This window comes from Typopeltis vanoorti, chromosome 3 (genome assembly GCF_054136105.1).
Source record: "Typopeltis vanoorti isolate ZY-2024b chromosome 3, IOZ_Tvanoo_1.0, whole genome shotgun sequence".
Lineage (NCBI taxonomy): Eukaryota > Metazoa > Arthropoda > Arachnida > Uropygi > Thelyphonidae > Typopeltis > Typopeltis vanoorti.
The window spans coordinates 4,954,537-6,107,969 of NC_143551.1; the positions used below are offsets into that span (position 1 = coordinate 4,954,537).

Sequence of the window (1,153,433 nt, forward strand, 5' to 3'; positions counted from 1 at the left end):
GTAATGCAGTGCGCGCAAAATATTCTTAGAAGAATTTATTTTATGTTTTCCGAGTTCGGTGGGGTTTATTTTCTTAAATTCAACTCGTTCAAAGTCTATTCGCTGATTCTTCGCAGAAGTAAAGGCTTGACGAGAGAGTGTCTCTCGTTTTCTTCCGTCAAGTGTGTCGTTCCCTCTGGTATTCGTTTCATTATTTCATTTACCTGTTCTGCGTGAATCAAACTGCCTTCGACCCCCCCCCCGTTCTGCATTCCTGACCCTTTCAGAACCGGAATTTTCAGTGTCGTCACATCGGGACCGGCTGAGTCACTTACGAGAACTACTGACCTACTCTCTCTCTCTCTGTGATTTTTCTTCCTTAAGAACGACGAAATTCCCACGTTAAATGTGCGCTCGTCGGTACACGCGCGTGTTAAAAGTTTAGCTGCGTTTCCTTGAAACTTTCTCATCAGGAGACCGTTTATAAAACTTCATCGCGCTTGCGCAGAGGGTATCTAACGCTTTCACTTCATTTCGCACTTCCTGCACTCGTCTTCAGGAGTATTGGGTTGAATATCGATGTTAAGATATTCCCGACTTATAAATTCAAGAACCGAAAATCCACTTGAATTTCGGTCGAAACGAGCTTCATTTTGATCGCTTAATGTTTTCGGATTATTCTGTTTTCAGCAGATTTCGCCAATTTTTCTAACCAGAAATCCTAATGAATTTCGAAAGAGAAATAAAAAGAAATGGATGACTGAACTTCACAATAATTTAATATTCGCGCTCAGTCTTATTGTTGGATTGACCAATTGGAAATGCGGAAAATCTAAACCCTAACGGGGTGCGTCTGATGCTCTTACACGAGCAGTGCGGAATGCAACTGCCCGAAAAATCTACTGCAGCAAAAATCAGATCTGCATATATATGAGCCTCGCAGATGTGTATACAGTGGGAACGTCTGAGAATCTTCAGGCAGCCACTCATCAAAACGAAGCGAAAGCGCATTGTTCGGTTCAATTTGATTAGCTGCAGCCTTACCGCAACCACATAACTTGTTGCTCCTGAGAGCTTCAGAACATTATTTTCTGGTGCTGCCATCTCTGGATAGACTTAAGAACTGCACTTTTAGAATCTGTATTTATGTTTTTGAAGTGGCGAATATTTTTCCCCAGTCAAAAAATATAAATGAAAATGAAAATTTATTTTCATAATCAAGAAATTTTAGTACCCTTTTTGAAATCAACTTCACTATGTAGCAGAAACGGCGTGCATTGTTACTACAACCCAAAACTATCGCAGAAACTGAGATAGTTTCCTGTAGAATAAATCTTTTAAAACTTCGCCAATAAAAATGAAGATTCTTCTGAGGCAGCAGCGAAATTTTTGCATAACAAGAGAAACATTTCTTGATTTGTTTGATATGGATTAGTGATAAAGATCACTAATCTATACCCCTCCCCCATTCACATTGTATCTGTGCCTTCACACCAGCTGTTTCTTTCCCATCATTGCTAATATCTCTCTTTGGAATGAGTTTCGCAATCAACCTCAGTTATTTCGCGGTATTTGTAAAATCCTTCCATCAAATCCGAAGAGAGATTTCTACGAATTATTTTCTTCCGAATGAACCTGGTATGTATTATTTCGGAGTAGAATATGAACTTTTTAAAAATGTTTTTTTTAAACATCTTGGATTATCTGCGCATACAACATTGTACCTCCCATTAAGTTAACACATATTGAGTCCACTAAGAAATTAAAAAGATCTGTGAATTTCGTTATCCAAGAATTTTATGCTTACGCTTTTAACGTGTTTTGTGTGTGCATTTTATACCTTTAAAAACGTTAAAAGACGCGTTAAAAGTCCACTGGAAAATTTAAGGCAAAGTTAAAAATAGGAACCACTTAACAAGAGAACAGCAACCGACTCATCCACCTGTCTCCAAATCTTACGGTTGCATTAAAGCTCACCTCAAATCTGCTGCATATTCTTTGTTTAGCTTGTGTGCTTTTAACATTTGATTTCCCTGAAAGTACCTTCCTGTTCAACGGTCACTGTTCAAGGAAATGAGGCCTGGTATTAGAAAAGAAGCAGCCCAACACAGTATCCTAACGTCTGAATCTGTGAGGCGCTTCTGTCTAAGAAGTTTAATCTGACCCTCAATCGATAGTCTACAAGAATATAGGATACTAGAACACCGGACTTTTGAACTTTACCTCTGCTTCAGTTGTGTCACTTGTCATTTAAAATCGCCATATTCTTCGTCATCATAATCAAATTCCTGATGTCGATCCTCACGAGGTGTGTTGCAGGATATTAGGATACGATGACACAAAACGTTACTTTGTATCGACATTTCCCTTCAAATTAATCTGTTACCTTCCAGAACTCCAATAATAGCATATCTTATCTTTAATGTCTTCTAAGGCATTGCTTTCTCTATCAACCCACCTCAATATTGGTCTTCTTCTGAGTATTTTTTCTGTTATTCTGGTAAAGAACACTTGTTTTCAGATAACCTTTCTCCCATTCTGTTTAAATGGCCATACCACTTCAGACTAGACTTGCTCACACGCTCTTGAATGCTGACAATGTGAAGTTCTTTCCTAATATCCTCGTTTTCAACATGATATTGCCATTGATACCATCTGTTCACGCCTCTAATCTTTCTCAGGACTCTCATATCTGCGTTCTCTAGTCTTTGGTCAAATGTTTTACTTCTGACCCATAAGTTAAAACTGGTTTGAACACGGTCTTGTATACAGCTAATTTAGTGTTCCGACTAATTTCTCTTATTCCATACGAATTTATTCAATTGACTTCCCACCATACCAGCTTTGCTGATTCTGTTGTCTATTTCCAGATTTAACCAACTGCCATCTTGAGTGAAAATCGTGCCTAAGTAGCTGAAATGCTATTCCACTGATTCTCCATTCATGATGCAGTTGACATTTTCAATGTTTCTGCCTATTTTCATTGTCTTTTTCTTTTTAGTGCTGATTTTCATGCTAATTTTATGATATTAGTTATTCAGTTTAGAGAATCCTGAAGACTTGTAGCGGATTTATTTATGAGTATAACATCATCCGCATAAAACAAAGAGTGGACATTAACATATCCAATTCTGACATAAAACTTGAAACGTGATCCGTTTAGATAACGAATAACAGAGGGGATAATCCTTGTCTCGCACATGCTTTTATCTCAGCTCCTGTACTTCCTTCAATTCTAACTGCTGACCCTGAAGCGTTTTGAACAACTCTTCTATTGGCACGTGAATTTTCTCACATTTCTCAACTGTTTGTGTGGAAGTGAAAATATGTAACCGAACCTGTATTTGGCCCGACTTTAAATTTGTTGGTTGGTATTTGAAATTTCGTTAAATCGGTAATCTTCGGTATGAAGTTTTCCGGTTTCGATTTACCAACCTCCTTTAAAAGAGCGTCAGATTAACTTATTTTTAAACGCTTCATCGTCTGAACTGCAACGCATTTTAAATATTTCTTTAGGTGGGAGATGAATTTCATCACGGGATGCGTGACCCCGCCACACTTACTGAAGGCCTGAAGTGGCTTGAAAAGTTCCGCGTTTGGTCTGTAGAGCAGAGTTTCCAGACTGTAAAAATGAATAAAAAAATATACAAATTGATAAACAGTAGAAAAACAATCGTTAGCCCAACCACTCTACAAAATGCTAGAGGATGCGTTAACAGATCACCAAAGTATAACGACAAAATTAATTGTCATTTTAATGATGCAAGAATTAATTTAAATTCCGAAATTTTCTTCCAATCAGTTTCCAATCCCTCATTTTCAGTTAATACTTTGATTTCAAAAATCAAATCAAATAAAAAAAGTATGCTTCCTATGATAGTACAATCCTGTACTATCATAGTTGTTGAACAAAATGTTGAACAATCCTATGTGTAACGAGAGATTTATGCATAGCGTAACCTGGAAGAGCAACAGCTCATCCAGGTTACGATATGCATCAAGTTACAAAGTTGTATGCAACGCATTTTCATTATATACACATATGTACATTCATATAATATACATATTATTATAATATAATTACGTAATAAAATCGCAGGTAAAATAAAATTTCATCATACAGAGAAAGTTGCATAACAATTAATTAGGAACAAAACAAAGCAGTTAAAGAGCATTCAAATTTTACGTTTTGCACATAAGACTGGATCTTGGAATACAAATATGCTAATTACCGATAATTTATCCAATTATTTGGAACAGAGCTTCCTCATTTCTGTGGGAAAATAAATACTCTTTGATTAGAGTTTTGTATTTGTTTGGGTTAGTTTCATTTCTTATTGTTAAAGGTGTTGAATACTTTTGGCGCTAAATAAGTATAATGGTTGCGTGTTGCTTCTTTATTTGCTTTCGAAACTAAATATTTTAAGCCCTTGTGCCTACTAGGAAAGTATCTTGTTTGATATTTACGTATTCGTTGTCGTTTTTTTATGAATAATGGTACCCTATACGCGTATAAATATCTAAGGGGTAGTATGGTGTATTTATTACACATTGCAGTATCCTTAGATTTGTTTCTAGTTAAGATTTGAATTCCTATATTCCGAGTCGAGACTAAAGGTTTCAGCGTAGTGCGATAGATTCCTCCCCAACTTAATACGCCATATTGTAGTGTGTGCTTTGAATCCAGGCAGAATATAATATTTTTAGCATATTTAAATTTAAGAATCTGTTTAGGTAGTAAAGTCTGTTTAACATAATTCTTACTTTATTCACGACGTCGGTGATATGCTGTTTCCAGCTTAAATTACTCTCGAGTTTTAATCCCAAGTAAGTTATTACACTGACTTTTTCTATTTCCTCGCAGTTGCCATTTGAATTTGTCCTGCAATTCCAATCGTGCAAAATTAATTGTGCAGTGAAGTTCATTTTGCCAGTTGTATTTCTGAAGTTAAAATTGACATCTTTAGTTTTTGAGACATTCAGACTGAGTTTGTTTGACTGGAACCAATTTGTTACTTTCAAAAGATCAGCATTCACGATGGTTTTCATTTGTTCGGCTGTGTCTGTCCGTAGAGAAAATGAGTACTGTATCATCTGCAAAAGTATTTGTTTTACTGTTTAGTTTGAAATTGCAGAAGTCATTGATATAAATGTTAAATAAGATTGGTCCTACGACAGATCCTTGTGGTACACCGCAGTCTACTGTTTTGGAGCTGCTGTAGCTGTTGTTTATTTTTACAATTTGTGATCTGGCATTTAAGTAATATTTGAACCAGTTTAGGGCAGGAACTCGTATTCCTATGACTTCTAATTTTTTTTATTCAAATTTCATGTGATACACAGTCAAAAGCTTTGTGTATATCCAGAAATACTGCTAATGTTAGTTTTTTTAACTCGAGGGAGGTATAAACTGTGTTTGTGAAGTTCATTAAAGCATGTTCTGTGCTAAACATTTGCTTTAAAACCCAAATTGATTCTTTGAAAAGAAGTTGTTTTTGTCCAAAAATTTCACGAGTCTAATTTTTACCGATTTCTCTAATATTTTCGAAAAGATCGGAAGAAGTGAGGTCGGTCTGTAATTTTTCAAGTTATTTTTGTTTACCTTTTTGTAAATCGGTACAACTACGGCTTTCTTAAACTCTGATGGAAACGTGCCTGTCATCAGTGATAAGTTAAAAATGTACATTAGGGATTTTATGATGTACATTTGGCATTCATTCACAATGCTTGTGTTAATACCATCGTATCCTGAAGTTTTGGTTGTTTTTAGTGTAGCCATAACATTTTTTATTTCGTTTCCACAAGTGGGGAAAAGATAGATGGAGTTCTCAAGTCTCTTGAGAGTGCAATTCTGAGGGGTGGGTTTAGCATTTTTCAGAATGCTTTCATTGACTGTGGCAAAATGGTTATTGAATTCTTCAGCTAATCCTCTGTCTCCATTTTCTCTATTCTTATCGATAGCTTTAAGTATGGGGACGGTTTCTTTGTGTGTATCTTTTCCGATTAATTTATTCACAAACTTCCATTGTTTTCTGGGGTTTCCTTGGCATTATAGGAATTCATTTCTGTAGTATTCGTTTTTTACTTTCTTTTAGTTTATGGTGTATTAGATTTCTATAGTACTTGAAACTGGGTTCATAATATTGATTGTGCGGGTATTTTTTAAACTTTTTATACACTTTACATCTATTTTTTATGTAGTGTCTGATTTCCTGTGTAATCCATGGCTTTGTTTCTTTCATTTTGTCTATTATTTTAACTTTAATCGAGTCTTGTATTTTATTGTTCAATATTGCAATAAATTTATGATACGAGGTATCAATATTTGTTTCCGTCATTATCTCTTCCCAGGAGACAGTGCTTAAGTTACGTTTCAATACTCTGGAGTCAGTTGTTGTGTAGGGGATGTTTTCGGCTGTACCATCTTTGTGCTCTACTTGCAAATGCACTTTAGTACCGATTGGAATGTCATCCGCGAGAGGTTGGCTGAGGACTGCTGCTTGGATTTTGTTTCCACTTACTTAATGTTTTCCCGAATACATGATCTAGACACGTTCTACCACTATTGAATTCTCTAGTGGGGACATTGCTATATTATTCGAGTCCATGCACGGCAAGTAGATATAGATAATCTTGAGAGGATCCGCTATTCCTGAGCAAGTCAATATTCATCTCCCCAATTATGAGAACTGTCACTTCTGATCTCATCTAGACTACACCCGAGTGCTTGTATAAAGTTGGACTCTGCGTAACAATGCGACCTGTATACAGCCATTATATATACATGATGATGCTCTAAATATTAATTGACATTTTCAGCTGTTTTCATTTTTATGTTAGTAATGTCATTAACAGATGTGGAATTTCGGATTAAGATGATTACTCCTCCAGATTTGTTTTGATTTCTACATCGATAATAATTTTCAAATCCGCTTAACTGGTGCAAATCAATTTCTTCGTCTTTATCCCAGATTTCTGTTAATATCAGAACATCTAGCGGATAGTTTAAATTCAAAGTGCTCTAATTTATCTCGAATACTTCTTATATTTATATGCAAAATTTTCAAGGTACTTACAGTGTCTGGGGATGAAAAGTTTCTTAATTCTACTGCATCATGACATATTACACATTTATGAAAAGGGACATCACAGTAATTATTCTCATCTGTCATTGTTGTTCGTAAATAGTTGTTACTCTCGCTGTTTTCTCGGAGTTTACACAAGTCTTCTTCGCATCTGATTCCCCATATTTTAGATGTGTCGTCTCTTCTCATGAAGAGTTTGCCCTGTTTGACCCAGAGATATTTGTAGTGGGCTTCTTCTTTACATTTATTGGCAATAAACAGTAGGTGTTTTAGATTTTCAGTGAAGTACTCGTTTAAATATATTTTACTGTCCTTCGTATATCAGTTGTACTTAGTCGATATTTGATTCTTTTGTTTCCGTCCAGCCATTTGTCTCTGATCGTTTTACTTTTAAATTTTATAATGATAGGCATTGCTCTGTTTTTCTGCCCACTAGAAACACGATGTGTAGCCTCAATCTCGTCTTCATTATAGCTGATTTTGATTTTACATGCACATTTTCAAGTGGCTCATGAGGAACACCAATAATTTCTAGGTTTGAGCTGATTGCCTGTTGATTCAAGTCATCCACAGTTCCATGAATTATTTTCAGCTCCCTACGCAGCTCCATATTTGCGTTTTCTAGTTCAAAGTTCTTTGTTTTCAGTTCCTTAACTTCTCGTGTTAGGCCAGCAATGATACCCAGAAAATCATCCATTTTGTTCGAGGTATATTCAGTCGAACTTCTTAAGTCGTCTTTTTTAATTCTTTTATTAATCCCATTAAATCCGTTATACATATATTGTCTGCGTTACTAATTTCTGGAATGCACGAGCCATCACCCCTGGAAGAAGTTGCCGGTCTTTGTTGTTCGGCGCATTTCAAGAAGCCCATTTCCAGTTTTGTTTCCTGTCTTTGGAGAGCTTTTTAAATTGGCTTTCGCTGAGACCAGCACAATGAAAATGATGTAAACTGCTTTTGCACTGATCTGCGCACTTCATAATAGATGCAGTAACATCAATACACGTCTTTTCACAAACTTTGCAGCGGATTCCCATTATGTTAGAGTTTAGTGCTAAACGTTAAGCCTAATCTTTGTTCTAGGTACTCACCTTGTATACTAGTCCAATGGCGACCGTTGAACAACAGCAGATTGGATAGGCAATTTTTTAAAACTACTCGCAGAGGTTAACTTTCATAGAGTTGAGCATTACAGTACCCAATTAATGACTTCTTTTATCCTAAGAATGTCTTTACAGCTGTTACAATTAGCGTTGGACACATGTCGGCTGTTGACCTTTTATTTATTTACTCAAGTTTATTTACTTTCCAGTCATTCCTATTCATTATAAATATTAACACTTCTACCAGTCTGCAACGAGGCAACTTCATTAAGCATTCTGCGCATCATTTAAAGTAAAGTTTTGATTTTCTATCCTTACTTATTGCGATTTTTTTTTGTTTAGTAGACACCCAAATTCTTCATTTGTATCTCTAACTGAATCTAAATGAATACTCAAAAACGTTTCCCCCCACTTTTTGAGCTCTCCGAGTAACACTTTTGTTGCTTGTAGGATTACAGAATGGATTGATTCTGGATTTGCGACGAAAGTTTTCGATTAAGGGATATTAACGAACACTTGGCTTGGCCATTGTGGGTTGTTTAGTGACAACCAACGAATTGTTTTTTTTTTAAATAAAAAAAAATACTTGTTCGGAATGGCTTCTTGGGATGTTTTTCCTGAGATATTTATTTGTTTTAGTCTACCGCTAGGTGGTAGAATTATCGTTGGGAATATTACTGAGCCTTTGACTCGCCCATTTTGGGTTTCTGCAGTGGATTTTAAGAAACTTACGTGTGCTTAGTGGATTAGTGTGAGGGCAGCAGAATTTCCAAAGAATTTTGCAGCCTTTTCACGTAGGAAAGTTTTGATCTCAGGGATATCGGCTTCTCGGTGAAGCTGTGCGTTAAACGAAACCATGGTGCGTTAAACGCTATTCGCAAAGATTTGTTTTGCATTGTCTGTAGTTTGCTAACTTTTGAATCCGCTGTGTGACTCCACGCGGGTGAACCGTACATCAAGACTGGCCTGATCAGCATCTCGTGCAGCAGCAGTTCAAGTTCTGTGCGTAGACGATCGAGTAACGGGGATGGCTGCCTCATTGCCCTGTTTACTTTGGAGCAGGCCATTATTGCAGTATCAGCTGCATATTGGCACATGTGGTGGTGGCAACTGCGCTTGGGACATCAGCCACAAACATAGCACAGAGCAGACGTAGTAGCAAGGAGCCCTGGGAGACACCTGCTGTGATGTTGCGTTCAGATGATCCAATTCTCCGTAGCCTCACTCGGAGTTTGCGATCGCTGAGATACTATTTGGCAGGCATCGCTGATATAAAAAATCGTACCTCGGCGATACCACATCCGACCAGTTCTAGAGGGAAGGGGAATCTGACCTTCAGGAGTTTGAAAAGAAGCCCAGAGTGCCCTATTTTGTCAAACGTTTTGGTAATTTTTTTTTACTACTCACTGATTCTGTATTATCTACAAAGTTTCTTCTGTGTATTAAAGCAGTGATGATTTCTTATGCTTTTAAAATGTAAGAAAGAGTTAAGGAGCTTGCAGCAAGAAACCCAAAGTAATTTTCGGTCTTATGAAATGCCACGGGATGTTATTACGAGTCAGGTAATGTTGTCAATGTTTCCTCAAAGTCAGTTCGGTGTGGATTACAGTGAAATGCTTCTTCCATTAAAGAGCAGAACACATTTTGTTTTAAAAGCAGTACTTGCTATTCGCAGGCGTAGGTTTCTGTGGTTTAGCAGTTCATAAGAAAGATGATTCCGGTAATTGGACCACATGTTTATTAAGATAAATATCAATAAAAAAAAACCGACAAGTTTCATGAGAAAATTTAAAGAAGCTGCAAACATGCTTAGACTTCCAACGCAGTGTAACAAAATCCAGGGCCTAATTCTACACCAGGTTTCGTCAGCATTGATAAAAAATATACCCAAGTGAGACCTCGGACAATGTGAACGTGAACAACAGAACGTGGCAGCATCCAGCATTGTTGAAACGTAGCATGCATTGACGTGTGTATCGATTCTGAATTCGGATTTTTTAATTTAATGAACAGTTAGACGGCCATAACATCATAGAATGGACTATTTTGAGTAATTTCTCATTTCTTGTGCTTAAAATTTTAGTTATCTTTGATCCCTGAAGATGTAAGTTAAACGACTTACGAAACTTATCGGATTTTTTATTTTTATTTTTATTGATATTTATCTTAATAAGCATGTGGTCCAATTACCGGAATCTTTCTTATGAAGTCACTATTTACTCACTGCACTGGAACGCTTTTATTACACTTCTAGAAGCACTCTTGAATTGAAGAAAAGCAAGCTTGCTTTGGTGAGCTTTGGTTTGCATAATATTATAACACAATTTGCAGAAATGGCAATTCATCTTTCGTGGAATTTAATGTCAGCTCGTGTTTGCTTTACAGCACCCTCCCACCCTTCATTTTAACGAGCAGCTCGACATAAAATGTGCAGTCGGAGTTTAAAATCTGTCATCGTGTTATCCAGAAAAACGTGATTCATGAGATTCAAACCAAAGTGATGATGAAGTTCATGTTTTATGACGTGAATGTCACCGTCACACGTCATACATAGGCATAGAAAACAAACTTTCTTTTATCCAATTAATATATAACCAATTAAGCACCGAGAATCCTAGCAATTGAACGGCAAGAACAGTTGATATCATAAGAGCCATTCAGTTAGGCTTAGAAACCCCCGAGAAAATTGTCGAGAATTTATTAAAATCGCTTACCAGCAACCGTAGACTTTGATCAGCTACTAAAGAAAGCACGTCCTAATACGAAACTGTGAACTGTTCAAAAATAAAATGCAAGCCTGATTGAAACATCAAGCATACGCCACCTAATTTATACTGCATTCTACACAAAATTTATTAAATTGAAAAACGAAAGTATATTTTATACAGCAATAAATAAGAAAATGCAATTACAATGAAATTAACATTTTCTTATTTTATTTCAATCTCACTTATCACTTTGTTTGTAAAGTTCTTTGTGCTCTGTTCGGGAGCCAAGATGCTTGCCAATAATTACGTCAATAATTAATTTGTTCCAAACGAACAAATTAATCAATTAACATTTGCTTCTTCTACACAGTTACGAAAAGTAATGAAAGATAAAAAAGCAACAATAATGGAAAAATAACCAACGTTTAAGGCTGGCTCGCAGAGCGTATCCCAACATACCGCGTGCCTCTCTGACTGCTCTTGTTAACAGGAGAAAGAGGACCGATTTGGTAGAAGTATACACATCTGAATGGGTGATATCTTTTGTTGAAATTTTTCGTTATATGAAGGGGGCAGAAAACACGGAAGACATCCACGGAAGTTACGTTTGTTCGGTTCGCAGTTAAAAAACATTTAAGAGCCAGCTTTTTCTCTCACAGAGCAGTGAGTGGAATAGTTTTCTTTGAGAGGTAGCGAGTGCACGTAGTGTAAATGAGTTTAAGGGAAAGTATGACACCTGGTTGAGGTGATTTATAGCCTCTCTCGATGAGTCCTTGACTCTCTGGAAGCCTCAGACACTACTACTACTAATAATAATAATAAAAATAATCAAATAACTCCTTATCTAGTGGACATAATGGACAGAATGACCGTGTTCAGGTGCATTATGTCCCTCCGTCCATCCGTGCACTCTGCTGGATCGCTTTTCCTTAAATTTCACAATTTCGAATTCACACAGAACTTTACGAGCTTTCCAACATCTGTTTCATTCATTTTTTTTTTTTTTTTTTACGTCGAGCTCAACACGAGAGGTTGGTTGATCAACCTGTACTACATTAGTATCCTGTATGAGTAGTGGGTTCGGAAAGGAGGAACTTGTTTACATTCGATTTGTGAGCCTGCATATTGTATTCCTTGGGAAACACAGCCGGGGGAGGGGGGACTGTTCCACAGTGCAGCAGTGCAGCAGTAGCAGGGATGAAGGAGGAGGAAAAGAAACTTGTTCTGTGGGTTTGAAGGCGGCAACTGTACTTGTTCCAATGGGCTTAGTACAGAGCGGGGAATTATTGATACTGTTTTAGATGAGCATTCCACATGGAAATATTTACAAACTTGCAGAGACTAAACGTCTATTGAAAGTGGCGGGAGGGATGGGTCATTTATCAGTCCACTTGCTCTCCTCTGTATTCAGTTGAGCATTTTGAGGGAGCTTTTGTGAACCCTACTCCAGATGTGAGAGCAGTATTCGAGAGCTGGGCGGATTTGTGATTTGTATAATGTTAACAGCTGTTTAGAGGTGAAGTAACGTCTCGAGCGAAAAAGGAATCCTAGTTTTTGGAAGCTGAGGATGCAATGGTTGTGATGTGTGTGTACGCCAAGAAGGGTTTGATATCAGGGTAATTCAAAGAAGGGAACTCCCAGATTGTCTGAAAATTTGAGTGTTATCAAAAATAATACTGGGGAAAATGGTTATTTCTTTGTGAAAAATAAAACAGAACTGGGGTTTACTAGTGTTGAAGTTGACAAGGTTGTCTGAGCCCCATTGCAGGATAGCTTGGTGGTCTGAATTAAGGGCAGTTGCTGTTCTGTAGGTTGAGGTGAGATGTGAAGGATAAGGCTTATTAAACAAGAGAGGAGTGTAGTGTGCTGTCGTCTGCAAAACTGTGTATTAGGTTGTAGGTCATCGATTTACAATAGGAAGAGGGCTGGTGAGAGAACTGAACTGAACCCCAGCATTAGCGGATTGTCGAGAGGATAGGGAACCATCCACCATCACACACGGTGTGCGTCCAGACAGAAAGCTAGCAATCCAACTGAAGATGTCCTGAGACAGTTCAAATGATGGGAGTTTGCTAAATAAACCTTTGTGCCAGACTCGGTCAAAAGCTTTAGAGATATCAAGTGCAACCACTTGGGATTCGCCAAATTTTTCCATGGCATTTGTCCAGAGATGAGTGACATATGTGCGCAGATCTCCTGTTGATCGGAAGCGACGGAATCCATACTGGCGGTCGTTTATTAGGAAGGTGTCTTCCAGGTATTGTAAGAGTTGGGAATTGATGATTTGTTTCCATTACGTTTGATACGACTGAAGTGAGCGAGATGGGGCGGTAGTTGGACGACAGTGACTTGTCGCCCTTCTTGGGAATGGGTTAAATATAAGCCAATTTCCAGTTTGTGGGATAGATTCCAGTAGAGTAAGAGAGTATATACAGGCGACACAGGACAGAAGACAGTTCTGGTGCAAAAACTTTCAGGACAATTGGGGGAATGCCACCAGGGCCTGCAGACTGATTTTTGTCTAATTTGGACAGTATTTTACTAATCTCTTCCTGTCAAAAGGATATAGGGGCATTGTATGTTGGGCATCTGGAATGGTTAGGGGGGGGGGATATACCCGTGTCAGTACATTGCAGGTGTGAAAAGAAAAGTGCGATTCAATTTCCCACGCGGAGCGAGGTCTCAAAGACCTCGCTCCGTGGGGGAATTGAACAATGACTGGGATTTGGAATAGACACAGGAGGATGGTCATTTTTCTTTCCAAGGATCGTGTATCCGTTATATGTATTTTATACTGATAAAATGTGTTTCGAAAATGTCTGGAACTGATAATTCATTAATTTGTCAGGATTAAATGAAGGTAATGAGTATTTCCAATAGATTTTACACTTTCAGATTAATCGGACCATTTATTGCGGGGAAACTATCGAAGCGAAGTTAATTACTTACCGTATCAAAAGCAGAGAAAAAAGAAAGAAAAAAGAGAAAAAAAGAAAGAATAAAACGAAGTAAATATTGACGTACTTCAAAAGTACGTCAAAATGCGACGTACTTTTGAAGTTGTCAACGGATGTGTGATGACAAAACCTGATGACATTAGTGCAAGTTCAGAGAAATAAGAAACAGAAAGTAAAAGAGGACGAAATTTAAAAGTATTAAGAAGCTTAAAAAGAAAAAAAAATGAGAAAAAGCAGATTAGATGATTTGATTAAACCACGCAAAGGCTTCCCAGAGAGAAAAGCCTTTGAGAAAAGAGAGAAAAGGAAATTCGCAGAAAGAAATGAAAAGTTTTAAAAGCAAGCATATTAAAATCCCTTCAGGACTAATCTGTTCCTTACGTGGATAGATTAAAGAATCCAGAAATACTTTACAAGAAATAATCCCAGGAAATTTTTCCATGAAATTAAAAGCAAAAGAGGCCCTCGTGTGAAAACAGCGGTAATCAACGAAAACAATGAACTCGAGCTAACCCACTAGAGACGAAATAGCAAACAGGTGGAGAGAGAACTTTAACAAGCTCCTAAATTGCAACGAACCTGCTGAGTCTTTTAAACAGAATACTTCTCACACTTGTTACCTTCACTAGCTTAAGTGCATAAAAGTATAAACGCAAAGGTACCAAGTACTGATGAAATAGTAGCCGAACTCATTAACTGCGAGGAATGTGAATTCACCACTCATAAGCTGATGAATTTATTGAATTAAATGGAAAAAGAAGGAAAGATGCCCGCAGAATGGAAAGAATCATTCCAGTTTATAAAAAGGGAAACAAAAGTGAACGTGGAAATCACAGGGGAACATCGTACTGTCACAATTTTATCTAATATTATTCTGAAAAGAATGTGACCTTATACCGAAGAAAATAGCTCGACGGTTGACTAAATGTTTACACTTAGACTGACAAATCAACCGAGATAAAGACTGAATGTTTAAATGTATGCAGAAATCACAACGAAGGAGAAAATGATCTGATTATCATTGAAAACCAGAAATTTAAAAGAGTCGCTTCCTTCATATATCTTGAACATTGATTACTGGAGATTAGTACAGAGATTAAAGCTAGAATACGTGCCTCCAATAGAGCTTATCCTTCACTACACCCCTCACTATCTTCCTTTACTATCTTCCAGAATTCTATAAAGAAGAGTTAAAACAGAAGTAACAGAAGACAATCATTAGATTGATTGTTTCGAGCAGAAACCGGGATCGAAACAGACCAAGATGCAAAAGCGTTACAGAACTTTGAAAATAAAATACTCACAAAAGTCTACGGACCTGCAAGAGATAACACAATAGGAGGAGAAGAAGACATCACCAAGAACTATACGAACTCTATAGATCCCCACTTCTAGTTGATGAGATTCGAGCAAGCAAATTGAGGTGACTTGGAAAGAATGGGTGAGGAGAGAATGGCTAAACAATCATTTAAGATGGAGCCTGATGGAACGCGACCCGAGGTAGACCGTGGATGCGTTGCGAGGATAAAACCCAAAAAGACTTCGATGAGATGGGAATTCAGAACTGAAATGAAAAATCTCAAAAACAGAAAGAAATGGAGGCTAAGACCCTTACACGTCCGTCATGCTAAAGGAGAAGAAGAAGCCGCCTTTGTGTGTTGTCGTCAGGCGTTGGTTGTCAACCAGTTCTGCTGCTCAAGTCAACGGAATGACCCCTTTCCAACGTGTGGGTGAGAATCCCAGTAGGGAGATGGCTGTTCGGGAACGTCTTCAGTTCGGAGTGTCCGGTGTGCGGAGAGACACCCCCCCCCCCCATGTACGGAGGAGAAAGAACGAAACCACAGCGACAGATGTTTAAAATGTGGGTTAAAACGTAACGTTAAGAGTTCATCGTGTACAATTTCATCGATTTTTCTAATCGGAAATTTCGTAAAAGGAAATTCAAAGGAATTTACTCACACGAATAAGTGTTACATGATTACTTAAATGAGTAATTTAATAACATTTAGTTATTCACAATTTTATTTATTCATAGACCTATTTAGCAATTTTCCCCCCACTTTAACAAATAAAGCGCATTCTCCTTCCGAATAAGGCGTCAGCATTACTTTCTCGTGCTGCCATCTATGGAGAGACTTAAGAAATGCACTTTTGCATATTTATATTTTTGAACCGGCGAAATTTGTTCCAGTTCAGAAATTCTCAAATAAAATTTAATTATGGCACTAAAAATGAAAATAAAATTTCATTCCTTAGTACTTTCTAGTAATTTCTAATTAATTTTATTGATTAGTAAATCTATACAATTTAATAATAGTATTCCGTAGAAAAAAATCTCTTTCAACACTTTGTTTTTTAAATATCACCGCGATGAGACTTTTGAAAAAAAGTGAACTTGATTATGTTTAACAAAAACGTTTCCTGCTTATCGAACTGAACATGAATGGTGCAACAGTTTTTTTTTTTTTTTCGCTTGTTCATTTTTCCTCCTTAGCAAGATATAAAAAGGGAAAAGCAAAGCGGTTTTAAGAAAGCGGGATGCGAGGCCGAAAGGCCACAAATCACGTGGCTCCAGCGATTCAAAGCAGAATATGGAAAATGAATGAACCCTTTCAAACTTTTGGGTGAGTCATCTGCTCCCTAATCTTCTCCACATCGTTTGTTCGGTGAGTTTTTTATTCCCCCCACCTCCCGTGCATTTTCTCTTCGATGGCGCATCTGTTGACCTGCAAGCAGTCGCTTAAGGGCATTCTACGAGGCGACATTCTCGACCTTCTTTGTGCTGCCCTTTTGTGGAGTTCGTGCTGAGACTTGGCTTGGTTGCGTCTTTCCTTCCCAGGGTTCCTTCGCTCTTGGGGGATTAAGGGGTGTTTGTATCGCCATTCTTTCCACTAAGGCGCAACTTCAGCATTTATTAATGCGATGAGGCTTTACTTTTGACGAGGTTCAACTCACCGAGAACTTGTTTTGGCGACTGAGGACGCAGCACTAAAACGTGCTGCGTGTACATCCTAAACTTTCCATTCCAGACAATCGATCACTAAGTAATCAGAACCTCCTCTCCTCTCAGAAATCACTCACCTTGCCGAATCTTTAGAAATCCCTTCACCAGACGAGTCTTAACATTCCGAAAATCTTCCAACTTTCAAATGACTTTTTATTTTGTGGTCGCAGAGAACCCTGCGAATTTTCTTTGACATGATATGAGATTACAGTTAACCCACAATTAACAAATTGTGGGTTAACTGTAATCTGCTAAGAAATCTGAAAGCTCTTTCCAGTCAATTTCTCATGAAATTCGATGTATGTTTAAATCGTCATTAAGGAGGTTAAAAACAAAAACAAGAGTCTGAATTATTGAGGTGTTTGTAATTTTTGACGTCCGCTTCAACGTGGACTCGAAGGTGAAAAGAAAAACGTTTCTCATGACAGCCGCATCAAAGCATTTGCCATCGGAGAAGCCTCACTCGTTGGAACTGAAGTGGCGTTCATCGAAATTCTAGAAGTTTCACTGAATATATTGAGGTTCCAGACTTTTTAACTCTTGAGCATCATCGCTTCATTTACACCCAACTTAGTTTTTCATTCGCAACTTCGCCTTTCAGAAGATACCGCAGGAGGGAAAACATTAATAAAAAACAGTCCTTATAGGAAATCATGGCGAGAAACTTTTTTCCGTAGTCTTTTTTGTTTTCCAAGCGAGCAACCCGAAATTAGGTGCGGTTAAGTAGGTGTTTTATTGAGAAGAAAACTCCGTTTTTTAATACCCCCCCCCCCCCACACACAGACACGCAAATACATGCTGATGAATAAGAATTAGGACTACAAGTTGTAGAAAGGCACTCAGTTCCACGAAATACACTTTGCCAAACTTCACAAACACAGTTTATACCGTCCTAGATGAACATAAACTAACATATAGCAGTACTTTTAGAAATACAGAAAGCCTTTGACACTGTATCAAATTAAATTTTAATAAAAAATATTAGAAGCCATAGGAATACGAGGTACTGCCCTAAACTGATTTAAAAGTCTTAACTAGAAACAAATACAAGGATACTGCAATGTGTAATAAATACCCCACACTAAACGTACTACCCCTTAGATATTTATACGTCTATAGGTTACTGCTATTCATAGAAAAACGACAACGAACACGTAAATATCAAACAAGATGCTTTCCTTAGTAGACATAAGGGCCTAAAATATTTAGTTCCAAAAGCAAATAAAGAAGCAACACACGAACATTATACTTATTTATCCCCGAAAGTATTCACCACACCTCCCTTAGCGACAAGAAATGAAACTAACCCAAACAAATGCAAAACTCTAATCAAAGAGTATTTATTTTCCCACAGAAATGAGGAAGCTCTGTTCGAAATAATTGTGTAAATGATTGGTTTTTTAACATATTTGTATTCCAAGATCCAGTCTTTTGTGTAAAATGTAAAACTTTTAATGCTATTTAAATGCTTTATTTTGTTCCTAATTAATGTAATGCAATTTTCTCTGTGCATATTAGCATGTCTCCTGCGATTTTATTATGTAATTATAAAAAAAAAAAAAAATCAGCTAACGCCTTTTTATTCCCGTATATACGGGAGTAGGCGAGGCCATTTAGCCCTATCTAACTTTTGGAGACTGAGTGGGCAGTTCAATCTCCACTGGTACCCAATCAGAGACAGATGGCCCAAGGCTATCACTAATTAAGCGGTACGCAGTGAAGAGAGACGGCTCAAATGTGCCGCCATCTCGTGGTCTCTAACCCTAACACAATACATTTAATGTCTGAAATAATGTGGGTTCTACGGTCGATTTTCTTGAGTTTACAGGACGAAAAACCCGAGTTTCCGGGAGGAAAAACCTGCTTGCCCGTGCCAGAGATGACTAACTCGGGAACCGGTCGAAAAAAGGCTTAGAAAAATTTCCTCTAGTCGCCGACTAGACTCGAAACCAAGACTTCCTTCGTGCGGCCTAGCGCGGTGGTATGCAAACGCCACATCCACTGAGCTCACCTCAGGCCCTGTCAGGACAATCAGTGCTCACAGATGGCGTCAGTTTATTTTATTTGTTTTGTGCAAGTGTGCTTCTGTGTGTGGGGACGATGACATTAAAATATAAACAGTATCGTTATATATACACAGTACTCTATATTATTATTATTATTATTGTTAAACTGTGTTTACAGAAAACACTTCTTCGCGTAACATTCAGGCAGTAATTTGAACCGTTTTCGAAAAGAAACAAAACAGAAAAAAGCACGCGAGGGTGATTCTAGTTATAATTTCATTTTCTGTAGAAATTCTTCCTGTCGGCTAATAAAAGTACTTCTTCACCACTTCTTAGTGCAACAAGGGATCACTCGAGTTGTCCATTAAAGAGATTTGTGCATAAAAGTGCGCATGCGTGAGATTGAAGTAGTCACTCGCTCATTCCTATGATGGGTCGAAGCGCATCTTAAACCTTAAGCTGCCCTTTCAGTAGTGTTGGGGATGTGCAGCAGCAGCAGCAACTCTGATTCTTGTTCCTTTGGTTTTCTTTTTCCCGCTTCTTTTCTTCCTACAGCAATAGCGCAGAATGATGGTTTCCGTGAACTCCACGAGCGTCACCAAAGAAACGCCGAGCCATATTCCGAGATACCCACCGACATAGCTGAAGATCTCGACATTCTGGAAAGAAAGTTAAAAACAATCACCTTTCAGTCCATACAAACGACAATCCTATCTCATCAGGTATTTATTTATTTTATTCAAAGCCACAAAAAAACCACATACAAGTCAACAAAATGCATAAAAGAATAAGAATAGTGCGAAGTGTAATCATATATAAAAATATACAAATAAGCATAAAATTAAAATTGAATGTCTAAGTTCGACAAGCAGTCAACAGCGTCTGTGGAGACTGTTATCAAGTCAGATACTGGTCGCATGAAGGCTCACTGAGGACAGTGAAACGTGATATGTTGTATAGTTTGGTTATCCTCACCACAGTCGCAGGATGAGTTTGGTCTTATTCCCCAAGTAAATAAGGAAGCTCCGCACCTACCATGGTTGGTGTTTGGGTTAAAGACAGTCTGCTAGATTGTGTTTAATCCAAGACTGCCAAAGCCCAGATTACCGGGGCTTTGGCAGTCCATTCCGTCTGCCATGCTATTGTTGCATCATAGCCCAATTGGGCTATGATGCAACATGACAAGTTGTTGTGCCGACAAGTTGTTGTGTCGTTATAATAGGCGGGTGTCTTGACTTAAGCCTCTGCGATGTAAAGCTGTCAATATCAGAGTGTACAGGTAGCAGTGGGTTCCGGCAAATTTTGTTATATCCACGAATCCGGTTGTCGTGGCGTCGTAGTTGTGGCGGTTGTGTGTGGCTCAGAACTGGAAGCTAATATGAGAAGTAGTCTTTATTGTTCCAGAAATGATACGCATTTTCTGATTTAACACGTATCAAATAATTTAACGTGTGCACTGTTCAGCCAAACAGATGAGCAGTATTCAGCAGTTGAGTAGACGAGGCCCAAAGCAGATGTCCTTAATGTGGGAGCACAATTCCTCCCCCCCCCCCCCCCGGTTGTTCCGGCAAGTTAATGCAGTATGTTATTTCTAGTTCTGAGTTTGACAGCAATATTGGAGAGATGTCTACCAAAGGAAAGGGTTCTGTCCAGATACTTTGGATTAAAATTGTGCGGTAGTATGTTCCCATTTAGTGGCACTCTTAAGATGTCTCGTGCCATGCTAGTGTTTAAATGGAAACAGCACGTTTCAGTCTTGGTAGTTTTAGCTCCTCTAGGTCATTACTCAGTGCGTGCTTTATTTAAAATCTGGTGTCGGAATGTGACGCATAAATCATCCGCGAATTTTCTAGACGTTGTCCTTGGAAGGTCAGAAATGTACAAATTGAAAAGAAGAGGGGCCAGAACTGACCCTCGCGGGAGTCCATTGTTAAGTGTTCTTGGCTTGCTCATATCATCATCTAGAACTACCTGTATTGTTCTATTAGATAGAATAGTGTTGATCAGATGGGTCATTTTTTACATTTCAGTATTTTAAGGAGCTTGTAGATCATGCCGTTCCTCCATACGGTGCCATATGCAGCTGTCAAGTCGATAAAGACTGCACCAGTTTTAAGCCATTTTTCGAAACCAGATTCTATATGTGTCGTTAGGGCCAAAACTTGATCTTCACCGTTTCGCCCTGGCCTGAAACAACGGGCCTCTTCAGGAGGTAGAGTGTCAATAATAATAGTACTAATTCTATTGTAAACAAGTCTTTGTAGTAACTTAAGACAGACACTGAGCAGTGCTATAGGTATGTAGCTTCAGGTTTATCAGCGGGATTTCCAGATTTCAGGATGGCTATTATCTTCGAGTTTTTAAATTCTGCTGGATCTCTGTAGAATATTAGAAAACAATTTTGTCAGCCATTACAATGTATTCGGGCCAGAGTTTTTTAAAAACTCAGGGTGAATATTATGAAATCCAGGCGCTTTACCAATTTTCACTCCCTGGAGTGCAGCTAGAAGTTCTTCTTTGGTGAATGGATTCGATAGGTGGGTCGCTTCAGAACAACCTTCTTTAAGTCTGGTCAATTCCTTCCTAATTATTTCATTGTGGGTTTTTTCTGATTTAGCTCTGGACAGATTCACGATCCGATTGGCAATGCAGTTAGCACTAACATCAGCTTTTGCACTGGGGCGATGGGAATTACCACCCAACTTTTTAAGGAGGCTCCATGCCTTCCTGCCCCTTCAGGAAGAAGGAGCTGGAAGGCATTCCTTCATCATCAGGTATTCAAAGACATTAATAGTTTATTCTGACTTGAACGAATATCCTTCCTTTGGCTGTTCGGACTATCTTAAACACACACACACACACACACACACACACACACACACACACACACACACACACACACACACACACACACACACACACACACACACGTTATACTAAAAGTGGTTACATCAACAGCTACGTCATTCACATTACATGAGAAGCAATTCAGTACTTTTACCTCATATTTTGCTTTGTAAATATACGAAGTGATTTCCATCCACTTGAAGACAATCACAATTCTCAAATTCACACATCTGAAAAATAAATAGAAATAGTGAAAGGATTCATTCAGTGAAATGGGAAGTCAAAATCCACATTAAATCCGTCTGTTCGTATATTACAAATATCAGTGTTGTCGTTTCAGTTATACTTTTAAGGCACAGTGTTACACGATATTAGGTATACCGTTTTAAGTTAAATTGGGGACAACTGTTGGAAATGTTTTTTTTGGCCAAAGTTTATTCAGAAAAACTAAAGTCTCATGCAGTTGAATAGATCTTGTGTGTAATTTCGTATTAGTGAGATTACTTTTTCTGTAATTCATGTAGTTTTCCAAGTACAATAAAAGTAATATACATACGTAGGCGAACTGCATTCTGCCTGAAAGAAAAAGAAGACATTTTATTCATTTAACTCGAAGGTGAAAGGAAAAAAATATTCTTTTTGTTAAAATATTGCAAAGCTGAATAATGTAATGGATGTGATGGATGCAATAATGCCACGTGTTCAGTAATATAACGGAATTTAAACTGCTGAATCAGTCAGGGTCATGCGGGCATATTATTATCGTATGAAAGCTTGCTACCCATTTACAGCGGGTGGCAGACAGAATTGCGATTGTCAATTTATAATCACGTAAACGATCGAATGACCTGGAAATGACAAGAGCGGCAGCACGTGTTTTTACAAACCTATCTATGGCACGTGTGGCTCGCTGGTGTAGGCTAAGAGATTTGTCGAGGACGGAGAGTTATGTTTAATTATTTTTTACCAAGTCTGGAAACTTTGTTGTAGAGACAGAACAAAACTCATTGGAGCCACTTCAGGCCTCCAATAAGCAAGGCGGCGGTCACACACTGGGCGATGAAATTCATCTTCCACCTTTTCTGCTAACAAGAGATTGAGCAGAATTCCTTAATGCAGATGACGTTGCAAAAGTAGTTTACATCATTTTTATTGTGCTGGTCTCAGCGAAAGCCAATTTAAAAAGCTCTCCAAAGACAGGAAACAAAACTGGAAATGCGCTTCGTGCAGATTTCTGCGAACAACAAAGACCTGTTCAAAGAAGTATCACGGACCATGAATAAACATGGGGGGGGAGGAGAAAGAAGAGAAACGAAGTTCGTTTTCACATAAGAAAATAATCTACAAATGAAGATTAAGAGATGAAGAATAAACGAGAGAAGAGAACAGAGGGGAAAAGAAAAAGAAGAATCAATTTTGGAAGCTCATCTTTCCCATTTAATATCAGAATAATATCGGTGCACGAAGGAGGTTATTTGTTATTTGTTAATGTAAGCTGAATAAAATATGAAACACACTCAGAAAGCAAGTCTGGCAAGTTGGTGAAGCAAAATGCGCGCAGACTTTTGGACATTTTGCCAACAATTGGACAGCAGTTTTTTTTTTTATTCCTGCATTTCGTGTAAAACACTGTTTATGTAAGGGATTAAGCTCTTCTTTTATTTATAACGAAAGGAGGAGGATAAATTGGGGCATTTTCAATGTGAGCAATATTTTGACACAAAACAACCATTTCAATACTGCGATTAAAAAACCAAACCAAAACATCTTCAAGTTATCTCGAGAGAAATCCAACTTACCAAGTCCGAAGTTGTGTACGCCACGGAGTACGTAGATGAGCTGAAACCAAGCAAAGTTAAAGGAATCAGAAGTTAATATTTGCAGTCGCATAAATGCACTCTGCTTCGCTCAACATTCATTTTTCACAAAGTCAAACACGAACACCTAAAAAGGTGTTACATCAAGCGGAACATTTTACCCTAATTAGAACATTCTGCTGTGCTCACAAACTCGATTCCTAAATGAGCGCATTGTGAAATGAGAAAATATTCTCTTAACGATTGCTCCCAGTATAGCATTTAATAGATGCAAATACGATTTCCATTTACAACTGGAAATTACCCAAAATCAATTCCGTGTTAAAATGAATTAAATTTCTAATCAAAGGATCGTACTTACTGGCATTCTGGTTTGCATTGAACGTGGCAGTCATCCAACCAGCTCCCTAAGAGCTCCGTATCTGGAAGAATTAAAGAAAGCCATCCTTTTATGCGTATGCAATGACATCAAAGACTGCACAGTGAATGCACTGGCGAACTAATTTCAGTTCGCCAGTGCATTAGAAAGAAAGATTTCTGCTAAAAATCATCACCCGAATATTTATTAATAAGCAGCAGTAATACTGCGGCTAAGCAATTTTTCAAAAGTTCTTGAAGCCGAAAGATGAAAAGAAGCCTCGTTGGAACAGCCTTTGACGAGTGGAATCAACATTTTCGTTTAATTGAATTTTAATAATTTTAACGTTTAATTTTTGTTATTTGTAATTTTAATATTAATATTATATATTACTATAAGACATTAATATTTTTTCGACACCAAAAAAAATTAAAATTTTTTTTGGTGTCGAGGCTAGCTGGTGAACGGTCGTGCTAACGGAGAGCTCCTGAGAGATTTGTGTTTTTTGCGGATTTATTGGTGTTTTGGATTCAATTTAATGGACTTAAGTGTTTAATTTTGGTATATTATTAGAGCTTTATTAACGTGGTTAGTGTACTAATGTGTTTTATAACATAATCTATGTCGGAAGTCGCCGCTAGATGAATTCGTAATGAGTAGTGTTCGTGCAAGCTCCAGATAAGATAAGTATCATTTTCAGTTATCGATACAAATTACTTAATATTGTGTAGTTTTGTTTTATTTGCCTTGCGTATTTTAGTGCGTCTATTTTTGGTGTGTTATAACGTTTAATTTGACAAAACACGTTACAGATAAATAATGGCACCTGTGCGTAGGAAAATGGCGGCCAGTAATGAAGGTTCGCCATCGTTGTCAAAGAACGGTAGCATAAAAGAAATGAGTCAATGTACTAGCTGTGAAATGTACGCTTTGCGGAGTGCGGTCGGAGTGTGGTTAGATGATGATAAAGGATTGAATGTGTGTAGAAAATGTAGGGAGAATGCGGAATTGAAGTGTATTTCGGATCGTGAGTGTGATATTTTTGTCAACCTTCAAAATGAAGGAAATAGGGATATGACAAGAAACGGCAAAGTTGTACATGAAAATTGTGAGAGTGTGAATGTAGAAAGTGTGAATGATAGTATAAATGGTTTCTCAGAGAACAAAAAAGATGAGATAGATGCATTGAGTGAGATCGCGTTGTTGAATAGTGCGATAGAAAGAGCGAAACAGCAGCTAGAGTGCATGAACAAAAGTAGACTGAATGAACCAACCAATAATAAAAGGTATGACAGGAAAAATAGACGTATGAATGTGAACATGAACAAAATGAAGGATAGAGTGCTGTATGTAGACTCGTTAGTACGAGGTGTGTTAGTAGAGGATTTAACAAAATCGTACCAACCTGGTGCGACCATAAAGGACGTAACTGCATCTATTAGAGAGCAAAAGGAAAGAGTGAAAGAAATGATTGTTGTGGCAGGTACGAATGATTTGAAAGGAGATAAAATGGAAATGATAGAAGACCTGAATGAATTGTTTGAGGTAGCAAAAGAAAAGAGTGAGAGAGTTAGAATAATTAGTCTTTTGCCACGGTATGACAGTGAAATGTTTAAAAGGAGGGCTATAATTGCAAATGACTTTATGCGTGGGTTATGTATGACGAGTGGTCTGGAATTTGTGGATGTGTGGAGTGAGTTTGATGGGCGAAAGGATCTATATAAGATGGATGGCTTGCATTTGAATGGTTACAGTGTAAGAAGACTTGAGAAAGTGTTGCTGAATGTAGTGGATGTGCAAATTCTGGGAAACTAGATTTGTTAGTGGGGGGGGAGTAGAGATACAGTCCTTATGGAGGCAGTTGAATGTAAGAATGAATATGATATGCCAGAGCAAATAAGGACAACAGATCTGAGTGGGATAGTTAATATAAGACATCAAGGTAGGGTTGGGGCTAATGGGGGTCTTAAATTCATGTACACTAATGCTAGGAGTATTAGGAACAAGAAGGAAGAGTTTTTGGCCATGGTTGGCACTTCCAGACCACAGGTTATAGGTATTAGTGAAACATGGCTGACTGTAGATGATATAACTAGTGGGATTGAATGTGATGGGTATAGTGTGTTCAGGAATGACAGAGAGAATAAAATGGGAGGAGGAGTAGCTGATGAGCTCCAGCCAAGGAGAATAGAAGTTGAATTGCAGGATAGAGAAAAGAGCACATTTGAGGCCATTTGGTGTGAGATTGTGGCTAGCAGAACTAAATATACAATTGGGTGCTGCTATAGACCAGGTGATGGAAAAGATGGTGGTGACAGTATGCACAAGCAAATAGAAGAAATGAGTGGAAGGAGGGTGATTATTATGGGAGATTTCAACTATGGTCGCATTGATTGGAGTGAGGAGAAGACACACGGGAGGAAGGAACTGGATTTTATGCGGTTATTAAGGGATAACTATCTGCGACAGCATGTAATGGAAAATACTAGGGGTCAGAGAGTGCTTGACCTAGTAATTACATCTGAGGATTTGGCTGTAACAAATATGACCACATTGCCACCAATCGGTGAGAGTGATCATAGGGTCTTAACTTGGGAGGTGGCTAAAGGTGTAGAATTTTCAATTAAGACAGGGTACATGTGGAATTATCGGGCGGGAAAGTATGACAAGCTTAGGAGTTTGATTGGTTCAGTGCCATGGCATGTACAACTGCAAGGACTAGAAGTTGATAGTGCATGGGAGGTAGTTAAGAAGTGCTTGCATGAAGCAATGGCTGACTGTATACCTAGAGTCCGAATAATAAATCAAGTAGGGGTTAAATGGATGAATAACACCATTAAGCTTGAGTTGCAAAAAAAGAAACAACTATGGAGGGAATTTAAGGAGAAGGGTGACCGGCAGGCACATGAACGGTATAAAGCGCAGCCCAGAAGGGTGACGAGTGTGGTAAGAAAAGCAAAAAAGGATTACGAAAGAACACTGGCCAAGCAGGCTAAAGAGAATCCTAAACAGTTTTTTAGATATGTAGCAAGTAAAAGGAAAAATGTACATGGCAGATTGATTTTAAAGAATGCCGATGGTAGGGAGGTAACTGAATCAGTTGAGATAGTTGAGTTACTGAGTGAACACTTTGCAAAAGTATATCATCCAGGTGGTGACATTGCAGAAACGAATAAACCAGTAGATTATACGGGAATTGTGGTTAATGAAGTGGAGGTGAGTAGTCTATTGCATAACCTCAATGTCAATACATCTGTGGGATTGGATGGTATACCAGCTCGTGTTGTACGAGAAGCAGCTAAAGAATTGTCAGTACCCTTGACCATTTTGTTTAATTTGAGTCTCGGGTCTGGGTTAGTCCCGAGTGGGTGGAAAGAGGGGAAAATAGTTCCACTGCATAAAGGTGGTTCCAAGACTGCTGTTGTAAATTACCGACCGATTAGCATATCAGGAATCATTGTCAAGGTCTTAGAGAAAATAGTCAAAAGGAAAATACAAGATTGGATTGAAGAAAATGGGATACTGTATCGGGGACAGCATGGTTTTGTGAAGGGTAGGTCATGCCTCAGTAACTTGCTCACGTATTATAACACAGTGACGGCTGAACTGGATAAGGGTAATGGGTTTACGGTGATTCTACTGGACCTTGCCAAGGCCTTTGACAGGATTCCACATGGAATTCTAATCAGTAAATTGCAGCATATGGGAATGGACATAGGGTTGGTGAGATGGATAGGAGGGTGGTTGATGGAGAGATATCAGAGAGTGGTTTACTCAGGAGTAGAGTCCACAAGACGGCCTGTGACTAGTGGTGTGCCACAAGGATCTGTTCTTGGACCACTGCTGTTTAATTTGTTCATAAATGATATAGGAAATGATCTGAGAGGAACAGTTCATTTGTTTGCTGATGATGCGAAGTTGGGTAGGGCAATAGTGAATGCAGATGACGTCAAAATTTTGCAGGATGATTTGGATAGATTGGAGGTCTGGGCTAAGGAGAATGGATGTCAGTTTAATGTGGCAAAATGTAAGGTTATGCATTTTGGGGTGAAAAGATTGGCGGCAGTTTACTGCATTGGTGGAACCCTGCTCCAGGAAATTGATGAGGCACGAGATTTAGGAGTGTTGGTGGATAAGGAATTGAAATTTAGGGGACACATTGCAAAAGTGACCAAAACAGCTCATCAAATCACTTGGTTGCTGAAGAATACGTTGACAAGCAGAGACAAGCAGGTTATTGTTCCTCTCTATCGAGCCTTGATAAGACCCCATCTAGACTACTGTGCTCAGATTTGGTCACCTAGGTTTCTTCTTGATGGGGAGGATGTGGAGAGGATCCAGAGGCGAGTGACCAAGATGGTAGCAGGTCTGTGGAATGAACCGTATGAGAACAGGTTGAGGATTTGTGGGTTTGCAAAAATTGGTTGATAGGCGGAGGAGGGGAGATATGATTGAGACATTCAAATTACTGAAGGGTTTCTATAAAATTAATTCAGAAGATATTTTTGAGAACAGGGCTAGTTGTGGGAGGACTAGGGGACATCCATGGAAACTGGGCAAAAGTGTGGTTAGTAAAGGTGTTAGAGCTGGGTTCTTTACTTTTAGAGTAGTGAATGAGTGGAATGCGCTCCCTGAGTCTGTAGTGGATGCTGTGACAGTGAATGAATTTAAGGCGAGGTATGATAGATACTGTATGAATGTCAGATAGTTGTGATGAATATGATTTGGGGCCTCCCTCGATGAGTCTAATGACTCCCTGGAGTTGCCCGTAATAATAGTAATAGTAATAGTAATATATATCTATTAGACAGACAAAACGTGAATTACTCAAATTGCAGCGAGGTTAAGAAGAGAAAGTTAAGCAGCAAAAGAGGAGACAGCAAAGCACGAAAATAGTATGGGAGACACTAGTGACCAAAGGCTTCCAGTGGGAGTGGCTTCATGAGTTAGGAATGTCAGGAATTTCCCTGGAGGGATATGTGTCAATGGCCTCAGTTCTTGTGTTTTGGTTCACGTATGGAATTGTGGGTGTGGTAGAGATAAGGATTAGTGTTGTGATTGGTGGGGCACTAGTAACCAGATGAAGATCAAGATAAGATAAGGAATCGTGACGTGAATGTTAGTTGTTTTCAGATGAAGATAAGTGATGTCATTTGTTATTTGTAAAAAAGTGACGTCATTTGTTAGTTGTAAATAAGTGACGTTATTGTTTTGAATGGAAAGGGATACATATTAGTGTATAAGGAATGGTGTCTTGATTGGTGGGACACTTTTGACCAGATCAAGATCAAGATAAGATAAGGAATCGTGACGTGGATGTTTGTTGTTATGGAGTTTGGAATTTTGCTGTTCTCTTATTGCATTGTGGGCGATATTTAGAGATAAGAATCGTGACGTTATGGGTTTGGAAATTTCTGGGGAACATATGTCTCTCTGTGATATCACATGGTGTTTTAGTTTGGCTAGGGAATTGTGGGCGATGTTTTTGAGATAAGATATCTTGGAATTTTCCTAGGGTGACACACATCCGTCATTGTCGTCATGTTTTGTTTCGTTGACTATAGATGGATGTACTAATTTTCCAATATATTTTGGGGTATTTCTTTCCTGTTAAAGGGTGGGAATTCTTAGAGTAGTGTAGAGTCTAGTGGCAGCTGTGTGTCGAGCTTTTCTGAATAATTTAATTATATGCTGGAATCCCTCAAACACACACACACATTAGACATGAAAAGTCGCTAATGTATCCATGTGGATACTCTAATATGTACTCTATGATTATTCTTATGAAAAAAATATATTCAGTATTAGAATTACGCATACCAAAACATACGCGGATTGATTATTTAAATTACAAATATCAATTTTTATGTTTAAGTTAAAAAAATTAACTTACATTTCTTTCCAGAATGGGAACATCTTGGTACTATCTAGGTTTTCTGAATATTCCAAATTGTTGATTTTCAATTATATTTACAACATAGAACACAAACACAGGTCTGAAAATGCAGTTGACTTTTTCATTATAGGTTACTGGGGGTAATATATATTCACAGCACAAAAACACACAAAACATAGCAGTTGAAAGATATTTCTGTAAATAACCAGAAAAGTAGTTGACTACTTAATTTAGATTACTATCCGATTGGTTCTCTGTATTAATTCCTTCCCACAGTTGCGCATGCCATGTTTTCCCTAGCTTGGTGGGAAAGTCTATGCGCCATTTCGTTTAGGGTAAGTGTTATTTCCTGTTTCGGATTCAGAGTGCTTTTAGAGTATGGAATTCTGACAAGTGAATGATTTTTTTTTCAAACTGATTCATTGGTTATTTCTCTATTTTACTTTCAAATTCAGTTTAAATACATATCCTAACAGAATAACAGAGCAAAATTAAAAAATAAATAAAATGTATGTGAATTTATTTTCCAACACTGTAGATTTCTCAATAAGTCTTATCTAACGATGTCTCTCTTATCCGGTCGCCAATTTGTTGTACGTAGTTGAGAAATCGTGTTTAGTTTGGAGCACTTCCCATGGGAAATTATTGCTGTAGTAAATTAATGCTTACATTTATTTTTTTAAACCAATATTGAATATTAATTTAATACCCGATTATTCCTTTAGCTTCCAAGAGTTGAATATTTCAAATGAATATTAGCTGTGTAATATATACTTTGTTAATTTCTATGTTATCTTTTATTTGACTGTAATATTATTAACAAATGGCTTTGTAAAATAGACAAATTCTTACAGTATTTTAACTTTTCAGGTGAAATATTCCCCACTAAAATTCTGGCTATGAATTTAATATCTAATTATTCCTTTTGCTTTCAAGAGTTGACAGTTTTTTGAAATATTTGAGGGCTTGCATGAACAAATAAGACTCTTAATTCAGTGAGTAAAAAATGTTATCGTCTTTTTTAAATTTGTATAACACATTAACGACACCCAAATTGTTCATTTAAATTTACACTTTCTTTGAATGAAATATTATTTACAAATTGTGTTTACTGAATCTAACAATAGAGAAAATAAATAAATCGAAAAATACATCAAAGGTTTTTCCTATGCTTGTGGAATTGCCATCGTATGGTTTTGACAATGTGACTCTCATCCGAAAGTTAATTTTTCATTTGGTGATCGTTTGGATTTATTACTGCAGTAAAATTAAAGATTGCATATTTATTTCTTTGAATCCAATACGTATACGTCTGAGAATTATTAAAAGCACAGAATCTTTGTGTTTGATTTTTCTCTTACTTTGGCGAGTAATATTTGATATTTGCATGTTGATTCTATCATCCAATTTCTTAGTTTGTCCAGAGATAGTGAACAAATTTCACACTTCAGCTGATGGTTATATTTTATTAACCAAGAATTCTGTTTTTTAACTATTTCAAGTAATTCTTTCCAACTAACAGGTGATTTTGTCAATGCATACCTTACACGAATTCGATCAGAAATACAAATTTCTTTAGGAAATAAATTTGAACTCTTATTCAGAAGAAATTGGCAATAAGTTATCCCAATGATAAGTGAAAATTCGTATTTTTCACCTGCAGTCGATTTTTCATAATCGTTTTTCTTCATTCTTTTCATATTAGATTACTTCATATGGCACAACAAATAAATAATTATTTATTATTATTATTTAATTCATTGATTATTAGCTCTGATCGTATACTTTATGGTAACTTTCTGTTACAAAATTTTAAAAAATTAGAATGTTTCACAAAGAAACTTTCAAAGAATTTTGTGGCTCACCCATTATTTTTACATTAACAAACACAAAACACCACAATACAAAACAGCAGCTGCAGCGGATGAACGATATTACATTAAATACAAAGTCACTGGACTCTATGGTAGTTTCTTACAGTACTGTTTACACTTATGATGCCCTACCCTGAATGTTCCTTCAAAAATGAACCTTTTGTACAGATGACTCAACAACATGTTTCACATGCTGCTGGATGTACTGTGGTTTTATCTTACTTTGTGTGGAAAAAGGTAAAATTTGTATATGAGTTATCTGGAGAGTACAAACATTTTTTCTATACCAAACTTTCAGAGTTAAAGTCAGGTTTTGGATTAATTACCTGTTCTCTCTGTAAAACAACCAAATTGTAACAGTTCGGATTTTCGATTATGTGAACAAATTGTTTTCAGATAACTCAAATAATGTCAATAGGTAGCATTAGAAAATTTCTAAAATAATCAATATATGGATATCAGTTTTCAACACTTTTTTCCCGTTCCTGAGATTAAGTTCACAGTTTTGATTTTTTTAAATAATTAAATAGAATTGCATTAAGATATAAAGTTGTGGATTTAAATATCAAGTTCTAATCAGAATTATTGATTAAAAAATTCACTGTGGAAAAACACAACAACAAAAGCACACATCTTTGTTCATTTAAGTTTACAAATGCATATTTTATTTTGTTGAAATACTATTTACAAGTATATTCACTGAGAAAAAATCGAAAACACATGTAATTACCTAAAAATATTTCACAATATTTAGTTCAGACTCTTAACATTTTCCAAAGAGTTCAGTGAATAAAATTTTTGTTACTCATTGTTTCTTGGATACATTACATTAAAATAGCTGGTCACACAAAAGAGTTTTTAAATCAGATACCATGGTAACCACACTTCTATACATTTGATATTGTGTCAATCTGGAAATGACACCATGCCTCCCTAAACATTCTGTGTATTCTTTTGTCAGCAAATATACACAAACAGTTTTTGTAAAATGTTGATAAATGACCCCAAATAAAGAATCTTTATCGAATTGGATAAAATCTTGAAATTCTAATTTGACCAGTGATGAATTTAAATGATTAGCGATAATTTTCCCCATGATAAGAATAGATGGTAATTCAGTTTCCAAAAATAGTAAATGATTATCAATGTTGTACATTTTTGGTGAAAATCTCTCAGCTTCTTCATAACTAATAGAAAAAACTTTACTTCTATCAGCTCTTGTATCATCAAGTATTAGTTCCACATCTTGGCATTTCAGAATATAACACTCACCGAGGTCCATTTCATAGTCAACTCTTCTTTGCAAGTAGCCTAGAATATCAGACCACTTCCTGCGTAACTTTTCCCAAGTGGTCCTGGATAAATACATCACAATGTATGTGTCTTCTAAAATAATAATCGGTTTCCATCCTTTTAGAGCTATGTGAAGAGTTTTGTCTCATGCTATTTTCCTGAAGAAAGAAAATTTCAATGACTTTTGTGGCTCACCCATTATTTTACTTTACTTTCCTGGATACCAATCACCACAACACAATACAATAGCTGCACTGCATGGGATGAACGAATTGCCGTAACTACAAAAACACTTGACTCATTTGTTTTTCCTTATAGTACTGTTTACCTGACTGTTAACCCTGACCATTCCTTCCAAAATGAAACTTTCACACAGATGATTCACAGACATGTTTCTACATGCTGTTGGATATGATATTGATGTGAGATTATCTTACTTTGAGATATCATAGGGCAAATCTTATCTCTGTGGCAGGAAGGGTATTCTATATTATTTGTCCTTATTATGTTAATTATTTTATAATCAAAAAGTTTTTGATGTTAGACCATGTGGCTATTTCTCTCACTCATATGTTCGAAATTGTTGGGATTGTTGGGATGGGAAAAAATAGTTTAGGTGGTGGAAGTGAAAAGGTCATCAAGAGGGTGACAGAGATCTTCCCTGTAATGCTCCCCCCACCTAACCCAATCATCCCCTATTCTCCCCTTTTCCTCCAGAAGATGTCTGCTCAGTCTAGTAGAGATGAGTGCACTCATCATTTATGGATATCTTTTAGGGATATCATCTCCAACTGATACTGATAACTTTGGAGTAAAAAAATAGCATTAGGTGTTGGAAGAGAAAGGGTAGTCAAAAGGATGACAGAGATCTTCCCTGCAATACTATCCTCTCCCTCACCCTCTATGACAGAAGACCTCTGTCTCCCTCTTGACTACCCTTTCTCTTCCAACACCTAATGCTATTTTTTCCTCCAAAGTTATCAGTATGAGTTGGAGGTGACATCACTAAAAGATATCAGCAAAAGATGAGCTGGATCATCTCCACTAGACTGAGCAGACATCATCTGGAGGAGAGGGGGAGAATAGACGTGACAGGGTTAGGTGGGGGAGCATTGCAGGGAAGACCTCTGTCACCCTCTTGATGACCTTTTCACTTTCACCACCTAATGCTATTTTCCCCCATCCCAACAATTTCGGACATATGAGTGAGAGAAATAGTCACATGGTCTAACATCAAAAACAGTTTTTGAGGATAAAATACTTAACATAATAAGGACAAATAATATAGAATACCCTTCCTGCCACAGAGATAAGATTTGCCCTATGATATCTCAAAATAAGATAATCTCACATCAATATCATATCCAACAGCATGTAGAAACATGTCTGTGAATCATCTGTGTGAAAGTTTCATTTTGGAAGGAATGGTCAGGGTTAACAGTCAGGTAAACAGTACTATAAGGAAAAACAAATGAGTCAAGTGTTTTTGTAGTTACGGCAATTCGTTCATCCCATGCAGTGCAGCTATTGTATTGTGTTGTGGTGATTGGTATCCAGGAAAGTAAAGTAAAATAATGGGTGAGCCACAAAAGTCATTGAAATTTTCTTTCTTCAGGAAAATAGCATGAGACAAAACTCTTCACATAGCTCTAAAAGGATGGAAACCGATTATTATTTTAGAAGACACATACATTGTGATGTATTTATCCAGGACCACTTGGGAAAAGTTACGCAGGAAGTGGTCTGATATTCTAGGCTACTTGCAAAGAAGAGTTGACTATGAAATGGACCTCGGTGAGTGTTATATTCTGAAATGCCAAGATGTGGAACTAATACTTGATGATACAAGAGCTGATAGAAGTAAAGTTTTTTCTATTAGTTATGAAGAAGCTGAGAGATTTTCACCAAAAATGTACAACATTGATAATCATTTACTATTTTTGGAAACTGAATTACCATCTATTCTTATCATGGGGAAAATTATCGCTAATCATTTAAATTCATCACTGGTCAAATTAGAATTTCAAGATTTTATCCAATTCGATAAAGATTCTTTATTTGGGGTCATTTATGAACATTTTACAAAAACTGTTTGTGTATATTTGCTGACAAAAGAATACACAGAATGTTTAGGGAGGCATGGTGTCATTTCCAGATTGACACAATATCAAATGTATAGAAGTGTGGTTACCATGGTATCTGATTTAAAAACTCTTTTGTGTGACCAGCTATTTTAATGTAATGTATCCAAGAAACAATGAGTAACAAAAATTTTATTCACTGAACTCTTTGGAAAATGTTAAGAGTCTGAACTAAATATTGTGAAATATTTTTAGGTAATTACATGTGTTTTCGATTTTTTCTCAGTGAATATACTTGTAAATAGTATTTCAACAAAATAAAATATGCATTTGTAAACTTAAATGAACAAAGATGTGTGCTTTTGTTGTTGTGTTTTTCCACAGTGAATTTTTTAATCAATAATTCTGATTAGAACTTGATATTTAAATCCACAACTTTATATCTTAATGCAATTCTATTTAATTATTTAAAAAAATCAAAACTGTGAACTTAATCTCAGGAACGGGAAAAAAGTGTTGAAAACTGATATCCATATATTGATTATTTTAGAAATTTTCTAATGCTACCTATTGACATTATTTGAGTTATCTGAAAACAATTTGTTCACATAATCGAAAATCCGAACTGTTACAATTTGGTTGTTTTACAGAGAGAACAGGTAATTAATCCAAAACCTGACTTTAACTCTGAAAGTTTGGTATAGAAAAAATGTTTGTACTCTCCAGATAACTCATATACAAATTTTACCTTTTTCCACACAAAGTAAGATAAAACCACACCAACAGTACATCCAGCAGCATGTGAAAACATGTTGTTGAGTCATCTGCACAAAAGGTTCATTTTTGAAGGAACGGTCAGGGTAGGGCATGGTAAATGTAAACAGTACTGTAAGAAAAAACCATAGAGTCGAATGACTTTGGACTTAAGGTAATCGTTCATCCACTGCAGCTGCGGTTTTGTGTTTTGGTGTTTTGTGTTTGGTAATGTAAAAAGAATGGGTGAGCCAGAAATTCTTTGAAAGTTTCTTTGAGTTCTAATTGTTTATAATTTGGTAACAGAAAGTTAACATAAAGTATATGATTAGACCTAATGATCGGTGAAATAATAATAATAATAATAATAATAATAATAATAATAATAATAATAATAATAATAATAATAATAATAATAATAATAATAATAAATAACTATCTATTCGTGGTATCCTATGAACTAATCTAATATGAAAACGAATGAAGGAAAACGATTATGAAAAATCGACTGCGGGGTAAAAATACGAATTTTCACTTATCATTGGGATAATTGATTGCCAATTTCTTCTGAATGAGTTTAAATTTATTTCCTAAAGAAATTTGTATTTCTGATGGAATTAGTGTAAGATATGCAGTGATAAAATCACCTTTTAGTTGGAAAGAATTACCTGAAAGAGTTAAAAACCAGAATTCTTGGTTAATAAAATATAACCATCAGCTGAAGTGGGAAATTGGTCCACTCTCTTTGGACAAACTAAGAAATTGGATGATAGAATCAATATGCAAATATCAAATATTATTCGCGAAAGGAAGAGAAAAATGAAAAACATTAACGAGGTTAATAGGGGCCTGTTCTTGATTTAAATGAAATTGGATGCCCAAAACATGAAAACATACTTTTGGAAACATAACGAAAGATTCTGTGCTTTTAATAATTATAAGAAGTATATGTGTTGGTTTCAAAAAAATAAATATGCAACCCTTAATTTTACTGCAGTAATAAATCCCAACGATCATCAAATGAAAAATTAACTTTCGGATGAGAGTCACATTGTCAAAACCATACGATGGCAATTTCCACAAGCATAGGAAAAACCTTTGATGTATTTTTCGATTTATTTATTTTCTGTATTGTTAGATTCAGTAAATACAATTTGTAAATAATATTTCATTCAAAGAAAATGTGTAAATTTAAATGAACAATTTGGGTGTCGTTAATGTGTTATACAAATTCAAAAAAGACGATAACATTTTTTACTCACTGAATTAAGTCTTATTTGTTCATGCAAGCCCTCAAATATTTCAAAAAACTGTCAACTCTTGAAAGCAAAAGGAATAATTAGATATTAAATTCATAGCCAGAATCTTAGTGGGGAATATTTCACCTGAAAAGTTAAAATACTGTAAGAATTTTTCTATTTTACAAAGCCATTTGTTAATAATATTACAGTCAAATAAAAGATAACATAGAAATTAACAAAGTATATATTACACAGCTAATATTCATTTGAAATATTCAACTCTTGGAAGCTAAAGGAATAATCGGGTATTAAATTAATATTCAATATTGGTTTAAAAAAATAAATGTAAGCATTAATTTACTACAGCAATAATTTCCCACGGAAAGTGCTCCAAACTAAACACGATTTCTCAACTATGTACAACAAATTCGCGACCAGATAAGAGAGACATCGTTAGATAAGACTTATTGAGAAATCTACAGTGTTGGAAAATAAATTCACATACATTTTATTTATTTTTTAATTTTGCTCTGTTATTCTGTTAGGATTAGGATATGTATTTAAACTGAATTTGAAAGTAAAATCGAGAAAATAACCAATGAATCAATTTGAAAAAAAAATCATTTCCCTTGTCAGAATTCCATACTGTAAAAGCACTTTGAATCCGAAACAGGAAATAACACCTACCCTAAATGAAATGGCACATAGACTTTCTCACCAAGCTTGGGAAAACATGGCATGAGCAACTGTGGGAAGGAATTAATACAGAGAACCAATCGGATAGTAATCTAAATTAAGTAGTCAACTACTTTTCTGGTTATTTACAGAAATATCTTTCAACTGCTATGTTTTGTGTGTTTTTGTGCTGTGAATATATATTACCCCCAGTAACCTATAATGAAAAAGTCAACTGCATTTTCAGACCTGTGTTTGTGTTCTATGTTGTAAATATAATTGAAAATCAACAATTTGGAATATTCAGAAAACCTAGATAGTACCAAGATGTTCCCATTCTGGAAAGAAATGTAAGTTAATTTTTTTAACTTAAACATAAAAATTGATATTTGTAATTTAAATAATCACTCCTCTTATGTTTTGGTATGTGCAATTCTAATACTGAATGTATTTTTTTCATAAGAATAATCATAGAGTACATATTAGAGTATCCACATGGATACATTAGCAACTTTTCCTGTTCTAATGTGTGTGTGTGTGAGGGACACCAGCATATAATTAAATTATTCAGAAAAGCTCGACGCACAGCCTCCACTAGACTCTACTCTACTCTAAGAATTCCCACCCTTTAACAGGAAAGAAATACCCCAAAATATATTGGAAAATTAATACATCCATCTATAGTCAACCAAACAAAACATGACGGCAATGACGAATGTGGATCACCCTGGGAAAATTCCAAGATATCTTATCTCAAAAACATCGCCCACAATTCCATAGCCAAACTAAAACACCATGTGATATCACAGAGAGACATATGTTCCCCAGAAATTTCCAAACCCATAACATCACGATTCTTATCTCTAAATATCGCCCACAATGCAATAAGAGAACAGCAAAATTCCAAACTCCATAACAACAAACATCCACGTCACGATTCCTTATCTTATCTTGATCTTGATCTAGTCAGAAGTGTCCCACCAATCAAGACACGATTTCTTATACAGTAATATATCCCCCTTTCCATTCAAAACAACAACGTCACTTTTTTACAAATAACAATTGACATCACTTATCTTCATCTGAAAACAACTAACATTCACGTCACGATTCCTTATCTTATCTTGATCTTCATCTGGTCACTAGTGCCTCACCAATCACAACACTAATCCTTATCTCTACCAACACCCACAGTTCTATACGCGAATCAAAACACAAGAACTGAGGCCATTGACACATATGCCCCCAGGGAAATTCCTGACATTCCTAACTCATGAAGCCACTCCCACCGGAAGCATTTCTTCACTTGTGCCTCCCCTACTACTCACGAAGTGTGTACGATGGACAGCGATAATTAGATAAGAACAGTTGGATTGTAGAGAGAGAGAGAGAGAGAAGAAAGGTTCTTTATGGCACAACTAGGCTTCTCTTCAATGCGATTTAATTCGAAAAATGTCCCTTCTACGAGTGAATGTTAAAAGTACAATCGAAAAACAGAAAAGAAAACCGAAAGCGTTACAAGCCGTTTAACTACCAACGAATGCCACGTGAGAGAGGAGGTCAAAGGATCTGGAAGAAGCGACAATCACGGAAGAATCAATACATACAGGATAGGAGGGAAGGCCTGCACTTGAGTACATTTGGAAGAAAGAGTCTGCACGAATTATTTAAGGGCATCAGACCTAATCGAGAAGATTGAGAGAGAACCATAGGAGGAGTGGATGCATAAGAATGACTGCGATTGTATTAATCTTACGAATGTGCTTAATCATTCAGGTGAATATGACGAAAGGACAACGGTGATGTGGTCGTCCAGTTCGGAGTTATTAAATATGTGCAGAGACAGAAAACACAAAAAAGAGGGGGCGCTGATATCGACATCGGACGATTCCATTCCACTTAAGGTAAAGAATGTTAAGAAAGCAGTATTAGGGAACGCTTTTCAATTAGCGGTGAGGTTTCAGCTGTCTCGTGCGAGGGCGGAGCCGAACGTGATCAAATACATAGTGGAGTTGTTACAGGCCTAGTAAATCGATGCTAGTGACGACGAAATGCATCACCTAATCAACCGGATTGGCATTAAACGACTCGATTAGTCATCGAGGGTGACTCCAATTATCAGAACGTTGAAAATCGTATGAGAAGAATGAAGCCGAATTTATTGAGGTGTTGCACAAAATATTCTCATGAAGTAGAAGGAACAGGAAATCAAAAATATTAAAATTAATTATATTTTCAGAGAGGTGTTTCAGTTAAAGGCCAGACAGCTTTGTTTTCATTTGGGGACAGCGTTTATGCTGCACTGACAAGATGAGTGGCTAAGACTGTGGATGCTTCCTTCAAAAGAGGTTACATGTTGAACTACACTGCAGGAAATTACACAAAATTGGGGAGAAGTTGAGTGGCTGAATAACAAGGATATCGTCTGTGCTTGGGAAGCATCAAATATACATAAATAATGCAATATCGAAGAAAAGAAAAAGGAATCAGTGAAATGGATGAGCCACTTGTTAATCAACAGATTCTTAAGAACAAGAAAGAGGAAGAAGGAATACCATGTAGAGATCACGGTAGTTATGAAAATTATAAGCACAGCCTTAAAGAGTTCCAAGTATTGCGTGGAAAGCTAAGTGGGAATATTGAAACAAACCGACAACCTAGAAGAATTTTGTTGTTTTGATGCAAGTAAAAAAAAAGAACGAATGTGAAAGAACAGCTCTCCCAAATATGGATGATATGCGGAATACAGATGCTGAAGTACTAATTAACTAACGAGTGCCTACGAACAGCTACCTTATTGAAGTACAACACGCAACACAATGAGACATCTGCACAGAATAATATGACTCACATGCTTTCAGGTGGAGTTCATCACTGAATAGGAAATTGAGAATGAGGAATATTAGAATGGATGCTAAAAGAGTGTTTAGCTTAACTGACGGTGCCTTTGACCTGGCTATATAAGTACAGTCTCAAAAAACAGGGACGATCCCAGAGAAATGAAAAAAAATGTACGATAATTCCAAGGAACAAAGTGGGGCAATAATTGATGTGTGCGACCATCAACCTACCAGTATCCTAGGACTGGATGTGATGATTTTGGAAAAGTTGGTATGAGATTGCATACGAAAATGCATTCCAGACTATCCTCCCAATCTTAGCATCACACAAAGTTTGGTAACATGCTTTTTAAGGACAGCATGCGTTTACTAAGGGGAGGACCTCTTTCAGCAACTTGTCCACAATTTTTAATAATGATCTAATTGAGTCAGACAAGAGGATAGGATACACCAAGACATTATTGGATTTTGCTGAGGCTTTTGACAGAATACAGCATGGTGGACTGTTGCAGAAATTTCAGAAAATGGGTTAGGATTAGAGAATATTAGCATGGATAAGAGGATGGCTGACTGACAGATATCAAAAAGTGGTATACGGGGGATCTGAGTCTGCAAGGTTTAAGGTAACAAGTGGTGTACCATAAGGATCAGTGCTTGGTCCACTGTTATTCAATCTGTACATTAATGATATTGGGAAAGAGTTGCCATACAACGTACAGCTATTCGTTGGTGATGCAAAGATTGCGAGGGTAGTGTTGTGTCCCAATTTACGATTATTGGGCTTTCAACTATCCTTACACGTGAAACTCTACTTGTCTTTGTCCTTTTCGTATATATACGAGATATCACCCAAATACAAATATTCAAGCTTCTTTTCCCCTTAGTGTCCCTAAATATTTATTTTTCACAGCACTTTTTAGGACATTTAGTTTAAGATATAAAATTAATTCAAAAACAAGGAGCAATTACCAAAATATGTCTGAGTGTGAAACTAATATGCAGTCGTGACCTTTATCTCGTAACTTAACAAATCCCCCCCCCCCCACGTGATGAGGTTCGTACGTTGTTACGTGGTGCATTGAGCGGCAATCTCAGACAACTGTATTTTCAATGAACAAAAGTTTATTGAACTCTTAAACATGGTACAATTCATTCTTTATCAAATAAAACTCAATTCAATACTAAGAATAGATAATACAAATTTTCACTAGCTAAACACAAGTATTAGGTTAGGACCTAAAATTGTGATCATATCGCCTAACAGATATGATCACGCTAACAGATTCTATGCACACAAACGTACAATTCTAGAACTAGTATATCCTTTGTCTAACCCCTTACTGGTTTGATCACGCTATAATTCTGTATTTTCTAGGACATATATAATCAGTTACTCTAATTCTCTCATTAAGAAAATATGGATTAAATTTACACTTTCGATGAGCTAATACACACTTTTAACCTTTAAAACTCTCTTAATTAAAATACAGTGTACATGCATAAATCTCTAGGCACAATGAATACGCATTAATTAATTAATAGCAACGAGCTCATTTTTATTCTAGTTAGACATATACTAAAGTCCTAGTATAATTCTCATTAATCCCTTCAACTGTTCAATAATTGAGCAATGATTACAGTTTAATTTGATTTGAATTGACACGAGATTTTACAGTACCTTTTGACTTGGGTCTTCTACACTGGTCTCTACCCTTTTCCGATATTTTACCTTCCTAGGACGAACTGTTCTATCACTTATCACTCCCAAGTTCTTTTGGCACTAAGATGGGCGGGCTTTCACAAACTTTACCTTACATGCTTCAATCAAGGACATACATAGGATCGTCTATTCTATGGCTGTGAAACTCACCACGTGGACTCTGACTTCTTTATAGATTTTTCCTTCTCTCGTTACGCTCACTGGATGATGAGACACACTGACATTATCTCCTTTCCTTTTCACTAAATGGCGTCCCTCATTTCCTACAATAGGAACACGGAATCGAAATCCCGCACACTTTGTTTACTTATTGTGTCGGACGGAGAAAACTCCTAACCCGTCACTCAGGAAAACCGCGTGAGACCTATAAGAAGACTCATGAAGAAAACTCTGAGGAAAAAGCCTCGTGGGAGGATTTTATACGATGACTCCTATCGGCACTTTCTTCAATTTCTTTCCCCCCCCTTACTGGAGTCGATTTCACTGATCAATTAGAGTGGCGTTTTTCTGCCGAAACATCATGAGGTCCGTGTGCACGCGACTGACACGTGACGAAGTCTCAATTCGGGAATTATGACCTTAAGCGTTCGTTTTTGTTTAAGCTAACCTCTATGTCATCTATACTAAATTAATCCCCTTTCCAAAATTTTCTAAGAATTAACTCGAATGCATTTTTGGAAATTATGGAGACAACTACCGTGTTTGAATAAAAACTTTAGTTTACTATTACTAAAATTTTACAATTCGACGTTTCGACCTTTATGTTAAGGTCATCTTCTGGAGCGTACAAATATACACAGGAAACAAGCTATACCACAATCATACTGGTTCGTTAAAGACACTGACTAACCGCTACCACAATTGTTGGCCTGACCTCTGGTGGGAAAAAAAAAATTATACATCAGCGCTAAAGTCCTATTATTTGTGTTGTCTACTATATACATATATTAACATTATATTAACATCATTCCCGCCGGTTGGAGTGGAATGGTTTCTAATAATAGCAGATTGGCTAGAGTCCTGACTTGTGTTGAATCTTTCAAATTAGGTTGGCTGAATGTGTGCCATCCAGATCCTTGGAATTTTCATACCATCTTTGTTGTTGATATTTGGGTGGTTTATCAGGATTTCGCAGGATTCTTTAAATTTTCTTTCGTACCATGTTTTTGTACGGTGTAAGGAGCAGGTGCTTTTCCAGTTGATTTGGTGTAAGGTGTTGAGTGCGTGGTCTGAGAGGCCTGCTTCACCATAATGGTTATATTTAATGTGTCTAATGTGTTCTTTTTTGCGTGTAGGGATTGTCCGTCCTGTTTCACCTATGTACGGTCTATTGCAGCGGATGCAATAGACTCCAGGATGTGCTAATGGGAGGAGAGGGTCCTTAGAGGAGCTGAATATAGTTTTAAGTTTAGTGGGTGGTTTAAAGGTGGCATTAAGGTTATAATGTTGTAGGATTCTGTTGATTTTTTCTGATAACCCTTTAATGTATGGGATGGCTATGGTTTTACTGTAGTCTAGATTCGTTTTTGTTGTGGTTTTATAGAGTATTTTATTGACAGTATTTTTGTTATAGCCATTGTTTATGAATGTGTCACTAATGATTTTTAGTTCTTGTTTCAGGGCCTGCTGGTTAGAGCAAATAGTTGTGGCTCTGTTTTTAAGGGTGTTTATGACTCCATATTTTTGTGCTGGGTGGTGATATGAATTCGCATGTATGTATTGGCCCGTGTGTGTAGGTTTTCGGTAGACCGTGAAGGATAGATTGCCTGAAGGAAGACGTGTAACTAGTGTGTCTAGGAACGGGAGCGAATTTTGGTTTTCGATTTCGATGGTAAATTGTATGCGTTCGTGTTGTTTGTTTAGGTGGCTGAGGAATGTGTTTAGCGTTTGTCGACCGTGCGGCCAGATCGCGAACACGTCGTCAACGTATCTGAGCCAGATTGTCGGTCGAAGCGTGGCGGAATCAAGAGCCCTTTGCTCAAAGGTTTCCATGTAGAAGTTCGCGATTGGGGGGGATAATGGTGAGCCCATGGCCGTACCTTCCTTTTGTAGGTAGAATTTGTTTTGCCACACGAAGTAACCGGACTTTAGTACGTGGGCAAAGAGGGCCGTAATGTCGGGCGGAAATTTGTTTTGTAGTAGGAGAATTGTGTCATTGATGGGGACATTAGTGAAAAGGGCAGAAACGTCAAAACTGACTAATAAGTCGTCTTTGTCGAGTGTTATGTTTTTGATTATGTTTATAAAGTGTTGTGTGTTTTTTACGTAGGAGGGGGAATGACCTACCAACTCCTTGAGTGTTGCCGCTAATTTCTTGGCTAGGTGGTAATTGGGACTGTCTATTCCTTCCACTATTGGTCGAAGGGGCACATTTTGTTTGTGTATTTTCGGAACCCCATATATTCTGGGGGGGCGGGCGTAGTGGGGTTTGAGTTTTTTAACTGTGTCTGGTGGCCAAGAAGTGACGGACTTTAATAGTTTTTCTGTTTTGTCCTTTATCCTCTTTGTTGGGTTATAATTTACCATTTTATATGTGTTGTTATCGGCTACTAGTTGGTTCATTTGCAGTATGTATGTTGACCTGTCAAGGACAACAGTGGCACTGCCTTTATCAGCTTTCGTTATTATTATGTTTTGTTTGGCTTTTAACGATTTGATTGCTGCTAATTCTGTTTTAGTCAGGTTATTCTGTATGGTTTTCTTGGTATTTAGGACATTACTGGTTTCTAGTCGTATTTTGTCTGCCATGTTGTTAGGTAGGGATCTGATGCCTCTTTCAATGTGGTAGATAAAATCTAATTTGTTTACCTTTTTAGGCGCTATTGCGTAGTTCACTCCTTTATTCAGCAGCGTGAGTTCGCCGTTGTTCAGGGTGTGGCTTGATAAGTTGATCACATGGTTCTTGCTTGTCGGTGGTTGGTCGCTCCTTGTCTCCCTTGTTTGTTGTTCATTGTTGTTTCTCGGGGAGGAAGTCCTCTGATTGGCCGCCATATTTTGCCGTTGTTTCAACCAGTGGAATTTTTTTCCCGAGTTTTTCTTTGTTCTTTTCCAGGGTATGCTTGGCCGAATTGTCAGTAATTCTTTCAAGTGTTTGTAGAATGTCTTGGTTGACATAGTTGGATAGTTCTAATTGTAATTCAGAAACTAGATTTTGTGTTGTAGCTAGGTTTCGGCGGGCTGTTTGGATCTGTTCCCAAAGCATTGCTTTTTCTGTGCGGTCATAGATACGAAGTGCCTTAGCGGACGTAAATTTCTTTTTTAGCCTGATGCAGATCGGAATGAGGTTATTGTCTCTGCATCTCTTTAAAAAGGCCAGCCGATTGATCAGAAGAGAAATACGAATCTTTAGCTTACCATAGCGATTGCAGCGCTTGTGAGTATCATTTCCATGGATGATCTGAATCCTTTCTTTTAGGCTTGCACGGTGATCCGAATGCATTTTTGGAAATTATGGAGACAACTACCGTGTTTGAATAAAAACTTTAGTTTACTATTACTAAAATTTTGCAATTCGACGTTTCCACCTTTATGTTAAGGTCATCTTCTGGAGCGTACAAATATACACAGGAAACAAGCTATACCACAATCATACTGGTTCGTTAAAGACACTGACTAACCGCTACCACAATTGTTGACCTGACCTCTGGTGGGAAAAAAAAAATTATACATCAATACAAAATTATAGGATGGAATGGCTTGTAAAATTGGCTGTCGTGTCAGTGTTAGTAAACGTAAAGCGTTCTGTGGTTTACATTCACTTTCTGTTTTTTTTTCTCATAGAGTTTTTTATTAGAATGGCTTTAGCGTAAAGTGTATATTGCAATAACCCTCTAACTTTGTGTAATTCCACGAAGTTCGGGATTTGTGAAACGTACAAGAAGCCGTCTGTTGGTTGAGCTTTAGTTCCAACAGAACCACGTTTATTAGAAAATTTTGGTAAAGACGTTTCGAAATGGTTTTAAATAATTCCGCTCTAGCTGGATGAAACTGAATGGAATTTTATAGTTAAGATGTGTGTTAAAATTCTAAAGTTTTGATTTCAATCTGACCATTGTCTTGTTAAAACAAAATTTTTGTGTAGAGAAAAATCTTCATCTAAGCAATGAAGCAGAATGTACATTTTATAATAATGTTCTAAAAAACAGCAAAATAATTATTACGTCCAAGTGACCGCTCCCATATGTTGTCTGTATGTTGAGTAACGTTAGGTGTTGTTACCGAACACTTTTAAACCATAGTTCGAAGAATATTACTTTTTCGATGAATTATCAAAGAATTCATCGAAAAATTACCGATGAATTGTTTTTCGATCAATTGCATTTGCGACTAATTCTTGTTCGATAAATTGAGATTGGTTCAATTGTTGTTCGGTAAACTGTCTTTTTTTAATTAACGTTTTCGGTTAATTTTTATGGAATCCCTACGTAGTCAGGTTAAATGGAAGACGTCGTGTTTTTTGCAAGTGAAGCAAAGAGTAGAAGAAGAAAAGCGAGTGTATTTTGAATGATTACTTCAAGGAAAGTACAGAAAACATGTTGATCGAGGCTTACAAAGAAAAAGTAGTGGACGTAATAGATTCCAAAGAGCAGTGCAAGAAGAAAGGAATAGCAAAAAGTTCGGAAAGTTGAAAAAAAAAAGCACTCCAGGATGCCCTGTTGTCCTTTCCCATAGACATGAAATGAAAAATTCCGTAAACTGAAGTTCGTCAATCTCAATCATGTCACCCCTCTTCCTCATGTTTGTAAGTGTCTGCAGTCTACAAATTCTCAATCTGTCTTCATAATCAGTATCCCACAATCCTGATATCATTTTTAACACTCTCCTTTCCACTCTCTCCAATACATCAAAATCACAACAGAAACCAGGAGACCAGACATGTGCACAATAGTCCACATGTCTGGTCAAATTGCTCTAATTTGACCAGACATGTGGACTATTAAAGAGGTCTTACCAAAGCCTTGTAAAGAGGCAAAATGACCGGCTTATCTTTAAATGTCAAAATTCCAGCAATGGAATTTTTTTTGAATTTCACTTTTAATCCTTGCTACATGACCCCTGAACTTCAATTTCCTATATTCTAAAACTCCAAGATCCCTAGCCCGATCAGTTTCTTCTAGCCTAATCCCACCTATTCATATTGTTCCGCAAGTACTGAATATCAGCAGCATTCAGAATTACTCTGCCTATCTTTGCATCATCAGCAAATCGCTGTATGTCGCCTGTCAAATCCTTCCCAATATCACTAATGTGTAGATTGAAAAACAATGGACAGAGAACTCATCCTTGCGTTACACCACTAGTTATTTTTTTATTTTTATTTTTTAAAATTAATCTTTGTACTTTTTATGGGCAGTACTATCCTTACATCACGTCCAGACATCTTCCAGACTTGATATAAGTCAAAGCTTTTACAAGTGTTTTACCCTAGTTGCAGTTATCATTGTAGTCATTCTCTAATGGCAACGCCGTGCCACCAGTGTGCCTTGTTGGACCCTCAAGGAAAAAACTTTAATATCCTTCTGCGTAAACCCATGCTGTTTTAAGTCCTTATAACTATCTGCGCTCCATACGCCATGTAAAGAGATGGTGGCGCTGGTAAACCTCGGAGATGCCCCATGCTCCTCCCGTATCTTACTAACTTGGTTATTCTTATAATAGTTTACCTTATTATTATGGCTAGTGGGCGCCCTGTTCCCACCACCTGGACATGAACTACCCAAACGTCACCATCTCTTTTAGTCATTAAGTCTGGCTTACGCAAACCAGCGGAGGTCCTATAATGTGGTTCCACCGCGGTCACTCAACCTTTGCTATTAAAGTGGTTGTTCAGAATGGAGACCATGGCGTCATGCCTCCTCACGCGGACCCCATGGGTGCGGAAGCAACACTAGGCTATATGAGACAATGTCTCACTGTACTGGCAGCCAGCCCTACTCCATCGAGCTGTGCGAGCTCGAGTGGGCAGGGCATTGGTTGCCGTCCTGATAAGGTCAATATACTCGAACCCAGGGAGGAGTCTGGTGCCATCCCTTACCCAATCATGCTGGGGAAGCATCATATATGACTATTTTAAAGGAGCGCCATCTACAGAGCAGTGCAGCAGAGATGCCCATTTCTTGTGTTCTGCGGGTGCTGACTCAATTAAGGTACCTTGAAAATGGGACCAGGATTCAGCCTGCCTCTTCTTGTATTAATGGGTTATAGAAAGCTTCTCTGCAGATGGAGGAAGAATATAGTTCTATCTTTGCGATTCTGGACAGCAGCAGCAGCGTGGGATCAGTCATCTAAGTGGTGGAACCCCGAGCCCGCCGTTCTTCACCCTCGCGTGGAAATATGCAGTAGGGGTGTCAGGCGGCAGTAGGAGCCATGACCTCACGGCTGAACGGATAGTCCTGTCCATTCGGGACAGTACCGAGATATATGTCCTACCAAGCACCAACTTGTGGTAAAAGCGAGGTAGGAGATAGTGGGAAAGGAGGAACAGTCCTTGCTGGGGCTTGAGAGGAGCTGTCCTCAAAGAAGCGATCCCAGCTTCTTGGATAGAAGGGTCAGAACACCTTCCCTTTGGGGTGAACATGATACCGAGGTATCTCCACTCTTCCAGGATGGTCAAAGAATGCAACGGATTCCCGTGCAGGGAAAACTCTATAATCTCGACCTTAAGCTTCTTGTCACGAGCAGAGGGGACAAGAGCTAAACAGCAGGACTTCTCTACATTAATAGAAAGGCTTCGAATAGAGAAAAAGTCAACTGCCCACTCAAGGAGTTCCTGCAAGCCTACGTTAGTAGAGGTTTACGAGAGTAAGATCGTCAGCAGAGGCCATAGCATTAAAGGAAAAAGCGCCTAGCCGCCGTAGGGCTAGGAAGAGAATGAAGAAACTCATCTATGATGCAGTTAAAGAAAAGGGGAGATAGAGGATCACCCTGGCGAACACCCCGAACTGCGGGAATAGATGTCGCATGAGACCCTGTACTGATAGTGATGGAGCTACCCAAGTATTGCTCCATAACATAGATGTTGCAGATCTACCAGATCCTTAAATCTTGCAGACTCACATCCCCGCATACCACTTTGACTCATACTTTTTGACATCTGCCAGTCAGCCATCCTCTCATCCTTGCCAATATTTTATACTCTAAACCCATATTTTCTAATTTATGCAACAGTGTTCCATGCTGTATTCAACATTATTATAGAATGTGGGAAAGCTGCTAAATCATGACCATCCCATAATAAACCCATGCTGTTCATTGCAATGCAGAGGGAATCTCTGTCAATCTATTTCTGAATGTGAGCTCTAATCCACTTTTTCAAAATTTTCATCATCACTACTAAGATACTGATTCGTTGACAGTGAATGGTTTATCCACAGTAGGATACACCGGTCTTGCACCACCCTTCTGAAATGGAATTTCTGCATTCTTTCCATTCCTGCGGACTCTTCCCTGTTCTGAGACTCATATTAAACAAATATGAGTCCTGAATGAAATATGAGCCTGGTGTCGAAGGAATGGCCAGTTCAGTTGAACTCTTTTAAGACACGTGCTGGTGTCCCATCTGAGCCTATTGCTTAATTCTTATTCAGTTTGTGCAACAGCTCTAAAACCTCGTCCCCATAAACCTGCGTTTCTTCATTCAGTGAAGAACGAACTCGATGTTGCGTACATCAAGTTGATGGCTTTTAACGAAATGGGAACTCATTAACTGACCAACCTCTTCTGCATCTGTAATTCTCAAGCCACCTGCAGTCAGTAGAGGTATTCTTCCATATTCCTTCTTTCTTTTAAATGCAAGATAAGGAGAGAATTCTTGTGGTTGTCTTTAACTTGCAAAGCCAGTTTCTTTTCTTACTCAGACTTTGCTTTCCGTACAACAAGTGCGACTCTTCTCGCCTGCTGCTTGCAATTATCGTAACTGACATCATCCTTCTGCGCACGGTATTCCTTCCCAAACATCATTTTCTTACAAATCTCTTCCTTAATAAGATTACACATCCATTTGACCCCCACCCTATTTATTCGTCGAGTTCTTGGGACATTCCTGATTTTCGCTCAAAGGAAACCAGATGGAACTCAGAAAACAGAAACAACGCAAGACAAATGACAATTTAATTCGATTGGTTGACACAATAACCAATCAAAGCCACTGATTTCGGTGCTATTTTCTCAGCGCGCACCGTGCCTTGTCTTCTACGTAGTTTAAAATCATTGGAACGCTAAGAATTGATCCGCTGCGCCATCTGTTCAAATGGCTTAAAGGTGTCAGTGTTTAGGACGGTTCACCCGGGTTATTAACGCGAATGCGATGAAATGTTTACGCGTCTTCATAAAGTATTAATATATTGTGTTTAATCTTAGGAATCATGCGAAGCCTCAAAACAATTAGTGGGGTCTCTAATGTATATAGGGTGGTTCAAAATTCCACGCACAAACTTTGAGGGGAGGTAAAGAATCAACCATATCAAAACCTCATAAAAACCAACCATATTCGCATAGGAAACCATAACCGGAAACGTCACCGGAAGGTGCTAACAAGAACACAAAGATACAGAAATAACACAAGGCAGTAAGTAGTGTAAAAAAACTTTATTAGGCGTAACTGAACAGTTCAACACCAGTTGGATACATAATATGGTTTCACATCAGGTGCTCAAAGTTACGACCATTAGCAATGATTCATGCCTGACCCGACGACGCATTGATTGCGTACATTTTCGAAAATATTTGGCGTTCTCCTGATATTAGCAGCGGCGATGGCAATACATGCCACAGGGTCCATGTCAGAGGCAACAGGCGTTTCGTACACCATGGATTTAAGGGTCCCCCACAGAAAGAAATCAATGCTCGATAAATCAGGTGAGCGTGGGGCCGTACGATGGGTCCACCACTCCTAATCCATCGAGCACGAAAGGACCTCTCCAAATACTGACGCACAGAAATACCAAAATGGGCTGGAGTCCCGTCGCGTTGGGACCACATCTGCCGACGCACGGTCATTGAAATAATGTTCAGTAAATCCGGCAGAACTTCGTCCAGAAAGGGTCGATACTTCTAAGAGTCCAGTCGAGGTGGTAACAGGTATGGGCCGAGTAAGCAGTCAGCCACGATACCTTCCCATACATTAATGGCGAAGCGTTGTTGTGCAGCATGTGATCGCACAGCGTGTGGGTTCTCATGGGCCGACACATGAGCATTGTGGTGATTGAAGACCCCTTCGCGGGTAAATGAAACTTCATCTGTGAACAAAACACAAGTTGGAAAATCCGGGTCTACGGCACTTTTCTGCAGAAACCACTGCGTGAATTCCACACGTTGAGGATAATCTTCGGCCATCAGTAACTGGACCCGTTGCAGATGAAATGGATGTAAGGACGCAGAGTGCAAAACGCGTAATACACTGGATCGAGATACTCCCATAGCAGACGCAACGGCACGTGTGTGCTTGTCCCTGGATTATTGTCCATCGCATGCAACACCTTATCTTCCATGGCGGGATTCTGCGTCGATCGTGGCCGCCCAGTATCATGCCTGTGATCCCTGAATGATCGATTATCACACAAATTCTGATGCAAATGCGCAAACATTTGGTGATGCGGTACACGTCTGTTTGGGTACCTTTGGGAAAACTTGAATGAGGAAGCCTCAGTTGTTCACCTGGAGCGCTGCCGAACAGCGCCACCTATCACTTTCGGGTGGCGTTTTCAGTCATGATTTCCTATGTGAATATGGTTGATTCTGATGTTCTCTACCTCCTCTCAAAGTTTGTACGTGGGATTTTGAACCGCCCTGTATATATATCCTGTCCTATCAGTGGTCCTAACAGGCACTTAATCGGCGACGACCTTTCAAAGTATTCTCTTGGACTTCGCAACCGTAACTCGAATATAAAGGTGTTTGCCTGTTTTCGGAGAAGAAAAAACAGACTTTCAGGGTTTAAAAATCTCCCTACCTCCGTATGAGAGCGGCTGACTTACCTATAGTCGAAAGAGATCAGATGAAAAGGTTCCTCACGTCACTGACGGGAATCGAACCCAGGTCTTTTCAACCAAAGGGCTTTGTCTATACCTACAGATGCTCACAATTAATTAATAAATTAATGTATTGAACGTTATTGTATAATTAATTGCATTAAACTAATTAAGATATTAATTAAGAATGTCATGAATTCGTAAAATATATTTTACGAGTTCATGACATACTTATTTCTTAATATTTTCGATATTTCTAGGCTATGCGAATGTCCAATATATTCATTGATTTTTCAATATATTTATTGAAAACAAATCCGCGTGTAAGGGGACGTGCGTAGTTCATACAGGGTGGTCATAAAATAACATTCCCTCTTTGGGGGCATCTGTAGCTAAAACCAATAAACGGAATGAGACCAAATTTTATATTGAGGCTTTCGATGGCATGGGGAGATGATTTCTGCGAAAAAAAAGATTTAAAACCAAAACTTGCTGATAGGGGAAATTTTGGCACTGGCGGAGACGAAAACAAGCGGATAATTACAGATAAAATGGAATAACAATATTTCGACGGCGTAAGCGACAACCGCGTCACTGATTCCAGCTGGATATGCGGCGTTTTACAATGATAATAATAATAATAATAATTAAACTAAAAAACAGCTTGAGAGAGACACAGAAATTAATGTTGTGATTGAGCTCACAGGAAATAATGTTTTATTCATCAGAATCAGGTTTCCCTGCACCACATACACGATTTTCAATGTGCTGACCGTTCTTGTGTACAACGAATTGCATCCGGTGTGAGATATGCTCTGCAGCTGAGCGTAAGGAGTCGGATTGGATGTTCATAACAGCCCGTTTTATGTTCTCTTTCAAGACATGCAAGTTGGGAATGCTACCAACATACACAACGGGTTACACAATGGATCCTAGATCCAGTTTCTTCAAACTTGTTAATCATAGTTCTCAGATCTACAGCTGACATAGGAGCTGTACGCGGATTATGAAACCTTCTAAATTCCCGAAGGGCATTGCACTGTTTAAGGCAAAACACCTTAACAAGTAAAGCCTGCTGAGGCAAGGTAGGACGCATATTGAGCACAATTCGTCAGTGATTCGAATAATTGCCTGAACGTTGCCGATCCTTTTTAAGTGGAATTGGTGGCGCTTCTGTCATGTACGCACAGGTAAATGTGCATTATCCTTTTTACCTGCGTTTACTGCAAATATTTGACTACTTTTGGCTCCGATAGCGCCAAAATTTCCCCAATCGGCGACTTTTGGTACTAAACATTTTTTGCGTGGAATTCATCTCCCCATGCCTTCGAAAGTCTCAATATAAAATGTGGTCTCATTTCGTGTATTAGCTTTAGCTAAGATACCTCCAAAGAGGAAAAGTAAATTTAAGGCCACCCTGTATATATAGACACACGCGCACACACACACACACACACACACACACACACACACACACACACACACACACACACACACACACACACACACACACACACACACACACACACACACACACACACACACACACACACACAGAAGAAAGTGAAGTGCATTGTATAAAGACCTAACCGTTGCATGTAGATTTGTTTCCAGTTCTGCATTCTTCTGTTTCTGCTTGTACTCGATCCAGGCAAAGAGTCACGCAGCCCTGAAAATAGAATATCATCAGATTTTCAGAAAACTCACAGCTATTATGATGATAATAAACTACTGATAAAGCAACTTATTACGCATTAATATCATAGTATACCCACTTAATCATATGACATGATTAAGTGGGGTACTATGATGTTAATGATTACGCAGAATTCCTCCATTTCTGCTTTCGTTTGGAAACCCACCGACATGTGGTTGTGGTGAGGTCTGAAGGTTTAAAAATGAGTTCACATTTCCTTAGCAATCCTTACTTTTGGCATAAAGACGTGTACGAACGCTTCCTGTGAGATATAACAAGCGCGACTGGCACTGAGAAAGCAGGTCTCGTATGGAAGGAAAAAGCTTTTACCCCATAAAAGCCGCCTTGAATCCTTGAAAAAAGTTGCTGAACAGCGCCTTAACTGCTGATTTGCAAATGTCTAATGAATAATCATAATTATGTTGTCTTTTATTACTTAGTTTTGTAACTGTTCAGATTACGAGAGCTGTGGATGAATAAATATTTCATTTTTCACTTGTATTTTTCAGAACAATGGAGTCAATCTCTTTATATATCTATATCTATATATATATATATATATATATATATATATATATAAATATATATATATATATATAAAGAAAGCAATAAATATAATAGCAAGATAAAATTGTATCGCTCACCAACATCAGTAAATATTACCTCTCTCGATAGGAGTCTTTTTCCTTCTTTCTCCCTATTCTCCTGGGTGTAATTGAAGCATTCTGTTCTGTAAGGACTGGGCAGCAGAATTTTTTCGGTCTGCATGAAACGAACAGAAATCATATTTTCTGTTTACATGAAATTTGTCATCTTACTCATAAAGTTAACTCTGAAACTGTACAAAAACTAGAGAGAAGTAAATAGTTTTAGAGGAGGGGAAGGAGATCAGACTGTTGCTATTTTCCGTTTTCAAAACAGTTATTTTATCGCAGTCGATAAAATCGATTCGGGGAGATAAACGAGTTCCATCTTCCTCTGGAAAGAAGCAAACTACCAGGTGTGCACCTCTGGTGGTTTGCTTACCGCAAGCTTGAAGAAGACAGAAATATTTTTGAGTTCTCAGCAAAATCTCTGTTTACATTTCTTCCCTCCATTTTTAACAGCTTATTTTCGGGACAGTTTTCAGAGATTTCTTCCTTTCGAGACGCAGCTCGAAATTACTCCTCAGTCCGATTTTTAAATAATACACTCGTCACGCTTCTGCAGAGTTCCAGATCAGTTCGTGGATGATCACGGGGGACACTATATCGTGATATGCGTCCTTAAGGAATCTGCTTAGTAGAGTGTGAAGGGAACTGCAAGGTCACCCATTTTTCAAACTGCACGCCCTTCTCTTTACATCTTGAAGGCGTATTTGTTCATCTAATGTTTCTCATCTACCAGGTCAGAGGTTTTTTCCAAATTAGATTTTCCTCTTTGATCTTCTTTTGCTTCGAACCGTGTGTCCATTTTCGGGGGCGCGTCGAAGTGCTCCGTAGTTCAGTAGGTGATAGAGTTTCTCCTTTGGATAAGTTTTTCACGTGAGGTTTTGAATCCCGCAAAACGGGCAAAATTGCTAGATAAAACCTTCCATTGACAGATGTAAGAACGCCGCACAGCTTTAGTTGGTTTAGAGCAGTTCCTGACGCATTAGGTAATTGTGTGATCTACGTGGATGTTGGTATATAAGGACAGTCCTTTAGGACTTGTGACAGTGCTAATAAAGGACCTACGCGAAAATTGTGAAAAAAAAATAATAAGAGCAAAAAGGTAATTTTGTGATATCACCGACACTGAGGGTTTGAGATTTATTGTCTGAAGAGCAGTTTTTCACAAGAGCCGTTAGTCAGGGTTCATTCCTAGAAGGCGCTAGTAGTGGATTAGGTTTAGTACCTCGCAGAACGGAGGACCGCTAATCTTGCCATCCAGTGTTCGATCATAGAGACTACACGGCGATCACGTGTAATAATGTTTCTTAATAATTAAATGACTCGGTATCCCAGAGACAGACATATTTTTTTTTTATTTAAGAATAACAATCTTATGTACAGGATTAATTCTAGTTTTGGTTCTCTGCAGTCAGTCACAGAGGTTAAAGTTACATGAACACTGATTGTTGAGATATATTAGGTAAGAATAACAGTTGTTATAAGATGATATATTTTGAAAAATTATGGAGACAACTACCGTGTTAGAGCAAAACTTTAGTTTAATATAAACCAAAATGAACACTCGACGCTTCGACCTTCCTATCAAGGTCATCATCTGGAGCATATACAAGTTATACAGAGAAACAAGCTGCACTAGAATCGACATGGTTTGCTAAAGTTACTGACCAACCATTATAATAATTGTTGGCCTGACCTCTGGCGAAAAAAAACTTTACTACATCAAAGCTAGAGTTCTGTTATTGTTATTATCTATTAGGTTACAAAATTAAATTGGACTGGAGAACAACATATATATATATATATATGACAGAAGGTGTATATATATATATATATATATACATACACCTTCTGTAAAAAAGAAACCGAACTTTTCCAAAATAGAAGAAACTAGTGGCGTCACCTGTCGTATGTGTTTGTTGTCGAAAGCGGCAACCTTCATTAGTGTTGTGTCAACTGTTTATGACATTTGTTTCATTAGAAACCGACTTATAGTGCCAAGAGTGACAGTGTGTTTTGACGAACGGTCGGAAAATGAGTTTCAAACAGAGATCTGAGATTGACTTTTTGTTAAACTTGGTAAACGTTTTACCGAAAACGCATCAAATTCTTCAAAAAGCATACGGTGATGAATGCTTATCCCGTATCCAAGTTTACGATTGGTTTAAGCGATTTCAAAGTGGTCGTGAGACGCGTAAGCACGACGAAAAACCTGGCCATCCTAAAATTGGACTGAACGAAGTTAACAGCCAATAAGTGCGTGGTTTCATCAAAGAAAACACCCGAAATACTCCGTGAGATTGATTGAAGATGAATTGGGGATTCCAAAATCAACTGTGCACAACATTTTGACCGAGATTTTGGACCTTCGTAGTTGAATTCGCGATTTGTTCCCCACAAGTTGACAGACGACCAAAAAATGTATCGAATTGAACACTGCAAGGACCTCATTAATACCGCTCGTAAGGACTCAAACAGAATTAAATATAATCGTTAATCATTACTGGTGATGAAACGTGGCTCCACAAAGCGCCAGAGTGCTGAGTGGAGACCACCAGAAAGGGGCATCCGAAAAAAAAGTCGCTTGGAGAAGTCAAAAGTAAAGACAATGCTGATTTGTTTCTACGATTGGGCATTATCCACAAAAAATTCGTTCTGCCTGGTTAAATGGTCAATGGCGAGTTTTATATCGAAGTTTTGAAGCGATTGATTACGAGAATTCGTCGCATAAGGCATGAATATCGTGACGACCGACCGTTCGTTTAAACACACTGTCACTCTTGGCACTATAACTCGGCTTATAATGAAACAAATGTCATAAACAGTTGACAGAATACTAACGAAGATTGCTACTTTCGACAACAAAAAGATACAACAGGTGGCGCCACTAGTTTCTTATATTTTCGAAAAGTTCGGTTTCTATTCTATATAAATTATGCAAGTATACAGGGTGATTCAAAAAGATGGACTATTTCGTACTGAATTCCCGTACTGAAAATGAGTTCATCTTTTTGAATCACCCTGCACATATAAATTCCAACCAACTAGTATATGGAATAGTCTCCAATAAAAGCTGAAAATTGCTTAAAGTCATAAAGTCAGGGAATGTTGGAAACTAAGTAGGTTGAATACGTGCCATCCAAATTTTTGGAATTTTTATGCCACCATTATTGTTAAGATTAGGGTGGTTAATCAAAATTTCACAGGCTTCTTTAAATTTCCGTTCATACCAAGTTTTTCTGTGATGTAAAGAAGTACTTTTTTAATCAGTTTGGTGTAGGGTGTTAAGAGCGTGATCTGAGAGTCCTGATTCACCAGAATTATTATATTTAATGTGTCGTTTGTGTTCTTTTTTATGGATAGGGATTGTAGGTCCAGTTTCCCCAATATGAGGTAAGTTACAGGTGCAATAGATGCAATAAACTCCAGGATTTGCCAATGGGGGAGGAGGATCCTCAGAGGAGTTGATTATGTTTTTTAATTTTAAAGGTAGTTAAAAAGTGACATTAAGATTATTATGGAACAAATGTCATAAACAGTTGGATTCTATTAATTTTTTCTGATAACCCTTTAATGTATGGATAGCTATCGTTTTACTGTCATCTATATTCTTTTTTGATGAAGTTTTATAAAGAACTTTATTAATAGTATTTTTGTTATAGCCATTATTTATAAATGTATTGCTAATAATCTTTAATTATTGTTTAAGAGCTTGTTGATTAGAGCAAATTGTTATAGTTCTGTTTTTAAGGATGTTAACGACTCCAAATTTTTGCAAAGGGTGGTGATATGAGTTAGCATGTATATATTGGTATGTGTAGGTTTGTGATAAACCGTGAAGGATAGACTGCCTGAGGGAAGACGTGTGACCAGTTTATCCAGGAACCGGAGCGAGTTCGGATTTTCAATTTCGGTAGTAAATTATATGCGTTCATGTTGTTTGTTCAAGTGGCTAAGGAATGTTTTTGCGTTTGGTGACGGTGTGGCCAGATAATGAAAACATCGTCAACGTATCCAAGCCAAACTGTAGGTTTTAGAGTAGAGGAATCAAGAACACGTTTCTGAAAGGCTTCCATATAAAAGTTAGCAATTGGGTGGTGGCGGTAGATAGAGGTGAGCCCATGGCTGTACCTTCTTTTGGTAGGTAAAATTTTTTTTTACCACACGAAGTAAGCGGAACGTAGTATGTGGACAAAGAGGGCCGTAATTAACACTCGAAACTTCGGGTGTTCATTCTGCTTTATATTAAACTAAAGTAGTTGTCGCCATAATTTTTCAAAATGTATTCTGATCACCGTGTAAGCATGAAGGAAAGGATGTTATAAGATGATGTTACACTTTCAATACCAATAATAGTTATTTTGACAAGATAGTACAATTTACACGAAAATAACAGTTGCCACAAGACAATATTAGATATTTACATGTAATATTGAGAGTAACAGATCTACATGAGAATAATATCATTCACACTGTTAAGCACGAAATTCTCTTTATTCGCACTTTCTTTGGGAGTTCGGGGGGGAGGGGACAATGATGTCACTTCTATGATGGAAAGTGGACTATGATGCAATCTCCATGCTCAGCCAGGAGTTGATTCCGTGGATTTCAGTCTTGGTGGAAAAGATCTAAGGTGTTGTTCTGCCTGTGGTGGTGATGTTCGTGTAGGATCCGACCTCAACTTTCGTTTGAAGGCTGCAAGGAGATGGTCACCCGCCACTCTCTGTGAAGCGGTTGTGCTGTCTGGTCTTCGACTGTGTGTCGAAGCTGTATATTACTGCTTTCGTACTGATAAAGAGACACTTAAAGGTCGAATGTTTTTTTTTTTTTTTTTTTGATTCTGCATGGCAAGATTGAGATACTCCTTTTCTGTATGGAGAACTATCGCAGGTTGGGGCTGCCGTTTCCAGAGACGAACGGATTGGATTTTGACTGGGCATTCTAAGTAGATCTTCCGGACTGTTCCTGCTCGGTAGCAGAACAGACAGTTATCTGAAGGATTCGTGTTGAATTTCCGTAATATAGTCGGAGTGGTTGCGCGTTGTGCACAACCACTGAATTCCCCACTGAATATCTGCGTCTGGTTTGGTGGCTCTTGTGCAGTATGGTAGATCCCAGTGAAATAGTGTTTGGTGGGATGATGCAGGATTTTCCAATAAAGCGCTTTGGTTCGACTGTTGTATGACAGTGCTGTAGATTTTATGTACGCGGGCTGTTCAATAAGTAATAAGACTAATTTTACTGTGGCGAAACCACTCATCACAATATTAATTCCTGTGGAATAAAGAAATGTTGCTGTCTGTATTAACAAAAGAGGTTGATAGATGGCGTATACGGGCTGATGTGCCAGAGTGTCACGTGACTAAACGCAAGTGCTTATCGGCGCGCCTACAAGGCGCGACCAGTCTTCGAAATGGAAGTTCTTGGAACAGCGTTATGCGATTAAATTTTGTGTGCGTTTGCAAAAATCGGCATCGGACACTTTTAACATGATACGCGAAGCTTTCCACGATGAAGCAATGTCGAGGGCAAGTGTTTTTCGCTGGCATAAAACTTTTAAGGAAGGAAAGTAAAATGTGGAAGATCTTGAACGTGAGGGAAGACCTTCAACGTCCATCACAGAGACAATGATCATCACAGCAGCGATTATCATCAAGCACGTCAAAAGGAAGCGTCCATTGCTGAAGATTGGCTTCTTATTGCACCACGATAATGCAAGGCCACATATTGCTGGTTGTGTAATGGACGGTTTGCAGAAGAACAACATAGATATCCTACCACACCCTCCATACAGTCCTGATCTCGCACCGTGCGATTTCTGGCAGTTTCCTCAGCTCAAGAAACCACTAAGAGGCCGCCATTTCGAAAGCAACAAACATGTGTAAAAGCTGCGGAGGAGGTTTTGAAAGAACTCTCAAAAAACGGACTCTCACATGTGTTTAAGAAGTGGACGCAACGTTGGGACAAATGCATCGAGTCCCACGGTAGTTACTTCTGGAAGAGGGAGCTCAGTCGCAGAAGATCCGATATCTATTTTCTTGATTAAAACAACAATGCATGGGAGAGTCTAAGACCCTGGAACATACGCAGACATCGGATCTTCTGCGACTGAGCTCCCTCTTCCATTATGCTATTAGACATAGCAGCTTGAAAAGCAGATTTCACAGTGTGTATGTGCTTGGCTTGATCCTCGTATTCCAAGTTTGTGAATGATTTTTGAAAGTGCCAAGATAGAGAAAGAATATCACCCAAGATCCTCCATGGAGGAAAGAAAATCTCTCTCTGAATGATGAGGTTCCTCACATCGTGTTGTGGAAGATGGATTCCAAGAAGATGTCAGGAAGGAATGCTGTCTTCATTGTGTGCTGGAGGTTTAACTTCCATCTTCGAAGAGCATCTTTGTAGAAGCTTGTTAGGTTCACTGGCACTTGCGCGTTTTCTTTCTTAAGGTTGTGAAAAAAGTGAGACTTCTAGTGGCAGAACTGAAAATATATTCGGGTGTGTTTGTGTTTCATTTCCTGTTGTAGAGTTTTAAGGAAGAAGCGAGTCGAGTACGGAACCTTGTAATTCTGTGGTCAATGGCGGTCAAATGTTGTCCGCTTTCTTTAAGAGAAGTACTTAGCTTGGAGTTGAAAAGCCAGTTTGTTTGGTTTCACATGAATAAATAGATGGTAGCCTGTATTTGTTTGATAGAATTGCACTGGTGGCGTGAGAATCTTTAGTGTGTGCCAAAAGACAAAACTGGTAGCTATTTGGTTAACATTAGGCATTTGTTTTCTTCTGCGGACCAGTGACCAGACATTAGGGAATGTTCGGTTTGTCCATTTGCCACACCACAGCCCTGTGGTTTTGTATGAGTTTAGTTTAGCTCCTGAGAACCGCTCGGTGTTCTTAGTGTGCGGTTTGTATGCTATGGAAGCCTTCTTCTTTGAGGGAAATAACTAAAACATTATCAGCATCTGTTGTCAGGGTTATGGCTTGGTAAGAAAGCTTAGGACTGGATGCAGCATGCTTTCACATTTGACGTCCGTAGACGCAGTATGGTCACTCTCGTACCTCACAGGGTTTTAGGAGTGAAGTCTGCAAGAATAAATGGAAGGGTTGCAGATTCCCTTACCTCACAGAGTTCGTAGGACAATCACAAACATCCAAGGGGACACGCAAACCACTCGACCAACCAGGCCAAAAAAAAAAAAAAGGGGGGAAAAAGGTTCTATGGCAATTGTGTGAAGAGGACCTGAAAGTGCAAAGCCTCGTTTAATAGATCTACGATATGGTACAGATACGGTAATTTGTTTACTTTCATGGAAAAGTGTGCTTTAGCGTATAACATCTTAATAGATTGAATGATGTCTGAGCCAAAGCCGAAGGCTTTCAAGCAGTAGAATAGGTGGCGATATTCAATATGGTCGAAAGCTTTTTCTTGGTCTAGTGTTACAGGACCTATTGTTTCACTATTGTTGTTAGCTGTGTAGATCGCCCAGGGATAGAATAGCTCTGCAGCCTGTCTATTATTTCGTGCAGCGCGGGTTTAGGTTTTTTGATAATGGCTTCGCAGCCGAACTTGAAGAAGCCAACAGGAGTCCCTTGGAGAGGTGTCTTTTCTTTGTAAGGGTTCGACTCTCCGGAATCGGTTCATCCAGCGATAGGGGTGCTATCCCGGTAAAACAAAGAGCTTACTGCGCTATCCTTAGCGCTCCTGTCGACACTTGAAAATCCGAGGGAGTGAGCGTGATTTTCGTGCCGGGCCGAACCAATATCCACAGCAGGTCTCAAAGTTGAACAGCCTCAAGTCGATAGAATAACGTAAGTAAGGGAAGTCGGCAAAACGGATACGTAACCTCAGGACATGGATTGCCTTTGAGGATTGGATCAGTCGGGCTGGAGTCCGAAGTGGGTAGGCGCTGCACTGGGATTGGGCGAAACTGTCCAATGATGGAATGGTTGAGCGAGGAACAGCGTTGGAGCGTTTACATGGAACAGCTCAGCTGTGCAGCGTGCCGAATGACCCCTGGAACAACCGTTTCGGTCGGCAACTAACAGCCAACTCAGAACTGGCATGGACCAGAGAAATCCGACTGCCTAATGAGAACAAAACAATTTGATGAGCTTTAACGGTCGCAAATATGCTTTCTAACCAGTGATCTGAACATTTAAGTGAAACAATACCAACAAGGTCGGGGACACATGGCGGGAGTAGACATTCCTCTCCTTTAGGCGGCGCAACCCAGACGTGTCGTTTAGAGCCCTGGTTCAGTCAATTCGTCAAGCCTGTGCTTGGAAACCCTGGTGAAAGGCCAAGTCCCGCATACCTCTATGAGGTATCCGTAGAGAGAATGCCGAGTGTCACCCTTAGAAAAGTTTGAACAAGTGCGGAAATGAGCGGTCCCCTCGTTGTGTGCCCTGGACACCTTCGAGTGACTAACTGGCTCATTACGCTATTCTCCCATCTCAGACTAGCATCTCTGGATGGGTTAGTTTCCTCTCTTGCAATAATCAAGAAAATAGCGGGTCTGACTCTGACTGGTTAGATCCGGGAAACCTGAAATCTGATTCCGACATTTGGGACTTGTTTGATGACATGCCTGTCTCCCGCCCCTTCAACGTTTCCAAACGCCATAGACGTGCCTGCAAGAATTGTAATCAACTATTTATGCAGCAGTCTTCCATGCTGTATTCTGTCGAAAGCCTTATCAAAATCCAGAAGTATCATGGTGTATCCATTCCCATTGTCCAGGTTAATGGTAACATTGTTATAGAATGTGAGTAAGTTGCTAAAACATGACTTTCCCTTAGTAAACCCTTATTGTTCATTGCAAAGTAAAGATTCACTGTCAACCCATTTCTGAATGCCGGCCCTAACCGATGTTTTCAAAATCTTCACCACCATTCCTGAGATACTAATTGGTAGATCAACTCCTCTCAAACTCCAGCAAAGGCTTTTCCTCCTTTCAAATTATTTGCTCTTATCATAAGGTGCTATCATAAGTTGATACTCTGGCGTACCCATGTCTCAGTACTGTCCCGTATGGATAGGCTATTCGCTCTTCCATTCGTTCATGGCTTAGGCCTTCATTTCGATATTCTAAAGGAAGCCTAAGCCTATTTACTTGCCATGGGGAAGGACGTTTGATTTGGTATTCCTTCCCTCCCTCCGCTAGCTTATCACACGCCTTCGTTATAATAGAATTAAGAAATTAGAGAAATTAGAAACTTCTCAAATATGCAGAGAATAATTTCATTGTGCTGTCATCCAGGAAGACTTTCTGGGTACTATAGGGTGGTCCAAGTAATAATGTCAACTGATAGAAACGGCATCGGCAGAGCATAAGAAATGGACTATACAGCTAAATAGATCTCTTGATGGTGCACCACTTTATGGGTCTAATCTAGTGCCTCCCAGTCATCCATGCCATGAGTACGGGAAGGTACTAGACTCCTACCTGGTTACGAATTTATTAACATAATCAGGGCCAGGATCAATGCCATGCCCAGAAGGACCCGCACAACCTGCGTCCGCAGAGGTGGCATACAGTGAAGCCCTTTATCATATTGTCCGATGTTGTTTTCGAACTCATGATATTCGGTGAGATGCGTTGGTCTCCATATTAAATAACCGGTTGCGAAACAAAGACTGCGGTTGAACCGCACTCTCCTGGTATTAGAAAGCCCGATTTTATTGCAGTGAAAGAATTTTGGTTATTGATGCACATAGAGTGGGTACTGAGCGTCCACTTGTTGTCAGTCATGGAACAAGGTCTCACATTATGGGCAGAATATAGACCTTGCTCAATAAATAGAAGAAATAGAAGAGGAGAGTGTGGAAGCTCTAGTGCTACCATCTCCCTTCGTGGTGTATGGTGCAATGAGAGTTACAACGACTTGACTTCTATAGGCATTAATTCGGCAGCCATTAAGATCTCGTCGCTTTGCAGGGAACACTGGTGGCTTGGCGTCGTCACCAACAAATAGCTTCTAGGATACCTCGTACCTGCGTGAGAGAGATCTTGATGTATTTTGGCTTTGGCCTTTCTGGTCTATTGGAGCAAAGGCGTCGACAATTGCTCTGGTAGACCATCGTATATACACTGCATTTCAATGTGAAGATTTGAAAAAAAAAAAAAAAACCGGACGCAATCCAGACGTGTCGTTTTGAGCCCAGCTTCAGTCAATTCTTTAAGCCTGTGTTTGAAAAACCTGAAAAAGAATGCCGAGTGCTACCCTTAGAAACTTGGGAACTTGTCATTCCCCCTACCCCTCGTGCTATCGTAGGGAATTTACCTATCGACCGACCACCGTTAGATTTTCGAGGAGGTGGTGTACTCCATTCAACTCTAACACCCTGTCTCAGCACCGCAACTTTTGGGAACCTTCTTGCTTACTCGCTAGCGATGATGATCTCGTTGGATTCATTTGGCGACTTTGATGGTACAAGCCCACCAGAGAAGAATTACTCTGAGAATTATATTCATTTATGAAATTAACATTCTCAATCAGGAGCAGGTGGGATATAGCAACTAGAAATAAGATAGATTAAGTTAGATTTAAGGTAGTATTTACGTTAGGTTAAGATAAGAATGTAAATCACGTGCTTGGAAAGTTAATAAGATACATGAAAGGTGCAAGTTCGACTGGTCAAATCCGTGGCTGGCCCTGACATGGCGTTAGCGAGATGCTGGACTCCATCGCTGCCCTATGGCTGCTACTGTTAAGGGAAGATCTTGTGAGATGATCGAAGTTAGATTCCCATCTTTCCATTGTAACGATGCCTCTCGTGCCTCGCGCGTTGAGAGGCAGTGCTTGCCGGAGTTACTTTCGTACTGTAACGATGCGATCGCTCTGGCGATGAGACCACTAGAACGGAAGCATCAAGGCAGCCGATGAGACTATGCAGCCACTGCTTCCTACAACGCACCATTCAGGTGTGACTTGCGGGCACAAAATCGTCTGCAGCCGACCAAAGTACTGGTCTGGCTTGATGCTTCCGTTCTAGTGGTCTCATCGCCAGAGCGAACGCACCGTAAACAGTACGAAAGTAACATCTCGCAAGCATTGCCTCTCAACGCGCGAGGCACGAGAGGTATCGTTACAATGGCTAGATGGGATTCTGACTTCGATCATCCTACAACAACAAGATCCTAAAAGCGTTACACGAAGAATGACAAGGTCATTCACTAGCCAGCTTTGGCCTCCCTTGAGAATCATCCTCTGAGAGAGAGAGAGAGAGAGAGGGAGGGAGAGAGCGAGCGAGAGAGAGAGAGAGAGAGAGAGAGAGAGAGAGAGAGAGAGAGAGAGAGAGAGAGAGAGAGAGAGAGAGAGAGAGCCGTAAATCGATTAGCAGATAGAATGTTACTACTTAATGACAACATCATGTGAAAATTTGTAATCCATTTGAGAGGAACAAGATTTATCTGAATAAGAAAAAAAAACATGTAACGGAAGGTTTACCTTTTTCGGATAGATTTTGTATTCAAATTTGTTGTTTAATGGGATGCCTTCAGTAAACGGATTCGACATTTCCGCCTTGTCATCGATAATCAGATAAGCATCGTTCACCGAAGCTTTTCCATCATCTCGGGCGTCGTTAACATCCAAATGCAAGCCCATAGAAATCACTGCAAGGCAAATCGGATCACAAATCAACATTTTGCAGATATTTCCCAGAGCTAATACTTAATTAAAGACAGAATAAATGTTCATACAATTTTTTTTTATATTTTCATTAGGAAGACACCGAAACAGTTTTGGAAAAGCAGAAAGCAAGCTGAAATTCCAGGCAAATGTGATGCCTGTAAGACTACGGAGAAACAATTAAGAGAGAGAAGCTTTGTGTAAAAGAAAAAGCTAAACCAAAGTCAAGGGAAGACTTTGGTCTGGTCACGGGGTATTTTGGAGATGAGGAAGCTGCGGAGAGGATCTAGAGGCGAGTGACCAAGATGGTGAGTGGTGTGTGGATTGTTCCCTATGAGGACAGATCGAAGGTTTGTGGATTGCAAAAATGTGGTTGATTAGCGACAAAAAGGGGATGCGATGGAAACATTTAAGTTGCTTAAAGAGTTTATAGGATCGATGCAGGGGAAGTATTTCAGCACTTGGCTATAGAGACAAGGGGGTCATTCTGGAATTTAAATAAAGGTGAGGTCAGTAGGGGTGTGAAGACAATTTTTTTTGCTTGGAGAATGGTGAATGAGTGGAATGGGTTGCCAGAATCAGTTGTGAGTGCTTCGTCTATTAATGGGTTCATGACTGATATTGTGCAGATGGTTGGGTCTCCCGCGATGAGTTTTCAGAGTTAGCAGAAGTGCCGTACAACAACAACAACAGAGGATAAATATTAGGAAGGTAATAAAATGTTTTGAAATGCTTAGAATGTGGTAAGGAATGCTACAAATGACAAAACGAATCATAATGATGCAAATCCAATGAACATGACATACAAATAATGATATTTTGATGACGTTTGTTACACCCATCCGAAAACTATAAAGAACCGATATGAGAGGTCTAAGAAAGATTACGGGGATGATCAGATGGTATCAATTGCAGAATCATATTGAAATGAGGATATTAGGAAGGGCATCACTGGCATTGAGGAACGTCCGATATGGATTAATTGCATCTAAATGGTCACGAAAATAGTATGGGAGGGAAAGGTTTGCAAAACAAGGGTTTCCTGCTGTGAAAACATTAAATGAAGTGATGCAGCCACAGTGGCACTTTAGGAGATCGAAATGCTAGAAATGACTGAGGTGAACTGGAGACAGAATTTGGAGAAGATTTATGGATAGGAAGTTAGCAATGGTGTGAACATAATGAAGTAGTGTTATTAAGGTATTTGGCGTCCCTTTCAGGTGCATAACTCGTATTTGTTGATGGAGGAATTGATGAATGACAAGAGATGCATTTTAATGATATTTCGCTTTTTCAGACTGCATCGCTCTCTCTTTCATTTTCCATTCCTCAAATTCGTTAGTTCTGTGGATAATATGGTACCATTAAAATAATCACAAATCGAAACAGAGGAACCCACCACCCACCACGCACTTCGCAATTTGCCGGAGGTTTCCCTTCGTATGCTCAAAGTTTCAATGGAATTAAACGCGATGTTTCTAAATTGTTATTAACAAAATATTCAAGCATTGAGTCGAACGAATTTCACATCCCATTAACAGTTTTCGGACTGCCAATTTCTATCTGTCGATTTTTTTTATTAAGTTCTTTCACTTTTGCACCGACCAGATGGTCTGTGATAATTCGACTTGCCTAATGCCCAAGCAGGTCTGGTTAGCCGAGTGGTTAGCGTATTCCTTCTCCAGGCTGTGGGTTAGAATCCAGCCATGGGCATGGACGCTTGTGATTGTCCTACAAACTCTGTGTGGAAAGGGCATCAGCAATCTTGCCACTTCTTCTAGCAGAAGGCTTCACTCCCAAAACCCAATCAGGTACAGGGGTAACCATACGGCATCAGATTGTGAATAACTAATGGCCCAGCGTGACGAACAGTATGATGGTGACGAACAAGAAGTTCAACTCAACGTTGTCGGACATGCATTCTTCTGTACTTTAGTAAATCACATAGAATGATGTCCGCGGCTGTATATCCTTCCAAAACTCTTTTTAGCAAAAAAAAAAAAAAAAAAAACATGTCTCGCTATTCAAAATCTGCTAAGAAGTTTCGCCAGTATTTAGAGAGAGATGAGGTCCGTGCAGCTTACCTTCAGTGATCGTAATGTGTGGTTGTGCCGTAAAGGATGAACGAGGGTTAACTGCGATGCACTGGTGGTCCATTCCATGCTCATCCGCAATTGTGACCATGCTGTAGCAGGACCTAAGAAGAGATTAAACTAATGGATCAGTGAATATAATTACTTCAGCTATTAATACTAGCACATTAATACTGTATTTGGCGTTTCTGAAAATAGTGTCTTAATATTTATTAGATATATGAAGAGCCAAAGGCTTCAATTCAACGACATATAACTTGTTTAAGTTAAGGGATATTTCATCCCATATAGTTTCTTAGCCGAATAAGAAACTCAAAGAGTTCCATGCCGAATATAGTAGAAACTATACATAAAGTTCGGCGATTCCAAGCGTAAGCAAATACCTGGATACTGCAGCAACTGACCCTTAAGGTAGTGCAAGCTGAGGCAACTGGTGTCGAAGGTGGAGCAAGCTCCGATCACTAATCTTGATATTTACCCATAATGCGAACTTAGCTCCTAGGAGCTGTATTACTGTCTACATTAGTGATAGGAGCTTGCTCCACCTTCGACACGAGTTGCCTCAGCCACTACCTTAAGGGTCAGTTTCTGCAATATCCAGGTATTTGCTTACGCTTGGAATCGCCGAACTTTATATATACTTTCTACTATATTAGGCATGAAACTCTTTGAGTTTCTTATTCGGCTAAGAAACTATATGGGATGAAATATCCCTTAACTTAAACAAGTGTCTTAATATACGAAATGGAAATGTGTGCGTGCAAATATAAATTATGCGAACACAGCAGAATACACATCACAGCATTAGCTCTCGTTATAATATTTCGAAAACAAACACACCAACTAAGGGGAGGGAAGTTTTCAAAATAGCTTCGGTACTCTCTTCTGTCAGCTCAAGATCTTTTCTGAAAGTTAGTTTCGAAACATTTTGAGATAATTATCTTACGTATTGCGAATGCTCTCCAAGGAGGAGAGAAATTGTGTTGAGTGCGTTCCTAACAAATAGAAATAACTTAGAAATCCAATCAATAAATATAAATCCATCTTGCGGTGTCACTTAAGGGATGAAGCTAAGAGACCTTTACAATTCGTGTAGCGAATACGGAGAATGACTCTGGTTACCTACCCAATATCCAATCCTCATTTCTCGGGTGTGCCGTTATTAAGTATCTACTTGGATAGGAACGAAGATGCTGTTTCAGTCAAGGCTCAGACGACCAAATGGCATTCGCTGTTGGCTGAAACCTAAAACGAAAATCATCATACTAAAGGATGAATTGTCATGACTGGGTAAAGAAATCCCAGATGTATTTTTGTTTCCTTCATGGTATCAGAGCACACAGAGAAATTAAAAGTCAGAAGAATTAAATACATACCATCGACCTGTCAAATGTAGAGAATTAGTGTGTAACGAATTAGAGAAGTATCAACCAATATAAATGATGTTTCTGAAAACGAAAAAACAAAACAGCCGAGATCCTGCAAAAGTGTAAATATAAGATGTTCTATTGTTATGAATTTCTAAAATGCCAAGGAAACCCCAGAAACAGTGGAAGTTTGTGACTAAATTAATCGGCAAAGATATACACAAAAAAAAACCCTTCCCATATGTGCTAAATATATCTTTATAAAATATCGATACTTAAAGATATCTTTAAGTATCCATATCTTTTCAAAGAATCAATTTGGGTTCAGGCAAACGCTTAGCACACAACATGCTTTACTGAACTTCACAAACACGGTTCATACCTCCCATGATGAACATAAACTAACATTAGCAATATTTTTAGATATAGACAAAGCTTTTGACACGGTATCACGTGAAATTTTAATAAAAAAATTAGAAGCCATAGGAATACGAGGTACTGCCCAAAAATTACTTAAACTGTTCAAAAATTACTTAAATGCCAGATCACAAATTGTAAAAATATACAACAGCTACAGCAGCTCCAAAACAGTAGACTGCGGTGTACCACAAGGATCTGTCTTGGGACCAATTTGATTTAATATTTATGTCAATGTCTTCTGCAATTTCAAACGAAACAGTAAAATAAATACTTTTGCAGGTGATACAGTACTAATTTTCTCTACGGACGCAACCGAACAAATGCCAAAACAGTGCATTATAATAATAAATTCAGTTTAATCCTTTATCCCAGTGAGAGCAAACAAAGTTTGCGCCTGAAAATATCTTCAGGACTGAATATAGTGTTGTACTATCTTACCTGGGTAAGCAGTGCAACACCAGGGTAACTCCAACTCTGGGCCTGGCTCCCACTGAAGAGGCCTCAATAAAGGTCGAATCTAGTCTGGGTAGTGGCCAATCCCTTAATGCATAACAGTATACATATCCACAAGAAGATGTGCTTTGCATCATGGGTGATACTGGGATGGAAGTGTTGGTTTCTTGCTCCACCTTTGCTACGAGTTGCCCTGGTGTTGTACTACTTACCCAGGTAAGATAGTACAACACTATATTCAGTCCTGAAGATATTTTCAGGCGCAAACTTTGTTTGCTCTCACTGGGATAAAGGATTAAACTGAATTTATCATAGTCTAACCTAGTGAAAATAAACTTTCAGCCAAAACAGTGCATGTTCATCTTTTGAAAGTAACAAATTGGTTCCAGTCAAACAAACTCAGTCTGAATGTCTCAAAAACTAAATATGCAAATTTTAACTTGCGAAATACAACTGGCAAAATGAACTTCGCTGCACAATTAATTTTGCACGATTGGAATTGCAGGACAAATTCAAATTGCAACTGCGAGAAAATAGAAAACGTCAGTGTAATAACTTACTTGGGATTGAAAATTAGTAGTAATTTAAGCTGGAAACCGCATATCACCGAAGTCGTAAATAAAGGAGGGATTATGTTAAACAGACTTTACTACCTAAACAGATTCTTAAATTTAAATAGGCTAAAAATATTATATTCTGCCTGGATTCAAACAATACTACAATATGGTGTACTAAATTGAGGAGGAATCTATCGCACTACGCTGAAACCTTTAGTCTCGACTCATAATAAAGTAATTCAAATCTTAACTAGAAACAAATATAAGGATACTGCAATGTGTAATAAATACACCACACTAAACGTACTACCCCCTTAGATGTTTATACGTCCGTAGGGTACTGCTATTCATAAAAAACGACAACGAATACGTAAATATCAAACAAGATACTTTCCTTATGAGGGCCTAAAATATTTAGTTCCGAAAGCAAATAAAGAAGCAACACACAAACATTATACTTATTTAGCGCCAAAAGTATTCAACAAACTACCTTTAACAATAGGAAATGAAACTAATCCAAACAAATACAAAACTCTAATCAAAGAGGATTTATTTTCCCACAGAAACGAGGAAGCTGTGTTCAGAATAATTGTATAAATGATTGGCTTTTAGCATATTTGTATTAAAAAGATCCGGTTTCATGTGTAAATATAATAAAATTTAAATGCTGTTTAACAACTTTGTTTTATTTTGTTCCTAATTAATGTTATGCAACTTTCTCTGTACATATTAGCATGTCTCCTGAGGTTTTATTACGTTATTATAGTAATGTATAATATGTATAATTATATGGATGTACATATGTGTATATAATGATGAGGCAATACATAACGTTTTGTAGCTTTATGCATATCATAGCCCGGATGAGCTGTTGCTCGTGGGTTACACATATGATACTGCATATGACTGTCAAAATATTTTACTAGAATATGAAGCTTACAATAATAATAACTAAATAAATAAAAATAAAATAAAAAAGTAAATAAAAAACTGCGATCGAGGGAAGAAAAGTGCAGCTTGGACAATCAACACTGACCACACTTCAAGTAGAGTGATGTGGAGCAATTTGAAAGGGGAAAATTGAACAACCAGACTTATCCGCATGTGTTGCTGCAGAAATAGGCACACACAAGTCCGCTGCTTGATCGCTGCTATGAAATAAGTAGACGGTTAAAACAGTGTTAAGTTATAACACCTTTTTAACACGAAGGATTACGTAATAAGAGCCTGCGTAGCGCAATCGGATTCTGGGGATCCCTTTGGTCGGAAAGACCTACGTTGCAATCCTATCTATGACACGAAGAATCTCCATCGGGTCGTTTTAATGAAAGGGCGAGTTGGCCTATCTCATAAGAGGGAGGGGGGAGGGTTTGCGTTAAGAAACTGGAGTTTTTGTCCCTCGAAACATACAAAGCGGTCTGTGAATACACCGTTCTACAGACATAAAAGCCTCCCTCTTAGGTGACACAGCAGAGGATTGGTAAGCCAGCTTCATTAATTGTGTAAAATCCCTAATTAGAGGACTCAACTCATCTCGTACGAACGAAGATGGACTGATGGAGAATTTACGCTTCAAGTGGAATTCTTCACAAAAGAACACGAAAGAAATAAGTCACATGGACTACGAAGCTATTTTACCATTTTATTTTTTATATTTATTAGACTATTTTACCATCAAAATAATGTTTCGGCGGGATTAAATGCATCTATCGAAATTAGAAGAATGTGTAACATTTTTAAAAGAATCAAAGTCAAGCAGCTTTCATCAGGAAACTGCAGAATCAAATACGCAGATTCCAGAAACAAGTCAGAAAACAGGGAAAAGTTAAAGAATAAACGAGAACATCTAAAGAAATCTTCGAGTATTTCATTTGAAATTCACGTGGTAAACGATTTCTCTATGGTAAAAAACTCAACTGCAGTTAACTCAAGAAGTTAGTCAAGAGAAAAAGCGTATCGAACTGTTTCTGGCAAGCACATCAGGATACTTTCCTAGAGAATAGCAGAAAAAGTTTTGAAAAGGTCAAGAATTTGTGAAAGTAACGAAGCAAATATAATTCGGGAAGTACATAGAAAAGAAATATGAGGAAGGTGGCAAAAAATCCTGAAGAATATAGAAAAAGCTTAGAAATGGGAGAAAGAGTATTATAAAAGGAGTCAGAAGTGACACGAAAACTGAAAATAAAAACATGTTTTGCATGTCTGGAGTAATTAATTTGAAAGGTTTTTAAGTGGCATAGCAGGAACAGAACTGTGGTTGAAAATATTAAACATTTTCAGTCACTGAAGGCCATCAGCGCCCTGAGATTACCGAAAATATCTTCGTGCTTAACTTTTATTTGAGAAGTTGACACGCGTGTAAACCAACCTTGATGCGTTCCTCTCCAAGGACGCTGCTTTGTTATGGCAGGAAATGACGCTTGGATCATCCGTTCGGAACATTCCTCTATCCTCCTGCGACAGAATTGCTCCTTTGCTAATTTTCTATCAATATAAGGTTACAAAATTAAATATAAATGTAATGCATGAATTCGTATTATTATTATTATTATTATTATTATTATTATACAAATCTATTACTTTCCGAAATTTTCTGCAGACAGTGGCAATATGAAAAAGATATGGTCGACACTCAACGAACACAAAACCTAAAATATCCCCACATGACTCCATCGCCAACAATTTCGGTTAAGACACAGAACCAGAACGCCTATCAGAATCCTCCAACCAAAGCTTTTGCAAACAACATTACATTGCTCAAGACAGACATCAATCTGGTCATGCCCAGTATCTAACCCACCTTTCACAGTCAGTAGAAAACTATATTCTTTCCATCCGTCTCCAAATCCCACCTGAAAGATGCTCTCTTTTCTCTCTCTCTCTCTCTCTCCGAACTAAACCCAAACTCTAACCCAGGATAAACATCAGGCTAAAAGATTTTATAACCCATCTGGACCAACTACATCCGGTACTTTTGAAACTGATCAATCCAATACCCGATAAAGGTATTATCCCCAGCAAATTAAAAACAGCAGTAATTACACCAAACTACAGACCCATACATTGCCAGTTTAATCTCTAAAACACTAGAAAAAATAGTACTTATTCGGCTACAAATTTACTCACCAAAATACGATATAATCTCACAAAACAATGAGGATTTCATAAAACATAAAGCACAATCACGTTATAAGAAGATATTACGGATGCCATATACAAAGATTTGGATAAAAACTTATTCGCCATACTCATACTGTTAGATCTAAAAAAGAACATTCGACACACTCGAGCACCGAATATTATTAGACAAATTACACTCTTTTGGAATTCGGGGAGAACTCTACTCCTGGTTCAGGAATTACTGGTCAAACGGAATTCGAGTTCAAAAAATAGGTTCCAGCTATAGTACAGGTATACAAATTCAACACGGAGACCCACAGGGCGCAACATTATCACCCACTCTTTTCAACGTTGATATGCATAAATGACATTCATAATCTTCCCATTCAGAGCCAGATATATCCGCATGCTGCGCTGCTAACAATGCTCAAAGCATTAACATAGCTCTCTCCACAGCACAAAATCTTAACGAATTCAGGAGATATTTTCATAGCAATTGAGTCATAAGAAACAACATCAAAACCCAAATATTAGTTATTAAAAACCCAAGATCGCACACCCAATACCAACTGCACTGCACAGTTCCACGCGCCGTCGTATAGTCAATGGCAACAATTGTCTTTGTCCTCAAGCTACACCCGCAACACGTTAAATACCCGTGCCTTCACATCGACAGGCACCTTCAATGGACCAAACACATCCAATACCCTCAAAAGAAACTTCGCATTAATGCAGCAAATTGTTCCAAGTAAGGGACATGATATCGATGAACACTAAGAAAATTATTCACCACATCATCTGTCAATCAGTCGAGGCTAAGAGAGCAGTCTATGCAAACACAGCAAACAGTCACGTGTCCAAATTAGAATCGTTGCACCAAAGAATAATTTCGGCTGGACTTTGTAGCATGTTTCATGTTTCATTTTTCAAGTTTCAGGTCTCATGTTTGTTCGCATGAAACGCGGACAAACTCTTTAATGGCCTCACACATAATAATTTTATGCTGATCAGACCTGAGACACTACGTAATCATATTAAACAAATACGAGGATGGTCTGAAAAGTTCTCGGCCTAAATGAAAAAACGAATTTACAATTTCAAAATTATTTTTATTTTTCAACATAATCTTCCTTAAGCCTAATACATTTATTCCAGCGATGTTCCTGCGATGCTCCCGTCCCTGTAGTGGTTCTCAGTAAGACCTGGAAAACACCCCTCTACACCCTTGATTCGAAGAAAAACGCTGACCAGAGAGGAAGAGTTTTTGTTTTGGGAAGAGACAGAAGTCAGAAGGAATCAAATCTGGGAAAAGGGTTCATATTCCAGCAATTGATAGTGCAGATTCCTTAATTTTCCTATTGCCAAAACACCTTTGTCCTGGTGAAAGATGGTTTTTTCCTTCTGCAAACCGAGTCTCTTCTCACGAATGTTTTCGTCTAGTCTGGTTAAAAGATCGGAATAATATTCCCCAGTTATTGTTTCATCCTTTTCAAGATAATTAATAAACAAAATGCCTTTAGCATCCCAAGACTGATGGAACTGAACCACAGGCTTCTGTCCACTGTTTTGACTGCTGTTTGGATTCTGGTGTGTGTAGCAGTGAAGCCAAGTCTAATCCATAGTAATAAATTGACTCACAAAATCAGTTTTATTCTTTTTAAAAAGCTCCAAGTACTGTTCAGAGATTTTCATGCGAGTGCGTTTTTGATCTGCTGTGAGCAAGCGCAGCATTCATCTTGGGCAAAGCTTTTTCATTTGCAAGTCTTCATCCAAAATATATCCTACATGTTTTTTTGAAATGCCTGTTGTCTCAGCAATTTCACACACGTTGACTCGCCGGTCATCCAGTAACATATCGTGCACTTGATCAATGATTTCTAATGTTGTTGTTTCTAACCGAAAGCTTTTACATTTTTTGGACGTCATTCACGTGGATCATCTTGAAGGCTGGTACGGCCGCGTTTAAACTCGGCAGCCCATTTCTTAATTGTCAAAGGACACGATTGATCATAAACGTTTTTGAACTTCGATTGAATTTCTTATGCCATTAAACTTTCTTTTACAAAGAATTTTATAACCGCACGATACTCAATTTTATCCATTTCAAGGGATAGAGACGACACTTTTGCTTCAAACAGCTGTATAAAACAAACTACTTGATAGGATCACTTGCAATTTCACATGGATGCTTATGAGAGATGTACCAACGAAGAAAAAAATTTTTGCCGATAATGTTGCCATCTATCGTCGAGACCGAGAACCTTTCAGATCACCCTCGTATTTCAAAGAAGATTTAAACAGAGAGACACATATGAGATATGAGACTCTTTATAATAGATACGGAGGAACTACGAGGAAGCATCGGATACTACTTACTCCGATCAATAATCTCCCACACAAATTAAAACACCTAACTAATTATCGAACGCCAAAACCAAAACAAAAAACCCCGTTATTTACAGACAAATAATTCTTGACCAGAACACTCGTGTAATACCCATCCTAATAGACGTAACGACATCAATAGGAATGGACAGCATGGTGACTAAATGGTTTATAACTAAATCCAAGAAATCAATGCAGAAGAGTTGGTAGGGAACTCACTGCACGAATAGATATATTGCTGTGGCTTGCCGCAAGGAACCATTTTGTTTCCTACCTTATTAATACACTTACGCGAATGACATTGTCCATAAATGTCTACCTACCGCAGTAATATGCAGATGACCGGCAGAAGAAATACACACATGACGCTGATAAAATTCCCAGACTTCAGTAACCATCCATCAAACAGCCAGTCATTTTCCATGAAACAGATTGCAAAACTGTAGGAAAAATATGCTGCTCTTCTACTCATATATCACTGGATATCATCATCATCATCATCATGAGTGGTTCTAACAGACATTAAGCGTCAAGACTAAACGTATCCTTAGAGATCGTAACTACACTTTCAGGATAAGACGGTTGACCTTATAAGCATTTTTCATTTGCGAATTGCGTGTGATCTACTTGTTGATTTGCGTGGTTGTCGGAGGTATCGAAGGTGAGTTAACTGTTGTGAGACCGGTTAACTCACCTTCAGCGGAAAATCCCTGATAAAGGTTCTTCGAGTCTAGTAACGAGAGGATTCAGACCCTCGTTTTTCCAATCAGAGGGGTTCTTCTGTAATGACTGAGTTATTCTCATAATGTAGGTCACGTGAGTAAAACATCTCGTCCTTGTAGATCACAATATGAAGTGGCAGTGAAGTTTTCGGTGGGACATACTCCCATCGAGTGTCAAAACCTTGATATGCAAATATTTGCTCGGAGCATAATCTATTAAGGTCTGTTCGCATACGGAGTACGGGCTCAATTCAAAATACAGACCGAAAATCTGAAAGAGAAAATTGTGCGAATGGCAAATGAAAAACTCTTTAGTACCAATAGAAGGCAGTGTCCCATAACACAGAAATGCTGCTGCTGTTGCACCGGTAAAAAAAAAAAAGAAAAACGAATACAGACAAGACAAACATCATTTCATTTCGTTAACAACACGCAAAGCAATGCAGTTCCACTTGCTGCAAGAATCCGTGTCGATAAGCAGAAAGAAGCCACCGCATACCTTCTAAGTTAAGTGCGCTTCCAGTGCCCTAGTAAATGATCGCTTACTGTGACCTGAAAAATACCTTGTAGATTACCGCATACAGAAATTACCAAATAGTGTAAGGTCCCGAGCAGCTTCGAGGATAATGTCCCTCGACTCGACTGAAGTCCGTGATCCTATAAGGGAATAAATAACATTTTGGGCTATACTGTCGAAGATACAAGGCTATACAAGACGCAAGCGAGCGTGAAGTAAAAGGGTTTCTTTAGCAACTATGCATCATGCGCAATGGCAACAGTACATTGATTGATGTTGTGTTTGAGAAGGTTTTTTGTGTATTTATCGTTAAATATTTCGCGATGTTTTGTGCAACATGATCCCTACACGTCCATTCAAGAAACCCAGTGAAGATCACAGAAAAAGAGGCGAGCAATTGATCTTGAAACGAAGTTGCAAGTTATAAAGCAACATGAAGCTGGTAATCCCATCAATGTGATCGCACATGACTTCGGATAGTCGCATTCTACAGTGACGACGATTTTGAAAATAAGGATAAAATCGTAGAAGCTGTGAAAGGATCTGCTTCCATTAAGTCGACGATAGCGACGAAGCAATGATAAAGTCCTATCAATGATATGGAAAAGCTACTTGCATCATGGATAGAAGACCTGAACCGAAAGCCCTTTAGCACTCTGTCCATAACTGCTAAGGCACTAAGTCTCTTCAACATGTGCAAGGAGAAAGCAGGACCCGATTACGACTACGAATTCAACGCTTCTTCCGGTTGGTTCACGAGATTCAAGTAGCATTTTGCACTACATAATGTGGAAACGTATGGTGAATCTGCAAGTTCCGATGAGAAGGCTACCGAGGAGTTTGTGGAGAAATTGGATAAAAGTATTACGGAGGAAAATTATTTGTCACAACAAATATTTAATATGGATGAGACGTCCTTGTGTCGGAAAAAATGCCCCCGAGCGGACATTTTTTCATCCACAAAAAAAAAAGCTAAAATCTATGCCTACTTTTAAAGACCGTATTACGATTCTATTAGAAGGTAATGTGGCTGGATACAAAATGAAACCATTTGTGATGTGGCATAGCGAGAATCCACGAGCCTTTCAAAAATATTAGGAAGCACTCCCAATTCATTTTGGGAGCAATAAGAAGTCGAGTCGTGGACGACTCAAAAATTGTTTGCGGTTGCCTTAATCGAGTGAAATGGAAAGCTATTGTGTGAAAGAAAATGAAGAATTTAAAATGTTATTAATTCTAGATAATCTCCAGGTCATATATCGGGGATCTTCGTCCCAAGATCAAGGTCATGTTTATCCCTCCAAACACTACTTCATTGATCCAACCGATGGATCAGGGAGTTCTCGCAGTGGTTAAGGCTTATTATCTACGGAGAACTTTTTCGCAAGCCATTTCTGCCATTGAAGGAAATGATCAGACTCTCATGCTATTCTGGAAAACATTCAATATTTATCACGCTATTAAAAATATTGCTGTGGCTTGGGACGAAGTGACCTCTCCATGTATGAGTGGCATACTGGAAAAAGATGTTAAAAAGGTTTGTGAACGATTTTGGAAGTTTTGAAAAAAATGAAGAACTTTGTAAATTGAGTGAAGAAATAATTGGCGTAGCAAACAATCTGAACCTCAAAGTGAATGATGACGACATAATTCAACTCACAGAAAGTACCCCTCTAGAATTGACCAACGAAGAATTGGTCGAACTTGAGGAACAACTGTTGCAGAAGAGGGAAAAGAGAAAAGGAAGAGGGAAAAGAGAAACAGGAAGAGGTAGCTAAATAATTCACGGTGAAGAGTTTTGAAGAAATGTTTTCTGCAGTTAGCGATGTTCTCAAAATGGCTGAAGACGTGGACCCCAATGTTGAACGCTACTTAATAATAGAAACGAAAGTACATGATGTCTTTGCTTCCTATGAACAAATTTATGATGAAAAGAAGAAGAGGAATAAGCAAAGCACATCGGACATTTTCGTCAAAAAAACAAAGGTTACACCAGAAGAGCCACAGCCTGATCGTTCATACAGGGAAGGTAATGAAGATGTGATTGTGGAGGAAGATTTGGGTGATTGCCCTCCTGTTTTATAGTGGCAGTGACGCACAGTACAGTTTTATAATAAGGTTTAAAAATTAAAATGACAGATGCTTATTACGGTTAAGCCCCTAACCCCTATAACTCTGCTGATTTAATGTGTCGACTTATGTCCTTCTGGATAGAACGGAACCCCAACGTAAGTCGAGGGATGACTGTATCTAGAATCGTGATTATAATATTTCCTTTCTTAAATTGAAGCACGTGCCATCGATTAAGCAATATTATACACACAGGTATACCTATCACGTAACAGGATATTTTCTCCTTTTCTCCGTAATCCTTGGATGATTTTGTACACTACAGTGAACTTCATGCATATTAAAATCATTAACATATCAGCATCGGTTGTTTATGTATTATATTTTGATTAAACAATTATATTTTAATATTTATAATTATATTATTAGTATTTAATAATATTCGTGTTAATATCAGTTGTATACTTTCGTTACACACTCACTTTTCCGCAAACTTGGAATAACGCCTCTTCGCAAGGGGCCTCAGCGGCTGCCTGGCACTTCACAGAGACAGGATTCGTCAGGTTTTCTGACATTTGACAAAACTTCTTCAAATAAGAATCTCTTCAATTAAAAAAAAAAGATGAATCAGTTAGCGCAAACAGAAGTTTTGACTTTTTTCAAGCATTGCAAAAGTGAAAAAAGCAACCGCGATTGCTAATTATGAAATTATATCGATTTGAAATCTGATTTTTGTAAAATATAAAGAAACTGCACGGTAAACACCTCCCCCCCCCCACAAAAAAATAAGAAAATGAGGCATCATGAAAAGAAGCTGTCACGTTACCTTCTGGCTGGAAAGCAACTGAATTTACCTTTTAAAGTATCGAAATTTTGCTCGAGCAACTGCCCGTTCCACATCCTCCAAGAAGTTGCGTCTTTCTTCGGTATTTCCCTTGTTTATAATTCGAAATAAGGGGCGTCTAACTTCACGACCTCCGTAGGCCATTGCCTGGAGGATTTTCTGTCGATCGAAAGAACTGGAATCATCTACACATCTTAGAAGTTGATTTATCGCGAGTTCAGTGATTATATTCAAGACCAATAGAAGTGGGAGTTTGTCTCGCCGAGTGGCATACGATAAGATTTCCCGAATTTGCTTCCTCACTTTGTTTCCTGTGCGATTCCTGAAACAGAATTACGATTTATAAGAAGTTTGTTTTACCTTGGGTGAAATATTCGAAACGAATTAAATTTTCTTAATCATTTTCGCTTACTGCATTGAATTCACACACACACACACACACACACACACACACACACACACACACACACACACACACACACACACACACACACACACACACACACACACACACACACACACACACACACACACACACACACACACACACACATATCTATCACCGGCATTATAGGGATGATAACGTGTCCCTCATTCTCTACAGATGACAGTACGCCTGGCATTTCTTTGTAGAGTAAATCGGTACTGATTCCCATTGCTTTTGGGTCCAGTGAACGTGAAGCCCATTTGAAATAGGGTCATGCAGATTACCGGTCTTAGCATATAAACCACCTTCGTGAAGCCTTCTGGCACGGTGGAAGCAGATACCAATGTTCCTGTAGCCGACTCGAGATCAAATTGCAGCTGAATCGGGGTGGCACTCCTGATTCGGCGAGTAGATAATCCGAGGGGCAGCCACTGCGACTGTAGCTAGTGGAGTTTTTTCATTGAACCACCGAGATCCTGCTTGTGACCGTTAAAATTGGTTGTATAGTCGGTGAACAAGGGCAGCACGACTCCCGTGCTGCCATCTGGCTACCTGACTTTGGCCGGTCTGTAATTTTCCGATGTCTCGCCGCCTGTGTTCATCGGTTGAACTGCAGCCTCATCCAAGAATTTTGCAATCACGAAATGTCTTGTTCTCAATCCAGACACGAACTGTTAAACCACTCCAAACGCTTGCTTTTATTCCTGGCTCATTTACATAAATTGCTGACTGCTCCACTCGTCTGTATATGATAAGACGACTGAGCCTCACCTTTTTACATAACGCACACGACTTTCATATGCCCCCCGATTTATCGTGATGTTTTTCTTCGGTTCTTAATTCATGGAAACAGGTGTACACGAGCTTATAGTGGGGTTTAGCCTCCGCTTATAATAGGTATAAGTACTGTGTTGTATTAGTGCTATTGCTATTCATAATATTTATATTTATATCACCTATTACTATCATGCATTTGTAACTCTTGCTTCTGTGGTAGAAAGCCATCTGTTTAATTCATTGAGAAATTGGTTGCTCTGTAGATAGCAATATTAAATCACGGAGTTCTTTTTTTTGGAATTGTTTACTTCAATGAGTGTATTTTCCACTTATTCCAATTTATAGTTTACATAAATTTTTCATTCACTTCTAATTTTTGCTTGCTGAATGTTATTATTCCCTGGCTAATTTAGTATGTCCAATGGTGCATGTGCAGAAAGTTTGGCTTTTGATAACTGGGTCCTTCTTCGGTTGTTGCGGATGCCTTTATTGACACTAAAATATCCACACGATGTTTATGAATGTCCCTGATGATGATGATGCGGAGAATAGATACTTCTCTTTATTTGGTCAGTGCGACGTTTTCATTCGGCAATCGAGTTCAGAATGTGTCAGCTGACATAACTCATTTTTTTTTGTATTTCGGAGGCGCCTCCAATTAGGTTGTTTTGCTCACAGACATACCGAAATTATTATTACGTGAAACCTCCCCAGAGTCCAAGGACTCATCGTGGGAGGACGTACTACTCTACTTCGCCAAACACATCTCATCTTCTCCATAACTACTTAATTCTCCAACTACGACTACTGCTACCATTAAGGCCATCTAACACCCATCATCACAAATAACAACAGAATTTTTTGTCTGTAAATTGCGTGTGTTCTGAAGGTCGATTTGTCTGTACGCGGGATGAAAAACCCGAGTTTCCTGGAGAAAAAACCTGCTACCTCTGCATGAGATCGGCTAACTCACCTTCGACTGAAAAAGCCCATGTAAGGATTCCCCTCGTCACGACGAGAATCGAACCCAGGTCTTTTCCAATCGAAGGGCGCAATGTTCCGCTGTTCTTCCAATTGCGCTACGGCGGCTTAAAATACAATGAAATATATTAATATTTGAATGAATAATGAATATAATGAAAAAAATATAATGAATTTTTTAAAAGATGCAATTTACATCTCGATTCTTCAGATTTAGGAAAATGATATTTGCACGTCTTAACATGCTGGATGGAAATCCATCAGAAGATGAATCGGCAGCAAGGAAATGCATTTTAAAGATCGACGTCAGACGTTCCCTACATTCTATAAGAAGCATGAGAGTAAAAAGCAACAGTTGTGGACGTTTCTATAAAATAATTTCCATTAAATTTAAAGGAATTTATTATCATAGGAAGGATACAAAACTGCAGTAGAATACACCGAATTCTTACATCATAACTTCTTCGTCTGAGTGATCGCATTTTAATGCTGATCCAGATGGTTCTTGGATTTGGTTATATATAAGCCGATCCAAAGTTCGAAATTCTTCTTCGATCTGGAAAACACGCGCAGAGACACACGCATTAAACACTAGCATGCTTTAGTCAATACTTTCAGCTTATAAAGAGGCATTTTAAAAACTATAGAAACTAAAATGTGCGTTGCAATTTGTGTTCGCGATCACATTTCTATTGTAACAAAAAAGTCGACCTTTCTTCTCGGAAAATGTTATTTCGAACTTATTGATTATTTAGACAGTGAGTTTGAAAGGTACGTATGCCAGAATTACAATTTTTACAATAACAACAACAACCCTCTGTGCTTTCATGCTCATGATCTCTCCTTTCGTAAGTATAATGAATATGATAAGGCGGTTAGTGTGATGCCTGAATCTATATTTTCGTGTTTGTATTTGCGTGCGTTCTTTTGCCCGATTGGCCTGTTTTGTTCAGGGGGAAAGCACTCCGTAAGATACCTGCCAACTTCCCTTGAACTGAAAAGTCCGGGTTATTAGCCTAACAGACAGGATTGGAACCCAGTTCTTTTCAGCCAAATGCCTTTGGTGATTACATATAATTAAAATAAATCGTCATCGTGTAGAGTTTTATTCTGTGTTTCTATTTTTATTTCTTCTTCTTCTTCTTCAGCTTTATTCTCACTCAAGTAGGGTCGCTCCAGCGGATCGATCTCCTCCACTCAGTTTTGCCAGAAACTATTTTCCCGTCAAGGCCGAAGTCTTGGAGATCCCCTTTCAACATGTCGTAGCCTGTGCTTTATGTCCCTCACGTAATTACGGACCAAAACGTGATTCACATTTACACCTTCTTCGAAGCATTTCCTTGCAATGCATTGCGACTATTTCATCCATTTTGCACTGATTCTAATTATCTTCCTAATTATGCATAATCAGCTGTTACAATTTTAACTACAACTGTAATTTCAATTTAATTACAACGTGTTTCTTTAGAATTAAAAAAGTTATATTTTATTAATTAAATTTTTTAAATATCGATATTTAGTTCAGTGAGAAACTTCGCTCGCAAATAATTTTATTTTTTTTGTAATTTTTTAAAGCGACAAAATCTTCTGCAGAGCTGGAATGGGATCAGAAATGTCGGCTACAGCCTCAGAAGCGTCTACTTACGTTATTTTCCAGAGGCACTGTGGGTTTTCCTTCAGACATCAAGAAGCAGTAGGAAGTTTCCTTGCAAGGAATGCACCTGCACGCACTCGGATGGGCTTGACAGTATTTTTCATCCGAAATCCTAGAAAAGAAATAAGAAGCGATGCGTTTCATTGGGTATAATCAAATTCACGTTTTCTTATGTGGTGTATTTTTTTTGATTGGTCGCAAACTTCCAGCAGGTTTACCAATACAAATGGATAGAAGTTAAGCGATTCGCAGGCGTAACCGATATTTTCGTCTGACCAAAGCGAAGTCTTCTTAAATATATCTTTTGGATTATGAACTGCACTCCATTCCAATTGGGTGACGTGAGCAGCGGGTGAGCTCGTTTCCAGTAGGAAATGCAATCTTGGTTATTAGAAGCTCTTACTTTCAAGCTCAGAAAGAAGTTATTGAAGAAATATTTTCTCTCAGAGGCAATCGAACCATACAAAACATGGTTCATCACCATCATCATCATCATCATCTTCATCTGATCACCCGAATGACGTCATCTTTCATCGCTGTAATTCACAAACCTCTGAACTGGCAGTAACTGTGGAACTTCACACCACTGCTCAAGGGGGATAGGTGGTCTGTTTCCGAGGTGGTATTCGGGGATTTCTTTCCAGGAAACTGTGCTTTTTTATCTGCACGGAAAAAAATTCTTCAATGAAAATTAACCAGACTGTTACGAACTCTCACGGATGTCCCTTCTTGTCATGTATTGAAACATTTCCCTCATGTCTTAAAAACGTTTTTCGACATCAGTTCTATAAAACCTCTTTATTAACATACGAAAGTGTGTATCGTATACTTCTGCCTATTAGATAATAGTTGTAAGAGTATATCCGCATAAGGACTACAAATCAGTCACCACATTGATTAATCAAACTTGCTTCCGAATCTTCTCAATTATCCTGCCTACCCTAAGAACCTCAGGCGACCAAATATTTGTAAATAGTTCAGGTGTGATGGTAAATTGGAGCTTTGTAAATAGGGAAAATGCCTTCTTGGTAAATGCGTTTCTTAACAGATGAGTTTTTTTGCGCAGTTTTGCAATACTGGAAAAATTGACAACATTAAATTCACGCTGGAGGAAATATATAAGAAAGCTACAAAAAAGTCAGAATTCGCTCAAAACAAGCCAAAATCCTTGATGACGCAAAACGTAATCCTAGAAATACACAGAAAGAACATAAGAACATCCTATGGAAACAATTAAAGCGATATCCAAATAACGCAGCTTTAAAACCGAATATAAGATAACAAGGACTCTCCCCCACAACGCAAATAAGAAATAAAAAACAAACTTTTTACTAAAATAAAGAGCCAAAAGGCTTCATTACGCCGATGCAAAACTATATAAATCAAGAGGATATTAAATCCAGCATTATTTTAGAGACAAATGCAGAAACTATGAAAGTTTAGTACGAAATTTGACCAGAGAACTTACGGAAATACACTCGTCAGCATCCCCCCCCTCTTCTACACTTAGAGTTCTTTAGTACTGAAAGAGCGGTTTTGCTTTCTGAAAGTTTCTGCCTGGTCTCTGAGGAGAACCAACTAGTTCGAAACAGCTATCAGGCTAGTGAAACCCTATCAAAATGGACAGATAGAAGGCGAATATATGGACATTGGGCAAGCGATCATGTTTTCTGTAAGGTCCGCGCTAGGCCAATTCGCAAGTGTCGGCCAGTATTCCCGTAAGTTATCTGGTGAAATTTCGTATGAAACTTTCATAGTTTCCGCATTCTGCTTTGAAATAATTCTGCAATTATTATCCACTTGATTTATATGGCAAAACTACTAAAGTGGAAAATTAACTGCTTTCTGTAGTACAGCAAATCAAACCAAACAAAGACCCAGGAATTGATGGTATAAGACCTAAGGATATCAAGCAACACGCAGCTAGCTTAGGCCCTATCCTACAAAAATTAATAAATAAAATATTTAAAACCGTACAAATAAAAGTATGTTAACGATTGTCATAATCGCATCCATATACAAACATGGAAAAAGAAATTTAATCAGCAATTACAGACCCTTAGCAACATAACTAATTTTCAATCAAATTATGGTGCTGATCGTACTGAAGAAACTCACAGCATATACAGAGACCTTTCGTATTATCCCGAAAACGCAATATGGTTTTCAGAAAAATAAGGGAACAACATCTCTCTTGGAAGACTTTACAGACGTAATTAATACCACCTTAGACAAAAACAAAATTGTCATGGTAGTCTTTATTTATCTAACTGAAGCATTCGATACACTCTCACATCAAACCTTACTAGAAAAGCTGAGATATGTTGGAATAGATGGGCACACGTGGTTCAGAACTACCTTTAAAATAGAAAACAAATCACACGCATTGGGTGTAACCTCAGTAGAGAACTACCAATAACTTCTCTAGTTTCTCTCATCAATTCTATTCAACATCTATATGTACGACAGCTACCACTCAAAAGCATGATCTTCCAATAGGCTGATAGATAGATCTTCGAGTATCCATCAATGATAATGCAAGAATAGCCCAAAGAAATTATGCATCATGATCTGCTCGCTGACTGGCTCAATAAAAACACCATACACCTAAATTCTGACAAGACAAAATGAATGATATTGAGAAATATACTAACACAGTTAATATAGCATTAGCATTTATATACACATCACAAATCACCAGCATCCAACGCCTCCATTCCATCCATAAAACAGTACCAAACAACATAAATAGTGAAGGCTAATCCTATTCTCTTCATAAAAGCTAACCCTAGCTTCGAAGTAGGTGGGATTAGTCCGCCTCACTCAACTAATCCTCATGATCATAGACTGGAAATTATTGTAATGTATATGTTTTTGTTAATAATTTAATGTTATTAACATTAAATTTTATGGAATTGCAATTAATTTTATGGAATTGCAATTTTATGGAATTGCAATGTGCAATGAAAAAAAGCAAAAAATAATTTTTGTTAATAATGTAAATGTATATGTTAATTATTGTAATGTATAATAGCAAATTTATTTATTTATTTATTTATGCTTATGGCTACGTGAAAACTGGTAAGTGAAAAGTACAATCACAATTTTCCAGAAACAAATGATGAAAATCTTAAAATATAAAAGTTCATTACATAAAAGGCACAGCCAGCTTTCTAAATCTTTCCCTTTTTTTATAAATAAAGGCTTGATTATGACAAGTTACTTTTATAAATAAAAGTAACTTGTCATAATTAAGCCAGGAATATTATCGTCCTGCTGCAACAAGTATGACAAGGCTGAATGTACTCACAACACTTCACAACATAAAAGTAGCTGTATCCGAGGTTTAAGTAGAGAGCAGTTGTGTCTTGTGTGAGAAAACCTGATCCATTAGAGGAGGCCCATTTCACATTTCATCATCTTCTAACAGGATCAGGAGTTCAGCTGATACTATGAAGGACTATGAGAGTGACTACGAAAATAGCGTCTTCGTGGTGAGACGGGACCGTGATCTTCTGTTCCCTCCGTAACCACCGCCACCACCATACCAACTACAGGTCAAGGTCTAGACTGGAAAGCCAATTCATGGCCTCATCCATCACCTTGTGGATGTCCTGTAGGCCACCACCGTGAAATTGGCGCCTTGGGAAGTCGTACACAATGTGAGTAATCGTCTGAGCCACCGGAGAACAATTACAATAAGGGTGATCTGACAGCATCCTGTTTATGGATGACCAAATCTTCCTAGGAGGATCAAACTTGAAGTACTTGTCTGTTTGGTTACATGGAAGAAAGAATTAAAACCTAGCTTAGAAAATTGCTTGATATCTTTAAAACACCAAATATGTTAAAGACTGACATAAATACATAAATACATACATGCTAACATGGAAACAGAAATTTAATCAATAATTACAGACCCATTTCAACACTAAATTATCAATCAAATTATGGAGCGGATCGTACTGAGGAAGCTCGCAACATATGCAGAAAACTTTCATATTATCCCCAAAACACAATATGGTTTTCAGAAAAATAAGGGAACAACATCTCCCTTTGAAGACTTTACTGACGTAATTAAGACCGCCTTAGACAAAAACAAAATTGCCATGGTAGTCTTTATTGATCTAACTAAAGCATTTGATACACTCACACATCAAACCTTCTTAGAAAAGCTGAGGCATGTTGGAATAGACGGGCCTCTGCACACGTGGTTTACAAACTACCTCCAAAATAGAAAGCATATCACACGTATCGTGTCAAACCGAAGTAGAGAGCTACCAGTAACCCGTGGAGTGCCACAGGGAGCTGTACTCTCTCCAACTCTATTCAGCATTTACACTGACGATATTAATCAGCTACCTCCCAAAGGTGAGATCTTCCAAAACGCAGACGATACAGCAATAATATCCATTCATAATAGCGCAAGCATAGATCAAACAAATATGAAACATGACATAAATCTGCTCATAGACTGGCTCACGAAAACCTCCACACACCTAAACTCAGAAAAGACAAAATTAATGATATTCAAAAATCCACTGACTCGACCAGTTGATAACAAATATATAACCATCCAACATCCACTCTCCAACATAAAAAACACACAGAACAGCGAAACCACTATAATCACTCAGATTGAAACAATACGATACCTTGGAATTTACTTCGATGCAGATATGAACTGGAATAGCCACAAAAACCATCTACACAACAAACTCCGAACAATAAGTGGCAAACTCTACAGGTTAAAAGACATAGTTCCCACACGCCTAAGAACACTAATATACAAAGCACTATGCCAAAATATACTAAGATACGCTATAACAACGTATGCATTCTGTGCTCTCTACTAACTAAATAGATTAACGTCGCTACAGTACAAAATGATAAAACTGACCTTTTGGGAACAAAGAGAAAATAACGACTTTCTATACACTTGGGAAGTCAATGTCAGAACACAAAATACTGACAGCAAAACATTTATGCCACTATGCAGCCTTGCTAAAACATTATTTCGATGCCAACAACAGGACAGTCAGAAATACATATCGTATAACAAGACCTCAGACAACTCATTATATCACATATAAATATGTGATATAATGAGTTGTCTGAGGTCACATATAAATCACATAAAATATCACATGTAAATATGAGATATAAGTAGTTGTCTGAGGTCTTGTTATACGATATGTATTTCTGACTGTCCTGTAGTTGGCATCGAAATAATGTTTTAATAATAATAACCTCAGACAACTAATTATATCACATATAAATATGTGATATAATTAGTTGTCCGAGTCTTGTTATACGGTATGTATTTCTGACTGTCCTGTAGTTGCAACGTAATAATGTTTTAGCAAAGCAGCCTGGACCGGCCGCACGATTCTACATCCCAGATATGCTCAATAAACTACCGTTTGAATACACGAACCTTACAAACTACAATAGTCTAAAAAGGGCCCTAAACCCATAATTTGATGAAACACTATTTTAGTTCCAGTTTTCCAGTTCAGGGACGCGTCTTGACATTCCAAATTATCGTGTATGTGTATGTGTGCGCGTGAATGAAGTTCTTATCCTACGGCTGTAGCGGATATCAGACCTTTCAAACACAGCCTACTTCCCAACACAGCAATCAAACCAATAAACAATAACTAACAATAAATAAGCTTCGGGGGATGAAAGCTGAGACATTTCCTCTTAAACTCGATCTACGCAAATAAAAACGATATTAAAATATTATTATTTATGCAATAAATAAATGTTAAAAAGTGAAATGAATTCATTCAGCATTCCCTACTGACAACAACAACAACAACAAAAATAAACTGAAAATATAATTTGTAAATTAAAATGAACTGCAGGTTGAAATATAAATGTAAATAACAAAATTCAGAAAAGAATTTTTTATATAAAATATTTATTTCGCATCGAATATCGTTAATATGAAACATATCCCTCTTGAGCCTCCGTAGCTTAGTCAGTATAGACGAAGCCCTTTGGTCAGAAAGGTTTGATTCACGTCAGTGACGTAAGGAACCTTTTCATCTGGTCTCTTTCGACTAAAGGTGAGTTAGTCGGTTTCATACGGAGGTAGGGGGTTTCTTCACCAGGAAACTCGGGTTTTGTCTTCCCTCAGAAACGGCAAATCGGCCTGTGAAATCACGAATTTACAGAGAAAGGAAACCTCCAGGAATAAGGAGCAACCAACCAATTCCGTAGGATTTCGGTTCCGAATACCCACACTGTAAAATGTGTAGGATCTGCGCATGAGCGTAAATTAGAATACGATTAACACATTAAATGAATCATTGTAAATGGTATATATGAGGCAAAATATAAAATTCATTGTTAGCATTATTATTTATACACATTAGCGTTATGTACTGAATATTTGTATAAAAATGTAATACTTCAATTGCAAATTTGTAAATGTGAAGTGGATAATAAACTTTGTCAAAAATTATTATTATAATGGTGTCTCCATAAAGAATCTTCAGCGCCAATCCTATAAAATTCCTTCAATAACTTCTATCATGTCTTCTCTTTTACGCCCATCAACTAGCTTCTGGAGCTCACAGAGCTCCAATCTATTCTCTTAGGAAACATCCCACAGACCTGAAACAACCTTTGCCACTTGCCTCTCGATCATCTCCACCACTTCTTCATCAGTATGAGTTCGATATCGCTCTGAATTCTCATTACGTTGAAAGATTTTCTAATTTACGGAAAAGAAGTGTTTGATTCGTAGTTCTTATTATGACATCTTGGCTGATGAAATCACTTCTTATGCAGCCCATCGATATTCAGTCGATGGTTTAGTCTTTAAAGCTTGTTCTTGTATTCGATACTCATTTAATGTTTTCCCCAAACAATATTAGTATTGTTTGGGGGGATGGAGAGAAGAATTTACACCTGAAAATTCTTTAAGTTTCAGTATTTATAAACATTCATTAATCTTTTCATTTCGCTGTGATTATTTTCATCACTGTGAAAACCGAATCGTGATCACCCCTCTTTCAAATTCATTTAATCACTTTCTTGTTGCCTGGGCGTTGAATACCCTTTCTGTAAATGGTGTGGACACTTCCAAAATCCTAGTGTGAAGTGTATAAGTTCATGTGGCGAGCATGAGGTGATTATCACTGATATTCGTTTCACTTTCTCCTCTAATTGTATCCATTATTCAAATATCCCCCTGCTACTCATTTGAGCAGAGTTTTGAAAAATTAGTTCTCGATCATCATCATCATCATCTTCATCATCATACGCATCAAGGATTTAGGCCTAGTATGGCCTGTTCCGGCCTTAGGAGTCATCGTTGAATCGTTTAAGAGGACGTCCTGGTTTTCTTTTTCCTAATGGCTTGTACTGTAAGGCTTGTTTTGGTAATCTTTCTGTTTTCATTCTTTGAACGTGTTCCATCCATCTATGTTTATATTTTTTAATTTTTTCAATTACTGGTTCTTCGTTTAATTCTTTCATAATATCTTCGTTTCTTTTGTGATCAAATAGGGTATACTTTGCAGTTTTTCTCATAAACTTCATTTCTGATGTTGTTAATCTTTGTTTGTCTTTTTGTTTTATTGTCCAGATTTCGCTTCCATACATTAAGACCGGTAGGGCTAATGTATTGTATACTTTTAGCCTGGTTTGTTTTTGAACTAGGTTTGGTTTAAATACAGAGTTAATTACTCCTGTTATTTTTAAATATTTTGCAATTTTTATGTTTATATCTTTTTCATTTTCATAAGTGATCATACATCCTAGGTAGTTAAATGAATTCACCTGTTCTAAGATCTTGTTATCTATTACTATTTTAGTTCTTGTTGGATCTTGTCCTTTAAAGGCCATAGTTTTTGATTTTTCCGTTGATATTATCATACCATAATCTTTGGATATCTCATTTAGATTTAAAATAGCTTTCTGTAAGTTATCTTCAGAATTTGTAATTATTATTTGGTCGTCTGCAAAGAGGAGAGTGTTTAAGTTAACTGTAGGTGAAAGTTTAATTCCTTGATGTAAATTTTTACTCCATTTTATTATTATTTCATTTAAGTAGATATTGAAAAGAGTTGCTGAGAGGGGACATCCCTGTCGGACCCCTTGGTTTATCTCTCTTGTATATGATAGCTCATGATTTAATCTTATTTGTATTTGATTATTTTCATATATACTTGTGACAGCTTTTAGAATATTATTTGGTATTTGTCTTTCTTTTAATATGCTAAATAATATGTTTCTTTTAACTTTGTCAAATGCTTTTTCAAAGTCAATAAATGCAATATGTGTTTCTAAATTATATTCTTTTCTTTTCTCTATTATTAATTTTAGGCAGAAGGCTGGGTCTATACATGATCGTCCTTTTCTAAATCCATTTTGTACCTCTAGAATAAAGTTTTCGGAATATTTCATTAGTTTGCTATTTAAGATTCTGCTATATATTTTGTAACATGAATTTAGTATACTGATACCTCTATAGTTTTTAGGGTCATCTCAATTACCTTTCTTAAAGATAGGAATCACAATTGTTTTTTCCATTCTGTCGGGGGGATACCAGTTGAGTAAATTTTATTTAAAAATAATAGGAGTCTTCCTTTGAATCTTGTTCCTGCGAATTTATATAGTTCTGAACCTAGCTTATCTTCTCCAGGTGATTTTTCGTTTCTTGTTTCTTTCAGGCTGATTTCTAATTCTTCTTTAGTTATTTCCTTTTCATTTTCGTTAATTGTTTGCCAGTTGTCTTTTTTAATATATTTGTCTGTCCACAGTTCTGTGTAGTAATTTAGAAATTCTTCTAATTTCAATTCAGTGTTTAATTTTGTTTTCTTTGGTATCTGCATTTAGGTGTTTCAAAATCTTATATACATTGGGTCTTATTTTATATAAATCTTGTTCTAAATTAGAAACAAATTTGTTCCATGATTCTCTTTGTCTTTTTCTGACTTCTGTTTTAGCTATGGCTCTTATTCTTTTATATTCTATTTCATCTTCTAATCTTTTACTGATTAACCATTTGTGATAGGCTTCTTTTTTCGTTTTGATTATTTCTTTGATTGTATCATCCCAGATCTTCAGTTTTTTTCTTTTATTGAATTTTTTGGTCTTTCCTAAGCTTTTATTTGCTGCTGCATTTAGTATCGTTTTTATATTAAGCCATTCTATTTCTATTTCTTCATTTTGTTTTATTTTATCTAAATACTGGTTAATTCTTTGTTTATATAGCCATTGTACATTTGTGTCATTCAGTAGTCTAGTTTTATAAACAAATGTTTCAAGTTTTCTTTCTGTTCTTGTTACTTGTAGCCATTTAGGTGGTAATCTTAATTTTATTTTAACAAGGAAGTGGTCACTGCTTATTTCATATCCTCTGTGAACTCTAACATCTGGTGAAAAATTTGATGTCTTTTCATTTAATATGAAGTAATCTCTAATATTGATTTCCATGCTCTTGCGGCCCAAGTATATTTATGTATGTCTTTATGTTTATAGAAGGAATTCATTATTTTTAGGTTATTATAAACTACAAAGTCAATCAATTTTTTACCATTTCTGTTTAGAGTGTGTTCTCCATGTATTCCTATATTATTATTAATTTTCGTGTTTCCAATTCTTGCATTTAAGTCTCCTGCTAAAATTATGTAATCATTTTTATTTATTTTATTATATATGTTTTGTAGCTGATTATAAAAATCAATATTATCCTGTTCTCTTCCTTCTTCTGGGGCATATAAACCAATTATTGTTAAATAGCCTCTATCTATTTTTATTCTAGCTTCTATTATTCTTTCATTCCATAATTTATAATGTTTTAACTGTTTTGAAAGGGAGTTATGAATCCAAATCATGACTCCTGCTTGTGCTCTTTGGTCTCTGTCGACTCCACTGTATATCACATTAAAATTTTCAGTTCTCATAGTTCCTTTTAATTTCTTTTTTGTTTCAGTGATTACTGCTATTTTAAAATTTATTTCATTTGATAACTGGTCTAATTCTATTTTTTATATGCTATTCCTCTTACATTCCAGTTTGCTATGTGTATTATATTTTGTCGTTTCCATTTTCGTTTTCCCTTTTCCATTCCAAGGTCGTTTCCCATAGATTCAATCCGATTATCTTTTTCTGTCAGCTTACAAGTATGGTTATGTTCTCCATGTCAGGGGACTAGCCTGACGATGGAATAGTTCAGTGGTAGGGCTGCTACCTTAAGGCTTCTGAACTCGCCTTCTTCCGAATTTAAACCCATAGGAGGAATAGGGTATATTGAAGGGGAAAGGGTAGATTATAGAAGAAATATAGTAAGGTTTATAGAGAAGGCATAGTTGTAAGGCCAGAAATGAAAAGACCCCATGGCCCTCGAGTACTCTAATAGCACAAGGGTCATAAAGTAAGAAGAGTTGGCTGATAAGCCTTATAGGAAAGATTAAAGTAAGCCGGTCTTCCTCAAAGTAGAAGAAGGAGAGGATAGATCCAGCTAGGGGTCCATGGGAGTGCCGCTTCCCTTACAATCAAGATGATTGCCCTTTATGGCCCTGTTGGTCCACGAGTCCTTATTCATTATATTCGGACCACCCCACCATATATATATATATATACACACACACACACATGGTGGGCTCCCCTATCCTCCACCCAGGGGACGCGCTCTCTAGGGGTTACAGGGTCCCCTGAGAGTTAGTTTTCGATATCTTCGTATATTATTTTCTCGCATAATAATCACAAATTACTACCATCAGTCTTTCATTCTTGGTTATTTGGAGAAGTATTGTGGCGTGGAAACAAGCTGCAAGTATATTTCAAAAAAGTTAATTCAAATACCGTACTGATATACGCCGAGGTTGTGCAATTAATGGCCGATTCCTAAATGGAAAAAACTGAAAACTTAATCAGCAGTGGAAAACACCAGAAAATAAAGTTTTGTGAGCATTTTTGAATCATCATGGTTCAAGCTGTGAGTATCTAAACACAAGATTGACGTTGATGAAGTAAGATGTATACTCACTCTAATTTCGCGCAGACTGTCACCGATGGAGCGGGAACGGATGTTGGTCTTTCGATAAGAACATCCACAACAACAGGATACTCCCAGTAGAGCTTCAAGAAGTTTACCGTCTGGTACACAAACCCAGCAACGCACAAGCAAAACATAAAACCCTTGATGCAACATCTCTGCGAAGGTCTCATGCCCATGGCGATGGGTCTTTCTTCGGCATGGAGCAACGCAGAACTAGTTCTCATTACTCAAATAGTAAAGCGGGTGAAGGACGGGAGCGTGCATACGATCGTTGTATAAAACATCAATAAACATTTTATAAAGAAGACGAGAAAGTTCTGCGACTTTTTTAATTACAGTGTTGTAAAAGTAATGAATCAGGAAATCAATATCTTTGTTTGTTTGTTTTAGTCCTTTTCTCGACAACTCGCAATAACAAATGTAGTTGAACTGTGTCGTTTTTTTGTTTTCTTTTTAACCAAACATGTAATGTTCACGTGTTTCCATTAAAATGACTCGATGTTATCTTATTCCAAAAGGAGGGGGGGGAAGAGGAAGATAGAAAGAAAATGGAAATCTTTCAAATCAACTTTCATCTTTTTGAAATCTGCTTGAAATTTTTCAATCATAAAACATTTTCGTGTAATTAGTGATCGACAATACAATTTAAATTTAAATGGACGGTCTTGAGAAAGCTGTTTCTTTAGGAAAAAATGTCGGCTCATCTTAATTCATCATCTCTTTTCCCCCTTATTCCTTTCACGAATTGAGGCCACCTATTCGTGAAAGGAGATGGGACAGTGAGATGAGACCGCCTCTCGGTCTCATCTCAGGGTGCCACTGGTCTGCTTATGTTCCTTCAACACTTTCGTTTGTAGTTCATCCCCTTCCTGTTTATGCCATTCGTGGGGTTCGGTTTCCACTAGCGAACTAAAGGTGTTCGCTTTCGTTCTTTCAGTTTGAATTCATTTCTCCTTTCATCCATTTTGTACAACCTTCTTTTCTTCTCATAAATTTCGTTTCTCCGCAGTGAGTCTTTTTATCTCCTTTCTCTTATTGTCCATGCTTCATTGCCATAAAATGACGCTGGTTTTGATGAAACAATCTCAATTCGTAACGCCTTCTAACATTACGGAATATTGAAAAAACCATTTCGGAGCACATCGAAAGCAAAAAGCACGAATCGAACTGACCCCATTTGTTAATCGTTCTTCTTTCGTGCGAATGGAAAATTGAAATGTTGTTTGAAGACGTTCTTTAAACAAATTCGATCCCTCCCTTTGTGCAAAAAGTTGTTTGCAATGAGTAATTACAGTGTGTCTCTGCTCAAGGTCCGCGCTTCTTCACGGTTGCGTGCGCAAAGGCATTTATCAAGTGATTAATGGTTTTGAAATGTGACGCCCTCCTCAAATATTTATTTGTGCAGAAGAGCAGTCCAGCAGATGAAAACAACTTTGGTCTCCAATTTTGATTGAAATTGTTATTGACAGTAGTAAACGAGGTTACATTTCGATCGCTGAATAAAATTCGCTGTTGAGATACAAACTCTGGTTATCTCCCTTTGATCTTAAAAGTGGCAAGAGTCACAGGAAATGGAAAATACGAGAAGTAAAGACATCGAATAGATTGAAAATCCGATAAGTTAAGAAAGCATGTGTTCTAAAGATCTTTTTTACCCACAATATGTCTCCTATACGACTTTCATCAGTAATGCATACAATGCAGGATGTGTTTATGGCAAGAAATATAATGAAATGTTGCCACGTGGAACAAAGAAAACCTTTCCAGGTGATTCGGTATTATGAAGGGTAAGAAGGGGTTAGGGAGGGTGAACTGGTAACACGGAAGATAGCGCGTTATCGTCATTCCACTGAAGGATACCCGAAGATCTCTGTTTAAGGAAGGTGCTGTAGCTGTGGGTGGATCTGTATCGCAAGATGTGCACAGTACAACGAATAGAGTGTACCCACAAGAGTTAAAAAGAGCATGCAATATGATATGTGCTGCACGAAGTACTACTTCCAAATCTCCGTATTAAATTTGCTTCTAACTGATTTATGAAAAATGAATTGTGTACACCTTGGATATCCAGAGAAACTTGCTACAGTGCCTAGAAAGAGAAAGGCACAATCACCAAAGTCCAGGATTAAGGTGTAAGTCGGAATTTAAAATAATGCACACGCTTGAAATCGATCATCTGGTAATAATAATTAAAGTGAAGAACGTATTCAGCCATCCTTATGTGGAGTTATTTTATTTTATGGCGCTTTGTCTGTTATAAGGCTATCAAAATTGTTCTTGGAGCACCTGAATATAAATGCAGAATGCTCCCAAAAGGATGAAGAGATAGTAGAAGACATTGGCCCAGCTGTGCACAAAGGGGGAACTAAAATTTAATTTAGAATTTGAAGATTTGAGAGTTTGTTGGATTATGGAAGTCCTAAACATTCCAGGCCATGCAACGTTACTTCACACGGAATATCTTTACGGATAGACGCCTCTCAATCCAATAATTTTAATAATTAATTTAGGTTTTAAACTATTACATAACATGAACGTATTTTATTACATTTAATATAAATTAAAGCGAGAAGGGATTTTTTGGTTATCCGACAAATGTGACTCATTTGAGCTTTCAGCGAATATAATTTCCTTGGCCTTTTGCAGTTCGTTGGCCATTCACCGGTTCGTTCTCCATCCAAACATGAAAAAAAAAAGTATAAACTGATGTATGCTAAAATTCTGAAAAGTATGAAAAATTTTATTGTCCCAAAAGACGAAGTAATTCCTGTCAAATTCTTTCTATAGGATACGAACTGTGTTGTTATCCGATTGAGATACGAAATGGAAGTGAGTCGTTAGAGTTTCCAGAATGCTAAGCCATTGTAGCCATCTCACATTTCTGCACCCAATCCAAAATATTATTGTCTGAAATTGCGTGCGTTCTTCGGTCAATTTTCTTCGTTGTGGTGTTAAAATATGCAAGTAAGGTTCGTTCTCCCAAATTATCTGGGAGCAAAAATACTACGTGCCAGATCAATTGCTTGGATGCAAAAAAATGAATACTTATAAAGCGTTCCGCTAGATGGGGACTCAAATAGAACCTCTAACGAACTGTCTTCTGGAGGGCTTTCATCAGACGTGTAGACATTGACCGTTACACAAGCCGTGCACGCACTGACCTGCTTTAATTCATCTGGAAATTATCGGATAATCCGCTTCTTTAATATCCTCACTTTTCATGCCGATCTCATGCACGTTGGGCACATTCATCGTAAAAGCAGCACATTTGCTTTCGCGGATATGCCGCGGTCACTGAATTCAGAATTGGTGCTTTGCAGAGCAATCGGGGCACCGATCATACTTTAGTCTTCGAATGAGTACTGAAAATAAATCGCCGCCGTAATTTGATGTTGCAGCTTAATCAGAAAGGACGACTGCGAATTTATTTCGGAAAATCATAAACATTTATACAAATTAAGTGGATATTAAATCCAACATTATTTCAAAGCGATATATGAGCTGAAATAATGTTGGATTCAATATCATTTAACATCGCCGAAGTGAAGCCTTTTGGCTCTTTATTTCAGTAATCTCATAAACATTCGTTATTTGATATTTCATTCGTGAGCTGCTATTTCAAAGCATCGCCGAAGTAATGAAGTGCTTACACACCGAGAATTGTGATTTTAGGTAGAATCTGCTGACAGAAATTCCTCATTTAGGGAGCTTGGTCATAATCTTCTAAGGCAGTTAGTAATATTAGATGTGAACTGCGCGAACGCGGTGTATTCGTAAAATCTAAGTATGTCATTAGACCGGCAACGCCCTTTTTTTCTCGCTTCGGTGAATTCACAAAATTGTTCCCACAAACGAGGGATGGTCGAAAATGAAAATAATAGCAGGAACGTATTCGATATGCGAGTAGGAAAAGATACTTAAGCAAGTCCTTTCTGTTTCTGCTTTCGTTTAAGAGAATTATTTGAATAAAATCATTAGAATAAAAGAATGTCCCTGTTGTATTCCCGCAGAAAAAAGAGGAATGTTGACGGAAGGCATCTTTTAAGCTCTGCTATGAAACGAGTTCTCACAGTCGAAATTTAAAGTAGTCCGGGTGACGATCAGGTTGCGGAACGCAAATCCAAGGTAAGGTTTCTCCTTTCGCCCTCTCTGTCGCCCACGATGCTACCTATGCTACTGATGCGCAGAGCTGCTCGCGCGTGGAAGTAACATAACAAATGAACAAATAAAATAAACCAAAAACGTCAAAAATAACTATCAGCTGGTAACTATTATAACTAGCGCTGTCTATCGCTCTTCAGTTTCGAGTGGTTTGGTTTCAATTCAGAACCCCCTCGAAAGATGTGACTTTCGAGAGTTCATAAATGACCTACGGGAGCAATCCGAAGGTTGGTGTGTAGTGGAGCGTCTGCGAGTATCAAAGTGCTGATGTTTCTCCAAATGAGCGAAACTTTAGCTTCGAAATTGTGCAACCTCCATAAGAACGAATGACGAAGGCAACGATTCACAGCGATCGTTCCAAGTCTTCGACCTCATGAATGCTTCCAACTTAACTTCAACATGAAAACGCAGTATTTTTATGTGTATTTTATAAAAGAAAAAATTAGTAATAAATAAGAAATCTCATCAATAAATAAGAAATCTCATAATCTAAGTGATCTTTCTCAACAGAGAAAGAGAGAGAGAGAGAGAGAGAGAGAAAGAGAGAGAGAGATGGAAACAAACGGGGTAGAGGGTTATAAACAAAACGAATTAGGAAAAGCATTTAGAAGAAGCGGAAATAATAAATACGATTTAGTATTGCAGATGAACCTTTTATCGGAGTTTTTTTATTATTATTTAGTTTTATTTGGTGTTTATTGTCTCAGAGAAAGTTTTCTAAGGCAGATGATGCAGTAATTCTATTCAAGTGTGCAGGTTTGGTAAGTTCAGTTTAAACGGAGTGAAATAAATGAATCTGTCTTTATAATAATATAAATAATCCGAATTTATATTATTGTAATAATTATATTTATAAACACGTGTATCTGACACCACTTGTGTGATTCAGAGATTATCAAGGATAGCTCTTAGTTTTCAAGATCGATTTTAAGGTTAATTTACACGACAATCATGTTACATTTGCCTTACATGTGAATGTAACATCATTTACATGTACTGATGTTACCACATGTCATGCCTTGACGCCGACTGGCCACCAACCGGATCCTTGTATAAATCTCTCGGTCGAGATATGTAAAGGTAAGCTGTTCATCCTGTGTTTGCTTGACGGTCGATTTCACTTCTGTCCACGCATTTTATTTCTGGTGGAAATGAAGGTGTTAAAGAAGAATGGAGAGGAAGAAATCTCGTGCTGCACGTTGCTCCACTTAGAGAAAAAATGGCAAAGATTCGCCGAGAAGGGATAGTAGCTTGCAAGAGCTCTAACCAGTGTTAACTTTCTCGAGATGGTGGAACGCGAAAACAACTGACTTCTGGTCGAGATGTTGTTACTGTTATCAATGTGACTCACCTTCTCAACGCTAAGGAGAAGGAAGGAAGGGTGGTCCATAGAACCGAATGTCAAGGCCCTGACTCTACAGTCTCGGACGAGGTACGCGTTTTGGGCTCTCTACATAGGCAGGCTGGCTGTTCAGGCCTGCCGACATCATGTAGAGCGTCTGATGTTAAATTCGTGCTTTATTTTCCACACCTGATGCAGTTTCGGTCGAGAACGAAGCCTCTGAGCGAGGAGATGGAAGAGGAGGAAAACGTAATTTATATGTTATTTCAGATGATGCATACGTTAATTCTTAGCTGATTGAAATATCAAAGAGGCAAATTTTATTCACGGGGAAGAACCCGCTCTTTCACATCCAACTGCAGTCCATTCCAATCACACAACACTCTATGAGAGAAAAATTTAGATCTGACCCCTTTCTTGACAGCATTTATGCTCAGCTTCGAAGGATGCCCTCTTGTCCTTTCCCCCACCCTCCATAAACTGAAAAATGCCATCAACTGAAATCCTGAATGACCTTTCAGAAGTTTGTAAGTCTCAATCATATCACCCCTCTTTCTCATGTTTGCTAGTGTCTGCAGTCTACAAATTCTCAATCTGTCTTCATAATCAGTATTCCGCAATCCTGATATCATTTTACCTCTCTCCTTTGTACTCTCTCCAATATATCAGAATCACAACGGAAACCAGGGGACCAGAAATTCATGCAATAGTCTAAATGAGGTGTTACAAAAGTCTTGTAAAGAGGCAAAATAACATCCCTATCTTTACATGTGAATGTTCTTTTCAGCATTGCAATTATCTTTTTGAGTTGTGTTTGCAAACTTTGTTACATGGCCTCTAAACTTTAACTTTCTATTGACTAATACTCCAAAATCATCACTATTCCTCACCAATATAATACGACATTGGACATCTAATAACCACAGTGCACGACTATGCATTTACTGACATTAAACTGACATCCATTTTTCCATGTCCCCAATTGCAGCCTATTCAAATCATTCTGCAAGTACAGCATATCAGCAGCATTTCTGATTACCCTACCTATCTTTGCATCATCAGAAAATATCTGTATGTTACTTGCCAGATCCTTCCCAATATCATTAATATTCAGATTGATTAACAGTGGACCAAGCACTGATCCTTGTGGTATACTACTGGTTACCTTGCATCTTGCAGATTCACCCACCCCATATATGATATCTATCATTCAGCCATTCTCTTATCCATGCCAATAGAATGCAAACTACTCCCATGTTCTCCAATTTATGCAACAATCTTCCATGCTGTATATTGTCAAAAGCCTTAGCAAAATCAAAACGTATCATAGTGTATCCATTTCCCCTCGTCTAACTCAGAGGAAACATTATTATAGAATGTCAGCAAGTTGCTAAAATATGAGCTTAGTAAACCCATGTTGTGCATTGCAAAGTAGGATTCACTGTCAACCGCTTTCTGAATGCGGTTTTTTCCTAACCATTTTATTTTTTTTGCCAAATCTTCACTAATATTCCTGAGATATTGATTGGTCGATAGTTGGTTACATCAGTCTTTGCACCACCTTAGTTTAATGTAATTACCATACATTCTTTCCACTCCTGCGGAATCTTCTGACTCTCATATTAAACAGCCTGGTCAAAGGAATAGCCAGTTCAGCTGAACACTCTATTAACACATGTGCTGACATCCCGTCAGTCCCTATTGCCGAATTCGTATTTTTATTCCGTTATTCCGTTGGATATCACGTATCTGCTCCAAAGGAGTTGACGGTGTTGTTGAGATGCAGGTCGTTGAGGTAGCTGCTTAGGTGGTAGGTGGAGCTATCGTCTACACCTTTCCGAGGATGGTCTCTGAAAAAAGTATTTTCTCCGCTGCCTTTGGTGTATAATAATGGAGATTCGTTATTCTCGATGTCGGACTGGTTCCAGAGCGCTTTGGAGAATGCTAGCCATGGACATGTGGTGACTCTAATGAGCGCACCCAGCGGAAGGTTTTGTCAAGAAACTGCCACTTGTCCAGTTCTGCAATGAGCATTAGTTGTCGAGTTACATCCGCTGAAGTGAGCACGTGCAGAAGCTGTTCGTCGGATTAGTGACAAAGTGACAATGAAAGAGCTTGAAGGACAATTTGTGTGTATGAAAGTTTGCTGCGAAGTTGGTAAAAATTGAGATGTGGATTTATGGCTGTGATGTTGAAACCAAGATGAAATCGTCTCAGTGGGTGAGGAAAGGGTCCCCTAGACCAAAAAAAAAAAATTGCATGATCCCAAGTATTAAAACGCACTGGCTAAATTCGTCTCTCCACGAAAAGGAAAACACGTGACTATCCCGCCCACTGAGGAAATACTAGCAGAATACGCAACGGAGGATAACAAAATGGGGAAAGGAATACCGTCTATGTTATACCAGTGCATGTGTGAGAATGAAAGGTTCCATTTTTTAGCATAAAGGTATTGACCCAAGTAACTATACATCCCTACCAACTAGGTTTAAGCAGTTCCCTGCAGTCACAGCAAATTCCGTACACCACTATTATCAGATAATCAGGTTTATCCGGTTGAACAAAAAGGCACTTTTCAAAATCTAAAGGTACAAAGGACCAGAGGGTTGTCGATAAAATGATCCTCAGAAATAGAAAAACGAAAAATGAACTTGCAAATGCATGGATAGACTGTACGAAATCTCACACTCCTGGATCCTAAAATCACTACAAATATTTGGAATTAGCAAAAACATATGTTCGTTTCTGGCTGCTGCTATGAAATCATGGAAAACAACTTTAACAATGAATAATGAACGATTTGGAGATATTAGCATTAAAAGTAGAATTTCCCAAGGTGATTCCTTGTCACCATTGCTCTTTAACATTTCTTTAATAACTTTATCTATGATTCTGAACAAAACAAAACTTGGATACGAAATTCCTAAATGTAATATTAAAATGTCCCATCTGTTGTATTTGGATGACTTGAAGCTATATGGAAAATTGGCACAGCAAATAGACGCTTTACTGAAAACAGTTCGTATTTTCAGTGAGAACATCAGAATGGAATTTGGTTTGCATAAATGTGCAATTTTAATTATTAAACGATGAAAAATAAATGCCACTAGCAATTTTAATTTTCACCAAGAGAAATATATAAAAGCAATTTACTAAATAAAAAGACAAAAGGCTTCAGTTCGGCGATGCAAAATTATATAATAAAGTGGGTATTAGATCCAGCATTATTTCAAAGGCGAATGTAGAAACTATGAAAGTGTCGTAAAAATAAGTTGATCGGAGAGCTTACGGGAATACACTCGCTGGCATTCACGAGTTGTCTTAGCGGGGACTACTTAGAAAATATAAACTCTGCCCAAGCGCCAATATATTCGCTTTCTATTAGACCATTTTGATAAAGTTTCACTGGCCTGACAGCTGTTTCGAACTGGTTGTTTTTCCTCACACTATATAAGTAAAGTCCTCTCTAAAAATTAGTCGATTCCCTGGACCACTCCCTACGAGTGACCGAAAGTTCGTCCAGTTCAGCGTTGGTTCCACTCAGTGACAGATCCCACCACTGAGCAGAATCGCCCATATTCCAGGGAAAAGCATTCACCGGAAAAGCCCCACACTGACCACGCCGGAAAACACTTTCCCTGGAGAATCAAATTGATCTCTCAAGGCAATACTCTTCCGAAATCTTAAGCTCTCCTCACCGGGAGCTAGACTCGCTGTTTAAGTAAAACTCTCTAAAAAAATTAGGCAATCCCCCAGGCCATTCCCTAGAAGTGACCGAAAGATCTTCCTACTCAGCTTTGATTCCACTCAGTGACAGGCTCACCTCCCCCCACTGAGCAGAACTGCTTATATTCCAGGGAAAAGCATCCACCGACAAGATCCCCCTCACGGGCCATGCTGGAAAATACTCTTCCCAGAGGCACAATTTGCTGTCTCAAGGAATCTATTCCGAAATCTTAATCCCCCCTCAGCGGGACAAGACTCCCTGTATAAGTGTGGGCTACATCTCCAGAAACTCGTGCAATCCCTCAGATCACCCAACAATGAGCGACTTGAAGGATCTTTTAACTCAGCGGTGGCTCTGCTTAGTGATAGGCTCACCCTACCACTAAGCAGAACGCTCATATTCCAGGGATTTCAGGTAAAAGCATTCACCAACACAGTCCTGATAGAGGCCATCCCGGAAAACACCAATCCCCAGAGACTCAAATTGCTCTCACAAGGCAACCTCCCCCCCCCCCCCTCCCGAAATCTAAAGCTCTCCTCAGCAGAAGCCAGACTTGGAAGAAACCTTAAGAGAGCAGAAACTCTCGTTCAGTACTAAGGAACTTGATGTCGAAGAGGAGTATTTTCCTTAAGCGGACATTCAGTCGGTGCGTAAAAGTATTTACCAAATTAAAGAGCCAAACGGCTTCAGTTGGGTGATGCAAAATCACATAAGTGGATATTAGATCCAGCGCAATTTCACAGCCGAATGCAGAAACCGAATATAGACGCTTTGGAAGCGTTGATGCTTTCTATGTAGTCTGCGCGTAGACAACTCGTGACTTTCGGTGAGTGTATTCCCTCAAGATCTCTGGTCAACTTATTTTTCAAAACTTTCATAGTTTCTACATTCGGCTTTGAAATAATGGTGGATTTAATATCCACTTTACTTATACAATTTTGCATCACCCAACTGACATTTTTTTGGCTCTTTATTTTAGTGAATCTTTCACGCTCCAACTGAGAGTTCGCCTACGAAAATTCGCTTCTCAGAGATTCCAAGTTCCTTAGTATTGAACGAGAGTTTCTGCTCTCTTAAGGCTTTGTTTGAGAGGGCAATTTGAGTCTGCGGGGAAAGTGTTTTCCGACGTGGCCCGTGCGCGGACTTGTCAGTAGATGCTTTTCCCTGGAATATGAGCGGTTCTGCTCAGTGGTAGGGTGAGCTTATCTCTGACTGGAAGCAACACCGAGTTCGACGATCCTTTGGTCACTCATTTAGGGTGGTCTGGGATCGCCTAATTTTTAGAGAGTCTTTTACTTAAACAGTGGCTCTCCCCTTAGGGGATCTTAAGATTATGGGGGAGTGACGTAAGAGAGAGCCTTGAGAGAGGAGTTTGAGTCTCCGGGTGTTGGTGTTTTCCGGCGTAGCCGCTGTCGGGGCCGAGTCGTGAATGCTTTTCCCCTTGAATATGAGCGGTTCTGCTCAGTGGTGGGGTGAGCCTATCATTGAGTGGAACCAACGCTGAGTTGAACGATCTTTTGGTCACTTGTAGGGAGTGATCTGGGGGGGATCGCTTAATTTTTAGAGATGTGCTTTACTTAAAGTACTGAGTCTGGCTCCCGCTGAGAAGGGAGCTTAAATTTCGGGGGTTTTACCTCGAGAGATCAATTTGAGTCTCGCGCAGTCTATGTTGGGCAGCGTCGGTGAATGATTTTCCCTGGAATATGAGCTATTCTGCTCAGTGGTAGTGCGAGCCGTCATTGAGTAGAAGCAACGCTGATTTCAACGATCGTTAATCTAATTTTTAGAAAGGACTTTACTTATTTAGTCTGACGAGAACCAACTTATTCGAAACAGCTGTCAGTCCAGTGAAACCTTATCAATATGGACTATTAGAAAGAAATATGTTTTCTAAGTATTCCGCGGTAAGGGAACTGGTGAATGCCGTTGAGTGTATTCAAGTAAGCTCTCTGGTCAAGTTATTTTTGTTTTCATTTTTATGTTTTCATAGTTTCTACGTTCGGCTTTGAAAGTATGATATATAAAAGCAATTTCTGCCAAATTACTCTATAAATACCTCGGAATATTAGACGCCAGTGACATTCTTCACTAGAAAAGTTAAAATCATGCGTAGCAGCAGCTGAATACACCAAAAGAGTTTGAAATATTCTGAGAAAAATCTCAATGGATTAAACGCAATTAGAGCAATGAAATCTTGAAATCTATACCAATAATCCGATACACAATTAGCATAGTAAATTGGACAAAAGAAGACTGGAAAATTGAATCGAAAAATTGAAAAGCTATCGACGGTGCACCACATTTCGTACCTACCAAGAGGAATAGGTGGAAGGGGTCTGTTGCAAGTGAGACAAACTGTGGAAGAAGAAGAAAAGTTGTTTTAAAAATTGCACTGGCAATAGTACTGAGTAAATGCTTCAAGCCGTTTCACAAGAAGGCCTTTTATAAGCAATAGGAAACAAATTCGATTAAAAAAAAAGAATATCAAAATAATTTTAAAATATCAAAAAAATATTAACCACACTCACCATACTTTTCTATTTAATGGCTACATTTCCAGATTTGAGTAAATCTCTAATCTTTCCCCATGACTGCGGTACTTCAGGAAAAATATCCAGGATCTTAAAGAAATATAATCTCTGCACCCCTTTCAAGCCCCACTTCAAAATCGCTATCCTTATCCTCTCCGCTAAAGACAAACTCCCTCCCCTCTCAGTTCCAGGTGCATAAGAGTTCCTTGTTCCTGCAAGTTGGCCTACTATGGACAGACAGGAATATTTGCTACCATCCGAATGGAAGAACATAAAAATAGATCTGCAGTCATAATTATGGTCAACTGGACTCTCCGGATCACGCAGATACGACTCTTGGAATTAATTGCCAAAAGATAGTCATGGTCCATCGCAGGAAGGTATTTGGCAGAGAAAGACTATTTTTGAAATCTGCAGCGGCTCTCAGAAATCAGCCTAATTTAAATAAATATGGTTGCATTAGATTTCCAAAAATATGGGAAGCACTAATACTTTGAGATTGTAGTTACCATCCAAGGCCGACTTTGTGTTTACAAAAAACTTGGAATATTAATTAATAATTCCTTTCTGGCTTGATGGAATTTAATGAAAAATCGTAATTTTTATTTATATGTTTATTTTTATGTGACTCCCACCCATGAAAGTTTATAAATTTAGTATTGAGGTTTTATAGAGGATTTTTCTATTTCTTATTTTTTACACAATTCGGAAATCTTACTCTAGAGACTAAACAGGGAACTTTTTCAAGACACTTCGGGCCTTCAACGGGCAGGGTCCACCAGCTCATGAAATTGATCTCCCACCTAACAACCATCACTAATGCTCGTGCCTACGGAAAGATTTGAAGCCGCATCTTGTTGGTTGGAGATCGGATATGCTAAGCACTTGTACAACCTTTAAACTCCTAATTTAATTCTGATTTTCAGAATATTCTTCAGTGGGATAACTTTATCAACTTCAATGCTAGAAGAACCCAGCTGTGAATTGCTTTCCAATAAAAGACCCTGTTTTTCCCATCTTACCCTCGATAATCCCGTAATACCGAAATCTCACTTCAAGATGCGATTCACCTTCTCGGAATAACTCTAACCTCAAATTTCTCTTAGCACAAACATATCACAAATATTTCCGCTTCCACATCCAAAAATTAGGCTTTTTTTTCGCTCGAGGCGTTACTTTAACTACAAACAGCTCTTAACTGTATAAAAATCACAAATCCGCCGACCATTCGTGCTCTGACATCTGGGGTGATGTCCCTAAGAGCTCCCTAAACATACTGAATTCTATACAGAAGACGACAGTTAAATTGATCGATGTCCCCCTTCCCCTTACTAGCACACTCTACTCACTTTCTCATAGGAGTTCAGTTTCCGCTGCTTGCATGTTCTACAAATACATCATCATCATCATCATCATCATCATCATCATCATCATCAAATATCTGACAGGTACCTTCAAGGGCTGTACAGGATATTATGATAGTACTACATGAAAAATTTACATCATTATTAATTTCCTATCAACAATTTTCCTCCAAATTAGTCTCTTACCTGTCAAGACTCCAACATTGTCAGATCTTATATTTCTATTTCTAAGGCACTTTTTACCGTATCAATCCACCTATACCTTGGTCTTCCTCTTGGTCTTTTCCTGCCAGGTTGGCAGGAAAAAGACCAGAAATGCTCAGGTATGGAGGTATAAAGGTTTTGCAGTGGCTGCAGTACATAGCTCAGAAGCCCTGGATAGAGGGACGAATTCCAGATGACTGGAGTAGAACTCTCATAGTACCCATATACAAAAAGGGAAATAAAAGCGAATGCAGGAAACCACTTGTTTTGTTAATATTTTCCCTCCAATTCTGTTTAAGTGATGCAAACGATGTCAAGTTCTTTCCTAATATCCTTGTTTTTAATAGGATGTTGCCATTGACGCCATCTTTCACTCCCTTAATCTTTCTCAGGACTCTCAAATCTGAAGTCTCTAGTCTTTGGTCAAGTGTTTTACTTCTGACCCAGCTCTCAGATCCATAAGTTAAATTGATTTGAACACTCTCCTGTATACAGCTAATTTAGTGTTTTGGCTAATTTCTCTCTTATGAATTTATGAATTTTATGAATAAAATCATACGAATTTATTCAATTGACTTCCTACCATACCAGCTTTGTTGCTCCTGTTGTCTATTTCCATATTTAATTTACCATCTTCACTAAAAATCGTGCCTAAGTAGCTGAAATGTTTTACTTATTCTGTAGGTTCTCCATTCACAATGCAGTTGATATTTCCATTGTCTTTGTATTGTTATTGCTTTGTCTTGTTATTGTATACTTGCATATATCTTGCCAGGAAAACACTAAGTAGAGAAATACCTCTGTAATTCTCACATTGTTTTATTTCCCTTTTTATATATAGCTACTATGAGAGTTCTATTCCAATTATCTGGAATTCACCCCTCTATCCAGGGCTTCTGAGCTATGTACTGCAGCCACTGAAAAACCTTTATACCTCCATACCTGAGCATTTCTGGTCTTTTTCCTGCCAACCTAGCAGGAAAAGACCAAGAGGAAGACCAAGGAAGGCCTTCTGAACTATGCGATGCAGCCACTGCAATACCTCCATATTATATTATACCTCCATACTTGAGCATTTCTTGCCGACAAATACTTCTGGTTCTGCAAATACTTTTATGGCCATTGTACATCAAAACTGGCATCGATGACAATCTCATCCTTTTGCAAATCGCTCCAAACATGTGCAACAGCTATCAGACTCCCTCAGAGTTCAACTCCAAACCTGTCCATTAATAGCATTAGCCAATCCGACTGGAGGAAACAATACAGGATTAAACACAGGTAGACAAAGTCAAGGATGACACTATACCTCTCAAAGATGTTCCAGTCTTTGTGCGGAATTAGATGTGTTAAAGATCAGTCTGACCCTCACGTCTTCCAACCGGCTTTATATATGTGATATTGTTGGTGTAACATTTCATATTATGGAGATCGAACAACATATTTTCTTGACGTGGACACAGCTGCAAAAGAGATAAATCACCGACCGACGGACCGCCAGATCGAATGCAGTGAAGAGGATTTTATAGTATTCCAGTTGAATTAGCGATTAATTTTGCTTGTACTATTCTGCCAATTTTCGTAATATGTACGAACAAGTAAAGAGTTCATCATTCTTAGTTTTATCTCAAATTAAACAAAGCCATGAAACGTAAGCAAAAAATAATAGTCTGCATGAGAAAAAAGACAACCATCCCCCTTATCTTTATTTTATCTTGCCCTACTTTAGTAAGTGCCTTCGCACAACCACGAAAACTGTAGGAATACTTCCCATTTTTGTAAAATGTAATTTATTTACTAAAACAAGGTCTTCCTTTAACATCTCCATGTTGATCGCGCCACTGATTTCTTCTCTCATCAGTCCAACTGTGTGTTTTATCTTGGAAACGTTTCGAAAACCTCTACAAATCCAGATTGACCAACTTTATTGAACGGTGCTACATTCTTTCACTCCCTGGGAACTTTTCCGTTTGCTTGCTTGTGCTGCTCTCGTTTTTTGCTCTACCGTTAGCTTTCTTATAACGAATGTCTCTTTCCCAGCTTCTTCTTTATATTCCTCATGCCACTGCTGACCAATCTACTGTTTACCTTCCTCCCCTTAAGCATTATCTTGTATGTGCTTTCCACTCATTCTAGTAATCCTCTACATAGCAATATTAATTAGCAATTTTATCAATAGCAATTTTAATTATAATATCAGACTAATATCAAAATTTAACTTTTTAATCAAAATGAAGAAAACCAAACTTCATTAAGTTATTTAATTATCGATTATCAATTATTTATCTTGTAAAAGTTTGCAATTGTTAAAGAAATCGCCGAGATTTAGTTTTGCCTGCTCGGCTGATTTTAGTTGTTCATAATCTGATTTCGCCTACCTCATCCTTCTTGTTGATTGAGCCTTGCACAGCTCATGAACTTGCTTTACACTTTTTTCTCTGTACAATCTCTCCCAAACCTTTTATTTTCTTTCTGCTCCTGCTAGATGATGCTACTCAGTTATTTAACTCCCATCAAATCCTCCGGATCCTAGAACTGCATTGGGTTATTACTTTCTTCAAACACATTAACTATCCCTCATGCGCCGAGGCATATCTTTCGTGCAGACTCATGGATCTGCGCTTCTGTCTCCTAAGTTTATTGTAATTGCAAACTCTGTGCTTTTACAGATAGCCCTTTTAACAAAAATTTCCGCGCCTAACTAGCTCTCTGGTTCTGAATTTCCTAATGATGTGGCATTCCGTATATATTTACTGCTGTTATTACCAGATGCAACACTTTTTGTTTCAGTTTTCCTTTCAATCTATTCACTAAATTGATTATTCCTAATACGTTGTTTGACATTGATAATGTTTGCCTGTGGATCACATCAAACTGGCGAAACAGTCAACATAAAGCAGCAATGTAATGGTTTAATTTGGACATCTCTGCCAGGCAACTGTTCCCCTCTTCTTCATATATCTTATTTTAATTCGCACATCTTGTACAGCAAGCAGTTAAATTTTTCTGTGTCACCTTCAAGATAAGATAGAATTTGGCTGTATGAGTGCTGCTTTTCGTAGGTATTGGATAAGGTGTCGGAGAGAGAGAGAGAGAGAGAGAGAGAGAGAGAGAGAGAGAGAGAGAGAGCAATGAGAAGATGAAATATTTAGGACTGCTACAAGAGCATTTCCACTTTGTTGTTCTCCTATATTGTTATTAAACAAATTCCCGAAGGGTGTGGCAAGCATCACGAGATGTCACTGATGCAAACAAACCGTCCAGGGACAGAAGAGAAACTTGGGTTAAGTATTATTCATCGATGTAACTTGCTGGGCGACTGTGTTTTGCATCTTGAGAAGGGATCGATCTCTTTTTGCGTGATGGCTTTAGGGATGAATTTATTTTAAATCCATCACTTTAAATCCAACAGACGATTTTTCTTTCATCCTTGGCCGATCTGGCTTAGGAATTGGAGAATTGCACAATTTCGTTTTCCTATTTTTATGGCCCATTAGCTGCTCCGAAATTGGCTTAAAGATAATGAAAGGAACCCAAAAATTCTGCGTCGCCAAAATAACACAATTGTGTATATTTGAAACACTAAACAGTCAATTAAACTTTAATTCCACGAACACTCTTTACAAAAAGAAACAGAATATCAAGTGTCATTTGAGGACAAAGAAAAAGCATTCAAAAGTGGGCATCCGTGATTGGGCTCGCTGCAATGTATTTGAACATTATTGTGTTCATTAATCTAAGACGTTCTCATACTATTTTCGATTCCAACAGTCCACGTGGTAGCTCTGAACAAGAATATCATAGTTTGTGGTTTAAATTATCGCTACGATCTCGTTTTTTATTTAATGCATTCCTAGAAACGAATACTTGAGTTGATATAATTTGAAGTTCTGATTTCCACATCTTTCAAATAAAATATCGCTGTGTTTACTGAAAGCTCAACGACTTGAAATCGTACAGCAATATACTAATATTCCCCTCGCAACACTCGCATATTACATTAGCAGCGTACATCTGACAATTGTTTATGCCACAATATTTAAACTCTTTCATAAACCTTTTCGTTTTTATGTGATCATTTTATTCTATTAAACTGAATCGAGATCACTTCCTATTTGAAATCCTTTGCAACAAGTTTCTTGCATTTTCTATGCACGTGACTATTTTTCAGAGAGTGTGTCGGCACTTTCAGAAACTGCTGTCAGTTGACTCAGGTACTGTTAGCACAAAATTTCATAAGGAATTTATTACTGATATTCGTTCTGTTCTCTCCTACAAACTTTATCAAATATTGCAAAATCTGACATCCACGCCCTCCCCTTTCTGTCGAGCATTTCAGAAATTAATTTTCCATATATTTCCTTTATATCGCGTGCTTAGAAATGATCTCAAATTATGAATGTCCTTGTCTAATTCTTAGTTGAATCGAGAAGTTTGCCGTCTGGTATACAAACTCAAAAATGTACAAGCAAAACATAATCCCCTTGATGGAACATCGCAGCGAGCGCCTTCTCACAAATGAGAAGCCTTCTCACGAGCTGACTTCTCACAAATGTTAAAGCACATCAAGGAAAGCAAGACAGGAGATCGCCGAAAATAATCGGCAAACATTATTTAAAAACATGCGGAAACGTTCCGTGACTTGTCACTCACAGTGAAATAATGCAGAAATAATAAAAAATTAAATCAATGGGTTTGCTCCCTTCGTTCACAACGACAATTGAAAATGAGAATTACCCACAGTGCAGTGTTTTGCTTATTTTATCTAAAGACTCAACCTTCATGTTTCTCCCGACAAAATATATTAACTGTTAAAGAAGAGAAAGAAAAAATGCAAACCTTTCAGACCAGCCTTTATCTTTTAAATATGCTTGGAATTGGGAATCATAAAATACCTTCTTTTAATTAAGGACTGACAATCAAGATTGACTCAAACTTGACAGTCTTGAGAAACCATTCAAAGGTCAACTCATCGCAATTCATGAAACCTTTTAATATTAAAGGAAAATTAAAAATCGTAGGAGTATCCTATAAAGCAACAACGAAAAAAGTACAAATAAGATGGAGTTATATGGAAACATCTGTGTTTCATTTTCTCCAGTGGATTTCAATTAAAGATTTTAATAATACTTTTTTGCGTCTATATTTCGTATTTTACAAAACGTGTTCTTTTAATATTAAAAATTAAGATTATACAGAATTTGTTTTGTATAATGAATAAGTAACAATTTTTTAATCTCTAGGATATTAAAATAATGCTGTAACGTGACAATCCAACATGTTATTTTACGAAGTACAGCAACTAGGTGCTGCAGATTATGGGTCACCGTACATAGTAGATCTCTATAATAAAAACAAAAATATTCAATAATTTTTATTAGTTGTTGTTGTTGTCTTGTCCTTTGAAGAGTCTTAGATGTTTCCGTGTACTCCTTGAACTGCTTTGGCTATGTCGATGATTTTGCTTGTATTGAGCTGTTGTTCAGGATTAGGATCTATTTCTTGCAAGGCTGCTGTAATTGCTGGACAGGTAAAGATGTGAGTGGGTGTCAGTTCAGTATTGGGGCAGTTTCTACATGTTCTCGTATCATCTGTATTGATCTTCATTCCTCTATAATGTCCTGTTCGTAGTTTTGCTATCGTGGTGGAGGTCTTTCTGTCAGCATTGACTTCGGGAATTTGATGTTGTAACACTGATTACAGTGGAATTAATTGAGCTTTTGCTAGTGCGTTAGCATCAGCACGAGTTATCATGTGAGTTTCTTGCTTGAGTTCTCTGGACCCTTTTGCTAATTTATCAGCTGCTTCATTGTAATCAATGCCTACATGAGCAGGAATCAATTGTAAAATGCAACTTTTCCCTAAACACTTAAGTTGATTCAAGAGTTTATGGATGTCTTGTGTGAGCTTGGTATTGCCATTTTGGATTGCCTCCATAGCTGATCTTGAGTGACTGTAAATTATAATTCCCTCAGATTGTTGAGATGATGATAATTTTAAGTAGGCTTCGAGTGCTTTATTTATTTCATAAAGTTCGCTGGTAAAATTGGAAGCAATTCTCCCAGATCCAACTTTTATTGGACATTTTTCACCTTTCGGGAGTAGAAGGAGAACACCGGTGCCTCCATTAATCATTGGTTTCTGATGATCCATCGGTATAACAAATAACCTGTTTGGAGGATGAAAGAAGGTTGATAGTATTGAGGCCTTTTTCTTGGAGCATTTCATTTGATTCTTTTTTCGTACAGTTTGGTAAAGTTTAGATGTATGGAGGTATTTAGAGGTAAAGGACTGGAAAATACAGGTTCTTTGTTAATCTGAGCATTTAGCTAATCAAAACCTGTTTCCTTCCCGATAGTGTCATCATATTGTAAAGATGATCTATGAAGTCTGCATTTTTGATTCCAATCTTCATAAGTTTTTAGGGAGATATGATCGCCTTGGTAGCTTCTGATATTATTTATGAATTTTATGGCGGCAAATTTTCGCCTGTCCTCCAGCAGGTCAAGCCCACATTCCTGTTGGTCTCTTATGTTATTAGTGGATGAGACTGCAACAATGATAATCTTGGATGCTTTTGCTTGTATTTTGTCTAATTGTTCCTTTACCAATGAGGCCGAAGGTGACCAGATAGGTGCTGCATGTTCCATTATTGGCCTTATTAGTGTAGTGTAAATAGTTTTGAGAATTTTTAGCTTTGCGCCCTAATTTGTCCCACAAAGCCTTTTCAGTATATTTAATTTTTTTGTTTGTGACTTTTTCAATTAGCTTGTTGTTCATCATGACTTTGGGATTGTAGGAATGTCTATTTTTCCTGTCTGTACTAAAGGTGCTTAGTTTTGTTTTGTCTGGGTTGATTTTGAGTTTAAGTTCATCTGACCTTTCTAATCCTCTCATGGATTTGTTTAGAATCTCCTCTGATTCTTTGATTTTAGGCGTGGGCCAGATGGCTATATCATCTGCATAGCAAGCTACTTTTGTGCTTCTGTAAGGTAGGGATGAATGTTATTGACATATAAAAGGAATATAAGGGACTGAGTACTGACCCCTGGGGAACACCAGCCCAGGTTCTCCGCTCTCTTGATATTGCTGCATTGATTCTAACCTTAATCTTTCTTCCTCTCATGAAATCAGCAATCCAGAATAAAGCGTTTCCTCTAATTCCAATAGCATGTACTGTTTGTATTAATTTTTTGATCCAAACACGATCGAAAGCAGCAGTCATATCAAGGAATATGGCAGTTGTCTTTTTTGTTGGTTTTTCCTGAAATGAGTGTATTATTGTTTGGCAGAAGTGGAATAATTGATCCGTTGTCGAATGACGGGCTCTATAGGCAGTTTGGTAGTAGTTGATTTTCTTATTTTTTGTCAGCCAGTGCATAAGCCTGGAGTGTATGATTCTTTCAGTAATTTTACAGAAGATGGTAGTTAATGCGATAGGTCTATAGCTTTGACATTCTGCATCAGTTTTGTCAGGTTTCAGGATGGGTACAATAACTGAGTTTTTCCATTCTTTTGGAAGTTTGCCTGTTCGCCAAGAGGTATTGAGAATGTCCAGAAGTTGTTCTTTGGCGTTTTTTCCAAGGTGTTTGACCATGTGACCAAAGATAAGATCACTACCAGGAGATTTATTAGGTGCAGTTTTCTCGATTGATGAATTTAGCTCACTTAGTGTAAATTCTTCGGAGAAGATGTCATTAGTTTGGTATGTTCTTGCTTCTTTTAGTATTTTACTTGTGAGGTTATTGAGGGTCCTGTCCTTTCTGTTATACTGAAGTTTGGAGTTGTTAGAATAGCTTTTTGCCAGTGTTTACAATTTCTTGATCTATAATTACTTGTTTGCCAGCATTTATGAGGAAGTTTGTTTTCTGTTGGTTCTCTTCTTTAATATTGCTGTCTAGGATTCTAATAATGTTCCTGTGTTGGCTATCTTTTCTTGGATCCAGGTTACTGCAAAGCTCCGCCCATTTCTCTGGTTTGCACTTCCAAATTTCCTGCTCTATTTTGTGTGTTATGTCCATTAATTTCTTTCTGTATTCATCAGTTTTATTAATTCTGAATTGTTCGTTGATGTTGTCTCTTTCGGTAATCATTGAATCAATATTGTAATATTTCCAGTATGGTATCCAGGTATTTTCCAGCTTGCCTTTTGGTATTGTTGCTTTGGGCAGCTTTACTGATGTGTGAAGTAAGGATTTGTAATTTTCTGTCAAAGTTTCCAGAGACAGGTTCACCTTGACAGAAGCTCTCCAAGATTTGAGTTAACCTTGTCCAGCCAGCTTTTCTGAAGTTCCATGTCCTTTTGATTTGCTGTTCTTGATCAATCTTGAAGTTTAGTGTTGTTATTATGGGTCTGTGATCACTGATGGCATTTCCCAAAATTTTCCATTGTGCACTTGATGCAATGCTATGATTAATAGCTGTGATGTCAATAGCAGATTCCGTTCCAGTAATTTTAGAGAGATAGGTGCTCTGTCTATTATTAATTGTTGTGAGTTCCGAGTCTGTAAAGAGGTCTTCCAATTGTTGACCTTTATCGTCTAAATCGTTGGAGCCCCACGTTGGGCGTTTTGAATTTCGGTCACCAAATATGATGGTTGTATAAGTTGGAGCTTCTCTTAGCTTTTCAATGATGTCTGTATCAATATTTGTGCTATCAGGGTGGTAGACATTTGTGATTAAAATTGAATGGTTTGGTAGGTGTACTTCAACAGCTTGAGCTTCCCTCGAACTGTTATTATTTAAATATTGATTTAGAGTATTTTCTTTGAATTTGATTTCTGGGGGCTATCCCCTCTGTTATTCATTATCTATATAGATCACATTATGAAGGATAGTGGCATTAAACATGATATCAAAATTGGAGATGTTAATGTCAGCTCTTTGCTTTATGCGGATGATATTATACTTCTAAATAAATCCGCTACAAGTCTGCAAGATTCTCTGACTAAATTGAATAGCTGTTGTAATAGATATGGTATGAAGGTCAGCAATAAAAAGACAAAGGCAATGAAAATAGGCAGAATCGTTGAAAATGTCAACTGTGTTGTGAATGGAGAACCTGTGGAACAAGTAAAACATTTCAGCTACTTACGCACGATTTTTAGTGAAGATGGTAAATTAAATATAGAAATAGACAACAGAATCAGCAAAGCTGGTATGGTGGGAAGTCAATTGAATAAATTCGTATGGAATAAGAGAGAAATTAGTCAGAACACTAAATTAGCTGTATACAAGACAGTGTTCAAACCAGTTTTAACTTGTGGATCTGAGAGCTGGGTCAGAAGTGAAACACTTGACCAAAGACCGCAGGCATGAGAATCCTGAGAAAGATTAGACGCGTGAACAGATGGCATCAATGGCAATATCATATTAAAAACGAGGATATTAGGAAAGAACTTGACATTGTCAGCATCCAGGAATGCGTTAGCAGAGCTAATCTCAGGTGGTATGGTCACTTGAACAGAATGGACACAAGTGTTCTCTGCCAGGTTGGCAGCAAAACGACCCAGAGGAAGACCAAGATATAGGTGGATTGATACGGTACAAAGTGCCTTAGACGATAGAAATATAAGATCTGATAATGTTGGAGTCTTGACAAGTAACAGACTGATTTGGAGGAAAATTGTAGATAGGAAGTTCGTAATGATGTAATTTGTTTCATTTAGTACTGTCATATCCTGTACACCCCTTGAGGGTACATGGCAGGAATTTGATGATGATGATGATTATTATTATTTCTGAATTCTTTTCTTATTTTCTCATCTATCTTGCGTTTCTTTTAATTTCCTAAAAGATAGTTCCACTTATAAAAATTATTACAAGTTACTAAGAATTTAGTAACTTGTAAAATGCAGGAATTTTTTAAACTTTAGTTCAAATAAATTTTAACTTTAATTAAAATTCATTTTAATTTTGTTAGCGATTCGGGGCGGTGAGAAGGCGATAATCACTGTATCATTATATTCAACGATTAAAGTGAAGTGGCTTTATCAAAATTTGCTTTAACTTTTGAGAATTTTTTGAATGTTCTGGTTTTTAATGATTATCCTGCCTAGCCAACATCCCCGGTTCGTTACATTTAGCGAACCAACGCGTGGCTGTTCTGTCAAAATTTATTTAAGAAATTTCAAATAATTTAAATTTTTATTATTGTAAAAGAACCACACTCTCCCGGATCGTTACAGGGGCGCTTAGATAGAAATTGTATGCGGGCGCCAAAGACCTTAGCGCCGGCTCTGTTCATAAGAACTGTTTATCCTTTGATGCTGAAGTTAAAATTTTTGTTCAGTTTTGTTTCTTGCAGAAAAGCAATATGGATATTGTTTTTGTAAAGCATGTATTTAAAATCACCCATTTTTCTCTGAGTACTCTTGATATTGAGTTGCAAAATGTTAATATGAGTCCTCGTAGCATATTTCTCATCAGGATCCCGAACTGCACTCCCCAGCCCCCAGACGCGTCTGGTGAGCGGACGCGGTAACATTGGTTGATTTCTTTCTATGACTCTTCATTGGAAAATTGGATGCCGTTGCCACGTCAGTCACCTTGAAAACGGACTTTAAGAAACTTGGTCAAAAGCTTCAAGAGTCCGGGGGAGAGCACGAGGAGGTGTGGTCGGACTTCTTCTCCCCCAATTTTTATTAGTAAAATTATGATTATATATTATGCGTTATCAAAACATATTGTTCTCGTTTTTTCTAACTATAAAATTCATACAAATTTTCCTTTTTTCTATAATGTATAATTACTATAGCTGGTAATTTATAGTTGCGGTTGAATAAGGTTAAATTTTTTTAAATTATTTATACAATAACACTAAGTTATAAATACTTTAAAAGTATTTATAATTTTTGCTTTAATGCATTTAAGCGCTATGACTACAGCACTTGAGCGTGATAAATGATGATGCCGGTTGGGTTATGATGTCACAGCATGCATCCTCGAAACTTTTATGAAGCTTATCTGAGGAAGACACCGGTTAGTTATTGTTTATTGGTTTGATTGCTGTGTTGGAAGTAGGATGTTGTTTGATAGCCTGATATTGACTACAGGACTGACAAACTACAGCCGTAGGATGGGAAATTCATTCACACAGGCATATGAAGGGACACGCGGGCGCGCGCTCGCGCACGCACACACACACACACACACACACACACACACACACACACACACACACACACACACACACACACACACACACACACACACACACACACACACACACACACACACACACACACGCAATAATTGGTAATGTTATGCTATGAAAAATATATATATATATGCTATGAAATATATATATATATATGCTATGAAAAAGACGTACAAACCCTGCACACCTTACAAACTTAATGAAACACAACATAGAAGTTCAGGCCTTCCAGTTCAGTGACGCGTCATAACATTACCAATTATTGCGTGTGTGTGTGTGTGTGTAAGGTGTGCAGGGTTTGTACGTCTTTTTCATAGCATATATATATATATGCTATGAAAAAGACGTACAAACCCTGCACACCTTACAAACTTAATGAAACACAAGTTTTTGTCAGTTTGGATTTTGAAATCCCAGAGTATTTTAGCTTTTTCATTCTCAATCACTTTTTGGTCAATTTTATGCTTCCAGTAGTCTTTAGATATTTCAAACCCGTGCTTTTTACATAAATGCCAGTGAATTATCTTAGCTACATTATCGTGCCTTTTACGGTACTCAATTTGTGTGAATTTGCTGCACACATTTAAATGTAGTCTACCGTTTCTTCATTCTCTTTGCACAACTGCATTTACTGTCGTCTTGGATTGTTCGTATTTTTGCCTTCATAACGTTGGTTCTAATGGCCTGTTCCTGTGATGCAAAAATCACCGATTTTCTTTCTTTCTTTAGTGATCCATTTCTTAACCATTGCCTGGTCAAGTTGCTTCCAGCGCTGCCCTCTATGCTGTGAAGGTAATTTCCATGCAATGCCTTATTTTTCCATCTTTCAGTTCTCACTTTTATTCGGTTGGTCTTGTATTCCAATTTTGTCTCCATGGGTTTATATAAAACCACTTTCCTTACCTCAATTAGAAAGATTTCCGTTGTTTGCTTCAAGTTATCACTCAGATTTCGTTTTTCTTCTTAAAAACATTGATTTACTTGTATTAAATCTGCTTCCTTTTTTGCGTGATAGGTAGAGCCTCTCAATGTCACTGCGAGGATTGAAGGCATGGTGCATTGTCATTAAGTTTTCAGGTTTTCGGTCTATATTTTCCACCTCTAGCTGGGTCCATTCAACAATTCCTGCTGAATATCTCAGAACAGGTATAGCCGAGGTGTTAACTGCTTTTATTTGCAGGTGATAATCAAATTTACGGCATTAAGCATTGACGTAAGGAGTTTTATTAGCCGCATTATATATTCTGCTCTAGTTTTTTTCTTTGATCTTATTATGCAGAATTTCTGATGCTCTAAAATTCATTCCCAAATATTTGTAGCTATCTTGCAATTATAACGCATGGATTTTTTGCCATTGAGCAGCTAGATTTTGTTCAGGTCTTCAAACTTTCCTCTTGTTATTGCAACAAGATATATATATATATATTAAGCTCTGATCACTATTCTTAGTATTTTCCCATAATGTAAAGCACATCTCACTAGAAGATGTATACTGCAATGCATTATGGGTGGGGTCACTACCCAGACCGGTTTCAACCTTTTTTGAGGTCTCCTCAGTGAGTAGCTAGACCCTAAATATCAAGGTTATAGTAATACGGAGCCTTATCAACTTTAGCTATACAAGTTGCAACAAGGTGTTTTTATTTTTAATAAAAATCTCTGGAGGAGATATAGATGTAATAAATTTTTTAACTTGGGGATATTGTATATTAGGATAACCAAGGTTGAAACCGGTCTGGGTAGTGACCCCATTCATAATGCATTGCAGTATACATCTTCTAGTGATATGTGCCTTACATTATGGGAAAATACTAAGAATAGTGATCAAAGCTTTACCTACCTTTACAATGAGTTGCCCTGGTGTTGCACCATCTTTAGACTTGAACTTTGTTTCAGGCGCAAACATTGTTTGCTTGTTTGCATACTTGGGATTAGGAGTTAAAATAACCAAGTTTATAAAATAACTTGGTTATCCTAATATATTTACACGCACAATATTAATCAGCTACCACTCAAAGGCCAGATATTCCAATACGCAGACGATACAGCAATAATATCCATACATAATAACACAAGCATTCCCCCAAAAAATATGCAACATGACATAAATCTGATCATAGATTGGCTCACGAATAAACTCCATACACCTAAACTCAGAAAAGACAAAATTAATGATATTCAGAAATCCACTGACTCGACCAGTTGATAACAAATATATAACCATCCAACATCCACTTTCCAACATAAAAAACACACAAAACAGCAAAACCACTACAATCACTCAGGTTGAAACAATACTATACCTTGGAATTTACTTCGATGAAGATACGAACTGGAATAGCCATATAAACGATCTACGCAAAGTAGTGGACCTTCCCTTAATGCATAACATTAGACATATCCGCAAGGAGATGTGTTTTGCATTATAGGAGATACTGAGACAGGAGTGTTGGTAGCTTGCTCCACCTTTGCAACGAGTTGCCCTGGTATTGTACCACCTTACCCCAGTCCTGAAGATACTTCAGGCGCAAACTTTGTTTGCTCACACTTGGATAAAGGATTAAACTAAATTTATTATTCGAATAATAAGTCGCAAACTCTACAGGTTAAAAGACATAGTTCCCATACGCCTAAAAACACTAATATACAAAGCACTATGCCAAAATATACTAAGATACGCTATAACAACGTATGCTTTCTGTGCACCCTACAAATTAAATAGATTAATATCGCTACAGTACAAAATGATAAAACTGATCTTTTGGGAACAAAGAGAAAATAACGACCTTATATACATTGTAATGTCAGAACACAAAATACCAACAGCAAAACATTTACGTCACTATGCAGCCTTGCTAAAACATTATTTCGACGCCAACTACAGGACAGTCAGAAATACATACCGTATAACAAGACCTCAGAGTACTAATTATATCACATATAAATACAATAATCACTACGGAAAGGCCACGCGAAACTTCTACATCCCAGACATGATAAACAAATTACCTTTTGAATACAGAAACCATACAAACTACAATAGCCTGAAAAGAGCCCTAAGGACATGTTATAAACAAGAAACACGCACCATAAATCCCATACAAACTTAATGAAACACAATATACATTCGTTCAGGCTAGCAGTTCAACGTCGCATCAAGACATTCCAAGTTATAGTATGTGTGTGTGTGTGTGTGTGTGTGTGCGTGTGTGCGTGGGTGTGTGTGTGCGTGCGAATTTCTCAATCATAGTCCTTTCTTTTAGGGTTACACGGTGATCAGCATTCATTTTAAAAATTTTATGGAATTTACAACCGTGTTAAAAAACTTTTTAATTATCCAGAAGCAAGAAACAACAGGAGCCATCAATCACCCACAGGTATCAATAACATAGTCAACCTATCTATCCACACTCTAAACAAAGACGAAATCTCTATACTTAACAAAGGTTTAAATTTTGTTATAGCACCGAAATCGATAGACAAGCTTGAAGTTATTTGTAATATGGAAAGAGGCCTAAGATTCATACCTAATAACATAGCAGACAAAATACGTATAGAAACTGCGAACATTTTAAACCATAACAAAACAATAACAAACAACATAACTAAACACGAATTAACAGCGATAAAATCACTTAAAACAAATCCAAACATAGTAATAACCAGAGCCGATAAAGGAAATGCCACTGTCATTTTAAACCGTACCACTTATACAGAAAAAATGAATCTGCTGGTCTCTGACAATAACACATGCAAATTGGTTAACTACAACTCAACTAACAGAACAAAAAACAAAACAGAGAAACTATTTAAGTCAATTACCACATGGCCCGAAGATACAGTCAAAAAACTGTTTCATCACTACGCGAGCCCCCCAAGAATTTACGGGCTATCGAAAATTCACAAAGAAAACACCCCGCAAGACCTATCGTTGAAGAAATTGATAACTCGACGTATCATTTAGCCAAAAAATTAGCTGCAACACTCAAGGAGTTGGTAGGTCATCCCCCCTCCTATATCAAAAACACACAACACTTCATAAACATCATCAAAGACATTACATTAGAAAAAGATGATTTATTAGTCAGTTTTGACGTCTCTGCCCTCTTTACGAATGTCCCAATTACACAATCCTTTTCCTACAGAACAAATTCCCTCCAGATATCACAGCGCTTTTTGCGCATGTATTACGGTCACGTTATTTTGTATGGCAAAACGCCCTTCTACTTACAAAATGAAGGCACAGCCATGGGCGCGCCATTATCCCCCCCCCCCCCCATTGCTAACTTTTACATGGAACATTTTGAGCAACTTCCCCTAGAATTCCACCTCTCTAAAACCCAAAATCTGGCTTAGATACGTTGACGATGTTTTCGTGATCTGGTCCCATGTCCGCCAGACATTAGACACATTCCTTAGCCATCTAAACAAACAACACAAACGCATACAGTTCACAATTGAAATTGAAAAACACAACACACTTCCATTTCTAGATACACTTGTCATACATCTTCCCTCGGGCAATCTTTTCTTCACTGTCTACCGAAAACCGACGCATACGGGACAATATATACACATAAACTCCTACCACCACCCAACACAAAAACTAGGTGTCATCAACACGCTAAAAAACAGAGCCCAGACGATTTGTTCCAGCGAACAGGCACTGAAAGACGAGTTTAAAATTATCAGTAATAACTTACAAAAAAACGGATACAGCCAAAACACTATTAACAAAATTCTCTACAAAACACAATAAAAAACAAAGACAAACCAGACTACAACAAAACTATAACCATTCCCTACATTAAAGGAATATCAGACAAAATAAACAGAGTACTACAAAAATACAACCTCAAAGCCACCTTTAAACTTCCTGCAAAATTAAAAAGCTTACTCAACTCATTCAAAGACCCACTCCCTCCACTAGCCCACCCTGGAGTATACCGGATTTATTGTACTCGCAACATACCATATATAGGAGAAACATGACGCACTATTCCTATTAGACAAAAAGAACATAAACGACACATTAAATATAATGACTATGGTGAAGCTGGCCTTTCTGATCATGCCCTGAATACCTTACACAGAACTGATTGGAAAACCACCAGCTGTCTACATCACAGTAGAACATGGTATGAACGGAAATTCAAGGAAGCCTGTGAGATTATTATCAACCATCCCAATCTGAACAACAGTGATGGTCTAAAAATCCCAAACATATGGAAGGTATATATTCGACCTTCCTCACCAAGAACAACTATAAACAGGACTGTAGAAAATCCAGAATTGTAAATCAAAAATAAGAATTGTAATACTAAAAATAGGACACCAATTGTCTCTGAAAGAAAACCATCTAAAAGAATGTTTATTCCTGTCATTGTAGAATAGAATTTATCTTGATGTAAAAATTTATTTTTTATTTATTATTATTATTATTTTTTGTTCACCAGAGGTCACGCCAGTAGAATAACATGTGATCAAATCATTGTTTCTCTAGCTTACAGTTAATGATGTAACTCAGCTTGTCCTGTATATTTATGTACGCTCCAGATGATGATCTTGATGTGAAGATCGAAACGTCGGGATAATAAAAAAAAGTTTTTTAACACAGTTGTAAATTCCATAAAATTTTTAAAATGAATTCTCAATTATAGATTTCGTAGCTTCCCAACACAGCAAAAAAAAAAAAAAAAAAAAAAAAAAAAACATAATAACCAACTGGTGCCATCCTCAGATAAGCCTACATATAAGCTTCGAGAATGAAAGCAGAGAAATTCGTTCTCATCCAAGATGTATCATATGTAACCAAATGCATTTAATGTATGTATCACATGTAAACCAAAGTATATAATGTATGTATTATATGTAAACAAATGTATGTAATGTATCATATGCAAACAAATGTATGTAATAACTGTAACAAAAGTATGCAATATAGAGTGATTATATCCATTGATATTGTATATATAGAGTGTAAAATTGCAAAGAAACATCTGTAATAATCATCATTATGAATATTATAATAATATATGTTGTAAACAGTTATTGTTATTATTATTATTTAAAAACCACTTTATGTACGAGAAAGTATTTGTTATGCATAATTGTCTTCATATAATGTATGTAATTTATCTGCGAAATAAAAAAAAAATTATTATTATTATTATTACTATGATTATTCCATGTGTTCCATGTGTGTATTTAGCAAGTCTTTCACCAAGAGTTTGATTCATTTAAACTCGTGGTGAAAGACTTGCTAAATGCACACATGGAACAAATCAACAAAACATTTGAGAAGTAAGTATGAACGCTACATACAGTTCAATAACGAGACTTCTGAAGAAATGTTAGGAACAGTGCGAGAAATAAAGACAAAATTAACCGTAGCGATAGAAACGCAAGAAACTCCAGCGCGAAAATCAAGAATTGCTGAAAGAAGTAAACACACTCAAGTGTCAAATGGAGCACATGCTACAAAAAGAAAGAAAAAAAGAACTTCAAATTGAGGGAATAACGAAAGAAAATACAGAAGACTTGAGCAACATAATGCAACTGATCGGCAGCAAAATTGGAATTAAAATCGCCACCACAGATATCACCTCTATTAACTGAGGCCCACAAAAAAAACAAAGAGAGACCGCCACCAATCATCGCTCGATTTACCAACAGAAGTCTGAGAGACTCCATTCTTGGAGCAAGCAAGAAACCAAGGCCGATGACATCGATCCTAACTGATAAGAAACTCCGAACATCAATCTCTACAATGGAACACTGGACTCCATACTTCAAAAATCTTTTTTAACAAGCAAGGAAAACAAAAACAGAGAAAAACTACACGTTCGTGTGGTGGACTAAGAATTCGCAGATATTTATGAGAAAGAATAAAAAAACTCGAGCATACATAATTACAAGTGAATCCGACTCAGACAGCTTACCAATATAAAACACTAACTTTTCACATCCTTAAGAACAAGATTAGAAATCACTTAAAAACTATATAATGGAGATCTCAAACGTAGGCGAACATATCCAGTCAGACAGCATAAATTTCATAGTCTTTGACTCTTTGAAGAAATGGCAGACAATATGTCCACCAATACCAACTTCAAAAAGGCTTACATTGATAACATAGCTCAATTATACCATGATAAACATAGATGCGCTAATACTGACCGAAGTTGCAATAAACGACACAGAAATTTACGCATACAACATAAATAATTATCAAACCTACAACTTATGCAGACCAAACAAAAGAGGAGGTGGGATTGTGGCATTTATCAAAGAAAAATACAATGTGACAGAAAAACAAACTCATTTCGAACATGCGGAAACACTAATTTTGGAACTCACAAATAGCCACAATAGTATTAAATACACAATAAACGCAATGTACGGACCCCCAGATAATAATCCACTCAGCTTTCTTCACGAGTTAGAAACATGGCTAAGCCGCATCGAACCCCTTATCACTATCACTATCGATATACTGTCACACATACCGCTGAATTAAAAACAAAAATGCCTGCCAATGTTCCGAAATCACACCTGAAAATACCTCGGTCTCTATATAGATTCCCACCTTAAATGGACAAAGCATATAGAATACCTACACACCAAAGTTCGCATCATCGCAGCAAAACTCTTCCAAGTTAAAGACATTATTCCATCCAACATAAAAAAACTCCTATATCACGTATCTGCGAATCCCTACTCAGATACGGCATAACAGTCTACGCAAACACATCAAACAGCCACCTAACAAAATTAGAAACACTACACAGGAAAATCGTGTCGACAGTGATCCAGACACCTTACACGCAACAACCAATATCTGACAAGCACATTGCGATACGCAAAATTCTGAGCATTAAAAACCTGAAACACTAGATGATATTAACAAGGAATTACTTCAACAAACACCTATCGAATCAACACATATCGTATAACACGACCTACAACAACTCTCTACATCCCTACACTCTTCAACAATTCATACGGTTGTTTTGAGCGATCACATCAGATACCCACGCAACTCAACAACCTACCAAGAAATTTAAAACACACAGACAACTACAGAACATTAAAACACGAACACTGGAAAATACACCAACAAAGTTAATACACCATTAACACTGACATACACATCACAAATCACCAGCATTCAATGCCAACATCCCATACATAAACAGTAGCAACAACATAAATAGTGTAGCCTAAATCCCACTCTCTTCACAAAAGCTAACGCAACATAAAGCTTCGAAGTAGGTGGGATTAACTCGCCTCACTGAACCACACGTAATCCTTTATAACCAAAGGAGCAGATTATGTAATAAAATAGTAACATATACAACAATAAAGAAGATACTGAAGATACTGATTATTATGTGATAATATCATTAATATAATACTCTTATGTGACATGAAAAAATAATGTAATAAATTATTCTTATAATTAAAAAAATTATATAAACAAAAAAAAGTATTATACAAAAAATTCTGAATAATCTTCATTGTTAACATTGAAGATTCCAAAACCGACACATACGGGACATCAGATTATTAACAGTGAGTGCACACCCGCAAAACAGGTTAAATTATGGAATGCCTTCCCAAAATGGAAGGGGTATTATCCAGCATCTCATTGATCAGGTGCAAGATTTCCTTTATGTTCTTCTGAGCTGTAGTTTGCTTTCTTTTTTTGTACTTTTAATTTGTGACCTTAAATAATTCCGCTTTTGTTTGTATTCAGCTTGTAAAACTGTATTGTAGGGAAATCTTTTAAGTTGATTCCATAGGGTAACTTTTCTTTGTATATCTATTAATATGCTTTCTGATATCCATGTATTCCATCTGGTTTGGGAGCGTATTTTTATTTTTGTTATTGGTGTTTTATAGATTTTATTAAATGTAAATTTAAGGTTAGTATATACAGTATCATTATATTCAAGTAGATTCCGAAGGTGCTATTTGCATTCAGTCTGCTTTTTCAATTTCGTCATTTAGGATAATTTTGTTCATGATGCTGTTTGTAATCTCAGTGAGATTTGAGGATTTTTTCCCCTTTCCTTGTATAATAGAATATTTTCTGATAATATGGTGTTACGTATTCTGAAAAGTAGATTGGGGAGTCTCGAGTTCCATTCAGATCCTTGGCTACTGTTTGATCATTATTATTATTATTATTATTATTATTATTATTATTATTATTATTATTATTATTATTATTGTAAGTGTAAATATTTTAGCGGATCAATAAAAATATTATCATATCATATCAAAAAAAATATTATTATTATGCAGCTTTGCTAAAAAAAATATATATATATATATATTATTATTATTATTATTATTAACGTATAGGATCAGCATACAGCAAAGAGGTACATGTAACCTGTGGAGTACCGCAAGGAGCTGTCCTATCTCCCATTCTATTTAACATATACACACACACGACATAAGCCAACTCCCCCTAAAAAGTAAAATCTTCCAGTATGCAGACGACACGACCATAGTATCCATTCACAACAATGCAAATATCGCTTACAAAAATATGCAACACGACATCAATCAAATTACTAACTGGTTAACCGAAAACGGCATATATATAATAAACCCTGGAAAAACAAAGCTAATGATATTCAAAAACCCCCAAACCCTGCCCATAGAAACTAAATATCTCACTATCAAACATTCATCCTCCTATACACAAAGTGCAGAACCTAAAATCACAACCATCACACAGGTGAAAACAACACGCTACCTTGGACTTCACTTCGATGCAGATCAAAGTTGGAATAGCCATACAAACTACCTACATACCAAGCTTAGGATAATAGCAAGCAAACTATACAGATTAAAAGATATTGCCCCAACCCACATAAAAATACTAATCTATAAAGCATTATGTGAAAACATTTTAAGATATGCAATTACATCACACGCATTCTGCGCAGACTACAGACTTAACTGGTTACAATGGTTGCAAGATAAAATGGTAAAACTGATATTCTGGGAACAACCTACTCTTATGCAGGAAGCACGGGACAAAACACAAAATATTTAAGGTGAAACACTTATGCCACTACACAGTCATGTTAAAACACTACTACAGCCCCACATATGGAGTAACCAGAACAACATATCAAATAACAAGACCACAGTCAACAAACTACATAATATATAAGTACAACAATCAGTACGGCAAAGCCACCCGAAACTTCTACATACCTGACATGATAAACAAACTGCTGATCGACAACAGAAACCTAGGAACATACAGAGAGCTGAAACAGGCACTATATAAATATTATAGCGAGAATGAAAATTAGAGCAATTCCTGTTTCTCTCTCCACCACCACACATGCACACAAACCTATGACAACCGACAACCCCCCCCTCTCAAAAACTATCACTACAAGAACACAAAGAAACAAACACACCATGTCTAAATCCAACCCAATTTGCAAAAAAAAAAAAAGTTAAACTGTAATAGCAGTCGAAGTCTTCCAAGCACGTACCAACAAACAGTAAAATCAACACCTGGCTTGTGACTAGTATAGGAACATAACCAAGAAACCACCTTCATCTATCATCTATTATCTTCCTCAAATTAGCTCTGCTAAGCTTCGAGGAAGAAAATTATTAACTTGCAAATATCTGTTATTCACAATTGTAATGCGTTATAAATATTATATATATATAATTACTACGGCAACTATGTATGCAATTCATCTGAGACATAAAAAAAATAAATAAATAAAATAAATTATTATTATTATTATTATTATTATTATTATTATTATTATTATGTGTATTCTAAATTCAAAAATTCTGTATAATCTTTATTGTAAATATTAGAACATGTGTTGTAAATACATAATATAGTGGCAAAAAGTATTTTTTAAAAAAATTTCTAATTAAAATCCAATGGAGAAAATGTAGCACTTTGTGCTGAATTCTCTAAAATTATAAGTTGCAATGTCACTCAAGATGTTTATTGTAAGTGTAAATATTTTAGCAGATCAATAAAAATATTAACATATTCATATTATTCATATTATTCATATTATTATTATTATTATTATTATTATTATTATTATTATTATTATCCTGCTAGCTGTTATGACCTTTTGTGGGGCAGTAATTGAGTCGCACTACAATCGGGGATTTTGTGGAAAAGCATCTTTTCCTTTTTTGAGGTAATTGCTGAACTTCCTGGATATCTTTTGGTTCAAATGGGTTGCCAATTTTCTGCATAGTTGAACTACTGTGTCTCTCAAATGTTCGGTGGCAATTTCTGGGAGACCATCTATGAGGAGATCATTTTATGCTGTTGTTGATTTAGGAGTTCGGAATGCTCCCTTATTTTCAAACGAATGAAAGTTCTATAAATGAAAAGAAGGTTATTCATTGCTTACATTACCACCATAGAAAAGAGCCAACAACATTTACTCTTTTTTTGTATGTTAGTCCTAAGCACGAAAATTATTCCTTCGGTCACGGCCTAAGTTCATGTCAATCATTAATAGAGGAGGGGGATGGAATAAGGGGAGCCGAAAACAATATGCATGATACACTGACATGCTGTACATATCGTTAAAATTAAAATTTGAATAGTTAGATAAAATAACTTTGTTCCTTGGGCGCTTGAGTTGTGACATTTGTGAACTACAGCTATATTATACTTGAAAATATTGTTTTGCTTTTCATGGAAAACAATAAAATAGTGAAACGATTTCTGATTGAAAGGAGTGAAAAGAGTGAAATGATTTGATCGATTATTTTTCAGGTGCGTTAATTTAAGAATTGTGATTTACCTGAAGCGAATGGAAGTCACATCGTATGTTTACAAACCGCAATACGAGGTAAATATTTTTTTAAATAATATATTTTTATTTCTACATAATAGATATAATGCATTACATGAACGCAATTGTAGATGACAGATAATTACACGTATATAATATATTTAATTCTTTTAACATTGTTTACAATTCTGCATTGACCATGAGTACAATTCGTTATTCACTTTTAATAATTTCTCAGAGAATGACATACACTCGTATTTTAAAATGCTTAGGCAACAGTGCTATAATTCCTTACATTGCACTTTTCACTCTTAATAGCTTTATAATTGCATAATGTGGAATTCACGTAACAGAATAATAATGATCACAGTAATCGCTTGCAAATATAGTTCACAGTTACACACGGTAGTTGATATATTATATGCTGTATTATATATATATGGATCAACAAAAAATGGGAACGGATAAGCTCTTAAGAAAAAAAAATCCAGTTTAGTGAATTTACAAAACCTCAACCACAATAAAAGCTGTTATACAGAATCACTCGAAAATGATCGATGATGCTAATGAAATATTAAAAAAAGCTATCTTTAATTGTACACTAAGAACAGGAGTTGTAAAACGGCACCAAACAGAGGAAAAACTAAGACAGGAAACCTAAGATCTGAATAAGAAAATAAGAGATATGAAAAGAGATTTGAATGAACACCAAAAAAACAGAATTTGCGGAAATTTGTAAAACTATACGTAAAAGGATGAAACATGAACTTAGATCATATAACACTAGGAAAATTAAAGAAACAATAGAAAACAATAGTAATATGAAGATCCTAAGACGACATTATCAGTTGGAACAAAGGAAATAGCTGCTGTAAGAGGAAAAATGGTGAACTTATAAAAAATAGAGATGCAATAATCAAAAGAATTCAGGACTTTTATACTGAACTCTATGAAGACAAAGACCGAGACATCCAAGAATCATCTATGGATAATTCGAGTGAGGAAGAACACGATCCCCTGAGATCTTACAAGGTGAAATGGAAATGGCACTGCAGGAAATGAAGAATGGAAAGGCCCCAGGAGAAGATGGAATTATGGTGGACTTATTAAAACTGGGAGGAAGCCCTGTCATCAAACAGTTGAGTAAACTCTTCAATAAATGCCTGAAATAGAGAAAAATTCCAAAACATTGAAACAATTCACTTCTAATATTAATTTTTAAAAAGGCAATAAGGAATAAATTAAAAACTACAGACCTATAAGCCTACTCCCTAACATATATAATGTTTTCACAAAAATTATACATAATAGAATAAAATCTAAACTAGAGGGAATGCAATCCTGTGAAAAAGCTGGATTTAGGAAGAATTACAATACTTTGGACAATATTCACACATTAAGACACCTCATTGAAAAATCAATTGAATACAATAAACCCATAGGTCTGACCTATAGATACTACGAAAAAGCATTTGATTCAGTTAAAACATCTGCAATATTAAAAGCATTGGAAACTCAGGGAACTGAGGAACCATATATTGAAACACTAAAACATATTTACAATAATGCAACTTCTGTAATTAAATTATATAAAAACAGTGAAAAGTTCCCAATACAAAAAGGCATCCGGCAAGGCGACATCATATCTCCCAAATTATTTACAGCTGCACTAGTGGAAGTCTTTAGAAGCTTTGATTGGGAAACAAAAGGAATACACATAAATGGAGAAAGGCTGCAGCATCTGAAATTGCAGATGATATTGTCCTAATAGCAGATAATCTTGAAGATCTGGAAGAAAGGCTAAATCAGCTAAATGAAGCCTCTAGAGTAATTGGATTAAAACTAAATAGAGAAAAAACAAAAATAACGAAGAATAAATATATTAACCATAGAACTGTCAAAGTCGAAAACCATGAAATATAACAAGTTACTTCATATGCATATTTGGGCCAATTGTTATCCTTTGAGGAGTGCCAAAAAAAAAGAGATTGAACGAAGAATTCACCTTGAATGGATGGCTTATGGGAAAATGAGAGACATATTCAAAAGTGACATCCCTATGAGTCTAAAAAGGAAAGCTTTCGACCAGTGCATACTTCCTCTCCTAACATATGGAGGAGAAACATGGACTTTAACAGAATCCCTAAACAAAAAGCTGAGAACAACGCAACATCGCATGGAAAGAAGTATGCTAAAAATAAAAATCTAGTCTGGTTAAAAGATCGGATTAATTTCCCGGTTATTGTTTTACCCTTTTCAAAATAATTAATTAATAAAATGCCTTTAGCATCCCAAAACACCGATGTCATGACCTTCCCTGCTGATGGAACCAACTTCGTCTTCTTTGGCGCTAAACAATCGGCTTCTGTCCGCTGTTTTTCCTGCTGTTCGAATTCTGATGTGTACTCGTGAATCCAACGCAACCAAGTCTCATCAATAGTAAGAAATCTACTCGCAAAATCAGTTTTGTTCTTGTTAAAATGCTCCACGTTCAGAGATTTCAGAGTTCAGAGTTCAGATATTTTCATGCGAGTGCGTTTTTCATCTCCTGTGAGCAAGCGCGGCACCCATTTTGCGCAAAATTTTTTCATTTGCAATTCTTCATGCAAGATACCTGCACGTTCGTTTGAAATCCCTATCGTTTCAGCAATTTCATGCACTTTGACTTACTGGTCATCAATACAATATCGTGCAGTTGTCAATGATTTCTGGTGTTGTTCCGCTATTTGGACGTCCTTCACGTGGATCATCTTCAAGGCTTGCACGGCCACATTAAAATGCGCTACCGGCAAGACGTGCATAGACGTCAAAGTTATCATGGATTCGAAGTGCATATTAAAATTGTAATACCGTTGATATTACATTAAAATATGTGATGGATATGAAGCGTATGAGGATGCGCATTTTAATCCATAATGGCCGGTAAGGTGGTTAAACTCGGCAGCCCATTCCATAAATGTCTAAATAGAAGGAGAAGAGTGACCATAAACATTTATGAACTTCGAATGAATTTCTTTTGACGTTAAAAACCTTCTTTTATAAAGAATTGTATAACCACAAAATACTCAATTTTATCCATTTCAAGGGATAAAATTGAGTATTTTGTTTTGTTTCAAACAGCTGTATAGATGTATAAGGTGGTTCAAAATTCCACGTACAAACTTTGAGGGGGGAGGTAGAAAACATCAAAATCAGCCACATTCGCAAAGAAAAACATGACCGGAAATGCCACCAGAAAGTGATAGCTGGTGCTGTTCGCCAGCGCTCCAGGTGAGCAATTGGGGTTTTCTCATTCAAGCTTTGGACGTTGTACGAACAACATGCGTCATTTTACGAACGCTGAGCTGGAAGACATGCATCTCGTTTACGGGTTAGCTGACGGTAATGGACGAGCCGCTGCACGAATGTATCACGAAAGGTACCCAAACAGACGTGTACCGCATCACCAAATATTTGCGCATTTGCATCAGAATTTTTGTGACTATCGATCATTCAGGGATCGTATGCATGATATGGGCGGTTACGATCGATGAAATCCCGCCATGGAAGAGGAGGTGTTGCATTCGATGGACAATAATCCAGAGACAAGCACACGTGCCGTTGCCTCTGCTGTGGGAGTATCTCGATCCAGTGTATTGCGTTTTGCACTCTGAGTCCATACATCCATTTCATCTGCAACGGGTCCAGTTACATGAATCATTGCTAATGGTCGTAACTTTGAGCACCTGATGTAAAACCATATTATGTATCCAACTGGTGTTGAACTGTTCAGTTACGCCTAATAAAGTTTTTTCACTACTTACTGCCTTGTTATTTCTGTATCTTTGCGTTCCTGTTAGCACCTTCCGGTGGCGTTTCCGGTTATGGTTTCCTATGTGAATATGGTTGATTTTGATGTTCTCTACCTCCCCGCAAAGTTTGTACGTGGAATTTTGAACCACTTTGTATTAAACAAACTACTGGATAGAATGACTTGCAATTTCATATGGATGCTTACGATAGATGTACTAACTTAAAAAAGAAACATCATGCCGATAGTTTATTTATTTATTTATTTCCTTTTTTTATTTGACAAAGTGTTATTTTATCATATGGCTATTTACATTTAGACTATTCACATATTATATTTTTGGTTTAGTACAGAATGCTCTATAGTAATATTTTTTTTTTTTTAAACATTTTATAAAGAATTGTATAACCACAAAATACTCAATTTTATCCATTTCAAGGGATAAAATTGAGTATTTTGTTTTGTTTCAAACAGCTGTATAGATGTATAAGGTGGTTCAAAATTCCACGTACAAACTTTGAGGGGGGAGGTAGAAAACATCAAAATCAGCCACATTCGCAAAGAAAAACATGACCGGAAATGCCACCAGAAAGTGATAGCTGGTGCTGTTCGCCAGCGCTCCAGGTGAGCAATTGGGGTTTTCTCATTCAAGCTTTGGACGTTGTACGAACAACATGCGTCATTTTACGAACGCTGAGCTGGAAGACATGCATCTCGTTTACGGGTTAGCTGACGGTAATGGACGAGCCGCTGCACGAATGTATCACGAAAGGTACCCAAACAGACGTGTACCGCATCACCAAATATTTGCGCATTTGCATCAGAATTTTTGTGACTATCGATCATTCAGGGATCGTATGCATGATATGGGCGGTTACGATCGATGAAATCCCGCCATGGAAGAGGAGGTGTTGCATTCGATGGACAATAATCCAGAGACAAGCACACGTGCCGTTGCCTCTGCTGTGGGAGTATCTCGATCCAGTGTATTGCGTTTTGCACTCTGAGTCCATACATCCATTTCATCTGCAACGGGTCCAGTTACTGATGGCCAGAGATTATCCTCGACGTGTGGAAGTCGCGCAGTGGTTTCTGCAGAAAAGTGCAGTAGACCCAGATTTTCCAACTTGTGTTTTGTTCAGAGATGAAGCTTCATTTACCCGCGAAGGGGTCTTCAATCACCACAATGCTCATGTGAAGGGCCCATGAGAACCCACACGCTGTGCGATCACATGCTGCACAACAACGCTTCGCCATTAATGTATGGGAAGGTATCGTGGCTGGCTGCTTACTCGGCCCATACCTGTTACCACCTCGACTGGACTCTTAGAAGTATCGGCCCTTTCTGGAAGAAGTTCTGCCGGATTTACTGAACATTGTTCCAATGACTGTGCGTCGCCAGATGTAGTTCCAACTCGACAAGGCTTCAGACTATTTTGGTATTTCTGTGCGTCAGTATTTGGACAGGTCCTTTCGGGATCGATGGATTGGGCGTAGTGAATCCGTCGTATGGCTCGCCCCACGCTCACCTGATTTATCGAGTATTGATTTCTTTCGGTGGGGACCCTTAAATCCATGGTGTACGAAACGCCTGTTGCCTCTGACATGGACACCGTGGCATGTATTGCCATCGCTGCTGCTAATATCCGGGAAATTCCAGGTATTTTCGAAAATGTACGCAATCAATGCGTCGTCGGTGTCAGGCATGAATCATTGCTAATGGTCGTAACTTTGAGCACCTGATGTAAAACCATATTATGTATCCAACTGGTGTTGAACTGTTCAGTTACGCCTAATAAAGTTTTTTCACTACTTACTGCCTTGTTATTTCTGTATCTTTGCGTTCCTGTTAGCACCTTCCGGTGGCGTTTCCGGTTATGGTTTCCTATGTGAATATGGTTGATTTTGATGTTCTCTACCTCCCCGCAAAGTTTGTACGTGGAATTTTGAACCACTTTGTATTAAACAAACTACTGGATAGAATGACTTGCAATTTCATATGGATGCTTACGATAGATGTACTAACTTAAAAAAGAAACATCATGCCGATAGTTTATTTATTTATTTATTTCCTTTTTTTATTTGACAAAGTGTTATTTTATCATATGGCTATTTACATTTAGACTATTCACATATTATATTTTTGGTTTAGTACAGAATGCTCTATAGTAATATTTTTTTTTTTTTAAACATTTTATTATGTCTCAGTATAAATTACATACAATATTAATATTTACAATATTTACAATAAGATTTATACAGAATTTTTGAATTTAGAATATAATAATAATAATAATAATTTTTTTATTTTTTATTTTTTTTATTTTTTATAAACGACTTATTTGTTTTTACAATGAAAATGATAAGGTTTACTATCACACAGAGTATCTGCACACACACAATAAAAAACATATTATCTTTTCTGTACAGTACGAAAATTCGATATACAAAATGCAGAGTACATTTTATAAATATGAATATACATTTTTTTAAACTAGCTAAATATGGATTGGCACCAATGTGCACTCAATTCACGATACAATGCAGTACTGCAGCATACACACACAATTCAATAATAATAATAATAATTTTTTTTTTTTTTTTTACATTTCATTATGTCTCAGTATAAGTTACATACAATAATAATATTTACAGTATTTACAGTAAGGATTATACAGAATTTTTTTTTTTTTTACATGTCACAGATGAATTGCATACATAGTTGCTGTAGTAATTATATATATATAATATTTATAACGCATTACAATTGTGAATAACAGATATTTGCAAGTTAATAATTTTCTTCCTCGAAGCTTAGCAGAGCTAATTTGAGGAAGATAATAGATGACAGAGGGTGGTGGTTTCATGGTTGTGTTCCTATAGTGGTCACAAGCCAGGTGTTGATTTTACTGTTTGTTGGTACGTGCTTGGAAGACTTCGACTGCTATTACAGTTTAACTTTTTTTTTTTTTGCAAATTGGGTTGGATTTAGACATGGTGTGTTTGTTTCTTTGTGTTCTTGTAGTGATAGTTTTTGAGAGGGGGGGTTGTCATAGGTTTGTGTGTGTGTGCATGTGTGGTGGTGGAAAGAGAAACAGGAATTGCTCTAATTTTCATTCTCGCTATAATATTTATATAGTGCCTGTTTCAGCTCTCTGTATGTTCCTAGGTTTCTGTTGTCGATCAGCAGTTTGTTTATCATGTCAGGTACGTAGAAGTTTCGGGTGGCTTTGCCGTGCTGATTGTTGTACTTATATGTTATGTAGTTTGTTGACTGTGGTCTTGTTATTTGATATGTTGTTCTGGTTACTCTATATGTGGGGCTGTAGTAGTCTTTTAACATGACTGTGTAGTGGCATAAGTGTTTCACCTTAAATATTTTGTGTTTTGTCCCGTGCTTCATGCATAAGAGTAGGTTGTTCCCAGAATATCAGTTTTACCATTTTATCTTGCAACCATTGTAACCAGTTAAGTCTGTAGTCTGCGCAGAATGCGTGTGATGTAATTGCATATCTTAAAATATTTTCACATAATGCTTTATAGATTAGTATTTTTATGTGGTTTGGGGCAAATGTCTTTTAATCTGTATAGTTTGCTTGCTATTATCCTAAGCTTGGTATGTAGGTAGTTTGTATGGCTATTCCAACTTTGATCAGCATCGAAGTGAAGTCCGAGATAGCGTGTTGTTTTCACCTGTGTGATGGTTGTGATTTTAGGTTCTACACTTTGTGTATAGGAGGATGAATGTTTGATAGTGAGATATTTAGTTTCTATGGGCAGGGTTTGGGGGTTTTTGAATATCATTAGCTTTGTTTTTCCAGGGTTTATATATATGCCGTTTTCGGTTAACCAGTTAGTGATTTGATTGATGTCGTGTTGCATATTTTTGTAAGCGATTTTTGCATTGTTGTGAATGGATACTATGGCAGTGTCGTCTGCATACTGGAAGAGTTTACTTTTTAGGGGGAGTTGGCTTATGTCGTGTGTGTATATGTTAAATAGAATGGGAGATAGGACAGCTCCTTGCGGTACTCCATAGGTTACATGTACCTCTTTGCTGTATGCTGATCCTATACGTGTGATGTGCTTTCTGTTTTTCGTGTATGCTTTAAACCACTGGAGTAGACGACCTCCAATTCCGATATGGGTAAGTTTCGTTAACAAGGTTTTATGTGTTAGTGTGTCAAATGCTTTTGTTAGGTCAATGAATACCACTAATGTTATTCTGTTTTTATCCAATGCAGCGTTTATTAGATCTGTGAAATCTTCCAGGAGTGTTGCTGTTCCTTTATTTTTTTGAAAGCCATATTGTGTTTTGGGTATGATTTGAAATTTTTCAACGTATGTGGAGAGTTTCTGATGTACAATGCGCTCCATGATTTTAATAATAATAATAATAATAATAATAATAATAATAATAATAATAATAGATTACAATACTTATTATTATCGGTTACGGTATTGTGACTTTGAAGTTAATTGCTGTGGTTGACTAATGAGAATTATTTGATTAAGCAGTGCTAATCTCACCTACTTCAAACCTACGGTTAGCTTTCGTGAAGTGAGTGGAATTAGCATACACTATTTATGTGTGGTATTTTTTATGAGTGGAAAACAGGCGTTGCGTTGGATGCTGGTGGTTTGTGAAGTGAAAAATAGGTGGGAGTGTTATATTAATTGTGCTCGTATAGATTCCACAGTTCGTGGTTTAATGTTGTGTAATTGTTTACGTGTTTTAAATTTTGTGGTAAGTCGTTAAGCAGTGTGGGCATGAGATGCGATCTCACTGTAGAACCTTATGAGTTGTTGTAGGATCTTCAGGTGTAAAGAGTTGTGGTGGGTCGTGTTATGCGATACTTGTTTCTGTTGTTACCATAGGTGTTGTTAAAGTAATTCCTTAGTAACATTATGTAGTGTTTCAGATTTTTTATGCTGAGGATTTTGTGCATCGCCCTATGAGGCTTCGGTTATTGGCTTCCAAATCACGGTTGAAATAATTTTCCGATATAATATTTCTATTTTCGCTAGATGGCGGTTTGATGTGTTAGCTTAGATTATTATGCTGTACCTGAGTAGCAATTCGCAGATACCGTGATACAGGAGTTTTCTTTCGTTATATGGAATCATGTCTTTTACTTGGAAAAGTTTTGTTGCAATGAGGCAGAGTTTGGCATGTAGGTATTCTATATGTTTTGTCCATTTGAAGTGGCAATCTATGTAGAGACCAAGGTATTTTGCATGTGTTACGGGTGTGATATCGTGACAATGATAGGATTTTTGTTGTTAATGCAGCGGTATGTGTGATGTAGCGATCGTGGTGCTGTGCGCATGATTCTCGGAACATGTACAAGTAACATCTGCGTTTTGGTGCAGTTGGTTACAATTGAGTTTTGGTAGAAATAGGTTGTGATTTCGTTTAGGTGTTGTTGTCCTTTGGAAAGAGTGGTGTTGATGCCTTTGTGGATTGCTAGTAGCCTGGTGTCGTCTGCGTATTGATATATTTTACTTCGTGTGGTCAAGTTGTGAATGTTGTTAATGTATAAGTTGAACAAAGTAGGTGATAATACAGTGTTTTGTGGGACTCCGTATATCCCTGCTGCAATGCGTGTCTTTTTTTATCACTTGTGTTCTGTTTGAGAGATAGTTCCTTAACCAAGTATGCAGTTTTCCTCTTATTCCGATTGAATATAATTTGGTCAGCAGTATATCATCTTCAAACGTATCGAAAGTTAAGTCAATCAATACAAGGACAGCGAAATTGTTTTTATCGAGATCTGTGTTTATGGCGTCAGCATTATCTACTAATAAGGTGATGGTGAGTTTTATTTTCTGGAAGCGGTATTGTTTTGTGCTATAATGTTGCACTTTTGTAAATAGTTCCTTAGTTTAGTGTGTGTTCAAGAATTTTTGAGACGACTGGTAGGGTAGCTATTGGTTTGTAGTCCTGTGTATCGCTTCTTTTGTAAATTTTGTAAATTGGGTTGATTATCGCAGATTTTAGTTGTTGTTGAATAATACCAGTGCCGAATATTATGTTCACGAATCTAAGAAGTATAGTATTAATTTATTCAACGTGTGTTAAAACGGTTTGTGAGTCTTATTATGGCTATTCCTGGAGTAGTCTCTGTTTTTAGCTGAAAGAGCGCTTACTTCAGTTCTTGTTTTCTTACTGGCGGAAAATACATCGTTTGAAGTTGACTTTGTGCTGTTAATTTTTTTTTTTTTTGATGATCGTTGGTAGATTATCTTTTTTGTGTTGTGTGAAATTGTTTGTGAAGGAGTAATTCAATAAGTCTGCTCGTTCCTTTTGGTTCATATCCTGACCAAAGCTTTTTGCGATAAAATCTTGTGGTGAAGATTTATTTTTTCTGTTTAGTAAATCGTTAAGTGTAACATGAAGAAAAATGTTTTCATTATATTCATAAATTTCTGATGGCAGTAATGTCTTTGTCCTACGAATTTATGTTGTTATTTGAATTCTGGGTTTGTATAAAAAATGTGTAGATGAGTGTTACTGGGTGACTTTTTTTTTTTAGTTTTTCCCTAGATTTTCCTTTACAGAAATACAGAAATACAGAAATGATGAAGCATTCGACAAAGTCAGACACACTAACTTAATACAAGTCCTTCAACGAACAAGGCTAGACGAACAAGACATCAGACTAATAACAAATCTGTATTGGAATCAGTCAGATACCGTTCAATTAGACAACATTACCACCAGTGATATTCAATCAAAAGAGGAGTGAGACAAGGATGTGTGCTCTCACCACTCCTGTTCAACATATACGCAGAGGTCATCTTTAAAAAAGCATTGGAAGAATGTCCAGAGGGAATCACAATACATGGAAAGATTGTTAACAACCTACGATATGCAGATGACACCGTGCTAATTGCAGATAACATTATGGATCTCCAAAAACTCATTGACAGAGTATACATAGAAAGCCAAAGAATGGGAATAAATATAAACATCAACAAGACAAAATACAAACATCCAGCCTCATCAATGAAACTGACACTCAATGGGAAAAAAATTGATCAAGTGTCAAGATATAAATATCTTGGTTGTTGGCTTAATGAACGGTGGGATCCGGAAATAGATATAAAGACAAGGATTGAAGTTGCACGGCAGTCCTTCATGAAAATGAGAACACTATTCTGCAATAAAGACCTAAACATGGAAGTCAGATGCCGAATGCTGAAATGCTACGTGTGGTCTATTCTGCTCTATGGAGTTGAAACATGGACATTGAAGGCGACAACCATCTAGAAAATCGAAGCCTTTGAGATGCGGCTATACAGAAGAATGCTAAAGATATCATGGACAGAAAAAATTACCAATGAATAGGTCTTAAAATCCATTGGCAAAGCTAAACATCTTGTACAAATAATCAAGAAACGAAAAACATCATATCTTGGCCACATCATGAGAAACAGCAAATACTAACTTCTACAAACTATTTTGGTAGGAAGAATTGGTGGCAAAGGAACTAGAGGAAGAAAACGAATATCATGGTTTGACAACATCAAGACGTGGACAGGAAAGAGCACAAGACCGCAGTTTGTTCGCCAAGATGGTCGCTGACCTTCGATAGAAGATAGCACAATAAGAAGAAGATTTGAATTCTGGGTTTGTATAAAAAATGTGTAGATGGTGTTACTGGGTGACTTTTTTTTTTTTAGTTTTTCCCTAGATTTTCCTTTACAGAAATACTATTTAGAATGTCACCATTTACCCGTGGATTATTGTTGGTTTGTCATCTCGTTTGTGTAGGCTTTGTTACTTTTTTGTATATTTCTGTGAATATTAGTTGGAAGTTCTCGTATAATGTTACAGGATCATTTATTTTAATTAGGCAATTCCAGTCTGTATTTTTTACCAAGTTGTGGACAATGCATTTTAATATGATCGAGTTTTGTGGTGTTGGGAGGGGGAGTTGGAGCTGACTTATTAAAACGAAGTTGAAACAAAGTAGTGATCCGCAATTTTGACGTTAATTACTGATGATGTGTATGAATGGATGGGAGCCTTTATGTTGATATCGTCAATGAGAGAGAGAGAGAAAGTATTTTACCTTGGGTATAATAAATGTTAAAGATACCAAGCTATTTTAAACCTAGTTTTACTCCATTTCCCAAGTAAGCAAACAGACGAACAAGTCAAGTTTGCGTCTGCAAGTGTTGCAAGTCTAGCTGATCCTACAGGTAGTGCAAGACCAAGGCAACTCGTGGTAAAAGTAGTTTAAGCTCTGATCACTAATCTTAATATTTACCCTTAATGCAAAGCACATCTCCTGGAGGAGATGTATGATGCTTTGTATTAAAAGCAAGGGGGCCACGACCCAGACCGGTTTCGACCTTTATTGAGGTCTCATCAGTGGGAGCCAGGCTAGAAAAATACCAAGATTTTAGTAATACAGATCTCAGATCTTATAAGTATTTTACCAGAACATGGTGAGACCTGAATAAAGGTCGAAACCGGGTAGTGGTCCCCTTGCCTTTAATACAAAGCATCATATATCTCCTCCAGGAGATGTGCTTTGTATTAAGGGTAAATAATAAGAATAGTGATCAGAGCTTATTCTACTTTTACCATGAGTTACCTTGGTCTTGCACTACGTGTAAGATAGCTAGACTTGCAACACTTGTAGACGCAAACTTGACTTGTTTGTCTGTTTGCTTACTTGGGAAATGGAGTTAAACCAGGTTTAAAATAGCTTGGTATTTTTAACATTTATTAAACCCAAGGTAAAATACTTTCTATATTTATATCTCCTCCTGAGATTTTTATTTAATAAGGTTAAAACACCTTATGGTAACTTGTTCTGGTAAAATACTTATAAGATCTGTATTACTAAAATCTTAGTATTTCTGGCTCCCACTGATGAGACCTCAATAAAGGTCGAAACCGGTCTAGGTAGTAGCCCCCTTGCCTTTAATACAAAACATCATACATCTCCTCCAGGAGATGTGCTTTGCATTATGGGTAAATATTAAGAATAGTGATCAGAGCTGATTCTATTTTTACCACGAGTTGCCTTGGTCTTGCATTACCTGTAGGATCAGCTAGGCTTGCAACACTTGCAGGCGCAAACCTGACTTGTTTGCCTGTTCGCTTACTTGGGAAATGGTGTAAAACCAATTTTAAAATAGCTTATATATATATATATATATATATATATATATATATATATATATATATATATATATATATATATATATATATATAAAGATTATTTTGCACAATTTCGTATGACAATTTCCCATACTTTAGGAATAGTAAGAAACGTCGTTGAGTTTAAATGTGGTCTGTGTAGTAGGGCTTCAGCATTTTCTTTATATAAACGTTCATGTTTACATAAAGATCTGTGTAAAAGTTTTGTCTTTTTCCAATGGATCCTATGGTTTGGGCTTTCAACTCCGTGTTGAGCGAGGCCAGATTTCAGCAGTTTAAGACGCGTGTGGTCCTGATGTTTCGAAATGCGTTTCTGAACAGATCTACCTGTCTGTCCAAAGTAAGGCAACGTGCAGGAGCATGGGACCTCATACACGCTAAGTAACATTAGAGGTGAAAGTTTGCCTTTAGGAGAAGGTAACAAGCTATAGATCTGGTTGATGGGTTTGTAAGTAGTGGCAAGATTGTATTTTTTCATAATGTTTGAAAGATGTTCGGAGCTGCCTTTGACATAAAGTATGGGAATTCTATGGGCATATTCTTGTCTAGGTTGATGTGTGGGGAAGTGACTGATGATTGTTTGAGTTTCTTTAAGATTGTATCCATTTAGTACAGCTGTATTTTTGATTATTTCTAGTTCTTGGTTTAGAGATTCTTCAGAAGAGCAGAATCTGTTTGCTCTGGTAACTAATGATTTAATGATACCATATTTTTGAGATGGATATGATGAGCGGAAGAATTGTGAATGTAGCCATCTGAAAATGCAGGCTTGCAATAGACAGAGGTGGCGATGGAACCGTCTTCTTTTCTTTGGATGTGTAAATCCAGAAAGGCGATACCCTCTGGAGATTCTTTTTCTAGTGTAAAGTTGATGCGAGGGTGAAGAAGGTTTATTTTATTTAGAAACAGTTGTAATTACTGTTCTTGATGATCCCAGACTGCAAATATGTCGTCGACATATTGTAACCAAATTTTTGGTTTGGGTTCAGAAGTGAATATTTTTTCTTTAAGGTGTTCTAGAAACAGGTTTGCTAAGTGTGGTAATAAAGGAGATCCCGTTGCTGTTCTTTCTTCTTGCTTGTAAGTTTGACCTTTCCAGGTGAAGTAACCGGATGTAATAACAAATTTGGATAATTCAACTACATCAGAAGGAATTTTTGAGTTAATAATTCTGCTGTTTCTTTGTGGGGAATGTTTCTGAAGAGGAAGACAATGTCGAAGCTAATTAACAAATCAGTTTTTAACCGTTGAATGTCTTTTATTTTTGCATGAAACTCTGTGGAAGTTTTGATTGAAGAGGCTGAGTGGCCTATGTGACGACGGAGAAGGTTACATTAGAATCTGGATAACTTTTCAGTTGGACTGCTAATAGAATATACGACGGGTCTGAAAGGAACATTAATTTTGTGAAGCTGAGGTAAGCCATAAATTCTGGGAGGTCTAGCATGGTATGTCTTGAGTTTTTTAATTGTTTCTTCATCTAAGGTGGAGGTTTCATCAAGTAATTTGTTTAATTTCCTGAGTTGACGTTTTGTAAGATCATAATACAGTTTGGCGTAAGTATTACGATCTCGGAATAATAAATTCATTTTTCGGTCATATGAATTGGTATCAAGAACCACAGTGGTATTTCCTTTGTCAGCTCTGGTAATGATTATATTTTTATTACATTTTAAGGATGTAAGAGCTTTCAATTCTGATGGTAGGATATTTAAGTCCGAAGGTTTGGCATCGTAGATTACTTTTGCTACATCGAAACGAAGTCTGTTGGTTCAGAACTGGAAAGATGGCAGATGTTTCTCTCTCTGTTATGTATGAAATCTAAATATGGGAAACATTTAGTTGAAATCGCAAATGTATGACCTCTTGCTAGAACATTTAATTCGTCTGTTGTTAGTGGACGGTTAGATAAATTGACTACCAATTTTTCAGTCGGTAATTTGTGAGTGAACTTCTTAGATCGATTTAGCAGATTATGGTATTTTTATGAAGATTATTATTGCTTTTATCAAAAGCTTTTTCCCCCGAATTCTTTGAGAAAATAATAAGCAATTGGAGCAGATCTTGATTTAACGTATTTGATAAGTCTGTTTCTAGTTCCGTTATTTTTAAATTATTTGTTGCCATTTCATGCTTAGAAACTCATAACATCTGCCACCTTTCCAGTACTCAAGCCAACATTTTATTTTGCAACTATTGTAATCTGTTAAGTTTGCAGTCTGCTCAGAAATGGTGTGCTGCGTGGTTTGAGCGTTTCAAAAAGAGGAATGGCCTACATAATATTCGGATCACAGGAGAACCAGCACGTGCAAATAAAGAGGTTGCCTCAAATTATTTGGAGATTTTGATGGAGATTGCGGAAGAACGGGACTATTGTAAATAACAAATGTTTAATATCGATGACACACGCCTTTTTTGGAAGCGAATGCCTTCCAAGACTTTGGAGAGCAACATCTGGAGAGAATTCTATGGCACTAGTAGAATGCTGGAAGAAATTTAATGTTAAATCTGCTATTGGAAATATTCATCAAATTGGATTGAAATTTCTGCGTAATGTGCGAGCCATTTGGACGCACTATCTTCCACATTGTGCAAATGATTTTAGAATCTTTTCAAATAAAATGGACAATGCTTTTGAGGAAATTACCAACATCGGGAGTGAACTGAGTTTTGAGGAGAATGACAATGCTAACGTCCAAGAGTTAATTAAATCTCATTCTTAGAAATTGAGTGATTCCGACCTGCTAAAATTAGATGCACAGCGGGAAGATCCTGAAGAATATGAATAAAATGGAAAATTTAACCACTGACAGTCAAGGGAAAATAGATTTTTCACAGAAACAATTTGAAAATAGTTTTCATACAATCAACGTTTTAAGCAGGAATGCTTAGAGACCCTGGTGAAGAGAGAACCAGTAAAATTTGCAGAAGAGGCAATAGGGCCATACCGTCAGTCGCATGTATGAAACAGAATGCCCGCTGAACTTCGTTAGCTGAATTCGTTGTTAAGAAGTAGAATAATACATTTATATTTTGATTATGCTTTGTTGACTTTCAGCTTCATGGTTGTCTTTTAACTAGGCCCTGAGACATACCCTAATTCTTTTATAAAAGAAAATATTAAGGGTCAGAAAAGAAATATGCGGAACCAATTATACTTTTTCCCATAGGTTATTATATTTGATTAGTGCGTTTTCGATCAATACGTCCATTTTAAAGAATACATTATATATATTAGCCCCCCCCCTGGCGCCTACGGCGGCCAAACCCCCGAGTTCCAGACTGGTAGGCCGGTTCTCATTGAATTCTGATGACTCGAATTTTGTAGACTCGACACTCAGGATAGCCCCTGATTTTCAAAACGTTTCAAATAACTTGACGAAAAAAGTAACACAAAAACGTTACAAAAAAAGCTTATCATTTTGTGTCACGTTTTGTGTTATATATATATATATATATATATAGTGCATTTTTTTCTGGTTAGTGTGTTGAAGCGAATACACGCACCTACATACAATTATTGCATGTGTGGGCTTTTAGAAGGATGTGGTTATACAGACGAATGTTAAAAATCCCATGGACAGCACAAACATCCAATCAGGAAGTACTGGAACAAATGGGGAAATCACGTGAACTTTTACATACCATAAAAAGAAGGAAAACTGCATATCTTGCTCACCTACTTCGTAATGAAAAATATAAGATACTTCAACTGATTATAAAAGGGAAGATAAATGGAAGAAGAGGACAAGGAAGGCAAACAAAATCTTGGCTGACAGACATCAGACATTGGACTGGTATGAACTCTGAGAGACTGCTCAGAATAGCTGAGAATCGCTCAAATTTGCCAAGGTGGTCGTCGACCTCCGATAGGAGATAGCACTCAAAGAAGAAAGAATAGTCGGTTAGGATATGTTGGTGTCCTTGGTGTTTGAGATTACTTCGTTATGTTTTTTAACTTTTTATATATTTTCCACCTAATTTTCAATCTCGCTACAATATTTATGTAGCACCCGTTTCAGCTGTATGTAAGTGTCGATGTTTCTCGTGTCGCAAGGCAGTTTGCTGCGCATGTCACTTATGTAAATACCGCGGATGACTTTCCCGTAATAACTATTCTTCTTGTATGCTATGAAGTTTGTTGACTGTGAATATTTTGTAGTTTTGTAGAGTGTAGATTGAAGTAATATCTTTGGCCCAATGCGTAGTTGTATAAAGTGTTTTATTTTAAATAATAATAATGATATTCATGTTTACAAATTATATATTTTCTATATTTCATATTATGTATTATATATACAGTAATACATATGATACATATTATATATATTTTGTATTATAACATTCATAATAATAATAATATTCATTAGTTTTCATATACATCAAAAATATATGAACATTAATTACCTTTTGGACTTGGTAAATAGCTGACAAAAGCAAGCTGGAGTATTTCAAGGCAATTTGACGGAATGTTAATTATTTATGTGTGCTGGATGGGGAATTGGGAATCCAGTTGAATCGCGATTAAAATTAACTTCGCGCAATTTTCCTCTTTCATTTTCGCACAGCTGTTTCAAACAGTTTAATATTTGTTATTATGATTACTACATTAACTCTCCCGAAGCCAAGGATTCATTGGCGGGGAGAGAGAGAGAGAGAGAGAGAGAGAGAGAGAGAGAGAGAGAGAAAGAGAGAGAGAAAGAGAGAGAGAAAGAGAGAGAGAAAGAGAGAGAGAAAGAGAGAGAGAGGTCTATACCAATAATAATTAAACACATTATATGTGTAATACTAAAAGTGGGAATGCGTTTAGTATTCACAACATTCTCAAGCAATTCATTCCACTCATCTACTACTTCTTCTTCTTCTGCGTAGGATCGCTGCTTTTAGTGAGTCTCTTCCACATCATCTTGTCTTGGGCTGTAACCACATTCAAGTTCTTCATCCTCAATTCTGATCCACCAGCTCCCTCCATCTCTTCTCTGGCCGCTCGCGCTTCCTCCTTTCCTGCTCATCTATCTGCATGACCTTTTTGCCCACATACTCGTCCTTCCTTCTCATCACATGACAAAACTATCTCAACCTTGTCTCCTGTATTGTACCTTCGCTCCTAAGTTCGTAACTTACCCCATTCCCCTCACATAGTCATTTCTCAGACGATCCTTTCTGGTCACATTCACCTATTCTCATTTCCGCTACCTCCATCCTGGTGATGTTATTTTTCCTCAGGGGCATCTTTTCCATAGCATACCTCATAGCTGGTCTCATTACTGTCCTGTAGATTTTGCCTTTTAGATTGATCGGCACCCTCTTATCGCATACCACTCTCTCTCTCTCTCTCTCTCTCTCTCCAATTCCTCTATCCAGCTTGTATCCTGCATCTCATTTCCTTCTCAGCCTGTCCATCCTCTTTCACTGTTAAACCTAAGTATCTAAAGTCCCTAACCTTTCTGATGACATTTACTTCCAGCTTCAGATCTGTCTGCTGGCTACCATCCACATTCCCATTCCAACACATATACTCTGTGTAATTTCTGCTCAGTCTCATATCTGCCACGTCCAGTACTTTCTTCAATCTTTCCAGTTTAGCTGCTACTTTGTCTCTTGATTCGGCACACAGCACAATGTTATCTGCCTATAATATTGTCCAAGGTGTCTCTTCTCTCACCTCCTCCGTCACCATCTCCACCACAATATTAAACAGGAACGTACTTAATGCTGATCCTTGATGCAGGCCAACTATCACTTGAAACCTTTTCTGTCTCTCCCAGGCACGTTCGAACTCTTGTCTTCACATTTTTATACATCTCCTGTGCAAACCTGACATATTTTGCCGGTACCTTCTTCTCCCTCAGACACCTCTAGACTTCTTGGCTTGACACTTTATCCTACGCTTTCTCCAGCTCAATAAAATCCAGATGTATCTCTCGTTGTTTCTTTCGAAACCACCCCAAAGATAGCATCTGTCGTTAATCGACAAGGCATGATGCTAAATGACTCCATTGCAATCTCCACCTCATTCCTTAGTCTTCCATCAATAACCCTTTCTAGGATTTTCATTGTGTGCGACATCTACTTTATTCTTTTGTAATTCTTAGTCTTGGGCATCCCCCTTTACCCTTGTGGACGGGGACAAGAGTACTCTCCCCCTACTCCTGGGGTATATTTTCCTGTTGGCAAACTTTTATGAACAGGTCTCTTAGGAGGTCAATTCCCTCTTCCCCCATTGCCTTCCATGCCTGCACTTTGATCCTGTCAGAGCCCACCGATTTTCTATCCTTCGTCCTCTTTATGGCCTTCTTCACTTCTACTCTACTGAAGCATGATGTTCTGAACCATACCCTCATAAGACTGCCCATCTTCTCTACGAGTCCTTGGATTTTCATCATTCAAAAGCCCTTCAAAGTATATTCTCCATATGTTTTTTGTCTACATCTACATCCCTCCTTAATACTCTTCCTCCAGAGTCTTTGATCTTCCTTACATATAAGATGCCCTTTGATGCCTTATTTCTACATTTTGCCAATCACCTACCACTCTCCGCGCAAAAAGACACTTCTCACTCTCTTATTCACCACTCACATTCGCGGTTTTCAAGGATGTCCTCTAATTATTGCTGATCTTGTTTTTCACTATCTGAAAAATTCCTCTCGTACCCTTCTGACAAATACCTCTGAAGAGGTTTAAGATTTTGGTCTTATCATCCCTTCTATCAGCCAAAGAGATCACATGGCTTCGACCTGTTATCACAGCTAACATTCGACAGTAATGAAATAATTTTAGTCTAATACATCTGCGCCCGCGTAAAGTGTCTTTGCCCCAGGCAACCACATTTGAGCAGATTGGTCCAGATGTGGCCTGATTAGGACTTTAGATAATGGAACCACTACCATTTTTTCACAGCCGATTAATGCTCGCCTTAATACTGCAGCATTCCTATGAGTTGTCTTTGTTGCCTTTTCATCCGTTAAATTTCAAATTTCGATCCACCATAATCCCAAGACTCCTTGCTTCCTCAACTTCCTCCAGCATACTTCCACACACACAGAGTGTGTATTATCCCATCTGCAGGTCCCAAAATTCAACTTTTTACATTAAGCAACATTAATCTCTATTGCCAATACATTGCCAACCTAATCAGATCCTTCTAAAGAGCCACTGCATCAATACCACTCTCAATAACCTTCCCCAGCTTCACGTCATCCACGAACAGTTGAATATCTCCTCGAACTTCAGTAACAATTTCACTGATATAATGATTGAAAAGTAGCGGTCCCAGCACATAATTCTCTGCATCCCTCTGCTAACTTTCCATTTCCCTGATAATGTCTCTCCGTACACAATCTTTGATGTCCATCAGGCAAGCAATTGCCAGTTCACTTCATTAACAAATCCGTAGCTTGCAGCTCAAATATCAGTTTTTCATGTCGCACACTAGCAAACGGCTTTACGTTTGATCTAAAATTCTAAACAAAATTACGTATATGTATTTTCTTCATTAACCACTCTTGTTATTTTATCATCAAAGTTAACGACATTACTGGAACAAGAACGCCCTTTAATCAGTCAGTGCTGACATTCATAGATAATATAATTTCCCTCTGCAAAGTTTGTATGTGAGCCCGTAACAATTTTTCCAATACTTTAGCAACCACAGAAATAGTACAAACTGGTCGTCTATAGTTTGAGCACTCCACTTTCCCTCCACCCTTATAGAGTGGAGGGAAAATGGAGAATGCACTGGCTTACCTTCCTTGCACACGAGCTTTTCTAGTTGCAACGCTTTTATCAAACAGACATGTCAAGGGAGCTGTTAGTTCTTAACGTATTCCCTTAAAGACGTTTCGCGAAATTTTGTCCATTCTCAGCGCCTTGATCACATCAGAGTACTTGGTATGGTAAATGCATCCACTTCACTTACCTTTCACTCATTTGTGTTTCATCGTACGTCTTCCTATACAGTACTAATCATAAAACTGTTTTCAGCAAATAATATATGATAAGATTAAAATAATACTTTTTTTAATATTCAGAATGTGGAGATCTTCAGCTACATCGGCGGATACCTTGGAATATGGCTGGGGCTTTCGCTGCTGACAGTTGCAGATCACTTGGAAAATATTGTTCTATCCTGCTATCATAAGAAGAGACAGAGACGTAATGGGAATCGAATGCAGAAAGAAAGAATGATCAAAGTGTGTCCTGCACATTTCAGAGCAACACAGAAGCCGAAAGCGAAACAAGGAACTCAGAGACATTGATCTCCCTTTGTGCAAAGCTATGACTCTTTTCTTCTCCCACGCGCATACCTTTTGCACTTTGTTCATTTCGGTTTATGAATCATAATCCAAAACGTTAATCGAAATCTCTTCTTGCAGAGGAGAAAATATTTAATCATTCGAAATTGAATTAACTTTCATTTTGTTGAGAAGGACACTGTCCAGCGGGAATAAAGAAGTTATTGTTCCCGTTTAAAGGTCTGAATTCCAAACGGATCTGTACTACATTGACTGGCCTGGAAATAAATTAAAATAAATTGTTTCTATCTTTTTTGAAATAGAAATAATTTATGAATTGAGAAAAGGAATCTCTGTCTGTCTGTTTGCCTGTCTGACTTTCTCGTCTTCTCAATCAGTCTCATTTTCTCTCTCTCTCTCCCTCTCTCTCTCTCTACTTGTTAGGCGTTCACATAAATTTTAAGCAATTTGATTTACATTTCTCTTTTTCATTGAAGAATATGAACATAACACATTTATACTGTCCGACCACAGATGCGAGAACCTTGGCTGGCACAGTGCCAAGAAGAGTCGATTCATGTTCAAGGGAGGTAGGAATTCATCACCAAGGCGAATTCACGTAATTTATACGTAAAATTTTTAAACTACTGTGCAAGCCAAATAGTTATCACTTTAAAAACTAGAATTTTTCATAAACGAAAACCTAATTTTCCCATCTATAATAATAAACACTCTTCATTGATTACACAGTCCAACACAATTTTTGCTGACTTTTATATGAGACTTGTTTTTTTACTAATTTGGGTGCGCTGATTTCAAATATCAAACCCATTTTTCTCTATCACGTCAGGTGTTTCCTCTATGGCATTTTCGTTTTGCTAATTTGTAAGTTTTTGATATTTTTAAGGAGGCAGTACTATTTAGAGGATCAAAAAAATCGATTTTTTAATATTATTTTCTGAAAGTATGTACTTTTAAAAATCTGTTCCTAATTTTTTATCAAGAAATTCGAAAAATTCCCGAAGATATAGCCTATTGTTCAAAGCGGTGGGCAGATCAGAATCGGAGCGCTCACCGCTCTCGCTTGTTAGTAAACGAATAAATGCGTAAAACCTGCAACGGCACGTACTGGCGCTTCGAATGCCAGAGAGGCCGATAATTAGATACATAACTACTTAACAATATTCATTAAAAATTACAAGAATATTTATAAAAAAATAACAAATTTTACTTACACATGAGTTTCAGGGAATAAATTTTTGTTTGTAGCAATTTCTGCTGTGTGTTCTGTTTTGGCATTTATTACGCATTTATTTTTTTAAGCATTTTGCCATTTATTTTATTACTTACGCATTTATTCGTTTACTCACAAGCGAGAGCGGTGAGCGCTCCGATTCTGATCTGCGCACCGCTTTGAATAATAGGCTATATCTTCGGGAATTTTTCGAATTTCTTGATAAAAAGTTAGGAACAGATTTTTAAAAGTACATACTTTCAGAAAATAATATTAAAAAATCGATTTTTTTGATCCTCTAAATAGTACTGCCTCCTTAAAAATATCAAAAACTTACAAATTAGCAAAAAGAAAATGCCATAGAGGAAAAACCTGACGTGATAAAGAAAATGGGTTTGATATTTGAAATCAGCGCACCCAAATTAGTAAAAAACACGTGTCAGATCATAATCAGCTGGAAAACAATTTTTTTTTGTTGGCAAGTGTTATTCATTTATCAGAATCGATTCGCTTTCTTCTGCTAAGCGCAGAATTTCGCATCTTTGGCCGAACAGTGTTTTCTTTTATATATGAGAAATACAAACAGACATACCCATGCATACATTGCTTGAAAAGAAGTCAACGGACACCCAATAGGCAGATGCATCGTCATGTAAAGCGTCATGTGTTGGTAGCCGGTATAATTCGGAGGAAATTGATGCTCCCAAGTGAGTGCAGCTGTTTCGAGGTGAAATGGCTAAGCGAAGGGAACTGACAGTGCTTGAAAGAGGCGTTGTGATAGGATGCCGTGTTGTAGGCATCGACAGCCAATTACATCATACTGGAATGAAAACGTAGGGAGTCAACTGCAAGTACTACCCGAAGCGGATAACCCACCACACTCACCAACGTGACCGTAGGATGCTACGGTGGATAATATGCAAACCCGCCATTTCGTCGACCTTCACATTACATGCAGAGTTCCGAGCATCAATTGGAACAGGAATCTGCACAAAAACATTCACAACCGAGACTCCCAATGTACACGAGTTTCCATGACAGGATCGCAATATGGACGCCCACTTTACCCGTCTTACAAATTTATTTAAATGCTTCGTTGGTGTGAAGATTCGTTTTCATGCAAATTGATTTGCATCTGCGCCGAAATTAATTATAATAATTATTAAATCATTCCAGTGGAAGTCCAAGTCTAAGAATTATAGCCAGCGGTAATCCCATATCATTTATGCATGCCATCCAAGCATTCTTCAGCAATGCACGGCATAATAACGGTATGTCAACCAACAATTTTCTCTTCGATACGAAGCATATCGAAGAGAAAAGACCAAAATTTTGCTGTAATTTAGGATTCTTCAGAATCGTCGATGCTTCTTATCTGCGGATCTAGTCTTCTCTCTCTCTCTCTCTCTCTCTCTCTCTCTCTCTCCAGCTATTGCTCATTTCTGATATTGTCTATTTCATGTCGACGCACATTAATTATGGTTGGCTGCTTTAGTTTGTTCGCAAAAGGGATTAACTTCTGTACACTTTGCAGGGCCGTCGCCAGATTACATCGCGCCCTGCGGAAAGCAATTAAATATCGCCCCTAATGGATTATAAGATAAAAATATAAGAAAATCTCCAATTTGCTATTTTGTTTTTATTACGAGAGAAACATTAATGCAAAACGATTACATAATAATATTAATTAATTGTTTGCTCTCGGGGATATTGTTCAATAAAACTGTTTATAAGCTCTTCGAAATTTGAATTCTGTGCTATGTCCGCCTCTATCGATATAGTTGCTACACCAACCAATCTTTCTTGGGTGATTGCTGTTCGCAAATAATTTTTAATCAGTTTAAGCTTGGAATAACTCCTTTGAAAAGCTTGTTTTTAGTAAGCTTGATTAGAAACAGTAAAGGTCAATTTCTTGTTTAAGAATTTCTTGAGCTTTATTTTGTTATTTTATAGGTTTATATTTTTATTTTATATTTTATATTTTATATTAGTTTATATTTTTTATTTTATAATCCGTCAAATATTTGTCTTATAGTTCCTTGTAGGTTTCCGTTTTGCTGAGAGATATGGCGTCTAACTAAAGGTTTATGTTAAGATTTTTCTGATATACTTCCTGCATTTATAATTTATAAAATATTCATTTCCGTACGTAGTCCTTCGTTTCATTTAGTGTGTTTATGTTATTATTAAAATATTTGATAAAGAAATAGCATTCAATAATGGTTTCCGTATTGCTCTCGAAAATCTTTCTAAACGTTGTTATTGTTTTTTTATATAAAAATTTTAATTTTCTGTATCACATAAATATTTTAGATTAGTTGTACTTCAAAAATATAACAATGTTGTTGCATCACATAAATATGTTAATATTGTTATACTATATATATATATATATATGTCATTGTTTCGCTGAAATATGTTGATGTTATTATATCAGAAATTGTCAATGTTGTTGTATTACATAAACAATGAATGTAAAGGTTTGTATTTACTTATTGTTGTTTCTGGTATTTTTGAGAATTTCCTGAAGATTAATCTCAAACTGAATGCTTTTCTTCAACTAATGAACAGTTACTTGAAATAATACAGTTAGCATATATAATGAGCAATCGCGAAAGGTAATTCATTCCTGTGAATATGGCATCATGCAGAATTTGAATGAAGCGTGAAGAAAGGATGATGAGGAAGAATTCGGGAAAAGTAATGTCAAAAAGACTGCCAGACTTAATAGCACTGGGACAAAGTGCAAAGCAGCAGAATGAGGGCTATGCTGTCCACTTCATAACAGAGGTGATAAAGTTTCGAATTATAAGCCAAGCTCTGTGCTTGAAGAGGAGATAAAGTAGACATAGTAGTTAGGAAAACATTCAGAATTGGTTTCACAACAGTAGCATTCTCTTTGATGGGTCAGCGTGGATTTGAGAAAGGAATCTCGTGTTTTTACTAATCTTGCACTTATTATAACAAGATGAAATGCCTCAAGACATGCTGGTAAATAAATGGGAACTGATGTGGTTAAATAGCAGATTAGTAGAGTGCGGAGGAAGTTAGATGTATGGTAGATTTCAACAAGTTGTATATGCAGAGGCAATATCTCAGAAGAATGACACAAGTGCTGTGCCACAGTGATCGTTTTGGGGCTGTTGCTCTTTGACTAGGTGTTAATGATATTGAGCGTGGTTGACTAGTAATATGCAGTTGTTTGTTGAAGACTCAAAGTTGTTAAAATATGAGAAGCAGAGTGCATTTTGTGGTTTTGACCTGAATGAATCATGGGAATGGACAAATGACACGCGGTTACCAGTTCAATGAAAAGTGCAAGATTTCAAAATTTAGGAACACAGAGTATACAATTGATAGAAATATCTTAAAGCGTTTGAGGATAAAAAGGATCTGTGTATGTGTGTGTGTGTGGGGGGGGCATTCTGAAGGACTGAAGTTTCCAAGACAAATTGCTGAAATTTCCAGACCAACATCGCAGTGGATTATAGCAATGATGTGCAGGATACCGAAGTGTCGAATTCAGGATGCTATATTTCTGCTGTGTAAGGCATTGATCAGGCAGCCACATGGATTGCTGTAAGGATTTGCTCAAAAGGTTTTCAAAAGGATGAAGACTGGAAAAGGTCCAGAGATGATTAACTAAGGTGGTTTTTGGTCTCTGGAATTTGAGGTATACAGAAAGATCGAGGAAATATAATTTGCAGGGACAGGTGGAGAGGATGAGCAGAGAGTTATTATTATTATTATTATTATTATTATTATTATTATTATTATTAGACTGTCAATTTTTAGGGAAAGACAACGTATACACTTATATTAATTAGAAAACTTTAATTAATATTTCCTATATTTCCTAAATGTTACATTATCATTTTGAGGGTACATAAAATTAACGATATGTGCATGCGGACACTAACACCGAAACACCGAACAAATATGGCTGAAGACCACAGCTGAAGTCAGTCCTAGAGTCCTAAAAGGTTCCACCTAGTGGGCTAAATTGGCTGTTTGGCTGATGTTCTAAGAATGCAAGTTTCTTACATTTGGGGCAGTCTCATGCATCCACATTTGTTTAGGTGTGGGGAGTTTTGTAGAGCAGAGTCTGATTCCAAGAATAATCTCTCATATTTATAGTTGCTGCGGTGTAGTAAGGTGGCTTTCTTCCAGCGTATTTTGTGGCGGGTGTCCAAAGCCACATGGATTGATATAACAGTATACGTTGTCTTTCCCTAAAAATTGACAGTTATGTATCACCAACATATAAGTTTATCTACAAGAATATTATTACTAGAAAATGGTTTAGAGACTATAAAAGCCAGCTTAATAGATCTTGTTCAAGAACTCTTTGATAAGCAGAACGAACAAATAACAAAAAGTTTAGCGAATATTAGGATTTTGTTAAATATAATAATTAAGCAGTGGAAGAAGTCTTGAAAATGGTAAAAAACACCAAAATTAGTGTTAACGTACTAACACTGACAGGCAACATAATTTGATGAAAGAGACATCCGATTCCATCAAGAACTTAATTCTATAAAACTAAAGTACTAACTTTAAAACCAGCAACAACATAAAGAAGATCTTGTCATAAATGGTTTTCCTGAACACACAAAACCTCAGACACGTAGTTTTAAAGTTAGGCCCTGCAATTGACCTCCCCCTGCGACATTCAGACCGTAAATAGATTTACCAGGAAGAACAAGAAACAAGGCTTACCACAACCCGCACCAGTCATAATTCATCTTGAAAGCACCACAAGAGATAACCTCATAAAAGCCAGCAGACTGATAAAAACCAGTTGCTAAAGGCTTGAATGCATCGCAAGACAATACACCTATCTTTCTATCTGAGTATTTCATCATCATCATGCGTATCAAGGATTTAGGACTAGCGTGGCCTGTTCCGGCCATAGAAGTCATCGTTGAATCTTTTACGAGAACGTCCTGGTTTTCTTTTTCCTAATGGCTTGTACTTTAACGCTTGTTTTGGTAATATTCTCTTTTCATTCTTTGAACGTGTTCCATCCATCTATGTTTATATTTTTTAATTTTTTCTATTACTCGTTCTTGGTTTAATTCTTTCATAATTTCTTCGTTTCTTTTGTGATCAAATAGGGTATACTTTGCAGTTTTTCTCATAAACTTCATTTCTGCTGTTGTTAATCTTTGTTTGTCTTTTTGTTTTATTGTCCAGATTTCGCTTCCATACATTAAGACTGGCAGGGCTAATGTATTGTATACTTTTAGCCTGGTTTGTTTTTTGAACTAGGTTTGGTTTAAATATAGAGTTAATTACACTTGTTATTTTTAAATATTTTGCAATTTTTGCATTTATATCTTTTTCATTTTCATAAGTGATCATACATCCTAGGTAGTTAAATGAATTCACCTGTTCTAAGATCTTGTTATCTATTACTGTTTTAGTTCTTGCTGGATCTTGTCCTTTAAAGGCCATAGTTTTAGATTTTTCTGTTGATATTATCATACCATAATCTTTGGATATCTCATTTAGATCTAAAATAGCTTTCTGCAAGTTATCTTCAGAATTTGTAATTATTATTTGGTCGTCAGCAAAGAGGAGAGTGTTTAAGTTCGCAGTAAGAGAAAGTTTAATACCATGATGGAAATTTTTATTCCATTTTATTATTATTTCATTTAGGTAAATATTAAAAAGAGTGGCTGAGAGGGGACATCCCTGTCGGACCCCTTGGTTTATCTCTCTCGTATATAATAGCTCGTGATTTAATTTTATTTGTATCTGATTATTTTCATATATACTTGTGATAGCTTTTAGGATATTATTTGGTATTTGTCTTTCTTTTAATATGTTAAATAATATGTTTCTTTTAACTTTGTCAAATGCTTTTTCAAAGTCAATAAATGCAATATGTGTTTCTAAATTGTATTCTCTTCTTTTCTCTATTATTAATTTTAGGCAAAAGGCTGTCCTTTTCTAAACCCATTCTGTACTTCTAAAATCAAATTTTCGGAATATCTCATTAGTTTGCTATTTAAAACTCTGCTATATATTTTTAACAGGAATTTAGTATGCTCAGACCTCTATATTTTTAGGTCATCTCTAATACCGTTTTAAAGGTAGGAATCACAATTTCTTTTTTCCATTCTATTGGGGGGTTACCAGTTGTATAAATGTTATTTTAAAATAATAAGAGTCTTTCATTGAATCTTGTTCCTGCATATTTATACAGTTATTATGAACTTAGCATATCTTCTCCAGGTGATTTTTCATTTTTGTTTATTTCAGGCTGATTTCTAATTCTTCTTCAGTTATTTCCTTTTCATTAAGTGTTTGCCAGTTGTCTTTTTTAAAATATTTATCAGTTCACAATTCTGTGTAGAAATTTAGAACCTCTTCTAATTTCAATTCGGTGTTTAATTTTATGTTTTCTTTGGTATCTGCATTTAAGTGTTTCGAAATCTTATATACATTGGGTCTTATTTTATATAAATCATGTTCTAAATTAGAAACAAATTTATTCCATGATTCTCTGTCTTTTTCTGACTTCTCTTTTAGCTATGGCTCTTATTCTTTTATATTCTATTTCATCTTCTAATCGCTTACTGCTTAGCCATTTATGATTGGCTTCTTTTTTCATTTTGATTATTTCTTTGATTGTATCATCCCAGATCTTCAGTTTTTTCCTTTTATTGAATTTTTTGGTCTTTCCTAAGCTTTCATTTGCTACCGCATTTAGTATGGTTTTTATATTAAACCATTCTGTTTCTCTTTCTTCATTTTGCTTTATTTTATCTAGCTATTCGTTAATTCTTTGTTCATATAGCCATTGTACATTTGTGTCATTCAATAGTCTAGTTTTATAAACGAATGTTTCAAATTTTCTTTCTGTTCTTGTTACCTGTGGCCATTTAGGTGGTAATCTTAATTTTATTTTAACAAGGAAGTGGTCACTGCTTATTTCATATCCTCTGTGAACTCTAACATCTAACGAAAACTTTGATGCTTTTTATTTAAGATGAAATAATCAAATATTGATTTCCATTCTCTTGCTGCCCAAGTATATTTATGTATGTCTTTATTTTTATAGAAAGAATTCATTATTTTTAGGTTATTATAAACTAAAAAGTCAATCAATTTTTTATCATTCCTGATTAGAGTATGTTCTCTATGTATTCCTATATTATTATTAATTTTCGTGTTTCAATTCTTACATTTGTCTCCTGCTATAATTAGGTAATCATGTTTATTTATTTTATTATATATATTTTGTAGCTGATTATAATATTCAATATTATCCTGTTCTCTTCCTTCTTCTGGGGCATACAAACCAATTATTGTTAAATAACCTCTGTCTATTTTTATTCTAGCTTCTATTATTCTTTCATTCCATAATTCATAATGTTTTAACTGTTTTGAAAGGGAGTTTTGAATCCAAATCATGATTCCTGCTTGTGCTCTTTGGTCTGTGTCAACTCCACTGTATATCACATTAAAATTTTAGGTTTTCATGGTTTCCTTTAAATTATTTTTTGTTTCAGCTATTTTAAAATTTCTTTCATTTAATAATTGGTCTAATTCTATTTCTTTATATGCTATTCCTCTTACATTCCAGTTTTCTATATTTATTATATTTTGTCGTTTCCATCTTCGTTTTACCTTTTCCATTCCAGGGTCGTTTTCCATAGATTCATTCCAATTACCTTTCTCTGTCAGCTTCAAAGTAGAATTATATTCTCCATGTCAGGGGACTAGCCTGACGATGGAATAGTTCACTGGTAGAGCTGCTACCTTAAGGTTTCTGAGCTACCCTTATTCCAAATTTAAACCCATAGGAGGAATAGGGTATATTGAAGGAGAAAGATTATAGGAGAATAGAATAGAATTATAGTGAAGGTTTATAGAGGGGGACATAGTTATAAGGCCAGAAATGGAAGACCCCATGGCCCTCGAGTACTCTAATAGCATAAGGGTCATAAAATAAGAAGAGTTGGCTGAATAGGCTTTGTAGGAAAGATTAAAGTGAGTGGATCTTATTCAAAGTAGAAGAAGAAGAGGATAGATTCAGCTAGGGGTACATGGGAGTGCCACTTCCCTTAAAATTAAGATGATTGTCCCTTATGGTCCTGTTGGTCCACGAGCCCTTATTCAGTATATTCGGACCACCCCACAATATATGCATATGCACACACATACATGGTGGGCTCCCCTATCCGCCACCCAGGGGACGCGCTCTCTAGAGGTTACAGGGTCCCCCTGAGAGATCTGAGTATTATCAACATTAAACTAGAATCTATTGTACCAAGCAAGAAAGCAAAAACAGAAAAAAATATCAAATTTTGTGGATAATTATGCCAAGATTCTCTTGAGGAATTCAGAAATTTCAAAGTTCTTACAAATCAAAAGTTACGGAGACATTGATACAAAGGACTCCTAATTAGATCAAAATGAAGACCTCAACACAAAACAAAAATGTAATAACACAAGAATACATCAGCAATTGTACTTTGAACTGGCTCGATGCATGGAAACAATACTGTGTATAAACAAAAAGTTTCTCCATTCTGTATCTTAATATCAGAAGTATTAGAAAACATTGGTTAATGCTACAAGCTTAACTGAAAATTTCACCTGTTTTGTTGATGTATTGATCCTATCAGAAGTATCCATTACTAATTATGAAGCAACTCCCTTCCAAATTCCAGGCTTTCAACAATGTATGTAAATCTTGCTGACAAACAAAAAGAGTGGGTGGAATATTAATATTTATCGAACATAAATTAATAGCAAATGAAACTCTTTATCCGTTTGAACATGCTAAAATCCTTTGCATCGAAATCATTAATACCACCACTCGACAACAACCCTTAATTCTATATGCTATTGAGAGGCCACGAAACTTAAACGTGATAACTTTCCTGCACGAACTCAATTGTGGGCTTTCAAGCCAAGAATTATGCTCGAATCTAAAAATAATGATAATCAGTGATATAAACCTAAATATTGCAAACAAAAACCATAACAACACTGTATATAACTAGATAAGCTATCCATGTATCACCTAATACCAACCACAACGTCATGTACTAGAGAAGAATTAATCGGTAATACTATCACTGCTTCCTGCTTAGATCATATAAACACCACCAAATAGTTACACTGCAGCAGTCATAAAGTGCAAAGAAAAAGACCAATACTTCATGGTTCTAACTCTGCACACTAAGGCAATATCCATGCTTCATGCTCCACATGTTAAAAGCAACAATAGGGAAGAAATAACAGGGAAGAAATTGTCAACCACGAAATAAGAAAAATCGACTGGAAAAACATTCATCATCAGATTCAACAGATACCTTATACAACAACATTAAACTCCCACTGGAGGAAATATAAATGAAAAAACAAAGAAAGTCAGAATTCGTTCAAACGCAAGCCAAAATCCTTGGAAAACGCAAAACATAATCCTAGCAATACACAGAAAGGACACTCTATGCAAACAATTAAAGCGATATCCAAATAATGCTGCTTTAAAATCTGAATATAAAATAACAAGGAATCTCCTTACAACGCAAATAAGAAATGCAAGAAGAAACTATTACATAGAAAAATTAACCTCTGCACAAAACAACATGAAACAAACCCTGCATCTGATCAACGAGTTGCTAGTTTGTGCTCCCAATTCCACCTCCTCTGAAACTATAAAACGCAGTTTCATGAGAGAGAGACGCTAAATCTATCCAACAACTAGAGAATGACTTTAACTAATACTTTGTAGACTCAATCCAAGAACTGCACAGAAATATCCCTCCAATCACAAAACGTGATTCCCCACTTAGATCACAATCAAAGTAGACAATATTGTTCCCAATAATAAAAGAAGCAGACGATTTCTCTGTAATACATCAAATCAAACCAAATGGGAATCGATGGTATTAGACTTACTGATATCAAGTCAAACGAACGCAAGTATCCTGCTATTAATTTTAGTAATACAAGAACAGTATTACTAAATAAAATATTTAAAACCTAACAACAACCGTGTATGTTAAAGACTGCAATAATCACACCCATATGCAAACATGGAAAACAAATTTAATCAGTAATTATAGACCCACAGCAACTCTACCAATTATCAATTAATTTATGGAGTGGATAGTACTAAGGAAACTCACAACATATACAGAAAAGTTTATCTTTTCCCCAAAGGACAATACGGTTTTCAGAAAAATAAGGGAACAACATCTCTCTTCGAAGACTTTACATCTGTAATTGATACCCCCTTAGATAAAAACAAAATTGTCATGGTAGTCTTTATCGATTTGACTAAAGCATTTGGCACAGAGACGCACAACAAACCTCATTCGAAAAGATAAGACATGGTGGAATAGAAGGGCTTCTACACAGGTGGTTTATAAAATACCTTCAAAATAGAAAATGTATCACACCTACTGGGCAAACAGCAGTAGAGAGCTATCGGTAACCTTATGGAGTGCCACAGGGAGCTGTTCTCTCCACAACTCTGTTCAACATTTTTATGCACAGTATTAACCAGCTACCTCCCAAAAGCAAGATTGTTCAATACGCAGATGATACAGCTATAATATCCAATCATATTAATGCAAGCATAGCCCAAAAAAATATGCAACATGACATAAATATGCTCATTGACTGGCTCTCCAAAAACTTCATGCACCTAAACTCAGATAAGACAAAATTAACGATATTCAGAAATCCACTGACTCAACCAGTTGATAATGCAGGGTGGCAATAAATTAACTTTCCCTCTTTGGAGGCATCTGTACCTAAAACTAATAGATGGAATGAGACCACATTTTATATTGAGACTTTCGAAGGCATGGGGAGATGAATTTCGCGAAATAAAAATTTAGTAACAAAAGTCGGCGATAGGGGAAATGTTGGCGCTGGCGGAGCCGAAAGTAGTCAAATATTTGCAGTAAACGCAGGTAAAAAGGATTATGCAAATTTTACTGTGCGTACGTGACAGCAGCGCCACAAATTCCACTTAAAAAGGATTGAGCGTTCAGGCAGTTATTCGAATGACTGACGAATTGTGCTCGATATGCGTCCTACCTTGCCTCAGCGTTGCTTTACTTGTTAAGTTATTTTACCTTAAACAGTGCAATGCTGTAGTGCCCCTTCGGGAATTTAGAATGCTTCATAACCTGCGTACAGGTCTTATGTCAGCTGTAGCACTGTGAGCTATCATTAAGAAGTTTGAAGAAACTGGATCACTAGGAGTTAAACTTGGCAGAGGACGGAAAGCAGTGCAAGAAGAGAAAGTAACAGACGTCGCTACTGCAGTGTTCGACGACACAGGGACCAGTACTGGTCCAAGCGCTCGTGCCATTGCTCGCAAACCTGATATGGCTTATGGTACAGTCTGGATAATCTTACGGAAAATGCTTCACTTCTATCCGTATAAGTTTAGTCGTTTGCAAGCACTAACAACCGCAGATTATGATAAGCGCATGACCTTCCCGCTTTCTTTCTCGAATGGAGGACGACAATGACTGGCCTTGAAGAATATTGTGTGGTCATCAGACTCATTTGTATCTGAATAGGTCGATCAATACTCACATCTGCAGAATTTGGGCATCTGAACATCCCCAAGCGATCCGGCAAGTACTGTACCATTGCATTCTACAAACGTATCTGTATGGTGTGACTTCACACTCGATTTCCTAATAGGACCATACTTTTTTGAGCGTATTATCCCTACAGGTCCTGTAACCTGCTCCATTACTGGAGAGATTTATCGACCAATGCTGGAAAATTTTGTCATTCCTACATTGCAGCAAAGACGATGTTTGGACTTCATAATTTGTATGCAGGATGGAGCACGCCAGCATTTAAGTAATGAGAGGATTATAAGTCAGTTCTTTCCTACCGCATGACCGCCTCGATCCCCGGACATCACTCCATGTGACTCTTGGCTTTGGGGGTATTTGAAATCCGTTGTGCATGTTGGTGGCGTTCCCAACTTGCATGTTGAAAGAGAACCTAAAAAGGGCTGTTCTGAAAACATCCAATCCGACTCCTTACGCTCAGCTGTAGAGCATGTCGCACACTGAATGCAATTTGTTGTACACAAGAAAGGTCAGCACATTGAAAATCGTGTATGTGGTGCAGGGGACCCTGATCCTGATGAATAAAACATTATTTCCTGTGAGTTCAATCACTACATTAATTTCTGTCTCTCGCAAGTTGTTGTTTTAGTTTAATTATTCTTATTATCATATAACGCGCCACATATCCAGTTGGAATGAATGACGCGGCTGTCGCTTACACCGTCGAAATGTTATTATTCCATTTTATCTGCCTTTAATGTAATTATCCGCTTGTTTTCCACTCCGCCATAGCCAATATCTCCCCTATCGGCGACGTTTGGTACTAAATCTTTTTTTCGCGGAAATCATCTCCACATGTCTTCAAAAGTTTCAATATAACATTTGGTCTCATTCTGTTTACTGGTTTTAGCTACAGATGCCCCAAAAGCGGGGAAGTTATTTTATGGCCACCTTGTATATATATATATATATATATATCTACTCTCTATATATAAAAAGATAAGCCTAAATTTGAAACATTTTCATGTCACGTTTTTTGCCTTCCTCTTACCGACCTGGTACTCGGGGGGAGGAAGCCGTAGGCGCCAAGGGGGGGGGGGGGGCTTTGAGCCCCCTAGTATATATATATATATAGCAATGCATGATCCACTGTCCAAAATAGAAAACACACAGAACAGTAAAACCACTAACATCACTCAGGTTATAATAATACGATACATTGATATTTGCTTTGATGCAGATATGAACTGGAATAGCAACATTAACCATCTATAAACAAACTCTAAACAATAACTCTACAGGTTAAAAGACAGTTCCTACATGCCTAAAAACACTAATATAAAAGCACTATGCCAAAATATACTAAGATACGCTATAACAACGTATGCTTTCTGCGCACCCTACAAACTAAATAGATTAATGTCGCTACAGTACAAAATGATAAAACTGATCTTTTGGGAACAAAGAGACAATAACGAACTTATATACATTGCAATGTCAGAACACAAAATACTGACAGCAAAACATTTATGTCACTATGCAGCCTTGCTAAAACATTATTTCGACGCCAACTACAGGACAGTTAGAAATACATTCCATATAAGAAGACCTCAGACAACTAATTATAACACATAGAAATATATTAATGACTACGGAAAGGCCACCCGAAGCTTCTACATCCCATATATACATTTTGAATAGAAGAGCCTTACATACTACAATAGCCTGAAAATAGCCTTAAGGACATACTATGAACAAGAAATATGCATCCTACACATCTTACAAACTATATGAAAAAAGAGCATATTAGTTCAGGCTTTCCAGTTAAGCAATGCGTCATGTATGTCTGCAGGAATGAATTTTTTATCCTATGGCTATGGTGAACATCAGATCTTTTAACCATCAGGCTACTTCCAACACGGGCATCAAACCAATAACTAACCTGGATTCTTCTCAGATAGCTTATTAAAATGTTTCATGGAAGTAAGCTTACACATACTGCTCAAGGAGCATCAATACAAAGAAAAACATCCATTTTTATAACTACTATGCTTAAATATATTAAAGAAAATTGTAAATTTATATAAATTATTGTTAATGTATATATATATATATATATATATACCATGCAGCCATCCATCCTCAAGGCGGACGTTTCCTAATTGGGTTGTCGGGGGGGGGGGGGCAGTTGCAAGAGGGACTTCCAATGGTCACAATTCTTCGCTACCAAGCTCAGGTGTTCTGATGGGACTCCCAGACGTGCCCCCCCCCTCAAGGTTTTGGATATAATCTAACCAGCGAGTCGTTGGCCTTCCGCGTCGCCTCACACATTCTGGTTTGGCAAAGAGGACCTGCTAGGAGGAGCCTTTCTTGTGGCATTCATTCAGGGTTTCCGAATTGCAGAGCTTCTAACACTATCGAGTCATGTGATCCCCCACAACCCCTCGAAGGAACCTCATTTCACCTACTTGGATTCATGCCCGCATTCTTTTAGTCATTACCCAACTCTCATGATCATAGGTGAGGATGGGGACATAGACTGCATTGAAGACATTCAGCATTGCCATCTGGCTTAACACCAGCTTCAATACTACCGAACGGCCAAGCTCGCGCAATATTGTGCTTGTTGAGCCAATTCGAGTATCTAGTTCTACGTCCCATCACTCGTGAATATGGACCCAAGGTATTTAAACTTCTCCACCTGCCTCATTGGGACTCCACTTACATGTAGACTGCACTGCGATGGTTGTCTTGAGACCACAAATGTTTCAGTTTTGGCCACACTGATCTTCATTCCGGCATCTGCACAAACAGCTACAAATCTATCCAGGGTCTGCTGGAGGTCATCTGTGGAAGAGCTAAGCAGAACTAGGTCATCTTCAAACAGCAGACGTCCAATGCTACATCTTCCAATTCTGACACACTCATTGCCTCGGCTGTGCCTATTCCAATTGATAAATATTATGAAAAGGAGGAGTGACAGAACACACCTTTGGCAGAGACTAACAAAGACTGTGAAAGGTTCAGACTTTGTGCTGTTTACCCTGACACAAAACTCCGGGCATTCATATAGGGATTTTACGCCAGATGGCAGCTAACTTGATGGCAGCTAATAGTTGTCCATCCACTCCATACTCCTGTACTGCTTGCCAAAGCTTATTCTGAGGAACCCGGTCATATTCCTTCACCAAGTCCACAAAACATGTGTAGACATTCTTGGCATATTCCTAAAATTTCTCAGACTTGCCTTAAAGTGAAGAGTTGGTCAGTTATGCTTCTATCAGGAAGAATGCCACATTGTTCTTCTTCTTGGAACTTTGATTCAACTATGCTCCTGCATAGTTGAATCAAAGTTCCAAGCACCTAGCATATACCTTCCCAGGCTGAGCAGACAGATGCCACGATAGTTGCTGCAATCTCTCTTGTCTCCCTTCTTGAAGACTGGTATTATTATTCCTGTCTGCCACTGCTTTGGTGCTCTCCCAGATATCCAAGCGGCCTGACACAGTCAAGTCAGCCAGAAAACACCGTCTTGATTTAAGGCTTTTAGCACTTCGAGCCGAATTTCATCATCACCAGCAGCCCTGACCTATTTTAACGATATTATAGCTAAATGGACCTCTTCTGCTGTGAGACTAGTCATCGCCCCGATCTGCACTTCTTGGATGTCCACAGCTGCCGAGCCAGCTGGGTTAAGAAAGGCTCTCAAAGTATTCCCTCCATCTGTGGAGGATATCCTTCTCAGTTGTTAAACCTGCACCATCAGAGGCTTTAATTGCCCTTACTGTGCACGCTTTCCTCCCTTGAAGGTAGCGGATGGCTCCCAGAATACCTTGTTTGCATCTAATCTTTCTCCAAAGGATTCCCAAGCCCTCTGCGTTGCTCTCTTTACTGCCTCAGCAGCAGCTTTTCGGTGTACCAGAAACGCGTCTCAGGTGACCTGACCATAAACCATGTTAGGTAGGCCTCATTGTTTGCCCGGAAAGTTTTTTGGACCTCTTGGTTCCACCAAGGTGTTCTTTTCGCACTGCCCGTCGCCAGGCCGAGCTGCTTTTTGCGACAGCACGAGGGTGTAGAGGCAGTGACAGCTGTTGTGAACAGCTCCCACTCCTCCTCAACATCTGCATTATGTCTGGGAATCTCTTTGAACCTGGAGGAGATGTTATCTGTAATTTTCTTCTTCACAGCTTCATTTTCCAATACTTCCCATCTCACGCGGTATAGCTGCTTAGCTTACCAGCGTTGATGAAAGCATTTGGTTTTTGTAAGCATAGAGTGCAGACAGCAAGGTGGTCAGTTGGCAGTTCTACTCTCTCCTCACACGAACGTCCAATACTGAGGAAAATAGGTCTGTGAGACTATAAAGAAGTCAATCAGAGACCTTTGTCCAAGTATATCCCTGTACCAGGTACATGTATGGACTTCTCAGTGCTGGAAGAAGGTATTCATTATGGACAAGCTGTATGTACAGCATAAATCCCATAATTTCAACCCATTCGCGTTAAGGTTAGGGTCTCCGTTCCATCCAACCATACCCCTCCATGCCTGGTCATCTGTTCCAACATGTGCATTGAAGTCAACAATTAGCAGGACTGATTCCATGTCTACCACCCTGCCAAAAGCAGCATCCACTTCCTCTAGGAAGGTAGAGTACTCTGACTTCAGATTAGGTGCATAGGCTTGCACCAGAGCCAAGTTGTAGTTTTTCACCTGGAGCCTTAACACACACACCCTTCCTCCCAATGGGATCCGCTCAGCAATAGAGTTTGATACTCTGGGGCTTGTGAGTATCCACACACCCGCCTGAACAAACATTGTCGGGCTCACTCCAGAGTAGTAGAGCATCAGCACCTCATCCAGGTCGACAGTTCCGGAGCCTATCTTTTTGGCCGAAGAAAGCCCGACTAAATCTATTTGTTAGCGCTTGAGTTCCTCGATCAGTTCCTTTTCCTTCCCTGTCAAAGAAACGATGTTCCAGTTGCCTAAAGCCATACTCTTGTGCAGTTGTCGTTGCCATTTCCTTCCTTTGGCAGAACCATTTCTTTGCGCTGCCCCTAAACTCCTCCCTAAACAGGTAGCAGGCCCATTGTTGGAGCCCGCTACCTGTTTAGGTAACGGGCTCCAACAGCATACTTGGAGTTTCCTCTAGCAGAGGACTGAGGAATGGTGCCGAAGGGAGACTGTAACATATGTTTCGGGTAATAATTCGGGTACTAGGAGTAATAAGTGGTCAGGAAGAGTTTTGGTTTTCAGACTCGGGCGTTTATGATTGGTGATTTTCCGTTACATATTCAATATTTCAAGGACACTTTGTTGTCTCTCCAGCTGAAGTTTCTCCATTTCCAAAAGTTTACTTAGTTCTGTCCATTCTTTTTTCTAATTTCATTTTCTTCTCTGAGATCTCCTTTTATCACAGAATTCAGCAGTAACATTAGTTCTTCCTGAGAAGATTTTCGTTTGGTTAATGCATCCAATATTTGGGACCACAATAAAGAAACTCGATCCGAGCATATAGTTAATAAGGAAACGATAGCATACACATAGGAAACATAGGAAAAATATAAAACATTGGAAACGATAGTCCCGTCGAAATCACAAACACGATTGTAAGAAAAAGTCTCTACTTGAGGATGCAAATTCACCAAGATATTTGTAGAAATCTGGTGACTTCTGAGCATCATCTCTCAGAATGAATTCTGCATTCCTTGCAGAGCTCAGGGACGATTTCATTGTAGCGATTTATCAACCGACCAATCAAAGATCAGTAGAAAAATTCCAAAAAAAAAGAAAAAAAAAAAGAAAAAAGAAAAACGAAAATTGATGGTAAACTTGATGTTTCCAGATGAAAGAACAACAAGAAATTTTCTTGTTGTTCTTTTTCTTCTTCTAAATATCACTGAGTAATTCTCCTAGCTCTCCCGTTCATTTCTATGCAAAATGATGCTCATTGGTGTTTCAGGATCCTCCATGCTATGAAATATCAATGTACCTAAAACATGCTTATCCACACTGGTTCTTTCACATTTCAAGATTAATTTCATATTCATTCAGTCCTGTTATTATATCGCTCCATAACTCTAAAAAGCAAAATAAACACTTGGAATAGAGAGTTATGTTTGGATCAGTTTGAAAGTTCTATAAAAGTTTCACCAAAATGCGATATGGAGTTTTATCATCATTTCCTAAATCGCAACAAGGGGGTTCATTATTTAAAGCATTCGTCACTGGTAGTTATAAGCATCTTCATTACTCTGCGCACTGAATAAAAACTGTCTCTTTGATTTCTTCTTTTACGTTTTGCTTAACCAATCACACTTTTTTTCTCCTTTGTGAACTCTAGCGAAGTGATGTTTTCCATTCAAGGTCATATATTTTAAATTACTTGATTGTATGGGTGTTAGAATATCCCTCCTTTGTTTTCTGGTTCTGTGGGTGGTGACGTAATCGTTAATGATTTAACGTGTTCGCGGGTTGCTGTATCAAAAGAACATGAACACACATGTAATGCATTCAGGTTCTTTCATGTTCTTTTAGGAGAGTACGGTTTTCTGAATTTCATTGAGGTGTTTGTTTTATTTTTATTAAAGAAAACGAACAATGTTTTAACCACTTTTACCATTTTCACGTGTGAGTGGATGGCAACAAAAACTCACAGCTGGTGGAAGATCAGCCCACACTTGGGATTGGGTGAAACTCCTATTACATCAGTTATTTTAATTATTATTTTACCAATTATAAGACAAAAACTATAAAGTAATTTTCATCTGATGATTCTTCTTCACCTTCATTATCATCACCTGTGAGAAAGAGAAAAATAAACACAGTTAGTACATAGAAAGATTGAATTATTACTACAATCCAGCAGTCGACATTTTTGCGAGTGCATCTGCTTTACGGAAATTATCAGGATTACCCAAGCAAGTCGTGAATGAATGGCTTTCTAATCAACCCACACACGTCTCACATAAACCCATAAGAAGGAAACTTGCGTTCTACGGCATTCAAGTGCCCAAAACTGATGCATTCTTTTCAAAGCGTGTTGGTTGAACTGTGAAATTTCGACGAAGCAAATAAGAGTGTCAGGTTTCTACTAGTGTGTATCGATATCTATTCACGATTTACCTAAGTGCGTCCTTTAAAACATAAGTGAGCAGCTCTGGTTTTAAGCGCTTTCAAATCTATTTTTAAAGGATGTAACACCCCCAGCTATGTAAATAGTAATAAAGGTAAGGAATTTGACGACAGAAAACTTCGTGCACATTTCAAGAGTAAAAACATTCGTTTTTGTACCACCAGAAGCGAAACGAAAGCCGCAATCGCTGAGTGGTTTATTCGAGCACTCAAAAGTAAACTGTACAAATGTAGCACATATTCAAACAGCTGCAAATAGATTCTTGTATTCGTTGACTTTGTGAAAACATATAATACCACAAAGCATAAAAGTATCGGAATATCTCCAGCAGAAGTTAAAATTTATAACTAACATCTGGTTTGGAAGTATCAGTAATCACCCCAAGTCACTCGACTCAGAAAACCTAGTTTTCAAGTAGGTGATCAAGTGGTGCTTGGTGGTCATCTTTTAAGTTTCATATCGAGATGATTGGAAATCAACCAAGATATTTACCAAACACAAAGTTCTCAACACACATCCGTGGTTTACAGAGTTAAGGGAAAAGATAAGGGAAAAGTTAAGGGAAAAAACTGAAGGAACAATCTATCAGTCAGATCTACAAAAAAACGTAACCATTCAGATAAGCCATCGGATGATGATTTTCATATTGAAAAGATACCCCAACGTCGGGCAGTGCAAAGGAGGGCTCAGGTATTTGTGAAGTGGCTTGGTTATCCCCGATCATACAACTCTTGGATAAACCAAGAGCTGTATGATTTTTCTAACTTCACCTTGTAATACTATTCTTAACGTTTTTTCCCAGAATACCCAGACTAAACTTAACATTCCTCTTCCACAAGAAATCAACTTGTAGGGAAATGAATATTGGCATTTAATGCGATTCACTTACAAACGGTTGGCATATATTGAGGAGGGGTTCGATGTGTTTCATCTAAAAACGAATTTCGCTTTCAACACATTATGATATCTCCCCCTTCTGATTATGCTAATACTGAAGGATTAATTGAAAATTTAAAAATACATCCTACAAAAATGTCTTCTGTATCTCAAGAGGGACGTAAATGTAAAGTTTCTCTAAAACGTGAGGGTGCAAGTAAGGTAAAGTTACCACATCCTTTGGCCGATGATCTTGGTTGTCTGCAGAAGAAACTCAAGATGGTTTTTATGTTATATTTTCTGGTTTTACTGAAGGTATGTGCACCAAAATTCCTTCCATATCAGAAACAACGTTTCTGATATGAAATCGCAAAGTGTTATTTTTAAAGTTCTTCCTGAAGAGTCTTACAGTGTGAAGAAAGTGCAACATGGGCGCTACCACTTCTTGTATTTACGTCTAGAGGCTAAGAATAAAGCATCCCCTCGACCAAAAATCACAATGATTCTGTGACTCTCGATATCCCTGAAAATTACTTGTTAGTGTTTCCCTAAAAAAGATCCCGGACCAAGTGTGATCTTGGATTGGCGAAAGACCACAAGGTTATGTGACTTCAAAATTTGTAGCCAATATAAAATGTGGCGTTGAAGGGTTTTTCGTTTATTCTGATTTCATTCAGCATCAGCTTGTGGTTGACACTCTCGCACTGCTGTTACATGTTCCACTAATTACCGATAATTTCGCCTTCGTTTATGAAAGACCAGACTACTACGCTCTACAGAAACCAGTTCTTAGTATTGATAACGGAAAAGTTATTGATGAAATTGAAATCCGAATTGACAGTGGGTATATGTTATAATTCCGCAACAGGAGACTCTCGTTAATTTTCATTTCCCCCACGCGCGCGCGCGTGTGTGTGTGTGTGTGTGTGTGAGTGAGGGGGGAAAGATAGATAGAGAGAGAGAGAGAGAGAGAGAGAGAGAGAAAGAGAAATGAATAATGATCTGCATTATTATAGTGTACAGGTCTGCGGAGGTCACGTTTTTGTTGGTTATTCCCTTCAAAGGGGAAATGAGTTGGGTAACATTTTCAGAAGTGCATGTTCTTTTCTATCCCCATTGTTCGATCAGTTCTTAAATTTCTCGGCTCCCTTGCATTTCAAACTGGCCATAACGTGTTGAATTATGTCATGAATGAAGTGCCACCGAAACAAGCAATAATTACAAGAGCGAGTAAAGTTGGATGCAGTATTGTACAGAAAACACCCGAGCAAATTGTTTAAATGGGACGTGGGAACAAACGTGAAAGCTACCGCGATGTCTTCGAGTTCTACTGCTGAAGTGATGATGAGAGAACGCGATCTCTTTTCCAGACTACTCGCGAATTTAAACACTGGACGATCATCTTTTGTTACTTTGCAACCTATAGCTGGTGTGAACGGTGGGGGCCCGATACAGTTTGTGATACCTCCTCTTTCTGAAGAGTATCTGCACCCAGATGAATAATTCCAACGTATAAGTCACTTGTGCTGGAGGTAACGGAAAAGTTATTGATGAAATGACATCAGCACCCATTAATAATTTTTTTCACTCTCTTTTCAGTCAAGCTGATATTTTTTGTAGATAAGTTAATAACATTTGCTTCTGAGACCTGTCATAGTTTTATAGTGATTCCCTTGAATTTTGATTATTCAGCTAACCAAAAGATCTCAGTTAACAGCAGTCATCATCATCATAATCATCGTGCTTTTTCAAAGATTTAGGCCTAGTGTGGCTTGTCCTAACATCAGTGCTCTTTGAAAAGGATGATGTGGCTGCAGTCAGCAAAAATTACAAAATCCGACAGTGGTATGCGAAAACGACAATTGCCTATCGCCAACTCCAAAATCGTGGAGATGTGTAATAGCCTCTACAGCGATATTTTCATCCAGGGGGAAACAATTAGGAAAGAACTTGACATTGTTAAACATTCAGGAATGTGTGAGCACGTTAATCTCGGCTAGTATGGCTACTCAAACAGAATAGAATTGGAAAGATTAGCAAAAGAAGTGTTTTCTTCCAGAATGGAAGGGAAAAGACCTAGAGGTAGATCAGTATGCAGATGGCCTACAGTAAAAAGTGTTTTAGACGACAGAAATATAAGGTGTGGTAACATTATAATGGATCACAACTACATCACTTAAGGAATGGAAAAAATCAGTTTATATACCTTTATTGAAGAAAGGCGATGCAAGAGAGTGCGAAATTTACAGAACTATAGCACTGATTTCTCATGCAAGTAAAGTCTTACTTAAGATCATTCAGAAAAGACTGGAACCGTTCATGAAGAGAGAAATTCCAGATGAACAGGCAGTATTTCGAAAAGGCAGAGGAAGAAGATATCAAATCGCCAATGTGAGATGGATAATAGAAAGAGCACAGGAATATCAGAAGAATGTCTACCTTTGTTTCTTTGACTATAGTAAGGCTACTCTATGTGGAATGTGTTAAGAACAATGGGAGTCCCAGAGCATTTCATTATCTTTCTGAGGAATCTTTGTTATGAACAAGAAGCTACTGTCCGAAGAGATCTTGCAGAAACTGAGTATTTCACAATAGGTAAAGGGGTGCGACAAGGATGTATTTTATCTCTGTACCTGTTTAACTTGTACGAATACATTTTAAGAATAGCAGGGCTAAAGGAATCTCCAGTTGGAATTGAAATTGGTGGGAAAAAATATTGATAATTTGAGGTATGCAGATGATACCACCTTGCTAGCAGAATGCAAAAAAGATTGGAAGGAACTTATTAAGAAAGTTAAAGAAGAAAGTGCTACATATGGTCTTAAACTTAACCTCACAAAGACAAAAGTTATGGCAACATGTGAACTTAATGATTTTGAAGTAGATGGGAAGAAAATGGAAGCAGTTAACAATTTTGTGTTCCTAGGATCCCGAATTGATAAAGATAGTTATTGTACCGAAGAAGTTAGTAGAAGATTATTACTCAGAAAAAAGCAATGACAAATTTAAGCAAGACCTTTAAAGATAAAGATATTAGCCTCACAACAAAAATCAGAATCGTGAAAGCAATGGTGCTGTATGAATGTGAAAGTTGGACCCTGAGAAAGAGTGAAAGAAGGAAGATAGATGTATTTGAATTATGGGTTTGGAGACGCTTAAAAAGAATACCATGGACTACAAAGCAAACTAATAAATCAGTGATAGACAGAATAAAGCCAGATTGCTCCCTCGAAGCTATGATCATCAAGCAAAAATTGTCATACTTCGGACATATTATGCGAGCAAATGACAGTCTGGAGAAGATGATGATGCTTGCTAAAGTTGATGGAAGCAGGAGAAGAGGAAGACCAAGAATTAGATGGGTGGATGGAGTTAAAGAAGCAATTGGAGTGCGCTTGGAGGTTCTGAAAGATATGGTCAGGGACAGATCGGAATAGAGAGTGTATGTTCGTGGAGTCGCAAACGACTCTATGGATCATAACAACAACAAAACATTATAATGTCGAACGATTACAGGGTAATCTGTAGGGAAAGTGTTAATACAAACTTTGTAACTTTTCGTGTAGTACTATCATAAATTCCTGCACATTCCCTGAGGGTATATTTCAGGAATTTGGTGATACTGATGATGAAATGATTAGTTTCTAAAATATGTACACAGAATTCTAACTCCAACTTAATTTATATCAAATTAGCGTGAAGAGAAAATATAGGCTCTTCTGTCTAGTTACTATGAAACAGTGTTTTATTGCATGTGCCGAGTGTTAAATCCGAATAACTAGTAAGAAAAATAAATTTTCAGCTTATCTTCAGTGTAAAGCATTCCTTGGTTTAGGGTAATTGATCATGACATGCTAGCGAAATTTAATGACGACAGCAAATGGATTTGCCACTTTGGAGGAAAATTCTCTTGATCTAGGGCAGTTTTAAAAAAACAAAAAAAAACGAGTTTCTTAACTGCTCATTTGTTAGTACACAATCTCAAGGGACATAAATAAGCTTATTCAATGTAAAGTTGAGGCAGAACCTCTGTAGTTTACTATGATCTCCGATTAAATCCCTCAAATCGAGGTGAGGTAATCGAAGAATACAAACATTTGTCCAGATGCCATCTTATATTGTTTTTGTGTATGGAAATGCAAGTTTTTCCTTTAAAATCTCAGTTATTTCTTCCCAAAAGAAAAAAAAAAGAAAAAAATCAGCCAAATATGTACACAGGAAAGTAGAATTTGATGATGGATTAGACCCTTCATCATCGCATTCAATATTTTCCAGCTCGTTTTAAATAGATGTCCTGCCTCTCTACGTTATTGCTAATTCCGAAACACAGAGGTTTATTTTCAATTTCTAATTCTGGAAATGTCGGAATATGTTATCACTCTGACCTGCAGTAGAAACAAGAAGCAATGGCATTATTCATCTATGAGACTGAAAACTAACTCATCGAAGCAGGTTTTCTTTAAAACTCCTTCATGGTATCCCTTCTTCCTAACCTTCAAAAAACCGATCACCGATGAACCTGTAAAAGGAAGCAATCAGGTGCACTCTCGACAGTTCAAGTTTTAGTCCATAAGAGAAACATATGAATATGATGGACCCTCGACACCGCAAGGTAAAAGAGGGTATAAGGAAGATGAGATGAGATGAGATAAAATAAAATAACTACATCAAAGCTATATTCTGTGTAAGACAACATCAGAGAAAAAAATTAAAAAAAAAAAGTCCGCGCGGTTAGCCTAGTGGCTATGCGCTTCGCAACCATATGCTTGGGAAAGGAGTGTCCTAGGTTCGATTCCCGTCGGTGACGTGAGGAGCTGAAGGATCTTCCTCAGCCATAGCCAAGTTAGCCAGTCTTGGGCGTGGACAGCAGGGTTTTTCCCCAGTTTATTATGGGGTTTTTCATCCCGCAAAGCAGGCAAAACTGGCCTTGAGAACTCAACACTACAGGCCATAGGATACACCGGGGCATATGGCTGACCACCTTATCCTGTAAACGGAGTGAGGTCCGATGATCAATGGACCCTCGACACCGCAAGGTAAAAGAGGGTATAAGGAAGATGAGATGAGAAACATATGAGATATTATTTGTCAAAATTCACGTGTTGTGGTGTGGTGTGGTCCCTTAAACAGAATGGGAGGGGAAAGATTAGCAAAACAAATGTTCCCTGCGGGGTTGGCAGGAAAAAGACCCAGAGAAAACCAAGATGTAGGTGGATTGATACTGTAAAAAGTGCCTTAGAAGATAGAAATATAAGGTCTCTTGTCGGTGTCTTGACAGGGAACAGATTGCTTTGGAGGAGAATTGAAGAGAGGAAGTTAAAAATTATGTAAGGTTTCATGTAGTACTATCATATTCTGTACACCCCTTGAGGGTACATGAGAGGAATTTCATGGTGATGATCATAGTTAATTATTTATAAAAAATAGAATTAATTCTCTCATAGCCTTAAGCCACTTATCGTCGATCGTTGCTTGAATTTCGTATTAAGTTGATTACATAATTTTCATTTCACTAACCAAATCTCTTCAACAAAAAGAGATTCTTTCCTTTCGTTCTAATTCATTTCGTACATTTCTTTCATTTATACATTTATGCCTTTTCTTACTTTTATTATTAATGTGTTTTAGTATGAATTTTCTGTTCTCTGTAATGGTCTTCGGTCTGAAATCAATCTCTCTCTCTCTCTCTTTCATGTTATAATGCGTACTTGGTTGAATGCATTTGGAACATTGTGCAACTCAGTGTTTGGAGGGATTTTTTAGAGCAGAAGAAGAGGAACAACAACAAACGTGCCAAGCGCGAATCGGTCTCGTGTCAGGTGTAATGGTGAACAGTTCATTACTTTCTGGTGAATTATTAATATAGATTTATATACAGTGCATTGCGACATGAGTTAGTGCGTCGTATTAACGGAGTATTTCTTAAATTACTTGGAATATTCCACAAAGAGAAAAGAAAGTATTCTTTCCTGTTGATGAAATATTCCTTAAAGCCCCAAGCAATAGGCGATGCTGTTTATGGCAGCGCCAGTCGAGGTATTATTAGGGCCCAATTAACGTCCGTTTGAATCAGCGGAGTGTGACGTGTGGTGGTTAACACGAAGACTGGAACAGTCGACGCACGTAGTTTTGTAAAAGGGTTTTAATGTCTTGAATATATAAATGCTGGAATCAATAACAAATTACTGCTTTGTAGCTCACTGAATTAAGAGGAACATTTTGAAATGGATTTCAGTTTCAAAACTGTGCAGTTAAGCCACTAGTAATAATTCTCCTAGAAAGTAATTATCGTTTGTCAGTGAAAGACGCGATTTGAATTTCCTAAACTCAGTTCGTCGCTTAGAAGGTTTACACCGCAGCGCATTAAAACTCTTCAATAATAAATCAAACTTGGAAAGAATAGAGTATACATTAGTTGAAATATGCGTTGCGAAGTTAGGGCAATTTTAAACTTAATAGGTTATTTATGAAATACATGTTATGTTATACGATTGCCGAAATGATCGAGAGAGATTGGGAGGGAGATTGTGTATCAATATAAATGCAAATTTTAAACAGGTCTAATAATGAAAGCAACATTGCAATGATTAAGTGCTGTTCAGTTTCCATCGATCTGTAAATATATCTTTGATTATGCACTGCCTAATCAAATGAAATGAAATGGGGATGAAATGAGAGAGGACAGATCACGTGTCTTTCTAGTTGCATTCTTTTGATTTACAACTTTTCCTTGTTCTTCAGAGAATTCCCTGTGGCACAAGGAGAACTTCAGGAAATGGCCGAGAATTAGCAAGAAACGTTTTCCTCATCAATAATACTTGTTTTTAATGCCAGTGTATGTTACATCAGATGTATGATGATTCCTAATTCCATCTTTCTCATCCGTCTAGGATGGTTTGAGTCCCCTCCTAATGATGGGTTACTGGCGTATTAATGCAGGCGGTTCGCCACTCTTCTGCTGCATCCCTCTGAGAGCGATGTTCATCGTATGTATTCACGGGACCGGTCTGCCTGCTTGAGGAATGAAATACCCAAGATAATCTGGAAGTGGGAGGGGGGGGTGTGAAGAAAACCATGATATCCACGCCCAAGAATCAGTGAGATTATTCGTGTGCTCTCTTTGCTTCTCTCTCTCTCTCCCCCTCGCACCTTGATGATTAATGAGCGTTCAGTTCCTATTTAAAGTAAACAGAAAATGGTGAAATTATTATTATTATTATACACAGAAAGGGCGCTGTATAGGCATACGAGCGGTTGTATCACTGGTCCCGTTTTTATAGTTTTAACGTGGTTTTTAACTGCTGTTTTTAATTTAAAAGTGTCATAAGCTAACTCTACTTGTCACGCTGAAGACAGTGACATATAATTCATCGAAATCGACCAAGTGGAATCCAAAATCCGAGTGTGCTAAAAATTGAAGCCTACATCGCGGTTGCTAACGAGTATAGAACAAAGGACGTCGCCATCTTTGTAGCTGTGCAAAGGAAGAAAGGTGAGTCATGAAGTGCAACAAGTGTCAGAAGGAAATACCGTCCAACGGATGTTATATAGCCTGCAGGAAATGCCATAGGAATCTCCACTTTACATGCTCCGGACTTTTAGAAACAACTTGGCAACGCAAATCCAGTGCCAAACGAGAAGAATGGAAGTGCCTAAACTGTAGAGAGAACAAAGAAACGCCACCACCCACGACGCAACTGATAACGCCGGAGGCAGAACGGACGATGAACTGAACAGACAACAAAACACCGGTGAGTCTTATAATTTGAGTTCCGTAAATTTATTACTAGAAAAAGGTTTAGAAAATATAAAAGCCAGCTTGGTAGATCTTGTCCAAGAACTATTTGATAAACAGAATAAAGAAATAACAAAAAAGAATTAGCGAATATGAAGAGTTTGTTCAATTTAATAATTCAAAAGTCGAAAAAGTCTTACAAACGTAAAAGACATTAAAACCAGCATTAACGCATTAACTGACAGGCAGCACAAATTGATAAAAGACACATCGGAACTCCGTCAAGAATTTAATTCCCTGAAACTACAATACGAAGTTTTAAACCAACAACAACATAAAGAAGACCTTGTCATAAACGATCTTCCAGAAACCGAATCCACAGAAAATTTCACAGACGTAATTTTAAAGTTAGGCCATGCAATTGACATCCCCCTACAGCATAATGATATTCAGACCACAAATCGGTTTCCCAGGAAGAACAGAAAACAAGGCTCGCCACGACCCGCACTAGTCATAGTTTGTCTGACAAGCAAGACTACAAGAGACAATCTCATAAAAGCCAGCAGACTGAAAAAACCAGTAGTTAAGGATTTAAATGCATCGCAAGACAATACGCCAATCTTTCTATCTGAATATTTAACACCTTTCAATCAAAATCTTTTGTACCAAGCAAGAAAAGAAAAAACAGAAGAAAGTATCAATTTTTACGGATAAAAGACGGCAAAATATTCTTGAGAAAGTCACAAACTTCAATGTCGATACAAATAAAAAGCCCGGAAGATATAGACAGGTTGCCCAGAGTGAAACAAAAGACTCCAACTTAGTTCAATAAGAAGATCGCAACACAACAAAAATGAATGTGAACCATCAGATAGATGTGATTACACCAGAATATATCAGTAATTGTACTTTCGAATCTCTTGATGCATGGAAACAAAACACAGTACATGCGAGAGGTCTCTCAAACTTGCATATTAACATCAGAAGCATCCGAAAACATTGGTTATTATTACAGGCTTATCTGAGGAATTACACTGATATTATTGATATATTGATTCTTACAGAAGTATCCATAACTAATGATGAAGCGACTGCTTTCCAAATTCCAGGCTTCCAACAACATAGATCATGCCGCCAAATAAAAAGAGAGGATAGAATATTAATATTTATCAAACAAAAATTAATAGCAAAAGAAACGGCCTATCAATTTGAGCATGTTGAAATCCTCTGCCTCGAAATCATTAATACCACGAATACACAGCATCCCATAATACTAAATGCTATTTACAGGCCACCAAACCTAAACATGATAAAATTCTTACACGAACTCAATTGCTCGTTTTAAGCCAAGAAATATGCTCAACCGAACATCTAATGATAATTGGCAACATAAACATAAATATTGCAAATGAAATCCAGAACAACATTGTACAATATCTAGACACACTATCCATGTATAATCTAATACCAACAATTACATCATGTACTAGAGAAGAAATATTCTGAAATACTATCACTGCCTCCTGTCTAGCTCATATAAACGTCCGAGCACCACCAAATAGTTACACTGCATCAGTCATAAAGTGCAAAGTAGCAGACCATTACTTCACCGCTCTAAACCTGCACACCAAGCAATATCCATGCAATGACCAACAGAAGAAAAGCGATAGAAAACAATAATAGACGAAGAAATAGTCAACCACGAAATAAGAAAAATAGACTGGGAACACATAGCATCTGATTCAGCAGATATCTTATACAACAACATTAAACTCACACTGGAGGAAATATATAAGAAAACTACAAAGAAAGTCCGAATTCGTTCAAACACAACACAAAATCCTTGGATAACACAAAACTTAATCCTAGAAATACACAGAAAGGAAGCTTTATGGAAAGAATTAAAGCGATATCCAAATAACACAGATTTAAAAACTGAATATAAGATAACAAGGAATCGCTTTTATGGTTTGTTTTATGGTTTTAAGAAATGTTTTATGGTTTCGGAGGCGATGGTGTTGAGATGCTAGATTTTGTTCCCAACACCATCGCCTCCGAAACCATAAAACACAGCTTAATGAAAGATACAAAACCTATCCAACAACTAGCAAATGACTTTAACGAATACTTTGCAGACTCCATCCAAGAACTGCACAGAAATATTCCCCCAATCACAAAACGAGACCTTCCACTTGAACCACAATCAAAACAGACATTATGGTTCCCAACCATAAAAGAAGCAGAACTTCTCTCTGCAATAAATCAAATCAAACCAAACAAAGGCCCACGAATAGATGGTATCAGACCTAAAGATATAAAGCAACATGCAACTAGTTTAAGTCCTATCCTACTAAAACTAATAAATAAAATATTTAAAACAGGACAGATACCAAGTATGCTAAAGACCGCGATAATCACACCCATATACAAACAAGGAAAAAGAAATTTAATCACCAATTACAGACCCATAGCAACATTAACCAATTACCAATCAAATTAAGGAGCGGATCATACAGAAGAAACTCACAACATACACTGAGATTTTTCATATTATCCGCAAAACACAATATGGTTTTCAGAAAAATAAGGGAACAACATCTCTCTTGGAAGACTTTACAGACGTAATTAATACCGCCTTAGACAGAAACAAACTTGCTATGGTAGTCTTTATAGATCAAACTAAAGCATTCGATACACTTACACATCAAACCTTGTTAGAAAAGCTGAGGCATGTTGGAATAGACGGGCCTCTTCACAGGTGGTTTACAAACTACCTCCAATAGAGAAAGCATATCACACGTTTCGGATCAAACCGAAGCAGAGCGCTACCTGTAACCTGTGGAGTGCCACAGGGAGCTGTACTCTCGCCAACTCTATTCAACATTTACACGCACGATATTAATCAATTACCACTCAAGGTAAGATATTCCAATACGCAGACGATACAGCAATAATATCCATCCATAATAACGCAAGCATAGCCAAAACAAATATGCAACATGACATCAATCTGATCATAGACTGGCTCACGAAAAACTCCATACACCTAAACTCAGAAAAGACAAAATTAATAATATTCAGAAATCCACTAACTCGACCAGTTAATAACAAATATATAACCATCCAACATCCACTTTCCAAAATAAAAAACACACAGAACAGCAAAACCACTACAATCACTCAGGTTGAAACAATACGATACCTTGGAATTTACTTCGATGCAGATATGAACTGGAATAGCCACATAAACCCTATACACAACAAACTCCGAACAATATCTGGCAAACTCTACAGGTTAAAATACATAGTTCCCACACCCCTAAAAAACCCCTATCTTAGTATATTTTGGCATAGTAATATACAAAGCACTATGCCAAAATATACTAAGATACGCTATAACAACTTATGCATTCTGTGCTCCCTACTAACTAAATAGATTAACGTCGCTACAGTACAAAATGATAAAACTGACCTTTTGGGAACAAAGAGAAAATAACGACTTTCTATACACTTGGGAAGTCAATGTCAGAACACAAAATACTGACAGCAAAACATTTATGTCACCATGCAGCCTTGCTAAAACATTATTTCGATGCCAACTACAGAACAGTTAGAAATACATACCGTATAACAAGACTTCAGACAACTAATTATATCACATATAAATACAATAATCACTACGAAAAGGCCACGCGAAACCTCTACATCCCAGACATGATAAACAAATTACCTTTTGAATACAGAAACCTTACAAACTACAATAGCCTGAAAAGAGCTCTAAGGACATACTACGATCAAGAAACATGCACCCAAAATACCATACAAACTTAATGAAACACAATATATTCGTTCAGGCTTCCAGTTCAGCGACGCATCAATACGTTCCAAGTTATTGTGTGTGTGTGCGCGCGCGCGCGAATTTCTCAATCATAGATTTCGTAGCTTCCCAACACAGCAAAAAAAAAAAAAAATAAATAAATAAATAATAAACAACTGATGTCATCCTCAGATAAGCTTACAAATAAGCTTCGAGGATGAAAGCAAAGGAATTAGTTCTCATCCAAGATGTATCATATGTAACCAAATGCATGTAATGTACGTATCACATGAAAACCAATGTATGTAATGTATGTATTATATGTAAACCAATGTACGTAATGTAAATATCACATGTAAACAAATGTAAGTAATGTATCATATGCAAACAAATGTATGTAATATATATAATAATTGTAACAAATGTATGTAATGTATATAATAACTGTAACAAACGTATGCAATGTGAAAAAAAATTCTTTAAATGTAAATCATGAGTTTACACTGTATGTTTGTGAGAATAAGGAAACATAATATTTAGATTGCATATGTGTAAATACTGTTGTATAATCACACCTTTTCAAACTTGAAAAAAAATAATAAACTACTACATGTATTATTATACAAATTATGTAACTCTGAACAATATAATTGTAAATTATTATTATGATTGTTATATAAAAAACTGTTATCATCATTACTATTTAAATCTCATTATATGTAGCACAAAGCGCTGAACCTTGTAAAATAATATACTGAATAGATGATCATTGTACATATGTAAATATTTGAAAGAACAATAAAAAATATTATTATTATTATAGGAAGAACAAAGAACAAGGCTTCCCACAACCCGCACCAGCCATAGTTCATCTGAAAAGCAAGTCCACAAGAGACAATCTCATAAAAGCCAGCAGACTGAAAAAACCAGTTGCCAAGGGCTAGAGCGCATTGCCAGACAATACACCAATATTTCTATCTGAGTATTTAACACCATTCAACCAGAATCTGTTGTACAAGCAAGAAAAGCAAAAAGAAAAAAAAATATATATATATATATCAATTTATGTGGATCAGAGATGGCAAGATATTCTTGAGAAAGTCACAAACTTCAATGTCGATACAAATAACAAGCTCGAAAGACATAATTAGGCTGCCAGAGTGAAACAAAAGACTCCAAATTAGTTCCAAAAGAGGACCTCAACACAACAAAAATGAATGTGCACCATCAGACGAATGTAATTACACCAGAATACATCAACAATTGTACTTTTGACTCCCTTGATGCATGGAAACAACACACAGTACAAGCGAGAGCACTCTCCATTCTGCATATTAACATCAGAAGCACCCGAAAACATTGGTTATTGTTACAGGCTTGTATGAGGAATTACACCGGTGTTATTGATATATCGGTCCTAACAGAAGTATCCATAACTAATGACGAAGCGACTGCTTTCCAAATTCCAGGCTTCCAACGACATGGATCATGCCGCCAAACAAAAAAAATGGGGGTGGAATATTAAGTTTATCGAACAGAAATTAATAGCAAAAGAAATTGTTTATATTGAGCATGCTTAAACCCTTTGCATCGAAATCATTAATACCGGCAATCGACAGCATCCCACAATACAAAATACATTTTTTCAGGCCACCAAACTTAAACATGATAAAATTCTTGCACGAACTCAGTTGCTGGCTTCCACGCCAAGAAATATGCTCAACCGAATACCCAATGATAATCGGCGACATAAACATAAATGTTGCAAACGAAAACCAGAACAACACTGTACAATACCTAGACACGCTATCCATGTATAATCTGATACTAGCAATAACATCATTTACTAGAGAAGAAATATTCGGAAATACTATCACTGCTTCCTGCCTAGATCATATAAACATCCGAGTACCACCAAACAGTTACACTACATCAGTCATAAAGTGCAGAGTAGAAGATTAATACTTCACGGCTCTAAACCTGCACACTAAGGCAATATCCATGCAATACTCCACAAATGAAAAACAAGACAAAACAATAAATACGTTCAAGAACAACCCAAAATCCTTGGATAAAACAAAACTTCATTGTACAAATACACAGAAAGAACGCTCTATGGAAAGAATTAAAGCGATATCCCAATAACGCAGCTTTAAAAACCGCACATAGGATAACAAGGAATCGCCTTTAACACAAATAAGAAATGCAAAAAGAAACTACTACAGAGACAAATTAACCTCTGCACAAAACAATATGAAACGAACCTGGCATATGATCAATGAGATGCTAGATTTTGTTCCCAACACAACCGTTTCCTAAACCATAAAACACAGCTTCATGAAAGATGAAAAATCTATCCAATGAACTAGCAAATGACTTTAACCAAAATTTGGAGGCTGCACCCACTAACTGCATAGTAATATTCCCCCAATCACAAAACATGATCCTACACTTGGACAAGAATCAAAACAGACATTATGATTCCCAACCAAAAAAGAAGCAGAACGTCTCTCTGTAATACATCAAATCAAACCAAACAAAGGGTCAGGAATTGATGGTATAAGACCTAAGGATATCAAGCAACACGCAACTAGCTTAGGCCTATCCTACAAAAATTAATAAATAAAATATTTAAAACAGGACAAATACCAAGGATACTAAAGACTGCCATAATCACACCCATATACAAACATGGAAAAAGAAATGTAATCAGCATCACAGACATATAGGAACATTACCAATAATCAATCAAATTATGGAGCGAATCGTACTGAAAGAAACTCACAGCATATACAGAGAACTTTCATATTGTCCACAAAACACAATACGGTTTACAGAAAAATAAGGAAGACTTTACTGACGTAATTAAGACCGCCTTAGACAAAAACAAAATTTCCATGGTAGTCTTTATTGATCTAACTAAAGCAATTGATACTCTCACGCAACAAGCCTCATTAGAAAAGCTGAGACATGTTGGAATAGGTGGGCCTCTGCACAGATGGTCTACAAACTACATTCAAAATAGAAAGCATATCACACGTAGCAGGGCAAACTGAAATAGCTACAGTAACCTGTTACTGGTAGCTCTCTACCAGTGGCACAGGAGCTGTACTCTCGCCAACTCTATTCAACATTTACACGCACGATATAAATCAGCTACCTCTCAAAGTAAGATATTCCAGTACGCAGACGATACAGCAATAACATCCATTCATAATAACGCAAGTGTAGCACAAACAAATACGCAACATGACATAAATCTGCTCATAGACTGACTCACCTAAAACTCCATACACCTAAACTCAGAAAAGACAAAATTAATTATATTCAGAAATCCACTATCTCGACCAGTTGATAACAAATATATAACCATCTAACATCCACTCTCCAACATAAAAAACACACAGAACAGTAATCCATTACAATCACTCAGGTTGAAACGATACGATACCGCGGAATTTACTTCGATGCAGATATGAACGGGAATAGCCACATAAACCACTACACAACCAACTCCAAACAATAACTGGCAAACACTACCGGTTAAAAGACATAGTTCCCATACGCCTAAAAACACTGATATACAAAGCACTATGCCAAAATATACTAAGATACGCTATAACAACGTATGCGTTCTGTGCGCCCTACTAACTAAATAGATTAATGTCGCTACAGTACAAAATGATAAAACTGACCTTTTGGGAACAAAGAGAAAATAACGACTTTCTATACACTGCAATGTCAGAACACAAAATACTGACAGCAAAACATTTATGTCACTATGCAGCTTTGCTAAAACATTATTTCGATACCAACTACAGGACAGTCTTGCTATACATACCGTATAGCAAGACCTCAGACTACTAATTATATCACATATAAATACAGTAATCACTACGGAAAGGCCACTCGAAACTTCTACATCCCAGGCATGATAAACAAATTACCTTTTGAATACAGAAACCTTACAAACTACAATAGCCTGAGAAGAGCTCTTAGGACATACTATGAACAAAGAACTCGCACCCAAAATCCATATAAACTTAATGAAACTAATATATTCGCTCAGGCTTCTAGTTCAGCGACGCATCAATACATTCCAAGTTATTGTGTGTGAGTGTATGTGTGCATTATGTGAAGGGCCACTGCTCAGAACGACGTATACCTTTCTTGATGTCTCGTCAGTGGCAGCCAGGCTGAGTCAGGGTTCCCAGTGTTGAAATAATTCATACATTTCTCATATACGAGTAGTGAATAAAATATAATATATAATTATAATAAATATAATATTAATTAATCATTCAATTAATATAAATTAGCATAAACTAAGAAAATTTATGGAATTTTACCATTCTCAATTTCTATTTATCTGCATTAGACACAGTTGTCTAGTGTAGCAAGGCTGGATAGAGAAATATTAATAAAAAGAAAAGCTGTCTTATTCCGGGTATTAACAACTGCAGGAGTGATTCGGAATCTGAGTATGTCCAATGATATCGTCGAGAGGAATGTCAGCGCATGAAAGTGAATTCGAGATAGTTTCACTGTTGATCGAAATTATATGAACATTTGAAAGTACTGTTTTATTAATTTAGGTGTATCATCTGGAAGTTGGAGTGAGTTGTTAAATGAAATAAATACTCTTTTCTAAAATATGTGACTTCATTAGTGAGGGTAAACTGAGAAACATCAGAAAAATAAAGGTGATGAAAATAGCAAGAAAAGAGACAAATATGGATATCAGAATAAATGGGGAAAAATTGAATCAAGCAAAGACATTTAAATATCTAGGACGTGTGATTAGCAGTGATGGAAGATGTAAAAGTGACATAAAAGCAAGAATTGCAATGGGAAGAGATGCCTTTAATAAAAAATGGAATTTATTCAGAAGTAAAATGGATAATAACTTAAAGAAAAGACTAATAAAATGTTATGTGTGGAGTGTTGCCCTCTATGCATCTTGAACTTCACTGAAACTTGGACAGTGAAGAAGAAATTAAGATTTTGGAAAGCTTTTAGATGTGGATTTGGAGAAGGATGCAAAAATTCAAATGGACAGAAAAAATAACTAATGAAGAGGTCTTAAAAAGAGTAGAAGAAGAAAGAAGTCTCTTGAGGATGATAAAAAGAAGCAAGTGAAACTGGATCGGATATATTTTTCTATCTATTATTTATACAGATGCCATCGAAGGAAAAATATCTATTTTTCCTTCGATGACATCTCTGATGATTCCATTCCCTCTCAGATGCCATCGAAGGAAAAATAGACGGAAAAAGCCCCCAGAGGAAGAGTAAGGAAAATAATGCTAAATGACATGCTCAATGGAGACAGGGACACAACCTTGAAAGGGAAGGCTCAGAACTGAAGAGAGTGGAAGGAAAGTTTTTTCCTACTAAAAGAAGAACCTGCTCAATTGCAGAATACTAAAGAAGAAGAAAGTGAGAAAGATGACAATATAAAGAGATAAAATACCGCAAATAAATATATAATAAAGAGATAAAATACCGCAAATAAATATAAATGCCTGATATCATCTAAGAAACCAGAATGATTAATTCAGTGTTTTACAACGCAGTATTATTTGACGCACAGATGAACACTTGAAACTATAGAGAAAACGATATGCCTTTCGCATGGATTAAACCCAAATGCACGATTAAAAAAAAAAAAAAAAAAAAAAAAAAAAACCGATGATACTAATAAAAAGCAACAGAAATATGAACCCGCTTTGCATTTCTGTGTTTATTCACATACTTCAACCATTCCAGAAAAATAATAACAAATATCGTGGACAGATTTGTCTGCAGAAGAGATAGCAACAAATGATAAACGTTTCATTACCAAAACCAACCCACCTCGTCAAATTCCTCATATACGCCCTCTGGGGGTGTATCACTATAATTGTGATAGCACTACATAAAAATCGTACATCATTACTAAATTCCTATTTACAATTTTCCTCCAAATCAGTCTGTTACTTGTCAAGACTCCAACATTATCAGATCTGATATTTCTATCGTCTAAGGCACTTTGTACCGTATCAATCCACCTATATCTTGGTCTTTTTCCTGAAACCTGGCAGAGAACACTTGTTTTGCTGACCTTTTCTCTCCCATTCTGTTTAAGTAACCATACCACATGAGATTAGCTCTGCTAATGCATTGCATTCCTGGATGCTGACAATGTCACGTTCTTTCCTAATACCCTCATTTTAAATATGATATTGTCACTGACGTATCTGTTCACCCCCCCCCTAATCTTTTTCATAGTTATCATATCTGTGATTTCCAATCTTCCTTAAAATGTTTTATTTCTAACCCAGCTCTCAGATCCGTAAGTTAAAATTGGTTTGATCGCTGTCTTGTATACAGCTAATTTAGTATGTGGACCAATTTCTCTCTCTTATTGAATATAAATTTATTCAGGTAACTTCCTACCACACTAACATTGTTGATTCTGTTGTCTGTTTCCATATTTAATTTGCATTTTCACTAAAAATTGGGCTTAAACAGTTAAAAAAAAATTTATTTCTTCCATAGGTTCATCAATTGGGCAGTTGATATTTTCAACGTTTCTGCCTATTTTAATTGTCTTTGTGTTTTTATTGCTGATTTTCATGCAATTTATTAAAGCCGTTATTCAAAAATGGAATTCTGCAGACTTGTCCCGGATTTGTTTAGGGGTATAACATCATCTGGATAAAGTAAAGAACTGAGACAAATATCACCAGTTATGATATCAGATTTAACGCCATTTTCCTTCATAATGTGATCCATATTGATAATGAGCATCAGTGATATAATGTTGGGCATTGTCACACACCTGATTTTACCTGAAACCACTTTCCTGTACCTCCTTTAATTCTACTGTTGGGCAAACTGTTGACATACAGCTTAAATAGAGGCTATGCATTGTTTGATATAATGTCCCACGGATTGACACAACATAATTGCAACATTTTGAAGAGCTTTCGTCTTGGCATTTCGTCATATGCCTTTTCCAGGTCTACAAAACTTGAATACAGATCCTTGTTATATATATCCCCGCACAATTTCTTAATTATTTGCCATAAAGTAAAAATCTGATAGTGACAACCTCTATTTGACCTGAATCCAGTTTGTTCTTCACCAAGCTTTCCTTCCATAATTTTTCTAAGACGTTTGCAGAAATTTTACCAGAAACACCCAGTAGGGAAATACTACTGAAATTCTCACATTAAGTTTTATTTCCCTTTTTATATCATTCATATCATAGAATTTGTCGACTGCAGGCACTAGCGAACAGGAGAAAGAGGAATTATGTAATTGAGACTTACAAACTTCTGAAAGGGTCATACCGGATTTCAATTGATGAAAATTTTCAATTTATGGAGGGTGGGGAAAGGACAAGAGGGCATCCTTGGAAGCTGAGAATGAAGGCCGCTAAGAAGTGTGAGGACTAGATTTGTCTTTCAGAAGGTGGTGGGTGATTGGAATGGGATGCCTTTGGATGTTGTAAGTGCAAGTATTGTGAATGAATTCAAGAATAGTATGATAGCTGGTGCGTGTAATATGACCTTCTGTACTATGCAGTGCAGCTACTGTTACTTTTATACCTCCATACTTGAGCACTTCTGCTCGAATATCATCTACTCCAGCTACCTTTCCATATTTCAGGGTTTTGATGGCTTTTTCTACCTTGTCTTGATATGTATTCCTTATTGCATGCCTATTGAGTCTTTTCAACCACTGTTCTGACACTGCTTGCTTCAATTAGCAATTTTTCGAAGTAATTACGACATAAAGGTTATATTTTTTAATAAGTTTTTTTATAGCTTATAGAATCTTTTGCCACCTTCCCGATATTTATTTTCTATGTTCTTACCAGTCTTCCCATGACTTTTGTTTAGCTCGTTTTACACTCTGTTTCGCTTTCGTACATTTGTCTTTGTATTCTCTAGGAGCACAAGCTGACTTACTTACTTGCTAGGATCATTCGATATGCTTTCATCTTTTCTTTCACTGCCCCTTCAACTTGCTGAGTCCATTATGGAGTTCTGATTTTTGTATCCTTGCAGACAACCTCGCCACATGCCTCTCTGGCTGAATCAATGTTTTCTTCAACGTTTGCCATTGAATCTTCAAGGTGTGATTCCGTTCTCAACCTATTTCATTTTATCCTGAATGTTTGTCTATGTCAATCTACAATTCGCATCTGAAAGCTGTTCAACTTTGATTCGTTTTAGAACTTTCTTACGTATCCTTGTCTTCAATGTCAAATTTATTTTCAACACACATTATCAAGTCATATTTAGTAATATTTCCTAATGGCTATGATATCGAGAAAAGTCACTCATAACTGTTATTTTGTGACATCAAAGAAAAAGGCTGATGAGAAAAAACTTTACTACTTGAATGAGTAAGGAGAATGGAAAAGATATAACGAAAAGACTTACGAAAACAAATACTGCCTTCCGACATTTCAACAATTGTGAAAATCATTCAAATATCGTAATATCTCAAAATCTTTGATCCTCACTATCTATACATAGCCTATAATATTATATGATTGAGACACATGGAAGATGACAAAGAAACAAAAAACTTTCAAGCAAAGTGTGTGCGCTTAAAGTATTTAAAAAAATGTATTGAATCCACAACACAGAGCAAAAAAAAAAAGTGTTACCAGTTTTAAAACAAGACATAGATGAAAGCGGACTGGCCAGGTACCGAGAATGTACAGAGTAGAAATTCCAAAGGTTGTTCCCAGGCGAATCCTGTTAGGAAATAGGAAAAGACAGAAGAGCGAAACAAACACGAAAGAATGACAAAAAAAGAAAGCAAAACGACAGGATGGAAGAGAAGTATAATTGGTTTTAAAACTTAAAACAAACTATCTTTCTTTTTCCCTCTCTCTCTATATATATATACACGGAGGCTGTTCAATAAGTTATAAGACTATATTTATACAGAAAACAGATTACCATTAATCGTCATCATTTACATGGTGTTTTTCGAAGTAACTATTATGAAACGCGATGCATTTGTCCCAACGTTGCGTCCACTTCTTAAACACGTGAGAGTCCGTTTTTTGAGAGTTCTTTCAAAACCGCCTCCGCAGCTTTTACATATGCTTTGTTGCTTTCGAAATGGCGGCCTTTTAGTGGTTTCTTGAGCTGAGGAAACAGCCAGAAATCGCACGGTGCGATATCAGGACTGTATGGAGGGTGTGGTAGGATATCTATGTTGTTCTTCTGCAAAACGTCCACTACACAACCAACCATATGTGGCCTTGCATTATCGTGGTGCAATAAGAAGCCATTCTTCAGCAATGGACGCTTCCTTTTGGCGTGCTGTACCATTGTCCATAAAACATCCGCATAGAATGAGCCGTTTACAGTATTCCCGGGTTCTACAGCGTGTTGATAAACAATGCCTTCATAGTCAAAAAACATTACGGTCATAACTTTACCAGCCGATTTTACAGTTTTTGCTTTCTTGGGGGTAGGCGAAGATGAATGCTTCCATTCACTGCTTTGTTGTTTCATTGTAGGGTCATAATGATATAACCAAGCTTCATCGGCTGTAATGATGCGTTTTAAGAAGTTGTCGCCTTCTTGTTCCAGTCTTTCTTTCCATTCTGTGCACACATCCACTCGTTGCTGCATTTGCTCCGGTGTCAAGAGTTTGGGAATCCATCGGGCGCAAACACGTTTCAGTCCCAAATGTTCAGCCATGATTGAGTGAACACTTCCCACAGAAATATTCAGGACAACATGCAGCTGGCGCACTGTAATTCTGCGATTCTCCTTGATGATAATTGCTGCTGTGTTGATCATTGTCTTTGTGATGGACGTTGAAGGTCTTCCCTCACGTTCAAGATCTTCCACATTTTGCCTTCCTTCCTTAAAAGTTTTATGCCAGCGAAAAACACTTGCCCTCGACATTGCTTCATCGTGGAAAGCTTCGCGTATCATGTTAAAAGTGTCCGATGCCGATTTTTGCAAGCGCACACAAAATTTAATCGCATAACGCTGTTTCAAGGCCGCTTCCATTTCGACGACTGGTCGCGGTTCGTAGGCGCGCCGAAACAAGTTTGCGATTAGTCACGTGACACTCTGGCACATCAGCCTGTATACGACATCTATCAACCTCTTTTGTTAATACAGACAGCAACATTTCTTTATTCCACAGAAATTAATATTGTGATGAGTGGTTTCGCGACAGTAAAATTAGTCTTATTACTTATTGAACAGCCCTCGTGTGTGTATATGTATGTGTGTGTGTGTATATATATATATATATATATATATATATATACATAATCTACATAACTAAGCCAAAAATGAGCTCATGTGTGAAATTAAATAACTTCTGGCCAATTGCTTTCTTTTCATTCAAATGAATTAAAGTAATATTTATTCAAAATCCTGAATTAAAGTGAAAAAATAAATAAAATACATAAATTGGCAGTTTTATGATGCTTATTTACAGAACAATTACATCATAAAAATATAGCAAAGAAACAAACTAAATTCCATTATGCACATTTTTCTTACATTACAAAAGAAAACTGAATGACCAAATAACTATTCAGTTTAAGGTTAAGAATGCATTATATAAATATGCATCCTACAGTAATGTTCTTCCTAAAACCTGTCAACTTGTCTCTTGATACATGAAGTCTAATTATTTTATAAAGAGAAAGATAAAATTTTGCCAAAAAAATAGGTACAAAAAAAAGAAAAAACATCTTTGAGAAGCATATACATATATAAATACAGAATGGTTGGGTGACACTTAACCTGTCTGACATTTTGTGACTTCTTTTTTTTTTTTTTTATGTTGTTCCATGTGTTAGCACTGGGAATGGGTAGTGAATTGGAAAGAAGAAATTTGTTCACATGTGATACGAAGACTTATTTTTATTACGGGCACTCCAAGGAGGTCCTTAGACTCATCGAGGGAGGCCCGAAACATCATATCAATAACAACTATTCAGCATTCACACAGTATCTATCATACTTTGCTTTGAACTCATTTACAGTCATGGCACCCACAACAAACTTTTGCAGCTTATTGCACTCATTCACCATTCTCCAAGTAAAAAACTTAGTTCTAACGCCCTTGCTCAGTTTCCATGGATGGCCCCAAAGATAAGAAGTTACTGTTCCTCTTTATAAAGTCTTGATATGAATGCACCTCGATTACTGTGCTCAGGTATAGTCACCGGGTTTCTTGGGGATGAGTAAGTGGTAGAGAGGATCCAGAGGCAAGTGCTCAAAATAGTGAGTGGTCTGTGGAACTCTTTTTATGAGAATAGATTGAGAGTTTGTGCATTGCATAAGTAGGTTGAGAGAAGGGCATGAGGATCATATCTTTCACTTAGAGTGCTGAATGAATGGAATGGATTGCCTGAGTCAGTTGTGAGTGCTTTGTCTGTTAACCATTTCAAGAGGTATGATAGTTATTGTACTGATAGTCTGAGTCTCCCACGATGAGTCTTAGAACTCCACGGTGACTGTGCAATAATAATCTACACCATGAGTATTATACCTACAGTGAAATGATATCAACTGTTCACAGTGAAGTGATGTGGAGATCCTACATCTTTATTAACTACTGTCAACCCCAGTTTTCAGTATCATTAGCAAACAAGTGAATATTTCCAGTCAAATCATTCTCAATATCATTAATGTAAACAGCTTTGACCCAAGTACAGAGCTCTGGGCATGCTACTCATCACCTGCCTTCCCCTTGCTTCTACTCTACCATATACCCTTCCTTAATGTTTCTCTATTAGCCATCTCTCATTCATGTCAGATATTTGTCAGTATCTGTCAGATATTTTTGCAATGTCCAGTGCAACCATTTTCTTTAATCAATACTAACTGTCACTTCATTATAGAAAGTGAATAAATTATTACAGCAAAGACAGTTGTTCACAAAGTCATCTGTCTCCCTTCTCTTCACTACCAAATAGTATCATATTCTTATTAACTCATTTCTGGATGTTGCCCTTATCCAACATTTCCAATATGCTAACCACTATTGCCAAGATTGTCTGATTTGTTATAATTTGTTACCTCCAGATATCTTGGAGCTGCCTTTGCACAATGAAATATATTACCAACCATTTTATAACTAAGGTTGACAGCATCTTGTTTACCTCAAGTAAGGCAAATGAATGTGACAAAATTTATATCATACATTATTTTAGTGATTCCTTTAACAGTCTAACAGTTTAGTTCAGAAACTTGACATCACATATACAAGGCAGCATTATTTTATCAGTTGTTGCAGTTTTTTTATAGTTTATCATTATCATATTTTATATTTATATTCTGATTTTTATAAAAATCAATATATTTCTTAGAAAAGTTATCTAATAAGCGACAGTCAATTACTTTATGAAATTGCTTCAAATTTCTAATAGTAAAGAATGCCAAAATGTTTATTCTACTGCAATATAAAAATTTTTTAAATGGGAGTAACTCATCCCAATAAAAATGTACTATAACTTCAAAGATTTCAAATATCAGCAAATATAATTAATGCTGGAGGCCTGCAAATAGTACAAAAATAAATTTCAAAATGAAACCTTTATATACTTTCAAGCACTTTTGCATTAAACAACAGTACAGCACACTACAATAAACTGATTATGATACAATCTTAATACAATACAAAGATCAGCTAATTCAGCATTTTTTAAAGACAGTATTAAACACACAAGAGATGAATTCATGATCCACCTTCCACTTACATGAAAATTGTAAATTAATGTTACTGTTACCCGTATATAATTAGATTTTCTCTCTCTGTCACACACATACATTTTCATACATACATTCCAAACATATTTGGATTTAAAATTCATATTTAAATAAAAAAGGAATTATAACATGAAGGAAAGAATATTATACACTAATAAATAATGTGACATTCATGCTGCTTAATCTTGTTTCTCAGAAACTGTTTGATGAAATAAAGCAGCCACCTGTTGAGCAGCCAGTACAACAAAAGCAGCAGCAATAAAATACACAATATGATACAGTGCAACCATTCCATATATAACAGTGAGCACAGCTATGCAGTGAATTAATTGTGAAACAGTTCTGTAATATACCCTGAAAAGAAATTATAATAATCAGTGTGTATAAAAGCAACTTTTAGATATTTATAATACATATCCATTTAATAATCCTAACATTATGTGTAATTATAAAAATATTAATTTTTTTAAAAAACTAAATTTAGAAAAAAATCAGACTAGATAATTGAAATACAGATGCAATTATTATTTATAATTTGCAGCAAAAAAAAAAAAAAAAATAATAATAATCAAAAATAAGCCAAAATCACTGCTATTTTCAGCGATTCGAGTTTTCAAAATATCTTAGTTGCATATGGCATTTGTATTCGTGTTTACAGACATAGATACCTAACTGATAACTGATTAATCTTAAAAAAAAAAAAAAAAAACTACTTTAGAAAATGTATTTAAATACTTTTGGCATATTCCATCACATGGCCAGAGTGATAATGTGATGAAACATATTGTGGTCATTCTGAATGACAATGTATTTATGCACACAAAATCTTTTGAAAAAAAATATGTTGTACTATTAAATTAGTCACATAAGAGTCTGCATACTGAGCTTTAAAATAAAAACTATACTTCTATCTATATAAATATTTTCCTAAGGCAAAGAAAAGCAATAAGTTTTCTCTGTGATTTTTACTTCAACACAAATGCAAACAAATGTTCACAATGTATGAATCTTCTCGTGAGCATCTAACTACAATACATTAATTCCCTTTTTAAAAATAATAAAACACGAAAGTTAATCACTAGGTTGGGATCATATGAAACTACCTCAAATCCTTGCAACGAATTCAGAAATACAACAGACATGAACTCTTCTCTCCAGGAAGGCTGGTTATAAGTCCATGATCCACTTGATATTACAGGGATGTCAAAAACAAATCCTTGATGTACATACAACCATTTAAGTGCATCACAGATTTGAATGTGAGAAGCTCTTATAAAGCAGAATCAAAGAAGTAAATGGTGTGGGCTATGCTGAGTAATATTTTAACTACTGTTCTGTGACAGATGATGTACTAAATAAGGTCAAATGTAGGTTTCTATCAGTTAAACACATTACTGAAATATGGATTTCACACACTCAACATGCAGCTGATCTCCAAACCATGGTAAGGTTTGGAAAATCTTGTGTGGTAGTTCTTCACATCTCCAGGCATTTCAATGGATCTAGTATACAGACTTGCTCAAAAAAACCTACCATCTTATAGCGTCTTTTACATTTTGTAACAGGTTTTCCAGCCAGATTCCTCTCATTACATTTCCCTATACCATGCAAGAGTACCCTTCCTCTGTAGTGTACAATTATTCCACGTTTGGCATAAATAATAAATGACATAAACTCTTTATCGGTATACCATTCCTGAATGAGGGAAGAATAACTTAGTAAACTTCAATGCTACGAAATATAGTAGTCTTATTTCTCACAAGCAAGATCACATTTTACATACCTTTGATAATACCCAGATTTCTAAATAAGATCTGATTTCTCTTCTTGGACTGGCTTACTCATTTAGCCTTTCCTGAAAAAACATTTCATTCATAGCTTTTTTCTCCTCCAAAAAATTGTGGCACGCTTTTCTGCTCTAGGTCCTACCTCTCACTTATACAACTATATAAATCCCAAATCTGTCCACATATTTGGCAGAAGAAAAAAAAAAAAAAGGTTTTAAAAATTGTCTGATGTTATACAGTAGTGGACAATCTTATTATCTGATGAGACCCTCTCTCACATATGTGCATTAATTTTCTAACAGCACTGAATTTCTATTTTGTCTCTCTACTATGGGTATTTTCATGGACAATGTTCTACTGAACTGACTACCATAGTCAGTTCAGTTTATATTAAGGCTATAAGAAAGTGAACATCTGCAGACCAACATATGTTTACTGCAGCCACAAGGCTACCATACCATTTTTCTTTGGTTATTGTGGTTTGATATTAAAAAAAAAAAAAAAAAAAAAAAAAAAAAGCTGTTTCCTCCCTATAAACCATTAGACTGAATCTTGAAAATTGAATTTATGGGATTTAGGTTATGAGGACAGATTGTGAGTATGTGGATTACAGACTCTGGTTAACAGGAGAAAGAGGGGGGGAAGTGATATGACAGAGGTCTATAAACATTTGAATGGGTGTTATAGGATATCATCTGATGAAATTTTTCATCATATGGAAGGTGGGGAACACGGGAGCATCCATGGAAGTTAAATTTGTTCACAGTCCAGAAAGGAGTAAGAGTTAGATTCTTCTCTCACAGAGCAGTGAGGGAGTAAGACAGTTTGCCTTTAGGGGGTAGTGAGTGCATCTAGTGTGAATGAATTTAAGTAAAGGTATGACAGCTGGTCTGGGTGATTTATAGCTTCCACCGATGAGTCCTGGACTCCCTGGAAGTCTTAGACAATAATAATAATAATCTGGATGCTGATTACAGTTGACTCTACCGCAGTAAATACCATTATAACATATTTGATCAATATAGTGTTAGTGGATAAGGAGTTAAAGTTTAGGGAGTACATAGCAAAAGTTGCTAATCATCATCCTCACTTGGTTACTGAAGAATACGTTGATGAGCAGAGACAGGCAAGTTATTATTCCTCTTTATCCAATCTAACAGGCGGCACTGCTAACACACCACCTGTTAGATTGGATGAAAGAAGATGGATGCAATGAGTGATGCGAGCTGTTAATAGAAGATAATTAGTAATAGTAAGGAAAGACATTATTGTGTTTATTTTGTGAAAATACTGGTATTTAAGTTTCTGCTACGAGAACTGAATTTTGAGTTTCATTACCAGTCTTAGCCCTCCCCCATTTAAATACCATGTTATTCGTAACCTAGTTAAAGATTTTGTAGCTTGTTATATGTGCAGTATGCACATATATCCATTATTTAGAATGTGGCAGATGCAAGGCAAAAAAAAAAAAAAACTGTATGTGTGAATGAAATGCAGGCAGTGGGAGGTGCTGAGAGATACGAATGTCTCATCTCAGGATTTAGTGGCAGCAGAGATAGTGCTTTGGAAATGGACAATTTTCAGTTTGTGGATGCCAGTAGTGTGTTGGAGGATGAAGACAATACTAAAGACATATACGGATTTTGTCCCCCTCTGCAGACACTCATGATTATGGCCATCAATCAATCCATCTCCGTCCACTAAACTACCCAGGGCTAAATGGGATTGAGTATAAAATTCCACAAATTCTAATTGTAAAAGTGAGTGCGATATGTAACTTTACACCCTCGTCCACGGGACAGTTTATTTGTTTTAAAATTCTATTACAGGTTGACCAGTTTCGGCACCCGGTAGGGTAACCATAAAACATGTGTTCTGTCTATTGCAGCAATAAAACGTGTTCCTGTTTTTGGTTAATCTTTTTCTGCTTTGTGGCAAAAATGTTCATTACTGTTGTGAACAGTGACCAGTTTGTTTGCCTTGTGTTTAGTGAGTCACTGAGTGAAGTGTGAATTGTAAATAGATTTGCAAACAATAGACGAAGAATTCAATTCTTATACGATATGTGATTATTGAAATAATTATTAAAAATTTACTGATGTAATTATTTGTCTCCAAGCTTCCCCCCCCCCCCCCCACCCAGGAAATTTTCTGTGGATGTCCATGGAGATAATTGTGTGTGTGTGAATGGCAATTGAGAGCGGAATGTGTGGAGAGAGAAACAGAACTTCTGAGAAAGGAGATGGAAGGAATAAAGACTGAGTTGAGGAGGAAGAATGAAGAACTTAGGATGATAGAGAGGTTGGCTACTGTGAGAGGAACAAGAGTAGGTGTAAGAAAACAGTAGCAGACAGCAAGGGAGAAGAAGGCAAGAGAAAAGGAGAGACAGCAGTGAAAGAGAAGAAATTGCAGAAAGATGAGAGAGTGTGGAAGCAAAGGATAGAGAGGTGAGAGGGAGGAAGGAGAGAAAGAGGTTGATGTTAAATATAGTGCAGCAGAAATGTGTCTCAGAAAACGACAACCATGTTATAAATAATTATTTTAATTTTGTGATATTTCCATCTTCATATTAAGGTCATCATCTGGAGTATACACGTATATATACAGAGACAAGTTATATTACATTTCACACAGTATGCTAAAGAGATAATGATTTTATCAGTTGAACTCACCATTATTTTTGATCAGGATTATTTTCACTATTAACCCACCCAATTGCTAACTTTTACATAGAATATTTTGAGCAATGTGCTCTAGATTCCTCTCCTTTAAAATCCAAAGTCTGGCTTAGATACATTGAAAATGTTTTCGATATCTGGCCCGATAGCCGCCAGACATTAGACACTTCCCTCAGCCACCTAAACAAACAAAACAATAGCATAAGAGGGTGGTCTGAAAAGTTCTTGGAGTTGACCATAGATGGAAACACTATCGGCAAGATTTTTTTTCCTAAGTTGGTACATCTGTCATAAGCATCCATGTGAAATCGCAAGTCATTCTAAGTAGTTTGTTTTATACAGCTCTTTGAATCAGAAGTGTTGTCTGTATCCCTTAAAATGGATACAACTGAGTATCGTGCGGTTATAAAATTCTTTGTAAAAAAAAGGTTTAACTCCAAAAGAAATTCATTTGAAGTTCATAAACGTTTATGGGCACTCTTCTCCTTTGTTTTCGACAATTGAGAAATGGCCTGCCGAGTTTAAATGTGGGCCGTACCAGCCTTCAAGAAGATCCACGTGAAGGATGTCCAAAAAGTGTAACAACATCAGAAATCATTGATCAACTGCAATGGTATTGGATGACCGGTGAGTCAAAGTGTGTGAAATTGCTGAGACTATAGGCATTTCAATAGAATCTGTAGGATATATTTTGGATGAAGAATTGCAAATGAAAAAGCTTTGCGCAAGATGGGTGCCACGCGTGCTCACAGCGGATCAAAAATTCAGATTCAGATAACCGTGTAAGCCTAAAAGAAAGGATTCATGTTAATTTAGGACATCAGTTTTATTGTAATAAAACTATGTATACGAAAGAATGTTTCTCTGATGTTGTCTCTCATCACTGTATCTCTCTCTGTGTGTGTGTGTGTGTGTGTGTGTGTGTGTGTGTGTGTGTGTGTGTGTGTCAGTGAGGAATTCTCCATGCTTGCTGTGCAAGCTCATTAATTGAGAAAGAAGTAATATTTATTTGTTAATAAATGCATGCATTTATAAGCATTCCATTTAGGCTTTTATTTTTGTAGAAGGAGACGTTTTAAGCTCGTGCAGCAATAATTGAGCGTTGCATTGTGCATCGAAGGTCGACGCTAGTCAAGCTACCTTGACTTGCACGGTTGTGGGAGCATCCAGGTCCTCGCTTCAGAACTGTGATTTCATGTGCACACAGCCATTTCAGCTCCCTCCACATCATCTCACCCTGTTGCTTAAATACGGGCCATACGCAGTCAAAGTAGCTCTAGCCAGTGAGCTTCAGCCGGTCTTTACAAGTGTGAGTGTTGCTTGCGAAAATTAAGTTACAACCAACTTTTTATGACAATGTTATTGACCAGTTCATAAAGAACTGTAAAGTAGAATTTGTATTCAAGTAGCTAAATTGAAAAAGATAGAATATCATTTGTAAAATAAATGTTGTATTTGTATGATTAAATGTACATAAATTTCTAAATACAGGTAACCCTCATGTGGTTTTGATATAACGCCGTCTAAAATTGTAGTAACCCTTGTTGAACGCAGTACTTATACAACACAGTCTACAAATTGCAGTAACCCTTTATCTTTTCATATGTTTTTCACCTTGTTTTTTAACTTAAAAATCAAATTTTATCTTCGTTAAATTTGTGTCTGCCTGTATCCCGCATGTAATTATAAGTAGCGAATTTATATTAGGGAAAATACCCTTTAGCATGCATGTACCTCAATTGTTTACCGTATAAAATGTTTATTTGAAAATTGTCCTCATTTCTGCCAGGAAAGTGCATTAAAAATCATGTGTGTTCATTTCAAGCTGAGCACTTTATTTTCTGGCGAGTTACATACAATACGTAATGCTTGCTTTTTTGTGTCAAAAATTATTTTTATAGTAACAGCCACAAATTGCAACGAAAGGGAAAAACCAACATTGAAAACAAAATTAATTTCTCTCGAAGAAAAATATTCAAAATCTTGGATCGGTTGAAAAATGGAAAAAACCAGGAGTTTTTGCAGAGACTTTGAATTTACATGAATCAACAATTCGAACAATCAAACAAAATGAACATAAAATCCGAGAAAGTGTTTATTACTGGGTCAACGATAAGTGCAAAGTGCGTTGCTCGTGTACACAATATTCTAATGATGAAATCTCTAATGATTTCGATAGAAGATTGTACCTCAAAAGAAAATTCTTCCTAGAATGGAAATCTTATTAAACAAAAAACTATCAAAGTTTATAAATATTTATAGTGCAGACCAGGTGTTCAATGCGAATGAATCTGGGTTATATTGGAAAAAAGTGCAAAAAACCACATATATTTCGAAAAATGAAAGATTAGCTCCTGGATTCAAAGTTTCCAAAGATAGAATTACTCTACTGTTTTGTAGTAACGCATCAGGTGATTACACGACAAAACCAGTGTTTATTAAATAATCCTCAAATCCTCATGCTATGAAAGATTAAAATATGCACTCTTTTAATCTTTCTTTTTAATTTTTTTTATTTAATTTTTTTTTTAATATGCATTATGTGCAATGAAGTTTAAGTACAATTTGTAATTTTTATACTATGTACTTTTTGTTTCATAGTTTTGTTTTCTTAACTTACATGAATTACCTGAATTAAATAAAAATATTTTTTTTGTTGGATATGTCACTGTTGTTTATATAATTTAAAAAAAAATAATAAAAACGATTTCGGAACATAACCCTACTTTTTCTATGTGATCTGAGACTCGCATAACGCGATGGCATTTCTGTGGAACCTAACATTCGCATTATATGAGGGTTACCTGTACATAGTTTTAAATGGTCAGTAATTCATTACTCCGCTAATCAGACTTCAATCACACCTCTCATTCCCTGAATTATAACAAGAGCAAGCACGAATTTCAAGACCAGCATTCGCCCCTGGTATGTATTATTATTATTATTATTACGTGGCACTTCCAGGGAGTAAAAAGACTCATCGAGGGAGGGCACCTACTCTACAGCTCTCCATCTCCATCCCTCAATTCACCAACTAGCGAATTGCAACTATCATCATCTACACCAGCAACATCTACTGCCCAACACCACCACTAGTATTTCTACAGACAATCACAAGCATCCATGCCCAAGGCGGGATTCGAACTCGCAGCTTTACGACTGTGGAGTGCATATGCTAACCACTCGGCCAACATACATGGGTGTGTATACTCCAGATGATGACCTTAATATGTAGGTTGAAATGTCGGGAAATGAAAATAATTATTTCTAACACAGTTGTAGAGTCCATAATTTGTCTAAAATGAATGCTGATCACCATGTAACACTAAAGGAAAGGAGTGTCTGAGAAAAGATAGTGAGCGTTTTGCCCTGGTATGATAATGTGGAGTGGAGGAGAAGAGCAATGATGATGATGGAACGATAGTGAGAATGTGCAGGAAAAGGGGTCTGATATGTGTGGATGTGTCGAATACATTTGAATGTAGAAAGATGCAGGCATTTGAAAAACCTGTTGTTTTCTGGGCAAGTGAATGTGTCGGAACAGGGAAACTAGAATTGCACATTGGAGGAATGGCCTCCTGAGGATAGTGGCTTGAGAAATGAGGGCTACTCACTATATTACAGAGCCAAGTGGAGTATGAGGGGAGTAATAATGGATATACGAAGTCTGGCAATACACTGGCTTTTCTGTATACAAATGCTAGGAGCATTAGTAATCAGCAGAAGGAGTTTGTAGCATTGATTTACTGTCTTTCCAAAGGTGGTTGTATCAGTGAACCTCAGTGGAAATAACACTAATGGCTTTGAGAGTATATGGTGTCAGATGGATAGGAGAAGATATTTAGTGGGATTTTGCTAAAGACCAGGGAATACATATGGTGATGAGCAGGAAATGTTTAGATGTAGGTTTCTGTGGTTAAGCAGTTCTGCAGGTAGTTTTTGGTATTAAGACCACGTATTAATATAAAGAATTATTAAAAATAAACAATTAAAAAACCCGACAAGTTTTGTTCATTGTAAGACATATCATCAGGAGTAATGGTATATAAAGGTTTAATACAACAAAAGCTTATTGACAATTAATTACACATTAGATGTTTTTTTTATAACTTCACAACTGTCAAATAATTGAGAAACCTGAATACAAATGATATATTTGTTACTGAATGTGTGTTGGAACATAGCTAGTTGATGCCACATTCTGTGGCTAACGTGCGCTATATCCAGGGTCCGAGGCAGTTAAATTTTTGAATGAAGGAGACCACATTTTTATTGCAGCTTCTTTAAATTTCCTTGTGAAACAGTTGTTATAAATATATCTCATATGACGTTTGTCTGTTGCCAGAGTACTTGATGGCCAGTAGTGGCTGTGTGGAATGCCTGATTTGTGCTCCCTTCTTTTTTTTTTCTCGACATCTTTTACATGCTCAGACATGCGGATCTCTCCCGATTTTATGAAAAATTTCAAAACAAATGCATTAAAAATCTATCAAAAAAGACGAAAAGTTTCGTCATATTACGTAGATGATATTTTCGTCATTTAGTCGGGAATGGTAGATGAGCTGATTGCTTTTAAAGATTATCTAAACAATTTGCATCCAAATATAAAATTCACTATTGAACTAGAACAGCACAAAAAATTACCTTTCCTTGATATCCTTACTGAAGTAAATGAAGAGGAAAAAAGGTTATCCTTCTCTGTATATAGAAAACCCACCATAATGGGAATATTTTTAAATGCTTCACACCACCACCATCCATTGCAAAAAATAGGCATAATTAAAATTTTGAGAGACAGAGCATACAATATATCTAGCACGCCGATGAAGAGAAATGAAGAATTACAATACCTGGCACAGAACTTCGCACTTAATGGTTTTGAACCCAAGACAATCAAAGAAATTCTTAATACAGCTCCTGCAACTCCCTTACTTAAACAAGATTTCAAGAATACAATCACATTGCCATACATCAAAAATGTCATGGGCAAATTGGCTATGTTGCTCTGCAAGTACAACATAAAAGTGGCTTTTCTACCTTTACAAAAATATCAAGATTCCTACATCCATCAAAACTGCCATATCATCCCATGAAAAAACCAGGCATCTATGAGATTCATTGCTCTTGTGGTATTTGTTATGTATTCCAGGCATGAAGGTCGGGAGAGATCCTCATGTCTGAGCATGTAAAAGATGTTGAAAAAAGAAGGGAGCACAAATTAGGCTTAGCATTCCATGTCGCCACTACTAGCCTACATCGAACTATCCACGTCTCGTGAAAGTAACCTGCGATCACCAATAAACACAACCAAATTTATAACAGCGATAAACAACAAGCTAAAGGACACTTGCCCCCAGTCGCTCATAAGTGCTCACCCTGATTTAACCTTTGCTCAGAGAGAACAAAGACACCAACTCCGAAAACAACTAGAAGAAAAACGCCAAAATGGAGACAACAGTTGGGTAATAGACTACAAACAATCCAAACTAATACAAAAACCAAATGACGCCAGTAGCCACCAAGAACACCAGCATGCAGGCACTGCATAGGAAACGTGCAGGACCCTTGGGGTCAAATCCATGCCTTACAGAACCTTGCATATCCACTTCACCAACATCCGTGGCCTCAACTCTAACCACAACAGCATCCACTACCACCTGCAGTCCACCAAACCCCACCTACTCTTTTTAAACGAAACTCAAATCTCACCTTCCCACAGCACTATTCATCTCAACCTTCCTAACTATTTAACTCCCTTCGACCCAAGAGTGGCGTCTGTACATATATCCGCTCTGACATACCCTGGCAGAGAACAACTAGCTTGGAATCGCCCGACTTTGACCTTCTTTGGCTGAAGATATCCCTCCCCCACTCAGTCAAATTCATCTGCTGTCTCTATCGCTCTCCTAACACCACCAATCACTCAGAGCTCTTTCATTTCCTATCCTTAAAAGTTGATTTTCTCCAGTTCCACTCCCCAAACAGTGAAATCATCCTCCTGGGTGATTTCAACGTCCATAACACCAATTGGCTTTCATCTTCCAGTCATACAGATCCTGAAACATTTGCAGTCACTAATGACCTCACGCAAATTGTTCAAAAACCGACCAGAATACCAGATAACCCAAACCACTCCCCAAATACACTAGATCTCTTCCTTACTAATGACCCCTCCAAATATGCAGTGAATGTAGTATGTCTCCTGGGTAATTCTGACCACAACTTAGTGCTTATCTCCTTCCCCATGCAACAACGCCTACACAATTACTCCCACACAAGAGTAGTTTGGCATTATAACAGTGCCAAATGGAACAGTGTCCGAGACTACTATGCTTCATTCCCATGGTTAGACTATTGTTTCCGGTCTTCCAGTCCAGACATATGCACCGAACGCATCACCAAAGTGATCCTCGCTGGCATGAAAGCATATATTCCCCACACTACTCAGACCTGCCGTCCCCTAATTAAACCCTGGTTCTCCAAAAAATGTAACAAGGCAGTACAAATGAAAAATCACTAAATTTATTCACCTATGTGTACCAAAAGTCTCCCTGAATAAGAATCCCCTCTATTCTAAGATATTGGCTGGTGCAGCTTTTAAAAAAATAAATTTTTCAATATCTGAAGAGGGACGGCCCCAGAAAGAAATTAGAGGATTCATTTCTTTTAGCAAGGAATAACCTTTAACAGTCAGGGTAAGCACGTGAGTAAAATTAGGAATCGGCTAGAGATATAGAATTTGCTTTCCTTATAGAATGAACATGTAAGAAGTAATACAGATATTAGTCAGGAAAATTTTGTAAGTCTTGTAGTTATTGTAGAGAGGTAAATTCATAAAGGAAGTAAATTATTATAGGAAAAGTAACGACATAACAATGGACCAGACACAATATCTAACAAAGGTACCCAGCTATTAAGCGATCACCAGTACGGATTCTGCCAAAGCCGTTCAACAGGAGATCTACTCTCATACATCACCCATCACCGGACAAATGCTATGGAGAAATTCGGCGAATCCCAAGTAGTTGCACTTGATATCTCCAAAGCCTTTGACCAAGTCTGGCACAAAGGCTTACTAAGCAAACTCCCATCATTTGGACTGCCTCAGGACTTCTGCAGATAGCCTGCCAGCTTCCTGTCTGGATGTACACTATGTGTGATGGTAGACGGCTCCCTATCCTCTCACCATCCAACTAATGCTGGGGTCCCTCAAGGCTCAGCTCTCTCACTGACCCTCTTCCTTTTATATATCAATGACCTACTTCAGTTGACCTCTAACCCAATACACAGTTTTGCAGATGACAGCACACTACATTCCTTCCTTTCATTTGACAAACCTTACCCTACACAACTCACTTCATCCCATAGAACATCAACCACCACTGCTCTTAATTCCGACCTCCAAGCCATCCTCTGATGGGGGCTCAGACAACCTTGTCAACTTCACCACTAGTAAAACCCAGTTCTGTTTTATTTCTCACAAAAAAGAACCAGTTTCTCCCAGCATTGTTTTCGATAACACTCAAATTCACAGACAAGATGAAATTTCTCTTCTCGGAATTACGTTGACATCAAGCCTCTCCTGGCAGAAACACATCACAACCATTGCATCCTCAACTTCCAAAAAACTAGGTTTTTCTCTTTCGCTCAAGACGCTATTTCACCTCTAAACAGCTGTTAATATTATACAGGTCACAAATACACCCAGCTCTCAAATACTGCTCTCACATCTGGAGTGGGGCTCCAAAAAGCCTCCTCAAAATGCTTGACTCAATACAGAGGAGAGCGATTAGACTAATAAATGACCCATCACTCACCAACTTGCTTCCCCCACTTTCACATAGACGCTTGGTCTCTGCAATCTGTATATTCTATAAATACTTTCACGGGAAAGGTTCATCTGAAACAGCATCAATAATTTCCCCACCCTGTACCAAGCCCATTGGAACACGTACAGCTGCCGCCCAACATCCTTTTACAGTACACCTCAAAACCCACAGAACAAGTTTTTTCTCCTCCTCATTCATCCTGGCTACTGCAGTACTGTGGAACAGTCTTCCCCCTGGTGTATTTCCCAAGGAATACAATATACAGGCATTCAAATCAAATGTAAACAAGTTTCTCCTTTCACAACCCATCACCCATATACGGTACTAACGTACTAGAGGTTGACCAGCCAACCTCCTGTATATGGGCCCAACATGCCCAACAACTAGCTATCAAGTATGCTGGCAACAGACAAACATGTTATATATTGATAACAACTGTGTCACAATGAAATTTAAAGAAGTTGCAGTAATGCTCAGGACCCCTACACAGTGATTGTTTAAAAATCAAGGCTTGATTTTACATCAAGTGTAGTCTGCTTTCATCAAAAATTTAATTGCCTCGGACCATGGATATAGCACGTGTGAGCTACAGAATGTGGCAACAACCAGCAATGTTCCAACACGCATACAGTAAAAAATATATCATTTATATTCGGGGTTTCTCAATTATTTGACAGATGTGAAATTATAAAAAAAAAACCATCTAATGTGTAACTCATTGTCAATAAACTTTTATTGTGTTGAGTGACTAGTACTAGTAGGAGGGAAAAATTAGAATATGAGAGGAGACTAGAACTACAATCCAAGGAGAATCCCAAGGAGTATTTTTTGCTATGTGGCAAGCAGAAGGAAATATTATAGTGGATGGATTATCTTGTCGGGTGGACATGGGAAGAAGTTGACCAAAGCAGATGACATAATTGAACTATTTAGTATTGTTATTATTGCACCATCCATGGAGTCGGCAGACGCATCATGGGAGATTCATTCAACTGACAACATAATTATCATGCTGACTCTTAAAATACCTAACACTTCTTGATTAAAATACCTTTATATACCATTACCTCTGATGATGTAAGTTTACAACGAACGAAACTTGTCAGGTTTTTTAATTGTTTATTTTTAATAAACTCTTTATATTAATATGTTGTCTCAATACTGAAAACTACCTACAGGAAATGTTTAGTCAAATTAGTTTGGCAAGCACAAAGCATGCGATCATTATGGGGGACTTCAACCATAGTGATAGAAACTGGGCAGAGGAGACAACATGCAGTAATAAGAGAACCGAATTTTTGGATTTCTTGAGAGACAACTGTCTTAGTTGCATGTGATGGGAAAAACACAAGGTTCAAGAGTTCTGGATTTGGTCACAGCATCAGAGGATCTGATCATGCCTGAGATCATACTTGCCTCTCATTGGTGAGAGTGACCATGTAGTCCTGACTTGGAGGATGAATAGGCATGAGGAGATATCAAAACAGAAGGAGGTTACATGGAATTATAAGGTAGGTGACTCTCATGGACTGAAACCAGCTTGCAGCAGTATAATGTATGAAACAATTTAAAGGAAGAGGGGTCGCCAGTACATGGGAGATACATAAAAAATTGTTGATAGCAATGCCAGATTGAATACATCGAGTGATGATAAAGCAATAGGGAACTGCAGAAGGAAAAGAGATTATAAAAAGGCACAAAGAGGTGGAGAACAGTTGCATGAGGAATATAATGCTCGGGCTGGGAAAGTGACTAGTACTATAAGGAGGGAAAAATTAGAATATGAGAGGAGACTAGAACTGCAATCCAAGAAGAATCCCAAGGAGTATTTTTCGCTATGTGGCAAGTAGAAGGAAATATTATAGTGGATGGATTATTTTGTTGGGTGGACATGGGAAGCAGTTGACCAAAGCAGATGACATAGTTGAACTATTTAGTATTATTATTATTGCACCATCCATGGAGTCGGCAGACACATCATGGGAGATTCATTCAGCTGACAACATAATTATCATGCTGACTCTTAAAATACCTAACACTTCTTGATTAAAAATTGCAGTAAAAAATCTACTCCTCACACCCCTCTTCACCACACTCTTACATAACTTCTAGGAATGGCCTCTGGATTTTCCCCTCTTGTCTTCTACTCTTTTTATAATCTCATCTGGATTAATCCAATAAAATCCTCTCACTAAATGTCCCTATCATATCACTCTTTTCCTCTATATCCACTAAACTAAGCAATCCACATTTCTTCAACCTCTCTCCATAGCCAGCATTCCAAAGGCCTGATACTGTCTTAGTCACTTGCCTCTGGATCCTCTCCAATATTTCCACATCACACTGAAAACCAGGCAACCAAATTTGAGCAGAATAGTCCATGTGTGGTCTGACCAATATTTTATACAGTGGCACAACCACTTCCTTATCCCTACATGTTAGCGTACTTCTTATCATAGCAGCACTATAATGTGCAGCCTTTGCAACACTAGCAATATGCGCTCTAAACTTCAGTCTACTATCAACCATCACTCCTAAATCTCATCCACTTCCTGCAGTATGCCACTGGCAATAGAGTACACAGCCTTATATTTCTGCATGCAACACCATGCACTTATATTAAAACTACAACTCCAATCCTTTGTCTAAGTCAAAAGTCTATTCACATCTTCCCAAAGGGAATTAACATCAGTAGTACTACTTATAATTCTCCCCAACTTTGCACCATCAGCAAACAACTGGAAAACCCCAGTCAGTCCACATGATATATTGTTTATAAACAAGTTGAACAGCACCAGCTCAAGAACAGAACCTGGGGCAAGCCACTGGTTACCCTCTTTTTTTGAGACACTGCTCCATCATACACAACCTGCTGGTATTGTTCAGAAAACCAATCTATGATCCATCTAACCAACATACTATCTATTCCCATCCTCTGCAGCTTGTACACCAACTTATCATGTGGGAATCTATCAAACTTTTTGCAAAGTCCAAGAATATCACTATATATGATTCTCCCTTATCTAACACATTCATTACCCTATCATAGAATGCAAGTAAATTGTTAAAACAGGACCTAGCCTTTACAAATTCATGCTAACCATAATAAAGAATTCTATGTCCATCAACCCAATCCTGTATTCTATTTCTAACCAATCTCACCAACATCTTTCAATCATTTCATGATCACTTTAGTAGTGTTCCATCCTTGTATTACAGCTTTATTCCTAGAAAGATGAGTGGTGAAGTACTAGAAGTGAATGAAGAGGATGCATTCCAATACCGAGTATATTAAATGTCAATAAAGCAGGATTACTAGATGGAATTTCACCATATGTTTTAAGGGAATATGCTGTAGAACAGACTGCACCATCAATTTGACTGTTTAATGAAAGTCTTGCAATGGGGCAGGTTTCTAAATAGTGGAAGGAGGGTAAGATAGTACCACTGCATAAGGGTGGTGGTAGAATGGACGTATCAAACTACAGGCCTGTGTGCATTTCTTCTGTAGTTGTTAAGAGTTTGGAGAAATTGGTAAGAAATACAGAACTGAGCAGATGAGGGCAATATTATTTAAACAAGCCAGCATGGGTTTGTTAAAAGGTGCTCTTGTTTTAGTAATCTGGTTAGCTTTTATAATAGAGTAACAAGAGCAGTGAATGAAGATAAGGCATACAATGTCCACCCCCACCCCCAAGGCTGACAGGGTACCACATGACCAGCATTTTTAAGTTGCATCATATGGTTCAGATATCAGGTTAGTGGATTGAATTGGTAATTGGCTATCTGATAGATATTAGAGAGTTGTATATGGGGGAGCAGTATCATGGAGTAGGAAGGTTACAAGTGGAGTTCCACAGGGTTCAGTCCTGGGACCATTGCTGTTCAATCTTTATGTCAATGATATTGTCACAGGATGACAAGGAGATGTTCAGTTGTTTGCAGATGATGTGAAGCTTGGATGGTTAGTAATAGTGCTAATATTTTGGCTCTTCAAGAGAATTTGAATAAGCTGAAAAAGTAGGCAAAAGAATTGAGTTTCAGTTTAATGCAACTACATGTATTTTAAAATCTGGGATCCACAGAACAGATGCATCATACTTACTTGGTGGAGTTATATTGGAAGAAGGATGAGGAAGCAAGGGGATCTTGGGATTAATTGTGGATAGAGATTTGAAGTTCTGGGGACATATTGCAAAGGTTGAAGACATCTCAGAGAATTGCAGCAATGTTGTGGAGAACATTGAACACAAGAGATAAAAATGTGCTGATTTTATTGTACAAAGCTTTGATCAGACCACATCTAGATTTCTGTGCTCAGATCTGACAATCAGGATTTGAAGGGGATGATGTAATCTTGGAGAGGGTTCAGAGAAAGATAACAAAAATGATGTCAGGACTGTACAACATTGATTATAAGGATAGACTGATAGCAGGTGTTGAAGGGTTATTATCGTATTAACAATAAGGAGAATTTTCATAAGGTAGAAAAATGGAAAGGAACAAGGACAAGAGGCCCTGGAAACTGGGCATTTGATAGGGTGCCACATGACAAGCTAATTAATTTTAAGTTGCATCATATTTTTATGATGGAAGTGGTGAGTAAAAAGTTAAAAAGTAAGTATTTTTTGCATGGAGAGTGGTAGGAGCATGGAATACATTGCCTGAGAGGGTGGTGAACATGCAAACTGTGGATGATTTTAAGGAGCAGTATGATAGACTTGGTGTTCACTAATGTTGATATTTATGCCACTTTAAGCATATTATTTATGGTCCATTAATAGCCACTGTGCTTATCTGTAGTGTAAGTACACATTAACATAACATAAACAATAGGAGTATCTTTGTATACCATATTTATTTTGATATCAAAGAAAACTCTGATAGGCTGATTCAGTAACTTTTGAGATATTAGCAGTTCATGGCTTTACTTTACATTAGGTATCCATGTGGATACCTAATGGAAAATGTATCATGGATGATGGACATCATTCAAAAAATCATATATCTCACAATGCGTACACAAGCTGTCATATTTTTATTTTTTAAATTGCAATTATCATCAAATTCCTGACATTTACCCTCAAGGGGTGTGCAGGATATGATAGTACATAAAAATCATTAAAAAAAAAAATGACACCTTCAAATTGTAATGGAAATAAAAATTATTTTAATGGTGTAAAATTTTCACCTTATTAATACAATTAGCAGAAGCATTTTAAAAAATGCCTTTCTAAAAAATCGTTTCAACCAGTCCTTTACCAACAAAAAATGTAACAATTTTAGGGTCCCATGTCCCGGTCTCTATGTCTGATGAAGAAACTGCTCTGATTCTTCTTCTTTATGTTAAAGGAATATCTGAACACACTACTAAAGTTCTGAGGCCTCTCAACATTTTGGTATCCTCCTTTCTTCCTATCAGGGAGATCTCCACCTTCCTTTCTTCACCTAAAGACAAGCCTTTTCACTTAACTTCACAATGTCTAGCAGATTGCTTCTGCTGCTTCTCATCATTTGGACAATTAGGTATATTCGCATGGAACTAGATATAAAATTTATATTTTTCCATGAAGACCATAAATCTTATATCTGGTAACCATGAACTTGAGAAATCTGGTTTAGTTGAACATACCATCTCTACAAAACAAAATGTATACTTTGAAAGAAAACCAAGCTCTTACACAAGAGTAAGATTCCTTATGGAACATTTATATCTGAATTTAAACATATCTAATGGCCTTTCATTGTACTCTCTAGGGGAAATCAATCTATTAATTTCTAATTTATTATTTTCTCTTATATATATATATATATAATACACACACATACACGTTTTTTAATCAGTTAGGAATTCTACTGATGTAGATGAAAATTTTACAACCTTAAAATAATTTTCATGGTAGTTTTATTTTCACCTCAATTAGAAACAATTCATGAATCATAAATACAATAACTTCAGCAACCCAAGTCATAGCCTAATGGGAAAGATGTCAAGCAGTTTAGGTTTGCAATTAAGTTTTCCTTTTTTTACATTTCTTCAAAAACATCTGAATTATGATTTTCAATATACTTACATAGCAGAAGAAGGAGTCGTCTTCTGCCATAAAATACAACTTGACAATACCATCAACACTGCTATCATCGTATATGGATCATTTGGAAGGTGAAGGCTATACTTTAGGCCTCGGGACCAAACAATCAATGAAGGCACAGTAATTACAGAACACCAAAGCCACAGCATAGCTAAAGTGAGATGGAAATGCCACTTTGTTGTAACTAATCTCACACCCCGCCGATCTTCTTCTGCTCTATTTTTGCCACACAATACAACAAGCTAGGGGGAGGAAAAATCATTTACTAGATTTATGGAGAAATTTTACTTTATTTCAGAGTTTACACAAATTATAATGTAACTTTGATATGTCATAACAACACAAACACTACTAATGTACAAACCCCAAAAAAATTTTTTTTTTGGACTAAAGCCCTGTATCAGTAATGCTAATTTAAAGTTGATACTAAAAACAATGTTAGGCAAAAAAATATTCATTATTATGAACTGCTTTTAATAGAAAGTGAATTTGCTGTTCAAGTCTTGGAGAGCTAATTCAGTGAATTCACTGTCAGAGCTCCAATCAACAGTAAAGTCAAATAGAGATTATATGATTATCAACTGATTTTATTTGTGTGGGGTTCCCCCCCTATTCCCCGACCACCCCCTTAGGACTCGTTGAACCCTCCTAATGAGGGATTAAGTACTATATCCTATGACTGTAGTCTGTGTTCACGGGGCTGGTTTGCTTGCTTGCTTGTGTGATGAAAAATCCCAGATAAACTGAAGGGGGAAGTCCTGCTGTCCATGCCCAAGACCGGCTAACTTGAATAAGGTTGAGAAAGATCCTTAAACTCCTCACGTCGGTGACAGGAATTGAACCTAGAACACTCCTTCCCCAGACATATGGTTGCAAAGTGCATAGCACTAGGCTAACCGCACGGACATGGTTATCAATACCAATTATTCAAAAAAAAATTTTTTTTTTTATCCACTAATGTCTTTTATTTGCCAAAGAGAGTAGGCAAGGCTGTTTCATTCTGTCTTAGTTTTGAAGAATGGAGGGAAGCCAATCTCCACCATCAGCCAATTACAGATAGCTGGTTTAGGACCATAGGCCTTAGGCGAAGTAAGTTTATTCAAATTAAGTGGATATCGAATCCAACATTATTTCTTAGCCAAATAAGAAACTCAAAGATAGAAAATCTAAGATTTTCATGCTGAATATAGAAAACTATAACAGTTCAGCGAGTCCAAGCATAAGCCAACACCTGGTACATGCTCGAGCAATTCATAGTAAAGGTGGAGTAAGATCCGATCACTGTCTTTAGTATTTTCTCATAACGTACAAAACAACTCCTAAGAGATATATGCTATTATACATTATGAGAGAAGGTCACTACCCAGACTGGCTTCGACCTTTTTTGAGGTCTCATCAGTAAGTAAGTAGACCCAGATGTAAATACTGAGGTTGCAGTAGTGCAGAGCATATTTCTTTACTGTATGAGTCGCCAAAAGCACTCCACCTTTACTATGAGTTGCCCCAGGATGTATAGGTGTTGGCTTATGCTTGGACTCGCCAAACATTTATAGTTTTCTATATTCGGTATGAAACTCTTAGATTTTCTGTCTTTAAGTTTCTTATTCAGCTAAGAAATAATGTTGGATTCAATATCCACTTAATTTGGATAAACTTACTTCGACAAAGTGAAGCCTACTGGCTCTTTATTTTTTTACTCGTACAGTAAAGAAATAAGCTCTGCACTACTGCAACCTCAGTATTTACATCTGGGTCTACCTACTCACTGATGAGACCTCAAAAAATATGAGAGGAGGTTACTACCCAGACCTCGAAACCGGTCTGGGTAGTAACCTCCTCTCATAATGTATAACAGCATATATCTCCTAGGAGTTGTGTTGTACATTATGGGAAAACACTAAGGACAGTGATCAGAGCTTACTCCACTTTTACCACGAGTTGCCCCAGCATGTATCAGGTGTTGGCTTATGCTTGGACTCACCGAACTTTCATAGTTTTCTATATTCGGCATGAAACTATTAGATTATCTATCTTTGAGTTTCTTATTCGGCTAAGAAATAATGATGGATTCAATATCCACTTAATATGAATAAACTCTGATCAGTTTTTTTTTCTTCAAAAAAATCAGTATTGTAAGACTAAGAACTGTAAGAACTCAGAGCTCACATCTGTTGTTCTACTGATGCATCCTTAAACAAGAACTAATTACTATCAAATAGATGCAATTTTCTGCATCTGTTTCATAGAATGATAAACAATTGCAAACCACCTTCCCATACTAAACTTTGAGAGATGAGCTACAAGGTGGTATCAAAAATTTCGAGACTAGCTCTGTTTGTGAGAAATTACTTTATTTATCTACGTTTACACACTACCACCTTCAAAATAGTCCCCTTGCATATCAATACAGCGCTCCCAGCATTCTTGCCACTTCTAGAATGTATCCTGGAAGTCTTCTTTTTGAAGCATGTCAAGCACCTTCTGTGATTCGTGCTAGATTTCCGCAATAGTGTCAAAACAGTGACCTTTGAGCAGGATCTTCATCTTTAGGAAAAGGGCGAAGTCTGCAGGAGCCAAATCTGGCAAGTAGGGTGGGTGCAGAAGTGAGATCAGGTTGTTTCTGGTGAGAAATTCACGTGTGAGGGGAGCTCGGTGACAGGGTGCATTGTCGTCGTGGAGCATCCAGTTTTTCACACGGCACAGATCTGGTCACTTTCGCCGAATATCCTCCCTCAGACGCCTTAAAACCTGGCAGTAGAACTCGCAATTGACGGTCTGGCCCCTGAGGACGAATTCTTGATGCACAATATCGCGAATGTCAAAAAAGACGATGAGCATGCACTCGGTCGAGCTGCGGACCTGCCTCGCCTTTTTCAGTTGTGGAGATGATGGGCCCTTCCATTGTGAAGACTGTTGCTTCGTCTCAGGGTCGTACCCGTACGCCCAAGTTTCATCACTGGTAATGATCCTCAACATAAAGGATGGGTCATCCATGGCACGCTGACAGAGTTCTTGGCAGACTTCGACGTGGTGTTCCTTCTGCTCCTGGGTCAACAGCCTGGGGAAGAACTTGGCAGCAACACGGCACATGTTCAAATCACACGTGAAGATTGCCTGGACTGTTCCGTATGACACACTGACAATGGCAGCAATGTTGTGGAGTGTTCTCTGACGATTCTCATGCACAAGCTGCCGAATGGTTTCGACATTTTTTGGGGTTGAGCTCGTTGAAGGACTTCCTGATCTCTCGTCATCTTCCAGTGATGTTCTTCCGCTCTTCAAGCATGCGTGCACCCAAAACACCTTGAACAACTCATTGCAACATCGCCGAAAACTTGCCGAATCATATCAAACGTCTCTGTGGCAGATTTTCCCAGTTTCATGCAGAATTTCACATTTGCTCTTTGTTCCAACTTGCTGTACATGATGAAATCGCAGATGTGGTAACGCAGGTGGTCAGAATAGCATCAGTTGCACAGCTCCCAATGTACACAGGACAATGGTCTTTTGGCACACTGACTTATGAAGGTAGGTGTTTCCTGTGACTGTGTGTGCAGCCTTGTGCTGCCATCTGTTGGAGTGTTGCAAACCTAGTCTTGAAACCTTTTGATACCATCTCATATAATGTACCAGTTCCTAATAATGAAGCATTTCCAAACATGCTACCAAAATATTCAGAAGTTCCAATTTGCCATAACACTTAAATTGTGCAATAAACTTTATCGTTTATAACCCAGCACTAAGAGCATTGTTTGCTGTTTGATCCCCCCCCCCCTCCCTGGCATATCATCAATTTACACTAATGTGGCATGGTTAAAAAATAGTGTAAAACAATGATATAAATTATAAGTCATATATAAATGTATATGTAAGAAATATTGAACTATACATAAAAGTTAATCTTTTACAATAATTTAGAAACAATGGAATAAGAGAGCCAAAAGGCTTCACTTCGGCGATGCACAATTATTCAAATTAAGTGGATATTGAATCCAACATTATTTCAAAGCCGAATAGAGAAACTACAAGAGTTTTGTGCCAAACATAGAAACTATAAAAGTTCCGGCAGATCCAAGCATAAGCAAACCTTTTATGACAGGGGCAACTCGTAGTAAAGATGGAGCAAGTTCCGATCACTATCCTTAGTATTTCCTATAATGTAAAACACATTTCCTAGCAGACATCTATGATGTTATACAATATAGAAAGGGGGGGGGGGAGTCACTACCTAGACCAGTTTCGACCTTTTTTGAGGTCTTGTCAGTGGGAGTCAGACCCAGATGTAATGTAAATACTCAGGTTGTAGTGATGCAGGCTTATATACTTTACCATATGAGTTGCCAAAAAATGATGTTGGGTTCAATATCCACTTAATTTGAATAATTTAGAAACAAATTGTATACCAGAGGAATTACATAAAATCTGTGCATATACAGCAAAGGGAGATTATCACAACTGTTAAATAATAATTTCCCTGATTGACAAAATGAGAGCAATCAATTAAAATATGCATGTCATCACCCCTCCAAAGGAAGGAGTGTATAAAATAACTGTATAAAATAGCTGTGTAAGAATTATGAATCAATGAATCCTGCAAAGATAAGATCAGGCTTAATTTGGAGTAGCAAGTTCTCATTTTCTCTATTCCATGACAAATTAATATCCATGATTCATTTTAGAAATTATGGACTTTATAACATTGTTATAAATAACTCTTTTAATTTCCAATGTTTCTATCTTCATATTAAGTCTAAATTTTGCCATAGCACCCAGAACAATGAACAAACTGGATTTTATTTGTAATATTAAAAGGGGCTTAAGATTCATCCCAAATAACATAGCAGACAAAATACATTTTAACTGCAAACATTTTGAATATAAATCATAAGAAAACAATAACAAGTAACTTAATGAAACACGAATTAACGGAGGTGAAAGCATTAAAATCAAATCCAAACATTGTAATAACTAGAGCCGATAAAGGAAGTGCCACCATTATTTTAAACCAAACAACTTATTTTGAAAAAATGAATCTGCTAGTCTTGGACAATAGTACATACCAATGTGTTAACTATGCCCCAACCAATAGAATAAAAAAGAAAACTTAAATCTATTACTACATGGTCTGAAGATACAGTCAAAAAACTACTTTCGCACTACACTCGTTCCCCGAGAATTTATGGTCTACCAAAGATACACAAACAAAACACACCACTCCGGCCGATAGTCAAAGGTATAGATAGCCTGAATTATCACCTAGCCAAGAAATTGGCAGCAACACTCAAGGAGTTGGTAGGTCATTCCCCCTCCTATATCAGAAACACACAACACTTCATAAACATAATCAAAGGCATTACATTAAAAAAAAGATGATTTATTCGTCAGTTTTCACGTCTCTGCCCTATTTATGAATGCCCCCATCAACGACACAATCCTTCTTTTACAGAACAAATTCCCTCCAGATATCATCGTGCTCTCTGTGCATGTATTACATTCTGGTTATTTTGTATGGCAAAAAGCTTTCTACCTACAAAAAAATGGCACAGCCATGAGCTTTTCATTATTCCTCCCCCCCATTGGTAACTTTTATATGGAATATTTTGAGGATTCCTCTCCTTTAAAACCCAGTCTGGCTTAGATACGTTGCCGATGTTTTTGCAATCTGGTCCCATGGCCGCTAGATACTAGACACTTTCCTTAGCCACCTAAACAAACAACATAATTCACAACTGAGATTGAAAAACGCAACACACTTTCGTTTCTAGATACACTTGTCACATGTCTTCCTTCTGGCAGTGTGACACATACTGGCCAATATATACAAATAAACTCCTACCACCACCCAACACAAAAACTAGGTGTCATTAATACTCTAAAAAACAGGGCTTTGAAGATCTGCTCCAATGAACAAGTGCTGAAAGACGAATTTAAAGTTATCAGCAATACTTTTCTATAAAATGGTTACAGCCAAAACCCTATTAACAAAATTCTCCACAAGACCTCAATAAAAAACAAAGATAAACCAGACTACAATAAAACTATAACCATTCCTTACATTAAAGGGACATCAGATAAAATAAACAGAATACTACAGAAACACAACCTCAAAGCCACCTTTAAACCTCCTGCAAAATTAAAAGCTTACTCAACTCATCCAAAGACCCCCCCCCCCACTGGCCCACACTGGAGTAGACCATATTTATTGCACCTGTAATATACCATACATAGGGGAAACAGGGTGCACAATTCCTATCAGACAAAAGGAACATAAATGACATATTAAATATAATAACTATGGTGAAGCTGGCCTTTCTGATCATGCCCTGAACACTTTACATAGAATTCACTGAAAAATCACCAGTTGTTTACATCATACCAAAACATGGTATATACCAAACTTTTAAGCAGCTGAAGAGAGCAATGGAAGTAGTGCATTTAGTGGTGTTTGCACACTATTAGCTACATTAATGTGCAGAGCTTGCAGTATTGCTTTTATTCACAGTCCAACAAGAAATATGGAAGTCTGTCAGACATGATTTTCTGTTGGATCTGAGGATCTGTCAGACCATGGGAACTTCCATGGTCTGACAGATCTGTTTTTCTTTTCTTTTCTTTGTGACAAGTCTTTTGTCTTTTCTGACAAAAGCCTCTCAGACTAACATTGCGCAAATGTTATCACAAAATATAACTGACCACGTGGAATGGTGCAGAAGGGATTTTATTTTGGGTGAATATAATAATGACAGCTGCTGATATACAAATGTCAGCATAAATGACAAAGGTGACTAATATTCTTCAATGGAAAGACTAAGAATAGGTGATTTGGAAATGGGAAATTTCCAAATGCTTTAGCTGCAATATTGATAGCCTCATGGTGGACTGGATCTACATCCCAAGATGCAAGAAAAGATGTTCATCTTTCTTTAACTCTTATCTTGCAACATCAGACACGAAGTAGAAATATTGGTCTTGTTTGTCAATTAGAGTCCCAAGAATCTTGCTTCTGTTGCAACTGAGATTACTGTCTGCCCTGATTTCCATTTCAGTTCAGAATAAAGACCACATTTGTAGCAAAAATGCATGCGGACAATTTTCTGTGGCAAAACTCTGAACACATTTGAAAGCAACTCTAAAAGATGATAAAAGACTTACTGCAATTGTTTTTCCATAACTATCATATAGCAAGCATGACAAGAGATGGTAAAATCAACCAGAGAGAAAGGGCATTACTTACAATTGGAAGACGTTATCAACTTAACTTTTAAAGCAAATAGCATGACACTTAATACAGAAACAAATCAAATTTCTCCCTCTTCTTGGGAAAGGGTTGAGAGAGAGGGTTAATCCCTGCACTTAGAACACTAATCCTTGCAGACCGGAGATATGCCACATCATTGAATCCTCACTACATTTTCAGAATTCCAGTATAATAACAACATGATATAAAAAGCTGTATTAAGCATATAAGTGTTTGAATAGTTTCATGTACTGGCAGGTACATTTCATCATAATGTGTTTAGTCTTACATAAAGAGTAAATAGTCAGAAACGTAAAACATATCACAGTAAGCAAAGGAAAGAATACAACAGATGAAAAATAAAATAAAAAATAAACACATAATACATAAAAGCAGGTAGACTAAATGGCATTGCTGCCAAGGTCTGTAAATGTGAAATTTCTAATGAATGAAAACCAAACTTGGTGCAGAATAATGGAATAAATATCATTTTGGAATACTTCGTATGCAAACATTGTTTGCATGTGAAGTATCTATCTCTAATTCAGAGTATTTTAATAATAAGGTGTGCCACCTATTGACTACTTGTATATGGGAAATCTATGACTTATGCTTTACTTCAACACTGGTATATCTTCTGGGTATGGCTCCCACTGATGACATTTTCATAATGTTTGTCTTTGGGTTTGCTTACTTCCTACGGAACAGAGAGGCTCAAGCTCACTGGTGGATTTTTGCCTATCACTAAATGGAGATGTAACTGAGTTTCCTGTCCTGGAGTGATTCAGGTCAAGAGTGATCTTGTAGATCACTCTACAAAGATTTTGGAAAGGTATTCCCACACTTTAACATACCTCAATAAAGGTCTAAATTGGTCTGAGTAGTCATTATACACATCCAAAAGCATGTGCATGTGTGCTTTGCAATATGAGATACTAAGACAAGATACTTCTCACACAAGCTCTGTTTGCTTACACTTGGATAAAGAATTAAACAAAATAATATAATTTCCTGGCATCTTTAATTTATAGTCTAATCCAGAGAAAATACTTTCAAAATTTATCTCTAAAATAATGTATTTTGATAATAAAGTGTGACACCTTTTGCCTACTTGTATATGGGAGATATATAATTTCTGCATTATTTCAACCTATACAATAAAGATATATTTTATTGATGAATGATTGAGATCAGATGTGTTATTTTTAGATTGAGCCTGATTAGATTTGATACAAGGCTTTTTGGGAAGCTCGCATTGCACTGCCACTAACACAGTCTGAAACCTACTGTCAGACTGTGTTAGTGCGGTCATCAGACCTCTGCATGAAAAATGCACGAGGTCTGATGGCCGCATAGGCCCCATCCGCAACGAGGACCAGTGGTGGATGAATGGTACTTTAGGGAGGTAGGTTTTCATGCTTTGGCCATGTCAGTTCTTGACACTCCTTTTCCCCTGTTTTTAGGGCATTTTAAACTTTAATATATTGTTTTGCTGGTAGACACGTGTGTATCTACGGGATTTGCCAGTGGATCCTCAAAAGTCCACAGGATTATCTGTAATTTGCTCGAGACACCTGAGTAATCTTTATTTTTTCTCTATCTGTGTCTTTACACATTTTTCACTTATTGCTATCATGGCAAAACCTCTGAATGAGGCCATATTTGAGAAGATATATAAGGAATTCCTCAGACTAGGAAAGCTACTGAGTGACAACTGGCCTGGAAAAGTTAAGCTTTATGATACCCCCCCCCCTTCAGCAGTCATAAAAGACAAAATGGATGACATAAGTGACAAATTCATTACACAGATTCAATCAGACTTTGTACACTTCCCAAATCTAGAAGATGCTACATCCCAAGACAGCATCTGTCAGACTTTGGAAACACATACAGAATTCCAAACAGTCAAAAAGAAGAGAAAAATCTCTACCACACAGAAGAACCAAAAACAATAGAGATGGAATCAATCAATGTACCTAAAGAAATGGTACCACCAGTAAGGGATAAAGAAAATGGATTCCTGTCTCATCAGGGAACAAAACATCACATTGTCATGGGCCAAAAACTCACATGAAGGAGTTAAAATTCAACCTGCCACAATCATGGCTATAGACAAATGACTAGATTTATGGACAATGCAAATCTCCCATACCACACCTTCACTTTACCCAGCGAAAAGAACCTGAAAGTGGTTCTTCGTGGGGTTGCCGAAGGTGTGATCACCGACCTCTCCAGACAGGGCCTGTCCCCAGTAAAAGTGAGCAGGATGCTCAGGTCAGATAAAAGACCAATGCCTTTGGTGCTGGTCGAAATTAGCAATACACAAAAGCAAATCTATGAACTGACAGTTGTATGCAAACTCAAAATATCAACTGAGCCGCTCAGGAAGAAGGTGTCAGCAGGACAGTGTCATATGTGCCAAAGGTGCTTGAAGTGCAGTGAGGGACACCAGACCAACACCTGCACCAAGCCATGATCTACTCCTGCCTGCTGTGCTAACTGCAGAGGACCTCATCTGGCCAATTACAAGGGATGCCTTTTTAATCTAAAAAATTGAGGGTCAGCAAGAGTCACTCTTGTTCCTCCTCACAATGACACCATAAGCAACCAAGCAGGTCGCTCTCCAGTCTGAAACACCCCACCTTCAACCACACAGGAAGGAACATGATCCACGACCAAAACATATGGCAAGGCTACATGAACTCAGATTCCTACATCTTTCGAGCAAGCGAGCTCCAATCTAAACATCAGTTTTAACTGCTTTGCTTGCCACCATGCAGGAATTCAGCAAAACAAGCCCTTCACCATCTTCCAGAAAGAGATTCCTGCAAGGCACTCAAACCATTATAACAGCCATCTTTCATGAGTAAAAAAATTCAAATCAAAGTCACTCAAGATAGTAGCATAGAATGCAAATGGATTGATAAACAAGGTCCTGGAACTTCAAAAATTTGCGACTTGTCTCAGTGCTGATATCATCTTGATTGTTGAAACACACCTAAGACCAGCTAATAACCCTAGAATCCGTGGCTACACTATGTACAGAAATGATAGACTTGGTGCAAGAGGTGGAGGCACAGCCATATATATCAAGATTTACTTAAATCATAATATAATACCTAACCCTCAAATCGTGAACCTAGAGGTGACTGGCGTGGAGAGCATACCAGCAACGCTGGCAGTCTCAAGATCTATGCTACTTATATTCCTCCGAACATTCCTCTAACAACAGATCTGGACTCCATAATAATAGCAGGAGACCTCAATTCAAAACACACAGCTTGGTACAGCTCTTCAATTAACACCAAAGGCTAGATGCTATTCAAATATGCAATGCTCAACTCTGCTACTGTGGCCAGACCTACCGAGCCCACCCACTTCAGCCCATCAGGCAGCTCTGATGTGCTAAACATTGTTATTTTTAAAAATATAAGATACTAATATAAATTGGAAACAGTTAATGAATTATCTTCTGACCACAGTCCAATAGTGCTTAATCAAGGTTCATCAGATCAATTCTCTCCCCGGCAGGAGACTTGGCTAACTTGTCTCATTTATACCATGGGACAAGTTAGCCATGGTTCTTCTGGATTATATTGGTCCGGTGCCTAACATCAGCAAAAAGGAAGAGATAGACTCAGCAGTAAATAACTTAATCATCCAAATTCAGAAAGCAACAGAATCAGTCAGGCAAACAACTGTCTTCCACCCAACCAACCATATCCCAGAGGAAATCATGGGCCTAATTATAGCAAAAAACAGAGCTAGAAAGAGATTCCATAATACAAGAGCCCCACAAGACAAAACAGTACTGAATAACCTAAACAGGCAAGTACGTGAAGCTCTTCAAAAACACAGAAACTATCAATGGGAAGCCAAATTGGAGCTAACATCAATGCTGAAGATCACTCTGGAATTCTTAAGAGCCATCTGCACCAATAAACAACTTATTGGTTAAATCACCAATAGCGCTATGCTTTAACTGAAGAAAAGGTTAGCCATAACAGTGTAAAAATGAATTGCACATATGTATATATACATACATGTGCAAATTATAATATCATACTCAAACAGATCATCAAAGAGAAGTAGTACCTAGTTGGTTTCTTAAAACCTTATGTCTTTATAAAATAACATTCTTGCTTTTAATAGTAATTGAAAAAAAAAACTTTAATGATGTGTTATTTTAATCAAACTTTTCCATAATTTTCATAAGGATAGGCAGTCATTCTCATTCAAGATAGGACGGTGAAGCATCGCTTCAGCACTCTCCTTAAATAAGCATTCAAATTACCGACACCTATGTAGACGGCATGTTTCGGACCAAAAAATGTTGTGGTCTGTCTCCATTCATTGTTGAGATAATCCAGATTTATCGGATTTTTTGTGAAAAATACATGATCGATGTTCTTTTATTCTTTTTTCTATTGAGCATCCAGTTTTTCAATAGGATATATCAATAGAAAAAAGAATACAACAACAACATCAATCATATATTTTCCACAAAAAAATCTACTAAATTTGGATTAGCTCAACAACGAATAGAGACAGGGCCACAACAATCTTTGAACTGAAACAAGCTTTCTACATAGATATAGATTAAAGATGCCAAGTAATTATATTTTTGGTTTAATCCTTTATCCAAGTGTAAGCAAACAGAGTTTGCGATTGAAGTATTTTCAGTACAGGACAACTCTTATGCAGGAGCTAATGACTTCACCGCAGTGTCCTTGCCTTAGTATCCCATAATGCAAAGCACATATCCTTATAGTCATGTATAATGCAGAAGTCATATGAAGTGACTTCTGCACGATAGTCGATAGTGACCTTTCCCATAATGCTGTGCTTTATGGGATCACTACCGAGATCGCTTTCGACTTTATTGAGGTCTCATCAGTTGGAGCCAGACCCGGAGGTGATACCAAGGTTGAAGTAAAGCAAAAATCATATTTCCACATGCACATAGCCAAAAGGTGTCACACCTTATTATTAAAATTCTCTGTATTAGAGATAGTTGTTGGATGTTTTTCTACTTGGTTATGTTATAAATTAAAGATACCAAGAAATTATATTCTTGGTTTAATCCTTTATCCAAGTGTAAGTAAACAAAGTTTGTGCCTGAAGTATGAAGATTGTGCCAAGTATCTTTAATTATAAAAATCATATACTTGGTTGCTCTAATATATCTCTAATCCAGAGTATCTTAATAATAAGGTGGGACACATTTTGGCTACTCCTATATGAAAATATGACTTCAGCATTACTTCAAACATAGTATCATCACTGGGTCTGGCTCCCACTGATGAGACCTCAATAAAGGTCAAAACTGGATTGGGTAGTAACCCTTCCCATAATACATATCTGTAAAGGATATGTGCTTTGCATTATGCGATACTAAGGCAAGTGATGTGAAGGCATTATCTTTTATATATGAGTTGCCCCAGTCCTGAAAATACTTCAGGTGCAAACTTTGTTTGCTTACACTTGGATAAAGGATTAAATCAAGTATATAATTTCTTGGTATTCTTAATTTACAAGAATATACTTTCTTGGCATCTTTAATTTATAATATAACCAAGTGAAAAAACTTACAACTTCTACATAGATGTTGGTACAAATCTGAATGCCTATTTAAGGAGAGGGCTGAAGCCATTATTCACTGCCCTAATTTGAATTGGAAGAACTGTCTATCCTTATTAAAAATATGGAAAAGTTTTATTAGATTAACACATCCTTGAAGTTTTTTAATATATATATATATATATATATATTAAAATAAATATTAAAACATATATATAACTTATAATATTATAAGTTATATATATGAATAGGCAATATATTTTTACACTATTATGAGTAACCTTTTCTTCATAAGCATAGCATTATTAGTTCATTCTATTTTGAATAAATCAATTGTTTGCTTCATTATAACAACTGCTATTTAAGACGATGATTGTCTGTTAATTTAACATACAAGGTGGTATCAAAACGTTTTGGGACAAGCTCTGTTTACGAGAAATTACTTTATTTATCTACGTTTACACACTATCACCTTCAAAATAGTCCCCTTGCATATCAATACAGCGCTCTGAGCGTTCTTGCCACTTCTGGAATGTGTCCTGGAAGTCTTCTTTTCGAAGCATGTCAAGCACCTTCTGTGATTTGTGCTGGATCTCTGCAATGGTGTCAAAAAGGTGACCTTTGAGCTGGATCTTCATCTTTGGGAAGAAGGCTAAGTCTGCAGGAGCAAAATCTGGCGAGTAGGGTGGGTGCGGAAGTGAGATCATGTTGTTCCTGGTAAGAAACTCACGTGTGAGGAGAACTCGGTGACAGGGTGCATTGTCGTCGTGGAGCATCCAGTTTTTCGTGCGCCACAGATCTGGTCGCTTTCGCCGAATGTCCTCCCTCAGACGCCTTAAAACCTGGCAGTAGAATTCACTATCGATGGTCTGGCCCCAGAGGATGAATTCTCGATGTACAATGCCACAAATGTCGAAAAAGACGATGAGCATGAACTTCCTCGAGCTGTAAACCTAGCTCACCTTTTTCAGTTGTGGAGATGATGGGCTCTTCCACTGTGAAGACTGTTGCTTCGTCTCAGGGTTGTACCCATACACCCAAGTTTCATCAACTGGTAATGATCCTCGACATGAAGGATGGGTCATCCACAGCAAGCTGACAGAGTTCTTGGCAGACTTCGACACGGTGTTCCTTCTGCTCCTGGGTCAGTAGTCTGGGGAAGAACTTGGCAGCAACACGACGCATGTTCAAATCACACATGAGGATTTCCCAGACTGTTCCGTATGACACACCAACAATGGCAGTAATGTTGTGGAGTGTTCTTCGACGATCCTCATGCACAAGTTGCGGAATGGTTTCGACATTTTTGGCGGTTAAGCTCGTTGAAGGTCTTCCTGATCTCTCATCGTCTTCCACTGATGTTCTTCCGCTCATCAAGCACGCATGACACTCAAAGCATCTCGAACGGCTCATTGCAGCATCGTCGTAGACTTGCCGAATCACGTCAAACGTCTCTGTGGCAGATTTTCCCAGTTTCATGCAGAATTTCACGTTTGCTCTTTGTTCCAACTTGCTGTACATGATGAAATCGCAGATGTGGTAATGCAGGTGGTCAGAATAGCATCAGTTGCACAGCTCCCGACGTACACAGGATGATGTCTTTTGGCTGGCACACTGACTTATGAAGGTAGGTGCTCCTTGTGACTGTGCATGCAGCCTTGTGCTGCCATCTGTTGGTGTGTTACAAACCTAGTCTCGAAACGTTTTGATACCACCTCATATGGTAGTATATTTAATAAATAATACTTTTACCTTGTGTTTTCGTGTGTATGTTGTATAGAACTATTGCACAAGTTTCTCTAAAAACAAGAATTATTTCAACCTTGGTGTCTCTTCTGGGTCAGACTCCCACTGATGATGTTTATTAATGGTCAACTTTGTTTGATTCCTGGGGAGTAGAGAGAGGCTCTAATTTGTGGTGGGTTTTTGCCTATCTCTGAGTACAGCTACTGGTGAGTTTCTTGTCCTGGAGTAATTCAGGTCAGGAGTGAGTTTAAATAGTGATTCTTTAGGGTCATTCAGTAAGAATAATAGTGATCTTGTTGATCACTCAGAGTTTTGGAGAGGTATTCCCACACTTTAACATACCTCAATAAAGGTTGAAACTGGTCTGAGAAGTGGTCCTTCCCATAATCAGGAGCATTACACACATCTGAAAGGGTGCGTGTGTGTGCTTTGCATTACGGAATACTAAGGCAATTGATGTAAAGTCATTAGCTTCTATATAAAGTAGCCCCATAAATCCAAGCGTAAGCAAACACCGTTTGCTTACGCTTGGATAAAGGAATAAACCAAATATAATTTCCTGGCATCTCAGGCTAGAGAGGCTCTAATTTGTGGTGGGTTTTTGCCTATCTCTGAGTACAGCTACTGGTGAGTTTCTTGTCCTGGAGTAATTCAGGTCAGGAGTGAGTTTAAATAGTGATTCTTTAGGGTCATTCAGTAAGAATAATAGTGATCTTGTTGATCACTCAGAGTTTTGGAGAGGTATTCCCACACTTTAACATACCTCAATAAAGGTTGAAACTGGTCTGAGAAGTGGTCCTTCCCATAATCAGGAGCATTACACACATCTGAAAGGGTGCGTGTGTGTGCTTTGCATTACGGAATACTAAGGCAATTGATGTAAAGTCATTAGCTTCTATATAAAGTAGCCCCATAAATCCAAGCGTAAGCAAACACCGTTTGCTTACGCTTGGATAAAGGAATAAACCAAATATAATTTCCTGGCATCTCAGGCTAGTCTAGCCATAAATACTGTTACAACTTGAACAGTCCATAAATCTTTAATGTAGCAGTAATTCCTAAAAGCTCCCTCAAAATGCTTGATTCAATACAGTGGAGAGCAATTAGACTGATAAATGATCCATCCCTTACCGACTCATCCCCCCCGCTTTCACATAGACGTTTAGTCTCTGCAATTTGTATATTCTACAAATATTTTCATGGAAAATGCTCATCTGAAACAACATCAATAATTCCCCCACTCTGTACTAAACCCATTGAAACACATACAGCCACCTCCCAACATCCCTTCACAGTATACCTTGAAACCCACAGAACAAGTTTCTTTTTCTTCTCCTTCATCCCTGCTACTGCTGTACTGTGGAACAGTCTTCCCTCTGAGGCATTTCCCAAGAAATACAATATACAGGCTTTCAAATCGAATGTTAACAAGATCCTCCTTTCCCATCCCACTACTCATACACGGTACTAAAGTACTATAGGTTGACCAGCCAAACCTCTCGTATATGGGCCCAACATAAAAAAAAAAAAAAAATAAATAAATAAATAAATAAAAATTCTTTTACAGTTTTCATCACATACAAACCAAGACAAATAGCATGAATATAGCAGCATTAAATGTTCGAAATGTCCTCCCTTTTGCCTTCACTCATGCCTGAAGTCTGTAAAGCCACATATCAATGGTGGCACACACTGCATCCAACAGAAACACTGCCACTGCTTGCTGCAAATATATGATACCAGCAGGTTGTGTATGATGTAGCAATGTCTCAAAAAAGTAGGGTAACCAGTGATGTTCCCCAGGGTTCTGTTCTTGGATTTTAATGGATTAATCCAGATGAGATTATAAAAAGAGTAGAAGGTGAGAGGGGAAGAACCAGATGCCATACGTGGAATTTAATAAAAGTGTGGTGAAGAGGAGTGCAAGGAGTAGATTTTTTACACGGAGAAATGTCAGTGAATGGAAAGCATTGCCGGAATGTGTTTTTAATGAATGGAGTATTAAGGATTTTAAGATTCGATATGATAAATATGTTGTCAGTTGAATAAACCTCCCATGATGAGTCTGCCAACTCCATGGAGGCTGTAATAAAAACTCCACCTTAAGGCTGACAAAGTTGCAGAGTCATTTCCTTGCAGGCTACTCTCTCTCTCTATCAAACTTTGACTACAATTTGCAGATTTAGATTAGGACTTCTAGATGGACAATCAGATGGTGATATGTGGTTGGGCATATTCGCTTCTGTTGTCTGGTCTTTGCCTTATGTGCAGGAGCTGAGTCCTGTTGGAAGATCAACTGCCTATTGTTAAACAAAGTGTTATTCAGGGTGTTTTGGTGTCTTGATACACCAAACCATCACTGAACGGGGTTAAGACATCTCTGAATCCTGGATGATTGGGTTTATGCCCCATATAGGGCATAAACCCAATCATCTTGGCAGTTAAATGGCTCTTCAATGGTAAAAATCTTTTCATATGTGAAGAGGATATCTTTGTGTCTGTTTTTCTCATACCTCCAGAAGTGTCTCTGATTTTATCGCTGTCTGCAGCATAAACTGTGGTGTTAGAAAGTGTCCAGTAGAACGACGATAAGCTGTCATCCCCACGTCATCAGTTAGTGCACGTGGTATTGTTCTCTGCAAAACATTCATCTCTTGCAACATCACTTTCTGCATTGTCACAGGATTACGGCAGAGACATGCCTTTACAGCCCTCACAAGATGTTACATTCTAACACAGCATGGTTGACCTGTTCTTCAGTCAGATACATCTTCTGAATTGTTATAACAATTAATAGTCCACTACACAAACATCCTACTGATCCTGTTTGTTTTTAGCATATTGAAAACAACAGGTGGCTGCATTCCAACCATGTGAAATACTATTACAGCTACATGGTTCTCATAACCTCCCCACTCCATGTTAATCTATACAGCTAGATAACTCTCTCTCTCTCTCTTAATTGATAAACACGAGAATGTTGGCTGCACACAGCACCACTAACAGAACTGGGCTCATGCAATTCTGTGGGCAGTGCAGAAGTTGTAACAATATTTATGGCAAGACTGTTTGTAGATGAAGAAAGAAACATATCTAACAGTCGTCATGCATTTTGCACAACAGCTAAATGACAATATCGTTCTGTGAGGGAGTTGTTATATGATCAATGTTGGAGAGGTTTTACAGAAAACAGTGGGAGAGTAGGGAAGAACCAGAGGTCATCCCTGGAAGCTGTATAAAGAGGGTGTGAGCAGGGGGAGTGAGAAGCAGTATTTTTGCATTCACTACTCTGCATGCAAAAAACCTGCTTCTCACTGCCCTGCTCACACCCTCTTTATACAGCTTCCAGGGATGACCTCTGGTTCTTCCCTGCTCTCCCACTGTTTTCTGTAAAACTCCTCCAACATTGATCCTATAACAACCCCTTACTAACTTGTAGGTGTCTATCATATCACCCCCATCTTCCTCCTATCCACTAGACTCTGTAAAGTGCATCTTCACAACATTTCCTCATATTCGACATTCCAGAGATTACAAACTATCTTAGTCAGTCGCCTCCTTTCCAACATTTCTTCATCCATTTGAAAACCAGGTGACCAAATCGCTGCACAATAGTCCATGTGTGGCCTAATCAAAGTCTTATACAACGAAACAAGAATCTCCTTACTTCTAAGTCAGTGTCCTCTGCAGGGCCTCCTTATCCATTGGGCTAAATGAGTTACAGCTCAGAAGTGCCAATGATTCAAGGGTGCTTAAGAACAAAGTATGTTGAATTAAATAAAAATGCACAATGTCGATATATTTTAAAATAAAACTTTTTCCAATGAAAGTTATTAAATGAATTATATGTATTATTTAATTATTGCTCAATCCAATGCGATTAAGACATCAATTTTTTTTAGCCCAGGGCACTCAAACTTGTTAAGGGGGCTCTGATCCTCTGCATCATTCCAAAAATTCTTTGTGGTGTCCTCAATTCTGGCAATGTGTTCCCTAGTTGCATACTCTACTGGAGGAGCTATACTGGAGGAAGTAGGTGAGACAAGAGATCAGGGGGTTGATGATTGATAGAAACCTGAAATTCAGGAGACATATTGCAAAGGTGGTGAAGGTAATACAGAGGACTGCTGCAATAATGAGAAGGATGCTGACCTGCAGAGATAAAAGAGTTATCATTCCATTGTATAAGACCCTGATCAGACCACACTTAGACTACTGTTCTCAGATTTGGTCCCCAGGATTTAAAGGGGATAAATAAACTGTGGAAAGGGTACAAAGGCAGATAACAAAGACAGTTTCAGGACTGTACAATGTTAGTTATGAGGATCGGCTGAGGGAATGTGGACTGCAGAGTTTGGTGGATGGAAAAAGGAGAGGTGATATGATCGAGACTTTTAAACTGTTGAGAGGTGGTTACAGGGTTTACATTGGAGAGTTCTTTTGCTTGGTTGAACAGCGAGAAGGAGCGATGACAAGGGGCCATCCCTGGAAGTTACGAAAGGAAACTGTAAGCAAGAGGATGAGGAGTGGTTTCTTTGCATGGAGGATGGGTGAACCATGGAATGGATTGCCTAATAGAGTGGTGAGAGCGAGAATGGTCAATGAGTTTAAGGTGTGGTATAATTGTGTTTCCTAGGAAGGACCTCCTGCGATAAGTCTTTTGACTCCTTGGAGGCCTAAATAATAATAATAATAAATTCCAGATCCTTATCCACTCTCACCCAAAGATCTCTTATTTCCCTATCCAAATCTTTGCAATATCTCTCATGCATAAGGGCCTTATATGAGGACACATAAAAATAATGTCCTCAGATGAGGACATCATTTTTAACATATACAGGACACAAATTTAGCAAAATTAATTAATTCATGGTAATTCTATAAGATTAAATGGTACTGTATCATCATTATAAATTTTTATAAATGACTATAAAAATTCATGCATGAGAGGGTTAACATAAAGGTTAAACATCAACAGCCCTAAAATAGACCCCTGAGGCACACCACTAGTGACTTTTCTCTTCCTAGGTATTGCTCCCCCATACACAACTTGCTGATACCTATCAGATAGCCAGTCTCCAATCCAATGCACTAATCTATTATTCAATGCCATCTGCTCTAGTTTGACTATCAACTTATCATGCTGTAATCTATCAAAAGCCTTTGCAAAATATAAGCGCTGCTTTTCCACATTTCAGTTTTTTAATAGTGTTTTAAACTTCGTGTATTGACATACATTCCCCTGATTGCATTCCTGTCGGGTGTGTTTTCAGAATGAACTAGTTTCTGCCACTATTTCATTTAACAATCTTTAATCAATAAAGACATCTAGAACATAATTATCACCAGTTATCATTTCACCTTCATTATCTTTGATTACTTTTATATACTCTTTTCTCCATTTCTAAGCATTTTCAACAGTGCAATATTTTACAGAATGCTTCACTTTTTTTCTCTGTACATTTTTCTCTGAATTCTCCAAGAGCATGATAGCATTCTTCTTCTTGACTGCCTCTTTGAGTTTGAGTCCACCATGGAGTTCTGATTCTTCTGTCCTTGCAGGTAACTTCACCACATGACTCTGGATGAATCAATGTTTTCTTCTGGGTTTTGCCACTAATCTCCCAGGTGTGCTTCTTGTTTTCAACCCTCTCATTTTTCTCTGAATAACATTTGTGTATTTGTCTCTACAGATCACCTCTGAAATCTGTTCAACTTTGATTCCTTGTAAAAAAAAATTTTTTTTTCATTTTACACACTCTTCTTTTCAATAAAAAATTCGATTTTATCTTGCTCAAAAGTAAATGGTGATCACTTATTTCGAATCCTCTGTATACTCGTGCCCTGAAGCAGGAAGCAAATGTTGCTATCAACAATAACATAGTCAATGAGATTTTTATTTCTTGCATCTTCTTGAAATGTGAATTTGTGCACATCTTTATGTTGGAAATGGAGTTAATAATAACTACTTCATGTACTGAACAGAAATCTAGCAGGCACTATGATTATTATCAGCTTTGCACTTTTCTCCAATTTTCCCCCAAACATTTCTGTATGCCTAGTAATCTGCTTTTTTAGATTTATAACAAAGACAAACTTTTCTTTTTTAGCTCAGCTGCCTTTTCTAATGTCTTGAAAAATTTCTCAACATCTTTAGTAGAACCTTCTGTGGAACCAAAGACAGAAAAATCAGTCTCACTGTGCAGCTTCCCATTCTGATATTTGCACATCAGTTTAACTTTGTACTGCCTGCCATTCAAGAAGTTTATCCTCTTATTTAGTGTTAAATAATACACTAAATTATGGGGGTTGTTTGAAAAGTTTGGTAAATTTCCAATAGACGGCAACACAATTCGTTCATTCATACCAGTGTTGGTGTTACACCCTGATACCTTAAGAATGTAGAATTCCCAGTTATCATGGTGTAACATGAAGAGAAAATAAAATAAAACTCCTGTATAAAAGCTAATAGATGAATTATTTAAAAGAAAGAAAAATATTCTTGCATCCAAGTAAAATATATAACAAAAAAAAAGTGTTTGTTGAACTAACTAATAAAAGAAGGAATATATAAGTGTTATGATATATATAAAAAAAAAAAATTAGCTAAGTAAGACAGAAAGGATTAGTCAAAAGAAGGAACATATAAGTGTTGTGATATAAAAAAAAAAATTTAGCTAAGTAAAACAGAAAGGATTAGTCATAAGAAATTGTATGTGAGAGGCTAGAGATTAAAATATTAAGTAAATTCTTAAAAATTTGGAAGGGGGATTAATTTAGAGGCTAGCAAAAATAAAAAACAATAGACTATCGCTCAGGGTCAATTTCCGGATTTGAGACATCATCACGGCTAGCCGACCAAAGGATGTTTGGCAGAAAAACGCCATTCTAATTGGTCGGTGAAGTCGAATCAAGTAAGGGGCGGAGAAAAGAAATTAAAGAAGGTGCCATTAGGTTCAAGGTATAAAAAGGTTAGAAATGCCCCCATGAGGCTTTTTCCTGGATAGTTTCTTCACGAGTTCCTTCGTATAGGTTTTCACGCGGTTTTCCTGAGTGGCGGGATTGGAGTTAATCTCCGTCGTCACAACAAGGAAACAAAAGTGAGCGGGATTTTGATTCCATATTTCCTATGGTAAGAAATGAGGAATGCCATTTAGCCAAAGGAAAGAAGGTATTATCTATGTGTTTCATCATCCAGTGTCCATGTGATGAGTTTCACAGTCATTGTATAGACGATTCAAAGTATGTCCTTAATACAAGAACTAAAAGTTAAGATCACGTAAGCACAGTTTAATGTCAAAAGAACTTAGGAGTAACAGATTATAAGAGAGATCTTACCAGGATAGTACAATCAGAAAAAAGGTAAAGGCCAATATAGAAAACTCAAGAGAAAAAGGTACTGTAAAAATCTCGTGTTAACTTGAAAATTGTCTGTAATTGTTATCATTATTCTATCTGAACTGTTGAAGAGACTAAGGAAAATTATACTAGGACTTTAGTACATGAGTGATTATAATGAAAGTATGCTTGCTAATATTGATATTATATAAATAATTCATGTGTCCTGAGAATTATGCATGTGTATTGTAACGTACAGGAAAGTTTTAAATGTCAAAGTTATGTGTGAAAGGATAATTTAATCTACATAGTTTTAGATAGTAAAATAGAGTGAGTTGATCACATGTCCAGGTGCTACAGCATATAGCGTATATTCAACCTAATATAGGGTTAACTAAGGTGTTAATTAGATCTGGGATTATACATATGATTGTATGAGTTGAATTTGTTATGGTGACATGATCGTAATGACAAGAGGGCGCTAGTGGGTCAAGCGCTACGAATGTGCTTTGAAGAGCTCCTGATTCAGATAAGTTTTACTAGGAATAATTAAGTATATATGCGTAATTGTTTAAGTAAGAGCGGCTGTAAACGTTGTACGCTACCGATATTATTAGTGTGGGGTTTTTTTCTTGCTTAAACTAAATACGAAAACGTTAATATTAGACCTAGTAACCTGCAGAGAAAAAAAATGGCAGCTGCATTGTCATTCCATGATTTTAATTTGGATTTCAGTAGGTTCGTTAAGTGTGAGGTCTGTTATATGTATTCCTTCGATTACATAAATGATTTGTGGATGTTTAGTGCGGATGGAAGAAGGGTGTGTGCGAAATGTGACCTGAACGAGGAATTGATGAATGCGAATATGAAGTTGATGACAGAAAGTGCTAGTACCGATTGTGTCGTGAGTGCACGTTTGAAAGAGAATGGCGAGAAAGACAGGCGAAAAAATGTTAAAAAATCAGGAAAAAAGAAAAAGAGCGATTTGACAACCGTAAAGGATGTTAAAAGGGACGAAAGTGAGGCGGAAAGAAACGAAATTGAGAGAACGAATGAAAGTAGAAATGGCGTGGTGCAGAAACAGCAAGTAAAAAAAATCGAAAGAATGAATGATAGCGAAAAAAGAATGACTGATGGCGAAAGTTGGACGCATGTTGGAACGAAAGTACTGAACCAAAGAAAGATGAATGACAGTAAAAGTGAGAAGAATTATAGCGAAAGTTGGACGCATGTTAGTCCGAAAGTACGGAAACAAAGAAAGATATGTGAGAGTGAAAGTGAGAAGAATGACAGTGAAAGTTGGACGTATGTTGGACCGAAAGTACAGAAACAAAGAAGGATGAATGAGAGGGAAAGTGAGAAGAGAGGGTCGAGAGTTAGAAAGTTAGAAAGATTTAATGATAGAGTGAATGTGTCGCGAGGTTCAGAAGGTGAATTGGATTGGATGAAGCAAGAAATGAAATGGATGCGGAATGAAATTAAGAGAATGCAGGTCAAAACTATTAAAATAAATCATGATGGCATGAAAGAGTTAACAAAAGATGAGCGAGTGGCGTTGTATGGCGACTCCATTATTAAAGGTGTGCTAGAGGATAAAATGCACAAGGTATGTTTTCCAGGCGGTAAAATGAGTAGAGTGATTGAGGCATTGAACATGAGGTGGGAACGAGCAAAAGAGTTAATTGTATTAATTGGAACAAATGATTTGAGAGAGAACAAAGAGCATGTCAAAATGAATGTCAGGAGACTGCTTGGAAAGATAAAGGAGAATAGTGTGACAGGAAGGGTGGTCAGTGTGTTGCCTAGGTATGATTGTGGTGAAATGAGGCGGAGAGCAAGGATTATGAATGATATTCTGGCTGAAATGTGTGAGGAGATGGGAGTACAGTTTGTTAATGTGTGGAATGAGTTTGAGGGACGAAGTGAGCTGTATGGGAGCGATGGACTGCATTTGAGTGGTTATGGTGTGAGTCGCTTGGAGAGACTGTTGCTGGAAGGTAGAGAAGTGAATAGAGAGAATGAATCAGATCAAGAGGGGAGTGATGTGGAAGAGCAGGAGAGTAAGACAGGAGAGATTGAAGGAGTGGAAATGAATGTGGAAGTGAGTGGTATGAGTATAGATAATGAGAGAATGGGTGTGCAAGAGGAGCAGGGAAACGGGGAGGCTCAGGGTGGACAGGGATACACAGCGTGAGAAAGGTGGATGCTCCAAGAGGAGGTGAGAGAATGTGTAGGCAGGAAAGTAATGGGATGATCAGGGATCAAAAGGAAACAGATGGAATTGCAAAGGGTTCTAAAATGAAGAAGCAGAAAGGGAAATGGCCCCAGTCCAGCATGGAGAGATCACATCGAGTGAGTGGTATCAGTGGAACTAGCTGTAGATCCAGAAATGAGTTGTTGTGTTTGTATACCAATGCTAGAAGTATAAGAAACAAGGCGGATGAAATGGTTGCACTAATTGCGTCTGTGCACCCAGAGATTGTCGGAATAAGTGAGACATGGTTAGATGAGGATGACATCCTGACAGGAATAGAGATGGAAAGGTATGATGTGTTTCGTGAGGATAGAAGGGGTAAAAAGGGAGGGGGAGTGCTATTGATGATAGAGAAAGAGTTATGTCCATACAAGGTAGAGATGCAAGGGGGAAATGGGGCCAGTGGTTTTGAGGCAGTATGGTGTGAGATAGAGGTGAATAGAATCAAATACTTGGTGGGATGTTGTTATAGACCTGGTAATGTGGATGGTGGTGATAGTGAAATGTATAGTCAAATAAGCCAAGCAAATAAGAAAAGGGTGATCATTATGGGTGATTTTAATTATGGCAATATAGACTGGAATGAAGAGATAGCAACTGGAAGTAAAGAAAATGAGTTTCTTGAGTTTTTGAGGGATAACTACCTCAGACAGTATGTAACAGAGGGCACAAGAGGATTAAGGGTCTTGGATTTGGTCATCTCATCGGAGGATGTAATTATCAATGAGGTATCAAATCATCCACCAATTGGTGAAAGTGACCATGAGGTGATTACTTGGGTGGTTGCCAGCAGTGCAAGGACCCCTGTGAAAAAAGGGTATATGTGGAACTACAAGGGGGGTGATTATGAAGAGCTCAGGAGACAGCTTGCAGGTGTAGCATGGAATGAGGAGTTAGCTGGAAAAGAGATCAATGCAGCTTGGGGGATTTTCAAAAAATATTTAGTGGATGCAATGTCTAAATGTATACCACGGGTGAGAAGGTTAAATAAGTTAGGTGTGAGATGGATGAATAAAGAGATTAAGCATGCAATACAGAGAAAAAGGGCATTGTGGAGGCAGCATAAGAGAAGTGGAAGTAACCAATTTCATGAGTTCTACAAAGACCAGGCAAGGAGAGTGACTTGGTTGGTGAGAGTAGCTAAAGAGAGGTATGAACAGCAGTTAGCTAATGAAGCTAAAAAGAATCCTAGGGAGTTCTTTCGATATGTAGCCAGCAAAAGAAAGAATGATTATGGAAGGATGACATTGATTGGAGGAAATGGTATAAAGACATCTTTGACAGAATGTGTGGTGGAGATACTTAATGAGCAGTTCATAAAGATCTTTCAATCTTGTGAATGTGACTTCATGGAGAGATTAAGAGCAGTTGATGATGGGGAGGAGAGACTGACTGTAAGTGACTATACATAAAAATATAACGGAAAAACTCACGTAGAAAAATTATTTAATGGTATAATTTTCGCCCGTGTGTCACAGGCATCTTCAGTACAATTAGGCACAAAAATTAAACATTAACTGACAATTCCAAAAAGCGCCACCTAAGTAGCTGGTGTAAGATAACTAAAAAGGTCAATAACTTTCCTAAAAAAAAAAAAAAAAAAAAAAAAAAAAAAAAAAAAAAAAAAAAAATTAATACAATAAAAAGTTAGGAAAGATTAGCTGATTTGTAAAGTACTATCTCCCATAAAGGGGACAGACGTAAGCCGTCGGATCTGTTTAAGTTAGGAGAATGAAGTAGAGTTTCACATGCTTCTTTATAAAGGCGTTCCATGAGAAACTGACTTTTGTGAAGAACTCTTGTCTTTTTCCAATGAACTCTGTGTCTAGTGAAGATGGCATGTTCTGCAAGTCCAGACTTTTCAGGTTTAAAATTATTTAATGAACGTATAGCAAAAATTTTAAAACCACTGAATATTTTTGTTGCCTTTCGACCTTTTAGAAAAATCTCCACCTTTCTCGCTTCTCCAAAGGACAAGCTTCCACATCTCAATCATCCAGGTGTCTACCAGATTCCGTGCTCTTGTGGATTATGTTATTTCGGACAAACGGGAAGATCTGCCTCCATTCGGCTAGAAGAACACCAATCTTATATTGAATACTTTAAACCTGAAAAGTCTGGACTTGCAGAACATGCCATCTTCACTAGACACAGAGTTCATTGGAAAAAGACAAGAGTTCTTCACAAAAGTCAGTTTCTCATGGAACGCCTTTATAAAGAAGCATGTGAAACTCTACTTCATTCTCCTAACTTAAACAGATCCGACGGCTTACGTCTGTCCCCTTTATGGGAGATAGTACTTTACAAATCAGCTAATCTTTCCTAACTTTTTATTGTATTATTTTATTTTACTTTTTTATTTATTTTTATTTATTTTTTTTTAGGAAAGTTATTGACCTTTTTTAGTTATCTTACACCAGCTACTTAGGTGGCGCTTTTTGGAATTGTCAGTTAATGTTTAATTTTTGTGCCTAATTGTACTGAAGATGCCTGTGACACACGGGCGAAAATTATACCATTAAATAATTTTTCTACGTGAGTTTTTCCGTTATATTTTTATGTATAGTTATGTCTACTCACGGTTTACCTCTTTTAAAACTTATGACTGTAAGTGAGCAAGAGGTGTTTGGGGAGTTGAGTAAACTAGATGTAAATAAGGCTGTGGGACTTGATAATATATCACCGCGTATTCTGAAGGAATGTGCCAGAGAGTTGACACCTGCCTTGACATATTTTTTTAATACGAGTCTTGCACTTGGTCAAGTCCCTAAAGAGTGGAAGGAGGGCAAGATTGTGCCACTTCATAAAGGAGGTGATCGAACTCAAGCATCAAACTATAGGCCTATCTGTGTGTCGGGTGTTGTGGTTAAGTTGTTGGAGAAGCTTGTGAGAACTAGAATCCAGAGTTGGGTTGACAACAATGGTATAATCTTTGATGGACAGCATGGATTTGCTAAAGGGAGGGCGTGTTTTAGTAATCTACTTACTTATTACAATAAAGTGACTGCTTCCTTGGACAGAGGAGAAGGATACACAGTAATATACTTGGATTTCGCAAAAGCTTTTGATAGAGTGCCTCATGATAAGTTGACAGTCAAACTAGAGCAGATGGGGTTGGATATTAGATTAGTGCATTGGATTGGAGACTGGCTATCTGATAGGTATCAACAAGTTGTGTATGGGGGTGCAATATCCAGGAAAAGGAAAGTCACTAGTGGAGTGCCTCAGGGATCTGTTTTAGGGCCATTACTATTTAACTTGTATATTAATGATATTGGCGAAGATTTGGATGGAGATATTCAGTTGTTTGCAGATGATGCAAAGTTGGGACGAACCATAAAGAGTAGTGAAGATGTTGTGGCCTTGCAAGAAGACTTGAATAAATTGAGTGATTGGGCAAGCAAATGGGGGTGTGAGTTCAATGTTGCAAAATGTAAGGTTTTAAAATTTGGAAAACAAAGATGGGATGCAGAATTTATGCTTGGTAAGAATATATTGTTGGAAGTAGAGGAAATAAGAGATCTGGGAGTGATAGTGGATAAGGATCTAAAATTTAGGGGTCACATCGCCAAAATTGTGAAGACAACACAAAGACTTCTGGGAATGATGAGGAGGACACTGACGTGTAGAAGTAGGGAGATTCTTGTTCCATTGTATAAGGCTTTGATTAGGCCAGACATGGACTATTGTGCCCAGATTTGGTCACCTGGTTTTCAGAAGGATGAAGAGATGTTGGAAAGGGTCCAAAGGCGACTGACTAAGGTAGTTTCTGACCTCTGGAATGTCGAGTATGAGGAAAGATTGAAAAGATGTAATTTGCAGAGACTAGTGGAGAGAAGGAAGAGGGGAGATATGATAGAGACCTACAAGTTGGTAAGGGGTTGCTATAGGATCAATGGTGGAGAAGTTCTACAGCGAATAGTGGGAGATCAGGGGAGAACCAGAGGTCATCCCTGGAAACTGTATAAAGAGGGTGTGAGTAGGGGAGTGAGAGGCAGGTTTTTTTCGTGCAGAGTTGTGAATGATTGGAATGCCTTGCCTGAGAGTGTGGTGTCTGCAAGGAGTTTGAATGTGTTTAAGACCCGGTATGATGAGATGTGTGTGAGATAAAAGGACCTCCTAGATGAGTCTTTGACTCCATGAGGTCTTGTTTAATAATAATAATAATAATAATACCCATATAGGATCTTAGCCAAATACTTGTGTTTAGCTAATGTTATTTTGTAAACATTTTCTTAGTATTGAATTGAATTATATTAGAAATTGAATTGTACCATGCTAATGAGTTTAATAAACCTTTGTTCATTGATAAAACAGTTGTCTGAAATTGCTGCCCAATGCACCACTTGAAAAATGTACGAACCTAATCATGCGGGAAATTAATGTGTTAAGAAAGGAGATAAAGTGTCACGACTGCAATATTGTTTCACATTCAGACATATTTTAGTAATTGCTCCTTGTTTTTGTATTTTATATCTCAAACTAAATGTCCCAAAAGGCGCAGTATAATATAAATATTAGGAACACTAAGGGGAGAAATAGCTTAAATATTTGTAATTTGGGGTGATATCTCGTGCATAGATAATAGTTGAACATAGATAAGCAGAATTTCACTAGATAGAATAATAATCATAAAATGGGATACAACATCGGCACGTATCATCTTTTTCATGATCCCTGGCAAAATTTTAACCACGTGCAATGAGTAGTTCTCATTTGGCAAACATTTAAAATGACATGTGTTCTCATTTTTCATGAAAATGGAGAAAAACGAGTTTCTTGCAGTGATAAAACATTTATTTGAAGAAGTGGACGGCTGTGCAGATCAAAGCCAAGTTAGATGCAGTTCATGGGGACTCTGCACCAGCATTAGAGACTATTTATTTTTGAATAAATGAGTTTAAACGTGATCATAAGTCTATCAAAGATGACGCACACTCCGGACGCCCAACAGGTCACTACAAAGAAAATGATTGACAAAATCCATGGTATCATTATGGAAGACTGCCGAATGAAAGTGCATGAGATTGTAGGCATCTCAACTGAATGGGTGTATAATATCCTGCATGAAAAATTGCATACGAAAAAGCTGTGTGCTATGTGTGCTGCTATTGTTGACTGACGATCAAAAATGCATGCGAAAAGATATTTCAATGCAGTGTTTGGCGATGTTTAATCACAATTCACAGGATTTTTTGTATTGATTGGTGACTGTAGACAAAACTTGGATCCACCACCTGAGTCCAAGCAGCAGTCAAAACAGTCGACAATGCCTGCTGAAAGAGCACCGATGAAAGTGAAGATCGTTTTGTCAGCTAGAAAGGTGATGGGTACTGTTTTTTGGAATTCTCAAGGAATTATCATGATAGACTATTTGGAAAAGGGTAAGACAATAACAGCAGTCTATTGTGTGTCATTGTTGGACTGTTTAAAAGAAGAACTGAAGAAAAAAGGTCATCATCATGAAGGCTGTCAAATGACTATTTTGCACAATTTGACAAATGCTACTTTTTTGATGGGATGAAAAAAATTGGAAACTCACTGGACTAAATGTGTAGACCTCGATGATGATTATGTTGAGAAATAAAGGTGATTTTTTTCCAAAAAAATGTGTTTAACTATTTTTTTTACCAAACTTTTCAAGCAACCCTCATACTCCTTACTTTTTGCTTATCATCATTGCCTGAATAAAACTTTTATTTGATGCTCAGGAAGATCACACCTGTTTTGTTTGTTTCAGTAATGTCTATCATGTCAATCTGCCTTATCTTATTTTTCTGCTAGTTCCATTTCTTTTCTATTGATGCTTTTATGTTGATAGGACTAATCTTAAACTCCATTTGCATGGAGTTGGAATTTATTCTAGTAATGGAGTTTTTTGATCAAAAGAAAATAGGAACTTTTTTCCCTATTTTCTTTTAAAATAGAGAATTTTTTTCCCCTATTTTTAATTTTATATTTTTTTTGTATTTTATGATAATCCAAAATAAAAACAGAAATCCTACTTAGAGACCAAACTTCAGACCTTTTCAAGACACTTCAAGTCTCCATCCAATAAGAATTGGGGGAGGGGATTCCATCTCAGGTGATGAAATTCATCTACTATGTAAAGACAATCACACACCTTGATGGCCGAGGCAGGATTCAAACCCCATAGCCTGTTGTGGTTAAAAATACACTAATAAGTGTATTTTTAACTGATATTCAAGGAAAACAAAAATAGTTTTGCAGTTTGATGATATTCAAGGAAAATAAAAATAGGTTCATTATTTCTTACTAATTTCTTACATGTGCAGCACTGATGTGCTACTGGTTTTATAATTTCTCATGTGAAGATAATAAAGAATTAAAAAAAAAATTAAATACAAGGATACATATTTAATACTGTACAATACATTTGATTTTTAATTATAAGATAATACTGCTGATGAAAAAACAATGTCTCTTACCCTTGCAAAGTGAAACAAATAACCCAATGTTATAGCTAATGAACTAGCAATGACAACAGAGCATGCAGCAAGCAATGAACAAAATACAAGAACTGGCAAGGAGAGATGAGATAAAGGAAATTGTTTGGATGGTTCTGGTTGGGCTGTGGCATCTAAGATGGTTCTATTGTAAAAACAATATCATAATATTACCAACAAAACTATGACATATTTACATTTATACTTATGTACAGTAACTATATATGTTATTCTCAAACATTAAATAAAAAAATGCATATTTGTTATTCAGCAAAATACATGTAGAACCAAAATAAACCTTAAGTCACTAAAGTACAATTATGGAAGGCTTTTCACGTATGAATTATATTCATTACTATGCTTGCTAGGATACTTAAGGATAAAACTATTCAAGAAATAAAGTGAATTAACTAGGATTTCTGAGTAAATGTCTAGACCTCACTTCTGCTGGTGTAACCTATCATTGCATATTCACATAAATGCTGAATAAAAAAGGATAGGCCAGCAATTTGAGAGTTGGCTGATCAAATTTTCTATATTGATGGGAACTGCATATACACACAATGATGCAACATATCCCCAGCTGGTTTGATTATACATCTTACTATTTTAGAATTATATTATATATTATAGAATGAATGGTAACAGTCCAGCTATCAGGACAATCTCAACTAAAATTCAATATGTAACTCATCAATCTAATAAACAACTACAGAAATAAAATGTAGCTAGCAGAAGAATTACAGAAATACCATTCTAAGTCATGTAATGCACACAAATTTCAAAATGAGAATTATTTGTTAGTTATAGTTCCACAGATGGTTCTAGCACAAAAGAAGCTGATCTTCCCAAAGACCTAAACATCAGGAAAGAAATCCCAAATATAATAAAATTTCTGAAAAAATTTAGAGAAAAGGGAAACCTAATAACAATAGCAAGTTCAATTTAATTATTTAAGAGTATCAACTTCATGTGCAATTAAAAGTGACACGAACATTCTATTCCTTTAGCATTTTGGGTATAGTTTTAGAAGAGTACTCATATTGTTACGTCTAGAGCCATCTTTATGTAATGAAACTATATTACCCTCCTACTATTCTTTTGGAACTTTGCCTGAACTGAGACTAAGATTAAACAACTTCATCAGAAGCAATGCCAGTTCTCTTGCACATTCTCATAACACACAAGCCAACACACCATCCAGTCCAAATGCTAAATACACATTGATATTTTTTAATATGTTGAGTACCTCCAGTTCATCTGCCTCAATTCAAACATCGGTCTCTGTCAAATCAGCAAATGCAGTCTCCTCATGGATGATAAATACTTACAAAGTGATCACTTAGCAGCTTAACTGCTTCTTCATTTTCCTACCATCAGCACTGAATAAATTAATCTTTCTATAATCATTTCCTTTTGCCAGCTACATAGCAATAAAACTCTTTTGAATTTACTTTGTCCTGTGTAGCGAATTTTCTCTCATAATCTGATTTATTCTTCCTTACCATACTAGTTACCCTTCTTGCATATGATTTGCACTGTTAATGATCATGATGATCACATTTATATTCCCATAAATGTTTTATGTAGGACACTAGCTTTGTCCTACATAAAACCTTTGACTGAAAATTTCCTATGTTTAGCAACCTCCCAGGGCAGGATAGTATGGTCACTTTCTGTGATTAGAAGTAGCATAGCTACTGTGGTTACAGATACTCCAATATGGAGTAATTACTTTGAAAGATTGTCCTATGAGGATAAAAGATGATGTAATAGTAGAAAATATTGAAGAGAAATGCAATAAGGAGTACATAACAATTCATGATATAAAGTAAGCAATCAGAAACTGAAATGTAGAACAGTAGCTAAAACTGATGATATTTAACCAAAAATCTGGAGATACAAAAGTTTATGCATCCATGCTACATAATTCCGAAATCTGAATTCTGGATGACTAGAGTAGACCTCACAAGTACCTATTTATAAAAAATGAAAATAAAACTGTATGTGAGATTTATAGGGGAATTTCCCTAATGTTCATTCCAGGTAAGTATAAATAAATGCCAGGTAAGAAATGCAACAATATTTGGGAAGAGGCAAAGAAAATTTGTCAGAGAAAAACTGGATTTAGGGCAATTAGATTTATCAGTATGAGATTTTCATTTTCCAGTGAAATTGCAAAAACATTACAAAGTTGTTGTTTATTATTTTAACGGTATAATAGAGGCACACTTGGCACAACAAAGTGCCAAGAGAAAAAGTGTTCAAAACAAATACAGCAGATAATTGCCGAAGATCTGGGAGACAGTCATATTAAGAAAAAACTAGCATTTTCTAGGACTCTAGTAATATATGATAGCGGTTTTTTTTTTTTTTTTCAGATAGAGGGCGCCAAAATCAGGACTCTAGTCTTTGTGTTGCTGCTACAGTTTTGTTGAAGTACACCATGTTGTTTTAGTCTCGCGTATTGTGACAAACAGTGTTTTTGTGCTCTGAAGATGCTGGTTATAATACCAGCGAAATATCAGCATCTAGTTAATAAATTAATTATTTACTTAGTTTCTGTGTTCTATTATACCGTTAAAATAATAAACAACATGTTCGACGAACACATAAGTCTGTCCACACATTACAAAGTTGTTTATGTTTAATAGATTCCGAAAATAGAGTAACAAAGTGCCAAGAGAAAAAGTGTTCAAAACAGTTCAAAACAAATACAGCAGATAATTGCTAAGTAAATCACTAGTTAGACACAGTTAGAACACAATGTTTGCTATATAGTAAAGTTGAGATCAAAATTTTAACCACTCCACTCTATTCCTATGAAACAAAAGAAATCTCAAGAAATACTGGGACCTGTGTTGTTTAACCTTTATATCAATCACATTGCCAATGGATTGCAAGGATATTCAGTTGTTTGTAGATTATGTGATGCTGGAAAGGATGATTAGTAATAGTGCAGATGCGGCAGCCTTTCAAGAGGATTTGAATAAACTAGAAAGATGGGCAAATGAATGGGGGTACCAGTTTAATGCAGCAAAATGAATAGTCTTGAAGTTTAGGATACATCAACGGGAGGTTGCATACTTGATTAGAGGAGCTGTACTGGAGGAAGTAGGAGACAAGATCTGGGGAGCTTGTCTCTCCTGGGGGATCTTCTATCTGATTGATAGAAACTGAAATTCAGGGGGGCATATTGCAAAGGTGGTGAAGGTAACCCAGAGGATCTGCAATACTGAGAAGGACGCTGACCTGCAGAGATAGAAGAGTTATTCCTCCGTTGTATAAGACTCTGGGAAACATGTATGTATCTTCAGCAGAAGATACATAGGCCTGGGTACTCCTGAGAGAATCTGAAAGGATATTGGCATTCGAGAGGAAGTGCTATAGAAAGATCTTCAGGATAAGCTGGATCCAGAAAGTGAACAATGAGGAAATCTATAGGGGCGAATACAACCAAAAGAAAACCTGATATAGAAAATAATTAAAAGGAAACTACGTCTATATCACCATATAGTAGAATGAATGATGAGAGAAAATTAAAAACGTTGCTGTTTGGAATGATTGAAGGAAAGAAAACAGAGGAAGACCAAACAGAGAATGGGGCAATGATTTCATCAAATGGTGCAGAAACCATACACAAACTGAGTCATCTTGCACAAAATAGAATGCAGTGGAAGAATCTTATCAAGATGGCATCAGACACCTACGGGCGTTGAACCAACGGTTGTTGTTGAAGACCCTGATCAGACTACACTGAGACTATTGTTCTCAAATTTGGTCCCCAAGATTTGAAGGGGATAAATAAACTGTGGAAAGGGTGTAGAGGCAGATAACAAATATGGTTTCAGGACTGTACAATGTTAATTATGAGTATCGGCTGAGAGGATGTGGACTGCAGAGTTTGGTGGATAGAAGGAGAGGTGATATGATCGAGACTATTAAGCTGTTGAGTGGCAGTTACAGAGTAGACACTGAGGATAAGTAAAGCTCCACCAAGTGAAAGAACTCCCCAGAGTTCTTTCACTTGGTGGAGCAGCGAGAAGGAGCGATGACCAAGGGCCATCCCTGGAAAGTATGAAAGGAAGCTGTGAGCAAGAGGGTGAGGAGTGGATTTTTTGCATGGAGGGTGGTGAAACCGTGGAACGCATTGCCTAATAGAGTGGTGAGAGCAAGAACAGACAATGAGTTCAAGGAGTGGTATGATAGACTTTGTGTTTCCTAGGAAGGACCTCAGACGATGGGTCTCTTGACTCCATGAGGCTTGAATAATAATAATAATAACAGAACAAAGAAAATCACCAGAAGCAGAACAGAAGAAATCAGGAGAAATAGAATAAAAGTAATTGTGAAAAATATGACACAGGGAACAAAACAAAGAAAATTGTCTCAAATGCAGAACAAAACAAAAGAGAAACAGAAAATCATGAGAAATAAAATACATCAAGAGCCCCCCCCCCCAAAAAAAGTAAAGAAAAGCATGAAAAAAAATCCTGAAAAACAGAAGAAAGGAAAATTTGAGAAATAAAATAATCACAAATAATAATACAAGAGCAATCTGGTAAAACCAAGGATATCACAGAAAACAGAAATAAAAGAAATCACAGGAAACAGCAGATGAGAAATTGTACACTTATAACAAAATGCAACATGAAAAAGTAAAAATGCAAACATTAACACAGGCCTGAGATGGAACAGTTGTCTGAGAAGTAACAACTAATTCCTATAGATTTTTAGGTGCCGAGTTCAGAAAAAAATAGTAAAAAAAACTCCATCACCCACCAATTTTACCCAATTTCTAATTTTATCGTTTTCATTAGTAGTATTTGGATTTCCTCAAGGGCTCACTTGAGTGAGTACAGGCATGACAAACCCGAGGAACCTGATGCTGGACCATGGCTTACTTCATGTAATTACATCTGTTATATTACCTGTAGACTGGTCCCTCCCCTTCTTTTTTTGCTTCTTTCTCCTCTTCTTGCTCCTTCCCCCCATTGCTATTAGAGTATTCGAGGGCTAGGGGTGAATTTTTCCTATCTTGCAAAGTCATTTCGTCTTATGCAGCCACCAAAGGAGGCAATAGCTGCTGGTCCCAAGCTTGGATAAATGGTGAGGGTTGATGTCAGGAAGGGCATCTGGTCGTAAAACTTCACTTACAGCTCTAGCTATGATATAATGAGTCAAAGTGATATAAGGGCTAGGGCATACCCCTTAAGTGACATGCAGTAACATCGCCCTACAGCTGCAAGAAGTGGACGAGGGCTACCGCATCAAGAGCCGGTGCGGTTAAAGAAGCGAGCCCAGCAGGTGGAGAGAATGTTGCAAGTGGAACACTGAATGTTGGAAGCATGACTGGAAGGGGAAGAGAGGTGGCAGACATGATGAGGAAGAGGAAGTTGGACATTTTATGTGGAAAAGGCAAAGGAACTGGGAGATGGATATAAATTGTTCTACTCTGGAGCGAATAAAGAGGGAAGAAATGATGTTGGAATTGTGGTGTGTGGCAGAATGAAGGGCGAAGTACTGGCGGTGGGTAGAAGGAACGACAGGATCATGCGAATGAAATTGGGTCTTGGAGAAGAGCAAGTGGTCGTCTTATGTGTATACGCCCTGCAAGTTGGATGTATAGCAGAGGAGAAAGATGAGTTCTGAAATGTGTTAGATGAAGAAATGAGGAAACTGGAAGAAAACGAGATGGTGATTGTTGGAGGAGACTTGAACAGACACACAGGGAGACAGAATAGAGACTGTGAAAGGATGCATGGTGGCCATGCAGTGGGAATGATGAACCAGGAAGGATTGTGGACTTTGCAGTAGCATTTGATCTGGCAACTGTGAACTCATTTTTCTACAAGAGGGAAGAACATTTGATAGCATTTAGAAGTGGTAACAACAGTTCACAAATTGACTACATTTTGACTAGAAGAAAACATCTTAAGGTTGTGACAAATTGTAAAGTAATTCCAACAGATCAAGTGGTACAGCAACACCGACTGCTGTGCACAGACTTTAAAATAAGATCGAAGATAAGAACCTCTGGAAGCCATGGGATGAAGACAATTAAGTGGTTTCGCTTAAAAGAAGAGAGTGTGAGGAATCGTTTAAGGGAGAAAGTGTTAGAGAGGATTTCAGATGGACCGAAAAGTGTACAAGATTGGTGGAAACATAATTCATAAATAATCTTGAGCTGTGCAATCGAGGTGCTTGGTGAGACATCTGGAAAGATTAGAGAGCAGAAGGAGGGTTGGTGGTGGAATAATAATGTACAAGAAGCAGTGACAGCTAAGAGGAAGACAAAGCAGAAGTGGGATGAGTCAAGAGTGGAGGAGGACAGAGAGAGAAAAAGAGGGAAGCCAAGAGAGTTGTGGCTCAGGTGGCCATGGCATATCAAGATCTGCATGATCAATTAGAAACAAAGGAAGGCCAGAGAAGAATTTACCAACTAGCAAAATGTAGAAATAAAGCAGCAAAGGAGATCTTACATGTGAGGCAGATCAAAGACGCTGAAGGAAGAGTATTATGGAGGGATGTGGACATAAGAAACAGATGGAGAATATACTTTGAGGGGCTTTTGAATGAGGAAAATGCAAGGACTCACAGAGAAGATGGTGCAGAACATTAGTAGAGTGGAAGTGAAGGAGGTCATGAAGAGGATGATGAATGGAAAATCGGTGGGCCCAGACAGGATTCCAGTGGAGGCATGGATGGCACTGGGGGAAGAGGGAATTGTCCTGCTGTGGGCCCTGTTCATGAAAGTTTGCCAACAGGAAAATATACCCGAGGAATGGAGGGAAAGTACTCTTGTCCCCATCTACAAGGGTAAAGGGGATGCACAAGACTGTAAGAAATACAGAGGAATAAAGTTGATGTCTCACACAATGAAAATCCTAGAAAGGGTTCTTGATGGAAGATTGAGGAAGAAGAAGGTACCGGAGAAATATGTAAGGTTGGTACAGGAGATGTACAGGTTCGAACAAGAGTTCAGACCTGCCTGGGGGAGAGAAAGTTTTCCAGTGACAGTTGGTTTGCATCAAGGGTCAGCATTAAGTCCGTTTCTGTTTAATATTGTGACAGAGGAGGTGAGAGAAGACTTGCTTTGAACAATGTTGTATGCAGATGACATCTTGCTGTGTGCAGATTCAAGAGAAGAAGTGGCAGCTAAACTGGAAAGATGGAGGAAAGTACTGGAAGAGAGAGGTATGAGACTGAGCAGAAGTAAGACAGAGTATATGTGTTGCAAAGTGGACAGCGGCCAGGAGACAGATCTGGAGCTGGAAGGAAATGTCATCAGGAAGGTGAGGGACTTTAGATAATTAGGTTCAACAGTAGAAGAAGATGGAGGGGCTGAGAAGGAAGTGGGATGCAGGATACAAGTGGGTTGGAGGAACTGGAGAGAGATGGCTGGAGTGCTATGTGATAAGAGGGTGGCAATCAATCTGAAAGGCAAAATCTATAGGACAGTAGTGAGGCCAGCTATGACGTATGCTATGGAAACTGTGGCCCCGAGGAAAAATAACATCAGCAGGATGGAGGTAGCAGAGATCAGAATGCTTAGGTGGATGTGTGGTGTGACTAGAAAGGATCATCTGAGAAATTACTATGTGAGGGGAACAGTGAAAGTTACGAACTTAGGAGCGAATATGTGGGAAGAAAGGTAATGCAGATGGATGTGCAAGGAAGGAGAAAGCATGAGTGACCAAAGAAGAGATGGATGGAGCTGGTAGAAGAGGACTTGAGGATGAAGAACTTGGATGTGGTGATAGCCCAAGACAGGAGGATGTGGAGGAGACTCATCATTAACAGCGACCCCACTTAAGTGGGACATGCAGTAGAAGAAGAAGATTAGTAGTATTTGGATTTAAATTCAGTGCATTTGTATTTATTTTCATTCTCCTTTATTTACAGCTAATTAGTTGTATAAGTGCTTTTTTTGAAGTGTCTTTTTATGGTAAATAAAGAAATTTCCATAAAATTTCTCATTCTTAAGATAGGAGAGGGAGATAAAAGTGCAGGTGGCTACTTTGAATCTGATTCACCAAGATAACAGATGACTTTCCTGTTGTCACAGACACATTTTCTTGTGCAATTCTTTAGTTGAACTTTAGTCGTTGACTACTAAGGTTATCATATTTCTGAAACTTTTCGCCTGAACTTTTTTCACAGACCAATTTAAACGACTTGGTCAGAGATTTGGGTCTTCCTAAGGAATCTGCAGAACTGCTGGGCTCGACACTAAATGAGCAGAATTTGTTAGCTGCTGGGACTTCTTTCTCAAGGTTCAGATATAGAGAAAGAGATTTTCTTCCTTACTTTTCAGAGGAAGTTTACTGTAGCGATATTCCCGGATGGATAAGTAAATTCAACGTAAAATATGAAGTCATCGATTGGAGGTTGTTTATCGATTCCTCGAGCTGTGCTTCTCCATAATTACAATAAGTATGCTTCAGTATCAGTTCCACATTCTGTGCATTTGAAAAAACAACACGAAAATTTAGCCCTTCATTCTCAGCATAAGTACAATGATCATGGATGGACAGTTTGCGGTGATCTTAAAGTCATATCTATGATTTTGGGACAACAAAGAGGATACACCAAATACCCGTGCCTTTTGTGCGAGTAGGGCAACTGAGATTGAGAGCAACATTGGATCAAGAAGGAATAGCCAGAAAGAGTCACATTAGAACCTGGAAGTAAAAATATGTTACACGAAACTTTGGTTGCTCAGGAAAAAATCCTTTTATCTCCCTTTCATATAAAGCTGGGATTGATGAAGCAATTTGTCAAGGCTTTGTCGAAAGAAGGAGAGCGCTTTAAATACATCTGTGCAAAATTTACATAATTATTTACAGCAAAATTGAAAGAAGGTATTTTTTATTTGTCCGGACATCAGGAAATTTATGAAGGATAAACTGTTTGAAGAAAAAATGGCCACTGTTGAAAAAGAAGTGTGGAACTTTGAAAGAGATGGTAAGCAAATCAAATTTTAGGAAATCACAAGGACCTCAACTATAAAATGATTGTGGAAAACTTGCTACAGAAATCCAAGAATTTGGGATGCTCCATGAGCTTAAAAGTGCACTTTCTCAATTCTCATTTAGACTACTTTCCTGAGAATCTGGGAACTGTCAGCAAAGAGCAAGGAGAGCGATTCCACCAACACATCAATGAGATGGAAAGAAGGTATCAGTTCAGGTAGAATGTCAACACGATGGCGGACTATTGCTGGATGTTGCACAGAGACGACCAGGGAAAAGAATTTCACAGAAAAAGTTCAAAAAAGAAGCTTTGAAGGAAAAATAAAAAGACATCACAATGAAATATAAAGTATGCACTAAAGATTAATCTTTAATTACTTTAATTAAACGTTTTTTTTCCAATACTTTCATTACAAAAATGTTTATGGAGAATTTTAAATACTGTTATTTTACTTAATATAATGTTTTTTAAAGCTATTTTAATGTAATATTGAGATCCATTTTGTGAAAAATCCTTACATGACAGAGAAAAATGGAAGAGATATTTGAAATCAGCAGTCTCAAAAATAAATCAGAAACAGTTAATAGTTTCCAGACAACTTTTCATGACTCGAATTTTGCAGGCCTGTGTAATGAGAGACAACGGAAAGAGCTAAAACAGTAAGGAATTATAAAAATTAAAATGCACAACTTATGAGTAAATTTTGAAATTTTACATTACTTTAAATTAATATCGCTTACCTGAAATCTCAATAATAATCTAAATTATGCATGCTGCACCATTAAAAAGGAAATAACCTGATAACTTCAGTAGTTAGTCAACTTAGTCACCTCCAATTACAGAAAGGAATGGAATAGAAGTGATGAACATTAGCCTACACATATCATCATTAGCCAACCTGACTGAGAAAAGGAGAAAAGTGATAGCTGGTTAGGTAGATAACTACCTGAACAGCTGTTATAAATTGTCAACTTCCTGATTATAATTGTATTGACTGACCCAATCAAGTACAGCTGGCATATACTGATAATATTCCCTCTAAATTCCAGAAATAATAACTATAATTTTGTTTGAGTAGCAAACAATGTACTGTGGATCCAAGGGGATGTTGAAATGCATGTATATGACTTAACACTAGTATGAGAAATAAAAGTGAGGAGCTTTTGGCATCTGACAGCTCAACTTGCCAAAATATAATCAGCATCAGCGAGATCTAGTTGACAGAAATTGATGCAGTTACAGATAGGATATAAAGGGTACTGTATCTTCAGGGATGGAAGAAATAGGACAGGTCAGGTATAGCTGAAGAGCTTCAGCAAATATAATCAAAGAAGATATTAAGTCTGGGGCAGGGGGAAAGTTGGTTCATTTGAGACTATCTAGATATATTGTTTTGGCTGCTATGCACCACACGGACTGCAGGAAGATGTGGATGCCATGCATTGGCAGATTAGCACAATAATGCAGGTTAAGTGAATTATTATAGGGAACTTCAACTATGGGGACACAAATTGGAAGGAAGGAAGGAAGGAAAAGGATATAGCAAGATGGAAGTGCTATTCATACAGTTTCTAAGTGATAATTACCTGAAACAGCATGTTATAGAAGGTAGCAAGGGTTCGAGAGTGCTGAATCTGGTAATAGCATTAAAAGATGTATCCATAACCAAGGTAGACACTCTACTTCCAATCCGGGAGAGTGATCATACAGTATTGTTCTAGGATGTAGCTAAACATGTGGAATTCTCTGTCAAGGAAGTGTCTATGTTGAACTATAAGCTAGGATTTAAGACACACTTAGGAAGTTGCTTGGATCAGTGCCATGGCTTAAGAAGCCATGAGTATGAGGAAAAAAAAATGTCAATAATGCATGGAAAGTTGTCATGGATTGTTTCAGAGCAGTATCAGACTACACACCCACGGTCAGGAAAATAAACCAAGTGGGAGGTTATGTGAATGAGCAGAGATATAAAACAGTAGCTGGAAAAAAAAAAAATTCTGGAAGGTACATAAAAAAAAAAAAAAAGGGGACCAGCATACTCAGCAGCAGTACAAAATGCATGTACAGACATGTACAAAATAAGTCCAAGCATTTTTATATTATTTTTAAGTAGTAAGTAAGGGGAAGAATGATTATGGAAAAATAACTTTAGTCAATGCTGACAGTAGGTAGGTGACAGAAACAAAAGAAATTAGTTGAATTGCTGAGTGATCATATTGCAAGGGTGTATTATTCAGGTAGAGATATTGCACTTGATGTGACAGATACCAAATTGAGAACTCAAGTAGATAAACAGGAGATGCTCATGATATTGTAAAATATCAACATGAATACAGCAGTGGACTATATGGTAAGCCAGCCTGTACCTAAGAAGTTGTATACTCTTAAGTTTTAGCTCTGGGAAGGGGGTGAAAAGAGAATGAGACAGTTTCATTACATAAAGGTGACTCCAAAACAGAAGTAGCAAATTACAGATAAATTCATATTTTAGGAATAGTATTTGTTAAAGTATTGGAAAACTTGGTTAAACATAAAATCAAGAAATGGATTTTATATTTATATATACAGCTGATCCTTGAAGAATGCATATTTCAACTGCATGGATCCACATATATGTGGTTTTTATGGATAAATATATCGGAAACAATTTAGGAGATTTGCAACAATTTGAAAAATCTTGCAGACGAACCGTGTAGCTTAGAAATATCAAAAAAATGAAGAAAGAGTTAGGTATGTCATGAATGAGCAAAATATTTGTAGATACTAGTGTAGTTCATGATTAACTACCATAAAATACCACAGATCTATTATAAAAAATTAAAATTTATCAAAACTTATGCACACAAACACTTACAGACCGTACATGGTCATTTGCAATCAAGAGAAATGCAAACAAACATAAAAATGCAGCGTTAAATCATAATTGTATAAAAGCAACTGTTATTAATTACTTAAATAGATAAATTAATTAGCATAAAATAAAAATTTTATGACAATTCATTCATTAGTGTATAGGCTACTGCGAAGCAATTACATCAATTGCACTTGGCTATCATAAAGCAATTGAAAACATTATATTGCTGCTGCTTCGTTATCAATGCATGAATCGTTATACCTGTAAATAAATATGAATTTCTTTTTCACATTATCTTTTCATTTTTGATGTCTAGTATTAGAAATATGTATAACAGATACAGTGTTCTGTATCATATTCATCTTGTAAACAGACAACGTAAACTTACAGTATAGATAAATACAGTACTCTAAAAGTATTTTCACTTCCTTATGATTTTGTTTAATAACATTTTCTTTTCTCTAGCTTACTTCATTGTAAGAATATAGCATATACACATACATACCATATTAAATGTGTGTTCATCGACTGTTTATGTTATCAGTAAGGTTTCCAGTCAACAGTAGCCTATCAGTAGTTAAGTTTTTTGGGTGTCAAAAATTATACACGGATTTTCGAACAATGCGGTGGATAGGCACCCCCTAACCCCTGCATTTTTCAAGAGTCAACTGTGTGCATGTGTGTGTGTGTGTGTGTGTGTATATGATGATGAACAGCCTATTTTTCTACTCACTGCAGGGTAAAGGCCTTTCTCATTGAGGGAGGTTTTGGGTCTACTACTCCCATGGTGACTGTATGTATGAAGGTGGAAGACAATCCCAAACATCCATGCCTAAGCGAGATTCGAATCAGCAGTCTCTTGGCTGGAGAGCAGATACGCTAACCACTCGGCCAACCAGGCCTCTCTCTATATATATATATATAGGCCAGCCTGTATATGTATGTATGTATGTATGTATATTCATATTTATATATACTGACTATAACCGAGACTAGAATAACAATTAAATTTATTCAAAACGCAACATGTTTCATCGGATTGTCCGACTTCTTCAGGTGTAGGAACACAGAAAGCAAGTAAACACTATAAGAAACATCGTATCACTATAAAACGAGTATTATAAAATTTGGTTAGCTTTGAATTGTAACTACAGTCTGTGTTGAAGTTCTATTGTTAAGTAGCTGCATGAATCTGATTTCACGTGTGTGCAAAATATTGGATAGCAGAGCTGAAAGAGTACGGTAGATTATAGCTAAGGTTATTGTTTATATGATGAGGGTCCATAACAATTTCCGTAGACTCAACTATGCATCGCTCTACCTCGTCACAGCATATATGAAGGTTTGAGGTTGTTGTCCAGTTTATCTCATGTTGACGGCCTTCATCATTTGTGTTTACTGAAAACAGTACGTGGCTTGACAGGACACTTGCTCTAGTTCTTTTGTAGGCAATGTCTCTCTGGTGTTCTTCCAGACATAGGAGGATGGATTTTTCAGTTTGGCCATAGTATTGCTTCCCGCAGTCACACGTGATTTTGTACACTCCTGGGAATTGTAGATAGTTGTGAGCTTGTTTGTATTTGCTTAACACACACACACACACACACACACAGGAAGTCCTTGACTTATGATGGGATTCTGTCCCAATCTCCGTCGTAAGTCGAGGACTTTTTAATTCTTGATTTGTTTGATTTCTGTTATAATATTTTCATAAATTAGGTTTCTATTTAACTTAAATGGTTAAAAATGTATAAACATAAACATTTATAAATTATTTATTAGCACATATACATATAAACACATAGATAAGAAAGAAAAATTTAAGAAAAAATTACATAAACACATATCAAAAATGGTGCACTTACTTTAATTTGAAATTCTTTTAAATATTAGTTAACATAAACAAAAAATTATTAATTCTGTCTTTAATTAAACAGGTGAGTAACTGTCACTCATTTGGATGATATGAGTATTTCTCACGTTCGGGAGTAGCTTTTTTAATCAGAAAATTGGTTAATGTTGTCTGTTAGTTTTTTAATTCATATATTTCGCAATAACATCTGATTGCTTCTCGAATTTGTTTTCGACTTTGGTGAAGCAATCAGTGTCTTGATCCTTATTTTCGAGTAGCTGAAGTCCTTGATATAGTTTAGAAAATACTTCAGCTAATCCTTTTACAGTAAATTTTTTTAATAATTTCTCTTCATCTTCCTCATTATTCCTTTCTTCTTCTACAACTCTTTGCTTTTGGAAAATCATGTATTGATCAGTCAGTTCACCTTCTTCGTGATCAGCTAATTCTTCTTTATCGGTAATATTGTTTTCTAGATACAGTTTTCTTGCAATTTCAACGATTTTTGCACCAATTTGTTCTAACATCTAACATACTATGCTCATTGTACTCCTTGAGTGTCTCCTGTGGTAGTAACTTCTTCCAAATTCCTCGCATATGTTGTTCCGATACATCCTTCCATGAAGTTTCAATGTTCTAAATACATTGCTTAAAATCGTAATTCCTCCAAAAATCACATAATGTTATAGCATCATTGTGAATTGCTGTTATTGCTTGAGAAAATGTACTTTTCAGATAATATGTCTTGAATGTAGCAATCGAACCTTGATCTATAGGTTAAATCACAGCTGTTGTATTGGGCAGTAGATACATCACATTTATATTTTCATTCAAATCACAGATGTGAAGAGGATGTCCTACAGCATTGTTAAGCAGCAATAGAATTTTAAAAGGAATGATTTTTTCAAGACAGTAGGCACGTGCTTCTAGAATAAAACAATTTAAGAACCAGTCTTTGAATAAAACAATTGTCATCCAAACCTTAGGATTACTCCTCTAGTAAACCAGAAACTTATTCTTGTCAATGTTTTTCAAAGCTCTGGGGTTTTGTGAATGGAAAACAAGAAATGGTTTTAATTTCATTTAAAACCAGAATTTCCTTCAAGAAGAAGCAGCGTAATCCTATCTTTAAATGCCTTAAAACCAGGCAACGATGTACCTTCTCTGTGAATGTAAGTTTGTTATGGCATTCTTTTCCAGAAAAGTCCAGTTTCATCTACGTTAAAAATCATCATCATCATCATCAAATTCCTGATATATGCCCTCAAGAGATGTATAGGATATGATAGTACTACATGAAAAATTTACATCATTACTAACTTCCTATCTACAATTTTCTTCCAAATCAGTCTGTTAAATATGAAGACTCCAACATTATCAGCTCTTATATTTCTGTCTTTTAAGGCATTTTTAACTGTATCAATCCACCTATATCTTGGTGTTCCACTGGGTTGTTTTCCTGCCAACCTGACAGAGAACATTTGTTTTGCTAATCTTTCCTCTCCCATTCTGCTTAAGTGGCCATACCACCTGAAATTAGCTCTGCTAACACATTCCAGGATGTTGACAATGTCAAGTTCTTTCCTAATATCCTCGTTTTTAATATGATATTGCCATTGATGCCATCTGTTCACACCTCAAATCTTTCTCAGGCCTCTCATATCTGCGGTCTCTAGTCTTTGGTCAAGTGTTTTACTTCTGACCCAGCTCTCAGATCCATAAGTTAAAACTGGTTTGAACACTGTCTTGTATACAGCTAATTTAGTGTTCCGACTAATTTCTCTCTTATTCCATATGAATTTATTCATTTGACTTCCTACCATACCAGCTTTGCTGATTCTGTTGTCTATTTCTATATTTAATTTACCATCTTCAGTAAAAATCGTGCCTAAGTAGCTGAAATGTTTCACTTGTTCCACAGGTTCTCCATTCACAGTACAGTTGACATTTTCAATGATTCTGCCTATTTGCATTGTCTTTGTCTTTTTATTGCTGACGTTCATACCATATCTATTACAACAGCTATTCAATTTAGTCAGAGAATCTTATAGACTGGTATCGGATTTATTTAGAAGTATAACATCATCCACATAAAGCAAAGAGCTGACATTAACATCTCCAATTTTGATATCATGTTTAATACCACTTTGCTTCATAATGTGATCCATATAGATAATGATTAACAGACGGGATAATGTACATCCTTGTGTCACACCAAATTTAACATTAAACCGTCTTCCTGTACTTCCTTCAATTCTAACTGCTGACTTACAACTCAAATAAAGACTAAATTTTGCTTGATATAATGCCCCATTGACACCATATAACTGTAGCGTATTGAATAGCTTCTCTCTTGGCACCTTGTCATATGCCTTTTCCAAATCGACAAAACTTAAATACAAATCTCTGTTATATTCCCATGCTTTCTCGACTATTTGTCGTAAAGTGAAGTTCTGATCCAGACAGTCTCTATTTGGCCTGAATCCAGCTTGTTCTTCACCAAGCTTTCCTTCCACAATTCTTCTCAACTGTTTCTCAAGTATACTTGCATAGATCTTGCCAGGAACACTCAGTAGGGAAATACCTCTGTAATTCTCACATTCAGTTTTATTTCCCTTTTTATATATGGGTACTATGAGAGCTCTACTCCAATCATCAGGAATCTGTTGTCTATTTCCATATTCAATTTACCATCTTCACGAAAAATCATGCCAAAGTACCTGAAATGTTTTACTTGTTCTATAAGTTTTCCATTCAAAATTCAGCTAATATTTTCTATGTTTCTCCCTATTTTCATTGTCTTTATTTTGTTATTGCTGACCTTCATACCAAATCTATTACAAGAGTTATTCAATTTAGTCAGGGAATCGTGCATACTTGTAGCAGATATATTTAGAAGTATATCATCTACATAGAGTAAAGAGCTGAGAGTAACGTCTCCAATTTTGATATCAGGTTTAATACCACTATCCTTCATAATGTGATCCATATAGATAATAAATAGCAGAGGGGATAATGTACATCCTTGTCTGACATCAGATTTAACATAAAACTATCTTCCTGTACTTCCTTCAATTCTAACTGCTGACTTACAACTCAGATAAAGACTTGTAAGTATTGCTCAATATATGGATATATGTGCCACTGACACCATATAACTGTAGCACTTTGAACAGTTTCTCTCTTGGCACCCTGTCATATGCCTTTTCCAGATCTACAAAACTCAAATACAGGTCCTTGTTGTATTCCCACGATTTCTCAACTATTTGTTGTAACATTAAAATTTGATCCTGACAGCCTATTTGTCCTGAATCCAGCTTGTTCCTCACTGAGCTTCCCTTCCAAAATCACTCTCAACCGCTTCTCAAGTATACTTGAATAAATCTTACTAGGAACACTCAGTAGGGAAATGCCTCTATAACTCTCACATTCAGTTTTATTTTCCTTTTCATATATGGGTACTATGAGAGCTCTACTCCAATCATCTGGAATTTGTCCCTCTGTCCAGGCATTCTGAATTATGCAGCGCAGCCACTGTACAACTTTTATACCTCCATACTTAAAAATCAGGAGTTGAATATCATCTACTCCTGCTGTCTTTCCACATTTCAAGTATGATGGCTTTTTCTACTTCAAGTATGGATATGTATTCCTGACTGCATTTAAATTTAAAAAACACTGCCCGGTCAGTGTGCTGTCATCACTGCTTGTTTCATTTAGCAGATTTCAAGGATATATTTTTCTCCTGATTTCATGTCACCTTTATCATCTCTAATTTCTTTTACAGCACTCTTTCGTCCATTTCTGAGCTTCTTCAACAACTTCCAGAATATCTTGCCATCTTATTGATATCTATTTTCTATATTCTTGCTAAAGTCCTCCCATGAATTTTGTTTAGCCAGTTTTGCAGTGTTTAGCTTTCTTACATTTGTCTCTGTATTCTCTAAGAGCACAAGCTAACTTATTTGCCAGAAACTTTTGATATGCTTTCTTCTTTTCTTTCACTGCCTCTTTAACTTCCTGTGTCCACCATGGAGTTCTGATTTTTCTATCCTTGCAGACAACCTCACCACATGCCTCTCTGGATGAATCAATCAGGGTTTTTCTTCAGGGCTTGCCACTGAATCACCAAGGTTTGGTTCCTCCTCTCAAACTCTTTCATTTTTTCTTGAATAATATTTGTGTATTTTAGCCTACAGTTCACATCTTAGAGCTGCTCAACTTTTATTATCTTTAAAACTTTCTTATATGTTCTTCTTTTCAATATTAAATTCAATTTTATCCTGCTTGAGACTAAATGACGATCACTTCCAATTTTAAATTCTCTGTACACCAGTGGGAAAACATCACTATCAACAATAACATAGTCAATAAGACTTTTCTTATCCCTTGCCTCTTCTCTACATGTGAATTTGTGCATATTTTCATGTTGGAACATTGGGTAAGTAATAACCAGTCCATGTCCTGAGCAGAAATCCAACAGGTATTTACCATTATTATTAGCTTTGCTCTTTTCTCCAAATTTTCCCAAAATATTTTTGTATGTCTGACAATCATTTCCTACTTTGCTATTTAGATCCCCAACAAGGACCAACTTTTCCTTTTTCATTGTCCAGTTTCCCATTCTGATATGTACCCACATCACTCTACCTGAGACTGCCTGCCATTCAATATGATTGGCCTCATATTTAGTGTTGAATACTATGGCTACTCCTTTTCCTTGATTGTAATTGCCTGAATATAACATTTTGTATTTGTTGCTCAGAAAGATCTCACCAGTTTTTGTTTTTTTTTGTTTCATTTTATGAAACTATTATGTCGATCTGATACTTATCCAATTCCTTAGCAAGCTCCATTTCTTTCTCATTCAGGCTTCTTATGTTGATATTACCGATCTTGAACTCTGGTAAGGTTGAGTTGGGGTAAGTTTTAGGATTTGTTCTAGTAGCTGACTTTTCGCTGTTTGCGCTGGTTCCCTGGCAAAAACAACGGGGGGGGTCTTGTTAACTGGGCAACTCCCCAGCTGGCATGAAATTCTGTAATGTTGTACCTTCATTTGAAATTTTGGTTTAAGCAAATAAGAATACAATTTGGTTGGCTAAATCCCAAATTGTCAGCCCATCCTCATCCATTCAGTATCTAAGTAGATACACCTAGATATCTACCTAGGCTGCCAGGATCAGGATAAAAGGGTGCACCACGAAAAGGTGAGGATTGGACATTAGATCAGAAGCCCTGGTAGGTTCTCTGGATTCCTTTGAAGCCTATGTGGAGGTCTCCTCTCAGTTATATAGCTTTGATTTTTAAGCACCCCACGTTAAAAAAAAAAAAATCTACTCCAGCAAATAGCTTTCATTAAAATACTAAAAATCTGCTCGAGCAAATAGTCTTCATCTTTTATCATCTCTTTCAGATTTTTCGTAAAAATTTCGGCAGTTTCAAAATTGGAACTAGTAGCTTCTCCTGTTATTCGTATGTTATGTAATTTAAATTGGCTTTTGATATTGGAAGTTTTTTCACTTGGTTAGACTATAATAAATTTAGTTTAATCCGTTATCGAAGTGTAAGTAAACAAAGTTTGCACCTGAAGTATCTTCAAGACAGTGGCAACTAGTGGTAAAGGTAGACTAAACTCTCATCACTTGTCTTAGAATCTCCCATAATGCAAAGCACATCACTGTGCAGACATGTATAATGCTATGCATTAAGAGAAGGGTCACTACTCAGACCGGTTTCTAGCTTTATTGAGGTCTCGTCAGTAGGAGCCAGACCCAGATGTGGTGATACTGAAGTGGAAGTAATGAAGAAGTTATATTTACCTATATGAGTTGCCAAAAGGCATCTCACCTTATTATTAAATTACTCTGGATTAGAGAAAAATGTTGGAAGTTTTTTTTTCACTTGGTTAGACTATAAAAAATTCAGTTTATCCTTTATCAAAGTTTCTAGCTCCTTTATTTGGCTTCCACTGACGAGACCTCAATAAAGGTCGAAACCGGTCTGGGTAGTGGCCCTTCCCTTAAAGCATATCATTATACATGTCCACAAGGAGATGTGCTTTGCATTATGGGAGATACTAAGACAAGTGATGAGAGCTTAGTCCACCTTTATCATGAGTTGCCTCATAGTAAAGGTGGACTAAGGAATAATTAATCAGCTTTTGAATAATTTAAACCAACCATATTTATCTTCTTGTTGTTTCCTTAAATTGTCAAATGGGCTGCATGCTTTTGTTTGAATTGTAAACAAACTGAGAGGAATATTATTTTCCAAGGGGAAGAACTGAGAGGAATATTCTTGAATATTCCTGAATATAACTTGTATTTATTGCTCAGAAAGATCTCACCAGTTTTTGCCTTTTTTGTTTCAGTCATCACCCCTATTATGTCGATCTGGTACTTATCAAATTCCTCAGCTAACTCCATTTCTTTGCCATTCATTTAATAATATGGGTAGATTTTATCATCCATCCATATCATTAAAAGCTTCTCCATTTCAATTGGCCCTTCTCTTTTTTTCATTAAAATTGTACATTTCATATTAACTGCCCCTTTAGCTGCCTCCATTATTCTTGATTTATCTTTTATAATTGTTGAAACAGTTGAATGTGATAATTTTTCTTCTCATGCTATTTCACCAACTTTCTTTCCTTTGTCATATGCTTTAATGACCTTCATTTTAACATCAAAACTCTTAAGGCTTTCCTTGCCTTCTTTTTTATGTTGGAATATTCATCAGTGGTATTACTTCTCTTACTGGACACGATAGGGTTACGACGAGATACAAAAATTGCAACGAGAGAAATGAACACTTTGACTGCTGATTAGCAACTAACATGTCAAAGGCTGTGATAAGTTAGAAGTGGGTGAATCACAGCAGCGGCTATTGCATATTGGTGATAGGCTTTGCTTGTCGACTAATGGCGATGCTGTGATGTGCATACAAAAGCAATATGATATTTGTAAGTATATGATGGTGGTAAAGTTAAATTATAGAATTTTTAATAATAATTTTTGGCGATAAGTGCGAATCGTCATAAGTCGAGGACTACATGTATATACAGTCATCCCCCAACTTACGTCTGTTCGAAGATACGTCCATGATCCCATAAGGGAATAAATAACATTTTCGGTTATACTTTCGAACAAAACACAAGCGAGAGTAAAGTAAAAAGGTTTCTATTTAGCAACAATGCATCATGCACAGTGGCAACAGCGCATTTAGCAGCAACCTCCCTCGGCAGTGGGCATGTGGCTTCAACAGTTCCTCTGTTTATACGAAGGTTGTTCGATAAGTCCATTCAAAAATGAAGAAAACAATTTTTTTGGGGACAAACATTTTTTATTTTTCAACACCGTCTTCTTTGAGGTTCATCATTGTTTGATGAAAATCTCTTTCCTGCCAGCCATTTTTCTATGTTTGGAAACAGATAGTAGTCTGAGGGAGCCAAATTTGGAGAGTAGGGGGATGTGAAAGGGCTTCGTAGCATAAATCGAACAAGTTTGCGGTCACAATTGCAGAAGAGTGAGCTGGTGCGCTGTCATAGTGAAGAAGAATCTTCTTTTTTGCCAAGTGTGGGTCATTTTTCCTTTATTTCATTATTTAAATGATCCAGCAAAGACGCATAATAGACTCCAATAATTGTTTCACCCTTTCCCAAGAAGTTTATGAAGATGATTATGCCACGAGCATCCTAGAAGACGGTGACCATAAACTTTCCTGCTAAAGGAATGGTTTTCGCTTTCTTTGGTGCAGATTCCCCACTTGTAACCCTTTGTTTTGATTGTTCCTTGGTCTCAGGCTGGTAGTGACGAATCCATGTCTCATCCACTGTTACAAAACGATGCAAAAGTTCCTCTGGATTCCGTTGGAACACCTTCAGACTGTCCTTGCAACAGTTTACACGTTGACGCTTTTGATCCAATGTGAGCAAACGTGGCATCCATCATGCGGATAGTTTTCTCACATGTAAATGTTCATGTAAAATATTATGTACACGGTCATTTGAGATGCCCACAGCCTTAGCAATCATCCATCACCATATCGTGGATTTTTTCAATAATTTCTGGAGTAGTGACCTCAACAGGGCATCCAGAACATTCAGCGTCACTTGTACTCATATGGCCACTTCGGAAGTTACTAAACCACTTATAAACCATTCTAATTGAAGGTGCAGAATGTTTATCAAGCTTAGTTTTGGTTTGCTGAGCCGTTTTGCCTTTCAAAAAGTAATGTTTAATCACTACACGAAATTCTTTCTCATCCATTTTTCACAAATCACGGTACTTGATCGATTCAAACGAATCGCCAAACACAAGAGTAATAGATCTATCTCATCTGACTGAAACTTAGTGTGTGATCCTCCAGCAGTTGCCAGCAACTAAAAATAACCTCAATACGTACAGGTGACGCCATCTCGTCGACTTTGCACGGACTTATCCAACAGCCCTCATATATAAGAGGAAGAGAGTGGGTGAAAGAACAGAACTCTGGGGTACTCCTGCATTGGTGGTGAAATCTGAGGAAAGTAAGCTGTCCACCATGACATATAGTGAGCAACCAGTGAAAAATTTGGTGATCCAGTTGCAGAGTAAGAAAGGCAGACCATAGGATGGCAGTTTGGTGAGTAGGCCCCTGTGTGAAACCCGATCAAAAGACTTTGAAAAGTCAAAGACAACCAGGTGAGTTTCTCCAAATTTTTCCATTGCCTGAGTCCATAGGTGGGGTGGTTAAAGCAAGAAGATCAGCTGTAGATTACAACTGGTGGAATCCATATACTACTAGTCACTGATTAGTTGGTATGCCTCTAGGTGGTTCAAGAGTTGGTTGTTGATGACCTTCTCCATAATTTTTGAGAGAACAGAAGTGAGAGCAATTGAACGGTAGTTCGTTGGCTAGATTTTATCACCTTTCTTTGATGGGCTGGTTGTGGACCTGTTTCCATGTTGTTGGGCATGTGTTAGTTCTGGTGCAACAATTTTTTAGAACAATAGGTGGGTTACAATCAGGACCAGATGGCTTGTTTGTGTTCAGGTTATTAAGGATTCTTTGAAATTCTTTTTGTCAGAAGTCTATGGGAGACATGAAGGGACTGTTCTTTGTGGAGTGGAGGGAACTTTGCTCAGGTCATCAATGCAGGAATTGGAAGAGAAGAATGATGCAAGTTGGCTTTGTCATTTGGTGAGGTGACTACAGTACCATCTGGATGTGAGGGTGATAGGAAACTTGGGTGGGAAGTTGTGCCCAATGGCCTTAGCAAGGGACCAGAAGAAGCAACTGCCATTTGGCCAGGAAGCAAGTTTGCAGCATTTGGCTCTTTCAAAGTCTGACTGAAACTTGATAATTATTCTTTTGCAACTGTTGCAAGCTGCAGTATAGGCAGAGAGGGCAGCTGGAGTTTTGGTCTTGAGCTAATTGTGGTAAGCAGAGGTTCTTTTTTCTTTTTTTGAGAACCAAGGCTTGGATGGTAGCTGAGAATATGGAGTGGAATAGGGAATGAAAGCCTTCATTCTTGTGAGGATGATTTCTATTATTCAGTCTGAGCAGGTGTTTAGATCAGAAGAACTGAAGCCATAGTCGGACCATGAGGAAGAGGAACAGAAGTCATGGAAGTCCTCCAAGTTCGCATCCTTGTAGTACCAAAGGACATGAGACTGTGAACTGGTGGGTGTAGGTTGTTCTGTAGCAAAAGAGAATTCTATTAGGTTGTGGTCCGAATTTCAAAAAGGGGAACGGGCGACCACAGTATACTTGGAATCATCTTTTGTTAGAAAGATGTCAAGTGCATTGGTAAATTGGAAGGGATTGTCTGATATTCTGGTGGGAAGTTTGCCATCATTGCTGATGGCAAACACCTCAGCATCCCTGCTTGCTTGATCGGTGAAACTGAAGAAGGGAACCAATATTAGTTGTTGACATTAAAGTCCCCAAGAAAGATGATCTCACTATTGGGATACTTAGACTGCAAAAAGTTGAGATTTAGAGAGAGATAGTTGAAAGAGGTCAAAATGGTCGACAGAGTTTGGAGAGTGATAGAGAGAACATAGGAAAAGGGTAGGTTGATTTCGTAGAGAAATTTTAAAGCGGATCAAACAGTAAGGATTTGCAGATATGGTATGTCAGCTCTCAACAAGTGCCACCCTTGTGGCAGAAAGAGCTGTGTAATGTGTAGTTTGCGCAGTTGAGGCTCTGAAAGGAATAGTAATTCTGGTTTAGATGACCGCAGGTAGTGGTGGTGGTGGTGCATATTGTTTATATTGCTGTTTAAGCCAGGAATGTTGCTGAAGTGGATGTAGAAACTTTCTCGGGGTTAAGAATTAGCATTATTTGGTTGGATTCTGTTGTCTTTTATAATCTTTTTTAGTTGGATTTTTGATGTATTTTATGTTTTTTTTTTTTTAAACTATTTTGTGCGGGAGAATTTTTGAGATCTGCAGTAAAAATGTATTTCTTTCAGTTATGGTTCATTGTGTTTGGTAAGGAAGAGATAAAAAGGAAGTGGTGCATGCAGTGAGAGGTGACACACCGTCCATAGGGGAGTCGATCTCCTGTCCATACGTGGCCTCGACAGTTCTCCCTGCAAGCTACAGTATTTGATCTTCTTCCAGTCTTGAACTGACAAAATACATGGCTGCAGATTTTCGCTACCTGATTGGGAATCCTCGAGGTTAATTACTACTGTACCCTTGAATGGGGGGAAGGTCTGAGGCCCCCTACAGTGAGATTGGTATGTCTTTGAGGATATCACTCCCAGTGCATGTGGAAATAGTGGGATTGAAGAGACAGCAACCAGAACCCTTGCTCTAGCGACCAAACATGGGTGCAGCCACTCAGGTCTCTAATAAGCAACTAGGGAAGATATGTTTTTTCTGTGGCAATGATCGCAAGGGATCATTTGTGGAAACAGGCTATACTGCTGGAAGGTGGGGGATGACTTGACTGCAAGATGCATTGACAGCCTTTTAGTAGCCCTGTTTCTGGAAGTTGTGTTTAGTATATGATTAGCAAGGGATGAATAAGAATACAATACTCTATGGCAGGCAGCATGGTTTTGTAAAAGGTAGGTCCAGTTTTAATAATTTCCTCACACTTTATAATCGAGTGACAGCAAAACTGGATAAGACATGGCTATATTATGATACTATTAGACTTTGCGAAGGCACTTGACAGAATATTGCATGGAAAAACTATTACAAAAGTTGGAATAAACGGGAAAGGATATGAAGCTGAATGCAGGGATAGGAAGATGGCTGACCCACCATGGAGTGAACCTTAGAGAATAAGGGAGACAAGTGAAGTGCCTCAGGACTCTGTACTAGAGAAATTACTCTTAAATTTGTAATTAATATATTATAATTGTAATTAATATATAGAGTATCATTGGAGGGGAAGGATATACTGTTGTTTGCTGATGCAAAACTGGGGAGAGCAACAGTTGATAAAGGTAAGGTAGGCATTTTGCAAGAAGATTTAAATAAATTGGCATTATGGGTAGAGACAATGGTTGTCACAATTTAATGTTGCAAATTGGTGAGGCTAGGGACTCGGTATCATGGTGGACAGAGAGAGTTCATTGGGCATATTGCAAAAGTTGGTAAAATACTTCAAAGGATGTCAAAGCTATTTTACAAACTGAGGATGTTGAAAAACATAATAACAAGTAAATATAGGATGATAAGACTATGATTTGGAAGCATCTTAACTATTATGCACAGAATTGATCACTTGGGTTTCATGAAGATCAAGAGTTGGTGAAGAGGATTCAAAGATGAGTGACCAAGTTGGTGACAGGTCTGTGGAATGCTCCATATGAGACGTGTGTAGGTTGCAACATTTAGTTGACTGGCAGTAAAGAGGAGGACACATAATAGAATCCTTTAAGTTATTAAAAACATTCTTTAAGATTGACGCAAAAGAAATTTTTCAATACACGACAAACAGAGAGAACTATTGGTTGTTCCTAAAATTTGTGTTAAGAATGTGGTTAGTAAAGGTATGCATACTAGATTTTTTTGCATGGAGAGCAGTGAATGCGTGAAATGAATTAGCTGTGAGTGTCCTGACAGTGAACAAGTTTAAAGATTATGTTGCAAGTTTTTTCACTTGGTTATACTATAAATTAAAAATGACAAGTAATTAGTTTGGTTTAATCCTGTATCCAAGTGTAAGCAAACAAAGTTTGCACGTGAAGTATCTTCACAAGTGAGCTACTTGTATTATAGAGGCTAATGACTTAACATCGATTGCCTTAGTATCCCATAATGCAAAACAAACCCCTTTCAGATGTGTATAATACTATACATTATGGGTAGGACCACTGGGAAGTGGTCCTACCCATAATGTATAAAGTGCAGGGTACCTCTCCAAAAATCAGTGATCTACAAGATCACTCTAATTTTCACTAAGTGACTCTGAAGGATCACTACTAAACTCACCCTGACCTGGGAAAATCGGCAGTGGATTTACTCAGTGATTGACAAAAATCTGGTAAAAGTGGATCCACTCAGTGACAGATAAAAACCTGGTGCTATACTCCCCCTCTTGGAGAGTATAACAGCTCTGCTATGCTCTCGGAGGGAAGGGGGGGGTATAATAGCACCAAGAAATCCCAAAGACAAACATTATTAAATGTCATCAGTGGTAGCCAGACCTAGACAAGATACCAAGGTTGAAGTAATGTAGATTTCATATATTTCCTATATATTATTATTATTATTATTATTATGGGTATCTCCATGGAGTCAGTAGACTCATCGCGGGAGACCCAAACTAGCAAAACAATATCTGTCATATCTCTTCTTGAATTCATTTACAGACAAAGAGCTCACAAATATACAAGTAGTGAAAAGGTGTATCATCTCATTATTAAAATAATAATATATTATTTTATATTAATCCCACACACAAGAGGCCTCGAGGCCTATAGCATATAAATCAGCAGTGGATCCACTCAGTGACAGATAAAAACTTGGTGCTATACTCCCCCCCTCCTAGGGGGGGATATAGCACCAAGAAATCCCAAAGACAAACATTATTAAATGTCATTAGTCAGAGCCAGACCTAGACAAGATACCAAGGTTAAAGTAATGTAGATTTCATATACTTCCTATATACAAGTATAGAAAAGTATATCATCTCATTATTAAAATAATAATATATCATTTTATATCACTCCCGCACACAAGAGGCCTCAAGGCCTATAGCATATAAATACCATGTGTGGGTTAAATATCTATAGTAAATATACAGTAAGTATACTAAATATCTATTGTTTTCTTGAAAATATGAAAACTCACACTCTGAAAGTGTAGACAGTATTGTAATGACATATTTTGATTATCCAGCATTCATGTAATATATGATGTAAGGGATTTGCCTTAAAGAAACTCAAGTTTTTCTTTCATAAAACCTAGGTAATTATGTAACAGGATATGCTCACCCATTCCCTTAGCTGTTTTTGCATGATCCTAAACAATAACAGCACTGTCATTACTATTGATGAAAGTGATAATTCAAAGCAAATGCTCATTCATTATACTGTGTTAATAAGTTAAAAGTTTGTACATATACACACACACAACTCACTTGTGCCAAATCCATATCCAGAGAGAACCAAGTAAGGTGACAGCAGCACTTCCTATTAGAGCCATAACAATTACCAACCCATATGATACACTATAAAGTAGCAGCCTCACAAGAATAAAATATAAACCCTGTCTATGCAAGACAGAATCATCTGGCTCAAGGAATGTAATGACTCCTGTCCTCCTACAAGAAAAAAACAATATGTGCATGCATGCATGCATAAAATGCAAATCTAAAGAAACTGTTTATTAAAATAAACTTAAATATGCTAACAAAAGGTGAACAACTGATTTCTGGGCAGGATTTATCAACCAACCTAACCATTTGATAAGAACCAAGAAGAGTAAAGCCAAAGAAAAAATAATTTAATCAACCAATTTCCTAAACTATAGGGCATCATTGTCACAATTAAATTACAAGCTGATAAGAAAAAACACTTATATTAACAATTATTTTCAAAATAACTGCCATAACAGAATTGCACTGAGATATCAAATGCCTCATTGTTGAGCTGTGTTACGCAAAGCCTATCAATAGCATACTTTACAGCTTTTAAGGTCTTTAATATATGCAGACCAAAGTTAGTTTAAAATAAGACCTTGTTTTTTGAATTAGTGAGATGGCCTCTTTAAATTTACACATGGTAATGAATTCAACATATGTTATCCTTGAGAGTTGCCAAAGTACATGTTGTCTTTCATTGGCGGTATGAAATGCTCAGCCAGATTTATATACCTGCTATTTTCCTGCATTTTTAATGTTCTATCATACAAATTGGGCATATGTTAAATAATTTTTTTCAAATGTGTCATCCATAATTTTAATTTTATTATGTCATCTGCTTCCATCTAGATTTTTATTTATTTATTTTTTTTTTCATGCGAACCTTTCGCAAATATCAGGTCTGTCCAATGTAGCAGCGCCTGCTTGAAAATTTTGTGTTTCTATTTTCCTGGTTTCTTCAGCTGCTGAAATGTCACATTGTCCACCTCAGCACAACAAAATCCAAGGTCTAATTAAAAACTACTTCGCTCAGGATACATTAAAGACCTAAAAAGCTATGATAGACATTACATATCACAACTCAATAATGAACTGTGTTTGATATCTCAGTAAGGGATTCACCATCAATTTAAGATCCTTGTATATATTATTATTAAGAGAGACCTCCAGGGAGTCAGGAACTCATTGAGAGAGGCCATACTATTCGCACCAGCTGTCATACCTTTTCATGGATTCATTCACGCTATCTGCACATCATCCAATGGCAATCCATTCCAATCATGCACTACTCTATGGGAAAAAATTCTAGCCCTCACTCCTTTCTTGATATTCATTCTCAACTTCCATAGATGCCCTCATGTCTTTTCCCTACCTTCCATAAAATGAAAAATTTCATCCTACTGAAATTCAGCAGAACCCCTTCCAGAGTCTCAATCATATTATCCCTCTTTCTCCATTTAACCAGAGTCTGCAATTCACATACTTGTGTTCTCATAATCAAAATCCGATAATTCAAATATAATCTTTGTACCTCTTATATCATGAAAATTAGGGAAACAACTATAGTGTTAGAGTAAAACTTTAGTTGAATATAAACCAAAATAAACTCGATATTTCGACCTTCACATTAAGGTCATCATCTGGAGTATACCATATGTATAAAGAAACAAGCTGCACTACAATCTACATGGTATATACTAAAGTTACTGATCAACCGTTAAAACTAATGGCTAATGGTTGATGAGCTACATTAGCAATATGGTCTCTAATTTTATTTTATTTTACCAATTTTCACACTGAAATGCAGTGCTACATACTATGGTCTGCAGAGCAAAGGTCAATGCCTTTGTCCCAATAGGCCAGAAAGGCCGAAGTCAAAATACATCAAGATCTATCCCACGCCACTACAAGGTATTCTAGAAGTCAATTGTTGGTGGCGACACAAGCCACCAGTGTGCCCTGGAAAGCTCTAAGTGACAATATCTTAATGTCTACCAAAGTAATGCCTACAGAAGTCACTAGTGAAATAAGAAGCTGCCCCAAACTATTCTTCAATCTGTTGAGCAAGATCTATATTCTGCCCATAATATGAGACCTTGTTCCTATGACTAACAACAAGTGGGCACCCAGTACCCACTATCTGTACATCAATAACCCAAACTCTTTCATCCTTCTTAGCAATTAAATCGGACTTTCTAATGTCTAATACCAACTAATACCAGCTATAGTCCTATAGTGCAGTTCAACCACAGTCTCCCAACCTTTGTTTTTCAACTAGTTATTTAATATGATCACAGCATTTCGCCGCTTCACCCGAATACCATGAGTATGAAAAGAACATTGGGCAACATGAGAAAAAGTTTCACTGTATTGGCAACCTGCATTACAACTTATGTCCACCACCACACCTAAATCTCTAGATTCATCTATTTACTGGAGTACAGCACCATCAGCATGATACACGACTTGTAATCTATTTATCAAAAAAATGCATATGCAGAATCACCTTGCATATCTTTGTATCATCAACAAACAGTTGCACATCTCCTGTTAGATCCTTCCAAATGTCATTAATGCATAGATTCAACAACGATGCCCCAAGGACTGAACCCTGAGGTACACCACTGGTCACTTTAAATCTGGCAGATTCACACCCACCATATACCACTTTCTGTGGTAATGTGGGATTCACACCCACTGTATAACACATTAATGTACAGACTGAATAACAACAGACCAAGGACTGATCCTTGAGCCACACCACTGGTTACCTTGAAACTTAAAGATTCACATCCCCATATACAACTTTTTGATATCTGTCAGTCAGTCATCCTTTTATCCTTGCCAATAGTTTAGAATCCAATCACATATTCTCAAATTTATGCAACAGTCTTCCATCCTCCAAGTGTAAGCAAATAAAGTTTGCATGCGAATTTCACTTCATGACTGAGCTACATGTATATAGAGGCTAATGATTTCACATCACTTGCCTTAGTATCCCATTATGCAATTCACATATCCTTACAGATACGTATAATGCATACATTATGAGAAGGGCCACCACTCAGACCAGTTTTGACCTTTGATATCTAATAGCATGACCCAGACCCAAATGTGATTCCAAAGTTGAAGTAATGCAGAAGTCATATTTCCATATACAAGTAGTTAAAAGGTGTCACACCTTATTACTAAAATACTCTGGATTAGAGATAGATGTTGAAAGTTTTTTCACTTGATTATATTATAAATTAAAGATGCCAAGAAATAGTATTCTTGGTTTCACCCTTTATCCAAGTGTAAACCAAATGATAAAAGCTTTCAACATCTATCTCTAATCCAGAGTATTTTAGTAATAAGGTGTGACACGTTTGGACTACTTATATATGGCAATATGGCTTCTGCATTACTTCAACCTTGGTATCACTTTTGTATCTGGCTTCCACTGATGAGACTTTAATAAAGGTCGAAACTGGTCTCGGTAGTGGCCCTTCCCATAATGCATAGCATTATACATGTCCATAAGGATATGTGCATTGCATTATGGGATACTAAGGCAATTGATATGAAGTCATTATCCTCTATATACAAGTAGCCCAGTCATGAAGTGATTTCACATGCAAACTTTGTTTACTCAGACTTGGATAAAAGATTAAACCAAGAATACGATTTCTTGGTATCTTAAATTTATAGTATAACCAAGTGAACAAAAGAACTTTCAAAGTCTTTATGCTGTATTCTGCATTCTTAGCAAAATTCAAAAAATATCATGGTATATCCATTATTCCTGTCTAACTCAGTGGTAACATTATAGAATGCAAGCAAGTTGCTAAAACATAACCTTCCCTTAGTAAGCCCATGCTGTTCATTGTGAAGTAGAGATTCTCTCTCAACTCATTTCTGAATGGAAGCGCTAACCAACTTTCCTAAAATCTTCACCACAACTCCTGAGATACTGATTGGTTGATAGTGATTGGTGGATGCATCAGTCTTTGCACCACTCTTGTACAATGGGATTACCATACATTCTTTCTGCTCCTGGAGGTGAAGAGATATCTTGATGAATAGAAATATACATATTTCTTTGATGATTGCTTCTTCTCTTCTAAAACATGGAGTTATATTAAAAAAAAATAAAATAACAAGTAACCATGGGAAAGGAGTAGATCGTAAGAAAGCAGAGATGCTTCTCGTTCTTATGTTAGGACATGTCCACAAGTCTTGGACGGCTCCAAACTGGTGAACAATACTCAGAAGCAGGGAAGACTAGAGCCAGGGGTGATAATTCTAAGAGGCGAGGCATTACAACACCAAGTTGTGCCTATAAGATTGTTTATGATTGTTCCGGCCAGACATCTTTAACTTCATTTTTTCCAGATGTTTTTGGTAAGTTAGACTAAGGTCAAGTGTGATGCCATGTTAACAACGGTTAGTGTAATGGATCAGAGTACTATTGCAGAAGTTTATTTTTAGTTTTCTTTGAGCCTTGTGGTTATTTAGGTGTAAAGTAGAAACAGTTTTGCTGGGATTAGGAGATAGTCTGCAGAATTCAAAGTAATTGTGTAGTGGGCTGAGATTTTTGCTCGGTGTTTCTTCAAGGCCTTGAAAGTTAATGTCTTGGGTGGCAATAGCTATGTCATCAGCATAGATAAACTTTTGACTAGCTCTTGGAGGGGGTATCGTTTGTCTACTGGTTGAATAAAGCTGGGATGAGGATCCTAGGGGGCAGTCCATCCTGTAGGATAAAAGTTCTGCTTTCTTGAAAATTCAGATGAACCTTTTTTTCCCTATTGGATAGCATTTGTTCTAATAATTTTAGAGTTTTTTGGGTTGATTATTTTGGCTGCTTTATACAGTAAACCTTTCTTCCATAGTGTCATAAACTGATGTTAAATGTATGAAGGCAATACCTATTTTTAAACCCTTTTGGTATCCAGCTTCTATATGGGTTGTGAGAGCTAGGACCTGGTTGTAGCAGCTTATCTTTGATTCATTCTGAAGTTTTGGGTGCCATTTATCAGTTATTACTGTGGTTTAGAAATTAGATAGCTAAGATTTTTCTCTTAAGCCAAGGTGAGTAAGAAAGTCTGAAAGGATGCCATCAATGCGGGAGCTTTACCTGTTTTAGTTAGTTTGAATGCTGCATTGATATCATCTAGTGGATTGAAGTTTGCTGTATATGTAGGACATAAGAAAACAAACCCCAACTCAACATCACCAGAGTTAAAGATCGGTACTGTCAACGTAAGAAGCCTGAATGGCAAAGAAATGGAGCTAGCTGAGGAATTAGATAAGTACCAGATCGACATAATAGGGGTGACTGAAACAAAAAAGACCAAAACTGGTGAGATCTTTCTGAGCAATAAATACAAAATGTTATATTCAGGCAATAACAATCAAGGAAAAGAAGGAGTAGCCATAGTATTCAACACAAAATACGAGGCTAATCTTCTTGAATGGCAGTCAGTCTCAAGTAGAGTAATGTGGGCAAATATGAGAATGGGGAACTGGACAATGAGACTTATTTGTGCCTATGGTCCCACAGAAGGTTCTACTAAGGTAGAAGTGGAGGAATTTTTTGAGGCTTTAGAAAAAGCAACTGACACAATGAAAAAGGAAAAGTTGGTCCTTGTTGGGGATCTAAATAGTAGAGTAGGAAATGATTGTGAGACATACAAAAATATTTTGGGAAAATTTGGAGAAAAGAGCAAAGCTAATAATAATGGCAAATATCTGTTGGATTTCTGCTCAGGACATGGACTGGTTATTACTAACACCATGTTCCAACATAAAAATGTGCACAAATTCACATGGAGAGAAGAGGCTAGGAATAAGAAAAGTCTCATTGACTATGTTATTGTTGATAGTGATGTTTTCTCCCTGGTGCAGGACACCAGAGTGTACAGAGGATTTGAAATTGGAAGTGATCACTATTTAGTCTTGAGCAGGATAAAATTGAATTTCATATTGAAAAGAATAACATGTAAGAAAGTTTTAAAGCGAATAAAAGTTGAGCAGCTCTCAGATGTAAACTGTAGACTAAAATACAGAAATATTATTGAAAAGAAAATGAAAGAGTTTGAGAACAGGAATCAAACCTTGGAGATTCAGTGGCAAACTCTGAAGGAAACATTGATTGATTCTGCCAGAGAGGCATGTGGTGAGGTTGTGTGCAAAGATAAAAAAATCAGAACTCCCTGGTGGACACAGGAAGTTAAAGAGGCAGTGAAGGAAAAGAAGAAAGCATATCAAAAGTTCCTGGCAAATAAGTCAGCTTTTACTCTTACAGAATACAGAGACAAATGTAAGAAAGCTAAACAGTGTGTAAAACTAGCTAAACAAAAGTCATGGGAGGACTTTGGCAAGAATATAGAAAATAAATATCAAGAAGGTGGCAAAATATTCTGGAGGTTGTTGAAGAAGCTTAGGAATGGAGGAAAGAGTGCTGTAAAAGGAATTAGAGATGATAAAGGTGAAATGAAAACAGGAGAAAAAGATATCCTTGAAGTATGGAGTAATTACTTTGAAAAACTGCTAAATGAAACAAGCAGTGATGACAGCACAGTGATAAAAAACACTGACCAGGCATGCAGTCAGGAATACATATCCATACTTGAAGTAGAAAAAGCCATCAAAGGCTTGAAATGTGGAAAGGCAGCAGGAGTAGATGATATTCGACCAGAAATGCTGAAGTATGGTGGTATAAGAGTCTTACAGTGGCTGCACTGCATAGTTCAGAAAGCCTGGACAGAGGGACGAATTCCCGATGATTGGAGTAGAGCTCTCATAGTACCCATATATAAAAATGGAAATAAAACTGAATGTGAGAATTACAGAGGTATTTCCCTACTGAGTGTTCCTGGCAAGATCTATGCAAGTATACTTGAAAAACGGTTGAGAAGAATTGTGGAAGAAAAGCTTGGTGAAGAACAAGCTGGATTCAGGCGAAATAGAGGCTGTCAGGATCAGATCTTCACTTTACGACAAATAGTCGAGAAAGCATGGGAATATAACAAAGATCTGTATTTAAGTTTTGTCGATTTGGAAAAGGCATATGACAAGGTGCCAAGAGAGAAGCTATTCAATACGCTGCAGTTATATGGTGTCAATGGGGCATTATATCAAGCAATACTTATTCTTTATTTGAGTTGTGAGTCAGCAGTTAGAATTGAAGGAAGTACAGGAAGATGGTTTAATGTTAAATCTGGTGTGAGACAAGGATGTACATTATCCCCTCTGTTATTCATTATCTATATGGATCACATTATGAAGGAATGTGGTATTAAACCTGATATCAAAATTGGAGATGCTAATGTCAGCTGTTTGCTTTATGCGGATGATGTTATACTTCTAAATAAATCCGCTACAAGTCTGCAAGATTCTCTGACTAAATTGAATAGCTGTTGTAATAGATATGGTATGAAGGTCAGCAATAAAAAGACAAAGACAATGAAAATAGGCAGAATCATTGAAAATGTCAACTGTGTTGTGAATGGAGAACCTGTGGAACAAGTAAAACATTTCAGCTACTTAGGCACAATTTTTACTGAAGATGGTAAACTAAATATAGAAATAGACAACAGAATCAGCAAAGCTGGTATCGTGGGAAGTCAATTGAATAAATTCATATGGAATAAGAAAGAAATTAGTCGGAACACTAAATTAGCTGTATACAAGACTGTGTTCAAACCAATTTTAACTTATGGATCTGAGAGCTGGGTCAGAAGTAAAACACTTGACCAAAGACTAGAGACCGCAGATATGAGAGTCCTGAGAAAGATTAGAGGCGTGAACAGATGGCATCAATGGCAATATCATATTAAAAATGAGGATATTAGGAAAGAACTTGACATTGTCAGCATCCAGGAATGCGTTAGCAGAGCTAATCTCAGATGGTATGGTCACTTAAATAGAATGGGAGAGGAAAGATTAGCAAAACAAGTGTTCTCTGCCAGGTTGGCAGGAAAACGACCCAGAGGAAGACCAAGATATAGGTGGATTGATACGGTACAAAGTGCCTTAGACGATAGAAATATAAGATCTGATAATGTTGGGGTCTTGACAAGTAACAGACTGATTTGGAGGAAAATTGTAGATAGGAAGTTAGTAATGATGTAATTTTTTTCATGTAGTACTGTCATATCCTGTACACCCCTTGAGGGTACATGGCAGGAATTTGATGATGATGATGATGATGAAGAAAACTTTTTTTTTTTATCAAATAGGAGGCATCAAATAAAACCTTTTTTATTTGGCGCTTCCCAGTCAAGCAGAGCAGTAACCAAGCATTGCAACTTGATCTGGTAAAGTTCAGGTTGTTCATTTCTTCATGCCAGCGAGCTCTTCTAGCATAATCCAAGGACCTTAAAGAGGCCAGAAGATCTAGATGATTCTGTTGTTCATACTGTGCCAAAAGAATGCTACTTTTAGTTCACCAGCATGGTGTGTAGATTTTTCTGAATCCTTCAGGATGTATTTCTTGCCAGATGCTATGAAATGTTTAGTGAATCTTTTATAGTTATCAAACCATAGATGCAATTATGTTGCTGTTGTTTTCAATGAAGTCAGTAAATTTTGGCCAGTTTGCTTTCCTGAGATTCCATCAGGGTATTGGGAAGATGTTTATTCTGGGGATTATAAATTCTATGTTAATTAGATAGGATCTATTCTGGTCTGTGGGGAAAAAGAAAGGCAGCAACAGTATAACACCCACTGTCCATATATAATATGCACCCTTGAAGATAAGAGACAGAAAAAACAGAAATTTCAACAGGCTGTATGGTTTCTTATACAATAAAGTGCTTTTCTTAGGATATATATATATATATATATATATATATATGCATATATATGTGTATATATATATATATATTTTTTTTTTTTTTAAAAAAAGATTCTTCGCTCTCTCAATCCACTTATTCCATGCATATATGGAGTTCCCAAGATCTACAAGGAAAATACCCCACTTCGTCCCAGCGTTGAAGGCATTGATTCACCAACTTACAACTTTTCAAAACATCTCGCAAAATACCTCAAATGTTTTTCAGGCAAGTCTTTGTCTTTTATTAATAACTGTATGGATCATACATTAAGGATATTACTGTTAGAGAAAATGAAATCATGGCTAGCTTTGACATAGTATCCTTGTTCACAAATGTTCCTACAGATGAAGTCCTGACACTTCTCAAAGACAAGTCATCCAAAAAAAATGTTAGCCTTACTTACTCATTGCATCAAGTCTGGATACTTTAGATTTCAAGACACCATCTAAAAGCAAAATCATGGTCTAGCAATGGGTAATCCTTTATCTTCTGTACTTGTCAACATTTATCTGGAAGATTTAAAGTCAAAGCTATCTCTTCCTATTCCTTAGCACCTAGAATTTGGAAACGATATGTGGACGACATTTTCCTCATTTGGAGCCATGGACATGATTCTCTCCTGGATTTCCTTGAACATCTCAATAGTCAACACCTGAATATCCTTTCTTGGACGTGAAACTACCCGTTCTTCTGAAAAACTTAAAATTTCAATGTACAGAAAACCTACACACACCAATAGATATCTCCATAGTCAGTCCCATCATTTCCCTCCTCAGAAAATTGGAATTATTCCTACTTTGGCACATAGAACTCGCTCTCTTCTTGATGACCCTAATGGACTTTGTAAAGAAATCAATTTTCTTACATCTACCTTCAGACTGAATGTTTATTCTCAAAAAATTACTAAAAAATTCCTTTTTAATCCTCCTAGTCGCCATACTCAAGAAATGAATAATGTTAAAGGCAATATATCTATTCCATACATAAGCACAGTTTCTCAAAAAATATAACATTAGAACTTTATTTACTCCACTTCCTAAGATCCACTCTCTAGTGAGCTGTCCAAAGCCTAGCCATCACAATCTAAAATATCACGGTGTATAAGATACAGTGTGACTGTGACTCCCTTATTTTGGCCAGACGGATAAGTCTATTGAATTGCGTATGGAGGAGTACAGGAGGGACATCACTTACAAGAGAACACGTGCCAGTGCTTTATCCAGCCATGTCCTTTTTTCAGCCGATTCTGATGATGAAAACCATGGTCATACAATCCGTTGGGATAGATCTAACAACATTTTCCGTTGCTATGACAAACTGAAGAGAAAAATTGTAGAATCTAGAAAAATCATCCTCAACCCTGTACATTTAAATAATAATTTAAGCTATAACCTCCCAGACTGTCATTCTGCTGTGCACTCACTCACCCAACAATGTGGCCAACGAAGGAACAGCTTTGAATACGTTAACTACAATGTTTTCACGTTAAATACGTATAGTGACTTTCCTGTGCTGTTCATTCAATGTTTAATGTTTTTTCTTTTCTTTTATGAAAACACCTGAAGGAGGCTGTAAAAAGCCAAAACTAGTTGTGTGATACCATTAAACCTTTTTCCTTTACTCTCGGTTTATGTCATTCAATTCTTTTAAAAAAGATGTTTAACAACAAAGTAAATCAACCTCAGTACATTATTATATATATATGTATATGTTGTGTGTATTATATTATATAATATATTTATATATATTATTATATATTTCCTTGTATGTTATATATATATCTACCCTATATTTATAAAATGATAAGCCTTTTTATGTCATGTTTTTTGAAACGTTTCAAAACTCAGGGTAGCTCCTGAGTTTCGAGTCATCAGAATTCAAGGAGAATTGGCCTACCGGTCTGGAACACGGAGGGGGGGGGGGGCATCGACTGGGCGGTGAAAAAATATTTTTCCCTGTTATGACAGTACAAAGGGTGGTAGGAAAATATTAAAAGCCTTATTTAAATTAAGGGGATATTAAATCCCACAGTGTTTTAAAACCGAATAAGAAACTCAAAGATTGGAATCAGAGAGTTTCATGCCGATATAGAAAATGAAAATATTAAAAGCCTTTTGTTGTGTCGTATATCTCTGATATTGATATATTGAGGCAATATAATTAACTTTATCCTTTTCCTACTTCAGCTGCTATATCAAATTCTATCGCATGTACCTCTTTGTTAAGTCAGTTGCGTCATTGTTATGTAATCTTCATTATTTTAGTCTTATCATTATGTCTCGCTTCTTTTATACCTTTTCTTACGTAATTTAACCTTTTAAGGGCCACCAGAGATTACCTGTTCCCTGAATTCTATGAGTTATCCTGATCACTCAGGCAAAATTTATTTTTTATCTGCGCCAGCCTGGGTCTTAAAGTTAGAGATAAACTCAACCTTTAGGATAAACATAGATTATCAGGTGCCACTAATAATGTTAACTGAATTCTTAGAAGTCTTGGGTTCTCTGGCTTATTTTATTTTGCAGTCGTGCCCTACTACTTTCAATTGGGGTATTCCCGCACACACACACGATCACAGGTTCGAAGTTTTATGAAGGGTCAGGGTCAGTCATCATGATCAGAAACACGTCTGATCATGATGACTCATGATCAGACGTGTTTCACCCATATATCAAGAAGTGATATATGGGTGATTTAAGGACCAGTGGTATACCACAGGGATCAGTCCTTTATCCACTTTTAGTTAATCTTTAGATTATTGACATTGGGAAGGATGTGACAGGTGACATACAGCTGTTTGATATTGCAGAGATAGGCTTGGTAATCAGGAATGCAACAGATATTCATTACTTGCAGCAGAGCTATTTGAATAGGCTGGAATCATGAGTATGTGAAAACAGCTCTCCATTCTAAGTTAGTAAGGTTATGCAATTTAGCATGAAGAGATATCCATTGGCATGTTATATTGGTGGAATTTTTGTAGCAGAGATTGTAAATGCAACTTAGTGGATTATTGCAATGCTGAAATGACCTTGTCATGTAAGAATCAGAAAGTCATTTTTCCTCTTTCCAAGGCTTTGATACAAACTCACTTAGACCAAAGCTTCTTAAACTGTGGGTCGCGATCCCATATGGAGTCACGTAACTGAATGTGGGGGTCATGAAATATTTGGTAACAGTAAAAGGTTTCTGATTGCATAACAACCAAAAGTTAATTCAAAATCAAACGCGTAATGAATCTGAGATGTTTCTGGCAATGCTCACCTGTGTTGCATTGCGTGACTTTACTGCAGCCTTGGTTCTGAACATACAACATGCGCACTTTGCACTGCGCATGCTGTCATGCAACACCAATGAACTCTGTCAGAAACACCTCTGCTCAGATTCAAGACTACTGAATGTTATGAATTACAGTGTTTTTACTGTACATACAAAGTTTTCTGCTGTTACAGAAACGTAATAGTTTAATTACAGATAATAAAGTGTTAGATCTGAAATAGGCGACTTCAAATTTTACATGACGTCACCATTCCAGAATCTAACAATTAACAAAAAAATATATATGCATAATTATCTTTTAGCGCAGCGTAACTATGTTTTTTTTTTGTAACAACATCTTGTATGATAAACTGTGAATTATGTGAATTTAAATTAATGTATCTATATGTCTAACATGAATGTAAGTCAGCAAAAGGGCAGATATGAAAGAAATCATTAGTGAAATATTATAAATGAAGGAATGCATATTATTCAGCAACATAGGGCAAAGATCGCCTTAATACTATAAGAGCAGCGTAAGCACCCGCCGGCATCACATCTAAGAAGACATCATGACGCACATGTTCCCGGAAACAAAAAGTCCAGTATGTTGATCGGTGAAGTCACCCAGCCTGAGACCAATGGGTGAGACGATAAGAGAAATTCAAACTCGGAAAGGTGGCGCTCTAGGGGAGCGTATAAAACCTGCAACACGGAAGTAAATCCCCCCATTTTTTCTTGTTCCTGCATTTCTCTTCGTGTGCTCCAAGAGTTCATCACAGTTCAGCTCTCGTTTTTGAGGGCTGACTTACGAAAGGATTCGGCAAGACACTGCAGCAGATTTCAGCAAGATCAACCGTAAGCCGTCAATGAGAGGGCAATCGACGTAAAACCTTAGCAGAGAGATAGCGCCCAACTCAGGTGAGCATGTGTAACCCACGTGGCGATAAGATCAAGACAACCAGAATCGAAACAAAGAAGGAAAGACGGAAGAAAACCGATAAAGAATAGATAAGTACTCTCACTTGTTCTAGCCCCTTTTGAGAATTGACTAACAGTGTTAAGAGAATGCATCTTAAAATTTGTAATGGAAGAAAAAGTGAAGAACTAAGATTTATGCTTTTAAAATGAACTTTAAGAACTTTCAGTTAGATAGAGATTCTGTCGTAATTAATCCGAGAGAGATTATAAATGTGCTAAAATGCTTAAATGTCCAATTGAGCTGTAATTAAGAATGTATTATATCTTGAGTTATTGAACTTGCTAACATTTTGAAGTCAATGCATAATTGTTTTAAGGGTGAGAGAAAGGTAGAAGATTAAATTCGAATTGATAACTACTTTAACTTGTATGGCATTATATAATGTTTAATAAATATTTTGGTTCCTTACTTAAGATGACTAACAGAGTTAGTCATCTTATCCATACTAATACACCTCCGAATCAGAAAATTAGAATAATCAAAGAAAATTTGTTGAATAATTTACAATTCTAATTTATTGAAAAGAAAATAATTATTACCAAATATGAATTAGCATCATCTACATCTACGTACTTTGTGGATTATATTTATATTACATCAATTATATTTTATATTATGAATTATATATTATCTTTATTTATATTACATAAAAATGTAATACAAATCATCTTTTCTTTTAGATTAATACAAATCATAAGAAAATCGTTATTTGAAAATATTCACAAAATTAGAATAATTTTTAATGCAGTTCAAAATATTAGAATATTCCAAATTTTTCTGATTGGTTTTTGAGAAATACCAATCAGAAAAATATATGCAGAGAAATAGCATATATTTCAGTAGCTCTGGGACTGACTCATGTGTGAAGAATCGTTTCCATGTGGATTTCAGTTAATCATTTACTAAATGAGTGACATGTCAGAAACTAAGAAGTTTCATATGGTGTCTCTACACAAAGAAGGCTAAACTCAACAGTTTATAGCTAAGTAATTGAAATGTTCTCAAGCAAGCATGAGTAGAGTATTGAGACAGTATTCTAATAACCAGCGTTTCCAAAATAATCGCTGCAATAGTGGTTGAAAGGTATTTGATAAGGAATGCATGAAACATTCTGTGAAAATTTGCAACCTCTGTCTTGGTATGTATGACCTATGACCACAGAGGATCCAGGTAGGCTGTTATTGTGTACGAAAGAGTCAATTCCAAAGTGTACCAAGAAATTCTTGAGCACTTTATGTTACTGGCATTGGAAAATTTATAATGATGGTAATTTCCTTTTTCAGCAAGATTCAGCTTCTTGTCGCACTTCCAAAACCATTACTAGATGGCTCAAAGAAAGGCAAATCAGTATAATTATTTGGCTGGATTTATGAGGGAATTATTAAGAAATGTCTTCAAGAAGTTCCCAAAGAAACAAAAACGATTTCTAATCTGCAAACCATATGGGCATGTTTTGATTAAAAAAAAAAAATAATAAAAAAAAAAAACTGTGAACCACCATTAAAAAATATGCCAAACAGTTTATGAATGCTCCTAAAAACTAGTGTGTGTGTGTGTGTGTGTGTGTGTGTGGTGGTGGTGGGGGGCAATGGAATACTAATTATGTTGTTTCAATGAAGTACAAATTAGCATGGAGGGATGATAGAAAGTGTGACTATGGCAATTAAGAGGGGGGGGTCAAAGGATGAATGAAATAATTGTTATGGTGGGCACGAATGACTTGAGAGGCAATGTAAATCGTGTGGCGAGATCTCTGAGATTCTTTCTTGAGGTTGCAAAAGAAAACACAAAGAGGAGAGATTGTGTGCGTTGCCCAGGTATGATAGTGATGAGCTGAGCAGAAGAGCAGCAATACTGAATAGCATAATAGCCAGAATGGGTCAGAAGAGAGGACTGGAATATGTGGATGCTTGGAAGGCATTTGAGGATAGAAAGGAACTTTATGTGAGAGACAGCTTGCATTTGAATGAAGAAGGCCGTATGCATCGGGTGACGTTTCTGTTTTCTGAACGAGTCAGTGTGTCAATGCAGGGAAACTAGAATTCCCAGGGTGGATGGTAGAAGGGGTGGCCTCCTGTGGGAATGGGTGCTTGGGGAAAGAGAGACGACATCAGGTAACACTGAGTCCAGTGGAGTTGAGACGGGATGCTTTATACTAATGCCAGGAGTATTCGAAATAAAGGAGATGAACTGGTGGGGCTGATAGCATCAGCCTGAGCAAAGATTATTGGGATCTCTGAGACGTGGTTGATGGAGGATGATATAATAACAGGAACTGAAGTACCAGGGTACAGCATTTTTCGGCAGGATAGGAAAGGAAAACATGATAGTGGAGTACTGCTTATGATAAGTGATGACTTATGTCCTCTAAGAGTGAAGGCTTTGGAAGGCAGTGACACTCATGGTTTGGAAAGCATATGGCCTAAGGTAGAAGTGGCTAAGACAGGATATTTAGTGTGGTGTTGCTAGATACCAAGAGCACAGAGGGTGGGGAGCAGGGTATGTTTAGGCAGTTGAGTTGGCAAGTGCAAGAAGAATGATTGTTATGGGAGATTTTAACTATAGCAGTATAAGCTGGAAGAAGAAAATGCATGTAGTAATAAGGGGATGGAATTTCTAGAATTCTTGAACAAATGTCTTAGGCAACATGTAATAGAGGGAACAAGAGGTTCAAGAGTTTTGGATTTGGTCATAGCATCAGAAGCAGGGTTGCCACTCCTTGGGATTTTTCCCAAGATCTAGGGAATTTAGCTGCTACCTAGGGATCTAGGAATTTTTAATAAAAAACTCCCAAAATCTTGGGAAATTTGAACAAAAGTTTGAATTTTAATATTTTTGTCATATTTTACTATTATATTCACGATTTTTTTTTTTTTTTTTTGATCTGATAAATAAACCGTTTTTGCTCTGTTCTGGTTTTGTTTTCACTTTCTTATACACAGGTTTTAAATCATTACATACATATAGTGCAACCTCTTGCAGTGTTATCATAGAGATCCTTGTGCTTGTACAGTGTTTGACAAATTGTTTAAATTATCAATATTTTTACTTATTTTCATATTTATGGTACTTCCAATCCAACCATATGGAGTCATCGAAGAAAAAACAGAAGTGGTATTCTCAAGCATTTAAAGAAGATTGGTTAAAATATCCTGAATTAAAAGATTGGCTGCAGGAAGATGTGAACAGCAAAGATACCAGTTACTGTAAGTGTTGTAATATTACATTTAAAAACGCAAACAAATCTGCGCTAATAAAGCATAAAGATTCAGCCAAACATAAAAGTAATTATCAGTCTGCTAAGTCGACAGCTGTTATTACTCAATTTCTTAATAAGAAAGCATCAGCAGAGGATAAACAATTAGCTTGGAGTGAGTTAATAATTGCTAGCTTCTTTTCTGAGCATAACGTCCCATTTTCTCGTGTTGATCATTTTGTAACGATGTGTAAACGCGCATTTCAGGATAGCCAAATTGCTGGAAAGTTGGCAATGAAGAAAACTAAACTTTCTTATGTTATTCAGGATGGAATATCATTCCATGAAAAGTCTCAACTTACCAAAATATGCAATTATGTATCAACAGAATATCTCAATTTACTTAGTTGCTTCATTAAAGATGAGATTTTAAGAACAGCTAAATTATCAGAAATTGATCCAAGAAACCAAAACAACTATAAAAATGTCAATGATATTTACTTCGGTGGTAGAGCAATGGTGCACTTAATTAGAAACCCTTTCGAAGATAACTCTATTTTGTTGAGATTTAAAAATGATTGTTTAAAGGTTCTCGTGAACCTTAGTTCGCAAATAAAGAAAAGATTTGTCTTCAAAGAAGACAGCATTGGTGCAAAATTACGAATCTCGGACCCAAAAGTTGCTAGTGACCCTAGCCAGTCACCATCTACCATTATTACTCTTGTTGCTCAATTCCTCTCACTTGTTGATGATATTAGGTTAAATCAAATAGATGATGAGTGGAGAAGTTATCGGCTCTACCAATTCCTAAAGATATTGGCCTTCATTGACTGACATAAAAGATGGCATGAATAATAATAAATATGGTTTACTGTCATATTTTATGACAAATCTTACTATTCTGCCACATTCATCTGCATGTGTGGAGCAAATTTTCTCACAAGTCAATTGTATAAAAACAAAATTAGCTAATTCATTAAAAATAGAACCTGTGAGAGACAGAATCCTAGCAAAGCAAGACAGAATGCAACGTGTACTTCTTGGGAGCCACCCACCGAAAACATTAATCAAGGAGTTGGAAAGTCACACAGTTCATAATAGATATAAAAATTGACTTAATACAAGCGGCAAAGGGAATGTGATCAATTACCAGAGATATTGGCGAAGAAGAAGAGGGAGGAAATGTCAATTAAAGTAAGTTAAGCATGTATTCTTCGTATAATATAAACTTATAATTTTTTTTTAATGAAAGTATACTTTGTTACAGGAAAAGAGAAAGAGAGAATTAATAAAAAAAAAAAATAATAAAAAAATGAGCAAATTTTTAAGTCATTTTTCTGGTCAGTTAGTAGGTAACTATTTAAATGTAAATTTTTTGTATTTTATATTATGTTTTTAATTTATGTGTAATGTTTTAATTAAACCATGCAGAATTATAAATTAATAAAGGCATATTTAAGTGCATAAGTTGAGTTTTTTGCATATTTAAGAGCATATTTAGGAGATGTTTTAAATGTTTTTAGTGTATACTTGGATGTATATTTTGCACTTTTTTAAGACCTAAAAATACTAGCCCTAGTTATTACTACCCGGGGAATTTTTGAGGTCTAATCTGAGGAATTTCGAAAAATGTGAGTGGCAGCCCTAATCAGAAGAGTTGATAATAAGTGAGATGATATCTCTCCCACCAGAGATATCATCTCATTTATTATTATCTCACCAAGTCAAAACCACATGGTCCCACAAGACCATTTGGTTTTGACTTGGAAGATGAATAGACATGCAGGAGTATCAAAGAAAAGGAAACATACGAGGTGGTATCAAAACGTTTCGAGACTAGGTTTGTAACACGCCAACAGATGGCAGCACAATGTTGCATGCACAGTCACAGGGAGCACCTACCTTCATAAGTCAGTGTGCCAAAAGACATCGTCCTGTGTAAGCTGTGCAACTGATGCTATTCTGACCACCTTTGTTACATCTGTGATTTCATCATGGACAGCAAGTTAGAACAAAGATCAAATGTGAAATTCTGCATGAAATTGGGCAATTCATGTCAAGGATCATCACCGGTGACAAAACTTGGGTGTACAGGTATGACCTTGAGATGAAGCAACAAACTTCACAGTGGAAGAGCCCATCATCTCCACGATCGAAAAAGGCGAGTCAAGTCCGCAGCTCAACCAAGTGCATGCTCATCGTCTTTTTCGACATTCGCACCATTGTGAACCGAGAATTTGTCCTCATGGGCCAGACTGTCAATAGTGAGTTCTACTGCCAGGTTTTAAGGCGTCTGAGGGAGGACATTTGGCGAAAGCGACCAGATCTGTGGCGAGCGAAAAACTGGATGCTCCATGACGACAATGCACCCTGTCACCAAGCTCTCCTCATACGTGAGTTTCTCGCCAGAAACAACTTGATCTCACTTCTGCACCCACCCTACTCACCAGATTTGGCTCCTGCAGACTTCGCCCTCTACCCAAAGATGAAGATCCAGCTCAAAGGTCACCGTTTTGAAACCACTGCGAGATCCAGCGCGAATCGCAGAAGGTGCTTGACATGCTTCAAAAAGAAGACTTCCAGGACACATTCCAGAAGTGGCAAGAACGCTGGGACTATTTTGAAGGTGATAGTGTGTAAACGTAGATAAATAAAGTAATTTCTCGTAAACAGAGCTAGCTCGAAACTTTTTGATACCACCTCGTATGTGGAATTATAAGGCTGGTGATTATAATAGTCTTAGGTATCAACTAGGGGCAGTTCCATGGAGGGCAGAAATGGAATGCCAGGATATAATTAGTGCTTGGGAAATTTTTAAGGAATATTTGTCTGCAGCAATAGTAAGATGTATTCCACGAGTGAAGAAGCAAACACAATTTGATGTCAAGTGGATGACAAACAATATCAAACAGGAACTGCAGTTGGAAAAGAGATATAATGAGAGGAGTGGAGAGCAGATACACATGAAGAATATAAGAGACAGGCAAGGAGAGTGACTAGTATGGTGAGGAAGGCAAAACTGGAATATAAAAAGAGATTGGCACTAAGATCCAAAGAAAATCCTAGGGAATTTTTTAGCTATGTGGCGAGTAGGAGGAGAAATGATTGTCAAAGAATGACATTGCAGAATAATAATGAGAACAGAGTGACTGATGCAGAAGATATAGTTGAGTTGTTCAATGAGCACTTTATTGGAGTATTTCATCCTTGACAAGAAGATTTTAATATTACATATGATTGCCTTTTATAATAAAGTGACAAGAACGGTTGATGAGGGAAAGGCATATATACAGCAATTTTTTTTGATTTTGTGCTGATACTTAAGTTGCAGCACATGGGTTTAGATGTCGGGATAAGTCAACTGGATTCAGGATTGGCTGTCTGATAGGTATCAGAGGGTGGTGTATGGTGGGGCAATATCAAGGAAACAGAAGGTTACAAGTGGGGGTTCCACAGAGCTCAGTACTGGGACCTGTATTGTTCAACCATTATATTAATGAATTGTCAATGGATTTCAAGGAGATATTCAGTTCTTTGCGAATGATGTGAAGCTGGGAAAGGTTATAAGTACTTACTTACTTTCCGAATTCGGAACACTAATCATATCCTCTCCATCCAAAGAACAGGGGCTTGTATCGCCTTGTCATTGATCATCAGAATGTCATCTGTGGAGCACACATCGGTTAGATTTGGGCAACATAAAAGATGTTCGTCAGTTAAGACATCTCTGCAGTCACAGCTGTCATCATCTGCATAACCCCATTTCATCAGGTTACTTCTGCATCTGGACACTCCCACTCTAAGACAGTTCAGAGTCCTCCAGGTGCTATAGGATAGGTGATATCCCTGGGTTAACTCTTCCTTAATTATGGGGACTTGTTGAAGTTGAACCGATTCCCTCCATAGAACAAGGAGTCGCTCCTCAGGTTTATGGATCAATGGTTTAGTTCTTTGCATAAAACTACGCCTCGATTTGAGTCGAGAAGCCGTGATGATATGGCCGTACATTGGATGTCTTTTGTCTGCCATCTGCTTTTTACAATCACTGGCCACTTTACATCTTATGCCTGCTAAGGGATACAGCTTGTTTCCTGGGGTTGGTCTTAGGCATCCGGTTATGATCCTAATGGTATCATTTAAAGCCACATCCACGTGTTTCACATAGGCAGATACCTCCCACAGTGGGGCATACCACCCTGCAGCAAAACACAATGCCAAAGCAGTCGAGCAAAGTACCCCTGGTTGAGCTCCCCACGTCGTGCTGGTCATTTTTCTTATGATGTTATTTCTTGCATAGATTTTTCCTTTTAGTTCCTCGCAATGTACCTTATAAGACAAGGTATGATCCAGCTTAACTCCAAGAAATTTGGGATTGCTGCAGTGTTCAAGGCGTTTTCCTCTCCAGACAATGTTTAACTGACATATTCCTACCTTATTGCGCAGATGGAAAGCGCAAACCTGAGTTTTTTTTTTTTTGTAGCAAGGCTTATTATATGTTGGTCATACATAACTGGTAATTAGCTTAAGGAATTAACAATGCATATAACGGATATTAATTAAAGCAAACTTTAATGAATACCTTCAAAATTTCACCATCTTCTGGAACATACAAATATGGTATATGCAAGCCGGCACAAACAAAAGAAAATGAGGAAAAAGGCAAGAAACTAATATTGTTCCTAAAGCCCTAATGGTGCCTCCTAGCGGGCTAATTGGGTTGTCTTGGTCGTTGGGCAGTTCTCATAATGTAGGCTTCCCAAATGTGGGGTAGCTTAATGCACCCAAATTTGTTGAGGTTTGGAACATTTTTTAGAGCTGCTGATGATTCCATGAATAATCTTTCGTACTTGAACTTGTTGCGGTGAATTATTTTAGTTTTCTTCCAACGAATTCTATGGCGGGTATCTAAGGCATGGTCTGCCAGCCCAGAGTGGCTGTACTGATGAAACCAGATGTAGTCTTTGTGTTCTGAAATCCTGATATTCGCTGTCCTGCCTGTTTGGCCAAAGTAAGACAATTTACAGCTGCAAGGAACCTAGTATATACCAGGTAGGTCTAGGGGGAGTGGTTGGTCTTTGGTAGAGTGGATAAGGGATGCCAACTTTTTATATGGTCTATAACACGAAGTCAGGTCATATTTTGAGGATATTGGTTATTTTCTCAGAGGTTTCCCGGATGTAGGGGATGGTGATAGATTTAATGTAATCTTTATTGTGGAGGGAGGTTGTGGTTTACTGGTTTTAGTATTTTTTGGGGGTTGTAGCCATTGGCTAAGAAAGTGTTGAGGATGTGGTTTAGTTCAGTGGTTAGGGCATCGTGATCTGAGCAGATTAATTTTGCCCTGCTGAATAGTGTTTTAATAACTCCATATTGTTGTGAGGGGGGATTGGTGGTGAATGTATCTACCTGTATGGGTGGGTTTTCTATAAACAGAGAAAACCAAAGATCCATCAGGCTGGCGAGTGATTCAAGTGTCTAGGAAGGGGAGGGCGTGTTTTCCTTTTTTGCGTGTTGGTTGTTTAAATGTGTTAGGAAGGAGTGGAGTGTATCTGAGCCATGTGGTCAAATTAGTGAACACATCATCCACGTACTGAAGCCAAATAGTGGGTTTTTGTGGGGCACAGTTTAAGGCTTTCTCTTCAAAGGTTTCCATAAAGAAGTTGGCCGAGAGTGGGGAAAGAGGTGAACCCATGGATGTCCCCTCTATCTGTTTGTAGAATTTTCTTTGCCAAAAGAAATAGCCTGAGTTCATTGTGAACTCAAATAAGGCTGTGATATCGGGAGGAGACTTGGCTTGGATGAGGTCTAGGGTTTCCTTGAGTGGGACATTAGTGAATAGGGAGGAGACAGCAAAACTGACCATTATGTCAGTGTGTTGGAGTGAGAGGTTTTCTATACTGGCTTTAAAGTGGGCTGAGTTTTTTTTATGTGTGATGGTGTGTTGCCAGTATAGTGTGTGAGCACTTTGGCTAAATGTTTGGCTAATTTGTATGTGGGGGAATCAATGCCATCCACGATGTAATGTAATAGCACATTTTGTTTATGTATTTTTGGATAGTGTTAAGGTTGTGGTTTTGTTCAGTGGTTTGGGCATCATGATCTGAGCAGATTAATTTTGCCCTGTTGAATAGTGTTTTTATAACTCCATATTGTTGTGGGGGGGGGGGGGAATCCTCAAAAAATATGACCTGACTTCGTGTTATACACCATATAAAAAGTTGGCATCCCTTATCCACTCTACCAAAGACCAACCATTCCCCCTAGACCTACCTGGTATATACCAGGTTTCTTGCAGCTAAATTGTCCTACTTTGGCCAAACAGGCATGACAGCGAATATCAGGATTTCAGAACACAAAGACTACATCTGGTTTCACCACTACAGCCACTCTGGGCTTGCAGACCATGCCTTAGATACCCACCATAGAATTCGTTGGAAGAAAACTAAAATAATACACCGCAGCAAGTTCAAGTACAAAAGATTATTCCTGGAATCATCAGCAGCTCTAAAAAACGTTCCAAACCTCAACAAATTTGGGTGCATGAAACTACCCCAAATTTGGGAAGCCTACATTATGAGAACTTCAGACCAACGGCCAAGACAACCCAATTAGCCCACTAGGGGGGGGCACCATTAAGACTTTAGGAACAATATTAGTTTCTTGCCTTTTTCCTCATATGCTTTTGTTAGTGCCTGCGTGCACATACCATATTTGTATGTTCCTGAAGATGGCAATGTGACGTTGCCGAAATATTGAAGGAATTCATTAAAGTTTGCTTTAATTAATATCCGTTATATGCATTGTTAATTCCTTAAGCTAATTACCAGTTAAAATTGAGTTTTGTTTGAATTAGACTTCAGGCAATTGGTCTCATAGTAAGTGGAGAGTGTTTCTAAGGCTTCTGTCAGCCTCTTCTCAACTTCTTGAAAACGCCTTGCTTGACTGCATATAGCTGTGTCGTCGGCATAGATAAACCTCCTCACTTGCGGGTGGGTTGGCTGATCATTAGTATAAATATTGTAGAACATCGGGGCCAATACGTTGCCTTGAGGTAAACCATTCTTTTGATTTCTCCATCTACTCTTCTTTCCTTGCAAAGTTACATAGAATTGATTCTGGAGCATGGTTTTAACTACATTCATGAGGTGAAAATCTTTCATTATTTGGTACAGTTTGACCAACAGTTTCTTGTGATTAACAGTGTCATATGCCGCTGAAAGATCAATAAAAGCTGATCCAGTCACAAGCTTCTTCTTGTAACCATTTTCGATGTCTGCATGAGATTCAGAATTTGGCCATAGCAGGACTTTCCCAGATTGGGAAAATCTGGCTTGCTCGGGCATAAGTTTCTAGTCAATGTTTGCTGCTATTCTTTCCAGAATCATTCATTCAAAATCTTTATACAAGTGGCAAAGGAGAGAAACAGGGCAAAAATTCTTCAACTCTGTGGTTCCTTTCCTGGTTTAAGTAGAGCTACCACTTGAGCTTTCCGCCATAATTTGGGCAACTGAAGAGATTCTACACACCTATTCATCAATTTCACCAGCCATTGGATGGTTACCGGACCGAAACACTTTATCTGTTCTGTCCGAACGTCATCCGGGCCAGTAGCTCTATTCTCTTTCAGGTGACATATAGCTTTTCTTAGTTCTTCCTCAGAGAATGGAGAGGCTAACAAATTAGGCTCAGCTTCTTTAATGCGCGTAAGATTGGTTTTCAGTATCTTCTTGTCTGTCCTGCCATTCAACAGTAGCTGGTAAGTGATCTAGCTTGGCGTGACCTCTGTTACATAAACTGGAGGTTTAGTTGGATCGTTGCTTAAATTCTTCACCAGTTTCCATGTTCGTCTGCTGTTCTGCACTATCCTGCACTAGCTTCATCCATCTCTTCTTTCTAACATCTGAGAGTTTGTCCATCAGTTTTTCACCTGCCTCAGTTTTGTCTACAGCAAAAGGATCCTTGTCATATCTAATTTGATATTCTTTTAGTTGTTCCATCTGGTCTTCATTAAGCCCAGCAATATATTGAGTTCTGCACCCTCCTGGTATGTGCCGCTGAGATACTATTTTGATGGTATTCACGAACTCTTCATAGTTCCTTGGATCCGCTTCAAGAGTGTTTACTGTCTGATTGAGTTCCTTCGCAATTCCGTCCCATCTTGCTTTTTTAAAATTAAACTGTTGCTTAAAAGGTACTATCTCTGGATTGATAACGGCTCTGACTTCACAAGTAACAGGTCTGTGCTGAGTTCTTGGCATCGGCTCTTCTACTATCTTCGTCGCTCACTTGCACGGCTACTTGTTCACTGATAAAGATGTTATCTGGGTTATAGCCTCTTCTGCACCTTCCACTATTGAATGATGGTCTTAACTTGGGATCATGGATCAGCTTCAGTCCTTCTCTCTCAGCCCAATTTTCCAGCTGAGCACCATTCCTGTCAGTCATTTTGTAGCCCCATGTTAAACTCTGACAATTAAAGTCTCGAGTATTATTTTAACCTTCTGGGCGTTAAAGTTGGCAGGTTCTTTGAAGACGAAATCTTCATTAGGTGGCTTATATACCGATGTGATTGTGCAGGACTTGATCTCAATGGTTAGTATCTCTATATTATTATGGGATGTCATATGTATAGATTTAATATCCAAGTCTGGTTTAGCAAAATATAACACTACCATATTGCTCGTGTGGTCTTTCAGCTACTAATTTCATGCAATGAACTTTTGGTCTACTGCATTTTACCCCTTGATGTGTCTCCTGGATAACTAAAACATCACATTTGCATGTATCACACGTCTGCTAATAAAACTTCCTTTTCGGATGACAGTCCTTCAATATTTATTGAAGTCGTCTTAAAAGCTAGCCTTGAAGAAGGCTGATTTATTGTTCGCATGATTGTTCCAGTAGCTGAAGGATTTGCCAACGTTGCCCAGGGTATGCTCGATTGTGATTTCTGAGTGATCACCTTTGTATATAACACAATCTACGAGGAGGTTCCTTCAATGTACCCTGGGTTATAAGTAATAGTGCAGATGCAGCAGTCCTGAAAGAGGATTTGAATAAACTAGACAGATGGGCAAATGAATAGGGGTCTCGGTTTAATGCAGCAAAATGTAAAGTCTTGAAGTTTGGGATCCATCAATGGGAGGAGCTATACTGGAGGAAGTTGGAGAGACAAGAGATCTGGGGTGATGATTGATAGAAAACTGAAATTCAGGGAGCATATTGCTAAGGTGGTGAAGGTAACCCAGAGGATTGCTGCAATACTGATTAGGACGCTGACCTGCAGATATAAAAGAGTTATCATTCCAGTGTATAAGATACTGATTAGACCACACTTACACTATTGTTCTCAAATTTGGTCCTCGGGATTTGAAGTGGATAAATTAACTGTGGAAAGAGTAAGAGACAGATAACAAAGATGGTTTCAGGACTGTACAATGATAGTTATGAGGATCAGCTGAGGGAATGTGGACTGCAGAGTTTGGTGGATAGAAGAAGGAGAGATGATATAATTGAGACTTTTAAACTGTTGAGAGGCAGTTACAGGGTAGAAAGGAGCAATGACAAGGGGCCTTCCCTGGAAGTTACAAAAGGAAGCTGTGAGCAAGAGGGTGAGGAGTGGTTTCTTTGCGTGGAGGATGGTTGAACCATGGAATGCATTGTCTGAGAGAGTGGTTAGAGAAAGAATGGTCAATTATGACTGGAGTAATAATTCCATAATTCAAGGAGTGGTATGGTAAGCTTTGTGTTTCCTAAGGACCTCCCACGATGAGTCTCTTGACTCAATGGAGGCCTGAATAATAATAATAATAATTTTGTGGGCACAATGACTTAGTTGGGGAGAAAAAGAATATTGATAGAGATTTGAGGAAATTGTTGCAGCAGGTAAAGAAGTTGTTATAGTAGAAGTTGCAAGCATGTTGCCCAGGTATGACAACAGTGAAATGAGGAGATCAGAAATAATGAATAGCAAGATGGCTGAATTGTGTGAGGCAAAGTGGGTTCAATTTGTAAATCTCTGGAGTGAATTGGAAGAAGGGAAGTTGGAATAGTTTAAAGCTAATAGACTACATTTTAATGGGTTTGGTGTTGGGCATTTAGAAAGGCTATTGTTTTCTGAGAAGGTACAGTGCCAAGATGTTAATGTAGTCAATGTTCAGACTCTACTCGTGAAGCAAGATAGCACAACTAAACAGATTGTTTCCCTTTGAATGTAATTTATGTGCATTCATTTTCACATTATTTTAATATTGTGAATGTTTTCAAATAACAGTTTTCTTATTCAATTTTATGTGTTTACACATAAAGAATAAGAAAACAATCAGCATGATCACCAACAGAGACAGAACAGTCATGTTTTTAACTAAAACTCCCTTCTCACACTATAATCAGGTCTAACTTCTTTGAACTTAAGTTCTTTTTATTCATGTTGCATGTCAGTTGGGCAACTTGCAGATCCCTGTCCATAACTTTATACATAAATTTGATTCCAAGTATTGTAAATGGATTTACAACACACTTCTAAATTATATCACTTTTTTTTCTTTGTATTGTTAAAGGGGTATTAGTTAGTTTGTTTTTTTAACAGAATACCACCTTCTGGTTTTTTCTAATGATCACATATAAGAATATCAATTACTTCTGTCTAAGTATTATTATAACTATTTCCATGAACTCAAAAAGACTGACACCTGAAGAAATGTTAACTTAATTAGTGACCACCAATCAAGATCCACAATAGATCCCACCTACACCACTCACTTCTGGACTCTTTAGCGATGGAGAGGAAACTGGAGAAACCTGTGCTGCTGCACCTGACATTTCCAAGGTATCTGATAGGATTTGGCATGGACTTTTCAGTAAATTGCCATCTTAGTCTGTGTTCTTCTAAAAATTAAGAATTAATCAATACTGTGAAAAGAAGAAAACCTGCCTACTTAGGACATCTAATGAGAAATCATAAATATAACATTCTCCATGTAATACTAAAAGGTAAAATCAATGGAAAGAGAAAACCTGGAAGAAGAAAAATATCATAGCAAGACAATATAAAAAACTGAACTGAACTAACTAAACTGAACACAGAGTTCTTCATCAGGGCCACTAGAGACAGAAGTAAATTTGCTAAGGTGGTCACTGAACTCTGTTAGGAAAAAGCACTTAAAGAAGGAGAGTCTGTTTTCTTCACTTGGTAACTGAATTGCTACTTTTCTTACAGATAGTTCAACATATGTATATTAGTGGAGAGTTTTCTCTTCAGATTTTCCCATTATTGCAGGTGTTCCTTAGGGCTCTGTTATTTCACCTATCTTTTCCTCATAAACAGACATGATCTGCTCATTGACTTCAATTCCTCTTCATATGTTTGTTGACAACCAGTCTCCACTCATACTACTCATGTGACAAGTCTTGTAGTGCTCAAATATCACAGGCTTCAATAAGTGTCCTAAATATCATCCTAAACCTAAGCTTTAACACCATTCTGCAATGGGGGAATTACAAACTAGTCACCTTCGATAATTCCAAAATGCACTTTTGTTATTTTTATTGCATACGAACTTTAGTCCACTTTCCTCTGGCAATGCTCAATTTAACATTCAAAATCAGATCTCCTGGATTGACTCTTACTTCTAACCTTTCCTAGCATAAATCACATAACATGGCATCCACAGTTTCCAGAAAACTTGGCATTCTCTTTCACTCAAAACATTACTTTTCATCTATCCAGTTACTCTGTACAAATCCCAAATCTGCCCAACATTGGGAATATTTCGCTTTTAGGATTGTGCACCTAAAACCCTCTAAACATCCTCAATGCTGTTCCAAAGAGAGCAGTTCAGTTGATTAACAACTCTGCTCACACAAAATTATAGAATCACATGTGTACCACAGTAAAAATTAATTTATTATACAAATATTTTGTCTTACTTATTATAAGACATCATTGTGAGCAGCATATCTCACAACATGTATGATAAAATATCTGTCTAACAAATAATTTTTACTGTGGTACAAGTGTGATTCTATATTATGGATACTCCATAGGCCTCATTATACAAGAACCTTTCACAGAATCTCTTCTACTCCTTACAGATAGTCAGTTTCAGCATTATGTCTCTTCTATAATATTCCCATGAGCATTGTTCAGCAGAACCAGCATCTATTATGCCATGTTTCTGCCAAAACTACAGCAGTACGAGCAACAGCTTCCCAATATCCTTTCATGGTTGAATGGCCGATTTGCCAAACCACCTACCAGTCATCTTTCACTGCATCTACCTCTATTCTGTAGAACAATCTTCCCTGTGAAGTATTCCCCCAAGACTATCTCCAGACCTTTAAGAGGAATATCAAGAGATTACTTTGCTCTTGATTGCAGCCACACATGGTATTTATTTGCTCTTGCAGCCTCTCATGCTTGAGAGAGAGAGAGAGAGAGATATTAAAAAAAAAAAACCTCCAAAGTGCTGATTCCTCTAATTCTCAGAAAATAGAGAATATTTATGTCTCTATGAGATATTCTTATTTATTCTCATTACCAAGAAAAGAAATACAGTGTTTTTTGTCAACCTTGGTATTATCAAAGTAAGGGAATGTAAAGTAAGATCTTTCTTGCAAGAAATAGGGGAGGAATTTGTTTTAGTAGTTGTTCACCATGCCATAGGAGAATGGCAAGCAGATCAGTGATTTAAAACACTGGTATCAGAAGATGTTGAAGCTTAGAATATATGAGTATTATAAGATATGTCAAATGAATAAAAGAAATGTAGTGTACCATCATCAACAAAACTATGGATAGGATTCATAAGAAAATTTTTAATAAAATTAATAGAATGAATACAAACACAAAAAGGAATAATTAAACAGCAGGTTTAATTGTTCCAATATTTCATCTGTCAGAGACATGTTCAGGAATACAATATTAAAATCATAATAACACACAAAAAATAATAAGTGGAAAAAATTAAACTATTTAAAGCCTAAAATCCTATGAGGGATGCCCTCTATGGATGCTACTGATTAACCTTAGCTGTTGGGTGAAAGGCTTAAGAATTAAAGTTTTCCAAATCTTAGGAAGTTTAACCCAACCATATTTATTTAGATTAAGCTTGTCTTTTTTTTTTTTTTTTTTTTTAAATTTGCTGCCGATCCTAATTTCAAGTTTGTATTTGCTGTGATGAAGCATAGTAGTTTTATTCCATCTGATCCTACACAAGGTATCCAAAGTCACAGTGAGCTAGACCTGACTTATCATAGTTGTGGGGGCAAATGTATTTTTTGTGTTCATCAAGGTGGATGTTAGCAGATCTCCCAGTTTGACCATAACATAAGTTACAAGAACGAGTAATCGTGTAAACACCTGGAACAGGTAAGTGAGAAAGTGGGTCCTAAGGGGAGTGGAGAAGAAAGGCCAGCTTCAAATGAGGACTGAAAGTAGTGCAGATATTTCTTCAAAGTTCTGGCAATTTTTTCTAAAGTGCCATGGATACAGAGAATAGTAATGGCATTAGTGTAGTCTGTATGTTGAGAGGGATGTGAGAAGATTGGAGAGATAGATAATTTATAGATCTTTTAATTTAATGATCATTATTTTTAAGGGAACAAAGATGAGAGAAATTTGACAATTTCATGGCTGAGTTTATCCAATTCTTGGAAGAGACTGAATGCATGCTTGATTCCATGTTTTTGGGTCAATGGCAGACAAGAATGAAAGATTATAAAGATGATACAGAATGGGTGTTAATAACAAAGTACAAATTTTGAACATAACTGATGGGATATCATCAGGGCCAGAAGACTTGTTGGTATCCAAGTTATTTAAGACTTTTCTGATGTCTCTCTCTGTTTCTCAAAAAAAAAAAAAAAAAACACAAAACAGACATGCACTGAGCTGTTCCTGATTTTAACTAATCATCTATGCAGGAGTCGGAGGAGGAGAATGATGCAGGAAAGTAGCTCAGGTTTCCTGTACATGTGCCTGGTGGGAGGCATAGAAGAATGGCAATTATGCAATTGCACATTGTCAAAGGGAAAAAGAAATAAACAGCAGTTCAGTTCTTTCAACACTAAGTTTGTTTTATGCAGCAAAAAACTACATCATACTGCATCTCTGCAAACACCTGAGTGTAAGGTAAGAGGCCTATGTAGTAGATGTTTACTTCTAGCAAATTAATTCAATTTGCTATATTTGTTATCAAACACTAACAGTAAGCTTTAACACAGTTCTAAGGTGAAGCTCAAAGTTTTAACTAGGATGAATTCAAAGTTTTCTAATGATCAGAACTAGTATAAATTTATTACAATAAAAAAAAAAATCCACTATTTATTTGATCACTGAATAAGTTTCCTGTTGCCATACCAGCATGCCATTGCACTAAAACACACAATAAAAAATGTTTTATATTAAATGACTTACCAAAATCCATAATAAAGGACTGTAGGAAGCACAACTAAATTGAGAAAGGTTGGAAATTTATTTAGTGTGTCCAAAAGAGAGGGACATAAGCCTAAAAATAAATTTAAAAAAAATGAAGTCATCATTATTAAATATATGCAAAATATACACTACTAAGTAAATAATTCTTTTAAAATATATTCTAAACAATAACAAGAATACAGTTAATATCAAGCTGCATTAGATTTTTTTTTTCTGTGAGTGGTGGGGGGGGGGGGAAGAGAAAGATACAGTTTATTTTAGAAATTATGGACTTTACAACCATGTTATAAATAACTAATTTTAATTTCCCAATGTTTCGATCTTCATATTAAGATCATCATCTGGAGCATATACAAATATACAGGACAAGCTGAGTTACATTACATACAGTAAGCTAGAGAAACAATGATTTGATCACAGGTTATTCTACTGGCATGACTTCTAATGAAAGGGAAAAAAAAAAATAATTATTTAGAAACTACATCAAGCTAAATTCTACTTATGATAACATGAATAAACATTCTTTCTTACAGACAGTTTTCTTTCATAACAATGATGTCCTATTTTTAGCAATACAATTATTATTTTTGATTTAGGATCCTGGATTATCTATAGTCCTGTTTATAGTTACTCTTAGAGAGGAAGGTTCCATGGGCCAAATATGTGTCTTCCATATGTTTGGGATTTTTAGACCATCGTTATTATTCAGAATGGGGTGGTTGATAATAATTTCACAGGCTTCCTTAAATTTGCTTTCATACCATGTTTTGGTGTGATGTAGAAACCAGTGCTTTTTCCAGTCAATTCTATGTAAGGTGTTCAAGGGAATGATCAGAAAGGCCAGCTTCACCATAGTTATTATATTTAATGTATCGTTTATGTTCTTTTTGTCTGATAGGAACTGTGCACCCTGTTTCCCCTATATATGGTATATTACAGGTGCAATAAATACGGTCTACTCCAGTGTAGCCAAGCAGGGGGGGGGGGTCTTTGGATGAGTTGAGTAAGCTTTTAATTTTGCAGGAGATTTAAAGGTGGCTTTGAGGTCGTATTTTTGTAGTATTCTGTTTATTTTATCTGATGTCCCTTTAATGTAAGGAATGGTTATAGTTTTATTGTAGTCCGGTTTGTCTTTGTTTTTTATTGAGGTCATGTAGAGAATTTTGTTAATAGCGTTTTGGCTGTAACCATTTTTTTGAAAAGTATCGCTGATAACTTTAAATTCATCTTTCAGTGCTTGTTCACTGGAGCAGATCTTCATAGCCCTGTTTTTTTAGAGTATTAATGACACCTAGTTTTTGTGTTGGGTGGTGGTGGTAGAAGTTTATGTGTATATATTATTATTATTATTATTTGACATCTCCAGGGAGTCCAAAGACTCATCGAGGGAGAGTGTGCCAACAGCATCGAACAATTGGTCCCCTTCCAACTACTAAACGTGCTCAAACTTACTTAACTGAGCCATTAGTAGCCCTGGCTTGGCCAGTATGTGTCAGTTTTCGGTAAAACGGTGAAGGAAAGATTCCAGAAGGAAGACGTGTGACAAGTGTATCTAGAAACAGAAGTGTGTTGTGTTTTATTCAATCTCAATTGTGAACTGTTTGTGTTGTTTGTTTAGGTGGCTAAGGAATGTGTCTAGCGTCTGGCGGCCATGGGACCAGATCGCGAAAACATCGTCAATGTATCTAAGCCAGACTTTGGTTTTTTTAAAGGAGAGGAATTGGGACATTCATAAAGACGGCAGAGATGCCAAAACTGACTATTATTATTATTATTTTGGGCTACTCCAGGGAGTCCTTAAACTCATCGAGGGAGGCCCTAAACATCATGTCCACACAACTATTCAACATTCTCACAGTATCTATCATACCTTGCCTTGAACTCGCTCACTGTCATAGCACCCACAACAGACTCTGGCAGCTTATTCCACTTATTTACCACTCTAAAAGTAAAGAACCAGCTCTAACACCCCTGCTAACCATACTCTTGCCCAGCTTCCATAGGTGTTCCCTAGTTCTCCTCCACCAGTCCTGTTCTCAAAAATATCCTCTGAATTAATCCTATAGAATCCTTTTAGCAATTTGAGTGTCTCAATCATATCTCCCCTTTTCCGCCTATCAACTAGTTTCTGCAACCCACAAATCTTCAACCTGTTCTCATATGGTTCATTCCATAGACCTGCTATCATCTTAGTCACTCGCCTCTGGATCCTCTCCACCTCCTCCCCATCAAGAAGGAACCGTGGTGACCAAATTTGGGCACAGTAGTCGAGATGAGGTCTTATCAGGGCTCGGTACAGAGGTACAATAACTTGCTTGTCTCTGCTCGTCAAGGTATTTTTCAACAACCAAGTGAGTTGATGAGCTGATTTTGCTACTTTTGCAATGTGCCCCCTAAACTTCATCTCCCTATCCACCAACACTCCCAAGTCCCTGGCCTCATCAATATCTTGGAGTACAGTTCCACCAATGTGGTATACTGCTGCTAATCTTTTCACCCCAAAATGCATAACCTTACATTTTGTCACATTAAATTGACATCCATTCTCTTTAGCCCAGAACCCCAATCTATCTAAGTCATCCTGCAAGACTTTGACATCTTCTGCATTCACTATCGCCCTACCCAACTTTGCATCATCAGCGAACAAATGAACTGTTCCACTTAGACCCTTCCCTATATCGTTAATGAACAGATTAAACAGCAGTGGTCCAAGAACAGAACTCTGCGGCACACCATTAGTCACAGGCCGTCTTTTTGACTACTCCTGAATAAACTACTCTTTGATATCTCTCCATCAACCACCCACTATCCATCGCACCAACCCTATATCCATTCCCATATGTTGTAGTTTACGGATTAGAATTCCATGTGGTATCTTGTCAAACAACCTTATGGTTACTCTCACCAATAGGTGGCAGTATGGTCATATTCATTACAGTCAAATTGTGAGATGCTATTACCAGGTCAAACACTCTCACACCCCTAGTATTTTCAATTATATGCTGTCTCAGATAGTTATCCCTTAATAATTGAATAAAATCCATTTCCTTCCTCACATGTGTCCTCTCCTCCTTCCAAATGAGCTGCTTTCACTATCCTGCAATACAACTTCAATTCTCCTTGGCTGCAGTTCATCAGCTATCATCAATAACACCCCTCCCCCCCATTTTATTCTCTCTGTCCCTCCTAAACACACTATAACCTACACATTCCATCCCACTAACTATATCATCTTCCATCAGCCATATTTCACTAATGCCAATAACCTGTGGCCAGGAAGAGCCAATCAAGGCCAAAAATTCTTCCTTCTTGTTCCTAATACTCCTGGCATTAGTATACATGAAATGCAGCGATCCCTTTGTCCCACTCCTATCTTGATGCATTATTCTAAATGTCCCATTCCCATTTTTTGTCCTTAGTGCTTGGGTACATTATATACATTTTTACACTCAACTGTCTCACTGATGTTTGCATATCCCCCCCCCCCTCCTTGGTAGTTCTAATTTCCTTGGTTCTGCACATCCATTTTCACTTCATTCAGCAACACTTTTTCCAGTCTCCGCACACCAAGTCCATTCAAATGCAGGCCATCCATCTTGTATAAGTCCTTTCGTCCATCAAACTCATTCCACACGTCCACGAATTCCACACCACACCATCTGCATAACCTGCGCATAATGTCATTTGCAATTATGGCCCTCCTTCTAAACTCCTCTCTGTCATACCGCGGCAACAGACTCACCATTTTAACTCTGTCACTCTTTTCTTTAGCTACCTTTAACAATACTTTCAAGTCCTCTCTCATAAAAAATTTATCACCTTTCAATTCATTCATACCCGCCACAATTATTAATTCTTTCACCCTCTGTTTTTGCACTCTAATACTCTCACTTACATCCTTAAATTTCACACCTGGTAAGTACGATTTAGTTACACTCCCATCTGTCACACCTCTTAATAACGAGTCACCATACAACACTCTTTCCTTCATTTCAGAAACTCTCCCACTCTTACGCTGTTTATTTACGTTAGCCGAATCACTATGGAAAGAGTTTTGCAAGTGCTCTAATTGCCGCTGCGCATTTTGTATCACTGCGTGCAACCTAGTGATCTCACTTCCTACAAATAATTCCTCATTTTTTTTATCATTCAAACCATTTTCTCTTTCTGTATAGTTGCTTTCACTCTTTCTTAGATGACCGCTCTCATTGCCATCTTGTACATCGCAATTCCCTATCAAGCCACTATTTTCACTCTCATTCTGGTTTTCTTCAACCATAACTGTCTCACAACCTGACACATGCTTCAACTCCTCACTTTGCTTACACTTTCTGCACATTCTCCTACCACTATCACTTTCAATCCAAACTCCAGCCTCATTCGGAAATGCATACATTCCACACACATCACATTGGACAAATTCTCTCACATTATAGTTTTTGAACAATGGCGTCGTATTTTTGGTGCCATTATCTTATGCCGCATTGGCGCCATATTCAAATCTATGAATATGGCTTGCAGATATCCCATGGCAGAACATATTGCAAGGGAAAGATGTTAGCAGTGCTTGGGATAAAATCAGTGGGTATCTGAGGAAAGCAATATCAGATTGTGTCCCCATGGTCAGGAGGTCAAACAAGGCAGGCATTAGATGGATGAGCAGTAGTATCAAGCTTGAACTACAAAAAAAGAAAATGTTATGGAGAATTTACAAGGAGAAGGGCGATCAGGACACCCATGAGCAGTACAAGGCTCAAGCTAGGAAGGTTACCAGCATAGTAAGAAAAGCTAAATCAGATTATGAGAAGACCTTAGCCAAAGAGATCAAGGGTAATCCCAAAGAGTTCTTCCGCTATGTGGCAAGTAAGAGGAAGAATGACTTCGGAAGGATAACCTTAGTGGGTGCTGATGGTATTGAGGTGACAAAATCAGATGTAATAGTCGAGTTACTGAGTGATCACTTCTCAAAAGTCTATCACCCAAGTGAGGATATCTCTATACCTATAGCAATACCTAATGTGAGAATTGAAGCTAAAGAATCAGAGGTATTAAATATATTGCGAAACTTAAATGCAAACACTGCGGTAGGCTTAGATGGAATATCAGCTCGGGTGTTGCGTGAATGTGCAAATGAATTGTCAACCCCTCTTACCTGGATATTTAATTTAAGTTTGAACTCTGGTATGGTCCCTAGGGAGTGGAAGTTAGGCAAAGTGGTTCCTTTGCATAAGGGTGGCTCTAAAACTGCAGTATTGAATTAGAGACCAATCACCATCTCAGGAGTAGTGGTAAAAGTATTGGAAAAGTTGGTTAAAGACAAAATTCAAGAATGGGTGGATCAGGATATGATACTCTATAGAGGCCAACATGGTTTTGTTAAAGGTAGATCCTGCCTTAGCAATCTATTAACTATCCATAATAGAATAACATCAGAGTTGGACAAAGGAACTGGCTACACAGTGGTACTTCTGGATTTTGCTAAGGCTTTTGACAGGATACCCCATAGAACACTGTTACGCAAATTGGAGCAGATGGGAATGGATATTAAATTGGTGATATGGATAGGAGAATGGCTCAGGGAGAGATACCATAAGGTGGTGTATGGAGGAGCCGAGTCCAGAATGAGGCAGGTGACCAGTGGTGTGCCTCAGGGCTCTGTGCTTGGGCCAATGTTGTTTAATTTGTATATAAATGATATAGGAAACGGCTTAAAGGGAGATATTCAGTTGTTTGCTGATGATGCAAAATTGTGTAGTGCAATAAAAAATCAAGCTGATGTTGAAAGTTTGCAGGAGGATTTAAATAAGCTGGTAAAATGGGCAAAAGAAAATGGATGTCAGTTCAATGTGGAAAAGTGTAAAGTCTTGCATTTTGGGATTAAAAGATTACCAGCTGTGTACTACATAGATGGAAAGGTACTCCAAGAGATTGATGAGGCTAGGGACTTAGGGGTATTGGTAGATAAGGAGATGAAGTTCAGAGGACACATTGCTAAGGTGTCCAAGATTGCACATAGGATTACTTGGTTGTTGAGGAACACACTGACATCCAGAGATAAAGAGGTTATTATTCCCCTTTATAAAGCATTGATACTTCCACATTTGGATTACTGTGCTCAGGTCTGGTCACCTGGATTCCTTGGAGATGAGGAGGCTGTGGAGAGGGTTCAGAGAAGAGTGACCAAGTTGGTGAGTGATATAAAAAATGCTCCCTACATTGATAGATTGAGAGCTTGTGGATTGCAGAGATTGGCTGATAGGCGAAGAAGAGGGGATATGATAGAAACATTCAAATTACTAAAAGGTTTTTTATAGGATTGATGCAGGGGAAATGTTTCAGCTGTGTGATAGTGATGGAAGAACAAGAGGTCATCTCTGGAAATTAAAGAAGAGTGTGGTTAACAAAGGTGTCAGAACAAGGTTTTTTGCCTGGAGGGTGGTGAATGAGTGGAATTCATTGCCTGACTTTGTTGTGAGCTCTTCATCTGTAAATGAATTCAAGAAGAGATATGACAGATATTGTTTTGCTAGTTTGGGTCTCCCGCGATGAGTCTACTGACTCCATGGAGATACCCGTAATAATAATAATAATAATACTGAATTAAATAATGGAATTCACACCAAAATCACACAGACACAACAAGCTACCAAAATTAGACAATATTACTTTTTGATTTTAACCTATATTCTAATTTTCATTCAAAATTATACTTATCTTTCGGGAGCTCCCTGAAAATACAACCGACCGTCTGGCCCTCTAGCAGCCAACCTCTCCAATAAATCATCTAATAAATCATCTTTTTCTAATGTAACGTCTTTGATAATGTTTATTAAGTATTGTGTGTTTCTGATATAGGAGGGGGGAATGACCTACCAACTCCTTGAGTGTTGCTGCCAATTTCTTGGCTAAGTGATAATTCGGGTTATCTATCCCTTCAATTATCGGCCTGAGTGGTCTGTTTTGTTTGTGTATCTTTGGTAGACTGTAAATTCTCGGGGGAACGAGTGTAGTGCGAAAGTAGTTTTGACTGTATCTTCAGGCCATGTAGTAATAGATTTAAGTAGTTTGTCTGTTTTCTTTTCTATTCTATTGGTTGGGAGGTAGTTAACATGTTCGTATGTACTATTGTCCAAGACTAGCAGATTCATTTTTTCAAAATAAGTTGTTCAGTTTAAAATAATGGTGGCACTTCCTTTATCGGCTCTAGTTATTACGATGTTCGGATTTGATTTTAATGATTTCACCGCTGTTAATTCGTGTTTCGTTAAGTTGCTTGTTATTGCTTCGTTATGATTTAAAATGTTGGCAGTTTCTAAACGTATTTTTTTCTGCTATATAAGTTGGGATGAATCTTAAGCCTCTTTCAATATTACAAATAAATTCCAGTTTGTTTATCGATCTAGGTGCTATGACAAAATTTAGCCCTTTGTTAAGTACCGGGAGTTCATCTTTGTTTAAAGTGTGGCTAAATAGGTTCACTACGTAACTGTTACCTGCAGGCGATTGGTGGCTCCTGTTGTTTCTTGCTTCTGGTTGGTTGTTGTCGTTCACTGTGGAGAAATTTGAATATGACCATTGCCTATCTTTTAGTCTTACAAAATTTGGAAATGAGGTTTTCTTTCTTCATTTGAAGGATGTGGTTTGCCATATTGTCCGTAATCTTTACCAGGATCATCCAGATATCTGTGTTTAAGTAGCTAGAAAGTTCAGATTTTTACATTTTGTAGCTGGTTTTGAGTAATGGCTAAGTTTTTTCCTAGTAGCCTGAATATGTTTCTAGTAGCCTGGAGCTACTCAGAGAACAGATCCAGGCATGTACTCTCAAGGGGGATACAGGATATTATGATAGTACTACATGAAAGACTAACATCATTAGTAACTTCCTATGAACAATTTTCCTCGAAATCAATCTGTTATCTGTCAAGACACCCACATCATCAGATCTCATATTTCCGACTTCTAAGGCATAATCTTGATCTTCCTCTGGGTCTTTTTGATGCCAACCTGGCAGAGAACACTTGTTTTACTAATCTTTCCTCTCGCATTTTGTTTAAGTGCCCATACCACCTGAGATTAGCTCTACTAACACACTCCTAGATGCCAACAATGCCAAGTTCCTTCCTGATATACCTTACCTCCTCCCCTAGCTCTTATCATTCCTAAATACTACTTCCTTTACATTTGATCCCATCCTCGGTAATAGATAATTCTGATAGCCAATTTTCACTCATGCCAATAATCATGGGCCATATTTTATTGAATAAAGTAAACAAATTCAATTGCTTTGATATTTGATGCTCCTGGAATTTGTGTATAGACATAACAAATTATCACCAAGCTTTTTATTATACTTAGAACTGCAATCAGTTTGGTCCTGTTGGGCAACTTTTGCTTCCCCCCCCCCCCCCAGATATGCTCATAAGGTCTGAATGCAGGCATACATTTCTATCCTTTTGCAGAGATATTACCTGCTCAATGCCATTCATATTAATGTTGGAATATCATAGATAAAGTTCACTGCTTGTTCCAAATAAAGTTTTGTTTCTACTTTATTCATATACCTAGTAAAAAATTAATTGGCAGAAAGAATGTTTAGTTGCTGCACTATGCATGTTTTTCTCTATAGAAAACAAATCTTTAGGCATGTCATGAACATGACATTTATAATAATTTAGAATTTCATTGTCTTCTGATCTTTTCACTTCAGTTTCACTTTTTTCAAGTGATAATAATGATGATAATATTATTATTATTATTATTACCGTGACACCTTCAGGGATTCATCAAGAGAGGGCATTCTACTCCACAATTTCGTCTCCACCACTGAATCCACCAACTGCACAGAATGCCACTACCATCATCATCATCCACATACAATGTCATCTACTTCCCAGCACTACCACTAGTTGCTTTTGTCTGTAAACTGTGTATGTTCTCTAGCTGATTTGTTCATGTGCAGGATGAAAAACCAAAGCAATGCATCTTTATGCTTCTCGATGATATGCAGAAATCGGTATTCAGTAAGCTTGCTTATACTTTTCCACATTAGTAGTTTCCATACTTATGACAATAGTTCCATTATGTGCTAATTAAGACCTCTGGATGTAACATCTCATCGGGTAATTAACTGCATTTAGTTTTGAAAAGTTTACTGACAGACAGTCTAATGGGTATACAATATTTATGAATAATGAAATTTGAAATCTTTTTGATTGAAAAGCAAAATACATTCTTTACTATTTTCCTTGTATTGATTAGGAAACTAGTAATAATTCATTAAAGAAATAGGAAACCAGCTGAAATATGTAATTAAACAGATAAATAAAATTCGTCTCTTTAAAAGTTGCTTCTAGAATCTCCTAAAACACTTTCTGTAGTTTATAATGACTACAATTATTTGTAAATTATTACTGGGAAAGTTAACAGACGTTATTAAAATTGTAACCAGCTGCAGAAAAACAAAATGAAACTTACATATAAAGTTTATTCTTGAAATTTAGCATTAGGAATATTTATGATAATCATTCCAATAAACATTTTTTTCCTGCAGTTAAGCAAAACGCCCTTTAAAAGATTTACACATGTATTTTTTTTTTTTTAAAAAGGATAAAGATTATTATTTGATAAATAAATATTATTTGATTCCAAGTTGGCAAATAACTTTGGAAATTACATCTTCTCTTTTCTGTACTTTTAGCAGAAAAATAAATAATATTGCAATTATTTCTCAGTGAATACAAGTAACGTGTTATTTGTTTGTGCAATGTTGTTGTTTTTTTAAATCTCCATTTCGCATCACTTAGCACAGTTCTAATAATAATAAATGATGCATACAGTCACACATTATGTGTGAATTATACTAAAAAGACTGACAAAAAATGAAAGAAAAGAAAGATGTGCTGAAAACTGTACTTTTGTTTGGAATGTTAATATTATTAGAATATATTATTAGAATGAATATAGCATGCTTACAAATCAAATGAATAAGCAAATATTTATGCACATAATTATCATACATAAACATTTCTAGACAGCAAAATTGAAATTGCATTTAATTTGCAAAAATAAAGTTGACAGTACAGTGAGTTGCCAGTAATAAAAGTGGTTTGTGCAGTGCAAAGGAAAACTTCCATTTCATAGTGCAAACTCTACTTTGCTGTTATTTTATCAAATGCAAGTAGCTGGAAGCAATATACTTTTGCACCTCAGTTTCCTTTGTACATGCATATTCATTTTACATTGTGAGTGCTGTATTAATTTTAAAAAACTAATATTTCACATTCCACATAAAAATATACGGTTCATGCCCTTTGCCTGTACTTTTTTCTTTTGTTCATTATCAATAATTTTAATTTTCTGTACTCATTATAAATCAATAGTTTTTAATGAATTTCTAGACACAACCTAGTTCACTAGCATTGTGATAATGAAATTCACATATTCAACACATAATGGTGCCACTTCAGCTCACGCTTGTACATCACAGGAGAGCACATTTTAAAAGTCTCTAATATTCCAAAAAAACTCCACTGTCTGAAGACACCATTTCTAAAGATATTCAGATAACACGGAGTTCAATATATGCACAAATATTACTGAATAAAAACTAAAAGTCTGAGAACAATTAAACCTTGGTGATTCAATGGCAGAATCTAAGAAATTATTGATGATTCAGCCAGAGAAAAATATAATGGATGGCAAGGGTAAACCCAAAACCCATGGCAGACTCAGGAAGATAAACAGGCAGTCATAAAAAAAAGCACATTTGAAGTCATTACCATCCTAATATCCACAGACAACAACAAACAACAGCAGCACAATAATTGGGACAATACCATGTCAACATAATTTGATAATTACTACAACAATACAGATGAGATACTACTGCTAAATAATAACTACAGGATATATTTGGATAATAGCAATCAAGTAAAGCAAGAAGTAATGAAAGCATTTAGTATTCGTACACTAAAAATGAAGATAAATTCTATTGAATGGCAATTTCAAGTTGAGTGTTATGAACAAATTGCAAAATAGGAAATTGGATAGATATTTTTGCCTATGGTCCCAAAAAAGGTTTTACTGAAGAGGAAGTAAAGAATTTTTTTGAATGATTAGAGAGGATAGCTGAAAATAAGCAAAAGGAAAAGTTAGCTCTTGTTGGAGATCTGAACAGCAGAGCAAGAAATGCATACCAGATATATATCTGGTATGGGGTGCTAGTGTCGGTGTAGCATGTGGCAGTGAATTTGAGCTGTGCTAAAGAAAGTGATTTTTTAATCGGTGAATAGTCCGTTTTTCTACGTTTTTGAGTGCTAAATTGTTTCTCTGGAATACGAGTGTACTTAAGTGGTTGTTTTTTGAAGTTAGTTGTGGTCGTGATATTGTGTAATTTGGTTACCGAGAAGACGGGGTCGGATGCATAATGGTGGAAGACAAGACGAAGCTAAGTTTCATTACTGCATTTAGTTTTATTTCATTTTATTTAGTGCTTAATGTTTTGTTTTGCTTGTAATTGTTTGTACTTTTTTTGTCTGGGGATTTTTGAGTGTTTTCTGAGCATTTTAAACAGTAAATTGATAGATACGATTATCTGGGCACATGGCCCCCATAAAGAGGAATACAACAAAGATGACGTCCAGGTCGCCATCTTTGTCTAAAAATTTCAATTTAAAGGATTTGATTCAGTGTACTGTTTGCGAAATGTATGCATTGAGGAGAGCGGTTGGAGTCTGGTTAAACAACGATAGTGGAGTGAATGTGTGCAGAAAGTGTAAAGAATGTAAGGATTTAAAGAGTGTTTCAGGTCGTGAGAGTGATATCATTGTTGAAAGTGAGAATCTAGTAAATAGTGATATGTGAGGTATGAATAGTGATATTTGCAAGGTAGTACCAGATAGCTGTGCGAGTGGCGCTGAAAGTGAGAATGAAGGTAAACATACAGAATGAATGAATGAATTATCAGAGAATAAAAATGATGAGACTGATGCAATGAGTGAGATCACTCGGTTATGCGAAGCGATACACAGGGCAAATCAGCACCTGGAGCGATGGCAAAAATGTTTAACGCGCGTACCGACTGATAAACGACAAAAGTATGATAGAAAAAATAAGAGTATGATAGTGAGTGTAAACAAAATGAAAGAGTGAGTGTTGTATGGAGATTCCTTAGTAAGAGGTGCGTTAGTTGAGAGTTTAACAGAATCGTACCAATCTGGTGCTAAAGTTAAGAATGTAAGCAAGTCAATTAGAATGCAAAAGCAGCGGATGAAAGAATTGATAGTGGTAGCAGGTACAAATGATTTGAAAGGAGACAAAATGGCTATGAGTGAGGATGTGAAGGAATTGCTTGAGGTAGCAAAAGAGAAGAGTGAGAGAGTTAGGATGATGAGTCTGTTTCTGCGGTATGACAGTGAAGAGTATAGGAGGAGGGCTATAATTGCAAATGGTTTTATGTGTGAATTATGCAGGATGAGTGGTGCGGAATTTGTGGATGTGTGGAGTGAGTTCGATGGGACGAAAGGATTTATATAAGATGGATGGTTTACATTTCAATGGATTTGGTGTACGGAGACTTGAAAAGGTGTTGTCGAACGTAGTGGAAGTGGATGTGCAGAATCAGGGAAACTAGAGTAATTAAGGGGGGGGGGGAGCAGATATGCAGACTTTAGGGAGACAGTTGAGTGTATGAACGTGTGTAATATGCCCAAGCGAATACAAAAGACTATGAATCAGAAGGGGGATTAGTATAAGGCATCAAAATAAGGATGGGACAAATGGGCTTCTGCAATTCATGTATACTAATGCCAGAAGTATTAGGAACAAGAAGGAAACATTTTTGGCCTTGGTTGGCACTTCCAGACCACAGGTTATTGGCATTAGTGAAACATGGCTAAAAGAAGATAATATAGCTAGTGGGATTGAATGCGAGGGGTACAGTGTGTTCAGGAGTGACAGCGAGAATAAAATGGGGGGAGGAGTGTTATTGATGATAGCTGATGAGCTACAGCCAAGGAGAATAGAAGTTGAACTGCAGGATAGAGAAAATGGCACATCTGAGGCTATTTGGTGTGAGATTGAAACTAGCAGAACAAAATATACAGTTGGGTGCTGCTATAGACCAGGTGATGGAATAGATGGTTGAGATAGTATGCATAAGCAAATAGAAGAAATGAGTGGAAGGATGGTAATTATTATGGGTGATTTCAACTATGGTAACATTGATTGGAAGGAGGAGAGGACACATGAAAGGAAGGAATTGGATTTTATGCGATTATTAAGGGTTAACTATCTGCGACAGCATGTAATGGAAAATACTAGGGGTCAGAGAGTGCTTGACATAGTAACTGCATCTGAGAATTTGGCTGTAATGAATATGACCACATTGCCACCAATTGGTGAGAGTGATCATAGGGTCTCGACTTGGGAGGTGGCTAAAGGAGTGGAATTTACAATTAAGACAGGGTACATGTAGAATTATCAGTCTGGTAAGTATGACAAGCTTAGGAGTTTGATTGGTTCAGTGCCATGGCATGTAAAACTGCAAGGGCTAGATGTTTATTGTGCATGGGAGGTGGTTACGAATTGTTTGCATGAATTGTTTGCTGACTGTATATCTAGAGTCCGAATAATAAATCAAGTAGGGGTTAAATGGATGAATAACACCATTAAGCTTGAGCTGCAAAAAAAGAAACAACTATGAAGGGAATTTAAGAAGAAAGGTGACCGGCAGGCACATGAATGGTATAAGGCGCAGGCCAGAAGGGTAACGATTGTGGTAAGAAAAGCAAAAACGGATTATGAAAGAACATTAGCCATGCAGACTAAAGAGAATCCCAAACAGTTTTTTCAATATGTTGCAAGTAAAAGAAAAAATGTATATGGCAGAATGATTTTAAAGAATGCCGATGGTAGGGAGGTAACCGAATCAGTTGATATAGCTGAATTACTGAGTGAGCACTTTGCAAGAATATATCATCCAGTGGTGACATTGCAGGAATGAATGAACCAATATATTATATGCGAATTGTGGTGAATGAAGTGGAGGTGAGTAGTCTACTACAAAACCTCAATGTCAATACATCTGTGGGATTGGATGGTATACCAGCTCGTGTCATAAGTGAAGTGGCTAAAGAATTGTCAGTGCCCTTGACTATTTTGTTTAATTTGAGTCTCAGGTTTGGGTTAGTCCCAAGGGGGTGGAAAGAGGGGAAAATAGTTCCACTGCATAAAGGAGGTTCCAAGACTGCTGTTGTAAATTACCGACCGAGTAGCATATCAGGATCGTTGTCAAGGTCTTGGAGAAATTAGTCAAGAGAAAAATATAGGATTGGATAGATGAAAATGGGATACTGTGTGGGGGGGACAACATGGTTTTGTCAAGGGTAGATCATGCCTAGCCATCATATCACATTGGTTGAATCGTACTCCAGGAGATTGATGAGGCCAGGGATTTGGGAGTGTTGGTGGATAGGGAGTTGAAGTTTAGGGGGCACATTGCAAAAATGGCTAAATCAGCTCATCAAATCACTTGGTTGCTGAAAACTACTTTAACAAGCAGAGACAAGTTATTGTTCCTCTGTATCGAGCCTTGATAAGACCCCATCTAGACTACTGTGCCCAGATATGGGCGCCACAGTTTCTTCTTGATGGGGAGGAGGTGGAGAGGATCCAGAGACAAGTGACCAAGATGACAGCAGGTCTACAGAATGAACCGTATGAGAATAGGTTGAAGATTTGTGGGTTGCAAAAATTGGTTGATAGACGGAAATGGGGTGATATGATTGAGACATTCAAATTACTGAAAAGTTTCTATAAGATTAATTCAGAAGATATTTTTGAGAATAGGACTGTTGGTGGGAGGACTAGGCACTATACATAGAAGCTGGGCAAGAATGTGGTTAGCAAGGGTGTTAGAGCATGTGAATGAGTTCAAGGCGAGGTATGATAGATACTGTGTGATGTCAAATAGTTGTTCTTAACATGATGTTAGGGCCTCCCTCGATGAGTCTGTCGACTCCTTGGAGTTGCCCGAAATAATAATAATAATAATAATAATAATATATATATAAATATTCTCACAAAATGGAAAAAAGAATTAAGCTAATAAAAGTACACTCGATGTACTATTATTATAATAATGGTATCTCCATGAATTCGGAAGACATGGGAAATTCACACTATTTATACATATACTCATACCTCTAAAACTTATTCACTGTCAGGACACCTACAACTACTTTGGGCAACATATTCCACTCATTCACCACTCTTCAAGACAATGTTAAGGAAATGGACAATGGATTAGTCATTATTAACACCAAGCTCCAACACACAAAGGTACCAAAAATAGACTCATCATGGGAGGACCTTCCTAGGAAACACAAAGCCTATCGCACCACTCCTTGACCGTTGCTCTCACCATTCTATCAGGCAATATATTCCACGGTTCAACCACCCTCCACGCAAAGAAACCACTCCTCACCTTCTTGCTCACAGCTTATTTTTATAACTTCCAGGGATAGCCCCCTTGTCATTGCTCCTTCTTGCTGTTCCACCAAGTGAAAGAACTCCCCAACGTCAATCCAGTAACTGCCTCTCAACAGTTTAAAAGTCTCGATCATATCACCTCTCCTTCTTCTATCCACCAAACTCGGCAGTCCACATTCCCTTAGCCGAGCCTCATAACTAACATTGTACAGTCCTGAAACCATCTTTGTTATCTGCATCTGTACCCTTTCAGTTAATTTATCCCCTTCAAATCCTGGGGAATAAATTTGAGAACAATAGTCTAAGTGTAGTCTGATCAGGGTCTTATACAACGGAATGATAACTGTTCTATCTCTGCAGGTCAGCATCCTTCTCAGTATTGTAGCAATCCTCTGGGTTACCTTCACTACCTTTGCAATATGTTCCCTGAATTTCAGTTTTCTATCAATCATCACCCCCAGATCTCTTGTCTCCCCTACTTCATCCAGTACAGCTCCTCCATCAATGTATCCCAAACTCAAAGACCTTACATTTTGCTGCATTAAACCGACACCCCCTTTCATTTGCCCATCTGTCTAGCTTATTCAAATCCTCCTGCAGGACTACCACATCTGCACTATTACTTATAACCCTTCCCAGCTTCACATCATCTGCAACAACTGAATATCCCCTTGCAATTCATTGACAATGTCAGTGATATAAAGGTTAAACAATACAGGTCCCAGTACTGAGCTCTGTGGAACCCCACTTGTAACCTTCTGTTTCCTTGATATTGCTCTACCATACACAACTCTCTCATATCTATCAGACAGCCAATCCTGAATCCAGTTGACTAATCTGACATATAAACCCATGTACTGCAACTTAAGTATCAGCTTATCATGTGGTACCCTATCAAATGCTTTTGCAAAATCCAAAAAAAATGGCAGTATATGCCTTTCTCTCATCAACTGCTCTTGTCACTTTATTATAAAATGCAATTATATTACTTAAGCAAGAATGCACCTTAACAAATCCATGTTGATTCTCACAGATAACATTCCCTCATCTGCCCAATGCTGTATATAGTCTCTCACTAATTTCTCCAAGACCTTAACTACTGGTGACACACCAACTGGCCTATAATTAGACACTTCCAGTCTGCTACCGCCCTTATGCAATGGCACTATCTTACCTTCCTTCCATTCCCTGGGTAACTTTCCCCGTAGTCAGACTTTTATTGAAAAGCTAGGTCCATGGAGCTGTTAGTTCTTTAGCACATTTTCTCAAAACCCTTGGTGAAATACCATCCAGTCCCCCAGCTTGACTGATGTCCAGAGTACTCAGTATTTGGAACACACTCTCCTCTTCACCTTTAAACCTCGAACCTGCCCTATCCATCTAGTATTATAACCTATTTCTCCAGCATGAAATACTCCAATAGAGTGTTCACTGAACAACTCCACTATATCCTCTGCATCAGTCAATCTATTCCCATTTTTATCCCACAATGTCATTCTTCCACAATCATTTCTCCTCCTACTGGCCACATAGCTAAAAAATTCCCCAGGATTTTCTTTGGATCTTAATGTCAATCTCTTTTCATATTTCAGTTTTGCCTTTCTCACCATACTAGTCACTCTCCTGACCTGAGTCTTATATTCCTCATGCATTTGCTCTCCATCCCTCTACTTATATCTCTCCTATAATCTCTTTTTCACCTGCAGTTCCTGTTTGATATTGTTTGTCATCCGCTCTACACCAAATTGTGTTCTCTTCTTCACTCGTGGAATACAGCTTACTATTGCTGCTAACAAATATTCTTTCACAATTTCCCAAACACTAATGATATCTCATCCTTCCAATTCCTCCCTTCATGGAACTGTCCCAAGTTCTAAGACTATTATAATCATCCACCTTATAATTCCACATACATTTCCTTTTCTTTGAAACTCCTGCATGTCTATTCATCTTCCAAGTCAAAACCACATGGTCACTCTTTCCAACTGGGGGGAGAGATGTCATCTCTTCTGATGCTATTACCATATCCAAAACTCTTGAGCCTCTTGTTTCCTCTTTTACATGTTGCCTAAGACATTTGTCCCTCAAGAATTCTAGAAATTCTTAATTAAGTTATGTCTTTCAAATATAGAACTATTACTAGACACACAGTTTGAAAAAAAATAAACAACTAAATCTTGAAGAACAAGATTTGGCAAAATCTGAAGATAACACTGATGATTTAACCAGTTGGTATGCTGTGAAGTTGAGAAATTGAAATTGAAGTTGAGCAAAAAATTAAGAGTGAGGTAAGAGAAAATAAATCATATCGAAAGTTCCTGGCAGGAATTCAGCAGGTGTCCTCGGAGAATACAGAAAAAATAAATAAAAGACCACAAAGCAAAATGTCCAGAGGGAGCCTAACTGGATTGATGAAGTTTGTAGTGCCTTGGAGTGGGGGCGAGGGAGTGCAAAATCTGACATTTCATGACTAACAAATAAGATTTTGAAGATAGCTGTAGACAAGGAGTTAGTAATAATATACACTTAATTATTAATTATATGGTGCTATCATAACGCCTTGTACATTGCCTGAAGATATGTATAAAAAATTTAGTGATCATGCAAAACTGTAATAAAATGTCACTTACAGTCAACTCTCACTATAGCAAACTTGTAGAGACTATATCAAATAACACTGCAACTATTCCCATAGGTGCAGTGTTATTTGAAAGAAAATTCTTTTTGTTGAGTCTTTTTTGCACTCATTATATCAACTATATCTATAATTATTATTACCCAACTTCCATGAAGTCCAAAGACTCATTGTGGAAAACCCATACATAATATATATCATATCTCAACTTGAATGTATTCACAAAAAACACTAGTCCTCACACACACACCCATGCTGATTACACTATCATTCAATTTCCAAGAATGATCACCTGTAATAAAAATTTCCTCTGCATCAATCCTATAAAACTCTTGTAGTAACTTATATGATAGAATATCCTCCCATCTTTTCCATTTATCAACAAACTCCTGCAACTGGCAATCTATTGTGGTAGGTTGTGCAGAGCTCTCACCATCTGGGCACTCACCTATGAAAATCCTCTATCACTCCTCATCCTGAAAAACCACGGTGACTAGACCTGTGCACAATAATCCAGATGAGGCCTTATCAAATCCTATTAAGAGGAATAATAACATTATTATCTATGCTTCTTGGTTTAACTTTTCAACGAACAGTTACTCTTATAAGCAACCTTGGCCACTTTTGCAATGCCCTCTAAACTTTGACTCCCTACTCACCAACATCCTCAAATTACTGAATTCTTCAATTTCCTGAGTACAGTTTCATCGGTGTAGTACATACCTTATAATCTTTTCACCACAAAATGCATAACTTCAGATGGCAAATTTCTACTATTGTCATTAAAATAGCAGTAGTAGAAAATTTTCAAGAGGAATGCAAACAGGAGATAACATCAATTCTTCAATTTCTTGAGCACAGTTTCATCGGTGTAGTACATACCTTACAATCTTTTCATCACAAAATGCATAACTTCAGATGGCAAATTTCTACTATTGTCATTAAAATAGCAGTAGTAGAAAATTATCAGGAGGAATGCAAACAGGAGATAACATCAATACTTGAAATAGAAGCTGCTGTCAAAAATTTTAAATGGGGAAAGGCAGCTAGAGTAGTTGATATCCAATCAGAAATGCTTAAATATGGAGATATAAAAGTTTTGCAGTGGCTATATTGCATAATTCAGAGGGCCTGGTCAGAAGGTCAAATTCCAGATGATTGGAATAGAGCTCTCTACTCTAAGAGTCCATCTTTTCAATAATCACATCTTACCAGCATTAACTTATTGCAGTGAAACATGGAACACAACTTTAAAAGAAGAACAAAGCTTAATAACAATTCAACGTGCAATAGAAAGAAGAATGTGCAATGTAAATAAAACAGACCACATAAGACACACAGAAATCAGGAAGAAGTCTAGACTCGAAGATGCAATAAAAGCAATCTACAACAGCAAAAGAAGATGTGCAGGACATCTCACCAGAATGAGAGACAACAGATGGACAGTCAGAATAACAAACTGGTATCCGAGAGATACCAAAAGGAAACCTGGAAAACCAGTCTTAAGGTGGGAAGACCTAATGATTAAGGTCAGAAGAAAATGGAGAAGAAAGGCCCAAGACAGGAATACATTACAACTTGCAGTCATGAAGAAATCCTGACTGAAATCACAGGTTTATCAAGGAGTAGAGCTCTCATGGTTCCCATTTGTAAAAAAAAAGGGAATCAAACTGAATGTGAGAATTAGAGGAATTTCTGCGCTAGGCATTTCAAGGTAAGACTTAAGCAAGCACACTTAAAAACAGGTTGAGAAAAATTGTACAGGAGAAACTGGGAGAAGAATAAACTGGGTTCAAACCAAATAGAGGTTGTCAAGATGAGGTTTTCACTTTACAACAAACAGTTGAAAAATCATGGGAATATTACAAGGATCTGTACTTATTGTAGATCTGGAAGAAGACACATGACAAGATTCCCAGAGAAAATCTTTTCCAAATGCTACAATTATATGGATCATTATACAGTCTATATTTAAGTTGTAAGTCAGCAGTTAGAGCTCAAGGAAATACAGGCAGATGGTTTGATGTAAAATCAGGTATGAGACAAGGATGAACAGTGGATCACATTATGAAAGAAAGTGGCAATAAACCTGATATTAGAAATGGATATATCAAACTTAGCTTTTTGCTTTATGCAGAAGATATACTCCTAAGTTTTGTAGATCTGGAAGAAGGCATACAACAAGATGCCCAGAGAAAATCTTTTCAGAACTACAGGTGCAAGTCCAAGGGATTCTCTAACTAAATTGAATAATATCTGTAACAAATCTGGCATAAAAATCAGGATCAAAATAGGCAGGGACATAGAAAACATCATCTGCATTCTCAAAAAACAGAACCTATAGAACAAGTAAAATATTTCAGCTAATTAGACATAGTTTTAGTGAAGATGGCAAGTTAAATCTGGAAATAGAAAACAGAATAAGAAAAGCTGGTATGGTGGGGAGTCAGCTGAATAAATTTATACCGAATAAGAGAGAAATTAGCTAAAACATTAAACTAGAAATCTACAAGACAGTATTCAAACCAAATTTCAGTTATGATATGAGAGTTAGGTTAGAAACAAAGCATTTGATTCAAGATTATGATAAGAGTTTTGAAAAAATTAGGAGAGCGAACAGATAAAAAATGAAGACATTAGGACGAATTGTGACATTATTGGCATTCAAGAGTGTGTGAGAAGAGCTAATCTAAAGTGGTATTATCACTTAAACAGAATGGGAGAGGAAAGGTTAGCAAAACAGGTATCAGGTATTTGATGCCAAGATGGCAGAAAAGAAAGAGCCAGAGAAGGATCAAGGTCTAGATGAATTGATTTAGTCAGATGTGCCTTAGAAGAATAAAATGTTAGATATGACAATACTAGAGTGCTGATAAGTAACAGACTAATTTGGAGGAGAATTCTTCAGCTTAAAAAAAAAAAAACTTTTATTCATTTATAGAGAATAGGCAAGGCATTTTAATCCAATCTAACTTTTGGGAATTGAGTATGCAGTTCAATCTTCACTGGTAGCTAATCAGGAATAGCTGGCCCCAAAACTATCACTACTTAAAAATGGCAATTGATGAAGAGACTGGAAAACAAGTGCCATCTCTTGGTGCCTAACCCTAACAGAAAAGGTCATTGTCTGAAATAGTGTGGGTTCAAGGTCAATTTTCTTGAGTTTAAAGGACAAAAAACCCCAGTTTCCAGAGAATAAAAAACCAGCTTACTCGTGCCAGATATTGACTAACTCGGGAACTGGTTGAAGAAAGACTAAAAAAAAAGTCCCTCTAGTTAGTGACTAGACTTGAATGTTTGTCTTCGAGCAGCATTGTGCAGAGAATGCAAATGCTACTTCCACAGGTCTTAAGAAAATTGTTGAAAGGAAATTATTAATAATGTAATGTTATTCATATAGTGCTGTCATAGTAGCCTGAACACTTGGTACATCAGTTTACAGATATGTACCTAGATGGTACAATCTGTAAACTGATGATGAAATGTCAGTTATCTTCTGTCTATAATATTAATCCAATTTAAATCACCCATATGCTCACTCTGTCACCTTGAACAAGGTGACAGAGTGAGCATACGGGTGATTTAAATTACTACTTAATTTTGCATCATTAGCAAACTATTGAATATTTAAAAAGAATTATAACACCTGAGGAAAACTCAAGTAAAAAACTTTATTAGCATAGAATTTTCATCTTAATATCATAGGTATTGTCAGTACAAGACCACAGAATGGCAATTAAACATACAAAATAACAGGCAAAATTCTACACTAATAATGTTTTTATACGTCTGTTTTCCTCCGGTGTTATAATTCTTTTCAATATGCCATCTCAAGGTATTTCATTATTGAAACAAACTGAATATTTCTCTTCAAATAATTTACTATACCATCTAAGTACAAACTAAACAGCAGTGTCCAAGCAGAGAGCCCTGTGGTACACCACTAGTCACCTGTTTTCTCCTGGATTCTGCTACTACATATGCTACTCATTAGCAAAAATCGGTGAAACAAACTGAATATTTCTCTTCAAATAATTTACTATACCATCTAAGTACAAACTAAACAGCAGTGTCCAAGCAGAAAGCCCTGTGGTACACCACTAGTCACCTGTTTTCTCCTGGATTCTGCTACTACATATGCTACTCATTAGCAAAAATCGGTGATTGTCACATCCATACCACTAGCTTCATATTCATTCTCATAAATTCCAATCTGTGCTGTCAAATGCTTGGTTTAGCATTTACTGGGAAAAGGACAACAAAGATACTGTACTAATACAAAAGGATACACAAGGTAATAAGTAATAAACATATAGTTTATTACTTATTTAAAAGGAAAAAAAACAGTGCATAAAGAGCTATAAAAACAAACAGGTAAAACCAAATGTAAGCAAACTACCATCATTTGGTCCGTCTCAGGACTTCTGTAGTTGGATTGCCAGCATTCTGTCTGGATGCACATTATGTGTGATGGTGGATAGTTCCTTGTCCTCTCACCATTCAACTAATGCCAGGGTTCCACAAGTTTCTGTCCTCTTACCAACTCTCATCTTGCTATACATCAATGATCTACTTCAGTTGACCTACAACCCAATACACAGTTTTGCCGATGACAGCACATTCCACTCCTCTCTTTCATTTGATAAACTTTATTCTACACAACTCACTCAATAAACTTTATTCTACACATCAACCACCACCACCACCCTCAATTCTGATCTCCAAGCCATCCTCCAATAAGGTTCAGATAACCTTGTCAATTTTAATGCTAATAAAAGATCTGTCACTGTCAGATGGCGGATTTGATGGTAGGACTGCATTTGAAGAGCTCCAAAAATAAGTTATTTAGTTTTTAAAAAAATAACGTTATCAGTTTAAAAATTGTCCTAGAATTTGAGTATATTGTGGAGTTAATTAGTTTAGCTTTAAAAGTTTGTTTTAAATAGTCTTAATTTAGTCTTTTGATAAGATACGATAAGATACGTAGCATAGCACATGGCACCAATGTGAAGCAGAGCAATGGCATCCAAATCGTCATCATTGTTTAAAGAATTTAATCGAAGGGAGTTTGTCCAGTGTAAGGTCTGTGGAATATATGCTTAACTGAGTTGGGCTGGAGTTTGGTTTGAGAGCAATAGTGATGGGAAAATATCATGAAAGCGAGGATCTAAAGTGTATCTCAGGTCGTGAGATTGACATAGTGAATGAAAGTCAGAATGCGATAGACATAATGCCAGACAGCATTGAGAGTGAGTTTAAAAGTGATACAGTTGAAAGTGAGAATAAAAGTACAGAGCGAGAGAATGATTTGATTGATATAAAAAATGAAGAGTTAGCTGCAATGAGAGAGATAGCTCGGTTGCGTGGAGTGATACATAGTTGTAGCTGGAGCAATTACAAAAATGTCTACTGAGTGGATCAGCTAACAAAAAGAAGCAAGTGCGAGATAAGAAAAATGAGAACATGATCAGGAGTGAAAGAAAAATTAAGGTGTGAGTGTTATACAGTGATTCAGTAGTAAAAGGTGTAATAGATGAGAGTTTGACAAAATCATACTTTCCTGGTGCTAAAATTAATGATGTAAATGAGGCTATTATAGAATAGAAGCATAGGGTGAAAGAAATTATTGTAGTGGTCAGAATGAATGATTTAAAAGGTGAAATGTTTGCTGAGAGAGAGGACTTGAACAAATTACTAGAAGTAGCAAAATAAAAGAGTGAGAGAGTTGAGAAAGATGGTCACAATTGCGAATGACTCTATGTGTAGGTTATGCAGGAGAAGTGGTGTGGAGTGAGTTTGACGGGCGAAAAGACTTATACAAGAAGGATGGTTTGCATCTGAATGGATTTGGTGTTCGGAGACTGGAAAAATTGTTGCTGAATGAAGTGAAAGTGGATGTGCAGAATCAGGGAACCTAGATGTTTGGGGGGGGGGGAGCTGCTGAGTGGATATGCAGACATCGTTATTATTATTAGAGGTGATTCCAAGGAGTCCTTAGACTCACCGAGGGAGGCCCTAAACATCATGTCCATCACAACTATTAGACATTTACACAGTACCTATCATACTTTGCCTTGAACTCATTCACTGTCATAACACCCACAACAGACTCTGGCCGTTTATTCCACTCATTCACCACTCTAAAAGTAAAAAACCAAGCTCTAACACCCTTACTAACCACACTCTTGCCCAGCTTCAATGGATGTGCCCTAGTCCTCCCACCACCACCAGTCCTGTTCTCAAAAATATCCTCTGAATTAATCCTGTAGAAACCCTTCAGCAATTTGAATGTCTCGATCATATCTCCCCTTTTCCGCCTATCAACCAATTTTTGCAACCCACAGGCAGTTGAGTGTAAGAATGTGTATAATATGCCTGAGTTAGCATGAAGGATAACAAACCAGAATGGGACAGTTAGTATACGGCATCAAGATAAGGGTCGGACTAGGGGGGGGGGAGCTTTTACACTTTATGTACACTAATGCCAGGAGTATTAGGAACAAGGAGGAATTTTTTGCCTTGGTTAGCTCTTTCTGATGATAGTTCCAGAAGTATGGGATATAATGCGAAGGGTATAGTGTGTTCGGGAAAGACAGAAAGAAAAGAATGGTGGGGAGGAGTGTTATTGATGATAGCCGATAAACTGCAGCCAAAGAAAATAAAAGTTCAACTGCAGGATAGCGAAAATAGCACATTTGAGTCTATCTGGTGCGAGACTGAGGCCAGCAGAATAAAATATACAGTAGGGTGCTGCTATAGACCAGGTGAAGGAATGGATGTTGTGGATAGTATAGATAGTATATATAGGCAAATAGACTTAATGAGTGGAGGACAAATGATTAAAATGGGAGATTTCAACTATGGTAACATTGATTGGAAGGACACATGGGAGGAAGGAAATGGATTTTATGCAGTTACTAAGGGATAAATACCTGAGACAGCATGTAATGGAACATACTAGGGGTTAGAGATTGCTCGATTTAGTAATTGCATCTGAGAATTTGAGTATAACGAATATGACCACATTGTCACCAATTGGTGAGAGTGATCATAAATTCCACACGTTTAGCAACCTGGGAGGTTGCTAAATGTGTGGAATTTTCAATTAAGACAGGGTATATATGGAATTACTGGGCTGGCAAGTATGACAAGCTTAGGAGATTGCTTGGATCAGCCATGCCACGTAAAACTGCAAGAGCTGGATGTTGATAGTGCATGGGAAGTGGTAAAGGAGTTTGAGAGAAGCAATGGCTGACTGCATACCTACAGTCCACAGAGTAAATAACACCATTAAGCTTGAGCTGCAAAAAAAAAAAAAAAAAAAAAAAGAGAAACTGTGGAGGAATTTAAGGAGAAAGGTGACCTGCAGGCACATGAACAGTACAAAGCATAGGCCAGAAGGGTAACTAATGTGGTAAGAAAAGCAAAAGCAGATTATGAAAGGAATTAGCAAAGCAAACTAAAGTGAATCCCAAACAGTTCTTTCGATATGCTACAAATAAAATAAAAAATGTATATGGCAAAATGATTTTAAGGAATGTTGATGGTAGAGAGGTAGCTGAATCAGTCAAAATAGTAGAATTACTAAGCGAACACTTTGCAAGAATATATCATCCAGGCAGTAATATTGCAGAAATGAGGGAACCAATGGCTTATATGGAAATTTAGGTGAATGAAATGGAGGTGCATAGCATAGTACAGAACCTTAATGTGAATACATCTGTTTGATTGTATGGTATACAGCTCGAGTCTTATGTGAAGTGGCAAAGGAATCATCAGTGCCCTTGACCACATTGTTTAAGTCTCAGTTCTGGTTTAGTCCCAAAGGGGGTGGAAAAAGAGAGGAAAATGGTTCCATTGCATAAAGGAGGCTCCAAGACTGCTGTTGCAAATTACCGACCAATCAATCAGGAGTCACTGTCAAGGTATTGGAGAAATTGTCAAGGTCAAGAGCAAAATACAGGAATGGGTAGATGGAAATGGGATACTGTATGGTGGGCAGCATAGTTTTTGTGAAGGGTAGATCATGCCTCAGTAACTTGCTCACATTTTATAATACAGTGATGGCTGAATTGGATAAGGGTAATGGGTTTATAGTGATACTGCTGGACTTTGCTAAGGCCTTTGACGGGATACCACATGGAATTCTAATCAGTAAACTGCAGCATATGGGGATGGATATAGGATTGGTGAGATGAATAGGAGGGTGGTTGATGAAGAAATATCAGAGAGTAGTTTATTCTCTTTTCTATTTATATTAGTTTATTCTATCAGAGAGTAGTCCAAAAGAAGGCCTGTGACTAGTGGTATGCTGCAGGGTTCTGTTTTCAGACCACTGCTATTTCATTTGTTCATTAATGATATAGGAAAGTATCTGAGAGGAACTGTTCATTTATTTGCTGATTATGCCAATTTGGGTAGAGCAATTGTGAATACACATGATGTCAAAATTTTGCAGGATGATTTGGATAGATTAGCAGACTGGGCTAAAGAGAATGGATGTCAGTATAATGTGGCAAAGTGAAAGGTTATGCATTTTGGGGTGAAAAGATTAGCAGCAGTATACCACAACATTGGTGGAACTGCACTCCAGGAAATTGACGAAGATCAGAGATTTGTAAGTGTTGGTGGATAGGGAGTTGAAGTTTAGGGGCCACATAGTAAAGGTGGCTAAAGCAGCTCATCACACTTGGTTACTGAAGAATACATTGACGAGCAGAGACAAGCAGGTTATTGTTCCTCTTTATCGAGCCTTGATAGGACCACATCTTGACTACTGTACTCAGATCTGAGTGCCAGGGTTTCTTCTTGATGGGGAGGAGGTAGAGAGGATTCAGAGGTGAGTGACCAAGATGGTAGCTGGTCTATAGAATGAGCCTTACAAGAACAGGTTGAAGATCTGTGAGTTACAGAAATTGGTTGATAGGTGGAAAAGGGATGATATGATTCAGACATTCAAATTACTGAGGGGGGGGGTTTACAAGATTAATTCAGAGGAAATTTTTCAGAACAGGTCTGGTGGTGGGAGAACTAGAGGCCATCCATGGAAACTGAGCAAGAGAGTAGTTAGCAAGGGATGTTAGAACTAGGTTTTTAACTTGGAGGGTGGTGAATGAGTGGAATAAGCTGCTAGAGTCCATTGTGGGTGCCATGACTGTGAATGAGTTCAAAGCAAAGTATGATAGATACTGTGCAAATGCTGAATAGTTCTTGACATGATCTTTAGGGCCTCCCTCGATGAGTTGTTCTGTCTTATTTCTCATAGAAAAACACTTTCTCCCAGTGTTATTTTTGACAGCACCCAAATTTCTAAACAATTTGAGATTTTGCTTCTTTGAATTAACCTAATATCAGGCCTCTCCTGGCATAAACACATCACAACCATTGCATCCTCTGCTTCTAAAAAACTAGAATTTCTCTTTTGCTCAAGACATTACTTCACCCATGAACAGCTGTTAACCTTATACAAATCACAAATCTGCCTCAGCTATTCAATAATACTCTCACATACAAGCAGGGTGGACCCCTTAAAGCTCCTTCAAAATGCTCGACTCAATATAGAAAAAAGCATTAGACTTGTTAATAACCAATCTCTTACAGACTCACTCCCCCCCATTTTTGCACAGATGTTTGGTTTCAACAATATGTGTATTCGACAAATATTTTCATCGGAAACGTTCAACTGAAATAGCATCAATAATTCCCTCACTTAGTGCTAAGCTCGTTGGAACACATGCAGCTGCTACTCAACATCCCTTCACAGTGCAACTTAAAACCCACAGAACAAGTTTCTTTTCCTCCTCCTTCATCCCTGCAACTGCTGTATTGTGGAACAGTCTTTCCTCTGTTGTGTTTCCCAAGGAATACAATATACAGTCTTTCAAATCAAATGTAAACAAGTTTCTCCTTTCCCAACCCACTTTCCCAACACTTAGTACCATATACGGTACTAATGTACTACAGGTTGATCAACCAACCTTGTGTATGGGCCCAAAAAAAATCCTTACATGGATGGCAGACCCTTGCAAGGTGGTCACATTCAGTACCTCAACTATTTTGCTGATTTTGTCACCTCATTACCATCAGCATTTGTTTCATCATAATCTGGCTTCACTTTCCTTACAAAGCTGGTAACCTTTCTTGCCTGTATCATATACTGCTTGTGAGTTTATTTATCATCTTTATCCTTATATGGAAAAGAGGATCAAATGAAGAAGAAAGATTAAGACATAAAACATTGGATAAAAGAATCAAACAGTTATGCAGAAGATTAAAAGAAAACTGGATAAATAGGTAATGCACTGAGATAGAATTACAAAATAAAAACAAAACCAGAGAAGATTCCTGAAAGTGAAAGAACTTAATGGAAAAGCAAAACGTACACAGTCTAATAACATCAAGGACAAAGATGGGAACATAATCATTGATAAGGAAAAGATAAATTGAAGATTGGTGGAGTACTTACCAGATCTCTATGATGATGATAATGGTAACATGATAGATCATTCACAACATCTTAAGTTAAACGTAGCAAAAGTTACCACGCTATCAACAAGAAAGGAGATACACACATGATTAAGAATCTTCCTAATAATAAATCCCCTGGTTGCAATAATATTCTGGCTGAGCAGCTGAAAGCTTTGACTGGCTATAATAACAACTATTTAGTGAAATCCATTCAGGACAATAGAATTACCTGAAGTTTTCACAACATCTATCTGCATACCAATTCCAAAGAAAAATAATGCACAAAATTGTGAGGATTATAGAACTGCGAGCCTAATATCCCATGCATCTAAAATAATTTTAACCATTGTTAACAAAGAAATTAAAAGAGCCTTAATCGGTGATTTGAGTGAACAACAGAAAGGCTTCAGAAGAGGGATGGGAACCATTAATGCTAACCTGGAACTAAAAATACTAATAGAAAGATCACCTGAAAGAAATAGGAACATATACATATGCTTCATAGACTTTCAGAAGGCCTTCAAATCATGTAAAACATAATAAAATGTTCAATGTATTAGATAAATTAGACATAGAAGATCATGTACTTAAGATTATAAAAATGATTTACACCAAACAGAAAATGCAGCTGTTTAACTCTGAAGTGAAAATGAAAAGAGAAGTTAGACAAGGTTGTATCCTTTCATGAAATTTATTTAATATCTATAGTGAGGCAATGAAAAATATTGAATAACAAAAAATAGGAATTAGTATCAATGGTATAAATCACAACAATCTTATATACGCTGATGATACCATTCTAATAGCAGAAAACAGAAACAAATTAATCAAATTACCGCAGCTTCTAATTAAAGAAGAAAAAGAGTTTGGATTAGATATAAATGCAAAAAAGACCAAATTTATGAAAATCTCAAAAGAAAACAGATCTGAGCCAGAAATATTCATAAACAATATGAAAATTGGGCATACAGCTGAATACAAATATTTAGGCACCTACTTTACTGAAGATGGAAAGTAGGATAAAGAAATAAAAATAAGAACAGCCATAGCTAAAGATGCTTTCTGGAAAAATAAAGATCTCCTCAGAAGTTCTGTGGGTATCGAGACAAAGAAAAGAATGATAAGAACATTAATGTGGCAGTTTTCACATATGGAAGTGAGACCTGGGTATTCAAAGAAGAGGGTAAGATAACAGATAATATCCTTTGAAATGTGGTGCTATAAGGAGAGCTCATAGACCCTCATGAACAGATTGCATGACAAATACAGATGTCCTACACAGAATGAGAATACAGAGATCTTTATTACAGGAAATGATCCAGAGAAAGATGAGATTGGCAGGACATGTACTGAGAGGCTCAGCAGGAGAGAGGATACTAACAGTTTTAGAAGGAAAAATTATGGGAAAAGGATCAAGAGGTAAAAAATGAAGGACATGGTTTGAAGATATAAGATCATGGACAGGATCACATGGCTATGCAGAAACAAAAAGGAAAGCCACCAACAGAGAGAACTGGAAGGACATGGTGCTGCACCCTTTAACTAAGGAAGCTACTTGATGATGATCCTTATATACCCTCAAACAACATTTTCTGTAGCTCCTGTTTAAATACTCATCAATCTAACTCCTACCTGATTTGTTCTCTTCACTATGAAGTATACCATCCCATATTCCTTATGTAAACTCTCTCATGATAAAGTGAATGTAACTTATGTTCGTTTTTAGATGTTTTTTTGTTTAGGAGAATGTACTCAGAGTAATGTTAATTTTTTTGACTGAAGTAATCTTTTCTGTAATAATATTGTATTGAACCTTTGTAAAAACAATGTGATGCACGACGTCATCATGTAAGGCTATTAAGTAATGTTAAATCAGTTAATCTAATTCTAAGATTAGTGAAGAATTCTGAGAATTGCTATAGATGGAAATTTTCAAAGACACACAAAGAATGATGTCATCATGTCCAAAGGTCAATATGTGACCATAGTTCCTATGGATAAAGAATTCCAAAGACATGCGAAGAATGGCATCAGCATGTCCGAAGGCAAATACATGACCAATTTTGAAAGACGCGCGCATGCACACAACAGAGGTCCATACCTATATAACAAAGATCAATCAAGAAGAAATTTGTCTTGGGATTTTCTAAGCTTTCTCTTACCTGAGTCCATATGCCACATCACTGTTGGAAAATGAAAGAGAAGCATCATTTGTCTGAGTGTTTTCTATTTCTTCTCTTACCCAAGTCCCCATCATGCTAAGAATTGCTGTTGGAAATCTAAAGGGAAGTCATAAGGTCTGAGTCTTCTACCTAAGTAGATTGCCTAGCAAGAAATGTGTTGTTTGTTATGCTGAAATTTTTCTTGACAATTATTCATAAGACTATTACACTTTTTTTATATAATCTTTGTCAAGTAGCTTTATTTTATCCTCCTGCATTTTTCGCCAATTTGGCATCCTCAGGGAATACACACTAGTAAGCTAAAATGAAGGTTACAGACTAGGTTATAACTGATGGTTCTAATTCATACAAAAAATTGGTATTGTGCGTGTCTCGTTAACGTGGTTTATTCGTTATGGCTCATGACATAATTGTTATGAAAGTTCATTTCTTTGATGTTTAATGATCTGATAAAAGTTTTCCAAATTTCTGGTAAAATTAGACCTTGATTCTTGTTTAGGTTTTCAGTTTTATGGGCGACTGCAGCTGCTTCTTTAAAGGTTCTTGAATGGTAGTTATCTTCTATGTATGGCATAAGGCTCTTATCCCACTCAATGTGATGGTTAGTAGAGGCAAAGTGGCATGAAAGGCCTGAAATGTCTTGTCTGTTATTTCTGACATATCCTATGTGTTCTTTCTTTCTCGTTTCAAAGCTTCTAGAGGTCTGACCTATGTAACTAATACCACATGAGCAAGGTATATTATATACTCCAGAGTACTTGTAGAATGGGTGAGGATCTTTCGGTGATCTTAAAAATTTCCGAATAGTGTTGATTGGTTTGAATGCCACTCTGATCTTATGTGGTTTTAAAAGGTTAGCTAATTTTTTGGAAAGGTTGCTGACAAAAGGAATCATAATTGTACTGATGTATTAGACGTCATCACGTTGTCGATGTGGTATATCAGTAAAGAGAACCTTGTTATAGAGTCTTTTTGGGTAACCATTTAAAGAAAGTTCTCTGGATATTGTGGTTAATTCCATTAGTAGATCATCTTTGTCTGTCGTATACTGTATAGCTCTTTTCTTGAGACTATGGATAATGCTAAGTTTCTGAGCTATGTGATGAGCTGAGTTGAAATGGAGGTAACGTCCAGTATTTGTAGGTTTTCTGTATACAGATAGGTTGATACTATTATTGGTTTGTTTCTTTATTAAAATATCAAGGAATCAACATCTTAGACAACTTGTTCCCAAGGAACATCACTACTTTGTTCAATCACTGTTTAACTTCTATTTTATTTGGCAAAAAACGTTCTACAAACAACTCACTGGATTAGCTATGGGTAGCCCCCTCTCACCTCCTTGTGCTGACTTATTCATGGAAGATCTAGAGAAAAAAATCTTAACCCAGATCATTCCAAAACCGAAAATTTGGTACAGATATGTAGATGACATCTTTATCATTTGGGATCATACAAAAGAAGAACTAATGAATTACCTCAACCAAATCAATAGTTTCCACAATACCATCAAATTCACATTAGAAATGGAAAAAGATAAAAAACTGCTATACCTTGACATTTTAATAAAGAAACAAACCAATAATAGTATCAACCTATCAGTATACAGAAAACCTACAAATACTGGACGTTACCTCCATTTCAACTCAGCTCATCACATAGCTCAGAAACTTAGCATTATCCATAGTCTCAAGAAAAGGGCTATACAGTATAAGACAAACAAAGATGACCTACTAACGGAATTAACCACAATATCCAGAGAACTTTCTTTAAATGGTTACCCAAAAAGACTATAACAAGATTCTCTTTACTGATATACCACATCGACAATGTGATGATGTCCAATACATCAGTACAATTACGATTCCTTTTGTCAGCAACCTTTCCAAAAAATTAGCTAACCTTTTAAAACCACATAAGATCAGAGTGGCATTCAAACCAATCAACACTATTCGGAAATTTTTAAGATCACCGAAAGATCCTCACCCATTCTACAAGTACTCTGGAGTATATAATATACCTTGCTTATGTGGTATTAGTTATAATGTGTATAATAATGTGTATAATTAGTGGTATTAATATGAATTTGATGTGGTCAGACCTCTAGAAGCTTTGAAACGAGAAAGAAAGAACACATAGGATATGTCAGAAATAACAGACAAGACATTTCAGGCCTTTCATGCCACTTTGCCTCTACTAACCATCACATTGAGTGGGATAAGAGCCTTATGCCATACATAGAAGATAACTACCATTCAAGAATCTTTAAAGAAGCAGCTACAGTCACCCATAAAACTGAAAACCTAAACAAGAATCAAGGTCTAATTTTACCAGAAATTTGGAAAACTTTTATCAGATCATTAAACATCAAAGAAATGAACTTTCATAACAATTATGTCATGAGCCATAACGAATAAATCACGTTAACGAGACACGCACAATACCAATTAAGAGGGTGGTTGAAGGAGAGATATCAAAGAGTGGTTTATTCAGGAGTGGAGTCTAAAAGACGTCTTGTGACTAGTGGAGTGCCACAGGCTGTTCTTGGACCACTGCTTTTCAATTTGTTCATCAATGATATTGGAAAGGATCTGAGAGGAGGTGTTCACTTGTTTGCTGATGATGCAAAGTTGGGTAGAGCAATTGTGAGTGCACAAGATGTCAAAATTTTACAGGATGATTTGGATAGTTTGGAGGACTGGGCTAGGAAAAATGGATGTCAATTTAATGTGGCAAAGTGTAAGGTTATGCACTCTGGGGTGAAAAGAATAGCAGCAGTATATCGCATTGGTGGAATCATGCTCCAGGAGATTGATGAGGCCAGAGATTTGGGAGTGTTGGTGGATAGGGAGTTGAAGTTTAGGGGGCACATTGCAAAAGTAACTAAAACAGCTCACCAAATCACTTGGCTTCTGAAAAATACTTTAACATGCAGAGACGAACAAGTTGTTGTTCCTCTGTATCGAGCTTTGATAAGACCCCATCTGGACTTCTGTGCCCAGCTATGGGCACCAGGGTTTCTTCGTGATGGGGAGGAAGTGGAGAGGGTCAAGAGACGAGTGACCAAGATGATAGCAGGTCTGTGGAATGAACCTTATGAGAATAGGTTGAAGATTTGTGGGTTGCAGAAATTGGACGATAGGCGAAGGAGGGGTGATATGATTGAGACATTCAAATTACTGAAGGGTTTTTATAAGATTGATCCAGAAGATATTTTTGAAAATATGACTGGTGGTGGGAGGACTAGGGGCCATGCATGGAAGCTGGGCAAGAGCGTGGTTGACAAGGGTGTTAGAGCTAGGTTCTTTACTTGGAGAGTGGTAAATGAGTGGAATAGGCTTCCAGAGTCTGTTGTGGGTGCTACGACCGTGAATGAGTTCAAGGCAAGGTATAATAGATACTGTGTGAATGTCGAATAGTTGTTCTTGACATGATGTTAGGGCCTCCCTCGATGAGTCTTTCGACTCCTTGGAGTTTCCCGGAACAATAATAATAATAATAATAATTTTTTGTATGAATTAGAACCATCAGTTATAACCTAGTCTGTAACCTTCATTTTAGCTTACTAGTTTGTATTCCCTGAGGATGCCAATAGAAAAATTGGAGAAACATGTAGGAGGATAAAATAAAGCTACTTGACAAAGATTATATAAAAAAAGTGTAATAGTCAGATGTGTTGTTTGTTTGTCTCTAAGGTCAGGAGCTGTACATCACCACCATGTTAAGGATCCTATAAGGCAAAGGCATAGTCGACAACTCGAACAAGGAAGAAATTTAGCGGGAAAACAGGAACGAATCAGCAAGTGGAAAGAAAGACAAGGGGGCCTTATGTGTGAACAAAGGTTAATGTGAAAAAACTGTGTGCTGCACAAGAACTGTAAGTACTTGTAATACTGAACAAGAATGTATGTCAAGCATTTATGTTCATGAGATAATGTATATTAATGGTGAATTAGGCTTAACCAAGGTATGTCATATATTCAGTTAACGTTATGCTAGATTGTGAATTAGCTTAGAACTAAGGTTAGATTATAAGTTGAGACCAGCAAGAGGATTTTAATGACGTTATGTATATATGTGAATGTAACACATTCAGTACATATTTCTGTTTGACTTAATTAAATGGTTTGTAAACAACACATTGCACTGAGTTCTATCAATGCACTAGCCTAAAAAATTTGAGCCTGCATAAGATACAAGTTTATATTTAAACCAAAACTAGTTTAGAGTAAGAATAATATAAGCAGGGAGTATAAATAATATCTGCTTAATCTTTGATTTAAGATCTTATATTCTCATACTTTGTCATGTTGTACCATCATTTTTTATTTTAAAGGCTTGAAATGTGGAAAGGCAGCAGGAGTAGATGATATTTGACCAGAAATGCTGAAGTATGGTGGTATAAGAGTCTTACAGTGGCTGCACTGCATACTTCAGAAAGCCTGGACAGAGGGACGAATTCCGGATGATTGGAGTAGAGCTCTCATAGTACCCATATATAAAAAGGGAAATAAAACTGAATGTGAGAATTACACAAGTATTTCCCTACTGAGTGTTCCTGGCAAGATCTATGCAAGTATACTTGAGAAATGGTTGAGAAGAATTGTGGAAGAAAAGCTTGGTGAAGAACAAGCTGGATTCAGGCCAAATAGAGGCTGTCAGGATCAGATCTTCACTTTATGACAAATAGTCGAGAAAGCATGGGAATATAACAAAGATCTGTATTTAAGTTTTGTCGATTTGGAAAAGGCATATGACAAGGTGCCAAGGGAGAAGCTATTCAATACGCTGCAGTTATATGGTGTCAATGGGGCATTATATCAAGCACTACTTAGTCTTTATTTGAGTTGTAAGTCAGCAGTTAGAATTGAAGGAAGTACAGGAAGACAGTTTAATGTTAAATCTAGTGTGAGACAAGGATGTACATTATCCCCTCTGTTATTCATTATCCATATGGATCACATTATGAAGCAAAGTGGTATTAAACATGATATCAAAATTGGAGAAGTTAATGTCAGCTCTTTGCTTTATGTGGATGATGTTATACTTCTAAATAAATCCCCTACAAGTCTGCAAGATTCTCTGACTAAATTGAATAGCTGTTGTAATAGATATGGTATGAAGGTCAGCAATAAAAAGACAAAGACAATGAAAATAGGCAAAATCATTGAAAATGTCAACTGTGTTGTGAATGGAGAACCTGTGGAACAAGTAAAACATTTCAGCTATTTAGGCACGATTTTTACTGAAGATGGTAAATTAAATCTGGAAATAGACAACAGAATCAGCAAAGCTGGTATGGTGGGAAGTCAGTTGAATAAATTCATATGGAATAAGAGAGAAAGTAGTCGGAACACTAAATTAGCTGTATACAAGACAGTGTTCAAACCAGTTTTAGCTTATGGATCGGAGAGCTGGGTCAGAAGTAAAACACTTGACCAAAGACTAGAGACTGCAGATATGAGAGTCCTGAGAAAGATTATAGGCATGAACAGATGGCATCAATGGCAATATCATATTAAAAACAAGGATATTAGGAAAGAACTTGACATTGTCAGCATCCAGGAATGCATTAGCAGAGCTAATCTCAGGTGGCACGGTCACTTAAGCAGAATGGGCGAGGAAAGATTAGCAAAACAAGTGTTCTCTGCCAGGTTGGCAGCAAAACCACCCAGAGGAAGATCAAGATATAGGTGGATTGATACGGTACAAAGTGCCTTAGACAGTAGAAATATAAGATCTGATAATATTGGAGTCTTGACAAGTAACAGACTGATTTGGAGGAAAATTGTAGATAGGAAATTAATAATGATGTAATTTTTTTCATGTAATACTATGATATCCTGTACACCCCTTGAGGGTACATGGCAGGAATTGATGATGATGATGATATTCTCATACTCAATATATAGTCTAACTGGTGCAGTCGTTGAAACAAATAAATTTGTTAGACTATAGAGCATGAGAAATAAGATAAATGGTGGTAGTCGAGAGTTAAGACTGCGAACATTCACAAATAATTAAGTAAAGAGAAATTAAAGGAAAAGCAGGATAATAAAAACATAGACTGCATTATTATAATTATAACACTTCCTTTAATATTCCTTGCAATCTCTCATGTACTGCTAACATCCTTCCCTTACAGAAGCCATGGCTCTTCCTCAAGTTGCCAAATAAGCTTATCAGAATCACCCGCTCTGTAATTCCACATATATCCCTTCTTAACTAAAATCCCATGTTTGGCAGTCTCCCAAGGAGGCAGTCACTCTCCAAATGGAGGCAATATAGCTAGCTTTTATGGACAGTTCTTTTCATCTTATGACCAAATCTGCCCCTGTCAAACTCCAAATATCCCCCATCACATGTTCTGATGAAGAAGATTCAAGGTTTAACATGTAATTATCGCTTAGTAGGTGAATAAACCTCATTTCTTTCCTGCTATGTGATCTTTCCTCCTTCCAGTCTATGTTGCCACAGTTGGAGTATGCCATAATAATTACTTGACTAGCACTCATGTGCTAATTTGCCAATGCATGTTTTCCACATCTTCCTTTGCTCCCCTTGGCCTATAGTAGCAACCAATATATTTTGTTCTAATGGTTTCTATCTGACATCAGATTGTCTTAAATGAATTACCTTCCAATTCATCTGGAAAATATGGCTCCATCCCCTCAACCTATGAAAATACTATAACTTTCACATTCTATTCTTATAGCTATCATCCAGAAATTGGTATGACACTACCTATAGCAAGATCCTTTCCATGACTGCATTGAAATTTTAAAAAAGCAAATTGGAGAAATTTTGCAAATGAATTGGATTCGTTGGATACCTGCTAGAGTCACGGAGTACAAGAGATTTGTAAGAGTGATCACATCAACTGCAAAAAATATATCCCTAGCGGTTACAGAAAAGATTATGTCAGTGGATGGAATAAAGAAAGTGAAAAATCTCTATAGAGAGTTCCTCAAAAGTGAAGATCCTGAAATAGCAAATGAATTACTACATTGGCTGAACTCATCTCAAAAAACAAAATGGATTGATACGGTTGAAAACCTTGACTTCAAACGATCAAGTAGAAAAGCTGATTATCTTCTCCAACTACTATCCACAACTAATATATGTAAAAGAAAAAGCATGACTATTTCCCCCTGAGAAAATAGCTAATCAAATCGTTAATATGTCAAGGGCACCTAGGGACCATGAACATACCACGAAAGTTAAGAAATAATTAGAGCTTTAAAAACAAATGTCCCTGCTTTTTCACAATATGCCTCAATCTTCACTATAGATGAAATAAAAGCTGTCATAAAAGATATCAAAAGTAGGCAAGGCCCAGGCTTCGACAGTGTCCATCCTGAATTTCTGATTAATAGCGGGCCAAATACTATAAAATGGTTCTCTGAATTCTTTTCTGATACATTATTGACTGGCTGACTACCTAGCCAGTTTAAGAAGTCAAAAATAGTTGCTATTCTTAAACCTGGAAAACTGCCCTAGGAGGCAAAAAATTACAGACCTATTGCTTTATTGAGTTGCACCTATAAAATGTTAGAATGCCTTCTGTACAACAGATTGTCCATACCAATCATGCAGCATGTCATGATTGAACAAGCTGGTTTTAGAGAAAAACGTGGTTGCTGTGATCAAATGCTATATCATACATAGAAGCTGGATTCCAGAAACAAGAAAAAACATCAGCTGTCTTCTTGGACCTAATAGTAGCCTATGGTACAGTATGGTGTGAAGGTCTTATATACAAATTTCTTAGCATTGTCCCATGTAAATGGACTGTGCACTTAATTTCCTCCATGCTCACAGAACTTTTCTTTCAAATTCTATTTGGAAACAGAATGTCCCGACAACGAAAACTTAATAATGATCTTCCGCAAGGGTCAGTATTGCCGCCCTTACTTTATAACCTATACACGTATGACTTGCCCGCTACCATCCCACATAAGTTCTGTTATGCTGTTGACAATGTAATTGCCATTCAACACAAAAAACAAGAGTCAGGCTGAAGAGATACTTACACAAGATCTGAAAACAATACATCAATATTACAAAAAATGGAAGCTCCAGCTCAATCCAGACAAAACAGAAGTATCAAGCTTTCACCTTAATAATCACATGGAAGATGTCACTTTACATAACTGCTTTGCAGGATGTTTACTATGACACAATAAGTTTCCAAAGTACTTGAGCGTAACCTTGGACCGCACACTCTCTTACAAGCAACACCTAACAAATGTTTCTGCTAAATTAAGAACCCGTAACAACATAATACAAAAACTAATAGGCATGACATGGGGAGCAACAGCCGATAATCTGCGGATTATGCTCTTGTTTAACACGTGTGCTATTTAGCTAAATAGCACACATGTTAAACTTGTTGATAACCAACTAAACAATACAATGAGACTGATTTCTGGAACAATTAAATCAACACCCACACACACACTGGCTTCCAGCTCTTAGCAACATTGTTCCACCAAGTCTGAGCAGAACTAAAGCTCTGTTAAAGGAGTAGAAGAAAATCTTGGCGAATACACCCCTACAAATACACTTAGATCTCCCAGACTTAAGTGTACGACAATTGAGATAGAGACATCCACTACTACAATTAGCCCAACTACAACTACAATCTAGCGTCGACCTGAAGCAAAAGTGGCAAGAACAATGGGAGAGCCAGACAGATGATATCACAAAATTTTCTCTCAACAAATTACAAGAAAGTTTTGATGCTTGTTCACACTTCCCACAAAAATCCTGGACTCAGCTTAACAGAATACGAACTGGTCATGGTGACATGCTTCTTAAATGGGGTAAACGACCATCCCCCACATTGTGATTTTGGAGCTCAAAGACAAACTGTGGACCATATTTTGACCCAATGTTATCTCAGAGCATATTCAAGAGACAAATTGGACTTTTTAAGCGCTACACCCGACTATGAACTATTTGACCAATATGGATGTAACCTTTTAATTTTATTGGTTTTTAAAATGACTTTTAATTTTATATGTTTTTAAAATGACAGTATATTGTACTGCACGTTTTGTTATTCATGCCATATGAATAAACTATCACACAATGTCAGCCAAGTCTAACTAATGCCTATAATTTTTTTGCGAGGTTGCACTAACCAATCCAAATATTTCTTAGTTATTTCTGATACTTCTGGCTTTAGTATACAAACAGCAGTATCCCCTTACTTTTATTCCTTGTATTACAATTGTCAATTTCATTACTAAGAGGTAATTTCGTTTTGTTACAAGATCTGCATTTTTTGTCATTCTCACTAGTATCATGGGTTCCCTACATACACATATAAATTCAGCTATATCTTCCCTAATACCTCTAGTTTCCCCGACTTTGTACTTCCAAACTCAGTAAACAACGCTTTTTTGACACACTTAACTCCAAATCAATTTAAGTGCAATCTGCATTATATGAGTGCTTCCATGCATCAAATTCAGGCAAAAGGTCCATGAACAGTATACCATTCCTTCTGCAGAACCTATGAACTGATTAATTTGCAATCACTACCTCCTACTCTTCAAGTTACCTCTATCATACCATCGCAGCAGACTCAATTTTTATTCTCTCACTCTTTCTTCTTAATTAATCACAAATGGTACTCACTCTTAAAACATTTCCTACATATCTGATTAACAGTCTTGTTTTTTCATTCCACAAATTTCTATATTTAATCACTAGTGATGATTTAATAAAATCCAACTTAGATAACAGTGATTATTGGTATATTTACCTATAGAGCTAATGCTGTACAACTGACCACTCAGAATGGATAGCAATAGAGCAACAACATATCCAGGAAGGAATAAGCCATAATATTTGATAAACTATAAAAATCAAAATAAAATTCAATGTCATGATTGCAGGAGATATTTGTAATAATATATGCATATATTTGTAACAATAAATAAATAAATATATATATATATATATATATATACACACAGTAACCCTCGATTTAAGGAATAATAGGGCTAAGGGGTGCCCACTAAATCGCAAATTTTTAAAAATAAAAATATCTGTAACATTATACTGCAATTTTATCAATATTAGCACGCTAATAACAAAAAATTGTTTTACAGACACTTTTAGATAAGGTAATGTGAAGTTAATGTTCGATGCTGAGGCGCTTGGTTTAGGTAATCCTACTCTGAAAAAACTATCAAATTTTTTTTTTGGAACTTTGGGAATTCTGTTGTTTTTTTATAATTAACTCCTTAAAATTATGAAAATGTGTGTAATAAAACTATTGCAAAAAGTCACGCCACATGACAAAAGAACCAATTACAGTGTGATTGGTGAGATCACGTCCTAATCATTCGCCGAACATGTTTTATGAGCAGCGATTCATTCATATCGGCTAAATTACTACAGTGTTTTTCCAACATATGATGGCATATTCTCCAAAATTTGTTAAAAATAACAGGAAATTAATAACAAAAAATAACCATCATCATCAAATTCCTGCCATGTATCCTCAAGAGGTGTACAGGATATGATAGTACTACATGTAAAATTTACATCATTACTAACTTCCTATCTACAATTTTCCTCCAAATCAGTCTGTTACTTGTCAAGACTCCAACATTATCAGATCTTATATTTCTATCATCTAAGGCACTTTGTACCGTATCAATCCACCTATATCTTGGTCTTCCTCTGGGTCGTTTTCCTGCTAAGCTGGCAGAGAACACTTGTTTTGCTAATCTTTCCTCTCCTATTCTGTTTAAGTGACCATACTACCTGAGATTAGGTGTGCTAATGCATTCCTGGATGCTGACAATGTCAAGTTTTTTCATAAAATCCTCATTTTTAATATGATATTGCCATTGATGCCATCAAAAACACCAACGTGTTTTTATGTATGAGCAGTTACATTGCATCATCGCTTGTTGGTAATTCTTGATTTGTTTGAACAGTTGCATGGTCGTTTATGGTCACACAATCATCATCAATCATCAAATTCCTGCTATGTACCCTCAAGGGGTGTACAGGATATGATAGTACTACATGAAAAAATAACATCATTACTAACTTCCTATCTACAATTTTTCTCCAAATCAGTCTGTTACTTATCAAGACTCCAACATTACCAGATCTTATATTTCTATTGTCTAAGGCACTTTGTACCGTATCAATCTACCTATATCTTGGTCTGGGTTGTTTTCCTGCTAACTTGGCAGAGAACACTTGTTTTGCTAATCTGTTCTCTCTCATTCTATTTAAGTGACCATACCACCTGAGATTAGCTCTGCTAACGCATTCCTGGATGCTGACAATGTCAAGCTCTTTCCTAATATCCTCGTTTTTAATATGATATTGCCATTGATGCCATCTGTTCATGCCTATAATCTTTCTCAGGACTCTCATATCTGCAGTCTCTAGTCTTTGGTCAAGTGTTTTACTCCTGACCCAGCTTTCAGATCCATAAGTTAAAACTGGTTTGAACACTGTCTTGTATACAGCTAATTTAGTGTTCCGGCTAATTTCTCTCTTATTCCATATGAATTTATTCAATTGACTTCCCACCATACCAGCTTTGCTGATTCTGTTGTCTATTTCTATATTTAATTTACCATCTTCAGTAAAAATCGTGCCTAAGTAGCTGAAATGTTTTACTTGTTCCACAGATTCTCCATTCACAACACAGTTGACATTTTCAATGATTCTGCCTATTTTCATTGTCTTTGTCTTTTTATTGCTGACCTTCATACCATATCTATTACAACAGCTATTCAATTTAGTCAGAGAATCTTGCAGACTTGTAGCAGATTTATTTAGAAGTATAACATCATCTGCATAAAGCAAAGAGCTGATATTAACATCTCCAATTTTGATATCATGTTTAATACCACTTTCCTTCATAATGTGATCCATATAGATATGTCACACAATGTGACCACATAGATGGTCACACAATTAAACTAGTAATCAATACATTATTATATTTACATATTTTTCATAACCCATGAATTCTACTGGAGTGCTTAAGGGTCAAAGCTGTATAACTGAGAGGAGCCTCCACATAACCTTTAAAGGAATGTGGAGAACCGACCAGGGCTTCTGACCTAATGTCCAGTCCTCACCTTCTCGTGGTGCACCCTGTGAGGTATCTACCTGGATACTGAATGAACAAGAATGGGCTGGTAATTTGGGATTTAGCCAACCAAACTGTATTGTTATCTACTGGAGTGCTTAAGGGTCAAAACTGTATGACTGAGAGGAGACCTCCACATAGCCTTTAAAGGAACGTGGAGAACCGACCAGAGCTTCTCACCTAATATCCAGTCCTCACCTTCTCATGGTGCACCCTGTTAGGTATCTACCTGGATGCTGAATGAACAAGAATGGGCTGGTAATTTGGGATTTAGCCAACCAAACTGTATTATTATTGGCTTAAACCAAAATATAAAATGATGGTATAACATAATAAATTTCATGCCAGCTGGGGCATCGCCCAGTTAAACAAGACTGTTTTGAACATCACCAGAGTTCAAGATCGGTACTATTAATATACGAAGTCTGAAGGGCAGAAATGGGGCTAGCTGAGGAATTAGATAAGTACCAGATTGACATAATAGGGATGATTGGAACAAAAAAGACAAAAAGTGGTGAGATCTTTCTAGGCAAGAAATACAAAATGTTATATTCAGGCAATGACAATCAAGGAAAAAAGGAGTAGACATAACATTCAACACTAAATACAATCTAAATACAAATTAAATAAAAAAAAAAGGCTAATCTTTTTGAATTGCAGGCAGTCTAAAGTGGAGTGATGTGGGCAAATATCAGAATGGGGAACTGGACAATGAGACTTATTTGTGCCTATAGTCCCACAGAGGGTTCTACTAAGGCAGAAGTGGAGGAATGTTTTGAGGCTTTAGAAAAAGTAAATGACAACAAAAAAGGAAAAGTTGGTCCTTGTTGGGGGATCTAAATAGCAGAGTATAAAATGTTTTTTTTTTTTTTATTTTTATTTTTTTTTTTTTTATGTTGCACACATACATCAATATGGGTAGTGGGTTAGGAAAGGACGAACTTGTTTACATTTGATTTAAATAACTGTAAATTGTGTTTCTTGGGAACGACAGCAGGGGGGGGGGACTGTCTCACAGTGCAGCAGTTGCAGGGATGGAAGAGGAAAAGAAACTTGTTCTGTTTGTTTCTAGGTGTACTGTGAAGGGATGTCGAGCAGCAGAGCAGCAGCTGCATGTATTCCAACGAGCTTAGTACTGAGTGGAGGAATTATTGATGCTATTTCAGATGAGTATTTCTCATGGAAACATTTGTAGAATATACATATTGCAGAAATCTCATGTCTGTGCAAAAGTGGAAGGGAGAGAGTTGGTAAGAGATGGATCATTAATAAGTGTAATTGCTCTCCTCTGTATTGAGTCAAGTATTTTGAGGGAGCTTTTTATGGGCCCCACCCCATATGTTGGAGCAGTATTCAATAGCTGGGTGGAGTTGTGATTTGTATAATGTTAACAGCTGTTCAACGGCAAAGTAACGTCTTGAGCAAAAGAGAAATCGTAGTTCTTTTTGAAGCTGAGGATGCAATGGTTGTGATGTGTTTATGCCAGGAGAAGTTTGATGTTAGGGTAATTCCAAGAAGAGAGATCTCAAACTGTCTGGAAATTTGGGTAACATCAAAAAGGACACTGGAAAAAAATGGTTATTTTTTATGGGAAATAGGACAGAATTGAGTTTTATTAGCATTGAAACTGATGAGGTTACACGAATCCCATTGTAGGATGGCTTGGAGATCGAACTTGAGAGTGGTCGATGTTCTGTGGGTTCAAGTGAGTTGTGTGGGGAAGGTTTATCAAATGAAAGCAAAAAGTGTAAAGTGCTGTCGTCTGCAAAACTGTGTATTGGGTTGGAGGTCAACTGAAGTAGGTCGTTGATATATAGCAGGAAGAGGGATTGGTGAGAGGACAGAACCTTGTGGAACCCCTAGCATTAATTGAATGGTGAGAAGATAAGGAGCCATCCATTATCACACACAGTGTACATCCAGACAGAAAGCTGGCAATCAAACTATAGAAGTCCTGGGTCAGACCAAATGATGGTAGTTTGCTTAGTAAGTCTTTGTGCCAGCCCCAGTCAAAGGCTTTAGAGATAAAGTGTAACCACTTGAGATTCGTCAAACTTCTCCATGGCATTTGTCCAGAGATGGGTGGACATGTGAGCAGATCTCCTGTTGATCGGCAGTGAAGGAATCCATGCTGGCAGTTGTTTATTAGGTGGGTGTCTTCAAGGTAGTGTAGGAGTTGGGAATTGATGATTTTTTGCATTACTTTAGACAGGACTGAAGTAAATGAGATAGGGGGGTAGCTGGATAGAAGTGATTTGTCACTCTTCTTGGGAATGGGTTGAATATAGGCCAATTTCCAGTTTGTGGGATACGTTCCAGTGGAGTAAGAGAGTATATATAGGTGACATAGGATAGGAGTCAGTTCTGGCAGGGCCAGGAGACTTTTTTGTTTCTAATTTGGACAGTATTTTTCTGATCTCATCCTGGCAAAAGGATATAGGGGCATAGTATGTTGGGTGTCTGGAATGGTTGGGGTACATTTACCATCGTCGGTTATAAATGCATTGGAAGCAAAGTGTGAAGCAAGAAGATTGGCTTTTTCTGTGGGTGATGATGCAATAGACTCATCTGGGTATGATAAGGGTGGGAAATAGTGATGGGCAGAAGTTACGGCCAATTGTCTGGAAAGAGAACAAAAGGCTCAGATGCCGTTTTGGACAGGCTGCTAGTTTCCTGCTTTTTGCTCTTTCAAACTCTGTTTTGGAAGCATTGATTGTTTTTTTGCATCTGTTTTGGGCTTCGGTATAAGCTCTAAAGGAGGATGAGGTTGCCTTGATTTCAGCCAGTTACGGTATGTCTGGTGTTTCATCTGTACAGCTTTGGCACATCTTTTGGAGAACCAGGATTTACTTAAGGAATGGCAGTTCAGGGTAGTGTGTGTAATGTATGTTTCCATGTCAGTGAGGATTACTGGTAATAAGTTCAGTGCATATGTTTGGGTTAGAAGGCCAGAAGCAATAGTCCAACCATGGGAATGTGGCATAGAGGTTGCGGAGACTGTCCTACTTGACACAGTTATAATGCCAAACTACTCTTGTATGGGAGTGTCTGTGTAAATGTTGTTGCATGGGGGAGGAGATGAGCACTAGATTGTGGTCAGAATTACCCAGGGAGGGGGGGGGGGGCTCACTACTTTCACTGTGTATTTGGAGGGGTTATTGGTGAGGAAGAGATCTAGGGTGTTTGGTGAGTGGCTCGGGTTATCTGTGTTAAGTCGGAGGACTTAACATTGTTATCACTCTCTTGAGGAAAATAATGATTTATCAGAAATAAAGAAGAACTGTATAGAAATCGTAATTTAGTTCTTATATATCTTATTAGTAATGTGAAATTTCATTGTATTATTATTATATAGTTGCTTAGTCTAAAATACTGTGTGAACAACTAACCATTTGCTGTGTATTAATAATCTAAATGTGAAACGGCCGACTTCTAAGACATGTGGTGAATGTACTAGTATATCTGTTAATGTAGCATGGTGCTTTCTCCCCCCCTTTCCACCGTGACACTACGAGAGTTATGAAAGGATTCTGCAGCGGCACTAAGTGCCACGTGACATAGTGAAAGCATGACGTACACATCGATGACGAAAGAGAGAAACGGCATGGTGTTTAAAAGTGGATGTAATGCTACGAGCCAGGCTTTTAGACGTTTTCCTGCTGCTGTATTCCTGTTCCACGGAAGTCCGGCTGGTATGGAGCCTCCACGTGGGTTTCCTTTGTTCGTGGAAGTTACGACCGAATGACCAAGAGAACTTACCGGTCGGAAATAAAAGCCCAGCAGATCCTGATAGTGGAAAACTGCGGAATAATTCCTATTGAAGTATACAGGGAAATCGTATAGAAAATCCCAAGGAAGTGTGAAGAAAAGTGATCATATAAGATGTCTGACAAAAGAATTGAAGTGGCCAAAGTAGAATATCCAGCAAATTGGTAAGGTGAAAACTTTATGTCTACTAACTAAAGAATTGAATGAGAAGATTTTAATGTGTGTGTGTGCTGAGAGACATTTTTGAACTGTTGCTGATAAATTTAGAAGGAAATATAACAGTGTCTCATAAATGTATCTTAAAAGAGAGTGAATTACGAATGTTCTTATTTAAATCTGAGATATATGTAAAATTTGAATAGGATTGTTCAAGAGAAATATGAATGGAATTTGATAAGTATTAAGAGTAAAATTTAAGTGATTAGAAAATTGAATGAAGTGAGTAGAAAATTGAGACTAAGTGATTAAATGGTAGTATTTATTAAGATAGAAATTCATGAAAAGGGATAATTAACTGTATGTTCGAGTATAAATGCTGTATATAAAATTTAGTTGAATGATTAACTAAGTGCTTCTCACTGTAATATATGAATTCTAACTGTAATTAAAATGTTTTGTTTTAATGAGATATTAATAACAAATCTGAAAATAAACCCCAACTCAACATCACCAGAGTTAAAGATCGGTACTATCAACGTAAGAAGCCTGAATGGCAAAGATATGGAGCTAGCTGAGGAATTAGGTAAGTACCAGATCGACATAATAGGAGTGACTGAAACAAAAAAGACCAAAGCTGGTGAGATCTTTCTGAGCAATAAATACAAAATGTTATATTCAGGCAATGACAAGCAAGGAAAAGAAGGAGTAGCCATAGTATTCAACACAAAATAAGAGGCTAATCTTCTTGAATGGCAGTCAGTCTCAAGTAGAGTAATGTGGGCAAATATGAGAATGGCGAACTGGACAATGAGACTTATTCGTGCCTATGGTCCCACAGAAGGTTCTACTAAGGTAGAAGTGGAGGAATTTTTTGAGGCTTTAGAAAAAGCAAATGACACAATGAAAAATGAAAAGTTGGTCCTTGTTGGGGATCTAAATAGCAGAGTAGGAAATGATTGTGAGACATACAAAAATATTTTGGGAAACTTTGGAGAAAAGAGCAAAGCTAATAATAATGGCAAATATCTGTTGGATTTCTGCTCAGGACATGGACTGGTTATTACTAACACCATGTTCCAACATAAAAATGGGCACAAATTCACATGGAGAGAAGAGGCTAGGAATAAGAAAAGTCTCATTGACTATGTTATTGTTGATAGTGATGTTTTCTCCCTGGTGCAGGACACCAGAGTGTACAGAGGATTTGAAATTGGAAGTGATCACTATTTAGTCTTGAGCAGGATAAAATTGAATTTCATATTGAAAAGAATAACATGTAAGAAAGTTTTAAAGCGAATAAAAGTTGAGCAGCTCTCAGATGTAAACTGTAGACTAAAATACAGAAATATTATTGAAAAGAAAATGAAAGAGTTTGAGAACAGGAATCAAACCTTGGAGATTCAGTGGCAAACTCTGAAGGAAACATTGATTGATTCTGCCAGAGAGGCATGTGGTGAGGTTGTGTGCAAGGATAAAAAAATCAGAACTCCCTGGTGGACACAGGAAGTTAAAGAGGCAGTGAAGGAAAAGAAGAAAGCATACCAAAAGTTCTTCTCAAATAAGTCAGCTTGTGCTCTTAGAGAATATAGAGACAAATGCAAGAATGCTAAACACTGTGTAAAACTAGCTAAACAAAAGTCATGGGAGGACTTTGGCAAGAATATCATCATCATCATCATCATCATCATCAAATTCCTGCCATGTACCCTCAAGGGGTGTACAGGATATGACAGTACTACATGAAAAAATTACATCATTACTAACTTCCTATCTACAATTTTCCTCCAAATCAGTCTGTTACTTGTCAAGACTCCAACATTATCAGATCTTATATTTCTATCGTCTAAGGCACTTTGTACCGTATCAATCCACCTATATCTTGGTCTTCCTCTGGGTCGTTTTCCTGCCAACCTGGCAGAGAACACTTGTTTTGCTAATCTTTCCTCTCCCATTCTATTTAAGTGACCATACCATCTCAGATTAGCTCTGCTAACGCATTCCTGGATGCTGACAATGTCAAGTTCTTTCCTAATATCCTCATTTTTAATATGATATTGCCATTGATGCCATCTGTTCACGCCTCTAATCTTTCTCAGGACTCTCATATCTGCGGTCTCTAGTCTTTGGTCAAGTGTTTTACTTCTGACCCAGCTCTCAGATCCATAAGTTAAAATTGGTTTGAACACAGTTTTGTATACAGCTAATTTAGTGTTCCGACTAATTTCTTTCTTATTCCATATGAATTTATTCAACTGACTTCCCACGATACCAGCTTTGCTGATTCTGTTGTCTATTTCTATATTTAGTTTACCATCTTCAGTAAAAATTGTGCCTAAGTAGCTAAAATGTTTTACTTGTTCCACAGGTTCTCCATTCACAACACAGTTGACATTTTCAATGATTCTGCCTATTTTCATTGTCTTTGTCTTTTTATTGCTGACCTTCATACCATATCTATTACAACAGCTATTCAATTTAGTCAGAGAATCTTGCAGACTTGTAGCGGATTTATTTAGAAGTATAACATCATCCGCATAAAGCAAAGAGCTGACATTAACATCTCCAATTTTGATATCAGGTTTAATACCACATTCCTTCATAATGTGATCCATATAGATAATGAATAACAGAGGGGATAATGTACATCCTTGTCTCACACCAGATTTAACATTAAACCATCTTCCTGTACTTCCTTCAATTCTAACTGCTGACTCACAACTCAAATACAGACTAAGTATTGCTTGATATAATGCCCCATTGACACCATATAACTGCAGCGTATTGAATAGCTTCTCTCTTGGCACCTTGTCATATGCCTTTTCCAAATCAACAAAACTTAAATACAGATCTTTGTTATATTCCCATGCTTTCTCGACTATTTGTCGTAAAGTGAAGATCTGATCCTGACAGCCTCTATTTGGCCTGAATCCAGCTTGTTCTTCACCAAGCTTTTCTTCCACAATTCTTCTCAACCGTTTCTCAAGTATACTTGCATAGATCTTGCCAGGAACACTCAGTAGGGAAATACCTCTGTAATTCTCACATTCAGTTTTATTTCCCTTTTTATATATGGGTACTATGAGAGCTCTACTCCAATCATCAGGAATTCGTCCCTGTGTCCAGGCTTTCTGAACTATGCAGTGCAGCCACTGTAAGACTCTTATACCACCATACTTCAGCATTTCTGGTCGAATATCATCTACTCCTGCTGCCTTTCCACATTTCAAGCCTTTGATGGCTTTTTCTACTTCAGGAATGGATATGTATTCCTGACTGCATGCCTGGTCAGTGTTTTTTATCACTGTGCTGTCATCACTGCTTGTTTCATTTAGCAGTTTTTCAAAGTAATTACTCCATACTTCAAGGATATCTTTTTCTCCTGTTTTCATTTCACCTTTATCATCTCTAATTCCTTTTACAGCACTCTTTCCTCCATTCCTAAGCTTCTTCAACAACCTCCAGAATATTTTGCCACCTTCTTGATATTTATTTTCTATATTCTTGCCAAAGTCCTCCCATGACTTTTGTTTAGCTAGTTTTACACACTGTTTAGCTTTCTTACATTTGTCTCTGTATTCTGTAAGAGTAAAAGCTGACTTATTTGCCAGGAACTTTTGATATGCTTTCTTCTTTTCCTTCACTGCCTCTTTAACTTCCTGTGTCCACCAGGGAGTTCTGATTTTTTTATCTTTGCACACAACCTCACCACATGCCTCTCTGGCAGAATCAATCAATGTTTCCTTCAGAGTTTGCCACTGAATCTCCAAGGTTTGATTCCTGTTCTCAAACTCTTTCATTTTCTTTTCAATAATATTTCTGTATTTTAGTCTACAGTTTACATCTGAGAGCTGCTCAACTTTTATTCGCTTTAAAACTTTCTTACATGTTATTCTTTTCAATATGAAATTCAATTTTATCCTGCTCAAGACTAAATAGTGATCACTTCCAATTTCAAATCCTCTGTACACTCTGGTGTCCTGCACCAGGGAGAAAACATCACTATCAACAATAACATAGTCAATGAGACTTTTCTTATTCCTAGCCTCTTCTCTCCATGTGAATTTGTGCCCATTTTTATGTTGGAACATGGTGTTAGTAATAACCAGTCCATGTCCTGAGCAGAAATCCAACAGATATTTGCCATTATTATTAGCTTTGCTCTTTTCTCCAAAGTTTCCCAAAATATTTTTGTATGTCTCACAATCATTTCCTACTCTGCTATTTAGATCCCCAACAAGGACCAACTTTTCATTTTTCATTGTGTCATTTGCTTTTTCTAAAGCCTCAAAAAATTCCTCCACTTCTACCTTAGTAGAGCCTTCTGTGGGACCATAGGCACAAATAAGTCTCATTGTCCAGTTCCCCATTCTCATATTTGCCCACATTACTCTACTTGAGACTGACTGCCATTCAAGAAGATTAGCCTCGTATTTTGTGTTGAATACTATGGCTACTCCTTCTTTTCCTTGATTGTTATTGCCTGAATATAACATTTTGTATTTATTGCTCAGAAAGATCTCACCAGTTTTGGTCTTTTTTGTTTCAGTCACCCCTATTATGTTGATCTGGTACTTATCTAATTCCTCAGCTAGCTCCATTTCTTTGCCATTCAGGCTTCTTACGTTGATAGTACCGATCTTTAACTCTGGTGATGTTCAGTTGGGGTTTATTTTCAGATTTGTTCCAGTAGTTGACTTTTCGCTGTTCGCCCTGGTTCCCTGGCGAAAACAACGGGGGCCTTGTTTAACCGGGCGACGCCCCAGCCGGCATGAAATTTTGTCATGTTGTACCATCATTTTTTATTTTGGTTTAACCAATAAGAATACAATTTGGTCGGCTAAATCCCAAATTGCCAGCCCATCCTCGTTCGTTCAGTATCAAAGTAGATACCCAACAGGGTGCACCACGAGAAGGTGAGGATTGGACATTAGGTCAGAAGCCCTGGTCGGTTCTCCGCATTCCTTTAAAGGCTATGTGGAGGTCTCCTCTCAGTTATACAGCTTTGACCCTTAAGCACCCCAAGATGATGTTTTAATGAGAATGTTGTCTTGCCTGTACTTCATCCTGCTGCACTTGCTCATAAGAATATAGAAAATAAATATCAAGAAGGTGGCAAAATATTCTGGAGGTTGTTGAAGAAGCTTAAGAATGGAGGAAAGAGTGCTATAAAAGGAATTAGAGATGATAAAGGTGACATGAAAACAGGAGAAAAAGATATCCTTGAAGTATGGAGTAATTACTTTGAAAAACTGCTAAATGAAACAAGCAGTGATGACAGCACAGTGGTAGAAAACACTGACCAGGCATGCAGTCAGGAATACATATCCATACTTGAAGTAGAAAAAGCTATCAAAAGCTTGAAATGTGGAAAGGCAGCAGGAGTAGATGATATTCGACCAGAAATGCTGAAGTATGGTGGTATAAGAGTCTTACAGTGGCTGCACTGCATAGTTCAGAAAGCCTTTACAGAGGGACGAATTCCCGATGATTGGAGTAGAGCTCTCATAGTACCCATATATAAAAAGGGAAATAAAACTGAATGTGAGAATTACAGAGGTATTTCCCTACTGAGTGTTCCTGGCAAGATCTATGCAAGTATACTTGAGAAATGGTTGAGAAGAATTTTGGAAGAAAAGCTTGGTGAAGAACAAGCTGGATTCAGGCCAAATAGAGGCTGTCAGGATCAGATCTTCACTTTACGACAAATAGTCGAAAAAGCATGGGAATATAACAAAGATCTGTATTTAAGTTTTGTCGACAGAATGGGCGAAGAAAGATTAGCAAAACAAGTGTTCTCTGCCAGGTTGGCAGCAAAACGACCCAGAGGAAGATCAAGATATAGGTGGATTGATACGGTACAAAGTGCTTTAGACGATAGAAATATAAGATCTGATAATGTTGGAGTGTTGACAAGTAACAGACTGATTTGGAGGAAAATTGTAGATAGGAAATTAATAATGATGTAATTTTTTTCATGTAGTACTATCATATCCTGTACACCCCTTGAGGGTACATGGCAGGAATTTGATGATGATGTTTTAATGAGAATGTTGTCTTGCCTGTAGTTCATCCTGCTGCACTTGCTCATAAGATATAACGAACCACAAAAGGACAGAAACTGTATAATATAATATAAGGTCATTACTGCAAAGTGTAAATTTATAGCTGAGAAGAGCGAATGCTGACTGAGTTCTAACTCCTTGGTCCTACATTTTAGTATATCCTAGGATTCAGGATGGCGCAGCATTATACAAATAAATTTTCTGTGAATTTGAAAAGGGAGATAGAACCAGTGCTGAGACAAAGAAATAGGCATCCGCCATTTACAGTTCTTATTCTCACAAAACAACAGTTTCACTCTTATCAGGGATTCGGCCAGTAGTGTTATTGATAAGAAAGGATTAACCTGGAAATAATAAGTGTGGGATAGAAGTAAGAGCTATAATATATATATAGTTGTGATAGAGATAAGAAAGGGCACATTAAAGATAGGATACGACACAACATCTGGAATTCTTGTTGGAATCTGAACAAGTTGTGTAAGGTCATTAGTAATGGCAAATGTTTCAGTAGCTCTGCCTGCAAAATCTGTACAACTGGAAAGCCAGACGGTGTTGTGGACATTAAAATCTGCTAGGAGAATAATTTTGCTGTTGGAAAAGTGGGATTGGAGAAAATCAATTTTTAAGGAGAGGAAATTAAACAGCTCAGAGTGGTTGTGTTGGTCGAGCGATAGAGACAAAATGAATTTGACTGAGTGGGGAAGGAATATTTCAACCAAAGGAGGTCAAAGTTGGGTGATTCTAGGTTGGGTGATTCTAGGTTGGGTGCTCTCTAGCAAGGTATGTCAGAGTGGATGTATGCGCAGACACCACCCTTGGGATGAAGGTTGTTAAAGAGTGAGTAGTTTGGAATGTTAAGATAAATAGTGCTTGGGGGGGGGGGGAGATTTGAGTTTCTGCCAGAAAGAGTAAGTGGGGTTTGGTTGTGGACACTATTAAGGTTGGAGTTTAAGCCATGGATGTTGGCGAAGTAGATATGTAGGGTTTTGTGAGTCATATATTTGACCACAAGGGTCTCGCAGATATTTCCTATGCAGTGTCTGCATACTGGTCTCCATGGTGGTTGCTAGTGGCATCACTTGGTTTTTGCACTAATTTAACTTGTCTCTGTAGTCGATGATAAGACTATTGTCACCATTTTGACATTTTTCTTCGCGTTGTCTTCGAAGCTGGCATCCTTGTTCTCTTTGTGCAAATGTTAAATCTGGTCGAGCACATATGCACAATTGGGGACAAGTGTCTTTGAACTTGTTGTCGATCGCTGTTATTAGTTTTGATGTGCTTGTCTGCATGTCACAAGTAACTTTTACTAGGAGTGGAAAGTTTGTTCCATCCTTTCTTTTATTTAAAGGCCCAAAACAATAGCAACTGATGATATTCTTAAAATCGATGTTGCACTCTTCAGCTAGTTTGTTCATGTCCTCTTTTAAGGATTTTCCGTTATCCATCAGAAAATTCAAAATTAAGGCATTGAATATTTTGTTTTTAGCCTTCATCAAGTTGTTTACTGTTGATGCTATTAGGTTGCAGAATTCATTCACAGGCAAAGGTGAGCTTGCATTGCGCTTGTCATCAATTGTTCGAGCTTAGCTTCTATTGCACATATTTTGGAGGTAAAAGTTTTGTTCAAAGCATTGATGTGTTGTTCGAGGTTTTCGACATGTTTCCTATGTCCAGAAATTGTTTTACAGGTGGGAGGCATGGCGAACAGAAAAACAGCTGGTTGAGTTCGATAAATAGCTTTTGCACAGATTCGTCTATTTTGGCAAAGGAAGCAGCCAGTAGCAAGAACTCGCAGAATATACCCTTTTTCCTATCTGTAACACCAATTTTGCAGATGCACTACGTAACAGATTTGTCAGTGGCGATCGACTGCGCTGTGTCGGCGAGACACGGGTACTCTATACTTGTTATGTTATACTTCTAAATAAATCTGTTACAAGTCTGCAGGATCCCTGACTAAATTGAGTAACTGTTGTAATTGATATGGTATGAAGGTCAGCAATAACAAGACAAAGACAATGAAAATAGGCAGAATCATCGAAAATGTCAACTGCGTTGTGAATGGAGAACCTGTGGAGCAAGTAAAACATTTCAGTTACTTAGGCACGATTTTCAGTGAAGATGGTAAATTAAATATGGAAATAGACAACAGAATCAACAAAGCTGGTATGGTGGGAAGTAAACTGAATAAATTTATATGGAATAAGAGACAAATTAGTCAAAAGACTAAATTAGCTGTATACAAGACAGTGTTCAAACCAATTTTAACTTATGGATCTGAGAGTTGGGTCAGAAGTAAAACACTTGACAAAAGACTAGAGACCACAGATATGAGATTCCTGAGAAAGCTTAGGAGTATGAACCGATGGCATCAATAGCAATATCATGTTACAAACGATGATATTAGGAAAGAACATGACATAGTCAGCATCCAGGAATGCATTAGCAGAGCTAATCTCATGTGGTATGGTCACTTAAACAGAATGGGCAAGGAAAGATTAGCAAAACAAGTGTAACATCACCTCTGAGATGTTAACAAGTAAGGTACACTTGTAACCTGGCAGAGCACAACACCTTTGTGATGTGCTCTGCCAGGTTACAAGTGTACCTCACTGCCAGGTTGGCTGGAAAAAGACCCAGAGGAAGACCAAGATATAGGTGGATTGATATGGTATAAAGTGCCTTAGAAGATAGAAATATAAGATCTGACAATGTTGTAGTCTTAACAGGTAACAAATTAATTTGGAGGAAAATTGTAGATAGGAAGTTGGTAATGATGTAAATTTTTCATGTAGTACTATCATATCCTGTACACCTTGAGGGTATATGGCAGGAATTTGATGATGATGGATTCTACAAAGCACAGAGGTAGCTATACAATTGTATTTAAGCATAGCGTGATTGAATACACAAAATAGAATGGTACTTTGGGCCTCTGCCTACAGAAAAAATGGTATGAACCTGGAGAAAACAAGAGCAGGAATAGAAGCAAATTCTAAAAAACTCTGCAGAAAACGGACAAAATGGCCAGAAATTGTAAATGAATTAAAAACTTGGATAATGAATCAAAGAAGATCAGGTTGCTCTGTATCTACAAAAATGATTATTCAACAACAAAATTATTAACAGGAAGAAATATCATCAATTTTACAGGATTGCCATCATGGTGCTTTAGATTTATGAACAGAAATGATTTATGCATGCAAAAATGAAAATATCACAAAAAATGTCAAACAAATTTGAAAATAAAATTGAGTTTCACAGATTCATCATAAATGCTAGAAAACAGGATAATTTTAAACTTTCACAGATAGCTAATATGGATGAAGTGTCTCTGACTTTTGATGTGCCCTCAGACACAACTGTTGACTCCAAAGATAAAAAAAAATAGTATTGTTAAAACTTCTGTCACTAAACCCACTATACTGTTGTTTTGTCATGCTGTGTGGATGGAACAAACCCGCCACCTGTTTTTTTTAATTTTTAAAAGAAAAACAATGCTCGAAGAAAACTTCCCAAAGGAAGGATAAGGAAGGGATGAAGTTATGGATAAAGAATGTATGGTCCAGATATCCTGACAGTTTGTCAGAAACCTGCTTTGTTAGTATGGGATCAGTTTAGATCCCAGAAAACCAAAGCTGTTAAGAATGAACTTTACAAAATGAACACAAAAATAACTGCGGTCCTAGAAGGAAGGACTCACCTTGTTGACGTAACAATTATCAAAACCACTTAAAGGATTTATGAAGGAAAAATGGGTCAATGGGATGCAATTGTAAAATTCGATGCAGTGAAATTTTATATAAAGATTTTCCAACATCGATTTTGGAGGTCATAAATCATGTGGAAAGAACAAAATTGTAAATTATTATATTTTAAAGGAAAAGTGCTGATTGTAAATTTGTAAAGCTAACTAACAAAAAGAATGGTATAGAAATTGTTCGCAAATTATAAAAATATTGTAAAGGTTAAAATTGTGCAGTATGTGGGTTTGATGTAACTAATTGTTAAAAGTAATTTTTAAGCTAAAGAGATTAGACAAGATTATGTTGGGGACTTGAAAGTAAACAAAGGCATTGAAGGTCATTTAGATGTAGAAATTGTTGCCGCCAAATCTGAAGGTTGAGATAACGGTGAAGTCAGTTATTCACAGAAGATTCGGGGGTCTCCGACCCTAAATACAAGGAGCTTCTGAATCATATAAAAGAAGTCTTCAGAACCTAGAGAAGGTTTATGGAGTTATTTCATCTTGCTGCAGTTTGCCAGATCATGACCCCTAGGCAAGGGAAAGGAACCCAGGAGAGGCAAATCATTCTACGGAGATGTATTCTCAGTAGTGGAACATGCCACATGTGACAAGATATGAGCTGCTGACAGTGAGCTATGCTACAAATCCCGTACAAGGACTACAAAAGGATGACCGCCAAAAGCCATTCAGCAAAGGCTAGGATATAGGACCGAGGAAAGCAGTGAGCAGAACTGCCAAAAAATCTTCAAGACTGGTAGGACTGTATATGTTTCTACGAATTTGTGACTAGATTCTAATATATTAATGCTGAGATAGGGATTAAGAACTGTATGTCCACTGAACGTAGCTTTGTTAAAATAGTTGTATAAGTCGTTATAAGAAGTAACTGAGGCTGAAATAATAAGTAGTATATTTATCGAGAAGAATGTTAGCTAATGATATTGATTGTAGCAGCCAGTAATTGCCTAGATTTTGTAAAGCAAGTAATTCAAGCATTGTGAATTGCAGGTCTAAATTGTAAGATTACAAGTTAAGTTTAAAAATAGGCATTGGAGAGAAATTGTTTAATGTGTATCATATTGTATAGTGCTTAAGGTTAAATAAACATGTTTTGCTTGTTTAAAACTATCGCCTGATTTTTGACCAATGCACTGTCTCACAAAAATAACTGAACCTGTGTGCTTAAATTATAGGAAATTGCCACGACTGACTATTTAAGGTATTATTTTAGAAAGTGATCTATTCTATAAGTGTTATAACCAGTGGTGTGTTGGGACCAGCTCGCGCGAGCCGATTGTTAAAATTTTTCAAATTTAGCGAGCTGGTTGTTAATGTTTTTAAGTTGGGCAAGCCAGTTATTAAAATACTTTATGAAAGGATAGATGATGAATGGTGGTATGTACTTTTTCTCGTAAATATTTTGAAATTGTATAATAAACACTTACATATATTATTATTATCAAAAATAAATGCATAAAGGAGAATTCACAAAACACAAACTCAATTTACGAACGGGAATTTGGAAATAATTTTATTTACTAAACAATGTCTGTATTTATTAAAACACAAACACGTTATCAAAACTCCCGAACTGGGTATTTGAATAAACAATAATGCCTTATTTTTCAGCGAATTTCCAAGAACATGCAACATTAAGTTCTTGGAAATGCAACATCGTTGCACTATCGATAAATACAAAAATACAAAAAGACTGTAGCGACGGCTACAGTCTCTGGTCATTTGATTGACTATGAGACATTCTTAATCAGAATGTCTCTTCACCACATGAAGTTTATTCTTCTAGAGCCAGTTGAACCTTCTCCTGTCATCATCAAAGCATGTTAACACCTGCTGATAAAAAAAAAAAAAAAAAAAAATCTACATGTTAATCCTGTTATTATCTCATCTTAGGTCCTGAAAGATTCTTAACTGAGAGCAGTCCAAATTTACACCTTTTTACAACTTAGTAATAATGTTTTTTTTTTTTTTTTATTTCTTTACTTCCTTTATCCATTTTCTCTTTTCTCATGTTTGTTGTCGAAGGATTGATCGCAGTTACTTCAATCAACTGCTCACAGTTTGTGCAGCAGGAGCAATGTCATCATTAGGTCTTCATTCATCATTCGGGTTATTAATAATGTCAGATCACAAATGTTTATCCTTATTCTTAATAAGGATAAACATTTTATCCTTATTAAGAGGATAAAATGCCCACGGGGCACTTTATCCTCTTAATAAGGCGAAGTAATTCTTATCATAGTTTGTTTTCATGACAATCATCAAATTCTTACAAATTTAGCATTGCTTATAGTGAGCCAAATTTTGTTCATTAGCAGCCATGCTCTAACATTAGTGGGAATTTGTCAGATGTTGGTGCATGGAAATGCATGTAATGTTGCTTAAGTATACTTTTCCATAAGGCGCATGCAAAAAAACCTTGAATGTAAATGCATTTAATATGTTTTCTTACACAAATTAATAAAGCACTGCAATTTTGTGCAGCAATGACAGGATGTGATGGAATATCAGGTGAGTTAATGAAAGAGACAGGATAAAAAGGAAGAGATTTTTTAATAGATATAATAAGAATATATATGATACAGGCATACTACCAGAAGACTTTGTAAAATCTATTTGCATTCTGATACCAACTTTTGGTATATTTTTTTGGTATACTATTTTTCAGAATAATGAGCCAGAATGTAAAGATTTTAGAACAATTAGTATCATATCCTATGCTTCAAAAATACTATTCAAAATAATAAAAAATATAATGTTTTATAGAATTAAATGCAATATAAGTGAACAGCAAAAAGGATTCATGCCAGGAAAAAAGTAATTTAATGCAATTTGTGAATTAAAAACTGTTATTGAAAGATCAATAGAAATAAACAAACACATATTTATGATTTATAGACTTTCAAGAAGTATTTGACAGAGTAAGATAAGAAAAGTTAATAGAAATATTAAAATACATTCAAATTGATATAAAAGACATCAGAGTAATAATAGAATTATACCAGACTCATAAGACACAAATTATAAATGAAATTAATAATGAAACAATAGATATCAACAGGAGTGAGAACAAAGACGTATAATTATATAAATCAAGTGGATATTAAATTCAGCATTATTTCAAAGCTAAATATAGAAACAAATTTCATAAAAAAGTTTCATAAAGAAGTTGACCAGAGAGTTTACAGAAATACACTCACCGGCAATTATGAGTTTATCTAGACGGACCATATAGAAGACATAGGCATCACCCAAGCGTCTATATATTCGCCTTTTATTGGTCCATTCTGATAAGGTTTCACTTGCCTGACAGCTGAATCGAAATGGTTGAATCTCTTCAGAGACCAGGCAGAAACCTTAAGAGAATAAAAACTCTCATTCAGTACTAAGGAACTTGAAGTATCAGAGAGGTGTATTTTTCATAAGTGAACTCTTGGTTGGTGCATAAAGTATTTACTAAAATAAAGAGCCAAAAGGCTTCATTTTGGTGATGCCCAATTATGAGTGAGAATTTTTGCTCTCTTAAGGTTTCTGCCTAGTCTCTGAAGAGAATCAACCAGTTTGAAACAGCTGTCAGGCAGTGAAACCTTATCAGAATGGACCAACAAAAGGTGAATATATAGACGCTTGGGTGATGCCTAATGTATTCCTGTAAGCACTCTGGTCAACTTCTTTACGAAACTTTCATAGTTTTTACATTTAGCTTAGAAATAATGCTGGATTTAATATCCACGTGATTTATATAATTGTGCATCGCTGAAATGAAGCCTTTTAGCTCTTTATTTTAGTAAAACGATGTATAATGTTGAAAGTTGCTTCGTTATATTATAAATATGAAAGATGCCAGGAAATTATATTCTTGGTTTAATCCATTATTCAAGTGAGCAAACAATGTTTATGTGAAAGTATCTTCACAATTGGGCTACTTGTATATAGAAGCTAATGATTTCACATCAATTGTCTTAGTATCTTAGTAGCACACACACTTTCAAATGTGTATAATGCTAAGCATTATGGGAAGGACCACTACCTTAAGAGGTATCCCTGCACTTTAACATAGTATTTGACTATGTTAAAGTCAGGGATACCTCTCCAAAAACTCTGAGTGATGAACAAGATCACTATTAACTCACTGAGTGGCTAATGGATTACTATTAAACTCATCATTCCTAACCCGAATCACTCCAGGACAGGAAAATCAGTGGCGGCTCCATTCAAGTGACAGGCAAAAACCCACCACTGAGCAGAGACTCTCTACTTCCGAGGAAGCAAGCAAACCCATTGACAAACATTATCAAATGACATCAGTGGGACTTAGAAGAAATACCAAGGTTGAAGTCATGGAGAAGTCATATTTCCCATGTACAAGTATGTCACGAAGTGTCATATCATATTATTAAAATACTTTAGATTAGAGATAGATCTTGAAATTTTTTTCAGTTAGTTACACTAGAAATTAAAGATGCCAAGAAATTATATTCTTGGTTTAATCCTTTATCCAAGTGTAAGTAAACAATGTTTGTGCATGAAGTAGTGTATCTTTAATTAGATATTTTTTAGTATTTCTTTAATTTTTAGTATAACCAAGTGAAAAAAACTTTCAACATCTATCTCTAATCTAGAGTATTTTAATAAAAAAAAGTGTGACACCTTGTGATTACTTCTATATGGGAAATACATGACTTTTACATTATTTCAACCTTGGTATCTCTTCTGGGTCTGAACCCCACTGATGCAGTTTTGTGTGAATGTGGGAAAATTCACTGAAATCGTTTCTACAGAGGTGGAGCCACTGAAGTGAATGCTTTTCCCTGAGATGTGAGTGGCTTTGCTTGGTGGTGGTGGTTTGGGCCTACCACTGGGCAGAGCCAGTGGTGAGAGTTCTGCTCAGTGACAGGGTGTCACTGAATAGAACCACCACTGAGTAATAAGTCACTCATTGTTGGGTGATCTGAGGGATCGCACGAGTTTTTTGAAAGGTATCCCTGCATTTAAACATACCTCAATAAAGGTTGAAATTGGTCCTTATGGGAAGGTAATTGCCCTTCCCATAAGGTATAGCATTATACATATCTGAAACAGTGTGTGCTATGAATTATGGGATATTAAGGCAACTGATGTGAAGTCATTAGCTTCTATATACAAGGAGCCCAGTTGTGAAGATACTTCATGCAAAAACATCGTTTACTTACATTTGGATAAAGTATATTAGGATATCCAAGTATAAGATTAAAGATGCCAAGAATATATTTTCTTTCAAGGATGGATAATATTACCCCCCCCCATACTTTTAAATGTACACAGTGAAATAATAATGAAAGAATAAGAAACTGAAATGGGAATAAAAATAAATGGCAACTAATAAACTATTAGATTTGCTGATGATTTGGTGTTCACAGTGAAATCAAAAATGTGTTAATCAAACAAGTTACAAAATATGGTTGAAATACTCAAAGAGTCATTATGTGTTAGTATTAAATACAGCTAAAACCAAACATATGGTAATAAGCAAAAAACACAAACAGCAACAATGCATAAAATGAACAATATCAATGGGATTTCTTTGAAATGTAAAGACTTCTAATTATTTAGGAGTAATGATTACAGAAGTTGAAACAACAGTTATGGGATTAAAATCAATAATAGCTAAGGCAAAAGAAGCATTTTGGAATAATAAACTACTAATAAAATAGGATAAATGAACAGATTAAAATAGGAATAATAAAATCATGTGTATGGACCACATTGAATTATGGATGTGAGACATGGACATCGTTAATCAGGAAACTGAAATGTGGTGATATAGGAGAGCACTGACGACTTCTTGGAAGTTAAAAAAAAAAAAAATGAAGAGGTACTTTTTCCAGTGAAAAAGTCTCTGGAAATACTGGAGGGAAAATTAAAATGAAGATCTCCTGGTAGACCAAGAACTTTTTATGTTGATGATGTAAAAAAAATGGATGGATCATAAGTGCTATTACAAGATCAAATGAGGCAGTGGGAACTGACATGCTGGCATACCATGACTGCTAACCTCCAAATTGGAGAAGCTACTTACTGACCGTAAAATATTTAGGCAAATTAGTTGGGCATGTAAAAAGAAGGTGATCCTGATTGGAGACTTTAATTACAGGTATACAGAATGGAAGGAGAAGATAGTGTATAAGAACAAGGAGAGTGAGTTTGTTGAATTTCTGAGAGATAAATATCTTAAGCAGCATGTGACTGAAGCAACTAGAGATTTTAATGTTTTTGTTTCGATTTTAATGTTTGGATTTGGTGATGATCTCACAGGATGTAGTTGTTAATGAGGTGTTGACATTGCTGCCGGTTGGTGAAAGTGTCATGAGGTACTTGTTTGGGAAGTGGTGAAACAAGAAAAGGTTACCGCCAAAAATGGATGTGTAAATATAAAGCAGGTGATTATAGGAAGCTCTGTAGTCAGTTAGCATCAGTACATTGGGTAGATGAACTGAACAGAAAGTATGTTGACAATGCATGGAAATTCACAAGGCAGTTTTGTGTGTTAAGAAACCAAGGGATAAGAAAGTAATCAGAGTAGGAGTGAAATGGATGAACAGTGAAATCAAGCAAGCTGTACTAGAAGATAAAATGCTATGGAAGAGGTACAAGATGGTTGGTAGTGATCAGATCCATGAAGAATATAAAGTGCAGGCTTTTAGGTGACAAGCATGATCAAGAAAGAAAAAAGTGCAGTATGAGAGGAGATTGGCTGTTCAGGTCAAGATTAACTCAAGGGAATTTTTCTGCTATATGAAAAGAGAGAGAGAGAGAGAGAGAGAATAATTATGATGGATTGACACTGATGGATAATCATGGCAGCAGAATAACAGTTGCAAAGGAAATAGTGGAGTTATTGAACAAGCACTTTATCAGCATATATCATACTGGTGTAAATGATGTCGTGCAATATATAGAAGAGAGGCAAGTATTAGGAGAATTGGAAGTGTATCAGATGTTGGTTGGGTTAGATGTTAATAAGGCTGTGGAAATGGATGCCACATCATCATGTATTCTTAAGGAATGTGCATGACAGTTGGCGATGCCCTTGACCTGGTTATTTAATGAAAGTCTTGCAGTGGGTAGGGTTCCTAAGGTGTGGAAAGAAGGCAAAATAGTATCACTACTCTAATTAATAGTACCACTACTAATTTAAAATACAGTCTGAATATGGTGTGAAGGCCATGTTTTATCACTACTCTTTCTCTCTTTTCTAGTAATAGGAATAGTGATGTTTTGTTCTTGTGTGTGAGAGGAGGGAGAAGTAATGGGGCTATGTAGCATTTTATTTATTATGTAGGAATTGTAGCCATTGGCCAAGAAAATATGGCACAGATATTTAAGTTCTGTAGAAAGAGCTGTATCATTAGAACAAATCACTCTGGCTCTGTGAATAAATGGTTTTAGAATACCAAACTGTTGGGTTGGATGATGATTGATTGTTTTTGTAGATATCTTTATGTAGATATCTTCTTGTGTGCATGTGTTAGCTTTATGTAAATGGAAAAGGATATTTTGGGGTTGGTTGTTTAGATAGGTGACAAAAGCATCCAAAATGGCAAACTCATCATCAACAAAGAGTAACTGCACTAGGAGCTTGTATGTAGCTGCAGTAAGTATTTCATTTTCAAAGTATTCCATGTAAAAGTTAGTTAAAGGGGGGGGGGGGGATAGGAACCCATAACAGTACCATTAATCTGTTCATAGATTTTACGTTCCCATTTAAAGTAACCTGCACGCCAGGAGCAGCTCGTGCATAGGCACTGCGGAACTGCAGTACCTCCAATTTTTCTCGATATATAAATATATTTATTAATGTATTTATATTTGCTTGTAATATTTAATTTTATCATCAACAATCCTATACAATTCTCTTATTTTGTATAAAAAATAATAAAAATCTATCTTGTAGCACTTAGGAGGTCGAAGAACACTAGCAGCACTGTGTTTACCACAGTGTCATATTGCTATGCATGCAAGCACATGCACATCATAGTGAGATGCAAGCTATTAGTGTAATACAGCACACTGTCCATCGTGCAGTTCCATTGTTGTTTATATGCAGTTTGCGCCAGTAGTAGAGTGTTCGTAGTGCTTATCGTGTTTACTCCGTCTCTTTAAATATTTGAACATTACAATTAAAGACATAACATTTGTTACATTTTTATTTTAGAACATTATTGGGGTTATGACAATGGATTTTATTTTTAAGTAAGTTTGAATTATACTAAACTGTATAATTTTATCGATAATAAACAATATTTTCTCATGAAATAAAACACGAATATATTTTTTTTAAGTAATTTTGAATTATACCAAACTATATACGATATTTTTTCATGTTTAATTTTTTTTTTAATTTTTACCATAATTTTGATATTTTATTCCAAACACGTATACACTGTACTTACAGTGTGTATGCATATTTCAAAAGTTACAGCACCCCCACGATTTCAAGCCACAAGCCGCCACTGCTGCACACATTGCAAATTTGAATAATTCAAAGATATCAGGGGGAAATTTAGACTTACAGAGTGTCTATTAGTAGCAAATTAGTAAATAAATAAGTGACATCAAAATTAACCATTATGTCAATGCGATTTTAACTAATGATTTGAAATGGACAGAATTTTTTTTTTTTTTTTTTACAAAAGTAGAGGAGTTGGAAGTATGGGGAGAGGGGAAAGAGACTCAGCTAACTGCTGGGTAAGTTTATAAGTAAGACTGTCTATGCTCTTGACTATAGGGTTAGGGGAATATTGGATTTGCGAATTTCAGATACTCCATAAATATGGCGTGGTTTAACATGAATCAACTCCTCTAATTTTGTAAAAATCAGTCCATTTCAAATCAATAGTTAAAAATCACATCTTTAAAAAATCCCTAGCTTCATCATTATGAAGTAGATAGAGAGTTGAGGTTTAGAGGGCACATTGCTAGACTAGTTCACAGTATTACTTGGTTATTGAAGAACACACTAACAGAGATAAGGGAGTTATCATTCTTCTTTATAAAGCCTTGATATGACCACACCTGAATTACTATGCTCAGGTCTGGTCACCTGGATTTATTTCTTGGGAATGAGGAAGTGGTGCAGAGGATCCAGTGGGAGGCAAGCAACAAACAGTGGTGAGTGGTTTGTCGAACGCTTCCTATGAGGACAGATTGAGGGTTTGTTGGTTGTTGATTTCCTGGAATACAGTTCCCTCAATGTGGTACACAGCATATAATCTTCGTATACCAAAAACAAAATTTTACACTTTTCCACATTAAATCAACATCCATTATGTTTTATCCATAGTGTCAGCTTATTCAAATCATCCTGCAAGCTCTCACCATCACCGTAACTATCACCCTACCCAACTTTGCATCATCAGCAAACTGAAAACTAGTCCTCACACTAACACAATCCCCAGGGATGACCCCTTATTTGTCATGTATGTATGTACCTACCATGTATGTACTGAAAAAATCTTCTATGTCAATACCATAAAGCCCTTTCTATCCTAGCCTGCCTTTTCTGCCATCAATCAGTCTTTGCAACCAGCAGACCTTTAATCTGTCCTGGTAGGGACATAGACCTATTATAGACCTGTCCCGATCTTAGTCTGTTCATCTTCTCTAACTTATCTCATTTCCAAAAAAATCACCTGTGACAAAATACATTCAGTGTAATCCTATGTGAACAAACTACATTTTATGGAGTGTCATATGACACTCCATAAAATGTAGCTTCATAAAATGTAGTTTGATGAAATCACTTACCTGAGTTGCTATTTCTGTTATTGGGAAGTGCACATAAAGGGTATAACTGCATTCAGGATCTAAAATCACATGAAGCTGAGCTGCATCACTTTCAGTTGGAAACTGAGGAACGTGTATCCTTGCAGTAAAACGGGTTAATGCTCCTAATGCTGTTCTAAAGAAAAATGTTGATCCTTAACTTTCTTTTAAGAGATATGATTCATTTTATATTAATTAAAAGAATACTGAAAATACCTTTTTAAAGTTTCCATTCTTTTACATAATGATAAACTCTAGTTTCAAATCATACAAGCTGGAAAAACCTGACTGCAGAACTTGCATCATCTCAGACAAAAACACAAGTTAGGAACACAAGTTAGGAACATTATATATAATGCAGCAAGTCTGCAGAAGCATGTAGACTTTGTTGGTTCATGGATATGCAAGTTGAAGAAATCCTACTTAATTAGGATGAGACATGTTTTTAAGTAATTATATATTATTCTGGTTTTCTCTTATAAACTCTTACTTAAGAGTTTATAAGAGAAAACCAGAATAATATATAATTACTTAAAAACATGTCTCATCCTAATTAAGTAGGATTTCTTCAGATGTAAACATGAAAACTAGTAGATAAACAGTAGAGACTAACAAGTGTTACCCACTACGTAGTAATAAAAGAATATGATGATTTTAAAAATATTTCTAATTAAGAATTGCATTGTTGAACACACTAGGGATGTAAACACACTATATGTTTTTACACATCCAATTACATGTTTGGTCAGCTGTGGCTAGGATATATTCTAACAAGTTGATACTAAAGTTTATATATAGTTGTTTTGGATCTAAAGCCATTTCTAAGGATTCCCAAATTCTTCTCTCGGTTATATTATAGCAATAGTGTAAGTTTAGATTTACTCCATAACACCTGTCTCATTGCTGTGGCATCTTGTGGGCCAGATGAAATTTGTTTTACAAAGGCATTTGACAGGGTGCTACATAGGCTGATATTTAATTATTATTATTATTACGTGACACCTCCAGGGATTCCAAAGACTCATCAAGGGAGGGCACCTGCTCCACAACTCTCCGTCTCCACCACTCAAATCCACCCATGGCAACGAACCACAACTACTTTCATCATCTACACCAACACCATCTACTGCCGACCACCACCACCACTAGAATTTTCACAAACAATCACATGGATGTTTATCCACCCACACAGGATTCGAACCCACAGCCTTTTGGTTGGAGAGTGGATGCGCTAACCACTCGGCCAACCAGGTCGGCAAGTTACAGCATGGTATCTAATAGGTATCAGAGAGCAGAATCAAAGAAGTTGATGGTTAAAAGTGGAACCCCCCCCCCCCAGGGATCAGTACTGGGACACATTGTTTAATCTTAATACATAAACCAGCCACTGAATTAGCAACTTTTATTTACTTTACAGAAATCATTGGCTTCCGTATAGGCATGCAACTGCCAATCCTTTTCAATTCCATGTGCATAGGTTGGTGAGATATGGGTTAGGAACAGCCTTCATTTAAATGCTTCAGTCAACTGCTGCACATAGGAAGTTCTGTTTGTTTGTCCTTCTAAGAGGACGGTGATCTTGTTCCTGACAGACTGTCCTATGACCATTGTTACGCCTCTTAGACAAGCAATGTGGGTTTTTTCCCACATTAATCATCTGGAATATCTCACCTTTTTGAGAAACCAGTCAATTCTACTGTTTTCAAAATTGTGGCCCCAGTCAGACAGGCACCCACAATAAGCCCTTAATTGAACTCTGAAAACTCCTTTGTTTTTGCCATTGTGATCAATGCTACTGATGTTTACTGACTGGCAGCATTCCTAAATAGTTGCCTAGAACATGTGGTTACTCATATGACCATTTTGCATGGACACTGGGTAAGTAATGTTCCCTCAAAATTACAAGTGTTCTTTAATGGTGCTGCTTTTGGAATTTAGTTGTTCATATTGCGTTATTTTTGAGTTACCAGAAGGCAAGGTCACAGTTGGACATCTGCAGTGGAAGAAAAGATAGGTTTTCATTATTCGCCATTTAGTATAGTTAAATATAGTTTATACTTATAGTATCAAGTAAGTAAATTAGATTACAGTAGCGTATAACATAGTATTTAGCATTTAGTTTTAGCATTTAGGTTTAGTTGTATTTAGTGTTTAGTTGTAGTAGTTCCTCGGTACAATTTGAATAATGGCAGCTGCCACTGCTCCAATTACAAATGGCATGTCACAAAGTCCTTCCCCATTCAAGGACTCTATTTTGTGTAAAATATAAAGAATTTTGTGGCATGTATGCATCCCAGCAGTTGGATATGTGGCGGATGAGAGAAGGGGGATTGTGTATATCCTTAAAATGTAAACAATGGAAGGAATACAGGGAGTTAGATGCTACAATATCTGACCTTGTTACATCACAAGTGGGAGATTTTCGAGAGACAAGTAGTGTGATAGGTGAGAATAATGAGCAGCAAAATATGAATGAAAAAATAAGAGAGGGGAGTGTGGAAAGCTTGTGAAGTTTTCAAAGATAGTCATGATTGGGAGGAAATGGCGAGTAAGAGAGACTAACTTACAGAGAGAGAGATACATGAGTTGAAAGAGATGGTGGAATGTCTTGGGGATGAGATGAGAAGTATGAAAGATGAGATTAGGTGAATGGAAAGAGATGAATGCAAGGCGAATCAGAGTAGGAGTGAGGGGTATAATTTCCTTGAAGTCACTCCTCGACAAAATTGCATCGCAGACAACATCTTACCTTTTGTATGCTTTAATGCAACCAACCTGAATTTTGGAAAATGCTTAAGTTTTTGAATTAATTGATATTCCTGCCCAACGGTCGTTCATCTGACATGGAAGTCCATGGGTGACCGCAGCAGATGCACCGATGCGTGAACAGGCACCTCGTCTCGCTTTGCAACTGGAAGTGACGTCACAGGAAGGGGGATGAAATGGAAGTGATATCCAATAGACTTCATTGTGACACATGATCTTTAGAGGAGGAGGAAAGCGTCTCGCTGGTCGAATAATGGCGCGAATTCTGAAAGATATTCTGTTACCAGAGGAATTGTACGTACGTAGGTATATGAAGTAAACCATGCACAAATAAGAATAATTTTTGCTGGCTGTTGCACATATAAGGAGCATTTTTGCTTGCTATCACCACACATAAATGCTGTACATCATGCCTCCATAACTTTCGTACTGTTACGGTACAGTCGCTGGCAGGAAAATGCAGCCAAACACCGTAACCACCATACGAAGACAATATCGGCACAATTGGTGGATGTCTTGGATTGTATTGTAGTGTCGGTTTCTATAAAATGGAAAATTCAAACCAAACACACACTTCCAAACATAACGAACATATGCGGCACACAGTATCTAAGAGAGAAAAACTTTCATTTATTGCAAAACGAATGTGCACATATCACGAACAGCAACTAACTTCCTGCGGCTGGCCAACCACATGGATGAAAATGGCCAGTAAGTAAGACAACTGTGGTAAGATGACACTTTTAGTCAACATTGTGATTAGCTGGCTATTACATGCGGGCTATTTGAAGAGCAGCATTTACAAAGCAATGAACATAAGGAAGTGTTAACATCGCATTTTAGTTAGAAGTGATTAACAGTTGCATTTGAAAATGTGTATTTGTGCATTAAGATATGTCTACTGTGATCGTTTTTTACATATATATAATTTTCCAGTTAAAATTATAAATTTGTGCAGGAATGTTCTAAGTGAGAGATAGTTATCGGATATGAGTTACTGAATTTTTTTGGCTCTATGGAGGTGGAAGGCTTGGACTAGTGGCATCTTTGGATGTTAAGTTTGTGTTTGTTGTTGTGATGAATGGAGTAAGATGAGAGCTACATTTTTCACTCATCATCTCATAACGCGCTTAGTGAATGGAACAGTTTACATGTTGAATCCGAGTGCATGTAGTCATAGTTTGTCATGGGCAGATTAATGGGGATGAGAGATAAACGTTGTTGTGGGCAGATAAATGGAGATGTCAGGGTGATGGAGCTGATATCCTACATCCATTCATCTGTTTAAAGAGGAGATGTTTGTTCTGAAGAACTCTAAATAACATGCCAAATGTTAATTCTTTTTCTTAATGGAGATGTAAGCGTCATTGGTGCTATGGGCAGATGAATGGGGATGTCAGCACAATCCCACTGACATCCTTATTCATCTGCCCACAACGACTTTTATCATTACTCCCCATTAATTTCACCTGCACAACAACTTTTAATCCCCATTAATCTGCCCACGACAAACTACGACTACATGCACTCAGATTAAACATGTAAACTGTTCCATTCGCAAAGTGTGTTCTGAGATGAAACAAAAATGTAGCTCTTATCTTACTCCATTCATTACAACAACGAACTTAACATCCACTGATGCTCCTTATCCAAACCCTGCCCTACGTAGAGCTAAAAAATTTCAGTACGTCATATCCATTAACTATGTCCCCCCCCCCCCCCACACACACTATTACACCATACTTCCACATTACATACCAGAATCTAAACAGCAGTCAAAAACAGTGGACAGAAGTCAGTTATTCATCGCCAAAGAAGACAAATTCAGTTCCCATTTTGTTTATTAATTATCTTGAAAAGGGTAAAACAATAACAGGGAAATATTATTCCAATCTTTTAACCATACTTGACGAAAATGTTCTTTGGTGCTGAACAACCAGCTTCTGTCCACTGTTTTTACTGCTGTTTGGATTCTGGTGTGTAATGGTGAATCCAAATTTCATCCATAGTAATAAATCAACACACAAAATCAGTTTTAATCTTCAAAAAACGCTCCAAGCACTGTTCAAAGATTTTCATGCAAGTGCATTTTTGATCTGCTGTGAGCAAGTGCGACGCAATATTTTGCATTAAGAATGCAATATATCCCACATCCGTTCTTTTGAAATGCCTATAGTCATTTCAAAAGAATTTCGTTGCCACCTATGGTCGACGACGATAACTTTTCGGACCACTCTCATATGTTCGGCAACAAGTTACTAAAAGATGTTAATTTGTTTCCTCTTTCAAATGACACTTTCGGTCGAAGAATTAATGATATGGTAGGTGGTGTAGAAACTCAGTTAAGCAAAAGAGTTTAGAAGAGCTATTATTATGTGTTACAAATAGACGATACTGATATTATAAATGATGCGCAGTTAAAATATATGCTCGTAAAATATGCGCATGATGACAACATTCATGACGATATTCTGTTTTGTAGAACTTTGTCATCCCGAACAACTGGAGGAGAAATATTTCACACTCTCAATACTTACATAATACACAAAGGGATCCAGTGGGAAAAAATGTGTGGGCTTCTGTTCGGATGGAGATCGCGCCCTTACAGGCAGGTCAAGAAAGTAGCTCCGTATATGAATTGGGTACATTGTTTCATAGATAGGGAAGCGTTATCCTCAAAAGGAATGACATCATATTTTAAAATTATGCTACACAACGCTGTAAAGCTAGTTAATTTTATTAAGGCTTGACCATTAAATAACAGGTTACTTTCAGTACTTTGCGATAAAATGGCCAGTGAATATATACAACTTTTGCTTCATTCTGAAATTCGCTGGATTTCCAGGGGCAAAGTACTAACAAGATTATTTCAATTAAGGCACGAAGTTTCGTTGTTTGTAAATGAATGTAATTCTGATTTTGCATCACTCTTTATTGAAGAAACAGGTTATTGACACTATCCTATCTTTTAGACATGTTTTCAAAACATGTCTAAAAGATAGGATATGAAATGAACTAAATCTCTCCCTTCAGGGAAATTCTTTAACTGTTTTTGATGCCCACCGCAAAATAAAGGCATTTGAGAAAAAACTGGTGTTATGGATTACTTATGTAAAAGATGGACAATTTGAAGCTTTTCCAACAATGAATCCTTTTTAGTGGATTCTAAGTTTCTGGAAAGGGTTTGTGACCACCTCAAAACTCTGAAACAGAATTTTTAAACATATTTTGCGAATAACTTTTATAAGAAATTTTTGTGGATTCACGATCCATTGTAGGATTAGTCACTAGAATGCCTTTTGTTATTGAAAAAAAGAACAGTTAATTGAGCTTTCAATGACAGTGGGCTTAAAATACAAGTCCGTGATCTTGGTTTGAATCGATTCTGGATCTCACCTTCAGTGAGAAGTGAATTTCCTGAATTATCTCAAGAAGCATTAAAAATCGTCATGCAGTTTTCTACAACCTATGTTTGTGAGAACGGATTATCATCGCTCCTTCCTTCAAATAAAAACAAAATACAGAATTCGTCTTAGTGTGTGTGCCGATCTTCAACTAAAATGACCAATATTGAGCCAGATATCCAGCAACTCTGCAAGGGCCGAGAAGCTCAACCATCTCATTAAAAGCAAGTAGTAGCTACATAATTATATCATATTATTTATTTATTTAATAAAAATTAAAACTTTGTTCCATTGATGATACACTTTTCATTGTTTACGTCCAATGTAATTAATTATGTTTCTATATTCATTCAAAACATGCTTTTAGATTTATTATGTTATAAATGGCACAGTTTTTCCCAAATTTAGGTAATCCCCACATTTTCTTTTTAAAAAAAATTACATAACTTAGTGGTCCTTCAAATTGTTTTAGGCATTTTAATGGTCCTTGGGCTTACAAAGGTGAGAAACACCATATTATACTATAATCGTGTGGTGGCTTATTTATATTTATAGAAATTTATTTTATTTATATCATTTTATTTATATTTATTTATGTATCCACCTGTGTGTCTCTTGTATTGGTTACGTTGTGATGTGTGTTTGTGTACAATGCATGACATCCATGATAGTACCGATGTTGTTGTATGCAGCAGATTCATGTGGTCGGCTGCAAGCGACCATATACCATAACCAGAAAGATCTTTTATTTACATTTTTATTATGTCAAATAGATTTTATTTCAGAATACATTTGGGCATAATGCAGACGAAAAAAATTATTTGCAAATAATAAAAGAAAAGCAGCAAAAGAACTGGAAAAAGAGAAACTGACAGGACAGCCAACATCGTGTTAATTTTCTCAAAAGGCCATGGCATATCAAGATCTGTATGATCAATTAGAAACAAAGGAAGGACAGAGAAAAATTTACCAACTAGCGAAATGTAGAAATAAAGCAGCAAAGGACATCTTACATGTGAGGCAGATCAAAGATGCTGAAGGAAGAGTATTATGGAGGGATGTGGACATAAGAAACAGATGGAAAATATACTTTGAGGGACTTTTGAATGAGGAAAATGCAAGGACTCACAGAGGAGATGGGCAGCCTTCTGAGGGGATGGTGCAGAACATTAGTAGAATGGAAGTGACGGAGGCCATGAAGAGGATGAGGAATGGAAAATCGGTGGGCCCCGACAGAATTCCAGTGGCGGCATGGAAGGCACTGGGAGAAGAGGGAATTGACCTGCTGTGGGACCTGTTCATGAAAGTTTGCCATCAAGAAAATATACCCGAGGAATGGAGGGAGAGTACTCTTGTTCCCATCTACAAGGGTAAAGGGGATGCACAAGACTGTAAAAATTACAGAGGAATAAAGTTGATGTCCCACACAATGAAGATCCTAGAAAGAGTTTTTGATGGTAGAATGAGGAAGGAGGTGGAGATTGCAAAGGAACAATTTGGCTTCATGCCTGGTAGATCAACAACAGATGCTATCTTTGGGTTATGACAGATGATGGAAAAATATCGAGAGAAACAAAGGGAGCTACATCTGGTATTTATTGATCTGGAGAAAGCATACGATAGAGTGCCAAGACTAGAAGTCTGGAGGTGTCTGAAGGAGAAGAAGGTGCCGGAGAAATATGTCAGGTTGGTGCGGGAAATGTACAGAAATGTGAAGACAAGTGTTCGGACCTGTTTGGGACAGACAGAAAGTTTTCAAGTAACAGTTGGCTTGCATCAAGGGTCAGCATTAAGTCCGTTTCTGTTTAATATTGTGATGGAGGTGGGTAACAGAGGAGGTGAGAGAAGATGCACCTTGGACAATGTTGTATGCAGATGACATCTTGCTGTGTGTAGATTCAAGAGAAGAAGCGGGAACTAAACTGGAAAGATGGAGAAAAGTACTGGAAGAGAGAGGTATGAGACTGAGCAGAAGTAAGACAGAGTATATGTGTTGCGCAGTGGGCGGCGGCAGCCAGGAGACAGATCTGGAGCTGGAAGGAAATGTCATCAGGAAGGCGAGAGACTTTAGATACTTAGGTTCAACAGTGGAAAAAGATGGAGGAGCTGAGAAGGAAGTGGGATGCAGGATACAAGCGGGTTGGAGGAACTGGAGGGAGATGGCTGGAGTGTTATGCGATAAGAGGGTGCTGATCAATCTGAAAGGCAAAATTTATAGGACAGTAGTGAGGCCAGCTATGACATATGTTATAGAAACTGTGGCCCTGAGGAAAAATAACATCAGCAGGATGGAAGTAGCAGAGATGAGAATGCTTAGGTGGATGTGCTGTGTGACCAGAAAGGATCGTCTGAGAAATGACTATGTCAGGGGAACAGTGAAAGTTATGAACTTAGGAGCAAAAATACAGGCGGCAAGGTTGAGATGGTTTGGTCATGTGATGAAGAGGGAGGACGAATATGTGAGAAGAAGGGTCATGCAGATGGATGTGCAAGGAAGGCGGAAGCGTGGGCAGCCAAAGAAGAGGACTTGAAGATGAAGAACTTGGATGTGGTGACAGCCCAAGTCAGGAAGGTGTGGAGGAGACTCATTACAAACAGTGAACCCACTTAAGTGGGAGAAGCTGCAGAAGAAGAAGATTCAAATTGACAATAATACGAAATATGAAGCAAAAGCATTAGCTTTGAAAATTAAAGATTATGGATTTTTGTGTTCACTTATAATCTTGTATGCAGGATGAATGCAGTGAGTGAAATGCCTCAGAATCCAAACACAAATTTAAGTGAATCTAAAAACGCATTAAACAACGTAATCCACTTTACTAAACAATTTAGATTGGAAAATTGAAAATTTTAATGTGATACTTGAATCGGCAAAAGAGTTACGATTCCATTTAGAAATTTCTCCTGAGTTCAAAAGCAGTACATTACCCAGATGTGAAAAACGATATTTCTCTTAGGAATGTTCGAACGAAGTGCCAATTGATCCTCAATATAACTTTAAAGTTACATTTCTTCTTCCAATTGTGGAAACTATTATTGATCTTTTTGCTGGATGGTTTCATCTCTTGAGAAGCCACTTTAACATAGTTCAGTTTTCGTGCAATTTCAAGGAAATTTCTAATATGGATGATGACACATTAAGAAAACACTGTGATTTACAAGTTCACTAAAACAATATTTCTGCCACCGAATTGTATAATGAAATTCAAATTCTAAAGGACATCATACAGGATAGTGACAATTTACACTCACTGAAAATATTTCAATATATATATGCAAATGACTTTGAAAGCGTCTTTATTAATTTAACAATTTCTCTTCGAATATTTTTGCCACTTCCAGTTTCAATAGCAAACGATCATTTTCAATACAGAAAATAATTAAAACATATCGAAGATCACTTTCACAGAAAAGGCTGGTTGGACTGTCAATAATCGCAATAGAAGGTGATATCTGTGAAAAACAATAAACAAGTGACTTTTTGTAATTTGATTCCATAAAATCAAGAAAAGTAAACTGTTAAATAATTTAATTTTTCATAGATTTCTTTTTCCAAAATAAACAATTCTTGCCGTCATGCAACTTAGTGTGTGCAACTCTAGTTATGATAGGTGATAGCCAGTAATCGGACTTATCTGTAATTCTAGTTTATGTGCATTTTTAAATGCTTTACGATTTTTGATGGGTTGGTAAATAAACAGTCGATGTTATGACAACAGATTCTTCTTCCTAATGAAATTATTTAATGGTAATATTAAATTTGCTGTCTTTTATTTTTCGAATCCGTACAAAAGAACAAAAGATTTATCTTCTTTCATTTACTGGAGATATAATGCAGAATTTTCAAATGCTTGTTTGGAAAATAATCATGATATAGATTTGTATTTTTTTAAAAGTCAAATATATTAAAATACGTTACAATACATATAAGCTTTTGTTTACCTTCCTTTGAAAATACTATTATATGAATCGTCATGCTTTATTTAGTTTTAGAAACGAGTGTTTCTACTTTTATGAACAGGAAATAATGTTACGATTGTGTGCCTTGTTGTCATAAAAATTGTATATACAGTCATAGTTCAGCAAGAACTTATTCATCTTCTGAAAATTGCAATCGATGATTTTTATTTATTTTTGTATGATGCATATAGTTAAGTATTGCTTAATCTCCATAGATATGGAGAAAATATATGAGAGATATTCAGCACAGACTGATTCAAAATTTATGCTAATTTTGAACAATTCCAATTAATCCCCCCCTCTCTCTCTCCACTGATTTATAAAGAACTACTCTAATTTTCTGCTGAAAGTTTTCCCAAGTATTCAATATCTATTAGTTTTCCCAGAAATAATATCCACAATATCTATTATTTCATTTTAACGTTTATTAACAAATATTGTTGCACTCGCCGAACTCCGGACTATTTCTTTGCAATCTACAATAATTTATTCACCTGTGTGTGTGTGTGACAGACATTATTCAGTTTTAGAAATTCTTTTCGATATTTGCACCATATAAAAACCGTTCACATGTACCAAAATAAAAAAACAATTTCAGTAGTGTCAGCTTTTTCTTAAAACATTTCAAAAATGTTTTAAGAAATGGAAAAAACTTTTTCCATTTCCAGCAGCACAAGTAGTAGACAATAATCTTCCTAGGAAAAACGTTTGTCTCAGAAATACTAGACAATAATCTTCTAAGTGGAGATTATTGTTTCTCAATGCTATTGAGAAAGAAATACCATTTCCTCAGAAGTAGTAATAATAATAATAAGAAAAGATGTGGTACTTTCATTCAGTGGAAATTTCAGAATGATGTGTGATTTATAATGTACTCTGTGTGATTTTAGAAAAGTGTACATCATTATTTTCTGGCTATTTCTGTCAACTGAACATCGGAAATAATGAGTGCGACTAACTATAGGGGATTTGTAATGGTTTTGACCTCCTGACTTAGAAGAATGAACCTGTGTTATTTGGGATTTCCTCAATTAGGAAATTCAAGCTAATATTTTGGTGATATCCAAAATATATATGTTTACAGCTTCAGATATACTGCTGATGTTTGAGAACAACTCTTTCTGGTTTTTGAACAAGGTATATTAAATTGCATTACATTCCTAATTCAAGGATAATTTTAAAATATTGCAAAATTATGTTCTTTACTATTTCAAGTGAACTCACAGTTGAAAAACAAAACTGTTATTATTATTTGCAGGATGTTCATTTCAATAATAATAATGTTGGTTCATTGTAAAGTAACCTTTCGTGGGTGGAAGTAACAAATAAATATATATAGGAGGAAATCATCTGAGACATGTCCTGTATTGAACGGATTTTAAGTAACATTTTTTATCTTTTAAGTAATACCTCCCCCTCCCACAACCACAACCGCTCATAACAACTGATTTATAAATAATTACGGGCTCCTAATTTCTCATTTTACCCATTTCATACTTTTCACAGTATGTACTTCACAACTGATATGATTAAGGATTTTCACAATATCTATAAAGAAAAGTCGTCAAAGCTCATCCTTCATGAAATTTGAGAAGTATTCTATGAAATTTAATTGGAACAAAAACAAACAAAAAAAACCATCACATTTTGAATAATTATTCACGGCAGGGCTATGGTAACTCGGAATCGTAGTAACTCGAAAGATTGGAATAATATTTCCCTGTTATTGTTTTACCATTTTCAAGATAATTAATAAACAAAATGCCTTCCGCATCCCAAAACACTGATGCCATGACCTTTCCTGGTGATGGAACTGACTTTATCTTCTTTGGCACTGAACAACTGGCTTCTGCTGTGTAATAGTGTGTGTATGGGGGGGGGGGACATAGTTAACAGACATGACCTACCGAATTTTTTTGGCTCTATGGAGGGGACGGCTTGGACAAGGAGCATCCTTGGATGTTGAATTCATGTTCGTTGTTATGATGAATGGAGTAAGATAAGAGCTACATTTTTCTCTCATCTCACAACGCACTTAGCGAATGGAACAGTTTACACGTCGAATCAGAGTGCATGTAGTCGTAGTTTGTCGTGGGCAGATTAATATGGATAAAAGATAAAAGTTGTTGTGGAGTCGAGTTTAATGATTGTGGGCAGATTAATGGGAATGAATGATAAAAGTCATTATGGGTGGATGAATGAGGATGTCAGTGGGATGGCATCGACATCCCCATTTATCTGCCCATAGCACCAATGCCGCTCACATCCCCATTAAGAAAAAGTACTAATGTTTTCTTTAGAACTAACATTTGCCATGTTATTAAGAACTGTAGTTCTTCAGAACTAACATCTCCTCTTTAAGCAGATGAATGGATGGGGATATCAGTGCCATCACCCTGGCATCCCCATTTATCTGCCCACGACTACACGCACTTGGATTCGATATGTAAACTGTTCCATTCGCTAAGTTTGTTGCTAGATGAGAGAAAAATGTAGCTATTATCTTACTCCATTCATCACAACAACAAACATGAACTGAACATCTACAGATGCCCCTTGTTCAACCCCCCCCACCCTCCATAGAGCCAAAAAATTCAGTAACTCATATCTGATAACTAACTCATATCCGATAACTATCTCTCAATTAGAACATTCCAGCACAAATGTCTTAGTGCACGAATACACATTTTCAAATGCAACTGTTAATCACTTCTAACTAAAATGTGATGTTAGCACTTCCTCATGTAGAAGAAACTCAGGAAGAGCTTCCAAATTCTTGGCATAAGTCAATTGTCATTGCTATCCCAAAACCAGGAAAAGATCCAACACAAGCAAATAACTATCGACCCACTGGTCTGACCAGCTGTCTTTGTAAGATACTAGAGAAAATGGTTAATGCCAGACTTCTCTGGTATTTAGAAAGCAAAAGTCTTCTCTCCAGTACACAGTGTAGTTTCCGTAGACATCGTTCAACTTTAGTCATTCTTCCTCTTACTTGCCACATAACAAAAGAACTCTTCAGGATTGCCTTTGGCTAGCTTGGCTAGATTCTTCTCATAATCTGATTTTGCCTTCCTTGCCATGCTGGTCACCTTTCTCTTTATATCCTCCATAGCATTTTCTTCTTCTGCAGCTCATGCTTAATGATATTATTCATTCATCTAATTAACCCTCCTACATTAGGTATACAATTTAACATTGCTTCCTTTAAATGACCCTTAACTATATCTCATGCAATACTAACATCCTTACCTTGCAATGTTTTATGCCATGGTACAGATTTAAGCTTTATCCAAAGTTGTCATAATCATTTGACTTATAGTTCCACATATACCCATTCTTGAAAAAATATTCCTCATTTTACAATCTCCGAAGTCAAGACTGCATGGTCACTTTCACCAATTGGAGGCAATGATGTTACCTTGGTTATGGATAGCTCTACTGATTCTATAAGCAGGTTCAATACACTACAACCACTAGTCCTCTCCATCACATGCTGCGCTAAGTAATTATCTCTTAGCAGGTATATAAATTCTATTTCATTCCTGCCATTAGATCTTTCTTCCTTACAGTCTATATCTCCATAGTTGAATTCCTCCCATAATAATCACTTGACCTGTACTCATTATGCTAATTTCCTGATGCATGCCTTCCATATCATTAGTGGAACCTCCCCGACCTATAGCAACAACCAACTATATATTTTGTCTTACTGACCTTAACCTCACATCAGACTGTTTCAAATTAACATTCTCCTATCTCCTATTCTTTTTGGCTGCAATTCATCCACTATCATTATCAATAACTCTCTCCCCATCCTATCTTCCCTGAAGATACTAAATCATTCACATTCTATCACCTGAAACTATATCATCTGCTGTTAGCCCAGTCTCACTAATGCCTATAACTTTTGGCAAGGTTGCACTAACCAATGCCAAAAACTCCTCCCTCTTGTTCTGGCATTAGTATACAGAAACTGCAGCATCATTTTAGGTCCCACCCACCTTTACTTTCTGAATTGACTACATATTCAATATTTTTGCTTGAGAGACTAGATTTCTGATTTGGTCATTCTCACACTCACTTGCTTCATGAGTGCCTTCATACACACTTGCTTCCAACCCTTATTGCTTAAGTTTCCCTGAATTTTCTCTTCAGCATGCTCAGTGAAAATAGCTCTCTCTCTGGACACCTAACACCAAAACCATTTAGATGGAGATGCACAAATCCTTCTTTCCATCAAACACAGACCATAGATCGACAAATCTTACATCACTTTTTCACAATCTTCGTATAGACTCACTAGTTATTAATGCCTTCCTCCTCAGTTCACTTCTAGCATAGCATGGAAGGAGACTTACCATCTTCACCTTCTCACTCTCTTTAGTTTTTCCTCTTCAAACAACGGCTTTGCATCCTTCCTCATAGAATACTTCTTGCCTCTCAAATCATTTGTACCAGCAAGTCAATCATTTCCTTTCACTTGCCTTTCGGATGCCGTGGTTAATATTGTGAATTTTTACACCCGGAAAACAAGATTTTGTCAAACTTTCATTAAGGATTCTCCTGATTCTTGAGTCTCCCTACATAATTTTCTCTTTAGCTTGTTTTTCTTGTATGTTTGATTGGTCAGTCTTTATTATTCCTTTACACTACCTGCTTCTTTAAATTAAAGATATCAAGAACTTATATACTTGGTTTAATCCTTTATCCAAGTGTAAGCAAACAAAGTTTGGCACCTGAAAATAATCAGGACTAGGGCAACTTGTATATAGAAGCTAATGACTTCACATCACTTGCTTTAGCATCCCATAATGCAAAGCACATATCCTTACAGACAGGTATAATGCTATGCATTATGGGAAGGATCACCACCCTGACCAGTTTCGACCTTCACTGGGGTGAAAAAGTAAAGGGTTGCTCATCATAGGCCTAGAGTGGTTAGTATAGGAGTGCAAGAGAGCCTGATAGTATTAGGAGAAAGAAAAGACAGATAGATAGATAGATAGCATGAGAGGTAAATTAAAGTCCTCAGCTCTTTTATATCATCATACAGCTGAAGGCTATCAGTTTCCTTTTTCACCAATCTCACATAGATGAACAACCAAAAGACTAATTGAAACTAAAGCGCAAGGATGACTGAGGTAGTTAGCCAGTCTGAGTTAACTGCCTTGAGTTGGCCTTCTCTGCCTGTGATTTCTCTCCAATTATCCCTGCAGCTGACTATAAGACTACATTCAAGATGGAACTATTTAAAAAACCTCTCATAGCGAGAATAAACAGAAATTTATCCCCCCCCACCCCTGGTGAATATTGCATAATATGGGTGGTCTACACCATCTAGACGAAAATTTGATATCTCCTAGAATGCTTCTTTCTAAATACAAAAGTCATCTGACTCAACAATAAAATTTCCACAATACAATATTATAAAGCATTTGGATGTCATATTGCTAGTTTTCAAATCCATGTTTCTTTCTAACCTTCCATAAATGGTATTTCATCATCATCATCATCATCAAATTCCTGCCATGTACCCTCAAGGGGTGTACAGGATATGACAGTACTACATGAAAAAATTACATCATTACTAACTTCCTATCTACAATTTTCCTCCAAATCAGTCTGTTACTTGTCAAGACTCCAACATTATCAGATCTTATATTTCTATCGTCTAAGGCACTTTGTACCGTATCAATCCACCTATATCTTGGTCTTCCTCTGGGTCGTTTTCCTGCCAACCTGGCAGAGAACACTTGTTTTGCTAATCTTTCCTCTCCCATTCTATTTAAGTGACCATACCATCTCAGATTAGCTCTGCTAACGCATTCCTGGATGCTGACAATGTCAAGTTCTTTCCTAATATCCTCATTTTTAATATGATATTGCCATTGATGCCATCTGTTCACGCCTCTAATCTTTCTCAGGACTCTCATATCTGCGGTCTCTAGTCTTTGGTCAAGTGTTTTACTTCTGACCCAGCTCTCAGATCCATAAGTTAAAATTGGTTTGAACACAGTCTTGTATACAGCTAATTTAGTGTTCCGACTACTTTCTCTCTTATTCCATATGAATTTATTCAATTGACTTCCCACGATACCAGCTTTGCTGATTCTGTTGTCTATTTCTATATTTAGTTTACCATCTTCAGTAAAAATTGTGCCTAAGTAGCTGAAATGTTTTACTTGTTCCACAGGTTCTCCATTCACAACACAGTTGACATTTTCAATGATTCTGCCTATTTTCATTGTCTTTGTCTTTTTATTGCTGACCTTCATACCATATCTATTACAACAGCAATTCAATTTAGTCAGAGAATCTTGCAGACTTGTAGCGGATTTATTTAGAAGTATAACATCATCCGCATAAAGCAAAGAGCTGACATTAACATCTCCAATTTTGATATCAGGTTTAATACCACATTCCTTCATAATGTGATCCATATAGATAATGAATAACAGAGGGGATAATGTACATCCTTGTCTCACACCAGATTTAACATTAAACCATCTTCCTGTACTTCCTTCAATTCTAACTGCTGACTCACAACTCAAATAAAGACTAAGTATTGCTTGATATAATGCCCCATTGACACCATATAACTGCAGCGTATTGAATAGCTTCTCTCTTGGCACCTTGTCATATGCCTTTTCGAAATCGACAAAACTTAAATACAGATCTTTGTTATATTCCCATGCTTTCTCGACTATTTGTCGTAAAGTGAAGATCTGATCCTGACAGCCTCTATTTGGCCTGAATCCAGCTTGTTCTTCACCAAGCTTTTCTTCCACAATTCTTCTCAACCGTTTCTCAAGTATACTTGCATAGATCTTGCCAGGAACACTCAGTAGGGAAATAACTCTGTAATTCTCACATTCAGTTTTATTTCCCTTTTTATATATGGGTACTATGAGAGCTCTACTCCAATCATCGGGAATTCGTCCCTCTGTCCAGGCTTTCTGAACTATGCAGTGCAGCCACTGTAAGACTCTTATACCACCATACTTCAGCATTTCTGGTCGAATATCATCTACTCCTGCTGCCTTTCCACATTTCAAGCCTTTGATGGCTTTTTCTACTTCAAGTATGGATATGTATTCCTGACTGCATGCCTGGTCAGTGTTTTTTATCACTGTGCTGTCATCACTGCTTGTTTCATTTAGCAGTTTTTCAAAGTAATTACTCCATACTTCAAGGATATCTTTTTCTCCTGTTTTCATTTCACCTTTATCATCTCTAATTCCTTTTACAGCACTCTTTCCTCCATTCCTAAGCTTCTTCAACAACCTCCAGAATATTTTGCCACCTTCTTGATATTTATTTTCTATATTCTTGCCAAAGTCCTCCCATGACTTTTGTTTAGCTAGTTTTACACACTGTTTAGCTTTCTTACATTTGTCTCTGTATTCTGTAAGAGTAAAAGCTGACTTATTTGCCAGGAACTTTTGATATGCTTTCTTCTTTTCCTTCACTGCCTCTTTAACTTCCTGTGTCCACCAGGGAGTTCTGATTTTTTTATCCTTGCACACAACCTCACCACATGCCTCTCTGGCAGAATCAATCAATGTTTCCTTCAGAGTTTGCCACTGAATCTCCAAGGTTTGATTCCTGTTCTCAAACTCTTTCATTTTCTTTTCAATAATATTTCTGTATTTTAGTCTACAGTTTACATCTGAGAGCTGCTCAACTTTTATTCGCTTTAAAACTTTCTTACATGTTATTCTTTTCAATATGAAATTCAATTTTATCCTGCTCAAGACTAAATAGTGATCACTTCCAATTTCAAATCCTCTGTACACTCTGGTGTCCTGCACCAGGGAGAAAACATCACTATCAACAATAACATAGTCAATGAGACTTTTCTTATTCCTAGCCTCTTCTCTCCATGTGAATTTGTGCACATTTTTATGTTGGAACATGGTGTTAGTAATAACCAGTCCATGTCCTGAGCAGAAATCCAACAGATATTTGCCATTATTATTAGCTTTGCTCTTTTCTCCAAATTTTCCCAAAATATTTTTGTATGTCTCACAATCATTCCCTACTCTACTATTTAGATCCCCAACAAGGACCAACTTTTCCTTTTTCATTGTGTCAGTTGCTTTTTCTAAAGCCTCAAAAAATTCCTTCACTTCTACCTTAGTAGAACCTTCTGTGGGACCATAGGCACAAATAAGTCTCATTGTCCAGTTCCCCATTCTCATATTTGCCCACATTACTCTACTTGAGACTGACTGCCATTCAAGAAGATTAGCCTCGTATTTTGTGTTGAATACTATGGCTACTCCTTCTTTTCCTTGATTGTTATTGCCTGAATATAACATTTTGTATTTATTGCTCAGAAAGATCTCACCAGTTTTGGTCTTTTTTGTTTCAGTCACCCCTATTATGTCGATCTGGTACTTATCTAATTCCTCAGCTAGCTCCATTTCTTTGCCATTGAGGCTTCTTACGTTGATAGTACCAATCTTTAACTCTGGTGATGTTGAGTTGGGGTTTGTTTTCAGATTTGTTCCAGTAGCTGACTTTTCGCTGTTCGCCCTGGTTCCCTGGCGAAAACAACGGGGGCCTTGTTTAACCGGGCGACGCCCCAGCCGGCATGAAATTTTGTCATGTTGTACCATCATTTTTTATTTTGGTTTAACCAATAAGAATACAATTTGGTCGGCTAAATCCCAAATTGCCAGCTCATCCTCGTTCGTTCAGTATCAAAGTAGATACCCAACAGGGTGCACCACGAGAAGGTGAGGATTGGACATTAGGTCAGAAGCCCTGGTCGGTTCTCCGCATTCCTTTAAAGGCTATGTGGAGGTCTCCTCTCAGTTATACAGCTTTGACCCTTAAGCACCCCTGACCCTTAAGCACCCCTTGGTATTAAATGGTATTTTAATTCATTAATTATAAAAGGCAAAATTCTCTTCCCATTGCTTACAGGCTGTGGATACTGCAAAGAAAAAAATAATAATAATAATAACCTGTTCTGCTATAAGTAATTGAATGCCCAATACATTACATAATCTGTTCCAAATATGCAGGGCAAGAGGGCAGTTGTAGAATGAATGTTCGACTATTTCCAATTGGTAACAAATGTCACAGATTGGACATCTGTGACATCCGATGTTAAAGTACCTCCATTTGATGGTGTTGATTAGAAGACGGCCATGCAATTCTCCAAGCAAATCCCTCCTATTAAGGTATCCTTGAAACTTCCACAAATTGTGAAACAAAGTATTGTGTCAGTACCCAACTGTGGAATTTTGCAGCGAAAGAGATTAAAGATTTCTTTATACCAAATTTCACTTTTTTTAATGGAAAGAATGTTTTAGCAGTCTTAAAGTTAAGCACAAAATGCTGTAGTATTCAGGAAGAATTTCAGCTTTCTGGCCTTTATAATAATTAACTCCAAACAGGGGAAGACGAAAACCTAGGTAGTAAAAGAGAAGGTCTACAAATGTGCGATTAATCGGCAATATTTTATGGATTTTTGAAACTATATGGCTTAAATAGCAGCATTTTAAAACTGGAAGTCCAAATCGTCCATGCTTCTTTGATAGTTCAAGAAATTCCTTTTTAACTTCTTGGTATCAGCTAGACGAAAAAAATTGCACAGGCTTACTATATAATTGTTTTTCCTCAACTTCTGTGATGTCTATAATATTTATTATGTACAATTGAGCAGAAAGATTATTATTTTGAGTACTATGGCTTTAGAAGAAAAGGAAAGAGGCCCTATTTTCCAGTCTTCTAACGTTTGTGGTCTGAAAAGTTCTTGGCTTCGACCATAGCTGGCAACACTATCGGCAAGATTTTTTTTTCTAAGTTGGTACGTCTGTCATAGCATCCATGTGAAATTTCAAGTCATTCTATCATGTAGTTTGTTTTATACAGCTGTCTGAAGCAAAAGTGTTGTCTGTATCCCTTGAAATGGATAAAATTGAGTATTATGAGGTTATAAAATTCTTTGTAAAAGAAGGTTAAACGCCAAAAGAAATTCATTCAAAGTTCATAAAAGTTAATGGACTCTCCTCTCCTTCGTTTTCGACAATTAAGAAATGGGCTGCCAAGTTTAAATGTGGCTGTATACTAGCATTGAAGATGATCCATGTGAAGGACGTCCAAAAAGTGTAACACCACCAGAAAACATTGATCTAGTGAATGATATGGTATTGGATGACCACAAAGTCAAAGTGCATGAAATTGCTGAGATTATAGGTATTTCAAAAGAACGTATAGGATATATTTTGCATGAAGAATTGCAAATGAGAAAGATTTGTGCAAGATAGGTTCCGCACTTATCTCACAGCAGATCAAAAATGCACTAGCATGAAAATCTCTGAACAGTGCTTGGAGCATTTTAACAAGAGTAAAACTGATTTTGTGCATTGATTCATTACTATGGATGAGACTTGGATTCACCATTACACAACAGAATCCAAACAGCAGTCAAAACAATTGACAGAAACCAGTTGCTCAGCACCAAAGAAGACAAAGTCAGTTCCATCAATCAACAGGAAAAGGCATGGCATTGGTGTTTTGGGATGCTAAAGGCATTTTATTTATTAATTATCTTGAAAAGGGTAATCAGGAAATATTATTCTGATATTTTAACCAGACTAGATGAAAAAATTCGTGAGAAAAGACCCGGTCAGAAGAAAAAAACATCTTTCATTAGGACAATGCACCTGCCCACAAAGGTGATTGGGCAATGGGAAAATTAAGGGATCTGCAGCATGAATTGTTGGAACATCCACCCTATTCCCCAGATTTGACTCCCTCTGACTTCTATCTCTTCCAAAACTAAAATTCTTCCTTGATGATCAGCATTTTTCTTTGAATCAAGAGGCGATTGCAGCTGTAGAGGGGTATTTTGTAGATCTTACTGAGAACCACTACAGGGATGGGATAATGGGGCTGGGGCATTGCTGGAATAAATGTATTAGTCTTAAGGAGATTATGTTGAAAAATAAAAATAATTTTGAAATTATAAATTTGTTTTTTCATTAATTGAAAGGGAGATGGAATTTGTTTTTTCATTGTTAGGCCAAGAACTTTTCAGACCACCCTCGTAAGTTCTCAGACTGGTAATATTGGGTAAGTGGAGAACAGAATTACAAGTATAATGAGGGGCTCTCTCTCTCTCTTAGGGATTAGTCCAAAAGGAATGCATCCAAGATTCCACTTTCCAAAAACTTTTAATTTTGTCTTGTCTGCATTAGTAGTTAATCCACTGATCTTGCTGAATTTTTCCAAAATTCCAAAAATATATATGGAATCATTATCCTTCAAAATACACACCACATCTTCAGCATATGCTAATATCTTATTTTCCTTCATAGTTGAAGGAACTGTTATTTCTCACACAGCATGTGTATTGTTGACTTCCTGTAAGAATGGTTCAAGAACCAATGCAAAAAGCAGTGGACTAAGAGAGCAACCTTGCTTTACTCCTTTTGGAATTTTGACCTGGTCTGACAGGAACCTATTAACTAGGAGGTGGGTAGATAAATTGGCATAGGCTCCTTTGATAACGGATAGCAGCTTTTTACCTACACCAATTTGCCGGAGGATGTGGAATAGAAAGGGATGCCAGACATTATCAAATATTTGAGTCTACTGAAAGCACTGCCATCGACTGCTTTTTTGTGTTAACTAAGCAGATTAGATCACATAGCAGAAATAGATTAAATTCTACTGTTCGGTCTGGTACTCCATACACCTGTGTTCTTTTAATCATGTATCTCATTCCCACTTTGAGCCTGTTATTGATAATGCAGAAAAATATCTTGTAATCAGCATTAGATAGAGAAATAGGTCTCCAGCTGCTGATTAAGGTGTGTTCTCTATTAGGTTTTGAAATGAGGACAGTATGGCTTGCTACATCATTGGTATGTGTCCTGATGAGAGAAAGGAATTGAATAGTATAACTAGAACAGGAAGAATAAAATCCCAGGCCTCGCGATAAAGTTTTTTCCCTAGACCATGAGGTCGTGGGGATTTTCTTGTCTGGCATTCTTTATAGGCTGTGGTAATTTAAGATGCAGTAATGGGTCTGGCAAGCCATTAATGTTCCAAGCCATATACCACCCAAATCGATAAACAAACTTGAATTTATTTGTAATATTGAAAGAGGCCTAAGATTCATCCCAAATAACATAGCAGAAAAAATATTTTTAGAACCGCCAACATTTTAAATCATAACAAAACAATAACAAGCAACCTAACTAAACACGGATTAACAGCGATAAAATCACTAAAGTCAAATCTGAACATCGTAATAACCAGAGCAGATAAAGGAAGTGCCACCGTTATCTTAAACTGAACCACTTATGTGGATAAAATGAATCTGCTGGTCTCGGACAATAACACATACCAATTAGTTAACTATAACCCAAGTAATAGAATAAAAAGGAAAACAGAGAATCTACTTAAGTCAATTACCACATGGCCCAAAGATACGTCAAAAAACTATTTCCACACTACGCTGGTCCCACGAGAATTTACGGGCTACCGAAAATTCACAAAGAAAACACACTGCTAAGGCCTATAGTCGAAAGGATTATAGCCCGACTTATCACTTAGTCAAAAAATTAGCAGCAACTCTCAAGGAGTTGGTAGGTTATTCCCTCTCCTATATCAAAAACACACAACACTTCATAAACATTATCAAAGACATTACATTAGAAAAAGATTATCTATTAGTCAGTTTTGATGTCTCTGCCCTCTTTATGAATGTCTGTCCCAATCAATGACACAATCCTTCTTTTACAGAACAAATTTCCTCCAGATATCACGGCGCTCTTTGCACATGTATTATGTTCTGGTTATTTTGTATGGCAAAATGCTTTCTACTTACAAAAAGAAGGCACAGCCATGGGCTCGCCATTATCCCCCTATTGCTAACTTTTATATGGAATATTTTGAGCAACATGCCCTAGATTCCTCTCCTTTAAAATCCAGGGTCTGGCTTAGATACACTGACGATGTTTCCACGATATGATCCATGGCCGCTAGACACTTTCCTTAGCCACCTAAACAAACAACACAAATGTATACAGTTCACAATTGAGATTGAAAAACATAACACACTACCGTTTCTAGATAGTCACACATCTCCCCTTGGGCAATCTTTCCTTCACTGTTTACCAGAAACCGACAAATACTGGCCAATATACACAAACTCCTACCACCACCCACCACAAAAACTAGGTGTCATCAATACCCTAAAAAACAGGGCTCTGAAGATCTACTTCAGTGAACAGGTCTTTCTGAAAGACGAATTTAAAGTGATCAGCAATACTTTTCAAAAAAATGGATATAGCCAAAACACTATTAACAAAATTCTCCACGAGACCTCAATAAAAAACAAAACAAACCAGACTACAATAAAACTATAACCATTCCCTACATTAAAGGGACATCAGACAAAATAAACAGAGTACTACAAAAATACAACCTACAAAAAATACAGTTGAGTAAGCTTAAAAAGCTTGCTCAACTCATCCAAAAACCCACTCCCTCCACTGGCCCATCCTAGAGTATATCATATTTACTGCACCTGCAACATACCATGCATAGGAGAAACAGGACGCACAATTCTGATCAGACAAAAAGAACATAAACAACACATCAAATATAATAATTATGGTGAAGCTGGCCTTTCTGATCATGCCCTGAACACCTTATATAGAATTGACTGGAAAAGCACTAGTTGTCTACATCACACTAAAACATGGTATGAACGCAAATTTAAGGAAGTCTGTGAGATCATTATCAACCACCCCAATCTAAAAAATAATGATGGTTTAAAAATCCCATACATATGGAAGGCATATATTCATACCACGAATCCTTCCTCTCTAAGAACAACTTTAAATAGGACTGTAGAAAATCAAGAATCCTAAATCTAAAATAAGAACTTTAATACTAAAAAATAGGACATCACTGTTAAAGAAAAAAATCTGTAAGAAAGAATGTTTATTCGTGTTGTAATTTATAAATAATTTTTTTAATCAAAAATAACAACTGTAATAGGACATCACTGTTACTGGAAGGAAAACTATCTGTAAGCAAGAATGTTTATTCATGTAATCATAAATTAAATCTAGCTTGATGTGATTTATTTATTTTTTTTTTTTTTCACTAGAGGTCATGCCAGTGAGTAGCATGTGATCAAATCATTGTTTCTCTAGCTTTCAGTTTGAAATGTAATGCCGCTTGTCTTGTATATTTATGTATGCTCCAGATGATGATCTTAATATGAAGATCGAAATGTCGGGACAATAAAAAGAGTTATTTTAAAACGGCTGTAGAATCCATAATTTCAAGAATGTTGATCACTAATACTAAAAGAAAGGATTCATGTTCCAAGAGTTATAATTTTTAACAATACTATTGTCTTCAAACAGATTTTTGTAATGTTTTTAAAAGGAATCAAGAATGTCTTGAGTGGTGAACATGTCTTCTCCATTAACAGATTTGAGTCCTTTCTTTGCAAAATTTAGTGCATTGTCTATTGAAGAAGGCAGCTGAAGGCGTCTGCTAGGTGCTGATGTGTTCTTATCTTAAAATTTCTTTCTTCTACTTATTTCTGTCTTTCCACTTTTTTCTCTATGTTAATGTTTCTAATGATGTTGCTATATTTTATATCACTGTGATAGTTTGTTACAAACCAGCTTCTCTCTTTATATAGGTCTTTCAACTTTTTCCTTTTGAAGAAAGCCAGTTCCTTTCCCCATTCTATCATATTTTGTTTTACTGCTTGTTTGAATTTTAACCACATATCCCAATTCCAGGTAACATTATTCCAATTTGAACAGAGGGTCTGGAATTTGGTTGAAAAGATCAACGGAAAATTTGGTGGAAGTCTCCATGTTCCAGAACAGATCTCTACTTTTCCATGCAGTGGAACTTAAGTAGAACTGGATTATGATCTGACATGTTGATGTCAAGATGTTTAATCTGAATTATGCTATTTATAAGGGAAGAAGAGACATAAATTCGATCAATGCGAGTACCAATACCTTGATTCATGTATGTGTAAGCCTGAAGATTAGGAGTGTGAATCCTCCATATGTCTGCTAATTGAGCATTGTCAAAACATGTTTTTAACTGTGCATATCCCACTTTCCCACTCCTGGGGTGTCTTCCTATTTTGTCTAATGTGGGGTTTTCAATATAATTCCAGTCTCCAGTTGCCATGATGTAGTGGGCACCATATAAATATGGCTTCAATTCTTGGAAGAATTTTCATCTAATCTAACTGTTCCATTGGATGGAGCATCTTCTTCTTCTTCAACCTTCTGGTTCTGTCCACTGCTGGATGAAGGTCTCCCCCATGATTTTCCAGATCACTCGATTTTCTGCTTCTCCCATCCATCTCACTCCTGCAAATTTGTTCCAGTTCATCTCTCCACCTTCTTCTTAGTCTTCCTCTTTGCCTTGCTCCATCCATTGGTCTCCACTCTGTTGTTTTTCTAGTCCATCTCCCATCACTGCATCTGGCAATATGGCCAGCCCATCTCCACTTAGCCTGTTTAATATATTTTATAACATCCATGACACCTGTTTGAGATCTTATCCAGATATTTGTCTTCCTATCTCTTAATGTTATTTTTAGCATACTTCTTTCCATGTGATGTGTTGTTCTCAGCTTTTTGTTTAGGACTTCTGTTAAAGTCCATGTTTCTCCTCCACATGTTAGGACAGGAAGTATGCACTGGTCGAAAGCTTTCCTTTTTAGACTCATAGGGATGTCACTTCTGAATACGTCTCTCATTTTCCCATAAGCCATCCATCCATCCATCCAAGGTGAATTCTTCGTTCAATCTCTTTTCTTTGACACTCCTCAAAGGATAACAATTGTCACAAATACACATATGAAGTAACTTGTTCTATTTCATGGTTTCAACTTTGACAGTTCTATGGTTTATGTATTTATTCATCATTATTTTTCTTTTCTCTATTTATTTTTAATCCAATTTCTCTGGAGGCTTCGTTTAGCTGATTTAGCCTTTCTTCCAGATCTTCAAGATTATCTGCTAGCAGGACAATATCATCAGCAAATTTCAGATGATGCAGCCTTTCTCCATTTATGTTTATTCCTTTTGTTTCCCAATCAAGGCTTCTAAAGACTTCCTCTAGTGCAGCTGTAAATAATTTGGGAGATATGGTGTCGCCTTGCCAGATGCCTTTTTGTATTGGGAACTTTTCACTGTTTTTATATAATTTAATTACAGAAGTTGCATTATTGTAAATATGTTTTAGTGTTTCAATATATGGTTTCTCAGTTCCCTGGGTTTCAAGTGCTTTTTCATAGTCTATAGGCCAGACGTAAGGGTTTATTGTATTCAATTGAATTTTCAATGAGCTGTCTTAATGTGTGAATATGGTCCAAAGTATTGTAATTCTTCCTAAATCCAGCTTGTTCACAGGATTGCATTCTCTCTAGTTTAGATTTTATGCTATTATTTATAATTTTTGTGAAAACTTTATATATGGTGGGGAATAGGCTTATAGGTCTGTAGTTTTTAATTTCTTCCTTATTGCCCTTTTTAAAAATTAATATTAGAAGTGAATTGTTCCAATTTTTTGGAATTTTTCTCTGTTTTAGGCATTTATTGAAGAGTTTACTCAACTGTTTGATGACAGGGCTTCCTCCCAGTTTTAAGAAGTCTACCATAATTCCATCTTCTCCTGGGGCCTTTCCATTCTTCATTTCCCGCAGTGCCATTTCCACTTCACCTTGTAAGATCTCAGGGGCATCATGTTCTTCCTCACTTGAGTAATCCATAGATGATTCTTGGATGTCTCAGTCTTTGTCTTCATAGAGTTCAGTATAAAATTTCTGAATTCTTTTGATTATTGCATCTCTATTTTTTATCAGTTCACCATTTTTTCCTCTTACAGCAGCTATTTCCTTTGTTCCAACTGATAATGTTCATCTTAGGACCTTCATATTACTTCTGCTTTCTATTGTTTCTTTAATTTTCCTAGTATTATACAATCTAAGTTCATGTTTCACCCTTTTACGTATAGTTTTACAAATTTCCGTATATTCTATTTTATTGGTGTCATTCAAATCTCTTTTCATATCTCTTCTTTTCTTCATCAGATCTAAGGTTTCCTGTCTTAGTTTTTCCTCTCCTTGGTGCCTTTTTACACCTCCTATTTCTAGTGCACAATTCAAGATAGATTTTGTTAATATTTCATTAGCATCATCGATGGTAGTAGCTGTGTTTAACTTTTTTAGTTCATTTTTGAGTGATTCTCTATAACAGCTTTTATTGTGGTAGAGGTTTTGTAGATTCACTAAATTGGACTTTTTTCTTATGAGCTTATTCCATTCCCATTTTTTGTTGATCCATACTTTTGCCCTTACTAGTCTGTGGTCACTTCCTGTGTTAAATCTATTAAGCACTTCGGTATTATTTATTATATATCTTCTGTTGGAGAGGATGAAGTCTATTTCATTGTAAGTTTGTCCATTTGGGCTTCTCCAAGTCCATTTTCGGTTGATTTTCTCCTTGAAAAAGCTGTTCACAATAAAGAGTTTTTTTCTTCTGCAAATTCAATAAGTCTTTCTCCTCTTTCATTCCTCTGTCCAAATCCAAATTTACCGATGGAGTTCAGACGGTCATCTCTGCTTCCAATTTTGACATTAAAATCACCCATTATAATTATGTAGAATTCTTTAGAATTATTGAATGTGGATTCTAATGTTTCATAGAAATCTTCTATCTCTTCATCTGGATGGTCCATAGTTGGGGCATATACTTGTATAATTTTCAGTTGTATCTTTTATTTATGAAGAAAGTTCAGCTATTCTTGATGTTATTTTATTTACAAACAGGACATTGTCCTCAATTGTTTTATTTATTAGGAATCCTACTGTTGGATTCTGAATGAAGAGAAATTTAAATTATTAATACTCTCCTCAGAATCCAACATAATCCACCATGGCAAAGGCTACATTTGTAAATATTATTTAATGTAAATCACTTGTTTATAATTTAATATTCATATAACTACCTTTAATTTTATCTAATATTTAATTATTTAATCAAGAATATATGTATTAATAGTAGAAAAACTCTGTGTTAAAACATTATCAAGCTATTTAGCTTATTTCTATGTTAAGATAGAATTTATATTTGATAATTTAACTGCACATTATTTGAAATGTAAATATTCTCTATTTATTCCTGTTTGTAGAAGTTTAGCGTTATGCAATACCTCAATTTTATTATGTTTTGTTTTGTTGTCATGGAGACGTATGTAAGTGAGCGAGCATGTTTTGGAACACCACGTGAGGATAAGGTTTATTGAAAAGAGTTTTAGAAAGAAATCACAAGAATAATTTAGGCGGGAAGAACAGATATATAAGCGATGAACGCTGAAATTATTATTTAATTAAGGGGAGATTAGAAGAATTAAGAGAGAGAAAAAGGAGAGGATTGGCATTAGGTTGGAATCGGAGCTTTCGGCATTCGGGAATCATAGTACGATAATAGCGAGTCGGCAAGTCACTCAAGCAGCTAATAAAGTCTACTAGTCGAGAGGCGGTTAGCTAATAAATTGTAGAATAACAATTATAGCTACGGAAGACAGCTGAGTGACTACTAAACAGACTAGCGATATCTGAGTTGAGATTCAATTTCAGGGATGACCTTTCAAGGACATACAGAACCTTGAAGCAAAGCACAGAGTTATTAGGGAATAGTAGAGGCTGTAAATTGAAGTTACCGTTAGCTGTGCTTAGAAATATATTGCCTAAAGAATTAAATGAATGCAGGAAGAATGAACAGCTGTGCACACGAAAACTTCAAGTTAAGGAATTATTGTGTATTGCCTTAATTCATAAGAGATCAGTAGTATTTCATGCAAGAACATTTGTTTATGTGTATAGTGACCGACGATTAATTCAGTTATTGCTTAGAAGAATTATTTTAATGAGTGCCATATACTGTTTAAGTGTTTACAGTTATAAAAAATGTTTACTTGTAGGTGAAGAAAAAAGATTATCGGTAAGATTATTCCAACCGTTAATATTCCTATACAGAGAAGTGTGAGAGTTTCATCCTAGAATTTCCTTATACTAACAGTAACTATTGCGGAAATTAGCTAATGTGTAAATTTATAAGTGTTTGCTTGTGAAGAGGTATTACTGCAATTTTTATTGTATTTAAAACTTAAAGAACTATGAGATATTGATGTGAATGATCATTAAGGAACTTTATTAAATAGCTAAAAGGAACTGTGAGAAGACTGTATTACAGATAACAGAATTACCATTGTCTGAGTTTGCATGACTTTATTATCAGAAAGGCTGAAGTGTTTATAATAACTTGTTTAGTGATTTGAACTTAAGTGTATAATTTGTGATTATAAAATTAAATGCTTGTTTTTGTTAATCAAAAGTTGTATTTTGCCTGAATCTCTTTTACTGCACCATTCATAAAATATTCGAACCAAAGCAGGTAAATTAAGTAAGTTAAATATACTCGGCCAGTATATATATTAACATTGTATAAGGGAAGGGTAGTTAAGAGTTGGTTTATCTTCGATTTTTGAACTAATTCAGATAAGAGTGGCGCAGTATTTAAATATAAATTTTCTCTATATTTGAGTTAGAAATCAACTTACAACTTATCAATTAGTTAACAACATCGTAATAGTAATCAGGTCAGATCCAAGGTATAGATTAAGACGAAGTAGGATCCAACACTACACCACCAGTCGAGTTTCTGTCACATTCACAGTGGTAGAGTAGATGTCCATCTTTTAATCACATGAGAGTTTCTTCTTTCCTTCTTATCTCTGAAAGGCCCACAATGTCCCATTTTATATGTTCCAATTCCTTCATCAGTTCTTCCAATCTATCATCATCCCATAGAGATCTGCAGTTATATGTTCCTACTAATATCCTTCTGTCGTTGTGCACTGTAGGTGGACTCGTTGTAGCTAGTGGAGACTGTAGCATATTTTTCGACCTAGACTCTCTGCCTAAGTCCAGGACGCGTCCCTTTTTATGCTGGGCAATGGACGAGCCAGTATGTAATTTTCCTATTTTATTCATTCATTCATGGGGAGACATTTGGCTTTATAGCATCATGCTGGCCAGACAGGTTTGTGCCTCACAATAGTGCATAAGATGAAATGACACAGCAAAATAGGAAAGATTCACCACTAGCCCTCAAATACTCTAATAGCATTGGGGTAAGGAACAAGAAGAGAAGAAAGAAGCAAGGAAGGAAGAGGAGGGACCAGTCTACAGATAATATAACAGATGTATATTACATGAAGTAAGGCTATTTATTCACTTCATGTGGATATTTATGCTTCATCCTTACATGAAGTAAGGATGGAGCATAAACATTTATAAATATTATTACACATTCACAGTATTTCCAGTCTACTGTCAAGATTCTCCCTTCTGCATCCCTTTTGATATTACCAAATGATCCAAGGAGGGGGTGGCAAGAATAAGAACTGCTACTCCAGCACTGTTAAATCTTCCAAAGCTCCAATAAGAAAGAAGTGGATATCTATCTATTGAAGTTTTTATATCTTTATATCTGCAGAAGTATGTTTCTTCAACTTCTAGAATTTTAATGAACTCAAAGAGGTCTTCAATCTGTGAAGGAGTAATTGTGTAGTCTACTTCTTGTAAATGGTTTTCCAGTTTTTTACAGTTGCTTTCCATTATTTCAATTTCATGCCTATCATTCTTGATTTGGAAGCTAGTTATTTTTTCACATAGGTAATAAATGTACTGTTAGATCCTGAATGAAGGAATCTTGCAAAGAGATCATTCATTCAGGATTTAACATGATAAATATTACTAATTAAGGAGATACTTGCACATCAGCTAATAAGTATGAAAAATTTCTTTATGTTATGTGATAATGTGTAGTCCATATGTGCCATATATTGAAATTTATTCCTGTATAACTGAAATGAGAAGCAGAGAATTGTGTGTCAGAATAGTAAGAATTATGTAAGGGAATTATTAAGTTATTTGTAAGTCCCATTAAGCTGTCTAGTACATTATGAAACTTCCAGAAAGATAATAACTAGTAATTCAGAATAATCGTGTATAATCTGTACGAGTTGAGCGCAGCGATGGAGGCTGTACCTACGTGGAAAGTGATGTCAGAACGACTACCTGGAATAAGGTAAACCCAACAGATTAGGGAGAGTATAGGATCACCCAAAGTGCATGAACTGTGAGGTTCGTGCAGTAAAAAACACATAGAATAGAGGGCACCCGAAAGGGTGAATAAAAGATGATGCACGCCATATTACAGGGCTTTTTTCTTCTTCGGTTCCTGTACTCTAAGTTTTAGGAGGTTTGTCGGGGGATTTGTGAGAGAGCGGTGGGTCGACTACAGTAATGTCGGATGACGAGGGCTATTCTTAGAACGCTTGAGGATTTCCAAGTGAAGCTGATCGTGTTACAACGGCCTATGCAGAATCGAGCCTTTGAATAAAGTCCCATTGAGGAGAATGGAGAAAATTTCCTGCGGAGCGGTAGACAGCACGCCACAGTCAGGAAATGATTCAAAGAAAAGCATAGTTCATTGCCAGGTGCAAAGACGGCTGATAACTATACAGTAAGGTAATCCAGATCTACATGAGATGGCGGCATGAAATCAGAAAGGATCCAGTAATGTAAAGAATTTCATTCTATGTTAAAAATCACTTAGAAGAATGAGAATTTTGTGTACACTGTAAACTAAGGACAATAATAGAGAACTTTTAAGTGGGAATTTGATTGAATAGTTAAGACCCCGTGGAACAAAGAAGAATTATTGATAGGCAGTATTTTGATTGAGAATGGCTAGGCTTGACTAATAAAATTTAGAATTAAGATAGTTATTGATAGAGTATTAATGAAAGTGTTCAATGCATGTACTGTGAATAACTTGTGAAAGGAATTATATCCTAGTAGTGTGATGCTTACACTTAATCTTATCTTTTCGTAATTGAAGGATTTAGCTTACTCAATTTCATTGTTGTGATTTAGTACGAACCTTAACTTAGAGTGAGTTTTGTTCTATTGAGTTTGAATTTTCTTAACTGTAAATGTTTTGTGTTTTTCCAATAAACATGTTTTGTACCTTATACCTGAGTTTATGCCTGATTACGAATTCAAATCAGGCATAATTTTTATGAAATAGAACCTTTTGGCAGGAGGGAATTAGATATTATTGCTTAAGTGAGATTCAGGTCACGACTGCTAACTGAATTTGCACAGCGCTAGCGTAAGATTAATAACTGTGTGTATCCCTTTAGAATTTACAATTATTTCCCTGAACAACAGTCTCTTCTGTTATAGGATATTGGCTGGCGCAGCATAAAAATAAATTTTGCCAATATCCGAAAAGGAAATAGTACTGAATTAATATTTTAAGGGCACAACAGTAGATTAGAAAGTGGGCTATTTAGAGGTAGAGAAAGACATAATATAGAGAAAAACAATGACATAACAGTACTGAGAAAACTTTGAATCAGTAAACTTGGTTATATTTTCTTCAATTGTATCTCTTGCTTTTCCTTTATTAGCATGATAAGATTCTTCATAGTCCATAAACTCTTCTGAGCCTGAAGAGTTTCATTTGATGATCCACAGCCTTCTCTATCTTTACATTTTATATTACCTCTTTTTTTTTTTTAGATGTAGCTCCTTTTTTTTAATTTTTTGTGTTTATCCTCAATTTTTTTTTTTTATTAATTCATCTTTCCTTTTTGATGATCTTGTCTGCATGTTAAGTTCTTTTAGTTTGACCTTTATCGAGTTCTCATCAGCAGGAGCCAGACCTTGAGGTGATACTAAGATTGAAGTAATGCCGAAGTCATATTTTCATATACGAGTAGCCAAAAGGTGTCACACCTTATTATTAAAATACTCTGGATCAGAGATAGTTGTTGTAAGTTTTTCCACTTGGTTATACTAAAAATTAAAGATACCAAGACATTTTTGCATTATGGGATACTAAGGCAAGTGATGTGAAATCATTAGCTTCTATATATGAGTTGTCCAAGTCCTGATTATATTTCAGGAGAAAATTTTTTTTGCTTACGCTTGGATAAAGGATTAAATCAAGTATATAATTTCTTGGTATATTTAATTTATAGTATAACCAAGTGGAAAACTTCCAACAATTACCTGCTTCTTTCTCTTCTCAGCCCCACTAATCTCTTGCTGCTTCTGCAATTTTTCAATTTTACGCTTTGTCCTATGAAGCATGCAATTTCTTTATTAACATCCATTTTGTTCTCTCTCTCTATTTCCATGGCCGCACATTAATAACATCATTTTCCTTCCTACCATCACAACTATTCACTCTACTAATATTTGCTGTGTTCCAGTCTAAGAGACACTCAGTTTTGAAACACTTAATACACTCTCTCTCTCTAGTTTCAATTTCCTTTCACATATCCTTTACTTTTCTTGGAAAATACATTTCACACTCACTGCACTGAATAAAATCCCTCAAATTCAAATTGCCTAACAACGTGGTCTTTGCTGCCATTGTTCGTCCATGCATTGGTACCATCCCAACAATATCGTATTTAAACAACAACAAAAAATAAAATACGAAAAAGTTACTTATTCTTCAGGAGCTATAATTCCACTGTACACACACACACACAATAAGGCACGCAGCATCCTTCCCTATAATCTTTCCTCTCCCACTCTGTTTAAGTGACCTTTACATTCCTGAATGCTGATAATAATATCTCCAGGCAGTTTCTTTTCAATATCTTCATTTTTAATAGGATTATGACAATGGAGCTATCTGTTTTAACAAATTTGCCATGAAAATCAGCAATAAAAAGAACAAATCTATGAAAGTAAGAAGAAACATGGAAAACTTTAGGTCCATTCTCAATAAAGAACCTGTAAAACCAGTAAAACATTTCAGCTATATTTAACCACAATTTTTCAATTTTTTAGTGAAGATGATATATTAAATATGGAAACAGACAACAGAATACATAAAACTTGTACAGTGGCAGTCAAGCTGCATAAATTTATGCAGAATAGAAAGAAATCACAAAAAACGTTGAACTAGCAGTTTACAAAGATAGCATTCAAATCAATTTTAATTTACAAGTATGGGAGTTAGGTTAGAAATAAAACAGTTAATCAAAGCCTACAGACAACAACAGATATGAGAGTTCTGAGAACAGATTACTTTAATGGCAGAATCATATTAGAAATGAAGATATAAGCGAAGAACATGATATTCTTAACATTTGTGAATGTAGGAGGTATAGTCGCTTAAACATAATAGGAGAGAACAGACTACCAAAACAGGTTTGATGCTAGGATGGCAAGAAAAGACCCAGAGAAAGATTAAGATCTAAGTGGTCTGATGCAGTCCGAAATGCTCTGGAAGACAGAACTATGAGGTCTGACAATAGTGATGACAAGTTATACTCTAATTCAGATGATAGTGGTTAATAGAAAATTAGCAACAATGTAAACTTAACTATGTATAAATGAACACTCCTTGAGGGGCATATCATGTCACATCAGAAATCTGATGATGGTAGTGTGAGCAAATTTTGTGTTATGACAGTGTAACTATGCTATCCAACTGCAGTTTGCATAATAAAATTCAAGGAATATTTTGAGAACTCTGATATATGTTAGCAAATCCGCTCTCCAGCAAAAAGGCTGCGGGTTCGAATCCCGTGTTGGCATGGATGTTTGTGAAAATATTAGTGGTGGTGGTCAGCAGTAGATGGTGTTGGTGTAGGTGATGTAGGTAGTTATGGTTATTAGAGTGGTGGAGACAGAGTTGTAGGGTAGGTACCCTCCCTCAATGAGTCTTTGAACTCCCTGGAGGTGTTATGTAATAATAATAAAAAATTATTTATAACTAACATTTTAATATTTTTTAAACCTCAATAACATTATTTAGAAATGGACTGCATAATACACATACCTGATAAATTCATGTCGTTTTTCTCTACTCCATGGGACAAAAAACATCATTATCCCTTGCCCTAATTAAAAACATGACTAATGTTACTAAAAGAGGTAAAACCACAAAAATGTTTAAAGATAAAAAAAGTATAAATAAGTACATAGAATAATGGACAGATGGTGTGACCTATTTCCTAAAAAAGTAAATCAAATAACCCATACTCCCTTTCCTTCTGCATTTAGAAAGTATTCCTGTTATTATCTATTAGAGATCTGCAAGTTTTCCAAATGTGTCATGCAGACTACAGACAAACATATACAAAAGAACATGCAGGTAGATTATTATGGCTGTAGAAGAATGCCAGGAGTATCAGAAACAAAGCGGTAGAATTTGTTGCCTTGGCCAATATGTTGGGACCTCAGATTGTAGGCATTAGTCAGACTTGGCTATCTGATCAGACATACTAACTGGTATTGAGTGTAAAGGGTACGGGTATATTTAGGAAGGATAGACAAAACAAAATAGGGGAGGAGAGAGGGAGCTGCTAATGACATTAGATGAACTTGAATCCAGTTAGTGTTGAGACCTATGATTGTATTACTAGTAACAGTATTTCATGTGGCAGTGAGTTTGAAGCCATCTGGTGTGAGATGGAATCCACAGGATCAATTCCATAGTGGGGGTGTTGTTACAGACCTGGGGGATCAGTTGTTAATGATGAAGAAATACATCACCAAATAGAAAAGATGGGAGTAAAAAGAATAATCATAATGGGAGAGAACAGATTACTTTACTTATTTAATTATCCTCTGTGTCCAAGGGAGACTTTAATTATCCAAATATTGATTAGGAAGCAGTAGAATCTCATGAGAAGAATAAAATGAATTTATTGAGTTGTTGCAGGATAACTTCCTCAAGCAGCATGTGACAGAAGGACCTCGAAGTCAAAGAGTGTTAGATTCTTTAGAGTGTGAGAGGGCATTTCAATTAAAGACTTACTGTTCTGCCTCTGGTTGGTGACAGGGATCTTGCAGTACTCACTTGGAAAGTGACTAAGTTCATGAATGTTCCATTCAGGAAAGGTTACATACTGAACTATAAAGCAGGAAACTATGACTAACTGAAGAGTATGTTGTGTTCAGTGGAATGGCATCAGTTTCTCGATAGGAAGAATACTGATAGTGCATTTAAGCATTTAAAAAATACTTAAATGATGCAATATCAGAATATGTACCAAGAGTTCAAAAAATAAATAGGCCATGAGTCAGATGGATATGTAATCTTATTAAGCAAGAAATTTGTAAGAAAAGGATGCTGTGGAAGGAAGGAATAACATGTGCATAAGGATGATGTCCGTCATGAAAATTATAAGCAACAGGCTATATGAGTCACAACTGTTGTATGAAAAGCTAAGTTTGAGTATGAAAAGAAACTGGCTCTGAAAGCAACAGAGGATAACAGATGCAGAAGAGGTTGTTAAACTAATTATTATTATTATGCGACACCTCCAGGGAGTCCAAAGACTCATCGAGGGAGAGTGTGCCAACAGTATCTAACGATTGTCCCCTTACAACTACTAACCACGCACAAACTTGCTTAACTTTTGGCTGAGTCATTAGTAGCAGAGGCTCTACCAATCAACCAATAATGAGTGCCCATTTTGTTAAAAGCTATCGACCTGGTGTATACAACATTGAGCTCGCTGCTACCTCTTCACTGTATGAAGATACTGAGGATGAGGTATTAAAGTAGTTACACAAACTGAATAAGAATTGAGCAATAGTGATTGACGAGATATCAGCGCTAGTACTAAATGAATGTTCAGCTGAACTGGCCATTCCTTTTTTCAGGCTAAATAATATGAGTCTCAGTACATGGAAGATTCAGCAGAATGGAAACAATGTATGGAAGTTTAATCGCACAAGGTTGGTGCAAAGACTGATGTATCCAACTATCAACCAACTGGTATCTGAAGAAGGGGTGGTGAAGATTTTAGAAAAACTGCTTAGGTCGCATTCAGAAATCGGTTGACAGTGAATCTCTACTTTGCAATAAACAGCATGGGTGTACTAAGGGAAGGTCATATGTTAGCAACTTGCTCACATTCTATAATCCTGTTACCACTGAACTAGACAAGAGAAATGGATACACAGTGATACTTCTGGATTTTGCTAAGGCTTTTCACATAATGCAGCATGGAAGACTGTTGCATAAATTGGAGAATATGGGTTTGGGTTATAGAATATTATCATGGATAATCAACCAATTAGTATCTAATTCATGACATATACTTGAAACTTCAATGACAATACACTGATATACATGACTGGCAGATAACAAAAAGTAGTATGTGGCAGGGTGACTCTGCAAGATTTAAGGTAACCAGTTGGGTACCACAAGCACGAATGCTTGGTCCACTGTTATTCAATCTGTACATTAATGATATTCAAAAGGATTTGACAGGTGACAAACAACTATTTGTTGATGATGCAAAGATGGACAGAGTAATCAATAAAAACAATTGTAAAATCTTTAGTAAAAATTCCCTAAAAAATTAATTTCTCGTGAGATTTTACAAAGAAAAAAACCTGACATTAACATTTTCAATTTTGATATCATGTTTAATACCACTTTCCTTCATAATGTGATCCATATAGATAATGAATAACAGAGGGGATAATATACATCTTTGTCTCACACCAGATTTAACATTAAACCATCTTCCTGTACTTCCTTCAGTTCTAACTGCTGACTTACAACTCAAATAAAGACTAACTATTGCTCGACATAATACCCCACTGACACCATATAACTGCAGCATATTCAATAGCTTCTCTCTTGGCACCTTGTCATATGCTTTTTCCAGATCTACAAAACTTATATAGAGATCTTTGTTATATTCCCATGATTTCTCAACTTTTCGTCGTAAAGTGAAGATCTGATCCTAACAGCCTCTATTTGGCCTCAAAATCCAGCCTGTTCTTCACGAAGTTTTTCTTCCACAATTGTTCTCAACCGATTCTCAAGTATACTTGAATATATCTTGCCAGGAACACTCAGTATGGATATACATCTGTAATTCTCACATTCAGTTTTATTTCCCTTTTTATATATGGTACTATGAGAGCTCTACTCCAATCATCGGGAATTTGTCCCCCTGTCCAGGCATTCTGAACTATGCAATGCAGCACTGCAAGACTTTTATAACACTATACTTCAGCATTTCTGGTCGAATATCATCTACTCCTGCTGCTTTTCCACATTTTAAGCCTTTGATGGCTTTTTCTACTTCAAGTATGGATATGTATTCCTGACTGTATGCCTGTTGATTGTTCTTTACTAATGTGCTATCACTGCTTGTTTCATTTAGCAATTTCGCGAAGTAATTACTCCATACTTCAAAGATATCTTTTTCTCTCGTTTTCATCTCAACTTTATCATCTCTAAATCCTTTTACAGCACTCTTTCCTCCATTTCTAAGCTTCTCCAACAACCTCCAGAATATTTTGCCACCTTCTTTATATTTATTTTCTATGTTGTTGCCAAAGTCCTCCCATGACTTTTGATTAGCTAGTTTTACACAGCGTTTAGCTTTCTTATATTTGTCTCTGTATTCTCTAAGAGCACAAGCTAAATTATTTATTTGCCAGGAACTTTTCATAAGCGTTCTTCTTTTCCTTCATTGCCTCTTTAACTTCCTGTGTCCACCATGGAGTTCTGATTTTTCTATCCTTGCACACAACCTCCCCACATGCCTCTCTGTCTGAATCAATCAAGATTTTTTTCAAGGCTTGCCACTGAATCTCCAAGATTTGGTTCCTGTTCTCAAACTCTTTCATTTTTTCTTCAATAATCTTTGTGTATTTTAGTCTACAGTTCACATCTGAGAACAACTCAACTTTTATTCGCTTCAAAACTTTCTTACGTGTTATTCTTTTCAATATGAAATTCAATTTTATCCTGCTCAAGACAAAATAGTGATCACTTCCAATTTCAAATCCTCTGTACACTCTGGTGTCCTGCACCAGGGAGAAAACATCACTATCAACAATAACATAGTCAATGAGACTTTTCTTATTTCTCGACTCTTCTCTGCATGTGAATTTGTGCACATTTTTATGTTGGAACATGGTGTTAGTAATAACCAGTCCATGTCCTGAGCAGAAATCCAACAGATATTTGCCATTATTATTAGCTTTGCTCTTTTCTCCAAATTTTCCCAAAATATTTTTGTATGTCTCACAATCATTCCCTACTCCACTATTTAGATCCCCAACAAGGACCAACTTTTCCTTTTTCATTGTGTCAGTTGCTTTTTCTAAAGCCTCAAAAAATTCCTCCACTTCTACTTTAGTAGAACCTTCTGTGAGACCATAGGCACAAATAAGTCTCATTGTCCAGTTCTCCATTCTCGTATTTGCCCACATTCTACTTGAGACTGCTTGCCATTCAAGAAGATTAGGCTCGTATTTTGTGTTGAATACTATGGCTACTCCTTCTTTTCCTTGATTGTCATTGCCTGAATATAACATTTTGTATTTATTCCTCAGAAAGATCTCATCAGTTTTTGTCTTTTTTGTTTCAGTCACCCCTATTATGTCAATCTGGTACTTATCTAATTCCTCAGCTAGCTCCATTTCTTTGCCATTCAGGCTTCTTATGTTGATAGTACCAATCTTGAACTCTGGTGATGTTAAGTTGGGATGTGTTTTCAGATTTGTTCGAGGAGCTGACTTTTTGCTGTTCTCCCTGGTTACCTGGCGAAAACGTGGGGCCTTGTTTAACTGGGCAATGCCCCAGCCGTAATGAAATTTTGTAATGTTGTACCATCATTTTGTATTTTGGTTTAAGCCAATAAGAATACAATTTGGTCGGCTAAATCCCAAATTGCCAGTCCATCCTTGTTCATTCAGTATCCAGATCAAAGCAGATAAAGGAGTCATGCAGACTCTCACATTTATTTATTATCTATCTCGAAGAAATATACAAATCCATAGCCGGAGAACCAGGTCTATGAATAAATGCCATGAATATCAACCTCATCAAATATGCAGACGATATTATTATTCTTGCAGAATCTAAAAATCTTCTTCTTCTTCTTCTGCAGCTTCTCCCACTTAAGTGGGGTCACTGTTTCTTATGAGTCTCCTCCACACCTTCCTGTCTTGGGCTGTCACCACATCCAAGTTCTTCATCTTCAAATCCTCTTCTACCAGCTCCCTCCATCTCTTCTTTGGCCGCCCACGCTTCCGCCTTCCTTGCACATCCATCTGCATGACCCTTCTTCCCACATATTCGTCCTCCCTCCTCATCACATGACCAAACCATCTCAACCTTGCCTCCTGTATTTTCGCTCCTAAGTTCGTAACTTTCACTGTTCCCCTGACATAGTCATTTCTCAGATGATCCTTTCTGGTCACACCGCACATCCACCTAAGCATTCTCATCTCTGCTACTTCCATCCTGCTAATGTTATTTTTCCTCAGGGCCACAGTTTCTATAGCATATGTCATAGCTGGCCTCACTACTGTCCTATAAATTTTGCCTTTCAGATTGATCGGCACCCTCTTATCACATAACACTCCAGCCATCTCCCTCCAGTTCCTCCAACCTGCTTGTATCCTGCATCCCACTTCCTTCTCACCTCCTCCATCTTCTTCCACTGTCGAACCTAAGTATCTAAAGTCTCTCACCTTCCTGATGACATTTCCTTCCAGCTCCAGGTCTGTCTCCTGGCCACCGCCCACTGCGCAACACATATACTCTGTCTTACTTCTGCTCAGTCTCATACCTCTCTCTTCCAGTACTTTTCTCCATCTTTCCAGTTTAGTTTCCGCTTCTTCTCTTGAATCTACACAGAGCAAGATGTCATCTGCATACAACATTGTCCAAGGTGCATCTTCTCTCACCTCCTCTGTTACCACCTCCATCACAATATTAAACAGAAACGGACTTAATGCTGACCCTTGATGCAAGCCAACTGTTACTTGAAAACTTTCTGTCTGTCCCAAACAGGTGTCCTCCCACGATGAGTCTTCGGACTCCTTGGAGGTGTCAGGAATAATAATACTACTACTAACAGTATTTCATGTGGCAGCGAGTTTGAAACCATCTGGTGCGAGGTGGAATCTAACAAGATCAATTACATAGTGGGGTATTGTTACAGACCTGATGGATCGGTGGCTAGTGATGAAGAAATCCATCACCAAACAGAAAAGATGAGTACGAAAAGAGTAATCATAATGGAAGACTTTAATTATCCAAATATTGATTGGGCAGCAGTACAATCTCATGAGAAGAATAAAAATGAATTTATTGAGCTGTTGTAGGACAACTTCCTCAAACAGCACGTGACAGAAACTTGAGATCAAAGAGTGTTAGATTTGATTATAGTTATGACTTTAATAGGCAGAATAGTTATGACTTTAAGTGGAATGTCTTAACTATTCTGCCTCTGGTAGGTGACAGTGATTATGCAGTACTCACTTAGGAAGCAACTAAGTTTATGAATATTCCATTCTTACATGCTGAACTACAAAGCAGGAAATTATGACCAACTGAGGAGTATACTGAATTCAGTGGAATTAGATCGGTTGCTGGATGGGAAGAATATTGACAGTGCATTAGACTCATTTAAACAATACTTAAAAGATGCAATATCAGAATGTGTTATAAGGATTTGAAGAATAAATAGGACAAAAGTCAAATGGATGTGTAATCTTATTAAGCAAGAGATTCATAAGAAAAGTGCGATGTGGATGGAATACCGTTTGCATAAGGATGACGTCTGTTATGAATGCTATAAGCAGCAGGCTAGAATAGTCACAACTGTTGTATGGAAAGCAAAGTCTAATTATCAAAAGAAACTGGAAAGACAACCCACAAGAATTCTATCGATATGCTGCAAATAAAAGGAAGTATGAATATGAGAGAATAACTCTTCTAAATCCAGATGTCATGAGGGTAACAGAAGTAGAAGAGGATGTTCACTGTTACCTCTTCACTAGATGAAGAAACGCAGGCGTGTGAGGCCGAGGTATTAGAGCTGTTGCACAAACTGAATAAGAATTCAGCAACAGGGACTGATGGAATATCATCACATGTGCTAAAAGAGAGTTCAGCTGAAATGGCCATTCCTTTGAAGAGGATGTTTAATTTGAGTCTTAGAACAGGAGAGACTCTGCAGGAATGAAAAGAATGTATGGTAATGCCATTACACAAGGGTGGTGCAAAGACCGATGTATCCAACTATCAACCAATTAGTATATCGGGAGTTGTGAAGATTTTGGAAAAACTGGTTAGGGTCCACATTCAGAATTGGGTTAACAGTGAATCTCTACTTTACAATGAGCAACATGGGTTTACTAAGGGAAGATCATGTTTTAGCAACTTGCTCGTACTCTCTAACAATGTTACCATTGAACTAAACAAGGGAAATTGGATACACATGATACTTTTGTTTGCTAAGGCTTTTGACAGAATACAACATGGTAGACTGTTGCATAAATTGAAGAATATGGGTTTGGGTTATAGAATATTAGCATGGATAAGAGATAGAGCTGACTGACAGATAACAAAAAGTGGTATATTGGGGGGGGGGGGGGGGCGAGTGAGTCTGCAAGATTTAAGATAACCAGCAGCGTACCAGAGGTGCTTGGTGTTATTCAATCTGTACATCAATGATATTGGGAAGGATTTGACTAGCGACATACAACTATTTATACCAAGAAATTATATACTTGGTTTAATCGTTATCCAAGTGTAAGGAAACAAAATTTGTGCATGAAATATAATCAGGATTGGGGTAACTCATATGTTAAAGCTAATAACTTCACAACACTTGCCTTAGTATTCCATAATGAAATAATAATTATACATACCCATAAGGATATGGGTATGTATAATTATTATTATTATCACCCAAGACCCCATGGAGTCAAAGACTCATCTAGGAGGTCCTTTTATCATACATACAGCTCATCATACCACACTTTAAACATACACTCAAATTCTCTACAGACACCACACTCTCAGGCAACATTCCAATCATAGTAGTGATCCAATTCCAATGCATAGTGATCCTTCCCATAATGCTATGAATCATGGGAAGGATCACTATGCAGACCAGTTTCGACCCTTATTATAGCTATTTGCTGATGAAAGATAGGTAGGGTAATCAGGAATGCTGCTGATATGCAGTACTACTTGCAGAATGATTTGAATAGGCAGGAATTGTGGGCATGGGAAAATGGGTGTCAGTTCAATGTCAGTAAATGTAAAGTCATTCACTTTAGCTTGATTAAATATCCAATGTTGTAATATATTGGTGAGATTATGCTAGAAGAAACTGATGAGGCTAGGGATCTTGGGATGTTAGTTGGTAGAAAGTTGAAGTTCATGGCCTGTGTGGCAAAGATTGCAAATACAACTCAAAAGATAAATGCATTTGCTGAAACGAATGTTCACATGTAAAGATAAGGATGTCACTTTGCCTCTTTACAAGGCCTTGATAAGACATCACTTGGCCTATTGTATGCAGGTCTGGTCTCCGTAAACAAACAGGAGAAAGAGGATTACTATGATTGAGACTTACAAACTTCTGAAATGGTCATACAGGATTTCAGTTGATGGAATTTTTCAATTTATAGAGGGCAGGGAAAGGACAAGAGGGCATCCTTCTAAGCTGAGAATGAAGGCTGCTAAGAAGGGGGATAAAGGCTAGATTTTTCTCTCATAGGATGGTGTAAGCAAACAAAGAGTTTGCATCTCAAGTACTTTCAGGACTGGGGCAACTCGTGGTAAAGGTGGTATAAGTTCTCATCACTTGCCTTAGTATCCCATAATGCAAAGCACATCTCCTTGCGAACATGTATAATGCTATGCATTAAGGGAAGGGTCACTACTCAGACCAGTTTCGATCTTTATTGAGGTCTCATCAGTGGGAGCCAGACCCAGAGGTGGTGATACTAAGGTGGAAGTAAATATGACTTCTCAATTACTTTCACCTTATTATCACCACCACTGGGTCTGGCTCCCACTGATGAGACCTCAATAAAGGTCAAAACCGGTCTGTTTAGTGTCTTCCCTTAATGCATAGCATTATACATGTCTGCAAGATGTGCTTTGCATTATGGGATACTAAGGAAAGTGAGGAGAACTTATACCACCTTAGTATATTTTTCTTCCTTGATGTTTGTAATTTGTAGCTCATACTAAAAAGGCCATAATTCGTAACTCACACAACTGAAATCTCATGTCATCGAAAGAGAATTATGATTTTGGTAGAGAGAGATAGAGTGTGTGTGTGTGAGAGAGAGAGAGAGAAGAAGAGCAGATCACACCTCAAGTACGTAGGCTGCATGGAAGTACCAATTAGTAATAACAAAAAACACTAGTGAAGAAAGTTTTCTTTTAGCAATTTGATTAGATATTTTATTAGTTTACAGGTAAGCTGTAAATAAATGAACAAAAGTTGCTACATGATATAATAAATAAGGGCTTCACCACTTTAAGGAGGTATATGGTCAAGGACAATGAAGTAATTTTAATTTTGTGGTTACATAAGAACTCCAAAAAGAAATTATCCATCAAAAAGCACTGGATGCTTAAAACTATCTCAGTTCCAGCAAACAGTCAATTCCAAATATAGAAGCATTCTGTGCACAACATTCTTATTTTACTGATTATATGGGGTGCTTAAGGGTCAAAGCTGTATAACTGAGAGGAGACCTCCACATAGCCTTTAAAGGAATGCGGAGAACCGACCAGGGCTTCTGACCTAATGACCAATCCTCACCTTCTCGTGGTGCACCCTGTTGGGTATCTACTTTGATACTGAACGAACGAGGATGAGCTGGCAATCTGGGATTTAGCCGACCAAATTGTATTCTTATTGGTTAAACCAAAATAAAAAATGATGGCACAACATGACAAAATTTCATGCCAGCTGGGGCGTCGCCCGGTTAAACAAGGCCCCCGTTGTTTTCGCCAGGGAACCAGGGCTAACAGCGACAAGTCAGCTACTGGAAAAAATCTGAACACAAAACCCAACTGAACATCACCAGAGTTAAAGATCGGTACTATCAACGTAAGAAGCCTGAATGGCAAAGAAATGGAGCTAGCTGAGGAATTAGATAAGTACCAGATCAACATAATAGGGGTGACTGAAACAAAAAAGACCAAAACTGGTGAGATCTTTCTGAGCAATAAATACAAAATGTTATATTCAGGCAATGACAATCAAGGAAAAGAAGGAGTAGCCATTGTATTCAACACAAAATACGAGGCTAATCTTCTTGAATGGCAGTCAGTCTCAAGTGGAGTAATGTGGGCAAATATGAGAATGGGGAACTGGATAATGAGACTTATTTGTGCCTCTGATCCCACAGAAGGTTCTACTAAGGTAGAAGTGGAGGAATTTTTTGAGGCTTTAGAAAAAGCAACTGACACAATGAAAAAGGAAAAGTTGGTCCTTGTTGAGGATCTAAATAGCAGAGTAGGAAATGACTGTGAGACATACAAAAATGTTTTGGGAAAATTTGGTGAAAAGAGCAAAGCTAATAATAATGGCAAATATCTGTTGGATTTCTGCTCAGGACGTGGACTGGTTATTACTAACAAAATGTTCTAACATAAAAATGTGCACAAATTCACATGGCGAGAAGAGGCTAGGAATAAGAAAAGTCTCAATGACTATGTTATTGTTGATAGTGATGTTTTCTGCCTGGTGCAGGACACCAGAGTGTACAGAGGATTTGAAATTGAAAGCAATCACTATTTAGTCTTGAGCAGGATAAAAGTGAATTTCATATTGAAAAGAATAACATGTAAGAAAGTTTTAAAGCGAATAAAAGTTGAGCAGCTCTCAGATGTGAACTGTAGACTAAAACACAGAAAGATTATTGAAAAGAAAATGAAAGAGTTTGAGAACAGGAATCAAACCTTGGAGATTGTGGCAAACTCTGAAGAAAACATTGATTGATTCTGCCAGAGAGGCATGTGGTGAGGTTCTGTGCAAGGATAAAAAAATCAGAACTCCCTGGTGGACACAGGAAGTTAAAGAGGCAGTGAAGGAAAAGAAGAAAGCATATCAAAAGTTCCTGGCAAATAAGTCAGCTTTTACTTTTACAGAATACAGAGACAAATGTAAGAAAGCTAAACAGCGTGTAAAACTAGCTAAACAAAAGTCATGGGAGGATTTTGGCAAGAATATAGAAAATAAATATCAAGAAGGTGGCAAAAAATTCTGGAGGTTGTTGAAGAAGCTTAGGAATGGAGGAAAGAGTGCTGTAAAAGGAATTAGAGATGATAAACGTGACATGAAAACAGGAGAAAAAGATATCCTTGAAGTATGGAGTAATTACTTTGAAAAACTGCTAAATGAAACAAGCAGTGATGACAGCACAGTGATAAAAAACACTGACCAGGCATGCAGTCAGGAATACATATCCATACTTGAAGTAGAAAAAGCCATCAACGGCTTGAAATGTGGAAAGGCAGTAGGAGTAGATGATATTCGACCAGAAATGCTGAAGTATGGTGGTATAAAAGTCTTACAGTGGCTGCACTGCATAGTTCAGAAAGCCTGGACAGAGGGACAAATTCCCGATGATTGGAGTAGAGCTCTCATAGTACCCATATATAAAAAGGGAAATAAAACTGAATGTGAGAATTACAGAGGTATTTCCCTACTGAGTGTTCCTGGCAAGATCTATGCAAGTATACTTGAGAAACAGTTGAGAAGAATTGTGGAAGAAAAGCTTGGTGAAGAACAAGCTGGATTCAGGCCAAATAGAGGCTGTCAGGATCAGATCTTCACTTTACAACAAATAGTCGAGAAAGCCTGGGAATATAACAAAGATCTGTATTTAAGTTTTGTCGATTTGGAAAAGGCATATGACAAGGTGCCAAGAGAGAAGCTATTCAATACGCTGCAGTTATATGGTGTCAATGGGGCATTATATCAAGCAATACTTTGTCTTTATTTGAGTTGTAAGTCAGCAGTTAGAATTGAAGGAAGTACAGGAACTTGGTTTAATGTTAAATCTGGTGTGAGACAAGGATGTACATTATCCCCTCTGTTATTCATTATCTATATGGATCACATTATGAAGGAAAGTGGTATTAAATCTGATATCAAAATTGGAGATGTTAATGTCAGCTCTTTGTTTTATGCGGATGATGTTATACTTCTAAATAAATCTGCTACAAGTCTGCAAGATTCTCTGACTAAATTGAATAGCTGTTGTAATAAATATGGTACGAAGGTCAGCAATAAAAAGACAAAGACAATGAAAATAGGCAGAATCATTGAAAATGTCAACTGTGTTGTGAATGGAGAACCTGTGGAACAAGTAAAACATTTCAGCTACTTAGGCACGATTTTTACTGAAGATGGTAAATTAAATATAGAAATAGACAACAGAATCAGCAAAGCTGGTATGGGTAGGAAGTCAATTGAATAAATTCATATGGAGTAAGAGAGAAATTAGTCGGAACACTAAATTAGCTGTATACAAGACACTGTTCAAACCAGTTTTAACTTATGGATCTGAGAGCTGGGTCAGAAGTAAAACACTTGACCAAAGACTAGAGACCGCAGATATGAGAGTCCTAAGAAAGATTCGAGGCGTGAACAGATGGCATCAATGCCAATATCATATTAAAAATGAGGTTATTAGGAAAGAACTTGACATTGTCAGCATCCAGGAATGCGTTAGCAGAGCTAATCTCAGGTGGTATGGTCATTTAAATAGAATGGGAGAGGAAAGATTAGCAAAACAAGTGTTCTCTGCCAGGTTGGCAGGAAAACGACCCAGAGGAAGACCAAGATATAGGTGGATTGATACGGTACAAAGTGCCTTAGACGATAGAAATATAAGATCTGATAATGTTGGAGTCTTGACAAGTAACAGACTGATTTGGAGGAAAATTGTAGATAGGAAGTTAGTAATGATGTAATTTTTTCATGTAGTACTGTCATATCTTGTACACCCCTTGAGGGTACATGGCAGGAATTTGATGATGATGATGAATTTTTCTCTGGTGATATTAGCTATAAATTAATGATATGATGGAATAAAATATGCATTTATATTTTTAATATAAATATGCAATTCCACAAGTTCAGTTCGATATAGATATTTAAACAGAAACAAAAGCACACGTGCACACATTTCTCATTCACATATAAGCATATCTTTGTCCTATGTAAAAGTTCATTATGTAAGTAATCATAAATAGCATACCAAGCGAAGCTCCGCTTCTACAGATACGAGTCTCTAAGGTAAAGGTACATGCCTGCCAAGTAGTTCCCATTCCTTTTAAAGTAAAGTTGTAGAATACAGCACCTGCAGTCAGGGGTACAGTAATTATTCTGGTAGGAGAAAAAGATATTAAACTTCGGAGAAAAGAAGGAAGAATAACAATTTGATGCCTGGTTTTAGGTTTATATCGCTCTCCTAAAAGATCCACCTGAAAGAAAGAACATATGTCTACATTACAATCTACATGCTAAAGTCACAGTAATTTGATCAGCTGTTAATACTGCTGTACTACTGGCTTGACCTCTGATGGGGGGGGGGGGGACCTTACTACATCAAAGCTAAAGTCTTTTTATTATGCCTTTTGGTTAAAAATCATTAAGAGAAATGTTGAGCTAGAGAGCAACATGCTCTCATGTAATTATTGACATAAATTAGAACAAAAGCGTTTCATTCTAATGCATTAATCAATAAAAAAGGACTAGAAAGATTAATTACACAAGATGTTTTTTCTAAATTCAACAATGTAATACATATAATAGAGTGAAAAAAAATGCTAAATTAAATAATATGAATGCAAAAGCAGAAAGCTAGTTATATCTATATCAAAAAAGGATTGTCCTAACAGATCCAGAGCTGCGAGATTTTTAATAAACACAGACCAAACTAGGTGAAGAAGTAAGTCTTGGTTTATATTACATTTATATACACGCACATATTTTTTTTTTTAATTAGTTTAATTTTAGTTTTAGCTACAATTGCAGTCTCGTTTATTTTGTAACCACCTAATTGTGGCGAACCTGTGAAAATAGGATTAATGCTCTTTGTTTTAGATTAACCTTGTGCACACTCTGTTAATTTCTGGTCAAAATATCTGCAATAACAAAAATTATTATTCTTTATTCTTATGAATATAAGCCTCTAATCATCAGTACTATGTCACAAGATAGTTTACAGGTGGAATCTGCTATGTAGGACAGGTAAGCATATCAGAGCACATCAAAGGCATGGAAAAAAAGACACCATAAGTATTTTACCTGACTATGATAAAAATGAATTAAAAAGAAGGGCTACGATAGTAAACGATTTGATGCATAGGCTATGTTAGAAGGAATGGATGCAGGTTTTTGGATGTGTGGAGTGAGTCTGAGGGAAGATTGGATTTGTATAAGAGCGATGGCCTACACCTGAATGTGTTTGGTATCAGGAGTCTGGAAAAACTAATAACTGGTATGAGACCTAACACAGAGAGTCAGGGAAACTAAATTATAAAGGTATATAACCGTGTTAATGACGGGAATAGGCTTTGTCATGGAAATGTTGACGAAGCGAGAACAATTTCGGGTTTGTGTTCGTCCGGTTTGGACCCATCATATGTATGCAAGGATGTCTACATGTGTAAGGCATTAGAGAATAACAGAGATCTGCAAGTTGTCCAACTGTGTCAGGCAGACTGAAAACAAGAGTATACAAAAGAACATGCAGGTAGATTATTATGGCTGTACACAAATACTAAAAGTATCAGAAACAAAGGGGGTAGAGTTTGTTGCCTTAGTCAATATGTTGCAACCTCATATTGTAGGAATTAGTGAGACCTGGCTATCAGAATCAGACCTACTAACTGGTATCGAGTGTCATGGGTACAATATTTTTAGGAAGGATAGAGTGGACAGGTGAGGAGGGGGCATGCTGCTAATGATATTGGATGACTTAAATCCAGTTAGAGTTGAGACCAATGAATGTAATAATACTACTAATAATATTTCATGTGGCAGTGAGTTTGAAGCCATCTGGCGTGAGGTGGAATCTAACAAGACAAATCACATAGCGGGGTGTTGTTACAGACCTGGAGGATCGGTTTCTGGTGATGAACAAATGCATCCCCAAATAGAAAAGATGAGCGCAAAAAGAGTAATCATAATGGGAGACTTTAATTATCCAATTAGCATCTCAGGAGTGTTGAAGATTTTGGAAAAATTGGTTAGGGCCTGCATTCAGAAATGGGTTGACAGTGAATCTCTACTTTGCAATGAGCAACATGGGTTTACTAAGGGAAGGTCATGTTTTAGCAACTTGCTCACATTCTATACAATGTCACCATTGAACTAGACAAGGGGAATGGATACACCATGATACTTTTGGATTTTGCTAAGGCTTTTGACCAAATACAGCATGGCAGACTGCTGCATAAATTGGAGAAAATGGGTTTTGGTTATACAATATTAGCATGGATAGAGGATGGCTGACTGACAGATATCAAAAAGTGGTATACATGGGATCTGAGTCGCGAGGTTTAAGGTAACATGTGGAGTACCACAAGATCAGTGCTTGGTCCGCTGTTATTCAATCTGTACATTAATGATATTGGGAAGGATTTGACAAGCGACATCCAATTTTTTGCTGATGATGTAAAGATAGGCATGGTAATCAGGTAATCAGCTGATATGCAGTCTTTGCAGAATGATTTGAATAGGATGGAATTGTGGGCATGGGAAAATGGGTGTCAGTTCAATGTCAGTAAATGTAAAGTCATTCACTTCGGCATGATAAGATATCCAATGTCGTATTATATTGGTGGAATTAGGTTAGAAAAAACTGATGAGGCTAGGGATCTTGGAGTATTAATAGATAGGAAGTTGAAGTTTAGGGGCAATGTGGCAAAGATTGCAAATACAACTCAAAAGATAATTGCAATGCTGAAATGAACGTTCACATGTAAAGAAAGGGATGTTATTTTGCCTCTTTACAAGGCCTTGATAAGCCCTCACTTGGACTATTTTGTGCAGGTCTGGTCTCCTGGTTTCCGTTGTGATTCTGTGAAAGTGGTAAAAATGATATCAGGATTATGAAATACACAATTATGATGACAGATTGAGAATTTGTAGACTGCAGACACTAGCAAACAGGAGAAAGAGGGTTGATATGATTGAGAAGGATCATACAGGATTTCAATTGATGGAATTTTTCAATTTATGGAGGGTGGGGAAAGGATGAGAGGGCATCCTTGGAAGATCAGAATGAAGGCCGCCAAGAAGGGTGTGAGGGCTAGATTTTTCTCTCAGAGGGTGGTGTGTGATTGGAATGGATTGCGATTGGAGGTTGTGAGTGCAAGCAGTGTGAATGAATTCAAGAATAAGTATGATAGCTGGTGTGTGTACTATGTGGCCTCCCTCGATGACTCTCTAACTCCCTGGAGGTCTCTCTTAATAATAATAATAAATGAGGAGTAGCAGTACATACAACAGAAACTGAACACCAAGTACTCTGACAACCCACTGATATGATATATGACTACAATTTCTACATGAGCATTCAAAGAGTAATCTGAAATATTAAAAAACCCACACCACTGAAATAAGAAACAAGACATGATCCTATATCAGATTTGGTGATCTTTCATTTAAAACCTGGGGAACATAGAGCTCATATCTCTCATCATATCATAAACCATCAGGATTCAATATTAAAACATGTTTCCAGCATGCCTTTTTTCAAAGATTATGTTGTTACTTTTAACTGCTTGTTGCCAAACTCAGTCATATTAATTCACTTCCTTCCTCCCCTTCTGCTAATTGAAGTATAACAATAAAGACATAAAACTAGTAGAGATCAAAACAAAATTGTTCTATCAACTTTCTATATGTGGAATAAATACTGGTTTAAAGACAATATCTGGAATTATGGCCACAGCAACTGAGGCCATGAGCCCAACATATTATGTATCTTTAATTGTTTGTGTGTTCTTCTGGCAGGTTTGCTTGTTCTGCAGAATTATAAACCTAAATTACCAGAAAAGAGAGAAAGAGAAGCATTCTTCATTCACAGCTGTTAATAATTTTAAGAAAAATTGAGTTACTAGTTTCTACTGTACTGAAAACAAGAAACATAATATTTTTATTTTTTTTTACCTGCCCACGAGATGGTGAAATGTGTATTAGAAGGTGCGTATATTTTTTAGAAAGTAAAACTGTAGTCTTTATTTGGACCAATCTACGCTGTAAACCTTTGTGCTTTACTGGAATCAGTTCTGCTTGCTCAGACAAATTTTCTCCTTGTTCACTATAAGTAAAAACAGCATCATTATTCAAATTGCATAAATGCAATAATCCCTTAATATAAAATGGAAATTTACACTAAAATGACAAAAAGAAAACTATAACTGAGAATAATAATGCAACCTCTTCACCTGAACCTCAGATGATTCAACTGCAATAGGGGGAGTAACTTCCATACAACAAAATTCAAAAATTCAGCTAATCAAACAGCTTCCAAACATAGTAGTCATGTCTGAAAAAGAAAAGTGCACCCAACCTGTGAGATTATAGCAGATGCACAGTATAATGAAGTAGTCCTTCGTGTTATAATGAAATCAGCTACCAAAAAGTAGTTCAACTGAAATCCCTAGTAGAAATTCATCATTAGTTCACTACTGTGAATATCAGTAGATTTCAAAATTTACTATCTAGCAACTTTTTTTTTTTTTTTTATGTTGTTCCCCCCCACCACAAAAGGTTATTTGGAAACCTATAGTACATTTTGTACTATAGGTTTGCAAATGGGTGCATGGGCTAAGGATTTTTTCTATTTTTATCAATTTTATATATATTTTTGTATTTTTTTTTAATTTATTTTTTACATAGTCTGGAAACCCTGCTCTAGAGTCTCACATGGAACTTTTTCAAGCCACTTACTAAACTTAAGCTGAATTCAAGATACTGTTTTCGCACCTTACAGGGTACACTGGCAGCACTTGCGAAGGACTTACCAGAGAATGATTTCTTGAGTCTCCAGATCTGGAGTTGAATAGCACAGGATAATGTTTGGGGTTTAAGCCTCTTCTGGTCCAACATGTGGGAACATAGATAAAATGTAACACTGTTTCAGTGCAAAGTTAGAAAATAAAATAAAATAATGAAATCTCCACTAAGCTGGGTGGTGGTCTCATACTGAGCAATGACTCAGTATGAGACCTAGCAGATGATATCAAAATCTACACAATATTTTTTATACATTTCTTTTTTAACTTTTCTTTATGAACAGCTGCAATATCATGATGAGATGTGAAAGGAGGCCATTACAGCCTTAGATTAAAGGATAAATCTAACCTAATGTCTGAAGTGATAGACATTACTGAAATTTTACAATCCTTCAGTAAACCACAGTAACTTAAGCTGAACTAGTTTATTTAGTTCAATCAGCTACCAGTTTAAAGGATAAATCTAACCCTACTTTTAATATATTAATATTAAAAGTTGAGAACAGCACATAAATGCTGAAAAACAACATCCTAGAACACAGAGTGAACTGCTCTGTGGACAGTAGCAATGAAAAAAAAACTAGAAATTTTATATGCTTTAAAACCAGGAACAAACATATAATTGAATACAAAACAAAAAGATTTCAAACAGCATCCTAACTCTTACCATTCAGATTAAATCTGCAAGAGTTGGGATAAACCAATTCTTATAGTGCTTTAAGTCATATTTAAGTTATCATAAGCAGCTGCTATCTTGCAGACAGGCTTGATGTTAGATGTAATTCATAACTTATTTTAAAAGTATTACCACACCAAAACAAAACACTAATTATAAAATGTCTATTAACTAGCTTAAAGTTCGCTGTATTTCAAACCAGCATCCTAAGAGCAAAACGATGCGTTGCAAATTGTTTTGTTCTTTTCGCTTACTCATTGTGAAATGAGTAAGTGAAACAACTCAAACTGCAAAAAGATTTGCAGTTCTAATCTTAAAGTCTGTAATGCTGTATAAAAGGAATTATTGCAGTTGTGTATGAGTTGATCAAAGATGACTGTCTTCTAAATTTCTGCCCGAGTAATGCAGACATTCTTTTAACTATAGAATCAAACGTATACCACAGTAAAAATTAAATTTATTATGCAGATATTTCGTCTTAAGTATCATAAGACATCATCAGTGCAAACACTGAATAACAATAAGAAATATGAATAAAGAAACAGTTGAGTGCATGTGTTAACTTGAAATCCCTCTATGTATACAGTGGTGTTCACTGATTAAAAGTATCATCATCATGAAATTCCTGATATGTACCTTCAAGGAGTATACAGGATATGATAATAATACTACATGAAAAACTTACATCATTACAAACTTCCTATCTACAACTTTTGCCCAAATCAATCTATGATCTGTCAAGACTCCAACATTATCAGATCTTATGTTTCTGTCCTCTAAGGCACTTTTTACTGTCTCTTTCCACCTATATCTCAGACTTGTTTTGCTAATTTCCTAGATGCTAACAACGTACTTTCCTAATATCCTCATTTTCAATGTGATATTGCTATCTGTTCACACCTCTAATCTTTCGCAGGACTCTCATATCTGTGATCTCTAGACTTTGGCCAAGTGTTTTATTTCTAACCCAGCTCTCAGATCCAAAAGTTATAATTGCATCTTGTATACAGCTAATTTAGTGTTTTGACTAATTTCTCTATTATTCCATATAAATTTATTCAGTTGGTTGACCTCCTACCATAAAAACTTTATCAATTCTGTTGTCTTTTTCCATATATAATTTACCATTTACACTAAAAATTGTGCCTAAGCAGCTGAAATGTTTTACTAATTCTATAGGTTCTCCATTGTAGTTGATATTTTCACTGCTTCTATTTCCATTGTCCTTGTCTTGTTATTGCTGACCATCATGCCATATCTATTACAACAATTATTCAATTTAGTCAGGGAAAATCTTGCAGACCTATACTGAATTTATTTAGAAGTATAACATCATCTGCATAAAGTAAAGAGCTGAGATTAACATCTCCAATTTTGATATCAGCTTTAATCCAACTTTCCTTCATAATGTGATCCAATAGATAATAAATAATCTTCCTGTACTTCCTTCAATTCTAACTACCTAAACTCAAATAAAGATTAAATATTGCTTGATATAATGCCCCACTGACATGTTTTGAATAGCTTTTTTCTTGACACCTTTTCATATGCCTTTTGCAGATCTACAAAACTTAAATACAGATCTTTGCTATATTCCCACGATTTCTCAACTATTTTTCGTAAAGTGAAAATCTGATCCTAACAGCATCTATTTGGCCTGAATCCAACTTCTTCTTCACCAAGCTTTCCTTCCACAATCTTTCTCAGCCATCTCTCAAGTACACTTGCACAAATCTTACCAGGAACACTCAGTAGGGAAACACTCTGTAATTCTCACATTCAGTTTTATTTTCCTTTTCATATTTGGGTACTATGAGAGCTCTACTCTACTCATCTGGAATTGGTCCCTCTGTCTAGGCCTTCTGAACTATGCAGTGCAGCCACTGTAACACTTTTATATATACATACTTGAGCATTTCTGACCAAACATCATCTATTCCTGTTGCTTTCCACATTTCAAGCTTTTGATGGAATTTTCTACTTAGAGTATGTATTCCTGACTGCATGCCTGCCGAGTGTTTTTCACTGTGATGTCACTGTGTTACGTCGTTGTTTTTCTTATTTATATCTTCCCTTTCTATCTTTCAATTGCTATTTTACTTCTTCAGATATTGGGCCAAATATACTTACATCTAGGATTGTTTCCTTTTCGGATACTGGCAAATTTATATTATGCTGCACCAGCCAGTATCCTATAGAAGAAAAGATCCTTACTCTGGGAGACAATACTAGATTCTGAGGTGCTCTTACACAATGTTTTACTTTAATACGGCTGTATAGATTCAGACTGCAGTCGTGACCTAAATCGATGATTATATACACTTTCTAATTCCTTCCCGCTAAAAGAGGTTCTATTTTTATAAGTGGTAATTCGGAATCGTAGTCAGGCATGACTCAGGTTTAGGCAAATAAATCATGTTTATTGGAATATCAAAGCAAAATACACTAAAGAATTTCATGCATTCAATTCATCTCAATACTAAATAAGGAAACTCAAGTTAAAAGATCAACACACTTTAAGTTTAAATCAAAGGTTATAAAGCATGTAAAAAAACAGTAACTGATAATTGGGATAGATAGCAAATGATATGGTGTTAAACCAAAAGTCCTTCTGCAAGCAATTCATAAGATAATATGACAAATATTCTAATGTTATTCAGTTACTATAAATCTATAATCCTAGTCTCGTTATGTTAAATCAATCATATACAACACAAAAGATCTCTTCCAAACAATTCTTCTTATTCTCAAAAGGAGGCTAACTATCTAATTAGAGTCTGTCCACAAAGTCCTTTAGAATAATGTTCATAATTTACATTCACAAATAATTTTCTCTCTTCTAAGGAATTCTAAATACAAAATAGAGTAATTCTACTTTACCGAACTTTTTTCCGATGTCTTTCAACACCACGTGTACGTCTGGTTACTTCTTGTCTATTGGCTGTCCTTACGCCAGCGTAGGGGCTACGCTATCTTCATAATTACTGCCGAATATGAACTCGATTCTTTGTGTCTCAGGAAACATCTCTATTCCTCTCGATGGGACTTTTCAGCGAGGTTTGATTCTGCTAGGACTGGAAACTTCACCTCAGCATGGAATCCTACCCCATTCTCAGGAAAACTCGCCGTCCAACATCATAGCACTGATGCTTCATCCCCCCCTTACTCGAACCAACAGCTAACTTCTAAACCAGGAACCAGGAAAAAGATAAGAGAAGAGAGAGCCGATGCGGTGCTCATTCCCTTATATTCTTCGTTCAAGCACCACCTTTTTCGGAGTCCCCTTTGCACACGACCTATATCTTTTCTCCCCTTGGGTTTATCCCTTGCTCTCCCCTTTGCTGTTATACTCTTGTATTCACGGAATTCGCATCGATGTACCTTCCGTGTAAGCTCCAAACTCCGGCGTTACGCTGGACAGGTGTAGTTGTACACCTTCTATGAATTGTTACTTAATATCTACTTGGTGACTCACAATCATTCCATACAGCTAAAGCGAGGCTAAAATAATATTAACAAATTTCTCTTTTAAGACATTCGCCAATTCAATCTTGGTATGATCACAATAGGTTAAAGTAGATGGTACATAAAATTAATGCAATTTTATACATATGTGAAGAAGTTTCACTTTAATTTCAGCTGATGTGCAGGTATTTCTCTTTGTCTGTGTAGCTTAGTATATTAGACCTTGAATGAATGATTTCTTTGCAAGATTCCTTCACTCAGGATCTAACAACTGATTGTTTTGCTGAACAATTTTTCAAAGTAATTACTCCATACTTCAAGGATATTTTTGTCACAGTTTTCATGTCACCTTTCTTCTTCTTTGAGTGCCATCTCCTATCGGAGGTCAGCGACCACCTTGGCAAATTTTGAGCGATTCTCAGCTATTCTGAGCAGTCTCTCAGAGTTCACACCAGTCCACTGTCTGATATCTGCCAGCCAAGATTTTCTTCGTCTTCCTTGTCCTCTTCTTCCATTTATCTTCCCTTTTATAATCAATTGAAGTATCTTATATTTTTCATTACGAAGTAGGTGACCAAGATATGCAGTTTTCCTTCTTTTTATGGTATTTAAAAGTTCACGTGATTTCCCCATTTGTTTCAGTACTTCCTGATTGGATGTTTTTGCTGTCCATGGGATTTTTAACATTCGCCTGTATAACCACATCTCAAAGGCTTCAAGTCTTTTTATTGATGTTGTCTTCAAGGTCCAAGTTTCTGCACTGTACAGCAGTACAGACCATACATAGCATTTAACCATGCGTACTTTAAGCTCTAAGTTTAAACTGCGGTTACACAGTGTTGATTTCATCAAGAGAAATTTTTTCTTGCCATTTCAATTCTAACTTTTATTTCCATTTCTGGATTGCAATCTTCATTTAACCAGCATCCGAGATATTTAAACTTTGCCACTCTTTCTATTTGTTTCCTATTTAAAGAAAGTGCTAAATTAAAAATTGGTTTCTTACTTATGACCATGAATTTAGTTTTGGTGATATTTATTTTTAATCCCATTTTTTCACTCAATGCATTTATTAGCTCCAAAAGATTTTGAAGATCCTGAATATTGTCAGCCAGAAGAGCTGTATCATCGGCATATCGGATGTTACTGATGATTTCACCATTTACACTAATCCCCTCCTTTCTTCCTTCCAAGACTTTTTGAAATATGGCTACTGAGTAGATGTTAAAAAGAAGAGGTGACAGCACACATCCTTGCCTTACTCCTCGTCTGATGTTAATGGAGTCTGTAATAATGTCATCAACTTGAACAGATGCCTTTTGGTTCCAATATAAGTTTTCAATGATCCTGATCTCTATGGGCATTTGCAGGTGGCCTAGGATGTAAAGAGAGATCTCTGATAATTAATGTTTCCCAAATTTTGGGAAGTTTAATGCAATTGTATTTGTTTAAATTCGGTTGATTCTTGAGTGCAGATGCAAATTCAAAGAATAGTCTTTCTTTTTTGAATTTACTATGGTGGAGCATGGTGGTTTTTTCCCCAGGAGATCCTGTGGGAGATACTGAGTTCCTTTAGTTTTACTCACTATTGTATTATTTTTGTGTGTGTGTTGTTACAAAAAGTTTTTTTGTAATTCCTGAAGATGTCTCTGTGACGGAGACGAAATACTGGAAGTATTAAAATTATGTTTAATCCTTTCTCAGTGCTGATAATATTCCATTAAACCTCCAACATGAATTCTTTCATTTTTTCTTGAATAATGTTTGTGTATTTTAGTCTACAGTTTACATCTGAGAGCTACTCAACTTTTATTCGCTTTAAAACTTTCTTACATTTTCTTCTTTTGAATATGAAATTCAGCTTTATCCTGCTGAAGACTAAATGGTGATCACTTCCAATTTCAAATCCTCTGTACATTCTAGTGTCCTGCACCAGAGAGAAAACATCACTATCGACAATAACATATTCAATGAGACTTTTCTTATTCCTTACTTCTTCTCTCCATGTGAATTTGTGCACATTTTTATGTTGGAACATTATGTCAGTAATAACCAGTCCAAGCCCTGAGCAGAAATTCAACAAGATCAACTTTTCCTTTTTCATTGTGTCAATTGCTTTCTCTAAAGCCTCAAAATATTTCTCCACTTCTACCTTAGTAGAACCTTCCGTGGGACCATAGGCACAAATAAGTCTCATTGTCCTGTTCCCCATTCTCATATTTGTCCACATCACTCAAATTGATATTGCTTGCCATTCAAGAAGATTAGCCTCGTATTTTGTGTTCAATACTATAGCTACACCTTCTCCCTGATTATCATTGACTGAATATAACATTTTGTATTTATTGCTCAGAAAAATTTCACCAGATTTTGTCTTTTTTGTTTCAGTCACTCCTATTATGTCGATCTGGTACTTATTCAATTCCTCAGCTTCATTTCTTTGCCATTCAGGCTTTTTATGTTGATAGTACCGATCTTGAACTCTGGTGATGTTGAGTTGGAGTGTGTTTCAGGATTTGTTGCAATAGTTGACTTTTTGCTGTTTACCCCAGTTCTCTGGCAAAAACAATGGGTTGTCTTGTTTATCAGGGTGACGCCCCAGCCAGCATGAAATTCTGCCATGTTCTACTATCATTTTTGTTTAAGCCAATAAGATAAATCCCAAATTGCCAGCCCATCCTTGTTTGTTCAATATCCAGGTAGATACCTAACAGGGTGCATTTCTTAGGTATCTAACAATTCTTGTTTTAGCGATTCTTTGAAAGAACAAATCTCATATGTTCTTGATACTAGGGATTTTATGATGCCATAGTTTTGAGATGGATGGTGGGTAGATGTACTGTGATGTTTCTGGCATTTTGACCTCATGGATAAATTTGGTGCATTTTCTTTGTTCTATTTCCAGCTATTTCCTTGGCTTTCTTTCCCACCATTTGTTTACTGAACTTAGCTAAAAATTTCTCCTTTCTACTATTTTATAGTTTTCATAAAAATGCAAATAAATTTCATGTTATGCTTCCCAAAGGATTACTCTCAATAGCAGTTTTGTGATGTCAACTGTGATGCCATTTATGAGGAAAGTGAGCTGCTATCATTAACATTAATGCTTTTACTTTTGCAATAGTGAGTTTACAATAAAACTGGTTCTATGGGACTTAAACCAGATATTTTCAGGAGTTCATTATAATGCATCATTTTATTATTTTGATGTTTGATATATTGCACTTCTGCTGTACAGCTGTTATAAATCGGGCCACTTCCAAGCAGCAAAATAACTCTAAGATGGACACATTAAACATTTACTTTCTAAATTCTTATGATCAACTTGAGTGTCAGAAACTCTGAAACTTACTTTCAAAGACTGACTGCTGTTGTAAAATGAAACAGTAGTGACAAAATACCATCAAATTCCTGTACCCTCAAGAGGTTTAACAGGATATTATGATAGTACAGAATGAAAAAGTTACATCATTATTAACTTTCTATCAATAATTTTCCTCCTAATCTGTTATCTATCAGACTCCAATATTAACAGATCACATTTTTCGCTCTTCCAAGGCACTTTTTACTTTGTCAATCCACTTTCCTACCAAACTGGTAAAAAACACTTGTTTTGTTAACCTTTCCTCCAATTCTGTTTAAGTGTCCATACTGCCTTCGATTAGCTGTGCTAACACATTCCTTAATGTGTTAGCATAGATCTTTCCTAATATCTTCATTTTTAATATGATACTGCAATTGATGCATGTTCAACTCCCCAAATCTTTCTCATCTCATATCTGTGGTCTGCAGTCCCTGATCAACTCTTTTATTTCTAACCCAGCCCTCAGACCATAAGTTAAAATTGTTTTGAACACTATCATGTATACAACTAGTTTAGTGTTTTGACTAATTTCTCTACTATTCCATATGAATTTATTCAGTTGGCTTCCCACCCTACCAACTTTGCTAATTCTGCTATTTCCACATCGTATTTAATTTGCCATCTTCACTAAAAATTGTGCCTAAATAGCCAAAATGTTTACTTGTTCTATAGGTTCTCCATTCAGAATGCAATTGATGTCTTTAATGTTTCTGTCTATTTTCATTGTCTTTGTCTTTCTATTGCTCATTTTCATACCAAATTTATCACAGCAGCTATTCAATTTAGTCAGGGAATCCTGCAGACTTATACTGGATTTATTTAGAAGTATAGCATCATCTGCATAAAGTAAAGAGTTGAGATTAACATCTCCAATTTTGATATTAGGTTTAATGTACATCCTTGTCTCAGACTTACTTTAACATCAAACCATCTTCCTGTCCATCCTCCCCTTTTAACTGCTGAAAGACAGGGTACACAGAATATTCATAGCTATATGACAGTTGGCCCATAACTGACATATGAGAGAAGAAACTGAGTTTGCTGTTAAATATGAGTCTCAAGCACTTGGCTTTAGGTGTAACTGGGATCAATTACTGTCCTAGACAGTTCTGGGTCAGAATGAAGACCATGACTGTGGCAAAATTGCACAAAAATGGTTTTTTGCTGTGAAAATCTGAACCCATTTGCAACCACCCATTTTGAGAGACGGTCTACAGCTTGCTTCAGCTGTCTTTTTATAATCCTCATATTACATAAATAACAGAAGATGAAGTCAGAGGACATTACTTACTGTTGAAAGAAGTTGTTCTGTTATCAAGTTGACTAGATTGCAATAAAGTGTACTGGTACTGTTAAAATAGTTAAAAATGAACCTTGTGGGAGTTCCTCCTCTTGGTTATATGTTTGAGAGAGATAGAGAGAGAGATGCCCACTCAGCCTTGGAAGATTCAGTTAGGAAGTTCTTGATAAAAAGAGGGAGATTCCCCTCTAAGACTAAAATTATATATGTCTTTCAGTATTCAAAATCTTCAAGCAGTGTCATGTGCTTTTTCCACCATATCAAAGAAAACTGATACTAGATGATTAAAATTTAGGAGGGCATCTCTAATGAATGACTCTAGCCAGACAAAATAATCAGTAGTAGAAGGGTATTTTCAGAAGTCAGATTATGTTCTGGAAAAAAAGGTGGTTGTTTCTCTGCAGAAATCATAAAATATGAGATTTAACCAATTTTTCTAGAATCTTGCAAAAGCAGCTGGTCAGCACAATCAGATGGTAGTTATTTGGGGATTTTGGATCGATCCTTTCCTGGCTTAGGGAAAGACAATAATAAGTATCTTTTGGAAATATACTTTCACAGAAATTTCTCTTGTAAAGGTGCAACAGCTGATCCATGGCCAAAGTTGACAGATGTTTTACCATCTCGTAATGAATGTTATCTGGTACAATAGCAGTCGGATGGTACTTAAAACAGCTTTCATTTCTTCTTTAGGGAACAGCATGCCATATTCTTTAGTGTCATTTAAAGAAAAGAAAATTTGTCAATTTTTTGCTTTGCATTTTTGGACAAGGAACTCAGGGAAAGGGGGAGGGCTGCTGCTGTTTTTGCAAAATTTTTCCTCAAATGTGTCGGCAACTGTTCAATCATTATGTTCTAGCATGGTGAGCTGGTGAGTGGTATATCTGCCTTTCATTTTTAGGATTTTTTCCCATACTTCCTTTGCTGTTGTTGGACATTGATATAGAAAGATCCTTTTGTTTATAGATCAGCATTCATTATTATAAAATTACAGAAACAACTACTGTGTTATAATAAAACTTCAGTTTAATATAAACCAAAATCCTTGGAGGAGGAAAATCCTTGGATTCTCTTTATCAGCATTTCTGGAGCAGTATATGTCTGGTTTCTTCAAAAGTATTTCCAACTTCTGAAAAATCTGTTTCAAGGAATAAGCTGGTAGCTAGAACGAGAAGAATTTTCTAAAGAAATCATGCTACAGAATAACTTTGCTCATTAGTCTTTGAAACCCTTCTATTTGAATGGTCGCACAAGATAAGGGGAGGCTTTTCCCGATTGGTTGCATTTGTTATGATGCATTAACAGGAATTTATCTGCTTCAGTCAGCCATATATCTGAAAAACACAGAATAAGTCAAATAACAAAGCAAAACCAAATATTCAGTGCATCCCTATTAATAACTACAATAAACTTCACTTATCTTTTTTTAAGGATTTCCTCTCTCAGTCTTCCAAGTCTAAACTTTCTTCTAATTTCTTACACTCTTCATATAGTGAGACAAAGAAACCACACAACTTTCCTCCTGCTGTGTTTTATTCCCCTTTCTATGATCAGATGAATACACAGCAAAATCCAATTACATTCTTTTTCACTTCCACACATGTTCAGAAATAGAGCAAAGCTACTTCCACTCCAATTCACCAGTGTAACTGTTTTTCCTCTGCTGTACTTGAAATGATGAGAAAGTTCTGTTTATGGTCTAGGAAAGTTACCTGATTAAAATTTCATAATGGAACTAGTATAATTTATAACATTCTCCAGTCCTGTTTTGACAATGAGATAAGTTTGCTTAACTACTTTCAATAATACAGCAGTGGATGAGTTTCTTGATATGAATAAGAAAACCTGTCAAAAGATGTGTAAAAGTGATCATGTGGTCTTGACTTGGGAGGTAGCAAAACATGAAGAAATTCCAGTTAAGAAATGGTACATGCAGAATACATGCAGAACTATAAGGCAGGTGATATACTTAGGAGGTGGCTTGAAGCAGTACCATGGCATAAAGTTCTGCAAGGGAAGGATGATCACAGTGCATGTGTGTGTGTGGGGGGGGGGGGTAGCTAAGGGTTATCTGGAGGAAGCAATATCACAGTATATACCCAAGGCCAGGAGGATAAACTGAATAAAACTTAGATGGATCAGTAGTATCGTTAAAAATGAGCTGGGAAAAAAAAAAAAAAAAAAAAACCATGGGGAGTATATAAGGAGAAAGGTGACCAGCTAACTCGTGGACAGTACAACAATCAGAGAAGAAAGGTGACCAGCATGGTAAAAAGGCAAAATCAGATTATGAGAAGAAATTAGCTAAACAGAGAAAAGTAAAACTCAAAGAGCCTTTTAACTATATCACAAGTAGGAGGAAGAATAACTATGGAAGGACAACTTTATTATGTGCAGATGGCAGAAAGGTAACAGAGGCAGACAAAATTTTTAAACTACTTGAATGATCATTTTGCAAGGGTATATCATCCAAGCGAAGATAATGTTATGACAGAGGGACTGACGTGAAAACCAGCAGTTGAATAACTGGAGGTACTTATTATATTGCAGAATCTGAATGCAAATATAGCTGGGATTGGATGAGATATCAACTCGCATTTCAAGAGAATATGCAGGAGAACTGGAGTGCCTTTGACTAGGGCAGTTTAATTTAAGTCATAGCTCTGGCAAAGTCTCAAGAGAGTAGAAGAAGTCAACATAATTACTTTGCATAAAGCAGATCTAAGTCTGTGTTAGGAAATTATAGATATATTGGTATCTCAGGAGTGGTGGCAAACGTACTGGAAAAGTTGGTGAAAAAGAGAATTCAGTATCAGGTGGATAAGAATATGATACTCTATGAGAGCAGCATTACTCTGTGAAAGGTATATCATGTAACCTATTAACTTTTTATAATAGGGTGACAGCTGAGTTAGATAAAGGGAATGGTTAAATGATGATACTGCTGAATTTTGCAAAAGAGTTTGACAGGATAATATGTGAAATTCTGTTGTGCAAATGCAACAAATGAGATAGATAGTATATGAAGGAGTAGACTCCAGGAGAAAGCAGGTGACTAGTGGTGTGTGCTGCAGAGCTCTATGCTTGGATCACTCCTGTTTAATTTAAAAATAATTTCAAGGGAGATATTCAGTTGTTTGCTGATGATGCAAAGTTTGGTAGGGTAATTGATAACTCCTTCATATACTATCTATCTCATTTGTGCAAATGCAACAAATGAGATAGATAGTATATGAAGGAGTAGACTCCAGGAGAAAGCAGGTGACTAGTGGTGTGTGCTGCAGAGCTCTATGCTTGGATCACTCCTGTTTAATTTAAAAATAATTTCAAGGGAGATATTCAGTTGTTTGCTGATGATGCAAAGTTTGGTAGGGTAATTGATAATCAAGGTGAATGTAGAGACTTGCAGGATGATATGAATAGGCTGAATAATACAGGCAAAACATAATGAATGCCAATTTAATGTGGAAAAGTGTCAAGTTTTGCATTTTGGTATACAAAGATTACAAGCTGTGTACCACACTGAATGAACTGTATTTCAGGAAACTGATGAAGCCTCGGATTTGTGGATAGTAGTAGTAGATAGAGAGTTGAAGTTTAGAAGGCATATTGCTAAAGTAGCCAGGGTAGCTCAGAGATTGGTTATTGATGAAAATGATAACAAACAGAGATAGGGCGTTATCATTTCTCTTTATAAAGCTATGATATGACCACATTTGGATTACTCTGCTCAAGTCTGGTCACCTGGGTTTCTTTGGGATGAGGAAGCAGTGGAAAGGATCTGTAGGGAAGAGACCAAGATGGTGAGTGTGTGTGGAATGCTCTCTAAAGATAGATTGAGGGTTTGTGGAATGCTCTCTAAAGATAGATTGAGGGTTTGTGGATTGCAAAAGTTAGCTGATATGCACTTGGCTAAAAGGAATAGAACAAGAGGTCATCTGTGAAAAATTGGTAAGAGTGTGGTTAGCAAGGGGCATGAGGACTAGATTTTTTTGCTTGGACAGTGGTGGATGAATGAATAGAATGATCAGTTGTAAGTGCTTTGTCTGTTAATGGTTTCAAGGAGAGAGATATGATAGATACTGTGTCGATAGTTTGGGTCTCCCACAATAAGTCTACCACAAAATCTTGATAAATACCACACAATTATTTCAAAATTTGACAAGTCCCACCAAATTATAGTTAGATAAATTTAAATAAATTTATTAAATAAAATAAAAATAAATTAAATAAATTTATTTTACATCTAAGCAAGACTTTAGTAGCTAAAAAATAAAAATCACATTTCAAAACATCTTTCCTGAGATGTACAAAGAAAATCAAACATTAACGTACAAGATTTATAAAATAATCTCTTATTATTTACCACAAACCTAACTTTAAACGAAATCCTTTTTTTTTTTTTATTTTAATTTGTTGGACTTATGATCTTTAACAACTATATGCATCCTGAAAGATAAAAATAATGGCCTAATTGGCAGGTTGTGTATAGTAGGGAGACATGTTCCAAGAAAAGAACATTAGGCAGGTGGTGGGCTACAAAACTATTCTTATGTTCCAACTATTTAATTTAGTTTTATATGATATTTCTTGTAGATTGACAAGGGTTATTCAGTTGTTTGCTGATGAAGCAAAGTTAGGAACAATTATAAGATGTAATACTGATATTTTCACTCCAGGGAGATTTAAACAGACTTTTATCCTGGATAAATGAGAGGATTGCAATTTTAATATTAAAAAGTGAAAAGCATTGTTGCTCATTCCAGTTCAAAATATAATGACATTAAGGATTTGGAGGAAGGGGATGGTTGAAGGTAACCTGAAGTTCACAGAGCAAGTTGAAAATGCTGCAAAATCATGGAAATATGACAAGGATCTGTGCTTAAGTTCATATATTTGGAAAAAGCATACAACAAGGTACCCAGAGAAAAGCTCTTGTGCCCACCATGATCTTTTACGTACCACGTTATCATACATGACTCACTTTTCATCTCCGTAATCATCCACTTCAAAAATGGGTTGTTTTCTTGGCGACGTAGCAGTGAATCACAAATGGATATGCAAGCAGTCATATTGGCCTCAGTCAATTCATGCAGCACCTAAACATTGAGTTTTGAAACATATCCCAGCTTGTGCAAATGGTTTTCAACGCTTGTATGGGATATGTTCAGTACTGCAGCAATCTCCTGCAATTGTTTGTGATGGATTTTTATTGACGATATCCTTCACAACACTCGAATCAACCTTGGTCGGGTGACCGGCGTGCAGTGCATCACTGATGTTGAAATCTCCAGAACGGAATTTGGCAAACCACTTTTGGCATACGCGTTCTGTTAAGGCACCATCTCCTCATATATGTTGCATATTTTTTTATGGGCCTCCGCAGCTCGTTTGCCTTTTTTGAAATAAAAAAGCAAAATATGCCGGTAATGTACATTATTTCCTTCCATTTCTAAAAATATGTTACACATATGCAACTGAAGAAGGCCAAACGAAAATTCACTGAAAGGTTATATGAAATGTCACCTTTCAACTGCACAATAGCGTTGCATGGTAGCGCAATAATAGCAACAGGCGAAGCAGCGTAAACTTGTACTAACACATAAACCGAACAAGTTTATTTGCCAACCCAATAAATAAATTTTTATGGAATAAGAGAGAAATCAGCCAAAGAACTAGTAGTATACAAGATAGTGTTCAAACAATTTTAAGTTATGGATCTGAAAACTGAAGTATCCTGAATTAGAACAAATTATACAAGCAGATAGAAGGAACATCTTTAAGATATTCCATTTCCCCTACTCTAGTTAATTATTTTATGGAATATTTTGAACAAGTTATTATTCTGAACTCTTTTTTCACCTAAACCATCAATTTGGTATAGATATGTTGATGATATCTTTGCTGTATGGAACTCCTCTTTGCCCAATCTTCCTCAACTCTCCAAAACACAAATATGTTCCTCTTTCTTATCCTGGAGTTTACAGAATCTCCTGTTCTTGTAGGTTATGTTATTAATTCTTGTGTTACTTATGTTACAAATTCATCATCAAGAACATCAAGAATATATTTCACTTAAAGAGCCCAATAAATCTGGTTTAGCAAGCCCACCTAATCCAAAACCACAAAGATGTTAAATATCCTACTTTGTCTGATGCCATCAGGAAATAACATGAATAAAGTTAAAACTAGAAAGCAAGTAATAAAAGTTAACATCTCTAGTGAAAAATATTTCAAAACATATGAACAATGGAAAGCATGCATTTGATATTACACTATGCGCTGCTGGTTCACTTATGGCCTTCATCTTAACCGATTTATGAAACACCATTCATGTGTTTCATAAATCAGTTACAATTTAATTTATTACAATTCATTTCATAAATAAATTGTAATTAATTATTTAAATTTAAAAACATTTTATTTATCTTTTTATATCTTGAATGAATTCAAGAATAAGTATGATAGCTGGCGTGTATGTAGCCTCCCTCGATGAGTCTCTGACTCTCTGGAGGTCTCTCTTAATAATAATAATAATATCTATTAATGTAGATGGAGTTATTCTCCTGCAGTTGATAGTGCATATAATATCATGCTCTTTCAATTTAATTGTTGTTCCCTCTCTTATGTGGTTCACTTCCTGTAATGTATTATTGAAAATGGCTATGAAACATAGTCGAAAATTCTACAAATAAACAATTTTACGTGACTTCCACTATTAATTAGTATTATGTCTACCACCTTACATCGAGATTTTTAAATCAAATGTGAGATTTATTGCACACTAAGTGAGAACCTTCGTGATGAGAACTGTTGACCAATGGAAGTTATCATGATAATAATTCTCTCTTAGTCAATCTCCCCATGGCTGAGGACTTGTGACCCAATATATTACTTTTCTCCATCTGTCTTTTGTCATTCTAAGTGTATCCTCCAACCTCAGCTCAATAAGAGCAGAAATTTAATCTAGGCATCTATCATGGGACCTGACTCATCTAGCTCCTGGGCATGAGGAATCTTTTAATGATTTTCCTCTTTCTTATTGAGATGTATCCAAAATATCTGAGGATTCTTCTCTCCACTATGCTGCAGATATTAATTTCAAGATTTCAGTTGATCTCTGATGATTAGGCTGTCTGTCCAAGGAACTGAAAGCATTCTTCTCCAGAACCACATTTCAAAATCATCTAAATTGCTTTGTTCAGTGTCCAAATCTCTGTCATAAAGAACCACACAGAAGACCAAGGATCTGACAAATCAGATCTAAATGATATAATTACGTAACCACAAGAAAGGAAAGATATTTATTTAACCAAATATTTCGGTCTGGAAATAGCAGACCATCTTCAGTGGTATTACAAGAACAGTTTAAAAAATACAAGCTAGAATACTAACAATAGATCATTAAAATTAGAACACGCCGCATGATGTTATATCACTAAGTATGAAACGGAATATTTTGAAGTAGAAACATGATTGAATTTGCTATTAAAAAAAAAAAAAAAAAAAAAAAAATTAATTAATGAGTAATCTTGATTAGACTTTCCCAGATTTTTTATATAGATATACAGTCATTACGATTCAGGTTGGGGCGATGGAGCAAGGCCTCCAAGCTTTCCTTGAATAAACATTCAAACCTATAATGGAATCTTTGTAAGAGGCGAGTCCTGGACCAAAGGATGCTGTGGTCAGTTTCAATCCCGTGTTGAGCCAATCCAGACTTTTCAGGTTTGTTGTGAAGAATGGATGATTAATGTTCTTGGATTCTTTTTCAAGAGAATGTCCAGTCTGTCCAAAATAAGAGAGATCACAGTTGCACGGAATTTGATAAACTCCAGGAAGAGATAAAGTTGAGCGTTTGTCTCTTTAGAAGAAGGAAAATGAGACGACAATTTGTTAATAGGTGAATACGTAGTTGTTAAATCATATTTCTTTAAAATTCTTGCGATAGGTTCTGAAATACCGGAGATATAAGGAATAGGCATTCAACATATTGAAACTTTGTTGTTTTGTGGAGGATTATAAGAATTGAGAAGACGTTGAGTACTTTTTTTCAGAAAAGCCATCGAGTTTCATGTGTTGTTGGATAATAGAAAGTTCTTTCTGCAGATAATCAAAAGTAGAACAATTAGTTTTGGCTCTTCTGATGAGGCATTTTATAATTCCTGTTTTTTGACATGGATGATGGGCTGATTCTTTAAGAATATAACGACCTGTGAATGTTGGTTTCCTGTATACTGTAGTTGTAAGAATATTTGAAGGTGACCGGATGAGAACGTCTAAAAAAGTTAACTGGTTGTTTTTTTTCTAATTCCATAGTAAGCTTTATGCGATGATGCAAGGAATTAATACTGTTTAAAAAAGAAGGTAAAGCGTTTTTGCTGTGGGGCCAAATAGTAAAGATGTCATCTATATATCTTACCCAAAAAGATGGTTGAGGGAAAATAGATGCGAAGAGGACTTTTTCTAAATGTTCTAAATAAAAGTTGGCTAAAGCTGGAGAAAGAGGACTTCCCATGGCCGTTCCTTCTACTTGGCTATAAAATTTGTTTTGACATACGAAATATCCAGAATGTATTACGAAATCGAATAGTTTTATAATATCTTGAGGAAAGATGTCAGCAAGTAATTTTAAAGTTTCCTTGAGAGGTACATTGGTGTATAAAGATTCTATATCAAAGCTAACCATAAGATCTGTAGGTTGTAATGAGATATTTTTTAATTTTTCTAGAAATCTGAGCAGTTTTTTAAAAAAGAATTAGAGTTGCCAATGTAAGATTTCAATAATTTAGCTAAATATTTGGCTATACGATAAGTAGGAAAATCAATACAATCTACTATTGGACGAAGAGGATAGTCAATCTTATGGATTTTTGGAAGGCCATAAAATCTAAGCGGTCTTGCAAAATGAGTTTTAAGTCTTTCAATTGTGTCTTTATCCAAGCTGATGACTTCATCTAAGAGAGAAGTTAATTTCTTTAGTTGTCTGTTGGTTGGATTATAATCAATTTCTTGATATGTGGAGCGATCTCGAAGCAAAAGAAAAAGTTTTCTTCTGTAATTTGCTGAGTCCATAACTACTATTGCTTTTCGCTTGTCAGCTTTCGTGATAAATGAGGTGATTATTTTTTTTCTCAAGGACTGTAAAGATTTCATTTCAGAAGGAGATATGTTGGAAGGAGGAAGTTTGGCCTTAAGTAGAGACGAAGCGACTTCTAGGCGACGAGCATTAGCTTTATCACTGGTTAGATGATTAAGATTCCTTTCAATGTTAACCAGGAAATCTAGATATGGTATTTGTTTGGAACAATAGAAAAATCATGTCCTTTTGACAGGATGAGGGTTTTGCTTTTAGTCAAAGGACGTCTGGATATATTTACAATCCAATTATCTGGAGTTATGAAAGGCTTGGATTGTCTAGACAAAAGAGCTTCATATTTATGGTTAAGATGTTGACTTAGCAGTTATTATAGTTATTATAAGCACGTTGAGTAGAATAACTCCAGATAATTGGATTGTAAATATATCCGGACGTCCTTTGACTAAAAGCATTCTAATTTTAACGATCTATTGTTAGTATTCTAGCTTGTATTTTTTAAACTGTTCTTTTAATACCACTGAAGATGGTCTGCTATTTCCAGACCGAAATATTTGGTTAAATAAATATCTTTCTTGTGGTTACGTGATTATATCATTCAGTCTTATGTCAAAAGTATCCTTGAAACAACAAATCAGATCTAGGAGTTCATAGATATTTTTCTAATCTTCTAGATCAGTGTTTCTCAAACTTCAGATATCTATGTACCCCTTCTTAAATTTTCATTATTACCAAGTACCCCTAATTAATTAATTAAAAAAATAAATTCATTAAAAAATTAATTTAAAATATTAATTAAAATTAAATATCAATGTATTTGAATTTATATGTTCACGTAAACAAAAAATATGATATATTTTTAAATTTTGGTTCTCTAGAGATGTCAGACAATACACTCTTATCAATTTCATTTGATCCAGATGCAATATCAACGTTTTCTTGTTGCTTACAGCTACTTATATTTGCTATATTGCTCTCTTTTGGGGGTTTTATAAATCCAATTTTTAACCAATGATCCATACGTAAGAATTTGAAAGCTAAAAAAAAGTACTGCATTTACCCGAATATAACTCTAACTTTTTTCCCAAAATTAAAGCTAAAAAATCATGTTGCGAGGCACGTGCGAGAATTTTCTGAAACTAAAGTTTTCAGGAAAAAACTGAAAATGGTGCAACTTACCAAGAAGCTATAACTCGCTATCACTACTTTTGGTATCGAGAACAGTTTCTTTGTGTGCATCATCAAAGTCATCTACCCAAATAGCATCATCTTCTTTCCCATTATTTCAAGCAAAAATTACCAAGCAAAAACTACGTATCTCAAGTCATTTACAAGACTTGAGATACGTAGAGCAGCAAAGAACTGCATATGATTGGTGTGGTATTAACAAAAGATTGCACGAACCAAAGACAAATTAGCATTTCAACAGTTGAGTTGAAATGCTAATTCCCTTCAACCGAATTCCATAATATCTGAAACACATTCACTATATATTTCTTAGTTTTAACACATTAATGATGGGAGTGGTGTCAAGCAAAACATATGTTCCATCGGCAACATATGGTTTTGCTTGGTCTATACAGCAGTTTCTGTTGGAGAGGGGATGTGATTCATTAGTTAGTGCCATTTTATCCCGGTTGTCTCTAATTGCACTGGTTGTTGAAAAATATAATGACTTCTTTAATTATGCATAGTCGAAAATTGCCACGTACCCCCTAACGACATTTCGCGTACCCCGGGGTACGCATACCACACTTTGAGAAACACTGTTCTAGATCATGGTGAGCAGAGTCATTGCAGATTGCCTTGTTCAGTGTCCAACACTCTCACCCATAAAGAGCCACACAGAAGACCAAGGATTTGACATGTCTAATTTTGTGTCCATAGACATATTTCTATTCTTCCAGATCTTGGTGCACTGAGTCATTGAAGATCTTCCCATTGTAATCTTTCTTCTAACTTCCTCCAAAAGACTTGCATTTGTGGAGAGAAATGACACCAGATACTATCTATCTGGGGTCATTTCTACCTATGTTAGTAAGCTCTGAAGCATTTTCAGTATGATTCCTATCTAAGATCATCAGTTTTGTTTTACTGACATTAACCTTCAGTCTTAAGCTTAAACCTAAAAGTCTTAAATTTAATCATGTAGTGCTGTCATAATAACCTGAACATCCCTTTGAGGTAGTGAGGTACATATGAGGAAACCGATTATGATGATAATCTTCAGTTCATAAGTCAACCAGTGCCATTCTATTCTGCCAAAGAGTTCATTCGTGTCCTTTTCATTTTGTGTCATTAGTATTGTCATCAGCATGTCTTAAGTTAATGATTCTTGAGACGCTTATCAATATGACTCTATTCCAGTTATCCAGATATCTCTTGATGATTTCCTGACCACATAGATCGAAGAACCCAGGAGACAGTATACTTGCCTTACTCCTTTTTGTAACCTTTTGGTATTCTTCTGAAGGTTCTATTTCATTCATCATAGATGCCAATGGTATCGTCACCAATATCTCTTGATGATTTCCTTACCACAGTGATTGAAGAGCCCAGGAGACAGTACACCTTGCCTTACTCCTTTTTTTTAACCAAACAATATACTTGTTTGGTATTCTTCTGAAGGCTCTATTTCATTCATCATAGATGTCAATGGCATCCTCATCGATTTCAGTGGTAGGAGAATAAACCTGAAAAAATGTGACAGATAGGTTTTGCATTAATCCTTAAAGTAACAATTCTATCAATGATCAAGTTGACACCAAGTACAGCTTTTGTTGCTTTGCTATCAATACCATCACAACATCACAAATACAGATAGTATTGTTCATCTTGGTCACAAAATGTCCTGATGCTCTATAGTGGGTTTCAGAATGATCTAAAATATGTAATCTTTGAAGGATCATTTCTTCCTGGGATATATCAAATTTGCTGTCTGCAGGAGACTACGCAAGTTTCTATTCTTAATATTTTCTTAAGAGAGATTAATTTGGTTCTCAACAGATTTGGAAATGGAATGAGAAACAGATCAATTTGTCATAAATTTTCATTAGTGGGTGTGATTCAGGATGCACGTTCCTTTTTCCCTCTATAGGCTCATGGCTGCCTAACTATAGAGGGAAAGACATGATAATAATTAAATTATTAATATCCATATCTTCAAGATCTGAAGAGGTCCATTACTACTAGAATTCTAGTCCTCAATCATCACAATTTCCAAGATTAGGCAACCTAGCCTAGCACACAAACAAACATGTATTTTAATGAATACATATATTATCATGTATCACTAATTTTAAGTGGTATACAGTGAAGAGACGGCACAGAAGTGCCAGCATCTCATTGGCCTTAATGCAACATATTTATTGTCTGAAACCAAGTAGGTTCTATGGTCAGTTTTCTTGAGTTTATGGAATGAAAAACTGGAGTTTCAGGGAGAAAAAAAAACACACTTACCTGTGTCAGAGTTAAATTAACTTGAGAACTGGTCAAAGAAAGGCTTAGAAAAAGCTTCTCTAATGAGCAACTAGAATTAAACCTAATGTCTCTCTTCGGGCAGCCTAGAGCTGTAGAAGTAAATATCTCCTCCACTGAGTTACACAGGCATTTTATGTATATGCAACTTTAAATAAAACAGAGAGGGAGAATTCAGCAAAAGTTAATTTAAATCTTTCAAATTCAGATCATCAAATCTCTATAGATATTACCAAGAATGTCTTCATGAGATACTGAAATATTTTAATGTTTTTTTTTTTGGGGGGGGGGGGAAGACTGATATAAATTATTATTATTACAGGCAACTCCAGGGAGTCCCCAAATCATGTTCATCACAACTATTTGACATCACACAGTATCTATTGTGCCTTGCCTTAAACTCATTCACTGTCACAGCACCCACTACAGGCTCTGGCAGCTTATTCCACTCATTCAGCACTCTAAAAGTAAAGAACCCAGCTCTAACACCCTTACTAACCAAACTCTTACCCAGCTTCCATGGATATCCCCTAGTCCTCTCACCATCAGCCCTGTTCTCAAAAATATCTTCTGAATTAATCTTATAGAAACCCTTCAGTAATTTGAATGTCTCAATCATATCTCCCCTCCTGTGCCTATCAACTAATTTCTGCAACCCACAAATCCTCAACCTGTTCTCATAAGGTTCATTCCACAGACCTGCTATCATCTTGATCACTCGCCTCTGGATCCTCTTAACCTCCTCCCCCATCAAGAAGAAACCTAGGTGACCAAATCTGGGTACAGTAGTCGAGATGGGGTCTTATCAATGCTCGATACAGAGGAACAATAACATGCTTGTCTCTGCTCGTCAAAGTATTCTTCAGCAACCAAGTGATTTGATGAGCTGATTTGGCCACTTTTGCAATGTGCCCCCTAAACTTCAACTCCTTATCCACCAACACTCCTAAACCTCTCGCCTCATCAATTTCCTGGAGTACAGTTCCACCAATGCAGTAAACTGCTGCTAATCTTTTCACCCCAAAATGTATAACCTTACATTTTGCAACATAAAATTGACATCCACTCTGGTTTAGCCCAGACCTCCAATCTATCCAAATCGTCCTGCAAGATTTTGACATCTTCTGCATTCACTATTTCCCTACCCAACTTTGCATCAACAGCAAACAAATGAACACTTCCTCTCAGATCCTTTCCTATATCATTAATGAACAAATTAAACAGCAGTGGTCCAAGAACAGATCCTTGTGGCACACCACTAATCACAGGCCATCTTTTGAACTCAACTCCTGAATAAACCACTCTCTGATATCTCTCCGTCAACCACCCTCCTATCCATCTCACCAATCCTATATCCATCCCCATATGCTGCATTTTACTTATTAGAATTCCATGTGGTATCCTGTCAAAGGCCTTAGCAAGGTCCAGAAGAATCACAGTAAACCCATTACCCTTATCCAGTTCAGCTACCATTGTGTTATAATACGTGAGCAAGTTACTGAGGCATGACCTACCCTTCACAAAACCATGCTGTCCCCGATACAGTATCCCATTTTCATCTATCCAATCTTGTATTTTCCTCTTGACTATTTTCTCCAACACCTTGATAACGATTCCTGTTACGCTGATTGGCCGGTAATTTTCAACAGCAGCCTTGGAACCACCTTTATGCAGCAGAACTATTTTCCCCTCTTTCCACCCCTTTGGGACTGACCGAGACCTGAGGCTCAAATTAAACAAAATAGTCAAGGGCACTGACAATTCTTTAGCCGCTTCACGTACAACACAAAATGGTGCTGGTATACCATCCAATCCCACTTTGTATTGATTCGGTTATAAATGTGACTTTTTTTTTTATGATTCTCATATTTTATATGTTAACTTATCAATCATTTTACCTCACTTACCACATTGTGACTGAATTTTTCACAGAAGGGTTACAGGCAAATACCCAATCATCTTTAGCCTGAAATCAGAACAGAATTATACTGCTGATACAAAAACAATGAATAAGTACAACAAATTCAGTTTATTGCTATTTCATAACTTTTTTTTTTATTCAAATATTAAAAAATAAAATAAACATTTATTAAAGAAATGACAGCATCATGTAATCTTAATATTTGAAAAGATATATTATAGAGATCAGGTAAAAGTAAAAGTTATTCAGGGCCTCCATGGAGTCATAAGATTCATCATGTGAGGCCTATCTTAAACAATACAAAGTGCACAACAATATTAAAAAACACAAGGCCTATCCCATACCATTCTTAAAACTAATTCCCTGTTAATGCTCTCACCAAACTATCAGGCAATTCATTCCACAGTACATCCATGCTCCATGAAATGAAAAACATTCCTCATCCTATTTCTCAATACCCCCCCGCCATTTGTAACTTCCGGGGATGACCCCTTGTCCTTGCTCCTTAATCTTGATCTCCCATATGAAAGAACTCCCTATATCAGTATTTTAAATCTCTCGATCATAACACCTCTCCTCCTCCTCTCTACAAAAATCTGCAGTTTGTGCCCTCAAGTATCCTCGTAACTAACATCATGCAGTCCCGATATAATTTTTGTTATGGGCCTTTGTAGCCTTTATAAGGTTAATTTATTCGCTTCAAATCCTGGTGACCAAATCTGAGCACAATAATCAAGATGTGGTCTGATCCGGGCTTTATACAGGGTGTCCCAAAATTCACGCAAGATTTAAATTTAGCGCCATTTGTGCAGTAAAGTGTTGCCAACGAGAAAAAAAAGACAGCATGACAGCTGATAGTTCAGGATTATTAAAAATGACCACACATAGCGAAGAGAGTTCGTTGAATGGATTATGGAACAACAACAAGTGGATGCTTATTTTTCGAACAAAATCATCTTCAGCGATGAGGTTCATTTTCATCTTGATGGCTTCGTTAATCGACAAAATTGTCACATTTGGGGTTCAGAAAATCCATGGGTGATTGTTGAGAAACAAATGCATCCACAACGTGTCACTGTTTGGTGCGGATTTTGGGCTGGAGGCATCATCGGTCCATTCTTCTTCGAAAATGCGGCTGGTAAGGCAATAACAGTTAATGGTGCTCGCTATCGTGACATGATAATCCAGTTTTTTGTGCCTAAATTGCAAGATATGGATGTGGACGACATGTGGTTTCAACATGATGGTGCCACATGCCATACAGCCCGAGAAACAATTCAATTACTGCATGAGTCATTTCCTGGTCGTGTAATTTCCTGTTTTGGTGATCAGAATTGGCTGCCCAGATCATGTGACTTAATGCTGTTGGACTTTTTTTCTTTGGGCTTTTTTAAAGTCTAAGGTTTATGCCAACAAGCCCATGACCACCCACGCCTTGAAGGAGGAAATTGAGCGCTGTATCAACGAAATTCAGCCACACTTATGCAAAACGGTCATGGAAAATTTCGACAAAAGAGTGCGTATGTGCCAGCAAAGCCGTGGAGGCCATTTACCCGATATGCTATTCCATGCATAACCTTATACTGTATACTTTATGAATCAATAAGAAATTACAATTTTTAATTAAAAACCTGTGTTTTCTATCAAAATTACTTCTTGCGTGAATTTTGGGACACCCTGTACAATGGAATCACCACTCTTCTGTCTCTGCTGGTCAGCACCCATCTCAGTATTGCAGCAATCCTCTGGGTCATCTTAACCACCTTGTGATATGTCCCCTAAATATCAAATTTTCATCAGTCATCACAGCAAGGTCCCTTGTCTCTTCCACTTCCTCTAGTACAGTTCCTCCAAAAGTATGCAGTCTCCCATTAGTGGGTCCCAAACTTAAGACCTTACACATTTAGTTGCATTAGATTGACAAGCTCATTCATTTGCATCTGGTCAGCTTATTGAAATCCTACTGAAGGGCTACCACATGAGCACTATTACTAATAACACTGATTATTTATTCAGATTTTTTTAGCTCTGATAATGCTACCATAAGTCTAAACAGATGGAAAGAAGACCATTATAGGTTTCATTCTAGCCACCAACTATAGGAACTTTTGAGTCTTTTTTTCAGCTGATTCACAAGTTATTCGATCTTTGGCACAAGCAAAAAAAAGTTTTTTTTCCCCACTCCTGATATATACTCCTTGGGGGAGGGGAGGGTTTACAGGATAATTACGATAGTACTACAAAAAAAACTACACCACTACTAACTTCTGATCAACAATTGTCCTCAAATTAATCTTATCAGGCAAGATTCCAATAATATCAGATCAGATCAGATCTGTCTGTTATGGCACTTTTTACTGTATCACTTCATCTACATCTTGGTCTTCCTATGGGACTTTTTCCTGCCAACCTGACAAAGAACACTTGTTTTGCTAATCGTCCCTTTCTCATTCTGATTAAGTGACCATACCAATCTGAGATTAGTTCTACTAATACATTCCTGAATGCTAATAATGATAAGTTCTTTAATAATATCATTTTTAATGTGATACTGCCATTGATGCCATCTGTATGCATCACTAATCTTTCTCAGAACTCTCATATCAGAGGTCTCCCGTCTTTAACTAAGTATTTTATTTCTAACCCAGCTCTCAGATCGATAAGGTAAAACTGGTTTGAACTGTCTTGCAAATAAATAGTTTAGTGTATTGATTAACGTTTTCTTATTCCATATAAATTTACTCAGCTGGCATTCTGTAATATCAGCTTTAATGGTAGTGTTGTCGATTTCCATATTTAATTTACTATCTTCACTACAAACTGTGCCTAAATAGCTGAAATGTTTCACTCTTTCTATAGGTTCACCATTCGGTATACAGTTAATGTTTTAAAAGAGTCTGCCTCTTTTCACTCTCTTTGTCTTTTTATTGCTGATTTTCATATCACATTTATTATTACGGGTATCTCCATGGAGTCAGTAGACTCATCGCGGGAGACCCAAACTAGCAAAACAATATCTGTCATATCTCTTCTTGAATTCATTTACAGATGAAGAGCTCACAACAAAGTCAGGCAATGAATTCCACTCATTCACCACCCTCCAGGCAAAAAACCTTGTTCTGACACCTTTGTTAACCACACTCTTCTTTAATTTCCAGAGATGACCTCTTGTTCTTCCATCACTATCACACAGCTGAAACATTTCCCCTGCATCAATCCTATAAAAACCTTTTAGTAATTTGAATGTTTCTATCATATCCCCTCTTCTTCACCTATCAACCAACCTCTGCAATCCACAAGCTCTCAATCTATCAATGTAGGGAGCATTTTTTATATCACTCACCAACTTGGTCACTCTTCTCTGAACCCTCTCCACAGCCTCCTCATCTCCAAGGAATCCAGGTGACCAGACCTGAGCACAGTAATCCAAATGTGGAAGTATCAATGCTTTATAAAGGGGAATAATAACCTCCTTATCTCTGGATGTCAGTGTGTTCCTCAACAACCATGTAATCCTATGTGCAATTTTGGATACCTTAGCAATGTGTCCTCTGAACTTCATCTCCCTATCTACCAATACCCCTAAGTCCCTAGCCTCATCAATCTCTTGGAGTACCTTTCCATCGATGTAGTACACAGCTGGTAATCTTTTAATCCCAAAATGCATGACTTTACACTTTTCCACATTGAACTGACATCCATTTTCTTTTGCCCATTTTACCAGCTTATTTAAATCCTCCTGCAAACTTTCAACATCAGCTTGATTTTTTATTGCACTACACAACTTTGCATCATCAGCAAACAACTGAATATCTCCCTTTAAGCCGTTTCCTATATCATTTATATACAAATTAAACAACATTGGCCCAAGCACAGAGCCCTGAGACACACCACTGGTCACCTGCCTCATTCTGGACTCGGCTCCTCCATACACCACCTTATGGTATCTCTCCCTGAGCCATTCTCCTATCCATATCACCAATTTAGTATCCATTCCCATCTGCTCCAATTTGCGTAACAGTGTTCTATGGGGTATCCTGTCAAAAGCCTTAGCAAAATCCAGAAGTACCACTGTGTAGCCAGTTCCTTTGTCCAACTCTGATGTTATTCTATTATGAATAGTTAATAGATTGCTAAGGCAGGATCTACCTTTAACAAAACCATGTTGGCCTCTATAGAGTATCATATCCTGATCCACCCATTCTTGAATTTTGTCTTTAACCAACTTTTCCAATACTTTTACCACTACTCCTGAGATGGTGATTGGTCTGTAATTCAATACCGCAGTTTTAGAGCCTCCCTTATGCAAAGGAACCACTTTGCCTAACTTCCACTCCCTAGGGACCATACCAGAGTTCAAACTTAAATTAAATATCCAGGTAAGAGGGGTTGACAATTCATTTGCACATTCACGCAACACCCGAGCTGATATTCCATCTAAGCCTACCGCAGTGTTTGCATTTAAGTTTTGCAATATATTTAATACTTCTGATTCTTTAGCTTCAATTCTCACATTAGGTATTGCTATAGGTATAGAGATATCCTCACTTGGGTGATAGACTTTTGAGAAGTGATCACTCAGTAACTCGACTATTACATCTGATTTTGTCACCTCAATACCATCAGCACCCACTAAGGTTATCCTTCCGAAGTCATTCTTCCTCTTACTTGCCACATAGCGGAAGAATTCTTTGGGATTACCTTTGATCTCTTTGGCTAAGGTCTTCTCATAATCTGATTTAGCTTTTCTTACTATGCTGGTAACCTTCCTAGCTTGAGCCTTGTACTGCTCATGGGTGTTCTGATCGCCCTTTTCCTTGTAAATTCTCCATAACATTTTCTTTTTTTGCAGTTTCAAGCTTGATACTACTGCTCATCCATCTAATGCCTGCCTTGTTTGACCTCCTGACCATGGGGACACAATCTGATATTGCTTTCCTCAGATACCCGCTGATTTTATCCCAAGCACTGCTAACATCTTTCCCTTGCAATATGTTCTGCCATGGGATGGCTGCAAGCTCACTCCGAAGCTTGTTATAATTGCCTAACCTGTAGTTCCGTACATACCCCTTCTTAATAGAAAAATCCACAGATTTTGCAACCTCCCAAGTCAATACCACATGATTGCTTTCACCAACTGGAGGTAACGAGGACACCTTACTTATGCATATAACCTCTGAACCAATAACCAGGTCCAACACTCTCACACCACGTGTCCCTTCAGTTACGTGCTGTTTCAAGTAATTATCTCGTAGAAGATGTATGAACTCCATTTCCTTTTTGCTACGTGATATTTCCTCCTTCCAATTGATATCACCATAATTAAAATCCCCCATAATAATCACTAAGCCTTCACTCATTGCACTAAGTTGCTGATGCATGAATTCAATATCTCCCCCCGTACTCCCTGGCCTATAGCAGCATCCAACTGTATATTTGGTTGCGTTGGTCACTATTTTGCACCGGACTGCCTCAAATGAACTCTCATTTACATGTCTATCATCATGATATACTACTTTCTTTGGCTGCAACACATCAGCTATCATCAACAGTACTCCTCCTCCTGTTCTATCTTCTCTATCCTCCCTGAAAATACTGTACCCATCACATTCAATTCCAGTGACCACATCTTCTGCTGACAGCCAAGTTTCACTAATGCCTACAACTTTTGGTGAAATTTCACTGACTAATGCCAAAAATTCTTCTCTTTTATTTCGAATGCTTCTAGCATTGGTATACAAAAATTGCAGATTCCCTCTAGATCTTGTACCGGCTTTAGAACTGATATATAAGTCACTAACTACCGTAGCCTATGCCGATTTTTATCCCCTCTCTTCTGCAATTTATTCTGCCTATAAGGATCAAGAAATACACAATCAGTGCTAAAGTTTCTCTCTCTTACACTCAGCCTTTTCAATATTAGTTTCCCTGCCCAATAACTTCAACCTGTTCAGAAAACAATAACTTCTTCAATCGCTTATGTCCTTCCATGTTAAGATGATCTCTAGCATACAACTGCCTTTTCCCTTCAAACACACTCCAAACATCAACAAACTCCAGACCTCTTTTTCTGCACATTCTTAAAATTTCCTCTAGTCGCCGACTAGACTCGAAACCAAGACTTCCTTCGTGCGGCCTAGCGTGGTGGTGTGCAAACGCCACATCCACTGAGCTACACAGGCTCTATAACCACAACAGTTATTCACAATTTAGTCAAGGAATTTTGCAGCCTCATAACGAATTCATTCAGAAGTATAACATCATCAGAAGATTAACATCACCAATTTTGATATCAGATTTAATATCACTTTGCTTATAACATGATCCATATAGATAATTAGTAACAGTGGAGATAATGTGCACCCTTGTCACATACATGATTTTACCTCTTCCTATATCTCCTTCAATTCTAACTGCTGACTCACAGCTTAGAGAGAGACTATGTATTGCTAGATATAATGTCCCATTTATACCATATAACTGTAGAGTTTTGAAGAACTTTCCTCTTGGCACCATGTCATATGCCTTTTCCAGATCAACAAAACTTAAATCAACAAGTTGTGTATGGGGGAGCGATATCCAGGAAAAGGAGTCACTAGTGGTGTGCCTCAGGGGTCTGTTTTAGGGCACAGGTTGTGCCTAGATTCGGTCACCTGGTTTTGTTTTCAGAAGGACGAAGAGATATTGGAAAAAGTCTAGAGGCAACTGACCAAGTAGTTTCTAACCTCTGAAATGTCGAATATGAGGAAAGATTGAGAAGATGCAATTTGCAGAGTCTGGTGGACAGGAAGAAGAGGGGAGATATGATAGAGGCCTACAAGTTAGTAAGGGGTTGTTATAGGATCAATGTTAGAGAGGTTCTACAGAAAATAGTGGGAGATCAGGGGAGAACCAGAGGTCATCCCTGGAAACTGTATAAAGAGGGTGTGAGTAGGGGAGCGAGAAGCAGTTATTTTCATGCAGAGTTGTGAATGATTGGAATGCCTTGTCTGGGAGTGTTTGAAGCACAGTATGATGAGCTGTGTGTATTATAAACTGACTTCCCAGATGAGTCTTTGACTCCATGGGGTCTTGGGTAATAATAATAATAATTCTAGATTTCTGAACTATTTGTCTTAAGGTGAAAATATGATCCTGACAATCTCTATTTGGCCTGAATTCAGTCTGTTCTACACCAAGATTCTCTTCCACAATTTTTCTTAACCATTTCTCAAGTATACATGCATAAATCTTACTGGGAACACTCAATAGGGAAATATCTCTAATTCTCACATTCAGTTTTATTATTGTTTTTATAGATAGGCACTATGAGAGTTCTGCTATAATCATTTTGAATTTGACTCTCTTACTAGGCCTTCTGAATTATGCAATGCAGCCATTGATTTAATTCATATTTGATCATTTCTGGCCAAATTCATCTACTCCAGCTACCTATCCACACTAGATTTTTGATGACTTTTTCTACTTCAGGTATGGACATGTATTCCTAACTGTATTCTTGTTTGGAGTTTCTACTATCATGCTGACTCTCATTTAGACTTACAAAATAATTACTCCAGACATCTAGAATATCTTTATCATCTTTGATTACTTTTACTGTACTTTTTCCTTCATTTCTAAGCTTTTTCAATGGCCTCCAGAATATTTTGCCACCTCAGGAAGGTGGCAATAAATATCAGGAAATATTTATTTTCCATGTTCTTAGCAAAGTTGCCCATGACTTATCTAATTTTACATAGTGTTTCAATTTCTTACATTTTTCTCTTTATTTTCTAAGAGCACAAGCTGACTTATTGCCAGGAACATTCAATATGCTTTCTTCTTTTCCTTCACTGCCTCTTCCTGAGTCAACACCATAGAGTTCTGATTTTTTCTATCCTTGTAGATAACTTTACCACATGCCTCTCTGGCTGAAATTAATGTTTTCTTCAAGATTTGCCACTGAATATCTAAGGTTTGGTTCCTATTTTCAAATCCTTTCATTTTTTTTCTTCAATGATGTTTGTGTATTTGCGTCCACCTCTGAAGGCTGCTCAACCTTGATTCATTTTAAAACCTTATTACACACTCTTCTTTTCAATATGAAATTCAATTTTATCTTGGTCAAAACTAAACAGTGATCAGTTCCTATTTCAAATCCCATGTCTTGGGTCCTGAACCAGTGGAAAAATATGGCTATCAACTATGAAGTAATCAATGAGACTTTTCTTATTTCTTACATCTTCTCTTCATGTGAATTTTTGAACATTTTTATGTTGGAACATGGTGTTAGTAATAACTGTCCCATGTCCTGAACAGAAATCCATGTGACATTTACCATTATTGTTAACTTTGCTCTTTTCTCCAAATTTTCCAAAAACATTTCTGTATGTTCTGGTAAAGGTGGTTATGAATAAAGAAGTGAGCGGCACAAGTAGAGAGTTTGAGAGAACAGGTCAAAAAAGGGAAGGGATAATCTGGGATCAAGAGAAAACAGTTGGATTTGAAGAAAGTTGTTCTAAGATGAATAAGAAGAAAAAGAAATAGCTTGAATTAAGCATGCAGAAGTCAAATCAAATAAGTGGTATTAGTAGAACTAGCTACAGATCCAGGAATAAGCTGCTGTATTTGTATACAAATGCCAGAAGTGTAAAAAACCAGGCAAATGAAATGGTTGCATTAATTGAGTCTGTTCACCCAAAAATTATTGGAATAAGTGAGACATGGTTGGATGAGGATGACATCCTGACAGGAATAGAGATGGAAGGAGATGATGTGCTTCATGGGAATAGAAAGGGTAAAAAGGGAAGGGAAGTGCTATTGTGATAGAGAAAGAGTTATGTCCACACAATGTAGAGATGCAAGAAGGAAATAGTGTCAATGGTTTTGAGACAGTATGGTGTGAGATAAAGGTGAATAAAATGAAATACTTAGTTGGATGACATTATAGACCTGGTAATGTGGATAGTGACCATGAAATGTATAATCAAATTAGCCAAGCAAATAAGAAAAAAGTGATCGTTATGGCCAATTTTAATTATGGCAATACTAGGGTACTGCCATACTCCAATAGAGTATGCAGCAATAGAGCTGCATACTCTATTGGAGGAGATATACTGGAAGACGTAGGGGAGACAAGAGATCTGGGGTTGATGATTGATAGATCGACCAACCTTTGCAGGCAAAGGTTGGTCGATTGGTAGAGCCTCTGCTACTAATGGCTCAGTTAAGTAAGTTTGAGCGCGGTTAGTAGTTGGAAGGGGGCCAATCGTTCGATGCTGTCAGCACACTCTCCCTCGATGAGTCTTTGGACTCCCTGGAGGTGTCAAAATAATAATAATAATAATAATGAGAAGGACGTTGACCTGCAGAGATAAAAGAGTTATCATTCTGTTGTATCAGACTCTGATCACATCATACTTAGACTATTGTTCTCAGATTTGGTCCCCAGGATTTGAAGGGGATAAATTAACTGTGGAAAGGGTACAAAGGCAGATAACAAAGACAGTTTCAGGACTGCCCAATGTTAGTTATGAGGATCAGCTGAGGGAATGTGAACTGCAGAGTTTGGTGGAGAGAAGGAAAGGTGATATGATTGAGACTTTTAAACTGTTGAGAGGTGATTACAGGGTTGACACTGGGGAGTTCTTTTGCTTGGTTGAAGAGCGGGAAGGAGTGATGACAAGGGGGCCATCCCTGGAAGTTTGGAAAGGAAACTGAGCAAGAGAGTGAGGAGTGGTTTCTTTGCGTGGAGGGTGGTTGAACTATGGAATGCATTGCCTGATATAGTGGTGAGAGTGAGAACAGTCAATGCGTTTAAGGAGTGCTATAGACTTTGTTTCCTAGGTGGGACCTCCCACGATGAGTCTTTTGACTCCTTGGAGGTCTAAATAATAATAATAATAATAATAATAATAATAAAGTGACAGCTTCCTTGTACAAAGGAGATAGATACACAGTAATATACTTAGATTTATGACTAAACATACACACATAACCCCAGTAATAAGATTTTTTAATAAGTATATATTTCGTCCTAAGTATCATAGGACATCTTCAGTACAGTTAATTCAAACAATACTAGGAATCACATACAATTAGGTCACATGCTTACAATGTAATCCCTCTATGCATGCAGTAGCGTGTTATAGAATTAAATTAAAATATATCTGGAAAAAAAAAAAGCCTTACATCACAGATGCAATTTGAATTGTAATGACGTTTTTACTATCCCTAAAGTCTGGGAAATTGTCATCCTAAATTGTGTAAAATAATTTTATATAAGTTATCTCATTTTAATGTAACTTTTTTTTCCCCAGATATATTTTAATTTAATTCTATAACATACTACTGCACACATACAGAGATTACATTGTAAGCATGTGCCCTAATTGTACGAGATTCCTAGTATTGTTTGAATTAACTGATACTTAGGACGAAATATTTACTTATTAAAAAATCTTATTACTGTGGTTATGTGCATATATTTAGTCATTAATGCGCCACAGGCCTCATTATACAACAAATACTCAGATTTAGCAAAGGCTTTTAACAGATTATAGCATGATAAGTTGATAGTCAAACTAGAGCAGATGGGATTGGATATTAAATTAGTGCATTGGATCGGAGACTGGCTATCTGATAGGTATCAGCAAGTTGTGTATGGGAGAGCAATATCCAGGAAGAGGAAAGTCACTAGTGGTGTGCCTAGTGACTTTCCTCTTCAATGTTTTAGGGCCATTGCTGTTTAACCTATATGATAATGATATTGCCGAAGATTTGGATGGAGATATTCAATTGTTTGCAGATGATACAAAGTTGGGACAAACTATGAAAAGTAGAGAAAGTGTGCAGGGGAACTGGCAATGCCTTTAACTAGGCTGTTTAAGTCTCAGCTCAAGCAAAGTCCCAAGAGTAGAGGGAATCAAAATAATCCCTTTGTATAAGGGAGAATCTAAGTCTGTGGAAGCAAATTATAGACCAATTAGTTTCTCAGGACTGGTGGTAAAAATACTGGAAAGTTGGTCAAGAAGAGAATTTAGGAATGGGTGGATAAGAGTATGACACTCTAGGAGGACAACAGGGAAGGGTAGGTCATATCTTAGTAATCTAACTTTTTATAACAGAGTGATAACTAAGTTAGATAAACGGAATGGCTATACAATGATGCCCGCTGGATTTTGCAAAGGTGTTTTACAGGATACCACATAGAACTGTTAGGCAAACTGCAACAAATGGGAATGGAGAGGAAACTGGTGATATGATAAAAGTGTGGCTCAAGAGAGACAGAGATACCAAAAAGTAGTACATGGAGGAACAGAATTCAGGAGATGGCAGGTAATTAGTAGTGTGCCACAGGGCTTTATGCTTGGATCACTCCAGTTTAATTTGAACATAAATGATATAGGAAATAATTTGAAGGGAGATATTCAGTTGTTTGTTGATGATCCAAAATTGGAAAGGGTAATAGTTAATCAAGGTGATATAGAAAGCCTGCAGGATGATTGAATAGGCTGACAGTATGGACAAAACATAATGGATGTCGATTTAATGTGGAAAATTATGCAATTTGGGATACAAAGATTACAAGCTGTGTATCACATTGGGGGAACTGTACTCCAGAAAAGTGATGAAGCCAGGGATTTGGGGGTGGTAGGTGGAGAGCTGAAGTTTAGAGGACATATTGCTAAAGTAGGCAAGGTAGTTCCCAGGATTAGTTGGTCATTGAAGAATGCACTAACAGGCAGAGATATGAGAGTTATCATTCCTTTTGATTACGGCTTGATAAGACTATACCTGGATTATTGTGCTCAAGTCTAGTCAATCTGGATTTCTTGGGGATGAGCAAGTGGTGGAGAGGATCCAGAAGAGAGTGATCAAGATGGTGAGTAGTGTGTGAAACGCACCCTATGAGGATAGACTAAGGGTGTGTGGATTGATTGCAAAAGTTGGTTGATTGGCAAAAATCAGGGTAGGATAGGAACAATTAAGTTACTCAAAGGATTTTACCCATGAAAGTTGGGTAAGGGTGTGGTTAGCAAGAGTGTGAGAACTAGTTTTTCACTTGGAGAGTGGTGAATGAATGGAATGGGTTGCCTAAGTCAGTTGTGAGTGCTTTGTCTGTTAGTGGTTTCAAGGAGACATATGATGTGTTGATAGTTTGGGCCTCCTATAATGAGTCTTAAGACTCAGTGGTGGGGCCCCTGCAATAATAATAACAATAGTAATAATGACAATGATGCCATTGGTGTAATTTGTGCTAATTTTTCTGCTGTCTAGTCTTTGATGAACTGCTTTATTGTTAACTGTACTTTCCGATCCATTTGTTAAGATGGGTTTAAATACTACAGTTTGGTTAATTTCTCTCTTATTACACATAAATTTAGCCAACTGGCTCCCTACCATACTAGCTTTATTTATTTTAATTGTTTATTTCCATATTTAGTTTGCCAACCTCACTAAAATCTGTGCCTAAATGGCCGATATATTTCTCTTGTTTCATACTTTCTCCATTAAGGATATACTTGACATTTTTAATCCTCCTGTATAATTTCATGCTTTTTAGTCCTTTTATTGATCATTTCCACACCATATTTTTTAATGCAGTTATTCAATCTAGTCAGAGACTCCCGAAGATGATGCAGTGGATTTATTTATTGGCAACTTGTTGGCAATAAATATGTAATAAATACAAATACGTATTGACAACTCATATAGGTAAATATGACTTCTCCATTGCTTCTGTCTTAGTATCACCACTTCTGGGTCTGGCTCCCACTGACGAGACCTCAATAAAGGGCGAAAACAGTCTGGGTAGTGGCCCCTTCCCTTAATGCATAGCATTATACATGTCCGCAAGGAGATGTGTTTTGCATTATGGGAGATACTAAGACAAGGAGTGATGAGAGCTTGATTTACCATTACCACGAGTTGCCTCAGTCCTGAAGATACTTCAGGCACAAATTTTGTTTGCTTACACTTATAAATTTATTATAGTCTAACCAATTGAAAAAAATCTTCTGATATAATAAATTCAGTTTAATCCTTTACCCAAGGGTAAACAAACAAAGTTTGCACTTGAAGTATCTTCAGGACTGAGACAACTCTTGGTAAAGGTGGACCAAGCTCTAATCACTCCTTGTCTTAGTATCTCCCATAATGCAATGCACATCTCCTTGTGGACATGTATAATGCTATGCATTAAAGGAAGTGCCACTACCCAGACCAGTTTCTACCTTCATTAAGGTCTCGTCAGTGGGAGTCAGACCCTTTACCACGAGTTGCCTCAGTCTTGAAGACACCTGAGGTGCAAACTTTGTTTGCTTAAACTTGGATAAAGGATTAAACTAAATTTATTATAGTCTAACCAAGTGGGAAAAAAACTTCGAACATCTTTCTCTAAATCCAGAGTAATTTAATAATAAGGTGAGACACCTTTTGGCAACTCGTATAGGTAAATATGACTTCTCCATTTCTTCCACCTTAGTATCAACACCTCTGGGTCTGGCTCCCATTGATGAGACCTCAATAAAGGTCAAAACCGGTCTGGGTAGTGGCCCTTCCCTTAATGCATAGCATTATACATGTCCACAAGGAGATGTGCATTGCATTATGGGAGATACTAAGACAAGGAGTGATGAGAGCTTGGCCCACCTTTACCACGAGTTGCCTCAGTCCCGAAGATATATTTCAGGCGCGAACTTTGTTTGCTTACACTTGGATAAAGGATTAAACTAAATTTATTATTGTCTAACGAAGTGAAAAAACCTCGAACAGAGAAATACCTAAAGAAAAGACAAAATGAATAAAACTGTCTATAGGAAATAGAGCAAAGTTAGTCAGTAAAAGAGAAAGAATAACACACACACACACACACACACACACAGAGAGAAGGAGAGAAAGATGGGTCATCTATTAAGAGAACAGCTCTTCTGGACAGAATCAAACATTCTTGATTGTGTCCAAGAGAGAGATTCTTTTGACATACATTCTACTTGGCAAGAAATAACATTCCTTTGTTAATCCTATACTCAAGTAAGCATAACATGAGACTATGAGACTGTTAACTTCCTATCAACTACCTTCATATCCCATAATTCAAAAAACATTATGAGAAGGGTCATTTTCCAGACCAGTTTCAACCTTTACTAAGGTCTTATCAGAGGGAGCCAGACCCCAGAGGATACCAAGGTCATCAATGTAGAAGTATATTTTCCATATACAGGAGCCTGTGTAGCTCAGTGGATGTGGCGTTTGCACACCACGGCGCTTGGCTGCACAAAGGAAGACTTGGTTTCGAGTCTAGTCGGCAACTAGAGGAAATTTTTCTAAGCCTTTTTTCGACCGGTTTCCCGAGTTAGTCGATCTCTGGCATGGGCAAGCGGGTTTTTCCTCCTGGACACTCAAGAAAATCGACCGTAGAACACACATTAAATATATTGTGTTAGGGTTAGGGACCACGAGATGGCGGCACATTTGAGCCGTCTCTCTTCACTGTGTACCGCTTAATTAGTGATAGCCTTGGGCCATCTATCTCTGATTGGTACTAGTGGAGATTGAACTGCCCACTCCGTCTCCAAAAGTTAGATAGGGCTAAATGGCCTCACCTACTCCCGTACACGGAATAAAAAAAAGGCGTATCTTTTTTTTTTTTAACGAAAGATAGCTTTTTTTTTTTTTGGTGCACCATCCCAGATATGAGAACAATATTCTAAGGGTGGATGGATTTGGGAATTTTTGAAGAGCGCTACAAGTTGCACAGAGGAGAAGTAACAGTTAGAAGACAAAAAGGATAACAATATTTTTAGAAGTTGAAGAGACCATGGATGCAGTGCGATATGTTTATGTCAGAATAGGCTAGATGTGAGTCAATTCAAGAAGAGAAAATCGATCATGGTTGGTGATGGTGGTGGTGGTGGGGGGGATGTTATCAAAAGTTAGGGGATTTTTTTGAATGTCAATGTATCACTGTGCAGTTTATTTTATTTTTGAAATGTATCACTCTACTTGAAACTTGCCCATCAATCAAGAAATTTATCCTCAATTTTAGCATTATATGTTATAGGTACTCCTTTCTTTCCATGACCAGTACTGCCCAGAAATAACATCTATTTATATTTATATTTAACAAAATGTCATCTGCTGAGACTTTTTTAATCTTAGTAACACCAATATGTCAACATGTTAATTCTCTAGTTCTCTTAGCAGTATCAGTTTGACTTTGTTTTCTGTTTATATCACTGTGCAGTTTATTTTATTTTTGAAATGTATCACTCTACTTGAAACTTGCCCATCAATCAAGAAATTTATCCTCAATTTTAGCATTATATGTTATAGGTACTCCTTTCTTTCCATGACCAGTACTGCCCAGAAATAACATCTATTTATATTTATATTTAACAAAATGTCATCTGCTGAGACTTTTTTAATCTTAGTAACACCAATATGTCAACATGTTAATTCTCTAGTTCTCTTAGCAGTATCAGTTTGACTTTGTTTTCTGTTTATACCTCTTACATTCATGATATCTATCTTCCATTCTGCTGGCTTTGAATAGCTGACTTTTCACTGTTCACTCTAACTTTCTGATAAAAGCAGCATGGGCCTTGTTTAGCTAGTAAAACAATAAAAAATGCTATTTGTTTGGCAAAGTCACGTTTCTTGGCTCACTGTCATTTGTACATCATTATGTCAATGAATGAAGATAAATCATCCATCATTTTGTTTTCAAAGAATAAGCTCCTCAATTTTGGTATTCAGCATTGATTTTTTTTTTTTATTTACTATGGCATACGAGTGGGAATGGGGTGGAAAGTTCTGATAAACACCTAAAACAAAAATTAATTCATTTTTTCTTATATATATATATATCCTAAAAGAAAAAATTATTACAATTTGATGAAACATAGGGTTCAAGAGAGTTTTATGATATATTCTTTCTTGTAATTATATCAGTTGCTTTAATGATATTTTTGTTCTAGGAGTTTTATAGTGAAAATACAACATAGAGAAACATTTCAAAAATGTTTAGTCCACCCTTTTATTCCCTAGCAGAATTATGTTGAAACAGGTTTGCATACCATTCCTGTTGCTGTTACCAAGATGATTTCCTCTTCAGCCAAAGGAATTAAAAGATAGGTTGAGGAAAGAACCTGAAACAGATCAAGGAAAACTAGATATTATAATTACTATGATATTCACATATTCACAATATGGGAATATCATAAAATATTCACGTATTTTATGATATTCCCATTATAAAGTTTTGAATCACATTATGGTGCTGATGTTTGTGAATGTTGTCTTTAAGCAAAAGATGATTTAATGATTTAATATAGGCTATGTTTCAGGGGAATGGCCAAGTTTCCTAGGCCCAAGAGCTACACAAGAAAGTTTTCAGATATTCACAAACCATAAGATATTTTCTAAAAAATTTAATTATTGAAAACACAGATACATAATTATACTCAACATTACTAGGATGTTTGATTATTGCCCATAGACAGCTTAAGTTGGGGATTCATTATTGATGTTATTTTTATGAATGCCATTAATCCTACCATTCTAGCCTAAAAACTATTTTAGGCTAGAAAAATTTAGGCAACTAACTTTTACTTCTAAAGCTCAGAAAAGTAACCAGTATTTCACCTTAGAAACTAATTTTAAAACAATCTAGTTAACAAGCTTAAACATCATGAATAACTTATTTTAAGTTACAACACCAAACAAAACTAAATCATAAATGTTTATTAACTGGCTTGTATATCACTGCATTTCAAATCAGCATCTTCAGAGCAAAAAACGTTTTGCTCTGAAGATGTTGGTTTAAAATGCAGCTAAATATAAGCCAATTAATAAACATTCTTTTATAATTTAGTTTTGTTTGATGCCATAATACCATTAAGTTATGAACAATTTTAAAACGAGCTTACTATTCACAACCCAACACCACAGGGTACGTTGAGGAATGCTGCTGGATAATGGTGAGAGGCAATTGACATTGACATTATCTTGCTGAAAATTACTTCCAATAAAAATCAGAGAATGGTTTCCACAAAACAACATTGAAATGTTGGACTGGTTGGCTCAGAGATCTCAACCACATCAAATATCTTCAGGACGAAATATAATGCCAAATTCACTCCACACCACAGCGGCAGTCATTAGCAATGCAGGTAGCTTTGAGCAAGGAATGGAAGAATATTCCTGTTGTGACATATCAGAAATCAGTTGAAAGCATGACTCGAAGGGTGGTTGCTGTCATTCAAACCAAAGTTGCCCCACTTGGTACTAAAAATGCAATTAAAATCCATTTGCTTGACCATAACTAGGTGTCCAAATACCTTTTGTCAACATAGTGTGTGTGTGTGCATTCAATTTGTTCAACCTATACATTAATGACATTAGGAAGGGTCTAACAGCTATCTCCAGCTGTCAGTACCCAGAATGGGCCCCAGGCAAGGGTTACTGGTAAATGCAGTGTCTAACACCCCCCCCCCCACTGTTAGGAGCGATTGCAAAAGGAATCTGTACTTCAGGTTATGAGAGGCCTACTTAAAAACAGTGGGAGATTACTTCTCTCAGGATCTATGATCCACCCAAAGTAGCATATGCAGAAGAGGAGTGGCAAACCAGCTGCATTAATTGCCTAAAATCCTCAAAGATGGATCAGCTAGTAAACAGAAGAAGTAGAAATAATGGTACCGCGTATGGAGTAGGCTGATACCTAACACAAGCCCACATTGAGTAGGTGTGAAGACAGCAATGTGGAATGCAAAATGCATTCCACTTATAATGTTTCAACTATCAATATCAGAACACTATACAAACCTGGCAAATTTAAAGTGATAGAGAGAGCTAGAACTGTTTAAATGGGAAATAGTGGGAGTTGCAGAGACTCACTGGACAGGCAAGAGAAAAATTGATATTAAAAATGCAAGCATATTCTACTCGGGAAGGAAAGCTAGCCATCATAGAGAAAATGTCAGCACTAATCATCAAAAAATGGCTCCTAAACTCAATAGCTGATATAAGACTAGTTTCCTCTAGAATAATCTCAGTAAGATTTAAAGCAAAAGAAAAAGGAATATATATATATATATACACATATTATCGTTCATATTTACTCAGTAGATAATGTTATAAAAATTAGTTTGAATGACTATATACCGAGAATGAAAAAGAAAAGGTTTAATGTTATGATACTACTAGTTTCGTTGAATAAATCAACTTCTTCAGGTATCACAGGCAAAGAATTATATAAAATAACATCAACAGATCTAGTATAAAACACAATAGTACATTTTAAAACAGGAATGCGTGCTGAAGTTCCAATTGAAGTTGACTACGTGCGTGAGCTGTCACCAGTGCGCCAATACTGGACAGTGGCAATGTGTACGTCAGAAAGATTGTAGCTAAGGCTGTTGTTAATATGGGATGAATCGAGCGATATTTCTCTAGATTCGATAGTCTTTCTTTCAAGTTCATCATAACACACGTGGATAATAGAAGTTTGCAGCCAGTCTATGAGGTGTTGGCAGCCTTCAGCCGAGTTGACAGAGAAGAGAACGTGGCTAGAGAGAGTGCTGGCCCTGGTCCTATTGTAGGATATGTCTCTTTGGTGTTCTTCCATATGTAAAAGGATGGATTTAGCTGGCTGGCCATAATATGGTTTGCCACATTCACACAAAACCTTGTAGACTCTTGGATACTGAATAGGAAGATGTTTCACTTTAGGTCTACTTAGTATGAAAAGTAATTCTAATGTTGAATTTCTTTAGAATTTTTGCCAATTTTGGGGAGAGAGAGCTGATGTATGGCAACGATATAAAAGCTCTTGGGGGAGAAGAATCTTCAATAGCAGTTAAGCGATGGAAAGAGAAAAATTTATCAATTTTTTAAGAGAGAAACCATTGTTGAGAAAAGTCCTTTTTAGTAAATGGAGTTCATTTTCAATTTCTGTTTTATCTGATAGTAAAGATCTGGCTTGATGTGCCAGGATTGAAATAATACCAAATTTTTGCAGAAGGTAGTGATGGGAAGAAGCATGAAGGTATCTGTCTGCGTGTGTGGGTTTTCTAAAAATGGAGATTTTGATATTTTCAGCACATCACGTAAGTTTTAAAACCAGAAAGGGAAGACAGTCATCAGATTCCAGTTTGTAGGTAAAATTGATTTTCTCATGAAACTTGTTGAGGTGGTCTAGAAAAAAATTGAGGTTGTTGAACCGTGTTCCCAGATGAGGAATACATCGTCTATATAATGATACGATATTTTGGGTTTAAGAGTCAAGGAATTAATTGCTTTTTCTTAAAAATCTTTAAGAAATATATCAGCAAGAATCGGAGAGAGTCGACTGCCCATAGCCAAACCTAAGCTCTGTTTGTAAGTCTTGTTTTCGTATTTGAAGTATCCTGAATATACACAGTGAGAAAGTAAGGAAAAGAATTTCTTGGACAGATTGTTCTGGAGAAGATGGAGGACTTCTTGAGTAGGTATATTCGTGAAGAGAGAAACTATATCGAAACTTGCCATTAAATCTCATTTGTTAATGGCAAGTTTCAACGAGAAAGGTAAGAAAACTTGAACATAACACGACTAGTTTTGTCGGAATGCCGACTTCTTCAAGTGTGTAAATAATAACAAAAAAACTGGAAAAATAACAAGGTAAAAAACATGGACTTCTCAAATTAACAAAATAGAAATGGCAACAGTCATATTTGAATTGGTGTCTGCGAGGCAGGACTAGCGTGAGTTGTAAGTGAGTGGCAACTGATTCGAGAGCGGCAGAACTCAATCACTGTGTTGTGAGCGTCAGCCAAACTATAGCTTAAATTGTTGTTTATGTGTGATAGGTCCAGAACTATCTCTTTTGATTCTACGATACGTCTCTGAAGTTTGTCACCGCATTTGTAAATATTGGTAGTAAGATTCCAGTCTATCTGGTGTTGAAGCTCTTCTAGATTAGAGTTAGCGGAGAAAAGAACATGACTGGAGAGTGTGCTTGCACGGGTACTTTTGTAAGAGATGAGATGTTCCTCAAGACGAAGTGAAATAGACTTATCAGTCTGTCCATAATAAGGTTTACCGCAGCTGCAGATGACTTTATAAACTCCTGGAAACTGAAGCTGGTTGTGTTTTGGTTTGGGGTGACTCAGAAAAGAACGAAGCTTTGGTAGGGTGGTGAAGTAGGTTTTATGTTGAATTTCTTCATTATTTTGGCCAGTTTTGGAGATAGAGAGCTTATGAATTAGATGTGAGTAATAGGATTGGAGTTATCTTCTTGTCGAGGTTGGATACGTGGATGTAGATGTTTAGTGATGCTTCGAGAAGAATAGCTGTTGTTTAAGAATATTTTTCTTACCTTTCTCGGTGTTCTTAGTCAGTATAATTATCATCATCAAATTCCTGACATATACCCTCAAGGGGTGTACAGAATATGATAGTACTACATGAAAAATTAACATCATTACTAACTTCCTATCTATAATTTTATTCCAAATCAGTCTGTTACTCGTCAAGACTCCAACATCATCAGATCTTATATTTCTATCGTCTAAGGCACTTTGTACCGTATCGATCGACCTATATCTTGGTCTTCCTCTGGATAATTTTCCTGCAAACCTGGCAGAGAACACTGTTTTGCTAATCTTTCCTTGCCCATTCTGTTTAAGTGAGCATACCACCTGAGATTAGCTCTGCTAACGCATTCCTAGATGCTGATAATGTCAAGTTCTTTCCTAATATCCTCGTTTTTAATATGATATTGCCGTTGATGCCATCTCTTCACACCTCTAATCTTTCTCAGGACTCTCATATCTGTGGTCTCTAGTCTTTGGTCAAGTGTTTTACTTCTGACCCAGCTCTAAGATCCATAAGCTAAAACTGGTTTGAACACTGTCTTGTATACAGCTAATTTAGTGTTCCGACTAATTTCTCTCTTATTCCATTTGAATTTATTCAATTGACTGCCTACCATACCAGCTTTGTTCATTCTGTTGTCTATTTCCATATTTAATTTAACATCTTCAGCAAAAATCGGGCTAAGTAGCTGAAATGTTTTACTTGTTTAACAGGTTCCCCGTTCATAACACAGTTGACATTTTCAACAAGTCTACCTATTTTCATTGTCTTTGTTTTTTTAATGTTGACCTTCATACCATATCGGTTACAATCTAACAGATAAGCTTAGGTGTTGATAGTTATTCATGACTTATTTTTCACGGTATTAACAACACCACAAACACTTTTATCAACAAGGATGTTTTATTAACGCTTATATTTCGCTGATTTTCAACTCAGCATCATCAGAGCACAACACACTTGTAAACGCGACAGTGAGTGAGTGAAAAAATATAATTGCAAGAGACAAAAGATCTAAAGTCCTATTTTTGGCACCATCTAACGGGGAAAAAAAAAAAAAAAAGCAGTTATCCAGGAGTTTTTCTTAGGATAACCGTCTCCCAAATATTTGGCAAATTAACGAAACCATGTTTGTTAAGGTTGGGAGAATTCTTCAAAGCCATTGCTGACTCAAAAAATAATCATTCAGTTCTATAATGACTCCTAAATAGCACATTCGTTTTCCTCCATCTAATCCTGTGTGAAGGAGTGTCCAAAGTGTAGTCTGCCAGTCCCGAAATGCCATAGTAATAGTAGCGAATGTATCTTTCATGTTCTTCCAGGCAGATGTTCACTGATCTTCCTGTTTACCCATAACAGGCCAAGTCACAATCACGCGGAACTTCATACACTCCTGGGTGCGCTAAAGGGTGAAATTTATCCTTAGGCGAGCGGATCAGAGTTGCCTGCTTGACATGAGGTTTGAAAGTGGTGCAAAGGCCATGTTTCAACAAAACTTTCGCTATTTTTTCCGATGTACCTCTGATATAGGGCATAGAAATGGTCATGTTGTATTCTGTTGTATTAGGGGAAAGCAGAGTAATGGGCCTATGTAGTATTTTATCTATTTTGTAGGGATTGTAGCCGTTGGCTAAGAACATATGGCGCAGGTATTGAAGTTCTGTGGTCAGAGCTGTATCGTTAGAACAAATAGCACTGGCTCTGTGTGTAAGTGTTTTTAAAATGCCGTACTGTTGGACTGGATGATGATGTGATTGTTTATGTTGGTATCTTCCTGTGTGTGTAGGCTATCTGTAAATAGAAAAAGATGGTGATCCATCTGAAAGGCGGGTGACTAATGTGTCAAGAAATGGTAAACAGTTATTTGATTCTTTTTCTACTGTGAAGTGAATTTTGGGGTGTTGGCTGTTTAGGTAGGTGACAAAAGCATCCAAAGTGTCATGTCCATGGGGCCAGATGGCAAACACATCATCTACATAGTGTAACCACACTTGTGGCTTGTATGTAGCTGTGGTGAGTACTTTGTTTTCAAAGTCTTCCATGTAAAAATTTGCTAATGTGGGAGAGAGAGGGGAACCCATAGCAGTACCATTAATCTGTTTGTAGAATCCCCCCCCATGTAAAGTAACCTGCATTCATGGTAAATTGAAATAATTTAAAAATATCTGGGGGAAATTTAGACTTGATTAAATCAAGAGTGTCTATAAGTGGTACATTGGTAAATAAGGAAGTGACATCGAAACTAACCATTGAATTTATATCAATGACATTGTCAGTGAATTGCAAGGGGATATTCAGTTGTTTGCAGATGATGCGAATCTGGAAAGAATTATTAGTAATAGTGCAGATGCGGCAGCCCTGAAAGAGGATTTGAATAAGCTAGATAGGTGGGCAAATGAATGGGGATTTCAGTTTAATGCAGCAAAATGTAAGGTCTTGAAGTTTGAGACACATCAATGGGACGCTGCATACTCTATGGGAGGAGTTAAACTGGAGGAAGTAGGGGAGACAAGAGATCTGGGGTTGATGATTGATTAAAACTTGAAATTTAGAGGATATATTGCAAAGGTAGTGAAGGTAACACAGAGGATCGCTGCAATAATGAGAAGGACACTGACCTGCAGAGATAAAAGGGTTATCATTCCATTGTATAAGACTCTGATCAGACCACACTTAGACTATTGTTCTCAGATCTGGTCTCCAGGATTTGAAGGGATAAATTAACTGTGGAAAGGGTACAGAGGTGGATAACAAAGATGGTTTCAGGACTGTACAATGATAGTTATGAGGATCGGCTGAGGGAATGTGGACTGCAGAGTTTGGTAGATAGAAGAAAGAGAGGTGATATGATCAAGACTTTTAAACTGTTGAGAGGTGGTTACAGGGTTGACACTGGGGAGTTCTTTCACTTGGTTGAACAGCGGGAAGGAGTGATTACAAGAGGCCATCCCTGGAAATTACGAAAGGAAACTGTGAGCAAGAGAGTGAGGAGTGGTTTCTCACCACTCCATCAGGCAATGCATTCCATGGTTCAACCATGGAATGCAATTGCCTGATGGAGTGGTGAGAGCGAGAACGGTCAATGTGTTCAAGGAGTGGTATGATAGACTTTGTGTTTCTTAGGAAGGATCTCCCACGATGAGTCTTTTGACTCCATGGAGGCCTGAATAATAATAATAATAATAAAAAATATAGAAACCCCAAAAACCCATGGTTTACTGTTTTCTCCCCAATAATTCTTAAACAACAACTAGTTCCTCTGTTGGTTTGGAAGACAAACTGTTCTTCATTCATTTCTTTTTCTATTTTACTCTTAATTCTATCCAAAATTATTTGTGCCAGAATTTTTGCTGTGTGTTATAAGACTTATCATTCTAAAATTATTACAGTCTAAAACTCCCATCGTTTTTGGAATGGGGATAAAAATTATTGATCGTCTACATATTCGTCCTATCTCTGTAATATCTTCTCATTTTCTATTTAAAAGTGTCTATAAGTGGTACATTGGTAAATAAGGAGGTGACATCGAAAGAACCATTATGTCTGAATCTTTTAGGATTAGATTTTTAACCAGTCTTTTGAAATAGACTGAATTTTTTACAAAAGTAAAAGGAGGAGTGGCCAGTAAAAAGAGGAGTGGCCAGTAAGGGTGGGCAAGTGAATTAGGCTAAATGCTGTGCCAGTTTATATATGGTACTATCTATGCTACCAACTATGGGGCATAGGGGATATTAGTTTTGTGGATTTTTGGTAATCCATAAATACGGGGTGGTTTAACATGAATTGGTATTTTCCTGATGATTTCTTTGGGTCATGATGTCACTTTTTTCAGTACTTTTCGGACTTTTTTCTTTTGAGACATCGTAGGGTCTTGATGTATAATTTGATATGTGTAACTGTACATAGGAGATCTTGCATTTCTTTGTTATACTTTTCTTGATTCATGATAACTGTTGCATTTCCTTTATCAGCTTTTGTAATAATAATATTTTTATTATTATATAACTTTTTAGGGCAGTTATTTGCTTACGTGGCATATTGCTTTTTGGAGGCTTAGCTTTGTTTAGAATACTTGCTATATCTAGTCGCATGTTATTGGCCATTGCTGGCAGAAGATCGTGGATACCTAGTTCTACTTTCATCATAATTTCTAGTTTAGGAATTTGTTTGGGTGTGATGGCAAAGTTATGTCCTAGACTGAGAGCATTCTTGGCTTCTTCAGTGAGTGTTTCTGACAAAAGGTTTACGACCACGTGGTCTCGTCGAAGTTGCAGTCGGGACTTCGTATGTTGGCATTGTTGTAGGAGTTCATATTTCTTTAGCCATTTGTTCTAACGATACAGCTCTGACCACAGAACTCCAATATCTGCGCCATACGTTCTTAGCGAATGGCTACAATCCCTGCAAAATAGATAAAATACTACATAGGCCCATTACTCTACCCTCCCCTAATACACAAGAATACAACATGACCATTTCTATTCCCTATATCAGAGGTACATCGGAAAAGATAGCCAAAGTTTTGTTGAAACATGGCCTTTGCACCACCTTCAAACCTCATGTCAAGCTGGCAACTCTGATCCACTCACCTGAGGATAAACTTCACCCTTTAGCACACCCAGGAGTGTATGAAGTTCCATGTGACTGTGACTTGGCCTATTATCGGCAAACAGGAAGATCAGTGAACATCTGCCTGGACGAACATGAAAGATACATTTGCTATTATTACTATGGCAATTCGGGACTGGCAGACCATGCTTTGGACACTCCTTCACACAGGATTGTTAGGAATCTGTGAGCATGTGACTTCACGAGTGCGCCAGTATCTGATAGCAGAGCTAAATGAGTCCCGTAAATTATAACTAAGGTTACTGTTTATGTGATAAGAGTCCAGATCATGCTCGCAGATGCCTAACACTAGAATTTTAGCCTGGACTGTAACTTCAGTTCAAACTTAACTGTAGTTCATAGCCAGTTTTGTAGTGATACAATGTTTCTTTATGGTGTTTTTTTATGTTTGCTTTTAATGTTCTCGCCTGAAGAAATCAGCTTTCCGACGAAACATGTGTGTTAAATAAAATTAATTGTTTGTCTAATTCTCAGAATTCAGTCAGTAAAAAATATGAACATATCTTCATACCGAGTAAATACAACGGATAATCATATATATATATATACACATTGGTATCTTGCTAATCCAAACTAATAAAAATACTGTGCTCGTTCGGATTAACAAAAAGTTCGGATTAGCGAATTTTTGCCCAAGAAACAGCAATAACTAGCGTTTAAGACAAAAATAATCAGATTCTAATGGTACATCAATTTAATTCTGTAAAGAAATGTATATCTGATAGGGAAAAAAAAGCTACTATGTTGTAATGTAAAAAAAAAAAATAATACAGTACACAAGTTTATTTTAGTAAAAAATTTAGTTTGTATGTACTGTATTGTTGAGGATTCTGATTTAATAAAACTGCAATAAAAAAATCTATCAGTGCATAACTTAATTTGTGTAAAAAATATTACTTTCTTGTACACTACCGATAAAAAAAAGGTTTCACAAAATAACACAAAAAAGTTTTTTTTTTTATTTCTTTGTAAAAAAAAAGTCACTGATTTTCTTTTGCTTCTTGGAAGCTAAACTTTTTTCGAATGCTTCTTCTCGGAGCTGCATTAGCAATAAAATTTTGTGGAATGGCGTATCATTCTGCTTAGCCCATTCTATACACATATTAAAACTGTCAACAACCTCTTTATGTGTTACTCTTTTTCTTTTCTGTAAGATCTATTTGTGAAATTTCAACATCTGGATTTATATTTTTAACCAAACCATGCATGTTTTGAATTTCCTCTTTTTGTGTATCACCATACTTATCTTGGTAAATTCTAGAAGGCCACAGTTTTTTCCATGACGCTTGAATTGCTTCAGGTTCGACGGCTTCCCAGGCAAACAGCAAACGTGAACACACAATAAATCAAAATAGACCTGCACTATAACAGTACAATCGACAGTATGAAAAAAAAATACTGTACTGTAATAATAATGAAATAAATAATAATAGTTAAAATAATAATTATTAAATAAAAATAATAGTACACAATATAATAATATGTAATAAATAAAACTTTTTTTCTTTCAAACCCCAGTTCGGATTACTGGAAGGTTTGGACTAAAGAGGTTCAGATTAGCAAGATACCACTGTATATATGTATATCAATCCAAGAAATAAGAGGTTGCAGAAATTATAGCATATCAATATCATTTGTGTGGGTGGGCAGGCCTTAATTCACTCGTCAAAGTGTATCAACTGGTTGCAATCTTTACTCTTCTCTTTTTTTTCATGTGCAATAGTTCTTTCATAACCTCTGTCTCTCTCTCTTTTCCCCCTCCTCTCAACATGCTTGTTAGTTTTAATCATTTCATATTATAAAAACTATCTAACTTTTCGCTGCCTCTCTTTGCAGACCTCATCACATTTTTTAATCTTTGCTCCTACACCGTTTTCCCTTTCATGCCCATCCTAATCACTTCTCTCAGAATAACTGTCTTGTACATTCATCACAATTTTAGTGAGAGAATGGTTACTAAAATTGACCTGGCTGCTGGGATAGATAAAAAACATACAGAGTAGAGTTTGGTATGTAGCAAGTAGGGAATATAATTGAGGCATGAAAACTGATAAGAGAATTGTATCAAATATATGATGATTGTTTTCATATGCTGTAGGATTTCAAGTCATCGGTGGGAACTGCATCAAGGGAAAAAAAAAATTTCATTATGTGGAATATTTGGAGATTTGAATTCATTATCAGTGGGTGTGTATGTGTGTAGTGTATCTAAACTAAGTATTCCTGGCTATTGCAGTGTGTTATTAAATTGTTATTAGTATATGCAAGACATGGCACATTAATATGCTGTTGGTTTTGCAACCTCTGATGTGTGAAATTATATATGTTTAAATTTAGACAACACTCATATGGCAAAGTAGCTTTTGCTGCCCACATTCAGTTATCTTTGTACAAATGCTGATGACAAAACATGTACATTTTTTTGACGTTTTGAACCATGAGGAAATCAACTGATACTGATTGCTATACATATCCAACTACATCCCTCTATGTGTATTTTGACAGCTTATTTTTATGAGGACTATGAAAGTATTTAAACAGTATTGATTTGTGTACGCATTTTTTTTCTACCTTCAGAAAAGTTCTGGACCTATAAATCGTGAGAGGTGTGTCAAATTTACCTCCTATTCAGGAAAGCAATCACTGTACCTGAGAGGTTGACAAAAATGGGAAAGGAGCAATACATGCAAGTTATTTACAGATGTGTATATAGTGTAGATACTGTAATTATAAAACTACAGCATGACTTGAAACTTGTTCATAGAAAAGCATCTGATAAGGAGAGAGAAGAAATAAAGTTTTGAAATATTTAATTGAAAGTTAATATTGTCAGATTACATTCAGTTGTGCAAATTAATGGGGCTAGAGCTGCAAGAGTCTGTCAACTCCATTGAGGTCTACTCACAGCTGGCGCTAGGGTCTTTGGCGCCTGCATGCAATTTCTACCTAAGCGCCCTTGTAACGATCTGGGAGAGTGTGGTTCTTTTACGATAATAAAAATTTTAATTATTTGAAATTTCTTAAATAAATTTTGACAGAACAGCCACACGTTGGTTCACTAAATGTAATGACTGGGGGTGTTGCCTAGGCAGGAAAATTGTTAAAAACCAGAATATTCAAAAAATTCTCAAAAGTTAAACCAAATTTTGATAAAGCCACTTCACTTTAAACGTTGAATATAATGATACAGGGATTTTAGCCTTCTCACTGACCCGAATCGCTAACAAAATTAAAATGAATTTTAATTAAAGTTAAAATTTATTTGAACTAAAGTTTAAAAAATTCTTGCATTTTACAAGTTACTAAATTCTTAGTAACTTGTAAAAAATTTTTAATAATTTTTATAAGTGGAACTATCTTTCAGAAAAATAAAAGAAACTCAAAATAGATGAGAAAATAAGAAAAGAATTCAGAAATAATTAGAACATTTAATATAAGTATTCAAAAAAATGACATCTTTACAGAATAACAGAAAATAAATTAAATTACATAAATTTAGTTGAAATTTTTTTATTAAAATTTCAAGGTTTTTGATTTCATATTAAAAAATTAGAAATAATGGTCTTAATTCCGCACATATATCATTTTCAATAGCTATTAACGACAAACTAACAAGCCTTTTTTGTGACATACTTGTTCTTAAGCAGGTTTTATTCAATTTCAACTTGGAAAAGGAACGTTCACCCCTCGCTACACTAACAGGTAAGGTTAATAGCATTCTTAAAGCAATTGAAGTTAGGGAAAGATAAATTATTGGACACAATAAAATTAAGAATATGGAAAGGGCTTTTGAATATATAAATTATCCTTCCGAAAAATATCATGGAAAGCACATAGCTCGTCATATAGTTCTATTGCATTTACGTTTTTATTCTCACAGTCTTTCAAGAGAATCTCTAAATCGTCACAATGTTTTCATAAACCTTCGTTATTAATTTATAGTAATCTATACAAGAAATTGAAATTATCATAATATGTTTTTAGTTGTTCAAAACGTTCTATTAACGAACACATTGCAACGTCTATAAGTGTATAAAACACATTCACTCTAAATTTATCTTCTGGCGATTGTGACGTTTCGTCATGATGCTTGTAGTCAAATTGTCGGGTCTTCTTTTGTCGTCGAACTTCTGTACCAGTTTTAAATTCTTGTTCTCCATCCACCTCTTCACTCAGTTCTTTTGCTGTTTTTAGAATTTTAAATTTGTATCTGATCGATACTCTTGTAAGAATATTTTCAAGTTTTCGATAGATTCTAAAGCAAGTGTAATGTTCATATTTTTGTCTTGAAGCATTTTACTCACAGGGTTTATTCTGTTAAGTAAATCATGCTGTCATGCTGAGTTTCTTTATTAAAATTTTTATTATTTAAAATTTCAAAAAGTGCATCATAAATTTCTCCTAACTGATATCGTAGAGTGCGGATTGCATTAATTTTACTTTCCAATCGGGTTTTATTATTATTATTATTATTATTATTACGGGTATCTCCATGGAGTCAGTAGACTCATCGCGGGAGACCCAAACTAGCAAAACAATATCTGTCATATCTCTTCTTGAATTCATTTACAGACGAAGAGCTCACAACTAAGTCAGGCAATGAATTCCACTCATTCACCACCCTCCAGGCAAAAAACCTTGTTCTGACACCTTTGTTAACCACACTCTTCTTTAATTTCCAGAGATGACCTCTTGTTCTTCCATCACTATCACACAGCTGAAACATTTCCCCTGCATCAATCCTATAAAAACCTTTTAGTAATTTGAATGTTTCTATCATATCACCTCTTCTTCGCCTGTCAACCAATCTCTGCAATCCACAAGCTCTCAATCTATCAATGTAGGGAGTATTTTTTATATCACTCACCAACTTGGTCACTCTTCTCTGAACCCTCTCCACGGCCTCCTCATCTCCAAGGAATCCAGGTGACCAGACCTGAGCACAGTAATCCAAATGTGGAAGTATCAATGCTTTATAAAGGGGAATAATAACCTCTTTATCTCTGGATGTCAGTGTGTTCCTCAACAACCAAGTAATCCTATGTGCAATCTTGGACACCTTAGCAATGTGTCCTCTGAACTTCATCTCCCTATCTACCAATACCCCTAAGTCCCTAGCCTCATCAATCTCTTGGAGTACCTTTCCATCGATGTAGTACACAGCTGGTAATCTTTTAATCCCAAAATGCATGACTTTACACTTTTCCACATTGAACTGACATCCATTTTCTTTTGCCCATTTTACCAGCTTATTTAAATCCTCCTGCAAACTTTCAACATCAGCTTGATTTTTTATTGCACTACACAACTTTGCATCATCAGCAAACAACTGAATATCTCCCTTTAAGCCGTTTCCTATATCATTTATATACAAATTAAACAACATTGGCCCAAGCACAGAGCCCTGAGGTACACCACTGGTCACCTGCCTCATTCTGGACTCGGCTCCTCCATACACCACCTTATGGTATCTCTCCCTGAGCCATTCTCCTATCCATATCACCAATTTAATATCCATTCCCATCTGCTCCAATTTGCGTAACAGTGTTCTATGGGGTATCCTGTCAAAAGCCTTAGCAAAATCCAGAAGTACCACTGTGTAGCCAGTTCCTTTGTCCAACTTGGATGTTATTCTATTATGAATAGTTAATAGATTGCTAAGGCAGGATCTACCTTTAACAAAACCATGTTGGCCTCTATAGAGTATCATATCCTGATCCACCCATTCTTGAATTTTGTCTTTAACCAACTTTTCCAATACTTTTACCACTACTCCTGAGATGGTGATTGGTCTGTAATTCAATACCGCAGTTTTAGAGCCACCCTTATGCAAAGGAACCACTTTGCCTAACTTCCACTCCCTAGGGACCATACCAGAGTTCAAACTTAAATTAAATATCCAGGTAAGAGGGGTTGACAATTCATTTGCACATTCACGCAACACCCGAGCTGATATTCCATCTAAGCCTACCGCAGTGTTTGCATTTAAGTTTTGCAATATATTTAATACCTCTGATTCTTTAGCTTCAATTCTCACATTAGGTATTGCTATAGGTATAGAGATATCCTCACTTGGGTGATAGACTTTTGAGAAGTGATCACTCAGTAACTCGACTATTACATCTGATTTTGTCACCTCAATACCATCAGCACCCACTAAGGTTATCCTTCTGAAGTCATTCTTCCTCTTACTTGCCACATAGCGGAAGAACTCTTTGGGATTACCCTTGATCTCTTTGGCTAAGGTCTTCTCATAATATGATTTAGCTTTTCTTACTATGCTGGTAACCTTCCTAGCTTGAGCCTTGTACTGCTCATGGGTGTCCTGATCGCCCTTCTCCTTGTAAATTCTCCATAACATTTTCTTTTTTTGCAGTTCAAGCTTGATACTACTGCTCATCCATCTAATGCCTGCCTTGTTTGACCTCCTGACCATAGGGACACAATCTGATATTGCTTTCCTCAGATACCCGCTGATTTTATCCCAAGCACTGCTAACATCTTTCCCTTGCAATATGTTTTGCCATGGGATGGCTGCAAGCTCACTCCGAAGCTTGTTATAATTGCCTAACCTGTAGTTCCGTACATACCCCTTCTTAATAGAAAAATCCACAGATTTTGCAACCTCCCAAGTCAATACCACATGATCGCTTTCACCAACTGGAGGTAACGAGGACACCTTACTAATGCATATAACCTCTGAACCAATAACCAGGTCCAACACTCTCACACCACGTGTCCCTTCAGTTACGTGCTGTTTCAAGTAATTATCTCGTAGAAGATGTATGAACTCCATTTCCTTTTTGCTACGTGATATTTCCTCCTTCCAATTGATATCACCATAATTAAAATCCCCCATAATAATCACTAAGCCTTCACTCATTGCACTAAGTTGCTGATGCATGAATTCAATATCTTCCCCCGTACTCCCTGGCCTATAGCAGCATCCAACTCTATATTTGGTTGCGTTGGTCACTATTTTGCACCAGACTGCCTCAAATGAACTCTCATTCACATGTCTATCATCATGATATACTACTTTCTTTGGCTGCAACACATCGGCTATCATCAACAGTACTCCTCCTCCTGTTCTATCTTCTCTATCCTCCCTGAAAATACTGTACCCTTCACATTCAATTCCAGTGACCACATCTTCTGCTGACAGCCAAGTTTCACTAATGCCTACAACTTTTGGTGAGATTTCACTGACTAATGCCAAAAATTCTTCTCTCTTATTTCGAATGCTTCTAGCATTGGTATACAAAAATTGCAGATTCCCTCTAGATCTTGTACCGGCTTTAGAACTGATATATAAGTCACTAACTACCTTAGTCCTATGCCGATTTTTATCCCCTCTCTTCTGCAATTTATTCTGCCTATAAGGATCAATAAATACACAATCAGTGCTAAAGTTTCTCTCTCTTACACTCAACCTTTTCAATATTAGTTTCCCTGCCCAATAACTTCAACCTGTTCAGAAAACAATAACTCCTTCAATCGCTTATGTCCTTCCATGTTAAGATGCAGTCCATCTCTAGCATACAACTGCCTTTTTCCTTCAAACACACTCCAAACATCAACAAACTCCAGACCTCTTTTTCTGCACATTCTTGCAATCATATCATTCATTATCATTGCTCGTCTACTTAACTCGTAATTGTCAAAACGAGGCAGCACGCACACTATTCTCCCATTGACACTTTTCCTCTTCACAATATCTAATAATGTTCTTAAATCTTTTCCTACCCGATTTATACTACCTCTCAAGTCATTCGTACCCACCATAACTATCATCTTGTCTGTTTCATGCCCTCTCTTTATCGCTAAAGCCACTCTTTCTATTGTCCCATCAGCCCAGCACTCCTCATGCATACCACTCTCCTGAGTGGTAGCTGTTTCAATGTTAATTTTTTTACGAACTTTAAAAAGATTGTACAACATTTGTAAGAGAATGAAAAGAAATTTTATATTTCTTGAATAATTGCAAAGAAACTAATTGTATCTACATTCACTTTGGCTGCATCGTTAATGATTAAATTTAGAGTATGAGCAGCACATGGCACATAAAACGCTCGAGGATTTTTGTTCAAAAGCAAATTTTGGAGCCCATATTTTTTTCCTTTCATATTTGCCCCATTTTCATACCCTTGACTTCGCATATCTTCAATGGAAATGTTCCATTTTTCCAGCTATTCCATTATTGTTGCACATAAACCATGTCCATTCGAATCTTTTACGTCTGTTTTACTTGCATCAGTTGTGCAGTCTAAAATTATGGAATAATATTTAGATTTTCGAATTTATAATAAAATTGTATTCCTGATTGCGTTACTTAAAGTTAACAATATTTCATTTTGACTGTCTTTACTCTAATAGTGTAACCTATTGTATTCGTTGTAGGTCTTTTTCAACATGAGTTTCCATAATGGGATCAAACATAGCAAACACTTCGACTAATTTTAAAAAATTGCCGTTACTACTATCATATATAATTTATCAGATGATCTGCGAAAAGCTAAATTTCGACTACAAAGGAATTTTATAATTTCAATCAAGCATTCTAAAACACTCGTTCAATGTTTCTTTTCCATTTCATACATGCTTTGAGTCTGGAAATCAGTAGTTTTGTTTTTTTTAAATTTTTATCAAGTTCCTTCCATTTAAAGAAATTTTTCATGCGAGTTAAACTAGTCTCATGTCTATGTAAAGTTGTACTTGCATTTCTCCAATCATTATAACCTACAAGACTCAGTAGGTGCGACAAGTTTGCAACAAAAGGAAAAATCAGAATTTAAAGTTTCGGAATAAATGAGCCATGTTCTTGGCACGAGCTCCCGTTTTCCATTTTTCTATTATAATACGTGTCGCAAAATTTACGACCATATGTATCTCTGGGATATATTATATTTTTCTTTTGAACAGGCCTCATTTCAATTAAAACAGCTCGTTATTTTTCATCAATATTTCCCCATTCACCTGGATCTTCTAAATTTACAGAGACTAGCAATGTGCTAGTTTCGTGGTCAACTAAACTAAATCTTGTTGTAGTTGACTAAATCCTAACTATTTTTCACTTAAAATCATGTTCAATAGTTGCAATAGTACTTTCATGAAAACTGGATGATGTGCACGGTTCTTCAACTCTGATTTCTGATGTATCAAGTTAGTTACAATCTGCATCAGAATATTTTAATATTTTAACAAATTTATTAAGGGCCCCAGTTTGTTTCTTAATATCTGCTTCTTTTGCAGCATGATGCTTATGATTTTGTGCACCGAATAACTTTTTTTTTTAAATTTTTGATTTCATTTCTATTTTATACCCACAAGAAATTATTACACAACACGACACAGAGACGAACTAATAGTCGTCACTGCGCTACTGTCAGTAGCCTACTGAGATGCATACCATATGATTGGTTAACTAGCAACAAATGCTTTGTACGAAAATTTGTTTCTACGCATAAAAAACGTTCATCGTTTCACTTTAGATAGATTGCAGTAGACACAACATTCTGCAGGCAAACATTTAGCTTGCTCTAGCTGCAAATTGTAAACAGCCGGCTGATCAAAGAGGCAGCAATATACATTTTTTTTAAATTTTTATTCGGTGTATCTGGCCTTATTTATTTTAATATTGATCATTCTAAGAATTTTTTGTTTTTATGATAAAAATTTTGTTTCTTAAAAATTAACTTTTGAACCGCTCCCTGGCGGTGGCGCCCCCATCGTAGTGGCACCCGCATGCCGCTTCCATCAGCCCTGGGTCTACTGATAAAAATAGTCAAGGATTTTTGTAAAAAAAAAAAAAAAAAAAAATCATTATAGAAACAAGATAAAAAAAAAGTAAACAATGAGACTACTCAAATGAAAATTGGTGACAAATGGCTGGTGAAAAACAAATGAAACTTCACAGGAAGGCAAATCAGAACAGAATTTCTGTAGAAATGTTTTGATATGGTAAAACAAGTCAGTATCATTTTTTTTTTAAACTTCATGGGTACACAGTGATCAGAATTCGACTTAAAAACCATGGAACCGGCTACCATGTTGGAGTTGAACTTCAGTTAATATAAACCACATGTTTTGGTTTATATTGAACTGAGGTTTTGCTCTGGCATGGTGGTTGTTTCCATAATTTTTATGATGAATTACCAGCAATTTGTTTTTTATATGAATTCATCTTAATCATTTTGACTTCATTTTCCCATATATATTGTTGAGGAGAAAAAGAAGAAATATATTCTTCTCTAATTCATCTCATTCAGAATTTCTTGGAAATATTCTGGATTTTAATGAAGCTTGATAGACTTGACAAAAATAATTATCACAACTGTTGGTTCACCATGAGTTACAGTAATATGATTTATACCAGCAATCATTGCATATGCACAAAATAACAGAATCTAGGCTGTAGTAGTACAAGGTATTCTCTTGTTGTGGTTGCCTGTACCTTATTGAAAGAAGTATATGTAATGTAAGCTATAAAAAAAGACTGCACACTCATTTTGACTGAAAATTCAGAAATTTTTCATAAATTTGAGAAGCATAATTAATATGGTATATTCTTGATTAACCTGATTTGATTATGAAAGTGAAGTAAATGTATGAATAGTTAAAAATCATGGATAACCCAAGTTTATATTTGTAAAACACAGTAATGTATGATAACTTGTTGTAACTATAGTGGCTCTTACTGTATATTTGTATGTACATTGTTTAGTCAAATTATCTGTAATCTTTACTTTTTTTTTTTTTTTTTTGAGATATTTTCTTTGGGTGTATACTCTGAAAAATTAAGTATCATACAATACATTGTTTAGTCAAATTATCTGTAATGTTTACTTTTTTTTTTTTGAGATATTTTCCTTGGGTGTATACTCTGAAAAATTAAGTATCACACAAAGTTATGTTGCTGAATTACTGTTCTAAGAACTATAACAACCTCACCTTCAGCTAGACACAGACTAAGAAATCTACTTTTCTCATGCACTTCCCATTCCCTGTATGCTCATGCATATGCCAGAATATAGATCACACAGGATCATATCTGCTTTTATGAATAAAGTATTCTGTGTATATTTATTTAGTGTAATTTTTTGAATCACATACTGATAAATTAAAAGAATCATGTATGGATATTCCACAAATTATATCATTTGCAATAGGATAATCAAGAGTACTTAATTTTTTGGAAGCAAAAATCAAGGATATAACAAATGCAATTGAGAAAAAGTATCGTAAAAGTGATGGTAGTGCTCACAGGAACAAATGATTTAAGGTTTTTTTTAAAATCAACCCTGCACACGAGAGGTAGAACCTAAGCACACTAGTGACAAGTGTGGGATACAGGTATTTGGTTGAGAAAGAAGTTAATTTTCATTTTTCTTAAAGAGTTGGAGGTTGTAGTTATCGGGAACACTTCATGAGGAATTCTGTTCCAGAGAACAGAAGTAGATGGAATAAAAGAAGCAGGTGTGTTTGCAGTTGTACTGAAAAGGGATGTTGGGCAGCTACCACCCATGTGTTATGCCCAACAGTGAGGGAGGACTCATTTATGAGCCGAATTGCTCTCCTCTGGACAGTGCTGAGAATCTAAGGAGGTTTATGTGCACCACCCTAAACATGTGAATGGTATTCTAAGGATCAGCATTTGTAGCTAGATGGGTGAAAAGTAGCATTTAGAATGAAAAAGTATGTCTGGCCGAATGGTTGGCATATCCGCTCTCCAGCCAAAAGGCTGTGGGCATGGATGCTTGTGTTTGTATGTGAAAATACTAGTGGTGGTGGTAGTGGGCAGTAGATGGTGTTGGTGTAGATGATGCAGTTCAGTGTAGTTGGTGGATTGAGTGGTGGTGACGGTTGTAAAGTAGGTGCCTTGCCTCGATGAGCCTCTGGACTCCTTGGAGGTGTCATGTAATAATAATAGTAATGGGAAAATTTGGACATGGAGATATGAATCAGAGAAGGAAGGATTTGATTAATTTTTGCAAAATAATCAACTTTTCCTAGCACACATAGAATCACTACTACTCTAGCCTTCCTTACCCTGCCCCCAGCATCACCTTTTATGGCAGATATGTGGACGATATTCTATGCACTGGAGAACCAACACACATCGCCACCCTACAAGTGTCCCTTAACAGTTACAGCAACAGACTAAAATTCACCATAGAAACCGAACAGAACAAATCCATCAATTTCTTAAACTTGACAATAATCAGAAAAAACAACAAAATAGCCACGAAAATATACCACAAACCCATGCATATCAGAAACTACCTCCATTTCTAGTCATACCATCCATATTCAGTTAAAAAATCAGTCATCCTATCACAATTCATAAATGCTTACAAGTTTTCAACTAACCATAATTATCTCAACACAGAAATAAAAAAACGAACACAGATTTTATAAAAATCGCAACTATCCCACACAACTAATAAATTATGCAAACAGGACAGCAAAAACCCATCAAAGCAACCCAACAACCAAAACGAACTTCCCAACACAAAAAGTTATCAAACTGTCATACATCCAGAACACATACAAAGCCTACAAATACATTTTCAAACATACCGACTACAAACTGGCATTCACCACAAACCGAAAATTGGTAAACCTTCTAAAACCCACTAAATTTCTCTCTCACACACACACACACACAAAGAAATATTAGAACATCACAACATAGTCTACAAATTTCTCTGCCAAAAAGACTGTGATATCACCTATATAGGTTCTACCATCAGTCTTTATGGGCAAGACTACAAGAATCCTTCAGTGACTGTAACATCCCTATTCCAGAACATTTAAACACTAAAAAACGCAACATCGAAAAGAAAAATAGAATACAAAGTACAGGGAAAACAGAAATAGCAGTTCATGCCCTTGAACAGAAACACACCCCACAAATCGACAAGGTCATCATAATAGACAGACAAGACAACGAAACAATGCTTAGAATATCGGAAATGATAGCCATAAAATGTGACGAAAACTCAATCAACGTCCACCAACCCTACATAATCTCCGAGTGTTAGAAGCTCCACAACATAAAAATTAGGTCACAACCCCGACCAATAGGTGATAACATGACAAAGGCAGAAACACCAAGCCAACATGACATAGCATCCACTTCCTCCTCCACGAGTTCAGACGAACACCCACGCGGTAGAAATGGCTCACACCCCATCAACCCTATCCCCCTTTTCCCATAAAGCCTTCCCCTGCCTCTAAAAAACAGTTTCTAATTTCAGCACCCCTTTTTCATCTTTTCCCACCCTACAAAAAAGCATTCCACCCACCCTTAAATATAATATATGTATATATTATATATAAAAAAACTTTTTTTTTTTCAAATTAATTCTCCCACATTGCCAACCCACCCCGCTCCCCTTTCAACACCATAACAGCAGAGGTGTGCACACTGCAGAAAGAAGACAGGCAACAACATCCAAGAAAAGGTATATGCGAATTTTCTTCTATTATGCTAGATATATTTGTCTCTGAGAATACATCTGCAATGCCCTAAGAATTCTTGAGTAAAAAGCCAATGACGTTAAAAAAGGGGCACTTCTGAACAGAAGCAGTTAAAATTGCCATAAAAATAATAGTTTTTAAGAGGAGTAACATGGGAGTTCTCCCAGAAAAAATACCTATAAATCAACTATTTATCACAAATACTTATTCTACCATAGGCCACAGTAAAAATACATCTAGACATCACCAAACAATGAAATTAAAAACTGCAAAGACTATATAATCACCAATAAAAAATGGAAACATTCATCCCAAAATGTCAAAACCACTAAAAACATGGACACAGACCATGAACTATATCAGTCAAACTAAAAATCAATCTTAAAAGAAATAGAACAAATCATCAAAACCAAAGGAAAATAGACATCTCAAAACTGAAAATAGCTTAACAAGATCTAATTACCAGAGAGCAGTGGGAGAAAACTTAAATAATCTTGCTCTCTTTACAGCTTCAGAGTCTTTGAACAAAAAGGTAAAGAAATTATTAAAGTAACAGCAGAAAAACACTTAAGCTACCAGACAAGAGTAAATAAAGTTTGGATTACACAGAAATTATGGATTTATGGGAATGAAAAAGAACATCAAAAATTAACCTTTCAAAAGAAAACAAAGAATATAAAGAAGTGGGGATTGGTAAGAAAAATGAGTAAATAAAATAAAGCAAAAAGACTGAGTAACAAAGAAAGAGTGATAAATTTTATGTGACAGATGTGAAAATGGGTAAGGGTATTAGAAGTTAACTGGTGAGGATGAGGAAGGAATTAAGGCAGGTACAAAGTGAGATATGGAATCCAGATAATGGATTGAAAGTATAAAAAGGAAGCTGCAGGTGAAAGAGAAGTTCAGCATGAATAACAGAGGCTGGAAAGATATAGCACTATATGAGGACTCTATGGTGAGGGATGTTCAAACAGAGCAGTGCTGAAGATGTGTGTGTGTGTGGGGGGGGCAAATAAGAATACACAAAAAAATTTAAAAATCAAAAATAATAATAATAAAAATAAGCAGTACCTCTAACTTGGTTGATCAACTTCAATCTCAACACAACACACGGCTCCTAAAGAGAGGAAAGAAATCAAGATAATTGGTTTCCTTCCTCTTATTATTAAAGAGGTAGAGGCACAAAAATAGCCCATCATACACTAATTTGTATCTCTGGAGTGGTTATTGTATTCGAGAGGTTAATTAGGATCTACATTCAGGTAGCATGGTTTTATTCACACTGTGCTAACATGGTCACATCAGCCTGTGGCATGCACATCAAGGTAGGTAGGTACATTATATCAAATTTGTCAATATACACACAATGACTTAAATAGTTTCTTCCATTCTGATGGAGAGGAGATACATTCAGGACTATTAATAGGATCACCAAACTCAGGTATAGGCAGAGAATATGATTACAGCAGACTAACTAGACTTCCTTCATAAAAGTTCAATAAACACACAGACTGATAGCCTTGACTTCAGAAACATTTCAGGCAAGGCAACCAAAACCAACTGAGGTATACAAAACAGATTTAGATGCAGGACCTACTCAAACTTCATGAAAGTACAGCAGTCAACAAGATTGGATTAACTTTAATTCATCAAAGACATCAAAATTTTAGTAATTTTGAAAATTACTAAATTTTCATAATCATCAAATTCCTGATATATACCTTCAAGGCAAGTACAGGATATTATGAGTACTACATGAAAAAGTAACAGCATTATTACCTTCCAATCAACAATTTTCCAAATTAATCTGTTATCTGTCAGTCTCCAACATTATCATATCTTATATTATTGTCTTTTTATTATTATTATTCATGACACCTCCAAGGAGTCCGAGGACTCATAGCAGGAGGACAACAATTATAAAACTGTCTCAACATGGTACTACACTGAGCCTCTACTACCAATCATCTCCATCAAAGCCATTTACTGCCCATCTCCACCACCACCACAACTAGTATTTTTTTTTGTCTGTAAATTGCTTGTGTTCTGAAGGGCCGATTTGCCTGTATGCAAGATGAAAAACTCCGAGTTTCTGGGAGAAAAAACCCTGCTACCTCCGTATGAGATCGGCTAACTCATTCAGGTAGCATGGTTAAGGCACTTTTTACTATATCAATCCACTTACATCTTGATCTTCATCTGGGTCTTTTTTCTGACATCCTGGCAAAAAAACACTTGTTTTGCTAATCCTTCCTCTGCCATTCTGTTTAAGTGACCATACCATCAGAGATTAGCTTTGCTAACACATTACTGAATGCTAACAATGGCAACTTCTTTCCTAACATCCTCATCGATTCACTCCATTAATCTTTCTCAGAACTCTCATATCTGTGGTCTCTAGTGGAACTATTGCAGTGGAACTATTTTCCCCTCTTTCCACCCGCTCGGGACTAACCCAGACCCGAGACTCAAATTAAACAAAATGGTCAAGGGTACTGACAATTCTTTAGCTGCTTCTCGTACAACACGAGCTGGTATACCATCCAATCCCACAGATGTATTGACATTGAGGTTATGCAATAGACTACTCACTTCCACTTCATTAACCACAATTCCCGTATAATCTACTGGTTTATTCGTTTCTGCAATGTCACCACCTGGATGATATACTCTTGCAAAGTGCTCACTCAGTAACTCAACTATCTCAACTGATTCAGTTACCTCCCTACCATCGGCATTCTTTAAAATCAATCTGCCATGTACATTTTTCCTTTTACTTGCTACATATCTAAAAAACTGTTTAGGATTCTCTTTAGCCTGCATGGCCAATGTTCTTTCGTAATCCTTTTTTGCTTTTCTTACCACACTCGTCACCCTTCTGGCCTGCGCTTTATACCGTTCATGTGCCTGCCGGTCACCCTTCTCCTTAAATTCCCTCCATAGTTGTTTCTTTTTTTTGCAGCTCAAGCTTAATGGTGTTATTCATCCATTTAACCCCTACTTGATTTATTATTCGGACTCTAGGTATACAGTCAGCCATTGCTTCATGCAAGCACTTCTTAACTACTTCCCATGCACTATCAACTTCTAGTCCTTGCAGTTGTACATGCCATGGCACTGAACCAATCAAACCCCTAAGCTTGTCATACTTTCCAGCCCGATAATTCCACATGTACCCTGTCTTAATTGAAAATTCTACACCTTTAGCCACCTCCCAAGTTAAGACCCTATGATCACTCTCACCGATTGGTGGCAATGTGGTCATATCTGTTACAGCCAAATCCTCAGATGTAATTACTAGGTCAAGCACTCTCTGACCCCTAGTATTTTCCATTACATGCTGTCGCAGATAGTTATCCCTTAATAACCGCATAAAATCCAGTTCCTTACTTCTGTGCGTCCTCTCCTCACTCCAATCAATGCGACCATAGTTGAAATCTCCCATAATAATCACCCTCCTTCCACCCATTTCTTCTTTTTGCTTATGCATACTGTCACCACCATCTTTTCCATCACCTGGTCTATAGCAGCACCCAATTGTATATTTAGTTCTGCTAGCCACAATCTCACACCAAATGGCCTCAAATGTGCTCTTTTCTCTATCCTGCAATTCAACTTCTATTCTCCTTGGCTGGAGCTCATCAGCTATCATCAACAATACTCCTCCCCCCATTTTATTCTCTCTGTCATTCCTGAACACACTATACCCATCACATTCAATCCCACTAGTTATATCATCTACAGTCAGCCATGTTTCACTAATACCTATAACCTGTGGTCTGGAAGTGCCAACCACGCCCAAAAACTCTTCCTTCTTGTTCCTAATACTCCTAGTATTAGTGTACATGAATTTAAGACCCCCATTAGCCCCAACCCTACCTTGATGCCTTATATTAACTATCCCCCTAAGATTTGTTGTCCTTATTTGCTCTGGCATATTATATTCATTCTTACATTCAAATGCCTCCATAAGGACTGTATATCTATTCCCCCCCCCCACTTAACAAATCTAGTTTCCCTGAATTTGCACATCCACTACATTCAGCAACACTTTCTCAAGTCTTCTTACATCGTAACCATTCAAATGCAAGCCATCCATCTTACATAGATCCTTTCGCCCATCAAACTCACTCCACACATCCACAAATTCCACACCACTCGTCATACATAACCCACGCATAAAGTCATTCGCAATTATGGCCCTCCTTTTAAACATTTCACTGTCATACCGTGGCAAAAGACTAATCATTCTAACTCTCTCACTCTTTTCTTTTGCTACATCAAACAATTCATTCAGGTCTTCTATCATTTCCATTTTATCTCCTTTCAAATCATTCGTACCTGCCACAACAATCATTTCTTTCACCCTTTCCTTTTGCTATCTAATAGACTCAGTTACGTCCTTTATGGTCGCACCAGGTTGGTACGATTTTGTCAAATCCTCTACTAACACACCTCGTACTAACGAGTCTCCATACAGCACTCTATCCTTCATTTTGTTCATGTTCACATTCATACGTCTATTTTTTCTGTCATACCTTTTATTATTGGTTCGTTCATTCAGTCTACTTTTGTTCATGCACTCTAGCTGCTGTTTTGCTCTTTCTATCGCACTATTCAACAACGCGATCTCACTCAATGCATCTATCTCATCTTTTTTATTCTCTGAGAAACCATTTATACTATCATTCACACTCTCACAATTTTCATGTACAACCTTGCCGTTTCTTGTCATATCCCTATTTCCTTCATTCTGAAGGTTGACAAAAATATCACACTCACGATCCGAAATACACTTCAATTCCTCATTCTCCCTACATTTTCTACACACATTCAATCCTTTATTATCATCTAACCACACTCCGACCGCACTCCGCAAAGCGTACATTTCACAGCTAGTACACTGACTCATTTCTTTTATACTACTGTTCTTTGATAAGGATGGCGAACCATCATTACTGGCTGCCATTTTCCTTCGCACAGGTGCCATACTTATTTGTAACGTGTTTTGTCAAATTATACGTTATAACACACCAAAAACAGACGCACTAAAATATGCAAGGCAAACAAAACAAAACTGCACAATATTAAGTAATTTGTATCGATAACTAAAAATGATACTTATCTTATCTGGATAAGTATCATTTTTAGCTTGCACGAACACTACACATTACGAATTCATCTAGCGGCGACTTCCCGACATAGATTATGTTATAAAACACTTTAGTACACTAACCACGCTAATAAAGCTCCAATAATATACCAAAATTACACACTTAAGTCCATTAAATTGAATCCAAAACATCAATAAATCAACAAAAATCACAAATCTCTCAGGAGCTCTCCGATAGCACGTCCGTTCACCAGCTAGCCTCGACACCAATGATAATGATAATAATAATAATAATAATTCATCACTAAGCTACAAATACACAAATGACACAAATTAATTTGACTTAAATCTAATATGTACACCATATCTTACAACTCAATATATCCTTACTGTAATCCTGTTGGTAGTCTTCTACCACTGTGTTGACACTGTTAGTTTCACTTAGCAATCTTTCCAAGTATTTACTCCAGACATCTAGAATACCTTTATCTACAGTTTTTGTGTCACCACTATCTTCTCTGATTCCTTTTCCAGTACTCTCCTCCATTTGTAGGCTTTTTCAATAGCCTCCATTATATCTTTTCACCTTCCTGATATTTATTTTCTATGTTTAGCATAGTAAAACCATGCAAATTATGCATTTTATCTTGACAATTTCAAGTTGAATCATGTAGATTCACACCAAAGGCCTATACCAGTTACAACTTTTATGCAAAATTTCAGTTTCTTGCTTTGGAATAACAATTTTAGTTTGGTGAAGTGAATACAACTCCACACTCCAAACCAATACTGTAACAGTGTGGATTGAGATCCACACTGTTACAATATTGGGGAAACTGGATGTACAATCCCTATCCAAAAAAAAAAAAAAAAAAAAAAGGGCACAAACGACACATTGTTGGATCCTACTTCTTCTAAATCTTTACCTTGGATCCGATTAATCGCTATGATGTTCTTAAACAACTGAATAAGTTGTAAGTTGATTTCTAATTCAAATATAAAGAAAATTTATATTTAAAGACTGCGCCACTTTATATCTGAATTAGTTCAAGAATTGAAGGTAAACCAACTCCTAACAACCCTACTCTTATATCTTGTTATTATACATACTGGCTGAGTATATTTAACTTACTTATTTTACCCGCTTTGGTTCGAATATTTAATGAATGGTGCAGTAAAAGAGATTCAGGCAAAATACAACTTTTGATTAACAAAAACAAACATTTAATTTTAGAATCACAAATTTTACACTTAAGTTCAAATCAGTAATTAAGATATCACAAACATTTTAACCTCTCTGATAAATTCAATCATACAAACTCAGAAAATGATAAATTCGTTGTCTCTAATACAGTCTTCTCACAGTTCCTTAAGTTCCAAATACAATAAAATCTCAGTAACACCACTTTACAAGCAAACGCTTTTAAATTTACACTTCAGCTAATCTTCACAATAGTTACTGTTAACATAAGGAAATTCTAGGATGAAACTCACACACTTCTCTGTGTAGGAATATTAATGGTTGGAATAATCTTACCGATAATCTTCTACCTTCATCAACTTATACACAAACACTTTTTATAACCGTAAACACTTTTAACAATAATCAGCACTCATTAAAATAAATCTTCAAAGCATTAACTGAATTAATTCACGGTCACTATACACATAAACAAACGTTCTTGCATGAAGTACTATTGATCACTCATGAAATAAGGCAACACACAATAATTCCTTAACTTGAGGTTTTATATGCACAGTTGTTCACCCATCCGGCATTCGATTAATTCTTTAGACACTACAATTCTAAACACAGCTAATAGTAAACTTCAATTTTACAGCCTCTACTATTCTAATTAGAAGAAACACACGTATAAACCACAGTGAAAATTATTTAATTGTAAATATTTCATCCTAAGTATCTTAGGACATCATCAGTACAGTATTTAAACAAAATTAGGAATAACATACAGTTAGGGCGCATGATTACAATAGAATCTCATGAAAACGTGCATAACGTGCTAAAGTAGTACAAAAAAAAAAAAAAAAGTTAATTATTTAACACAATTTTGTATGATAATTTCCCATACTTTAGGAATAGTAACAGCATCGTTGCGGTTTAGGTTTTGTTTAAATACTGTACTGATGATGTCCTAAGATACTTAGGATGAAATATTTACAATTAAATAATTTTCACTGTGGTTTATACGTGTGTTTCTTCTAATTATGAACGCACTACAGGTTTCGTTATTTAAAAAAAGTTTTATTCCTTCACGGGGAAATGACAGCGCAGAAGGCAAACTTACTAGGAAAACTGCAATTAAAACAGGGTAAGCTACGAGCTAGAATATCTTTTTTAAAAAAGTGCAGACGTGATAATCTTATTCCAACCTTTGGAAAACTGAAAGAAACCATCAAATCTCCAGGTGCCCATAAAATCTATCAAAAAGCAAGTCATTCCTTACTACTCAATCAGTTACGAGTGTCTAAGCATGAACTAGCAACAAACAATTTAAATATTACAGAACTAGAAACAGATTTGTCAAATACGTTAAATCAAGAATTGCTACAATTAATTATAACTGTCTCAAAGAATTCAGGAAAAAAAGCTTTTGATAAAAGCAATAGTGCTCTACATATTAAATACCTTAATCTATTAAATCGATCAAAAAAGATCACTAACAAATTACCAACGGAAAAATGGGTAGTCAATTTATCTAACCGTCAACTAACAAAAGATGAATTAAATGTTCTAGCAAGAGGCCATACATTTGCGATTTCACCAAAGTGTTTCCCATATTTAGACTTTATAAATAATATAGAAAGAAACATCAAGCCTCTCTCCAGTAGTGAAGCCAACAAACTTCGTTTCGAAGTAGCTAAAGTGATCTACAATGCCAAACCTTCAGAATTAAATATCCCACCGTAGGAATCGAAAGCTGTTATTTCCTTAAAACGTAACAAAAATTTAATCATTACTAGAGCTGATAAAGGAAATACCACTGTGGTTCTTGATACCAATTCATATGACCGAAAAATGAATTTACTTCTTCGAGATCGTAATACTTACTCCAAATTGGATTTTGATCCTACGAATCGTCAACTCAGAAAATTAAATAAGCTACTTAATGAAACTTCCTCCTTAGATGAAGAAACAATCAAAAAACTTAAGACATACCATGCAAGAATGCCTAGAATTTATGGCTTACCTAAGCTACACAAAACTAATGTTCCACTTAGACCCGTCATAGACTGTATCGGCTGTCCAACGTACAAGTTATCAAGATTCTTATCTAACCTTCTCCGCCCTCACATAGGCCACTCAGTCTCTTCAATCAAAAATTCTACTGAGTTTCACATAAAAATTAAAGACATTCAACTATCAAAAACTGATTTGTTAATCAGCTTCGACATTGTCTCCCTCTTCACAAACATTCTCCATAAAGAAACAATAGAATTACTAACTCAAAAATTTCCGTCTGATATAGCTGAATTGTTCAAGTTTGTTATTGCATCAGGTTACTTCACCTGGAAAGGTCAAATTTACAAGCAAGAGGAAGGAACAGCAATGGGATCTCCTTTATCACCAAACCTAGCAAATTTGTTTCTAGAACACCTTGAAGAAAAAATATTCACTTTTGAACCCAAACCAAAAATTTGGCTAAGATATGTCGATGACGTATTTGCAGTCTGGAATCATCCCGAACCTGAATTACAACTGTTTCTAGATAAAATTAACCTTCTTCATCATCGCATTAACTTTACGTTAGAAAACGAATCTCCACAGGGTATCTCTTTTTTGGATTTACACATCAAAAGAAAAGAAGACAGTTCCATCGCCATGTCTGTCTTTCGCAAGCCTACATTCTCAGGTCGCTACATTCACAATTCTTCTGCTCATCATCCATCTCAGAAATCTGGCATTATTAAATCACTAGTTTCCAGAGCACACAAATTCTGCTCCTCTGAAGAATCTTTAAACCAGGAATTAGAAGTTATCAAAAGTACAGCCATCCTAAATGGATATAATCCCAAAACAACTCAAAAAATCATCAGTCACTTCTGCATATATCAAACCAGACAGGAAGAAGTGCATAGGATCCCATACCTTACGTTAAAGGCATCTCAGAACGTCTTTCTAAAATTATGAAGAAATACAATTTTGCCACTACTTACAAACCTATCAACCAAATTTACAACTTATTACCTTCTCCTAAGGACAAATTCTCACCCGTGATGTTACCTGGTGTTTATGAGATTCCATGCTCATGCAAATTATCTTACTTTGGACAGACAGGTAGGTCTGTTCAGAAACGCATCTCGGAACATCAAGACCACATTCGTCTTCTTAAACCGCAGAAATCTGGCCTCTCTCAACATGGAATTGAAAATCCAAACCATAGGATCCATTGGGAAAAGGCTAAACTTTTACATAGATCTTTATTTAAACATGAACGTTTATACAAAGAAAGTTCTGAAGCCCTACTACACAGACCAAACCTAAACCGCAATGACGTTCTTACTATTCCTAAAGTATGGGAAATTATCATACAAAATTGTGTTAAATAATTAACTTTTTTTTTTTTTTTTTGTACTACTTTAGCACGTCATGCACGTTTTCATGAGATTCTATTGTAATCATGCGACCTAACTGTATGTTATTCCTAATTTTGTTTAAATACTGTACTGATGATGTCCTAAGATACTTAGGATGAAATATTTACAATTAAATAATTTTCACTGTGGTTTATACGTGTGTTTCTTCTAATTATGAATGCACCACAGGTTTCGTTATTTAAAAAAAAAAAAAATCTACTATTCTAGTAACTCCGTGCTTTATTTCAAGATTCTGTGTGTCCTTGACAGGTCGGCCCTGAAATTAAATCTCAACTCAAATATCGCTAGTCTATTTAGTAGTCATTCAGCTGTCTTCCGTAGCAATAATTGTTATTCTACAATTTATTAGCTAACCGCCTCTCGACTAGTAGACTTTATTAGCTGCTTGAGTGACTTGCCGACTCGCTATTATCGCACTGTGATTCCCAAATGCTCCGATTCCAACCTAATGCCAATTCTCTCCTTTCTCTCTCTTAATAATTATTTCAGCATTCATTGCTTTTCATATCCATTCTTCCTGCCTAAATTGTTCTCGTGATTTCTTTCTAAAACTCTTTTTAATAAACCTTCTCCTCACGTGGTGTTCCAAAACATGCTCACTCACTTACATATGTCTCCATGACAACCAAACAAAATATAATAAAATTGAGGTAATGCATAACACTAAATTTCTACAAATAGGAATAAATAAAGAATATTAATATTTCAATTAATGCGCAGTTAAATTATCAAATACAAGTTCTTATAACATTAATATAGTAATAAATAAAATAGCTTAATAATATTTAATAGTCTTTTCATTATTAATACATATATCTTTGAATAGATAATTAAATATTAGACCAAATTAAGGTAGTTATATGAATATTAAATTGTAAAATAAGTTGTTTACATTAAATAATATTTACAAGTCTAGCCTTTGTGATGGAAGATTATGTTAGATTCTGAACCAAATAATAATTACTCTAATCTCTCATAATCAGAATCCAACAACATTAAATTTAACAATTTTGGTGAAGCAGGCCTCTCAGATCATACTCTTAACATCCTACACCAAATTGATTGGGAAAGTACTTGCTCATTACATCATACAAAAACCTGGTATGAATGGAAATTTAAAGAAGCCTGTGAAATTTTGATGAACTTCCCCAATCTTAACAATAAAGGTGACATAAAAATAATGGTGGCATAAAAGTGATTTTGATAGTATATAAGTACAGAATGCAGTACATTACTTTGTTTCGTGTAAATCTCCAAGACAATTCATCTACGCTAATCCATTCTCCAGCTGAGGTGAAGGTAGAAATTAGAATGGATGGATGTTTACGAAAATGTTTTCCTGATGGTCGTTTTACAAAATGATGGAGAAATACATTCTGATGGAAATCTACATCTTTGATAATCTATTAAGAGAGAGAGAAAAAAATAGAATTTAAGAATATGCCTGTAATATAAACCTCTATGCTAATTTAAAAAAGTGAAATGTCACGTCCAATTTTGCATATAAATAAAATAAGAGAGAGAGAGAAGAATCATAATGTCAGAGTAATAACTAGAAATAATTTTACAGCTTGTAATATATGTTGGAACCGATTAAGCTGATTATCATTAGCATATCAATAAACAATCCATCCAAAAAATGACAAGAAACCTTTGGGTACCTTATATGATAACAATATCGTTGATGGGCAATTAAGGATTAGATAGTACAGAAAACACTGCTCTAGAAACCAACCAGAGCAAATCCTGGAGATTTGCTCTGGATGTGCTTAGGAGTACAACATCTGCATAAAGCAACAAATTGCATGATAACCACAGTAATTAACTTTAATGAAATGAAGTGTACTTTCATTTCATTACAGTTAATTACTGTAATTACCATGTAATTTATTGTTTATAGTCATGCCACAACCTTTACAGGTTACTGCATGACTATAAACATGATGAATAAGAGTGGAGATAATATGCATATTTGTCTTACACCTGATTTTATATCAAACCATCTCCCTGTTTCCATTTAATTCTAACTGGATGGATGTTTACGAAAATGTTTTCCTGATGGTCGTTTTACAAAATGATGGAGAAATACATTCTGATGGAAATCTACATCTTTGATAATCTATTAAGAGAGAGAGAAAAAAATAGAATTTAAGAATATGCCTGTAATATAAACCTCTATGCTAATTTAAAAAAGTGAAATGTCACGTCCAATTTTGCATATAAATAAAATAAGAGAGAGAGAGAAGAATCATAATGTCAGAGTAATAACTAGAAATAATTTTACAGCTTGTAATATATGTTGGAACCGATTAAGCTGATTATCATTAGCATATCAATAAACAATCCATCCAAAAAATGACAAGAAACCTTTGGGTACCTTATATGATAACAATATCGTTGATGGGCAATTAAGGATTAGATAGTACAGAAAACACTGCTCTAGAAACCAACCAGAGCAAATCCTGGAGATTTGCTCTGGATGTGCTTAGGAGTACAACATCTGCATAAAGCAACAAATTGCATGATAACCACAGTAATTAACTTTAATGAAATGAAGTGTACTTTCATTTCATTACAGTTAATTACTGTAATTACCATGTAATTTATTGTTTATAGTCATGCCACAACCTTTACAGGTTACTGCATGACTATAAACATGATGAATAAGAGTGGAGATAATATGCATATTTGTCTTACACCTGATTTTATATCAAACCATCTCCCTGTTTCCATTTAATTCTAACTGTTGACTTACAACTTGAAAATAAACAATACTTTGTCCAATATAACATTCCATTTGCACCATATAACTGTATAGTGTTTTGAAAAGCTTTTCCAGATCTACAAAACTAACTTAAATACAGATTCTAGTCATATTCCCATGATTCAATAGTATATTCAATACTGTAATCCAGAAAAACTGCCATTTTTCACTAATTATTTATATTAATGATTTTTTTAATTACCCACCATTATCTTAGTTTTCCTTTTCACTGTTATTTTCATTTCAATTCTTGTTAACTCATTACTCTTTAAATAACCATATCATCCAATGGAGTGATATCTTATAAATGCATGGAAAGAGCAGTAAAATTCTCAGAGGTCTTCAACCTTTTATTCTCTAGGCTTCAAGAACATCTCTAATCAAGAGGAATGAAATAAAAGTACATTCAATCCATCCCACCTCCTCTCCAACAATGCTATCAACATGATGCTAAATGATTTCTAATAAATATCACTTCACTATTTACATCTACCAATTAATTAGTAAAATCTAGTATGAATCCTGTCACACTCTCTCTCTCTCTCTCCAAAGTACATCTCCTAGCCAACCATATATGCATCTCAGGACACAAAAACCATGAAAACCTCTGGAGAAGCTCAAGTGGTCACTCTTGAGATTTTCAAGACATCTGATCAAGTCAGAGAGAGTTCTCCTCACAAAATTATCATATGATGATCTCCTTCCTGCCTTTTGTCATGGGGTTGCCAATTTCCTCTTGGTTATTCACTGTATATCACTGCAGCTTGTTTCCTCTTACTCATTACTATGCTGGGATACCACCAGGGCTGTGTACTTTCGAACATGCACTTTCGGTTATACGCTAATAACCTTCTTTAATTAATCTCAAATCCTATTCATAGTTTTGCTGATGACAGTATATTCCATTAATCTTCCTCATTCAGAAAACTTGTGGTGCTCACGTGAATCAAGCTTCTAGATCTTCTATAACCAATTCTTAAACACTAATAAATGAAAAAATCAAGTAAATTTCAATACTAGAAAAGTCTTATTTTCCAGAGAGAAAAGAAAAAGAAGAAAAAAAATCTTATTTCACTGTACCTACTTTTAATATTACAATCTCCAGTCAAGATCATTTGGGGGGAAGGGTCACTTTCACATCTAGCCTATCCTGGCACAAACTCATCGCATCCATAACCTCCTGGCACTCCAAAAAAAAAACCTCATAATCAAATTCCTGCCATGTACCCTCAAGGGGTGTACAGGATATGACAGTACTACATGAAAAAATTACATCATTACTAACTTCCTATCTATAATTTTCCTCCAAAGCAGTCTGTTACTTGTCAAGACTCCAACATTATCAGATCTTATATTTCTATCGTCTAAGGCACTTTGTACCGTATCAATCCACCTACATCTTGGTCTTCCTCTGGGTCGTTTTCCTGCCAACCTGGCAGAGAACACTTGTTTTGCTAATCTTTCCTCTCCCATTCTATTTAAGTGACCATACCATCTGAGATTAGCTCTGCTAACGCATTCCTGGATGCTGACAATGTCAAGTTCTTTCCTAATATCCTCATTTTTAATATGATATTGCCATTGATGCCATCTGTTCACGCCTCTAATCTTTCTCAGGACTCTCATATCTGCAGTCTCTAGTCTTTGGTCAAGTGTTTTACTTCTGACCCAGCTCTCAGATCCATAAGTTAAAATTGGTTTGAACACAGTTTTGTATACAGCTAATTTAGTGTTCTGACTAATTTCTTTCTTATTCCATATGAATTTATTCAATTGACTTCCGACGATACCAGCTTTGCTGATTCTGTTGTCTATTTCTATATTTAGTTTACCATCTTCAGTAAAAATTGTGCCTAAGTAGCTGAAATGTTTTACTTGTTCCACAGGTTCTCCATTCACAACACAGTTGACATTTTCAATGATTCTGCCTATTTTCATTGTCTTTGTCTTTTTATTGCTGACCTTCATACCATATCTATTACAACAGCTATTCAATTTAGTCAGAGAATCTTGCAGACTTGTAGCGGATTTAGTTAGAAGTATAACATCGTCCGCATAAAGCAAAGAGCTGACATCAACATCTCCAATTTTGATATCAGGTTTAATACCACATTCCTTCATAATGTGATCCATATAGATAATGAATAACAGAGGGGATAATGTACATCCTTGTCTCACACCAGATTTAACATTAAACCATCTTCCTGTACTTCCTTCAATTCTAACTGCTGACTCACAACTCAAATAAAGACTAAGTATTGCTTGATATAAGGCCCCATTGACACCATATAACTGCAGCGTATTGAATAGCTTCTCTCTTGGCACCTTGTCATATGCCTTTTCCAAATCGACAAAACATAAATACAGATCTTTGTTATATTCCCATGCTTTCTCGACTATTTGTCGTAATGTGAAGATCTGATCCTGACAGCCTCTATTTGGCCTGAATCCAGCTTGTTCTTCACCAAGCTTTTCTTCCACAATTCTTCTCAACCGTTTCTCAAGTATACTTGCATAGATCATGCCAGGAACACTCAGTAGGGAAATATCTCTGTAATTCTCACATTCAGTTTTATTTCCCTTTTTATATATGGGTACTATGAGAGCTCTACTCCAATCATCGGGAATTCGTCCCTCTGTCCAGGCTTTCTGAACAATGCAGCGCAGCCACTGTAAGACTCTTATACCACCATACTTCAGCATTTCTGGTCGAATATCATCTACTCCTGCTGCCTTTCCACATTTCAAGCCTTTGATGGCTTTTTCTACTTCAAATATGGATATGTATTCCTGACTGCATGCCTGGTCAGTGTTTTTTATCACTGTGCTGTCATCACTGCTTGTTTCATTTAGCAGTTCTTCAAAGTAATTACTCCATACTTCAAGGATATCTTTTTCTCCGGTTTTCATTTCACCTTTATCATCTCTAATTCCTTTTACAGCACTCTTTCCTCCATTCCTAAGCTTCTTCAACAACCTCCAGAATATTTTGCCACCTTCTTGATATTTATTTTCTATATTCTTGCCAAAGTCCTCCCATGACTTTTGTTTAGCTAGTTTTACACACTGTTTAGCTTTCTTACATTTGTCTCTGTATTCTGTAAGAGTAAAAGCTGACTTATTTGCCAGGAACTTTTGATATGCTTTCTTCTTTTCCTTCACTGCCTCTTTAACTTCCTGTGTCCACCAGGGAGTTCTGATTTTTTTATCTTTGCACACAACCTCACCAAATGCCTCTCTGGCAGAATCAATCAATGTTTCCTTCAGAGTTTGCCACTGAATCTCCAAGGCTTGATTCCTGTTCTCAAACTCTTTCATTTTCTTTTCAATAATATTTCTGTATTTTAGTCTACAGTTTACATCTGAGAGCTGCTCAACTTTTATTCGCTTTAAAACTTTCTTACATGTTATTCTTTTCAATATGAAATTCAATTTTATCCTGCTCAAGACTAAATAGTGATCACTTCCAATTTCAAATCCTCTGTACACTCTGGTGTCCTGCACCAGGGAGAAAACATCACTATCAACAATAACATAGTCAATGAGACTTTTCTTATTCCTAGCCTCTTCTCTCCATGTGAATTTGTGCACATTTTTATGTTGGAACATGGTGTTAGTAATAACCAGTCCATGTCCTGAGCAGAAATCCAACAGATATTTGCCATTATTATTAGCTTTGCTCTTTTCTCCAAATTTTCCCAATATATTTTGGTATGTCTCACAATCATTTCCTACTCTACTATTTAGATCCCCAACAAGGACCAACTTTTCCTTTTTCATTGTGTCAGTTGCTTTTTCTAAAGCCTCAAAAAATTCCTCCACTTCTACCTTAGTAGAACCTTCTGTGGGACCATAGGCACAAATAAGTCTCATTGTCCAGTTCCCCATTCTCATATTTGCCCACATTACTCTACTTGAGACTGACTGCCATTCAAGATGATTAGCCTCGTATTTTGTGTTGAATACTATGGCTACTCCTTCTTTTCCTTGATTGTCATTGCCTGAATATAACATTTTGTATTTATTGCTCAGAAAGATCTCACCAGTTTTGGTCTTTTTTTGTTTCAGTCACCCTTATTATGTCGATCTGGTACTTATCTAATTCCTCAGCTAGTTCCATTTCTTTGCCATTCAGGCTTCTTACGTTGATAGTACCGATCTTTAACTCTGGTGATGTTGAGTTGGGGTTTGTTTTCAGATTTGTTCCAGTAGCTGACTTTTCGCTGTTCGCCCTGGTTCCCTGGCGAAAACAACGGGGGCCTTGTTTAACCGGGCGACGCCCCAGCCGGCATGAAATTTTGTCATGTTGTACCATCATTTTTTATTTTGGTTTAACCAATAAGAATACAATTTGGTCGGCTAAATCCCAAATTGCCAGCCCATCCTCGTTCGTTCAGTATCAAAGTAGATACCCAACAGGGTGCACCACGAGAAGGTGAGGATTGGACATTAGGTCAGAAGCCCTGGTCGGTTCTCCGCATTCCTTTAAAGGCTATGTGGAGGTCTCCTCTCAGTTATACAGCTTTGACCCTTATGCACCCCAAAAAAAAAAAAAAAAAAAACCTTGTTTTTTAAAAAACAGAAAAGGACCAACATTATTTCATGCTTGTCCAAATTCTACTACATTCAGCACTTAACTTACAACATATGTGACCAACAATTTATATTTATGATGGCCATCCCATTAACAAGTTCATCAAATGCTGATGACTTCTGCAACATAGGGGGAGAGGGCGCTAGTGGGTCAGGCGCTACGAACGTGCTTTGAAGAGCTCCTGATTCAGATAAGTTTTACTAGGAATAATTAAGTATATATGCGTAATTGTTTAAGTAAGAGCGGCTGTAAACGCTGTACGCTACCGATAGTATTAGTGTGGGTTTTTTTTCCTTGCTTAAACTAAATACAAAAACGTTAATATTAGACCTAGTAACCTGCAGAGAAAAAAAAATGGCGGCTGCATTGTCATTCCATGATTTTAATTTGGATTTCAGTAGGTTCGTTAAGTGTGAGGTCTGTTATATGTATTCCTTCGATTACATAAATGATTTGTGGATGTTTAGTGCGGATGGAAGAAGGGTGTGTGTGCGAAATGTGACCTGAACGAGGAATTGATGAATGCGAATATGAAGTTGATGACAGAAAGTGCTAGTACCGATTGTGTCGTGAGTGCACGTTTGAAAGAGAATGGCGAGAAAGACAGGCGAAAAAATGTTAAAAAATCAGGAAAAAAGAAAAAGAGCGATTTGACAACCGTAACGGATGTTAAAAGGGACGAAAGTGAGGCGGAAAGAAACGAAATTGAGAGAACGAATGAAAGTAGAAATGGCGTGGTGCAGAAACCGCAAGTAAAAAAAATCGAAAGAATGAATGATAGCGAAAAAAGAATGACTGATGGCGAAAGTTGGACGCATGTTGGAACGAAAGTACTAAACCAAAGAAAGATGAATGACAGTAAAAGTGAAAAGAATGATAGCGAAAGTTGGACGCATGTTAGTCCGAAAGTACGGAAACAAAGAAAGATATGTGAGAGTGAAAGTGAGAAGAATGACAGTGAAAGGTGGACGTATGTTGGACCGAAAGTACGGAAACAAAGAAGGATGAATGAGAGGGAAAGTGAGAAGAGAGGGTCGAGAGTTAGAAAGTTAGAAAGATTTAATGATAGAGTGAATGTGTCGCGAGGTTCAGAAGGTGAATTGGATTGGATGAAGCAAGAAATGAAATGGATGCGGAATGAAATTAAGAGAATGCAGGTCAAAACTATTAAAATAAATCATGATGGCATGAAAGAGTTAACAAAAGATGAGCGAGTGGCGTTGTATGGCGACTCCATTATTAAAGGTGTGCTAGAGGATAAAATGCACAAGGTATGTTTTCCAGGCGGTAAAATGAGTAGAGTGATTGAGGCATTGAACATGAGGCGGGAATGAGCAAAAGAGTTAATTGTATTAATTGGAACAAATGATTTGAGAGAGAACAAAGAGCATGTCAAAATGAATGTCAGGAGACTGCTTGGAAAGATAAAGGAGAATAGTGTGACAGGAAGGGTGGTCAGTGTGTTGCCTAGGTATGATTGTGGTGAAATGAGGCGGAGAGCAAGGATTATGAATGATATTCTGGCTGAAATGTGTGAGGAGATGGGAGTACAGTTTGTTAATGTGTGGAATGAGTTTGAGGGACGAAGTGAGCTGTATGGGAGCGATGGACTGCATTTGAGTGGTTATGGTGTGAGTCGCTTGGAGAGACTGCTGCTGGAAGGTAGAGAAGTGAATAGAGAGAATGAATCAGATCAAGAGGGGAGTGATGTGGAAGAGCAGGAGAGTAAGACAGGAGAGATTGAAGGAGTGGAAATGAATGTGGAAGTGAGTGGTATGAGTATAGATAATGAGAGAATGGGTGTGCAAGAGGAGCAGGGAAACGGGGAGGCTCAGGGTGGACAGGGATACACAGCGTGAGAAAGGTGGATGCTGCAAGAGGAGGTGAGAGAATGTGTAGGCAGGAAAGTAATGGGATGATCAGGGATCAAAAGGAAACAGATGGAATTGCAAAGGGTTCTAAAATGAAGAAGCAGAAAGGGAAATGGCCCCAGTCCAGCATGGAGAGATCACATCGAGTGAGTGGTATCAGTGGAACTAGCTGTAGATCCAGAAATGAGTTGTTGTGTTTGTATACCAATGCTAGAAGTATAAGAAACAAGGCAGATGAAATGGTTGCACTAATTGCGTCTGTGCACCCAGAGATTGTCGGAATAAGTGAGACATGGTTAGATGAGGATGACATCCTGACAGGAATAGAGATGGAAAGGTATGATGTGTTTCGTGAGGATAGAAGGGGTAAAAAGGGAGGGGGAGTGCTATTGATGATAGAGAAAGAGTTATGTCCATACAAGGTAGAGATGCAAGGGGGAAATGGGGCCAGTGGTTTTGAGGCAGTATGGTGTGAGATAGAGGTGAATAGAATCAAATACTTGGTGGGATGTTGTTATAGACCTGGTAATGTGGATGGTGGTGATAGTGAAATGTATAGTCAAATAAGCCAAGCAAATAAGAAAAGGGTGATCATTATGGGTGATTTTAATTATGGCAATATAGACTGGAATGAAGAGATAGCAACTGGAAGTAAAGAAAATGAGTTTCTTGAGTTTTTGAGGGATAACTACCTCAGACAGTATGTAACAGAGGGCACAAGAGGATTAAGGGTCTTGGATTTGGTCATCTCATCGGAGGATGTAATTATCAATGAGGTATCAAATCATCCACCAATTGGTGAAAGTGACCATGAGGTGATTACTTGGGTGGTTGCCAGCAGTGCAAGGACCCCTGTGAAAAAAGGGTATATGTGGAACTACAAGGGGGGTGATTATGAAGAGCTCAGGAGACAGCTTGCAGGTGTAGCATGGAATGAGGAGTTAGCTGGAAAAGAGATCAATGCAGCTTGGGGGATTTTCAAAAAATATTTAGTGGATGCAATGTCTAAATGTATACCACGGGTGAGAAGGTTAAATAAGTTAGGTGTGAGATGGATGAATAAAGAGATTAAGCATGCAATACAGAGAAAAAGGGCATTGTGGAGGCAGCATAAGAGAAGTGGAAGTAACCAATTTCATGAGTTCTACAAAGACCAGGCAAGGAGAGTGACTTGGTTGGTGAGAGTAGCTAAAGAGAGGTATGAACAGCAGTTAGCTAATGAAGCTAAAAAGAATCCTAGGGAGTTCTTTCGATATGTAGCCAGCAAAAGAAAGAATGATTATGGAAGGATGACATTGATTGGAGGAAATGGTATAAAGACAGCTGTTGCAGAATGTGTGGTGGAGATACTTAATGAGCAGTTCATAAAGATCTTTCAATCTTGTGAATGTGACTTCATGGAGAGATTAAGAGCAGTTGATGATGGGGAGGAGAGACTGACTGTAAGTGAGCAAGAGGTGTTTGGGGAGTTGAGTAAACTAGATGTAAATAAGGCTGTGGGACTTGATAATATATCACCACGTATTCTGAAGGAATGTGCCAGAGAGTTGACACCTGCCTTGACATATTTTTTTAATACGAGTCTTGCACTTGGTCAAGTCCCTAAAGAGTGGAAGGAGGGCAAGATTGTGCCACTTCATAAAGGAGGTGATCGAACTCAAGCATCAAACTATAGGCCTATCTGTGTGTCGGGTGTTGTGGTTAAGTTGTTGGAGAAGCTTGTGAGAGCTAGAATCCAGAGTTGGGTTGACAACAATGGTATAATCTTTGATGGACAGCATGGATTTGCTAAAGGGAGGTCGTGTTTTAGTAATCTACTTACTTATTACAATAAAGTGACTGCTTCCTTGGACAGAGGAGAAGGATACACAGTAATATACTTGGATTTCGCAAAAGCTTTTGATAGAGTGCCTCATGATAAGTTGACAGTCAAACTAGAGCAGATGGGGTTGGATATTAGATTAGTGCATTGGATTGGAGACTGGCTATCTGATAGGTATCAACAAGTTGTGTATGGGGGTGCAATATCCAGGAAAAGGAAAGTCACTAGTGGAGTGCCTCAGGGATCTGTTTTAGGGCCATTACTATTTAACTTGTATATTAATGATATTGGCGAAGATTTGGATGGAGATATTCAGTTGTTTGCAGATGATGCAAAGTTGGGAAGAACCATAAAGAGTAGTGAAGATGTTGTGGCCTTGCAAGAAGACTTGAATAAATTGAGTGATTGGGCAAGCAAATGGGGGTGTGAGTTCAATGTTGCAAAATGTAAGGTTTTAAAATTTGGAAAACAAAGATGGGATGCAGAATTTATGCTTGGTAAGAATATATTGTTGGAAGTAGAGGAAATAAGAGATCTGGGAGTGATAGTGGATAAAGATCTAAAATTTAGGGGTCACATCGCCAAAATTGTGAAGACAACACAAAGACTTCTGGGAATGATGAGGAGGACACTGACGTGTAGAAGTAGGGAGATTCTTGTTCCATTGTATAAGGCTTTGATTAGGCCACACATGGACTATTGTGCCCAGATTTGGTCACCTGGTTTTCAGAAGGATGAGGAGATGTTGGAAAGGGTCCAAAGGCGACTGACTAAGGTAGTTTCTGACCTCTGGAATGTCGAGTATGAGGAAAGATTGAAAAGATGTAATTTGCAGAGACTAGTGGAGAGAAGGAAGAGGGGAGATATGATAGAGACCTACAAGTTGGTAAGGGGTTGCTATAGGATCAATGGTGGAGAAGTTCTACAGCGAATAGTGGGAGATCAGGGGAGAACCAGAGGTCATCCCTGGAAACTGTATAAAGAGGGTGTGAGTAGGGGAGTGAGAGGCAGGTTTTTTTCGTGCAGAGTTGTGAATGATTGGAATGCCTTGCCTGAGAGTGTGGTGTCTGCAAGGAGTTTGAATGTGTTTAAGACCCGGTATGATGAGATGTGTGTGAGATAAAAGGACCTCCTAGATGAGTCTTTGACTCCATGAGGTCTTGTTTAATAATAATAATAATAATAATAATAACATGGACCAAGGAGTTATTGCTGACTTCAAGACATTATTCAAGAAATATACACATAATTTAGGATATTTGTTTACATAACATTTTATTATGTAAAAAATTACATAAGTTATACATAACTTAGGATACTTTTTTTTTCAGACTATTGCTGATGCTGAGAGTTAGAAAACCCTCAGTAACATTTGGAAGGAAACACTGTACAAAAAACATAAATGCAGCATGGAGTGAGGTGACAACAAAAAAGCATGAGTAATGCTTAGAAGAAGTTGCTCATAATATATGTTTGTAGATTCATAAGATTAAACAGAGATAATGCCTTTCAAAAGTTTAATTATTAAATTAAATCATTGATAAATTAAATGGTCATCCCATTAACAAGTTCATCAAATGTTGATGACTTCTGCAACATGGGCCAAGGAGTTATTGCTGACTTCAAGACATTATTTGAGAAATATACACAATTTTCCCAGAAATAATACCTATAAATGAAATCATAATTATTTCACTATAAACAAATAATAAAATCAGTTATAAATGGAACAAAACAGACCTACCTTTTTAGCATTCAGGCATATTTTTAACATATCCTTAATAATGGTTCATATAGTGATTTCTGACTAACTCGAGGACTGGCTATATATAAATCTCAAACTTCTCCAACCTTCAAATACAGTTCTCACATCTGGAGTGGTGCATCAAAAACCTCCAGAAGCAGCCAATATGCTTAAGAGATGACTGCCTCCCTTACAAACTCTCTCCAATCACTTTCTCAAGATGCTCAGTCAATTCTGCATCGTGTCTTTTCACAGATATTATCATGAAAGCTGCTCCACTGAACTAGCCACCAACATTCCTCCACTTTCCTCTAATCATAAAAGAACATGAGCAACTGCTGGTCAACACCCATACACAGTTCATCTCCAAACTCACTGCACCGACTTTTTGCCCTCTTCATTCATTCACTCATTCCGTCTACCTCTGTTCTTAAGAAAGACTTTTCCCCATATCACTTTCCCCAGTGAATTCAATCTCCAGTTCTTAAACTCTGAAGAAAACATCAACAAATTTCTTCTTTCTCTTTACCTTCCCATCACAAAAATCTATAGCACTATTGTGCACAGGTTTAAGTAACCTCTCATGTGTGAAGATAATAATAAAAATAAAAATAAGTGGTTTCTGAAACCCTGTCAGTTAAATTAGGTTTGGAAACTATTTATGACTTCACTCCTTAATGATGATGGCAGGTATCAAGTTTAAAAGATTTCAAAAGGCAAGAAAAGTTTTGGAAAGGTTTTTACTGTGCCTCAATTAAAGATTACTCTACATTATGATAAGAAGTGACTAAAGCTAAAGTTATACATAATTTAGGATATCTTTTTTTTTTGGTATTCAGAAGATACAGACTAGAAGTCTGAAGAGGTAATTTTTGATGGAAATGAAGAATCTAGTTCCTAACTTTGTTATCACTGGCTCAAGAGAGTTAGGCACAAGAGCTTCAGGTGTAGCGATTGCATTGTTGGAGATTGTTACCAAATGCCAGAACTGTGCACAGCCATTACAAAATCCATGGAACAACCCCTCCTTTGGTGACATATAAATTTCTGCCAGAAATTTATATGTTATCTAAATTTATATTTATATAACTCCAGCCAGAAATGTTCCAGAATTTCTTTATTTACAGTCGCACTTAAGCCAACAAAAGAAAAACAGTCAATATTCACTAAAACTTTCTTAGGAAGATTAAGAAGAAGCAAACATGTATAATTCAGACTTTTAATACTATTGGTATCTCTTGCTGCAGATGAAACAGGATCTTATGCTTCTTACAGTCTTTCCAGCCAAAGTACATTGTTCATGTTCTTTAGCTAAAAAGACTACAAAGTATTTTGCCATCACCACAGGAGATGGAATTCACCGGGATGTCCAAGCAGCCAAAATGAACTTATAGTGAAAAGTTAAGAGATACTGATATTTACGATCTTATGCAGTTACGTGCAGAACATCCATTCCTTCTGTGGATTTTCCTTTTTCTGGGAATACAGGGAAAGTTTCAGCATCCTAAAACCTCAGCAATTTCCAAATGGACAGAAGGAAATAATATATTGTTTCCTTCTGTCCATTCTTTAAGGGTGCAGCAGTCAGTCTTTTTCTGAGACTACTATATACTACAGAAAGTTTTGGCATCTACTAATTAGAAAACCTTTTAACAAGTAAGTAATGAAGGTTCTTCAGCTAATATTTTAAGTTTTGAATGGGAAGTTATAGTATAAAAGGAGTTGGGCACAGTTAACAGGTATCTTTGAGACCTTGATGTTTTTAGTCATGAATAATATGTCTTCATTCATACTTCACTTTTTTTATCACTAATATGCAACTGTAAAACAAACAGCTGAGGGAGGGAGGGGGTGAATCTTCGTTATTAGTATTTCCTATAGATAATAATTTAACTTTTTGTATTATCATTCTAAATGTCTGCAGATTTCATTGCCTCTATATGAAGAGCAATTTGAAAACTAATAGTCATTTACAAAATTAATATTCGGTTTGTACAAAAGGTTAATTTTAGCAAAGTAACAAGATGTCAGGAATATCACAGAGTTCTGTGCACCACATTACTCAACTTTTGTGCCATATTACTATGATTAAATAAACATCCATGAATACACACACAGATATGTGCTGATCTTATCTCCTGCTGGACATAGCCACACCTTAAATTTCAAACTGTTACCATCAAAAAAAAGGGGAAAATCTACCATCAATCTACTGTCCAACTGGTATCATCACCTCAGTCTGAGAGGAACTCAGAGGGAAAAGAGATAAGGATATTAAGCTTAATTTGGGAGTTAGAAATAGTTCAGAGATCATATTTCTTTAAAGCTCTGGCCACTTTTTTCTGATGTGCACTCAATACTGTGAACATAACAGCATTATTGTATTATGTTGAGGGGGCTGGAGGACAGATTTTTTTTTTTTTTTTTTAATATAGAGGAGATGAAAGATCTAGGAGTAATAGTAGACAAGGGCCTGAAATTCAGGGGCCACGCTACACAAGTTGTGAAGACATCACAACGGATAATGGGAATGATGCAGAAATAGAGAGGTTATGATGCCATTGTATGGGGCCTTGATCAAGCCTCGTATGGATTATTGTGCACAGATATGGTCACTGGGTTTACATGGTGAGGATATGTTGGAAATAGTCTAGAAGAAATTCACAAAGATGGTCAGTGGTCTTTGGAGTACGAGGATAGATTGAGAGAATGTAAGCTGCAAATCCTCATGAATAGGAGAAAGAGGAGGGGGGGGGCTAGTCAGGGGTTGTTATCGGGTAGATGGAAGAGCTTTTTCATAGAATGGGAGAGAGGGATAGAACAAGAGGCCATCACTGGAAACTGTATAAGGATGGTGTGAGCAGAGTGAGAAGTAGGTTCTTTACATCGAGAGGTTGGTGAGTGGAATGCATTGCCTGAGTGTGTGTTATGGGTGTACACACATTGAATCAGTTTAAAGCATGGTTGGATGACCATTGTGTGCAATAGTGTGTATGTCCTATGATGAGTCTCTGACTCCATGGAGGTCAAATGTTAATAATAATATAGCCATCAGATAAAGTGTGACAAATAAGGTTAAGTTCAACAATGAGAGAAAGGTGGTTGGAAAGAAAAGAGGCTGGTGATCCATTAACCAGACTTTTCATATTACCATAATATTGCTGTTGATAGTGGGGAAGGGGGAGGGAGAATAATGTGAAAGTTTGTGAATGCATTTTCCATGTGAGGTAGTTTATTATAGAAAAGGAACATAGCAACAGTCTAGTCTTTCTAGCCACTCAGATAAGAGTGGCTAGAAAACAATAATACACAGACCTTCCAACCAAAAGTCAAGACTACTACTAGAACAAACAGAAATTATCTATCTTAGGACTTCAGGCTTATATATTCAACTTATGTCGACATTTACAATTCATATAATGTATTCCTGATGTTTCTGTGATAAACAAAATATCAGCATCACATAACATGAATTTTATACAAATATATAAAACAATATCCTTCAAAAATTCTAAATAGTAAAATACAGCACACATGATTAAAATTCATACTGACTATTCAGAATTTGAATGGCTTAAAATTAATTTAAACATATTCATTTTTCCTACCTGTTTTTTGCCAGAATCAACTATATCAAAAAGTGAACGTACTATTGTTTGCACCAGTTGCTTGCACCTGTAAAAGAAGGCTACTATACAAACTCTTTCAAAAAATGATAATCATATTTTTTTTTCATATAAAACTTATTAGTATCTTGCAGTGGCTGCACTGCATAATTCAGAAGGTCTGGAAAGGGATGAATTCTAGATGATTGGAGTAGAGCTCTCATAGTACCCATATACAAAAGGGGAAATAAAACAATGTGAGAATTACACAGGTATTTCCCTACTGAGCGTTCCTGGTAAAATTTTTATTATTATTACATGACACCTACAGGAAGTCCAACGATTCATCGAGGGAGGGAATCTACTCTACAACTCTGGCTTCACCACTCAATTCACCAACTACAACAAACCACAACTACCATCATCATCTACACCAATGCCATCTACCACCCACCACTACCACTAGTATTTTCACAGACAATCACAAACATCCATGCCCACAGTGGAATTCAAACCCACAGCCTTTTGGCAGGAGACTTGCTAACCACTCGGCCAACCAGGCCAGCGGAAACAGTTGAGAACATAACAAAAATCTGTTTTAAGTTTTGTAGACTTACAAAAGGCATATGAAAGGTGTCAAGAGAAAAGCTGTTCAAAATCCTAGAGTTGTATGTCAATGGGGCATTATATTAAGCAATATTAGTCTTTATATGAGTTGAAAGCAGTCAGAATTGAAGTACAGGAAGATGGTTTAATGTTAAATCTTGTATCAGACAAAGATGTACATTATGAAGGAAAGCAGTATTAAACCTGATACCAAAGTGGACACGTTAATCTTAGCTCTTTACTTTATGCTGATGATGTTATACTTTTAAATAAATCCAGTAAAAGTCTGCAAGATTCACTGACTAAATTGAATAACTACTGTAATAAATATGGTATGAAAATCAGCAATAACAAGACAAAGACAATGAAAATATCAACTGCATCGTGAATGGAGAACTTATAGAACAATTAAAACATTTCAGCTACTTAATGCATGAGTTTTAGTGAAGATGGTGAATTAAATATGGAAATAGAGAACAGAATCAACAAAGCTGGTACCATGGCGTACACAGAAAATTTTCCGGGGGGAGGCAAAGCTTGGAGACAAATAATTATATCAGTAAATTTTTATTTAATAATTTAATTTTTTTTTCACAAGTAGCTTGTAGAATACAATATTGCATCAATACAAAAACACATACATAATATATATAAAATTTACGATATAAAGGAAACAAAAATTAATATACAGGGTGTTCGGGATAAATTTGACATATTTATAATTAATTATATTTTTCCGTAAGTTACATGTATTAACACACACTTCTCTTCATTTAAAAGTTTGGACCCTTCTTCATTCATATACAAGATGTCAGAAAGGATGGATAGCTGGAACCCACCTGAATCATGGAAGAGAATAACTTGTATCATGATGATTCGTGCCCGCCATCAAAATAAGGATATTACGACTGCTGCCCAATGCTCCCTGAATACAGTAAAAACAATCAGGCATGAACTAGAGACTTGCAATGGTGACTACGAGGATGTAGCAAGAAGAAAGATCCCTAGCAGATGATCTGATTGCGTTCGTACAGCAGAATTCCTCGCAAATCTGCAGGAACAGGTGTTGAAGAACCCTGGCATTGGAATTCGGGCTTTGTTCGTGGAGTTGCTAACTGTAGTCAAGCCCTGGATAACAAGGGTAGCCAATGGTAGGCCGTATGTATGGCAGCAGGATTCGGCCCCTTGCCACACCTCTGGGAAAAGTCAAAAATGGTTGTCTGAAAATTTCTACGACTTCACCAGTCCAAATGTTTGGCCTCCAAACTCCCCAGACCTTAACCCCATGGATTATTTTGTATGGGGCGCAGTTGAAAAAGACACCAATCGCACTTCCAGTAATACAAAAGCCCAGTTAATGGATAAAATTAAAACAGTTTTTGCGGCCCTTCCCAGGGAGACTGTAGCATCAGCTTGTTCGAGGTTCCGAAGCAGAATTGAAGCTGTGATCGATGCTAATGGTGGTTATTTTGAGTAAATCTTGTTGATAGTATTGTAATTAACTCTGCCTGTAATTTTTTTTTTTGTCAATTCATTAAATTTAATAGATACAAAGAAGATTTTCTTTTTCCTTACGAAACTGTCAAATTTATCCCGAACACCCTGTATATATAGAGAGAGAGCGATCACATATCATATAAGAATCGAATTCTCCGTCTATCGCTTGCAAACCTATTGATGACATTTTCAATAAATTTCTTCTTTACCGCTTCCTCTTCCAGTTTCTTCCTATGCACACTAATCACACGTAAGTCTGATAAGCACGTTTCTGAGATAGTGGCTTAACCATGTTTTCACACATCTCAAGGTGCTGAAAATTCTTTCAATGGTACAGGCCGTAACAGATAATGTTATACCAATAGTTACTGCCGAATTAATAGAAGGGAAATAGTCACAATGTTCAAAAACTTCTGGTAAAGTTTGGGGAATAACAGTCAAAGGAAAATTTGTCCATTTTTCATACCACGTTGTTACTTCTATTTCTAAATATTGTAAATTGTATTTTTCGCTTACTCTTTTGACATTGTTTTGGAACTTTCATTTATCTATTTTCAGAATATTCTTGGGATGAAACTGAAATACTGAAAATGCTATTTCGTCATCCAAGGAAAATCTTGATTTCAAGGATGAAATTAAAGAATCTAAGTATGGGATAAATACTTGATTGTCTATAATAATATTCAGGTGTGATTCCAGGATAATTGCATCTATATTTCTGTATGGAACATTGCCTAGGTATTTCTATATTTATTGTTAATTTTTCAGCCATATCTAGTAAAAATTTATAAATCTCTTCAAACTTTTCTTCAGATTTTTCCCTATTATATGCAAAGATTTTAAGTAAGTCCTCAGTATGTTGGTGAGCGGCTAGTAAATCTACATCTATGACTTGTAATGCTTGGGTTATTGGTTCGAGAATAGCAGAATATTTTGATATTATATTTAAACAAATAATAAACATTGAAGTACTGCATGATGTTACTAAGTGATGTGTTTCTTGATGTGTCGATCCTGTCCTAGTTCATAGACATTTCTTCTAATTTATTGAAAATTCTTTGAAAAAAACCAACATACTTTGATATTTTGAAGTCCATCTGGTTTCTGAAAGTAAAGGAACTGTTGACACGATGGCTCTTTGTTTTGGACTTTCTCTAAAAAAATTTTAGAGAAATATAGATTTTATAATTCCTATTGTACTTCTGGTACGATGTTTAAATCATTCACAACTAGGTTTAATCTGTGAGAAGCACAATGTATGTAAGTGGCTTTTGGATATATATTTTTTTATCTAGGCTTGAACACCAGCTTCCTTTCCTGCCAAACTTGACGTATCCTTGTCCAATTAATTTGTTCATGTCCAAATCATATTCAGTAGATTTATTTCAAATAGCGGAACTAATACCTTTCGCATCCACATCACAAAGTTTTGTAAATCCTAAAAATTCTTCCCTTATATTTTTATTTCTGTCAACAAACCTAATGCCAAGTGAAAGCTACTCTATTCCAGCAATATCTGTGGTTTCATTAGCTAAGACTGAAAATCCATAGATTTATTTGCAGAAGATACAATGCTTTCTCGTATTTCCATTTCATGGTTACCCGTGGGCCGAAACCGGCCAACCAGTAATAAAATTTTAAGACACACAAAGCATCCCATGGTTGAGATTATAAGGTTACATATCTCAATCATTTTTATGATTACCATATTTACTCAAATATAACTCATCCTTTTTTTCCCAAAATTTAAAGCTAAAAAATTGTGGTGTGAGATATATGAAGGTATTTTCAAAAACTAAAGTTTTCAGGACAAAACCTGAAAAAATAGGTATGACTTACCAAGAATCTGTGTGTAGAAGCTTAACTGCTGTGAGGACATCATGCTGGAGGCTTAATGAATTGTATACAGCACTCAGAAAGGATTAAAAAGAGAATTTAATACTTCCTATATTTCATCTCAGTCACTGGGACATCTTCAAGGATTACAAAAAAACATTATGTAACATATATACAAATAACACACAATACCAAGCCCAACCACGTGGGTGACACTAAAGTCCTATCTACGTGGAGTGCCCTCTAAGGGTGGTTGTAGGTAGCCTGGAATGTAAAATGGGACCTCTGGTGATAAGCGTTTCCCAAATCTTAGGAAGCTTAATGCAACCATATTTGTTAAGATTTAGTTGATTCCTAAGAGCTGCTGCTGATTCTAAGAATAGTCTCTCTTTTTTTGGAATTTGCTGTGGTGAAGCATGGTGATATTTTTCCATGAGATCCTGTGGGTTGTATCCAAGACATGGTTAGCCAGGCCTGACTGACCATAGTCATGGTTGCAGATGTATAACTTATGTTCCTCCAGGCGGATAGTAGCTGATCTGCCTGTCTGTCCAAAGTATGCCAGTTTACAGGAACAGGGTACTTTGTAGACTCCAGGCACTGAGAGAGGAGGGAGCTGATCTTTTGTAGAGTGGATAAGGGCAGCAAGTTTGCGGTGGGGCTTAAATGCTGTGTGTAGGTTGTACTTCTTTAAATTCTTGGCTATTTTTCCGAATGTGCCACGGATGCAGGGTATGGTGATGGCATTTCTAAACTCTTTCTGAAGAGAAGACTGGGGAATGGGGGAGGACCTGATTATTTTTTTAATACTGTGATCGTTTTAGCCATCTCTTGGTAAGAGATTTAATGCCATATTGAGTGAGGTGGTGGTGGGAGAGTTTGTGAATGTATCTGCCTGTGTGCATGGGTTTTCTATATACAGTGAAGGAATGTGTACCATTGGGAAGGTGTGTAACTAAGGTGTCTAGGAAAGGTAAAGAATTGTTCATTTCCTTTTCCATCATAAACTCGATTCTTGGATGTAGGCTGTTGAGGTGACTAAGGATGAAGTCTAATATGTCTGGGCCATGAGGCCAAATAGAGAACACATCATCTACAAAGTTTAGCCAGATAGAAGGTTTGAGAGGGGCTGAGTCTATGGCTCGTTTTTTAAAATCTTCTATATAAAAATTAGCAAGAGCGGGTGAGAAGGGGGAACCCATGGTGGTTCCCTCTATCTGCTTGTAGATTTTGTTCTTCCAAGAAAAATAACCAGAATTGATGGCAAAGTAAAAGAGATCTAAGATGGCAGAAGGAAAAACGTTTTTTAAGAGTGTTAAGGTATCAATTAAGGGAATATTGGTAAACAATGAGGAGATGTCAAAGCTTACCAATAAGTCTGTGTTATTGAAGGTTAAATTTTTTATGAGGGTTTTAAGATGGTTAGAGTTTTTTATATAGGATGTAAAAAGTCCAGTGAGGGAAGTCAGAGAGTTGGCCAGCTGTTTTGACAGTTTGTAGCAAGGTGCGTTAGTGGCATCTATTATAGGGTCTTAGTGGGGAATTGGGTTTGTGGATTTTTGGTAAACCGTATATTTGGGGGGAGGGGAGGGGCAGAACAGAAAGGTTTGAGTTTTTTAATTTTTTAACTTGTGTTTTTGTGGAGTCATGTTTTTTTTTAGCGGGGTGTAGGTAGAGCAATCTCGGAGGATAATCTCCATTTTTCGATTGTATTCCATGGTATTAAGAACGACTGTGGCATATTACCTTATCCACCCTGGTAATGACAATACTTTTTTCTTTTCGTAATTTCCCGAGAGCAGTGCGTTGGGCAGACAATAAATTACTTTTTGGAGGCGAAGACTGGGCGAGAATGTTCGCGAATGTTCTGCATTCGACATTGAACATCGCATCAAGCGCCGGCACTTCTTTCGAAGCGACCGCGAAATTGTGGCCGAGGCTTAGTGCACTGATGGCATCGTCGTTGAGCATTTTGAACGATAGGATAATCATCCCAACGATCTCCGAAAGGAGGATCCTTTCTGAGTGCTGTATGCAATCCATTAAGCCTCCAACATGATTACCAAGAATCTCCTATTCGCTACTTATGGCCTTGAGAGCGGCTTCTTTGTGTGCATTGTCAAAGTCATTTACACAAATAGCGTCAACTTCTTTCCCATTATTTCTAGAAAAACTAACCAGTAATTTACAAGATTTGATATATGTAATGAACAATCCTTCTCGAATGACTAATGAGAAGTGAAAGCAGAGAACTAAACGGACAGCAATGGTAGGCCAATAGAGATAGAGCAGCTATGAAGATGTGCATATGATTGGTATGGTATTAACAAAACATCGTGGAAACAAACAACAAAGGCAAGCCAATAACTGTTGAGTTGAAGTGCTAATTCTCTTCAACCAAATTCCATAACATCTGAAACTGCCATAACAACATTCACTGTATTTCTTACTTTTAACACGTCAACGATGGGGTAGTGTTTTGTCCGTTTATCATTCCAATGGAACTTCTCATTACCATTTGTGTACCGCTTCTGTGTCGCACGGGCGGGCTCAACTCATACTAAGTTTCAACCTTTCGGTTGAATTTTATTGCATACATTATATGGCATGTTTCAATTCGCAGTAAAATTTTATTTGAAGTTAGTCTTTGTGACCTGTCTTAATGACATAGAAAATTTCAAATGCAATCAAACAAACACTTATTTCATGTAATTGAAAAATAGTTTTTAGTTGGATACTGTGTTTGCCAGTTTCTGTGAGGGGGGACATGTGATTCATTAGTTAGTGCCATTTTTATCCCTGTTATCTGTAATCACTATTTGGTGAGAAATATATTACACATACTGCAAATGTCTTTGTACCTTATTCAGTGATACAATAAAACTACTTGTTGTTCTTGTTGGGAAGGGAGTGTTGTTTACTGCAGGCAGCGAGTTGCTATCGCCCCGATGTGAACGTGTTTAAACTTTTTTTCATGTGAGAGGTATATGCAAAAAACTTTTTAATTTCTTTTTTTTGCAAAGTAAAATCAGGGGTGCGAGTTATACGAGGGTGAGTTATATTCGAATAAATGCAGTATAATTTGTGGAATTTTTTACTTGATCCTGGGGGGGCAGCAAGTTCCTCGTTTGCCTCCTCTTTATGGATGCCCATAAGTGGAACAGAAGGAATTCAACTGAATTAACTAATATGGAATAAGACAGAAATTAATCAAGACACTAAATTAGCTGTATACAAGACAGTGTTCAAACCAATTTTAACTTATGGATCTGAGCCCTGGGTTAGAAATTAAACACTTGACCAAAGACCACAGATATCAGAGTCCTGATTAGGGACATGAACAGATTGCATCAACAGCAATATCATATTAACACTTTGAGTCCTAGACCTACTGAGACTTAAAGTACCCTGTGTCCTGACCATTTTTAGCTCTATTTAAAAAATTGCTGTGCAGTATTTCTATAGAATATTCAAATAATTATTTTTTGTCTTTTAGTTAGCGTCTTTGACAATTAATTGGAAAAAAATTTTAGTTATACATGTGGTACGGGTACCACACATATAACTAAAATTTTTGTTCCAATTAATTGATTAATTAATGAGCTGTTTAAATTAAACATATTTGGTCGTTTGAACATTAAACATACAAACGTATTGTTTTTAATACTGACCATATGTAATGCATACAAACATCTTACATTCTTTGCCTACCAGTTTCGCTAGCAAACTGTCTAGTTTTTTCAAGGCGTAACGGAAAAACATAAAAAAACTAGTAAATGCAAATTGAAAGGAACATAAAAAAACGTTGTAAACTATCTAGTAGCTAAGGTTACACGTTCGCGTGACAGAGGCTATTCATTATTACGCATGCGTGCTTGTTGTAAACGCGTAATGTGATTACTGGCTAGCTGTAGTTCAGATGATTTAGAGAGAGGATCAGGTTTTTCCACAAACTGTTCAGAATAGTACCCTGATTTCTGTTGAGGTTTCCACCGGTTATTAACACTATTGTGGCTTCCTTGAATAAACGATGTCTGTAGTCGTCATCCAAATATGACATGGAGCTGTTTTGCCACTCTATCGTGTGGTCAGACGTACAGAACTGGTCTCTAAACTCCGTGAAGTTTGTCCGATGTAGGCAAGACCACAGGAGCAAGGAATGTGATATCACCATCTTGTGCAGACCTTTTCATGGAAAAACTTGAAAAAGAAATTCTCTCCTCAATCTCCCCCAGACCATATGGCAGAGATATATAGATGATATTTTCATTATATGCCAAGACAGCTTAGAATACCTAAAATCGTTTGTGAATAAAATCAACTCAAAACATAACAAGATAAAATTTACTCTGGAAGTAGAAAACAATAGCCAACTGCAATTTTTAGACATCTTGATAAAGAGATAATCAAATAGTGTAAAATTATCTATTTACAGAAAGCATACAGACACTGGAAGATATCTTCATTATACTTCAAACCATCACAGGACACACAAACTGAGCATTATCCACATGTTGAAAAATAGAGCTTGAAAGTTTATATCAGAAGAGGAGGATATACAGACTGAACTCTCACTAATGGCCAACACATTATCACAAAATGGATATCTCTGAACATCATCAAAAAAATATCTATACGGTGACAACCCCAGACAAGAAGAATCAAGCTCCCAACACATTTCTACTGTAGTAATCCCTTTCATCAGGTCAATTTCTTATCAAATAGCCAGAATACTAAGAGCCTATAACATCAAAGTAGTCTTCAAACCAACCACCAGCATCAGACAGGTTTTAAGATCCCCAAAAGATAAGGTGCCATTCTACAAATATCCAGGAGTATATTACATTCCTTGCTCCTGTGGTCTTGCCTACATCGGACAAACTTCACGGAGTTTAGAGACCAGACAAAATGAACATGCTGGTGATGTAAACCACAACAGAAGTATTTCTTCCGGCTTAGCACATCATTTCTGTACATCTAACCACACGATAGAGTGGCAAAACAGTTCCACGCCATATTTGGATGATGACTACAGACATCATTTATTCAAGGAAGCCACAATAGTGTTAATAACCGGCGGAAACCTCAACAGAAATCAGAGTACTATTCTGAACAGTTTGTGGAAAAACCTGATCCTCTCTCTCAATCCATCTGAACTACAGCTAGCCAGTAATCACATTACGTGTTTACAACAAATATGCATGCGTGATAATGAATAGTCTCTGTCACGGAAACGTGTAACCTTAGCTACTAGATTGTTTACAACGTTTTTTTATGTTCCTTTCAATTTGCATTTACTAGTTTTTTTATGCTTTTCCGTTATGGCTTGAAAAAGCTAGACAGTTTGCCAGCAAAACTGGTAAGCAAAGAATGTAAGATGTTGTATGCATTAGATATGGTCAGTAAAAAAATAAGTTTGTATTATTTAAAATAAAGAGCCAATAGGCTTCATTTCGGCGATGTAAAACATTATTTAAATTAAGGAGATACTAAATCCCACATTGTTTTAAAATTGAATAAGAAACTCAAAGATCGGAATCAAAGAGTTTCAGCCGAACATAGTATAACTATAAACGTATTGGCGACTACTAGCATAAGCTAAAGCACGTAGTTCAAGTACGTAGTACAAACTAGGGCAACTCGTTGCAAAGGTGGAGAAAGTTCTGATAGCTATTCTTAGTATTTTTCATAATGTAAAACCCATCTCCTAGGAGATGTATGATGTTATACATTATGGTGGGAGGTCACTACCCAGACCGGTTTCAATCTTTATTGAGATCTCATCAGTGAGTAGCTAGACCAAAGTATAATACTAAGGGTATAGTGAAAAGAACTTATATACTCTGCTATACGAGTTGTCAAAAAGGTGCACCCATAAATTATTTAAAATAAAGAGCCAACAGGCGTCATTTTGGTGATGTAAAACATTATTTAAATTAAGGGGATAGATATTAATCTTTAGCTTATGCTAGTAGTCGCCGATACGTTTAGAGTTATACTGTATTCGGCATGAAACTCTTTGATTCCGATCTTTGAGTTTCTTATTCGGTTTTAAAACAATGTAGGATTTAATATCCCCTTAATTTAAATAAGTTTGTATGTTTAATTAATGATCTATCATATATACGAGAGAGATAAACCAAGGGGTCAAACAGGGATGTCCCCTCTCAGCAACTCTTTTTAATATTTACCTAAATGAAATAATAATAAAATGGAATAAAAATTTCCATCAAGGTATTAAACTTTCTCCTACTGTGAACTTAAACACTCTCCTTTTTGCCAATGACAAAATAATTACAAATTCTGAAGATAACTTACAGAAAGCTATTTTAGATCTAAATGAGATAGCCAAAGATTATGGTATGATAATATCAACAGAAAAATCAAAAACTATGGCTTTTAAAGGACAAGATCCAGCAAGAACTAAGATAGTAATAGATAACAAGATCTTAGAACAGGTGAATTCATTTAACTACCTAGGATGTATGATCACATATGAAAATGAAAAAGATATAAATGTAAAAACAGCAAAATATTTAAAAATAACAGGTGTAATTAACTCTATATTTAAACCAAACCTAGTTCAAAAACAAACCAGACTAAAAGTATACAATACATTAGCCCTACCAGTCTTATTGTATGGAAGTGAAATCTGGACAATAAAACAAAAAGACAAACAAAGATTAATAACAGCAGAAATGAAGTTTATGAGAAAAACTGCAAAGTATACTCTATTTGATCCAAAAGAAACGAAGAAATTATGAAAGAATTAAACCAAGAATCAGTAATGGAAAAAATTAAAAAATATAAACATAAATGGATGGAACACGTTCAAAGAATAAAAATAGAAAGATTACCAAAACAAGCCTTAAAGTACAAGCCTTTAGGAAAAAGAAAACCAGGACGTCCTCTTAAATGATTCAACGATGACTTCTAAGGCATGAACAGGCCATGCTAGGCCTAAATCCTTGATATGCATGATGATGATGATTAACAGGGCTCCAGAAACAGGTTGCAAGAAATCAATGTTTTTGAAAAAAATTAAAAAGTTAATTTTTTTGTAATTAGTTTCTACTTATATTTAATTCTTTAATGTTCAAAATTCAACAAATTCATTTGAAATATTGCTTAGATGTTACATAAATAATGAAAATTATAAATAAATTTGTGTGTTATTATTATGATGAAAATATATTACATAAGGGTGTACATCACTATAATTATCCACTATTGGCCACAAAAGTTGAATGGTAAATTACTGAATTACGCCATTCAGTTTTAGAAATGCCACAATCTCGCATGCGATCGTGAACAAGACTCGCTGGACAGCCTCGAATTTGGCCACCCCATTCGAAGTGACTGTCGCTTGACTCGCGGCTCACATTTGTGGGAGATCTGTTTCCTTTTGTTCTGGATCACTGTCTGCCCAATCATCTAATTCAGATCCTTCGTTATCGAGTATTATTTCCTTGAGCATTTGTCTAATTTGCGTTCACTCAAGAACAGTTTTACACCCCTGCTTTGGGCACAACTGGGTCCTGGTCTGTCCATAGTGACAGAGAAATTCAAACTGATCTCTCAGGTGACAAGAAAAGAGTCGTGAATCCCTTATATATTGTTTAAATTGGAGTAGCCAGAGTTATGACGGCGATGTAATATAAACATGAACATGTGCGATCATAAGTGACACAGCCAATGGGCAGGCGTTATGATATACTAATATAAATTCCCATTTTTATTGATAAAAGTCAACCATCCTCATGGATAATGAAGCTGAAAGCTCAAATTTGAATACAGTGCAGTCTGATAATGAATTTCAAGCATACATTATTATTTTCAGAAATTTTAATTTAGCAATGTAATTATACATCGGTGGGATTATGGGTTCATGCATGATCAATGTATATTTAGATCAATAGGATTCCAAGTGTTAAAAAGAGGATATTAGAAAAGAATTTGACACTGTTAGCATCTAGGAATGTGTTAATCTCAGGTGGCATGGTCACTTAAACAGAAATGGGAGAGGAAAGATTAGCAAAACAAGTGTTCTCTGACAAGTTGGCAAGAAAAAGACCCAGATATAGATGGATTGATACATTAAAAAATTGCCTTAGAAGAGAGAAATATAAAATCTGATAATGTTGGAGTCTTGACAGATGTCAGATTGATTTTTGATTTGGAGGAAAATTGTTGATTGGAAGTTAGTATTAATGTAAGTTCTTCATGTAGTACTATCATAAAGAGGGCGCTCGCGAGGCAACAGTAGTGGCGGTGTGTAAGAAGAGTTCCGGATTCAGATAAAAGTTGTGCGCTACTAGTATTATTAGTGTGTAGGATATTTTGCTTAAACTTAATTACAAATTCGTTGTTTACAAATTAAGTTTCATCCTTCATGAGATTTTACTGCTAATGTCCCTCATTATGATTACCTTTCTTGCACCAATTGTCTTTATTTGGTGATGCCTTTCTCTGTCACTTGCAACCAATTGATCCTAATAATAAATTTAGTTTAATCCTTTATCCAAGTATGAGCAAACAAAGTTTGCGCCTGAAAGTATCTTCAGGCCTGGGGTAAGGTGGTACAACACCAGAGCACTCCTTGCAAAGGTGGAGCAAGCTAACATCACTCCTATCTCAGTATCTCCCATAATGCAAAACACATCTCCTTGTGGATATGTATAATGTTATGCATTAAAGGGAACTACCCAGACTAGTTTCGACCTTTATTGAAGTCTCTTCAGTGGGAGCCAGGCCCAAGTGGAGATACTAGGCAGAAGCATTAGCAAGGTCATCTCTACCTATAGGAGTTGCCAAACGGTGTGCCACCTTTTTATTAAATTACTCTGGATTTAGAGAAAGATGTTGAAAGTTTATTTTTCACTTGGCTAGACTATAATAAATTTAGTTTAATCCTTTATCCAAGTGTGAGCAAACAAAGTTTGTGCCTGAAAGTATCTTCAGGACTGTCGGGCCACTCATTGCAAAGGTGGAGCAAGCTAACATCACTCCTATCTCAGTATCTCCCATAATGCAAAACACATCTCCTTGCAGATATGTATAATGTTATGCATTAAGGGAAGGGCCACTACCCAGACAAGTTACGACCTTTATTGAGACCTTCAGTGGGTAACTAATCTGGGTAGTGGCCCTTCCCTTAATGCATAACATTATACATATCTGTAAGGAGATGTGTTTTGCATTACGGGAGGTAATGAGATAGGAGTGATGTTGGCTTGCTCCACCTTTGCAACGAGTTTCCCGGTGTTGTACTACCTTACCCCGTCCTGAAGATACTTTCAGGGGCAAACTTTGTTTGCTCACACTTGGATAAAGGATTAAACTAAATTTATTATAGTCTAACCAAGTGAAAAATAAACTTTCAACCAACTGATCCATTAGATCTGTAACAACACCCCACTGTGTATTTGATCTTTTTAACCTCCACCTCACACTAGATGGCTTCAAACTCACTGCCAGATGAAAAAAACTTACTAATAGTACAGTCATTGGTTTCAACACTAACAGGATTCAAGTCTCCAATATCATTAGCAGCACACACACACACACACACATACCCCCTTCTCCTATCCTGTTGGCCTTCCTAAAAATACTGTACCCTTTATGCTCAATACCAGTTAGTATGTCTGTCTCTAATAGTCAGATCTCACTAGTGCCCGCAATCTAAGGCAGTGGTTCCCAAACTTTTTCAATTCTTGGCGCCCTTGATGAATCCAGGTTTTCCCAAGGCGCCCATGTCAAATATTAACAAGTACACTTTGCGAAATAGTGAATAATTTTTTTTAATTAAAATGTTAGGTAAAAATAAATAAAACACTTATTTAAGATCACAAAAAAAAAAGTAATTGAACAAATTCAACTAATTATCATTAGTGGGATGGATGAGCCTGTTGATCACTGCACATTTTTTCAAATCTTGGAATCAAACTGCACACAGCCACACTCATTTCCTTCTCTACATTGAATGAATTTCGCACAATACTTAGTTTTTATCACAGCGACCATCGAAAATCCGGCTTCGCACAAATAAGAAGTCACTAATGGAATTAAAATTCTCTGAGCTTTTTCACTCAGAAGGGGATATTCATCTTTTACTGATATCCAAAATTCAGTTAATTCCATGCTGCTAAATTTTGTTTTCAACGTATTGTCGCAAGACAACTCAATAAGATTATCTTCTTCTGCAGCAGTAAATTCAGATGGAGCACTGGCATTAAATGGATCTTGAATCCATGAAAATTTATCGATATTATCATTTTGAAAATATTTCTCAAACCAGGTGATAAGCTGTGATAAGTATTCTTCAAAAATGGATTTCATACCTCAAGAGAAATCAACTCCATTGGAGGTCAAAAACTGTTGCAACAAGGGGAAACATTCTTTGCCTCCATCTTCATTCATTTTTCTTTTCCAATAAAAGCTGAAATTTTCTCAGTCGACTTTAAAAGGTGCATGTTGCATCCCTGCAGGGAGAGATTCAGAGCATTCATCTTTTCAAAAATATCACATAAGTATGCTAGTTTTACCAAAAAATCTTCATTCACAAAATTTTCAGTATATTTGTGGTCTTCCTCTTTAAGAAAAATATAAATTTCCTGTCACAGTTCAAACGTACGAGACAAAACATTACCACGAGAGAACCATTGCGAAGTGCTGTAGCACAACAAAGATGTGTGCTCGGATCCTATATCCTCACATAGTTTTTTGAAAAACCTTGCCTTCAATGGCCAAGTTTTTACAAAGTTTAATACATATTCTAAGACTCAATGTAGGACTCAGATATTTTGATACGAGTGCTTCCCTGTGAATAACGCAACGGGTCAACAGTGCATCAGGGGCTTTGCTTTGAATAAGCGTCTGCAATCCTCCATTACAGCCAGACATAGAATATAGCACATAGACATAGATATAGCACAATCAGTACACCAACGTACTTAGTCCACTTCAAATTATTTTCGGATATAAAAGTATCAAGAATCTCGAACAAGTCTTGAGCCTTAGCACCAGCAGTGATACTTTTACAAAAGCGAAGGTCTTCTACAATGTTATCATAATTATCATCTATAAACCGTACATAGAAAATCAAGTGAGCATCATTATTATTATCTGTGGCCACATCCAGCTGCAACTCAAATTCCTTCCCTTTTATTTTTACAATTAATTGATCATCAAGGTCCTCCGCTATGTGCCATATTCTGCGACTGACGGTGTTATTGGACAAAGGCACTTTTGAAAGCAGCTTCCCAGCAGACTCACCAATCATAATGTTCACCATATCTACAGCAGCCGGTAGAATGAGTTCTTCTGCGATGGTATGAGGCTTCTTATATTTTGCGATTGCCACCTTATAAGATGCTAGCAAAGCATTGCTTAGTATTGACGCCTGCTTATAAAAACTACCGTTTTGTTGATTTAACTCTTAACTTTCTGGTAAAGTAGTCACGAGATGTACTAACCATGCTGGGATGATTGGTTTCTAAATGGCGTTTCAACTTACTTGGTAGCATGCATTCTGGTGCCAAAACTGTCATACACAGTGCATACTGCGGCCTCCCTTCACCATTGTCTTCTGTCGAATAAAAAACCAAAGTCCAAATAACTGTCATCATATTTTTCATATTTACACTTCTTCACACTCTTGCCACTATTTGATGGTGGGCCCTCTTTATTTTCTCTCTCACAATGCCTATTACTGTTTAGTAAAAACTGATCCATTTTTAAAAATACATACGAGAACAAATACTTCAAAAACTTCACTCGACTAAATCACAACAATATTCAGTTGATGCAATCTCTGAAAACTAATTCAACACAAAGACCGCGCGAAACCGACAGCTATTTATATATGAACACAAAGTACCGAGAAAGTTCGATAAACCACTAAAACAATCGAGAAACTTAATTATTGTAGAGCGGCATCTTGTAACCATTTGCAGAGGCTTCTGCAAACCATCTAGTAACCGTTGTTTATTTTTTAACAGTATATATTAGAACACAGAAAAATAAGTAAATAATTAATTTATTAATTATCAGCAATAAGTTAATAAATTAATTATTTACTTATTTTTCTGTGTTCTAATATATACCGTTAAAAAATAAACAACATGTACGACGAACACATAAGTCTGTCCACACATCTAGTAACCATTTGCAGAGGCTTCTGTAAACAGTTATAGTGGACCTGATGCAAACCAGTAACTTACTTATTAAGCGAGTTACTGGTTTGCACCAGGTCCACTAGATGTCACGTTCTATCACATTGAATTGAAAATGGAAATAAAATTATGAAAATTTTGTAATCATGGCGCACACTTTGGGAACCACTGATCTAAGTATGAACATGTTGACCAAGGCAGTAAACTCTGCCCCTTTATTTCTGATACTTCTAGCATTTGTGTATATACATAATATACTGCCTGCATGGTATTTGTATACTCTTGTCTGTAGTCTGTGTGACACAGCTGGAAAATTTGTAGATCTGTTTTATCTAGTGTCTTATTTATGAAGACATCTTTGTATATGTTTGATGGATCTGGACGACAAATACAAAATCACTATCTCCTCAGTCATTTCCATGATAATTCCCATTCCCATCATTAACACAGTTACCCAACATTGCCGCCCTTACACACAGATTCTCACTATTCCTCCCATCAGAATTCAGTTTCTCTGGCTCTCTGTGTTAGGTCTCATATTAATTAATAATTTTTCGAGACTCTTGATGCCATGCCAAACACATTTAAGTGTAGGCTGTCCCTTATATACAAATCTAATCTTCCCTCAAACTCACTCCACATATCCAAAATCTTGCATTCATTCCTTCTACATAGCCCACACATCAAATCACCCTTTTTAATTAATTTTTATTGTATTAAGTAATATACTTACAATTTTCATCTTCTCACTATTAGCTCTAGCTTCTTCCAACAACCCATTCATATGCTTTCTCATACTGAACTTATCACTAGTTAAGTTGTTAGTACCTACAACAATTATGATCTTTTACTTTTATTTTCTGTTTTTCAATTGCATGCTATATTTTTAATTTTTGTTCTGGGAAAAATTGAAGTTACAACCCAATCATCAATAGCATGTTCTATGATAGACGCCAATACCAAATAATATTCTTTTTACAATCAACATTACTTACCTCATCTTTGTTACTTATTAATTTACCTGATTCCATGTGTTGCTGTTTTATATCTTCCCTATGTTCGTTTAAATGCTGCTCGCCTTTCTGTAATTCCTGCATCATCTAATAACCTGCTTTAACTTCACAATTTTGGAAGTGAAATCATTTTCAATATCCTACTTAACATCTTCAATAACCTCCTTCATGGGGCAAACTTTCTTATTCTCTACTTTGCTGATCTTCTTAGTATTACATTTCTTGTGCCATTTTTTGGCACAATACAGTTTTAAACTATGTTTAATATTGCAATATCTTAATAGCAATATCTTATAAAACACTAAATACTCTAAAACAGGGGTAGGCAACCGGCGGCCCAAATGTGCATTTTTGGTAGCCCATAAAAGGTTGATCATACTTAAATGGTATGTGGTCCGTATGTTGAATTATTTAAATCATACATTTTATGATAAGAATAATAAATTAAATGGAAGAATTTAATTTTGTAATGATGTAGATTTTCTTCCATAAAACTATTATGGAAGAAAATCTACATCATTATATACGTTGCAAATCTGCATCTACAGTTGGATCACAAACACAAAAGGAAACTTTTGATGGTATCACTAAGATTTACAAACGGAATTTTCATAAAAATAGCATCGAAATGTGATTATTTTTGAACCCTTTTAATGTCGACATTGATGACGTACCAAACCAACTATAGATGGACGTTTTGGAATTACTACACAATGAAACAATAAAGAATGTATTTTCGTTAGAAAATATCCAAAAATTTTATTGATGCTTACCAAAAAAAATTTGAAGGATTAATTAGTATTGCAAAGAAGATGATAGTCACATTTCGAAGCACATACATTTGAAAACAAGCATTTTCTGCCATGAGTTTTAGAAAAAATAAATTTTCTTCTGGACTGACTGATAAACATTTGCATGCTTCAATTCGATTTTGCACCTCAGGTTATAAAGTAGATATAGATAATCTGGCTAACGGAAAACAATCACAAAAGTCACATTAAGCAGGGAGACACACCTCTTAGGATGCATAAACCCTATTACATTTTTTTTACGTGATAATAATTTTCATTGAGTTTAATTTTCATGCTCGTCAAAGCTGTATAACTGAGAGGAGACCTCCACATAGCCTTTAAAGGAATGCGAAGAACCGACCAGGGCTTCTGACCTAATGTCCAATCCTCACCTTCTCGTGGTGCACCCTGTTGGGTATCTACTTTGATACTGAACGAACGAGGATGGGCTGGCAATTTGGGATTTAGCCGACCAAATTGTATCCTTATTGATTAAACCAAAATAAAAAATGATGGTACAACATGACAAAATTTCATGTCGGCTGGGGCGTCGCCTGTTTAAACAAGGCCCCCGTTGTTTTCACTAGACCAGGGCGAACAGCGAAAAGTCAGCTACTGGAACAAATCTGAAAACAAACCCCAACTCAACATCACCAGAGTTAAAGATCGGTACTATCAACGTATGAAGCCTGAATGGCAAAGAAATGGAGCTAGCTGAGGAATTAGATAAGTACCAGATCGACATAATAGGGGTGACCGAAACAAAAAAGACCAAAACTGGTGAGATCTTTCTGAGCAATAAATACAAAATGTTATATTCAGGCAATGACAATCAAGGAAAAGAAGGAGTAGCCATAGAATTCAACACAAAATATGAGGCTAAACTTCTTGAATGGCAGTCAGTCTCAAGTGCACAAATGTGCACAAATAGAGTAATGTGGGCAAATATGAGAATGGGGAACTGGACAATGACACTTATTTGTGCCTATGGTCCCACAGAAGGTTCTACTAAGGTAGAAGTGGAGGAATTTTTTGAGGCTTTAGAAAAAGCAACTGACACAATGAAAAAGGAAAAGTTGGTCCTTGTTGGGGATCTAAATAGCAGAGTAGGAAATGATTGTGAGAGATTTGGAGAAAAGAGCAAATATCTGTTGGATTTCTGCTCAGGACATGGACTGGTTATTACTAACACCATGTTCCAACATAAAAATGTGCACAAATTCACAGGGAGAGAAGAGGCTAGGAATAAGAAAAGTCTCATTGACTATGTTATTGTTGACAGTGATGTTTTCTCTCTGGTGCAGGACACCAGAGTGTACAGAGGATTTGAAATTGGAAGTGATCACTATTTAGTCTTGAGCAGGATAAAATTGAATTTCATATTGAAAAGAATAACATGTAAGAAAGTTTTAAAGCGAATAAAAGTTGAGCAGTTCTCAGATGTGAACTGTAGACTAAAATACACAAAGATTATTGAAAAGAAAATGAAAGAGTTTGAGAACAGGAATCAAACCTTGGAGATTGTGGCAAACTCTGAAGAAAACATTGATTGATTCTGCCAGAGAGGCATGTGGTGAGGTTCTGTGCAAGGATAAAAAAATCAGAACTCCCTGGTGGACACAGGAAGTTAAAGAGGCAGCGAAGGAAAAGAAGAAAGCATATCAAAAGTTCCTGGCAAATAAGTCAGCTTTTACTCTTACAGAATACAGAGACAAATGTAAGAAAGCTAAACAGTGTGTAAAACTAGCTAAACAAAAGTCATGGGAGGACTTTGCCAAGAATATAGAAAATAAATATCAAGAAGGTAGCAAAATATTCTGGAGGTTGTTGAAGAAGCTTAGGAATGGAGGAAAGAGTGCTGTAAAAGGAGTTAGAGATGATAAAGGTGATATGAAAACAGGAGAAAAAGATATCCTTGAAGTATGGAGTAATTACGTTGAAAAACTGCTAAATGAAACAAGCAGTGATGACAGCACAGTGATAAAAAACACTGACCAGGCATGCAGTCAGGAATACATATCCATACTTGAAGTAGAAAAAGCCACCAAAGGCTTGAAATGTGGAAAGTCAGCAGGAGTAGATAATATTCGACCAGAAATGCTGAAGTATGGTGGTATAAAAGTCTTACAGTGGCTGCACTGCATAGTTCAGAAAGCCTGGACAGAGGGACGAATTCCCGATGATTGGAGTAGAGCTCTCATAGTACCCATATATAAAAAGGGAAATAAAACTGAATATGAGAATTACAGAGGTATTTCCCTACTGAGTGTTCCTGGCAAGATCTATGCAAGTATACTTGAGAAACGGTTGAGAAGAATTGTGGAAGAAAAGCTTGGTGAAGAACAAGCTGGATTCAGGCCAAATAGAGGCTGTCAGGATCAGATCTTCACTTTACGACAAATAGTCGAGAAAGCATGGGAATACAACAAAGATCTGTATTTAAGTTTTGTCGATTTGGAAAAGGCATATGACAAGGTGCCAAGAGAGAAGCTATTCAATATGCTGCAGTTATATGGTGTCAATGGGGCCTTATATCAAGCAATACTTAGTCTTTATTTGAGTTGTAAGTCAGCAGTTAGAATTGAAGGAAGTACAGGAAGATGGTTTAATGTTAAATCTGGTGTGAGACAAGGATGTACATTATCCCCGCTGTTATTCATTATCTATATGGATCACATTATGAAGGAAAGTGGTATTAAACATGATATCAAAATTGGAGATGTTAATGTCAGCTCTTTGCTTTATGTGGATGATGTTATACTTCTAACTAAATCCGCTACAAGTCTGCAAGATTCTCTGACTAAATTGAATAGCTGTTGTAACAGATATGGTATGAAGGTCAGCAATAAAAAGACAAAGACAATGAAAATAGGCAGAATCATTGAAAATGTCAACTGTGTTGTGAATGGAGAACCTGTGGAACAAGTAAAACATTTCAGCTACTTAGGCACAATTTTTACTGAAGATGGTAAATTAAATATAGAAATAGACAACAGAATCAGCAAAGCTGGTATGGTGGGAAGTCAATTGAATAAATTCATATGGAATAAGAAAGAAATTAGTTGGAACACTAAATTAGCTGTATACAAGAAAGTGTTCAAACCAGTTTTAACTTATGGATCTGAGAGCTGGGTCAGAAGTAAAACACTTGACCAAAGACTAGAGACCGCAGATATGAGAGTCCTGAGAAAGATTCGAGGCATGAACAGATGGCATCAATGCCAATATCATATTAAAAATGAGGATATTAGGAAAGAACTTGACATTGTCAGCATCCAGGAATGCGTTAGCAGAGCTAATCTCAGGTGGTATGGTCACTTAAATAGAATGGGAGAGGAAAGATTAGCAAAACAAGTGTTCTCTGCCAGGTTGGCAGGAAAACGACCTAGAGGAAGACCAAGATATAGGTGGATTGATACGGTACAAAGTGCCTTAGACGATAGAAATATAAGATATGATAATGTTGGAGTCTTGACAAGTAACAGACTGATTTGGAGGAAAATTGTAGATAGGAAGTTAGTAATGATGTAATTTTTTCATGTAGTACTGTCATATCCTATACACCCCTTGAGGGTACATGGCAGGAATTTGATGATGATGAAGATTGATATAATAAAAATTGATAACTTAAGTATTTTTTTCAATCACTATTTTCTCCTAATTAAATGCTTGCAGCCCAATTATTAAAAATAAAAATTGAATGTGGTGCATGAGCCTGAAAACGTTGCAGAATCCTGCTCTAAAACACAAAAATCTATACTAATACACTATAAAACACTAATTTTCTAAGGGAAAAAAACACAATAAAACAGATAAAAATCAATTACTAAAATTAAGGGGATATTAAATCCCACATAGTTTTAAAATCGAATAAGAAACTCAAAGATAGGAATCAGAGAGCCACTCACTGATGAAGCCTCAAAAAAGGCTGAAACCGGTCTGGGTGGTGACCTCCCTCCATAATGTAATAACAGCATACATTTCCTAGGAAATGTGTTTTTACATTATGGAAAATACCTAAGAATAGCGATCTGAACTTTACTCACCTTTGCAACGAGTTGCCCGAGATTGTACCACGTACTAGGATCACTTGCATTGGCTAATGCTAGTGTTCGCCGATACTTTATAGTTTACTATATTCGGCAAGAAACTCTCTGATTCCTATCTTTGAGTTTCTTATTCGGTTTTAAAACTATGTGGGATTTAATATCCCCTTAATTTTAGTAATGTTTTCATTGCCGAAATGAAGCTTATTAGCTCTTTATACTTAAGTAAGATAAAAATCAATTTTACAAGAGTGCTAAATACACTGACCATTTGCAATGTTTTTGTAAGTGGTCAATGTATTTAATGTTGATTATGACAATTTGCAAAATATAGAAGAGTTTAATGCTAACAGAATCACACAAATATTAATTCCAGCTTCCAAATTAAGCTAATATATAATTTAATTAAAAGAAAAATTCAACAGAAAAGACGTATGTCCATGAATATAAATTCTCTCTCTCACACAAACAAAATGCACTTACCACATGAGACACAAATGATCAACTGAACTCCATACTTCTGGAATGGATGTAGTCTATAAATGAAAACACCAATTTCACAGGATTACTCCAACGTTACTAGCACTAAGTAATAAACTTGACAATAAGAAGCAATAATGGATTACTATTAAAAAGTGGGGATAGAATGATAGTGCATCTAAGAGTGAAATTTAATACAATTCAAAATTTAAATTAGAACCTGAATTACATGTAGAATGGACCATCAACACCATTCCACATTGGTAATAATTTTTGAAAGGGATAATGATAATACAACCTTTATACAACAACATTTACTATGTATTGTTACACTACTTATGGTAAACAATATCTTTTTTTCACTGCTTCAAACCTCTAACTTCTCACAATATTTGCTATCACTACCATTAAAACTATTCTTATTGTTTTGCTATTCTTTAGGTCAACTAGTGTTTTCTATTTATTAACATAAACTTTTTTAAATAGCCACACAAAAAATAATCTGGAGCTATCTGTTGATCATGCAGTCAAACTAATTGTCAGCAAAATGTGAAATCAATGTGTCTGCATACATTTTCTCACTGTGTGAGCTGACAAGCCATGCCAATCAGGAGTTGTATATGTTTGTAACTTGAACCTGGAAATCAAGACAGGATCAGCAGTAAAGCAAGTGATTTATCCATCCCATCCCTAAAGAAAGGAATATAAAAGGCAAATATCAAAATATTCTCTTGTTGCCCTCAATGTTATTCCTCCCAAAAACACTACTATAAGTGTAGGCACAAAAAAGGTATTTATCCTTTCTCTGTATTACTTATCAATAACAGTTAATGGATTGCCAACCATTATCTTTAACTAAGCAGCATCTGACAACATTTTCAAAAGCAACACCACACTATACAGAAGTATTTGTCTTTCATGATAAGGATTTTTCTAATGACCAAAATCATTAGTTTTGTGCAGATGATGCAAAGCCGGGAAGGGTTATTAGTAATAGTGCAGATATGGTAGCCCTGCAAGAGGATTTGAATAAGCTAAACCAGTGGTCGCCAAAGTGGTCGATATCGACCCTCAGGGGTCGATATAACATTGTTAGGAGTCGATAGAAAAATATAAGACATTATTATATGGGTAATATTTAATTCGGTTAACTTGGATTACTTCCATCCTGAATGACAACGCAATTAAGAGTGAATCGTGGGAAAAGTGACATGAATAGGAATTGTAAGATGGAGCGAGGTCATGAAAATAGTTATGGAGGCCAATCAAGTGGGCTAGAATGAGGTATTCACCAATAAACGGATGGGGTGGTTCCTGCCTGGCCGGCAAGGTGGGAGCGAGATTGAATACATGTAAGTATAAGTAAATAAGAACTGCGCACGTGTTGATCCCAGTCTCATTTTTGCGCATCGACATACAAGTGAGTGTTAATGTTCTAAAATTCATCAATATACATATTATAATCCAATCGTTATCCATTCACGAACTAAACTTCTCTATGTTGAAGAGTTCAGCAGGGCTGGTAGTAATACCAGTGATATTAATACCAGTAGTTTATTAATGTCACTAGTAATACCATTGATATTACTAGTGATAGTAATAGTAGTAGTAAAAGTAATATAATAATATATACTATATTATACATACAATAAACACTGTAATAACTAATAAATAAACAATCTAAAAACTCACATAAACGTCTTTTTTGCTTGTCCTATTATAATTACATAATAGTAAAATAGAGGGGGTTGATAAAAAGTCAAGGAGTCGACGGTCAAAGAAGTTTGGCGACCCCTGAGCTAAACTGATGGGCAAATGAATGGGATTATCAGTTCAATGCACAAAATGTAAGGTCTTGAGGTTTAGGACACATCGATGGGACGCTGCAAACTCTATGGTAGGAGTTAAACTGGAGGAAGTAGTGGGGGTTGATGATTGATAGAAACTTGAAATTTAGAGGACATATTGCAAAGCAATAATGAGAAGGACACTGACCTGTAGAGATAAAAGGGTTATCATTCCGTTGTATAAGACTCTGATCAGACCACACTTAGACTATTGTTCTCGGATTGGTCCCCAGGATTTGAAGGGATAAATTAACTGTGGAAAGGGTACAGAGTCAGATAACAAAGATGATTTCAGGATTGTACAATGGTAGTTATGAGGATCAGCTGAGGGAGTGTGGACTGCAGACTTTGGTGGATAGAAGAAGGAGAGGGGGTGATATGATTGAGACTTTTAAACTGTTGAGAGGTGGTTACAGGGTTGACATTGGGGAGTTCTTTTGCTTGGTTGAAGAGCAGGAAGGAGTCATTACAAGGGGCCATCCCTGGAAGTTACGAAAGGAAACTGTGAGAAAGAGTGTGAGGAGTGGTTTCTTTGTATGGAGGGTGGTTGAACAATGGAATGCATTGCCTGATGGAGTGGTGGGAGCAAGAACGGTCAATGCATTTAAGGAGTGGTATGATAGACATTGTGTTTCCTAGGAGGGACCTCCCTCGATGAGTCTTGATAGATGTGTTTCTTAGAAAGGGCCTTCCACGTCGAGTCTTTTGACTCCATGGAGGGCTGAATAATAATAATTCTTGATAGACTTCCTGAGGAATAAATTTCCTGTCTTAGTTTACAAAATTGAAACGAAGAACAAACGGATTCTAATCAATTTCACTTCAGTTCATTTTGAGTCCAACAGACGTTCTACAGAAATATCAAAAAAATCTTCCTTGAGAATTTTCTGCAGCATTGGTCTAGCTATATTCTATGAATAGCATGCTTTATCATCGAGATTTTTGGGCCTTTACACATCCAATAAGCTTGAGTGTATGCTTTGTATTTGGTCTTCTGGTTCATATGGGTATATCAATGGAGTCAGAACCCACACTAACCTTTAAATACACAATACCTATCATACCGCTCCTTAAACTCATTCATTGTCAGTGCACTTGCAACGTAACTACTCTGCCTGCGTTTGACAATGATCATGTGGTACTTACTTCAGAAGTAACTAAGTTTATAAATGTTCCATTCAGAAAATGTTATATACTGAACCATAGAGCAGGAAATTATGAGCAACTGAAGAGTATACTAAGTTCAGTGGAATGGGATCAGCTCCTGGATGGGAAGAACATCGACAGTGTATGGAAAGCATTTAAAAAATATTTAAATGATGCAATATCAGTATGTGTCCTAAGAGTTCAAAGAATAAAAAGAAAAAACTGAAGATATGGGATGATACAATCAAAGAAATAATCAAAATGAAAAAGAAGTATATCATAAATGATAAAAGAATAAAAGATTCGATGATGAAAAAAAATATAACAGAATAAGAGCCATCCCTAATAGAGAAGTTAGAAAAAGACAGAGAATCATGGAACAAATTTGTTTCTAATTTAGAACATGATTTATATAAAATAAGGCCCGATGTACATAATATTTTTTGAAACATTTAAGTACAAATGCTAAAGAAAGCGTAAAATTAAGCACCAAATTGAAATTAGAGGAATTCCTAAATTTCTATATATTTCTTTCTTTCTTTTATATAAATTTCTTTCTGGGTGGATAAATATTTTAAAAAAGATAACTGGCAAACATTTAATGAAAAGGAAATAACTAAAGAAGAATTAGAAATCAGCCTGAAAGAAACAAGAAATGGAAAATCACCTGGAGAAGATAAGTTAGGTTTAAAATTATATAAATATGCTGGAATAATAAGGTTCAAAGAAACTTTCTTATTATTTTTAAATAAAATCTATTCAACAAGTAACCCACCAATATGGATAAAAGTAATAGTGATCCCTATTTTAAAAAAAGGTAGTAGAGATTACCCTAAAAATTATAGAGGTATAAATATTCTAAATTCCTGTTATAAAATATATAGCCGAGTTTTAAATAACAAACTAATAAAATATTCTGAAGGCTTTATTTTAAAAGTACAAAATGGATTTAGAAAAGATGAGAATACAATTTGAAACACATATTACATTTATTGACTTTGAAACAGCATGCAGTATTCTGTCAAAAACCTTAGCAAGATCCAAAAGTATCAAGGTATATCCTTTCCTCTTGTCTAGTTCAGTAGTAACATTATTATAGAATGTGAGCAAGTTGCTAAAACATGATCTTCCCTGAGTAAACCCATGCTGTTCATTGTGAAGTAGAGATTCACTGTCAACCCATTTCTGAATGCGGAGCCCGAACCAATTTTTCCCAAATCTTCACAACTGCTGATATACTAATTTGTCAATAGTTGGATACATCAGTCTTTGCACCACGTTCGTGCAATGAAATTACCATACATCTTCCCTGTTCTGGGTCTCAGATTATACAGCCTGGTCAAAGGAATAACTAGTTCACAGCTAAAGTCTCTTTTAACACCTGCGCTGATACCCCATCAGTCCTTATTGCTGAATTCTTATTCACTTTGTGCAACAGCTCTAATACCTCATCTTCATACACAAGTTTCTTCATCCAGTGAAGAGGTAGCAGTGAGCTCAATGGTGCATACACCAGGTTGATAGCTTTTAACAAAATGGGCACTTATTACTTGAACAACCTCTTCTGCATCTGTCACCTTCACACCATCTGCATTTAGAAGAGCTATGTTTTTATATTCTTTCTTTTACTTACTGAATATCGACAAAATTCTTGTGGGCTGTCTTTGGTTTGCAGAGCCCGTTTCTTTTCATATTCACACTTAGCTTCGGTAAAACAGTGCGACTCTTCTAGCCTGCTGCTGATAATTTTCAAAATGGACATCAACCTCATGCACACGATATTCCTTCCACATTACCCATTTCTTACGAATCTCTTGCATAATAAAATTACCCATCCATTTGATTCCTTCCTATTTATTCTTTGAGCTCTTGGAACACATTCTGATATTGCATCATTTAAGTATGTTTTAAACGCTTCCCATGCACTGTTGATATTTTTCCCAACAAGCAACCAATCCCAAATCCACTGAACTTAGTATACTCTTCAGCTGTTCATAATTTCGTGCTTTGTAGATACCACATGATCACTGTCTCCAACAGAGGTAGAATAGTTACATTGCAAGTGCACTGACAATGAATGGGCACTGGGAATACCTCTCGTACCTCTCCTATACAGTAGCTGGGAAGAGGAAAATGCAGTTTTCCTCTTACCAGCTACTGCTGTAGTTAAAATCTCCCATAACAATCATTCTTCTTGCACTTGCCGAGCTCAACTGCCTAAACATCTCATGCTCCCCACCCTCTGTATTCCATGGCGTGTAGCAACACCCCACTAAATATCCTGTCTTACTGACCTCTACCCTACCATATGCTTTCAAAACCATTAGTGTCATTGCCTTCCAAAGCCCTCCATTCTTATTCATGACTTATTTTTCACGGTATTAACAACACCACAAACACTTTTTTTCAACAAAGATGTTTTATTAATGCTTATATTTCGCTGATTTTCAACTCAACATCATCAGAGCACAACACACAAGTAAACGCGACAGTGAGTGAGTGAAACAATATAATTGCAAGAGACAAAAGATCTAAAGTCCTATTTTTGGCGCTCTCTAACGGGGAAAAAAAAAAAACAGCAGTCATCCAGGAGTTTTTCTTAGGATAACCGTCTCCCAAATATTTGGCAAATTAATGCAACCATATTTGTTAAAGTTGGGAGAATTCTTCAAAGCCATTGCTGACTCAAAAAATAATCTTTCAGATTTATAACGACTCCTAAATAGCACATTCATTTTCCTCCATCTAATCCTGTGTGAAGGAGTGTCCAAAGCGTGGTCTGCCAGTCCCGACTTGCCATAGTAATAGTAGCGAATGTGTCTTTCATGTTCTTCCAGGTGGATGTTCACTGATCTTCCTGTTTACCCATAATACGCCAAGTCACAGTCACATGGAACTTCATACACTCCTGGGTGTGCTAAAGGGTGAAGTTTATCCTTAGGCGAGCGGATCAGAGTTGCCAGTTTGACATGAGGTTTGAAGGTGGCGCGAAGGCCATGTTTCAACAATACTTTGGCTATTTTTTCTGATGTACCTCTGATATAGGGAATAGAAATGGTCGTGTTGTATTCTTGTGTATTAGGGGAGGGCAGAGTAATGAGCCTATGTAGTATTTTATCTATTTTGTAGGGATTGTAGCCGTTGGCTAAGAACGTATGGCGCAGGTACTAGAGTTCAGTGGCCAGAGCTGTATCGTTAGAACAAATGGCTCTGGCTCTGTGTGTAAGTGTTTTTAAAATGCCGTACTGTTAGACTGGATGATGATGTGATTGTTTATGTAGGTATCTTCCTGTGTGTGTAGGCTTTCTGTAAATAGAAAAGCTATTGATCCATCTGAAAGGTGGGTGACTAATGTGTCAAGAAATGGTAAACAGTTATTTGATTCTTTTTCTACTGTGAAGTGAATTTTGGGGTGTTGGCTGTTTAGGTAGGTGACAAAAGCATCCAAAGTGTCTTGTCCATGGGGCCAGATGGCAAACACATCATCTACATAGCGCAACCACACTTGTGGCTTGTATGTAGCTGTGGTAAGTACTTTGTTTTCAAAATGTTCCATGTAAAAATTTGCTAATGGGAGAGAGAGGGGGGGAACCCATAGCAGTACCATTAATCTGTTTGTAGAATTTCCCCCCCCATGTAAAGTAACCTGCATTCATGGTAAATTGAAATAATTCAAAAATATCTGGGGGAAATTTAGACTTGATTAAATCAAGAGTGTCTATAAGTGGTACATTGGTAAATAAGGAGGTGACATCGAAACTAACCATTATGTCTGAATCTTTTAGGATTAGATTTTTAACCAGTGTTTTGAAATGGATTGAATTTTTTACAAAAGTAGAGGAGTTGCCAGTAAGAGGGGAAAGCGACTTAGCTAAATGCCGGGCCAGTTTATATGTGGGACTGTGGGACTATCTATGCTATCAACTATGGGGCGTAGGGGAATATTAGTTTTGTGGATTTTTGGTAATCCATAAATACGGGGTGTTTTAACATGAATTGGTTTTATTTACCTGATGATTTCCTTGGGCCATGATGTCACTTTTTTCAGTAGTTTTCGGACTTTTGTGACATCGTAGGGTCTCGATGTATAATTTGATATGTGGAACTGTCACATGAGATCTTGCATTTTTCTGTTATACTCTTCTTTATTCATGATGACTGTTGCATTTCCTTTATCGGCTTTTGTAATAACATTTTTATTATTATATAACTTTTTTAGGGCAGTTATTTGCTTACGTGGTATATTGCTTTTTGGAGGCTTAGCCTTGTTTATAATATTTGCTATATCTAGTCGCACATAATTGGCCATTGCTGGCAGAAGATCGTGGATACCCCGTTCTACTTTCATCATAATTTCTAGTTTAGGAATTTGTTTGGGCGTGACGGCAAAGTTATGTCCTAAACTGAGAGCATTCTTGGATTCTTCAGTGAGTGTTTCCGATGATAGGTTTACGACCACGTGGTCTCGTCGAAGTTGCAGTCGGGACTTCGTATGTTGGCGCTGTTGTAGGAGTTCAAATTTCTTTAGGTGTTTGCTTTTTACTTTTGTGAATTCTTTTTGTGCTGCAACTTCGGAGATGTGCTGTAGGACCGTCCATATTTCAGGATTTAATACGTTTATTAGTTCTTGTTGTAGAGCTGTGATAGAGCTGTTTAGCTTACTAAGCTCCATGCGAGTAGCGGCGATTTGTTCTCGAAGAAGCGCTAAACTCGCCAATCGATAAATACGATGTGCCTTTGCCGATTGCAACTTTTCTTTGAATTTCAGAAAAGATGGAATAATATCATTGTCGCGGCATCGTTTAAGGAAGGCTAACCGGTTCAATTTTCTGGACAATTTCAGTTTCAACTTACCGAACCGTCGCACTTTGTAAACAATATCTTCTCCGTGCAGAATCATCAATCTAACTGATAAGCTTAGGTGTTGATGGTTATTCATGACTTATTTTTCACGGTATTAACAACACCACAAACACTTTTTTTCAACAAAGATGTTTTATTAACGCTTATATTTCTCTGATTTTCAACTCAGCATCATCAGAGCACAACACACAAGTAAACGCGACAGTGAGTGAGTGAAACTATATAATTGCAAAAGACAAAAGATCTAAAGTCCTATTTTTGGCGCCCTCTAACGAAGAAAAAAAAAAAAAAAACAGCAGTTATCCAGGAGTTTTTCTTAGGATAACCGTCTCCCAAATTTTTGGCAAATTAATGCAACCATATTTGTCCCTCCATTCTTAGAGGAGTCATCACATATCATAAGCAGTACTCCACCACCACATTTTCCCTTCCTATCCTCCCAAAAAATGCTGTACTCTGCTACTTCTATTCATATTATTATATCATCTTCCATCAACCATGTCACAGTGATCCCAATAATCTTTAGCCAGGCTGACGCTATCAGTGCCACCAATCCTGTATTCCAGATACTCCTGGCATTAGTATAAAGCATAAAAATGTCACTTTTTTTATTCTCTCCTCTTTTATCATTCCCATAACTCTCTCACTCCTCCTCTGCATTCATCTTGTTTTTTTTTTTTTTTCATTTTGTTAATTCGCTTTGCATTCATCTCTTCCATTCACCTACTCTCATCTTTCATATTTCTCATCTCATTCCCGAGACATTCAACCTCCTCTTTCAACTCATCTCTCTCTGCAAATTAGTCACTCTTACTTGCCACAATGACTGCAGAAATAACAGTAATACTGCATAAAATTCTCAAGGAAGATTTTTTTCATATTTCCATAGAACATATTGGATTCAAAATTAATGAAGCCAAATTGATTAGAATCCATTCGTTCTTTGTTTGAATTTTGTAAACCGAGACAGGACATTTATTGCAAAGTTGATCAAGAATCTAGTTTTATAAAAGAATGTTTAGAATTTTCTTTCTTAAATTAAAGATACTATATACCTTTTGGTATCTTTAATAAAAGATATATTTCGATGTCTACAAAAATGTAGACATCGAAATATAAACGAGTCTACAAAATCCATTGCTCTTGCAGGATTTGCTATGTAGGACAGACAGGAAGATCTGGAGAAATATACACGGCTGAACACCAAAAAGACGTACAATACAAAAGAGAACAAAAAACGGGTCTTGCTTCCATACCACTTCCACTGGACATGATGTACTCTAGCAAAAATCGACGATGTCATACATAGAAAAGAACAACAGTTATATAAGAAAATTTAAAGAAGCTGCTAATATGCTAAAAAACCCAAACCAATGCAATAAAAATCAAGGTTTAATTCTCCAAGTGTGGTCAGCTCTAATAAAAAATCCACCTCAATCTGAGCTCGGAATGTATGAACGAGAACAAGAACACGTGACATCATCCAGTATTGTTCGATGTCAATAACGTTATATATCTGCATTCTGTTATTTGAGTTTTATGAATAGCCAGACGGTTATGATTTGTATTTATCAATTCTCTTGTTTAAACTTTAAGTTATACTATTTACCCCATGAAGATGTAAATCCTACGATTTACGAAACTTGTCGGGAACTATTATTTCAGTGTTTTATATAACATAACTGAATAATAATAAAAAAAAAATGTGGTGTAATCACCGAAATATATCTTTTGAACCAATTAGCCACAGAAGTCTATGCCTGCAGGTATATAGTTTGTTTAATCCTTTATCCAAGTGTAAGGAAACGTTTGCTCCTGAAACATAATCAGGACTAGGGCAACTCACATATACAAGCTAATGACTTCTCATTACCTTAGTACCCCATAATGCAAAGCATATGTCCTTATGGGTATGTATAATGGGAAGGATCACTACCCAGATCACTATCATTATTGAAGTCTCTTCAGTGGGAGCCAGACCCTGAGGTGATACTAAGGTTGAAGTAATGCAGAAGTCATAGTTTCATATACAAGTTGCCAAAAATTGTCACACTTATTATTAAAATACTCTGAATTTGAGATAGTTGTTGGAAGTTTTTCCACTTGGTTATACTATAAATTAAATATGCCAAGAAATTATATACTTGGTTTAATCCTTTATCCAAGTGTTAGCAAACAAAGTTTGAGCCCCAACTCATATATGAAAATTATGACTCCTGCATTACTTCAACCTTAGCATCACCTCTGGGTCTGGCTCCACTGAAGAGACCTCAATAAAGGTTGAAACCGGTCTGGGTGGTGACCCTTCCCATAATGCATAGCATTATACATACCCATAAGGATATGTGTTTTGCATTATGGGATACTAAGGCAAGTGATGAGAAGTCATTAGCTTCTACATACGAGCTGCCCTAGTCTTGATTATATTTCAGGCACAAACTTTTTGTTTGCTTACACTTGGATAAAGGATTAAACTACATATATAATTTCTTGGTAGCTTTAATTTATAGTATAGTATAACCAAGTAGAAAAACTTCCAATAAAATTTTCTTTCTGTTATTCTTATTTGTAGCCATTTAGGTGGTAATCTTAATTTTATTTTAACGAGGAAATGGTCACTACTTATTTCATATCCTCTGTGGACTCTAACATCTAAAGAAAACTGTCTTTTCATTTAAGATAAAGTAATCTAATATTGATTTCCATCCTCTCACTGCCCAATTATATGTATGTCTTTATGTTTATAGAAAGAATTCATTATTTTAAGGTTATTATAAACTACAAAGTCAATCAATTTCTTACTATTCCTGTTTGGAGTATTTTCTACATATAGTTCTATATTATTAATTTTCATGTTGCTAATTTAAATTTCATGCTAATATTACATAATCATTTTTATTTAATATATATATTTTGCAATTGATTATAAAATTCAATATGATTATCTTCTCTTCCTTCTTCTGGAGCATATAAATCAATTATTGTGAAATAACCTTTATCTATTGTTATTCTAGCTTTTATTTTGTTCATTCCATAATTTATAATATTTTAACTGTCTTGAAAGGGAATTATGAATCTGAATCATAACACATGCTTATGCTCTTTGATCTCTGTTGACTCCACTATATATTATATTAAAATTTTCAGTTCTCATGGTTCCTTTTAATTTCTTTTTTGTTTCAGTGATTACTGCTATTTGAAAATTTCTTTCGTTTAGTATTTAATCTAATTTTATTCCTCTTATGTTTCTATTCCTCTTACGAAATCAGATCATTGTATTAATATTTTATTTGGATGGGTAGGCCAGTACCGGAAATAAAAATGTTTCAGTATTATTATTTATTCAGAAGACAAAAAAAATTTTACTTTAGGATTAATTTGTATACCCTGAAAATGTTTATCAGTTGAATTTAGAATGCTGTAGAGTTAAAAATGCAAGAATTTTGAGTCATTTTTGGAAAAAACATACTGTAGTTAAGATGACATATGAAGTGAGGATGAAAAAATCTGAATGTGAAAACTCAGCTGAAAATATAACTGTCTTAATCATGCCATTCATTTAGCAGTTACTGGCACATTTTATAAAAAACTATAATAAATATATTTCAAAAAATAATTTTTATGCACGAAAATGTATAGTCCTAGGAATTCCAGGGATTTGGATAAACAGTGTCTCGAGTCCCAGGAACAGAAATATAGGTGAACCTCAGAAATCCTATGTCTACTCAATGCTGGATTTTAACTTTAACTTTTCCAATACTTCAACCACCACTCCTGAACTATTGTCTGTAATTTGCTACTTCTGTCTTGGAGCCACCTTAATATAATGAAACTATCTTACCATCCTTCCACTCCATTAGAACCTTAGCAGAACAGAGACTTAGAATAAACAACTTCAGAGGCATCACCAATTCTCTTGCACATTTATATAGCACACCAGATGACATGCCGTCTAGTACCACTGCTGTATTCATGTCAATATTTTTGAATATGCTGAGTATCTCCTGTTCATTGATCTCAATTCTGACATCTAGTTTACTCTGTTGCATCAACAAATGTAAATACCTGGATGATACTCTTTTGCAAAGTAATCGCACAGCAACTAACTTTTTTTTTATTATTATTTTGCTCCTGTCACCATCCTGCTATCTACACTGATTAAAGTCATCCTTCCATGGTTATTCTTCCTCTTGCTTGCTACATAATGAAAAAAAACTCTTCTGAATTTACTTTGGATAATTTGTTACAGGAAATTTACTGAGAACAGCATCATGGGTACAAAGATCTGGCGAGAACTCTTAGGTAGTTTGCTATACCATGTGTTATAAAGATATTCACTAGAGTAAATACCATTATAACACTATTATAATGTAGATATTGTAATGATTCATGTTGCAGTTTCTGGAATGAAATTAAATGAAATAATTTGCTACTTAAATTAATTATTTACACACTGTTGTTTTGCCAGGTCAAGACAGCAATTACTAGGCACTTTAAAGACACACACAGCTCATGGGAGGATAGAGCAGTGCACCAAAATTTGTTGGATTACATCATCAGAACCCAGTTAACTGCAGTTAACTGGTTCTGTAGAACACAAGCCACTTCCAAGAATAGTCTCTGTGATTTGAACTGGAATCTGAGTAGTAGCCTGGCTTTCTTCTATCTAATGAGATGGACCTCTTTGACATGTTGGATATTGGACATGTATCCAACATGTCCAGTGTCCAGTATCCTCTATATGTGAGACTTAGTAAAGTCTCGCATATAGAGAATAAGATACTGGGTCTCAGGATGGTGGAGCCTTTGTCCACAAGTTTGTAGACTGTTCTAATTTTGTATTGTTTTAGGAATGAGTCCAATCTATCTGTTGTACCTTTAATGTAGTGTATCCTTTGATTGTAACTAAGGTATCCACAGGAGCTAGAGACCCTTATTTTTTTCTTAATTTTGATTGGGAGTTTGCTGTTTTTTAAAAGCTAGTTTTTTTTTTTCCCAATCAATATAGAGTGCATATTGCTATATCAGCAACATGTAGTCTATATTGATGTAAGTCAACAGTTAGAACTGAATAGATACAGGCAGATGGTTAGACGTAAAATTAGGTATAAGACAAAGGTGCAGCACACTATCTCCATTGCTATTCATCATCTATATAGAAAATATTATAATGAAAATTAGCATTAAACCTGATATTAAAATTGAATATATCAATCTTAGCTCTGTATAATATAATGTTTTAAATAACACACATAAGAGAAAACTAAATATAATTTATTACTCCTATATACAGCAGAATCCCTTTTTTTACACTTTTCAGGGGACTGATAGAAAAAAGTGTAAATAGCAGGAAATGTAAAAAAAATTTAAAAAAGGCTAAAAAATGACTTACTGCTAGTATGTGAGTCTACATACTAGATTACAAAATTTAATAACTGAAAATAAGTGAATTTACAATTACTTATATTTATCTATTTAAAAAAATCTTTAATGGTTGATTTTATTTTTGTTTGTTTGTTTTTGACATGGTGGCAGATTGCTTTGCATTGAGTTCAATGCTTGACCTGTTTTTTACTATCGTGTTCAAAGTGGACACGGAGAGTCCAAGATCTTTTGCTAAATGCACGCGTGTTCCGGCATGCCAATCTACATGTTGCAGAATTGCCGTCTTTTCTTCTACCGAAATACATTTTCTGTCTTTTTTTTTCATGTTATTAACATGGATAATCCACCAACGCAACTTGAAAGCAACTTTCACACGCTAAATTATGTAGCAGAAATTCTGCAATATCAATTCTTACTGTGATTGAAAAATTACGCTATCGCTCATCACTACTGCAAGAGTGCAAGTCACCGTGATGGCGGAAACGAAACTACAGCCGAAAGAAACGCCATCTGGGAACAGAAATGTGCAGATTTCTGCAGAAATCGGTTCTAAAATCAGTATTGCCACCCGAGAAAATAACGCAAATCACGGGAAATAACGTCCACATCAAGTTGTTAATGGCGAGAAAACAATATATCATAAGAATATGCCTTAAGACGGGACCAACGAAAAATGACGTAAATGGCAGGAAAACGTAAATTGCGGGAACGTAAAAACGGGGTTTTACTGTATTTTGTTGAATATGTCATAAGCTTCATTCACGGAAAAGGCAGAATTCTATTTGGTTTTCTCTTACATGTATGAAGTCATTATTCAAAACATTATACTATGTATGTTTCTATTAAACATCTAGTTAACCCATTCTTAGCTCTATATGTTATATATATGTTAAAAAAAATGTCTGAAATGGTATTGAGAATGCTGTGCTGATATCTTCTTCGACACATGATGAAATCCATAAGATTGCAGTTAAAATAGTGGACATTATGATTGTGAATGTATATAAACCACCTGCAACTGTATGGCCAAATGATGTTCGACAGACATACTCCCACCCAACGGTGTACTCTGGGGACTTCAACAGTCCTCATACTTCTTGGAAATATGATCACAATGATCAAATCAGGGAAATATTAGCTGAATGGGCAGATCAACACCATCTTCACTTGGTTTATGATGCCAAGGAAAAAGGCACCTTTAAATCAAGAGCCTGGAATAAGGAATATAACCCAGATTTGACGTTTGTCTCCACTGATAGTGAAAATCAGCCGCTACAAACTTTCAGACATATTCTTGAGGTTTTTCCAAATAGCCAGCACCATCCCATCTTTATGGAATTAGGAGCCCAAATTCCAGTGATAACATCATTTCCTAGACCAAGATGGAATTTCCAAAAAGCTGACTGGGTAAACTTCACTGCGGATCTAGATGCACGCCTTAGAAGAATTCCCCCAACTTACAAAAACTATACACAGTTCACTGGAGTAATTATAGCAGTGGCAAAAATACACATTCCTCGAGGCAACCGAAAAGAATACGTGCCAGGATGGACCAATGAAAGCGAATCACTGTATCGGGAATTCCTTGAAAGTAAGGATCCTGAGATAGGAGAAGAAATGCTCCATAGTCTCAACGCTGCTCATAGGGAAAAGTGGATTCAAATAACTGAAAACAGATTTCAAACAATCGCCACATAGCCCTTTTAAGCACAACCTACAAATTGTTGGAGAGACTAATATTGAACAGGATCAGTGATAAAATTTTGGAACGTGTTCCAAAAGAACAAGCAGGGTTCAGAAGAGATCGCAGCTGCACAGATCAAGTTCTCAGCTTAACAACCTACATTGAAGCAGGATTTCAAAGATGCCTGAAGACTACTGCAGTCTTTATTGACTTAACAGCAGCTTACAATACTGTTTGGAGGGAGGGACTCATATATAAATTTCTTAAGGTCATCCCATGTAAGATATTCAGTCATCTCCTAAACAACTTACTGTGTGATCGACATTTCAGGGTAGTCACCGGAGGAAGCATCAGTAAACAGAGAGTGCTTAAGAATGGATTACCTCAGGGCTCAGTGCTCGCACCACTGCTTTTTAGCCTTTACATTGCAGATATTCCAGAAACAGCCAGCAGGAAGTTTGCTTATGCAGATGATCTAGCTTTGGTGATCAGCGACAAGTCTATCAAAAGAACTGAAGAAATATTGACAAATGATCTGTTGGGTTTATGGCAGTTCTATAAAAAATGGAGATTAACATCAAATTCTGGTAAAACCGAATGTTCTTGTACCTGAACAATAGTCTTGTAAATCAAAAACCAGAGATATATGCTGATGGAACATCAATTTCGTTTAATCCGACACCTAAATATCTGGGAATAACTCTGACATATAAACAGCATATGATTAATATCGCTGCTAAAGTTCACACCAGAAATAACATAGTTCAGAAGCTTTGTGGTACTATATGAGGCTCAAGTGCCACAACTCTGCCATGCACTGCAATGGATCTAGTTTACAGTGCAGCAGAGTATGGTGCTCCTGTCTGACTCAATAGTTACCATGTCAATAAACTAGATACTCAATTTAACTCCACTCTGTGTTTAATAACAGGTCGCATTAGGAGTACACCCTTACAATTGCTCCCCACTTTGAACCATATTGCTCCTCCGGAACTGCAACGACAGGAAGCCTTGATTCGTGAATATAAAAGAATTTTAAATAACCAAAATCTCCCAATACATGAATTTATTCCAGATGCTTTATCTAATAGACTAAAATCCAGACCTACCATAAAAACCGCCCGTAATCTTCTTAGCCAGAATGACAGTATGGTGAGTAGGTAAGATGTACTGTAGTCCCAAGCAGTATCACCTGAAGTTTGCAATCACATAAACATTTTCCAAAAACCATCTGGATTTGACCTGCCCAGGAATATATGGACGACGGCTAACAGGATTCGTACAGGCTATGGTGTATGTGGAGACTTACTTTCAAAGTGGGGTAAGATATCAAATCCCCACTGTCCCTGTGGAGCCAAGACTCAAACTATTTACCATATAGTACAAGAATATGAGCTGACAGCATATCCAGGTGACTTTAAGGATATCTTTGACCTATCCCCAGAGGCGATCAACTGGATCAAAAACCTAAATGTTAAAATATGACTAATCTTCTATCTGATGCTTGTCATAAATTTTATATTTGTATTTGTCTGAATGTAAACTTTTTTTTTTTTTTTAAATCTTAACTATACTCACGTGTATTATACCTTATTGTCTTTTAACCATGTACAAGCCATACGATAAATAAATAAATTTAAAATAATCCAGTAAAAAGTCTTTAGAGTTTCATAACTGAAGAACTACTGTAAAAAATTTGACATGAAAGTCAAAAATGAAGGACAAAAACTGAAAAATAAGCAGAAACTGCATCCTGAATGGAAAACTTGTAATACAAACAAAATGTTTTCAACTATTTAGGAACAGTTATTATTATTATTACTATTATTATTATATACGGGCACCTACATGGAGTCTGAAGACTCATGGCACGAGACAAACTATCCATACATTAAATTAAAGATAACAAGAAATTATATACTTGGTTTAATCCTTATCAAAGTGTAAAAAAACAAATTTTTCGCATGAAATATAATCAGGAATTGTGCAACTCATATACAGAAGCTAATGACTTCACATCACTTGCCTTAGTATACCATAATGCAAAGCACAACCTTATATGAGTTGCCCCAGTCCTGATTATATTTCAGGCGCAAAATTTGCTTGCTTACACTTGGATAAGGATTAAACCAAGTATATAATTTCATGGTATCTAATTTATAGTATAACCAAGTGGTTAACTTCCAAAACTATCAATCAGATCTTCACTTTATGACAAATAGTGGAGAAATCATGGGAATATAACAAAGATCAGTATTTAAGTTTTGTCGATTTGGAAAAGGCATATGACAAGGTGCCAAGAGAGAAGCTATTCAATACACTGCAGTTATATGATGTCAATGGAGCATTATATCAAGCAATACTTAGTCTTTATTTGAGTTGTAAGCCAGCAGTTAGAACTGAAGGAAGTACATGAAGGTGGTTTAATGTTAAATCTGGTGTGAGACAAGGATGTACATTATCCCCACTGTCATTCATTATCTATATGGATCACATTATGAAGGAAAGTGGTAGTAAACATGATATCAAAATTGGAGATGTTAATGTCAGCTCTTTGGTTTATGCGGATGATGTTATACTTCTAAATAAATCTGCTACAAGTCTGCAAGATTCTCTGACTAAATTGAATAACTGTTGTAATAGATATGGTATGAAGGTCAGCAATAAAAAGACAAAGACAATGAAAATAGGCAGAATCATTGAAAATGTAAACTGTGTTGTGAATGGAGAACCTGTGGAACAAGTAAAACATTTCAGCTACTTAGGCACGATTTTTAGTGAAGATGGTAAATTAAATATGGAAATAGACAACAGAATCAACAAAGCTAGTATGGTAGAAAGTCAATTGAATAAATTCATATGGAATAAGAGAGAAATTAGTCGGAACACTAAATTAGCTATACAAGACAGTGTTCAAACCAGTTTTAGCTTATGGATCTGAAAGCTGGGTCAGAAGTAAAACACTTGACCAAAGACTATAGATATGGGAGTCCTGAGAAAGATTATAGGCATGAACAGATGGCATCAATGGCAATATCATATTAAAAATGATTATATTAGGAAAGAACTTGACATTGTCAGCTTCCAGGAATGCGTTAGCAGAGCTAATCTCAGGTGGTATGGTCACTTAAATAGAATGGGCAAGGAAAGATCAGCAAATCAAGTGTTCTCTGCCAAGTTAGCAGGAAAACAACCCAGACCAAGATATAGGTAGATTGATATGGTACAAAGTGCCTTAGACAATAGAAATATAAGATCTGGTATTGTTGGAGTCTTGATAAGTAACAGACTGATTTGGAGGAAAATTGTAGATAGGAAGTTAGTAATGATGTAAATTTTTCATGTAGTATTATCATATCCTGTACACCACTTGAGGGTACATGGCAGGAATTCGATGATGATGATGATCAACTATCCATACAATCTATCATACCTCTCCTTGAATCAATTAACAGACAAAGCACTCAAAACTGACTCCGGCAACCCATTCGCTCATTCACAACTCCAAGCAAAACATCTTGTCCTCACACCTCTACTAACCATACCTTCATTCAATTCAACTTCCAGGGAATGACCTCTTGTTCTGGATCTTCTAGCCAAGTGTTGAAACATTTCCCCTGCATCAATCCTACAAAACTCTTTAAGCAACTTAAATGTTTCTATCATATCTCCTCTTTTACTTCCATCAATCAACTTCCGCAATCCACACATCCTCATAGGAATTATTCCACACACCACTCACCATCTTAGTCATTTGCCTCTGAATCTTCTCAGTTGCTTCCTCATCCCAAAGAAAACTAGAAGACCAGACCTGAGCAGAGTAATCCAGGTGTGGATATGTCAAGGTCTTATAAAGAAGAATAAAAACTTCCTTATCTCTACTTGTTAATATGTTCTTCAATAGCTAAGAAACCTTATGGGATACTTCAGCAATCTTAGCAATATGTCCTCTAAACTTTAACTCTCTGTCTACCAACACCCCTCAAAATTCTAGCTTCATCAATTTCCTGTAGTATAGTGCCATCAATGTGATACAAGGATAATTTATTTTTTGCAAAATGTATAACTTTACATTTCTCGACATTAAACTGAAACCCATTATCATCTGCCCATACTAACAGCCTATTTAAATTGTGCTGCAAGCTCTCCACATCGCCTTGATTAACTATTATTCAACCTAATTTTGCATCATCAGCAAATAACTGAATACAATCATACCCCGACTTATACGAATCCGGAATTACGTGGTTTCTTATATCTACGTATTTCCGTCCCGCTTCACGCCTCACCACTAGTCATATCTTTCAGGCGCCGGCCACATTCGCCAGTGTCACACATGCTATGAACAAGCATTGACATGTTTCGCACGGTCTCCATTCATACACGATTTTTATAGTCTACAAACCTTGCGATTGTTTAATGTTATGTTCTTGATAAAAATTTTATCACATAAAAAATAATAATGTCATCCAAAAGAAGCAAGTCTGATTCTTCTACAGCTAGCAAGAAAAGAAAAGCAATGACTTTGGAAACAAAACAACATTATTAAGGATTTTGAAGGCAGAATGAAAATTTGTGAGCTAGCAAAGAAGTTTGATCTACAGGAATCCACAGTAAGAACAATCATAAAAGAAAGGTTTACAGATTTTGGAGGACATAAATTCTAATGAGGAATGAACTGTAGCCACCAGGCAAAAGGCAAGGAATAAAAAAATTAGCTTTAGCTTACTATGAAGAAATTTTGCCTGACAAGAAAAAGACATTATGCCGTCAGACGAATCTATTAGATTTTATGAAACCATCGACATCGAAATAACTTTTTTTTTTTTATGTACGAAAAACTACAATTATGATTATATTTCTTAAAAAATATAGGTGTTTTTGTAAACCTTTGGTCCCAATTGTATGTTTGTATATATAAATTACATGCAAAATTATACCCCAAGTTACGCAAATTCGACTTACGTGCTTTTTGTTGGTACCACTTATCATGTAACTTCGGCGTTTTACTGTATTTCCTTTCAGATTATTTGCTATATAATTTATGCACAAATTAAACAGTAGTGGTCCTAGCACTGAACCATGTTTCACACCAGAAGTCACCTGTTTTCGCCTTGATTCTGCCTCCCTCCGTATACCACTTTTTGATACCTGTCCAGCAACTTCTTATCCACATAGCCAGTGTCATATCCATCCCCATTTGTTCTAATTTGCATAACAGAGTTCCATGTGGTATTCTGTCAAATATTTTTGTGAAATACAGCAGAATCATCATGTAACCACTTCCTTTATCCAACTGAACTGTTACTCTATTATAAAAAGTTAGTAAATTACTAAGGGATTACTGACCCTTCACAAAGCCATGTTGATCCTCATACAGTATTGTATTTTTATCTACCCATTCTCGAATTCTCTTTTTTACCAATTTTTCTAGTGCTTTTACCACCATGCCTGAGATACTGATTGGTCTATAATTTGCTACTCTGTAGTCTTAGAACCTCTCTTATGCAAAGGAATAATTTTGTTCTCTTTCCACTTTCTTGGAACTCTACCAGAGCTGAGACTTGAATTAAACAGCTTAGTCAAAGTTATTGCCAGTTCCCTTGCACATTATTGCAAAACCCAAGCTAATCTCATCTAATCCTGCACAAACTCCACGAAAATTGTTAATTCAACTGACTTAGCAATTTTCTTGATAAGCTGTATACACTAGACAGTATTCAAACCAATTTACCTTATGGATCTGATATCTGGTTAGAAGCAAAACAATTGACAAATACCACAGACATGAGTTTGGAAAAAATTAGAGCCTTAATTGCAATTAATGGCAGAATCATATTAAAAATGAAAATGTTAGGAAGAAACTTGAGACTGTTAACATTCAGGAATGTATGTGTGGGGTACTTAATGGTCAAAGCTGTATAACTGAGAGGAGAACTCCACATTGCCTTTAAAGGAATGTGGAGAACTGACCAGGGCTTCTGACCTAATGTCCAATCCTCACCTTCTCGTGGTGCACCCTGTTGGGCATCTACCTGGATAGTGAACAAACAAGGATGGGCTGGCAATTTGGGATTTAGCCGACCAAATTGTATTCTTATTGGCTTAAACCAAAATACAAAATGATGGCACATGACAAAATTTCATGCCGACTGGGGCGTTGCCCGGTTAAACAAGACCTCCAGTGTTTTCGCCAGGGAACCAGGGCGAACAGCGAAAAGTCAGCTACTGGAAAAAATCTTGACACACACGCACACCCCAACTCAACATCACCAGAGTTAAAGATCGGAACTATCAACATAAGAAGCCGGAATGGCAAAGAAATGGAGCTAGCTGAGGAATCAGATAAATACCAGATTGACATAATAGGGGTGACTGAAACAAAAACTGGTGAAATCTTTCTGAGCAATAAACACAAAATGTTATATTCAGGCAATGACAATCAAGGAAAAGAGGGAGTAGCCATAGTATTCAACACTAAATACGAGGCTAATCTTCTTGAATGGCAGGCAGCCTCAAGTAGAGTGATGTGGGCAAATATAAGAATGGGGGGCTGCTCATTGCAGAGTGTAGATCATCTGTCAACCCATTTCTGTCAGCCCCGACCAACTTTTTCCAAATCTTCACACCACTTCAGATATACTGATAGGCAGATACATTGATCTTTGCAGCACATGGGTGCATCAGGATTACTATACATTCTTTCCACTCCTGTGGAATCTTTCCTGTTCTGAAATTAAAATTATATAGTCTACTCAAAGGAATAGCCAGTTCCCTGTTCCTAGACCGCCTTTTAGGTACTTGTTGAGCCCTCCCAATGAGGGATTAAGTATGTATTTTTGCATTTAGCAGTGTGTGTGTGTGTGTGTGTGTGTGTGTGTGTTCAAGGGGCCAGTTTGCGTTCTTGCCAATGTCTTTTTTGGGATAAGGATTGTGTGACCTTACCAAGTTCCTCAAAAAATGCAAAACTGTTACAGCAGCAGCAGTTGTTTGTGTGCAGTATCTGAGTCCTGTTGGTAGGTCCATTGCTTACGGTGAAACAAGGTTTAATTCAGGGACCATACCACAGGTACTAGCACAGTGTCTTGATACACTTCTACAGAAGTTTTGACCCCTCTCTCACAGAAATGCAACTAGTCAAGATGTAGCTGAATCATAGCCTTATAAAGAGGGATATTAACTTCCTTATCTTTTCTTGTTTGCATGTTTTCCAACATCCAAGTAATCCTTTGAGCTTTTACCAAACTTTTGCAATATGCTCTCTGAACATCAATTCTCTGTACTTCATTTTCCAAATACAAAAAAATTCTTTGCAGATCTACAATCCCATGAAAAAACAGATCAAGTACTGGACAATGAGATTTATTTGTGCCTATGGTCCCACAGAAGGTTCTACTAAGGTAGAAGTGGAGGAATTTGTTGAGACTTTAGAGAAAGCAACTAACAGAATGAAAAAGGAAAAGTTGGTCCTTGTTGGGGATCTAAATAGCAGAGTAGGAAATGATTGTGAGACATACAAAAATATTTTGGGAAAATTTGGAGAAAAGAGCAAAGCTAATAATAATGGCAAATACCTGTTGGATTTCTGCTCAGGACATGGACTGGTTATTACTAACACAATGTTCCAACATGAAAATGTGCACAAATTCACATGTAGCGAAGATGCAAGGGATAAGAACAAGGGAACCAAGATAGTGAAGGCAAAAAATATGTTATTGGAACAAAACATCACCTAGTAGACAGGAAAAACATAACAAGCATAGGGACATGGAATGTAAGAACAATTCACCATGAAGCAGCATTGGAAATACTACTGCATGAATTAGACAACTGCTAAAGATGGGAAGTGATTGGACTCTGCAAAACCAGATGGACTGGAAAAGGAGAATTTCACCATGGACAATACAAAATTTTAACTTCAGGCAGGGAGGACAACAAACACCAAGAGGGAGTAGCATTTATATTAAAACCAAAGGCTCAAAACTCTCTCTATTGTCTTATAATCCTATATCACCTAGGATAATTAAAGCAAGATTTAAAACAACACAATTGGATCACTGACTATTATTCAAGTATTCACCAACTTCAATATGATCAAAAGACGACAACGAGGAGTTTACAGATCTGCAAAAAGCAATACAGCAGACATCAAGTCAAGACCTCCTAATTGTAATGGGAAACTTAAACGCAAAAGTAAGCAGTGACTGGGATACCTGGCCAAGAGTAATCGGACGTTTGGGTATGGAGAAAGTAATAAATGGGATGAAAGACTACTAAACTTCTGCTCAAATAATAGACTGAACAATAACCAATACTCTCTTTAAACAATCAAAACCCCAAAGAAAATGGACATGGATATCACCAAACAGACAAACCAAGCATATGATTGACTATATTATTGTAAACCAAAGATGGAAATCAAGTATACTAAACTGCAGATCCTTTGCTGCAGAATGCAGATCAGATCATAAGCTAGTACTAGCAAACCTAAAAATAAAATTAAAATCTGAAAGCACTTTTACAGTCAAAAGGAGACTGAATATAAATAAACTACAAGACAATAATATTCTAAGAAACTATCAACTAGAACTAGATAAAAAAAAAAACCTGAAGGAACTATCAAAACAGAATATAAACATCGAAGAACACTGGTGCAAATTAAAGGAAATATTAAAATTGGCAGAAAACACAACAGGTTACACAGAAAGAGAAAGTAAAAAGGGTTGGATCTCGAATGAAGTAAAAAGGTTAAGCGACCAAAGGAAAAGCATGAAATTAATACAGAACTATAACAGAAATGAATATAATAGATTAACTAGAGAAATTAGAAAACTATAGTTAAGAGACAAGAATAACTAGTTAGAAGAAAAATGTAAAATGGCAGAGAAGTTATCAAAATATATCAATAATATTCTAGTTTCTTAGAATATTATTGTCTTGTAGTTTATTTACATTCAGTCTTCTTTTGACTGTAAAAGTGCTTTCAGATTTTAACTTTACTTTTAGGTTTGCTAGTACTAGCTTATGGTCTGATCCGCGTTCTGCAGCAATGGATCTCGAATGAAGTAAAAAGGTTAAGCGACCAAAGGAAAAGCATGAAATTAAAACAGAACTATAACAGAAATGAATATAATAGATTAACCAGAGAAATTAGAAAAATAGTTAAGAGACAAGAATAACTAGTTAGATGAAAAATGCAAAATGGCAGAGAAGCTATCAAAAGCAATAACCTCCATGGATTATATAAACAAATAGATCAAATTAGTAAGACACGGATAACAAAAATGATAATGATCAAAAACAAACAGGTTCATCTAATTGAAAGTAAAACAAAAAAATTTTGTTTTACTTTCAATTAGTGGGGAAGTTTGTTTTGGTATTATCAAACCACCATACACCCAAAACACATACAAAGCCTACAAATATATCTTCAAACATACTGACTACAAACTGGTATTCACCACAAACCAAAAATTGGCAAATCTCCTAAAACCCACTAAATCTCACACACACACAAAAAGAAATATTTGAACACCACAACTTAGTCTATAAATTTCCCTGCCAAAAAGACTGTGATATCACCTACACAGGTTCCACCATCAGGTCTTTATGGGCAAGACTACAAGAACACTCCCGCAATTGTAACATCCCTATTCCAGAACATTTAAATACTAAAAAACGCAACATCAAAAAAAAAAAAAAATTGAATACAAAGCACAAGAAAAACGGAAATAGCTGTTCACACCCTTGAACATAAACATACCCCGCAGATCGACAAGGCCATCAGAGTAGACAGACAAGACAATGAAACAATGCTTAGAATATCGGAAACAATAGACATAAAATGTGATGCAAACTCTATCAACGTACACAGGCCCTACATAATATCCGAGGTTTGGAAGCTTCACAACATAAAATTGAGGTCACAACACCGACCAATAGGCAATAACACAAACAGAAGGCAATAACACTTCTTCAAAAGCAGAAGCATCTACCCGACCTGACATAGCATCCACTTCCTCCATGTATTCAGACGATGACCAAGAATAGCCGAAACGGACTGCACCCCGTCAAACCCCCCCCCTCTAAAAATCAGTTGCTGTTTTCAACCCCATTCACCCTTTCCCACCTTATATAAATATAAAAAAATGCTCCGCCCATCCCTTATAATATATATGTGTATATATATATATTATTCAAAAAACCCGGGTTTTCTCCATTTCTATTTTAATTCTCCCACATTATCTAATAGAAACGGCTAATAGAAAAGATGCTAGAGTACATCCAAAGTTGCTATATAAATTTCATAGACTTTCATCAGGACTTTGATTCAATCTGTAGAATAGAACTATGGGAAATTATGAAAGAATTTGGAATTTCCAACAAAACTATAAGAATAATAAAGAATCTATACGAGAAATCTGAAAGCACAGTTCACCTTAACAAACTAGTTCCACACAGAGAGGGGAGTAAGACAGGGATGCAATCTGTCACCAGACCTGTTCAATCTTACACAGGAAAAGGCAACCAGAAAGGCCTCAAACAAAGAAAACTCCAGAATCAAAATAAAAAAAATAAGCTAAAGCCTTTTTTGTTCCTGTATATAGGGAGTAGGCGAGGCCGTTTTTTTAGCCCTATCTAACTTTTTTGGAGACTGAGTGGGCAGTCTCCAAAAAAGTTTAAATCTCCACTGGTAGCCAATCAGAAATAGCTGGTCCAAGGCTATCACTAATTAATCGGCACGCAGTGAAGAAGGCGGCTAGCAAGTGCCACCATTTGGTGGTCCCTAACCCAATATATTTAATGTCTGAAAATAGTGTGGGTTCTGCAGCCGATTTTCTTGAGTTTACAAGACGAAAAACCCGCTAGCCCATGCCAGTCGAACTGGCACGGTCGAGAAAAGGCTTAGAAAAAGTTCCTCTAGTCGGCAACCAGATTTGAACGCCTTTCGTCGTGCAGTCGAGCACTGTAAAGTGCAAACGCCACTTCTACTGAGCTACACAGGCTGTGTAGCTCACAGAATCAAAATATATGAGAAAAATATAACAAATTTAAAATTTGCAGACGACACTGCATTACTTGCACAGAAGAAGAAGATCTACAATGAACTTCTGATAAAATAAAGGAAGAACGTATAAAATTTGGATTAAACCTAAATATAGACGAAACAAAAATTATGCAAATAGGAAAAAGAAACACCAATCTGAAAATTGAAATTGAAAGCAAGAATCTAGATCTAGCAGGTAGAAAACTTCACCTACCTTGGGGGAGTAAATGAGTACAATGGTGAAATTACAAAAGATATAAACAGACGAATCAATCAAACATCCCAAACTTTTGGACGACTAAATAAAATATGGAAGTCAAGTGACATCAAACAAGTAACGAAAGTAATTAGACAATGGTCCACTCAATACTTCTCTATTAAAATGAATGCTAGAATCTCAAAAAAGCTGAAGAGAAAAAATTATTAATTACTCAAATGGGTTGACATAAAATCACATAAAATGTGATTCCATATACAGTACTCCTCTTTTCTCCATTTCTAAGCTTCACTAATAGCCTCCGAGCATTTCATTTTCATACTATTCTGATATTTAATTCTATATTCTAAATGAAATCTTCCCATAACTTTTGTTCAGTTACTTTTACATGCTGCTTCACTATGTTGTATTTTTCTTTGTATTCTCTCAGCGAACAAGAAGACTTACTACATAGGAACTTTCAAGGATTTTTTTTTTTTTTTTAGCAGCATGGCATTTAATTTCTTGAGTATACCATGGAGTTCACATTCTTCTATCCTTGTAATCAACTGCACCTCATATATGCCTCCCACCACCAACCTGCTGAACAACTGTTTTCTTCAAAGTGTAACTGAATCTTCAAGACCTGCTTCCTTCTAAAAAGTGCTTTTATTTTCTTGAATGATATCTGTATATTTTAATCTACTGTTCTGCAAAGAAAGTTGCTCAACTTTGATTCTTTGTACAACTTTTGAGAATACAACTTTTTCTTTTCAATATGAAATTCATTTTTAATCTGCTCAAAACTAAATGGCGATTACTTCCTAATTCAAATCTCAGGTATATATTCATATGACCTGAACGTGTAAAGATATTGCTATCAAGAAAAACACAATTAATGAAACTCTTCACATATGTTTTCTCTTCATGTGAATTTGTGCACATCTTTATGCTGGAACATTCTTAGATGAACTCAAATTATTATTATTACTCAAAACATTCCTCTGCTTTTTCCTTACTAGAACCTTCTGTGAGACCACAGGCACAAACAAGTCTCACTGCCTAATTCCCCATTTTCAAATCCATCCACATCACTGTACAATATCATCTCAATCAAGACAATTACTTTGTGCTTGTTTAGTGTTGAATACTATTCATTCCTTTCTTAATCATTATTGCCCAAATTTAAAGATTATCCAAATATGACATCCTGCAATTGTTATTTAGAATTTAACCTGTTTTTGTCTTCTGTTTCAGCAACACAATGATATCAACATACATATCAAATTCTTCTGCAAGTTCCACTTCTTTTCCACTGATTATACTCATCTTCAAATCTAGATACTGAGTATGTTTCATTAGCTGATTTTCACTTTGTCCTGGTTTCCTGATGACAACATTGGTGGCCTTGTTACCAGAGTGACCATCCAAATGTTTCATTCTTCATCAATAAGTAACTTTGTGGACAATGTTAGATGACAATGACCAACATTTTTTTTTTTTTTTTTTTTGCCTAAGAACATGTTTCCTATTCACCTTCAAAACTAATGACACCACCTTCTCTTCCTCCTCATCTTTCATTCCATTTATCTGTGATTTGAAAAGTACTCTTTCACATTATCTTCCAAAGCATGCAATTACACAGACACAAATCACCTCATCTTCCCCTGTTTGGATTCAATGCCAAGAAAGCGGACTTCATAAACCTCATGAATGCTATAACAGGGCATTTAATCCTATCATAGGATATCTGATATTCAGTGATAGCAGATTATCTAACTTTAATTTTTTAGTAGTGGCCAAATTTAATAGAATAATTAAATAAAAAGGAAAGGATGAATTTTGGTTTTATTATTAATTAAACATCTCCAAAATGTATAAAAACAAATGCATTATTTCTTGGAATTACGAATGTTTACATAAGAAAGCTTTGTTACTTACAGCCATTCAAAAAACTATTTGATTGTGTTTATTTTATTTGTAAAAAAAACTACACTAGAGGTGAGTCCTTTTGTCCTGCAATGCTCACCTCACAGTCATGTTACTTACCATGTCAGGCAGTAGTGCAATTGCTCGAACATTGTATTTCTGAAGAGGAAGTTGAATTAGTGAATGATTGAGAAAAAACAGAACAGCTGTTGCATTCATTAGAACAAGAGAAAGAGATGGAGATGACGTTCGAGAGGGAGGTCTTAGGGGAGAAAGAGTTTCAAGGAATTTCTGAAGTCGAAAAGGTGGACAAGAGTATTATGAGGAAAACAAATAGTTATCCCAAAATTAACAGATGAATTTCCTTTATATGAAGTAAAGCTGTGACAGATAAAAGTAATTACATAGTTTCTTCCAAAAATTGGACAGTTCCTTTTTGATAAAGTATGCAAAAAAACATATTTTCCATTTAATACAGAAAAATCTGTATTAAATGTTATTTGTAAATAAATATATTATTTTTGAATTTCCTTAGTCTTTCACCCAATCTCTTAATTTATCATAAAAACATCCTAGATACAAATCTGTGGTAATCAACTACCCACACACTTATAATAACAATAAGTGAAAACACTTAAAACACTATCACCATAGTCTGCAGTGTCTGTTGACTGCATGTGGGTAACAAACAGCTTGTCAATCTTGTAGAATAAAAAACTATGCTACTCCATATGAGACTGGCTAAATCACATCCGACAGAAATCCAGTACTTGGGGGAGGGCTTTTCAAACACAAAAGCAGTCACCAACTTCTTAGGATTAACACCCCAACCGGCCAGGATGTCTATAGACATCAAACAAAATCTGGATAGGATTCTATAACACCTATTGAATAACATGGATAAGAAGTGTAATTAGGTCTCACTATTCAATCCACCATGGACGGTAGAGAGGTTAAATTGCGTAACTTATAATCAGCTTTGTCGATGATTATTTATAAAAAAAAATAGAGCCACCTGATTAGCATTCATATTCATGATAGTGAATAGTTAGATGTCTGTAAAAATTTATAATAAAATCTTCATAGTTATAACTCTTAGATATCTACTTACCACAACAGATATATCTTGTCTTAAATTATGGGGAGGTGGCAACAATGTGAGATCACTTCTAACTAAAACATCCCGGTCTCCACCACCAATAGACACAACCATAAGATCCTTAAGAGTAGAACTATGCTGCTCATTCCATAATTTGTTAATCTGGTTATAGTAAGTAACCATGAAAGGGTCCAGGATAATAACTACAAAAAGATATACTGATATATTTATAGTAATGTACAATTAAGCACATAAAATCAAATAGTATATCAATCACATCCTATTACAAATTTCATTATTCAAATCAGTAGTAAGGCTAAGAACAATTGTGGAAGAATGGCTAAGAACAAATGTGAAAGGGAAGCTTGGTGAAGAACAAGCTAGATTCAGGCCAAATAGAGGACGTCAGGATCAGATTTTCACTTTAAGACAAATAGTTGAGAAATCTTGGGAATATAATAAGGATTTGTATTAAATTTGTATTAAGTTTTGTTGATCTGGAAAAGGCATATGACAAGGTGCCAAGAGGAAAGGTCTTCAAAATGCTACAATTATACGGTGTAAATGAGACATTATATCGAGCAATACTTGGTCTCTTTAAGTTTTAAATCAGCAGTCTAAATTGAAGGAGGTACAGGAAGATGGTTAAATAAAAGAAAAAAACTGAAGATCTGGGATGATACAATCAAAGAAATAATCAAAAAGAAAAAAGAAGCCTATCACAAATGGTTAAGCAGTAAAAGATTAGAAGATGAAATAGAATATAAAAGAATAAGAGCCATAGCTAAAAGAGAAGTCAGAAAAAGACAGAGAATCATGAAATAAATTTGTTTCTAATTTAGAACATGATTTATATAAAATAAGACCCAATGTATATAAGATTTTGAAACACCTAAATGCAGATACCAAAGAAAACATAAAATTAAACACTGAATTGAAATTAGAAGAATTTCTAAATTACTACACAGAACTGTGGACAGACAAATATTTTAAAAAAGACAACTGGCAAACAATTAACGAAAATGAAAAGGAAATAACTAAAGAAGAATTAGAAATCAGCCTGAAAGAAACAAGAAATGGAAAATCACCTGGAGAAGATAAGCTAGGTTCAGAACTATATAAATACAAAAGAAACGAAGATATTATGAAAGAATTAAACCAAGAACCAGTAATTGAAAAAATTAAAAAATATAAACATAAATGGATGGAACACGTTCAAAGAATGAAAACAGAAAGATTACCAAAACAAGCCTTAAAGTACAAGCCATTAGGAAAAAGAAAACCAGGATGTCCTCTTAAACGATTCAACGATGACTTCTAAGGCCGGAACAGGCCATACTAGGCCTAAATCCTTGATACGTATGATGATGATGACAGGAAGATGGTTTGATGTTAAAGCAGGTGTGCAACAAGGGTCACATTAACTCCACTGTTGTTCATTTTCTATATGGATCACATTATGAAGGAAAGTGGTATTAAATCCAATATCAAAATTGGCAATGCTAATCTGTGCTCTTTACTTTATGCAGATGATGTTATACTTCTGAATAAATCCAACACAAGTTTGCAAGATTCAAAAACTAAATTGAATAACTGTTGTAATAAATTCGGTAAAAAAATCAGCAATAAAAAGACAAAGACAATGAAAACAGGCAGAAACGTTGAAAACCTGAACTGTATCTTGAATGGTGAACCTGTAGAACAAGTAAAACATTTCAGCCAATTAGGCAAAATTTTTAGTGAAGATGGCAAATTGAATATGGTTTATATCATATTTAGAATTGTTCAATTGAATTGAACAATCCTGATATAATCTTTAACACACTCCTTTGCACATTTTTTAGTCTCAGCATCACTTCACCATACTTGTTTTTGTAGTGATGCTGACACTGTAAAAAATGTACAATTAAGTAAATAGCATCGATGGCAGTTGCGTGTAGTAGGAGAATTAAGTAGTAGGGGAGACAGTTAGAAGTTTAGAGCAGAGTGGAGTAAAGTGTCCTCCCACAATGAGTCCTTGAAGGTGTCACGTAATAATAACAATATCACAGTTCAGCACTGAAATTATCCTCTGAGTTCTGCAAGTATATGGCCCGTTAACTTCAACTTCCTGTCTACTAAAACTCCAAGAACCCTAGTCAGATCAGTTTTTTCTAGCATAATCCCACCAATATAATATGATATCGGATATCACATTACAACAAAGTGCATAACTTTGCAAACATTGAAATGATAGCCATTATAATCTGCCTACACTTCCAACTTATTCAAATCATTCTGCAAGTACTGCATATCAACTGTATTCCTGATTACCCTGCCTACTTTTGTATCAGTAAATAGTATATTTCCTGTCATATCCTTTCCAATATCATTAATATAAAGACTGATTAACAATTGACAAAGGACTGATCCCTGTGGTTCACCATTGATCACCTTAAATTGTGAATGCTCACATCCCCACAATAAACCACTTTTTGATATCTGTCAGTCAGCCATCCTCTTGTTCAAACTAATATTTTATAGTCCAATCCCATATTTGCCAATGGTGTATTATTTATCCCTCTTGAGTAATTAATGGTAACCATTGAGTTACACAAGCTACCATCATTAGTTTCCTGATGCATACCCTGAATGAGTGCATAGACTACTATGGCAGTGCAAAGTGATTAAGCTGACATTATTACTAACCTTCTATGAACAATTTTCCTCCAAAATGGTGCATTACTTATAAACATTCCAATACTGTCATAAGTAAATTCTGACTGAATTTATCCATCCAGACCTTGGTCTAGGTCTTTTTCTTCTTGGCATCAAACACCTGCTTTACTAACCATTCCTCTCCCATAGCCAAATAAATATATATAATTTAAGTGACCAAACACCTTAGCTCTGACTACTTGAATCACACATCCTTAAATGTCATGTTTCTTTCTAATATCTTCATTTTTAACATGATTCTGCCATTGATACCAATCTGTTAAAGCTCTAATTTTTCACACAGCTCTTATATCTGTGGTCTCTATTCTTTGATTGAGCAAGTGCTTTATTTCTAACCCAACTCTTGGATCATAACTTAAACTGGTTTGAACACTTGTATACTGCTAGTTTTGTACCTTAGCTAATTTCTCTCTTATTCCATAAAAATTTATCAACTGTCTCCCAACAATACCTGTGTTATTCTGTTGACATTTCCACATTTAATTCGTTATCTTCACTAAAACCTGTGGCTAAACAGCTGAAATATTTTACTACTTCTATAGATTCTCCATTGAGAATGCAGCTGAAGTTTCTTATGTTCCTGCCTATTTTCATAGTTTTGGTCTTTTATTGATGATTTTCATGCTAAATTTGTTACAGTTGTTATTCAATTTTGTTCATAGAATATCCTGGAGACTTGCACTGCATGTCCTTGGGAGTACATCATATATCACCAATTCTGATATCAGGTTTAATGCCACTTTCTTTCATAATGTGATCTATAGAGATGATGAATAAGAGCAGAGATAATGTGAATGTTTGTGTTACACCTTATTTTATATTAATAAAACTCCTGTATTCCCTTCAATTCTTACTGTGGATGCAGAACATAAATATAGATTACATATATTGATGTGTATAACTTTCCACTGATCCCATATAATTCTAACATTTTAAAGTCTTTCTGTGGGCTCTTTGTCATATGCTTTTTCCAAATCTCCAAAAATTAAGTACAGATCTTTGTCATATTTGTGTGATTTCTCAACTATTTGTCATGAAGTGAAAATCTGATCTTAACAACCTTAATTTGGCCTGAACCTAGCTGGTTCTTCTCCAAATTCCTCTCAGTATATTCTCAAGTATGCTTGCATAAATCTTACCTGGAACACTTAATACCGCAATTGCTCACATTCAGCTTTATTCACTTGGACTATTGTGCACAGGTCTGGACTCCTGGTTTCCATTGTGAATCTGATATATTGGAGAGAGTACAAAGGAGAGTCTTAAAAATTATATCAGGATTGTGGAATACTGATTATGGAGACAGGTTGAGAATTGTAGACTGCAGACACTAGCAAACAGGAGAAAGAGGGGAGATATGATTGAGACTTACAAACTTCTAAAAGATTTCATAAATTTTTCAATTTATGAAGGGTGGGAAAAGGATGAGAGGGCATCCTTGGAAGCTGAGAATCATCACCATCATCATCATGAATCATGGGCTCACTGCCCATTGATGTCTGATGCCTGTTTCACTATCTTCTTCCACCTTTCTTTGTCCAGTGCACAGTGTCGCAGTTTTTGTACACCCATTCCACACCAGTCTTTTATATCGTCTATCCATTCTCTGTATGGTCTACCTCTTCTGTTTATAAGCAACCTGGTTAAAGACAAACCACAACCACAAATTCAACTGCTCCAGACAGTAATAAACCTCTCTTCCAAAAGGCTCAACGAGGATGCCGTCAGTGCCCTTTGCCTCGGCCGTAATTTTGCCATCACCCCGAAAGAAGTGCCGGTGCTCGATGTAATGGTTAACGTCGAACGGGGGATCGGTCGCTTACCGTCGGAGGTAGCCAACAACATCAGACTCGACGCAGCCAACATCCTCGCTCACTCTTCGTTCACTCCTCCAAAAAGTAACTTATCTTATGTCCAACACATGGCTCTCCAGAAACTACGCAAAGAAAAAAGTATCATCATCACCAGAGCAGATAAGGGTAATGCCACAGTTGTTCTTAATACCAGCGAATACAATCGTAAAATGAACATTATCCTCCGCGATCGCGCTACCTACATCCTGCTAGAACACGACCCCACAAAAACAAGTTAAGAAATTAAAAATCTTACTTTAAAAAGTAACCTCCTGGCCCCCTGACGTCACAAAAAAACTTAAACCTTTCCCCCCCCCCCCCCCGAATATACGGTTTACCAAAAATCCACAAACCCAATTCCCCACTCAGACCTATAGTAGATGCCACCAATGCACCTAGTTACAGACTGTCTAAACAGCTGGCCAACTCTGTCCCCCCTCACCGGAAATTCAGCTTCCTATATAAAAAACTCGACCCACTTTAAAGCCCTCACAGAAAATTTAACCTTGAATAATACAGACATATTAGTAAGCTTTGATATCTCCTCTTTGTTTACCAATATTCCCTTAACTGACACTTTATCTCTCTTAGAAAACGTTTTCCCCTCTGACATTTTAGATCTCTTTTCCTTTGCCATCAACTCTGGGTATTTCTCTTGGAACAACAAAATCTACAAAGATAGAGGGAACCGCCATGGGTTCCCCCCTCTCACTCCCCCTTGCCAATTTCTATATGGAAGATTTCGAAAAACGAGCCATAGACTCAGCCCCACTCAAACCTTCTATCTGGCTAAGATATGTAGATGATGTGTTCTCTATTTGCCTCATGGCCCAGACACATTAGACTCCTTCCTCGGTCATCTCGATAGCCTACATCCAAGAATCCAGTTTACTATGGAAAAAGAAAAGAACAATTGTTTACCCTTCCTAGACACCTTAGTCACGCGCCTGCCTAATAATACACTTGCCTTCACTGTATACAGAAAACCTACACACACACAGGCAGATACAAACTCTCCCACCACCACCTCTCACAACAATATGGCATCATTAAAACCCTTACAAAGAGAGCCCACAATCTTTGTTCCAGTGGAACCGCCCTCACTACTGAGCTTAACCACATACACAGAACTTTTCTCTCCAATGGCTACAGCGAACACAGTATCAAAAAAATAATCAATTCCTCCCCCATTCCCCGTCCCTCTCGTCAACAAGATTTTAAAAATGCCATCACCATACCCTACATCTGAGGCACTTCGGAAAAAATAGCCAAGATACTAAAAAAGTATAACCTACACACAGCATATAAGCCCTACTGCAAACTTGCTACCCTTATCCATTCTACGAAAGATCAGCTCCCTCCTTTCTCTCTGCCTGGAGTTTACAAAGTACCCTGTTCCTGTAAGCTTGCGTACTTTGGACAGACAGGCAGATCAGCATCCATCCGCCTGGAGGAACACAAGTTGTACATCGTTAAACACAACTATGGCCATTCAGGCTTGGCTGACCATGTTTTGGACACCACCCACAGAGTATCATGGAAGAAAACCACCATGCTCCACCACAGCAAATTCAAGAAAGAGAGACTTTTCTTAGAAGCAGCAGCAGCTCTCAGAAACCAACCAAATCTTAACAAATACGGTTGCATTAAGCTTCCGAAGATTTGGGAAACACTCATCACCAGAGGTCCCACCTTACATTCCAGGCCACCTACTACCGCCCTTAGAGGGCGCTCCACCTAGATAGGACTTCGACTTTAGTGTCACCCACGTGGTTGGGCTTAGTATTGTAAGTTTTTGTGCGCATGTTACATTAATTGTTTTTGTAATCCCCGTAGCTGTCCTAGTGACTAGGACGAAATATAGGAAGTATTAAATTCTATTTTAATTCTTTTTGAGTGTTGTAAAAAATCTATTAAACCTCCAACATAATGTCCTCACAGCACTTAAGCCTCTACACAAGAATGATCATCATCACTTTACCAAGGTGACTTATCAAGGCAATTGTTCTATAATTTTTACATTCTAGCTTATTTTCTTTCTTGTATAATGAGGGCTGCTAATAAATGAGGTGAGCTTTTTCTCTCAAAGGGTGGTGAGTGATTGGAATGGATGACCATTGGATGTTGTGCGTGTAAGCAGTGTGAATGAATTCAAAAATGAGTATGATATAACTGATGTGTGTAGTATGTGGCGTTCCTCGATGTCCTTGCTCCCTGGAAGTCTCTCTCTCTTAATAATAATAATTCCATTTCTAGAAGATGAGGAACTATAAGATCTCTACTCCCTATTATCTAAAATCTGCCTTCTAACCAAAACATCTGAATTACACAGTATGACCATTGCACAACAATAATAGAAATGCTTCATATTTGATCATTTCTAGTCGAATGCCATCAACTCGAGTTGCTTTCCACATTTCAGGCTTTTGATTGATTTTTCTACCTCAAATCCTGATATGTACTCCTGTTGGCATTTATCTTGAAAATTTTGTACTACTACTACCATTCTGTCACTAATTGTTTTGTTTAACAATCTTTCAAAGTAATTATGCTAGACATTTAGAATATCCTCATCTTCAGTTTTCATTATACTTTTATTGCATTTATCCTCAATTCCTCCATTTCTAAGCTTTTTCAATAACCTCCAGAACATTTTGCCATAGTTATCTTCTACAGTCCTAGAGAAGTCTTCTTGCAACTTTTTCTTTAGTTACTTTTACATATGGATGCTTAATGGTCAAAGCTTCATAACTAGAAGGAGACCTCCACATAGCATTTAAAGGAAAATACAGAGAACTGACCAGATCATCTGCCCTAATAGCCTATCCTCATCTTCTCATGGTGCACCCTGTTAGGTATCTACTTGGATACTGAACAAACAAGGATGGGCAGGTAATTTGGGATTTAGTCAACCAAACTGTATTTAGCATAAATACAAAATGTAACATGATGGTACAACATGAAAGAATTCCATGCAGGCTGGGGCATCGCCCAGTTAAACAAGACCCATGTTGTTTTCGGCAAGGAACCAAGGTGAAGAGCAAAAAGTTAGCTACTGGAACAGATTCTGAAACACATCCCAACTCACCATCACAGTTCAAGATTGGTACTATCAATATAAGAAGCCTAAATGGCAAAGATATGGAACTAACAAAATAATTGGATAAGTATCATTTCGACATAATAGAAGTTACTGAAACAAAAAAGACAAACTGGTGGGATCTTTCTAAAAAATAAATACAAAATGTTATATTCAGTAAAGTTATGCAATATCATATAGAGTTATGTGGACAAATATCAGACCGGGGAACTGGACAAGGAGAGTTATTTGTGCCTATTGTCCCACAGAAGATTCTACTATGGTAGAAGCGGAGGAATTTTTTCAGCTTTAGAGAAAGCAGTTGACACAATGAAAAAGGAAAAGTTGGTCCTTGTTGGGGATCTAAATAGCAGAGGAGGAAATGATTGTCAGACATACAAAAATATTTTGGGAAAATTTGGAGAAAACAGCAAAGCTAATAATGTTCCAACATAAAAATGTGCACAAACTCACATGGAGAGAAAATGCAAGAAATAAGAAAATTCTGATTGACTATGTTATATAGGTTATATATTGACCATTTAGCTGCAGAGGGCAAAACTAGAATTTGAAAGTAAAGATTGGTATTAAGATCCAAAGAAAATCATATGGAAATTTTTTTAGTTATGTGGCCAACAGGAGGAGAAACGAGTGTGGAAGAATGATATTGTGGGATAAAAATGGGAAGAGAGTGACTGATACAGAGGACATAGTGGAGTTGTTCAATGAACACTTTATTGGCATATTTCATCCTGGAGAAATAGGTTTTAATACTAGAGGGATAAGGAGGGTTCGAGGTTTAGAGGTGCAAGAGGAGAGTGCATTCCAAATATTAAGTACTCTGGATATCAGTAAAGCTGGGGGACTGGATGGTATTTCACCACGAGTTTTGAGAGAATGTGCTAAAGAACTGACAACTCCGTTGACCTGGCTTTTCAATGAAAGGAAAGATACCCAGGGAATGGAAGGAAGGTAGGTAAATGCTACCGCCCTTAGTGCCATTGCATAAGGGCAATAGCAGACTGGAACTGTCTAATTATAGGCCAATTGGTGTGTCATCAGTACTTGTAAAGGTCTTGAAGAAATTAGTGAGGATCCATATACAGCGTTGGGCAGATGAGGGCAATGTTGTCTGTGAGAATCAACATGGATTTGTTACGGGGTGCTCTTGCTTTAGTAATATGATTGCCTTTTATAATAAAGTGACAAGAGCAGTTGATGAGGGAAAGGCATATACTGGCATGTTTTTGGATTTTGCAAAGGCATTTGATAGGGTACCATATGATAAGCTGATACTTAAGTTGCAGCACATAGATTTAGATATCGGGTTAGTCAAATGGATTCAGGATTGGCTGTCTGATAGGTATCAGAGAGGTGTGTATGGTGGGGCAATATCAAAAAGGCAGAAGGTCACAAGTGGGGTTAAACAGGGCTCAGCACTGGGACTTGTACTGTTTAATCTTTATATCAACAACATTGTCAATGGATTGTAAGGGGATATTCATTTGTTTGCAGATGATATGAAGCTGGGTAGGATTATTAGTAACAGTGTAGATGTGGCAGCCCTGCAAGAGGATTTGAATAAACTGAACAGAGGGACAATGAATGGGGAAATTGGTTTAAAGTAGCAAAATGTAAAGTCTTGAAGTTTGGGATACATCAATGGGTTAAATCTTTAACGGCACCTTCCGAAGCTTAGACGCAGGAAAGCCATCAGGTCCGGAGGCAGAGAAATCAATTAACCTTACATCTTGCCGACTCACATCCCTCGTATACCACTTTTTGATATCTGTCAGTCAGCCATCCTCTTATTATTATTTGTCAGCTCTAGGGAGTCCAAAGACTCATCGAGGGAGGGTATCTGCTCTACAACTCTGTCTCCACCACTCACAATCCACCAACTGACTGCAACTACACCAACCCCATCTATCGCCCATCCTGTATTTATTTTAATTCTTTCATATTCATTCTTCCATTTACTTGCAGAATGTCAATAGAATTCTTATGGATTGTCTTTAGCATGCAGAGCCAGTTTCTTTTCATGCTCAGACTTTCTTTACCATACAACAGTTGTGAGTATTCTAGCCTGCTGCTTATAATTTTCATAATGGATATCATCCTTATGAACAGTATTCCTTCCACATCATCCTTTTCTTACAAATCTCTTGCTTAATAGATTACACATCCATTACTCCTATCCCATTTATTCTTTGAACTCTTGGGAGATATTCTGTTTTTGCATCATTTAAGTATTGTTTAAATGCTACCCACGCACTGTCGATATTATTCCCATCTAGCAACCGATCCCATTAACTGAACTCAGTATAATCCCTAGTTGGTCATAATTTCCTGCTTTTGTAGTTGACATATAACCTTTTCTGAATGGAAAATTCATAAACTTAATTATTTCCAAAGTGAGTACCACACGATCACTGTCAGAATAGTTATGACTTTAATTGGAATGCCCTCTAACACTAATCAAATCTAATACTCTTTTTTTAAATTAAATCTAACAGTTATTTGGATAACTGAAGTCTCCCATTCTGATTACTCTTTTTGCTCTCATCTTTTCTATTTGGTGATGCATTTCTTCATCACTAGCAACTGAACCACCAGATTTCTATAACACTCCACCATGTAATTGATCTTGTTAGATTCTACCTCTCATCAGATGGCTTCAAACTCACTGCAACAAATACTTTTAGTAGTAATACTACACTCATAGGTCTCAACTCTAACTCGACTGAAGTCATCCGATATCATTAGCAGCACACCCTCTCCTCTCCTATCTATCCTTCCTGAAAATACTGTACCTTTTACACACTCGATACCAGTTAGTATCTCTGATTCTGATAGTCTGGTCTCATTAATGCCTACAATCTGAGGTCCCAACATATTGACCAAGGAAACAAACTCTACTCCTTTGTTTCTGATACTTCCAGCATTGTGTACAGACATAATAATCTATGAATGTTCTTTTGTATACTCTTGTCTGCAGTCTGCATGACACAGTTGAACAACTTGCAGATCTCTGTTCTTCTATAGTGCCATCATCATCATCAAATTCCTGCCATATACCCTCAAGGGGTGTACAGGATGTGACAGCACTACATGAAAAAATTACATCATTACTAACTTCCTATCTACAATTTTCCTATAAATCAGTCTGTTACTTGTCAAGACTCCAACATTATTAGATCTTATATTTCTATCGTCTAAGGCACTTTGTACCGTATCAATCCACCTATATCTTGGTCTTCCTCTGGGTCGTTTTCCTGATAACCTGGCAGAGAACACTTGTTTTTGCTAATCTTCCCTCTCCCATTCTATTTAAATGACCATACCACCTGAGATTAGCTCTGCTAACGCATTCCTGGATGCTGACAATGTCAAGTTCTTTCCTAATATGCTCATTTTTAATATGATATTGCCATTGATGCCATCTGTTCACGCCTCGAATCTTTCTCAGGACTCTCATATCTGCGGTCTCTAGTCTTAGGTCAAGTGTTTTACTTCTGACCCAGCTCTCAGATCCATAAGTTAAAACTGGTTTGAACACTGTCTTGTATACAGCTAATTTAGTGTTCCGACTAATTTCTCTCTTACTCCATATGAATTTATTCAATTGACTTCCCACCATACCAGCTTTGCTGATTCTGTTGTCTATTTCTATATTTAATTTACCATCTTCAGTAAAAATCGTGCCTAAGTAGCTGAAATATTTTACTTGTTCCACAGGTTCTCCATTCACAACGCAGTTGACATTTTCAATGAATCTGCCTATTTTCATTGTCTTTGTCTTTTTATTGCTGACCTTCATACCATATCTATTACAACAGCTATTCAATTTAGTCAGAGAATCTTGCAGACTTGTAGCGGATTTATTTAGAAGTATAACATCATCCGCATAAAGCAAAGAGCTGACATTAACATCTCCAATTTTGATATCAGGTTTAATACCACTTTCCTTCATAATGATAATGAATAACAGAGATAATGAATATAGATAATGAATAACAGAGGGGATAATGTACATCCTTGTCTCATCTCACACCAGATTTAACATTAAACCATCTTCTTGTACTTCCTTCAATTCTAACTGCTGACTTACAACTCAAATAAAGACTAAGTATTGCTTGATATAATGCCCCATTGACACATATAACTACAGCATATTGAATAGCTTCTCTCTTGGCACCTTGTCATATGCCTTTTCCAAATCGACAAAACTTAACTATAAATCTTTGTTATATTACCAGGCTTTCTCGACTATTTGTCGTAAAGTGAAGATCTGATCCTGACAGCCTCTATTTGGCCTGAATCCAGCTTGTTCTTCACCAAGCTTTTTTTCCACAATTCTTCTCAACAGTTTTTCAAGTATACTTGTATAGATCTTGCCAGGAACACTCAGTAGGGAAATACCTCTGTAATTCTCACATTGTTTTATTTCCCTTTTTATACATGGTTACTATGAGAGCTCTACTCCAATCATTGGGAATTCGTCCCTCTGTCCAGGCTTTCTGAACTATGCAGTGCAGCCACTGTAAGACTCTCACACCACCATACTTCAGCATTTCTGGTCGATTATGATCTACTCCTGCTGCCTTTCCACATTTCAAGCCGTTGATGGCTTTTTCTACTTCAAGTATGGGTATGTATTCCTGACTGCATGCCTGGTGAGTGTTTTTTTATCACTGTGCTGTCATCACTGCTTGTTTCATTTAGCAGTTTTTCAAAGTAATTACTCCATACTTCAAGGATATCTTTTCTCCTGTTTTCATGTCACCTTTATCATCTCTAACTCCTTTTACAGCACTCTTTCCTCCATTCCTAAGCTTCTTCAACAACCTCCAGAATATTTTGTCACCTTCTTGATATTTATTTTCTATATTCTTGCCAAAATCCTCCCATGACTTTTGTTTAGCTAGTTTTACACACTGTTTAGCTTTCTTACATTTGTCTCTGTATTCTGTAAGAGTAAAAGCTGACTTATTTGCCAGGAACTTTTGATATGCTTTCTTCTTTTCCTTCACTGCTGTTACACCTGATATCTTGAGAATATAATATTCTCAGTTATCATGGTATAACATGAAAAATAAATTACATAAATAAAAACCCCTGCATAAAAGGAATAATTTAATTAATAAAATATTCTTGCATCCAGTATAAATTGAGTGAAATGTAAAGGTCTATTGTTTAGTTAAGATAGCAAAAGAAAAGAATGTATTAAGATGTATTATGACTAAACAAGGAATTTGTATTAAATAAGTAGCTAACTAAGAATTAATATAGTAATGCGATTAAGAATGAAAGAGTTAAGTGCATAAGTATAAAAGAATGAGTCATGAAATACGCTATGTAAGAGGCTACAGATTAAGCATTAAGTAGAATTCTGAGAAAAGGTTTAAAAGGGGGTTAAGATAGAGGCTAACAAGAGAAATAACGGAATATCGCTTAGGGCCTATACCCGGATAGAAACTTCGTTACGAGTTGCCGATCAAAATGACATATGGCGGCAAAATGCTACCCAATTGGTAGACAGACGGAAAACAAGTAGGAGGCGGGAAAAAAAGTAAGAAAGGGCACCGTAAGGGGAGCAGCTATAAAAGGGTTGGTAACCCCCCCCCCTCGTGGCTTTTCAGAAGAGTAGGCTCTTTTGGGTTTTGGAGAAGATGTTTAGATAGTCAAGGAGGCTTGAGGCCTTTTTGCCTTTTGCCAGAGGAGAAGAAACGTTTGGATGATCGCAGTGGTTTTAGTTTGGTTTTCTAGTGGATTTCACGGTGTTCCTGAGTGGAGAGATATGGCTTATATCCTCATGCCACAACAAGGAATCGAAGGTGAGCGGGAAAGCTATTCCCGTATTCCTATGTAGAAAGCGAAATATGCCATAGAGTCATAGGAAACTGTGAAGATATCGATGTCCTCGTTTCGGATAGTACAGCTGACCGCGCAGATGTTTATATAGCCCTGAATTGCAAGAAGTTATGCAAGCAAGTTCGTTCAGTAGAAGGTAAAGGCCCGTAAGTGAAGCTAAAGAAAGGTATTGTGAATTTTGTCTTATGTTAACTAGAAGTTGTTTGTGATAGGTACCATTGTCATAATACGGAACTGTTAAAGTGATCAGGGAGAAATTATAATAGGACTTTAGAATTTGATAGAGAGTGTTAAAAGTAAGCTAGCTAGTGTTGATAATTTGGGAATAATTAATTGTCCTAAGAATCTTGAGTGCCTACTATATTTTAAAAGGAAAGTTAATGACATAGTTGTGTGTTAATGAAGTAAATGGTTTTGTTAATATTGAGTTTGATTAGTGTGAATTGAGTAATCAAGTAGCCTGAGGAATTTGAATGCCTAGTGTGATGTGTAGAGAATCGGAATTGTCATAAATATGTGCTAGAGTAGTTAATGATCTTGTTAGTGTACTTGAAGTTGAATAATCTAATAGTGTGTGGTAATCTAATTTGTCCATGTTAAGTGAATTCATGTTTTGTATGAAATTTTGTAGCGGCATGATCGTAGTAACTTTTGTCGAATCATAGCCCAACTACTTGTAGTAAGCTAATTTTAGTGTGTAAGTAATTTAGTTGAGTATTTTGATATGTACCATGTTTAGAGAACTAATAAACCTTTTGTTTAATGAAAAAAAAAAGTTGTCTGATATTGCTAATCCAATGCACCGCTTAGAAACATTTGAGCCTAATCACGCGGGGAATTAATGTTAAGAAACGGGAAGTTTAAGGAATTAATGTTGAGTAACAAGAAATAGTGTCACGACTGCAATAGTTACACTTTCAGATATTTGAGTTCCTTTTCTCTGTTTATGTATAAAATATCTTAACTAAATATCCCAAAGGGCTCAGTTAAAATACAAATACTAGGGATACTACGGGGAACAATAACTCGGATATTAGTAGAAATTTTGGTGGTCTTGAAAGTAGAAGTTAGAAGAATATAGACGAAGGCAATTTGTAAGACAAACAAAAATTGTAAGATAGGGACATAACACTGCCTCTTTAACTTCCTGTGTCCACCAGGGAGTTCTGATTTTTTTATCCTTGCACAAAACCTCACCACATGCCTCTCTGGCAGAATCAATCAATGTTTTCTTCAGAGTTTCATTTTTTCATTTTTTTCTTTCATTTTCTTTTCAATAATCTTTGTGTATTTTAGTCTACAGTTCACATCTGAGAGCTGCTCAACTTTTATTCGCTTTAAAACTTTCTTACATGTTATTCTTTTCAATATGAAATTCAATTTTATCCTGCTCAAGACTAAATAGTGATCACTTCCAATTTCAAATCCTCTGTACACTATGGTGTCCTGCACCAGAGAGAAAATATCACTATCAACAATAACATAGTCAATGAGACTTTTCTTATCCCTAGCCTCTTCTCTCCATGTGAATTTGTGCACATTTTTATGTTGGAACATAGTGTTAGTAATAACCAGTCCATGTCCTGAGCAGAAATCCAACAGATATTTGCCATTATTATTAGCTTTGCTCTTTTCACCAAATTTTCCCAAAATATTTTTGTATGTCTCACAATCATTTCCTACTCTGCTATTTAGATCCCCAACAAGGACCAACTTTTCCTTTTTCATTGTGTCAGTTGCTTTTTCTAAAGCGTCAAAAAATTCCTCCACTTCTACCTTAGTAGAACCTTCTGTGGGACCATAGGCACAAATAAGTCTCATTGTCCAGTTCCCTATTCTCGTATTTGCCCACATTACTCTACTTGAGACTGACTGCCATTCAAGAAGATTAGCCTCGTATTTTGTGTTGAATACTATGGCTACTCCTTCTTTTCCTTGATTGTCATTGCCTGAATATAACATTTTGTATTTATTGCTCAGAAAGATCTCACCAGTTTTGGTCTTTTTTGTTTCAGTCACCCCTATTATGTCGATCTGGTACTTATCTAATTCCTCAGCTAGCTCCATTTCTTTGCCATTCAGGCTTCTTACGTTGATAGTACCGATCTTTAACTCTGGTGATGTTGAGTTGGGTTTGTTTTCAGATTTGTTCCAGTAGCTGACTTTTTGCTGTTCGCCCTGGTTCCCTGGCGAAAACAAAGGGGGCCTTGTTTAACTGGGTGACGCCCCAGCCGGCATGAAATTTTGTCATGTTGTACCATCATTTTTTTATTTTGGTTTAACCAATAAGAATACAATTTGGTCGGCTAAATCCCAAATTGCCAGCCCATCTTCGTTCGTTCAGTATCCAAGTAGATACCCAACAGGGTGCACCACGAGAAGGTGAGGATTGGTCATTAGGTCAGAAGCTCTGGTCGGTTCTCCGCATTCCTTGAAAGGCTATGTGGAGGTCTCCTCTCAGTTATACAGCTTTGACCCTTAAGCACCCCCCTATAGTAGTGCCTTATACATGTAAACCTGACAAACACAAATTCGAAATTGTTCTCTCCAGGTCAACAGTTCCATGATAAAGCCTATTCCTGTCATTAACACAGTTATATAACATTGTCACTCTTACACTTATATTCTCACCATTCTTCCTTTTATAATTTTGTTTCCCTGATTTGTTTCCTCTGTGTTAGGTCTCATAGTAGTTCTCAGAGATGATAAAGGTGGCATGGAAACTGGAGAATAAGATAACCTTGATGTATGGCAATTACTTCAAAAAATTGCTGTGATAAAACAGTGATAAAAAGCACTTTCACAGGCATGCAGTCAAGAATATGTATCCATATTTGAAGTAGAAAAAGCCATCAAAATCCTGAAATGTGGAAAGGCAGTGGGGGTAGATGATATTCAATCAGAAATGCTCAAGTATGGAGCTATAAAAGTCTTGCAGTGGTTGCACTGAATAGTTCAGAAGACCTGGACAGAGGGATGAATTCCAAATGATTGGAGTAGAGCTCTCATAGTACCCATATACAAAAAAGGGAAATAAAACTGAATGTTTTATTTTAAAATTAGAAAAGGTATTTCCCTACTGAGTGTTCTTGGTAAGATTTATGAAAGTATACTTCAGAAACAGTTAAGAAGGTTTATGGAAGGGAAGCTTGGTGAAGAACAAGCTGGATTCAGACCAGATAGAGGCTGTCAGGATCAGATTTTCACTTTATGACAAATAGTTGAGAAATCGTGGGAATATAACAAAGTATATTTGTAAGTTTTGTGGATGTGCAAAAGGCATATGAAGAGGTGCCAAGAGAAAAGCTATTCAAACCGCTACAATTGTACGGTACAATGGGGAATTATATCAAGCAATGCTTAGTCTTTATTTGAGTTATAAATCAGCAGTTAGAATTGAAGGAAGTACAGGAAGATGATTTGATGTTAAATCAAATCATCTTCCTGTACTTCCTTATCAGACAAGAATGTACATTATCCCGTGTTATTCATTATCTATATGGATCACATTATGAAGGAAAGTAGTATTAAACCTAAAAAACTTAAAAAAAGAGATAAGAAGAAGAATGGCACTAGCTAAGAAAGCAATGACAGATTTAATTAAGATCTGGAAAGACAGGCCCATCTCCAACAAGACAAAATTAAAGTTGTAGAAACCTTTTTTATCTTTCTCTATGCTTCAGAGTCTCAGACAAAAACAAAAGATGATAAAAGAATTGAGGCATTTGAACTACGGTGCTGAAGAAGAATGTTAAGTGTGTCTTGGACAGAAAAACAAACAAACAAAAGTATCCTAGAAAATTTGAACATCCACACAAGACTGACAAACATAATTGACATGAGATTGAGCAATATTTTGGACACATTTGCAGAAGGGAAGGCAACTGCCTGAAAAATGTAATCATCCAGGTTAAACCGTGTGGAAAAAGAAAAAGAGGGGGAACCCCCCCCCCCAACAGACAGATCGACCAAATATCAAGAATCACCAGACTTAAACTAGAACAAGCAATAAGCACAGGGAATATAGAAATGGAGAAGCATCATCAGAAAGGTCAAGTCCTGAGACATGAGGAGATTCGAGAGAGAGAGAGATTTAAAAAAAAAAAAAAAAAGTTGCAAGAAAAAACAAAAGCTCCACTTTTAACATAAAAGTGCAACCTTTATTTTATCCTACTCATGTATTTCAGTAAAACATATTTACATTCAGCTACATCAAACATCATTATACAGAATTTATAGTAAACTACCAAAATGTCAACCAAAGCAACTCCACAGCTAAAGAAACTGACAAACGTTATATCAAGCTGTTCTTTTGGTCTACTTATGAGGTAGTTATAGCAAAAGTTTGATGTACGTTATTTGAAGAGAAAGTTACATAAATTTAATGAAAAAAAGGAACTTACCTGGATTTTTATGCGGAGAGCCCTCAGTAATAATAAGAGAAATGGTGGATGGATCAAAGTCTTTAAGAGTAAAGAGCGCTCTTGCAATTAAGCCACCCTGAAATTAATTCAGCACAAGGTAAACTTATGCTGGAGGGATAAACATGAAATTAAAATGCTACCACTGAATTTTAATGTTAATAATTTAGTACATAAAAGGTTTAAGTACTGAAACCTTTTATTTACTAAATAATTAGTAGTACATAAAAGGTTTTAAAGAAATTAAAATGCAAATAGAGTAAAATCAAAGACAAACTGATTTAGAATGTCTCATATTAATGCTTTCCCACATACTTATTTTCCATGGTACGAGGGTGGTCTGAAAAGTTCTCGGCCTAACAATGAAACAACGAATTTATAATTTCAAAGTTATTTTTATTTTTCAACATAATCTCCATTAAGACTAATACATTTATTCCAGCGATGCTCCAGCGCCATTATCCTGTCCCTGTAGTGGTTCTCAGTAAGATCTGCAAAATACCTCTCTACAGCTGCAATCACTTCTTGATTCGAAGAAAAAAGATAGCCAGCAAGGAAGAGTTTTAGTTTTAGGAAGAGATAGAAGTCAGAGGGAGTCAAATCAGGGGAACAGGGTGGATGTTCCAACAATTCATAGTGCAGATCCCTTAATTTTCCCATTGCCAAAACTAAAATAAATTTAGTTTAATCCTTTATCCAAGTGTAAGCAAACAAAGTTTGCACCTGAAAATATCTTCAGGACTGAGGTAAGGTGATACATCCCTTGGCAACTCATAGCAAAGGTGGATTAAGCTCTCATCGCTCCTTGTCTCAGTATCTCCCATAATGCAAAGCATATCTCCTTGTGGACATGTATACTGCCATGCATTAAGGGAAGGGCCACTACCCAGACCGGTTTCGACCTTTATTGAGGTCTCCTCAGTGGGAGGCACACCCAGAGTGGTGATGATTAAGGCAAAAGCAATCGAGAGGTCATATTTACCTATACGAGTTGCTAACCGGTGTACCACCTTATTATTAAATTACTCTGGATTTAGAGAAAGATGTTGGAAGTTTATTTTGCACTTGGTTAGATTATAATAAATTTAGTTTAATCCTTTATCCAAGTGTAAGCAAACAAAGTCTGCACCTGAAAATATCTTCAGGACTGAGGTAAGGTGGTACATCCCTTGGCAACTCATAGCAAAGGTGGACCAAGCTCTCATCACTCCTTGTCTCAGTATCTCCCATAATGCAAAGCACATCTCCTTGTGGACATGTATACTGCCATTCATTAAGGGAAGGGCCACTACCCAGACCGGTTTCGACCTTTATTGAGGTCTCGTCAGTGGGAGGCACACCCAGAGTGGTGATGATTAAGCTAAATTTATTATTAGTCTAACCAAGTGCAAAATAAACTTCCAACCTTGTGAGCAGATGCATTGTCCCAATGAAAGATGATTTTTTCTTCTGCAAACGGGGTCTTTTCTCACAAATTTTTTTGTCTAGTCTGGTTAAAAGATCAGAATAGTATTCCCTGGTTACTGTTTTATCCTTTTCAAGATAATTAATTTGGGATGCTAAATCCCAAAACCATGACCTTTCCTGCTGATGGAACTGACATTGTCTTCTTTGGCACTGAACAACTGGATTCTGTCCACTGTTTTGACTGCTGTGTGGATTCTGGTGTGTAATGGTGAATCCAAGTCTCATCCATAGTAATAAATCAAAGCACAAAATCAGTTTTATTCTTATTAAAACACTCCAAGCACTGTTCAGAGATTTTCATGCAAGTGCATTTATGATCTGCTGTGAACAAGCACGGAACCCATCTTTTTCATTTGCAAAAGCTTACAAAGCTTTTTCATTTGCAATTCTTCATGCAAAATATATCCTACACGTTCTTTCGAAATGCCTATAGCCTTAGCAATTTCACACACTTTGACTTGCCAGTCATCCAATACCATATCGTGCACTTGATCAATGATTTCTGGTGTTGTTACACTTTTTGAATGTCCTTCATGTGGATCATCTTCAAGACTTTTAAACTCAGCCAACATTTCTTAATTGTCAAAAAAGGAGAAGAGTGCCCATAAACTTCTATGAACTTCGAATGAATTTCTTTAGGCCTTCTTTTACAAAGAATTTTATAACCACACGATATTCAACTTTATCCATTTCAAGGCAGTTTTTTTTTTGTTTGTTTTTTGTTTTTGTTTTATACAGCTGTCTTTTGTTTCAGACAGCTGTATAAAACAAACTAGTGGATAGAATGACTTGCAATTTCACATGGTTGCATATGACAGATGTACCAACTTAGAAGAAAAAAAAATCTTGCCGATAGTGTTGCCACCTATGGTTGAGGCTGAGAACTTTTCAGATCAGCCTCGTAATATCTGAAGTCACTAACCTTCCTGATGACATTTCCTTCCAGCTCCAGATCTGTCTCTTGGCTGCGATCTCCTTTGCAACTCATGTACTCTGCCTTACTTCTGCTCACCCTCATACCTCTCTCTCTCTCTTCGAGTACTCAAATCCATCTTTCCAATTTACCTGCCACTGCATATAGCACAATGTCACCTGCATACAACATTGTCTTCTTTGACCTCTTCTGTCACCACCTCCATCACAATATTAAAAGGGAACAGACTTAATACTGACCCTTGATACAAACCACTGTCACGTGAAAGTATACTGTCTCTCCTAGACAGGTCTGAATTCTTGTCTTCACATTTCTGTACATCTCCTACACCAATCTGATATTTCTCCAGTACCTTCTCCCTCAGATGCCTCCAGACTTCTTGCCTTGTAACTCTATCATACACTTTCTCCAGATCAATAAATACCAGATGTGGCTCCCATTGTTTCTTTCAAAACTTTTTGTCATCTGTCATAACCCAAAGATAGCATCCGTCGTCGATCAACCAGGCATGAAGTCAAACTGCTCCTCTGTAATCTCCACCTCCTCCCTCAGTCTTCTATCAAGAACCCTTTCTAGGATTTTCTTTGTGTGGGACATCAACTTTATTCCTCTGTAATACTTGTGCATCACCTTTACCCTTGTAAACAGGGACCAGAGTACTTTCCCTCCACTCCTTAGGTGTTTTTTTTTTTTTTTTTTTTTTTTTGTTGTTGTTGTTGTTGTTGGCAAACTTTTATGAACAGATCCCAAACAGGTCAATGCCCTCTTCCCAAGTGCCTTCCATGCCTCCACTGGGATCCTGTCAGGGCATAATGATTTTTCATCCTCTTTACAGCCTTCTTCAACTTCCATTCTACTGATGTTCTGCGCCATCCCCTCATAAGGCTGCCCATCCTCTCTGTGAGTCCTAACATTTTCCTCGTTCAAGAGTCTTTCAAAGTATATTTTCCACCTCTTTGTTATATCAACATCCCTCCTTAATACTCTTCTTTCGGAGTCTTTAATCTGCCTCACATATAAGATGTCCTTTGATGCCTTACTTCTACGTTTTGCCAGTTAAATTTTTCTCTATCCTTCCTTTGTTTCCAATTGATCATAAAGATCTTGATAAGCCACTGCCTTCACCTGTGCAACAATTCTCTGGCTTCTTGCTTTCTCTCTCTGTACTCCTGTCTGTTCTCCTCCACTCTTGACTTGTCCCACTTCTTCTTTGCCTCCTTCTAAGCCTTCACTGCTTCTTGCACATTATTATCCAGATCCAAACAATCCAGATATTTCAACATGCACCTCGATTGCACAGCTCAGAATTGCTTTTGTACAATATGGTAACTAAACTAGAAAAGGATATAATCAAGCCACAACCAGAAACTTAAAAATAATAATAAAATGCATGAACAAAGAAATAAAAGAAAAGATAAAAATACAAATTGCAGATTTATTATTATTATATTCGTGGGAGACACAATCTATCCACACCTTTCTTTGAACTCATTAACAGACTAAGTACTCACAACTGACTGTGACAACCCATTCCACTCATTTACCACTCTTCAAGCAAAAAAATCTAGTGTTCACACTCCTACTGACCACACCTTTATTCAACTTCCAGGGGTGATCCCTTGCTCTGGTCCCTCTAACCAAGTGTTGAAACATTCTCTCTGCATCTATCTTATAAAATCCTTTAAGAAACTTAAATGTTTCTATCATATTCCCTCTTTTTTTCTCTTAACAACTTCTGCAATCCACACACCTTCAATCTGTCCTCATAGGGAACATTCCACACACCACTCATCATCTTGGTCACTCGCCTCTGATTCCTCTCCATTGTTTACTAATCCACAAGAAACCGAGAGGACCAGACTTGAGCACAGTAATCCATATGTGGGTATATCAAGGCTTTATAAAGCAGAATAACAACTTTCTCATCTCTACATATTAATGTTTTGCAATAGCCAAGTAATCTTACAGGCTACTTAGTAATATGTCCTCTAAACTTGAACTCTGCCTACCACCACCCTAAATCTCTAGCATCATCCATTTCCTGGAGAACAGTGACATCAATGTGATACATGGCTTGTAATCTATTTATCCCAAAATTCATAACTTTGCATTTCTTGACATTAAACTGACACCCATTGACTTTTGCCCATGTTGAAAGCCTATTTAAATCATCCTGCAAGCTCTCCAAATCGTCTTGATTAATCAAGGATATAAATTATCACATACTATTATTCTACCCGATTCTGCATCATCAGCAAACAACTGAATATTTCTTTTCAGATTATTTGCTACATGATTTATGTACAAATTAACAATAGTGGTCCTAGCACTGAACCTTATTTCATACCACTAGCCACCTGTTTATGTCTTCATTCTTTCCCCCCTCCATATCTAATTTTTGATACCTGTCCAGCCACCTTCTTATCCACAGAACCAGTGTCATATCCATCCCTTCGTTCTAATTTGCATAACAGAGTTCCATGTGGTATTCTATCAAATGCCTTTATGAAATACAGTAGAATCATCTTTAGACATTTCCTTTATCTAACTCAGCTATTACTCTATTATAAAAAGTTAGTAAATTACTAAGATATGACCGATAATTCACAAAGCAATGTTGATCCTCATACATACAAAAAGTATCATATTTTTATCTATCCATTCTTGAATTCTATTTTTTACTAATTTTTCTAGTACTTTTACCATCATACTTGAGATACTGATTGGTCTATAATCTGCTACTGTAGTCGTAGAACCTCCTTTATGCAAAGGAATAATTTTGTCCTCTTTCCACTCCCTTGTAACTCTACCAGAGCTGAGACTTAAATTAAACAGCTTAGTCAAAGGCATTGCCAGTTCCCTTGCACATTCTTGCAAAATCCTAGCTGATATTCTATCTAATCCCACAGCTGTTACATTGAGATTCTGTGATATCACAAGCACCATCAAATTCATCCACCTCTTTTCCCAACATCAGTATCTGTCACATAGGCTAAAGCAATAACCTCACTAGGAAGATATATGCTTGCAAAGTGGTCACTTAGTAACTTAATTATTTTAAACGCTTCTGTTTCCTCGTGATCATCATCACTCATTAAAGGTTAATCTTCCATAGTCATTCTTCCTCTGGACCGATGATAATAAAGTAGCAAAGTTTTATAGAACAAAGAATGACCTAACAGAAAATATTACGATGTCAGAACTAAAAAATACAATAAGGATGAAAAATAGGTACAAAAATGGAGGTGAAAATAAACATGGCCTAGATTTCTGGAAAAATTCCAAACTCTTGAGAAAAAAAACACCACTTATCTTACTTACCAATTTCTAAAAAAAGGAAATAAAGATGATTTTAATAACTAAAGGGTAATTAGTCTGCTAAATGCAGGATACAAACTATATGCAGAAATATTAAAAGAGAAACTAAACAGTATTGTGAAGGACAAACTATAGAACAGAATGGATTCCAAAAAGGCCAATCTTGCTTAGACTATTTTCACTCTAAAAATATCAATTGAGAAGTGAAGAGAATTTCAAAAAGACACACACACACATGGCCTTCATTGTCTATGAAAAAACCTTTGTTAAACTAACAGGCAAAATTATTCGAGAAATATACATGGGAAATAAAATAGTCAAATCAGAACAATATCAGAATGGAAAGACATCAAGAAGAGTACAGCAAGGATGTACTCTATCACCACTATTTGGAACACGCTCTCCCCTGCACCCCTAAACTTCGAACCTGCCTTATCCCTAGGGTGGCCAGACGTACCCCATTTCAGGGTATAATACCCCATTTACTGAAATAAATTTATAAAATGCCCCTTTTGTAAAATTTTAAATGGGGTAAGAAAAATACCCCTTTTTGGTGTTTCAGACATAATATCCATTTTTCAGTTTTCTGTACTAAATAAATAAATATTGACTACTGCCTTTACTGTGAATGCCACCAAGTAAGCAAAATGTAAACGATACAAATCATATAATACCAAGTTTAGGTGATTATATAAGAAGGAAATTAGCTGCAGGTAAATATTTTGTTGAAATGCATTAGCAAAGACTCGAAAAACAACTTTGCATCCTACTTATATAGATCGTTATAGGATATAGGGGAAAATAGTTCCACTGCATAAAGGAGGATCCAAGACTATGGTTGCAAATTACCGACCGATCAGCATATCAGGAGTCGTTGTCAAGGTCTTGGAGAAAGTAGTCAAGGGAAAAATACAGGAATGGATTGATGAAAATGAGATGCGGTACAGAGGACAGCATGGCTTTGTGAAGGGTAGATCATGCCTCAGTAACTTGCTCAAGTTTTATAACACGGTGACGGCTGAACTGGATAAGGGAAATGGGTTTACAGTGATAATGCTGGACCTGGCAAAGGCGTTTGACAGGATACCACATGGAATTCTAATCCGTAAACTACAACATATGGGAATGGATATAGGGTTGTGAGATGGATAGCTGGGTGGTTGATGGAGAGATATCAAAGAGTAGTTTATTCAGGAGTAGAGTCCAAAAAACGGCCTGTGACTAGTGGTGTGCCACAGGGTTCTGTTCTTGGATCACTGCTGTTTAATCTGTTCATTAACGATATAGGGAAGGGTCTAAGTGGGACAGTTCATTTGTTCGCTGATGATGCAAAGTTGGGTAGGGCGATAGTGAATGCAGAAGATGTCAAAATCTTCCAGGACAACTTGGATAGATTGGAGTTCTGGGCTAAGGAGAATGGATGTCAATTTAATGTGACAAAATGTAAGGTTATGCATTTTGGGGTGAAAAGATTAGCAGCATTATACCAGATTGGTGGAACTGTACTCCAGGAGATTGATGAGGCCAGGGACTTGGGAGTGTTGGTGGATAGGTAGATGAAGTTTAGGGGGCACATTGCGAAAGTAGCTAAATCAGCTCATCAACTCACTTGGTTGTCGAAAAATACCTTGACGAGCAGAGAAAAACAAGTTATTGTACCTCTGTACCGAGCCCTGATAAGACCTCATCTCGACTACTGTGCCCAGATTTGGTCACCTTGGTTCCTTCTTGATGGGGAGGAGGTTGAGAGGATCCAGAGGCGAGTGACTAAGATGATAGCAGGTCTATGGAATGAACCATATGAGAACAGGTTGAAGATTTGTGGGTTGCAGAAACTAGTTGATAGGCGAAAAAGGGGAGATATGATTGAGACATTCAAATTGCTAAAAGGATTCTATAGGATTAATTCAGATGATATTTTTGAGATCAGGACTGGTGGTGGGAGAACTAGGGGACACCCATGGAAGCTGGGCAAGAGCGTGGTTAGCAGGGGTGTTAGAGCTGGGTTCTTTACTTTTAGAGTGGTAAATGAGTGGAATAAGCTGCCAGAGTCTGTTGTGGGTGCTATGACAGTGAGCGAGTTCAAGGCAAGGTATGATAGATACTGTGAGAATGTTGAACAGCTGTGTGAACATGATGTTTAGGGCCTCCCTCGATGAGTCTAAGGACTCCTGGAGTAGCCCGTGGTAATAATAATAATAATTATATTATGCTTACTATGTAATGCTCGGCACCTGTCACAGGCCTGACACAAGGGGGAGTACAGGCTCCTGCAGTCACTACTGGAGATATCTTTTTTATTTCATTGTATGAATGTAAGGCAATAAATTCTATAAACACTACTTTAACCCTTTTCACAGAATGTCCTCTTCATCGTCATCAAATATGGAAGAAGAAAAAATACAGAGGTTAAATTAAGAGAAAAAAAGAAGATAAAACATCAGAATTATTTCAACGAGGAGTGGCAAAAAACTTAACCCTGGGTGATTAAAGGAAGAACTGTTGGTAAAGCGAAATGTTTATGGTGCAATTGTGAATTTTCCATAATAAATGGAGGTGTTTATGACCTTAAAAAGCATAAAAAGGGGAAAGTATTAGCTAGTAATCCAACTTCAATTTCATTTTTTATTTCCTCGACGTCATCATTAGTTGTGACTGAAGAACAAAAGATTGTTGCTGCCGAAGCTACATTTGCCTATCACACAGTGAAACATGCGCATGGCTATTGATCATTGGATTGCATGAGTTCATGATTCAAAACATTATTTAGTGATTCAAAAATCGCTTCTCAACTGACATGCACGTAAACGAACAAAAATATCTAAAATAGTAACAAATGTTTTAGCAAAAGACTGTGTATCTGAAGTTGTCAAAAATTTAGGAGAAAATCAGTCATTTTAAATTGCAACAGATTCATCAAATAAAGGAAACATTAAATTGTTTCCTTTAATGTATAGATATTTTTCTAAATCTAGTGGAGGAGTTCGAATAAAACTTTTGAGTTTCTTTAACAGCCAATCAGAAACTTCAAAGGATATTTCACTTTGCTTACTTCAAAAGTTGAAGGACTGAATTTAAATCCCGAGAACATTGTTAGTTTTTGCGGTGATAATGCTAATATAAATTTTGGTATTAATCAGAGTGTATGGGGTGTCTTTGCCATGTCTTACACAATGCAACAAGAAAAGCTACAAGTTGTTTAGAAGTTAATATAGAATGTGTAATTTTAAAAACATATAATGAATTTAGTTCACATAGTAAAAGATTAGAAAATTTAAAAGAACATTATGAATTTTGCGACCCAGAATATTCAGATTTAATGCGTCATCTTATTATTATTATTATTATTATTCAGGTCTCCATGGAGTCAAAAGACTCATCGTGGGAGGTCCTTCCTAAGAACACAAAGTCTGTCAAAACTCATTGAGGGGAGGTCCCCCCTAAGAAACACAAAGTCTATCATACCAGTCCTTAAACTCATTGACCGTTCTCACTCTCACCACTCCATCAGGCAATGCATTCCACGGTTCAACCACCCTCCACGCAAAGAAACCACTCCTCACCCTCTTGCTCACAGTTTCCTTTCGTAACTTCCAGGGATATCCTCTTGTCATCACTCCTTCCCGCTGTTCAACCAAGCAAAACAACTACCCAGTGTCAACCCTGTAACCACCTCTCAATACTTTAAAAGTCTCAATCATATCACCTCTCCATCTTCTATCCACCAAACTCTGCAGTCCACATTCCCTCAGCCGATCCTCATAACTATCATTGTACAGTCCTGAAACCATCTTTGTATCCTTTCCACAGTTAATTTATCCCCTTCAAATCCTGGTGACCAAATCTGAGAACAATAGTCCAAGTGTGGTCTGATCAGAGACTTATACAACGGAATGATAACCCTCTTATCTCTGCAGGTCAGTGTCCTTCTCATAATTGCAGCAATCCTCTGTCACCTTCACCACCTTTGCAATATGTCCCTGAAACTTCAGGTTTCTATCAATCATCAACCCCAAGATCTCTAGTCTCCCCTACTTCCTCCAGTATAACTCCTCCATTAAAGTATGCAGCATCCTATCGATGTTTCCAAAACCTCAAGACCTTACATTTTGTTGCATTAAACTGACATCCTCATTCATTTGCCCATCTATCTAGCTTATTCAAATCCTCTTGCAGGGCTACCACATTTCTACTATTACTAATAATCCTTCCCAGCTTCGCATCATTCACAAACAACTGAATATCCCCTTGCAATCCACTGACAATGTCATTGATATAAAGGTTAAACAATGTACTGAGTAAACCTAGTACTGAGCCCTGTGGGACCCCACTTGTAACCCTCTGCCTCCTTGAAACTGCTCCACCATACACAACTCTCTGATACCCATCAGACAGCCAATCCTGAATCCAGTTGACCAATCTGACATCCACACCCATGAGCTGCAACTTAAATATCAGCTTATCATGTGGCACCCTGTCAAATGCCTTTGCTAAGTCTAAGAAAATTGCAGTATATGCCTTTCCCTCATCTAATGTTCTTGTAACTTTATTATAAAAGGCTAGCATATTGCTAAAATAAGAGCGCCCTTTCACAAATCCATGTTGACTCTCACAGATAATATTACCCTCATCTGCCCAATGCAGTATACGGTCCCTCACTACTTTCTCCAAGATCTTAACAACTACTGATGACACACAGGCTGGCATATAATTAGACACTTCCAGTCTGTTACCTCCCTTATGCAATGGCACTATCTTACCTTCCTTCCATTCCCTGGGAACCTTTGCCAAAGCCAGACTTTCATTGAAAAGCCAGGTTAAAGGCACTGTCAGTTCCTTAGCACATTCTCTCAAAACTCATGGTGAAATACCATCCAGTCCCAAAGCTTTACTGATATCCCGAGAACTCAGTATCTGAAACACACTCTCCTCCTGTACCTCTAAACCTCGAACCAGCTGTATACCTCTAGTATTAAAACTGACTCCTCTAGGATGAAATACTCCAATAAAGTGTTCATTGAACAATTTTTACTATGTCCTCTGCATCAGTCACTCTATTCCCATTTTTATCCACAATATCATTCTTCCACAGTCATTTCTCCTCCTACTGGCCACATAGCTAAAAAATTCCCTAGGATTTTCTTTGGATCTTAGGGCCAATCTCCTCTCATATTCCAGTTTGGCTTTCCTTCCACACTAGTCACTCTTCTGGCCTGTGTCTTATATTCTTCATGCATCCTCTCTTCACCTGTCTCTTTATATCTCTTCCATAGCCTCTTTTTCGCATGCAATTCCTGTTTAATATTGTTTGTTATCCACTTTACTCCAAATTGTGTCCTCTTCTTCACTCGTGGTATACAACTTACCATTGCTGCTAACAAATATTCTTTCACAATTTCCCACGCACTAACGATATCCCGGCCTTCCGATTTCTCCCATGAAACTTCCCAAAGTTGACGTCTAACACTGTTATAATCACCTGCATTATAATTCCACATAAGTTCCCGTCTCTTTGATACTCCTGCATGTCTATTCATTTTCCAAGTCAAAACCATATGGTCACTCTCTCCAACTGGTGGGAGAGATGTCATCTCAGTTATTATCAACTCTTCTGATGCTATAACCAAATCCAAAACTCTTGAACCTCTTGTTCCCTCTGTTACATGTTGCCTAAGATATTTGTCCCTCAAGAATTCTAGAAATTCCATTCCCCTATTGCTACATGCATCTTCCTCTCTCCAATTTATACTACTGTAGTTAAAATCTCCCATAACAATCATTCTTCTTGCACTTGCCAAACTTAGCTGTCTAAACATCTCCTGGTCCCCATCCTCTGTGCTCCTGGGTCTGTAGCAACACCCCACTAAATATCCTGTCTTGCCTGCCTCTACCTCACACCATATGCTCTCAAAATCATTTGTCTCACTTCCTTCCAAAGCCTCCACTCTTAGAGGACATAGGTCATCACTTATCATAAGCAGTACCCCACCACCACGCTTTCCCCTCCTATCCTGACGAAAAATGCTATACCCAGCGACTTCTATTACTGTTATTATATCCCCTTCTGTCAACCACGTATCAGTGATCCGAATAATTTTTGGCCAGGCTGATGCTATCTGCGCCTCCAATTCCTCTCCCTTATTCCGGATACTCCTGGCATTAGTATAAAACATATAAATGCCATTGTTTCTATACCCAGCATTATCCCTTCTATACTCCACTGGGCTCAGTGTTACCTGACATCATCTCCCTTCTCCCAAGTATCCATTCCCACAAGAGGCCACCCCTGTTATCATCCTCCCTGGGACACACTGACTCGTTCAGAACAGCAATCTCTCCAGATGCCTACGTCCTTCCTCATTCAAATGTAAGCGGTCTCTCACATACAATTCCTCTCTTTCCTCAAACGCACTCCAAGCATCCACATATACCAGTCCTCTCTTGTCACACATTCTCGCTATTATGCCATTCAATATCACCGCTCTTCTGCTCAGCTAATGATTATCATACCTAGGCAACACGCACACTATTTTTCCTCTCTCTGTCTTCTTCCATACAGCCTCAAGCAAAAATCTCTTATCTCTCGCTGCCCGACTTACATTACCACTCGAGTCATTTGTTCCTACCATCACAATCATCTCATCCACCCTTTCACCTCTCTTAATTGCCATAGCCACCCTTTCTATTGTTCCTTCTGGCAAACACTCCTCATGCATCCTATCTTGAACACCACGGATCATTGAGTCGCCATACATTATACCTCTTACCATTCTCTCCTCTTCTTTCATTCCCATAGGTCTCTCTCATTCCCTCTCCTCTACTGCTATTCTCTCTTCTAGCATTCCCATACCTCTCTCTCCCCTACTGTTTCCATTCTCCCCTCTTCTAGCACTCCCATACATCTCTCTCATTTCCCTCTCTCCTACTGTTTCCATTTTCTCCACTTTTAGCACTTCCATATCCCTCTTTCATTCTGTCTCTCCTACTGTTTCCATCCTCTCATCTTCTAGCATTCCCATACCTCTCTCTCATTCCATCTCTCCTACTGTTTCCATTCTCTTCTCTTCTAGCACCTCTATATCTCTCTCTCGTTCCATCTGTTCTACTGTTTCCATCCTCTCCTCTTCTAACACTCCCAAAATCCCCCCCCCCTACTCTGATTCGGCTTGCATTTATCTCTTCCATTCTCCTAATCTTATCTTTCATACTTCTGCTCTCATTCACAAGACATTATTCCACCTCCTCTTTCAGCTCATCTATCTCCCTCTGCAGGTCAGTCACTCTTAATCTAAATTCACTCTCCCAAACAAAACCATCTCCTAAACTTTCACAGTCACTCACGCCTTCCACACTATCAACTATTATTTTCTCATTCATATATATATTTTTTTCATTCTCTCCTATCACACTACTTGTCTTCATACATTCATTCCCCGTTCCTGGAGCAACAAGGTCGAATATTGATATTTCGAATGCATTTATTTCCTCCCACTGCCTGCATTTTGCGCACATACGCTCTCTGCTCTCTTTCACAAGCCACATATCTAATTCCCGAGACGCATACATGTCTCAAGTACTGCATGCCACAAAGTCCCTTATGATATTGCTTATAATAGAATTCTTAAATGGTGGAGGACTTGGCGATACACAACTTGCGACTGCAGCTGAATCCTCCATCATTCCTTACTGCCGTAGCGTAATCGTTAATTATTCAATTAATAAATTCCGTTAAATAAATAAGAAAAAAAAAAGTACAAACAATTACAAGCAAAACAAAACATTTAAGTACACTAAATAAAATGAAATATAACTAAATACAGTAATGAAAACTTAGCTTCGTGTTGTCTTCCACCATTATGCATTCGATTCCGACGGTAACCAAAATATATTATATCGCGGCAGCAACTAACTTCCAAAAAACAACCACTGAAGTACACTCATATTCGGAGAAACAATTTAGCACTCAAAAACGGGGGGAAAAAACAGACTATTCACTGATTAAAAATCACTTTCTTCTGCACAGCTCAAATTCAACGCCACGTGCTACCACGTTCCTACAAGATGGTTGTCACTCCTTCCAGCGATTGGCTAAACAAAAATTTTGAGCCAGCAAAAAACTATTTTCTATCTTTGGAAAGATGTTCACCTATTTTACAAGATTATTTTTTTGAATGAATTAGCTGAAGTCTACCTTTCTTTCTTTTCAAATGCAGCAACCTGTGTCCAAAACGTTATTTGTAATCTACAGCAGGATGGTCCAATTATAATAGAACTATTTAACCTAATGGACAATCTAAGAAACTCTCTACTTTCTAAATTAAATGATCATTTTTATGGATTCGTTGCTATACAAAAATTGAAATCTTGTCACAAACTAGTAGAGATAAATTTGTTTAAGAAAAGGGCAGACAATTTTCTGAAAACTTTAATTGAGTAAATTGAAAAGAGATTTAGTTTTAAAAAAATAAGTATGAGTATCTTAATATATTCAAATTACATGAAGTAGCACATTTTGAACTTTTCTTAAAAGTTTTATAATAAATTTATTTTATTAGTTTTAAATAGATTTATTTAAAATTTCTAATATTAATACTGATTTGCTATATGAAGAGTACGTCCTGTTAAAATCGTTCCATAAAAATATTGACACAAAAGAACTCAAAAATATCACAGATATTTGGATAAAATTTTATCCAAATATCTACCCAACAGTGAAATGTGCGGAAGAATCTTCAGAGGAGCAGACCTCTATAAACAACACGGGCTCAGTTGGCTCCGGCTGTCAGTACCCGGTTAGGGCCCCTACCTAGGGTTACAAGGAAAAATAAAGGATTCAATCCTCTGACAAAGGGAAGCAGCTTTGTCAGTACTGACACAAGGTTGAAGTCTCCTGATGACGGTAAAGCTTGTGATTAGAAAATTGCAGATGGCAATACAGTGTATCGCCATCTGCAATTTATTGTGTACGTCTGTAATACTGCAGAGCAGAAAGCAAATGGAGAAACTACTGCTCTATTCTCTCTCCAGACTAACCACCATGGCGAGCAAATCTACACAAATGGGCCCCGAGTTACCGGCGTCCCTTAAATGGGACAGGGGTGCGAAAAATCCCCGGGCTCAACATGGTGCGCTCGGTAAAACTAGGAACCTGGAATGTCAGAACCTTGTATGAAGCAGGGAAGCTAAGAAATGCTATCCAAGAAATGAAAAGACTTGAAATTGGAATTTTAGGAATGAGTGAAGTTAGGTGGCGAGGATCAGGCAAAACTCAAGTCAATGACATGACAATGTATCACTCTGGAAGTTGTGAAAACAACCATCCAAACGGAGTTGGAATAATAATAAACAAAGATATCAATAAGTCACTGTTGAGCTTCATCCCTTACTCAGATAGGATGATGTTATTAAAACTGAAAGGACAACCACTAGATGTTAATCTTATACAAGTCTATGCCCCTACTGCTGACAAGAGTGATACCGAGATTGAAGAATTTTATGATCAATTAAAAGAACTAATGAAAAACACAAAAAAAGCATGATATTAACATAGTTATGGGTGATTTCAATGCTAAAGTTGGGAAAGGTAGAAGTGGAGATGTAGTTGGCGAACATGGACCGGGCACAAGAAATGAGAGAGGTGACCGTCTTTTTCAATTCTGCCAGGAAGAGGAGTTAATAATCACAAACACATGGTTTAAGCTACCACCTCGAAGATTGTATACTTGGCGATCACCACAGGATAATAATGGGAATATAGTCAGAAACCAAATTGATTACTTACTAATTAATCAATGATTTCGAAGTTCTATAAAACCTATCCTAGTACAGATATTGCTTCTGATCATAACCTACTGGTGGCAGAGTTACAACTTAGACTGAAAGCTATGCTTAAGAAACATCAACAAAAAAGGTTTGATTTGGGAAAATTAAAAAACACAGAGATAAGAAGCAAATTGAGTCAAGATCTGAATCAAGAGCTAGCACTTATCAAGAATGATGACATCATGAGGGTTGATGAATCGTGGGACAAATTGAAATCTGTCTTCATAGAGAAATGTACCAATACTTTATGTCCTAATAGAGCAGTAAAAAAGAAAGATTGGATGACTGATGAAATTCTTTCTCTCATGGATCAACGCAGATCATATAAAAATCATAATCCAACAAAATATACAGAGGTTCAGAAAATTATTAAACACAAGATCAAAAAAGCAAAAGAAATCTGGATGAATGAAAAATGTAAAGAAATAGAAATTCTACATGAAAAACATGACAATTTTAATCTACACAAAAAGATGAAAGAGACCTCAGGTATATATAAGAAAAAACAATTCTGGAGGAAAATTGTAGATAGGAAATTAATAATGATGTAATTTTTTTCATGTAGTACTATCATATCCTGTACACTCCTTGAGTGTACATGGCAGGAATTTGATGATGATGATGATGAATTCTGTATCCTTCGAAACAAAAAGGGAGAAATTATATCCAAAAAGGATGACAAAATACAAGAATGGGTGAAATATATAGAACTCTTTACTGATAACAGACAGAACCCAGAAAATACTTATGAACATATGGAAAGTCCATGCATTCTAAAATCAGAGGTAGAATGTGCATTAAACTCAACTAAAAATGGTAAAGCCCTAGGACCAGATAGAATACCAGCAGAAATAGTAAAGTTATTAAAAGGTGACAACATTAACATATTAGTAAAGCTATTTAATAAGATCTACGATACAGGCATAATCCCTCAAGACTGGTTACAGTCGACCTTCATCATGCTACCTAAAAAAGTAAATGCGAAAACTTGTAATGACTATAGAATGATCAGCCTAATGAGTCATGTTCTTGAAATGTTTCTGAAAATAATTCAAAAAAGAATATACAGAAAATGTGAAGACACCATCAGTGATACCCAATTTGGCTTTAGAAACGGCTTGGGAACAAGAGAGGCCCTTTTCTGTTCTCAGATCTTATTTCAAAAATGTATTGACAAGGTAATATTCATTTGCTTCATCGACTTCGAGAAAGCATTTGACAAAGTCCAACATGCTAAAATGATTGTACTATTAAAAAGAATTGGATTAGATGGTAAAGACATCAGGATCATTGAAAACTTATATTGGAACCAAAAGGCATCTGTTCAAGTTGATGACATTATTACAGACTCCATTAACATCAAACGAGGAGTAAGGCAAGGATGTGTGCTGTCACCTCTTCTTTTTAACATCTACTCAGAAGCCATATTTCAAAAAGTCTTGGAAGGAAGAAAGGAGGAGATTAGTGTAAATGGTGAAATCATCAGTAACATCTAATATGCCGATGATACAGCTCTTCTGGCTGACAATATTCAGGATCTTCAAAATCTTTTGGAGCTAATAAATGCATTGAGTGAAAAAATGGGATTAAAAATAAATATCACCAAAACTAAATTCATGGTCATAAGTAAGAAACCAATTCTTAATTTAGCACTTTCTTTAAATAGGAAACAAATAGAAAGAGTGGCAAAGTTTAAATATCTCGGATGCTGGTTAAATGAAGATTGCAATCCAGAAATGGAAATAAAAGTTAGAATTGAAATGGCAAGAAAAAATTTTCTCTTGATGAAATCAACACTGTGTAACCACAGTTTAAACTTAGAGTATGCATGGTTAAATGCTATGTATGGTCTGTACTGCTGTACGGTGCAGAAACTTGGACCTTGAAGACAACATCAATAAAAAGACTTGAAGCCTTTGAGATGTGGTTATACAGACGAATGCTAAAAATCCCATGGACAGCAAAAACGTCCAATCAGGAACTACTGGAACAAATGGGGAAATCACGTGAACTTTTAGATACCATAAAAAGAAGGAAAAATGCATATCTTGGTCACCTACTTCGTAATGAAAAATATAAGACACTTCAATTGATTATAAAAGGGAAGATAAATGGAAGAAGAGGACAAGGAAGACGAAGAAAATCTTGGCTGGCAGATATCAGACAGTGGACTGGTATGAACTCTGAGAGACTGCTCAGAATAGCTGAGAATCGCTCAAAATTTGCCAAGGTGGTCGCCGACCTCCGATAGGAGATGGCACTCAAAGAAGAAGTACCTAATATTGAAAAAATTATTAATTCTGTTTTTGCTTTGCCTCACTCAAATGCAATGAGTGAGCGAGTATTTAGCTTAATGTTCAACTCTTGGAAAAAGGATAGAAACAGATTAGACCTAAAAACTGTTGAGGGAGAATTACTGGTGAAAACCAATTACAATATGTCATGCAAAGAATTTTATGCAGTTGTATTAAAAAATGAAAAATTCCTAAAAGACATTCGCTCGAATAAAATATATTGTTAGGTAAATACTTCTCTTTTGATAAAATAAATCAGGTTTACTGAATTTATATTGTTGTGTCCCATTTTATGATTTTTTATTCTATCTAGTAATTTCCTCTTATCTATGTTCTACTATTATCTACGCACGAGATATCACCAAAATTTTTACTAATACTTAAGTTAATTCTCCCCTTAGTATCCCTAATATTTGTATTATGCTGCGCCTTTTGGGACATTTAGTTTAAGATATTATATACAAAAACAAAGAGAAAACACTAAAATATGTCTGAAAGTGAAACTATGCTGCAGTCGTGACACTTTATCTCGTTTCTTAACACATTAATTGCCCGCGTGATTAGGTTCGTAATTTTTCAAGTGGTGCATTGGACAGCAATTTCAGACAACTGTTTTATCATTGGACAAAAGGTTTATTAAATTCCTTAACATGGTACAATTCAAATATTAGTTATTTCTCAATTCAATGCTATACTAAATATTTACAAACTAACATTAGCTTATCACAAATAATTAAGCTATGATCCTATAATGGGTATTACGATCATGCCGCCATACACCTTCAACACATAAATTCATTTGACACGGACATATAAGATTAATTCACACTATTTAACTATCCAAACTTAAGTAGATTAACTAAACCATTTACTGCACTGACACATAACTATGACATTTAAACTTTCTTATACAATATATTAGACATGCAAAATTCTCAGGACACTTAATTACTCATATAATATTAACATTAGTAAGCTTACTTTCATTATATTCTGTTCATATACTAAAGTCCTAGTATTGTTTTCTTGGTCACTTCAACAGTTCAGTATTAGAATAATGATAACTAATACAGACGAATCTTAGTTAACACGAGATATATTTTACAGTACCTTTCTTTCTTGAATTTTTCATATGGGCCTCTACCTTTTTCTGATCGAACTATTTTGATATAACCTCTCTGATAATCTGTTTCTCCTACGTTCTGTTTTGAATTGAACTTTGCTTACGTGGTCTTAACCTCTCGTAACTTAGGACACACTTTGAATCATCTATATAATGGCTGTACAACTCACGACGTGGACATCGATTTCTTTACTTCTTTCCCTTTCTCGTAGTTGACACTGGAGTTGAAACACAAAGAATATGCTTTCTTTTCTTTGACTATATGGCATTCCTCACTTCTTACATAGGAAGTACAGAATCGAAATACAAATCACTTTCGTTTCCGTGTTGTGGTGTCGGAGATATAACTCCTATCTCGCCACTCAGGAAAACACCCTGAAATCCATACGAAAGAGCTCGCGAAGAACTCTCCTGGAACAGAACCAAAAAGCATTGTGTGTGTGTGGGGGGGGGGGGGGGTTCATAACCCTTTTATACCTTCTCTCCTAACGGCACCTTCTGTAACTTTTCTCCTCCCCCCTCCTTGGCTTGACTTTACCGACCAATTAGGGTGGCATTTTTCTGCCAAACGTCATTTGATCGGCGAGCCCTAAACGAAGTCTCAATCCGGGAATTGACCCTAAGCGATTGTCTGTTGTTTTTTCTTGTGCTAGCCTCTAATTTAATGCCATTTCCAAAATTTTTCTATGAATTTAATCTCTAGCCTCTCACATACCATTTCTTATGACTAATCGTTTTCTGTCTTATTTAGTTAAATTTCCTCTTTTATATCATAATACAACATTAATAAATTCTTTCTTTTTGTTAGTTAGTTCAACCAAACACCTTTATATTTTATTGGATGCAAGAATATTTCCTTTTCTTTTAAATAATTCATTTAAATTAGCTATTAGCTTTTATGCAGGGTTTTTAATTTATTTCTCTTCATGTTACACCATGATAGCTGAGAATTCTACATTCTTAAGATATCAGGTGTAACAATATTGTAAATGATTATGCAAAGCATATCGTGAGAATATTTCTAAAAATTTACATTAGTGTTCATAACTACCAAAATAAAATATTTAAATTTTGTTTAAAGACTTGCTATGAAATTTGACTAATTGTACCAAAATTTGACTAACTCTGTGTTTCATACATTTGTATATTGTGAAAATCTACAAATATAGAAATACAATAATCTTATTATAATTGTTTGTTCTTTATGTTTGATATTGCGATTATCCCCAAGGCCAATAACGAATACCCCAAAACCTAATCATGAATACTTCAAATCCTTATCATGAATACCCCAAAACCAAATTTTTAATCTGGTCATTTTAACCTATCCCTCTAGTATTAAAATTTACTACTCCAGGATGAAATACACCAATAAAGTGTTCATTGAACAATTCCACGATGTCCTCTGCATCAGTCACTCTATTCCCATTTTTAACCTACAATCATTTCACCTCCTACTGGCCACATATCTAAAAAGTTTTCTAGGATTTTCTTTGGATCTTAGAGCCAATCTCTTCTCGTATTCCAGTTGTGCCTTCCTTACCATGCTAGTCACTCCCCTGACCTGTGTCTTATATTCTTCATGCATCTGCTCTTCACCTGTCTCCTTATATCTCTTCCATAGCCTCTTTTTCACATGCATCTCCTGTTTAGTATTGTTTGTCATCCACTTTACACCAAATTGTGTCCTCTTCTTCACTTGTAGAATACAGATTACTATTGCTGTTAACAAATATTCCTTCACAATTTCCTAAGCACTAGTGATATCCTGGCCTTCCAATTCCTCCCTCCATGAAACTTCCCGAAGTTGATGTCTAAGACTATTATAATCACCTGCCTTATAATTCCACATATGCTCCTGTCTCTTTGATAATCCTGCATGTCTATTCATCTTCCAAGTCAAAACCATATATACACTCTCTCTCCAACTGGTGGGAGAGATGCAATGTCAGTTATTATTAACTCTTCTGATGCTATGACCAAATCCAAAACTCTTGAACCTCTTGTTCCCTCTTATTACACGTTGCCTAAGATATTTGTACCTCAAGAATTCTAGAAATTCTATTCCCTTATTGTTACATACATCTTCCTCTCCCCCAGTTTATACTGCTGTAGTTAAAATCTCCCATAACAATCATTCTTCTTGCACTTGCGAAGCTCAACTGTCTAAACATCTCCCGGTCCCCACCCTCTGTTCTCCTTGGTTTGTAGCAACACCCCACTAAATATCTCGTCTTGCCTATCTCTACCTCACACCATATGCTTTCAAAATCATTAGTGGCACTGCTTTCCAAAGTCCCCATCTTAGAGGACACAAGTGGTCATTTATCATAAGCAGTACACCATCACCACGCTTTCCCTTCCTATCCTGCCGAAAAATGCTGTATCCTGATACTTCTATTCCTGTTATTATATCCTCTTCTGTCAACCACATCTCAGTGATCCCAATAATCTTTGGCTGATGCTATCAGCGCCACCAATTCCTCTCCTTTATTCCAGATACTCCTGACATTTGTATAAAGCATAAAAATGCCACTATTTCTATGCCCAGCATTATTCCCTCTAGACTCCACTGGGCTCAGCTTTACCTGATGTTGTTCCCCTTCTCCCAAGTACCCTTTCTGACAAGAGGCCACCCCCTGCTACCATCCACCTTGGGCATTCTAGTTTCCCTGCATTGATACACTGACTCATTCAGGAAACAGCAATCTCTCCAGATGTCTATGTCCTTCCTCATTCAAATGCAAGCGGTCTCTTGCATACAATTCATCTCTGTCTTCAAACGCTCTCCAAGCATCCACATATTCCAATCCTCTTTTCTGACACATTCTAGCTATTATGTTATTCAATATTACTGCTCTTTTGCTCAGCTCGTCACTATCGTACCTAGGCAACACGAACACTATCTTTCCTCTCTGCATCTTCTTTCATACTACCTCAAGCAAGAATCTCATATCTCTCTCTGCCCAATTTACATTACCTATCGAGTCATTTATTCCTACCATCACAATCGTCTTATCCACCCTTTCAACACTCTTAATTGCCATAGCCACACTTTGTATTGTTCCTCCAGGCAAACAGTCCTCACGCATCCTATCTTGCACACCACGGATCATCGAGTCACCATACATTACACCTCTTGCCATTCCCCCTCTCTCTTTCCATTCTCTCCTCTTCTATCATTCCCTCTCTTCCACTTATCCTATTCTCTGCTCTTCTATCGTTCACATAACTCTCTCTCATTCCCTCACTTCTGCTGTTTCTATACTCTTCTTCTGCTTTTATACTCTCCTCTTCTATCATTCCCAAACTTCTCTCTCATTCCCTCTTTCCTACTGCTTCTATTCTCTCCTCTTCTATCATTCCCAAAACTTCTTTCACTAAAACCATCTCCGTAAACTTCACAGTCATTCACGCCTTCCACACTCCCAACTCTTATTTTCTCATTCATATTTCGCTCGTCGTTCTCTCCTATCACACTACTCATCTCCCGACATTAATTTCCTGTCCTTGAAGTAACTAGGTCGGTTATTGAAATATCTAATTCATTAATTTCCTCCCACTGTCTGCATTTTGCGCACATTTTACGCATTCCTCCTTCTCTCACCCACCACATATCCAACTCCCGGGAAGCATACATGCTGCAAACACTGCATGCCAGAAAGTTCTTTATTATGTTATGTATAATAGAGTTCTTAAATGGCGGAGGACTTGGTGAACCGCCATTTGTGACTGCAGTTTCGTCCGCCATCATTCCTTACTGCCAAGTACGCAACTACTAAACTATCATTAAAATTATATATATGAACACTGTATCACAGATATATATATATATTTTTGGATCCTACTTCTTCTAAATCTTTACCTTGGATCCGACATGTTGATCACTATGATGTTCTTAAACAATTGATAAGTTGAAAGTTGATTTCTAATTCAAATATAAAGAAAATTTATATTTAAAGACTGCGCCACTTAATACCTGAATTAGTTCAAGGATTGAAGAAAAATCAACCTTCAACTATTTCTCCTTAAAATTATTTACTGGCCGAGTATATTTGACTTACTTAATTTACCCGCTTTGGTTCGAATATTTTATGAATGGTGCAGTAAAAGAGATTCAGGCAAAATACAACTTTAGATTTAGAATCACAAATTTTACACTTAAATTCAAATCAGTAATTAAGATATCACAAACATTTTAACTCCTCAGATAAATTCAATCATTCAACTCATACAATGGTAAATCTGTTATCTCTATAATACAGTCTTCTCACAGTTCCTTAAGTTCCAAATACAACAAAAATTGCAGTAATACCTCTTCACAAACAAACACTTTTAAATTTACACTTTAGCTAACTTCCTCAATAGTTATTGTTAGTATAAGGAAATTCTAAGATGAAACTCTCACACTTTTCTGCAAAGGAATATTAATGGTTGGAATAATCTTACCGATAATTTTCTTTCCTCATAAACTTACACACAAACATTTTTATATAACTGTAAACACTTTGAGCATATACGGCACTCATTAAAAAAAATCTTCTTAGAAATAACTGGATTAATTAACCATCGGTCACAATACACATAAACAAACGTTGCTGCATAAAGTACTACTGATCACTCATGAAATAAGGCAACACACAATAATTCCTTAACTTGAGGTTTTATATGCACAGTTGTTCACTCTTCCAGCATTCAAGTAATTCTTTAGACACTACAATTCTAAACACAGCTATCGGTATACTTCAACTTTACAGCTCTACTATTCTTTAGTAACTTCGTGCTTTGCTTCAAGGTGCTGTGTGTCCTTAAAAGGTCGGTCCTGAAATTAAATCTCAATTCAAGTATTGCTAGTCTATTTAGTAGTCACTCAGCTGTCTTCCGTAGCTATAATTGTTATTCTACAACTTATTAGCTAACAGCCTCTCGACTAGTAGACTTTATTTAGCTGCTTGAGTGACTTGCCGACTCGCTATTATCGCACTGTGATTCCCGAATGCTCCGATTCCAACCTAATGCCAATCTCTCTCTAATAAATCTCTAATGCTCCTAATTAATTTATAATTCCAGAGTTTGTCGCTTATATATCTGTTTTTCCCGCCTAAATTGTTCTCGTGATCTAAAACTCTTTTCAATAAACCTTCTCCTCACGTTGTGTTCCAATTCTCGCGCTCGCTTACTTACATGCGTCTCCATGACAACAAAACAAAATATAATAAAATTGAGCTATTGCATAACGTTAAACTTTCACAAACAGGAATAAATAAAGAATATTTATATTTCAATTAATGCACAGTTAATTTATCAGATACAAATTCATATAATATTGACATAACAAATAAAATAACTTATTAATATTTAATACAGTCTTTTCATTATTAATACATATATCTTTGATTAAATAATTAAATATTAGACAAAATTAAAGTAGTTATATGAATATTAAATTTTAAAATAAGTTATATACATTAAATAATATTTACAAATGTAGCCATTGTGATGGAAGATCATGTTGGATTCTGAACCAAATAATAATTACTCTAATCTCTACATAATCAGAATCCAACAATATATATATATATATATATATATATATATAACACTATATTCTACTATACTAGATAGCGAAAACTTATCTTCTCTTCCACCGCAATGCTGCTGACTGTGACCTTGCCTTTTCGGTAACCCAACGAAACTCCAAAAGCAGAACCACTAAATAACACTTGTGTTACTGAGAAAAAAAATGCAGCACAATTCACAAAAGAATTCACACTATACACCGTTTAAAAAACACTTTTCCCTACCACCGCTTAAATCACCTGCCACGTGCAAGTAACAATGGGTATAGAATTTAAATATAACAGACAAAGACCTAAAGTCTTAATTTAGTGCTTTCTGTGTTATATAAGCAGAAGACAGTCAAGAATAACTTCATCCCAACAATTGCAAACAACTTCTCTTTACATAACATTAGGGGACATTCGCAGAATTATGTATGTTACAGTTTGAAATGTTTCCTAGAGTCAAATTCCAGATGTTTAAGTCAGGCACTTATAGTATCGAACTACAAAAAGGGAAATCAAGCTGAATGTCATAATTCAAGGAATTTCCATATTGAGTGTTCCAGGTAAGATTTATGCAAGCATACTTGACAAGGGGCTAAGAAAAATTGCAGAAAGGGAAATTTCAGAACAGCAAGCTGGGTTCAGGCTAAAGAAGGTTGTCAGAATCAGATTTTCACTTTAAAAGAAAGAAGTAAGAAGCCATGAGAACAGAACAAGGATGTTTTGTGGAAATGAAAAAAGGAACAGGGCAAAGGGACAACAGAAAAGCTATTCAAAATACTACAATTATAAGTCATAAATGGTACATCATGCAATGAATCTGTATTTGAGTTATAAGTAAGCAATGAAAATAGATGGTATTACAGGAATATCATCATCAAATTCCTGATATATACCCTCAAGGGGTGTACAGGATATGATAGATGAAAATCTACATGAAAAATTTACACCATTACTAACTTGAAATCTACAATTTTCCTCCAAATCAGTCTGTTACTTGTAAAGACTCCAATATTATTATCTTATATTTCTGTCTTCTAAGGCACTTTTACTCTTTATCAATTTTATCAATCCACCTATATCTTGGTCATCCTCTAGGTCTTTTTCCTGCCAACACAGAAAATACTTGTTTTACTAATCTTTACTCTCCCATTCTGCTTAAGTGACCATACCACCTGAGATTAGCTCTGCTAATGCATTCGTGGATGCTGACAATATCATGTTCTTTCGTAATATTCCTTTTTAATATGATATTGCCATTGATGCCATCTGTTCATGTCCCTAATCTTTCTCAGGACTTTCATATCTGTAGTCTCTAGTCTTTGGTCAAGTGTTTTACTTCTAACCCAGCTCTCAGATCCAAAAGTTGTTAAAACTGGGTTGAACACTGTCTTGTATACAACTAATTTAGTGTTTTGGCTAAATTCTCTCTTATTCCATATAAATTTATTCAGTTGATTTCCTACCACACCAGCTTTGTTGATTCTGTTGTCTATTTCCATATTTAATTTACCATCTTCACAAAAAATTGTGCCTAAGTAGCTGAAATATTTTACTTGTTCTATACGTTCTCCATTCACAATGCAGTTGATATTTTCAATGTTTCTGCCTATATTGCCTATTTATAGGAATATTTTGTTGTTAAATCCGGCTGGTTAGTTGGTTAATTAGGAGTTTATTGGTGCAAGGACAGCAAAGATCATACTGCAAAAAATCAAAAAGTTACAGTAGTAGTAGTCAGTTAAACAGTAAACTGGAATAAAGATATAAATAGCAAATATGTTATATACAAAAAGCAGATTTAAAAAAAATTAAACGAATAGGTATCTATATATAAATAGAATATATAATCAAATGATTTTATAAATTAATTATTTTTAAAAAGTTCATGCAGCTCATAGTAGTTTGATAATATCTGCCTGAGTATACATGGCTTAATGAATGTAGTAAAAAGTTCATTCCTTTCTTGAGTGAATTGTGGGCAGTTCACAAAAACATAACGAATGATGAATCACCTGCTGCACTGTTCACACACACACACACACAGTGGGTCATCAGCCCTAAGTGGGTACACCAATGACCTAGCTTAATCCTTTATCCAAGTGTGAGCAAACAAATTTTGCGCCTGAAAGTATCTTCAGGACTGGGGTAAGGTGGTACAACACCAGAGCACTCCTTGCAAAGGTGGAGCAAGCTACCAACACTCCTATCGCAGTATCTCCCATAATGCAAAACACATCTCCTTGCGGATATGTCTAATGTTATGCATTAAGGGAAGGGCCACAACCCAGACTAGTTTCGACCATCATTGAGGTCTCTTCAGTGGGAGCCAGGCCCAAGTGGAGATACCAGGCAGAAGCATTAGCAGGTCATCTCTACCTACAGGAGTTGCCAAATGGTGTGCCACCCTTTTTTTAATAAATTACTCTGGATTTAGAGAAAGATGTTGAAAGTTTATTTTCCACTTGGTTAGAGTATAATAAATTTAGTTTAATCCTTTATCCAAGTGTGAGAAAACAAAATTTGCACCTGAAAGTATCTTCAGGACTGGGGTAAGGTGGTACAACACCATAGCACTCCTCGCAAAGGTGGAGCAAGCTACCAACACATTAGACATATCCACAAGGAGATGCGTTTTGCATTATGGGAGATACTGAGATAGGAGTGTTGGTAGCTTGCTCCACCTTTCCAAGGAGTTCCCTGGTGTTGTACCACCTTACCCCAGTCCTGAAGATACTTTCAGGCGCAAACTTTGTTTGCTCATACTTGGATAAAGGATTAAACTAAATTTATTATACCAATGACCTATGCAGACCCATACAAGAACAACTTCTGTCCTGTTTTTCATGACTTAACTGCCAATGCATAATTTCAAGGTTTAATATCAAGCAATTTATTTGTCACAGCTTCCTGAAATGACGAATGAAATTTGATCATTATTATTATTATTATTAAGAGCGAGACCACCAGGAAGTCGGGTACACATCGAGGGAAGCCACATACTACACACAGTAGCTATCATACTTATTCTTGAATTCATTCATACTGCTTGCACTCACAACATCCAATGGCAATCCATTCCAATTACACACCACCCTATTAGAGAATTATCTAGCCCTCACTTCCTTTCTTAGTGGCATTCATTCTCAGTTTCCAAGGATGCCCTCTTGTTCTTTCCCCAACTCCATAAATTGAAAAATTCCATAAATTGAAATCCTGTGTGACCCTTTCAGAAGTTTCTAAGTCTCAATCATATCACCCCTCTTTTTCCTGTTTGCTACTGTCAGCAGTCTACAAATTCTCAATCTGCTATCATAATCAGTATTCCACAATCCTAATCTTTTTAACACTCTCCTATGCACTCTTTCCACTACATCAGAATCACAATAGAAAACAGGAGACCTGATCTGCACACAATACTCCAAGTGAGGTCTTATCAAAGCCTTCTAAACAGGCAAAATGACTCCTTATCTTAACATGTGAATGTTCATTTCAGCACTGCAATTATCTTTTGAGTTGTATTTGCAATCTTTGCTACATGGCCCTGAACTTCAAATTCCTATTGACTAACACTCCACGATCCCTAGCCTCATCGATTTCTTCTAGTATAATCCCATCCATATAATGCGACATTGGATATCTAATCACACCTTTAAGTGAATGATTGATATTGAATTGACATCCATTTTCCCATGCCCACATTACAGTCTATTCAAATCATTCTCTAAGTACTGCATACCAACAGCATTCCTGATTACAATACCTATCTTTGCATCTTCTACAAATGTCTGTATGTCGCTTGTCAAATCCTTCCCCATATCATTTATGTACAGATTGAATAACAGAGTACCAAGCACTGATCCTTGTGGGTACACCACTGGTTACCTTAAGTCTTGCAGACTCGTAACCCTGTATACTACTTTTTGATATCTGTCAGTCAGCCATCCTCTTATCCACGCTAGTATTCTATAACCCAAACCCATATTCTCCAATTTATGCAACAGTCTACCTGTATTCTGTCAAAAGCCTTAGCAAAATCCACAATTATCATGGTGTATCCATTCCTCTTCCTTAGTTCAATGGTAACATTGTTATAGAATGCGAGTTAGTTAATAAAATATGACCTTCCCTTAGTAACCCATGTTGTTCATTGCAAAGTAGAGATTCATTGTCAACCCATTTCTGAATGCAAGCCCTAACCAATTTTTCCAAAATCTTCACCACCACTGCTGAGATACTAATCCATTGATAAAATGATACATCGGTCATTGAACCACCCTTATGCAATGGAATTACCATATATTCTTTCCATTCCTGCAGAATCTTCCCTGTTCTGAGACTCACATTAAAAACCTGGTCAAAGGAACAGAAAGTTTAGCTGCACACTCTTTTGGCACACGTGCTGATATCCCATCAGTCGCTATTGCTGAATTCTTATTCAGTTTGGGCAACAGTTCTAATTCCTCATCCTCATATACCTGAGTTTCTTCTTCCAGTGAAGAGGTAGTAGTGAGCTCAGTGTTGCATACACCAGGTTGACATCTTTTAACAAAATGAGCATTCATTAGCTGAACAACCTCTTCTGCATCTGCAACCCTCATGCAATCTGCATTTAGAAGAGCATATTCATTCTTTCTTTTACTTGTAGCATATCAAAAGAATTCTTGTGGGTTGTTTTTAGCACACAGAGCAGTTTTTCTCATACTCAGACTTTGTTTTTCATACAACAACTGTGATTATTCTAACCTGCTGCTTATAATTTTCATAATGGACATCATCCTTATGCACATAGTATTTCCTCCACATCATTATTTTCTTTCAAATCTCTTCCTTAATAAGATTACACACATCCATTTGACTACTACCCTTTTATTCTTTGAAATCTTAGGACACATTCTGATATCACATAATTTAGGTATTGTTTAAATGCTTACCATGCACTGTTAATATTCTTCCCATCAAGCAACCAATCCCATTCTGATGAACTCAGTATACTCCTCATAAAAAAAATCAGCTAATGCCTTTTTGTTCCCATATAGGGAGTAGGTGAGGCCGTTTTAGCACTACCTAATTTTTGGAAACTGAGTGAGCAGTTCAATCATCACTGTTAGCCAATCAGAGATAGCTGGTCTGAGGCTATCACTAATTAATCGGCACACAGTGAAGAAGGTGGCAAGAAAGTGCTGCCATCTCGTAGTCCCTAACCCTATCACAATATTTTTAATGTCTGAAAATAGCGTGGGTTCGATAGCCAATTTTCTTGAGTTTATGTGATAAAAAACCAACTTGCCAATGCCAGATATCGACTAGCTCAGGAACCGGTCGAGAAACAGGCTTGGAAAATGTTCTTCTAGCCAGTGACTAGATTTGAACTCCAAGTCTTTCTTCTTGTGGTCAAGCACCATGGAGTGCAATTGAGCTACATAGGCTCAAATGAATTTTTTTAAAAAACAAAAGCTAAAACTACTCCTGAAGAATTTGAGTATTGTAATGAAATTTTTGATAAAACCCCAGACAGTATGTCAAAAGAAGAATTTGAAAATTGGTTGGATATTCGTAACAACTTAAAAACTTTCAACCAGTAGAAGAACCTAATAATAGTAGAGAAGAATAAATTTTAGAACTTTCTCCAACCAATGCCCATATGCAAGAAGCTCTACTTCGTCGCAGTGTGTAACATAGAGCAACAAACTTCAAAAGGTATTGTTGTGTCCCAATTTATGATTATTATTCTATCTAGTGAAATTCTGCTTATCTATGTTCAACTATTATCTATGCACAAGACATCACCCCAAAATACAAATATTTAAGTTATTTCTTCCCTTAGTGTCCCTAATATTTATATTATACTGTGCCTTTTGGGACATTTAGTTTAAGATATTAAATACAAAAACAAGGAGCAATTACTAAAATATGTCTGAATGTGAAACAATATTGCAGTCATGACACTTTATCTCGTTTTTTAACACATTAATTTCCCGCATGATTAGGTTCGTACGTTTTTCAAGTGGTGCATTGGGCGGCAATTTCAGACAACTGTTTTATCAATGAACAAAGGTTTATTAAACTCATTAGTATGGTACAATTCAATTTCTAATATAATTCAATTCAATACTAAGAAAACATTTACAAATTAACATTAGCTTATCACAAGTAATTTGGCTATGATCCTATATGGGTATTGCGATCATGCCGCCATAACAAATTCAACTCATACAATCATATGTATAATCCCAGATCTAATTAACACATTAGTTAACCCTATATTAGTCTGAATACGCTATATGCTGTAGCACCTGAACATATGTGATCAACTCACTCTATTTAACTATTTAAAACTATGTAGATTAAATTATCCTTTAACTGTGTTAACGCATAACTTTGACAGTGAAAACTTTCCTATACGTTACAATACCCATGCATAAATCTCAGGACACATAATTACTTATATAATATTAATATTAACAAGCATACTCTCATTATAATCAGTCATGTACTAAACTCCTAGTATAATTTTCCTTAGTCTCTTCAACAGTTCAGTAATAGAATAATGATAAAATTACAGACAATTTTCAGTTAACACGAGATTTTTTTACAGTACCTTTTTCTCTTGAGTTTTCTATATTGGCCTCTACCTTTTTCCGATTATTCTATCCTGGTATGATCTCTCTTATAATCTGTTACTCCTAAGTTCTTTTGGCATTAAACTGTGCTTACGTGAGCTTAACTATTCATTCTTGAATTAAGGACACACTTTGAATCATCTATACAATGGCTGTGAAACTCATCACGTGGACACCGACTTCTTTACAGAATTCCTTTACACTGGACGATGAAACACATAGATAATACCTTCTTTCCTTTCGCTAAATGGCATTCCTCGTCTCTTACCATAGGAAATACGGAATCGAAATCGCGCTCACAACTTGTTCCATTGTTGTGTCGATCGGAGATATAACTAAAATCCCACCACTCAGAAAAACCGCGTGAAATCCTATACGAAGGAGTTTGTAAAGAAACTATCCAGGAAAAAACCTCATGGTGTGTGTGTGTGGGGGGGGGGTTCTAACCCTTTTATACCTTGGATGTAGGGAATGGTGATGGATTTAGAGTAATCCTCGTTGTGAGAGTGGGTGTTGGTTGTGATTTACTGGTTTCAATATTTTTTGGATTTTTTTTTTTGGGGGGGGGGGTAGCCATTGGTTGAGAAAGTTATTACTGGTTATTACTAACACATGTTCCAACATAAAAATGTGCACAAATTCACATGGAGAGAAGAGGCAAGGAATAAGAAAAGTCTCATTGACTATGTTATTGTCGATAGTGATATTATTATTATTATTATTAAACAAGACCTCATGGAGTCAAAGACTCATCTAGAATGTTTTCCCCGTTAAGCAGGACACGATAGTGTACAGAGGATTTAAAATTGGAAGTGATCACTATTTAGTCTTGAGCAGGATAAAATTCAATTTCATACTAAAAGTAAAACATATAAGAAAGTTTTAAAGCAAACAAAAGTTGAGCAGCTCTCAGAAGTGAACTGTAGACTAAAATACACAACGATTATTGAAGAAAAAATGAAAGAGTTTGAGAACAGTAACCAAACTTTGGAGATTCAGTGGCCAGCCTTGAAGAAAACCCTGATTGACTCAGCTAGAGAGACATGTGGTGAGGATGTCTGTAAGGATAGAAAAATCAGAACTCCCTGGTGGACACAGGAAGTTAAAGAGGCAGTGAAGGAAAAGAAGAAAGCATATCATAAGTTTCTGGCAAATAAGACAGCTTGTGCTCTTAGACAATACAGAGACAAATATAAGGAAGCTAAACACAGTGTAAAACTAGCTAAACAAAAGTAATGGGAAGACTTTGGTAAGAAACCAGGAAAATAAATATCAAGAAGGTGGCAAGATATTCTGGAGGTTGTTGAAGAAGCTCAGAAATGAAGGGAAGAGTGCTGTAAAAGAGATGATAAAGGTGACATAAAAGCTGGAGAAAAAAGATATCCTTGAAGTATGGAGTAATTACTTCAAAAAATTGCTAAATGAAACAAGCACTGATAGCACAGTGTTAAAAAAAACACTCAACAGGTATACAGTCAGGAATGCATATCCATACTTGAAGTAGAAAAAGCCATCAAAGGCTTGAAATGTGGAAAGGCAGCAGGATTACATGATATTCCATCAGAAAGGCTTAAGTGTTGAGGTATAAAAGCCCTACAGCGGCTGCACTGCATAGTTTAGAAGGCTTGGACAGAGGGAAGAATTCCCGATGATTGGAGTAGCACTCTCATAGTACCCATATATAAAAAAGGGAAAGAAAACGGAATGTGAGAATTACAGAGGTATTTCCCTACTGAGTGTTCCTGGTAAGATTTATGCAAGTATACTTGAGAAATGGTTGAGAAGAATTGTGGAAGAAAAGCTTGGTGAAGAACAAGCCAGATTCAGGCCAAATAGAGGCTGTCAGGATCAGATCTTCACTTTACGACAAATAGTTGAGAAATCATGGGAATATAACGAAGATATGTATTTAAGTTTTGTAGATCTCGATAAGGCATATGACAAGTGCCAATAGAGAAGTCATTCAGTGCGCTACAGTTATATGGTGTCAATAAACGCAATATTTAATTTATAATTGAGCTGTAAGTCAGCAGGAAGATGGTTTAATGTTAAATCTGGTGTCAGACATGCATGTACATTATCCCCTCTCTTATTATCTATACGTTATGAAGGAAAGTGGTAATAAACCGGATATCAAAACTGGAGATGTTAATCTCAGCTCTTTGCTTTATGAAGACGATGTTATACTTCTAAATAAATCCAAACAAGTCTGCAAGATTCTCTGACTAAATTGAATAACTGTTGTAATAGACTTGGTATGAAGGTAAGCAATAACAAGACAAAGACAATGAAAATAGGAATAATCATTGAAAATGTCAACTGCGTTGTGAATGGAGAACCTGTGGAACAAGCAAAACATTTCAGTTACTTAGGCATGATTTTTAGTGAAGATGGTAAATTAAATATGGAAATAGACAACAGAATCAACACACCTGGTATGGTAGGATGTCAGTTGAATAAACTCATATGGAATAAGAGAGAAGTTAGTCAGAACATTAAATTAGATGTATACAAGACAGTGTTCAAACCAGTTTTAACTTATGGATCTGAGAGCTGGGTTAGAAGTAAAACACTTGACCAAAGACTAGTGACTGCAGATATGAGTCCTGAGAAAGATAAGGGGCACGAACAGATAGCATCAATGGCAAGATCATATTAAAAACGAGGATATTAGGAAAGAACTTGACATTGTCAGCATCTAGGAATTTGTTAGTAGAGCTAATCTCAGTTGGTATGGTCACTTAAACAGAAATGGAGTGAAAAGATTAGCAAAACACATGTTCTCTGCCAGGTTGGCAGGAAAACGACCGACAGGATGACCAAGATATAGGTGGATTGATAAAGTAAAAAGTGCTTTAGATGATAGAAATATAACATCTGGAAATGTTGGAGTCTTGACAAGTAATAGACTGATTTGGAGGAAAATTGTAGATAGGAAGTTAGTAATGATGTAATTTTTTCATGTAGTACTGTAATATATATTATGTTGTCTCCTTTTCCTATGTTACATTTCGTCAGCACGTTCCTTTTATTTCTCTATCCTAAATCCCTGTCGTACCTACTAAGCCTGAAATCTCTAACCTATCTCTCTGGGGCCGCTTCTCCTTTCGGAACTCTGACAAAATTTGTTTATTGTAGCTGCGCCAGCCAGGGTCCTAGTACATAAAAATTCTTGTACAAAGAAGTCTTCCCAGAGTTCAAGTATTACCTAATCTTGTTCAAGTATTAAGTGCCTATAGAAATTTCAACATTGTAGTCATGGCCAAAACTTTCTAAACTTTCTTTAATTTCTCCTTATTCACAGGTCCGAACATTAGCGAGTGGTAAATTCAGTCTCATGCTCAGACAAACTCGAACTTACATAGAAAAAACATGTTTATTAATTATCAAAATTACATACAATAAACTTCCACACATCAAAGGTATGTCATATCAAAATTCTAATTCACTAGCTGAGCTATAAGGAACATTCTAATTATCAAAATACTCTAACTTTACATCTCTAGATTAAATAAGTACACATTCATCATCATCATGCAAGGATTTATGCCTAGCATGGCCTATTCCGGCCTTAGAAGTCATCATTGAATGGTTTAAGAGGATGTCCTGGTTTTCTTTTTTTCTAATGGCTTGTACTTAAGGCTTGTTTTGGTAATCTTTCTGTTTTCATTCTTTAAACGTGTTCCATCCATTTATGTTTATATTTTTTAATTTTTTCTATTACTGGTTCTTGGTTTAATTCTTTCATAATTTCTTCATTTCTTTTGTGATCAAATAGGATATACTATGCAGTTTTTCTCATAAACTTCATTTCTGCTGTTGTTAATCTTTGTGTGTCTTTTTGTTTTATTGTCCAGATTTTGCTTCCATACATTAATACTGGTAGGGCTAATGTATTGTATACTTTTAGTCTGGTTTGTTTTTGAACTAGGTTTGGTTTCAATATAGAGTTAATTACACCTGTTATTTTTAAATATTTTGCAATTTTTACGTTTATATCTTTTTCATTTTCATATGTAATCGTACATCCTAGGTAATTAAATGAATTCACCTGTTCTAAGATCTTGTTATCTATTACTATTTTAGTTCTTGCTGGATCTTGTCCTTTAAAGGCCATAATTTTTTATTTTTCTGTTGATATTATCATACCATAACCTTTGGATATCTCATTTAGATCTAAAATAGCTTTCTGTAGTTTAGCTTCAGAATTTGTAATTATTATTTGGTCATCGGCAAACAGGAGTGTTTAAGTTTACTGTAGAAGAAAGTTTAATTCCTTGATGTAAATTTTTATTCCATTTTATTATTATTTTATTTGAGTTGCTGAGAGGGGACATTCCTGTCGGACCCCTTGGTTTATCTCTCTCTCGTATATGATAGCTCGTGATTTAATCTTATTTGTATTTGATTATTTTCATATATACTTGTGATAGCTTTTAGGATATTATTTGGTATTTGTCTTTCTTTTAATATGTTAAATAATCTGTTTGTTTTAACTTTGTCAAATGCTTTTTCAAAGTCAATAAATGCAATATGTGTTTCTAAATTGTATTCTCTTTTCTCTATTATTAATTTTAAGCAAAACACTGGGTCTATATGTGACTGTCCTTTTCTAAATCCATTCTGTACTTCTAAAATAAAGTTTTCGGAACATTTCATTAGTTTGCTTTTTAAGATTCTGTTATATATTTTGTAACAGGAATTTAGTATACTGATACCACTATAGTTTTTAGGGTCATCTCTATTACCTTTTTTAAAGATAGGAATCACAATTGCTTTTTTCCATTCTGTTGGGGGGATACCAGTTGAATAAATTTTATTTAAAAATAATAAGATTCTCGTAGACAGGCTTATATGTTGGTTATGCATTATTAAAACACTTAAGGAAATGAACAACGTAGTCAAGGATATAAATTAAATTATACTTTAATAAATATTTTTCGATATTTCGGCAACGTCATGTTGCCATCTTCTAAAGGAACTTACAAAAAAAGGCATGTGCACGTAGGCACTACAAATACAGTAACTGGGAATGAAGAGATGAAGCTATTGAGTATTTCTTTATTATTTTTCATTTCCTGTAGAGCTTTATATTCCTTGTTGGATATGTTGGTTTTTGGTGGGATTGCTTTGGAAAGGACACAAGCTACATCCACAGCGAATATCAGAATTTCTGAACACAAGGACTACATCCGGTTTCACAAGTACAGCCATTCTGGTCTTGCAGACCATGCTCTGGATACATGCCACAGAATACGGTGGAAGAAAGCTACAGTAATACACCGTAGCAAATACAAATTCGAAAGACTATTTATGGAATCAGCCTCAGCACTAAGAAATTCTCCCAACCTCAACAAATTTGGTTGTATGCGACTGTCCCAAATTTGGGAGGCTTATATCAGCAAACCTTCAGCCCAACAGCCAAGAACACCTACTTAACCCGCTAGAGGGCACCATCAAGACTTTTAGGAGAACAATAGCTTCATTCCCAGTTACTGTATTTGTAGTGCCTATGTGCACGTGCCTTTTTTTGTAGGTTCCTTTAGAAGATGGCAACGTGACGTTGCTGAAATATCGGAAAATATTTATTAAAGTATAATTTAATTTATATCCTTAACTACGTTGTTCATTTCCTTAAGTGTTTTAATAATTTTAATAAAAATAATAAGAGTCTTTCTTTGAATCTAGTTCCTGCATATTTATATAGTTCTGAACCTAGTTTATCTTCTCCAGGTGATTTTCCGTTTCTTGTTTCTTTCAGGCTGATTTCTAATTCTTTTTTAGTTATTTCCTTTTCATTTTCATTAATTGTTAGCCAGTTGTCTTTTTTAAAAAATTTGTCTGTCCACAATTCTGTGTAGTAATTTAGAAATTCTTCTCATTTCAAATCAGTGTTTAATTTTATGTTTTCTTTGGTATCTGCATTTAAGTGTTTCAAAATTTTATATACACTGGGTCTTATTTTATATAAATCATGTTTTAAATTAGAAACAAATTTGTTCCATTATTCTCTATGTCTTTTTCTGACTTCTCTTTTAGCTATGGCTCTTATTCTTTTATATTCTATTTCATCTTCTAATCTTTTACTGCTTAACCATTTGTGATAGGCTTCTTTTTTCATCATCATCATACGTATCAAGGATTTAGGCCTAGTATGGCCTGTTCCGGCCTTAGAAGTCATCGTTGAATCGTTTAAGAGGACGTCCTGGTTTTCTTTTTCCTAATGGCTTGTACTTTAAGGCTTGTTTTAGTAATCTTTCTGTTTTCATTCTGTGAACATGATCCATCCATCTATGTTTATATTTTTTAATTTTTTCAATTACTGGTTCTTGGTTTAATTCTTTCACAAGTCTTTTTTCTTTTTTTCTTTTTGATTATTTCGTTCATTGTATCATCCCAGATCTTCAGTTTTTTCCTTTTATTGAATTTTTTGGTCTTTCCTAAGCTTTCATTTGCTGCTGCTTTTAGTATCGTTTTTATATTAAGCCATTCTATTTCTATTTCTTCATTTTGTTTTATTTTATCTAGATACTGGTTAATTCTTTGTTCATATAGCCATTGTACATTTTTGTCATTCAATAGTCTAGTTTTATAAACAAATGTTTCAATTTTTCTTTCTGTTCTTGTTACTTGTAGCCATTTAGGTGGTATTCTTAATTTTATTTTAACAAGGAAGTGGTCACTGCTTATTTCATATCCTCTGTGAACTCTAACATCTAGTGAAAATTTTGATGTCTTTTCATTTGGTATAAAGTTATCTAATATTGATTTCCATCCTCTTGTTGCCCAAGTATATTTATGTATGTCTTTATGTTTATAGAAGGATTTCATTATTTTTAGGTTATTATAAACTACAAAGTCAATCAATTGTTTACCATTCCTGTTTAGAGTATGTTCTTCATGTATTCCTATATTATTATTAATTTTCGTGTTTCCAATTCTTGCATTTATGTTTCCTGCTAAAATAATCATTTTTTTTAAATTTTATTATATATGTTTTGTAGCCGATTATAAAAATCAATATTATCTTGTTCTCTTCCCTCTTCTGCGGCATATAAACCAATTATTGTTAAATAGCCTCTATCTATTTTTATTCTAGCTTCTATTATTCTTTAATTCCATAATTTATAATGTTTTAACTGTTTTGAAAGGGAGTTATGAATCCAAATCATGACTCCTGCTTGTGCTCTTTGGTCTCTGTCAACTCCACTGTATATCACATTAAAATTTTCAGTTCTCATGGTTCCTTTTAATTTCTTTTTTGTTTCAGTGATTACTGCTATTTTAAAATTTCTTTCATTTAATAATTGGTCTAATTCTATTTCTTTATATGCTATTCCTCTTACATTCCAGTTAGCTATGTGTATTATATTTTGTCGTTTCCATTTTTCTTTTACCTTTTCCATTCCAGGATCATTTCTTATAGATTCAATCCGGTTATCTTTTACTGTCAGCTTACTGGTAGAATTATGTTCTCCATGTCAGGGGACTTGCCTGACAATGGAATAGTTCAGTGGTAGGGCTGCTACCTTAAGGCTTCTGAACTAGCGTTCTTCCAAATTTAAACACATAGGAGGAATAGGGTATATTGAAGGGGGAAAGAGTAGATTATAGAGGAATTATAGTGAGATTTATAGAGAGGGCATAGTTGTAAGGCCAAAAGTCAAACGACCCCATGGCCCTCGAGTACTCTAATAGCATAGGGGTCATAAAATAAGAAGAATTGGCTGATAAGGTCTTATAGGAAAGATTAAAATAAGTGGATCTTCCTCAAAGTAGTAGAAGAAGAGGATGGATCCAGCTAGGGGTCCATGGGAGTGCCGCTTCCCTTACAATCAAGATGATTGCCCCTTATAGCCCTGTTGGTCAAAGGGTCCTTATTCAGTATATTCGGACCATCCCACCATTTATACACACGCATGCGCACACAAACACACACATATGGTGGGCTCCCCTATCCACCACCCAGGGGACCCACTTTCTAGGAGTTACAGGGTCCCCCGAGAGCATCCATCATAAAACACTAATTCAAAATTTTAAGTAAAACTTGTTAACAAAGATCAATTCACATTCAACTAAGTGTTGCATACTCTCAGGCTTTCAGACTACTAGTCCAATATGATTAACACGTTACTGAGCACAAAAGTCACTCGATTAGAAATCTGTTCTTCTCTCCTTGCCCCAATAGTAATTGTTACAAGAATAAGGAATTTACTGTAGATTACCAGTGTCCTGAGAGGATATCGCGCTACTTCTCATCTGTCCTTTGTAGTCGGATGTCTTTCTGCTTTATCGAGTCGCATCCACGTGGAGGTTATGCTGATCGATGCAAATCGCCATTTCTTGCACTTTGCCGTACAAATGCTCGTCTACTGGATCGATATCGTCATATCGGCCGTCCCTTTTGGGGAACTTTTTCCACTGTTTCACATCGGTAAGCTTTTACCGATGGCCCTACTTGATGCCTGCCATCAGCTCACGTATAGCATGCCTGACTCCTTCGGCTAGCAACAGGGAAGGAGATTACTTCCGGCACCGTTGATCGTCAGCACTCTGCTTGTCACACGAGAAAACAGGAATAGAAAAACGGGGACTCAAACCCGAATGAACTCGTTTTTTATTCTTCTTTGTAGCGCCCTCTTTTCATAAATGGAGGATCGCTCACTGTGCTCTCCTATTCACCCCTATGCGATTGCATCACACTTCTGCTCCTTCAAGAGCGCTCATTTCGCCGAACATGAGTTCAGCTCGCCTTCCACGAACGCTTCCGTTGCAGCGTTACGTCATTGTAGGCAGCCTAGCTAGTAACCTTTGAACCTTTGTTTGCACTTAGATTTACATTCTTACACAGAGTATAATTATAATTTTGACATCAATAATTTTAACAATATAATTCTACTTAGACATACAATTTTCTCCTCAACTTTACTTCTTTCTAAGGTAATTGTAACAGGTTTTCTTTTATATTTTTCTTACTTAACTAATAGTGCAAGCATTTCTAGCTCAGAATTGTATTTCTTGTTAAATCTTGAATGAATGACTTTTTTGTTGAAAGAGTCTCCATTCAAGATCTAACAAAGGCCCCTCCTTTTTCTAAAAAAAATTCTTCACCAGAAAATTTTTTCCTTACTCTTCCCTCATTTCTCTGGGTATGACTGTTCCATTTTGTCTGTCTCAAAATCAAATTTCTCTTGGGCCAGGATGCATTCCTTGAGTTCTCAGAGATCACTTGACATATGCAAGCCATGTTGCTCTGCTTGTCCTGCCTTCCTATAGATTGATAAGTGTCACTTGTTGTCCTGCTGTGAGCTTTGTCACCATCGCTAATGTGGTTACCTCCTACTGTCCCTTTTTTGCATGGCATTTTGTCTCTCACTTGTGATCTTGTTATCTTCTGATACTTTGACTTTATCATTATTTCAGCACCAAGATTCTCCCCCTCCTTTGGTAGGAGAGAGAGAGAGAGTCTCATTTGATCTTGGCTGAGAGTAAACCTCATGATTCTCCTCTTTCCTTTTCAACTCGGCATCCTTTATGCACCGATGCTTGTTGGTCAGAGGGACATCTCTCCTTCCTTGGTCTCAATAGTTTAATAGTTTTGCTTTGTCACAGCGATATCCCTTCTCCCATGGAAACGAATTTCTTCTGTAGAATACACGCATGAGAAACCATATTTTTTCAGGAAATCCTCCCCCAGAATCAACCCGATTTGAGAGAGTGAGTTCTTGGGTAGAACCAAGAAGATATGCCATGCATATAAGCCAAACACCGGCAGTCCCACTCTCAGTATTACTAATTTAGTGGCATGAGTTGTGGAGGGGGGGGGGGGATATCCCTAAAAGTCCGATGGGTTTTCTCAGCCGTTTTAATTCTTCCATTAACACAGGGCTCCAGTTTCTTGAGATACCTCTCAGAGATAATGGAAGCTAGGGAACCGATGTCAATGAGTGCCTTGAAATCCCTTCTGCAGATTCTTGCATTTACTGCCATTCCAGGGAAGTGACATTTGCCCTGTTTGCACTTAGATTTACCCTTTTATCAAATGGTCTAGCACACATGTCAAATGTGTGACATTGTTTCTGATTGATACCTTCCTCTCGAGTTTCTAGTTGTAATAAAAGTCTCGGGCAAGATGTCCCAATTTGTTACAATTGTAACACCTAGGAACTTCTCTGCAAAAAGCCCTTTTATCATCTCCGTTCGAGGACAAAAGAGAGCTCATCTGACACTTGCAGACAGTTCTATCAATTTCTGCATTAGGGAATCCATCCTCTCCAGCACTGGTTGTTGCAATCGCTCAACTTCTCTATGAATCATACTAGTTATTTTATTTTCTGGAAAGGAAAGAGTCTCCTGATCCTCGAGAGAACCTAACGTCAACTGACTCACGACCGAGTCAAGCCACTCTATAACTGGTTGTTGCAGCCTCTCCACCTCCTTCCTGACTAGGGAGTGAACCTCACTAAAAGCACGGGCATCAACTGCAACACTACAAACTGACTCAGTTTTGTTTCCCTCGTTACCTCTCTGCACTTTTTGTTTTTCCTTTGTTTCCAATCCCTGTTTTATAGGATTTGGATCCCTCAAAAAGTCTCAACTTTCTTTGATCGCATTGACTGATCCTACTGCAACTGCAGAACAAATATCCCCAAGCAGCTATTCTCTTTCCTTTACTGCTTCGTAACAACTCTTCAAACAATTTACCCCTTTCCCAAAAGCTGTTTCCCTCAGTTCCTGCCTTAAGCCAATTCTGAAGTGTTGAAAAACAGCCCAATCAAAGTGATGTTTTCCCTCGTCGGCCACATTCATAATACTAGCAAGGGTAAGCAACCTGTTATGAAAATCAGAGACACTTTCCTTCTCTTTTTGTACCATCCTTTGAAGTTTCCAGAGGTTAGGTCCTATGTTTTTCGCCCTAGAAAATTGGGAAATTAGGATTTCCTTAAACCTCTGGTAATCCCAAGTTTCTTTTAGGATTGGCGAAGAGTAAAAGAAGCTTTTCGCACTTCCAACTAACTTACTGCGGAGCAGAATAAGCAGCTGGAAGTCACTCCATCGCCCAATCTTTCTAAGCTCTTCTATATACTCAAAGAAAGATCTCACATCGTCTGTGTCTTCTCCAGAGAACTGAGGAAAAATCTGTTGAGGGTTTATGGTCCTAAAGAATTCCAAATCAGAAGCTGAATTGTTTAACCCGGAGCTCGACGGAAGAGACATACCTGCACTTTTAGTTTATACTGTCTTACAAAGTTCAATTTTCAAAGTTCCCTTCCAAAATTTTCCTAATTGCTATGCACAAGACTAAAGACCAACTCACTGTGATAGGTCAATTTATTTAATGTTTTCGGGACCTAATCACATCCTGTCGGCTGCTGCACCATTTGTTATATATATTGTGTCTCTGTGCACCTTGGTTATGGCATCACTTTCCTTTTATTTCTCTATCCTAAATCCCTGTCGTACCTACTAAGCCTGAAATTTCTAACCTATCTCTCTGGGGCTGCTTCTCCTTTCGGAACTCTGACAAAATTTGTTTATTGTAGCTGCACCAGCCAGGGTCCTAGTATACAGAAGAATTCTTGTACAAAGAAGCCTTCCCAGAGTTCAAGTATTACCTAATCTTGTTAAAGTATTAAGTGCCTATAGAAACTTCAACATTGCAGTCATGACCTAAACTTTCTAAACTTTCTTTAATTTCACCTTATTCACAGGTCCGAACATTAGCGAGTGGTAAATTCAGTCTCATGCTTAGACAAACTCAAACTTACATAGAAAAAACATGTTTATTAATTATCAAAATTACATACAATAAACTTCCACACATCAAAGGCATGTCATATCAAAATTCTAATTCACTAGCTGAGCTATAAGGAACATTCTAATTATCAAAATACTCTAATTTTACATCTCTAGATTAAATAAGTACACATTCATCATAAAACACTAATTCAAAATTTTAAGTAAAACTTGCTAACAAAGATCAATTCACATTCAACTAAGGGTTGCATACACTCAGGCTTTCAGACTACTAGTCCAATATGATTAACACGTTACTGAGTACAAAAGTCACTTAAAAATTCTCTTTCTTCTCAATTAGAAATCTGTTCTTCTCTCCTTGCCCCAATAGTAATTATTACAAGAATAAGGAATTTACTGTACGTTACCAGTGTCCTGAGAGGATATCGTGCTTCTTCTCGTCCGTCCTTTGTAGTCAGATGTCTTTCTGCTTTATCGAGTCGCATCCACGTGGAGGTTACGCTGATTGACGCAAATTGCCATTCCTTGCACTTTGCCGTACAAATGCTCATCTACTGGATCGCTATCGTCATATCGGCCGTCCCTTTTGGGGAACCTTTTCCACTGTTTCACATCGGTAAGCTTTTACTGATGGCCCTAGTTGATGTCTGCCATCAGCTCACGTATAGCATGCCCGACTCCTTCGGCTAGCAACAGGGAAGGAGATTACTTCCGGCACTGTTGATCGTCAGCACTCTGCTTGTCCGCACGAGAAAACAGGAACAGAAAAACGGGGGACTCAAACCCGAGTGAACTCGCTTTTTATTCTTCTTTGTAACGCCCTCATTTCGTAAATAGAGGATCTCTCACTGTGCTCTCCTATTTGCCCCTACGCGATTGCATCACACTTCTGCTCCTTGAGGAGCACTCATTTCACCAAAGACGAGTTCAGCTCGCCTTCCACAAACGCTTCCGTTGCGGCATTACGTCATCGTAGGCAGCCTAGCTAGTAACCTTTGAACCTTTGTTTGCACTTAGATTTACATTCTTACACAGAGTATAATTTTGACATCAATAATTTTAACAATATAATTCCACTTAGATACAATTTTCTCCTCAACTTTACTTCTTTCTAAGGTAATTGTAACAGGGTTTCTTTTATATTTTTCTTACTTAACTAACAGCGCAAGCATTTCTAGCTCAGAATTGTGTTTCTTGTTAAATCTTGAATGAATGACTTTTTTGTTGAAAGAGTCCCCATTCAAGATCTAACAGTATTACTATATCCTGTACACGCCCTTGAGGGCACATGGCAGGAATTTGATGATGATGAAATCCACCCATGCCTAGCTACTGCTGATATGGTTGGGGTGGTGTATCTAAAACTCCCTTAAAATCCTTCATGCTAAGCTCATTAATGATTCCTCTCTTACAGATTGACTTCAACCACTATCTCATAGACGTACGTCTACAATCTACTATTCAGCTCTGTCTGTTCTACAGATGCTTCTCACTGGCATGAATGAAGACTTTCATTCCCAATTCAAGGCACAAATAATCCTCATCCTCTATCCAAGTCCTGGTTCAACCAAAAGTGTTACAAAGCAGTAGAAGAAAAAAATATAGCTTACCACAAGGCCCTGGGTATAAGATTGATTCCATGTTAGTGATTCCAAGTTCCAAAGCCATGGATATAATCAATCTTATATCCATGTGTGCCATGGATATAAGATTGATTCCATGCATTGGGGTAGGTATCAGATATGTATAGTAGATTGTAGAGACGATGCAGGATGATTGTTAATTCTGGAACACAATATTTGAAAACAACTGGAAAGATGTCATCAGAATCAAAAGACCTTCTAGTATCCAAGTTTTTTAGTGGTTTCCTGATTTCTTTTTGTTGAAAAACTAAAGGAGTCATATGGTGCTTATATTCCAATATGGAAGGAGGTGATTTTCCTTGGTCATTAATGCAGGAGTTTAAAGAAAAGAATGATGCCAGGAGGTCAAGCTTTATCTTTTGGGTGAAGTAACATTGGTGTCATTAGGATGAAAAAGAGGTGGAAATGCAATAGAAGTTGTGTCCAACAGCCTTAGTGAGGGACCAGAAAGCATGGTTTCTATTTGGACAGGAGGCAAATTTTTTACTGATGGCCTTTATGTAATCAAGATTTGGATCTGCTGATGACTGATTTACATGTGTAGCATGCTTTGGTGTAAGCAGAATATGAAGCTGAAGTTCTTGAAGTGAATCACTTGTGGTAAGCTATATTTTTTTCTTCTACTGCTTTGTAACACTATTGGCTAAACGAGGACTTGGATAGAGGATGAGGATTATTTATGCCTTGAATTGGGAATGAAGGTCTTCATGCCAGTGAGAATAATTTCTGTAGCTTGTTCACAGCAGGTGTTAGGGTCAAAGAAACAGAAACAATAGTTAGACCAAGGAAAGTAGGAGTAGACATTCAAGAGGTCATTCCAGTTGGCTCCTTTGTAGTGCCAGAAGACATGAGGTTAGGAGTAGGTTGGATTGGGGTGTTCTATGAGAAAGACTTGTACAAGATTGTGGTCAAAGTTGCTGAGAGTAGTGACCTGTATGGTGTTCTTGAAGGAGAAATGATCAAAAAGAAATCCACAGTATTCGAAGAATGAAGCAGGTTGTCAGGAATTCAATAGGTTGGTGTACGATTTGTGTTAGATCATTACTTATGGCAAAGACTTCTGCTTCTCTTCCAGCTTGGTCAGTGGTGTTGGAATAGAGGAGCCATTTGCAATTGTGGATGCTGAGGTTGCCTAGGAAGATGACCTCACAATTTGGATAGGTGGACTGCAGATGGTAGAGTTTCACAGAAAGGAATTTGAAGAGGTCAGAATGGTTATCAGTGTTTGGAGACCAGTAAATGAAACAAATGAATGTTACTAAATGGGGAAAGGAAACCTTGAGCCAGAGAATGTCAAAAGCATCAGGATTCTAAATTAGCCATTTTCTGGCAAGCTATGTCAGATTTCAAAGGCACAGGTGCCATCCTTTGGGCAAAAAGAATCATGAAACGTATAGTTTGGGCACTGGATGTATACAGTAGGAGATGTAGTTGTAATCTGAGTTTCTGTCGGGAATAGGATGTCTGGTCTTGAAGACTGCAAGTGGTAGCAAATCTCATTTATGTTTGAGTTAATGCCATGGATGTTAGTAAAGTAGATGTGAAAGTGAGTTTTTAGTGAAGAGTATCATATTAAAAATGAAGATATTATGAAGGAACTTGATACTGTTAGCATTCTGGAGTGTGGGAGAAGAAACAGCCAAAGGTAGTATGGCACTCGCATAGAATGGGAGAGAAAAAAACCAAGAGGAAAACTGAGATCTAGGTGAATTGAAAAGTAAGAAGTGCCCTGAAAGACCAAAATATATTTTACACTATTGGAGTTGTTATAGAAAACAGATTAATTTCAAGGAAATTGTCTGGAAAGTTAGTAATGATGTAAACTTTTCATGCTCTACTGTCATAATATCCTATAAACAGCCCCCCCCCCCCTTGATACATGTCAGGCATTTGATGACGACTTACTATCACTTGTGTATTGTGACAAGTAGTTGTGCTCTGAAGATGCAGATTTGAAATCCAGTAAATATTAAGCCAATTACTATCTTTTGTAATGATTTACTGATTTCCTGTTGTAATACTGTGAAAAATAAGTAATGAATTTCTGATTCAGAAATAGGAATAGTTAAACTTCTGACACTGAGGACAAAATTATATCATACATGATATGATGAATATTAATAAACTCTTCAGCAATTTAAATATATAAATGATTAAATTGCTTACATTTATATGTTGATAAATGTTCCACAACACATTTACTTTATATTTATAAAGAATGTAATTAGTAACAGAATAATTAGCAATAATTAGAAAAAGATTAACAATTCAAGGTCTTGCATTCAGTAATTATTATGAACTTACCATAGAATGCCCTATCAATACAACCGATTGACTGGAACCATATTTATAAAGTGTCAGAATGTGCTTAATGCACTCACGAACAAACGCTGGAAAGAATTTTTTATAAAATATTGCAGAAATTATTTACACACAGAGAAAATATAATATATGTGCTCTCACTATAACAAATTCACAGAAACAACAGGAGTAATTTGTTAAAGTAGCAGCTCACTGTAAAAAATTTTCTTACAGGATAGCAACATGCCTTTGCCAAGAACTTTTTAATACTTTTCTAAGGTGAGTGACTTAGTTATAATGTGTTTTGCTGTAATGAGAGTCAATGCTATATAAATTATGATCATTCAAGTCATAAATAGCATATCATTACTTGATATTTTTAAGCACAATGTCTTATGACATATTTTACTTTTCTGAAAGAGTTTATATCAATTTAAAAATACTCTGTAAATTTTTACAAACACGTGTGTGTTTCTCTAATTCTCTTTTTACACAGCTTTTTTTTGTTTTACACGATTTCAAAATAACACTGTTCAGAAACCAAGAGCAATTCTATTTTTAGTGGTATATTTTGAATTAACATGGTTCAAATAATTGGTTCAACTGATTTATCATGGTAAGAATAATGAAAATAAATATCAGGAAGGTGACAAAATGTTCTGGAAGCTAGTGAAGATTAGAAATGGAAGAAAGAGTAGTGCAAAAGAAATCAAAGATGATACAGCTGACATAAAAACTGAAGATAAAGATATCCTAGATGTCTGGAATAATTACTTTGAAAGGCTGTTAAATGAACCAAGCAGTGACAGAACCATACTAGAAAATTACCAAGAGGAATGAAAAGCAAAGTACATATCAATACTCAAAGTAGAAAAAGCCCTCAAAAACTTGAAATGTGCAGTACTCGGAATAGATGATATTCGACAAGAAATGCCAAGCATGGAGTTATAAAAGTTTTGCAGTGGCAACACTGCATAATTAAGAGGATTTGGTCAGAACATCAAATTCCCAAAGATATTGAAGTAGAGCTATCAGTAGTACCCATCTATAAAAAAAGGGTATAAAACTTAATGCAAGAATTACAGAGGAACTTTTCTACTAAGTGTTCCAAGTAAGATTTATGCAAGTATACTTGAGGTTGAGGAAGACTGTAGAAGAATAACTTCGAGAAGAACGAGCTGGGTTCAGGCAAAAATAGAGGATGTCAAGTTCATGTAGCTCAGTGGATGTGGCGTTTGCACACTACGGTGCTTGACCGCACGAAGGAAGACTTGTTGGTTTCGAATCTAGTCAGCTAGAAGAAATTTTTCTAAGCCTTTTTCGACTGGTTCCCGAGTTAGTCGATCTCTGGCACGGGCAAGCGGGTTTCTTCTCCCGGAAACTCGGGTTTTCCGTCCAGCAAACTCAAGAAAATCGACTGTAGAAACCACATTATTTCAGACATTAAATACGAGTGTTAGGGGCCACGAGATGGCGGCACTTGTTGAGCCATCTCTCTTCACTGCGTGCCGCTTAATTAGCGATAGCCTTGGGCCAGCTCTCTCTGATTGGCTACCAGTAGAGATTGAACTGCCCACTCAGTCTCCAAAAGTTAGATAGGGCTAAAACGGCCTCGCCTACTCCCTATATATGGAAATAAAAAGGCATTAGTTGATTTTTTTTTTTTTTTTTTTTTTTGAAATTCATATTTTCACTTTAAGACAAACATTGAGAAATCATGAGAATGTGATAAGAATCTGTATTTAAGTTTTGTGAAGAAGTATTTAGTGAAGAATGCAAATTTAATAGGCAAATTAAATTTGAGAGAAAAAAAAACTTTTTAAAACACTGCAATGGTTGGTGGGGGTGAATGGAACATCATATAGAGCAATATATAGTCTATATTTAAGTTGTCAGTTAGTACTGAAGGAAATACAGGAAGATGGTTTGATGCAAAATCAGGGGTAAGACAAGGATGTACATTATCTCCACTCTTATTCATCATCTATATGAATCACATTATGAAAGAAAGTGGCATTAGGCCTGTCATTAGAATTGAGATGTCAAACTCAGCTCTATACTTTATGAAGATATGATGTACTCTTAAATGCATCTAGAGCAATTCTCCAGGATTCACTAACAAAATTGAATAACAGTAGTAACAAATTGGGCATGAAAATACCACAATAAAAAGACCAAAACTATGAAAATTGGCAATAGCGTAGAAAACTTCAGCTGCATTCTGAATGAAGATTCTATAGAAGTAGTAAAATATTTCAGCTATTTAGGCACAGTTTTTTAGTGAAGATGGCAGGTTAAATCTAGAAATAAACAAGAGAATAAGCAAAGATAGTATGGTGGGTAGCCAGCTGAATGCATTTATATGGAATAAGAGAAAAATTAGCCAAAATACCAAACTACAAAACAATGTTTAAACTAGTTTTAAGTTATGGTGAGAGATGGGTTAGAAATAAAGCACTTCAAAAACTACAGACCACAGATACATGCAATAATTATTTTAAAATGGCATTAGACCTGATATCAAAATTGCAGTTATTCAACTCGGTGCTTTACTTTATGCAGATGAGAAGTCTGGAAGCTTTCTTAACTAAAATGAATAACTGCTGTGATATGTTGAAAGTTGTTCCACTTGGTTATACTACCAATTAACTGATGTAATAAATTTGGTGTCAAAATCAGCAAGCTGCATTCTACAGAACAAGAACATTTCAAATATTTAAGCAAAATTTTTATTGAAGAATGCATAATTTAATAGGAAATAGATAACAGAATAATCAGACAAAGATAGTATAGTAAAGTAGAGATTCAACTAAATACATGTGTGTGTGTGTGTGTGGAATAAGAGAGGAATTAATTCAAATACTAAAGAAGCTGTATACAAGACAGAGTTCAAACTCATTTTAAATTATGGATCATGCAATACTGATCAAGGAAAGGAAGGAGTAGAGACAGCATTCAATACCAAATATGAAGATAAACTTCCTGATTGGAAGGCAGTTTCAAATAGTTATGTGGGAAAACTTCAGAATGGGAACATGAACAATGAAACTTATTTGTGCGTATGGTTCCACAAAAGGATTTCCTAAGGAAGAAGCAGGAATTTTCTGAGTCACTAGAGCAGGCAGCTGACATAAAGAAAATGGAAAAAGTGGCCATTGTTAAAGATCTCAACAGCAGAGTAGGAAATGAATCTCACCAGACATATAGGAACATTTTAGGAAAATTTGGAGAAAAGGGGAAAGCTAATAATAATGGTTAAGAAAATAAGTCTCGTTGACTATGTTATTGTTGGTAGTGATGTTTTCTCCCTTAAGCAGGACACCAGAGTGTACAGAGGATTTCAAATTGGAAGTGATCAACATTTAGTCTTGAGCAGGGTAAAATTGAATTTTATATTGAGAAGAACATATAAGAAAGTTTTAAAACGAATAAAAGTTGAGCAGCTCTCAGATGTGAACTGTACACTAAAATACACAAATATTATTGAAGAAAAATCAAAGAGTTTGAGAACAGGAACCAAATCTTGGAGATTCAGTGGCAAGCCCTGAAGAAAACACTGATTGATTCAGCCAGAGAGGTATGTGCTGAGGTTGTCTGCAGGGATAGAAAAATAAAAACTCCATGGTGGACACAGGAAGTTAAAGAGGCAGTGAAGGAAAAGAAGAAAGCATATCAAAAGATCCTGACAAATAAGTCAGCTTGTGCTCTTAGAGAATACAGAAAACTAGCTAAACAAAAGTCATGAGAACACTTTGGTAAGATCAGAGAAAATAAATATCAAAAAGTTGGCAAGATATTCTGGAGGTTGTTGAAGAAGAGCTCAGAAATGGATGAAAGAGGGCTGTAAAAGGAATTAGAGATGATAAAGGTTACAGGAAAACTGGAGAAAAGAGATATCCTTGAAGTATGGAGTAATTACTTCCAAAATTACTAAATGAAACAAACAGGCAGGCACAGTGGTAAAAAGGCATGCAGTCAGGAATATATATCCATACTTGAAGGCAGCAGAACTAGATGATATTCGACCAGAAATGCTCGCGTGCAGAGATATAAAAGTTCTACAGTGACTGCACTGCATAGTTCAGAAAGCCTGGGCAGAGGGACGAATTCCCGATGATTTGAGTAGAGCTCTAATAGTACCCATATATAAAAAGGGAAATAAAACTGAATGTAAGAATTACAGAGGAATATCCCTACTGAGTGTTTCTGGTAAGATTTATGCAAGCATACTTGAGAAACGTTGAGAAGAATTGTGGAAGAAAAGCTTGGTGAAGAACAAGCTGGATTCAGGCCAAATAGAGGCTGTCAGGATCAGATCTTCACTTTATGACAAATAGGTGAGAAAGCATGGGAATATAACAAAGATCTGTATTTAAGTTTTGTAGATCTGGAAAAGGCATATGACAAGTGCCAACAGAGAAAGCATTCAAAATGCTACAGTTATATGGTGTCAATGGGTCATTATAAACCAGCAATACTTTGTCTTTATTTGAGCTATAAGTCAGCAGTTAGAATTGAAGGAAATACGGGAAGCTGGTTTAATGTTAAATCTCGTGTCAGACGAAGATGTACATTATCCCCTCTCTTATTATCTATATGGATCACATCATGAAGAAAAGTGGTATTAAACCTGATATCAAAATTGGAGGTGTTAATCTCAGCTCTTTGCTTTATGCAAATGATGTCATCATCATCATCAAATTCCTGCCATGTACCCTCAAGGAGTGTACAGGATATAATAGTACTACATGAAAAATTTACATCATTACTAACTTCCTATCTACAATTTTCCTTCAAATCAGTCTGTTACTTGTCAAGACTCCAACATTACCAGATCTTATATTTCTATCGTCTAAGGCACTTTGTACCATATCAATCCACCTATATCTTGGTCTCCCTCTGGGTCGTTTTCCTGCCAACTTGGCAGAGAACACTTGTTTTGCAAATGATGTTATACTTCTAAATAAATCTGCTACGTCTGCAAGATTCCCTGACTAAATTGAATAACTGTTGTAATAGATATGGCATGAAGGTCAGCATTAAAAAGACAAAGACAATGAAAATAGGCAGATACACTGAAAATATCAACTGCATTGTGAATGGAGAACTTATAGAACAAGTAAAACATTTCAGCTACTTAGGCACGATTTTTAGTGAAGATGGTAAATTAAATATGGAAATAGACAACAGAATCAACATAACTAGTATAGTAGGAAGTCAACTGAATAAATTTATATGGAATAAGAAAGAATTTAGCCAAAACACTAAATTAGCTGTATACAAGACAGTGTTTAAACCAATTTTAACTTATAGATCTGAGAGCTGGGTTAGAAGTAAAACACTTGACCAAAGACTAGAGACCGCAGATATGAGAGTCCTGAGAAAGATTAGAGGCATGAACACATGGCATCAATGGCAATATCATATTAAAAACGAGGAAAGAACTTGATATTGTCAGCATCCAGGAATGCATTAACAGAGGTAATCTCAGGTGGTATGCTCACTTAAACAGAATGGTAGAGGAAAGATTAGCAAAACAAGTGTTCTCTGCCAGGTTGGTATGAAAAAGACCCAGAGGAAGATCATGATATAGTAAAATGTGCGTTAGAAGACAGAAATATAATATATGAAAATGTTGGAGTCTTGACAGGTAAAGGAATGATTTGGAGGAAAATTGTAAATAGGAAGTTAGTAATGATGTAAATTTTTCATGTAGTACTATCTCTTGTACACCACTTGAGGGTACGTGGCAGGAATTTGATGATGATGGAGATTAATAATAATGTAAACTTAATCATGTAGTACTGTCACGGTAACATGAACACCCCCTTGGGGGTACATATCAAGAAATTGATGCTTATGATGGATTAGAAATAAAACTACTGATCAAAGACATGAAACCAAATGTAGGCATTTTCAGCAAAAATTGGTGAAAGTTAACAGAGGAGTATATTGTTAAAAGCGAAGTCAGTTAAGATGAAAAAGAACTTGACATTGTAAGCATTTCGGAATGTTAGTAAAGCTAATCAAAGCCAGCAAAGGTTGTAGTTGGTCGATTGGAAGAGCCTCTGCTAATGGCCTGCAAAAAGTCAAGCAAGTTACAGCGCGGTTAGTAGTTGGAAGGAGATCAATCATTCGATGCTGTTGCCACACTCTCCCTTGATGAGTGTTTGGACTCCCTGGAGGTGTCACATAATAATAATCTCCTGCTACCTTAGGATTTCATTTTGGTGCTAAAATAGCAAAAAAAAACCTATGAAGAAGACCAAGATCTACACAGATTAATGAAGTTGAAAGTGTCTTAACTATCTTATACTATAAATTAAAGCTGACAGGAAATTATGTTCTTGGTTTAATCCTTTATCCAAGTGTAAGCAACAAAGTTTGTGTGTGAAGTAACTTCACAACTGAGCAACTCATATATAGAGGCCAATGAGTTCACATCACTTGCCTTAGTATCTCATAATGCAAAGCACATATCCTTACAGACATATATAATGCTATGCATTATGGGAAGAGTACTACCCAGTAGTATAACCAAGTGGAAAAACTTTCAACATCTATTTCTAATCCAGAGTATTTTAGTAATAAGGTGACGCCTTTTGGTTACTTGTATATGGAAATATGACTTCTGCATTACTTCAACCTTGGCATCACTTCTGGGTCTGGCTGCCAAATAAGAAGACCTCAATAAAGGTCGAAACCGGTCTTGGGAAGTGACCCTTCTCATAATGCATATCATGATTTGCATTATGAGATACAAAGGCAAGTGAAGTCATTGTCCTGTATATACAAGTTGCCCAGTTGTGAAGTTACTTCACATGCAAACGTTGTTTGCTTGGATAAAGGATTAAACCAAGTATATAATTTCTTGGTATCTTTAATTTATAGTATAACCAAGTAGAAAAACTTCCAACAACTGTTATTCCCACTCTGAACAACTGCTTAAATGATGCTGTATCTGAATGTATCCTTATAGGTTGAAGAACAAATACGGTATTAGAGAAATGAATGTGCAACCTTCCATAAGATGATGATGTGAAAGTTATATTTTGAGAACAAGAGTGAGAGGTCTTCTGAAATATATGAAGTGAAGGCAAAAAGAATTATGAGTATTCTGCAGAAAGCTAAATTAGACTATGGAAAAAAAAAAAAAAAAAAAAAAAAAAAAACTGGCTATGCAGGCTAAAGGCAATCCAAAAGAATTTTACTGTTATGCCATATAAGTGAAAGAATGAATATGAAAGAAAAATTTGAGTGAATGCAGATGATACTCTTCTCAGAAACCGATAAGATTGTTTAGTTAATGAGTTTTACTTTGCTAAGACATATCAACCAGGTTGTCAGATCCTGAATGGACGATTTTTAGAAATTATTCATTCAGAATCTAACATAAGAATTTGGCTAACTCAGATAATACCTGGTTGACAGCAGACAGTTCTGAATTTTTGTTGTAAAGGAATTTGTATAATAACATGTAAATCGTACTAGAAAAATCTTGTAGTTGAAAGTTAAACTGAAGGATTATAGGATTAGTGAAATTTTAATAAGGAAATTGTAGTATAATCTTGTCCTATTAAGCTGTCTTAAACTTAATAAGTCGCCAAAGAAGTTAAGAGTACGAGTGCAAAGGTCGAGTTACATACGCACGTATCGGCCGTAAAGCTGCCAGCTAGAATGTACGAGGAAGATGACGTAAGCGGGATTCCCGCGAATACAGCATCTAAACGACAGCTAGGACTTGAGGATCACCTTAAGGGCATGAAAACGAAGGGTCATATGGGAAAGAAGGGATTAAATATAAGCAGAATGCGTGTGATAATGCGGGGCCTTTTTTCTGGTTGTTCCTGACTTCACTTCGAGGATTCCTGAATAGCAGAGAATGTGCTGTATCGAGGCAGTGAGAATTTCGAGTCAGGGAAGAATGTAAAATGGACGGCGTAGTCGTAAGCCCATTGCGGAAGCTACCAACGGAAGGAGGACCCGAAATACACACGGCCGTTAACAGACCTTCGGAAGAAAAAGATTGGGTAACGTAAAGATCTTTGTTGTATGTTTAAATGAGACAGAATTTAATGTTAGATCATATTAAGTGGACATTTCATAGTGGACTATAATAAGGATTTGAATTTTGAGATAGAGTAATTCTGCTAAACAAAGGAATGTCAGGAGTGAAATTTTAGCTGCATGTGACTGAGATTATATGTGAATTTGATATTTTGTAGATGATTTATATCAGAATAGTAACGGGTTCAGAAATGTATTTTAATGTAGCAAGAATTAAGAGTACGATTTAGAGTAACATAGTTAGCTTGTTTTAATGTTGAATAGAGTATGAGTAATTGTCAAGTTGATCTATGAGTGTTTTCTTAAATTAGTATTGAGTAACTAACTTAGTAAGAGATTTTGTAAAGCTTAATATCCCATTTCAATTATAATTGTAAAGTGAATTTGTTCCAATAAACATGTTTTATTGTATATGCCTGTTTCGTGCTTGATTCGAGAATTCAAATTACCACTTGCAAAAATTTAGAACCATAGCGGGAGGGAATTTAATGAGAGTGTTTGAGTAATAGATTTATTGGTCACGACTGCAATTAGAACCATTATCTATTTAGCACATATTAGAATGAATGTCAGTTAACCTACGAATATTTCCCTGAATTTTGAATAAGCTCATATTATAGGACTCTTGCCTGCGCAGCAATAAAAAAATAAATTTGCTAGTGTCCGAAAAGGAAGCATTCCTAGGTAGAGTTGAGTAGGGCATTATTAAGGAAGTAAGTTAGTATATTAAATAACAATAGCGAAAGAAAACGAAGATTTAACAAGGTGTATATGGTGCACAGTGCTACTAATATTCAGTGAAGAGAAAGAGATGCATGAGAATGAGGTTGAAGAGCACTTGCATAACTTGGATAAGAATTTAGTAACAGGGATAGACAGAATATCAACACACATGCTAAAGGAATATTCATCCAAATTGGCTAGGTCTTTGACATGTCTGTATAACTTGAGTATCAGTTCAGGAAAAAATACCACAGGAATGGAAACACGTATTATAGTTTTGATGTATAAGTGTGGTACAAAAAACCTTTGTCTAACTAGTGACTGAACAGTATCTCTGGATTGGTGGTGGTGAAGATTTTAGAGTTAAGAAATCACCTAAGAAACAGGCTTACTCGAAGAGAGATTATGGGCTTACTAAAGACAGATCATGTTTTAGCAATTTGCTCATATTTTATAACAATGATACATCTGGGTTAGATAAAGGGAATAGACACTGCTAGATTTACTAAGGCATTTGACAGAATACCACATGAAAGACTATTGCATAAACTGGAGAATGTGGGATTGGGATTGTAAACTTTTGACTTGAATAAGCAGATAGTTGACAGACATGTATAAAAAAAAATTTTAAAAAAACAGGTATATAAAAAAATGACTGATCACTGTGGTGTACCCCAGTGATCAGTCCTTGGACCACTGTTGTTCAATCTATATATTAAGGAAATTAGGAAATATCTAACAAAAGATGTTCAGCTGTTTGTTGACGATGATGAAAAGATATGCAGGACAATCAGAGATGCTACTGATATCAAGCACTTACAGAATGATTTGAATAGGCTGGAAATTTGGGGAAATGATAATGGCTATCAGTTCAATGGTAGTAAGTGTAAAGTTATGTACTTTGGCATAATAAGATTTCCAATGTAGCATAACTCTGCATATTACATTAGCAGAGTTATGCTACAAGAAACTAATTAGGCTAAGGATCTTGGCATTATGGTAGATTTTTATTATTATTATTATTCAGGCCTCCATGAAGTCAAAAGACTCATCGCAGGAGGTCCTTCCTAAGAAACACAAAGTCTATCAAGACTCACCACTCCTTAAACTCATTGACCGTTCTCGCTCTCACCACTCTATCAGGCAATGCATTCGACGGTTCAACCACCCTCCAAGCAAAGAAACCACTCCTCACCTTCTTTCTCAAAGTTTCCTTTCATAACTTCCAGGGATGGCCCTTGTCATGACTCCTTCCTGCTGTTCAACCAAGCAAAAGAACTCCCCAGTGTCAACCACCTCTCAACAGTTTAAAAGTCTCAATCATATCACCTCTCCTTCTTCTATCCACCAAACTCTGCAGTCCACAATCCATCAGCCGACCATCATAACTAACATTGTACAGTCTTGAAAACATCTTTGTTATCTGCCTTTGTACCCTTTCCACAGTTAATTTATCCCCTTCAAATCCTGGGGACCAAATCTGAGAACAATAGTCTAAGTGTAGTCTGATCAGAGTCTTATACAAGGAATGATAACTCTTTTATCTCTGCAGGTCAGTGTCCTTCTCATTATTGCAGCAATCCTCTGTGTTACCTTCACCACCTTTGCAATATATCAGATGAATTTCAGGTTTCTATCAATCATCAACCTCAGATCTCTTGTCTCCCCTACTTCTTCAAGTATAGCTCCTTCCATAGAGTATGCAACGTCCCATCGATGTGTCCCAAACCTCAAGACCTTTTGCTGCATTAAACCGATAACCCCATTCATTTGCCCATCTGTCTAGCTTATTCAAATCTTCCTGCAGGGCTACCACATCTGTACTATTACTAATAACCCTTTCCAGTTTCGCATCATCTGCAAATAACTGAATATCCCCTTGCAATCCACTAACCATGTCATTGATATAAAAGGTTAAACAATATAGGTCCCAGTACTGAGCCCTTTGAGACCCCACTTGAAACTGCCCCACCATACACAACTCTCTGATACCTATCTGACAGCCAATCCTAAATCCAGTTGACCATCCTAATATCCAGACCCATGTGCTGCAACTTAAATATCAGCTTATTATGTGGCACCCTGTCAAATGCCTTCGCTAAGTCCAAGAAATTAGCAATATATGCCTTTCCCCTCATCTACTGCTCTTGTAACTTTATTATAAAAGGCTAGCATATTGCTAAAACAAGAGCACCCCTTCACAAACCCATGTTGATGCTCACAGATAACATTACCCTCATCTGCCCAATGCTATATACGGTCCCTCACTAATTTCTCCAAGAGCTTAACAACTACTGATGACACACAAACTGGTCTATAATTAGATACTTCCAGTCTGCTACCACCCTTATGCAATCTTACCTTCCTTCCATTCCCTGGGCACTTTTCCCGTAGCCAGACTTTCATTGAAACGCCAGGTTAAAGGAGCTATCAGTTCCTTAGCACATTCTCTCACAACTCATGGTGAAATACCATCCTATCCCACAGCTTTACTGACATCCAGAGTACTCAGTATTTGGAACACGATCTCCTCCTGCACCTCTAAACCTCGAACCTGCCATATCCCTGTAGTATTAAAATTTACTCCTCCAGGATGAAATACTCCAATAAAGTATAAAATACTCCAACAATTCCACTATGTCCTCTGCATTAGTCACTCTATTCCCATTTTTTATCCCACAATGTCATTCTTCCACAGTCATTTCTCCTCCTACTGGCCACATAGCTAAAAAAATTCCCTAGGATTTTCTTTGGACCTTAGGGCCAATCTCTTCTCACATTCCAGTTTCACCTTCCTAACCATACTAGTTACTCTCCTGGCCTGTGTCTTATATTCTTCACGCATCTGCTCTTCACCTGTTTCCTTATATCTCTTCCATAGTCTCTTTTCCGCTTGCAATTCCTGTTTAATATTGTATACAGCTTACTATTGCTGCTAACAAATATTCCTTCACAATTTCCCAAGCACTAATGATATCCTGGCCTTTCAATTCCTTCTTCCATGATACTTCCCCAAGTTAACGTCTAAGACTATTATAATCACCTGCCTTATAATTCCACATACATTCCTGTCTCTTTGATAATCCTGCATGTCTATTCATCTTCCAAGTCAAAACCATATGGTCACTCTCTCCAACTGGCGGGAGAGATGTCATCTCAGTTATTATTAACTCTTCTGATGCTATGACCAAATCCAAAACTCTTGAACCTCTTGTTCCCTCTATTACATGTTGCCTAAGACATATGTTCCTCAAGAATTCTAGAAATTCCATTCCCTTATTGCTACATACATCTTCCTCTCTCCAATTTATACTGCTGTAGTTAAAATCTCCCATAACAATCATTCTTCTTGCTCTTGCCAAACTCAACTGTCTAAACATCCCCAACCTCTGTGCTCCTTGTTCTGTAGCATGTTGAAAAGAATCGCAATGTTGAAACAAACTTTCATATGTAGGATATGGAAATTATTATGCCTCTATACTAGGTCTCGATAAGACCTCACCTGATACTATGCACATATTTGGTCTCCTGCATTCTAAAGGTATAAAGATGCTGTGAAAAGGGCACTAATTAACTCTTAGCGAGAAAGGTTAAGTGGGTAGAATATGTGCCTCCCATATTCTTGGGATTTTTAGACCATCATTATTGTTAAGATTAGGGTGGTTGATAAGAATCTCACAGGCCCCCCTTAAATTTATATTCATACCAAGTTTGGGTATGATGTAAACAACTTGTGTTTTTCCAGTCAGTTATATGTCAAGTATTTAGTATTTTAGGTTATATGTAAAGTATTTATTATGTTCCTTTTTTTCAGAGCATGATCAGAAAGGTCAGTTTTACCATAGTTATTATATTTAATGCGTCATTTATGTTCTTTTTTTCGGTTAAGAATTGTGGGTCCTGTTTGCCCAACATAGGGCAAATTACAGGTGTAATGAATATGGTATACTCCAGGGTGGGCCAGCAGATGGAGTGGAATAAGAAAGGTCATATTCTACCCACTTAACCTTTCTCCCTAGGAGCTAATTTTGAACAGAACCATAATTCTAATATAACAATTGTCATGTTAAATTAGGACATCATTTTCCCTGTAACAAAACTATCTGTATGAGAGAATATTTCGCTGATGTTGTCTTAAATAGAAAAAAGCTTTGATGTAGTTGATTTATTTTATTTCATTTATTTATTGTAATTTTATTTTCACTAGAGGTCAGGCCAGTAGAATAACTGTTGATCAAATCATTGTCTCTTCAGCATACTATGTGAAATGTGATTTAGCTTCTTTCTGTGTGTGTGTGTGTGTGTGTGCGTGCGCGTGCCAGATGATGACCTTAATATGAAGGTCAAAAAGTCAAGAAATTACAATAATTATTTATAACACGGTTGCAGAGTCCATTTTTAAAACGAATGCTGATCACTGTGTGACACTAAAGGAAAGGATAATTTCAAAGGCTTTCAGGACCCAATAAAAATTGTGAATTCTGAAATTTAAGAGATCTTAGACAGCTAACCAGTTGCAAATGGAAGTTTGAAAAGGTGATGTTAATGAGTTGCTTCAATCTCACACTATGGAACTCTCATCCAATGATCTTGAATTAGAGGAACAAGAAAGAAACAAAGAAGATAACAAATATGAAGCTTCAACTCGGTTTTTAAAAGGTCCAGAAGCATTTAAACTTCTCAAAAAAGCTCAAGCAATCTTTGAATCACAAGATTCAGACTTCGAACGATTTAGTAAATCTTCCTGCGAAATGGATATTGCTTCTGCTTGCTATCGAGCTATTTTAAATGAAAAGAAGCAAAAGTCAACGAAGCAGATGACACTCAAGGCCTTCTTAAAAAAAAAAGATGCACTGAAGATTCCTAATATATCTCTACCACCTCGATGGCTGTCGATTCACCCGGTGATATAGAAATGAACTAATTTTTTTTTCAAAGAATCTTTTGTAATTTAAAATTTTTCTTATGTTATTTTTCAAATATGTAAATCTTTGGGCAGTAAAGTCTTTTCTTATCATTTAATATTCATTTTATATTTTATATATTCCTTCTTACGAATGTAACTCTCACTTATAGCATTATTTCTAAGGCAAATAAACTCCCGCTTTACAAATTCCGGATTTACGAACGGTTGCCATGAACCAATTAATTTGTCAAGGCAGGAATTACCTGTACTTTATAGAAGTTTTAACTTTTTTAGCCATTTTTCTAATACAAGTTTATGCTAGTACCAGATTATAATATTATGCCAAAATTAAATTACTGTCATATCCAATACAGAAAACTAAACAAAGAGCAGAATTTAGGTATTTCATGTAAACAGCAGTTTACCTGAAATACTTAAAAAAATGGAAAACTTAAATTTTTAAAAACTATCAAACATTTTTCTATTCAACAGTATCTTCATAAAATAAACAAAATATCTTGAACAAACCTGTTTGCTCTTCCAAAATGCCTCCATATAATCCCGAAAGTCCCTGAAAAAGAATACAAGAAATATGAGAAATTTCAGTGAACTAACAATAAATAATCATTAATAAAAGAATAGTGTCGATAAAAATTTCAATGAACATGCTGTAAGAACACAACATAAATCTTCCTTAAATATTTTAATGATCTTAAAGATTTTATTAATTTAGAGGGGGGGAAAAAAGTCACTGTATAAATGAAGAGTGGTGGATGAGTGGAACTCATTGCCAGAATATACTGTGAATTAATATGATAGGCATGTTGGTAGTAAGTGAGCCTCCCCCAGCGAATCTACCGACTCCATGGAGGTATTTGCAATAGTAATAATAAATACTTTCTCCAAAGATTATTTAGATAATGGTGACGATGTAACGTGTTTCTTAGACTACACTAAAGCTTATGACTGCATTCAGCATGTGAAACTGTGGGAAGTAAATAACCTAACTTAACTTGTACAGAAAGCAAGAAGCCACAGTAAGTACAGGTGTTGGGTAAACTGATTGGCTTCAGGTTGGAAAAGGAGTTAGGCCAAGATGTTTACTTTCTCCTCACTTGTTTAGTATCCATGCTGAGGATATCAGATATGAAGCATCAAATGAGCTCCAGAAAGGAATTAGATAGGTGGTAGATTGTTCAGTAATCTGAGGTATGCTAATGATACCATACTCCTCTATAATGACAAGGAAGAACTAGGGAAAGATTAAGAAAATACAGACAGGGAAGCTTCTGAAAAACAAGTGTACCTTAATGGAGAAAGAATTCAGGAAGTCAGCAAGTTCGAGTACCTGGGATCCATGATTAATGTGAAGAATTGCTGTTCAGAAGAAGATTAGGAATGGCTAAAACAACAGTCAAAGACTTGTCTAAAATCTAGAAGGATAGATCTATCTCCACAGGAACAAAGTTGAGGATTTTGAATGCAGTTGTTTTTCCAACAGCAACTTATGGATGTGAGATTTGGAACCTAAAGTCAGATAAGAAAAGGATAGCTGCTTTTGAGATGTGGTGTTACAGAAGGCTGTTGATCATGATTCCATAAATTAATTACCAGAAGGCTGTTGAGGATATCATATACTGATACTGAAAGGCATACAAAGAATTGGTGTTATCAGTAGAACTTTAAGGCACCTTAAGGATATTAACAGAAGAAAGTTAAAATACTCTGGACACATTGAAAGGAATGGAAGGACTTCTCAGAACAGTAACAGAAGGTAAAGTTCCTGGAAAAAAGAGGAAGGGATAGACCATCAATGAGATAGATGGATGGATGGATGGATGGTGTGTGCAGAGTGACTGATCTTCAGAGTTGAAGCCTCCAGAAAAGCATACAACAGGGCCATGGCAAGTACCGGTGTGGCACATCAAACATTGGAGTGACCATATAGAATCTGTGGATGTCCAATGAACAGATGGATGTTGATGATGTTAAATATTATTTCTTTAACATTAAGAACACCACCATCAAGTTCTTGATAGGTACTTTCAAGGGGGTGTGGAAGATACTAGGATAATATAACATTATGTTACATTTTTATTATCAATCAATAATTTACAGAACAGATAACCAATGCAGAGGCTTCAATGAGAAAATATGGAATGATAGAAAGATAATAATTTGAAGAAACAGAAAATAATTCAAAGGAAACTGAAGCCTTTTTAGACATATCTATGGAATGGTTAACAGTAGAAATATCAAAACTTTGATGCTTGGTACAAAGGATGGTATAAACAGAAGATAGCTAAGGTGAGAGTGGGTAGATGTGAGGAAAGAGTTAGGAGGGTTTGAGTGATCTGGCAACAGACAAAGAGAAATTGCAAAGAAGGGTGAAACAAGTACCAGATCCGATCCCAATGGTCATTAAACTCATGATGATGATGTGAAGGCACTTATAACTGCATTAACCAGTCTAGATCTTGGCTTTCCTGCAGGTAGGCTTTTTTTTTCTTGACATTAACCTCAAACACCTATTTTTCTAACCCTTCCTCTGCTAATCTATTTAAGTGATTATACCTCCTTAGATGAACTCTGGTCACACAATCCTGAATGATAAAAATGTCAAGTCTTTCACAATATCTTCACTTTTAATGATTCTGACAACAATGCCATTTGTTTCCTCCATAATTTTTTCTCAGAATACACTCATATCTGTGGTCTATAGTCCTTGATCAAATGCTTTATTTCTAACTAAGATTCAGCCATCAGATTCATAAGTTAAAATTGAACACCATCTTGTATGCAGATAATTTAGTGATCTGACTAGTTTCTCTCTGATTTATAAATTTATTCAACTATCACTCAGCATCTCTCTCTCTCTCTCTCTCTCTCGAAGGACATGTAGCTTCCTCAGTGTACCTATTGATCCTTTTTCCATAATTTTTCCTTTTAAAACTGTTAGTATCCTCTAAGTACATGTCCTGCCAATCTCATCTTTCTCTGGATCATTTCCTGTAATAAAAATCTGTGTTCTTATTCTCTGTAGGACATCTGTATTTGTCACATGTTCTGTCCAAGAGATTTTCAGAGCTCTTCTATAGCACCACATTTCAAAGGCCATTATCTGTTGTCTTACTCTCTTCTTGAATACCCAGGTCTCACTTCGATATATGAAAATTGCCAAACTAATATTCTTATCATTCTTTTCTTAGTCTCAATACCTACAAAACTTCTGAGCAGATCTTTATTTTTCCAGAAGACATCTTTAGCTATGGATGTTCTTATTTTTATTTCTTTATATCTTGCTTTCCATCTGCAGTAGGTGCCTAAATATTTGTATTCTGTTGTATGTTCAATTTTCATTGTTTATGAATATTTCTGGCTTGGATCTGTTTTCTTTTGAGATTTTCATAAATTTGGTCTTTTTTGCATTCATACCTAACCCAAACTCTTTACCTTCTTTGATTAGTAGCCACAGTAATTTGATTAATTTGTTTCTGTTTTCTGCTATTAGAATGGTATCATCAGCATATCTAAGATTGTTGCATTTTATACTATTGATATTAATTCCAATTTTTTTTTCAATCTTTTTCATCACTTTCTCACTATAGATATTAAATAATTTTTTACGAAATAATTTAAGGAAATTACAACGTAAACTAGGATATACATTAAAATAAATTTTAACATACTTCAATATTTCGGCAACGTCACGCTGCCATTTTCAAGGAACTTAAGAACAAGACACGTGCAGGCAGGCACAACAAACAGTACGTGAGGAAGAAGCAGGAAGCTATTATTTCTCCTAAAGTTCTGATGGTACCCCATAACAGGCAATGTTGGTATTCTTGGGGGATTGGGCTGAAGGTCTTCTGATGTAGGTTTCCCAAATTTGAGGCAGTCTCATGCAGCCAAATTTGTTGAGGTTTGGATTGTTTCTTAGGGCTGAAGCTAATTCCATGAAAAGCCTTTCATATTTGTATTTATTATGGTGTATTATCATGGCTTTCTTCCACCGTATTCTATGGCAGGTATCCAGCACATGATCAGCAAGACCAGAGTGGCTGTATTGGTGAAACTGGATGTAGTCCTTGTGTTCTGAAATTCTGATATTTCCTGTCCTGCCTGTTTGGCCAAAGTAGGACAGCTTACAGCTGCAAGGGACCTGGTATACACCAGGTAGGTCTGGGGTGGGGGGGGGGGGTCTTTAGTAGAGTGGATAAGGGATGCCAATTTTGTGTATGGTCTCCTAAAGTCCTGATGGTGCCTGCTAGGGGGCACCATCAGGACTTTAGGAGAAATAATAGCTTCTTGCTTCTTCCTCACTTACTGTTTATTGTGCCTGCATGCACATGTCTTGTTCTTAAGTTCCTTGAAAATGGCAACGTGACGTTGCCGAAATATTGAAGTATATTAACCTTTATTTTAATGTATATCCTACTTTACGTTGTAATTTCCTTAAATTATTTAGAACAAAATGCATAACCAACATCTAAGCCTTTCCATGAAAAAAGATATTAAATAAATTTGGTGAAAGGATACAACCTTGTCTAACTCCTCTTTTTATTTTCACTTCAAAAGTCTCAGAGTCAAACAGCTGCATTTTCTGTTTGGTGTAAAGCATTTTTATAATCTTAAGCACATGATCTTCTATGTTTAATTTATGTAATATATTGAACATTTTATTATGTTTTACCAGGACAAAGGCCTTCTAAAAGTCTATGAAGAATATGTATATGTTCCTATTTCTTTCAGGTGATCTTTCTATTAGTATTTTTAGTTCCAGGATAGCATCTTCTGAAGCCTTTCTGTTGTTCACCAATTAAGGCTCTTTCAATTTCTTTGTTAACAATGGTTAAAATAATTGTAGATGCATGGGATATTAGGCTCACAGTTCTGTAATCCTCACAATTTTGTGTATTATTTTCCTTTGGAACTGGTATACAGATAGATGCTGTGAAAACTTCAGGTAATTCTATTGTTTTATAGATGTACTGAATGGATTCCACTAAACAGTTATTATAACCAGTCAAAGCTTACCGCAGCTCAGCCAGAATATTATTGCACCCAGGGGATTTATTATTAGGAAGATTCTTATTATGTGTTGCATCTCCTTTCTTGTTGGCAGAGTGGTTTCTGTTGCTACGTTTAACTTCAGGTGTCGTGAATCATCTATCATGTTACCATTATCATCATCACAGAGATCTGATAATTACTCCACCCATTTTCCATTCATCTTTTCCTTATCAATGATCATGTTCCCATGTTTTGTCCTTGATGTTATCAGACTGTGCATTTTGCTTTTCTATCAAGTTCTTTCACTTTCAGGAATATGCTTTTCTGGTTTTGTTCTTATTTGTAATTTTTCTATCTCAGTGCACTGCCTATTTATCCAGTTTTCTTTCAATCTCCTGCATAGCTATTTGATTCTTTTATCCAATGTTTTATATCTTAATCTTTCTTCATCATTTGCTCCTCTTTTCTATGTGCTTCTTTCGTTGATAAGGCTGATTACTTCTTGTGTTATCCATAGTTTTTTATTTATTTCTTCATGTTTATTGATATGGGTTTTAGCAGATGTTATGATAGCTGCTTGTAGTTTATTCCACTGAGAGGGTTTGTTTTCATTTTGCAACTTGGAAACAGCAGTTCTGCAGCATTAAATTTTGATTTTACTATTGGATTTTGCACCATCTGCAGATCGCTCAGCATATCATTTGCTTATTCTACCTGGTATCAAACTAGTGGTGTATGTAACATAGTGCTCTGTGCTGCTACTACTTCATTTTACATTGGATGAAGTGATAAAACAATATGAGAAAGAGGTTTTAGAGCTGTTTCATAACCTGGATAGGAATTTGGCAATAGGGACAGATAGAATATCAGCAAGTATGCTAAAGGAATGTTCAGCCGAACTGGCCAACCATTCCCTTGACATGTTTGTATACCTTGGATTTTAGCTCAGGAAAGATCTCAAAAGAATGGAAAGAATGATAAGTATTATTAAGAGAGACCTCCAGAGAGTCAGGGAGTCATTGAGGGAGGCCACATACTACCTGCAGTTGTCATACCTGTTCTTGAATTCAACAAACTACTTACATGCATATGCACACAGAACACATCCAATTAGCAATCAATTGAATCACATACCACTCAGAGAAAAATCTAGCTCACACACCTTCCTTCTTGAAATTCCTCTTGAAAATTTTCTAGTATGGTTCTGTCACTGTTTGGTTCATTTAACAGTCTTTCAAAGCAATTATTTACAGAATCTTAACTCCTTTAGTCTTCTCTGTCCAACTGTGTCAACATGGTGCTTCGATAATTCTTCTGCAGTTATTTGCCAGTGATACTTTACAGTGCTTATTTCTGGTGAATAGCAAGTCTGAGTTTTTCCCATAACATACCAGCCTGCTGGCCGAGTGGTTAGTGTATCTGCTCTCTAGCCAAAAGGCTGCAGGTTCGAATCCTGCCGTGGGCTTGGATGTTTGTGGAAATACTAGTGGTGGTGGTGGTGGTGGTCGGCGGTAGATGCCATCGGTGTAGTTGTGGTCAGTTGGTAGATTGAGCAACAGAGGCAGAGTTGTGGAGCAGATGCCCTCCCGGGAGGAGTCTAATAATAATAATACTTTTCATGTTTGCCCTTATTTCCTGACAAAAACAGTAATAAGGAGATTTATTTGTCATCCAAGCAACACCACAACCAGCATGACATTTTATTTTTGGATCCAATACAGAAGAAGCTAAGTCCCAAATTGCTAGTTTATCCTCATTCATTCTGTATCCAAGTGGATATTAAATAATGGGACACACTACAAGAAGGTAAGGATGAGACATTAAGTCAGAATTCCTGAGGTCAGTCAATGCCACCTGGGGACTATGTGGATGTATCCTTTCTGTTATCTAGCTTTGAATCACAGAGATAATTTATATAATAATTTACATGCATCGTGCTTGTTCAGAATTTATAGAATACAAAGGATCTGAAATAGGAAATGATAACCACTTACTTCTGAGCATAAAATTGAGTAAAACACTAAAAAGAGAAATACTTATTAAAATACAGGGTGGACATAAATAACTTTCCCTCTTTGGAGACATCTGTAGCTAAAACCAATAAACGGAATGAGACCAAATTTTATATTGAGACTTTTGAAGGCATGGGGAGATGATTTCCACAAAAAAAAAAAAAAAAAAAGATTTAGTACAAAAGTCTCAATGGGGAAATATGGGGAAATTTTGGCGCTGGCGGAGCTGAAAACAAGCGGATAATTACATTAAAGGCAGATAAAATGGAATAATAACATTTTGACGGTGTAAGCGACAGCTGCGTCACTCATTCCAGCTGGATATGCGGTGCGTTACAATGATAATAATAATAATAATAATAATCAAACTAAAACAACAACTTGCGAGAGAGACGGAAATTAATGTAGTGATTGAACTCACAGGAAATAATGTTTTATTCATCAGAATCTTCTTGCACTGCTTTCCGTCCTCTGCCAGGTCTAACTCCTGGTGATCCAGTTTCTTCAAACTTCTTAATCACAGCTCTCAGTGCTATAGCTGACATAGGACCTGTATGCAGGTTCTGAAGCCTTCTAAATTCCCGAATGGCTGCTACGACATTGCGCTGTTTAAGGTAAAACCAACTTAACAAATAAATTACACTGAGGCAAGGTAGGACGCATATTGAGCACAATTCGTCAGTCATTCAAATAACTGCCTGAACGTTCTCAATCCCTTTTTAAGTGGAATTGGTGGCGCTGCTGTCATGTACACACAGTAAAATTTGCATAATCCTTTTTACCTGCCTTTACTGCAAATATTTGACTGATTTCGGCTCAGTCAGTGCCAAAATTTCCCGTCGGCGACTTTTGGTACTAAATCTTTTTTTCACAGAATTCATCTCCCCATGCCTTCGAAAGTCTCAATATAAAATATAAAAGTCTCAATATAACATGTATTAGTTTTAGCTACAGATACCTCCAAAGAGGGAAAGTTAATTTATAGTCACCCTGTATTAAAAAAGAATCAAAATCAAGCAGTTTTCAGGAATACCTGAAGGCTTCAAGCATATATCATCATCATCAAATTCCTGATATATACCTTGTGGGGTGGGGGGGAGGAGTTACAGGATAATTGCGATAGTATTACATGAAAAGTTACACCATTACTCACTTCTGATGGGGTGCTTAAGGGTCAAAGCTGGAAAACTGGGAGGAGACCGCTGTATCACCTTTTAAAGGAAGCAGAGAACTGACTGCAATTTCTGATAATGTCCAATCCTCACATTCTCGTGGTGCACCGTGTTAGATATCTACCTGATAGTGTATGGATCAGCTGGCAATTTGAGATTTAGCCAACCAAACTGTATTCTTACTGGCTTAAACCACAATATAAATTGACAGTAGAAAATTACAGAATTTCCAAGTATATATCATCGAAGAAAAGATGAGTTTGAAAACACGATGCAAATCAAAGCAAAAGTTAGATAACCTGTAGAAAACAATAAATCATACAAAAATGAAGGCAGATGGTGTGAAGCTGCAAGGACAACAAAATCAGAACGTCACTGTGAAATCTATAAGTTAACCTTCTGGAAAGAAGAAATAATATAAATAATAAGTTTTTGGTGAGTAAGTCACTGTGTAATCTTCTAAAATACAGAGAAAAAAGTAGGAAAACTAAGCTGTGTAAAAGTAGCTAAACAAGTCAGGAGAAGAATGAGAAGAAATACAAGAGGAAAAATATTATGAAGGCTTCTACATGTTCTTCAGACTATTGAAAACTTTGGTAATGGAAAAAGTATACTGCAAAAGGAATAAAAGATGATAAAGGTGAATTAAAATTGAAGGTAAGAGCAGTGTGCAAGACAGACTGCCATACAGATGATCACAGATGTAATTTTTTTTTGTTCAAGGTGGATGTATTAACCAAATCTACAGTCTGCAGAAAGTAGGCTAAACTGCAGCCACAAGAAACTTCATAGACTCCAGGATGTACAACTGTCATTATGCAAACATATTTAAAAAAAATAAAAATAGAGAAAACTTCTTAAAGACTCCTCTACATTCATCATCATCATCAAATTCCTGCCATGTACCCTCAAGGGGTGTACAGGATATGATAGTACTACATGAAAAAAATTACATCATTCTTAATTTCCTATCTACAATTTTCCTCCAAATCAGTCTGTTACCTGTCAACACTCCAACATTATCAGATCTTATATTTCTATCGTCTAAAGCACTTTGTACCGTATCAATCCACCTATATCTTGGTCTTCCTCTGGTTCGTTTTCCTGCCAACCTGGCAGAGAACACTTGTTTTGCTAATCTTTCTTCGCCCATTCTGTTTAAGTGACCATACCACCTGAGATTAGCTCTGCTAACATTTTCGGATTATAAAGTGGGATCCTACCAAATCAAAGTATATAAATTATGAAAAAATTTTACATTTTAGTTCAAAGAAATTACCAAAAAAAAAGCTAAAATGATCAAAGCATGTCAATGTCAAAGCACCCCAGATATATGGATCCTCAAAGTTCTCAAGATTAATATTGCCTCCTCTTTTTCCAGTAGCTAACAGCACAAACAATCCCACTCACAAACTTGCCAAACATTTATCCAAATCAATTTAATCCCTCAAAGGCAACTCTTCCTCATTTATTAAAAGTTCTCTTCACTTTAAAATCTTAATAAAAAATCTAATCCTGATTGATTTTGACATCATGGTCAGCTTTGACTTTACTTCATTGTTCAAAACATACCTTTAACAGAGACCTTTGGCCTCATTAAATCACATTCTTCCTTTAACATTCCTGAATTATTCAGATTCACCATTTATTTTGGTTATTTTTCATGGAAAGGAAAAAATATGCAAACAGTCAGACAGGACTGCAATGGATTCACCTTGTTCCCTGCACTAACCAATTTCTATATGGAACATTTTGAAAACAAGCACTCAGCATACACTTAAATCAACAGTTTGGCTATAATATGGTAGCCAAGGCTTCCTTATTCACTGAGTTTAGCATGAGAAATGTTGCACAATGTAGTGAATGTTCTATGTATTCATTGCCAAGAGTGAAAGGGTTGTGGTACGAAAACAAGAATGGAGAGAGAGAGTTTGTCGTAAATGTTTCGTGTACTAGTGCAAGAAATGAGACTTGTGTGAAAAGCAGAAAAATTAAGTGACAAACATTAACAATGTAATGAAAAATAGTGAAAGTGTTCTGGCGCAGAAGTAGTAAATGATAGTGAATGGAATGAGAGCATAAAGAAGTGGATGAAAGTAATGTGGGTGATGAGGTGACAGAAAGGAGTGAAATAGTATGCATCCTTCACCGGACACAATATGAGCTAGAGCGACTGGAGAAATGATTGTCATGTTGTACAGTAAGTGGGAGAATGAAAGAAAAAGTGAATTCTGAGTGCATGAATGTGTGAAAAACTAGAAATAAGGAGTAGGTAGTGAATGGAGATTCGATGATAAGAGGTATACTTAATGAGCGATGAAAGCATGTTTCCAAGGTGCAAAAATCAAGGAAGCTGTTAGTTTGCAGAAGGGAGAAGTGAAAGAGATGACTGTCATAGCAGGAACAAATAATTTGAAAGAGGAGAAATATGCAATGAGAGAATATATGAAAGAGCTGTTGAAAGAAGCAAAAATGAAGAGTAAGGAAGCAAAGATTGTGAGTCTGCTGCCTCTGTATGATAGGAAAGAATTGAAAAGAAGTGTGACAATTCTAATGAGTCAAAGAAGACTGCACAGGAGTAATGGCGTGCAGTTTACTGATGTACGGAATGAATATGATGGACGTAAGGACTTCTATATGTCTGACGGACTACAATTAAATGGTTTGGCAATTAGATGATGGAGAAAGTGTTGTTTTAGCGAGCATTTCAAGTACAAAACCCAGAAACTATTTCCATCTCCCCTAATATCTATGCTATAGATATTAGAGGAGATGGAATCAAGCACGAGCCTAGACACCACTGTGATAAATGAGAATGCATACAGAAATGGTTATGCAATGCTAATAACATTCATAGGTTTCCAATTCAAATGGGTCAGTAATGATATTCCACAAGGGTAATTGTGAGTACAAGAGGATGTTGAAATGCATGTACACAAATGCCAGAAGCATCAGGAATAAGGGAGAGGAGGGTTTTTTTTTTTTTTGCATTGGTCAGCTTGACTAGACCAAAATTTAAGTTTAAGGGAGATGGTAAATCCCGTATTATTCTGACGGGTACGAAACTCGGATTGAAATCCATCGAAATTCGATTCAAGTTTCGTATCCGGCTGTAGAATAATACGGGATTTACCATCTCCCTTAAACTTAACTTATATTGCCGGTAAAATAGCCTTTTGGCTTGTTATCGTAGTTAGACCAAAATTTATAGGCATCAGTGAAACTTGGTTGATAAAAAATTATATACAAGAATAGAATGTAGAGGATACTGTATTTTCAGGGAGGATAGAGGAAACAGGACAGGAGAAGGGATACTGCTGATGACAGCTGAAGAATTACAAGCAACAAAATTTAGAAGTTAAAGAGAATTTTAGGTCTGGGGAAGATGGTTCATTTGAGGCTGTGAGATAGAGGAGGCCAATTGGACAAACTATATTTGCTGGTTGCTGCTATAGATCACAGGGTCCACAGGAGGATCTAGATGCCATGTATCTGAAATTAAGAACAATGAATGCAGGCCAAACATTAGGAAGAGTGACCATGCAGTCCTGGTCTGGGAACAAAGATGTGGAATTCTCTGTCAAGAAAGGGTTTATGTTGACCAAGAGAGAGAGAGAGAGAGAGAGCTGGTTATTCATATGCACAGTGGAAGGTAAACCAAAGGATGGTAGTTTGCTGAGCAGGAAACTCTTCCCATCACCAGAGGTGGGTGATGTAGGTTAGGAGATCTGCTGTGGATCTAGAATGGTTGGATCCACAGAGTTGGTTATTAATTAGCTGGCAGGTCTTCAGATACTAAGGAAACTGAATGTTGACTTTCTCCATTATTTTAGAGCGGACTGAGATGAGGAAAACAGGTCATTAGGTTGACAGCTAACTTATATTCCTCTTTTTTTTTTGGAATAGACTGAATAAAGGCTTGTTTCCTTGTAAACAAAAGCACAGAGATAAGGAATTCCATATATCTGCTAAGCAGTGGAGTAAAAAAAAAAAATAATGAAGAAATACTTTAAAAAAAGCTATGAAAATATCTTCTCATAATTCTTGAAATATACATATTTCAAGTATGACATCTTCAAACAATACCATTCAATTCAAAGCCTTTCTAAGAATATACTCTATTAAAATCATATTTTATAACTCTTCCCAACTTTTCAACAGTACACAACTGGATAATTTATTTTTCAGATATGAAATATTGTAAAGAAATTAAACAGTGATCTCAAGGACAGAATTGCGGTATTCATACTGGTTATCTTCATTGTTTCAGACAATGTTCCTCATATATTACTAGTCTAAAATCCAATGGATAATGATACACTACTATTAATTTATAATCTAAATCTGAACTGCTAATCTATAATCCATCCCCATTATCCATCAGTCTACCATTTATTCCAAAACAATAAGACCAGTGCTTTCTAAAATTAATTTCAGGAATAAAACTATAATAATACCATAAACTATTGTTTTTATTACTCGCCTCATTAAGATCCACAGCAAAGAAATCAAAATGAAAAGTGGTATAAAGGGACTGGGCCATCCTTAAAGCCACTGAACCTAAAGATCGTACTTGCCGGTGACTTCCTGCATTTCCAGGAATAAAAAGAACAGGTAATCCACTAATGGTACCATTCCTGAAAAAAAAAAATAATAATAATAAATAAATAAATAATAATAAAATATAATAAAAATAAATAAATAATAATATATGCCATATGATTTTTGTTACATGTGTAAGTTATAAAATTTATTTTAATATGTCTAGTGCCCATATTCCATTAAAACTATTCATTTATGGATATATGACTTTTGAGTCATATTGCCAGTCATCTGCTTTCCATTAGATTCTTCTTCTCCATATACAAAGATCTTATTAAATAATTAATTCTTTGGCATCTGTCCATCAACCACACTTGAATTTGTATTTTTTAATCTGTCCATGGCATGCATACATACATACATACATATATATATATATATATATTAGGGTTACCAAGTAATTTTATAAGCTTGGCTATTTAACTCCTAATCCCAAGTATGCAAACAATTAAGTTTGCGCCTGAAACATAGTTCAAGTCTAAAGATGGTACAAACCAGGGCAACTCATTGTAAAGGTGGGTCAAGCTCTGATCACTATTCTTAGTATTTTCCCATAATGTAAAGCACATCTCACTAAAAGATGTATACTGCAATACATTATGGGTGGGGTCACTACCCAGACCAGTTTCAACCTTTTTTGAGGTCTCTTCAGTGAGTAGCAAGACCCTAAATACCAAGGTTTTAGTAATACAAAGTTTTAGTCTGGGTAGTGACCTCCACCCATAGTGTATTGCAGTATACATCTTTTAGTGAGATGTGCTTTACATTATGGGAAAATACTAAGAATAGTGATCAGAGCTTTACCCACCTTTACAATGAGTTGCATAAAATCTCAGGATGAGAGAGGTAAAATTCATATAAGCTCTGCATCACTTCAACCTTTGTATTTCAGGTCTGGCTCCCACTGACGAGACCTCAATAAAGATCGAAACCAGTCTAGGTAGTGACCCCTGCCTTTAATGCATAGCATCATACATCTCTGCAAGGGAATGTGCTTTGCATTAGGGAAAAATACTAAGGAAAGTGATCGGATCTTAATCCACCTTTACCATGAGTTGCCTCAGTCTTGCACTATGTGCAGGCGCAAACTTTACATACTTGTCTGCTTACTTAGAAAATAGGATTAAAAAACAAGTTTATATAAAATTACTTGGGATCTTGAATACATAATATACCCAAGTTAAAAACTTTCTACATCTATCTCTCATCCTGAGATTTTATTTAATAAGGTCAAAGCACCTTGTTGCAACTTGTTTAGGTAAAATTCATATATGCTCTGCATCACTTCAACCTTCGTATTTCAGGTCTGGCTCCCACTGACGAGACCTCAATAAAGGTCGAAACCGGTTGGAAGCTTGGGTGATGAATGACAATGCTGTAGCCTGTGAAGTTAACTGAGGCATGGCTGTTGCTGTTACCCTGCCAAATGAGCAAATGAGCGGCTCTGCACGGTGGTGCGGGAGCCTGTCATGGTGTAGAGCCAACCGAGTTTCTGACTTTCTGATCCTGCGGGTTGCTCATTAGTGGGTGATCCGGGGGATTTTACGAGTTTTGAGAAGAGGTATCCCAGCACTTAAACAAAGGGAAACCGGTCTGGGTAGTGACCCCTGCCTTTAATGCATAGCATCATACATCTCCACAAGGGGATATGCTTTGCATTAGGGAAAAATACTAAGGAAAGTGATCGGAGCTTAAACCACCTTTACCACGGGTTGCCTCAGTCTTGCACTATGTGCAGGCGCAAACTTGACATACTTGTCTGTTTGCTTATTTGGGAAATAGAATTAAAAATCAAGGTAATATAAAATTACTTGGGATCTTGAATACATAATATACCCAAGTTAAAAGCTTTCTACATATATATACACACATATATATACCAGAGTAGTATGTGCCTGAGGAGTTCGTTAAATTTTTAGTTAATACCACAGATTCGGATCTGATATTATTATAGAATTAATTAACTCAAGAGATTGAGTGAGAGACAAAAAAAATCTAAAGTGAATATATTTAATTACAAACAAATAATATTAGCATAAATTTAAGATATTATTATTATTATACAGGCACTCGAGGGAAGACCCAATCTATTCACACAATCTTTCATACTTCTTCTCGAACCCATTAATAGACAGAGCACTCACCACTGATTTTGGCAATCCATTCCACTCATTCATCACTCTCCAAGCAAAACATCTAGGCCTCACACCCCTTATTAACCACAACTTTATTCAACTTCTAGAGATAACTCCTTCTTCTGGTCCCTCTAGCCAAGTGCTGCAACATATCCCCTGAATCTATCCCATAAACCCTTTAAGCAACTTAAATGTTTCTATCATATCCCTCTTTTTCTCCTACGAACTGTTATGTCGTTATTTCTATGTATGTCGTGTCTTTTTTTTTCTTTACTTATTTCTTATTGTATCTATTTAGACTTATATCTCACTTCCATTAGTTAACTCTTTAATTCTTTCTATATATGTACCTTGTACTACATTTCCCTTTATAATTTCTTCTCATCCTTTCCTTATTACTATCTAATACCTTCTGCTTTAAAACTTCATCTATTTCAACTTAACTCAAACTTAATTCAGGCCGAATTACTGACAAGAGTGAAGCTGTTGGTTTGTGAGACAAAGGAAATGCTAATGGCAGATGCCTATCCCTCTGTCTCAGCATTGGTTCTAATTCCTTATTCAGACTCAGAGAAATTTATTTTTTCTGTGCACCACCCTGAATACTAGATTTGACAAAGCTTGTATCACCAAAGAATTAGAACACAGTCAGTATTCAATCTGGTCAACTATAATTCTCATATCTGCAGTCATGGCCTATTACTATCTATCCTCCCACTAAGGTTCACAAATTTTATAAGCAGGTGCAGTAGATACAAATCTCAGGCAAGACAGTTCAGACTTTAAACAAAACATTTAATTCAAGTAAAGACATGTAATTACACTTTATAACACTAAATTAAACAAGCAATTAAAAGGTAGGTAAAGAATTAGCATTTTAGCTCACGAATACTCAATCTCTCCTATGGATTGCAATCTGAGAATCTTATTCATGATATCTAAACATTTACACTTGTTATGTTACTCTAATCCATTAATTCCACTCACATTATATCCAATAATTCTATTCACATTATATAGAAGACTTAATTAATTCTCCTTACAATGGAGCTAGCTGAGGAATTAGATAAGTACCAGATCGACATAATAGGGGTGACTGAAACAAAAAAGCCCAAAACTGGTGAGATCTTTCTGAGCAATAAATACAAAATTTTATATTCAGGCAATGACAATCAAGGAAAAGAAGGAGTAGCCATAGTATTCAACACAAAATACGAGGCTAATCATCTTGAATGGCAGTCAGTCTCAAGTAGAGTAATGTGGGCAAATATGAGAATGGGGAACTGGACAATGAGACTTATTTGTGCCTATGGTCCCACAGAAGGTTCTACTAAGGTAGAAGTGGAGGAATTTTTTGAGGCTTTAGAAAAAGCAACTGACACAATGAAAAAGGAAAAGTTGGTCCTTGTTGGGGATCTAAATAGTAGAGTAGGAAATGATTGTGAGACATACAAAAATATTTTGGGAAAATTTGGAGAAAAGAGCAAAGCTAATAATAATGGCAAATATCTGTTGGATTTCTGCTCAGGACATGGACTGGTTATTACTAACACCATGTTCCAACATAAAAATGTGCACAAATTCACATGGAGAGAAGAGGCAAGGAATAAGAAAAGTCTCATTGACTATGTTATTGTTGATAGTGATGTTTTCTCCCTGGTGCAGGACACCAGAGTGTACAGAGGATTTGAAATTGGAAGTGATCACTATTTAGTCTTGAGCAGGATAAAATTGAATTTCATATTGAAAAGAATAACATGTAAGAAAGTTTTAAAGCGAATAAAAGTTGAGCAGCTCTCAGATGTGAACTGTAGACTAAAATACAGAAATATTATTGAAAAGAAAATGAAAGAGTTTGAGAACAGGAATCAAACCTTGGAGATTCAGTGGCAAACTCTGAAGGAAACATTGATTGATTCTGCCAGAGAGGCATGTGGTGAGGTTGTGTGCAAGGATAAAAAAATTAGAACTCCCTGGTGGACACAGGAAGTCAAAGAGGCAGTGAAGGAAAAGAAGAAAGCATATCAAAAGTTCCTGGCAAATAAGTCAGCTTTTACTCTTACAGAATACAGAGACAAATGTAAGAAAGCTAAACAGTGTGTAAAACTAGCTAAACAAAAGTCATGGGAGGACTTTGGCAAGAATATAGAAAATAAATATCAAGAAGGTGGCAAAATATTCTGGAGGTTGTTGAAGAAGCTTAGGAATGGAGGAAAGAGTGCTGTAAAAGGAATTAGAGATGATAAAGGTGAAATGAAAACAGGAGAAAAAGATATCCTTGAAGTATGGAGTAATTACTTTGAAAAACTGCTAAATGAAACAAGCAGTGATGACAGCACAGTGGTAAAAAACACTGACCAGGCATGCAGTCAGGAATACATATCCATACTTGAAGTAGAAAAAGGCATCAAAGGCTTGAAATGTGGAAAGGCAGCAGGAGTAGATGATATTCGACCAGAAATGCTGAAGTATGGTGGTATAAGAGTCTTACAGTGGCTGCACTGCATAGTTCAGAAAGCCTGGACAGAGGGACGAATTCCCGATGATTGGAGTAGAGCTCTCATAGTACCCATATATAAAAAGGGAAATAAAACTGAATGTGAGAATTACAGAGGTATTTCCCTACTGAGTGTTCCTGGCAAGATCTATGCAAGTATACTTGAGAAACGGTTGAGAAAAATTGTGGAAGAAAAGCTTGGTGAAGAACAAGCTGGATTCAGGCCAAATAGAGGCTGTCAGGATCAGATCTTCACTTTACGACAAATAGTCGAGAAAGCATGGGAATATAACAAAGATCTGTATTTAAGTTTTGTCGATTTGGAAAAGGCATATGACAAGGTGCCAAGAGAGAAGCTATTCAATACGCTGCAGTTATATGGTGTCAATGGGGCATTATATCAAGCAATACTTAGTCTTTATTTGAGTTGCAAGTCAGCAGTTAGAATTGAAGGAAGTACAGGAAGATGGTTTAATGTTAAATCTGGTGTGAGACAAGGATGTACATTATCCCCTCTGTTATTCATTATCTATATGGATCACATTATGAAGGAATGTGGTATTCAACCTGAGATCAAAATTGGAGATGTTAATGTCAGCTCTTTGCTTTATGCGGATGATGTTATACTTCTAAATAAATCCGCTACAAGTCTGCAAGATTCTCTGACTAAATTGAATAGCTGTTGTAATAGATATGGCATGAAGGTCAGCAATAAAAAGACAAAGACAATGAAAATAGGCAGAATCATTGAAAATGTCAACTGTGTTGTGAATGGAGAACCTGTGGAACAAGTAAAACATTTCAGCTACTTAGGCACAATTTTTACTGAAGATGGTAAACTAAATATAGAAATAGACAACAGAATCAGCAAAGCTGGTATCGTGGGAAGTCAATTGAATAAATTCATATGGAATAAGAAAGAAATTAGTCGGAACACTAAATTAGCTGTATACAAGACTGTGTTCAAACCAATTTTAACTTATGGATCTGAGAGCTGGGTCAGAAGTAAAACACTTGACCAAAGACTAGAGACCGCAGATATGAGAGTCCTGAGAAAGATTAGAGGCGTGAACAGATGGCATCAATGGCAATATCATATTAAAAATGAGGATATTAGGAAAGAACTTGACATTGTCAGCATCCAGGAATGCGTTAGCAGAGCTAATCTCAGATGGTATGGTCACTTAAATAGAATGGGAGAGGAAAGATTAGCAAAACAAGTGTTCTCTGCCAGGGTGGCAGGAAAACGACCCAGAGGAAGACCAAGATATAGGTGGATTGATACGGTACAAAGTGCCTTAGACGATAGAAATATAAGATCTGATAATGTTGGAGTCTTGACAAGTAACAGACTGATTTGGAGGAAAATTGTAGATAGGATGTTAGTAATGATGTAATTTTTTTCATGTAGTACTGTCATATCCTGTACACCCCTTGAGGGTACATGACAGGAATTTGATGATGATGATGATGATGATCTCTCACAAAATTATTTCATACAATACCTTTCTCTATCTCTTTCTTTTAGGAACTACTTTCTAGATACTGGCCGTTGCATTATTTTACATATATTATTCTCTTTGTTTCACAATTAATCAATGAAACAGTCTTTAGAGTCTCTCCTAACATTTACAATTAATCTTCCTACACATTTCCACTTGTAAGAAAATAAAAAAATGTACTTTACCAATTGCTGGCATGTTACTCTGGCCTCATCATTAATCTTGTCTAGATATTCACCTTCGATGTCTATTTCACTTCCCACATTTTCAGGATATTCTTTATGGATTCCTTCTGCACCTTACATTGGGAAATCTCTGCAATCTTCTGCAATTCTTGTCTGCTGGGCTGGCTGCCGGATGGTAGGCTTCCGAGTCGATCTTTCGGAACCTCATCGAACAAAAGGAACACCATGTGGAAGCTCCACACCTGCCGGACCTACAAGGGCACAGGAACACTCGAACAGCAGCATAAAAAGAAGGGCCTTCTTCGGCGTTACATGCTCTTTTAAACTCCGCACCACTCCTTTCTGTTACATCATCGACTTCTACGTCAAGCTTCCTTAGCGCCACTCAGCACTCAGTGCCGCACGTGGAATCCTCACGCAACCTACAGAGTGTAGTAGTGGAAGGGGGGGGCACCGTGCTTACTAAAGGATATACCAATGCACTGTAGTACGTGTTACAGAAGTCGGCCATTTCGCATTATGGAATAACATTTCTTTCCCAGCAATTGTTAGGTACTTACAGAGCAGCAATGATTAAACAGCTTAATATATTATAAAACTTTACAATACAATACAAGACAACATAAAACTAAATTATTCTCTGTTTAGTAAACTTTTGATTGCTATACAAGTGCCTATTTAATCTGATAAATCATTATTTACTCCTAAAGCATAAGAATCATGTTAAGTCAGTATGAAACATAATTTTCTGTAATTTAAGTTTCACTCCGACTTAACAGAACCAACTTCTGCAATCCACACACCTTCAATCTATCTTCATAGTTAACATTCCACAGGCCACTCGCCATTTTGGTCACTCACCTCTCAATTCTCTCCACCGCTTCCTCATCCCCATGAAACCCATGGACATAATCCAGATGTGGGTGTATCAAGACTTTATTAAGAGGAATGACAATTTCCTTATCTCTACTTGTTAATGTGTTCCTCAATAGCAAAGTAATCTTATGGGAAACTTAGCAATATGTCCTCTAAACTTTACCTCTCTGTCTACTAACACTTCCTAAATCTCTAGCATCCTCTATTTCCTGGAGTACAGCACCATCAATGTGTTACATGGTTTGTAATCTATTTATTCCAAACTGCATGACTTTACATTTCGACATTAAACTGACACCTATTAACTTTTGCCCATACTGACAGCCTATTTTTAATGATTTATCGTCCTGCAAGCTCTCCACATCGCCTTGATTAACTATTACTTTACATAATTTTGCATCATCATCAGCAAACAACTGAATATTTTCTTTCAGGTTATTTCCTATATCATTTATGTATGAATTAAACAGTAATGGTCCCAGCACTGAACTTTGCGACACACCACTTGTCATCTGTTTTCACCTCAGTTCTGATCCTCCATATATCACTTTTTGATATCTGTCCAGCAGTCATCCTCTTATCCATTTAACCAGTGTTATATCCATCCCTATTTGTTCTAATGTACGTAACAGAGTTCCATGTGGTGTTCTGTAAAATGCCTTTGCAAAATACAGTAAAATCATCATGTATCCATTTCCTTTATCCAACTCGGCTGTTACTCTTTTATGAAAAGTTAGTAAATTACTAAGGCATGACTGACTCTTCACTAATCCATGTTGAATCTTTATCTACCCATTCTTGAATTCTCTTTTTTATCAATTTTTCTAGTACTAGTGTGCAACGCCCAAAATACTGACTGGTATAGAATTTGTTACTGTAGTCTAAGAACCTCCCTTATGCAAAGGAATTATTATGCCCTCCTTCCACTACCTTGGAACTCTACCAGAGATGAGACTTAAATTAAACAGACTAGTCAAAGGCATTGAAAGTTCCCTTGCACATTCTTGCAAAACCCTAGCTGATATCCCATCTAATCCCACAGCTATATTTACATTGAGATTCTGTAATATCCTAAGCATCTCCAATTCATCCACATCGGTTCCCACATTAGTGTCTGTCATATAGATTAATGCAGCAACTTCACTAGGATGATATATCCTTGCAAAGTGATCACTCAGTAACTCAACTATTTTATCCACTTCTCTCTCCTCGTGACCATCATTACTCATTAAGGTTAATCTTCCATAATCGTTCTTTCTCTTACTTGCTACATAACAAAAGAACTCTTTGGGATTTCCTTTGGCCTGCTCGGCTAGATTCTTCTGATAATCTGATTTTGCCTTCCTTGCCAATCACCATCCAAAAGGTACCCAATGCAGAGGAAGACTCTTAAAAGATGGAAAGTCCGGAACAGGCCACTTGGCATATAAGTCTGGAAAGGAGACAGCAGCCTTCCTTGCTATGCTGGTCACCTTTATATATCCCCTACAGTATTTTCTTCTTCTGCAACTCGTGCTTAATGATATTACCTATCCATCTAACTCTTACCTGAATAACTCTCCATACTCTAGGCATACGATTTACAGCCTTTCTTGAGTAAAATAATATTTTTTCTTTCATATTTTGTGCGTTGCAGAAATTGGTTGATAGGTGGAAAAGAGGTGTATGATTGAGACATTCAAATTACTGAAAAGTTTCTATAAGATTAATTCAGAAGATATTTTTGAGAATAGGACTGGTGGTAGGAGGACTAGGGGCCATTCATGGGAGCAGGGCAAGAGTGTGGTTAGCAAGGGTGTTAGAGCTAGGTTTTTTTTACTAGAGTGGTGAATGAGTGGAATAAGCTGCCACAGTCTGTTGTGGGTGCCATGACTGTAAATGAGTTCAAGGCAAAGTATGATAGATACTGTGTGAATATTGAATAGTTGTTCTTGACATGATGTTAGGGCCTCCCTCGATGAGTCTAAGGACTCCTTGGAGTTGCCCATACTACTAATAATAATAATATTTTCTTTAGCATATCAGTTCCTTTTCCATTTCTTTGATATACAAAGATAACTTTTAAGTTCCTTTTTCCTTGTAGAACATCTTCCATATCTAGTTATAGATATACAAAATGTTTACCACATTCAAGTTCACATTTAACTAGAATATTTGCTGCATACATAATATATCAAAAGGAACTATCCGTTGCTTTGGGAGAAAAATCTCTCTCTCTATATATAAGCTCTTTTCCAACTTTTTGACTTAAGAATTCCTTTAAACCATATTTCTCCCCTGAACTTTACTACTCTAATCAATACAACAGATGTTCAATTATTCTCTTTAACAATATCAACTTCTTCTTCAGAAGTTGTGAAACAAAGATTTCACTTCACGACAGCACACTACAGAATGGCATGGCAAGCAACACGGCAGTGTGATGAAAATGAAACCATTGCTTATTGTAAACAAGACTGCAGTTCTTTAATGGTGTGGAAACATCTTCAGAAAGTACAACATTGCTTTCATTCAAGTTACAGATATAAAAAACTAAATTAAAGGTGAGTGCTTTTTAGAAATAAATATTGCAATTAAAATTGAATAATTGCTGTAACAGATATGGTACGGTCAGCAATAACAAGAAAAACACAATGAAAATATCAACTGCATTGTGAATGGAGAACCTACAGAATAAGTAAAACATTCAGCTACTTAGGTATGATTTTTAGTGAAGATGGTAAATTAAATATGGAAATAGACAACAGAATCAACAAACCTGGTATGGTAGGAAATCAACTGAATAAATTTATATGGAATAAGAGAGAAATTAGTCAAAACACTAAATTAGCTGCATACAAGGCAGTGTTCAAACCAATTTTAACTTATGGATCTGGGAGATGGATCAGAAGTAAAACATTGACCAAAGACTAGAGACTGTGGATATGAGTGTCCTGAGAAATATTAGGGGCATGAACAGATGCCATCAATGGCAATATCATATTAAAAACATTAGGAAAGAACTTGACATTGTCAGCATCCAGGAATGCATTAGCAGAGCTAATCTCAGACGGATGGTCACTTAAACAGAATTGGAGAGGAAAGATTAGCAAAACAAGTGTTCTCTGTCAGGTGGGCAAGAAAAAGACCCAAAAGAAGATCAAGATATATAGGTGGATTGATATGGTAAAAAATGCCTTAGAAGATAGAAATATAAGATCTGATAATGTTAGAGTCTTGAACAGGTAACAGACTGATTTGGAAGAAAATTATAGATAGCTGGTTAGTAATGATGTAAATTTTTCATGTAGTACTGTCATATCCTGTACACCCCTTGAGGAAACATGCCAGGAATTTGATGATGATGATGATATTGCAATTAAAGTTTGCGACAGGCCATAACTATACAAATTCAAATGTTACTATACAAAACTATATGAACTATAACTATACAAAATCGAAACGTCGAATGTTACTTTCCTAATGTTAAGTAACACATTCTTCACTATGAAGAGTAACTATACAAAGATTTCACTTATATGTAACATTAGTAAAGAAATTTCTGAGTACAAGAAGTCATGCATTTTCATTATACATTTAGGAAATGTATTTGTGATTTATGGCAATAGAAAGTACAATTGAGTTGCCTACAACCAAAGTACCAAATACTAGAATATTTTCAAGAGGAATGCAAATTTTTAGACAGAAGATACTTCATCATCATCAACAAATTCCAAACATGTACCCTCGAGAGGTGGTACAGGATATTATGATAGTACTACATGAAGAACTTACATCACTATTAACTTCCTATCAACAATTTTCCTCAAAATCAATCTGTTATCTGTCAAGACTCCAACATTATCAGATCTTATATTTCTGTCTTCTAAGACAATTTTTACTGGAAATTTTTACTTTATTAGAAAACACTTTTAGATAGAAAAAGCCATCAAAAACTTGAAATACAGAAAGGAAGATTTGAAGTAGATGGTATTTGTCCAGAAATGCTTAAAGCCATTCAGAAAAGGCTACATGCTAAACTACAAAGAAGGAAATTATTACCACAGAGAGTATACTGTGTTGTTGACTTTCACCCTTAAGTGACCCCCATCCCCTTAGTCGACTGTAATGCATTCCTTCTTTAAATTTAACTTCACAGTCCATAAACCTTTCATATTTTTAGATGCATACAAGTAACAACCTACACCGTATCCACTGGAAAAAATTCAAGGAAAAACTAAATCTCAAAAAACCTGCTTCTTACTCCTCTGCTCACACCCTCATTATACAGTTTCCCGCAATAGCTTCTTGTTCTGCCCTTCTCTCATTCTATGAAAAATCTCTTCCATGTTAACCTGATAACAATCCCTGACTAGCATGTATGTTTTTTTTATACAATGAAACCTGTAGTGAATTCATCACTAAAAAAACACACGTACTAACCAGAGTGATAAGTTTTAGTACGTAAATATTTCATCCCAAGTATCTTGGGACATCCTCAGTACAGTAATTCAAACAATACTAGGAATAACATTCAGTTAGGGCGCATGATTACAATTGAATCTCAATATAAGTGCAGTAGCGTGTTATAGAATTAAATTAAAATATAACTGAAAACAAAAAAAAAAAAAAAGATAACATATATAAAGAGATTATTTTACACAATTTTGTATGACAATTTCCCATACTGTGAAAGTGCTGAAGCCCTACTCTAAAATTTTGAATAAAAGAAGTTTTTATAATAAAATACCTTTCATGCAGATTTTACAAGTATGCTAAGTCCCACTAAAATACTTGTGTATTAATAGAAAAACTTGGTGTAATTGAAATGAAATTAATGTTTTTTTTTTTTTTTTGAAATTGTTGAATATTGTAATATCAACAGTTTTGTGTAAGAACAAAGGAAACTGCATATAAAGTAAATAGTGTCGAAGTATACCTCTAGTCAACTAAAATTCCAGACAGATTCAGAAATTAAGTCATGACCTGATGCCACTGCAAATACAAAGGTCGACATTACACGGGGTTTCCCCGTCTAAATGTACCGATCGATGAAGGTGATGGGTGCAAAACATCAGGTACCCAGGGGACTATGACGTAAGAAAAATGAAGGTCATCGGAACCATATAAATAGGAGTTTGCTGCGTCGAGACAAGACCTGCTTGATTTAGTCAGTTCCTGGGAGTTTGAGTTCGTTCTGGAGTGGAGTTTCTGTTCGTGGGGCAGGAAGTCACGTGGAGTTTCGACACGAGAGTTCGGACTCATGACAGTATCAAGGTCACCGTAAGCTGTGGAGTTCAGAAGAAAGTACGATGCCCGTTAACGGCGGCTGAGCTTCACTAGAATTATGGGTGATGAATCGTTATCCTATTCGGAGACCTATATTCATGAAGCAAAGGCCAGAAGAACGATGAAACTAAAGCACGTTGTATTAGGAGGAACCAGATGCTGAACTTACCAGCAGTAGGAGTTAAATTGTCCGTCAATAACAAGAAAGAAGTCTTGCAAATTACGAAAAGGATGTTCAGGTGCAGTGACGAGGTCTAACGGGAAACAAGAAGAGATAATCAGCTATAGAGGACAAGACTCAAGAAAAGTAAGAACTTTCCATTATTTAGTCAGAAAGAAACTTAGATTTTGACGGTGGATTGTACATTGAATCTACATCTATTTTTTTGTTGTAGTCATTCCTTAAATCTGAATTTTTTATATGTTGATGATCTGATTATATGTAAAGTTGAGAAAGGGGGTAAAATTCTAGACAAGTAGTCCTGCTAAGATTCAGATGATTGTGAGGAATGATCGTATAACTTATATTGAGTTGTAAGATATAGCGTACATATTAGATTTAAGTCAAATTAATTTGTGTCATTTGTGTATTTGTTGCTTAGTGATGAATGAATTGTTTTCTTGTCAAAATAACTAGTCTGATCTCTAAGTTCAATGCACTACTCATAAAATCGAACCTATGTATCTTAAAGTAGATATTGCCATGACTGCAGAGTAAGAAATATATGTAATATATGGTATACAGATAAGTTGAAAAGGAAGGAGCTGTGTGTCGTACTGGGTGTCTATTCTTCGGAGGGAGATACTCCTCTTATCCTAAAATTTTGGTGGTGCAGCTGACTATCAAACAAATTTTCCAAAATTTAATTTAGAATAAACACAGTAAATCAGACAAAGAGATTGGCTCAAGCCCGAGGCACTTTCTTGTTCTTGACGCCTTGCACATGTGAGCTTTACTATTTGTGGCTACAAGATAGAGGTAACGTAACGGACAATAAGTCGGAAGTATAGTAAAAGTTAAGATAAGTTTCAAATGAGAAAACGTAGAATTTAACAATGGTACAACCAACAGGATTTAATTCGCACATTTAATTGATCAATATAGTGAATTAAAGTGAGCAAGTTTTGGATTAGAATCAGACAGTTGTCAAAAAAAAAAAAGGGGGGGGGATTATTTTTTGTGAAATTTTTGAAATTTTGTGAATTAATATACAAGTATGAATCAACCATCTAGCACAGATATAGATGACATTGTCCTGAATGATTTATGGTCCTGAATTCTTCAGGACTATAAATCCTCAGCAAGTTTTTCCACAATTTTCTGGAGAGGAAACTGACAACGTATTAGCTTTTTTTTTTAGCTTTGTCAAGGAATTAAGTAAAGTGGGTAGATGGACAGACTTCCAACTTTTTATCTTGCTAAGAAGTAAGCTTGTGGGAAAGGCAAAAAACTTTCTATATTCTTCCCCAATTTTGAAAGATACCTTGGAATACTCCAAATCCAAAGAGACTTTGATCTCCCGGTTCTCTGGTGTAAGAAGTCCCATCCAAACTTGGTGGAAATTATACAGGTGTATACAGAATGACAAGGAGAATGTAACAGGTTTCTTTAATAGATTACTGACAATTGCATGGTCTATGAGTGTATCCAAGGAGGACAAATGTCACCTTGAGTGGTTGACCTTCCAGGAGTTTAGATTGGGGTTATGAGTTTGGAAGACTGTTATCGATTGGCTGGAGAAAGGGAAAGAAAACTAGAAGAGATTTCTTAGTCCTTTCCTAAGACAAATGTTGTTATTGGAAGAGATCAGTTCCCCTGAGGATAGCGTGCAAAATGGAGAGGACATCGTAAACCAAATCTCCCTACACACAGGATGTAAAGAGAATTCCGATTGCTCCAAATCCGGAGGTAGGAGAGAGCATGAGAGACCCTCTGGATCACAAACAAGTGACAAAAAAGGGAAAAATGGAGGTACTAGATCATCAGGAGTATATGCTGGAAAAGCTGAACAGAAGGATAGGTATGTCAGGAAGCAAGCCCAATGGCCATCCTAATAATGATATAGAAATAAACTCTTCCAGACAGGGAGACCAACAATACAAGGGAAATGAGGGCAGTTTAAATTCAGGCAGGACAGCCACGGCCCTTGATAAGTCAGATTGTCAACTCCCTGATGAGTCAGATTGTCAACCCAAATCAACCATGCACAAAACCTACAAAATGCAAAGTGTGGCTGTAGCAGAGGTGAGGGGAAGGGTGCAACTATCAGTTGTGCAGGGTTTGGTTGAAGAAATCCCATGTAACATTTTGTTCAACACAGAGGCTCATGTTTCCGTCATTCCTAAATCGCCAGTTGTAAAATTAAATAGTGTTTCTCCAAATGACATCATTGAATTGGCAAGGCCCATCAAGATAACAGGGATTGCTAAGACTGAGTTCCTCACGACAATGAAGGTAAATGTAAAGCTCTCTATAGCATGTTTCCCTGTGAGTTTGTCACATGAGCTGCTAGTCCTCCCTGAGATTGCAGATACCAATGATCAAATCATACTGGGTCTCTATTTTTTGGAGAGATATCAGTTTATACGTGACTTTGCTAAGGGAACAATATCCCTTTGTGGAAAAAAATACCAGCCAAAATTCAGAATAGGGAATGAAGGGAAATGAATAAGGCGCTAGACATTGAAGTAGTAAATTTGGAAGAGGAGCCCCTTAAATGGAAAGAAACATTGTTACACAATGCTACCAGTTTGACGAAGTCAGCGGAGGAAAAGACCGAAATAGAGGAGTTCTTCTCCTTGATATTTCAGCGTTGTCCTAGAGTTTTCACCGAAGAGAATGCCTCATTGTCCTGCACTGTCCAAATTACGTCGGATTTCCCAGTATGTAAAGCAGTATCAAACCCCCCCTCCCTCAAACACATGGAGAAGCTGCAGAAATTATTACTGGACTATGACAGGGCAGGCATCATTGAGAAATCAAATTCCCAATGGAACAGTCCTTTCATACTAGTCGAAAAACCCAATGGTAGCTTGAGGTTTGTGTTGGATCTCAGAGAGGTGAATAAGGTCACCAGACCTATTGACTTTCCTTTATGTAAGATTGAAGAATTGTATTGAGACCTGTATTATTAATAGGTCTGGAGGGAGCAAAGTACTGCTCGAAATTGGATCTGAACTCAGGCTATTTTCAAATCCCCCTTAGGAAGGAAGACAGGAAATACAGGAAATCTTAACAACTACTAATGAAATACAGTTTGTATTTCATTAGTAGTTGTTAAGATTTTGGAGAAATTAATAACGAATCATTTACAGCATTGGGCAGATAATAATATGTTATCTGTGAGAGTCAGCATGAATTTGTTAAGGGGTGCTCTTGTTTTAGTAATCTGATTGCCTTTTATAATAAAGTGAGAAGAGAGGTTGATGAGGGAAAGGCATATTCTGCCATTATTTCGATTTTACAAAAGGTATTTGACAAGGTATCACATGATAAGCTGATATTTAAGTTACAGCACATGGGTTTGGATGTCAAGTTAGTGAACTGTATTTGAAATAGTTATTAGAGAGTTGTGTATGAGGAAGTAATATCAAGGAAGCAGAAGGTTGCAAGTGGGCACAGGGCTCAAGTATTGAGACCTGTATTATTTAACCTCTATATCAATGACAATGTGAATGGATTGCAAGGGGATATGCAGTTGTTTGCAGATGATGTGAAGCTGGAAAGGGTTATTAGTAATAGTGCAGATGTGATAGCCTAGCAAGAGGATTTGAATAACTGGAGATGGGTAGAGGAATGAGGATACTAGTTTACTTCAGCCAAATGTAAAATCTTGAAGTTTGGGATATATCTGTAAAATCTCTTGTGGTGAAATAGAAATATTTTTCACCTATATCTATTTTACATAGGCCATAAAATACATATAATTAGAAATGTATGCAACATAGTGTAATGTAATAAATTTTGTAATATAATGTTAGAATAACTGAATGCAGAACCACAAGCAATTGTAACTAAAAAGATCAGACAGGATTAAGCTAGTAAACTGAAGGTCAACAACAGTCTCAAAGGTCACCAATTATATGACTTTTGCTGCCAAAACCTAACATAAGCGTGGGTGATAAGGACACTTCCGTAAATCCAGGAAGTTTTGGAAGGAAGGCCAAGGGACGGCAAATGATATAAAAGATGGAGATTGAGGGGCGAAGGCTCTCTCTTAATTTTTGTTCCTGTGGCAAGCTTTTCGACGAGGGAAAGAGTTGGGGTCCCGCGAGCAGTAGTTATGGAGATCATGGGAGATTCGCTGGTAAAAGAGGCCGTACTTCAAGGTAGCCTTCCGTAAAATTCTTTGACAAGTGTACTGATCCACGTGTGTGCTCATTTGTCGCAGCTGATCCAGTTACTGACACCGACGAAGAAATGCAGTACTGTTACAAGGGAGGAAATCGGCAGACGATTATTGTCGGATAGTGCCCAATCACAGCCTGCAAGATTAAGAAAGGAACCAGCAGAATTCACCCTTAACCTTTTAGGATCCAGGACTGTATATGATAGTGTGAGCTTGTAAGTAAAGTGCTTTATGTTAATAGCCTAGATTGTGTGTACAGAAGATAGATGTTGATTCTGTTTAACTAATGGCATAATGTGTTGAAGAGGTCAGAAAGCCTAAAGTCAGTTTGAATGTGTATAATAGAATACTGTAGACTTGAATAATGCTTGTGCTATATAATGCTTAGAATATGCATCGTGTAATTTTGCCTTATATTAATAGTAATGAGAGTAAGGTTATGTGTGCTAAAGTCCATCCACATGTCTAATAAGTTGAGTGTAAATAATTTCCTTGTCTAATGCTTTAAGTGAATTGTTTTAATGAATGTGTGACGAATCAGACACATGATATGTACTGTTTCGTTCGTATATTAATTGTCTTAGTTAGAATAAACATGTCTGATCTTTGTTAGCCAATGCACTGTGTGACTGTCTATAAAAACAAATCGAACCTGTGTGACCTAAGTGAAATAATATCCACGAATGAGTAATTCTGAGTTGCTTGAGAAAAAATTGATTTAAGGGTTATTATACGTGCTTAGCTAAATTATTCCATTGTATGTAAAGGAAAGATAGAAAATTCTTTCACACAATCTTTAATGGTGCAGTCGTTAACAAAAATAAATTTTTAAGGATTAATGCATTTGAATTATAGCAACATAGATTAAGGATCTGGCCCCAGCCAGAGGCTTTTCCTCAGTCTACGATACTAGCACGTATGATAGCATACTTTACAGCATTAAGGGGGGGGGGGGTAAGCTAAGTAGATTACAAAAGGACTAAAGTCAAATAATAGTATTATATGTGAGTTAGAGATAAGAGCATATAGGCATTTTGTACAAGCTCAAGCAATCATGAAAACAACGAAGTAAGAGTGAAAATACATAGAAGTAAAAAGTAATGTCACGTACATTGAATAAACAATATAATAAACTATAAAATATAAATTACAAATAAATAAACATTACATATTAATGGGAGGCTGAATACTCTGTTGAAGGAACTGTACCGGAGGAACTGGGGGTGATGATTGATAGAAACCTGAAATTCAGGGAACATATTGTAAAGGTGGTGAAGGTAACCCAGAGGATTGCTGCAATACTGAGAAGGACGCTGACTATCAGAAATAAGAGTTGTCATTCCATTCTATGAAGTCCTGATCAGACTACACCTGGACTACTTCGCTTAAATTTGGTCTCCAGAATTTGAAGGGGATAAATAACCTCGTAAAGAGTGCAGAGGCAGATAAAAAAGATAATATGAGGACTGTACAATCATGAGGATAGGCTGAGGGAACGTGAACTGCAAAGTTTGTTAGATGGAAGGAGAGGTATTGAGACATTTAAACTATTGAGAGGTACTTAATAGAAGTAGGTAGCTAATAATAGGAGGTACATAGTAGTAATAATAATTATTATTATCCAAATATCCTGGCATTCTTTGTTCATATGTGTTCAATAACAGTAAATTAAAATTAATGACTGGTAACTTAATGTTACAATATATTATTAATCACTGAAATAAAGAGCTAAAAGGCTTCACTTTGGCGATTAAAAATGATTTAAATTAAGTGAATATTGAATCCAACATTATTTCAAAGCTGAATAGAGAAACTAAAAGAGTTTCATGCTGAATATAGAAACTATAAAAGTTTCAGCGAATCCAAGTGCAAGCAAACCTTTCAGGGGCAACTCGTGGTAAAGGTGGAGTAAGCTCTGATCACTTTCCTTAGTATTTCCCATAATAGCTCCACCTTTACCACAAGTTGCTCCTGTCATGAAAGGTTTGCTTGTGATTGGATCCGCCAAAACTTTTATAGTTGTTTCTATATTCGGCACGAAACTCTTGTAGTTCCTCTATTTGGCTTTGAGATAATGTTGGATTCAATATCCACTTAATTTAAATAATTTTGCATCGCTGAAGTGAAGCTTTATGACTTTTTATTTCAGTAACTTTTGGCAACTCTTATGGAATAAGAGTTGCCAAAAGGTGATGTGACACCTTTTGGCAACTCTTATGGTAAAGTATAACTTCTGCATCACTTCAACCTGGGTATTTACATCTGGGTCTACCTACCCACTGATGAGACCTCAACAAAGGTCGAAACCAGTCTGGGTAGTGATCCCCCCCCCCATAATGTATAGCATCATACATGTCTGCAAGGAAATGTGCTTTACATTATGGGAAATACTAAGGAAAGTGATCAGAGCTTATTCCACCTTTACCATGAGTTTCTCCCCGTCATGAAAGGTTTGCTTGCGCTTGAATCTGCCGAAACTTTTATAGTTTCTATATTCGGCATGAAACTCTTGTAGTTTCTCTACTCGGCTTTGAAATAATGTTGGATTCAATATCCACTTAATTTAAATTATTTTGAATCAGTGTGTATTCTTAATGTGAGTTATCAATTTACCTAAAAAAATTAGACAATATAATAACTCAAAGCATGTTTAACTAAATGCATAAAAAAGTCAACTTACCATAAAGATTCTGCATATTTCCTGAAAGAGAAAATTATTCACAGTTATAAAGTTACATATTTGATGAACAAAAATGTTATTATCGTTATCATCATCAGACCTCCAAGGAGTCAAAGACTCCTGTGAGAGGTCATCGCTCGCAGATATAAAACTTACTGTATCATGCAATAAACTCATTTTCTATTTCCACAATAATCCATTCTCAGACCACATTCAATTCACAAGCTGCTCTCCACAAAAAATCTCACTTCCTGTTTACATCTTCTTATTCTACTCCCTTCACTCTGTATTCTATGATAAATCTAAGATTTGTGTATATGTGTATACGAGCATGTGTGCACACCTGCCCATAATTGGTTCTTGACTTACAATGGAGTTCTACTCCAGCAATCCCTTAGTAAGTTGTAAAGGTTGCAAGTCAGAAATCACTACATGCACCATAACAACATATAAACAATTAACTTGTCTGAATTCTAAAACAAGTTTTGTTATATTGTTAACTAATTTTACATTTGTAGTAAAATAATACCATATACAAATTATAACATGAATTACTGTATAGAGTAATTTTATATTATAATGAACAAAGATAAATGTATAGTGCTTCTGTGCATTTACCAGTAAAATAATCATCTGGAAACATGGAAGAAGATTAATTCTTCAAAACTGTTGCTTAATTAATTGGCCAATTCATCCAAGGCAGCAGGTCATCAGTCAAGAAATTCTCAAATTCAGGAACGAACTGCAACAAAACATCCTGAGGTTGGTTCACTATTTGTAGAAGGCTGAGGCTCATCTTCAGCGGCTGAAGCAACATCAGGAGTATGCTTCTTTATAAATTTGTACATTACATCAGTTAAATCTGCACAGTTCGTCTTTTCTGCATAAATTTCTCTGCAGTAATCAATTATAACTTGCATCATTCTGTCCACTTTGCTAAATCTTGTCATATCCATTTCCTCAAAAAACCAAATTGTCTTATTAACAGAAACAAATGCTTCTGCCATTTTATTATTATCATCATCATCTGATCTCCATGGAGTCAGAGACTCATCGTTGAAGGAACTATTGCACACAATGATCCTCCAACCGTGCCTTAAACTGATTCAATATGTCTAATTCATAACACACACACAGACAACACATTCACTCAACAACCACTCTCCATGCAAAGAACCTGCTGTGACCCACCCTCCTTACACTATTTCCAGTGATTGCCTCTTGTTCTACAACCCTCTCCCATTCTATGAAAAATTTCTTCCATACCAACCTGACTAGTTTATATGTCTCAATCATATCTGCGTTCTTCTTCATATTCACAAGGCTTTGCAACTTACGTTCTCTCAATCTGTCTGCATACTCCACATTCCAAAGACTACTGACCACCTTTGTAATTCTTCTCTAGACTCCTTCCAACATATCCTCATCACCATGAAAACCCAGAGACCAGATCTGTGCATAATAATCCATATGAGACCTGATTAAGGCCTTATATAATGGCATCATAACCTCTTTATTTCTGCATGTCAGGATCTTTCACCACATCACTGCCATTATCCGATGTGATGTCTTCACAACTTGTGCAATGTGGTTCCTGAATTTCAGATCCATGTCCACCACCACTCCAGATCTCTCATTTCCTCTACCTCCTTTAAAGTTTCCACACCAAGCGTATACTTGGCATCCCATCATTGCTTACCAAATTTCAAAACCTTACACTTTGCAACATTGAACTAACAGTTACGGTTACCTGCCCATTCATGCAATCTATTCAAGTCCTCCTGAAAGGTCAAAACATCTGCTTGATTCTGCACTGCTCTCCCAATTTTGCATCATCTGCAAACAGCTGCATATCACTAGTTAAATCTATCCCAATATCATTAATATACAATTTTAACATCAAAGGTCCCAAAACTGACCCCTGCAGTTCACCACTAGTGACCTTCCACTTAGGATACCGCAACCCCATATACAACTTTATGTTACAAAAAAAAATGTTACAAAACAAACTGTTAAATAAATTGAAACAGATGACATTGGATAACAGACTTCTGTTTCAATTTATTTAACAGTTTGTTTTATAACATTTTTTTTAAAACTTTTGGCAGGCTTGGCTTCTTGTTGTTGTGATTCTCTCTCTCTCTCTCTCTTTGCAACTTTCTGTGCTTCTAGGTCTATAAAGAAGGGAGCACTGCTTTCACAATTGCCACTACTGATTTGCATCTTCATTGTCAACTTCCAATTCTAGCTATGTAGCTAGCAAAACTATATTGTTACCAATCTCTCGTAAGGCTCTATCTTTGTGATACTGTAAAACTCTGTGAATAAGTTTTAAAAGAGGTATACCGTGAGTAGATATATCGATACAAAATTAATAACAGAAAAAACTCGTGTACAAAGATTATTTAATAGTATAATTTTCGCCTGTGTGTCACAGGCATCTTCAGTACATATTAAGCTTAAATTAAACAAGTAGCTGGTGTAAGATAACTAAAAAGATCAATACATTTCCTATAAAAATAAAATAAAAATAAAAATAAATAATAAAATAAAAAATCAATACAATAAAAAGTTAGGAAAGATTAGCTGATTTGTAAAGTACTATCTCCCATAAAGGGGATAGACGTAAACCATCGGATCTGTTTAAGTTAGGAGAATGAAGTACAGTTTCACATGTTTCTTTATAAAGGCGTTCCATGAGGAACTGACTTTTGTGAAGAACTCTTGTCTTTTTCCAATGAACTCTATGTCTAGTGAAGATGGCATGTTCTGCAAGTCCAGACTTTTCAGGTTTAAAGTATTCAATATAAGATTGGTGTTCTTCTAGCCAAATAGAGGCAGATCTTCCCATTTGTCCGAAATAAGATAATCCACAAGAGCATGGAATCTGGTAGACACCTGGATGATTAAGATGTGGAAGCTAGTCCTTAGGAGAAGTGAGAAAGGTGAAGATTTTTCTAAACAGTCGAAAGGCAACAAAAATATTCAGTGGTTTTAAAACTTTTGCTATACGTTCGCTGATGCCTTGTACATAAGGGATAGGAATGCGCATTATTCCTTCTGTGTTTGAAGAGGAAGACATATTAAAACTACTCAAAGTTCTTTTAATGAAGCAATTCTTATAACCATTAGATAGAAAGGAAGAAGTTATATATTGTAGTTCTTTCTGTAAAAGATCGTCTGAAGAACAAAAGGAGTGGGCCCGATGAACCAATGTTTTAATAGTTCCTGCCATTTGACTGGGATGGTGATGAGATTCAGCATAGATATAATGGCCTGTATGAGTCTTCTTTCTATAGACTGAGAAATGTAGGTTACCATCTGGTTGGCGAAGAATTAGAGGATCTAAAAAGTCTAACTGCTTATTTGATTCTACTTCTAGGGTAAACTTGATCCTAGGATGAAGTGCATTTAACTTAGTGAGAAATTGTTGAAGTTCATCCGAAGAGCCATTCCATACAGCAAAAATGTCATCGACATATTTGAACCAATGAGTAGGTCTGGGAAAAATGTTGTCAAAGATACGTTGTTCAAAATGTTCCATAAAGAAATTGGAGATAGCAGGAGAAAGAGGATTGCCCATTGCTGTTCCTTCAATTTGTTGATACAACTTATTTTTAAAGGAAAAATAACCAGAATGTATTACAAAATCAAATACGTTTACAATGTCTGAAGGAAATTCCTGTTGTAGTAATTCAATGCTTTCAGAAAGAGGCACATTTGTAAATAAAGAAACAACATCTAAACTGATCATGATATCAGAAACGTTCAAATGAAGATCTGAAATTTATTTTTGAAATCCAAAGTATTTTTTATATAAGTGTCAGTTCTTCTAGTTGAAGAGGAGAGTATATTTGATAAAAATTTTGAGATTTTGTAAGTGGGGCAACCTATACAATCTACGACTGGTCTTAACGGAATGCCTGGTTTATGAACTTTTGGAAGACCATACGATCTAGGTATGGTCATAACATAGGCAGGGGTATTCGATCCTTATCCAAAAAAACAGCCGACAGATTACATTTTGAATGTGCAAAAATTATTTTTAATGCCAAGCCTCCTCGTCCTAATCTTTCTTACTCTGAGTTTAAAGCATTGAAATCACTGAAGAATAACAATCATTTAATTATTATGAAAGCTGATAAGGGGAAGGCTGTAGTAATTCAAGATAGGAAGGAATATGAGAGAAAAATGTCTCTTTTACTTCGCGACTGTTCAACTTATAGGCCTCTTACATCGGATCCTACCCGGAGTCAATTGAAGAGACTTAATTCTCTTATAGATAATGTATCTACATGGAATGAAGATCAAAAGAAAAAACTTAAAATCGTCTTCGGTTGTCCACCTAGATTGTATGGTCTTCCAAAAGCTATTACCTCACTATCTGCAATTACCTCACTCTATATTGCATCTATCTTCTTTGTACAATGCAAGATAATATATTCCTTATAAAAATCTGAGGGTTTCTCATACTCAGTATCAGCAACAGCCTGAACAAAAGTATTTCTTAATAGAAAAAAAAAAAAAACATTTCTTGAAGGAAAAAAAAGAAGCACTTTTTTCTTCTTGAAGGCAGCAATAGCAACCTTGTATGGAATATAGAAATAAGCAGCGGCGTAGCTGGGGGGGGGGGTCTGCCCCGGGTGGCACTTTTCACGTAAGACACAATTTTCTTTTTCGATGATTCTTCTATTTATGTTAACTTAGTAATTTTATTACTTAATTAATAATTAGTTTTCAACAACTATACTTACAACTAAAATAAACATAAACATAGTGTTTTAATTTCTTTCCCTACGTCGTTTTGACTTTTTATAATATTTTTTGGTGTATATTGAGAGGGGCGGCAAACTCAGGGACAACCCCCCGGGCAGCAAAAGCTCTAGCTACGCCATTGGAAGTAAGGTCATATTTGGCGATTGTAATCAGGTGGCCACCATAAGTAGGGGTGGTCATGAATTAAGGGACTTTGTGTGTGTGAGAGAGAGAGATTTGAAGGTTCAAGAAAAAAATAAATTAATACTAAACTTTAAGTTTTATTGCTTGTTTGCCAAGGTCTGGAGAGTCATTTTGCTTGTTATCGTAGAATCTATGTCAATAAGAAAAAATCTAAAACTGTTCAAACGACTCTTGATAACTTCTTTTGATAAAAAAATCACAGTAAATAATGTAGATACAAGTATTTATTAAACATTTACTTTGCATTCATTTTTTTCTTTCCTAAAAGAGTACCATATAAAACGAATTGTTAATACAGTAATCGATCAAGGACAAGCTGTAATTTTTACCATTGATTATTAGATTTGGTTAACGCGATTTTGATATAAGCGGTAACATCGAGGGATACTTGTACTTTTAAAATTTATTATTAGACCTCTGGGGAGTTAAGGACTCATCAAAGAAGGACATACATCACCCACACTTGCTGTCATAAATTTTCTTAAAACTTATTCATACTAGATGCACTCAGTACTTCAACAGGCAAACTGATCCCTTCTCTCATGCTGTATGAGAGAAAAATCTAGCTCTTACCACCTTTCTTAACTGCTCACAAATTTTACTTCCACAGAGGTCATTTGTCCTCACCCAGCCTTCCACATAATGTAAAATATTATCAACTTATTTATTTTTTGTGTGAACTACAGAAAATGTAAGACCATATGTATAAATGAATAAAAACATACATTTAAATAAATAGACATTAAAAGAATAGGGATTAAAAGCATACATTAAAAGACAAAAATACTACTTGCATAAAATATTACGCAAAAACATATGTCAAATTTTACTCGCCCAGTGATTAATATACTTTAAAGCTGTTTCATTACACTGCATTAAATCTTCTCGAGTAGTACATATATTATTAATGTCTATTAAGCAGCATTGCAGAAGATGATCCATGGTTTGCGTTTCACCATACGAGCAGCTGTCATTGTCTGTGTAGCCCCATCTGGCCATTCCCAAACAAAGTCTATTCAGTGTCTTCCATCTTTGCCAATCTAGATGTAAGCCAGAAGTAAGAGATTGGTTTAAGTTCAGAGCCTCTGGAGACTGTTCTTGCCACATTGTTGATCTTGTGGCTTTTATGGAACCAATCAAAAATTCCACTGAGTGAATAAAACTTTTCCTTGATCTTAGCCTCCTATGTACTGCAACATGTCCATATAAAGGATGCTGTTCATCATTCAATTTTTGTATGCTTAAGCCTACAAAAATGATCAATTTTTGTAGGCTTAAGGCAGCTAGTAATGTGCTGACATGTTTCATTAAGAACCTTGTCAATAATTCTGACATGTGATGATCTTTCCCAAACAGAGCTACAATACTCAGCTGTCGAAAAGCAAAGTGCAAGTGCAGAGGTGTGCAGTACTTGTGTACTTGCATCCCACCAAGATTATGTTAATCAGCACACAATATTATTACATGTTTGAGTTTTAGCTGCTATCTTCTCTATGTATTGTTTATAATTTAAGGTCCTGTCTACCATAACAGGTAAGCTGGATTTGAGTAACTGACCAATTTCATGCCATTCCATTCTATATTGAACTCCCTCCTCACCTCCCTATTATTGAGATGGAAAAGACACATTTGGGTTTTACTTGGATTTGGTTTCAGTTGGTTTTCCTTATATTAAACTGTAAGGGTTTCTAGTTCATGTGTGAGCTGCTTCTCAATGTTAGCAAAGGATTTTGCTTGATAATCTATTGCCTCATCTGCATATAAGAAGGTTCTTGACAGTGCGTTTATAGGTTGGTTGTTAGTATATTTATATTGAAGAGGAGGGAAAATAGCACACTTCCCAATATTATCAACTGATATCCTAAAACATCGTTTCAAAAGTTTATAAACATCTATCATATCACCCCTCTTTCTTCTGTTTACCACTGTCTGCAGTCCACATACTCTATCCTCAGAATCTACATTCCACGATCCCAACATCTTCTTTGTAACTCCTCTTTGCAGCCTTTCCAGCTTTTTTATCCCTTTGGAAACATGGAGACCAAATCTGTGCACAGCAGTCCAGGTGCAGTCATATCAAAGCCATGTAATAGTAAAATAACTTCCATATCATTACATATCAATGTTCATCTCAATGTTGCAATTATCCTTGGAGCTGTATTTGCAATTTTTGTCCTGTGATCTTATAATTTCAACTTTCTATTATTTCATAACTCCCAGATAGCTAGTCTCAAGTTATTCCAAGCATAACCACACCAATATAATATGCTATTGGATATCGCATCATGCCAAAATGCATAACTTTATACTTACTAACATTGAATTGACAGCCATTATTATTTGCACATACTTTTGGGCTATTCAAATCGCCCTGTAAATGCTATATATTAGTACCATCTCTGACTGTCTTGCTTATCTTTGCATCACCAGCAAACAACTGAACATCTCCTATCAGACCTTTTCCAATATCATTAATATATAGATTAAACAACAATGGTCCAAGAACTGATCCCAGGGCCACCACTAGTTACCTTAATTCTGACAGATTCACACTGATACCTATCAGAAAGTCATCTACTTATCCAAGCTAATAGTTAATATTCCAATCCCATAGTATCCTATCAAATGTCTTAGTCAAGTCAAAAAATCATAGCAAATACATTACCTTCATCCAACTCAGCTGTAACATTATGATAAAATATGAGCAAATTGCTCACACGTGACCTCCCTTTAGTAAACCAATGCTGATCCTCGCAAAGTATATTCTATTTGTCCAATGATTTTTGTATAAGAGTTCTTAAATGTCAGGCTTTGCATCATGCTTGTGTTATGAATTATCGTACATTCTTTCCTGAGCTAAGAATCAATTATACATACATGTGAATGGCCTAAACAGTTTAACATTCCTTTAGTACACTTGCTGATATCCCATCAGTCCCGATCCTTATTCAGGTTATGAAACAGCTCTAGAATCTCCTTCTCATGCACATCTATCTCTTCATCCAATGTAGTGGTAGCACTATGCACTATATTACATACACTAAGTTGACATATCTTTGTGAAGTGAGCACTTACTTGAATACTTCATCTGCTTCTGATACTAAGATACCTTCTGCATTCAGTAATGTTATTCTTTCACAGTCATTCTTTCTTTTACTGACAACATAACAATAAAATTCTTTTGGATTGCCTTTATTTAGCCTGTGCATCCAATTTCTTTTCATACCCCAACTTAGCTTTCCATACAATACTCATAACTTTTCTAGCCTGAGCTTTATATATTTCATAACTCCTCTTGCTCTTATTCTCACAGTATTTGTTCTACATCAACTTCTTCTTTTCACTTCTCACAATTTCACTACATTCTGTGTCTTCTTTGAGCTATAGGGAGCCAATCATACACCACATCATTTAAAGATGTTTTCTAAGCTTCCCCTTCAACTGATACCATGGAACCAAAGATAGCACTCTCATGAGTTTTTCATAATTTGCAGATATGTAGTTCAGGATATAACCTATCCTGATTGGAATATCCATATAATTGACCACTTCCCAGGTGGGTACAGTATGATCACTGTCACCAACCAGTGACAAAATAATCACATTCCTAACTAAGACATCTTCAGATGCTATGATCAAATCTAAGAATCTGTCCTAGAGTTGCTTTTTTCACATGCTGCTTGAGAAAGTTGTCACCAATGGTGACTACATTACACTATCCATCTAGTCCTCTGCTCCTTTTCTCTTCACCTCTGAAATACTAACATGACAGTAAACCCTAACAGATAATGTCAGTGTGGTTAAAATAAAACTAATTATTAGAAAATGTTACAAAAAAAAAAAAAAATCTCTTCTACATTTACTTCACCAATATTTGTAGTATAAACATTAGTTTAAATTACGTGCACCATCGCTTGCAGACAATCATATTTATTTCCTGTTTTTTTTTTTTTTTTTTTTTTTTTTTTTTTTTTTTTTTTTTTTACCACATCACAAATTTCAGGCACTACAATCACAGATAATCTTAACTGTCCAAACTTCTATACTTGAATCCTTCTGCCACAAGGATGGTACCCATATTGTTTGTGCAATTCATGATTCTTTGTCAGAGGATGCCTAATATTGAATCTACTCATTTTGGCCTTCTGTAGCTTAAGATTTCCTTGCATTATATATCATTCGTCTGCTGTCTATATTGCTAAACCCAATTCTGAAAATCATTCTAACCACTTCTTATTTATGACATTTCCTTATTTCCTGCATCCATACCTCTAAATTGGCTCCCTTTTTAAAGTTACAGTGACCAAACTGGAAGAGAAGCTGAGATATTCATGGTAAGCAATAACCATAAACCTGGAATCCAGTTCAAGACTACTTTGTGTGAGGTTGTGTTTTTATGACGCTCTGGTAAGAAGTGATTTTTTTTTTTCCCTTGATTTACTGAATTTTCATAAGTCAGCTGGTATATTTGTAGTATATGATTGTAGCTTTTAGTGGATTCATTGTATTTAGTGCATGTAGTAATATAATTGTACATGAATCATTAAATTTACCCTGTTTTAAATACAGTGCCAAAAACTTGTGAGAACAAAGCACAAATTAATGAAGCTGTTGGGGAGGGATACCTTTATCCAATTGAACAGAAGCAGTGCTACTAAATATATAAATGAGGATAACTTGACATTTGCAATATCCTGATTAAAGCAAATTATTACAATCAACATGAGAATTAGAAAAAGTTGAGAAACAATTAAAGAACCTCAAAAGAACAAAAAGAAAAATGTTGAAATAAGTATAACAATGAATGATAACAATAAATCAGTTAAAATGCAAGAAAAAAAAAAAAAAGAAAGAATATGGTACAGCGATTCAATCATGAAATTTGCACAAACAGTCATTACTTTAAACTTCCCAGAAGCAAAAATTAAAGATATAGCAAATGTGAAAGAGAGAGAAAAGAAATATAAATAGATGATAGTCCTTATGGGAACTAATAATTTAAGTAGTGATAAATATAGTATGACAGGATATTAAAGACTAAGAAGCAAGAAAGAAAAATGAGAGAGTAAAAATTGTTAGCTTACTTTAGCAAGATATGACAGAAATGGGTTAAGGAGAGCTATGATTGTAAATGATTCCTCATGTAGACTGTGTAGAAGAAATGGATGAGTGAGTTTTGGATGTGCAGAGCAAGAGAGAAATTATTAACTAGATTAAGACCTGATGAAGAGAGAGTCAGGGAGCTTAGATAATCATGGGAGAAATGGTGAGAATATGTGTGTGTAAGTTCAGCTATGGTATACAAATGTCACTGGGCATGGTTTAAATCTGATGAAAGGATGGAAAAATTCACATTTTGGGTTGACTTTTTGAGTATGTCTGTGGATGAAAAAGAGAAAGTTGCATCTAGATGTAAATATACAATAAAGCCAGGAAAAGTAACTTGTTATGTCTTTACACAAATGCAAGGAGCATCAAAAAAAAGGGATAGAGTTCATTACCTCAGTGAATATCTTTTGGCCTAAGGGATTATTGGAACTAAGAAAACCTGGCTGTCAGTCAGATATGGTAACTGGTGTAAAGAGTATAGCAGCATTTTTATGAAAGAAAAAATGAAATAAGAGTGGGAATGAGAACAACAAATAGCATCAGATGATTCATATCTCACTAAAGCAATAACAGTAAAAATGTCCTTTTCTTACGTAGTGTAAGTTGAAACTGGATGATATATATAGTGAGCTTTCTTTCTTTCTTTTAAGGTTACAGGGTGGTCAGCATTCATAGTTAAGAATTTATGGAGACACAACACACGTTAAAATAATTACTTTACTTAATATTAGGAAAGTTCGATGTTTCGACCTGTGTATTGAGGGTCAACATCATCAGGAAAATACATATGTATCAGGTACAAGTTACATGCCACTGCACTTTACAAAGGTAAAATGAATCTAAGCTGCTTATTAATCTTTTATCTAGCTTAACTGCCAGTGGAGGGGAAAAAAAAATTAATAATATTAAAAATAAATAAATAAAATAAAATTTGGAGGAAAAAAACGATAAATATAAAAATAAATTAAAAACAGAACTACATTAAACATTTCTAAAGTCCTCTCATATTGAGATTTTCTTCTGGGCTTGTTCCAGTTACTATAAGGGTTGCAGATGGGTCCTCCACATTCTTGGAATGATTAGTCCGTCATTTTTGTTCAGTTTTGGATTGTGTTTTAGCATTTCACAGGGTTCTTCGAATTTTCTCTCAAACCAGGTTTTGGTGCGGTGTAGGGACTTGGGGCCTTTCCAGTCAATTCTATGGTACTAAATTTTGGAGTGTGTGGTCAGATGGCCCTGTTTTTCCATAATGGAGGTATTTAGTGTGTTGTTTGTGTCGTCCTTTCTGATTAGGATAATGTCCTGTTTCCCCTACATAGGGTAGGTTACATGTACACTGGATTTTGTAAACCCCTGGGTGGGCTAGGTGGAAGAGGATCTTTGGAAGAACTGAGTAAATTTCTTAATTTTGTCAGGAGTTTGAAGGTAATCTTGATGTTGTAATTATGTAGTGTTCTGTCTATTTTTTCTGAAATGCTCTAACATAGGGTATGGCTATGGCAATCTTATAATCTTTTTTGTTTTTAGTGGTATTTTTATGGAGGATCTTGTGAACTGTTTTATTATTATTGTATATATATATATATATATATATATATATATATATATATATATATAAAATTTGTCATGGGTGACAAATAATCTAAACATTAATTGGGTAGAAGAGAAATATCATATCTATGAAGGAGAATTTATTGAGCTGTTGTGAGACAACTTTCTCAAATAGCATGAGAAAGAAGGAACTTGTGGTCAAAGAATGTGTTAGATTTCAGTGTAGAAGGGGGATCTCAATTAAGAATGTGAATGTTTTCTTCCTAGTTGATGACTGATCGTGACATATTGTCCTGGAAAGTAGCTAACTACATGAATGTTCCAATCAGGACAGGTTACATGCTGAACTATAAACATGGAAATATGACAAATGCAGGAGAATATTATCTTTAGTCTCATGGTATCAGTTATTGAATGAGAAGGAATGCATGGGAAGCTTTGGAAAGGTGCTTAAATGAAACAGTATCTGAATATGTCCCTGGAGTTCGAAGAGCAAATAGGGTGGGAGTGAAATGGATGCGCAACCACATATTAAGCAAGAGAACAATAAGAAGATGATGATATGGAAGGAATATTGTGAGTTTTTTTTTTTTTTTTTTTTTTTTATGTTGAGCTCATACATGACAGGTTGGTTGATCAATCTATAATACATTAGTACCATATATGGGTGGTGGGTTGGGAAAAAAGGAATAACTTATTTACATTTTAAAAGACTAAATATTGCATTCTTGGGAAACACAACAGAGAGAAGACTGTTCCACAATGCAGCAGAAGGGATGAAGGAGGAAAAAAAATAAACCTGTTCTGTAGGTTTCAAGGTGCACTGTGAGGGGATGTTGAGTAGCAGCTGCATGTGTTCCAACGAGCTTAGTACTAAGTGGGGGATTGATGCTATTTCAGATGAATATTTTCTATGGAAATATTTGTGTGAGAAACCAAACATCAAATCTGTTGTGCGAAAGTGTGTGTGTGGGGGGGGGGGGGGTAAGAGATGAGTCGAGCATTTTGAGGGAACTTTCAGGGGGACCCCATCCCATATGTTAAAAACAGTATTCAATAGTTGGGTGGATTTGCAATTTGTATAAAGTTAACAGCTGCTCGGGGATGAAGTAACATCTTGAGTGAAAGAGAAATCCTAGTTTTTCAGAAGCTGAGGATGCAATGGTTGCGATGTGTTTATGCCAAGAGAGGCAGAGTAACTCCAAGGAGAGAAATCTTAAATTGTTTGGAAATCACCTGTTCTGAATGGGAATTCGGTAAGTTTCTCACATCTTCATTATCTGGTTCATTAAATCCAAGTTCTTTTCCAATTGTGCTGATTTCTTCGATAATGTTAGATTTTGGATTTTACGCACGATAATTAACATAGGCCTGAGTTTAAAGCCTATGCATTGCCTCCTAATAAAAGCGTAAAACTAAAAACAAAAGACGATCTTTAGATACTTTGTATCCTGGTTGAGATGATTCAGTTTTAGCTAGGAAAAGATAGCTAGGCAAGGATAGCTTTAGCTAGGCAAATATTCAACATGACGTTGAATATTTGCCAATCGTCATAATCATCCTTTTGAATTATCCTTTGCAATTCTTCAGGAAACTTGGCTGTAGAATCTTTATCAGCACTAGCAGATTTCCCCACTTATTCTTACGTTATGCAGTCCAGCTCGATTTTTATAACTGTCAAACCATCCTAAAATCGCAGTAAAGCTTACACATTCCCCTTGAAATCTGGTCTCTTTCAGTGAGGTAAAAATATTGAGAGCTTTTGCCTGAATATTCCCTGTACTGAGAGGTTTTCTTTTTTTTTGTTATAATCCTCAATCCAGAATGATAGAAGAAGCTTCATCTTGATGATTGAATAGCTTCAATTTCAGTGATCTGCATGCTTAAAGAAACAGTAGCAACTTGCTTTGTTCTTTGTATTCTTTACTTGTATTTAATATAGTCCATACTGCAGACTCGCCTATATCCTAGGTCTTCTCGCACAGTCATTGTATTACTAGCACCACTTTCATGTCTCTTCCAGCTTTTCTGCTTGCTGCAGATTGGTGACAAAAAAATTTCGCGTAATGTAGAATTTCGCATAACTTAAAAAAATCATGTTAACTGATTAATCACTCACTTAAAGCGGGAAATAGTACCATTTCACTGCAGTTTACGCTAACTGATTATTGCACATATCAAATTCGCATTAAGCGAGGTTTTACTGTACTGCTTTTCCCAATGGATACTACCCCTCACTTTTTAAAAACCTGTTAATAGATTTCTTCTGTTTCCCTGATGCCAACAAATGGAACTGTTGTGCTATGCGTGAGTATTCACAAATTAAAAAAAAAAAAACAGGAGCCATTTTAATTTTGCCTGGAAAATGCATGAAACAAAATGATAGTCTGTGAATTTTTACCTAAACAAGAGAAAGCAAACTGTTTATTATTATTATGTGACACCTCCAAGGGAGAGCACCTACTCTACAACTCTCTGTCTCCACCACTCAATCCATTAACAACAGCGAAACACATCATCTACTGCCCACCACCACCACTAGTATTTCCACAGACAATCACAAACATCCAAGCCCACAGCAGGATTTAATCCCGCAGCCTTTTGGCTGGAGAGCAGATATGCTAACCAGGCCAGCTAAATTAATGCTGTACCTGACACAACTCAAGTTAATTCTCTCTCTCTCTCTTTTTTTTTTTTTGTATGCAAATATCATATGATCTGTTTATGGTAATCGTATTCTCCTTTGTTTAGAAAGACAATTATCATCTTCTCCTTTTCTCTTCCATCATCTATGTGGATGATGATGAGGCCGAATGAACTCTTTTCACTTCTGTCTGTCCCTGGAGAGTCCGAACAATTCTGTCCAGTTTGGTGTTGCTTGTTGCGATTTGATTTTCAGGTCTGCTTTTATTTTGTCTATCCATCTAATTCTGGGCCACCCTTTGGATCTTTTACCTTCCATTGTTGTATTCAGGGATTTAGCTGGTAGTCTTTCTGTTCCCATTCTGGTCACATGGCCAAACCATCAGCCTTCTTTCTTGGATTTTGTCTATTATTGTTATTTCTAGTTTTAGTTGTTTCTTTATGTCTTCGTTTCTTAGTCTATCCAGCAGAGATACTCCAAGTAATCTTCTTAGCTAACCCATTCAGTAATTAATAATTTTTTCTCTTCAGTCTTTTTGAGATTCCAGCATTCACTTCCATAGAGGAGTATTGGGAGGACCATTGTTTCATAGATTCTTACTTTTGTTACTTGTTTGATGTCTCTAACTTGATTATATCTCTACTATATGAAAAAAAAAGTTAATCTAGCAGAACAAACTAGCATAAGCATTGAAAACTGGTTGTATTTTATTAAATTACTGAAATGCAATTAAATGTTTGATTTTCATTTCCAGTTACAAATATCCCAATATATTTTAGCAAAGTACTCATGAAATTTAACAAATGACTTACCCTTCACCATATACATGAAGAGTGTATCGGGGAAATGATCTTTGTACATCATGTCTCAGCGGTATTGGCTAGTAAAAAATAACCATATAATTGAATTATAAAAAAATAAATTTAAACATAATCCATATATAGAAATTTTTATTTTTTTCAAACTATTTTTTCAATTATAATTGTATGTCAATTTAAAGAGAAAAGACACTAATCCCAGATGTTAAAGCCATTTTCGTGCATTTCTTTACTACCGCAGAACTGTTATAGTGAACTCCATCTTATCAATATAACGCACTCTAGGAAAATGTTTTTTAGTTGAATGTTCAAAAGTTGAATTTATTTTTTCATAACATATATGACTAACTCAGTAGAATACTATCATAAATAATCACCATAAGTATTCATACATGGTCATATTCACAAACAAAAATATTCATAAATTATTATTAACATCTATGGAATAAGAGACTCATCGTGTGAGGTAAACGCTATTGCACACAATGCTCATCCAACAGTGCCTGCAACTAATTCAATATGTCCACTTCACAACACAATCAGGCAATGCATCCCACTCACCAACTGCTCTCCATTCAAAGAACCTGCTCCTCACTGCTAGGTTCACACCCTCCTTATACAGTTTCCAGCAATGGCCTCTTGTTCTACTGCCCACATCTCCCATTCTATGAAAAATCTCTTCAATGTCAACCTGATAACTCCTGACTGGCTTATATGTCTCAATCATATTCCCCCCCCCCCCACCTCCTATTCATGAGGCTTTGCAACTTACATTCTCTCAATCTGTCTTTGTACTCCACGTTCCAAAGACCACTGACCACCTTTGTGAATCTTCCCAACATATCCATGTCACCATGAAAACCTGGAGACCAGATCTATGCACAATAATCCATATGAGGCTTGATCAAGGCCATACACAATGGCATCATAATCTATTTCTGCATGTCAGAGTTCTCTGTATCATTGCAATTATCCAATGTGACAGCTTCACAATTTGTGCAATGTGGCCCCTGAATTTCTGGTCATTGTCCACCACTCCCATATCTCTCATCTCCTCTACTTCCTTTAAAGTTTCCTCACCAATTTCATACTTTGCATCTCATCATTGCTTACCAAATTTCAAAACCCTTTGCAACATTGAACTGACAGTTACACTTACCAGCCCATTCATGCAACCTATTCAAGCTTTCCTGCAAGGCTATAACATCTGCTTAACTGCATTGTTCTCCCCAATTTTGCATCAGCTACAAAGAGCTGCATATCACTAGTTAAACCCATCCCAATATCATTAATATACAAATTGAAAAACAATAGTCCCAAAACTAACCCCTGCAGCACACCACTAGTGACTTTTCGCTTTCAGGATACTGCACCAACATATATAAAACTTTGATAGCTATCTGACTGCAAGTCACTGATCCAACTCAGAAGTCAGTCATCCAATCCCATCTGTTTCAATTTATTTAACAGCTTGTTGTGTGGCAGTCTATCAAAAACTTTTGCAAAATCCAAGTACACCACTGTATATGCATCTCTCCTGCCCAAGGTATCTGTCACCTTGTTATAGTACATAAGTAAATTAGTAAAACATGATCTTCCTTTAACATACTCATGCTGATAACCACAGAAAATACTGTTATCAACCCATTTCTGTATCCTACATCTCACCAATCTCTCCAGTACCACCACAACTCCCAATATACAGATTGGCCTATGATTTGAAGCACAGCCTTATCACCACCTTCATGCAGTGGAACAAGTGATATCAAGGTTATTTATTTCCACAAATACCTCCTGCTCACTCACAATTAAGAGATCCTCTTCAATGTCCTCTACACTTAAGTTCCTCGTGATTCCATGCTAATCAGGATGAAACATCCTTATAAGTTGATCACTGAATACTTCAACAATGTCTTCTGCAGCAGTTACAATTCTGACCAACTTAGGAGAATACTATCATGGTATTAGTTACGGAATGAGAAAGACATCAGCAATGTATGGAGAATCATTAAGAAAAGTGCTTAAATGAGTCAGTATCTCAATGTATAACCAGAATTCAAAGAACAAATAGGGTGAGAGTGAAATGAATGTGCAATCTTATTAAGCAAGAGATTCATAAAAAGAGAGGGTGGAAGGAATATCATGAGAATAAGAGTGAAGCTAAGAAATATGTAAAGCACAGGCCAGAAAAGTTAGGAGTATTGTATGAAAAGTAAATAGGGAGTATGAAAAGAAATTGGTTAGGCAGGCTAAAGGCAATCCAAATGAATTTGGAAGAATAACTTGAATGAATGCAGATAATACTCTCATATTATCATCTGCAAGTGCTAACTTTGCTATGACATATCAAACCTAAATTATAACATGGAGTACAGTTCTATGATTACATTCAACGAAGAGACAGTGGTGCATAAAAATGAGGTCGAAGAGCTATTGCATAGCCTGGATAAGAATTTGGCAACAGGGACAGGTGGAATATATATGCACATATACTAAAGAAATGTTCAGCTGAATTGGCTAGGCTTTGAACCTGTTTCTTTAACCTGTATAACTTGAGTATCAGCTTAGGAAAGATACCACGGGAATCTTTCCTAAGCTGATAGGAAAGATTCCCGTGGTATCTTTCCTAAGCTGATACTTAGGAAAGATACCACGGGAATGGAAAGAATGTAAGGTAGTTTCCATTGTACAAGGGTGATGCAAAAACCTATGTGTCTAACTCTCCTACTGACCAGTCAGTATCTCTGGAATGGTGGTAGTAAAGATTTTAGAGAAGCTGGTAAGAAATAACATACAGAAATAGGCTGGCATACAAGCTATACTCTGTAAGAAGCAGAATGGGTTTAGTAAAGGAAGATCTCATTTTAGAAATCTGTTCATATTCTGTAACAATGATATGGCTGACTTGGATAAAGGAAATGGAAAAGTAAACACTATGATACTATTGGATTTTGCTAAGACATTTGATAGGATGCCACATGAAGATTGTTGCATCAACTGGATAACATCAGTTTGGAATATAAATTCTTGAGATGAATAAGTGGATAGTTGACAGACAGGTATCAAAAACTGGTGTATAGTGGGTGTGAATCCACCAGCTTTACAGTGACCAGTGATGTATCACAGGACCAATGTTGTTCATTCTAGATATTAAATGCAATTAAGAATCTAAAAGAAGATGTTCAATTGTTTGATGATGCAAAGGCAGGACAATCAGGGATGCTACTGATATTCAACACTTACAAAATGAATTGAATAGGCTAGAAATTTGGGCAAATGATAATGGCTACCAGTTCAGTGTTAGTAAGTGTAAAGTTATGTACTTCGGCATGATGAGATTTCCAGCAGTGTATTATAGCTGTATGATGAGGTTAAAAATCTTGGCATCATGGTGGATAGGAATTTGAAAATAATTATGAATTTGAATTATGAAGTTCAAGAGTCACATATCAAAAACTGCAAATACAAATCATAGGATTTTGCCTCCTGGATCACTGTGTGCAGATTTCATCTCCTTCATTCCAAGGGGATAAAGAAGCTGTGGAAATGATGCAAAGAAGAGTTACAAACATTATATCACGATAACATAATGGAATGTAGTTTATTATTTTATTATTATTTTTATCATTTTATGGCACCTCCATGGAGTCTGGAGACTCATTGTGGGGGATCATAATTAACCATTATTCACACAAATCCTATCATACCTCTCCTTGAATCCATTCACAGTCAGAGAACTCACAACCAATCTGGCAATCCATTCCACTTACTCACCACTCTCTCTCACAAAAAAATCTGGTCTGCACACACCCCTACTAACCACACTCTTACATAACTTCAATGTTTCAATCACATGCACTCTTTTCTGGTTGCATGCTTCCTGCACAAAAATAGACGAAGCTGTGCAAAAGCTACTTATCAAACTTAACCAGCCATTCTTCTGTTCACTGTGCCTCCCTTCGGTAAAACAACTTCTGAACATAGGTAAACGTGTCGAAAAACTCGAACAGCACATCAATGCTTTAAATGAAACTTTTACCTCCAAAATACGTGCAATCGAAGCTAAGCTAGAACAATTCGAAAACCAGAGCAACGCAAGCTCTACTTCGCCAGCGAAAGAACTTCGTGATCTAATCGCATCAACGGTAAACGACTTGATGGAGGCTAAACACAAAAAACTCAACGGTATCACTTGAACTTCCCGACGGAAAACAGAAAATCATCACAAGAGGACATTAACAAACTAGCTGAAGAATGCAACATCGATCCTAAGAATATCGTCAGGTGCCATCGTTTCTGGGCTATAAATAAAAGGAAGGACTGAACGAACTTTACACGCCTAGTGACTTGTGACACGCCAACAAGCACATCAAAAATAATAACAGCGATCAACAACAAGTTCAAAGACACCTGTCCCCAACTGTGCATACGTGCACAATCAGATTTATAGTTTGCATAAAGGGAACAAAGATGCCAGCTTCGAAGACAACTCGAAGAAAAATGTCAAAATGGTGACAACAGTTGGACCATCGACTACACACAAGATAAACTGGTGAAAAAACCAAGTGATGCCACTAACAGCCACCATGTAGGCACCGCATAGGAAATGTGCAAGACCCATGCGGGCCAACATATGACTCACAAAACCTTACACATCCACTTAACCAACATCTATGGCCTGAACTCCAACCTGAATAATGTCCACTACCACCTACAGTCTACCAAACCCCACCTACTCTTCCTGGCAGAAACTCAAAATCTCACCACCCCCAAGCACCACTTATCTCAACCATCCAAACTACTCACTCTTTAACAACTTTCATCCTAAGGGTGGTGGTGTCTGTGCATACATCCGCTCTGACATACCTTGCCAGAGAGCACCCAACCTAGAATCACCCAACTTTGACCTTCTTTGGTTGAAAATATCCCTTCCCCTCAGTCCAATTCATCTGCTGTCTCTATCGCTCCTCCAACACAACCAATCACCCTGACCTTTTAATTTCCTCTCCCTAAAAATCGACTTTCTCCAATCCCACTTTCCCAAAAGTGAAATCATCCTCCTAGGAGATTTTAATGTCCACAACACTAGCTGGCTTTCCTCCTCCAGTTATACAGATCTTGCAGGCAGAGAGACACTGAAACATTTGCCATCACTAAAGACCTTACACAACTTGTTCAGATTCCAACCAGAATACCAGATAACCCAAACCACTCCCCAAATACTACCCTAGATCTCTTCCTCACCAATGACCCCTCCAAATACACAGTGAAAGTAGTGAGCCCTCTGGGCAATTCTGACCACAACCTAGTGCTCATCTCCCCCATGCAACAGCGTTTACTCAGACACCCCATACAAGAGTAGTTTGGCACTATAACAGAACCAAGTGGGACAGCCTCCACAACTTCTATGCCGCATTCCCATGGTTGGACTATTGCTTCCAGCCTTAACCCAAACATATACACCGAGCTTATTACCAAAGTAATCCTTACCGGCATGAATACATACAATCCACACAACACTCTGAACTGCCATTCCCTAACAAAACCCTGGTTCTCCAAAAGATGTGCCGAGGCTGCAGAGACGAAACACCAGACATACCACAACTGGCTGAAAATCAAGAACCTCATCCTCCTTTAAAGCTTACACCGAAACCCGTAATAGATGCAAAAAAACAATCAACGCTTCCAAAACAGAGTTCGAAAGAGCAAAACGCAGGAAACTAGCAGCCTGTCCAAATGGCAGCCGAGCCTTTTGGTTTCTCGCCAAAGCAATTGGCCGTAACTTCTGTCCAACACCATTCCCACCCCTATCATACCCAAATGGCTCCACTGCATCATCTCTTACGGAAAAGGCTAATCTCCAGGCCCTACACTTTGCTTCTGATGCACGCATAATCGACAATGACAAATGACCCCCCAACCATTCCAGATACCCAACATACAATGACCACCATATCCTTTTGCCAGGATGAGATCAGAAAAATACAGTCCAAATTAGACACAAAAAAGTCTCCTTGCCCTGATGGCATTCCCCCCAATTGTTCTGAAAGTTTGTGCTCCAGAATTGACCCCTATCCTATGTCACCTATATATACTCTCTTACTCCACTGGAATCTATCCGACAACCTGGAAATTGGCCTATATTTAGCCCATTCCCAAGAAGGGTGACAAGTCACTACCATTTGAAAAAATTATCAATTCCCAACTCAATACAATATCCCAACTCCTACATTTATTTACTTAACAAATAAATGACTGCCAGTATAGATTCTGTCACTGCCGATCAACAGGAGATCTACTCACATACGTCACCCATCTCTGGACAAATGCTATGGAGAGTTTGGCGAATCTCAAGTGGTTGCACTAGATATCTCCAAAGCCTTAGACTGGGTCTGGCACAAAGGCCAACTAGGCAAACTACCAGCATTCGGTCTGACCCAGGACTTCTGTAGTTGGATTGCCAGCTTTCTGTCTGGATGCACACTGTGTGTGATGGTGGACAACTCCCTACCTTCTCACCACTCAATTAATGCTGGGGGTCCCACAAGGTTCTATCCTCTCACCAACCCACTTCCTGCTACATATATCAATGACCTACTGCAATTGACCTCCAACCCAATACACAGTTTTGCAGACGACAGCAAATTTCACTCCTTGCTTGCATTTGATAAGCCTTACTCCTCACAACTCACCTCAACCACCACCACCACTCTCAACTCCGATCTCTAGGCCATCCCACAATGGGATTCGGATAACCTCATAAATTTCAATGACAATAAAACCCAGTTCTGTATAATTTCTCATAAAAAGGAACCATTTTTTCCCAGTATCCTTTTTAACGATACCCAAATTTCCCGACAGTCTGAGATCTCGCTTCTTGGAATCACCCTCACATCAATCCTCTCCTGGCATAAACATATCACAACCACTGCATCCTCAGCCTCAAAAAAACTAGGATTTCTCTTTCGCTCAAGACGTTACTTCACCCCCAAACAGCTACTAACATTATACAAATCACAAATCTGCCCAGCTATTGAATACTGCTCCCAAATATGGGGTGGGACCCCCTAAAAGCTCTCTCAAAATGCTCGACTCAATATACAGAGGAGAGCAATTACACTTATCAATGATCCATCCCTTACCAACTCTCTCCCCCACTTTCACACAGACATATGGTCTCTGCAGTATGTATATTCTATAAATATTTCCATGGGAAATGCTCATCCAAAATAACATCAATAATTCCTCCACGCAGTACAAAGCTCATTGGAACACGTGCAGCTGCTGCACAACATCCTTCACAGAACACCTAGAAACAAATAGAACAAGTTTCTTTTCCTCTTCCTTCATCCCTGCAACTACTGCACTGTGGAACAGTCTCCCACCTACTGTGTTATGGAGAAATACAATTTAAAGTCATTCAAATCAAATGTAAACAAATTCCTCCTTTCCCAACCCATACACAGTACTAATGTACTATAGGTTGACCAACCAACCTCCTGTGTATGGGCCCTACATAAAAAAAAAAAAGTTACTAAGAGATGACCTACCCTTTACGAAGCCATGCTGCCCACTATAGAGTATCACATCCCTATTCATCCACTGTTGTATTTTACCTTTCATCAACTTTTCCAATACTTTAACAAACCACTCCTGATATATTAACTGATCTGTAAGTTGCTACCGCTGTCTGAGATCCACTTTTATGCAATGGTGCTTTAACCTCCTTCCACTCCCTTGGAACCCTGCCAGAGCTGAGAACTTAGACTGAACAACTTCGTCAGAGGCAATGCCAATTCTCTTGCACATTCATGTAGTATATATGGGATGATATACCATCCAGTCCCACAGCTGTATTCACATTCATATTTGAATGTGAATACAGCTGTGGAAGTGGATACAGGAAGTGTGAATACAGGAAGTGCTCAATAGGTGAGCACTTCCTGTTCATCAATCTTAATGTTGATATGCATCTCTGCAACTTTTGCAACTGTAAACCACCTGGTGATAATGATACACCTTTGTAAAATGATCACTCAGCAACTCAACAATTTCTTTTGGTTCAGTACCATGAGCACCATTTAAAGTCATCCTAACACTCATTTTTACTTTTACTTGCTACATAACAAAAAAAAATCTTTTGGGTTTACTTTGGCCTGTTTGGTTAATTCTCTCTCATAGTCTGATGTGACCTTCCTTACCATACTAGTCACCTTTCTTGCTTGCATTTTGTACTGCTCTATGTTTTTCTTTTTTTTTTTTTTTTTTTTTTTGCCACCGCTGTATACCTCTACTCATCCACTTAATTCACATTTGGTTTAACTCCTGACCTTGGGTATGCAGTCTGATATTGCTACTCTGAAGCAATTTCTGACCATGTCATGCCACTAACATTCTTTCCTTGAAGCTTCTCAAGCCACTGCACTGCTCCAAGATGACTCCCGAGTCTCTCATAATCACCAACTGTGTAGTTATTATTATCATTACATGACACCTCCAGGGAGTCCAAAGACTAGAGGGAGGGCACCTACTCTATAACTCTGTCTCCACCACTCAACTCACCAACTACAACAATACCATCTACCACCAACCATTATCACTAGTATTTTCAGACAATCACAAATATCCGTGCCCACAGTGGGATTCGAATCTGCAGCCTTTTGGTTGGAGAGCAGATACGCTAACCACTCAGCCAACCAGGCCGGCTGTTAGTTTAACATTAATCCCTTTTTTTGACAGAGAACTCCATGTGTTTTTGGCAACTTCCCAGAACACTCTCCCAATTGGAGGCAGAGTGTCTGCCTTGATTATGGATACATCGTCTCTCAAACCCACCCCTTGTATAACATGTTGTTTCATGTAATTATCCCTTAGCAACTGTACAAATCCCACTTCCATCTTGCTGTCCACTTTCCTCTTTCCGATTGATGTTCCCATAGTAAAGTATCCCATAATAACTGTTCAGCCTACACTCATGTTAATTTGTTGATACATGACACCTATATCTTCCTGTGGACCCCCTACTCTATAGAACCATCCAACAAAGTATCTTCTCCTATTTTCTTCTATCTCACACCAGACAGCCTTAAATGAACAACCCCCCCCCCCCAAGATCTAAAATCCTCTAATTTCTAATTTTGTTGGGTTGTAATTCTTCATTTATCATCAACAATATCCCCCTCCTGTCCTGTTCCCTCTATCTTCCCTGAAAATATAATACCCTTTACATTCTATCCCTACAACTATGTCATTTTCAGTTAACCAGGTCTCACTGATGCCTATAAGTTTTGGCCAAGTCAAGCTGACTAATGCCAAAAACTCCTCACCCTTATTCCTGATACGTCTTGCATTTGTGTACATGCATTTCAACATCCCTTTGTACCCATAATTACACTTGTGTAATATCATAACCAATGTATTAAAGTTGGAAACCTGTGAAATTTCATTTGGCATTACAAAATCATTACTGTACACATGCTCATTTATTGCAGGGGTAGCCAGATACATGCTTGATTTCATCCTTCCTAATATCTCTAATTTCCCTGGTTTTGAACCATCACACTCTCACTAAACAACTTTCTCCAAACATCTAACTCCAAAACCATTTAAATATAGTCTGTCAGGCATATATAAGTCATTTTGTCCATTAAATTCATTCCATACATCAACTGCACACCATTCCTCCTGCACAATTTTCTCACTGATAATTATGGCCCTTCTTTTCGGTTCTGTCCTATCATACCGAGGCAGGAGACTCACAATCTTTATTTCCACTAACAACTCTTTTCATAACTATGAATGAACTCTTCCATATCTTCTCTCACTGCATATTTCTCACTTTTCAAATTATCTGTGCCAGACAAATTATGAGTATAGGCAGAGTATGTGGACTACAAACTAGTTAACAAACTCAAGAAAAAGGGTAATATGACAGATGTCTATAAACTTCTTAATGGGTGTTATATGATAATGTCTGATGAAACAGTTATATGGAAAGTGAGGAAGAAACATAAAACACTCACAAAAGTTTAGTTTGTTTGCAGTTAAGAAATGGATAAGAGCTAGATTTTTTTCCACACAGCAGTGTAGGAGTGGAACAGTTTGCCTCTTGAAATTGTGAATGATTTTAAGGGAAGATATGACGTCTGTTTTGGGTTATGCATACCTTTCTTCAATGAATCTTTCACTCCCTGGTGGTCTCAGATAATAATAATATATGGAAAGGGAACAGTTCAATCTCCTCTGACATACAGTCTAAGGGAAAAAAAAAAGTTTGGATATTAATTATTAATGATATACTGTATTATAACTTCAGCATAAATTTTAATCGGATTTAGTTGTGACTGAATGTGGCTTGTTTGTAAGTCAGTTTGAAGCACTTTTTCAGTATATTACTTAGTGTATTATTTGTGTATTGTATAGTTCTGTTCTTTCAATTATGGAGTTGACATACCTAAGCTTATTGCATCGTTATTACCCAAGCGCTGCCACCATTTATAAATTACATTTTTTTCAGATATAATACAGGATTTGTAGCATACTTTGCTTATGGCATGTACACTTCCCATCATTTAAAAATGACACAGGTAAGAAATAGAGAAGAGCATATTTGCATGAAACAAAGACAGTGTGTAGGAGAGGGGGGGAGCTGGGTGATATCGATATAAGTCTTTCAGATATCTCAGATTTCAGTTAAAGAGTGGTACTAGGAAAATGTGTGTTTGCTTGGGGAGAGTTATAAACAGAATATTCAAGTGGGAGAAAAATGAATTTCAGGTGGCAGACTTGATATTATGTAGTGTGACTGGAGACATGAAAGATCTGAAGAACAGTGTCAACTGTGTCAATGAAGAGTGAAGATAGGATGCTCAGAAGGAGAGAGAGAGATCTGAGAGAGGAAGTGGTAGATATGAAAAATGAGTTGAGTTGTGTGAAGAGAGAGAGAGAGAGAGATTAGAAGATGGAAAGGCTGACTGATATGAGATGAACAAAAAGTGAGTGCAAGAGAAAGTTATGGGAATGAGAGACGGAGAAAGAATGGGCGAATCAGAGAATGAGAAAAAGTCATGACAATACAAGAGTAAAGGAAAGTAAGATGAGAGGAAAGCAGATAAGTGGGAACACAAAGGAGAATGCTGGGGGAAACAAAGGGAGAGATGCAGATGGAGGTGATTGAATGATACTTATGTGATGAGTTGAGTCCTCTCAGAGTGAAAAATTTGGAAAGAAATGCACTAATAGTTTTCAAAGTGTATGGTGTGATGTTTAGGTGGGTAGGATAAATTATTTACTAGGATGTTGCTATAGGACAGGAAACACAGAGGATGATAAGCAGGAAATGTTTTGGCAGATCAGTTTAATGAGTGCAAAATATCTCCTCTATCATATCACCTCTCATACGTCTATCAACTAGTTTTTGAAGTGGCACAGAAAAGAGAGAGAATTACTAAAGTGAACATCTTCTGTTGCACATCATAAAATACAGTAATCTATGGTTTATCCAACCATTTATCCAATGAACAATGACCCTTTAATTAACAAATCCTTGTATGTCAACTGATTTCTGGTAGAGCAACATGTAATTATACTTCATTTATGAGAACAGCAAATTCTGATTAACAGATAAATGGTAGATTACTGTATCCAAGAACTTCATGCAACATTAAATGAATTGAGGTGGAGGGGGGGTGCATTTATTTCTATACTACGTTTGCAAACACAAAATATTCATATCTTGAAATTTTCATAATAGAGATTCAGCTGTATGTTTACTTTAAAAAAAAAATACTGATATTTACATATAAGTGAAAAATGATGACATTAATTGTTTATTTGTATCTTATCTTTCAATACGATACCCTTCAATATTGTACCTTTTACTGATGTGTAAAGTATTAAAATGAATACAAATGCCTCTTCTCTCCAATTTCCAAACATCTACCAATCCTAATTAAACCAGACCAACACATTTACAAACACTATTTTAATGCAAAAACTAATTCTAATTCTGGAATAAAGAACTGTTAAATGACAAATGATTCTTAATTTAAATAATTTATTAAAATCATTTAATGGCAAAACAAAATTATATGCCTACAGCACCATAAGAACAGCTATAGATTAACTGTTGTGAAAGTGAAGTTACTCTGCTACAAACATTAGTAAATTTTGCAGCGTCTTTAAATGACTGTCTCAGATCATTTCCATACTTATAATTAGTTCCATTTTTGTTTTCTCAAAATTGCAATGCTAAACACACATACAAAAAAAAAAAAAATGCATCAACTTTTTCAGGCAATTCATTATCAACCCTCCCCAGGTGTACTTATTTTCATAGCCATATATAATCATGCTATGCAAAAAAATCTGCTTGCTAAATCAGAGAACAAAGAAAATTCAAGATATAGAAATCATCTTGATAAACCTACTCAAGATGTTACAAAAGTTCAATAATGTTAAATCTCACTGTAATTAAAACTTCTCATTAAAATGCATGTGTTCGCAGGACAACCTCATATTTTCAAGAAAGAAAAATCTGAGTAGCTTCAAGAGAAACAACTCCTGTCATATGATTGACAGGACTAAGTTAACCAACCATGTCAAAAGAATTTGATAAGGCCTAATAAAGTTCTCATTAGAGATGGGATTTGAACTGAAGTGTCTCTTACCCAAACAGATTATTGTATAAAGTGAAAAGTTCACAATATTCTCATTAAATCTTGTCTTCAGTTGTATTCTCTATAGCCTGAACTGCTATGCTCAGTCTCTAGATGCAATGAATCAGAGATACTAAGTTAATAAGTGTCACATTCAAGAGCGTATTCACATCAATTCTGTGCAATAACCACAACGAAGAATTCATAGAATGTCTTCTGTTCATCCAGTGTTTTATATTTACAACTATTCTGTGAATAATCCCATTTAACTTAATATTATACACTGCTGCCAAGCATTGCTATATTATTATTACCCAGAAGACTTTCAAAGCACATGATGACTTTCATCAAGTGAGTCCATTTAGATGACCATCTATTTACTACACTTAGTCTGCATTCTCGCCACCTCAGGCAATTCATCATTCCACACATACACAACACTCCTCCCTGCAAATAACATGATTCTTGCTTGTTCCTTTAACGCTTATTATCAATCCTCCCCAATTTCTATCTAGTAAACACCTCAAATAGAAGATGGGAGACATAACATCTGAATCATGTCACCCCCTCTTTTTTTTTTTTTTAATAGGAAAACAACATGAGAGGTTGTAAAACCTATTGCCCAAAAGTGTCCCATATGGACAAATAGTCAAGAAGAAATAAGCCTGTGAAGTCAGTCCTTGGGAAAAAGTGTGCAAGTAAGGCTATTCCAAAGATTAGAGGTAGAGTGAAACATTATTATTATTTGACACCTCAAGGGAGGGCACCTGCTCTATAACTCTGTCTTCACCACTCAATCCACCAACTGACCGCAACTACACCAATGCCATCTACCATCAACCACCACCACTATTTTTTCCAGAGACAATCACAAACATCCATGCCCATGGCGGGATTCAAACCCACAACATTTTGGCAGGAGGTAAGGTAATGTTGGTAAAGGAGGTAAGGTACTCTAACCACTCGGCCAGCCTGGCTGGCCGAGTGGTTAGAGTACCTTACCTCCTTTACCAACATTACCTACTTTTTTTTTTCTTTCAGATGAAGTGGGATAAACTATCTAAACTGGCCAAATGATGTAAACTGTAGCCATGCCTGTGATATTATACTGTCTCCTCCCTCCTTTACAACACTGTACTCCACTGCTTAAAACAGAGTGCAGTGTTGTGAAGATTATTCCCAATTTGGTCAAAATCAGCTGAATATAATTTGAAACATTCTCTACAAAATTTCAATTCCAGTGTTTTATTTTTCTTGGGGGGGGAGGGGGGTATGTACTGAATTCTTTAGAGAAAACCATAAGCAATGTCAGAAAGAGTAATATTACAAACATAGTGAATTCATCAAGCACTTCATCATTCAACCAGTATCATTTACATACAAATTAAACAGTGAAGGTCCAAAAATAGACTCTCCTCTTCTCGGATATCACTCCCCTATACACAACTTGCTGATAACTATCAGACAGTCAATCTTCAATCCAGTGTGAACCAATCTACTATTCAACCTATCTGTTCCACTTTAGCAAAAGCTTTAGCAAATTGTAATATACCACTGTGTATGCATCCCATTTGTCCAATGCACCTATCACCTTGTTATAGTATGCAAGAAGATTACTAAAATGCAATCTACCTTTAGAAAACCCATGCTGCCCATCAAAGAAAATATTACCATCAATCCAATTCTGAATCCAGTTCATGACTAGAATATCTAACACCTTTATCACAACTCCAGACAGAAAAAATGAAATGTAAATTGAAACCTTAGTCTTATCACCTGATTATGAAGCAGAATGATTTTTTGCCCTCTTTTCACTCCTTTGGAACTTGAGCAAATCTAAGACTCATGTTAAAGAGGTAAGTTAAAGCTGTTGTTAACTCCCTCAAGACATGCAATGATATACCATGAAATCTTCCGGCTTTATTGACATCAAGTTCACTCAATTCCTCCTTCCTCTCCATTCACTCCAAGTTCTGAATGATGTTACTTTCACAAGGAGGAAATACCTTTATGAACTGCTAATTTAACATCTCTATTATGTTTTCCTCAGTGGTTATTATTCTACCATTTTCTCCAAGTAGTATCAACCTTCCATAATTATTCTCTCTCTTTCTCTATTTTATTGTCCCACACATTGAGAAGAAAGGAAAAAACCTCTCTTGGCTTCATTAGATAAATTCTGCTCATACTGCAGGCTTTTGCTACCCTTACTAATCAAAGTAATCAAAGGTAACTCACTTTGTTCTTCTTATGCAGCTGACTATTACCACTTATCCTGTGCTGTTTCCATAATGACTTTTTCTTCCAAATTGCATGTTTCTTTATTCATCCATTTCATGCCTTGATGTTGAGAATGCAATCAGACATTGCCTCTGACAGACAGTTGCTGAACAGGTCCCAAGCAGTACTGATCTCCTTTCCATCCAATTCTTCATTTCTATGTCATAATCACTAGCCCTATAGTTCCACGTATATCCATTTCTCACAGAAGTCCTCATATGGCTGGCCGCCACCCAAGTAATCATTTCGTGGTCACCTTAACTAACTGGAGGGAGATTTAACACCTCATTTCCGCTAATATCTTGTGATGAGATAATCAAATCTGAAACCTTTTATCTCCATGTACCCTCTGTTAGATAGTGCCTGAAGTAGCTGTCCCTGAAAAACAAGAAATTCATCCTCTTTGATCCCAGACACTGTGATTGTTTGTGATGTTTGTAACTGTTTGCTAGGCAGGAGATGAATCTCATCACCTTTTGTGAGACTACTGTCCCTGCTAACTGAAGGACTGAATTTGCTTGAAAAGTTTTATGTGATCTCTAATGCATAGCTTCTGGAGTAGCTAAAAAATAAACTTTTTTTAGTTTTTTTTTCATTACTGTGGATGGTAATGATGTATTAATATGGTAATACATTATTACCATCCACAGTAATGATGTATTACGTGTTCACTTTTCATCCATGGGGAAACTTTAAAAATAAAAATAAAAATCTGTAATGCAACATCTAGAAGCATCTACAGAGGATAACACATCTTAAGTTCAAGCTGATCTTCTCAGAGAACTTTATGCAATGTTTAAAACAAGCTATATTCCATATGTGATTGGACTGGTTGGGCAATCATGTCCTTCAAAGATACATATGTAGAGGTGTCTGCAATGGACACCATGAAACTTCTCCTCCCTCCTTAGTTATGCTGAAATTCTCATACATGCATAAAACAATGTAAGAAATGACAGGATTCCAAATTTGGTCAAAATTAGATGAATGAACATTTACAGAGGTGTCTGCAGAAGATGAGAAAAGGAAGAGGGGGGGGACATTTTGGGGACTTTTTCATTCTTTTCAAAGTGCTCCGTGTATTTTATTAACTGGACTTAGTGAATATAAGGCAAGCTGGGTCCTGTTGAATATCTCTATTTTATAAAAGTAACTCAAAATTTCAACTACAACTGAAATTATAGGTCAAATTTTAGGCAGATGATAATATTGTAATATCATTCCAGGACCTTTTTGGCTTAAGAGTCACAGCATGCGTATGTTATCCTCTTCCAAACGCTATATAAATCCCAAATCCACCAAACAAGATTTCTCTAAAATATCACATCAAATAAAAACCTTAACAAATAAACGAAATATATTATGTAAGACTTACTATGTATTCCGGGTATTCAAACATATATGTCATTTCGCATTTGTTTTCTTCAAAGTTCGTAAGATAATTGAATAATCCAATCATTGATAGCAAAAACGATAACACATAAATGGTAGATTTCATCTTCGGCAATTCCATGATGCTTTCCAAATTTCACTTGTGATCCGTACACACGCCGGATACAAGTTGGTAACCTACAGCTACAGTCTTCAACTGTGGAGAATGTCAAAAGAATTTTTATGAACACTGAACATTTGTAATGACTTTCAAATAAGCGGTGTCATTGGCAAAACAGATATTTACGTTTAGTAATTAGTAATTTTTAAACCAAAAGAAAACCGCCACATTACACCAAGCGATGATATGTCACACACATTCCATAATGATGAAACTCAGTTTAACGTGACTTCATCGGCGCAAGAAAAAACGTGATCAAGAATTTTTGTGAGGGCATTCGAAAAAACGTGAAAACTTTAATACCTCTTGAATAAGTACTGGTTGTTAAAAGAATAGTTACTTAGCTTTAAAAATACATTAACCACAAGAACGTGACATCAATCCCCATTTCACACAAGACAGCCCTCTAATGAGAGATTTGGACTTGCGCTTAATTATTAGAATAGGGAAGCGAGTTTTTTGGAGTTTTGGTCTTTTAATTTTTTTTCTCTTCTATTATTATTATTATTCCTGATACCTCCAAGGAGTCCGAAAACGCATCGCGGGAGGACATCTTCAACTGTCTCTACACCTTACCTCTACTACGAATCAACGCCATCTACCGCCCACCTCCAACACCACCACAACTAGTAATTTTTGTCTGTAAATTGCGTGTGTTCTGAAGGGCCGATTTGTATGTATGCGGGATGAAAAACCCGTGTTTCCGGGAGAAAAAACTCTGCTACCTCCGTATGAGATCGGCTAACTCACCATCTATTATTATCTCCATATTACTATTAGTAGTATCTCATAAAGTCAGTAGACTCGTCAGAACACGCAATATCTATCATAACCTCATCGTAAATTCATTCACTGGCACGGAACTCGAAAACTAAATCTGGCAACACATTCTACTCACCACTTTCCGAATAAAAATCTAGTCCACACACCCTTACTAACCAGACCCTTACACAGTGGCGTAGCTGGGGGGGGGGGGGGGAACTCCCCTGGTGACACTTTGAACCTTTTTGAACTTCTGCAGTTAATTCTAAAATACAGTCTCAAGAACTCAGTTCCCAATATTGTAATACTAATACGAATTTCCTCACAATTGCTGTAAGGATTGCTAGTTGTGAGAGGAGTTTTTCTAAATAAAATTTGATTAAGAATTACCTACATTACTATGAAATAGACTTCGCGAATGTCGTCGACGATTTTGCTAACAGAAAAGCAAGTAAAATAACATTTGAGAATGTTGAAATTAAAGTTTTATTTCAAAACTAAGCATAGTGTTTTAATTTATTTCCCTATATGTCGTTTTGACTTTTTGTAGTATTTTTCATGTGTATTGAGAGGGGCGGCAAACTCAGGGACCGCTCGGGACGTAACAGCTCTAACTACGCTGCTGCCCTTACACAACATCTATTATTATTTTTATTATTATTTGACACCTCCAGGGAGTCCAAAGACTCATTGAGGGAGAGTGTGCCAACAGCATCGAACGATTGTGCCCCTTCCAACTACTAACCGCGCTCAAACTTACTTAACTGAGCCATTAGTAGCAGAGGCTCTACCAATCGACCAACCTTTGCCGGCAATGAGTGACTTGAGTTCTTTTCTCTCTCTCTACTCGCCATGTATTCAAACATATCCTTTGTGTCAATCTTATAGAATCTCTTTAATAACGCACAGGTTTTTATTATTTAACCTCTTTCCCACCTATGAACTAAACTTCCAAACCCATACTGTTTAGCTTATCTCTATAGTCAGTAGCGAACATATAAAAACTGCAACAACTGCCCTAATACTGAACTGACACCCACTCACATTTTTACCTGGCCAGCAATTGCAGCAGTCTTGCAAGGAACAGACCTGAACATAAGACCTAATCCTGAACATAGCTCTATACAATAAAATCATTGACATGGCCAAAGCAGTTCAAAGAGCACATGGAAACATCTAAGACTCTTCAAATGACAGGACAACAACAACAGTAGAGCACTCAGGATTTAATCTTGGGGTGGGGTGACCCGCGTTGAGTAGACGACTTGAGAATACCCACTGCGCATCGCATACGACCTATGCTGAGCATCTGCAATGATCGCTAATTCATAAATAGTATAGAAATAGAAGACACGATACAACATAAAAAAAAAAATAATGAATTTTAATTAGGAATAAATTTTCGGAAAATTTTCTAGTGTCTTTTTTTTTTCCTTTTTCTTTGGGTACAGGGCCCTTCCCCCCCCCCTCTGGCTCTGCCACTGCCTATAGTGAGCAGCCCACGTACCTGTCACCAGCTTGTTCTCGGAATCCTATCCACCACCTCCTGATTCCCATGTTACCCAGATAACCAAATATGCTCACAGTAGTCAAGATAAGCCTCGATCATACACGTATAAATAAGAATAATAACCTCTTTACTTCTCGTGTCTTTTTCAACTTCCACGTAATTCTTTGAGCTATTTTACCAACCTTTATAGGTCCTCGGAACTTCAATTCTCTGTTCCACCATTACCTCCGAAACCCTAGCCTCGTTTATATCCTGCAATCCAGTACTATCAATGTGACACATAGTATATAAATTTATCATGTGTATAACTTACATAGAAAGAAGAAAATGGAAAAATAAAGACACCCCAGAAGGGAAAATACAATATAGAAAAAAACTGAATGACAAATTGAGAAGGGAGCAGAAAGGAGTAGAGAAGATTGACTTAAAAAACAATGTGAAGAAATTGAAAATTATGAGAGAGTGGGGGGGGGGTTGATCTTTTGTATGAAAAAGCAAGAAGCATGAATCACAAGAGAAATGGAATTCGAGCTATAGGCATAGAAAATAAGAATGGAGAAATCATAACTGAACAAGATAAAATCCAAATGAGATGGAAGGAATACATTGAAGATCTATATGACAAGCAAAATAGACCAAAGGAGTTACCATTAGAAGATATAAAGAAGGTAAATGAACATGATCTAGGCCCAGAGATTTTGAAAACAGAAGTAGAAATGGCCAATAAAAACTAAAATGTGGAAAGGCAGAAGGAATAGATTAAATAGATTAAAGAAGGAATTCCTGCAACAACTTCTGAAGAAATAACCAAAATAATAAATTAAATTTATAACAAAGGAGAATTACCAAGGGATTTCATGACCTTAATATTTATACATGTACCAAAGAAAAGTAATGCAGTGAACTGCAAGGATTTCAGAACAATAAGAGTTGGGATGGTTAATCTGGTCCGCGGTACGACAGAGAGGAGTTTAGAAGGTGGGCCATAATCGCAAATGACTTTATGCGTAGGTTATGCAGACGGTGTAGTGTGGAGTTCTTGGACGTGTGGAATTAGTTTGATGGGAGAAAGGATTTATACAAGATGGATGGCCTGCATTAGAATGGATTTGGTGTGTGTAGACTGGAAAGCGTGTTGCTGAATGAAGTGAAAATGGATGTGCAAAACCAGGGAAACTAGAACTACCAAGGAGGGGGGGGTGGATATGCAGACATCACTGAGACAGTTGAGTGTAGGACTGTATATAATGTACCCCAGCCAGTACTAAGGACAAGAAATAGGAATGGGACAGTTAGAATAACGCATCAAGATAGGGGTTGGGACAAAGGGACCTCTGCATTTCATGTATACTAATGCCAGGAGTATTAGGAACAAGAAGGAAGCATTTTTGGTCTTGATTGGCTCTTTCTGACCACAGGTTATTGGCATAAGTGAAACATGGATGACGGAAGATGATATAGTTAGTGGGATATAATGTGTAGGTTATAGTTTGTTTAGGAGGGACAGAAAGAATAAAATGGGGGAAGGAGTGTTATTGATGATAGATGATGAACTACAGGCAAGGAATTGTATCGAAGGATAGTGAAAAGAGCTCGTTTGAGGCTATTTGGTGTGAGATTGAGACTGGCAGAAGAAAATATACAGTTGGGTGCTGCTATAGTGCAGGTGATGGAATAGATGATGGATATAGTATGCATAAACAATTTGATGAAATGAGTGGAAGGAGGGTAATATTATGGGGGATTTCAACCATGGTAACATTGATTGGAAGGAGGAGAGGACACGTGTGAGGAAGGAAATAGATTTTATTCAATTATTAAGGGATAATTATCTGAGACAGCATGTAATAGAAAATACTAGGGGTTTGAGAGCGCTTGACCTCGTAATAGCATCTGAGAATTTGACTTTAATGAATATGACGATGTTGCCACCTATTGATGAGAGTGATCATAAGACGTGGGAGGTGGCTGAAGGTGTGAAATTTTCGATTAAGACAGGGTATATGTGGAATTACCATGCTGGCAAGTATGACAAACATTGGGGATTGCTTGGATCAGTGCCATGGCATGTAAAACTGCAAGGGCTGGATGCCGATAGAGCATGGAAAGTGGTCAAGGAGTATTTACAGGAGGTTATGGCTGATTATATACCTAGGGTCCGAATAGTAAAACAAGTAGGGGTTAAATGAATGAATAACATCATTAAGACTTGAGCTGCAAAAAAAGAAACAACTGTCGAGGGAATTTAAAGCAAGAGGTGACTGGCAGGCACACGAACGGTATAAAGCGCAGGCCAGAAGGGTACGAGTGTGGTAAAAAAAAGCAAAAGCGAATTATGAAAGTAAACTAGCTGCAAGCTAAAGAGAACCCCAAACAGTTCTTTCAATATGCTGCAAGCAAAAAAAAAAAAAAAAAAAAAAAACACGTCAAAATGATTTTAAGGAATGATGATGGTAAGGAGGTCACTGAATCAGTCGATATGCTAGAATTACTGTGTGAGCACTTTGCAAGAGTATATCATCCAGGTGGTGACATTGACAAAATGAAGGAAACATTAGTTTATACGGGAATTGTGATGAATGAAGTGGAGGTGAATAGTCTATTACAGAACCTTACTGTGAACACATCTGTGAGATTGGATGGTATACAGCCACGGGACTTACATGAAGCGGCTAAAGAATTATCAGTACCCTTGACCATGTCGTTTAATCTGAGTCTCTGGTCTGGTTTAGTTCCGAAGGTGTGGAAAGAAGGGAAAATAGATCCACTGCATAAAGGAGGTTCCAAGACTACTGTTGCCGACCAATCAGCATGTCAGGAGTCGTTATCAAGGAATTGGAGAAAGTAGTCAAGAGAAAAACACAGGAATGGATTGATGAAAATGGGATACTGTATGGGGGACAGCATGGCTTTGTGAAGGGTAAATCATGCCTCAGTAACTTGCTCAAGTTTTATAACACTGTGACAGCCGAACTGGATAAGAGTGATGGGTTTATGATATTCTGGATCTGGCTAAGGCATTTGACAGGATACCACATGGAATTCTAATCCGTAAACTACAACATATGGGAATGGATATAGGGTTGGTGAGATGGATAGGTGGGTGGTTGATGGAGAGATATCAGAGAGTAGTTTATTCAGGTGTAGAGTCCAAAAGACGGCCTGTGACTATAGGTGTACCACAGTACTCTGTTCTTGGACTACTGCTGTTTAATTTGTTCATTAACGATATATGGTAGGATCTAAGAGGAAAAGTTCATTTGTTCGCTGATGATGCAAAGTTGGGTAGGGCAATAGTGAATGCAGAAGATGTCAAAATCTTCCAGGACAACTTGGATAGATTGGAGTTCTGGGCTAAGGAGAATGGATGTCAATTTAATGTGACAAAATGTAAGGTTATGCATTTTGGGGTGAAAAGATTAGCAGCATTATACCAGATTGGTGGAACTGTACTCCAGGAGATTGATGAGGTCAGGGACTTGGGAGTGTTGGCGGATAGGGAGATGAGTTTAGGGGTAACATTGCAAAAGTGGCTAAATCAGCTCATCGACTCACTTGGTTGTTGAAAAATACTTTGACGAGAAGAGACAACCAAGTTTTTTGTACATCACTACCGAGCCTTGATAAGACCTCATCTCGACTGCTGTGCCCAGATTTGGTCACCTAGGTTTCTTCTTGATGGGGAGGAAGTGGAGAGGATCCAGAGGCGAGTGACCAAGATGATAGCAGGTCTATGAAATGAACCTTATGAGAACAGGTTGAAGATTTGTGGGTTGTAGAAATTAGTTGATAGGTGGAGAAGAGGAGATATGATTGAGACATTCAAATTGCTAAAGGGTTTCTATAGAATTAATTCAAAGGATATTTTTGAGATCAGGGCTGGTGGTTGGAGAACTAGGGGACACCTATGGAAGCTGTACAAGGGTGTGGTTACAAGGGTGTTAGAGCTGGGCTCTTTACTTTTATAGTGGTAAATGAGTGGAATAAACTGGCAGAGTCTGTTGTGGGTGCTATGACGGTGAGTGAGTTCAAGGCAAGGTATGATAGATACTGTGAGAATGTCGTATAGTTGTGTGGACATGATGTTTATTTCCTCCCTCGATGAGTCTAAGGACTCCCTGGAGTCGCCCATAATAATAATAATAATAAGTCTCATTTCCCATACATCAAAAATACTTATGAGAATCTTAACACGAAGAATTGCATCGAAGGTGGAAGAATTTCTTGGAGAAGATCAGTTTGGTTTCAGGAAGGGTAGGGGAACAAGCGATGCGATTGTACTGTTAAGAATAGCAAGTGACAGAAGTCTAGAAGTGAATAAAGAGGTTAATATCTGTTATATAGATTTTGAGAAAGCTTTTGGCTTTGTTAAACGGGATCAGATGGTGGAAGTAATGGAAAAGATTGGTATAGTTTGGAAAGACAGAAGGCTAATTATTACACTATATATGGGACAAACTGGCATTGTGAGAGATATATATGGTACAACAGAACAAAGTATCATTGGACGAGGAGTAAGACAAGGCTGTTCTCTGTCACCAATTTTATTTAACATGTACTCCGAAGCAATGAAGCACTCGAGAATTCGGAAGAAGGAATAAATATTGGAGGTAAACGGATTTTTGCAATAAAGTATGCAAATGACAAGGTATTATTATCAAATACTGTAACAGGACTACAACATCTTCTGAATAGATTACTGAAATCCTGTATCAGTAAATGGGGAAAAATTGAATCAAGAAAAGACATTTGTATATCTCGGAAGTGTTATTAGCAGTGATGGAATATGTAAAAGTGACATAAAGCAAGAATAGCGATAGGAAGAGATCTGTTTAATAGAAAATGGAATTTATTCAGAAGCAAAATGGATAATAACCTAAAGAAAATACTAATAAAGTGTTATGTGTGGAGTGTTTCCCTCTATGCAGCTGAAACTTGAACATTGAAGAAAGAAGAAATTAAGATTTTGGAAAGCTTTGAGATGTAGATTTGGAGAAGGATGGAATAAAAAATCAAGTGAACAGATAAAATAACTAATGAAGAGGTCTTGACTAATGAAGAGTAGAAGCAGAAAGAAGTCTGTTAAGGAAGATAAAAAGAAGAAAGGGAAACTGGATCGAACATATTCTGAGTGGGATTGGAATCATCAGAGATGCCATCGAAGGAAAAATAGATGGAAAAAAGAATCAGAGTAAGAGTAAGGAAAACAATGCTAGATAGCATGCTGAATGGAGACAGGTACATAACCTTGAAAGATAAGGCTCAGAACAGAAAAGAGTGGAAGAAAGATTTTTGTTCCTAAAAGAAGAACCTGCTCAATTACAGAATACTTCAGAAGAAGAAGAACCTTACATTTTGCAATTAAATTTATAACTATTATAATTTTCCCACAATGTCAATTTATTTAAAAATAATCCAACAGGATATCTACACCACCTTTATAAAATATTGCATCCCCACATTTGCGTAATCAGAAAACAACAGAATATCTCGCCTTAAATGTTTCCCCATATAATTAGTATTCAAATTAAAGAGTAGTGGCCCTAGTACGGAACCCTGGAGCACTCCATTGGCTACCCTCATTTTACTAGATTCCAGCTATATACTACTCTCAAGTGTCTGCCAGTAGCCCATCTTTAACCATGCTACCAGTTTCATACCCATTCCCATTTTCTCCGAAATTTGTAATAGTTTTCCATGTGGTATTCTGTTAATTGAACCAGAATTTAGCATGATACTTAACAGTAATACTAAATTATTTAAACCTGTGAAGTTTCCATAATTAAACATTCACATGTGTGCCACAGTAAAAAAATAATATTTATTTTACAAATAGCTCAGTGAAAGTGGTGTTTACACTCCTCAGCGCTAAACTGCCGATGAAAGAGCGTCACGAGTTCGATTCTAGTCACCGAACCTTTATGAAGCCTTTTTTCGGACAGCTCCGGAGTTAGTCGAGCTCTGACACGAGCAAGAGACCGACTAACGATTTTCTCCCGGAAACTCGAGTTTTCCCGTAAACTCAAGAAAATGTATAGTAGAACCCACACTATTTTCAGACATTAAAATTATTGTGATATGGTTAAGTACTACGAGATGGTAGCACTTGTTAGCCATCTCTTCAGTACGTCCCTCTTAATTAGTGATAATCATGGGCCAGCTATCTCAGATGGGCTACCAGTAGAGATCGAACTGCCCACTGAAAAGTTAGAAAGGGCTAAAATGGCCTCCTCTACTCCCTATACGGGAATAAAGAGGCGTTAGCTGATTTATATATATATATATATATATATATATATATATATATATATATATATATATATATATATATATATATATATATATATATATATATATATATATCCTTCCTGGACGTAAGACTTACTAAGACATCTGATTCTATTAAAATCTCAATCTTTAGAAAATCTACACACACACAGATACCTGCATGCGTCCTCATATCACTATCCTGCACAGAAAGTGGGTATCATCTCAACCCTAGCACATCGTGCCAGATCTGTAATGTCAGATGATGAAGATCTAAAAAATGAACTACACCATCTACAAAGAACCTTCAAAAGTAATGGCTACTCGTCGAAAACTATTAATAAGCATCTACACCGCCGCCATCAAAACAACTCAGAAACACAAGACAATCCCAAAGGTTATATCTCCTTACCATTTATCAGCTCGCCCTCCACGAAACTGAGAAGAATTTTACGAAAGTTCAACATAAAAACCTGTTTCTCCACTCTTCCTAAACTAAGCTTGTTTGTATTTAAGCAAACACAAACAAGCTGACAACCATCTACAATTCCCAGGAGTGTACAAAATCACATGTGACTGCAGGAAGCAATACTATGGCCAAACAGAAAAATCCATCCTCCTACGTCTGGAAGAACACCAGAGGGACATTGCCTACAAAAGAACTAGAACAAGTGCCCTGTCAAGCCATGTACTGTTTTTAGTAAACACAAATGATGAAGGCCGTCAACATGAGATAAACTGAACAACAACCTCAAACCTTCATATATGCCGTGACGAGATGGAGCGTCGCATAGTCGAGTCTAAGGAAATTGCTATGGACCCTCATCACATAAATAATAACCTTAGCTATAATCTACCGAACTATTGCAGCTCTGCTATCCGATATTGGCACACTCGTGAAATCAGACGCACGCAACTGTTTAACAATAGAACTTCAACACGGACTGTAGTTACAGTTCAAAACTAATCGAATTTTATAATAGTCGTTTTTATAGTGATACGATGTTTCTTATAGTGTTTATTTGCTTTCTATGTTCACGCCTGAAGAAGTCGGACAATCCGATGAAACATGTTGCGTTTTGAATAAATTTAATTGTTATTCTAGTCTCGGTTATAGTCAGTATATATAAATATGAATATATATATGTTAAAGATGCCAAGCAATTTTATGAACTTGGTTTTAATCCTTTTTCGCAAGTAAGCAGGTGCTGATCACTTTCCCTTAGTATCTCCCCTAATGCAAAGCCCATCCCGTTGCAGAGATGTATTATGCTAGGCATTAAAGGAAAGGACCATATCCGGACCGGTTTCGACCTTTATTGACGTCTCAGCAGTGGGAGCCAGACCCAGAGATGCGAAGGTTGAATGCACAGCTTATAAAGTTTACCTATACAAGTTGACACAATGACCTTTGACCTTATTAAATAAAAATCTCAGGATAAGAGAAAGATGTAGAAAGTTTTTTTTACCAAGGGGATGTGCTTTGCATTAGGGGAGATACTAAGGGAATGTGATCAGAGCTTACCCCACCTTTACTACGAGTTGCCTCAGACCTGAACATAGATCAGGTGCAAACTTAACTTACTTGTGTGTTTGCTTTCTTGGGAAAAAGGATTAAAACCAAGCTCATAAAGCTTAGTATCTTTATCGTATAGTATACCCAAGGTAAAAAACTTTCTACATCTTTCTCTCATCCTGAGATTATTATTTAATAAGGTCAAAGCACCTTGTGGCAATTTGTATAAAGTAAAATTTATAAGCTCTGTATTACTTCAACCTTGGCATTATAGCTATTCTGATTATTAAATATAATACTTATAGATATGAACGTTAGAAAGATCTGGAAAAATCTATACCTTTGCTAATGTTGCTGCTGCTGCTTTGAAATTATGACTTAAACAACTAAGATGTTATGTCTCTAAATTGCGTATATTCTTCTGATTTTGGGAATGAAAATATTAAGTTTAAGTCTCTCAAAGGTAAGACCTTTCCACCAATGCAAGAGATTAACTTATTCTGAGTTTATTAAACCCTTAAAAAGATTATTCCAGCAATAACAAAATATCTGACATAAAAGTGTGACTCAGGGTCTAATATATCAATATGCAGGTTGTAAAAAAGGAATGATATACAGTTGGTGGGCCCGTGGCCTGAGTTTGATAGAAGCGAAGGTTTGTACAATGCTCATGCTAGGTTCTAAAGCTTTGTTCAGTGAGAGTGTGGAAGCACAAAGTCGGGAAAACTAAAGCAATTATTAGTCCAAATTCAGACGAGTGTGTATTACGGCACCTATGAAGCAGATGAACGTGAGAATGATAAAAAAATACAGAATCTAGTATCGCAAGAAAAAATATTGAAAAAGGTAATCAATTCCGGAAGTAAAGGTGGTTGGGGCTGACATGGAAACTACAGTATACTAATATCAGAAATATCAGGAATTTTGGCAATGTGTAAGCTCACCAAAACTTATACGCATTAGTGGGACTTGGCTAACAGCAGATGGTGTAGTTACAGGGATAGAATGTGGTGGATTTTGTATTTTCAGGAAGAATACAGCAGATAGGACAGGAGGTGGATGATACTGCTGATGACAGAAGAAGAAGAAGAATTGAGCCAACAAGTGAAAGAGTCTTTAGTCAGATGTCAGTACTTTTGAGTCAATCTAATGTGAGATTGAGATTGCTGCTATAGGCCAAGGATCAAGTAAACCCATGCATCATTTTAGTACAATGAGTGCAAATCAAGTAATTAATGCAAGAACTTAACATAATCAACTGGATTGTATATTGGCCGAATGAATTTAATAATTGAAACAAAGTAAAAAAACACGAACAAGTTTCGCCAAAAAGATCTTTTTCTGTGTTTTTCCATATGATAAAGATGTCATCCACGTACCTCCACCACACTGGGGGGGGGGTTAAGGTCTAAATGAGACAGAATGTCATTTTCCAGTTTCTCCATAAAGAGATCTGCACCAGTGCGGGGGGGGGAGAGAAGTAAGATCAAAATGCTGATTACTTCTTCTACTGGAACATTGGTAAATAAGAATGTTACATCCAGGCATGCAAGAAAGTCTGTTTAAAAGATCGAGATGTTCTTCTATTTATCAACGAAATGTTGTAAATTTTTTTATGTAGGTATCCGAATTACGGATGTGTGCCTTTAGGAGACTGGCGAGATGTTTCGATAATAAGTATGTGTGAGAATTCACTCCATCGACTATAGGGCGTAGAGATATTCCATTTTTGTACACTTTCGGAGAGCCATATAGTCAGGGCGTTAGTGGATGTAGCGACTTTAATCTTCGTGTTAGGTCTATTGACCAGCTGTCCATATTATATAACAAGTTGTTTGTTTTATTGTGATTTTTTCCTGTGGGATCTGAATCTAATGCACGATAGGTAGATGTGTCAGAGAGTAAGTCCGTGATCTTTTTCATATAATCTCTGGTGTTTAAAACAACTGTAGTTACCATTCTCTGCTTTTAAGATGATAATTTCCCTATTTTTCTTGAAGCTAAACATAGCTCTTTTTTCTAAAGGCATTATATTTTGGTTTGGAGCTCTTGAAGATAAGAGAATGATGGCACTTTCAGTCTGAGATCATTTGCTATGAGTTCAGGTAATGACGAAACTGCCTTTTCTATGTTACATATGATGTCCACTTTAGGAATGTGGTCTGGGGCAATAGCAAAATTGAATCCTTTCTTTTGTATACTAACTTACGGTTTAGATAAAACGTGGTCAGAAATGTTAAAGATTACTTTGTTATCTGGCAGATTGGATCTTGATTTACAACTGTTTTTATAAAGTGCGATGAATTTTTCAATTTGGCTTTTTTTGCTGATAGAAAAGGCCTTGTTAAAATTATTATTTATCATTTTGTCTAAAAGTGACCATAGGTTTGGTTTATGTTGCTTGAGATGTCTTCATGTATTTGATAGCATGTCATATGGTTTTGACTTGGAAAATGAATAGACATGCTGGAGTATCAAAGAGACGGGAACTTATGTGGAATTATAATGCAGGTGATTATAATAGTCTTAGACGTCAACTTCGGGAAGTTTTATGGAGGTAGGAATTGGAAGGCCGGGATATCGTTAGTGCGTGGGAAATTGTGAAAGAATATTTGTTAGCAGCAATGGTAAGTTGTATACCACGAGTGAAGAAGAGGACACAATTTGGAGTAAAGTGGATAACAAACAATATTAAACAGGAATTGCATGCGAAAAAGAGGCTATGGAAGAGATATAAGGTGACAGGCGAAGAGAGGATGCGTGAAGAATATAAGACACAGGCCAGAAGAGTGGCTAGTGTGGCAAGGAAAGCGAAACTGGAATATGAGAGGAGATTGGCCCTAAGATCCAAAGAAAATCCTAGGGAATTTTTTAGCTATGTGGCCAGTAGGAGACGAAATGAATGTGGAAGAATGATATTATGGGATAAAAATGGTAATAGAGTGACTGATGCAGAGGACATAGTGGAATTGTTCCTTGACCACTTTATTGCAGTATTTCATCCTGGAGGAGTCAGTTTTAATACTAGAGGTATACAGTTGGTTCGAGGTTTAGAGGTACAGGAGGAGAGAGTGTTTCAGATACTGAGAACTCTGGATGTCAATAAAAGTTTGGGACTGGATGGTATTTCACCACGAGTTTTGAGAGAATGTGCTAGGGAAATGAGAGTGTCTTTAACCTGGCTTTTCAATGAAAGTCTGGCTTCGGCGGTGCCCAGGGAATGGAAGGAAGGTAAGATAGTGCCATTGCATAAGGGAGGTAACAGACTGGAAGTGTCTAATTATATGCCAGTCTGTGTGTCATCAGTAGTTGTTAAGATCTTGGAGAAAGTAGTGAGGGACCGTATACAGAATTGGGCAGATGAGGATAATGTTATCTGTGAGAGTCAACATGGATTTGTGAAAGGGCGCTCTTGTTTTAGCAATATGCTAGCCTTTTATAATAAAGTTACAAGAACATTAGATGAGGGAAAGGCATATACTGCAATTTTCTTAGACTTGGCGAAGGCATTTGACAGGGTGCCACATGATAAGCTGATATTTAAGTTGCAGCAGATGGGTCTGGATGTCAGATTGGTCAACTGGATTCAGGATTGGCTGTCTGGTAGGTATCAGAGAGTTGTGTATGGTGGAGCAGTTTCCAGGAGACAGAAGGTTACAAGTGGGGTCCCATAGGGCTCAGTACTATGACCTATATTCTTTAACCTTTATATCAATGACATTGCCAGCGGATTGCAAGGAGATATTCAGTTGTTAGCGGATGATGTGAAGCTGGGAAGGATTATTAGTAATAGTGCAGATGTGGTAGCCCTGGAAGATGATTTGAATAAGCTAGATAGATGGGCAAATGAATGGGGGAGTGTCAGTTTAATGCAGCAAAATGTAAGGTCTTCAGGTTTGGGAAACATCGATGGGATGCTGCATACTCTATGGGAGGAGTTATACTGGAGGAAGTTGGGGAGACAAGAGATCTGGGGTTGATGATTGATAGAAACCTGAAATTTAGGGGACATATTGCAAAGGTGGTGAAGGTAACACCGAGGATTGCTGCAATAATGAGAATGACAATGACCTGCAGAGATAAGAGGGTTATCATTCTGTTGAATAAGTTTCTGATCAGACCACACTTGGATTATTGTTCTCAGATTTGGTCCCCAGGATTTGAAGGGGATAAATTAACTGTGGAAAAGATACTAAGACGGATGACAAAGATGGTCTCAGGACTGTACAAGGATAGTTATGAGAATCGGCTGAGGGAATGTGGACTGGAGAGATTGGCGGATAGAAGAAGGAGAGGTGATATGATTGAGACTTTTAAACTGTTGAGAGATGGATACAGGGTTGACTCTGAGGAGTTCTTTCACTTGATTTATAGAGTGTCGCATTTCCCTCCACATGTTGTATTTTACATTTCACCAACTTTTCCAATACTTTAACACCTACTCTAGATATATTCACTAGTCTGTAGTTGTTTCCCTGTGTTGAGCCACTTTCACGGAATGGTACTATATTACCATCTTTCTGCTCTATTGGAACCCTGCCAGAGATGAGACTTAGGTTGAACAACTTCATCAGAGGCAATGCCAATTGTCCATTCCACCCAGTCCCACTGCTCTGTTTATTCATATTTTTTAAATATATATACTTAACAAATCTTGTTCATCTACCTCAATGTTGATATGCATCTCTGTAACATTTGTTATGTGCCACCCAATCGTTTTCTACTCTTGGTGATCCTGTGACCAAAGGCTCTATATCTCACTCGGCCTCTTGACCTTTCTTTCAGTAATTGTATGTAAAAGTTGTACTTTTCCAATTATTCATGACCAAATATGACCAAAGTACATCGGTCTCAGTATAGTGATCATTGCCACCAAGGAGCATTCTGTGTTTATATTTTCTAAAACCTTCTTACTGGTCATTCTTGCAGTCCATGGGATTCTTAAGTCTCCTTCTCCATATCCATGATTCAAATGAATCAATTTGCTTTCTGTCTTTCTTCTTAATAATTCAGCTTTTACATCCATACATCATTGGAAATACTATCGCTTTGGCAATTATAATTTTAGTGGCCTTACTCTCACCTCTTCTTTCATAATTTTTGTCAGGTTTAAGGCTGCATATTTTCCTCATGACTAACTTTTATAATTTCATCTTCCCATTTACCATCATTTCTAATTCTGGACACCAGTAAATCGTAAATTTCAATGATTTCTATTTTATATCTCTCTGTTATAAATTCATTTAAATTTTCAGAAGTCATCGCCATTATTTTGTTTATAAATTAAGCCCTGCTTTGTTAGTTTCCATCTTAACATAGAATCAACAACCCCAGATCTTTCTTAGTTTGGGCTATAGCATCTGTATATCTTAATTCCAGCTGGATCTTTTTATAAATCAGCTATTCTCATAATAGCTTCACTATAAATATTAAAAAGGTAGGGTGACAGTATACAACCCTGCAGCACCCGTTTTCCAAAGACTATTTTTACTGAAGCTTCTTGGTTTTCATACAGCTCTATTATCAAGAGTCAGGTATTCCCATTGATCTCATTAAAATCCAGTCTGTTGTGATTCATGCAATCAATAGCTTTCTTATAATCAATATTCCTTCTGAAATTCTCGTTCTTTCCATAATCCATCTCAAGTTTGCTAATTGGTCTCTGGTACCTCTCCTAAAGCCTGCCTGTTGTGGCATTTGTCTATTCATGTATGCCTCCAACCTTTGTTGGATCACTTTTAGCATAACTTTACTTGCATGTGAATTTAAAGCGATGGTTCTATAATTATCACAAAATGTGAGATTTAATTTTTTTTTTTTTTGAATTGGGATGAATACTGATTTTCAATCTCCAATTTCCAAACCTGTTCACAAACAAATTTCAGTCAATATATTCAATACTCAGCCTACATAGAATAGTCAGTATAGACGAATCAATTCCTTTTGGTAATGTGAGGAACCTTTATCTGGTTTGTTTTGACTAAAGGTGAGTTTAGCCGGTCTCATACAGAAGTATGGTTTTTCTCCCAGAAACTCGAGTTTCATTCCCAAGAACAGGCCTATGAACATACGCATCTACAGACATGGGACACAAGTGGAGACATAGGGCAAACCACCTCATCCTCGAAATACGAAGGTTTTAAATGAATAGAAAAATCCTTAACACTGCAAGGTAAAAGAGGGAAGTAATAATAATATATTCACTATTTCATCCTCAGCTGCTGTCAGTAATTCCACTGACACACCATCATCTCCAGATTTTACCTTTGGCATCTGTTCCACTGCTTGATATCACTTCACTTTTATCTTGAGTTCCTCAACAAATTGTCTCTTTCTTGCACAAATCCTCTACATACTCTTCCTATCTTTTTTTCACTGCTTCTTCCATCAGACATTTACCGGAATTACTTTTTACAACTCCTAATCTAGAGTTGAACTTCCCCGTAACATCATTTATTTTTCTAAACAGATCTGTTCTACCCATAATATTGCTTTCTTCATAAAAATCAGTTGACCAGAGTTTACAGAATACACCCGCCGGCAGTGCCGGCGGAAGCGGGCATGCAGAACATGTGGTTCATGCACATGGGGGAGCTGGGGCATGGGTCATAAGTTAATTTTTAAGAAACAAAATTTTTATCATAAAAACAAAAAATTCTTAGAATGATCGATATTAAAATAAATAAGGCCGGATACACCGAATAAAAATTTTTAAAAAATTGTATATTGCCGGCTGTTTACAATTTTGCAGCGAGAGCAGGCTAAATGCTTGCCTCCAGCATCTAAAGTGAAAGGGTGAACGGTTTTTATGTGCAGAAACGAATTTTCGTACAAAACATTTGTTGCTACGTAACAAGTCATATAGTACTGTAATAACTCGATTGTAGCTTAAATATTCCAAAGTACATTACATTCGATTGTTTACTTAGATTAAGTCCCATGTGAATATTGTAAAAATAAACTTTGTCTCTGTATAGTTTATTTTAGATGTTATTGTAAATACCACTCTGGAAGTTACCCGAATATACTGCTTTAATAAGAATATGTTAGTGTTAAAAACAAAGGCAATGGTTATATCGCAGAAGCTGCATGTAATAGATCTACATGGCGGCATTAGAAAGATTGTTATTAAAATTTGTTTGTATGAGAAAGGCTTGCAGGCTCTAAGTGTAAACATCTGCTAAGTCAGTCAGAAAGTTTCAAATAACTTTCCGATGGCCGGCAACTTACAATTAAAAGAAAGCGGAGGAGAACAAAAGGTGTGCTGAACTTGAAACTTAAGATGAAAGAATCATACTGATTCTTTGGGGGTTTCCAAACTTGATGCAAGGTCTCAGAGGAGGTATAATAAAAATGGACTGAAGCCAACAGAAGGAGCTGCACGGATCCAGAGATTGCTGTAGGAGTAGAAGGGGGCCCAGTTCCAGAGACGTCCACGGAGAGACAGGAGAGGCTGCCTGGTTCCAGATGCTGTCAAAGAGGAGGCAGCTCGGTTCCAGACAATGCTAAAGCTGCTGGGTCCCAGATGTTGCCGAAGAGTGACAGAGCTGCTCGGTTCCAGACATCGTCAGAGAGCATCCCAGATCCAGACGTTGGTTGAGAGAGGAGTTTTCCACTTCCAGAAAAGAGCTTCTCGATTCGAGACGTCGCTAGAGAGAAACGACTTCTAGGCCACAGACAGGGCTTTCAAATTGCCGAAAGGAGAATTCCCAAACGCCATACAAGAGAAACGTTTCCAGTCCAGAGGGATCCTGATTGACAGTTGACAACAGTTTCATTTTTCTTGGAGGTGGCAATTCAAGCTACTTGAGACGGCAGTCGTCCAGGCATTTTCGCCGAGCCCAAATAGAGGAGAAAAGGCGAGGCAAATTTCGAGAAGTACCTTCGCTCGTAAGATTTTCTTTTCGCCGTGAGAGAATAACATTTTTCCGGAACTGTACGAGTCCCGCTACATTCCCAATTGATATAGCCAAAGCCAAAATTCCAGATGAAGATCTGAGATGAAAGAATTGCCATCGCATTTTTAGTGAAAGGCTTTTGACTAATTGTGAGATACAGAGCCTTTGTAAGTTCAAAACTTTTATATAATTCCTCTTATAGTTGTATTAGAAAGACTTAAGATAAATGTTTAAGATAAGTGACTTAAGATAAGTGTCCTTAAGAGTATCAATTGACATGTTAGAAGTTGATATCAAATTTGTAAAGATAATTTAACAGAGAGATTAAGGTAACCTCTCTGCGAGTAAGCTTGGAGTTTAATAAGTAAAATTTGTAAACTGAGAGTACATAACGTTTTCTGTTAAAGAAAGTATTTTAAAGTTAAAGAAAAACGGTTCTAAATTTTGCTACTTTTTATAGAAGGATAGAGAAAGCAATCTCCCTAATGTTTAAATAAGTGTACATTTCATAGTAATGTAAATAAATTTTATTTGACTTTCTTGTAAACATAGCACGTAATAATATAAATAAACAAGAGAGATTCTGAGAGAGAGAAAACGCGCACAAGTACATTAGAATAATGCAGAATAAAGTAAAGAAAAAAGACCTCACAAGTAATTAATAGAAATTTCAAGTATACAATGTTAAAATAATAAAATTTTACAATGTCGCAGTAATGACAGGATAGCACAGTACGCATCTCAATAGGCTACTAACAGTAGCAGTGTGGACTATTGTTTCGTCTGTGTCCTGTTGTGTAATAATGTCTTGTGGGTATAAAATAGAAATGGAATCAAAAATTTAAAAAAAAGTTATCTGATGCACAAAATCTTAAGCATCATGCTGCAAAAGAAGCAGATATTAAAAAACAAACTGGGGCTCGTAATAAATTTGTTAAAATATTCTGATGCAGATTGTAACCAACTCGATACATCAGAAATCAGAGTTGACGAACCATGCACATCATCCAGTATGAATGAAAGTACTATTACAACTATTGAACAAGATAACAAGATGCAGGATTTAAGTGAAAAACAGTTAGAAGATTTAGTTGTAGTTGACTACGATACTAACACATTGTTAGTCTCTGTAAATTTAGAAGATCCAGGTGAATGGGGAAATATTGATAAAAAATTATGAGTTGTTTTGATTGAAATGGGGCCTGTTGAAAAGAAAAATATAATATATCCCAGGGATACATATGGTCGTAAATTTGGCGACACATATTATAATGGAAAAATAGAAAACGGGGAGCTCGTGCCAAGAACATGGCTCATTTATTCCGAAACTTTAAATTGTTTTTTTTGCTTTTGTTCCAAACTTTTCGCATCTACTGAATCAAGCAGGTGCGAAAGTTATGACGAGTGGTGTGGAATTTGTGGACGTGGAGTAAGTTCGATGGGTGAAACGATCTATATAAGATGGATGGCTTGCATTTGAGTGGATATGGTGTAAGGAGACTTGAAAAAATGTTGCTGAATGTAGTGGATGTGCAAAACCAGGTAAACTAGATTTATTAAGAGGGGAGAGTAGTTATAGAGACCTTAGGGAGGCAGTTGAATGTATCAATGAGTATAATATGCCCAAGTGAATAAGGACAACAAGTCAGAATGGATTAGTTAATATAAGGCATCAAGGTACGGATGAGGCTAATGGGGGTCTTTAATTCATGTACACTAATGCTTGGAGTATTAGGAACAAGAAGGAAGAGTTTTTGGCCATGGTTGGCACTTCCAGACCACAGGATATTGGCATTAGTGAATCATGGCTGACTGCAGATGATATAGCTAGTGGGATTGAATGTGATGGGTACAGTGTGTTCAGGAATGACAGGGAGAATAAAATGGGGGGAGAAGTATTGTTGATGATAGCTGATGAGCTGCAGCCAAGGAGAATAGAAGTGGAACTACAGAACAGAGAAAAGAGCACATTTGAGGCCATTTCGTGTGAGATTATGGCTAGCAGAACTAAATATACAATTGGGTGCTGCTATAGACCAGGTGATGGAAAAGATGGTGGAGACAGTATGCATAAACAAATTGATGAAATGAGTGGAAGGAAGGTAATTATTATGGAAGATTTCAACTATGGTCGCATTGATTGGAGTGAGGAGAGGACACACGGGAGAAAGGAATTGGATTTTATGCGGTTATTAAGGGATAACTATCTGCGACAGCATGTAATGGAAAATACTAGGGGTCAGAGAGTGCTTGACCTAGTAATTACACCTGAGGATTTGGCTGTAACAAATATGACCACATTGCCACCAATCGGTGAGAATAATCACAGAGTTTTGACGTGGGAGGTGGCTAAAGGTATAGAATTTTCAATTAAGACAGGGTACATGTGGAATTATCGGGTTGGAAAGTATGACAAGCTTAGGAGTTTGATTGGTTCAGTGCCATGCATGTACAACTGCAAGGGCTAGAAGTTGATAGTGCATGGGAAGCAGTTAAGAAGTGTTTGCATGAAGCAATGGTTGACTAGAGTCCGAATAATAAATCAAGTAGGCGTTAAATGGATAATAACACAATTAAACTTGAGCTGCAAAAAAGAAACAACTATGGAGGGAATTTAAGGAGAAAGATGACTGGCAGGCACATGAAAAGTATAAAGCGCAGGCCAGAAAGTTAATGAGTGTGGTAAGAAAAGCAAAAAAAGGATTACGAAAGAACATTGGCCATGCAGGCTAAAGAGATCCTAAACAGTTTTTTTGATATGTTGCAAGTAAAAGGAAAAATGTATATGGCAGAATGATTTTAAAGAATGCCGATGGTAGGAAAGTAACTGAATCAGTTGATATAGTTGAGTTACTGAGTGAGCACTTTGCAAGAATATATCATCCAGGTGGTGACATTGCAGAAATGAATGAACCAGTAGATTATACAGGAATTGTGGTGAATGAAGTGAAGATGAGTAGTCTATTGCAAAACCTCAATGTCAATACATTGTAGGATTGGATGGTATATGAGCTCGTGTCGTACGAGAAGCAGCTAAAGAATTGTCAGTACCCATGACCATTTTGTTTAATTTGAGTCTCGGATCTGGGTTAGTCCGGAGGGGGTGGAAAGAGGGGGAAATAGTTCCACTGCATAAAGGTGGTTCCAAGACAGCTGTTGTAAATTACCGAGCGATTAGCATATCAGGAATCGTTGTCAAGGTCTTAGAGAAATTAGTCAAGAAAAGAATACAGGATTGGATAGATGAAAATGGGATATTGTATGGAGGACATGGTTTTGTGAATGCTAGATCATTCCTGAGTAACTTGCTCACGTTTTATAACACAGTGATGGCTGAACTGGATAAGGGTAATGTGTTTATAGTAATTCTACTGGACCTTGCCAAGGATATGACAAGATACCACATGGAACCCTAATCAGTAAACTGGAGCAGATGGGGATGGATATAGGGTTGGTAAGATGGATAGGAAGGTTGTTGATGGAGAGATACCAGAGTGGTTTATTCAGGAGTTGAGTCTAAATGACAGCTTGTGGCTAGTGGTGTGCCGCAGGGCTCTGCTCTTGGACCACTACTTTTCAATTTGTTCATCAATGATATAGGAAAGGAACTGAGAGGAAGTATTCACTTGTTTGCTGATGATGAAAAGTTGGGTCGACCAATTGTGAGTGCACAGGATGTCAAAATTTTACGGGATTATTTGGAGGTGTGGGAAAGGAAAAATGGATGTCAATTTAATGTGGCAAAGTGTAAGGTTATGCATTTTAGGGTGAAAAGAATAGCAGCAGTACACGACATTAGTGGAAACGCACTAACGGAGATTGATGAGGCCAGGGATTTGGGAATGTTGGTGGATAGGGAATTGAAGTTTAGGATGCACATTTCAAAAGTGGCTAACTCAGCTCACCAAATCACTTGGCTTCTGAAAAATACTTTAACATGCAGAGACAAACAAGTTATTGTTCCTCTGTATCGAGCCTCGATAAGACCCCATCTTGACTACTGTGCCCAGTTATGGGTGCCAAGTTTTCTTCGTGATGAGGAGGAAGTGGAGAGGATCCAGAGAAGAGTGACCAAGATGATAGCAGGTCTGTGGAATGAATCTTAAGAGAATAGGTTGAAGATTTGTAGGTTGCAAAAATTGGTCGATAGGTGGAAAAGGGGTGATATGATTGAGATATTCAAATTACTGAAGGGTTTCCATAAGATTAATCCAGAAGATATTTTTGAAAATGGGACTGGTGGTGGGAGGACTAGGGGCGCATGGAAGCTGGGCAAGAATGTGGTTATCAAGGGTGTTAGAGCTGTTTTTTACTTGGAGAGTGGTGAATGAGTGGAATAAGCTGCCAGTCTGTTGTGGGTGCTGCAACCGTGAATGAGTTCAAGGCCAGGTATGATAGATATGGTGTGAAGGTCGAATAGTTGTTCTTGACATGATGTTAGGGGCCTCCCTCGATGAGTCTGTTGACTCCTTGGAGTTGCCTGGAATAATAATAATAATAAGTAGTCTTGTAGAAGGTTATAACAATTGGAGAAATGCAAGTACAACTTTGCATAGATGTGAGACTAGTTTAGCTCACATGAATAATTTCTTAAAATGGAAGGAACTTGATAAAATTTAAAAAACAATACTACTATTGATTGCCAGATTCAAAGCATGTATGAAATGGAAAAGAAACACTGGACGAGTGTTTTAGAACACTTGATTGAAATTATAAAATTCCTTGGTAGCCAAAATTTAGCTTTATGCAGATCAGCTGATATATTATATTATATGAAAGGAATAACGGCAAATTTTTAAAATTAGTCTAACTGTTTGAGAAGTTTGATCCCGTTATGGAAAATCATGTGGAAAGGGCTCTACAAGGAAACAATAGGGTACACTATTTGAGCAAAGACAGTCAAAATGAAATATTGGAAACTTTAAGTAATGCAATCAGAGATACAATTTTATTATCAATTCGAAAATCTAAATATTATTCCATAATTTTAGACTGCACACCTGATGCAAGTAAAACTGAACAAATGACCATTATTATTCGCTTTGTTTCCTGTGACAATGGAATTGTGAAGATCAGGGAAAACCTTTTAGGTTTTGCAGATATATCAGATTCAACAGAACGTGGTCTATGTGGAATAATAGTGGAACTGGAAAAATGGAACATTCCCATTGAAGACATGCGAGGTGAAGGGTATGACAATGGGACAAATATGAAAGGGAAAAAATATGGGCTCCAAAATTTGCTTTTTTACAAAAATCCTCGAGCATTTTACGTGCCATGTGCTGCTCATACTCCAAATTTAATCAATAACGATGCAGCCAAAGTGAATGCAGATACAATTAGTTTCTTTGCAATTATTCAAGAAATATATTTCTTTTCATTCTCTTACAAACGTTGGGCAATCCTTTTTAAGTTCATAAAAAATTTAACATTGAAACAGCCATCAGAAACGCGATAGAAAAGCAAAATTAATGCAATCCGTCCTCTACGATATCAGTCAGGAGAAATTTACGATGCACTTTTTGAAATTTTAAATAATGAAAATTTTAATAAAGAAACTCAGCATGAAGCACAAAGATTATGTGCTAAAAGAAAGGATAAATTTATTTGCTTTCTTATAACTTGGCGTGATTTACTTAACAGAATAAAGCCTGTGAGTAAAATGCTTCAAGACAAAAATATGAACATCACACTTGCTTTAGAATCTATTGAAAACTTAAAAATATTCTTACAAGAGTATCGATCAGATACAAATTTTAAAGAAGTTCTAAAAACAGCAAAAGAACTTAATAAAGAGGTGGATGGAGAACAAGAATTTAAAACTGGTACGGAAGTTTCACGTCGAAAGAAAACACGACAATTTGACTACGAGCATGATGACGAAATGCCACAATCGCCAGTAGATAAATTTAGAGTGAATGTGTTTTATACACTTCTAGACGTTGCAATGTGTTCGTTAATAGAACGTTTTGAACTAAAAACATATAATTTCAATTTATTGTATAGATTAAAAATTAATAACGAATATTTACGAAAAAATTGTGACGATTTAGAGATTCTCTTGATAGATGGCGACAATAAAGGCGTAAATGCAATAGAACTATATGACGAGTTAATTTAAATATTCAAAACCCCTTTCGATATTATTACTTTTATTGTGTCCAATAATTTATCTTTCCCTAACTTTTCAATTGCTTTAAGAACACTATGAACGTTACCTGTTAGTGTAGCGAGCGGTGAACGTTCCTTTTCCAAGTTGAAATTGATTAAAACCTACTTAAGAACAAGTATGCCACAAAAAAGGCTTGTTAGTTTGGCATTAATAGATATTGAATATGTGCGGAATTAGATGTTAAGACCATTCATTATTTCTAATTTGGTGAATATGAAATCATGACAACTAAAATTTTAATAAAAAAATTTCAAGTATATTTATGTAATTTAATTTATTTTCTGTTATTCTGTAAAGATTTTATTTTTTGAATACTTATATTAATATTAATAAAATATTCTAATTATTATTTTTGAATTCTTTTATTTTCTCATCTATCTTGAGTTTCTTTTATTTTCCTAAAAGATAGTTCCACTTATAAAAATTATTAAAAAATTTTTACAACTTACTAAGAATTTAGTAAAATGTAAGAATTTTTTAAACTTTAGTTCAAGTAAATTTTAACTTTAATTAAAATTCATTTTAATTTTGTTAGCGATTCAGGTCGGTGAGAAGGCTATAATCCCTGTTTCTCTTATATTCAACGATTAAAGTGAACTGGCTTTATCAAAATTTGCTTTAACTTTTGAAAATTTTTTGAATATTCAGGTTTTTAATGATTATCCTGTCTAGTCAACACCCCCGGTTCATTACATTTAGCGAACCAACGTGTGGCTGTTCTGTCAAAATTTATTTAAGAAATTTCAAATATAATAAATTTAGTTTAATCCTTTATCCAAGTGTGAACAAACAAAATTTGCACCTGAAAGTATCTTCAGGACTGGAATAAGGTGGTACAACACCAAGGCAACTCGTTGCAAAGGTGGAGCAAGCTACCAACAACTCCTGTCTCAGTATCTCTTATAATGCAAAACACATCTCCTTGCAGATATGTCTAATGTTATGCATTAAGGGAAGGGCCACTACCCAGACTAGTTTCGACCTTTATTGAGGTCTCTTCAGTGGGAGCCAGGCCCAAGTTGAGATACCAGGCAGAAGCATTAGCAGGTCATCTCTACCTATAGGAATTGCCAAATGGTTTGTCACCCTTTTTTAATAAATAACTCTGGATTTAGAGAAAGATGTTGAAATTTTATTTTTCACTTGGTTAGAGTATAATAAATTTAGTTTAATCCTTTATCCATGTGTGAGCAAACAAAGTTTGCGCCTGAAAGTATCTTCAGGACTGGAATAAGGTGGTACAACACCAAGACTCCAGAGTTATTTATTAAAAAAGGGTGGCACACCATTTGGCAATTCCTATAGGTAGAGATGACCTGCTAATGTTTCTGCCTGGTATCTCAACTTGGGCCTGGCTCCCACTGAAGAGACCTCAATAAAGGTCGAAACTAGTCTGGGTAGTGGCCCTTCCCTTAATGCATAACGTTAGACATATCCGCAAGGAGATGTGTTTTGCATTATAGGAGATACTGAGACAGGAGTTGTTGGTAGCTTGCTCCACCTTTGCAACGAGTTGCCTTGGTGTTGTACCACCTTATTCCAGTCCTGAAGATACTTTCAGGTGCAAACTTTGTTTGCTCACACTTGGATAAAGGATTAAACTAAATTTATTATACTCTAAGTGAAAAATAAAATTTCAACGAAATTTCAAATATAATTTAAATTTTTATTATCGTAAAAGAACCACACATGCCTGGATCATTACAGGGGCGCCTAGAGAGACATTGTGTGCAGGCAGCAAAGACCTTAGCCGGCTCTGCCCGGCTACTCTACGAACTCTCGGTTGTTGCGTAAAAGTGGTCAACTTATTTTTACAAAACGTTCAGTTTCTACATTCGGCTGGATCTAATATCCAGTTGATTTTTATAATTTTGCATTGCTGAAATGAAGCCTTTTGGCTCTTCATTTTAGTAAATTGCTTTCTTTAATTTCCTTGCACCCTTTGTTTAGATGTTTTTCTTTATCTGTAACATCAGACTGTAAAACACAAGGATACACCTTTACAAAATGATCACTCAGCAACTAAACTATTTCTATTGGTTATCACCTTTCTACCATGCACATTGTTTGAAGTCATTCTACCATAGTCAATTTCCCTCTTATTTGCTAGATAACAAAAAATTCTTTTGGATTTACTTCAGCGTGGTTGGCTAATTCTCTCTCTCTTTCATAGTCTGATTTGGCCTTCCTTAACCACCTCACCGGTCATTATGGATCAAATACGCATCCTCATACGTTTCATATCCATCATATATTTCAATATAATATCAATGGTATTACAATTTTAATGTACTTCGCATCAGTGAATTTTTTTTCAGCCCCTGCTTTATACCCTACTCATCTACTAATTCCAACTTGGTTTATCCTCCTGACCTTGGGTATTCATTCTGATACTGATACTCTCAAGCAATCTCTGACCACTTGCCATGCACTGCTGACATTCTTTCTTTGAAGCTTCTCAAGCCTTGGCAGTTTCAAAATGACTCCTGAGTCTCTCATAATCACCAGCCTTATAATTAAACACTCTTTCTTGACAGAGAACTCCATGTGCTTGACAACTTCTCAGAACAAGACCAAATGGTCTCTCCCCAATTGGAGACAGAGTGTTGACCTTGGTTATGGACACATCTGTTCCTGTTCAGATCCAATACCCTCGAAACCCTTAAATAATGTTTCATGCAATTATCCCTTTGCAACTCTATAAATCCTACGTTCATCTTGTCATGCCCTCCTTCCTCCCTGCAATAAATGTCTCCATAGTTAAAGAGTCTATAACAATTGTTTGGTCTACATGCATTGTGCTAATTTGATGATACATGGCATCCACATCTTCCTGCAGATCCTCTGGTCTATAGCAGCACCCAACAATATATTTGGTCATATTTGCCTCTATCTCGCACCACACAGCCTCAAATGAACTATCTCCCTCAGACCTAATATCCTCTTTAACTTCTCATTTTTAGTTGTAATCCTGCAGCTATCATCAGCAACAGTCCATGTCCTGTTCCTTCTATCCTCCCTGAAACACAATACCCTTCACATTCTATCCCTGTATCTGTATCATTTTCAGTACTCAGACCTCAGTCATGAATATAATTTTTGGAAAAGTTGAACTTACAAATTCGAAAACTCTCACCGTTATTCCTGATACTCGAAGCATTTATGTACATGCATTCCTAATCATTGTACACCCGATGTCTGGAGAGTAAACTAAACTAGGTAGGAGTCTGAAGGATGAGTAATATCATTAAGAAGACCTTAAAAAATAAAAAAAAAAGCGGAACATATATAAGGATAAAAGGTGACTCAGAGGATGAGTCTCAATTGATTGCAGTTTGGTGGCTGCTCTTCTAAGCCCGACACCGAGGCCACTAGAACGGAAGCATCAAGGCAGCTTTGAGACGATGTGGCTGCTGTTTTCTATACCTCACCATTCAGGTGTGACGTGTGTGCACCATATCTTCTGCAAATGAAGATGGGAAATAAGAAATTATGTTCTTGGTCAAATATTAAGTGATACAAAAAGTGTAAATTAACAGGCAAAATCCATTGCTGGCACTGACTTGACATTAGCGACAGTACGAACATATAATACAGGTCTGTAGCTTTGATGAGTGGCAAGTATGGATTATGGTCATACTGTGGTAAATGCATCAACTTGAACTTCTTTATGTTCATGTACCACAAATATGGATTATGTTCGTACTGTCGCTAATGTCAAGTCAGTGCCAGCAATGGATTTTGCCTGTTAATTTGCACTTTTTGTATCACTTAATATTTGACCAAGAATATAATTTCTTATTTCCCATCTTCATTTGCAGAAGATATAGTGCACACACATCACACCTAAATGGTGAGGCATAGGAAACAGCAGCCACATCGTCTCAAAGGCTGCCTTGATGCTTCCATTCTAGTGGTCTAATCGCCAGAGCCATTGCACCATAACAGTACGAAAGCAACTCCGGCTAGCGCTGCCTTTCCAAGCATGAGACACAAACTGTATCGTTGCAGTGACTAGACGGGATTCTAACTTAGAGGCATTCAGTCATAATCCCATGGATGGTAGCTTCGTATCACTGGTCACTCAATCAAGCACATGTACCAAGTGTCCGAAACTGTGGTCCCCTCTCGTACCGAGCAGGATTACAATTGCAACGACTAGTCATCAGTATGGTAAAACTAACCTGTCTCAACTCCTCAGTGAGCTGGACTCTCTTGGTACTTACTCATCCTGTCTTAAGAACCTAAAGATGTTCAATTCTTAATTTGTGGTACATGAACATAAAGAAGTTCAAGTTCATGCATTTACCACAGTATGACCATAATCCATACTTGCCACTCATCAAAGCTACAGACACCTGTATTATATGTTCGTACTGTCGCTAATGTCAAGTCAGTGCCAGCAATGGATTTTGCCTGTTAATTTGCACTTTTTGTATCACTTAATATTTGACAAAGAACATAATTTCTTATTTCCCATCTTAACCTAACTTAAGTACTACTGTAAATCTATCTTCTCTTCGGGGCCTCTTACGAGGCCTGCCGTAACTGGTATCACAAAAGTGGTTCACCAGGAATTTCAAAGTGTGCTATAAGCACACTCATCAGGCTTCCCCTGAAGATTTATAAGACAGAATTTGTAGGTTATCTCAAAAGCTGAACCAGGGCTCGATCCAATGCGTCCACCTCATGGAGAGTCATGTATACGCCAGCCAATTTCAGAAAATCTTAACTGATATTCTTTCACTTAAACATTCAGAGCACTGACCACAATTCATACAGGCTCAAGCAACTATCAAAATGCTTTCCTTTAATTAGAAAGTTAGATTCCCCTGGTCTGTTCCAGTTCAGAGTTGGTTGTTAGTTGCTAACCAAAACAGTTGCCTAAAAAGCACTTCAACAAGCATGAGGTCAAGAATATCCATACTTGAAGCAGAAAAAGCCACCAAGTGCCTGAAATGTAGAAAGGCAGCAGGAGTAGATGATATTCGACTAGAAATACTCAAGTAGAGAGGTATAAAAGTATTATAGTGGCTGCACTGCATAGTTCAGAATGCTTAGACAGAGGGATGAATTCCAGATGATTGGAGAGAAGCTCCATAGTACCCATATATAAAAAGGGAAATAAAACTGATTATGAGAATTACAGAGGTATTTCTCTACTGAGTGTTCCTGGTAAGATTTATGCCAATATACTTGAGAAATGGTTGAGAAGGACTGTGGAAGAGAAGCTTGGTGAAGAACAAGCTGTATTCAGGCCAAATAAAAGCTGTGAGGATCAGATTTTCACTATAAGAAAAAGTACAGGAAGGTGGTTTAATGTTAAATCTGGTCAGACAAGCACGTACGTTATCCCCTATTATTCATTATCTATATGGATCACATTAAAGGAAAGTGGTATTAAACCTCATAAAAATTGGAGATGTTAATGTCAACTCTTTGCTTTAAGCAGATGTTATACGTCTAAATAAATCCACTACAAGCCTACAAGATTCCTGACTAAATTGAATAACTGTTCTAATAGATATGCTATGAAGATCAGTAATAACAAGACAGACACAATGAAAATAGGCAGAAACATTGAAAATGTCAACTGCATTATGAATGGAGAACCTACAGAACAAGTAAAACAGTTCAGCTACTTAGGCACAATTTTTAGTGAAGATGGTAAATTAAATATGGAAATAGACAACAGAATCAATAAAGCTGGTATGGTAGGAAGTCAACCGAATAAATTTATATGGAATAAGAGAGAAATTAGTCAAAACACTAAATTGGCTGTATACAAGACAGTGTTCAAACCAATTTTAGCTTATGGATCTGAGTTATAGGGTATGAGAGCTGGGTTAGAAGTAAAACACTTGATCAAAGACTAGAGACCGCAGATAGAGAGTCCTGAGAGAGATTAGGGAAGTCAACAGATAGCAATATCATATCAAAAATGAGGATATCAAGAAAAAACATGACATTATTAGCAGCCAGGAATGTGTTAGCAGAGCTAATCTCATGTGGTATGGTTGCTTAAACTAAATGGGAGAGGGAAGATTAGCAAAACAAGTGTTCTCTGCCAGGTTGGCAGGAAAAAGACCCAGAGGAAAACCCAGATATAGGAGGACTGACATGGTAAAAAGTCCCTTAGAAGACAGAAATATAACATCTGATAATGTTGAAGTCTTGACAGGTAACAGATTAATTTGTAGATAGGAAGTTAGTAATGATGTAAATTTTTCATGTAGTACTATCATATCCTGTCCTGTATCCCCCCCCCACCCCACTGAGGGTTTATGTCAGGAATTTGATAATAATGATGATGAAAAGGTGACTAGCTAATCCATTAATATGACAAGTTCAGGCAACAAAGGTGATCAATTATGAGAAAAAGTTAGCCCAACAGGCAAATGGAAATCCCAAAGAATATTTTTGTTATGTGGCAAGTAGGAGAAAGATTGCCTATGGAAGGATAACTAAGTGCAGATGGTAGAGTGGCAACAGAAGCAAATGAAATTGTTGAACTACTGACTTACCATTTCTCAAGGGTATATAAAACATCATCATCATCATTAAATTCCTGACATGTACCCTCAAGGGATGTACAGGATATGATAGTACTACATGAAAAATTTACATCATTACTAACTTGCTATCTACAATTTTCATCCAAATCAGTCTGTTACTTGTCAAGATTCCAACATTATCAGATCTTATATTTCTATCGTCTAAGGCATTTTGTACCGTATCAATCCACCTATATCTTGGTCTTCCTCTGGGTCGTTTACTAGCCAACCTGGCAGAGAACACTTGTTTTGTTAATCTTTCCTGGCCCATTCTGTTTAAGTGACCATACCACCTGAGATTAGCTTTGCTAACACATTCCCAGATGCTGACAATGTCAAGTTCTTTCCTAATATCCTCATTATTAATATGATATTGCCATTGATGACATCTGTTCATGCCTCCAATCTTTCTCAGGAGTCTCATATCTGCGGTCTCTAGTCTTTGGTCAAGTGTTTTACTTCTGACCCAGCTCTCAGATCCACAAATTAAAACTGGTTTGAACACTGCCTTGTATACAGCTAATTTAGGGTGCGACTAATTTCTCCCTTATTCCATATGAATTTATTCAATTAACTTCCTACCATACCAGATTTGTTGATTCTGTTGTCTATTTCCATATTTAATTTGCCATCTTCACTAAAAAGCATGCCTAAGTAGCTGAAATGTTTTACTTTTTCCACAGGATCTCCATTCACAACACAGTTGACATTTTCAACGATTCTGCCTATTTTCATTGTCTTTTTTTTTTATTGCTGACCTTCATACCATATCTATTACAACAATTATTTAATTTAGTCAGGGAATCTTGCAAACTTGTAATGGATTTATTTAGAAGAATAACATCGTCCGCATAAAGCAAAGAGCTGACGTTAACATCTCCAATTCTGATATCATGTTTAAATACCACTTTCCTTCATAATGTGATCCATATAGATAATGAATAACAGATGGGATAATGTACATCCCTGTCTCACACCAGATTTAACATTAAACCATCTTCCTGTACTTCCTTCAATTCTAACTGCTGACTTACAACTCAAATAAAGACTAAGTGTTGATTGATATAATGCCCCATCGACACCATATAACTGTAGTGTATTGAATAGCTTCTCTCTTGGCACCGTGTCGTATGCCTTTTCCAGATCGACAAAACTTAAATACAGATCTGTGTTATATTCCCATGCTTTCTCAACTATTTGTCATAAAGTGAAGATCTTATCCTGACAGCCTCTATTTGGCATTAATCCAGCTTGTTCTTCATCAAGCTTTTCTTCAACAATTTGTGTCAACTGTTTCTCAGGTATACTGGCATAAATCTTGCCCAGAACACTCAGTAGGGAAATACCTCTGTAATTCTCGCATTCAGTTTTATTTCCCTTTTTATATATGGGTACAATTAGAGCCCTACTTCCAATCATCAGGAATTCGTCCCTCTGTCCAGGCCTTCTGAACTACACAGTGCAGCCACTGTAAGACTTTTATACCACCATACTTCAGCATTTCTGGTCGAATATTATCTACTCCAATATAACATCCAAGTGATGATATTGTTATGGCAGAGGTGACAGGGACTGATGTGAGAACAGAAGTTGATGAACTGGATGTACACGAGATATAGCAGAACCTGAATGTAAATACATATGTAGCACTGGATGGGATATTGGCACGCAATTTAAGAAAAAGTGCAGAATAACTGGTGATGCCTTGAACTAGGTGGTTTAATTTAAGTCTCAGCTCTGACAAAGTTTCAAGGCATCACCAGTGATGCCTTGAATGAGAATGAGTAAATGAGAATGGATAAGGCAAAACAATTCCTTTGCTTAAAAGAGTATCTATGCTAGTCGCAGCAAATTATAGACCAATCAATATCTCAGGAGTGATGATAAATGTACTAGAAAAGTTGGTCTAGAAGAAAATTCAGGAAAGGGTGGATAAGAAGATGATACTCTATGAAGGACCAGTGATGTCGTAGTAATCTATAATCTACGAACTTTTTATAATAGAGTGACATCTGAATTGGATAAACTGAATAGCTACATAGTGATACTGCTGGATTTTCCAAAAGTGTTTGATAGGACACCACATGGAACTCTGTTATGCAAAGTGCATCAAATGGGTTGGATATGAAACATGATATGGATCATAGGATGGTTGATGAACAGATAAAAATGTAGTATATGGAAGAACAGAATTCTGAAAGCAAGGTGACCAGTGGTGTGCTGCAAGGCTCTATGCTTAGACCACTGCTCTTTTTTATACATAAATGATATAGGAAATAATTGGAAGGGACATATTCAGTTGGTTGCTCATGATGCTGAGTGGGAAGGGTATTAGCTAATCAAGGTGATATTCATATGGGATTCTGCCGTTTCTTCACCCTCCCTTGGGACTGTTTAAACCCTCTTAGTGAGGAATGAAGTATGTATTTTATGATTGTAGACCGGTGTGAATTCGTGGGCCAGTTTGCCTGTTCTGAGGGATGAAAAACCCTCTACCTTCGGAGGCTGGCTAACTCGCCTTTAGTCAAAAGAGACCAGATAAAGTTCTTCACGAACCAAGGGCTTCAATTATACTGACTGAGCTACTCTATACAGAACTTGCATTGCAGGATGATTTAAATTGGCTCACAGTATGGGCAAAACATAATGGATGTCAATTTAATGTGGAAAAGTATAAACATGTGTTTTGGGATACAAAGGTTACAAGTTGTGTACCACATTGAGGGAATGTACTCCAGGAAATTAATGAAGCAAGGGATTTGGAGGTAGTAGTAGTATAGATATAGAGTTGAAATTTAGAGTGCATGTTGCTAAAGTAGCAGGTTTGCTCATAGAATCACTTGACTATTGAAGTACATACTAATAAACAGAGATAAGGGACTTATCATTCCTCTTTATAAAGCCTTTTTGCAAATGCATCTGGATTACTGTACTCAGATCTAGTCACCTGGGTAACCAGAGGCAAGTGACCAAGATGGTGCATGGCCTGTGGATTGTTTCTTATGAAGATAGATCAAGGGTTTGTGGATTGCAGAAGTTCGTTTATAGGCGAAAAAGGATGGTGTGATATGATAGAAACATTTAAGTTGCTTAAAGTATTTTATCAGATTGATGGAGGGGAATTTTATCATTTATATTTTAATAATACAAAATATCTTCCATTTGAAAAACAGAACCTGCAGCTATCTTAAATTACAAACACTTCAAAGTAAAAACAACATTTTTTTTAATATAATGAAGTAGTAATCTAAATTACAGTGTTATTTATATTACATTATGGTGAACACTAGAATCACTTGCATTTCATGATGACTTCAGATTTTTTTTTTAAAAAAAGTGTATACATACATACATATATGTATATAAGAAATCTTTTATTAGTCCAGCAAGATTCAAGATGGTCCAATTAACTTATTCACAAAACTATACAATTCATCATCTTCAAGAACACCAACAAATTTATCCACAACCTGACCATTTTTCATTCCAAGTACTGCTGGAACTGCTGATACCTTAAGATAAGGAAAAAGAAAACTATCAGAAATAAATCATATATAAGACGATTAGCAACAACTGATTAAAATTATTTAAACAAATATGCTCATGAAACTGTATAAAGATACATGATTAGTCTTGTTGTATGTATACATGCTGATAATGACTCGTGTTTTTTTTATAAAATGGATGACAATGCATTTGATGTAACCACTAAAATAATGTAATTATTACTTTGTGTAATTTGCTAAAGTTGATTTAGTATCTTCATGGAACAAGAGAAACAGAGAGAGGCTCCATGAGTAAAATGAACCTACCTAGTGAGCATGATGGCTACTCTTAGCCATTGCCACATGCTATGTTTGTGGCATGTAAGCTTCCTGTCAAAAATATAGCAGATGAGAGATGTGAGCATGCATGTATTCCGAAATGTAGACAATAGGAAGTGGTAAGTGATTTTAATATTAGTATCTCAGGCTTTAATAGTAGCAGAAGTAGTACTCTGTAAACATGGGAGTGCCAGTACAGAGAAAGAGAGAGAGATACAAGTAGAATGATGATAAAGAGTGAGGAAAGTGTTGATGGATTTAATTTTAGATAGCATGAGTGGAGAAGCAGCAGTTCTGACAAATGGCTGAATGTACTGTCAAATGTTAAGTGAAAGCAAAATGCTTGGAGAAAGAAACAGAAGTACTGAGAAAGGAAATGGAAGGCACAAAGACTACTAAGTTGAGGAAGGCAAAGAAAAAGACAGAGTTGGAAAAAAAAAAAAAGGTTACAATGAGAAAAAGAGAGAATGGGAGACCCAGGGAGGGAGTGAAAGTCAAGAAAGTATAGAAATAAGGTGTTTTTTTTTTTTTCTGGAGCAACAAAGGTGACCGGATTACCAACCCATTGCTATTTTGTCATTTGTTTAGACAATCAGTGTGGTCTAAACAAATGGAGGATATCATCAACAGTCAACTGAAAAACCCAAATTTCTGGGGGGGGGGGGGGACGCTGCTAACTCCATATCAGATTGACTAACTCACCTTCAACTTCGTTCTTCAAATTGCCTATGGAGAAGCTATGGATACCATGTCATTTTCTTTATTTTCTATTTCGTAATTTCTATTTATGCAAATGATTTAATATTCAGTTATGATATTTATTTATCCCAATTTTGTTTAAGAAACTCACTATCCTAGCCATTCAGGCATTAAATTTAAGATGATTAAAGATTATTTACAAAATTAAATAAAATTACCATATTGTAGATCTGACAAAACAACAGACTAATTTGGAATATTACAAATAACATAAACATAACCTTTAAACCAACCTTGATGTGTTTACATACTGATGAACACATGGATGTGAAGAAGCTACAAATCAATACATTTGAATACCATTAGAAGAGTATGGACACAAAACACAAATATATTAATATATTTCATCAATGCGGACATTTGGATGATTCATTGTGTAGTACTATCATATACACAATTTTTGAGAATATATACACAGAAATTTAATGATAACAAATACCATTAACTAATTGTATGAAGAATATCACACAGAACTTTCTTTATCACTTACATCATACTGCATTGCTAAATCAGTATTATCATCAACATCAACTTTAGCCAAATGGACCTTGTCTTCTTTAGTGGCAATAATAGCTTCTAGCCTTGGCCCTAATATTTTACAAGGACCACACCAACTAGGAAAAAATAATACATAAGTGAATCATGAATTATAATCTTGTTTATATTTGGATATATAACAACTAAAAGTAGTAGTATTAGATTTAATATAAACATCAGAAGAACTATGAACAATCATATCATTTAATCATTTCTTCCTATTCTTAATAGCTCTCATCACAATTTCTATTCTATGTTGTAATAGATTTCACGGTATGATATGAACACAGATGGATATCTGTGTTCATATCGTACCGTGAAATCTATTACAACATGTCTGACAAACACATAAGCCTATCCACGGGTATAAAAATTTCTATTCTAATTCTAGGTTAACTTGTGAAATCACAAAACAGAAAAGAGGAGAAAAGTTGTGGATGTCAATTTCCGAAAGTACAGTTCCACCAATGTGGTATACAGCTGGTAATCTTTTCATCCCAAAATGCATAACCTTACTTACACTTTGCCAAATTAAATTGACATCCACCATTCTCCTTTGCCCAGACTCCCAGTCTATCCAAATCATCCTGCAAAATTTTAACGTCTGCATTAACTATTGCTCTCAGATCCTTTCCTATATTGTTAATGTACAAATTAAATGGTAGCAGCCCAAGAACAGAGCCCTGCAGCATGCCACTAGTCAGGCCTTCTTTTGGACTCTTCTCCTGAATAAACTACTTTCTGATATCTCTCCATTAACACTCTTATCCACCTCACCAACCCTATATCCAACCCCACGTGCTACAATTTATTGATTAGAATTCCATATGGTATCTTGTCAAAGGCTTTTGCATAGCCCAACAATATCACTGTAAACCCATTACCTTTATCCATCTCAGCTGTCACAGTATTATAAAACATGAACAAGTTACTGAGGCATGATCTACCCTTCAAAAAACCATGTTGTCCCCATACAGCATCCCATTTTCCATCTATCCATTCCTGTATTTTGCTCTTGACCAACTTCTCTAGTACCTCGACAACAACTCCTAATATCAAATATGACTTTATTGAAATTGAACTCTCCATATTTTTCACTTTCTTCTAATAATAAAACAATCTACTAAGGACCATTTTTTTTGCTAAGTTGATGAAAAATGTTATAATTGTTGCAAGCATGAAAAATGTCAGACTTGATAATGATCTTTCCAAAAATAACAGTAATAATTTATAACTGACATTGGTCTAATCTAACAGATAGAAATTTTTTTAAATACTTATGAAGATAGATGCCAGGTGAGGTCTCTAGTGAAAGCAAACGTCACAAACGTCTACTCCCTACCCCACCTATTTGGCATGTTAGTGAGTGTAAACATTTCCATAAGTGTGGCATCCGTTTGTGTTTTATAGTTTTATTTGAATGGGGTTTTTTAGTTACCGAAAAGGTGAGGTCAGAGTCGGATGCATTTGCAGTGGAAAAGAAGAAGATAAGTTTTCATTATTTAGTTATTTAGTATAGTTAAATAAGGTTTATACTTATAGTATCATGTAAGTAAATTAGCTTTCAGTAGAGCATACCATATAGTATAGTAGAGCATTATTCAAATAGTTCCTCAGCACTATTTGAATAATGGTGGCAGCAGCAGCTCCAATTACAAATGGTGTATCACGAAGTATTCCCCCATTTAAGGACTATAATTTGCATAACACACCACAGGATTTTGTGGCATGAGTGATTGTGGTATGTATGCGTCCTAGCAGTTGGTTATGCAGCAGGAGAGAGAAGGGGGAGTAGATATATACGCAAAAGGTAAGCAATGGGAAGAACTTAGTGAGTTAGAGATTACCATAACCAATCTCATTGCTTCAGAGATGGGAGAATCTCAACCTAGAGAGACGAATAGTGGGATAGAGGGTGAGAATATAATAACGAGCGAAATATGAATGAAAAAAATAAGAGTGGGGAGTGTGGAAAGTTTCAATGATTGTGAAGTTTTCGGAGATGGTCTTAATTGGGAAGATGAATGGCGAGCAAGAGTGGCTAACTTACAGAGAGAGAGAGAGAGAGAGAGAGTGATAAGCTGAAAGAGGAAGCGGAATGTCTTGGGAATGAGTGGAGATGTGTGAAAGATGAGATTAGGCAAATGGAAGAGATGAATGCAAGGCAAATCAAAGTAGGGGTGAGAGAGAGAACAGAAACAGTAGAAGAGAGGGAATGAGAAGAATGCGAGGGAGTGCTGGAACCATGGATAGAGTGATGCCAGCATGGTGGGTAAGTAGAGGAAAACAGAGAGAAAGTGTTAGAGGAGAGAGGGTTGCAGGTGAGCAATCAAGGAACAGAGTGGTAAGAAGTGTGATGTATGGAGACTCAATGATCCGTGGTGTGCAAAATAGGATGCCAGAGTGTTTGCCTGGAGGAACGATAGAAAGTGTGGCTATGGCAATCAAACAGGTGAAAGGGTGAATGAGATTGTGATTATTGAGATTATAATCATGATTATAACCACTATCTAGATAAAACAAAATGAAGAAATAGAAATAGAATGGCTTAATATAAAAACAATACTTAATATAAAAACGATACAGCAGCAAATGAAAGCTTAGGAAAGACCAAAAAATTCAATAAAAGGAAAAAACCAAAGATCTGGGATGATACAATCAAAGAAGTAATCAAAAAGAAAAAAAAAGCCTATCACAAATGGTTAAGCAGTAAAAGATTAGAAGATGAAATAGAATATAAAAGAATAAGAACCATAGATAAAAGAGAAGTCAGAAAAAGACAGAGAATCATGGAACAAATTTGTTTCTAATTTAGAACATGATTTATATAAAATAAGACCCAATGTATATAAGATTTTGAAACACTTCAATGAAGATACCAAAGAAAACATAAAATTAAACACCGAATTGAAATTAGAAGAAATTCTAAATTACTGCACAGAATTGTGGATAGAGAAATATTTAAAAAAAGACAACTGGCAAACTATTAACGAAAATGAAAAGGAAATAACTAAAGAAGAATTAGAAATCAGCCTGAAAGAAACAAGAAACGGAAAATCACCTGAAGAAGATAAGCTAGGTTCAGAACTACATAAATACACAGGAACAAGATTCAAAGAAAGACTTTTATTATTTTTAAATAAAATTTATTCAACTGGTATCCCCCCAAAAGAATGGAAAAAAGCAATTGTGATTCCCATCTTTAAAAAAGGTAATAGAGGTCACCCTAAAAACTATAGAGGTATCAGTATACTAAATTCCTGTTACAAAATATATAGCAGAATCTTAAATAGCAAACTAATGAAATATTCCGAAGACTTTATTTTAGAAGTACAGAATGGATTTAGAAAAGGACGATCATGTATAGACCCGGCCTTTTGCCTAAAATTAATAATAGAGAAAAGAAGAGAATACAATTTAGAAACACATATTGCATTTATTGACTTTGAAAAAGCATTTGACAAAGTTAAAACAAACATATTATTTAACATATTAAAAGAAAGACAAATACCAAATAATATCCTAAAAGTTATCACAAGTATATATGAAAATAATCAAATACAAATAAGATTAAATCATGAGTTATCATATACGAGAGAGATAAAGCAAGGGGTCCAAACAGAGATGTCCCCTCTCAGCAACTCTTGTTAATATTTATTTAAATGAAATAATAATAAAATGGAATAAAAATTTACATCAAGGAATTAAACTTTCTCCTACAGTGAACTTAAACACTCTCCTTTTTGCCGACGACCAAATAATAATTACAAATTCTGAAGATAATTTACAGAAAGCTATTTTAGATCTAAATGAGATAGCCAAAGATTATGGTATGATAATATCAACAGAAAAATCAAAAACTATGGCCTTTAAAGGAGAAGATCCAGCCAGAACTAAAATAGTAATATATAACAAGAACAGGCGAATTCATTTAACTACCTAGGATGTCTGATCACATATGAAAATGAAAAAGATATAAATGTAAAAATTGCAAAATATTTAAAATTAACAGGTGTAATTAACTGTATATTTAAACGAAACCTAGTTCAAAAACAAACAAAAACAAAATTAAACCAAGAACCAGTAATAGAAAAAATTAAAAAATATAAACATAAATGGATGGAACACATTCAAAGAATGAAAACAGAGAGATTACCAAAACAAACCTTAAAGTACAAGCCATTGGGAAAAAGAAAACCAGGACGTCCTCTTAAACAATGACTTCTAAGGCAACAGGCCATGATAGGCCTAATTGATATGCATGATGATGACGATCATGATTATAATGGTGGGCACAAATGACTTGAGAAGCAGTGTAAATCGAGTGGTGAGAGATCTCAGATTCATGCTTGAGGTTGTACAAAAGAAAACACAGAGAGGAAAGATGTGTGTGTGTGTGTTGCTCAGGTATGATAATGACGAGCTGAGCAGAAGAGCAGTAATATCAATAGCATAATAGCCAGAATGTGTCAACAGAGAGGATTAGAATATGTGGATGATTGGAGGGCATTTGAAGACAGAAGGGAACTGTATGCGAGGGACTGCTTGCGTTTGACTGAGGAAGGATGTAGGCATCTGGAAAGATTACTGTTTTCTGAACGAGTCGGCATGTCAATGCAAGGAAACTAGAATTCCCAGTGTAGATGGTAGCAGGGGTGGCCTCTTGTGGGAATGGGTGCTTGGGGAAGAGGGATGACATCAGGTAACACTGCGTCCAGTGAAGTCTGGAGGGGATAATAATAGGTAGAGAAACAGTGACATTTTTATGCTTTATACTAATGCCAGGAGTATCTGGAATAGAGGAGATAAATTGGAACTACAGCAGTATAAATCATGAAGAGGAAAATCTATGCAGTAATAAGGGAATGGAATTTTCTAGAATTCTTGAGAGAGACAAATATTCTTAGGCAACGTGTAATAGAGGGAACAAGCGGTTCAAGAGTTTTGGATTTGGTCACAGCATCAGAAGAGCTGGTAATAAGTGAGATGACATCTCTCCCACCAGTTGGGGAGAGTGACCATGTGGTTTTGACTTAGAAGATGAATAGACATGCAGGTGTATCAAAGAGAACGTATGTGGAATTATGAGGCAGGTGATTATAGCAGTCTTAGATATCAACTTAGAGCAGCTTCATGGAGGGCAGAATTGGAAGCCTGGGATATCATTAGTGCTTGGGAAATTGTGAAGGAATATTTGTTAACAGCAATAGTAAGAAGAGGACACAATTTGGTGTAAAGTGAACGACAAACAATATCAAACAGGAACTTCAGATGAAAAAGAGATTATGGAAGAGATATAAGCAGAGAGTGGAGAGCAAATGCATGAAGAATATAAGACTCAGGCCATGAGAGTGACTAGTATGGTAAAGAAGGTTAAACTGGAATATGAATAGAGATTGGCCCTAAGATCCAAAGAAAATCCTAGGGAATTTTTTAGCTATGTGGGCAGTAGGAGGAGAAATGATTGTGGAAGAATGACATTGTCGGATAAAAATGGGAACATGTGACTGATGTAGAGGACATAGTGGAATTGTTCAATGAGCACTTTACTGGAGTATTTCATCCTGGAGAAGTAAGTTTTAATACTAGAGGGATAGGGCAGGTTCAAGGTTTAGAGGAGAGTGTGTTCCAAATACTCAATATTTGAAAGTATTATGAGGTTCAAGTGGAGGCAATGGTGCTAATGAAGCAACTGTTAGCCAAGAGAAAGTTATGAATGGCATGAAAATCAAGGGGAGGAAGGCAAGCATCGGATGGCAATGGGATTGACATTAGGTAGTGTGACTGGAGATACCGAAGATCTCAAGGATGGCGCAAACTGTGTCAGTGAATCTCGAATGAGGGTAGGATGCTTAGAGAGAGAGAGAGAGTAGAAGGTATGAAAAAGCAGTTGACTTGTGTGAAAGCGGAGATTAAAAGACCGAAAGATCAAATGATGCAAAATGAACAAGAAGTATGAGAGAAAGTTATGGTAATCAAAAGAAGAGAGACTGGATGAACCAGATGATTGATTGATTGATCTCATCCTAGGGGATAGAGTCCCCTAATGAGGGGTTCACGACAAAATTAATGCAGCCGGTTCATCACTCCTTGCTGCATCCCCTTAAGGGTAGTGTTCATGACTGTAATTCCGTGTGTGTTCACGGGGCCTGTTTGCCTGCATGCGGGAGGAAAAACCCTGCTGTCCACACACAAGACCAGCTAACTTGGCGATGGCTTAGAAAGATCCTTAAGCTCCTCACATTGTCGATGGGAATCAAACCTAGGACACTCCTTCCCCAGGCATATGGTTGTGAAGCGCAAAGCCAATAGGCTAACCGCATGGATGGATGAACCAGGGAGAGGAAATTAAATTAAATTAAAGAAAGTTGGCAGTGTACAAGAGAAAGGGAAAATGAGATGAGAGGAAGGCAGATAAGTTGGTGAGAAAGGAGTGAGGGATGCAGTTGAGCATCTCTCATGAATGGTTCTGTGAGGGAGGTGATGTATAGAGATTCAATAATTTGCATTGAATGCAGAACAGAATGTTAGAGGAATGATTGCTACGAAGAATGGAAGACATTGTGTATATGGCAATAAAGCAAGGTGAGAACGTGAATGATATGATGGTTGGTACGATCTGTGAGGTAGTGTGAATTGGGTAGTTAGAGATTTGAGGTTATTGTTACAAACTGTGCAGCAGAAAAGTGTTTTACTCAGATATGATAATGCAGAATTGAGGAAAACAGCAATAATGAATGGCAAGATACCAAAGATGTGCTGAAAAAGGTCTACAGTATGTGGTATGCTTAGAGTACAACAGAGAATTGAAAAGAGCTATGCAGGAGACAGACTGCATTTAAACAGTAAAAGGGATAAGCATCAGGAGAACTTGTCTTCTCAGGAGAGGTGAAGTGTTAGGGCAGGGAAAAGAGATGCCATGGTGGATGGTAGCAGGGGTAGATTCTTGTGAGATTAGTCACTTGGAAGATGGGAGAATGTATGGTATACTGTAGTCAAATTGAGTCTAAAGGGAATAATGAGTGCAGAAATAACAACAATGCATAGATGTTTCTTTATACAAATGTCAGAAGTATCAGGAATAAAGGAAGTGAATTGGTTGCATTGATATTAATTCAGAATGGGAAGGGCAACAGGGTGACAGTGTTACTCATAAGCAATGAGTTGAATCTCTCAGAATGGAGAATATGGAAGGAAATGGCACTAATAGTTTTTAAAGTATGGTGTGATGTGGAGGTGGGCAAGACAAAATATTTAAAATATTATAGGATAAGGAACAAAGAGGATAATGAGCAGGATATGTTTAGGCAAATCAATTTGGGAATACAAAGTGATTTAAAATTATGGGAGATTTTAATTATGGCAGTATAAATTGGACAAGGTAAGCAGAATACTGTAGTAAAGGAATGGAGTTTCCCAAATTCTTGAGGGACAAATGTCTCAGGCAATTTGTAACTTGAGTGTTTTGGATTTGGTCCTTGGATCAGAGGAGCTCATTTTAATGGAATTGTTGATCTTGCCTCCCATTGGTGAAAAGGAGATAACCTGACCAGTGCAGATGGCATAATGGAGCAGTTTATCAGGACATTTCGAACAGTAAATATTCTCATCATCATCAAATTTCTGACATTTACTCTCAACGGATGTGCAGGATATGATAGTACTACATGAAAAATTTATATCATTACTAACTACCTACCCACATTTTGATGCGCTAATACCCTCAACATTTAAATGGAAGAAAAATATTATGTCCAATATTCCTTAAATTCTTGAGGGACAAATGTCTCAGGCAATTAGTAACTCGAAAATCCAAAACTCGAGTGTTTTGGATTTGGTCCTTGTATCAGAGGATATCATTTTAATGGAACTGTTAATCTTACCTCCCATTGGTGAAAAGGAGATAACCTGACCAGTGCAGATGGCATAATGGAGCAGTTTATCATGGCATTTCAAACAGTAAATATTCTCATCATCATCATCAAATTTCTGACATTTACCCTCAAGGGGTGTACAGGATATGATAGTACTAAATAAAAAATTTACATCACTACTAACTACCTACCCACATTTTGATTCGCTAATACTCTCAACATATAACTGAAAGATAAACATTATGTCCAATATTCCTTATCAGCTGGTTCAAAGAGTGAAAGTTCTGATTTCCATGTGTAAGTATGGTGGGGAGATTGCACAATTTCACAATGGTCTGGCTGCCAGTCGCTCTAGCTCTTTAGCATGATTCAGGACACACCACAAGGAGGCGAACAAGAATTGCACCTCTAATCTTCTGTCCGATGTTTGTCATAAATTTCATATTTGTATTTGCCTGAATGTAGACTTTTTTTTTTTTTTATCATATATGTGTATCTTATCTATACTCATGTATTATATCTTATTGTCTTTTAACCATGTGTACAAGCCATACGATAAATAAATAAATAATCTACCCACAATTTTCTGCCAAATTCTGTAACCTGTGAAGACTCCAACATAATCAGATCTTATATTTCTATCTTCTAAGGCACTTCTTACCATATCAGTCCACCTATACCTTGGTCTTCCTCTGAGTCATTTTCCAGCCAACCCGGCAGAGAACACTTGGTTTGCTAATCTTTCCTCGCCCATTCTGTATAAGTGACCATACTACCTGAGATTAGCTCTGCTAACACATTCCTGGATGTTGACAATATCAAGTTCTTTCTTACTATCCTCGTTTTTAATATGATATTGCCATTGATGCCATCAATCACACCCCTAATCTCAGGACTCTCATATATTCGGTGTCTAGTCTTTGGTCAAATGTTTTACTTCTAACCCAACTCTCAGATCCATAAGTTAAAATTGGTTTTGAACACAGTCTTGTATACAGCTAATTTAGTGTTTTGACTAATTTCTCTCTTATTCCATAAAAATTTATCCAGTTGACTTCCTACCATATTAGCTTTGTTGATTCTGTTGTCTATTTCCATATTTAATTTACCATCATCATCATCAAATTCCTGCCATGTACCCTCAAGGGGTGTACAGGATTTGATAGTACTAGATGAAAAATTTACATCATTACTAACTTCCTACCTACAATTTTCCTCCAAATCAGTCTGTTACTTGTAAACTCCAACATTACCAGATCTTATATATCTATCGTCTAAGGCACTTTGTACCATATCAATCCACCTATATTTTGGTCTTCCTCTGGGTCGTTTTTTTACCAACTTGGCAGAGAACACTTGTTTTGTTAATCTTTCCTGGCCCATTCTGTTTAAGTGACCATACCACCTGAGATTAGCTCTGCTAACGCATTACTGGATGCTGACAATGTGAAGTTCTTTCCTAATATTCTCGTTTTTAATATGATATTGCCATTGATGCCATCTGTTCATGCCTGTAATCTTTCTCAGGACTCTCATATCTTCGGTCTCTAGTTTTCGGTGAAGTGTTTTACTTCTAAACCAGCTCTCAGATCCATAAGTTAAAACTGGCTTGAACACTGTCTTGTATACAGCTAATTTAGTGGTCGGCGACTAATTTCTCTCTTATTCCATATGAATTTATTTAATTGACTTCCTACCATACCAGCTTTGTTGATTCTGTTGTCTATTTCCATATTTAATTTACCATCTTCACTAAAAATCATGCCTAAGTAGCTGAAATGTTTCACTTGTTCCACAGGTTCTCCATTCACAGCACAGTTGATATTTTCAATGATTCTGACTAATTTCATTGTCTTTGTCTTTTTATTGCTGACCTTCATACCATATCTATTACAACAGTTATTCAATTTAGTTAGAGAATCTTGCAGACTTGTAGCAGATTTATTTAGAAGTATAACATCGTCCGCATAAACCAAAGAGCTGACATTAACATCTCCAATTTTGATATCATGTTTAATACCAATTTCCTTCATAATGTGATCTATATAGATAATGAATCACAGAAGGGATAATGTACATCCTTGTCTCACACCAGATTTAACATTAAACCATTTTCCAGTATTTCCTTCAATTCTAACTGCTGACTTACAACTCAAATAAAGACCAAGTATTGCTTGATATAATGCCCAATTGACACCATATAACTGTGGCGTATTGAATAGCTTCTCTCTTGGGACCTTGTCATATGCCTTTTCTAAATCGACAAAACTTAAATACAGATCTTTGTTATATTCCTATTATTTCCTCACTATTTGTTGTAAAGTGAAGATCTGATCCCGACAAACTCTATTTGGCCTGAATCCAGCTTGTTCTTCACCAAGCTTTTCTTCCACAATTCTTCTCAACCTTTTCTCAAGTATACTTGCATAGATCTTGCCAGGAGCATTTAGTAGGTAAATACCTCTGCAATTGTCACATTCAGTTTTATTTCCCTTTTTATATATGGGTACTATGAGCTCTACTCCAATCATTGGGAATTCGTCCCTCTCTCCAGGCATTCTGAACTATGCAGTGCAGCCACTGTAAGACTTCTATACCACTCTTGTGTAGAGGCTTAAGTGCTGTGAGGACATTATGTTGGAGGTTTTATGGATTTTTTACAACACTCAAAAAGAATTAAAATAGAATTTAATACTTCCTATATTTCGTCCTAGTCACTAGGACATCTACGGGGATTACAAAGACAATTAATGTAACATGCACACAAAAACTTACAATACTAAGCCCAACCACATGGGTGACAATAAAGTCCTATCTAGGTGGAGCGTCCTCTAAGGGCAGTTGTAGGTGGCCTGGAATGTAAGGTGGGACCTCTGGTGATGACCGTTTCCCAAATCTTTGGAAGCTTAATACAACCGTATTTGTTAAGATTTGGTTGGTTTTTGAGAGCTGCTGCTGCTTCTAAGAAAAGTCTCTCTTTCTTGAATTTGCTGTGGTGGAGCATGGTGGTTTTCTTCCATGATACTCTGTGGGTAGTGTCCAAAACATGGTCAGCCAAGCCTGAATGGCCATAGTTGTGTTTAACGATGTACGACTTGTGTTCCTCTAGGCGGATGGATGATCTGCCTGTCTGTCCAAAGTACGCAAGCTTAGAGGAACAGGGTACTTTGTAAACTCCAGGCAGAGAGAGAGGAGGGAGCTGATCTTTTGTAGAACGGATAAGGGTAGCCAGTTTGCGGTAGGGCTTATATGCTGTGTGTAGGTTATACTTTTTTAGTATCTTGGCTATTTTTTCCGAAGTGCCACGGATGTAGGGTATGGTGATGGCATTTTTAAATTCTTGTTGACACGAGGGATGGGGAATGGAGGAGGAATTGATTATTTTTTTGATGCTGTGTTCGCTGTAGCCATTGGAGAGGAAAGTTCTGTGTATGTGGTTAAGCTCAGTAGTGAGGGCGGTTCCACTGGAACAAAGATTGTGTGCTCTCTTGGTAAGGGTTTTAATGATGCCATATTGTTGTGAGGGGTGGTGGTGGTGGGAGAGTTTGTGAATGTATCTGCCTGTGTGTGTGGGTTTTCTGTATACAGTGAAGGCAAGTGTATCATTAGGCAGGCGCATGACTAAGGTGTCTAGGAAGGGTAAACAATTGTTCTTTTCCTTTTCCATAGTAAACTGGATTCTTGGATGTAGGCTATTGAGATGACCAAGGAAGGAATCTAATGTGTCTGGGCCATGAGGCCAAATAGAGAACACATCATCTACATATCTTAGCCAGATAGAAGGTTTGAGTGGGGCTGAGTCTATGGCTCGTTTTTCGAAATCTTCCATATAGAAATTGGCAAGGGGGGGGGTGAGAGGGGGGAGCCCATGGCGGTTCCCTCTATCTGCTTGTAGATTTTGTTATTCCAAGCGAAATACCCAGAGTTGATGGCAAAGGAAAAGAGATCTAAGATGTCAAAGGGAAAAACGTTTTCTAAGAGAGATAAAGTGTCAGTTAAGAGAATATTGGTAAACAAGGAGGAGATATCAAAGCTTACTAATATGTCTGTATTATTCAGCCCTCACAGAAAATTTAACCTTGAATAATACAGACATATTAGTAAGCTTTGATATCTCCTCCTTGTTTACCAATATTCCCTTAACTGACACTTTATCTCGCTTAGAAAACGTTTTTCCCTCTGACATCTTAGATCTCTTTTCCTTTGCCATCAACTCTGGGTATTTCGCTTGGAATAACAAAATCTACAAGCAGATAGAGGGAACCGCCATGGGCTCCCCCCTCTCACCCCCCCTTGCCAATTTCTATATGGAAGATTTCGAAAAACGAGCCATAGACTCAGCCCCACTCAAACCTTCTATCTGGCTAAGATATGTAGATGATGTGTTCTCTATTTGGCCTCATGGCCCAGACACATTAGATTCCTTCCTTGGTCATCTCAATAGCCTACATCCAAGAATCCAGTTTACTATGGAAAAGGAAAAGAACAATTGTTTACCCTTCCTAGACACCTTAGTCACGCGCCTGCTTAATGATACACTTGCCTTCACTGTATACAGAAAACCCACACACACAGGCAGATACATTCACAAACTCTCCCACCACCACCACCCCTCACAACAATATGGCATCATTAAAACCCTTACCAAGAGAGCACACAATCTTTGTTCCAGTGGAACCGCCCTCACTACTGAGCTTAACCACATACACAGAACTTTCCTCTCCAATGGCTACAGCGAACACAGCATCAAAAAAATAATCAATTCCTCCTCCATTCCCCATCCCTCGCGTCAACAAGAATTTAAAAATGCCATCACCATACCCTACATCCGTGGCACTTCGGAAAAAATAGCCAAGATACTAAAAAAGTATAACCTACACACAGCATATAAGCCCTACCGCAAACTGGCTACCCTTATCCGTTCTACAAAAGATCAGCTCCCTCCTCTCTCTCTGCCTGGAGTTTACAAAGTACCCTGTTCCTCTAAGCTTGCGTACTTTGGACAGACAGGCAGATCAGCATCCATCCGCCTAGAGGAACACAAGTCGTACATTGTTAAACACAACTATGGCCATTCAGGCTTGGCTGACCATGTTTTGGACACTACCCACAGAGTATCATGGAAGAAAACCACCATGCTCCACCACAGCAAATTCAAGAAAGAGAGACTTTTCTTAGAAGCAGCAGCAGTTCTCAAAAACCAACCAAATCTTAACAAATACGGTTGTATTAAGCTTCCGAAGATTTGGGAAACGGTCATCACCAGAGGTCCCACCTTACATTCCAGGCCACCTACAACTGCCCTTAGAGGACGCTCCACCTAGATAGGACTTTATTGTCACCCATGTGGTTGGGCTTAGTATTGTAAGTTTTTGTGTGCATGTTACATTAATTGTCTTTGTAATCCCCGTAGATGTCCTAGTGACTAGGACGAAATATAGGAAGTATTAAATTCTATTTTAATTCTTTTTGAGTGTTGTAAAAAATCCATTAAACCTCCAACATAACTTCTATACCACAATACTTCAGCATTTCTGGTCGAATATCATCTACTCCTGCTGCTTCTCCACATTTCAAGCATTTGATGGCTTTTTCTACTTCAAGTATGGATATGAATTCCTGACTGCCTGGTCAGTGTTTTTTTTATCACTGTGCTGTCATCACTGCTTGTTTCATTTAGCAAATTTTCAAATTAATTACTCCATACTTCAAGGATATCTCTTTCTACCATTTTCATGTCACCTTTATCATCTCTAACTCCTTTTACAGCACTCTTTCATCCATTCCAAAGCTTCTTCAACAACCTCCAGAATATTTTGCCACCTTCTTGATATTTATTTTCTATGTTCTTACAAAAGTCATCCCATGACTTTTGTTGAGCTAGTTTTACACACTGTTTAGCTTTCTTACATTTGTCTCTGTATTCTCTAAGAGCACAAGCTGAATTATTTGCCAGGAACTTTTGATATGCTTTCTTCTTTTCCTTCACTGCCTCTTTAACTTCCTGTGTCCACTATGGAGTTCTAATTTTTCCATCCTTGCAGACAACTCCACCACAAACCTCTCTAGCTGAATCAATCAGGGTTTTCTTCAAGGCTTGCCACTGAATCTCCAAGGTTTGGTCTGTTCTCAAACTCTTTCATATTTCGTTCAATAATTTTTGTGTATTTTAGTCTACAGTTCAAATCTGAGAGCTGCTCATCTTTTATTCTCTTTTAAACTTTCTTACATGTTATTCATTTCAATATGAAATTCATTTATCCTGCTCAAGACTAAATAGTGATCACTTCCAATTTCAAATCCTCTGTACACTCTGGTGTCCTGTACCAGGGAGAAAACATCGCTATCAACAATAACATAGTCAATGAGACTTTTCTTATTGTTTGATTCTTCTCTCCATGTGAATTTGTGCACATTTTTATGTTGGAACATGGTGTTAGTAATAACAAGTCCATGTCCTGAGCAGAAATCCAACAGGTATTTGCCATTATTATTAGCTTTGCTCTTTTCTTCAAATTTTCCAAAGACATTTTTGTATGTCTGACAATCACTTCCTACTCTGCTATTTAGATCCCAAACAAGGACCAACTTTTCCTTTTTCATTGTGTCAGTAGCTTTCTCTAGAGCCTCAAAAAATTCCTCCACTTCTACCCTAATAGAACCTTCTGTGGGATCATAGGCACAAATAAGTCTCATTGTCCAGTTCCCCATTCTGATATTCCAAATCATTCTACTTGACACTGCCTGCCATTCAAGAAGATTAGCCTCGTATTTTGTGTTGAATACTACAGCTACTCCTTCTGTTCCTTGATTGTCATTGCCTGAATATAACATTTTGTTATTTACTGCTCAGAAAGATCTCACCAGTATTTGTCTTTTTTGTTTCAGTCACCCCCTATAATGTCGATCTGGTACTTATCTTATTCCTCCGCTAGATTCATTTCTTTGCCATTCAGGCTTCTTATGTTGATAGTACCGATCTTTAACTCTGTTGATGTTGAGTTGGGGTGTGTTTTCAGATTTGTTCCAGTAGCTGACTTTTTGCTGTTCGCCCTGGTTTCCTGGCGAAAACAACGAGGACCTTGTTTAACCGGGCGACGTCCCAGCCGGCATGAAATCTTGTCATGTTGTACCATCATTTTGTATTTTGGTTTAACCAACAGGAATACAATTTGGTTGGCTAAATCCCAAATTGCCAGCCCATCCTCGTTCGTTCAGTATCCATGTAAGTAGATATCCAACAGGGTGCACCACAAGAAGGTGAGGATTGGACATTAGGTCAGAAGCCCTAGTCGGTTCTCCGCATTCCTTTAAAGGCTATGTAAAGGTCTCCTGTCAGTTATACAGCTTTGATCTTCACTAAGAATCGTGCCTAAGTTGCTGAAATGTTTTACTTGTTCTACAAGTTCTCAATTCACAATGCAGCTGATATATTTAATTATCTTTGTCCTGTTATTGCTGATCTTCATACCATATCTATCAGAACAGTTATTCAATTTAGTCAGGGAATCTTGCAGACTTGTAGTGGATTTATTTAGAAGTATAACATCACTGGCATAAAGCAAAGAGCTGACATTAACATCTCCAATTTTGATATCAGGTTTAATACCACTTTCCTTCATAATGTAATCCAAATAGATAATGAATAACAGAAATGATAATGTACATCCTTGTCTGACACCAGATTTAACATTAAACCATCTCCCTGTACTTCCTTCAATTCTAACTGCTGACTTACAACTCAAATAAAGACAACGTATTGTTTGATATAATGATCCACTGACACCACACAACTGTAGAATTTTGAATAGATTCTCTCTTGGCACCTTGTCTTATCCCTTTTCCAGATCGACAAAACTTTGTACACAAGTTTGTTATATTTTGTTATACTTTATACAGATCTTTGTTATATTCCCATGACTTTTCAACTATTTGTCATAAGGTTTATATCTGATCCTGACAGCCTCTATTTAGCTTGAATCCACCTTGTTCTTCACCAAGCTTCTCTTCCACAATCCTTCTCAACCGTTTCTCACGTTTCTCAAGTATACTGGCATAAATCCTACCAGGAACACTCAGTAGAGAAATACCTCTGTAATTCTCACAATCAGATTTATTTCCCTTTTTTAAAAAAAAAAAAATCAGCTAACGCCTTTTTATTCCCGTATATACGGGAGTAGGCGAGGCCATTTAGCCCTATCTAACTTTTGGAGACTGAGTGGGCAATTCAATCTCCACTGGTACCCAATCAGAGACAGATGGCCCAAGGCTATCACTAATTAAGCGGTACGCAGTGAAGAGAGACGGCTCAAATGTGCCGCCATCTCGTGGTCTCTAACCCTAACACAATATATTTAATGTCTGAAATAATGTGGGTTCTACGGTCGATTTTCTTGAGTTTACAGGAAGAAAAACCCGAGTTTCCGGGAGGAAAAACCTGCTTGCCCGTGCCAGAGATCGACTAACTCGGGAACCGGTCGAAAAAAGGCTTAGAAAAATTTCCTCTAGTCGCCGACTAGACTCGAAACCAAGACTTCCTTCGTGCGGCCTAGCGCGGTGGTGTGCAAACGCCACATCCACTGAGCTACACAGGCTCTATTTCCCTTTTTATATATGGATACTATGAGAGCTCTACTCCAATCATCTGGAATTCATCCTTCTGTTCAGGCTCTCTAAACTATGCAACAGTCACTGTAAAACCTTTATACCTCCATATTTGAGCATTTCTGGTCTAATATTATCTACTGCAGCTGCCTTTCAATATTTCAGACTTTTAATGGCTTTTTCTACTTCAAGTATGGATATGTATTCCTGATTGCATGCCTGGTCAGTGTTTTTTTTATCACTGTGCTGTCATCACTGCTAGTTTCATTTAGCAATTTTTTGAAGTAATTACTCCATACTTCAAGGATATCTTTTTCTCCAGTGTTCATATCACCTTTATCATCTCCAATTCCTTTTATAGCACTCTTTCCTCCATTTCTGAGCTTCTTCAACAACCTCCAGAATATCTGGCCACCTTCTTGATATTTATTTTCTATGTTCTTACCAAAATCTTCCCATGACTTTTGTTTAGCTAGTTTTGCACAGTGTTTAGGTTTATTACATTTGTCTTTCTGTTCTCTAAGAGCACAAGCTGACTTACTTGCCAGGAACTTTTGATATGCTTTCTTCTTTTCCTTCACTGCCTCTTTAATTTCCTGTGTACACCAGGGAGTTCTGATTTTTCTATCCTTGCAAACAACCTCACCACATGCCTCTCTGGCAGAATAAATCAATGTTTTCTTCAGAGCTTACCACTGAATCTCCAAGGTTTGATTCCTGTTCTCAAACTCTTTTATTTTTTCTCGAATAATGTTTGTATATTTTAGTCTACAGTTCACATCTGAGAGCTGCTCAACTCTTATTTGTTTTAAAACATTCTCATATGTTCTTCTTTTCAATATGAAATTCAATTTTATCCTGCTTAAGACTAAATGGTGATCACTTCCAATTTCAAATCCTCTGTACACTCTAGTGTCCTGCACCAGAGAGGAAAAATCACTATCAACAATAACATAGTCAATGAGACTTTTCTTATTCCTTGCCTCTTCTCTCCATGTGAATTTGTGCACATTTTTATGTTGGAACATGGTGTTAGTAATAACCACTCCAAATCCTGAGCAGAAACCAACAAGCATTTGCCGTTATTATTAGCTTTGCTCTTTTCTCCAAATTTTTCCAAAATATTTTTGTATGTCTGACAATCATTTCCTACTCTGCTATTTAGATTCCAAACAAGGACCAACTTTTCCTTTTTCATTGTGTCAGTAGCTTTCTCTAAAGCCTCAAAAAATTCCTCCACTTCTACCTTCGTAGAACCTACTGTGGGACCATAGGCACAAATAAGTCTCATTGTCCAGTTCCCCATTCTGATATTTGCCGATATCAGTCTACTTGAAACTGCCTGCCATTCAAGAAGATTAGCCTCGTATTTAGTGTTGAATACTATGGCTACTCCTCATTGCCTGAACATAGCATTTTGTATTTATTGCTCAGAAAGAGCTCACCAGTTTTAGTCTTTTTTGTTTCAGTCACCCCTATTATGTTGATCTGGTACTTATCTAATTCCTCTGCTAGCTCCATTTCTTTGCCATTCAGGCTTCTTATGTTGACACTACTGATCTTCAATTCTGGTGATGTTGATTTGCAGTGTGTTTTCAGATTTTTTCCAGTAGCTGACTTTTCGCTGTTCACCCTGATTCCCTGGCGAAAACAATGGATTCCTTGTTTAACCGGTTGATGTCCCAGCCAGCATGAAATTCTATCATGTTGTATTGTCGCTTAAGCCAATAAGAATACAATTTGGTCGGCTAAATCCCGAATTGCTAGCCCATTCTTGTTTGTTCAGTATCCAGGTAGATACCTAACAGGGTGCACCATGAGAAGGTGAGGATTGAATATTAGGTCAGAAGCCCTAGTCGGTTCTTCACATTCCTTTAAAGGCTATGTGGAGGTCTCCTCTCAGTTATACAGCTTTGACGTTTAAGCACTCCCAGTAAATATTCTGGAAGTGACTAAAGTGGTGGTACTGGATGGGATTTCACTGGGGTTTACAGCATGTGCTAAGTAACTGATAGCTTTAGCCTGGCTGTTCAATAAAAGTATCAACTGGAAAAGTGTCCAATGCATTGAAGGCAATGCAGAATTGTAGAATGCAGGTATCAACTGATAGATCAGCTTATATTTCTACTGTGGTTAAGATTTTGGAGAAATTAGTGAACTCGATTGAAGGTATGATTGCCTGTCTGATAGTATCAGAGAGCTGTGTGTGGGTAAGTTGTATTAAGGAAGAGAAAAGTCACAAATGGGGATCCAGAAAAAACACTGGGACCTTTGATTTTTAATGTTTATATTAATAATATTATTGATCAGGACCCTCCAAACTTCACATCAGTTATTTGCAGATGATGTGAAGCTTTAGAAGGTTATCTCTAACAGTGCTGATGTTTTGGCTTTCAACAGGATTTGAATACGGTAGTTGGGCAATAGAATGAACATATCAGCATAATGTATCTAAATGATACAAGTGATTAAAGCCTTGAAATTTGGGATCCACAGATGGAAGCTGCATGCTCTATTGGTGGATCAATATCATTAGAGGAAATGAATGAGACAAAGGACCTTGAGGTGTAAGGGAAGGCTGCACTGTTCCAATAAGGCCTTGCCTTACATCCCAAGGTCCTTTTCCTCATCCACTTCCTCAATATATGCCAAACACACTCCTATATAATGGTTACAGTTCCTACAGAGCCATCAAAACTTGAAATGTGCAAAGGTAACGGGAGTATATGATATTCGACTGGAAATACTTAAATAGTATTATTATTATTACTACGGGCGACTCCAAGGAGTCCTTAGACTCATCAAGGGAGGTCCTAAACATCAATTTCTCCACACAACTATTCGACATTCACATCTATCATACCTTGTCTTGAACTCATTCACTGTCATAGCACCCACAATAGACTCTTGCAGCTTATTCCACTCATTTACCACTCTAAAAGTAAAGAACCCAGCTCTAACACCCTTACTAACCACACTCTTCCCCAGCTTCCATAGATGTCCCCTAGTCCTCCCAACACCAGTCCTGGTCTCAAAAATATCCTCTGAATTAATCCTATAGAAACCCTTCAGCAATTTGAATGTCTCAATAATACTCCTCTTTTCCACCTATCAACCAATTTCTGCAACCCACAAATCTTCAACTTGTTCTCATAAGGTTCATTCCATAGACCTGCTATCATCTTGGTCACTCGCCTCTGGATCCTCTCAACCTCCTCCCCATCAAGAAGAAACCTAGGTTACCAAATCTGGGCACAGTAGTCGAGATGAGGTCTTATCAAGGCTCGGTACAGAGGAACACTAACTTGCTTATCTCTGCTAGTCAAAGTATTCTTCAGCAACCAAGTGATTTGATGAGCTGATTTAGCCACTTTTGCAATGTTCTCCCTAAACTTCATCTCCCTATCCACCAACACTCCCAAGTCTCTGGCCTCATCAATCTCCTGGAGTACAGTTCCACCAATGTGGTATACTGCTGCTAATCTTTTCACCCCAAAATGTATAATATTACATTTTGTCACATTAAATTGACATCCATTCTCTTTAGCCCAGACCTCCAATCTATCCAAATCATCCTGGAAGATTTTGACATCTTCTGCATTCACTATTGCCTTACCCAACTTTGCATAATCAGTGAACAAATGAACTGTTCCTCTTAGATCCTTACCTATATCGTTAATGAACAAATTAAACAGCAGTGGTCCAAAACAGAACCCTGCAGCACACTTCTAGTCATAGGCCATCTTTTGGACTCTGCTCCTGAATAAACTACTCTCTGATATCTCTCTCCATCAACCACCCTCCTATCCATCTCACCAACCCTTTATCCATTCCCATATGTTGAAGTTTACATATTAAAATTCCATGTGGTATCCTGCCAAAGGCTTTAGCCAGGTCCAGCAATATCACTGTAATCCCATTACCCTTATCTAGTTCAGCCGTCACTGTGTTATAAAACTTGAGCAAGTTACTGAGGCATGATCTACCCTTCACAAAGCCATGATGTCCCCCTCTCATTTTCATCAATCCATTCCTGTATTTTATCCTTGAATACTTTCTCCAAGACTTTGACTATGACTCTTGATATCTGATCGATTGCTGATCGGTCGGTAATTTGCAACAGTAGTCTTGGATCCTCCTTTTTGCAATGGAACTATTTTCCCCTCTTTCAACACCTTCGGGACTAAACCAGACCTGAGACTCAGATTAAACAACATGGTGAAGGACACTGATAATTCTTTCGCCGCTTCATGTAAGACCCGTGCTGGTATACCATCCAATCCCACAGATGTATTCACATTAAGGTTCTGTAATAGACTATTCACCTCCACTTCATTCACCACAATTCCCGTATAAACTATGGTTCCTTCATTCTTTCAATGTCACCACCTGGATGAGATACTCTTGCAAAGCGCTCACTCAGTAATTCCACTATATCGACTGATTCAGTGGCCTCCTTGCCATCGGCATTCCTTAAAATCATTCAGCCCTGTACAGTTTTTCTTTTACTGCAGCATATTGAAAGAACTGTTTGGGATTCTCTTTAGCTTGCATAGCTAGTTTCCTTTCATAATCTGCTTTTGCTTTTCTTACCACACTCATTACCCTTCTGGCCTGTGCTTTATACCGTTCGTGTGCCTGCAGATCACCATTCTCTTTAAATTCCCTCCACAGTTGTTTCTTTTTTTGCAGCTCAAGCTTAATGGTGTTATTCATCCACATAATCCCTATTTGTTTTACTATTTGGACCCTAGGTATACAATCAGCCATAACCTCCTGCAAATGCTCCTTGACCACTTTCCATGCTCTATTGACATCCAGCCCTTGCAGTTTTACTTGCCCATGGCACTGAACCAAGCAATCTCCTAAGTAAAATTTTTTATATTTTACATATCATAAAGATGAAATAATAAATTACAATTTTACAACACTAAATGTGTCATTTATGACTATGCAATGCTGTTATAAATGGAGATATTCGGAAGAATATGAACATATCAATTAGGCCAGGTATGAGCAACATGATAAGATAAGTTTAATGAAAATAAACTATCCCACGGACCCCATTTGAATTACTTGCAGATCCCCAGGGGCCCACGGACCACAGTTTGGGAAATACTGAAGTACTTAATCAAAGAGCAGAGACCATGCATATGAAAGTTTTGAAAAAAATTAGGGGAGTGAAACAGATAGCAGCATTGGCAGAATTATATTAAAAATGAAGATATTAGAAAAGAACTTAACATTGTTAGCATTCAAGAATGTGTAAGGAGAACTAATTTGATATAGCCACTTAAACCGAATTGGAGAGGAAAGGCTAGCAAAACAGGTGTTTGATGCCAAGATGCAGGAAAGAGACCCAGAGGAAGACCAAGATCTAGGTGGATTGATTCAGTCAGAAGTGATATAGAAGAACAAAATATTACATAGGATAATACTGAAGTGCTGACATGTAACAGACAATTTTGGAAGAAACTTGATAGGAAATTAATAATAATGTAACTTAATCATGTGCTGTCATGATAACCTGAACATAGTACACACCCCCTCTCCTTCCCCCTTGAGGGTATGTATCAGGAAGTTGATGATGGTGAGGAGGTTCCTACAGAACCATCAAAATACTTTATCTTTCCCCAATTCTCAACTTTATCTTCATAAAAGTTATGCACTACTGTCACCATTTCCTATATTAGGGGCACAGAATTGCCAGAATTAAAAAAAATAAAAATAAATAAAAAGGGGAAAAAAAATACATACTCTGAAATGCCTTTAAGACCCATCTGAAACTGGCCATTTCCACAAGAGCCAACTCCTTTCTCTTTTTGATGGTGTGTATAAAGTTTCTTATTTCTGCAAGTTGGCTTACGAAAGACAGACTGGAAGTTCAGTGATCATCCGCATGGAAGAACATAAAAAAAAATACACCTGTAATCATGAGCGTGGTCAGTCAGGTGTAGTGGACCATGTTTTAGATACTACACACAGAATGAAGTGGGAAAAAAAACATTTTTTCATGGCAGCAAGTTTACTTCTAAATTACTATTATTATCATGTGACACCTCCAAGGAGTCCAAAGACTCATTGAGGCAGGCCTACTCTACAACTCTCTGTCTCCACTACTTAAGACGAGTAGTGTGATAGGAGAGAGAATGAAGAAAAAAATATGAATGAGAAAATAACAGTCGATAGTGTGGAAGGTGTGGGTGACTGTGAAAGTTTCGGAGATGGTTTTGTTTGGGAGAGTGAATTTCAATTTAGAATGACTGACTTGCAGAGGGAGATAGATGGGCTGAAAGAGGAGGTGGAATGTCTTGTGAATGAGATGAGAAGAATGAAAGATGACATGAGGAGAACAGAAGAGATAAATGCAAGGCAAATCAGAGTAGGAGAGGGGGGAGAGTTTTGGGAAGGATAGGAGAGCATTTTGGGAACGATAGAAGAGGAAAGAATAAAAACAGCAAGAGAGAGGGAATGTGAGAGAAGTATGGGAATGCTAGAAGGGAGAATAGAAACAGCAGGAGAGAGTGAATGAGAGAGGTATGAGAATGCTAGAAGAGGAGAGAATAGCAGCAGTAGAAGAGATGGAATGAGAGAGATGTATGGGAATGATAGAAGAGGAGAGAATGGGAATAGTAGAAAAGAGAGAGATGTGAGTGATTGAGGAGGAGAGAGGAAATGGTGAGAGGTGTAATGTATGGTGACTCAATGATCCATGGTGTGCAAGATAGGATGTGTGAGGAGTGTTTGCCTGGAGGAACAATAAAGAATGTGGCTATGGCAATTAAGAGGGGTGAAAGGATGGATGAGATGATTGTGATGGTGGGCACAAATGACTTGAGAGGCAGTGTAAATCGGGTGGTGAGAGATCTGAGATTCTTGCTTGAAGTCGTGCAAAAGAAAACACAGAGAGGGAAGATTGTATATGTGTTGCCCAGGTATGATAGTGACGAGCTGAGCAGAAGAGCAGCAATACTGAATCACATAATAACCAGAATGTGTGAGAAGAGAGGGTTGGAATACGTGGATGATTGGAGGGCGTTTGAAGACAGAAGGGGACTGTATGCTAGAGACTGCTTGCATTTGAATGAGGAAGGACGAAGGCATCTGGAAAGATTGTTGTTTTCTGAACAAGTCAGTGTGTCAATGCAGAGAAACTAGAATTCCCAGGGTGGATGGTAGCAGGGATGGCCTCTTGTGGGAATGGGTGCTCGGGGGAAGGGGAATGATGTCAGGAAACATTGAACCCAGGGGGAGTCGAGAGGGGGACAATGATAGGTATAGAAGCAGTGACATTTTTATGCTCTATACTAATGCCAAGAGTATCCGAAATAAAGGAAATGAATTGGTGGCGCTGACAGCATCAACCTGGCCAAAGATTATTGGGATCTCTGAGACGTGGTTGATGGAGGATGACATAACAACCAGAACTGAAGTGGCAGGATATAGCATTTTTCGGCAGGATTGGAAAGGAAAACATGGTGGTGGAGTACTGCTTATGATAAATGATGACTTATGTCCCCTTAGAGTAGAGGCTTTGGAAGGCAGTGACACAAATGGTTTTGAAAGCATATGGTGTGAGGTAGAAGTGGCCAAGATAGGATATTTATTGGGGTGTTGCTATAAACCAGGGAGTTTGTGGGGACCAGGAGATGTTTAGGCAGTTGAGCTTGGCAAGTGCAAGAAGAATGATTGTTATGGGAGACATTAACTACAGCAGTATAAGCTGGGAAGAGGAAAATGCAAGTAGTAAAATGCAAGGGGATAGAATTTCTGGAATTCTTGAGGGACAAATGTCTTCGGCAGCATGTGATGAAAGGAAGAAGAGGTTCAAGAGTTTTGGATTTGGTCATAGTCAGAAGAGCTGATAATAAGTGAGATGACATCTCTCTCACCAGTTGGAGAGAGTGATCATGTGGTTTTGACATGGAAGATGAACAGACATGCAGGTGTATCAAAGAAAAGGGAACGTGTGTGGAATTACAAAGCGTGTGATTATAGGAGAGGGGTGGAGGACAGATACACGAAGAATATAAGAAGCAGGCCAGAACAGTGACCAGAATGGTGATGAAGGCAAAACTGGAATATAAGAGATTGGCACTAAGAACCAAAGAAAATCCTAGGGAATTTTTTTAGCTGTGTGGCCAGTAGGCAGAGAAACGATTGTGGAAAAATGATATTGCAGGATAAAAATGGGAATAGAGTGACTGATGCAGAAGACATAGTGGAGTTGTTCAATGAGCACTTTATTGGAGTATTTTATCCTGGAGGAGGTTTTAATACTTAGAGGGATAGGGCAGGATCAGGGTTTAGAGGTGCAAGAGGAGAGTGTGTTCCAAATACTGAGTACTCTGGATACCAATAAAGCTGTTGGACTGGATGATATTTCACGATGGGTTTTTAGAGAATGTTCAAAAGAACTGATAGCTCCGTTGACCTGGCTTTTCAATAAAAGTCTGGCCTTGGCTGAAGGAAAGGTGCCCAGGGAATGGAAGGAACGTAAGATAGTGCCGCTGCATAAGGGCAGTAGCAGACTGGAAGTGTCTAATTATAGGCCTGTTTGTGTGTCATCAATAGTTGTTAAGGCTGTAGAGAAATTAGTGAGGGACTATATACAGTGTTGGGTAGATGAGCATAATGTTATCTGTGAGAATCGCCATGGACTTGTTAAGGGGCGCTCTTGCTTTAGTAATATAATTGTCTTTTATAATAACGTGACAAGAGCAGTTGATAAGGGAAAGGCATATACTGCCATTTATTTGGATTTCGTAAAGGCATTTGACAGGGTGCCACATGATAAGCTGATATTTAAGTTGCAGCACATGGGTTTAAATGTCGGATTAGTCAAATGAATTCAGGATTGGCTGACTGGTAGGTATCAGAGAGTTGTGTATGATGGGGCAATATCAAGGAAGCAGAAGGTTACAAGTGGGGTTCCACAGGGTTCAGTACTGAGACTTGTATTGTTCAGTCTTTATATCAATGATATTGTCAATAGATTGCAAGGGGACATTCAGTTGTTTGCAGATGAAGTGAAGTTGGGAAGGGTAATTATGAAGATGTGGCAGTCCTGCAAGAGGATTTGAATAAACTAGACAGATGGGCAAATAAATGGGATTATCAGTTCAATGCAGCAAAAGGTAAAGTCTTGAGGTTTGGGATCCATCGATGGGAAGATGCGTACTCAATTGGAGGAGCTGTACTGGAGGAGGTAGGGAAGACGAGATCTGGGGGTGATGATTGATAGAAAACTGAAATTCAGGGAGTATATTACAAAGGTGGCGAGGGTAACACAGAGGATTGCTGCAATACTGAGAAGGACGCTGACCTGCAGAGATAAAAGAGTTATCATTCTGTTGTATAAGACCCTGATCAGACTACACTTAGACTATTGTTCTCAGATTTGTCCCCAGGATTTGAAGGGAATAAACTGACTGTGGAAAGGGTACAGAGGCAGATAACAAAAATGGTTTCAGGACTGTACAATATGAGTTATGAGGATTGACTGAGGGAATGTGGACTGCAGAGTTTGGTGGATAGAAGGAGGGGTGATATGAGCGAGACTTTTAAATTGTTGAGAGGCAGTTAGATATTGGAGAGTTCTTTCACGTGGTGGAATGGCAGGAAGGAGCAATGACAAGGGGCCATCCCTGGAAGTTATGCAAGGAGGCTGTGCGTAAGAGGATGAAGAGTGGTTTCTTTGCATGGAGGGTGGTTGAATTTGAAATGCATTGCCTGAGAGAGAGTGGTTGGAGTGGGGATGGTTAATGGGTTCAAGGAGTGGTATGACAGACTTTGTATTTCCTAAAAATGACCTCCCTCGATGAGTCTTTTGATTCCATGGAGGCCTGGATAATAATAATAATAATTAATTCACCAACTACAGTGAACTGTTACTACCATCATCACCTACATCAACGCAATCTACCACCCACCACCACTAATACTTTTGTCTGGGAGCATAATTGTGTGTTCCCAAGGCTTATTTGTATGTATACGGGATGAAAAAACTTTCCATCTCTCTATGAGATCAGCTAACTTGCCTTCAATTGAAAAAAAAAAAAAAACATATAAAAATTCCTCTCATCATGACAAGAATCAGACTGAGATCACCATCTTCCCTGACAGCACATTTAGAAATACAAGACTTTTTTGTTTTTTTAGAATCTGCAGCTTTCCCTAATTACCATGCCAATCTACATAAATACGGATCTATTAAAGTTCCCAAAATTTGGGAAATATTAATTTTTAGAGATCCTATGTTACAACTAAGGATTCCAGCTGGCACTTAGAATTAGGATTCGAGACTTTAGTCTATCAAGTTTCACTAAGAAATGTTGCCTCTATGAATTACAATTTATACTATAATTCATGGAGATGTCTCTGCTACAGATGAAATACTGGAAGAATTAAACAATGTTGGAAGTTTTCCCCCACTTGGTTAGACTATAATAAATTTAGTTTAATCCTTTATCCAAGTGTAAGCAAAAAATTTTTGTGCCTGAAGTATCTTCAGGACTGAGGCAATTCGTGGTAAAGGTTGCTTATACTTGGATAATGGATTAAACTAAATTTATTATAGTCTAACCAAGTGGGAAAAAACTTCCAACATCTTTCTTAAATCCAGAATAATTTAATAAGGTGAGACACCTTTTGGCAACTCGTATAAGTAAATATGACTTCTCCATTACTTCCACCTTAGTATCACCACCTCTGGGTCTGGCTCCCACTGATGAGATCTCAATAAAGGTTGAAACCGGTCTCGGTAGTGGCTCTTCCCTTAATGCATAGCATTATACATGTCCATAAGGAGATGTGTTTTACATTATGGGAGATACTAAAACAAGTAGTGATGAGAGCTTGGTCCACCTTTACCACGAGTTGCTCCAGTCCTGAAGGTACTTCAGGCACAAACTTTGTTTACTTACACTTGGATAAAGGATTAAACTAAATTTATTATAATTAAACAATGGTTTCAATCAATTATTATTACAGGCAACTCCAAGGAGTCCTTAGACCCATCGAGGGAGACCCTAAACATCATGTCAAGAACATGATGTTTAGGATCTCCCTCGATGAGTCTAAGGACTCCTTGGAGTTGTCTGTATCTATCATACTTTGCTTTGAACTCATTCAGTCATGGCACCCACAAAACACTCTGGCAGCTTATTCCACTAGTTCTAACACGCTGGCTCAGTTTACATGGATGGCCCCTAGTTCTCCCACCATCCCACCTGTTCTGAAAAATTTCCTCTGAATTAATCTTGTAAAAACCCTTCAGTAATTTGAATGTCTCAATCATATCACCCTTTTTCCAATTATCAACCAGTTCTGCAACCCACAAATCTTGAACCTGTTCTCGTAAGGTTCATTCCATAGACCTGCTAGTTCCATCTTGGTCACTCGTCTCTACATTCTCTCTACTTCCTACCAATATGACCCTTAATTTCTTCAAAGTCCTGAGTTCATCTGTTTATCATAAACTATTCTGTTGGAAGTATTAGTAATGAATTGAGGTTCTTTATCCCCATTATCAATAAGATACCAGGTATGCTGAGCTGATGTGATGCCTAATTTGTGAGGTTTATAAGAGCATCAAGTAGTATAAAGATATCTGATGATCTGGTCAGTTTCATATCCAGGAAAGGGAGTGAACCACTTGACACCAATTGAGCAGTAAATTTCATACTTGATATTGATTCTTGCGATGGTTTAAAAAACTGCAAGAGGATTGCTCATCATGTTATGGCTTCACAATTAAGCATCTAAAATTTAGTCAAATGGATCTGAGAGAGAGAAAATGAGATATACGTAAGAGATCAGGAAACTTTGGAGAGAGAGAAAGTGTTCAGAGTAACATCAGAGCTGTGGAATTCCAAAACAGATGATACAATCCACAGAGCTTGGTAATTACCAGGCTCTGTATTTGATAAACAGGTGGGTTCTACTTGAAAACTATACTGGGATCTGATAGAACAGAAATCAGTAGTTTTTTTTTTTCTGATACCAGTTCATTATTATTACTTGACAGCTCCAAGGAATCCAAATACTCATCAAGAGAGGACACTTCACTCTACAACATACAGCTCACTCACTTCACTAATTAATCCACCAAATGCACTGTACACAAGACAGTACAATCATCTGCACACACCACCACCACCACTCACTGTTACTATCTAAATATTATGTACATCCCTGAGAGTGCATAACATGAAATAATGAAACTACTCTGTTATGCTTCATCAAGAAATGACTTATAAGGCCTTCAATTTACAAAACATGGAGATGACAGTGTTTACCATTGGGTTATATTACATTATTTAATAACATTCAATCCATAAAGTGAATCTAAAATCAACAGACAACAAGCTAAAATGTAGAATCTGCATAAGTGTATGGACTCCACGGAGGCTTGAAGAATCAATAAACATCCCATTTCCACATATTTTTGGGAATTCCAGATTACAGGTAAATAGAACTTCATAAGACCTAGCAAGGTTTAGTGTTTTTCTGGTATGCTTCTAAGCAATTTTGTTGCTTTGTTTTGTAATTACATCCAAACTAAAGCTATGAGGCCAATAGATTATGCCTGTAAATTGCACATGCTCTGGCAAATTTGCCTGTTTTGCAGGATGAAAAACCTTGCCACATCCAAATGAGACTGTCTAACTCACCAACTGAAAAGCCCTGCTAAAGGTTCTTCACTTCCTAGAGTTCCTAGAGGGGATTCAAACCTATATCATTCCAACTGTGCTACAGAAGCTCAAAACTGTGAGGCCCAACATTCACTGTAGAAAATTTAATTTAATCCTTTATCCAAGTGTGTGCAAACAAAGTTTGTGCCTGAAAGTATCTTCAGGACTGGGGTAAAGTGGTACAACACCGGGCGACTCCTCCTTGCAAAGGTGGAGCAAGCTACCAACACTCCTATCTCAGTAACACTCAGTATCTCCCTAATGCAAAATACATCTCCTTGCGGATATATATAATGTTATGCATTAAAGGAAGGGCCACTACCCAGACTAGTTTCGACCTTTATTGAGGTCTCTTCAGTGGGAGCCAGAGACCTCAATAAAGGTCGAAACTAGTAACAACACTCCTATCTCAGTATCTAGTAGAAACTAGATACTGAGATAGGAGTGTTGGTAGCTTGCTCCACCTTTGCAAGGAGTCGCCCGGTGTTGTACCACTTTACCCCAGTCCTGAATATACTTTCATGCGCAAACTTTATTTGCACACACTTGGACAAAGGATTAAACTAAATTTATTATAGTCTGACCAAGCGAAAAATAAACTTTCAACATTCACTGTAGAAAGCCCACTGTGATGTCTTCTAGGAATTTTTACCCCAAACTTTTTGATCTCCCATCCTCTGTATTACAACGCATCGATCCCTCTCCCCACATTAAATTAAAAATTCAAAATAGATTGGTAGAGCCTCTGCTACTAATGGCTCAGTTAAGTAAGTTTGGGTGCGGTTAGTAGTTGGAAGGGGACCAATCGTTCAATGCTGTTGGCACACTCTCCCTCGATGAGTCTTTAGACTCCCTGGAGGTGTCAAATAATAATAATAATAATATATGGATTTGTCTTTTTAGTGCTATTATAATTATTCCTTTAAAAATTTTATATCATTTTTGTTCTCCATTCAACAATTAGGAAGGATCTAACAGGAGATGTGCAATTGTTTGTTGATGATGCAACAATAGATAGGACAATCAGGGATTCTAATGATATCAAGCACTTACGAAATGATTTGAATATTATAAAAATCAAGTGGATATTAGATCCATCATTATATCCAGCGTCAGGGGAAATTTACATCCAGCACATATTTTAGTAAATGATTTGAATAGACTGGTTGGAGAAATGAAAATAGCTCAAAGTTTAATGTTAGTAGGTGTAAAGTTTGGAGTGATGAGATTTTCAGCATCATATTATATTAGCAGGGTTATGCTACAAGAAACTGATGAGGCTACAAATCTTGGTGTAAAGATGGCTAGGAATTTTAAGTTCAAAGGTTACACAGCAAAAGTTGCAAATACAACTCAGAGGATAATTACAATGTTGAAGCAAACCTTGACATGTAAGTATAAGAAAGTCATTTTGCCTCTTTATAAGGCCTTGATAAGACTGCACCTAGTTTATTGTGCACAAATTTGGTCTCCCAGGTTCCAAGAGGATAATAAAGATCTGGAAAGGGTGCAAAGAAGAGTTACAAAGTTTATATCCAGATTATGGGATTTAGATTATGGGTATGCTGATTACAGTCTAAAGATAACAGGAGAAAGAGGTCTATAAACTTCTGAATGGGTGTTATATCGTCTAATGAAATTTTTCATTATATGGATAGTGGAGAGAGAGAACACAGGACTATCCATAGAAGATAAGTTTGCTTGCATCAAGAAAATCTAGCTATTACATCAAGAAAGATGTAAGAGCTAGGTTTTTCTTTCACAGAGCAGTAAATGAGTGGAATAGTTTGCCTTTAGAGGTAGTGAGTGCATCTAATGTGAATAAATTTAAGGGAAGGTATGACAGCAGGTTTGGATGATGTATGGCCTCCCTTGATGAGTCCTTGACTACCTGGAGATCTCAGGTAATAATAATTTCTGGTGAGTCCAACTGCATTTTCTTCTATTATCATTGTTAACCAAACATCATTGTGTGAGTGAAAGATGTTGTGGGCTTTCCACAATGAACTTTGGACTCCATAGAGATGTTTGGTTAACAATGATAGTAGAAGAAAATACAGTTGGGCTCACCAGAAATTATTACTACCCGAGATCTCCAAGTAGTCAAGGACTCATCAAGGGAGGCCATACATCATCCAAACCTGCTGTCATACATTCCCTTAAATTTATTCACACTAGATGCACTCACTACCTCTAAAGGCAAACTATTCCACTCATTTACTGCTCTGTGAGAGAAAAACCTAGCTCTTACATCTTTCTTGATGCAAGCAAACTTATCTTCCATGGATGGTCCCGTGTTCTCTCCCCGCCTTCCATATAATGAAAATTTTCATTAGACGAAATAACACCCATTCAGAAGTTTAAGAGAAATTTAAGGAAACTTATGAAATTTAAGGAAAGATGTGGTATTTCAACATCCTCTAAGCAAAAAGTCTATTCATTATATGCCTACTAACAATATCCATTCATTACATCCCTACTAACAATATCCATTCATTACATCCCTACTATCAATGTAGGGATGTAATGAATGGATATTGTATGGATATTTGTCTAATGAAAATTTTCATTATATGGAAGGCGGGGAGAGAACACGGGACCATCCATGGAAGATAAGTTTGCTTGCATCAAGAAAGATGTAAGAGCTAGGTTTTTCTCTCACAGAGCAGTAAATGAGTGGAATAGTTTGCCTTTAGAGGTAGTGAGTGCATCTAGTGTGAATAAATTTAAGGGAATGTAAACTTCCAAGGGACTGGACCTTATTCTCTTCCCTCTTGTAATTACATAATTGTATGTACAGATATGTACTTGGAATTAAAAACTGATGAAGGAATTAGTTTTAATTTGGGATACTCACTTTTGAAGGTGTGTGTGTGTGATGAAGAGAGAGAGAGGGGGGGGATGAATAATCTGGAAAAAAAATTGAATACAGTTGACATTAGCAATAAAGAATATGGTTAAATTACATAACCAATGCCTAATTACAACGGGTCAAAGCAATACAACAATAGTAAATAATTTAACTGCAATGTAACTCACGTTGCATGAAAATCTACAACCACGGGTACATCACTCTGCAGCACTCTTTCCTTGAAGTCATCGTTATCTTGAACATTAAAACTCTCTCTTCTCAAAGAGCTCAAGCTAAGCCATCTTCGATCGTAATAACTGGCATCCTTTCTATTTGAAAAGCTTATGAAATTACAGTAATTATTTACCCGGTTAAAAGTACTTCTTGCACACTGTTTAACCAAAGGAACACTTGGAGAACTTCGGTTCGTATAATTCCTAGCATTGGTACTAATAGGTATAAGCAAATACGATCGTTTCGCCAAATTACGGGAATGAAAACAAATTCCAGACATCATTTTTTTTTTTTTAAATACTTAAAAGGAATAACCAACACCTACAAAACAACGTGCAATGTTTAAAATCAACAAAAAATCCTCAAGCGCCTCGCAATATAAGTTATGTCTAATTTTCACATTTAACCACTCCTCTGTTTCCAAATTATAGAATTTATTTAATAAACAAAATAAATAAATAATCAAAATTTCAATATATAACCATTATAAAACCAATAGTTCATTTAAAACTCAACATAATTATTCTAAACGAGCATGAAAAGAAATGTAAAACTTTCTGTTATATTCTAAGAGCTATATCAAATGGAACACATTGCCTCCGACTATCGAAAGTGACCATGCGGTCTGCTTATCAAACTAAAACATGAGGAATATTCTATCAAGAAGGTGTATATGTGGAATTACAAGGGAGGTAATTATGATAAGCTTAAGAGGAAGCTTGAAAATGTGCCATGGCATAACACCTTGCAAGGGATAAATGATAGTAATGCATGACAGAGAGAGAGAGAGAGAGAGAGAAAGGAAATCTAGTGGAAGTAATATTAAATTCTATACGTAAGGAAGGAGGATTAATCAGGTAGGAGTTAGATAGATGGGTAGTATGATTAAGCATGAGCTGCAGAAAAAGAAAATGCTGTGAAAGATACAGGAAGAAGAGTGAGCAGCAAATTCAGAACAGTACACAGGTTAAGCAAAAAAAGGTGGCCAGTATGGTAAAGAATGCAAAATCAGATTACGAATCTAGCCAAGCAGGCCAAAGAAAACTCCAGAGTTCTTTCGTTATGCAACAAGAAAGAGGATGAATGACCAGAGACGTGGGGAATTTTGTCGCCTATGGCCAGGAAAGAAAATTGGCCGTTCTAAAATAAAAACTTTAAAAATCTCAATTTTTGCGCCTATGTAAAATTAGCGCCTATGGCTGGGGCCACATTGGCCATAGCCTTACTACGCCTCTGGCTGTTGCTCTATAAAAACATAGAAAAAGTATACCTGAACGTCATAAAGCATATTGTCCCTATAAGAGTAAGTATTTTTATTCCCTATTCTTCATTCTATACTGGACCGAAATTTTCATTGCGGACACTAGCACTTCTGATATACCGATATCGATATTTTGCTACCTCAGTCTTGGAGTTTCTTTTTTGGGATAAATATATAACAAGTTGTGTATAGCATTGATGGAACTGTACTCCGGCAAACACACAATGCTAGGGACTTAAGAGTGTTGATAGACAGAGAGTTGAAGTTTAGAGGACATATTGCTAAGTTGTTAAGACAGTTCAAATGATTACTTGGCTATTAAAGAGCACTCGAACAAGTAGATATGTGGAAATTGTTATTCCTCTTTATAAGGCCATGATACATGCATATCTGGATTATTGTGCCCAGGTCTGACCTTCCTTAGTTTCTTGGCGATGAGGAATATGTGGAGAGAATTCAGAGGCAAGCAACCAAGAAGTGGTCTGTTGAATGTTCCCTATGAGTACAGTTGAGTGTGTGTGTATGCATTAACGTTTGTTGATAGGCGAAAAAAAGCGGATATGACAGAAAGATCGAAGATTCCTAAAGGGTTTTATAGGATTGAACCAGATAAATGTTTCAGCACTTGGCCAGAGGGGGGGAAGAACATGAGCTCATCCTGGAAGTTGAACAAAAGTGTGATTAATAGTGGCCTGAGGACTATATTTTTCGCTTGGAGAGATGTGAATGAATGGATTGGGTTGCAGTCATTTGTTAGCACTTTATCACTTGATGAGTTCAAGGAAAGGTATGATAGCATGGGTCTCTCGTGATGGGTCTCAGTACTCCACAGAGCCCGTAAAATAATAATAAAAAATAAAAATAAATCTGCTAGTGCAGACCATTTTCGCACTAAGTTTTGGTGACTGAAGAAAAAGTTCAAACTCCACTGGTAGTCAATCAGATATAGTTAGCCCGAGACTATCACTAATTATATATGGCATCCGTTGGGGAAGAGCAGCTGACAAGTGCCTCCTTCTCGTTATCTCTAATTCTAACAATATGTACTCTCTGAAAGTAGTATGGGTTCTTCAGACAATTTGCATGAGTTTATGGAACGAAAAACCCGCGTTTATTGGAGAAAAAACCACCTCCCCATGTTAGATAAAAAATCAGCTAATGCCTTTTATTCACTTTAAGGAAGTAGCCGAAGACTTTCTAATGCTATCTAGCTTTTGTAGACTGAGTCTGTAGTTCAATCTCCACAGATAATCAGATCAGAGAGAGCTAGCACAATACTATAACTGATTATAAGCTGCAACAGATGAAGAGACTGGAAAACAAGTGCTGCTATATCTTGATAATTAACTCTAAAGGGACATGTTCTTATCTGAAATAGTGTGAGTTGTACGGTCAACCTGTCGAAGACAAACTTAGAAAAAGTTCTTCCAGTCGTTACTAAACTTGGACTAATGGGTGGCATATTGGCTAATTCGGAGTAACTTTTTGAGTAACATGGGGCATACAATTGCGATAAATTTAGAAAATTGTTATAGTTAGTAATATTTCAGAGGTGTACATGCAATACAAAGAATTTTGTTTATTTAATGAAATATACATCTTTTACCTCGTCTCTGCTGTCATTATATTTGCATATAACATTTTTTTTTTTTTTTAATATTTGCAAAATAAATTTTTATTTTGTATTTACTGCAAAAATGCGTCGATATCGGCGATTATCACTTTGAAGCAGCCCCAATAGCACTGGATCCGACAAAAGTAACCATATCAAATGTTCCCCCTGAAATTCCACATCAACTCATCAGATCCATATTATCAAGATACGGTTCTGTCACAGGAAAAATACGCACATTGTCAGTAGTCACGAAAAAGCCTGAATTCGTCCATGTTAAAAGCTTTCGAAGACAGTCATTAATGCACTTTCCAAACAACAACGAAAATACACGACCTCCCAAAATGAATCAACGTGGACATAAATGGAATAACTTTCTACTTATCTTTCTCATCACAGTGCTTCTTCTGTCATGAAGATAGTCACATTAGGAAACAATGTCCCTATATTACCAAGGATTCATCAACAAATATCCCAGCCCAGAATACGAAACCAGTTGAACAGAACAACATCGTACGCGAAGAAAATGTAAGCATAGGAAAAAGTAAACCAAAATTTCTCTCCCAATCACGAATTTCAGAACCAAGAAAATCCCGAACTAGAAAAGACGAGGTTCAGTCGACTAATGAGATCCAAAGCACTGATAACGAAGTCTTACAGAAACAGCATGAAATCACGGATCCTTCCAATAGAGATGACTCGGATGAACAAATTAAAAGCAATCCGCGGACACAACAACTACCAGAATCACCAACCCAGCCACCCACTAATTCAGAACATCATCCAATAGAAGAAACTACTCAAAATGGCCTTTCATCACTTGCAGCCAGCCAAGGAGAAAGAGCGTTCCCAGACGATGATGAAACTGTACTCCCACATGACGACTTAGAAGAGGAAGAAGCTGAGAGGGAACTTCCCCACACTGAGGGTCCCCTAACCATGAAGCAGCTGTCATCCTTCATACAGAAAGTGCGAAGCTCCTTCACAAATTAACTATAGCATTAACTATAGCCCTTAAATACACCACAAGAATCCCAGAACTAATATCTCAACTTCAGGATCTACACTCAAAATTAAAATGTAAAAAGGGCAGAGCAGAGGTTAACAGGAGTAAGCGAATCTACTACCTGATTAATGGGCTACAAACACAATACCAGGACCAATATTAGATTAAATTTACAATTAAACTTTCATAAACATAATGTCCTTGAGCCTTTTTTCTCTCAATGCAAGAGGATGCGCCTCTGCTTTACGCAACAGAATAGTCCTTGACCAGGTACAAACACATCATATAGACCTATTACTTCTGCAGGAAACAAATATAAACTCCTCTTCCAAATTATCTAGAAGATGGGCAGAGTGGCCATATGACCTACACCACTCTGCAACCCAACAACATCATGGAGCAGGAGTCAGCTTAGGAGTACGTCATCAATCTCCCTACAAACTAAAAATGACTGCTGATATACCAGGATATGCTTCTATGCTCACATAAAGCACCCAACCATAATACCCTGCATGTGTTCAATATCTACATACCACACAGGATTCTATGGCATCACAAATCTTGGATTTCATTCAAAACCATCATTCCAGCATTGACAAAGAACATATCATAATAACTGGGGACTTTAATTACACTCTTGACTTCAACGTACTGAACACAGCGCCGGCCCAAGCAAATTTGTTAGTGTGGGCAATATTTTTTTTTTCCGCCCTTGGGTCGAAATTGTATATGTAAATAAAACAAAATTACACACACACACACACACACACACATATATATATATATATATAGTGAATAAATAAATAATACTAATAAAAAAATAAAATATTTTTGTTTATTATATAATGAGTACATAATTTTAACACAATTTATAAATACTACATGAATCATGTTAAATATGACAAAACAAATATGAAAAAATCTAAATCAAGAATTAACAGTTTTAATTATTTAAAAAATAAAAGAAACCTTTCTAGCCTTAATTTCGGCAAAAGACTTTACTACTTCTTCTAGATCTAATGTCTCGGCTATATCACTTTCAATAGATAAAGTGGCTAAGCCATCTAATCTCTCTCTTGGGACATTGTGGACCTCAAATAATTTTTAATAAGTCTTAATTTAGAAAAACTGCGCTCTGCACTTGCAACTGCAGTTTGGATTGTTAAAAGAATTCATAGTGATGTGTACACATTAGGAAAAAGATTATGCATTTATTTCCACAAATATAATTTAATACTTCGTTGGGAGAATAATTATTTGATATCCTCCGAGACAATATCTTTAATTCATCTAATAAATCTATTGCTGAAATATCTTTTTGATCACCATCGGACAGAACAGTTTCTAAATCGAAACAAGCTTTTTTTTTTACTGTATCATTATCAAATTTTAAGTTACTAATGTTAAAGGGATACCCAAAAATTGATTCATATTTATTTAGCTGTTCAAATCTCTCAGTAATTGATATTATTGCTGAATTAAGAATTACATTTAAAAAATTAATTTGAAACTGTCGCTCAAAATTACTAATTGATTTGTCAGGACATTCATAATCGAATTGAGTTTTTACATGTCGAGTTCTTGTGTTACTTGGGAAACCAGCATTTAACCCAATCTTTAGAGCAAAGTTATGGGCTTGGTGCTTAACTTTCAAAAAATTATTTTCTTCTGTATGACGTCAAGAATTTTTTCGTGACATCTAATGATTTCAAGGCTTCCATAATATTGCAAGAGATATTTTGCAATTGTTTGCTAGATGCATTGACTTCAGTTAGAATGTCATACCAAACAAATGTGCCGAATATAAACTTGAAAGCATTAATTTTTTTTGCTATTGAATTAGCTTCAAATTTTGTTTTAATGCCTTGTTGCCCAATTAAGCTGTCATCTTCTGTAATCAAAATTAAAGCTTCATGCATTTCTTTTACTTAATTTCGTATTGCTTTTATAGCTTCAACGCGACTTTCCCATCTCGTCGTGCATAAAGGTTTTAAAGTAAAATTTTGGATGTGGTTTAGAAGAACTTCCCATCGATGACTTGATGAAGAAAAGAAATTATAGATAGACTGAATAATATCAAATAATAAAACTGTATCTACATTGTGGCTTGCTGCATCTCAATACCAAATTCAAGGAATGCGTACAACACAGATCAAAAAATGCTCTGAGATTTTTGTTCCTGAAAGGTGCTTGTACCCCTCCATTCTTCCCCTTCATGTTTCACCCGTTGTCATAATCCTGACCACGGATATTTTGAATATTTAATTATTTTGTTCTAATAATTTTAAAATTACTACAGTCATACCACTTGATGTTGTATTTCTAGTTTTCATTAATTTTAATGAAAACTAGAAATCTTTCCTCTATTTGTATAATATCTTGGGTTTCTTCATTTTTTTTCTTTTATAGAAACATATCTTACAATTAAGGACATTTGCTCCTGCCGCGAATTTATTTCTGCCGCGAAATATCAGTGGTGCAATCAACAATTATTGAAAAATACTTAGCATTCATTACTTTGGATACAATTTTTTTTTAATTTCATTACTGAATATATTATGAATATATTAAATTGAAAAAATTAAAAAATATAAACATAGATGGATGGAACACGTTCAAAGAATGAAAACAGAAAGATTACCAAAACAAGCCTTAAAGTACAAGCCATTAGGAAAAAGAAAACCAGGACGTTCTCTTAAACGATTCAACGATGACATCTAAGGCCGGAACAGGCCATACTAGGCTTGATACGTATGATGATGATGATATATTAATGATTTCGTTTTGTATACATTTCCATAAATAATGAACGTGAATTTCATTGTTTTTATGCGTTCTGCATGTTTTTGTAATACGCTGTCAAATTCGGAGAATAATTCCATCAGTTTCAAACATTTTCCATTATTATTTGTATATAGAGTATCTGAACTTCCTTTGAACGCAATGTTTTCTTTTGCAAGAAATTTAAAAACCAATATTATGCATTTTAAAACATGCATCTAGTGTTCTTGTTCTTTTTTGAGTAATTTTAGCTGATGGTGATCGATTATAGTTTTCATTTTTGAACGCTTTTCCAAATCAATCCATTTATCAAAATTATTAAAATGTTCTTGAGATTTTTTGTGGTGCTGAAGAACTTGGGACATATGTTTCCCATTGTTATTTCCTTCCGAAATTAAGTTCATAGTTCGAATATTAGAAAATAATTTGGAGCAGAAACAAAGTACTACATTTTTTGGATTTGAGTAAATTAACCAAGATCTTTTAATGTTTTCTCTGTTACTCAAAACCCTATTTTATAATGCGATACATGAAAACTTCTATTATGTTCATCGCGTGGAAAAAAAGTCTCTTTTGATTCAGTAGGAGGACCTCGTTTTACTAATATATCAGTTATTGAATTGGATAAGTTTGACCATAAAGCTGGATCGTCAAAATGTTCGAAATTTAGTGTTGAGGTATTTGTATTTGAAGTCGAAGCTATTGGATGTTTCTCAAGAGCCTGATTATCATCTAAATTTAAAAAAGACAAATTAGAATTTTCAGACTCATTGTCAGTGAGAGATTCCACAGGAACGTCGCTTTCACTGGCTCTTGTTTCTGATCATTTTAAAATTTTCCGCAATTGATTTTCTTGCCAAGCTCGATTAACTTCTCGTTCTGCTGGTCTTTTTCGGTTTTGATGACCAGAAAGAGTTTTTTTTTATTTCTCTGGTCTGCCATTTTTGTCTGTTTCTGAAATCATAAAAAACTTTATTTATTTTTAATAAAGTATGGGACCAAAACAAAGTAAAAAATTTAGAATTGAATCGTCATTTGGCAAGTCTAGCCCCTTTATAAAATAATTTTTATCCGATTTTACTGCATTAAGAAAACAAATAAATTAGCAAAATAAAATTAAAAATTACCTTGTTTAATATTAATGTAAACTTACCTCAAGGGCTCACTTTAGTGAGTACGGGCATGGCAAACCCGAGGTACCAGATGCTGGACCATGCCTTAAATCATGTAATATATATCTGTTATATTATTCTGTAGACTGGTCCCTCCTCTTCTTTCTTTGCTTTTTTCTCCTCTCCTTGCTCCTTCCCCCTGATGCTATTAGACTATTCGAGGGCTAGGGGTGAGTCTTTCCTATCATGCTAAGTCATTTCATCTTGTGCAGCCACCGAAGGAGGCAGGTTAGCCTTAATAGGTGATGGTCTCAAGCTCCTGAAAGGTGAGAAAACTTCAATGCCAGCTCAAACTATGATATGAGTCAAGGAGAAAATGATATAAGGGCTAGGGCGTACCCCTTAAGCGACGCGCAGCCACTTCGCCCTACAGCTGCGAGAAGTGGACGAGGGCTACCGCATCTAAGGCGCATGCGGTTAGAGAAGTGAGCCCAGCAGGTGGAGAGGATGTTGCGAGTAGGAACACTGAATGTTAGAAGCATGACTGGAAGGGGAAGAGAGGTGGCAGACATGATGAGGAAGAGGAAGTTGGACATTTTATGTGTGCAGGAGACAAGGTGGAAGGGGGGGAGAGGCAATGGAACTAGGAGATGGATGTAAATTGTTCTACTGTGGAGCAAATAACGAGGGAAGAAATGGTGTAGGAATTGTGGTGTGTGGCAGAATGAAGGATGAAGTACTGGAAGTGGGTAGAAGGAACGACAGGATCATGCAAATGGAATTGGGTCTTGGAGAAGAGTGGGTGGTTGTATTATGTGTATATGCCCCGCAAGTTGGTTGTACAGCAGAGGAGAAAGATGAGTTATGGAACGTGTTAGATGAAGAAATGAGGAAATTGGAAGAAAATGAGATGGTGATTGTCGGAGGAGACTTGAACGGACACATAGGAAGACAGAATAGAGACTGAGAAAGGGTGCATGGTGGCCATGGAGTGGGAATGATGAACCAGGTACTACACAATATGCAAACTTTTCAAAGAAATGGAGAGAGGGTTGTGGACTTTGCAGCAGCATTTGATCTGGCAATTGTGAGCTCGTTTTTCTACAAGAGGGAAGAACATTTGATAACATTTAGGAGTGGTAACAACAGTTCACAAATTGACTAGAGTTTGACTAGAAGAAAACAGCTAAGGTTGTGAAAAATTGTAAAGTAGTTCCAACAGATCAAGTAGCACAGAAACACCGACTGCTGCGCGGAAGCTTTTAAAAAAAGATCGAAGATAAGAACCTCTGAATGCCAGGGGATGAAGACAATTAAGTGGTTTCACTTAAAAGAGGAGAGTGTGAGGAATCGTTTTAGGGAGAGGGTGTTAGAGAGGATTTCAGATGGACTGGAAAGTGTACAAGATTTGTGGAAACATAATTCAAAAGTAATCCTGAGCTGTGCAATCGAGGTGCTTGGTGGAGACATCTGGAAAGATTAGAGAGCAGAAGTAGGATTGGTGGTAGAATAATAATGTACAATTGGCAGTGACAGTTAAGAGGAAATAATAATGTACAAGTGGCAGTGACAGCTAAGAGGAAGGCAAAGCAGAAGTGAGATGAGTCAAGAGTGGAAGAGGACAGAGAGGTGGACAGAGAGAGAGAAAGCAAGAAACCAAGAGAGTTGTGGCACAGGCGAAGGCCATGGCATATCAAGATCCGTATGATCAATTAGAAACAAAGGAAGGACAGAGAAAAACTTACCAACTAGCGAAATGTAGAAATAAAGCAGCAAAGGATATCTTACATGTGAGGCAGATCAAAGACGCTGAAGGAAGAGTATTATTGAGGGCTGTGGACATAAGAAACAGATGGAGAATATACTTTGAGGGACTTTTGAATGAGCAAAATGCAAGGACTCACAGAGGAGATGGGCAGCCTTCTAAGGGAATGGTGCAGAACATCAGTAGAGTGGAAGGCACGGAGGCCATAAATTCCAAATATCCTTATATCGCTTGTTGCTTTCTTTTTTTACTTGCTCTTCCTTTTCTCTTTTCCTTTTATGAAAAGTAGTTCCCAATAACTTTTTCTTTTTCAAATTACTGATCTAAATGACAATAAATTTAATATTGATAAATTATTGTATTTCAATTAATTATTTTAGTTAATTTATTAATTTAAGAGTTTTAAAACAATTAAATCTTATTTAAAAAAAATCGATTTTAAAACAGTTGCCTTCTACAGGTTTTACCTATAAATAATTAATTTATACAATAATTTGATAATTAAAGATAATTAGAGATAATTAAAATAAATTTGATAATTAAAGGTTAACTATAATTATTGAGGGCAATGTAAGATGTAAAATATGCTGCCACGAGCGATTTTGGCATTTTAGCAAAATGCGCCTCCGATTAATATATTTATCATTTATAAACTATTATCTTTAAAATTTTATTTGTCTATCAAAAATCAAAAATAAGTACACAATTAAAAACTACGTAAAAATTTGTCCAAAGTCACTTAAACACCGAATACACAATACAATCAATATGTTTCACATTCAATATTAGTCAAAAATTAGTCAAGAGAAGATACAGAATTGGATAGATCAAAATGGGATACTATTTTCATACATGGGATATTGGGGACAACTTGGTTTTGTGAAGGGTAGATCATGCCTCAGTAACGTACTCACGTTTTATAACACAGTGACGGCTGAACTGGATAAGGGTAATGGGTTTACAGTGATTCTACTGGACCTTGCCAAGGCCTTTGACAGGATACTACATGGAACTCTAATCAGTAAACTGGAGCAGATGGGAATGGATATAGGGTTGGTGAGATGGGTAGTAGGGTGATTGATGGATAGATACCAGAGAGTGGTTTATTCAGGAGTTGAGCCCAAAAGATGGCTTGTGACTAGTGTTGTGCTGCAAGGTTCTATTCTTGGACCGCTACTTTTCAATTTGTTCATCAATGATATAGCAAAGGATCTGAGAGGAAGTGTTCACTTGTTTGCTGATGATGAAAAGTTGGGTAGAGCAATTGTGGGTGCACAGGATGTCAAAATATTGAAGGATGATTCGGATAGTTCGAGGACTGGGCTAGGGAATATGGATGTCAGCTTAATGTGGCAAAGTGTAAGGTTATGCATTTTGGGGTGAAAAGATTAGCAGCAGTATATCACATTGGTGGAACCATACTCCAGGAGATTGATGAGGCTAGGGATTTGGGAGTGTTGGTGGATCGGGAGTTGAGGTTTAGGGGGCACATTGCAAAAGTGGCTAAATCAGCTCATCAAATCACTTGGTTAATGAAAAATACTTTAACATGTAGAGACAAACAAGTTATTTTTCCTCTGTATCGAGCCATGATAAGACCCCACCTAGACTACTGGGCCCAGATATAGGCGCCAAAGTTTCTTCTTGATGGGGAGGAGGTGGAGAGGATCCAGAGACGAGTGACCAAGATGATAACAGGTCTGTGGAATGAACCTTATGAGAAAATGTTGAAGATTTGTGTGTTGCAAAATTTGTCTCATAGGCGGGAAAAGGGTGATATGATTGAGACATTCAAATTACTGAAGGGTTTCTATAAGATTAATCCAGAAGATATTTTTGAGAATAGGACTGGTGGTGGGAGGACTAGGGGACAGCATGGAAGCTGGGCAAGAATGTGGTTAGCCGGGGTGTTAGAGCTATTTTTTTTACTTGGAGAGCAGTGAATGAGTGGAATAAGTTGCCAGAGTCTGTTGTGGGTGCTATGACCGTGAATGAGTTCAAGGCGAGGTATGATATATACTGTGTGACTGTTGAATAGTTGTTCTTGACATGATATTAGGGCCTCACTGGATGAGTCTGTCGAATCCTAGGAGTTGCCCGGAATAATAATAATAATGATTGAAATGACGCTGAAAAAAATGTCAGTGCGTATCACGCTGTTTTGTCTATCCAAATTTGAAGCAGAATTTAAGAAAACGAACTGCGTAATATACACCTATGTTCCAGACTAAATATTTGGATAGATCCATACTTAAGAATTTGAAAGCTAAAAAAATTACTCGAATATTACTCGTATTTACTCGAATATAACTTGCACTTTTTTCCCAAAATTTAAGTTAAAAAATCGTGGCGCGAGATATATGCGGGGATTTTCAGGAAAAAAAATGAAAATGGGCATGATTACCAAGAATCGTCTATTCTCTATCACTTCTTCTATCCTCAAGAGCAGCTCCTTGTGCTCAACGTCAAAATTATCTACCCAAATTGAGACATCTTCTTTCCCATTATATTAAGAAAAATGACCAGTAATTTAAGACTTGAGATACGTAATGAACAATGCTTGACAAATTACCAATGAGAAGTGAAAGATGTGCGCGATTGTAAGCCAATATAGAAAAGCAGCTATTAAGAAGTGCATGTGATTGGTGCGGTATTAACAAAAGATCCTGTGTCCCAAACAAAACGCAGCAATTGAACGGAAATGCTAATTCTCTTAAACCGATTTCCATAATATATGAAATATATTCACTATATATTTCTTAGTTTTAACACGTTCATGTCGGGGTAGTGTCAAGTAAAACCTTATGTTGCATCAGCAACATGTAGTTTTGCTTGGGTCTATATAGCAGTTTCTTTTGGAGGGAGATTTAAATCATTAATTAGTGTTTATATTCCCAGTTGTCTGTAATTGCAATATTTGTTGAGAAATATATTATACTATCTGCAGATGTCTGTGAAACTTATTCAATGACATAATAAAAGTAATTGCTTTTTGTGTTTCTCTAATATAGTTGCTGATGTGGAGGGAATATTGTTTACTGAAGGGAGCGAGGAGACTTATATATAGAGGGGTGTCCCAAAATTCACCCAAGATTTAAATTTAGCGCCATTTGGGCAGTAAAGTGTTGCCAGCGAGAAAATAAGACAGCGTGACAGCTGACAGTTCAGGGTTATTAAAAATGGAGCGCTACACGAAAGAACAACGCATTTTCATTGTTGAGCAATACTTTAAAAATAATGAAGGTTTGGCAGCTACAGTTCGCAATTTTCATACAAAATATGGTTAGAATAGTGATTTAACTTCATCAACTGTGAAAAGATTAAACATTTCAAGGAAACTAGATCAATTAGTGATCTTATACACTCTGGCCGTTCTTCAACAAGTCGTTCAACAGAAAACATCAAAGCAGTTCGTGAGAGTGTTGTTGAGAGTCCAGGAACATCAATTCGGCACCGTGGTCTTGAATTGGGCATTTCGAGAAGTTCTCTACAACGTATTATCATGAAAGATTTGCATCTTTATGCTTACAAAGTTCAATTGACTCAAGAACTGAAGCCTACTGATCACTCACAGTGAAGAGAATTCGTTGAATGGATTATGGAACAACTACAAGTGGATACTTATTTTTTTCGAACAAAATCACCTTCAGCGATGAGGCTCATTTTCATCTTGATGGCTTCGTTAATCGACAAAATTTTTGCATTTGGGGTTCAAAAATTCAATGAGTGATTGTTGAGAAACAAATGCATCCACAACGTGTCACTGTTTGGTGCGGATTTTGAGCTGGAGGCATCATCGGTCCATTCTTCTTTGAAAATGCGGCTGGTAAGGCAATAACAGTTAATGGTGCTCGCTATCGCGACATGATAGTCCAGTTTTTTGTGCCTAAATTCCAAGATATGGATGAAGACGACATGTTGTTTGAAAAAGACGGTACCACATGCCATACAGCCCGAGAAAGAATTCAATTACTGCATGAGTCATTTCCTGGTCATGCCATTTCCCATTTTTGTGATTGTTGCATTTGGGGTTCAGAAAATCCACGAGTGATTGTTGGGAAACAAATGCATCCACAACATGTCACTATTTGGTGCGGATTTTGGGCTGGAGGCATCATTGGTCCATTCTTCTTCAAAAATGCGGCTGGTAAGGCAATAACAGTTAATGGTGCTTGCTATCGCAACATGATAATCTAGTTTTTTGTGCCTAAATTGCAAGATATGGATGCGGACGACATGTGGTTTCAACAAGACGGTGCCCCATGCCATACAGCCCGAGAAACAAATCAATTACTGCATGAGTCATTTCCTGATAGTGTAATTTCCCGTTTTGGTGATCAGAATTGGCCGCCCAGATCATGTGACTTAACGCCATTGGACTTTTTTCTTTTGGGGTTTTTTGACGTCTAAGATTTACGCCAACAAGCCCATGACCACCCACGCCTTGAAGGATGAAATTGAGCGCTGTGTCAACGAAATTCAGCAACATTTATGCAAAATGGTCATGGAAAATTTTGACAAAAGAGCGCGTATGTGCCAGCAAAGCCAGGGAGGCCATTTACCCGATATGATATTCCATGGATAACCATATACTGTATACTTTGTGAATCAATAAGAAATTACAATTTTTAATTAAAAACCTGTGTTTTTTTTTATCAAAATGCTAAAACGCTAAAGTGCAGAAATCAGTTATTCTGAAGATTATCTAGGTATTGTGCAGATTAACTACGGTGATCCGTTAATGTGCGGAAAATATATTTCATTTCTCAAATTACCTAGGTAATCTGCAAATTACCTAAGTAATCTGCACATTACCTACTAGGCACTCGTTAAAGTGAAAATAAGATCTTTGCTGGAACAACAGCAACGTTTCTGTATGTTTAAATTAAGATAATGTTATTTATTTATTTTTTGATATCTAAAGAATCAAGTTAATATAATCAAACAATCAACAAATTAGTTGATAGAATCAATCATCAATCAATTAATATAATACAAGGAATCAAACGGTTTAAAATATTATTACAATTAAGAAAAAAAAATGATAAAATTATGTTTACTTATTAAAAAACCAAACTAAAAGTGGAGGGAGAGGGGGGGAAGGAGTAGGGAAAGGAAATGAGAGAAACAAACTTTTAAACTTTAACGATACGGAAGCCGTTAATGTGCACATTACCTAGTTAATCTGCAGATTAGCTAGGTAATGTGCACATTAATGGTTTTCGCAATTTAGCGGTAACACACACACACACACACACATATATATATATAGAGAGAGAGAGAGAGACTATAAAAGTTTATTTATGAGATTCACATCGTATGATGCTTTATGTGTTGTTTCCTTCGGTATCTAATACGTGGGTTCTAAAATATTTAGTTTTAGTGTTCTTTTAGTTTTAGTGGAGTTGGATAAAGGAAATCCTTACTCAGTGATACTGCTTGACTTTGCAAAGGCTTTTGACAGGATTCCACATGGAACTCTGTTACATAAATTAGAGCAAATGGGTTTGGATCCGAAGATGGTGATTTGGATTAAAGGATGGCTGTCGGACAGATATCAAAGAGTGGTTTACGGAGGAGCTGAGTCCAGGAAAAGGCAAGTGACTAGTGGTGTACCTCAGGGCTCAGTTCTTGGTCCTCTATTGTTTAATTTGTACATCAATGATATTGGAAATACCTTGAATGGAAATATCCACTTGTTTGCTGATGATGCAAAATTGGGAAGAGCAATAATCAATTCAAATGATGTGGATATTTTACAGGATGACTTAAATAGGTAGGCTGACGCTATGGACTGAGGTAAATGGCTGTCAGTTCAACGTGGCTAAGTGTAAGGATCCACTTCGGGAGGATGACATCGCATGCTGTTTACTATATTAACGGAACTGAACTGCAGGAAGTTGATGAGACAAGAGACTTGGGAGTTATTGTGGACAGAGAACTTAAGTTTAAAGAGCATATTGCTAAGATTGCCAAAACATCACATCAAATTACATGGTTGTTGAGGAACAGACTAACAAGCAGGGATAGGGAAGTTATTGTTCCACTCTATAAGGCATTAATAAGGCCGCATTTGGACTATTGTGCACAGATCTGGTAGCCAGGATTTCTTGGCGATGCGGAAGTGGTAGAGAGGATTCAGAGGCGGGTTACAAAGATTGTTGCAGGTCTGTGGGAAGTTCCATATGAGGATAGATTGATGATCTGTGGGCTCCAAAAACTAGCTGATAGACGTAGGAGAGAAGATATGATAGAGGTATTTAAATCGTTAAAGGGATTTTACAGGATTGATACTGATGATATTCTTAAGACCAATGCAGGATGTGAGAGAACGAGGGGCCATCCCTGGAGATTGTGTAAGAGTGTGGTTAACAAGGGTGTTAGGACTAGATTTTTTACTTGGAGGGTTGTGAATGGGTGGAATGCTTTGCCAGAACTGGTTGTGAATGCTTCAACTGTGAATGAATTTAAGGAGAGGTATGACAGGTATTGTGTAAATAATGGTTAGTGTGTCAATGTCGGGTCTCTCGCGATGAGTCTTTTGACTCCATGGAGACACCGTTAAAATAATAATAATAATAATAATAATAATAATAATAATAATAATAATAGTATGTATGACTATAATTTTTTATTAATAAAATATAATAAGCATATTTTCACTGTCAATGAGAAATGGCTCCTTTTTTATTTAGTAAACTAAATGCTGTATTTTTGTAAAATAGTGTTGCCATAATACGGCTGAACGAGTGCCCTTATTAACACTCAGAAGGTTGCAGCTGTAATTTTGCAGCATACGACGCGGTATATCTGAGAGATAAATTGAAAAAACATAAAGAAAAAACACTGCAAATATAATATATGATGGTAAAAATTAAGTGAATATTGAATCCAACATTATTTCATAGCCAAATATAGAAACTATAAGAGTTTCGTGCAGAATATCTAGAAATTAAAAGTTCCGGTGGATGCAAGCCTAAGTAGCACGTTATGGGTAATTTGTAGTAAAGATTGAGCAAGCCCCAGACCACTTTCCTTAGTATTTTTCCTAAATGTAAAGCACATCTTCTAGAGCAGTGCTTCCCAAACTTATGGATGTAAAGCCCCCCCCTCCTTTAAAAAAATTAAAATATTTCACGGCCCCCCCCCCCCACTGAAAAAAAATCGTAATACTGACATATATTATTATAATATTTATTGTATTTATATTCAATACAGTTTATATTCAAGATTTTGCATTTGTAAGCTTTGTTTGTGCTTCTTATCAATACCTTTGAAATGAAACTTATATGAATAAGCATATATTTACTAAGATTCATTAAGCGATGAAATATGCAGGATGCAAAATTTGTGAATGAACACCAATGTGTGATTTTTTTCCATTAAAATATAAAAAATAACTTAAAAGAAATAATAAATAATAAAAATTAAATGCGTTTCTTTTAAGATTAAAAAAAAAAAAGAACTACTTAATCTTAAAACATTTAAAATTTGTTTTCATTATTTCACGGATCCCTCAACAAAACTTGCGGCTCCCAAGGGGACGACCGCCCACAGTTTGGGAAGCGCTGTTCTAGAGGACATTTATGATAAATAAGCCTTTGGCTCTCTATTTGAGTAATACATGATGGTTTATTTATTTTCAGTTACAATCTAGAAATTATTGAAACAAAGAAATATAAAGAATAAAAATTTTTGTTACAAAATAACAAACATCGATAATGAAAGAAAATAAAACTAAACAAATGCATTTAACATTAAATAATCAGAATCTTCAATAGTTGGATTTACAAAACTGTCATAACACTCATCACAAACAATATTGCTATGCTGAAAGCATAATACTTTTTACAATGCTTGCAAAAATATTTTGATATTTTTGCACACGCATTTGATATTTCGGAACACATGCAATTTACAGACAAAAAAATACTAGTTTTGGTGGCTGGTAGATGACGTTGATGGAGACAATTTGTAGAGGTTCGGTGTAGTGGTTGAGACAGCTGTAGGTGTCTTCCCGCAATGAGTCTTCGTACTCCTTGGCGGTGTCAGGAATAATAATAATAAGCGACTTTTTTGATGCATAGCACATAAAACATCTTTTTCTTTTTTCTGTTTGTCGAGGAATTCATATCGATGTCGTCATTAGAATTTACTTCAAATTGTGTCTGAAATTGATGAAGTTTCAGGTGTAAAGGCCTATTCGCACCTGTAGAGATTTCTGAACGCCTTTTTATTTGTTCTGACACTAACTGCTTTACAAGATTTCTAATAAATATTCTGTGCCGTATTTTCACATTGTTGTTCAGCATATGAATAATAATAATTATTATTATTATTTTAACGGTGTCTCCATGGAGTCAAAAGACTCATCGCGGGAGACCCGACATTGACACACTAACCATTATTTACACAATACCTGTCATACCTCTCCTTAAATTCATTCACAGTTGAAGCATTCACAACCAGTTCTGGCAAAGCATTCCACCCATTCACAACCCTCCAAGTAAAAAATCTAGTCCTAACACCCTTGTTAACCACACTCTTACACAATCTCCAGGGATGGCTCCTCGTTTTCTCACATCCTGCACTGGTCTTAAAAATATCATCAGTATCAAGCCTTTGCAAAGCCAAGCAGTATCACTGAGTAAGGACTTTATGCAATATACCCTTAACAATTTAAATACCTCCATCATATCTCCTCTCCTATGTCTATCAGCTAGTTTTTGGAGCCCACAGATCATCAATCTATCCTCATAGGGAACATCCCACACACCTGCAGCTATCTTTGTAACCTGCCTCTGAATCCTCTCTACCACTTCCACATCACCAAGAAATCCTGGCGACCAGATCTATGCACAATAGTCCAAATGCAGCCTTATTAATGCCTAATAGAGCGGGACAATAACTTCCCTATCCCTGCTTATTAGTGTGTTCCTCAACAACCATGTAATTTGATGTGATGTTTTGGCAATCTTAGCAATATGCTCTTTAAACTTAAGTTCTCTGTCCACAATAACTCCCAAGTATCTTGTCTCATCAACTTCCTGCAGTTCAGTTCCGTTAATATAGTAAACAGCATGGATGTCATCCTCCCAAAGTGCATCACCTTACACTTAGCCACGTTGAACTGACAGCCATTTACCTCAGTCCATACCGTCAGCCTATTTAAGTCATCCTGTAAAATATTTACATCATTTGAATTGATTATTGCTCTTCCCAATTTTGTATCATCAGCAAACAAGTGGGTATTTTCATTCAAGGTATTTCCAATATCATTGATGTACAAATTAAAGAATAGAGAACCAAGCACTGAACCCTGAGGTATACCTCTAGTTACTTGCCTTTTCCTGGACTCAGCTCCTCCGTAAACCACTCTTTGATATCTGTCCACCAGCCATCCTTTAATCCAAATCACCATCTTCGGATCCATACCCAATAGCTCTCATTTATGTAACAGAGTTCCATGTGGAATCCTGTCAAAAGCCTTTGCAAAGTCATGCAGTATCACTGAGTAAGGACTTTCTTTATCCAACTCCACTGTTACTTTATTATAGAAAGTAAGCAAATTACTTAGACAAGACCTACCCTTCACAAAACCATGTTGCCCCTTATAAAGTATCATATTGCTGTCCACCCAGTCCTGAATTCTAATTTTAACAAATTTCTCCAAAATCTTAACCACCACTCCAGATATATTGATTGGTCTATAATTTGCAACCTCCATCTTAGAGCCTCCCTTGTGCAATGGAACTATTTCCCTCTCTTTCCACTCTATTGGCACTTTACTAGAACTGAGGCTTAAATTAAACGTCCTGGTTAGAGGAGTTGCTAATTCTCTTGCACATTCTCATAACACATGGGCCGATATGTCATCTAACCCAATGGCAGTGTTATCATTAAGGTTCTTTAATATATTAATCACCTCAATTTCATCTGTCTCTATACTCTCATCAGTCAATGGCACATTTGACACTGCACTATCAATACGAAGATGGTACACCTTTGCGAAATGATCACTAAGCAACTCAACTATTTGATTATCTTCAGTAATTTTCCTACCATCAACACTTTTTAAAGTAATTTAGTAATTTTTCCATGGATATTCTTCCTTTTGCTAGCCACATAGCGAAAGAACTCTTTAGGGTTTCTTTTGGATTCATCAGCTAGCTTCCTCTCATAATTAGATTTGGCTTTCCTTACCATATAGGTTACTCTCTATGCCTGTACCTTATATTGCTCATTGGAACACTCATCACCTTTTTCTTTATATGTCCTCCACAACCTTTTCTTTATCTGCAACATCTGTTTAATAGTATTATTCATCCATTATACTCCTACTTTATATCTCCTTCTGAATCTGGGAATATAGTCTGATACAGCTTTCTTCAAATACTCCTTGAGAATCTCCCACGCACCATCAACATCTCTTCCCTTGAATTTCTCATGCCATAGTACAGATGAAAGCTGACTTCTCAGCTAGTCATAATCACCAGCCTTGTAATTCCACATATACCCATTCTTAATAGAATATTCAGCACATCTTACAATCTCCCAGGTCAAGACCACATGATCGCTTTCCCCAAGTGGAGACGTAACTAAATTACTTATTGATATGTTCTCCGATGTTATGACCAGATCTAACACTAGAATCTCTTGTCCCTTCCATCACATGCTGTCTCAGGTAATTATCTCTTAACAACTGTTTGAACTCCATTTCCTTTATTCCTTGTGACCATTGCTTCCCCCCCAATCTATGTCCCCAAAGTTAATATCCCGCATAATAATTACTTGACCTTCACTCATCGTGCTAATTTGCCAATACATGCTATCTACATTCTCCCTTATTCCCTTTGGATTATAGCTGCAAGAGGATTTGAATAAGCTAGATAGATGGGCAAATGAATGGGGGTGTGTCAGTTTAATGCAGCAAAATGTAAGGTCTTCAGGTTTGGGAAACATCGATGGGATGCTGCATACTCTATGGGAGGGGTTATACTGGAGGAAGTTGGGGACACAAGAGATCTGGGGTTGATGATTGATAGAAACCTGAAGTTTAAGGGACATATTGCAAAGGTGGAGAAGGTAACACAGAGGATTGCTGCAATTATGAGAAGGACACTGTAGAGATAAGAGGGTTATCATTCCATTGTATAAGTCTCTGATCAGACCACACTTGGATTATTGTTCTCAGATTTGGTCCCCAGGATTTGAAGGGGATAAATTAACTGTGGAAAAGATACAAAGACGGATGACAAAGATGGTCTGAGGACTGTACAAGGATAGTTAGAGAATCGGCTGAGGGAATGTGGACTGCAGAGTTTGGTGGATAGAAGGAGAGGTGATATGATTGAGACTTTTAAACTGTTGAGAGGTGGTTACAGGGTCAACACTGGGGAGTTCTTTCAGTTTGTTGAACAGTGGGAAGGAGTGATGACAAGAGGCCATCCCTGGAGGTTACGAAAGGTAACTGTGAGCAAGAGGGTGAGGAGTGGTTTCTTTGTGTGGAGGGTGGTTGAGCCGTGGAATGCATTACCTGATAGAGGGATGAGGGTGAGAACGGTCAGTGAGTTTAAGGAGTGGTATGATAGACTTTGTGACCTCCCACAATGAGTCTTCTGACTCCATGGAGGCCTGAATAATAGTAATAATAATAATAATAACAATAATAATAATGATAACAACCAATTACATATTTTGCCTTGTTAATCTCTATCTCAGACCAAACAGCTTCTAATGATTGCCTGCTACATACCTGTCACTGTGAGGAACTTCTATCTTATTATTATTATTATTCAGGCCTCCATGGAGTCAAAAGACTCATCATGGGAGGTTCTTCCTAAGAACATAAAGTCTGTCAAGATTCATCGAGGGGGAGGTCCCCCCTTTAAGAAACACAAAATCTATCATACCACTCTTTAAACTCATTCACCGTTCTCACTCTCACCATTCCATCAGGCAATGCATTCCATGGTTCAACCACCCTCCACACAAAGAAACCACTCCTCACCCTCTTGCTCACAGTTACCTTTCGTAACTTCCAGGGATGGCCTTGTAATCACTCCTTCCCGCTGTTCAATGCAGTGAAAGAACTCCCCAGTGTCAACACTGTAACCACCTCTCAACAGTTTAAAAGTCTCAATCATATCACCTCTCCTTCTTCTATCCACCAAACTTTGCAGTCCACATTCCCTCAGCCGATCCTCATAACTATGCTTGTCTACCCAAGATTGTGACTTAACTGGAACTGACAATACACTGTTAAACACACATTCACCTGAATTGATGAAAGGGCTGTCATCACTTGAGAATTAACTGTAGCATCAAAAACTGACAATACACTGTTATGCACACATTCACCTGATTTGATGAAAGGACTGTCATCACTACTCAAGATTGTGACTGGAAGGTGAGAATTAACTGTAGCATCAGAAACCGACAATACACTGTTATGCACACATTCACCTGAAGTGATGAACCGATTGTTGTTATCACTAACCACGATTGTGACTGACAAGTGAGAACTGTAGCATCAGAAACTGAAAATACACTGTTATGCACACATGTACCTGCATTGATGAAAGGACTGTCATCACTACTCAAGATTGTGACTGGAAGGTGAGAATTAACTGTAGCATCAGAAACTGACAATACACTGTTATGCACACACTCACCTGAATTGATGAAAGGATTGTTGTCATCACTACCCAAGATTGTGACAGGTAGGTGAGAATTAACTGTAGCATCATGTACTGAATAAGATAATACACTTGTATATATACTTTTACTTGACAGTTGGCCTTCAGCAACCAGGTGAACAATGATTGGTTTCTGTGCTTCGTGATGATCATAATCTAAAGCTTTCTGCTGTATGCCTTCCACAGAATCATTGTACTTATTAGAAACTTCCAAAAAATCTTTTATTTTTAGGAACTCTGCAGATTTTAACAATGATGGAAGCATATCCCATGAAATATTAATTTCACCATGGTACATATAATATTGGATCATCAACCTTAAGTCGTTGAACTTCATGTCATTTAATGTCGCAACAGGATGACTACTTGGCTTCTCGAAAAATAAGCTGTATAGAAGAGTACTGCTAGCAGATAGTACTATTTTGTGAGCCTTAAGGGTCATTCCTTCACACAATAATGTTTTACATCCACCAAACTCTCGCTAGCAAGTAATTTATTAAAAGCAGATAATATATTAGGTGTGTGATTGTGCCCTTTCAAACAAATTGTCTGTGATCTTGTTATCATATTGAGTTCTGAACTAAGTTTAAAATAAAATACTCATATTAAACAACATTAAACAATAAAAATACCAAACAGAATTTACATACATTGCTTGAAATAATTATCTCAGCATTATACATTTATAATCAATAGTTTTCATTTAACATCCAGTATATATGCTGAGAGAATGACAGTATTAGGCTTAACAACAAGAATGCAATCCCTATAGCATATCATTCTCAAAATGTTTCATCAAACACAACATTATATGAATAACCAAAAATATCTAACACAAAGACTTACATATGTAGCTTCAAAGAAGATTTAACAGCCACAAGCTGTCACAATAGCGAGATTAGGCTTAGCTACAATGATGCATAATCATACAATCTGATACCAATTACAAACCAATTATGTCAAATGCAAAAATATTCGACACAAAATAAACATGCTTGACTTGAAAGAAGCACCTAACTGAGAAATACACAGCCATAAGATATAATTTTTTCAATTTAAAGATGTGCACAATAGAAACAAGCCTACACTACTGCACCACCTCATTTCAAGTTAATAATCTCACCATTTATATTTATATTTATGAGCTATACTGACATTGAAGCTTGCAGTATCTCTCAGATACAATTTACTATCAAATATCACCACCCTTTACAAAAAAAAAAATGTGTTCAACCAAACTGATAGCAAAAAAATAAAAAATAAAAAATTCGTAATATTACTTGTAACATATGCCTGCACAGCTAGTCATGACCTTCAACCTATACAATAAAATATCTGTGTCAATTAACAAGTATCTGTCAGATCTGCTGAGACCTCCGCAGGGTTGATTATCACAAAGCTTTGCATAACATGTGTTAAACCAAACTGACAGCAACAAATGTGCTACAGGCTACCACAACTAGAATTTTTTGTCTGTAAATTGTGTGTGTTCCAAAATATCAAATGCATGTGCAAAAATATCAAAATATTTTTGCGAGCATTGTAAAAAGTATTATGCTTTCAGCATAGCAATATTGTTTGCGATGACTGTTATGACAGTTTTGTAAATCCAATAGCACTCATAATATTCTGACAGATACATGCTAATTGTTCACATGAATATTCTTTAACCTATCTATTGTACAGGTTGAAGGTCATGAGTAGCTGAGTATATCACGAGTGCTATTTTGCACTTTTGTTGCTGTCAGTTTGGCACATGTTATGAAAACATTTGTGACATTTGACCCTGCTGAGGTCCTGGAAGACCTGACAGATACTTGCTAATTGACATAGATATTTTATTGTACAGGTGGGAGCACCCGAGTGTTAAGCAGACCCATAAGGCAGGCTGCCTCTATACTACACCCTGTCAATGGTACTGGTCCCAGGAATTATCAAAATAAAAATAATTATTTGGAGCTTATATAATTTGAATAAAATATAATTATCTTTATAAATATGTATATATAAATTTAATATTTAAAAAAATTTTTTTCTGCCTCCCGTATTATTGTAACATAAACTCTAAGTTTTCCGCCCTTTTACTTTTCTGCCTGCGGCATTCGCCCATTTTGCCCCTGCCTCACTCTGGGCCTGACTGAACATAGTAGCTCATTGATAAACCAACTTCAAACATTTATAAACAATAATGAACTCATTGACGTCTTTTGGCATCAACACCCAGATAGGAAGTCCTACTCATGGAGGTCAGCAATCACAGCAACTAACAGAGCACTCTACCAAGCACGACTGGACAGATAGTACATTACCAAACACACTGTTCTTCTAGTTAGAAACATCTCACATATTCTTTCTAACATCTCCGATCATTGCTTCATCAAGCTGACTTTCATTATCTTTGGAAGCATCCAAACCAGGAATTTCCTATTGGATCTTCAACAATACCCTCCTGAAAGATCCAGATTACATAAAAAACACACAGCGTTAATAACCACCCACACTCACTTGAAGGGGGGAATACAGAACCAATGAAAATATGGTGTCCCCACCTAAAGACACAAATAAAATCCTTCACAGTCACCAGAAAAATCAACAGAGGAATATTAGAATCCAACAGCTTGAAGAACAGCTCAAGTATCTCCAAGAAGAAAGCCCTGAATATCATTCTGCTTTCCAAGCCATGCAAAGATGGGCAGAATTATCGGCAAAAGGTGCCCTACTTAGATCATGGCATACACAAATAAATCGTTCAGATTCCCCCACAAAATATTTTTTCTCTTTCGAAAAAATAAATGCCAGGCAGCAAACTCCATCTCTGCTATCAGACTTCAAGATGACAGCATCACAGAAGATCAAAGTAAAATCACCTCTGAAATCCTACAATACTACAAGAATGCATACAGGACTACAGAAACATCCCATCATGCCAATCACGAAATACTGAAAGAAACAAAAAAATCTCTGCAGCAGATCGGAACCACTTAGAAAACAAAATCACGCTAGATGAACTGAAAACCGCATGCACATCTTTGCCAAAGAACAAATCTCCTGGTCTTAATGGTCTCACATCAGAGTTTTTCCAAATCTTCTGGATTCAACTCGGACCACTTCTCCTCAAAATACTGAAAGAAGCCTACCTCATTGGGCTCCCACAATCCATCAAGGCCTCAGTAGCACGACTGATACCAAAGAAGGGAGACCACACGGATATCCGAAACTGGCGTCCAATCTCCCTAATTAATACAGATTGCAAAATCATTTCCAAAGTTATAACAAACAGAATAAAGCAAAAACTGCCTGAATTTATTGGCAAAGATCAAACTTACCAGAAAGATCAATACATGATAACCTCCATTTAATAAGAGATCTCATCCACATCGCAAACAGCCAACATGAAAACCTAGCACTCATCAGCCTTGATCAGGAGAAGGCTTTCAACAAGATAGAGCACGAGTACTTTTATGAAGTCCGAAAGGCATTTGGCTATGGTCCTCTCATTATTGAAACAATGCAATTGCTTTACAGAGATGCACACGTCTGTTTAAAAAGCAACAACAGGCTCACTCGCACTTTGTCATACTCTTGCGGGATCAAGCAAGGATGTTCCCCTCTCTGGAAAATTATACACACTGGCCATAGAATCCTTAAAAAGAGTACACAACACCATCATCTCCAAAACGAACCAGCATAATAGAGTCACATCAAAATATAACCCTATCAGCATATACTGATGACGTCACTATAATAGTCCAAAATGAAGAAAATGACAGTAACCGAGGAAGCACACAGGCTATATGTACAAGCCTCAGGGGGCAATTTAAATTCTTCAGAAACTACTGGCTTGTGGTCAGGCAGATGGAAGGATAGAAATGATTCTCCGATCGAATGTTCCTAGTCAAGTGAAGGAAAGATATTTAGGTGTGCACCTTGGCAACACCAAAATATATAACACACTAAACTGGACACAGTTGCACTACCGTTTTAAACAGGTGCTAGGTAAACGGAACAGAGTTTGTTCCATCTCTTCGTTTAGAGCAAGAGTACTAATACTTAACCAGATGGTTGAGAGTATCTTATGGCATACCCTCAAAGTACTAACATCTCCTGAAGAATTTCTCCACCACATTCAAAAGGAAATGAAACGTTTCCTCTGGAACAAAACTCACTGGACAATATACCCACAGCTCAGCAAGCCACTCAGCAAGGGAAGTCAAGGCCTGATTTCCCTTGAAAACAAGATTAGATCATTCAGGATAACCCTCCTCCTAAAGACAATTCAATGCAATCGCACTTATGTAACCACCTTCGATTACATCACGAAATCATCCACCAGAGGACTTGCATTTTCCGCAATCCTCGAATGGCCAGTCCTGCACCATCTGTCCTTCATTTTTACAGCGATCCTTTACAACAGTGGAAAAACAGAGAACTTCATCACACACTGACAGGATCAACAGAGCCAGCTGTACTTACAGAACCACTATTTTCGAACAGAAACATAAGAAGTCTCACAACTGGCCAGCCCTTTCTTTTTCCTACATGGAACTGGGCAGGAATAAGAGTCATAGGGGACCTCCTAACCCAGACGCTAAAGTGGAAAACATTCACAAGCCTACCAATGAAGAACCCAAAAACTGAAAAGCAACATCAACAGCTGCATGCCTCCATTATAAAAGCCTATCCAGCTACACCTCAGATAATCCGTATTCCTTCTAGGAACTGCTCGGGGCCAATATTTCATCTTGTACAATCTGTAGCCTCACTTCCAATTCTCGTCTCCAACTACAAGGAAATATATCACTTCCTCATGTCCTTGTCTCCAACCTCAACCTTCTTATATTCATCCGTAACTCTCTCATCTACAAGGCTGCACTTGCCACTCAGTTTTCAGTGGGATCTTCCATATAAATCGAAGTGTCTCAAACAAGATTCCGACATACAGTGGAGACCATGGCATAATATCTTCCCAACTCCTTCTAAGCTCTACAAATTTCAGATAAGAGAAACAGATCTGTGTCTATTCTGTGACGTTTCAGGTACCTTCGAACACACATATCTAACCTGTCCCCCCAAACAAAGTAATAATACTGCCTCTAGCACCTGTAACTATGCACACAGCCAAGAAGACTACTGGAATTTAGTCCACCAGAAGAAAATAGACACAGAATATGCAATTTCCTCTTAATCTGCACTGAGGCCGTCATCTAGAGCTTCTACCTAAAACAGACAAGAAATAACCAGCACCCATCCATCACTGAAACTGCACAAACCCTCATGTATATCCCCTGTCTGAAACTAAAAGCAGGCTTTCACTGGAACTTGAGTACTTCAAAGAAACAGGGACTGTTTCAAAATTCATAGAGGAGTGGAATCCAACTCATACCCTCTTCTTGATTGACATATATATATATATATATATATTATTTTTTAATTTTTTTTTTCAGTAAAGAAGACTAAACGTAAAATTTAAAAATTTCTTATAGTTATAAAACATCAGTCAATCAGAGATAGCTGGCCCATTAATTATCACTAATTAACCGGCATGCAGTGAAGAAGGCGGCTAGTAAGTCCCGCCATCTGGTGGTCCCTAACCCTAACACAATATATTTAATGTCTGAAAATAGTGACGGTTCGACGGTCGATTTATTGAATTTACGCCACGGAAAACTCGAGTTTCCGCCAGGAAAAACCCGCTAGCCTGTGCCAAAGATCGATTAATTCTGGAACCGGTCGAGAAAAGGCTTAGAAAAAGTTCCCCTAGTCTGCGACTAGATTCGAACGCTTTTCATCGTGGAGTCAAGCACTGTAGAGTTCACAAGCCACTTCTATTGAGCTACACAGGCTCTTCACAGGCAATCTTCTGATTGGCTACCAGTGGAGATTGAACTGCCCATTCAGTCTCTAAAAGTTAGAAAGGGTTTAAAAACGCCTCGCCTACTCTCTATATGGGAACAAAAAGGCATTAGTTGATTTTTGATTTGATGAAACATCAGTATTGTAGACAAAGGTTAATGATCTAAAGGAGGAAAAGGTAAAAGACTAGTATTGCACCTGGAGATGGCAATTTAGTTTATAGATGATAGAATGTATATAATTTTATTATCATTTTCTGTAATATAATTACTGAAATATGTACCTTTGATCTTAAATTAGCTCTGTCGTACAACATATCTTTCGTATGCAGGAAAAGTGGATTCGTTTTCAAAATACACGTGTAATCAATTACTGAAACACGCCACCATCACACTTGGATGGATCTCTGAATATGTAGAACAGAAAAATAGTGAACGACTAGAAGAATAAATCTTAAATATTGACCCTTTTTCATTAACTCTTCTTAAATATTTTATTCTCCCTAATAAATATTCTAACTATAAGAGCCTGTGCAGTTCAGTGGATGTGGCATTTGCATACCACGGCGCTTGACCACATGAATGAAGACTTGGTTTCGAATCTTGTCGGTAATTAGAGGACATTTTTCTAAGAATTTTTTCGAGCGGTTCCCAAGTAAGTCGATTTCTGGCACAGGCAAGCTGTTTTTTCTACCGGAAACTCAGGTTTTTCGTCCCGTAAACTCAAGAAAATCAACCGTAGAACCCACACTATTTCAGACATTAAATGTTTTGTGTTAGGTTAAGGGGATAATAAATCCCGTATTATTTTACAGCCGGGTACGAAACTCGGAGATCGAAATCCATCGTAATCTAAGAGTATCCTGCCGAAGAACTACTGTTCTTCGATAGTCCAAGCGAGTCCAAGCGTAAGTCATCACGTGGGTAGTACAACACTATGGTAACCCGTGACGGAGCTTGCTCTACCTTTGATATCAGTCGCCATAGTGTTGTACTATCCAAGTGATGACTTATGCTTGGACTTGCCGATAGTTGTTCAGCATGAAACTCTTAGATTTCGATCTCCGAGTTTCGTACCCTGCTGTAAAATAATACGGGATTTATTATTCCCTTAATTTATATCGCTGGAAAAAATAGCCTCTTAGCCCTTTATATTGTGTTAGGGTTAGGTACCAGGAGTTGGCTGCACTTGTTAAGCCATCTCTCTTCACTGCATGCCACTTAATTTGTGATAGCCTTGTGCCGGCTATCTCTGATTGGATACTAGTGGAGATTGAACTGCCCAATCAGTCTCCAAAAGCTTGATAGTGCTGAAACGGCCTCGCCTACTCCCTATACAGGAATGTAAAGGCGTTAGGTGATTTTTTTACTATTAATAGTTAAAATAGTTAATAGGAATATGTAAATAGTTTTAAAAAAATTATTATTATTAGACACCTCCAGGGAGTCATAAGACTCATCGAACGAAAGTGTGCCAACGGCATCGAACGATTGACCCCTTCCAACTACTTACCCTTGCTTAACATTTTGCATGAACCATTAGTAGCAGAGGCTGTAACAATCAATCAACCTTTACTGGCATCCCTAAATTTTCTTAAATATGGTGCTCTTTCTGCTTAACCATCCTTTCTCACTTTTTAAAAATTAATATTCCATTTACAGAGCTTGTAATAGGAAAGAATATTAATAACTTTATAAGGAATAAAAATTTTCAGAAAGCTAAATATAGTCGAAATATTAAATAATAGATTAAATATTTTTATTTATTCATATATGGGAAATATTTCTTCTTTTTGTTTTCATATATATCTACGAAAAATTTTCGTGCAATTAATATTCCTTACGATTAATTTTCCCGTGATGAATACGCTCCTCGATGAGTTGTGGCTATCAATTTCCAGCGATTAATTCTGGAACCGGTCGAAAAAGGCTTATAAAATGTTCTTCTACAGTAGCAGGCGACTACTATAAAACTTAGATTTTTCTTTGGGCGGCCAAACATCATGTGGTTTATTTTATTTCGTATCCAAACACAAGTGATACGATAGTAAGTAAGTGGTACAACATTATTTATAATTAGGATTCATTACAAATGAGAAAAGCTTAAATTTGGTAGGTAAATTATACATGGAATAATAAGTACAATATGAAGAAAACGCAGCTATAAATTAGTTATACACAATAATGACAGATGTTCCTCCAGTATCCTGCGCAATCAACAACTCTTTCTGTGCAGGATATAAGTTCCTCTTTTGTGCAAGGTGATGGAAGAAGGGGGACAAGAAAGAAGGTGTTCCATGGACTGGATTGTCTCACATTCATAATTATCCAGTGAGGCAGCTCCATTTCATGAGGATTTGTTTGCAGTGTCCTGTCGTTCGAAGTGCGTTGTGACATTACCAAGTATTCCACTCCAAGTGTGTGGAAGATGTTCAGCTGCTGTAATACCAGTATTACTCTCATGATATAGTGCAAGCCATTGTTGAAGTCTGAAGTGTTTTTAGGCGGTTCAACAGTTGCTAAGAAGCTATGTTGGAATCTTAGTCATTGGGGTACTGTGGTTTGTCCGAATAGTGGGTGGCGTTCGTCATTCATATGTCTGCTTTTTTCGTCAGCTGAAAATTCAGATCTTCGAATTGAACGGGGTGCATTACCAACCAAAGTATACAGGTCTTTTAGTGATGTTGGTTTCAGGCATCCTGTAATTAAGCGGCAGTGCTTCCAGTCTATATTTCCATAATTAAAGTCGCCCATAATGATCACTCGTTTCTTGCTAGCCATGCCAATTTGCCTATACATTTCCTTTTCATTCCCTCCATATTATTAGGTCTATAGCAACACCCAACTAAGTATTTCATCCTGTTTACTTCTACCTCACACCACAGTGCCTTGCAAATCCACTTTAGATGGGCACAACTCCTCTGCTACCTTTCTCTTCTCTTTCTTCCCTGTCTATCTTCATGAAAAAAAATCACGAAAAGTATGCCCCACGTTATTCAAAAAGTGCCGATTTACTGCTATCTTTCAGTATCAGTCCCTCCTCCGAAAAGCGCATTGCTTATTTTTGAAAGAATATTTATGTTTTACAACTTCTCAGGAAGTACTGTATGATCACTCATCCCAATCTGAGGCTGAGTGGCCAGCTTGATTATGGATAGGTCTTCTGATCTCATGACTAAATCCAACTTCTCATACCATGAATCCCCTTCATAACATGCTGTATTAAACAGTAATTGTTCAGTATGTGCATAAATTCCATTTCCTTCAAACCTTCTAATCTTTCCTCCTTCCAAGCAATTGTTGCCATAGCTGAAGTATCCCTTAATAATTACTTGAAATGCACTCATTTTATTTGTTGATACATATCACTAATAAATCCCCTTGCGTATATCAGCAACAACAGTATTTTGCCCTGTTAGCCTCAATCTCACACCAAACTACCCTGAATGATCTGATATCCACTAACCTCTCTCCTACACTTTGGGAGTGAATACATCTACTATCATCAGCAGTAGCTCCTTCCCATCCTAACTTCTCTATTTTCCCTAAAAATAATACATTTTGCACATTCTATCCATGTAACTGCATCATCCGCTTATTTAAGAGAAAATAATTTACAAATAAATAAATTTGTGATTATTTAAATTGTACATGGGCCATCTATCTCTGATTGGTACCAGTGGAGATTGAACTGCCCACTCAGTCTCCAAAAGTTAGATAGGGCTAAATGGCCTCGCCTACTCCCGTATACTGGAATAAAAAGGCGGTAGCTGATTTTTTTTAAAAAAAAATGAGCCTGTGTAGCTCAGTGGATGTGGCGTTTGCCCACCACGGCGCTTGGCCGCACGAAGGAAGACTTGGTTTCGAGTCTAGTCGGCGACTAGAGGAAATTTTCTAAGCCTTTTTTCGACCGGTTCCCGAGTTAGTCGATCTCTGGCACGGGCAAGCGGTTTTTCGTCCCGTAAACTCAAGAAAATCGACCGTAGAACGGCACATTTGAGCCTTCTCTCTTCACTGTGTATCGCTTAATTGTTGATAGCTTTGGGCCATCTATCTCTGATTGGTACCAGTGGAGATTGAACTGCCCACTCAGTCTCCAAAAGTTAGATAGGGCTAAATGGCCTCGCCTACTCCCGCATACGGGAATAAAAAGGCGTTAGCTGATTTTTTTTTTTTAAATTGTACATGTCTTGGTCATAAAGTATTACAAAATAAAGATTTATTGTTACATAGACCATATATTTATATCGTACTTAAACTCTTACAAATTGCCTACCGGTTTCGCTCGTAACTGAATAGCTTTCTCAAGGCTTACATAGTACAAAAAAAGGTAAATGCAAAAAAGGTTTAAAAATACAAAGAACCGTTAGTACCTGTTAGGTAGCTAGGGTGACACGTTCGCGTGATAACTACTCAGCATCGTGAACACGCGTTACATGCAAACGCGTAATATGATTATTTGCGTACTGTAGCTCTGTTGAACTGAGGGAGTTAATTAGATTTTTCCAGGTATCGTTCAGAATGGCCGCTTGATTTCTGTTTAGGTTACTTCCCGTACGTAGTACAACTGCGGCTTCTTTAAATACTCGATGTCTGTAATCCTCGTCTACGTAGGGCATGGAGCTGTTATTCCAGTCTATAGTGTGGTTCGAAATTGAAAAGTGATGTGCCAATTCTGAGGTGATCGTTCTGTTGTGATTAACATCGCCTACATGTTCTTTCTGTCTTATTTCCAGGCTTCTCGAAGTCTGTCCAATCTAGGAAAGACCGCACGTGCATGGAATATTATATACACCTGGATATATATAAAACGGCACACTGTCTTTAGGAGATCTTAGGACCTGTCTTATGCTATTTGTTGGTTTAAATACAACCCTCATGTCATGTGTCTTTAACAATCTTGCAATTTTTGTGGAAGTTGAACCTATAAAGGGGATGACTGCAGTTGAGATTTGCTGAGCGACTGTTCTTTCTTGTTGATTATCTTTGTATACAAATTTGTTGATGATGTGTCTATGATAACCATTTTGTGATAGAGTTGTAGCTATTTGAGACAGTTCTGTTTGAACTTCTTCCTCGTCAGAGATAAATTTTCTAGCTCGATTTCTTAGCATGTGGATGATGCTGTGTTTCTGTGACCTATGATGGTTAGAAGAGTAATGTAGATATCTTCCAGTGTCCGTTGGGTTTTTGTAATTCGACAGTTTGATACTGTTTCCCTTGTCTTTTTACTAGTAAGTCCAAGAAGTATAGCTGTTCATTATTTTCTACTTCTAGAGTAAATTTTATTTTATTGTGAAGTGCATTGATTCTGTTAACAAACATATGTAGGCTTTCTAAGTTGTCTTTCCATATGATGAAGATGTCATCCACATATCTCCACCATATAGAAGGTTTAGGAGTAATGCTGGTGAATATTTCATCTTCAAATTTTTCCATGAAAAGGTCTGCACATGGTGGCGACAGGGGCTGCCCATGGCTAGGCCTTCTAATTGTTTGTATATCTTGTTGTTAACTTTGTTCAGTGTGTTCACCATGCTGAGTAGTTATGTCACGCGAACGTGTCACCCTAGCTACCTAACAGGTACTAACGGTTCTTTGTATTTTTAAACCTTTTTTGCATTTATCTTTTTTTGTACTATGCAAGCCTTGAGAAAGCTAGTCAGTTACTAGCGAAACCAGTAGGCAATTTGTAAGAGCTTAAGTACGTTATAAATATATGGTCTGTGTAGCAATAAATCTTTATTTTGTAAATTTATGATTATTATTATTATTTTCAGTGAGACTATGAAACTGTATAATAACATCCTAAATGAAATTATAGTAAACGACTAAATCAGAAAAACAGACTGGATGCAAATAGCATCTTTAGACTCTGCTGACACTGTGTATAATAATCTTAAACTTACATTTAATAAAATATATAACAAAGCATTAACAAACATAAAAATATGCTACCCATCCAGTCGGAACCCATGGATAATAGACAACATACTAATAGACATACAAAATAAAGATGTCCTATGGGAACAACTTCAGAAGTCACCTAAGAATACCGTTTTACCAGCTGAATACAAAACAAAACAGAATCTCTTAACAGCACAGATTAGAACTGCAAAAAGAAACTATTATAGAAACAAACCAAGAGCATATGTAGCTCAGTGGATGTGGCGTTTGCACATCACAGCGCTTGACCGCACGAAGGAAGACTTTTAACGAATCTAGTCGACGACTAGAAGAAGTTTTTCGAGTTTCGATCGGTTCCCGAGTTAGTCGATCTCTGGCAGGGTTCAAGCGGGTTTTTCTCCCGGAAACTCGGGTTTTTTGTCACGTAAACTCAAGAAAATAGACTGTAGAACCCACATTATTTCAGACATTAAATATATTATGTTAGGGTTAGGGACCACGAGATGGCGGCACTTATTAAGCCATCTCTCTTCACTGCATGCTGCTTAATTAGTGATAGCCTTGGGCTGGCTATCTCTGATTGGGTACCAGTGGAGATTGAACTGTCCACTCAGTCTCGAAAAGTTAGATAGGGCTGAAACAGCCTCGCCTACTCCCTATACAAGACTAAAATGCGGTAACTGATTCACAGAAACAGACCAATAACAGCTCAGAAAGCCATAAAAGAAACCTTCCACCTGATCAACGAAATGCTAGACAATACACACAAAACCACTGCCTGAGAAACAATAAAACACAACTTTGCTTGGTAGCCCAAACCTTTCAAACAGTTGGCAAACAACTTTAGTCAGCACTTCGCAAACTCTGTTCAAAAATTACAGGAAACATTCTCTCCACACATAAAAACATTCTCCATTAGGACCACAAGCAACCCAGTCAATGTGGTTTCCCACTGTAACAAAAGAAGAATGGCATTTGCAATTTAACAAATTAACCCTAAGACAGGACCAGGAATAGAACGGAATCAGACCAAAAGACATAAAAAAACAATCAACTAACCTATATCCAGTTATACTAAAACTGTTAAATAAAATTTTTCGAAACGAGGCACATACGTGTAACACTAAAGACGGAATTAATCATTTCCATACATAAACATGGGAAAAGAAACATTATAAGTAATTACAGAGCTATCGCCACATTGTCTGTAATCAACAAATTATGGAGCTCATTGTGCACTAAACTCTCCATACATTGAAAAATTCCAAATCATCCCCAAAACACAATAAGCTTTCAAAAAAATAAAGGAACATCGGAACATCAACACTCCTGGAAGATTTCGCAGACCTAATAAACGCTGCATTAAAAAAAACAACAAATACTATTAGTAGTTTTTATTGACCTAACAAAAGCATTTGGCATAATAACACACAAAATCGAACAAAATAACACATATCGGAATCGGAGGTCGTTCACTTCAGTGGTTCAAAACATGCAAGAAAAACAGAAAGCACATCACACATAGGATCAGCACACAGCAAAGAGGTACCAGTAACCTGTTCTGTACCACAAGGAGCTGTTCTATCTCCAATTCTGTTTAACAGAAAAAATAGCCGCCATAGCGCAATTGGAAGAATAGCTGAACATTGCGCTCTTCGACTGGAAAAGACCTGGGTTCGTTGCTCGTCGTGACATCTGTATATGGGCTGTTTCAGTTGAAGGTGAGTTAGCCAATTTCATACGGTGGTAGCAAGGTTCTTTCTCCCGGAAACTCGTGTTTTCATCCCGCGTACAGACAAATCGACCTTCAGAGCACACGCAATTTACAGACAAAAATACTGTTGTAGTGATGATGATGGGCGATAGATGTCGTTGATGGCAGTGGTGTCATAGTTGGAGAATTAAGTGGTATAGTGGAGTGATTTAGATGTATTTAGCAAAGTAGAGTAGTGTGGAATAAATATTCAGGAGGGATTCGATGAGTTTCATCTAATAAAAAAGATCGTCATCCGTAAAGATCAGCATATTACGATGCTCCTTCTGGTTATCCCAATACAGAAGAGTTAATTAAAAAATGAAAACGAATACATCAATTGTGTTTTCTGTTTCTCAAGAGGAAGGTAAATGTAAGTATTCCATAAAATTGAGGATGCGAGTAAGGTTTATTTACCACAATGATTAAACGATGCTCTCGGGTTGTCACCAAGAGAAACTCAAGACGGCTTCTATGTTCTATTTTCTAGTGTTATTGAAGGAATATGCAGAAAAATTCAAATTGATAGATACAGCTTTTCTGCTATGAAATCGCGAAGTGTTGTGCTTGAACTTCTTCCTGAAGAGGCTTACAGTTTGAAAATGAGTGCAACCTGTATGCTGTGATTCCTTGTATTCACTGATAGAAGTTTTGCACAAAGCATGCCCTTGGATTAAAGCAAGTAAAAATCACAACTGTTCTGTGACTCTCGAGATCCAACTACATATTAGTTTCCCTAAAAACAGTCGGGCAATCAGTGAGATGCTTGAATTTATTCAGCCATCTGAAAAGGTGGCATAGATTTCCAGCTGATAAAAATGAGTGTAACGTATGATTTTCCGTTTATTCTGATTTAATTCAACATTACGTTGTGGGCAACACTCTCGCACCCCTATCATGTTCTACTAATTTCCAATAATTTTTTCTCATTTTATGAAAGACCCGATTACTGCCCTTTACAGAAACAAACTTTCATAATATGAGTATTATTATTATTATTATTATTATTATTATTATTATTATTATTATTATTATTATTATTATTATTATTAATAGAGTAGGCCGTGTAGACATACGATACACGGTTACATCGCTGCGCTTCCCTTTTTTTTTTTAAAGTGGTTTTCACTTCTGTTTTTAATTTAAAAGTGTTGCAAAGTAATTCTACTTCTCACACTGAAGACAGTGATATATTATTCACCGAAATCAGCTAAGTAGAATCCAAATTTTGATAGCTGAAAAATGAACAAAGCGTGGACCCTAGTCACCAACGAGTGAACAGCAAAGGACTTTACAATCTTTACACTCCGTGAGCGAAGAAAGGTGAGTCATGAAGTGCAACAAATGCCTGAAGTAACTACCATATATCGTCCAATGGAAATCATATAACCTGTAGGAAATGCCTTAGGGATCTTCACTTTACATGTTTCGGCATTTCAGAAACAATCTGCAATGTCAATCCATTGCAAAACGCAAATAATGGAAGTGCCTATGCTGCAGAGAATAATAAAGGACCAATGCCACCTACATCACAGCCAGTTATACCAGATATCGGAGGCAAAATCAGACGATGAAGTAAACAGACAAAAAAAAAAAAAAAAAAAAGAAACAAAAGAAAAGAAAAATAGAGGTTCAATCATTTCGACTCTTTAAATACACTACTAGAAAACGATTTAGAGACTATAAAATCCAGTTTAGTAGACCTTGTCCAAGAATTCTTTGCTGAGCAGAACAAACAAAAAAAAAAAAAAAAAAAAAAAAAATTGTGCGAATTTGAATATTTTGGTAAATTTAATATTTTTGCAGTGGAAGACATATTGCAAAAGGTAAAACACATCAAAATTAGTGTTAACGTACTAACTGAGAGGCAACATAATTTGATGAAAGCGAGCTCTGAACTCTGTCAAAACTTAATTCCCTAAAGCTACAATACGAACTTTTAAACCAGCAACAATATAAAGATCTTGCCATAAACGATCTTCCTGAAACTGAATCTACAGAAAATCTCATGCAGCTGATATTTCCCTACAGCATAACATTCAGACCGTAAATCAGATTCCCAGGAAGGGAAAAAAACAAGGCTGGCCACCCGCACCAGTCATAATTCGACTTAAAGCAAATCCACAAGAGACAATCTCATAAAAGCCAGCAGACTGAAGAAAAAAAAAAAAAAAAACAGTTGCTAAGGTCTTGAACGCATCGCAAAGCAATACACATGTCTTCCTCTCTGAGTATTTAACACCATTCGACCAGAATCTATTGTACAAAGCAAGAAAGGCAAAAAACAGAAGAAAATTACCAATTTTTCTAGATCAGAGATGCCAAGATATTCTTGAGGAAGTCACAAACTTCAAAGTGGATACAAATCAAAAGCTTGGAAGATATGAATATACTGCCATAGTGAAAAGAAAAAAACCTCTAATTAAAACAAACGAAGACCACACCACAACCAAAAGTGAATGTGAACCATCTAATAACACCAGCATATTAAGTTAAGGGGATAAAATATCCCTCATTATTTTAAAGCCGAATAAGAAACTCGAAGATCGAAATCTAAGAGTTAACTTAATTTACGTCGCCAAAAAAATAGCATCTTGGCTCTTTATTGTATCACCAGAATATATCAGCAATTGTATTTTTGACTCACTCGATGCATGGAAATAACACAGCTCAAACGAAGAACTCTCCATCCTGCATATTGACATCAGAAGCATCCGAAAATAATGGTTAATGTTTCAGGCTTATCCTAAGAATCACATCGGTGTTATTAATATATATTGATCGTAAGAGAAGTATCCGTTACTAATGATGAAGTAACTGCCTTCCAAATTCCAGACTTTCAACAACATAGATCCTAACAAAAAAACAGGGGATGGAATATTAATTTTTAACGAACATAAATTAATAGCAAAAGAAACTACAAAATAAAGATTTATTGTTACATAGACCACATATTTACAACGTACTTAAGCTCTTACAAATTGCCTACCGGTTTCGCTAGTAACTGACCAGCATTCTCAAAGCTTGCATAGTACAAAAAAGAGGTAAATGCAAAAAAGGTTTCAAAATACAAAGAACCGTTAGTACCTGTTAGATAGCTAGGGTGACACGTTTGCGTGACATAACTACTCAGCATCATGAACACGCGTTACATGCAAAGGCGTAATATGATTATTTGCGTACTGTAGCTCTGTTGAACTGAGGGAGTTAATTAGATTTTTCCAGGTATCGTTCAGAATGGCCCCTTGATTTCTGTTTAGGTTAGTTTCCGTACGTAGTACAACTACCGCTTCTTGAAATACTCGATGTCTGTAATCCCTCGTCTACGTAGGGAATGGAGCTGTTATTCCAGTCTATAGTGTGGTTCGAAGTTGAAAAGTGATGTGCCAATTCTGAGGTGATCGTTCTGTTGTGATTAACATCGCCTATATGTTCTTTCTGTCTTATTTCCAGGCTTCTCGAAGTCTGTCCAATGTAGGAAAGACCGCACGTGCATGGAATATTATACACACCTGGATATTTATAAAATGGCACACTGTCTTTAAGGGATCTTAGGACCTGTCTTATGCTATTTGTTGGTTTAAATACAACCCTGATGTTATTTGTCTTTAACAAACTTGCAATTTTTGTTGAAGTTGAACCTATAAAGGGGATGACTGCTGTTGAGATATGCTCGGCGACTGTTCTTTCTTGTTGGTTATCTATGTATAGAAATTTGTTGATGATGTGTCTAGGATAACCATTTTGTGATAGAGTTGTAGCTATTTGAGACAGTTCTGTTTGAACTTCTTCCTCGTCAGAGATAAATTTTCTAGCTCGATTTCTTAGCATATGGATGATGCTGTGTTTCTGTGACCTGCGATGGTTAGAAGAGTAATGTAGATATCTTCCAGTGTCGGTTGGTTTTTTGTAAATCGACAGTTTGATGCTGTTTCCTTGTCTTTTTACTAGTAAGTACAAGAAGTGTAGCTGTTCGTTATTTTCTACTTCTAGAGTAAATTTTATTTTATTGTGGAGTGCATTGATTCTGTTAACAAACATATGTAGGCTTTCTAAGTTGTCTTTCCATATGATGAAGATGTCATCCACATATCTTCACCATATAGAAGGTTTAGGAGTAATGCTGGTGAATATTTCATCTTCAAATTTCTCCATGAAAAGGTCTGCACATGGTGGCGACAGAGGGCTGCCCATGGCTAGGCCTTCTAATTGTTTGTATATCGTGTTGTTAACTTTGAAAAAATTTGATTGTAGGCAATGCACGAACATCTTTGTGATATCTGCAGGAAAGATATCTTTGATAATGTTCATTACTTCTTCTACTGGTACATTCGTGAACAAGGACACTACATCTAGGCTGGCCATTATGTCTGTTTGTGTAATATTTATGTTTTTTAGTTTGTCTACAAAGTGTTGAGAATTTTTTAAGTAGGACTCTGTTTGTCTAATTTTTCCTTTAAGTAAATTCGCTAGGTGCTTAGTCAATAGGTACGTTGTGGATAACCTGCCATCCACAATCGGACGAAGTGGCACTTCTTCTTTATGCACTTTAGGCGCCCCGTACAGTCTAGGAGTGATGGGATGTGAGGATTTAAGTTTTCGTTTTAATTCTTCAGGCCAATTATTCATGTTACAGATCAGGAAGTTTGTCTCATTGTGGTTCTTCATTGTGGGATCTCTGGTGTGGATTTTGTAGGTGGAACTGTCAGGTAGTAAGTCGTTTAACTTCTTCATGTAGTATTTTGAGTTAAGGATAACGGTGGTATTCCCCTTGTCTGCTTTCATAATTATTATTTCTTTGTTCTTCCTTAAGTCCCTAATAGCTTTCTTATCATATGGAGTGGTATTCAGTTGTGTTTGTTTTGCTGTTGCTATGATGATAGTGCTTTTGAATCTAATGTCGTTGGCTACACCTTGTGGTAGTGGGTAGAGACTTTTTTCAATTCCACACACAAAGTCCATTTTTGGGATGTAATTAGGAGTGATAGAAAAGTTAAAACCTTTTTTTTAGAATCTCCGATTGATGTTTCGAAAGGCAGTGATTCGACAGGTTGAAGATCACTTTGTTAACTGGGAGGCCATTGTGTGTCTGGTATTTTTTCTTGTACAGTTCATTAAATTTTCTTATTTGTTTGGCTTTATTGAATTGGAAAGTTTTCTCGTAGCTCTGTTCTATCATGTGGTCTATATAATTCCAGGTCGTATAATCAAGAGTGTTGGAAATTTCATCAAAATATTCGCGGCAATTAATATCACTAATATTCAATTCGTACCTGATGTGTTGGATTCTTTCCCTGAGTAGTGCCAATGACGCCTTGTGGTAAATTCTTCTGGCTTGTATGGATTTAATATGCCCGTTGATTATAAGAAATTTAGGGATGATGGAGAAATCCCTACATCTTTTTAGGAAAGTTAAGTGGTTCAATAGCTAGGCCTTTCTGCATTTTTCCTTTTCTAAGCACCGAACTTTGTGTTTCATTAGACTATTTAAACTGTACATGTTTTGGTCATAAAGTATTACAAAATAAAGATTTATTGTTACATAGACCATATATTTACAACGTACTTAAGCTCTTACAAATTGCCTACCGGTTTCGCTAGTAACTGACCAGTTTTCTCAAGGCTTGCATAGTACAAAAAAGAGGTAAATGCAAAAAAGGTTTCAAAATACAAAGAACCGTTAGTACCTGTTAGATAGCTAGGGTGACACGTTCGCGTGACATAACTACTCTGCATCATGAACACGCGTTACATGCAAACGCGTAATATGATTATTTGCGTACTGTAGCTCTGTTATCTATACATAGATAACCAACAAGAAAGAACAGTCGCCCAGCATATCTCAACAGCAGTCATCCCCTTTATAGGTTCAACTTCAACAAAAATTGCAAGATTGTTAAAGACACATAACATCAGGGTTTTATTTAAACCAACAAATAGCATAAGACAGGTCCTAAGATCCCCTAAAGAGAGTGTGCCATTTTATAAATATCCAGGTGTGTATAATATTCCATGCACGTGCGGTCTTTCCTACATCGGACAGACTTCGAGAAGCCTGGAAATAAGACAGAAAGAACATATAGGCGATGTTAATCACAACAGAACGATCACCTCAGGATTGGCACATCACTTTTCAACTTCGAACCACACTACAGACTGGAATAACAGCTCCATGCCCTACGTAGACGAGGATTACAGACATCGAGTATTTAAAGAAGCGGCAGTTGTACTACGTACGGGAACTAACCTAAACAGAAATCAAGGGGCCATTCTGAACGATACCTGGAAAAATCTAATTAACTCCCCCAGTTCAACAGAGCCACAGTACGGAAATAATCATATTACGCGTTTGCATGTAACGCGTGTTCATGATGCTGAGTAGTTATGTCACGCGGACGTGTCACCCTAGCTATCTAACAGGTACTAACGGTTCTTTGTATTTTGAAACCTTTTTTGCATTTACCTCTTTTTTGTACTATGCAAGCCTTGAGAAAACTGGTCAGTTACTAGCGAAACTGGTAGGCAATTTGTAAGAGCTTAAGTACGTTGTAAATATATGGTCTATGTAACAATAAATCTTTATTTTGTAATACTTTATGACCAAAACATGTACAGTTTAAATAGCAAAAGAGACTGTTTATCAGTTTGAGCATGCTGAAATCTCTGCATCGAAATCATTAATACCACCATCGACAACACACTCAATATTGAATGCTAATTACAGGCCACCAAACTTAAACGTGATAAAATTCATGCGCAGACTCAATTGCTGGCTTTCACGCAATGAATTCCCACCAAAAACAAGCGAAAATCCTTGGATTACGCAAAACATAATCAGATATACACAGAAAGGACACCCTTTGGAAACAATTAAAGCGATATCCAAATAACGCAGTTTTAAAAACCGAATATAAGATAACAAGGAATCGCCTTACAACTCGACTGACCATACGTGCCATTTTGAACGGGACAGTACCGTTTTTTTTTTTCATATTTTCCGGCCGTCCCGTAGTTTTAATAAAAATGTCAATTTTGTCACGTTTTTAATAAAAACTATAAACATATTTTAATATTGGTCAATCATAAATTATTATTCATAACCTATAATCGTATATCAATATCATGGACACCATCAATTTGTATAACAATTGAGTCGCATTGTTCGATACTAAATATCGAACCTGCAGTGATTAAAAAACATGTTGGCAACATTTGCGCATCTCAGATGAGGCGTCTGTTCTGCTGTAGCGTTCTGCTGCTGTTGACTGTTTACCAAATGAGATTGAATCTGTTGCATTGAAAGGATATAAATACTTCAATATATACACAAGTCAGAGTTGAAGAACTGAAAACCTTTTGTGGCTTTGCAGAAAACAATTACGCCAAATTGTTAGAGTATGGAAATTCAAGATTTTTATCTTTGGGTTCATCAATTGACAGAATTTTAAGCATGTTTGATGGGCTTCGTTCTTGTTTTCTTTTTCAAGAAAAATGCCCTATTATGTTGAGAAAATTGTTTGAAGATCCCTATTTGAAATTGTGGTTGTCATTTGCAAGAAATCAAGTGTCTACATTTTGAACATAGATTACTTAATTGAAAAGATAATATTTCATCGACAGAAGTAACATTGAAAATCTTGTAAACAATTTAGAGTCCAGAAAAAGTGAAGTGTTAATAACTCAAAAAGTTAGTAGATTCAGGAGAAATTAATGATGCTAAGAGGTAGTTGAGAATTTCTATGAAACTAGCTTAGAATATGTCAATAACTGTAAGTGCAGTTTAGGAAACACTGAGAAGTACAAGGCAGTGCTACTAAGGAAGACACCTGAATTGAAAGAAATACAGCACATCCTGAACGAGGAACTAATCACACGCGCAGAAACAGAAGGAACCCGTGTATTCAAACAGTGAACTCACATAAAATCTATAATTGTGAGGCAGTTGGATAATGGAATTGAAGAAAACATTCCTCTATCTGATAGAAGGGTAAAGAATTTTTTCTGAAATGAGCGAAAAACGCCAAGACTTTCAAGACTTTTGTAATATTGTAATTGATTATTATTTATTAATATATAAAATTTGTAATGTATTACCTCACCTGGAATGAGGTAATGAGGGCTATATTAGTTTTAAGAGAACGTTGTGTCACGGAGTGTGAAAGGTTTTATTTTTATGACAAGGGTGTTTTATGATAAGGTGTTGAAAGACCGAAATTTGCTGCGTAGGATTATTTCATCGGAGAAATATTCATGGTACGATCGTCGTGAAATACAGTCCCCTCTACGTCTACCTAAATTTTTGTATGGGTTCTGTCACTGAAGAATAATGGTAAGCTCAATATGTTTATGTAATAAAACTTTTTATCGTCTTTTCATGAATACAAAATCATACATAATCCACGTCGCGTTTTTGCTATCCCAATGTCCAATTTTTTTTCAAGGAAATATGGTCAGCCTACTTACCACGTAAATAAAAAATGCAGGAAGAAATTACTAGAGAGAGAAATTAACATTTGCAGAAAATAACATGAAACAAACATGGCATCTAATCAACGAGATGCTAGATCTTGCTTCCAATACCACCGTCTCTGAAATCATGAAAGACACTCCATCCATCCAACAACTAGCAAATGACTTTAACTAATACTTTGTAGACTCCATCCAAGAACCATAGAGAAATATCATTCCAGTCACAAAACGTGATCCCCCACTTCTACCACAATCAAAACAGACATTACGGTTCCCAACCATAAAAGAAGCAGAACTTCTTTCTGTAATACATCAAATCAAACAAATAAAGGCCGAGAAATCGATGGTATAATCAGGTGACATGCAACTAGCCTAGGCCCTATCCTAAAAAAATAAAATATTTAAAACCGGAAAAGAAGAAAGTATATTAAAGACGGCCATAATCACACCCACATTCAAACATGGAAAAAAAAATTTAATCAGTAATTACAGACCCATCGCAACACTGCCAGTTATGATTCAAATTATGGAGCGGTTCATACTAAGGAAATTCACAACATATACAGAGAACTTTCGTGTTATTCATAAACCAAAATATGGTTTTCAGAAAAATAAGGGAACAACATCTCTCTTGGATGATTTTACGAACGTAAGTAATACCGTTTTCGATAAAAACAAAATTGTCATGATAGTCTTTATCGATTTGACTAATCAATTTTTCAATCACTTTATCAATCCTTATTAGAAAAGTTACGACATGGAGGATTAGATGGGCCTCTGCACAGGTGGATTCGAAACTACCTTCAAAATAGAAAACAGATCACATGTATCGGGTCAAACCGCAGTATAGAGCTACTGGTTACCTGTGGAGTGCTAAAGGGAGCTATTCTCTCTCCAACTCTGTTCAACATTTACATGCACGATATTAACCAGCTATCTCTCAAAGAAAGATCTTCCAATACGCAGATGATATAGCTATAACATCCATTCGTAATAATGCAAACATAGTCCTAGCAAATATGCAGCATAACATAAATCTCTTCATTGCCTCGCTCACCAAAACCTCCATACACCTAAATTCTGACAAGACAAAATTAATGATAATTAGAAATCCACTAACTCAACCAGTCAATATATATAACCATCCAACATAAAAAACACACAGAACAGTAAAACCACTACCATCACTCGGGAAGAAACTGTACGGTACCTTGGAATTTATTTCGATCCAGGTATCAACTGGAATTGCCACATAAGCTACAAAAAAAAACTTCGAACAATAACTGGCAAACTCTACAAGTTAAAAGACATAGTAAAAGACTCTCTCTGTAGTGTTGAGTTCTCAAGGCCGGTTTGCCTGCTTTGTTGGATAAAAATCCCCAGGATTAAATGGGTAAAAACAATACTGCCCATGCCCAAGACCAGTTAACTTGGCTATGGTTCAGGAAGATCCTTCAGTTCCTCACGTCACCGACGAGAATCGAACCAACCTAGGACACTTCTTTCCCAGGCATATGGTTGTGAAGAGCACAGCCACTAGGCTAACCGGGAGGACGATTAATATCATTACATTCCAAATTATGAAACTTAACTTTTGGGAACAAAGAGTGAATACCGGATTTATATACACTGCAATATCACAAGACAAAATACTAACAGCAAAACACTTATATCACTATGCAGCTATGCTAAATTATTATTTCGATGCCAACTACAGGACAGCCAGGAAATTAAATTATAACAAGACCTCACACAACTAATTATATCACATATAAATATAATAATCACTACGGAAATAATCACCACTCGAAGCTTCTACATCCCAGATATGCTAAACAAACTGCATTTTGAATACAGAAACCTTACAAACTACAAAAACCTGAAGAGAGTCCTAAGGGCTTTAAAACATCTTCCTTTTTCATTTTCTCTGTCCATGGTATTTTCAACAGTCTTGTGATGGTCCACATTTCGAAAGCTTCTAATTTTTTCTCTGCTTCTTTATTTAGAGTCCAAGTTTCACTGTTGTAGAGAAGGCTTGACCAGATATAACATTTTATTAGTCTTTTTCTTGTGTCTATATTAATGTCTCTGGATGTTAGAACAGTTTTCATATCAGTAAAGGCTTTTCTTGCTATCGCTGTTCTTCTTTTTATTTCTTTAAGGGAATTTCCTCTCTCTGTAAACATTTGTCCCAAATATATAAAAGACTGAACCTGTTTTGTTTTCTTTTTTGTTAACAGTATGTTTAATTTCTTATTTATTGGTTCTTTTGATATAATCATGCACATTGTTTTTTTAGGTTAATAATTAGTCCCATGTCTAAGCTTCTGTTGTAAATTTCTGTGATTAAGTTTTGAAGATCATCTTCATATTCAGCTATAAGAACTGTGTCATCTGCATACCTGAAGTTGTTGAAGTTCCTGCCTCCGACTTTTACACCGTTCAGTTCTGAAATATTTTTAAAAACTTGCTCACTATATATATTGTACAGTAAGGGTGATAAGACAAATCCTTGTCTTACTCCTTTTTTGATTTCAAAGTTGCCAGAATATGTATTTTTATATCTTATTGAGGCCATTTGATTCCAGTATATATTTGTAATTATACGTAGATGTTTTCCTTTTAACCCATTATTCTGTAGGATATGTATTAATTTCTTGTGATCTATTGAATCAAATGCTTTGGTGTAATCAATAAAACAAAGATATATGTTTTTCTGGTGTCAAGGCTTCTTTCACATAACGTTTTCAAATTGAAGATTCCTTCTCCTGTACTTTTGTCTTTTTGAAAACCTGATTGAGTCTTTTATTTCTACTGACAAAGTGCCTTTTATTCTTTCTAGGATTATTCTCAGTAGTAATTTTGTAACATGGCTTATTAAACTTATTAGTCTATATTCTGTACATTCAAACGTTCTTGGAATTTTGGGAACAGTGACAAAGATGGATTTCCTTAAATCATCAGGGATGTATACTGAGTCATAGATGTTATTAAAAATAACCTTTAGGTCATTAAGTGTGTTTTCGTTTACTTTCTTTAACAATTCTTTAACAATTCAATAGGGTTCTGATGGGGCTGGTGTTTTACCTGTTTTCATTTGGCTTACAGCGCTATTTCCTCATCTTTTTATGATATCTTGTGTCTCTAGTAGCATTTTTCCATGTTGATCTTTTATACAAGGATTATGGTTGAAAATTTTCTTTTTATTTGTCAGGGCTTGGATTGATTTATGCATTTCTCTACTATTGTGTTTCTTGTCCAATTCCTCTATTTCTTTACATTTTTCATTTAGCCACTTGTCTTTAGCCTTCCTGCATTCATTTTTTATAATTTTACTGAGTACTCTATAATGTTGTATACTTTTCTTTTGTCTTGACCATTCATACTATTTGTGGTGGTGTTGGAGGTGGGCGGTAGATGGCGTTGATTCGTAGTAGAGGTAAGGTGTAGAGAGAGTTGAAGATGTCCTCCCGCGATGAGTCTTCGGACTCCTTGGAGGTATCAGGAATAATAATAATAATAATAATAATAAGTTCTAGTATTGATTCAGTCATACAGGGCTTTTTCTTATTTTATTTAATTTTTGGGATAACCTCGTTAGCTGTCTTATATATTGCACTTCTAAAATTTGACCACTTGTTTTCAATTTCCTCTGTGTTACAAAGTATATTGTCTTCTGTTTCAGATCCTACATGATCTAATTTCTCAGTTAAACACCATTATGTTGTCAAGTATATTCAGAGCTGTGAAGTCAAGTCTTTCAGTATGTGTTTTTAGAAATGTTTTTTAGTTTAATTTTTAAAGTGGACACAACAGGGTTATGGTCTGAACCCATATCAGCACCTGGTTTTTTTTTATGTTGGTTATATTATTTTTGTATCTATTATTTATCATTATGTAATCTATTTGGTTTCTTATAGAGTTATCTGGGTTTGTCCAAGTATACAGTCTGCACTTTGGATGTTAAAAGAAAAAAAAAATCAGCTAACGCCTTTTTATTCCCGTATTTACGGGAGTAGGCGAGGCCATTTAGCCCTATCTAACTTTTGGAGACTGAGTGGGCAGTTCAATCTCCACTGGTACTCAATCAGAGACAGATGGCCCAAGGCTATCACTAATTAAGCGGTACGCAGTGAAGAGAGACGGCTCAAATGTGCCGCCATCTCGTGGTCTCTAACCCTAACACAATACATTGAATGTCTGAAATAATGTGGGTTCTACGGTCGATTTTCTTGAGTTTACAGGACGAAAAACCCGAGTTTCCGGGAGGAAAAACCTGCTTGCCCGTGCCAGAGATCGACTAACTCGGGAACCGGTCGAAAAAAGGCTTAGAAAAATTTCCTCTAGTCGCCGACTAGACTCGAAACCAAGACTTCCTTCGTGCGGCCTAGCGCGGTGGTGTGCAAACGCCACATCCACTGAGCTACACAGGCTCTTGATGTTTAAAGAAAGTATTCATTATATGCAAGTTGCTTTGAATGCAGAATTATTATATCAATCTCACCTCTTTCATTTCTGTCGGCTAGTCCAACAACTGGATTTTCTTCCCCTTCTCTAACCTTTGCATTCAAGTCACTCATCGCTACGAGTATCTCATTTGATTTTACATATTCTATAGATTTTTGCAAGTTATAAAAATCTTCTATTTCTTCATCATTGTGATAATTATGATAATTATGATGTTAAAAAGGCTTTGCGGCTAATTTAATAAGTATTATTCTTTCGTTTATGGGCCACAGCCCCATTATACATTTAAAGATGTCTTTCGTAATCATGAAACCCACTCCATATTCATGCTTCTCTCCACTAGAATATACAAATGTAAATCCATCTTTCTCTAGTTTTCCTAAGTTAGGCCATCTTGTTTCACTAATTCCTATCACATCAACTTTAAGTCTTTTTATTTCCTGTATAAGGTTGTCAAAATTCCCTAGTTTATATAATGTTCTCACGTTCCAATTACCAATTTTCAAGACTCTGTTTCTTGTTTTCAAATGAGTAATATCAGATGCCAACCTTCCTTTCGGATTTAAGGTTGACATCATCATAGAGTGCAGTTGCAGCGCTCGTTTCAATCACAGTTTCAGTGTCTTCTTTCCTGTAACTATTTACAGCTTGGGACGTTGCAGAGGTTCCAACTTCCAAAGCATAGCTTGTAAAACATTTCCGTTTCTTCATGGTCGACTGTAGGATAGAGGATAGTAACGTGGTGAGGCCCCGATCTCTTGCACGTCTGCAATAGCCAGCTAACTTGGCTCACTCTGTCAGCCATTGATCTGTATTCAGAATCTGCCTGCCAGTTGTTTCACATTGCCGTTGATATATGAATTCTTCCGCCAATGATGAAACAGCAGCTGTTATTGCAATCCTAACATCTCCCACGCTGGTCACATAACGTCTTGGGAGATGCACTTTATAGTTTTCTGCCAGCTCTATTATCATAGCAGGTTTTTTCTCCCGGAAACTCGGGTTTTTCATCGCGAATACAGACAAATCTGCCCTTCAGAACATACGCAATTTACAGACAAAAAATACTAGTTGTGGTGGTGCTGGAGATGGGCGGTAGATGGCGTTCATGGAGATGATTCGTAGTAGAGGTTCGGTGTAGAGACAGTTGTAGGTGTCCTCCCGCGATGAGTCTTCGGACTCCTTGGAGGTATCAGGAATAATAATAATAATAATAATAATAATAATAATAATAATAATAATAATAATAATAATAATAATAATAATACTATATATCCACTAAGAAATATCTGAGCAATTTGATGATGATGCAATAAAATTGTTTTACTTCCCTTCCCTTCCCCTCTCTCTGTTTTTTTTTTTTTTTTTTTTTTTTGTTGAGTTCATGGGTAGGTTCGAAATCATCTCGGATATTTCCTCGTTGGTAATTTTCATCATAGTAATTAAGCATTTCGTGATTTTATTGATCAGTTATGGCACATGTTATCAGCGTATTGGTGGCGAAGAGGACATATTAGCTATGTCCTATCTGCATACCACACATCATCCACAAACTTCACCATTGTGTACCATAGGTTTTCAGTCCTATGGTGCACTTAATTATTTTCACTAATAAGATTAAATTATTATTATTATTATTATTATTATTATTATTACATCACACCTCCAGGGAGTCCAAAGACTCATCGAGGCAGGGCATCTACACTACAACTCTTCGTCTCACTGCTCCACCAACCTTCATCATCTAAACACCAAAAATTTTTATTAATTACTTTAGACTGGAATAACAACACATGGTTTAATTATGAAGATAATGATTATTATACATCTTTTATTTATAATTTAATTTACGTTTCCGTGTTTAAACTTTTTGGTTGTTAGGGGGTTGGTTGCGATTTTTAGGCTCTTACTAATTTTCATGTTAACGAGATAAAAATAATTCATGCGGCGGGTTTAAATTGGTGATTGGAAGTAAGTTAGTTTGGAGCGTTGTTTAGATTCAGTTTTTAAGTTTTTTTTTTTTTTTTTAATTTATAATTTTTGGTGAGTGTTATGTATTTATAAGGGAGACTTTTCAAACTATCACCTGTAATACGAATAAATTGAAGTAGAGGTTTAAGATAGTAGCAGTTACAGCATTTTATTAATGGAACACAGGTACTCGTTAAGTGAATTACGTCAATTTTCAAACCAGATGTTTTTAATAAGTTGTTGAATATCTTCAATGTTTACAAGTATGTAGAAAGTTACATGGAACTAGATGGATGGAAAAGTAATTATCATGAGCATCTCAGTGTTATATATACATATATATATATACACACACACACACATACAGTATATATATTCCACATAGGAGTAGTTGCACAGCCTTTCACACACGAAAATTCATAGCGTTGTTTAGGAGGGAGACAGTATTTGTGATCCTAGTGGAATACTTGGCGAGAAAGACTGTTTCAGAGGATAAAAGTAGTGATGACTAGCATCTGTTCATGGTTTACGTGAACGTGGATGAATGATGAGTACAAATACAGTGGAACAGCGGCAGAAATTTTGAAAAACAATAAGGTGAAACACTATTTATTTAAATTAAGGGATGTTACATCCCATATTGTTTCACAGGCGAATAAGAAACTCACTTCATATACAGGGTGTTCGGGATAAATTTGACAGTTTCGTAAGGAAAAAGAAAATCTTCTTTGTATCTATTAAATTTAATGAATTGACAAAAAAAACATTACAGGCAGAGTTAATTACAATACTATCAACAAGATTTACTCAAAATAACCACCATTAACATCGATCACAGCTTCAATTCTGCTTCGGAACCTCGAACAAGCTGATGCTACAGTCTCCCTGGGAAGGGCCGCAAAAACTGTTTTAATTTTATCCATTAACTGGGCTTTTGTATTACTGGAAGTGTGATTGGTGTCTTTTTCAACTGCGCCCCATACAAAATAATCCATGGGGTTAAGGTCTGGGGAGTTTGGAGGCCAAACATTTGGACTGGTGAAGTCGTAGAAATTTTCAGACAACCATTTTTGACTTTTCCCAGAGGTGTGGCAAGGGGCCGAATCCTGCTGCCATACATACGGCCTACCATTGGCTACCCTTGTTATCCAGGGCTTGACTACAGTTAGCAACTCCACGAACAAAGCCCGAATTCCAATGCCAGGGTTCTTCAACACCTGTTCCTGCAGATTTGCGAGGAATTCTGCTGTACGAACGCAATCAGATCGTCTGCTAGGGATCTTTCTTCTTGCTACATCCTCGTAGTCACCATTGCAAGTCTCTAGTTCATGCCTGATTGTTTTTACTGTATTCAGGGAGCATTGGGCAGCAGTCGTAATATCCTTATTTTGATGGCGGGCACGAATCATCATGATACAAGTTATTCTCTTCCATGATTCAGGTGGGTTCCAGCTATCCATCCTTTCTGACATCTTGTATATGAATGAAGAAGGGTCCAAACTTTTAAATGAAGAGAAGTGTGTGTTAATACATGTAACTTACGGAAAAATATAATTAATTATAAATATGTCAAATTTATCCCGAACACCCTGTATATTTAGGTGAAACGCCATTTGTAAGATAGCAGTTAGCCTGTGAGAGAGGAGTCATTGCCAAACTTTACTCTTCTGGACTGTATGAGGATGGATGTTACATTGTAATGAAGCCTTAAGCATACTATTGCAGATGTGAGAATGCTATCCAATCATTGGACAAGTGCAATTTGTATAGTTGTCAACCAGATCATATGGTTGTCTTCAGTAGAAAAAAAAGGATCACCCAAAAATTTTATATCCTTTTTTTCCATAAAGCAGTGTGTGTAAAATGTTTGTGCAGGAAGATAATTTATTTATGTAAGAATGCTATTCAACAATTGGGCAAGTTTGGAATTTGTACAGAGTTCTCAATTAGGACTTAGGAGCTTGTACTTTTACAATTAGTGTGCATTTGGCTTCCCATTGATGTGCATATATTGAATATATTTCATTTTCATTGAACCCATGAAGATGCCTCTATGACTGTGGCAATATATTAGCCTAATAATTTAATAGCTTAACATTTGACACATCTTTTAAAACAACTATAAGAGGAATCAGGCTGTGATGAAGATTAATGGAAAAAACATCTCAGTGGTTCAACGTCGAGAAAGGTATGAGATAAGGATGCATACTCTCCCCTGATCCATACAATCTTTACGGATAATACATTTTGAGAACAGCACTTAACAGATACAATAGTGGTTTCTCAGTTGGTGGCAAAAGATAAATAATCTTAGGTAAGCTGACGATACCATTCTTATTGCCATCAGCAAAGAACTGGAGTCCCTCATTAAAAGAGTTGAATTGAAAAGCCTGAAATATGGTGTAAAAATTAAACATGATAAAACAAAATACATGGCCATAGATGAAATTACTGTTATGCCCACAACATCATCGACTTTGAGAAGATGGATTAATTCATTTACCTTGAAGCTCTAATAAGCACCAAGAGTAGATATCAACCAGAAATTAAAAGAAGAATTACCATGGTGAGATCAGCAATGGTGTAATTGCAGGAAAAATATGAAAAGACAGTAAAAATATGAAAAGACATTTTTATCACCACTAAATCAAAACTGGTCAATACCTTGGTGTTTTCAATTTTCATTTATGATGTTGAATCTTGGACGCTCAGCAAAAAAAAAGAAATGGACAAGATAGTTTCGAGATGTGGTGCTGGAGAAGGATGTTGAGAGAGTCTCCTGAATGGACAAAAGGTCTAATGAAAGTATAATAAGTCGATTAAAAATCAAGAGGGTGGCTATGTGACATTCTAAATGAAAGAATTTCTCAAAGATTTCAGTCGCATTTCAAGACACGAAAATGACAACTTGGAAAAACTTATCACCAGGGCAAAGTGGAAGGACAAAGAAAAAGAGGACACCCAAGACCAAAATGGTTGGACCAAAAATTAAAAAAATCACTGGGCTTTGGAGTTGGCCAATTCTGCAACAAAAGGCAGAAAGAAATGGAGAGATATTATGGCTAAGGTCACAAGTCCTCAAACATGAGGAGACCAAGTAACAGAACTGAATGGCATTTAACAGTTTAATAAAGTTAGTTAATCATTATCCCTAGATGTGTTTATTCCTCTAAACATCAACACAAGTGATAATATCTATACATTCATAGCAGTTTAGTTATGTGTTATGGTAAGGTGATAAGTATGCTGGATAAATAAGGAAATTCCTCCTGTTAATTGACAGAAAATCATGGAGATAAGAGATAAAATAGAGTAGGAGAAATGACTACTAGCTATCAGAAGTTTTGTCATTTTGATTCAGAATTATTGTAATCTTTTGAATTAAGGTTTAGGTTTTAGTAAGTAATCAGATTCAGATCCTCTCTTTTTAGATATAAGGATATTTCAAGCAAAGGTGAGTTAGCTGTCATACAGTGGTGGAATTTTTTTTTCTTTTCAGAAACTCAGTTTTTTCATCCCACAAAATGTACTTGTATTAACAAGCAGGTTCTCTGCCCTCATACCTTAGTCTAACAAATCTATTTGGTGATCGAAAAAATAATCCATTTTTACAAGAAATGATTTTGACCCCACTTCTGCTGTAAACAGATATGAATATTGTTAAAAGTCCAACAACAGATGATTTTCATCACTTCGTATCACCTTACTTATTGGAAGCTTGAAGTGATGTGATGAATAGTACCTTTGGTGTTTCAAAATAGGATTCTTGTTTTGTTTAACCATTGTTGTTTGCATCCCCACACTATTTCCACCTATTGATGTACAATTGCTTTCTGTAGCCACTAAAAAAAAAGTTGAGCATGATATTGAAAGTTAATTACTTGAACTTTATATATCCCCCTTGAACCATGGATCCATTCACTTGGAAACACTTTTGAATAATAATTTACAATAATAATAATTAGCATTTTGAATAATAATAATATATTTCATTAGTTTGACCAAAACAGTAACAAAAAAAAATTAGTTTTCAGGCATATAAACTCATTCATCCTGATAATAAATTATTTCTTGTAATTGTTATTTGAATTTTAAATCTTCAAAATGTGCTTAACACACCTTTCTGTTTATAATACAGGATGAATGCCATTCATGCTGACACAGTTCCATTTGACAGTGAGATTTCATTGTTGCAACAGAAATACAATGAATTGAGATTGATTCTCATTGATGATAATCTTGTAGAGAATGTACAGAAAATGTGTTTGAAATATTCCAAAATAAAGCAACAGTATGTTACAGGTATTTGATTTTATGGAATGAATTCTTGCTGTTTTCTGTATCCTTTATAAATTTGCCATTAGCAAAAACAAAAGTTGATACTAATTACTGTTAATGATAACTGGTTTTGTGTATTCTTATATTGTAAATTGTATTATACACTATTATACTACTATATTGTATACTATATTCTAAAGCTAATTTTGATCATTTAATCATAACTAGACCTAAGATAGGCAGCAATGTTATTGTTAACATTTTACAACCATGAAAAAAAAATTGTGTTTTTATATGCACAGTTGATAGGAGGATGGGAAACCTTTTTGAGGCCTTTAAATGTTTCCTTGGGACTCTTTTTACTAATCCATATTATAAGGATTAAATGATGAAATGCTCATGTTAAACTTAGTATTGGTTTCAGACTACTTTATATATGCATTTTTTTCAAATATTAGATTTCCTGCTGTTATTAGACAGTTTTCATTGCAGATGAGACATTTCTGGAGTGATCAAAGTATATAATCTTCACCATCAGTCCAGCGATACTGATAGGTCTATAGTTAGACACATTAGTCTTTTCACCACTTGTGTAATGGGATTAACAAACATTATTTCCACTCTTGTGGAACCTTGCCTGTTCTGAGACTCAACTTATATATCTAGTCAAAGGAACAGCTGTTTTGGCAGAACTCTGTTTTAGCATCTGTGCTGATATCTCTCAGTTCTTATCTCTGAATTCTTATTCAGTTTATGCAACAGCTCTAGTATTCCACCTCCGCATATCCCTGAGTTTCGTCATCCAGTGTAGAGGTGTTGAGTTCCGTGTTGCATACACCAAGTTGATAGCGTTCAGCAAAATGAGCACTCAATAGTTGAATGATCTCTCCTGCATCTGCCACCAGCATATTATGTTGTAAGTTTTTTCGCTTGGTTATATTATAAATTAAAGGTGCCAAGAAATTATATTCTTGGTTTCATCCTTTATCCGAGTGTAAGCAAACAAAGTTTATGTGTGAAGTAATATCACGACTGGACCACTTGTATATAGAGGCTAATGGCTTCACATCATTTGCCTTAGTATCCCATAATGTAAAGCATATAAAGCTTATAGACAAGTATAATGCTATGCATTATGGGAAGGGCCTCTACCCAGATCAGTTTCAACCTTTATTGACGTCTTATCAGTGGGAGCCATATCCTCAGAAGTCATACCAAGGTTGAAGTAATGCAGAAGCTATATTTCCATATACAATTAGCTAAAAGGTATCACACCTTATTACTAAAATACTCTGGATTAGAGATGAATGTTGAATGCTTTTTCACTTGGTTATACTAATAATTGATGTGAAGTCATTAGCTTCTATATACAAGTGGCCCCGTTGTGAAGTTACTTCATGCACACACTTCTATAAAGGATGAAACTAAGAATAATATAATTTCTTGGCATCTTTAATTTATAGTATAACCAAGTGAAAAAACATTCAACATCTATCTCTAATCCAAAGTATTCATTCTTTCTTTTACTTGTAACATAATATGGAATTCTTTTGGCTTGCAGAGCCAGATTCTTTTCATGTTCACATTTAGCTTTCTGTACAATATTTGGTTCTGTCATGTGCTGAGTAATTTTCATAACTGATATTTTCATAACAATCCTTATATGCAAACAGTATTCCTTCTACATCATGTTTTTCATAAGTGTCTCTTGCTTAATATGATTGCATGTTTATTTCAGTCCCTCCCTATTTATTCTTTGAACTCCAGGAACACTTTATTGGTAGGAAATTTGCTCAACATGTCAAAACTACTATATAAAATAGCATTTCTGTAATGGATTTCTGTAATGGACTGCATTTTAATGGCTTTTGAAGTAAGTGAAATGGAGAAACTGTTGCTGGAAGGATGTGCAGTGATTGATGTAAGCAAGAGATCAGAGGAAGAAGTAAGAGGTGAAGTGAAAGATGAGTAGAGTGGAGCATATGATATTGAAGTGCCTAGTAATGGAAATAGTAGTGTGATAGATGGAGTCAATAGAAATGCAAGAGGAACAGGGAAATTGGGGAGGGGAAGAGTTGACAGGAGACATGGCATAGGAAGAATGGATTTTGGAAATAGTAAATGTATATACAGGGATAATCAGCATTGGAATGGGATGGATATAAGGGGGTGGGTACATACATACATAGCTCATGGCAAAAACATGATGTTAAAAAAGAGAATCATGATGTCATTATATATTAACAGAATTGAAGAATTTAAAATATTTTTAGTTAAAACTTTGAAGGAAAACAGATCTAATCCAAGAAGTTGGAAAATTAAAATAAGAGTTAAAAGTAAAAGTCTTAATATGTTATAATAAGAAAAGAAACATATATATCATTATAAATTCAGATCTAAGTTCGTAATCCAGGTCACAGCTTCAGGAGCTGCTTGTAAAAAATCATTCCAATCATTCTGATAAGCATGGATGATGCATTCAAAGTTGAATAGACTATGCAACATATTGTAACAGAATGGGGGGAGGTAATTGAGACTGAGCAGATATATGGGTAAGTTGTCACAAAACTGATTGGGCAGGTGTGGTGGGGAAATCACAACCTAAAGATTGCTTGGTTGGATTAGTTATAGACCTAAAAGTTAACTGCTATGTTTATTTACAAATGCCAGGAACATCAGAAATAAGGGAGATGAAATTGTTTTATTGATGTGAATTTATTTACCCAAAAATTGTCGGAATAAGTGAAGCATAATTGAATGAGGATGATAACCTGATGGGAATAGAAATGGAAGGGTGTAATTTTTTTTTTTTTGTGAGGATAGAAAGGACAAGAGGGGAGGGGGAGTGCTACTGATGATAGCAGGAAAATTAAGTCCACATAAGGTAGACATAAGAGATGTTTCTGTAGGCCAGGGAATGTGGAGATTCGCAATGAAGAAATGTATTAGCAACTTGGGTTAGTGAACAAGGGAAAGGTGATTATTATGGATGATTTTAGTTATGACAGTATAGATTGGAATGAAGAGATAGCACTTGGGAATAAGGAAAATGAAATTTCTTGAGAGACAGTTATGTTAAGCAGTATGTAAATGATGGCATGTGAGGATTGAGAGATCTGATCAATTCATTACAAGATGTGATCATGAGTAGGGTTTTGTGCTTCCCTCCAATTGCTAAGAGTGAAAAGGTAATGGATAGCCATATGAAGACTTTTGTGAGGAAAGGGTATATGGTAGTTCAGTGTTGCAAAGTGTAAGGTTTTGAAATTTGATAGGCAACAATGGGATTCAAAGTATACACTTTTTGGGATCTTGGAAGATGTGGAGGAGCCAAGACCTAATATTAAATAGGCATCCAAATTTATATCAACATCTGTGTAGAAGGTAATTTTAGACCAGAGAATGTTGTAGTCTGTCTCTATTCCATGTTACACCAATGCAGACTTATCGGATTTGTTGTGAAGAATATAAGATTGATGTTTTTGCATTTTTTTTTCTATTGAATGTCCAGTTTGTCTCAAGTAGGAAATCTGGCAGTCACATGGAACTTGGTATACACCACGAAGAGACAATTTTGTGCATTTATCTTTAGAAGATGGGAAATATGTGGATAGTTTATTAATAGGAATATAATAAGCTACTAAATCATATTTCCTCAGAGTTCTTGAAATAGGCTCTGAAATGTCGGAGATGTATGAAATCCCATACATCTGCAGCATTTCAGAGCCTATTACTGAAAGTTTGATAATTTATTATTATTATTATTACATGACACCTCCAGGGAGTCCAAAGATTCATCGAGGGAGGACATCTACTCTACAACTCTCTGTCTTCACCACTCACACAATCCACGAACTACAACGAACTGCAACTACACCAATGCCATCTACCCCACCACTTTCATAGAACAATCAGAAACATCCATGTTCAAGGCGGGATTCAAACCCACAGCCTTTGGCTTGAGAGCAGATATGCTAACCACTTGGCCAACCAGGCTGGAAAAAAAATTTCCTCTAGTCGCCGACTAGATTCGAAAACAAGTCTTCCTTCGTGCGGTCAAGCGCTGTGATGTGCAAACACCACATTTACTGAGCTACACATGCTCATGTTTGTAAACTTATTTGGAAATAGTGATCAATAACAGTAATAACTAACTATAAAGTGACACATATGCCATAAATAACTTATTATTTTTTATTTTTTTGCAGTATTTGACATGCTTAGACTGTATATGTAGAGGTGTAAAAATAATCATAATTTAACATTGTGAATTTTTTTACAAATTGTATGTTAGTACATTATTAGTTTTGGTTTTATAACACACATTATCGACATTTGTGATGTGCCCATTCTTGATGTTATTTTGTCAAAATGAAATGTAAAGCATTTTAAAAAATTTATATACTTACTGGATTTGGAAAGTTGTGTTACCTTCAGAAATTTTATTGTAGTTTAAAATTATTAAGTGTTGTGTTTTATAAAGACATTCTCATTATGCTAACGGAGATGTATCAGCCATTATGTGTAACTTCTCGCTTGCCATTTTACATGTAGTGCGCATGCTTACCGGGGAGTTTGATGTGTGACAGCTGACAAATTGCTAATGAGAGAGGAGCTAATGGAAGTTAAGAACGCAGAGGAATTTTGTCCTTATGAAGTTTATTTAGTTGTATGTGACATTCATAAGAATATTAATAGTAGATTCCAAAAAGGAATAGTAAAACTGTGAATCTTGAAACTGGAGGAGTTGAGACTGTCAACAAGTAATTAGTAAATAAAAGAAGATATTGCAGTCGAAGTTCTAAGGAATGATCGAGGAACTGCTGAATGGAAAGTTTCATCTTTCTTATGGATGCCGGATATATTTGTTATTTCTACTGGAAAGGGTGATGGAATTAGCTAATGGAAAGGATGAAGAACGTTTTATATTTTCGGAAAAAGGCCATAACAAAGAAACTGCCTATAAACATTTTTATTGTTGTATATGTTAAAGAATCCAGTAATAGAATAAATCAGAGAATGAGTGATTTTAATATTTTTGGATAAGAAAATCTCTAAAGCATAGATTTATTTTAGAAGGCATTGGATCCATTATTTTGTAGTTATTTAATTTTATTTAAAATGCATATATTGTTTTAATTTTATTAAATGCATATATTTTTTGTATTTGGTCTTGAGTCAGTGATTTTCTGGATTCTAGAAGAAACAGTTAAAAGTCATTGAACCCTTGTGTAATAATAAATAAGCACTTGGAATGTAAAAGAAATCTTTATAATTTCATAAAAAATAGGGATTAATCATCTCAAAACAGAGGGATTGCAATCTATGCATGCACACTACTGTTTTTTTAAATTCAGTTCCTATTGTTGCTTGAAAATTGTACTGATGATGTCTTATGATAAAATGAAATATTTATCGTATTTGCCGGCGTATAAGATGCTCTTTTTTTTTCTTTGAAAATTGGTCTGAAAAACGGTGCGTCTTATACGCCGATACTTAGTTTTTTATTATTTTATTATAAAAGATCGTGCTACTAAATGACAAAGACAAGCCAACAGTTGAGTTGAAATGCTAATTCTCTTCAGCCAAATTCCTTATATAATATCTGAAACACATTCACTATATATTTCTTCTTTTTAACATGTTCACTCAAACAAAACCATATATTGCACTGGCAACATATGGTTTTGCTTGAGTCATACAGCATTTTCTGTTGGAGGAGGACATGCGATTCATTAGTTAGTGCCGTTTTTATCCTAGTTGTCTCTAATTGCACTGTTTGTTGAGAAACATATTACACAGCCTGCAGATGTCTCTGTTCCTTACTCAGTGATACAATAGGAACGTTTTACGATCTCAAACGTCACGGATACATTGAATTTTATTCTATGCGTTAATGATGCAATGCATAGTCGAAAATTGCCATGGACTCCCTGAAGACCTTTCACATACCCCGGGGGTACGTGTACCACACTTTGAGAAACACTGACATAGAGTTTAGTGGATGCGCATGTGCTGTCATCTATAATCACAGCTGTGCCCTGTTTGTTTAAACTTTCCAATTGTTGTCGCAGTTGTGAATGGTGATAAATTTCTGCCGTTAAATTTTCTCTAAATTTCTTGGCAAATTATGGCTGAAAAACGTCGGAATTGTTAAAATATTGCATACACGCTATGTGTGATTGCATATGCTAAAGAACATGGAAACAGGGCTGCAGAGAGGCATTTCGAACCATCCCCCAACTGAGAAAATGATAAGAACTTGGTGGAATCAGGAAGAGGATTTAAAAAAAGCAACTCACAGTAAACATAACCTACAAAGTGGAACTGCAAAATGGCCAGAACTTGAGTCAGAAAGGAAGACCACAGAAAAGCGGGACCTTCAGTGTCTACAAAAATGATTATTCGTCAAGCGAAAGCGATAGTCACTAATAGAGGGATCGCCAACTTTACTGGATCAACATCATAGTGTTCAAGATTCATGAAGAGAAACCAGCTATGTATGCAGACTAAAACAAAAATATCACAAACGATGCCAGCTGAATATGAAGAAAAATGATTGAATTTCATCGATTCATCATTAACGCAAGGAAACGAGAAAATTTTGAACTTGTGCAAATAGGAAACATGGACGAGGTTCCGCTGACTTTTGATGTGCCCTCAAACAAAACTGTAGATTCCAAGGGCACTAAAAGTGTTAGTATTAAAACTTCGGGGCACGAAAAAACTCACTAAATGGTTTATCCTGCTGTGCTGATGGGACAAAATTGCCGCCACTATTGATTTTTAAAAGGAAGCCTCTACCCAAAGAAAAACTGCTTAAAGGAGTGTTTGTACATGTTCATGCAAAAAGCTGGATGGATGGAGGAGGAATGAAGTTATGGATAGATAAAATTGATTTCAATTATGGTAATATAGATGAATGAAAAGACAATGTCAGGAAACAAAGAGAATGAATTTCTTGAGTTTTTGAGATAACAACCTTAAGGAGTATATAACAGGGACCACACATGGATTGGGGGTCTTGGATTCGATTATCTCATCAAAAGATGTTGGGAATGAAGTGTGCATCTTTCTTCAGTTGGTGAAAGTGACCTTGAAAGGATCACTTGAGTGGTGGCCAGCCTATCAGAACTTCTGTGTGTGAGAGAGAGTGATATGTGGAATATTTATAAGGCAGGTGATTATAGCAAACTCAGGGGGGTGGCCTGCATCAATAACATAGAATGAGGAATTGCATGGGTAGGAAATCAGTACTGCTTGGTCTCTACTCAGGAGGTATCTGGCAGAGGCATTGACTGAGTGTCTGCATGGTTAGCTTAGTGGCTTTGCGCTTCGCAACCATATGCCTGGGGAAGGATTGTCCTAGGTTTGATCCCTGTTGGCGACGTGAAGAGCTTAAGGATCTTCCTCAGCCATAGCCAATTTAGTCGGTCTTGGGCATGGACAGCGAGGTTTTTCCACCAGTTTATCTGAGGTTTTTTTTCATCCTGTAAGCAGGCAAGCCTGGTCCTGTTAACACACACGGATCTATAGTCATAAATACTTAACCCACCACGAGGGGGCTTAACTCCCCAATAGGGATGGGAGAGAAAAAGGGAGGAAACTCCATACGAATAAATTGACTGAGTATATTCCAAAGGTCAGAAGATTAAATAAGGTAGGTGTAAAATTAATGACTGAAGAGGTGAAGTGTGCAATCTGGAAGAGAAGGCATGGGAAGGAAATCAGTGCTGCTTGGTCTCTACTCAGGAGGTATCTGGCAGAGGCATTGACAGTATATTCCAAAGGTCAGAAGATTAAATAAGGTAGGGCTAAAATGAATGACTAAAGAAGTGAAGTGTGTAATCTGGAATAAAAAGAAATTATGGAGGTGGCACAAGATTAGTGGAGATAAACAGTTACACGAGGAGTACAAAGAGCAACCAAGGAAGGTGACTCACTTAGTAAGGGTAGCAAAAGTGCCATATTAGCAGCAGTTAGCAAATGATACTAAAAGAAATCCTAGAGAGTGTTTTTTTTTTTAATTAAAAAATTTTTTTTTTATATGTGGCCAGTAGAAGGAAGAATTATTATGGGAAGGTGATAATGGGAGAATGATAAACACTGAGGAGAATATAATAGAGGTGTTTAATGAGCAGTTCATTAAAGTATTCCATCCTCATGATTGTAATATAATACACAGCTTGAGAGCAGTGGGAATGGAGGAGGAACCACTGAAGGTGAGTGAGCTGGAGATATACAGGGTGTTCGGGATAAATTTGACATATTTATAATTAATTATATTTTTCCGTAAGTTACATGTATTAACACACACTTCTCTTCATTTAAAAGTTTGGACCCTTCTTCATTCATATACAAGATGTCAGAAAGGATGGATAGCTGGAACCCACCTGAATCATGGAAGAGAATAACTTGTATCATGATGATTCGTGCCCGCCATCAAAATAAGGATATTACGACTGCTGCCCAATGCTCCCTGAATACAGTAAAAACAATCAGGCATGAACTAGAGACTTGCAATGGTGACTACGAGGATGTAGCAAGAAGAAAGATCCCTAGCAGACGATCTGATTGCGTTCGTACAGCAGAATTCCTCGCAAATCTGCAGGAACAGGTGTTGAAGAACCCTGGCATTGGAATTCGGGCTTTGTTCGTGGAGTTGCTAACTGTAGTCAAGCCCTGGATAACAAGGGTAGCCAATGGTAGGCCGTATGTATGGCAGCAGGATTCGGCCCCTTGCCACACCTCTGGGAAAAGTCAAAAATGGTTGTCTGAAAATTTCTACGACTTCACCAGTCCAAATGTTTGGCCTCCAAACTCCCCAGACCTTAACCCCATGGATTATTTTGTATGGGGCGCAGTTGAAAAAGACACCAATCGCACTTCCAGTAATACAAAAGCCCAGTTAATGGATAAAATTAAAACAGTTTTTGCGGCCCTTCCCAGGGAGACTGTAGCATCAGCTTGTTCGAGGTTCCGAAGCAGAATTGAAGCTGTGATCGATGCTAATGGTGGTTATTTTGAGTAAATCTTGTTGATAGTATTGTAATTAACTCTGCCTGTAATGTTTTTTTGTCAATTCATTAAATTTAATAGATACAAAGAAGATTTTCTTTTTCCTTACGAAACTGTCAAATTTATCCCGAACACCCTGTATGAGAAATTGAATAAACTTGATGTCAACAAGGCCATGAGACTTGATTGTATATCATTGTGTCTTGAGGGAATGTTCTAGAGAGTTAACAACAGCTTCAACATACATTTTTAATCTGATTCTTAGATTAGCCCAGGTTCCAAAGGAGTGGAAAGATGCCAAAATTGTTCTGCTTCATAAAGGGGGTGATAAGACTTACACTTCAAATTATAGGCCAATCTGCTTGTCTGGAATTGTGTTGAAGAAGCTAGTGAGGACAAGTATACAGAAAGAACAGCAGTGGAATTATTTTTAATGGCTAGCATGGGTTTGCTAAAGGAAGATCGTCTTTTAGTAATCTGTTTACTTATTATAACAAGGTGACAAATACATTGTATATTTAATGTATTTGTAAATTAAATATACAGTAGTATATTTAAATTTTGCAGAGGTTTTCAGTAGATTGCCAAATGACAGGCTAATAGTTAAATTGGAACAGATGGTGTGTCGGATTGGAGACTGGCTGCTTGATAACTATCAGCAAGTTGTGTATGGAGAAGTGATAGCCTAGAAGAGAAAAGTCTCTAATGCCGTGTCTCATGGATCTGTTTTGGGGCCATTCTTGTTTAATTTATATTTACATGATATTGGAAAGGGCTTAAATGGTGATATACAGTTGTTCACAGATGATGCAAAGTTGGGGAGAGTTAGGAAAAATAGAGCAGGTGTAGCTTTCCAAGAGGACTTACATAGACTGTCTGAATGGGCATGTGGCGGGGGGGGGGGGGTTAGTTTAAGGTTGCAAAGTGTAAGGGTTTAAAATTTGGGAAGCAAAGATTGGATGCAGAGCATAGGATTGGTGGGGATATTTTAGAGAAGGTGGAGGAGATGAAAGATTTGGGAGGTATGGTGGATAGGGACTTGAAATTTCATGGATGTTTTGCTAAAATTGTCAGCACAACACAGCGGATTATGGGAATAATGTGGAGCACACCGACATCTAGAAGTAAGGATGTTTTAATTCCATTGTCCAAGACTGATCAATCTGCATATGGATTATTTTGCACAAATTTGGTTGCCAGGTTTTCAAAAGGATGTTGATGTAATGTTGGAGAGGGTTCAGAGACAATTGACATAGCCTGAGAGTGTGGTGAGTGCAATGACAGTGAATGCATTTAAGTATAGGTATAATGAGCTGTGCATGTGAGAGTGACACCTCCCACAACAAGTTTCTTGATTCCATGAAGGTTTGTTGATAATAATAAATTACTGTTCTGGATGGTGTTTTTAGCCAAGGAATTAATAATAATAACAATGATATTAATTAATAATAATAATATATTAATATTAATAATAACGGGGATGAAGAAAAGCAATTGTTTGTGTTGATGAGAGAAAATTGCTTTTACCAAATGAAGAAAGAATTTAATATTTCATTTCATAATAGCATTGGTGGATATGATTATAAGCAGAGTATTCATTTTATTTCCAGTTGATAATGATGAGTTATACTATCTTTACGAAAACTTTCATAAGCTTGCCAGGCAAAATTTTGCCCTGTTAAACAATTTAGCTGCTTTCATATATTCACCTAATGATGTGTCATATTAGCAGCTAGTCATGAGCTGCAAGATCAACAATGTTCATCACTTTTTAATATAAATCCAAAAGAGATGTGTGTGTGTGTTGGTGGGGGTGGGGGGGTAGGAAGGAATACTGTGTGAAAAGTTGAATAGATATAATTACTAGTATTTTTAATAATCTACAAATACTAAATAAAAGACAGTTGTGTTATAGTTGTTCCTTGTGATGAGCTACTCAATTATACTAGTCTCACAAGATAGGAATATAAATAGTGTAACTGGTCCTTTGGTTTACCCTCTTGTTAGATAAAATGCTTTACAGAGTGTGACTGTTGGTCATGTACTGAGAATTTTCCTACTGATTCCCTGAATTTTATTGAAGAGACTATGTAATTTGACTCACTGGTAATTGCATTTAATGTATATTTATTTCTTTATAGTTATATTTTTGCAGGTAAAAAAGTTGGTTTCATATCAAGAACTCATCATCATCATCAAATTCCTGCCATGTACCCTCAAGAGGTGTACAGGATATGACAGTACTACATGAAAAAATTACATCATTACTAACTTCCTATCTACAATTTTCCTCCAAATCAGTCTGTTACTTGTCAAGACTCCAACATTATCAGATCTTATATTTCTATCGTCTAAGGCACTTTGTACCGTATCAATCCACCTATATCTTGGTCTTCCTCTGGGTCGTTTTCCAGACAACCTGGCAGAGAACACTTGTTTTGCTAATCTTTCCTCTCCCATTCTATTTAAGTGACCATACCATCTGAGATTAGCTCTGCTAACGCATTCCTGGATGCTGACAATGTCAAGTTCTTTCCTAATATCCTCATTTTTAATATGATATTGCCATTGATGCCATCTGTTCACGCCTCTAATCTTTCTCAGGACTCTCATATCTGCGGTCTCTAATCTTTGGTCAAGTGTTTTACTTCTGACCCAGCTCTCAGATCCATAAGTTAAAATTGGTTTGAACACAGTCTTGTATACAGCTAATTTAGTGTTCCGACTAATTTCTTTCTTATTCCATATGAATTTATTCAATTGACTTCCCACGATACCAGCTTTGCTGATTCTGTTGTCTATTTCTATATTTAGTTTACCATCTTCAGTAAAAATTGTGCCTAAGTAGCTGAAATGTTTTACTTGTTCCACAGGTTCCCCATTCACAACACAATTGACATTTTCAATGATTCTGCCTATTTTCATTGTCTTTGTCTTTTTATTGCTGACCTTCATACCATATCTATTACAACAGCTATTCAATTTAGTCAGAGAATCCTGCAGACTTGTAGCGGATTTATTTAGAAGTATAACATCATCCGCATAAAGCAAAGAGCTGATGTTAACATCTCCAATTTTGATATCAGGTTTAATACCACATTCCTTCATAATGTGATCCATATAGATAATGAATAACAGAGGGGATAATGTACATCCTTGTCTCACACCAGATTTAACATTAAACCATCTTCCTGTACTTCCTTCAATTCTAACTGCTGACTCACAACTCAAATAAAGACTAAGTATTGCTTGATATAATGCCCCATTGACACCATATAACTGCAGCGTATTGAATAGCTTCTCTCTTGACACCTTGTCATATGCCTTTTCCAAATCGACAAAACTTAAATACAGATCTTTGTTATATTCCCATGCTTTCTCGACTATTTGTCGTAAAGTGAAGATCTGATCCTGGCAGCCTCTATTTGGCCTGAATCCAGCTTGTTCTTCACCAAGCTTTTCTTCCACAATTCTTCTCAACCGTTTCTCAAGTATACTTGCATAGATCTTGCCAGGAACACTCAGTAGGGAAATACCTCTGTAATTCTCACATTCAGTTTTATTTCCCTTTTTATATATGGGTACTATGAGAGCTCTACTCCAATCATCGGGAATTCGTCCCTCTGTCCAGGCTTTCTGAACTATGCAGTGCAGCCACTGTAAGACTCTTATACCACCATACTTCAGCATTTCTGGTCGAATATCATCTACTCCTGCTGCCTTTCCACATTTCAAGCCTTTGATGGCTTTTTCTACTTCAAGTATGGATATGTATTTCTGACTGCATGCCTGGTCAGTGTTTTTTATCACTGTGCTGTCATCACTGCTTGTTTCATTTAGCAGTTTTTCAAAGTAATTACTCCATACTTCAAGGATATCTTTTTCTCCTGTTTTCATTTCACCTTTATCATCTCTAATTCCTTTTACAGCACTCTTTGCTCCATTCCTAAGCTTCTTCAACAACCTCCAGAATATTTTGCCACCTTCTTGATATTTATTTTCTATATTCTTGCCAAAGTCCTCCCATGACTTTTGTTTAGCTAGTTTTACACACTGTTTAGCTTTCTTACATTTGTCTCTGTATTCTGTAAGAGTAAAAGCTGACTTATTTGCAAGGAACTTTTGATATGCTTTCTTCTTTTCCTTCACTGTCTCTTTAACTTCCTGTGTCCACCAGGGAGTTCTGATTTTTTTATCCTTGCACACAACCTCACCACATGCCTCTCTGGCAAAATCAATCAATGTTTCCTTCAGAGTTTGCCACTGAATCTCCAAGGTTTGATCCCTGTTCTCAAACTCTTTCATTTTTTCTTCAATAACCTTTGTGTATTTTAGTCTACAGTTCACATCTGAGAGCTGCTCAACTTTTATTCGCTTTAAAACTTTCTTACATGTTATTCTTTTCAATATGAAATTCAATTTTATCCTGCTCAAGACTAAATAGTGATCACTTCCAATTTCAAATCCTCTGTACACTCTGGTGTCCTGCACCATGGAGAAAACATCACTATCAACAATAACATAGTCAATGAGACTTTTCTTATTCCTAGCCTCTTCTCTCCATGTGAATTTGTGCACATTTTTATGTTGGAACATGGTGTTAGTAATAACCAGTCCATGTCCTGAGCAGAAATCCAACAGATATTTGCCATTATTATTAGCTTTGCTCTTTTCTCCAAATTTTCCCAAAATATTTTTATATGTCTCACAATCATTTCCTACTCTACTATTTAGATCCCCAACAAGGATCAACTTTTCCTTTTTCATTGTGTCAGTTGCTTTTTCTAAAGCCTCAAAAAATTCCTCCACTTCTACCTTAGTAGAACCTTCTGTGGGACCATAGGCACAAATAAGTCTCATTGTCCAGTTCCCCATTCTCATATTTGCCCACATTACTCTACTTGAGACTGACTGCCATTCAAGAAGATTAGCCTCGTATTTTGTGTTGAATACTATGGCTACTCCTTCTTTTCCTTGATTGTCATTGCCTGAATATAACATTTTGTATTTATTGCTCAGAAAGATCTCACCAGTTTTGGTCTTTTTTGTTTCAGTCACCCCTATTATGTCGATCTGGTACTTATCTAATTCCTCAGCTAGCTCCATTTCTTTGCCATTCAGGCTTCTTACGTTGATAGTACCAATCTTTAACTCTGGTGATGTTGAGTTGGGGTTTGTTTTCAGATTTGTTCCAGTAGCTGACTTTTCGCTGTTCGCCCTGGTTCCCTGGCGAAAACAACGGGGGCCTTGTTTAACCGGGCGACGCCCCAGCCGGCATGAAATTTTGTCATGTTGTACCATCATTTTTTATTTTGGTTTAACCAATAAGAATACAATTTGGTCGGCTAAATCCCAAATTGCCAGCCCATCCTCGTTCGTTCAGTATCAAAGTAGATACCCAACAGGGTGCACCACGAGAAGGTGAGGATTGGACATTAGGTCAGAAGCCCTGGTCGGTTCTCCGCATTCCTTTAAAGGCTATGTGGAGGTCTCCTCTCACTTATACAGCTTTGACCCTTAAGCACCCCTATCAAGAACTTTGTTTATTAAATGACTTCTGATTTCATGTATTTTTAAAATATTTCTTTTAATTGATTAAAACATAAATTTTTTTACCTAATCTATTCTTAGGTTGGTTAGCTATACATCCCCATGATGAACAAGTAACTGAGGATTCTGATAAAATAATAGCTGATGATATTAGTAAGCTGAATGAAATGATTAAAAGTGTCGAGAAGGAAATGGAATGTAAGAAGAAATTCTTTGAGGAAGCAAAAGAAAAATGTACTGATCTAAAGAAAGACATCAAGGATTGTGAAAAAAGACTAAAGGAGTTACATCTTGAAAAGGAAAATCAGAAACAAGTAGACAGGTATATAATTTACAAGATTTGTTCATTAATTTCAAAGATAATAAACAGTTGAAAAGATACAGTACATTCACTTACTAACTTACTAATTGAGATCGCTAGGCTGCGTGCAGTGATACAAGATGCGCAGCGGCAATTAGAGCACCTGCAAAACTTTTTCCAGAGTGATTCTTGAAAAGGAAAATCAGAAACAAGTAGACAGGTATATAATTTACAAGATTTGTTCATTAATTTCAAAGATAATAAACTGTTGAAAAGATACAGTACATTCACTTACTAACTTACTAATTAAGATCGCTAGGCTGCGCGCAGTGATACAAGATGCGCAGCGGCAATTAGAGCACTTGCAAAACTTTTTCCAGGGTGATTCGGCTAACGTAAATAAACAACGTGGGCGAGTTTCCGAAACGAAGGAGAGAGTGTTGTATGGTGACTCATTATTAAGAGGAGTAATAGATGGGAGTGTAACTAAATCGTACTTACCGGGTGCGAAATTTAAGGATGTAAGTGAGAGCATTAGAGTGCAAAAACAGAGGGTGAAAGAAATAACAATTGTGGCTGGTACGAATGAATTGAAAGGTGATAAATTTTTTATGAGAGAGGACTTGAAAGTATTGTTAAAAGTAGCGAAAGAAAAGAGTGACAGAGTTAGAATGGTGAGTCTGTTACCGCGGTATGACAGAGAGGAGTTTAGAAGGAGGGCCATAATCGCAAATGATATTTTGCGCAGGTTATGCGGACTGTGTGGTGTGGAATTTGTGGACGTGTGGAATGAGTTTGATGGGCGAAAGGACTTATACAAGTTGGATGGACTGCATTTGAATGGACTTGGTGTGCGGAGACTGGAAAAAGTGTTGCTGAATGAAGTGAAAATGGATGTGCAGAACCAGGGAAACTAGAACTACCAAGGAGGGGGGGAAGTGGATATCCAGACATCAGTGAGACAGTTGAGTGTAAAAATGTATATAATGTACCTGAGCCAGCAATAAGGACAAAAAATGGGAATGGGATATTTAGAATAATGCATCAAGATAGGGGTGGGACAAAGGGAACACTGCAATTCATGTATACTAATGCCAGGAGTATTAGGAACAAGAAGGAAGAATTTTTGGCCTTGATTGGCTCTTCCTGGCCACAGGTTATTGGCATTAGTGAAACATGGCTGACGGAAGATGATATAGTTAGTGGGATAGAATGTGTAGGTTATAGTATGTTTAGGAGGGACAGAGAGAATAAAATTGGGGGAGGGGTGTTATTGATGATTGCTGATGAACTGCAGCCAAGGAGAATTGAACTATTGCAGGATAGTGAAAGGAGCTCATTTGAGGCTATTTGGTGTGAGATTGATACTGGCAGAATAAAATATACAGTTGGGTGCTGCTATAGACCAGGTGATGGAATAGATGGTGGAGATGGTATGCATAAACAAATTGATGAAATGAGTGGAAGGAGGGTAATTATTATGGGGGATTTCAACTCTGGTAACATTGATTGGAAGGAGGAGAGGACACATGTGAGGAAGGAAATGGATTTTATTCAATTATTAAGGGATAACTATCTGAAACAGCATGTAATTGAAAATACTAGGGGTGTGAGAGTGCTTGACCTGGTAATAGTATCTGAGAATTTGACTGTAATGAATATGACCATGTTGCCACCTATTGGTGAGAGTGATCATAAGATCTTAACCTGGGAGGTGGCTAAAGGTGTGAAATTTGTGATTAAGACAGGGTATATGTGGAATTACCGTGCTGGCAAGTATGACAAGCTTAGGAGATTGCTTGGATCAGTGCCATGGCATGTACAACTGCAAGGGCTGGACGTCGATAGAGCATGGGAAGTGATCAAAGAGCATTTACAGGAGGTTATACCTAAGGTCCGAATAGTGAAACAAGGAGGGGTTAAATGGATGAATAACACCATTAAGCTTGAGCTGCAAAAAAAGAAACAACTATGGAGGGAATTTAAAGAAAGGGGTGACCTGCAGGCACACGAACAGTATAAAGTACAGGCTAGAAGGGTAACGAGTGTGGTAAAAACAGCAAAAGCCGATTATGAAAGGAAACTAGCTATGCAAGCAAAAGAGAATCCCAAACAGTTCTTTCAATATGCTGCAAGCAAGGAAAAAACTGTACATGGCAAAATGATTTTAAGGAATGACGATGGTAAAGAGTTCACTGAACCAGTCGATATAGTGGAGTTACTGAGCGCGCACTTTGCAAAAGCATATCATCCAGGTGGTGACGTTGAAAAAATGAAGGAACCATTAGTTTATATGGGAATTGTGATGAATGAAGTGGAGGTGAATAGTCTATTACAGAACCTTAATGTGAATACATCTGTGGGATTGGATGGTATACCGGCACTGGTCTTGCATGAAGCGGCTAATGAATTATCAGTGCCCTTGACCATGTTGTTTAATCTGAGTCTCAGGTCTGGCTTAGTCCTGAAGGCGTGGAAAGAGGGGAAAATAGTTCCACTGCATAAAGGAGGATCCAAGACTATGGTTGCAAATTACCGACCGATCAGCATATCAGGAGTCGTTGTCAAGGTCTTGGAGAAAGTAGTCAAGGAAAAATACAGGAATGGATTGATGAAAATGAGATACTGTACAGCATGGCTTTGTGAAGGGTAGATCATGCCTCAGTAACTTGCTCAAGTTTTATAACAAGGTGATGGCTGAACTGGATAAGGGAAATGGGTTTACAGTGATACTGCTGGACCTGGCAAAGGCGTTTGGCAGGATACCACATGGAATTCTAATCCGTAAACTACAACATATGGGAATGGATATAGGGTTGGTGAGATGGATAGCTGGGTGGTTGATGGAGAGATATCAAAGAGTAGTTTATTCAGGAGTAGAGTCCAAAAAACGGCCTGTGACTAGTGGTGTGCCACAGGGTTCTGTTCTTGGACCACTGCTGTTTAATCTGTTCATTAACGATATAGGGAAGGGTCTAAGTGGGACAGTTCATTTGTTCGCTGATGATGCAAAGTTGGGTAGGGCAATAGTGAATGCAGAAGATGTCAAAGTCTTGCAAGATGACTTAGATAGATTGGAGTTCTGGACTAAGGAGAATGGATGTCAATTTAATGTGACAAAATGTAAGGTTATGCATTTCGGAGTGAAAAGATTAGCAGCAGTATACCACATTGGTGGAAATGTACTCCAAGAGATTGATGAGGCCAGGGACTTGGGAGTGTTGGTGGATAGGGGGATGAAGTTTAGGGGGCACATTGCGAAAGTAGCTAAATCAGCTCATCAACTCACTTGGTTGTTGAAAAATACCTTGACGAGCAGAGACAAGCAAGTTATTGTACCTCTGTACCGAGCCCTGATAAGACCTCACCTCGACTACTGTGCCCAGATTTGGTCACCTCGGTTCCTTCTTGATGGGGAGGAGGTTGAGAGGATCCAGAGGCGAGTGACTAAGATGATAGCAGGTCTATGGAATGAACCATATGAGAACAGGTTGAAGATTTGTGGGTTGCAGAAACTAGTTGATAGGCGAAAAAGGGGAGATATGATTGAGACATTCAAATTGCTAAAAGGATTCTATAGGATTAATTCAGATGATATTTTTGAGATCAGGACTGGTGGTGGGAGAACTAGGGGACACCCATGGAAGCTGGGCAAGAGCGTGGTTAGCAGGGGTGTTAGAGCTGGGTTCTTTACTTTTAGAGTGGTAAATGAGTGGAATAAGCTGCCAGAGTCTGTTGTGGGTGCTATGACAGTGAGCGAGTTCAAGGCAAGGTATGATAGATACTGTGAGAATGTTGAACAGCTGTGTGAACATGTTTAGGGCCTCCCTCGATGAGTCTAAGGACTCCTGGTGTAGCCCGTGGTAATAATAATAATAATAATAATAAAAACACACACACACACTCACACTTTTCCCTCTCCCCCTTCAAAATAGGCATGTTAGTGGTGGTTGTGGCTAGATATATATCACAACCATGGCTCATACAGGTGAAGTAGGAAGCACACGGTCTTGCTGTCTTCATAGATAAACATTAAACAGTAAAATGGGCCATACTGAAGAACTTAGTTACTATAAATTCACATGTATGTCACAGTAATTAACTTTTTAATAATATGTAAATATTTCATCTTAAGTATCACATGCCTAATATCAGCAAGGGCAACATCAAGTGTCAGCAAGAGTGATGTAAAGCTTGCCATCACTAGACTCTGAAGCAGTGGAAATGCATTCTCTGGAGTGATGAATCATGCTTCACTATCTGACAGATGAGTTTGGGTTTGGTTGATGCCAGAGGAATGCTACCTGCCTGAATGTGTTATGCCAAGTGTGGAGTTTGATGGAGGATCGTGGTCTGGGGCACTGTATTTCGTGGTTTGGGCATATCATTGGTGCAGCAGCATAATCGGAAGGTGAAGCTACAACAGAGAGTGTTAATCTTATATACAGAGCTGAGCCAGGTGCTGGAGTGCCACTTTATGAGTGGTTATAAAAAGATTACAATTAAAATCAAAATTAAATTAAGTAATTTGAAATAAAAATTAAAAAATTAAATGGGCAGTGTACAAATGCATGAACACTCTCTTTAAATAACTGTTCAAACCATATCTGCACTGATGTAAAAGTCAAGTACAGGACCAGATGATACTGTGGCCAGTGTCAACTTGATGTTGAGCGAAGCCAGATTTTTCAGGTTTATGTGTCCACTCAGCATGAAATGGATACCGACAACAATATCCTTTAGATCAGTGCAGGTTTAGGCTTTAATGGTTATTTACAGAGAGTGCGAAGCACTTCTATGCTATCCAAACTTAAATTGGAATGATTACCGTTGTATTGCCAAGATTTGGGAGAGTGTTATCCTCATAATGTTGCTATGTCATCTACATTTTGTTAATTGTTATTATTATTTTTTTTTAAATTTCAAATCACAATTTAATTTTGGTATTAATTGGAATTTTATTTTGTAACCACCTAATGACACTAAAATGTCATTCCAGTGTGTGGCTCCGCTCTGTAAATAGGATTAAAAATTTTTGTTGTAGTTTCACCTTTTGATTATGCTGATGTCCTGATAATGGTCAGTTTGTTGATAAAAGATTAATTTTGGAGAAAATTGTTAATGGGGAGTTAGTAATACTGTAACTTTTTTATGTAGTACTATCATAATATTCTGCACACCTCCTGAGAGTAAATGTTGGTAATTTGATTATGAAGAGTATTACTTAGGATTACTTTCCAAAATTCAGAAAGTTGAAGGCATTTGTTGTTGAGGTTCAGTCTACGGATATGGACATCACAACTTCCTTTATATATCTTTTCAGGTAAAAAATGACTTTGTGCAGAACTTTCGTTTTATTTCAATGATTCGTTCCCTAATCGATAAGGCATGCCTGGCCAAACCAGAATTATCAGATTCAAGAAGTAGAATATAATTTAAATGTTCTTCTAGACAAACTGATCTGAAGGATCCATCTGCCAGTAGAATCAAAGGTTGCATGGGATTCTGTAAATGAAGGATGTTTATTTATTGGCAAGTCTAGGAAGGAATTTAATTTCTGAAGTGAATGGAAAAGAACTTGAAGATCAATTTGGAGAAGTCTGTCGGTTCTTTCTGACACAACATTTCACATGGAATGAAAAGTCTAGAAACTTCATCTAGAGGTGGATTTGGAGGAAGGCCATAATTATTAATTGTTTTTTTTATAAGTCTTAGTTTGGCTAGCCACATCTTATCCACTACCTAAAGAATTCATTGGAATAAAACTAAAGTTATTTAATTTAAAATGTTTTTTTTTTTTAACTTGAAAGACCATATAAAGAAAGTTGTGAAGCCCATATCCATTGACTGAACCTCAATAAGAATGACTCTCTCTTAAACAGTCTCAATTTTGGGAATTCATCTAAGTACTACTCTTCATTTCTGCATGGTATTATAATTGAATTAATAATTATTATTTAAAATTTATTTCTTTGAATTCTAATAGTTATTAATGGAGTTATCCTCTTGCAGTTAATAGCAAATACACTAAGGGTTTTAAGTGTTCTAATTTGTTTGTTTTGTTTCATCTGTATTTAATAAACAAATTCTGTATATAAGGTTTTTATTACATGACTGTTTTATCATTATGCCATCTGCTTTTCTATTTTTTCATTCTCTTCTTTAAATCAAATTATTTTTGAAGGGCAGCTGCAGATTCCAGAATAAAATTCTCATATTTGAACTTGCTATAATGATGCATGATAGTTTTTTCCTATTTGATTCTGTGTGGTGTGCAAAGCATTGTCTGCTAGACCTGTGTCCAGTCATGATTATAGATTAATGTTGGCCGATCTTCCTGTCTAATCATAGTAGACCAGTTTGAAGGAACATAGCACACCTACCTTATCTAATGGCTACAATTCTAACAGAATTAACCAAATACTTAATCCTTTCCCTTATCCTTGACCTTCTGCATATACAGATTATAGTAATGTGATCACTCTTCTCTATGTTCTTAGGTTGTCAGAAAAAAACCCCCAAAAAATTTGAAAAAACACAAACTCTTCACTTGCTTCAAGCTCTACTTGAAACTCATCATCATCATCAAATTCCTGACATGTACAGGATATGATAGTACTACATGAAAAATTTACATTGTTACTAATTTCCTATCTACAATTTTCCTCCAAATCAATCTGTTACCTGTCAAGACTTCAAATTATCAGATCTTATATTTCTATCTTCTAAGGCACTTTTTACCATATCAATCCACCTATATCTGGGTCTTTTTCCTGCCAACGTGGCAGAGAACACTTGTTGCTAATCTTTCCTCTCCCATTCCATTTAAGTGACCATACCACTTGAGATTAGCTCTACTAACACATTCCTACTTGAAACTGGCTGTACTTATCTCTTCCCCTAAAGATTGATGTCATTCTCTCTCTCTCTCTCTTTTCCAGGTATGTATAGGGTTCTCCTTTCCTGCAAGTTGGCCTGGTATTTGCAGACAGGAAAATCAGCCACCATCCATTTAGAAGGATATGTATTTGATCATAATTATAGACAGTCAGGCATATCAGACCATGCCTTGGGTGCCACATACATACAGAATCAAATCATAAAACTACTATGCTTCATCACAGGAAGTTCAGATATGATAGGCATTATTTAGAATCTGTACCTGCCCTTAACCAGCATAGTTTAAATAAGTATGGATGTGTTAAATTTCCCATAATATGGTAACATTAATTCTTAGGCATTTAAAGTTGGCAAGGCTTACTACTAGTGCCCAAATAGGGTTTCCTTCCTAGCTCAGACTCTAGTCTGCTATGTGTAGAAAGGCGTATGTGTTCGTTGATTAATTTTAACAGTATATATGAGAACACAGACTAATAAGAAAATAACTATTTATTAACTTATTGCTGATATTTCACTAGTATTATATCCAGCATCTTCAGAGTACAAAAATAGTTTGTTACAGTATGCGAAACAACAACAATCTGGTATAGCACTGGGAATAGTTTGAACAATTGTAACATACAACATATTGAAACACTTCAAACATAAATTTCAACAAGTATGGCTGTTTTCCCCCAACATAGATGCCACCTGATTAGGACTTTAGTGTTTGTGTTGTATGTTACAATTGCTCAAACCAGTCCCATTATTATACTGGATTGTTATTGTTTCGCATACTGTAACAAACTGTTTTTTTTTTTTTTTTTTGTGCTCCAAAGCTGCTAGATATAATACCAGTAAAATATCAGCAATAAGTTAATAAATGGTTATTTTCTTATTAGTCTGTGTTCTCATCTATACCATTAAAATTAACCAACATCTAGTCTGCTATTATTATTTTATTATTATTATTATTATTGTTCCGGGCAACTCCAAGGAGTCGACAGACTCATCGAGGGAGGCCCTAACATCATGGCAAGAACAACTATTCGACATTGACACAGTATCTATTGTACCATGCCTTGAACTCATTCACGGTCGTAGCACCCACAACAGCAGATTCTGGAAGCTTATTCCACTCATTCACCCCTCTCCAAGTAAAAAACCTAGCACTAACACCCTTGTCAACTTCCATGCATGGCCCCTAGTCCTCCCACCACCCAGTCATATTTTCAAAAATATCTTCTGGATCAATCTTATAGAAACCCTTCAGTAATTTGAATATCTCAATCATATCACCCCTCCTTTGCCTATCGTCGAATCTCTGCAACCCACAAATCTTGAACCTATTCTCATAAGGTTCATTCCACAGACCTATCATCTTGGTCACTCGTCTCTGGATCCTCTCCCCATCCTCCCCATCACGAAGAAACCCTGGTGCCCATAACTGGGCACAGTAGTCCAGATGGGGTCTTATCAAGTTGTTGTTACAGAGGAACAACAACTTGTTTGTCTCTGCATGTTAAAGTATTTTTCAGAAGCCAAGTGATTTGATGAGCTGATTTAGTCACTTTTGCAATGTGCCCCCTAAACTTCAATTCCCTATCCACCAACACTCCCAAATCCCTGGCCTCATCAATCTCCTGGAGTACGGTTACACCAATGCGATATACTGCTGCTGTTCTTTTCACCCCAAAGTGCATAACCTTACACTTTGCCACATTATATTGACATCCATTTTTCCTAGCTAAGTCCTCCAAACTATCCAAATTATCCTCTAACATTTTGACATCCTGTGCACTCACAATTGCTCTACCCAACTTTGCATCATCAGCAAACAAGTGAACACTTCCTCTCAAATCCTTTCCTATATCATTGATGAACAAATAGAAAAGCAGTGGTCCAAGAACAGAGCCCTGCGGCACACCACTAGTCACAAGCAGTTTTTCAGACTCCACTCCTGCATAAATCACTCTCTGGTATCTCTTCTTCAACCACCCTCCTATCTATCTCACCAACCCTATATATATCCCCATCTGCTCCAGTTTACTGATTAGGGTTCCATGTGGTATCCTGTCAAAGGCCTTGGCAAGGTCTAGTAGTATCACTGTAAACCCATTACCTCTATCCAGTTCAGCCGTCACTGTGCTATAGAATGTGAGCAAGTTACTGAGGCATGATCTACACTTCACAAAACCATGTTGCCCCCCATAAAATATTCCATTTTCATCTATCCAATCTTGTATTCTTTTCTTGACTAATTTCTCTAAGACCTTGACAATGATTCCTGATATGCTAATCGGTCGGTAATTTACAACAGCAGTCTTGGAACCACCTTTATGCAGTGGAACTATTTTCCCCTCTTTCCACCCCCTCTGAACTAACCCAGACCCGAGACTCATATTAAACAAAATGATCAATGGTACTGACAATTCTTTAGCTGCTTCTTGTACGACGCGAGCTGGTATACCATCCAATCCCACGGATGTATTGACATTGAGGTTATGCAATAGACTACTCATCTCCACTTCATTCACCACATGGTTTATTCGTTTCTGCAATGTCACCACCTGGATGATATATACTTGCAAAGCGCTCACTCAGTAACTGAACTATATCAACTGATTCAGTTACCTCCCTACCATCGGCATTCTTTAAAATCATTCTGCCATGTACATTTTTCCTTTTACTTGCTACATGTCTAAAAAACTGTTTAGGATTCTCTTTAGCCTGCATGGCCAATGTTCTTTCGTAATCCTTTTTTGCTTTTCTTACCACACTCATTACCTTTCTGGCCTGTGCTTTATACCGTTCATGTGCCTACCGGTCATCTTTCTCCTTATATTCCCTCCATAGTTGTTTCTTTTTTTGCAGCTCAAGCTTAATGGTGTTATTCATCCATTTAACCCCTACTTGATTTATTATTCGCACTCTAGGTATACAGTCAGCCATTGCTCCATTATCACTTCTTAACTGCCTCCCATGCACCATCAACTTCCATTCCTTGCAGTTGTACATGCCATGGCACTGAACCAATCAAACTCCTAAGCTTGTCATACTTTCCAGCCTGATAATTCCACATGTACCCTGTCTTAATTGAAAATTCCACACCTTTAACCATCTCCCAAGTCAAGACCCTATGATCACTCTCACCAATTGGTGGCAATGTGGTCATATTTGTTACAGCCAAATCCTCAGATGCAATTACTAGGTCAAGCACTCTCTGACCCCTAGTAGCATAAAATCCAATTTCTTCCTCCTGTGTGTCCTCTCCTCACTCCAATCAATGCGACCATAGTTGAAATCTCCCATAATAATTACCCTCCTTCCACTCATTTCTTCTATTTGCTTGTGCATACTGTCACCACCATCTTTTCCATCACCTGGTCTATAGCAGCACCCAATTGTATATTTAGTTCTGCTAGAGACAATCTCACGCCAAATGGCCTCAAAAGTGCTCTTTTCTCTATCCTGCAATTCGACTTCTATTCTCCTTGGCTGTAGCTCATCAGCAGTCATCAACAATACTCCTCCCCCCCACTTTTATTCTCCCTGTCATTTCTGAACACACTATACCCATCACATTCAGTCCCACTAGCTATATCATCTACAGTCATCCATGATTCACTAATACCAATAACCTGTGGTCTGGAAGTGCCAACCATGGCCCAAAACTCTTCCTTCTTGTTCCTAATACACCTATCATTAGTGTACATGAATTTAAGATCCCCATTAGCCCCAGCCCTACCTTGATGCCTTATAATAACTATCCCACTCTGATTTGTTGTTCTTATTCGCTCGGGCATAATATATTTATTCAGTTCTTTGAGGTAGCAAAAGAAAAGAGCAAGATAGTTAGAATGGTTAGTCTTTTGCCACCTCAAACAATTCATTCAGGTCTTCTATCATTTCCATTTTATATCCTTTCAAATCATTCGTACCTGCCACAACAATCATTTCTTTCACCCATTCCTTTTGCTCTCTAATAGACTCAGTTACATCCTTTATGGTCGCACCAGGTTGGTACAATTTTGTCAAATCATCTACTAACACATCCCGTACTAACGAGTCTCCATACAGCACTCTATCCTTCATTTTGTTCATGTTCACACTCATACGCCTATTTTTCCTGTCATACTTTTTATTATTGGCTGGTTCATTCAGTCGACTTTTGCTCATACGCTCTAGCTGCTGTTTTGCCCTTTGTATTGCACCATTCAACAACGCGATCTCACTCATTGCATCTGTCTCATCTTTTTTATTCTCTGTAAAACCATTAATACTATCATTCACACTTTCTACATTCACACTCTCACAATTCTCTGGTACAACCTCGCCGTTTCTTCTCATATCCCTATTTTGTTCATTCTGAAGTTTGACAAAAATATCACACTCACGATCCGAAATACAATTCAATTCCTCATTCTCCCTACATTTTCTACACACATTCACTCCTTTATTATCATCTAACCACACTCTGACTGCACTCCGCAAAGTGTACATTTCGCAGATAGTACACTGAATCATCTCCTTTACATTACCGTTTTTGAAAGAAGATGGCGAACCATCATTACTTGCCGCCATTTTCCTTCGTACTGGAGCCAAACTTACTAGTAATATTTTATCAAATTATAAATTATAAACACCAAAAACACACAAACAGACGTACTAAGATACGCAAGGCAAACAAAACTACGCAATATTAAAGTAAATTTATCAACGATAACTGAAAATAACGCTTATCTTATCAAGAGCTTTCACGAACACTACACACTACGAATCCCTCTAACTTCTAGAATCCCCTATATTTCACTCTGTTTTGTGTTGCTTGTGTGGGTGTGTATGTGTGTGAAAATTTATACTATACCCCCTGAAGATATTTCTGTGACCAAGATGAAATATTAGAATCATTAACTTCTTTATTTTATTCCTTGTAAAGTTTCATGTTAGATGTGAGCTCTAACCAGAACTAGGTTTATACATGATTATTGTTATATACATTCTCAATTGAGGATGCAGTTGGGGTTTTCCATGTTCTTGCCTATTTTCTTAGTTTTTGTCTTTCTGTTGTTTTTCATGCCAGTTTATTTACAATCTTTAACTCCATTTAGTTAAAGACTCCTGTAGTCTTGTATTGAATTTATTTAAGAATATAACATCATCTTCAAGGGGTGCTTAATGGTCAAAGCTGTATAACTGAGAGGAGACCTCCACATAGCCTTTAAAGGAATGCGGAGAACCGACTAGGGCTTCTGACATAATGTCCAATCCTCACCTTCTCGTGCTGCACCGTGTTGGATATCTACTTACATGGATACTGAATGAACGAGGATGGGCTTGCAATTTGGGATTTAGCCGACCAAATTGTATTTCTGTTGGTTAAACCAAAATACAAAATGATGGTACAACATGACAAGATTTCATGCCGGCTGGGGTGTCACCCGGTTAAACAAGGTCCCCGTTGTTTTCCTCAGGGAACCAGGGCGAACAGCGAAAAGTCAGCTACTGGAACAAATCTGAAACCACACCCCAACTCAACATCAACAGAGTTAAAGATCGGTACTATCAACATAAGGAGCCTGAATGGCAAAGAAATGGAGCTAGCGGAGGAATAAGATAAGTACCAGATCGACATAATAGGAGTGACTGAAACAAAAAAGACAAAAACTGGTGAGATCTTTCTGAGCAGTAAATACAAAATGTTATATTCAGGCAATGACAATCAAGGAAAAGAAGGAGTAGCCGTAGTATTCAACACAAAATACGAGGCTAATCTTCTTGAATGGCAGGCAGTCTCAAGTAGAGTAATGTGGGCAAATATGAGAATGGGGAACTGGACAATGAGACTTATTTGTGCCTATGGTCCCACAGAAGGATCTACTAATGTAGACATGGAGGAATTTTTTGAGGCTCTACAGAAATCAACTTACACAATGAAAAAGGAAAAGTTGGTCCTTGTTGGGGATCTAAATAGCAGAGTAGGAAATGATTGTGAGACATACAAAAATATTTTGGGAATATTTGGAGAAAAGAGCAAAGCTAAAAATAATGGCAAATATCTGTTGGATTTCTGCTCAGAACATGGACTGGTTATTACTAATACCATGTTTCAACATAAAAATGTGCACAGATTCACATGGAGAGAAGAGGCAAGGAATAAGAAAAGTCTCATTGACTATGTTATTGTTGATAGTGATGTTTTCTCCCTTGTGCAGGACACCAGAGTGTACAGTGGATTGGATTTGAAATTGAAAGTGATCACTATTTAGTCTTGAGCAGGATAAATGAATTTCATATTGAAAAGAATAACATGTAAGAAAGTTTTAAAGCGAATAAAAGTTGGGCAGCTCTCAGATGTGAACTAGACTAAAATACACAAAGATTATTGAAGAAAAAATGAAAGAGTTTGAGAACAGGAATCAAACCTTGGAGATTCAGTGGCAAGCCTTGAAGAAAGCCCTGATTGATTCAGCTAGAGAAGCATGTGGTGGAGTTGTCTGCAAGGATAGAAAAAATTAGAACTCCATGGTGGACACAGGAAGTTAAAGAGGCAGTGAAGGAAAAGAAGAAAGCATAGCAAAAGTTCCTGGCAAATAAGTCAGCTTGTGTTCTTAGAGAATACAGAGACAAATGCAAGAATGCTAAACACTGTGTAAAATTAGCTAAACAAAAGTCATGGGAGAACTTTGGCAAGAATATAGAAAATAAATATCAGGAAGTGGCAAAATATTTTGGAGGTTGTTGAGGAAGCTTAGGAATGGACGAAAGAGTGCTGTAAAAGGAGTTAGAGATGATAAAGGCGATATGAAAATGGAAGAAAAAGATATCCTTGAAGTATGGAGTAATTACTTTGAAAAACTGTAAATGAAACAAGCAGTGATGACAGCACAGTGGTAAAAAACACTGGCCAGGCATTCAGTCAGGAATACATAATACAGGAATACATACTTGAAGTAGAAAAAGCAAAATTCTTAAAATATGGAAAGGCAGCAGGAGTAGATGATATTCGACCAGAAATGCTGAAGTATGGTGGTATAAGAGTCTTACAGTGGCTGCACTGCATAGTTCAGAAAGCCTGGACAGAGGGACGAATTCCTGATGATTGGAGTAGAGATCTCATAGTACCCATATATAAAAAAGGAAATAAAACTGAATGTGAGAATTACAGAACTATTTCCCTACTAAATGTTCCTGGCAAGATCTATGCAAGTATACTTGAGAAACGATTGAGAAGAATTGTGGAAGAAAAGCTGGGTGAAGAACAAGCTAGATTCAGGCCAAATAGAGGCTGTCAGGATCAGATCTTCACTTTACGAGAAATAGTCAAGAAAGCATGGGAATATAACAAAGATCTGTATTTAGGTTTTATCGATTTGGAAAAGGCATATGACAAGGTGCCAAGAGAGAAGCTATTCCATACGCTACGGTTATATAGTGTCAATGGGGCATTATATCAACAATACTTAGTCTTTTGAATAAATTCATATGGAATAAGAGAGAAATTAGTCGCAACACTAAATTAGCTGTATACAAGACAGTGTTCAAACCAGTTTTAACTTATGGATCTGAGAGCTGGGTCAGAAGTAAAACACTTGACCAGACTAGACACCGCAGATATGAGAGTCCTGAGAAAGAGAGGAATGAACAGATGGCATCAGTGGCAATATCATATTAAAAACGAGGATATTAAGAAAGAACTTGACACTGTCAGCATCCAGGAATGCGTTAGCAGAGCTAATCTGAGGTGGTATGGTCACTTAAATAGAATGGGAGAGGAAAGATTAGCAAAACAAGTGTTTTCTCTGCCAGGTTGTCAGGAAAACGACCCAGAGGAAGACCAAGATATAGGTGGATTAATACGGTACGAAGTGTCTTAGACGATAAAAATATAAGATCTGATAATATTGGAGTCTTGACAAGTAACAGACTGATTTGGAGGAATATTGTAGATAGGAAGTTAGTAATGATGCAATTTTTTCGTGTAGTACTGTCATATCCTGTACACCCCTTGAGGGTACATGGCAGGAATATGATGATGACATCATCTTCAAAAAGTAATTGCTGAGTTGAATACTCCCAATATTGACATCAGGGTAATGCCTCATAAATGAGATTGAAAACTTTTGCAGTACTCACTTAAAAATAACTGGTCCCTCAAAATAAACATGAACCAAATTTCTGAAGAAACATGACAGCATTCTGAATAAAGAAGTATCTATTTATTTTCTGAAGAAATAAGTGGATGCAGTCAAAACTACTGGATGGGGACATAACCAGAGATAGGTCTGCTACAGCAAAAATAATTGAGATTTGCTTAGTATTATATCAGGATGACAAAACAGACGAAAAAGATAGGTATGCAGTAATTGAATTGTCACAAATTCTAACAGAAGTAGTAATGTGGTGCAGCCAAAGCTGTAGGTAAGGACAGAGTCATAGCTAAATTTATAAGAGCAGGTGGGGATGTGATGTACAAAATGTTGCCTAAACTTTTTATCCTGTGTTTGAAGGACCAAGAAGATGTACTAAGAGCATGGAAAAAAAAGCTATCCTTATTCCAATACAAAAAAAAAGTGGAGTAGAAAACTTAAGAACTGTTGGCCCATCAGTTGCCTATTAGTGGTTTACAAAGTGTTTGCAAAAGACTTGGCTTGTATGATTATTATTATTATTACGTGACACCTCCAGGGAGTCCAAAGACTCATCAAGGAAGGTCACTTACTCTACAACTCTCTGTTTCCACCATTCACTCCACCAACTACAACGAACCACAACTACACCAGTACCACCTACCACCCACCACCACCATTAGTATTTTCAGAGACAATCACAAACATCCATGCCCATGGCAGGACTCGAACCCATAGTCTTTTGGCTGGAGAGCAGATACGCTAACCACTCGGCCAACCAGGTTGGCAGTCTTGGCTTGTATGCTTTGTGCAACTGTAGACATTGCACAGCCAAAAGAACAAGTAACCTTTAGAAGTGGCTTCAGCACAATGGACAATATTCACGTTGTACAACAAATTATTGAATAACAGTGTAATAAATATGAACTATTATTTCTTGGTTTTATTGATTATGAGAAATTTTTGCATATTTAAGGCATTATGAAATTGACATCTGGAGGAACCATGCGTAAGAACCATCAAATCAGCATACAAAAATGCAGTCGCATGAATTCATTTTAATGTAAACATCACCTTGTCTTATGCCTCTCTGTATTTAAACACTGGAGATGTTTCCATTAAAATAAATTCTTGCTGTTGCATTTTTGTGTGCAATCAAAGTGTTTGAATATTTCTTCTAAACACTATTCTCAGATTTAATAAGCCGAAATGCTATTTTACCGGTGAACATGTTAATAGAAAGGGGGATGGTAAATCCCTTTAAAGTAAATCCTATTAAAGTTAGTGAGGGAGCTTGCTCCACCTTTGCATGGAGTTGCCCTGGTGTTGTACTATCCAAGTGATCATTTATACTTGGGCCTGCCGATAGTTTTTTTCGGCATGAAACTCTATGGATTACGATGGATTTCTATCCGAGTTTTGTACCCGGCTATTAAAAACATAAAGGGAATTACCCATCCCCCTTTCTACTATTCTCAGATTGTTTAGAAGATATATTCATACTTCTTGATTGGGAAGAAAAAAAGATCTGGAGATATTTAAGCCATTTTGCTTTGCAGATAACAGTTATCTTTACTTGAAGTCTGCATGAACTATGGACTTGTAATTGTGAATTCCAAATTGCAAGCAAAATAGCTGGCTTAAAATAAACCTAAAGAAGACCCCAAGATACGTTCAATTCCATGTGCAACCAAAAGTAATGAAAATTGATGATGATGTAAATGAACGAGGACTACGAGATGGCAGCACTTGTCAGTCGCCTCTCTTCATCGGACATCATGATATTAGTTATAGTCTTGGGCCAGCTATCTCTGATTGGCTACTTGTGGATATTGAACTGTCCCCTCAGTCTGCAAAAGTTAGATAGGACTAAAATGGCCTCGCCTACTCCCTATATGGGAATAAAAAGGCAATAGCTGTAAATGAACAAGGTGAATCGTTACATACACTTAGGACAATGGTTATCAGTGGATCAAAATATCATGGAAGAAATCAAATGACACACAGTGTTTGACTAGAATATTGGAAAATTGATACCAGCTACCACTTATGCCTAAAAAGGAAAGTTGTTAACCATGGCAGTTTCCTTATATTCACATTTGACTGCAAAACATGAACACTAAAAAGGAATCTAAAAAGCAACACAATTTAATAATGAAAGATGTCGCACAGCTTGGATCCTAGGCTGGATCACGAATGGAAGACTTGAATAAGAAATCAAACTGAAGTTTCCAACATTATAAAAGAATGTGAAGCATCTGAAATGTGCTGGACACATTGCTCAAGAAGACAAGACCAACAATGCACAAAATAATTAATGGATTGGATTCCATAGAAAGAAAAATGACCAGAACCCTTACTGAAATCATGCTGGATTGATGAAATCATGATATTTGCAGGAATAACATAAGAAAGAAAAGCCAGTGACCGACGGTCTTGGAGTCTTCTCAGAAAGACCCTCATCCAGCAGTGGATTAATAATAGCTGATGATGGTGAATGTAATCCATGTAGGTGAACCCTTGTCTTAAACTTGAAATTAGATCAAAGTACCTTCCTGTAGTTTTGGTTCAAACTAACTTAAAGTATAGGCTAGAAAAGGAAAAAAATTATATATATATATATATATATACTGGGGGGGGGGGGGGGGGGGGCATAGCCCCCCCACCCCGGAGCCTATGGTGCCCAATCCCCTGTGTTCCGGACTGGTAGGCCGGTTCTCCTTGAATTCTGATGACTCGAATTTTGAAGCCTCAACACTCAGGGTAGCCCTTGAGTTTCAACAAACGTGACATAAAAAGGCTTATCATTTTATATATATATATATATATATATATATAAAAATATGAACATATCCCAATTCTGAGTTAATACTACAGATTGTTATATTTATATATATATATATATTTACTACATATATATATATATATATATAGAAAGTTTTTTACCATGGGTGTATTATATGTTAAAGATACCAAGAAATTTTATACTTGGTTTTAATCCTTTTCCCAAATAAGCGAAACAAAGTTTTGTGCATACAATATATATTCACGTCTAAGCAACTTGTATATAGAGGCTAATGACTTCCTATCACTTGCCTTAGTATGTATCCCACAATGCAAAGCACACTCCCCTTTCGGGCATGTATAATGCAATGCATAATGGGAAGGGCCACTACCCAGATCGATTTCAAACTTTATCGAGGTCTCATCAGTGGGAGCCAGATCCAGGAGAGACACCAAGGTCAACGATCAACATTACTGGCATGAAGGGTGAAGCAAATGCTTTTCTTACTCCCAGCTATCTGGTAGGAAACGGTGAGTGGAAAAATTGTGGAAAACAGTGAGTTGGTCTTTTGTGTTTGAAGTAGTATCATAATATCATTTTGTGTCATAATTTGCAGCTAGTTGAACCAATTTGTTAGGGTGCACAGATGCTTTTGAGAAGAACTTTGTTGCTATAGTCTGCATTAAAATGTAAATATAGGGGATGTCTGTGTCCCGATGGCGTTGCACATTTTGTACGAACCATGTGTGTTTAGGATCATTCGTAGACGTTTGTTTTGTACACGTAACTTGAGAATATTAGTATCAGTGGTGTGGCTCCAAGCTGGAGAAGCATAAGTGAGTATAGGATGGACCATCAGTTTGTAGATAAGTAATTTGATTCTGGTGTTCAGCTTACTGTTCCTGTTGATCAGAGGATATAGCTGGGCAATGGCTTTTGATGTCTTTACACAGAGAGAGAGGGTCTTGATATGGCTGTTGAAAGTCAGCCTTCTGTCCAGCAGTACACCAAGGTATTTGATCTCTGTTTGCCAAGGATTTTTGTGTTGAATAGAAAGATGTCCCCTTTAGGAAGCATGTCTTAGAATACCAAGGTTGAAGTAATGCAGAAACCATATATAACTCATATACAAGTAGCCAAAAGGTGCTTGACCTTCTTAATAAAAATCTCTGGGTGAGAGAAAGATGTAGAAAGTTATTTTACCTTGGATGTATTATATGTTAAAGATACCAAGAAATTTTATACTTGGTTTTAATCCTTTTCCCAAGTAAGCAAAACAAAGTTTTGCACATGAAATATATATTCACATCTAAGCTACTTGTATGGTGGCCCTACCATTATGCATTGCTTTATGGGGTGTGCTTTACATTATGGGATACATACTAAAGCAAGTGATATGAAGTCATTAGCCTCTATGTACAAGTAGCTTAAACATAAATATATATTTCACGCACAAAACTTTGTTTTGCTTGCTTGAGAAAAGGATTAAAACCAAGTATAAAATTTCTTGGTATCTTTAACATATAATACATCCAAGGTAAAATAACTTTCTACATCTTTCTCTCATCCAGAGATTTTTATTAATAAGGTCAAGCACCTTTTGGCTACTTGTATATGAGTTATATATGACTTCTGCATTACTTCAACCTTGGTATCTCTCCTGGGTCTGACTCCCACAAATGAGACCGAGACCTCGATAAAGGGTTGAAACCGATCTGGGTAGTGGCTCATCCCATTATGCAACAATGTATTATACATGCCCAAAAGGGGTGTGTTTTGCATCATGGGATGGGATACATACTAAGGCAAGTGATATGAAGTCATTTGGCTGGGGTGTCACCTGGTTAAACAAGGCCCCTGCTGTTTTCACCAAGGAACCAGGGCGAACAGCGAAAAGTCAGCTACTGGAATAAATCTGAAAACACACCCCAACTCAACATCAACAGAGTTAAAGATCGGTACTATCAACATAAGAAGCCTGAATGGCAAAGAAATGGAGCTAGCGGAGGAATAAGATAAGTACCAGATCGACATAATAGGGGTGACTGAAACAAAAAAGACAAAAACTGGTGAGATCTTTCTGAGCAATAAATTCAAAATGTTATATTCAGGCAATGACAATCAAGGAAAAGAAGGAGTAGTCGTAGTATTCAACAAAAAATACGAGACTAATCTTCTTGAATGGCAGGCAGTGTCAAGTAGAGTCTGGGCAATGGGGAACTGGACAATGAGACTTATTTGCGCCTATGGTCCCACAGAAGGTTCTTCTAAAGTAGAAGAACCTTAGAAGTGGAGGAATTTTTTGAGGCTCTAGAAAAAGCAACTGACACAATGAAAAAGGAAAAGTTGGTCCTTGTTGGGGATCTAAATAGCAGAGTAGGAAGTGATTGTCAGACATACAAAAATATTTTGGGAAAATTTGGAGAAAAGAGCAAAGCTAATAGTGGCAAATATCTGTTGGATTTCTGCTCAGGAGAGATGGACTGGTTATTACTAACGCCATGTTCCAACATGGAATGGAAGGAAGGTAAGATAGTGCCATTGCATAAGGGTGGTAGCAGACTGTAAGTGTCTAATTATAGGCCAGTTTGTGTGTCATCAGTAGTTGTTAAGATCTTGGGGAAAGTAGTGAGGGACCGTATACAGCACATTGGGCAGATGAGGGTAATGTTATCTGTGAGAGTCAACATGGATTTGTGAAGAGGCACTCTTGTTTTAGTAATATACTAGCCTTTTATAATAAAGTTACAAGAACATTAGATGAGGGAAAGGCATATACTGCCATTTTCTTAGACTTAGGGAAGGCATTTGACATGGTGCCATATGATAAGCTGATATTTAAATTGCACCACATGGGTCTGGATGTCTGATTGGTCAACTGGATTCAGCATTGGCTGTCTGATAGGTATCAGAGAGTTGTATATGGTGGAGCAGTTTCCAGGAGACTGAAGGTTACAAGGGGGGTCCCACAGGGCTCAGTACTATGACCTATATTCTTTAACCTTTATATCAATGACATTGCCAGTGGATTGCAAGGAGATATTCAGTTGTTAGCGGATGATGTGAAGCTGGGAAGGATTATTAGTAATAGTGCAGATGTGGTAGCCCTGCAAGATGATTTGAATAAGCTAGATAGATTGGCAAATGAATGGGGGAGTGTCAGTTTAATCAGCAAAATGTAAGGTCTTGAGGTTTGGGAAACATCGATGGGATGCTGCATACTCTATGGGAGGAGTTATACTGGAGGAAATAGGGGAGACAAGAGATCTGGGGTTGATGATTGATAGAAACCCGAAAGGTGGTGAAGGTAACACAGAGGATTGCTGCAATAATAAGAAGGACACTGACCTACACTGGGGAGTTCTTTTGCTTGGTTGAACAGCAGGAAGGAGTGATGACAAGAGGCCATCCCTGGACGTTACGAAAGGAAACTGTGAGCAAGAGGGTGAGGAGTGGTTTCTTTGCATGGAGGATGGTTGAGCCATGGAATGCATTGCCCGATGGAGTGGTGAGAGCAAGAACAGTCATTGAGTTTAAGGAGTGGTATGATAGACTTTGTGTTTCTTGGGGGGGGGGGGGGGACCTTCCCTCGCTGAGTCTTGATAGACTTGTGTTTCTTAGAAAGGACCTCCCACGATGAGGTCTGAATAATAATAATAACTTCATAAGAACAAAATTCCTCCAGTCTGCATTCTTAAACTTCCATTAGCTCTCTGTTTTTTTTTTTTCCATTACTTCTATACCGAACGCTCTCTCTGTCAGCTGTCAATCACCATTCAAACTCCTTGACGAGCATGCACACTCCATGAAAGTAGCAAGCAAAAAGTTAGGTATAATAGCTGACATGCTGTCCTCGTTAGCATAATAGAATGTCTTTATAAAACAAAACACTTAATAATTTTAAACTACAATAAAATTTCTGAAAGTAACACAACTACCCAAATCCAGTAAGTACATAAATTTTTTAAATGCTTTACATTTCATTTGGACAAAACAGTATCTTGATAGACTGTGTTTCTTAGGAAGGACCTCTGACGATGTCTTTTGACTCCATAGAGGCCTGAATAATAATAATAATAAAAATGTGCACAAATTCACATGGAGAGAAGAGGCAAGGAATAAGAAAAGTCTCATTGACTATGTTATTGTTGATAGTGATGTTTTCTTCCTGGTGCAGGACACCAGAGTGTACAGAGGATTTGAAATTGGAAGTGATCACTATTTAGTCTTGAGCAGGATAAAATTGAATTTAATATTGAAAAGAATAACATGTAAGAAACTTTTAAAGTGAATAAAAGTTGAGCAGCTCTCAGATATGAACTGTAGACTGAAATACACAAAAATTATTGAACGAAAAATGAAAGAATTTGAGAACAAGAACCAAACCTTGGAGATTCACTGGCAAGCCTTGAAGAAAACCCTGATTGATTCAGCTAGAGAGGCATGTAGTGAAGTTGTCTGCAAGGATAGAAAAATTAGAACTCCATGGTGGACACAAGAAGTTAAAGAAGCAGTGAAGGAAAAGAAGAAAGCATATCAAAAGTTCCTGGCAAATAAGCAGCTTGTACTCTTAGAGAATACAGAGACAAATGTAAGAAAGCTAAATACTGTGTAAAACTAGCTAAACAAAACTCATGGGAGGACTTTGGCAAAAACATAGAAAATAAATATCAAGGAGGTGGCAAAATATTCTAGAGGTTGTTGAAGAAGCTTAGGAATGGAAAGCTTCTTCAAAAGCTTTCCATTCCTTTGAATGGAAAAATTGCTAAATGAAACAAGCAAACAAGCAGTGATAGCACAGTGGTAAAAAACACTGACCAGGCATGCAGTCAGGAATACATATCCATACTTGAAGTAGAAAAAACCATCAAAGGCTTGAAATGTGGAAAGGCAGCAGGAGTAGATGATATTCTACCAGAAATTCTGAAGTATGGTGGTATAAAAGTCTTACAGTGGCTGCACTGCATAGTTCAGAAAGCCTGGACAGAGGGACGAATTCCCGATGATTGGAGTAGAGCTCTTATAGTACCCATATATTAAAAGGGAAATAAAACTGAATGTGAGAATTACAGAGGTATTTCCCTACCGAGTGTTCCTGGTAAGATTTATGCAAGTATACTTGAGAAACGGTTGAGAAGAATTGTGGAAGAAAAGCTTGGTGAAGAATAAGCTGGATTCAGGCGAAATAGAGGCTGTCAGGATCAGATCTTCACTTTACGACAAATTGTGGAGAAATAATAGGAATATAACAAAGATCTGTATTTAAGTTTTGTCGATTTAGAAAAGGCATATGACAAGATGCCAAGAGAGAAGCTATTCAATACACTGCAGTTATATGATGTCAATGGAGCATTATATCAAGCAATACTTAGTCTTTATTTGAGTTGTAAGTCAGCAGTTAGAACTGAAGGAAGTACATGAAGGTGGTTTAATGTTAAATCTGGTGTGAGACAAGGATGTACGTTATCCCCACTGTCATTCATTATCTATATGGATCACATGATGAAGGAAAGTGGTATTAAACATGATATCAAAATTGGAGAGGTTAATGTCAGCTCTTTGCTTTTGTCATACTTCTGAATAAATCCGCTACAAGTCTTCAAGATTCTCTGACTAAATTGAATAACTGTTGTAATAGATATGGTATGAAGGTCAGCAATAAAAAGACAAAGACAATGAAAATTGGCAGAATCATTGAAAATGTCAACTGTGTTGTAAATGGAGAACCAAGTAAAACATTTCAGCTACTTAGGCACGATTTTTAGTGAAGATGGTAAATTAAATATAGAAATAGACAACAGAATCAACAAAGCTGGTATGGTAGGAAATCAATTGAATAAATTCATATGGAATAAGAGAGAAATTAGTCAAAATACTAAATTAGTGGTATAAAGACAGTGTTCAAACCAGTTTTAACTTATGGATCTAAGAGCTCGGTTAGAAATAAAACATTGACCAAAGAATAGAGACTACTGATATGAGAGTCCTGAGAAAGATTACATGCATGAATAGATGTTATCAATGGCGATATCATTTTAAAAACAAGGATATCGGTTATATAAGTTTATTTTCACGTTTGGTGTTGAATGCTATTGCTATCGGTTAGTGGAGATATTTAGGTTGCTGCTGTTCAGTAGGAGATTATTCATTGATTTTCAAGGAAAAAAGAGCAGATGGCGTATCCAGAAAAATTGTCTACCTCAGGGAAGTGTGCTATTTCCCCTCCTCTTCAATATATACAGGGTGTTCGGGATAAATTTGACAGTTTCGTAAGGAAAAAGAAAATCTTCTTTGTATCTATTAAATTTAATGAATTGACAAAAAAACATTACAGGCAGAGTTAATTACAATACTATCAACAAGATTTACTCAAAATAACCACCATTAGCATCGATCACAGCTTCAATTCTGCTTCGGAACCTCGAACAAGCTGATGCTACAGTCTCTCTGGGAAGGGCCGCAAAAACTGTTTTAATTTTATCCATTAACTGGGCTTTTGTATTACTGGAAGTGCGATTGGTGTCTTTTTCAACTGCGCCCCATACAAAATAATCCATGGGGTTAAGGTCTGGGGAGTTTGGAGGCCAAACATTTGGACTGGTGAAGTCGTAGAAATTTTCAGACAACCATTTTTGACTTTTCCCAGAGGTGTGGCAAGGGGCCGAATCCTGCTGCCATACATACGGCCTACCATTGGCTACCCTTGTTATCCAGGGCTTGACTACAGTTAGCAACTCCACGAACAAAGCCCGAATTCCAATGCCAGGGTTCTTCAACACCTGTTCCTGCAGATTTGCGAGGAATTCTGCTGTACGAACGCAATCAGATCGTCTGCTAGGGATCTTTCTTCTTGCTACATCCTCGTAGTCACCATTGCAAGTCTCTAGTTCATGCCTGATTGTTTTTACTGTATTCAGGGAGCATTGGGCAGCAGTCGTAATATCCTTATTTTGATGGCGGGCACGAATCATCATGATACAAGTTATTCTCTTCCATGATTCAGGTGGGTTCCAGCTATCCATCCTTTCTGACATCTTGTATATGAATGAAGAAGGGTCCAAACTTTTAAATGAAGAGAAGTGTGTGTTAATACATGTAACTTACGGAAAAATATAATTAATTATGAATATGTCAAATTTATCCCGAACACCCTGTATATATACTAATGACCAACCTATAAACCCACGGTCAAGAACCTTCTTATATGCAGATGACCGGGCAATAGCTTATCAAGCAAAATCCTTTGATGACATTGAGAAGCAGCTCACACAAGAGCTAGAAACCCTTACAGTTTACTATAAGAAAAACCAACTGAAACCAAATCCGAGTAAAACCCACATGTGTCTTTTGCATCTCAATAATAGAGAGATGAGGAGAGAGATGAATATAGAATGGAATGAAACTGATCAGTTATCCAAATCCAACTTACCTAGGTGTTACACTAGATACCACCCTAAATTTTAAGCAACACACACACACAGAGAAGACAGCAACTAAAACTCAAACACGTAATAATATTCCTTGCCGATTAACATCATCTCGGTGGGGTGCAAATCCACAAGTACTGCACACCTCTGCACTGGCACTCTGCTTTTTGACAGCCGAGTATGCTAGCCCTGTTAGGGAAAGATCATCACATGTCAAAATTATTGATAAGGTTCTTAATGAAACATGTTGGCAGATTACCGGCTGCTTTAAGCCTACAAAAATTAACCATCTATACTCACTGTCTGATATTGCACCTCCTCACATCGGAAGGACTACACAGAATAGATATGAGTGGAAACAACAACTAAGTGATGAACGACATCCTTGTATGGACATTTTGCAGTACATAAAAGGCTAAGATCAAGGAAAAGTTTTATTCACTCAGTGGAGCTGTTGGTTGATTCCATAAAAGCCACACAATCAACAGTGTGGCAAGAACAATCTCCAGAGGCTCTGAACTTAAATCAATCACTTCCTTCTGGCTTACATCTAGATTGGCAAAGATGGAAGATACTGAATAGACTTTGTTTGGGAATGGCCAGATCAAAGCAGAATATGTCCATATGGAGCTGCACAGACAATGGCAGCTGCTCATATGGTGAAACACAAACCATGGATCATCTGCAATGCTGCTTAATAGACATTAATAATATATGTACTCGAGAAGGTTTAATGCAGTGTAATGAAACAGCTTTAAAGTATATTAGTCACTGGGCGAGTAAAATTTGACATATTATGTTTTTGCGTAATATATTATGCAAGTAGTATTTTTGTCTTTTAATGTATGCTTTTAATCCCAATTCTTTTAATATCTATTTCTTTAAATGCATGCTTTTAATCATTTATACGTATGCTCTTACATTTTCTGTAGTTTGCACACGAAATAAATAAATAAATTAACTTTTTAATATATAAATATTTTGTCTTAAGTGTCATAAGACATCACCAGTACAGTTATTAAACAACAATAAGAATTACATTCAAAAAACATTAGTGCACGTGCTTACATTGGAATCCCTCTATGTATCCAGTAGCAAGTTTAAGAATAAAAAAAAAAATTGGGCTATAATTAAATTAAATTAAAATATAACTGATAAATTTATTTTATACAAAGATACACCCCAATAGTTTTTAATCCTTAAACATGCTACTGTATACACAGAGGGATTCCAATGCAAGCATGTGCATTAATGTTTTTTTTTTTTTAATGCAATTCGTATTATTGTTTAATAACTGTGCTGATAATGTCTTATGATACTTAAGACAATGTTGTTTTTTTTTTATGTTGTGTCCATGCACAAAAGGTTGGGAAACATGGCAGGTGGGCGACTGTTCCACAGTGCAGCAGTTGCAGGGATAAAGGAGGAGTAAGAAAATCTTGTTCTGTTTGTTTCTAGGTGTACTGTGAAGGTATGTTGAGCAGCAGCTGCATGTGTTTCAACAACACTTAGTACTGAGTGGAGGGATTATTGATGTTATTTCAGATGAGCATTTCCCATGGAAATATTTGTAGAATATACATATCGCAGAAACCAAAAAAGTGGGGAGAGAGTTGGTAAAAGATGGGTTATTAATAAATCTAATTTTTATATTAAAAAGTTAATTACTGTTTCATGCATGTGATTTTTTAGTTATGATTACTCCACAGGTTTCACTATATAAGAAAGAAAAATAATGATAGGACAGACTTTACGTGCTACAGGGACAATGTTCCTAACAACAGACTTTCTTGAAATAATCAGGTCTCCAATACTGTCAGATTTTGTCACTGACTCCTTCTGCACACTCCATTTGTTTCTTATAACTTTTACCAGCATCTCTCTGATATTTGTTCAACCAATTCTCAGCTCCATAAATTTAAATGATTAAACAATAACTTATATATAGACAGCTTAATGTTTTGACTAATTTCTCTTTAATTCCATATATGTTTATTCAGCTGACTCCTCAACTTACCAGCTTTCTAAGGAATTCTGTCATCTATTTCCTTATGTTTATTTATGTCCATATGTATATACTTGATATATCGGAAATATCAAGTCCAACTGCTGTGATTCACCAAACTTCTCCATGGCATTTGACCAGAGATGGGTGGCATATGTGAGCAGATCTCCTGTTGATCGGCAGCAACGGAATCCATACTGATAGTCATTTAGGAGTTAGGAATTGATGATTTTTTCCATTACTTTAGACAGAACTGAGGTGAGTGAGATGGGGTAGTAGTTGGATGGCAGTGACTTGTTTCCCCTTTTTGGCAATGGGTTGAATATAGGCCAATTTCCAGGCTGTGGGATAGATACCAGTGGAGTAAGACAATATATATAAGCGACATAGGACAGGAGACGGTTCTGGTGTGCAAACCTTCAGGACAATTGGAGGAATGCCATCAGGGCCAGGAGACTTTTTTGTGTCTAATTTAGACAGTATTTTGCTGATCTCTTTCTGGCAAAAGGATATGGTGGGCATTGTATGTTGGGCATCTGGAATGGTTGGGGGACATTTGCCATTGTCAATTATGCATGCATAGGAAGCAAAGTGTGAGGCCAGGAGATTGGCCTTTTCTGTAGGAGATGATGCATTGAGCCATCTGGATATGATAGAGGTGGGAATAGTGTTGGACAGAAGTTACAGCCGATTGCTTTGGTAACAAACCAAAAGGCTCGGCTTCCATTTGGACATGCTGCTAATTTCCTGCTTTTTGCTCTTTCAAACTCTGTTTTGGAAGCATTGATTGTCTTTTTGCATCTGTTACAGGTTTTGGTGTAAGCTTTGAAGGAGGATGAGGTTCTTGATTTTCAGCCAGTTGTGGTATATGTGGTGTTTCATCTCTACAGCATTGGCACATCTTTTGGAGAACCAGGGTTTAGTTAGGGAATGGCAGGTCAGAGTACTGTGGGGAATGTATGATTCCATGCTAGTGAGGATTACTTTGGTTATGAGTTCAGTGTATGTGTTTGGGTTGGAAGGTTGGAAGCAATACTCTAACCATGGGAATGAGGCATAGAAGTTGTGGAGGCTGTCCCACTTGGCGCTGTTATAATGCCAAACTACTCTTATATGGAAGGGACTGTGTAAGCATTGTTGCATGGGGGAGAAGATGAGCACTAGGTTGTGGTCAGAATTGCCTAGCAAGCTCCTCTACATTCACTGTGTATTTAGATGGGTCATTGGTCAGTAAGAGGTCTAGGGTATTTGGAGAGTGGTTTGGGTTATCAAGTATTCTGGTTGGTATCTGAACGAGTTGTGTAAGGTCATTAGTAATGACGAATGTTTCAGCATCTCTGCCTGCAAGATCTGTACAGCTGGAGACTTTTCACCTCCAGCTGTACAGATCTTTGGTATTATGTCCACAATACCAAATGGATTTGGTATTGTGGACATAAAAATCTCCTAAGAGGATGATTTCACTGTTTGGAAAGTGGAACTGGAGAAAGTCAATCTTTAGGGAGAGGAAATTAAAGAGCTCAGAGTGGTTGGTTGCATTTGGGGAGTGGTAGAGACAGCATATGAATTTGACTCAGTTGGGTAGGGATATTTTCATCCAGAGAAGATCAAAGTTGGGCGATTCTAGGTTGGGTGCTCTCTGGCAAGGTTTTTCGGAGCGAATGTATACACAGGTTTCACCCTTGGGTCGAAAGGAGTTAAAGAGTGTGTAATTTGGAAGGTTGAGGTGAATAGTGCTGGAGGGAAATGAGATCTGAGTTTCTGCCAGAAAGAGTAGTTGGGGATAGGTAGACTGCAGGTGGTGTTGGACACTATTAAGGTTGGAGTTTAGGCCACGGATGCTGGTAAAGTGGATTTGTAGGGTTTTGTGAGTCGTTTAACCACAGGGTCCTGCACATTTCCTATGCAGGAAATCCAAGAGACACCACTGGTGTCTCTTGGATTTTGTACCAGTTTAACTTGTCTGTAGTCGATAGTCCAATCTGGTCAAGCACGTATGCACGACTGGGGACAAGTGTCTTTGAACTTGTAGATTGCTCCTATTAGTTTTGATGTGCTTGTCGGCATGTCGCAAGTCACTTTTACGAGGCTTGGAAAGTTTGTTCCATCCTTTCTTTTGTTTATGGTTTTGAAACGATGGCACCTGATGATATTTTTAGGGTCGATGTCGCATTCTTCAGCTAGTTTGATGAGGTCTTCTTTTAGTTCTTTTCCATTTTCTTTTGGAAAGTTCAAAATGAGAACGTTGAATTTTTTTGTTTTTGGCCTCCATCGAGTCATGCACTGTTGAAGCGATTATTTCACGGAGTTCATTCATGGGGAGGAGTGAACTTGCATTGCACTGCTGATCGTCAGTTGATTCGAGCTTGGTTTCTAGTGTGCATATTTTGGAGGAAAGAGTTTCGTTCATAACACTGATGTGTTGTTTGAGGCTGCTCTTCGTTTGCCTAAGGATGATGATATTGTTAGCGTTTAGTAATTGGTGTGCATAGTTAATCAAAAAGTGGTACACATTCACTTAAGCAGAATGGAAGAGGAAGTGTTATTCCTCTGGGAATAAATGTGAATAAATTTAAGATAAAGCATTTATCTTAAATAAATCACATAAATCTTAAGATTTATTAAAGATAAATAAATCTTAAGAATCTACTAATTCTTAGTAGGTTCTTATCTACTAATAAGAATCTGAGTAGGATTCATAATCAGTACTTTCATTAAATTTATACACATTTTCGGATAATTTTTGACTCTCTTCACCGTGTTTTTTTCTTAGGTCGGAATTTAAAATGTTCACTAAAATAACAGGTATTACTTGGGATTTTGATTGCCAGCCAGATGAGGTCAAAGGAGGTATGTATGTGCATGAATAAATTTTTTAAAAAAATTATTTATTCACTTTTAAGTAATTTTTTTTTATTAATTTATAAATTTTAAAATGCTTTTAGTTCATCAATTTCCTGATATGTAACCTCAAGATACGTGGGTGCCATGATAGCACTATTTAATTAAGTTTACGTTATTATTAATCTCCTATCAATAATTTTCTTCCAAATTAGTCTATTACTTGTCAGCACTCCAATATTGTCATATCTATCATTTTGTTCTTCTTAGGTGCTTGTTACTGAATCAGTTCACCTAGACCTTGGGCTTCCTCTGGATATTTTTTTCTGAAATGCATCAAACATTTTTTCTGAAATGTTTGATGCATTTCAGAAAAAGGTGATCTTGACCATACCACCTTAGATTAGCCTTACTTGTACATTCTTGAAAGTAAACAGTGTCATATTCCTTCCTAATATCTTCATTTTTAATATGATTCTGTATTTGATGCCATCTCTTCAGGCCATTAATTTTTCTAAGAACTCTCATATCTGTAGTTCCTAGTTTACAATCAAGAGACTTCTTTCTAACCCAAGTCTCAGATCCATAATTTAAAACTAGTTTGAACACTCTTGTTTACTGCTGGTTTGGTGTTTTGGCTAATATCTGTCTTATTCCATATAAATTTATTCAGCTGGCTACCCACCATGCCAGGCTTGCTTATTCTGTTGTCTATTTCCAGATTTAACTTGTCATATTCACTAAAATCTGTGTCTAAATAATTGAAATATTTTACTTGTTCTATGAGTTCTCCATTCTAAATGCAGTGAAGTTTTCTGTGTTCCTGCATACAAGGTATGTTCAAAAAAAAGACAAACTTTTGCTGTAAAGACTGCTCATTTTACAACATTTTAAGTTCCCTTCAAAGTAGTTCCCTCTACTGGCAATACACTGTTCTCAATGTTTCTTCCATTGTTGGAATGCTTCCTGGAATGCACTTTCTGTGATGACGCAGTTCTATTATTGCATTTTCCAATCTCCTCTATAGTTTGAAAATGACGTTCTTTCAAAGTGGTTTTAAGTTTAGGAAACCTTTAAAAAGTCTGCTGGGGCTAAGTTGAGAGAATAGAGTGGATAGGGCACAACGGATGTCCGATGTTTTGCCATATAACTGCAGATGAGGAGCGGTGTGTGAGCTGGCGCTTTGTCGTGGTGCAACATTCGAGTCAGGTTTTCCCACACTTCAGGCCTCTTCCTGTGCACAGCATCCCTCTAACACACTAAAACTTCCTGGTACAACTCTCTGTTTACCATCTGACCATGTAGTACATATTCATAATGAATAATGCCTTTCCGATAAAAAAAATAAATAAATAAAAAATAAAAAATTCCACCAACATCACCTTGATCTTTGACTGACTCATCTGTCCCTTTTTGGTAGAGGAGACCCTTTCCCCACCCACTATGATGATTGCATCTTCCATAAACCCATGTCTCATCTCCTGTTCTGATGTTCTTAAAAAGTTTTCATTACCATTTGCATTGGCAAGCAGCTCCTGACTTCAGCATGGTTCTCTTTCTGATTGTCAGTCAACAAACACACCATAATTTTGCACTGATGTGACACATCTGAAGTTTTTCAGTCAAAATTTGATGGCAAGATCCTATGCTAATGCCAACTTTGTCAGCAACTTCTCGGACAGTTAAATGACGATTTCCACGAATTGTCATTTAACATTCAAAATGCTTAAACCACTCATAGCACTGTGTTCGGCTTATACAGTCCTCCCTGTATGCTTCATTAAGCAATCGAAATGCCTCTGTAAAATTTTTACCAAGTTTGCATCAAAATTTCACACACACATTGTTCTTCAAGCTCTTTCATTGTCACTTTGTCACTAATCTGATGTATAGCTTGTGGATGTAACTTGACAACTAATGCTCATAGTAGAACAGAGCAAATGGCAGTTTGTTGTCAAAACCTGCGGTTACATGTGATTAGTAGCAGCAGATTCTCTGTGCAGGTTGGCATGCTATTTAAAAAGTTTTTTTTTTTTTTTAACACCTTGTATTTTCATTATTTTGGTCTTTTTATGGCTTATTTTCATGCCAAATTTGTTACAGCTGTTCAATTTAATTAGTGAATCCTGGAGACCTGCACTGGGTGTGTTTAGGAGAAAAACATTACCTGCATAAAGCAAAGAGTTAAGTTTGATATCTCCTATTCTAATGTCAGGTTTATGTCACTTTATTTCATAATGTGATCCATACAGATGATGAATGAGAGTGGAGATAATGTGCATTATTGTCTTACTCCTGATTTTACATCAAACAATCATCCTCCAATTCTAACTGCTGATTTACAACTTAAATATAGATATGTGTTTCCATGTATAATGTTCCATTTATCCTATACAAATATAGTGTTTTAAAAAGCTTTTTCTGGGGCACGTTGTCATATGCCTTTTCCAGATCTATAAAACTTAAGTACATATCCATGTGATATTTCCATGATTTCTCAACTATTTGTCATGTAGTGAAAATCTGATCTTGACCACCTCTGTTTGGCTTGAATCCAGCTTGTTCTTTTTTCAGTTTCTCTGCTACAATTTTTCTCAACCTCTTTTCAAGTATGCTTGCATTAATCTTATCTTATTAGAGAAATTCCTCTGTAATTCTCACATTCAGCTTTATTCTCTTTTTTATAGATAGGAACTACGAGAGCTCTCCTCTACTCTAAGAAGTCATCTAGAATTCAACCAGGTCCTCTGAATTATGCAGTGGAACCATTGCAGAACTTCCGTGTCTCTATTTATGAGCATTTCTTGTTGAATATCATTTAATTCCACTGTCTTTCCATATTTCAAGTTTGTGACGTCAATTTCTACATCACACACATTGGGATATGTACTCCTGTTTGCATTTTTTCCTCTAAAAAATATTTCTAATATATCTCTTCTGTAACTGTTTGTTTCATTTAACAGTTTCTCAAATTAATTACTCCAGACATATAGATGGAGTGCTTAATGTCAAAGTTGTATAATTAAGAGGAGACCCCTCAACATAGCCTTTACAGAATGCGGAGGACCGACCAGGGCTTCTGACTTAATGTCCAGTCTTCACCTTCTCGTAGTCACCCTATTATGTATCTACCTGGATACTGAACGAACGAGAATGGATTGGCAATTTGGGATTTAGCTGACAAAATTGTATTCTTATTGGCTTAAACCACAAATAAAATGATGGTACGACATGACAGAATTTCATGCCAGCTGGGGCGTTGGTTGGTTAAATAAGGCCCCTGTTGTTTTCGCCAGAGAACCAGGATGAACAGCAAAAAATCACCTACTGGAACAAATCCTGCGACACACACACACATACCCCTACTCAACATCAAGGAATACGAAGAATTGGATAAGTATCAAATCAACATAATAGGGGTGACTGAAACAAAAAAGACAAACACTGGTGAGATCTTTCTGATCAATAAATACAAAATGTTATATTCAGGCAGTGACAAGCAGGGAAATGAAGATGTATCTATAGTATTGAACACAAAATATGGGGCTAATTTTCTTGAATGGTAAGCAATATCAAGTAGAGTGATGCAGGCAGATGAGAATGGGAAACTGGACAATGAGACTTATTTATGCCTATGGTTCCACAGAAGGTTCTGCTAAGGTAAAAGTGGAGAAATTTTTTGAGGCTTTAGAGAAAGCAATTGACACAATGAAAAAGGAAAAGCTGGTCTTTGTTAGAGATCTAAAAAGCAGATTAGGAAATAATTGTCAGACATACAAATATATTTTGGGAAAATTTGTAGAAAAGAGCAAAGCTAATAACAATGGTAAATACCTTTTGTATTTCAGCTCAGGATATGGACTGGTTATTACTAACACAGTGTTCCAACATTAAAATGTACACAAATTCATGGAGAGAAGAGGCAAGGAATAAGAAAAGTCTCATTGACTATGTTATTATTCATAGTGATATTTTCTCAGGTGTAGGACACTAGAGTGAACAGAGGATTTGAGAATTTGAAAAGTTTCTAGCAAATAAGTCAGTTTGTGCTCTTAGAGAATACAGAGACAAATGTAGGAAAGTTAACACTGAGTAAAACTAGCTAAAACAAAGTCATGGAACACTTGCCAAGAACAACATAGAAAATAAATATCAAGAAGGTGGCAAGATATTCTGGAGGTTGTTGAAAAAGCTCAGAAATGGAAGAAAGAGTGCTGTAAAAGGAATTAGAGATGATAAAGGTGACATGATAACTGGAGAAAAAGATATCCTTGATGTTTCAGGTAATTACTTTGAAAAATTGCTAAATGAAATAATCAGTTACAGCACTGTGGTAAAAAAAAAAACACTGAACAGCCATGCGACCAGGAATACATATCCATACTTGAAGTAGAAAAAGCCATCAAAAGCCTAAAATGTGGAAAGGCAGTAGAATATTCAACCAGAAATGCTCAAGTATGGAGGTATAAAAGTCTTACAGTTGCTGCACTGCATAGTTCAGAAGCCTGGACAGAGGGACAAATTCTAGGTGATTGGAGTAGAGCTCCCATAATATCCATATATAAAAGGAAATAAAGTTGAATGTGAGAATTACAGAGGCATTTCCCTACAGAGTGTTCCTAGTAAGATTTATGCATGTATACTTGAGAAACGGTTGAGAAGAATTGTGGAAGAAAAGCTTGGTGAAGAACAAGCTGGATTCAGGCCAAATAGAGGCTGTCAGGATCAGATTTTCACTATATGAAAAATAAATGAGAAATCGTGGGAATATAACAAAGATCTGTATTTAAATTTTGTAGACCTGCAAAAGGCATATGAAAAGGTGCCAAGAAAAAAGTTATTCAAAATGCTACAGTTATATGGTGTTAATGGGGCATTATATCAAGCAATACTTAGTCTTTATTTGAGTTGTAAGTCAGCAGTTAGAACTGAAGGAAGAATTAAAAGAAACAGGAAGATGGTTTGATGTTAAATCTGGTGGCAGACAAGGATGCACATTATCCCCTCTGTTATTCATTATCTGTGTGATCACATAACAAAGGAAAGTGGTATTAAACCTGATATCAAAATTGGAGATGTTAATCTCAACTCTTTACTTTATGCAGATGATCTTATACTTCTAAATAAATCCAGTACAATTCTGCAAGATTCTGACTAAATCGAATAACTGTTGTAATAAATTTGTTATGAAAATCAGCAATAACAAGACAGAGTCAATGAAAATAGGCAGAAACATTGAAAATGTCAACTGCATCGTGAATGGAGAACCTATAGAACAAGTAAAACATTTCAACTACTTAGGCACAATTTTTAGTTAAGATGGTAATCAAATATGGAAAAAGCAAACAGAATCAACAAAGCTGGTATGATAGGAATTCAACTGAATAAATTTTTATGCAATAATAGTCTTTAATAAAAGAAATAAGAGAAATTAGAGTCAAAACACTAAATTAGCTGTATATAAGACAGTGTTCAAACCAACTTTAACTTATAGATCTAAGAGCTGGGTCACAAGTAAAACACTTGACCAAAGACTAGAGACCACAGATATGAGAGTCCTGAGAAAGATTAGGGGCATGAACAGATGGCATCAGTGGCAAAATATCATATTAAAAGCAAGGATGTTAGGATAGAACTTGACATAGAACATAGAACATAGAATTAGGATAGAACTTTTTAGCATCTATGAATGTGTTAGCAGAGCTAATCTCAGATGGTATGGTCACTTAAACAGAATATGGGTGGAAAGATTACGAAATGTAAGATTATGCACTTTAGGTTGGAAAGGATTTATATGATTTACAATATTTACATATTGTAAATCATATTGATGGTATTGGATTGTAGGAAATTGATGAGGCCAGGGACTTGGGGATAATGGTGGGCAAAGAGTTGAATGGGGCATATTGCAAAGTTTGGTCAAATAGCTCAAAGTATTACTTGGATGTTGAAAAACATGTTAACAAGCAAAGATAAGTATGCTATTATCCCTCTTTGTAATGCTATGATTTGGCCACATATACAAAGTATTACTTGGATGTTGAAAAATGTTAACAAGCAAAGATAAGGATGTTATTATCCCTCTTTATAATGCTATGATTTGGCCACATATCGACTATTGTGCACAGATTTGGTCACCTGGATTTCTTGGGGAGCTGGAGGTGATTGATGGGATACAGGGACTAGTGATGAAGATGGTTGCAGGTCGGAGTAATTCCCTATGAGGATAGGTTGAAGATTTGTGGATTACAAAGTTTAGTTTATAGGCAGAAAAGAGGTGGCATGATAGAAACTTTTAAGATATTAAAGCGGTTTTATAAAATTGATGCAAGTGAAATTTTTCAATATATGACAAATAGTCAGAGAACTAGAGGCCATCCGTGGAAGTTGTGCAAGTTAGTTGTGTGCGGACCAAATTTTTTGCATGGAGAATGGTGGATGAGTGGAATGGATTGTCAGAATTGGTCATGGTTTCTTGACAGTGAATGGATTCAAGGAAAGGTGTGATAGGATTTTTGTGTATAATGGTTATTTAGGATCTTCCACTATGAGTCTCCAGACTCCATGGAGATGGCATAAAATAATAATAATAATAAATAATATTCAGGGAATAACAATCAGGGAAAAGGAGTGGCTATAGTATTCTGTAGTAAATATGAGGGTAGTCTACTTGAATGGTAGGCAGTATCGAGTATAGTGATGTGAGCAAATATAACAATGATGAAGTTGACAGTGATATTTTGTGCATGTGGCCTGTCAGAAGTTTCTTATGTGGGACCATAGACATAGCAGAGTAGGAAATGAATTATATATATAACAAACACTGATTATAGAAGATTATGATTCAAAGAAGCTATGAAAAGGAAAAAATTAAACTTAGAGAAATTAAAAAATACCAAGGAATTTGGAAATAGATTGGAGAAAGAATTAGAGGAAACAAGTTTTGTCAAACCTGAAGATCCAGAAAAGAAATGGAAACAAGTTAAAGAGAAAATAAAGAAGATCGCAGAAGAAGAAATTGGATATATAAGAGCTAAAATAATAATAAAAAAAAAACCTTGGATAACTAATAGATGATTTCTCTAATGGAAGAAAGAAGAAAATGGAAAAATAAAGACACCCCAGAAGGGAAAATACAATATAGAACTATGAATGACAAATTGAGAAGGGAAGCAGAAAGAAGTGGAGAAGATTGGCTTAAAAAACAATGTGAAGAAATGGAAAATTATGACAGAGTGAGAATGTATGGTCTTTTGTATGTAAAAGCAAGAAGTATAAATCACAAGAGAAATGGAATTTGAGCTGGAGGCATAGAAAATAAGAATGGAGAAATCATAACTGAAGAAGATAAAATCCTAATGAGATGGAAGGAATACATTGAAGATCTATATGACAAGGAAAATAGACCAAATGAGTTGCCATTAGAAGATATAAAGAAGGTAAATGAAGATGATCTAGGCCCAGAGTTTGAAGATAGAAGTGGAAATGGCCATTAAAGAACTAAAATGTGGAAAGGCAGAAGCAGTAGATGAAATACCTGCAGAATTCCTGAAACAACTTTAGAAGAAAGGAACTGAATTAATAACCAAAATAATAAATTTAATTTATAACAAAGAAGGATTACCAAAATATTTTATGACCTTAATATTTATACCTATACCAAAGAAAAGTAATGCAGTGAACTGCAAGGATTTTAGAACAATAAGCCTCATTTCCCATACATCAAAAATACTTATGAGAATCTTAACACGAAGAATTGCATCGAAGGTGGAAGAATTTCTTGGAGAAGATCAGTTTGGTTTCAGGAAGGGTAGGGGAACAAGAGATGCTATTGGACTATTAAGAATAGTAAGTGAAAGAAGTCTGGAAGTAAATAAATAAAGAAGTTAATATCTGTTGTGTAGATTTTGAAAAAGCTTTTGACTTTGTAAAATGGAATAAGATGGTGGAAGTAATGGAAAAGATTGGTATAGATTGGAAAGACAGAAGGCTAATTATTTCACTATATATGGGACAAACTGCTATTGTGAAAGACATATATGTTAAAACAGAACCAAGTATCATTAGACGAGGAGTAAGACAAGGCTGTTTTCTGTCACCAATTTTGTTTAACATATCTTCCGAAGCAATGTTAAAGGAGGCACTCGAGAATTCGGAAGAAGGAATAAATATTGGAGGTTGACAGATATTTGCAATAAGATATGCAGATGACAAGACATTATTATCAAATACTGAAACAGGACTACAACATCTGTTGAACAGATTACTGGAATCCTGTATAAATTATGGAATGAAAATTAATATAAGAAAAAAACAAAGGTAATGAAAATAGCAAGGAAAGAGGCAAACATGGATATCGGAATAAATGGAGAAAAATTGAATCAAGTAAAGACATTTAAATATCTAGGTAGTGTGATTAGCAGTGATGGAAGACATAAAAGTGACATAAAAGCAAGAATTGCAATGGGAAGAGATGCCTTTAATAGAAAATGGAATTCATTGAGAAGTAAAATGGATAGAAATCTAAAGAAATGACTAATAAAATGTTATGTGTGGAGTGTTGCCCCTCTACGCAGCTGAAACTTAGACATTGAAGCAAGAAGAAATTAAGATTTTGGAAAGCTTTGAGACGTGGATTTGGAGAAGGATGGAAAAAATCAAATGGACAGATAAAATAACTAATGAAGAGGTCTTAAAAAGAGTAGAAGAATAAAGAAGTTGTTAAGGAGGATAAAAAGAAGAAATGGAAATTGGATTGGACATATTCTGAGAGGGAATGGAATCATCAAAGATGCTTTCGAAGGAAAAATAGATGGATAAAGACCCACAGGAAGAATAAGGAAACAATGCTAGATGACACGCTGAATAGAGATTTCAAGGTACATAACCTTGAAAGAGAAGGCTCAGAACAGAAGAGAGTGGAAAGAAAGTTTCTGCTACTAAGAGAAGAACCTGCTCAATTGCAGAATACTCAAGAAGAAGAACACTGATTTTATATATATATATATATATATATATATATAAATGGAAAATACCTTCACAGCATAGAGGACAGTGCTGACAGCAACTTGACCTGGCACTTGTTGAGAAATGGAGCACTAAAGAAAGAAACAGAATTTGTAATTTTTGCAGCACAAGAACAGGCCATCAAATCTAATGTTATGAAGGCAAAAATACAAAAAATTCGCGTGTAGAGGCTTCAGTGCTGTGAGGACATCATGTTGGAGGCTTAATGGCTTTTTTACAACACTCAAAAAGAATTAAAATAGAATTTAATACTTCCTATATTTCATCCTTGTCACTAGGACATCTACAGGGATTACAAAAACCAATTAATGTAACATGCACACAAATATCATACCACATGGGTGACACTAAAGTCCTATCTAGGTGGAGCGCCCTCTAAGGGCGGTAGTAGGTGGCCTGGAATGTAAGGTGGGACCTCTGGTGATGAGTGTTTCCCAAATCTTCGGAAGCTTAATACAACCGTATTTATTAAGATTTGGTTGGTTTCTGAGAGCTGCTGCTTCTAAGAAAAGTCTCTCTTTCTTGAATTTGCTGTGGTGGAGCATGGTGGTTTTCTTCCATGATACCCTGTGGGTGGTGTCCAAAACATGGTCAGCCAAGCCTGAATGGCCATAGTTGTGTTTACAGATGTAAGACTTGTGTTCCTCCAGGCGGATGGATGCTGGTCTACCTGTCTGTCCAAAGTACACCAGCTTACAGGGACAGGATACTTTGTAAACTCCATGCAGAGAGAGAGGTGGCAGCAGATCTTTCGTAGAACGGATAAGGGTAGCAAGTTTGTGGTGGGGCTTATATGCTGTGTGTAGGTTGTACTTTTTTAGTATCTTGGCTATTTTTTCGGATGTGCCACGGATGTAGGTTATGGTGATGTCATTTTTAAAATCTTGTTGACGAGAAGGACGGGGAATGGGGGAGGAACTGATTATTTTTTTGATACTGTGTTTGCTGTAGCCATTGGAGAGGAAAGTGCTGTGTATGTGGTTAAGCTCAGTAGTGAGGGCGGTTCCACTGGAACAAAGATTGCGGGCTCTCTTGGTAAGAGTTTTAATAATGCCATATTGTTGAGAGGGGTGGTCGTGGGAGAGTTTGTGAATGTATCTGCCTGTGTGTGTGTGGGTTTTCTGTATACAGTGAAGGCAAGTGTATCATTAGGCAGGTGTGTGACTAAGGTGTCTAGGAAGGGTAAACAATCGTTCTTTTCCTTTTCCATAGTAAACTGGATTCTTGGATGTAGGCCATTGAGATGACTGAGGAAGGAGTCTAACGTGTCTGTGCCATGAGGCCAAATAGAGAACACATCATCTACATATCTTAGCCAGATAGAAGGTTTGAGTGGGGCTGAGTCTATGGCTCATTTTTCAAAATCTTCCATATAGAAATTGGCAAGGGGGTGCGAGGGGGGGGTTAACCCATGGCGGTTCCCTCTTTTTGCTTGTAGATTTTGTTCTTCCATGAGGACATCTTGTTGGAGACTTAATGGATTTTTTACAACACTCAACTAGGTGGTTCCATCTATCTGCTTGTAGATTTCGTTCTTCCATGAGGACATCATGTTGGAGGCTTAATGTATTTTTTACAACACTCATCTGGAAGAACAAAATCTACAAGCAGATAGAGGGAACCGCCATGGGTTCCCCCTTCTCACCCCCCCTTGCAAATTTCTATATGAAAGATTTCGAAAAATGAGCCATAAACTCAGCCCTACTCAAACCTTCTATCTGGCTGAGATATGTAGATGATGTGTTCTCTATTTAGCCTCAAGGCCCAGACACGTTAGACTCCTTCCTCAGCCATCTCAATAGCCTACATCCAAGAATCCAGTTTACTATGGAAAAGGAAAAGAACAATTGTTTACCCTTCCTAGACACCATAGTCACATGCCTGCCTAATGATACACTTGCCTTCACTGTATACAGAAAACCCACACACAGAGGCAGATACATTCACAAACTCTCCCACCACCACCCCTCTCAACAATATGGCATTATTAAAACTCTTACCAAGAGAGCCTACAATCTTTGTTCCAGTGGAACCGCCCTCACTACGGAGCATAACCACATACACAGCACTCCTCTCCAATGGCTACAGCAATCACAGTATCAAAAAAATAATCAGTTCCTCCCCCATACCCTACATCCGTAGCACATCCGAAAAAATGGCCAAGATACTAAAAAAGTACAACCTACACACTGCATATAAGCCCCACCACAAACTTGCTACCCTTATCCGTTCTACGAAAGATCAGCTCCCACCTGTTTCTCTCTCTCTGCCTGGAGTTTACAAAGTTCCCTGTCCCTGTAAGCTGGCATACTTTGGACAGACAGGCAGATCAGCATCCATCCACCTAGAGGAACACAAGTTTTACATCTGTAAACACAACTATGGCCATTCAGGCTTCGCTGACCATGTTTTGGATACCACCCACAGAGTATCATGGAAGAAAACCACCATGCTCCACCACAGCAAATTCAAGAAAGAGAGACTTTTCTTAGAAGCAGCAGTACTCAGAAACCAACCAAATCTTAATAAATACGGTTGCATTAAGCTTCCGAAGATTTGGGAAACACTCAACACCTGAGGTCCCACCTTACATTCCAGGCCACCTACTACCGCCCTTAGGGGGCGCTTCACCTAGATAGGACTTTAGTGTCAGCCACGTGGTTGGGCTTAGTATTGTATGATATTTGTGTGCATGTTACATTAATTGTTTTTGTAATCCCCGTAGATGTATTGACTAGGACGAAATATAGGAAGTATTAAATTCTATTTTAATTCTTTTTGAGTGTTGTAAAAAATCCATTAAGCCTCCAACATGACAAAAAAATTCAATTAGAGAATAAATGCAGATTGTGCAAAGAAAAGGAAGAAACAGTAGACCACATCATAAGTGGGTGCAGCAAAATCACACAAATTGAGTTCCGTAAAAGGCATGATAATGTAGCTGAGATAATTCACAGGCATTTATGTAAAAAGTACGGGTTTTAAAGTATCTAAAGACTTTTGGAAGCATAAAGTTGACCAAAAGTGATTGAGGATGAAAAAGCTAAAATACTCTGGGATTTCACAATCCAGACTGACAAAAGCTTGGAATGTAATACATCCGATATAACAGTGGTTGAAAAAAGTGAAAACTAGGGTGTTCAGTTTATCGAAACATAATATCAGTACCAGAAGATAGTTGGATTGTGACAAAGAAACTGAAAAAATTAAAAATTATCGCGAGTTGCAAGTCGAAGTTGAACGAATCTGGCAAAAGAAAACGAAAGTTGTTCCCATCATAATAGGTGGTTTAGGAACCTTCCCTAAAACATTGAAAAAACATCTAGAAGCACTCGAGTTAGATGGATTAAAAATTGGGCAGCTGCAAAAGGCCACTTTATTCAGCACAGCATTCATATTCAGAAAGTATTTCCACAACTTATAGGCCCTTGGGTAGGGCTCGAATTAGTGGAATATAGTCTTAAGTAAAAGGCTGAGGAAGTAAATCAAGCTTGGATGAATATTATATATATATATATATATATATTTTTTTTTTTTTTTAAAGATACCAAGTAATTTTTAACCTGGTTTTACTCCATTTTTCCCAAGTGAGCAAACAGACAAAATGTCAAGACAAAATGTTACTTGACATTTTGTCTGTTTGCTCACTTGGGAAAGATGGAGTTAAACCAGGTTAAAAATTACTTGGTATCTTTAACATAATTATACCCAAGTTAAAAACATCTTCTACATATATATATATATATATATATATATATATATATGAAATCAGGGAAAAGAAATAGCTATAGTATTCAACATTAAATATGAGGATTAACTTCTTGAATGGCAGACAGTATCAAGTCGATCAATATCGGTTCTTTTCTTCCTACTAGAACAAAGGATTCTGGGTTTGGAAATAGTCACCAGGCGTTAGGAATGTTTTGGGAAAATTTTGAGAAAAGAGCAAAGGTAACATTAATGGTAAGTACCTGCTGAATTGATATTCGGGAACATGGACTAGTTATTACTATCATCATGTTCCAACATAAAAATGTGCACAAATTCGCATGGAGAAAAGATGCAAGAAATTATAAATTTTTCATTGACAGCGATGCTTTTCCACTAGTTCAAGACACAAGTATATAGATGTTGAAAGTTTATTTTTCTCTTAGTTAGAGTATAATAAATTTAGTTTAATCCTTTATCCAAGTGTGAGCAAACAAAGTTTGCACCTGAAAGTATCTTCAGGACTGGGGTAAGGTGGTACAACACTAGGGCACTCATTGCAAAGGTGGAGCAAGATACCAACACTCCTATCTCAGTATATCCTATAATGCAAAATGCATCTCCTTGCGGATATGTCTAATGTTATGCATTAAGGGAAAGGCCACAACCCAGACTAGTATCGACCTTTATTGAGGTCTCTTCAGCGGGAGCCAGGTCCAAGTGGAGATACCAGGCAGAAGCATTAGCAGGTCATCTCTATCTATAGGAGTTGCCAAATGGTGTGCCACTCTTTTTTAATAAATTACTCTGGATTTAGAGAAAGATGTTGAAAGTTTATTTTTCACTTGGTTAGAGTATAATAAATTTTATTATTTATTATTTAATATTATTACTTAATTAATATTTTAATAATTAATTAATTAGTTAATATTACTTAAGGATAATCGCATAGAATTTTCGAGGTTTTTGTCCATTATTCTTGTCCAAATTTTTGATTTATTGTATTTCATCCTCGAAAAAAACTGTTCACACATATATGTGCTGCCGAAAAGACAAATGATTTTTCTTAAAAAGGCACGTACTTTTGTATATTTTTCTTCCACCAATTTATTATTGGTGGAAGAAATTTTTTATACTCTAACCAAGTGAAAAATAAACTTTCAACATCTTTCTCTAAATCCAGAGTAATTTATTAAAAAAGGGTGGCACACCATTTGGCAACTCCTATAGGTAGAGATGACCTGCTAATGCTTCTGCCTGGTATCTCCACTTGGGCCTGGCTCCCACTGAAGAGACCTCAATGATGGTCGAAACTAGTCTGGGTTGTGGCCCTTCCCTTAATGCATAACATTAGACATATCCGCAAGGAGATGTGTTTTGCATTATGGGAGATACTGCGATAGGAGTGTTGGTAGCTTGCTCCACCTTTGCAAGGAGTGCTCTGGTGTTGTACCACCTTACCCCAGTCCTGAAGATACTTTCAGGCACAAACTTTGTTTGCTCACACTTGGATAAAGGATTAAACTAAATCTATTATACAAGTATATAGAGGATTTATATACTTTGAATTTCATATTGAAAACAACAGTGTATAAGAAGGTTTTAAAATGAAACAAAGTTGTGAGCAGCTTACAGATGTGAACTTAGACTAAATTACACGAATATTATTAAAAAAACCTGAAAGATTTTGAAAACATGACAAAATTTGGAGATACACTGGGAAATGCTGAAAAAAAATGTTTATTGATTTAGTAAGGGAGATATGTGGTGAGATTATCTGCAAGGATAGAAGAAAAAAAAATCAGAAGTTCATGTTGGAATTGGGAAGTTAAGGAGGCAATGAAAGAAAATAAGGAAGCATATCAAAAGTTCCTGGCAAGTAAGTCAGCTTATTCTCTTTGAGCAGGCATGGGCAACCTTTCCTAGTTCAGAGGCCAAATTATCATTCTGTCTCCGAGTCAAGGGCTGCTAAATTATTAAATAAAATAAATTAATATTAAATGAATTAAAACAAGTTGCTACTTCATATTTCATTTATTTATAATATAATGCTTTGGTATGAAGCTCTACATAAATTTTATAATATAATGAATGACATAACACTTTAATGTGAAGATTGGCCTTGTACTTCAACTACAAGACTATCAATATTGACGTTAATATTACTTAAGGATAATCGCATAGAATTTTCGAGGTTTTCGTCCGTTATTCTTGTCCAAATTTTTGATTTATTGTATTTCATCCTCGAAAAAAACTGTTCACACATATATGTGCTGCCGAAAAGACAAATGATTTTTTTTAAAAAGGCACGTACATTTGTATATTTTTCTTCCACCAAATAAAATTTATAAAAATCCGTCACAGCAATGTTGTTAAATTGTTAGTTTAGCACTAAATCCGCCTGAAGCTCAATAAGTTCCATCTGTAAGTTTTCTGGCACATTATTTACATCCGCATCCATCAGACGAGCAAATATAGCGAATATGGAGTCTTTGTTTTTGAAGTCGGCAAACCTTGTATCAAATTGCTCTATTAGTGCCTTCAGTTCATCTCCATAACAATTATAAGGGATATTTTTATGAGTTGCTAGAGTAGGAAAACGATAACAATTTTTAGCTCTTATCTGACTTTCCAACAATCTTAGTTTATTACAAAAAGCTTTGACATGTCCATGCAGTTCATGAACCAATTGCCCTTGTTTTTGCAATTTAAGATTTAGTTCGTGTAGGTATCTGGTGAAATCTACAAGGAATGCTAAATCACACACCCACTCATTATCTTTTACTTGGTTAATTGTGTTTTCTTTTATGTCCATAAAATCTGCAATGTCTTGTCTCAGATCATAAAATCGTTTTAACATTTTACCTTTACTCAACCACTTCACTTCACAATAATAAGACACATCTTCATAATCCGAAAATAGGTCTGCCAAATATTCCTTAAATTGGTGGTGATTAAGTGCACGTGACTTAATAAAGTTAATACTGGCTACTACAACTTCCATAATATTTGTGAATTTAATCGATTTTGCACACAGATTTTGTTGGTGAATAATGCAGTGAAAATTTGTTAAATTTTCCGGATGGATCTGTAGTTCTATTGCTTTTTCATGAACTATTCCAATAAATCCCTTCTGTGCACCAACCATTGTAGGGGCTCCATCAGTGCATACGCCAGATAGTGAACTCCATTTAAGCCCAAATCTCTCGAAGACTGTGTTGACTGTTTCAAACATATCTTCACTGGTAGTTGTTCCTTTTAATGGCTGAAGTGCCAGTAATTCTTTTATGTTGAAATCTGCATCAACTCCTCAAATAAATATTGCTAGTTGTGCTGTATCGGAGGCATTGGTGCTGTCATCCAAAGCAATTGAAAATGCTTCCAATCTAGCAATTTTCTCTTTTAAACTTTCTTTGATATCATTAGCCATAATTTTTATCTGTCGGACAACAGTACGTCTCGACAAATAAATATTCTCGAAGTCTTTTCAGGACGTATTATACTTGCAACATCCAGCAGACATTCTTTGATAAATTCTCCTTCACCAAATGACTTAGAATGCTTAGCAATTTTTTTGCTTACCACAAAGCTGGCTTTGACAATGCTGTGGTGCTGCGTTCTTTGCTTGTTGAACATTTGCTGCTGGGTATCCAAGTTCTTTAACTTCTGTTGAAGAACTTGGATACCCAGCAACAAATTTTATCTTTTCGTAGTTGTCCATCAATTTTTGGGTGATCCGCATGTCTCGAAGTAAAGTGTCTCTTCGAGTTGTATTCTTTGTTGATGGATACGGATTCATTGCACAGCAAACATACAGGCAAACCTTTATTCAGAATAAAATAATAATCCTCCATACCATTGTCTTGAAATTGACGGTTCTCTGCATCTACTTTTCTTTTTTTTTTTGCAATAACCCCTGACATTGTCCCAAATTTATAAACGATATTCAGAACTGTCAAACAAAACTGTCTTCTACACTGCAGGCACTGAACAGCACTGAATAAAGCACAACACCAATGCAAGTACCGAACTGACATGTTGTAACACGTTTACACACGCCGCTAGTCAAAGTGAGAAAGAGACCTTGGTTGGAGAAAACATAGTGTGTTTTGTGCAAATCATATGACGTCAGCTTAATGTGAGTTAGTAGAACACACCATGTTTTCTCCCACCATGAATCAGACAAACTTCGCTGAAATAGATTAGATCCAGGCTGGGGGTTGCCCATATGTGTCTTATAGAATACAGAGAAAAATAAGAATAAGGTGGCACTGTGTAAAACTAGCTAAACGAAAATCATGGAAAAATTTGGCAAGAACATAGAAAATAAATATCAGGAAGGTTGCAAAATATTCAAATAACCTGTTGAATGTCTTGTCAACTAATCTGTGACAGCAGTATGGATTCCACTATCCACAATTTACAGATGATATTCTAACTTTCACCACCCACCTCAGGACTGAAGCCATGGAAAAGTTTGGAGAAACTTATATGGTTGCTCTCAGCATTTCAAAAGCATTTGAACAGGATTTGCACGAGGTGTCTACTTAGCAAATTTCCATCCTATGGTCTGCATTGCCAAATTTCTCACTGATCATTTACTCTGGCTCGTGGTGGATCATTTCCTCTCCTCAGATTTCCCTGCCAAAGCAGGAATACCACAGACTTCCATTCTTTCATCCACTCTCTTCCTCTTACATATAAATGGCCTGCTTTCATAAACTTCCGGTTTATAACTTTTGCTGATAACAGTACACTCCTTTTCATTTGACAAACTCTGTAGTGCTCGAGTATTAGACTCCTGAAGATCCACCATGACCAATGTCTGAGCTCCAATATCCTAACTATATCTCAGTGGGGCAAGAACAACCTTGTAGATTTCAATATCTCCAAAACTTAGTCCTGTCTGATCTCTCACAAGAAAGAGCTCACATCCCTTTCCCTTATTTTCAGTAATACCCAGATATCAAAAGGTGATTAGATTTCCCTTCTTGAACTGACTTATACTTCCAACCTTTCCTGGCAGAAACATATTCAACCATAGCTTGTGCAGCTACTAACTATATATAAATCCCAAATCTTCCCAGCCATGGAATATTACTCCCATATTTGGGGTGGTGCAAAATCCTCTCTAAGATTGCTCAGTTCTATCCAGAAGAGGACAATCTGGTTAATTAATGATCCCACTTTCACACATCCACATCAATTCCTTTCTTTCACACAGATGTTCAGTTTGTGCCTCTTCTATAGATACTTTTATGGACAATGCTCTGCTGAATTGGCCACTGTTATTATTTTTATTATTATTACATGACACTTCCAAGGAATCCAAGTACTCATTGCAGGGAAAGCACACTATTCCACTCTTCCACATACATCTATCCATCTTCCCTACTGCACACGACTATCATCAATGCAATCTACTGCCTGTCACCACCACCAACAGTATTTTTTTTTTTTTTTTTTTTTGTCTGTAAATTGTATGTGTTCTGAAGGCTGATTTGCCTGGATGCAGGCAAATGAAACCTGAGTTTCTGAGAGGGGTGAAAATCCTGCTATCACTGTATGAAATCAACTAACCCACCTTCATATTATTATTATTACTTAGCACCTCCAGGGAGTCCAAAGACTCATCGAGGGAGATCACCTACTCTACAACTCTCCGTCTCCACTAACAGCAACTATCTTTATCATCTACATCAATGCCATCTACTGTCCATCGCCACCACTAGTGTTTCCATAGACAATTGCAAACATCCATGCCCACAGTGGAATTCGAACCCTCAGCCTTTTGGCTGGAGAGCGTATATGCTAACCACTCGGCCAACCAGGCCGGCAATATTATTCCTCCACTTTTCTCCAAATTCACTAGAACAAGAGCTACTGCTAACCAGTATACCCTCTTACAGTCCATCCTGAAACTCACTGAACCAACTTCACTGCCTCATCTTTCATTCCATCTACTTCTGCTCTTTAGAAAAGTCCCCCCCCCACACACACATACACACTCTGCCTTCCTCAATGAACATAACCCTCAGTGTTTTTTAAAACAATGTAAATAGATTTCTTCTTTCTTATTATTCACTTACCCACACATGGCTGATTTGCTATAGGTGTTGTGACTTTTCATGTGTGTGAATCAGATAAAAAATAAGAAAAAAAAAAGCTGGATTCAGGCTAAACAGATTGTCAGGATCAGATTTTCACTTTAAGACAAACTGTTGAAAAACCATGGAAATATAACAAAGATATGTATTTAAATTTCATAGATCTGGAAAAGGCACATGATAGGAGCCAAGAGGAAAGCTGTTCAAAATGCTACAGTTATATAGTGTAAATGAGACATTATATTGAGTGATACTTAGTCTGTATTTGAGTTGTAAGTCAGCAGGTAGAATTGAAGGAGGTACTAGAAGAATAGTCTGATGTTAAATCACATTGAGACAAGGATGTACATTATCTCCACTGGTTTTCATCATCTATAGGAGGACGAATGGGAAAAATGTGTGTGAAAGTTCAACTATCTGAACCATGGATATGTATGTATGTGGCGAAGGGGTGAAAAATATGCTTTGGGTTCAGACCTTTTAAGTATGTCTGGAGAGGGAAAAGAGAACATTCTACAACAAGGACAAATAGATTGCATATCTAATTATAAGAATAGGCTAGGTGATAATTTATTATATCCATACACAAATGCCAGCAGCATTAGAAACAAAGGGATTAAGGTTGTTGCTTTATTGTATATGATGTGGCCTAAGATGTTGGCATTAATGAAACCTGGCTATCAGAATCAGATGTGGTAACTGGGATTGAGTGTAATGGGTATACTATTTTTAGGAATGACAGAAGAGATAGGGGAGGAGGAGTACTACTAATGATATCAGATGATTTAAGTCCAATTATGGTAGAAATGCAAGAAAACTGATGGTAACAATGTCCTATGTATCTGTGAAGTGGAGGCTAGCAAAATGAAATACAGGTAACCCTCGTATAACGCGGATGTTAGGTTCCACAAAAATGCCGCATTATATAAATCGCACTATGCGAGACTCAGATCACATAGAAAAAGTAGGGTTAGGTTCCGAAATCTTTTTTTTTTTTATGATTATATAAACAATGACATATCGAACAAAAATATATTTTTATTTATTTCAGGTAATTCATGTAAGTTAAGAAAACATAAACTATGAAACAAATGCATAGTATAAAATTATAAAAAATTATAAATTGTACGTAAACTTCATTGCACATAATACATAAATGTTTTTGGCAAAATAAAATAAAGTGTATATTTTAATTGTCATCACTCTCTTCAAAACTAACATTTCGTAGATGATCTTTATTTACGAGTGGCTGGACGTCGTCATCACTCGAAATCTCTTGGACAGTAGTATAATTCTCATTTTATACTTCTACTGGTTTAGTTATCAAGAAGTCAGTAATAAAACCTTGCTTACCACTATGCTGGAATTTTTTTATTAAGTTCATAATACGGAGCTAAACAAATATCCAATTGTCTCGTGAATTTTCCGGAGCGTTCCATTGAGAGATCATTATCCATAAAATAACTTTCTTGCCAAGTCCAATCCTTCTGCTAATTTCTTTAAACTGAATTCTTTAACGGAGTCATCACAATCAGAATCTTCGGCAGAACTTTCCCCGCCATTAGGTTCGACGTCATCTATTAATTGTACCAGTTTCTCCTCATTTAAATCTATTTCCTCATCAATTAATTCATTATTAAAGAGATTGGAGCACTTATGAAGAAGTTTGCGAAGGTTGAGTCTCATGTGCTGATCGAAACCGAATGTATCTTTAGTCTTATTCAATTGTTATCTTGGCAGTTTACAGTGGGCGGATTTATCCCTATTAAGAAATAAATACGTATATTGCAAAAGCGCTCTAAGTGGCCATTACTATAAAAAAAAAATTTTTTTTTTACATAAAAAGAAGCATTATATATTGTATGTAACTCACCAAAAAATAAAGTGCTCAGCTTGAGATTAATGCATTTATGATTTTTAATGTGCTTTCCTGACAGAAAACGAGACAATTTTCAAAATAAACACTTTATGCGGTAAACAATTGACATATGTGTGCTAAAGGGTATTTCCCGTAATATAAATTCTCTACTTATAACTACACGCGCGATACGGGCAGATGCAAATTTAATGAAAATAAAATTTGATTTTTAAGTCGAGCGATGAAAAATATATATGAAAAGATAAAGGGTTACTACAGTTTGTAAACTGTCTTATATTGAAACTGCGTTGTATCGTGTTCCGTGTTCAACAAGGGTTACTACAATTTGTAGACCACGTTATATTGGAACCGCGTTGTATAAGTACTGCGTTATACGAGGGTTACCTGTGCATGGTGGGGTGTTGCTACAGACCTGTTGGCTCAGTTGAGGGGATGAAGAAATGCATTGCCAATTTAGCCTTATTGGTACCAAACCAGTGATCATTATAGGTGACTTTAATTTTTTAAACATTGATTGGATAGATGAGAAATCTCATGATAAGAAAGAAGATGAATTTATTGAATTGTTGCTAGACAACTTTCTCAAGCAGCAGGTGAAAGAAGGAACTGGAGGTCAAAGAGTGTTGGATTTGTTCCTAGCATCAGGAGGGGCCTCTGTTAACCCTTTAACTGCTATGGTCAAGTTAACTCGAGCGCAGAAAAAAAATGGCACCCTCAAGTGGACACCCCTTGCAGATTATGCAAATTTTATAAAACACTGTTATTGCCATTTTTGTGAGTGAACAAGTGTATATCAAGAATGTATGATGCTGTCTGGACTTCTTACTTGTAAGAATTTTAATTGATTTTATTTATAAAATTTTTTGCAAAATTAATTCAGCACATGCGACAATGTCAGTAGAATATAAAATCAGCAGTTAAAGAGTTAAGAATATGGCTATTTTACCACCAGTTGGTGACAGTGGTCATGCCATGCTTTCTTGAGAGGTATCTAATTGTATTGATGCTCTGATTAGAACAGGTTACACGTTGAACTGCAAAGCTGAAAATTATGGTCAACTTTAGAGAATGCTATCTTTGGTCCTTTGATATCAGTTACTGAATGGAAAAAATGTCATCAATGCTTGGGAATCTTTGAAAAAGTGCTTAAATGAGGCAGTATCTGAATATATTCCATGTTTGTAGAATAAATAAATAGGTTGGGAGTGAAATAGATGTGCAACCTTATTAAGCAAGAGATCTTCAAGAAGAAGATGACGTGGAAAGAATTTCATGAGAATAAAAATGAGAGAAGTTATGAAATATATAAAGCTCAGTCCAGAAAAGTAACGAGTATTGTGTGAAAAGCTAAATTGGAGTATGAAAAGAAATTGGCCATGCAAGCTAAAGACAATCCAAAAAAATTTTATCTTTATGCTGGAAGCAAAAGAAAGAAAGAATGAATCTGATAGAATAACTTTATCGAATGGGTGATACTCTGGTGTCAGAAGCTAATGAGATTGTTCAATTAATGAGTGCTCACTTTGCTAAATATATCAAGATATGTAACATGGGGCACAGTGCTACTGCTGCATTGGATGAAGAGTTAGAGATTCATGGAAATGAGGTTAAAGAGCTGTTACATAAGCTTGATAAGAATTTGCTAAAAGGAATGTTCAGCTGAATTGACTAGGCCTTTCACATGTTTATGTAACTTGAGTCTCAGCACAGGAATGGAAGAAATCTATGATAGTTCCATTTTACAAGGGTAGTGCAAAACCTGATGTGTCATTAACCAATCGGTGTCTCTGGTGTGGTAGTGAAGATTTTAGAGAAATTGGTAATAACTCGGATACAGAAATGAGTAAACAAACATGCTATACTCTGCAAGGAACAGCATGGGTTTACTAAAGGAAGGTCTCGTTTTAGCAATTTGCTCATATTTTATAACAATGTCAGCTGAGTTGGATAATGGGAATGGATACACTGCGATAATGTTGGATTTTTCTAAGGCATTTCATAGGATACCACACAAAAAGGCTGTTGCATAATATATGGGATTGGAATATAAACTCTTGACTTGTTCAGGTGATGGTTGACAGACAGATATCCAAAAGTGGTATATGGTGGATGTGAATCTGCCAGATTTGATGTGCCAAAACCATCCTTGACGGTGCTTCCCCTCCACCTCTAGCAGATTACATGATGATTTTGTCAAATTCTGGAGTACAGTCTTTTCTGCTCCACCTCCACACTTCCCTGATTATGATGACTAACCTACGATATTGAGGTCCATTTCTGCCCTTCAAATATACCAGCTTATCTCCATCCAGGAGATTAAAGCAGCTCTTCCATCCAATTTCTCTGCCTCCGGACCTGATGGCTTTCCTGCGTTTAGGCTTCGGAAGGTGCCGTTGAAGATTCTTCAAGACTTAGTGGACATTCTCCTTTCCAGTAAAGTAATACCACCATACTTACGTGCTTCAAGAACTATCTTCATTCTGAAGAAAGAAACTTCAAGCTGTGCATCAGACTTTAGACCTATTACCATCTCCCCTGTGTTACTTAGACTCTATCATAAAATATTAGTTAAACGACTTCAGCAACATATGCAGCATGATTATAGACAGAGAGCTTTTGTCCCTTTGGACCGCTGTGCTGAGAATATATCTTCTTTCTTTTGTTCTCTCTAATTCCCAACGCCACCTTAAGCCTCTATGTATGGCGTCGCTGGACCTCCACAAGGCCTTTGATAGCATCTCCCTTCCTGCTCTCCTTCGAACGCTGTCTATTGCTGGATGTCCAGAACCTTTTCTTTCCTATGTTATGGAGCTATACTTGGGTAGCTCCATCACTATCGCTACAGGGTCCCATGCAACTTCTATTCCCGCAGTGTGCGGGGTGTTCGCCAGGGTGATCCTCTATCTCTCCTTTTCTTTAACTGCATCATAGATGAGGTTCTTCATTCTCTTCCTAGCCATATAGGCTACTCTCTAGGCATTTTTTCCTTTAATGCTATGGCCTTTGCAGACGCTCTTATTCTCATAGCTTCTACTAAGATAGGCTTGCAGGAACTCCTTGACAGGGCAGTTGACTTCTTCTCTATTCGAGGCATTTCTATTAATGTAGAGAAGTCCTGCTCTTTAGCTCTTGTCCCCTCTGTCGTGACAAGAAGCTTAAGGTCGAGACTATACAGTTTTCCCTGCACAGGAGGCTGATGCATGCTTTGACCATCCTGGAAGAGTGGAGATACCTCGGTATCATGTTCACCCCCAAAGGGAAGGTCTTTTGTCCCTTCTATCCTAGAAGCTGGGATCGCTTCTTTGAGGAAAGCTCCTCTCAAGCCCCAGCAAAGACTGTTTCTCCTTTCCTACTATCTCTTACCTCGCTTTTACCACAAGTTGGTGTTTGGTAGGACATATATCTTGGTACTGTCCCGAATGGAGGGCTATCCATTCAGCCATGAGATCATGGCTCCGACTGCCGCCTAACACTCCTACTGCATATATTCATGCGAGGGTGAAGAATGGTGGGCTTGGAGTTCCATCACTTAGATGACTGATCCCATGCCTGCGGCTGTCAAGAATCACACAGTTACAACTATCTTCTTCCCCCATCTCCAGAGAGCTTTCTATAGCCCATTAATACAAGAAGACTTTAGGCAGGCTAAAGGCTGGTCCCATTATCAAGGTACTTTAATCGAGTCAGCACCTGCAGAACACAAGAAATGGGCATCTTTGTTGCACTGTTCTGTAAATGGTGGAGTCATATCTGGTGCCTCCCCAGCATGATTGGGTAAGGGATGGCACCAGACTCCTCCCTGGGTTCAAGTATATTGACCTTATCAGGACGATTATCAATGCCCTGCCTACTCGAGCCCACACAGCTCGATGGGGTAGTGATGACTCCAACTATAGGGCTGGCTGCCGCTACACTTAGACACTGTCTCATATAGCACGTGTTGCTTCTGCACCCATGGGGTCCGCGTGTGGAGGCATGATGCCGTGGTCTCCATTCTGAACAACCATTTTAAGAACAAAGGTTGGGAGACTGCGGTGGAACCACCATATTATAGGACCTCCGTGGGTTTGCATAAGCCAGACTTAGTGATTAAAAGAGATGGTGACATTTGGGTAGTTGATGCCCAGGTGATGGGAACAGGTTGCCCACTAGCCTATAGCCATAATAATAAAGTAAATTATTATAAAAATAACCCAGATCTAGTTAGTAAGATACGGGAGGTGCATGGGGCAACTCTGAGATTTACCAGCGCCACCATCTCTTTACATGGCATATGGAGTGCAGATAGTTAGAAGGACTTAAAACAGCTTGGCCTTATGCAAAAGGATATAAAAGTTCTTTCCTTGAGGGCCCTAAAGGGCACACTGGTGGCATGGCGTTGCCATCAGAGAATGACTACAATGATAACTCGAACAGGCATAGGGTAAAACACTTGTAAAGGTTTAGGCCTATATCAAGTCTGGACGAAATGTCTGGACATGATGTAAGAGTAGTACTGTCCATAACCAGTACAAAGATTTAAAAAAAAAAAAAAAAAAACGGTGGTGTACCTCAAGGTTCAGTCCTTGGTCATTACTGTTCAATATATACAGTAATGATATCAGGCAGGACAATCAAGGATGCTACTGATATTCAGCATTTATAAAATGATTTGAATAGGCTGGAAAGCTGGGGCAAATGAAAATGGCTGTCAGTTTAATGTTAGTAAGTGTAAAGTTGTGCACTTTGGCATGATGAGATTTCCAGTGGCATAGTATATTAGAGGGGATTATGCTACAAGAAACTGAGGAGGCAAAGGAATGTTAGCATATTGGTGGATAGGAATTTGAAGTTCAAAGGTCACATAGCAAAAGTTGCAAATACAACTCAGAGAATAAATGCGATATTGAAGCGAACCTTGACATCTAAGGATAAGGAAGTCATTTGCCTCTTTATAAGGCTTTGATAAGACCACCTGGATTATTGTGTGCAGATTTGGCTCCTAGATTCCAAGGAGATAAAGAATCTGTGGAAAGGGTGTGCAAAGAAGAGTTGAAAGATTAGATCCAGATTATGGGATTTAGATTATGAGGACAGATTGTGAATATGTGGATTACAGACTCTGATGTTTGATGAAATTTTTTGTTATATGGAAAGTGTGGAGAGAACACGGGGACTTTCTTGCCTGTGAACAAACTTGTTCACAGACAAGAAAGGGGTAAGAGCTAGGTTTTTCTCTCGTAGAGCAGTGAATGAATGGAATAATTTGCCTTTAATAGTAGTGAATGCATCTAGTGTGAATGAATTTAAGGGAAGGTATGACAGCTGGTTTGGGTGATTTATAGCCTCCCTTGATGAGTCCTTGACTTCCTGGAGGTCTCAGATGATAATAATATATGGATCACATTACGAAGGAAAGTGGTATTAATCCTGATATCAAAATTTGGACATGTTAATCTCAGCTCTTTACTTTATGCAGATGATACTATACTGCTAAATAAATCCAGTACAAGTCTGCCAGATTCTCTGACTGTTGTAATTAATTTGGTATGAAAATCAGCAATAAAAAAGACAAGGACACTGAAAATTGGCAGAAACATTGAAAACATCAACTGCATTCTGGAGAATCTATAGAGAAAGCATAACTTTTCAGATATTTAGACACAATTTTTAGTTGAAAGATGGAAACTTAAATATGGAAATAGATGACAGAATTAGCAAATCTGGTAATGTAGGAAGTTCAACTGAATAAATTTGTATGGAATTATTACTATTATTATTATTATTACTATTATTACGGGCAACTCCAGGGAGTCATTAGACTCATCGAGGGAGGCCCCAAATCATATTCATCACAACTATTTGACATTCATACAGTATCTATCATACCTCGCCTTAAACTCATTCACTGTCACAGCATCCACCACAGACTCAGGGAGCGCATTCCACTCATTCACTACTCTAAAAGTAAAGAACCCAGCTCTAACACCTTTACTAACCACACTTTTGCCCAGTTTCCATGGATGTCCCCTAGTCCTCCCACAACCAGCCCTGTTCTCAAAAATATCTTCTGAATTAATTTTATAGAAACCCTTCAGTAATTTGAATGTCTCAATCATATCTCCCCTCCTCCGCCTATCAACTAATTTTTGCAACCCACAAATCCTCAACCTGTTCTCATATGGTTCATTCCACAGACCTGCTATCATCTTGGTCACTCGCCTCTGGATCCTCTCCACCTCCTCCCCATCAAGAAGAAACCTAGGTGACCAAATCTGAGCACAGTAGTCTAGTGGGGTCTTATCAAGGCTCGATAGAGAGGAACAATAACCTGCTTGTCAACGTATTCTTCAGCAACCAAGTGATTTGATGAGCTGTTTTGGTCACTTTTGCAATGTGTCCCCTAAATTTCAATTCCTTATCTACCAACACTCCTAAATCTCGTGCCTCATCAATTTCCTGGAGCAGGGTTCCACCAATGCAGTAAACTGCCGCCAATCTTTTCACCCCAAAATGCATAACCTTACATTTTGCCACATTAAACTGACATCCATTCTCCTTAGCCCAGACCTCCAATCTATCCAAATCATCCTGCAAAATTTTGACGTCATCTGCATTCACTATTGCCCTACCCAACTTTGCATCATCCACAAACAAATGAACTGTTCCTCTCAGATCATTTCCTATATCATTTATGAACAAATTAAACAGCAGTGGTCCAAGAACAGATCCTTGTGGCACACCACTAGTCACAAGGATTAAAATCACAGGAATAAAAGAGAAATTAGTCAAAAGAGTAAAGTAATTGTATACAAGTGTTCATACTAATTTTAACTTATGGATCTGAGAGCTTGGTTTGGAATACAACTTGATCAAAGACTGGAGATCATAGATATGAGAGTTCTGAGAATGATTAGAGCAGTAGTATATTAAAAATAAGGATATTAGGAAAGAACTTGCTGTTATTAGGAATGTGTTAGGGAATGGGCATTTCATATGGTCAGTTAAATGGGCAGAAATATTAGCAAAACAAGGTGCTCTTTGCTAGATGTGCCAAAAAAAAAAAAGATTCACATATAGACTAAAGATCTAGTACGATTGATACACTGAAAAGTGCCTTAGAAGACAGAAATGTAAGATCTGATAATATTGGAGTCTTCATAGATAACAGTCAATTTGGAGAAAAATTGAATGATTGGAAGTTAGTAATGATATAACATTGCCATCATAATATTCAGTACACCCTGTTGTTAAGTTCTGAATTAAACAAAAATTAAATTAATTTACGTTTCCTTCAGACTTAACATGGGCTTGTAATTTTGAATCAATTATTGATGTACCAGAATGTACTAGACTCTTGTAAATTTCACTAAAATGTTACTAAGCCGAGAATCCTTCATTTAATATGTGATATTATAAAGTATTTGAGAATTGCTAAACTGCTTAAGTGTAAGTACTTATAAATTGCTGGGAGAAAGAGATAATCCGATTAAATAGAAATGGCCAGAATCAAAACACGTGCATGCATCAAAGAGTACAGGTGCACCCTTTCGTAAGCAAGTAAGTCCCCCCCCACTCATACGCGCAGAAGAGTAGGCTGAGATTTCCATGTGTGGTGCACAGTACTGGGTGACGTGAGGTGACGCTGAGAAAAATGGGAGGAGAATTGATGACGTGAAGTGAATGTGTGGCGCACAATTTAAAAAGTCGTGCAGCGTCTAGGAGACCCTCTTGTGTTCTTGTGCTTCTGAGGCTGAGTTTTAGACTTACTCTTGTGCGGAGTTTCGCTCCGGAGTTTTCGGGTGGTCTTGCTGATGTGTATGGAGCCTCCTCGTGGCATCCCCTCATTCCTCGCGGATTCGAGACAATGACGGAAGAACTTTGCCGTAGATTTCCCAACAATTTACCGGTTGGCGACCAGCCCAGCAGAAGGTATTCACCGATGCTTACGGAGATGTCGTTATGATGTTGAACGAGTTCACCATGGAACAACGTCTACCTATTTTCGGCGGCAGAAGTAAGTGCAGATTGAACCTTTGAAGAATGCCTCAGAGAAAGCAGAAGGAACTTGATGTCGAAAGTAATTGTCCAGACGAGATATGTGAAGTGGCCAGATAATTCCACAGCAATTGGTAACATACAATCCATGTTTTATTATGTATATATGTGTATCATCATCATCAAATTCCTGCCTTGTACCCTCAAGGGGTGTACAGGATATGATAGTACTACATGAAAAAAAACTACATCATTAATTTCCTATCTACAATTTTCCTCCAAATCAGTCTGTTACTTGTCAAGACTCCAACATTATCAGATCTTATATTTCTATCGTCTAAAGCACTTTGTACTGTATCAATCCACCTACATCTTGGTCTTCCTCTGGGTCGTTTTGCTGCCAACCTGGCAGAGAACACTTGTTTTGCTAATCTTTCCTCGCCTGTTTAAGTGACCATACCACCTGAGATTAGCTCTGCTAACGCATTCCTGGATGCTGACAATGTCAAGTTCTTTCCTAATATCCTCGTTTTTAATATGATATTGCCATTGATGCCATCTGTTCATGCCTATATTCTTTCTCAGGACTCTCATATCTGTGGTCTCTAGTCTTTGGTCAAGTGTTTTACTTCTGACCCAGCTCTCAGATCCATAAGTTAAAACTGGTTTGAACACTGTCTTGTACACAGCTAATTTAGTGTTCCGACTAATTTCTCTCTTATTCCATATGAATTTATTCAATTGACTTCCCACCATACCAGCTTTGCTGATTCTGTTGTCTATTTCTATATTTAATTTACCATCTTCAGTAAAAATCGTGCCTAAATAGCTGAAATGTTTTACTTGTTCCACAAGTTCTCCATTCACAACACAGTTGACATTTTCAATGATTCTGCCTATTTTCATTGTCTTTGTCTTTTTATTGCTGACCTTCATACCATATCTATTACAACAGCTATTCAATTTAATCAGAGAATCTTGCAGACTTGTAGCAGATTTATTTAGAAGTATAACATCATCTGCATAAAGCAAAGAGCTGACATTAACATCTAAAATTTTGATATCATGTTTAATACCACTTTCCTTCATAATGTGATCCATATAGATAATGAGTAACAGAGGGGATAATGTACATCCTTGTCTCACACCAGATTTAACATTAAACCATCTTCCTGTACTTCCTTCAATTCTAACTGCTGACTTACAACTCAAATAAAGACTAAGTATTGCTTGATATAATGCCCCATTGACACCATATAACTGCAGCATATTGAATAGCTTCTCTCTTGGCACCTTGTCATATGCCTTTTCCAGATCGACAAAACTTAAATACAGATCTTTGTTATATTCCCATGCTTTCTCGACTGTTTGTCGTAAAGTGAAGATCTGATCCTGACAGCCTCTATTTGGCCTGAATCCAGCTTGTTCTTCACCAAGCTTTTCTTCCACAATTCTTCTCAACCGTTTCTCAAGTATACTTGCATAGATCTTGCCAGGAACACTCAGTAGGGAAATACCTCTATAATTCTCACATGCAGTTTTATTTCCCTTTTTATATATGGGTACTATGAGAGCTCTACTCCAGTCATCAGGAATTCGTCCCTCTGTCCAGGCTTTCTGAACTATGCAGTGCAGCCACTGTAAGACTCTTATACCACCATACTTCAGCATTTCTGGTCGAATATCATCTACTCCTGCTGCCTTTCCACATTTCAAGCCTTTGATGGCTTTTTCTACTTCAAGTATGGATATGTATTCCTGACTGCATGCCTGGTCAGTGTTTTTTTACCACTGTGCTGTCATCACTGCTTGTTTCATTTAGCAGTTTTTCAAAGTAATTACTCCATACCTCAAGGATATCTTTTTCTCCTTTGTCACCTTTATCATCTCTAATTCCTTTTACAGCACTCTTTCCTCCATTCTTAAGCTTCTTCAACAACCTCCAGAATATTTTGCCACCTTCTTGATATTTATTTTCTATATTCTTGCCAAAGTCCTCCCATGACTTTTGTTTAGCTAGTTTTACACAGTGTTTAGCATTCTTGCATTTGTCTCTATATTCTCTAAGAGCACAAGCTGACTTATTTGACAGGAACTTTTGCCATGCTTTCTTCTTTTCCTTCACTGCCTCTCTAACTTCCTGTGTCTACCTGGGAGTTCTAGATTTTTTTTATCCTTACAGATAAGCTCACCACATGCCTCTCTGGCAGAATCAATCAATGTTTTCTTCAGAGTTTGCCACTGAATCTCCAAGGTTTGATTCCTATTCTCAAACTCTTTCATTTTTTCTTCAATAATCTTTGTGTATTTTAGCCTACAGCTCACATCTGAGAGCTGCTCAACTTTTATTCGCTTTAAAACTTTCTTACATGTGATTCTTTTCAATATGAAATTCATTTTTATCCTGCTCAAGACTAAATAGTGATCACTTCCAATTTCAAATCCTCTGTACACTCTAGTGTCCTGCACCAGGGAGAAAACATCACTATTCAACAATAACATAGTCAATGAGACTTTTCTTATTCCTAGCCTCTTCTCTCCATGTGAATTTGTGCACATTTTTATGTTGGAACATGGTGTTAGTAATAACCAGTCCATGTCCTGAGCAGAAATCCAACAGATATTTGCCATTATTATTAACTTTGCTCTTTTCTCCAAATTTTCCCAAAATATTTTTGTATGTCTCACAATCATTTCCTACTCTGCTATTTAGATCCCCCACAAGGACCAACTTTTCATTTTTCATTGTGTCAGTTGATTTTTCTAAAGCGTCAAAAAATTCCTCCACTTCTACCTTAGTAGAACCTTCTGTGCGACCAATAGGCACAAATAACTCTCATTGTCCAGTTCCCCATTCTCATAATATATTTGTCTTCTAATATATGTGTATTAGAAGAATATATGTAAACTTTAGGAAGGACTTTAGAGAAAGTTTTCTTTGAATGATAAAGTAATAATGAGAATTTTGAGTATTTTGTTAAGTAAATTAAATAAGAGCACGTTGTGCTTAAGAATTGTCTTTTAATGATAGAAAGGGTTATGAGAATTTTGTGAGAAGGAATTGTATAAAAGCATATGAAGCTAGTTTAGTAATTCAGTTAATAATTGTCCTTAGTATTAATGAATAAGTGTGATTTTTTTGTAAACCTTAACTGAAGTTCTTTGTCATGCATGCTAAGATAGATATTGAGAATCTAAGTAAATTAGTGCTCATTCATTAGCAATTGCAGATTACTTATTAAGAGTGAATTCATAGAATGTACAATGTTACAATTGAATTAAATGTTTTGTTTAACTGACGACTTGCCTGATTTTCTTCTCTGTTGCACTTGCTCATAAATTACGGACCACAGCTCGAGATTAATTTATAGAGAGGCTACGACTGCAAACGTAACTGTTAATAACATAAGATAGTATGCTAAACTGTGTTCTGGTTCCTCGATTGTACACTATCTGTTAATCTAGGATTCGGGGTGGCGCATGAAAAAATAAATTTTCCCTGAATCCGAAAAGGAAATTAGAACCAGTGTGAGACATAGGAATAGGGATCCACCATTAGTAATTCCTTTGTCCCACAAACCACTAGCATCGTTCTTGTAAGTATAGATCAGCCAAGAGAGAGAGATTGAAGTTAAGAGAATTAAGACTGAAGATAAAGTTTTAGTATAATTAAGAATAATCAAGAGGTAAAGATAAGAGAATATAGAGTAAAATAATAAGAATAAAATAAGAGAGAAAAATTTTACACTGTGAAGGTACATGTCAGGAATTTGATGATGATGATATTATATAACATACAAGAGATATCCAGACTTATTCATGAAAGTGCAATGTATGGGCAGTTGATTACCATTCATACAGGAATTATTAAAATCATATAGAAATATTTTGTGAAAACATGAAGAAAAGAGTGATGCTAATAATAATGGCAAGCACCTGCTGGATTTCTGTTCAGGACGTGGGCTAGTTTATTACTAACACAATGTTCAGACATAAAATTGTGTACAAATTCACATGGAGAGAGAGAGAGAAGATGCAAGAAATAAGAAAAGTCTATAAATTCAAGATACCAAGAAATTATATACTTGGTTTAATCCTTTATCCAAGTGTAAGCAAACGAGTTTGTGCCTGAACTATTTTCAGGACTGGGGCAACTCGTGGTAAAGGTGATATGACTTCACACCACTTGCCTTAGTATCCCATCATGCAAAGCACATCTCCTTGTGGACATGCTATGCATTATACATGTTCACAGGTATAAAACGTTTATTGAGGTCTCATCAATGGGAGCCAGACCCAGAGGTGATACCAAGGTGATACCATTTTAATAATAAGATGCGTCACATCTTAATATTAAAATAATCTGGATTAGAGATAGATAGTTGCTGAAAGTTTTTCCACTTGGTTATACTATAAATTAAAGATACCAAGAAATTATATACTTGGTTAATCCTTTATCCAAGTGTAAGCAAACGAGTTTGCACCTGAACTATTTTCAGGACTGGGACAACTCGTGGTAAAGGTGGTACGACTTCACATCACTTGCCTTAGTATCCCATAATGCAAAGCACATCTCCTTGCAGACATGTATAATGCTATTCATTATGAGAAGGGTCGCTACCCAGACCGGTTTCAACCTTTACCGAGGTCTCATCAAACTTGTTTGCTTACACTTGGATAAAGGATTAAACCAAGTATATAATTTCTTGGTATCTTTAATTTATAGTATAACCAAGTGGAAAAACTTTCAACAAATATGAAAAGTCTCATTGTTATTGTTGATAGTGATATCCCCTGTGGTTCAGGATACATGAATATACAGAGGATTTGAAATCAGAAATGCTCGCCCACAAATATTATTAAAGAAAAAATGACAAAGTTTGAAAACAAGAACCAAACCTTGGAGATTCAATGGCATGCCTTGAAAAAACATTGATTGATTCAGCCAGAGAGAGAGAGAGATGTGACGAGGATGTCTGAAGGGATAAAAAAAATTAGAACTCCATGGCAGATTGCAGAAGTTAAAAAGGCAATCAAGATAAAGAAGAAAGTGTACTGGAAGAAAGAAGAAAGTTTTTGGCTGGTAGGTCAGCTTGTGCTCTTAGGGGATACAGAGAAAAATTTTAAGAATGTGAAGCACTATAAAACTATCTAAACAAAAATCACGGGAAGGTTTTAGTAACAACATAGAAAATCAATATCAGGAAGGTGACAAAACATTCTGATGTCTGTTGATAAAGCTTAGAAATGGAGGAAAGAGCACTCTAAAAGGAATCAGCTGATGAAGGTGTCAGAAAAACTGAATATAGAGAGGGAACTAGCAGTGATAGCACCTGGTAGAAAACATTCCAGAGGAATGCAATGAAGACTACATATGAATATTTGAGATGGAAAAAGCCACTAAATAGCTAGAAACATTAAATTAAGTTTGGTGTCATTGTACAGTTGTATTATGATCATTTTGAGCCAAAATTCTGTTGAACAAAATTATTTCTGCAGTACAATTCTAGTGATAATTACTTTTATCATCATAAAACACACTATTTTTATGATTGTTTTCATTTCCTTACTCATTTTTATCCTACCTGCAATTAGATGGTATTCACTTTCTGTTTCCATCATATTTGAAACAGAAAGTGATGGTAATCACTGTTATCGATATTATTTTGTCCAAATGAAATGTAAAGCATTTAAAAAATTTATGTACTTACTGGATTTGGATAGTTGTGTTACTTTCAGAAATTTTATTGTAGTTTAAAATTATTAAGTGTTTTGTTTTATAAAGACATTCTATTATGCTAACAGGGACAGCATGTCAGCCATTATACCTAACTTCTTGCTTGCCACTTTCATGGAGTGAGCATGCTCGTCAAGGAGTTTGAGGTGATTGACAGCTGACAGAGAGAGCGTTCGGTATCGAAGTAATGGAAAAAAAAAGTGAGAGAGCTAATGGAAGTTTAAGAACACGGACTGGAGGAATTTTGTTCTTATGAAGTTATTATTATTATTCAGACCTCAGCGAGGGATGTCCCTCCTAGGAAACACAAAGTCTATCATACCACTCCTTAAACGCATTGACTGTTCTTGCTCTCACCACTCTATCAGGCAATGCATTCCATGGTTCAACCACCCTCCATGCAAAGAAACCACTCCTCGCCCTTTTTCTCAAAGTTTCCTTTCATAACTTCCAGGGATGGCCTCTTGTCATCACTCCTTCCTGCTGTTCAACCAAGCAAAAGAACTCCCCAGTGTCAACCCCGTAACCACCTCTCCTTCTTCTATCCATCAAACTCTACAGTCCACATTCCTTCAGCCGATCCTCATAACTAACATTGTACATTCCTGACACCATCTTTGTTATCTGCTTTTGTCCCTTTCCACAGTGAATTTATCCCCATCAAAAATAAAGTTTATTTAGTTTTATGTGATAGTCAAAAGAATATTAATAGTAGAATCCGAAAAGGAATAGTAAAATGGTGAGTCTAAACTGGAAGAGTTGAGACTGTCAATAAATATTTAGTAAATAAAAGAAGATATTACAGTTGATGTTTTAAAGAAATGTTCGAGGGAACGCTGATTGGAAAGTTCCATCTGTCTTAAGGATGCCGGATATATTTGCTATTTCTACTGGAAAGGGTGATGGAATTAGCTCAACTTAGATAGGTTGTTTTTGAAGTAGTAAAGAAAATTTTTTTTTCTGGTAAAAAATTAGTAAATTGTGCATCAAACTGAACTGCAAGATTATTTATACGTCAGTGAGGAAGAATATTGTATACTACATAAGAGTAATAAGAAAAGATACCATGGAAAAGAAGAAGATAATTTTATATTTTCAGAAAAAGGCCCTAACAAAGAAGCTGACTATAAATAGTTTTGTTGTTGTGAAAACAGGGTGTTTAGTCTGATAGATGTGATTAAGTATATGTTAAACAATTCAGTAATAGAATGAGTCAGTGAATGGGTGATTTTAATATTTTTGAATAAGAAAATCTCTAAAATGTAGATTTATTTAGAAGACCTTGGATCCAGTTATTTTGTAGTCATGTAATTTTATTTAAAGTGTATATATTGTTTTAGTTTTATTAACCACCCAACTGGCCAGGATGTATATACATTCAAGTTACCATGGATACGAAGTGCATATTAAAATTGTAATATCATTGAAATATGCAATGGATACGAAGTGTAGAGGAGTGATGTATTGTATCCATATTGATGGCAACATGGTTAAATGTGTATTTTTTATTTTTTTTTTTTTGTATTTAGTCTTGAGTGACTGATTTTATGGATTCTAAAAGAAACAGTGAAAAGTCATTGCACCAATCGGAATTGAACCCTTGTGTAAATAATAATAAACACTCTGAATAAAAAGAAAAATATCTTAATAGAGATTATCTCATAGCAAATGCCGATTCATAATATCGTCCCTAAACGAGAGAATGTACACTGTCCTTAAAGACACTATTAATGGTGAAATCTGGATTTTAATTTAGAACTGTTTGTAGATGTGCCACTGTTGCTGTTGAATGGCCACACACACCATATCTGGGTACCAAACATTTATAATTATGATTCTTTAACTCTGGCTCATTAGAGCTAGCAGGTGAACTTTTATTTGGAGAATGCATGAAAATGCTATAATAGGGATTGCAGGAAGAGATACACAGCAATCCCTCGATTAATGTGCCTAATGTGTTCTTTAAAACAGGTGCGTTAATTGAAAATGCACTAATCGAATATAATAACCTATGGGAAAAAGTATAATTTGTTCCTGAAATTTCTTTTTTGACCCTTAATTTTTTTTTATACAAGAATTCGGGTATATTTCAGGGCCTAGTTAGAGGAAAATCATGAAGCTGAAAGACAGTAAAACATTCAGAATATAAATTTATTATTTCACTTCTTAACAGAGGGAATTCTGTTTCTTTTTTTTTTTTTTTCATACAACTGACGGTATGGCTCTATTGCCTCTTCTACTCTTCTGCAAATTTTACTACTTCTGTCTTCATCAGGGCCAGCCTCTAAGCATTGCTGCTTAAAAACTTCGATTGTAGGAAAAATATTTTCAAATTGTTTCTGTGAAATCTCTTTGGGCTTTGTGATTAAATTTTCTTCATATTCTTCTGGATCTTCCTGCTGTGCATCTAAATTTAGCATCAGAATCACTCAATTTCTCAGAATGAGATTTAATTAACTTAGATTCATTTGAAAAGCCTCTAAAATCATTCGCACAGTGCGGAAGAATGTGCTTCCAAACGGCTCGCATATTGCTAGCAGTAATTTCATTCGACTTTGCAACTTTATTACCAGACTGAGATTTCTTTGATTTGGCCAGAAAAGTATTTTAAGGAATTCGCTTCCAATAAAGGCCGGTTTCATCGACATTACACATTTGTTTCATATATCGATTGGATTATCCAATCGATATATTTTTCCAGCCATTTTCAATGGTAAATTTAAAAAAAAAAAACCCAATACTATACTGATATCGGAGTTCGTGGTATCTCTTAGATACTGTTTACTATCAATATAAATATTTGTTTGTCACAGTAGCCCCCCCCCCCCCTTTCCACAATTTTCTTCAAAATCTCTTGGTAATTCACAGCCACCTCCTTATCTGTACTTGCAGCTTCGCCTGATTAGAACATTATGTAGACAATTTCTCTTTTTGAAATGCTCAAGCCACCCAATACTAACATGGAATTCTTATTCTTTTCCATCAATGATAGCCCTTTCTTTCAAGGTGCAAAGAGACTTAATGCTTTTGATTTAATAAGGTTAGTGCTTAGTGGGATCTGTTTTTGGTTAAAATCTTCGATCCATGTAGAAAAAAGTCTCTAATTCAATCATTATAATACTTTGATTTTGAGTGCATTCATGATGAACTTTAAGCAGCTTTACCTTTTTCTTTGCATTCAGCAGCTTTGCTTAACCCTGCGGAGATCACAATCGAAAAAATAGCAGCTTAGGTTGTGTGTATCCGAGAGATACATTCATTGCTAGTATGTGCTGAAATGTGATAAAACTTTAAAAAAAAAATTTTTCAAATATCATACATGATGTTTTATTTATTTTCAATTACAATCTAGAAATTATTGAACAAAGAAACAAAGAAAAAAACAACAATTAAACCAATACTATACGGACATCGGAGTTCACAGTATCTCTCAGATACAATTTACTAATAAATATCACTTTCACTTTTGCATTCAACTCTATCGTTCTCATCATCGGACTCGAATAACATTCGCTGAATCTCTTCAACATCTGATGGATTATCCAATCGATATATTTTTCCATCCATTTACAATGGTAAATTTAAAAAAAAAAAAAAAAAAAAAACAACTAAACGAATACTATACTGACATCAGAGTTCGTGGTATCTCTCAGATACTATTTACTATCAAATATCACAAACCTTTACATAACACGTGTTAAACTAAACTGATGGCAAAAACATTGCGGAATATCACTCGTAATACATGTATGCACAATTAGTCATGACCTCCAAGCTATAACTGGGTATGTTTAAGAATATTTATATTAAAACAATTTGTTTGTATCTGTCAGATCAGCTGCGACCTCTGCAGGGTTAAAATTGCTCTTATAGTTGATTCACCCATTTTTGTGTTCTTGTCCTATCTTTGCTCTGGACTCACCTTGTTCATTTTTCTTTATTATTTCAAGTTTTTCTTCCAATGAGATTATTTTTCAAATCATTTTCACACTTCTACTTTTTTGCTCACTAATTCCTCTACTCATGATTAAAGGTTGGAAAAATACAGGTATCCCTTGCTTAACGCAGCAAAATTAATTGCAACAATCCCTTTGTACATGCGGCAAGAGTTTTAATTAACACACCTTTAAATTTATCAAATTTCCACCAAATACGACATCATTGCTACAAACCATGGACATGGGTGTCATTGCAACTTTTTGAAAAAGAGCTGTTTGAAAAAACCTTTTGCCTTAATGCGCTAATGACTTAGGTGATTTTCAAAATCTTGTGAACAACGTGATTGAAGAAATCGTTGCAATTGGTGAAGATCTTGGTTTTGATGGTGTTGATGCAGAAGATGCTAAAGAATTATTGGATTCAAATTCAAAAGATTTCAGTGACAATGACCTTCTTGAAATGGAACAACAATGCACATATGAAGACAGTGAACAAATGGAATGTGAATATGAGGTTCCAAAGGAGATAACAATTGAAGAACTGGATGGAATATTTCACAGTTTAGAATCGTTTAGAAGCAACAAGTAATGGATATGGATCAAGATGTTCATCGAAGAATGCTTGTTTGCTGAGGTCTAGAGAGTCATTTTTGCTTGTTATTGTAGAATTTATGCTGATAGGAAAAAAAAAAATTAAAACTGTTCAAACAACTCTTGATAACTTTCTTTTGATAAAAATTGCAGTAACTGATGTAGGTACGAGCATTTATTAAACATTTACTTTACATTCACTTTTTATCTTTCCTAAAAGAGTACCATATAAAACAAATTTTTAATACAGTAATCGATCATGGACGAATTGCAGTTTTTGCCATTGATTATTATATTTGATATACGCGGCAACATCGAGGGATTAATTGTAAAATCAATCCCTCGGTGTTGTTTACTTAGTAAAATGTTTTAAATTGGTAACTCAATCATTTCATTGTGGTGACTGATTTTTTAAACTAGTTAGCCATAAAAAATGTATAGTTAGAAAATTTTTAAAATTATAACATTTATTTTTCAGATGTATATAGGTGCACTAATCGAATTTGGGTATAGAAAAAAAAAATGACCCACTAATTGGAGGTGCATTAATTGAGGGATTGCTTTATTATGTGAATTGGGACTTTCACTAGGATAGTTAGTCACCTTCAGTGATAGCTGCATGCTTGCATTTTATCAGAATCCAGACTCCTTATGTTCCACCTGTTAGTATTCAGATAATCTGAAGTATCTCCAGCTTGATTTACATATAAGTTAATAGAGTTTTGATTATTAATTTAGAATTTTATTAGTGTTTCAAATATTTTATTTTATAAGTATCTTATAGTTCTTAAATTAAAAGGATTAACTGCTTGATTAATTATCAGATTTTTTTTTCTTGCAGTTGTTTCTCGTAAAAATTCAGCAAAACCTTTCCATCTGAATTCATCACAGAATTCTCATTTCTTTATTTCAAATCATCTGTGGAGTCTTATGGAGGAAGAATAATTGTGCTTTTCAAAGCTCTGCTGCTATATATCTAAATACTTGTATTTATTGTGCCCAAATGAAAATTTTAAAACTATCCATGCTAAGAACATTGTGATTTGTTTTTGACTCTTAAAGTGCTATGAACAAATTTCAAAAATAGCCAGTGCAACATGTTCAGAATGTTTTTATTTCTATCCACTGATCTTCATAAGTATGCAGAGAAGTCATGGTGATGTCCTCTTGATATCAAAGATTATCAGAGTGACGGTGTAGAACACTAATAATATTGACTCAAGCTTAGTTCTCTATTTGATCTGGAACTTGGCATATTGTTATATCAGAGACACAGTGATCATTGTTACTCTGCTGTGTGGTTGTTTTAAAAATGATAAAAGCACATATTCATGTCTTGTTTTTATTTTATTTTATTTTTTTTTTGTTAGTGAAAGACTTTTATATACATTTTAAAAAATGGTAAAAAAAAATGCATCCTGCCTTACAGTGTTCATCATAATAATCAAGTACTATACACACATTGTTGTTTCCTATTAATGTCACTTACAAAATTTTAAATCTGATAAACATTGATAATCAAATCTTTGTGGTCAGTTCTGGTTTAATTTCACTAGATAATAATATTAGTAACGATTTGTTTTATAACACAATTGAATTTTGCAATTTTTTTGCATCTCACAAAATGCATGAGCATTATTAAATTCATTTTGCTTATTTATTCACATAAAACAACTGCTCTGACTAGATGGTTTTAATGAAATTTATAGTCATCTGTTTTTGATTTAAGTCAACATTTTAGAGGCAAAAATGATACAAAATACTCTGGATACTTGGGAATAAATAATAATCATGTTAAATAGAAAGTATATCTTGTCATCTTAATTTTGGTTTAAATCATACCATTTTAGTGAGAAAAAAATTATAATTGGAGTAAATAAACTCTGTAGTAAATTAAAAAAAAAAAAAAAAAAAACTAGGTTTAATTTGCTGTCTTGGTTGGGCTAAGTGGTTAACATGTTCACTAACTCACAGGCTACAGGTTCAAATTCTGCTGTGCATGTTTGTGATTGATTGTCTTTTTAGATGGGAGATCAATGTTATCATCTGCTGAGATCGCCACCTCACTTATTGTTGGCCTGTAAAAGCTTCGTGCTTGGTTTCTGAAGCAGCATTTCTGGATTATGTACAATATATATTGTACATAATATATATTATGTATATATGTGTGTGTGTGTATATGTATGTATTTTTATATTAGAATTTTACTGACTAGAAACACCGAGATAAGACAGAAACTTTAATTAGAACACAATTAGTTTCATTGGAATGCTGACTTCTTCAGGTGTACATACTATCACAAAAAAACTGGAAAATTAGCAAGATAAAAAAGTGAACTTCTCACATAAACAAGTTAGGAACAACAACAGTCACGTTTGAACTGGCGTCCACGTGGCAAGTCTAGCGTGAGGCGTTAGTGAGTGGGAACTATCTCGAGAACGCCAAAATTGAATTACTGTGCTGTGTGAATTCAGGTAAGCTATAACTTAAATTACTGTTCATGTGTGAGGGGTCCAGAACTATTTCTTTTGATTCTAAAATGCATCTTTCTAGTTCATCAGGGCATTTATGGATTTGTAGTGAGATTCCAGTCTAGTTGGTGTTGATGCTCTTCTATATTTGAGTTGGCAGAGAAAAGGACATGACTGGAGAGGGCGCTTGCACAGGTTCTGTCGTAAGAGATATCACATTGATGCTCTTCGAGTCGTAGTGAGATAGACTTATCAGTTTGCCCATAATATGACTTTCCGCAACTACAGATGATTTTATATACTCCTGGGAACTAAAGTTGGTGATGTTTTGGCTTGGGTTGACTCAGGAAATATGAAGTTTTGGTAGGGTAATGAAGTAAGTTCTAATATTAAATTTCTTCATAATTTTTGTCAATTTGGGCGATAGAGAACTCGCGTACAGTAATGGAATGTGTGCAATAGGGTTAGAGTTATCTTCTTGCCAAGGTTAGAGACGAGGGTATAGACGGTTAGAAATGCCTTGAGGTGAGTAGCCGTTGTTTAAGAAAGTACTTTTGAGGTGGTTAAGTTCGATTTGAAGATCTTCTTCTGAAATTAGAGATCCCTCCTGACGAGCCAGAGGAGTGATAATTCTGAGTTTCTGCAGAGGGAAGTGATGAGAGGAGGCATGTATCTGTCTGTATAAGATGTTTTTCGAAAAATAGAAAATTTGAGACAATTAGGCATCCTAGTAATCTTTAAATCTAAAAAGGAGAGGACACCATTCACCTCAAGTTCCGATGTGAATTTGATGTTATGGTGGCAGTTGTTCAAATGATCTAGGAAGGTTTGTAAGTTCTCTAAACCATATTCCCAAACCATATCTTGGTGTTTCTAGTCAGTAAAATTCTAATATATAAATGTCTACAATCCGAATAAATACACTTAATAATATATATATGTATGTGTGTGTGTGTGTGTGTATGTGTATATATACAGGGTGTTCGGGATAAATTTGACATATTTATAATTAATTATATTTTTCCGTAAGTTACATGTATTAACACACACTTCTCTTCATTTAAAAGTTTGGACCCTTCTTCATTCATATACAAGATGTCAGAAAGGATGGATAGCTGGAACCCACCTGAATCATGGAAGAGAATAACTTGTATCATGATGATTCGTGCCCGCCATCAAAATAAGGATATTACGACTGCTGCCCAATGCTTCCTGAATACAGTAAAAACAATCAGGCATGAACTAGAGACTTGCAATGGTGACTACGAGGATGTAGCAAGAAGAAAGATCCGTAGCAGACGATCTGATTGCGTTCGTACAGCAGAATTCCTCGCAAATCTGCAGGAACAGGTGTTGAAGAACCCTGGCATTGGAATTCGGGCTTTGTTCGTGGAGTTGCTAACTGTAGTCAAGCCCTGGATAACAAGGGTAGCCAATGGTAGGCCGTATGTATGGCAGCAGGATTCGGCCCCTTGCCACACCTCTGGGAAAAGTCAAAAATGGTTGTCTGAAAATTTCTACGACTTCACCAGTCCAAATGTTTGGCCTCCAAACTCCCCAGACCTTAACCCCATGGATTATTTTGTATGGGGCGCAGTTGAAAAAGACACCAATCGCACTTCCAGTAATACAAAAGCCCAGTTAATGGATAAAATTAAAACAGTTTTTGCGGCCCTTCCCAGGGAGACTGTAGCATCAGCTTGTTCGAGGTTCCGAAGCAGAATTGAAGCTGTGATCGATGCTAATGGTGGTTATTTTGAGTAAATCTTGTTGATAGTATTGTAATTAACTCTGCCTGTAATGTTTTTTTGTCAATTCATTAAATTTAATAGATACAAAGAAGATTTTCTTTTTCCTTACGAAACTGTCAAATTTATCCCGAACACCCTGTATATATACATATGTATGTCAGTTCATATTTTTTACTGACTGAATTCCAAGAATTAAACAAACAATTAATTTTATTTAACACACACAATGTGTATATGTTTAAATACACATTTATTTATTCTTATGACAAAAGCCAGCTACAGGTCAATGTTGGAGGCCACCACCATGAAATTGCTGCCTTGGGCAGTCATTCACAATATGAATGGTCATCTGGGCCACAGGGGAACAATCACAATAATGGTGGTCTGATAGTTTCCATTTATGCAGTATGTAGCCACATCTGTCCTGGTTAGTTCTGATCCTGTTGATAGATGACCAAATCTTCCTAGGAAGGACAAAACCAGACTCCAGAACACAGGGATCTTCAACCAGGAAACCATTTGTGGGTTGTTGGACCAGTGTTCTCTCCACATGTCAGGTATTGATGGTAAGGCAGCTGAAGAGAGTTCGTCCATGGACTAGAAAAGGTTTTGTGATTTTAGGTGAATATTAGGTGGATTTATAAGAGTCTGGGGCAGGAGTGGGTTACTTGATTAAATACTGCTTGTCTTCTCCGTATATTTTGTAGAGTAATGTTAGATGGGACAGGCAGCCAGGGGGGAGAGGAGTGCTTCTCAGTGTCCCACTAATTGTGCGCATGGTAGAGTTTAGATGGATGTCTATAATATTAGTGTGTGTGTGTGTGTGTACTTTCCCAGACAGGGGCACAGTATTCTGCTTCAGAGAATGCAAGAGCTAGTGCTGACAACCTTAAGACATCAGCACCACAATCCCAGGTTTTCCAGTAAGCCATGAGATGATATTATTTCTCATTTTAAGTTTGTTGGACAGGTTGGTGATGTGTCTTCTATATATGTTAGGCTTCTGTCCAGGCTCACTCCAAGGTATTTTGGGTGAGGCTCATGTTCTACCATTTTGTCACAGAAAGAGAGGTTGAGGTGTCAATTTGCCTCTACACTGTTCAGGATGCTGTGGACACAGGTTTTGTTGGATTTGGCTCATTATACCTGCTTGAAGTACACCTCCAGGATGTTCAGGTCTGTGTTCAAGGTTGTTTCCAGGTTGGCAAAGGAGGTAGACTGGTATAGGATAGTGAGATCATCAACATATACATTGCTTGAGCTGGTATGTAGTAAGTCAGACATTTACATGTTAAATAGTAAAGGGGATAACAGAGCCCTGTAGAAGACCATTGTGGAGGAATCTGGGCCTGCTCTTTTTTTTCTCACCAATATGGACCCGGATCTTTCTGTTGGAGAGAATGGATTCAAAAAAAACTGGAAAATTGTTTTTCCTTATAATATTGCTTAGCTTTAGGAGGATGCCCCTGATCCAGACTGTGTCATAAGCTGATGTTAGGCTGATGAAAGTGACTCCAGATTTAAGTTTCCTCTGGAAACCTGCTTCAATCTGTGTTGTCAGGACCAGGACCTGGTCACAGCAACTTCTTCCCGGCCTGAAGCCAGCTTGTTCAATCGGGAGTGCTCTTTCGATGAGTGGTGAAATTCTTTTAAGGAGAATTCGTTCAAAGAGCTTAAATGTGGAGCAAATTAAGGAGATAGGTCATAGATTTTTGACATTATTTGGATCTTTACCTGGTTTGGGTACAGCAATTATTTTGGCTTACCGCCACAGTTTTGGTAGTTTTCCAGTTGTTATAATATTTGAGTAAAGGGTGGCCAGAAACTCGGGGAAGATACCATCCACTCCTGCAGCCTTGTCATTCTTAGTGAGTTTTAAAGCTTCCTGCACCTCTTCAAGAGAAACTGGCTGTACAAGTTCAGGAAGCTAGATTTGGTGAAGTCAAGTGGAAAGTAAATTCACGTGAACAGATGCTATACAGGTCACTATAGCTCAGCATTATAAAATGTGGAGGACCTGGGTTTAAATCTCATCGTGGATGTGAAAAGGCATTATAAAGCTTTTCAACTGAAGGTTATGAGATAGTTGGTCTCATATGGAGGTAACAGTGAAACCTCCTACCTCCATATGAGATGTAGTATAATAATATATAGATGTGGGGGAAGGGGACTGATGACTAATAATGAGACTTCTCCAAATTATGGCAAGTAGAGGCACTCATTCTGATTAAAATTCAGATGATATAGTAAGGCTTTAGCACTCTTCTTAAAGAAGCGTTCAAATTTGAAGTGGTACTGATGAAGTTAGATGAGTTCTCAACCAGCAGATTCTGTGATCAGTAGTGACTCCATGTTATGCTAAATGAAATTTCTCAGATTTCTTGTAGGTGACATTGTTTGTTCATGTATTTGAGCAATAAATTATATTTCTTATTTTATTTTTATTTTATTTATTTATTTTTATCGATTGTATACATACAATAAGCCAACTAACTGAAAAATGCAGAGCATATCATCTTCCACTTTGTCTGCTATTTATCGGTTTTAAAAAAAAAAACATTCAGCACAGTAGAAGATAATGCAGTTTTTATCATCATCAAATTCCTGATATATACTCTCAAGGGATGTACAGGATACGATAGTATTGCATGAAAAAATACATCATTACTAACTTCCTATCTACAATTTTCCTCCAAATCAGTCTGTTACCTGTCAAGTCTCCTTTTACTTGTCCAAGGCACTTTTTACTGTATCAATCCACCTATATCTTGGTCTTCCTCTGGGTCCTTTTCCTACCAACCTGGCAGAGAACACTTGTTTTGCTAATCTTTTTTCTCCCATTCCGTTTAAGTGATCATACCACCTGAAATTAGCTCTGCTAACGCATTCCTGTATGCTGACAATTTCAAGTTCTTTCCTAATATCCTTGTTTTTAATATGATATTGCCACTGATGCCATCTGTTCATGTCCGTAATCTTTCTCAGGACTCTCATATCTGCAGTCTCTAGTCTTTGGTCAAGTGTTTTACTTGGGACCCAGCTCTTGGATCCACAAGTTAAAATTGGTTCGAACACTGTCTTGTATACAGCTAATTTAGTGTTTTGGCTAATTTCTTTTATAACATATAAATTTATTCAATTGACTTCCTACCATACCAGCTTTGTTGATTCTGTTGTCTACTACCATATTTAATTTACCATCGTCACTAAAAATTGTGCCTAAGTAGCTGAAATGTTTTACTTGTTCTATAGATTCTCCATTCACAATGCAGTTGATATTTCAGTGCCTCTGCCTACTTTCATTGTCTTTGTCTTGTTATTGCTGATCTTCATACCATATGTATTACAACAGTTATTCAATTTAGTCAGGAAATCTTGCAGACTTGTAGCGGATTTATTTAGGAGTATAACATCATACGCATAAAGCAAAGGACTAAGATAAATATCTCCAATTTTGATATCAGGCTTAATGCCACTATCCTTCATAATGTGATCTATATAGATAATGAATAACAGAGGGGATAATGTACATCCTTCCTGACACCAGATTTAACATTAAACTATCTTCCTGTACTTCTTTCAATTCTAACTGCTGATTACAACTCAAATAAATATTAAGTATTGTTTGGTATAATGCCCCCATCGACACCATATAACTGTAGCGTATTGAATAGCTTCTCTCTTGGCACCTTGTCATATGCCTTTTCTAGATCTACAAAACTTAATTACAGATCTTTGTTATATTCCCATGCTTGCTTTCTCTACTATTTGTTGTAAAGTGAAGATCTGATCCTGACAGCCTCTATTTGGCCTGAATCCAGCTTGTTCTTCAACAAGCTTCTCTTCCACAATCTTTCTCAACCGTTTCTCAAGTATACTTGCATAGATCTTGCCAGGAACACTCAGTAGGGAAATACCTCTGTAATTCTCACATTCAGTTTTATTTCCCTTTTTTTATATATAGAGAGCTCTACTTCAATCAATCAGAATTCATCCCTCTGTCCAGGCCTTCTGAACTATGCAGTGCAGCCAGTGAAAGACTTTTATACCTCTATGCTTGAGCATTTCTGGTCAGACATCATCTACTCCAGCTGCCTTTCTACATTTCAGGCTTTTGACACTGTGTAAAACTGACTAAACAAAAGTCATGGGAAAACTTTGGTAAGAACATAGAAAATAAATATCAGCAGGTGGCAAAATATTCTGGTGGTTGTTGAAACTCAGAAATGGAGAAAAGAGTGCTGTAAAAGGAATTAGGGATGATAAATGTGACATAAAAACTGGAGAAAAAGATATCCTTGAAGTATGGAGTAATTACTTTGAAAAGTTGCTAAATTAAACAAGCAGTGATGATGGCACAGTGGTATAAAACACTGACCAGGCATGCAGTCAGGAATACATATCCATACTTGAGGTGGAAAAGGCTCCAGGTATGAATATGTATTCCTGACTGCATGCCTGGTTAGTGTTTTTTACCACTGTGCTGTCATCACTGCTTGTTTCATTTAGCAATTTTTCAAATTAATTACTCCATACTTCAAGGATATCTTTTTCTTCTGTTTTCATGTCACATTTATCATCCCTAATTGCTTTTACAGCACTCTTTTCTCCATTTCTGAGCTTCTTCAACAACCACCAGAATATCTTACCACCTGCTTGATATTTATTTTCTATATTCTTACCAAAGTCTTCCCATGACTTTTGTTTAGCTAGTTTTACACTGTGTTTAGGTTTATTACATTTGTCTTTCTGTTCTCTAAGAGCACAAGCTGACTTATTTGCCAGGAACTTTTGATATGCTTTCTTCTTTTCTTTCACTGGCTCTTTAACTTCCTTTGTGTGCCATGGAGTTCTGATTTTTATATCCTTACAGACAACCTCACCACATGCCTCTCTGGTTGAATCAATCAGTGTTTTCTTCAGGGCTTGCCACTCCAAGGTTTGGTTCCTGTTCTCAAATTCTTTCTTTTCTTGAATAATGTTTGTGTATTTTAGTCTACAGTTCACATCTGAGAGCTGCTCAACTTTAATTCACTTCAAAACTTTCTTACATGGTGTTCTTTTCAATATGCAATTCAGCTTTATCTTGCTCAAGACTAAATGGCGATCACTTCCAATTTCAAATCCTCTGCGCACTCTGGTGTCCTGCACCAGGGAGAAAACATAACTATCAACAATAACATAGTCAATGAGACTTTTCTTATTTCTTCTGTCCATGTGAATTTGTGTACATTTTTATGTTTGAACATTGTGTTAGTAATAACATTCTATGTTATTAGTTAGTAATAACCAGTCCATGTTCTGAGCAGAAATCCATCAGGTATTTGTCATTTTTATTAGCTTTGCTCTTTTATCCAAATTTTCCCAAAACATTTTTGGATGTCTGACAATCATTTCCTACTCTGCTATTTAGATCCCCAACAAGGACCAACTTTTCCTTTTTCATTGTGTCAGCTGCTTTCTCTAAAGCCTCAAAAAATTCCTCCAATTCTACTTTAGTAGAACCTTATGTGGGACCATAGGCACAAATAAGTCTCATTGTCCAGTTCCCCATTCTGATATTTGCCCACATCACTCTACTTGAGACTGCCTTCCATTCAAGAAGGTTAGGCTCGTATTTTGTGTTGAATATGATTTTACTAATTCCCATACTGTTGGAAGGGGATGGTGTGACTGCTATTGAATATATCTCTCAGTGGGGGGGTTTCTGTAACCAAGAATGCCAAGAGTCCATCAGGTTGGTGTGTATTTAAGGTGTCTAGGAAAAGGAGATGTTTTCTTTTTTTTTTTCCATGGTGAATTGGATCTTGGGATGCTGGTTATTGTTCAATGGGTTATTTACAAATGGTAATTTAACATCTTTTTCCATTTCTAACAAGAATTTGTTCATTGGGTGGTGATTATTCAGGAATTTTGCAAAATCTTCAAAGTCTTTTTAGGTATGGTTCTATATGATAAACAATCATCAACATATCTCCACTAGATATATGGCTTTAGGACTGTGTGGTATGGCCTTATCAAACTTTTCTATATATAAGTTAATAGTGGGAGACAGTAGAAGTGAGCCTGTTGCTAGACCATATTTTTTGTAGCAGAATCATCCTTCCCACGTGAAAGATGAAGATTGAAAGCAATGATAGAAGAGGAGCATAATGTCATCTGCAAATTCAGTTATGTTAAAGATTAGATCATTGTTTTCTGTATGATGACCAACTGGGATTATGATCCATTTCTGAATAAGTGGAGGAGTCCAATAATATAGCAACACTGTTGGTGTCATAATATGCAGTATTTAAAATGCCTGTGGATTTCCTTTGTATGATATGTCTGCCCTAAGTATGATAATGTCAGTTATCATACTGCTTAACCTCTCTACCGGCCGAGGTGGATGAAATAGTGAGACCAACTGCACTTCTTATCCATGTTATTCAATAGGTGTTACAGAATCATATCCAGATTTATCTGGACGTATATATATGTCCTGGCTGGTTGGGGTGTTAAAGCATTCTTCTTTGATGTTAGATGTTTGTAGACAAATTCATTTTACACAAATTATGGATTCTACAACCGTGTTATAAATAATTATATTAATTTTCTGACGTTTCAGCCTTCATCTGGAGACTACACACATATATTTATACAAAGACAAGTTAAATTACATTTACATAGTATGCTGAAGAGAATGATTTGATCAGTGGTTATTCTACTGACCTGACCTCTAGTGAAACTAAAATAAAATAAAATTAACTACATAAAAGCTGTGTTCTATTTAAGACGACATCAGAGAAACATTCTTTCATATAGATAGTTTTGTTTCATTGAAAATGACGTCCTAATTTAACAACAATTGTTATATTAGATTCAGGATCCTGGAATACCTAATTTACAATCAACTCTTAGTGAGAAAGGTTAAGTGAGTAGAATATATTCCTTCCATATGTTTGGGATTTTTAGGCCATCATTATTATTAAGATTAGGGTGATTGATAAGAATCTTATAGGCCTCCTTAAATTTGTTCTTATGATGTTTTGGTGTGATTGTAAACAACAGGTGCTTTTCCAGTCACTTTGTTAAGTGTTCAGGGATCAGAAAGACCAGCTTAACCATAGTTATTATATTTAATGTGTCATCTATGTGCCTTTTTTACTGATAGGAATTGTGCATCCTGCTTCACCTGTAATATTGCAAATTACAGATGCAATGAATACGGTATACTCCAGGGTGGGCCAGTGGAGTGGAAGGAGAGGATCATTGGATGTGTTGAGTAAGTTCTTTAATTTTGCAGGAGGTTTAAAGGTGGCTTTAAGGTTGTATTTTTGTAGTATTCTGTTTATTTTGTCTGATACCCCTTTAATATATGGAATGTTATAGTTTTATTATAGTCTTTTATTTTTGTTTTTAAGCGAGGTCTTGTACAGAATTTTTGTCGATAGTATTTTGGCTGTAACCAATTTTAGGAAGATATTGCTAATAGCTTTTAATTCATCTTTAAGTGCTTGTTCATTGGAGCAAATCTTCAAAGCCCTGTTTTTGTGTATATATTGGCCAGTATGTGTCGGTTTCCTGTAAACAGGTGAAGGAAAGACTGCCAGAGACAAGAATATCTAGAAATGGAAGTGTGTTCTGCTTTTCAATCTCAATTGTGAATTGTATGCGTTTGTGTTGTTTGTTTAAAGGCTGAGGAAAGTGTCTAATATCAGGCGGCCATAGGGCCAGATAGTGAAAACATCGTCAACGTATCTAAGCCAGACTTTGGGTTTTAAAGGAGAGGAATCTAGAGTACATTGCTCAAAATGTTCCATGTAAAAGTTAGCAGTGGGGGTGGTGGGAATAATGGTGAGCTCATGGCTGTGCCTTCTTTTTGTAAGTAGAAAGTGTTTTGCCACACAAAATAGCCAGAACGTAGTACATGCACAAAGAGCACTGTGATATCAGGAGGGAATTTGTCCTGTAATAGAAGGATTGTGTCATTGATTGGGACAATTGTGAAGAGAGCAGAGACGTCAAAACTGACTAATAAATCATCTTTTTCCAGTGTGATGTCTTTGATTTTGTTTACAAAGTGTTGTGTGTTTTTAATATAGGAAGGGGAATGACCTACCAACTCTTTGAGTGTGGACACTAGTTTCTTGGTTAGGTGATGATTGAGGCTGTCTATACCTTTGACTAGCAGCCGGAGTGGTGTGTTTTGTTTGTGAATCTTCAGTAGACCATAAATTCTTGGGGAAACGAGCGTAGTGTGGAATTAATTTTTTAATGATATTTTCGGGCCATATGGTGATGGATTTAATTAGCTTCTCTGTTTTCTCTTTTATTTGATTGGTAGGATCATAGTTAACTAGTTGATATGTGCAGTTGTTCGAGACTATTCGATTCATTTTTTCTAAATAAGTACTTCAATTTAGAATAACTGTGGCACTGCCTTTATCGGCTCTAGTAATTATGATGTCCGGATTTAATTTTAGGGATTTTACCGCTGTCAATTTTGTTAGGTTACTGGTTATTGTTTTAGTATAATTTAAATTTAAAATGTTAGAGGTTTACAAACATACTGCTATGGTGGTGGGGATAAATCTTAAGCTTCTTTCTGTATGATAAATGAAATCAAGTTTGTTAATTGTTCTGGGTGCCATGGCAAAGCTTAAATCTTTGCTGAATACCACGAGGTCATCACTATTCAGGGTGTGGTTAGATTGGTTGACTATGTGACTGTTCGCTGAAGGTATTTGGTGGCTCCTGTTGAGTCTTGCTTCTGGTTGGTTGTTGTTATCACTGGCTTGTGGTTGGCTATTATCATTCACTGTGGAGGAATTCAAAAATGTCTGTTGGTTTCTGAATGTTGTCGATCTTTTAGTCGAAGAAAGCCGTGCATTAAAAGGATATCAGACAAAAGAAACAGAATACTACAAAAATACAACCTTAAAGCCACCTTTAAACCTCCTGCAAAATTAAAGAACTTACTCAACACATCCAAGGATCCACTCCCTCCACTGACTCACCCTGGAGTATACCACATTCATTGCACCTGCAATTTGCCCTATATAGGGGAAACAGGATGCACAATTCCTATCAGAAAAAAGGAACATAAACAATGCATTAAATATAACTATGGTCAAGCTGGTCTTTCTGATCATATCCTTAATACTTTACATAGAATTAACTGGAAAAACCCCTGTTGTTTACATCACCAAAACATGGTATGAAATGTAGATTTAATGAGGCCAGTGAGATTCTTATCAATCACCCCAATCTTAACAATAATGATGGTCTAAAAATCTGAAACATATGAAAGGTACATATTCTATCCGCTTAACCTTTCTTCCTAAGAGTTAATTGTAAATAGAACCATAGGTAATCCAGGATCCTAAATCTAATGTAACAATTGTCATATTAAATTAAGACATCATTTTCACTGTAACAAAACTATCTATATGAAAGAACGTTTCTCTGATGTTGTCTTAAATAGAATATAGCTTTGATGTAGTTAATTTATTTTAATTTCGCTAGAGATCAGGCCTGTGGAATAACCATTGATTAAATCATTGTCTCTTCAGCATACTATGTGAAATGTAATTTAGCTTGTCTCTGTATATATATGTGTATACTCCAGATGATGACATTAATATGAGGGTCGAAACGTCGGGAAATTAAAATAATTATTTATAAAATAGTTGTAGAGTCCATAATTTGTGTAAAATGAATGATGATCACTGTATAACACTAAAGGAAAGGTTGGTGGACAAATTTTTGATAAAAATGAAGTGCTAAGTAAGTTTATGGTTAATGCTTCATCATGTGATACAAACAGTGGCTTCTTCAATGCTTGCCATCATATCTATTTTTGGAAAGTTGGCATAACCAAAGCCTGTGCTTAAAATTGACGCTTTTATTTTAGTAAGATTACAGTTAAATTAATTATAAAATTTTGGAGTAAAAGATTTTTTACCAAAGGTATTTAAATATAGTGGTGTGAAATTTTTACAGTGGTTATAGCATAATTTCAATAAAAAGAAAAATGTAAGAATTATGGGAGAATTTCCTTATTAAGTGTTCCAAGTAAGATTTATGCCAGCACATTTGAAGGTGTTAAAAAAATTGTGGAAGAGAAACTTGAGGAAGAACGAGCTCAGTTTGGGAATATAACAAGGATATATATTAAGGATTTGTAGATTTGGAAAAGACATCAGATACAAAGAGAAAAGCAATCAAAATTCCATTTATGGGAACATATGAGGCAATAAATATATATCCTCCATGTTGCTATCCTGTTGCTTTGTGTATGGCCTAATAAAGGATCTATTGTATATTCCATGTCCTTTATCCCATTCTGAATTTCAAATCACTTTAAACAAGAACCATAAACAGTCCAGCAAAAAGTGACCTGCAAAAACTGAAGATTAACTTCACAAATATACAGTCAACTTTTATTACAGAAAAGATCATTATAATACTATCACAAATTACTTAATTGTCCTAATGTGAATGTAGCATTTTCCTTGTGTTGATTTTTTTTTTCCTATGGAGCAACCAATATTCACACAGCCATCCTCATCCACATGTTATTTATTATTATTACGTGACACCTCCAGGGGAGTCCAATGACTCATCGAGGAAGGATACTTATTCTACATCTCTCTGGCTCCACTGCTCAATCCACCAACTACAACTAACTACAGATACACCAATGCCATCTACTGCCCGCCACCACTAGCATTTCCACAGACAATCACAAACATCCATGCCCATGGCAGGATTCGAACCTGCAGCCTTTGGGTCGGAGAGCAGATATGCTAACCACTCGGCCAGCCAGGCCGGCTGTTATCCATTGGAGAATCAACACACTGCCAACTGGGATGATTTTAGCAATTTCTATGTCCTATTTCCTTGAATTTGGTTGTTTTGATCCAAACATTGGCACCAAACATATCACTGACAACTCTGAAAGTTAAGGAAACATTCTCCAAGAGGTTTGTAAAAGACTGTACAAGAGAAAAATCAAGCATATCACAAATGGCTTTCATTGAACTCTCTGTCTTTTCAGTTTATACTAAAACATGAAATAATAGCAATCAAATTATCAGCACATCCAAAACAGATTTCAAAAGGGCTAAAAACAGAGAACTTGCATCATGTTTAAATTGTAGACATGGATTCTGGTGTTTCTTGCCTCTTGCCTAAGCTATTGGTTGTGACTTTGTCTAACTATTTCTATTGTATTGTTAACCACAGAAAAAAAGGTAATCTCTTAGCATCTTGTATTTCTTCTTATACATGATCTTCCTACCATTCCAAACATGCAGTATTCGATGTTTTTGTCAAACTCTAGTAATGCAAAAAGGCGTACGCCTTTTTGCATTGTTACTCATGCAAAAAGGCATATGCCTGGCATCTGCTTTTCTTCTGTCCTCCTCCTATTCTAAACATGTACAAACATGCATTGGCTCCTGTTCTGTCTCACCTTTTTATTCCCTGTCATTCTATTTGTTGCTATAAAAAATGCTACAACAAGAAAATAATCCATAGAATCCTTCAAAAAATACAGCTAAAACACAATTACAACAAGACCAAAGCCATACCCTATGTACAAGGGTTATCTGAGAGTATAGACATTGCAGTACAATGTCCTATATATTTAGGTCTCTCACAATGAGTCTTCAGACTGCCCGTACAATAATAATAATAATAATAATACAGCAGATACATGGATGATAGTCTATCCATTGGAGAACCAACACACATCACCACCTTACAAGCATCCCTTAACAATTACAGCAAAGGACTAAAATTCACTATAGAAACTGAACAGAACAAATCCATCAATTTCTTAAACCTGACATTAATTCATGGGCAAGACTACAAGAGCACTTCCATGACTGTAACATCCCTATTCCAAAACATTTAAACACTAAAAAAATGAAACATCAAAAAGAAAAATAGAATACAAAGTACAGGGAAAACAGAAATAGCAGTTCACGCCCTTGAACAGAAACATACCCTGCAAATCGACAAAGCCATCATAATAGACAGACGAGACAATGAAAAACAATGCTTAGAATATCGGAAACGACAGCCATAAAATGTGACAAGAACTCATTCAACATCCACCAACCCTACATAATCTCCGAGTGTTGAAAGCTCCATAACATAAGTCACAACTCCAACCAATAGGCGATAACACAAGCACTTCAAAGGCAGAAACACCAAGCCGACATGACATAGCATCCACTTCTTCCATGAGTTCAGATGATGACACACACACACACACACAGTTGAAATGGCTTGCGTGCTGTTAACCCTCTCCCCGGCCCCTTCCCATAAATCCTTCCTCAAAAAAACACTTTCTATTTTCAGCCCCCTCTTTCATCTCTTTCCCACCCTACAAAAAAAGCACTCTGCCTACCCTTAAAAATAATATATATATATATTATTTTATTACACACACACACACACACACACACACTTCCCTTTTAACACCATAATAACAGCAGAAGTATGCACATCACAGAAAGAAGACAGGCAACAACATCCAAGAAATAGGTATCTGCAAATTTTCTTCTATTATGCTACATATGTTTGTCTCTAAAATACATCTGTAGTGCCCTAAGAATTCTTGAGTAAAAATCCAATGACATTAAAAATGGGGCATTACTAAACAAAAGCAGGAAAAATAGCCGTAAAAATAATAATTTTTAAGAGGAGTAATGTGGGAGTTTTCTCAGAAATAATACCTATAATAATATTTCCTCATGCTATCTACATAGCAAAAAACTTCTTGGGTTAATAAATCCCTTTATTTCTTTATTCCTTTATAAATAAATAAATCCCTTTATTTCTTTACTTGAGATGTACAATCTACCATGCCATCAAAATTTTTTTTTCATTAAGTTATCGACCATGTACTACTACTACTGACTTCTCTTTCCTTCAAATTCTTTCATCCATTCTACTGGTGAGAGAGCTGGTTTCTAAGTCTATGATAGCTGCTTGCCTTATAATTTGCCTGCTTAACATTTCATGTTCATCATCCTCTGTGTTCTCTGGCCTATAACAACATCCCACTAAATATCCTGCCCTACTGCCTCCACTTCATACTAACATCAAAAAACATCATTACCAACTTTTCATCACAAATTTTCTTCCAAATTAATATGTTATCTTTCAGGACTCAAATAATCATTGGATCTCATGCTGCTTCCTCTTTTTCCTGCCATCTTAGCAAAAAAAAAAAACATTTGTTTTGCTTACTTTTCCTCTCCTAACCTGTTTAATCAACCATTCTACCTTAGATAGGTTCTACTTACACATTACTGAATGCTAACAGTGTATGGTTCTTTCTTAATATCCTCAATTTTTAATGTGGTTCCGACATTGATATCCTCAATTTTTAATATGGCTCTGCCAGCTCTAAGATCTATAAGTTAGAACTGGTTTAAACACGGTCTTGTATAGTTAAGTGTTTTGACTAATTGCTCTCTATTCCATATAAACTTATTTATTTGACTCCCTAATATACCAGCTTTGCAACTTCAAAAACATCTTTGCAAATTCTGTTGTATGTTTCGTTATTTAGTTTGTCATCTTTATAGAAAACCGTGCTGATATAGCTCAAATGTTTTACTTCTTCTATAGGTTCTCCATTCAGGTGCCTATTTTCATAGTCTTCATTTTCTTGTTGCTGATTTTCACAGCAAATTTATTACGACTGTTATTCAAATAGCAAATCCTGCAGATTTCTACTGGATTTGTTTAGGGGTACAACATTATCTGCATAAAGCAAAGAGGTGAACTGAATACAGTGATATGCACAGTAATATTTACTGATATACAGTACAAATATGCATGCATCCCTAAATGGTAAACAAAACCATTCATTAGGAAATAGGTATTTTTAGTGAAAAAAAAGTGATATTTATATCTACACTTAATATTGTCTGACATTAGTATAACATATTCAAATAATAAATACAATAAAATATATATATATTTATATATATATAATTCAAAAATAAGCACTGAAACCCTTTAATAGTAATTGTATATACAGAGGAGATTGCTAAACCAATTGAAGAATACTATTTTTACAAAATTCTATTGACCAAACACAATTCTGCTTTCAGTAGTATGCTGTTATATATTATTCACTTTCTTTTCCATTTTATAGCTATAAACAACAAATTACAAACAATAGAATAATTACATTTTGAAAAACCTTTCACAAAAAATAGAAAAAGAAAAACAAACCTTCTCTCTTGCAGCCTCCCCCCTCTCTTTCTCAAACACACACATGCAGAGTAATTCACAGTCACATATATAAAAATGATAAGGATCATAAACAGTTGTAATAGAAGTACAAAAATATATTTTCTTTGATATCTGTATCAATCTTACATATAAAGTTCTTTGAATAAGTCCTTTCTGATATGATCTTAGTCATCAAATTCTTTTTTTTTTTTTTTGTTTCTTAAGCTGGACACTGCCTAATATATATAAGGACAGAGAATATAAATATACTGCTGAAAATGGACTGAAGACTTTTGTTTTGACACTTGAAAGTTATTCACCTTCTTTTTAATGATGTTTTTTATTGACTAAAAGTGACCCGTAAAATTAAGTCATACCAGATCATTTTCAAGTCACTTGGAAGTTTGTTGTTGGGATGGTTTTGCATCACTAATCGCTTGAGCCTCTGTACACATTTATATGATGAGCTTCTTGGAAGGAAGCATCTTGCTTCTCTATATCATTTTTTGTTAACCTGAAGTAATGTCATTTGCATTGTATTTCATCTTCCTTTTAAGCCACAGCCTTTTATTCTCAGTAAGGCCCATACACAGAATTTGGATAGTAATAAGGGTTTGGATAAGCATACCCATAACCATATGGCTGTCGTTTATCTGGATATACTGGCATTAAGTACTGCATGCTCTTACTGTGTTCCTCTTTTTTTTCCTGCCTTAAGCAACGGGCAGCACAAAGAAACAGAATGGCTGTCATTAAAGTCAGTCCAACTCCAATCCAAGCCAGAATGTATGACCAGCCATAGTAAAACTTGCTGTAAGTTTTTAATACCTGTAAAAGAAATTTTTTTCACATTAAATTTTGTTCCTGCTTAATTCCTTCCAGTTTACAATAAAGAAAGTACTAAAAGCAGCTAAATATCTAGAGTTCAATTTTATTTTATTTATTTATATGTAGACAGCAAAAATGTTTTAGATAAATTGGTTGGCAATTTATCTAAAACAAGAAGGGGTGTTCATAATGGAAGATTTTAATTATGTGGATTGGAAGGATGGGAGCGAATTACAAATGGCATTTGTAAGGGAATAACTAGCTTGCATGTGAATATGTAACAAGAAATTTACACTTTCATAGAAATGTGTCAGCAGTCTTCCACATGAAAAAAAAAAGAAATAATTTATTGACTACTACTAGTTTCACAAAAATTCTTGTGTTTCACATCATCAGTGGAAATACATGAATAAACTAAAAAAACAGATGATAACAGGTAACATACACAATGAAAGATTTTAAAACTTGAATAACAGTGGAAAGTGCACATTATTATTTATATTGGCATTCCATGGAGTCAAAAGACTCATCACAGGAGACCCACTCTATCCATTAAAAATATCTATCATACGTCTCCTTAAATCTATTCACTGTTTAGGGTGCTCACAACCACCTTTAGCAATCCATTCCACTCATTCACTATTCTCCAAGAAAGAACCTAGTCTGCACACACTCCTAGACAGCTTCCAAGTGCGACCCTTTGTTTTTCCCCTACTCGTGTATTGAGAAATTTCTTCAGTTTCAATCTTATACCATCCCTTGAGTAACTTATAAGTTTCTATCATATCCCCCCTGCTCTCCTCTGCCTGTCAGCTAAATTTTGCAACCCACACACCCTCAATCTATTCTCATACGGAATATTCCACAGATCTGTCACCAGCACGGTCACTGGTCTCTGAATCCTCTCCACCACCACCTCCCAAATTCCCAAGAAATGCAGGTAACCAAATCTGTGCATAGTAGTCAACATGTAGGCAAATCATCATAACCTTATAAAAAGGGATAACAGCCTCCCTATCTTTTCTTTTCAGTGTGCTCTTCAGCATCCAAGTAATCCTCTGAGTTATTTTGCCAACTCTTGCAATATGTTCTCTGAATTTCAAATCTTTATTCACCACCATCCTCATATTCCTAGCCTTGTCAATTTTCTGTAAACTAGTACTATCCTTATGATATGAAGTGTATAATCTTTTCATCCTGAAGTGCATTGCCTTACATTTAACAACATTGAATTGACAACCATTGTCCTTTTTCCACACTACAAATTTATTTAAATCGCCTTCTAAGATAATCTGCATCACCTTTATGAACTATTGCCCTCCCTAGTTTGCATCATTGGCAAACCACTGAATGTCCCCCTGCAAATCTGCTATATCATTAATGTACCAGTTAAAGAGTAGTAATCCTAGTACAGAGCCCTGGGAGTACTCCACCATACACCATCCTTTCATGTCTGTTTATCAGCCACCTCCTATCCATGCCACCAGCCTCATATCTATTCCCATTTGCTCCAACTTATATAATAGTTTTCCATGCAGTATACTGTCAAATGCCTTTGCGAAGTCCAGCAGTATCACGGTGTAGCCATTTCCTTTATTCATGCTTTTATTTTATTTTCTTTATTCAATTCTGTGTCACCTTATATAAAATGTGAATAAAGACTTGTTGGTTTGCTGCAAACTACTGGTAACAGTATCCCTTGTTTTTTGTTTTACTGTTGAGAATATTTAATCACTACAGCTGAATCCTTGAGCATTCTAGAGAAAATTCTGTAATCTATGCAGAGTATTTTGGTTTGTTGCCATAACGTGGTATGGCACTAATGCATATGAGAAAAATGGTGAATTTGTACATTAATGATATAGCAGAAGATTTGAAGGGGATATTCAGTGGTTTGCCAATGATGCAAAATTAGGGAGGGCAATAGTTCATAAAGGTGATGTAGATATCTAGAAAGGTGATTTAAATAAATTGGCAGTGTGGGCAAAGGACAATGGTTGTCAATTCAATGTTGCAAAATGTAAGGTAATGCACTTCAGGATGAAAAGATTACAAATTTTGATAGTACTAGTTTACAGAAAACTGATGAGGCTATGGATCTGGGGGTGATGGTGGATAAAGAATTGAAATCCAGAGGACATATTGCAAGAGTTGGCAAAGTTCTCAGAGGATTACTTGGATGCTGAAGAACACATTGATAAGTAATGATAGGGAGGTTATTATCCCTCTTTATAAGGCTATTATTCAGTTGCATGTTGGCTAATGTGCTCAGATTTGTCAGTTGATTTTCTTTTAGATTGGGAGGTGGTGGAGAGGATTCAGAGATGAGTAATCAAGCTAGTAACAGGTCTGTGGAATGTGCCATATTCAGTGAGGATAGCTGAGGAGGATGTTGAGCTCTTGGTTTTTGGAAGTTTTTATTATCACCCTAAAACCCCATAGAGTCAGTGACTCATCCAAGAGGTCCCCATGTCATACACACAGCTCATCATACCACACCTCAAACACTCAAATTCTCTGAAGACATCACATTCCCAGGCACAATCCACAACTCTGCATACAAAAAATCTGCCTCTCACTCCCTTCATTTTTTGTATATATATCCTTCCTATACAGCTTCCAAGGATAACCTCTTTTTATCACTTGATCTCTCACCATTTTCTGTAAAACCTCTTCAACACCAATCCCATAGGTCTCCATCACATCACCCCTCCTCCCATTCAGTAGACTTTGTAGATTGCATCTTCTCAACATTTCCTTATATTTGATATTCCAGAGATCGGAAATTACCCCAGTCAGTTGCGTCTAGATCCCTTCCAACATCTCTTCCTCCCTTTGAAAACCAGGTGACCAAATCTGTGTACAGTAGTCCATGTATGGCCCAATCAGAGCCCCCCATACAACAGAACAAGAATATCCCCACCTCTACAAGTCAATGTCCTCCACATTGCTCCCAGAATTTGTTGTGTTGTCCTCATAATTCTGGCAATGTGATCCCTAAATTTTAGATCCTCATCCACCATCACCCCAGGATCTCCCATTCTCTCCACCTCCAACAATATATCCCCCCAAACATAAACTCTACATCCCCATCTTTGTTTCCAAAAATTTAAAACCTTACATTTTGCTATACTGAATTGACATGCCCACTCTCCTGTACAGATTCATTAAATCTATTTAATTCTTATAAAGCCAAAGCATCTGCCTCGTCCGTTGGGACAGTTCGTCCCAACTTTGCATCAACTGCAAACAACTGAATAACCCCATCCAGATCCTTGGCAATATCATTAACATACAGGTTAAACAGCAATGGCCCTAAAACAGACCTCTGAGGCAGACCACTAGTGACATTCCTCTTAGGGCACATTGTTCTCCATACACAACTTGCCAATACCCATCAGACAGCCAGTCTCCGATCCAATGCACTAATTAATATCCAACCCTATCTGCTCTAGTTTGACCATCAACTTATCATACGGTAATCCATCAAAAGCCCCTGCAAAATCCAAGTATACCACTGTTTATCCCTCTCCTCTGTCCAATGAAGCAGTCACCTCATTGTAATACGCAAGAAGAATGCTTAAGCATGATCTCCCTGCCTCGCCCAGAAAATCCACGCTGTCCATCAAAGATAACACTATTGTTGTCAACCCAATTCTGGATCCTAGTTCTCACCAGCCTCTCCAATACTCCAACCATAATATCTGATATACAGATAGCCCTATAATTTGACCCTTGAGCTCCATCACCTCCTTTATGAAGCACAATTCTGCCCTCCTTCCACTCCCTTGGAACTCGACTCACTGCATGACTCATATGAAACAAATATGTCAAGGCAGATGCCAATTCCCTGGCATATTCCTTCAAATTACATGGTGATATATTATCTTTTATTAATATCAAGTTTGCTGAATTCCTCATATACATCTTACTCACTCACAATCAGTCTCTCCTCCTCTTCATCAACTACTCTCTAACACTCGAACATCACATTCACAAGAATGAAAGACCTTTATGAACTGCTCATTAAATATCTGAAATATATCCCTCTGCAGCAGTTGTGCTATACCATTTTCACATCAGTGTCATCTTACTATAATTTTTTTTTTTTTTTTTACTTGGGCTACATATCGAACAAACTACTCTGGATTTTTCTTTTTTTTTTTGCTATAGCTAATGGCTGCTTATACTGCACTTTTGATACCCATACCAACCAAGTCACCCCACTTACCATTTCTTTGAACTTTTCATGGAATTGATTATTACCACTCATCATATGTTGCCTCCATAATGCATTTTTCCTCAGTATTGCATGCTTAATTTCTTCATTCATCCATTTTACACCTAGCTTATTTAACCTTCTGAACCCTGGAATACATTTAGACATTGCTTCTACTAGACATTTGTGTGTAGAGGCTTAAGTGCTGTGAGGACATCATGTTGGAGACTTAATGGAATGTATACATACAGCACCCAGAAAGGATTAACATAGGTTTAATACTTCCTATATTTCGTCCTAGTCACCAGGACATCTTTGGGGATTACAAAAACAGCTAATGTAACACGAACACAAATATTAAACAATACTAAGCCCAACCATGTGGAAGACACTAAAGTCCTATCTAGGTGGAGCGCCCTCTAAGGGCAGTTGAAGGTGGCCTGGAATGTAAGGTGGGACCTCTGGTGATGAGTTCCTAAATCTTGGAAGCTTAATGCAACCGTATTTATTGAGATTTGGTTGATTTCTGAGAGCTGCTGCTGCTTCTAAGAATAGTCTCTCTTTCTTGAATTTGCTGTGGTGGAGCATGATGGTTTTCTTCCAAGAGACCCTGTGGGTGGTGCCCAAGACATGGTCAGCCAAGCCTGACTGACCATAGTTGTGTTTACAGATGTAAGACTTGTTTTCCTCCAGGCGGATGGATGCTGATCTGCCTGTCTGTCCAAAGTACACCAGCTTACAGGAACAGGGTACTTTGTAAACTCCAGGCAGAGAGAGAGGAGGGAGCTGATCTTTAGTAGAACGGATAAGGGTAGCAAGTTTGCAGTGGGGCTTATGGGGCTTATATGCTGTGTGTAGGTTGTACTTTTTGAGAATCTTGGCTATTTTTTCGGATGTGCTAGGGATGTAAGGTATGGTGATGGCATTTTTAAACTCTTGTTGACAAGAAGGACGGGGAATGGGGGAGGAACTGATTATATTTTGATACCGTGATCGCCGTAGCCATTGGAGAGGAGTGCTGTGTATGTAGTTAAGCTCAGTAGTGAGGGTGGTTCCATTGGAACAAAGATTGTGGGCTCTCTTCGTAAGAGTTTTAATAATGCCATATTGTTGAGAGGGGTGGTGGTGGGAGAGTTTGCGAATGTATCTGCCTGTGTGTGTGGGTTTTCTGTATACAGTGAAGGCAAGTGTATCATTAGGCAGTCATGTGACTACGGTGTCTAGGAAGGGTAAACAATTGTTCTTTTTCTTTTCCATAGTAAACTGGATTCTTGGATGTAAACTGTTGAGATGACTGAGGAAGGAGTCTAACGTGTCTGGGCCATGAGGCCAAATAGAGAGCACATCATCTACATATCTTAGCCAGATAGAAGGTTTGAGTGGGTATTTCTGGGTATTTTTCTTGGAAGAACAAAATCTACAAGCAGATAGAGGGAACCGCCATGGTTCTCCCCCCTCTTGCCAATTTTTATATGGAAGATTTCGAAAAACGAGCCATAGACAGCCCCACGAACTACGACTATCTAGGGAACTAAATAGGCTGGCCTTTTTAAAAAGATGTCGGGATACAAGAGTGATACCGAACTGCATTAAACTAAAGGCCAATTTACATTCCAAAAAAGCCCTCTGCATATATAGCCGTGCCAGCTTTTCATTACTAGTCGGGATACAAGAGTGATACCGAACTGCATTAAACTAAAGGCCAATTTACATTCCAAAAAAGCCCTCTGCATATATAGCCATGCCAGCTTTTCATTACTATGCGAGCAAATCGCTTCTACTCGCCACCCTTTCAGTGACAAACGCAGCCATTGGCTCCTTACATTCAGAGCTCTCCACCGTTTTTAACCCTGAACTGTGGGCATTTCGGAAACTTCCGCACAGAAAGAATTTCAAAAAATAAAAAATAAACACGTCAAGAAATATAACAACCTGGTTAAAGACAAACCACAACCGCAAAATCAATCGCTCCAGACAGTAGTAAAAACCTTTCTTCCAAAAGGCTCAACGACGATTTCTTTCAACCGGCACTTCCTTCGGAGCGACGGCGAAATTACGACCGAGGCATAGGGCGCTCCGAAGGAAGTGTCGGTGCTTGATGTAATGTTTAACATCAAACGTGGGATCGGTCGCTTACCGTCGGAGATAGCTAACAACATCAGACTTCACGTAGCCAACATCCTCGCTCATTCTTCGCCTCCAAAAAGTAATTTATCGTATGCCTAACGCACGGCTCTCCTGAAATTACGCCAAGAAAAAAGTATCGTCATCACCAGAGCGGATAAGGGTAATGCCACAGTCGTTCTTAATACTAGCGAATACAATCGTCAAATGAATATTATCCTCCGAGATCGCGTTACCTACATCCCGCTAGAACACAACCCCACAAAAAAACACAAGTTAAGAAATTAAAAATGTTACTTAAAAAAGTATCTTCCTGCCCCCTCACATCACGAAAAAACTTAAACCTTTCCGTTCCCGTCCCCCCCCCGAATATACGGTTTACCAAAAATCTACAAACCAAATTCCCCACTTAGACCTATACTAGATGCCACCAAGCACCTTGCTACAGACTGTCTAAACAGCTGGCCAACTCTCTTACCCCCCCCCCCTCACTGGAAGGTTCACATCCTCTATAAAAAAACTCTACCCACTTTAAAGCCCTCACAGAAAATTTAACCTTGAATAACGCAGACATATTGGTAAGCTTTGATATCTCTTCTTTATTTACCAATATTCCCTTAACTGTCACCTTATCTATCTTAGAAAACGTTTTTCCGTCTGATATTGTAGATCTCTTTTCCTTTGCCATTAACTCTGGGTATTTTTCTTGGAACAACAAAATCTACAAGCAGATAGAGGGAACCGCCATGGATCCCCCCCCCCCCTCTCACTCCCTCTTGCAATTTTTATATGGAAGATTTCGAAAAACGAGCCATAGACTCAGCCCCCATTCAAACCTTCTATCTGGCTAAGATATAGATGATGTGTTCTCTATTTGGCTCATGGCCCAGACACATTAGACTCCTTCCTCAGCAATCTCAACAGCCTACATCCAAGAATCCAGTTTACTATGGAAAAGGAAAAGAACAATTGTTTACCCTTCCTAGATACCTTAGTTACACGCCTGCCTAATGATACACTTGCCTTCACTGTATTCAGAAAATCCACACACACAGTCAGATACATTCACAAACTCTCCCACCATCACCCCTCTCAACAATATGGCATTATTAAAACTCTTACCAAGAGAGCCCACAATCTTTGTTCCAGTGGAACCACCCTCACTACTGAGCTTAACCACATATACAGCACTCCTCTCCAATGGCTACGGCGATCACGGTATCAAAATATAATCAGTTCCTCCCCCCATTCCCCGTCCTTCTTGTCAACGAGAGTTTAAAAATGCCATCACCATACCCTACATCCGTGGCACATCCGAAAAAATAGCCAAGATTCTAAAAAAGTACAACCTACACACAGCATATAAGCCTCACTGCAAACTTGCTACCCTTATCCATTCTACGAAAGAACAGCTCCCTCCTCTCTCTCTGCCTGGAGGTTACAAAGTACCCTGTTCATGTAAGCTGGCATACTTTGGACAAACAGGCAGATCAGCATCCATCTGCCTGGAGGAACACGTCTTACATCTGTAAACACAAGTATGGTCAGTCAGGCTTGGCTGACCATGTCTTGGACACCACCCACAGGAGTTCTGGGAAGAAAACCACCATGCTCCACCACAGCAAATTCAAGAAAGAGAGACTATTCTTAGAAGCAGCAGCAGCTCTCAGAAATCAACCAAATCTCAATAAATACGGTTGCATTACGCTTCCGAAGATTTGGGAAACACTCATCACTAGAGGTCCCACCTTACATTCCAGGCCACCTACAACTGCCCTTAGAGGGCGCTCCACCTAGATAGGACTTTAGTATCACCCACGTGGTTAGGCTTAGTATTGTTTAATATTTGTGTTCATGTTACATTAGTTGTTTTTGTAATCCCCGAAGATGTTCTAGTGACTAAGACGAAATATAGGAAGTATTAAGTTTAGTTAAGTCTCCAACATGATGAACTTCTATTAGACAGTTCTTGAATATCACACTCCAAGCAGCGCTGATCTCCCATCCAATTCCTTATTCCATGCTAGAAGCTGTTTCGAGAACCTTTCATACTCACCAGCCCTGTAGATCCACATATATCCTTTCCTCACACTCCTGGCAACCATCCAGATAATCGTTTCGTCAATCTCACCAACTGGAGGGAGATTTGACACCTTATTTATAATTACATCGTCTGATGAGGCGATCAAATCCAAGACCTTCAATTCTCGTGAGCCCTCTGTTACATACTGCATGAGGTATTTATCCCTAAAAAACTCGATGGCTATTTTCTTTATTTCGAGTTGCTATCTCATCGTCCCAGTCTATGCCTGCATGGTTGCCTAGTGGCTTTGCACTTCACAACCATATGCCTGGGGAAGGATTGTCCTAGGTTCGATTCCCATCAATGACGTGAGGAGCTGAAAGATCTTCCTCAGCCATAGCCAAGTTAGCCGGTCTTGGGCGTGGACAGCAGGGTTTTTTCTGCCAGTTTATCTGTTGTTTTTCATCCTGCAGGCAGGCAAACTGGTCCGAGGACACACACAGATTACAGTCAGGAATACTGACCTAGCCATAGGTCTGATTCGTCAGCCTATGCCGGTTCCAGAGCCCGGATAAAATTTGGGGGGGACTAGGTGGTACCATGAACTCCCGTATACAGGGGGAATGCTGTATCATCACACGGAATTTATTTTTTTTTATCCCAGTCTATATTCCATAATTAAAACACGCCTATAATGATCACCCTTTTCTTATTTGCTTGCAAATTTGATTATACATTTTATGGTCGCTACTATCTACATTACCAGGTATATAAAAACATTTTACTAAATATTTCATTCTATTCACCTTTATCTCACACCATACTCCCTCATAACCACTATTTCTCCCTTCCACCTCTACCTTGTATGGACATAACTCTTTTTCTGTCATCAATAGCACTTCCCCTCCTTTTCTACCTTCACGAAACACATCATACCTTCGATTCCTGTCAGGATTTCATCTCCTCCAACCATGTTTAGATTAGCCAAAAAACCCAAAACTACATATCAAATCTCAAATCCTCGAGATTTGATAAGTAGCGGAAATGAGAGATCTAGGAGTGATGGTGGACAAGGACCTGAAATTCACGGGCTACAATGCACAAGTTGTGAAGATGTCACCTCGGCTAATGGCACTTATGCAGAGGACACTAACATGCAGAAATAGAGAGGTTATGATGGCATTGTATAAAGCCTTTGATCAGGATTATATGGTGGTCAGTAGTCTTTGGAATGTGGAGTATGAGGACAGATTGAGAGAATGCAAGTTGCAAAGCCTCGTGAATAGGAGGAAGGGCAGAATATGATTGAGTCATAAGCTACTCAGGGGTTGTTATCAGGTTGATATGACAGAGATTTCTCATGGAATGGGAGAAGGGGGGGGGGGTAGAACAAAAGGCCATTGCTGGAAAGTGTATAAGGAGCAGTGGCGGCCTGTACATAAGCATTGCGACATTGCAGCACCCCAAAGAAAAAAATGAAAAAATTAAATTTTGTTTGTGTTTATAAATAATAACAATGCTTACAACATTATATAAATGCAGTACAACATGTTAAAGGTTACAGCTTATTATTATTATTATTATTCCTGATACCTCCAAGGAGTCCGAAGACTCATCGTGGGAGGACATCTACAATTCTCTCTACACCTAACCTCTACTACGAATCATCTCCATCAACGCCATCTACCGCCCACTTCCAACACCACCACAACTAGTAATTTTTGTCTGTAAATTGCGTGTGTTCTGATGGGCCGATTTGTATGTATGCGGGATGAAAAACCCGAGTTTCCGGGAGAAAAAACCCTGCTACCTCCATATGAGATCGGCTAACTCACCTTCGATTGAAATCGACCAGATAAAGATTCCTCCCGTCGCGACGAGAATCGAACTTAGGCCTATTCCAATCGAAGGGCGCAATGTACCGTCGTTCTTCCAATTGCGCTACGGAGGCATTAATGTTTTGACATTGATTGATTAGTTCATAATTCGAATTGATCGATTAACGCCGATATTCGTTTGCTCTTATCATTGCATGTTACATCATTCCCAACTGTAACTGCTCAAACGGCAGTGCATTTTTAGTAAGCTTGCGCGCCTTATTTCTGTGAGATATGAAATGTTTATTATTGGTGTGTGTGCCTGGTGAACTATATTTTGTAAATCTTATTTTATTTTGTTAAAATAACATATAATTATTTTACTTAAATTAAGGGGATATTGAATCCCACATAGTTTTAAAACCGAATAAGAAACTCAAAGATTGGAATCAGAGAGTTTCTTGCCGAATATAGTAAACTATAAAGTATCGGCGGACACTAGCGTTAGCCAATGCAAGTGATCCTAGTACATAGTACATAGTACATTACTGGGCAACTCGTTGCAAAGGTGGAGGAAGAAGTTCAGATCGCTATTCTTAGGTATTTTCCATAATGTAAAAACACATTTCCTAGGAAATGTATGCTGTTATTACATTATGGAGGGAGGTCACTACCCAGACCGGTTTCAGCCTTTTTTGAGGCTTCATCAGTGAGCAGCTAGACCTAATACCAAAGTGTATAGCGAAAAGAACTTATGTACTTTGCGAACGAGTTTTCCAAACAGGTGCAACCATTAAGTTACTAAAGTATAAAGAGCTAATTTATTCGGTTTTAAAACTATGTGGGATTCAATATCCCCTTAATTTAAGTAATGTTTTCATTGCCGAAATGAAGCTTATTAGCTCTTTATACTTTAGTAATATAATTATTTATTTATTATAGATACAAGGTTGAATTATGATGAGAGTCACTGTTGAAAATATGAAAAGAATAATATTTTTTCAATTATCGTTACACGAAACAAATGCACTGCGATCTAACGCCGATATTTGTTTGCTGTCATTGCATGTTACGTCATTAGATACACTGCCGCTTGGGCAGTGTATCTTATACCTGCCCTCGTTATTTCTGTGAGATATTATTATTATTATTATTATTATTATTATTATTATTATTCCTGATACCTCCAAGGAGTCCAAAGACTCATCGCGGGAGGACACCTACAACTGTCTCCTAACCTCTACTACGAATCATCTCCATCAACTCCAGCTACCGCCCACCTCCCACACCACCACAACTAGTAGTTTTTTTTGTCAGTAAATTGCGTGTGTTCTGAAAGGCCGATTTGTATGTATGCGGGATGAAAAACTCGAGTTTCCGGGAGAAAAAAAAAACCAGCTACCTCCGTATGAGAAAGGCTAACTCACCTTCGATTGAAATCGACCAGATAAAGATTCCTCCCGTCGCGACGAGAATCGTTTATTATTGGCGCGTGTTCGTGGTGAACTATTTTTTTGTAAATCTTATTTTATTTTGTTAAAATAACATATAATTATTTATTTATTATAGATACAAGGCTGAATTATGACGAGTGTCACTGTTGAAAATATGAAAAGAATTATATTTTTTCAATTATCGTTACATGAAACAAATGCACTGCGATCTAACGCTGATATTCGTTTGCACTTGTCATTGCTATTGATACGAAACTTTTATTATTGGTGTTTGTTCGTGGTGAGGATGAAAGATTTTTAATAAAGCAATTTTTAATATGTAAATTTATTTATTAATAAATTCGTTAATGATTAGGGAAAAAAAGTGTTTTTTTTTTTTTTTTTTTTGTATATGCAGGCACTCCCAGAGCCGGCGGAAGCGGGCATTCAGGGCATGCGGGCGTCGCTATGATGGGGGTGCCGCCGCTAGTGGCGGTTCATAAGTTAATTTTTAAGAAACAAAATTTTTATCATAAAAACAAAAAATTCTTAGAATGATCAATATTAAAATAAATAAGGCCGGATAACAGAATAAAAATTTAAAAAAAAAAATGTATATTGCCGCCTCTTTGATCAGCCGGCTTTTACAATTTGCAGCTAGAGCAGGCTAAATGTTTGCCTGCAGAATGTTGTGTCTACTGCAATCTATCTAAAATGAAACGGTAAACGGTTTTTATGCGCAGAAACGAATTTTCGTACAAAACATTTGTAGCTAGTTAACTAGTCATATGGTACACATCTCAGTAGCCTACTGATAGTAGCGCAGTGCGGACTATTATTTCGTCTATGTGTCGTGTTGTGTAATAATTTCTTGTGGATATAAAATTGAAATGGAATCAAAAATTTAAAAAAATTATTCGGTGCACAAAATCGTAAGCGTCATGCTGCGAAAGAAGCAGATATTAAGAAACAAACTGCGGCTCTTAATAAATTTGTTAAAATATTAAAAAATATTCTGATGCAGATTGTAACCAACTCGATACATCAGAAATCAGAGTTGAAAAACCGTGCACATCATCCAGTTTTCACGAAAGTACTATTGGAACTATTGAACAAGATAATTGAACATGATTTAAGTAAAAAATAGTTAGGATTTAGTCAACTACAACAAGATTTAGTTGTAGTTGACCACAAAACTAACACATTGCTAGTCTCTGTAAATTTAGAACATCCAGCTGAATGGGGAAATGTTGATGAAAAATTACGAGCTGTTTTAATTGAAATGGAGCCTGTTCAAAATAAAAATATAATATATCCCAGAGATACATATGGTCGTAAATTTAGCGCCACGTATTATATTAGAAAAATGGGAGCTCATGCCAAGAACATGGCTCATTTATTCCGAAACTTTAAATTCTGTTTTTTTGCAAACTTGTCGCACCTACTGAATCAACTGAATCACCTACTGAGTCTTGTAGAAGGTTATAACGATTGAGGAAATGTAAGCACAACTTTACATAGACATGAGACTAGTTTAACTCACATGAAAAATTTCTTTAAATGGAAGTAACGTCATAAAAATTAAAAAAACAAAACAAAACTACTATTGATTTCCAGACTCAAAGCATGTATGAAATGGAAAAGAAACATTGGACGAGTGTTTTAGAACGCTTGATGGAAATAATAAAATTCCTTGGTAGTCGAAATTTAGCTTTTCGCAGATCATCTGATACATTATATGAAAGGAATAACGGCAATTTTTTAAAATTAGTGGAACTGTTTGTTATGTTTGATCCCGTAATGGAAACTCATGTTGAAAGGGCCCTACAACGAATACAATAGGGTACACTATTTGAGTCAAGACAGTCAAAATGCAATATTGGAAACTTTAAGTAACGCAATCAGGGATACAATTTTATTATAAATTCGAAAATCTAAATATTATTCCATAATTTTAGACTGCACACCTGATGCAAGTAAAACAAAACAAATGACCATTATTATTCGCTTTGTTTCCTGTGACAATGGAATTGTCAAGATCAGGGAAAACGTTTTGGGTTTTGCAGATATATCAGATTCGAACGGACGTGGTTTATGTGCAACAATAATGGAACAACTGGAAAAATGGAACATTCCCATTGAAGACATGCGAGGTCAAGGGTATGAAAATGTGGCAAATATGAAAGGGAAAAAACATGGGCTCCAAAATATGCTTTTGAAGAAAAATCCTCGAACGTTTTACGTGCCGTGTGCTGCTCATACTCTAAATTTAATCATTAACGATGCAGCCAAAGTGAATGCAGATACAATTAGTTTCTTTGCAATTATTCAAGAAATATAAAATTTCTTTTCATTCTCTTACAAACGTTGGGCAATCCTTTTAAAGTTCGTAAAAAAATTAACATTGAAACAGCTCAGAAACCCGATTGGAAAGTAAAATTAATGCAATCCGCCCTCTACGATATCAGTTAGGTGAAATTTATGATGCACTTTTTGAAATTTTAAATAATGAAAATTTTAATAAAGAAACTCAGCATGAAGCACAAACATTATGTGCTAAAAGAAAGGATAAATTTATTTGCTTTCTTATAACTTGGCATGATTTACTTAACAGAATAAACCCTGTGAGTAAAATGCTTCAAGACAAAAATATGAACATTACACTTGCTTTAGAATCTATCGAAAACTTAAAAATATTCTTACAAGAGTATCGATCAGATACAAATTTTAAAGAAGTTATAAAAACGGCAAAAGAACTGAGTGAAGAGGTGGATGGAGAACAGGAATTTAAAACTGGTACGGAAGTTCGACGACGAAAGATGACACGACAATTTGACTACGAGCTTCATGACGAAACGCCACGATCGCCAGTAGATAAATTTAGAGTGAATGTGTTTTATACACTTATAGATGTTGCAATGTGTTCGTTAATAGAACGTTTTGAACAACTAAAAACATATTATGATAATTTCAATTTCTTGTATAGATTACTACACATTAATAACGAAGACTTACGAATAAATTGTGAGGATTTAGAGATTCTCTTGAAGGACTGCGACAATAAAGACGTAAATGGAATAGAACTATATGACGAGTTATGTGCTTTCCGGGATATTTTTCGGAATGATAATTTAAATATTCAAAAGCTCTTTTGATATTCTTAATTTTATTGTGTCCAATAATTTATCTTTCCCTAACTTTTCAATTGCTTTAAGAGTACTATTAACCTTACCTGTTAGTGTAGCGAGCGGTGAACGTTCCTTTTCCAAGTTGAAATTGATTAAAACCCACTTAAGAACAAGTATGTTACAGTAAAGGCTTGTTAGTTTGGCGTTAATAGCTATTGAAAATTATATATGTGCCAAATTAAACGTTAAGACCATTATTGCTAATTTTGTGAATATGAAATCAAAACCTTGAAATTTTAATAAAAAAAAATTTCACGTATATTTATGTAATTTAATATATTTTCTGTTATTCTGTAAAGATGTCATTTTTTGAATACTCATATTAAATGTTCTAATTATTTCTGAATTCTTTTCTTATTTTCTCATCTATTTTGAGTTTCTTTTATTTTTCTAAAAGAGAGTTCCACTTATAAAAATTAGTAAAAAAATTTTGCAAGTTACTAAGAATTTAGTAACTTGTAAAATGCAAGGATTTTTTAAACTTTAGTTGAAATAAATTTTAACTTTAATTAAAATTCATTTTAATTTTGTTAGCAATTCGGGTCCGTGAGAAGACTATAATCCCTGTATCATTATATTCAACGATTAAAGTGAAGTGGCTTTATAAAAATTTGCTTTAACTTTTGAGAATTTTTTGAATATTCTGGTTTTTAACGATTATCCTGCCTAGCCACCATCCCGCGGTTCGTTACATTTAGCGAACGAACGTGTTGCTGTTCCGTCAAAATTTATTTAAGAAATTTCAAATAATTAAAATTTTTATTATCGTAAAAGAACCACACTCCCCCGGATCGTTACAGGGGCGCTTAGATAGAAATTGCATACGGGCGCCAAAGACCCTAGCGCCGGCTCTGAGCACCCCCCCCCCCCACACACACACACAATTAAAATTTTCACCGGCTGCCACTGATAAGGAGGGTGTGAGTAGAGGAGTTAGTAGCAGGTTCTTTGCATGGAGAGTGGCTGGTGAGTGGAATGTACTGCCTGAGTGTAGACACATTGAATCAGTTTAAGACATGGTTAGATGAGCACTGTATGCAATAGCATGGACATCTCATGATTAGTCTCTGACTTTATGGAGGTCAGATGTTAATAGTAATAATAATAATAGTAGTAGGCTGAACATGCCTTGAGGGTACATATCAGGAAATTGATGATGATTTATGACTTGTCACTGATTTCAAATCCTATCTATAGTTTTGCTGATAACACTATGCAATCCTCTTCTTCATTCAAACCTTGCATTACTCAAATGATTTGCAGTTCATCATCATCTTTCATGAATATTGTTATACACAATAATCCCCTTATGGTGAGGTGAGGATAATCTATTGCTCAATGCTACCACAACACAATCCTATCTTATTTGTTAAAAACAAGATGTTACTTGACTCTTCCTTAGTTTTGATAATATTCAGATCATTAGTCAAGACCATACATATCTTCTTTGTATGACTTGTAGCCCTTCCTAGTTCAAGTGCATCACATCCATAGCCTCCTCATCATCCAAAAAACTTAAGGCCATCCTCTGTTCAAAATGCTACTTCTCATCTGTACAACTGGTTTATTTCTACCTCCAATAACAATCGTCCTTTCCTAGTGTTACACAACACCATTCTCAGGCATGTTATACACTAACAAAGTTCTCATATATATGTGAGAATTTGTATATATATATAAATATATATACAAATTTCAAATCTACTCAACCTTAGGTTAGCAGTTTAACATTTCGACTGGTGCTCACCAAAAATTCTTCCTCTATAAATGCTTGATGTCATCTAGAAGACAGCAATCCATTTAAAAGATAAATGCTCTTATGGAGCTCTCTCCATCACTTTTTCGTTGATGCTCTCTTTCTGCATCATGTCCTTTTTTATAGCATTGTTATAGGCACTGCCTGCTAAACTAGCAATCAACTAGGTTTTCCCTTAAACTTGTAAAACACAAGCATCCATTGGGCAATGTTCATACATTCAGCTTCAATATTATTAAACCAACTTTGCATCCTCCTCCAATCTTTCACCTACATATGTTCTTTGGGACTTCCTTTCCCATACTGTTTTTCTCAACAACTATAACTTCCAGCTGTTGTGAAGGCTGGATATTAATAAAGCTGTGCCTCTGTTCAAGTAGTTTAACTGCAGTGCTGGCCTCGACATGTTTACACAGTCAATAACTACATGAATGTCAAGCACTAATTGTTGAAATAATATTTAGATATTACTGAAATAACATGGATACCATATTTCCTTTACATAATTGCCAGCCTGGTTGGCCAAGGGGTCATCATATTTGTTCTATAACCATCAAGTTGCAGTTTTGAATCCTGTTGTGGACAAGAATGTTTGTGTGATCATCTTTAAGTGGGTGATGATTTCCTCAATTTAGTATGAGATCACTGGCCTGCTGACTGGAGGTCTGAAGTTATCATCTACACTATCCTGAAGCTATCATCTACACTTTTCATGCAGTGTCCCTGCTGTTCACTCTGACTGCAAAAATATACATATCAAAATTAATTTAATAAAAGGAAAAAAATCCCTAGCTCATCTACAGTACCAACTTTCTTCTTCTGCAGCTTCTCCCACTTAAGTGGGGTCACTGTTGATGATGAGTCTCCTCCACATCCTCCTGTCTTGGGCTGTCACCACAACATCCAAGTTCTTCATCCTCAAGTCCTCTTCTACCAGCTCCCTCCATCTTTTCTTTGGCTGCCCACACTTCCTCCTTCCTTGCACATCCATCTGCATGACCCTTCTTCCCACATATTCGTCCTCCCTCCTCATCACATGACCAAACCATCTCAACCTTGCCTCCTGTATCTTCGCTCCTAAGTTCGTAACTTTCACTGTTCCGCTTACATAGACATTTCTCAGATTATCCTTTCTGGTCACACCGCACATCCACCTAAGCATTCTCATCTCTGCTACTTCCATCCTGCTGATGTTATTTTTCCTCAGGGCCACAATTTCTATAGCATACGTCATAGCTGGCCTCACTACTGTCCTATAGATTTTGCCTTTCAGATTGATCGACACCCTCTTATTGCATAACACTCCAGCCATCTCCCTCCAGTTCCTCCAACCTGCTTGTATCCTGCATCCCACTTCCTTCTCAGCTCCTCCATCTCCTTCCACTGTTGAACCTAAATATCTAAAGTCCTTCCTGATGACATTTCCTTCCAGCTCCAGATCTGTCTCCTGTCCGCCACCCACTGTGCAACACATATACTCTGTCTTACTTCTGCTCAGTCTCATACCTCTCTCTTCCAGTATTTTTCTCCATCTTTCCAGTTTAGTTCCCGCTTCTTCTCTTGAATCTGCACACAGCAAGATGTCATCTGCATACAACATTGTCCAAGGTGCGTCTTCTCTCACCTCCTCCGTCACCACCTCCATCACAATGTTAAACAGAAACGGACTTAATGCTGACCCTTGATGCAAGCCAACTGTTTCTTGAAAACTTTCTGTCTATCCCAGACAGGTCCAAACACTTGTCTTCACATTTCTGTACATCTCCCACACCAACCTGACATATTTCTCTGGAACCTTCTCCCTCAGACACTTCCAGACTTCTTGCCTTGGCACTCTATAGTATGCTTTTTCCCAGATCAATAAATGCCAGATGTAGCTCCCGTTGTTTCTCTCGAAACTTTTCCGTCATCTGCCGTAACCCAAAGATTGCATCTGTTGTTGATCTACCAGGGATGAAGCCAAATTGTTCCTTTGCAATCTCCACCTCCTTCGTCAATCTTCCATCAAGAACCCTTTCTAGGATTTTCATTGTGTGGGACATCAACTTTATCCCTCTGTAATTTTTACAGTCTTGTGCATCCTCTTTACCCTTGTAGATGGGGACAAGAGTACTCTCCCTCCATTCTTCGGGTATATTTTCCTGTTGGCAAACTTTCATGAACAGATCCCACAGCAGGTCAATTCCCTCTTCCCCCAGTGCCTTCCATGCATCCATTGGAATCCTGTTGGGGCCCATCGATTTTCCATTCCTCATCCTCTTCATGGCCTCCATCACTTCCAGTCTACTGATGTTTTGCACCATCCCCTCAGAAGGCTGCCCATCTCTCTGTGAGTCCTTGCATTTTCCTCATTCAAAAGTCCTTCAAAGTATATTCTCCATCTGTTTCTTATGTACACATCTCTCCATAATACTCTTCCTTCAGCGTCTTTGATCTGCCTCTCATGTAAGATGTCCTTTGCTGCTTTATTTCTACATTTCACTAGTTGGTAAATTTTTCACTGTCCTTCCTTTGTTTCTAATTGATCATACAGATCGTGGTATGCCATGGCCTTCGCCTGTGCCACAACTCTCTTGGCTTCCTGCTTTCTCTCTCTGTACACCTCTCTATCACACCTCTGTACACCTCTTCCACTCTTGACTCATCCCACTTCTGCTTCGCCTTCGTCTTAGCTGTCACTGCCACATGTACATTATTATTCTACCACCAACCCTCATTCTACTCTCTAATTTTTCCAGATGTCTTACCAAGCACCTCGATTGCACAGCTTAGGATTACTTTTGAATTATGTTTCCACCAATCTTGTACACTTTCCAGTCCATCTGAAATCCTCTCTAACACCCTCTCTCTAAAACAATTCCTCACACTCTCTTCTTTTAAGCGAAACCAGTTAATTGTCTTCATCCCATGGCTTCCAGAGGTTCTTATCTTCGATCTTATTTTAAAGTCTGCGCACAGCAGTCGGTGTTGCTGTGCCACCTGATCTGTTGGAATTACTTTACAATTTCTCACAACCTTAAGATGTTTTCTTCTAGTCAAAATGTAGTCAATTTGTGAACTGTTGTTACCACTCCTAAATGTTATGAAATGTTCTTCCCTCTTGTAGAAAAATGAGTTCACAGTTGCCAGATCAAACGCTACTGCAAAGTCCACAATCCTCTCTTCTTCCTGGTTCATCATTCCCACTGCATGGCCACCATGCATCCTTTCACAGTCTCTATTCTATCTCCCTATGTGTCTGTTCAAGTCTCCTCCAACAATCACCATCTCGTTTTCTTCCAGTTCTCTCATTTCTTCATCTAACACATTTCAGAACTCATCTTTCTCCTCTGCTATACAGCCAACTTGCAGGGCATATACACATAATACGACCACCCTCTCTTCTCCAAGACCTAATTTCATTCGCATGATCCTATTGTTTCTTCTACCCACTTCCAGTACTTCGCCCTTCATTCTGCCACACACCACAATTCTGACATCATTTCTTCCCTCGTTATTCGCTCCAGAGTAGAACAATTTATATCCATCTCCCAGTTCCTTTGCCTTTCCGCCTTCCACCTTGTCTCCTGCACACATAAAAGTCCAACTTCCTCTTCCTCATCATGTCTGTCACCTCTCTTCCCCTTCCAGTCATGCTTCCAACATTCAGTGTTCCCACTTGCAACATCCTCTCCACCCGCTGGGCTCGCTTCTTTAACTGCACCTGCCCTTGATGCGGTAGCCCTCATCCACTTCTCGCAGCTGTAGGGCGATGTGGCTGCACGTCGCTTAAGGGTATGCCCTAGCCCTTATATCATTTTCTCTTTGACTCATATCATAGCTAGAGCTGGCAGTGAAGTTTTATGACCGGATGCCCTTCCTGACATCAACCCTCGACATTTATCTTGGCTTGGGACCGGCACCTATTGAGGCTAGCTTGCCTCCTTGGGTGGGAGCCACAAAAAAGCTTTATAATATGCTCAATTAACTTCAATATGCTGTCCACAATTACCCCCCCCCTACACACACACACACACACACACACACACACACACACACACACACACACACACACACACACACACACACATCAGTTCCTGGCCTCTCAATTTCTTGCAGTCCAGTTCCATGAAGGTAATAAGTAGTTTGTAATCTCTTCTTGAGAAAGTGCATGAAGTAATACCATTCCACATTAAACTGGTAGTTGTTATTCCTTGCACATACTACCAGCTCATTTAAGTGATTTTGCAGTATCTCTATTATTAATGCTATTATCATTTCTTGGGCATCTCCATGGAGTCAAAGCCTCGTTGTGGAAGCCCCTCTATAACCATTGTTCACACAATATCTATCATACATCTCAATGAATATAATGAACACTAATGAAGCTCTCACAACCACCTGTATCAACTTATTCTACCCATTCATGCCATCGAAAGAGCAGCAACTGCTCAACATCCCTTTTCATTAGAACTGCAAAAACATGAACTTGCTTCTCCTCTTCCTCTTTTATTCCATTTACACTGTCTTCCTAAACAACTTTTCTCATGAAAAGTTTTTCCAAACAACTACACTCTCCAACTATTCAAGAAAAAATGTCAATAAGCTTATTCCTTCCAATCTCTCACTCCTACCCTACACATGGCACTGATGTCCTTATAGGTCCTACCTCTCATGTATGGGAACAATATTAAAAAAAAAAAGATGTGAACTCCAATAAGTCAGGTTTATGTCATTATTCTATTACACTGCCTCATAGACAGCCTTGCCACATCCCATTGTCTAGATACTTCTCTAGGTATGACCACTCTACTCTGTTCAAAGCTTCCACCTACAAACTCTCTAATCACTCTCATTTATTTTATTTATTTATTTATTTTATTTTATTTATTTATTTATTTTATTTTATTTTATTTTATTTATTTATTTTATTTTATTTATTTATTTATTTTATTTTATTATTTTTTTTTTTTGTTGGTTAATCAACCTAGTATGTTAGTACCGTGTATGGGTAGTGGGTTGGGGAAACTTGTTTACATTTGATTTAAAAGCTGTATATTGCATTCCTTGGGAAACACATTGGGGTTAGGAACCGTTTCACAATACATTAGTCGCAGGGATGAAAGAGCAAGAAAAGAAATTTATTTGGTGGGTTTCAAGGTATATCGTGAAGAGATGTTGAATGGCAGCCACACGTGTTCCAACAGACAAAGTGTCACACTTTACTTTAGGCAGGACTGAGGTGAGTGAGAAGTGCAGTATTTGTCACCCTTCTTGGGAATGGGTTGAACATGGGCCAATTTCCAGACTGTGGGGTAGATACCAGTGGAGTAAGAGAGTATATTTCAAGTTCTTTATAGTTCTTTCAAGAACGGTAATGTAAAGGAGATGATTCAGTGTACTATCTGCAAAATGTACGCTTTGCGGAGTGCGGTCAGAGTGTGGTTAGATGATAATAAAGGAGTGAATGTGTGTAGAAAATGTAGGGAGAATGAGGAATTGAAGTGTATTTCGGATCGTGAGTGTGATATTTTTGTCAAACTTCAGAATGAACAAAATAGGGATATGACAAGAAACGGCGAGGTTGTACCAGAGAATTATGAGAGTGTGAATGTAGAAAGTGTGAATGATAGTATTAATGGTTTTACAGAGAATAAAAAAGATGAGATAGATGCAATGAGTGAGATCGTGTTGTTGAATGGTGCGATACAAAGGGCAAAACAGCAGCTAGAGCGTATGAGCAAAAGTCAACTGAATGAACCAGCCAATAATAAAAAGTATGACAGGAAAAACAGGTGTATGAGTGTGAACATGAACAAAATGAAGGATAGAGTGCTGTATGGAGACTCGTTAGAACGAGGTGTGTTAGTAGATGATTTGACAAAATCGTACCAACCTGGTGCGACCGTAAAGGATGTAACTGAGTCTATTAGAGAGCAAAAGGAAAGGGTGAAAGAAATGATTGTTATGGCAGGTACGGATGATTTGAAAGGAGATAAAATGAAAATGATAGAAGACCTGAATGAATTGTTTGAGGTAGCAAAAGAAAAGAGCGAGAGAGTTAGAATGGTTAGTCTTTTGCCACAGTATGAGAGGGAAATGTTTAAAAGGAAGGCCATAATTGCGAATGACTTTATGTGTGCGTTATGTATGACTAGTGGTGTGGAATTTGTGGATGTGTGGAGTGAGTTCGATGGGCGAAAGGATCTATATAAGATGGATGGCTTGCATTTGAATGGTTACAGTGTAAGGAGACTTGAGAAAGTGTTGCTGAATGTAGTGGATGTGCAAATTCAGGGAAACTAGATTTATTAAGGGGGGGGTAGATATACAGTCGTTAGGGAGGCAGTATGAATGTATGAATGAATATAATATGCCCGAGCGAATAAGGACAACAAATCAGAGTGGGATAGTTAATATAAGGCATCAAGGTAGGGTTGGGGCTAATGAGGGTCTTAAATTCATGTACACTAATGCTAGGAGTATTAGGAACAAGAAGGAAGAGTTTTTGGCCATGGTTGGAACTTCCAGACCACACGTTATTGGTATTATTGAATCATGGCTGACTGTAGACGATATAGCTAGTGGGATTGAATGTGATGGGTATAGTGTGTTCAGGAGAATAAAGTGTGTGGGGGGGGAAGTATTGTTGATGATAGCTGATGAGCTACAGCCAAGGAGAATAGAAGTCGAATTGCAGGATAGAGAAATGAGCACTTCTGAGGCCATTTGGTGTGAGATTGTGGCTAACAGAACTAAATATACAATTGGGTGCTGCTATAGACCAGGTGATGGAAAAGATGGTGGTGACAGTATACACAAGCAAATAGAAGAAATGAGTGGAAGGAGGGTAATTATTATGGGAGATTTCAACTATGGTCGCATTGAGTGGAGTGAGGAGAGGACACACGGGAGGAAGGAATTGGAGTTTACGCGGTTATTAAGTGATAACTATCTGCGACAGCATGTAATGGAAAATACTAGGGGTCAGAGACTGCTTGACCTAGTAATTACATCTGAGGATTTGGCTGTAACAATTGTGACCACATTGCCACCAATCGGTGAGAGTGATCATAGGGTCTTAACTTGGGAGGTGGCTAAAGGTGTGGAATTTTCAATTAAGACAGGGTACATGTGGAATTATCGGGCTGGAAAGTATGACAAGCTTAGGAGTTTGAGTGGTTCAGTGCCATGGCATGTTCAACTGCAAGGACTAGAAGTTGATGCATGGGAGGTGTAAGTGTTTGCATGAAGCAATGGCTGACTGTATACCTACAATCCGAATAATAAATCAAGTAGGGGTTAAATGGATGAATAACACCATTAAGCTTGAGCTGCAAAAAAAGAAACAACTATGGAGGGAATTTAAGGAGAAAGATGACTGGCAGGCACATGAACGGTATAAAGTGCAGGCCAGAAGGGTAACGAGTGTGGTAAGAAAAGCAAAAAAGCATTAGGAAAGAACGTTGGCCATGCACGCTAGAGAGAATCCTAAACAGTTTTTAGATATGTAGCAAGTAAAAGGAAAAATGTACATGGCAGAATGATTTTAAAGAATGCCGATGGTAGGGAGGTAACTGAATCAGTTGATATAGTTGAGTTACTGAGTGAGCACTTTGCAAGTACATATCATCCAGGTGGTGACATTGCAGAAACGAATAAACCAGTAGATTATATGGGAATTGTGGTGAATGAAGTGGAGGTAAGTAGTCTATTGCATAACCTCAATGTCAATACATCCGTGGGATTGGATGGTATACCAGCTCGCGTCGTACAAGAAGCAGCTAAAGAATTGTCAGTACCCTTGACCATTTTGTTTAATTTGAGTCTTGGGTCTGGGTTAGTCCCAAGGGGTGGAAAGAGGGGAAAATAGTTCCACTGCATAAAGGTGGTTCCATGACTGCTGTTGTAAATTACCGACCGATTAGCATATCAGGAATCATTGTCAAGGTCTTAGAGAAATTATTCAAGGAAACAATACAAGATTGGATAGATGAAAACGGGATATTGTATGGGAGACAACATGGTTTTGTGAAGGGTAGATCATGCCTCAGTAACTTGCTCACGTTCTATAACACAGTGACGGCTGAACTGGATAGGGGTAATGGGTTTACAGTGATACTACTGGACCCTGCCAAGGCCTTTGACAGGATACCACATGGAACCCTAATCAGTAAACTGGAGCATATGGGGATAGATATAGGGTTGGTGAGATGGATAGGAGGGTGGTTGAAGGAGAGATACCAGAGAGTGGTTTATGCAGGAGTGGAGTCTAAAAAACGGCTTGTGACTAGTGGTGTGCCGCAGGGCTCTGTTCTTGGACCACTGCTTTTCAATTTGTTCATCAATGATATAGGAAAGGATTTGAGAGGAAGTGTTCACTTGTTTGCTGATGATGCAATGTTGGGTAGAGCAATTATGAGTGCACAGGATGTAAAAATGTTACAGGATGATTTGGATAGTTTGGAGGACTGGGCTAGGAAAAATGGATGTCAATTTAATGTGGCAAAGTGTAAGGCTATGCACTTTGGGGTGAAAAGAATAGCAGAAGTATATCACATTGGTGGAGCCATACTCCAGGAGATTGATAAGACCAGGGATTTGGGAGTGTTGGTGGATAGGGAATTGAAGTTTAGGGGGCACATTGCAAAAGTGACTAAATCAGCTAATCAAATTACTTGGCTTATGAAAAATACTTTAACATGCAGAGACAAACAAGTTGTTGTTCCTCTGTATGGAGCCCCGATAAGACCCCGTCTGGACTACTGTGCCCAGTTATGGGCACCAGGGTTTCTTCGTGATGGGGAGGAAGTGGAGAGGATCCAGAGATGAGTGAACAAGATGATAGAAGGTCTGTGGAATGAACCTTATGAGAATAGGTTCAAGATTTGTGGGTTGCAGAGATTGGACGATAGGCGAAGGAGGGGTGATATGATTGAGACATTCAAATTACTGAAGGGTTTCTATAAGATTGATCCAGAAGATATTTTTGAAAATATGACTGGTGGTGGGAGGACTAGGGGCCATGCATGGAAGCTGGGCAAAAGCGTGGTTGACAAGGGTGTTAGAGCTAGGTTTTTTACTTTTAGAGTGGTGAATGAGTGGAATAAGCTTCCAGAGTCTGTTGCGGGCGCTACGACCATGAATGAGTTCAAGGCAAGGTATGATAGATACTGTGTGAATGTCGAATAGTTGTTCTTGACATGATGTTAGGGCCTCCCTCGATGAGTCTGTCGACTCCTTGGAGTTGCCCGGAACAACAATAATAATAATAATAATATACAGGTGACACAGGATAGGAGTCACTTCTGGTGCACAAACATTCAGGACAATTAGAGGAATGGCATCAGGGCCAGGAGATTCCTTTTCTGTCTAATTTGGAGAATATTTTTCAGAACCCTTTCTGGTGAAAGGACACATGGGGCATTGTGTATTAGGTATCTGAAATGGCTGGGGGAGAGGGTTGTATTTACCATGGTCAGTTATGCATGCATTGGAGACAAAATGTGAAGCAAGGAGATTTTTCTGTTCTTTACTCTTATTCCTTATTTTGATTCATACAAGCTTGCACAACCTGCTTCTCAGCCTCTCTGATTCATATCTAGACTCATTACCTGTCTTTGTACATTCTCTCTCTCTCTCTCTCTCTCAATGAACAAAATTTGCTTCACATACTATTTCACTTTCATTTCATATGAGTACAAATTGCTCACCTTTTGCTTCTCACAGCTTAACCATCATGCCATTCATCACATCTGCTGTCCCCCCTTTCATATTTCAGTCTTATCATGCAACTACTTACTCCTTACTATACTGTTATTGTTCAGTTGCTACAACAACTTTCTCAATTTCCTTTCAGCACCACTACCTTCCAAGTCATTTGTGTCCATCACATTCACCACACCTCTAATGATCAAATCCCTATAGTCTTCCTCATAGTCTTCCTTTGACACTTCCTTAGTAACTTTCTCTCCTCCTCCTATCTCTCTCTCTCTCTCTCTCTCTCCATTTAGTCAACCACTTCTTCAATTGAATTAATGATATTGGGGAAGATCTAAATGGGTATATACAGCTGTTTGCAGATATGCAAAGTTGGAATGAATTATGAGGAGTAGAGCAGATGTTGTAGCCTTACAAAAAGACTTCAGCAGGCTGAGTGAATGGGCATGCCAGTTCAATGTTGCAAAATGTAAGGTTTAAAAATTTGGGAAACAAAGATGGATGTAGAGTTTACTCTTGATGAGGATATATTCTTGGAAGTGGAAGAAATAAGAGATACTGGGGTGATGGTTGATAGGATAAGGATCTGCAATTTAGAGGACATATTGCCAAAATTGTGAGGAGAACACAACAAATTCTTGAAATGATGCAGAGAATACTGACTTGTAGAAATAAGGAGATTCTGGTTCCATTCTATAAGGCTCTAATTAGGCCACATCTGGACTGCTGCACATATTTGGTCACCTGGTTTTCAAAAGGATGAAGAGATGTTGGAGAGGCTCCAGAGACGATTGACCAAAATAGTTTCTGATATCTGGAATGTTGAATATGAAGAAAGATTGAGATGATGCAATTTGCAGAGTCTAGTTGATAGGAGGAAGAGGGGGGGGGGTGATATTATAGTGATGTACAAGTTAGTAAGGGGTTGTTATAGGATTAACATTGAAGAGGTTTTTCATAAAATGGTGGGAGAGTGGGGGAGAACAAGAGGTCATCCCTGGAAGCTGTGTAAGGAGGGTGTGAGCAAGGAAGTGAGAAGCAAGTTTTCAGCATGGAGAGTTGTGAATGATTGCGACACATTGCCTGAGAGAATGGTATCTGCAGAGAATTTGAATGTATTTAAGGCTTGGTATGATGAGCTGTGTGTATGACAAAAGAGACCTCCTAGCTGAGTCTGTGACTCCACGGGGTATTAGGTTAATAATAATAATAATTGTCTAGTTTCATCCTCTACAGCAGTATATCTCAATGTGTGGCATGTGTACCTCCAGGGGTATGCAAAAGGTCTTTAGGGGGTACAGGGCACATTTGTTTTTTTAATTACTCATATTTTTTGTCACAGTATTGTTGCAGATGAGTGTGGGTTTATTCTATAATTAATTTTTCAATAGCTAAAAAATCTAAAGGAAGTTTTAAACAAAATGTGTCTCTATGCATATATTTGTGAATACTAAAATATATATACTGTTTGGTTGATGGCATGATCACTTTCCTACCACATTCCAACTATTAGTAGTAGTTTCAGAAGTATTATTAAAACTAAACATGACCAGAGTACACTTAATGTCACTTTGGCTACACATTAATAATGAATATCTAATTTTGTCAGAAAAAGCTCTAAACTATCTGCTGGGTTGTAACAGACAACACAAAGAACTAAAGTCCTAGTTCTATGGTTTTTCTGTCACAGTTTTAAACTGTTCCCACTATTCATTAACTGTTGCTGTTCAAACTGTTTATTGTGATCTGAAGATGATGGGTATAACATCAGCATCTAAGTAAATAAATATTAATTATTTTATTTTTTTAAGTTAAGGAATATTATATCCCATGTTATTTCATAGCCAAATAAGAAACTCAAAGAGTTTCATGCTGAATGTAGAAAATTTCTCATAAAATTTCTCATAAAAGGGATGTAATAGGGATGTATTTCTCAATTTCTCATAAAAGGGATGTATGTTCTGTTTGCTACAAACTTGGTATTAACTAGGTCTACCTACTCACTGATGAGACCTCAAAAAGGTCGAAACTGGTCTGGGTAGTGACCTTCTCTCATAATGTTGAACAATAATACAGCTCCTAGGAGTTAAGTTCACATTATGGGTAAATATCAAGAATAGTGATCGGAACTTGCTTCACCCTTTCTATGAGTTGCCTCAGCTTGCACTACCTTCAAGGGTCAGGTGCTACCTTCTCTCATAATGTTTAACAATAATACAGCTCCTAGGAGTTAAGTTCACATTATGGGTAAATATCAAGAATAGTGACCGGAACTTGCTTCACCCTTTCTATGAGTTGCCTCAGCTTGCACTACCTTCAAGGGTCAGGTGCTGCACTATCCAGGTATTTTGCTTACGCTTGGAATTGTCGAACTTTATATAATTTCTATACTTGTCATGAAACTCTTTGAGTTTCTTATTCGGCTATGAAACAATATACGATATAATATTCCTTAACTTAAATAAGTTCATGTCGCCAAATTGAAGCCTTTGGCTCTTCATATAATTAGAAATTATTTTCTTATTATTCTTATGTTATGAATTAAAACTGTTAGTTAAACTAACAATTAAACTAATAATTTTTCTAACCATTTCGTGGTGTGAGAGTGTTGGACCTGGTTATTGGTTCAGAGGTTATATGCATAAGTAAGGTGTCCTTGTTACCTCCAGTTGGTGAAAGCGATCATGTGGTATTGACTTGGGAGGTTGCAAAATCTGTGGATTTTTCTATTAAGAAGGGGTATGTATGGAACTACAGGTTAGGCAATTATAACAAGCTTCGGAGTGAGCTTGCAGCCATCCCATGGCAGAACATATTGCAAGGGAAAGATGTTAGCAGTGCTTGGGATAAAATCAGCGGGTATCTGAGGAAAGCAACATCAGATTGTGTCCCCATGGTCAGGAGGTCAAACAAGGCAGGCATTAGATGGATGAGCAATAGTATCAAGCTTGAACTGCAAAAAAAGAAAATGTTATGGAGAATTTACAAGGAGAAAGGCAATCAGGACACCCATGAGCAGTACAAGGCTCAAGCTAGGAAGGTTACCAGCATAGTAAGAAAAGCTAAATCAGATTATGAGAAGACCTTAGCCAAAGAGATCAAGGGTAATCCCAAAGAGTTCTTCCACTATGTGGCAAGTAAGAGGAAGAATGACTTCGGTAGGATAACCTTAGTGGGTGCTGATGGTATTGAGGTGACAAAATCAGATGTAATAGTCGAGTTACTGAGTGATCACTTTTCAAAAGTCTATCACCCAAGTGAGGATATCTCTATACCTATAGCAATACCTAATGTGAGAATTGAAGCTAAAGAATCAGAGGTATTAAATATATTGCAAAACTTAAATGCAAACACTGCGGTAGGCTTAGATGGAATATCAGCTCGGGTGTTGCGTGCATGTGCAAATGAATTGTCAACCCCTCTTACCTGGATATTTAATTTAAGTTTGAACTCTGATACGGTCCCTAGGGAGTGGAAGTTAGGCAAAGTGGTTCCTTTGCATAAGGGTGGCTCTAAAACTGCGGTATTGAATTACAGACCAATCACCATCTCAGGAGTAGTGGTAAAAGTATTGGAAAAGTTGGTTAAAGACAAAATTCAAGAATGGGTGGATCAGGATATGATACTCTATAGAGGCCAACATGGTTTTGTTAAAGGTAGATCCTGCCTTAGCAATCTATTAACTATTCATAATAGAATAACATCTGAGTTGGACAAAAGAACTGGCTACACAGTGGTACTTCTGGATTTTATTATTATTTATTATTATTATTATTATTATTACGGGTATCTCCATGGAGTCAGTAGACTCATCGCGGGACCCCCAAACTAGCAAAACAATATCTGTCATATCTCTTCTTGAATTCATTTACAGATGAAGAGCTCACAACAAAGTCAGGCAATGAATTCCACTCATTCACCACCCTCCAGGCAAAAAACCTTGTTCTGACACCTTTGTTAACCACACTCTTCTTTAATTTCCAGAGATGACCTCTTGTTCTTCCATCACTATCACACAGCTGAAACATTTCCCCTGCATCAATCCTATAAAAACCTTTTAGTAATTTGAATGTTTCTATCATATCCCCTCTTCTTCGCCTATCAACCAATCTCTGCAATCCACAAGCTCTCAATCTATCAATGTAGGGAGTATTTTTTATATCACTCACCAACTTGGTCACTCTTCTCTGAACCCTCTCCACAGCCTCCTCATCTCCAAGGAATCCAGGTGACCAGACCTGAGCACAGTAATTCAAATGTGGAAGTATCAATGCTTTATAAAGGGGAATAATAACCTCTTTATCTCTGGATGTCAGTGTGTTCCTCAACAACCAAGTAATCCTATGTGCAATCTTGGACACCTTAGCAATGTGTCCTCTGAACTTCATCTCCTTATCTACCAATACCCCTAAGTCCCTAGCCTCATCAATCTCTTGGAGTACCTTTCCATCTATGTAGTACACAGCTGGTAATCTTTTAATCCCAAAATGCATGACTTTACACTTTTCCACATTGAACTGACATCCATTTTCTTTTGCCCATTTTACCAGCTTATTTAAATCCTCCTGCAAACTTTCAACATCAGCTTGATTTTTTATTGCACTACACAACTTTGCATCATCAGCAAACAACTGAATATCTCCCTTTAAGCCGTTTCTTATATCATTTATATACAAATTAAACAACATTGGCCCAAGCACAGAGCCCTGAGGCACACCACTGGTCACCTGCCTCATTCTGGACTCGGCTCCTCCATACACCACCTTATGGTATCTCTCCCTGAGCCATTCTCCTATCCACATCACCAATTTAATATCCATTCCCATCTGCTCCAATTTGCGTAACAGTGTTCTATGGGGTATCCTGTCAAAAGCCTTAGCAAAATCCAGAAGTACCACTGTGTAGCCAGTTCCTTTGTCCAACTCTGATGTTATTCTATTATGGATAGTTAATAGATTGCTAAGGCAGGATCTACCTTTAACAAAACCATGTTGGCCTCTATAGAGTATCATATCCTGATCCACCCATTCTTGAATTTTGTCTTTAACCAACTTTTCCAATACTTTTACCACTACTCCTGAGATGGTGATTGGTCTGTAATTCAATACTGCAGTTTTAGAGCCACCCTTATGCAAAGGAACCACTTTGCCTAACTTCCACTCCCTAGGGACCATACCAGAGTTCAAACTTAAATTAAATATCCAGGTAAGAGGGGTTGACAATTCATTTGCACATTCACGCAACACCCGAGCTGATATTCCATCTAAGCCTACTGCAGTGTTTGCATTTAAGTTTCGCAATATATTTAATATCTCTGATTCTTTAGCTTCAATTCTCACATTAGGTATTGCTATAGGTATAGAGATATCCTCACTTGGGTGATAGACTTTTTAGAAGTGATCACTCAGTAACTCGACTATTACATCTGATTTTGTCACCTCAATACCATCAGCACCCACTAAGGTTATCCTTCCGAAGTCATTCTTCCTCTTACTTGCCACATAGCGGAAGAACTCTTTGGGATTACCCTTGATCTCTTTGGCTAAGGTCTTCTCATAATCTGATTTAGCTTTTCTTACTATGCTGGTAACCTTCCTAGCTTGAGCCTTGTACTGCTCATGGGTGTCCTGATCACCCTTCTCCTTGTAAATTCTCCATAACATTTTCTTTTTTTGCAGTTCAAGCTTGATACTACTGCTCATCCATCTAATGCCTGCCTTGTTTGACCTCCTGACCATGGGGACACAATCTGATATTGCTTTCCTCAGATACCCGCTGATTTTATCCCAAGCACTGCTAACATCTTTCCCTTGCAATATGTTCTGCCATGGGATGGCTGCAAGCTCACTCCGAAGCTTGTTATAATTGCCTAACCTGTAGTTTCGTACATACCCCTTCTTAATAGAAAAATCCACAGATTTTGCAACCTCCCAAGTCAATACCACATGATCGCTTTCACCAACTGGAGGTAACGAGGTCACCTTACTTATGCATATAACCTCTGAACCAATAACCAGGTCCAACACTCTCACACCACGTGTCCCTTCAGTTACGTGCTGTTTCAAGTAATTATCTCGTAGCAGATGTATGAACTCCATTTCCTTTTTGCTACGTGATATTTCCTCCTTCCAATTGATATCACCATAATTAAAATCCCCCATAATAATCACTAAGCCTTCACTCATTGCACTAAGTTGCTGATGCATGAATTCAATATCTCCCCCTGTACTCCCTGGCCTATAGCAGCATCCAACTGTATATTTGGTTGCGTTGGTCACTATTTCGCACCAGACTGCCTCAAATGAACTCTCATTCACATGTCTATCATCATGATATACTACTTTCTTTGTCAGGATACCCCATAGAACACTGTTACGCAAATTGGAGCAGATGGGAATGGATATTAAATTGGTGATATGGATAGGAGAATGGCTCAGGGAGAGATACCATAAGGTGGTGTATGGAGGAGCCGAGTCCAGAATGAGGCAGGTGACCAGTGGTGTGCCTCAGGGCTCTGTGCTTAGGCCAATGTTGTTTAATTTGTATATAAATGATATAGGAAACGGCTTAAAGGGAGATATTCAGTTGTTTGCTGATGATGCAAAGTTGTGTAGTGCAATAAAAAATCAAGCTGATGTTGAAAGTTTGCAGGAGGATTTAAATAAGCTGGTAAAATGGGCAAAAGAAAATGGATGTCAGTTCAATGTGGAATAGTGTAAAGTCATGCATTTTGGGATTAAAAGATTACCAGCTGTGTACTACATTGGAGGAAAGGTACTCCAAGAGATTGATGAGGCTAGGGACTTAGGGGTATTGGTAGATAGGGAGATGAAGTTCAGAGGACACATTGCTAAGGTGTCCAAGATTGCACATAGGATTACTTGGTTGTTGAGGAACACACTGACATCCAGAGATAAAGAGGTTATTATTCTCCTTTATAAAGCATTGATACTTCCACATTTGGATTACTGTGCTCAGGTCTGGTCACCTGGATTCCTTGGAGATGAGGAGGCTGTGGAGAGGGTTCAGAGAAGAGTGACCAAGTTGGTGAGTGATATAAAAAATGCTCCCTACATTGATAGATTGAGAGCTTGTGGATTGCAGAGATTGGTTGATAGGTGAAGAAGAGGGGATATGATAGAAACATTCAAATTACTAAAAGGTTTTTATAGGATTGATGCAGGGGAAATGTTTCAGCTGTGTGATAGTGATGGAAGAACAAGAGGTCATCTCTGGAAATTAAAGAAGAGTGTGGTTAACAAAGGTGTCAGAACAAGGTTTTTTGCCTGGAGGGTGGTGGTGAATGAGTGGCATTCATTGCCTGACTTAGTTGTGAGCTCTTCATCTGTAAATGAATTCAAGAAGAGATATGACAGATATTGTTTTGCTAGTTTGGGTCTCCCGCGATGAGTCTACTGACTCCATGGAGATACCCGTAATAATAATAATAATAATAATAATAATAATAATAATAATAATAATAATAATAATAATTTTGCATCCATGTTTTGTGAGCATTTTTATGTTTTGATATAAACTAGTATATAAACTAATATAAACTCTGGAAGGGCGAGGTATCATTAGTGCTTTGGAACTTTTGAAGGAATATTTATTAGCAGCAATAACAAGAATATAATTTGGTGTAAAGTGGATGACAAACAATATCAAACAGGAACTGTAGATAAAAAAGAGGTTATGGAAAAGATATAAGGAGAGGAGGTGAATAGCAGATGCATGAAGAATATAAGACTCAGGCCACGAGAGGGACTAGTATGGTACGGAAAGCAAAACTGGAATATGAGAAGAGATTGGTCCTGAGATCCAAAGATAGTACTAATGATTTTTCAGCTATGTGGCCAGTAGAAGGAGAAAATGTTGATTGAAAATGTTGAATGAGAACTGTTGATTGTGGAAGAATGACATTGTTGAAAAAAAGAAACAAGAATAGAGTGATAGAATGAAAAGGACATAGTGAAGTTGTTTGATGAACACTTTGTTGGGGTATTTCATCCTGAAGAAGTAGGTTTTAATACTCGAGGGATAGGGCAGGTTCAGGGTTGAGAGGTGCTAGAGGAGAGTGTGTTCCAAATACTGAGTACTCTGGATGTCAGTAAAGCAGTGGGACTGGATGGAATTTTGCCACAGATTTTGAGAGAATGTGCTAAAGAACTGACTGCTCCCTTGACCTGGCTTTTCAGTGAAATTCTGGCCAGGGGAAGGATAAGATAGTGCCATTGCATAAGGGTGATAGCAGACTGGAACTCTCAAACTATAGATCAATTTTTTTTTTTTTTTTTCACCAGTAGTTGTTAAGATCTTGGAGAAATTGATGAGAGACCATATACAGCAATAGGAAGATGAGAGTAATGTTGTTTGTGAGAGTCAACAATGATTTGTTAAGGGGTGCTGTTGCTTTAGTAATATGATTGCTTTTTATAATAAAGTGAAAAGAGCAGTTAATGAGGGATAGGCATGTACTGACATTATTTTGGATTTTACAAAGGCATTTGACAGGGTACTATATGATAAGCAGATATTTAAGTTTCAGCACATGGGTTTAGATGTCAGATTAATGAACTGGATTCAGGATTGACTATCTGATAGGTATCAGAGTGTTGTGTATATGGGGAAGCAATATCAAGGAGGCAGAAGGTTACAATTGGGGGTCCTACAGGCTCAGTACTGTTAAACAATACAGACTGGATTCTGTATTGTTTAACCTTTATATCAGTGGCGTTGTCAATGGATTGCAGGGGGGGATATTCACTTCTTTGCAGGTGATGTGAAGCTGGTAAGGGTTATTAGTAATAGTGTAGATGTGGTACCCTGCAACAGGATTTGAATAAACTGGACAGATGGGCAAATGAATGGGAATCAGTTTAATGGAGCTAAATGTAAAGTCTTGATGTTTGGGTTACATTCAGGCAGTGGTGCACCCAGAGGGGTGGGGCCAAGGGGCCCAGGCACCCACCCAAAGAAAAGGAAAAAACACTAGAAAAATTTCCAAAAATCTTTTCCTAATTAAAATTCATTTTTTTTTATTTATGTTATGTGGTACTTGTGAATTAGCGATCACTGCAGATGCTCAGTTATAGGTCGTATGCGATGTGTAGTGTGTCTTCACAAAATGTCTACTCAACTGCCTCCCCCACCAAAGGTTAAATCCTGAGTGCTCGGCCCCCTCCAAGATTAAATCCTGAGTGCGCCACTGCATTCAGGAGGCATATTACAAAGGTGGTGAAGGTAACTCAGAGGATTGCTCCAGTACCAAGAAGGATGCTGGCATACAGAGATAAAAGAATTGTCATTCCATTGAATAAATCCTTGATCAGACCACGCTTGGACTGTTGTTCTCAAATTTGGTCCCCAGGATATGAAGGGGATAAATTAACTGTGAAAAGGATGCAGAGGCAGATAACAAAGATATCAAGACTGTATATTGCTAGTTTGAATGTTGACTGCAGAGCTTGGTAGATAGAATGAAGGAGAGGTGATATGATTGAGAATTTTAAACTGTTGAAAGGTAGTTACAGGGTTGACACTGGGGAGTTCTTTAGTTTGGTGAAAAAGGTGAGGGAGCAAGGACAAGATGCCATCCTTGGAAGTCATGAAAGGAAGCTGTGAGCAATAGGATGAAGAGTGGTTTATTTGCATTGCCTGATGGAGTGGTGAGAGCACAAATAGTCAATGAGTTCAAGGAGTGGTATGATAAATTTTGTGTTTCCTAGAATGGGCCTCCCATGATGAGTCTTTTGACTCAATGGAGGCCTGAATCAATAATAATAATAATTATTATTATTATTACAGGCGACTCCAGGGAGTCCTTAGACTCATTGAAGGAAGCCCTAAACATCATGTCCACACAACTATACGACATTCTCACAGTATCTATCATATCTTGCCTTAAACTCACTCACCGTCATAGCACCCACAACAGACTCTGGCAGTTATTCCACTCACTTACCACTCTAAAAGTAAAGAACCCAGCTCTAACACCCTTGCTAACTACACTCTTTCCCAGCTTCCATAGATGTCCCCTAGTTCTCCCACTACCAGTCCTATTCTCAAAAATATCTTCTAGATTAATCTTATAGAACACCTTCAGTAATTTGAATGTCTCAATCATATCACCCCTTTTCCACCTATCAACCAATTTTTGCAACCCACAAATCTTCAATCTGTTCTCATAAGGTTCATTCCACAGACCTGCCACCATCTTGGTCACTCGTCTCTGCATCCTCTCCACCTCCTCCCCATCAAGAAGAAACCTAGGTGACCAAATCTGGGCACAGCAGTCGAGATGAGGTCTTATCAAGGCTCGGTACAGACGTACAAAAACTTGCTTGTCTCTGCTCATTAAAGTATTTTTCAACAACCAAGTGAGTCGATGAGCTGATTTAGCCACTTTTGCAATATGACCCCTAAACTCATCTCCCTATCCACCAACACTCCCAAGTCCCTGGCGTCATCAATCTCCTGGAGTACAGTTCCACCAATCTGGTATAATGCTGCTAATCTTTTCACCTCAAAATGCATAACCTTACATTTTGTCACATTAAATTGACATCCATTCTCCTTAGCCCAGAACTCCAATCTATCCAAGTCGTCCTGGAAGATTTTGACATCTTCTGTATTCACTATTGCCCTACCCAACTTTGCATCATCAGCGAACAAATGAACTGTTCCTCTTAAATCTTTCCCTATATCATTAATGAACAAGTTAAACAGCAGTGGTAAAAAAACAGAACCCTGCGTCACACCACTAGTCAGAGGCCGTCTTTTGGACTCTACTCCTGAATAAACTACTCTCTGATATCTCTCCATCAACCACCCACCTATCCATCTCACCAACACTATATCCATTCCCATATGTTGTAGAATTCCATGTGGTATCCTGTCAAATGCCTTAGCCAGGTCCAGAATATCACTGTAAACCCATTACCCTTATCCTGTTCGGCTGTCACTGTGTTATAAAACTTGAGCAAGTTACTGAGGCATGATCTACCCTTCACAAAGCCATGTTGTCCCCCATTCAGTATCTCATTTTCATCAATCCAATCCTGTATTTTTCTCTTGACTACTTTCTCCAAGACCTTGACAACAACTCCTGATATGATGATCGGTCGGTAATTTGCAACAGTAGTCTTGGATCCTCATGCAGTGGAACTATTTTCCCCTCTTTCCACACCTTCAGGACTAAACCAGATCCGAGACTCAGATTCGGTCTGCTTGGTGTCGCACTGATTAGATCGTCGGCTTGTCGAGAGCTCCTGAAAAGATTAATATTATTTTGTGTTAACATTAGATATTTTACTAGAATTTTAAGTAGTATTGTTTGCTTTTTGTTTCTTGGTGTGTCTGTACAATTTTTGCGTGTTTTCTGTTATTTTAATTATTATTTTTAAGAAAAGAAAGCGCACACATGGCACCGATAAAGAAAAAAATGGCGGCCAGATCGCCTTGTTTAAGAGTTTTGATGTAAACGAATTTATGCAATGTGCTGTCTGTGAGATGTATGCCTTGCGAAGAGCGGTGGGAGTCTGGTTAGAAAGTGATAGTGGAGTTAATATGTGTAAAAAGTGTAAAGAGAATGAGGACTTCAAGCGTGTTTCGTGTGTCGAGAGCGATATCGTGAACGATAGTCAGAATGTAGAAAATGGCGGTGTGCTAGAGAATTGCGTGGTAGTGCCAGATAGGTGTGAGAGCGTCGCCGAAAATGTAATTGAAGGTGGAAACACAGAAAGAATGGATGATTTGATCGATAATGAAAATGGTGAGATAAATGCGAGTAGCGAAATTGCCGGTTTGAATGGTGCCATACACAGAGCTAAAAGACAACTGGAGCGTATGGAAAAATGTGTGTTGAACGTACCGACAAATAACCGGCGAAAGTCTGTGACGGCAAATCATAGAATGTTTGCAAACGTCAATAAAATGAAGGAGCGAGTGCTGTATGGGGATTCGCTATTAAGAGGCGTAATAATTGAGAGTTTAACGAAGTCGTACCAGCCGGGTGTGATCATAAAGGACGTCAGCGAATCTATTCGACTGCAAAAACAGAGGGTGAAAGAGATGATAATCGTGGCAGGAACGAATGATTTGAAACAGGACAAAATGGAAATGATAGAGGATGTGAGGGAGTTGTTTGAGGTAGCAAAAGAGAAGAGTGAGAGAGTTAGGATGGTGAGTATCTTACCGCGGTATGACAGTGAAGTGTTTAGAAGGAGGGTCATAATTGCCAATGACTTTATGCGTGGGTTATGCATGGAGAGTGGTGTGGAATTTGTGGATGTGTGGAATGGGTTCGATGGGCGAAAGGACTTATATAAGATGGATGGATTGCATTTGAATGGAGTTGGTGTACGGAGACTTGAAAGAGTGTTGATGAATGATGTGGAAGTGGATGTACAGACTTAGGGAAACTAGATTTATTAAGAGGGGGGGGTAGATATGCTGACTTTAGGGGGGCAGTTAAGTGTATGAATGAGTATATTATGCCCGAGCGAGTACGACGGACAAAATCAGAATGGGATAGTTAGTATAAGGCATCAAAGTAAGGATGGGACAAATGGGCTTCTGCGATTCATGTACACTAATCCCAGGAGTATTAGGAACAAGAAGGAAGAGTTTTTGGCCATGGTTGGCACTTCCAGGCCAGAGGTTGTCGGTATTAGTGAAACATGGCTGACAGAAGATGATAAAGCTAGTGGGATTGAATGCAACGGGTATAGCGTGTTCAGGAGTGACAGGGTGAATAAAAAGGGGGGAGGAGTGTTATTGATGATAGCTGATGATCTTCAGCCAAGGAGTATAGAAGTTGAACTGCATGATGGGGAAAAAAGCACATTATTTGAGGCTGTTTGGTGTGAGATACAATCCAGCAGAACAAAATATACAATTGGGTGCTGCTATAGACTGGGTGATGGAGTGGATGGTGGGGATAGTATGCATAAGCAAATAGAAGAAATGAGTGGAAGGAGGGTAATTATTATGGGTGATTTCAATTATGGTAACATTGACTGGAAAGAGGAGAGGGCACATGGGAGGAAGGAATTGGATTTTATGCGGTTATTAAGGGACAACTATCTACGGCAACATGTATTGGAAAATACCAGAGGGCAGAGAGTGCTGGACCTAGTAATTGCAACCGAGAATGTGGCTGTAATGAACATGACCATGTTGCCACCAATTGGTGAGAGTGACCATAAAGTCATGACTTGGGAGGTGGCTAAAGGAGTCGAATTTACAATTAAGACAGGGTACATGTGGAATTACCGGGCTGGTAAGTATGACAAGCTTAGGTGTGTGCTTGGCTCAATGCCATGGCATGTAAAACTGCAAGGGCTGGATGTTGATAGTGCATGGGAGGTGGTTAAGAACTGTTTGCAGGAGGCAATGGTTGACTGTATATCAAGAGTCCGAATAATAAATCAATTAGGGGTTAAATTGATGAATAACACTATTAAGCTAGAGCTGCAAAAAAAGAAACAATTGTGGAGGAAATTTAAGGAGAAGGATGACCATCAGGCGCAGGAACAGTATAAAGCTCAGGCCAGGATGGTAACAAGGGTGGTAAGAAAAGCAAAAGCAGATTACGAAAGGAAATTTGCCACGCAGGCTAAAGAGAATCCCAAACAGTTTTTTCAATATGTTGCAAGTAAAAGGAAAAATGCTCATGGTAGAATGATCTTAAAAAATGCTGAGGGTAGGGAGGTAACCGAATCAGTCGATATTGTGGAATTACTGAGCGAGCACTTTGCAAGAGTATATCATCCAGGTGGTGACTTTGCAGGAATGGAAGAACCAACAGCTTATACTGGAATTGTGATGAATGAAGTAGAGGTAACTAGTCTATTACAGAACCTCAATGTCAATACATCTGTGGGATTGGATGGTATACCAGCTCGTGTCGTACGTGAAGCGGCCAAAGAATTGTCAGTGCCCTTGACCATTTTGTTTAATTTGAGCCTCAGGACTGGGTCAGTCCCAAGGGGGTGGAAAGAGGGGAAAATAGTTCCACTGCACAAAGGTGGTTCCAAGGCTGCTGTTGAAAATTACCGGCCAATCAGCATAACAGGAATCATTATCAAGGTCTTAGAGAAAATAGTCAAGAGGAAAATACAAGATTGGATAGAAGAAAATGGGATACTGTATCGGGGACAGCATGGTTTTGTGAAGGGTAGGTCATGCCTCAGTAACTTGCTCACGTATTATAACACAGTGACGGCTGAACTGGTTTACGGTGATTCTACTGGACCTTCCCAAGGCCTTTGACAGGATACCACATGGAATTCTAATCAGTAAATTGGGGCATATGGGGATGGACATAGGGTTGGTGAGATGGATAGGAGGGTGGTTGACGGAGAGATATCAGAGAGTGGTTTACTCAGGAGTAGAGTCCACAAGACGGCCTGTGACTAGTGGTGTGCCACAAGGATCTGTTCTTGGACCACTGCTGTTTAATTTGCTCATAAATGATATAGGAAAGGATCTGAGAGGAACAGTTCATTTGTTTGTGGATGATGCGAAGTTGGGTAGGGCAATAGTGAATGCAGATGACGTCAAAATTTTGCAGGATGATTTGGATAGATTGGAGGTCTGGGCTAAGGAGAATGGATGTCAGTTTAATGTGGCAAAATGTAAGGTTATGCATTTTGGGGTGAAAAGATTGGCGGCAGTTTACTGCATTGGTGGAACCGTGCTCCAGGAAATTGATGAGGCACGAGATTTAGGAGTGTTGGTAGATAAGGAATTGAAATTTAGGTTACACATTGCAAAAGTGGCCAAATCAGCTCATCAAATCACTTGGTTGCTGAAGAATACGTTGACAAGCAGAGACAAGCAGGTTATTGTTCCTCTGTATCGAGCCTTGATCCCCATCTAGACTACTGTGCTCAGATTTGGTCACCTAGGTTTCTTCTTGATGGGGAGGAGGTGGAGAGGATCCAGAGGCGAGTGACCAAGATGATAGCAGGTCTGTGGAATGAACCGTATGAGAACAGGTTAAGGATTTGTGGGTTGCAAAAATTGGTTGATAGGCGGAGGAGGGGAGATATGATTGAGACATTCAAATTACTGAAGGGTTTCTATAAAATTAATTCAGAAGATATTTTTGAGAACAGGGCTGGTTGTGGGAGGACTAGGGGACATCCATGGAAATTGGGCAAAAGTGTGGTTAGTAAAGGTGTTAGAGCTGGGTTCTTTACTTTTAGAGTAGTGAATGAGTGGAATGCGCTCCCTGAGTCTGTGGTGGATGCTGTGACAGTGAATGAGTTTAAGGCGAGGTATGATAGATACTGTATGAATGTCAAATAGTTGTGATGAATATGATTTGGGGCCTCCCTCGATGAGTCTAATGACTCCCTGGAGTTGCCCGTAATAATAGTAATAGTAATAGTAATAAACAACATGGTCAAGGGCACTGATAATTCTTTAGCTGCTTCACGTAAGACCCATGTCGGTATACCATCCCATCCCACAGATGTATTCACATTAAGGTTCTGTAATAGACTATTCACCTCCACTTCATTCATCACAATTCCCATATAAACTAATGGTTCCTATATTTTTTCAATGTCACCACCTGGATGATATACTGTTGCAAAGTGCTCGCTGAGTAATTCCACTATATCGACTGATTCGGTGACCTCTTTAGCATCGTCATTCCTTAAAATCATTGTGACGTGTACAGTTTTTTTTTTTTGCTTGCAGCATATTGAAAGAACTGTTTGGGATTCTCTTTAGCTTGCATAGCTAGTTTCCTTTCATAATCTGCTTTTGCTTTTTTTTACCACACTTGTTACCCTTCTGGCCTGCGCTTTATACCGTTTGTGTGCCTGCAGGTCACCTCTTTCTTTAAATTCCCTCAACAGTTGTTTCTTTTTTTGCAGCTCAAGCTTAATGGTGTTATTCATCCATTTAACTCCTACTTGTTTTACTATTCGGACCCTAGGTATACAATCAGCCATAACCTCCTGGAACTGCTCCTTGACCACTTCCCATGTTCTATCAACATTCAGCCCTTGCAGTTGTACATGCCATGGCACTGATCCAAGCAATCTCCTAAGGTTGTCATACTTGCCAGAATGGGAATTCCACATATACCCCGTCTTAATCGAAAATTCCACACCTTTAGCCACTTCCCAGGTGGCTAAAGGTGTGGAATTTTGATGGTTCCTTCATTTTTCCAATGTCACCACCTGGATGATATACTCTTGCAAAGTGCTCGCTCAGTAATTCCACTATATCGACTGATTTGGTGACGTCCTTACCATTGTCATTCCTTAAAATCATTTTGCCGTGTATCAGTTTTACCTTATGATCACTCTCACCAGTAGGGGACAACATGGTCATATTCATTACAGTCAAATTCTCAGATGCTATTACCAGGTTAAGCACTCTCACACCCCTAGTATTTTCAATTACATGCTGTCTCAAATAGTTATCCCTTAATAATTGAATAAAATCCATTTCCTTCCTCACATGTGTCCTCTCCTCCTTCCAATCAATGTTACCATAGTTGAAATTCCCCATAATAATTACCTTTCTTCCACTCATTTCATCAATTTGTTTATACATATTATCTCCACCATCTATTCCATCACCTGGTCTATAGCAACACCCAACTGTATATTTTTTCTGCCAGTCTGAATCTCACACCAAAAAGAGGTGTGAAAAAAGTGATTTTGCAGTATCATATGAAAAATTAACTTACAGCAAAGTTGTTTTGTGATTTTTACATGTAGAGTGTATGATTCCGAAAACTCAAAACATTTTAAAATAATTGTATTACTAAATTTCTGATACATTTTCATGCTCAAGGTGATCATTTTTCTAAGATGATACTTACTTCTGGCCACCGGCTAAAAGGCATTTCAGGGTACTGCAACTTTTCATAGTCATAATGAGGAATACCATGCCATAAACCCATAGCACCTGCATCTACCATTGCTGTTAAAATACAAAATATTTTTGTGTAGTTAAATTTCTGAAGCAAAAACATAAACTTAAATTTCTGTAATAAATAGAATAAGTAATTTTATATCTAAGCATAATATCAATGTGTAATTATTATGCTAATGTCTGGAAAAGAATATAAATTGTAATCAGATTCGTCTACTTTCCACTAAGCCTGAATATACTGCAAAACCACCACACTTGCTTATTTTCTTCCTCTTTCATCCTATCTGCCTGAATTCTCTGGAATATTCATCTCTCTAACAAAATAACTACAGCCTCCAGGTTTTCAAGAAAAATATTGATAGATTCCTTTCTTCTAATCCTTGCTTTTTCCTCTCATACTCTGCTTTGGCTTTTCTTATCACACCAGTTATCTTTCTGGCCTGTGCACTGTACTGCTTATGTGCCCTGGTCACCTTAATACTTGAATTTCCTTCAGAATTTTTTTCTTTTTTGTAGCTCCAGCTTAATGATGATATTCATCTGCCATTACTTTCCTCAAACACTCCTTTACTACTTCCCATGTACTATCAACATCCAGTCCTAGCAGTTTCAAATACCATGGTACTGATCCAAGCAATCTCCTAAGTTAGTCATATTTACTAACCCTGTAATTCAATTTATGCCCTGTCTTAACTGAAAATTCCACGTATTTATCCACCTCCCAGGTGAAGACCACATGATCACTTTCTGCAATTGGTGGCAAAGTGGTCATAATCATTACAGACAAATTCTCAGATGCAATGACTACATTGAGAGCTCTCAAATCTCTAGTATATTCCATCACATGCTCTCTCAGGTAATTATTCATAACACACTTAGAAAGAGCAATGGACCAACTGAAGGAAGATACCAAAGGAATATCTGTACACGGAATGAGAATTAACAATCTGAGATTTGCAGATGACATTGTTATTATTGAAGAAGACGAAAGAAAACTACAAAAAACACTGGAACTGTTAAATGAGGAATGGAAGAGATTTGGACTTGTTATGAACTTGGAAAAAACAAAGACAATGGTAGTTGATGAGAAGAACATGAAACAAAAAATACAAGTGGATGGAACTGATATAGAAAATGTAGAACAATTCGCATATTTGGGAAGTAAACTGACATATGACTTGGACTGTAAAATAGAAATAAAGATCAGGATTGCAAAGGGAAGAACAAACCTGAAGGCCAGGCCATGGATAACATCTGGAAAAGTAAAGTGATCAGCCTGCAGACACAACTAAGAGTACTGGAAACATGCATCTTCAGCGATGTTACTGTATGGATCTGAAACGTGGGTAATAAATAAGGAATCAAAAAAAAAGAATTTTGGCATTTGAAATAACTTGTTACAGAAAGATTCTAAGACTAGGATGGGTACAGAAAATCACCAATGAAGAGCTCTATTGGAAGATACAACCAAAAGAGAATCTAATGCAAAAGATTATAAAACGGAAGCTGAAACTATTTGGACACATCTGTAGAATGAGTGAGGACTGGAAGATAAAGACATTTATGTTTGGTATTTTGGATGGTTTAAACAGAAGAGCTAGACCATACAGAGAATGAATAGATGATATAAAAGACTGGTGTGGAATGGGTGTACAAAAACTGCGACACTGTGCACTGGACAAAGAAAGGTGGAAGAAGATAGTGAAGCAGGCATCGAACATCAACAGGCAGTGAGCCCATGGTTTGTGATGATGATGAACTGCATAAATTCCATTTTTTTTTTTGCTCAACGATGCGAGCCCTTTGTTAAAATTTCCATTGCTCGCCATTGCCTATGATGCATATGTCTCAATCATATCGCCCCCTTTCCACTGGTCAACCAATTTCTGTAACACACATATCTTCAACCTATTCTAATACCTGCTATTATCTTGGTCACTCACCTCTGGATCCTACACAACTCACTTCAGCCTACAGAGCATCAACCACCACAATTCAACTAATACTGGGGTTCCACAAGGTTCTGTCCTCTCACCAACCCTCTTCCTGATATATATCAATGACCTGCTTCAGCTGACCTCCAACCCAATACACAGTTTTACAGATGACAGCACATTACACTCCTCGGTTTCATTTGATAAATTCTACCCTACACAACTCATCTCAACCTACAGAGCAACCACCACCACCACTCTCAATTCCGATCTCCAAGCCATCCTACAATGGGGTTCGGATAACCTTATCAATTTCAATGCTAATAAAACCCAGTTCTCTCGTATTTCCCATATGAAAGAACCATTTTTTCCCAGTATTCTTTTTGATGATACCAAATTTTCAGACAGTTTGAGATTTCTCTTCTTGGAATTACCCTCAACATCAACCCTCTCCTGGCATAAACACATCACAACAACCATTGCATCCTCAGCTTCAAAAAAAACTAGGATTTCTGTTTTGCTCAAGATGTTACTTCACTCCTGAACAGCTGTTAACATTATAGAAATCACAAATCTGCTCAGCTATTGAATACTGCTCCCACTGGTGGTGCCAGTGGCGACCGGTGAAAATTTTATGTGAGGGGTGCTGCATATACAAAATAATAAAAAAAAATTCTTTTTTTCCTAATCAGTAACCAATTTATTAATAAATAAATTTACATATTAAAAAATTGCTTTATTAAAAATTTTTACCCTAACCATGAACAAACACCAATAATAAAAGTTTTGTATCTCACAGAAATAATGCGCACATGCATACACTTTATCTGTAAGCGACACTGCCCAAATGAACAGTGTTTGAATCACTTGTAAATTACATGTGACGACAAGCGTAAACAAATATCGGCAAGTCTAACTGCAGTTAGCGTGATAATTCTGACACTGCGTTAGATTGCAGTGCATTTGTTTCGTGTAACGATAATTGAAAAAAAAAAAAATTCTTTTCATATTTTCAACAGTGACACTCGTCATAATTCAGCCTTGTATCTATAATAAATAAATAATTATATGTTATTTTAACAAATAAAATAAGATTTACAAAAAATAGTTCACCCTCACTACGAACACGCACCAATAATAAAAGTTTCGTATCTCACAGAAATAACGCACGCAAGCACATGATACACTGCCCAAACGAGCAGTGTCAGAATCACTTGTAACGTGCAATGAGAAGTGCGCACGAATATCGGTGAGTCTAGCTGCAATTGGCTGAATGTGATAATTCCGACACTGCATTAGATCGTAGTGCATTTGTGTTGTAATCTAAAACATTAATTGAACAATTCCAATTATTAACTATTCAATCAATGTCAAAACATAAGCTGTAATCTTTAACATGTTGTATTGCATTTATATAATGTTGTAAGCATTGTTATTATTTATAAACACAAACAAAATTTAATTTTTTCATTTTATCCTTGGGGTGCTGCAGTGTTGCAGTGCTTATGTATGAGCCGCTACTGGGTGGTGCCCCAAAAAGCTCCCTCAAACTGCTTGACTCAATACAGAGGAGAGCAAGTAGACTTATTGATGACCCATCTCTTACCAACTCACTCCCCCTGCTTTCGCACAGATGTGTGGTTTCCACAATATGTATATTCTACAAATATTTCTATGGGAAATGCTCATCTGAAATAACATCAATAACCTCCCCACTTAGTACTAAGCTCGTTTGAACACATGCAGCTGCTATTCAACATCCCTTCACAGTGAACCTACAAACAGAACAAGTTTCTTTTCCTCCTCCTTCATTCATGCAACTGCTGCACTGTGGGATAGTCCCCCCCCTGCTGTGTTTCCCAAGGAATACAATTTACAGTCATTTAAATCAAATGTAAACAAGTTCCTCCTTTCCCAACCCACTACCCATACACCCCCCCCCCCACCCCCCCCCCCCCCCACCCCCCCCCCCCCCCACCCCCCCCCCCCCCCACCCCCCCCCCCCCCCACCCCCCCCCCCCCCCACCCCCCCCCCCCCCCACCCCCCCCCCCCCCCACCCCCCCCCCCCCCCACCCCCCCCCCCCCCCACCCCCCCCCCCCCCCACCCCCCCCCCCCCCCACCCCCCCCCCCCCCCACCCCCCCCCCCCCCCACCCCCCCCCCCCCCCACCCCCCCCCCCCCCCACCCCCCCCCCCCCCCACCCCCCCCCCCCCCCACCCCCCCCCCCCCCCACCCCCCCCCCCCCCCACCCCCCCCCCCCCCCACCCCCCCCCCCCCCCACCCCCCCCCCCCCCCACCCCCCCCCCCCCCCACCCCCCCCCCCCCCCACCCCCCCCCCCCCCCACCCCCCCCCCCCCCCACCCCCCCCCCCCCCCACCCCCCCCCCCCCCCACCCCCCCCCCCCCCCACCCCCCCCCCCCCCCACCCCCCCCAGCAAGAATATAGAAGCAAAAGTTATATAGAAGCAAAAGTAAAAAAGCAAAAATTTCTTCAGTTGAAGGTGAGTTAGCCGATCTCATACGATAGTAGCAGGGTTTTTCTCCCGGAAACTTGGTTTTTCATCCCGCGTACAGACAAATCAGCCTTCAGAATACACGGAATTTACAGACAAAAAATACTATTATTGGTGGTGACAATGGGCGATAGATGGAGTTGATGGTAGTAGTGTCGTAGTTGGAGAATTAAGTAGTAGTGAAGATGATATGTATTTAGCGAAGTAGAGTAGTGTGCCCTCCCATGATGTGTTCTTGGACTCCCTGGATGTGTCACGCAGTAATAATAGTAATAATAATAATATAAGAAACGTTAGCAAAACAAGAATGTAGAAGCTAAAGTTAGCAAAAGCAAGAATGGAGAAAGGGAAAGTTAGTGATAAGGGAGCGAAAGAAAGCATGAATAAGAAAATGGAGGTATGGTGCAGCAGAACGAGAGGTTGTGAGTCTACAAGAGTGACAGAGAGAAAAATTGTCAGACTGCAAGATTTGATGAAACAGCTGTTGACAATGAAAAATGAAATGAGGAATATGAGGACTGATATTATTATTATTATTTGTGACACCACCAAGGAGTCCGAAGGCTCATCGCTGGAGGACACCTATTGTACAACTCTCCGTCTCTACCACTACACCGAACCTCTACTACCAATCGTCTACATCAGCACCATCTACTGAACACCACCACCACCGCAGCTAGTATTTTTTGTCTGTAAATTGTGTGTGTTCTGAAGGGCCGATTTGTCTGTATGCGGAATGATAAACCCGAGTTTCTGGGAGGAAAAACCCTGCTACTTCCGTATGAGATTGGCTAACTCACCATCGATCGAAAAAGTCCATATAAAGATTCCTCCCATCATGACGAGACTCGAACTTAGGCCTTTTCCAATTGAAGGGCACAACGTACCGTCGTTCTTCCAATTGCGCTATGGAGGCGCTTATGATATCATATGAGATATGATATCACTCATATCTCATTTGAGTGATATGGGTGTTTAGTGGAAACTAATGTCATGAAAGTGTATAAAAGAATAGAATTCTTTTCTATTCTTTTGCACGTAAGGGTAAAAGAGGTGACAAGTGATTCTAGGATAGCAATGTATATAGATTTCTTAGAGAATTAGATAATGAAAGCATCCATAGGGTCTGCTATCCAGGGTTGACAGGGAGTCATGGCATAGGGAGAGAAGATGTAGAGAGTAACAGTGAATGTGTATATGGAGATGGAGTATACTGCGATGCGGATAGAAAAGTTGAGACTGAGTGGATATATATGCAAGGCCGTTGCCAGATTAAATCATGCCCTTAGGCAAACAATTAAATATTGCCCCATATAGATTATAAGACAAAAATATAAGGAAATCTCCAATTGCTATTTTGTTTTTATTACAAGAGAAACATGAATGCAAAATGATTACATAATAATATTAATTAAATGTTTGCTCTACGGGGATATCGCACAATAAAACTGTTTATAAGCTCTTCTAAATTTAAATTATTATTTAAATTATGTCCGCCTCTATCGATATAGTTGCTAGACCAGCCAATCTTTCTTGGGTCATTGCTGTTCGCAAATAATTTTATATCAGTTTAAGCGTGGAAAACTTCTTTCCGCACTAGCTACGCTAAGTAGCGACTTCCAGTTCTAAAATGTTTAGTTTTAGTATGTATGACTATAATTTAGAGCAAAGTTAGATCTTCTCGCTGAGAGGATATTTGATGCAAAACGCACTCTCGCTTTTTTATTTAACAAAAAAACCACACTATCTCAGGAAATTGAAAAATCTCTAGGTAGTGACAGTTGGAATCTTATTAGAGTGAGAAGTGAATTTCAAGCCGCCAAAATTCAAAATGACAATAAATTGAAACTTATTAAAAAATTCGAAGCCCCTTAAAAACACAAAGTAATTTGACTTCTTTGAAACCACACCTCCGTCATGACAAATTTGTGATTAACAAATCAACATATGATCTTTCTGATGCAGAGAAAAGTATCCTCAGTAAAGTCCTAAATTTCGTTTTATCTCCTAGATCTATTCCGAAAGAATTATTACTTATTTTCTTCCTACCCAAGATCAATCCTACTCTGCATTGAATCCATTTTCATCATCAATAACTCCAAACCCCTTACAGACAATATTTCTTCAATGGAACGACAGGCTCTTAAGAAGTTACAAAACAACAAAAATATAATTATTCTTCCTATGGATAAAGGCAATGCCACAGTTGTTCTTAACATTAATGAATATCAAAATAAGATGATGGAATTGTTACAGAGTGAGACTTACTCAATCTCCGAGAGAGATCACACTCGCGAACTCCACAACTGGACCAATAACTTACTGAAAACTACCTCTGAACTACCTAGAAACATTCACCTTTCTCTTCGTTCTCTCCATCTGCTTATACCACAATTATATGGACTTCCTAAAATTCACAAGGTAAATACCCCACTTCAACCTATTGTAGAAAGAATTGACTCTCCAACATACAACCTTTCCAAATATCTAGCAAAATCTCTCAAATGTTTTCTGGTAAGTCATCGTCCGTTATTAAAAACTCCGCGGATTTCGTATCATGTATAAAAGATATTATTATTATTATTATTATCACCCAAGACCTCATGGAGTCAAAGATTCATCTGGGAGGTCCTTTTATTCACACACACAGCTCATCATACCGTGCTTTGACCACATTCAAACTCCCTGCAGACACCACACTCTCAGGCAAGGCATTCCAATCATTTACACCTCTGCACAAAAAAAACCTGCCTCTCACTCCCCTACTCACACCTTCTTTATACAGTCTCCAGGGATGACTTCTGGTTTTCCCCCGATTTCCCATTATTTTCTGTAGAACTTCTCCAGCATTGATCCTATAACAACCCCTTACCAACTTGTAGGTCTCTATCATATCTTCCCCTCTTCCTCCTGTCCACCAGACTCTGCAAATTGCATCTCCTCAATCTTTCCTCATACTCGACATTCCAGAGGTCAGAAACTATCTTAGTCAGTCGTCTTTGGACCCTTTTCAACATCTTTTCATCCTTCTGAAAAACCAGGTGACCAAATCTGGGCACAATAGTCCATGTGTGGCCTAATCAAAGCCTTATACAACAGAACAAAAATCTCCCTACTTCTACACGTCAGTGTCCTCCACATCATTCCCAGAAGCCTTTGTGTTGTCTTCACAATTTTGGCTATGTGTCCCCTAAATTTCAGATCCTTATCCACTATCACCCCAGATCTCTTATTTCTTCCACCTCCAACAATGTATCCTCACCAAGCATAAATTCTGCATTCCATCTTTGTTTTCCAAATTTTAAAACCTTACATGTTGCAACATTGAACTCGCATCCCCATTTCCGTGCACAATCACTCAATTTATTCAAGTCTTCCTGCAAGGTCACAACATCCTCACCACTCTTCATGATTCATCCCAACTTTGCATCATCTGCAAACAACTGAATATCTCCATCCAAATCTTCACCTATATCATTAACATGCAAGTTAAACAGTAATGACCCTAAAACAGATCCCTGAGACACTCTGCTAGTAACTTTCCTTTTCCTCGACATTGCTTCCCCATACACAACTTGTTGATACCTATCAGACAGCCAATCTCCAATCCAATGCACCAATCTAATATCCAACCCCATCTGCTCCAGTTTGACTATCATGATTTATCATGAGGTACTTTATCAAAAGCCTTTGTGAAATCGAAGTATGTCACTGTGTATCCTTCTCCTCTGTCCAAGGAAGCAGTCACTTTATTGTAATAAGTAAGTAGATTACTAAAACATGACCTCCCTTTAGCAAATCTATGCTGTCCATCAAAGATGATACCATTGTTGTCAACTCAACTCTGGATCCTAGTTCTCACAAGCTTCTCGAACAACTTAATCACAACACCTGACACACAGATAGGCCTATAGTTTAATGCTTGAGTTCGATCACCTCCTTTATGAAGTGGCACAATCTTGCCCTCCTTCCACTACTTAGGGACTTGACTGAGTGCAAGACTTGTATAAAAAAATATGTCAAGACAGGTGTCAACTCCCTGGCACATTCCTTCAGAATAAGTGGCGATATATTATCAAGTCCCACAGCCTTATTAACATCTAGTTTACTCAACTCCCCATACACTTCCCCATCATCTACTACTATCAATCTCTCCATGAAGTCACATTCACAAGATTGAAAGACCTGTATGAACTGTTCATAAGGAAGATGAAATCATGGTCTCCTTATTCACCAATATTCCAAAGATGAAGTTCTTGTTCTACTCAAGGATAAATTATCTAAAAATATCATGGCCTTACTTACTCATTGCATCAACTCAGGATACTTCAAATTTCAGGATACCATCTATAAACAGAATCATGGTCTTGCAATGGGTAATCCATTGTCTCCTGTACTTGCTAACATCTATCTAGAAGATCTGGAAGTTAAAGCCATCTCTTCCTATCCTTTAAAACCAAGAATTTGGAAAAGATATATTGATGACGTTTTCCTGATTTGGAGCCATGGCAGTGAAACTCTCCTGAACTTCCTTGAACATCTAAATAATCAACACCAAAACATTAAATTTATGGCGGAGTTTTGAAGCTAATGGTTCTCTCCCTTTTTTGGACGTCAGACTGATCCATTCATCAGAAAAACTTAAAATCTCGATTTACAGAAAGAACCTACACACACTAACAGATATCTCCACGGTCATTTCCATCATTATCTTCCTCAGAAGCTTGGAATCATTTCTACCCTAATACATCGTGCTCGCTCTCTTCTTGATGATGAGATAGAACTTAATAAAGAACTCAATTTTCTCAAGTCTACTTTTGAACTAAATAGTTATTCTCAAAAAACTACTGATAAATTCCTATTTAATCCTCCCTGTCACTGTAATGAAGAGACCATTAGTGTAAAAGGTAATATTTCAACTCCATACATAAGCTCTGTCTCACCCAAATTAGCCAGGTTCTTATAAAATACAACATAAGAACTTCATTTACTCCTCTTCCTAAAATCTGCTCCCTTGTGAGCAATTTTAACTCCTAATCCCAAGTATGCAAACAATTAAGTTTGCATACTTGGGATTAGGAGTTTTTTTTACAGTTTTTTTACCTTGGGTAATGTATATTAGGGTTACTAAGTAATTTTATAAACTTAGTTATTTTACTCCTAATCCCAAGTAAGCAAACTGAACTGTTTGCTTACTTGGGATTACGAGTAAAATAACTAAGTTTATAAAATTACTTGGTAACCCTAATATAAACACACACACACACACACACACACACACACACACACACACACACACACACACACACACACACACACACACACACACACACACACACACACACGTTTGTTTGTTTTTTTAATTAGGTAATTTATTGACCTTTTTTAGTTATCTTACATTAGCTACTTAGGTGGCGCCTTTTGGATTTGTCAGTTATTATTTAATTAGCTTTATAAATGTACTGAAGATGTGATACTTGGGCAAAAATTATACTAATAAATAATATTTTACGTGAGTTAATTCCATTATTATAATTTTTAGGATTAAACTAAACAAATCAAGTTTGTGCATGAAGTATCTTCAAGACTAGGCTACTTGTATATAGAGGCTGATGGCTTCACATCAATTGCCTCAGTATCCCATAATGCAAAGCACACTTCCTTTTGAATTTTTTTAAAATTTTTCAAAAAGTTCATAAATGCTACACATTAAGGGAGAATCACTATGCAGACTAGTTTCAGCCTTTATTGAGCTCTCATCACAAAGAAACCAAGTCTTTTAACTTGCAACTTTGTTTGCTTACACTTAGATTATTATTATTATTATTATTATTATTATTATTATTATTATTATTATTATTATTATTCAGGCCTCCATGGAGTCGAAAGACTCATCGTGGGAGGTCCTTCCTAAGAACATAAAGTCTGTCAAGACTCATCGAGGGGGAGATCCCCCCCTAAGAAACACAAAGTCTATCATTCCATCCTTAAACTCATTGACCATTCTCTCACCACTCCATCAGGCAATGCATTCCACGGTTCAACCACCCTCCACGCAAAGAAACCACTCCTCCTCACCTTCTTGCTCACAGTTTCCTTTCGTAACTTCCAGGGATGGCCTCTTGTCATCACTCCTTCCCGCTGTTCAACCAAGCGAAAGAACTCCCCGGTGTCAACCCTGTAACCACCTCTCAACAGTTTAAAAGTCTCAATCATATCACCTCTCCTTCTATCCACCAAACTCTGCAGTCCACATTCCCTCAGCCAATCCTCGTAACTATCCTTGTACAGTCCTGAAACCATCTTTGTCGTCCGTTTTTGTATCCTTTCCACAGTTAATTTATCCCCTTCAAATCCTGGAGACCAAATCTGAGAACAATAGTCCAAGTGTGGTCTGATCAGAGACTTATACAACGTATTAGATAAAGTATTAAACAAAAATATGATTGCTTAGCATATATAATATACTTCCTAATCAAGTGAAAAAAAATCTCTCTCTGATCCACAGTATTTTAATAATAAGGTGATATACTTCTTTATTACTTGTATATGGAAAATATATGGTTTCTGCATGAATTTACTTTGGTATCTTCCTGGGTCCAGCTCCCACTGATAAGACCTCAATAAAGATTGAAATTTTTGGTTGAGATGATACCATCTTTATGCACACACTTCAGTATGGATAAAAATGATATAATCTCTTCTCCCCAAAAGATCAGCTTTATCATTTCATACTGTAATGACATTAATCTATTTGGCTTATGGTCTGCACAGAATGTATATTATTACTATTATTATTATTATTCAGGTCTCCATGGAGTCAAGACGTTGTGGGAGGACCTTCCTAGGAAACACAAAGTCTATTATACCACTCCAAGAACACTTGACAGTTCTTGCTCCCACTACTCTATCAGGCAATGCATTCCATGGTTCAACCACCCTCCATGCAAAGAAACCACTCCTCACGCTCTTGCTCACAGCTTCCTTTTGTAACTTCCAGGGATGGCTACTTGTCGTTGTTCCTTCCTGCTGTTCCACCAGGTTAAAGAACTCCTCAGTGTCACCCCTGTAAGTGCCTCTCAACAATTTAAAAATCTCGATCATATCACCTCTCCATCTTCTATCCACCAAATGTTGCAGTTCACATTCTCTCACCCGATCCTCATAACTAACATTGTACAGTCCTGAAACCATCTTTGTTATTTGCCTCTGTACCCTTTCCACAGTTAATTTATCCCCTTCAAATCCTGGGGACCAAACCACACAAGTGTGGTCTGATCAGAGTCTTATACAATGGAATGATAACTCTTTTATCTCTGCAGGTCAGTGTCCATCTCAGTATTGCAGCAATCCTTTGGGTTACCTTCACCACCTTTGCAATATGCTCCTTGAATTTCAGTTTCTTGTCAATCCCCCCCCCCTTGTTTCTCCTATTTCCACCAGTACAGCTCCTGCAGTTGAGTATACGGCCTCCCATCAATGTATCCCAAACATTTTGCTGCGTTAAACTGACACCCCATTCATTTGACTATCTGTCCAGTTTATTGAAATCCTCTTGCAGGGCTGCCACATCTGCACTATTACTAATAACACTTCCCAGCTTCAATATACATTGTTGTAGTGTAAATTAATATTGTAAACATAAGAATCATAAACTTAAGGTTTTGAAATTTTGGCCTTATGGATGGGATGCTTCATACTTACTTGGTAGAGTTATCCTGGAAGGATTGGAGGAAGCACTGTGGATAGAAATTTGAATTTCAGTAGACATATTGCAAACCATCTAAGGATGTTGCAAAAGGAAATTATTATTATTATTATTATTATGTGACACCTCCAGGGAGTCCAAAGACTCATCGAGGGAGAGTGTGCCAACAGCATTGAAAGATCGATCCCTGTCCAACTACTAACTGCGTTCAAACTTGCTTAAGCCATTAGTAGCAGATGCTCAACCAATCGACCAATCTTTGCTGGCAAAATAATGGCAGTGGTGGGATTCGAACCCATGCCTCAATGAGACTGGTGGCTAAAACTAGTGCTTTAGACCGCTCAGCCACACTACCGCTTTAAATGGTCAGTAAAAGAGTAAGAAATAATTTTTTTTGCATGGAGAGTGGTTTGAGCATGGAATGCATTGCCTGAGTGGGTGGTGAAAGTGAATGAACTAAAGGAGTGGTATGATAGATTTTCTATTGATTTGCATTGACCTCCCATGATGAGTCTTGTGACCCCATGGAGGTCAAAAAAAAAAAAAATTGTGCTTTGCATATATGTATTTTTATGTATATGGGAATTAAGTTGTTGTGTCGGAAAAAGTGATGAGTCATCCTTTTTCCCACCCAACATTAAAGTTACCTCAAAAGGAGGGGATAAGGACATGCTTATGCCTCCTAATGGGAAATGCACTGAATAATGTCCCAAGAAAATGTAAATAACCAGATGTGTAAATTCTAAACAGTGTCAAGATAGCCCATATGTTTGTTGAGATAATAATTGTGAATGAATTAAAGTGGAAAGTCATGTAGTATTATCAAATAGATATGTATAAGCTAAGTACGAGTATTAAAGCATGTAAAGACAGTTTGTAGCCACGGTGTCCAATCAGCTTCCGCCGTATGCGTGATGACACCTAAGATGCGTAAGAAAAGTAATATCATATGTTCAGAAAGTAATTAAATGTTAACAGATATTTTGGGGGAGAGAATTAAGTACCATTTTCCTAGAGAATTACATGTCAGGTTTATTGAATTGTCTAGTGTTTATATGTAATGTTCCATGTATGATATTATCAGGTAACTTAATTGTGGGAGTCTGAGGATAGATATATATGTATAGAAGTGAGGAATTTATGCCCAGTAAGAGATCATAGTGCAGAAGTTTTAAATGTGTTCAATTAAGTAAAGGGGACCCAGACTCTCTTAAGATTCAGAATTTAAATAACATGTATATACTTGTCTTTGTGTAATAATAAATGTGTTTTTCTTTATATAATCAATTGAGTTTGTCATATTTTCTGCGGATTTGAATTACCGTTTGGAAAATTTCGTACCATGCATTTAAAGGGGAAACCAATAGTGATATGAGAATAGGGACCACGACTGCATATATCTTGATCCCTACAATTTTCTTTAAGTAATTTAGATAGTGCATCAGAATTTAGTTGCTGGCTGGCGCAGTCTTTAATCTATACAAATTTGTCAGCAACCGAATATCTGAGAATAAGAGATACAAAACTTAATGTTAAAAGTTAAGGTAAAGTTAAAGAAAGAAAAGACAATTAAAGATATATATAGATAGTCAGCCAACCCCCACATAACGGGGATATAACAAAGTCTTTTGATCTAAGTTTTTTACAACTTGCTTGCTATTGTCTGGAGTTTGTTTTGCAGATGATTTACTTGACAATTCCAGTTCATTTGTATCAAGGTAAATTCAAATGCATAGTATTGTTCCAACTAAAGTCACACCGAAAGAGTTATAAATATTTTGAAAAAAAACTAAAGGGATTAAACACAATTAGAGCAATGAATTCTTCAGTGATCCAATACACATCTGGCATAATATATTGGACAAAAGAAGACTTGGACAAATTGGACTGCAAAACTAGAAAATTAATGACTATGCATCATGTATTACATCCACGAAGTGATTGACCGGTTGTACTTACCAAGGAAAATAGGTAGACAGGGTCTGCTGCAAGTGAGACAGACTGTGGAAGAAGAAGAAATTGGTTTAAATAGTTACATCAACAATAGCTCTGAGGATCTCTTGTGTAATTCTAAGCAATTACACAAGAGATCCTTCTAAAAGCAACAGGAACCAAATCAGATTACAAAAAATAACAGCAAAATAACCAATATGTACACTGGAAAAATAAATTCTTGCATGGTCGATTTCTTCAAAATACTGAGGGAAAAACCTACATGAACAAGACGTGGCAATTCCTACAATATGGATATTATTATTATTATTATTTTGACACCTCCAGGGAGTCCAAAGACTCATCGAGGGAGAGTGTGCCGACAGCATCGAACGATTGGTCCCCTTCCAACTACTAACCGCGCTCAAACATACTTAACTGAGCCATTAGTAGCAGAGGCTCTACCAATCGACCAACCTTCGCCGGATTATTCTAGAAGCTCAAGAACAGGCATTCAAACTAATGCAATGAAAGCAAACATTTTGAACATCAATAATAACAGCAAATGCAGATTATGCAATCAGAAATATGAGACTGTAAAACATCTAATCATTGCCTGCAGCAAGATAGCTCAAATTGACTATAAATACCGCCATGATCAAGTGGCCAAAATAATTCATTTGCATGTATGCAAAAAGTATGGCTTTCCTACTTCTGATAACTGGTGGAAGCATAAAATAGAAACAGTACTGGAAAATGAAACAGCAAAAATTCCCTGGGACTTTAGAATACAAACTGATCAGCATTTGGAACACAATAGACCTGACATCACAATTATCGAACATCGATAGGTTTGAATTATTGATATTGCAGCACCCAGTGATAACAACATTAACAACAAAGAACTGAAAAAAATTACTAAATATCGGATCTGGCAATCGAAGTTGGCCAGCTGAGGCTTAAACACACCAAAATCATCCCAATTGTTATCGGTGCACTTGGTGCAATTTCAAAGAAGCTATTCAACTATTTACAAGAATTAAATGTGAACAAAGTGATCCCATATGATCTACAACAAGCAGCTTTACTTGGAACAGTCTATATTTTATGACACTACATGACAGACTGTTCTTAGATTCTTGGGTTAAATCTGATTTGCTCTGTATTACCAGTCAAATTGTTGTTTGAAAGATATCTTGTTTTGGCTGTGTATCAATTATGTGAATATAATACTACTATTAGTACTACTAATAATAATGCTTTACTCGTATTACTTATGAAGGCTGAGAAAAAAAACTAGTGGCAACTGTTTGTGGAGAAAACAACAGGAGTTTAGTACAGTCTGCATCAGTCATGTTGTTCAACAGCATGTGTAACTGACAGATACAGAATTTGCATGAAGGTAGAGATTGAATATTCAGTAGTTAGCTCAGTGTCATGATCATGATAATGATGCTGAATGCCGATAAGTATTCTTTCACTACATGTTGTTTTATGGTTGATGCATGGTATTATTATTCATTCTTCACCTTCTACAAAACCATGTTTCAAACCGATAAGTCAGAAATCCATTGTTGTTTTTTTTGCGATATAATGCAAGGCTTTTGAACTAATGGAAATGAGAAAAAAGGGAAGAATCTGCACATTATTCCATAATGTGACTAAGATAAAAGCTACTTTACTAGAATGAAAGAATATATACCACTGGTTTACTGCAAATAATAAGAAGTAATGCTTGGCAGATGGAATTTTCTGATTATCATTTATGTTATTTTAAAAAAAAAAAACTTGCTGTTACTAATTTTTTTCCCTCAGCCATTATATTTGTATCACAATCAACTTTATATAATCACTCAATAAATATTACCTGCTAAAAGTTGTAGGAAACCCGTGGCCACAATGTTGCTATACGAACGTTTCCAACAGCCTGCAATTCCAGTAAAGAAAGATAGTGAAGCAAAGAGAAATGAGACGATGAATAAGGCTATCACAGACCTGGCCATATCTAAAAGAAAATGTTAAACTTATAATAGTTTGCATATTATGAATTACTAGTATATCCTTCAAAATTAGATTTATCTGATAACACTGAAATTTATTTCATAAACAACGTAAACAGTACAGTACTCCATAAATTATTATTATTATTATTATTATTATTATTATTATTATTCAGGCCTCCAAGGAGTCAAAAGACTCATCGAGGGAGGTCCTTCCTAAGACATAAAGTCTGTCAAGACTCATCGAGGGGAGGTCCCCCCCTGAGAAACACAAAGTTTATCATACCACTCTTTAAAGTCACTGACCGTTCTCGCTCCCACCACTCCATCAGGCAATGCATTCCACGGCTCAACCACCCTCCACACAAAGAAACCACTCCTTACCCTCTTCCTCACAGTTTCCTTTCGTAACTTCCAGGGATGGCCTCTTGTCATCACTCCTTCCCGCTGATCAACCAAGCGAAAGAACTCCCCAGTGTCAACCCTGTAACCACCTCTCAACAGTTTAAAAGTCTCAATCATATCACCTCTCCTTCTTCTATCCGCCAAACTCTGCAGTCCACATTCTCTCAGCCGATCCTCATAACTATCCTTGTACAGTCCTGAAACCATCTTTGTCATCCGTCTTTGTATCCTTTCCACAGTTAATTTATCCCCTTCAAATCCTGGGGACCAAATCTGAGAACAATAGTCCAAGTGTGGTCTGATCAGAGACTTATACAACGGAATGATAACCCTCTTATCTCTGCAGGTCAGTGTCCTTCTCATAATAGCAGCAATCCTCTGTGTTACCTTCACCACCTTTGCAATATGTCCCCTAAACTTCAGGTTTCTATCAATCATCAACCCCAGATCTCTTGTCTCCCCTACTTCCTCCAGTATAACTCCTCCCATAGAGTATGCAGCATCCCATCGATGTTTCCCAAACCTCAAGACCTTACATTTTGCTGCATTAAACTGTGACCCCCATTCATTTGCCCATCTATCTAGCTTATTTAAATCCTCTTGCAGGGCTACCACATCTGCGCTATTACTAATAATCCTTCCCAGCTTTGCATCATCCGCAAACAACTGAATATCCCCCTGCAATCCACTGGCTATGTCATTGATATAAAGGTTAAACAATATAGGTCCTAGTACTGAGCCCTGTGGGACCCCACTTGTAACCCTCTGCCTCCTGGAAACTGCTCCACCATACACAACTCTCTGATACCTATCAGACAGCCAATCCTGAATCCAATTGACCAATCTGACATCCAGACCCATGTGCTGCAACTTAAATATCAGCTTATCATGTGGCACCCTGTCAAATGCCTTCGCCAAGTCTAAGAAAATTGCAGTATATGACTTTCCCTCATCTAATGCTCTTGTAACCTTATTATAAAAGGCTAGCATATTGCTAAAACAAGAGCGTCCTTTCACAAATCCATGTTGATTCTCACAGATAACATTACCCTCATCTGCCCAATGCTGTACACGGTCCCTCACTACTTTCTCCAAGATCTTAACAACTACTGATGACACACAGACTGGCCTATAATTAGACACTTCCAGTCTGTTACCACCCTTATGCAATGGCACTATCTTACCTTCCTTCCATTCCCTGGGCACCTTTGCCAAAGCCAGACTTTCATTGTAAAGCCACGTTAAAGGTATTGTCAATTCGCTAGCACATTCTCTCAAAACTCGTGGCGAAATACCATCCAGTTCCACAGCTTTACTGACATCCAGAGTACTCAGTATCTGAAACACACTCTCCTCCTGTACCTCCAGACCTCGTACCAGTCCTATCCCTCTAGCATTAAAACTGACTCCTCTAGGATGTAATACTCCAATAAAGTGTTCATTGAACAATTCCACTATGTCCTCTGCATCAGTCACTCTATTTCCATTTTTATCCCACAATATCATTCTTCCACAGTCATTTCTCCTCCTACTGGCCACATAGCTAAAAAATTCCCTAGGATTTTCTTTGGATATTAGGGCCAATCTCCTCTCATATTCCAGTTTCGCTTTCCTTACCACACGAGTCACTCTTCTGGCCTGTGTCTTATATTCTTCACCCATCCTCTCTTCACCTGTCTCCTTATATCTCTTCCATAGCCTCTTTTTCACATGCAGTTCCTGTTTAATGTTGTTTGTCATCCACTTTACTCCAAATTGCGCCCTCTTCTTCACTCGTGGTATACAACTTACCATTGCTGATAACAAATATTCTTTCACAATTTCCCATGCACTGGTGATATCCCGGCCGTCCAATTCCTCCCTCCATGAAACTTCCCGAAGTTGATGTCTAAGACTATTATAATCACCTGCCTTATAATTCCACATAAGTTCCCGTCTCTTTGATACTCCTGCATGTCTATTCATTTTCCATGTCAACACCATATGGTCACTCTCTCCAACTGGTGGAAGAGACGTCAACTCAGTTATTATCAACTCTTCTGATGCTATAACCAAATCCAAAATTTTTGAACCTCTTGTTCCCTCTGTTACATGTTGCCTAAGACATTTGTCCCTCAAGAATTCTAGAAATTCCATTCCCCTATTGTTACATGCATCTTCCTCTCTCCAATTTATACTACTGAAGTTAAAATCTCCCATAACAATCATTCTTCTTGCACTTGCCAAACTTAGCTGTCTAAACATCTCCTGGTCCCCATCCTCTGTGCTCCTGGGTCTGTAGCAACACCCCACTAAATATCCTGTCTTGCCTACCTCTACCTCACACCATATGCTCTCAAAATCATTTGTCTCACTTCCTTCCAAATTCTCCACTCTTAGAGGACATAGGTCATCACTTATCATAAGCAGCACCCCACCACCACGCTTTCCCCTCCTATCCTGACGAAAAATGCTATACCCAGCGACTTCTATTCTTGTTTTTATATCCCCTTCTGTCAACCACGTCTCAGTGATCACAATAATTTTTGGCCAGGCTAATGCTATCTGCGCCACCAATTCCTCTCCCTTATTCCGGATACTCCTGGCATTAGTATACAGCATATAAATGCCATTGTTTCTATACCCAGCCTTATCCCTTCTAGACTCCACTGGGCTCAGTGTTACCTGACATTGTCTCCCTTCTCCCAAGTATCCATTCCCACAAGAGGCCACCCCTGCTATCATCCTCCCTGGGACACACTGACTCGTTCAGAACAGCAATCTCTCCAGATGCCTACGTCCTTCCTCATTCAAATGTAAACGGTCTCTCGCATACAACTCCTCTCTTTCCTCAAACGCACTCCAAGCATCCACATATACCAGTCCTCTCTTGTCACACATTCTCGCTATTATGTCATTCAATATCACCGCTCTTCTGCTCAGCTCATCATTATCATACCTAGGCAACACGCACACTATTTTTCCTCTCTCTGTCTTCTTCCGTACAGTCTCAAGCAAAAATCTCATATCTCTCGCTGCCCGACTTACATTATGACATCTCTCTCATTCCCTCTCTCCTACTGTTTCCATTTTCTCCACTTCTAGCACTTCCATATCCCTCTCTCATTCTGTCTCTCCTACTACTGTTTCCATCCGCTCGTCTTCTAGCATTCCCATACCTCTCTCTCATTCCATCTCTCCTACCGTTTCCATTCTCTCCTCTTCTAGCACTTCCATATCTCTCTCATTCCGTCTCTCCTGCTGTTTCCATCCTCTCGTCTGCTAGCATTCCCATACCTCTCTCTCATTCCCTCTCTTCTACTGTTTCCATTCTCTCCTCTTCTAGCACTCCCATACCTCTCACTCATACTCCTTAAATTCTCTCTCTCTCCTACTCTGATTTGCCTTGCATTTATCTCTTCCATTCTCCTAATCTTATCTTTCATACTTCTGCTCTCATTCACTAGACATTCCACCTCCTCTTTCAACTCATCTATCTCCCTCTGCAGGTCAGTCACTCTTAATCTAAATTCACTCTCCCATACAAAACCATCTCCTAAACTTCCACAGTCACTCACACCTTCCACACTATCAACTATTATTTTCTCATTCGCTCCTATCATACTACTTGTCTTCCTATTCTCCGTTCCTGGAGCAACAAAGTCGGATATCGATATATCTAATGTATTTATTTCCTCCAACTGCCTGCATTTGGCGCACATACGCTCTCCACTCTCTTTAACAAGCCACATATGTAATTCCCGAGAAGCATACATGCCGCAAGTACTGCATGCCACAAAGTCCTTTATGATATTGCTAATAATTGAGTTCTTAAATGGCGGAGGACTTGGCGTTACGCCACTTGCGACTGCTGCTGAATCCACCATCATTCCTTACTGCCGAGTAGCGTAATCTTTAATAATTATTCAATTAATAAATAAGAGGGGAAAAAAAGTACAAACATCAGAACATTTAAAGTACTAAATATAATTAAATAAATGAAATATAACTAAATACAGTAACTTAGCTTCGTTTTGTCTTCCACCGTTACGCGTTCGATTCCGACGGTACCAACATATATTGTATCGCGACAGCAACTAACTTCCAAAAAAACAACCACTGAAGTACACTCGTATTCAGAGAAACAATTTAGCACTCAAAAACGTAGAAAAACGGGGAAAAAACCGGACTATTCAGCGATTAAAAATCTCTTTCTTCTGCACAGCTCAAATTCACCGCCATGTGCTACGGCGACATGAAATGTCGCCGTAGCACATGGTTATACATTCAAGTTATACATTGATTATACATTCAAGAGATTTGGACTTCAATAACCTATTTAATCCATAACATATTGCATTTGTAATCACTATACAAAATTTGCTGTAAATAAACTATTCTGTAAACCTTAATTCATCATTTCAATAATTCTGTCATACATGATTATATAATAGATGAGTTTTGAATATTATTCACCATTTAAAATCATATAAAAATGATCAGAAATGCATGGAAAATTACAACAGTGTCCCTTGAATGAATAATCTGTGAAACTGAAGAGCATCAGACTGTCCTCACAGATGTAATTCACCTTGTGATTCATCCACGAAATTACAACTAAGACATGCATATATGGTTAGTTGTTGTGTAGCTAGATCAATCACATAACAGACCCCAATAATTTACTATACAAGGTTTTCGGTCAATATTTTTATGTATGGAAAGGCTTAGGTGTTGATTATTCATAATAGCACTTCATGCTATAAACAACAACGGGGGGGGGGATACATTTACTGAACTTATTAATGTTTCACTGGTTTTCTACTTAGCATCTTCAGAGCAATTATAACAGTGACAAGCACACAGCATTGAACTACATAACTGTAGAAAACAAGTGATCTGCTTAAGGACTCCTCCACTTATCAGATTAATGAATGGGCAGGTAAGTGGAACTGATCAGTTCAATGTTGCAAAGTGTAAGGTTTTGAGATTTGGTAGCAGTGATGGGATGCAAAGTACACAGTTGGTTGGGAAACTTTAAAGTAAGTAGAGAAGATGAGAGATCTAGGAGTGATGGTGGAGACAAGGACCTGAAATTCAGGGGCCACATTGCACAAGTTGTGAAGACCTCACATCGGATAATGGCAATGCAGAGATCCCTGGCATGCAAGCCCTCATATGGATTACTGTGCACAGATTTAGTTGCCGGGTTTTCATGGGACAAGGATATGATGGGAAAGATTCTAGACAAGATTCAAAAAAGTAGTGAGTGGTCTTTGGAATGTGAGAGTATGAGGATAGATTGAGAGAATATAAGTTGCAAAGCCTCATGAAAAGGAGGAAGAGAGAAGGGGGATATGATTGAGATATATAAGATAGTCAGTGGTTGTTAACAGGTTGACATAGAAGAGATTTTTTCATAGAATGGGCTGATAAGATGCACTACAAATGAAATAATTTGTAGTGCATCTTATCAGCCAACATCCTAAAATAAACTTCAACCTAGAAAAAGAAAATAATAATTGTCTGTCCCTTTCAAGATACACTAGTGACACAACTTCATAATGGCTCATTATCCTTTTCTATTTATAGAAAACCCCCACTCATACAGGAATATATTTAAATAAGCAACTACACTTCCACTGTCCATCCCAACAGTATGGTATCCTCAAAACACTTACCCACTATTTGTTCAAATGACACAGCCCTTGAAACTGAGCTCAGGAACCTTCACAACACCATTTTAGCCAATGGCTACAACCAGTAAAAAATAGATAAAATACTGCATGTACCCACCATCCCTCTTACAACTTACATACAAGATCACATGAAACTCTATTCTCATCCCGTATATTAAGGGTACATCAGAAAAAAGTTGCTGACATTCTCTACAAATATGACCATCATGTCACTTTCAAACCTCTCATTCAGCTAGCTATCTTCATATCTTCTTCTAAATACCAACTGCATCCTTTTGCACATCCTGGAGTATATAAAGTTTCTTGTGTCTACGGTTTAGTCTACTTTGGGCAGACTAGTAGATCAGTTAACATCTGCCTTGAAGAATGGAAAATTACATCCATGGTGATCTGTACAGCAAATCAGTCTATACTTTAATAACATTAGGAAGGGTCTAACAGTAGATGTCCAGTTGCTTTACATAGAATTAAATTGAAGAAGACATCAATATTACATAGAATTTATTATAGGTCAGAGAGACTATTTATATAATCAGCATCAGCTAATAAGCACTCCTCCAACTTCAATATGTGTGATTACATTAATCTGCCAAAGATCTTGGAGAAAATTATTCCAAGACCTGATAGCCTTACTTCTCCAAATTAACTTTATGGTTATCTGGCCCATAGAAGGTGCCACATAAGGACATTAGTTCTGTTCTGTTACAATCTGAACTGTTTTCCACAATTATTTAGTACTGTGCTGTGTATCCCAGTTATAACTTGCACTCTAAGATGCTGGGTAGAAAACCAGTGGAATATGAGTAAGTTTGATAAATGTATTTTTTCCTCTCTTGGTGTTCTTTATACCATGAAAGACTATTATGAAAAGTCAATATTTTTATTATCTACATAACAGAAATTATTATTATGTTTAGGCATCTCCAGGGCTCATCAAGTAAGGGCCATGGAAAGTGTAATTCTTTGATACCTATCATATCACACAGACAGGTATCAAAAAGTAGTATACAGTAGGTATGAATCTGCCAGATTTAAGGTGGCCTGTGGTGTACCCCAAGGTTAGTCCTTGGGGCATTGTTGTTCAGTCTATACTTTAATAACATTAGGAAGGGTCTAACAGTAGATGTACAAGTGTTGGCTGGTGATGTGAAGATACTGGGCTGAGGGCAATCAGGAATGCTACTGACATCAAGCACTTACAAAATGATTTGAATAGGCTGGAAATTTGGGCAAACGAAAATGGTTGTCAGTTTAATGTAAGTAAGCTTAAAGTTATGCAATTTGGCATGATGAGATTTCCAGTGTCGTATATTAGCAGAGTTATGCTACAAGCAACTAGAGATATTGGCATAATAGTGGACAATAGTTTGAAGTTCAAAGGTCACATAACAAAAACTGCAAATACAATCAGAGGATAATTTGGATGTTGAAATGACCCTTGATGTAAGGATAAGGAAGTCATTTTCCCTCTTTACAAGGCCTTGATATGATACCTGGACTACTGTGCCAGATTTGGTCAAAGAAGCTGTGATGCAAAGAATAGTTACAAACATTATATATCAGGATTAAGGAATTCAGTTTATGAGGAGAGAATGCACGTATGGACTACAGACTCCAGTTAACAGAAGAAAGCGGGCTGATAGGATAGACAGGGAGGACGTAAGCAGCCCTGTCTATCCTATCAGCATAGCACCGCATGCGGGCGCCGACACGATGGGGGGCGCCGCCGCCAGGGGACGGTTCATAAGTTAATTTTTTAAGAATCAAAATTTTTATCATAAAAACAAAACATTCTTAGAATGATCAATATTAAAATAAATTAGGCCGGATACACCGAATAAAAATTAAAAAAAAAAAGTATATTGCTGCCTCTTTGATCAGCTGGCTGTTTACAATTTTGCAGCTAGAGCAGGCTAAATGCTTGCCAACAGAATGTTGTGTCTACTGCAATCTATCTAAAATGAAACGGTGAACGGTTTTTATGCTCAGAAACGAATTTTCATACAAAACATTTGTTGCTAGTTAACCATTTATATGGTACGCATCTCATTAGGCTACTGACAGTAGCGCAGTGTGGACTATTATTTCGTCTGTGTGTCGTGTTGTGTAATAATTTCAAAAAAAAAAAAATCAGCTAACGCCTTTTTATTCCCGTATGTACGGGAGTAGGCGAGGCCATTTAGCCCTATCTAACTTTTGGAGACTGAGTGGGCAGTTCAATCTCCACTGGTACCCAATCAGAGACAGATGGCCCAAGGCTATCACTAATTAAGCGGTACGCAGTGAAGAGAGACGGCTCAAATGTGCCGCCATCTCGTGGTCTATAACCCTAACACAATATATTTAATGTCTGAAATAATGTGGGTTCTACGGTCGATTTTCTTGAGTTTACAGGACGAAAAACCCGAGTTTCCAGGAGGAAAAACCTGCTTGCCCGTGCCAGAGATCGACTAACTCGGGAACCGGTCGAAAAAAGGCTTAGAAAAATTTCCTCTAGTCGCCGACTAGACTCGAAACCAAGACTTCCTTCGTGCGGCCTAGCGCGGTGGTGTGCAAACGCCACATCCACTGAGCTACACAGGCTCCTGTATAATTTCTTGTGGATATAAAATAGAAATGGAATCAAAAATTTTAAAAAATTATTCGGTGCACAAAATCGTAAGCGTCATGCTGCGAAAGAAGCAGATATTAAGAAACAAACTGGGGCTGTTAATAAATTTGTTAAAATATTAAAAAATATTCTGATGCAGATTGTAACCAACTCGATACATCAGAAATCAGAGTTGAAGAACCTGCACATCATCCAGTTTGCATGAAAGTATTATTGCAACTATTGAACAAGATAATTGAACATGATTTAAGTGAAATATAGTTAGGATTTAGTCAACTACAACAAGATTTAGTTGTAGTTGACCACAAAACTAACGCATTGTTAGTGTCTGTAAATTTAGAAGATCCAGGTGAATGGGAAAATATTGATGAAAAATTACAAGTTGGTTTAATTGAAATGGGGCCTGTTCAAAAGAAAAATATAATATATCCCAGAGATACATATGGTCGTAAATTTGGCGCCACGTATTATATTAGAAATATGGAAAACGGGCGCTCGTGCAAAGAACATGGCTCATTTATTCCAAAACTTTAAATTCTGATTTTTGCTTTTGTTGCAAACTTGTCGCACCTACTGAATCAACTGAATCACCTACTGAGTCTTGTAGAAGGTTATAACGATTGGAGAAATATAAGTACAACTTTCCATAGACATGAGACTAGTTTAACTCACATGAAAAATTTCTTAAAATGGAAGGTACTTGATAAAAATTAAAAAACAAACAAACAAAACTACTATTTATTTCCAGACTCAAAGCATGTATGAAATGGAAAAGAAGAAAAGAAACATTGGACGAGTATTTTAGAACGCTTGATTGAAATTATAAAATTCCTTGGTAGTCGAAATTTAGCTTTTCGCGATCATCTGATACATTATATGAAAGGAATAACGGCAATTTTTTAAAATTAGTCGAACTGTTTGTTATGTTTGATCCCGTTATGGAAAATCATGTTGAAAGGGCCCTACAACGAATACAGTAGGGTATACTATTAGAGTAAAAACAGTCAAAATGAAATATTGGAAACTTTAAGTAATCAGGAATACAATTTTATTATCAATTCGAAAGTGTAAATATTATTCTATAAATTTAGACTGCACACCTGATGCAAGTAAAACAGAACAAATGACCATTATTATTCGCTTTGTTTCCTGTGACAATGGAATTGTCAAGATCAGAGAAAACTTTTTAGGTTTTGCAGATATATCAGATTCCAAAAGACGTGGTTTATGTGCAACATTATTGGAACAACTGGAAAAATGGAACATTCCCATTGAAGACATACGAGGTCAAGGGTATGACAATGGAACAAATATGAAAGGGCAAAAAATGGGCTCCAAAATTTGCTTTTGAACAAAAATCCTTGAGCTTTTTACGTGCCATGTGCTGCTCATACTCTAAATTTAATCATTAACGATGCAGCCAAAGTGAATGCAGATACAATTAGTTTCTTTGCAATTATTCAAGAAATATAAAATTTCTTTTCATTCTCTTACAAACGTTGGGCAATCCTTTTAAAGTTCGTAAAAAAATTAACATTGAAACAGCTCAGAAACGCGATTGGAAAGTAAAATTAATGCAATCCGCCCTCTCCGATATCAATTAGGAGAAATTTATGATGCACTTTTTGAAATTTTAAATAATGAAAATTTTAATAAAGAAACTCAGCATGAAGCACAAACATTATGTGCTAAAAGAAAGGATAAATTTATTTGCTTTCTTATAACTTGGCATGATTTACTTAACAGAATAAACCCTGTGAGTAAAATGCTTCAAGACAAAAATATGAACATTACACTTGCTTTAGAATCTATCGAAAACTTAAAAATATTCTTACAAGAGTATCGATCAGATACAAATTTTAAAGAAGTTCTAAAAACAGCAAAAGAACTTAATAAAGAGGTGGATGGAGAACAAGAATTTAAAACTGGTACGGAAGTTTCACGTCGAAAGAAAACACGACAATTGGACTACGAGCTTCATGACAAAACGCCACAATCGCCAGAAGATAAATTTAGAGTGAATGTGTTTTATACACTTCTAGACGTTGCAATGTGTTCGTTAATAGAACGTTTTGAACAACTGAAAACATATTATGATAATTTCAATTTCTTGTATAGATTACTACACATTAATAACGAAGACTTAAGAAAAAATTGTGATGATTTAAAGATTCTCTTGAAGGACTGCGACAATAAAGACGTAAATGGAATAGAACTATATGAAAAGTTATGTGCTTTCCGGGATATTTTTCGGAATGATAATTTAAATATTCAAAACCCTTTCGATATTCATAATTTTATTGTCCAATAATTTATCTTTCCCTAACTTTTCAATTGCTTTAAGAATACTATTAACCTCAACTGTTAATGTAGCGAGCGGTGAACTTTTCAATCAATTTTTAACTTGGAAAAGTTGAAAATGGATTAAAACCTACTTAAGAACAAGTATGTTACAAAAAAGACTTGCTAGTTTGGCGTTAATAGCTACTGAAAATGATATATGTGCGGAATTAGACGTTAAGACCATTATTTCTAATTTTGTGAATATGAAATCAAAACGCTTAAAATTTTAATTAAAAAACTGCAAGTATATTTATGTAATTTAATTTATTTTCTGTTATTCTGTAAAGATGCTATTATTTGAATACTTATATTAAATGTTCTAATTATTTCTGAATTTTTTTCTTATTTTCTCATCTATCTTGAGTTTCTTTTATTTTCCTAAAAGATAGTTCCAAAATTAAAATGAATTTAGTAACTTGTAAAATGTTTAGTTCAAATAAATTTTGACTTTAATTAAAATTCATTTTAATTTTGTTAGCGATTCGGGTCGGTGAGAAGGCTATAATCCCTGAATCATTATATTCAACGATTAAAGTGGTTTTATCAATATTTGCTTTAACTTTTGAGAATTTTTTTGTATATTGGGTTTTTTTAACGATTATCCTGCTTAGTCAACACCCCTGGTTTGTTACATTTAGTGAACCAACGTGTGGCTGTTCTGCCAAAATTTATTTAAGAAATTTCAAATAATTTACATTTTTATTATTGTAAAAGAACCACACACTCCAGGATCGTTACAGTGGCGCTCAGATAGAAATTGCATGCGGGCGACAAAGACCCTAGCGCCGGCTCTGAGGATAGAGCCGGCGTTACAAACTTCTACAAACTTCTGAATGGGTGTTATAGGATATTGTCTGATGAAATTTTTTGTTATATGGAAAGTGCGGGAGAGAATACTGAGGCATCCATGGACGTTAAGTTTGTTCATGGTTAAGAAAGGAGTAAGATCTAGATTTTTCTCTCACAGAGCAGTGAATGAGTGGAATAGTTTGCCTTTAGAGGTAGTGAATACATCTAGAGTAAATGAGTTTAAAGGAAGAGATGGTTAGGGTGATGTATAGCCTCCCTTGATGAGTCTTTGACTCCCTGGAGGTCTCAGATAATAATAATAATACTAATACAAACTGATTGGCATTTGGAACACAATAGACCTAACATCACAATAATCAAACACCGACAGGTTTGGATTATTGATATCGCAGTACCCAGTGATAACAACATTAACAACAAAGATCTCGAAAAAATTACTTAATATCGAGAGATCTGGCAATCGAAATTAGCCGGCTACGTCTTAAACACATCGAAGTCATCCCAAAAGTTATCGGTGCAACATCGAAGAAGCTATCCAACTATTTACAGCAATTTAACATCAACGAAGTGACCCCATAAGATCTAGAAAAAACGACATTACTTGGAACAGTCCGTATTTTACACTGCTACCTGATGGACTATTCTTAGATTCTTCGGTAGAATCTGAATTGTTCTGTACCACCAGTCAAATTGTTCTTTTTAAATGATATTGAAATCATCCACCAATGCACACAGAAAGTCCAATGGTAGCTTATTGCATTCATTCACTACATTCCATGAAAAGAATGTGGACCTTGCATTCTTCCCGACCACATCCTTACCTAGCTTTCCTGAATGGTCTCTGAGTTCTCTACCCATGTACTATGAGCAAAAATTCCCTAGCATCTCTGTAAAAACCTCTTACTAACTTGTATGTTTTTATCGTGTCTCCTTACCTCCTATCTCTCAAACTTTGACGATCACACTCCTTCAGCCTGTCTTCATATGCAAAGTTCCACAAGCCAAATATGATTATTGTTAGCCAGCGCTAGACTTTTTCCACTGTTTCCCCATCTACACAGAACCCAGATGATCATTTATGTGAACTACAGTGCTTGTGGTATGTATGCATCCCAGGAGTTGGATATATAGCAGGTGAGAGAAGGGAAGTGCGTATATTCCCAAAATGTAGGCAATGGAAGGAATTTAATGAATTAGATATTTCGATAAACAACCTAGTTGCATCAGGGACAGGAAATGAATGTCGAGAGACGAGTAGTGTGATGGGAGAGAATGACGAGTGAAATATGAATGAAAAAATAAGAGTCGGGAGCATGGAAGGCTTGAATGACTGTGAAATTTTCAGAGATGGTCTTGATCGTAAGAATAAATAGGGAGTAAGAGTGACTAACTTGCAGAGAGAGATAGATGAGCTGAAAGAGGAGGTGGAATGTCTCGGGAACGAGATGAGAAGTATATGAAAGATGATTAGGCGAATGGAAGAGATGAATGCAAGGCGAATCAGAGTAGGAGTGAGAGAGTTATGGGAATGATAGAAGAAGAGAGAGAGAATAGGGGCAGTAGAAGAGAAGGAATGAGAGAGAGGTATGGGAATGATAGAAGAGGAGAGAATAGAAACAGTAGAAGATAGGAAATGAGAGAGAGAGTTATGGGAATGATAGAGGAGGGCAGAACGGAAACAGTCAGAGAGAGAGAGAGGAAATGAGAAGAATGTGAGGGAGTGCTGGAACCAGGGATAGAGTGATGCCAGGACAGCAGGTAAGTAGGGCAACACAGAGAGAAAGGGTTAGAGGAGAGAAAGAGTGAGGGATGCAAGTGAGCAATCAAGGAACAGAGTTGTAAGAGGTGTGATGTATGGAGACTCGATGATCCGTGGTGTGCAAGATAGGATGCCAGAGGAGTGTTTGCCTGGAGGGACGATAGAAAGTGTGGCTATGGCAATTAAGAAGGGTGAAAGGATGGATGAAATGATTGTGATGATGGGCACGAATGACTTGAGAGGCAATGTAAATCAGGCGGTGAGAGATTTGAGATTCCTGCTTGAGGTTGTACAAAAGAAAACAGAGAGAGGAAAGATTATGTATGTTTCCCAGGTATAGTGACGAGCTGAGCAGAAGAGCAGTAATATTGAATAGCATAATAGTCAGGAGAGAGGATTGGAATATGATGCTTGGAGGACATTTGAGGACAGAAGGGAACTGTGTGCGAGAGACCGCTTACATTTGAATGAGGAAGAACAAGGGCATCTGGAAAGATTGCTGTTTTCTGAACGAGTCAGTGTGTCAATGCGGGGAAACTAGAATTCTCAGGGTGACCTCTTGTGGGAAGGAAGATGACATCAGGTAACACAGAGTCCAGTGGGGTTTAGAGGGGATAATGATAGGTATAGAAGCAGTAACATTTTTATGCTTTATACTAATGCCAGAAGTATCCGAAATAAATGAGATGAATTTGTGGTGTTAATAGCATGAGCCTGGCCAAAGATTTCGGAGATGTGGTTGATGGAAGATGATATATAACAGGAATTGAAGTAACAGGATACAGCATTTTTCGGCAGGATAGGAAAGGAAAACGTGGTGGTGGAGTACTGCTTATGATAAGTGATGACTTATGTCCTCTAAGAGTGGAGGCTTTGGAAGGCAGTGGCACTAATGGTTTTGAAAGCATATGGTGTGAGGTAGAAGTGGCTAAGACAGGATATTTAGTAGGATGTTGCTACAAACCAAGGAGCACAGGGGGGTGGGGAGCAGGAGGTGTTCAGACAGTTGAGCTTGGCAAGCACAAGAAGAATGACTGTTATGGGAGATATTAACTACAGCAGTATAAGTGGGAAGAAGAAAATGCATGTAGTAATAAGAGATTGGAATTTCTAGAATTCTTGAGGGACAAATATCTTAGGCAACATGTAATAGAGGGAACAAGAGTTTTGGATTTGGTCATAACATCAGAATAGATGATAATAACTGAGATGACATCTCTGTCACCAGTTGGAGAGAGTGACCATGTGGTTTTGACATGGAAGATGAACAGTTTTGACATGGAAGATGAATTGTAGGAGTGTCAAAGAAATGGGAATGTATGTGGAATTATAAGGCAGCTGATTATAATAGTCTTAGATATCAACTTGGGGCAGCTCCATGGAGGGCGAAATTGGAAGGCCAGGATATGATTAGTGCTTGGGAAATTGTGAACGAATATTTGTTAGCAGCAATAGTAAGCTGTATTCCATGAGTGAAGAAGTGTACACAATTTGATGTAAAGTGGATGACAAACAATATCAAACAGGAACTGCAGTTGAAAAAGAAATTATGGAAGAGATATAAGGAGAGGGGTGGAGAGTAGCTGCACGAAGAATATAATACGCAGGCCAGGAGAGTGACTAGTATGTTGAGGAAGGCAAAACTGGAATATGAGAAGAAATTGAACTAAGATCCAAAGAAAATCCTAGGGAATTTTTTAGATATGCGGCCAGTAGGAGCAGAAATGATTGTGGAAGAATGACATTTTGGGATAAGATGGGAACAGAGTGACTGATGCAGAGGACATAGTGGAGCTATTCAGTGAGTACTTTATTGGAGTATTTCTTCCTGGAACAGAAGGTTTTAATACTAGAGGGATAGGGCAGGTTCAGGGTTTAGAGGCGCAAGAGGAAAGTGTGTTCCAAATACTCTAGATGTCAGTAAACCTTGGGACTGGATGGTATTTCAAAACTGGTTCTGAGAGAATGTGCTAAAGAACTGACAGCTCCGTTGACCTGGCTTTTCAATAAAAGTCTGGCTGCAGGAAAGTTACCCAAGGAATGGAAGGAAGGTATGATAGTGCCGTTGCATAAGGGCGGTAGCAGATTACAAGTGTCTAATCTGCCAGTTTGTGTGTCATCAGTAGTTGTTACAGTCTTGGAGAAATTAGTGAGGGACTATATATATATATATAAATAAATTTAACTGACTACAATAAATGTATACTGACTAGAATAAATGTATATATATAAATATGTATAAATGTATAAATCCCGAGTAAATCCTAATTTCAATAATATATATATATATTATTGAAATTAGATTTCAATAATATATATAAGATTTATATATATTTAGTAATATAGATTTAGAAGAAAGATTTAGTAATACAGAGCTCAAAAGTATTTTACCACAACAAGTTACCATAAGGTGTTTTAACCTTATTAAATAAAAATCTCTGGAGGAGATATAAATGTAGAAGGTATTTTACCTTGGGTATGATAAATGTTAAAAATACCAAGCAATTTTAAACCTGGTTTTACTCCATTTCCCAAGTAAGCAAACAGACAAACAAGTCAAGTTTGGGCCTGCAAACCGGTCTGGGTAGTGATATTAATAAAAAATTGCCTTTAATACAAAACATCATATCATACATCCCCTTCTTGGAGATGTGTTTTGGCATTAAGGGTAAATATTAAGATTAGTGATCAGAGCTTATGGCACCTTTACCACGAGTTACCTTGGTCTTGTACCTGTAGGGTCAGTTAGACTTGCATCACTTGCAGGCGCAAACTTGACTTGTTTGTCTGTTTGCTTACTTGGGAAATGGAGTAAAACCAGGTTTAAAATTGCTTGGTATTTTTAACATTTATTTTACCCAAGGTAAAATACTTTCTACATTTATATCTCCTCCAGAGGAGTCGGGTTTTTGCTGTCACTGTGATCGAACGTATTCCTTTAGACTCTGCCTAGTTGATATTTATATAGGGTTTTTCGGGAAGCTCGCATTGCACTGGAACTAACACAGTTCGTGATCTACTATCTCCCCCTCTGTATGAAACATGCAAAGTTCTAATGGCCGGCAGGCCCCACCCGCAATGAGGACCAGTGGTGGTTGAATGATTTTTTAGGGAGGTAGATCGCTGCACTGTGTCCAAGTAAGCTCCTGAAACTCCTGTTTCCTCGTTTTTTAGGACAGTCTCCTATAACAGACTAACGTTTTGCTGGTAGATGCTTATTCTAAGCTGTCTAAGGGATTTGCTAGTAGACTCTCAGTGTACAGGATTACCCGGGAAACTGCTAGTTTCTCTCAAGCCAAACTATGGACTCTCCATACGACGAGCTTGATTTCAAACAGCTTTTGGCTGTCTTTAAGCATATTGGAGGCCTTCTACAAAGGAAATGGCCAGGTAAGGTGGCAATCCACCAAGTAGAAGAGGTGGATACGGAGGACTGTCCCCAGCACTTCTCAAGATAACACCAGAGAGAGAGAGAGATTATGTCACCGGTTAATGGCCAGCCCCTAGTGGACTCAGATAACTCTACAGACTATCAGGTTGTCAGCAGAAAAAAGCGTAAGAAGAGTTCACCAGCAGCAGAGCCTGGAATAGTATATCAAATGGACACATCAGTGCTATCTGGTGCAAGAACAGAGACAGATATATTGACACAGCCCAAAGAGAGGATACCACCAGTAATCCTGAGATCTAAGGAAAAATGGTCGTCACTTGCACAAATGATGAAGAACAATAACATCAAGTTCTCATCAGCCAAAAACACAAATGATGGAGTCCGTATACAGCCCGAAGGAACAACGGACTACCGCCAGCTCATCAGACTTCTGGATGAACAAAAATTACCATACCATACTTACCAACTAAAAAGTGAAAAAAAAACCTTAAGGTAGTTATCAGAGGATTGGTAAAAAACATAACATCAGAAGAGATAGCTACTGACCTCAGATCACAAGGCTTGGAGGCGATCGAGATTTCTCGTATGTATCGAGCAGACAAGCCTCCCATGCCTCTGGTCTTAATGGAGATCAGTAAAGATCAGAGAGAAATCTGCGATCTCAGAATAGTCTGCAACTTGAAGATCAGGACTGAGCCACTGAGAAGAAAGGCATCGGCTGGTTAATGCCATCGCTGCCAAAAATATGGGCATGCGCAAATGCTATGCAGAGCAGACTACAAATGAGTAAAGTGCGGTGGCAACCATCCCTCGCACACTTGCATCAAGCCAAAGACCATACCTGCTAAATGTGTGAACTGCAGCGGACCACATCCTGCGAATTACAAGGGCTGTTCTCTACATCCATCCAACCTCCAAAAGTTTAGACAGGAGACAGTCTCATCCATTCAGAAAAGCATCATGAGATCTGCGCCTGAAATCAAAGCGCGGGTAGTTACGCCAGATAAATCTTATGCTTCGGCGATTTCCTCACGTAACACCGAGGTATTCCCTGCAACTAGCAGTCAAAACTCCTCAGCAATTCTTGCTGCCTCACTAGGGAGATGTTAATGGCCTTTAGCAAAACAAATCCAAGCCAGGCCGACACCAACAAATTCCTTAGGAATACTCAGGTCATCTTCTCTATGATTAATGACTAATCCGGCCTCAACATCAAGTTCTATGCAGACAGTATTCTGGAATGCAAATGGTCTCAACAACAAAATTTTGGAACTACAGGAACTTACAGATCATTTACAAATTGATATTCTCCTCATTAACGAGACTCACCTACGTCCCTGCGATAATCCCAAACTCAGAAACTACTCGTTACTTAGAAATGACAGACTCAATGCTAAAGATGGAGGCACTGCCATCTTTGTCAGAAGAAACATCCGCTATAATGAGATTAAGAAGACTAATACATCTAACCTCGAGGAGACAGGCATAGAAATTCATACCAACAATGCAGGCAGATTAAAGATTTATTCTGTATACAACCCCCCTGGCAAACCACTTCTCCCCTCCGATCTCTCTCTCTCAGCTACTAGACACCACTGAAGCAATAATTGTAGCAGGAGATCTCAATTCCAAGCATCCTTTATGGAACAGCAAGAGTTTTAACAACGGAAGGATCCTCTACAATTTTGCCTTGAAGAGAAATATTGTTATTGCAGGCCCGATCGAGCCAACACGTTACGGAGTGATCAGCAGACCTGATGTTTTGGATATTGCTATATTTAACAACATTTCTCATCAATTCCAACTTCAAGTGGTTGACGAACTTAGCTCAGATCACAATCCAGTACTTTTAAGTTTAGGAGGGGAGCCTGAGCTCATTCCCAGCCAATCCCACTAATTTTGCAAAATTCAAGGCTAAAATGAACACTATCATAGACTCAGTACCTACTATCTCTTCCCGTGAAGAAATTGACGTGGCAGTCAGCAATCTTGAATGTAACATACACTCTGGTTTATCCGCAGCTTGTTCTATTTCCACCCCAGCTCAAGTAAACTTACTTCCTGAAGAAATCCTTGCTCTGATCAGAAACAAAAATAGACTCAGACGCTGCTATCACAATACGCTATCTCCGCAAGACCGTCGAGAACTAAATAGAGCGTCCAACCTAGTCCGTTACGCATTAAAAGATCACCGGAACGAGCAATGGGAAAGAAAACTCTGTTCTCTCAATACTGAAGATAATTCTCTGTGGAGGTTGACTAAAGCTCTCCGTACGGATCGCTCTAACATCCAGCCCATTCACGAAGAAAGAGGTCTTGTTTACAGAGATAATGAAAAAGCAGAAGCTTTCGCTGATGCTCTCCAACTTCAATGCCGTCCTAATTATGCACATCCGGATCTGGTCTTCATAGATAAAATACACCGTCGAGTATGCACCGCGCTTCGGCAACCTTTTAGCCGTGAAAATATCTGTCCAACCTTACCTAAAGAGGTCTACTCAATCATTAAGAAGCTTAAAAACAAAAAAGCCCCTGGTCCAGATGAAATTACCAACAAAACAATTAAAGCCCTCCCACACAAAGCTGTCATGCATTTAGTAGCCATTATTAATGCAATGCTGAGATTAAATTATTTTCCCTCAAGATGGAAACAAGCTGATATATTCCTTATACTCAAGCCTGGTAAGGCACCTCAAATGCCACAGAACTATAGACCTATCAGTTATCATGCCTAGGAAAAATCGCAGAAAAAGTCATTCTCAACCGACTTAATGAGGAAGTGAATAAAAATAACATAATTCCTAAAGAACAATTTGGTTTTTGCACCGGACATAGCACTACACAGCAAATTCACAGACTGACTGAATTCATCACTACAGGCTTTAACTGGAAACAGCACACAGGAGCTATCTGATAAGCATTTGATAAGGTGTGGCACAAAGGTCTCATCTATAAATTAATTTCAGCCAACATCCCTCTTTACCTTACTAAAATTATTGACTCCTTTCTACAAGACCGTAAAATCCAGGTCAAGTTGCGTGGAATTCGGTCCTCATTGAAAAAAAAATCACTGCTGGTGTCCCTCAAGGCTTGCTGCTCTCACCGCTGCTTTTTAACATCTTTGTTTCCGATGTTCCTAGCACATCACTAAACACTATAGCTAGTTATGCGGATGATATGGCAATTCTTAGCAGATCTCTCAGGCCACATATAGCTACGCAGCGCTTACAAACTGCAGCAACAAATTTGGAGGACTGGTTCAGAAAATGGAGAATATCTGTAAATGCCGATAAAAGCACTGCCACTCACTTTGGAGAAGTTAAACTTTTTAACACAGCCATCCCATGGAGAACTAGCACCAAATATCTAGGCATTCAACTTGATAATCATTTAAACTTTAACTCCCACATAGTTTATGCATGCAAAAAAGCAAACTCTGCAATTGTGCAACTCTATTCTCTCCTCAATCGAAGAAGTCAAGTCATCACTGAAAACAAACTAGGGATCTATAAAACAATTATCAGACCATCGTTAACTTACGGATCACCGGCATGGGGTCACACTTCCCCCACCAACATCAAAAAGCTACAAGTTATTCAAAACAAATGCCTCCGTATGATTTTTAACGCTCCGTGGTTTGTCAGAAATGCTATCTTACACCGTGATGCCGATATTCCTGATATTCCCACGTTCCTCCATAACAGTGCTGCTGCTTATTTTGCCAAAGCAGCTGTTCATCCAAATCAACTCATTCAAGAGTCATCTAACTATGACGAACCCCGAAAGCTCTGCTTATCGGTTCAGGTGCCTCCGTACAGCCCTAAATAGGGTGAGCCAGGTGCTCGCTAATCTTTAATACAAGATTATTTCATAGCGACGAAGGGATCGGAGTCCATGGGACTGATATCCATCATGCCACATCAGTCATCGGTCATCTCCTGCAGAGATTTTTATTTAATAAGGTTAAAACACCTTATGGTAACTTGTTCTCGTAAAATACTTATACGCTCTGTGACTGATGACTGATGTGGCATGACGGATATCAGTCCCATGGACTCCGATCCCTTCGTCGCTATGAAATAATCTTGTATTAAAGATTAGCGAGCACCTGGCTCACCCTATTTAGGGCTGTACGGAGGCACCTGAACCGATAAGCAGAGCTTTCGGGGTTCGTCATAGTTAGATGACTCTTGAATGAGTTGATTTGGATGAACAGCTGCTTTGGCAAAATAAGCAGCTGCACTGTTATGGAGGAACGTGGGAATATCTGGAATATCGGCATCACGATGTAAGAGAGCATTTCTGACAAACCACGGAGCGTTAAAAATCATACGGAGGCATTTGTTTTGAATAACTTGCAGCTTTTTGATGTTGGTGGGGAAGTGTGACCCCAGGCCGGTGATCTGTAAGTTAACGATGGTCTGATAATTGTTTTATAGATCCGTAGTTTGTTTGCAGTGCTGACTTGACTTCTATTGAGGAGAGAATAGAGTTGCACAATTGCAGAGTTTGCTTTTTTGCATGCATAAACTATGTGGGAGTTGAAGGTCTGGGTAGTGGCCACTTGCCTTTAATACAAAACATTATATCATACATCCCCTTCTTGGAGATGTGTTTTGGCATTAAGGGTAAACATTAAGATTAGTGATCAGAGCTTATGCCACCTTTACCACGAGTCGCCTTGGTCTTGCACTACCTGTAGGATCAGCTAGACTTGCATCACTTGTAGGCGCAAACTTGACTTGTTTGTCTGTTTGTTTACTTGGGAAATGGAGTAAAACCAGGTTTAAAATTGCTTAGTATTTGTAACATTTATTTTACCCAAGGTAAAATACTTTCTACACACACACACACACACACACACACACACACACATATATATATATATATATATATATATATATATATATATACTGTATTATATATATATATATATATATATATATACTGTATATATATATATATATATATATATATATATATATATATATATATATATATATATATATATATATATATATATATAGCGTTGTGAGAATCAACATGGATTTGTTAAGGGATTTGTCAATCATATTACTAAAGCAAGAGTGCTTTAATAATATGATTGCCTTTTATAATAAAGTGACAAGAGCAGTTGATGAGGGAAAGGCATATGCTGCCATTTTTTTTTTTTTTTTTTTTGGATTTTGCAAAGGCATTTGACAGGGTGCACATGATAAGCTGATATTTAAGTTACAGCACATGGGTTTAAATCTCTGGTTAGTCAACTGGATTCAAGATTGGCTATCTGATAGGTATCAGATTTTCCATATATAACGGAATGTTCTGCATGTCAGGAATCTCCGCATCATTGTCATTATCCTATGTGAGTTCTTCACAACTTCTGCAATGTGGTCTCTGAATTTCAGGTCCTTGTCCACCATCACTCCTAGATTTCTCATATTCTGGACTTCCTTTAAACTTTTCCCACCAAGTGTATACTTCGTATCCCATCGTTGCTTACCAAATCTCAAAACCTTTCAGTTTGCAACACTGAACTGATCAGTTCCACTTACCTGCCATTCATGCAATCTGTTTAAGTCCCCCTGTAAGGCCATAACATCTGCTTGACACTGCATTGCTCTCCCCAATTTTGCATCATCTGTAAACAGCTGCTTATCACTAGTTAACCCAATTCTAAAATCATTAAAATAAAATTGAACAACAATGGTCCCAAAACGTCACTATTTACCTTCCTCTTTTGGGATACTGCACCGGCATATACAACTTCCTGATACCCAACAGCCAGTCCTGATCCAAATCAGAAGTCTGATATCCAATCTCATCTGTTTCAGTTTATTTAAGAGTTTGTCATGTGGCAGTCTATCAAAAGCTTTTGCATAATCCAAGCACATTATATATGCATCTCCTCTGTCCATGGTATTTGTCACCTTGTTATAATACATAAATTAGTAAAACACGATCTCCCGCTTAAAAAACCTATGCTGCTGTTTTCATTCCATTTCTGTATCCTGCTTCTCACCAATTTCTCTCTCTCTCTCTCTCTAGTACCCTCACTACAACTCCAGATATACAGACCGGCTATAACTTGAAGATACAGCTTTATCACCACATTTATGCAGTGGAAGAATTTTACCTTCTTTCCACTCCCTTGGAAACTGTGCTGTTGTAAGATGCCAATGTTGTATGTTGCCAATGCTACTGTCTATTCCCTGGAATAGACAGTAGCATTGGCATAATTGGAATAGACAATAGCACTGTCACGCTGGTGACAGGTCTGTGGAATGTTCTCTATGAGGATAGATTGAAGATGTGTGGGTTACAGAGTTTAGCTGGCAGGCGGAGGAGAAGGGATATGATAGTAACTTATAAGTTACTAAAGGGGTACTATAAGATTGACACCGAAGAAATTTTTCAATACATGGGAAGTAGGACGAAAGCGAGAGGTCACACTTGGAAGTTGTGTAAAAGTATGGTTAGTAAGGATGTGTGAACTAGGTTCTCTATTTGGAGAGTGAAGAATGAGTGGAATGGATTGCCACTGTTGGTGGTTCTGAGCATGCCAACACTGAATAAGTTTAAGGAGATGTATGAGAGGTATTGTGTTAATGGATAGTGTAGTTCTCCCCCGATGTCTTTTGACTAATAATAATTATTATTATTATTAGTAGATTACATGATATATCCACGGAGTCATAAGAATCAACGCTGGAATCCACTCCAGTACAGCCAATTCATTACGTATTCTGCTGTACACCACCCACTACTTTTACCTATACATTGCATTGGTTTCCCTGCCGTATTATCATGACAACTGTTCCGCGACAACGAAATAAAAATAAAAAAGGTCGAAAAATCTTAGATACATTGCTATTAAATTATAGTGTTTATAATGCTAATATGGCAAGATTTCAGATAACTTTGTGTCTAAATATATATATGTAGCCCTTTTCAAGGCGACGTAACACCGGCGTTCAGATGGTATTGAAGAAAAAAATATAAACTGCACAAAACGAGACAGAGAAGGCTGTGTTGCTGAACAGGTTTATTTAAACTAGAAACGTGCGTGAAATTCGTTAGTTATTAACCAAATTATTTACAGTGCTAGTTTCGGCAGCCAGAAAGATGCTTAAGCTTTAATAATTCTGTTTATTCGGTTAGTTTTCTTGCATTTTTTTCTAAGTTGTCAAAATAGTTTCCTCTTTCCTAATAAATAATAATAATGAAGATCTAGAAATAACATCATAACAGATAGAAATCATTTGAAGAAAGTTGGTAATAGAATATTAGCTGGAATCGACAAACTACAGAACGGGTCGTTAAAATATGGAGGAAGAGAAATAATATTTCAATTAATTAACTATTTTAAAAAAGCGTTTTTCTAAAAAACAAATACCAGATGAATACAGGAAAAATATAACAATGCCAACTTTTTGAAAAGAATAAAAAGCAGATTCAGATCTGTGCAAAAGTTATCCAAGAAATTACAAATGACTTTCTAATGTTAATGATGAACGACAAGGCGTTATGAAAGATCTAAGATCTTTCATTGACGGAATATTTGCAGTGAAACAACTAACAGAAACATCAACAGAATATAACAATGCAATAGAACCAAATGGCAAGATATTTTTGATACAATGGTTAAAATAAAAAATAAAAGCATAGGTAAGAAGTCTTATCAAAGATATTTAAACAAATAATAAACCTGTAATAATGAAACAAAGAAAGTGAAATCCAGAAAGTAATTAGACAGGATGATTCATTAAGCCTTCATTGCTCATTACTTGAATGGACAGGGCCGCATTTACCATTAGGCGCATGAAGCGCAAGCGGGGGCCTCACTCTCTATGGGGACCACATTTTAAAACCTTACTCCTCACAAAGAACAATAATTAAAAAAAAAAACAGCGTAGTTATAGGTGCAAAATAAAATACTTATTTTTAAATATTAAATTCATAATATAAAAATAACTAGAGGCCGGTGAAAAACTTGAGGCCTCCCGCCTCCATTCGAAATACATTGTTCTTTCCTTAGAATATAAAACTATATTCTAAGGAATAAACTATATAGAATATAAAATGTCGAGTAAAAAAGTGAATGTTAGCGAGCATAGCAAGTTATCGTTACTATATATATATATATATATATATAAATAAACGATACGTTAACCATTCTGTCAACTAGGGAAGCAAACTATGCATGTTACTGCAAACTGAAGCGTTTTATTTTTATATTGAGATCCATGTTGTAATTCCATAAATATGACAATTTTTATTACCGCATATTCAAAATTTTTATTTTTAGTGAGAATATCTGAGCTTTACAGTTGATGAAGTTCCTATTTTTACCTTGATTAGCAAAGCTTAATTTGATTGCATTTAGATTAAAAAAAAAACATTATCACTATACTAATTTATTACAACACTTTTTAATATTTTTTCGGTATTCAGAATTTTTGTAGCAACTATGATGCTTGTCAACGAAACTTGTCAAACAAAATCAACGTTCTCAAAATCAACAATCAACACTGCAGATGAAATCTTTCACAGAAAGATTTTAATTACATCTTTCTTTAAATTAATTATGATTCAATTGCATGGAATATTTAAAAGTGTAAATAATATATATATTTAGAATTACATTAAAAGATTTTAAACGATTTAGAAAATTTAATATTAAATATGAAGTATCGCAGAAGTTGTATAATTATTTACAACCCATCGATATAAGTTAGTCATTTATTATTATAAAATGACTTACAACGTTGCTGGTTTAATATTACCAAGATTTTTTAAATATTAATATTTATTGTATACATGTGAAATTCGTTTTTAATTTTGGGAAGAGACACAATGAATAAATTGTTCATCAAAAAGGGTCAAATATCGTAGAACAGTAAAGGAAATTTCAAATAACGGTAATTAAACTGTAGTTTAGCTACCATTATTTGGCTATGCGGTGATTGATTAATTCATTCATTCCAATACCCTTGGAGGGTAATGGGTGTCAGTGCTGTAGCTAATGAAGTTCTAACTGAGGCTCGGCTATTGCTGTTACCCTCCTGCCATGATCAGAGCTTTAATAGCTCAATAACACCTTATTCCTACACTGTCCTCTACAGATAACGGGGAAGATGAAAAGCATTCTTGCTTCGCCCCTTTAAGCCAGTCCTTATAAGGACTATAAGGATTATTTGGCTAGTTCCAAGATCATGTAAACCAACTAAATATCATTCCAGAAGAACAATTTGGCTTCCGTCAAAATCACAGCACCACCCATCAAATCCATAGGCTGGTAGAATACATCACTACAGGATTTAATTGGAATCAACACACTGGAGCTGTCTTCCTAGACATCTCAAAGGCCTTCGATAAGATCTGGCACCAAGGCCCCCTCTACAAACTTATCATCGCTAACCTTCCACTAAACATGATACACCTGATCAAATCATACCTCTCCAACAGGAGGATGCAAGTCAAAATCAATGAAACAGTCTCAACCCAACAGAATATCCTCGCTGGAGTTCCTCAAGGATCACTGCTAGCCCCGATCCTGTTCAACATCTATATGGCAGACATCCTCAAAATCCTCTCACATCCACCATCGCCCTTTATGCAGATGATACGGCTATTCTAGCCAGATCTCGCCAACCACATCTCGTTACCAAAAAACTACAAGACACCATCCTGAATCTAGAAAAATGGTTTAAAGACTGGCGACTACAATTAAACCCCCAGAAAAGTACAACGATACTCTTCACAAGAAGACGAGCATCCCCGAAAGGAGACATCACCCTGTTCAACTCTAAAATTCCCTGGAAAACTGAAGCAAAATACCTCGGAATACTTCTCGATAAGCGATTATCCTTCAACAGCCACATCAAGAGCACATGCACCAAAGCTTCAAAAGTTATCGCCCAGCTATATCCCTTGATCAACAGACACAGTAAACTAAGCTCAAGAAACAAAATACTACTGTACAAGACAGTGATCCGTCCTACAATCATATACGCCTCCCCAGCCTGGAGCCATACTTGCAAGACAAACATCCTCAAGCTACAAAGACTACAGAACAAATGCCTGCGAATGATTCTGGACGCCCCGTGGTTCATCAGAAATGCCCAGATCCACCGGGACATAAATATCCCCTACATCTCTCCATTACTACGCTCCCTAGCAGAAAAATTCTTTATGAAGACATCTACGCATCCAAACCAACTAATATAGCAAGCCGGAAACTATGACTGTAATGATCACTGGAAACATAAAAGACCGAAGGCCATCCTAACACCCAACGACGAATAACCACCTCTGCCCACTCAGGGCGAGCTAAAATAGCTTACAAATCTCTCCCATCACTGCTCCCGAAACAGACAACAGGGAATATGAAAAGCGTCAAGCTTCACCGTCTGCGCCATATATGTCCTGCGCCCTGCCTTATTTGGCTAGTATTTGTAAAGCAGTATACTGTATACAAGTGTATATACCTAATTATATGTTTGAAGTAGTTGTCGCAGTAGGTAAGAATATATATTTCAATTAAATTATTTATTATTCTTATTTTACTGTTACTCGTTTATTTTAACAAAACCAAGATACTACTGTTTCTATTTTTGTATTTTTTTAGCCTTTAAAGTAACTGTTTATTTTATTTATATGTTTTTTAAATTTTAGTTCTGTAAATAGTCGAATTGATTCTGAATTGATCAAACAAATACAACCCAAAGAAAATTATTGGAGAGTGGTTTTAACAAGAATAAGCTACCATTAAGTTACTGGGTAAACTAGGGCTAGTATTTAGAGGAAATACAAATGATATTTTTTCTGATTCTTGAGGAACTTATTTATCGCGTTTACATTATTTAAGTGAATTCGATGATTTTTTAAAACATCGCATCCAAATGTACGCCAACTGTGGTTCTCGCAGATCGAATTATGTTTCTTACCACACTTATGATGAATTCATAGCAGCAATAGCTAAAAAAACAAGAGAAATATTAATATCAGAAATTAAGGAAGCTGCGTATTTTGCAATAATACTCGATTCAACCCCAGACATTGCCTTTAATGACCAACTAGCTATGATATTTAGGTATGTTGCCGCAAATTCTGATTAGAGAAACATTTATCGGGTTCATCAGTATTACACAACATAATTCCTTATATTTCGAAGAGGTGGTGTTAAAAAAACAGAAGAATCATCTTTGGATATAAAAATATGCAGAGGGCAAAGCTATGATAACGACAAAAGCTTATGACAAAAGCTATGATAACGCTGCCAATATGAAAGATATCTATACAGGTTTACAAGCTAGGATGAAAAAACGTAGTCCCTCTGCACATTATTTACCGTGCTCTAGTCATTCCTTAAATTTAATTGGCAACTATGCCGCGGAATCTTGTCCGGAAGCAGTGCAATATTTTTGTTTTATTCAAAATGCATGTAATTACTTTTCATCTTCAACAAGAAGATGGGGTCTACTCCTTAAACATTTAGAAAAAAAATCTTTAACAGTTAAAAGACTAAGTGAAACGAGGTGGTCCGCAAGAGCTGACGCTATATTGGCGTTGAAACGTGGATATAAACAAATTAAAGACGCATTACTTGAACTATCCATTTCTCCTCATGAAAAACCTATTTCTAAATTAGAGAGCTCATCATTGGCTGAACACTTTGAGAAACCAGAAACAGCAATTTTAACAGTTATGTGGGACAAAATTTTACAACGAATACGTGCTACTAGTAAATCTCTACAAGATCCCGATACGGATTTATTTTTTGCTAATAATTTGTTACAATCTTTAGTTGGTTTTATTTTAGATATAAGAAATAGTTTTGCTTCTGTAAATGAAGAAGCGAATTTATTAACAGATTAAAGACAAAATTTAAAGATGAAAAGGAAAGAGTTAAAAAACGGGGAAAATAAAATGAGTGACGAAGTTTCACAATCTAACAATGAGATTATATTACATGGGAAAGAAAATTTCGCTGTGAACACTTTTTAAGTCAATTTGCGTTAAGCTAATTTTGGAAATTAATGAAAGAACAAAAAGCTATTTCGACATATTAGATATGTTTGACATTTTTTTGAAGGAAGATATAGATCAAGACAAGTACAAGACTAGTATTAATAAAATTTTACAAACTTATGGGACTGATATTGATCCAGCAAAATTTACTGATCAAGTTAAGCAATTTTTAATAATGATAAGGAAGAAAATTCTTCAATTAAAAATATGTACAAATTAATAAACGATGGGTTAAGGTCTACTTTTCCGAACGTAGAAACAATTTTAAAAATATCTTTGACGATGCCTATTTCAAATGCAAGTGCTGAACGCTCATTTTCAGTGTTGAAACGAATAAAAAAATTATTTAAGAAGCAACTTGCACCAAAATAAAACACGTGACCTTTCGTTATTATGCATTGAATCAGATGTAATGGACTCGATTAATTATGATGGCATTATAGATATATTTGCTAAAACCAAAGCCAGAAAACAAAAACTTTTAGTTATTAATTTTTTTATTTAAATTTGAACTCATTTATTTTTATACTTTTTTTAAAAATGCAAATATACCAATGTTGTATTGTGTTATTAAAATGAGTTATTATGGAAATGTTGACTTTTATTTTCAATAAACTAAAAAAATGCTAATATTTTGAGGCCTCATAATGATGTTGCGCCTAGGGCCTCCGACAGTATAAATGCGGCCCTGTGAATGGATGAAATAAAATATAAGAAGTTAAATGGAATAAAGATTGTTAATAATATAGTAAATGTAATCTGCGATGCAGATAACGTAGTAATGACAGCAAACAGAGAAGATAATTTACAAAGAGAAATGTTTCATTTCCAACAGATTTGCCAAAAATATAATATGGAAATAGCAATAGAAAACATCAAAACATTGTAATCAGCAGGTCAGGTGTAAGCTTGAAATAAATAATCGAACAAGGGATGAATTTTAAATACTTAGGAATTCACATTAATTGGAAGAAATATAACTGAAAATGAAGTGAAAAAGTATTCGCTTAAGGGTAAACAAAATTTCTGGCTGTTTAAACAGAACAATATGGAAAAATAAAAATTTAAATATTGCAACTGTGGCAAGTACATATAAAGTATAGTAAGACCAGTTTTAAATTATGTATCTGAAACAGTTAAGATCAAACAGTTAAACACTATTGCAATAATGAAACTTCATAGAAAAATTGCAGGAAAAACAAATAAAATCAGAAACGAAAAAAAAAAAAAATACAAAATACAAATACTTTGCGTCTTGATATGGCTTACAACCAAGGAATGGCAAAAACGGATCAAAAGAATTCCAAAAAGCAAACATAATCAGACAAATAGAAAAATGGAAATCCAATACTAGAAGACCCATTCAAAGACCACGAAAACGGCAGAAAAATGGATTGCAATAAACATTGCAACAGGTCTGAGACCTAAGGGAAGATTAAGAAAGAAGATTGCTTTTATGTTGGCATACCCCTTGCTAATAAAAATTAATCTTTGTGTGTGTGTGTGTGTGTGTGTGTTTTAAAAAGCAGGAATGAACGAACATCTGAAATTGTCGAAATTCAGCGCGACGGAAGGGGCAGGTTTAATTGTAAAAAGAGCTTGGAGGTAAAGGGTGAGCCGTGAAGCCGAGTACATCACGATATGCCTTCAGAACACGGAAGAAGAGCAACCCAGCCTTCGGGCATAGATAATGATGGAATGCTTTCCCTCTTCGTTTTTTTTTACTTCCAGTAAAGGACAACAAACCGGTGTGTGTGTGTGTGTTTTCTGCACATGTACAGCAGAGTGGACAATCTTCCCGGTTCGTTGGCCTTCAAATGTTTACGGTTGAGGTGGATGACACAAACTTGGGCGTAGTGTCAGGCCGTCTCGGTCTGTTTTTCAAGTTTGAAGGTCACTTCTTCACGTACCTTTCAAAAATTGCTTTGTCATTTAAGTAAGTAGATTACTCTGCGTCGTGATATGATTATATGGACTATATTTTAGCATCCTTTTAAGAATGCTAGAACATAGTCTTACAAATATATATAGAAATTACATGTACATAAAAATTACATATAAGTATAGTCGTACAACTAAATGTACGAACTACAGTCGTTGTATGACTAATCTGCGTACACACACGGCTCCGCTGAACAACTCTGTGGCTATGTAAGTATATTTACTATGTTTACCTAGCCACCTTAACACGTCGATGTAAGGTTCAACGACTGAAAGAATTTTGTTTTTCTTCTGAGCTGCTTAGTCGCGAAGGTTTAGGACATTTCTATTGGGAGATTCAAACTTCAATTTTTCCTTTGATTTCAATTTGTGACTAGTAATAATTATTATTAATGTCATGCAGCAATCGAAAATGAGTCCACATATTTTATTTACCAACCATACAAATCTGCAACTGGCGTTCATATCGGTTCCAACTTAGCAAATAAGGAAGGTAAAGTTTCATATACACATGCCTTTATGCAGATGTAATAAACGTCTTATGGTCATAAGATAATCTTATAAACAGAGGTTTATATTGTAATGTATAGTGCAGGAAGATGGGAACACCTAGGTTGGAAGGCCCTGAAATGGCTACTGGGAAAGGGCAGAGAGGAACTTCCAACGAAGTTAACAAGAATGATGAAGCTGGATCAAAGCCTTCTGGAAGTTCAACTTTTGTTAGAGTTAATCTCAGAAGAAGACGCCTCCGCTTTGCTGATTTACATAAAATAGGAACATAGAATGTAAGAAATATGTAAACAAGGAAAACTGGAACTGGTGAAGAAAGAAATGAGAAGAACTTGACTTAAGGTTTTAAAAATCACTAAGATGAACAGGAATGGGACACTTTGATACCGATGATTTCATGATGTACTCATATTACTCTGGACATGAAAACCTTCGAAGAAATGGAGTAGCATTCATAGTTAGAAGAGAATACAGAAAATACATTTTGGGTTACAAAATGTATTTTGTAACCCAAAATACGAAAAAGAACGAGTCATCACTGGAAAATTTGGTTTAGGACTGAGGAATGAAGCAGGAGAAAGGATGTTGGAGTTTTGTGTTGAGAACTGTTCCTTTATTGCAAACACTTGCTTCCAGCTACATCTGAGAAGATTGTACACATGGACTTCGCTTAATAAACAATACAGAAATCAGATAGAGTATATTGTTGCCAGTAGAAGGTGGAGGAGTTCTATCCAAGTAGCTAAAACACTACCTGCAGGCTGTGGGACAGATAATAAATTATTGATAGGTGAATTAATTTGAAAGTAATAAATGAAGGATTTAAAGTAGAAGTGAAAGAAATTAAAAAGTTTGGAGATGACAGGAAGAGAATTGGAAGAACTGTGGGAAGAAATGAAATATACAATCATATAAGCAGGAAAGAAGACTCTAAGTAAAGTAAAAAGAAAGGAAGATTGTAAATGGTTGTCAGAAGAAGCTATTTAAATAGCAGAGGAAAGAAGAAAAATGAAACTTCAGAGAAACGAAGAAAGGATTAGACAACTGAGTGCAGATTCCCAGAGACAGGTTAGGAAAGATAAGGAAAAACATCTAAACAAAAGGCGCAAGGAAATTGAAAAAGCAATATTACGAGTAGAACAAGAGATCTGTCTAGAAAAATAAATGAAGTTTATTACTAGATTACGGGAAAATGTCTAATGGAAGAAGAAGCAGAACCTTACCCTAACATATCCTGTTAGGGTAAGGGTCCAAGAGAGGGCAACAATTGTTTGCAAGTCTCTTTGTCGGTTGTCTCTTATAATTAGTGATAGTCTTGGGCCAGCTTTCTGATTAGATACCCGTGGAGATTGAATTGGCCACTGTTTTTGAAACTTAGATAAAAGGCCTCGTCTACTCTCTATAAAGGAATAAAAGGCGTTAGCTGATTTTTATAATAATAATAATAATAATAATAATAATAATAATAATAATAATAATAACGGAAGGTCTGATACTTGCTGCTCAAGAACAAGCACTTGAACAGAATGCAGTAAAGAGAAAGACTGAAAAGATCTGTAACGATAATGGACGATCTAATTAGTTCTTGAAGCAAGATTGCTTATACAGACTATAAACACAAGCATTATCGGGCAGTAAAAGCTGGAGCTTGTGTAGGAAATGCGGTTTCTCAAATTGTAAAACCCCTTGAAAACACAGCTGAAAAAGTTATCGAGAATGAAATTGCCAAGATATTATGAGGCTTGAAAATTCATACTGATTGCTATTTGGAACATAATATGCCAGACTTCATTGTAGTCGACAACAGCATGTGCGGTTTGTTGATGTGGCACTACCAGGGAATAGTAGAGTAGCAGAAAAATGCACGAAAAACTGACCCAGTATAGGGATCTGGAGATTGAAATTCAACGACTTTGGAGCAAGGAATCAGTAACAGTTCCAGTTGTTATAACAAGTTATGCCAAGTTGTTATGCCAAGAGCAATACTAAGAACAGTTATGAAACATCTGGAAAAGTTGAGCCTCCTAGATATAACACCATCTCAGTTCCAGAAAACGGCACTTTTAGGGACATCTGACAATTTACGACGATATGCGATATGTGTTTGATCCTCGGCCTTTATGCTGTTTCATGTTTCTTTTTGACTAGGAACTCTGTTAACTGAATATAATAATAATAATAATAATAATAATAATAATAATAATAATAATAATAATAATAATAATAATAATAATAATAATGAACTAAACATCGTTCAAAAAAGAATTCTGAGCATGAGCAACCGAAGGAGAGAAGAAGAAAGTCTAAAAACATAATTTTTAAGTATGAGAAACTGAATCATAAAAAAAACCCTTAGTAATAGCTCATAATCTTAAATTGACCTTTCAAAAACTGTGCCCTGTACAGCCAATATAATACTATATGGCATTATTATTAGCATTACAGTATAATGCGAATAATAATATATTATAGCATTATAGTATATAGTATTATATAGCATATAATACTATATAGCACATAATCAGACTGGTTTTAAATCAAATGGTGTCAACGAAGAAAAGAATCTTGGGCTCTCCTTTTCTGTCATTTAGTATTCGTTCAATCTTCAAATTCTATTTTTTAAAAGCATGATAATGATCAATAAGTCAACAGAAGGTATTTTTATGTCTATCAAGAAATTGTAAACGTGGCGTCATCAGTCACGAAGTCCAGGACGGCTTCATTAGATAGAATTCGAACTTACATCGTTAGAGCCGAAAGGAATAATCCATGCAGAGACTCACTCCGTGATGTTTGGCGACAGTCCTCTGGAAACGATATGTAGGCCCGTTGCCAGCCTTACACTGGAGAAATCCTAAAGGTAACGCACCTGCCTCATCGAGTGCAAAATCCTGCTGAATACCCTAGTATGCAGCAGGATTTTTTCTGGGGGGAGTGTTTCAGCGGTGGTATGTTACTAAAGTATGTTACTTCAGTGGTGGTATGTCAAGGTCAGGCAAGGAGATGGGTGCTCTGTTTATTATGGGCGCCTCGCTGCATGTTCCTAATCAACTACTCACAGCATGAGTTTGAGTTGGTTTAGGTTGTTTGGAATTATATCCGAAGCAACTAATGCTATCAAGCCCATGTGTTATATGTTAACTGCGTATGTTTTTCTCGCATGTTCTCCTGTTGTGCGGGATAAGAAATGGTATATTTCTTCTATTGCAAACTCCCGAGTTTTATGGAGGAAAAAACTCAACTATCTCTGTAGACTATCACAAAATGAACCATAAAAAGTACAACAAGTGATCACAGTATCACTACTCTTAAAAAGTCTGAAACAAAAACTTAAAAAAATCGCTCAACTAAAATGTAAAAAACACAATCCCTACAAAAAAAAAAAAAAAAAAATGCTCATCCGCTTCGCCAAGACTTGCCACATAAGGCTGATATAAATGGCGCACGTCATTAATTACAAACAGCTAGACCTGACCGAGCATCCTATATTTGAATGAACCCCAAACTACGACTCTAGCCAAACACAGTCCACCTTAACTATGCAAATTACATTCTTAACGATTCTTTCTGTGATGACACTCGTGCCCTTGTGAAATCTGATAAGCATGCAAGATAATACTAATTTAGAATCCTTTGTTTTTGACCCCGTCTGATTCCAGGTTTCAATATTTCATTTCGATTAAGCGATGTTCATCTGCTGCATTTACTGCTCTCCAACTCTGTCTGACCTCTTCAAATTATTCTCGAAGCTTGACATCCTACAGTCCGATTAATCCAGTGTCCAGAACTTCAATTGCTTTTCGTTTTCCAATTCTAAAAACCAACCTGGAAGAAATGTAGAAGCATTTGCAACTATCTAACGGCACCCCGCATAGCTCAGTTGGTTTCGAAAAGCCCTTTGGTTAAAAAGACCCGAATTCGAATCCCATGTAGGACGCGAAGAACTCTTCTCAGGAATTTTTAATTGAGTTAGCCTGAAGTAGAAGGGTTACTCCTCCCAGAAAGCCGAATTTTTCTTCTGGCAACCAGGAAAACCAGTCAGGAGAACATATCAATTTTCACATGAGCATATCTTTCGAGAAATGACTTAACCTCACAATCTTAAAATTGTAGTTATGCAAGTCAGGGATAATATTGCACTCTTTGCACACCTTAAAACTATTAACCATCTCTCAATACTTTCTCCTTTATGTTGAAAAAGGCACCGACACATTTCCACTAGAACAAACGCACTTCATCTCAATCCCATGCAACAATTTTCGAGCACGTGCTGAAATCATCTGGCAGAGGATTCAGGTAATTTACAATCCTCCGAGTGGTCTTCCTTCATATGAGTCGCTCTCTTCAACTGGAAAAGTGCAAAATCTCATCATAGGTGCAGGCAACCATTAAAGAGCGTTTCCGAATATCACTGAACCTCAAGCAATCAGAATTATTTCGGTAAACGCACCTCTTTCAGGTGTGCCACCTGAAAATCCAAATGTCTCGTGATGTGTGACGAAATGGTATATATTCTCGAAGAAAGGCAGGAAGAAGTGGTCATCTGAAACTTCAGATGACACGTACCACCTGAAACCTCAAGTGACCCATTTGTGACACGTCGGTGCATCCAACCTCCTCCGTTGCAAAATGCATCCTCACCTTCGTCATCATGTACATATCTCCATATGCCATTCTGTTTTCAATGGGATCTATGTGCAATAAAAGTATCATGCTAGACAAGAGCAAATGCAGAAACATAGTGGGAGTTATGGCACAACATCTTCCTACTCCATAAATTCCAAATGAGAGATGAATCGCACCTTTGTTTCTTCTGTAACATTTCAGACACTCGGAACACCTTCTGACGCTATATGAAATGTTCTGCAAACAAAGAGATTGTCATCTATTCCCTGGACACTGCCTCTAGCACTTGCAACCACATTGCCTAGAAGACTGTATACTCCATGCATATAACAGACACAGAATATGTAACTTCCTTTTTTCTGCTGCAGTACACATAGCTAGCTTCTACCTTAAATGCGCAATAGATAATTAACATCCATCAATCACCGAGACAGTGTAACTCTTTATGTGGAACTTATGCAGAAAACTACAAAACATAATCTCTATTGCATATCACTATTACAAGGAAAGAGAACTCCAGCCAAATTTAACATCCGGACCCATTGAATACCCATATGGTTTGGAGAAGAAATGTAGTTGAAAGTCACCTTGAACCGTTATGTTTTTTCTGTTACAAAAGAAAAAATTATCCTGAAATGTCTGTTCTTCTTCATGTTTTAATAATCTCTATAAAAAGCTATATACAAAACTCTGTTTATATATAGCTTTTTGGTTACCATTCACTGAAATATATATTTATCAAGTTAAAAACATGATAAATATATATTTATGTAGTTCTCTCTCTCTCTCTATGCTTTTTGAGTATCAGCATTAAATCAGTGTAAGGGAACAAATCTTATATATTATCGACGTCAAAACACAGACAGAATGTTTAAGAAAAAAATATTCTTCATAGCCTCATACAATCATAAACAATAAAAGCATTGTAAAATAAATAAATAAAAAATCATCTACTGCCTTTTCCTTCTTCAAAAGGAATAGGCAAAACTTTTTATCTTTAATCATTACTATTATTATTATTATTAATTAATTAATTTTTTTTTTTTTTTTTGTAAATCGGTAGGTATCAGGTTTCCGCCTTTCGTGATCTTCGCGAGCTGAGCTGGCAAGGAAGCCCCCATAGCTCAGTCGGTTGGACGATGCCCTTTGCTTGCATGGGCCTAAGTTCGAATCCTGTCTGGGGAGAGGGAGAACCTTTATCGGGCTTTGCAAGTGAAGGCGAGTTAGCCAGTTCCACCTGCAAGACAGACAAATCGGCCATTAGAATACACGCGATTAATGCTGACATAACACTAGGGCCTCATAGGCTGAGTTCTAAGCTGCTTCGGTCGTCGAACCAAAATAAAAATCCAAATCTGTGCGGAGAGAGCACGCAACTGCCATCACGTTATAATTATCATTTGATATTCTTGTGCGAAACTCTGTGGATTTTATTGAGATTCAAATGGAATCTCAATAAAATTTCAATGAGAGCCTGTGTAGCTCAGTGGATGTGGCGTTTGCACACCACGGCGCTTGGCCGCACGAAGGAAGACTTGGTTTCGAGTCTAGTCGGCGACTAGAGGAAATTTTTCTAAGCCTTTTTTCGACCGGTTCCCGAGTTAGTCGATCTCTGGCACGGGCAAGCGGGTTTTTCATCCCGGAAATTCGGGTTTTTTTTCGTCCCGTAAACTCAAGAAAATCGACCGTAGAACCCACATTATTTTCAGACATTAAATACATTGTGTTAGGGTTAGGGGACCACGAGATGGCGGCACATTTGAGCCGTCTCTCTTCACTGTGTATCGCTTAATTAGTGATAGCCTTGGGCCATCTATCTCTGATTGGTACCAGTGGAGACTGAACTGCTCACTCAGTCTCCAAAAGTTAGATAGGGCTAAATGGCTTCGCCTACTCCCGTATACGAGAATAAAAAGGCGTTAGCTGATTTTTTTTTTTTTTTAAATTCCAATAAAAGGAAATTAAGGCCCAATGAATATCGCAGTTCAGTCTGTCCTTCTCTTATACGTACACTCACGGAGATCGAGGTTTTTACAGAAAAACTATGGAAACTCTTCCTCACTTTTGGATAAGTATGACTTAAGCATTCCAAAGAGATTCTCTAAACAGAGAGGAACACCGCAATCAATCTATTTTTTAATTTATTACAGAGTGCATAGCTGTACTACAACAACTGGGATAGATTTTTACAAACTTGAATATATTGAGTGGTGAAATTTTGAAGGTTTTATTATTATTTTTTAATGATAATTACATTCACGAAAGGTTAGGTGAGATTACTGTTTATGTGGAAAATAAGTTTAACCGTTCGATACGTGGAAATCTCATATCTAAATAACAATAAGGAATGCGTTATCAGAGCTAATCTCGGGTGGTATGGTCACTTAAACAGAATGGGAGAGGAAAGATTAGCCAAACAAGTGTTCTCTGCCAGGTGGGCAGGAAAACGATCCAGGGGAAGACCAAGATATAGATGGATTGATACGGTACAAAGTGCCTTAGATGACAGAAATATAAGATCTGATAATGTTGGAATCTTGACAGGTAACAGATTAATTTGGAGGAAAATTGCTGATAGGAAGTTAGTAATGATGTAATTTTCCATGTAGTACTATCATATCCTGTACATGGCAGGAATTTGATGATGATGATGAAATAATAATAAGAATAATATGGTACAGTGGATGAACTGTAAGTTACATAACCCGAAGCCTAATTATACAGACTAACCCCCCCCAAGCCATTTCGGGGAGGGGGGAATTAGTCTATAATAAACTAGTCTCGCACCTGGAATCAAAAATAATCTCAAATGATTTGTGAATGCGTTATTCAAAGTTATTTACAAACAATATGCCACAGGGCATTTCGAACTCCCAGCCTGCAAGGTATGCGAGTAGAATATCATTTATTTGTCCAATGGAAGCCATCTTTATTAAGTTTAATTTGAATTTTACATGTGTAGCACCTCAGCATCGTTTTGTCTTTGAAAATGTTATTGTCAGCCGTGTCTTAATGTAACACATTAGCAAGGGCGAATTCTCCATGCTTGCTATGCTTGCTGCGCAAGCTCATTCCTTGAGAAAGAAGTACTATTTATTTGTTAATAAATGCATGCATTTATAAGCATTCCATTTAGGCTTTTATTTTTGTAGACCGAAGACGTCTTAAGCTTGCTCGGCAATAATTGAGCTTTGCGTTGTGTATCGAAGGCCGATGCGTGCTCGTCTAATCAAAGCTACTTTGGCTTGCTCGGTTGTAGGAGCTTCCAGGTCCTCGCTGTAGCACTGTGATTTCATGCGCGCGCATAGCCATTTCCTCTCCCTTCACGTCGTCTTAAACACAAGGCCATACGCAGTCAACGTAGCTCTAGCCAGTGAGCTTCAGCCAGTCTTTACAAGTGTGCGTGTTGGTTGGGAAAATTAAGTTACAACCAACTTTTTATGACGATGTTATTGACCAGTTCATAAAGAAGAACCGTAGGGTAGAATTTGTATTCAAGTAGCTAAATTAAAAAAGATAGAATATCATTTGTAAAATAAAGGCTGTATTTGTATGATTAAATGTACATAAATTTCTAAATATATAGTTTTAAATGGTCAGTAATTCATTATTCCGCTAATCAGACTTCAATCACACCTCTTACTCCCTGAAAGTTAACAAGAGCAAGCGTGAATTTCAAGACCAGCGTTCGCCCCTGCACATTAGAATTTAATATTTTGAATCTTCGCTAAAATTTGTTGACTCGTCAGTTTTGGTTTCGGTTAGCCATTTTAGTGGTGACATTAGACAAAACGAAATTGTGACGTCGCTCTAATAATGTTGCTGCAAAACAATCTTTTCTGTGTTATAATTTCGGTAGACATTTCGAAACCGGAAGCAGTGGAAATTTAGTCATTTCAAGCAGGAAATGGAGTTAGAATCTACGTGTAGCGGCTAAATGGGATCGAAATGATCACGGCTGAATGTCACTGCGATGTGGGCAACATCGCAGTGATATTCAGCAATCGGTAAAATCAGTAAAAAAATCGGCACATTTGCGCCTTGAAGAAAACTTTATAATCGTCAGTGAACTCCAATTTTCGTTGTGCCATTGTAATAAATTAGGAAGGCCGACGAACTGAATACGATCACAATGCACCACACAAGATAACTACATCGGTATTACTTCGTACTGGTTATCAGATTTTGATTTGGTGTGTCTAACTCACGTGGAACTTCGCATTCTTATTTACTCCATTAGGAGCAAATAAGATGTGATAAAAGGCTTCTTGAAAGGCGAATTGAGTTTGTGTGCTTTTGGCCACTTTATAAGATGTACCAAATGATCCTTTCATTGTAGGATTGATTCTCTTTTATTATCATTTTTATTTATTTATTTTCCTATAGATCCCATCTTGCATGCGTTGCTCCTTTACCGGCTATATTCATCTTTGCGACAACAATTATGTAATGATCAGACTCTTCCGAATACTATCTCTCATTCATGAATGCTTTGTCCATAATTCATCAATGCTTTCCCTGTTCAATCACGCATGGCTGTGCTGGAATTAATACTGTGAGGGTTATACAGTACACCACAGCCATGCTCTCTACTCTTGTGTGTTACTGTTAAGGGCGTATTCTCTGTATTATATTTTCCCTCACACGGTATTAATCCTGGTTCCTGAGTCGTGGAATTCAAAAGTACCCGGTTGTTACACAGCAGAGGTCTCTTTGGCACTTACCGTCTTTACCACTAAAGCCGCAGGCAGCACGTATCCGAAGGCTCGCATTCTTATTTGCGCTTTGGGAAGGAGGAGAAGAACAACAGGTATTTCGTGTTGGTATTTCTCGCAGATTGTAATAAGGAAGCCTCTCTATCGTGCGTCTCTTATTTGATGACATTCAAATACGCATGACTGTACTTGAAAAACTAATAGTCCGAAGTAAAATACCCTTCGTCTACATTGTTTGCGATTCATTTTATATTAACACACAGAAAGAGGTTCTGAGAGTTTTCAGCTGAGAACTTTGCAGAAATTATCCGTGAACGGCGACACTCCACAGTTTGATGCATTTCATCGTTAAACTGAGTATCAAACAAAGTTCTTAACCTCATTCGGAATTACTGTTTGGAGACCTTCAGATATAAAATAGACGGTTGGGTGCAGGTTGGAATAATCAGCAGACTCTACCACAAGACTAAACTGGCAGTACATAACTTCATTTTCAGAATTGAGGCTCTTTTATTTCAGTGTGGTCTGTTAGAGCATTCGTTATTCCGAGGTAAAATAACCTTCATCGAAATGTTATGTTTTTTCAGTCCTCAAGGGGGGGGGGGGGGGGGGAGATCCCCACCAACTTGAGGCCGGCCTCAAGTTCAAACCCTCAGCGGGTTCGAATCCTGCCACGGACACGGGTAAAATTTGGGATCCTTCCGCTTCTTCCTCTAGCAGAAGGCTTCGCTCTCAAAACCCTGTGAGGTGTGCGGGAATGACCATATGCTGTTCAGTGACGTAAATGTAAATTTGTCCACTTCAGTATGCAGGGAGTCGTTTCCCCCCCCCCCCTTTTTTTGTGTGTCTACGTCAGGGTAACAGATAGCTTATATTGGTAAAGTATTTAATTTTTGATGAAATGCAAGTACACTATTTTCTGAGGTTTTTTATTTTTATTTTATATTTATTCCACCCACGAATGACCTGAAGCACATTTAGCACTAAGAGAATGATAAATCATTATCCGCTCTGCAGACCAGACGTGGTGCTTTTTTTCCCAGGTGTCTTATAAGACGTTCGCAATCATTTATGCACGTGATCGTATTTTTAAAACCACAGCGGGTTCGCTGATCAGGCCATCGTTTCGGACAACAGCATCCTGGTTGTCCATAAACAGGCTGACCAGGTTGTTCATAAATAAATGAAGAACAACGAACTTCGGAAATCAGTTTTATTTAAAAAAATATGATTGTTTGCATAGTAAAATGTTACGTGTTAAAGATGAAAAACTTTTGAAGCGAGTGTTATCATTTTTTCATCCATTTGCAAAGCTTCATATCGAGAGATATTCTTCATTAGCAACAGAATCGACATGTAAATAAAGTTGATTCGAAAATACCGGGAAAACCTTATTATAAGCCATCTGTTTGAGCCGATAATTCCAACAGAACGTATTTTCACAGTAAGAATCGAAAAAAAAAAAAAAAAGAGGGGGAGGGGTTGGTTTTAAGTAATAAACAAATCGATATGCAAGCTAAGTGTGGAATTTGTTTGCACCGCATCTATGTCCGTCATACGGAAGATTCACATTTTTCTTTACATTGCAGCAACAGAACGAGAAATTGTCGGATAAGAAATTCTTAACGCAATATTGTAGGACGGAAAAGAAAAGCACGAAGATTTTGTGATACTCATTACACAGCAAATAATGGATTAAAAGCTTCACGAAGATCGACTGAATACATAAATGAAATCCATTTTGAAGTTTTCTCATGCGATAATTTATGTCCATGTTTAATTTATGTTTTCCGCATGATTGCGACCTTGCTGAATCCTTCCCAATTCGTTGCTGAATTCGTTACTCTTCCTGTTTTGATCTGAAAGCAACTGATTCAGCTTCAAAATGCAGTATTGGGTTCCACGTTGACTATCAGAAAAGGACAACCCCCCCTCACTACCATACACCAAAAAAAAAAAAGAGAATTAAGTAATTGATGAACAATCCCTAGCACACACGCAGTTGTTTTTGATGGATAGAAATGAAATGAAATGAAATTCCGCAATCCACTAAATACAAATCTGAAGTTTGCTTATCATTAAAAACTGCTCGATTTCGAGATATTTGCGAAATAAGAATCAGGATCTCTGTGTGCAAAATGCTGAATAAAATCACCCGTGCCGTGAAAAGGCGACCGAAAGCTTTTGCTGAATAGAACTCGATGCTTTCATTTACAGCGGCGTCAATTGCGTTGGTTATGGCGTTAACATGCACGAAATACAACAATTCATATGAAGAAGAATAAGATTATTAGAAAAGTTTAATAACCCTAGCTTATTTCTGAACAGTCTTTATTGTTATTTTTTTAATAAAATGGATCTGCTAAAAAGAAATTAAATCATATCTCCACGCTCAACTGCAGAGTTCTGCTCAGTGGCGTCCGGCCCGGGAGACACTCTGAACCTTACCCTATACATCGTTTTGACTTTTCGTCATATTTTTTGTGTGTATTGAGAGGGGCGGCAAACTTAGCGATCGCCCCAGGTAGCAAATGCTCTAGCAACGCCACTGGTGCTGTTCCATGTTGATGCAATTAATGCTTCGACATTTTGCTGCCTTGAACGTTGTGAAATTGGAAGCTTCAGGAAAGGAAAACTTAAGCACGATTAACTTGCAGCATGTAAACAGTGTGAACAGCTAAATAACTAAACTTGCACAAGGTCGGGACACAACCGTCGCAATTAACTGCTGCGGAAGGCTGTCATAGCACACCTGAAGTTCACCAGATTCGCGCTTGGTAAGTGCAGCACGCATGCTCATCGAGTCGATGGACAATACGAAAGGGAAAGGCACCCACTCAACAAAAACCGGAGAAGTCTTTTCGTTTCGCATTTCTGTTTGCATATAAATTAAGCAGATCCCAAATTCATCGGTTCGTTGACCCGCATTCTTCGAGTTAATGAAACCGGGTCGTGTTTCAGATGTTGCTGGCTGTGAAAGAATTGCATTCTACTCCGCCGATTAATAGGGGAAGAGAAGATGGAGGGGGGGGGATGGATTAGAGTGACAATAACGAAAGAAGGAGGTTTCGTTACGAGGAGGGAAAGTGCGAGCGTTGTGTTCCGAGGAGATTAACAACCTTAAAGTGCCCCGAAGTGTTTCACTCCGTGTTCTCAGAGGAGGGCAGTTTAAAGAAAGCATTAATTGCTATTTAGAATAGCCGGAATTGTCGGTTGAGATCGTTAAGATATAAAGTGAGGGTTGTTGTCCGTGCCTGGAGGACTTGTCGAGATTATTACTGTATTGTTATTGTTACTGTTTGATAACGTTTCGCTGATCAGTCGTACAGGACGTACTATCAGATAGGGACGAATTTAACGGCGAGAATTAATCCTTCCTGCGAATTAACTCCAGGAAGCAAACACAAAGTTTCATTATAATAAGAAGCTGCAGTGTTGCTGCTTAGTGTTAGTAAATCTTACAATAACCTCTGTACATCATTTAATAAAAACAAGTGACGAAGGTTGGTCGATTGGTAGAGCCTCTGCTACTAATGGCTCAGTTAAGTATGTTTGAGCGCGGTTAGTAGTTGGAAGGGAACCCATCGTTCGATGCTGTCGGCACACTCTCCCTCGATGAGTCTTTGGACTCCCTGGAGGTGTCAAAATAATAAAAAATAATAATAATAACGTGACTGCACTTCAGTAAAGAAGTGGTCCGTTAAATGAAAATGTGTATAAAAATATCCGCAAATGCAAAATTTATTTACTCCCTCCTTTCAATACTTTGATGGATTCAATTCAAAGGCATTTAGAGATGCTTTTGAATGGTCAAGTAATATTGGCATCCGTATTCTCATGGAATCACAAGACGCATCGTGAAAGGTCATCTCGCTTGAAGGCACTGCAGTCTCACCAAACATCGCTGTGAAAGCATTCAACATCGCGTTCAGCCAGAAATACACCTTTCATTCAGCACACTTATACAACTTGCATCACTTCTTGTTCCTACTGCGCAATTGCTTCTCCGCATGTTTCTCATAAGCTTCTCTCGCCAACTCTTGTCACATCCCTCCTCTCACCTACTAAGCACCGCACATCGTATTCACTCAGTCTAGTATCTCAGGCAACCAAATCAGCGCGCAGTAATCCAGATGTTGTCTGACTGATGTCGATTAATATTCATAATTTCCTTACCACTCCCCCCCCCCCACGAGCGCACATCCCTTGCTTTTTCCATTTCCAGCAGCGTCGTTCCACGGCTCTATTACGATCCCTCTGGTCAACGCGAAAATTCTTCACTCAGCATCTTCCTGCTGCACGTGCGTATTCAAATCCTCTGCCAGCAAAATTGCTATCCTCATTTTAGAATCGTCGTTAAACGGAATTTCTCCTTTCAAATTCTTAGTAGGTACGGATTTGAAAGAAGATTTCCCTTCGCTCTTTCAAATTCTTAAAATGTAAGAGAGCTAAGCTGTGTGTAAAAGTAGCCAAACAAGAGTCATAGGAAGACTTTGGTAAGAGTATGGAAAATAAATACCAGGAAGGTGGCAAAATGTTCTGGATATAAAACTGAATGTGAGGATTACAGAGGTATTTCCCGACTGAGTTTTCTTGGTAAGATTTACGCTAGTATACTTGAGAAATGGTTGAGAAAGAGTGTGGAAGGGAAGCTTAGTGAAGAATAAACTGGATTCAGGCCAAATAGAGGCTGAATCCAGATTTTCACTTTACGACAAATAGTTGAAAAATAGTAGGAATATAAGTTTTTAGTAATTAGTAATTAAGTTTTTAAGTAATTAATAGTAATTAAGTTTTGTATATCTGGAAAAGGCACACGAAAGGGAGCCCAGAGAAAAGCTTTCCTAAACAATTCTGGGGTGAATAGAGCATTATACAGAGAATACATAGTCTATATCATCATCATCAATCATCATCATCATCAAATTCCTGATATATATACCCTCAAGGTGTGTGTACAGGATATGACAGTACTACATGGAAAATTTACATCATTACTAACTTCCTATCTACAATTTTCTTCCAAATCAGTCTGTTACTTGTCAAGACTCCAACATTATCAGATCTTATATTACTATCGTCTAAGGCACTCTGTGCAGTATCAATCCACCTATATCTTGGTCTTCCTCTGGGTCTTTTTTCTAACAACTTGACAGAGAACACTTGTTTTGCTAATCTTTCCTCTCCCATTCTATTTAAGTGACCATACCATCTGAGATTAGCTCTGCTAACCTGGATGATGACAATGTCAAGTTCTTTCCTAATATTTTCGTTTTTAATATAACATTGTCACTGATGCCATCTGTTCATGCCCCTAATCTTTCTCAGGACTCTCATATCTGCGGTCTCTAGTCTTTGGTCAAGTGTTTTACTTCTAACCCAGCTCTCAGATCCATAAGTTAAAATTGGTTTGAGCACTCCTGTATACAGCTGATTTGGTGTTTTGGCTAATTTCTCTCTTATTCCATATAAATTTATTCAGTCGACTTCCTACCATAGAAGCTTTGTTGAGTCTGTTGTCAACATTATGTTGTCAATATTTAATTTACCATCTTCAATAAAAATCGTGTCTAAGTAGCTGAAATGTTTTACTTGTTCTCCATTCAAAATGCAGTTGATATTTTCAATGCTTCTGCCTATTGTCTTTGTCTTGTTATTGCTGACCTTCATACCAAATCTATTACAAGAGTTATTCAATTTAGTCAGGGAATCTTGCAGACTTGTAGCGGATTTATTTAGATGTATAACATCATCTGCATAGATTAAAGAGCTGAGAGTAAAATCTCCAGTTTTGATATCAGGTTTAATACCACTTTCCTTCATAATGTGATCCATATAGAGGGGATAATGTACATCCTTCTCTGACACCAGATTTAACATTAAACTATCTTCCTGTACTTCCTTCAATTCTAACTGCTGACTCTCAAATAAAGACTAAGTATTGCTTGATATAATGCCCCACTGACATCATACAGCTGTAGCACTTTGAACAGCTTCTCTCTTGACACCCTGTTATACGCCTTTTCTAGATCCACACAACTTAAATACAGATCTTTGTTATATTCCAATGATTTCTCAACTATTTGTCGTAAAGTGAAGATCTGATCATGACAGCCTCTGTTTGGCCTGAATTCAGCTTGTTCTTCACCAATCTTACCTTCCACAATCCTTCTCAACCTTTTCTCAAGTATACTTGAATAAATGTTACCAGGAACACTCAGTAGGGAAATACCTCTGTAATTCTCACATTCAGTTTTATTTCCCTTTTTATATATGGGTACTATGAGAGCTCTAATCAAATTATCGGGAATTCGTCTCTCTGTCCAGGCCTTCTGAACTATGCAGTGCAGCCACTGTAAGATTCTTATACCCCCATACTTGAGCATTTATTGTCGAATATCATCTACTCCCGCTGACTTTCCTCATTTCAGGCTTTTGATGGCTTTCTCTGAGTCTATATTAATATATTTAATATAGACTATATTTAACATAGTCTATATTTAAGTTGTAAATTAGCAGTTAGAATTGAAGGAAACACAGGAAGATGATTTGATGTAAAATCAAGGATAAGACAAGAATGCAGATTATTTCCACTCTTATTCTTCATTTATGTGGATCACGTTATGAGAGAGAGAAAGTGACATTAGGGATGATATCAGAATTGGCGATGTCAAACTTAGCTTTATGCAGATGATGTTGTACTTCTAAACACATCCAGTGCAAGTCTTCAGGATTCACTACTAAATCGAATAACAGCTGCAACAAATTTGGCATGAAAATCAACAATAATAATAATACCCTATTGCGGACGCTTTCAAAATTCCCATACAAAAGCATTTTTGTTGCATAAAATGAATGAGAATTAATTCTCCCCTAATTGCACGCGCAAAGTGCGAAGGTGACTTTTGAAAATGCATGCAAGTTGATGGGAAGTAGTAGGTTATAAAAAACATTTAGAAGTGGAATATTTTTGACGACTTGAAAGTAATTGCATGACTGTTGCAAGAGTTTTCACAAAACAGCACTGCTTTTTGAGAAGAGAAAAACGGAATTATGCTAAGAAAACACGGCTTCCTCAAAGAAAATATTTTACACCAGGAAGAGAGAACGTAAAACATTTGTTCAGCCCACAAAACTATTTTTGCGACTGTTGCATATTAAACTGGGGATCGCGAAAAACCTTCTCAAAAGCATTCAGCAAAAGACCCCGCATTCCTTCCCTTGACAGTACGATTTCGAATTAGTTAAAAGATGAATTCGACAAGAATCTATTTGAATACGAAGCCGGAAAACCGCTTAGAAATATTGTTGAAGAGAATTTGGAGAACAATCATAAAGAACTTATCAGCATATAAAGAACCACCAGAAAAAGGAGACCAAAAAGCAGAGAAGATTCATTTCTTTCTCAAAAGGACGTCTTTCCTGGAACCTTGATACAGTCAGAGAAGAGCAGTCAACTGGACCTTGCTAATGGAGGAATAATATAATGGAAAAATGAAACAATACGATTATTTGTCGACCTAAGCCTATTTTCATGTTCTTTGCATCACGCTGTCCCTTTCGTATGATCTTTGAATACTTTACTGGGGAATGTGGTCCGCATCTACGCAGAAACGTGAAGACATATTTTTGAGGGAGGATAAAATTGCAATTACATCTCTCCCTCCAACCTTCTCCTGAACGTTTGCGCCATGGCGATATGATAATTACTTTAATTAAAATGAGTCTTAGTTTTTAAAGATTTTTAGAGATCTTTTCTTTAAAAACAGTTTATTAATACAGATTATTAGACCGGCGAATCTTCTAACTTTCAAACGAAACTTTGATAAAGTTGAGTCGATAGTGGACGAGACTTCCAACCAAAGGGCATAGTCCTACTCACTGAATCCCAAGAGTATATTTCTTTTATTATTTTAATACTATGTAATTCGCTTTATTAATCCCACTTGACCAATGAAACCTCGCAAAGTAAACATGGACTGAATGAAGTCTGTGATCCATTTCGGAGAAAGATGAAGCCTGTCACTTCCATACTTTCGTGGGTGGCGATTCGCTCTTGTGTTACTCACAGAAACGGAAGAGTAAAAACCTACGAGTAAAATCGATGCAAAAGACGTTAAATGCAAGCCAAAAATAAACGACGAAAAAAAAAAAAAAAAGGATATTAGTGCTGCTTATACTGACATGATGCTAAGTTGAAGGCTGAGAAATCTCGACTTTCTTCCACCCACTGGACCAAAGGGGTTATTGAAGGCCACCAATGATCCACCCCCTGCTGTTTCACCACCACGATTTAAAACATCAGAGCGAAAATTACAGCCAAGATGGCATCACCGTCACAAGCCCACCCCATTACTGACTCGCCTTAACCCTGACGTCTTAAACGTCGCTTGTTTCTGTCGACACTGCCAAGATCTAATCACACGTTTTGTTTCTTCTTCGTACCGCGCGGTGTATAATTGGGGCGATGCTCGAACGAAGGGCTTCAATAGGTAATAATTACGGAGGGGTCATTCACGGTCAAGCGATCGCTGTTTCAGTGAAATTGCTGCGTTCGTGTAGTGCTGCTGGGGTGTATGACCCCTTCGACACTGCTCACTTACTGATCGTGGGTTATGGAAGAAAATGAAGAAGGCGGATCCTGAAAATATTTAACCACATTTTTTTAGTCGGGCAGAAAAAGAGCATTTTGTTGGTTAAGACATTTTATTCCCCCCCCCCCTTCTGTTAGGAAGAGGAGAAGAATGAGAATGGGGGGGGGGGGCAGCTGAAATGACCTGCGAAGAACGATAAACACACAAACAATCTCATGGAAGGCGAACTTACGCAATCTCATCCAGCGTTCTTCTGAGAAGTTGTCGGAGATGCCCTCGTCGTTGATGTAATAGTCCACGTTGATGCAGTGAGTCTGGACGGGAGACATGTACGTCGCCACTGCAAAGAAATGGAACCACGTTAAACATTGATTGCTTTCGCATTCACTCTAAAAGTTAAAGAGACTTCAGCAAATGATCAGTGCATTGAATGCAGAAAGGTTTAAATACAAACCAAGACAAAATAAATATTTATAATGAATAATAAATTCATAAAATAAAAATAAAATAAAAACAATTAAAAAAAATGTATAATAAATTTATCACCGAAAAGCCAGTACAAACGGAAACTGATATAGTAACCTCCTATGTTTACCTAGGACAAAAGATCACTGTAGAGGAAGGCCGTGAAGAAGAAATAAAGTGAAGCACCCACACCATGAAGCATTGCAATCAGCTTTAAAAGAAAAATATTTGATCATTGTATATGTATGGAAGTGAAAAATTGACCAGCAAGCTGAAGATTACCCAGAGGAAATGGAAAGATCACTATTCAGCATTACCATTCTAGATAAAACGCACAATACTTGGGTCAGAGCCATTAAAAGTAGCCACCTGCACTTTTATCTGCATTCCTTCCTCCCTCCCTCTCCTATCTTAAGAATGAGAAGTTACCATAAAAAGGCACTTCAAAAAAGCATTTATACAACTAATTAGCCATAAATAAAGAAGAATGAAAATTATTATTATTATTACTACGGGTATCTCCATGGAGTCAGTACACTCATCGCGGGAGACCCAAACTATCAAAACAATATCTAACATATCTCTTCTTGAATTCATTTACAGACGAAGAACTCACAACTGAGTCAGGCAATGCATTCCACTCATTCACCGCCCTCCAAGTGAAAAACCTCGTTCTCACACCCTTGTTAGCCACACTTTTCCTTTCCAGGGATGACCTCTTGTTCTTCCATCACTATCACACAACTGAAACATTTCCCCTGCATCAATCTTATAAAAACCTTTTAGTAATTTAAATATTTCTATCATATCCCTTCTTCTCCTCCTATCAACCAACCTCTGCAATCCACAATCTATCAATGTAGGGAGCATTTTTTACATCATTCACCAACTTAGTCCATTCGTTCCAGGCATTCGAACTAACCTTAGTTATCATAATTAGTGTTCACGCAATTAAATTAAAAAAAAAAGTTTCGAAAATGAAAGTGTTCTTTTGACAAGAAGAAATACGAAGATGTTCTTTTCGTTTCGCTTATGTTTTCCACTGATTTTTGAGTTTCAATGTTTTATTTAAATAGTTTCATTTTTGGAAACTGTAGCGTAGAAAACAATATGTTTATAGTCAGTAAAAGATTCAATCATTAGATGCGCTTGCTAGTAAACGATCCCTGCAGTTTTGTTCCCCCCCCCCTCATTCCACTTCCGATAGAAGAATATAAAACTTCGTTCCGTATGTAGAAACATTTCTCTGATCTCACCTAAAGTTTTGAAAAACTGATTTTTTAATTTTTATTTATCGTTTCTTTTAAACAATATGATAATTAATCCTTAAAAGGACTGGTTAGATGGGGAAGCAAGAATGCTTTTCATGTTCCCCGTTATCTGTAGAGGACAGTGTAAGGATAGTGTTATTGAGCTATATAAAGCTCTGTTCATGGCAGGAGGGTAACAGCAATATAAAGCTCTGTTCATGGCAGGAGGGTAACAGCAATAGCTGAGCCTCAGTTAGAACTTCATTGGCGATGTGTAAGTAAAGCCAACTCTAAAAATTCGGATTCGGACGATCCCTAGGCCACTCAATCGTGGGCGAAAGACCGTCCATCTCAGCGGTGGCTCCACTCAGTGATGGCCTTCCACCCACACACCACCACGGAGCAGAACCGCTCATATTCCGTTCCGAAGAATAGCATTCACCGACCAAGCCCCTCAGCGGGTCGTGCCGGAAAACACTTTCTCCGGAGACTCAAATAGCTCCCTTAAGGCAAAAACCTTAAGAGAGCGAACTCAAAACCCTCGAATCTCTGCGCCCCAGGGGAACAGCCGAACCTCAGTTAAACTTCATTGGTTCAGCATTGCCATCCATTACCCTCCAAGGGATTCATCCTTCAATCATCGCTGTGAAAGAGATATTTTGTCTGTTTTTATTCATTTTAAAAAATGGTGTCTGCAAAGTTTGTTTGATAACCAATTTACACATTTTATAAAGATACATAAAATAAACGCCGAAAAAAAAAAAAACCCAGCAAAATGCAACTTTTGTTGTTTCTATTTATTCAGCACTCCTGGTGGTTGTAAATTTATTCATAAAAAAATAAAAATAAAAAGTGTTTGTCATGCCGTAGCCGTGCAAAACATCAAATTCAGATTCGTTATATCTTGCAGACATCACTTTCTCTGACGTCATATGCTTCGATTTCATCAACAATGAATTGCATGATTTCGCTTCATACCCATGCGCGAAGTAGTTGCAGAAAAAAAACGGAAGTGTTAATATTTTCCAACAAGTTTATAAATCACCGAAAGGAATTATTCCTTCCAATCTCGTTGCAAAGAGTCATTTATTATTATTTTTTTAAGTGTCAAACGAGACATCCCGCTTATACCAGTAGTTCGTGTTTCTTGGCATGGCTGCGATTTCAGAAGGTTAGGAAAATGTCATATTACGCACTTCAAGAAACGCAATATATGGGTCCGCAGGTCGTCTAACACTGCGATACTTTTGAACTTTGGTTTATTTTACAAAGCCGCATTTTGAGGAATTCCTCGGCTCCGATTAATTGCAAAGTAAAATAATTTTAGAACGAAGAACATAGCTGAAAAACAAATCAATAAAATATCAAATATCATTACTAAAAAACAGGCTACAAAGTATGTATAGGAATATACACTAATGATTTTTTTTTTTTATTTGTACAACAACTTTTAGTACTTTTAGTGTTAGTGTAGGAGTCATTCATTGAAGCTCGTAGAATTTGGGATACCAATCGGTGCAGTCCGCGCGGTTAGCCTAGTGGCTGTGCTCTTCGCAACCATATGACTGGGGAAGGAGTGTCCTGGGTTCGATTCCCGTAGACGACGTGAGGAGCTTGAGGATCTTCCTCAGCCATAGCCAATTAGCCTGTCGTGGGCGTGGATAGCAGGGTCTTTTCCGCCAGTTTTTCTGGGGGTTTTCATCCCGCAAGCAAGCAAACCAGCCCCCTGAACACACAGGCTACAGTCATAGGATATAGTGTGGCAAGGAAGGCAACGGGAACCCACCTTGACTCATAGTCATTTCCTTAGATGGTGGCGTATATCTAATGTAACACCATATAACATGGTGGTGTATAGCTTCCCCTAAACAGCCCAAATGCAAGGCACTACCAAAGGCTATAACCACACAACAAGCAATCGGTGTACAAGAGAAACTCCAGTTTGCAGTGAGAGAGTTTGTGAAAGAAAGAAAGACTTCGCGTTTGGAGGAAAAAATCTTAGAGAGACAGAAGAGAAGTAAAACGAGTCAAATCTTTTAAAGGAATGAATAATTTGAATTATAGGATTTCTTTTTTTTACGTTTTTCTAAAAATCGCCTGCTATGGGACATGATTTTAAAATAATACTGTATTTGCATAATTCTAAGCGTTATGCAAATACTGTTAGTTAAACACACACACACACACACACACACACACACACACACACACACACACACACACACAAAGCAAATCGTAATAAAAGAGTGGTGGTTAAAAAAATCCGAAATTACAGAGCTCAGGCGGTTCAAGGGCAGAAGAGTTAAATTAGCAACAAGTTCGCGGTCCTCCCTCAGGATGCGAGTGCGTGTGTGATGTTGAAAGCTGAGCTAAGAAGCGGTTTATATTGATTGCTAATGAAGCCAAACCGGATTGACAGGTTCGTCTTCTAATTGCAGCGAAGTCACACATGCAAGTCGAAATGAAAACATTTTTCAGACACTGAACTCCTCTTGACTGTTTGTCTTATTTCGTTTCTGTTTTTTTTTTTTTAAGCAGAAAAGGAGCGTCGTCCTTTAGAATAGACAGAAATATCTTGGCGAGGGAGGGCAACCTGCTGCATACTCACTCTCCCTCCCTTTCTCAATTTCGACATCCAGGAAGAGCAGCCAGAAGAATTTTCACCTGCCTGGAAGACCGAGTGATTAGCGCACTCGCTCTCCAACCAACAGGCTGCGGGCTCGACTCCCCCAGTGGGCATCGAAGTTTCAGATTGTCTTTACGTGGAAGATGGATTTCATCGCCAGGTGTGAGACCAATGCCCCGTTTATTGAAGGCCTGAAGTGGCTTGAAAAACGTTCCATGTTTGGTCTCTAGAGCAGGGTTTCCAGACTATGTAAAAAATATATTAAAGATAGAAAAAATATATAAAATTGATAAAAATGGGAAAAAAAATCCATCCTTAGCTCACCCACAGCACAAAATGCACTCTAGGTTTACAAAATAATCTTTCGTCGATGGGGAAACATAAAAAAGATGCCTTCCGTTGGAAAGTTTATGGTTCAGATCTGTTTCGACAAGAACCCGACGAACTATAAAGTTCGTCGGGTTCTTCAACCGGGTTTTTCAACCGAGGGTGAGTTAGCTAGTCGCATATGGGGACGGAACAACTTCCAGACATAATCCACTGGCTTCAAGGCTTAATTGTTGTGGCTGTAATTCCAAGCATCGACAACCACGAGGGATTTTAAGATGGTTCTGTTCCCGCATTTCGAATTTTAACCCAATAAAAGTCAAATTCCAACATGGCGAAATGAAAAACAACTTTCTGCTGCTGAACAGCATTCAAGCATTTTGAAATCGTGTTCCGAACACTGCGATGGAAATTTGCTGTGAATTAGTTTCATTGATGATCGTTTGCTATCAACATATCAGAATGGTTTTTATATTTTTATTGTAGTGTCTGCCATATTATTTTACTAAAAATTGTAATAAATCAACACACTGCCCTCAACTGTGGCCAAATTTATTTATCGACTGATGGCCATTAACATCATTTCGTCTTTTCTGTTATTTATTTTTAGACCAAGATATATTTCTCTCGGGTTCGAATCCCACCTAAAATGCGAAGAACCTTTCAATGACTTTTCAACTAAAGGAAATCGACTGGTATCACATAAATGCCATGGATCCCCCCCCCCACCCCTGTAAAAAAAGGGTTTATCATTCCACAGAATAGTCAGACGAACAAGAAGATCCAACGTAGAAAGTTTTTTTACCTTGAGTTTGTTATACGCTAAAGATACCAAGAAATTTCACACTTGGTTTTAATCCTTTCCCCTTTTCTGAGCTGCTTGTGTATAGAGGCTAATGACTTCATATCACTTGGCTGTATGTATCCCATAATGCAAAGCACACACACCCCTTTCGGGTGTGTATAATGCCATGCATAATGGGAAGGGTCACTACCTAGAACGGTTTCGACCTTTATCGAGGTCTCTTCAGTGGGAGCCAGACCCGGGAGAGATACCAAGGTTGAAGTAATGCAGAAGTCATATCAATCTCATATACAAGTAGACAAAAGGTGCTGACCTTCTTAATATAGCACCTTTTGTTTACTTGTATATGAGATTGATATGACTTCTGCATTACTTCAACCTTGGTATCTCTCCCGGGTCTGGCTCCCACTGAAGAGACCTCAATAAAGGTCGAAACCGTTCTAGGTAATGGCCCTTCCCATTATGCATTGCATTATACACGCCCGAAAGGGGTGTGTGTGTGCTTTGCATTATGGGATACATACAGCCACGTGATATGAAGTCATTAGCCTCTATATACCAGTAGCTCTCACGTGAATATATTTATCGCGCAAAACATTGTTTTGCTTACTTGGGAAAATTATTAAAACCAAGTATAAAATTTCTTGGTATCTTTAACGTAAGAAGATCCCACCGCACACAAATATCGTAGCATTCGTTGCTTGCCTCCACAGAGTCCGAAAGAACGCAATTCAACATTTCGTTTCTCGACAATGTCAGATTTTTCTCCTTCGGTTGACATCAGACCTTGCCTAGAGAACGAGGGGGGGGAGAGAAAAGAGGTTACAGCTAATTCAAATCTGCGCAACTTTAGAATGGCCGCTATTTCAGTTTCGTAACGCGCACTCGACTAAACGCCTCGCTAAAAATGCTCGATATCACCCGAAAAAAACAGCAATTTCTCAATAGATACCCCAAGACTCACTCCAAACCCTTTCTCATGCTGTACAGATAAGTGTTAGTTTTTCATGAGTATTCATTTCGTCACATTGAGTTTGGCGCAACAGCACGTGAGCTGCTAAGGTATTTTGCAGAATGAAGTTGCAAATTAAACGTGTGCTTCGCTAATGGTATCGAAAACACCTTAGCGGAATGCCCGTTTATCAGTCATTTATTGTTCGTTAACCTCTTTTCTCAACCTTCCCCCATTCTCACCTTGTTTCAGCCCATGCGATTGACACAGCGCTTAGCCTTGCACTAACTGGCTCGTGGCCCTCAAAGATGACGAGAAAACAGGTTTAAAGCATCTGAAAAGGTCGTTTGGAATTAATGGCCACAAGTTTCGAGTTTATAGCGTGCACTTGAAAGCACGCTGGTTGTAGTTGCACGAGTTTATTACCTTCTGCTGTTACTGCAGTTGTCATCAAAACAGAAATGTCATCTCCAGAAGATAGCGAATTAACTTGAAATTCAAAAGCAAGTACTACAAAACTAGAATTCTAACAAAACCTTACCGTTTTCTGAAAAATAAATAAAATAAAATACTGAAATTATAAACAGTCAACTAGCATACAAAATCATGTGATCATCGCCCTTGCGCAACGAGATGACGTCATTGTGTGGTGAAGAATCACACCTGTTCAATGAAATTTGAATTTGGGAACTGTCCAGGGGCACAAACCCCTCACTCTGTATCCCGGATTTTGAAAGGAAGATAAAACATTAAAAAAAAAAGGAAAAAGAGTTTTTTTTATTAATTTATGCGTCCATAACAAAATAATTATTTCACTATTTTAATTTTCGCATTATTTACGAAAATCTATCAGTGGAGGCAGATGATGTTGTTCATGGATCCCCACCCAAAAAGAAAGAAAGAAATATTTCACTGCTTGAATCCATTTCATTTTATCCATACAATGATTTTTTTTTTTCCATGTTTACATTTCCTTGAATTGTCTCACAGGAAACAAGTGAAGGACACGCCTTTATCAGGCACAGTCGGCCATCTTGTCCTAATTTTCGGCGAGAATGAGCTCGATTATCTCTAATTGTAATGTGTGTTCCCCTTCCGCCCCCCCTATTTATGTGGATCATAAAACGCGTTTCTGCCTTCGGCGCTCTCTTGTCTCGTCGCGGATTTTTCCGCGAATTCAACAGAGACTTCCGAGCAGTGAAACGCATTCAACCCAAAACGCATAACTTTAAATAACAAATATACATCACGTGACGCATTTCACTGAGAAACGTTTTTTTAATAAAAAAGTGAACTTTTTGGGCGATGTATTGATGCAAGTGTTATGACAACAGGGAATGTCAAGAGTTCTCTTCATCCTCTCCCGCAAAACATCGTTTGCATTTTGTGATACAGGAAGTCAGATCCGAAAGAAAGAAAAAAAAAATGTCTTAAGCTGCGCTGGTTTCTTAATTTTCTTGAAGAATTTTCCTTTTAGTAAATTAAAACGCGAAACAGTCAATGCGGAGTCGTTGCACATCTCTTTTGTTTCTCATTGATTTTTTTAAACATTTTATCCAGAAAGCGAAGAACGATGCCGATCAAATATGGCGGACTGGTTGGTCGAGTGGATATCATACCCGCTCTCCAACCGACAAGTTGCGGGTTCGAATTCCATCTTGGGCATAGTTGTTTGTGAAAGCCTGCTCTAGACGAGCATGGCAGCGATTTTGAGTTTATGGGGTTGTCTCCATTGTAAACAAAAAAGCCGCTTCGAATCAGATGACTTTTTATCAGTTGGTTTTTTGTGAAATATTTTCCAAAGCAGACTGTCTTAATCCTCTCTAGTGTGTTCTCGGGCCAGCTGGTGTGTTTCGGAAAGATGGAAACCTCACATAAAAAAAAAAAAAAAACGGAATGGCAGGTGGACATCCAACGAGCCGTATGAAGGCAAAGAAATTGCGTTTTTGCTGTGGTACGAGTGCAACTGAGAGTCAGAAAGAGGGTGAAAAGCATGGTTGGAATAAGCTACTACAACCAGTAGTTGTGGTCAGAAAGTATGCAAATATTAAGGATTAGCTATATACTTGGACTGAGGCTTTAAGGTAGACTGGGAAGCCTGAATTAAAGATGAAACGTAGAACTTCGTCAATCCACTTCAGGCATCGAATAAGAAGGATGGTAATCTTACATCGAATGATGGAGGAACCATCTGCTAAACGCAGTTAATGTAATAATAATAAAAAGAAAGCGAACCATTACACACGGAGCAGCATCACGAGCGTCTTCTTATAACTCTGCTCTACAACGTTTTTTGTCAACTAAATGAGCAAAATCAGTTTTCTCTGAAAAAGAAAAACGCCTCCGTTTTCAAATTTATTTTCAGTGGCGAAGTGGTGAGCAATTGGGCAACACTGAGATGCAATTACAACAGCGCAAAATTCGTTCTGCGCATGAGTGAAAAATACATCTAATACTGACTGCTTAATAAGGAAATTTCTAAGAAAAGCCTTCAGTGATTTCTAGATTAGCGGTTTGCGCTTCGCAACTTAAGCTTGCTAGTCTCAGTTAAGTGGAACTAAGAGAATTAGGGCTGTCCGATTCGTTTCACTCTTCGCCACGCCTTTCCTTCAAATGTTCAGGTAAACTAGCATCAGTAATTCCTTCCCCCCCCCTACTCGCACGCCTTGCTCTAAACCTTATTAAGGGATGGTGTAATTAGCCCCATCAGTTGGGGATCGAACCGCGAAGTTCGATTCCTGATTGATAAAAGAAATCTTCGTGAAGACAAAATTTGTTGGTGCATGTGGATTCCATATATTTTGACAATCACGTGAGGTCGGCTGTACAGCGGTTTAAATTTTATGCTTCTTTTCTAGGAAAGAAGTTTTCCTAGAAAAGAAGTTTTATGCTTCCTTCCCTTTTTAAAAAATTTTCATTCCTCGTGATGTCATTCTTTTGATGCATTTTTTGTTATTGTTGTTGTTGGTGATGTGTTGTGCTTGTTTCGCTTCCGTAGAACATAAAAAGGTTTAGCCAAAACAGAGTAATTTTTCACACGAAACATATGGTCTTATGGAAAAGTAGAAATGGCAAATACTGTCTTTATTTTCCACCACTGCATTCCTTGAACGTTTCACTAACATTGACGAAGCTTCTTAAACTCCTCAAGAAAAAGAGGTTTGCTGTCGGGAATTAGACACGCCTACGTTGGGCAGCAGTGACAAGACATATTGGAGATTGCATTCAAGTCGCGTACATGTATTCTCCTAAATATACACTTTGGTTTAATGGGTGGGGGATGTTCTGCGAGTAGAATTTATGAAATGAACTGTCATATAGAATTGCGCAATATCGTGAAAATAACAAACGCCGATGTCAAACTTAGCAAGATATTTAAGCGGATAATAAAATATGCAAAACTCTATCGTAATAACGAAAGAGAAGAAACAGAAGTAAAGAAAGGATGAAAGAGCGAAAATAAGTCCACTATTTCTGATAGATGAAATGACAATAATCGATAACGATATAGTGAATGTTATGAGGTATATGCTACGCAAGTAATGTCGCAGTGCTGTCAGACAAAAGATAATTTACTAAGAGAACAGTTTATTTCAAGAAGACTTTTGAAAAGTATCACGTGAAATATTCCACAGTAAAGATCTAAAAACACTTGGAATTAATAGACAGCCAATCAGATATAAGTTAGAAATAAGCAGAAAAATAAAGGAAGGCTTTAAAAACTTGGAACTCGAATTAACTCACAATAACAGACGGAGTAAAAGAACAGTCCCTTGAGCAAACAAGATTTCTAGGATTTAAATAGAGCAATACGAAACAGTAAGAAATTAATTTAGTGAATGCTTTTCTTTTATTTAAGTGATAGATGAATTTCATCTCCCTGGGTGAGACCAACCCACAAGTATTACAATCATTCTGTTTATTGCAAGTCTGAATTGGCTTGAAAATGATCCATGTTTGGTCTCTATAACTTGATTTTGTGATTACGTCACATTTAGTTTATTTGGGGAACTAACGCACTTATACCAATATCATTTTCATGGTTGAGATTCGAAGATATATGTGAAGGAACAATAAAACAGGTTTCAAATTACGCGTCTGAAACAAACGAAAATACTTAAGATGGAAGCCAATATATAGTACAGAAATGCTAACAATTACGAAGATTGTGGAAAAAAAATTGATGAGATTATGAATGAAGTGTGTGTGTGTGTGTGTGTGTGTGTGTGTGTGTGTGTGTGTGTGTGTGTGTGTGTGTGTATGTATTTTAACCAGCAAATGAATGCAGTAAAATACCGGAATAAATCAAAAGATCTTTGTCAAACAGTTTTTTTTTTTTTTTGACATATCTTACTATAAATATTTCCAATGAAATACGTCATTACTTAATGTGTTCTTTTTTCGGCATGTGGTAGCATTGACTGGCTGTTACGGCTTACTAAACATAGCATCTCTTTTGTTTGCATCAAAATGTTATGACCATAAAAACTGCAAGAAAACGAAGTATTCTGCGAGTTTTTTGGTCTCAGAATGTCCCACTAAGTGACATTTATCGGCAAAATCTTTTTCACTCCAGACAACAGATTGGTAATCTGAGCGGATGGAACATTGGTTTGTTCATGTTCGACTTTTTATTATTGATTATTATTTTTTCTTCTTCTATCACAGAATGTAGTCAGATACTAATGAATCTGACTAGCACAAATGAAACACTTTTACTTGGAAATCTCAAATTCAATTTTTTTAAATTGATCTCAAAATATTTACATATATTGTAAGCTTCATATTCTAGTACAAAATTTTGACATCATATGTGTAACCTAAGAGCAACAGCTCGTGCAGGTTACGATATGCATAAAGTTACAAAAAGTTATGCAATGCTTTATAATGTTGGCCAATAACGAAGTCTTTCAAGAAAGAAATTGCTGTGACTAGAACTTGTCACGAAACAAAGCACATCGGACTGCAGCAAATGTGGATGCTTGTTTTGGTGATGGCCTGATGATCCCGAAATGCCTCGGCATTGAAAGCCGCAAGTATTGCCAAAGAGCCTCAATGAGGACGAAATGGCGGCGCTCGCAGCATTTAACCAGGATCATCTGCAGCGCTGTTGGCTTAAGGAGGATGATAAGAGGTCACGAATGTTGACGTTTCAGCATTAAACCCCTAGAGAGGAGGATGGAACCTAACATGGAAGCCCCACTGCACTGTATCACGAAATGCGATGTTGAGGTCTATTGGAATAGTTAGTAAGAAAGTAATAATTTCTTACCTGTCGGCTGCATTGCCATTGCAGAGGCATATCGGAATCATCACGCCATCACCCAAAGAAGCATCCACCTTTGATGCAGTCCGAGTGCTTTGTTTCATGACAACTTCCAGCCACATATTCAGCCAGTCTGATTCAACGACTGGCTGAATTCAACGACGAAGGACCTCCTGAGAGTAGGAGGTCCTTCGTCAATTTCTTTCTATTTGGCTCTTCAAGGCCCTCGTTATTGGCCAGCATTTCAACGTCCAAGTGTCAGTCATTTGTACGTAGACAAACTCCTTAGCAGCTGCTTACATTCCGTGATAGAAGCATAAAAAAGTTAAAACAACTGAAAAAATGCAGTCGAATGCGTTTTGAATGTTTTACATTTTTCCTTCTTGTTGCATTCTCACGCCCCTTAAATTTTTGTGTCCGGAATTCCCTCACCCCTATGCTAAAACACGAACAAAAAAAATTCAATGAGAAAAATTATATGCGACATTGTTCTGCACCACAGTTTTAAACCTGTTTTGTCAACAGAGCAAAAGAAAAATGATTTAGTTTCAGTTGCAGCCAATAAAACTGTTCTAGTTTCATGCTGGCATCGCTAATTAGACGGCGAAATCCGGATTCTTGTTGACCTCAGATTCTCATATTCTTTGAAACAAGCTACATTTTATCTCCGCACAATCTAATAGCGAAAGACTCGGGCGAAGATCACGTGACCTTGCTCTCAAATCACGCAATTATTCTACCAGAAGAGCCTTGAAAATGTCAAATAAAAACGGTTCGCATAGGCGATCGACGGGGACTGATTATTTTCGTTTTCTCACAAGCGCTGTAGTTTATTTGCAATGAAAGTAAATAATCATTTGACGAAGCATTTAACCACACAAACGGATGAAATACATCAAACAATTTCTGCTTCGCATCCGTGTTATTTTAGTCTCGAGATGTTTTTCAGTTTCAATGGGCACTTCGCATCCATCTATTTTTGACTCACGTAAACACATCACGCTCCGTTTGATGATTAATAATGGGCAATCAGAAGTAAATTATTTGTTTTTTTCCTCTTTGCTTATTTTGTTATTCTGGAATTCCCAGAACCGCAGTTCTTTATCTACATTTCGCAAAAATAACTTACACAACTGGATCCCGGATTAACATTCTTTCTTTCTTCTCAGTCCTCAACTCATCGAGGGTGATCGAGTACCATTAGTTCAACAACATTTTATGCAAGCAGGGTTAAACATAATATTTCAATGTTCGTACTGTAGATATTACTGGCCTTTTATCTTCCCGAAATGGCCTACACATTGACGTCTTTTGAAGTACTATAACGAAAGAAGAACAACTTCAAACAGCATGGCATCTTTCTAGGAATTCCAAGACTACGTTCACTTAAGATCAGCGCGCTATAGCATCTGCTTTCGAAATTTCAGTTTAGTCGGTTTGTGTTTGCCTTTGCTTGGTTAGAAAGAATGGATTTTGCACATCCGTTTGAGCAAATATATTTTATTACAAATATTCCATTTCATGAAAAAAAAATCACATTCCAAAAAAATTGATATATACATAAACAAAATAAAGTACGACATGACTTCGATTGGTCAGAAAGTGAATTCGTACTTCACATGCGCAGAATTTCTTCAATGTTTGTGAACTCTCGTAAAGATGTCGGATTCGTCTTCAAAGAGGTTTCTTCCCATTTTTTAATAGATCAGCAAAATAAGTTTTTGTTGCGGAACATACACTGAACACGCACTTGCTGGTTCTTCTTCAGGTTAAGAAAAACAAATAAATAAATAAATCTAATTGCGTAGGTCCATCACGTGTTTTCGAGTTCTCTGCATGAATAAAACTTCTTTGCAGCTGCATCGGAACAGGTCTTTTTTGCCAAGTCACGGTCAGCAGGTTTATCCCCTGCTAATAAGTGTTGTTGGGGTTTATACTTGTTATCAACAACAAAGTTTTCCAACATCATCTTGAGATTATATTGGGGTGATCTTCAGAAGCATAGACCTGTTTTTTTTTTTTTTAAAATCAAAACTACCACAAATTAATCAGTTTAATAGCGTTCCACAATCTTCGACAGCTCTTGATTCACCATGCTCGGAACATACTGGAATGGCGGACACACAGCACAAGTGATCGCTTGATCCCCCCCCCCCCACTCTTCCCTCAGATACGTCTTTGTCATCATCATCATCATTGTTATTATTGTTATTTTATTATTTCCTGAAGTACCAACATAAACACACACTGCCCAACACCACCCCTTCCTTCAAAAAAAAAAAAGAAAAAAAAAGTTAATGTGCCCATAGGCGGTATGTGGGTGCACTCGCTTTTGCATGCTAAACCACGATTCTATACTCGTATAATGTATATCTACAGACCCCTCACGTGTTATGGATCTTAATCAAAACCAGCACCGCCCAATTTCATCCTGAAATAAGAGTAACCCGTGGTAGACTCGACACTCAGGGGCTACCCTGAGTGTCGAGTCTTCAAAATTCGAGTCATCAAAATTCAAGGAGAACCGGCCTACCAGTCCGGAACACGGGGGGTTTGGCCCCGTAGGCGTCAGGGGGCGGAGGGCCCTAGTATATATATATATATATATATATACTATTAAATAATAAGCTGAAATTGGAAACGGATGTGACGTCAGCTTTGAAACGAATGTAGGCTTTTAAACAATGAAACACCTACATCCTACAAATCAAACAAAGAAAATAACAGTATGTGTCACTATTTATTACTGAAATTAGCATGACCGGCTTACCAGCCGGAACTCGGGGGGTTGGGAGCCGTAGGCGCAAGGGGGTTGGGGAGGAACTCCCCTTTCGAGTCTTCAAAATTCGAGACATCAGGATTCAAGGATAACCGGCCTACCAGTCCGAACTCGGGAGGTGGGGCATCGTAGGATTCAGGGGGACGGAGCTAATATATATATATATATATATAATATATATATATAATATATATATATATATATATATATATATATATATATATATATATAATATATATATATATATATATATATATATATATATATATATATATATATATATATATATATATATATATATATATATATATATATATAACTAGCTAAGCTGTGCTAGCTTACTTGGGAAACGAATTAAAACCAAGTTTATAAAATTTCTTGGTATCTTTAACATATATTACACCCAAGGTAATAAACTTTCTACATCTTTCTCTCATCCAGAGATTTTTATTATGATGGTCAAGCAGCTTTTTTCTACTTGTATATGAGGTAATTAGGACTTCTGCATTACTTCAACCTTGGTATCTCTCCCGGGTACGGGTCTGGCTTCCACTGAAGAGACCTTAATTAGGGACGAAGTTAAAGACTTACCAGTGACACTTCAATAATCATAGCATCTCCTTTCTACATTGTCTCATTAAATGTACGAGGATTCCGCAGGCAAATTAAACAAGAAACTGTATGGAAACTTATGCTCCGCCATAATATCAGGTTTTTGTTTCTCCATGCAGATATAAAGATATAAAAAGTTTAACAGATAGATATCCACTTCTTACTTATTGGAGCTTTGGAAGATTTAAGGCTGAAGTAGGAATTCTTACTCTTGCCTCTCCCCCCTCCTTGGATAATTTGGTAATATCCAAAGGGATACAGAAGGCAGAATCTTAATAACAGATTGGAAATACTGTGGATGTATAATAAGGTTTATAAATGTTCATGCTCCTTCCAATGGAACAGGCAGAGGAAAATTCTTCCAGGAATTGGAGCCATATTAATATGGTGTCCACTACATCATAGCAGTTGGAGACTGGAACTGTGTTGAAAACCCCACATTATACAAAACAGGAGGACACCCCAGGAGTGGAAAAGTGGAATATGCACAGTTAAAAACATGTCGTGACAATGCTCAACTATTAGACATATGGGTGATTCGCAATCCTAATCTCCAGGCTTAAAAGTACATGAATCAAAGTATTGGTACTCGTATTGATTGAATTTATGTCTCTTCTTCCCTTATAAATAGGATAATTCAGATAAAACATCTTGACATCAACATGCCGGATTATAATCCAGTTATACTTAAGTTCCGCTGCATGGAAAAAGTAGAGATCCCTTCTGGACCATGGAGACTTCCACCAAATTTTCCATTGATCTTTTCTTGATCTTTTCAACTAAATTCCAGACCCTCTGTTTGAATTGGAATAACGTTACCTGGAGAATTGGGATATGTGGTTAAAATTCACACAAGCAATTAAGCAGAATATGATGGAATGGGTTCATTTTGAGGAACAGGCTTACCTCAAAAGGAAAAAGTTGAAAGATCTGTATAAAGAGAGAAACTAGTTTGTAACAAACCAACGCAATGGTATAGAATGTAACAACATTATTAGAAACATTACCATAGAGATAGAACTGGAAAGGCAGAAACAAGTAGAAGAAAGAAATTTTAAGATAAGAATACAACAGCACTTAGAAGATAGCCCTTCAGCTGCATTCTTCAATAGACAATTTACAAAATTTCGCAAAGAAAGGACTATCACTCAAATCTGTGTTGATGGAGGACATCAACACAGATTTGAAAGCCAGACATCCTTGGCTCATTTCAAAAACACTACAAAAATCTGTTTGAAGACAACAGTACTGTTGGAAATTGTAACTCTTGGAACATTAATGGCTTTCCTGTTCATATCCAAGATGGGCTTGACAGCCCCATTACAGCATCTGAAGTTAACACAGCCTATAAAGAATGCCAGACAAGAAAATCCCCAGGACCTGATGGCCTAGGGAAAGAACTTTATCACGAGGCCTGGGTATTTATTATTCCCATTCTAGTTACACTGTTTAATTCCTTTCTCTCATCAGGACACACATCAAGTGAATTTGTAGCAAGCCATTCTTGTCCTCATTCCTAAACCTAATAGAAATCACATCTTAATCAGCAGCTGGAGACCTATTTCTCTATCTAATACTGACTGCAAGGTATTTTCCCGCATTATCAATAAGATGCTCAATGTGGGAATGAAATATATAATTAAAAGCACACAGGTCTATGGAGTACCAGGTCGACCAGTAGAATTTAATCTAGTTCTGCTACGTGATCTAACCCACATAGTTATCACGAAAAACCAGTCGATGGCAGTGCTATCAATAGACCTTACTCAAGCATTCGATAATATCCAGCATCCCTTTCTATTCTACATCCTCCTAGCAAATTGATGTAGGTAAAAAAACTGCTATCTATTATCAAAGGAGCCTATGGAAATTCAACCACCAGCCTCCTAGCTAATGGGTTCCTGTCAGACCCAGAAAAATTCGAAAAGGAGTCAAGCAAGGGTGCCCTCTCAGTCCACTGTTCTTTGCATTGGTTCTTGAACCATTCTTACAACAAGTCAACAATGCACATGCTGTGCGAGGAATAACAGTTCCTTCAACTAAAAAGGAAAATAAGGTATTAAAATACGCCGATGATGTAGTCGGAACTTTGAAGGAGAATGATTCCATATATATATATATATATATTTGGTATTTTGAAAAAATTCAGCAAAAGCAGCAGGGGATTAATTATTAATGCAGACAAAACAAACTTAAAAGTTTATGGAAAGTGGGATCATGGCGGCATTCCTTTTGGACTAACCCCTAAGAGAGAACACCTCATTATACTTGGAATTCCCTTCTGCACTTACTCACTGTTACCAGTCCAAGAACTTGTGTACAAAAACTTGGAAATGTTTGAAGACTGGAAAATAGGGCCGCTCTCCTTTTCTTCTAAAGCCATAGTCCTTCTCAAAACCATAATGCTTCCTGCTCAGTTGTACATAATGAATATTACAGACATCACAGATGCTGAAGAAAAGCAATTATATAGTAAACCTTTGCAATTTTTTTTGGTCTAGACCATAGGTTCCCAAACTTATTCGGGCAACCGCCCACTTTGCAAGACATAAATTTTGTAACCCCCCCCTATTATACACACACATATATACTGCTCTATTTTCTCATTGACAGAAAAAATTGACATCTATTTCTATTTGACATGGTAACTTTTCAAATGATTAAATAATTGAAATAGAAAACTGATAAAAAATTGATCGTGTAAGACGGGCATAAGATGAATTAAAATGCAATATTTAAATTTTAAATGATTATCTAATCGCAAAATCACGAAAATAATTAATTTTTAAATATATATTATTAATTTCTTCTATAAAGAGCCACCGACCCCTAGACCGCCTGAACGCCCCCAAATGCTTCTGATCCCACTATAGCCCCCCCCCCCCCTAGAAGGCTTCAGCGCCCACTGGGGGGGGGGGAAATGGTACCGCCCACTTTGGGAACCTGTGGTCTAGACGATAGCAAGAAGTTAAAAAGGAATTTCTTCAACTATCAACGGAGCATGGAGGATTTGGGCTTCCAGTCTTAAAATCCTGCTATTTAAGCAATACAGCTTCAAAAATTCATGAAATATTGCAAACTAATCACACATGTGCAGACCTTCTCCGGTACCACTTCTTGGGTTTTCATCTTCCCCTGTTTGGAGTTAACGATTATAAAGGTCTAAAAGCTGAGATTGTTCCTGAATACTGCAACACTCTGTACTTAACTCTAAGACTGCTAAAAGACTCCGGAATTGACATTCTTTCCATTAAAAAAAGTAAAATTTGGTATTAAGAAATCTTTAATCTCTTTTGTCGCGAAATTCCACAGTTGGGTACCTACAACAATATTTTGTTTCATAACTTGATGACGTTCCAAGGGTGCCCTAACAGGAAGGAAGATCTTTATGGAGAATTGCATATGGCCACCATCCAGTCAATGCCATCAAATGGAGGTACCCTAACATCGGAGATCCAATCAGTGACATCTCTCACCAATTGAAAACAGTAGAACGTGCATTCTGCAGCTGCCTTCTTGCTCTGCGTATTGGGAACAGATTATGTAATGTATTGGGCATTCCGTTACTTACAAGAGAACAGGTTATTTTTTTTTTACAATACCCACCACCTCTCAGCAATGGGAAGAGAATTTTGACTTTTATAATTAATGAATTAAAATACTATTTATGGAAGGTTAGAAAAAAAACATGAATTTGAAAACCAGCACTATGACAATGAAATTTTTTATAATATTGTATTGTGGAAATTTTATTGTTCAGTCAGACGTTTTTTTATTTAGAAAGAAGCATTCTAGGAGATATCAAATTTATTACTAGATGGTGTAGACCATTGCTTCCCAAACTTCTGGATGTCAGGGCCCCCTTTATAAAAATTAAAATATTTCACGCCCCCTCCTCGAAAAAAAATCGTAATTGAGACATATATTATTATAATATTTATTGTATTTATATTCAATACTAATTTATATCCAAAAACATACGCAGCGAATATTGCAAAAATCAAATGCAAATATTACATTTTTAGCATCTTACAAACACATTTGACATGGCACATTATCTCAGATTTTTACATAGATAGATATTTTGTTATTGTACATTTGCGTATTGTACACAAGCACATGAAACGTAAGACGATTAGTAATAAAGAAAGAATTAAAAATATAAAAGAAGTTTAATAACAATTTAATGTGATGAATGTGTTTCAATACTGCTACACCAATATCAGGTGAAATATTTGAAACTGCAATTCTTAGATTTCTTTCCAATTCTTTCATTGATAAGCAGGACCTGCGTTTATTTTTAATCATCAATAACGATGAAAATGAGGATTCTAAAAATCATCGTTATTGATGATTTTTAATCATCAATAACGATGAAAATGAAACAAAGGTATGTAGATTTCGCATCTACATACCTTTGTTTCACAAAGGTATGTAGATGCGAAAGGAATTAACATATTTAAGGCTGCGTCTGCTAATGAAGGACATTCTTTTTGTCGTCGAATCCAAAATTCGGATAAATCACTGTTAAGAAATTCTGATTCGAGGGTTGAATCTGCTCTCTTATCAATTAGTTCTTCTTGGGATGATCATGGAAGATTGCTAAATTGTAGAGAAGAAGCAAATGGTGTTCTTATGCAATCATATTCTTTATCTTCATTCAAATTAGGAAAATATTTTTCGAAAAAAACATAGAATTTGTAAAGTAGTTAATTATTATCCTTTTATTTTCTGTTGATAGTAAAATATTATTTTCTTTAACATATTTATGAAGAGAAGTAAACATTTCCCTTTTATTTTCCTTAAAACTTTTTAACCACGCAGAAAGTTTACTTTGAAATGCTTGCAATTTAATGTTTAGTGTTAATATATTGGTGCTTTTTCCTTGCAGAGAAAGATTCAATTCATTAACTTTTTCGAAAAAATCCGACAGATAAGAAATGAACCACAACCAATTTTGATCACAAAAGTGAGATGCTAACACGGGATTCTTATCAAGAAGAAAACTTCGTAGTTCACCTTTCAATATTAAAACTCGTTTTAGAACTTTTCCGCGGGACAACCACCTCACTTCTGTGTGATATAAAAGAGTGTCGTAATTGGAATCCATCTCTTGGCATAAAATACGAAACAGTCTTGTATTAGTAGCATTACTTTTTATATAATTAACTACAGTAGAAACTTCTGATAACACTTTACTCAGCGATTCTGCCATTTGTCGAAATACTAAGTTTTCTCTTCGGATAAGGCAATGAACACGTCTTGCATTCGGATAAACTTTTTTTACTTCTGCTACAAAACCTGCAATTCTCTCCGTCATGGCTGCGGCACCATCATGCAAATTCCGATGCACTTTTGCCAATCAAGTTCATATTCTTTAAAAAAATTATTCACTTTTTCAAATATATCTTTTCCTTGGGTTGTACCGGAAAGATTTCTGCAAAACAGTACATCTTCGTGAATTTGAAAATGATAGAGGTATCTAACAAAAACCATTAAATTAGCGTCCTTTGTGTTGTCCGTAGATTCATCAAGCTGAATGGCAAATGCATTACTTTGTTTGATTCGTGAAATTAATGTAGACATGATATTATCGGCAATGCAATCTATTCTTCTTTTAATTGTGTTATTAGACAGCGGAATTTTTTTAAAAGGTTCTGATATTTCGGAACCATAGATAGTTTCGCAAATTTTTATTGCTGCTGGTAAGACGAGGTCTTCACCAATTATATGCGGTTTCTTTGTTTTTGCAATTAACAAAGCAATTTCGAAAGATACTTTTACTAATTTGTCATTCAGTTTAGCATGCTTTGAAAAACATTTAGTTTGTCGTTTTAATTCTTCAGCCTTTCTTTGAAAAAAACTCAATTGTCTTACTCTTATATTCCCCATGAACAGTATCTAAATGGCGACAAAGTTTTCCGGGTCGCATGCAATTATTATATGATGGTACAAACCCATATTTCAAATAAGAAGGATCGTATTTTCGAATTTTTTCATGTGACATTTTTTGCCTCTTACAGTATGGTGCTGAACTTTAGAACGCGGGCTGTTCTGGTAAAATATGAAATAAGGGCCTTTTTTTTTTTTTGAGTCTGTTTCTGCTTCTGATTGTTCGCTGGATTTTTTTTTTTATTAGCCACTTATCCATCTCGGGGTTAAATTTTTAACGTAGAATAGCTCAAATAATATCACCATTTACCGATACCGGCACACCACAGACTAACAACATGAAATTAGTGAATATTACCTGAATAAGGGAATCCCCGGACCAGAAACATTTTTCTCTTTTGTGACTTTTCTCCCTTTAAGGTAATTAAGCCTAACCCGAAACAGACAGCAAAGGCAGGTTATTAAAACGTGCATATGATTCGTGCGGTATTAACAAAAGATCGCGCGACCGAAAGATAAAAGCATAGCTGACAATTGAGTTGAAATGCTAACTCTCTTCAACCGAATTCCATATGTGAAATTGCCATAACATTCATTATATATATATATATTTTTTTTTAACACGTTCGGTTGAATTTTATTGCTGCCTTGCGAAATCGAACTGACACACATCTAATTAATAACAATAGTTTTTAGTTAGATACTGTGATTGTTGGTGCAACGTATGGTTTTGCTTGAGTCTATATATACAGCATAGTTTCTGTATGAGGGGACATATGATTCATTAATTAGTGTCGTTTTTATCTTAGTTGTCTCTAATTGCACTATTTGCTGAGAAATATATTAGCAGACTGCTCATCCCTTAATCGCTGACATAATAAAAGTACTTGTTTTTCTTGCCTCTGTAGTATAGTGACTGTTGGGGAGGGCGTGTTGTTTACCGCTGCAAGCAAGTTACTATTGCCCCAGGTGAACTTGTTTAAGCTTTTTTTCATGTGTGAAGTATATGAGAAACTTTTATTGGTAACTAGCTCGGATGACAGTGATAATAAAAAACGAGTTTCGATATGTATATAAAGTCAATATCAACAGTCGCTTGATTACCAATGCGTGATGAATGGGGCGAGAAGATTTGGAGCTTCCCCAGAGAGCATCCAAAGTAAATACAATTAACCACTTCTTTGAAATGAAACTTATATGAATAAGCATATAAGTTTAATATTCTTATATCAGCATATAAGCTTACATGAATGAGCTTATATGCTTATATAAGCATAAGCATATATTTACTAATATTCATTAAGCTGCGAAATACGCAGGAAGCAAAGTTTGTGAACCAACACCAGTGCAAAAAAATAATAAATAATAAAAGTTAAATAAGTTTCTTTTAAGATAAGAAAAATCTACTTAGTCTTAAAACATTAAATTTGTTTTCATTATTTCACGGCACCCCGCAACAAAACCTACGGCCCCCAAGGGGGTCGTGGCCCACAGTTGGGAAGCGCTGGTGTAGACCACCCACATTATGCGATATTCACCAGGGGGAAATAAAATTCTGTCTATTCTTGCGATGAGAGGTTTTTCAAATAGTTCCATCATCTTAATTCAATGTAGTCTTATAGTCAATTGCAGGGATGACTTGAGAGCAATCCCAGGCAGAGAAGGCCAACTCAAGGCGACTATCCCAGATGGGGGCTAACCACCTATGTATCAGTTATCTTTGCGCTTTAGTTTCAATTGGTTTTTTGGTTGTTCATCTGCATCAGATTGGTGAAAAAGGAAAGTGATAGCCTTTATGATGATATAAAAGAGCTGAGGCCTTCTCTCTCTCTCTCTCTCTCATGCTATCTATCTGTCCTTTTTTCTCCTAATTCTATCAGGCTCTCTTGCACCCCCATACTAACTGCTCTAAGCCTATTATGAGCAATCCTTTACTTTTCACCTCAAGAAGGGTCGAATCCAGTCTGGGTAGCGGCCCTTCCCATTATGCATTGCAGTGCGTTATACACACCTGAAAGGGGGTGTGCTTTGCATTATGGGATACATATTAGGGAAGTGACATGAAGTCATTAGCTTCTATATACAAGTAGCTCAGACGTGAAGATATTTCACGCGAAAGCTTTGTTTTGCATATTTGGGAAAATGATTAAAAGCAAGTTTATAAAATTGCTTGCGATGTTTAACATATGTATACAATTTTTATGTAGGGGTTCTCTGAGCTCTGAAAATAATTTCGGTTCCTTTCAAGGTAAAATGATTGAGAAAGGCTGTGCTATAGATTTAGACACATCCTCGTGTATGAGACTGGTTAAAAATAAAATAAAATAAATAGGAAATAAATGAAGGGAATTTAATTATGAAAATTGAATTCTTAATTATAAACTATATTATGATTGAATGAAGGGGGGGGGGCGTATAAAAGGGAACAACTTCGCAGAGAGGTTCGCTAATTGAAAACGCTGACACAATGCCTGATGTAAAACATTTACCTCTGAATGCCACATACCCAACTCACTCTGCGTTCTTATCTTACAAGATGCAGCACCAGAATAAACAAAAGAAAAAAAAAATTTTACGAGAAGATTCGACCTCATACTGCATTCGTTCCGTTCGTCCGTTGTGCCTTTTTCGCTTCAGTGCGCAATTCTAAGCACAATCAAATAAAAATTCCTCAAGCAGGAATTTATTTTTTGTAATTGGTCACCGATCAAGTCCTTGCTCCAATTCCTGCAGCGTGAGCCAATTGATTGCTTTCGTCCACTATCATCGCAAGCGGAACAGTTCAAGGGTCGATATTGTTAACTAATTAAATTCAATCCGTACATGCTTAAATAGAGTTTAACTAGCTGACAGAGTCACTCACTGAAAGTTGGTGGTGCTGGGCGGAGATAGAACACCAGTTTTTTATTTTTATTTTTATTTTATACTGCTAAAATTAGTTGCTGGGTACTCAATCTTGAATTAGTGGAGAAAGTATGGCAGAGATCTTTTTTGTTTTTATTAATGTACATTTTTTTTTGGAAACTCTGGAAACCCTGCACTAGTAACAAAACATGAAACATTTTTTCGACTTCTTCAAGCGACATTCAAGGCTTCTAGTAAACGGGGAGACGATCTCAAAGCGGGATGAAATTCTTCTCCCACCATTCACATCCATGTTAATCCCTGGGTGAACCAAGCCGACAACATCTGCTTGTACTGAATACATTGAGACACTCCGTTCATCAATTTACGCACGCGCTGCTGAATGGACGCGATTTTTTTTTTTTGTTTTCGTGGTATATACGATGTTATGACTCTCTTCAGAGCACCAAGGATGTCGACTCAAATGATGCAAGCGCAAGAATCTATCCACACGAGCTGAAATCACTTACATTGGAAGTTAGCTTTTCAAATTAAATTTCCTAATTTTATCAGCGAGTTTGTTCTAACGTTTGATCAACATTTATCATACAAACTAACAGATATGGCGAGAAAGAACGTTGCTAAGTGGTATGACTGGAACAGCAACGTAAGTGGACAAGACTTTCAAACACATTTACATTCACTGCCCACTATTAAGAAAAGGAAATGATGTTCGGCACATTCCCGACTGCGTAAGAACTTTGACATTATTTTGGACTGATCCTGGGCAACGGAGCATGAGTTTCTTTCTGCGAGATGCTTCCTTCGTGTGAAGCCGAAAAAAAAAAAAAAAAAAAAAAAAACTTATTTTTTTAAATTTCTACGCATCATTGTTCCAGGTAGTATTCTTTTTTTCCCCCTCTCAGAACTAATCTAATTTTCACGCCACGTTTTTTTTTTCAAAAAAACCAACAACAGAACACTTTAAGATCCTTGAAAAAAGCTTCGAACTTTACTCGATACAACTACGAAATGACTTCTATGTACACAGAGACTGACAGAATGCTTGATTCTTCATCAGCCTATTTTTTGAATGTTGTCAGTAGCAGCTACAGCGTATGCAACACAAGAAAAGCAAATTTGGAAATGATCCGAAACAAGATCAGCTGTTTGTAATAGCATTCTGCTACAAAATGTATAGAGCGATTGAGATCTATTTTACAGGTACTGTGTAGATCTAATCCAGTACTGATATAGATCTATCTAAAAGAATTTAAATGACTGTTGTTACAGTGAATTTGCAACCATCTTCTCCAATTTCTGTTGCGTCTGCTAATACAACAGCACGTTTACTGTGCTGTTGTATTAACAACATTCTTTTACTGTGCAACTGCAAACACGTCGCACCTGCTTCTGTGCGTCCTCATTTATTCCGTCCACCTCTTTTCTCTGGAACAGACTTCGTCAAGAACTATTTCCAAGCAGCTACAACCTGCAACTTTTAATAAATAAAAAATAAATAAATGAAAACCTTCTATCTCAGTCCTCATCTGCAACTCCTCCCCCCCCGACACCGATATATATATATTGATCCCTATTGAGGAACCTATAAGTATATCGGCGTCGGGTGGAGAAGTGCAGATGAGGACTGAGATAGAAGGTTTTCATTTATTTATTTTTTATTTATTTATTAAGAGTTGCAGGTTGTAGCTGTTTGGAAATAGTTCTTGACGAAGTCTGTTCCAGAGGAAAGAGGTGGACGGAATAAACGTCCACCTCTTTAAATATATATGTATATATATATATGAAAACCAAAGCCACAAAGTCTGCTGGGAAAAATCTACTAACATCTTCCGTTGAATAACATCTAAATAATAACTTGAGCTACAACCTCTCAGATAGTCATTCAGCTGTAATCATGTACTGGCGTTCACGTGAGGCTGCAAGCACGCACTCTCCCAACAATGCAACAAACGAAAGGACAGCTTCAAATACAACTACAACGTTTTCATGCTAATTATGTATAAAGACTGTCTATGTTGTTCATAGTCTTTTAACCCTCAATGTTTAGTGTTTTTTCTTTTTTCTTTCTTTCATAATGTCACCTGATGAAGGCTGTTACAGGCCGAAACTAGTCGTGTTTTTATATTAAAACCTTTTTACTTACATCTTGGTTCTAGTCATTCAATTCTTCATAAAAATATGTATGTTAACCTAGTTAATGATCATTCTTTCATAAGTAAATTACTAAGCTATAGAACAATGAAGAATTTTTTTTCAAAATCCGTAATGTACAAGAGCAAGGTCTCCATTGTGAAGTGTTCGAAAGGATAAGGATGCGCTGTTGTTATGCACAGAATGTCTGAAAAAACAAAGAAAGAAAGAAAAAAAAAACATTGCGCATATCTCAGTGCGTAATCATCCGAAATCTTCTTAAGGAAATCTGATTCTGAAAACGTTCTTATGTTCTTTAAGGAACACGATAGACGAGCACAAATTTTACTTTTATGCAATAACTTAATGTTCTTAGCTAGAAAACGTGCAAAGCACATTTAACATCTTCAATAAAAAGCGCAGTTTTTGCTATCAGAGTGTAATCTAAGGTCCAATAACAAGCCATTTTTGTTTTTGAACACCCTGCAATAGAATAATAGCCTCGTCATTCAAAACGTTGGATTGCGTGAAACAATATTTTGCTTTGTGTATTCTAACACACGTGTTTGAATCTTGTGTATTCAGACGCAAAACTGAATTCAAATATTGAATTGATTCGGAATCTGACTTGAAATTTTGGAGACTTGTGCACTGAAAAAAAAAAAGCTTAGAATGAAGTCTACTTTAGTTCAAAGATAACAGTCATTATGTTTTACTGAACATCAAATTCATCTATTTGTCAAAGAGAGCCAAGGTGCGCTCAAGTTCCGTAAACTCTCACGAAGCAGCAATGACACATCTGGTTTTCCGAGTCCGTACCTTTAATGTAGTGCTAGTTTGAAAATAAAACTTCAGGTTACGGATTATTTAAAGTAAATATCATAGTTCGCAAATGAGCATAGTTTCGAGAAAAGGCGGAGATCAGTTTGGATGTTAAAAGTGGAGGAAATGGAGTAGAGTGGATTGGAGTGTAAACTGACTGAAAGAAAAACAAGTTTCCCGAGGGGGCAAAATTACATAGAATTTGCAACATCAAACTCGAAGAGGACATCAACATTAGGTGCGTAGGGGTAATGATGCCCACGTGGATATTCGATGAATAGACAGAATGAGAAAGCTCTGCAATTTACTTTCATTTGTTCATGCGTGGACGGCCCCTTTAACAAGCCTCCCGCATGGCCGTGAATCAAACATAAAGCAATTGCACTGGGATTTAACTCAGAGTGAGCTTTTACATCTTTCTAGCGGAAATAATTCCCGTGACCTGCTCTGTCAAGTTAATCAGGTCAAACCTGGGCACGGGGAGGCAAAAGTGGCGGCTGTCGGCACTTGAATGCGGAGAGGTGCTTCGACAATCTGATTTAAGCGAGTGACCTACAAACGTGCTACTCAAGCAAAGAGACATCTTCTTCCGTCGGAGTTGTCACTCCCCTGAAAAGTGGACTTCAACTTGGACAGAGCTAAATTCGCATCAGTTTTGTTTGATTTTTCCAAATCGGAAATTTCGGAGGGACTTTCCCTTCCCTCTACTTCATTTAGAATACATTTCAGTTATCCTTATTATTTTTAAACAGAAAATAAGACTCGCCTGGCTGCATCAGATAACGCGAAATTTAAAAAAGGGGGAAGGCAGTCTCCGCGCTACCTGGTGCGTAAAACCAGGAACTAGAAGGTGCCCTGTTTAACTTAATTATTGTCTACAGGCAAACTCCTGTTGATGGTCTGCAACTATCACAGAATTCCTGTGCTGCAACTCATCAGCTGGACTCCGGAAATGCTCGTCGAACAGTCATGGGTGAATTACCCGAAGATTTAGTGACAAACTGGGGATCAGCGAAGAAGCTGAAACAGGACTTCAGTCTGATTAAGATTAAGAGAAGGATGTGAACTTAGCACAGTGTATCATTATCGTAGCCAGAGGTAATAAGGTCATACACGTTGTGTAGGTGAATCAGAAACCCTCCCGTGTCTCGAGAGGAACTCACACCCCTTAGGGAGATGGATAAATGTCCCCAGTTCTTTAATCACATTAGTCACGTTTGCAAACACAGGGAGTCGAAACATAACTGGTCTCCCAAACATTGTGGGATCTTAATTTGTGTTTGTCTTTTGAAGTCCTTCAATTGTGCTGTTAGCGTGGATTGTTCCGATCGGTGTGTGTCCACAGGATATACTTTGGGGAAAGGGGTATTTTTTTCCCATCGCATTATGCATGTGAAGACTGAGAAACATATTTTTGCAGTCTTCGTATACGTAATGGGAGAAACACCTCTTGTCCCTCCTTTGTTTTCCTCCCAGTGCAACTTCTAGATTCTCTTAAGGGAAACTTTTCATTCCTCGCAAAGGCAATCTTTACTCTAAAATTATTAACAGAAAAGAGAAGAGAATTTCCAAAAGAATCACACATGGCTTTTATTTATTATGAAAAAGCCTTTGACAAAATTAGTAGACAAAAATTGTTTAAAATATTAACCGATTTAAACATACCAAACCAACTTTTACAATCCATTCAAGAAATAAAATAGCAGTTAAATTAGAATGGAAAGATATATCGAGAGGAGTAAGAGAAGGATGTAGCCTCGCACCTCTGCTTTTCAATATGCTGTATACATAAATAAATACTTCATTTGGAATACAAATAATCCCACAAATGAAGATAGATACACTACTATTTGCAGACGATCAAATAGTAATAGCTACATCAGAAGATCATTTACAAAGATCATTAATGACAAATTCTAAGACTAGACTAAAGACTAATTAAAGACTAAAAATATCATTAAAAATCATTAAATGATATCTCAAAACAATATAATATGACAATATCTAAAGAAGAAAAAAAACTATGGCATTCAAAGGGGAAAACCAAATAAGAAGTAAAATAGTGATAGGTAATATAATATTAGAATATTAGCAAATACTTTCAAATACTTGGGATGTGATTTATCATACGAAGAAGAAAAAGAAAGACACCAAAATATCAAACTTTGTCAAAGTAAATGGAATAATAAATAATACATTTAAGCCATCAATAGTACAAAAACACACAGGAATCAGACTATATAACGTCTTGTGAAAACCGACTCTATTATACGGAAGCGAAACATGGACCGTAAAAAGGAAAGATGAAAAACGAATTCAAACAGCAGAAATGAAGTTCCTCAGAAAAACAGCTGGATATACCAAGTGGGACCACAAAACAAATGAAGAAATCTTACAATCCCTGAAAATAAAACCAGTTAATTACTACATAAGACAGCATAAACAAAAAAAAAGAACATTTAAGTCGAATGGACAACAGCAGACTACCGAAAATATTATACAGATACAAAATAAGTGGAAAAAGAAGAATCGGAAGACCAAGAAAGAGATGGCATGAGACTGGAACAGGCCAACTTGGCCTAAAATCCGTGTTAGGAAGAGGAAGGAAGACAAAGACAATCATCTTTTCCGAATCCGTGTGAGTCACATTCAGCGTCATCACAACAGAAAAGCAAGTCATTTATTTTCGTTCTGTGACAATGTTGTCCAACCAGTGCGTGACACCTCGCGATGCAAAACTGTAATTTGAAGCAGTCACTCAAAAGTCATTTTAAATAAACATTGCAAGGCAGCTACGTTTTTGGCTGGCGTCTACAACAGCGAAGGGAGTTTTTTGGCGCCCTTTGCAAATGTGCAGCTGAGCGGCTTTTTTTAATGTTTCGATAATTGGTAAAATATCCTGTCTCTGGCACCTTTCCCAATGCCACAGAGTTCTTATACCTTAGGGCTGCTGTGAGATTCTACCGTACCTAAGAAACGCGGCACCAAGCCAGAACTTAACGGAAATACGATGGCCAAAAATGAGTTCACGAGATCTTACACATACCCTACTAAAATTTTGCGGTCTTATTCCCATTTCGAAACCAAATGGAACAAATATTATCTGCCAAAATGCGATTTAATACCGGTGGCGTTTTCTAAAATTCATACTTTTCTAAGATTTCTTGGAAATTAATTTTCCTTTCTCTTTAAATTAGATTAATATGTGGTTCCTCTGATATCATTTTAAACACTTATTATTTCATGATGGGTGCGGACATTAGCTTTGAGAACCATTTCTTTTAAAAGCACGGTTCTGAAATAATAAGTAAAAATAAATAAAAATCAGCAAACATCTTTTATTTATTGATTCAATGGATTGATGACAATTTAACTGCCCCTCAGTCTGCACAAAGGGATGACGCAATGGTTCAGCATTTATTTTTTGTTCAATAGAAGTTCGACACTGATTCGTTGTTGTTCTGTCCCACTGTCATATTTCCATGATGAATACCTGAAATGCTCCCTCGAAATAATTACTAAATAAATAAAACTTCCTCAACTGTTGAAATATCTTCACTATGAAACTTTACTATTGCTATATATATAAATTTTATATAAAATTTATATAATAATAATAATAATATATTTTTAATAGTAATAGTAATTTATTGATTTGCTAAAATATTTACACACACAATAGACATCTTGAGTGACATTGCAACTTATAATTTTACAGAATTCAGCTCAAAGTGCTGCATTTTCTACATTGATTTCAACTAAAATTTTTAATAGCATTTTTTTGCCTCTATATTATGTATTTGCAACACATGTTCTTCTAATGTTGACAATGAAGATTATTCAGAATGTTTTGTATAATATTTTTTTTGTTTATATAATTTTTTAATTATAAGAATAATTTATTACTTTATTTTTTTCATGATACATAAGAGTATTATATTAATGATATTATCACATAATAATCAGTATCTTCGGTATCTTCTTTATTGTTGTATACTTTACTAACTGTTTTATTACATAATCTGCTTCTTTGGTTAAGGCGAGTTAATCCTACCTTCTTCGAAGTTTGGGTTAGCTTTTGTGAAGAGGGGATTTAGACTTTTATGTATGGGATGTTGGCATTGGATGCTGGTGATTTGTGATGTGTATGTTAGTGTTAATGGTGTATTAACTTTGTTGGTATATTTTCCAGAGTTCGTGTTTTAATGTTCTGTAGTTATCTAGTGTTTCAAATTTCTTGGTAGGTTGTTGAGTTGCTATTATTATTGTTATTATTGAGTTAATAATAATAATAATAATAATAATAATAGATTTTAAAAGTAACACTTTGAATTAATTCAATGGAACGTAACATGTGGCATTTTATGAGCTGCTTTAGTATCGAATCCATCCCGTGAAGTTTGTTATCCAATCACTTAGCGTGTAACAAAGTCAGGAAGGTGAAAATTCGAGTTATAATGTTTAACAATTTGAAGGCGTAAGATTAGCACTAACCTACATTGAATGCTTAAATAACTAAACCGGGGGATAAAAAAAGAAAAAAAAAAGAAAGCGTTTGTGCTGCGTGTGTGTTTCATTGTTTGCAAACTGCGATAGAAACCAACTGGCAGTCAGTCCAGATAGAATCTAAGAGCAGAGAACACTGCGACCACCACTGCATATATCCGGCACTTGTCTAAGTCCCGTAGCAAGATCTGGAGACCGTATTGAGGTCGCTGTTGTATTTAAAATTTAAGCCTCGTGTGTTTAAGAGGAGGGGAGAATAAATGGGACAAATTCCACGGAACGCTGCTGCTGTGTGGTTTCTGGGACACACACGGTGCGTGTTGGTTGTAATGAATAGGAAGAAATGCCCAAGGAAAAAAAAAAATCCTCAATAGCTGCTTAGGGCACGGTGTTTATTATTATTATGTTTATTATTTGCTGTTGTTTTGTTGTTGTTGTGCTTATTTGAAGAAATTTATTCTTCCATCCGTGAAGGAACAGGCAGTAAAATGGCATTTGAATTTTTAAATGCACTCTACAGAAACGAATCAACTTTGATTATTATAAACCGAGTCTTACAACGCACTTCCTCAACGAAATTGTTTTCTAAAATAAGGGTTTCCAATCATTGAATGATGGAATGTCAAGTTCCTTCGGAATATCTTCATTCACAGCAGATTCTGTCGGTGATACCACACTCGCCATTTTCCAAATAACTCAGGAATTCACTTTTATTTCAGATCGAAAAATTTGATCGACAATTTTACATTGAATGGCGTTTAAACGTTTAACGGCTCGTTCTTATTTTAAAAAACAACGCAACTGCTCGCTATCGATTGATTATATTGAGGATAGTGTAAAGGAACGAACTATCGAAATCTCAAGACGAACGTAAATTATAAGACAGATGACGGGGGAATTAGAAAACAAACAAGCCGAGACGTGTTTAGAGAAAAACAAGGAGGGGAATTTTCAGCAAAACGATACACAACAAAGTAAAGTATGTAACGAATTATTGAGAAAAGATAATAAGGTGAGTAAAGCAGAAAATAAATAAATGGGGTAATGTGAGCACCTCTAGAATGGAAAAGTACAGTAAAAGCTCGCTTGCAGAAATGGGTCGAGAGAAACTGCTTTGCAATCATTGAACAGCGTGAGTTAGTATGGGAAGGTCAGGTTTGAGTAACTTGCTTACATTTTGTATAATGTTACGATTGGATTAGATGGGGAATGGATACATTCCGACACATTCTGACGTTTGCTAAAGCTTTTCACAGGATACAGCACAGAAGACTGTCGCATAAGATGGAAGACTTGATTATAAATACCTTGATTAATGACAGATATCAAAAAGTGATGACCAATGGTATACCCAGGATCAGTTCTTGATCCATTGTTATTCAGTCTTTATATTAATGGAAAGGATTTCAAGAGAAATACAGCAAATAGCAAAGATTGCAAATACAACTCAGATGATAACTGCAATGCAAAATGAACATTGACATATAAGGGATCGGGAAGTCATTTTACCTCTTTACAAGACTGTGATACGACCTCATCTGGACGCAAACCTGGTCTCTTGATTTGAGAGGTGGTGCAGATACAGTGGAAAGGGTGTCAAGGAGAGTGTAAATGGCGATATCGGGACTGTGGAAAGTACATTATGAGGAGAGATTGAGAATTTGTGGGCTGCAGGCGCTAACAGATAGCTCCTGCATTGATGACCAAGGAAAACCTCCTACCCTACTGGAATCCAAGCACCGTACCCCTCCTTTAGTTTTTCGATAAACAGAAATCAGGAAAGCACCAAAAAACTTGGATACTAAAAAGTCCCCCAATTGTTCTCAAACATCGTACTCCAGAGATAACACTCATCCTGCATCGTCTCTGCAATATATTATACATAATCTTGTACTTATCCCAATGCATGGAAGCAATCTCATATCCAATCCTATTCTTAAAAAAAAAAGGTGATAGAAGTCAACCATCAAACTACCGACCAATTGCCATGACCCAAAATAATGGGGAAAGTCATAATAGCCAACTTCTGCACTACCTCGATGATCCCCCAATTAATCAGCGACCACCAGTACAGATTTCGCCATTCCAGACCCACAGCTGAGTTCGTAGCGTATACCACTCGCCACTGGACATGTGCCATGGAAAGGTTCGGAGAAAATGTGCTGTCGCCGTTGATATTTCCAAGCCTTCGATCGAGTGCGGCATCGTGGCCTGCTTAACAAAATTGTCATCCTTTGGTCTCTCTGCTGCCCTCTGTAATTGGGTAGCCAGCTTTCTCTCTGGTCGTTCTCTGCGAGTCATGGTAGATGGCTCCCTTTCTTCGAGTTTCACTATCAACGCTGGAGTGCCTCAAGACTCTGCTCCATCATCTACTCTCTCTCTCTCTCTCTCTCTCTCTCTCTCATTCATAAATGATCTACTTATAATCGCTACAAATTCTATCCATAGCTTTGCTGATGATAGTATTCTCGACTCATCATGCTCATTCGACCAACCACGCGTTACTCTGACATTCCAGGCCACAAGATCATCTACAACCACTGCTTTAAACATTGATCTTCATACTATCCAAGAAGGATAGTATGAAGAATCAATTTTGGTCTCAGATCTCTCTTCTTGGACTAACGTTTACCTTTCGTCTCTCGTGGCATCAACACATCACATCAATAGCCTCCTGAGCATCCAAGAAACTTGGCATTCTCTTTCGTTCAAAAGCTATGTTACACCCAACCCACTCCTAACTATATATAAATCCCGAATCTAGCCATGATTAGAATGCTGCTGGCTTGTTTGGGGTGGTGCGCCTACTCTATCTCACAGATGCAGCGTTTCAGCACTGTGTCTGTTCTGCAGGTTCGTCCATCGTCACTGCTGCAGTGAATTGGCAACCATCATTCCTTCACTTTCAGCTGCACCTGTTAATACAAGAGCGGCTGCTGTCTAGCAGCCCTTCACTGTGCAACCGTAAACACACTGAACCTGCTTCTCCTCTTCCTTTCTTATTCCGCCCACCTCTGTCCACTTCCCGAACAATTAAAACTTGCAGCTCTTAAAAAAAAAAAGGAAAGAAAAGAAATGAAAAGAAAAAAAATTGACTTTCGTTTTTCATTTCATTGCGTGTGTGTTAATGAAAGTATAGTTTGAAATGATTTTTAATAAGAATTTTATTACTTAAAATGAACCATTTCTCACCACCTATTTGTTGGAGGTAGACTGCAGTGTCGTGCGAGTGAAGATTGGCGACATCTGTAAAATTCTCTGACAGCAGTAGCCAATTTCCAGCAATAAGTTAGCTCTTCTCTCAAATTAAAAGAACTGGAAACGATCGTCAGCGCACATTCGTAGTGCGGTGAAAGGAAAGAGCCTCTCGATCATTCCTTCCTTTTATTGTATTTGTGAAACAATCACCCGAGTGGCGCCTTGTTTGACTTAACCAAAGCTTCTCTTTCATGCAATTTGTGTCACCAACTCATGGGATTGTTGTTACATCTGCATGCTCCTGTGCGAAATGCGATTCTGCGCATTCCGAACACGACTCCTCGCGCTGAGGGCAAAGTGCTAAGAGCAGACAAGCACTTTTTTGGCATCCGTTGCACAGAAAGGTACGTGCCTTCGGTTGCAAATTCTTTCAGAAACCGGTGTCAAACACGCCTTTTCTGTCAGTAAATCAGCCGGTCAAGGATGTGCGCACGCTCTTCCTGGATGCGATGCGGGGGATTAGTTGGAAAGAGTCGAAAGGTTATAGGGGAAAAAAGCACGGAGCAAAGGCCTTGACTGTCTCTTAGAGAAAAGGAACGCGGATATAAGTAATAGTTAAGAAAGGTGTTATTCAACAACTCTCCGAGGAAGGCGGCGGAAATCTAGTCACGACAAAGGTCGTTCGTTGTTCAGGCGGGAGTTCAAGTTGTAATCGCTCGCGAACAGTCGACAAAACACTCGCGCAGGTTTTGAAGAAGAAAGACACTGATTGTCCTCGTGTTAGAACACCGCACACACACACACACACACACACACACACACACACACACACACACACACACACACACACACACACACACACACACACACACACACACACACACACACACACACACACACACACACACACACACACACACAGTGTACTTTAAAGGTTACTCATTAATATTTGTGAGCCATTACATAAAACGCACTATTAGAAGGTACTCTGCGATTCCATTCACTACTGCATAATAAAAGAACTGTTTATATAAACGGCATGGATGCTGAAACGTTCAGTTTATTACATGAAAAAAAAAAAAAAAGAAAGAAAGAAAAGAAATAATACAGTGCTAGATGGAAGGTGACACGGACGATTAGCTCTCTCGTCATAGAAATATAAAAATTATTACGTAACGTAAAATAAGTGGCACGAAACTGTTTCATTTCTCAATGTAGTGAAGGATGAAATCATTTGTTTTAAGCAAACCACGTTCATCGGCATGAATAGAGTTTTCCACGTCGCATTAAAGAAGTCATACAATTTAGTTACGACCAGTACACGTGAACACATATCACAGTTATCCTTCAGTTCCCAGGAGGCCGGATTGATTTAGCTAACAGTTCCTCGGGCGAGTGATTTCGCACGAAACCCGACAAGTGCCCTTGTTTTGTGTCCAGCGGAACTGTTTACTACGAATTCTTAAATTGAGAAATCCCAAATGCTGCTATTTGCATTCGTCACTTGTCGAAGTTACAAATTTGGGTCATTTAAAAAAAAAAATACTGAGGGAACCCGCATGTTGAAAATTGACACATTTTAATACCATTTTATAAGACAAATACGAACTCAGCCATGTCGAACCTAAGTGATCTATCACTTTACACACACACACACACACACACACACACACACACACACACACACACACACACACACACACACACACAAATTACAAATTACTCATTAATACAAATTACTCATTAATACAAATTACACATACAAATTACTCATTAATACAAATTAATGAGTAAACTTGTATTACTTATTATTGAAAATTGATACATTTTAATGTTGAAACTGGGGAATGTTTTGTCTCGTAGGAGACAAAATATTCCCCAGTTTCAGCTCACATGTATTGATGTCTTCAGAATAGATCGAGGGCTGTTTTGATGGTATTCAGCTTTCAGTCTGGTGGATTTGATTGTTTTGGATTTAAGGACAACAACTATGGCTGTGAAACCCACTATCTTGTCTCTAAATTGCGTTTGTTTTTCTGGACGGTCTGCCCGTTCGACGAGAAAACCCTGCTACCCTAGTAGGAGACCAAGAAATCCACCTTCAGATGAAAAGTCCTGATAAAGGTTCTTGCGTCTTAGATGAGATTCGAACGCTACTAAACGCATCGAAGATACCGACTGAGCTCTGGGGAGTATGTGTCGGAAAGAGCGTGGATCAGATAATATGACTGGAGCACAGTGCAATATGCTATGATTTTACTGCACGATGAGCGAGAACTGTGTGCCCATACAGGACTATTTATACGAAGGATTAATCTAATTTCATTACTGGTTAGGCTCAAGAATGTGTTACGGGAAAGGTGTGTGCTAAATATGCGGTGCACACCCAAGGAATAGCAATTTCACCGATATTATATTTTGCATTTATTCCTGGTAAAAGACTCCCCTCATTGTTTCCTGGCATCGCGTGATTCCGAAAAGTAAACACAATGTATTAATGCTGCATAAAGAGGAAAGTTTTCGACGCGTTAACATTGCATCGCATTAGCGTTAATAGCGCGGGTGTGCGGTCCCAAATACGGACACCTTTGAACTCTTTGAAAAGACGTACAGATGGCGCAGCGGGTCAACGTTTTGGCGCTCCAGCAGTTTTAAGCGGCTCAGAAGGCGAGGCAGGGTATGCGCTGAGACAACAGCACCGAGAAACCAGTGGCTGTGATTGGTTATTGTGTCAACCATTCCAATTGAAAGTTGCCATTTATTTTCTGAATTTCATCTGTTTCGCGTGCGTGAAGTGTGAACTGACGAGGACACTGATATACACAAGTTTTTAATATATAATTTTTTATATATAATTTATAACTCTTTTTCCCATATTGACAATGGGAATTTTCATTGTTGACGATCGACAGAGTTGGCGATCGACTGCACGTCCGTTTTCTACCAGAGCTTTTGCGGTATGATTGTAGTCGAAGGAGGTAAGCCTCGTCCTCCTCTTCCAAATTTGCTTTATATTTACAGCTTTCAGCAATTCGAATATACTAATCAAATATAGCATTTTCCTTCCTTACTGTTTTCTAATATATCTTGTATTCAAAGTTATCCCGCAATTAATTGCATTGGACCAATTGAGATGAGTGCTGATGCGCTTTGCACTTTTAAAACGTTCATACATCGATAAAAATGCAATCATACTGTCAAATTGACGTGCATTTTGAAGCGCGGGTTGCATAAGCCACGACAGCACACCCAACTAAAATGGGTACGCTACGCCACTATATATATGTGTGTGTGTGTGTGCGCGCGCGCATGGTTTATGATCGATTTTTCCGACTTATAGGGTTAAAAACTTTAGCATTTTCAGTGGGAGGAACTCTGCCTACCCAGCTATATGCAGGCTTCAAAGATCAACTAACTCAGAACTAATCTTGTGGACAGTAAGTAAATGGAAAAGCAATGAGAACTGGAATAGAAAAAGATTTTTTTAAAGAAAAAAGTTGATAGAGGAGAGCCTAATTTATAAGAATTAAGATTGAAATGTAAAGAGACTTGAAGCTGATGTAGCCACTCAATCATGTCGAGCGGAACTGGGGTGTCCAAGTATGACAGATTATCAATCAGTGAAATTTACGGGTTTATCGAAAGCACGCACGCATTCTAGTTCGGTTACTGTTCATATAACTATTCGGCATGCAACGAAGAAGACCTGATCGTTAAAGTTTGTGTCGACGTGCTTGTTTTGCTTTGTTTCTTTTTCTCTTCAGCAACATAACCAATAGGGTTTGGTTATGTTGAGATAGAAGTTCGGAGTCATTAAATACAGCATTAATACCAAGAGCATCAAAGAACACGTTTATTTAAAACATCCAGTAGATATTGTGCAATCGATGTTCGATGTACTTTTGTGCAAGCTTATTAAGATTTTTTAATAGAGGAAAAATGTATTCACACAATAAAAGCTCTTTGCAACAAACTCTAACAGTCTTTCAGCCTTCTAGTTCTAATCAGAATGGACAGAGTGTCTCCGACCAGTCTGCTTATCGGACGATGAATCCTCTCCCACCTTAAGGCATTCACAAACATCCACGATAACACAGTGGGATTCGAATCCACTGCAGAGTTAAGATGAGAGAGAGAGAGAGAGAGAGAGAGAGAGAGAGAGAGAGAGAGAAATCAGCTACGGGAAGTCTGAGCGAAGTACACTAGTTTCAGGCAAGAGTGGTAAATATGACGAAGCAGACTTTTCAGGAATATAAACTGAAGTGCTCTTGTTTGATGACACTGCGTCTTGCTTGTGTGGCATCATGCAGTATAACAAGTACACAGCGTTTTCTCAGTAGTTTTGGTGTATGTTATGAGTATTTATCTAATTCTCGATTAGGTGTGTGTGTGTGTGTTTCATTATTTTGTACGTACGTGATTTTGATTTATTCTTTGAATTTCCATTCCCCTAAAATTTACGATTACAAGTAATGCAGGCTCTTGACACTCCAAGATGAGTTTCAAATATCTTCCGTCAGCTGCAGTCAATAATAATACCTTTAACAGTTGAAGTGACATTTCAAACTCTGAAGCTCTTCGATTTGCTAACCAAGCACTACGATTCGCAAATGGAATTCTGTTACTACTTAGAATTCTACGACTTTAAAATTCCAGTGCGACTTATAATAAGCATGAAGGCTGCTTCAATTCTTGTGATGTCCTTTGAATGCGATTTGCCGTTATTTTTGGCTCTTACGCCAAAGACCTTTAGAATGGCCTTGCGCATTTCCACACACGCACAATGGGCGGGGGTTCTCATCGAAGGCAGCGAACATTCTTGGAGCGGAAGGGCGGCAGTAAAACTTTCACCTCTTCATGGTCTGCGGACACCAACGTTGAGTTGTGAATATTCCCGCCCACGCACTTGGCTCATCTTTGGAATGAATGCGCGTATTTTTCAATACCACGTGTGGGTTTTCCGTCCTTGCAGAACCGAGAACAACACGGAGTTGCGAATGGCGTGGCCCATTTGCCGATTCCTCATTAAATAGACACGGATGTAAAGAATGAAGACGGAACACTCAGCGATGGTTTAAGACTGGCGATTCTTAAATACGGGGAGCATTTCCCTACACTTGGGAAAACTGCATTCTTACTGATTTAATCAATGGATAATTCAAAAAAGAAATATCGTGGTAACGTACTTTCCTCCCCTGTTTCGTGCTGATCCAATCTATGAATGGTTGCAAACCTGCAGCGTTTATGTGATTGGTGGGATAAGGATTAGATCAAACACAAATCGTACTCTAGAGTCCGAACATGGAACTTTTTCAAGTCACTTCAGGTCTCCAATAAACAGGGCGGTGGCTTCACACAGGATGGTGGAATTGATCCCCACTTAAAGACAAAACACCCACTCCCACTGCGGGATTCGATTAGATTCGAATCGTGCAGCAAATTCACGGCCGACATACTCGTTGGAAGACATTCTGCTGTTAACGCCTTTAATTTCCGGTGTGTTTTCTTTTCTTGAAATTATTTCTGGCGATGTTCACAGAACACTTTCATTATTCAGTATTCATTTGTTGTCTCAATGACATTCATATCAAGTGATGAAATTGAATGTCGTATCAAAAAAAAAAAAAAAAAAAAAAAAAAAAAAAAAAAATCTAAACTGTGCATACTTTTAGCGAAATGGCAAATTAATGTTGCTCCAAAAATTTTGAGCTTAAAAAGAAGTCTCCCTGGCGATCATAAACGTGAATGGCTCCGTATTGCACTACTTAAATCAAGAGTTTCATTTTGCTTTCCTTTTATCGATGTTTTTATAATATGACGTCTGGGTAATTCCATCCTTCGTTAAGTTCAACTATATTTAATACCTCCCCATTGTTGGGGAGGTATTAAATTATTATCCATCTCCTCTCTAGGAGGTTGACTACCATGATGTGACTCCTGGTTGACTACGCGCGCAACGACATGTGGTGAGGGCCCTATCTCTTCCACATATTGTCTTTCGTGTATTCGTGGCTGTAAATACGTGTGTGTTCATGGGGCCGGTTTGCCTGTTCGGGGGGGGGGGGGGAACACCCGAGTTTCCTGGTGAAAAAACTTCCTACCTCCATATAACGCCGGCTAACTCACCTTTAGTCGAAAGAGACCAGAGGAAGGTGCCTCACGTCATGGACGAGAATCGAACAACCTTTCCGTTCAAAGGGCTTCGTCTATATCGACTGAGCCACGGAAGCTCCATTTAATACCTAATGAAGGCTTTATATGTCATTCTTAAGTCGTATTTGCGTTTATTTTATCTTTCTTCATTTCTTCCTTCTTTTTTGCTCCTGCAGATATGCGCACACGTACATCAGGAAGTGTATGGGCTTTCTTGCAAGCTGTAAAATTTTTCTAATTCTGAAAACTTTTCTAAGTCAGTCTTTCGAAAAAATACGGAACCAAAAGTGAGAATTCGCAAACCTCTTGAAATGAGTTTAAGAATTAACATTTTTCATTATGCGCCATTTAAGTATAATTAAGTATAATTACCTAATTTATTTGAATGGTCCGATGCAATGAATATTGTTTGCATTATAGAACCTCTTTTTCCCTTCGCCATGTTTGTATCGTTCTCGATGGATTTTATGAAAGTTTTCGCTGGACTATGTCCATGGATCGTTAAAAAATTACAGAGCTAACTGGAAACAATTGCTGAATCCAGACTCAACTTGAACCTGGGGATGGGTGATGAAGTATAATGTGCTAAGCAGAAGGATTGATACACTTCAAAAAAAATCGTTCTCAAATTGGTTCAAATCCTTCGAGAGCTACTTTAATGATTTAAGATACTTGCCAGGAAAATTTCTTAATGTTAAGAAAGCAAAAGTATTTGTATTCACTAATTCTACTTCAGTAAAATAATCCGTGCTGTGCATTTCTAGGCAGAACGTTAACAGTTTCACTACAGTAAATACTTTTACACACACGTTGTTGTCCATTTTTACAGTAACGATTATAAGAACGCCAAGTAAAAGTGTACTTATTAGTCGTATTTTTTTTTTTTTTTGCATTTTAATTAATGACAGTCAGTGACCCTGCTTTTCTTATAAAAGCGTGCACAAATTTAATTTTACTGAGTATGCTTCATAACATATTCACTCACGAAGCATACTCAGTAAAATAAATTTGTTAAGACAGATTTGTGATGTTATTAATGATAAATTTGTTAAAGATATAAAAAAGTAAAGAGAATCCTTCCTTTAAATTAAGCTGATGCACTTTAATGGCACGTGGTATTGGAACCATTATGAAATTAAAGAACATAAACATTCCTTACTAATGATGTCTTTTTAAATAAATTTACAAGAGGCTGCGCGATGTGTGTCTGGTTAAAGACACACATCGCGCAGTCACTAGTAAAACCAAATCACAAGAATAATCACACATTTAGTACGCAAACCAATCATAAAAAGAACAAAAAACTGAGAAAAATAGGCAATAAAAGGGAGTAAAACATCGATTCTATTCTTAGTAGTGAAAACAGGTTACACATTTCAGCTATTTAGGCACAATTTTTAGGGAAGATGACAAATTAAATACGGAAATAGCAGAATTACGATAACTTTAGTATGGTTCGAAGTCAACTAAATAAATTAATATGGAACAAGAGAGAAATTAGTCAAAACACTGAGCTAGTTGTATACCAGACAGCATTCAATCCAATTTTACGTTGTGGATCGGAGAGCTGGGTTTGGCGTAAAACATTTTATCTAAGATAAGAAGCCACAGATATGAGTTCAATGAAAACACTGAGGATGGCGTCAATGTCGGAATCCAATCAAAAATGAAAATCAGGGTAGAACTGTTAAAATTTATGGATGAGTGAGAGTTAATCAAAGGCGATGTGATTACAAATATTGTTGACATTCAGGAATACGCGAGAGTTCATAGCTCTCACCCATTCACGAATGCTCAACATCCCTTTTCAATCAATCTATTAATTCTTCAGGTCTCCGATAACTCATTAAAAAATCGTCTTTTTATTGGCTCTTGTTTCTTGCCATCCTTGCACGAAATGTTTACTTTTTAGCGCTTTTGTCACGTCCCACACACACACACACACAGTGGAGGTACGAGAACCCGTAAGTACATCAGTGCCTGGTGTGGGCTGCTCGTAAGGAGTCGGAAAATCTCTTGATATTTTTTCTAGAGGAACTGGAGGATGAAGTTGTTGGAAAACACATTAAGAGGGAGGCTGTCCCAGAGGAAAACACGGATGAAATGGATGTGGAAAAGGAGAAGCAGGTTTGGTATGTTAGCATTTGTACTGGAAAGGAAAGTTGGGCATTCAGAAATGCACGAGGAGACGATTAGCAATGACACATTCTTCAATGCTAACAGTCTTAACAGTGCGAAAAATGATATCTTAACTGCGTTGGTTTATCACGGCAAAATGTGTTTCCTCCCCATCCCTCGATGATGCATACAAGGAGGTAATTAGAAGGGTGTGAAAATTGAACGAACAGCAATGTGGAGGAACAGTAACAAAAATAAAGCCACCTTGGATGCACATCGAGGTTACATTTGGAGAGCTTTGCACAACTACTTAATTTTATCGTTCTTTTTAAAAGAGATTTAAAAAATGACTTTTCACCGACCCGAACTGCGAGCAGAAATATGAAATCGACAAAAAGCTCTGATCGGAAGCACGCATGCGTTAAATTTCTTTGAGCCATCTTCGTGGTCAAGGACGATCACCATCAAGGGCTTCTGGATCAAGTGCAACACGGAACTTAACATTTTCTGCTAATGGATCCCTCGTGGATCCCTCAACTTTGATTAATACGAGGCCATCAAGTCAAACCGCAGAAAAACATTTCTTGGACTTACCTCCTTTGGGTCTTTTGTCGGGGAAGCAGATCCTGAAGAGTCCTTCGTCCCTGTTGAAGTACCGCACGTCCGACTCCACTTCTTGGAGACTGCTAAGACGTTCGTTTCCTGCCTGGTTGACTCGCACTTCGTACCAGTTGTCCGTTCCGAAAGCGATGGCTAAACACGACACGGCAATGACGGCCGAGATGGTGGCGACCGACAGGGTGATGGCCGAACACGCCATGTCTACAATTTCGTAGGGGGAACGATGGAAGGGAAGACGTCTGCTTCTGCTTCGCGGACGGAAGTGCTTCTCGCGTGCTACATGTGTGTCTGTTCGGAGATACTCACGCAACGCACTCCGGCTACCACCCTCCGATCGAAGGAAGGTTGCAGGAGGTCCGTTTCGTTCCGCTGAAACCACTCGAAGCTTCCGAGAGCTTAATCGGCACCAACGCTTGATCACACGCGCGCTACGTGGCTTTCCCACATTTCTCAGAGGCTGTTAAAGTCTTCCGCACTGCCACTCGACTGCTCCGAAGAACGCCACGCACTTCCCCCAACACTCATCGTCACACAACACGTGCGGGGACTCGAGTCACGTGATTGTAGCCCGAGGCTTCCTTCGCCGCTGCCTGTTCCGAATAAGTCGACTTGCTGACGGGCTGTGTGGCGGAACAGCGGCTGATGATGGTGACGTGGCTTTCACTTCCTCAATTAGGAGCGGACCTCACCTGGATCTCGAAGGCGCGACGAAGGAGAAATTGCCGATGAACTCGACGGCAAGGTCACTCGAGAACGATAATGGTGTACGAGGGATGTCACCCAATCCACTCTGCTTAATTAAAAGCCATCGAGATGATGATGTCGTTGCAATGACTTCGGATTATTTTTGGCTCAGCCATTACACAACTGGTTCTCGACCCTGTTGTTTGAATTTCTGGAATCTGCATAAACGCCTGACTTCAAGTTCGAATATCATCGGAAAGGATTTGGTTGTTCATTTATTGATGCAGCAGAAAGAGAAGAAAGTTTTTGTATTTGTAAACGACTGTCACAAAAGAGATGCTGCTTTTATTAAAACATAAAAGTGTCGCAATTCTTTTACGAGCATTTAGTACACTTGTTTTGTGGTTGTTGTCGGTGGTGTTAGTTGAAATGGAATCAGGAAAAAGAAAGATTTACAGCGATTCACGATCCAGATTGGTGCAGCGAACAGTTATTGGCCTCAAAATTCAGGGAAAATGCATTTGAATCGGTAGAAATAAGAAATCAATCCAGACCAAAAACACGCTCGAAACAGGGCGTTTTTAGATGTGAAGGGCTGAACACTTTGCTGCGTTAGCATTTCACTAAAATTCACCCGCACGTTCCACTGAGCGTCCCTAAATGCTCATATCTGCATATGTCTGGCGAGAAGGATTTTGCAACTGAAATTCATCATCATTAATTGATAATTTTACAATTATAAAAAGGGAAACCAATCAAAACAAATAAGTTCTGTGTACACTAAGACAGGACTTGAAGGTTCTTATGACGTGAAGGAAAACCAGGCTTCTCTGTCATATACTAACTGACCGATCTCTGATGCGGAGAGTTGGGGGAAACGGGAGAATATTGCTAATATATTTCGAATATTGAGTTCGGGGGGGGGTCTGCCTTTTTCTTTTTCCATCTTTAGGGGCGTAGAAGACCAGAACACGAAAAAAGCACAGAGGGTGGGTGTGTGAGTTGGTGGCCGAGCCATTTAATTTGGTTTCTTTGAACGGTGCTGACTAGAGGATCTTGCTGCTTTTCATCTAATATAGTAGAATTGGGAATGTGGTCTTGCCAGGAGTAATCCAGGATATTTTTTAGACAACTAGTTCCAAAGCTATTTATAATATTGAAATGCTGCTTTTGTTGATATGTTCCAGGGCAGGGAGCCATACAGAAAGATAGACTGGCTGGTGCACTTGAAAAGACGAATCTCGTCTCCTTTGAGATGAGGCTCGACTCCACACTTTATAAGACTTCTGTGGAACTGGAGCGCTTTCTGTTTTCTTGTCTTAACGTCTGTTAAGGAATCTGAAATATGTGATCCTAGGTATACAAAGTCCTCTGCTTCAGCAAGGTAATTATTTTGATTTATACAGATGTGTCCATCTCTCTGATGTTTTAAAATCTTTCTTTTTTGAGAGTTTATTTTTAGTCCAAATATTTCTGCAGTTCTCCTAAGGCTGTTGAAATGGTTTTGGGAATCCGTAATGTTGGAGTCAATAAGGACCATATCATCTGCAAAGCTCAGATCTTCAAGGTGCATCTGCATATAAGGGTCTTTGAGGAGGATTCCAGATTTAACTTGAATCAATTTAAGAATATAGTCAATCACCACGATGAATAGATATGGGGCCAGAGTATCTCCCTGTAAGATTCCTGTGGTGATGGGAAAACTGTCTGTTTTGTCTCCATTAACTAGTGCTGTGGCTTGATATCCTTGGTAGGGTGCCTTGATTGCTGTAATAATTTTGGGTGGAATGCCATAAAGTTTGAGTGTTTCCCACGGTCGTTTCCTGCCAATAGAATCAAATGCTTTAGTTCAAAAAATTTTAGTCAATAAAGTTCAAAATCAGTGGTAAGTTTTTATCATCTGAACCCTTTATTAGTCTTCTGGTGCAGCGAATGTGTTCAAGAGTATCACTTTTTTTTTTAGGAATTCAGCCTGGTCTGTACGAAGTAATAGAGTTATATGTGGTTCAATTCTATTTAATATCATTCTATTATAGATTTTTAGTGGAGTAGAAAGGAATGTGATTATTCTGTAGTTTTCAGGCATGTTTGGGGTGGCTGAAATTACTGTTTATTTATTTTTTACTTGTCTTTAATGAAGGCTTGTGACTCACCATGGGAAATTCAATCAAAATACCACAGTGGCTGTCAGTAGTATGGGATGCACTCTGAACAGATCAAGATCAAGATAAGATAAGGAATCGTGACGTAGATATGTTGTTATCAGATGAATATAAGTAACGTCATTTGTTAGTTGTAAATAAGAGACGTTATTGTTTTAATTGTAAAGGGAGATATATTAGTGGATAAGCATTCGTGTCGTGATTGGTGGGACACTATGAATAAAATAAGGGTATGGTGAATGGGGGAAGCGATGTCAGTGCTTGGAGGGGTATTGTTATGAGTTGTAGATAAGTAAATGGTTTGCATATGGCTTTATGGATGATGGATAGTGATAAGATAAATTTTGGAACGTTTGGAATTTTGCTGGGACCCGCCTTCTGTCAGGGACATCAAGTGGTGTGTTGGGTTGTGTATAGCATTATGGGTGATATTTAGAGATAAGCAATTGTGACGTTATGTATTTGGAAATTTCTGGGGAACATATGCCTCTCTGTGATATCACATGGTGTTTTGGTCTGCCTATGGAATTGTGGGCAAAGTTTTTGAGATAAGATATCTTGGAATTTTCCCAGAGTGACACATATCTGTCATTGTCATCATGTTTTGTCTTTGGTTGTCTATAGATGGCTGTATTAATTTTCCAATATATTTTAGGGTACTTCTTTCCTGTTAAAGGGTGGGAATTCTTAGAGTAGAATTTGGGAAGTAAACTGACTTATGACTTGGACTGTAAAAAAAGAAATAAAGATCAGGATTGCAAAGGGAAGAACAAATCTGAAGGCCATGGATAACATCTGGAAAAGTAAAGTGATCAGTCTGCAAACAAAACAAAGAGTATTGGAAACATGCATCTTCAGCGGTGTACTTTAGAGATCTGAAACGTGGGTAATAAATAAGGAATCAAGAAAAAGAATTTTGTCATTTGAAAGAACTTGTTACAGGAAGATTCTAAGAATAGGATAGGTACAGAAAATCACCAATGAAGAGCTCTATCAGAAGATACAACCAAAACAGAATCTAATGCAGAAGATTAAAAAACGGAAGCTGCAATTATTTGGACACATCTGTAGAATGAGTGAAGACCAGAAGATAAAGACATTTATGTTTGGTATTTTGGATGGTTTAAACAGAAGAGGTAGACCATACAGAGAATGGATAGACGATATAAAAGACTGGTGTGGAATGGGTGTACAAAAACTGTGACACTGTGCACTGGACAAAGAAAGGTGGAAGAAGATAGTGAAACAGGCATCAGACATCAACGGGAAGTGAGTCCATGATTCATGATGATGATGATGATGAATTCTTAGAGTAGAGTCGTGATGGAGGCAGTGATTAGGCTTTTCTGAATAATTTAATTACATGCTGGTGTCCCTCAAACACACACACACACATTAGACATGAAAATTCGCTAATGTTGATACTCTAATATGTACCCTATGATTTTTCTTATGAAAAAAAAACTATTCAGTATTAGAATTACGCTTAACAAAACAAGCAAGCAGTGATTATTGAAATTATAATTATCAATGGTTATGTTTAAGTAAAAAAAAATTAACTTACATTTCTTTCCAGAATGGAAACAATTGGTATTATCTAGGTTTTCTGAATATTCCAAATTGTTAATTTTTAACATATATTTCCAGCACAGAACAAAAACACAAATCTGAAAATGCAGTTGACTTTTTCTTTACAGGTTACTGGGGCTAACATATATTCACAGCACAAAAAAGACTATGGAACTGTAGTTTAATATGTTTGTATTAATCACATCCGGTAATATATGAGTTACAGTATTGTTCAAAATGTATCATTTTCCCACGGTTGGTTGTTTCTCAAACACTTACATATGACTAAGTGATTAGCATTCACTTGATTGTGATGACAATATCCTAAACTTAATCATTCCTGATTAAGGATTTTATACACTTATTGTTTTCAAGTAGATGCCTTGTTTGTTTGTTTATATTTTGTGTAGCTAGGAAACTGGAATTTATTTCAAATGAATATTAGCTCTGTAATATGTATACTTTGATTATTTCTGTTACCTTTTATTTGACTGTAATATTATTAACAATTTGTATTTACTGAATCTAACCTACAGAATTAATTAACCCACAGAATTGCCTGATGTTCATAGTGTATGATTTGCCACCGGTGCTTACATGTCATTCATGTGATTTTTCTCCATGTGACATTTCGAAACAAGTTCAACTATGGTTTCTAAATACTTCAATTATGTAAAAAACGTATTTCCATTAGTCCCAATTGACCACTGTCCTCTCAGCCCAACATTTATTTCACAGTAGGGATATTTATATTTCCATTAGTCCCAATTGTTGTCCTCTCAGCCTAATCTTTATTAGGCTATTAATTTCGTTAATGTTGTTTTTATATTTTTCTCTTCCAACGACGAGTATTATTTGATATATGTATGTTGATTCACTTGATGTTATCTGTACCCTAAGATACCGTTTTTCTACAGCAATCTTTTTAAGAGTTTTAGTAACGTTTTGGTTTTAAACATGTTATGTCTCTCTCTTTCTCTCTCTCTCTCTCTCTGTAAAATAACCAAATTCTACTCTGTTGGAGGTATCTCCAGCTATAATAACAAAACTGTGACTTTTCAAGTGAAATCTTCTCCACTAAAATTCTGGCTATTAATTTAATACCCGATTCCTTTTGCTTCCAAGAATTGACAATTTCTTGAAATATCTGAGGGCTTGCATGAACAAATAAGACTTTTAATTCACTGAGTGGATTTTCAAAAATAAAGTCTCTGGTTAGTTTGTGACATGAAATTTCACAAAAAAAAACGCATTTTTTTTCTTCTCCAAAGTTATCAGTATCAGTTGGAGGTGACATCACTAAAAGATATCTGCAAATGATGAGCTCGCTCATCTTACTAGCTTCAGCAGAAATCTTCTGGAGGAGAAGGGGATAGAGGGGGAGGCATTGCAGGGAAGACTCCTGTTACCATCTTGACTACCCTTTCACTTCCACCACCTAATGCTATTTTTTTCCCATCCCAACAATTTCAGACATATGAGTGAGAGAACTAGGCACATGGTCTAACATCAAAAACGCTGTTTGAGGATAAAGTACTTAACATAATAAGGACAAATAATATAGAATACTCTTTGAGCCACAGAGATAAGGTTTGCCCAATGATGTCACAATGTAAGATAATCTCACATCAACATCATATCCAACAGCATATAGAAACATGTCCGTGAATCATCTGCACAAAAGTTTCATTTGGAAGGAATGGTCAGGGTTAAGGGTCAGGTAAAGAGTACTACAAGGAAAAACAAATGAGTCAAGTGTCTTTGCAGTTATGGCAATTCGTTCATCCAGTGCAGATATTGTATTTTGTTGTGGTGTTTTGTGTCCAGTAAAGTAAAGTAAAACAATGGATGAGCCACAAAAGTCATTGAAATTTTCTTTCTTCAGGAAAATAGCACGAGACAAAACTCATCACATAGCTCTAAAAGGATGGAAACCGATTATTATTTTAGAAGACACATACATTGTGATGTATTTATCCAGGACCACTTGGGAAAAGTTAGTGGTCTGATATCCTCAGCTACTTGAAAAGAAGAGTTGGCCATTAAATGGACCTCAGTGAGTGTTATATTCTGAAATGCCAAGATGGGGAACTACTACTTGATGATACAGGAGCTAATGTATCATCAAGTATTATTACAGGAGCTGATGAAAGTAAAGTTTTTTCTATTAGTTGTGAAGAAGCTGAAAGATTTTCACCAAAAATGTTCGACATTGTTAATCATTTACTCTTTTTGGAAACTGAATTACCAGCTATTCATATCATGGGAAAAGTATTACTAATCATTTATCTTCATCAATGATAAAATTAGACTTTGAAGATTTTATCCAATTCGATAAAGATTCTTTATTCTGGGACATTTACGAACATTTACAAAAAGTGTTTGTGTATATTTGGTGACAAAAGAATACACAGAATGTTAGGGAGGCATGGTGTCATTTTCAGACTGACACAATATCAAATGTAGGGATCTGTGCTTACCATGGTATCTGATTTAAAAACTCTTTTGCATGACCAGCTATTATGATGTAATGTATCCAAGAAATAGGGAGTAACGAAATTTTATTCATTGAACTCTTTGGAAAATGTTAAGAGAGTAAATTAAATATTGTGATATATTTTTATGTAATTACATGTTTCGTTTTCTCAGTGAATATACTTGTAAATAGTATTTCAGCAAAATAAAATATGCATTTGTAAACTTAAATGAACAAAAATGTGTTTTTGTTGTTGTGTTTTTCCACAGTGAATTTTTACTCAGTTATTCTGATCAGAAATTGATATTTAAATCCACAACTTTATACTTTAATGCAATTCTGTTTATTTATTGTAAAAAAATCACTACTGTGAAATTAATGCCAGGAATGGGAGGGGGGGGGGAAAGTGGTGAAAATTAATATCCATGTAATTGATTATTTTAGAAATTGTCTAATATTACCTATTGACATTATTTGAGTTATCTGAAAACATTTCGTTCACATAATCGGAAATCCGAACTGTTAGAATTTGGTAGTTTTACAGAGAGACAGCAGATAATTTAACCCAAAAACATGACTTAAACTCTTAAGTTGCTATAGAAAAAATGTTTCTACTCTCCAGATAACACAAATACAAATTTTACCTTTTCCCACACAAAGTAAGATAAAAACACACCAACAGTATATCCAACAGCATGGAAAAACATGTCATTGAGTCATCTGCACAAAAGGTTCATTTTTGAAGGAACGGTCCAGGTAGGGAATAGTAATGGTAAACAGTACTATAAGAAAAAACCATAGAGGCGAGTGACTTTGGACTTAAGGTAATCGTTCATCCACTGCAGCTGCTGTATTGTGTTGTGGTGTTTTGTGTTCGGTAATGTAAAAATAATGGGTGAGCCACAAAAGTCTTAAAAATTTCTTTGTGAAAATTTCTAATTGTTTAGAATTTTGTAACAGAAAGTTAACATAAAATATAAGACCAGAGCTAATAATCAGTGAAATAATAATAACTATAATTAAATAACTATTTATTTGTGGTACCATATGAAGTAATCTAAAAAGAAGAATGAAGGAAAACGAATATGAAAAACCAACAGTGGGTGAAAAATACGAATTTTCAGTTATCATTGGTATAATTGATATTCAATTTCTTTTGAATAAGACTTCAAATTTATTTCATAAAGAAAATTGTATTTCTGATGGAATTATTTTAAGATATGCATTGACAAAATCACCTTGTAGTTGAAATGAATTACCTGAAAGTGTTAAAAAACAGAATTCTTGGTTAATAAAATATAATCATCAGCTGAAGTGAGAAATTTGGTTCATTATCTCTGGACAAACTAAGAAATTGGATGATAGAATCAACATGCAAATATCAAATATTGCTCACCAAAGGAAGAGAAAAATCAAAAACATTAACAAGGTTGTTAGAGAGACCTGTTCTTGATTTAAATGAAATTGAATGCCCAAAACGTGAAACCATAATGTGTACTTTTAAATGCTTTTGGTAACATAGGAAACGTTTCTGTGCTTTTAAAAGCAACCATGGGAAGAACCCTTGAACAACAGCGCAAAATTAACAATAAGCAGATTAAGGACCAAAAAATAAGATTGTATTTTTCACTTTATTTATTTTCTGTATGTTAGATTCAGTAAATACATTATAAATAAAATTTTCACTCAAAAAAACTTGTAAATTAGAATGAACAAATTGGATGTTGTTGATATGTTATACAAATTTAAGTAAGATCTTTTTTGTGTGAAATTTCATGCCACAAACTAACCAGAGACTTTTTTTTTGAAAATCTACTCAGTGAATTAAAAGTCTTATTTGTTCATGGAAGCCCTCAGATATTTCAAGAAATTGTCAACTCTTGGAAGCAAAAGGAATCGGGTATTAAATTAATAGCCAGACTTTTAGTGGAGAAGAGTTCACCTGAAAAGTCACAGTTTTGTTATTATAGCTGTAGATACCTCCAACAGAGTAGAAAAAACAGTTGTACTGAAAGTACGACTGTTAGAATTTGGTTATTTTACAGGGAGAGAGACATTACATATTTAAAACCAAAACGTTACTAAAACTCTTAAAAAGATTGCTGTAGAAAAACGGTATCTTAGGGTACAGATAACATCAAGTGAATCAACATACATATATCAAATAATACTCGTCGTTGGAAGAGAAAAATATAAAAACAACATTAACGAACTTAATAGCCAGACCTGTTTTTCATTTAAATGATACCAAATGATGAAAACAATATTTGCATGAATTTCAAAACTTTGAAAAAGCTGATGAATTTCTTGTTAAATGTGATCATAAATATTTATTTGAGGGTAAACATTTTTCTTTCTTTCTTTCTTTCTGAGCTAATTTTTATTTGAAATAAGAATAAATAATTAGTTATTTGTATTGGAAAGAATATATAATATAATATTTGTGTTAAAATATATATATAAATATCCCTACTATGAAATAAATGTCAGGTTGAGAGGATAACAGTCAATTGGGACTAACGGAAATGAGTTTTATATAATTGAACTATGTAAAATCCATAGTTTCAACTTGTTTTGAAATGTCACATGGAGAAAAATTACCTGAATTACACATAAGCACCAGTGGCAAATCATACACTATGAACATCAGGCAAATGTTAAATCAGAAGAATAAGAAAAAAACACTCACTTTATTAATTCTGTATGTTAGATTCAGTAAATACAATTTGTATTTACTGAATCTAACTACAACTTCAGTAAATACAAGTCAAATAAAAGGTAACATAGAAATTAACAAAGTATATATTACAGAGCTAATATTCATTTGAAATAAATTCCAGTTTCCTAGCTACACAAAATGTAAAGAAACAAATAAGTCATCTACTTGAAAACAATAAGTGTATAAAATCCTTAATCAGGAATGAATAAGTTTAGGATCATCATAATCATGTTAATGATAATCACTTAATCATATGTAAGTGTTTGAGAAACAACCATATAAAATCCTTAATCAGGAATCAATAAGTTTAGGATATGTGTCATCACACTCAAGTGAATGCTAATCACTTAGTCATATGTAAGTGTTTGAGAAACAACCAACCGTGGGAAAATGATACCTTTTGAACAATACTGTAACTCATATATTACCGGATGTGATTAATACAAACATATTAAACTATAGTTCCATAGTCTTTTTTGTGCTGTGAATATATGTTAGCCCCAGTAACCTGTAAAGAAAAAGTCAACTGCATTTTCAGACTTGTGTTTTTGTTCTGTGCTGTAAATATATGTTAAAAATTAACAATTTGGAATATTCAGAAAACCTAGATAATACCAATTGTTCCCATTCTGGAAAGAAATGTAAGTTAATTTTTTTTTTACTTAAACATAACCATTGATAATTATAATTTCAATAATCACTGCTCGGATGATTTGGTAAGCATAATTATAATACTAAATATTTTTTTTTCATAAGAATAATCATAGGGTACATATTAGAGTATCAACACGGATACATTAGCGACTTTTCATGTGTAATGTGTGTGTTTGAGGGAAACCAGCATATAATTAAATTATTTAGAAAAGCCTAATCAATGCCTCCATCACGACTCTACTCTAATAAATCCCACCCTTTAGCAGGAAAGAAGTACCCCAAAATATATTGAAAATTAGTACAGCCATCTATAGACAACCAAAGACAAAACATGACGACAATTATGGACGTGTGTCACCCTGGAAAAATTCCAAGATATCTTATCTCAAAAACGTCACCCACAATTCCATAGGCAAACCAAAACACTATGTGATATCACAGAGATGCATATGTTCCCCAGAAATTTCCGAATACATAACGTCACGATTGCTTATCTCTAAATATCACTCCCAATGGTATACGCAACCCAACACACCATGTGATTTCCCTGACAGAAGGGGGGGGGGGGCCCAGCGAAATTCCAAACATTCCAAAATTTATCTTATCACTATCCATCACCCATAAAGCCATATGCAAACCATTTACTTATCTACAACTCATAACAATACCCCTCCAAGCACTGACATCGCTTCCCCTATTCACCATACCCTTATTTTATTCATAGTGTCCCACCAATCACGACACGAATGCTTATCCACTAATATATCTCCCTTTACAATTTAAACAATAACATCTCTTATTTACAACTAACAAATGACGTTACTTATATTCATCTGATAACAACACATCCACGTCGCGATTCCTTATCTTATCTAATCTTGAACTTGATCTGGTCAGAAGTGTCCCACCAATAACGACACGATTTCTTATCTACTAATATATCTCCCTTTTCCATTCAAAACAACAACGTCACTTATTGACAACTAACAAATAACGTTACTTATCTACATCTGAAAACAACACACAACCACCTTACGATTCCTTATCTTAATCTGGTTCAGAGTGCATCCCACACTACTGCTGTCATATCGCATCTTAAACTCGTTCACAGGATTTTTACACAAATAAGTAATAAAAGTATATATATAAACTACTTCTCTAAAACCGAAGAAGTCCACAAAGCTATACTAACGCGTTTCCATTTTGTGATTAATGTCCTTCACGTCAACCTCGTAAACTAATTACACCGACTTTGTTTTCGGTAGATCATCACTTCCATGCCCAGCTCTGACTCGCGTTCCGTCAGTCTTTCTTGATAACATCAAAAGTATTTACTGCTGTGAAAGAATGTTGAATATTGCTTCACATTTTCTAGAGAGTTTTCCATCCCTCGAGACTCCCAAAGTGTGCACACTACTTGAAACATGATCTAATCAACACCATACAAAAAAGAAGCGACAATCAAATCTTTATCGGTGCGGTATCATTGCCAATGCGATCACTGCTTTCACAATCGTTGCTTTCTTCACAACGTTTATAAAATGTCTTTTAAATTTAATTTCCACCACTAAGTTCTCTGCTTTCTACGACACAACTTCTCCGTATAGTAAGCGCCTTATACTTCGGTATTACAAGACTAATAACTTCCAGCGACTTCCTCCTCCCCACAGTAGTATTAAGGTTTGCCTGGACTTCTTCGCTTTGTATTATCAGCAAACAGAGGAAAGGTGCATCCTCAAGATGATTATTACACAACTACTCGTATAACAGCGGAAGCTATGAGACTGATTCAATCACTCTCGGAGCGGTTTTCATCTAAGGCTTCCTTCCTATAAGCGCTCCAGAAAATAAGTATTTGTAGTCATAAGTTATTTTGCACTTCACCAACATGAAACAAAGTGGATCCGAAGGGGGGGGGGGTAAGAAAAGAGATTCTCCAGGAGATCGCTCACTAACGGTTAATGGTTGGTCCCGTGTTGTATTGAAGAAACTGGTTTGTAAGCAAGATTTGCAAATACAACTTTAATACATCAGAAAATACATCTTGTTTCTCCTTTAACGTGTTAGGCTCAAAGACCACTCACGACCAAAGAACTCGACTGCATACGAACCTAATTAGTATTAGGATAGGACGGTTAACTTTATCCAGGAGTCCCTAGAGTCCTCAAATACTTTCGAATTCAGGATTGTTATAACCAAAAAAGTGTGGTGGGTATTTCAGAAAAATACACGTGACCAAAGTGTTGATAAATATATAGTGAAACCACTGGCCATGCCAGTAGTTTAAATATACCCTAACGTTAGGGCAATAACTAGCACCCATCAACTGCGCACACACACACACACACACACACACACACACACACACACACACACACACACACACACACACACACACACACACACACACACACACACACACACACACACACACACACACACACACACAGTGCGCATTTGATGCATGCTTTACAAATACATCTCTAACCCTAACCGACAACTTCCTTAAATATTCTGTTAGCTATTTGTTGATGCATCCTCGTTGCAACTAAAGTTCCTTGAAAGACTCGGAGGGAGAGTATTTTGTCGTCTTGGGCACTAAAACCCAACACCTGTGCATTCTTATAGGACTTTGCACCACACGCCTCTATTAGAGTTGGTTATGGCAAAAAAAAAGCCGGTAGAATGCCATATTTTTCTAAAAGTTTGATGTATTTGTTTATCTAATCTATTCAGGATTGTCAAAGTTGGTTTTCCTAATAATAAAGAGTGGAATAATTTAAGTAACACAAATTGATTTAATAACGAAATACGTTGCCGAAATACGTACAACGCTTCATCTATGAAATGCTGAACGTTAACTCGATCAAGGTCGTTGTCCAGGAGCCGAAAACATCAATCCGAAGTACCGCCACTCGTCCAAAATCGTGATAGGTTTAAGAGAACGATTGGAAACATTAAAGATGTAATCCTGGACTTTCACTTCCTGTCATGACTTGATGGTATTAGGGCGATGGTAAAAGACTTATCTTCATTAATTACAAGACCTCTGAGAGTAAAATACTGAGCAGCATGGTCTGCCAACACCTGAAGACCCATCTTAGTGTCAGCAACAAGTATTAAATCATCTGCAAACGCCGTTGCATTTATTTGTCATCCATTGAAATTAAAACCAATGTATGGCGGCGTATGAAAGAAAGCGCCATCAATAACAATATTGAAGATAAATCATGATAAGGGATCTCCTTGTAAGAATAGAAAGAATAGGCGATGTTTTATCTATCAGCGTTCGTTCCATGTCTTCACTTAGAGGAAGAGTACTAATAGTTAGCCAGATGGCTGCTAGTGTCTTATGGTATACCCTCAAAGTACTCACACCTCCTGAAGTATTTCTCTACCACATTCAAAAGGAAATCAAACGTTTCCTCTGGAACAAAACTCACTGGACAACATACCCTCAACTCTGGAAGCCACTCAGCAAGGAAGGTCAAGGCCTGATTTCCCTTGAAAACAAGATTAGATCCTTGAGGATAATCCTCCTCATAAAGACACTTCAATGCACTCAGACTTATGCAACCACTTTCGATTACATCACGAAATCATCCACCAGAGGAGTTACACTTTCCCCAATCCTCCGAATGGCCAGTCCTGCACCATCTCCTCCTAAACTACCTCATATTTACAATGATGCTCTACAGCGGTGGAAAAACACAGGCCTTCATCACACACTTACAGGATCAACAGAGTCAGCTGTACTAACAGAACCACTTTTTTCGAACAGAAACATAAGAAGTCTCACAACTGGCCAGCCCTTTCTTTTCCCTACATGGAACTGGGCAGGAATAAGAGTCATAGGGGACCTCCTAACCCAGACCCTAAAGTGGAAAGCATTCACAAACTTACCAATGAAGAACCCCAAAACTGAAAAGCAATATCAACAGCTGCAAGCCTCCATTATAAATGCCTATCCATATATCACTACACCTCAGGAAATCCGTATTCCTTCTAGAAACTGCTCGGGGCCGACATTTCATCTTGTACAATCTGAAGCCTCACTTCCAATACTTCCCTCCAACTACAAGAAAATATACCACTTCCTCATGTCAGTGTCTCCAACCTCGCCCTTCTTATATTCATCCTTAACCCTCTCATCTACAAGGCTGCATATGCCACTCCGTTTTCAGTGGGATCTTCCATATAAATCGAAGTGTGCCAAACCAGATTCCGACATACAGTGGAGACCATGGCATAACATCTTGCCAACTCCTTCTAAGCTCTACAAATTTCAGCTAAGAGAAACGGATCTGTGTCTATTCTGTGACGTTTCAGGTACCTTGGAACACACATATCTGACCTGTCCCGCAAACAAAATGATAATCACCTATGCCCTGAATACTGCCTCCAACACCTGTAACTACGCACACAGCCAAGAAGACTACTGGAATTTAGTCCACACAGAAGAAAACAGACACAGAACATGCAATTCCCTCTTAATCTGCGCTGAGGCCGTCATCTACAGCTTCTACCTAAAACAGACAAGAAATAACCAGCAACCATCCATCACTGAAACTGCACAAACCCTCATGTACATCCTCCGTCGGAAACTAAAAAGCAGGCTTTCACTGGAACTTGAGTACTTCAAAGAAACAAGAACTGTCGTGAAATTCATAGAGGAGTGGAATCCAACTGGTACCCTCTTCTGGATTGACGACGACGATGTGCTTCATCTGAAGGATAACTCAGACTGAAACTGAACTGTAAATTTTGAATTCATTTATTGCATTCTCTGTTGTATACCCGAAAGGATTTCTTTCTCTGTAATATATATACTTATAATATGTAAATAGTCCTTGTTACCTATCGTGTAATGTATATTTTAACAAGTTAAATAATAAAAAAAATCTATATACAGTATATAGATTTTTTATAAATATATATTTATATATATATATTTAGAGAATCAATATATAATATATGGTCAGTATATATATTGTCTGACTGAATGATAGGTTCACAATTGAATTGATCTCATTCTTGCTTGCAGAGCGTAGGAAGGGAATAAATCGAATTAGTTACATATTAATTCATCATTAATCCAAAATGGGAAGGAATAAATGATTATTAACCATAGTTATTTTGAATGTTCCTGAAAAAAAAAATCAGTAAATTTTTTTACTTGTTCTATTCTGTTCACTTATCCTGTTCCATTGTTCTCCTCAGTCCTTCCGTTTTCATGCAGTGCTGTTCATCATGGCGTGCAAAATTAACTATAAATACTTTCGCTGGCAATCGGAATTTTTAGCAAGTGTGTTCGAATTTATAATAAACGTAGCGTAACTACAGATTGACGTTTAGAAGAGATGCGCGATACGCATCGCCTGGTTTGAGGTGGCGAGCAATTAGAGATGGCAGTGCCACCAGCGGATAAAAATGGTTGACTTCAGTTTCCCACGCAGAACCAAAATGGGAAATTATGCAATTTGCAAATTTCACACATTCTTTGGACGTGATAGGCAGGGAAAGAATTTTCGAGTTCAACTATTTAAAATTGAATATTAGTCGATTCATATTTTTGCGTAACTGGCTAATTCCGTAAATCGACATAAGCAGCCAAATAAAGCTCAAAAGTAAATAAATTGAATTTCAGTTAGTTTAAACGAAATGTCAGAACTTTCAAATGTTTAGAAATTTTTTAAAATAATTTGAAAATCCAAATGCTTCAAAATACGAAAGCTGTATTTCGCTTATTTATTTATTTTTTTAGCTAATTGGTATTTCTTGAGTTATTAATGCTGTTAAATGTACCGGTTTATTCGATGATGATGATTAAACTGTTTAGCAGAGAGACAGAAAGGAAGTAAAATTCTGAGGCTTCCATTCAATGTACCAAACAGCTGCAGTTCTTCCCGGAAACAAGTGCATCCTGTCTTGACTATTCGTGCATAAAAAACTTACCTGTCAGTTAATCGCGTCGAAATAAGCCCTTTTTAATGATCTATCAAACATTTTTTTTTTTTTTTAATGCTTGTTCACATCTATAAAGCCTTGGACTCATTTCCTTCTATTGGAGTGTCAATAATCAGCTCGTACCGATTTGTCTGATCTCCAGTTAACTGTAACAAAGACCCAGAAACCTTAATTGAATATTAAATGTCAAGATATCCAATGCAATGTAGGATGTTTACAGTTTAGTACATTACGCAAACAGGAAATAGTTTTTATGCATTTAATTTAGTAGTATTTTTATTATTTGTACGTTGACACGCATTTTTCCAATACGAGTACTAAAACAGTCAAGAAAATATAAATTGCATTCAGTTTTTAGCGTGCAAAATATATATTCACAAGCACCTGATCCACATGAAAAAGGCTGAGATTTTAAAACCGAGTTAAGCTAAGATTAGTTATTCTGAGATACTTATATTTTTTTATCTCGTTTCATTTGTGTAAGCTATAGTGGCGCATTATATTCCTAGATTATATAAGTTAAACCAAGTAAGAAATTATTAGACAATCCTTACAAAATGATTTGAATAGGCTGGAAAATTGGACAAATAAAAATGGCTGTCAGTTTAATGCTGGTAAGAGTGAAGTTGGCGTGATTAGAGTTCCAGCGGCATGCTATATTAGTGGGGTTATGCTCCAAGAAACTGAAGAGGCAAGAGATCTTTGAGTATTAGTGGATAGGAATTCAAAGTTCAAAGGTCACATAGCAAAAGTTGCAAATACAACTCAGAGGGTGATTGCGATATTGAAGCGAACCTTGTCATGTAAGGATAAGGAAGTCATTTTGCCTCTTTACAAGGCTTTGATAAGACCACACCTGGATTACTGTGCGCAGATTTGGTCTCCCGGGTTCCAAGGGGATAAAGAATCTGTGGAAAAGGTGCAAAGAAGAGTTACAAATATTATATCCAGATTACGAGATTAAGATTATGAGGACAGATTGCGAGCATGAGGATTGCAGATGCTGGTTAACAGGAGAAACAGGGGTGATATGATAGAGGTCTATAAATTTTTGAATGGGTGTTATAGGACATCGTCTGTGAAATTTTTCGTTATATGGAAGGTGGGGAGAGAACACGGGGAGGGTTCATGAAAGTTAAGTTTGTTCATAGTGAAGAAAGGGGTAAAAGCTAGGTTTGTCTCCAAGAGAGCAGTGAGTGAGGTGATAGTTGGCCTTTAGGGGTAGTGAGCGCATCTAGTGTGAATGAATTTAAGGGAAGGTATGACAATTGGTTTGATTTTTAGTCTCCCTTGATAAGTCTTTGACTCCCTGGAGGTCTCAGATGATAATAATAATAATTTTTATTTTTTTTAACATTTTATTATTTCTCAGATAAATTGCATACATTATAGGAACACAATTATGCATAATAAATACTTTCTCGTAGATAAAGTTTTTTTTAAAAAAAATAATAATAACAATAACTCTTTACAACATATATTATTAACATATTCATAATGATGATTATTACAGATGTTTCTTTACAATTTTACACTCTATATATACAAAATCAATGGATATAATCACTCTATATTGCATACTTTTGTTACAGTTATTACATGCATTACATACATTTGATTACATATGATACATTACTTACATTTGTTTACATATAATACATACATTACATACTTTGGTTTACATGTGATACGTACATTACATGAACTTGGTTACATATGATAGATTTTGAATGAGAACTAATTTCTCTGCTTTCATCCTCGAAGCTTATATGTAAGCTTATCTGAGGATGACACCAAATGGTTATTATTTATTGTTTTTTTTGCTGTGTTGGAAAGCTACGAAATGTATGATTGAGAAATTCGAGCGCACGCACGCACGCACGCACACGTGCGTTTCTGTGCAGTTCTTGGATGGAGTCTGCAAAGTATTGGTTAAAGTCATTTGCTAGTTGTTGAATAGGTTTTGCGTCTTTGATGAAGTTGTGTTTTATGGTTTCGGAGGCGGTGGTGTTGGGAACAAAATCTAGCATCTCATTGATTAGATGCCAGGTTTGTTTCATGTTGTTTTGTGCATAGATCAGTTTGTCTCTGTAGCAGCTTCTTTTTGCATTTCTGATTTGTGTTGTAAGGCGATTCCTTGTTATCCTATGTGCAGTTTTTAAAGATGCCTTATTTGGATATCGCTTTAATTCTTTCCACAAAGATTCCTTTCTGTTTTTTTCTAGGATTAAGTTTTGTGTTATCCAAGGATTTTGTGTAGTTTTTGAACGAATTCTGACTTTCTTTGTAGCTTTCTTATATATTTCCTCCAGTGTGGGTTTAATGTTGTTGTATAAGATATCTGCTGAATCTGATGCCAGGTGTTCCCAGTCTGTTTTTCTTATTTCGTGGTTGACTATTTCTTTGTCTATTATTGTTTTCTGTCGCTTTTCTTCTGTAGGACATTGCATGGATATTGTCTTGGTGTGCAGGTTTAGAGCGTTGAAATAACGGTCTGCTACTTTGCACTTTATGACTGATGCAGTGTAACTTTTTGGTGGTGCTCGGACGTTTATATGATCTAGACAGGAGGCAGTGATAGTATTTCCAAATATTTCTTCTCTAGTACATGATGCTATTGTTGGTATTAGATTATACATGGACAGTGTGTCTAGGTATTGTACAGTGTACTTCTACCAAAACGCAATTGTAATCAACGGCACCAAAACACATCTGTGTTTTGGTGCCGTTGATTACAATTGCGTTTTGGTAGAAGTATGTTGTGATTTCATTTAGGTCTTGTTGTGCTTTGGAGAGAGCTGTGTTGATGTCTGTGTGGATTGCTATTACTGCGGTATCATTTGCGTATTGAAATATTTGACTTCTTATGGCCTGGTTATGAACATCGTTGATGTATATGTTGAATACTGTGGGTGATAATATGGCTCCTTGAGGGACACCGTGTTTTATTTGTGTACCCGGCTGTGACATGTACCTATTTTTGTTACTTGTGTTCTGTTTGAGAGGTAGTTCTGAACCAGGTATGCAGCAGTGTTCCTCTTATACCTATTAAGTATGGTTTGGTGAGTAGTATGTCATGTTCAAGTGTGTCAAATGCTTTGGTTAGGTCCAGCAGTATAAGGACGGCGCACTTGTTTTTGTCGAGAGCTTTGTTTATTGTGTCGGCGATGTCTTCTAATAAAGTGATGATGTTTTTTTGTTTTCTGAAAGACGAATTGGATTTGTTAGATGATGTTGTACTTCTGTAAATAGTTCCGTAGTCTGGTGTGTGTTATATTTTCAAGAATTTTTGAGATGACTGGTAGGGTAGCTATTGGTCTGTAGTTCTGAGTATCGTTTATTTTGCCGTGTTTGTATATTGGCGTAATTACTGCAGTTTTTAGTTGTTGTGGAATGATGTCTATGTCGAATATTATGTTCACGAGTCTGAAAAGTATTGGATTTATTTGCTCAAAATGTTATAAGGTCTATGAGTCTTATTTTGTCTATTCCTGGAGTGGTCTTTGGTTTTAGTTGTAGGATTGCTTCTTTCAGTTCCTGTTTTGTTATGGGTGAAAAATGCATAGTTTGTTGTTGACTTTGTGTTGGTAGTTTTTTGTTGATCGTAGGTAGTTTGTCTTTTTTGAGTTGTGTGATGATGTTTGCGATGGCATGGTTGAATGAGTCTGCTCGTTCCTCTTGGTTTGTATCCTGACTGAGACGTTTGCAATAAAATCTTGTGTTACTCATTCGAGTTATTAATTCGTTAAGTGTAGCCCATGTATTCTTATATATTCTATATATATTCTTAAATATATTAATATATTCTATGAATTTTCGGAAGTAGTAGTGTCTTTTTGCCCTACAAATTTTTGTTGTTAGTTGATTTCTTGTGTTTTTGTATAAGGTTTGTAAATGTGTGTTACTGGGCGATTTTTTTAGTTTTTTCCATAGATTTTTCTTTTACAGTAATACTATTTAGTATATCGCCATTTATCTATGGATTGTTGTCTGTCTGTCGTCTTGTTCATGTAGGCTTTGTTGCTTTTTTTTATATATTTCTGTGAACATTAGTTGGAAATTCTCATATCATATTACAGGATCGTTCATTTTAAGTGGGCAATTCCAGTTGTATTTTTTACAAGGTTGTCGACAATGCTCTTTAATATGATCGAGTTTTGTCGACTTTTGTGGTGGTGGGAGGGGGGAGGATAGATAATGTAATAAAACGAAGTTGAGACAAAGTAGTGATCGGCAATTCTGACGTTAATTGCTGATGATGTATATGGATGGATGGGAGCCCGTATGGTGATATGATCAATGCATGAATGTGTTGGTGAGTTATTGAGTATTTCTTCTTTTGTTAGGGAATTAATGGTAGGGTTTATGTTGTACTGACTTAGTATATCAAGGTATGTGTTAGTGGTTGAAGAAGAGTGGTCAAGAGTATTTATGTTAATGTCTCCTATTAGGATGAGCCTATGTGTTGTACGGGGTTCGATGCCTCTTAGCCATGTTTCTAACTCTTGCAGAAAGCAGAGTGGATTATTATCTGAGGGTTTATTATATTATGAGTTATTATTATCTTGTATATAATCATAATATTATTATATCATGATTATTATCTGAGTGGATTATTATATTTCCAAATTTAGTGTTTCCGCATGTTCGAAATGAGTTTGTTTTTCAGTCACATTGTATTTTTCTTTGATAAAAATAATAAATAATAATAATAATAATAATAATAATAATAATTATAATAATCCTTAAGGCAACAGTTGTACGGACAGCCGTTTTTGACGTATGCATTGGCATAAATTTGTTTTCCATAATTTTTCCACCAAAATGGATGAAATGAACAAATTTTAACGTAGGCATCGAATTTCGTTAAATCAGAGAGGAATTATTATATTATTGGACGCTATCCATTTTTTTTTCAATGCAGAGTTTACCAAATGAGTAGAAGGAATGGAGCGTTATATCATAATCGGCACTATGAATAAGGTCACTGTCAGAAAGAGAGACAGAGAGAGAGAGAGAGAGAGAGAGAGAGAGAGAAGCGATGATTTATGTGTCTGAAAAGAAGAGCAAGTGAGAACAAAGTCTTACGACACTCTTCGATTGGTGGAGAATTTAGCAGAGGAAGCATCTGTTCTGATATGCAGTGAACGTTCAGGGAGGGAATTGGCTCTCCAATTACCGTGGGTGGAAGGAAGGACGGCACTTTCCCGAGCATTTAGAAAAATCACCAAATGCTTTGAAAATCCAAACGCAAGAGCACTGATTTCTGAAAACTAACTTCACACTCGTTTGTATTGAAAGTAGTGATGCAGACCACGAGACATACCACGGATCCAGAGTGGCTGACCACGCTGGTTTTCATTGAATATCTTCTGGTTCTCGGTTGTCATTTGGAAAAAAGATACGTTTTTCTGTATTTGGCCATTTTAAAGTCAAATTTGCTGATTGCAAATATGCATGAGTGTATACTGAGGATGCAGCAGTTCTTGTGTCAAGCACTTATGATATGCCGCATTTTTTTCACACGTATTCCTAATCCATGCTTTGAACAGTGGTCAGCAATTTCGGATGGAGGAAGAATTAAAAACATTCATTCCATCTAGTATTATTTTGATGCCTTTGGTTCACATCAGGTGTTTGGATCGAGATTGTAGAAACAGACCATGAAAAGAAGGGCAGAAGTGCATCCTACTTCGCGAGCTGGAGTTCTGCCAACGGATTCAAATTATTGAAGGGAAGTACGTTCTGGAGGAGAGGAAACATGCAGAAGATGAATGATTTGAGTTTGTTCATTGCTGACAGCAAATATTTCGCATCTCACTTGATCGACTTGATGGGTGAGATTGAAAATCGGAAATCATTTAGAGGTGTGGTGTGGAATTCACGTGGACAACAGAAACTAAATGATCACTTCAATTTTTTCCGTAACAAACAATCGGATTTAAACGAGTAAAAATTATGAAGCCGTCTTGAACTTCGAACTGAATTAACAACAGAAAATACAACGTGCGCTCCATGCTAGTAGGCTAAATGATATCATCGAAGGGTGCTTTTATTATTATTATTATTATTATTATTATTTTTATGTGACACCTCCAGGGAGTCGAAAGACTCATCGAGGGAGAGTGCGCCAACAGCATTCAACGATTGTATCCCCTTCCAACTACTAACCGCGCTCAAACTTGCATAACTTTTTTTTTAGGAGCCATTAGTAGCAGAGGCTCTGCCAATCGACCAACCTTTGCTGGCTATATACTAATTAGCAGGGCGAAATTACAAATTTTTTATTTATTTATTCATTTTTACAATACAAAGTTTATTATTCTCATCACGTATACATACTATTTATAGAAATACAATTCAAGTATTACTATCATATTTTCTGTTGGTTTTTACATTTATTTTGGATGATTATTTTGTTATAGACAAATAAAAATATTTTCCTTATAATATAGAAATACAGTAAAATATATTATCATATAGTATTCTTAGTTTATAAAAATATTTAAGTTAGTGAGCTTTTACAATATTTCTGTTATGTGTAACCAAGGGCCGTAGCCATACTGGTTACTAGAAAATTAATTTAGCTCGATAAAGTCGCTGCAAAATCCAGTAACTGTATCTATGAGGGCTCACAGAACATGGGGTATACTTGTTAATATATTAGTATCATAATTGGATATGATATGTAAGTTGTAGGGATCTCTTATGACATACGTTTAAAATAGGTATTCAAAGGATTTAATTTAAAATTTCTTTGCTTGCCTTGGGTACTACCAGCAAGTTCCAGCCACAGTCTACATTATATACCGAAACACTTACAGCGTTCTTTCTTAGTTTCTGCCGCAAAATAGAATTTTTGACAGTCTAAGTTTCTGTTATCTTTTGCGAGAACTGACATGATCTCTGAGCAATATTCTCTTTATTGTTATTTTTTTCTTAAGCTGCGTGGACCTTCTACTGCTTTGAGAAGAAAATTTTTACACGACTTGATGAGTGCGCCGCACTTTAAAAGTTTTTTTTTTTGCAATGACGTCATTACAAAATGACGTTCAGTGACGTCACCTTCGTACGGGGATTTGAGTCTATCTCACATAACTTTAGGTTTCTGCCGCTAAATGACCCTAGTAAAGAAATCGCTCCAGCCTCCCGATCTGTTTGAAAATTGGATGGGGGACGCATTTTTTATTCCTAACGAAGCCCGTCGGCCAGCCAATATCACGTGACCTAACTGGACCAATCCAGCGGCAGTTGATAAACCAAAATTAGAAAGCGCAGAGCGTCAGGAAGAGCAAGCAAAAACAGGCCGTGTAAGTAATGACTTAGACCCAGCGGTGTTTTTAAAAGAAAATTTCAGCTGCGCGGTAAAAATTCAGTGTGCGCGGGGCATATCAGTCATTGAGCAGCCGTGCACACGCGCAGCGTACAGAGTGCAGTGTAATACTCTGTACTACTTCTGTAAAAAACAGAGGAGGAGGGTGTGTCAAAAATTATTCCGCACTTATTATTAATTATTAGTTTATTCACACAATTGAAATACAGTAGAGAGAGAGAGAGAGAGAGAGAGAGAGAGAGAGAGAGAGAGAGAGAGAGAGAGAGAGAGAGAGAGAGAGAGTGCATAAATAATTTGACTGGTGGTAGAAAGCAATTCAGATTCTACGCAAGAATCTAAGTACAGGTAACCCTCGTAAAACCGGATGTTAGATTCCCCAGAAATGACGCGTTGTATAAATCGCGTTATGCGAGACTCAGATTACACAGAAAAAGTAGGGTTAGGTTCCGACATATTTTTATTTTATTTTATTTTATTTTTTAAAAATTATATAAACATAAATTATATATTTAATTCAGGTAATTCGTGTAAGTTAAGAAAACATATAAACTATGAAACAAATGCATAGTATAAACTTATAAAAATACAAATTTTACGTAAAGTTCATTGCACATAATGCATAAATGTTTTAGACACAATAAAATAAATCGCATATTTTAATCGTCATCGCTGTCTTCAGAAATAGATGTTCTTTAAGTGGCCGGAGGTCGTCACCACTTGAAATCTCTTGAACATCATTTATTATAATTCTCATTGCATACTTCGGATGGTTTAGTTGTCAAGAAGTCAGTAATAAGACCTTGCTTACCACTACGCTGCAATTTTTTTTTATTAAGTTCATAATATGGAGCTAAACAAATATCCAATTGTGTCGTGAATTTTCTGGAGCGCTCCATTGAGAGATCCGTAAAAAACTTCCTAACTCTCTTTCCCAGTTCAATCCTTCTGCTAATTTATTTAAACTGGATTCTTTAACGGATTCATCACAATCAGAACTTTCCCCGCCATTTGGTTCGACGTCATCTATTAATTGTACCAGTTCCTCCTAATTTAAATCTATTTATGGTATGGCTTGTCCTCGAAAAATGAAGGGCTAACCCAGAGTTGTCTTCTCTGTTGTTGTTTACATCTCCGACTTGTTCTCTCTTTCTTATTTCCAAACTTCTTGAGGTCTGACCAATGTAATTTAATCCACGTGAACAGGGGGTGTCGATTAAATTAACTCTGGGTTAGCCCTTCATTTCTCGAGGGCAAACCATACCATCGAATGGGACAAAAGCTCCATGTCCTCTTTAGAAGAAGATTTCCGCTCCCGAAACATAAAAGAAGCCATAACAGCATTTGACCTTATACATGCTCCATGCGTTTGATGCACGCGTTCTTCTGTATTTGTAAAAAACATACAAATTGTATTCTGTTCATTCCTCCACGAACAGTTTAAGTTGCTTTGGATCTCTTTTGTGCACCCTGACGAAGCCAGACAGCTAAGTCGGCGCAACTTGTTGGTGTTTTTTACTTAGTTTCAATTATTAAAACCCTTCGGCCAATATGCAACCCAGTTTATGTTACTTTCTTGCATTCATTAGATGGTCGAAAATAATACAGAATCGAATTGGTTGAGTCCTTCTTCGCATCTTTTAATTTTCTGTGCAGCCGCAATAATTCTTCACTCGAATCTTCGGTAACTTCAGCGATTGTTTTGCTTTTTTTTTTTTTACCACAAGGTTGTTTTTATCACAGCATTTGTATCTAAGAAGCTGTTTTAGATTAGAATTACGTAGGCTTTTAATGTGGGTAGTCTTATACTGCTCTTTATGGAGTCATATCTTCCAATATGACCGACTTATGCTTTCTAAAACCCCGTTTTTCTGGTGTTGATCTGTAAAAACATTTCGTAACTTCCTTGTTTTCTTCTACACTGCCTTTTTTTTACGCTTTGTTTCTTCCAGTCGCTTTTCAGCTGCCTGCCCTGGTTGCCAAGCAAGGAAAGCTGGGTCTTGAAGTTCATCTGTCGCCTGATTCCCAGGATCCCCCAGTCACACGCAGTCCTTGATGACTCGGGCTTCGATTGATCCAGTGTGGATTTCTTTTTGCTTTTCACTATTTAAAATCGCGGAAGGAACACTGTCAGTCTGGCTCTTCCTTTCAGACTTGTCTGACTAAGATGGTCCTGCTGGTAGGTTCGCTACCGCTAGCATAACAATCAACATCATTGAAGCACGCGAGCTCCTCTCCCTCCCCCCCCCCGCCACGACGACTTAGTCTTTGAGGGATTATGATTATTATAAATCACCTATTTAATAGAAGATCACCTATGACCCAAGAGTGCCATGTGTGGGTAAATGATGGTACGTTGGAAGACATCATTGCAATGTTTTTTTTTTTTATGTGATTCCTGCAAACAAAAACTATCATATTACTAGTACTTTTATTAGCATTTTTTAAAATTATTATATTGAACATTATTATTATATTGAATAATATCTTATTATTATTTTTTCGCATAATCCTTAAACTCTGCTCTAAGAGATCAAGCATAAAATGTTTTAGGTCCATTCATTAAGCGGAGAGGTGGGCTCTCACTGGAACGTGATACACACCTTAGTTTTCGGTTTAATTTCCAGTATCATTTTGCAAATTAGATTCCACTGCATTGGACAGGATAGCTCATAAGTCACGAAGAGCTTTAAAAGAAGTGGTTTTTCGTAACAACAACAACAAAACCCCCTCTAGGTTCTGTATTTCATTATTACAAAAAGAAAGAAAGAAAGAAATTAATAAATTAAAAATTTATTAAATGTTTAAACCATTTCGTGATTTATGGGCCATCCTGTTTATATGAATGGGTGTGTGTCGGCTGTCCTGCACAGCCGACACCCCCCCTCCCCTTCATATTCCACTGCTTAAAGACAGACGCAAATTTGAACCAAATCCCACTGTTTGCGTGATGTCTTTTTCCTAGCTCGTCATAGCGGACGACCTTCACGCCTGGGTGCCTCTATCAGCAAAATACAACCACGAAATGCTCCCTCCATTCCGCTCAGGGATACTTCTCCCGCTGGGATGAGACGGAAAGCGAGACTGGGAGGAAGTTCTCATATATTAAACATATAAGACAGCATCCACATTCGAAGCGGAATATGTTTTCCATTCACACAGCTTGACTCGGCAACTAGAAAGGAACGGGGCTTTTTCTTTGTTAATAGCTTGGTCGTGGCTACAATGCAAATTTGGAAATAGAAAGAAAAAAGGAAACACCGAAATGTAACTGTTACTTCTTGTTATTTAAACCATTTAAATCATCCAATCTCTACCGGAGGAAATCGTATCTCCAAGGCAAATATCTTCTCTTCTTCATTTAAGTAGAAGCACAGGGGTAAAATGTGTCCACTTCGAAAGAATTGTTAAAGCAGTCCAAACACTCCCAAAGTGAAACGGCCGTTTGCAGTTGGTTCCTCTGCTTTTACTGCTTGTGGCATTTTCCCACACTACGGGCCTTGTTCCAAGTGATATCGTCAAACCCGAAAATATCCCTTTGAAGAATTGTGCTGTTTTAATGGCAGTTCCTGACGATCATTAAAAAACAAAGGCCTTAAACACGCGATAAATTTTTCATTTGCACTCTCCTTAGGTCACGATAAAGTACCAAATGCAAAGCAACACGCACATACGAGTACACAAAGTATTTAGAAATAGCGTCTGCGAAGTTCATTCTGTGCGAAGCAAAAACAACAAAAATGCAATTCTGTGCATTTGAACAAACTGGTGTTGGAGGTCACAGATGATACGAAGGTCATTGCCGTCTTCGGTCATTTACCGTATTCCAAACACACCAGCTGAACTGTGCTGTAGTTTCGAGCATAAAACAAGTTCAGTGTTACATTCGTTTAATCCCTAGCCTTAAAATGTTGAATACATTTTTATTAAACGAAGCATGCAAATTAACGTCTGCATACTAAGAAACCGAAATTTCCGTAAATGATCGTATGATGATGTACGTATGAATTATCGCTGGTTGCCTTAATATTCCACTGCTTAAAGACAGACGCAACCTTGAAGATGTTTTCGTCTTTTATTCGTGCATTTTCAGGAATGTATTTCACGTTCCATAATGATTACACCACTGACTTGAAAACTTCTTAAGTTTTCTCTTCAAGAAATCTCAAACAACTGCACCGGTTACCCTAATTAAGGTACAGTCTGCGAAGAACTGTCACATGATTCTTGAATAAGGAAAAGTTTTCTGTTACCACCTCAGATTTTACGAGATATCTTAGCTGCTCTTTATAGCAATTACGATGGACTGAAAAATCAATCAACTGATTCTTGATTTCACAACATTTGCTGTTTATTCCTAAGATTTCAAAAGAAACCTTAGGAATAAACAGCACATGGAATAGAAAACATGAATTACATATAACTGGACAACAGAAACAGAAACTATATATAAACGAAAGAAAATACTCCTAAATGGCTAAATTCCAAGACAGTAGAGGCAGAAATAGAGTACAAAAGAAAATGGATTATTGAGAAAAAAAAAAAAAGTAAGGAAAAAACATGGAGACATGGAACACTTCCGTAACAGGACTAGAAAAGGATTCGTCAAAGCCACAACCAAAACGTATAAAATAATAAAATGCATAACAAAGAAATAAAAGAAAAGGTAAAAATGAAAACAATAGACTTTTAAAACTCTATTAACATATTTTCAAAATATCAGGGCCGAAAAAGAAGTAACCTTTATAAAATAAAAAAATATTTCATTATCAGAACAAAACAATTGAACGAATAAAATGAAAAGAGGAAAATACACGGAGAAGACAATTTAAATATGGAACTGCATAAAAATGCAGCCGAAAAAGTTAATGAAAGACTCATAAAATTCTTTAAATAAGGTTTGGATTTGTGAAAAAAATTCCTAATTCATCGAAAAAAGCACCAGTTATTCGAATTCATAAACAAGGAAATAAAAATAACTGTTAGGGAATCAACATGTTCTACAACATGCAGAACAGCAAATATGTGCAGGAATATTAAAAGAGAAGCAAAACAATAGACGGAAAACTAGTAGAAGAACAAAATGGATTCTAAAAAAGGCCGATCTTCCAGACTCAATTTTTACTTTAAAATGAATAATTGGGAAAAGAAAAGAATTGCTAAAAAGAAAAAACACACACACATGTAACAGTAAATGATTAAAAAAAAGCATTTGATAAAATTAATAGAAAAACTATTTAAAATATTAGCTAATTTAAATATACGAAACCAGCGAAAACACAGTAGTTAAATTAGAAGAATTATAAAATATCAGAATGTGTTTATGTGTGAATATATATATATATATATATATAAATTAATTTAAATGACTCTATACCGAGAAAGAAAAATTTAATGTTAAGATACAACTAGTTTCGTTGAAATTCAACTTCTTCGGGTATCACAGGCAAAGAATTAAATAAAAAATAACAGAGACATGATAAAATACATTAACAGATCTAGTATAAAACAGATCTGTTAATGTATTTTTTCATGTCTATTAATTTTTTTAAGGTTTAGTAATACAGAGCCTTATCAACTTTACCTATACAAGTTGCTACAAGGTGTTTTTATTTTTAATAAAAATCTCTGGAGGAGATATAGATGTAATAAATTCATTTTCATCTATAATGTATTGCAGCATACATCTTTTAGTGAGATGTGATTTACATTATGGGAAAATACTAAGAATAGTGATCAGCACTTTACCCACCTTTACAATGAGTTGCCCTGGTGTTGTACCATATTTAGACTTGAACTATGTTTGAGGCGCAAACTTCACTGTTTGCTTACTTGGGATTAGGAGTAAAAATAACCAAGCTTATAAAATTATTTGGTTATCCTAATATCCTAATATATATATCATATATCCTAATATATAATACATATATATATATATATATATATATATATATATATATATATATATATATATATATATATATATATATATATATATATATATATATATATATATATATATAATAGATTAGGAGTAAAAATAACCAAGCTTATAAAATTATTTGGACTTGTAGTGTTGACTCGGAATTGGGATATGTTCATGCTGTTATATACTGACTGAGATCCGAGAGTTAGAATAAATAACGAAATTTATCAAAATACGCAACATGTTTCATCGGAGTGGCAGACTTCTTCAGGCGTGATAGAACATAGAGAGCCAATAAAAAACACTGTAAAGAAACATTGAGTCACTATAAAACCATAGATTATAAAATTATGAAATCGACTATAAACTACAGTTATTTGGAACTGGAGCTACAGTCCGTGTTAAAGTTCTATTGCTAGAAACCTGTACGCGTGTGATTTCACGAGTGCGCCAATATCTGACACCAGAGCTAAAAGAGTCAGGCAAATTATAGCTGAGGTTACTGTTTAAGTGAAGAGGGTCCAGGACAATCTCTTTAGACTCGACTATGTGGCGTTCTACCTCGTCGTGGCATATGTGCAGGTTTGAAGTTGTTGTCCAGTTTATCTCATGTTGGCGTCCTTCATTATTTGTGTAAACCGAAAACAGGACATGGCTTGAGAGGGCTCGAGATCTTTTGTAAGCGATGCTTCTTTGGTTTTCCTCGAGACGTAGGAGGATGGACTTTTCCGTTTGGCCATAGTATGGTTTCCCGCAGTCGCATGTGATTTTGTACACACCTAGGAATTGTAGATGGTTGTGAGCTTGTTTGAGCTTTATATATATACTAGGGGGATCCTCCCCCCTGACGCTTACGCTCCCCCTAGTTCCGGACTGGTAGGGCGGTTCTCCTTGAATTCCGATGACTCGAATTTTGAAGACTCGAAAGGGGGGGTTCCGCTCCCCCTTCCGAGTTTTCGGCGCCCAACCCCCCCGAGTTTTAAAACATTTCAAATAACTTGACAAAAAACGTGACACAAAAACGTTACAAAAAAGCTTTATCATTTTATATTATAGAGCAGATATATTAGTATACAAATAAATTCACAAATGAAGACGATGCACTGTCATTTGCAGAAGATAATATTGTCAACAAATCAACAAAATAAAATCCCAGAACAATATAATACGTCAATGTCTAAAATAAAAATAAAAAAAGAATAGTTTTCGAAGGAGAAAATCCAGTAATAAGTAACACAATGAGAGAAAATAAAATGTAAATACTTTTATTTGCCTGGAATGATAAAAAAAAGGAGATATACATTAAAATATCAATTTTTTTAAGTACACGCATGATATTTAAGTGTTTTCTGGTACAAAATATTCCAGAAATCAGAGTGCATAACGTCTTGTCAAAACCAACTTCGTTATCAGGAAGGAGCCCTTGAAAAAGAAAGGTGAAAAATTAATTAAAACAGCAAAGATGAAATTTCTCAGGAAACAACTGCAGATCCAAAGAACAAATGAAGAAATTTTACCACTTCCGAATATGAAATCAATTAAGTATAAAATAAATCGAAAAAGAATTGGAAAACCAAGAAAGCGCCAGCATGAGACCGGAACAGGCCACAACCTGAAACAGATGATAGGAAGAAGAAGAAACGAGAGAGAGAGAGAGACGGATTTTTTTAAACTAATCATTGCATAATCATAACTGCTTTCCAGTATATCTTAACCTGCATTCGTAATGAATTTCAACCAGCCGAATGAGGGTTCGAATCGCACTACGTTAGTGAATGACGAGGTGGTTAAATGAAGTTCATCGCTTGCTGTGAGACCGCTGACACCCGCTTACCGGAAGGCTGAAGTAGTTCAGTTTGATCGATTCTTAAAATAAGCGGGGGGGGGCTTCTTTTTCAACTAAGGCAATGACGTCAGTGTATTCTGCTTCTTAATTGGTGTGCTCGTCTTGTTGCCTTTCTTGTTTTACACGAGTAAAAACGTCCAATCGCCACCGTCGAATGAAGAAGACTAATTCAAATTTAGTTAAGGGACCGTATAATTTTTTAAACCTCCTAGAAGGGATTCCAACCTTTTTTTTTTTTAAACTAAAGGGCGTCGTTGATACTGACTGGGTTACGGAAGGTCTTTCCTCGATCACCTAAATCTCAGTTCACCCACGATATAATCGTGCCGTAGACGATGGTACCGATTTCCACACTTTCGCGAATGGGACGGGCATAAAAATGAATGAAATAAGGAAATGCGTAAATGAACTCATTCACGGAGACAGTTGGACAAACCATACAAGTAATGAAGTCCACATCGCGCCTCTGATAATGAAGAGTAATATTCATATTACTCTACAAGGATGCCTTTGAGAAAGGCCTCTTTTTTATGATTAAATCAGACACTTTCCATTTGTTATTTTTTGAATATTCGAAAACTCTGTTGTCGTTTCTGTGGGATAATAACGGCTACGCGGTCACCATCGCACTTTTTTTATATAATGACATCATCCTCTTATGGAGCCACGAAATGCACTCCTCATTGCTCAGACAAACATTCAGATTTAGTAGTCTTTAGAAATAGTCAATGGAACGGCTATAAATCGATAAGAAAATCACTTCACTCTAAGGAAGAGCAGGCGAAGCCACATCAGGTGATCGAAGGTCCCTCGCATCTGGGGCCTCTCAGTAGCCACTTCATTGGACGCAGCAATGAAGACAGTGCGAAAGCGGTTAAGTACTATCTTACAGTGCCTAAATGTTTCCTGCCAAAACAACAGCAATAATTCACGCCTAAAGAAAACCATAAAGAACAGAATTCACGAGGATCTCATTGCACGTTGCTTCCCAAGTCATTACCACAAACGGCGAGAATTTGGAGACGATCACATAAGAATTAGGATTGCTGCGCTTCTACAGTTAAAGCCGGGAGGATTTTCCAAGATTATCCATCTCGTGAACCTCAGCACATTATCCCCCCCTCCATATTTCGTCGGTGATTGGGGGGGGGTAACGTGCTGCTGCTGCTGCTGCTTCTTCTGAGATGGCGATTCCATCGCTTCGCTAATGGAGTCGTGCAACGTGCCTGCATTATCTGTCCAATAAAATGCAAGGATAGTTCAGAAGAGCACGAGGAGGTGTTCATTCACGCCATGGACGGTCAGCCTTCTCATAACTTGAATATTTTTCAAACCACGTGGTTTTCAAACAGTGAAGCACCTACTAGGGGGGGGAGCACGAAGCAATAGTCAATATTATCGTTCACTTTCGAGCACAACTCCCGCATGTACTCTATACCATCGAACACCATTAAAATTCACGCAGCTTATGTCGTTAACATTATTGGCTTGTAAGTTGCCGTTGTGGTTACGATTCCAACTCAGTCACTTCAGCATCAAATTTTGATTTCATTTCGAGTCTGAGATTTTTTAGCAAATTCTCCGATGGAAAAAAAAAAAATAATTCGCGATAGGAGAAACGTTGGTGCAACCTGAGACAATTGATTTGGTGGAAGCGAGGCTGTGAGAATCAAATGTAATGCAGTTGAATGGTTCTTCTTTCCGACGGTTAGTGCGAAGCGAATGAATCGCTCGTTTGTCTGAAGATCAATTAATTGAAGGATTAAATTCTTCCTGTTTTACAGCACTGCAAGTCCATGAAGCAACCAATGCAGGCAAAGACGTTCCTCTGGTTGCATACGTGCTGTTAGGAAGATTTCTTATTTTGCAACATGTGGGACGCAATGCCTCCGTAGCTCAGTCGGTATAGACGAAGCTCTTTGACTGGAAAGGTCTCGGTTCGATTCTCGTCCATGACGTGAGGACCTTCATCTGGTCTCTTTCGACTGAAGGTGAGTTAGCTGATATCATATGGAGGGAGGATTTTCTTTCATCCGGAAACTCTGGATTTTCGTCCCCCCAGGACAGACAAACTGGCCTCGTGGACATACATGTACAGACATAAAATGCAATCCCGCCCAACTCTAGACTCTGCGACAGGTAGGTTTTGGATGCTTAAAGTCGTAGTATGTGATAGCAGAACCTGCACCTCGGGGATGAAAACGCTCGAGAAAATGTCACTGCAATTGTTGGATTTTTTTTAACGAAAATGGTACCACATGGGACAACTGTATTGGACTCTGCACTGACGGAACGCAGATATGCAAGAAACATGTGTGGGGGAGGGGGGGTCCAAGGATTTTTTTTTTTTTTACATTGCTGGCATCTCTTTAAGAAGTTTGAAAAGCACTCGATTAAGACGACTGGTCTGTGTATCATTTTCCAGAGTTTATCGTCCGTAAAAGTCTGTCTCTTTTTTATGTGTTTGTTTTCTAAATAATCTTTTTTACTGATGTAGAATGTGACCGTTCTTTAAGTAGGAAAATAAAAAAATCATTTAATAAACATGATGTTGAGCGTTTCTTAAGGACCTCTGTAGTGAAAGAACAACGGAATATTGCGACTGGAAAAGACCTGGATCAGATTCTCGTCCTGGAGAGAGGCATCTTTATATGGGCTTTTTCTGTTGAAGGTGAGTTAGTCGATCTCATACAGGAGGGTTAGCGAGATTTTTCTCCCAGAAAGTCGTGATTTTCCTCTCGCGTACAAGCAAATCGGCCATGAGAACACACGCAATTTACAGACAAAAAATACTGTTGTTGTTGGTGGTGGTGATGATGGGCGGTAAATGGTGATGACAGTAGTAGTGTCGTTGTGTGTAGATGGATAATTGGGTGTTAGGGGAGACGAAGTGATGGGTTTGTATGGGTAGCGAAGTTGAGTGGAATGCACTGCCGCGATCCGTCCTTGGGGATGTCATGCAATAATAATTATAATAATTAATCCGTGGTGTTTGTTTCTTCTCACGACAGATATTCTTGACAAGCGCCAACTAATCTGCACAGTAAGACGTCAAGCTTAAAATAGTTAGGGGGAAAAAATACTGCTGCCAGAATGTCCAGAATCCTTCTGAAAAAAAAAAAAAAAAAAAAAAAAAGCTTCAACAAATTTTCGACTTTTCGTCAATTAAAAAATCCTCTGTTCCAACCAAGGTACTTTCGATAATCAAAATTATTAATACTTTATTTTTGTCTCGTCCCTGGTCTCATTTCACAAGGATTTAAATTGGCCCAAGATTAAAGGAATGTCTTTTTTTACTCAAAAATGGATAATCCCAATATAGAATAATTAATCTTCAATGCTTTTTATTCTTTGCAAAGATGGTGAGAATCTGACAATATGAAAATAAACGCAATCTCTGCTGGTTAAACACAAATTGAAAGCGACATAAGAATATTGCAGCCATTCTGTGTTCCTAAACCTAACTGCTATTACTCTTAAAATAACGAGTAATTGCACGATCGTTTTTGCTTGATGCAAAGGATTAAGAACTACCGTTTTTTTCCCCTCGAAGAAATCTTCCTGTGCCAAAGACTAATTCTGGAATCGGTTGAGCTTTAAAAGGCTTCAAAAAAAAAAAAAAAAAAAAAACTTTTTGCCAATTACTAGAGTGAAACCTACAAAGGTATTTCTTCTTCCGATTTTAGGGCGTGAGCGTTTCCACCAGGTTACGCAAATATTTTGTTTCAATTTATTTATTTGTAAGCGTAATTTTTTAGTTTCCCTCCTCCCATTTTGCAGACGCATTTTAGGGTACACTTTCGGGAATCGAGACTGGTGGAACTTTCGGCATTGAAAGCTGATTAAATGGATGCAGAATAACGGAGGAGTTTAAAAAGGTACGCAACACCGTCAGCGGATTCTGCGGCACTTCCTCCCGCTAACAATCCTTAATCTTCGTCGTTAGATAATTGTGAAAAGGATTTTAAAACCAAAATGCTTCCGCTTCTTTTCCGAACCCTCCCTGCTGGGTGGGATTCTGATTGCATACGAAGCATCAGTAACAAGCCCATCACTAACCTGTCGGAAAGCAGCATCAACCAGTCGTCCGCTGGTTCCGGACTCCTCCTGGAAGAGAGGCGTCTCAACGAGAACCTTTTGAGGTCGCAGTTTCGCTTCTGGGATTGTCACGACCTTTTGCCTGAAGTGTTTCTGAGTGACCCCTCAACTATGCCGTTCTGGTTCACGTGCGTGTCAAAAGCTTACCGAACTGGTTCGTTTTCGCGTAACGTGTGTTCAGTTAAATGCTAAATAACCTTCTGCTAGTTTTTCATTAAATGCATCCAACAAAGGTGGAAAATTATTCTTCGTTCGTGTCGCCATCTATGGGAAATGTAAAGAAGCTTCTTCTCCCAGCCTTACTGCATTAGTGTTAGCGATTCAGTTCTCTGAAATAGGAAGTTTCTTTTTTTTCGTTTTTAATTTCAATTTTAAAACAAAACAGTAAATACAGCGAATATTTAGCAATAACCGATGCATCTCTATAATTTAAAATTAAAGCGATCAAATTCAGACATTCAGATAGAAATTTACGAATTCAATCACGTGACTGGCGTTTTATGCAGTGCGGTAAGTGGAAAGAGGAGATTTGTGACATTCACTCGCCAGCACAGCGAAATAAGGACACGACAACCATTTAGTTATTTTTAAAAATATTTTATATTATCGCATGTGTCAATGGTTATTAATGTATTGCCTTGAAGGAAATTATCTCTAAATAATAAATATTAAATATTTTTAATATTAAGTATTAAAAATTAAAATAAAATAATGAGGGATTTATTATCCCCTTAACTTAAATATTAAATATCTCTAAATAAATACTAAAAATTAAAACTTTTAACGAATTTACGATAACTAGCAAAATACAAAATCTGAATTTGGCATACGCATGCGTACTGTAGTACGCATGCGTATGCCAAAATTTAGTTCGGCTCTGAGCCTAAAAAGGATTTTATTTCGAAATGCACTTAATTTTTTTTTATTTTCTAAAAAGAGAAGAAGGGAATGTATAGAGGTGGTGTATACAAATAAAGTAGGTACTGCGAACTATTTTTCTTTTTTTCATTTCTGACCTGCCTGTTTTGGGTGGAAGGTAATCACAACGGAGACATTATTTTCTGAACGCCATCCCCCCAACCCCCTTATATAAATGGAAGAGAGTAGATGGAAGTAAAGAGCCATGTGGAACGTTAGTATCGTCTGCAAGGTTGGAAGATAAAGATCGATTCGCCATCGTCTGCGATCAGAGAGAATGCTAGCAATACATTTGCAGAATTTAAAAACAGACCGTAATGACGGAAACTTACGTAATTAGAACTCCTGCTAAATATCAAATTCCTCAGTGATATCCAGAGCAACTACTTACGATTTCCTCAAACTTTTATGATTAGTAAAACACAGAGTGGCCATAAATTAACTTCCCCTCTTTGGAGGCATCTGTAGCTAAAACCAATAAACGGAATGAGATGAAATTTTATACTGAGACTTTCGAAGGCATGGGGAGATGAATTCTGCGAAAAAAAGATTGAGAACCAAAAGTCACCGATAGGGGAAATTTTGGCGCTGACGGAGCCGAAAACAAGCGGATAATTATATTAAAGGCAGATAAAATGGAATAATAACATTTCGACGGTATAAGCGACAGCTGCGTCAGTCATTCCAGCTGGATATGTGGCGCGTTACAATGATAATAAGAATAATAATAATAATTAAACTAAAACAACAGCTTGAGAGAGACACAGAAATTAATGTAGTGATTGAACTCACAGGAAATAATGCTTTATTCATCAGAATCAGGGTTCCCTGTACCACATGAACGATTTTCAATGTGCTGACCTTTCTTGTGTACAACAAATTGCATCCGGCTCTTTTTGCACTGCTTTCCGTCCTCTGCCAGGTCTAACTCCTAGTGATCCAGTTTCTTCAAACTTTAATAAGTTTAGTTGAATCCTTTATCCAAGTGTGAGCAAACAAAGTTTGCCCCTGAAAGTATCTTCAGGACTGGAGTAAGGTAGCGCAACACCAGGCAACTCGTTGCAAAGGTGGAGAAAGTTCTAATCAATCCTATCTCAGTATCTCCCATAATGCAAAGCACATCTCCTTGCGGATATGTGTGATGCAATGCATTAAGGCGTAGGAGATGTGCTTTGCATTATGGGAGATACTGAGATAGGAGTGTTGGTATCTTGCTCCACCTTTGCAAGGAGTGCTCTGGTGTTGTACCACCTTACTCCAGTCCTGAAGATACTTTCAGGCGCAAACTTTGTTTGCTCACACTTGGATAAAGGATTAAACTAAACTTATTATAGTCTAACCAAGTGAAAAATAAACTCTCAACTTTCTTCAAACTTCTTAATCATAGCTCTCAGTGCTACAGCTGACATAGGACCTGTACGCAGGTCCTATGTCAGCTATTCGGCTCCGCCAGCGCCAAAATTTCCCCTATCGGCGACTTTTGGTACTAAATCTTTTTTTTTTTTCACGGAATTCATTTCCCCATGACTTCGAAAGTCTCAATATATAAAATGTGCTGTCTCATTCCGTGTATTAGTTTTAATAAAACAAACCATCTGTATAATAAAACAGACGCAGCAAGTATTTGGAACAATAAACAATACAAGAGATAATAATAGATTAAGTAAAAAGTAATGCCACTATGTTATAATATATACCCTACAATTATTTTTCAAGTGATAATATTGAGATTGATAGTAAAAATAAATAAAAAATAAATAGACTACTTCAAAATTTATTTTGGCTTGGAGCCTATAAAAAAATAAAGGAAATTAGGAATAAAGAACAGAAAATGGGAATAGATTAGAAAGAACTGTCTAACCAAGAGCCGTGGCTATTGGTTACTATAAAAATACAACATGGGCGATACATTCACTAAAACATCAAATGGCTGTAGCTACATTATGAGGGCACACGAATTGATGAATTACATGCATTTGTCCGAAGGCATGTAACGTAATCAAAATTTCCTGTTGATTGACAGTGGTGGACTCTTTACTGGCGATTGTTTATCAGTTGAGAGATTTGCAGGCATCTTGGGAGGTGAATCCTAATGGATTTCTCCATTACTTTAGGGGAAAAAAAAGAAAACTGAAGTGAGCAAAATTGGAGAGGAATTGATTGAGGAGTTTTTCATTTTGCTTGGGAAAGGTTGAATATGGGATAATGTTCAAGTTGATATTGGGAAAGGTACCAGTGGAATAGGCGTGATTAAAAGACAACACAGAGTCAGCGCCGGGCTTCAGAACTATCGGAGAAATGCTATCAGGGCGCGGGCGACTTGTTGGTATCCACTTTGCACAGATTTTTCTAACGTCGTTAAGGAAAATAATCGAAGCTGAGTGTTATGTGTTTCAAGTGGAGAAGGCATTCACCAAGATCATGAAGGAGGAATGAATTGGAGAAAAAGTAAAACTCCAGGTGACTGGTTGTTCAAATGCAATAGAACCACTCATGTGCAAAAGCGGTGAAAGTAGCTTTGAACTTACTTTGGGAAGAGACGAGACCATCTGAAATGTCACAAAAATAAAAGATGGCTGGGGAGGAGATTTGAATATTCTCAGTCTGTCGGAATGTTTTTTGTAGTTCTTGAACGTAACGCAGTAGTTCTTAAAACGGCGGATATGTAATCCACGTTAAGCTGAAGAATATACTCATCCCTCCCAACAGAGAGAAGGAAAGTGTGAGGGAGAGGCACTTTACATGTAAATCGAGGTTATAAGTACGAACACAAAATGAAGCGGATTAAAATGAGCTGAGATAAACACCACCCAGTTAATAATTGATCGACATGTTCTTAAAAGTTGGGCGAATATTTCACTGAGAATCGTTGTAGTTATTTTCATGTCAAAAATGCAGCAATGTTTAATACGAAGCTGATCTTGGAGAGTGACACAAGTCACTCTCCAAGTTTGACCAACTTTTGACCAACTAACAGTTGGTCAAAATTGGACCAACTGTTAGCAAAAAAGTACTGGAGTCCTCGTATTTTTGATTTGTATATTAATGTTAATACTGCAAATTATTTTCGATTTCTTTGTTTGTCGGCGCTTGTTTTGCCTGGGAGAAAACAAGCACCGCCGAACAAAGAAGTCGTTCGGTGTACTATAGTGTAAGACTGCCAAATGAAAGATCGTAAAAGGCTCGATTCTTGTCGCCGAACTGAATGAAACATTTCCAGGCTTTCTTTCAGTTGTTTCTCGAGAAATTAGCAGTTTTTAACTCCACTTTTCAGAAGTAATCTACAGTAGAACTCCCGCTATTTTAGATAGAAATATACAAATGAGGTTCATGAGGATGAAATGGGGGCGATTGTGAGCCGTACTGCAATCTTCTACAGCCAACTGCTAAGTTATTGGTGACAGCTAAGAGTAGAGACCGATCATTCAAAAAGTTACTTAAGTTTAAACGAGCTAAATCTACTCCCTCTGTGGTAAAAAGCGTTAGCGGATTTATTTATTTATTTTTATTCTTTGTACGGTCCCTCTGAAAGTATCAAAGTTAATGCAGTCCAGCATGAGTGATGCTATTGATCACCTGTCACATTCTATTTCCTGCCTCTTTTCATGTCGCCATGCCGGTTGATTCAGACACCATCAGACGTGGGTCTACTTTCAGTATGCACATTTAAAATACACAAAACAAATAGTCGTTTTGTGTATTTAAAATACACAAAACGACTATTTTGTGTATTTTTCTTGCAAACAGTGTCACATCTTCGAAGACGTATTGTTTCCTTCCACTGCAATCAAGAAGATATTCATTGGATTTGTTCTCATACCCGACAAGTAAGTAAAACGAGTCTAGAAATGAAATAAAACATCCAGTTCGTTATTAATCTTTTTCGGTTAGTACAGAAAGTGAACAAACTTTTTGGTTTAATTTTAATTTTAATTTTTCCTTTTCCGCATCTGATTGACAAACAAAAGTAAAGCAGACTTCTAAATTCCGCCCACGCGAGTATTACAGCACAGTCGTTATTCCCAGAGACGATTTTTTCTCGCGACAGACGGCTTACACCCCATTTCGATTTTGTTTTGTGTTGCGGGTTTGTTTTTTTTTTGCAATTTCCAGCTTTCGTCTAAACACAAAAGAATCCAAAGTAGAAGAAATAATAGACTAAGTTTCCATTTCTGTGATTTCTTTCAAGGGGAAATTTCAATAGAGATGTCGAAATGGAGCACGTTACATCCACATGTCTGTTTCTATTTATTGCAGAAGTCAAACCTTTACGATAAATAAAATCGATGACACTGAAATCAAAAGATTTTTCTTATTTTCCTTTTTGGTTATTATCATGGTTGATAATGCAGTTCTCGGAAATATAACACAAACGATACGAGAAAGGAAAGATTTAAATGCCTCCTAAATACAAATTACCTTGAAAAAATGGCTTATTATTGCATACTTCAATGAGAACGATCTTGCATTAGAGGTTCGCAGGTAGAATCCAAACATGAAACTCATTTCAAGCCACTTCACATCTCCCGTGAGTAGGGTGCTCGTTTTGCATCCGCCGATGAAATTCACTCCCATCTAAACACATTCATTTAATAAACATGTATGCCCACTGTTCGATTCGAACCTAGAAGCACCACAACATGTTGCTTGGAGATTTGTTATTAACCAACAACTGCTCATTAACCTAGTGGAGGTCAGTCGATACATGTGAAGAAACACATTTTGTTTAAAACTTCGTTTAGATTGTTTGTTATTGAAAGATTAATTATAAAATAGACTTGCATTTGTCTGCGACAGAAATATAAACGTATAAAAAAGTAATCAAAATTAAAATAAACAAAAAAAACCCCTCTAAAGACTTTTCAAGCAGCCCTGCGGATACACGTACTTCGGGAAACACTGGTCGAAGAGATTGGAGAAAAACATTACAAAAAGAAGCCGAAGTACGAACTGTAGGCGTCGAAATGCAGGAGATAATTTGATTGAAATATAGGTGATAGTGAAAAGAAAATAGTTGACTGCACTTTCAAGGTAGTGAAGAGGAAATTAAATGACATTGCGGTGCTAAGATACTGAATAGATCTTTGCCAAATAATAGGTTAAGGTTGTTCGGGATGCATTCAAGGCTAGTGCGGTTGAAATCCGTTTAGCTTCATGAACGACATTTCGGTGGATTTCCATGAGATCAGGCTTTTATTGTAATTCAACCGAAACCTAACTTTTCAGCATCAAAATTATCTTCCACCCCCATTTCACATCTTCGAACGATAAGGAGAGTAATGGGACGCAACTCATGCAGTGTCTAAGATAACCTGACCTAAATTTTGCGTTCGCTGGCGAAATCCTGCTGCTTTGACTTGTGGCGATACAAAGTCTATCCAGTGATTACCGGACTTAAAGAATTCTGGACAATCAAAGGTGGCATCGAGCACTGTCGTAGTGCACAAACTTGGCACCAGAGGACCAGTTCTGACGAACTGCACCTCGGGAGGTGATGGAAAAAGTGTTTCACTGCTTGGCTTTCAGGAAACACTTTCAGATGGCTGAAGACTTTCCGCATATCAAAGTTCACCATTTCAGTAACATTTATTTGGCGGATGGTACTTCACTCGCTCTCTTAGCCGACGTGACGGTGGTGTTTTCTCTCAAAACTGTAGCCATAAATAACGATTTATATTGTGGTTATATCTTGTGTTAAGAGTTATGTTATTTCGGGAGACCAAACAGAACTTTTTCAAGCCACTTGAGACCTCCAATAGGCGTGGAGATAATCTTACACGAGAAGAAGAAAAGCAATTCTCCGACCTAAAGACAATCGGCAACATCTACACCAAGGAGATTCGAACCCACAGCCTATTGTTGGTTGAAGAGATGATATACACTATCCACTCGAACATGCAGGACAACTTGATAACATCGAAAATCAAGAAAACAGATCAGTTTATCGAAAGAAGCAAAACAGGATCTTATTAATTACCAGACGAGTATCAAATAAGGAAATATATATTTATATATATATTTCATAATTCAAATTAACAGATGCAAAAGTAGTTTCTTAAGTAGACTGTGGGTTCGAAACTACTCAATGCATCGCGGAAGAATCTCATTTCCAGTTTTTCAAACGGGAGTTTGTTTTTTCTTTCCCAACCATGAGCAAATCCAAAATAAAAGAAAACAAAACAAAACAAAACAAAATAAACCATGAGTAAAGCCAAAGTAAAAGAGAGAGAGAGAGAGAGAGAGAGAGAGAGAGAGAGAAAAGTGACGTTCAGTAATTGAACAGCTGCTATGAAACCATTATACTTCACCGTCCATTTACAGAACATGAAAGAAAATGGCTGATTAATAAAAAATAAACATTAAAGAAATGTATACTCTAGCTGCTAATTCTTCAAGACGTTAAAGGAAACGAAGGCGTCCAACAGTCATGCAGAATTACCGGAACACTGGTAATAAAGCTTTATTGGTTTGCTGTATCCACGTGCTCTGAAAAGACACTTCGAGCGATCGATGCAAGTTCTTATTCAGATTTCTTTGGACAATTAAGATTACAAGGGATGGTCGACAGCACCAGGAAAAGGGTACCAGCTACAATATGGCCGAGTTTTATGGTCGTTGTGATGAGCTACGAGACTACAGAATGAATTTGAACAGAGATCCTGTTCAAATTCATTCTTCTTGAAATTTTCAATCGGAAGAGATTGATTCATACCAGGCATGTGCTTTCTGTATAGAAACTTTGTGGAATTTGGAGCTCTCACGATTCGTTCATCAGTTTTCAAAGTTAATATATTTAAATATTATTTGTAAAAAAAGATGTTCGATGTTTTAAGTAGTTGGTTATGCTCTTTGGGGGAAGATCGGTTTCAGAGAACATGCGTATGTAAACTGAAAGATGAACAGAAGTTGTCCGAATAAGATTGGAGGTAGCTTATTTTTTTCTGCCAGTCCTTGCATTGATTACCAAAACAAAGTTCCTCTTCCGCTTTACCAGGAACTGCTCGCTCCATGCTGCCACCCCTGGTTTTCTGCCATATAAAAATCAGAACGATCCCAAATAACTTCTACATAAACGATGAATCGTCTTCTGATGGTACACCACTTGTTGATGGAGCTAGAAACGTGTGCTCGGGAATTAACTTAAATCCTGTATCCCCTTTTCAATCTTCCCTACTTCACAGGCATCTACCCTATACCATGGAAAAAAAGCCTACGTTCAGCCAGTTCTAAAGAAAGGATAAAGATCAATCAGCAACTAGCGTCCAATTGCTCTTTCTTCTGTTCTCACAAAAAGTTATGGAGAAGGTCATGAAGAGCTAATTTCAACATCCCCTGAAGGTGCTTGAGCTAATCGCACCTGATTTCACCACTCTTGAACCACAGCTAATCCAGTATTCAAGCATTTATACGAACCTCTGGTTTCCTCATTCTCATTTGACAAACCTTGTTGTGCTGAATCATTAGACGCCTCTAGATTCTGATAAAAACTGCTTTAAATTCTGCTCTTTTAACTATTTTTCGATGGGCTGAGGAAAACCTTTTGAACTTCAACGCTATTAAAACAAATCCCGTATAATTTTCCTCAAGAAATATCTCAAGATCACTCAGATATCAAAAAATGACCGATTCCTTTTGTTAGACTGGCCTGTATCTCCATCTCATCTCCTCTGGTACGAACACATCTCAGCCATAGTACCTAAGAAAATTCGATGCAGTTTCCTCAGAAGGCACTATTTTTCACCTATAGTAAGAATCTGTGAATTCCAAACTCACGTAAACATGGAATACAGCTCACCCTTTCGCTTGGGGCGGTACATCCGAAACTTCACTAGCAATTGCTCGATGCTATTCAGACGACGAATTGACGAGATTAATCATTCCATTTCTGGAACGTTACTAAGAGTCGTTCAGTTTTTACCTTTTTCTTCTTCTAGAAATACTTTGATGATCAATACTCTGCTGGATTGGCCACTAAATGTCAAAAACTGTTAGAAAAAGAGCAGCTGCTGCAACGTCCATTTACCATCTCTCTTCACAATAACCAGACCAACTGCACACATCCTCTATCATTTCATCTATTTCTGTTCTCTGGAACTATACTATCTGATCAAAAGTATCCGGACACCTACTCGAAACTGTAATCAGACTTTCCCTGTGACACGCTTTCCAGTAGTGGACATTAATACGGGGTGGGTTCACCCTTTGCTTCTATGACAGTTCTAACTCTGCCGTGGAGACTTTGTACCAGATGTCGGAACGTCTCTGGAGAAATGGCAGCCCATTCTTCCTGAAGAGTGTAGCCAGAGCAGTTCGATGTGGGTCGTTGGGGTCTGGAGTATGAAGTCGGCGTGAAGTCGGCGTTCTAATTCATCTTAAAGGAATTTTATGGGATTCAGGTCAGGGCTTTGGGCCAGACAGTTCATTTCTGGAACGTTATTGTCCACAAACCATTTCCTCACAGACATTGCTTTATGGCAGGTAGCATTGTCATGCTGATACAGACAATAGTCATCACTGAATTAATTTTCTACCATAGACAGCACGCAACAAGTCAAAATATCCTTGTACCCTTCCTCATTTAGATATCCGTGTAGTATTAAGAGACAGCTAACTCCATTCCATAAAAAATACCCCCCCCCACACACACACTGTAATGCCATCTCCTTCAAATTTCACTATTGGCACTATACGCTTGCAGGAATCGTTCTCCAAGCATTCGCCACATTCAGACCCTCCCATTGGACTGTCACATGGTAAGGCGTGATTCATCACTCCAAATCCCACGTTTCCAGTTGTGCACTGTCCAGTGGCGTTGCTCTTTACATCACTGTAGGCGGCGCTTAACTTTCACAGGAGAAATTTTTGTTTATGGACAGTTGCTGGACCATGGAACCCCATTCCTCTTAACTCTCGACGCACAGTCATGGTGTTGGCTGGAGAGTTAGTAGCACTGCGGAACTTCCGGGTGAGCGTTTCACTCGATGTCTGACAATTTCCACCTTCTTCCACGCTCGACGGTCCCTGTCTGTCATTAAACGCGGCACAACTACAACAACCTGGTTTTGTTGTGGTCATGTCACCAACTGTTGACTTGGGCAACTTGAGGAGGGTTGAAATGTCTGTGACAGATTTCTTACTGACGTAGCAACCAATAATTAATCCACGTTCGAAGTCACTGAGCTCCCTTAACCTACCCTTTCTGCTCGTTCTTCTTATCACTGAACAACACACGGTTCCGTGCTTTCTTTTATACTGGTAAGGTCGTAGTGATATCTAGACGTCAGTTTACGAATTAAAAAGGGGTTGCCCGGATACTTCTGATCAGATAGTGTATATTTCTCATTCTTTTTTTTTCCTTTCCCAAACCCTCCAACCTCTAACTATTCAACTGATAAGAACAGAAGCAAGTGTGCGACATTTGTTCTCTGTATTCCTTATTCGTACAAGTGTTTCGATTTAACGAGTGTTTTAATCGGGAGAACTCAGCAGTAGTCATACGAAGGAGACGACGGGTGGAAAAAATAAAGAATACAAAAAATATAAAACTTCATAAAATACAGAAAAAAATCCTTTACCCTTGGGACAAATGTACTATAGGTTTAAAAAGCCTTTTGTGGACGGAAACCACATAAAAAAGATCGTTTCATTAATCCTTCGAATGACAGAAGAGAGAAAACTGTGAATAGCTAGAGATGGCGGTTGTTCAAAAGTGCAGCAAATTCGAATCAGGTTGTGTTTTGATTTCCCAAGAGGAGAACTGACATCCGTGGTGCATTTGAAAGAGGAATTTGGTAGAGCATTGCTAATGCGAATACCTGGACATCTTTGTCTGCTCACCGATGGAACTGAAGAAGAGAAGGCAATTTGAGTTACGGATATTCAAGTCACCAGCGAAGATAATCTCATTAGTTTGACATTTTGACCGAGAAAGGACACAGTAGTTATCTGAATTTGGGGACCGCCGCAGCAATACGGGATTGGTAGGGAAATTTTGAACAAAAGCAAAGAGATCAAGGACGATCCAAGATTTTTCATACTCTGACATGGGATTTTTGTTCTTTTGAACAACGCACCCTTGTGCAGAAGGAACTGTGCAACGTGCATTTCAGGTAGTTGAGGTCGCTAGCTGATGTTCAGTTCGGAATAAGATGTCAGCTTTTGATGACTGTAGGAGGTGGTGGAGGACATCGTTTATATTGCTGATGAGTCTGGGAATCTTCCTGAAGGAGATATTAAGCCTTTATATCAGGATTATGAATGTTTTTTGTTTTTTTTTTTGGTAGAATTTTTGTTGGCTTTTTATTATTCTTTACGTTTTTTTTTTTCTTTTGTAATAGCTTTTGTCGGTGATTCTTTATAAGTTGCCCATTGTATGTGAGAAGAGAGTTAAAGTGTAGGGCATGCATTGGAAGAAATGACCACAGACATACTGTCTATACAGAGGAAACGCAGTCTTCTGACCACGCTTGGCCAAGAGACGAGACGAGAGTTCCAATTGCATACCACAATATTTGGATTTCCTCCAGACACGAACTGGTGGAGTAAGTAGCAGGAGGATTTGTCAATAGCGGGTCGGCAAACCTTTCACTAAACGTCTTTCACTTCCTAGTGAAACTCCACCTCTTGTATCTTGGTCTTCAGTGCAAGGATTCTATTTGTAATCCCCTCTCTTGTCACGTGCAGTACTGTAAAACTCGATGTAGCTTGGAGCTACCAAGCGCTTAATATTATTGCAAATAACCCTACGGGAATTGACTGTACTTAACTAAACTTTTTAGAGTGTCAAAAACAAAGGCAATGCTTTGCCACCAGAACTTTGTATAATAGCTCTATGTAAGGGTATAAGAAAGTTGTTTACATTTTAAGTGTATGAGAAAGTTGCTTACGAGCTCTGCGCATAAACCTTCAAAGTCAGTCAAAGTCAGTGTCTAAGAGATCGGCAAGTTTCAGACAAGTTTCCACTGCCGACAAGATAGGATTAAAAGAGTGCATGGAGGAGAAGAAAGAACGGGTCGGTCTTAAAAGAAGATCAAGGAGTCGTGCCGAATTCTTCTGGGATTACAACCCTTCGTGCAAGGTCCCAGAGAACGGGAAATGAAAAGGGACTGAGCCGAATATCGGGAGGACGGCAGTTAGAGTTTTCGTTGTCGGCAATCAGGGGCGGCAGTTACAGTCTTCATCGTCGGCAGTCAGAGGCAGAGTTATCGTATTCGGCAGAAGTACACGGAGTAGGATCCAGAAGACCAGACGTTACGGCGAGCTCACGCCAGAGGAGAAAAATGAGAATGACGAGAGAACAGCTGAGGTAAATACCCGAGTCAAGTGTCGGTCGAAAATCTTTTGCGGCGGGAGATCAACCGAAGCCAATAGCCGCAGTGCGAACTTCAAGCGCCGGAGAAATTGCCCGTATGCTGAAACCTTTTGCCTGAGCTATTCGTGTACCGCAGATTTCAGTCAAAAAGCCCGCGAATTTTCCCGACGAGATGCTGCTAAAGTAAGATATTCCTGAAGGAAGCCTTACATCCAAGATGAAGGAAAAGGCATAAGAACTTTAATGCAAGACCTTTGGATGAGTGTGTCAAGCAGAGCCTCTGTAAGTTTATTCCGTTTTTTTTTTTTTTTATTGTACATTCCCTTCTATAAACTAGGAGATACGTTAAAGATGGACTGATAAGAATTAAGTTAATAGTAATAAGAAGTATCCGTAAGAGAGTCATTTGGCATAAGATTTGTGAAATAACTTGGCGTAGTTAGCTAATCTCCTTCTGAGTATTTTAGAGTTTCAATAATTTGATTCACTAAGCAGAGAAGTAATTGAGTGATTATATTGCACAGTCATTTAATATTGAAAAGGGAAAGTTTGTTTCCTTATGCTAAAGGCCTAACGGATAGGTAAAGAGAGTAACCTCCCTATTTTAATTAATGTACTTTGATATTAATGTAAATAAATGTGTTTTTATTCATATGTTCAGTAGAGTGCTGCCCTATCATTTATTTTACAATGCACTGTTCCTAAATAAACTCAGCCTTGTGAGCGGGAAACAACTAAGGCATTAAAAGCGTAGTTTAAGTACTTGAGAAATCACGACTGTCTACGTAAACTTTAGTAAAGGAATTTTATGCTAGTAAGAGAGAGAGAGAGAGAGAGAGAGAGAGAGATCTATTGGTCTTATGCCGATATAGAAATACTGGTGGCAAAGTCTTAAGAAATAAATTTTTCAGTGTTCATAGGCACATGACTAGTAAATGCGAAAGGTGGATAAACAATAGTAAAATAGAGGAAATAGAGTAAGAAAAGTTAGGAAAGCAAAATCGCACTGCTAATTAGAATAAAGATATTACAAAAAAAAACGCATTAGACATTATTCCTATATATATATATATATATATATATATATATATATATATAAAGTAAAGGTCTAGTTGGCATTCCCTCCAGCCAGGAAAGGCATGCCGTGGCTGATATGTCGGATATACCAGAGCACAGTTTGCAGATCATGTTACACCTAAGGAAGGAGGAGTTAACTTGGCTGTACATGCTATATATTGTACATCGACAGATTCTTGGTAGCCCTCCTTCTTAAAGAATTCATTATTTCAGAAAGTGAAAAATGTGTATAACAAACCTTTCACGCATACCTAAGCCTGATGGCAGCATTGCCAGTCATAAATCTGGAAAACCGGAAGGGAATTTAGAGAATAACACTGCCTAAGTACCACTAGGAACATTTCTGAGCATCCCAAGAATTCGTAAAAACGAATCTGACTCCTAAAATGAAACTAAATCGCGATACTCATCCTGGATCCATGATTTACTCAACGTACACACACACACACACACACACACACACACACACACACACACACACACACACACACACACACACACACACACACACACACACATGCAGAGAATGGTGAGTGTTGTGTTCGATGATTTGAAGAGGAAAGTTATCCGCACATCACAAACATCAGCGTCGAAATTGCCATCGATCACTTTAGTTTCCCTTCATATTTTATGTGGCTCGCATCCATAAAAGGCTAGAGATCTATCTTACATCACCTTGGGATGAGGGTTCGATTATCAGGGAAACACTGCTCTCTAGAGACCAAATGGGGAACATTTTCAGAGTGGTGGGAACACCGGCCAACGGAATTTATCTGCCACCCAAAGATAATCTCAAGCATCATGGCCATAATTGGATTTAAACTCACGAAGCATTGGTTGTAGAGGGGAAGAGTTATCCTCGCCGCCGACTAGCTTACAAGGTACTGGCGGCGGTTTGCTTGTCAAGAGCGATGAACATTCAAATTACATTGTTTGTGAACAATACTTTGATTTTATATTACAGTTTACTTTTAGAAAAATGCACAAAAAATCTCCAGAAACCAATTTTGCCTTCTCTCCATAGTGAAGCTGTCTGTTGCAACATCTGACGTCAACCTTAAGAAACCATTGATGTGTTCAAAGATTCATTAGCTGATAAAAGATCTTTACGTCTCAGCCCTTCGATCTCAGTATGACCTAATATCTTGGATTCAGGTAAAGTGAAAATATTATTACAAAACATTATTAAGTATTTCTGAAACGTTACGCTTAACACAATGGAGCATTACGCTATTTGACTGCAATACAGTTAAATCGCATTAAAATTATCGGGCGGAAATAAACGGTGGTGTTTTGAGAACTGACAGAGTTCATATTGTTGTCCCGATTAAGCTATTGAAAATCCATTTTGAAGAGAAGAGTTCACCCCTCGATTAGAGCCAAGCTAGAGAATGTAGTGCGGTTCTAATAATCTTCAGCGGTTTGTTTGAGCACCGAGTGAGAAGAGAAGTCCAGTAACTGGTCAGCAGTTTTACCGTTTCGTGCACACACCAACAGACCATGAGGTGAACGAAACTGACAAAGAAACTGATTTCACGCACTCAAACTCTAAGGCCATTTCTAATTCAAACGACTCACCCACTCTCTGTATTCAGAAAATGAAAGTGTGACGGTTCGAATTTTCAGTGTTCACCCTCACGCCATTCAAATTAAAAATAATAAAACTAAGTGTGGCTGTTATTACAGGAAGGCCCATCCAAAATATCCGGTGTAGAGTTATGTGTATGTTTGGGAATGATTATCTGCAAAGGCTTGAAAACATTTTCCCTTTTATTAACATGCTTTCAGTTTGGGAAAAAGGAAAACGTTTAAGCATAAATCAAATCTCATGAGGGAGGAAACAGGGGATGCTGTAAATGGATAAGACTTTTTCGGCGCAGATGCGGAAAAAGATCGTCTGTGAGGATGTTTCAGATGAGAGATACCTACGAAATTTTCGATGCTCTTACAGTTGTATTTGTATCTGAAAACGTGGCTACAAATTTTGCAAAACAAAGCTACTGCTCACGGCTACAAAGTTGCTGAAGGCATCCACATTTTTAATACTACTTTTCTTAGAATGAATGTTTATTTTTCATAAGTTGCACTTTGTTGGACAACGATTATTTGGGCAAATGAGATAATATTATCTCGGATGTTCTCATAGACGACTGGAATTGTTTTCTGATTTAAATAGACATTCCTTTTATTAGAAGTCTAAACTTCCTACGAGAGTCGTTTAAATCTCTTGAACTGGATCTCTAATATACGTCCCAACAAAATCATGCAAAATTGTCATTTACATGAAAGAAAATTTCCTTTACAGATATTTTGAATAGAATCTCGCGTGATTAACTGAAAATTAAGTCGCATTTAATTTTTATTGCTTCTAGATGAAGACATCAGGAGGTGTGCTGTTCAAATTCTATGGGAATCTGAGATCGCTGTGATATATTTTAACGAAGTTCAGGACCTGACATACTTTAATCAAGCGTATGACCTTCTTTTTAACAGACACCGAGCACCTTTCGCAAAGAAGTCTATCGTAGTTTGGGTTGGTCAGGACTTGAATAACATTCAGCCTCTGTTAAGCAAGGTCAGTTGCTTGTCTTCGTTTTAAATTGTTTTTTCAGCAATCGAATATATGCTACATGAAATGAGACATGAGTTGCTTACTAAGTCAATGAAATGTCTTGCCGAATACAGTACTTCTCTGATCATACCAAGGAAAACGCCTCCTCTCTCTCTCTCTCTCTGCTCTTAAAGTCTTCTCAAACCGCTTTAAGTTCAACTTTGTTCTGCTGAGTTCCATTTTCAGTGATGCCACTATTTCAAGATGAAGTCAGGAATGTGCGACATATTGTGGCTTCAGCGAAAGGGTATATCTAGAATGATGTCACATTACAAAGAAATGCAAGATTTTCTTTAATTAATTATTATTATTATTATTCTTTTTTTGGAGAGCGGGAATATTTTTGAATTTTTGAAATTATTGAAATTGGAGGTTTGCATATCTTTAGCAAAAGAAGACTTCATATGCACTAATATAATCAAAACATTCGTTCTACAAAAAAGATCTGCATGCTGCCTTTCTTTTATTATAGAGCCCACCTCAGCAAAAGGCCCTTTCTGGTCTGTAACCAAGCAGAAATCATCTTCTTGGCAAGAGGTACATGGATGATGCTCTAGAGCATCTCGAAAGTATATTGAGAACTCCATAATTATACTTTCAAGAGTAAATCCTAAACTTACTCGCAGACAGTTAAGGCTTTTTGCTTCTAGATCAAACTGAATTTACAAGTTTGTTGTATTATTATGTGGAATATATCACCAGAAATGCTTTGGAAGGAGTCAAGATTGTAATACAGGATACAGCGAAGTATCTCGGCCCAATAAGAAAACCAAGAGACCCATGGATATCAGATACAACATGGGAACTAATCAAAAGAAGGCGGTTGGAAAAACAAAGATACACAGGGACCGAAGAATACAAGAGATTACATAGAGAAGTCAGAAGAGCCATCAAGCAGGACAAGGAACAGTTCTATACTAATAAATGTGAAGAAATAGAGTTCCAGATGAGAAGGCACAATTATAAAGGATGTTTTATTTAGTTCGTGACTTAAAGCACAGTTTAAGCCTAAATTGAATGTTATCAAAGACAGGAATGGATCATTACTAACAGAAGAGTAGGAAATCAAAAACAGATGGAAAGAATACTGTGAGGAACTGGAACTGTACAGAAGGGTGGATAAAGAAAATGTGGAGTCTACCCACCCACCAAGAAAATTTTGATTTGGAACCTCCTCCACTTAGGAATGAAGTTGAAAGAGCAGTTAAGCAACTCAGCAGCAGCAATAAGGTCCTAGGTGCAGATGAAATCCCAGCAGAGTTAAAGTCACAGGGGATGGAGGAATAAGAGTGTTTCTTAGATTGATTACAAGGATATGGGAGACAGGATCATCGCCTAGAGACTGGAAGAAGTCGGTTTTCATACCACTACATAAGAAAGGTGATATGAAGGCGTGCAAGAACTATAGAACTATTAGTTTAATATCTCATGCAAGCAAAATTTTATTGAAGATCATGCTAAATAGGATTGAGGCCAAAGTTGAAGCAGAGATACCCGAGGAAAGGTAAGGGCACCTGAGTCACATCCTTTGCCTTAGACAGATTATAGAAAAATATAAAGAATTCAGACTCCTTATGGCAATGTGTTTCTTAGACTATTCTAAAGATTTTGACTGGGTTGAGCATGTAAAACTGTGGGAAGGAATGAGTTTTCCTCAACACACTATCAGGTTGATAGCCAACTTGTACAGGGAACAAGAAGCCACGGTAAGAACAGGTGTTGGATTGACTGACTGGCTTCAAGTTGGAAAAGGAGTTAGCCAAGGATGTTTACTTTCTCTTCACTTGTTTAGTATATATGCGGAGGACATCATGCGTGAAGCATTGGATGAGCTCTGGACAGGAATTAGGATAGGAGGTAGATTGATCAGTAATCTGTGGTATGCTGATGATACAGTACTCCTTTGTAATGATATGGAAGAACTAGGACTAATTCTTAACGAAATTAACAAGATCGGTAATAACAGGGGACTTCAACTCAATCCTAGAAAGACAAAGATTATGGTTCTCAAAGGAAATACAAAGAGAGAAGCTCTTGAGAAACAAGTGTACCTTAATGGAGAAAGAATTGAGGAAGTCAGCAAGTTTGAGTACTTGGGATCCATTATTAATGTGAAGAATTGCTGTTCAGAAGATGTCAGAAAAAGGTTAGGAATGGCTAAAACAACATTCAGAGACCTGTCTAAAATCTGGAAGGATGGATGGGAACAAAGTTGAGGATTTTGGATTCAGTTGTTTTTACAACAGCGACTTATGGATGCGAGACGTGGAACCTAAAGAAGTCAGATAAGAAACGGATAGCTGCTTTTGAGATGTGGTGTTATAGAAAACTGTTGAAGATATCATATACTGAAGGGCGTACAAATGAATGGATGTTAGAAAAGATCGGTAGAACTTTAAGGCTCCTTAAGGATATTGACAGAAGAAAGTTCAAATATTTTGGACACATAGAAAGGATGGAAGGAGGACGTCTCAGAACAGTAATAGAAGGTAAAGTTCCTGGAAAAAGAGACAGGGGTAGACCATCAATGAGATGGATGGATGGCGTGTGTGGAGTGACTGATCTTCAGAGAGTTGAGGCCACCAGAAAAGCAAACGACAGGACTACATGGCGAGACCTGGTGTGGAACATCACCGAGGATCGGAGTGACCATACGTCATCTGTAGATGCCCAGTGAATATAGTAGTAGTAGTAGTAGTATATATATATATATATATATATATATATATATATATATATATATATATATATATATATATATATATATATATATATATATAAACAGAACACAAAAGACAAAATATTTTGTCATTTGTGTTCTGTTTATAGACAGAGAAGCAAACATCGAGATGTTTTCGAAATATTTTTCAAATGCTACTCTAGGGACACACAGCGCCATTTTCACTGTTAACTCCAAAAGGAAGAATCGTTCAGAGGTGGTCCTGGTGAGAAAGAATATTTTTTGGAGTGTAATTTAGCTTATCATTTGGAGGGAGTGGGTTAGCTTCTGTTTCGCATTTAGATGAATGAAAAAACATTTATTTATTTATTTCGTATCCAAACACAAGTTGTACAGTAGTAAGTAAGTGGTACAACATGATTTACAACAAATTAGGATACATTACAAATGAGAACAGCTCAGATTTGGTAGTGAATTATACATGGAACAATAATTAAATATGAAAAAAAAAAAGGAAACTATACATAACTTATATACAATAAATATGGTCAGATGTTCCTCCAGTATCTTGCACAATCTACTGCTTTTTCAGTGCAGGATATGAGGTCCTCTTTTGTGCAAGGCGATGGAAGAAAGAACAAGAAAGAAGGTCTTCCATGGTCTGGGTTGTCCCTCACTCAAAGTTATCTGGTCCAGTGAGGAAGCACCATTTTATCAGGTTTTATTTGCAGCATCCTCTCGTTCGAAGTCTGTTGAGGCTTTTCCAAGTATTCCAGTCCAAGTGGGAACCACGTAGAAGATAGTCAACTGTTGGAATACCAGTATTACTCTCAGGATATAGTGCAAGCCGGTGTTGAAGTCTTGTCTCTGGGAGGTTTTAGGTGGTTCAACAGTTGCCAGGAAGCTATGTCGGGATCTTAGTTTTTTTGGGGCACAGCTCTCTGACCGAATAGTGGGTGGCGTTCATCATTCATTTGTGTGCTTCTTTCGTCATCTGAGAATGCAGATCTTCGAATTGGAGGGGGTGCAATACCAGCCAAAGTATACAGGTCTTTTAGTGATGTTGGTTTCAGGCATCCTGTAATTAAGTAGGAGCTTTCATTCAAAGCTGGATCAAGTTTTTCAGCATGGCAGGATCTGGATCATACTGGGCAGGCATATTCAGCAGAAGAATAGCAAAGGGCCAAGGCAGAAGATTTCAGTGTGCTAGGGTCTGCATCCCATTTGGAGGAAGTGAGCTTTCTTAGTATGTTATTTCTTGCATTCACTTTTGCCTTTGTTTTTTCTAATTTTAACATTAAATTCTTATTTTTCCTTAGAAAGATGTAATTAGTAAAATGTGTTTACTAGATAATATTCGATATTGTCTTAGAAATTACCCCTCCTTCCACACACACACACACACACACACACACACACATAGAGAGAGAGAGAGAGAGAGAGAGAGAGAGAGAGAGAGAGAGAGAGAGAGAGAGAGAGAGAGAGAGAGAGAGAGAGATTATGCCAAGTCAAAAATACTTATTAAAATAATCAATGTTGACAAATGTGACTTTCGTATAAATATTTACCAGAAATGTCAGGGTGAAAAATGCGTGCTTTTACTTGAATTTGACAAAACTGGTAAGTGGAAAATTCGACATATCAGTCAATAGGAACTGCAAGACAGACAATAACGACACTCAGAATGACCAACTTTTATCTTTTCATAATTTGACTTTCTGATGGCGCCACATGTGATTACATTCGAATCATCTTTCGTACTTTTGTGTTTTCACCAATTTCATTGACATATTCTCAATAGAAATCTTGTATTTGGGATTAAAATAGAGTCTTATATCCTTTTAAATAGAAATGTAACGGGTATGTGCAGACCAAGGTATTAGTGCAAATTTATTTAAGATGCTCGCATTTTGTTACAATAAGAGTAAACTGCTTTTTCGATAAAAAATCTTTCGCTTTCAAAAATCTCAAACAAAGAAAAGCTCAAGTACAAGGGGTGAGTATGTATGATGTTGCGGTTTAGTCTAACTTATGGCTTTCACTATTATGATGAACACAGAACGGAACTCAAATGTGATTGACATTCATTGAAAATCGAAAAATTCCCTCATCAGGAATTTTGAGGCAAATTGTACATGCATTTTGTCTTGTACCTTCAAAACCTGCGTTTAGTTGTTTGGAACCAAAAATGCTTTATTGCAAATGCGCTAATAACAAGTCTCTTATTTGGTAGGATTACTTTTAAGTCTCATGTTTTTGTACTGTCATTGCTGATGACCCGCTATCATCCACAGTTTACAGACACATTTTAGGCTTTCTAATGAATAAGGCGATCTCGGTATCCTCATTTACAAATAATGCAGAAACGAAAGATCGCGAGATTGATTCCAACTTATTTAACTAAAAAAAATTTCCTTCATTCTGACAGTTTAATGATTTTTGATAAATTATTCTGGCTAATATTTAATGGCTTTTACTTCTTATAATATACTGAGGATGAGGGCCTTTAATTTTACCAAAGTTTCACACATAAGCATTATCAGTGGTGGTGAGGGGTAGATGGCGTGGGTGTAGTTTCGGTTCGTTGTAGTTGGTGGATTGAGTGGTGGAGATAGAGAGTTGTGCAGTAGTTGCCCTTCCTCGATGAGCCTTTGGCCTTTCTGGTAATAATATTGGTGCCACATAATAATAATAATAATATTATTATTAAGCATCGATGAGGTAAATAGAACATTGTACTAAAATGAAAACAAAACCAACGGCATAGGTACATGACTTCGGTATCCAAGTTAATTTTTAAGCAATTTTAACCGAATTTTTATTACTTAATTACAAACACACAACTAGAATAGAATATTATGCAAACTAACTCACTGGTTCATTTCGTTTAAGTTTCCACCGTATTCGTTCTTAAAAACATCACAAGAGGAAAAGATGGAAATAGGACGAGGAATATTCGGAATCCTCTTTCGAAAGATCGCTGACAGTCTAAAATTTAGGTAAGTACAAAACCACAATGTGAATTATCAACTAGCACTTTTTTTTCACAATTATTTTTTAAACGAAATTATTCGGGGCATTCTTATACGCGAAAGGTTGTTCAACTTAAAGTACATTAGATGGGAGAAAGAGCGAAAGTTGAGGAAAAAGAAGAAACTTGATAGCATTGAATTTTAAGGCCTGAAGATTACACTATTCATGAAAACCATAAGACGGGAGATTTTTTCGGAGAACAGCAGTAGAGGGAATAAATGAAGAGGAAGAAAAATTTGTTCTTAGTTTACAGCTGGACTTAAGGAGAGTTTAATAGCTGTTGAAAGTGATTAACAGATTCAGAGGTTGGGGGGGGGGTAATGGATGCCATTTTCTACAACTATTTCAGCAGAAATAGTTGCAGAAAATGAAAAGAGTAGAATCGGAATGCTGGTGTGAAACCTGCTGGTCTGATACTTTCGTCTCAGTCATTGAAACATCGTCAGGAATTACAACACACACACACACACACACACACACACACACACACACACACACACACACACACACACACACACACACACACACACACACACACACACACACACACACACACACACACACACACACACACACACCATGCAACATAAAATAAGTGAAACACATGATGGACGAAAGACTAGAGTCCTAAGTAGGTGGAGCGCCCTCTCTGGGCACCCTTCGGCGGCCTACGATGTAAACTAGGACCTTATTAGGTCCTAGTTTACATCGAAGTGTAAACCTAGTTTACACTACGATTAGTGTTTCTCATATTTTGGTGTTTTAAAGTATTAGTGTTTCTCATATTTTGGGAAGTTTCATGCAACCATATTTATTCAAATTAGGCTGATTTCTAAGAGCAGCAGCGGATTCTAAAAACAGCCTATTCTAAATTTACTGCGATAAAGCACCGTGGTCTTTTCCAATTGATTCTATGAGCCATATTCCAAGCATTGCTTGCAAGGCCCTGTTGATTATAGTCATGAATACAGATGTATTTTTTATGTTCTCCATGGGGATGGTGGCCGATCACAGCTCTCGAGTCCTACCAGATGTTAGCTACCTCTACTTACTCCACTAAGAACAAAATTCCCCCTTTCTCAGTTTCAGGTGTGTATAGAGTTCCGTTTCCTACACGTGGCCTACTATGGACAGAGAAGATCATCTACCATCCGCATCAAAGAACATAAAAAATATATCACTAAATGTCGATGCTGAGCATGGCCATTTAGTCATGCCGACTAAGTTATGTGCAGTCCATGCTTTGGATACTGGTCGTAGAATCAATAGGAAAAAGACTACCATGCTACATCGCAGTAAATGTAGAAGAGAAACACTGTTTTGGAAATCTGCAGATTCTCTAGGAAATCAGTGTAATTTGAATATATATGTTGCATAAAACTTCCCGAAATTTTGGGAAACATTTTTCTCAGGATACGGAAAAAGCTGTGAACTGGGATCATTTATCCCAGTTTACATCTTAGGTCCCCAATACTCTACTCTTTGGTCATGTGCTTCAGTTGTTTTGTGTTGCCTTTGTGCGAGTATATGTTAGAAGTCTCATATTCTATTCCCTGACGATGTCTCAGTAACATACGAAACAACAGAAGAATTAAATATTATTTTAAATCCTTTCTCATCGCTTTTTCTCTCCATTAAGCCCAAAACTGACATAACTTTCTCCCAGAACTTGAGCTTTACAACACGGAGTGTCGAGTGAATTAGAAATTCGAGTGGAAACAAATTCTCTCTAAAGAATTTGTGTTTCGAAAAAAGTAAGAGTGGAGGGAAAGTTTTTTTTTGCGAGAAATAAGACAGAATTCAGTTTTATTAGTGTTGGAAGCAAGGTTATTGAAACTTCATTGAAGAACGATTGTGGAAGTTGATATATTGGTTTTGTTAATTTCTGTAGCTCCAGATTTATCAAATGAGAAAGAAGAATGCGTAATAGAACGTGTATATGCAGTAACTCGAAGAAGGGCCTGATATAAAGACGAATCAGAAGAATCTTGGGAAACCGAAGGATATTAGGGAACATCAGTATTATCGCAAAGGTCGAGGATGAAGAATCGTCCATCATCACCTAATTCAGACAGAAAGCTGACAGTCGAGTTTCAGAATTGAAAAGAGAGACAATCTGTTAAAAGCCTGCTTAACAGGAGTTCGTGTTCAGGTTTTGAGAGATATGAACAGCGCCCACTGGAGACTCTCCAAACATTTCCATGACATTTTTCCAGAGATGAGTGACATAATGATTGACAGCAGTAAAATCTATACTGGAGATCAGTGTTAGTTGTAAAGCGTCAAGGAAGCTGCGTGTCATCATTTTCTACATTACGTTAGAAAGAAGTGAAATTAAGTGAAGTTAATGAACTTGGAGATTGTTGCCTTCTTAAGAGTGAGCTGCATTTTCAGCATGTGGAATAGGAGAGAATAGAGGGGAGACACAGAACTAGAGTCAACTCTAAAGCATAAACCGTTATTCATATCAATGAAAAAGTTGCCACCAGGAACAAGAAACCTTGTGGGCATTTTGGCCTGAACACTTAAAGGGGGCATTTAGGGATCTAGATTTTAAAGATGTTTCTTCAGAAATAAGAAATGAATGTTGGGTGCTTTTCAGGATGTTCGACGTAATTTAGACCAAAGTCATTGATATTACGCGCTGGAAGAAATGAGAAAAAAGTACACGGGTTCTCTGTTCTGGAACCCAAACATTGTTTTGGGCCACTTCAAGTGTCCAATAAGCCGAGAGAAGTGGCTTGAAATTCCTGTATCACGTAGTCGCGCCTGATGCCATACTGATTTGATCATTCCACTCATGGATGTGAGCTCAACACCTCGATCCCTGTGCTAGTTCATTCATAGGGTTTCCTCCAGAATGGTGGTCTGAGGCCTTTTGGATTCAGGACCCACCAAAGTGAAGGATTTGGTGACGTTACCGAAGTTCTGAATATTCCACATTGTCATGGCTGGAACATTAATTTCATCAAGGATTTTAGACTTCTATAGATTATTCCTAGTGACTCCAATCTTGCAGTGACTCTCTCTCTCTCTCTCTCTCTCTCTCTCTCTTTTTTTCCCTTGGCTATGAACCTTCCGGATTTCATATGAAACCTTTCAGGTTTCATAGCCAAAGGGAAAGAGACAGGCGTTTAGTGTATTTCATGTGTAAATGCAGTATTTATTACATTTTAGTAATTCCTGTCCTAGTATTAACTCACAAGTAAATGTTAGCACAATGCTGCAGTGTTACGTTAATAAATATTTTAAGTTACGAAGTTGATTAATTTGCTTTTGCTTTTTTTTTTTTTTTTCTTCTTGCAGGTACGACATCGTCCCTTTAAATGGCACCGACTAGGGAACTCTAGTAAACCGCACCTACACTGAAGTCATTGGACTGGTGTCCAGACTGGCGAGTGAATGCTTTTTCTTCAGGGTTTAAATGACAAAACCGATCCGCAGGCTACAGAATACATGCCATTGACATAACGGAATACGTATGTAAGATTAACTGTCCTATTTAGCATTAATTCGGTTTGTATGAAGCCAAGACGCTTCGCCATGTAACAAGCCAGTGAGCTTATTATGCCAAGGGAAAGATGAGATATAAAAATTCTTCAAGAAATAGAAGAATTTTATGTTATTGAAGTGAAAAGTCAGAATATCCCCAGTTATTCCGATTTCTTAGGAGGGGGTGTTGTGACTCTCAAATAGAAATAAAAGCGTTTTCTTTAGAATAGTACATTGCTACAAATTAAGAAATCATAGCTGGTAATAAATTTTCCATTACCGTTTTTAAGCATGTTTGAATGAATTACACTAACATTCGAATTACACCTTATTCGGATTGCACGATTTCGTTTTTTCAGACTTTCAAAATTGCTACCAATTTTCCTTTTGCGATTTCGATTTAAGAAATGTGTTCTATTAAAAAGCCATTCAGGCGCCTTATACACAGCGCTATGGATTCTGTACCCATTGGTAGAGCACAGCTATTGAGTATGTTGCTCCAGTTGTTGGTCGTCTGTTACGGTACTCTGAGGTATCAGTCTTCTAGACACAATTTTTAGATGTAAAAAATTAAATTGTAAAATAATACGGTTTAACCTACCCACTTTCCTTCTATTTATTGACTACGAAAATGCGTATGATAACCTGAACAGAAATCTACTCTGGAAAATATAACAAGACGATAAAATACCTCCTCAGTTAATTAAAGCAATAAAAAGTCTCTACAGAGAAACAAAAATCTGCATCAAATTTGCAGATGGAACATTATCAGAACCTGTAACTATAAATAAAGGAGTAAGACAAGGTTGTGGCTTACCCCAATATCATTCAACATTTATATAAACGGAATCCTAAAAGAATGGAAAACAACCGTCAAAGATGGAATTAAACTAACAAATAATATACAGCTAAATACAGTACTTTATGCAGATGATAAAGTACCATTTAAAATTCAGAAGATGAACTCCAAACTGCAACTAACCATCTAAATGAAATAGCAAAAAAATTTTAAACGAAAATTTCTGAAACAAAAACAAAAGTCATGAAAATGTGTGGAACACCATTCCAAAAAGTCAAAATTGTGCTTAACAATAAAATAATAGAACAAATTACAGAATTCAAATACTTTCGAAATATAATCTCGCAATACAATACTGATTCACAATTGGAAGTAAGACTACAAATTTACAACAGAATGAATGGCATAATTAAAAGAAATTTTGGAAAACAAATGACTAAAGAAACTCAATTAAGATTACATAATATGATCTCTAAACCATCTCTCAAATTTGGAAGTGAAACTTGGATTATAAATCAAAGAAACAGACAAAGATTGGAAGCAGCACAGATGAAGAGCTCTCCTGGGACTCGCTAGATTAGATAAAAAGGAAAACACAGAAATAAGAGAAAGATTAGATACAAATAACATCGTACAAGAAATAGAAGAATATCAGCAAAATTGGCTACACCACACAGAACGGATGAATAACAAGAGGATTCCTTAACTAGCACTAGAATGTAAACCCACAGAAGGAAGAGCCCGTAGACGTCCAAGATAAAGATGGAAAGATCAGCCTCATCTGCAGATCAGGAACAGGGCGTAAAAGGCCTATACCTAAATTTGTTCAGACGACAACGACGAAATAATACGGTATTATATTCTACAGAACGTGGATTTAAATGATCTCTTATTTTAATCATATACCTCGTTGCCAGCTGATGCAAGTACTACCATATTATTTGTTAGGTAAAATCGTCTGCAAATAATATAATGAGGAAATTGTTTGAACATCGCCATATGAAACACTATATCGGGTTTGATTATCCTTAAAATTTTGTTGTGTATCTATACATAAAAATAGTGTTTTAATTTATTTTTAAATATATGAAAATATTTAATCGAGTGTTACGGAACCGATTTCGTAATTTTATACACAAATGTTAGTCCCGATTTACACGATTTTCTTTCACCCAGTACTTTTGCAGAACCAACGTACCGTGTACATCGCGGCTTAGATGCATTGTAAAGCAGATGTATTGTATAAACTTCATTTCACTTTATCACTGTTTCTCAACGTTCGGATGTCGTGTATTATTGTCGGCATACCGTTCTTTTCTTTTCTTTTCTTTTCTTTTCTTTTCTTTCTTTCTTTCTTTTTTTTTGTGGATGTGTTTTATAAGTTGAATCACTTCAGCAGAAATCTTTGTGGCTTTGTCACGCAGATTATGGCTTACAACGTGAAACTGCCATGAATGTGAAAACTATTATAATATCCTTCTCTCACTCTCTCTTTCTCTCTCTGGCCACGTGGTGTGTGTGTGTGCAACTTTTGAAATAACGCCCATAAACACAAGTGCATATTCGAATTGTATCTTCCCATACTCCCTCTGGAATACAATGCAGGACCGCCAATCATAAAGATATTGATTTATAGCATAAAAATAGCTGGCTTGGTTGGTCGACTTGTTAGCAGACACTCTTTCCGACATTTAATTCGGCTGTTTGTGAATGTCGTTAGGTGGTGATGAAAGAAGCCTGAACCAACTTGAAAAAGTTTTCTGCTGGTTCTGTACAGAAAGATTTCAGAAATACCTAACCCTTAATTCTACCTAAGGTACTGTACTAATGCACTGTAATCTTATTTAAAAGAAATGTGTTCAGGTCCATTGAATTTTACATTTCATGAGTTTTTTCTATCTCTTTTTTCTTCAGGACGCTGATATTAATGTGAATTCCTTGACCCACAAAGAGGTACGAGCATCGCCTATCACATTTCTTCATACGCCTTGGTACACACCGCTAATATTACTGACCAAATCACGCACCCACTACAAATTCAGATCTAGGGTATTAGTAGCGCCCCTAACAGATGAGGTAAGTGCGAAGTTAACACCTCTTAATTGCTGAATAATTTGTTGTTATGTGCACGAGTGTAGTCCTAAAAGAAATAGTGCCAGGGCTCTACCTTGGAAAGAAAAATCCAGAGCACGAAGTGCGCCATTATTATTATTATTATTATTATTATTATTATTATTATTATTATTATTATTATTATTATTATTATTATTATTGCGGCGGCCGCAATGTCGCAGAGAGGTTGCTTTTTTTTCTGAAACGAAAATGACAAGAGCGGCAAGCTGCTATATTTTGACCGAAAGCTGGAAATGCATTATAAGTCTCATTCTTATAATTCTTATAATTTATTATAATGAATTTAAAAAATTTGATAGTTGTTAAAAAGTACTGGCGCGCCCTGTCCCGACTACACCCCTGGTTATGTGCCATTCAACATTCGCTTCCGACTCTTGGCCATCCTATTGTCCTTCCTTTCAGCAATTGTAAGTTCAAGTTGGTAAGTTCTTTTATGTTGAACATTCAACTCTTTTTGTGGTCTTCTTCTACTTCTCGTTCCCTCAATCTTCTCCAACATAACTGCCTTTTCCAATGACTCATGAGCTCGCATAATACGAGTCCAAAGTACATCAACTTTTGTTTAGTGATCATCGCATCTAAGGAGCATTCTGTTTTTATATTCTCTAAATATCAAAGTGTCCCATTCCTCTCTTATTGGTCATTTTTGTAGTCCACGAGATTCATAAAAGTCTCCTCCACACCCACAATTCAAATGAATTAATTCGCTTTCTTCTTAATAATCCAGATTTCAGATCCATACAATACTACTAGAAATATCATTGCTTTCACAATTCTAACTTGTGGGTGCATACATCTGAATGAGTGTAACATTCATTGGATTTGTCTTCATTCGGATCAGAATTATTCTATCGGACACTGGGTTGTAACCCAAAATGTATTCTCTTCTAACTATGAATGCTACTCCATTTCTTCGAAGGTTTTCATGTTCAGAGTAATACATCACGTAATCATCGGTATCAAAGTGTCCCATTCCTGTCCATCTCAGTGATTTTTAAAACCTTAACTCGAGTGCTTCTCATTTCTTTCTTCATCGTTTTTCCTTAATTATAAGAAGTATGTATTCCTTAATACATACTTCTTATATTTTATATACATCAGTAAAACAGATGTGTCTCCTTCTGCGATGAAATCTATGAGAAGTTGACCTTCCAGAAGGCTTTGATCCAGCTTCATCATCCTTGTTAACTTTACTAGAAGTTCCTCTCAGCTCTTCCGCAGTAGCCATTTCAGTGCCGCTTCTGATCTGGGTGTCCCATCTTCTAGCACTACATCGCAATAACATAAATCTCTGTTCATACGGTTTTCTTGGCAAAATATATACAATAGTGGTTTGCCATTACCTTCTTCTGTGTTTGAATAATTACAGCGCAGTATATTCAGCAAATAACCTAGAAAACTTGGACATATAAGGTTAATTTTAGTTTGAAGAAAAACACTTTTACTTATGATAGACAGGCAAGTACCCTTACAATTAATATTCAGAGTCGAAGAGCAGATTCCGGCATAAATAAGCATTTTTTCTTACTAAATGTGTTCTGTTTTAACGAAGGTTAACTTTTCTTCTGGTTTGGAGACACATATACGTCGGATGTTTATTACATTGCTGCTTGGGATTATGATCCCAAGACCATAGACCTGAAGAATAGTTGGGTTTTTCATCCAGTAAACAGATAAATTAGCTCGATAAAAACACGCTGAATTAACAGACATCATTACCTGGCGATGTAGCCTTATCCTTATGCCGTAACTCAAAACAAACGAAAAACGAAAGTATATGTTTGCGAATTTCTTTAGATGAAAGTGACCTTCATTACCTGCTGTGAGATCACCCCCCCCCCTTTACCCACCATCAGGCTTATCAGAGGGTGAAGTGGCTTGAGAAAGTTCCATATTTGGGCTGTAGAGGGAGCATGCTTTTTTGGGGTTTGTGAACCTCGCAGAGCACCGACATTAAAGATTTTACAACCTTTCACGAGTGGACACACACACACACACAGTATTTTTTTCTTTCCCTCCACGGCTATATTCATGTCAATTTTAATGTTTTTCAGGTATGGATCCTGGAATCCATTTCGCTCGTGATAGGAGGCTCTTTTATTTTAAGAGCATACGGCAAAATGGAAATGCATTCCAGCAGTCGCTGGAAGTTTGTTGGCACATCTTGCATCTATAATATCTCAAGGTACGACCAAAGTGACAATAGCATGTTCATGCAGTTAAAAACAATGGTAAGAGTAGAAATGCTGAAGATAACGAGAGTATTGTTGTTGATTTTTTTTAGGCCTTCCCGCGTCGTACTTCCGGTTTCGAGGCTTTCGAGTGTTTGCGTCATTCTGGTGGATGCTCGTAGTCGTCATTACAACCGGATATAGTGGCGTCTTCTTTCTTATTTGTCCGTTACGGAAATGGAAGTACCACTCAAGACCACTAATCAATTACTGAAAGCAGTGGGAAGCAAAAAGATCAAGTGTGGTACGGTAATCAACACCGGATATCACGATGTGTTTAAGGTCAGTTTCCAGTTATGTTTAGCGCTGAATTGTTAATCATAAAAGTTCTCAGACGAAACTGAGAAATTTTCAAATAATTTTTATAATAAATCATTTGAAAATTTAAAGATAGAAACTTTCAGTACTTCTAATTTGACTTGGTAGGCAATAATTGCTAGTTTTTTCCACAGTCCTTCCCCAGGCCCCCAAACATACATACAAAATTTCTCCGCATAATATACTTTGTAATGTACATATTTTGGATTACGTAGATTTACGTGGGGTCTGAAAGGTTCTTGGCCTAACAATGAAAAAACGAATTTATAATTTCAAAGTTATTTTTATTTTTCAACATAATCTTCCTTAAGACTAATACATTTATTCCAGCGATGCTCCAGCGCCATTATCCCGTCCCTATAGTGGATCTCAGTAAGATCTGCAAAATATCCCTCTACAGCTGCAAACACCTCTTGATTCGAAGAAACACGCTGACCTGTGAGGAAAAGTTTTAGTTTTGGGAAGAGATAGAATTCAGAGGGAGCCAAATCTGGAGAATAGGGTGGATGCTCTACCAATTCATAGTGCAGATCCCTTAATTTTCCCATTGCCAAAACACCTTTGTGGGCAGTTGCATTGTCCCGATGAAAGATTATTTTTTTATTCTGCAAACCGGGTCTTTTCTCACCAATGTTTTCGTCCAGTCTGATTAAAACATCGGAATAATATTCCCAGGTCATTGTTTCACCCTTCTCAAGATAATTAATAAACAAAATGTCGTTAGCTTCCCAAAACACCGATGTCGTGACCTTTCCTGCTGATGAAACCGACTCTGTTCTTCTTTGGCGCTGAACAACCGGCTTCTGTCCACTGTTTTGACTACTGTTTGGATTCTGATGTGTATGGTGAATCCAAGTCTCATCCATAGTAATAAATGACGCACAAAATCAGTTTTATCGTTAAAACGCTCCAAGCACTATTCAGAGATTTTAATGCGAGTGCGGAACCCATCTTGCGCAAAACTTTATCATATGCAATTCTTCATGCAAAATATATCCTACACGTTCTTTTCAAATGCATATAGTCTCAGCAGTTTCACCCACTTTGACTGGCCGATCATCCAATAACATATCGTGCATTTGATCAATGATTTCTGGTGTTGTTACATTTTTTGGATGTCTTTCACGTGGATCATCATCGAGGCTGGTACGGCCGCGTATAAACTCGGTAGCCCATTTCTTAATTGTCGAAACGAAGGAGAAGAGTGCCCATAAACCTTTATGAACTTCGAATGAATTTCTTTTGGCAAAAAATTTTATATCCGCACGATACTCATTTTTATCCATTTCAGCTACACTTTGGCTTCCGAGATCTGTATAAAAAATAAACTATTTGATGGAATGACTTGCAATTTCACGTCGATACTTATGACAGATGTACCAACTTAGGAAAAAAAAAATCGTGCCGATAGTGTCGCCATTTATGGTCGAGGCCGAGAACGTTTCAGACAACCCACGTATATCCCCTGCATAGCTAGTGTAAACCAATATCCAAATTTGTACTAGAAACAGACCAACTATATTATTAATTATCTCGATAAATAAAATGAATCCTTTAACTCATTTTTAATTTCCACAAAGAAAAGCGTTATTGGGCGTAGGTTACGCTGTATCAGGAGTAACAGAGCTCTCTTTAGGGTTTCATCAAGATTTCGTCAAGATATCAAGGTTTCGTCTTACACTGTTCATGTTCTGTAACTTCTTAGTGAAAAACACTTTCACTCGTTACGTCCCCACTCAAGCCAGTTATATTTACCGACACCCCCCCCCCCCCCCTTCACATGTGCTATATTCAGTCACATTTGCACGCTTTCGTTTTCTAATAGAACAAGTTCAACACTGAAATTCATTTCTTTTTAATAAATTCACTTATTGATAGCAACCACACTAGCAGAGAAATGTTGAATGTTCAATTTCATGTTTTCAATTGTTCAAGGAATGAAAATAACCGAATTAATGGATTTTGTTTTGTTTTGTTAAAGAAGCTTTATTTTCGTTTCGTTTTTAATTTAATTTTATGTTGAATTAAAAAAGGAATTAAACATATGCAGTTTGCCTGTGTAGCTCAGTGGAAGTGACGCTTGCATCCTCAGCGCTAGATCGCCTGGAGATAGACTTAAATTCAAGTGTAGTCGCCAATTGTAGGAACTTTTTCTAAGCCTTTCTTCCACCAGTTCTGGAGTTAGTCGATCTCTGGGATGGGCAAGCGGGATTTTCCTCCAGGAAACTCACGAAAGTCGACCGTAGTGCCCACACGGTTTCAGACAATAACATATTGTATTAGAGTTAGGGACCGCAGAGTGCGAGACATGTCAGTCGTCTCTCAATCAAATGGCGTTTAGAATTAGTGATAGTCTTGCGCGAGCCATCTCTGATTGGCTATCAGTGGAGATTCAATGGTCCACTTAGTCTCCAAAAAGTTAGGTAGGGCTAATACAGGGGATAAAAGGAGTTAGCTGATATTTTTATTAATAATTAATTAATGCCAGCAGTGTTGTTTGTTGCTTTTAAATAACTTTATCACTAATATGAACTTTCTTCCCTCCCATGAAAATTTCAAAGAT

General features: G+C 36.9%; 5 protein-coding genes across 7 annotated transcripts; 1 reads left to right on the forward strand and 4 right to left on the reverse strand.

Annotated features, from left to right (window-relative positions):
• Positions 1-195,816: 195,816 nt before the first annotated feature.
• LOC150107877 (GPI inositol-deacylase-like) lies at positions 195,817-497,620 on the reverse strand. Its single transcript, XM_090415403.1, has 13 exons — positions 497,454-497,620; positions 464,096-464,167; positions 448,024-448,082; positions 423,890-424,040; positions 419,967-420,192; positions 406,738-406,798; positions 371,634-371,787; positions 345,726-345,819; positions 305,159-305,249; positions 274,485-274,667; positions 247,201-247,363; positions 216,579-216,838; positions 195,817-198,564 (listed from the first exon to the last, which is right to left on the reverse strand). The coding sequence occupies exons 2-13, from the start codon at positions 464,096-464,098 to the stop codon at positions 198,390-198,392; spliced, it is 1,620 nt and encodes a 539-aa protein (XP_090271529.1). The 5' UTR covers positions 464,099-464,167; positions 497,454-497,620; the 3' UTR covers positions 195,817-198,389.
• Positions 497,621-498,241: 621 nt separating this feature from the next.
• On the reverse strand, positions 498,242-707,135 carry LOC150107878 (GPI inositol-deacylase-like). Its single transcript, XM_090415369.1, has 11 exons — positions 706,427-707,135; positions 690,110-690,177; positions 675,035-675,055; positions 655,424-655,577; positions 643,272-643,314; positions 629,051-629,136; positions 582,184-582,280; positions 564,269-564,459; positions 535,064-535,116; positions 512,622-512,688; positions 498,242-498,337 (listed from the first exon to the last, which is right to left on the reverse strand). Exons 1-11 carry the CDS (start codon positions 706,562-706,564, stop codon positions 498,242-498,244), a joined length of 1,014 nt encoding a protein of 337 aa, XP_090271495.1. The 5' UTR covers positions 706,565-707,135.
• A 33,356-nt stretch (positions 707,136-740,491) lies between these two features.
• LOC150107879 (thioredoxin, mitochondrial-like) lies at positions 740,492-775,509 on the reverse strand. The gene is made up of 3 exons (XM_090415404.1): positions 774,615-775,509; positions 742,356-742,479; positions 740,492-740,794 (listed from the first exon to the last, which is right to left on the reverse strand). Exons 1-3 carry the CDS (start codon positions 774,941-774,943, stop codon positions 740,675-740,677), a joined length of 573 nt encoding a protein of 190 aa, XP_090271530.1. The 5' UTR covers positions 774,944-775,509; the 3' UTR covers positions 740,492-740,674.
• A 49,767-nt stretch (positions 775,510-825,276) lies between these two features.
• Positions 825,277-914,827, forward strand: LOC150107880 (uncharacterized). Of its 3 annotated transcripts, none has more exons than XM_090415407.1 (5): positions 825,277-825,314; positions 829,453-829,616; positions 844,242-844,482; positions 874,460-874,536; positions 914,333-914,827. In XM_090415407.1, the coding sequence occupies exons 2-5, from the start codon at positions 829,454-829,456 to the stop codon at positions 914,434-914,436; spliced, it is 585 nt and encodes a 194-aa protein (XP_090271533.1). In that variant the 5' UTR covers positions 825,277-825,314; position 829,453; the 3' UTR covers positions 914,437-914,827. The 3 variants fall into 3 exon arrangements, with proteins under 3 accessions (XP_090271533.1, XP_090271531.1, XP_090271532.1); XM_090415405.1 differs by lacking the exon at positions 825,277-825,314 and adding an exon at positions 825,321-825,500; XM_090415406.1 differs by lacking the exon at positions 825,277-825,314 and adding an exon at positions 825,489-825,615.
• Positions 914,828-931,719: 16,892 nt separating this feature from the next.
• On the reverse strand, positions 931,720-1,085,330 carry LOC150107881 (claudin domain-containing protein 1-like). Its single transcript, XM_090415408.1, has 5 exons — positions 1,084,810-1,085,330; positions 1,041,679-1,041,786; positions 991,898-992,035; positions 975,891-975,991; positions 931,720-932,782 (listed from the first exon to the last, which is right to left on the reverse strand). Exons 1-5 carry the CDS (start codon positions 1,085,033-1,085,035, stop codon positions 932,528-932,530), a joined length of 828 nt encoding a protein of 275 aa, XP_090271534.1. The 5' UTR covers positions 1,085,036-1,085,330; the 3' UTR covers positions 931,720-932,527.
• Between the last annotated feature and the right edge of the window lie 68,103 nt (positions 1,085,331-1,153,433).

Bases quoted from the DNA above. Each gene is read 5' to 3' on its own strand.
- LOC150107878 (XM_090415369.1), bottom strand. From the start codon at position 706,564: ATGGAATTGCCGAAGATGAAATCTACCATTTATGTGTTATCGTTTTTG. The intron at 675,056-690,109 runs GTAAGTCATTTG...TTTCTCTTTCAG, and splicing joins CTTCATGTATATGGTGAAGG to GAAATATGCAGAATCTTTAT. The intron at 655,578-675,034 runs GTAAGTTGACTT...TTTTTTTTTCAG, and splicing joins AAATATGCAGAATCTTTATG to GAATGGTACCATTAGTGGAT.
- LOC150107879 (XM_090415404.1), bottom strand. From the start codon at position 774,943: ATGATGTCTGGAATTTGTTTTCATTCCCGTAATTTGGCGAAACGATCG. The intron at 742,480-774,614 runs GTGAGTTACATT...ATTTTTTCCTAG, and splicing joins GTTGTAGATTTTCATGCAAC to TTGGTGTGGTCCTTGTAAAA. The intron at 740,795-742,355 runs GTAAGTGATAAA...CCTTATCTTAAG, and splicing joins ATTTAGCAATGCAGTATGAT to GTATCAGCAGTTCCAGCAGT.
- LOC150107880 (XM_090415405.1), top strand. The intron at 829,617-844,241 runs GTATTTGATTTT...ATCTATTCTTAG, and splicing joins AAAGCAACAGTATGTTACAG to GTTGGTTAGCTATACATCCC. The intron at 844,483-874,459 runs GTATATAATTTA...TTTTTTTCTTAG, and splicing joins AATCAGAAACAAGTAGACAG to GTCGGAATTTAAAATGTTCA.
- LOC150107877 (XM_090415403.1), bottom strand. The intron at 424,041-448,023 runs GTAAGTGAGGTA...TTTTACTTATAG, and splicing joins AAAAATTCAGTCACAATGTG to TGAACAAGGAGAAAATTTGT. The intron at 198,565-216,578 runs GTAAGTATATTG...ATTTCTTTTCAG, and splicing joins ACGACTCCTTCTTCTGCTAT to GGTATATTACAGAACTGTTT.
- LOC150107881 (XM_090415408.1), bottom strand. From the start codon at position 1,085,035: ATGGCGTGTTCGGCCATCACCCTGTCGGTCGCCACCATCTCGGCCGTC. The intron at 992,036-1,041,678 runs GTAAGTTCGCCT...ATTTTCTTTTAG, and splicing joins AGAACGCTGGATGAGATTGC to ATATGGCCAGGTCTGTGATA. The intron at 932,783-975,890 runs GTAAGTATCATC...TTTCTTTTACAG, and splicing joins CTTTTAGCCGGTGGCCAGAA to GTATTAAAAACTTACAGCAA.